Source organism: Mustelus asterias, chromosome 11, assembly GCF_964213995.1.
Source record: "Mustelus asterias chromosome 11, sMusAst1.hap1.1, whole genome shotgun sequence".
NCBI lineage: Eukaryota > Metazoa > Chordata > Chondrichthyes > Carcharhiniformes > Triakidae > Mustelus > Mustelus asterias.
In genome coordinates, this window is record NC_135811.1 from 40,929,278 (window position 1) to 42,082,710 (window position 1,153,433).

The following is a 1,153,433-nucleotide window of genomic DNA, read 5'->3' on the forward strand; positions in this document are numbered from 1 at the left end:
GGGTCATTTTAAAATGAATTTTAATCATTTGTTGTGTTCTAATCTATTCTGTTGCTTTTAAGAGGATGGGGATGTTCCCAAGAGGATTTTACAGTTACAGAAATGATTTTGTTTTGATTTGATTTATTGTCACATGTATTGGTATACAGTGAAAAGTATCATTTCTTGCACGCTATACAGACAAAGCATACCATTCATGGCGAAGGAAAAGGTGCAGAATGTCGTGTTACAGTCATAGCTAGAGTTAAGATCTGATTTTGGCTTTGATTTGTCCTTTTTTGCCAGAGAATTGTCCGACAGCAGCACTGGGGCAATGGTAAATGAATTTGCCTGTGCCTCACAGCGCCACGGACCCGGGTTCGATTCCCGGCCAGGGTCACTGTCTGTGCGGAGTCTGCACGTTCTCCCCGTGTCTGCGTGGGTTTCCTCTGGGTGCTCTGATTTCCTTGCACAGTCCAAAAGATGCGCTGGTTAGGTGCATTGGCCATGTTAAATTCTCTCTCAGTGTACCCCAAACAGGTGCCGAGTGTGGCGACTGGTGGATTTTCACAGTGACTTCATTGCAGTGTTAATGTAAGCCTACTTGTGACTAATAACTAAACTAACTAAATGAAGTGAGCAGAATGAGTTGGTGGCACCGCAGCTAACCATGACGAGTGACATTATGATGGAGCCACGAGAGGACGCTGTCTGGTGCTTCCGCAAGACATGGTTTGTATCGCCTTATTAGTCATCTTGCTCATTAGGCCACTGTGGGGCGTTTGGTGCTGGGAGCTTTAAAGACTTCAAATGGTGTACCTTCAGGAAGCCGTCTACGTGTAGTGTTCAGTCGGTGCAATCTCAGGTATTATTTATTGCTTTTTTTTGCGGGGTGGCGGTTCTTTATTTTTAAAAGCTTTCAGATGCGTTCTAAGATGTCGCTGCAAAGTAAAACCTCATTTAATCTCCTCTTCCTGATCTGTTGAAGGTGCATAGCTCTCGGTTTCAGAATGACCAGTTTAAACTTTCTGGTTAATTGGCTTGTGTTCCTCGTAGGCCAACAGTGTGGATTTATTTATCTATTGTTCTAAAACCAGGGTTGCGAAGTAATTTGAGCCTGAACCTTGCAGGACGAGATGTATGTTTTAGCACTATAGTTTCTTACTGCATATTTTTTTTAAAAGATGGCATGGCTACTTTAAGATGTTGGCAGTTAACTGCATGGCTGTTTAACCCTGCTTGGCTGTATTCGATAGGCCTGTGGCCAATGCAAGAGGCTACATTTTATTCTGACGCCTGGAGATACCTTTCAATTTTTGTTGAGGATCTCGGAATACTAATTGGTTATAATCCATAATTGAAAGCTACCTACATAAATAGTCCAACGCCAGCAGCTGTTCAGAAGTGCAATATGTATGATTTCCATCATGCAAAGAATGAACACAGCTGAATCCTAATTAAGTCTCTCCAATTTCCCCTGAACAATTCTGCTTGGGATGAGGATGATATTTTAATTGTGTGAACTGCAATGAGAGCCTGTGGAAGTGGATCAGATGTGTTTTTGGAGAGGGAGGAATAGAAGATTTTTAAAAATATATTGTATTCTATGAAGTGATGGTGTTGTAATATTGCAAACATTTGTTTTGTATATTGCAGTGGTTTTATTCGAGGTGCTGTTGTAATCTTACAAACAGTCGTTTTTAATATTGCAAATGGTTGATTTATATAAAGTAGTGTTGTAATGTGTTCATTTTGCAGACGGGAGTTGTAATATTGCAAACAGTAGTTTTATATGAAGTGATGGGTGTAATATTGTAAACAGTAGTTTTATATCAAGGGATGATGTTTATTTTGCAGAAAGGAGTTCTTGTAATATTGCAAACAGTTTTGTATGAAGGGATGGTGTTGTAATGTGTGTTGTTTGTTTTGCAGACAGGAGCTGTACTCCAGCACTGGGACTCCCAGCCTCTGCTGCTACTGCCGCCGCCGCGAGCTCCGGGGATGGGATGGGGCGCATGCGCCTGCCGCTCCGCTCCGGGCCCTGTGACTGAGCGCCCGGCCTTTTGATTGACAGGTGAAGGGCGAGGCGCGGGCACGGGGTGGTGGGGGGAGGGGGCAGCGCTCGCTCCCGCCCGCCCGCCCGCAGCGTCTCCCCCTCCCCCACCCACCCGGCGTTAACCACCACCCCCCCGCCACCGCCAGCCAACATGGCGGCGCTGAGCCCGGAGCCCGCAGCCGCAGCGGGGAGACTCCGGGCGGGCGCCCAGCTCTCGGTCACGGTGGAACACGTCGTCAGCGGCACCCTGGTGGTGTCCACCAACTTCGGAGGGAGCAGCTTCACCGGCGTCCTGATAGACATGGCCAAGAAGTAAGTCCTCTTTTCCCCCCTCAACACCCTGAGCTGGGAGTCACCCACATTATAGACTGTGAGCACCAGGCCTTCAGCATGGGGGTGGCTGGGTGGACAATTGGCCTCAGATCAAACACGCTCTCACTTTTGACCATCCTTTTCAGATAAGGTGGGGAAAATAATTTACGACAAGGTGCAACTATTTTATGATGCCCAGTACCACTGTTCCCATGTAACCATTGGCACTCTTGTTATTTGAATCCTGAGTGTCATCCAGACCAGAATAATTTTAAAGAATTGTTAGCCTCCATAGTTTACTTAATATTCAGATGCAATTTCTTCAAAACACTCCATATAACCATTATATTATTGACACTTGTCATTGCAATCCTGGATTTTGAGAGTATCGCCCAGACCAGAATAATTTAGCACAATTGTTGCCCTATACAGTTTGATAATCAAATGCAAGTTCTTCAACATAACACCTTTCAAAACACTCCATACAATCATTGTTATTGGAACCCTAAATTTTGTCATCCAGATCAGAATAATTTTAAAGAATTGCTATCCTATACAGTTTAATAATCAAATGCAATTTCTTAAACATAACACCTTTTCAAGGAGTGAATGGATATTGCACAGTAAACAATTACTGTATATTTACCTATTGACACTTATCTTAAGCTTACAGCTGCCATATTTTTAAACAAATGGTTAAGTTCAGGTTACAGTAATTGAAGAATTCACTACCACTTACAGTATGTAGATCCCCCATCTTTCTTTTAATAAAGAGCAGGATAAAAATCAATATGTAATTGGTCTATCTTCTGGTTACCTTGTGAACTTGAGATTCAAATGTCATTGTGTTATAATTCCGGTCTGAAACTCCAAACAGCTTTCTGAATCCCACCTGGAGCACAAGTTTTGCATCTTGAATTTGGCTAGGATAACCATGATATGTTTCATTTAAGGTGTGACTTAAATGACTCAGCTTTTATCAAACAAGGTTCATTTAAGAATACAATTAATATGTATAGAAAAAAATTAGCAATAACTTTTACCAATTACAATCAATCGTGATGTAGTATAACCCTTAATAAATATTCCAATCAAACAAAACTTCCCATAGACAAAAAACACTTTCCACCCGTTTAACACAGCAAGGACTAATGATCATGTGATTCTGGAACTGACTCCTTTGGTTGGAGAATTGAAACCGACTTCTCAGCCTTGTAACTTCTAGCAACCCTCTGGATATACCCAGAACGAATTGCAGTCAGAACAGCTTCCCAGAACACCAGGAAGATTCTCTGGTCAAGCCACCAACAGCAGATTTTCGACTACAGGAAGTCAACAAGTCTTCCTTTCAGTGAACCAGCAGAATTTCCAAAACCCGAGAGAGAGAGACACTTCTTTTCAGCTTGATGTCCCTTCTAAGTTAAAACTGCTGCCAGCCAAACAGAAAATGAAACCTTAAATTCACCAGGAAGGAAAAAAGCCTGTCCAAAACACATGACCTTCCTCCTAACAATGCAGGGTCATAAAAGATCCCAGAGTAAAAATAAACCAACCCCATTCAAGTAGCAATAAAAGGACTTCTACAGGCAAAGCTGAAAGCTGCAGAGAACATGATTTAAAGAAAAATCTCTTGAAGGTACACTAATGTCACAATTGTCTTTCACATATATTGCCCTAACCTAAAATGCAGTGAAATCACATGATGCAAAATCTTCATTTAACTGGCATAAACATGAGGTGTTTTATCTGACTGAATGTTATACATTCATACTTGTTCAAGGATAGCTAGGCATGATGCTCACAATATGTCCTGTTGCTCCTTCATTGTGGTAATGAGAGAATTCTGGCTATGTTTTTATAGCCTGTGCATTATTTTAAATGTTGCAAAAGAGTAAGTAAATATATTGGCTCAAACTGGAAGAAAGCCTTAGATAATAGTGGAGCTCCACCTGTAGTTGAGAAATTGAACGTGAAAAAAAATCTGCAGATTTCCTTTTTATCTCAACTTCCCTGTAAAGTACAAATGGTTCTCCACTTTTTCTTGATTCCGCTCAAATTGTACTTGAAGGATACTCTTGGTATTGGATATGTCCTTGCCCTACCATTTTTGGCTCTTTTGAAGGATGGGAGGACAAGAATTACCTTTTTGTATTCGGCTTCACAGCATTGGAAATGGTTATATTGTGTTGGGTCTCTATTTACCCTTCCACAGCCTCCCTCTTTAGAACACGAAAAATCTGCAATAAAATCAAGCCTAAAATGTTCATTACTGTGGAGCAGCTGCAGTGCAGTTGCAATCCTTTTTCCCTGGTGAGTCTACTCTATTGAAATAAAATGCATACCCTAGGTTCAATCTTAATTTTACAGGGCCAACATCGACTAGGGCGGGAAGTAAGGAAACAAACAGTAAAGCATCAAAACAAAGAGCTTTCCACTCTTGATTGTTATTGGCGGATCCAGTGGTGATAGTTATTCTGGCTGTAATACTGCCAACCTCCAAGATTCGCTTGTGGAATGGTCACTTGGATGGGTCTTGGAATGGCCACTTGGATGGGTTATGAAATGTCCCATCTATGTATTTTTCTTGACCTCTTTTCCCCCTACCCCTCCCCTGCCATTGATTTTGGTATAGGGTGGAGGAAGCTGGCTGTACTACTTTTGTAAGATGTTCTCAAATTTGAGTTGTTGGCTGGGTGATTGGAGTTTCTCAAGTTCCCTTTTTTTCAGATTGGTAATTTAACCGTTACTTAAAATCCAGCCCCCTGCCCCCAACATCATTTCTCAATTTATCATTACAGGCTTATTGCAGTTGCAAACCTGGACTTGATTACTCTTGTGTAGTCATCATTTACACCACTTAATATAAAAATAAATTGGAGCTGTTGGGTATGTAAACCAGTAAACTGTCATGGATATGCTGTAGTTAATCCTTTGAATTGCTGCCTGAAATATCACCCCAATAAAATATTGTGAACTTGGTCTAATTTCTTCTATTCTACTTAGTCTATTTTTTCTTATTCTAACAGGATTATTTGCAGATGTCATGTGTTTAAATCTGCATCCTCCCTAATATTTGCAGGAAATAGAATATTGTGGAGAAGTTTTTTTAAAAACCAGTAGGTTCTGCTTTGGTTTTTAAACTTATTTTTTTCTCTACCTGCCCTTGGAATAGATTGGCCATGCTTATTTTAATCATGTGATTACGTAGTTGTATACGTGCCATTTTATCATTGGATTCAAATTTCTGCAGCTTCCATTCCAGACTCTGCCTTTCATTTGACTCCGCAAATATTAGAATCTTTAATCCAGTGAATCTAGACAATAGGATAATATAAATATGACTGAGCTGTCTTCAGTGACATAATCTGCTACGTAACTAAATTTTCATTATTTGAGTTATACAATTTTAAAACCTTAAGCCTTACAATTGGATTTGTCAAGTGCAGGTATTAAAAATGAGAATTTTCATGCAGGATTAATAAATGCAATACATAAGTTGTATGAATTATGTTCCAAGTCAGGGTGGCTATTCATTTTTTTTGTTGTTTCTTGAATACTTGTATTTGCCAGGTCTGGTTTGTATGGTTTTCTCCCAAACCAATTTGCCAAGCAAGACGAGTTTCCTGCAGAGTCATGCACCGGTGAAGTCCTCGATGGTAAAGAACAGACAGTCTGTCAAACTGAGTCACAGCCCTGCAACGTGCAATTTTCCAAGATAACAGGCAGAGAACCAGCTTCACCTCTTCAGCCATTAACAGAAACTGTGCCTTGCCTTGCACCTTATTGTGAAGGTGTGCCTCTCCCACAACCATTAGTATTGAGACAGACTTACAATCAATGGGTGCCCCAGCCGCCACTTCGGACAATCAAACGTACAAAAAGGCGTCTGTCAAGGAATCGTGATCCTGGTAAACTTATTATGAGCACCATTAGATTGCGGCCGAGACAGGTACTTTGTGAAAAGTGCAAAAACACACTAAATCGGGAGGAAGATGATGATGATAAAGATAAACTCAACGGTAAGAATGAGAAAAAGACTAGCATGGAGGAAAACGAAAAGAGGAAATCTGAGGTTATGTGCTGTGAAAATAGGAAAATAAAAAAGGAAAAGAAGGATGATAAATTTTCTGGTGAGCTGGTGCATCGAAGCCCAGTGATAAAAATATCATATAGCACTCCTCAAGGTAAGGGAAAGGTTGTAAAAATCCCCTCTCGGGTACATGGTTCGATTGAGCCTTTTTGTCCAAAACGGTTATTGCAAAATGGAAGTGTGGACGAGGACAAGAACACAAATTGTGAGGAAATGGAAGTTCTTCCAGAAAAGTCATTCTCTGGTCCACCTGGAACCATTCCAAAGCTAAAACTGACTAGACCTTTGCATTCCAATGCAGACATCCCACCTCCTAGAATTCGATTAAAACCTCATCGGCTCAGTAATGGGGACAGTGTTGCAATTTATAAAGCTGAGCTTGTAGATAATGTAAATAGTGATGTGCAGCCTGCAAGGAGATCAGATAACGGTACAATTCATTCTGAAGAATCTACAGGAAAAAGTTCAGTAGAGACATCAGGGAGTTCTGGAGAGGAGGACCAATGGCGGTACAAAAGGAGTCGTCGAAGCAAGGATCAAAATGATCTGACTGTGTATTTAAGTTATAGGAAAAAAAGAGCAGATTCGTCAAGTTTATCAGTTTGTAGTAACGATAGTCTAGATGAATCAAAGTCTTCTAGTTCAGAGATGACTTCGCCAGAAGTAATTGATTTTGCACCTGGGGATGATGCATCTGTGTCATCATCTTCCAAAGAAGAAAAGACAGTGCCTCCTTTAACTGTGAGACTTCATACCAAAACTGTAATGAAATGTGTAACAGCTGAAGGCAGGACTATATCTGTCGGAGATATAGTTTGGGGGAAAATACATGGCTTCCCCTGGTGGCCTGCACGCGTTCTCAGCATTAGTATTAACAAGAAGGAAAATGGGGCTCCACAGTGGCAAGAAGCCAGAGTGTGTTGGTTTGGATCACCTACAACATCGCTGCTTTCTGTATCAAAAATCTCCCCTTTTTTGGAGTATTTTAAGTTGAGGTTTAACAAAAAGAAAAAAGGGGTATACCGCAGGGCGATAACTGAAGCTGCCAAGGCAGTTGATCACCTGACACCTGAAATTCGATCTCTTCTGTCACAATATGAAACTTAACTGAGTCACCACAACAAGTAAGTGACAAACTTTTTTTAAAATTTTGTTCACCCTTAAAATGTTTAAAGCAATTTTTCATGTCGGGCAAGGCTATTGCTTCCAATATTGCTCTCTGTGCAGCTATAGAATCCAGTCAACCAAGTCTGCAGATCCAATATTATTGCAATGCATGTTTCTAGCTAAGAACATGTCTTAAAACACACCAAAATATAGGTAAGGAGTCTTTAGTCCAATAGTCGTTGCCACACCGTCATGCCTCATGACTATATCATGATTGGATATCACCTACACCCAAACTGCTGGGGCAACGAAACAATGTTTAAAACCCATTATTGATTAGGAGGTGAGGGGAGATCTCAGAACCAGACCAGCAGGTAATTGGCCATGCTTTTTGTTTTGCCATTTTTTATAAAATGTGATTTCTACCCTTGCTGGGAAATGGTGCAGGTTTCTGAAGATATGCAGAGAATCATCACTTTAATAGGTCTACAATCAATACAGGGTTTGGGATTTTTGGTGGGCAGATTAGGGACAAAAGATCAAACATCTAACCTGGCCCTCAATTTTGAGCAACTTCTACAGATGACCCCTCATCTTCCTAAATCAATTTTTTTTAAAAGGCAGTCTAGTCCTTCAGCTATTTCAGGTACTGTACTTCCTATCAATTCTATATATCTGTCAAGCAAATAGACATAACATTTTAAGCCTTTCGTGTGAATAAGGTTATTTTAAGCAAAGAATCATTCTTGGAGGTTTTCTTGGCATTTCCAAAACCTCTGTAATTCATCAAATGAGTCCAAAACTGAATATGGTATTCTAAATAAATGTAGTTTTTTAAAATATTTGAATAGGTCTGTTGATACAACCTAACTGTTTTGCCTAAAGCTCCATGGCATTAATTATGACTTTTTTTGTTATAAACTATAACGCCAAGACCAAGTGTATAACACTGCACTTGATATCTCGGTAAAATACAATTTACTCCAGTTTGGCCCATTCACCCAGTAAATCTTTGCTGCAACAATTTATCTTTGGGAGAGTTAACCTCCACTCTCCCAACACCTATGTAAATTTTGTTATCTGCCATGATCCTGCTAAGCTGCGCTTGGCAGCACAGTCACTTGGAAGGTAACACATGTGCTTTGTCCATTTTAAGTACAGCACAGCTGTGTGGATGGAAACGAAAAAAATTCAAGGAAACATTTATCTTTTGCCAAATTGTGGACCATTTCATGACTAGGTATCTTATGAAGATGAGGCCCTTTTTTAAAAAAGCACTATCATTGATCCCTGTAAGGACACCACATCACTGGGGTCCTGGGTAGTTCCATAGCCATTAATAACTTCCTGCTTATGTGAATTCAACCAATTCTTAATCCATTATACTTCATTAAAGGATTTCTAATGTTTCTGCATCCACCTGTTGAGTAACTTTTTAAAAAGTAACGACTATTATGATACTGCCCTTTTTTTCAGTAGCTGAGTGCATCTGGCTCCTTCATCATCTGATGAAAGGAATCACAAGCTGCTCTCTCAATTATCGATCATGTTACCTATAATAAGCATTCAACTGATGAGCCTGTGGTTCCCTGAATCTGACTTGTTACCCTTCTTTGAAAACTTGATCGTTCTTCCTCTCCAAGGTACCGATCCCAGAATCCAGTAGCCTGTTAAAAGTTGTGTGCAAGGAACTTTCGTAGCAACATGTCCCATTTCTTTCATCACATTCAGAGCTATTGGTCCAGATAATAACTAATTTGCTTAAATTCCCTGTGTTTAAAATTTATCAATTTAGTATTTGCAATTTTCTTGCCTTGCAACCCACAGCTGGTCACTGAGCAATACTCACTGTAGTAAGGATTGATGCGAAGTAATTTAAACAATATTGAATTGGATTTAAGATGTGGCAATCTGTTTTGAGGTGTATTTTAAATGGTCTTGCTGATGGCTTTTTAATCTGATTGTTTTTCTCATTCCTACCACAATTTCTTTTCTATCTTCGCCTCATTTTAGCTGCTCTCTTTCCTAATTGCATATGATATTCGACTATTCTCTTGTGGATTTCACTCCCCTTAATTTGCTAAAGTGTTTCCTTGCACTTGTCTAGTTAGCCTTTTTGGTTTGTTTAGTCTCGTCTCGTGCTTTTTACCCCCCAAAAAACCTTGGGGCGTGGAAAGTGACACTTTGCTTTCATGATGTTTTTGTTACATAAAGAATTACATTCCAGGCTAATGGTCTAAACTTAATCAGCTTTCTCAAATTTTCAACCAGTTTTATAAAATTGACCCTCGAATACTTTTCACTGTATCCCAATACATGTGACAATAAATTAAATATTATCTTATAAAATTGACCCTCACACATTATCTTGTATATTTGATGCTGACAGCTTGCAATTTCTTCTACAGAACCACATCCCCTTGGCTAATGCACATTACACTGCCCAATTTGGCCTTCAGTTTTGAATATAAATGTGATCCCAACACCAACTTGAGGAAGATATATATGGTGGCTCGGGCAGGGAATTATCTTTCTTTGTGCAGAATTGGAGGCCAAAAATGGATTTGAATTTTTTTCCCTATCTTTATAGGGCGGCAACTGTTGGCATACTTACTTACAGCTTGTATGAAGCTGACTTGTGACAAGGATTTAGTCACGCTTGTTTTCCATACAGTCTATATGAATTTAAACTCTGGTGTGGGTTTTTTTTCTGAATAGTTTGCATAATTCCAGTACCAAATGCATTCATGCATTGAAGATGGTTTCACTTCAGACTTTTCTGCAAGTTGCTAAGTAATCTAATATCCAACATGTTGCTTCGCATGAGTAGTACCCTGAATGGAAAAACTTGTATTTTTTGGTATAACTTTTGAAAATAATTGAATGCAGTTCTACAGATTTTTGTACTGCAATTAAAAATTCTCTGTTACATTTCTAAGCTTTATTAATTTGAAATGGGTAAAGTTTTTGTCTGATCTTTTCTCCAAGCAGTAAAAAGTTTGTAATTCGTTTTGAGCAAGTGATAGGGGGGGGGTGGGGTGTATGTGTGTGTGTCATTGACAACACCTCAGGCTACATCTTTTTGTTTAATTTAAAAGCAGAATAATTCATTTGCTGGAACTCTGAAATTTTAAAAATGCTGGATATACTAAGGGCAGCATCTGTGGAGAGGGGAAACACTATTGCTGGAATCCTACCGCCCTGCCTGCCACAGGAATCGGAGTGGGCGAGGGGCAGACAATGGCAAGGTCCATTGACCTCTGGCAGGATTTTCTGGTCGTGGGTCGAGTGAGGCTGGAAAATCCCACCTTGTATATAGATGCTGTGTGACCTGAGTGTTTCCAGCATTTTCTGTTATTTCTAATTTCCATCAGCTGTATTTTGCTTTTCATAGAATCCCCACAGTGCAGCAAAAGGCCATTAGGCCCATCGAGCCTGCACCGATGACAATCCCACCCTGGCCCTATCCCCATAACCCCATGCATTTACCCCACTAATCCTCCTGACACTAAGGGGTAATTTAACATGGCCAATCAACCTAACCTGCGCATCTTGGGACTATGGGAGGGAACCAGAGCACCTGGAAGAAACCCATGCAGACATTGGGAGAATGTGCAAACCCCCACACAGTGACCTGAGGCTGGAATTGATCCTGGGTCCCTGGTGCTGTAAGGGAGCAGTGCAAACTACTGTGCCGTCCAATCGAATAGATTACCACTCCCTTTGGCTTGCACCATGAAATTTTATTGTCATTTAATCTCTCCTGCTCTCCACCCTACCACAGACTCTTCCTGTTTGTCTTTTCCCTCACTTAACCTATTTTTCTAACTTTTCCCATTTCTGATCTGAAATGTAGTTGATTACTGTTTCTCTCTCCACACATACTGCTTGACCTGCTGAGTATTTCCAGCTTTTAAAAATTTTTTCCAGCATCTGCAGTCTTTAATGGTTGAACAGTTAATACTGTGAAAGCTGGAAATCTGAAATACAATCAGAAAATGCTGGAAAGACATTTCAGGTGGAAGACCTGACCTGCTGAGTAGTTCAAAGTTTTTTTTCTTTTTTGCTTTCATAGTTACTTTTATGGACTTGAATTCAATGAATTTGATTTTCTGACTAAATAGTTTATATACAATGTAGTCTATATTTGTGCTTTGTAGTCACATTGCGCTGGTCAATTCCATGTTTTGTGAAGGATGCAACCTTAAGAATAGCTTTTAAAATGCCATGTCTATATTTAGAGTAATCTCTCTCTAAATAGATTTTGATTATGCTGCGTGGAACTTGTCTGTTCAGTGCCTTGATGTCAAATGCAAGATACTTTTGTCATTCAAGATAATTCACCTTTATGATTTAATGCATTCCAACTTTCTCATCATTCATATTAACCTTATACTATTCACTGGGCTTAAAATAATTTGTTCAGTGACGAATGGCAGTGATTATGATAAGGACACTGCCCTGCATTGTTATAACAAGGCTACTGGGAGAGAGACTGAGGTTTTGAATTGATTTGGCAAATGGCTGATGCTGGCTGCATGGCAGCTTCCTGTGCTGTAAACTTGTTTAATAATGTTTGTTAAGCCCATGCATGAGAATTTTAAAATTAATTGATACCCCCTATTCTTAACCCCTGTAAATGATGAATATACTTCTGTCTGGAGGCATTATACAAGAATATCGCATCTTCATTATCTTTGCAACATTGTAGTCTTGATGGTTAGTTGACACACAAGGTAGCTTACCAGGTGTAAAATTGCTAATCAGCTTTGCCTTGAATGTGACTTTGTCAACAACTTATTAGGATCTCTTTCTACATCCTGTTTACCTGGCAGTGGGTGAATGCTGTAGAGCTTTATTGTTGATCTGAGCAGATGTATGTTACTGCAGCTTATCTCCATATCTTTAACTTTGTTTGTGGCCTGTTGTGTTTGGTAGGGGAGGTGTGCAACAATGGGCCTAGGAAATGGAGGTGTAGAATGTGCAAGAGGCAAGGATAAATGGGTGATGTTTAGATTGAACAGGGTTAGAAATGGTGTACTTAGGACCTGGTGCTGGGATCCATTTTTCTTTAGAATTCAGTAGATCATTTGGATTCATGTGAAAGTGATGTCTTGAAATTTGACACCCAGTTTGGAAGATTTGAAGGGCAAAGACCAGTTAATTAGGCAGAGAAGTAAAAATGTGATTTAATGTCTGGAGGTGTGTAATAGATAATTCCCTGAAAGTAAGTTCAGATTGATTTTTATTAATAGTGTAAAAATAAAGCAGAAATGTATGCAAAATCTCAGTTCAAGTACTGTGCAGTTTTACCATGACTGCCTTAGAAACTAGATGGCATAGATTTACCATGGTGGAAAATTGTAATCATGGGAAGACACTTTTGATGCTTAGATTTCCACTTGGACACAGGAGGAGGTTTAGCACTACTGCCTCACAGCGAAAGGGATCCGAGTTCAATTCTGGCTTCAGGTCACTGTCTGTGTGGAGTTTGCACATTCTCCCAGTGTCTGTGTGGGTTTGTTCCAGTTTCCTCCCACACTCCGAAGATGTGCAGGCTAGGTTGATTGGCCATGCTAAATTTACTCTTTAGCGCCAGAGGGATTAGCAGGGTAAATGCGTGGTGTTACGGGAACAGGGCTTGTGGTCGGTGCAGATTCGATGGGCCGAATGGCCGCCTCCTGCACTGTAGGGATTCTATTATTCTATGATAAAACTGCAGGGCTTTTATGGAACCGTAACGGAGCGATCGTCCATTTCAGAATAAGAGATTGTTACAGCATGAAATGACGGAGGTAGAGCTGGTTTCGAAGCAAAATTTAGACGAAGATACAAGGCTACTGGGAGAGGGCAAGACAGTGAGGTTAAGTTTGAATCGATTTGGCAAATAGCTGATGCTGGCTGCATGGCAGCTTCCTTCTGCACTATGTTCCATGTCTTAATGCAGGCTGAGCTGCACCTTACATGCAGCTTCCAAAAGTTCTTAAGATTTCTGGAGAATCTTGGAATGTGATAAATTTCTGGTGTAGTTCGTGGGTTTTTGATTCTACATAACTTTGTCTCCAATGTGATATCAAAATCGCATCAAGGAGCCCTAGCGACACTGGAATCAATGGGAATCGGGAAATCTCTTTGGTTGGAGTCATACCTAGCACAAAGGAAGATGGTTGTTGGAGATCAGTCATTAGTTGGAACACATCACTGAAGGAGTTCCTCAGGTTAGTGTTCTAAACCCATTCATCTTCAGCTGCTTCATCAATGACCTACCTACCTTCCATCATAAGGTCAGGAGTGGGGATGTGGAATCATCAGTGAATAATGTTCACCATTTGCAACTCTGCCAATACTGAAGCAATACTGAAGCAATCCATGTTCAAATGCAACAATGACAATATCCCAGGCTTAGACTGACAAGTGGCAAGTATCATTTGTCAAAACAAGTGCCCGGCATCGCCCCTTGCCATTCAATAGCATTACCAGCACTAAACCCCTATATCAACATCCTGGGGGGGGTTACCATTGACCAGAAACTGAACTGGACTAGCCATATAGATATTGTGACTACAAAAGTAGTGCAGAGGCTAGGAATCCTTTGGTGAACAACTTGCTTTCCAAATCTCCAAAGCCCTGTCCACCATCTACAAGACACAAGTCAGGAATGTGATGGAATACCCTCCACTTGCCTGGATGAATGCAATTCCAACAACATTCGAAGCTCAACATCATCCAGGGTGAAGCTGCCCACTTGATTGGCATCCCTTCCTCAAACATCCACTCCCTCCACCATTGACGCACAGTAGTGTATACCGTCTGCAAGATGCACTGCAGGAAGTCACCAAGGCTCCTGGACACATTCCAAACCCACAAACATCAAGAAGGACAAGAGCAGCTGATACATGAACACCAGCACTTGGAATTTCCCCTGCAAGCCACACTCTATCCTGATTTGCAAATATAAAGAAGACACCACCTTTTGAGGGCAATTAGTGATGGGAAAAATATGCTGGCCTGGCCAGTGAAACCCACATCCCATGACTGAATAAAAACTATATAAAATGAGTTGTCTGAAATATGTGGTTCATTGGTGATGCCTTGACAGCAATTGAGGATCTGAAGTGGCAGGACAGCATAATAGCTCTGGCATATACTTGACTCCTGCATTGTGTGGAATGGTACATGACCGCTATCATTTTGGGTGCGCAAGATTGGGTTTGATACAATACTCAAAGAAAAATGTTGGTCTGTCTTGTAATGACCACCATCTGTCTGTGCATTTACTCATTTTTGAGGTTAGCTATTGTCACTTTTTCCTATGCGACATATGGTCTTGGAAAGTGGGATGTGCAGTATTAGCCTGAATGGACCAAATATTTGTATGACGTTTTTTTGTTAAAATCGCCAAGTTCCCATTCCTGATTTCTTTAAGTTGAACCCTGTAGACATCATACACAGTTCAATATTGCCACTGCTAGCTGCCAAAGTTTGCAAACAGTGGCTGGGTAAGGTGCCAGAGGTCACTGACACCCTGGAACTATACTTGAGGTAAGAGAGATTCCAAAACACCATCTTATTTGCTTGCTACAGTTTAATTAGTATAATTACTGGCCTCGACATGTCTGTGAAATTGCACTGTTACAATTTTGGATTTTGGCACTATCTATCCTATTTTGGTTCACAAAGTATTGAAAGTGGGTTTGTTCGCACCTGTGGAGAGCGTCAAGTCAGAAAGTTAATGTTTCAGGTCTGTGACCTTTCATCACTCTTGTGATGAAAAGCTCACTGACCTGAAACTCCTTTGACAGCTGCTAGATCTGCTGAGTGTTTCCAGCATTTTCTTTTTGTTTTTATTCCCGATTTCCAGCATTATTTTACTTTCCAGCTGTGAAAGCACCTTGCATTTCATGGCCACCTAATATCTTGTTAGTTGATGGGAATCTTTTGCGAATGTTTTTTATTAGGTAATGGGAAGCCAGCATTTATTGGCCTTGAGAATGTGTTGATGATCAACTTGAACTGCTGCAGCCCATGTGGCATAGGTACACCCAGTAAGAGTTTTAACAACACCAGGTTAAAGGACACCAGGTTAAAGGACAACAGGTTTATTTGGTACAAATGCCTTTAGCTTTCGGAGCGCTGCTCCTTCGTCAGATGGAGCGGATATCTGCTCTCAAACAGGGCATGCAGAGACACAAAATCAAGTTACAGAATACTGATTAGAATGCGAATCTCTACAACCAACCAGGTCTTAAAGATACAGACAATGTGAGTGGAGGGAGCATTAAGCACAGTTTAAAGAGATGTGTATTGTCTCCAGACAGGACAGCCAGTGAGATTCTGCAAGTCAAGGAGGCAAGCTGTGGGGGTTACTGATAGTGTGACATAAATCCAAGATCCCGGTTTAGGCTGTCCTCGTGTGCGGGACATCCTTTCCTGCAGGAAAGGATGTCCCGAGGCATGGTACATTGGGGAAACCATGCAGACGCGATGACAACGGATGAATGAACACCGCTTGACAATCACCAGGCAAGACTGTTCTCTTCCTGGTGGGGGAGCACTTCAGTGGTCATGGGCATTCAGCCTCTGATCTTCGGGTAAGCGTTCTCCCAAGGCGGCCTTCATGACACACGACAGCACAGTCGCTGAGCAGAAACTGATAGCCAAGTTCCGCACACATGAGGACGGCCTAAACCGGGATCTTGGGTTCATGTCACACTATCAGTAACCCCCACAACTTGCCTCCTGGACTTGCAGAATCTCACTGGCTGTCCTGTCTGGAGACAACACGCATTTCTTTAACCTGTGCCTAATGCTCCCTCCACTCACATTGTCTGTATCTTTAAGATTTGATTAGCTGTAAAGATTCGCATTCTAATCAGTATTCTGTAAATTGATTTTGTGTCTCTGTATGCCCTGTTTGAGAGCAGATATCCACTCCATCTGACGAAGGAGCAGCGCTCCGAAAGCTAATGGCATTTGCTACCAAATAAACCTGTTAGACTTTAACCTGGTGTTGTTAAAACTCTTGCTGTGTTTACCCCAGTCCAACGCCGGCATCTAAGCAGCATAGGTACACCTGCAGTGCCTTTTTTTTTTTTGTTGCCACGATTTGATACAGTTGTGTGCCTTGTGCCCTTTCAGAGGACAGTTAAGAATCAACCACATTGCTGTGGATCTACATGTGATCCACAGCAAAGTAAGGATGATAGATTTTCTTCCCTAAAAGACATTGGTAAGCGAGCTGGGTTTTTATATTGTGGTGCCATTTGTCTGCTTTTCTTTCATTAACAGACGACTGCGTAAGAAATAGGAGTTGGAATAGATAAGTCCTTTAACCCTTCAGACTTGCGATGCCATTAAGTAAGATTCTGGTTGATCTAACTTAACCATACACCTTGGGTTTTTGGAAACAAAGTGAATCTTTGGCCCTTCAAAACTGCTACATCATTGAGTAAGCTTCTGGCTGATCTAACAACTTGACCTTTTCTGTGCTTGCACCATACACCTTGGATTTTTGGAAACAAAGCGAATATCAACCTCTTGTCTTGCATATGCTAAAAGGCAGAGCATCCATAGCTCCTTAAAGTAGACAATTCCAAAGATTAACAACCCTTTTGAGGTGGAAGAATTTCTCATTATTCCTTATTGTGACATTTGTGACCATGTATTCTAGATTCCCAACCGGGGAAGTGTTTTCTGATCATCTACTCTCTCAAGCCCTTTAAGAACTATGTTTTAATTTGATCACTTATCTATCTTCAATATTGGCTTACTTTCCTCAATTTCTCCTTAGGACAGTATCCACATGCCAGTAACCAGTCCAATCAAATTTTGGGGCTGAGGATAAGGCTCTGAAGTTGTATTAACTGTTCATTTGTGTTTAATGAATTGTTAGTAAACCTATTCCGGTTTCTAAATAAGTATGAGGTGAATGCCACTTGCTGCTCATTCATGTTGGCTACAGGAGGGGCAGGACTGGCAGCTCAATGTTCCAGGGTTCCAATGTTTCAGGCGGGATAGAGGCAGAGGGATAAAAGATGGGGGGGTGGCATTGTTGGTCAGGGAAAATGTTACAGCGATATTCGGGCAGGATAGATTAGGGAGCTTGTCTACAGAAGCCATATGGGTGGAGCTGAGAAACAGGAAAGGTATGACCACATTAATGGGGTTGTATTATAGATCACCCAATAGTCAGCGAGAATTGGAGGAGCAAATCAGCGGAGAGATAGCTGACAACTGCAAGAAACACAAAGTTGTGATGATAGGGGATTTTAATTTTCCACATATAGATTGGGACTCGCGTACTGTTAAAGGTTTAGATGGGGTAGAGTTTGTAAAATGTGTTCAGGAGAATTTTCTACATCAGTATATAGAGGTGCCAACTAGAGAGGATGCGATATTGGATCTCCTATTGGGAAATGAGTTCGGGCAGGTGATGGATGCGAGTGTGAGGGAACACTTTGGATCCAGTGATCATAATGCCATTAGTTTCAACCTGATCGTGGATAAGGATAGATCTGGTCCTCGGGTTGAAGTTGTGAACTGGAAAAAGGCCAAATTTGATGAAATGAGAAGGGATCTGGGAAGTGTGGATTGGCACAGGCTGTTCTCTGGTAAGGATGTAAATGGAAAGTGGGAGGCCTTCAAAGGAGAAATTTTGAGAGTGCAGAGTTTGTATGTTCCTGTCAGGATTAAAGGCAAAGTAAATAAGAATAAGGAACCTTGGTTCTCGAGGGAGATTGTAACACTGATTAAGAGGAAGAGAGAGTTGTATGAAATGAACAGGCAGCAAGGGACAGATCAGATGCTCGAGGAGTATAAAAAGTGCAAGAAGCTACTCAAGAGAGAAATCAGGAGGGCTAAAAGAAGACATGAGGTTGCTTTGGCAGACAGAGTGAAGGAAAATCCAAAGAGCTTCTATAGGTATGTTGGGAGCAAAAGGATAGTGAGGGATAAAATTGGTCCTCTTGAAGACCAGAGTGGTAGACTGTGTATGGAACCAAAAGAGATGGGGGAGATACTAAATGGTTTTTTTTTTTTGCATCTGTATTTACTGAGGAAACAGGCATGGAGTCTACGGAAACAGGGCAAACAGGTAGGGAGGTCATGGAACCTTTACAGATTAAAGGGGAGGAGGCTGTCTTGAGGCAAATCAGAGTGGATAAATCCCCAGGACCGGACAGGGTATTCCCACGGACCTTGAAGGAAGCTAGTGTTGAACTTGCAGGGGCCCTGGCAGACATATTTAAAATGTCAGTATTCACTGGGGAGGTGCCGGATGATTGGAGGGTGGCTCATGTTGTTCCGTTGTTTAAAAAAGGTTCCAAAAGAAATCCGGGAAATTATAGGCCAGTAAGTTTGACGTTGGTGGTGGGCAAGTTATTGGAAGGTGTGATAAGGGATAGGATCTACAAATATTTGGATAGACAGGGACTTATTAGCGAGAGTCAACATGGCTTTGTGCGTGGTAGGTCATGTTTGACCAATCTATTAGAGTTTTTCGAGGAGGTTACCAGGAAAGTGGATGAAGGGAAGGCGGTGGATGTTGTCTACCTGGATTTCAGCAAGGCCTTTGACAAGGTCCCTCATGGGAGGTTAGTTAGGAAGGTTCAGTCGCTGGGTATACATGGGGAGGTAGTAAATTGGATTAGACACTGGCTCAATGGAAGAAGCCAGAGAGTGGTTGTGGAGGATTGCTTCTCTGAGTGGAGGCCTGTGACTAATGGTGTGCCGCAGGGATCGGTGTTGGGTCCATTGTTGTTTGTCATCTACATCAATGATCTGGATGATATGTGGTAAATTGGATCAGCAAATTTGCTGATGATACAAAGATTGGAGGTGTAGCGGACAGTGAGGAAGGTTTCCAAAGCTTGCAGAGGGATTTGGACCAACTAGAAAAATGGGCTGAAAAATGGCAAATGGAATTTAACGCAGACAAGTGAGATATTGCACTTTGGAAGGACAAACCAAAGTAGAACGTACAGGGTAAATGGTAAGACTCTGAAGAGTGCAGTTGAACCGAGGGATCTGGGAATACAGGTACAGAATTCCCTAAAAGTGACGTCACAGGTGGATAGGGTCGTAAAGAGTGCCTTTGGTACATTGGCCTTTATAAATCGGAGTATCGAGTATAAAAGTTGGAGTGTTATGGTAAGGTTATATAAGGCATTGGTGAGGCCAAAGTTGGAGTATTGTGTACAGTTTTGGTCACCTAGTTACAGGAAGGATGTAAATAAGGTTGAAAGAGTGCAGAGAAGGTTCACAAGGATGTTGCCGGGACTTGAAGATGAGTTACAGAGAGATTGAATAGGTTGGGACTTTATTCCCTGAAGCGTAGAAGAATGAGGGGAGATTTGATAGAGGTGTATAAGATTATGATGGGCATAGAGTGAATGCAAGCAGGCTTTTTCCACTGAGGCGAGGGGAGAAAAAAACCAGAGGGCATGGGCTAAGGGTGAAAGGAGAAAAGTTTAAAGGGTATATAAGGGGGGGGGCTTCTTCAGGCAGAGAGTGGTGGGAGTGTGGAATGAGCTGCCGGATAAACTGGTAAATGCGGGGTCACTTAACATTTAAGAAAAACTTGGATGGGTTCATGGATGAGAGGGGTGTGGAGGGATATGGTCCAAGTGCAGGTCAGTGGAACTAGGCAAAAAATGGTTCGGCACAGACAAGAAGGGCCAAAAGGCCAGTTTCTGAGCTGTAATTTTCTATGGTTCTATGTTGAACTGAATAAGTTCAACTGTTTGCAGAAATCAGGAAATTGCTCTAATAGTGCCTTGCTCTTTCTTCCAAGTGTTGCCCAACTGCAATACATCTCATCAGACTCATTGTTCAATAGCATGAGGTTCTTGCTTCAAACATGGGAGCTAAATTTATCTGGCAAAGTTCTGGTTTGTCCATTCTAGAGTAAGAACCCATTAATGGCGCAAGTCTTAATTGCTACCAAACAACTCTGGCACTGAAAACTGACTACTTTTACAAGTCTAATTCCTCCTTTTCTTGTCTCTCTCGTTTTGATGAAAACCATTTTGGTCCTGCATTGAGGCAGATACTTCATTTGAGGTTTTCAAACATGGGAGTTGCAGGAAAGACAAGCAGATTTTAGGAGTAGTCATGTCTGTTAGGGATGAGATCTGAAACCCCAACATTTTTATGAAGTTAGAGCAGACCCCACCTGTTTGTTATTTTGGCATTAAGGTGTTTCACTCCAGGTGTGATTCTCTTGACACTCTAAGCTGTTATCAAAACAAACTTTATTTAACAGTACAGTTTAACTATAACAAATTAGTTTAACATTTACCAATTGAACAATATTTAAGCATGACAAGATGCTTAACTGCTAAACTATTCCTATGAGTTCCAATTCAAGCAATAGTCCTCTCAGACTTAAAAACCCCTCCAAAATCAGTTAGCAAACCCAAGGCTTGCATTTTTGTGCTTATCAGTCCTAGAGCCTTTTGAACACTCCTGGAGAGAGACATCTGTCTTCTGACAGCCTCAAACAGCAGTCTCCAGAGAGAGAAATACATCTCTTCTTTCAGGACCAGGCAGAAAACTGATTATTTTAAAACAGAAGGGAAACTCTCTGTTTGCTACAAGCTTAGCTCCTCCCATTAGCACACAACTCTGTCTCTTGTCAATCTTAATCAAAACCCTACTGTTTCAAAGCAATCTCACATGCATTAATTCTCTTTAGTCAAAGACCATTAGCTAAAATCAGTAATTATCCTGCATTCTCAACATTTGAACTGCCTGTTGCCCTGACAAATTGTCACTGTGTAAAAACAGAGCTGAATTTTAAACATATCCCTTGAGAAAAACATGAGAAAAATACATGTCTTAAAGGCATAGTATCATCACATGTCAAGGAAGTTGGAGCGACAAAGACCGAGAGCTCAAGGTTTTCTTTTGGAGGGTCAATGACAGCAGATGGAAGGGGAGCAGTAGGTTCCCGAAGTGACCATGCAATATAGGAGCAGAATTAGGCCATTTGGCCCATCAAGCCTGCTTCCCCCATTCAATCATGACTAATTTTCTCAACCCCATTCTCTCACCTTTTCCCCATAATCTTTGATCCTCTTGCCAATCAAGAATCTATCTATCTGTCTTGAATATACTCAATGACCTGGCCTCCGCAGCTTTCTGTGGCAATGATTCACCACCCTCTGGCTGAAGAAATTCCTCTTCATCTCGGTTCTGAAGGGTTGTACCTTTATTCTGCTCTCATCCTAGTCTCACCTACTAATGAAAACATCTTTCCCACTCCACTCCTTCGAGGTCTTTCAGAATTCTACAAGTTTCAATGAGATCCACCCTCATCCTTATAAAGTCCATCAGGTACAAACCCAGTGTCCTCAAACGCTCCTCGTACATCAAGCTCTTTATTCCTAGGATCATTCTCGTGAACTTCTTCTGGACCCTCTCCAGGGCCAGAACATCCATCCTTGGATATGGGGCTCAAAATTGCTCACAATACTCCAAATGTGGTGTGACCAGAGCCCCATAAAGCCTCCATAGTACATCCCAGCTTTTGTATGCTCATCCCCTCAAGAGAAAGGACCATTAACAATATCAAGTTGGCTGGTAGCACGATCAAGGTGGTGGGTCTCAAAGAACTAAAACTAATGAACTGAGAGCAGACAAGTACCTTGGGATCTGATCTTGGGATCTTAAAGAAGTGGTTGCAGTGATAATGGATGTATTTGTTGTAATGTTCCAAAGTTCTGCAGGTTCAGGAGAGGACCCAGCAGATTAGAAAACTGCAAATGTAACGCTTCTATTCAAGAAAAGAGCGAGACAAAAAGCAGGAAACTCGAGACCACTTAGCCTAACATCTGTCATTGGGAGCAGGCTGGGATCCAAGGAAGTAATAGTAGGCTATTTAGAAAATCATAATATGTTGTAACTTCCAGTCCGAATGGCAATACCAGTTGTCCAGGAATTGTTTTGAGCGGACTTGAGCAATTCACAACCAGTTTAGAACTGTACATTGAGGCTGGAAATGTGAAATATAGTGTTTGGACAAGTGAAACAATTACTGCTTTATAATACTTTTTTATGCTTCAAGTAAATATTTAGTGTTTTCTGGTTCACATACTTATGGGGTTAAGCATTCTGATGACATTCTATAATCTGGAAATGACTTTATCTCGGACATTACAGATTGTACCTTATCAGGCAAAGACAACATGTTTTATGAAAGGGAAATCTCGTTTGACAAATTTATTGGAGTTCTTTGAGGATGTAACCAGCATGACCACTACCATCTACAAGAGCAGCAGATACCTGGGAACACCACTACCTGGAGATTCCCCTCAAAGTCACTCACCATCCTGACTTGTAAATATATCACCCTTCCTTCACTGCTGGGTTAAAATTCTGGAACTCCCCGTCTAACAGCATTGTGGGTGTTCTTGCATCTCGGGGACTGCAGAAGTTCACCACCACCTTCTTGAAGGTGATTAGAGATGGGCAATAAATGCAGGTTTAGTCAGCGATGCCCATGTCTTTTCAATTAACTTTTTAATAAAGCAGGGTGGATAAAGGGGAACCAGTAGATGTAGTTGTTTGAATTTCTGAAATGTTAACACAAGGTCACGACACAAGATAATACCTCATAGTTTTAGGGGTTGATTCGTTAGTATTGATTAGTGGATTGACTCACCACTCAGAAACAGTCAGGATAAATCCATAGAATCACTACAATGCAGAAGTGGCCATTCGATCCATTGACTCTGCACTGACTCTCTGAAAATGCATCCTACCCAGACCCTCCCCTGCACATGTACTGTGCTAATCCAACTTACCTACCTATCTTTGGATTGAAGGAAGAAACTAGAGCACCTGGAGGAAACCCACACAGACACGGGAAGAACGTACAAACTCTACACACATGCCCGAGGCCAGAATTGAATCTGGCACTGAGGCAGCAATGCTAGCCACTGTGGTGTCTAAATGGATCAATTTTCAGGTTGGCAAACTGTAACCAGTGGGATGGCGCAGGAACATTTGTTGGGACTGCAACTATTTACGATCCATATTAATGTCTTGGATGAAGGGGATATTGTAGCTAAAGTTGCTGACAATATGAAGATGGGTAGAAAATGTTTTGAGGGCAGAGTCTGCAAAAAGGTATAGGATAAGTAAGTGGGCAAAAAGCTGGCAGATGGAGTATAATGCGGAGAAATGTGACTGTCCACTTTGGCAGTGATAGTGTAATTGATATAACTTTAAAAATATATTTAAGGGGAATGTTTATGTCTGGAAGGAAAGCAGCTCAAATTTTGGGAGAGCAGGATAATTACTCTTTTCAGCCTTGCAACAGCGAATGGATGTTAGTTTACTTCAGTTCCCCTGGCATTTCTGATTGTGATTGACAGGGTCATGTGGTGATATAGTTTGTGCAGCCCTCTGTCTTTTGCAGAGAGAAAAAAGCTTTTGCAGAAGCAGAGTTGCAGTTGTGTTTCGAAGGATTTTGCATGCTTCTGGAACACACTCGCACAAAGCTCCAAGACTGTTAACAAATGTTAAAGCAAAAATGCCTTGGTTTACTATCTTTATTTGAAAGTGGGTTTGATCAGTGTATGAATGTGGCTTATTTGGAACTGGAACAGTACTCTAGAGAACAGTAGAGCCTTGGTTGTCTTTTTCAATAGTGAGCATTTGGTTCTCATGCCTACTTGCACTTGATGGTGATGAGTTTTGAACTGCTGCAGTCCACATGGTGAAGTTTCACCCACAGTTCTGTTAGGAAGAGTGTTCTAGGATTTTGACCCAACGAATAAAGAAATTACAAGATAGTTGGAAGTCTGGGTGAGTGACCACCAAGTGTGACAGTTGAGTAGATGCCACAAACTATTTGATCTGATGGGGAAATCCAGAAAAAAATGCATGTCCACAAAAGGCTATTTGAGATAACGGTATTGAGTGATGCAAGGAATTTTGGTAAAAGGAATTGAAGTCCAGATTAGTTATGATCTAATTGACTTGAGTCGCTTACCAAAGTGCTGGAGAATTTCCACTAGCAGTTCTCTACAGGATATTCAAAGTCAAGTGGGAAGACCAGTGAACAAACTCCAGCATCCTTACCAAAATCAATTCCTCCAGCATTGCAACCGTAATAATGTAAAATCAGCCTTGATGGACTGGATGTTGCATCCATGTGACAAATAATCGGCTTCTGAAATGGCTTGAGGATGGCACCTGGTCTCAGAACGGAGAAAAAGTTTTAAGGATACTCTGAAGTGGGAGGAACTTGCCACAAACCATACTGTATGACCGTCTTTAATCCACAAACCGCAACATAGTTGGAAACTGACCACAACCGAAAAGTGATGTAAGCAAAGGGGAGAAATGATGGAAAGGAGAACCCCTGCCTCTTTTTCTTCACAGTAAGAAGTCTCACAACACCAGGTTAAAGTCCAACAGGTTTATTTGGTAGCAAATACTATAAGCTTTCGGAGCGCTGCTCCTTCGTCAGATGGAGTGGAAATGTGCTCTCAAACAGTGCACAGACACAAATCAAGTTACAGAATACTAATTAGAATGCGAATCCCTACAACCAGCCAGGTCTTAAAGGTACAGACAATGTGGGTGGAGGGAGCATTCAACACAGGTTAAAGAGATGTGTATTGTCTCCAGACAGAACAGCTAGTGAGACTCTGCAAGTCCAGGGGGCAAGCTGTGGGGGTTACTGATAATGTGACATAAATCCAACATCCCGGTTTAGGCTGTCCTCATGTGTGCGGAACTTGGCTATCAGTTTCTGCTCAGCGACTCTGCGCTGTCGTATGTCGTGAAGGCCGCCTTGGAGAACGCTTACCTGAAGATCCAAGGCTGAATGCCCGTGACTGCTGAAGTGCTCTCCCACAGGAAAAGAACAGTCTTGCCTGGTGATTGTCGAGCGGTGTTCATTCATCCGTTGTCGTAGCGTCTGCATGGTTTCCCCAATGTACCATGCCTCGGGAGATCCTTTCCTGCATCCTTTTTCTTCAGGCAAGCTCTTGCACCATGCTACCCAATGACCTGTGGCTCCAGCATTAACCTGTTGAGTCACCCGAGGAGATAAATCTTGAAGCCTGGCAGGCGTCACCCTCGTCTTGAGGGACTGATAGTCATCTAATTGAATGGTTAAACATAGAGGTGTTAAATGGCCTACTCTTATTACCAGCTTCCAGTGTTCCTATTAATGTCTTTTTAATATGAAAATATGTCTTGTAGTAAAATAATGCTGCTGCTTTCAGAGGTGAGCTTTTGGCTAAGGTATTAAGTTGCCCCCATCTTCCTGTTTGGATGGAACTAACTGTTCAGTGGAATAGGGAGTCTCCCTGATCAACTTTTCTTTCTTCATCCAAAAATTTTAAGTGGCAGTTAATTTTATTTGATTGTCGCATCATGCTGAATGCAAAATTGGCTTCCACATTTGCCTGCAAGTAATTACGGTTGCATGATTAATCGGTTGCGACACAATTTAGGATGTCCTGAAGATTTAGTAATGGCTTTAGCTAACATCCTGGATAAATGCTTAAAAATTCACTGACCGAGTTGCGTTGATATCTTGCCTTGCCTATGTTGAATTAGCCCAGTTAAATGTGATATTTGTGGAATATGATAGTAATGGTAGACAATCCTGTTTTCCCTTTGGAGCAGCTGTACATGGCAGTGGCTTCTCAATTATTCTTGGTGAACGGACCAAAAATCAAACTGATCAGAAGAGTCTGCAGCCAATAAAAATAGAGCTGATGTGAGAACTGATGGAGAATCACATGATCTGTCCACTAAGTAGATTTTAAATTTCTGTATCTGGTTTTGACTCGAAAGGAATTTTAAATGTGTACCTTTTTAGTCCTGGACATGTAGTTAAGCATACAAGTACTTGTTGGAGGGAGGTAACTTTGGTTTTATACAATGATTGATTCAATAAATGCTACTATATAAATATCAGTTGGTGAACATAAGAACTCGAAGCAAAAGTAGGCAATTCAGCCCTCGAATCTGCTTCGCCGTGCAATACGATCATTGCTGAGCTCATCTCCACCTCAACTCCACTTTCCTGCCCATTCTCCATAACCCTTTGACCCATTGCTAATTAAAAATCTGTCAGTAATGTTCCAGCATACATTGCACTCTGGGGCCGTGAATTCCAGATTCATGACCCTTATGAGAGAAGTAGTTTCTCCTCCTCCTCCTCTGTTGAAATCTGCTACCCTTTATCCTAAAACTGATTTTTGCTCTCGATTGCCTCAAGAGGAAGCATCCACTTTTATACCTCAATTAGATCTCCCCTCATTCTTAACTTTAGAGTGTAGACCTACACTGCTCAATTTCTCTATCAGACAAACCCCCTCATCTCTGGAATCAATCTAGTGAACTTCCTCTAAACTGTCTCTAATGCTAGTACACCCTTCCTCAAATAAGGGGATCAAAACTGTACACATTACTTCAGATACAGTCTCACCAATGCCTTGCGCTCTTCCTTTAGCTACGAATGCCAAAATTACATTTGCTTTCCTTCTCTCCATTTGCTGTATCTGCATACCAGTTTTCTATGATTCATTCACAAGGACACTCCGAACCCTCTGCACCAAAGCACCTGAAGTCTCTCTCCATTTAGATAATTGCCTTTCCATTTTTCTGACAAATGGATGACCTCACACTTGTCCACATAAACACTAACTGCCACATTTTGGCCCTCTCACCTAACCTAACTATATCCATTTATAAATTTTCTATTTTCTCATAGCAACTTACGATCCCACCTATTTTGGTGACATCTGCAAATTCGATTACAGTACCTTCTATCCCTGTATCCAAGTCATTGATATAGATTATAAGTAGTTGGAACCCGAGGACCGAATCCTGTGGCACCCCACTAATTGCATCTTGCCAACCAGAAAAGGTCCCATTTATTCCAACTCTCTGCCTTCTGTCAGTTAGTAAGAAGTCTCAACACCGGGTTAAAGTCCAACAGGTTTATTTGGTAGCAAATACCATAAGCTTTCGGAGCGTTGCTCCTTCGTCAGATGGAGTGGAAATGTGCTCTCAAACAGTGCACAGAATCACAGAAATCAAGTTACAGAATACTAATTAGAATGCGAATCCCTAAAGCCAGCCAGGTCTTAAAGGTACAGACAATGTGGGTGGAGGGAGCATTAAACACAGGTTAAAGAGATGTGTATTGTCTCCAGACAGAGCAGCTAGTGAGATTCTGCAAGTCCAGGGGGCAAGCTGTGGGGGTTACTGATAATGTGACATAAATCCAACATCCCGGTTTAGGCCGTCCTCATGTGTGCGGAACTTGGCTATCAGTTTCTGCTCAGCGACTCTGCACTGTCGTGTGTCGTGAAGGTTGCCTTGGAGAACTGGTGTTGTGAGACTTCTTACTGTGTTCACCCCAGTCCAACGCCGGCATCTCCACATTCTGTCAGTTAACCAGTCTTCTAACCAAGCCAATAAATTACCCCTAACCCCTTGTGTATTGTGTAAGGTCCTCCCTTTCTATTACCTCTGCATTACCTGCTATTATTGGGATGATACAAGTGTGTCTGCCACCGTGAAAACTTGAGACCAAATATTGATTTAGCATCTCTGCCTTTTGTGTTCCCCACTATTAACTCCTCGGTCTCGGCCTCCGAGACCAACATGCACTTTGCTTTCAACCGCTCTTGGTGTGAAATTTAAACTAACATTTGCTATTGCTGACAACCTGTTGCTGCATTGAACTTGAATGTTGATTTGAACTTTGATCTAGACTTGTCACTATTCACAGGAACTGTTACTTCATTCCACTTAATTGTTTAACTCCCCTTTCTGTCATTGCATTTACTTGGATACTCCCTTTAGATAAGAGAAATATCCAAGCATATGGGATGAGACCTGTCACAGGCACTGGTGTGAATCATGTTTCTAAATGGGCACAATAAAGTACTATATAATTTAAACATGACTTCACCTGACCTGTGCTTTTACTGTTCATGTATCTTTTTACTTTGATACTTGCTGTTGGATGTATTGAGATAATTTGAAGGCTTGGAGCAGAGTATCTTTATTTGTGAGCATTTTAGCATTTGTGACAGCAAATTTAAAAGTAATGATGGTTGATTAATGTAAAGCTTAAGGTTTTAAAAGCCCAAAGATTCTAGGGGCAAGTGAAATCTCAGAAATAATCAGTAGCAGGATGGAGAACCAGAGGATGGAATCTAGATTCATCAGTGAGATGTGAAACACAATGTTAAACATTGTTGACAGCGATTGAGAGTCTGTAGCCATTGTAGGTAGATCATTTGAAATGATTGTATGGTCATCTGACTCCAGGTGTTTAAACAATAAATACAGGACCTTTTTAATCTCGGCTAGACTGGCTTCTCTTGCTCATTTTAGACAAATAAATACATCTCTAAGGTGGAGTTTAATGAAGTGTTACATTACAGTGGAAATGTGATGTATCAATGATCAGATTTTTTTTTAAATTACACGTTCACTGGGTTGTTCACGAGACTTGGAAAATAATTTTCTATTGAAATGCTTTTGAAGTGCTACTCGTCTCTATTGCAGACTTAAGTGCCTAATTGGCATTTCAAAAAAAGTATTGAACATTAAATTAATTTTTGAGGAATAGTAAATATTTTTGAGGTTTGACGCTGACTAGTTTTTTTAAACTTGGTGTAATTAGGACTAAAAAATACTGTCTCCTTCAAAATTCAAGCTGCTCTTTTAAATGATTCCTTGGTAAAAGCCATTTTGCAGTCAATGTTCTCCAGATGTGCTCAAAGCTCTTTATATAGTTGACCACAACTGACAATGCAGCAAACTGCTTCATAGGCGGTATCAAAAATGGAGAACTATGCTGCAGGAGACATATGTGTAGATCAGCAGCTTAGTGAATTTTAAAGAATATCTTGAGTGGAGAAATAACGTGATTTGAAAAGGAAATCGGTGTGAGCTGAAGGCACGCACAACCACCAATGGTAGGGTAATGAGAAGGGATTGCACAAAAGGTCAATCTCAACCAGTCTTTCTGTGGTGGAGGAGTTGTGGGCTTGAAGAGAGGGGAAGTGGTTTAAATTCCAGTGTAGGTTGGCAAGAATAGAGGAATGGGACATGATGTGAGATAGAGTATGAACCGTTTTAGATGAGTTGAAGTGTGAAGGGTGGGAGGCAACCCAAGAGAACATTAGAATAGTAATCTCTTTTTTAGGGGTAGACATGGGTGATGAGAGTTAGAAGTAGAGGCTCTCTCTAGGATAAGGGTTTGGGGTTATGTTCAGCATGTGCTGGAATAGAGTTGTCTGATTCGGCCCAAGACAGGCTTGGAGAGGCATGGAATTGAAATGCAGTGATAGCTTCAGTCTTCCCAATGGAGGGAAATGCAGCCCATCATGACTTGAAATCAAACTTTTAGTCTGACAACAGAGGATGTGGTGGAGAAATTAGTGACTAGATTAAACCACTCATCTGAATCTTTACCATTATTCAGTTGGATCATGATTGATCAATACCTTGGCTCCTGCTATCAACTTGATTCAAATTCTTAATATCCTTGCCTAGCCAATCTATCACTTCAATCTCTGCGTCTAGGTCAAAGCTATTAATAGCTGTTAATTTTAAGGGACAATACCTGGATCAAGAGCTTTTTGAAAAACAATGATTTAATACATCAATTTCCTCACTGTTCCAGTGCAATGGAAGCCATTGGGAATTGACCTAGAAATTTGTTGATCATAACTCTCTCTCCTTTGCACTAGCATTGGGGAGAGATAGGATCAGCCAAGCTAGGAAAGTGTTTATAGAATCATAGGAACCCTGCAGTGCAGAAAGAGGCCATTTGGCCCATCGAGTCTGCACCGACCACAATCCCACCCAGGCCCTACCCCCATATCCCTACATATTTACCCGCTAACCCCTCTAACCTACCTAGGACTCTAAGGGGCAATTTTTTTAGCATGGCCAGTCAACCTAACCCGCACACCTTTGGACGGAAACCGGAGCACCCGGAGAAAACCCACGCAGACACGAGGAGAATGTGCAAACTCCACACAGACAGTGACCCAAGCCGGGAATCGAACCCAGGTCCCTGGAGCTGTGAAGCAGCAGTGCTAACCACTGTGCTACCGTGTCGCCCACTGGAGTAAGGGCAACAATGATGCTATTAGGCCGGAAATTAGAGGCATAAATTGGAAGGAGGTTTTCTCAGGGAAATGTACGGAAGAAATGTGGCAAATGTTCGAGGAAAATTTGTCTGGAGCTCTGCATGGCAATGTTCCGGTGCGACAGGGTAGTTATGGTAGGTTACAGGAACTGTGGTGCACGAAAGCTGTAACGGATTTAGTCAGGAAGAAAAGAAAAGCCTACAAAAGGTTCAGGGAGCTAGGTAATGTTAGAAATCTAGAAGAGTATACGACTAGTAGGAAGGAACTTAAGAGGGAAATTAGAAGAGCCAGGAGGGGACATGAGAAGGCCTTGGCAGACAGGATAAAGGAAAACCCCAAGGCATTCTACAAGTATGTGAAGAGCAAGAGGATAAGATGTGAAGGAGTAGGACCTATCAAATGTGACGGTGGGAAAGTCTGTATTGAACCGGTTGAAATAGCAGAGGTACTCAATGAATACATTGCTTCAGTATTCACAGTGGAAAAGGATCTTGGTCGTTGCAGTGCAGACTTGAAGTGGACTGAGAAGATTGAGCATGTGGGCATTAGGAAAGAGGATGTGTTGGAGCTGTTGAAAAGCATCAAGTTAGATAAATCGCCAGGACCAGATGGGATGTACCCCAGATTACTATGGGAGGCGAGGGAAGAGATTGCTGATCCTCTGGCGATGATCTTTGCATCGTCAATGGAGACTGGAGAGGTTCCGGAGGATTGGAGGATGGTGGGTGTGATTCCGTTATTCAAGAAAGGGAGAAGAGAGCCCAGGAAATTATAGACCGGTGAGTCTAACCTCAGTGGTAGGTAAGTTGGTGGAGAAGATCCTGAGAGGCAGAATTTATGAACATTTGGAAAGGAATACTATGATCACAAGTAGCCAGCACAGCTTTGTCCGAGGCAGATCATGCCTTACGAGTCTGAGTTTTTTGAAGATGTGACTAGACACCTAGACGGGGGAAGAGCGGTAGATGTGGTTTATATGGATTTCAGTAAGGCGTTTAATAAGGTGCCCTATGCCAGGCTTATGGAGAAAGTGAAGGGGCATGGGATACAAGGGGACATTGCTTTGTGGATTCAGAACTGGCTTGCCCACGGAAGGCAAAGAGTGGTTGTAGATGGGTCTTTTTCAGAGTGGAGGTCGGTCACCAGTGGGGTGCCCCAGGGATCTGTTCTGGGACCCTTGCTCTTTGTGATTTTGTTTATAAATGACCTGGATGAGGAAGTGGAAGGATGGGTTGGCAAGTTTGCTGATGACACAAAGGTTGGAGGTGTTGTGGATAGTGTAGAGGGATGTCAGCAGTTGCAATGAGACATAGATAAGATGCAAGACTGGGCGGAGAAGTGGCAGATGGACTTCAACCCAGATAAGTGTGTGGTGGTTCATTTTGGCTGGTCGAATAGGATGGAAGAATATATTAAGGGTAAGACGCTTGGCAGTGTGGAAGAACAGAGGGGTCTTGGGGTCCGGGTTCATAGGATGCTCAAAGCGGCAACGCAGGTAGAGGCTGTGGTTAAGAAGGCGTATGGAATACTAGCCTTCATCAATAGAGGAATTGAGTTTAGAAATCGGGAGATAATGCTGCAGCTGTATAGGACCCTGGTCAGACCCCACCTGGAGTACTGTACCCAGTTCTGGTCGCCTCATTACAGAAAGGATGTGGAAGTCATAGAATGGATGCAGAGGAGATTTACGAGGATGTTGCTGGGATTAACTGGTATGCCTTATGAGGATAGGTTGAGAGAGCGAGGTCTATTCTCCTTGGAGAGGTGAAGGATGAGAGATGACTTGATAGAGGTGTATAAGATGTTGAGAGGTATTGATAGAGTGGATTCTCAGAGGCTTTTACCCAGGGCTGAAATGGTTGTCAGGAGAGGCCACAGGTTTAGGGTGCTGGGGAGTAGGTATAGAGGAGATGTTAGGGGTAAGTTTTTCACGGTGGGTGCGTGGAATCGGCGGCTGGTAGTGGTGGTGGAAGCAGATTCGATTGAGTCTTTTAAAAGACTTTTGGATAGGTTCATGGAGGTTAGTAAGATAGAGGGTTATAGATGAGCCTAGAAGGTAAGGAAATTGTTCGGCACAACTTGTGGGTCGAAGGGCCTGTTTGAGCTGTAGCTGTTCTATGTTCTAAAACCATGATCAGCTTCCCCTTGTCCTCACCTTTCCACCCATCAATTTCTGTATTAAAAGGATGTCCTCTGCCACTTCTGCATGATGCTGCTACTGCCAAACAGGTCTTCCTTGCCCCTCCTCCGTCAACATTCCAAAGGGGCCATTCTCTGCAACATCCTGGTCTGCTCCACTATCACCCCAACATCTCGTCCCTTTCCCACAGCAACTTCCCATGCAGTCACAGGAGGAGTTAACACCTGTCCCATTATCACCTCCCTCCTTGCTGTCCAAGGCCCCAAACACTCCTCCTTCCTGGTGAAGCAGCAATTTATTTGTACTACTTCAATTTAGTCTACTGTTTGTGACCTGACCTTCTCCCTTTTGAACCTAGGGAATCTATATCTGATTATGGTCACCATTCTCTCATTGATCGCTCACAGCTTCTTCTCTTGGTTCAAGAGCACATTATTCCAGAAAACTCTCAACAGTGTTTGCATAGTGCCTTTCACAAAACATCACATGAACCAAATTTGACACTCGGGTAGCTGAGATATTGGAGCAGATGAACAAAAGCTTTGTGCAAGAAGTAGATTTTAAGAACCGTAATAACAAGATAGAGGGGTTGGGGGAAAGAATTCCAGAGTCTAGGATCTTGGTAACTGAAGGCAGGATGCTCAAGAAGTCAGAATTGAAGGAGCATTAATATCATGGGAGTGTTAAGTGGTTAGAGGAAACTGGAGGTAGTGAGGAGCAAGATTGTGGAAGGATTAGGAAAACAAAGATGCGAAACTAGGAGTCAATGTCGGTCAGCAAGTATAGGGGTGATGGATATACATGGTTGGTGCAAGTTGTGTGTCCAGCAAAGTTTTTTTTAATGATGGGTAGAACATGCCAGGAATATGTTGGACTAGTCAGGTTTAGTGATAATACCTGGATGTGAGTTTCAGCTGCAGATAAGCCAAGATGGAGGTGGATATGGGCTGCTTCTGGTGCTGGTGTTAGAAAATTTGCTATTTTTCACGTCTGTAGTAGGTGTTTAGCAATGTGAAAATTAAGTTTCCCATTATATAAAATGTTTTCTTTGCAACTGGCCCCTCTGATCTCCATGTTTACATATTCCACGGCACACTAACTGCTATCTGGAGGTCTATAAGTAACTCCAAAATCTTGTATCCTATTTTCCTTTCTGTACCTGCTCATCCTTACTGAGAGTCCCTCTTTCTAATGCTTTTATGGTGACATTTGGAAGAGGTGCAAACATACTGGCAATTTCCATGTTCTTTCCAAAGACTATTTAACCGGGAATATTAAGTCCAGCCCTGTTTGTAGCTCTCGCCCAGCTCTTTCTAAGCTCATTTTGAACTTTTTTAATTTGCTGGTTTTATGCTACACCTATCAATGCCAAGAACATGGAATTTGGCAACAGACCATCTCCTGATTTTGTGCCAAGATGTTGTTTTCATCATCTATTCTAACATTACTTTCCTTGTTTGGTTTATCTCTTCTGTTGGACTTTGCAGTATTTTGTATTGTTTTTGACACCATTTGACGTGGACTTCGCTTTGATTCCTTTTTCAAAGAACTCTCTTGGTTGATTTATTTTTATTTCTGTCTAAACTGCCCCCATTTCACCCAAGTTGAGCTGTGCATGCATCTGAAAGCTCACCCCTTGTCTATGGATAATGTCACTATAGGTGAACATGACTAGGAAGAGGGAGTGGAGGAAAGATCCTTGCGAGTGAAGGGTGGGGTGGTAAGTAACAATGGAGGTGGAAAAAACTTAATGCAAATGCTTACGTGGAACCAAGAAAGTAACTCCCTAAAACAGGACACAAGTCATAGAATCATAGAAACCCTACAGTGCAGAAAGAGGCCATCTGGCCCATCGAGTCTGCACCGACCACAATCCCACCCAGGCCCTACCCCCCATATCCCTACACATTTACCCGCTAATCCCTCTAACCCACGCATCTCGGGACACTAAGGGGCAATTTAGCATGGCCAATCAACCTAACCTGCACATCTTTGGACTGTGGGAGGAAACCCACGCAGACACGAGGAGAATGTGCAAACTCCACACACACAGTGACCCAAGCTGGGAATCGAACCCAGGTCCCTGGAGCTGTGAAGCAGCAGTGCTAACCACTGTGCTACCGTGCCGCCCCCAAAAAATAATAATCCCTGATCGGGATTCGAACCCGGGCCGTGGCGGTGAGAGTGCCGAATCCTAACCACTAGACCACCAGTCAAGGATAGATAACGCTCTGTTCTATTCAGCAGTCCCTCAGAGTTGAGGGTGACTTGCTTCCACACTAAAAATGAGTTCTCGGGTGCCTGAGGATTCCAATGCATGACCTAGTTTTTCAGAGGTGGGGCAGCAGGTGGGTGAGTAGATTACCACACATTCCTTTCGCCGTTGATGCTTGGCATCAATGAAACTCTTGTGTTCAACTCCTCCCCAGATGCTTTACATCCACTTTGGGTTGCCTTTGGCCAGGGATTCCCAGGTGTCGGTGGGGATTTGCACTTTCTCAAAGAGGCTTTGAGGGTATCCTTGAAACATTTCCTCTGCCCTCCTGGGGCTTGCTTTCTCTGTGGAAGAGGAGAAAGTTTGGTCCCAAACCAGTGTCCTCTGTTTGAACAGAGGGAAATATGATAGGATGAGGGATGAATTGGCTAAGGTAGACTGGGAGAGCAGGCTGGCAGGTAGGATAGCTGAGGAAGTGGAGGATTTTTAAGGAGATCCTTTTCAGTTCTCAGCAAAAATATATTCCAGCAAAGAACAAGGATTGTAAGAAAAGGGAGAACCAGCCGTGGATAACGAAGGAAATAAAGGAGAGTATTAAAATAAAAACAGCTGCGTACAGAGTGGCCAAAAATAGTGGAGAAACAAGTGATTGGGAAAAATTTAAGAAACAACAAAGAGACTAAGAAAGCGATAAAGAAAGGAAGGATAGACTATGAAGCTAGGCTAGCAATTAATATAAAAAATGATAGTAAAAGTTTTTATAAATATATAAAAAGGAATAGAGTGGCTAGAGTGAATGTTGGACCCTTGGACGAGAGGGGGGAGTTCATAGTGGGAAATGAGGATATGGCTGAGTCTTTAAATAAGTTTTTTGTGTCGGTCTTCACGGTGGAGGACACAAATAGTTTGCCAAATATTAACGATAGAGGGTTGGCAGCAGGAGAAATACTTAATACAATTAATGTTACCAGAGAGGCAGTGCTGGGTAGACTAATGGGACTGAAGGTGGACAAGTCCCCGGGTCCGGATGGAATGCATCCCAGGGTATTGAAAGAAATGTCAGAGGTAATAGTGGATGCGTTAGTGATTATTTATCAAAACTCGTTGCATTCTGGGATAGTGCCGGTTGATTGGAAAACGGCTAATGTTACGCCGCTGTTTAAAAAAGGAAGGAGACAAAAGGCGGGTAACTATAGGCCGGTCAGCTTAACGTCTGTAGTAGGGAAAATGCTGGAATCCATTATTAAAGAGGAGATAGCAGGGCATCTGGATAGAAATGGTTCGATCAATCAGACGCAGCATGGATTCATGAGGGGAAAGTCGTGCTTGACGAACATGTTGGATTTTTATGAAGATGTGACTAGGGCGGTTGATGGAGGAGAACCGGTGGATGTGGTGTTTTTGGATTTCCAAAAGGCGTTTGATAAGGTGCCCCATAATAGGCTGCTGAAGAAGATTAGGGCACACGGAGTTGGGGGTAGTGTGTTAAAGTGGATTGGGGACTGGCTATCCGACAGGAAGCAAAGAGTCGGAATAAATGGGTGTTTTTCCGGTTGGAGGAAGGTAACTAGTGGCGTGCCGCAGGGATCGGTACTCGGGCCGCAACTATTTACCATTTATATAGATGATCTGGAGGAGGGGACGGAGTGTAGGGTAACGAAGTTTGCAGACGACACAAAGATAAGTGGAAAAGTGAATCGTGTGGAGGACGGAGAAGATCTGCAGAGAGATTTGGACAGGCTGAGTGAGTGGGCGAGGATATGGCAAATGGAGTATAACGTTGAGAAATGCGAGGTTATACACTTTTTGGAGGAAATAATAACAAATGGGATTACTATCTCAATGGAAACAAATTAAAACATGCTACCGTGCAAAGGGACCTGGGGGTCCTTGTGCATGAGACGCAAAAGCCCAGTCTGCAGGTACAACAGGTGATCAAGAAGGCAAATGGGATGTTGGCCTATATCGCGAGGGGGATAGAATATAAAAGCAGGGATGTCTTGATGCACCTGTACAGGGCATTGGTGAGGCCGCAGCTGGAATACTGTGTGCAGTATTGGTCCCCTTATATGAGGAAGGATATATTGGCATTGGAGGGAGTGCAGAGAAGGTTCACCAGGTTGATACCGGAGATGAGGGGTTTGGATTATGAGGAGAGGCTGAGGAGATTGGGTTTGTACTCGTTGGAGTTTAGAAGGATGAGGGGGGATCTTATGGAGACTTATAAGATAATGCGGGGGCTGGATAGGGTGGAGGCGGAGAGATTCTTTCCACTTAGTAAGGAAGTTAAAACTAGAGGACACAGCCTCAAAATAAAGGGGGGTCGGTTTAAGACAGAGTTGAGGAGGAACTTCTTCTCCCAGAGGGTGGTGAATCTCTGGAATTCTCTGCCCACTGAGGTGGTGGAGGCTACCTCGCTGAATATGTTTAAAGCGCGGATGGATGGATTCCTGATCGGTAAGGGAATTAAGGGTTATGGGGATCAGGCGGGTAAGTGGTACTGATCCACGTCAGATCAGCCATGATCTTATTGAATGGCGGGGCAGGCTCGAGGGGCTAGATGGCCTACTCCTGCTCCCATTTCTTATGTTATGTAAGTAGAGTGCTTTTATCTGGAGGTTCGTGCCAGGCATGTGGTCTAATCGAGTATAGTCAGCGCTTCAATGTGGGGGATCTGGGCCTGAGTGAGAACACTAGCATTGGTGCGTCTGTCCTGCCAACAGATTTGCAGGATCTTGTGCTGGCGGTATTTCTGCAGTGTTTTGTGGTCCCTGCTGTACATGGTCCACGTCTCAACCATATAGAAGGGTGGGAATCAATACTTTTCTGAAGACCATGAGCTTATGTCAAGTCTTGAGGTCCTGGACTTCAAGCACTCATTTCCTCAGGCAACATAAGGCTGTTCTGAACCTCATCCTCTATGTCTGCCTTTTTTAAAAGTAGGCACCCAAGGTATGGAAAGTGATGTTATCCATGGTCTCGTCGTGGATTCTGATAACTAGGGGGCAGTGCTTTGTGGCAGGTCTAAGTTGTTAGGGAACCTTTGTCTTATGGATATTTAGTGTAAGGCCCATGCTCTCGTATGCCTCGGTGAAGATATTATGATGCCTTGAAGCTTGGCCTCCAAGTGTGTACAGATGCAAGGGTTGTCTGCATACTGTACTTCAATTACAAGAGGAAGGGACGCATTTGGATCTTCCCTGTAGGCAGCAGAGGTTGAACAGATTCCCATTTGTTCTGTAGTTTGGCTCTCTCCAACAGAGAGCTTACGGAGGGTGAGATGGAGCACTGCAGCAAGGAAGACCGCGAAGAGCATCAGTGCCACAGCCTTGTTTGACCCCAGTCCAAACATGAATTGGATCTGTTGATCAGGATCATGGCTTGTATGTCATGCCTGTTGTTAATTGTATGTTTCAGAGCTGTGGGGCAAATGAAACCTGATTGTGTGCAGAGATTCAAACATGAAGGTCTGGATTTGAGGGGAGACATGTTTTAAGTACTCAGAGGAAGAAGCAATTTCCAAGGAGACAGAGGGGTCAGTTGAGAATGAGTTTGTTTGATTAATATGATAGGTGTTATGAAAGAAAAGAGGCAGTATACAAGGATCACGATATTCAGCTAGCAAGAGGGCAGTTGAATGCTACTCCGTTCTCTGAGACTGATTGGAGGAAGAGGCAAGTGAGTCTTTCGGCCAAGACCAGGGCCTGAAGAGAAAGGAGGAGGTAGAGTTGGGGAATTGGGATTCATGGTTATAAAAGGGTGAAGTCTTGGGAAGGGTTTAGTTTGGGAAAACAGCTGAAGTAGGGTCTCAGCTGAGGATGTGTTTTGAGAAGATGGTTGGCAAAGTGGAGGAATGAAGCATATGATTAATTTCCAGGATGCTCCTGGATTAGTGTGGAGTTTTGGCAGAGGTGAGTGACTTCTATGACACTTGGAGATTCAGCTAGACCTAGTGACTGAGGATAAACCAGGTGTTGGATATCCTCAGTCTGTGGAGGACCATCCCATGATATTGACCAGCATATGTAGTTGAAGGCATCAAAGGGGAATAAATATATCAGATTGGACATGAAGGGGTGATGCGGCAGAAGGAAATAAATTGAGGGCCGAAGGCCACGTTTACATAAATATGTAGAATGGAACTTTGGCCTGAGCAAAGATGATCTGACCAGAATATAATTCTTGTAATCATAAGCAATTTGTGTCCCCAAACTCTACTTCCTGTTGTTGGGAATTTTTAACAATGCTTTTGTATCAATGGTTTATCTTTGGAAATTCCCATGCACTGTTTCTGTAAACCGTTGCTCATTTTTGAGGAGTTTTTCCAACAATTCCATTACAGACTTTCTGACTTCATCTTGCTAGTTCTTAAGTAGATTTGGGCCTGTGTTTTGTACTTCATCATTGGCAAATCCCATGGTCACATTTTCTGCAACTTTCTTCTGATTTTGGATTTGGGACTCCCAAAAAAGCTCAAAGGTCATTGCAGAGTCTGCACATTCTCCCCATGTCTGCGCGGGGTTCCTCCCGGGTGCTCTGGTTTCCTCCCACACTCGAGACGTGCTGGTTAGGTGCATTGGCCGTGCTAAATTCTTCTTCGGTGTACCTGAACAGGCAACTAGAGAATTTTCATAGTAACTTCATTGCAATGTTAATGTAGCCTACTTATGACACTAATAAATAAACTTCAAACAGGGAGATAGAGAAAATGTTACTGATAACCAGTAATTTGTTTTGCACAATTCCCAGGAGCAACTAAAAAAAATTGTAGAAAATTTGATTTTTAACTGGCATCTTTTAAACTGGGTTCAATTAACAAACATTCCTAATGATTGCTTTTAAGGCAGCATGTGGGACAGGAAAGAGTTGATAAAATGGGGAATATTACCGTTGTCGATACTTCATGATGCCAAATGGACTACTGAGAGGTGGAACTGATGAAGGATGATTTCAATCTCTCTTTTCGACCCACCCACCCATACTTGGAATAAAATCTTAAGGATTCAGAAGCATCAAGTGGAAGGCCAAATTGCTAACCACCTTTCTGCACTCCCAGATCTTGAAGATTCGCTTGGTGTTGTTAGACCCAAGATTAATCAATGGGCAGCCAGTGATTAGGGTAAAACTAGTCAGAATAATATTTGTTTTGACATGCTGTGATCAATACCACAGGAAGTGAATCATTTTATTTTTAAATGCAAATCTGTAATCGCGGGGAGTGGTATTTTGTGGGTGTATTGACTCCTGATATCTTTAAGTGTCCCAAGTTTAAAAAATATAATTACATGGATAAAATAAATCTGGAACTGTGTGTGTGTAACTTTCAAGACTGAGCTTAGCCTTGGGGGATTTCACAGTAAATTCACTGCAGTGTTAATGTAAGCCTTACTTGTGACTAATAAATGAACTTTAACTTTGAGTAAGCCTTGATCCAGGCCTGGACAAAATCCAGAGGTGAAAAGTGATTTGTCTTTAACATCAAGGTAGCATTTAACTGAGTGTGACATCAAGCAGCCCTCGAAGAATTGGAGTCAATGGGAATAGGGGGGGAGGGGGGGGGGGAAACTCTCCATTGGGTTGGAGTCGTACTTAACATGGAAGAAGTATGGAGACCAGTCATCTCAGCCCCAGGTCATTGCTGCAGGACTTCCACTTTGTAGCCTCAGTCCAGCCATCATCGGCTGTTTCACCAATGCCTTTCCCTGTATCGTAAAGTCTAGGGGATGCTCACTGATTGCATTTTGATGTTTTTGTTTATTTAATAAGCAAAAATTTCCCATACTCCCTTTCCAGATTGAAAATTTTAACCGCTTGGCACAACTTACTGGGAATGAGCCTCGCATCTGCAAAGACGTCGGCATTCTTTGGTTTTCTTCTGTTAGTGTTTGTTTCTTTCCTCAATACCACAGTGAAATAAATGAATGCTGAGAAATTTGTCAGGGTACTGACTTCCAAAGGTCCACCTGCACAAGTAGAATACACAGATTAATTCTGCGGCATCAAGATGACCAGATGAATTAAGTTACATTTAATGACACAACTACTTGATTAACTCTGTCCATGTTATTTTTCAAAATAACTGACGCACATCATTTCTTGGAAATTACAGTGATTAAACTGATGTGGAAAATAAATGACACAGTGGATTGCAAAATTAGTAGTTATTGCCAAATGGTTTGAATCGAGTATGAGGCAGGACTGTTTTCACCTAGACTTGAAATGAAAATGCCCATTTTAAAAAAAATAAAACCCCTGCTCAACAGGATTCTTAATCCCTATAGGTATAATCCCATGACTTGTCCTCCAGCAATGTTAAATCAGCTGGAGTTCTTTACTTCCTGGCTAATCAGAATCTTCAAACCTTTTCTTGTTAAAAAGCCTCCTTTCTGCTGGCAGTGGACCCAGCTAATATAACTGCTGCAACTCCATCAATCACAGGAGCTCGCTCTCGCTGCTCTTCCAATCATAGATTCTGTCTCTGGAGGAACAGCAAGTGTGGGGTCGAGGGATCCTGTGATTGGAGAATCTAAAGTAATGAGCATGGGAGAACCGGTATCTGTGATTTGGAAAACAGTTTGGGGGTGCCTTTTCTCTCATTGTTTGCCTCTGATTGATTTGTTTTGGGGGCTTGGAGCAAAATCACCTGCCACCCTTGTGTGTTGCAATGACTATCCCCAACAAGAAATCTAATCATCTTTCCTTGATAATCAGTAGCATTATCATTGCTGAATTCCCCATCAGCATCCTAGGGTGTTCCATTGTCCAGAAGCTTAACTGGCCCAGCCAGTGCAGCTGCAACAACACTCAAAACTTGCAGTTCACTAAATTGGCATTCCACCCCACTAAAAATTTCCCATCCTACTTGGGTGCTCAATGGCAGCAGTGTGTACCATTTGCAAAATACATTGCAGCAATTCGACAAGCCTCCTTTTGAGAGCACCTTCCAAACCCATGGTCTCTACAACCTAGAAGGACAAGGGCAGCTGGAGCATGGAAACACAATCACCTATAAATTTCCCCTCCAAGCCGCGCATCATCCTGACTTGGAATTATATTGCAGTCAAAAACCTTGAACTCTCTCCAGCATCATTGTGTATACTGTCACCTGATGGACTGCATCATTATTTCACTACCACAGAATGTAGTTGAGGCCAAAACGTTGTCTGATTTCAAGAAGAAATAAGATATAGCTCTTGGGGCGAAAGGGATCAAAGGATATGGGGAGGAAGGGGGATCAGGATGTTGAATTCGATGATCAGCCATGATCAAAATGAATGTCAGAGCAGGCTCGAATGGCCTCCTATTGCTTCTAGTTTCTATGCATCAGTTTAGGGAGGCAATTCACTGACACTGCTTAAAGAACAACTGGGAATAGGTCCTAAATGCTGGCATTCCCATGAAAATCCCATTTAAAATTAAGGATTCTGCTGCTTATAGGCTGTCCCAATTAGTTGTTAATTGCATAAAGTCTTGGCAGCATGCTGAAAAATGTAGCTTAATCATATTAGTCCAAATTTTGCAGCTGTAATAAAGTTTGATGCCCAACATTACTTGACTGATGGCATCCACACGTGCAGGGTAAAAAGTAGAAATCCAGAAGCTGCTATTAGTGATTCCCTGTTCCTTCCCAGGGTGTGCTATTGAAACATCAGAAATGGCAATCTTTAGAATGAAAAACCAGAAAGATATGCATTTATGTAGAACTTTTCATGGCCACTGGATGATTCAAAGCACAGTACAGCCGATAGATAAAGTATTACTATAGTGTCGGAATCTGGTCAGCTGATTAATGATGCAGAGCTGCACCAGCAGCGTGGGTTAAATTCCTGTAACTGCTGAGGTTATTCGTGATTCTCAACCATGTCCCTTGCCTGAGATGATGTGATCCTCAGGTTAAATCACCATCAGCCACAGCCTATCATCATCTTGGACTATGGTGACTTTATCTTGCAGTGTAATCACCATCATAATGTCAGAAACAATAATTGAGCTTCCTTGTACTATGACTCTTAAGATTTCCCCCTATGTTCTGCATTGTAAGATGAGGTGTAATGAGATTTCTGTAACTACAGCTGAACATTCAGAAAATCTAGTTGTGTGAAATGCCAAATGTTTCATTTGTTTCTATATTTAATATTTCAGCTTCTACCTTAATTGAATGCCTATGCCCTGATCTTTATTTTGCTCTCTTGTTAAGATTTACAGAAAAAAGTGGAGGGCAGTTTAATTTCTTAGTTTGCTGTCCAAGAATACTTTGGTGCAATTGGGTGCTAATGGCTTGCCTGATGATATCACTGTTAATGGATACCTGGGGACCCCCTAGATTTGGCAGCAGGTTCAAATTAACATTGGGAAAGATGAAATCCATGCCATGGATATCACTAGATATTTGTGGGCACCTTCTCTTTGCCGTCAGCGGTGAGCACCATTGCTTCACTGTTGTTTACAAAATCCAGGCCATTATGTTGATCAATCACTTGAAGTTTTGATGTTGATCAGCAGTGCTTGTCTACTGCTACAACAAACAGCTGTACTAAACAGCAAAATTTGAGTCCATGAAAATGGGTTGGAACAAGCGAACGTCTCATTCAAAAATCTGAGGATAGAGTTTCCACTCATTTACCCTGGTATTATTGGTGCAATCCGAACTGAATTGACTGCAAAAGCTAGAAAAATTGTAGAATTTCAAATGCTCAAAAGAACATTTGTGATCTTTAAACTGGTTCAAGATTCAGTTCACCAAACCCCATTTGCACTGATTCAGGATAATCAGTTACACTAATTTTCTTGGTACACAAGGCATAGAATCTACAGTGAAGAGGGAGACCATTTGGCCCATCAAGCCTGCACCGACAACAATCCCACCCAGGTCCTGCCCTATCCCCGTAACCCCACGTATTTACTAGCAACATTATGATCGGCTTGGATACACTGGGGGTCTGTTCTCTGCAAACCAGGAATAGGTTCAAGCTTTTTGTGCTTTTTTTATTAAAAAAATACACAGGCACATTTTAACTTTCTTGGTCTACTTCAATCATTTTAATTGCGTTACTCAGGTTGAAGCATTTGCAACTGCTTTCAGCCAGAAGTGTTGAGTGAATGATCCATCTTGGCCTTTGAGTCCTGAAAATATAGCAGCATTTTCGGGCTGAATGCAAGAATGCCAAATTTCAAACACTAACTATTTATGCTACAGGAGAAAAGAATATTGACTTGTTGGCAAGTTAACTTTGGCCAAGGTGTTGCCACTGAGAAAGCGATGGGGAACTACAGATTCCCAAGCTCCTGTGTATTTAAAAGAATAAAGGTGGGGGGGGGACTTGAACTTATTCCTTGTTTGCAGAGAGCAGATCTGCAGAGAGCAGATCCCCAGTGTATCTGAGCCGATCGTAATGTTCCTAGTTATGTGCAGCAGTGAATAAAGCTGTGGTGCTGAGTTTTGAATTGTTTTGTTAAAAATGTTTTACGTAACATTTAATTACCTATTTACATAATATAATGTTCAATTCTGGTCGCCACACCACCAGAAGGATGTGGAGGCTTTGGAGAGGGTACAGAAAAGACTTACCAGGATGTTGCCTGGTATGGAGGGCATTAGCTATGAGGAAAAGTTGGAGAAACTTGGTTTGTTCTCACTGGAACAACGGAGGTTGAGGGGAGACCTGATAGAAGTCTACAAGATTGAGGGGCATAGACAGAGTGGATAGTCAGAAGCTTTTTCCCAGGGTGGAAGAGTCAATTACTAAATTTAAGGTGCGAGGGGCACGGTTTAAAGGAGATGTACGAGGCAAGTGTTTTTACACAGACAGTGGTAGGTGCCTGGAACTCGCTGCCGGGGGAGGTGGTGGAAGCAGATAGTAACTTTTAAGGGGTGTCTGGACAAATACATGAATAGGATGGGAATAGAGGGATATGGTCCCCGGAAGGGTCGCGGTTTTAGTTCAGTCGGGCAGCATGGTCGGTGCAGGCTTGGAGGGTCGAAGGACCAGTTCCTGTGCTGTAATTTTCTTTGTTCTAGAACTTAAAAGGGAGCTGCATGTTCCAGTCGAATTTTTTTCCTTTTTGCTCACTTAAACTTGTGTGTAGGAACGTACAACATCAGGTGAGAATTTTGGATCAATGGTGAATAACCTATTTACATTGCTGGTTTGTCACTTTTTTGCAATGTTAACACACCCACCTGGATTTTGTTCAGTGATGAAGCAAGATTGCTACCCACAAAAATCTATCAATTTCTGGCATCGTTTTCCCCTTTCCTGATGGTTTAAATTTGGTCCACATCAAGGTGATATCTTGGTGTGCATGTGCAACAGCAATGGCAAAGGTATTTTTCAGTTCGCAAAAGAAATGACGAGATAGAAACTAAAATAAAACAACTTTCTGAAAATTGTTTTAATAATATTCACTCAGATGATGTGAATCTCTATGGATCGGGTTAAGAAACACCAAGGGGGAAAAACCATTCGTAAGGGTAGGATACAAACCACCAAACTGTAGTGGTAATGTTGAGAATAGCATTAGATAGGAAATTAGAGATGCATGTGATAAAGGAACATCTGTGATTTATGAGTGTCTTTAATCTGCATGTAAATTGGGTGAGTCAAATTATTCACAGTACAATAGAGGAGAAATTTCTGGAGTGTAGACGGATGGGTTTTCTGGACCAATACATTGAGGAATGGAACAGGCCATCTTGTACTGGTTATTGTGTTATAGGGGGTTAGTTGGCAATCTATTTGCGAGAACTATGCCAGAGATTAGTAATTTTGTGGATAGCTTTGACAAAGGGTCATCTGGACTCGCAACGTTAGCTCTTTTCTCTCCTTTTATAGATGCTGCCAGACAGACCTGCTGAGATTTTCCAGCATTTTCTCTTTTGGTTTCAGATTCCAGCATCCACAGTAATTTGCTTTTATTAGTTGAGAGAACTCTTGGGGATGCATGACCATAATATGATAGAATTATTTATCAAGGTGGATTGTTAAGTGGTTGATTCTGAGACCAGGGTCCCGAATGTCAATAACAGTAATTATGATGCTGAGTCATGAGTTGCCTATTCAGAACTGGGAAACATTACTGAAAGGAAGGATGTTGGACAAGGACAATGTCAAGCATTTAAGAAATGAATGGATGAACTCCAGAAATGTTGTTCCTATTTGGCGTAAGAATGGTAAGGGAACTGTGGCCAAAGCATGGCGTTAGATTCAAAGAAGAAGCATACAAATTGGCAAGAAAAAGCAATAGACTTGAGGATGGGGAGCAGTTTAAAATTCAGCAAAGGTGGACCAAGGGATTGATTTAGAAGGGGAAATAGAGCATGGAAGTAAGCTAGCGGGCAACATAACTGACTGTAAAAGTTTCTATAGGTATATAAAGAGAAAAAACTAATGTAGGCCTCTAACAGTCAGAAATAGGGAAATTCATAACTGGGAACAGAGAAATGGCTGAGGAACTAAATTTGCACTTTATTCATGTCTTTCAATGTACTGGAAGTTCTGAGAAACAAGAGTTTTTTAGTGAGGAGTTGAAGGAAATCCGTATTAGTAGAGAAATGGTTTTGGGGAAATTAGTGGGGTTGAAGGTGAATAAATCTCCAGGGCATGATCACCTTCATCCCAGGATACTTAAGGAAGTGGCCCAAGAAATAGCAGATCCATTGGTGGCCATTTTTCAAAATTCTTTGGACTCTAGAATGGTTCCTACCAATTGGAGAGCAGCTAATATAAGCCTGCCATTCGAAAAGGGAGGTAGAGAGAAAACTGGGAACTATATACCAGTGAGCCTAACATTGGTAGTGGGGAAGTTGCTGGAGCCCACTATCAAAGATTTCGTAGCACAGCATTTGGGAAGCAGTGTTGTAATCAGACAAAAGGGAAATCGTGCTTGACAAATCTATTGGGATTCGTTGAGGGTATAACTAGTAGATTTCACCAGGGAGAACCAGTGGATGTGGTTTAGACTTTCAGAAGGCTTTTGACAAGGTCTCACAGAGCAGATTACTATGTAAAGTTGAAGCGCGTGGGATTGTGGCTAGTGTCTTGAGATGGATAGAAAGCTGGTCAGTAGACAGGAAGCAAAGGGTTGGAATAAATGGGTCTTTTTCTGATTTGGCAGGCAGTGACTAATGGGGTACCACAAGGATCTGGCTAGGATTTCAACTGTTCACATTATGTATTATCTCCACATTTGCAGATAATACAAAGTTGGGTGAGCTGTGAGGAGGATGCAAAGATGTTTCAGTGCGATTTGGACAGGCTGAGTGAGTGGGCATATGCATGATAGATACAGTATAATGTGGCTAAATGAGTTTTTCCACTTCGGTAGCAAAAATGGGCATTATTTGAATGAGTTAAATTGAGAGAAGTGGATACTTGGTGTCCTCGTGCAACAGCCACTGAAAGTAAGTGAGCAGGTAGAATAGGCAGTAAAAAAATCACATGCTATTTTGGCCTTCATAGCGAGAGGATTTGAGTATAGGAATCGAGATGTTTTACTGCAACTGTATAGGGTGTTGGTGAGGCCACCCCTGGAGTATTGTGTGCAGTTTTGGTGTCCTTATCTGAGGAACAATGCTTTTACAATAGAGGGAGTGCAGTGAAGGCATACCAGGCTGATTCATGGGATGGCAGAACTGTTGTATGAGGAGAGACCAAGTCGGTTAGGATTATATTCACTGGAATTTAGAAGAGTGAGCGGGGATCCAGAAACTTAAAATTCTAACAGGATCGGGTAGATTCAGAATGTTCCCGATGGTGGGGTGTCCAGAATTAGGAGGTCATAGTTTGAGAATAAAGGGTAAACCTTTTAGGACTGAGATGAGGAGAAATTTCTCCATCCAGTGTATGGTGAATTTGTGGAGTTCACTGCCACAAAAAGTAGTTGAGGCCAAACCGTTGTCTGATTTCAAGACTGAATTAGATATAGCTCTTGGGGCTAAAGGGATATGGGTGGGAAGTTGGGGTCAGGATATTGAATTTGATCAGCCATGATCAAGATGAATGGCAGATCAGGCTCAAAGGGCCGAATGATCTTTTCTCTGCTTCTATTTTCAATGTACTTTTTTAACATTATGGAGATATTTGACATTGCAGAATTAAAGTGAGCTTTTCGGGGCAAATGAGAGTATGTGGCAAATTGAGGTTAGTACAATCCAGTTATTCCTCATCAAAATGTGGTTTTTTAAAAAAGATTTTTACAGCAAGACTAACAACTTTGTAAGTGGAAATTCTCAACACTTTTTTTTATGATTGGAGGATGGAGGCCCTCAACAACTGGAGAAACTTTGAATCACCGACAGCAATTTCTGCATTTGTGTTATTCTCCACATGTCGATTCCAGTAACTAAAACAGCTGTCTGTTTTAGTGGTGTGATGATGGTGAACAATGACAGTTTTGCTGTCATGGCCATCTCAAAATCTGAGCCATCTAGCCTGTTTGGAAGCTATTATTCCAGTAATGGCTTTATTCCAACTGCCTTTTCCTCCTTTGAAACCTACAGGGGAGGTGATGGCCTAGTGTATTGAAGCTAGACTATTAATCCAGAAACTCGGCTAAACTCTGGGGGCCCAGGTTCAAATCCCACTATGGCAGATGGTAGAATTTGAATTCAATTAAAGATGAATAAAGATATCTGGAATTAAGAATCTACTGATGACCACAAAACCATTGGTGATTGTCAGGAAAAACCCATCTGGTTCATTAATGCCCTTTAGGGAACGAAATCTGTCGTCCTTACTTGGTCTGGCCCACAAGTGATTCCAGAGCCACAGCAATGTGGTTGACTCTCAACTGCCCTCCAAGAGCAACTAGGGTTGGGCAATAAATGCCGGCCAGCCAGCGACACCCATGTCCCACGAATGGATAAAAAGAATGATGTTGCAAAGGTTAAAAAGAGACATTTGAAGGAAACATATATTTGTAAGTTTAGGATTTTCTATATTTGGATACATTTGTTTGCCTAATACTGCCAAACTTTTGAGATTTGCTACCATAACTATAATTAGATATCCTTAACATTTACCACAATGTGTCGATTATATTTGGAAATATGCTGTTTACTTAGAATTCATGTTTTAAGAAACTTTTTTAATGATCCCGGTTAAGTAGCAAAAATGTTACTTTTATGAAACCATCACAAAGTATGGAGTGATGCGTAGCTTGGAGAAACAGTCTCTTGAACAAGTAGTACTTATTGTTGACAAAAAACCCAGTTTTGATCTTTTGCCTTCAGAGTGGTGACCAGCTGCATTGCTAGCATTCGTGGATATTTTGATTTGATTTATTGTCACGTGTTAGCATACAGTGAAAAGTATTGTTTCTTGCGTGCTATACAGACAAAGCAGACTCTTCATAGAGAAGGAAAGGAGAGCGTGCAGAATGTAGTGTTACAGTCGTAGCTAGGATGTAGAGAAAGATCAACTTAATGCAAGGTAGGTCCATTCAAAAGTCTGATGGCAGCAGGGAACAAGCTGTTCTTGAGTCGGTTGGTACGTAACCTCAGACTTTTGTATCTTTTTCCTGATGGAAGAAGGTGGAAGAGAGAATGTCCGAGGTGCGTGGGGTCCTTAATTATGCTGGCTGCTTTGCCGAGGCAGCAGGAAGTGTAGACAGTCAATGGATGGATTGGGCTACATTCATGACCTTTTGTAGTATTTTGTATTTCATTATACAGGGATTATTTGTTAGCTCACGGGTTAGTTTTATGTCGTCTTGTATTTATGCGTCAGTGAACAAAGTTGAGGTGTTTCGATGGGCACTTAGAAGGCAGTAACCAAATTAAGATTAATTGACTAAGGAACTGGGTGGAACTTCACTGCACTAGATTCGAGGTTGAATTAGCTTCTGCTGATGTTCTTTCCATTTACTTTTATGCAACAAGCTCTTAAGATCTTAAATATACAACCTGAATGGATGAATTTCAAAAGAGAATTCGATTAAATAATTGAGGGGAGAAATGGCAGGGCTAAGTGGGATTAATTGGATTTTCTTTTCCAGGAGGAGGTTCACCTGCCTAGACTCTAATTCTTGATCATCCTCTCTGCTGTAAGATTCTAGGGTTTTGCTTACCAATGACAATCTGACCATCAGTTGCCTTGTGCTTGTCTACTTCGTCCACTACAACATCAGTTTTTTAGAGTATCTTCAGACCCACATTTTTTTACGTTTGGTGAAAGGATTCCGGAGTTGATTATCAGCCTGTTAAACTACGTTATGGACATAACTTCCGTGGCCAACAGGTCCTGGTATTGAACTTGCACCTGGAGCTTTTGGTCCAGCGGTAGGGATGCTACCATTGCGTCTCAAGGCCTCCTACAGCATCAGGAGTGGTGAACACTGAACCCATATTTGTGCTGAAGTTATCAAGTGCTAGTTGACTTCGTGTTTTTATATGATGTTTCCTGCCCTCACCAAAAAGTTATGATTTTGGTCGATTTGTGCATGCTTTGTGTTTCTGCTTATTTCTGATAATTTGGCAAGATTTGAAAGCTTGTTATCCTGTGGAGCCTGTCCTCCACCTGCCATTATCTGCTAGATTTCAAACTGGAACTGTAATGTAATATTGGTTTCTTTGCTCTATTGCAGTTTTAGGTCTTGACAGAAGTCTCCTCTCCATCTGTTTGACTGCTTTCTGTGGAGACTGTTTAATGCTGCATCATGCTATTTAATGGACTCTGTTGCTGTCTGCTTGCATCTTGTGACTCCTGACTCAAATCTGGACCATTTGCCCACCAGTGCATTACCAACATTCATGACTGTACCAGATTGGACTAACTCGACAAGCACCTGCTGTTTCTTGCAACAGTGCACTCTTCTGTATTGGTCCATATGAATTTAGCCTTCAACTTCCCTGATCACTTTTCTTTTACTGTTCAGTCCCTGTGTTTTTCTTTCCCTGCCTCTTATTTTGCTGGTCACTAGCAACACTTGAAACTATTGTGCAGAATCAAATTACGATTGATACATGCTCCATTCTTTTTCTGCTATTTTGATTCCACTGGAGAGCCTGTACCAGTGGCCCTCTGCACTCCACACCACCTCGCCCAATGGATATCCGCACTGTTTCCCAAATAGATGCTCAAACCAGAATTTTGATTCATGGATGTCAACTGACTGCATTGAGAGTTGGTGAGTGAATGCGTTTTAAGTTTCAAAGAATGAGAGGGGATCGCTACAAAATATTTACAGGGATAGATGCAGGTAATATGTTTACTCAGGTATGAGAGTCTAGAACCAGAGAGCACCATTTCAAAATGAGGGAGAAGCGGCTTGGGACCGAGCTGAGGAAAAGTTCCTTTACTCGAGGTTTGTGAATCTTTGGAATTCTCTATCCCTGAGAGCTGTGACATCTCAATACTCGATGACACAAAGGGATCTGAGGATAGTGTGGTTAAAAGGCATTGAAGTGGATGATCAGCTGTGATCGTATTGAATGGTGGAGCTGGCTTTATGGGCTGAATAGCCTACTCCTGTTCCTATGACGTCACCCCTTCAGTCTCTTCAGCTGTTTATCTATCTTGCTTTCTCTTCCACTTTTTTGGCTTCCCAACCTCTGCTAACGTGCTAGCTGACATTGTGGTTTTCCCTTTTCTATCGGTGGCCCTTTAAAACCCAAAATCATTTGCTGCTCCTCATGCCCTCTTGGCCAACCTCCCTCATAATCTTGAACTTTACCTGTAGCCTTACTAGCCTGAAGTACAGGGGAGATGTATACAATGTACTCATTGACCTCCGTGGCTCTTGGTCCAGCAATACCTCAGTTAATTTTAAATCCCCATCCTTGTTTTCAACCCCTCCATTGCTTTGCTTCCCTCCCTCCCCATCTCTAACCTTCTCCTCCACTTTTACAACTTTTAATATTTTAATTGATCGACCACTGGCCTTTAGCTGCTTGGGCCTATAACAAACCTCCTCCCCAACCCTCTGCCCCTCAACTTGTCTCCTCATTTTATGACATTCCTTATGACCTAATTATTTGATTTGACTTTTTGGTCACCTGTCCTAATATGTGTAGTTAATGCTCCTTATGAAACATTGCTCACTGCACTAATGGATGTCTGTAATGTTCTTTGCTAACACATCCTTTGTTGTTCAACTTTTGGCTATCCTTGTTCCACTCATGACTGTCTGTGCCAAAGGACCTCAAGCCTTGGGTTTTCTCTATAGCTCAAGTCCTGCATCGATCCAATCTTGGATCTTCCTCTGCCACTTCTTCCACCTCAGCATGATGCCATCACCAAACAATGTCCCTCCTTTCCAGCTGACATTCCTTCCACCTAACTCCCCACAGCACCTTCCCATGCAATCTCAAATGGTGTCTTTTCTCCTCACTATCCAAGACCCCAAACTCCTTGTATCAGGAAATAGAGGTAGTTTTAAATAATTTATATTTGTAGTTGTGGGTCTTGGAATTTATAAGTTTGAGTAAGTTTAATTTTGTGTTTGAAATGACTTCGGTTTGGTTTAGATGCATGCATGGTAATGAGTGAGGGTTTATAACGTGAAGGGGAAAATTAAGTTGTTGTTTACCAACCAGGGGTCACCCTAGGACAGAAAGATCCTGTGAGTTAGTTGTAAGCTAAATCCAAGAAAACCTGGACAGGACCAGAGCTGCAGAAAGCAGATATCGTAAAAGAGCAAAAAGTCCAAAAACTTGAAGAGTGGGGACAAAAAGAGTGTCTCAGACAATTAAAGAAACAACAATTTTAAAAGGGTCCTGTGCGGGAGAATTAAAATAAGAATCGGTGAAAGTGCCCTGAGTTAGAGACAACTGCAAGAACCAGATTTAAAGTCTGCAAAGCGAGAAGCCAGACATCCAAGGTAAATCAAGTTTGGTGACATCCAATACAGCCTGTGAAGCAGTAGTGTTCTGTTGGCATGGCCAGGTACCTGCGAGATTGTGTAGAACCTAGAATGCACATGGTAATCCAAGACAGGAATACCAAAAGGAGTGATTGAAATCCTGGAAGTGGATCCTTGATGAAGGCATCCAAGAGAGAGTTTGTTTGGGAGAAGATTCAAAGGAGTGTATTTTTTTTTTAGAGTGAAGTTTGGAAGCACTCGTATGGAAGTCAAGAGTTCCAGTGAGACCAGTTGGCTTACAGTGTGACGAGCATGGAGGGGAATTTGATGAGAAATCCGGAGGGTGGCATCTGTTACTTAGTTTCAGAATGTGGTGTGGCTAACCACAGTTGGCCTACTGGTTTACATGGGCTATGTACTTAGAACATTAGAGTAAAATATATAATTTGTAACTTGTGTTATCCATATACATCTGTAAAGATATAGGTGGGGTGAAGGAGTAGTGTGTTTTAGTTGATCCTGTTTAATGTTTTATTCTTTTAAAAAGTAAATCAACAGTCCTGTGACTCGATTCATGCAAATCCACTTTTTTCTCCACGAAAGAAAATAAAAGTTAAGATCTATCGAGCCAGGATTCCATTCTGAGACCTGACTGCCTCATGTGGGATTGTGAAGCTTGCTTTCTCGCTCCTATTTCTTTCCTCAGCCTGCTGCTGTGTTCCAGTGAAGCTCGAGGAACAGCATCTCATCCTCGGCTTAGGCAGTTTACAGCTTTCTGGACTCCACGTTGTGTTTAACAGTTTCAGACCATGAACTCTTTCTATTTTGGTTTGTACTTTTTTTTGTCATGTGCTGGTTTGAATCTTTTTCACCATTTTAGCTTTTGTACAAAGCTGTGCATTATTCTAGCATTCACACATTTTTCTTTACAATCAATATCACTCCCTTTGCCTTTTGTTCCATTACAGTTTTATCATTCAATCTCTCCTGCCCTCCAACCCTCTCTCCTATCTCAGGCTTTCTCTTTTGTCCTTCCTTCCCCATTTTCAACAGCATAAAACCCATCAGGTTCTCCCCTCAAGAAGTTGTATTCTTCTCAAAACATTAACTCTTTCACTCCACTGATGCTGAAACCTGCTGAGTATTCCTGCACTTTATTCCACATTATAAACAAGGTTCTTGTGCATCTTGTACATGGGATAATGCTTTTGTAAGGGTTGAAAATATTTTGCAATATAATGTATTTGACCTTGTATGTTTTTAAAATGGTGCCCTTGACCTGTTAAAACAGTTGTTGACTAAAACGTTGCTATAGTTGGTAAGTAATTTTCATTCTTCAGCAGCCTGCAGATAAATCTATTCCAGACTTCCCCATCATTTTAGTTACTGAAGTTTTAATGATCTTTGGATTTCCAGATATTGATTTGTATTAAAACTTTGCACTGCCAAGCAAGGAAATGGATAGGTAGCTGTCACTAAGATTTCTCTTAGCTGGTACATTTACCCTACTGCAACTTCCCAGGCGAAGAAACTTGTCAATGCATAAGAATTTGTGTGGAGAGATCACCTGACATTACCACAGAGTTCCGTTAGATCTAAATACTGAACACTGGCTACAATATTGAGATATGCTGATTAACCTCCATGTTGATTTTTAAATAGCATTCATTTTTAATATTAGATTTTAATTTTTAAGTTAAAATTACTGCATACTTTGTGTATATAAGCTCACTTTTTATTGAAAGCTCCTATATTTCATTTAACTCCTGACTGTTTACAGAGGGCTATAAGTAAATTATTCATTCAACGGTGATTCAGACAGGCACTTACTGTCTAGCCAGGTTGAATGGTTTGGTTTCCAAAGGGATTTATGTGCATAGTTGCCATAGAAAATTAATGTGGTTAAACTGAAGTATTTTGCTTCACTGAAGATGTCTCAGTCACAGTACAATTTTGCACGTATACTTTCCTTGAAACCACAATTAATTGCATTGTGAATATTTACTAATGAGAGAGTTGCTTTTACAAATGTGAATGAATACAGAAGGGTCTATTTAAAATTGTTGATAAATGCTTTGAATTTAGAAGCATATACAAGGGTAATTTCTGAATAGGTCTGTAATGACAGACTACACCAGTGTTTTGGGCAGTGCTTTATACAGCAACTGTATAACTACTTTAGGTTTGAATTGAATATCTAATTTGATATTTTTTCAGTCATTAAGCACTATGGTGAAGGAAGTGATCTATAACTAACCTCAAGACTGTTTTGCTTTACGAACGTCCCCTTCTTGGCCTCTTGTTCTTTTTACTTACTATATTGAACCATATATGTTGCAAATTGATCTAGTTGTCTGAAAATCTGTTTGTTTGTTCTGCACTCTGACACCTATCTGCAAACCTCACTCGCTATATTAAAAAAAAAGCTAGAATGAATCCTTGGTACCCCGCTTAGTGCCTCCCATGCCTTTTGGAGTCCCAATTTGTGACACCCTGTTTCCAACATATGTTTCATTCTTATTTACCTACTTATTTGTCCACATTTTAAAAAAAATCCTACCTTTCTTGCTAAGTCTATTGTTTCTTTAATTGTCTTATTAGACATTTCAAATCCTCAGCAATTTCTCTCCCTCTTACCTACTAAACTTGCACTCATAAGAAGTGGGACTTCACATAAGTGGAAATTGTCAGAAGCAGGCATTTGAACAGTTTCCTATGAGATGTTAGCCCCGAAGCACTATTTAGATGGATGTTTGGATCCATGGCACTTTTTAAAGAGGTGCGGTTCTTGGGTCCAGGCCAATTGTTTTTCTCTTCCCAAAACAGCACTGAAGCACTTTAAAGACTGAACAAGATCAACAATGGTACATATTTACTGAAATTTAGCTAACACAGATGTTACATAAAGCATTGTATTGCCAACAGGCCCTGCATATCACTCAAAAACCCTAGTAATTTGTCGTCTTTTTCATCAATTTTCTTAGCCCATAGAAATGTTGGGAGTAGTTTTGAGCTAATTTTCTTTATCAGCAAATTCATTGCATTCCACTATTATAAATTCCATAGTGTTTTTTTAAAACTTGTAATTTTAAAAAAATGAAGTTTGTAAGAGCTGTACAGATTTGTACAGCAACTTTATATCCCAAAAGGTTTTGCTTATGATGGATACAAAAACATTTGCTGTGTGCACCTGCATGATATGATTAGCTTTCTTTAATGTCAGTATTCAGTAGCTAAAATGTGTTTCTCTGCAGGTACTTGTTATTGCAACCTTTAATCAACCTATGATATAGTAATTTTCCTTTCTTCTTTTCTGATAGCTGAAGATCAGGGGAAAGATGAATGGATATCCTTCCTGTGTTTTAACTGGCTCTGAGCTTCAACCAATGCTCCATTTTAGATGGCTATTGGATCCTGGTGAATTCTGCCAAGTTATCTTGAAGGACTGAGCTTGAGCTGTGACAAGCAAGCAAAAGGACCGAGCAGAAGGAAGTTTGACTTTATTTTTGGGCTATTAATGGCTGTGATGTAGCCCATATTCTTGGGTGGACAATGACTAGTATAATTTGGAATGTACTCCTATTTAAGTCACTGTTTTCATTGTCTGAGACTTATCTCAATTGAATAAAATTACTGCAAAAAAAAATTCCAGGGTGAATAATGGATAAAGACTAGAGCCTTTTTTATTTTGATTCAAATGATTTTTTTTAAATGATCTAGCGCAGTAGTTTTAAATACAGTGAGTATAAAATGTCTTTAAATACTGCATATGCCCATTTATCTCCATGATTGCAAGGCGCATTGGGTGTTTGTATGCAGCAACTTCATTGGCATTTAGCAGCATATCGTTATCAAAGATGCAAGGCTTGCAAAATGCTAATGTTACCTCTTCTCCAGTAGCACTCACTGGACATGTACCCAATGCACAAGTAATGTCGAAATAATGCATTTAGATCATTCATGGTATTTTTTTAAAATCATGAAATTATAACACAAATTTAGAGGGATAAAGTTAGACCCAAGTTGCTCGGAGGAGCCCGCATTAAGCAACATTGAATGTTGGCTCCTTCATTTGCCATAAACCAATACCATGGATGGCATTAACCTTTATCTTTTAATTGCGTCACCTTTCAGTGTAGCAACTAAAGTTAATGTTGGTCATGGCTTGCTTTTAAGGTGTATTGTGCACAATGATGAAGTAACTGAGCAAACCATGATATTAAGTTCAGGTGTACTATTAACAGCACTGGACACTGCGTAACCAGACCATGTTGGAGGATGGAAGTGAAGGTTAGGCTACTGTAAATCAGTAGAGCTGCTCTATTATTATTTTCACTCCTAGTACTAATACGTGCATGAAGTTTACCAAAAACTGAAGTGCTTCCATAGAAATAAACCAAAATTATTTAATGAAGAGGAAAGTGTACTTTAAAGAAAATCAGACCCTATAAAGATTGTTTGCAGAATGATATCTGACTTGTTGAAAGGGTTAACAGCTCTGTGGAGTGCATTGATTTTGTCTTTTGAATGTTGAGTGTCTCGAGTATGTGTTATAAGTCTTGTACAGTGAAGTTCACTATGATTGAACCCGAGTCCTTTTAAAGAAGCAGCGAATCATCCCATTTTATTTGAAAAAGCAAGACAGCTGCAGGTGCACTGGTGTGTCTTTTACTCTGTTTAATGGTTATGAGCTACTCTTTAGAACACTTTCACAATATGTCAGTTGGTAAATGCACCTCTGCAAGATTGTGTCATACACAAGGCACAATATTCTGTCCAGCTTTTGGGCAGGGGTAGTGTTTGGAACTATGCAGTTGGCAGCTAAAGTGAGGAGTAGTGAAAATTTGATTCTGCTGATAAATGCTTGTATGCAGACATCAAACGAGGACCGAATTGGGCTCAGCTGAGCTGCTGTCTTCAGATGAATAACACAAGTAGAGAAGGCAGCTTGAGGTTCTGGAAGCTGCTGGTCCCTGGTGGAATTGCATCAAATCGTGAGTTGGGTGCCATCAAAAGGGATGGGGAGAATCTGAGAAATGGGATGAAAAAATGTTTAGAAGCAGGTTTTTAACATGGCGGGCAGATCATATATGTGGAGCTAGTGGATCAGCAGCCATTTTCTGCTGGAGCTGAGCATCATATTACTGCATGAAGGGACATTCTAGACAAAATGTCCGCCCACCTGGAGGCTTCCTTTATTCATTATATCATTTAGAAAACGTGAACAGCTGACTCTCTAACTGGATTAATGGGATAATTCAATTGTTTTGTCATTCTCTGTTCATGTGCATCTAGGAGACCAGAGACTCTTGTCTGAAAGATGCTTCCAGCATTTCCCCGAGTATGCCACCTGTTTTTGTTGCAAAATAAGTATGCAAGGAACCCTAAATGATCAGATGTATTCAAACTTGCTGATCTTCAATGTACATTACTTGTACAGTTTGTCAATCTTTCCTGCAAAAATGTTTTTCTTTTTGCCTTTTCATCTTGATTATTTGCTGTACCTTCTGAGAAGGAATGTCAAAGATCTCTTATTGTAGTATGAAGTGCAAGAGAAAGTGACCGACTTGTGTCTCCCCTATTTATACCATCTGCATGTTCATACATACAAAAAAAAATCAATTTTTATTGTGCAACTTGATTTTAGCAGCAAAAACAGGGCTGTCGCTACCTTGAGTGGATAACTCTTCAGATCTCCTTTGTACTAGTAATGCAGCCAAGGGAGCTTTTTTGAAAAAAACATTAAAGCCTGCATGTACAATAGCTTTCAACCGTCAATTTACCCAATTGTTTACATACATGATACAGATGATCGGTGCCTTCCTACTTTATACAGGGACAATTTCAGCCACTGACTGCTACCAATTATATGTTTTTGTTTTCAGTGCTGTGGAGACAAGAGACTGGACTCCTATGTGCATCTGTGAAGCCATAAGACCCCTTTATGTTGTAAACAGCAAATGATAGATTTGTAGCACCAATCTGCTGTCACTTGGTTAATTTCATTTTCTTATGTAAAAGGGTAGAACATTTGTAAGGGAAATTGAATCCTTGAGGTAAAGCTCTGTCTTGCTTATTGACTTTTATTTACTTACAGTGGAGTTCTTCATTGTGTATTAAAATATACTGTGACACCAAGATGGTCAAAGGCTAGTGCAGAACTCTATTGTTTTTTTTTCTATGTGGCTCTCAATGGTTGTAGACAAAATCTCAACTCCTCCTCTTGAATAGCATGAGCAAACCAACTGGATTTAGGTAAGGTGCAGATATAAAAGACTCCCTGGAATCATTAACTAGCTGTGGCATGTTCAGGGACAGCATAGAACCTCAACTTCAATGACCCTGCACTGAAAATGTCAACCTAAATTGGATTTGATTTCCTGGGTTGTAAACTGCAGTGAATGGTGATAGTTTATATACTGTACAGGAAATTTTATCTTAAGTGATTGTATCAGTTAATTTTAAAATGTGCTCTGCTGTACTTGTAAATGCTAGTGAATTGTATTCGGTCTTTGTATGACTTGCTTTACAACAGATTGACAGTATGTATTTACTAGTGCACTTCCACTGTACAAACTGCTGATATATTGGGAGTAGCAACAAGGTTTAAAAAAAGCTAATCAGCAATAAAGTCTATTGAAACGCTTTGCATTCCATTCTTTTTTTAGGATGCTGATATTGCATCAGTTATTAAAACCACAGAAGTATTTTTGAAACATCGTTATGTATAAGATCTTTGCATCTTCTACCATTTTAGTGCTTTAATTGGGAGACGAGAAAAGGAAACCAGAAAATAACTAACAAAATATCTCATTTGAGATTTGTCAGTACAATGTTGCACATTGAATTGAATAGTTAAGCAATGTCCTGCTTGGTCATAGTTTTTCCAACTCTGCTATGCTTGCTTCAAGAATTTTGGGCAGTAGGAAAAAAATAATTTTGGTATACAAGCTTTTTTGTTAAATGCTTAAGGAGCATAGACGAGAAAGACCTTAAACTAGAAAGAGTGCAGAAAAGATTTACTAGGATGCTACCAGGACTTGATGGTTTGAGTTATAAGGAGAGGCTGGATAGACTGACTTTTTTCTCTGGAGCGTAGAGGGGTGATCTTATAAAGGTCTATAAAATAATGAGGGGTATAGACCAGCTAGATAATCAATATCTTTTCCCAAAGGTAGGGAAGTCTAAAACTAAAGGGCATAGGTTTAAGGTGAGAGGAGAGAGATGCAAAAGGGTCCAGAGGGGCAATTTTTTTCAGTGCTGAGTATCTGGAGCAAGCTGCCAAAGATGATCGCGGCGTTTAGACAGTTACAAGGGTAAGAGGGATATGGGCCAAATGCGGGCAATTGGGACTAGCTTCGGGGTTTTAAAAAAGGTGGTATGGACAAGTTGGGCCGACGGGCCTGTTTCTATGCTGTAAACCTCTGATTCTGACTCTGAGCTATGGTTTCATGGTGCTCCCCTCATTTTTCTTAAAAAGATCTGTTTATTATGTCCATTTTTAAATGAAAATGTTCCCTTTTGGGCACTTGTCCCAGAACTGATTTTCAAGTGTTCTAATAGCTTAAGTCAGCGGTTCCCAAACTTTTTTCACTGGGCCGCACTTTCGGAATAAAAATTTGCTCGCGCCACTCCAAATTTTTTATTGATAAGAAATACATTCAAAACAACCCCTAGCAGTGCTTGATTCATAACATAGAACACAGCTACTTTATAATATGATCATGGGATATCCAGAAAGTATAAAACAATGCTTGTTTAAACCATGTTTAAATGTTTCTTTGATTGTCCTTGAATCTTCCCGCCACACTTGCCATCCTCTCTCGCCGCACCAGTGTGGCGCGCCGCACCCTTTGGGAACCACTGGTTTAAGTAGTAGGTGTACTTTAAATGCAACAAGGAAGCCGGAAGCCTATTTTAGAAATTACCTTTGATCAACAAGATAGCTTTTTTTCATTATGGGTGGGGTGGGGGGAAGGAATTCTTTTTGAAAAATTTTGCTTTTATTGGAAGTACTGCTGCTAACTAAATAAAATGAACAAAAAGGATATTGACAAAATTTGCCCTTTTTAACTGTTGGGATAAAGATTTGGGTGGAAATAAAATGCAGGTACATCTTTTGGCTGTTTGCCCATTTTGTAGTTTCTGTTTTGAAAGTGGTTATGGTCAGTAATGGATGCATGTCAGTAAATAAACTGCTATACATCTTTAAGTACCCAGAGTAATTGTTTGTTAAGATTTCAGGTGTTTGCATCAAAAACATTTCACAAATTTTGGTGACCGTTATCAACATCTCAAACTACAGAAACAAGTGCTGGGTTCCAGTATTTTGCATACAATGTCAATGGATATAAATGTATTTGTTGTTACTGATGTCAGGAGATGAAAATGCAATTAATAACCCACAGAGAAAAAATTATTTCATGAGTTCTTCATTGAGTGGTACAAAAATATGTAGTGGGACAGGTAGTATTGAGGAAGCAGGAACGCGGCAGAAGGACTTGGACAGGCTAGGAGAGTGGGCAAAGTGGCAGATGGAATACAATATGGAAAAGTGTGGTCATGCACTTTGGAAGGAGGAATGGAGGCATAGACTATTTTCTAAATGGGGAAATGCTTAGGAAATCAGAAACACAAAGGGACTTGAGAGTCCTTGTTCAAGATTAGAACCATAGAAAATTACAGCTCAGAAACAGGCCTTTTGGCCCCCCTTGTCTGTGCCGAACCATTTTTTGCCTAGTCCCACTGACCTGCACTTGGACCATATCCCTCCACACCCCTCTCATCCATGAACCCGTCCAAGTTTTTCTTTAAATGCATTTACCACTTTATCCGGCAGCTCATTCCACACTCCCACCACTCTCTGTGTGAAGAAGCCCTCCCCCCCTAATATTCCCTTTAAACTTTTCTCCTTTCACCCTTAACCCATGCCCTCTGGTTTTTTTCTCCCCTAGCCTGATTGTTAACCTGATAACGTTAACAAGCAGATTCAGTCAGCAGTTAGGAAGGCAAATGCAATGTTAGCGTTCATGTAGAGAGGGCTAGAATACAAGAGCAGAGATGTACTTAGACTGTATAAGGTTCTGCTCAGACCCCATTTGGAGTATTGTGAGCAGTTTTGGGCCCTATATCTACTGGCCTTGGAGAGGGTCCAGAGGAGGTTCACAAGAATGATCCCTGGAATGAAGAGCTTGTCGTATGAGGAATGGTTGAGGACTCTGAGTCTGTACTCGTTGGAATTTAGAAGGCTGAGGGGGGATCTTATTGAAACTTACAGTATACTGCGAGGCCTGGATAGAGTGGACGTGGAGGGGATGTTTCCACTAATAGGAAAAACTAGAACCAGAGGGCACAACCTCAGACTAAAGAGACAATCCTTTAAAACAGAGATGAGGAGGAATTTCTTCAGCCAGAGAGTGGTGAATCTGTTGAACTGTTTGATGCAGAAGACTGTGGAGGCCAGGTCATTGAGTGTCTAAGATAGAGATAGATAGGTTCTTGGTTAATAAGGGGATCAGGGGTTATGGGGGAAAGGCAGGAGAATGGGGATGAGAAAAATATCAGCCATAATTGAATGGCAGAGCAGACTCGATGGGCCGAGTGGCCTAATTCTGCTCTTGTCTTATGGTTATTCACTTTATTAAAGCACCTAACATATAACTAAAACCTCTCCTATTAGAAACAGTTATATAATATCAAAACAGAAAACTATGGATGCTAGAAATATGCAATACAAAATAGTGATCTGCAGCATCTGTGGAGAGAAACTGAGTTAAATGTTGCAGGCCAGTGACATTTCATCAACTTAGTTTCCATTGATGCTGATTGATCAGTATTTTATTTACCATCAATGTTACTGTGTCTCAGATGAGATCAGGTTATGGGACTGATATTGTCCACCTAAAAAATAATCTGTTGCAACTGATTTGGTTTGGTTCTAATTAAATCTAGTCATCTTGTTTTTATTTTCTGGATCGGAAATCAGTGATGTATCAGTATTTAACAGGATGAAACTGTGTAGTACATTTTTTTGAAGTCTTAGCGGAATAGATAATTTGCACATTGCTTCATGTTTGAAATCATCAAATTATGCAAATATTTTTTACTTGAAAGGGTAACAAATATTCTGTGACCTTCAATATAAATCTTAAGCAATGTTGATTTATTGAGATAAAAACAAAATGCCGGAAAAACTTAGCTGGCCTAACAGCATCTGTGGAGAAACAGTCTCTGATTTCATTCTCTCTGAAGAGTCCTACAGGAACATTAACTCTATCGACTCTTGTTTCTCTCTCCACAGAGCCTGCCAGACCTGCTGAATTTCTTAGAAATTTGTTTTTATTTCAGTTTTCCAGCAGTATTTTACTTTTATTTTAATAGTTTTTTTTTTAACCTAGCAAAATGACCTTGCCTAATTAAAATCTTTTAAGTCAGAATATTAATCTCAGAGATAGCAAATCATGGTTCAAAACCAAAGGATTGAATGCTTGGCAGTGGGTTAAAGACTTAGTGTTTTGGCAAGCAAACATGCATTGTTAGCAATCCAACCCCATACTACTTTGGTCTAAATTCCAGAAATAGTTCATCTCCCAAAGCAGGCCAAAGGTGTTTATCTGGTCGAGAACACAGATGTGCATTGAAACAAGAGACCAACACGAAGCGCATGATTACGCAAGTGTAACTCCTTAAAGCAATCACTTGTCGAGAAAAAGATTAGAAAGTTCAGCCTTGTATATCACAAAATTCCACATCAATTATGCAGAGTATGCATGAGATGGCCGAGAGTAGATGCTAACTGGCTATAAGAAAATCGCAAGCTCAGTTGAACTTATTAACTTCATGTACTTACACAATGGGCTATTATCAGAAATAATAGGGAATTGGCTGAAGATTTTATTTCATATTAACTAATTCTTGGAATGTGACTGCCATAGGTGAGGTTCCCATGTATTACCCAACCCTAAAGTTAAAGTTTATTAGTCACAAAGAAGGCTTGCGTTAACACTGCAATGAATTTACGTGAAATTTCCCTACTTGCTACACTCCGGCGCCCGTTTGGGTCAATGCACACCTTTCAGACTGTGGGAGGAAACCGGAGCACCCAAAGGAAACCCACGCAGACACAGGAGAATGTGCAAACCACACAGACACTAACCTAAGCTGGGAATCCAACCCAGGTCCCTGGGGCTGTGAGGCAGCAGTGCGAGACATTGAGCCACTGTGCTGCCCTAGTTGCAGTTGAGAAGAAAGTGGGTATGATCTGCAATGGCAACTGGTCCAGCAAGTTTTTCAACCCTGTACTGTTTTTAACCTTTTGCAAAATATGCCACCCATAGATCATATCTACAGTAGCAAGGTGACCTCATTTAAAATGTTACATATATAGATTCAGGTGATTGTACCAATAATGAAAGGCTCATCCACTTTTTGGTAAAACAAGCTAAGGAATAACTTGAGAACAGTCCCTTTAAGGGGAGGAACTCCTCCGCCCCTGAAACAAAACTTAAAGGAAGCTTAAAACATTAAACCAAAATGTAATGTTATGGTTCAGGTCAGAAACTCGAGAGTTTTATGGAACCCACCTGAGTCATAAGTTTTGCATCTTGAATTTTGCTCGGATAAGCATGATGGGCTTCAAATAATCCACTGGAGAGCTTTTATCAAAGAAAATTTGAGAATCGAGTCAACATATACATATACAACATGTATAGTAAGAAAATTAGCAAGAACTTTTATCAATTATAAACAAAATAACCACTAGAATGTATAACCCTTAAAGATACCTGCTGTGTTCCACTCGAACCAAAACCCTTGCCATAGACAAAGCCCTTTAAACAGGTTCAATACAACAAAGTCTACTGCTCGCGTGATACTGGAAATTGAGTCCTTTGGTTGAAGTCTGCAGTTCTCTGGATTCGCTCTGAACAGTTTGAAATCAAGACAGCTTCCCAAAACACCAGAGAGACTCTGGTCCAACCCCCAACAACAGCAGATTTTCACCCTTCAGGAACACAAGGGGGGGGAATTTTACCATTTTGAGCCTAAGTGCCGAATCTGGGTGTCAAATAGATCCGTGCCTGGAATCCTCTTTCCAGCGCGCCCATACACGTTTTGCCAGCCACAGACATCTCTCCCACTCTCTTGCCCCTGCAGGGAAGAGTAATCTGTGGCTGGTAGTGTACCAGTGATGGTGTATCCCTTTACACTGTGGAATCGGCCACTGTGGAGTCGGTCGGTTCTGCTTCATCTTCTTAGCGAGGAATCGCATCATCATGAAGGTTTCGTGGGATGGCATAGCCGCACGTCCACTCTGGCAGGAGAGATCGGCCGCAGACTGGCAGCCGACCCCCCCCACCCCACCAGAGGATGAGACGTCACACCCCCTCCCCCCCCCCCCCCCCCCCAGGAGTGAGACGTCACACCCCCTCCCCTCCCCCCCCCCCCCCCCCAGGAGTGAGACGTCACACCCCCTCCCCTCCCCCCCCCCCCCCAGGAGTGAGACGTCACACCCCCTCCCCTCCCACCACCCTCCCCAGGGGATGAGACATCACACCCCCTCCCCGACATCACACCCCCTCCCCCCCAGGGGATGAGACGTCACACCCCCTCTCCTCCTCCCGCCCCGACCAGTGGATGACCTGGGTCAGAGAGCCGTTGCAGTCTCTGACCGCACTCTTCGGAGGCTGCAGCGGCGACTTCAGACTTTTATGTTGCAGGTCGGTGACAGCGCAGACGCGGATCGGGCCAGAAGACGGTAAAGTGGGATTTGGCGGTAGAGTTGGGCGCGCGGTTCATTAAGTCGATTTAAATGCATGCAAATGCATTTAAATCGTCGGGCCGGACCCACGCCCAAATTGGGTGTCGGTAAAGGCGCGATCTGCTCGGATTCAGGTGCAGATTGCGTTAAAGGCCCGACGCCCAACTTTACTGCAATTTTGCGCCCATTTTTGGTAAAATCAGACCCATGGTCTTGTTTTGAGCTAACCAACAGAATTTTCAAAACAACAGGGAGAAAGGGAAAACACTTTTTCAGTTTGCTGTCCCTTCTAAAACTAAAACTCAAACCTGCTGCTCCAAACTGAAAATAAAAAAGAACTGACCAAAAACACATGATTGTCCTCCTAACAATGCAGGATCGCAAAGATTATCCCAGAGTAAATGCAAACAACCCCATTTAAGACACTTGAGGAACAATAAAAGAATATTTCCAGTCAAGCCGGCAACAATGACATCTCTGAATCTGAGAGCTATGGAACCACTGAAGCTGTGAAAGCTTCTGAAATCATGTCTTTTTATTAAAAAAACTTAAAGGCACACTAACATCACTGTAATTAAAGGGTCGATGGTACACCCCAATCCTTGCAGCACCCAACAAGCACAAAAGGCTTCAATGGTGCCTGGAGACACCACATGCTCCCTCTCCAGGGACCCTCAGCCACAAATATAGCCACGGTAGACAGGCAGAAATCAAGTTGGACAACCCCCTCGGTCGCCTGCTGCCTGGACTTTTTGATAGCAGGTTTGAAAGACCCATCAGGGGTATTCAATTTCTGTCCAAATCCAGTAAATGTAAACAGTTAGAAAATTGACTGCAGAACGTAATACTGACTCAAACTCTGTTCTGAGATAGTTGAGAAAGGTCACTATGTGCTTGGGTGAGGAGGATCTGCTTCAATAACTCCAACCACAAACATAACATATAGGTTCCAATCTGCAGTGAGACCTTAACCACCATTCTTGCCTTGATTTGTCAGTATATTCCAGCTGTAGTAATGTGGCATGCTGGAACATTGCAGTACAACACTGTTGGGTTTGTATGCGAGCACATATCAGAAGACTTGTAACTAGTGTGAAATTTGCCTTTTATTAGCTTGTTAGAGCAGGAATACATTGTCATAGAAACCCTACAGTGCAGAAGGAGGCTATTTGGCCCATCAAGGCTACATTGACAACAATCCCACCTAGGCCCTATCCCCACAGCCCCACACATATACCGGAGCACCCAGAGGGAACCCACGCAGTCACGGGGAAACAGTGATCCAAGCCGGCCCCCACCATGCTGCCTTAGTGGGGGCAGAACTGTGGCAGCATTCTGTATTGTTCATCTTGTGATAGAACTGGTTGCCTCTCAGTTAACAAAAAAATCTTCGTAGCAGTATGAAAATAAATCACACTAGTGATGCATCTGAACATGTGTACTGCGTTCTCCTTGGGGGAGGGGTAGTGGATGTAAATATACGATCATCACATACTTACATAAATGGTGAGAATCATGCACTGGCAAGTACAATAGGATGATTCATAGTTTCTCATGATGCATGTCAATGATTGGATTCATTGATTTATATTGATGCAGAGTTCTGTTTAACTGAGTGGTATGTTCCTTCTGCTGCCGAATTTGGCCTCTTTGAATCCAGAACAGGGGTGCCTAATAAAATTGGAGCTAGGCAATTTGGGAGTGAATTTAGCACTTCTGTCCAAAAACATAACGAAGATATGGAATTCTTTCATCTCATAAAGCTGTGGATACTGTGACGGTTAAAATTCTTGATCTTGTTGGTAAGGGTAGGCAGGGCTATAGAGTAAAGGCGGAGAAATAGATTTTATCTAAAGATCAGTCATTAGCCAACTCATAGTACAGGCTGGAGGCACTGAATAACCGACTCCTGTTCCTTAGACTCCATCAGAATTTATATGCTTTATGGCTTGACTTTGTTAATCTTGTTGGCTCTTGTCACAGCTTAGCTCCATGCAGCTTTCCGAGAATGTTGAACGAACTACTACCAGACCCTTTTAAGCGGGAGTCAACTGTAAAAGAAAAGACCATAAAAACAATTCCTCAGCTGCTTCAAGGATCATATTTGGGTATGCTGCCAACACTTACTGAAATACAGATGAATAATAAGACATGTGGTCCGGGTAACATTACTGCAATGATCTATAAAACTGGCCACGAGCTCTTGCTTAAACTCTCAGAACCTTTTACAGAAATCGAAGAAGAAGAGGTACTCTCTCCAATTTCCACAATGCTATCATTGTCTCTCTTTTCAAGATGGGTGATAAATCAATTTGTGGGAACTATTCAGGTATATCCCTTCTGACTATCATGGAAAAGGTTCTCAGACTAATCATCCTAAACTGGCACCTACCCATTAGCAAAACCATACTTCAAGATCCAGTGTGATTTCTCCAATAAAGGGGAACCATCTTTGGCAGTACCTCGGTGTCGAGGGTGACTCACTTCCACTCCGGGGAGATGGGTTCTGCGGTGGCTGAATAGTCCAATCCTGGAGCCGCAGACTCTGCCACAGATTCGGTGGGTGGTGTTTGATGAGGTGGGTGGATGGGAAGCTCTGGATTCTGCGCTCTCTTTCCGCTCTTTCCGCTTAGCCACTGCGCATTCCAGGCGGTGACGCTCAAGGTGATTGACACTTCTGCAGAGTTTCTTCCCCAGTTTGTGTGTTCTAAGGCAGACGATTCCCACGTGTGGGTGGGGATGTTGAATTTATTTATGGAGGCTTTCAAAGTGTCCTTGTAGTGTTTCCTCTGCCCTCCCAGTGATCACTTTCCATTGCAGAGCTCAGAATAGAGCACTTGTTTCAGGAGTCTTGTGTCGGACAGGCGGACAATGTGACAGGCCCATCGCAGCTGGTTGAGTGTGACCAGTGCCTCAGTAATGGGGATACTGATCTAGGAGAGGATGCTCACATTGGCACACCTATCCTGCCAGTGGATTTACAGGATTTTGCGGAGGCAACATTAGTGATATCTCTCCAGGGATTTGAAGTGTCTGCTATACATTGTGTATACAAGAGGGCGGGGACCACAGCTGCTCTGTAGACCATGAGCTTGATGCTGGATTTAAGGTCTTGGTCTTCAAACACTCTGTTCCTCAGGCATCCAAAGACTGCACTGATGCATTGAAGTCAATGTTGGATTTCATTGTCAATGTCTGCTAGTTCCAAGAGGAGGCTCCTGAGGTATGTGGCGGCAATGTGGCATAGTGGCGAGCGCTGCCGCTTCAAAGTGCCAGGGACCTGGGTTCAAATCTGTCCTCAGGTGATTGTCTGCGTGGGTTTCCTCCAGGTGCTCCGGTTTCCTCCCACAGTTCATAGATGTGTGGGCTGGTTGATTGGCTGTGGTAAAATTGCCCCTTAGTGTCAGGGGGATTGGCGGAGTAAATATGTGCGGTTACAGGGATAAGTTCATAAGATATAGGAGCAGAATTAGGCCATTCGGCCCATTATGTCCGCTCTGCCATTCGATCATGGCTGATATACTCCACATCCCCATTTTCCTGCTTTCTCCTCATAACCCTTCAACCCATTACCAATTAAAAATCTGTCGAACTCCTTAACTTTATTCACTGTCCCAGCATCCACCGGACTTTGGGGCAGCGAATTCTACAGATAAGGATAGGGTCTGGGTAGGATTGTTGTCAGTGCAGTCTCGATGGGCTGAATGGCCTCCTTCTGCATTGTAGGGATTCTATGATATGGGGAATGATCCACGTTTTCCAGGGGCTCACCGTGGATCTTGATGGTCAAGAGGTAGTTTTGTGTGGCAGAATCAGGCTGGTCGCAAACCTTTGTTTTCCAGGTCTTTAGTCTGAGGCTCATTCTCATATGCCTCGGTGGAATGCATCAATGATGCTTTGTAGCTCGGCCTCTGAGTGTGTGCACACACAGGCGGCGACTGCGTACTGCAGCTCAATGACAGAAGTTGGGGTGGTCTTTGTTCTGGCCTGGAGGCTCTGGAAGTTGAACAGTTTCCCAATTGTCCAGTAGGTTAGCTCCACTCCAGCTGGGAGATTCAAGGTGATGGGGTGGAGTATTGCTGTGAGGAAGATGCAGAAGAGCATTGGTGCAATGATGCAGCCCTGTCTGACCCCAGGTTGCACATGTATCAGATCTATGGTGGTTCTGTTTCTTGCATGTGGAGCAGACAGTGAATGAGGACAAATTCCTACAGGCAGCCGCATTTGAGGAGGATGTTCCACAATTCCTCACAGTTGACAGAGTCAACGGTCTTTGTGAGATCGAAGAAGTCCATGTAGAGGTTGATGCTGCTCGGTGCGCTTTTCCTGGATTTGTTATGTGCTGAAGATGATGTCCATTGCGCCTGTTGATGGGCGGAAGCAGCAATGAGACTCAGGGAGGAGCTCTTCAGCCACTGGGAGGAGGCGATTGAGGAGGATTCGCATGATGACTGAGGGAAATCACTTTCTCATTTCCACAGTCAGACCTGTCTCTTTTCTTGAAGATGATCACTATTAAGATCGTTCTGAACCACCCTGCCTGCCTATCAGTGAAAGAATACTTCAAGACCCAATGTGATTTCTGCCATCCAGATATGATCTGTGTCATGCAGCAAATCTAAGAACAGTATCTGAAATGCATGACATGGTATTTATTGATCTGTCAACGGTTTTTGACTTCATCAACTACAAAACCCTTCTTCAAGTGAAATATTGCTTCACCTGAAAGGAGTGTTGGGGCTCTTGGACAGTGAGGAGGGAGGAGGAGGTAATGGTGTTGCACCTTCTGCAATTGCATGGGAAGGTGCCATGGGACTGAAGGTTTTGGGCATAGGAGGAGTGGACCAGATGTCAGGGAGCAAGTGCTCCCTGCGACATGCTGACCGGGAGTGAGGGGAGGAGATGTGCTTAGTGATGGCAGCATAGAGTTGCCAGAAGATGATCCTTTTGAATGCGGAGGCTGGTGGGGTGAAAAGTGAGGACAAGAGGCATCTTTATTTAATGATCTTAATCATATGTCCTTTAAAAGTCTTGCTATTTCCTAATTGTTTATAGCTTTTCTCAGTTTTGTATAATTAAATGCCTGAACAACATAAAATAAGGTTGTGGCTTCCAAAATGGGTGGCACAGTGGTTAGCATTGCTGCTTCACAGCACCAGGGACCCAGGTTCGATTCCAGGCCTCGGGTCACTGTCTGTGCAGAGTCTGCACATTCTCCCTGTGTCTGTGTGGGTTTCCTCTGGGTACTCTGGTTTCCTCCCACATTCCGAAAGACGTACTGGTTAGGTGCATTGGCAATGTTAAATTCTCCCTTGAAGTACCGAAACCAGAGTGAGGCAACTAGGTGATTTTCACAGTAACTTCATTGCAGCATTAATGTAAGCCTACTTGTGACACTAATAAATAAACTTAAACAAAGCCGTATAATGCAGGCTTGCCCAAGACTTTCCAGTGGGGCCACCATAAAATTCCGACCAAAGTTAAAGCTTCAGATCGATGTTCTTTCATCAAAATTGGGAAATGTAGAAATGTAACATGTTTTAGACAAGATGAAAGGCAGGGAAGGGAAAGAATGAAAGAGGAGTCTGTGATAGAGTGGAAGGCAGGAGAGATAAAATGCAAGAATGTAGGTGATTTTACCTCATGCTTAAGTTTGGACATGGATTGACGCAATCTCACACTAAATCCACAACCTTTATTGGGATTTTTAAGCAAGGCAGTTTAAAATTAAATCATGCAGTTTACCTTGGGTGATCACTGAAGGTTAACTTGATATAACAATGGGTTGCATAGGAGTGAGCTTTGACCAAGATTTCCTACTTGGTTCAGTGGGACGTTTCCTGTTTATGCATGTCTTTTGCCTTCTTCCTTCGAATTGTGAACGAGTTTATGCACAATCCTTTTCTGGATGTGGATTGATTAGTTGGCTGCACATTTGGGTGTTGGCTGTTTTGTGTATTCCCAAATTGTAATTCTTCGCCATATAAGGAATTCTATCTGCCCTGCTGTGATTACCTGTCTGATTTCAGCCAGCAATTAACAATTCTATTCAATTCAAATTGTTCTATTCAGCTCAGCAGTGTCACTGTATTAACAAGTATCAATGTAATTGGCAAGTGTCACAGCCATCCAGTTTTCACATAACAAACATTCCTCTGAACTCAGTCAGTCTGTTAACCTATTCCTTACAAAAGCAAGGCAAAAGTCGCTTATTAGCGGACAAATAAAGAAATAAAAGATAGCTCTAGAAGAGTTGGAAATGTGATTAACAGCATTGTTACCAGTAGCTGCCTTCTGAAAAAATGGGAGCAGAAGTTACAATCTGAAACTGTTGAACTCAGTGTTGAGTCGAGGGGGTTGTGAAGCGCTTTATTTCACTCCTCACAGACGTTGCTTGATCCGCTAAGTATTTGCAGCATTTTCTCAGTCTTTTCTCATACTTGCTTTGCCACTTTTATTCCCTTTTTAAAAAATCTCTTCTGTATCTTCCGCATTCAGCTGGATTCTCTACAGTGTTATTCATGTCACATCTGGTTCCTGATCGTCCTGTCTTGATAAACCTTCTTTGTGCATTTGGCCCTTCACTGGAGTCCCACCCCACCCCCCAACACCCCTGCACCCCCCCCCCCCCCGCACTCTCTATTTTCCTTTTTACCTATCTATGAGAAATGCTGTGAAAAATGTTGGATCACTGTCTGTGTGGAGTCTGCCTGTCCTCCCCGTGTCTGGTGCGTTTCCTCCGGGTGCACTGGTTTCCTCCCACAGTCCAAAGATGTGAGGGTTAGGTGGATTGGCCATGCTAAATTGCCCTTTAGTGTCAGGGGGACTAGCTAGGATAAATTCATGGGGTTATGGGGATAGGGCCTGGGTGGGATTGTGGTCGGTGCAGACTCAATGGGCCGAATGGCCTCCTTCTGCACTGTAGGGATCCTATGATTCTACGAAAATGAAAGTTGTCTATCCGTTAATTTTAATAAGTCGCTAATCAATTAATCTGCGGCAACTTCAGAGGGCTGGCTAGTTTGTTTCCAACCCGATAAATGTTCTGATTATTAACCAACTGAAGCTTTGAGAAAAAAATCCTTGACAAATGGTTCTGTAAATCAGGAAATTAAAGTAAAATACTGTGGACGCTGGAAATCTGAAATAAAGACGGAAAATTCTGAAAAGACCAGGCCGCTCTGGCAGCATGAAGAGAGAAACAGAGTTATAGCTGCAATTTCCCCCAAAAATTACTAAGAGTCAGAACGGTGAGAAAACCAGAGCGATCTGCGCTGGTTTGTTTGGCACAGACCAGACTTCAATTGTCCCATGCTTAGTCATTTTTGGGAGCAGTTCTGGGAGGGGTGGGGTGTGGGGCCCTCCCAGATTTATTTAGATTTCCAAAAGGCCTTTGACAAGGTGCCTCATAGGAGACTGTTAAATAAGTTAAGAGCCCATAGTGTTAAGAGTAAGATCCTGGCATGGATAGAGGATTGGCTGACTGGCAGAAGGCAGAGAGTGGGGATAAAGGGGCCTTTCTCAGGATTGCAGCCAGTGACTAGTGGTGTGCCTCAGGGGTCACTGCTGGGGTCAAGGGGTCAACTTTTCACAATATACATCAACGATTTGGAAGAAGGAACTGAAGGCGCTGTTGCTAAGTTTGCAGATGATACAAAGATATGTAGAGGAACAAGTAGTATTGAGGAAGCAGGGGGCAGCAGAAGGTTAGGAGAGTGGGCAAAGAAGTGGCAGATAGAATACAATGTGGAAAAGTGTGAGGTTATGCACTTTGGAAGGAGGAATGGAGGCATAGACTATTTTCTAAATGGGGAAATGCGTAGGGAACCAGAAATATAAAGGGTCTTGGGAGTCCTTGTTCAAGATTCTGTTAAGGTTAACGTGCAGGTTCAGTCGGCAGTTAGGGAGGCAAATGCAATGTTAGCATTTATATTGAGAGAGCTAGAATACAAGACCAGGGATGTACTTCTGAGGCTGTATAAGGCTCTGGTCAGACCCCATTTGGAGTATTGTGAGCAGTTTTGGGCCTCATATCTATGTAGTGGTTCACAAGAATGATCCCTGGAATGAAGAGCTTGTCGTATGAGGAACGGGTGAAAACTCTGGGTCTGTACTCGTTGGAGTTTAGAAGGATGAGGGGGGATCTTATTGAAACTTGCAGGATAATGCGAGGCCTGGATAGAGTGGATGTGGAGAGGATGTTTCCACTAGTAGGAAAAATTAGAACCAGAGGGCACAACCTCAGGCTAAAGGGACGATCCTTTAAAACAGAGATGAGGAGGAATTTCTTCAGCCAGAGAGTGATGAATCTGAAACCCTTTGCCGCAGAAGGCTGTGGAGACCAGGTAATTGAGTGTCTTTAAAACAGAGATAGATAGGTTCTTGGTTAATAAGGGGATCAGGGGTTATGGGGAATGGGCAGGAGAATGGGAATGAGAAAAATATCAGCCGTAAGTGAATGGCGGAGCTGATTCGGTGGGCTGAGTGGGCTAATTCTTCTGTGTCTTATGGTCTTGTGGGGCCTAAACATACAGGTGCGCCTGGCTGCAAAGCGATCTGGTGCCATTTTGGGAGGGTGACCTGTAGAAACAATTGCAAACCATTTGGCGCCATGCGAGGAACTGGTTCTTAGGCCCGCATGCTAATTTCTGGGATCGGCACAATCTGCACCTGGCGTGGCGAGGCCGGAAATCACCCTCAACGTTTCAAGTCTGAGCTGAAGAGGAGTAGAAATATGATGGATTATATTGTTGGCAAGGCGGGGTGGGAAGGTCAGGGATAGGTGGGAGCTCAGGAGAAAGTGACAGAGAGTCCATGGACACAAGAAGGGAGTGTTAATGGTAATGTTAAAGACAAAATAAGTTGCTACAATTGGCTTCATAGTAAGGCAACAGAATCCTGTAAAGCAGGATTTGTGGTACAGAAGAGTTAACCATTTTCAAACATGGAATCTTCCTTAAAAGCTGCATTGTTGATTTCTTTTTCTGACCAAAATGTGTTGCAATAGTGCTAGTATTTAAAGACGCAATGTTAAATCAGTGAATTGTACTCTTGGTAAGGCTGTGCTGTTTGCTTTGAGAAGCTGTGCTTAATAGACAAGGACTGAATGAATGAACATATGACTGATTTTTCTCCTTCTTTCAGGCTTTCATTATACTGCAAAGGGACTTCATGATCTGTTGTCCTGCACTGAGCAATTGTAGTTTTAAAATTATTTTCCACTCGTTGTTTTTCTTTCTTGTATTTCCTCATCCAGGGGTGTTCTTACCTTTGACTGTACAGAGGTAAGATGTGAGTAATGAAGATGACCTGGGCTATTAGGAATTTAAAATAAGGAATTTCAAAGTAGGAATTTAAATATCTCCCACTTTTCATGCCTTTTAGCTTTGACAAAGGGTCATCTGGACTTGAAACATCAGCTCTTTTCTCTCCTTACAGATGCTGCCAGACCTGCTGAGATTTTCCAGCATTTTCTCTTTTGGTATTAAGAATTTAAGGTTGGACTTGGAAGGAAGCGTAAGAGAGCTGGGGTTGTGTTTTTTTGGAGAAGAGGAGACGCCATGGTAAAAATTTTAAGACTATCACCTGAGAGGAATCGAGGCAGGTATATTAATATGATTGGTTCAAGTAACAGAATAATGAAGGGAAGATTTACAGAATCTTTTCAGTCGAAGTTTAATGTGGAGTCGTTACCAGGGAAGACTGCAATGGGGCAACGAGACAATTTTCTGGAAAGCAAAGGAACAGAAGGATTGATAATGAAGCAAATAGATTGGTTGAATATTTTTAAAAAGAGACAAGTTAGTTGGATCAATAAGCCTTTCATGCCTATGGTCCTTTGAGGACTATGACTAATTATTCACTTTCCCTCAGGAACGCAAAATTCTCTGATAAGCAGCATCCTCCTCGCTCTTCATGCCACTCTTAGAATCACAGAATCATACAGGGCAGAAAATGCCCTTCGGCCCATCAAGTCAGCACTGACTTGTGTGAAACACCTGACCTCCCACCTAATCCCATTTACCAGCACTTGGCCCATAGCCTTGGATGTTATGATGTGCCAAGTGCTCATCCAGGTAGCTGTTAAAGGTTCTGAGGCAACTCACCTCTAGTGCATTCCACCGTCATCACCTTCTGGGTAAAAAAGGTTTTCCTCACATCTCCCCCATACCTCCGCCTTGAACTTGTGTCCACTCTTGATCTGGCTATAGTTAGGTGCTCCCTAATTTCATTGGCTTAGGGTTCAGATCATTCCTTTGCCTGACAATAGAGAATTGTTCAGGCCCCAGTTAGGTACTAAAATGGCACTGTAATGCAAGCATATTTTAACAACTTTCCTTCGCTAACTTCTTTCACATCAAGTTATTTGACATAACTGTGCCTTCGCTGGTAGCAGTGAAGATTGTTTGTTTTGGTCTCAGGGGGCAGGATTGCCAATGAGAGCCCTTGTCCTTCCAATAGTATTGACCTGTCTTTCCCAATCAGTGAGTGGGTCACTATATAAAGAGAGAGCAGAGAACAAGAAAAATGTGACAAGTGGGTCTCCAAGAACTCTTTAGTTTTTCTTTAGTTCCATCTGGATGCTGTACATGTGGGCCCAGATTTTGCAGTTATAATTATGGCAAAAAAATGTCAACATTTGCTGTGATTATTGCTTTAAAATTGACAGCGGTTTCTGGCATCAGCACACATTCAGTTAAATGCAAACATCGAGCATTTTTTATTCATTCAAGGGATGTAGGTGTTACTGGCTAGGCCAGCATTTACTGCCCATCCATAATTGCCCTTGAGAGGGGGGTAATGAGCTGGCCTGTTGACCTGCTGCAGGGAAGGAGTTCTAGGATTTTGACCGAGCGAAGGAACACTGACATATTTCCAAGTCAGGCTGGTGAGTGGCCTGCAGGGGAGCTTCCAAGTGGGATGTTCCCATGTGTCTGCTGACCTTGTCCTTCTAGATGGAGCGGCTGTGGATTTCAAAGGTTAAGTTCCTGCAGTGCATTTGCCCCTGGGGTCCGTGCTGTTTTCAACTCCTTCCATGGCCTCACCCGTGCCTATCTGTGTAATCTTCACCAACCCACCAAGACCTCTGCACTGCTCTAATTCTGGCCATTTGAGCACCCCTGGTTTTAATTGCTCCATCATTTGCGATATTGTGTTTTGCTACCAGGGTCTCTGTTCTGGAACTCCCTTCCCAAATGTCTCTCCATCCCCCTTTCCTCTTCTAAGATGCTCCCTAAAATCTACCTATTTGACCAAGCTTTTGGTCATCTGTTTCAGTATCTCTGTACATTGAATGGTGCATGTTGGTTATAACATTCCTGTGCAGTTCCTTGGGATATTTTATTATCTTAATGGTGCTATTTAAATACACGTCTTGTTATTTTTGAGATTTCTTGCTACTCCACAAGGTGTAGTGATGAGGTCCCCACTGGCAGAAATCTTCAGGAACCTCTTGAATTGACACAAATATCCATTTTTTAAACTCTAAACTCACGGTAAAAAAAACCCCAAAAATAATAATAGATGAATGAGGTGTAATTGGGGCTTTAATAGTGCACTGAATCATCATTACTGCTGAACTGTCTCTCAGTCCCCAATTGGCTACGTTTATATTTGCTGCATGCCAATTTTATTTTCCTCTTGCTCTTTCCGTCTCTACCATTTCAATCCAAAGATGTGCAAGTTACGTGGATTGGCTATGGCTAATATCCCCTTATTGTCCCAAGATATGTAGGTTAAGGGGATTAGTGGGGTAAATACGTGAGGTTATGGGGATAGGGCCTGGGTAAGATGCTCTGTTGGAGAGTCGGTGCAGATTCGATGGGCTGAATGGTGGCCTCCTGTGCTGTAGGAATTGTATTATTCTCTCTCTTTCTTCCCTCTCTCCCTCCCCCTCTCTCTCCCCTTGCATTAAAAAATAGTTTTATTTTTGTACATTATCTTTTATCTGCATATGCCCATGAGAAATGGGTAGAAAGAAAATTAAATCGAGTATTTATTATTCATTTTGTTCTTCAGGCAATGTTAACTGTTTTGGAAACAAATAGAAGAATCATTACACAGTCTTTCTGGGTGACAGCCAGGAGTACTGGGTGCCATTTTGGCTTAACACTGCTTCTGTGACCTGGTTCCCAGAGAATTGAAGTTTCAATGTCACAGCAGTGCCAAGTTACTTGCAAAATTAAGTGTACTAATGGAGCACAATGGCTCCTGATTTGTTAGCTCTGGAGCAGCTTGAGACATCCTGGAGACATTAAATTTGAGACAACATATAAATTAATGTTCTTTTTTTACTTAAAAAGTGACATAAGGTTTTGGATTGGGATAGGTGAATAATCAAGTACTGACTGTATTTGGAGGTCATTGTTTTTGCATGGTATGCGTATCTTGAAAAGCCTGATTCTGAATTACGGAGATCAGGCTTCAGATTGCATTAGTCCAAGTTCGAGTGACATTTAGAATGATGCATTATGCCATTTCCATGTTGGACTGGGAAGGGAATAAAGGTGTGGAGTGCTGTTGAAAGCAAACTGACTCATTTAATTTCCAAGTTTTGGATAAAAAAGGTTCCAATGCCAAACTAAAAGCAGAACACACGTTTTTTAAATGTATAACAAAATGGTGCAGCAAACTCCATGATTTGTGCCCTAACTCCTGTCTGGTAAAGAGGAGAATGGATCAGTTATTGGCCTTTGCATCAAAATAGGGAGACTTCTCAATTATATTCTCCTATGATTTTAGATAGAATTTGCATTTTCACTGCCTCAGGCCCTCCCAAATGACTTTACTGGCAATAAAGATTGGATAAATGTGATGTAAAAATTGGTTTCAGGCAGCAATTTGCCTGAGCACAACTCAGTAGTAACAATACTGGATCTACGAACCTCATTTTTTTCACTGGCTATGAGGTTTCAAAAATGGTATCCATGGCGCGCATGCAAACTTTCAACAAGAAATGCACTTGCTCTGATATTGGTAAAGGTGTTGGTGCAAATAACATTGACCATTACAATGCAGAACAAGGAGTTTGTGATATCAATCAACAAGCAATGCTAAATTGATACCAATACTACTATTACCCTCTCTTGAGCTCCTATGACATAAAGCAGCATTAAGGATCTCACACCAGCTCTATTTAAAGGGATCAACTACTTAATATGAGTTGCTGGTAGATTTCTCTTGGCTGTTGCAGCAATTTTGAGTTTTGGGTGTTATTATAATTAGTTAAAATGTCAGTCATCTACAAGGATTGGTGCGGAAGGTGTTCAAATAATATTTGAACTGGCTTAAAGGTTTGGGCGCAGACCAGTTGCTCCCAGACACGAGTAGACATGTAGACATTTGTCTGGGCATTGCAAATGACTGGGAGAATGAACAGAGGTCACGGAGAGCGCAAAAAGTTGCTATAAGTGGGAGGTGGAGGGGCCGAAGGGCTGTCAGCAGAAGGCCATATCTACAGACAGTACTGAGGTACCTTGCACCTGACATTTAGCACTGACCAATGCTCGAAATGTCAGCATTTGACTCAGGAGTTTGTCACCAAAACTTGTCACCTGCTGAAGTCACAACTCCAGCCTCAGAGCTTGTTAAAAATGTACTGCCAATGCGCTTGCTAAGGTAACAATGGCTTTGAAATTCTGTGTGTCTGGTTCCTTCCAAACTGCTGCTACAGATATAAACAGCAGCTCTCCGCTTGCAGTGCTGTGCTGCAGAAGGAAGGTCGCTGGCATTCTAAATTAAAAGAGAGGCAACTTCATTACATTTCCTCATGTCAGAGAAGCAGGCAGATTGCAGGTTACCATCCCACACTCCTTATCAGCGTTTTGTTACTGACCATCACAGCATTTACTTATCCACAATGCAAAAATAAAATAAATAGTGTTTCTTCATCAGAATTGTCTTTTTGGTACCATTTTGGTCTTCCCCATGGTGCAGGGTACCATTGAGTACCAATGGACACCCATTGCTTTGTATGTGTCTCATGCCAATTCTGTGTTGTCATGTATCTGAACCAAAAGAAACTCCACTCTGCAAGTCAAACATGTGAATACTCAATATCATGGGAGGCGATGGCCTAGTGGTATTATTGCTAGATTATCAATCCAGAAACCCAGCTAATGTTCTTGGGGCCTGGGTTTGAATCCTGCCTTGGCAGATGGTGGAATTTGAATTCAATTTTTAAAAATCTGGAATTAAGAATCTACTGATGACCATGAAACCACTGTCAATTGTCGGAAAAACCCATCTGGTTCACTAATGTCTTTTTGGGAAGGAAATCTGCCGTCCTTACCTGGTCTGGCCTACATGTGACTCCAGAGCCACAGCAATGTGGTTGACTCTCAACTGTCCTCCAAGGGCAACTAGGGATGGGCAATAAATGCTGGCCAACCAGCAATGCCCATGTCCCACGAATGAATAAAAACAATCATGGCAGCAGTCACAATGCATTCATTCTGTGGCAGTTCTTTTAGTTGGCTGTATTACAGACACCACGGCAAAACAAAGACTGGCAACATGGCTCAGGATTCCAGTCTGCAACACATATACATCCACACAAGAAATCTACAATCAAAGTACACTGCCAAAGGGCATCTGATAGAACAGACAATGGATCTGCTGAAGAAACTATTCTGCTGCCTGGGCCTCTCTGCAGGAACCCTAAGCTCGGTGAATTTCAAGATTTATGGAGGTATGCTGCAAGACTACCATGGTGCCATCATCTATTAGGCAAGAAGCTGAGGAGCAGGAGCGTGAAGAAGAGAAGAATTGGGGGAAGCTGAAGAGAAAGGAAGGCTGCAACATCTACAGCCTCTTTCAGCCCAAACTGTACATGAAGAACTGATTCAGTACGAGTAACACCAACCTCAATTCCCCACTCGCCAACACTCCCACACTGCCTACCGTCCTTCTGTTATTGACCATCACAGTGTTTACTTGTCCACAGTGCAAAAATAAAAGAAATAGTATTTCCTTAATTGTCTTCTTGCTCTGTCATCACTGTCTGGTCAGGTTGCAGTGTTTGGGTATTTGAGCTGGAAAAGGCTTTTTAAGTTTATTTATTAGTGTCACAAGTAGGCTTACATTAACACTGCAATGAAGTTACTGTGAAAATCCCCTAGTCACAACACTCCTGCGCCTCGTCGGGTACACTGAGGGAGAATTAGCATGGCCAATGCACCAATGGAGTGGCACGGTGGCACAGTGTTTAGCATTGCTGCCTCACAGTGCCAGAGACCTGGGTTCGATTCCCGGCTTGGATTACTGTCTGTTGCACGTTCTCCCCGTGTCTGCGTGGGTTTCCTCCGGGTGCTCCCGTTTCCTCCCATAGTCCAAAGATGTGCAGGTTAAGTTGATTGGCCATGCTAAATTCACCCTAGTGCTGGGGGGATTAGCAGGATAAATATGAAAGGTTGCAGTAATAGGGCCTGGGTGCAGACCCGATGGGCCGAATGGCCTCCTTCTGCATTGTAGGGATTCTGTGATTCTATGAACCAGCACGTCTTTCGAACTGTGGGAAGAAACCGGAGCACCTGGAGGAAACCCACGCGACACGGGGAGAACGTGCAAACTCTGCACAGACAGTGACCCAAGGCTGGAATTGAAGCTGGGTCCCTGACGCTGTGAGGCAGCAGGGCTCACCACTGTGCCAGCGTAAGTTAGAGTAGGCTTACGATGAGGAGAGTGGAGAAAGTAAGAGGTGCAGGCTTACATCTTAAGTTGTAAATCAGGAGAGATTGAGGGATGAAGGAACATATGATGAGGATATCATCGTCTTTAATGGCTTCAGTCCTGCCACTGACCATCAACTGTCCATAATAGCGAGCATTTTCTGCTCGTTGGAACATGCAGATATAGATTTCCTCCCAATTCCTGCTGCTTCTCATGAAGAGAGCAAAGTGTGTCAGTAAGCAATGTGCAACCTGCTTGGGTGCTGTGGCTGTCATTGGTTGAATAGCTGCCTGTATGTGCAAGCTGTGAGATGTGGATTTAAAGCTTGTAATCCTGCAGTGTGTGAGAATGCAGAGGAGCTTCTGAATGCCAACATTAACACTTGATTGGTAGATGATGCAGTGTCTGAGACCAGTGCTGCAGCTGGTGGGATATGACATTTGACTATGTATTCAACTGACTTTGACCAGTCCTTGCGTTATTCTTCTGGCATTGCCCTGTTCACTAACCCTTCCCAATACCTTCATAGCAAGTGAATGAAGGACTTCCTGTCCTCCAGAGGACACACAACATTTCTGCTCTCTTCTATCTCTTCCAATAAAATCTTCAGTGCAGTAATCAAATACCTGCCTGTCTGATTTTATTCATGGTCGCTCATTGTTGCTTTTTGCATAGCACAATTTGTGAGCATCCATTCCAGCTACAGTGGCTTTCCCCTTTAGGGTGTGCAAGCCAACTTTAAATAACACTGGGCATTTACTGTATTGAACCCCCTGCTGATGCAGGGTGGGGACCACTGACTTGCACACAGTGATCATTATATTGAGCAGGCAACATCACATTGGCATGCTGGCTTCCTTTTATTGAATACGCATGGTTTTAGCATGCATCACAACCCTGTGTCCATATTTTTAGGAGCTAACAAATTTAACCCCCAGTAACTCTGTGGTGAGATGACCACTTGAAGAAACTGTATGGATAAGATCATGAAATTGGAAGATTTCTGTTGTGAATAGGTTTATTTTATTTGTTTAACAGCTTGTTCAGAAACTGAATCAAAGTTCCTTTGATGTCTACGACTGTCTAAGTCAAGCAGGCCAACAGACTAATGGTTGAACTCTCAAACTTTGACTGAAACATTGAAGAGAAATACCTTAAGGAAAGCAATAATTTTCTGAGCACACTTTTTCTCACAAGGTGTGAGCGGTGTTGTGTTCATTGGTTGTCTGTGGACTTCAAAGGCAAGGCTGCAACTTTAAAGGTCTCCTGCAGCGTAGAAATGCATCTCTGATTACTATTATTTGGTTCTGTCTCAGGTCTAGAGACCTAATGAAAGATTTCACCCAAGACTGCCTTGAATGAAATCCGGTGAAGAAATGTGCAGGATGAATTTGGAATGACTGTATGACATATTTGCCTTTTCACCTTCTGTTAAATTAATTTAAAGGTTATTAAATTTAAAATGAAATGTGAGCATGTGAGGCTGTTTGCTTCAGTGAATGCTGGCGGAGTTTCCTTTTTCATTCTACCAGTATTTTACTACTTACTGAGGTCAGGATGGTAAGGGGAGTTGGGATTCCCCCATAATTAAGATACGGGAATTGAAATAACTGGATTACAATAGAAAAGACCCAAAATTAACATTCCTCGAAATAATTGCACGTTGTAAGCAAATTATTCATTCTCAGGTTACAAGCTGCATGGATAATTAATGGCAGGGTAAAGCTATTTAACAGGATAATCCTTTGTGTGTGTACCAGATGGGATATATGTGTACACTGATCTGCTGACTAAAGTATATTTTTATGGATGTGTTATGGAAGATTATTTATTCTGTCTATTCAGGGACATCGGTTATAATATTGTTCTTGTATTTTGAACACTTTTGCGGCAGTGTTGGCAGCTGGTTTGCAACACTTTTCCTCGGTCGTTCTTTATGCTTTCGGTTATCAGCAGTGCTCATAGAATCATAGAATCCTTACAGTGCAGAAGGAGGCCATTTGGCCCATCGAGTCTGCACCAACAACATCCCCCACAGGCCTTATCCCCGTAAACCCACATATTCCCTGCTAATCCCGCTGACAGTAAGAGGTAATTTAGCATGGCCAATCAACCTAACCTGCACAGTTTTAGACTGTGGGAGAAAACTGGAGCACCCGGATGAAATCCACACAAACATGGAGAGAATGTCCAAACTCTACACAGACAGTCAGCTGAAGCCAGAATTGAACCCAGGCCCCTGATGCTGTGAGGCAGCTGTGCTAACCACTGTACCACCGTGCTGCACTACCGAAAGTCACAGTCATTGCTGGCTAACATTGAGGGTTCATTTCTACCAACCAATAGCTCAGGAAGATTGGTCCCTTTGAGTTGAAGCTTACAGTGCTATATGCTTTGGAAAACTTTCCATTGTTGAGGAAGGTGTTTGATTGGGCAGGACTCCTTCTTGTAACACAAGAGTTAGAGAAGGGTTAAATGCGAAGGATTTTTTTTAGGGAGCAAACTGCTAATGGAAAGCATTCAAGGATGGCAGCTTAGAAAGGTGTTAAAGAGTGGAGGAGGAAATGAGGAGGAGGTTGACAGAGCGCAGGGTTTGCATGAAAATGTTCAACTGGACACATGAAAAGACCATGAATTGATTTGAAGACAAGGATAATCCTGATCAATTCATTGCAACATAGGGTAGCTAATGAAGTTCAGTAAATGTGGAGTTGATGGGAGTGTGGAACTTTGTGCTGATTAACACAAAAGAACCTGGCAATTGGAGGCAAGTGTTGGAGATGTTGAATTTCAAAGCAATAATGTTATGGATTAGATAGGGTTTTGACAGCAATGGAGCAGAGGAAAAGAATAGGGGTGATTCAGAGGTAAAAAATTGGATATGGGGACGGAAAATAAATGTGTCGTTCGATAATATGACAAAACTCCATAAACATCGAAAAGAAAATGTTAATGTGGTCGTTCTTATGAAGTATACACTTGTTCTGGCCCAGACATTCTAATTTTAGCCAGCTAATGATGCAGGATAAACTTAGCAACCACTCTTTTAAGCTAAGTGCCCTTCCCCCGACCCAGTGACTTTGTGAGACTTATAATGGGGGCCTTCAGCACTAATATGTATGTATACGTATCTTTATATAGAAAATACGGTGACACAGTAGTTAACACTGCTGCCTCACAGCACCAGGAAACCAGGTTCAATTGCGGCCTTGGGTGTCTGTCTGTGTGGAGTTTGTATGTTCTCCCTGTGTCCGCATGGGTTTCCTCCGGGTGCTCTGGTTTCCTCCCACCGTCCAAAGATGTGCAGGTTAGGTGGATTGGCAGTGCTAAACTGCCCCTTAGCTTCCTGAGATGTGTGGGTTAGGGGGATTAGTGGGGTAAATACATGGGGTTATGGGGACAGGGCCTGAGCTCTGTCGGAGAGTCAGTGCAGACTTGATGGTCCAATGGTCTCCTTCTGCACTGTAGGGATTCTATGATTCTATTCTATGAAAATATAGCTTTAAAGGGGAGTTGTGAAAGGTTTAGAATTTCAATACTTGTTTTTCATTTGACATATATGGATTCTGCCCATCTATATCATAGAATCTCTACAGTACAGAAGGAGGACATTTGGCCCATTGAGTCTGTATCGACCACAATCCTACCCAGGCCCTATTCCCGTAACCATACATATTTATCCTGCTAATCCCCTGACACTAGGGTGAATTTAGCATGGCCAATCAACCTAACCCGCACATCTTTGGACTGTGGGAGGAAACCAGAGCAACTGGAGGAAATCCATGCAGACACAGGGAGAATGTGCAAACTCCACACAGACAAGTGACCCAAGGCCGGAGTCTATAATTATGCTGCGTAAATACTATTGATATGTATCTGAATCAAATATGAAGCAATATTTGGTTAACAGATACGTTGAATTTTTTGTGAAATTTGACTCTGCCTTGCCCGGCTCCCCATAGAGATCATTTGTGTCTGAATGGTGTGAACTGAGTGTGTTACTTCCCTACAGTTCATGGTTTTACCCCAGCGTGGTGTGCCTGGAGATACCCGACTCACTGGATCAATATTTGCAAGTCTGATTTTGCAGCAGAAATTCTGAGCTTTGCATTGGGTGAGTCAGGATCACAGGGTGAGAAATCTAGGCCTAAGTATTTGAACTGTCTTCTTTCATATTCCACTGTCCACCCTCAACAAACTCCCAACATATTTCACCCTCCACCTCCCACAAAAGCTTCCCAAAAGCCCCAGGATGAGGTCATCTGCTTCTTTCTCACAAGCTTGTGTCTTTTTTTCTTGAATGCCTGTTCTTAACTTTACAAAAAAGACCTTACAAATCACCAGGATTTTCCCCAGCTCAATTAATTGATTCTCTTCCTAAAATGTTCAGACCAAGTGACCTGCAAACCACATTGCCTCACTCTAGTAACAAAAACCTTACTTATAGATCCTTCCAGAATCCCAAATACAGCGCTTCCACATCCTTCTTATAGGTCACCTCACTATAAGAAGGATGTGGAAGCGCTGGAAAGAGTGCAGAGGAGATTTACCAGGATGCTGCCTGGTTTGGAGGGTAGGTCTTATGAGGAAAGGTTGAGGGAGCTAGGGCTGTTCTCTCTGGAGCGGAGGGGGCTGAGGGGAGACTTAATAGAGGTTTATAAAATGATGAAGGGGATAGATAGAGTGAACGTTCAAAGACTATTTCCTCGGGTGGATGGAGCTATTACAAGGGGGCATAACTATAGGGTTCGTGGTGGGAGATATAGGAAGGATATCAGAGGTAGGTTCTTTACGCAGAGAGTGGTTGGGGTGTGGAATGGACTGCCTGCAGTGATAGTGGAGTCAGACACTTTAGGAACATTTAGGCGGTTATTGGATAGGCACATGGAGCACACCAGGATGATAGGGAGTGGGATAGCTTGATCTTGGTTTCAGATAAAGCTCGGCACAACATCGTGGGCCGAAGGGCCTGTTCTGTGCTGTACTGTTCTATGTTCTACTCTCATTGCAGCATGGTGGCACAGTGGTTAGCACTGCTGCCTCACAGCACCAGGGACCCATGTTCAATTCCGGCCTTGGGTTATTGTCTGTGTGGAGTCTGCACGTTCTCCCCGTGTCTGCATGGGTTTCCTCCGGGTGCTCCGGTTTCTTCCCACAATTCAAAGATGTGCGAGTTAGCTTGATTGGCCATGCTAAATTAACCGTAGTGTCAGGGGCATTAGCAAGGTAAAATATGAGGGGTTACGGGAATAAGGCCCGGGTGGGATTGTGGTCGGTGAAGATTCGATGGACCAAATGTCCTCCTTCTGCACTGTAGGGATTCTATGTTACCTCAGAGCACCAGGGACTTGGGTTCGATTCCCGGTTTGGATCACCGCCTGTGCGGAGTCTGCACATTTTCCGTGTCTGCGTGGGTTTCCTCCGGGTGCTCCAGTTTCCTCCTACATAAGAACATAAGAAATAGGAGCAGGAGAAGGCCATCGAGCCCCTTGAGCCTGCCCCGCCATTCAATAAGATCATGGCTGATCTGAAGTGGATCAGTTCAAAGATGTGCAGGTTTGGCGGATTGACCATGCTAAGTTGCCCCCTTAGTGTCCAAAGATGCGTAGGTTAGATGGATTAGCCATGGGAAATGTGTGGGATTCCAGGGATAGGATGGGGGGAGTGGGCCTGGGTAAGATGATCTTTTGGAGAGTCAGTGCAGACTCGATGGGCCGAATTACCTCCTTCTGCACTTTGGGGATTCTGTGATAACAGTGGAAGATATCGTGAGAGAACTGTCCATAAATTATTAAATCTTGGGTTCAATACTTACAAGTTGTTTTTCACAAATTATTTCTGATGTGATGATTCTGTCATACCTGGTCGATAGTTCCAGGTGTAACATCTAATTGCTTTAAAACTGCAAAGCTTGTATAAATTGCAAAACCTACCCCCTCAGAGTCCCCAAACTAGGTAGCTATCCACCATCTCGTGGTTTCCTTCCATATCGGCACAGCAGGTTCAGATTTTTTGATCCATCTCAACTTCTGTGAGGCTCATTTTCTTCAGGTAAGTTTAAAAGATATTTAACATTTAGTTATCTCGGTGTTATTTCCTCCTGCTGCCAGATGTGCCTGGTTGACAGCGATTCATTTTTAATGTATTTATCTGCTGGTGCTTCCTCCATCCAAAACCTCTCCATCCTCGTGGACCATCCAAAAACATCTGGAATTAAGATTTTACTGATAACAATGAAACCATTGTCGATTGTCGGAAAAACCCAACTGGTTCACTGATGTCCTTTAGGGAAGGAAATCTGCCTTCCTTTCCCGGTCTGGCCTACATGTGACTCCAGACCAACAGCAATATGGTTGACTCTCAATTGCCCTCTGAAATGGCCCAGCAAGCCAGTTAGTTTCAAGGGCATCTTGGGATGGGCAATAAATGCTGGCCCGCCAATGATACCCATGTCCCATGAATGAATAAAAAATAATCTCAGTTCAGACTTCGGGTGGCACCTTCTCACTTGTCCTCAGGAGTTCCTCGCCCACTATCTGGCCAATCTATGTCACTGGCTACTAACAAACCAATGTTCATCCATATCACTGTGTCCTTCCTTATTTCTAATGCAGTGTGGGTGGAAAGCCTTCTGACTCCGGTTCTCAGTCCTCAGGATAAGCTAGGAAACAGCCCTTGTATTCTATTTATAGCTAAACAAATTGGTAGTTTTCTGAGTTAATGCCCAAGTGTTCTATTGTGTATAAAGTGTGATTCCTTTCCTGAACATGCTATGTAAGTGTGCATTTAACCTGATTATTTGTTATCCTGTACAAGGTGAGAGATGCTATACTGCAACAGGTTAATTTCTCTGCCAGAGATATTAATTTGATACATTTGCTTGGAGCTTAGGAACACTCAAGATTATTCTGTGTGCTAACAGGCCGTAACTTCCGAGGTTCAGGGTCTCATATTTAGGGTATTCTCAAAGATTCCCAGTTACGTTTTGCATGGCAATTGCCTGGGAAGAATCAACTTCCGATGGGCAACTGCCCTGTGCTGGGAACCATCTGAAATTTCAGTTTCAGTCACAAACTTCGGATGGTTCCAACTGTGTTACATCAATAATTAGCTCGAAAAGATTAGAATTAAAATCAATTCTCGCTTCTGGGTAACAATTGCACAGTCCCACACCAATCCCCACCCCCTGCAGGAATCTGCACCCAACGGACTACCCTCACTTCGTGGTTACCTCCCTCCCCCCTTCCTCAATGGGAATACATCCCCTCCCGTCCACCCACTGTGAAACCTCCAAGTGTCCACGCCCCATGATGGGAATCCCATGGGATTCTCCCCACCTCCACGGGACTCCTCAGTGCCAGGCCCAACTCTTACCACACACCACCCTTGCAACCACAAGGCCTGACTGTTGACATTCCCTACCACTCCACCACCATCACTCATCCCGTCTCTCACACCCAAACCCATCCTCCCTACCCCCAGGCCCAATCTGACCTGACATCCACCCCCCCGGAGGCCCGCCACAACTCCCCATCCCCCACATCTCCTCAACCCGACCTGACAATCTCTCCCCCAACTAACAAAGAACAAAGAAAATTACAGCACAGGAACAGGCCCTTTGGCCCTCCAAGCCTGCACCGACCATGCTGCCCGACTTAACTAAAACCCGCTCCCCTTCCAGGGACCATATCCCTCTATTCCCATCCTATTCATGTATTTGTCAAGACCCCCCTTAAAAGTCACTACCGCATCTGCTTCCACTACTTCTCCCAGCAACGAGTTCCAGGCACCCACTGCTCTCTGTGTACAAAATCTGCCTTGTATATCTCCTTTAAACCTTGCCCCTTGCACCTTAAACCTGTGCCCCCTAGTAATTGACTCTTCCACTGTGGGAAAAAGCTTCTGACTATCCACTCTGCCCATGCCTCTCATAATCTTGTAGACTTCTATCAGGTTGCCCCTCAACCTCCGTTATTCCAGTGAGAACAAATCAAGTTTGTCCAACCTCTCCTCATAGCTAATGCCCCCCATACCAGGCAACATCCTGGTAAATCTTTTCTGTACCCTCTCCAAAGCCTCCACATCCTTCTGGTAGTGTGACGACCAGAATTAAACACTATATTCCAAGTGCGGCCTAACTAAGGTTCGATAAAGCTGCAATATGACTTGCCAATTTTTAAACTCAATGCCCCGGCCAATGATGGAAAGCATGCCGTATGCCTTCTTGACTACCTTCTCCACCTGCATTGCCACTTTCAATGACCTGTGTACCTGTACACCCAGATCCCTTTGCCTATCAATACTCTTAAGGGTTCTGCCATTTACTGTATATTTCCTATCTGTATTAGATCTTCCAAAATGCATTACCTCACAGTTGTCCGGATTAAACTCCATCTGCCATCTCTCCCCCCAAGTCTCCAACCGATCTATATCCTGCTGTATCCTCTGATGGCCCTCATCGCTATCCGCAATTCCACCAACCTTTGTGTCGTCCGCAAACTTACTAATCAAACCAGTTACATTTTCCTCCAAATCATTTGTATATATTACAAATAGCAAAGGTCCTAGCACTGATCCCTGAGGAACGCCACTTGTCACAGCCCTCCATTCAGAAATGCACCCTCCACGGCTACCCTCTGTCTTCTTTGACCGAGCCAGTTTTGTATCCACCTTGCCAGCTCACCTCTGATCCCATGCAACTTCACTTTCTGCACCAGTCTGCCACGAGGGACCTTGTCAAAGGCCTTACTGAAGTCCATGTAGACAACATCCACTGCCTTACCCTCAGCAATCATCTTCGTCACTTCCTCGAAAAACTCGATCAAGTTCATGAGACACGAACTCTCCTATCAATCCCACCCACTTGCCTCACCTTCTCCCTGGCTTGTTAAGGATGTTTAAATAAGGCCGAACCTTTAAATTTACTTTGTTTGCAGTAGCTGGTGCTTAAAAAGGGGGGTATAGCTTCATTAACTATGGTTTTACTACACTCAGTGCTAGACCCTAGGGTCGCGCCACACTGCACTGATCCCACCTGGCCTGAGTTGGAAGGTCGTGCAAGATAGGATCACCTGAAATTTGAGGTATGAACTTTCAAGCGAGTGGCAATCTGACTGAATTGCCACTCCATCGGATGTTACGGCCAATATTTGCTGGTTGCTGACATTAACAGAAGGTAGAAATTTTGTTGTGAAAGTGGAACCTCAGGAACCTGAAAACATTGCATACTCCATCGTCCAGCTGGTTACAAGCACACAAGCATAAGGAATAGGAGCAGGAGTAGGCCATTTGACCTCTCAAGCCTGTTCTGCCTCCATTCAATAAGAACATGGCTGATCTGATTGTGGTCTGAACTGCACTTCCCTGCCTGCTTGCTCACCATAACTCTTCACTCCCTTGTAGAGCAAAAATCCATTGGTTCCATTGCTATCTATCTCACCGTAGTCAGATATTCACCTTCAATGGCTTTTTTTCCTGTTCCTGCACCATCACCTTGTGTCTTCCCCTAGTGACCTTGCCTTGGCCTGCTTCTACTTTTCATCTACGTGCTTCCCCTTGGTGACATGTCTCAAAACGCATACCAAGTTGTATTCACCTATCACCCTTGTGTTACTAATCAGCAACCCTCTTGTGATATTTGCTCTTCTTCAATTCTAGGCCAGAATTTTACCATCCCGCCCGCCACGGGAATTGTAGCAGGCGAGGGGCGGACAATGGAAAGGTCAGTTGACCTCAGGCAGGATGTTATGGTTTCGGGATAAGTGAGGCTGTAAAACCCTGCCCCTAGCCTCTGTTGTCCCTGATTTTAATTGATCAACAATTGGAGGATGTGTCTTTCGAGCTGCCTGAACCCTAAGCTTTGGAATTCCCTCCCTAAACCTTTCTGCTCCTCTTTCCTTCTTAAGATGTTCCTAAAATCTGCCTTTTGGTGATTTGATTGAAACCCCCCCTTACATGAGCTCTTATCAAATTTTGTTTGCTTATATTCTTGTGAAGAGCCTTTGGATGTTTTACTACAATGGAGATACTAAATAAATGCATATGATTGATGACATAAACTAAAAACCCTTTCTGTTAATCTTGAATACACCAGCATCTATCATTGTAGTGAATCTCAGTGCCCAGTGAGTGCCCAGCTTCCTTATGTGTAAACTTGAGCCCAGTGAGGATGAGGAATGGGGCGAGGAGCCAAGATTCTATACCGAAGAGCCCGACATTTTAAAATGTTGTTGATCAGTGCTGCTATACCCAAGTTCCAAGTCAGGCAGCTCAGAAATTTGTACGCTGAACACATAGTTCACACTGTTGTTTCTAGATGAACCATTTATGCATCATAAATGTGGTATGTAAAATGCACAGCTGGATATTGAGTTTTTCTGCCAAACATCGGCCTGGTGTCTAATGTACTCGCTGTGGACTTTCTAATGGTTACATGGACTGCAAAAGGCTGCTTCACCCCGGGAGTTCTGGATTGAAGATTAAAAAAATTCCGAGGTGTTGAATGAAGAGGTACATGGAAAGATTGTGCCTCTTCAGTCCAAACACTTGATACATTTTTCATTAGCAGTCAACAACCAAAGCAAGGCATTTACCAATCTCTGAAGGTTTTCAGAAGCCCTCTATTCTCCAGATTCAAATTCTGAAAAATTGCAACTAAGCTTAATATTCTGCAGGTACGGGGGTAATCTGAGTACATTCCAGCCACTATCAAAATGGTCAGCGGTTAACATTTACCCCCACTTAAAGCCATGATTAGTGTGGCTCATACATAACAAGCTAAATGTGTGTGAAAAATACCAGAGGGATAAAACGGAAAATCAGATGGTGACACATCATTATGACTCAGCAGCACTTGTCAGTCATCATCTTGTTTCTCTTCCCCCCCACCCCCACTGAACACAGGGATCTTTGAAACTTCTCACAAAAATATTGCTCTCGCACACAGCTTGAGTTTCCTGGGTGAAGCTGCAGCATCCATATTTGAAAAATATTGTTATAAAACTTTTAATTATATTCTGCAGCCTATTGTTTGACGTGCTGGTCTTGTAATGAAAGTAAGAGAAAGAGCTTGCAGTTTGCACCTTATCTCACTCGCGGCCTCACAAAGCTCTTCACATATAATGAATTATTTCTTTCAATTGATAATATGTAGGTCGATGTTGTCTAACATAGATTGTTGTTGGCTTCCAGCCTGGTCATGGTACACACAGGGTTAATGTTGGGTTGACTTGCAGAAAATGATCTTATCCAACTAATTTTCATGTTTGTGTGCTTTCGACCAATAACGCAACTGGACTATCTACATAAGTGTCATGGCTACTAGAGCAGGTTAAATGCTGGGTATTTTACATCAGTGACTCTCTCAAGCCTCTTCACCTCATACTCTGTGCTTTCCCGGACAAGTGCAGCTGTAACAACACTGCAGATATCCAACTGCATCGGGGTCAGAGCAGTCCACTTAATCACCCACTAGCCCAAGCATCCACCCCTTCCTTTTTTGATTTGATTTGATTTGATTTATTATTGTCACATGTATTAGTATACAGTGAAAAGTATTGTTTCTTGTGCACTATACAGACAAAGCATACCGTTCATAGAGAAGGTAAGGAGAGAGAATGCAGTGTTACAGTCATAGCTAGGGTGTAGAGAAAGATCAACTTAATACGACGTAGGTCCATTCAAAAGGTCCATTCAAAAGGTCCATTCAAAAGGTCCAACTTAATACGACGTAGGTCCATTCAAAGGTCTGATGGCAGCAGAGAAGAAGCTGTTCTTGAGTCGGTTGGTACGTGATCTCAGACTTTTGCATCTTTCTCCCGACAGAAGAAGGTGGAAGAGAGGATGTCCGGGGTGCGTGGGGTCCTTGATTATGCTGGCTGCCTTTCCGAGACAGCGGGAAGTGTGGACAGTGTCAGTGGGTGGGAGGTTGGTTTGCGTGATGGACCAGGCTTCATTCATGACCTTTTGTAGTTCCTTGCGGTCTTGGGCAGAGCAGGAGCCATACCAAGCTGTGATACAACCAGGAAGAATGCTTTCTCTGGTGCATCTGTAGAAGCTGGTGACAGCTGTAGCTGACATGCCAAATTTCCTTCGTTTTCTGAGAAAGGAGAGGCATTGGTGGGCTTTCTTAACTATAGTGCCGGCATGGGGGGACCAGCAGCAGCAGCATACACGACTGCACTGTGTACTATCTCAAGGATGCATTGCAGTAAGTCCGAAACCCCCTGTCACCACCATTTGAAGCACAAGAGCGGCAGGTGCATGGATCACCATCACCTCCAAGGCTTGTATCCAAATTGCCGTTCCTTCATTGTCAAGGCTTGAAACTTCCCATCAGACAGCATTGCCTGAGTACTTCCATCAGACAGACTGCAGCAGATCAAGAAGATTCACTGTCTTCTCAAGGATGCTATAGGTTTTAATGGATTGTTAGCTCTCCTCGTGCCATTATACTCTGAACAGATTTCCTCCCAGTAATCCTGATAGCTTGGATCTGTGCTGCATATCCAAGAGCAGTCACTCTGGGTGCAGCAGGAGATGGGGTGGAAAAGTTCAGGGTGGAAAGCCCATAACAATCGCAGCTCACCCAATGAGGTTTGGCACAGGAGGGGTCAAGAACAGCTTTCTCAATCAGAGCCTAATTGAGGACCATAAGTGACCACTTAGTCCCTCCTGACACTGGTGGAATAGCACAATAAGAAATCTCACAACACCAGGTTAAAGTCCAACAGGTTTATTTGGTAGCACAAGCCACAAGCTTTCGGAGCACTGCCCCTTCATCAGGTGAGTGGGAGTTCTGTTCACAAACAGGGCATATATAGATACAAACTCAATTTACAACATAATGGTTGGAATGCGAGTCTTTACAGGTAATCAAGTCTTAAAGGTACAGACAATGTGAGTGGAGAGAGGGTTAAGCACTGGTTGAAGAGATGTGTATTGTCTCCAGCCAGGACAGTTAGTGAGATTTTGCAAACCCAGGCAATTCGTGGGGGTTACAGATAGTGTGACATGAACGAAAGATCCCGGTTGAGGTCATCCTCATGTGTGCGGAACTTGGCTATCAGTTTTTGCTCATCGATTCTGCGTTGTCGTGTGTTGTGAAGGCTGTCTTGGAGAACGCTTACCCGAAGATCAGAGGCTGAATCCCCCTGACTGATGATGTGTTCCCCAACTGGAAGAGAACACTCCTGCCTGGTGGAATATGCCAGGTGGGTAAACTGCCATGTATCTGTGGTCTCGAAGTGGGTGTGGGGGGTAGTCCTGGCTTCTTGCGAATCCTGTAATGGGAATGGTTTTGATTGAATTTGGTTTGATTTATTATTGTCACGTGTATTCATATACAGTGAAGAGTATTGTTTTTTGCTCACTATATAGACAGAGCATACCGTTCATAGAGAAAGAAACGACAGAGTGCAGAATGTAATGTTACAGTCATAGCTAGGGTGTAGAGAAAGATCAACTTAGTGCAAGGGAGGTCCATTCAAAAGTCTGACAGCAGCAGGGAAGAAGCTGTTCATGAGTTGGTTGGTACCTCAGACTTTTGTATTTTTTTCCCGACGGAAGAAGGTGGAAGAGAGAATGTCCGGGGAGCGTGGGGTCCTTAATTATGCTGGCTGCTTTGCCGAGGCAGCAGGAAGTGTAGACAGAGTCAATGGATGGGAGGCTGGATTGCGTGATGGATTGGGCTACATACACAACCTTTTGTAGTTTCTTGCTGTCTTGGACAGAGCAGGAGCCATACCAAGCTGTGAAACAACCAGAAAGAATGCTTTCTATGGTGCATCTGTAGAAGCTGAAAACTTAAAAGAATGGAAAGGAACCACAGTAAGACAAATCTTCCTCCCTTTACATTTAACCCTCCCACCTCCCCCCAATCCCAGAGGGGCCTGCCTGACTGATCTTGCCCCACGTACCTGGGTTCTGGAACTCCACTGACGATCCTCCTCCTCAGGTCTACTGCAGTACCGGCATTAACCATTGCCTCTGGTGGTGCTGCCAGGAATGGAGAGCTGCCTTTGATGGGCTGGCAGCTCTTGAAGGTGGGGAATTCCTGCTGCAGGATCCAGGAACACCGACACAGCCAGCAGATTGCCTGATTGGGATGTAATCCTGTGAGGGCTCTGCAGAAATGGCGTGGCGAAGTTGCCAGCAGCTCTCCAGCTGTTGCGACCCACTGTTGCGGACATTAAGTTCCATCTGCTGTGTCTTAATCATGTGGGAACAATTGGTGGGAGCAGAATGTCCAGCTGGGAAATGGTTTATTCAGAAGATGTAGTGAATGTCTCCCTTATCCTACTGCAAGATGCAGAAATGTGTGGCTTTAAGTTTATGGTGCTGTGCGTCCATCATTGAACATTCCATTATTCATTTGAATAACTTACACTAACTTTCAGCTTTGAACCAAACATCCTTTGGTGCCAAAATAGAAAAATGGAAGCAAATAGCTTTAAATAGTTGTCGGAGGCAGATAAAAACCAGACAAACACAGCTCTAAATAGTAGCTGCATGACAGATGAAGACAAGAATTTAGACTGAAAGTGCAGTGAGACATGGATTATTATAAATTAAACTGGATATAGGCCCAGCATTCCTTCACTTTTATTAATTAAGTTCAAAACCAAAGTGCAACTTACAACCACTGTGGTTTTTGGACATACCGAAGGGAGACATTAGGACTGATTCCTTTCTGAGGACATCTACAAAAAAATGTTAATATTTTGGGGCTCACTGCCTCTCGAAGTGAAAATATTTCCTCTTGAAAGAGTGCGTTAAGTATTTTAAATAAGGAAATGTAGTCACTTTAGGTGCTTGGGTACAGCTTGATGCGGTCCAGTAACTCTAATCCAAAATGCAAACATCCACTATCATAACAGTCCTTGTGACTGAGCCCAGAGGCAGGTCGGAGATTACATGAATTGAGGGCATCTTGATTTTAATTCTTTCAGATCAAGGATTTTTAAGCAGCTTCGGAAGGGATAAAGGTGAATCACTGACTCGTGGAGCTGTGTCCTGATAAAGGATCCTACACAAACATTAATCTCTTTTATTTAACTTTTTAATGCTGCTGTGCATTTCAGACACTTGAAGCTTAATATTAAAGTTGCTGATGGCAGGTAAATGCACAAAGCATCTATATAACATTTCTATTTAACATGGTTACTGCACTTAAAATAAATGGGTTAATCCCTTCCTTTAAACTAGTTCGAAGAGGTAAGTCTATTGCATGTGTTACACATGCATCTGTTTTTTACTAATAGTAAATTCTGGCCTATATTGCTCTTCTGATTGTCAATTTATTATGCTGGAAATAGAAGAAACACCGTTTTCTGCAATCGTATAAAAATTGTACAAAATATATGGTTTGCACAAACAGAGTCCTGAATTTTGTCCTCTAATATACTTGTCTGACTGTCCCCAGTGTGGGGTTAGCAATTTATTATACTCTTATTGCTTTATAAGGCCTTTAATCACATTTCCCAGGAATATTTACTGCTCTCATAGAAACATCGCCAGCTTTCTCCTCGGGAATAAAGCAATCTCTACCAAGAGTGTTGAAATAAACCTGAGAGGTGCTTTCCAAATTACAGAGCATAACTGGCCTCTGCAACTCTGGCTCCAGGTTGCTCATCTAAGCTTTCTTTGTAAATTAAGTAGATCGCCATTCTAATTCCCTTCTTCCAAAACCTGCAATTCTGCAGAGTGTGGTTGTGGGAATGCTGGAATAAAGCCAACTAATATATTCACATCAGAAACAACCTCCTTATCTCAGGAAAAGGATTCAGCAACTGGTCAGAAAGCAAATAAACTTCTATGTAAGACAATGTGGGGCTTGTTTCAGTATCTTCATTTGAGGAGCATTTGCTTCTTCAGATGCATTTGGCAGCTTAGTCCTATCTCATTTTGGAGACATGCACTAATTGAACACAAGTTAAATCAGAAACCATCAGTTCAGGTGGCACAAAGGGTGGCACAGTTGTTTACACTGCTGCTTCACAGCGCCAGGGGCTCTGGTTCAATCCCGGCTTTGGGTGACTGTCAATGTGGAGTTTGCATATTCTCCATGTGCTTGCGTGGGTTTCCTCCGGGTGCTCCGATTTCCTCTCACAGTCCAAAGATGTGCAGGATAGGGGAATTAGTGGGATAAATGTGTGGGGTTACAGGGATAGGGCAGGGGGGGGTGAGCCTAGTAAGATGCTCTGTTGGAGAGTGGGTGTAGACTTGATGGTCCAAATGGCCTCCTTCTGCACTGCAGAGATTCTATGATTCAACTGAAAAACAAGTTTTTAGTTTTTTTGTGTGAGTAAAAGTGAGAAGAATTAATATCTAATTCATTGTCTCTGAGAGCCCCACTGTCCAATTTGATTAAATTATCTCACAATCTCCACTCTCAGAAAACAAAAACCCTGTTTTTGTAAAGCACTGACAAATTGAGATATGTGCTAAGATGCTGACTTGATGACATTTATTGAAAACATAAATATAATTTCCTCTAATCAAGGCACAGGACATACACTGTTCCCAGCATGTTTGACTTCTGTTTGTGAGGATCAGACAGGGACGAGTTTCAATGGTTCACCTGAACGATGGCACCTCCAACTGTGCAACACTCCCTCAGTGCTGTACTGGAGTTCTGGCTGAAGCCGCTGAAGTAGGGGTTGAACCTACACCCTCTTGACTCAAGGTTGAGAGAGCTACGGCTGAACTATGACTGATACCTGACAGCTTTCAAAACACTGAAAACCTTTCATCAAATACCTAAAGGTAATTTGCTGTTGGCAGCCTCTTGATTTCTAAGTAAGCTAGTTGGGGGATCTTTAGGGCAGGATTTTGAGCCCTCACAGATCTAGGAATGGAGGTGGCAGCCACTAAAGTAGCCCCAATAGTGGGTGTGCTGCTTCCTTGGGTCCATCCCAATTATGGGCCATTTCTGCGGAGGTGATGGGGGCTAGGTGCCTCTTGGTGGTAGGCTGGAGGGGGGCATGCTCCAGGTGTTCTTGAGATCCTCCATGCCTTCCTGTGTGCAGGAACCAGCATAGGCTGCCCTACAGGGGGGCTCCTTCCACCTCCGCCTCCCTCCCCCACCCCACCCAATAACCCTTCATCAACCCCCCTCCCTGCACCCTCCCCGGTATCCACAGTGGAGGCCTAGCTGTAAGATCCATTTTTAAAATGTAAGATTTACTGAAATTGTAGAGAGGATGCTGAAATTTTGAGGTACTCTCCCCCTTACTTCCCCTCTATCACACATTGTTGCTCCTCTCAAGCTGGCTGGCCTGTGATCATAGATCCCTAAAGTGTAGAAGGAGGCCATTCAGCCCATTAAGTCTGCACCGACTCTCTGACAGAGTATCTTACCCAGACCCTCTTCCCCACCCTATCCCTGTAATCCTGAACATTTACCATGGCTAATAAGAACATAAGAAATAGGAGCAGGAGTAGGCCATCTAGCCCCTCGAGCCTGCCCCGCCATTCAATAAGATCATGGCTGATCTGAAGTGGATCAGTTCCACTTACCCGCCTGATCCCTATAACCCCTAATTCCCTTACCGATCAGGAATCCATCTATCCGTGATTTAAACATATTCAACGAGGTAGCCTCCACCACTTCAGTGGGCAGAGAATTCCAGAGATTCATCACCCTCTGAGAGAAGAAGTTTCTCCTCAACTCTGTCCTAAACTGACCCCCCTTCCCTAAAAGACATTAATGAACCAGATGGGTTTTTCCAACAATTGAGAATGGTTTCATGGTCATCATTGGACTTTTAATTACAGATTTTTATTGAATTCAAATTTCACTATCTGCAGCGCAGGATTTGAACCCAGATCCCCAGACATTGCCCTGGGTCACTGGGATAGTAATTCAGTGACAATACCACTACGCCACTTCCTCCCTCGAAAACTGCTAAAACTGAAGAGAAAATATATATTTCCTCTCTCTATCTCTGTTTGTAATGATCTGAAATGATTCATGCTCATGCCTATTGCACTCAGACTAAAGCTTGCTGCTTGCACCTGATCCCTCAATGAAATTCAAACCCCACCAATCCCATCGCAGCCCACAAAAATTCCCAGCCAATTGGAGTCCTTCTTATTTTGGGTTTAAGGTTAGAATTTGATTGGGCAGCAGTGGTCCAGATGTGATGCCAGTGCAGCTTATTCCCCTTCTTGGTGGTTGCTGGTGACGAATTATAGGCCTCATATGTTTAAAATATTGTTTTATTTGAGTTGATTTATTATTGAAACTTGTGGAAACTTGGGAAACAGTGAAAAGTATTTTTTTCTGCGCGCTATACAGACAAAACATACCATTCATAGTATACATGGGGAAAAGGAAAGGAGAGGGTGCAGGATTTGGGGTTGCAGTTAATGATAGGGAGTAGCGAAGGATCTGCTTAATATATGATAGGAACATTCAAAAGTCTGATGGCAGCAGGGAAAAAACTGTCCTTGAGTTGGTTGCTATGTATTTTCAGATATTGTATCTTTTTCCCGACGGAAGAAGGTGAAAGAGAGTATGCCCGGGGTGCATGGGGTCTTGATTATGCTGTTTTACAATCTCCTGGATTACTTTCATTGGCCACTGGAAGATTGGTGCCAATTCTGGTAGACTCCCAGCCATTCCGGGAAGTTTGGCAACTCTATTTAAGAAGAGGAAAGGCAGGGATGGGTGAAGAGGTTTAGGGAGGGAGTTCCAGAGCTTAAGGCCATGTCCCTGCAGGCATAGCATCAACGGTGGAGGGAGATGCCCAAGAGGGTAGAATTAACAAAATGTGGGCATTGCTTGCCCATCCCTAATTGCCCTTGTACTGAACATTTCAGTCAACCACTTTGTTGTAGATCTGGAGTCATATTTTGGCCAGGGTAAGGACAGCATATTTCCTTCTCCAAAGGACATTAGGGAAACAGATGGTCTTTATAATAATCGATGATAGTTTCACAGTCACTATTACTGAGACCAGCTTTATATTCCACCAGCTGCTGTGGTGGGGCTTGAATCCAGATTCCCAGAGCATTAACCTGGGACTCTGGATTACTAATCCAGTGACATTACCACCATGTTAACATTGACCTCTATCAGAAGCTTAGCCGGAAGCCAATGTAGATTTTAGCAAGCGCAGGAGTGATGAGCCAATGAGACCAGTGAGACAGCAGAACTTTGGATGACTTCAGGTTTACTGAGGGCAAAGCGGTTAAGACTAACCAGGAATGGGTTGGGATAGTCAAGTCTGGGGGTAACAAAGGGCTGGATGAGGATTCAGCTCCAGATGAGCTAAGACAGAGGTGAAAACAGGTGATGTTACTGATGTGGAAAATGTGGCCTTCGTGATGGTGCAGATATGTGTTCTGAAGCACATCTCACAGTCAAATATCATGCCCTTAAGTTTCAAACCTGGACATGTTAGAAGCAATGACCTCTCATCAGAATGTCATATGAGGGTTGCAGCAGTTTTCAAAGATCAAAGCGTTCTCCTGGTTTCCTTTAGTTCCTGCACAATGACAACAATCATCTGCTTCTGGCTTGTAAAATTGTGAAGACAATAAAGCTGTTTTTAGTCAGGCCTGGCTTTAGTGGGATGTCAGAGTCATGCCTGGCAGGGGGATGAGAATTGAGTATCTGTGGGAGTGGGGGACATCCCATGGGGTTGGGGAGTTCCTATCAGGCGTTGTAGTCCCTTGGAGATGGGGGTTTGCACCCATGCGGGAATAATTGGAAGGGTGAGAAATAATGCGGTCTCACCTATGACATGGCATTGAGATATAGACCCCATGGACCATGAAATGGCAGGGTCTACATATATGGAAGATATGTAGACCCAATAAACCGCTGGGGGCCAATGACATTTTTAATGGATTTGTACAGTTTTGTCTTAGTAACATTGTTAACCAGTTACTTTTGCCCAAGACATGAGGCTAAAATGGAGACTGTCTGAACATGCCCATGAATTGTGTTTTCTCTCTGCCCAAGCATTGAAGTAAAGCAGGCTTCCCTAAGTGTACATCCCAGGGGCCAGAGCAATTTCTGCACCAGTTCTTGAATAGAAGCTTCCTGCTTTAAGTTGATTTATTAGTGTCAGAAGTCGGCCTACATTAATACTGCAATGTTCACTGTGAAAAGTCCCTAGTCCCCACACTCCAGCACCTGTTTGGGTACACTGAGGAAGAATTTAGCATGGCCAATGCACCTAACCAGCACGTCTTTCAGACTGTGGGAGGAAACCGGAGCACCTGGAGAAAACCCGGGCAGACACGGGGAGAACGTGCAAATTCCACACAGACAGTGACCCAAACCAGGAATTGAACCCGGGTCCCTGGCGCTGTGAGGCAGCAGTGCTAACCACTGTGTCACCGTGCTGTGCTTTGTGCATTGATTGGCTCTCCAAAGCGTGAACATTTCAGGAGTCAAGCAACCTGACCACTATAATTTCATTTTCCTTTCTTGCCGAGTAGTAGCAGGGTGAAGAGGTTTTGATAGTGCTGTCTTTAAAGATTCAATGATGAAAAATGTACACTGACACCTCACTGTATTAAGAGGCTCGTTAATTCAGTTTTCTATATAACTATCTGTATGTAGTGTTATAATAACAGGCGGGAAGGGAGCACAAGTAATTTCTTCCAACATTTATTACCTCCCATTGAGTCATGATGTAAAGTTAATGAAAAATAAACTAATATTAGGAGAACTTTATTAGATTTTACCTTTAAAAATACATTTTAATTTCCACAAGGGTGCTGTTTAAAATTGTAATTTTGACTTTATACGTACACTATCATGACCTAGTTGCTTTTAAATCTATTTTGCAAGCAAATAGATGACATTAAAACATTCTAATGTCTAGGTTGAACACTGTGAGTCTTCCTCCAAAACGTGTCCGGATGCTTTGTGTTTTCTCTTGTGCCTTGTACAAGGTTGAACTTAATGGCCTGAATTTTTAAAGTTTAAAAATTTTTTTAAAGTTTATTTATTATTGTCACGAGTAGGTTTACATTCACAGTGCAATGAAGTTACTGTGAAACTCCCCTAGTTGCCACACTGCGGCGCCTGTTCGGATACACTGAGGGAGAATTTAGCATGGTCAATGAATGCACCTAACCAGCACATCTTTGGATAGTGGGAGGAAACCGGAGCACCCGGAGGAAACCCACGCAGACATGGGGAGAACGTGCGGACTCTGCACAGACAGTGACCCAAGACAGGAATCGAACCCTGGTCCCTGGCGCTTTTCTTTTGCTCTTTTTGCTCTTGTGTGAGGAACACAGAGTTAGGAAAGTCTCTGTTCCGTGAATCCAACTCCTCCAAAATTGCCCTGGAAGTTTGGACTTTGGTTCCGGATGTGCGTGGGGTCTAACATGAGTTGGACCCATCGACCCTGGAAGTAACGTAGAGCTGGAAGTCAGCCCAGTGTACGTTGGGTGACTCAGTCATAACTAAAAAGCAGGTTGTAAGGAGGTCCAGTTGTGAGGCAGGAAGTTGATGGTGTTGCTCCTGTGCCTTAGAGGAGACATCATTGAGCAGTCAGGTGGGTGTAACCTGTATTAGTTGTCCAACTGGTTTCTGACAATGGAACAGGTGGCCCTTTGTGGGTTTTCCACTGGTAAAAATTGTCATTGCTGCTGCCAGTTCGAATTGTATTGGAGTACACTTAAGCATGTAAACACTGCAGAAGGGTTACAAAACACAGACATGGCAGTGGCAGCATCTGGGCACCATTTGCTGCTACTGATATTCTGTATTGATGAAGGTTACTGTTATGCCTTAGAGGATGCCTGGAACATTACAATCTCCTATTCAGACACGGGGAGAACGTGCAAACTCCACACAGACAGTGACCCAAGCCGAGAATCGAACCTGGGTCCCTGGCGCTGTGAGGCAGCAGGGCTAACCACTCTGCCACCGTGCCTCCTCTGGTGCATGTCCCACTGCCTCTACCTCTACCTCTGCACCCCCCCCCCCCCCCCCCCCCAGCTTTATGTTGATCACATTCACTTTCTTCAATGGTTCGAAGGTGCCATCCTCATGTTGGCTCTTCTATGGCACAATGTGGAGTGCTCCCTTCTCTGGCATACTCTCCTTCCTGCCAGCCAGGTGCCTGAGTCACTCATAGCAAAACCTTTTGCCCTTCCAAGGCCTCCAGCCCCACCCACCACCCCCTTGGGTGTCAACCACACACCTGTCATTAATTTTTTTAAAACTTCTTTGGCAATTCTGTTTGAAATCCAAAAGGGTAGCCTACCTCTCAACAGAGCTCCACAAATGTTACACCTTCTCCTGAAAAGTGTAAAGTCAGTAAATTCTAGTTCACACTACTTGCTGATGCAAATCCCATCTGACTGAAAGCAGTTGCAGTTTTGTATGTGCAGCGGCCTTTGTGAACCATGCATGTCCAAAAGCCGACCCGCCCCTATTTTCCTTCCGAACCACTCCCCCAACCAACCTTGGTGAAAATGATAGGTGTCAGGGTTTGTGGCCGGACTTCTGGAACTGGGGCTCCAGCGTCATTTTGGCGAAGCAATCATTTTGAAAATTCAGGCCAATGAATCTGTTCACCCCAAAGTCACGAGCCCGGACATTGTGACACTCTTAAGTAAAAACAAATGGTCTGGAAACTTTAAAAAAATTTTGCTTCATTCTTAAAATTACAAAGCCAATGTTCAGAGTGGACAGGGCAAACCTGAATCTATTCCTTGCTTGCTCCAAATTCACATTGCAATTGAATCCAATTCAGGGTCTGCACTGGAGAGATAAAAAAGGTCCAAGCTGACAAGCTAAGTCATTGTATCCCATCTTGGGCTTGGTCTGACGCTTGATCTCAGCTAAACGTCATTCTGCAGCAGCAGCAGGAGATTTCTGGGGACAGAATGAGCAGGTGGTCATGGATGTACTCTTCACTTCACCATCTTTAAGTTAAGAAAATCAGAGCCTTCATCATGTATACTACAACCTGGGCACAGAGGTTCTGCTTAGCAGAATGTGAAAGGCACAACTAATTGCTTTATAAGCTTGGAAATATTGGTTGCATGTTATCAACAGTTGTGTTTATCCAGGCAGTCTCATTACGTAATCAGATTGGCTCCATTTTACTGCAAACTTGGTGTTAATGAAAAAGATCATTCTGCATAAACATCAACCCTGCAATCTCACTCGGGCATTAACGGATTAGGAGATTTAATGTTCACTATTTTCTGGACATCTGGTGCCTTATTGCTATTTGAGGTTGGCTGTGGTGTTAACTCACTGGATCCACATCATAGTATTTATCAGGAAACTGTACTCCCAGCCTCTGACCTGCGCTGGTGGGTACAGTGTTCAAATGGCTGGCCTGGCTAAATTATTGGTTATTGGTAATTCCCTTCGATGTTGATGGTAGACAATTCATAATCATAGTATCCCCAATCACTTAAATGTTGCCTTGATGTCAAAGGCAACTCACCCCTGGGATTTAGGATTTATCCATGTTTGAAATAAATATTTATTGTCCTAGTTTAAAGTTTATTTATTAGTGTCACAAGTAGGCTTACATTAACACTGTTACTGTGAAAATCCCCGAGTTGCCACACTCCAGCGCTTGTTCAGGTACACTGAGGGAGAATTTAGCATGGCCAATGCCCCTAACCAGCACATCTTTCGGACTGTGGGAGGAAACCGGAGCACCCGGAGGAAACCCACACAGACTCTGCACAGACAGTCACCCAAGCTGGGAATCGAATCCGGGTCCTGTTGTTGTGAGGCTGCAGTGCTAACTGCTGTGCCACCGTGCTGTCCTTTTTGTGAACATGGTGCTGGGCTGCATTCCTGAACCGCTGCAGTCCCTGATATGTAGGTACACCCACAGTGCTGTTAGGGAGGGAATTCCAGGATTTTAACCCAGTGACTGTGAAGGAATGGCGATATATTTCCAAGTCAGGATGGTGAGGGTCTTGGAGGGGAACTTCCAGGTGGTAGTGTTCCCAGGTCTCTGCTGCCCTTGTCCTTCTAGATGGTAGTGGCCATGCGTTTGCAAGGTGCTGTCTAAGGCTCTTTGGTGAGTTCCTGCTGTGCATCTTATAGATGGTACACATGCCTCCCCAACAGGAAATGCACCAGGTGGGCTTTCGTGCTGGTAAATGATGAGCATGGACCTGGTGTGTTGGATGCTGAGGTGTTTCAAGGAGGTAAGTCCAGTGACCATTTGACCTCTGCCACTGCCAGGCTGCAGAGGAAGGGCCCCCCAAGGTTCCATGGGAGTTCGGTGGGCTTGGGCTGGAGGCAAAAGGTTGATCTTGGCACTATCTCCTGTCTCTGTGGCTCTACTGCCCTTCTATCCCTGGCAGACCTGATGATCACCCCTGGCATAGTGATTTCTGGCAACTCACTGCTCAACCCCTTCATTCCTGCCTGTTATCTGTGAGAACTTAAGTGATGTGGAGATGCCGACGTTGGACTGGGGTAAACACAGTAAGAGTTTTCAAGTTTCTACAAAGTTTCTATCAAGTTTCTACAAAGATGCAAGAAAGCAGACTTAACCTGGTGTTGTTAAAACTCTTACAGAACTTAAGTGGCCAGGTCGCTTTAATCTCCATGTCCCTGGCAGGATTTTAAATCATTGCAATGCTCCATTCCGCAGCAGATATTTCTTTTTCTCTCTATCAGATGCTGCAGGTATGAGCAGACCCATGTGAAGTCCTCTGACAGAGAGGAAATATCACTTTCTTTGGGGGGGGGGGGGGCGGTGGGGGGGGGGGGGGGGGGGGCGCGGGGGTGGTGGATTTCCTTCTCCACAACTGTCCACTCAGTCCCAGTCTATTCACACAGTTTTTATTTGAAGTCTCTGAGCCTTCTTAGAACACTAGTTGGCATTGCCAAGGTGTGGGGCCAGAAGGGGGGACTGAGCGTGGGAGTCTGAGGGGGGAGGGGGCTGAGTGTGAGTCTGAGGGGGGAGGGGGCTGAGTGTGAGTCTGAGGGGGGAGGGAGTTGAGTGGGAGTCTGAGGGGGGAGGGAGTCTGAGAGTGAAGGGGCTGTGGGGGCTATGAGGATCTCAGGGGGAGGGGGCTAATTGGGGGTCTGAGGGGGATTGTGGGAATCTGAGTGGGGGCGGGGGGGGGGGTGCGGGTCAGTTTGGGTCACCCTTTTGCCAGCATGGTGTGGGCGGCAGGCTGACCTATTATTTGTGGGTGGGGGAATGGATGCCCCTCTTTGCTGAGGGGTTGGTGTTCCGCTGGTCAGCAGGGGAGGGGGGGGTCACCATTTCAGTCCATGGGGGGAGGGGGACCTGTCTCTGACCTCAGCGTTTGGAGCGCCCTGATCACTGAACAGCCCGGTAGGGCGGCGTGATTTGCGAGATGCATAAATGAGCATTTACCAGGTGGGTGAATCCCAGCTGACAGACACTGCCTGTACCAAAGAGAAACACACTGGTTTTCTCACTGGCGTGGGCACTTAATGCTGATTCAGGGGATTGGGCCCCTTATTTCTAATATTTACCCATACAAATATAAATCCCTTAAAACTACCTTTGGTTTCCCAACACCAAATATCTCTCCATGCTAATGTATAATGCCCAACACTATGAGTTCTTTGCTTGTGTAGTAACTTTTAACGTAGCATCTTATTGAATCTCTTTTGGAAATCCAAATACACGACATATACCAGTTCTGCTTTATCCACCCTGTTGGTTACATCCTCAAAATATGCTGATAAATTGCTCAAACATGATTACCCTTTCATAAAGACTCTGCTGGATAGTATTATGAATTTCTAAATGCTCTGCTACTACCTCCTTCATAACGGATTCTAACATTTTCCCAATGACTGATGTTAGGCTATTTGGCCTGTAGTTTCTTGTTTTTGGTTTCCCTTCCTTAATGAATTGAGGAGTTATATTTGGAGTTTTCCTAATCCATTGGGACCTCTCCAGAATTAAGGGAATTTTGGAAGATTACATTCAATTCACCCACTTTCTCTGCAGCCACTTAGAATAGAATCCCTACAGTGCAGAAAGAAGGCATTCAGCTCCTTGAGCCTGCACCGACAGCATTCTCATAGAGTGGGCAATATTCACTGGTCACATCCATGATGAGCCCGTTGTGAGCGGGAATTTGGTTTTCCAGCCAAAATTCTATTCACTTTAAGCGGCACCAGAAAATCCCAGCCGTGAACAAAGATGGAAGATTTTGGCCAGTCTTTCTTTCTGAGTGGAATACATCTTTGCTGAGAGTTATGAACTATTTCTCTGTTAAGCAGCATCAAGTATTGTGGCTGATTAGCAGTAGAGCCAGCAGTTTATTCTTGGGTTGCGTCAGTGTATTAGAAAACCGTCAGCACCGCAGAGTATTTTGGCCGTGAGCTACTGGATGGGAGTTTCCAGTTTCCAGTGGTGGATATCGTCTCCAAATTTTCCCAACCTAACCATGATTATGTTTGCAGCTGGCAGTTCTGTAAAATCCCACCCACTGTGTGTGACATGGCTAAAAGTTTTTTAAAAAGGCCAGAATCTTACCTCCTTTGATTTGATTTATTATTGTCACATGTATACAGTGAAAAGTATTGTTTCTTGCGTGCAATACAGACAAAGCATATCGTTCATACGGAAGGAAAGGAGAGGGTGCAGAATGTAGTGTTACAGTCATAGCTAGGGTGTAGAGAAAGATCAGCTTGATATGAGGTAGGTCCATTCAAAAGTCTGATGGCAGCAGGGAAGAAGCTGTTCTTGAGTCGGTTGGTACGTGACCTCAGACTTTTATATCTTTTTCCCAAAGGAAGAAGGTGGAAGAGAGAATGTCCGTGGTGTGTGGGGTCCTTGATCATGCTGGCTTTTTTTCCAAGCCAGTGGGAAGTGTAGACAGGGTCAATAGATGGGGAGGCTGGTTTGCGTGATGGACTGGGTTTCGTTCACAACCCTTTGTAGTTTCTTACGGTCTTGGGCAGAGCAGGAGGCATACCAAGCTGTGATGTTACCAGAAAGAATGCTTTCTATGGTGCATCTGTAAAAGTTGGTGAAAGTCGTAGCAGACATGCCAAATTTCCTTGGTCTTCTGAGAAAGTTGGTGGGGTTTCTTAACTATCCGTTCACGCTGGCAGGATTTATCAGTCCTGCTGCAGTGAACAGGGATTTGGCTGGGCGCCAAATTTTCCATCAGCACTGTAGCAGGAGCAGGATGTGAACGGCCGGTAAGATCACGCCCTCAATCTTTAAAGAGTTATAGCAATAAAAAGGCCCTTTGGTGTCTGCAAAAAAATGAACTTCCTTTGTTTTGGAGGACATTAAAATTCAGCTCAGGCTTACAGTTATAGGATAGAGCATTGATTGTTTGAAATAATAGATTGTTCCTTGTGCTGAGTGTATAATTTATTAAAGCTGAAATTCCCAATTCCATTATTGCAAATAGACCATGACCACCTTGAAGAAACATCGGAAACGAGGTGATGTTGGTGCAATGCTATTTGAAACCATTTTATACTGCCTGTAACATAGCATAAATTTAAACTGAACAGACGGTCAAAGGACAGTATCAAGAAAGCTATTGATCTGTGGAGAATTAGTCTAACGGAGATGAGCAGATGCCGATGGCAAGTTCTATTTGCACTTTTACTGAATGAAATGATAGATTCATATGTTCAGGGAGTGCTTGAATATGATAATAACACTCCTTCAAAGTAATGACAATCAAAGGATTGACGCTTTTCACCAGTAACCTTTTAAGAACATTACTTTGAAATCGCTTCATTTTTTCCCATTAGAACAGAATAATCGCGTCTTGAAAGGCATCAGTTATCACTGCAGTAATTTAACTTACAGTATATGCTCTGTATTCATGCTGCTCAGCTAGATAGCAGCTATTATGTCACAAATCTATGAAATCCTCCTTTACTGGCAGAGCCTATGGTAGGTTTTTACAATAAGCAATGTTAGGTATATTTAGTTTTTTTTATTGATCTATTGGTTCGATCTTTGAATCTTATCATTGTGCAGTTTTTATATCTATCTGTAGGTAGATATACTTGTATGTTTGTATATCTATGTGCACATAAGTGTATACAATACCTGCTTGTAAAATTATATGTTCAGGTGTAAGTTTATTTATTAGTGTCACAAGTCAGCTTACATTAACACTGCAGTTAAGTTACTGTGAAAATCCCCTAGTTGCCACACTCCGGTGCCTGTTCAGGTACACGGAGGGAGAATTTAGCATGACCAATGCACCTAACCAGCAGGTCTTTCGGACTGTGGGAGGAAACCGGAGGGAACTCACTCAGACACAGGGAGAACGCGCAGACTTCTCACAGACAGTCACCCAAGCCGGGTATTGAACCCGCGTCCCTGGTGCTGTGAGGCAGCAGTGCTAACCACTCTGCCACTGTGCCACCTATACATTTTGTTTAGAATTCAAATATGATACCACCAAATTATTACAAGAACAAATTGCTGGTCATACTACTGATCACCTACAATATTTGATATAACTTAAAATAGTTCATTTTATTAATGATATTTTACATTTGGATATTTAAAGTGCATGAGATCTGTTGAAGAAAATATGGGTCGTTTTTATTAAACAGTAATGTGTCTTTAAGTGGAGGTTTATTAAACACTAGCTTTGTCCCACCAAGGTTGTAATGGAGTGATTTCTTCCGGTTGATTTTCTTATCCAAAGAAGGAGGAATTTGTTGCTTCCTGGTGTAAAAGAGAGGGAATATGCTTGGAGCTGGATTTTTGATGAGGGGCCAGGAATGGAGGCGGAACATGTTCTGGCCCAATACCTCTCTGTGAATGAGATCAACATACAAACAAGGAGCAGGAGTAGGCCATCCAGCCCCTCGAACCTGCTCTGCCATTTAATAAAATCATGGCTGATGTGATCGTAACTTCAAATCTGCATCCTGCCAGCCCATGAAAACCTATCACCCCCTTGCTTAGGAAGAATCTATCTGCCTCTGCCTTAACAATATTCAAAGACTCTGCTTCCAAAACCTTTTCAGGAAGGCACTAACCTCTAAGAGAAATAATTCACCTCACCTCCATTTTAAATGGACAACCCGTGATTTATAATCAGCGGCTCCTAATTCTCGATTCTCCCACAAGAGGAAACATCCTCTCCACACCCACCTTGTCAAGACCACTCAGGATCTTATATGTTTCAATCAAGTTGCCTCTTACTCTTCTGATTGCCAGTGGAGGAGAAAGGAGAAGAAACAAGATGTTTCTTTCAATACATGGAACATGGAATATAGAACATAGAACAGTACAGCACAGGAACAGGCCTTTTACTCCACGATGTTGTGCTGAACATGATACCAAATTAAACTAATCCCTGCTACTCGCCCTTGGTCTATATCCCTCCATTCCTTGCATATTCATGTGCTTATCTAAAAGCCCCTGAAACGCCCCTATCAATACTCCTTGTCAAACGATGACATTTGTGTTAAACACATCATGCTGTTACAGGCAAAGCATTTTTTGTGTATAAATTACTCTCTGGAAGTATTGGTCATGTATGTTTTGCTTGTGATTATGATAAGAACAAATAAGCAAACTAAGTATTGCTTGCCAGTTTCGTCACAATGTATTCTAGGAAACTATGTACATGTACTATTTTACATTTTATGTATATGTTGTTTTGTTTAAATAGGGAGTGCAGTATAGATTCCTGCTGCCTCTCTGATGCACTCTCTGTTGGGCAGCTGTAAGTAAAGTTGTTCAAAAATGGAAGCTGCAGTTGTGCAACACCTATCTTATTGAAACTTAGAAATCATAGAAACCCTACAGTGCAGAAGGAGACCATTCGGCCCATCGAGTCTGCACCGACCACAATCCCACCCCACATATTTACCCGCTAATCCCTCTAACCTACGCATCCCAGGACTCTAAGGGGCAATTTTTAACCTGGCCAATCAACCTAACCCGCACATCTTTGGACTGTGGGAGGAAACCGGAGCACCCGGAGGAAACCCACGCAGACACGAGAAGAATGTGCAAACTTCACACAGACAGTGACCCGAGCCGGGAATCGCACCCGGGACCCTGGAGCTGTGAAGCAGCAGTGCTAACCACTGTGCTACCGCGCCGCCCTTACAGGATGCTGCGAGGCCTGGATAGAGTGGACGTGGAGAGGATGTTTCCCCTAGGAGGAAAAACTAGAACCAGAGGGCACAACCTCAGGCTAAAGGGTTGATCCTTTAAAACAGAGATGATGAGGAATTTCTTCAGCGAGAGAGTGGTGAATCTGTGGAATTCTTTGCCGCAGAAGGCTGTGGAGGCCAGGTCATTGAGTGTCTTTAAGACTGAGATAGAAAGGTTCTTGATTAGAATCATAGAAAAATCATAGAAACCCTACAGTGCAGAAAGAGGCCATTTGACCCATCGAGTCTGCACCGACCACAATCCCACCCAGGCCCTACCCCCATATCCCTACATATTTACCCGCTAATCCCTCTAACCTACGCATCTCAGGACACTAAGGGGCAATTTTAGCATGGCCAATCAACCTAACCCGCACATCTTTGGACTGTGGGTGGAAACCGGAGCACCCGGATGAAACCCACGAGAAAAATGTGCAAGCTCCACACAGACAGTGACCCAAGCCGGGAATCAAACCCAGGTCCCTGGAGCTGTAAAGCAGCAGTGCTAACCACTAATAAGGGGATCAAGGGTTATGGGGAAAAGGCAGGAGAATGGGGAGGAGAAAAAAATCAGCCATGATTGAATGGCGGAGCAGACTCAATGGACCGAATGGTCTAATTCTGCTCCTATGTCTTATGGTCTTATGGTCGAACACACAACAGTAATGGGTGCTTGGGACCTAGAGTGGGAAAGAAGATTGGCAGCAATGTTTTGATGAGCTGAACTTTACAGAATATGCAGTTTATGAAGAATGGGAGTTCGGCCTGAAGACCATTGAAGACCAGCCAAGTTTGAAGGTGACAGAATATTTTTTTTGGCAGCAGGTTGATTGAGGGAAAGATGGAGAGCAACAATATTGCCACTTCAGTCGCGAGGCACGGCCTTTTAACACCCCAGGCGAGAATTTCTAACAACTACTTAATTTACACCAACTTTGCTGGTGCTTTCAAGAGTTCAAGAAAGAAAACTGAAACAAAAACATACAAGTTGATGCAAAACTAAACTGACTCCTTTTTAATTGACAATACCAAAAATAAGCATCTTTCCCTGCACCAAATTCCATGGGCTGGATGGAAATTCCCAAGATAGTTTTGCAAGAGGCCAGGGAGGGAAAAATCCAACTCCCACTCCCCATCATCAGCTAATAACTCCTGCTGGAAAGACGTGAATGGGGATGATTTTTATATGGTGATCCAGGTCAATTCTAAATGATTGAGAACTGGAGCAAAATGCTGCCTGAATAATGTGGCACTTAATCTTCGACAGGCAGCTTATTATCATAATTACATATAGCTTCAGGCACAGATTTGGATGGGTACTGGGAGACAACTTAATGTTGGAAATGGAGAATTGTGTAGATCAAATTTTAAAGGGATTTGGATGATTAAAGGAAGATGAATAGGGGCAAATGGAAGAATGGGAAGATACAAAAGCAACCCCAACTCTTCTTTCATGTCAACCACTGAATGCAGGCCACACTGTGAATGGAGTTCTTCTGAACGATCATCCGGCCTTATTGCTAGTCAGGCATGCATATGTCTTATTTATGTCGACAGATCAGGTGCCACTGCCTCCGTTGGGAATTGGAGCTTTTACATGCATCAATTGTCTGTCAAAGTGAGACATATGCACCTCTGCCTGCTGATCTGAGTGTAATGCAAACCAGCATGTTGGCACATGATACCTCTGGTACACTCTGACCTCCCTGGTATCCCTACATTGGTGCTTGCTTCTGCAAGCAGCACTGAAATAGATGGGAATTATTTTTGAAAATTGATTGATTGCAGTAATGGTCCTGATTGTGAGGGGCGAGGGGTGCGGCCTAAGCTTTGGAACAATTGCCATAGGAAAGAAAGAAAAACAATGCAGAAAAGACCTTGAAATTATTAATTCACATTGCAATATTAGGGAAGTTAAATGAACACTGAAATAATGTTGTGTCACCATTTTAATAGTCCAACCTTGTGCAGAGTGCAAAATCAGAAGTCTGGGTTAACAGATCTCCCTGGGTGTGTAAGAAGGATAAAACTGATGTGAACATTGAAGAAGGGTAAGGCTAGCTGTGATTCATAGAACCAAAGAATCCCTATAGTGCAGAAGGAGGCCATTCTACCCATCAAGTCCACACCGACTGTCTCAGAGCATCCCACCCAGCCCTATCCCCAAAACCCCATATATTTACCCCACTAATCCTCCTAATTCCATAATGGTTGAATGGTTAGTTGATATTCACTGCGCTCACATACAGGGCTATCTGTCGACCCATTGTGTATGTGAGCATCTTCAAACAGAGTAAACCTGCAGAGAGGGAGGTCTCAAGTGAACAAAATGTGATTATTCCTCGGTCTAAGAAATGTTACAGTTTAGCAGAAGAAGTAAACCTTGTACAGTATTACAAATGTGTTGCTTCCAAAGTCACTGAATTCATGGCACAGGATTTTGTTTCTTTTGACATCTACGAGACAGCATAACTGCAGTTTACAAGAGGGACCAACGTACGGTGTAAAACTAGTTACTGGCAACTGCACTATCTGTGACGCTGCCAGACCATTGTTAAGAATTTCAATGAACCGGAATCACGATACAAACATTAAACCTGGCCTGGATGGAGGGACGCACTGCTCTGACTGCAACATTAAAACTAGTGAAAAGAATTTGGACAACATTTATCCCTTTAAAAATGAGCACAAAACTTCAATACAGAGCGATTGAAAAAATTTAGCCCTGAACTGCTCAGAGAAGCCACTAACATAGCTGGAGGCTGCATTGAAAAATGGATATGTGACATTGCTACATGTTCTATCCTATATATAGCACTGTGCAAAGAATTTATAGTGATGTCTGTAAGACTGTAAAGCATGTTCACTGTATGTATCATTTGTTAGATATCCTGATCACATTTAAATTCCTGCTTTATTAGATTTTCCAGCATGTCGGTAAGTTAATTGCTCAGATATATTAAGAAAAATTTGCCGGTTGACTTTGAGTCATTTTAACAAAGAAATGGCTGAGTGCTTAAACATGTAGCTTCCATGCTCGCAAGATCAATTAAAATCCAACAGCTGCTCACCGTTAACATGTTAAACCACGATAGACAGATGGACAACTATTCCCACTGCTGGAATTAATTATTCCATATTGATTAGCAGTTGTTTGAAGTCTTTTGAAACCTTGCTGTTTGTGTTTCAATAGTGGCTGGGGTTGGTTTGTTCTTTAGTTTCCCTGTGAGTTGCTAATTATGTTTTAGGCACATCTATTACGTGGAAGCAAGTTGGCATTTTCATTTCAAGTCATTCAATATTCCTCCGGGAATGCAAAGTGCGATGTTTTGTGAGATACGCTGAGCATTGTTCGAAGCTTCTGCAGCTCCTTGTCATCTTGGAGCAGCTCATTAAACAGAAGCACATGATGAAACAATGTAATAAATTATTTTTAAACTGATTCGTACCAACCAAGTGGGAACAATAATTGATGCAACCCGTTTTAAAAGTGTTTTGTGTGCCATTGACGTGTTTAATACTTCTGGGGATGTCAAAGCTCTGGTCATTATGCTTAGTGATATGATGAAAACGCAAAGCTATTAACATTGCCCCTCCATACAGTGGCCAGGGAAATGTTCCTCTCCTTAGTGACATATAGCAGTAACTACATCACTAATGCCGCAGAGAGTGACTACTTTCTTTACTAACGTAGAAAACATATTTTCCCTGTCTCTGAAATGATAGAATCATAGAATAAATTCTAGAATCCCTACAGTGCAGCAGGAGGCCATTCGGCCCATTGAGGCTGCACCAACAACAATGTCACCCAGGCTCTATCCCGTAACTCCACATATTTATCCTGCTAATCCTCCCTGACACTCGGGGGGGGGGGGGGGGGGGACTTTTCCTGTCCCGCCCGCTACGGGAATCGTAATGGGCGGGGGTGGGGGGTGACCATGAACAGGTCCGTTGACCTCAGACAGGATTTTCCGGTTTTGGTAGACAGAGGATTTTACTATTAGATGCGTTATTATTTAATGATGACTTTGCAATATCATTGTGCTCTACACAAGCCCTATGCCATCCACAGACACTTACCATGTTTCTGTGAAATGCTTATCCTTTGGTAGCACAAGCCACTAGCTCTCGGAGCGCTGCCCCTTCATCAGGTGAGTGGGATTTCAGTTCACAAACAGGGCATATAAAGACACAAACTCAATTTACAAAATAATGGTTGGAATGCGAGTCTTTACAGGTAATCAAGTCTTGAAGGTACAGACAATGTGAGTCGAGAGAGGGTTAAGCACAGGTTAAAGAGATATGTATTGTCTCCAGCCAGGACAGTTAGTGAGATTTTGCAAACCCAGGCAAGTTGTGAGGGTTACAGATAGTGTGACATGAACCCAAGATCCCGGTTGAGGCCATCCTCATGTGTGCGGAACGTGGCTATCAGTCTCTGCTCAGCGACTCTGCGTTGTCATGTGTCGTGAAGGCCGTCTTGGAGAACGCTTACCCGAAGATCAGAGGCTGAATGTCTGTGACCGCTGAAGTGTTCCCCAACAGGAAGAGAACACTCTTGCCTGGTGATTGTCGAGCGGTGTTCATTCATGCATTGCCATAGCGTCTGCATGGTCTCCCCAATGTACCATGCCTCAGGACATCTTTTCCTGCAGCGTATCAGGTAGACAACATTGGTCGAGTTGCAAGTGGATGTACTGTGTACCTGGTGGATGGTATTCTCATGTGAGATTATGGCATCCGTGTCGATGATCCGACACGTCTTGCAGAGGTTGCTGTGACAGGGTTGTTTGGTGTCGTGGTCACTGTTCTCCTGAAGGCTGGGTAGTTTGCTGCGGACAATGGTCTGTTTGAGGTTGTGCGGTTGTTTGAAGGCAAGAAGTGGGGGTGTGGGGATAGCCTTGGCGAGATGTTCGTCTTCATCGATGACATGTTGAAGTCTCCGGAGAAGATGTCGTAGCTTCTCCGCTCCGGAAGACGAAGGGTACTCTGTCCGTCGTGTCCCGTGTTTGTCTTCTGAGGAGGTTGGTGCGGTTTTTCGCTGTGGCACGTCAGAACTGTCGATCGATGAGTTGAGCACCATATCCTGTTCTTATGAGGGCATCTTTCAGCGTCTGGAGGTGTCTGTTGTGATCCTCCTCCTCTGAGCAGATCCTGTGTATTCGGAGGGCTTGTCCATCTCAATTTACAAAATAATGGTTGGAATGCGAGTCTTTACAGGTAATCAAGTCTTAATGTGAGTGGAGAGAGGGTTAAGCACAGATTAAAGAGATGTATATTGTCTCCAACCAGGACAGTGAGATTTTGCAAGCCCAGGCAAGTCGTGGGGGTTACAGATAGTGTGACATGAACCAAAATCCCGGTTGAGGCCGTCCTCATGTGTTTTGTGAACTGAAATCCCACTCACCTGATGAAAGGGCAGTGCTCCGAAAGCTAGTGGCTTGTGCTACCAAATAAAAATGTTGGACTCTGACCTGGTGTTGTGAGACTTCTTACTGTGTTTACCCCAGTCCAACGCCGGCATCTCCACATCATCTTTGGAGTGGCATGCTTAGATTGCTGAGTTTTGGTGCAGGATTTCAATGTTCCAATTTGACTTTTTATGCTATTTGGAGTTTGTAATTCTTCTCATTCACAATTTTTCCTGTTTATTATATTCGTGCTACAACAGAATTCAGTGGACACTTGGCTATCTTTTAGTATCTCACCTGAGTCACCAATTTTCATTTGCGAATGACAACGGCTTTTTGCATGTGGGAAGCATCCCAGTGAAACTTGACCTAATCCTCATTTAATGTCCATACGCATACAGTGATAATCAGGAGCAGAAATCCTCTTATTTTCCCCAATCCCCTACGTAACTGTAACCCCCTCCCTCACTCTAGCGAACTCAGCAAGGATCAACTCTGAAACCTTCTTTGTTTGTTTGGTTTGGTCTATTAGTAATAATGACCTTGCACACATAGCAGATTTGCCAAATGAATTGTCAAGAGATCTAATTGATAATATTTCTATTTTTAATCACTTCTGTAATTCGGTGCATATTCACGCCCATTAGCTGTGCATCCATGGAGATTGTTTAATAGCACTAACTGGGGCTATTTTGGCCTCAGCACCATTCCCTGTCAAATTAAGTGGAACTAATGATCAGAGTTAGTATTAATACTGTCCCAGCAAGTTCATCCATTATACTTGCAGCAAGGTTTTCTGTTTATGGTGTAAGAAAACCACATATAGAACACCAGAACAGTGGTAGACAGAGGATTCACTACTAGATGCCTTATTATTTAATGATGACTTTCCATATCATACTTTACACAAGCCCAATGCCATCCACAGATATTTACCAGGTTCCTGCGAAATGCTTAAAGCTTGATATATTTAGCAAACAGCCAGTAAACGCAGACAGTTCAGAAAGGAAAATGTTATTTGTACAGTAGGTCTCGAGGCCTCAAGATTTTATAATTGTGGAGATGTGTGTTGAGAAACATTATGAAGAATTCTAGTTAGAGTAAAACTTCAAAAATAACAATCTGCAGAATGCCTTAGTTTTGGTGTGAAGTTAACATTGCATGCCAAAGAAGTTGTACAGAAACTAAAACCTTTAAGTCAAAATAAAGGTTAACCTTGCCCCTTTTAGGGTGAAATAATCAAAGATTTGTCAAGGGAACCTCTTTTTTTACTTATTTCATTTGTACATAGTTTTTAAAATTTTCCTTAAAAAAAACCCACCCCCACTCTCCTTTCTCAATCTGTACTGAAGAAATCAATCTCTTCACTGGGTTAGAGTTCCATGGGTGTGAATGCTGTATGTTAGCATGTCCAAATGGCCATTATTTATGTGTCAAACTATTCCACTGTGCAACCCATCTCAATTGAGCCCAAACCTGTCCTTATCTGACAGTTGTATACACAAGGTTCCAGAAGGTGACGCCATATAGTGACCGGGAACTGGAACTTAGAATCATAGAATCCCTACAGTGCAGAAGAAGGCTATTTGGCCCATTGAGCCTGCACCAACTCTCTGACAGAGTATCTTACCCAGGCCCTGTCCCTGTAACCCCACGTATTTACTCCACTAATCCCCCTAACCTTTTGGGACACTAAGGGGCAATTTAGCATGGTTAATCCACCAAACTTGCACATTTTGGACTGTGGGAGGAAACACACGCAGACACGTGGAGAACGTACAAACTCCACACAGACCATCACTCAAAGTCGGAATCAAACATATGTCCCTGGCAACAGTGCTAACCACAGTGCCACCAGGCCACCCAGTGGGCCCAGTTTCCTCACTCTAATCCAGGACATTGAGGCCACAATTATAGTGCTATAGAACTTCAACTGTGGTCAGTTGACAGTATTGAGTCAGCGATGTATCTTGGATCCTTCCTTGCCTGGATACTGTCACTGAACCATCCATTGAGAGAGAGTAAAGATTTTTCTTGACAGCTGTTGAGTATAACATTACACAAAAAAATTTGGCGTATTATTCTATTTTTAAAGGTTGTTGAGATTATTTGAATTGTGCAAAGAGAGAATGAGAATGAGAGTGTAACTGAGGTCACTCATGATATTATTCATATAACCAAGGTATTGTATTCTGTTTGCATTAAATGTTTCTTGAAAATTTCAAATCTTCATTGACTCTTCATTAACAAAACCATCTGGTGTTGATAGCAGTAAGTCTAAGAAAACAAATAATGTCAGCAAAAAAGTTATTTAGATGCAATATGTTACATGTTCAGGTTCAATTTGCATGCACGTTATTCTACCTGGGTTTAATGTCACTAATTATTCCTCTAGGTAGACCTTGCCATCTCAGGATCCAGAGTCTTTATCTGTCCAAAGGCTAGACAAATCACAAACAGAGACGGCTTGCCAATTTACTGAAAATATTGAAAGCACTGTTTAAAGTTTATTTGTTAGTGTCACATGTAGCCTTACAGTAACACTGTCATGAAGTTACTCTAAAAATCCTATAGTTGCCACACTCCAGCACCTGTTTGAGTACACTGAGGGAGAATTTAGCATAGTCAATGCACCTAACCAGCACATCTTTTGGATTGTGGGAGGAAACTGAAGCACCCAGAGGAAACCCACGCAGATATGGGAAGAACGTGCAGACTCTGCACAGACAGTGACCCAAGCTGTGAATCGAACCTGGGTCGCTGGTGCTGTGAGGCAGCAGTGCTAACCACTGTGCCACCATGCCGCCCCAATACACAATACAATGAAATGCTCCTCACCTTCTGTAGACAGGTTGAATATACACTTCATCTGACTAAAAGCAAAGGCGATAAAGCAACAAATTATCTAACATTGGACAGAATTCAGTGCAAGACATTATAAGCTTTATTATGCTCCGTAATATATCAAAGTAATGGAAATGCTTTCACTTAAGCTAGCTAAGCTAAAAGAAAACAAATGTTCACTTCTTGCGCGTTGAATCTCTGTCTTGCTCCACAGCTGGTTGCAGACTATGGATTGATGAATGAAGCACTTTTAGCCCAATATAGAAACCCCTGACAGCAATGCCCATCAAAATGATTGCAAAGAATGATTGGTCTTGTCCTGTGTCTTCACCCTAGACACAGTTGTCAATCAACAATCAGCATCTTCGGGCTCCAGGGTATCAATCAACTAGGACATTTTAGAAGTGAATGACATAACCCGTTTCACCGAGCTGTGCCAAATGCTTTGAATAACCTGCTAGACAGGCCCCCCCTTTCATGTACAATGGCCACAATCTAGCCCTGCATACCAAGGACCTCCAGACATATGCATGTCTCTGCATTGCTGTTCAGTGAAAATATTTGTCACACAGTAATTCAAATCCCTCTAGCCTGCAGAAGACAACTGGCAATAACCGATCTTAACCTTTTAGGTATTATTTTCGGGATAAAAGCATACTTTGTCAATATCTTGGTGAATTGAATAATGTCATGAATGGGCTAAGTCACGCTCGTTCTCTCTTTGCACAATTCATGGAACAATCTCCAAATATAGAATCATTCTCTAACTTTTTTGTCCAATAACCCTAGCAAATTTGTTCCTTGTACCCGTACCATTAGATTTGATTTGATTTGATTTATTATTGTCACATGTATTAGTATACAGTGAAAAGTATTGTTTCTTGCGCACTATACAGACAAAGTATATCGGTCATAGAGAAGGAAAGGAGAGAGTGCAGAATGTAGTGTTACAGTCAGAGCTAGGGTATAGAGAAAGATCAACTTAATGCGAGGTAGACCCATTCAAAAGTCTGATAGCAAGAGGGAAGAAGCTGTTCTTGAGTCGGTTGGTACGTGACCTCAGACTTTTGTATCTTTCTCCCGACGGAAGAAGGTGGAAGAGAGAATGTCCGGGGTGCGTGGGGGTCCTTAATTATGCTCCAAATCTGTAAGAGATTGGATTAGAGCATTGTTAGAGAGTTTAAAGGAGTTAGAATGAGGTTTTAGAAGGATAGAACGAGAGTAAAAGATAGAATGAGAAGGTTTGCTGGGCACAGCGTGCAAGAAGTCGCCTCGCTCCAGTGCCATGTTGAGAGAAAAAAAACACTGTCCTTTTACACACTCCCTGTCTAAAAATATTATTCAAGTTGCTTCAAGTCTGTAGACTTGTCATTGCTGTGCTTACTAAACATAAACAAAAAAAAGTCCCAGTGGATGATTTATTCATGTTTTGTAATGTCCGGAACATTCCTGGCATCCTCTTAAAGGAATTTAAAAGACCTAACAAGGGGTGATAAGGAGAACCAGCTCAACTAGAAAAAGACCTTGTTGTATGTCATTAATGAGCTCATGCACCATGCAACACTCTGTGGCTGCAGGATCAAATCAACAAGTGAGCCTTTTACTCCATAATATAAAAGCAACATACTGCAAATGCTGGAATCTGAAACAAAAACAGAAAACAGTGGAAAAAACTCAGCAGGTCTCATAGCATCTTTTTTTAAAGTTTATTTGTTAGTGTCACAAGTAGGCTTATATTAACACTGTAATGAAATTACTGTTAAAATCCCCCAGTCGTCACACTCCAGCGCCTGTTCGGGTACACTGAGGGAGAATTTAGCATGGCCAATGCACCTAACCAGCACGTCTTTGGACTGTGGGAGGAAACCAGAGCACCCGGAGGAAACCCACACAGACATAGGGAGAACATGCCGATTCCACACAGGCAGTGACGCAAGCTGGGAATTGAACCTGAGTCCCTGAGCGCTGTGAGGCAGCAGTGCTAACCACTGTGTCACCGTGCCGCCACAGAGAGCATAGGGCTAACGTTTTGAGTGTGGGTGGATGACACTTCATCAGAACTTTGTCAGAGTCTTTTACTCCAAATGGATTCTGAACTTAATGGCCAGGATTTCCTGACTCTGTACTCCCCTCTCCACAATTTTATCGTCCATTTATTTCAACGTGAGGACAAATGTGGATTGAGGTGCACAGAAGTGGAAAATCTCCCCCCATGAGTTTAACAAATGGCAAGATGTCAAAATATGGGCACAGAGTTGGTCATAAATGTTGCTTAACAAAATTGAGGTTCATGGAATTGGAGGGGCAGTGTCAGTGTAGACAAAACATTGGCTTATGGGCAGAAAACAATGAGTTGTGCTAATTGGTTAGTTTTCAGATGTGAGAATGCTCGGCGGTTGTGTTTCTCAAGGGTCAGTGCTAGGTGGGGTTGCCAACTCTGGCTGGACATATTCCGGAAGATGTCAGGGGCAGTGACATCATGGAAAGCTAAGAGAGCGCAATGGAAGAAAAGAAACCAACTTTTCTTAGACACATGACATAGTAGCTAAAATGCCAGGCATAGAGATGGTATGCACAGTAGTTAGCACTGCTGCCTCACAGCACCAGGGGCCTGGCTTCAATTCCTGACTTGGGTCACTGTCTGTGTGGAGTCTGCATGTTCTCCCCATGTCTGTGTGGGTTTCCTCCGGGTGCTCTGGTTCCCTCCCATGGTCCGAAAGAAGTGCTGGTTAGGTGCATTGGCCATGCTAAATTCTCCCTCAGTGTACCTGAACAGGCGCCAGAGTGTGGCGACTAGGGGATTTTCACAGTAACTTCATTGCAGTGTTAATGTATGTTTACTTGTAACTAATAAATAAACTTTAACTTTTAGTGTACTCTGTGTGTGAAGTTTCAGACTCATTGCTGACTGTGTGCAGTTTGTCCACAATTGGACTTGTCTGGAAGTTTGCAAATCAGCACCAGTAGAGAAGGTCATCAACAGCCCCTATTTTTCATGGCATAGGGTGCTCCAGGGACCCAGATGGCTAACCTCAGCTGTTAGTCCCTTGGTTTGCCTTTTCTACTTCATTTTCTGCTCAGTTAAAGCAAACAGACTTTAACAAATGTAGGGCTATATCACTCTCACTCCGGATCACTGGAGACTGGATGTATGGACAGAGATATGCATTGCAACCTTGTGGAAGTCCTGAGGCATTGGACCTCAGTTGGAATCGCCCGGTAAACTTCAACTTCCGAAGAATAATGCCCTTGCTCCCTGGGATCCTCCACAAGTGTCTCCAACTCTGAGTTTGAGTTGGAATATTGGAACAGTTCTGATGTGCTAACCTGGACAGTAACTCAGGAAATGTTAGACAGATTAAAGCATAATCTGACACCTGGACAACTACAGAACTGAATACACCCCTTCAATCACTCACACTGACCCCCGGACTATCCCCTCTGACCCCAAACAACTCCCAGACTAGCCCGGACCCAAACTGACTACCCACCTGATCACCAGACTACCCCCCCCCCCCCACTAACCCCCAAAACCCGACACAATAACCCTCATAGTCACACTACTCCTGACCACTCAAGTACCTTCCCTGACCTCTCTGATTAAACTCTGACCCCGACTACCCTCCAGTCCCAACTCGACTACACCCCAACCCATCTTACCCCACCCAAGGCTATATCCAACCCAACCCAACAATCCCTTCCTGACTACCTAGCCATCCCCTCGACCACCCCCCCCCCCCCCGCCACCCCCTGACAACCTCCCTGACTTGACCTGACGAACCCTTATCAGATTTAATTAAACCCTAACCTGACACGACTACAGCTACTGATCACCCAACTATACCCCCAACTCACCTACCCACCCTACCCACCTCACTCACTCATCAGCCTCACCCACTTACTCATCACACTTGTCTACCCACAACACACTCACCTAGCTACCCACTTACCCACCTGACCACCCTATCCATTCACTAACATTGAAAAAATTACATTTAAACTCACCATACAGCAGCTAGTTGCGTTTAAAAAAAGCCATATTTCGTCTTCTCCCAATGATAAAGTTCCCAATGGAATTCACACTCCACATTTCTGGAAAAGCCAGGCTTGGAAGATCCTGGAAGAATTGTGGATTTGGGAGAAATTTCGAGTGGAGTGGAAACCCAGCCATAGTTGCTGCTCCTTGGAAGATCCAGACCACTATTGCAAAAGCATCTTAAAAGCGTGCACCCTTTCTGTAAGCATTATCTCTCTCCATCCTGACAATTGTTTTTCATTCTCCAGTTTGATGTGCCCTAACAAAATGACTTTACTAGCTTAAACACCCACCCCCTCCACCACAGGCCTGCTGTGACTGCAGTATGTGCTGTTTGTAGCATTTATCACAGAATCCCTACAGTGCAACAGGAGGCCATTCGGCCCATCAAGTCTGCACTGACCACAATCCCACCTAGCCCCTATCCCTGTAACCACATGTATTTACCCTGCTAATCCCCCTGACACTAAGGGGAATTAAGCATGGCCAATCCACCTGAGCCGCACATCTTTGGACTGTGGGAGGAAACCGGAGCATGTGCAAACTCCACACAGACAGTGACCCGAGGCTGGAGTTAAACCCAGGTCCCTGGCGCTGTGAGGCAGCAGTGCTCACCACTGTGCCACCGTGCTGCCGCAACTGCGGCAACCAAACAAGACTTCTTCGATGGCACCTCCCAAATCCATGGCCTCCACCACCTAGAGCAAGAATGACAGGTACGAGCACCAACAACTCCAAGTCACACACTATCCTAACTTAGATATATATCACTGTTCCCTCACTGTCATTGGGTCAAACACCTGGAACTCCCTCTCACACGATTAACAGACCAGTGCTGTTCAACAAGAAGGCTAATCATTACTTTCCCAAGAGCTACCACTGATAGGCGATGCCAGCAATGCCCACATTCCATTTGTAACCGTCCTCAAACCCTCTAAAACATTCTACTAATTAGAGCCAAGTTTCCTTTAATTTCCTTTAATGCCATAAAATGATTGACTTTGATGAATTCCATTTTATCTAATTTTATTTTCAGCAAGGATTAAGATAGAATTGTTTGTGGGTTTAATCTCGGAAAATATGTGGTCATTGCCCTATGTTGCAATGCACTTGCCTTGTCTCTCGAATTTTCTGCAACATTGCCTTGGTAATGCAGTTTTATTTACATGGTTCTCATTCCTGAAGGACGTAAACTAAAATCCCACAGCAGAAATAAAGCAGCCCAGTGATTTTGCAATTACTTTAACCTCATTCTTGAATGTGGAAAACAAGTGCAGAGTCAAGGTTACTGTTTGGCACAGTGCCTCAGGGCCCGATTCTCCCATTGTGACACGCTAAGTTTTTGGCGTGTCGGGTTGGGAGATGCGCGTGTCGACCTGGGCATGGGCACCCTGGAAGTGCCAGCCTGTGCTCCCGGCACTGCCCAAGGGGCAAAGTGCCCATGCCCAAGGGGCACCTTGACACTGCCCACCAGGCGTGGGGCAATGCCAAGAGGGTGGGGCCGGGCTTGGGAATGATCAGTGGGGGTGGGGGTCCCGCTCCCACTCCGCAGACAGGATCAGTCAGGACTGAAGGGAGGCCAATGATCGAGGCAGGCTGGGGATGGTGGGGGGTGGGGGTGGCCTGCCAGGGGATCTGCCTCCTGTTGCGGTGGGGGGGGGGTCTGCCGGAGTGGGGTGGATCGTCACTGCTGGGGGGGGTGGTGCTGGAGATCAAGACACTCCGGGACGGGGATGGTGTCGGGCCTGGCCCGGGAATGGTTGTGGGGGGACTGGAATTGGGCTGTGGGGAGGGCTGGAGGGGCAGCACTGCGGGGGTCCCGGGCTGGCCAGCGATCGAGCTGGCCAGCAAAGTGCAGGCTGACAGTGCGGGGTCACTGCGTATGTGCAGGGTTCCGGAACTGTCAGACTCCAGCATGAATAGGCCCCGCCCCCGAGCGTTTAATGAGATTCACGATTGGGGACCTCTGCACTGCACAGACTGTGGGAGATTCGAGTCTGAACTCCCACTGAAAAAACAATTGTGATCTACACCAGTTTTCCCGCGAATTCAGCACTTAGAATTGTTTTGGGAGAATCGGGCCCTCAGTGTTCCAGCACTCCACACAGCAGCAGGTACAACTTGCCACACGCTGGGTTTCCAATATTGTGGGGCTGTCAAAGGCTGTGGAGAGATTCATGATCCTTAACATTTACTTGTTTGGAGCGAGTGAGATTATGTAATGATGAGTAACTATCTTGGGGAGGTGGTTGGGTTTGAGCAAGAATGGATTACATGTTTTTCAAAAACGGCTTTTCTGTACCGCGGATGAAGGCTACAAAGACATTCCAAAATGTTTTCAGTTCTTAGAAAACTGCTGTATTTTTTTGTCTGATCTGCCCACTATGTAATACCTTGCTATACAGCTAAAATAATGGGAATTCAGAGATTTAAATGCTTTTTCGCATACAATATATAAAATGCACACTTACGGCAGAGATTGGGCTTTGCTGCAACATATATATGAAACAGGTCTCCACAACAGAGATAAAATTACAAACCTAATCACTAGAATGAGGGAAATAATTTATAGTCAAAATGCTTATGAACTACTTAGAATCCCTATAATGCAGAAAGAGGCCATTTGGCCCACTGAGCACAATCCTATCCAGGCCCTATCCTCGTAACCCCACTAATGCCTCGAACCTACACATCCTGGGACACAATGGGGCAAGTTAGCATGGTCAATGCACTTAACCCGCACAGCTTTGGACTGTGGGAGGAAACTGAAGCACCCGGAGGAAACCCACGCAGACACGGAGAGAATGTGCAAACTCTACACCGAAAGTGACCCAAGCCCAGAATTGAACCCAGGTCCCTGGCGCTGTGAGGCAGCAGTGCTTACCACTATACTAGCGTGCCCCCCATGCTTCTGGTATTATTGTTACCTACACGTACTTGTCTGACTAAACAGTTTAAATTGTTAACATTGACAGAGTCACCTAGACATCTGAGTGGAGATGCTGCTCACTTACTGCAACTGGGAAATGATGCGCCTAATCCCCAGGATTGCCTGTCAGTCCAACCCGCTCGATCTTCTGCTGCACAAAGACACTTAGTTATGGTGCTGTCCGTTTTGTGGAGAAAAGATCTGCTTTAAGGATCCAGCTTTAAATTACACCTCCTGTTTACCCGTCAGCAAGTTCACAGCCTCAACCATTAGTGTCTTCAACATTACGTACAATATATGGAGGTGACTGCTTCGTTATGGAAGAAAGAAAATCACTCAATAAACAAGGAGCATGTTAGCCTATGACAATTTTTGTAAGGACTGCCTAATGTTACACTGTGGTCTGAAGATACAATTGGCTGTTTTATAGTCTAGAACTTAGGGCGGCACGGTAGCACAGTGGTTAGCACTGCTGCTTCACAGCTCTAGGGTCCTGGGTTCGATTCCTGGCTTGGGTCACTGTCTGTGTAGAGTTTGCACATTCTCCTCGTGTCTGCGTGGGTTTCCTCTGGGTGCTCCGGTTTCCTCCCACAGTCCAAAGATGTGTGGGTTAGGTTGATTGGCCATGCTAAAAAGATTGCCACTTAGTGTCCTGAAATGTGTGGATTAGTGGGTAAATATGTGGGGTAGGGCCTGGGTGGGATTGTGGTCGGTGCCGACTCGATGGGCCGAATGGCCTCCTTCTGCATTGTAGGATTTCTATGAGAACCAATGTCAACAACTAACATTTGGACATCAATAACTTTTCCCAATGCAAAGGGAACAGAATTACTTTCTTATTTCATTGTTTGAGTGTCAGTGTGCCTTCGGGTCAACATAGTAGCTCTATCAGAGTGAAGCTGCTTTCTCTCTGTCTTTTAACCTGAACAGTAAGAAGTCTCACAACACCAGGTTAAAGTCCAACAGGTTTATTTGATAGCACAAGCCACTAGCTTTTGGAGCGCTGCCCCTTCATCAGATGAGTGGGAGTTCTGTTCACAAGCAGGGCATATAAAGACACAAACTCAATTTACAAAATAATGGTTGGAATGCAAGTCTTTACAGGTAATCAAGGCTTAAAGGTACAGACAATGTGAGTGGAGAGAGGGTTAAGCACAGGTTAAAGAGATGTCTATTGTCTCCAGACAGGACAGTTAGTGAGATTTTGCAAGCCCAGGCAAATTGTGGGGGTTACAGATAGTGTGACATGAACCCAAGATTCCTATTGAGGCTATCCTCATGTGTGCGGAACTTGGCTATCAGTTTCTGCTCAGCGACTCTGCGTTGTCGTGTCATTTTAACCTGAATTCCATACTCCACCAGCGTAAACTCAAAACTCAACTCTCCTTATAGCCCCTCTCACTGAACCTTCTGCATTGGTATCTGATCAGAATATCTGTTGGCCATAATAAAAATAGCAAATGCAGGAAGTACTCAGCAAGTCTGGAAAATCTGTGGACAAGGGTACAGAGACTGTGGAGGTGATTTTGTGCCCGCGAGATTGCGTTTCCTGATTTTCCCCATCCATCACCAGTGACTTAACGAGATTCCCACCTTTTAATACATTTGAATGGACCTACTTTATATTAAGCTGATCTTTCTCTACACCCTAGCTCTGACTGTAACACTATGTTCTGCACCCTCTCCTTTCCTTCTCCCCTATGTACTCTATGAATGGTACGTTTTGTCTGTATAGCGCGCAAGAAATAATACTTTTCACCGTATACCAATACATGTGACAATGATAAAGCAAACCAAATGAATGCGTTAACGTATGTTTAAAGGGCCTCCCCTCCACATGACCCACCCCCCTCACAGGATATTGAAACCTTGCTGACTTAGTGTCAAATTGGCGAGGTTTACAAAAGACTTGCGAAGGCGAGAAAAAGTCGAGGGGATCCCACTGGGGTCACTAGATACGTATAGCTCCCAGTAGGAGAGGGACATGCCCAGGCAGTTCCCTGGCATTGCCCTGGCACAGGTTGGCACTCCCTGTCACTGGTTACTAGTCCCAGGTTGGTGCATGTTGTGCCTGACCTGGGGCAGTGCCATTGTGGGTCCTTTGGGCAGCCCTATGGGAGAGGTTCCCCTTGTGTATGCTAGGGGGGCTGATGCCTGTGAGGGAGAGGCTGACCCCGAGAGTGTGGTTGGGAGTTGGGGGGAGTGGGGTGGGTGGGGGGGAGGCAGAGGAGATTACCTCCAAAACTGTGGTTGTGTGTGGGTGAGGGGGAAGATTGTGTCAGAGACTGCGGGGTGGGGGGTGGGGGGGGGAACCCTGATATTGGTGTTGTGATGGGGTGGGGGGGAGCCCAGATGTTAGCAATTGGAGGTGCAGGAACACCCCCATTGCTTGTGCTGTGGTGGTGGAGTTCCTGATATTGGGGTGTCCTCCATATCGATTGGGGGAGGGGGGGTTGGCTGGGGACGTTCAGTTACTATGCTGATCAGATCACCCTTTGAAGATGGCGCCTTGCCAATTCTATCAGGCCCGGCCCCACCAGGCTGACAGCATAAACCTCACCCACTCATTTTTTTCTCCAGAGTGCCTGAAAATCTGGACTAAAAATCCGGCTGTGTCGCTGGAAAGCTATATGCCGGTTTTCAGTCAGAGACTGACTAAAAAAATCAGGGAAAATTGCGCCCAATATTTCAGGTCAGTGCTTAAGCTGGTAAGCACAGTAAGAAGTCTCACAACACGAGGTTAAAGTCCAACAGGTTTATTTGGTAGCAAATACCATAAGCTTTCGGAGCAATGCTCCTTCGTCAGATGGAGTGGTCTCTGTTCTCAAACAGGGCACAGACACAGAAATCAAATTACAGAATACTGATTAGAATGCAAATCTCTACAGCCAGCCAGGTCTTAAATGTACAGACAATGTGGGTGGAGGGAGCATTCAACACAGGTTAAAGAGATGTGTATTGTCTCCAGACAGTACAGCTTGTGAAATTGTGCAAGTCCAGGAGGCAAGCTGTGGGGGTTACTGATAATGTGACATAAATCCAACATCCCGGTTTAGACCGTCCTCATGTGTGCGGAACTTGGCTATCAGTTTCTGCTCAGTGACTCTGCGCTGTCGTGTGTCGTGAAGGCCGCCTTGGAGAACGCTTACCTGAAGATCCAAGGCTGAATGCCCGTGACTGCTGAAGTGCTCCCCCACAGGAAGAGAACAGTCTTGCCTGGTGATTGTCGAGCGGTGTTCATTCATCCGTTGTCGTAGCGTCTGCATGGTTTCCCCAATGTACCATGCCTTGGGACATCCTTTCTTGCAGCATATCAGGTAGACAACGTTGGCCGAGTTGCAAGAGTAGGTACCGTGTACCTGGTAGATGGTGTTCTCACGTGAGATGATGGCATCCGTGTTGATGATCCGGCACGTCTTGCAGAGGTTGCTGTGGCAGGGTTGTGTGGTGTCGTGGTCACTGTTCTCCTGAAGGCTGGGTAGTTTGCTGCGGACAATGGTCTGTTTGACATTTAAGACCTGGCTGGCTGTAGAGATTTGCATTCTAATCAGTATTCTGTAATTTGATTTCTGTGTCTGTGCCCTGTTTGAGAACAGAGACCACTCCATCTGACGAAGGAGCATTGCTCCGAAAGCTTATGGTATTTGCTACCAAATAAACCTGTTGGACTTTAACCTGGTGTTGTGAGACTTCTTACTGTGCTTACCCCAGTCCAACGCCGGCATCTCCACATCAAGCTGGTAAGGGCAGTAATAGTGCTGTCCCAGCTTGATGGCTAGCTGACCTCTGTTTCAGGTCAACACACCTTCCAAACAGGCATACAGCAGTAAAAAATAAAAAGTTGCACATAAATAAAAAAGCAAAGAGTTCACTGCAGCTCACCATCAAATTCTCAAGGGTAATTAGGGACGGGTAATAACGCTGACCCAGCCAGCGATGCCCACATCCCAAAAATGTATTTTAAAAACCTATGGTTGCCACCCCTTCTGCACCCAAAATCCCTGCTGTCAACCAGACCACCTGACCTCTGACCTTTGACCCTGAAAACTATGAACTTCAGATCACCCTCACTGATCCCACCAAGTAAATCAACTTGATCTCCTGTGAATCCTGAGACCTGAAAAGCAAGATCCTCGATCTTTCATATAACCCTCAAAAACAAGGCTCTCTGACCTTCCCGGTTGTCCAACATCGTAAGAAGTCTAACAACACCAGGTTAAAGTCCAACAGGTTTATTTGGTAGCAAAAGCCACTAGCTTTCGGAACAGGCTGTCCCTTCATTAGGTGGGTGGGAGTTCTGATCACAAACAGGGCACAAAGACACAAACTCAATTTGCATGAATAATGATTGGAATGTGAGTCTTTACAGCTAATCAAGTCTTAAAGGTACAGACAATGTGAGTGGAGGGAGCATTAAGCACAGGTTAGAGAGATGTGTATTGTCTCCAGACAGGACAGCTGGTGAGATTTTGCACATCCAGGCAAGTAACCTCAAACAGGCCATTGTCCGCAGCAAACTACCCAGCCTTCAGGAGAACAGTGACCACAGCACCACACAACCCTGCCACAGCAACCTCTGCAAGACGTGCCAGATCATCGACCCGGGTGCCATCATCTCACGTGAGAACACCATCTACCAGGTACACGGTACATACTCTTGCAACTCGGCCAACGTTGTCTACCTGTTACACTGCAGGAGAGGATGTCCCAAGGCATGGTACATCGGGGAAACCATGCAGACGCTACGACAACGGATGAATGAACACCGCTCGACAATCACCAGGCAAGACTGTTCTCTTCCTGTTGGGGAGCACTTCAGCTGTCATGGGCATTCAGCCTCTGATCTCCGGGTAAGCGTTCTCCAAGGCGGCCTTCACGACACACGACAGCGCAGAGTCACTGAGCAGAGACTGATAGCCAGGTTCCGCACACATGAGGACGGCCTCAACCGGGATATTGGGTTCATGTCACACTATCTGTAACCCCCACAACTTGCCTGGATGTGCAAAATCTCACTAGCTGTCCTGTCTGGAGACAATACACATCTCTTTAACCTGTGCTTAATGCTCCCGCCACTTACATTGTCTGTACCTTTAAGACTTGATTAGCTGTAAAGACTCACATTCCAATCATTATTCATGTAAATTGAGTTTGTGTCTTTGTGCCCTGTTTGTGATCAGAACTCCCACCCACCTGACGAAGGGACGGCCTGTTCCGAAAGCTAGTGGCTTTTGCTACCAAATAAACCTGTTGGACTTTAACCTGGTGTTGTTAGACTTCTTACTGTGTCCAACATCAATGCAGAGGCTCAACAGCCCAAAACTTAACTACATAACTCATGTTGCCTTCCCTTGCCTGAGATTGAATATTTATGACTTCTTGAGCTTCACTATTGGTGCGTACAGCAATAACACTGGGAGGGGTGGAATGCACCAAAACTGGGCATGTCCAAATTTACCTCTATTTCTCATTGTAGAATCATTTCTTTAATCTTTTTCTTAATTTTTATATTAACTGCTTTTTTAAAAGTTTTATTTATTAGTGTCACAAGTAGGCTTACATTAACACTGCAATGAAGTTACTGCGAAAATCCCCTAATTGCCACACTCCGGCACCTGTTCGGGTACACTAAAGGAGAATTTAGTAAGGCCAATGCACCTAACCAGTACGTCTTTCAGACTGTGTGATGGAAACCGAAGCACCCGGAGGAAACCTACACAGACACGGGGAGAATGTGCAGACTCCACACAGGCTGTGACCCAAGCCGGGAATCGAACCCGGGTCCCTGGCGCTGTGAGGCAGCTGTGCCACCGTGCCGCTGTGTCAACCATGTCTAAAGATGGTACCCTCAAATAATGTCAAGCTAATCATTCAGTATTGAGAATGAGTTGGCACGTGAAGTTCATGAGAGGTACTTCAGATGAATCATTTTTATTGAAGTATGGTACTCGACTGTCCATGAATGGGAATTTAACAATCCAGGCCCTTCCAGCTGTCCACAATAACCATCTCCAACTGGCATAAGTTCCCCATTCTCCATCTCCATAATAGCTGGCTGGATAGCTGCTCTCTGGTGTAATACTGAATTACTGACTGGAAGTATCTCGCCCTATCTCAGATGTGGTGGGTTAGCTGATATCAGTGGTACATTTGGTTTGTGGCATGCTTGGACTTTGGAGGAGCAAAATGAAGCAGTGTTTCCAATTCATGCCTGAACTGATCACCGTGCGCGGACATCAGGTAAAGTCATGGGGTCAGGTTTGCCTCCCATTCCATTCCTCTCCTCACACAGCCATCTTAAGCTCACTGAGTAAACATACATTAGGAGACAGAGCACTTTTGTTGACATGCCAGAACTGGAGTGCTGCCTGCATTCATGGGACTGTATCATGGGATGTTTTTGAGGGAAAAATACTGTGAGTCATGAGGTATTTATCTTAATTATAAAAATCCCTGTTATTCCAACCCCCCCCCCCCCAACCCTCCCAACCCTCCACCGACCAAAAAAAAATGTTCGCAAAACAATATTGGAAACTGGAACCCTTTCAGCTTCAAGGAACAATTTTTATTAAGCTGTTATTCTGGCTGCAGCAAAGACAATTTTTTTTGTATTATATTCTTTGTAATTAGTGTTTTTGTTCTTCATTTCTCTTTTGACCTTAGGCTGTTGCGGTGGACGAAATGGTTCTCTAATTTGTTTGAGTGCATTCTTTATGAATGACAATAGTCTGGCGAAATGGCTGGGAAGGGGCAGTCAGCTGACCTCCCAGCTCAGTGCGATACAGTGACCTTTGTTCATTTGAAAAAGAGGCAGGACAGAAAGATCCTCATCGACACCCACACATACGCAAACAGCATCTGCTGTATTTATCTGTTTCTGACCGTATTGCCTCAGAATCATGACTCCAATAATTACTGTGTGCTCAAATCGATTCTGGAATAGAAGTGAGTTAATTCTGGAGATGTTAATATAAGTTCTTTGTACAATCTTCAGCACCTCCCCCTGGAAGACTAATGACATTTGAGGTGATAATGCTCCAAATCATCTCACTTGGGACGGCACGGTGGCCCAGTGGTTAGCACTGCTGCCTTCCTAGCACCAGGGATTCTGATTCGATTCCGGGTTTGGGTTGTTGTCTGTGCGGAGTTTGCACATTCTCCTTGTGTCTCCATGGGTTTCCTCGGGGTGTGCCGGTTTCCTTCCACAGTCCGAAAGACCTGCTGGTTTAGGTGCATTGGCCATGCTAAATTCTCCCTCAGTGTACCTGAACAGGTGCCAGAGTGTGGTGACTAGGGGATTTTCACAGTAACTTAATTGCAGTGTTAATGTAAGCCTACTTGTGACACTAATAAATAAACTTTAAACTGAAAGCATTATCTTTCCAATTGACTTTTGATTAGAAACACCCTCCTGTTTGAATGATACAAATTCTCTATCCTTATGATGGAGATTATTGTTATTGTTTGAGATCTTGAAGAAAGCGATCGACGAATCGTTCCTACCGAGTTAGTGCCAAAACTTTAATTGGGAACCCCATGGAAGTAAGAACAGAAGTTTTCTAACAGGACAGTATTTATCTGAATGTAGCATGACATTGCACCCTCTCATTCTAAGTGTGTTGAAAAGGGTCAGGCGTCAAATAAATTGAAATATGATGGTATTTTGTGGCAAGTAGTGTAGGAAGTCATAAAACCATTGAATGATTGCAGCACAGAAAAAGGTCATTCAGCCTATCATGCTGGTGTTGACTCTCCGTGAGAGAAATGCAGTTAGTCCCACCCCACTACCCTGTAGCCCTGCGTGTTTTTCTCTTCCAATAATTATCTAGCTCCATTTTGAAAGCCACGATTGGCTCTGTTTCCACCACAACCCCAGGCTGTACATTCCAGATCCTAAACTTTAAAAACATTTTAAAAATTCATTTTTGGGACATGGGCGTCGCTGGCTGGCCAGCATTTATTGCCCATTCCTAATTGCCCAAGGGCAGTTGAGAGTCAACCACATTGCTATGGCTCTGGAGTCACATGTAAGAAATATAGAAACATAGAAAACTACAGCACAAAACAGGCCCTTCGGCCCCACAAGTTGTGCCGAACATATCCCTACCTTTTAGGCCTACCTATAACCCTCCATCCTATTAAGTCCCATGTACTCATCCAGGAGTCTCTTAAAAGACCCTATTGAGTTTGCCTCCACCACCACTGACGGCAGCTGATTCCACTCGCCCACCACCCTCTGTGTGAAAAACTTCCCCCTAACATTTCCCCTGTACCTACCCCCAGCACCTTAAACCTGTGTCCTCTCATAGCAGACATTTCCACCCTGGGAAAAAGCCTCTGAGAGTCCACCCGATCTATGCCTCTCAACATCTTATATACCTCTATCAGGTCTCCTCTCATCTGGCCTATAGGCCAGGCCGGGTAAGGACGGCAGTTTTCCTTCCCTAAAGGACAGTTTGATTTGATTTATTATTGTCACATACAGTGAAAAATATTGTTTCTTGCGCGCTCTACAGACAAAGCATCCCATTCATAGAGAAGGAAACAAGAGAGTGCAGAATGTAGTGTTACAGTCATAGCTAGGTTGCAGAGAAAGATCAACTTAATGCAAGGTAGGTCCATTCAAAAGTCTGACAGCAGCAGGGAAGAAGCTGTTCTTGAGTCGGTTGGTACGTGACCTCAGACTTTTGTAGCTTTTTCCTGACGGAAGAAGGTGGAAGAGAGAACGTCCGGGGTGCGTGGGGTCCTTAATTATGCTGGCTGCTTTGCCTTGGCAGCGGGAAGTGTAGACGGAGTCAATGGATGGGAGGCTGGTTTGCGTGATGGATTGGGCTACATTCACGACCTTTTGTAGTTCCTTGTCGTCTTGGGCTGAGCAGGAGCCATACCAACCAAATAGGCTTTTCCAACAATTGACATTGGTTATCATTATATTTTTTATTGAATTCAAATTGCACGATTTGCTATGAGCAGGATTGGAACCCAGGTCCCCAGAACGTTAGTTGAGTTTCTGGATTAATAGTCTAGTGATAATACCACTGGGCCATCGTCTCCCCCTAACTGCTCACTGCATAAAAACATTTTTCCTCCTGTTGCCTTTGGTTCTTTGTCAATCACCTTAATCACTGAAAGAAGAGAGACCGTCCCTGTCATGACTTTGAGCACCTCTGTCAAATATCTCCTCAACCTTCTCTTCTCTAAGTACAGGCCCAGCTTCTCTATTCTAAGCAGGGTATAGTAAAGGTGGATATGTGGTGCAGGCCTTATATTGGGTAAGCAATCAGACTGAAACCTGATATGTCAGGCCTCGGTTTCCTGCTCATGACAGATTCAGTTTGATTAGAGTAATTGGAGGAGCTCTATAGTTAAAACAAGGGGAAGGAAACACTAAAAAAATATTGAATTGGAAAGATATTAGGTAAAGAAAGGAAACTGGAAGAGACCAAGGATTGGTAAAGAAAGGGCAAAGGTAAAATTTAAAGTTTATTTATTAGTGTCACAAGTAGGCTTACATTAACACTGCAATGAAGTTATTGTGAAAATCCCCTAGTTGCCACACTCTGGCATCTGTTCAGGTACACTGAGGGAGAATTTAGCATGGCCAATGCACCTAACCAGCACGTCTTTCAGACTGTGGGAGGAAATCAGAGCATCCGAAGGAAATCCACGCTGATACAGGGAGAACATGCAAACTCCACACAGACAGTGACCCAAGTTGTGAATCGGACCCAGATCCCTGGCCCAGATCCCTGGTGTGCTGTGAGGCAGCTGTGCTAACCATTATGCCACCGTGCGAGAACACAAGACTGGAAAATGCTAGTGTTGTGTACAGATCTCACAGTCTCCTAGTCCATTTGCTTCATATGTTACCCACATCACCACCCCACCCTAGCCAATGTTTCTTTGCTGGAAAAGTATAGGTAAACAGTTTTAAAGGGGGAGCAGGAATAGAGAGACCTGGGTTGTGTAAGAACACATCTATAAAGTTGGCGGAACAAGCTGAGAAATCTGTTTTTAAAAAATTGGATCTTTGGTTTTATAGATAGAAGCCCAGAGTATAAAAGCCAGGAAATTATGCTGAACATTTATAAACAATTTTTTACAACCAAGCTGCAATATTTTGGCCAATTCTGGGCATTACACTTTAGCAAGGAAGACTTCAGAAACAGTGCAGGGAGATTTACTAGTTTGGCACCAGTAGGACTTCAGTTACCCGGCGAGATTAGAGAAGCTGAGGTTCTTCTCCTTTAGGCTGAGGAAGTAAAGGGAAAATTTGGTCGGAGTGTACAAAATGATGAAGGGGTTTGATTGAGCAAATAAGCAGAAACTGTTTCCAATGGCAGGAGGGTTAGTAGCTGGAAGACACAGATTTAAGGTAATTGGCCAGAACTAGAGGCAACATGAAGAAACTTTATCTATATGGTGAGTTGTTGTAATGAGAATGCGCTGCCTGGAAGGGTTAAACTTCTAACAGCCAGATGGTGAAGGAGGAGAATGGAAGTCAATCTTTACTCTCTTTTAAATTTATTCACAAAGTGAAACATTTTGGGCGGGATTTTCTGGCTACGCTCGCCCCAAGACCAGAAAATCCCGCCCGAGGTCAACAGACATTTGCATAGTTCATGTTCCGGCCGCTACGATTCCCATGGCGGGCAGGAGGAGAAAATTCTGCCCTTCAAGTCTACAACTCCTCGACTGACTCACCAGCCCAGTGTCAACAAGTGACCCTTTATGTGTGCTGAAATAATGAATGCCCTCAACGTATTTATCCTCATTTTTTATTTATACAAGTAAAGGGTGGTGGAAGCAGACTCAATAGTAATTTTCAAAAGATAATTAACTAAGTACTATAAGGACAAAATTTTCAGTGTTATGGGGAAAGGGCAGGAGAGTGGATCGAATTGAATTCCTCTTTAAAAGAGTCAGCAGAGCCACAATGAACTGAAAGTCTCCTTCTGTGCTGAATGACAGTAACTTCATTGCAGCATTACTGCAAGATTACTTGTGACTAATAAATAAACTTTAACTTTACGATTCTATGAAATGAAGAACAGGGTTACTTTGATAGCTGCTGCGCTGAACCTATCCCTTCCCCGCCCCTGTCAAGATCAGACTTGTTTTCCTTTGTACAGATGCAGTAGAAAACCTTTAAGCCAGGTAAGGTTTGTTCCAGATTGCAGGACTTCTCTTGATAAAATACCACAAAGAGGAGATCCCTTAGGCTTTAATTAAAGATAAATCCCAGTGAGCAGCAATGCTTGGATAATCCTGCAACCCAGAGGAGTTGCAGAGATTCACAGTTCAAAAAGGTCACCGCCAAATGTATTGTGAAGTCCATTCAGGACATGTAAAAAGAGAGGACGCCGGAAAGACACAGTAGCTCAGTCAGCATCTGTAAAGAGAAAAGACGGATTAGTGTTTTGGGTCAGATCATTGTTTTCCAGTATTTACAGTTTCATTCTCTTTTTTTCCCCTTCTTTTATTCACTCAGGACAATGCTCACTAAGAAAATTGCAGTCAAATCAGCTTGTATGTAGTTGTGCTGCTTTCAGGCCAATCCATCTGAAGCATCATATCTATTTTGAAAAGGAATGCAGCCGTAGCATCTTGCGTGTTGATTTCCTGATCCGATTAATGCTTTCATTTCTTACAGCTCGAGGTTGATGGTTCATGGCACTGGTGAAATGAAGCATGAAGCACAAGTGGGGTTTTATGAAGTAAAAAGAGAACTTGTACCTAATTACTCCACTGTTCTCTATTTTTCACCCATCAATAATTTGCTCAGTCAACCGAGCATTCATTTCCCCATTTCAACACCAGGATTCAACACAAGAACATTAAATGAATACTGATTTCATTGGGCTTTACAAAGTGTTCCTGGTCTTGTTTATCCACTCTGTTCTGGTTAAAACTATGCAAGTTAGATCCACGCCACCTAGCACGGAAGTGGAAATTTTAAAAAAGAGTAAATGCCGTAAATATGCAGTAGGCCTGGCAGCATCTGTGAAGGCAGAAACAAGAGTTAATGGGCAGGATTTTGCAGCCGCTTTACAATGGGAAAATGTCATAAAATCGGGCGTAACGTGGCGAGCGTGTTTGGCACCAGTTTTCGCACCTGTTACAATTTTACGGCACCTGGATTTCCGGCACAGTCGGCCTCTCTCTGGAAATGGGCGAGAGGCTGATTAATTACTTTAAATGTATTCCAATATTCATCCGTTTAGTGAGCTCGGCGCTCAGTCATCCAGGCTCGCTTGCCTTTATGGCCTCGCCAGGAGACGTTCTCTCCAGCGAGGAAAAAACCTGCTCCCCATGAACAAGGAGCAGTCGTGCTGGCCTCACTGGTGGAACTGGAAGCCATTGAGGCTCCCAGGGGAAGCCGAGTGCAAGGTGGGGGTGCCCCTTGGGCAGTGCCACACTGGCAGTGCCACCCTGGTACCTCGGAAATGCCAGCCTGGCTCCTGGGTAATGCCCACCGGGCAGTGACAGGGTGGGGCCAATTTGAGGCAGAGCCTGTGGGGCGGGGGGGGGCAGCGCCAGGGGTGGGGCCAATGGGGGGGGCAGAGCCTGTGGGGGCAGTGCCAGGAAGCAAGGCCAATGGGGGTGGGGCCTGTGGGGGCAGTGCCAGGGGTGGGGCCAATGGGGGTGGAGCCAATGGGGGCGGAGCCAATGGGTGAGGGCTATATCTTGGGCTGTGGGCCCCCGTGATTGCAGGGGGGAGGAGTTGCTTCAGGCTGCCTGCGGTGGCAGGGGCCTGACAGCTCTCTCTTTCCTGTCAGACCCCTGCTACTGCGAATGCGCATGTGCAGCATCACAGGCCTGCACACGCGCACTACCTCCCTCTGCAGGCTTTCCGGAGTGTTAAGCCCCGCCCACAGGCTTCTGCATCGAGCAACAGACTTGTTCAAACTTTTGAGGGAAAATTGCATATGGGGGGGCTGAAAACATGCCCAAAAGACGGATTGAAACTCTCTCAGTTTCAAGTCTGCCCAGTACTTAGAAAAAAAATGATAAAATCGTCCCCTTCAAATAAATCTCGTAAAATTCCACCCAATGTTTTGAGTTGAATACGACTCTTAATCAGAATACTCTTCTTCGACTAGGTGGAATTTTCCCTGCATTTGGCAGAGTGCGATAGAGGGCAGCAAAAGCCTGTCACCAATGGCCGCTTTCTCCACCATATTGTTGGGAACATTGAAAAAAAAAGGTATCGGGCGTGTCCCACGACATCACGCTCTGATTGAACCCACCCAACTGGCGACTTAGTTTTTTAAAGGTCAGGGCGCCATTTTTAAAGGTCACCCCAGTGCACAAAAGTTCATGTGGGAACCCCCTCCCCCCAACCCCCCCCCATGCAGTACTCCCACCTCAGCCCTGCCTGGGCGCTGCCCCTGATACTGCCCAGGCATTTCTCTCTCCCTCCCCCACAGCGATGCACTCATCTGAGCTCCTTTGGGAGGTCTGCATGGCTGGTGCATGTCTTGGGAGACCAGTCATTATTCACGCCGGTTTGCCCTCACACCGACATGGATGGATTTTCCCATGGGTGGGGGAGGGGCGGGGGGGAGGGGGGGGGGGGCGCGGGGAGGGGGGGGGGAGGTGGGGGGCGAAATTCAGGTGTTGAGACCTGATAATGAGATGCAAATATATTAGGATGACATTTCTTATGGTGAACTTGGAGAATCCCATTACGTCATTGGTGGCAGGGACTGAGGAACAAGGACAATCGTGTTCCTGACAATTGCAACTTGTGTTTTACGTTGACATGCAGTTTGATTTGGACATCTCATGAGATTTTTCACCTCCCATTGCTGATCCCACAGGAGCAGAAAATCCCCCTCCCCCCCCCCTCTCCATTAACTCTGTTTCCCTCTCCACAGGTGCTGCCAGACATGTTGAGATTTCCCAGCACTTTCTGTTCTAACTATGAAATTTGGCCGACTGTTTGAGGATCCTCTGAAATAACAAGGTGGTGTATAAGGGACAGTTTGTATTTTCTTAATGTACTTTTAGAGCCAATGAGAAAAAACACGGTCCCCCCAGTGGTTCAAAGAACAAAGAACAGTACAGCACAGAATCAGGCCCTTCAGCCCACCAAGCCTGTGCCGACACAGACGCTTCTCTAATGTAAATTTTCTTGCCTCTACGTGGTCCATATCTCTCTATTCTCTGTGTATTCAGGTATCTATACAGATGCCTCTGAACGTTGTTGTAGAATCTGCTTCCACCACCTCCTCCGGCAGCACGTTCCAGGCATTCACCACTCCTTACTTGCCCCTTACATCTCTTTAAAACTTTCCCCCTCTCACTTTCAACCTATGCCCCTGAATAATTGACCCTTCGACCCTGGAAAAATGACTCTGACTATCCACTCCATCCAAGCTTGTCATAATCCTGTAAGCCTCTATCAGGTCCCTCCCCATCCTCCGATGCTTCAATGAAAACAATCCAAGTTTGTTCAACCTTTCTCAATAGTCCATATCCTCCAAACCAGGCAACATCCTGGTAAATCTCTTCTGCACTTTTTCCAATGAATCAACATCCTTCTGGTAGTGTGGCGACCAGAATTGTACACAATACTACAAATGCGGCCTAACCAAAGTCTTATACAGCTGCAACATGATTTTCTAATTCCTATACTCAACACCCCAACCGATGAAGGCCAGCAAGCCATATGCCTTCTTGACCACCAATATCTGAGCTGCCACCTTCAGGGAACTGTGGATTTGCACACCTAGATCCCTCTGTATGCTAATATTTCTAAGGGCTCTACCATTTACTGTATACTTTCCTTCTGCAGTAGACCTTCCAAATTGCATCACCTCACATTTATCCAAGTTAAATTCCATCTGCCATCTTTCAGCCCAGGTCTCCAGCCGATTTATATCCTGCTGTATCCTCTGACAATCCTCCTCACTATCTGCTACTCCCCCAATTTTTGTATCATCTGCAAATTTACTAATCAGGCTACCTACATTTTCCTCCAAATCATTTATAAATATTACAAACAACAGAGGCCCCAGGACTGATCCCTGTGGAACACCGCTTGTCACAGGCCTCCAGTTAGAAAAGTACCCTTCCATTGCTACTCTCTGCTTTCTATGCCCAAGATGTGGAGATGCCGGCGTTGGACTGGGGTAAACACAGTAAGAAGTTTAACAACACCAGGTTAAAGTCCAACAGGTTTATTTGGTAGCAAAAGCCACACAAGCTTTCGGAGCTGCAAGCCCCTTCTTCAGGTGAGTGGGGATTCTGTTCACAAACAGAGCATATAAAGACACAAACTCAATTTACATGAATAATGGTTGGAATGCGAATACTTACAACTAATCAAGTCTTTAAGAAACAAAACAATGTGAGTGGAGAGAGCATCAAGACAGGCTAAAAAGATGTGTATTGTCTCCAGACAAGACAGCCAGTGAAACTCTGTGGGGGTTACAAATAGTGTGCCATGAACCCAATATCCCGGTTGAGGCCGTCCTCGTGTGTGCGGAACTTGGCTATCAGTTTCTGCTCAGCGACTCTGCGCCGTCGTGTGTCGCGAAGGCCGCCTTGGAGAACGCTTACCCGAATATCAGAGGCCGAATGCCCGTGACCGCTGAAGTGCTCCCCAACAGGAAGAGAACAGTCTTGCCTGAATCCCCACTCACCTGAAGAAGGGGCTTGCAGCTCCGAAAGCTTGTGTGGCTTTTGCTACCAAATAAACCTGTTGGACTTTAACCTGGTGTTGTTAAACTTCTTATTCTATGCCCAAGCCAGTTTGGTATCCATCTTACCAGCTCACCTCGGATCCCATATGACTTCACCTTCTGTATCAGCCTGCCAGGAGGAACCTCATCGAAGGCTTTACTAAAGTCCATGTATACAACATCCACTGCCCTGCCCTTGTTAATTTTTTTTGTCACTTCCTCTAAGAATTCGATCAAGTTTGTGAGACACGACCTCCCCTCACAAAATCATGCTGCCTATTTTCTTCCAGATGTGAGTACATCCTGTCCCTAAGATTCTCCAATAATTTCCCCACCACTAATGTAAGGCTCACAGGCCTGTAAATTCCCGAATTGTCTCATGTGCCCTTCTTAAACAGAGGAATAATGTTAGTTACTCTCCAATCCTCTGGTATCTTGCCCAGGGCTAAAGAGAATACAAAGATTTTGACTAAGGCCTCAGCAATTTCTTCCCTCGCCTCTCTCAGTATTCCGGGATAGACCTTATCTGGCCCTGGGGGCTTGTCCATTTTAATGCTTTTCAAAACCTCCAATACCTCCTCCCTTTTTATCTCAACATGTTCTAGAATGTCAACATCCTCCTTTTTACACTCACCATCCACTACATCCTTCTCCTTTGTGAATACTGATGCAAAGTATTCATCAAGGACCTCACCCACGTCATCTGGCTCCACACACAAATTCCCTCCACTATTCTTGAGTGGACCCACCCTTTCGTCAGTTACCCTCTTCTTCCTAATATATACATTACAAAGCCTTGGGATTCTCCTTAATCCTGCCTGCCAAGAACATTTCATTACCCCTTTTAGCCCTCCTGGGTCCCTGAATGAGCTCTTTCCTGCTATCTTTGTATTCCTCAAGAGCCTTATCCGTTTTTAATTTCCTGAAATCTATGTATGCCTCCTTCTTCTTTTTCACTAAGCTCACAATTTCTCTTGTCATCCACGGTTTCTGAATCTTGCCATCTTTATCCATCCTTTTTATAGGAACATGCTTATCCTGAATTGTTAACAACTGATTTTTAAAGGACTCCCACGTATTGGATGTGAATTTACCCTCAAACAGCCGCCCCCAGTCTACGTTCCCTAGCTCCTGCCTAATACTGTTGTAGTTAGCCTTTCCCCCGTTTAGTACTTTCACTCTGGGACTACTTCTATCCTTTGCTATAAGTATCTTGGAATCCAGCCAATAAATGTACCTCCTGGTGAGATACTCATTCATACAAAACAGGGAAAGTCCAGTGCAGATTCCTATGGGAATATATCTGTAGGAGTATTGAAGTATGGTCTGGGCTGATTCAGCTGGCCTCAGTTTTGGGGTTATGAAGACTACAATTGTCCTTCCTACCCCTGGGCTAAAGAATGGGAAAATCAGCAATGTCCCAGTTCCTGTTTGCTATCTACATGATGCTGGGTGGGAAATGCGCTGATGTTGATAACAGTCAAGAATAGGATTGGATGCTGGTCCGACACTCAGTGACGCCTGATTAATCTGAATGTAAAAAAGTGAGCACTTCAGTAGGGTCCCAGAAAATTGACAGCACTCGCAGAAATAGATCCTCGCACAAGTTGCAATAATCAGGAAAAGGGATTAAGAAACTGGAAGTCTGAGAAAGAAAAGGAATGAGTCAGGCCTGGAAGGATCAAACTAATCTTTGTTTAGTACAGTAATATATTCACCATGTCCCCAAGGCCTATGGGATTAAGAGGTCAGACTTCAATGACACATCCCAAGCTTTGACCTGCCAGTTTGAATGGTTTTCTTCTGCATCGTTTTGCTTAACTTCTGCTTTAATTTGAAATGAAGTCATGGAAACAAATGTTAAAAATCTGGAAACTTCTGGCCTTAGTTCTCAACAAATCAAGCATGGTCACCAATGATAATTAATTCCAATTTTTTAATGGAAAAGGGGTGATTTTTTCCCATGAGCTCTTTGCGTGCCCTCATTGATGACACTCCTTTGATAATTAGGTGGCTTCACTGAAGTGGCGATGACGCAATCGATGTGGTCAACTTCAAATCGTGCTGCTTTCCTGAAAAAGGCGTTGAGTAAGTCTTGTTTCTTTGTTTGGAAACACACAACGCGATGGGGAAACAATGGCATTCAACAATCTAGCACTGGTAGCCGATGGTCAGTGCCATGGAGTCAGAGATGTTATAGTTCAATCCCACTTCACTCACCTTCTAATCTGCACAGTTAAGAACAGAAAATGCCATGGAAAATCTCCTTGCAGGAAAGGGGAAGGTAAATTGATCTGACTCAAGTCCCCATTTAGTGATTGGCCAATGGAGGGGATAAGTGGAGGTATGGGAGCAGGCTGACACCTGTTTTCTTATTCATTTGTGGGACATGGGCGTCGCTGGGCCAGCATTTATTGCCCATCCCTAGTTGGCCTTGGAGGGCAGTTGGGAGTCAACCACATTGCTGTGGCTCTGCAGTCACATGTAGGCCGGACCAGGTAAGGGCGGCGGATTTCCTTCCCTGAAGAACATTAGTGAACCAGATAGGCTTTTCCGAAAATCGGCAATAATTTCATGGCCGTCAGTAGATTCATAATCCCAGATTTGTTTTTAACCTGAATTTAAGTTCCACCATCTGCTGTGGCAGGATTCGAACCTGTTGCCAGAACATTAGCTGAGTTACTTGATTAATAGTCGAGTGATAATACAACTAGGCCATTGCCTTCCCTTGCTACGCAACTTATACAGGCATTTGCCTGGACACAAAAAATAGACCCTTTACTCAGTTTGGAAAGTATTTCCAATAAGCAAAGCATTAGACAACACAATGAAGACAATATGGTTAATCAATGTTCAAAAATGCATCACCATGTTACTATGAACGACGTCATCATTGTGGCAAAAATAAAATACTTGTTCACCCTCTAATAGCTAAAACAATAATGTGTCAAACCCTTTTATGAAGCATGCACCTGATAATAAAGAAACTTCAGAAAAATTACATAATTACAGCCTGTCTGCAATTCCCTACCACCCTGAGGATGGAACCAAACCCTATAAGCATCTCTTTGCTCTGTAGTTATGGCAATGGCATCACAGAGCTGAAGTAATAAGAACTTGTAATCTCCCTGCACAGAAAGCTGTTTGTAAATCTGTATCTATCTGCCCCTTTCTCTTTGCAACCTATTACAAACAAATAGTAAAATAAACATCAATCCGCACTTTTAAGTCTGTCCTAATCATTGTTTTGTTCTTAAATGTCTTTCATTTTTCACTTTAATACCAATTGGCTAACCTAATATGATATTTAGATTAAGTAATTTGATAGTGTTAGTTTTCTGTACTGGGATAAGTCATAGAATCCCTACAGTTCAGAAAGAGGCCATTTGGCCCACCAAGTCTGCACTGATCACAATCCCACCCAGGCCCTATTCGCATAGCCCCACGTATTTACCCTGCTAACCCTTTGAAATGAAGGGGCAATTTAGCATAGCCAGTCAACCTAACTCGCATATCTTTGGAGTGTGGGAGGAAACCAAAGCATCCTGGAGGAAACCCACACAGACAAGGGGAGAACGTGCAAATTCCACACAGACAGTTACCCAAGCCGGAACTCAAACCCGGGTCCCTGGCGCAGTGAGGCAGCAGTGCTAACCACTGTGCCACCGTGCCACTCTTAGTCAAATTATTCTTCACTCATTGGAGAGATTCCAGGCGCGATTCTCCCGGCCCGCTGCACTGCATGAGTAGCACAGCAGGCCAAGAGACATCAGCTTGGATACGGTAGCGGGATTCCCCACCAGCATCAAGCCCGCTTTCCTGCCCTTTGGGCATTCAGTTTATTTTTGACAGAATCGCCTCCTTCCTCTTTCAGTATGTTACTTCAGAAAATAATTTCCTCGTTTCTACCAGATGTTTGAAACATCGGTTCTTCACATCTCCAGAATCATCGCTTCAGTATTATTAATCTGTGCACCTGATCGTTACCAATTCCTGCATGCTGGCCTAGACTAGGTTGTCTAGGTATACCTAATCAATAGCATTTCAGCGTATTTATATCATTAAGACTACAGTACTCTCCTTCCCTTAGAATGCATATTTCATTGCATTATTGCTAACAGCGTGCTGTTGCCTCAATGAGGATATAAAGCTGCCTCTGAAAGCTTTGCACAACAACCAAACTGGTTTCCATGGGTGTCCTGAGAGCCAATAAAACCTCAAGTACCAAGAGAAATGAAGGTAAGGCTGCCAAATTGAGGTGGACATGTTTTCTGGCTGCAAGGATGCCTGCAGCATCACAACGTTTGTATGGATCTTCCCCAGCCATTGGCTCACCAAGTACTTTCAAGAAAATATCCACTTGCTATTGGGATTACATACTGTACCTCAGCATTATCTGCTCAAGGCAGGTGTCAGTTCCCGAGGGACAAATTAATGGATTGTTAGCAAGGAGGTTGATACTTAGGCCTTTACATTATTCACCTAACATTGGGGCAGCTTTTTTACACCAGTTCTATCAATCTATATGTATGATAAAGAAGAAGTGATGAGGTACATACGTAGAAAGGAGGTTATGATGGAGCTGTATAAAACACTCGTTAGGGCACAGCTAGGTACTGTATGCAGTTCTGGTTCCCACACTATAGAAAGGATGTGATTACATTATAAAGGGTGCAGAGGAGATTCACCAGGATGTTGCCTGGGCTGAAGGGTTTCAGCTATGAAGAGAAGCTGGTTGGGCTGGAGTTGTTTCCCTTGAGCAGAGAAGGCTGAGGGGGGACCAGATTGATTTGTACAAAATTATGAGGGACATGGAACAAAGAACAAAGAAAATTACAGGAACAGGCCCTTCGGCCCTCCAAGCCTGCACCGACCATGCTGCCTGACTGAACGAAAACCCCTTCCCCTTCCGGGGACCATATCCTTTTATTCCCATCCTATCCATGTATTTGTACGGATGATCCTAAAAAGTTACTATTGTATCTGCTTCCACTACCTCCCCTGGCAGTGAGTTCCAGGCACCCACCACCCTTTGTGTAAAAAACTTGCCTCGTATATCTCCTTTAAACCTTGCCCCTCGCACCTTAAACTTATGCCCCTTGTAATTGACTCTTCCACCCTGGGAAAAAGCTTCTGACTAAACTCTCTGTCCATGCCCCTCATAATCTCGTAGACTTCTATTAGGTCGCCCCTCAGCTTCCGTCGTTCCAGTGAGAACAAACCAAGTTTTTCCAACCTCTCCTCATAGCTAATGCCCTCCATCGAGGCAACATCCTGGTAAATCTTTTCTGTACCCTTTCCAAAGCCTCCACATCCTTCTGGTAGTGTGGCGATCAGAATTGAACACTTTGGGCCTGATTTTACCATTTTCATTCTAAGTGCTGAATCTGGGCATAATTCAGATCCAACTTAGAAATCTGCATTCAGGCGCCCCCATATGCATTCAGCCTAAAAAAAAAATCGCGGGTCTGAATCGCGCTATGGGCGGGGCTTAACGCGCCCGAAACGATCGGAACTCTGAACTGCGCATGCGCAGTTGGAAAAAAATTTGAAAAAGCGCGTCCGGCAGATCGCTCCCGGCCGCAGAAAACGGAGAAAGCGGCCCAGGAGCAAAAAGCGGGAGCGATGGCCCCCACAGACATCACTGTCCCCCTTCCCCCCCACCGATCACCCGCAGAGTGGCAGCAGACCTCCCTGCCCCCACTCCTCCCCTCCAACCAGAAATCCATCTGCCCCCCCCTTCACTAGTGAGCGATTGGGCCTCCCCCCCCAACCCCCCCACCAGGGATCCATCTTACTCACCTCCTCCTTCCTCCATCCAGACAATGATCAGCCCTCCTCCCCCCCCATCACTAGACAACAATCGGCCTTCTCGGCCCCTCCCACAACCAGACAACGATCGGCCCTCCCCCACCCCCCCCCCCCCCCCCCACAACCATCAGACAATGATCGGCCCACCCCCTCCCCCCCACCACTAGACAATGATCAGCCCACCCCCTCCCCCCCACCACCATCAGACAACGATCGGCCCTCCCCCCTAACACCACCAGGCAATGACCAGCCCTCCCCCCCACCACCAGACAACGATTGGCTCTCCCCCCACCCCCCCACCACCAGACAACAATCTGGCCTCACTCCCCTCCCAGAGGAAACCCATGCAGACATGGGGAGAATGTGCAGACTCCACACAGACAGTGACCCAAACCAGGAATCGAATCCAGGTCCACTGTGCTGCCCAACAATGCCCGCTACCACAAATCACATGACTTTTGGCATTTGGGGTCTGGAAAGTATTAATTCTCCGGTGAATACCTAATTAAATATGGGCATAGGTAAAGATATCTCATAGCCGTGAGAGATAATGTATGTATGGAGGCAGTTTATCCTCCATCACTGTCTTTTTCCTTACTAACAGATATAATTTTCTCAGTTTCCTGTTAAATATTGATTGAACTGGGAGGAACAATTTAACCCCCGGAATGACATTCAAACATCTCATTGTTTAAAGATGGGCCAACACAGAAAGACTATGGAGTTTCCAGACTGTCTGTCTCCATGTGTCATACTGGACAAAAGGAAAGATCAAAACCCAATGGTCAACTTCCCAATGCATCCCCCGTCCAAATTAGACCGAGTAGGCCTCAGAAATGTTAACCTGGCAGTCATGTGATCAAAACCTGGTTAGTGTCCCAGGTTCCAGCAGATCCATCTGAACCATTAGTCATCAGCCAGTCTGAGAACCAGACTCTGAAACTAATTGCAAGTTATCAAGCAGCCAAAATACTTAACCTGTTTCAAAGCTTAGCTGAGAACCAAACTCCTAGATATTTGAATACAAGAAACCTCACAACCTGTTGTGAACCCTTCATTTTACAAGATCCTTACTTCAACTTGAAATCATCGAATACATTCAAGGGATCACAGGCCTGCCTTTTGGGAGAACAGAAATCGTAAATTAAAGGCTGTTAATTTTAAATGGCAATGGTGCACTCTTTCATATCTATTTCCAATCTTTGTGTGTGCGTGTGTGTATGTGTGTGTATGTGTGTGTGCGTGTGTACATGTATGCATGTATATGTGTGAGACCAAATTTTGCATTAATTTGGGGTGAATGTGTGAGAATAAATGCACTTCTTTATGTTTAAACTCAAAATATCTTGCTGCTGTATTATTTAATTGGAATATACGCTCCAAGGGTTAGAAAATTTACATCTGTTTCCATATAGAACAAGCTTATTATAGATAGGAAGAGAGCTGATATATTCTGTCCCTGACACCATTATTCACGCAGTGTCAGATGTATAGGTCCTAGTAAGGTTAGAAATGTATGGAGATAATTTATCCTCCATCACTGTCTTTTTCTTGACTGATGTGGAGATGTCGGCATTGGACTGGGGTAAACACAGTAAGAAGTCTCACAACACCAGGTTAAAGTCTAACAGGTTTATTTGGTAGCAAAAAGCCACTAGCTTTCGGAGTGCTGCCCCTTTGTCAGGTAAGTGGGATTTCTGTTCACAAACAGGGCATATAAAGACACAGCAACTTCTGCAAGACGTGCTGGATCATTGACACGGATGTCATCATCTCACGTGAGAACACCATCCACCAGGTACACGGTACATACTCTTGCAACTCGGCCAATGTTGTCTGCCTGATACGCTGCAGGAAAGGATGTCCCGAGGCATGGTACATTGGGGAGACCATGCAGACGCTGCGACAACGGATGAATGAACACCGCTCGACAATCACCAGGCAAGAGTGTTCTCTTCCTGTTGGGGAACACTTCAGCGGTCACGGGCATTCGGCCTCTGATCTTTGGGTAAGCGTTCTCCAAGGTGGCCTTCACGACGCACAACTGTGCAGAGTCACTGAGCAGAGACTGATAGCCAAGTTCCGCACACATGAGGACGGCCTTCACCGGGATCTTGGGTTCATGTCACGCTATCTGTAATCCCCACGACTTGCCTGGGCTTGCAAAATCTCAGTAACTGTCCTGTCTGGAGACAATACACATCTCTTTAACCTGTGCTTAATGCTCTCTCACATTGTCTGTACCTTTAAGACTTGATTACCTGTAAAGACTCACATTCCAACCATTATTTTGTAAATTGAGTTTGTGTCTTTATGAGCCCTGTTTGTGAACAGAACTCCCACTTACCTGACGAAGGGGCAGCGCTCCGAAAGCTAGTGGCTTTTGCTACCAAATAAACCTGTTGGACTTTAACCTGGTGTTGTGCGACATCATACTGCTTTTCTTTACTAACAGATATAATTTTCTCAGTTTCCTGTTAATTATTGGATGAACTGGGAGGAACATTTTAACCCCCAGAATGGCAGGAGACAGATGGTGGGATTCAATTCTTAATAATCTGAAACTTGATTTCCAACCCATCTCAAACTTCCAGTTTAACTGGAGTGGGCTGGAAGTCAGGCAAGTAACATACTGTCAAGAGGCAGGTTGATAACTTAAATGTGTTAATGAGGCTGAGCGCCTCTGTGTGACAGCTTGCTATCTTGGGTGTTATGCAAGTTAGTGAGCTGTGAAACAGCTAACAGTAATTTGTTTTGTGACAGTAAGGTATCAGGGCAAAGTTAAGTTCTGCTTTTGTGACATAGCATCCTGGGTTTTTGACCATGTGTGTGGATCATCGAGGAGAATTTGATATTTGTTGCAGCCTGTTGATGGCATATAATGGGTGAAACACTCATATATACATAGCAACAGAAGTGCAGCAGGCGTGATCCCTGATTCCCCAGTTCCCTGCCCACAAGCAAGCATTGCGCATTTGCCTTAAGTCGGCAGTTGATGAGGCCAGAGGCCCAAACTCACGTTGACCTTGGAGCTCTTAGTTGATTTTTTAAATTTGGAATTGATTTATTACTGTCACATGTATTAGTATACGGTGAAATGTATTGTTTCTTGTGAGTATACAAAGCATACTGTTTGTAGAGAAGGAAAGGTTGTGTTACAGTCACAGCTACGATGTAGAGAAAGATAATTAGAACATTGTTAGAGAGTTCATAAGAGTTGAGAGTTGAGTTTTAAAGCATAGAAAGAGATTAAAAGATAGAACTAGAGGGTATGCTGGGCACAGCTCTAAAGAAGTCGCCACACTCCAGGGGTTATGTTGCCTGCACTGCATTCAGCCAGCATGGGCCAACAACCATCTGCAGACCAGTTTCAGCCCGTGTGTTCTGCAGTTCTGCCCCTCATTCCATGAAACGCTCTGAAATCAGTGAACAATTAAAAGAAAGGTTTTAATCTAATTTATCGGGCGCCATGGTGGCACAGTGGTTAGCACTGCTGCCTCACAGTGTCAGGGACCCGCGTTCGATTCCCGGCTTGGGTCACTGTCTGTATGGAGTTTGCATGTTCTCCCTGTGTCTGCATAGGTTTCCTCCGGATGCTCCGGTTTCATCCCACAGTCCAAAGATGTCCAGCTTAGGTGGATTGGCCATGCTAAATTGCCTCTTAGTGTCGGGGGACTGGCTAGGGTAAATGCATGGGGTTATGGGGATAGGGCCTGGGTGGGATTGTGGTTGGCGCAGACTCGATGGACCAAATGGCCTCCTTCTGCACTGTGGGATTCTATCTATCTATCTTCTCATATTTGGATGCTGCACAATTTCTAGACTAAATGCCACATCTTGAAACACAATTAATATAATGCCTGTACTGGCAGTGATGATTTAAAATTATGCTCAACCTGCTGTGGAAAGTTCCATTTGGAAAACCGCAAGAGCAAAAAGCTGCTGTGATGTGGATAGTATTCTCTGACATTATGGTATTTAATCTGCAAGGTAACAGGCACAATGTCCTGACTGTACTGACCTTGTAAAATGTTTTTGTATCTGAATGATTTCTGAATCGCTGAAAGATTTTTTTGGAGTGAGCTAAAAGGATTGGAGTCAGCATTAGCAAATCACATTCTTAAGTACCAAACTGCTTACTAAGCTTTGTATGTTTGCATTCTCTTTCCCCTACCTCCATTCCATTTCCTAATATGGACTGGTGGTCAGAGAGACCGTTTATCCCCGATGGAGAACTTGGTTTAACGTGACTCAGACCACTTGAAAGGAATCAAATATTAGTCATCGTTTTTGAAAGGGTCGTTGATAAAAGATCAAAATATTTTCAGAAGTGTTTCTCCACTTTTAATATACCATTTTAATCTATAATTTCATATTATCCAAATCTCTAATCAAACTGATTACTGGTATAATTATATCTGGATGGTGGATGCTTCTACTTGATTTAGAATTTTCCAGGAAAATTCCGTTTTATAAAGCAATCTACAAAGGTTCATCATTATGAAGTGCTTTGAAAGGTTAGTCATAGCACGAATCAATTACGGCCTCCCAGATTGCCTGGATCTTACTGCAGTTCTCCTATTGCCACAACAGGTCCACAGCAGACGCCATCAACCGTGGAACACCTAGATAACAAAGACACCTATGTCAGACTCCTATTTATCGACTAGAAATCATAGAAATCATAGAAACCCTACAGTGCAGAAGGAGGCCTTTCGGCCCATCGAGTCTGCACCGACCACAATCCCACCCAGGCCCTACCCCCACATATTTACCCGCTAATCCCTCTAATCTACACATCCCAGGACTCTAAGGGGCAATTTTTAACCTGGCCAATCAACCTAACCCACACATCTTTGGACTGTGGGAGGAAACCGGAGCACCCGGAGAAAACCCACGCAGACACGAGGAGAATGTGCAAACTCCACACAGACAGTGACCCGAGCCAGGAATCGAACCCAGGACCCTGGAGCTGTGAAGCAGCAGTGCTAACCACTGTGCTACCGTGCCGCCCAGCTCAGCCTTCAACACTATTATTCCCACAAAACTCATCTCCAAACTCCATGGCCTGGGCCTCGGCTCCTTCCTCTGCAACTGGATCCTGAACTTCCTAACCCACAGACCACAATCAGTAAGGATAGGCAATAATACCTCCTCCACAATCATCCTCAATACCGCTGCCCCACAAAGCTGTGTCCTCAGCCCCCTACTATACTCCTTATACACCTATGACTGTTTGGACAAATTCCCCTCCAACTTGATTTTCAAGTTTGCTGATGACATCACCGTTGTGGGTCGGATCTCAAACAGTGATGAGACGGAGTACAGGAAAGAGATAGTGGATCTGGTGAACTAATCTTTCCCTCAATGTCAACAGAATGAAGGAGATAGTCATCGACTTCAAGAAGCGTAGCAGAGGAAATGCCCCTGTCTACATCAATGGGGTCAAAGTAGAAATGGTCGAGAGCTTCACATTTTTAGGTCTCCAGATCACCAACAACCTGTCCTGGTCCCCCCATGCTGACACTATAGTTAAGAAAGCCCACCAACGCCTCTACTTTCTCCGAAGACTAAGGAAATTTGGTATGTCCGCTACGTCTCTCACCAACTTTTACAGATGCACCATTCTTTCTGGATGTATCACAGCTTGGCATGGTTCCTGCTCTGTCCAAGACCACAAGAAACTACAAAGAGTTGTGAACGAAGCTCAGTCCATTGCTCAAACCAGCCTCCAACCCATTGGCACTGTCTACACTTCCTGCTGCCTTGGAAAAGCAGTTAGCATAGTTAAGGATCCCACACACCCTGGCCATACTCTCTTCCACCTTCTTCCGTTGGGAAAAAGATACAAAAGACTAAGATCATATACTGACTGACTCAAGTACAACTTCTTCCCTGCTGCCATCAGAGTTTTGAATGGATCTACCATATATTAAGCTGATCCTTCTCGACACTTTGGCTATGATGTTAACACTATATTCTGACCCTCTACTTTCCTTCTCCCCTATGTACTTTATGAATGGTATGCTTTGTCTGTATAGCACGCAAGAGACAATACTTTTCATTGTATCCCAATACATGTGACAATAATAAATCAAATCAAATTAGCATCAACCTAAGAGACTTTTCCAACATTACTGTTAAACAGCGAGCAGGTAAATTCTTGGAGAATTAGTGGAGTGATATCTGGAATTGAAGCTAATCAGGATAACAGTAAGATAGGATACTGCTCTGCCATTAACAGCGCTTAATAGGGTTTACTCCTGCCAACATGCAAAAGACTTTAGCCAAGATCTCTAAATCAAATCAAAATGACATTTTTTATATAGTGAAGCCATTATTAGTGAGAATTCAAATAGTAATTTCTTTTTATACAAAGAACACTTGAATGTGAAGGACCAGGTACAACAGTCATAAATCCAGAATAAAATCAGTAAAAGATCGGAATACTGAACGGATCTGGAAACATCTGTGGAGGGAGAACAGAATGAACATTAATGGCCTTTCAACAGAACTGGAAACCTTGAAATGCAAAAGTTCTAAAATAAGTAAAGGTAAATTCGCCATAGTCCGAGATGACCATAGGCTGGTGGTGATTTAACCTGAGGATCACCACACCTCAAGTAAGGAGCAAGATAGAGAAGGCAGAACCTTAATAAATAACCTTAGCCAGTACGAGAATTGAGCCCACACTGTTGGTGTCGCTCTGCATCACAAACCAGCCATCAACAAACTGTGCTAAGTGAGTCAGGGAATTGGGGGAGGAGAGGAGGGAACAAAAGAGGATATCTGTGATAAAATGGAGCAGGAAAGATTAAATTAAAGGCAGATGATGCAAAGCAAGAGGGATGGTAATGGGATCAGTAAAGAAACAAAAGGTGCTTGAAGAGGAGGTGTAAATGACCATGACCAACAGCTGCTGTCCATTGTCACCTCTGCTTTTTAAAGTTGTGCATGATGCCTTAACATTTATTTTGTGCGGCTGCTCATTTGAGATATCTTAATGGGGAGGATTTCCGCGTGGCCTCCATGGCAACATCCAGTTTGCTGTGTGGCCACGTACTTGCTCATTTCGAGGGAAAACTGCTGCCATCTCAAAAATGGTGTAGAGATTCAAATCTGAAATTGTTGAAACAGTTTTAAGCCAGAAGGCTGTTTAAGCATCTATTTCTATTTTCTTTTAAGTTTTCTGATGGCATATGGACAACATTGCAAAGGCCAGCATTTAATTCGCCTGGAGAAGGTGGTGTTGCGACACCTTCATGAATTAGTATTATTTGGCAATACGTGTATATGGGTTGCTTCACTATTTGAGGAGTAATGAATGGGAGTATGCAATCTTCAATGAACATCTCCATTTCTGCTCTTATGATGGAGTGAAAGTCATTGATGAAGCAGCTGAAAGTTGTCAGGCGATAGCACACTGCCCTGAAGAACCCTGGGACTGTACATCTGTACAAGACACTGGCAAGGCCACATTTGGAGTACTGCGTACAATTATGGTCACCTTGCTATAGGAAGGATGTTATTAAACTGGAGAGGGTGCAATAAAGATTTACAAGGATGTTACCGGGCCTGGAAGGTTTGAATTATAAGGAGAGAAACCATAGAAACCCTACAGTGCAGAAAGAGGCCATTCGGCCCATCAAGTCTGCACCGACAACAATCCCACCCAGGCCATATCCCCGTATCCCTACATATTTACCTGTTAATCCCTCTAACCCTCATATTTTACCCGCTAATCCCTCTAATCTACGCATCCTGGGACACTAAGGGGCAATTTAGCTTGGCCAATCAACCTAACCTGTACATCTTTGGACTGTGGGAGGAAACCGGAGCACCCGGAGGAAACCCATGCTGGGACTTTTTTCCCTGGAGTGTAGGAGGATGAGGAGTGACCTTATAGAGGTTTATAAAATCATGAGGGGCATAGATAAGGTGAATAGACAAGGTCTTTTCCCCAGGATAGAGGTGTCCAAAACTAGAGGGCATAGGTTTAAGGTGAGAGGGGAAAGATTTAAAAGGGACCTGAGGGACAACTTTTTCACACAGAGGGTGATGTGTATGCAGAATGAGCTGCTAGAGCAGGCGGTAGAGGCGGGTACAATTACAGCATTTAAAACATATGGACATTTAATAGACATTTGGACAAGATCATGGATAGGAGAGGTATAGAGGGATATCGACCAAACACAGGCAAGTGGGACTGGTTCAGTTTAGGAACCTGGTTGGCATGGATGAGTTGGGCCGAAGGGCCTGTTTCCATGCTCTATATCTCTATGACTCTATGACTGAACTATGACTGTAGTTCCTTCACATTCAAGGTGTAAAATAATAATTACTATTTAAATTCTCGCTAATAATGGTTTCAGTGTATAAGATGTGTCATTTTGACCTCCAACAACCACAACCATCTTCCTTTCTGTTCAGTATGACTCCAACTAGTGCAGAGTTTCTCCCTGTTGATCTCCATTGGTATCAGTTTTACTAAAAAATGACTTGCATTTTATTAATTTTATATATTTACAATAGAGCTCCTGAATGCTGTACTATACTCAATCAAACATTGTCATGAGCAGGAACTCTCAACTCATCTCTGGAATTTAGCTCTACTGCCTAAGTTTTGACCAAGGCTTTCTTGAAGTCTGGAGCTGAGTGACCCTGGTAGAACCTGAAGTAATGAGCATTAGTGAGCAAGTTATTGGTGAGTAGCTGCTGCTTGATTTCTCTGTTAATTACACCTCTCATCACTTTGCTGATGATTGAGAGTAGACTGATGGGAAGGTAATTTGTTAGATTGGATTGGTGTTGCTTCTTGTGGGCAGGACATATGGATAATTTTGCACTCTGTTGGGTAGATGCCAATGTTGGGTAGTAACTGTGTTGGAGCAGCTTGGCTAGGGACGCGGTTAGCTCTGGAGCACAAGTCTTCAGCACTGCAACCAAGATGTAGTTAGGGCTCGCAGACTTTGCTGTATCCAGCGCACTTGGTCATTTCTTTATTTTATGGAAGTAAATTTTATTGGCTGAGGTCTGGCATCCGTGATGGTGGGGAACTCAGAAAGAGGCTGAAGTGGACACAACTAGCTGAATATAGCTGAAAACTTTTCAGCCAAGTTTTTTTACACTGACATTCTACCCTCTATCATCATTTGGGCATCACATTGCACAGTTGTTAGCAGCCTCACAGCGCTAGGGACCCAGGTTCAATTCGGGCCTTGGATGACTGTCCATGTGGCGTTTCCACATTCTTCCTTTGTCTGCATGGATTTCCTCCGGGTCCTCTGGTTTCTTCCCACACTCCAAAGATGTGCAGGTTAGATGGATTAGCCATGGTAAATGTGTGGGGTTACAAGGATAGGGTTGGGGAGACGGGCCTGGGTAAAATACTCTGTCAGAGGGTCAGTACAGACTCTAAGGCCAGAATGGCCTCCTTCTGTATTGTAGGGATTGTATGATATATCATTGAGAATATTTTTAGAGGCCCTCCTCTGGATAATCTTTTCATTGACCATCACTATTCACAATTAGATGTCATGGAAAATGTTCGATCTGATCCGTTGGTGGTTATTCTTACTAATACTGTCATGAACAAATGCATCTGTGACTGGTAGATTAGCCAAGGACATGTGGGTTTTTCTCTTTTACTGAGTCGCTCATCATCACCCAATCTGGCAAATATTTCCTTCATAAGCTGACCACCTAGTTCACTAATGGTGCTACCAGCCATTCTTGGTGATAGATATTGAAATCCCCCACCCAGTGCTCCGCTTAATGCTTAGTGGAGGAGTATTATTCATCAGCTGAGGGAGGGCGCTAGGTGGTAATCAGCAAGAGATTTCCTTGCCTGTGCATGACCTGATGCCATGGGTTTTCACGGGGTCTGGAGTCAGTGTTGAGGACTCGAGGGGCCACTCCATTCTGAGTTTATACCACTGTCCCATCACATTTGGTGGGTCTGTCGGTAGGACAGGACTACCCAGGGATGGTGATGGTGGTGCATGTGATATTTCCTGAAGGGTATGATTTTATGAGTGCGAATGCATCAGGCTATATTACTTGACGAGTGTGGGACAGCTCTCCCAATTTGGGAGAGGTCTCCAGACATTTGACGTTTTCCCAGATGTTCTCTGTCCTGCAATGCATATTTTATTTTTATTTCAGGTTGTCAGTCGCTGCCGTAATTTGCTTTTAGTATGTCTTGTGTATTGACCACATTTTGTCCTGAAACCAGCCTGCTGCCCTGCCTCAATATCATAGAATCCTACAGTGCAGAAGGAGGCCACTCAACCCATCGAGTCTGCACCGATCACAATCCCACCGAGGCCCTATCCCCATATCCCCACATATTGACCCTGCTACTCCCTCTAACCTAAGCATCCCAGCACACTAAGGGGCAATTCAGCATGGCCAATGCACCTAACCCGCACATCTTTGTGGGAGGAAACCGGAGCACCCAGAGGAAACCCACGTAGAAACTCCACATAGACAGTAACCCAAGCTGGGAATCGAAGCCAGGTCCCTGGCGCTGTGAGGCAGCAGTGCTAACCATTGTGCCACCGTGCCGCCCCAACCAATCTTGATTTCAATTTTAAACTGTTCTTTTGCATAGGCGGTAAAGCCATTGGTATTCTTTTTTTTACCTATGTAGATCGGAAACTGATGATGTCCTCAGACCTTGACCCTGATTCAACTCTGACTTGTGCTGATGAAGCTGCCACAGCTTTCCGACTGGGGAAACTCAAATGAGAAGGTGAAGAAGCCATTGAAGATACTTTTTCTTTTGACCGTCCTTGGGGCCAGAAGTAGCAGCAGTGGTCCTCTGGGACCCACAAGGAAATTTCAGGCCCTCCATCTCCCCTGCATCACAAGAGCCAGTCCGCTCCTTTCTTGTCCCCCGCAACCCTCATCCTACACAGTCCAGCCACTCCTTTTCAATCACTTGCTGCCCATATTAATAAGAAAGCGGTATCAATTGTCTTAGAACATAAAACATAGAACAGTGCAGCACAGGAACAGGCCCTTTGGCCCATGCTGTTATGCTGAACATGATGCCAAATTGAACTAATCCCTTCTGCCTGCTCTTGGTCCATATCCCTCTATTCCTTGCATATTCATGTGCTTATCTAAAAGCCCCCTAAACACCCTTATCATATCTGCCTGCATCACCATTCCTGGCAGTGCGTTCCACACCTACCACTCTCTGTGTAAAAGGTTTGCCCCTTACGTCTCCTTTCAATTTTTCCCTCTCTCACCTTAAGCGCATGCCCCCTAGTATTAGACACTTCACTCTGGGAAAAAGATTCTGACTGTCAACCCTATCTATGCCTCTCATAATTTTATCGACTTCTATCAGGTCTCCCCTCAGCCTCCACCGCTCCAGAGAAAACAGCCCTAGTATGTCCAGCCTCTCCATATAGCTCTTACCCTCTAATCCAGGCAGCATCCTGGTAAACCTCTTCTCCACCCTCTCCAAAGCCTCCACATTGTTCCTGTAATGTGGCCACCAGAATTGAACACAACACTCTAAGTGCGCCCTAACCACAGTTTTATAAAGCTGCAACGTGACACCCTGACTCTTGTACTCAATGCCCCGGCCAATAAAGGCAAGTATGCCGTACACCTTCTTTACCACCCTATCTACTCACGTGGCCACTTTCAGGGAGCTATGGACTTGAACCTCAAGATCCCTCTGTATATCAATGCTGTTCAAAGAATGGCCTCATTCTAGGAAGGGATCTAGTTGAAAGCTGCAGGTTCCTATTGAAAACCAACTGCCAGCTGGAACATGCCCCACACAGTTGGTCAGGGCAAGTTGACCAACTGAAAGAGTGGAGAACAATTTTTTAGAAGGATTAAAGAATCTTTTGATTTTTAACCCAGCTGACCGGCAACAATAGACGACGCGGAGCTGCTCTGTGATTTATCGACCTGCCAGCAACACATAGTCAGCTGTCCTTTAACACTGAGAACAAATTTAAAACAAATACAATTTTCCTGTTAAAGGTGAAACTTTGCTTTAAAAGAATCATTGTTCCATTTAATCGCCGTATGCTTCCATTGGTGCATGATGCTTTTCAAGGTTTTGTCTCCAGCTCTTCAATTTTCAATGTCATGCTGTGTATGCAGTTTGTTTAAATTGCTGTGTATCAGTCAGTACATTATTGATCTATATGCACTAACAGTAGCTTCAGTGTATTTTGGTGTAACTCAGTCTTTCAGTCTGTTTACCAATGTTATTTAAAGTGCTATGTGTGATGTGCCTATTTTGGCAAGAAGCAGTGCAAATTGGATGTCTAACAGCTTAAAGATCTCCGCTCCTCGTAAACAAACTTCCCAGTATCAGTTTGCTTAAATCTGTACTGACTTCGGATTATTAGCAATACATCTCACTTGATCAGAAGTATATTCATGAATTGTAAAACTGACGTTGATCAAATGGCGGAAACCTGCAACAATCACAGAAGGCTGCGTTTTTTGATGGATTAGACTTGACCTTCATAAACTGGAAGCAGTGTGAGGAATCGCTGTGCAGTGTGCAGTTTGAGGTACAGCATACAAAACATGCAGCTGGGAGAACTGGGGAGAGCACAGAAAGAAATCAGAGCTAGCAAAGGATCAGAGTGGTCCCAGGGCACAGTGGAACCAAGGGGGCTTGTGTCAGCTCACAGAATGTAACTGAGCCAAAAAGAAATGGCACTCACATTAATCTCCTAAAAGCCATCTGAAATTAATCCAAGGAAATTAAAGATGCAATTTTCCCCTGAACAATTTCTTTGGGCACTTATCCAAACAAAAGGGCTCAATTTATCTCAATCAACAATGTGGCCTGAGACAGAAGAGGGTGTGCAAAGGGGTTATTTGTACTTCTTGATAAATTATAGCTTAAGTGAGTATCCGGCAACTTTAATTGATGAAATTATATTTTGTGGTACAGGAAGTTGGCTATATAGTTTAAGAGTATAGGTTACACTGTTGGACTTTCTGATCCTGAGACAACATGTGTTAAATGTAACTACTTTGCATGTTGTCCTAACTGCTTTGAGGAGAACAAAATAGAAGATTAGCTGCAAGAACACATTAAATGCATAGAATCCCTACAGTACAGAAGGAGGCCATTCAGTCCATCGAGCCCATACTGACAACAATCCCACCCAGGCCCTATCCCTGTAAACCCATGTATTACTCTGCTAATCCTGCTGACACTAAGGGGCAATTTAGCATGGCCAATCAACCTAACTCGCACATCTTTGGACTGTGGGAGGAAACCGGAGCACCCGGAGGAAACCCACGCAGACATGGGGAGAACATGCAAACTCCACACAGAATGAATTGAACCCAGGTCTCTGGCGCTGTGAGGCAGCAGTGCTAACCACTGTGCCACCACACTGCGCATTGAAATGGAGATTTGAAAATCCGGGACACATTTCTACATTTCCAATCTATACTGTTAATGTGTAAAACAAAACGGTGACACCAATCAGATAGACACAAAATAAAGAACACTGCTGCATTGATATTGAATTCAGGAGCTGAGCATTTTTGAAAGAAATCAAAGAATTGATGTTGCTCACAGCTTCAATGGTAACTAAACTCAATTTCCACATTATTATTCAGCATTTATCCACCTGGGAGATTATGGACTGTGTCCAAAATATATGTCACCTCATTGAACATGGCCTCTTGTGATTGTAGAGGCCGATTCTGCCGCTGGCACAGATGAATAGCAGTGGTCCAAGGTCAACTCATGTTTCTTCCTCTCTTTTCCACCATTTCTTTGGCCCTCTGCTTTTTCCCATGTCCTTTCTGATGCTTGTCTCCAGGCACTCTGATCAGCAGTGAGGACTTCCCATGCATCTACTCGGATCCCGACCAACTTGGGCACCCATGTACCAAAGACATGGGCAATCTTGGTTTCATGCCAATTGCAAATTAGTCATAAGAGCATATTTTTATGGATGCAGCTATTATCCATTCAGTTCACGTGACCTAGTGAAGGGAACCATCCACTGTTTACTTAAGAGTACGAACATACTGGGGACCCCTGCACACTGGTGTACTTTTACGTTCTGCACTCTATCTTACCAGGAGATGCCTAATACCCACCTGAGGCAGCAGAGGAGGAAATTGTTCACCCACTTTCCTTGGCTTGTATAAGTTGTCCATGCCTCACTGCTGTGTAGGAGGCTGCTGAGAGTACAGGCCTAATACGCATGGAGCTTTGTATTTTTGGTTAGTTTACTGTTAGTCCATATGGGACTTCTTAACTTTGACATGACGGCTACAGCCTTGAAAATCCAGGTGCTGATTTTGGGATCAAGAGGCAGTTGCTAGTAATTGTTGATCCAAAGTACGTGAAGCTGTCAACAGCCTCTAGAGTAAAAGTTGATGGAAGGTGGAGTCTCTACATCCCGGTCCAGAACTTTGCTCTTCTTGATGCTGATTGTCAGTCCAAAACTCCTTGGAGACCCTGGAGAACCGATCGAAAGCTGTTGCAAGTGAACTTCAGTATGGGATACCAGGGTGGCATCGTCAGCAAACAGCAACTCATAAACTAGGATGTTAGTAGGCACTCTGGTCTTGATGTGCAACCTTGCCAAGTTGAACAGCTTGACATCAGCCCTGGCATGCAGGTAAACACTCGCATTTGAGTTGCTGAAAACATTAAATGGCAGCATAGGGAAAAGTATACCAAAGAGGGTGGTGCCAGGAGGCAGCCCTGCTTCATTCATCCTGCCTCTGATCTTAAACCTCTGATGATGCTCCATTATAATTGACAAAACTATGCCCATTCTTGTGGAAAGAAGCAATGATGCTCAGGGTCAGGTGGGCAGCCTGTTTTCCACAGTATTTTAAAGAATCTTTCTCAGCTGACAAGCTTGAAGACCTTGGTGAGGTCACCTGGAGTATTGTGTGCAGTTTTGGTGTCCTTCTCTGAGATAGGATGTCCTTGCTATAGAGGGAGTGCTGCAAAGATTTACCAGGCTGATTCCTGGGATGGCAGGTCTGTCATGTGAGGAGAGACAAAGTCGGTTAGGAAATACATTCACTGGAGCTTAGAAGAGTGAGAGGGGATCTCATAGAAACATAAAATTCTAACAGGGTTAGAGAGGGTAGATTCAGAATGAATGTTCCAGTTGGTGGGGGGAGTCCAGAACTAGGGGTCATAGTTTGAGGATAAGGAATAAACCTTTTAGAACTGAGATGAGGAGAAATTTCTTCACCCAGAGAGTGGTGAATGTGTGGAATTCACTACCACAGAAAGTAGTTGAGGCCAAAACATTGTGTTTTGTTCAAGAAATTAGGTATAGCTCTTGGGGATAAAGGGATCAAGGGATATGGGGGGAATCAGGATATTGATTTTGATGATCAACCGTGATCAAAATGAATGGCGGAGCAGGCTCAATGGACCGAATGGCCTACTCCTGCTTCTATTTTCTATGTTTCCTCAGTGCAGAACAATCTATTTCCTCGTAGTGCACTGTGAAACATTATGTGTGGACAATGTGTATATTTTACGGCACAGCGGGTGTTTAATACTATATAAATGGGAACCATAACTAGCCAAGCATTAGAATACAGATGGTGCCCATATTATTCATATTCAAACCGGGTGGAAGATTGTCATTTGAAAGTTGATTTATTTTTCCATTGTTCCATACTATTGTAAAATGTCATTTAAAAGTGTGAAACACAATTTGTAAATTTGTTTGGATGCCGTACAGTGTTTCTTGCAGAAGTGTTTTTCCAGATTACTGTATCAACATTTTTTCAGTGATCTACATAATTCTGAATCTTAATCTCAACAATTTTGCATGGTTGCAATAATTTGGATTTTGCCTGACTGGCTGGGCTGAATGTTCCTAATGTAAAACAGTCTGATATAAGGTTGAATTCAGCACTTTTCTCACAATAGCTACAATTGATGACTCAGGAGGTGGGATTTTCTGGCCTTGCTCACTCCAAAACTGGAAAATCCCATCCGAGGTCAACGGACCTTTCCAATGGTCCACCCCCTTGCCCACTCCGATTCCCATGGCAGGCGGGATGGTAAAATTCTGGCCAGAGTGTTAATTAACTATTCAATGGGCGAGGGAATCAGTTTATAAAATCTCAAACATTTCAGTTTATTGTGAGTAGAGGATTCTCTGCAGTACCTGAGGGGACCAAGTATCTTCCCATTTCATTCAAACAGTTGGGGGGCTTAGTTAAGGTAGACATTTTAAATCTCCTGTTCACACATCAAAGAGTTGGCATTCTTCCATGATTGCAACTTAGGCTGACAGCTAGGTGGGCCAGAACTCCCAGCTCACAGTTTCACAGTGAGGAAGAGCTGTCTCTCTCTTCTAGACACTGAGGCAATCATTTCAACTCAACAGACATGTTGGGAAACTAATGGGATCAGGTGCCCCCCCCTCAATGACGTGTGATCAAGCAGGCAGAAGCTGACAGCTGAAAATGACTGAGCCACCTAACTCGGAATAACTGTTCTGGGAAATTAAACTATGCTTACAGGGTTGCTAAATGATGTTTTTATTATTTTCTATACTGCGGATCAAAGGGTTGTTCTCTCTATCAAAGCTGTTCTATGGCATGTATAATGATTCAATAGCTGGGCTATGGAACAATTGGGGCCTTCTGTTTTGGATCCACGAGATGTCCAATCATGTATTCAGCTATGCCTGGAAAATGGTGTACTCAAGGTTGCAGAGAACAGATGATCCACCAGTAAATCAGTAAACCAGTAAATCAGTAAGGACATCTAACTCAAATGAATGAAAATGTTGACAATTTTTGAGTTGCATTACTCGACGAGCACAGTAATTTCTATCTAAATGTTTTATGCCAGAACTTAGATAATAAATATCTTGCTTACAACGGGACATTATGTAACCGGCGGTGAGCAACAATTGGTGCTTGGTGAAAATGAGATTCTCTGGTGCCTGAACATCATGGCCGGATTCTCTGGTCCCACAGCAGTGAAACGGAGACTTGGCTGAGCGCCAAATTCTCCATCATCGCTTGCAATGGCAGTGACATATGAATGATCGGAAAATTCCGGCCCTTGCTTTCCTTGTGTTACTTCAACGTATTTAATTTGGCAAACTTAAACCCAGTTTAGTTACTTTTACTGGTGGGTGCCAGGAACGCACTGCCAGAGGAGGTGGTGGAAGCAGGCACATTAGCAACATTTAGGAGGCATCTGGATGAGTACAAGAATAGGGAGGGAATGGAGGAATATGGTCCAACGGGCAGAATTTCTTTTAGTTTAGTTAGGGCAAGATGATCTACAGAGGCTTGGGAGGGCCAAAGGGCCTGTTCCTGTTCTGTACTTTTCTTTGTTCTTTGTACTTTCTTTGCCTCAAGCAGTGGTGTAAACTATTCGGAGTTAAAACGTTTATTTATTAGTCACAAGCAGGCTTATATTAACACTGCAATGAAGTCACTGTGAAAATCCCCTAGTCACCACATTTCAATGCCTGTTCGGGTATAGTGAGGGAGAATTTAACACGGCCAATATACCTAACCAGCATCTATTTTAAACTGTGGAAGGAAACAGGAGCACCCGGAGGAAACCCACGCAGACATGGGGAGAACGTACAGACTCCACACAGACAGGCGGGAATTGAACCCATGTCCCTGGCGCTGTGAAGCAAAAATTCTAACCACTGTGCCACCGTGCTGTGTAACTGATGGCAGTCTTGAGAAGGCTCTATTGGGTGAGGAGGGAATGGAGCATTCTTGTAGTTTCATGACTCTTTTTTTTCAGAGGTCAGTATATTGATCTTTGCCCCCCTTCTCCCTCCCCCTACCCCTCCAGAAGACTCAACTACCTGATGCACAAGTCAGAAGAAGAGGGCAGATGTCACTTTCACTGTGTTGTCCTCAGACTTCATGGGCTTTACTGGGGTTGCAGGTTGATTACGAGCCCAAGTAGGTGCAAGCCCATTGCAGACATGCAACTTGATGGGGACATTTTCCACCACCACTATTTTCTTGCTGGTCTAACTGAAAGGGCGCCTGAAAAAAAATCATGGCCTGAATTTTTCGGATGGTGGAGTTCTCGCCTGTAAATCACCTGGTGCCCTTCAGCTGTTCCTTGCTAAATTGAACACTAACTGGCTGCAGGCAGGACATCTGCTCCTCACTCGGGAAGAAGTCCCACCTTAGTGAGCCGTCGGCCACTCTGCAATGGACAGAAGAAAAAGTGCAGGAGGACACTTGGGCCCCAGGGCATGGAGGGTAAGCAAGGCATGCTGGCCTTGGAGGCAAGACAGGAAGAAAGGAGAGAACATTTTGTGAAATCATTTATACACATTCAAGTTGAATCGTGCAAAGGTGGCAATCGGTGGAGAGGCCATGGGGAGGAGAGGGAGATTTGTATGCCACTGGACCTTAAGAGTGGGGTACACAACTTCAGAAGGGAGCTTCTGATGGAGATGCCCCTCCCCCCCACCTGAAATATAAGTCCATTGATTTTCAGGTTTCCCCCATTCAAGGTCAATCCTCCCAACAGTGTAAAAATTGAGGTTGGATTAGAAAGTGGCCAATTCTTGACCACCTAAGGGCCTCAATTGTGGCAAAGGAAGGCTTCCCATCCAAGGCCTTGCCCATCCAAGTATAAAATCGCTACATGGTTGGGACAGGCGGGAACCTGGAAGGAATACCATCTGAATAATTTCACGCCTCCCCCTCATCTAGTAACCCACCAGTAGGGGAGAATGAGATCCTGACCCAGGTGGTATGGCTAATGTAGTCCCACGGACCAGAGGGTCTAAACGACAAGTCATTGCTTACACTAAACCCAGGTAAATGATGTTAAATCTAATAATGAGCAGGAGTTTTGAAAAGAACACTGACAATGTACATAACTGCAGATCCTTCCAGTAAACCCATTACATTTGCAAAGGTGGTTTGAGCAATTCTAACACAGTGCTGTTGAATCATATAGTCCTGTCAAAGGCAGGAAATGAGTGAATATGGTACTGGCACAGCACAGTCATTCCTGATTTACAGGCTCAGCTTGCAAATAAGGATTTTATGTATCCTGACTTATTGTACAAATAATGACATTTCATGAAAGAAAGCTCCTATTGTAATCTAATTCTGAGGACGTTGCAGTGAAGAACATTCATTTGAACACAAACGTTTCTAAAGAAACCATGTCTATTGAGGCAAACAACCCTATAATTGCCGGGTTGTTATGTCAATGAGGAACACGTGTCAATAACTAGATTAATGTGTTTGCTAGGAGGGAGAGATGCAAAATACCACGCGTAGCTTTGGCTTTGGAATGAAGCTGCGTTGAATTTTATTGAAGCCATGTTGGATTCTCTGGAATTTGTGTTGCATTTCATTTGCGCTGTGGCAGTGTAAATCTGATGTACATCTCAGACAGTTTACAACTGCAGCAGATTTTTTTTTGGAATAGCTACATTGCTTTATGGTCAAAACCACCATGTTGGTTTTGCTTCCATTACTTGCAGTTGCAATTAGCAGTTTATTATAGATATGGCGACTGTAGAATCTGTTTCTATTTCTGTGCCACTTCACATGGAAACTCTGGGTGTTGGTTCCTTTTCTATATGGAAAATGTATGTGGTAAAAATTCTATTAATGTAACGGCAATTTATGTGGGCAGAATGGGGCCTTCATGTTCAGTCAGATATGTGCTTGCACTTACAGTTCCTCATTGAGTAAGTTACTGAGCTAAACCATACCATTGCTAAAAGGCCAAGGAACAGTGTAGTATGCAAGTTAATTTTTAAGTTTAAGTTTTCTTTTTAAGTTTATTTATTAGTGACACGAGTAGACTTATATTAACACTGCAACGAAGTTACTGTGAAAATCCCCGAGTCACCACACTCCGGCGCCTGTTCAGGTACACTGAGGGAGAATTTAGCATGGCCAATCCACCTAACCAACACATCTTTTGGACTGTGGGAGGGAACCGGAGCACCTGAAGGAAACCCACGCAGACATGGGGAAAACCTCGCAGACTCCACAAAAGATAGTGATCCAAGCCAGGAATCGAACCCAGGTCCCTGGCCCTGTGAGGCAGCAATACTAACCACTATACCACAGTGCCACCCATGGTGTAGCACAGAGAGAAGGCATAGTGGTAGCGAACCCTTTCTAAAACAATATTGGTTGAGTTGTGAACTGGCCTTGGAGGCAGGACAGGAAGAAAGGAGAGAACATTTTGTGAAATCATTTATACACATTCAAGTTGAATCGTGCTTGATAGTCAACTCTTGACTAACCCAAAATACCAGTCATTGCACTGTTGTCTAAATGTCACAGATGGGAGGTCCAATCAATTTTGATGATCGAGCCTCATTGAAATGAAATTAGTAAGCTGCCAATGCCAAACAAACACTGGCAGGAAACTCATCAGTTGAGGTGGAATTGGGAAACCCTTCTGCAAAGCTGAGATGGAACACTTTGGGGGAAGATGATGGCAAGATGTGGGGCTGGAGAGGTGCAGACTGACAAGAAGTGACATTACTTAAGTGCTCTACAAAAATAATTTTAAAAATATCTTTGTGATGATTTCAGTCAGGCAGATGAGGTTGGCCTGCTAGAGTATGAACTCCCTGATTGAGTCCTAACAAAAATATATCCTTGATTGAGTCCTAATTGATGGCCCAATCAGGGAGCCTCACGTTCCCTATTTAAAGCAGGTGTGTCGGTCTGTCTGCCTGCTGAAGCAGGGAGCACTCTGTTGTGTAGTGTATCTTGTGAATAAAGGAAATTTTGGTGACGGGACCTTCACCTCCGTGGATTTATTACAACCTTTAATCTTTCTTGTGAGTTCTTCAGTGAGCCCTCGGTGGTGTTGGTGCATTGGAAAAATTCCAGAATATGTTTAATTGAAAAGGACATATATTGTGTTCTTGTTAAAATACGGTGGGATTGTACAGGTGGATTTCTCACATATGGAGCTGGATTTTCACTTTTGTGTTGGGCCATGACTTTGTAATAATACCCATGACCTGACCCTGCACAATATCGATGTGACATGCGTTGCCCAATTTTTGATTGAAAGGACAATTTATGGCAAAAGGGCATGTTTGTCATCCAACCAAAGAAGCTGGCGTTCCAATAGGACATCCCCCAGCACTGAAGCATGCAGGTAAGGAAAGCAAGGGCACCTCAAGATGGAGATGGACACTCAAATACCTTTTTTTAAAAATGGTCACAGTTGCTGGACCCCATTGTGGAAGGTACACTCCTACCTCAGGGAGGCCTGTGCGTGCAGCTGTTGCCAGCTTGGTATGTGTGGTGACTGCAAAGGGCATCAAATTGACCTGGAGGGGTGCTGTCCCCACCCAATCTACTGTTGGGAAACCACCTCCAGGCATTTGCCATGCTCTGGATACCCCAATTGGGGGCCGGTGACAATACCCATAGGCTAACTCTCTGGTCATTCCCAGGAGACAGAAAGATGCCAGGAAAATCTGTGTCTGTTCACCCTAAGTTGGACTTCCAAGATTGAGCTCAAAGGTCCTAATCAACATTACAGACTAAGAGGGCGAATCTCCCATTACGACCCACAAATTTTCTGGTGGGTCTGGTTGGGCAAATCGCATGTTGGCCATTTTGTGGGATTTGTACGTGTGTCGGGAACGCGTGTGCGTCTCCCAGAGCTGGAGGACAGTCACAGTTGGGACCACGCTGGAAACTGATGGAAAGAGAGGGAAGTCATTTAAATCTTTTTAAAATGTATTTTAAATGTAGTTTACATGTGATTATCGGGCCCGGCACGGAACTTGCCTGGCCCAATAGCATCTCCCACCCCGCCAGGAGTACATTCCGGCGGGGTTTAGAATAGCTCCCCATGTTTGGGGAACTAGCGGGAGACCCCCCCAGAGTGAAGGAGGGCAATCGGGGCTCTCCAGGGGGTCGGGCGGCAGGGGGGTGGTGCCCCCTGGGCATGGGCACCCTGGCAGTGCCAGCCTGTACCCCTGGCACTGCCCAAATGACAAGGTACCCATGCCCAGGAGCATCTTGGCACTGCCCAACAGGTATCGGGCAGTGCCAACGGTGTGGGGCGTATTGTGGGCGGGGCCTAGGGGCGATCGCTGGGGGTGGGGGATCCTGCTGCCACTCTGCATGGCGAAAGATCTGGGCTGACTGGAGGCCAGCGATCGGGGTGTGCTGGTGGTGGTCTCCCGGGGCGGATAGCGGGGGGGGGGGGTGGTCTGCCTCCCGGGGAGGGGGATCTGACGTCGAGGGGGTCAGTAGGGGGGTCTGCCGGGGTGAGGGGGGATCACCACTACTGGGGGGCGATGGGCCGACCATCGGGGTGCTCTGGGCCGGGGGGGGGGGGGGGGGGGGGGGGGGTCAGGGCTGGCCCGGGAATTGTTGTGGGGGCCGCGATTGGGCCGAGGGGGTGCTGGAGGTGCCGCACTGCGGGGGTCCTGGGCTGGCCAGCTATCGAGCTGGGGAGACTGACAGATTGGGGCCACTGTGCATGTGCAGAATTCTGGAACTGTCAGGTGCCAGCGCGAATAGGCCCCGCCCCCCCTGGGTTTTTAATGAGATTCACGATTGTGACCTCGGCAGTGCACAGAGTGCGGAGATTCAGGTCTAAAGTTGCACTGGAAAACCAGTCGTCATCTAGACCAGTTTTCCCACCAATTCAGCACTTTTGGGAGAATCACCCCCTCAGTGTTTTGCACCTACTATTAAAGGGATATTACTGTCAGGGTGCATTCATGTAGAATAGAAATTCCTTCTTTTTGATTCAAGTATTCTGGGAAAAGAAAACCTTCCCCCTTTTTTGGAAAGAAGAGATTTGAGGAGATTAGTCTATGAATGCTTGGAACAACCATCCAAAAAACAAAGCAGGAATTCCTACTGAGAAAAGAGCAAGGTCTAATTTGATCACCTTCTACCATCCACATACTCTCATGGTATAACAATAATGCTCAACCAGATGGTCAGTACACAATTTGATTTAAAGTCTGGTGTTTCTGTTTTAAGTTGTAGAGAGCTTATAAATAATGGAATTTCGTGATAAATATTTATGAATATTTATGCTGAACGACGTCAGGGATGTTATAAAAGCAAAATACTTCAGATTGTGGAATCTGAAACAGAAAATGCTGGAAAATCTCAGCAATCTGACAGTACCTGTCGAGAGAGAACAAAGAACAAAGAAAAGTACAGCACATGAGCAGGCCCTTCGGCCCTCCAAGCCTGCACCGATCATGCCTAAACTAAAACTGTAGGCACTTACGGAGACCGAATCCTTTCATTCCCATCCTATTTGTGTATCCGTCTAGTTGTCTCTTAAATGCCGCTATCGTACCTGCTGCCACCACCTCCCCGGGCAGCGCGTTCCAGACATAGAGCCAACATTTCAAGACTTGATGACTCTTTGTCAGAGCTGAAATAAAGGGTCTCAATTGAATAGCTCAATCCAGACTTGAAATGTCAGGCATGTTATTTTGGGAATGACTCCCAGTGTGAGCTGCAAGTGTTTTCCAGGTCAGGTATAGACACTGGTTAAAGTTTACCTTGGCATGTCATAGAGGTCATAGAGGTCATAGGGTCATAGAGGTTTACAGCATGGAAACAGGCCCTTTGGCCCAACTTGTCCATGTCACCCTTTTTTTAAAAAGCCCCTAAACTAATCCCAATTGCCCGCATTTGGCCCATATCTCTCTGTACCCATCGTACCCATGTAACTATCTAAACGCTTTTTAAAAGACAAAATTGTACCCGCCTCTACTACTACCTCTGGCAGCTTGTTCCAGACACTCACCACCCCTTGTGTGAAAAAATTGCCCTTCTGGACATTTTTGTATCTCTCCCCTCTCACCTTAAACCTATGCCCTCTAGTTTTAGACTCCCCTACCTTTAGGAAAAGATATTGACTATCTAGCTGATCTGTGCCCCTCATTATTTTATAGACCTCTATAAGATCACCCCTCAGCCTCCTACGCTCCAGAGAAAAAAGTCTCAGTTTATCCAGCCTGTCCTTATAACTCAATCCATCAAGTCCCGGTAGCATCTTAGTAAATCTTTTCTGCACTCTTTCTAGTTTAATAATATCCTTTCTGTAATAGAGTGACCAGAATTGCACACACTATTCCAAGTGTGGCCTTACCAATGTCTTGTACAACTTCAACAAGACATCCCAACTCCTGTATTCAATGTTATGACCGATGAAACCAAGCATGCCAAATGCCTCCTTCACCACTCTGTCCACCTGTGACTCCACTTTCAAGGAGCTATGAACATGTACCCCTAGATCTCTTTATTCTGTAACTCTCCCCAACGCCCCATCATTAACTGAGTAAGTCCTGCCCTGGTTCAATCTACCAAAATGCATCACTTCACATTTGTCTAAATTAAACTCCATCTGCCATTCGTCAGCCCACTGGCCCAATTGATCAAGATCCCGTTGCCATTGGAGATGACTTTCTTCACTGTCCACTATGCCACCAATCTTAGTGTCATCTGTAAACTTACTAACCATGCCTCCTATATTCTCATCCAAATCATTAATATAAATGACAAATAACAGTGGACCCAGCACTGAGCCCTGAGGCATACTGCTGGTCACAGGCCTCCAGTTTTGTATCCATTTAGATACCTCACCCTGGATCCCGTGAGATTTAACCTTATGCAACAACCTACCATGCGGTACCTTGTCAAAGGCAAGGTGTTTAACTTTATTTATTAGTGTCACAAGTAGGCTTGCAATAACAGTGCAATGGAGTTACTATGAAAATCCCCTAGTCGTCACACTCTGGCACCCGTTCACATACACTGAGGGAGAATTTAGGATGGCCAATACACTTAACCAGCACGTCCTTTTGGACTGTGGGAGGAAACCGGAGCATCTGGAGGAAACCCAGGCAGACACGGGGAGAATGTGAAAACTCCAAACAGACAGTGTCCCAGGGTGGGAATTGAACCCAGGTCCCTGGTGCGGTGAGGAAGCAATGCTAACCACTGTGCCACCGTGCCACCCATTGATGTGATGACATATTTTTAGAGTAAGCTCCAAAAAAAGTCAATTTCCTACACCAGATATTCTGAGTGAATGCGGAGTTACAAGCAGTTTTGTTCTGAGGGCTGACATCTCTACAAGGAACAGAACTGAGACTGGTCGAACTCATCTCCAATAGAACTATCGAGAGATTTTCAGCCTGGCTGGATTCATACCCAGGTTAAAGAAATGAAAGGACAATGCACTAACCCACAGCACCATGATTCTCCTGACAAGAGCAAGATGAATCACGATTGTCTGCACTTGCTTGAGATTTCCAGTAGATTTCAAACCATCTTTCTTGTTAAAATTCCTCCTCTCTGTAACAGATTTCTAATCTGCTGAGTGTGAGGAAATGAATATCGGACTGTTCTGACTGAATGCAAATCTCCTGTGGCTGTCTATGAATCAGGAAAGCAAAAAAAAACCACGCCAGCATGTAATTTAATAAACAGAATTGAGTCAGAGATCAATGTCACTTGCTGGAAGAACATACTGAGATTAAACCTGAACTGAATATGATCTTGTTGTATAAATACAACTCCAAGGCAGCAAATGTAATCAGCTCCAGGTAAAGATATGAGCCTTAAAATTGCTGCTGGTGACATTGGACGATGAATGTTCAATCTGACACTCTTCAAGTTGTTTTCTATCCTGTTCTTTTTAAATCGGTTAATGCCTCCGATGAAACAGTCAGCAACGGAATGTTACATGAATGTGCTATTTTCATTCATTTTTAGAACATGGCTGTCGCTGGCCAGCCAACATTTATTGCCCATCCCCTAGTTACCCGAGGACAGTGGAGAATCAACCAAATTGCTGTGGCTCTGAAGTCACATATAGGCCAGGCCGGGTAAAGACGGCAGATTTCCTTCCCTAAAGGACAGTAGTGAACCTGATAGGTTTTCCCAACAATTGACAATGGTTTCATGGTCATCAGTAAATTCTTAATTCTGCTACTCAGGGCCTGTCACAGGGGCTGAGGCATGTAGAAAAAACCTGCTTGTCCTCATCAATATACCTGTTACAGGAGCATTTGTAGGAGTGACCAGCACACAGTCCTTATGAAGATGAAGTCCCATCTCCACACTGATCCAATTCCCAGGATTTTTTTTCATCAACTGATGATGCTCAAGAGTATCCCAGGCTCACTCTGTTTTCCTGCTTTTCTTATCTATGGAGAGGTCTCTGGTCCTGACAGGACTCTCCCCATAGTGGCATGGTTGGAATAGGTATATCATCCTGTATAGGTTATGGTTGCAAAGTTGGTCCCCACCAGTTGCCATGGTGAGATTTGAACACATGTCCCCAGACCATTTGCCCAGGTCTCTGGGTTACAAGACCAGTGATATGACCATTAAGCCACCATCTCCCCCTTACCTGCAATTAAAATAGAAGCATTGTGTGCATCATCTGTGTTTTATGAAGGAGGTGCTCAGAGAACTTTGCTATCTCTTGCAAAGGGCAGCACGGTGACACAATGGTTAGCACTGCTGCCTCACAGCACCAGGGACTCGAGACCGATTCCTGGCTTGGATCACTGTCTGTGTGGAGTCTGCACGTTCTCCCTGTGTCTGTGTGGGTTTCGTACGGGTGCTCTGGTTTCCTCCCACACTCCAAACATGTGTGGGTTAGGTGGATTGGCCATGCTAAATTGCCCCCCAAGATGGGTAGGTTATGGACACTAGCAGGGTAAATACATAGTGTTACAGGGATAGGGCTTGGATGGGATTGTTGTTGGGGCAGGGTCGATGGGCCGAATGACTTCCTGCACTGTAAGGATTCCATTATTCTATTCTATGCAATTCTGAGTTTCCAAACACTGACAACAAAGACTTGTAACAAACAGTACTTTATTCACTAGCTACTCCATTCTTGTGCTCTGCCCATGCTCATGGGGAGAAGACCCACGACCCCATCATGTCACCCTTTTTGTAGCTGCGTCATCGCGTGACCACACAGTCTACAGGTTGAATGCTTTTAGGTGATGTGCTTGTCATAATTAGATACCTGGCTATGCGTGTCAGCAGTGATAATGCTCAGCGTGTGAGAGTGAAGTCATGAGTCATGTTTGACAGAGAATGTTGATGGACGAGTGAAGGGGATGTGGTGAATTAGGCCATGTGTGAGGCATGTTGTTCAGTTTTAAGGATAAAACATTTGAGGTTGAATTCAATGACCTTGAAGTGATTTGTGAAATCATTAAACTGTTTGAAGCTTCGTTTTCAACAGTTCTGTTCACATTAACCCCTGTGCTTATCCGCTCCCATTTTCTAAGTGCTTCTCTGGAGGGGCTTTTGAGCTCTGTAGATACAGGATATCTCTCCTCTTGTCCAACTCTGACACCAAAACCCTGAGCGCTGCTTCAGAAAATCTGTATCCATTCACTGCCAGCATTCATCAGAAATTGAAGCAGTGAATGGATCCATTCACGTTTCTGCAAAACGTGCTCTCCCTTTTTAGAGTATTTTATTTAGATCGTGTTGTCAAAGAACTAGTTAAATGATCTGTGATGCAAAGGTGAATAAATTGTGATTCACACCAATGAAGCAATTCCAATCTAAGAATTTCCTGATCTCTTAACCCTGGCTCCGTATGCTGGAAATGTTTTGCGGGCGTGCCACTATTTTCTGAGTGCTTGAGGAAGGGCCCACCTGCAAAATGTCTTGTCTGTTCTTTCAACGGGTACTTCCTAACTCACTGAGTGTTTCCAGTGATTTCTGCTTTCATTTCAGATTTCAAATATCTGCAGTATTTTGCTCTCTGGAACAGTGGACATTTTACAATATTCTTATCGCGTGTGCGCTATGTATATATATGTCGCATGTTGAGGTTTTGGATGCGGACTGTTCCTTTAAGAGTATGGGTCAGGTGATCCCGGGCTATTAGCTGCGGCCAGCATGGGGCCCAGTTGGGGCAGTCTTAGACCTGACTGTGAATAAGTGCACACCTTCAATAAACAGCTCCCAGTCTTGAAGTATTCAAGCCTTTTTGCTCCTTAGTCCACAGGGGCATACATATGGGCGGCACGGTGGCACGCGGGCAGCACGGTGGCACAGTGGTTAGCACTGCTGCCTCACAGTGCCAGTGATCTGGGTTCGATTCCTGGCTTGGGTCACTGTCTGTGCGGGGTTTGTACATTCTCCCCATGTCTGTGTGGGTTTCCTGTGGATGCCCCCGTTTCCTCCCACAGTCCAAAGATGTGCGGGTTAGGTGGGTTGGCCACGCTAAATTGCCCCTTAGTGTCAGGGAGACTAGCTAGGGTAAATGCATATGGTTATGGGGATAGATCCTGTGTGGGATTGTGGTCGGTGCAGACTCAATGGGCCGATTGGCCTTCTTCTGCACTGTAGGGATTCTATGATTCTATAATACCGAGGAGTTCCAGTGGTTTTAATTCTGTATTGGTAGGGTTACGGGATTAAAAATACCATCTGCCCACTATTTAGCTTGTGGATCTAGGTTGGCAGCAGACGCTTTTGATTTCTGTCCACCCTTGCTCTTGATACAGAATCTGTAATAGCCTTTCCTCGTTGTTCATCATTGATTTTCGGTCTGTTTGTCAGGAGATTGGAGGCTTTGCAAGAAACAATTTCCTCTGACATTTCTGTGTACCCAGCTGTAGATGTAAAATCAGTAGCTGCAGAGTTGCAACATCGATATCTTGTAAGATGGTCTGATAGATTCCTGAGAGATTGTTACTGATGAGAACAAATTGTACAGCATATGCTGGACTTCCTTCACAGGGAGACAATCTGTTACCTGAGATTTATTTTCACTCTATCTGGTGCACGGTACTGCTCACCTCGATTAAAATGAAAACATTTCTTGCATGTTGATTTGGTTGGTAACCTAACAAACTGACCTAAATTGCAGATCAACCCAACTTGGGTTGGCATGTCAACAACAGCCAGAAAGTTCATTAATAGCTGTTTAAAGAAAAGCTTCTATTTTATACAGAGCATCTTTCACAACCTCAAGGCATCTCATCAAAGGGGGAGGCGATGGTATTATCGCTAGACTATTAATCCAGAAACTCAGCTGATGTTCTGGGATCCCGGGTTCGAATCCTGCCATGGCAGAGGCTGGGATTTGAATTCAATAAAAAATAATCTGGAATTAAGAATCTACTGATGACCATGAAACTATTGTCGATTGTCGGAAAAACCCATCTGGTTCACTAATGTCCTTTAGGGAAGGAAATCTGCCGTCCTTAGCTGGTCTGGCCTCCAGAGCCACAGCAATGTGGTTGACTCTCAATTGCTCTCTGCACAAGGGCAATGAGGGATGGGCTATGAATGCTGGCTAGCCAGCGAACCCCATGTCCCATGAATGAATAAAATATCTGAAAAGCAGAATCGCTGACTGTGCAGCAGTCCCTTAGTACTGCACTGGTTTGTCAGCCTAGATTTAAATGCTGACTGAGTGGCAGTGATATTGAACCAAATATTCACACAAAGTGTTATGTGAATGTGTGAACTTGGCCAACTTGATCAGTTTGGATTCGGGTACCTATCCCACTGTAATGTAAAATAAAGATTATTTATTTGTCACAAGTAGGCTTAACACTGCAATGAAGTTACTGTGAAAATTCCCTAGTTTTCACTCTCCAGCACCTATTCGGGTACACTGAGGGAAAATTTAGCATGGCCAATGCACCTAACCAGCACATTTTTCGGACTGTGGGAGGAAACTGGAGCACCCGGAGGAAACCCACGCAAACATGGGGAGAACGTGCAGACTTTGCACAATGACCCAAACTGGGAATTGGACCCAGATCCCTGGCGCTGTGGGGCAGCAGTGCTAACCACTGTGCCACCATGCCACTCCTTGCACGCTACCAGTTAATGCATTAGCCAGTTTTGTTCTCTGGGTTTCTCTGGTGAGGATTTCGTTTTCTAAATTCTTAGGATTTATTTTTCTAAATTCTTTGATCCCTGCCTGTCTGGATATAGAAAACATATACAATCATCAGCAGTTTGAAGGTGGAATGTGCATGTAGGCCTTATAAAAAATAAATAAGCAATAATTATTTTTAGACCTGTAGTAAATTAACATCTGATCATGGCTGGGGTAGTGCGCAACTGGGTATCTGTCTGATACAAGATGACAGGTGCTGTGCCTGTGTTCAATCCTAGCTGGTTCAAACACAGAGAAGAAATGCACCCTTATTCCTTAGTGGCCTCATGATATCCATGTCTCCAATGTCTGGGTGAGAGCAATCAGAGAAGTACATGGATAAGGCTGGATGGAGTTGCGTCAATAGCAATATTTTTCTGTTGCAAAAGCCAGAAAACAGAAGTCTTGTGCTGGATTATCTGATGATTTGAGACAGCAGAGTCGCTGAGCAGAAACTGATAGCCAAGTTCCGCACACACGAGGATGGCCTAAACCGGGATGTTGGGTTTATGTCACACTATCAGTAACCCCCACAGCTTGCCTGCTGGACTTGCAGAATCTCACTGGCTGTCCTGTCTGGAGACGATACACATCTCTTTAACCTGTGCTTAATGCTCCCTCCACTCACATTGTCTGTATCTTTAAGACCTGGTTGGCTGTAGAGATTTGCATTCTAATCAGTATTCTATAACTTGATTTTGTGTCTCTGTGCACTGTTTGAGAGCAGATTTCCACTCTATCTGACGAAGGAGCAGCGCTCCGAAAGCTAATGGCGTTTGCTACCAAATAAACCTGTTGGACTTTAACCTGGTGTTGTTAGACTCCTTACTGTGTTTATCTGATGTTTGATGCGCTTCTCAAACACGAGGCCAGAAGCTCGGTAAATGAAAGGCTTTTATTTACTGTAATGAAGCAGTCAGTAATTATATACACTATCCCAGACTGAAGGGGTCCCGGCCAGAGCAGGGACTTTTATACCTCTCCCAGGAGGCGGAGCCCGACTGGGATGTACCACAACACTACAGTACAAAGGTGTAACAACCCCACCCTAACCCCAACAGCAACAAGTAGCACAACCCAACAGTAACATATGTACATCCTTGTAGTACTGGCCAAACCCTGGCTCAGTACTATCCAGTGAGAACCAACGATAGTTCACCACAATGTTAACCAGGGCAGTCGCTAGGCATGGCAAATGCCTCAGTATTGGGTGAGAAAAACCATGCAGGCAGGGTTCCCATTCCTGATCATTGCTGGAAAAGTAACTATTTGAGAATGGTTGTGAGGATGGGTCAGGTTACTGTAAATGCCTCTTCAATCTGCTAAAACTCACTGAGAATGGATGACAATCAGCAACTGAAGAACCGCAGCCCAGCACTTACCTTCCGCACAGGCGGGGAGAAAACCATTCGGGCTGCGGGGGGGAGGGGGGGGGGGGGGGGCGGTGGTAACACACTCTTCATTTAACTCCTCATGGCAGATACTGAAAACTAAGTACACATCTGCAGCCGGTAGGGAACCTGATGGAACTTCTCCATATCAAGCGACCAGACCAGAAAAATCACGTGGAGAATTCAAACTCACCAGCATCCATGTGGGTAGATTTCTCGGGATCCCTTGCTAGCAGCACGGACACTGTATAGTTTCATCCATTCAATCAGTGAGAAGGATCAGCCACTATCTGAGGAACTTCACACTTATCTGCAATTAAAAGATCTTTTACTACTTCCCTGTGAATGAACAGACATGTGACAGATTAAAATTAGAAGTGTGAAGTGACTCATTTCGGTTGAAAGAATGAAAGGCAATATAAAAGAAAGGATACAATTCTAAAGAGGACCCCGGGACAGTGGGACCCGAGGGTATTTGTGCAAAACTTGTTGAAGATAGCAAGGCAGGTTCAGAAAGCTTTCATGGGATAGGAGCGTCACTAACCAGGCCCTGCATTTGTTGCCCATCCCTAATCACGCCTGAAAGATGGTAGCGAGCCACCTTCTTCAACCAGTCCATGTGGTCTAGGTACACCCACTGTACTGTCAGGAAGGGAGTTCCAGTATTTCGAGAGAGAAGGGACATTAATCTAGTTCCCAGTAAGGAGATGTGCAGCTTGGAGGGAAACGTGCAGGCTTTTCCGAATGCAGTTGCTGCCCTTATCCTTAGATGCGTAGATTAGAGGGATTAGCGGGTTAAAATATGCAGGGATATGGGGGTAGGGCCTGGGTGGGATTGTGGTCGGTGCAGACTCGATGGGCCGAATGGCCTCTTTCTGTACTGTAGTGTTTCTATGATCTATGATCTTATGGGTTCCCAACCTTTTACATGTCATGGCAAGCTCGACATTATAAAAACAATTTTGAGGCACACCTTTTCTCTGAACTGTCCTCGAACAGAAGAGATTTTGGGGGCGGTTTTCAGTGTTTTCCTGAGCTCACTTCACCTCAGGTCCGCTCCTTGCAGCACATTATCTAATTGGAGGCTGATTCTTTTGGTTCCTGTTTAACACCTCTGTCTTCTTCCCTTACAGCACTACAGGCAGGCAAAGAAAACAGAGGCTAGGTCCAAAAGCTGAGAATAAACAACTATATAGGAGTTACAGCTGTTCCTGTTGCTTGAAAATAACATTGGATGACCAGACTCAAAACGTTGGCTCCATTCTCTCTCCACAAATGCTGTTAGACCTGCTGAGATTTTCCAGCATTTTCTGTTTTTGTTTCAGATTCCAGCATCTGCAGTGTTTAACTTTTATCTTAATATAAGATCTATTCAAATGTCTGATGGCAGCAGGGAAGAAATGGTTCTTGAGTCGGCTGGTACATGTTCTCAGACTTTTGTATCTTTCTCCCGATGGAAGAAGGTGGAAGAGAGTATGTCTGAGGTGTGTGGGTCCTTGATTATGCTGGCTGTTTTTCCGAGGCAGCAGGAAGTGTAGACGGAGACAATGGATGGGAGGCTGGTTTGTGTGATGGACTGGGCTTTGTTCACAACCCTTTGTGGTTTCGTGCAGTCTTGGTCAGAGCAGGAGACATACCAAGCTGTGATACAACCAGAAAGAATGCTTTCTTTGTTTATCTGTAAAAATTGGTGAGAGTCGGAGTGGACATGCCAATTTCCTGACCCTCCTGAGAAAGTAAAGACGTTGCTGGGCTTTCTTAACTATAATATCGGTGTGGAGGGACCAGGGCGGGTTGTTGGTGATCTAGACATTTAGAAACTGGAAGCTCTTGACCATTTCCACTTCAACCCCATTGATATAGACAGGGGCATGTCCTTCATTATGCTTCCTGAAGTTGATGACTATCTCTTTCGTTTTACTGACTTTGAAGGAGAGATTATTGTCATCGCACTATTTCACCAGATTCTCTATCTCTTTCCTGTACTCGGTCTCGTTATTGCTTGACATCTGACCCACTACAGTCATTGCCTATCCTTACCTATTGCGGTCTATGGGTTAGGAAGTTTAGGATCCAGTTGCAGAGGGAGGAGCCGAGCACTAGGCCACAGAGTTTGGAGATGTGTTTTGTCAGAATAATGGTGTTGCAGGCTGAGCTGCAATCATATAGGAGACTGATCTAAGTGTTTTTGTTATTCTGGTGTTCCAGTTGAGTGCAGGGCCAGGGAGATGGCATCTGCTGTGGACCTGTTGCGATGGTAGGCGAACCTTAGTGGATCCAGGCAATCTGGGAGGTTGGAATTGATTTGTGCCATGACTAACCTTTCGAAGTATTTCATAATGATGGATGTTAGAGCCACCGGGCGATAGTCATTAAGGCACGCTGCCTGGCTTTTCTTTGGTACTGGAATGATGGTCGTCTTTTTGCAGCAGGTAGAGACCTCAGATTATTGTAAAGAGAGGTTGAAGATGTCTGCAAATACCCCCACCAGCTGGTCCGCACAGGATCTAAGTGCACGTCTCGGTACTCCATCCAGGCCAATCACTTTCCGTGGGTTGACTTTCGAGCAGGTTGATCTGATGTCTGCGATGGTGACCTCGGATCTGGGTGTGCCCAAGGCTTCCGGTCGCTGACCTCTTGCTCAAAATGGACATCAGGAAGGGGTGCATTGTTGCTGGCGATTCAACATGCCTTCACCTTGTAGCCTGTTACGTCTTGCAGACCTTACCATATTCAATGGGAGACCGTGTGGCTAGTCTGAGGCTCTAGCTTGGGCCGACACTGTCATTTGGCATCTTGGATGGATTTCCGTAGATCATATCTGGATTTCGTTTATAGATCAGGGTCATCTGACTTGAACGCCTCAGAACTGGACTTCAGCAAACAGTGGATATCCCTGTTCATCCATTGTTTCCGGTTGGGAAACACATGGATTTGCTTCTTTGGTGCACAGTCTTCTACACACTTACTAATGAAGTCAGTTACTGTAGTAGCATACTCGTTCAGGATTCTCACTGAGTTCTTAAATATTGACCAGTCCACTGACTCAAATCAATCCGTAGGAGATCATCCAATTCCTCAGACCAACATTGCACAACTTTCTTTATCGGATTCTCCCTCTTCAGTTTTTGCTTGTAAGCCGGGAGCAGGAGCACAGCCTTGTGGTCTGATTTGCTAAAGTGTGGATGGGCGATAGAGCAATCGGCATGTATGATCTTTGAGTAGCAGTGGTTGAGGATGTTTGGGTCTCTGGTGGAACAGGAGGCGCGTTGGTGGTAACTTGGTTGGGCCTTCTTGAGCTTGGCCTGGTTGAAGTCACCGGCCTCGATGAACAAGGCCTCTGGATGTTTTGTCACATAACTGTGAGGGCCCAATAGGAAGCTACAAGGGAATATTGATAACGTGGCAAAATGGAGAACAAAGTGACAAATAGAATTTAATATCATTGAATGGAAGATGGTAAGAATTTTATTTGGAACGTGGAAAGACTGGCTGATGTGGAAGAGCAAAGGGGTTTGGGGTTTCAATTTTACCAGGTATTAAATGCAGCATATCAAATAGATGTAACCATTTAAAAAAAGCTAATGGACTAGTGGGTTACTGCCAAGCTGGATATAATATTAAAGTCCAGATCTGATGGCGTATCAAATTACAATCTACACAAGAGTTTAGTAAAATTGTAAAAATACCACAGCTGAAGCATGTATTCCATTGTGGAATGAGGGCACATGGAGATACAACATTATATAGAATCCTACAATGCAGAAGGAGGCCATTTGGCCCATCAAGTCTGCACTGACCACAATCCCACCCAGGCCCAATCCCCATAACCCCATACATTTGCCCTACCTATCCCCCCTAACACTAAGGCGCAATTTAGCATGGCCAATCCACCTGACCTGCACATCTTTGGATTGTGGGAGGAAACCGGAGCACCCGGAGGAAACCCACGCAGACACGGGAAGAATGTGCAAACTCCACACAGACAGTGACCCAAGCCGGGAATCGAACCCGGGTCCCCGGCCCTGTGAGGCAGCAGTGCTAACCACTGTGCCACTGTGCCGTAAGATATTTACAATAAACACCAAGGAGTAAGATTTGGAGCTGTCGGTCCCTGGATTGGCACCACTAGAGTTAGTGATTGAAGCAGAGGTTGTGTCCACAAAAAAAGAATAAGTTAGGAAGGGGAATAAAAGGGATACAAATCCCTGAGTTTAAGCTCGCTGTTCAAGGCTAAAACGGACAAAACACTGCGGATGCTGGAATCTGAAACAAAAACAGAAAATGCTGGAAAAACTCAGTAGGTCTGACAGCTCTGACGAAGGGTCATCCCAACTTGAATCGTTGGCTCTATTCTCTCTCCACAGATGCTATCAGACCTGCTGAGTTTCTCCAGCATTTTCTGTTTTTGTTGCTGAGAGACCAGTTGGGCTGAATAACTTATTACCACGTCGGTATTTCTGTGCATGTAATTCAATGGAAATCACGAGTGAGCTGATAACGTGATGGTTCAGGCAGCACAGTTGTGGCTAAACTTTGTAAAAGAAAGCCTTGTTAGTCAGTGACTCAGCAGATACACATAATCCACCAGGAAATAACATTCAGTAATCTGTGCATCTGATGCTGACAAGAGCCTTAATCATACGGTGTAGTCAGTCACTCCCAGTGACTCCACTTCCCTTCTCGTGGCACAAGAAGGAGACAGACCATACTGATTACAAACCTTTTGCTGCCTTTCTCACTATGGATGGCACCAGAGGGAACAATGTCTACCTCGGCTGTAAACATTATGACATCCTCCTCTGATTACCATTTTAGATTGGTATAGACACCCAATCATCCAAAGCTGTCAATCCAACAAAACATATCCTGAAGTCTTGCTATCCTTGCTCAATCTCCCGTCATCACATACCTCTGCACACAGCAGAAGAGAATTTGTTAAAAAAAATGTACCAACATCATAGACTTAAAATTAAAAGTACATGTCCAGCCATTGATGTTCTGGTTGCTGAGATCAGATCACAATATTCAATCTCAGTACAATTCTGTGCTTAAATTCAGCCGCAGTCTACTCAGTGTGAGCACCTGTCGAAAATTTCAATTCTGGGAGCTCATTAGAAACAGTCTAAACTTGTCTTTTTAACAATTCAGTTCTAAAGAATCTAAATGACAATTATTGAAGCTATTTTTGACAGCACCAAGTCAGTGATTATGTCACTTAGCCTGAAGATGAAATTATTGGAACAAGAATTCACTGGTACTTTTCCATTAAATCTCTAGCACAGATTTGAGTTTTCTTCACTGTCATGAATCTCTTTTCCATCCACAAGCAAGTTGATTCTTTACAACTGCGCTTGGCAGGAGAAGGAGCTGGGTTTACCTTCCTGATGATCTTTTCTCAACCACAGAGATGTCAGACCCGCAGAATTCCCTGGCAAAAGTCATTCCAGCTAAGACTGGAATAATTCAGGAGCTGACCAACTTCTCCCATGTGAGGTGACCATAATGCACACTGGCTGCAGACAGCGCAGAGTCCAGTTAGAAATTAAATTGTTTAACAGCACAGAATCATGCCACACCAAATGTGCACTGCACACAATATTGCTTGTAGTCATCCAAGGTGACTGCCTGAAATGGTATAATGGTCTCAATTTGTGTTGGCAACATGCCTCATGCTTATTTCAAGCCCCTTTCTGATTTGTATCATGACAGACTACAGTATATTCCATGCATCAGCAATTAGTTTTCTCAGGTGAACGGCAGCCAAAAAAGGAATATGCTAAAAAAAAATTGCTTATCTAAAATTGGAACCAAAAGTTCTCCCTGTGTCTGCGTGGGTTTCCTCCAGGTGCTCCGGTTTCCTCCCACAGTCCAAAGATATGCAGGTAGATTGGCCATGCTAAATTGACCCTTAGTGTCCAAAGGTATATAGGTTAGAAGGATAAGTGGAGTAAATGTTTGAGGTTACCGAGCTAGGGCGTGGGGTGAGCAAGGGTAAGATGCTCTTTTAGCGAGTCAGTACAGACTCTATGGACTGAATGGCCTACATCTGCATTGTAGGGGTTCGATTCTATCCTATTCTATTCTATTCTAAAGATCAGGAGTCCTCTTCCTGGAACTATGTTAAAACTGTGGACTGCTGCCTGCAGGCACCAATTGTCTTCCATCCCTAATCTCTACTCCCTCCTGTACTGACCAATGCTTGTATCTTTGCTGACCAACCTTTGCCTTCTTGTGCTGGTCTTGCAAGAGGACCAGTTTTGCATGATCCTTGTGACATGCCTTTAAGGGATAGCCGCATGACATCACTAAAAGGGAAGTGCATCATGTGGTCCAGTCTTCATTTCACTTTTGCCTTTGGGCAGAGCACACCTGCAAAGCTCTGCTGCTGGTGCCTTCAAGCTTTCTACCTTTGTATAAATGTTTTCTTGTGCCTAGTCTTAATAAATGAACCCACAACATGTTTACCAATCTCTTAGAGTGATTATATCAATATAACGGCACAACAATCCTGTTGCTCATCAATTTTGGTGTGGCCTTTGGAGGTTTGTATTCCTGACTGTGGACAAAGGGTGCAAAATCACCACGTCAACCGCTCCAGCACTGTTGATGTGCCAAGAGAATTTCACCTCCATAATCTATCAGGAAAATGGGATGGTGGTGTGGGGTAGGGGGATGGGACAGGATGGAACAGGGACAACAGTGCTGTTGACATGGATAATTTTAGTGGAAAATTTGTCATGATTGTAATCCCATTTCAAATTTGGGTGAAACTTTTTTTGCTGAAATCATTGGCAGGAAATCTTTATTACCCTCCCCCCCCACCCCCACCCCCCAAATCCCTGAGTGTGAATGTCAACTGAGATTGAAGCAAGAATCCAATATGACTGCCTTTAAATTATCTGAGTTAATTACTTTCAAAATGAATCACAATGACGAAACAATGCCCAGATCTGTTTCAGAATCTTACCTCTAGAAAATTACTTTGTGTTACAGCGTGACTATTATCTGTAAGCAGTTCTTCAGCAAAGTCTCATGATTTTCATGGTTAGAACAAAAAGCTATATTGCTATAATAATTAGAAAGAGGAAAGATCAGCGGGCCCGAGAAGCTTGCTCATTATGAACATTTCCAACCCATCTGCCTGCCTTCGCGCCATTGTAGCCTCAAACCTTTTCCCTTCAGGAATACATGGATTTAACTTATTAGTAATACTATCTCCCGACATTATCTTTCCTGACACCTCATTTATAACATTTGGTTATTCTGTCAATGAAAATCTTCCACCCAACTTTCCTTATTTCTAACAATGTCCTAATTCTTATGCACTGCTGCCTCACAGCGCCAGGGCCCAGGTTCAATTCCTGGCTTGGGTCACTGTCTGTGCGGAGCCTGCACCTTCTCCCCGTGTCTGCGTGGGTTTCCTCCAGGTGCTTCAGTTTCCTCCCACAGTCCGAAAGACGTGCTGGTTAGGTGCATTGGCCATGCAAAATTCTCTCTCCGTGTACCCGAACAGGCGCCGGAGTGTGGCGACTAGGGGATTTTCACAGTAACTTCATTGCAGTGTTAACGTAAGTCTATCTGTGACATTGATTATTTAAACTTAAACTTTAATTTGGATCAGGAATTGGCTGAAGGTGGATGCAGTGAGTACTGATTGGGGATCATTGCCGGGACCCCTAATATTTTCATCCAGATATTAACCTGGATTCAGAAGCAAAATGCAGATCAGTAAAATTTGACCAATGCCAGCCTTGAAATGAGCCAAATATGAGTAGCGTTACAGAAGAATATAAAAGATAAAGTAAAATAATGAAGGTAAATCAGAGCATTATTTAAATTAAAAGCAGCACTGACTGATAGGGCAGCACAGTGGCACGGTGGTTAGCACCGCTGCCTCACAGCACCAGGGACCTGGGTTCAATTCTGGCCTTGGTTAACTGTCTTTGTGGAGCTTGTGTGTTCTGCCTGGGTTTCCTCTGGGTGCTCCGGTTTCCTCCCACAGTCCAAAGATGTGCGGGTTAAGTTGATTGGTCATGCTAAATTGTCCCCTAGTGTCAGGGGGACTAGCTAGGGTAAAAATGTGGGGTTACAGGGATAGGACCTGGGTAGGATTGTGGTCGATGCAGACTTGATGGGCCAAATGGCCTCCTTCTGCACTGTAGGGATGCTATAAGAGAAAGCCTGTATAAACAGGGATAAGACTGGTTCTGGACAGATGTCAGGAAGCATTAACTTTTGACCATTGTCCTATTGTTTTCCATGATAGCTTGCTGTGTGCAAATTGGCGGCTGTATTTCCTACAGTGATCATATTTCAAAACTACTTTGTTTGGCATTAAAATGCTTTGGGGTGTCCTGGAGTTGTAAAAGGGTCAATTGCTATAATAGAAATGTAAGTTCTTTCTTCCTAAAACCATCATCGAAACACCATCAGCCCAAGGACTACAGCAGCTAAAGGAAAGTGTTCTGCCGTCACCTTCTCAGGGCAACTCGAAAAAGGACAAAAAAAATGAAGCTTGTCCTGCAGCACCCACTTCCCCTTAGATAGCAATAATATTGAGAGATTAGGCTGTGAGTCCTACCCTCCTAATCAAATTCTGGATTAAACTGTTATTAATTTAAAATAGCTTCACCTCAATTAACTTTTCACAAAATTCAAAACAGACGCTTGAAACGCATGCCTGTGGTGAGCAGCACAGTGTGGTAGTATACAAGTGCGATCCTCTCACATACCTCCTGTCAGATGCTTCAAGAGCTGCATTGGCACTAGACCAGGAGTTGGCTGTCTGCCCACTTGCTGGGCTGCATAACAGTGCGGACTAGGAAGAAACCTAAACTGTGGGTAGTGGGCATTCGGCAGGAGGGTAAAAATAGTAGGGGCAAAAAAAAAAAAATCCCCTGTAGAGGAAACCCAGCTTTGCAAGAATATAGGACCCCGCCCACCATCTGTATCACATAGAAGCAGTGTTTATAATCCAATTTGTGTGGCTGAATTCAAAGTCCCTGTGTTAAATTCAGGTTTCAGGCACACTATGAATTCCCCATTAAGTAGCACAATTTTGTTTTTAAACAACAACTGTCCATCCACTGCCATGGTCATGGCCTCCTCACTGGGATGCTATTCTATAGACCCAACCTTTTATATGTCTTGGCACACCTCCATATATAAAAAAAATCAAGGTACTCCTCCTAATCTTTCTGTCTTCTTCCCTTATTGGGAGTTTTGTTTTTAACTATGGGGAGGCGATGGCCTAGTGGTATTATCACTAAACTATTAATCCAGAAACTCAGTTAATGGTCTGGGGACCCGGGTTCGAATCCCGCCACGGCAGATGGTGGCATTTGAATTCAATAAAAAATGTCTGGAATTAAGAATCTACTGATGACCATGAATCGATTGTCGGAAAAACCCATCTGGTTCACTAATGTCCTTGAGGGAAGGAAATCTGTCATCCTTACCTGCTCTGGTCTACATGTGACTCCAGATCCACAACACTGTGGTTGACTCTCAACTGCCATCCAAGGGCAACTAGGGATGGGCAACAGATGCTGGTGGCGCCAGTGGCGCCCATGTCCCATGAATGAATAAAATAACCTCTCCCTGTCTTTTCGCCTCTTTTTTTTACCTCTCCCTATCTCTCTCGCTTCTCCCAAGGTTTTTGCGCACTTTTTGAGTTTTTGCCGTTGGCACACGTGCATGGGACCTTTGTCTTCAGCTCCAAGTCCCGCTGGTCATGTGCATGGGCCTGACCAACATAACAAATCTGAACGATGCATGTGTGGCTCTTTCCCATGCTCGGCAGGCCCAAGATTCATTGGGCCTTGGAGATGCTGAGTACAGAGCTGAAGACAAAGGTTAGTTTTAGTTCAATTACATGAATCATAGAGTAGAATAGAATCATAGAATCCCTATAGTGCAGAAGGAGGCTATTTGATTCATTGAGTCTGCACTGACAACAATCCCACCCAGGTCCTATCCTAGTAATCCCACGTACTTACCCTGCTAATTCCCCAACATGAATGGCCAATCCATCTAACTTGCACATCTTTGGATTTTGTATCATTTTGTATTTTTTTTGTGGGACACTTTGGAGGGGTCTTCATGGCACACCAGAGTGCCTTGGCACACTGGTTGGGAACCATTTCTATAGATACAGAGAGGCTAAATTTAACCCCCACTAATAGAAGGTGTGTGAGGTGAAAAACAAGAATTCAAACAAATACTCAAATCTGAACCCTACCTGCCTGGAAGCCACTGATTTCAGATTTTCACCGAGGTGGAATCAGGGACCCCATTCGGATATCCCAGGGGATATGCCACTCAATTAAATATGTTAATGAGGCTGCAGCCTTGGATTTTACTCTCTCAGTGTTCCAGCCTAAATGCCAACTGTTTGGGTTCGCTAAGCCTCAGAATACACGGCAGCTGAAGGGAATCGAGGGCTGCTTGACCGAAGAGTTACATGCCTTTCTACCACTGCTTGCGGGCCAGGAAATGTCGGTGTTCTCCCCGATTCCCCTGAATGAAACTATTAACCTCCACAGTGATTGGAATCCTCAGCCCTGCAGCAATCCGAATTCCTCTCAATAAACTCCTCAATGTCTATGATCACCTCCTTGCAATTAAATGGACACTCGATGATCTTTTCCCATCTTCTCCTCATTGTGCCCACCCCTCAACATCTCCCTACCTCTGCTCTGTTGCCTGACCGTGTCCTAGTGCCAAAGTCCTACCTGTCCAACCAGCTTTGGGAAATAGGTTTCAACAATGGGAACCGGATCCTCCTGTTAAATTTGGCAGAGGTATTGCGAAACCTTTACCACTAATTTTTACTGAAAAGCTTTTCGGCCTGCAATGAAACAATGCTTGTTCAGATTTCCTGTCTGATATAAATATTCTTTGTTGTCGCCAAGTTACCATATGCCCGAACTGAGTCTCAAGCATATAAACAATTTTGTCTCTTTTATTCATTCGTGAGGCACGGGTGTTGTCTCGTGATAATACCATGAGGCCATCACCTCTCCCTGGTTATTATTACACTAATGAAGATTCCAGGTCACCAAGGATGAAGGACAGTGTCAGACATCTGCACATTCAAGCAATGTATGATCGCAAGTGTTGTTTTATATTTTTATTTGCTGAGAAACACCACAAGTCCATCAGGCAACGTAATATCCTAGATGTCCTGCGGGAAAAGATGGTGGATCCTGTTGAATGGTTTCCTGAGAATGTTTCTGAATGTGTTTCTGAATGGAGGGCTGTGACAAGTGGTGTTCCTCAGGGATCAGTGCTGGGACCTTTGCTGTTTGTAATATATATAAATGATTTGGAGGAAAATGTAACTGGTTTGATTAGTAAGTTTGCAGACAACACAAAGGTTGGTGGATTTGCGGATAACGATGAGGACCATCAGAGGATACAGCAGGATATAGATCGTTTGGAGACTTGGGCGGAGAGATGGCAGATGGAGTTTAATCCGGACAAATGTGAGGTAATGCATTTTGGAAGGGCTAATGCAGATAGGAAATATACAGTAAATGGCAGAACCCTTAAGAGTATTGATAGGCAGAGGGATCTGGGTGTACAGGTACACAGTTCACTGAAAGTGGCAACGCAGGTAGAGAAGGTAGTCAAGAAGCATACAGCATGCTTGCCTTCATCGGCTGGGGCATTGAGTTTAAAAATTGGCAAGTCATATTGCAGCTTTATAGAACCTTAGTTGGGCCGCACTTAGAATATAGTGTTCAATTCTGGTCGCCACACTACCAGAAGGATGTGGAGGCTTTGTAGAGAATATAGAAAAGATTTACCAAGATGTTGCCTGGTATGGAGGGCATTAGCTATGAGGAGAGGTTGGAGAAACTTGGTTTGTTCTCACTGGAATGACAGAGATTGAGGGGAGACCTGATAGAAATCTACAAGATTATGAGGGGAATGGACAGAGTGGATAGTCAGAAGCTTTTTCCCAGGGTGGAAGAGTCAATTACTAAGGGGCATACGTTTAAAGTGCGAGGGGCAAGGTTTAAAGGAGATGTACGAGGCAAGTTTGTTACACAAAGGGTGGTGGGTGCCTGGAACCTGCTAAGAAGTCTCACAACACCAGGTTACAGTCCAACAAGTTTATTTGGTAGCAAAATTCACTAGCTTTCGGAGCGCTGCTCCTTCGTCAGGCAAGTGGGAGTTCTGTTCACAAACAGGGCATATAAAGACACAAACTCAATTTACAAAATAATGGTCGGAATGCGAATCAATATAGGTAATCAAGTCTTAAAGGTACAGACAATGTGAGTGGACAGAGGGTTAAACACAGGTTAAAGAGGTGTGTATTGTCTCCAGACAGGACAGTTAGTGAGATTTTGCAAGCCCAGGCAAGTCGTGGGGGTTACAGATAATGTGACATGAACCCAAGAGCCCGGTTGAGGCCGTCCTCATGTGTGCAGAACTTGGCTATCAGTCTCTGCTCAGCAACTCTGCACACTCGACACACGACAACGCAGAGTTGCTGAGCAGAGACTGATAGCCAAGTTCCGCACACATGAGGATGGCCTCAACCGGGATCTTGGGTTCATGTCACATTATCTGTAACCACCTTGACTTGCCTGGGCTTGCAAAATCTCACTAACTGTCTTGGCTGGAGACAATACACACCTCTTTAACCTGTGCTTACCGCTCTCTCCACTCACATTGTCTGTACCTTTAAGACTTGATTACCTGTAAAGATTCACATTCCAACCATTATTTTGTAAATTGAGTTTGTGTCTTTACATGCCCTGTTTGTGAACAGAACTCCCACTTACCTGACGAAGGAGCAGCGCTCCGAAAGCTAGTGAATTTTGCGACCAAATAAACCTGTTGGACTTTAACCTGGTGTTGTGAGACTTCTTACTGTGTTTACCCCAGTCCAACGCCAGCATCTCCACATCATGGAACTTGCTGCCAAGGGAGGCAGTGGAAGCAGATACGATAGTGACTTTTAAGGGGTGTCTGGACAAATACATGAATAGGATGGGAATAGAGGAATATGGTCCCCAGAAGGGTAGGGGACTTTACTTCAGTCGGGCTTGGAGGGCCGAAGGGCCTGTTCCTCTACTGTAATTTTCTTTATTCCCTTTGTTGACTGTCAGAATTAATTGGCAGAATTCCTCATCACCAGAATTTTCAAACAAACACCCAATGGCACAGTTCTATATAAAAGCAAAATACCATGGATGCTGCAATCTGAAACAAAAACAGAAAATGCTGGAAAATCTCAGCAAGTCTGACAGCATCTGTGGAGAGAGAATAGGGCCAACGTTTCGAGTCTGGATGACCCTTCATCAGAGCTGGCATAGCTTGATTGGTGGTGAGAAAGGGCCGTCAGATCCTTCATCAGTGTCTCACCCATCTGCATGTTGCCCTGAAGGTGACTGTGGTGGGGAAGAGTCCATTGTCCACCACTTTGTGAAAGGTGTCTTTGCAAAGAAGGTGTGGAGACAGATGGGATGGTTTTTTGTCAAGGTTTATCCTGAGGAGCTCCATGATGCAGGACTCTGCGCTCTACGGGCTGTTCCCAGGGATACACACCGGCTCAAACATCAGCGGCTGCTGAAGGATCATTAACTCGGTGAAAGATACTCTTTGGTCGGCCCGAAACTTGCTGGGCTTCCAGTTCAAAGAGTTGTCCCCGACGGAGTGTTGCAGACTGGCACATTCCAAAGCCCAGGACGAGGTGCTGAGGGATGCACTAAAGCTTTGGGTAGTGGCCACAGAGGCACAATGGGGAAATGTCACTGTCGAGATCTTTCAGCCATAGTGAACTAAGGGGAGTGCAATTGTACAGAACCCGCTTAGGCTGCATGAATGTATACAGTGAATAATACATGTGTCACAATTGTATTGAAGCAACTTGATCTGTGTCGACAACTTAAATACCACTGCACCATGTGTAATGAGCATTTTGAAATATCTGTAATTTTCCTTTGACTGTATTGAAGCACCTCAGAGTATGACATCATCTATATAGAAAACTTAAATATCATTGCACTTTGTGTGACAGCCATTTTGTAATATTTGTAATGTTGTTTCAGATATTTTATGAATAAAGTCTATTTTTGCAACAAAAAATATACTTGGGATATATTGTACCTGGTTTAAGTATATACCGGTTGAGATCAGTATGGCTCAGCCTCTTAGATAGAAATTTGTGGATTCAAAAGAAGGCCATTTATCAAGGCACAGGGAAATATCCAATTCAAAGAAAAACAGAGAACCATCTCAGTGTCCCAGCCACAAGCTAAAATGTACAAACCACTTACAATGGATTATTATTTCATTTTCTGGAAGGGAGGGTGGGTGATTGTGGTTGTGTCAGAAATTGCAATTGCCTTAACAACACTGACCACATATCAACAAGCAAGGAATTGACTTTGAAGCGTTTTGAGACACCTTGAGGACGTAAGAGGAAGTGCAAAAGCAAAATGCTGCAGCTGCTGGAAATCTGAGATAAAAACAGAAAACGCTGGAAATACTCAGCAGTATCTGTGGAGAGAGAAACAGAGTTAACGGCTGGAATTTAACATAAACCAGCTGGGTTGTGAGAAGAGATGGTGAAGGCCCCCTCACTCCAACCATCACTGGAAATGACACTTCCTTCAGTGTCTTAACCATGTGTCTTAACAACACCAGGTTAAAGTCCAACAGGTTTATTTGGTAGCAAATACCATTAGCTTTCAGAGCGCTGCTCCTTCGTCAGATGGAGTGGAAATCCACTCCATCTGACGAAGATGTCCACTCCATCTGACGAAGGAGCAGCTGCTCCGAAAGCTAATGGTATTTGCGACCAAATAAACCTGTTGGACTTTAACCTGGTGTTGTTAAAACTCTTACTGTGTTCACCCCAGTCCAACGCCGGCATCTCCACATCTTAATCATGTGTCAACAGTCCAATTAGCAGCCGGATGGAGGCATTGCTAAGAAATCAGCATGTGTGGAAGGGAGGGTAATCAGTAGTTGGGTGGACGACCAGGACTGGATAGCTCTGTGCAGGTGTTGTTTGCAGGCGGGTTTACTCTGCTGCGTTACCATAATCGACGTGTGCAAGGAGGATTGTATGAGAGAACACGGCAGCGTCCTGGTATCATGCCCTCATCTGCATTGGTATTTCCACTGTTCAACCTTAGACCACTCCCTTTCCAGCCTTAGACCTATCTTCGGCTGCCAGTCACCACAAGGGCACTCCTCTGGACTCACAACACCTCACCAGGAAGACCGTGAAGCCTGTGGGTTGCATTTGAGGGTATAGCCGGGGTAAGAACCTAGGTGGTTCAGTGGTGACTCTCTGCACACCCCCTCCAGGTTGCCCAAACGGCAAGGTGGGAGGCCCTCTTCCCCACTCACTGATGGATTTCCATCCAACTCCTCCGATTTCTGTGCCTCAGACAGTCACGGCACAGCCAGCAAGGACAACCCAGACCATGAAGAAACCCGATCAACAGCCTGCTACCAGCTGGCAATGAAGGGTAAGCATCACATGGGAGCACTTGTAAGAGATTTAAGGAAGCACTGTAACTGAGTAAGAGTGCATCTGTTCCAGTAACGATGTATTTAATGGCAATATTTGCTTATGACTGTTTTCGTGAAGTGACAGTGGCCATGGCGAGTGGGATCGGTGGGATATGGTGACCCAGGGGTCAGTTGGGGTTGACCATAGCATGTTAATCAGATTGGCCAGTGCAGAAACACCAGGTGCTAATAGGCAGGAGGACCTGAGCTTCAGCAGACATGAGTGGTTGCCCAGCAGCCTGGAATGTAGATCTTCAGTGGACTGGATGGCTGAGGTGGCAAAGTTCAAGAAAATACCTAAGTACAAAAGCTTCCCAAACTTCACTGGCACCCTTGCACCTTGCCATGTTGACACAGGCCAGACAGGAGCTGTGACTCTGCTTTAGCTTCCCTGTCACCCTCCTCACCTGAAGAAGCCTTGCACTCCATCATGTCTTCTCCAGTCAGGGCCTCCACCACCTTAAATGCCAGGTCATGCAGCAGACTACCTCGTTAGGGCATACTGAAGGGAACCACCTGAATCTCATTTTGAGAAGACAGATGGCTTGCTTGATGGTAGATCTGAGGACTCTAACTCAGTCCTAGGATTCCTCCACCAGTCTCATTAGCCATCTCTTCAGTGGGTATCCTGGGTTGGCAAGTTTCAATCTTTTCAGGCACACTGGGTGAGGGGGGTGGGAGTAGGGGGAGCGGGCGCGGGAATGGAAGTGTCATGTCTGATCCCAGGATAATGAGCACACAACTGGATGCATGCCATTTGGACGTTGAAGTAGAGAAACGCTTCCAGTTAATGAAGGCCCCTGGCTGGTCTGTGGGAACCTTGATGCAGTCTACAAAAGCTTGCATTAGCTTGGGGAACCCAGCAGTGGCACTGAGTCCCCTGGCTCTCTCGGCCTGTCTGTCTGCATCGATTCTAAGCTTGATGTACTGGTTGGCCAATCTGAAGTGGGCATCTGTCACTATCTTGATGTAGTAATGCGCCACTGATTGAGAGATGCTGCATACCCTCTAGTGGCACCCTGGAATGAACCTGAGACATAGAAATTCAGGGCAGCTGTGACCTCGAGAACCAACAGCTTTGGGTGCCTATCCACAGAATAGGAGCTTATCAGCTGCCATTACATTGCACTGAGTTCTCATGGCTTCTCAAGACAAATGTAATCATGAGAGAGACTGCCACTATAATACTGGATGTATCTCATCTGCAACATCCTACTGCTTACCCTCATCTTCTTGCAGGTCTCTGTATCTGCTCCACTCTGCAGACTTCCCCAACATGATGCTGCCTGGAAGCTGCCTGCTGTTGTCCATGGCTGCTTGCCCGCTTCTCCCAATATCTCTGGTTCTCCTCCCTCGCATTAGAATTATCAATTCCCTTCCTGCCAGCACGCTAATTGTAGAATGGTGGCACCTTCCAAGTGGGTGCTTAGAAGCCATGTCATCCCAACCCCTTCTTAAAAACCTCTTTGAAGATGGTCCTTCCAGGAGGGCCACTTGTTCTTGTGGGCCCGAATCAGTCAAAGGTGTCTGCCCTTCTCCATGTCTATTCAGTAAAAGAAAAGCCTCAAATACAGTAGCCTGAGTTCCGCAGGCCCCTTCAACTGCCTCCCCATGGCTGCATTTTTAAAGTTGCCCAGTCTCCCACTCGCTTTGTCATCCATTCACATTCCATTAAATGTTGCGGGCCACATACAGGACACATCAATTGCTTTCTGAACAACCTTCATGGGCTGTTAATTGATTTCTGAATGATTAGTGGAGTCCACATTTGACTCACCGCCTGCTGTATGTAAAACAGCGTTCAGGAATCCCTACATCGAGATCTAATGTTATTACATGTTATTTTACAGCCATCCCTCCTGCCCTCCCCTCACACCCCACTACACCACACACACATCCATGTACCACCGCTGAAATTCCAGTAATGTTTCAGATCAATGACCTTTCATCAGAATTAAAAGATGGTTTCAAGAATTAAGAATTAAAACATGAGAACTCAGTGCAATGTAATGGCAGCTGATAAGCTCCTATTCTGTGGATAGGCACCCAAAGCTGTTGGTTCTCGAGGTCACAGCTGCCCTGAATTTCTATGTCTCAGGTTCATTCCAGGGTGCCACTAGAGGGTATGCAGCATCTCTCAATCAGTGGCGCATTACTACATCAAGATAGTGACAGATGCCCACTTCAGATTGGCCAACCAGTACATCAAGCTTAGAATCGATGCAGACAGGCGGCACGGTAGCACAGTGGTTAGCACTGCTGCTTCACAGCTCCAGGGACCTGGGTTCGATTCCCGGCTTGGGTCACTGACTGTGTGGAGTTTGCACATTCTCCTCGTGTCTGCGTGGGTTTCCTCCGGGAGCTCCGGTTTCCTCCCACAATCCAAAGATGTGCGGGTTAGGTTGATTGGCTATGCTAAAATTGCCCCTTAGTGTCCTGGGATGTATAGATTAGAGGGATTAGTGGGTAAAATATATGGGAGTAGGGCCTGGGTGGGATTGTGGTCGGTGCAGACTCGATGGGCCGAATGGCCTCTTTCTGTACTGTAGGGATTCTATGATTTCTATGATGGTTAGAGACACAACAGATTTCAGGCACATATAGAGATAGAGGAATGGGGAAAAGGGGAATAAAGACAAGGGAAGGTGTGTGGTAGATTGGAGGGCAGGAAAGATTAAATGACAATAGGGCTGGTGCCGCATGACAAAAGAAGATGGTACAGGGACAGAGCATGAAACAAAAGGTAGTTCCACAGGGGTTGTAAATGAGAAAAATAGAACCATTACTGTCGTGTTCAATGGTTTAATGGGTCTATGTTTGAATAGGCTAGTCAATTCACTAATCTATGTTAGCTCTCAGATGCTCCACCCAGTTTGAGCAATCAAGTGGGCCGAAAGGCCTCCTACTGCACTGTTGTGATTGTATGATTCAATGGTGTAGTATTATTATGATGTATTAATAGTGTTTCCAGCATTTTCTGTTTTTATATAAATGCAAGTTTTTTGTCTTTTATTAGTGGATGATAGTGATGGCTCAAACTGGGTGGAGCCGTCTGAGAGCTAAAATAAACAGAAGTCAGATCTCTGATGTCTGAGCGCTGGATGTGCCTGGTGACATCTTGTAATTGAAGAGTTTTTTTTACCACTGTAAATAAACCTGCTGTAGATTTAGACCCAGTGTCATCTCTGCATCGCTCCAAGGTTTATAAAATATACAACAAACCGACAAAAGCGGAACACTACCAACAGCTTCTGTTTGAAAATCCTTCCCTCGTCCTTTCACTGCTTCTTGCTTAAAACCTGCTACATTTTTAAAGTTTTGCAAGACCTCTGGCCTAAATGTAAATGCTGTTTCCCTGTCCACATATTCTGCCTGACCTACTATCAACCATAAAATTATATGTGGCGGCATAGTGATTAGCACTGCTGTCTCCCAGCGCCAAAGGCTCAGGTTCGATTCCAGCCTTGGGTGACCGTCCGTGTGTACTTGGCATGTTCTTTCCACTTCTGCGTGGGTTTCCTCCGGGTGCTCCAGTTTCCTCCCACAGTCCAAAGATGTGCAGGTTAGGTGCATTGGCCATACTAAATTGTCTCTTAGTGTCCCAAGGTGTATAGGTTAGGAAAATTAGTGGGGTAAAAATGTGGGATTACGGGGATAGGGTCTGGCTAAGATGCTCAGTGGGAAGAGAGTCGGTGTAGACTCGATGGGCCGAAAGGCCTCCTTCTGCACTGTTGTGATTGTATGATTCAATGATGTAGTATTATTATGATGTATTAATAGTGTTTCCAGCATTTTCTGTTTTTATATAAATGCAAGTTTTTTGTCTTTTATTAGTGGATGATAGCGAGGAAATGAGTATTTACATTGGCTTTGTTGTTTCCTGTTAAGAGAGAAGCATACACAAATATGTATACTGTATGTCCTCAGCTAGATTTGACATTTTAGGACTTTGAAATAGAATCACTAAAATGCCAATGTAGGAAGTGACGAAAAAGAACAGTCGCCACGAAAGAATATTTTGACCAGCCATTTTTTATGCAAAGACAAATGACACGTTAATTTAAAATTCAATTAAATGCATCACAATGGTCATCTGCAACAGGCATCATCAAGGTGAAATTGACACAGGGTTCTCCACATCTTCTCTTCATCTGTACATGAAAGAATTTGTTCCATTATTTACTTCAGTTGTTATCACTTATTGGGGCTGCACGGTGGTACAGTGGTTAGCACTGCCGCCTCACAGTGCTAGGGACCCAGGTTCAATTCTGGCCTCAGGTGACTATCTGTGTGGAGCTTGCACATTTACGTCTCTGTGTGGGTTTTCTCTGGGTGCTCCAGTTTCCTCCCACAGTCCAAAGATGTGCAGGTTAGGTTGAATGGCTTTGCTAAATTGCCCCCTAGTGTTAGGGGGATTAGCAGGGTAAATACGTGGGATTATGGGGATAGGGCCTGGGTGGAATTGTTGTCGGTGCAGGCTCGGTGGGCCAAATGTCTCCTTCTGCACTGTAGGGATTCTATGATTTAATTTTACTCTGTGGGTTTTGGAAGTGAAAAGGCATAAAATGAGGGGCTTTATTTGTTTTCATGGGAAACAACTCATGTTAATTTTGAATTACTTTTAACAGAGCCCTGTCTCAAATCACAACCGAAGCATTATAGGTTTGGGACCTGTGCAAGTTGATTAATTTTATGATCAACTCTTGTGAAGATGAATCAAATCTCTGAGGGCCAGAGACTAGCATAAATGCGACACAGCTCACCGGTTAAGTGTTTGCCTGTTGTATCCTCCAGATTTACATTGACGTCAAACTGAACAAGCCACACTCCGTTCAAATTAGATTTTCCAGCCATCTCATATGTCAGTTGTGCAGCTAATAATAAAATCATTTTCATCATCTGGGCTGTTATTGCTGCATCAACGTTGACATTTTTATGTAGAACTGAATTGAAATGACCGGATCAGCTGTCTGCAGGGCATATTACAGTCATTGTACCAATGAGAAACTGATTGATTGTTTCATTTCCTGCTTATTAAAAGATCCTTCCACTCTCCCAGTTTTCCATGTTATATTCACCCCTCTTTGGGGTGAATATAAACGTGCATATCTAATATAAGAGGGGAGGAGATGGCCTGGTGGTATTACTGCTCGACTATTAACCCAGAAACTCAGTTAACGTTCTGGGGACAAACCAAGAGCAGCAAAGACAGGATTAACTTAACGAATGGAAATCCTTCTGCGACTGTACCATCATTTGAGTAAAGAGGGGACATCTCAAGTTAAAAACTTCACGTAACTTCCTAATCCCTACTCTGACGGGGAACAGGCACAATCTCGACCCAGACCCTGCCATGCTGCCGACAGCAAAACCCTTCCACTGTGTAAGGATTTGACCTCACTGCCTCTTCCAGACAGCCTGGCTAGGATTATGAACTTGTCTGAACTGATAGCTGCCCACAAAGATGATAGGGTTTGGCCTGAATTTTCTACACGACGCAGCAAGGTCAACCACTTACCTGATGAAAAGTGGTCTGATTTGACCAGCTTCCATTCAGAGCCCAAATTTTATACTATTCCCTAACTTCAGGCGGTTGAGAGATTTAGGATTTATCAGGATTTAATTTTTGTTTTTAGTGGAGATAAGATTTGACATTTGTGAAGCTGGAGATCTGATTCCAATCCACACAACCTCCTCTACAATCTTGAAAATGGACAATTCTTCACCCTGAGGTAAAACAAATTCCTACTTACTCTATACATACTTACTGAAGCAGACAGTGGCCCCATTCTCAGAGTCAAGCAACTAGGAAAACACTACTTTTTTAATCATTCCTGGGACCAGGGCATCGCTGGCTGGCCCATCCCTAGTTGCCCTTGAGGAGGTGGTGGTGAGCTGTGTCATTTCATTGTTGAAATTTTAGCGATTGAATGACTTGCTAGGCCATTTTGGAGGGCAGTTTAGAGTCAACCACATTGCTGTGGGTCTGGAGTCATATGTAAGCCAGACCACTAAGGATGGCAGATTTCCTTCCTTATATGACATTAGTGAACCAGATGGGTTTTTCTGACAATTGACAACGGTTTCATGGTCATCAGTAGATTCTTAATTCCAGATTTTTTAATTGAATTCAAATTCCATCATCTGCCGTGGCAGGATTCAAACCCGGGTCCCCAGAACATGAGCTAAATTTCTGGTTCAAGAATCTAGCGATAATACCATTAGACGATCACCCCCTTTCCCATCCCTCTTCTTTAATGTCTGGTTCATCCCCTTATCCCCTCTTCTTCATTGCATTCAATGACGTTTCCTGTTTCGAACCCTGGGTGATAGCAATGATTGGTACAGAGAGGTAGATGAGGTGCTCCAGCCAAGGTCAGTGGAAGCCTTACTAAGCTCTGCCCCTCTGCTGGCACAGGGCAGGTGGGCATCAAGGATGTGCCCCTAACACTGCTTCACCCATCTGTCCCATGCAAATAAAATGTTCTCCCACAGACACTGCAAACTCCAGCAACCATCAGTGTCAGAAGGCACCTGTGGGTACAGCCCAGTGTAACTGTCAAGATTGGAGTTGCAGTTTTGGGGCCTTTATATCAGTATAATCAATCTTTATTTCAGGGCTTTTTAACTTGAGATGTCCCCTCTTCACTCAAATGATGGTACAGTCTCAGAAGGATTTCCATTCTTTAAGTTAATCCTGTCTTTGCTGCTCTTGGTTTGTCCCCAGAACGTTAACTGAGTTTCTGGGTTAATAGTCTAGCAGTAATACCACCAGGCCATTGCCTCCCCACTTATATTAGATATCCACGTTTATTTTAAGTTTATTTTCTTTATTTATTAACACTGCAATGAAGTTACTGTCCTATTCGCCACAGTCGGGCACCTGTTTGGGTCAATGCACCTAACCAGCACATCTTTCAGAATGTGGGAGGAAACCGGAGCACCCGGAGGAAACCCACGCAGACACGGGGAGAACGTGCAAACTCCACATAGACAGTGACCCAAGCCGGGAATTGAACCCGGATCCCTGGCGCTGTGAGGCAGCAGTGCTACCCACTGTGCTACCGTTTACCGCACGAGTTTGGAGTTCTACCTTCTGAATCCTGCTGGAAAAACATGCATTCCAATCACTTGTGGAGTTGGAATCCAGTAACACCGTTAAACTACCCATCTAAAAAAAATCTATCTTTGGTAATGATGTTTCACTCACAGACTATAATCACTCACCTACCGTCTGCTACTCACCATAGCAACAGCAGCTAATAATAAAGAGATACACAACAGTGCTACACATGTGAGGAGAGAGATTGTTCAACCCAGAGCAAAGTGATCAAAGCTGACCAAGTTCAAAGGTTCACGTGTTATCAAAACTTGTTCAATTTGGATCATTTCATACCCTGAATTCTGTCCAATGGATTTCCCAAATATATAAGGTAAAGTAACAATAGGATGCACTCAAGGTTGGAGACTGATGTAAGGAGTCTAATGCAGGTCATAAATTGAGTGAAAAAGCAGGGTTTCCCACTTTATAAATATGCCCAACTGTTTGCTAAGACTAGTGAGCAGAGGGAAATATAACCATAGACGAGCAAATGTAGGGGTTTTGGGGAAAAAAAAATTCAGAGGTAAAATAGAATATATGAAAATAAAGTCATTTTAAACAATACTTTAAGAAATGTGGAATGGTGGCAATATCTTCATGAGGAGGTAAACTTGGCCAAGTAGGTCAAAGGTAACTGAAAGGATAAGGAACATTAGATTAAAAGATTTAATGTGAGGTTGTTTCCAGATGTAAACAAGTTAACACTCCAAAGATGTGCAGGTTAGGTGGACTGGCCATGCTCAATTGCCCCTTAGTGTCAGGAGGATTAGCTGGGCAAATATGTGGGGTTACAGGGTTAGGGCCTGGGTGGGATTGTTGTCGGTGCAGACTTGATGGACCAAATGACCTCTTTCTGCACTGGAGGGATTCTATGACTCTTTGAACAACTTACCCCCATTAGTTGAAGGCCAACTTGTGAATAATAGTCACTTAGATCATAGAATCCCTACAGTGCTGAAGAAGGCCATTCAGCCCATCGAGTCTGCACCGGCCACAATCCCACCCAGGCCCTATCCCCGTAACCCCACATATTTGCCCTTGCTAGTCCCCCTGACACTAAGGGGCAATTTAGCATGAGCAATCCACCTAACCTGCATAACTTTGCACAGTGGGAGGAAACTGGAGCACCTGGAGGAAACCCACGCAGACACGGGGAGAATGTGCAAACTCCACACAAACAGTCATCCGAGGCCAGAATTGAACCTGGGTCCCTGGTGCTGTGAGGCAGCAGTGCTAACCACTGTGCCACCGTGCCGCCCACAGATGGATTACAAACTTGCTGTGAGGCTGCAGCCAGCCTTGGGAAGAGAGAATTTGGTGATAAGATCCAACTGGGAGTCAGAAACAAATCATAAGCGGATAACTGGTGTATTAGTTGGAATAAATTGAATTAGCAATGAGAGAAGAATCCAAGGTTTCTTGTAACTGTGTAGAAAATGCTAAAGGCCATGCAGCTCAGTCTTTTTAAGGGGCGAGTTGGAGATAAATTTAAGGAAATCAGAAATGGGCAAATTTGTCAAATAAATTCTCAGACGGTGACTCTGGAAATACTGTGAAATGGATTAATTGTTTCACGAATCCACAATATTCATTAAGGTTGGTAAAGCATATTGTGAAGCAACTTGAAGAATACAATCTCTACAGGTCAGAATCAGGCACGACGCAGCCTTCGGACCTGAAGAAAATGAAATAGGTGTGGCTCTTTTCAGCTGTTCTATAAATATACAACTCCACCTTCAGAAGGTTGGAGTGCCTTGGAAAGTGTTCAGAGAGAATTAACATGATAAGCACAAAGACTTAGAGCTCTGAGTAATAAAGGGAAACTTACGGAATTGAATTAATTTTTGTTAGAAACAAGAAAGGTCAGCATTCAGGTCTTTAAAACAGAAAATGTAGATTTACATCAGCCATTTAACTTTGAAAATGATTGTTAAACTTGAGCAAGCCTGGAGTTACCGAGCAGATTTTTTTCCTCAGAAAATGCAATGAAACTAATGATCTGTCAACAAGTTCCTTTAAAAGAAATGTTGGATAAATACCTAATTAAGACAGAACTGGAGGGTTGGAAGAATGAACACACATAAATGGAGAGCCAAGTACCCTGTGGCACATGAAGGCTCATTTACTGTTGAGACCTTAGAAACATTTGATATGCAACAAGCAAGAGTGGGAAAGACTGTCTATTATGGTACCAATATCTGTCTATGTGGAGTTTGCTCATTGTCACTGTGTCTGCATGGGTTTCCTCCGGGTGCTCCAGTTTCCTCCCACAGTCCGAAAGACGTGCGGGCTAGGTGCATTGGCCATATTAAATTTTCCCTCAGTGTCAGGGGGACTAGCAGGATAAATATGTGGGGTTACAGGGATAGGGCCTGGGTGGGATTGTTGTCGGTGCAGGCTTGATGGGCCAAATGGCCTCCTTCTGCACTGTAGCGATTCTATCATTCTTTAAATATCTGGGATGGGGGGGGGGGTAATCGTCAGGACAAATCTGAGCTTCAAATTTTTGGGGAGTTTCTCTTGTAGTTATTTACCTCCCAAGGGAGATTAAATAAATGAGCTAGATGATGCTGTGAGGCAAAGTACATGTGGTCTGGAAAAGCAATGAGTTAAATGTTGTTCTATGGCGGTGCATGATGTTAGCTGAGCTCCAACAGCAGATGACAGTTTTGTAAACCCCACGCTTGTGCTTGTTATTCTACATATAATTGTTTAATTGGTGACAGCTCTTGTGAAATCTGGACTCTCTCCAGAATTGGTTTTGCAGTTTATTAGTCAGCCTTGCAACAGCCCCAGCTATCCAAATAATAAAAGTTCAGCTGCCCTTGGAAAGCTAAGTAACAGACTTTCTGGTTAAATGCTTTTGGTGTAAGCTGCCTGAGATGCTGTACTCAATGAGTTGGAACCATTTCTATTGATCTAGATGAGTTGGCTTTAGAAGTCTACATCAGCCCGACTTGGAAACCATTCAACATGATGCAACCTCTTCAAGTTTGCTAAACAGTAATTTCTCATGTGAGCCTTGCAAAGACTTCCATTAGAAACCACTGTGCAGAACTGTTCTGAGATCATATCATTGTTTTCCGCTGCCATTTTTAGAAATGTTATTAAAGGGGTATTGTTTTCGTAGAAAAAAGTACTTGGCCAGCTCCTACGTAGTATGGGAAGGAGAAATGCCAGAAAGGCTCTACATCATTTTCGTGACAATTTGCAAGTCGTGCCACAATGTGTCTTGGCAACTTAAGTCATCAAAGTGCATGTTAGCAAACCAACATAAAAGTTCATACAAGAAATGTAAAAAACAGTGCTGAAATATGGGGGTGCTACGTTGTCAGTGAAGTTGTTCCACAATAGCAGCAGTAAATTGGCACAAAATACAAAAGCGAAATACTGTGGGACGCTGGAAATAATCAGCAAATCTGGCAGCACCTGAAACAGGAACAAGGTTAATGTTTTAGATTTGTGACCTTTTATTAGAACTGATGAAAAATCTTTACATACCTGAAACCTTAGCATGAAATAATTCGATAGGAGAACTGGAGCAAAAAGAGGGAAAGATTACAGTGCTGATGCTGCACTAAATTTGACAGGACCAAAGCAAGTATTGAAAAACCTGATCAATGTGTTGGACATTGCATTTTTTGCAGGATCACTTACCCTCATACTGGTGCACTTTTATTTGCATGAGGTTCCTTGAGTTTAAGAAGCAGCATTGGTACATAGAATCCTCAAAGTGCAGAAGGAGGCCATTCGGTCTATCGAGTCTACACCGACTCTCCAACAGAGCATCTTAGCCAAGTCCTATCTCTGTAACCTCAAGTTTACCCGGCTAATCCCCCTGACCTTAACATCTTAGGCCACTAAGGGACAATTTAGCATGGCCAATTCACCTAACCTGCACATCTTTGGAGTTTGGGAGGAAACCGCAGCACCTGGTGCAAACTCCACACAGATAGTCACCCGTGGCCGGAATCGAACCTGGTTCCCTGGCACTGTGAGGCAACAATGCTAACCACTGTGCCATTGTACCACCTGTGAGTAGTTTATCACCTCCGTGTTGAGATTATTTTACGAATGCTACACTAGCACGACCAGCTTCAGCCTCCATATTCTATGTGAATTAAGTGAGTATCCACCTTCATAAAATGAGAGTGCATGCAGGTGGCTAATCTCCAGATATGTATTCCTGATTGCAAACAGATATTTGACACCTACCCTACTACTCACAAATTTGTATGACGTGTGTTTCACAGGATGGACTACTCTTTCCCAACCAGGATATCTTTCAATGCTATCTTTTAAATATGTTGAAGATTACTCTTGAAATCCTGATTTTTTTCTGGGGGGGGGGCGTGGGATAGGATAACTTCTTCAGCTTTTTTTATAAACAATCTAAAATAATTTTAGTTTGTTTAGGGTTGGATGGGTTAGTTTTGAGTCAGAGTAATTGCAAGAGATTAATCCTAATATGAGATTTAGATCGTTATGATCCAGGAGATCTGACTTGGAGTAGCACAGTGGTCAGCACTGCTGCATCACAGTGCCAGGGACCCGGGTTCGATCCCCAGCTCAGGTCACTGTCTGTGCAGAATCTGCACGTTCACCCATGTCTGTGTGAGTTTCCTCCGGGTGCTCCGGTTTCCTGCCACGGTCCGAAAGATGTGCTGGCTAGGTGCATTGGCCATCCTAAATTCTCTCAGTGTACCTGTGCCTATGGCGACTAGGGGATTTTCACAATAACTTCATTGCAGTGTTAATGCAAGCCTACTTGTGATACTAATAAATACATTTTAAACTGGAATAGGTTCTCACCTGCACACCAAAATTTAATTTCCAATTATCACAATCCTCTGTCACTTGGTTAAGTAACACATATAGCTGTGTTATTTATAACATTTATGACACATAATTACTAAAAGATCTACATATCTAATCTGAATTGAACTGGGCCACTTTAGGGAAATGTTCTTTATATCACCACTGCTTGTAATAAGTGACCACAAATCATTTTGGTCTTGGGTATGACTTATATTTAAATTGCTTCCAGACTATTAATTTCTACAATATAAAACTGTAACTCCAGCTGGGAAGCCAGTTGAAGATACATATTTTATCTTTTAAAGGGTTGCGCATTTTAGAAGTAAAATAACAGGATGGGATAGTTATAGATTCCTATCCTATCTATCCTGGGAATATTCCTTTTAGGATCATTATTAGATTAATCACTGCAAATAAATACTCTGGCTCCCTCCAGGGAGTATAAAGGAAGATGGACTGAATAATTACAATTAATTCAGAGCAGCGGCACTTTTTATGCATTTAGATTGTGTCTCGGTTTATACACTACACTGATAAAATTATGAGGCCGTGCCATGCAATTATGCCTTTTGAGCTTTGCATGTTTGTATGCTGTTTCTCATCAGGGTCACAGGCTCTCATTTGTCAAACCTAGGCAGTTTATACATTTTGCAGACAGCCTTTTGGGGTCAGTGCTGAGAATTTGTGTGCAAGGGAGGAATTCGAGAGCATTTTTGATGTGACGAGCAGCACAGAACAGTCCCAGCATCAGCAATTCGATTAGCTGCAGTGGACCAATTAAATCAATACCGGTGAGGTCCGCCCATCCATTTTATTAACTAAAACCATTATTGACAAGACACCAAAGATGGTGCAGGTTAGCTGGATTAGCCATGCTAAATTGCCCCATAGTGTCCTAAGATCTGTAGGTAAGATGGATTAGCCATGGTAAATGTGTGTGTGGGGTTATGGCGATAGGTCTCTGTTGGAAGGCCAGTGCAGACTCAATGGGCTGAACGGCCTCATTCTGCACTGTCGAAATTCAATGATTATGACACTTCCATTTCAAACTGTGGGTGGGGGATTTTGGACGGGGGATTGGGAAGGAAATAATAAAAGAATAAATAAAATCAAGGACGCTCCTTGGGAGAGAATGTGGATTTAAATCTATCAATGCATGTTGTTGCAAACCTAATTCTTTAGAACGGAATTTAGATGTTGCATCAACCAGGAACTTTGCATTTTTAGATGGTGGCCCAAAATAGTCTGAAAAGTAATGTTCCTCTTTGGGTGGTCTAACTCTAAATGTCATACTTATGCCAGGAGTGTTAAAAACATCACCCAAGGACCTGTTTTAGTTGGATTTATTCTGAGTTTAATACGCTGTCTGGAGTAATAAGAAATAAACTAACAGGTCACGAATTTGGCAGCAGTCTTTAAATCGGCTGCCATCTGCTGGAGTTCTGTATATTGCGCAGTGGAGGCTGTTCAGGCTTTTTAATTGCATTTGAACATATGAGCTAAACAAAATCCGTGCGTGCTCGTTGACACGAGTGAATTCTGTTTGATGGGAGCAATCGTTGATTTGCCCAAAGGGCAGATCCACTAATGCTTTCTCCCATCACAGCCTGCCTCCCTGACCTAGAGGTCAAAGTGCACAGGCAGGCAGTAATCTCAGGCCATTGATTGGTTCTTTACACTGTCAGTTACTTGACTTGTTGAAAGCTGAATTGTTGAGTAAGACACGGCATTGCAGCGAAATAAAGACCTGCTCCGGCTTGCTGTGTATGGTTGACATTTACATTTCTTGGAAAGATCTGTTCTAAATTGGACAGAATTAACGCATTGCTTGCGCAGTGACAATTAATTATAGATTATAAAAGGGGCATCCATATTATACATAAGGGCGGAATTGTCCCAAAAAAATTCTAAGTGTCGAATTCATGTGAAAACTGGAGTAATTCACATTGGTTTTCTGAGTGGGAGTTCAGAGAGGAACCTCCCACACTCTGTGCACTGCAGATGCCACTACGGTGAATATCATTCAATTTCAGGAGTAGGGCCCATCCCCGTGGAGAGGCTGAGAATCAGTGAGCTGAGTGGGACACTGCGCGTGCGCCGATCTGTCATTGCTGGGATTGGTGCATGCACAGTGGCCCCACACTGATGGCCTCCCAATCGCTAGCCAGCTCGACTCTTCACCCCACCATCGTTCGATTGTTGGTTCCCCGACCATTCCCAGGTCCGGCCCCAACCCCCCTCCTCCTGGCCTGCCGCGTTCTCCAGCCCCCGCGACAGTAACCTCCCCCGGCAGTCCCAACCACCCTCCGCATAGTGCCGACCCCCCCCTCAACAAGCTGACTGCCCCTCCCGAAGCTGACCCCATCCCCAAGCCCGCCCTGATCGCTGGCCTTCCTCCTTCCTCCACCGATCATGACTGCAAAGTGGCAGCAGGTCTCCCCATCCCCACCAATCGCCCCACCCCATCAGACTCTTCCCCTATGCCCCATCCCATAGGTCCCATCCCCGTAGGCCCCACTCCCTTGGCACCACCTCATGCCCAATGGGAAATGCCAAGGTGCCCCCTGAGCATTGGCACTTTGCCCCTTGGGCAGTGCCGGGGCCCAGGCTGGCATTGCCAGGGTGCCAATGCCCAGGGGCACCACCATCCTGCCGCTCGACCACGTCAGGGGCCCGGATTGCTCCGCCTTCACTCCAGCGGGGTCGGGCAGCTACCTCCCCGAAAATTGGCAGCTAGTGTAATCCCCGCTGGAGTGAAATACCCCAGTGGGAGGGAGAGATGCTAGTGGGACTGGAGACTTCAGTCCCGGGCCCGCTAATCACTTTCAAATAATATTGAAACAACCATTTAAATGGTCTTTGTGCCTCCCTGCCGACGCTGCTGGGAACAAGCACTGGGAGACGCAAGCAGGATGTGAACGCTCACACAAACCCCGCAAATCGGCCGCCACGGGATTCTCCCGGCCTGCTGCACTATGGGATGCGAGAATCGCGGCCAGGGTCTGTACCGCCACCTAGAGGATTCAGCAATCATTAACCCTATATATTGACAAAATAATATAACAATCATGGAAGGTTATTATGTAGGGCAGCACGGGGGCACAGTCATACACACTGCTACCTTACAGTGCTAGGGACCCGGGTTTGATTCCCGGCTTATGTCACTGTCTGTGTGGAGTTTGCATTTTCTCCCTGTGTCTGTGTGGGTTTCCTCTGGGTGCTCTGGTTTCCTCCCACAGTCCAAAAGACGTGTGGGTTAGGTGTATTAGCCATGCTGAATTCTCCCTCAGTGTACGCAAACAGATGGTGACTTGGGGATTTTCAAAGTAACTTCATTGCAGTGTTAATGTAAGACTACTTGTAACACTAACACTTAAACTTAAACTTAGCATGGACTAATGAAAGACCATGAGGTGGACTGGCTTGGCAATCTCCAAACAGGGTGAAGCTTGTGTCCCGGGTCACCTGGCCCATTCTCTTAAAGGGGCATGCGCCAACATATATAACAAAGGTTAGGAAGAAAGACTCACATTTATATAGTACCTTTCTTGACCACCAGACGTCGCAAAGCACTTTACAGCCAATGAAGTGTTTTTGAAGTGTACTCAATGTTATAAACATGGTAGTCAATTTGTGTGCAGCAAACTCCCACAAACAGTAAGGTGGTAGTGACAAAACAATAGTTTTTTGTGGTATTGATTGAAGGATGACAATTGGCCAGGATACTGGGGATAATTCCCTTACTCTTCTTGAGCTGAGAGAGTAGACGAGGCTTCGGTTTTACCATCTCATCTGAAAGATGGCACTTCTGACTGTGCAGCTTTCTCTCAGTACTGCATTGGAGTGTCAGCCTCCATTTTTATGCTTTAAGTCCGATAGAAGAGGCTTGAAGCTGCACCTGACTCAGATACAAGCATAATGCCAACTGAGCAATGGCTAATGCACAGACTATGCATATCATTGCTGCTATCCTTTGCTATATCTATCTAAATCATTGGGCTGGCATGGTGGCACAGTGGTTAGCACTGCTGCTTCACAGCGCTAGGGGCTTGGGTTTGATTCTAGCTTCGGGTCACTGTCTGTGTGGAGTTTGCACATTCTCCCCATGTCTGCATGGGTTTCCTCCGGCTGCTCTGGTTTCCTTCCACAGTCCAAGGTGTACAGCTTAGGTTGATTGGCAATGTTAAATTGGGGGATTAGCAGGGTAAATATGTGGGGTTATGGGAATAGGGCCTGGGAGGGATTGTTGTCAGTGCAGGCTCGATGGGATGAATGGCCTCCTTATGCACTGGAGGGATTCTATGATTCTATAGAAGTCCTTTTTCCTGGATCTGGCTCAGGTAAATTTTGAAAGTGACGTAATCTTGAGTGAATCAAATGAACATTATAACATTCGTAGTTACTTCAGGCATTCAAAGTAATTAACACTGTTGTGGTGTTAGACACATTGCCAAAGAGTGTTATACAACTCACTATTGTATTTCAAACTCAAGAATATTTTCATTATTCCCTGGGCAAAAAAGCACTGTCAATTTCAGAATACCATAGGGCATCTGGGATACATTTTGTGCTACAATTCAGAATGTCCACTCCATCCATTGACTCCAGCTACACTTCCCACTGCCTCGGAAAAGCAGCCAGCATAAACAAGGACTCCACGCATCCCGAACATACTCTCTTCCACCTTCAAAATACAAGATACAAAAACCTGAGATCACACATCAACCAACTCAAGAACAGCTTCTTCCCTGCTGCCATCAGACTTTTGAATGGACCTACCTCATATTAAGTTGATCTTTCTCTACACTCTAGCTATGACTGTAACACTACATTCCGCACTCTCTCATTTCCTTCTCCCCTATGTATTCTATGAACGGTATGCTTTGTCTGTATAGCATGCAAGAAACAATACTTTTCACTGTATCCCAATACATGTGACAATAATAAATCAAACCAAATCAAACCAGCCTGATAAAGATTGGATTTGCTCCAAATTGGAACACTTGCTAATTACTGCATGTTCACAGAAACAAAAAGTTGTGAGGAAACCAAGTGACAGGAACATTCCAAAACACACGAGAAAATAACAACTGGCAGTGCAGAGATTGACTGAACATCTTTCATTTTGATACTTTCTCTTAACAGCAGGAAACAAAACAATGGCAAGAGATGGTTATCTTGTGCCAAATGGTTTAGTTTAAGTCCAGAAATGCATTACAAATCATAAAAATATAAGACAGCTACTTGGATATCATGTAATAATGATGGTAACCAGTTGTCGGAATGATCAGCACTCACTGTTTGCTTTTCTTCTTAGCTTGGAATTAGCCTCTGACAGAATGGTGGGGAATGGGGTAGCTGCCAAAGGAATTCTGTTTTGCGCCAATCTGTTCCATAGTGGTTTGATTATAGGGTCCTTTACAAGTTTTGGAAGTGGAATATTAACCTGAGATGATCTGCATAACCTTTAGTTGCAATGGTAGAGTCGGACCTGCTCCCGGATCATAGAATGATGCACTACAGAAAGAGGCCTTTCAGCCCATCATGTATGGTTCCTTTTTGAAAGAACCCTCGTTCTTTCATTCTTCAAATGGTACCATTTGGTTTATATACTCATTCTTTCCACCAAAATGTACCGCTTCTCTCTTATGTTTAATTTTCATCAGCCACATCATTTCACCAGTGTGTCTGTATTCATCTGGAGTCTTTTTAGTGTTTTCCATTGACTATTTTTCACTTTTATGTCATTTGCAAATCGTGCAATTATGCTCTGTATAACAAGTTTAGCAATATGTGCCAGAGAAGAGAAGTGGTGCTAACATTGAGCCCAATGGGAATACCTTTGTTTGTTTCCCTCTCCTGTGAAAAACAACAGTTCACCATTACTCTCTGATCCTGTACCTTAGCCAATTTTGTATTCCCATGATCACTGCCTCTTTAATCCCGTGGGTTTAAATCCTGTTAACAAGTCTATTATACGGTGCTTTGTCAAACACCTTTTGAAAGCCCAGATACACAACCTTAAATGCAGCAGATTCATTAACTATCTTCATTTCTTCACCATAGAATTCAACTGAGTTATCAAATACAATTTAGCTTTAACAAATCCATGTTGGCTTTCATTTACTAACCCATATTTTTCCAAGTGCCAGTCAATTTGTCCTGGATTAATGTTTCTAAATGCTTCCCCACCACCGACATCAGGCTAACTGGCCTGTTTCTGTTTTTATGTATCTATGTAATACCCAGACTTGCCCATCTCCACTTGTTTGCTATCATCCAGTCCCTTGGCATCATTCCCATATGTAAGAAAAATTGTGACCAGACGCTCCATAATTTCCGTTCTTAGTTCTCTTAGCAAGCTGTGATGCATCACATCCAGACCATGTAACCTTTCTACTTTGGCAGTGCTCAATCTTTTTTGCTTCCTCTAAGTGCTTTACTACTACCTCCTCCTGATCTCAGCTGCCTCAGAAGGCATAAGCCTTCAACTAATCAACATCAAATAACACAAGCAGTTTCAGTAAGTACAGTACTTTTTAGAAATATATATTTTCGACTTCAGTAGTAGGTTACCATTCTGTGTTTCTCAAAACAGTATCTTATCTACTGTAAATGGTGCAAAGATACAAAGTGTCAAAGCCACCAAATATTCAGCTTGTCAAAGTATTGTGTTGGGAAGCCCATTGTCCTTCCAACTTTGGGGGGGGGGGCCGGGTGGCGGGGGAATGATGGACAGTGAAGTCGATTTTGAAGTGTAAAACTGAGATAAAGGCCCAACTTTCTTTTGGGATGGAGGAAGGAGAACATTGCCACTATTTAGCTTTTTGTAGCAAGTATGCCCAGAACCAAATCTAATTTATTTACCTCTTTGAATTAATAATACTATTTTTCTTGGTCACCAGATTCTGCAGTGAATACCTGACTAAACAGCAGATGTGGGTTTTGTTCTATTGTTGTCCTTTTTCTCAGGTGTTCCTGCAGTAAGCTCAGTGTAACCACGATGAAGAAAACCTTGCTGGCTTACTATTGTGACCTGCTGCTCTTAGTTTGTCAAAGGCAATTCTGATGATTCTTAAACAAACATTGCCATTAGAATGAATTTAACATCTGGAACATTGACTTTAGATGTAATAAACACTCAGGAGTGTTTGCTCCAATACACTAACTCCCATCAGAGACCTGTTAATGTTCAATTAACAAGATGCAATCAGAATGCATATTGTGTAGAGTTCTGCCTGCTTTTATTGAGCAATGTAGATCAGGAATATTTCCTGGTCTTAATTTAGTTCATATTGAGTCTGTTGATCTTAATTAGGTTAACAATGGAGATGCTAAAATTGTTCTAAGCTTTCTAGGCTAGGCTGGGGATAAAGCTCCTGACTGCCATTGTTGGAAGCTGTGTGCTTTATTATGTTTGGCGGTCTGATATTGAAGATTAATTGAAGACTAAAGACTAAAGTAGTAATATATTTGTGGAACAGTTTATTACTTGTCTTTCTAAAGTTCATTTATTGGTGTCACAAGTAGGCTTACATTAACACCGCAATGAAATTACTGTGAAAATCCCCTAGTTGTCACACTCTGGCGCCTGTTCGGGTATACTGAGGGAGAACTTGGCATGGCCAATGCACCTAACCAGCATGTTTTTTGGAGTGTGGGAGGAAACACACGCAGACACGGGGAGAACATGCAGACTCTGCGCAGACAGTTACTCAAGTTGGGAATCGAACCCGGGTTCCTGGCACTGTGAGGCACCCGTGCTAACTGTTGTGCCACTGTGTCGCCCCATCTAGCACAGTTAGCACCAGACTGTCCAGGCAAGCTCCACACAAGGTGGGGCTTGAGTCCCAGGTCACCTGACCCATTCTCTTAAAGGGACATGCCCCAACACACATAACATGCTTCTTTTGAATAAACCAGTGAAACCTCACGGTGAAATTAACAGACTAAGAGTTAACAAATTGGCAAAGTAACTAAGTAACAAATAAGTGTGCGTGTTCCGCAAAGTGTCCATGTGAGCATCAGGATTGAAATTGACCAATGCTTTTTGACTTGGCCAAGTGCTGGCCACATCAGTGTGACCACAGTAAGAAGTTTAACAACACCAGGTTTATTTGGTAGCAAAAGCCACACAAGCTTTCGGAGCTGCAAACCCCTTCTTCAGGTGAGTGGGAATTCTGTTCACAAACAGAGCATATAAAGACACAAACTCAATTTACATGAATAATGGTTGGAATGCGAATACTTACAACTAATCAAGTCTTTAAGAAACAAAACAATGTGAGTGGAGAGAGCATCAAGACAGGCTAAAAAGATGTGTATTGTCTCCAGACAAGACAGCCAGTGAAACTCTGTGGGGGTTACAAATAGTTACTTTAACCTGGTGTTGTTAAACTTCTAACCTTTAACCTGGTGTTGTTAAACTTCTTACTGTGTTTACCCCAGTCCAACGCCGGCATCTCCACATCATGCACATCAGTGTGATACAGGAGGGCAGCTGGTCACTGTGAAACTCAAGCCCATTCCATCAGGGAATACCTGCATCCTATCTGTAGAGAAATGTTCAAATGGGGCTCTACCGGATTTGCTTTAACTGAAGTTATGTCATACAGATATATGGTTTAATGGTATATTTTTGCAAAGCCACAGATCTTCAATGGTACATCAAATTCAAATGGATATACCAAATTAGGACTTTACTGGGAAAATCTTAATGGGATTATTTCAGGTGAATGTTTTGGATTTAGTACTTCACTCCCATCAGTTTTGCAAATGTATTATCAAAGGTCAAAATAATGCCATACTCAGTGTCAATTTATCATCAGTGGTGACACTAGAAGGGCATCAGGGCAAGGTCCAGGTACCCCAGCAGATGGTGAAATTTGAATAAAAATAATAAAAATCTGGACTTAGAAGTCTAATGATGACCATGAAACCATTGTCAATTGTCATTAAAAACCCATCTAGTCTGGCCTACTTCAGCTCCAAAGCACTGAGGTTGATTCTCAAATGGAGAGCAGTTAGAGAAAGGCAATAAATGCTGACCCAGCCAGCAACGCTCACACCCTCTAAAATGAATTATAAAAAAGGTAATACTTAGAATATGTGTGTCTTAGTGAGTCACAGCTTTGAGACCTACAGCTACCATATACTCCAGTTCAGGCTCGTTAATTAGCCGATTTTGGGAATTCAACAAGAAATATGTTTGTTTTAGGGAAAGGAAAGTCTGATATTATGCATTATTTGAATCATGTGATGTTACAACACAATATTTTGTTGCTAAGGTTTCATTAGGTTGAAGCCCCCTCAAAATCACCCTTTTGTTTTAGTTGGGGTGAGGGAAATAGTGAGTCTTTGATTAAGAGAAAACGGACTTATGTTTGTAATATTCAAGTAAGAAGTTAAATTCCCCGCTCTGATTGTTTGCCCGTTCTGTGAGACGGGGCAGGATGTTCTCAGATGCTTTCAATCACATCATTAATCCAGCCAAGCTTCATCTTCTTCTCTCATCTGAGATGCCAATGTGGGAAAACTTATCAACCCTGAATTCTGAGGCCAACTGTTGTGCCCACATTCATAAGTAATGCCTTAGCTGGAATCAGCACTGACTTGTTGTCTCCATGATGTATATGACTTGGTACTGCACTATGACATGTTTAATGCACTGTGAAGTGTTCACTCTCTGCGCAATTAGCTAACTCCAAGAAGATGTAATTAAGTTGGCACTCTTGGGTTGCTGTAGAATGAAGAGTCTAGCTGCTGTATTTAATTGCTCATGCGTATAAATTATCAATGGTTTTATGATACTGATAAATTGCACATCTTCATTATAACAGTGATTTTGTTGCAAACTGGCAAAATTATCAACAAGAAAACCCAAGTATATTTGTAACTTTTGTCACCACTGATAACAATTTTCTGCTCTTTAAGAACTTGTAAAGCTCAGAAATCCACTTAGTAAATTTGGCTTTTTTCCCATGCATTTTCTTCCATTTTATTATTATTTCATGGAAAATTGAGAGATGAAAGTGATTTGACTTGAGTTGATTTGTAATTGTCACATGTATAGTCATAGAAATCATAGAAACCCTACAGTGCAGAAAGAGGCCACCTGGCCCATCGAGTCTGCACCGACCACAATCCCTCCCAGGCCCTACCCCCTTATCCCTACACATTTACCCGCTAATCCCTCTAACCTACGCATTTCAGGACACTAAGGGGCAATTTTAGCATGGCCAATCAACCTAACCCGCACATCTTTAGACTGTGGGAGGAAACTGGAGCACCCAGAGGAAACCCACGCAGACATGAGGAGAATGTGCAAACTCCACACATATATTGGGATACAGTGAAAAGTATTGCTCCTTGCGTGCTGTACAAACAAAACATGCCATTTGTGGAACACACAGAGGAGAAGGAAAGGAGAGGGTGCAGAATATAGTGTCACAGTCATAGCTAGGGGGTACAGAAAGATCAACTTAATATAAGGTAGGTCCATTCAAAAGCCTGATGGCAGCAGGGAAGAAACAGTTCTTGAGTCAGTTGGTACACGTTCTCAGACTTCTGTATTTTTTTCCCGCCGGGAGAAGGCGGACGAAGTATGTGTGGGGCGCATGGGGTCCTTGCTGGCTGCTTTTCCGAGGCAGCGGGAAGTGTAGACGGGGTCAATGGATGGGAGGCAAGTTAGAAGGTTAGGTACAGAAAAGCCGTATCCTCTGGCATGGGGGCCAGAACCCAGCTGGTACAATCCGAAAAATATAGTTGGGCTGTTTCAGAGGGAAATCAAGAAATACTTTCTCGCACAAAAGGGTTGTAGAAATTTAGAGCAGGATTTTACGGCCTCCCTCGGGCGAGACCGGAAATTCCCGCCCAAGGTCAACAGAGATTTCCGTTGTCAGACCCTCATCCGCTCCAATTCCGTGGCGGGCGAAATGGTGGAGTTTCGGCCACAGACTTGAATGGATCTTGGGGCAACAAGAGATTTAGAGACGAGAGAGCAATTGACTTTTTTAGGTGCCAAGAAAATGCAGCTAAGGCAGGTAAAGGGAGTTTAGCCACAATCTAAGAACAGGCTCAAGGGGCTGAATCACCTACTCCTTTCCTATTTAACAAAGTGAAACTCCTCTGTGTGGTATGATGGAGTGCAGCAGATGATTTACAAAACAAACACATTTAACATTGACAGATGTATAATTTAAGTGCATAAGATATGCAGAGTAGCACTTTAAAATGCAATGAAATATAGATGTGGCTTTGAAAATGCTGGAGATTTTACAATCCTTTATAATGACAAAACGGAAAAATTGCAATAGAACTCTGAAGTCTGAGTTTAGTATTTCTATTTGATTGCTGGTATAACAGGGAGGAAGGATGGACTTGAAGGTGTAAATTGCTTACACACCATTTCCCTGGGGGAGGGGGGCTGTGTGAAAAACAGAAGTGCTGAAGTGACAAATATCTCAGGATGTATTGTTACAGTTCTAGATTTCCAGAAAAGAGACCGATAGTGGTGGTTCCATTCCTGCGAACCTTCACACAACAGGACAATCAGTGCAAAAGCTACTTCTTGGAGATGAGGTTGGCCCACCCACTGGATTACGAGTCACCCAAGTTTGCTCATTCACACCTCATTGGATTGAGAGTGCTTTTGGCTGTTTTTCAGAATAGTTGTTTTGTGAGGGGAGCCAGTAAAAGGAAATGGCTGGGCAGTAGAGGTGGGGTAGGAAAGTAGGGAGTACAAAATAAATATAAGCAGAATCACCGAGCAGAAACTGATAGCCAAGTTCCGCACACATGAGGATGGCTTCAACCTGGATCTTGGGTTCATGTCACACTCCATGTAACCCCCACCATTTGGCCTGAGTTTGAAAAATCCTACTAACTATCCTGGCTTGAGACAACCTCTTTAACCTGTGATTATCCCTCTCTCCACTCGCATTGTCTGTACCTGTAAAGACTTTATTACTTGTGAAGATTCGCATTCCAACCATTATCTTGCAATTGTGTCTTTGTCTATATATGCCGTGTTTGTGAACCTACCTCCACTCACCAGATGAAGGAGTAGTGCTCTGGAAACTCGTGATCCCAAATAAACCTGTTGGACTTTAACCTGGTGTTGTGAGACTGTGCCCACCCCAGTCCAATACTGTGCCCACCCCAGTCCAATGCTGGCATCTCCACATCAATAATATAAAGAGCAGGATACTTGTTGCCACTGTTGTTGCTGGTGATTTGCACATGCATGAGTTCTTGTAGTTTACCAGGAATTACGACACAATATAATACTATAACTACCCACTCTTCCAGTGACCTCAAAACTGCCTTGAGTAGAATGATTTTTTTGCATTCCTGGGATCTGGGCATTGCCGGCAAAGTTTTTTTTCTTAAATCTGCTTAATTTGTAAAATTTATAAAAGAACATTACAATGTCATTCAAAGCTGACATTGCAGAAAGTGGTTACCTCTATGTGGCAAGGGGAGAACAATGGGGTGTAGAAGATATGACTTTAAAGTGGAGAGGTAAGGGAATTTATATTCTTATATTCTAAAAGCTGGGTCCACAGGATGGGTAACATCAAAGGGAAAGAATTGTATATCCATAGCACAATAATTGGAGAAATGCCCAAGTCGCAGCAGCTACCATCAAAGTCATGCCCAGCTGCATAAAACAATCCCCTCTGAAAACAAGTTATTGCTAAAAGGGCAGCTGGTTAAAACCCAAAACTCGAACTGAGGAGATTACACCTTTAGTGAAACGGAAGACGGTTCTCTCAAATATGGACAAATAACCCGGATGTGGTAACTATTTGCTAGATTTAGTTCATAAGGTTATATAATGTTGAATGTTGTTTGGGAAAGAGGGCATCTCAGAGTTTAGGTAGCGTAGGTAATTGGGAACAAAGGGGTAACTTCATGTGGTCTGTGTATAGCCATCAGAGTAGATACGTGTACAGTTGTACTGTATTATAGTTCTTCTTGTGTGTTTTTCTTTAAAGTTAGTAAATATTCTTTATTAATTGATCACAAAATGACTTAACTGTTCCTCCCTGGTTTGTATATCTTTTCTCACATTGTACCAAATTGAAAATATACACCACTAAGAATGAGGCTTCCAAGTTACCCTTCTGGGTTTTTAGACACTCTCGCATTTAACATCAGCAGGGTTCTTAACACAATGTTCATTTACAGTTTCCAGACCCTGGGTGTACTTTGGATGAAGGAACTTTCTCCATTGCCCCTTTGTAGTAGCTGCCCCAAGCTTTTGTGCCAGTCTGCAACACACCCATGGAGGGTTCTTCAGACCAAAAGGCATCTTTCACTTGAGTTAATGGCCACAGTTGATGTTTATCTCAGTGCGTCCCTTGGAGCGGCCCATTGAGCAATGGAGCTGCTTGAGTGAACCTTTTTTCCAGTGCTGTTTTTTTCAAAGCCACATTCTAGAAGGAAGTGGACAATGGTCTCTTCCTCACTGCAAGCACCTTGAGAGAAACATGGAGAGGGGGTGAGATGCTGGGTGTGCAGGGAGGATCTGACAGGAAGAGCAATTCTCATCAACAGTCGGGCTATGTCTTGGGTGCTTGTTTGAAATTTCGGGTGATAAGGCAATTCTGTTAAATGACTTTTACAGCCTACACAAGCAATTATGCAACAGGATACACCATCTCCTTTTCATGCAAGGCCTCAAAGACATTGCGTGTGGACCACTGCCAGATGGGCTTGTGGTTAAGCATCTCCATGAGGGACATATGGCATTGCACTGGCCAAGTGAATGGAACGTTCCATGGCAGCATGGCCAGAACCATCCTTCGCAAAACTGAGAACAGGTAGAATGTCATCACTACCTCAGCACTAATGATGTAACGCTTTTCGTAGGCAATTCTAAACTTCAGATGAGAACTATCACTCTCTTGGATCCAGGCTGACAATATGAATTTCATGGGTCATATATATATTCTTGAAACTCCAACACTCTTGTATCTTAAAAGTAAGTGGAGAGTTTAAAACACAACAGTTTACAACCTAACTGTAGTAGCAAGCCCCTTTAAGGATTAAGCATCCAGAGGGTTATGTGACACAATCGCCCAATGGGGTGGGAGCGTGTGAATTTCAGGGCCGAACTATCAGAATTGATCATTGAGCTGTATGGAGAAGATGCCAATTAAAGCATGCTGAATATAGTTTGAGTTGGTTAATAAATAGTTATTGTTGTTAATCTGATGATCGCCAATCATTGTGATTACCTCATTGGTGATGAGTCCACTTGGGTCCAATCTGCAAAAGAGGGAATCAGCAACATTTCTATCTTTGGCAAATTGAGGCCATTTGGTGAAAATTCCAAAGACTGGGTACACTATGTGGAGCGTTAGCAATATTTTTTCCAGAGTAATGGAATAGTGGGACTGCTTGGAGGACCCAGACATATAATTTGATCAGAAGTTTAACATCTCCAGATGCTCCTGATGCCAAAACTTCTGCAGAGCCTCTGGAACTGGTAAAAGGGCATTACCATCCTAAACCCTCAGTAATATTGTAAACGTACAAATTTAACTCAATGGGGAGAGTCCCAGGAGAGACCACTGCAGCCTTTGTAGCAAGGTTAAGACAAATAGTGGAGTACTGTCAGTTTAGTTCAGCATTGATGAACATATAAACAATAAAAAAGGAGTTGGAAGTGGCCCTAACGATAGAGATTGCAGAGGAGGGAGCGCTGGAGCTGCAAAATGTGTAGAACGGTGCGGTCCACCAGGTTTGGCGGGAAGCTGCTCACAGCAGTGATACAAAGAGTGAGGGCACGGTGGCACAGTGGTTAGCACTGCTGCCCCTCACAGCACCAGGGACCAGGGTTCGATTCCCAGCTTGGGTCACTGTCTGTTTTGAGTCTGCACGTTCTCCCCGTGTCTGCGTGGGTTTCCTCCGAGTGCTTCGGTTTCCTCCCACAGTCCAAAGATCTGCTGGTTAGGTGCTTTGGCCATGCTAAATTCTCCCTCAGTATACCCGAACAGACGCCGGAGTGTGGCAACGAGGGGATTTTCACAGTAACTTCATTGCAGCGTTAATGTAAGCCTACTTGTGACACAAATAAATGAACTTTAAAACTTAATCTTCAAGTGAAGAGATTGTTGAAGCTGAGTCAGTCCTAAGCGAAGTGCTGAATCACAGAAGCAGAATGCTTTGCATGCAGGAGAAGTGGGCATGTAAGGCCCAAGTGCAGAAACAAGCAGGGCCTGCCCACTGACAAGCAGGGTAAATATTCCAGCTACAGTACATTAAATGGAGAGTCAGCTAGAAGGTGAACTAAGCATGTTGTCAATGAATAACATAAAGGTAGGCAAGGTAGCCCCAATGACAGTGGTGTTATTGATGAATGGCCGTCCACTAAAGAGAGAGGTGGACAACGAGGGCCTCAGCCCCGGTCATTGGGGAACAAACATACGATAACTCCAAGGAGCAGTTCAACCCCTGAGGTTGAGCCAAGCTAGCCACAAATACTGGTGAAGCTTTTCAAAGCGTAGGACTGACCATGACTCATATAAGCTACAGACAGCAGTCTGATTGTCATTTCGGGCCAAGAACCGAGTTTGATGGGGCGTGACTGGCTCCAAGAGAACAAGTTAAACTGGCTGGAAATGTTTAAAATAAATTAGGTGGTCTGCATGAAGCCCTCAGAAGTATGGGGGAAGATTCATGTCGATTCTGAAGCCACTTCGAGATTTTATAAGGCTAGACCTGTGCCCTACTATTATTTGAAAAGATTGAAACAGAGCTTAAACATTTAGAAAACTTGGGAATCGTTAAGTCCATGCAATTCTCAGTGTGGCAACCCCTATTGTACCAGTGATCAAACAAGACAAGACCATCCATATATATGGAGACTACAAGCTGATGGTAAACCTGGCTACGAAGCTGGATGGGGACTCCATCCCCAAAGTAGAGGATCTGTATGTGAAGTTGGCTGGGTGTCTAACGTATACCAACCTGGACTTATCAACAGTTAGAACTGGACGACACATTGAGAGACTACGTCAGCATCAACACGCACAAGGGGTTACATCAGTGCACATGTCTACAATTTGGGGTCTCATTGGTATGTATCATTATTCAACTTACAATAGAGAGTTTGCTGCAAGATTTACCCAGAGTTGTTGTTTAGCTAGACGTTTTGATGACAGGATCAACTGATGAAGGGCATTTAGCCAATCTGGACCAAATCTTGAAGAGATTGCAAAAGGCAGGCGTACGCCTGAAAAGAGAAAAGTGCACTTTCCAAGCACTTATCTAGATTATAGAACAGATGCACAGGGGTTACATCCAATGGAGGACAAAGTGAGAGCCATTAAGGAAGCATCAGTTCCTAGAAACACCTCAGAACTCAAGCCCTTCTTTGGGTTAGTCAACTACTAAGGGTGGTTCCTCCGAAATCTATCAACATTGCAGGCACCTTTGCATGTTCTATTGAAGAAACGACAGAGGTGATGCTGGAAAACACCATTAAAGGAGGCTTTCAACCAAGTAAAACACGCACTTCCATCATCCTGTCTATTAGTGCATTTTGACTACAGTAAAAAGTTGGTTCTCACTTTGTGAGCTGTGTTATCCTATAGGAAGGATGATGGGTCAGAAAGATTCATTGGATATGTATCAAGAATCCTTTCAGACGTGGAAAAAGTGTATTCTCAAATTGAAAAGGAAGGTCTAGCCATGATTTACACTATTAAAAAAATTATCAATTTGTCTATAGGAGATGTTTCACTGTCATAACCAACCACAAGCCTCTGTTAGGACTTTTTAAGGAGTTCAAAGCAATCTCCCCAGTTGTGTTTGCTAGAATACAACAATGGGCATTGATATTGGCAGCTGATGAATACACTTATGAATACGGCCAAGGGTGCATATAGCCCATGCAGACCCCCTATGTCATCTCCTGTTACCAGAATGCACACCATCTCCTCCAGTACATCAAGAAAATGTTTAAATACACTGCCTGATGCAGCACAAGTGGCACAGGTGTCACACTGTCTCCTTTCGGACCTAAAGCCGTCAGCAGCACACGATGTCCGACAGTTGCTTGAAGCACACTCGCCTGCGGAACTGCCGTGGTCTCCACTCCCTCTTTCTCCTGCCCCCCACCTTGGGATGAATGGCAGCCATGTCCTGCCTCCGGTGGCTGTCTCCCTCTGCTCCTGTGAGTGGTAAGACCTGGGCCTCCTCTGCCCAGAATTCATCCTCCTGCTCCTCCTCCTCCTCCTCCTCAGCTCCAGCAGCAACCAAAAGAACAGCAAGCTCAATGGGTTGCATTGCAAAAGCCATCTCATCAATCTGATGGGGGCGGGGGTGTGGGGGTGGTGGGGGACTTGGTATTTGGGGAAGGGGAGAGACAGATGGAGAGGTTAAGGAACTCTGCTCACCCCCAGCCCAGCAACACACACATCCCATTCCCCCCTACAGTCCCCCAGCAACACAGACCCTCCATTCCCCCCTACAGCCCCCCAGCAACACAGACCCTCCATTCCCCCCTACAGCACCCCAGCAACACAGACCTTCCTTTCCCCTGTCACAGACCCCCAGCAACCCAGACCCCCTGTTCCGCCCTCACAGACCCCCAGCAACACAGAACCCCCTACCCCCCACAAGCCCCCCCAGGAACACAGCCCCCCATTACCCCCCCCCCCCCACAGCACCCCAGCAACACACACTCCCCATACCTCCCCACAGCCCCCTAGCAACATAGACCCCCCATTCCCCCCTCACAGACCCCCAGCAACACACACTCTCCATACCCCCCACAGCCCCTCAGCAACACAGCCCCCTATACCCCCCAGCAACATAATGACCCCATACACCCCCCACAGCCCCTCGGCAACACAGCCCCCCTCCATTCCCCCGCCCATTAACACACACCCAGAACTCATGCATTAGTGGTGGCCACAGGCAGTGCTGCTTGACAAGTTCTGAGGCTGCAGCACAGCCACTTCAGAGAGTTTCCAGCCCATCCCTCACCTGCAACTGTGCTTCCTGCTGCCTGCACTAGGACCCAGAAGCACTCCACACTGAGAGTCCGAGGTTGGACTCTGTGATCAACAACAGCCCCCCCACCCCTCCCACATGCACTCGCAGCACCTCCCCCCCCCCCGATCTGAAACGCAACGTGTCCGCCAGGGACCTACCCCCTCTGAGCAGCACAGAAAGGTTTGAATGGAGAGACTTACCTCCTCACTCACCCTCACTGATCAAGCGCCTGAATCCGACTTTTATAGAGGAGGTGTTTTCCTGACCGATTCAGCTGCAGTGAATGAGGTCGTTAAGGCACGACTGGGAGTGAAGCTCGCTAATGACATTATGATGCATGCAAAAACATTGAAATTGGTGTCTCATGCCCAGTTTTTGTATCGGTAAAATGGGACTGGGCTCAAAAACGGGCGCCATTCCCGCTTTTATAACATTTTCCCGCCAAAAAACGGATGCAACAAGTTCGTAAAATTCCGCCCTCACAGCCTGTACAATGGTAGCACATGGGATGCTGCCATTGACTCTGAGTTTAAACTCCTTCCACCTTCTTCCCTGTAAAAAATATCCCAATATCCTTTTTTAATCTCTAGCAATCAGGCTTGTTGTCAGGCAGACTTCAGAACATGCCACATGACCCTTTCATTTTACCCATACATTAAAAACACAGTCCAATCCCTCTAAATGTAACAATTTTATAAACCTCGGAATTGTAACATTCTGCAATGCTGGGGTTTTCTATCTGTCACTCCCACCGCCCACGGCAACCTCACACAAGAGAAAGCTCCTGATAAGAAGTAGCATTAAATGAGGCCTGACTTGGCATTCTGCCAGTCTCATTGGGCAGATGCCTTGCCAGTGCCCAACTGATGTACGCTGTAATCAAATATCAATATCCCATAAATTCACCTCGAGGCAGAATATTGGAATTCTGGCAGCAATCATTTCTTATTCATCCTAACTTTCCAACCTATGTTTATCTGGTGAATCCATTCTGCATAGTGCCTCAAGTGCTAGATTAACCCCGATGAAAGATGCATTTGGTCAGTTTGAGGGATGAGACGATCTTATTTGCTGTTTTACTTTCCTTTTGCTACAAGCTGCTGAACAAAAACCTAATAACACAACTTTCCTGCTTCGTACTGCAATTGAAAATAATACCAATGTTAAAACAACACTGAGTTGTTGAGTCGGAGAGGCAGTGGCAGAGTGTTATTGTCACTGGACTAGTAATCCAGCAGACCCAGCGTACTACTCTGGAGAATCCCACCACAGCACTTGGTGAAATTTGAATTCAATAAAAATCTGGAATTAAAAGTCTAATAATAAGACATAGGAGCAGAATTAGGCCACTTGGCCCATTGAGTCTGCTCCGCCATTCAATCATGGCTGATTATTTTTCTCATCCCCATTCTCCTGCCTTTTCCTCATAACCCCTGATCCCCTTATTAATCAAGAACATATCTATCTCTGTCTTAAAGACATTCCATGACCTGGCCTCCACAACCTTCGGTGGCAAAGAGTTGCACAGGTTCACCACTCTCTGGCTGAAGAAATTCCTCCTCATCTCTGTTTTAAAGGATTGACCCTTCAGCCTAAGGTTGTGCCCTCTGGTTCTAGTTTTTCCTACTAGTGGAAACATCCTCTCCACGTCCACTCTATTCAGGCCTCGCAGTATCCTGTAAGTTTCAATAAGATCCTCCCTCATCCTTCTAAACTCCAATGAGTACACACCCAGAGTCCTCAATCGTTCCTCATACGGCAAGCTCTTTATTCTGGGGATCATTCTTGTGAACATCCTCTGGTCCCTTTCCAAGGCAAGCTCACCCTTCCTTAGATATGGGGCCCAAAACTGCTCACAATACTTCAAATGGGGTCTGACCAGAGCCTTATACAGCCTCAGAAGTCCATCCCCGCTCTTGCATTCTAGCCCTCTTGACATGAATGCTAACACTGCATTTGCCTTCCTATCTGCTGACTGAACCTGCACGTTAACCTTAAGAGAATCCTGAATAATGCCTCCCAAGTCCCTTTGTGTTTCTGATTTCCTAAGCATTTCCACATTTAGAATGTTAACCATAAAACCACTGGCAATTGTTGTAAAAACCCATCTAGTTCACTAATGTCCTTTAGGGAAGGAAATCGGTCATCCTTACCTAATTTAGCCTACATGTGACTCCAGATCCACAGTAATGTGGTTGACTCTTAAATGCCCTCGGGGGATGGGCAATAAATGCTGGCCCAGCCAGCAATGCCCACATCCCATAAATGAATTTAAAAAAAGAGTAGAAAATCTAGACTGATAAAAGCAAGGTTATAGTCAAAATACTGCATGACACAAGGCACTTTTAAGTTTAATGCCAATCTATTGCGATGACTCATGTGCTTTGGGAAGAACTATTTTTGTTTTATGTGATGCCCCTTTAAGATATGCTTTTCTGAAAAAAGTTTCATTGGTTTCCTGCTTATAGCATCATTAAGTTTCAAGAAATTCCTATGTGATCTGGGATTGTCATGAGCACGAACGGCTGAGAAGCAAAATGTAAATTGAAAGCTAATCGCAATGGGTTGGGTTAGCAGGTTTTTTTGTTTGACAGTTTAGAACAGATGAAAAGATGTGTAAAGATGAAATAAGCAATGTTCTCTCCAAATGAATTTTTTCTGTTTTGCAGCCTTCAGACAGATCTTGAAGCAGGTCTCTGAGAATAGAGCAGAGATTTTATTACAACGTATGTTATACAGTTAGAAAGTGAAAAGCTGAAGACATGAAAAGAAACAGGTTGTGGATTGGACAAAGATCCATTGTTATTGTTTCAGTGTTGCCAGAGGCCACCAGACCATTGGACTTGATCCAAGAAGGAAGTCTCTGAGGCTTCTGTGCCAGAAGGATTGTCATGGCCTGTGAGGGAGGGCCAGCTATGTATCTTGTCAGTGGTGACCATGTCTTGAGACTTTAGAATATGGCTGCTGGTGAATGTGACTCAATGGCCAAAATGATTGGAAGGGGATTAAAAGATCCTACGTCGCAGTGGCCGAGTTAGACAGACTGAGATTCCTTCACTTGCTGGGTCAAAATCCTGGAACTCTCTCTCTAACAGCACTGTGGGTGTACCTACACCGCAGGGACTGCAGCAGTTCAAGAAGGCAGCTCACCACCACCTTCTCAAGGGCAATAAAGGATGGGCAATAAATACTGGCCGAGTCAGTGATGCACACACTCCGTAAATGAATTTTAAGAAACGTGGTGCCACATTTATGTGGTAAGTAATACAGGCGCTTGTAACTATGCAAGGCGCATCTTTGTATTGACTATTTAAAGTTAAATTAACATCGTTATTTTAAATATCCTTCCCGTTAATTTTTGAATTATGTTGATTTTGTTGGTTCGTTATAGTAAAAGATTTAAAAAGTGAAATATTGCCCAATCCTTTTCATCGGTGTAGTGGGGATTGGGGAGGCGATGCCCTAGTGGTATTATTGCTAGATTAGTGATCCAGAAACTCAGCTAATGTTCTGGGGACACAGGTTCAAAACCTGCCATGACAGATGGTGGAATTTGAATTCAATGTTATGAATCCACTGATGACCATGAAACCATTGTCAATTGTCAGAAAAACCCATCTGGTTCACTAATGTCCTTTAGGGAAGAAAATCTGTTGTGCTTACCTGATCTGGCCTAAATGCGATTCCAGCATTTGTGGTTGCCATTGACTCTCAACTTCCCTCGGGCAACGAGGGATGGGTAATAAATGCTGGCCAGCCAGTGACGCCCACATCCCATGAATGAATTAAAAAAAAGATTCCTTTCTTTTTTAGAAAAAGCTATTAATCTGTACGAGAATCGTAATGATGCGTAATTAAAAGTATGGTAAGAGTTTTAACAACACCAGGTTAAAGTCCAACAGGTTTATTTGGTAGCAAATACCATTAGCTTTCGGAGCACTGCTCCTTCGTCAGATGGAGCAGCGCTCCGAAAGCTAGTGGCATTTGCTACCAAATAAACCTGTTGGACTTTAACCTGGTGTTGTTAAAACTCTTACTGTGTTCACCCCAGTCCAACGCCGGCATCTCCACATCATAATTAAAAGTATCACATTGAAGAGTGTCCGTTACGTTTTTGCATGCAAAATATATGTTACACCACATTGGCTCAAATATAAAACCTAAAATGAAGAAAAAGCAGCAACTTATTGTTGAGGACCTCCATGGAAGTTCTCTCCTTGCCCCAATTCTTTGTGAGAAATTTACCACAGGTATTGTATTTTTCAGCATGAACTGTAACATCAAAAATGCACTGTAAGAGTCTTTGTCATATAATAAGCAGATGGAAATTTTACAAGTCACAGAGTTACAAACTGTGAAATAAAATAAATTAATAAAACAAACAAGATTTTAAAGTCTGTTTCTAAAGCAAATTCTGAGTGAAGTGTGTTGCTCAAGACTTTCATATGGTGTTGAAGATATTCTTATATTTACATCTTCAAGGTGTTGAGCAACAAACTGCTGATACAAACCCAGTAGGATTGAATTTTTAAAATTATAATACTGTTAGGACTTAGTTGTCACATCCTTAAGTGCATCCGTTAAAATTGTATTTTATATGTAGCTTAACCACAAAAGCATGATGGATAAATGTTGGTGACATTCCTTACAAATCATGGCATGCTGAGAAGCAATGGAAATGACTAATTCAGATAATGTAAAGGTTCTTTGTTTAAAAGTTGTTAAAACGTGGTAGCCTCAGGCAGGATGTTAGCCTTTGAATCAAGGACGATTATAAACATGTCTAGCCAAATAGCTGTGAAACAGGACAAGCGCATATTAATCTCATTTAGTGGTCATTGTTTTGGAATAACTAGCAAGGAAGCATAAATCTGGAGTCCTCTGAATGACAGTGGTCTAAACTGGGCTGAAGGTACCATCATGAAAAGGCGGTTAATGACTGACTCATTTGCATCTTGGCCAAAAGGCCGAGATGCCGCTTTTAAAAATTGCTTCAAATGAAGCTTAAATGTAACCTAATGACCTCAACCAAGCGCAGCATCCTATCCATACTACACTTGATCTTAGCCAAAAGGCCGAGAAGCAAGTTAATGACTGACTAATCTGGGGGCAGAAACGGGGTTTTGTCTGGTACGGCAGAAAGCCAAGCTGGGAACGGTGAATAAAATAAGGTTTTGTAAGGTACGAAGCACATATCATCATCATCGCCACACTACCAGAAGGACGTGGATGCTTTGGAGAGGGTGCAAAGAAGGTTTACCAGGATGTTGCCTGGTCTGGAGGGTTTTAGGTACAAGGAGAGGTTGGATAAACTTGGATTGTTTTCACTGGAAAGACAGAGGCTGAGGGGAGACCTGATAGAAGTCTACAAAATTAGGAGAGGCATAGATAGGGTGGATAGTCAGAGGCTTTTTTCCCAGGGTGGAAAGGTCAACTACAAGAGGGCTCAGGTTCAAGGTCAGAGGGTGAAAGTTTAGGGGTGATGTGTGGGCAAACTTTTTCACATGGAGGGTGGTGGGTGCCTGGAACTCACTGCCAGTGGAGGTGGTGAAAGCAGGCACATTAGCAATGTTCAAGATGTATCCTGATAGACACATGAACGGGAGATGAACAGAGGGATAGAAACTACGTATTGGCACAGGTTTGTTGGGCTCAAGAGCCTGTTCCTATGTTGTATTGTTCTCTGTTCTTTGTTCTTTATCAAGAAGAGAAGACAGATGATAAACTCCAGTCAAGAGACAAGGCAACCGAAGGTTCAGGGCTGATGCTTCATTGTGAATGCAACTGCTGACCGCTGCCTTTGTTAAACATCCCCATTTTGTCGTTATTGTGGAAAATTTAATAGAGTCTCTGAAAGTTGCGATAACATCCTCGTACCTAGGTGGTTTTGTCGCTGGTTGGAGCTTGAAGTCCCTTTTTAATCTGTTTTCCCAACATAGACTGTAACTTTAATTGACCTCAGTCTTACAATGAAATTGAAGTAAGTGCCAGATCTTATCCCCTCTCTGGTTCAACTTCACACATGATGTGGAGATGCCGGCGTTGGACTGGGGTAAGCACAGTAAGAAGTCTCACAACACTAGGTTAAAGTCCAACAGGTTTATTTGGTAGCAAATACCATTAGCTTTCGGAGAGCTGCTCCTTCGTCAGATGGAGTGGTTATCTGTTCTCAAAATTTCTGTGTTGATTTCTGTGTCTGTTAGCACTGATTTGATTTCTGTGTCTGTTTGCACTGTTTGAGAACAGATAACCACTCCATCTGACGAAGGGGCAGCGCTCCGAAAGCTTATGGTATTTGCTACCAAATAAACCTGTTGGACTTTAACCTGGTGTTGTGAGACTTCTTACTCAACTTCACACAAACAACTGAGAAAAACAATATTTGAAGGAGAGATGAAGGGTCTTCTTCAAAAGTTCCACATTCATTGTGAGGAGTACAGTAAAAATATATAACTATAGGGACAAATATTTACTTGCAGTTTGAGTTATTTTGTGAAGTAGAACGCAATTTTAGAATATTTTTATCTTTTAAGCTTTAATAAGCTTTGACCTTTTAAAATGTTGTGTCATTGATAACTTGCTGCAGTAAGTTGCCACTGTCACAATGAGGCTTCAGGGGTAGAATTGGAGACCATTGGCAATGTTGGAGAGAAAAGGGAGTTTTTAAAAGATCTTGAGGAATAGTCAGTGACTGCAGTCAGAGGGTGCAGGAGGGAGGGTGCTCTTTCAGAGATGGAGTGCCGATAAGAGAGCACTCAAAGATATCCCGAATACAAGAGAGGAAGATATGTCGGTGCGGATAGGGGATCACTCTCAAAGAGCCCTGGGTGTAGGAGAGAGAGAGAGAGGGAGAGAGGGAGGGTGATTGTGGAAAAATGGAGGAAGCCTGAAGAGAACTAAATGCAACTGGGCCGAAAGGCCTAATTCTGCTCCTATCTCTTATGGTCTTATGTTTTTGATTGGTAAGGGAATCAATGGTTTTGGGGAAAGAATCAATGGGGTTGAGAAACATATCAGCCATGATCAAATGGCGGAGCAGATTCAATGGGCCAAATGGCCTAATTCTGCTCCTATCTCTTATGGTCTAACTGGAGAATTCCCCTCCTAAGAGAAGGAGTAAGAGAAGAAAGGGCTTGAGCAGAGAGGAAAACTTAAGAGGAAAGAAAAAAGAGGCTGATTAGCAATGTCAGAATCTGTTTGATGACGATGCCAGCAATGAAGTTAGACTGCCACTTCAATGAACGGTTAAGCACAGAAATGCTGCTTGAAACCTTCTGATACAGAAGGAATTAAATCACTGCTAGTACTAAAGGAGTTAGACTATTGCTTGTATTAAGGCAAAATGTTGCTGAATTATGAACAATGTTGTAAAATGATAGGGCATGTCATATATTTGAATGTACTGTGCCATGCTGAGAGACCAAACTGTTACTCTAATATTCTGTGTGTGAACAACCCACTTTTCAATTTAATGTTTTGAATATCTTCGCTATGTGGTCCTTAAGTGTTAGGTAACAGAGCTATTACTAGTCATAGTGTTCTTGGAGTTTTGTCTCACTGCAGATCAGTAATCTGCTGTGATTATTCTCAATAGTACATGTAACCAGCTTTATTTTTTGGAAATTGTTTGCTATTCTATTCGATGAAACCTGTGCTCCAAATAGTGGTGATGTGGCGATGCCGGCGTTGGACTGGGGTAAACACAGTAAGAAGTTTAACAACACCAGGTTAAAGTCCAACAGCTGTTGGACTTTAACCTGGTGTTGTTAAACTTCTTACTCTCCAAATAGTGGCGCAGTGGTTAGCACCGCTGTCTCACAGCAGCAAGGGCCTGGATTCAAGTCCCAGGTTTGATTCCTGGCTTGGGTCGCTGTCTGTGTGGAGGCTGCATATTCTCCCCGTGTCTGTGAGGGTTTCCTCTAGGTGGTCCTATTTCCTCCCACAGTCCAAAAGACGTGCTGGTTAGGTTTTATTGGCCATGCTAAATTCTCCCTCAGTGTACCCGAATAGGTGCTAGAGTGTGGTGACTCGGGGATTTTCACAGTAATTTCATTGCAGTGTGAATGTAAGCCTACTTGTGACACTAATGAATAAACTTTAGCCAGATTTATTTTCTGTGCAAAAAATAATTTACTGCAGCCTGCCAACAGATATTTCAGAGAAGTACCACTCCTGCGATAGGAAAATTAGCGTAAAATCCCTACAATACAGAAGGAGGCCATTCGGCCCATCGGGTCTGTACCGACCACAATCCCACTCAGGCCCTATTCCCGTAACCCCACACATTTATCCTGCTAATCCCCCTGACACTAGGGTCAATTTAGCATGGCAAACAACCTAACCCGCACATCTTTGGACTTTGGGAGGCAAATGGAGCACCCAGAGGAAACCCACACAGACATTGGGAGAAATGCAAACTCCACACAGAGAGTGAACTGAGGCTGGAATTGAACCTTGGTCCCTGGCGCTGTGAGGCAGCAATGCTAACCACTGTGCCACCATGATTTCTAAGGTGAGTAGCTTGTTTTGAGAATCTACGATGGTAGGTGTTAATATATACGAAAAAATGATAGCCAATTACCTTTAATATATTGTTCATAACATTGATGACTGGCAAAAGAAATAAGGAGTGTTTTCCACAAGTGTTTAAATCAGCCTGAAGCAGTTATACTTAGACATAACTCTTCATTTTACACAATAATTAAGTTCTGCCCATGAGTAAGACATGGATATTCAAACAGCTTATATTGTATTTCTTCCAAATTACTGCCTGTGTTTCTAATGTATCATATTAAGACTTCTGTTGTTTTGGCTCCAGTAGTTGTAGTTACTTGCAATGTGAAGTGTTGGCAGGATCAGACACTGGAAACATGTTAAACTTTTGTTTGATCTGTGTTCAACACTGGAATGACTGTTCAAACAAAACCTCTCCCATTTCGCTGTTGAGACATTATGGTTTGGCTTGCATGTTAATTCAGAGTGTGGCCTGAAGCAGATTTACAAAAACTTAGCGCCATCATGAATATATCTGCATTTAATGACAAGCATACGGTGGGTGAGCAATTATCAGGGTGCATATTTAGGATTGTAGATTCACCTAATTGGCAGAATTTCCCAGTTCCGCCCACCCCAGGACTGGCAATTCACGCCTGAGGTCAACAGGCCTTTGGCTTGTCCGTCAAATTCTCCATCCCATCCACAACAATTCCCACAGCACCGGATTTAGGCCAAGGTTTCTGCATGCTGGGGAGGCTGGACTTCGGGATCTTCTGGAGTTGTGCTGGTGAAGTTTAATGACACCGTGAAGCACAACAATGTCGCCCATGTTAAATTGGACTTCCTCCTTTCCATCCACCCTTGACAATGAATGCTTCTCCTCGGAAACACAGAAAATCCTATATATAAAAATATCAAGGTTCATCTAATACGACTTCTAACACGCTGACAGTCATGTTACACCATGATAAAGTGTTTGATTGTTCATAGCAATCGATCACCATCAACTAGTTGATACTGACTCAGAAAAGGCATAAGGAGAACCTAAGTGGTAGCAAAATTTGGGAATAATGGATGGAATTCTCCAGTCTCGCCTGTGGCAGGACTCATTGCAAGCGAAAATGGAAAATTTAGCATTCCAGCCATACCTCCATTAACTTTCTGCACACGAAAATCCCAAAGCGAATGAAGACGGAAGATTTTGGCCTGTAGTCCAAAAGTCACCTTTTGCTTCCCAAACATATTATGCTTATCACAAGTCATGACCAAAGGAGAGCTGTTACTACCTGAGTCAGGGAATATATTGCTGCTGTGTTGTTGTACTTGAAGGAGAGACAACAGCTAGGTCTTAGTCACTGTGAAGCCTGCAATGCTGCCTTATTTACCATAGTCAGGGCCACACCAGTGGCAGATTTGGAAGATTAATGACCCATAAAAGTTATCAGAGAGAAGAAAGCACTGTGGTAAATATTTGGCACATTACAAGTTGCCATATCTACACAGCATGCAGGGGGAAAAGGTGATGAAAGCCATGCAGGCAAGTTGATTTCTTTAAGCTGTAGTTGGTAATAAAAATTGAAACTGACTAGTCTAGTTTCTTTGCCACGTTGCTTGAGCATCACATGATTTAAAGTTTATTTATTAGTCACAAGCAGGCTTACATTAACACTGCAGTTAACTTACTGTGAAATTCCCCTAGTTGCCACAGTCCAGTGCCTGTTTGGATCAACGCGCCTAACCAGCATGTCTTTCAGAATGTGAGAGGAAACCAGAGCAAACCCACGCAGAACATACAAACTCCACACAGACAGTGACCTAATCCAGGAATCGAACCTGGATCCACTGGTGCTGCGAAGCAGCAGTGCTAACCACTGTGCTACCGTGCCGCTCAATTTTAGTAAGCTGCTTCATGTCAGGATATTTTGTGCCACTTGCAGCATTTTGTACAATAGAATATCTATTGGAATCACAATCTGCAATCTGCTACTACTAATATTAACAGGATAAGGTGAACAATTAAGCAATCTGCTCTGGTTGATCGCTGTGATTATTCATAGTTGCTCAAATAAGAATGGCTTGAAGATGTACACAGAAGATATAAACTCAAACCTGTGACCTCTAATGGCTGGACAAGCGGCATAAGAACACTACCATCTGCAAATTCACCACCAAGCTACACACCATCCTGACTGGGAATTATATTGTCATTCCTTCACTGTTGCTGGGTCAAAACCCAAAACCTCCTTGTGCCAACAGCATGGTGGGTGTGCCTACACCAGATGTACTGCAACAGTTTGAGAAACCATAGAATCCGAACAGTGCAGAAGGAGGCCATTTGGCCCATCGAATTTGGCCCACCGACCACAATCGCACCCAGGCCCGATCCCCATTACCCCAAGCATTTACTCTTGCTCGTCCCCCTGACACAAGGGGCAATTTACCCTAACTAGTCCCCCTGACACTAAGGGGCAATTTGGCACAGCCAATCCACCTAACCCGCACATCTTTGGACTGTGGGAGGAAACCGGAGCACCCAGAGGAAACCCATGCAGACACAGGGGAGAATGTGCAAACTCCACACAGGCAATGACTCAAGCCAGGAATCGAACCCGGGTCCCTGGCGTTGTGAGACAGCAGTGCTAACCATTGTGTCACTGTGCTGCCCCCCAAGGTGGCCCCCATTATGCCCCCCACTGTGCCACCATGACGCCCCCCCCCTGCCACCATACCACTGTGGTGACTCATCACCACCTACATTATGAACAGTATATTTTGACTCTATAGCGCGCAATAAACAACACTTTTCACTGTATCCCAATGCACGTGACAATAATAAATCAAATCAAATGAAAAGTCTCGATGGGGACAATACGTGATTCTTGCTGGGGCGAACCTCGATCAGCGAGGTGTTAAAAGTAAGTGCGCCTGGATGATAGAGTCCGGGACTCATTAATGACATGCTAAGCATGATATTAATATTTAAATCAGCTTTGCACCCTTTCTGGGAAAACATGGCAGGTACGATCGAGGGAGGTGAAAAACCGGGCGCATTTTTTCACCTTCTGCCTGACCCTATCACCTCACCTCGCAGAAGGTCAGGTGGGACGAGGTCATAAGATCGTGCCCTATCTCTATAATTTGTTGAACTTTATACAAACTATGACCAGTGCAGACAAAATGTGACTTTTAAAAACAAATGAACTTGAAATATCCTCAAAAGCTGTTGTATAAATCCAAACTGCTTTCCAGACAATTAAATACTTATTTTGAAGTGTAGACACTGTTGTAATGTAGAGAAACAAGGCAACTAATCTGCACCTTTGACAAAGGGTCATCTGGACTCGAAACGGCAGCTCTTTTCTCTCCTTACAGATGCTTCCAGACCTGCTGAGATTTTCCAGCGTTTTCTCTTTTGGTTTCAGATTCCAGCATCCGCAGTAATTTGCTTTTAACTAATCTGCATATTGCAAGTACCAGCAAGCAGCAGTGTTTATATGATCTGTTCGAATGATATATAGAGAAAAGAAAAGGCTGAGATATTCAGCAGGTCTGGCAGCATCCATAGAGATATAATTCAGGTTAATGATGTTTCCTCCGATCCCGCTAAACCGGCTAAGCATTTATAACATTTTCTGTTTTGTTTTGGAATTCCAGCATCTGCACGACTTTTGCTTCTGTTTTAAGGAAGTCAGTTAAGGGGTGATTGGCCAGGAAACTCGGAGAACATCCCTGCTCTTTTTCAAATGGTGCCACGGGATCTTTTCTGGCCAACCAAGCAGGCACTTTTGATGTCTTATTCGCGGTATAGAGCAAAGCTGCCACCATATTGAGGCAGTGTTAGCTAAAGGATACAAGCATTTTTAAGATGCAACTGTCCAATATAAGAGTTGAACTACAATTATTGAATAATTTGCAACCCAGGAAGAAACAAAAATTCATCCATGTAATTTTATTAATCCAGCTGTCTGCACGGGAGGGCAATTTCCCATTTAATAGAGGAAGGAGTTATTGGGTCATAAAGACACAGGCATACATTCATCCAGAGATTATTACCACCGGTGTGCTGTAAGTTTCAGTATTGAGACTGTGGTGAACCATAGATGGTTACCACTATGGGTACTTGTACATATGTTACTCTTGTTACTGTTGGGGTTAGGGTTTGGGTGTTCCACCTGTTATTATTGTTTATGTGGTACACTCCGTTCGGCTCCGCCTTCCTACAGGGGTATAAAGGTCACTGCTACTTCCTAGCAGTCTTTAGTCTGGATAATATTGTTAAGTAGTGTGCTCCTATTTGTCGTGAATAAAAGCCTTTATTCCCAGGTACGTTCTAGCCTCCCGTGTGAATTAATCGTGCATCAGAGACAAATATCCTTTTTCCTCCCGGATAAGTCTCACAAAGCAGGAATAAAAGTTCAGTTGCTGAGGTGGGTGGAAAGTGGATGGATCACCCAGCAGGGAGCCAGAATTTGGGCTGGGTGTCCTAGCTTTCTGTTTTGTTTTATATTCTGCTCGAGATCCTATCTGTGGGAAGATGGAGACCAGAGGGTGGGAGCTATGTCTTGCGATTTAACTGGGGCAGTACCCAGGCAGTGCAAGGATTCTCGGATACCAGCTCAACTGAGTTCCCTTCAGCTGCTGCATGCCTGCGTGAGATCCACTGTGAGCCCACCAAATGTTCCAAAATGCTTCCTCACAAAGGCAATCTATTCCAGACAGGTATGATCACCTTCAAAAGGCCTTGGTATCCATTTGGAACAAAAAGAAAAATAGGGTCTCTTCTTTCACAGGCAGGATGCAGTTCTAATATTCCACTTGCCTTGTGAGTGGCCCCCATTGCTATGCTATAGCACATGCTGCCTTTGCCAAATATGGAAATGACCCTGTCCTCATAGTGTGGGACGAAAACATGTTTTTAAAATTTCTTTCATGGACCGCAGGCATCACTGGCTAAACTAGAATTTTAATTGCCCATTCCTGATTGCCCTTGAGAAGTTGGTGGTGAGCTGCCTTCTTGAACCGCTGCAGTTAAATGTGTTGCAGGCGCACCCATAGTGCTGTTAGGATTTTGACCCAGCAACAGTGAATAAATAGTGATATACTTCCAAGTCAGCATGGTGAGTGGCTTGGAGGGGAAATTGCAGGTGGTGGCATTCTCATGCATCCGCTACCCTTGTCCTTCTAGAACACGGGTTTGAAAGGTGAGTGGGTGAGTTACTACGGTGTATCTTGTAGATGGTATATGTTGCTGCCACTGTGTATTGATGGTGGAAGTAATGGATTTTTACGTAGAATTTACATAGAATCCCTACAGTGCAGAAAGAGGCCATTCCGCCCATTGAGTCTGCACCGACTCTCTGAGAGTATCTTACCCAGGCCCTCTCCCCCACCCTATCCCTGTATCCCCACACATTCAGCACGGCTAATCCATCTAACCTACACTTATTGGGACACTAAGGGACAACTTAGCATGGCCAAAACTACTGACCTGCACATCTTTGGAGTGTGGGAGGAAACTGGAGCGCCCAGAGGAAACCCATGCAGACACGGGGAAAACGTGCAAATTCCACACAGGCAGTGACCCAAGGCAGGAACGGAACCCAGGTCCCTGCTGCAGTGAGGCAGCAGTGCTAACCACAAGTAGTGAATAGGATGCCAATCAAACGGGATGTTTTGTCCGGGATGGTATTAAGTTTTTTGAATGCTATTGGAGCTGCATTCATCCAGGCAAGTGGAGGGTATTCCATTTCAGTCCTAACTTGCACTTTGTAGATGGTAGATGATGCCCTTGGCTGAGGGTGCATGAGAACTCTCACTCCACCATACTTCTGTCAGTGGAGTGGAGGCTATTACATTTTAGTGCAATTGCTTCTTAACTAACCCCCTTGTAGGAACTGCATTTTCTTTTTACATTAGACGGTATCACTCTCTGAGGCATTCCTGAGTATTAATGCTGCAACCCATAGTGAATAGATCCACAAAAATGTGGGTGTAGTGAACCTGAAAAGAAAGCTCCTCTTATTACACAGAGTGGACAGCTGATTCTCCAGCTTTGCTCCCTTTACAGTCATGTTTTCTGGTTGCAAAGCAGAGACCAGTTTTTTTTAAATTTGATTTATTATTGTCACATGCATTAGTATACAGTGTTTCTTGCATGCTATACAAAGCATACCATACATAGAGAAGGAAAAGAGAGAGGGCAGAATGTAGTGTTACAGTCATAGCTAGGGTGTAGAGAAAGATAAGCTTAGTGCAAGGTAGATCCATTCAAAGGTCTGATGACAGCAGGCAAGAAGCTGCTCTTGAGTCGGTTTATACGTGACCTCAGACTTTTGTATCTTTTTCCTGACGGAAGAAGGTGGAAGAGAGAATGTCCGGGGTGTGTGGGGTCCTTAATTATGCTGGCTGCTTTGCCGAGGCAGCGGGAAGTGTAGAAAGAGTCAATGGATGGGAGGTTGGTTTGCGTGATGGATGGGGCTACATTCACAACCCTTTGTAGTTTCTTGCGATCTTGGACAGAGCATGAGCCACACCAAGCTGTGATATAACCAGAAAGAATGCTTTCTATGGTGCATCTGTAAACGTTGGTGAGAGTCGTAGAGGACATTCAAATTTCCTTTCCAAATTTCAAATTGCCAGTTGTCCTAATGGAAATGCACACCCCGTTGGTAAATAAAAATGAAGGAGAATAGCAAATGGGAAGCCATTCTTCCCAAAGCTGCAAAAAGCCTTGATACTTTGGGCCAAATTCTCCAGCCTTGCCTGCAGCTCAGATTCTCCGGTCCCGCTGCAGTGAACAGAGATTAGGCAGAGAGCCAAATTCTCCATTCTTGCTGGCAGTGGCAGTGGGCATGAACGGCTGGAGAATTCTGACCATTGTCCTTCTGGAGCTTGTGAATACTTTCCAGGAAATTAGACTGGTCTGTTTCCCGATTGACAACAGGATTACTTTTGCAATCTCCATTTAATACTTCATGTTGGATTGCAAATGGATTGATTCAACAGACACATTGATGACAATGTGAAACAAATACAAATATTTTGACTCCAAATATAATTGTCAATCTGCATGCGAGCGCCATGATCAAGTTGTCAAAATTTTGATCTTAATAATAGCGATTTGAAAAATGTAGAGACAACTTCATGTTCATCCCCTTCCTCAACAGCACCCACCATCACCACAAAGGATGGTTTGGCACGAAGTAGGGAAGGCGCAAATAATCCAAGCAGATATCAAGTGAGAAGAAGCATGACTGTGTAGGAAGAGAGGAATATAAATCATTGAAACCATTGCCAGTCCAAACTTCCTTAAAATAAGTCCTGGACCTGGATTTTCGTCTGTGAGTCAAGTGTGCAGAATTGGGAAAATTCCCAACTATATGAAGCTGGCTTTTAAAAATGGCTTCCTGGATATCAATTTTCGCCCAAGGGGACAGACTATATTAGGGGGGGAATTTTCCCATCCTGCTCGCCATGGGAATCTTTGAGGGGGGGGTGTGGGGTGGCGGGGGGGGGGGGGGAGGGGGGGGCGGGGGGGGGGGGGGGCAGTGGGGGAGGCGGGTGGACCATACAAAGTTACGTTGACCTCGGGTGGGATTTTCTGGTTTTAGGGTGAGGGTGACTGGAAAATCCCACCCTCGAAGTCCAGAGGAGGTGACCCCTGAAGTAAACGGGAAGATGCCGGGTGCAGAATGGGCTGGGCAGAAGACCGACACAGTAAGAAGTTTGACAACACCAGGTTAAAGTCCAACAGGTTTATTTGGTAGCAAAAGCCACACAAGCTTTCGAAGCTCTAAGCCCCTTCTTCAGGTGAGTGGGAATTCTGTTCACAAACAGAGTTTATAAAGACACAGACTCAATTTACATGAATAATGGTTGGCATGCGAATACTTACAACTAATCAAGTCTTTAAGAAACAAAACAATGGGAGTGGAGAGAGCATCAAGACAGGCTAAAAAGATGTGTATTGTCTCCAGACAAGACAGCCAGTGAAACTCTGCAGGTCCGACCTCAGAGCTTCAGCACTGTGCTCAAAAATGCGAAAAAAGAGGAAACCATGGAACATCCCTCCAGCCCCAGGCCTCTCAATTCCCTCCCCCATACATTCCCCAAGCCCCATCCATGTCAAACCACGCCTGTACCAGCCCCATAATTCCTCTTGCCCTCCATGCCTCCCCATCCATCACCCCTTTCCCTTTGCCTGTCACCAAACCTTCCATCAGATCTTTCAGCATTTTCTCTACTTCACTCTTTTCTTTCTCTCTCGCTCCAGATCTCCATGCATAATAAGAAAATCAAAATCTCTTTGGTAATCGTGGAATCTAGATACTTACTTCCTTTCATTTTTTGAATGAAGACAGCCTAAGGGCAGCACGGTGGCACAGTGGTTAGCACTGGGTTCAATTCCGGCCTCGGGTGACTGTGTGCGGTTTGCACATTCTCCCCGTATCTGCGTGGGTTTCCTCCGGGTGCTCCAGTTTCCTCCTACACTCCAAAGATGTGTGGGTTAGGTTGATTGGCCATGCTAAATTGACCCTTAGTGTCAGTGGGATTAGGAGGGTAAATACGTGGAGTCACGGGGATAGAGCGTGGGTGGGATTGTTATCGGTGCAGGCTTGATGGGCCAAATGGCCTCCTTCTGCACTGTATGATTCTATGATAAATGTTTATCTGGTCTCCTCTCAGACACTGTTTTCTTCACTTTCTCTTTGTTTTCATCACGCAGTCTATTTATTGTTATGACTGCAGCAGATGCTATTGCTCAGCAAGCCAGATCCCAGAGGGAATCCTCTCTTACTGATCATAAACCAAGAATCCATAGAATCCCTCCAGTGCAGAAGGAGGCCATTTGGCCCATCAAATCTGCAACGACAACAATCCCACCCAGGCCCAATCCCCATAACCCCATTTATTTACCCTCCTAATCCCCCTGACACTAGGGACAATTTAGCATGGCCAATCAACCTAACCCGCACATCTTTGGACTGTGGGAGGAAACCGGAGCACCCAGAGGGAACCCATGCAGACATGGGGAGCACGTGCAAACTCCACACAGTCACCTGAGGTTGGAATTAAACCCGGGTCCCTGGCATTGTGAGGCAGCAGTGCTAACCACTGTGCCACCGTGCTGCCCCTGTTTCTTACATTTTGAAAATGAGGAGGAAGAGTTACTGACCCCAAAAGCATAAAACTCCAGTAATGACTTTAGAATTTTAAAAATTAAAAGATTTATTTTTAAAAATATAAGGACACAAGATTAAAGTTACACAGTTAAAACAGTCTTACAGAATAACACCCAAACCCGCTTGGTCAAAAATACACAAGAAAACTGCTTACTTCACAACAACTCCAGTGATATTAATCTGAGGTGAAGAACTGCTGTCCCTTTCATAAAGATTTACCACAAGGAATTCTCAAACACTTGCACTCAGATGTGGAAATCCAAAAAAGCTTCTGAAACAAGCTGCTTCTGAAAACAAAGGCTTTTCTGAGTTGAAACTGGGTGGCTGCTTCAATTTGAAAACTTTCACCCCCTTCTCCAATACAGAGCCAGGCCGGGATTTTCCAAGCCCCACCGCGTCTAATTTTCCAGGGAGCTGGCTTGCCATTGGCTGCTGGGATGCCATTGGCTGCTGGGATGCTGGTGGGACGTTCCAGTTCTGCCAAAGTCAATGGCCATTCGTGTTGCTTGCCGGCCATTCTGCCAAGCAATCTGTCATAGGCGGTGGGGGGGTGGGGGGCGTGGGGGTGGGGTGGGTGGGGGGGGCATCACCTTCGGCAGGAGAAGAAGATCTCACTAATGGAAAGGGCTGGAAAGTTAACTCAATGGTCCTCAGGACATTTCCCCACACTGCCACCCCAACTCAACTAAATATCTTTCCTTAAATACCTCTTACTTCCATTCATCACAAAATTCCATTGTCCTCAAAACATCTCTTCGAATTCAACTTCTCCAAATATCAGAATCTGTTATGTTTTCCTGTTGCCTTCAATTTCAGATCAATAATACTTACTATACTTTCCTCTGTTCACTTGTGTAAGATGTAGAAGTTCCTTGTCACTTTCCTTTGAAATCCAACAACTGAAAAACCAAGGGCGGAATTCTCCCAAGCCCCCATTGAGGGGTTCAATATCAGGGTGGAGGGTGGGGGGGGGGGGTGGGCAAGAACTTGGCAGGAGGCCCAAAAAATAGTTTATATACTGGCGAGAATTTACAGCGAGGTCTTCCACTGGTGACCGTCATGGCGGATCAAGAAACCTGCTGGAGAGCAGCGTGAAACACATTTATATTCCACTGTTGGGGTGCAGTTGAAGGCCCAGCCACCCATGCGTGATTTGTGGTGCCAGCGGGAAAATATGCCAATGTGAAATACATCTGGAACAATGTGATGTGCAGATGTCTGGACCCACCTGAAAAATACCTGGGGCTGCCTCTGTAGTTAAGGATGGAGGCTGCCAGTAACCCTGGACTCTGGAACACCACAGCAGTGGCAGGGGAGCATCTGCAGGTGGACCGTCTGGATTCTGTGCTATCAAGGAGGTCCACCTTCCAGCCTCAGAACATTCCCTGATGTCCATATTCTGTGCCAGAGGGTCCATCTTCTGGCCTCAGAGTGCTCCCAATGATCCATCTTCATTTTTAAGAGGTTCACCTTCTTTCTTCAATGTGGCACCCATATAAGATGATGGGCTATGTGCCATCAGGCCTACTCCACCATGGAATACAATGCAAAATACCCGGTTGCATAACTAATAAGGTCAGAGCTGGAAGATTTGGCATGTTTTCCCACTGGCCTCTGTAGTAGGAAACACGCTCCACATTTCCATCCCCTGCCTCAGGACTTAGTGCCCAGATGGGAGAATTCTGCCCAAAGTCTCCACTTACCCCATAATGCAAAATTTTAGGTCCAACCTATTTTACTTGCAGATCAAACACACCGTAACACCTCATTACAAATGCATAAATCTAGCACTTTTACTATTTTATCTCTCAGCTCTCACAGACATGCTGGGGGCGATTTTACAATTTTTATTCAATGTACTGGGTGGTCTTGAAACTGGGAGAGTTTCAGATCCGACTTTTAGGCCCGTTTTTAGTACCCCCCCCATACGCACCCTGCCTGCAAAATTTTGAATGCGCCAGATTGGCGCTGCAGGTGCTGCGGGCGGGGCTGAAACCCTGCAGAGGGAGGTAGTGCATATGTGCAGGCCTCTGATGATGCGCATGCGCATTAGCAGTAGCAGGGGTCTGACAGAAAAGAGAGATCTGTCAGGCCCCTGCTACAGCAGGCAGCCTGAAACGCCACCCTCCTGCAATCGCGGGGGCCCATGGCCTGAGATGCAACCCCAGCCGGCCGCCCCCCCCGCCGCCACCCAGACTGATCGCAGACCTTCCCACCGATTGCAGACCTGCCGCCCGACCCCCACCGATCACGACAGAATGGCAGCAGCCCCACTCTCCCACCCTCCCCCCCACGAATCCCTGCAGAGTGGCAGCAAGCCCCTCCCCCCATTAGCCCCTCCCCATTAGCCCCTCTCCCATTACCTCCTCCCCCATGGGCCCCACACCCACTGGCCCTGCCCCAATTGCCCCTCCCCATTAGTCCCGCCCCGGCTCTGTCCAGTTGGCATTGCCCAGGTGCCAGGGTGGCACTGCCAGTCTGGCACTGCCCAAGGGACACCCCCTTTTCCCTCGGCCTCCTTCAGGGCCTCAATGGCCTCTGGTTCCACCGGCGAGGCCAAGTCGACTGCTCTCTGTTCATGAGCATGTCTATTCCTCACCGGCGCGAACCTTTCCCGGAGAGGTTATAAAGGGGGGCCCAGCCCGGATGATGGAGCGCCAGGCTCGGTAAGCAAATGCAAATGCCCATTTTGTTAGATTTAAATATATTAACCTGCCTCTTGCCTATTTGTGGTGAGGGGCTCGTAAAATGGCGCCGGCCGCGAAAACCAGCACCGATCACGCTCAGCACTTTACGGCCCACTTTACCATTACATCGCACCTGAAAATGGGCACAACGCGATGGAAAAACTGCCCCCTACGTCTCTATTAACCTCCCCCAGGTTAATTAATCATGGACACACATACACACCATGCAATCTTAGAAAAGGATTTTGGCAATTATGTTCTATCAGTGTTCACCACAGGATGACTCCAGTGAGATTAGATTATTAAAATATATCAATGCGAAGAAATTGCATGTTGTCATCATTGGTGAAAGTATTGGCTCCTCTCATGTTTTCCTTTCCCAGCAAAGAACATGACTTACCCCAAGGATTCGGAACCTGGATATCAGGGTCAAATGGAGGTCAGAACCGACACAGTCATTCTTTGTCAACGAATGCCTGACCAACTAACAATGGTGTAGGCTCCTAAAGCAGACTGTGCATCCAAGTGTGTGAGAGAGAGAGAGAGATGGAGCCACTCTCTGTACAACTTTTTAAACTTTTAAATTAAAAAGTGGATCAACAGCTTGTTCTGCAGTTGGGAGGTTGCTTCCTGGCCGCTGAGCTGTTTCCTGCTGCCAACCCCCCACCCCCACCACCTACCGACATCCTACCTCTGGGAAAATGGTCTGGGGCAGGAAGGTGGCAACATGCCAGTTAGTGTTGCAAAGTTCCGCACCAGCCTGCTTCTGGGCTCACCCTCACTGGGACATAATAATCCAGCCCAGTATCTCTTACAGCAACTATGACCTGTAATCTGATGTCCTCAGCATCATTCACCAGAATCTCCACATCAATATTATAAATATATTTTTTGTCAGGATATCCAAAGGCTTCCATGTTTGCTCTAACATAAAATTATTGACTACAAACCCAACTACCACACATCATTTGAAGTGTATAAAAGTTAGTCCCTGGATCTACCATTTTCACTGCTGCCTTTATATTTCCATTTATTGTAACAGAGGATTGAAATCAGCTCTGGATTTTTGTTAAATTGCTGTCACCATTTATTAAAGTCAAGTGTTAAAGAGTTCATTCAACACGGCATGGAGGCACAATGGTTAGCACTGCTGCCTCACGGCACCAGGGACCCAGGTTCGATTCCCGATTTGGGTCACTGTCTGTGCAGAGTCTGCTCTGCATTCTCCCCATGTCTGCATGGGTTTCCTCCGGTTTCCTCCCACAGTCTGAAAGACGTGCTGGTGAGGTGCATTGGCCATGCTAAATTCTCCCTCAGTGTACCCGAACGGGCACCAGAGTGTGACGCCTCGGGGATTTTCACAGTAACTTCATTGCAGTGTTAATGTAAACCTATTTGTGACACCAATAACTAAACTAAACAGTCAAAAGTGATAAATAACCATAAATTTGTTTAAGTTGAATTTGCAATGAGTTGCCAAATAATTAAGTCAGACCCATCTGCATTCCATGTCTCACAACCTCACACCCTTGCACAGGAAGGTTTCCAATGGAGAGATCCATATCCCACAATGCAGAGCAGAGTGGACAAGATCCAGCAAAATGGTGAAAGCTTTGCACATATGCTTGGGTGATGCGCGACAATCAAGCACGAGGTACAAGGCTTCAGCGATTGAAGGCTTTTATTGACAAACAATGGAACTATCTAAACACGAGTACACCATTCCAGACTGGAGGGGTCCCGCCTGAGCAGAGGGTCTTATACCTCTCCCAGGAGGCGGGGCCCGACCGGGATGTGCCATAACAGCATCCACCACAGGTATATTAATCCCACAGTGGAAACACCCTAGCCCAACAACAACATTATAACAACCCCACAGTGTCAACACCCTAACCCAACAGCAACATTGGAATAACCCCACAGTGGTAACCAACGATGGTTCACCACATTCACCCCTCCTTTGAAAACAAAGGCCGGCGGGGTGCGAAAACAGATTACATATATACAAAAAAAATCTACAAGTCCAGATGGTCTGGAGGACCGCACTGTCGCTGTGATCTCCTCAACACCGGTTGTGACACCGGAGCAGGTGCTTGCGGTGGCGTTCTCTCCAAAACAGCGTCCGGCTGTCCCCTCGAGGACTCACGGGCCGGTTACCCTGGTGAAGCGGTGGTGCAGGGGATCCCGGTACCTTCTGTGGTGGCGCCGATCTCCAAGTCTCAGGCAAGCTGTACATGGGAGTATAACTGTTATGCACTGGTCCCGGTGCTGACCGCGCCACGTCCGGGGAAGAAATAAGTGATAGGGGATTCGTGACAGGGGGTATGGGAGCGACAGGAGTTGCGATGTCCCCTGCGGGCGCCAGGTCTCGAATCGAGACTGTGTCCTCTCGCCCGTCAGGATATGCCACATAGGCATACTGAGGGTTGGCGTGGAGGAGTTGGACCGGTTCGACCAAGGGGTCGGACTTGCGGGCCCTTACATGTCGCCGCAGAAGGATGGGTCCTGGGTACGTCAACCAGGCTGGTAAAGATATCCCCGAGGACGACTTCCGAGGGAATGAGAACATCCTCTCGTGGGGAGTAGCATTGGTTGCCGTACACAGGAGGGAGCGAATGGAATGAAGCGCATTTGGAAGGACCTCCTGCCAACGGGAGACTGGAAGGCCCCTGGACTTCAGCGCCAATAGGACAGCCTTCCAGACTGTAGAATTCTCTCTCTCCACCTGTCCGTTGCCCCTAGGGTTGTAACTCGTGGTTCTACTAGAGGCAATCCCGTATGAGAGCAGGAATTGCCTCAAGTCGTTACTCATGAACGACGAGCCCCTGTCGCTATGTATGTAGCAGGGGTACCCGAACAGGGTAAAAAGATCACGGAATGCCTTGATCACCATGGCAGTCGACGTGTCCGCACAGGGGACAACAAACGGGAACCGGGAGTATTCATCTATGATATTGAGAAAGTACACATTCCGGTCCGTTGAGGGAAGGGGGCCCTTAAAATCCACACTCAGCCTCTTGAAGGGGCGAGTGGCCTTGACCAATTGTGCCCGGTCAAGTCGGTAAAAGTGCGGTTTGCATTCTGCGCAAATCCGACAGCTTCTCGTTACTGACCTGACATCCTCCACCGAGTAGGGCAGGTTGCGGGCTTTTATGAAGTGGTAGAGCCGAGTGACCCCAGGATGGCACAGGTCATTATGGAGGGCGTTCAAGCGGTCCTCCTGCATGGTAGCGCATGTTCCGCGTGAGAGGGCATCCGAGGGCTCATTGAGTTTCCCTGGACGATACATAATATCGTAATTATAGGTGGAGAGCTCAATTCTCCACCGCAAGATCTTGTCATTCTTGATCTTGCCCCTCTGCGTATTACTGAACATAAACGCCACGGATCGCTGATCCGTGATCAGGGTGAACCGCTTCCCCGCCAGGTAATGGCGCCAGTGTCTGATGGCCTCCACAATAGCCTGGGCCTCCTTCTCCACCGCTGAATGCCGAATTTCGGGACCTTGAAGGGTGCGGGAAAAAAACGCGACGGGCCTGCCTGCCTGGTTTAGTGTGGCGGCCAGGGCGAAATCCGATGCATCACTTTCCACCTGAAAAGGGATGGATTCATCCACCGCGTGCATCGTGGCTTTCGCAATGTCGCTTTTCAAAGCCTTGAAGGCCAATTGGGCCTCCGGCGTGAGTGGGAAAGCCGTGGACTTGATGAGCGGACGGGCTTTGTCCGCGTAGTTGGGGACCCACTGCGCATAATAAGAGAAGAAGCCGAGGCATCTCCTCAGTGCTTTTGCGCTAGCGGGCAAGGGAAGTTCAGTAAGGGGGCGCATACGGTCTGGATCAGGGCCGATGACCCCGTTTTCCACCACGTATCCCAGGATAGCTAACCTGCGCGTACGGAATACACACTTCTCCCTGTTATAGGTCAGATTCAGGCGAGACGCAGTGCGCAAAAAGTTCTGGAGGTTTGTGTCATGGTCCTGCTGGTCATGGCCGCAGATGGTGACATTATCCAGGTACGGGAAGGTAGCCCGCAACCCGTTCTGGTCCACCATTCGGTCCATAGCACGCTGGAAGACCGAGACCCCATTGGTGACACCAAATGGAACCCTAAGAAACTGATACAGACGACCATCCACCTCAAAAGCCGTGTATTGTCGGTCCTCTGGGCGGATGGGGAGTTGGTGGTAGGCGGACTTAAGGTCTATGGTGGAGAACACCCGGTACTGCGCAATCTGATTGACCATATCAGATATGCGCGGGAGAGGATACGCATCCAGCTGCGTATAACGATTAATGGTCTGACTGTAGTCGATGACCATCCGGGGTTTGTTCCCGCTTTTAACCACCACGACCTGTGCTCTCCACGGACTAGCGCTGGGCTGTATGATCCCTTCTTTGAGGAGCCGCTGAACCTCAGATCTGATGAAGATCCGGTCTTCAGCGCTGTAACGCCTACTTTTAGTAGCGATGGGCTTGCAGCCTGGTACCAGATTCTTAAATAAAGAGGGTGTGGTGATCTTTAGTGTGGAAAGATTGCATGCGGGGCGCTTTGGATGATTTGGAGGCTGCGGCTGATTCCCTACTGCCAGCGAAGGGAGTGGCCCACCGTACTGTAGGATCACACTCTTCACGTGGACCATAAAGTTTAGTCCGAGGAGAATTGGCGCGCAAAGATGCGGCAACACAAGGAGCCTGTATCGCTCGTAAATTGTGCCCTGCACCTCCAGAGTTACCACACAACGTCCTTGGATCGGTACAGACCGGGACCGTGATGCCATAGAAATTGTCTGTTTGGCAGGTAGAACCCGGAGTCCACACCTCTTTGCAGTGTCAGGGTGAATAAAACTCTCGGTGCTCCCACTGTCAAACAGACAATACACAGTACGACCATTTACCTTGATGTTCATCATTGAACAGTCAAGCCTGTGATGCTTAGCCTGGTCCAGGGTGATCGACGCCACCGCTGGCCCTTGGACGTCACTGCAGGCAGCCGAGGTTGATGCTGAGGACCCCTGCTGGTCGCTCCTGGTCGTCGTCGACCAAGATGGCCGCCCCCATGAATCGCACGTGGATGAAGGCGCCAAGCGTAGCGACTCCTGGTGGTCATCCTCCTCCTCCGCCAGCCACAATGGCGTCGTCCTGGGTTCGCACGTGGTCGGACCTCGTGGGTACTGCGACGCCGATGGAGATTGTCTCCGTTCTGGAGGGTCACCGGCTGCACTGCCGTTCTTGGGCTTCGATCTGCAGACTTTCGCGTAGTGCCCCTTTTTACCGCACTGACTGCAGATCACCATTTTAGCTGGACACTGTTGCCGTGGATGCTTGGCTCCTCCGCAAAAATAGCACCGCGGGCCGCCTGGGGCTGCCGCCGTCGTCGGGTCAATGTGGGAGCGCGAGCCCGTGGGGCGAGGAGGGATTTGTGCCTGCTCCTGCCACGTTGTCTCCACGTGGTCTTCTGGATACAGAGCCAAGCTTTTCGACGCCGCCTCCAGCATCTCAGCCATCTCCATTGCTTGGGTCAGGTTGAGATTCCCTTTCTCCAACAGCTTGAGCCGGATGTACGAAGACCCTACCCCTGCCACAAACGCATCTCGGGCGAGGTCGTACATGTACTGCTCAGCCGACACAGCTTTGCAGTCGCAGCCCCTGGCAAGCTGCAAGAGCTCATTGGCGTAATCCTCCATGGTTTCGCCCGACTGCCGACGTCGTGTAGCGAGGAGGTAACGAGCGTGGATCTCGTTGGGTCGTCTCGTGTATCGCTTTTTCAAGAGCTCGATGGCCCTCGGGTAAGTGGTGGCCGCACGAATCGCGAGGTAGACCGTGTCGCTTACCCTCGCATGGAGGACCTGGAGTCTGTCGTTGTCCGTAGTAACTGCTGCAGAGGCTGCCAGGTAGTCCTCGAAACACTTCAGCCAGTGGTCGAAGGTGTTAGAGGCGCCGACCGCACGTGGGTCCAGCGTCAGACGCTCTGGTTTCAGCATTTGCTCCATACTCTCTTTACTGTCGAGAGTTTCGTGTTTGTCAATAAAATTGATGCGCGACAATCAAGCACGAGGTACAAGGCTTCAGCGATTGAAGGCTTTTATTGACAAACAATGGAACTATCTAAACACGAGTACACCATTCCAGACTGGAGGGGTCCCGCCTGAGCAGAGGGTCTTATACCTCTCCCAGGAGGCGGGGCCCGACCGGGATGTGCCATAACAGCATCCACCACAGGTATATTAATCCCACAGTGTAAACACCCTAGCCCAACAACAACATTATAACAACCCCACAGTGTCAACACCCTAACCCAACAGCAACATTGGAATAACCCCACAGTGGTAACCAACGATGGTTCACCACATTGGGAACCCACAGAAAGGAGTTTGGCAGAGATGGTAATGCAGCAGTAACATGGTGATAGTTCATCATAGCGAATCATAGAATCCCTACAGTGCAGAAGGAGGCCAATCGCATCTGCACCGACTCTCCGACAGAGCATCGCACCAATGCCCCATCCCCACAACCCCACACATTTACCTCCGCTAATCCCCCGCTAACCTACGCATCTTTGGACACTAAGGGGCAATTTAGCATGGTCAATCTACCTAACATACACATCTTTGGATACTAAGGGGCAATTTAGCATGGTCAATCTACCTAACATACACATCTTTGGACACTAAGGGCGATTTAGCATGGTCAATCTACCTAACATACACATCTTTGGATACTAAGGGGCAATTTAGCATGGCCAATCCACCTAACCTACACATCTTTGGACTGAGGGACAATTTAGCATGGCCAATACAGCTAACCTACACATCTTTGGACACTAAGGGGCAATTTAGCATGGCCAATACAGCTAACCTACACATCTTTGGACACTAAGGGGCAATTTAGCATGGCCAATCCACCTAACATACACATCTTTGGACACTAAGGGGCAATTTAGCATGGCCAATCCACCTAACCTACACATCTTTGGACACTAAGGAACAATTTAGCATGGCCAATCCACCTAAACTACACATCTTTGGACACTAAGGGGCAATTTAGCATGGCCAATCCACCTAACTTACGCATCTTTGGAGTGTGGGAGGAAACCAGAGCATCCAAAGGAAACAAAATGCATACATGGGGAGGAGATGCAAACTCTGCAAATGCAGTCACTCAAGGCCAGGATTGACCGTAGGTCCCTGGTGCTGTGAAGCAGCATTGCTTACCATTGTGCCACCGTGCTGTCCTGATCCGTGATGAAAAGCCACCTGTACTTGTCTTGACCTCACTTTATATTGCTGAGCTCAATTTCTATCCTCAGGATACACGTGACAGAATGCAGGTAGTAATGTTTTATTGTGAGTGAGCAGCAAATGTGTCTTATGCCTTGGGGATATGCAGAGATGACACAGCAGTTTTCACAGGCCGGATTTTCCAGCCAGCGGGATTCTTCAGTCCTGCCCCAAAGTCAGCGGAGATTCGAATGGCTTGCTGCACCCACCGCGGGGTCTGGAGAATCCTGGCCTCGTTCTGAATAGGAGTTTTATTTACGGCGCCTTTGCTACCAGCTTGTTTTTAATTTCAGTTTCTCTCACCACACCTACTGGCTTGACCAACGGCACGAGTGAACAGACACACAATCCAACATCAACCAACTGAATACTGCAGACATTGAATACCAAGCAATTGCTCTTTGCATGCTGTTGCCACCAAAAATGCCCCTGAAACATCCCAAGGAAATTATTTGCCATCTCCAATTTGCCAAGGCCACTTGTTCTATTGCTTTACTTTCACCTCTTGTCGCAGAATCCCCACAGTGCAGAAGGAGGCCATTCAGCCCATCGAGTCTGCACCGACAACAATCCCACCCAGGCCCTATTCCCGTAACCCCACATATTTGCCTTGCTAGTCCCACTGACACTAATGTCAATTTAGCATGGCCAATCAACCTAACCTGCACACCTTTGGACTGTGGGAGGAAACCGGGGCACCCGAAGGAAACCCACACAGACATGAGGAGAATGTGAAAACTCTGCCCAGACAGTGACCCGAGGCCAGAATTGAACCCGGGTCCTTGGCGCTGTGAGGCAGCAGTGCTCACCACTGTGCCAGCAACATTGTCTCTGTCTTTAAAAAAATGTAATTTTTCATACCTTTGTCAATTTATAAGTACAACTTCAAAATCATGTAGTGAAACAGATTGGAGTAATGTGTAATTTTCAGAATATTTTGGTTTTCTGCTTGTCTGCCAGTTTACTCCGGGGCAGTTACGAAGCAGAAATCTTTGATTACTACAATCTGTTTTATGTCATATGATTCTGACCCGGAGACAAAACAAGTCCAATAAAAATCAAATTTCTACATGTTCCTTATCTTGCATTGCATTTGCCTCTGAAGCTTTGGCTTATATGTGAGAGGAAATTGAGATTTATTTTAAATCAAAGAAGCTATTTTTCTCTGTCTCCTGCTTTTGTGATTATCCCACTGGCAATTACGTACACAGACTTAATAATAACATCATGGAATGCAGCTGAGCAGCCAATTGGAAAAAATGCAAGAATAGTATAAAATTACCTGATGTCTTTAAAAGACTAAAAATTATATTCAGTGTGTCAATTTAACTGTGCAATGTGCAAATTAGGGCACTGATGGGAGGCGTAAATTGCAGGAAGTTTATTTTGATGGCAAAAACCCTCCGATTATGGTGGATACTGTGCAAGGGAATGGAAAAATGCCCTCTCTGGGTCAAAAGGTAACTTTCCATTAAACGTCAACATGCTGAGAAAGTGATCACTCGGGGAGTTATTACAATGTCCATTGTGAATTACGACACACTACCTTCCGTGAGGATGGCAGCTGATTACTTAACATTGAGGCATGTGCCAATTATCCCAGAAGGTTGCAGGCGTCATCTATATTTGCCTGCGCACAGAAGCATTGTGAACCCAAACCCGAATTGGCTAATTTTGCTTGAAGCGAAGTACAAAAGAGCAGTGCTAACCATTTCTAAATGATTACAAAAGGCGAGCAAAAGTAGCTGAGAGAACTGTATGCGTGTATGTGTATGCATGTGTGTGCGTGTGTGTGTGTATGCGTGTGTGTGTGTTTGCATGTGTATATTTGTGCGTGTGTGTGTGCATGTGTCTGAGTGTGCATGTGAGTGTGTGTGTGTACGCGCATGTGTGCGTGTGTGTGTTTGAGTGTATGTTTGCATGCATTTCTGTGTGGCGCATGTGTGTGAGAGTGTGCATGTGTATGCGTGTATGTGAATGTATGTGTGAGTGCATGTGTATGTAGAATCATAGAAACCCTACAGTACAGAAAGAGGCCATTCAGCCCATCGAGTCTGCACCGACCACAACCCCACCCAGTTCCTACCCCCACATCCCTACATATTTACCCACTAATCCCTCTAACCTATGCAGCTCAGGACATTAAGGGGCAATTTTAGCATGGCCAATCAACCGAACCCGCACATCTTTGGACTGTGGGAGGGAACCGGAGCACCCGGAGGAAACCCACGCAGACACGAGGAGAATGTGCAAACTCCACACAGACAGTGACTTGAGCCGGGAATCGAACCCAGATCCCTGGAGCTGTGAAGCAGCAGTGCTAACCACTGTGCTACCATGCCACCAGCTGCTACTGTGTTGGGTAGTGCAGCTATCACAGCTGAGAGAATTGCCATTTTTGTATCATTATTATTAGGATTTTGGGAACAGATCAGATAAAATTCACAAGTTTTAACCAAATGTGAGCATTACTGGTTTTTGTTATTTGATGAACGCTGGCCATGAATACCAGTGAAGAACAATGAAACATTCACTGCGATCTCTCCAAAATATGGACAGTGGTTGGACACAAATTCCATGGCAAGTACTACAATGAGTGGTAGAGGTTTCAGTTTGCCAAATTCCTGCAGGGTGTAAGGACCTTGCCTCAACAGGCCCAGATTCACTAATGATGTGCTGTGTGAGTGTGTGTGTATGTATTTGTGTGTGTGTATGTGTGTGTGTGAGTGTGTGTGTGTGTGTGTGTGTGTGAGTGTGTGTGTGAGTGTGTGTGTGTGCATGTATATGTGTGCATGTGTGTGTGTGTCTGTGTCTGTTGTTTCCTCAATCTGATTTCCCATTTTCAATTGGTAAGATTTTGATTATTTGGACCTAAACCTATGGAGATTGTGGTGTAGTGTTGTTATTATTTGCTAAATTACATCTTTGACACGGCTCTAGAGGGTGGCCTTGAGGAGGCAACACCATGCTGGGGAAGCTTATTATTGGTACAGAAAATAACACTTTTTATAAGGATATCAAGGATAAGGAGATCATTGGCTGGCATGCCAGACACGGCCTGGAGGATACTGAAGCTTTTGGACATGAGGTCATTGTGTAATGATATTTGTCCATGTTCATTTTTAGCAATGAAAGTAGTGTTATTACTCCACAAAAATAAGGCGGTACTGTCATTGCAACAACTCACCAAGGTTCCCTAGGTAGCACCTTCCAAACCCACAACCACTACCTTCGAGACGGACAGGGGCAGCAGATACCTGCGAACACCACCACCTGGACTTTCCGCTCAAAACTACTCACCATCCTGATTGAGAAATATATCACTATTCCCTCTGTTGCTGGGTTAAATCCTGGAACTTCCTCCCTAACAGCACTGTGGGTGTACCTACACCACATGGATTGCAGCGGCTCAAGAACGTAGCTCACCACCACCTTCTCCAGGCCAATTAGGGATGGGCAATAAATGGTGGCCTAGCGAGTGAGGCCCACATCCCTTGAATGAAAACAAACAATGCTCAGGTACTTGTATAGCATTAACCGTACTACTTAAAGCAAACTCACTCACTGACTCACTGACTCATTCACTCACTCACTCACTCACTGACTTATACACACACACTCACCGATTCATACACATGGCTGGTAGAGGTTAGTTTCTGATCAATAGTAAGCTACCAGAATGCTAAGAAAGCCACTGATCAGCTCAAGCCCAGCTACCAGGTAAGCAATGTGACAACTCAAATACAGTGGAGGTATAGAACGAGTTGGTGAGGTGGATCTGAGCATCCATGTGGAAATTGATGTTTTGAGATGATATCACCAAGGGGTAGCATATAGATGTGCAATCGGAGATGGCAGGTTTGGATCCCTGGGGGACCCCAGGGGAATTTTGCAATGACTGTCTGGCCATGATAAGATAGATTTGAATGGAGCCAGGCAAATGCAGTTCCACTTGGCTGGAAGATGAAGGAGCAGTATTGGAGGAGGATGGTGGAGCCAACTGTGGCAAGTTGCACACAGGTTGAGAAGGATGTGGAAGATAAATTTGTCGTTACCATTACCTGATAAAGGAGCAGCGCTCCAAAAGCTCGTGATGCCAAATAAACCTGTTGGACTTTAACCTGGTGCTGTGAGACTTCTTACTGTGCCCACCCCAGTCCAACACCGGCATCTCCACATCATGGCTGCCATTATCACAGTCAGATAGTTTGTTATTTGTGGCTTTGATGTGAGCTGTGTCAGTGTTATACAAGATGGAAACCTGATTGAAGGAATTCCAACATAAAGTTCTGGGAAAGGTAGCCATGGATTTTGGTGGCTGGGAGCAGGAGAAACAGCATGTTTGAGGATAAAAGCTAATTACCATGGATGCTGGAATCTGAAACCAAAATAGAAAATGCTGGAAAATTTCAGCAGGTCTGACAGCATCTGTCAGGAGAGAATAAAGCCAATGTTTCAAGACTGGACGACCCCTTTGTCGAAGCACATTGCTTCTTGCCAGATGGTGGTTTATCAGTGCTCTGACGAAGGGTCATCCAGACTCGAAAGGTTAGCTGCATTCTCTCTCCACAGATGCTATCAGACCTGCTGATATGTTTGAGGACTTTAGAGAGGAAGGGGAGGCAGGAGACAGGACACTAGCTTGGAAGCACAGAGGAGTCAAGCATGGTTATTTATGGAGGAACTGGGTGATGAAAGTAGATTTGAAGGGGGGAATACCTGAGACAAGTGAACCATTAACAATATCGGCTAATGTGGTAGCCTGGAAGGGAAGTTGGGTGATTGACAGATTGGTGGAAATAGGGTTGAGGGAGCAGGACATAGTTCTCATGGAAAAGATGAACTCAGAGACAGCACAAGAGGAGATAGAGAAAGGTGAGAATTCAGGGCCAGTAAATGTGGCGCACCTTCATAGAATCATAGAATCCTACAGAGCAGAAGAAGGCCATTCGGCTCATCGAGTCTGCACCGACCACAATCCCATGCATTTAGCCAAGCTAGTCCCCCTGACTCTAAGGGCAATTTAGCACAGCCCACCCACCTAATCCGCACATCTTTATACTGTGGGAGGAAACCAGAGCACTTGGAGGAAACCCACGCAGACATGGGGAGAATGTGTAAACTCCACACAGACAGTGACCCAAGCCGGGAATCGAACCCGGGACCCTAGTGCTGTGAGGCAGCAGTGCTAACCACTGTGCCACCGTGCCGCCTTAGGTGAAGTTTGGCCTGGTGGGCTAGGGGAAGGGAGGAATGTGGTAGAGCCAACTAAATGAATGGTCTCAATATTAGTAAGACGTTTAACAACACCAGGTTAAAGTCCAACAGGTTTATTTGGTAGCAAAAGCCACACAAGCTTTCAGAGCTGCAAGCCCCTTCTTCAGGTGAGTGGGAATTCTGTTCACAAACAGAGCTTATAAAGACAGAGACTCAATTTACATGAATAATGGTTGGAATGCGAATACTTACAACTAATCAAGTCTTTAAGAAACAAAACAATGTGAGTGGAGAGAGCATCAAGACAGGCTAAAAAGATGTGTATTGTCTCCAGACAAGACAGCCAGTGAAACTCTGCAGGTCCACGCAACTGTGGGAGTTACAAATAGTGTGACATGAACCCAATATCCCGGTTGAGGCCGTCCTCGTGTGTGCGGAACTTGGCTATCAGTTTCTGCTCAGCGACTCTGCGCTGTCGTGTGTCGCGAAGGCCGCCTTGGAGAACGCTTACCCGAATATCAGAGGCCGAATGCCCGTGACCGCTGAAGTGCTCCCCAACAGGAAGAGAACAGTCTTGCCTGGTGATTGTCGAGCGGTGTTCATTCATCCGTTGTCGCAGCATCTGCATAGTTTCCCCAATGTACCATGCCTCGGGACATCCTTTCTTGCAGCGTATCAGGTAGACAACGTTGGCCGAATTGCAAGAGTAGGTACCGTGTACCTGGTGGATGGTGTTCTCACGTGAGATGATGGCATCTGTGTCGATGATCCGGCACGTCTTGCAGAGGTTGCTGTGGCAGGGTTGTGTGGTGTCATGGTCACTGTTCTCCTGAAGGCTGGGTAGTTTGCTGCGGACAATGGTCTGTTTGAGGTTGTGCGGTTGTTTGAAGGCAAGAAGTGGGGGTGTGGGGATGGCCTTAGCGAGATGTCGCCAGTCCAACGCCGGCATCTCCACCTCAATATTAGTGACAAATAAACTGAGAGCTCCTCACATGTTAGTGGAGGAGGAGAATGAAGGAGGCAGGGGAGAGGGGTTTCACATGACTATTAGTGATGTATTCAGTAATGATAGACGTGAGCAGTTTTGGCAGAGAAGAGCAGGACCCAATAGTGTTTATATGGTCCTGCCAGATCTGATAGTGAATCATATTATGGCTACTTTAGGAGGGGGTGAGTGACTCCTCCCTTAGTCCGACTCCTGGGTTGGATATAACAATTTTTGATTTTTAAAAAATGCGATATTGCCAACTCAATTTAATGCTTCTTCACAGATAGAGTCACTTTCCATGGTGCCTGGTGGTCACTTTGGTTGAAGCAGTCAACAGCTGTCGCGGCGATGGATGGTTGATTCTCTTTTCGCCTGAAGACAGTGCCTGGTGCTGGGTTGGAATCCTAACATAGAACAGTACAGCACAGAACAGGCCCTTCGGCCCACAATGTTGTGCCGAGCTTTATCTGAAACCAAGATCAAGCTATCCCACTCCCTATCATCCTGGTGTGCTCCATGTGCCTATCCAATAACCGCTTAAATGTTCCTAAAGTGTCTGACTCCACTATCACTGCAGGCAGTCCATTCCACACCCCAACCACTCTCTGCGTAAAGAACCTACCTCTGATATCCTTCCTATATCTCCCACCACGAACCCTATAGTTATGCCCCCTTGTAATAGCTCCATCCACCCGAGGAAATAGTCTTTGAACGTTCACTCTATCTATCCCCTTCATCATTTTATAAAACTCTATTAAGTCTCCCCTCAGCCTCCTCCACTCCAGAGAGAACAGCCCTAACTCCCTCAACCTTTCCTCATAAGACCTACCCTCCAAACCAGGCAGCATCCTGGTAAATCTCCTCTGCACTCTTTCCAGCGCTTCCACATCCTTCTTATAGTGAGGTGACCAGAACTGCACACAATATTCCAAATGTGGTCTCACCAAGGTCCTGTACAGTTGCAGCATAACCCCACGGCTCTTAAACTCCAACCCCCTGTTAATAAAAGCTAACACACTATAGGCCTTCTTCACAGCTCTATCCACTTGAGTGGCAACCGTCAGAGATCTGTGGATATGGACCCCAAGATCTCTCTGTTCCTCCACAGTCTTCAGAACCCTACCTTTGACCCTGTAATCCACATTTAAATTAGTCCTACCAAAATGAATCACCTCACATTTATCAGGGTTAAACTCCATTTGCCATTTTCCAGCCCAGCTTTGCATCCTATCTATGTCTCTTTGCAGCCTACAACAGCCCTCCACCTCATCCACTACTCCACCAATCTTGGTGTCATCAGCAAATTTACTGATCCACCCTTCAGCCCCCTCCTCTAAGTCATTAATAAAAATCACAAAGAGCAGAGGACCAAGCACTGATCCCTGTGGCACTCCGATAGCAACCTGCCTCCAATCCGAAAATTTTCCATCCACCACCACCCTCTGTCTTCGATCAGACAACCAGTTACCTATCCAATCGGCCAACTTTCCCTCTATCCCACACCTCCTCACTTTCATCATAAGCCGACCGTGGGGGACCTTATCAAACGCCTTACTAAAATCCATGTATATGACATCAACTGCTCTACCTTCATCAACACACTTAGTTACCTCCTCCTTTAAATCCTCCTTTAAGAACTCTCAGTTTGCAGCAATGAGATCTTCTGCTGGGTTTTCAAAGCACAAACAGAGCTTACATTTGTACAGAGAGGTTTTGGGTGGGTGGGGAGGAGGGGGGTGGTGATGATGTTGAGGCTGTGGCTGTTGTCCTTCCTGCTCTATGCCAGTCTCTGCATGTTGGTTCAAATCCGGTGTAATTTACACCTGAGATCTAGTTCTCCCAAGTCTGTGTGGGTTTCCTTTGGGTGCTCCGGTTTCCTCCCACAGTCCGAAGATGTGCAGGTTAGGTGGATTGGCCATGATAAATTGTCACTTAAGGCCTGTTTGGTAAAGTTGGGCATGAAGCAAGCAGCACGATCCCGAAATGGATGCGATGGCCATTTAAATGCATTTGCATGCATTTAAATTGACTTAATGGACTGCACACCCAACCTTACCGGCACTTCCCCCTTTACCACCGCGTTCGCCCATCCAGAATCGGCGTGAAACAGACATGCTCCATAAAAGTCCAATTCGAGCGCTCCAGTTAGTGAGGAGGTAAGTGCCGAGCATCCGACGGCTCTCAGCTTGAGATTGGTTGGGAGGGAAGGGGGATCCGCTGCCACTCTACCTGAGATCAGTGATGGGGAAGGGGAGGGTCCACTGCCATTCCACCTGAGATCAGTGATGGGGAAGGGGGGGGGTTCCGCTGCCACTTGCCTGAGATCAGTGATGGAGAAGGGAGGGTCTGCTGCCATTCTGCCTATGATCAGTGAGGGAGAAGGGGGAGGGGCCGTGATCAGTCTGGGTGGCGGGGTGTTGGGGGGATAAGGGGGTCAGTAATGTTGTGGGGGTGGGGCAATGTGTGCGGGGGCCAGGGGGAGGCATTATCCGGCCCGGGAGCGATGTGGCAGGGGAGCAACATTCTATCCATTTTTTTTTCTGCGCATGCGCAGTTGGAGGCGCCGATCGGAGCTGCAGGGTTTCGGGTGTGTTAAGCCCCGCCTACAGGCTTCGGAATCGCTGATATTGTTTCAGGCAGAGTGTGTATGGGGGCGCCGCAGAACGGGTCTAAAAGTTGGATCTGAAACACTCCTAGTTTCAAGTCCGCCCAGCACTTAGAATCAATTTGGTAAAATAGGACCCTTAGTGTCCAAAGATGTGTGGGTTAGGTGGGTTAGCCGTGGTAAATGTGTGAGGTTATGGGGATAGGATGGAGGGGAGGGTCTGGGTGGGATGCTCTTTAGACTTGGTGAGCCAAATGGCCCCTTTCTGCACTGCAGGAATTCTATGATTCTAATATTATTCCACAAGTTTAGCAGCTGCAATCAGTAATGAAATGTTGCGATGTGTCGATCCCTGGAGTGCAGTTCACTTCCAGTAGAAAAGCTAGGTAGTATGTTATTTACTGTCAATGAATTCATTTCTCTACACTGGTGCTTATATGTCCAGCAAATGTGTCGACCTAGTTCCCACTGTAACAGGAATCTAGAACAAGTCATTTATTCACTTTGACTGGCTGATATTTCTTTTGATCCTGTTTATGTGCACTTTTTGTTGCAAAGATTGTAAAGGCTGTCACAAGATTGTGTAAATTCTGCCACTGCTGAGGCCGCCATTTAGATTAACCACAGGGAAAAGCCTTTTACTGCCAAGTGTTGCCGCAGAGCACTGCAGTACCCTCTAGTGGTCTAAGTGAACAACAGTCTTTTTCTTGATCAATGATGAGCAGTGATAATGAGGTTACTGCTGTTTTTGCACATAGATCCTTACAGCACTGATCTAAAATGAATACTCTTGGAGTAATTTAGGCATTGTGCTGTGCAAAGCAGGGAATGGGTGAATCAGTGTTGCTACTGGCTTTTATTTCCATTGTCTTTGTGTGAAGTCAAAGTGACGCAGAATTCATAGAATCATAGAATCCCTACAGTGCAAAAGGAGGCCATTTGGCCCATCAAGCCTGCACTGACAATGATCCCACGCAGGCCCTATCCCTGTAACCCCACATATTTACCCCGCTAATCCCCCTGACACTAATGGACAATTTATCATGGCCAGTCCACCTAACTCGCACATCTTTGGACTTGATTGCTTGAATTGATGGGCGCGAAAAAAATTCTAAGTGCCAAATGAGCGAGAAAATGGGAGAGAATGGTGCTTTTTCTCGGTGAGCCGCAAGTCACAAACTTGCAGCAAAATAGGAGCCCCAATGTGACTCTCGCCAGATTGAGAGGGAGGGGGTGGAGCCTAAGCTCACCGGTGAAGCCAGCTGCAGAGTGTTTGGGGCGCTATTGCGCAGGTGCTCCGATCTCCCAGTGAACTGGGAGACCTCCTGCTACCAGCCCACCCACCTCTCGGACATCGCCCCCTTCTGGACACAAAGCTGATTTCGTCGGCAAAACAGAGTCAGTAAAACTGTGTGAGGTGAGAAAACTGGCGTGAACCTGATTTTCAGCCTTACACACAATCCTACCACTTCACCTCACCAAACAGAAGGCGGGGCGAGGTTGTAAGATCGCACCCAATATTTTTCTGATCTGGCCTCTTGTGCCACTGGCCAGCTTAGAGCTAAGTGGGAACTTATTGCTGTGGTCAGGCTCAGGTAGATTTATTCAGCCTGATGTGAAATATTGGTTTGAAGTTCAGACATTTTTAAGCAATTTAATGGCTTGCGGTTTGTGTAAAAGTTTATTGAGCCAACGAGTTGCCCAGGGGTCACAATAAAATCACAGAGGCGCAGCAGTTCAATATGCCTGCTTATGTTGACAAGCGGAGTGACGCACTGGACAGTGACAGTTCCATACTGTTTCACTCCCCATCATGATCAAAGCAAATGCACATTATTCACACAACATTTCTCCATGATAATCAAAATAATCTAAACTTAAACTAAATCTTGTCAAGATAGGTTTGCAAATTTTCATTGACTAGAGTGGAGGCAAGAGTCCTTGAATAAATCATAGAATCCCTACAGTGCTGAAGAAGCTATCCAGCCCATCAAGTCTGCACTGACTCGCTGACAGAGTATCATCCTCAGGCTATCTTCCCCACCCTATGATTCTATGTTCTGTGATGATCCCTGTAACCCCACACATTTCCCATGGCTAACCCATCTAACCTACACATCTTGGGACACAATGGGGCAAGTTAGCATGGCCAATCCACCTAACCTGCACATCTTTGGACTGTGGGAGGAGACCGAAGCACCCAGAGGAACCCCACGCAGACATGGGGAGAACATGCAAACTCCACACAGACAGTGACCCAAGATCAGAATCAAACCCAGATCCCTGGAGCTGTGAAGGATCATCGACACGGATGCCATCATCTCACGTGAGAACACCATCTACCAGGTACATGGTACCTATTCTTGCAACTCGGCCAACGTTGTCTACCTGATACGCTGCAAGAAAGGATGTCCCGAGGCATGGTACATTGGGGAAACCATGCAGACGCTACGACAACGGATGAATGAACACCGCTCGACAATCACCAGGCAAGACTGTTCTCTTCCTGTGGGGGAGCACTTCAGCAGTCACGGGCATTCAGCCTTGGATCTTCAGGTAAGCGTTCTCCAAGGCGGCCTTCACGACACACGACAGCGCAGAGTCACTGAGCAGAAACTGATAGCCAAGTTCCGCACACATGAGGACGGCCTAAACCGGGATGTTGGATTTATGTCACATTATCAGTAACCCCCACAGCTTGCCTCCTTGGCTTGCAGAATTTCACTGGCTCTTCTGTCTGGAGACAATACACATCTCTTTAACCTGTGTTGAATGCTCCCTCCACCCACATTGTCTGTACATTTAAGACCTGGCTGGCTGTAGAGATTTGCATTCTAATCAGTATTCTGTAATTTGATTTCTGTGTCTGTTTGCACTGTCTGAGAACAGATAACCACTCCATCTGACGAAGGGGCAGCGCTCCAAAAGCTTATGGTATTTGCTACCAAATAAACCTGTTGGACTTTAACCTGGTGTTGTGAGACTTCTTGCTGTGAAGCAGCAGTGCTAACCACTGTGCCACCGTGCATGAATGTTTTGATGTGTGAATGATCACAGTTAAACCCAACAGCTCTCAAGTACTCATCCAATATTCCCGGTATTGTAAAACTATGCACCACTTAATGGTTTAGATCTTTGTTTTATCATTGCCTTTTCTTTCTTATTGAAGTTATGGTTCAGCGTTAGTAAATGATGGCCAGGTTTTACACTCTGGTGGATTGATAGTTTGCCACTTATTGTGAAGAAAGCTGCCCACAAGATTCAATGATGCCGCCCCCCCCCCCCCCCCCCCGCCCCTCTCTCTTTCTCCTTCTCTCTCTCTTATTGGGCTATATCACCTTTTCTGGCATTCATTTTTTTTAGAACAAACTGTAGGCAATCTCCAACTTTCAACAACAGTGATGTCATTGGGCAAACAGAGCAGCCAATCATGTTGAAGAATAACCACAAAGTGCAAACCAGGAAGCAAAGTGCAATGATCACTCTTCATTTCTGAAGATTTTACAGAAAGCATGGAAGCTGAAATGTCATTAACTTTATTGTAAATGTCACTGGAAATTCTAGCTTGAAATGGAGAAACCTGACACTCCACAAGTATAAGGTTAAGTGTTCAGGCTAAGTGAGGTCATTCAACAGTAATTATGACTTATCACGCCATTAAAAACTCAGTTACACCACATGGCGTAACTTTTTCAAAGGTTTTTAACAGCAAGACTGATGGCTTTAAAAATAGAAGTTCACACCACTTCAAGTGATCTCTAAGATATACATCTGTGAGGACTTCAATGCATGCCTTGCAGAGGAGAGAATAACTGACAGAAGCTTCTGGATTCCTGTGTTTAAGTGCACAAGTGTGACTGCCAGAAGTTGCTGTCAGTTTTTGCAGAGTAATGACACACTGTCATAGCAAGCACAAAGCTGGGATAGAACCTTGCTGGTTTTTGACATCCACTATTTCTGTCAGTGAGCCACAGCAGACGCATAATCTGACCTACAAATTGATTGATGTTCCATCTGATTTGACAATCAGCTTCAAACTCAACCTGAGAACAACACCTGAGGCAATGCAACTCACACCCACACCATCAACACTTGCATTGTCATAGCATTCTAATGCAACCCAAGGCACTTTATAAGTGGAAATCGATAGCAAAAAGGGATGAGGGATAAGCAGGGCTGTCTAAAACTAGGTTGAAAAAGATACATTTGTGAGCAGGTTTTTTAAAGTATGAGCTTCGAATGAGGGGGTGGTGGTGCACAAAATGTTGAAAATGAACATTTGGGGCGGCAAGGTAGCACAGTGGTTAGCCCTGCTGCCTCACAGCTCCAGGGACCTGGGTTCGATTCCTGGCTTGGGTCACTGTCTGTGCGGAGTCTGCACGTTCTCCCCGTGTCTGCGTGGGTTTCCTCCAGGTACTCCGGTTTCCTTCCACAGTCCAAAGATGTGTGGGTTAGGTTGATTGGCCATGCTAAATTGCCCCTTAGTGTCCCGGGATGCGTTGGTTAGAGGGATTCACGGGGTAAATATGTGGAGTCACGGGAATAGGGCCTGGGTGGGATTGTTGTCTGTGAAGACACAATGGGCCGAATGGCCTCCTTCTGCATTGTAGAGGTTCTATGAACAAGGTAATGCCATTCATCTACATGAGCCTGCTCCACTATTCAATTACACCATGGCTGATCTGCAACTCAACTGCCTTTAAGTTAATTCTGCAATTACTGATTTTGAAAAGTATAGAAATGATGGAGTATTGCTGCAAAAGCTTTTGGAATCACTCTGAAACTACCTTTCCTTAATTTTTCCCTTACCTTTTCTATTAGCTATGGGAAAGCTTCCAATTGATCATGGTTTCCTCATGCAGCAAGAAATGATTCAAATTATTTAGTTATTAAATGTCAGCTTTGCATTTAGGCCCCTTAAAGCTCTCACACTTATTCTGGGGCTCATTCTATAGGCGATCTCCAGCATCCAACAACAATGATGTCAGCAGGCAGGCTGAGCAGCCAATCACGGTGAAAGTTTATCACCAGGCGCAAACCAGGAAGTAACGTGGAATCTGTTTGTTTCTTTTGGTACTTTATTTCTAATCAAAAAAGCCAATTCAAATTAAGTCCAATCATGGTCCCAGCATGAGGGGCAAACAAGATCCAAGCTGACAGGATGAGGCAATGCACCCCATCCCGGGCTGGATCTAACACTTCAGCTTAGCCAAAAGGCTGAGATGGTTTTGAAAAATTGCATCAGGTGTAGCCTCATTGGCCACCCTAATCCTTTACTCTACCCTAGCTTAGGCAAACCACCATCGCAGGCATCAGTGCACCCCCAGTGCAATGGGCTAGCCTCGTCCCCTGCCTGATCACGGATTCACCCCTGCCAGGTACCTGCTTCTATCTGCTGAAGCGTAGGATCACACCATTTAAAAATAAAAATCGGGTGCAATCCAATCCGATCTTGCATAACCAGCAAATTGCAGTTCGTTCATAGATCTCCCGGTGGGCTCCATGGAGTACCAGCTGCCTTACTGAGCGAGCGGAGGTTTGCCCAATGGGAAGCAGCCAGCAGAGGTTTTTAAACCTTCTGCTCTACCCAGACTGGAGTTGTAGGTCCTGAGGTGAAGACTACCTGACTCGAAGCCGCAGGCACGGCCCTTTCCTTTGGTGCACAATAAAGGGTGTTGGTGACGGGAAACTGGCATTTGGCTGAATTACTACAGATACTATAAACTTTTAAAATTGTACACTATTTCAGAGGTACAATTGTCCAATTGGCAATGGGGTGGCATGGTGGATCAGTGGTTAGCATTGCTGCCTCACAGTGCCAGGGACCCGGGTTTGATTCCTGGCTTGGTTCATTGTCTGTGCGGAGTCTGCACCTTCTCCCCGTGTCTGCGTGGGTTTCCTCCGGGTGCTTCGGTTTCCTCCCACAGTCCGAAAGACGGGCTGGTTATGTGCATTGGCCATGCTAAATTCTCCCTTAGTGTACCCATACAGGTGCCAGAGTGTGGCGACTAGGGGATTTTCACAGTAACTTTATTGTAGTGTTAATGCAAGCTTACTTGTGACTCTAATAAATAAACTTTAAAGGGTCTGAGTGATCACTGATGAGGAACTTGCTGAAGAATTCAAAGCTACCAATGTTATATTTCATCCAGATTCCCGTCTGCTTTTCCATTTGTCATTACTGATCGTGTCTCGCTAAAGATTTAGGCCAACCATTGATTTCTATCAAGCTTCAATAGATCAAGCTGCCCTTAAACAATGGAGAATTTTCTGTGCCTTGGCGCTATTACAGTTGGACAGTGAGCAGGGACTGTGTGTTGGTTGTGGCACACTAAATCTGCTTGAAAGTTGAATAACCTCACTTCTACGTGTATTGCGAACAGTCCAGCAATAAATGACCCGCAAACATTGATCAAGATCAACTTTCTGCATCTCACATCAGTGATCACACTAAGAAAGTAAGAAGTCTCACAACAGCAGGTTAAAGTCCAACAGGTTTATTTGGTAGCACAAGCCACAAGCTTTCAGAGCACTGCCCCTTCATCAGGTAAGTCAGGGGCAGCGCTCCGAAACCTAGTGGCTTGTGCTACCAAATAAACCTGTTGGACTTTAACCTGGTGTTGTGAGACTTCTTACTGTGTTTACCCCAGTCCAATGTCTCCACATCACTCTCAGAAATGTCAGAGGTTCGACACGTCGTTGCTTGGGACGTGTTTTTGAAACTAGCTTTAAAAGTATTTGAAATTTAGTATCCTCTTAATCATCGCAACTGCTCACCACGTTCAACACACATGTGACTGCAGACACCAGCACACACAGCTTTCTGGCAAAGTTGAAAAGAATTGCAATCTGACAACGTTTGTGATGAAAAGGCCAAGGGACTACTGTGTGACACGTTGTGTAATCTGCAACAATGAGGAACAGGGCACCAGATAACATGAGCTCAGCTCATCAATATCATTAGAACTTGCTTTTATTTTTCCTGCGATGTGGTCATCACTGGCAAGCTGAGTATTCATTGTCCGTCCATTATTACCCTTCAGAAGATGGTAGTGAACTGGCTTCTCGAAGCACAAGAATCCGTGTGATGAAGATGCTGTCATGGTTCTGTTAGGCAGGGAGTTCAAGGATTTTGAACCAGTGATGTTGAAGGAGCAATGATATAGTTCAAACTTGGGTGCGTGACTTAGCAATTGGCAAATTCCCATTGACTTTTTTTTATTAATTTGTGGGACATGGGCGTCGCTGGCTGGGCCAGCATTTATTGCCCATCTCTAGTTGCCCTTCGAGGGCAGTTGAGAGTTAACCACATTGCTGTGGTTCTGGAGTCACATGTAGGCCAGACAGGTAAGGATGGCAGATTTCCTTCCCTCAAGGGCATTTAGTGAATCAGATGGGTTTTTCCGACAATTGACAATGGTTTCATGGTCATCAGTAGATCCATGAGGTCCATGGGAATCACTGATTGATCTCCCTGTAGGGCTCAATGAGTCTGAGTTGCCCCGGTAACAGGCAATGGCCTACCCAGCTGGAACTCAATACCTAAGCCTTATATACAACAGGACTGGGAGTGGGCTTGCTGAACTGTAGTCTCAGGCAGAGACTAGTGTGGCAACATGGTATTGACCCTTTTAATCACCTTTTGATTTGATGTTTTAAGTTTAATTTATGCTGTGTTTTTGTTTCAGGCGGTTCCCCTTTAAGGGGCTGCCCTTGCTTTGTCCTTCAATTTAGTTTATTTGATTTGCCATAAAGAATGGCAGCGACTAGTGTGTGTACACCACGATAGTGGTTTTACATTGTATTCTGTAATAAACTATGGCTCTTTCCAGTAGGGCTTCATTACAGCTGCACATTCAAACTTGCTCAAAAAAGGGACGCTGCTTCCTTCAAGATGTATTTGTAGTTTTGAGGTAGAAGAAATCTGAAATGAAAATTCTGGCTTCAAACCAAACACAAGCTGCAAAATTCAGTTCTGTTGTACTGCTGGTACCAGCGCAAAGGAATATCGAAACTGCAGTGTAGCTAACTATCCACTCCATCTGACGAAGGAGCTGTGCTCCGAAAGCTTATGGTATTTGCTACCAAATAAACCTGTTGGACTTTAACCTGGTGTTGTGAGACTTCTTACTGTGTAGCTAACTGTCAGGGCACCGGCACGGTCATTCTGTATGAGTCGGAAACTTGCCATGTCGACATATCTTAAAGGTTTAACTGCTGAAGTTTAATTATTAGTGTCACAAGTAGGCTTACATTAACACTGCAATGAAGTTACGGTGAAAATCCCTGAGTCGCCACACTCCAGCGCCTGTTCGGGTACAGTGAGGGAGAATTTAGCATGGCCAATGCACCTAACTAGCATGTCTTTCAGACGTAGGAAACCAGAGCACCCGGAGGAAACCTACACAGACACGAGGAGAAGGTGCAGACTCCGCACAGATTGTGGGAATCGAACCCTGGTGTCCCTGGCACTGTGAGGCAGCAGTGCTAACCACTGTGCCACCGTCCTGCCCTAGCTATGGCCTGCTGGGAAAGCCAATTGCTGAAGCAAAGCACCAGTAGCTTCAGGGAGAAAGTAATTGCCCTTACAGCACTGCTTGTGGGCCAGGAGGAGCAGGAGTGTGCAGTTCTGGTGTCCTTACCTGAGGAAGGATGTCCTTGCTATAGAGAAAGTACAGCGAAAGTTCATCAAACTGATTCCTGGGATGGCAGGTCTGTCATATGAGGCGAGACTAAATTGGTTAGGATTATATTCACTGAGTTTAGAAGAGTGAGAGGGGATCTCATAGAAACTCCTAAAATTCTAAGAGGGTTAGACAGGGTAGATAGAGAAAGATGGTGGGTGAGTTCAGAACTGGGGGTCATAGCTGAAGATAAGGGATAAACTTTTAGGGCTGAGGTGAGGAGAAATTTCTTCATCCAGTGTATGGTGAATCTGTGGAATTCATGACCCACAGAAAGTAGCTGAGGCCAAAATGTTGAGTGATTTCAAGAAGAAATTAAATATAACTCTTGGGGCCAAAAGGATCAAGGGATGTGGGGAGAAGGCAGGATTTGGGGTATTGAATTTGATGAACGGCCATGATCAAAATGAATGGTGGAGAAGGCGTGAAGGGCTGAATGGCCTATTCCTGATTCCAATGTCTTTTTTATATGAGTGCTATTCCCTCAGGTGCATCACACCTCCCCAACCCCAACAGACTACCACCTTCCCTCAAACTCCACCCCCCCCCCCCCAGCCCCACCTCCTTCCTCCCAGGGTCATGGATCAGCCCAGCTTGGTCCTGCAGCCTGCTCTGGAGTCCTTCTCAACCAACTGGAAGCTAAGACAAGTCAACCTGGCTGATTTCCAAGTGAGAATCTGATCAGGGACAAAAATACAAATTCAAGTTCTACATCTTGTGGGGACACATGGACCTCCAGCTTCCCGTCTGATACTCTGCTTTCCCTCCACCCTCCCATGTCTACATCCTTGTTAGCATCCTGATCTTAGTTTATTTTGCTAACAAAGGAAATGAGAATGGAAGCTTGTGGTAAGGTGTAAATAAAGGATAATTCGCAAAACAATCTTTGTGTGTTAAAAGCTTCAGGGATAATAGCTAATAAAACCACAGAATCTCTACAGTGCAGAAGGAGGCCATTCAGCCCATTCAGTCTGCACCGACCCTCCGAAAAAGCATCTTACCCCGGTTCACCCCCATCCCCATAAGCCTGCATATTCACCATAGCTAATCCACCTAATCTACACACTTTTAAACACTAAGGGGCAATTTTGCATGGTCAATCCACCTAACTTGCACATCTTTGGACTGTGGGAGGAAATCGGAGGACCCGGAGGAAACCCACGCAGAAACGAGAAGAATGTGCAAACTGCACACAGTCACCCAAGGTCAGAATTGAACCGGGTCTCTGTTGCTGCGAGGCAGCAGTGCTAACCACTGTGCCACCATGCCGACCCCATTCAGTCATTATCAATGAATGGCCAATGGAGATTTCACAGCGACTTTGTTCTTCTCTCTTTTAAATATTTTGAAGCGATTGGATTGAATAATTTCATCACACGTTCATTTATTTGGTCTGCAAAAGCTGAAGATTTCACTCCACATAAACTCATGTGGCCAAGAAAAACATTAGTAAACAGTTACAGACACCAAAAGGAAAGGGGCCTTTATCGTCTTATTGTGAATCACAGTGAAATATTATCACCAATCTCTGACTTTCTTCATTGGCTTTAGTCCTTCGGAAAATCTCGGGCCAAACTGTTCTCTTCCCTAAATCTCCAGGGAACTGAGGAATCAGCAGAGCCACTTGAAAACTGGGTCAGTTTTTAGTTTATTGAAACCTATCACTGCACGTATGTGCAATCAAGAGTGGGAACTTCAATCAGCTTCCTTTCCTCCTCCTTTCTTCGGTCACAAAGACCAATTGCTCCTCACTGACATTAACTGGTTGAATAGATCAAACCTGGAACCATACTGTTCATAGACAGAATCCCTACAGTGCAGAAGGAGGCCATTCGGCCCATCAAGTCTGCACCAACCACAATCCCACCCAGGCCCTATTCCTGTAACTCCACACGTTTACCCTGCTAATCCCCTGACCCTTGGGTCAATTTAGCATGGCTAATCAACCTAACCCGCACATCTTTCGGAATGTGGGAGGAAACCGGAGCACCTGGAGGAAACCCACGCAGACACGGGGAGAACGTGCAAACTCCACACAGACAGTGACCCAAGCCGGGAATCGAACCCCGGTCCCTGGCGCTGTGAGGCAGCAGTGCTAACCACTGTGCCACCGTGGCGCCATACTGCAACACTCAGAGCTACAACACACACGCACACACACTAGTTAGCCATTGGGGAGAGGCCTGTTTCTAATATCTCTAATGAACAAAACCTTTCCAAAATATTTTTTTCCCTAGCTCCTGTTTTGACTGCGGCATAAAGTTTTTGATAAGGACATCCTTTCGGCAGATCAGGATGCTGATGCCATTTTGAAATATAGTATAAACCACAGGGAAGATTTTACCTCTGTGTAAAGTTGATGAAAGGAAGCGATCCGGGAAAGCGGGGGGGAATGGAAGCGAGCCACTTTTGATGATTAATTGTTTTGCCTTGGAAGCACTCCAGGTTCCACATTCTAATTTATCCCCGCCCACCTAACCAGTGGATTCTGGCTGACACCATTTCCTGGAATATATTTTGAGTGGCATTATTAAAGCATAGGATGTGCTGATAGACTCATTTTCCTTCAGCTTTTTATCTGACCTTTCTGAATTCCTATTCAGTAAGACATGCATGAACACAAATGCACTTAACATTCTACAACTGAATGATTCCACAGGGTATATATTTTTGGTTGTAGGTCATTAATAATTTGTGTCTGCTGAAAACTGAGATTATAAAAGCTTTAAACCTGAACACATAAGGGCAGCAGGATTGAAAAGCCGCAGATGCTATTGGTGGAATTTTCACATAGAGATTTTAAGAGTATGTCTAGCAATCCTCCGGATCACCCGCTGAAGGCTATGTGTATACCTCACACTCCTTCATTCCCATCCTTGCTTCACTAAGGTTTGGTCTTGGTGAGTTCGCAGTCCCGTTTTCAGTGGCATGGGTAGAATGCACATCACCCTTCAGCAATGAAGATTGCAGATTTGCTGGTGTGAGCCCTCGGAGAGAATGTCACATGTTGACAGATGTTCTAAATTGGGTCGGGTCAGAAGATCAGGATTGTCATTTAACCTGTGAGTCATCATCATCCTATTCAGTCATGGAATAATTCTGAGCAAGTCGTTCTGGGATTAATTCAAAGTGGTCTCTAAATAAAAACAGAAAATGCTGGAAAATCTCAACAGGTCCGACAACATCTGTGGAGAGAGAATAGAGCCAATGTTTTGAATCTGGATAACCCTTTGCCAGAACTGAAGACAAGGAAGTTAGGATGAGATTTATACTGTGAGAGTGTGGGGGGTGGGGGCGGGGGATTCGGGGGGAGGGGGGTGTAATTGACAGGAATGGCATAGACAAAAAGACAAAGGAAATGTAAATGGCGATGATAAAGGCTGGGAATGGTGCTAATAGTGTCCATTAAGAGATCGGAATGTGTAAATGGCAGAAGGTGGAGAAATACTGCTCTTCTCTCCAATTGAAGAAGTGCCAAGTGGTTTCTAGATTGGCTACATTTTGTTCTGCCATTTTATTTTGACAGCAAACTCCAGTAATTTGAAAAGCCGACAAACATAGAAAGTTACAAGGCTTGTGACTGGAATGGATTGATCAGATGTTTTTCCTAATATAGCAGGTATTCATTTCTGTGACTTTGTAATTATGGAAGGGCAGGGTGGACGGGCGGGGGAAGTGTCTAACAGTTCAAGATGGTTTCTATGGTGGTCCAGTAGATTAATAGGCATCCATTTCAAAGTTGATCCTTACTTTAGGTTTTCCAGGAAGTTCTCACTTTGCCGTCTGGCCTGCGGGGGCATTGAATTATTATCCCAGCAGCGTGAAGTGCCTTGCAAGATTTCCATTGTGAGGCAAATGACTCTGGGGAGTAGATTTCAGCTCCTGTGACAGTAGCAAAGCTTTCTTTGTTGACCTTTAATTTGTCAGGCTTCTTCCCTGAGTCAGACTGTTCAAACTCCACCTGACGCATAATCCAGACTGATACTCCAAGGCAGTGCCGAGGGAATGCTGCATTTCCAGGCATTGCAACATTTCAAAAAGGTTTAATTGGCTGTGAAGCGATTTGAACATTTTGAAAGTTTGCTGTTTTTTTGCTCTTTGTTCTTTTCATGTCACAACTTTGAAACAGTGTCCAAAACCTGGGATTAATTTATTTCGCAAAATGCCCTGTCGACATTTTTTTTGTGTAACGTATCAGAAGGCTCATCCCTCTACCGCAGTATCCTCCCCTCAATGTCCCCAGAAAACGGAATCAAATAGGGGAATGTGTTGGAAAAGCTGATTGGCTTGTGCACTCCCTAGCTGATCTAGTGCTCTGTGCACAACTGACTGGCAGGGGGAAATAAACACTGGCAAGAACACCGTAGGCAGAATTCTTCCATCCCACCCACAGTGGGTTTGGTGGTGGGCAGCGGCAGAGTAGATAGCAGCAGCCTTAAAGTCTGAAACCCATCGGCCTAAAATCACGTTACAGTTCTCCCAATGGCAGGTCAGTCTTCCTGCTGGCTGGCGGCGTGAATTCCATTTGCATCTCATGAATGCTCATTAAACAGCTGCCCACTGGCATCCCATCAGACCTTCCATTCTTGCATCACGCCAGTGTGAAATTATGTCAGTCCAAAACCCAATTGACAAAGAATGGCGTGCACAAGGCGGTCTTCAGTTAGCAAGAGATTTAGAGTCAGCGAAACTATCCTTTCTGTTATAACGCTGCACTATTCCTGATGCATTGTTCACCATTCTGGGGCAGACTGGTTCCCACCCTCCATCTCCATGCTGAGCTTGTCTTCATGGACAACACCGTGCTGCTGGACCCGTGGACAAGTGCAGTCATAGAGTCATAGAGTCATGAAGGTTTATAGCATGGAAACAGGTTCTTCAGCCCAGCTTGTCCATGCTGCCCTTTTTAATAAACCCCTAAGCTAGTCCCAATTGCCCGCATTTGGCCTATATCCCTCTATACCCATCTTACCCATGTAACTGTCTAAATGCTTTTTAAAAGACAAAATTGTACCCCCCTCTACTACTACCTCTGGCAGCTTGTTCCAGACACCAGAATTGTTTCCAGTCACCAGTCAGTCAGACCCTGCACTTGGGGCAAGCCAGCGATGCAGGTGAAGCCCATGGCTCTGGCATCCTGGCTCGCCTGGTCCCGGTCAAAGTTGACGTGCAGGTCAGCCTTCGCAAATAGCGCACCTGTCGCCTCCCATAAGCACTGAAATGCGGCAGGCTGGGAGATGACACAAAGATCACTCACGCAGCTCTGGAATAATCACTGGTATAAAAATTCAACGCAACTCTCAGACAGTGCGGTGCCAACTCCTGCATCATCTAGCACAGATGATCCACCTGTCCCTCAGGGCAGACAGAGTCTTTTCCAGCACTGGATCTGACAGTAGACCCACGGCCAGTAGTGTCTTCTCCGAGCCACCTCCATGTTTTGCCTTGCCCCTGGTTGGCCAGTGGGTTCTGCCACCCCCCCCTCTGCGGGATGCTGGTTGACACCATCGTTGTCGTTCCATTGCAATCAATGGCACTGCCAGCTCGACTGGCTCCATTATCCTCCTGCTCCAAAAAACTGAAAGGAGAAATGTAAGTAATAAGGAGTTCTGACAAGGCCCTGACGCATAGCTCTATCAGGATTTGGGACATTCACCCATGCACATTCCCCTATGTGAGCACCTTTCCAATGAGCCTCACTCCCTCCCCTCTCACACAACTTCCAGTTCCTCACATTTGCCTCCCCAACTCTACTGATGTACTTCCACCTTGGTGAACCTCAGCAGCCCATGTGACCCATGTGATATAGGTTCAATGGAAAAAAAGGTTGAATCCATTTGGGTGGAAATTAGAAATAGTAAGGAGAAAAAGTCACTGATAGGCGTAGTCTACAGGCCACCAAATAATAACATCATGGTGGAGTGAGAAATAAACAAAGAAATAACTGATGCATGTAAAACTGGCACAGCAATTATCATGGGGGATTTTAATCTACATGTTGATTGGTCAAACCAGGTCGGTCAAGGCAGCCTTGAGGAGGAGTTCATAGAATGTATCTGCGATAGCTTCCTTGAACTGTATGTCATGGAATCTACAAGGGAGCAAGCTATCCTAGATCTGGTCCTGTGTAATGACAGTAAGAGTTTTAACAACACCAGGTTATGGTCCAACAGGTTTATTTGGTAGCAAATACCATTATTACGGTATTTACTACCAAATAAACCTGTTGGACTTTAACCTGGTGCTGTTAAAACTCTTACTGTGTTTACCCCAGTCCAACGCCGGCATCTCCACATCCTGTGTAATGAGACAGGAATAATTAATAAACTTATAGTTAGGGATCCTCTCAGAAGAAGCGATCAAGGTATGGTTGAATTTAAAATACAGATGGAGCGTGAGAAGGTAAAATCCAATACCAGTGTCTTGTGCTTAAACAAAGGAGACTACAGTGGGAGGAGGGAGGAGTTGGCTAAGTAGACTGGGAATAAAGACTTTATGGTGCGACAATTGAGGAACAGTGAAGGACTTTCAAAGCGATTTTTCACAGTGCTCAGCAAAAGTATATATCAGTGATAAGGAAGGACTGTAGAAAAAGACATAATCAGCTGATATCTAAGGAAATAAAAGAGGGCATCAAATTGAAAGAAAATGCATATGTTAGAGTTCTCTTGAGTAACAGCAATCTAAAGGCAGTCAACTCCTTATACAAACAGCACTGGACACCATGCACCCAATGAAATGTCTTTAATTACTTGTGCACAAGGAGAACTCTCTATGGCCAACACAGGATGGCCGGAGCAGTTCTGAGGTTACAGAGCAACAGCTCAGCAGTTATAGTCAATTACAGCAAATCAGGAAAAAGAGGTTTTTCACACCTTTAATTGACATGCATATTTGCCAATTAAATCCCAACCTTTTGCCCTTTCTCATTCGATAAAAAATTGACTGCTGCTAATCCTTCATTTGCACAGCATATCCTCATATCTTGCCTTTGGTATTTGTTATGGAAAAAATCTGTTCTTGTTCACGCTCTGGTGAAGGCCGAGAAAGGAAAATGTTATGGGGGCCTGTGAAAAAACAGCAGAGATTGACTCCTTTTGAAGGTCAGTAAGCTGATAAACATTTTCCACCACTGTACAGAGAAGACATGAATTTTTAATTTGAACACTTTAACTTCCGCACAATTTAACTTTCAATCTGAACTTTTTAACTTCCACACGTACAAAGTGGCAAAGATTAGTGGGAAACTAGAGGATTGGGAAATCTTTAAAGGTCAACAGAAAGCCACAAAAAAGCTATAAAGAAAAGTAAGATGGATTATGAGAGTAAACTAGCTCAGAATATAAAAACAGACAGCAAAAGTTTCTACAAATATATAAAACAAAAAAAGAGTGGCTAAAGTAAACATTGGTCCTTTGGAGGATGAGAAAGGGAAATAATAACTGGAAATGAGGAAATGGCTGAGGCATTGAACAGGTATTTTGTGTCGGTCTTCACAGTGGAAGATACAAATAACATGCCAAAAATTGATGACAAGAAGGCTATGGCAGATGAAGACCTGGAAACTATCATTATCACGAAAGAGGTAGTGTTGGGCAAGCTAATGGGGCTAAAGGTAGACAAATCTCCTGGTCCTGATGGAATGCATCCCAGGGTACTGAAAGAAATGGTGGGGGAAATAGCAAATACACTGATGGCAATTTACCAAAATTCGCTGGACTCTGGGGTGGTTCTCACAGATTGGAAAACAGCAAATGTGACACCACTGTTTAAAAAAGGAGGTAAACAAAAGGTGGGTAACTGCAGGCCAATTAGCTTAACTTCTGTAGTAGGGAAAATGCTTGAATCTATCATTAAGGATGAAATAGCAAGACATCTGGATATAAATTGTCCCACTGGGAAGACACAGCATGGGTTCATGAAGGACAGGTCATGTTTAACTAATTTGGTGGAATTCTTTGAGAACATTACATGCGCAGTGGACAATGGGGAACCTGTGCATGTGGTGTATCTAGATTTCCAGAAGGCATTTGACAAGGTGCCACACAAAACACTGCTGCATAAGATAAAGGTGCACACTGCTACGGGCAATGTATTAGCATGGATAGAGGATTGGTTAACTAACAGAAAGCAAAGAAAGGGGGTAAATGGGTGTTTTTCTGGTTGTCGATCAGTGACTAGTGGTGTGCCTCAGGGATCAGTGTTGGGACTGCAATTGTTTACGATTTACATAGATGATTTGGAGTTGGGGACCAAGTGTAGTGTGTCAAAATTTACAGATGACACTAAGATAAGTGGCAGAGCAAAGTATGCAGAGGACGCTGAAAGTCTGCAAAGGGATATAGATAGTCTAAGTGAATGGGCGAGGGTCTGGCAGATGGAGTACAATGTTGGTAAATGTGAGGTCTTCCATTTTGGTAGGAATAACAGCAAAATGGACTATGATTTAAATGGTAAATAAACTGCAGCATGCTGCTGTGCAGAGGGACCTGGGTGTCCTTGTGCAAGAATCACAAGGAGTTGGTTTGCAGGTGCAGCAGGTAATTAAGAAGGCAAATGGAATTTTGTCCTTCATTGGTAGAGGGATGGAGTTTAAAAACAGTGAAGTTATGTTGCAGCTGTATAAGGCGCTGGTGAGGCCACACCTGGAGTACTGTGTACAGTTTTGGTCTCCTTACCTGAGAAAGGATATACTGGCACTGGAGGGGGTGCAGAGGAGGTTCACTAGGTTGATTCCGGAGTTGAGAGGGTTGGCTTATGAGGAGAGACTGAGTAGACTGGGGCTATACTCATTGGAATTCAGAAGAATGAGGGGAGATCTTATAGAAACATATAAGATTATGAAGGGAATAGATAAGATAGAAGCAGGGAAGTTGTTTCCACTGGCAGATGAAACTTGAACTAGGGGGCATGGCCTCAAAATAAGGGGAAGCTGATTTAGGACTGAGTTGAGGAGGAACGTCTTCACCCAAAGGGTTGTGAATCTGTGGAATTCCCTGCCCAGTGAAGCAATTGAGGCTACCTCATTGAATGTTTCTAAGGCAAGGATAGATGAATTTTTGAACAGTAAAGGAATTAAGGGTTATGGTGAGTGGGCGGGTAAGTGGAGCTGAATCCACAAAAAGATCAGCCATGATCTTATTGAATGGCGGAGCAGGCTCGAGGGGCCAGATGGCCTACTCCTGCTCCTAGTTCTTATGTTATGTTCTAAATGAGCTTCCCATCTTGAGCAACCAGCCACCCATGATTACATCCCTGATAGCCTGACCTCCATGACCAGTGGCATTGCTCATCCACACAGCTCATGTCCCGAGACTGCACTTTGCACCCAGGCAGGGGGGGTTAATTTGACTGCACTTAACCTCCACCCCCCCCCCCCACCGCCACCACCACCCCGCGCACCCCCCCACCACCCCCCTTCCATGCGAGGGTTCTTGTGGAACTACTCACCACCCCATGTCAGAGTCCCCCTACACTGACCATGCAGCCTGGCTTCTCATAGGTCCCCACCCAGGGACCTCACAGTTGCCCCTTGTGCTGACCCTGTGAATTTTAACACTCCCACCTACTTCCAGCTGCCACTCCAGAAGGGCAATCCTTTCGAGGGCAGATTGCTTAAACCCCCACAAGGGGGATCTGAGAAGAGCTAACAACACCCCAGGTGCCAGACCCTTTGGAGACCTAGAGACCCACAGCAAAGAAGGCCCACTAGGAGTCTGCACGTTCTCCTCGTGTCTGCGTGGGTTTCCTCTGGGTGCTCCAGTTTCCTCCCACAGTCCAAAAGACGTGTGGGTCTCAGCACCTGGTCGGCACACCAGGTGGAAGGGCAAAGCTGATGGGCACTCTGCCCCCTCACCCCCCCCTGTTTTTCTGATGAGTGCTTTGGCATTCTGGTGGAGGCACTAAGAGCTAGGTGGAACATTTTAATGCCACAGGATGGGAAAAAGAGGTCACTCGCAGCTCGCAAAGAAGGCTTGGTCAGAGGTGGCAGCCCAGATCAGCAGGCATGACATGGTGTGCTGCAGCATGCAAGCATACCACCCCCTGTGTCCCCACAACCCTGGCTCCAATAATCACTTAGCTGGTTCCCCCATGTCCTCTCCGGTGACTCCTCTCCATTAGATATCTCAGAGGGTGATGGTAACTTGAACCCTCACCTCTAATATCTCCTTCAGATGTGGGATCTCCAGGTTCTCACTTTTGTACAGCTGTGGTAAATCGCTCCAACATGAGGTCATGCCAGCGCATAATGAATATTCAGAGAGGAGGGGTGGGTGGGGCTCCTCTTGAGCTGGCTTGCAAATGAGATGCTAATATGTTTACATGAGATTCCTGACCTTCCTGACTGGGAACTGTTCTTCAGGGTATCTCTTTCCGTCTCTCTCTCTGCCTCCCCTCCCCATCCCCCCTCCTCCCTCCCCCTCCTGCCTCCCTCCTCCTCCCCCATCCCTTTCTTCCTCTCCACCTTCCCCCTCACCCTCTCCCCTCCCCCTTTCCCCCCCTCCCCCTTCACCCCTATCCAAGCCTATCCAACCGCTCTTCATTACTTAATTGTTCTATCCCAGGCCGTATCCTGGTGAATTTCCTCTGACTTTTCTGCCTTTGGACTGTGTACCTGGAAGACATTGAGGGCCCCAAATCTCTCCAGGACATCTCCCCTTCTTTCCACCTCTTCCAGTAAGTCCCCCAGTGAAGCATCTGGAAACCTCAGAGTCCAATCTCTAACACGTTATGCCATTATTCAGTGTTTGACAGGACAGATCCATTGCCTACATGACTGCCCGACTCCCAGCACCTGCCCCAGCCACAATGACCCCTCTCTTAAAAGCTTCAACTGGGGCTAGCCACTCACAATATTGTATCCCTGCGCAGACATTTAGCCAACCAAAGACGCTGTTAATAGTGTCGTTCCCTTTCTCCAAGTTACTAAGTCAGTATGCAGAGTGGACGGGGCAAATCCCTAATCCACCTCCTTGTTTGCTCCAAAAACCAATTCAGTTCATGGTCCCCAGACAGGGGACATACCAGATCCAAGCTGACAAGAACAGGTATTGCACCTGATCTCACGCTCGATCTGAACCAAAAGGCCAAGTGTAGACACTGAAATCACTGAAATGGGCAAACAGCAGGAAGTTAGTGTGCTGCCTATACTGCAATCAACAGGCACAGGTTAACTCCACATCACAGGGGCTATTGAATTTAACGCTGGCTGATGGTTCACAGAACTAGGTATTTTGAAACTCTTCATCAATAGCTTTGGAGGATTATTGTAGACTGGGTGGTCACGTAGGCGTTGGGATGATATGAGTACAAAAGGGGTCACGTATCAGGAGTGTTGGGCATCTAAGAGCTGCTCAGAATTATTAATAAACATCTATTGTTGTTAGTCCCTGGCCGTCTGTTACTGCAACTCAATCCTTTTACAATAATCATATTACCACCAATGTTCAGATATTATTTTTGTATCTGATTTTGAAGATTTAAAACAGTAAATCTCAAACCTTCCCCGAAACTGCAATATTTCCTGGAAGAACGTGGGAGCAACCTGGAATCAGGCTCTTGAAAGGGGCAGTAGCAGTTTTGAGAAATGTAATTGCGAGCCTGGGAGAAAGGATGTGAGAACAATTCAGACATAGCAACAATCAAACAAAGTCCACACCAGTTGTGATGTGAGCCGAGCTGATTACTTCCCTATCATTGGGGAATGGAGTGGGGGGGGTGGGGGGTGGAATACAGATGGAGATGTACGTTTGCAGAACAGCAACTTTTCACAGGGCTGTATCAATTTTGAAAAGAATAGAACAGCATGAATTCAAATGATTCAAAATCAGTTAAGTTTGGGTGGATTTTCACTCTTGTTAAAGACCACAACTGAATGAAATCGGTTTTAAATGTTTGTTTTAAAATTTGTGTACACAACATAATTGGAGGTATTGGGGCCTTTAATCTCTAGGGCTGCTTGCACAGCCTCGTCCTTCATAGTTACCAGATTTAATGGCCAGCAGTAAACTGCTAGATATTTGAATATTCAGATGGAAGTGTATAATTCCACAGTGCTCCTTGATGCAAAATATTTTTCTAGCACTGTGATGGGAGAAAGCTAACCAGGATTAACATTGCAGCATCAATAAAATCTGGCGTTTGATCTAAGGTCCATGCTGTTATGTGAAAGAACTCGCTGATCCAGTTTTTCTGATTCCCATCAGAAACATTTTGGAATCAGAGGTTGTAGTGACAGCAATGTTGAAACCAAGTGAATGCTGCATTTCTTTTTGGAAAGAAAAATGAATGGCCTTGGATGGTCAGCTTAATATATTGACATAAATACCTCCTCTCTGGGAGACAAAGCTCTATTATTTACTATTTCTGCATGAGTGTGCTAGTTTATCCAGTGCAATTCAGCCAAACCAGCGCAAAAAGAATTTGCAGATGTAAATATGCATCTTGAGTAATGTGTTCTCACAAAACTGGCCAGACCTCCTTCTAGATTAAATTAATCAGCAGACAAGTTTCTTCTGTCATGGGGCGGCATGGTGGCACAGTGGTTAGTGCTGCGTCAGGGACCCGGGTTCGATTCCCAGCTTGGATCATTATCCGTGTGGAATCTGCACATTCTTCTCGTGTCTGCGTGGGTTTCCTCTGGGTGCTCCGGTTTCCTCCCACAGTCCAAAGGGTCTCAGCACCTGGTTGGCACACCAGGTGAAAGGGCAAAGCTGGTGGGCACTCTGCCCCCTCACCCCCCCCTGTTTTTCTGATGAGTGCTTTGGCATTCTGGTGGAATCAGTAAGTGCTAGATGGGACATTTTAATGACACAGGATGGGAAGAAGAGGTCACCCGCAGCTCACAAAGAAGGCTTGGTCAGAGGTGGCAGCCCAGATCAGCAGGCATGACATGGTGTATCGCACATGGGTCCAGTATGGCAAAAGATTTAATGACCTTCTGCACCAAGCAAGGGTGAGTACTGAGCTTGGCATGGTAGTGTGTGGAGGTGTGTTGGCAGGGTACTGTGTGGAGATGTGTTGAAATGGTACTGTGTGGAGATGTGTTGGCATGGTAATGTGTGGAGATGTGTTAGCATGGTAATGTGTGGAGGTGTGTTGAGGGGTGGCTATTCTTCATGGTGCTCAGTGGTGTAAGAGTGTATGTGCCAAGTGGCACTGAAACTTGCACCGGCCAAGGCAGGCGATACAATCATTGAATCCTTACGATGCAGAAGGAGGCCATTCAACCTATCAGGTCTGCACCAACTCTCTGACCAAGCATCTTACTCAGGCCCACATCCCCGCCCTGTCCCTGTAACCCAGCACATTTGCCTTGGCTAATCCACCTAATTTACACATCTTTGGACACTAAGGGGCAATTTAGCATGGCCAACCCACCTAATCCGCACATCTTTGGACTGTGGGAGGAAACTGGAGCACCCGGAGGAAACCCATGCAGGCACAGGGAGAACATGCATATTCCACACAGTCACTCAAGGCTGGAATCGAACCCGGGTCCCAGGCGCTGTGAGTCAACAGTGCAACAATGCCACCCTGTTTGCTCTGAATGCTTTAAGGGTGAGGGTTTGCAACTCTGACGTGCCCTGTAAGCAGGCTCTCAGGAGGGGGGAGGTGGGGGGTGGTGGGGGGGGGGGGGGGGGGCGGTGGTGGAGGTGTGGGTGAGCCAGGCTGGAATGATGTTGCAAAAGGAGGGTGCATAAATGAATTCTCTTCTGGGGAAGAGAAGCCATAACTCTGTTGAGATGGGATGCCCTGAACAAGATGGATGTCCTGGAACTTGAATCCCACTATGGATCTCGGTCCCGCCACCTTGGAGAAGCAGGGGTTTTGATGGAAGGCAAGAGCCCAGTGGGCAGATGTGAGACTCATAGAGAGCAAACAATGTAGGGTTGTTTCTCTTTGCAGCTCCTTGAGGCTCCTGCCAGACTCCTGGCAGCCTTCGGGAGTTGCCTCCATCCTTGTTAAATCCATTGGACCCGGCACCCAACAGGTTCCAGCTCCTGCCCGGAATGCCAGGCAAAACAAAGGAACCATTCCACACAGCGCAAGCGTTAATTGGTGTGATGTCACCCGGGAGCAAATTCCACATCCCGCTGAATGTGTGCACCCAATAGCACGAAATTCAGGTCCATGTTCTATTATAGAAAGCTCAATACAATAACAAACCTGTCAGCGCAAATAGCCCATTCCAGGATTTATATTCCTCACGGATCTCCTCCCACCCTAATTCAGCTAACCCTCTCTGTTTCTCATTACTTTCCCACTTGTATTCATCTACATACCGTGTCGTTACTGTGTAATTTTCACCACAACTGAAAATATGGAATTCTTTTGTGAATAATATTTTAAGTTTAATTTTAGTTTTATTTATTAGTGTTACCAGTAGGCTTACATTAACACGGCACTGAAGTTACGTTGAAAATCCCCTAGTTGCCACACTCCGGAGCCTGTTCTGAGGGAGAATTTAGCATGGCCAATGCACCTAACCAGCACGTCTATCGGACTGTGGGAGGAAACTGGAGCACCCAGAGGAAATCCAGGCAGACAAGGGGAGAATGTGCAGACTCCACGCAGATAGTGACCCAGGCAGGGAATCGAACCCAGGTCACTGGTGCTGTGTGGCAGCAGTGCTAACCACTGTGCCACCCTATGGGACCCTATCCAATCTCAGACTTCTCCACCTAGCTATGTTGTGTTTTTCTGAGGTTCAGTTGGTGGCATCTTTACCCCTGGGTCTGAAGATTGGAGGTTCAAGTTTCACTTCAGGACTTGAATGCAAAAACTGAGGCTGACACTCGGTGCAGTGAGGGAGAGTGCAGAGGGAGTGCTGCATTGTCAAAGATACCGTCCTCACGACGAGGCTTCTCAGGTGAAAGTAAAAGATTGAAGAGAAGCGGCGGAGTTATCCTGAGTTTAATTAAAGCAAGATACTGCGATGCTGGAGACCTGAAATGAAAGCAGAAAGCGCTGGAAAAACTCAGCAGGTTTGGCAGCATCTGTGGAGAGAGAAACAAAAGTTAATGTTTCGAGTCAAATATAACTCTTCTTCAGAACTAGTTCCCTAGTTATTCCTAGTGTCCTATCAATATTTATTATTCAACCAACATCACAAAAACAAATGATTTGGTCATTCACTATCACAGTGCTGTTAGTGGGAGTGTTGAGTGTAAATTGACCACCTTGCCTTCTACATTACAACAGTGACTAGACTTCAAAAGTGTATCATTGGCTGAAAGGCACTTTAGGATGTCTTCACACTGTGAAAGGCACTATATAAATGTAAGTCTATTTTATATAAAGCTTTTGGTTGTCAGGAGTCTGTTCCTATTTTTGAGAACTCCATGCACATTCCAACCCTTTCACGTCCTTCCTTTTGCATCTACTGCTAGCTCTCTTGGCATTATCTCTCGTACATAATTTCTAATTCTGATGCTTTCTGTGGTAGCGTGGCCCCTTTAAAGGGGGTGCTTCCTGAGGGCCACGTGGTCGGACTGGACACTATGGAGTGTTGTGTCGGGAAGCTGAGCCAATCGGTGTGCTAGGATGCATACCATGGGTTGGGAAGCATTGGTAGTTGGAGCCAGGAAGGAGTAGTGCACAGTCGTGCAGTTATTCTGTCAGACCATTTTTATTTGTGTTGTTAAGTGTTGCTTTAGCAATAAAGCCTTTTTGTTCTGAGGCCTCGTTGAGTCTCCCTTGAGTTATTGCACTGGCGACGAGAAAAAAAGTTTTCAAGTCCTTGTGGATCACAGTGCACAGCTAGAGGAGGAAGAGAACAGAGCATTGAAGATAAGAAAAAGTAAGGTACAGACACAGGTTAAAATGTCTTTGATCAGGAAATTAGAACATCTTGACCCCGAATCTGGGCAGCATATTGAGAGGCTACATTACTTTTTTGTAGCGAATGAGGTAATAACTCAAGAAAAGCAAAAGCTTACTTTGCTCACAGCTTGTGGCCCACAGACTTACAGCTTAATCAGAGGTTTAACTTCATCTGATGCTCCGGACGCCCAATCTTTTGACCAGATAGCTGAGCTGGTTAAGAACCATTTCAACCCCTGACCCACAATCATTATGTTGAAGTACAAATTTCACTCAGCAGTTCTCAGGCTTCCTGGCCGGATTGAGAGGATTAGCAGAACATTGTGAATTCAGTCCAGCTTCAGGAGAAATGTTGAGGGACTGATTGGCCTGTGGTAGAAGCAGCCTGATTATACAAAAGAAGCTATTGGCAGAGACAAACATTTCTCTAGGAAAAGCAGTGGAGCTGGCCCAGGGCCTGAATGCCCAGAACAGGGTGTGAGCCAATGGCAAGTCATGTCAAATGAAGTCAACCGCTTGTGGCAGGACATGGCTGTTGTGAAGCTCAACCTGAATGTGAAGAATCAAATAAAAGGGGTACAACAGAAGCAGAAGCTTGTTATCGGTGTGGGGGAGAACACTCCTAAGCAACCTGCTGATGTAAAATTTATGCATTTCAGATGCAACCAAAAAGGTCATTTCCAAGCATGGCATAGAGTAAACTGTCTCGACAGAATGTGCAAAAAAGGCTCAGTTAACTCCTGTGTAGAAAGTGGCTAAGGAGCCTGACAAGGGATTCAAATTGTTTACCCTAAACCAGGTCCAATTGAGTATAGGGATGTCCTTGATTGTAAATGCCAGACCTCTGAAAGTGGAAGTCGACACAGGGCTGTCGTTGCAGTCATAAGGGAGAAAACATTTCATTACCTTTACAAAAGCCTCAGACCATTGAGATTAAATGGGTTTGGAGCTATATTGTCTACCTGTACCGGAGAGACACTGCAGACTTTAGGGGCCGCAACAGTCAGAGTGTCCAACAAAGAGCAGACAGCACAGTTACCTGTTTTGGTAATTAAGGGGCACTGGCCTTGTTAAATGGGATGTTTGGCTTAAGCAGATTAAACTAAATTAGTTAGAGATAGTAAATCTGCAAGATGGAAGTTTTCAGGAGCTGTTAGTCCAAAGAGTCCAAGGCCAAAGCAGTCCAAAGATGTGCGGGTTAGGTTGATTGACCATGCTAAAAAAAAATTGCCCTTAGTGTCCTGAGATGCGTAGGTTAGAGGGATTAGTGGGTAAATGTGTAGGGATGTGGGGGTGGGGCCTGGGTAGGATTGTGGTTGGTGCACACTCGATGGGCCGAATGGCCTCTTTCTGTACTGTGGGGTTTCTATGATTCTTTCTATGTTATATAAATATTCTGAGGTCTTCCGAAATGAATAAGGATGTATAAGGGGAGCTAAAGCTAAATATCTTTAAATAACATTTATATATTCACCAAAGTTTTTCAGGTCTTGCCACGTGCCTTATGTGCTTCATCATAAGGTTGAAATCAAAGTCAAGAAACTGGAAGCTTTAAGCATCACAAAGCCTGTTCAATTTTCAGAGTGGGCCACATCCATAACATCTGTCCTAAATCTTTAGCGTGCCTTTAGTGGTAGTTATTGTCGGTGCAAACTCAATGGGCCAAAGGGCCTTTCCTGCGTGTATGACTCTATGACTAAAACCGGATCAAACTGCAAGAATTTATGGAGACGATAAATTGACTCAATTCCTAAAATTGAAGACCTCAATGCCAAACTATCTGGAGGTTTAAAATACACCAAATTAGACCTCAATCACGCTTACCAGCAGTTGGAATTGGATGAAGATTCACAGAAGTTGGTAACCATCAATACTCACAAGAGTTTGTACCAGTATATACTCCCACCTTTCAGACCTGCGCTATTTTCCAACGAACAATGGAAAGTCTTTTACAAGGCATCCCAAATGTAATGGTTTGTCTCGACGATGTCTTAATGACAGGAGCCTCACCTGGAGAACACAGGGGAAACCGGGAGGAAGTTTTGAAGTGATTTAAAGAAGCAGGGGTTAGGCTTAAACAGAAGAAATGTACTTTCCAAGCAGACTAAATTATCTATTTAGATTTTAGGGTAGACATAGAAACATAGAAAAACTACAGCACAAAACAGGCCCTTCAGCCCCACAAGTTGTGCCGAACATATCCCTACCTTTTAGGCCTACTTATAACCCTCCCATGTACTCATCCAGGAGTCTCTTAAAAGACCCTATTGAGTTTGCCTCCACCACCACTGATGGCAGCCAATTCCACTCGCCCACCACCCTCTGTGTGAAAAACTTCCCCCTAACATTTCCCCTGTACCTACCCCCCAGAACCTTAAACCTGTGTCCTCTCGTAGCAGCCATTTCCACCCTGGGAAAAAGCTTCTGAAAGTCCACCCGATCTATGCCTCTTAACATCTTATAAGAACATAAGAACATAAGAAATAGGAGCAGGAGTAGGCCATCTAGCCCCTCGAGCCTGCCCCGCCATTCAATAAGATCATGGCTGATCTGACGTGGATCAGTACCACTTACCCGCCTGATCCCCATAACCCTTAATTCCCTTACCGATCAGGAATCCATCCATCCGCGCTTTAAACATATTCAGCGAGGTAGCCTTCACCACCTCAGTGGGCAGAGAATTCCAGAGATTCACCACCCTCTGGGAGAAGAAGTTCCTCCTCAATTCTGTCCTAAACCGACCCCCCTTTATTTTGAGGCTGTGTCCTCTAGTTTTAACTTCCTTACTAAGTGGAAAGAATCTCTCCGCCTCCACCCTATCCAGCCCCCGCATTATCTTATAAGTCTCCATAAGATCCCCCCTCATCCTTCTAAACTCCAACGAGTACAAACCCAATCTCCTCAGCCTCTCCTCATAATCCAAACCCCTCATCTCCGGTATCAACCTGGTGAACCTTCTCTGCACTCCCTCCAATGCCAATATATCCTTCCTCATATAAGGGGACCAATACTGCACACAGTATTCCAGCTGCGGCCTCACCAATGCCCTGTACAGGTGCATCAAGACATCCCTGCTTTTATATTCTATCCCCCTCGCGATATAGACCAACATCCCATTTGCCTTCTTGATCACCTGTTGTACCTGCAGACTGGGCTTTTGCGTCTCATGCACAAGGACCCCCAGGTCCCTTTGCACGGTAGCATGTTTTAATTTGTTTCCATTGAGATAGTAATCCCATTTGTTATTATTTCCTCCAAAGTGTATAACCTCGCATTTATCAACGTTATACTCCATTTGCCATATCCTCGCCCACTCACTCAGCCTGTCCAAATCTCTCTGCAGATCTTTTCCGTCCTCCACACGATTCACTTTTCCACTTATCTTTGTGTCGTCTGCAAACTTCGTTACCCTACACTCCGTCCCCTCCTCCAGATCATCTATATAAATGGTAAATAGTTGCGGCCCGAGTACCGATCCCTGCGGCACGCCACTAGTTACCTTCCTCCAACCGGAAAAACACCCATTTATTCCGACTCTTTGCTTCCTGTCAGATAGCCAGTCCCCAATCCACTTTAACACACTACCCCCAACTCCGTGTGCCCTAATCTTCTTCAGCAGCCTATTATGGGGCACCTTATCAAACGCCTTTTGGAAATCCAAAAACACCGCATCCACCGGTTCTCCTCCATCAACCGCCCTAGTCACATCTTCATAAAAATCCAACATGTTCGTCAAGCACGACTTTCCCCTCATGAATCCATGCTGCGTCTGATTGATCGAACCATTTCTATCCAGATGCCCTGCTATCTCCTCTTTAATAATGGATTCCAGCATTTTCCCTACTACAGACGTTAAGCTGACCGGCCTATAGTTACCCGCCTTTTGTCTCCTTCCTTTTTTAAACAACGGCGTAACATTAGCCGTTTTCCAATCAACCGGCACTACCCCAGAATGCAACGAGTTTTGATAAATAATCACTAACGCATCCACTATTACCTCTGACATTTCTTTCAATACCCTGGGATGCATTCCATCCGGACCCGGGGACTTGTCCACCTTCAGTCCCATTAGTCTACCCAGCACTGCCTCTCTGGTAACATTAATTGTTTTAAGTATTTCTCCTGCTGCCAACCCTCTATCGTTAATATTTGGCAAACTATTTGTGTCCTCCACCGTGAAGACCGACACAAAAAACTTATTTAAAGACTCAGCCATATCCTAATTTCCCACTATTAACTCCCCCCTCTTGTCCTCCAAGGGTCCAACATTCACTCTAGCCACTCTATTCCTTTTTATATATTTATAAAAACTTTTACTATCATTTTTTATATTAATTGCTAGCCTAACTTCATAGTCTATCCTTCCTTTCTTTATCGCTTTCTTAGTCTCTCTTTGTTGTTTCTTAAATTTTTCCCAATCACTTGTTTCTCCGCTATTTTTGGCCACTCTGTACGCAGCTGTTTTTATTTTAATACTCTCCTTTATTTCCTTCGTTATCCACGGCTGGTTCTCCCTTTACTTACAATCCTTGTTTTTTGCTGGAATATATTTTTGCTGAGAACTGAAAAGGATCTCCTTAAAAATCCTCCACTGTTCCTCAGCTATCTTACCTGCCAGCCTGCTCTCCCAGTCTACCTTAGCCAATTCATCCCTTATCCTATCATATTTCCCTCTGTTCAAACAGAGGACCTCTATTAGGTCTCCTCTTAAGCTACGTCTCTCCAAGGAGAAAAGACCGAGCTCCCTCAGCTCGGGGTTGGAGTTTAAGAGCCGTGGGGTTATGCTGCAACTGTACAGGACCTTGGTGAGACCACATTTGGAATATTGTGTGCAGTTCTGGTCACCTCACTATAAGAAGGATGTGGAAGCGCTGGAAAGAGTGCAGAGGAGATTTACCAGGATGCTGCCTGGTTTGGAGGGGAGGTCTTTTGAGGAAAGGTTGAGGGAGCTAGGGCTGTTCTCTCTGGAGCGGAGGAGGCTGAGGGGAGACTTAATAGAGGTTTATAAAATGATGAAGGGGATAGATAGAGTGAACGTTCAAAGACTATTTCCTCGGGTGGATGGAGCTATTACAAGGGGGCATAACTATAGGGTTCGTGGTGGGAGATATAGGAAGGATATCAGAGGTAGGTTCTTTACGCAGAGAGTGGTTGGGGTGTGGAATGGACTGCCTGCAGTGATAGTGGAGTCAGACACTTTAGGAACATTTAAGCGGTTATTGGATAGGCACATGGAGCACACCAGGATGATAGGGAATGGGATAGCTTGATCTTGGTTTCAGATAAAGCTCGGCACAACATTGTGGGCCGAAGGGCCTGTTCTGTGCTGTACTGTTCTACGTTCTATGTTCTATGTTCTATGTTCTATCTTCATAAGGCATGCCACTCAATCCAGGCAACATCCTTGTAAATCTCCTCTGCACCCTTTCAATCTTTTCCACATCCTTCCTGTAATGAGGCAACCAGAACTGAGCACAGTACTCCAAGTGGGGTTTGACGAGGGTCTTATATAGCTGCATCATTATCCGCGGACTCCTAAACTCAATCCCTCGATTGATAAAGACGCAAAAGTTTTGCACCCTTTGGAAGACAAAGTAAAAGCCATAAAAGAAGTTCCATAGCCAACAAATGTCTCTGAATTAAAGTCATTTCTCTGAATGGTAAACTACCATTGCAAGTTTCTACAAAATGTACCTACCACCTTAACCCCACTCCAGCAATTGTTAAAGAAACATCAACGATGGAAGTGAGTGGGCAGACCAGAAAGAGGCATTCACAAAAATCAAACAGATTCTGCAGTTGTCGGCATTGGTGCATTATTATCCAACCAAGTAGAACTCACGATGTATCACCGTATGGAGTGGGAGCAATTTTGTCGCACAGAATGCCTGATAGAGCAGAAAGGCCAGTTGCCTTTGCTTCACTGGCACTGTCTGAGGCAGAAAATAAATATTCCCAAATTGAAAAGGTAAGCTTGGCGGTCATATATGCAGTTAAGAAGTTTTATCATTACATTTATGGCCAGCATTTTACAATAGTTTTGGACCACAAGTCATCGCTAGGCTCATTCAGAGGAGATAAGCCAGTGCCATCAATATCTTCGGTAAGAGTGCAGAAGTGGGCTCTCTTATTGGCCGTGTACAATTACACTTTTAAGCTTTGTCCAGAAACACAGATATCAAATGCAGATGTGCTCAGCAGGTTGCCCCAACCACAGACGGTGGCAGCAATGCCAGTTCCGCTGCCACTGCATATTATAGAGTCCTTGCTGGTCTCAGCAAAGAACATGAGGATGTGGAGAGTAAGAGACCAGTATTATCAAAGGTAAAAAAGATGGTGATACAAGGGTGGAGATGTAAAATCTGAGTTGTTAAAGCCTACCAGCGAGGGAGGATTGAGATAACTTGTGAAGTCGGGATGTTGTTGTGGGGCGCCAGAATTATAGTCCAGCTCCAAGGAAGATGACTATTGTTGCAAGAACTGCACGACTTATATCAGTTCAAAGCAGAAATCAATAGTCAGAAGCTATGTGTAGTGGTATATAGAGATTGAGAGGATGGTTAGTCAATGCTCCAGTTGTCACGCTCAGCAGGTCTTGCCGCCACCAACTAATCTGCACCCAGGAGACCCTGGGCGACAATGCATTTCGACATAGAATCACACAATCATAGAATCCCTACATTGCAGAAGAGGTCATTCAGTCCATCGAGTCTGCATCAACTTCCTGAAAGAACATTCCAACTAGATCTTCCCCTCCACCGTATCCCCGTAACCCCGCTCATTTACTTTGGACACTAAGGGACAATTTTGCATGGCCAATCCACCTAACCTGCAAATCTTTCGAGTGTGAGAGGAAACTGGAGCACCCAGAAGAAACCCACGCAGACATAGGGAGAACATGCAAACTCCACATAGTCACCCAAGGCTGGAATCAAACCCGGGTGCCTGGTGCTGTGCAGTCTAACCATTGTGCCACTGTGCTGCCTGAGTTGAGACATTCTACAGGAGTTTGGAAGTCAGCAGACTGTCTAAACTTATGACAGGTTGTCATGGGTGTCTCCCCTGATGTATTTTCTATAAATTGTTGTTGGTGTTAATGATTTTTTTTTGTTTTCTCTTTAGGTGTCATGGCCCCTTTAAGGGTGGGGGCGCATTCCCTGAGGGCCATGTGGTGCTAGATGCTATGGAGTGTTGACGCAGGAAGCTGAGCCAGTCGAGCGCAAGAGCATGTATCCTGGGAGAGGAAGGGTCGACAGTTGGAGTCAGGGAGGAGTAGTGTACATAGTTATTCTGTCAGACTCTATTTGTATATATAGTTAATCGTTGCTTTGACAATAAAGCCTTTTTGTCCTGAAGCCTCATCGAGTTGCCCTCGATTCATTACACTTTCTTTGACCATCATAATATTGATGAAGGTAGTACCTTAGCACAAGTATTGAGTCGTTAGTTGTTACTTGTTACAAGAATCAGAGAATCGTAGAATCCCTACAGTGCAAAAGGAGGTCGTTTGGTACACTGAACCTGCACCAACACCAATCCCACCCAGGCCCTATCTTCATAAACCCACGTATTTACCCTGCTAATACCCCTGACACTTAAGGCCAATCCACCTAACCTGCACATTTTTGGAATGTGGGAGGAAACCAGAGCACCCACGCAGACACGGGGAGAACATGCGAACTCGACACAGACATTACCCGAGGCCGGAATTGAACCCAGATCCCTGGCGCTTTGAGGCAGCAGTGTGCCACCGTGCCTGCCAAAGGCGGGAGATGTCCGCTTGACTGCATAACTATTAGTGGTAATCTTCCTCATTGTCCAAAAACAGAAGCAGCAATTTGTACTTGGCTAATATTTTGTATCTGGAATCTTTCTATTGGTTTTCAAGCTCTAAGCTACAATCAATTAACAATCTAATGTTACCAGGCTCAGCATGAACTGTAGTAGCAAGGGTTTGAATTGGAGTGACCCCTAAGTTTGATTTTCATGTATGGATTTGTTCCAAAAATTTGAAATAACATGACCTCGAAATGTCATTGGTGCCAATTGTTGCTGTTGTTTGTTTAAAATTTCTTGATTTTTTAAAAATTAGGTGACAACTTAGTTAAAGTAAACAGAATAGCCCAGTTCAAATAGAAAGAAGAAAGAATTTAATTTGAACATTTGTCTGTCAACATTCCCACAGCATAATTTATCAATCAAATTAGAGAACAGTGTTTGTGATTGCATTAGTCCCAACATAATAAGATAAGGTTTATGAATTTAGCCCTTCAGACATAGAGTTTAGTGTTCCAGGAATTTACAATGAAGATTTGGGCACAAGAGCTCATGAGCCCCCAATGCAATTTTCCACCCTGAATTTAATAATTTGTAAAAACAAAATTAAATTCCACTTTTTGTGTTTGAATTTTCTGTTCAAATCTGTGTCTTTTGCAGACTAAACTTTGAAAATACACCACAGGACTGATTTAACTGTTCCGAATACGCAGCTCGATATTACTTGTACCTGAACACAAATGAGCTGACCTGAGTGGCAAGCTGCCATCATGGTTTTGTGGCAGTTTCGGGCATGCCATTCATATTTGCATGAGTGCCAGGTCTATGGTATCCAACGCCAGTAGGTACTGAGAAGCAAGGGGTGCCAGGGGCATCAGGCAGACGGGCATAGGAATTGCCCTTGCCCCCCATGTGCAGTTTCTCTTCCAGACCCTCTTTCAAATGGACACCAATTGGTTGGAGCACGACACTGCTTGTGTGCAGTCTATCCATTTCCTTAATGCTCACTGCTCGCATTGGGTTAAATTGGGTGCACTGTAAGTTTATAGCCTTTGAGCCTGCTTTCCTGAAGTGTAGGCATCCTGACTTGACTGAGCTTCAGCATGTTGTGTGACTGTTGTCAGATTACCAACATTAATGTAACTAATGAGAATATACTAAATACTCTCTTCCACCTTCTTCTGTCAGGAAAAAGATACAAAAGTCTGAGATCACGTCCCAACCGACTCAAAAACTGCTTCTTCCCTGTTGCCATCAGACTTTTGAATGGACCTACCTCACATTAAGTTGCTCTTTCGCTACACCCTAGCTGTGACTGTAACACTACATTCTGCACTCTCTCCTTTGGGCGGCATGTTAGCACAGTTGTTAGCACTGCTGCTTCACAGCGCCAGGGACCCGGGTTTGATTCCAGGCTTGGGTCACTGTACGCACGTTCTCCCCGTGTCTGCGTGGGTTTCCTCCAGGTGCTCCGGTTTCCTCCCACATTCTGAAAGACTTGCTGGTTAGGTGCATTGACCTGAACAGGTGCTGGACTGTGGCGACTAGGAGAATTTCACAGTAACTTCATTGCAGTGTTAATGTGAGCCATACTTGTGACTAATAAATAAACTTTACTTTACTTTTCCTTCTCTATGTATGGTATGCTTTGTCTGTATAGCGTGCAAAAAACAATACTTTTCACTGTATACTAATACATTTGACAATAATAAATCAAATCAAATCAAATAAACATCGATTTTAGCCAATCTAGAATGCCCCACATAACAGAAACCGCAATGAAGGCTTGAAATGCTAGAACTGTGCACAGCCCTCCAAGTATGACCTAACCAAGGTTCAATACAAGTTTAACATAACTTCTCTGGTTATTCATCCTCGGTAACCAGAACAAATAAAAGGGACATGCTAAATGAGGGAACCTTGCAAATGATTTTTTCAGTTCTCCACTAATTGGAGTTCACACTGAAATATACAGCTGGAATTTTCTCCTGATTGTTGCTCACTGGTTTGAATGCGGTTATCAATCAGGAAGAAGTTAATGTGTACAAACTCATTTTGGCACCTAGTCTCGGCAGCACATGCCCCACATAACAGAAACCGCAATGAAGGCTTGAAATTAGGCTTTGGGCCTGCACTTCAATCACACAGAATAGCATCAACCTAATTGCATAACCATTTTAACATATCCTCAGGTGATGGGTGTTGTGCAATATGCATGTATACAATAAATGACTATTGACACTATTTTATAATGACTACTTGCATTTGCTTTTTTCTTTGTATCTTGGGAGCCTGCAAGCTCACTTTTCATTGTATTTGTATTTGTGCACTATACAAGGATAATAAAGTTGACTTGAATTGAATTGAATTGAATCTAGTCCTTCATGTGTTTTCTAGCCTCTACTTAATTCTATCTATGATCAACTGCTCCTTATGGTAGCAAGTTCCACACTCTAAATACTCTCTATTAGTGAAATCTTATATTTATGACCTCCAGTTCTGATCTCCCCAAAGTTTTTCCGCACTACCCTGACAAATATTTTTATAATCAGGTCATTCCCCCAGTCTTATATTTTGTAGACTATATTGTCTCTGTCCATTTGATCTTTCTTGCTGACGCCTCTGCGGTTTAATTTTTCTCATAATACGGATGCCAGAACTGTGCACAGCCCTCCAAGTATGACCTAACCAAGGTTCAATACAAGTTTAACATAACTTCTCTGCCTTATCTGCCCCATTAGAAATGGATGCCAATCCTTAGTTTACTTTTATACCTTTAATTAATCTGCATTGTTACCCTTAGTGATTTATGTACTTGTAACACCAAATCCTCCACCTCCTTTAGCATCTTATTTTAAGAGGGGTAAGTTTGATGAGCTGTTGACTGCAGCCATTTTGAATGTGGGGCTGCTTGCCTCACTGGTGCAGGCCGTAAAATGAGGCCTAGTGGTGGTGAGGAGGCATCCAATCACCATATTGTGGAGAGTGGGCGGAGTGGGGAGGATTGGGGGAAGCTCTCCCCCTCCTGGCTCTTTAAAGGAACAAGTTTTAACATTTTGACAATTTAAAATAGGGCAGCACGGTAGCACAGTGGTTAGCACTGCTGCTTCACAGCTCCTGGGACCTGGGTTCGATTCCTGGCATGGTCACTGTCTGTGTGGAGTTTGCACATTCTCCTCGTGTCTGTGTGGGTTTCCTCTGGGTGCTCTGGTTTCCTCCCACAGTCCAAAGATGTGCGGGTTAGGTTGATTGGCTATGCTAAAAATTGCCCTTAGTGTCCTGAGATGCGTAGGTTAGAGGGATTAGTGGGTAAATATGTAGGGATATGGGGGTCGGGCCTGGGTGGGTTTGTGGTTGGTGCAGACTTGATGGGCCGAATGGCCTCTTTCTGTACTGTAGGGTTTCTATGTTCTAAAAGGAAACTACCTTTTTTTGCCAGCTGCAGTGGTTGCTGAAGAATCCTTAAGAACCCAGGTCTGCTCATCCCTCAGCATTTACCTCCGAGGGGGCTAAAATAGATATTAGGCCTTTTATTCATTTTAGTGAGAGCCCTTATGCCTGTTTTAATATAGCAGTAACCTGTGAAAAACTGTTCAATCCAACATTGGGCTGCATGTTCCAGCATCCTATGGGTGTGGGAGTTTGGCCCTCGAAATAGCCCATTATTGCCCATTGTTCACCTGTAAATAAGCACAATAAGGTTTTTCTTTTCAATTCTCTATCAGTTTGAACCTCCAATATGATGCATATTCACTGGTTACTTGAAATAAGTTGGTGTTTACCGGAGTATTTTAGTGCCAGTCTAGTTGTTGCCCACTGTCGTGTTTGAACAGCCATTTGGCAAATCCACGCATGGGACTATTTGCAGAGGTTGGCACAGCTTAAAAGAGATGTTACTGATTGGCGTTAATTTACTTCAGAAGTCCTGCCAAGCAAATTTATCAAACAACAAAATGGTCCTTTCAGTTCTGCTTCTTGCTGTAAGTTTATACATGATGGATGTGAGTCTGTGAAATCAATGAGGCGGCAACTCCACTAAAAACCAGTTTTGAGCAGTTACTTTGTGTTCAGTCCACACCTTTCAACTGTAATCAGCTAACTAAAAAAAAATCACAGTCGGTCATTGTTATGTATGCTGGGCGTAGGCCCTTTAAGAGGATAGGTCACGTGACCTGGAGGATGAAGTGACCTGCCCGGGAATTCTTAATTCATTCCTGGGACATGGGCGTCGCTGGCCGGCCAGCATTTATTGCCCACCCCTAGTTGCCCTTGGAGGGCAGTTGAGAGTCAACCACATTGCCATGGCTCTGGAGTCACACGTAGGGCAGACCAGGTAAGGATGGCAGATTTCCTTCCCCAAAGCACATTAGTGAACCAAATGGGTTTTCACAATTGACAGTGGTTTTATGGTCATCAGTAGATTCTTTATTCCAAACTTTTTTCCACCCTCTGCCATGGCAGGATTCAAACCCCAAAACATTAGTTGAGTTTCTGGATTAATAGTCTAGCCATAATACCACTAGGCCATCACTTCTGCTACAGCCACTTGAGGGCTGGAGTGTGAGGAGTACAGTTCTTCAATAAACCCTATTGTTCCTGTGGCTTGTCTTTGGTGTGACTTCTTTGGAGCTACCTCCGTGATAGTCTCTGACTTAGTCATCAGTAGCAAAGGTGTTCCAACTTGTTTCCTGGCTGAGAGCAGGGAGATAATACTGAACATTTCTCATTGAAATCTTGGACAATCTTAGTAGACACAGCAAATAGGAGGTTAGATGCTGTCTTAATTGTGGAATTATTGATTCAGAATCCCAGAATCTGGAGACATGGGAATGCCATTGACCAGTCAACTGATGGAGTATGTTGCTGATTGGTTGACTAGAGAAGAAACAGCTGTAAATTTGAGCCTTGGTCTTGTTTGAATTTTACAAATGAGTTATGGAGGTCAAACTCTGCTCAGTGTCCCTGTCTTCAGCCTCAGAAACATCTGGTGGAATTTTCCTACCTGGGACTAAGTCCTGTAATGGGGGAAGCAATGGTGAGTGTTGCCCGCTACGGAGGCTGGCAGGGAACCACACATCTTCCAGCCGTGATCTAATTATTTATGCACCTGGGGGTTTAGTGCCATATTCCATGGCAGACAGGCCTGATGGCACGTGTCCCATCATCCTATCTGGGTGCCATATTGAAAATGTGCCCAACATCACTGATCCACAATTGAAAAAAGATTTGATTTGATTTATTATTGTCGCATGTATTAACATACAGTGAAAAGTATTGTTCCTTGCGCACTATACAGACAAAGCATACCATCCATAGAGAAGGAAATGAGAGAGTGCAGAATGTAGTATTACAGTCATGACTAGGGTGTAGAGAAAGATCAACTTAATGAAAGGTAGGTCCATTCAAAAGTCTGACGGCAGCAGGGAAGAAGTTGTTCTGGAGTCGGTTGGTACATGACCTCAGACTTTTGTATCTTTTTCCCGATGGGGTCCTTAATTATGCTGGCTGTTTTGTCAAGGTAGCGGGAAGTGTAGACAGTGTCAATGAATGGGAGGTTGGTTTGTGTAATGGATTGGGCTACCTTCATGATCTTTTGTAGTTTCTTGCGGCCTTGGGCAGAGCAGGAGCCATACCAACCTATGATACAACCAGAAAGAATGCTTTCTCTGGTGCATCTGTAAAAGTTGGTGAGAGTCGTAGCTGACATGCAAACTTTCCTTAGTCTTCTAAGAAAGTAAAGCGTTGGTGGGCTTTCTTAACTATAGTGTCGGCATGGGGGGACCAGGACTGATTGTTGGTGATCTGGAGACCTAAAAGCTGAAGCTCTCGACCTTTTCTACTTCGTCCCCATTGGGAAGATGGACCTCTGATAAAAAAGATGGATCTGCAGGAACACTCTGAAACCAGAAGATGGACCTTCTTGATGACAGTGAATCTGGAAGATCCATCTGGATGCTCCCTCCACCCACTGCCGTGGTGTTCCAGGGTCCAGGGTTGTTGACAGCCTCCCTCCTGAAGACAGCCCCAGCTATTGTTCAGGTGAGTCGCAACATCTGCACACAACGCTTTCCGGCATGTTTTCCCACTGGCATTGTGGACAATCAGGCATGGGCCGATAGTCCAGTCAGGCCTTTATCTGCATCCCATCAGTGAGACACAAATCAGTCTCATGCCAGCCTGTGGGCACGCCATGGCGGGCAGCAGCAGAAGATCCCATGAAAAATTCACGCTGGCGTATAATAGAATTTTGGGCACCCGCTGAATTCTCCCAGTCCCGCCCACCATTGAACCTGAGAATTCTGCCCATCGATTGAACTGACAAGCCTGTAGAAACCTCCGTATCCAATCAGGAGTCCAGCTTCACACTTTTCTCCCATTTACATTTGAAGTTTATTTATTAGTGCTGCAAGTAGGCCTACATTAACACTGCAATGAAATCACTGTCAAAATTCACGAGTCGTTGCACTCCGGCGCCTGTTCGGGTACACTGGGAGAGCACTTAGTATGGACAATGCACCTAACCAGCATGTCTTTCGGCCTGTGGAGGAAACTGTAGCACCCGGAGGAAACCCACGTAGATACAGGGAGAACGTGTGGACTACGCACAGACAGTGACCCAAGAATCGAACCTGGGTCCCTGGCGCTGTGAGGCAGCAGTGCTAACCACTGTGCCACTCTGGGTTCACCTGGGTTCTGAAATAAAGAGATCCATTTCCTGTTCCAGACTGTTGTTTCGGTTACCTGGTGATAAACACCCGGGAAAGTTGCAGGAAGCCAATAATCAGTAAGGCAACTGACCCTGTTTATAGACCCCTATCGGCCCAGTAACATTCATCTTTCACAAGTGAATATCAGCCCTATTGCCATAAGCAGTATTCCATTTTAATATTCCTGTTAATAAATGCTGCTAGAATTTGATGTAACAATGCTCTCTAATAGCAGAACTCGGATCTGTATTCTGAGGTATAATTCCATTGATATGCTAGTCATTGAATCTGTACAGTGCAGAAGGAGGCCATTGAGTCTGCACTGACCCTTCAAACGAGCACCTTACCCAGGCCCTATCTGTTCACCATACTCTTTCAAAGAGAACTCTTTCAAAGAGAAAGCTTTCTTGCATTCACTTTTGTGATGGGTAGCATTCAATTAATTTCTTTTAAGACAGGCTTGTCCAACCTTTACATGTGGGGGAGGAAGGGGCACATTTCAAATTTTTTCTTACTCAGGGAGCAGATGATTACGTTTTGGCACAACATTAAAAATGAATTTCAGAAAAAAAAGCTGACGTTTGAAAAGAACTCGCTGAGCGAAAAGAACAACATCAAGCAATAAATTGACAATTTAAAAAAGGGTTATAAATAAAGATGATCATAAAATCCCTACAGTGCAGAAGGAGGCCATTCGGCCCATTGAGTCTGCACCGACCACAATCCCACCCAGGCCCTATTCCCGTAACCCTGCATATTTTACCTTGCTAATCCCCTGACACTAAGGTCAATTTAGCATGGCCACTCAACCCAACCCCCATACCTTTGGACTGTGGGAGGAAACCGGAGCATCTGGAGGAAACCCACGCAATCACGGGAGGAATGTCCAAACTTCAAACAATCATCCAAGGCCGGAATTAAACCCAAGTCCCTGGTGCTGTGAGGCAGCAGTGCTAATCACTGTGCCACCATGCTGCCCTTAAAGGCTTCTCAAATGGGAAGATTTTAAACAGAGTGGAGAAATGCTGGGACATTGGATAGTAGGTTAGAACCTCTGGCACTTACCAGGAATGAAAATTGCAAAATTAAACAGCTCATCCTGTGACTTTCTACTCATTAAAACAAACAGATAGAAAATGCTCCCACGCTCCCCAACACTCTCTCCCGGGGTCCTGGAACTTACCTGGAAAACAGTTCACCCTTTTTTACTGGTTCTATCACAAGCTGGATACTCAGATTCATTTATGGGATGTGTGTATTGCTGGCTAGGCCAGCATTTATTGCCCATCCCTGGTTACCCTTGAGAAGATGGTGGTGAGCTGCCTTCTTGAATCGATGCAGTCCCAGAGGTGTAGGTACACCCACAATGCTGTTAGGGAGGGAGTTCCAGCATTTTGACCCAGTGAAAGTGAAGGAAAGATGATGTATTTCAAAGGCAGGTTGGTGAATGACTTGGAGAACTTCCACGTTGTAGTGTTCCCAGGTATCTGCTACCCTTTTCCTTCTGGATAGCAGTGGTGGTGGTTTTGAAAGTACTATCTAAGATGCCTTAGTGAGTTCCTGCGGTGCATCTTGTAGATGGTACACAATGAATGTTTGTGCAAAGGCTACTGGACAAACAGACTCATCTGCTGATGGACCATTCTGAAGGAGTGCTGCAATGTGTCTCAAAATTCCTGGTGGTATGTTGCATGTTGCACAACGTCACGATGAGAAGGAAAGAACCTTTGCCACCAGCTATCAGACAGGAAGCTGAGGAGCTGAAGTATGAGACCTCCAGGCAGAGGAGGAAGATCGAAGAAGCCCCTTTCGGCCTGGGCTTTCCATGAAGGACTAATCCAAGTGCTATACAGTACCATACAGTAACATACAGTACCATAAAGTAAGATACCAGTAACATCAACCCCACACTCCTTACTTCTCCTCTGTTATCAACCACCGCATGTTCCGTTTGACCATAATGCAAAAATAAAAGTCAAAAATAAACTTCAAGCAAATGAATAACTTAATTCACGACAAGCTGAAAACAGACTAGCCAACCAGTCAGTTAGGGTGGCACGGTGGTTAGCACTGCTTCCTCACAGCACCAAGGACCCAGGTTCAATTCCGGCCTCGGGTCACTGTCTGTATGGAGTTTACACATTCTCCCCATGTCTGCGTGGGTTTCCTCCCACAGTCCAAAGATGTGCAGGTTAAGTTCATTGACCATGCTAAATTGCCTCATAGTATCAGGGGGACTAGCAGGGTAAATACGTGTGGCACCAGGGATAGGATCTGGGTGGAATTGTCATCAGTGCAGGCTTGATGGGTCAAATGGCCTCTTCCTGCACTGTGGGATTCTGTGACAATTCTATGATTCATGAACCAATTGCCTCAATGTCTGTCTTCCATGTGCCAATGCCTATCCTAGTGCTTAGTACCCCAGTGGCTGCAGCACGGCTGTTGGAAAGCTGCTGGCTTTCAGTCGGGTGGACAGTCGACGGCCTTGCAAGATAACTTCAAACAGTTCTGACCCCAGAAGCCCAGGCTGCACCATCTCGGCGGGGGCAGCAGCAGTGTGGCTGGATGACAGGCAACAACAAGGGCACTGGTGGAGGGGCAGTGGTGCCAGGATGGATTCTGTGATCCTGAGAAAGTGCAGCAGCTTCATGCTCCATGGAGCCATTCACAGGAAGGATTCAGCCATCCTGGGAACGTGCTGGACTGCTGTGAACACCCTGCAAACCCCTCTGAACACTGATCTTCACAGTCAGGCAGCAGCAAGCTGAGTTCTCCCTGCAGCACTCCGGTTTCTATAATCTGTTGTTGCTACAATGGAAGCTGAGAAACGTACCAGCAGATGCTGCATGCTGGGTTCCACGAGTGTATGGACGGAGTTGGCCACCTGCTCCATGCTGGAAAGGACAGGCTCCAAGCCCTGTGCAAAGACCTGTGCCAACTTAGTGCTGGATTCTTCCATAATCCTCCACATTGAGCACTGGTTGCCTGGCAGGCTTTTCACTACACCAAGCATTTCACTATATACAGCCAACAGCCTTCTTTGTAACCTGTCTGGTTGCCAGCCTCATCTGTGTCCTCTGCGGCAGAATGTGTGAACCAGCTCACCCTCCAGCAGACTGGCACTTGTGCTATCCTGGCGGCAGCCTACAGTGCGTCTCATCACCTGCTGATCCAACCTCTGGCCAATCCCCTAACACACATTGACCAGATTGCTGTGAGTCTGAAATCAACTGATGGCACTTCCTCAGCATCACTGTCTTCTTGCTGTTCCTCCACTGCTAGTCTGTACCTCTGAATGGAAAGAAGGGACAGGGTAAGCTTGTGGTGGAGAGAGGGACACAGGGTAAGCTTGTGGTGGAGAGAGGGACACAGGGTAAGCTTGTGGTGGAGAGAGGGACACAGGGTAAGCTTGTGGTGGAGAGAGGGACACAGGGTGAGCTTGTGGTGAAGAGGGGGACACAGGGTAAGCTTGTGGTGAAGAATGGGACACAGGGTGAGTGTGTAGTGGAGAGAGGGAGACAGAGTAAGCGTGTGGTGAAGGGTGGGACACAGGATAAGCGTGTGGTGAAGAGAGGGACACAGGGTGAACTTGTGGTGAAGAGAGGGACACAGGGTGAGCTTGTGGTGGGGCAGGTCACCCCGATGCTTGTGGGGTGTCCTCCGTGTCCGTGGGGAGGTGGGGGGAGAGTTTATTTTTTGCACAGATTGGGGCGTCCTTTAAAATCGACACCCTGTCATCTGTGGAGCTAAATCACACTCCGCCCCAGCAGAGTGACACCACGAACCACGCCTCAGATTCTCACAGAGTGTTTTCAGTCTGAAACTGACAAGTTTTGAGATGATTCCACCCTAAGTGTGTGAGGGAGCAGTGGAGCACATGCATGTTAAATGCTGATTGATAGAACTAGCCGGTATGTGAATGATGGGGGTGGTGCATTGAGCAGAGTGTGAGGCTGGTGGGATATTTGGTGGGATTTTGGCGTTTGAAGATTGGTTCACCGCGATGAGGTCAGCAAAATTCTTGTGGCACTACATCTAAATCCTCGGGACTAATCTCTGCAGCTATATGTTCCCATCGCCTTCATAGAATCCCTACAGTGCAGAAGAAGGCCATTCGGCCCACCGAGTCTGTACCGACAACAATCCCACCGAGGCCCTATCCCCACATATTTACCCCGCTAATGCCTCTAACCTATGCACCTTGGGACACTAAGGGGCAATTTAGCATGGCCAATCAACCTAACCCGCACATCTTTGGATTGTGGGAAGAAAGCAGAGCACCCGGAGGGAACCCATGCAGACACAGGGAGAACGTGCAAACTCTACACAGACAGTGATCCAAGCCGGGAATCGAACCCGGGTCCCTGGAGCTGTGAGGCAGCAGTGCTATCCACTGCGCCACCAAGACCTCTGGTGCGGTGTTGGAAAACCCGGATGTCTGTGTGCTGCATGATACAGTCATTGTCAACATTGCTCAATACTTTTTCTGAATGAGCCCAGCACCTCCAGCTGCCACACTGGACCAGACGGGCACTACCAGGAAGCAATGATATCAGACCCCTGCTGATGTGTGCAGTCAATGGACAGCATGATAGTGCTGGCTCCATACAACCTATCATACTGAGCGGTCAGCACAAAGTTGGCATGCTACCTGCATTGCATTGAAGGGTAACTGTCCAGGCTAAATGTGAATTGCTGTCCCTGTGCCCATTTCTGAGGGCTATCCAATTTAGCTCCTTTATGTGTGCATTGAATGTAAAATGTAATCTGCAAAATGTGGCAATCGGACTCTTATAGCTTTGACAAAGGGTCATCTGGACTTGAAACGTCAGCTCTTTTCTCTCCTTACAGATGCTGCCAGACCTGCTGAGATTTTCCAGCATTTTTTTCTTTTGGTTTCCTGTAGCTAAATGCAGTTTAAACAATAACTGAGCTCTACGCTGAAGGCAGGGTATATTATGCAATTGGTTTATGCCATAGATGCTTATCATACACAGATTCCAAATCACAAAATGGGGGATATGGAATTTTTAATATTTATTCATTCATGGGACATGATAGTCGCAGGGTGGCCAGCATTTAATGCACATTCTTAGTTCCCCTTGGAAGGCAGTTGAGAGCCAACTACATTGCTGTGGCTCTGGGGTCCCATGTAGGCCAGACTAGGTAAGGATGGCAGATTTCCTTCCCTAAAGGACATTATGTCATTCGAGGATATGATGGCCCCCATTGCAATGCTGGAAGTACGCAGCATGAAACAGCTGTTTGACAGAAAGAGAGCATCGATGCCCCCCCCCCCCCCCCCACGACCACCACGCCCTACAAATTACAGGGCTGAAGCCAGGTGAACGGACAATGGCTGGGATTTTACTGCCCCACCCACCACGGGAATTGGAGAGGACGAGGAGCAGACAATGGGAAGATCCGTTGACCTTGGGCGGCATTTTACAGTTTTGGGACAAGCGAGGTTGTAAGATCCCGCCCAATTTGTTTTACACTGAATTTGGGGTGGGTTTTACATGAAGCAGAAATATTGCAGGCCTTGGTTCTGCTGGGAGGGTGTTGGTTACAGATTAGTATTTCTTAAAGAAGTCTCTGTCATCCTCTGTTTATTAACCACTTGAACTATTTACACATGTAAAAGGTACAAGTTAGGCGCTGTCTCCATGCTTAGGTCTATACATGCCTCTGCTCAGCACCACACTGACCCTGAGACTTGTTTATGTGCCTTCTTACAGCACCGGGTGGATGGGATTGCACTCAGTCCCACATTAACCCTACATGTACTGGACTCTTTTACTAAGATTCTACCCCAAATTCTTTCCCATCTTTTGGTGATCTGCTTGCATTATTTTTGCCCCCTTTGGGGGGGTCCCGGCATTTTGGCTCCCCTGACTACAAGAGACATCATGAAAGAAGCAGTCCATCAGTGTTAAGACAACTGTGGAAAATACTTGAGTCTTATTTGTTTATGATCTTACCCAAGCAGTTGTTTCATAGTTAACGCCTTGGAATTTGAACCCAGGTGCTGATGCGCGATTAATTCACACGGGAGGCTAGGAAGTACCCGGGAATAAAGGCTTTTATTCACAACAAGAATAGAGCATACTGCTTAACAATACTATCCCAGACTAAGGGCTACTAGGAAGTAGCAGTGATCTTTATACTCCTGTAAGAAGGCGGAGCCAAACGGAGTGTACCACAGAACAATGCTAACAGGTGGAACACCCCAACCCTAACCCCAACAGTAACAAGAGTAACATATGTACAAGTACCCATAGTGGTAACCATCTATGGTTCAGTACCCATAGTGGTAACCATCTATGGTTCACCACAGGTGCATTGCACTACACATATATATATCAACAGTTCAACATTTCACCAGCCTTCCCACAAATATTCTACCTAAGTGGCTGCTTTAGTTTGAAAAGATATCTTGTAGCAATGTTAAAACTGGTTCCTCTGGACCACAGTAGGAGACAATGTAACCTGAGATACTATTGGATAATCTAAGGATATATTTAGAATAGCTGCTTGGTTGCAACATTCCTCCCAGTGGAAGTGAATTACAGCTTTAAAATTATATGAGCTCCTAAATTGGATTAAGAACAATAAAGCTCAGATCTGCGTCAGCTGATGGATTGATTTACTTTACAGCCTTTGTGTGGGATGGCAGGGCCTCCCTTGTTCATGGGTGTATGTTTACCCAGAGAATATAAATGGCATTCTATGAAGTGATCATTGGCAAGCTGCGCTTCCTAATGAAGGTTTTTGGCATTACGGCAAATCTAGAAACAAGCTCTTTCTTTGTGTTTCTGAAGCACTTTAAAAGATGAGTCCTTCCTTGTGTTCTCCACCACCATTCTAAGCAAAGGAAATAGCCACGGATAAATTCTTGGTGATGTTATTGTGCATTGCTATGTTTTTCTTTGAGAGAAGGGAGTTTTGTATACTTGCTGCTCCTTATCTTGAGCTGCATCAGCTTCCTGCCCCTGAATGGCATTGTACTTTACCTGTTGTTCACCCAGTGAATCCTTTGTTTCAATGCTTAACATTTTGATGGGATTTGGTCACAAGACTCAAGGGTTGCTAAATTCAACAGTCCCCAAAATTAGGCGTGGCTAATCTGCCGCAGGCACCATGCCAACGCCAGCTGCTTTCAATGATTGCGACATTCAGCCTGCATTGTCGATTGGCAAAATGCCAACGCAAGTGGCAATATACTGAATGGATTGCACTAGTTAAAGCTAGCCTGCATTGCTTACAGCTAGCCTACCATCCTTAAAGGAGCAATTTCTGCGAGTCCTTTCTAAAATGAATCCAATCTGAGTAACATTGTAGAGTGGTGAAACTTGCAAGAGTCATAGAATCTTGGAATCATAGAATACCTTCAGTGCAGAAGGAGGCCTTTCGACTCATCGACTCTTTGACAGAGCATCCCACACAGACCCTATCCCCATAACCCTCCATATCTACCCCACTAATCCTCCTAACCTATGCATCTTTGGATACCCAGGGGCAATTTAACACAGCCAATCCACGTAGCCTGCACATCTTTGGAGTGTAGGAGGAAACCGGAGTACCCGGAGGAAACGCACGCAGACACGGGGAGAACATGCAAACTTCACACAGTCACCCAAGCCAGGAATTGAACCTGGGTCCCTGGTGCTGTGAGGTAGACACTTTAAACCATGCAGACGCTACAACAATGGATGAATGAACATCGCTTGACAATCACCAGGCAAGACTGTTCTCTTCCTGTGGGGGAGCACTTCAGCGGTCACGGGCATTCAGCCTCTGATCTTTGGGTAAGCGTTCTCCAAGGCGGCCTTCACGACACACGACAGCGCAGAGTCGCTGAGCAGAAACTGATAGCCAAGTTCCGCACACATGAGGACAGCCTAAACCGGGATGTTGGGTTTATGTCACACTATCAGTGACCCCCACAGCTTGCCTGCTGGACTTGCAGAATCTCACTGGCTGTCCTATCTGGAGACAATACACATCTCTTTAACCTGTGCTTAATGCTCCCTCCACTCACATTGTCTGTATCTTTAAGACCTGGTTGGCTGTAGAGATTTGCATTCTAATCAATATTCTGTAACTTGATTTTGTGTCTCTGTGCCCTGTTTGAGAGCAGATTTCCACTCCATCTGACGAAGGAGCAGCGCTCCAAAAGCTAATGGTATTTGCTACCAAATAAACCTGTTGGACTATAACCTGGTGTTGTTAAAACTCTTGCTGTGAGGCAGCAGTGCTAACCACTGTGCCACTGTGCTGCCCACATGGAGAGAGAGAGCAGGTTTCAAAGTTCTTGGACGCTGCGCTGGAGGCCTTGGTGGGGGAAGTGGAAAGGAGAAGAATATGTCTTGTATCTGCAGGGGACCAGGCACACATTAAGAAGCCCATTTGACTTTTCTGTCATGGTTTGATAAAACTGAGTGGCTTGCTTGGCCATTTCAGAGGCAGTTGAGAGTCAACCACATTGCTGGGAATCTGAAGTCGCATGTAGGCCAGACTAGGTAAGGATGGCAGATTTCCTTCCCTGAAGAGCATTGGCAAGCTAGATGAGTTTTCACAACCATCCAACCTGGAAGGAGACTGAAGCATGGTGACCTTCACAATCACTAAGCAGAACCCATCTTAGCCATGTTCTGGGGTTGTGGTTATGGCTAGAGCAGGTGGCAGATTTTGGTGAGGAGGTCCTTACTGAAGCATCATTTACCTCAGTGAGATTCAAGTGGAAGAACTGTTCCCTGAAGATCATAGACAGAATTGGGCAGCACAGTGGCACAGTGGTTAGCATTGCTGCCTCACAGCGCCAGGGACCCAGGTTCGATTCCCGGGCTTGGGTCACTGTCTGTGCAGAGTCTGCACATTCTCCCCGTGTCTGCGTGGGTTTCCTTCGGGTGCTCCGGTTTCCTCCCACAGTCTGAAAGATGTGCAGGTTAGGTGCATTGGCCATGCTAAATTCTCCCTCAATGTACCCAAACAGGTGCCAGAGTGTGGTGACTAGATTTTCACAGTAACTTCATTGCAGTGTTAATGCAAGCCTACTTGTGACTAATAAATAAAGAAAAATCTTGTTCAGGGCCTTCCTCTGAATACTCCTCCCTCTTCCAGCACTCTGTCCTGCTCTGCGCTCACATTCTCTAAGACTTGCTGTGTTCCAAGGAAATTATCTACTAAGGTTTCATGCCTGGAAGCATCTGGTTTGTGCAGAAGTAATTAAGTCATCAAAATCCTCTTTGAACACCTGCTGCTGCGCTTCCTGCAGACTTTGATGACTTGAAACAGCTACAGAGAGCATCAAACACTTGAAGAAATATAGAAATAACTGGAAGGAATCAGCCAGCAAAAGCAAATGACAACACCCATGTCCAGCTGTCTGAGGTTAAGCAAAGGCGTCAGCTGGGACATGAAAGTCCAGAATGGCAGTGCTGACATTAAATCAGCATTGCCTGTTGATAAATCATCTGACCTGCGTACTTCAGGAGGCCATTCATAGAATCCCTACAGTGCAGAAGGGAGCAATTCGGCCCATTGAGTCTGTACCAACTCTCTGACATAACATCTTACCCAAGCCCTATCCCCGTTACCCCATGCATTTATTCCACTAATCCCCCTAACCTACACACCTTTGTACACAAAGGGACAATTCAGCATGGCCGATCCACGCATCTTTGGACTGTGGAAGTAATCCGGAGCACCCGGAGGAAACCCACGCAGACACGGAGAGAATGTGCAAACTCCATACAGGCGGTGGCCCAAGGCTGGAATTGAACTCGGGTCCCTAATGCACATTGCGCACACACTAAAGCTCTCACGCCAGTGTGGCCCGTCCCATAAACGTGTGCGTGCATGCCACAGATGCCAGTTTAGACTCCTACTTGGTTGGATGTATCACCCAACACAACCAAACAAAGGTCACCACCGATCCAAATGTTGCGTCAATGGGGTTTGAGGGTACAGTTTCCATGAAAAGAATGTATGAGTTTGTTCCAGGTGTAGTCGACATGTTGCGAAAGAGGATTAAGGATAAATGTGACCTGAACGCGTATGGAAATTAAACTGTCTGAATGCTCGGGTGCCAAAGCACAACCCGCGGCATGGCAGCACAGTGGTTAGCACTGCTGCTTTACAGCTCCAGGGACCTGGGTTCAATTCCCGGCTTGGGTCACTGTCTGTGTGGAGTTTGCACATTCTCCTCGTGTCTGCGTGGGTTTCCTCCGGGTGCTCCGGTTTCCTCCCACAGTCCAAAGATGTGCGGGTTAGGTTGATTGGCCATTCTAAAATTACCCCTAGTGTCCTGAGATGCGTAGGTTAGAGGGATTAGTGGGTAAATGTGTAGGAATATGGGGGTAGGGCCTGGGTGGGAGTGTGGTCGGTGCAGACTTGATGGGCCGAATGGCCTCTTTCTGTACTGTAGGGTTTCTATGATTTCTATGATTTCATTCATTCTATGAACCCGAGGTTTCTTTCTGAAAACGTAAAATTAAAATTCTTGATGAGACGGGAAAGGCGGTAAATCTTACAAAGAATTTTGAAATGAGGAGAATGGTGAAAGAGATGTTTAGCGTAAGCTCCTGAATCAGATTACAGTGATGTTCGGAGCCTCCAGACTTGAATGGAATTTTAATTCTGGTTTTCCTCCCCATCCTTGTGTTTGTAGTGAGAGATTCAAGTGCGAAACAGTTTATGTTTCTGCTCTGGGCCAGAATCCCAGCTTCTTTGGCGTCTGTGTGTAAATGGGATATTGAGCTACAACCACAGTGTTGTATTGAGAAACTGGACCCTGTTTGCGACGATTTTGTATTTATTTTGTATTGTCCAATTCAGTCTGTTCAGAGACCCTGAGGAAAGTAAACATCTCCTTGAAGTCGCCAGACATAATTTTTCAGCAAGCAACAAATCTTGGCGTCCCAATTGAATGTGGGTCCATTGATGGACAGTTTCACATTGCTGCGGCGAACATTTGAAACCCAATTGCATGGTGCTGTGCAATACCACAACCCATCTACTTCCATTCTTGCTGGGACCTTTGCCAACAGTGGTAGGCACAGCGGTGGGCCGTGCCATTTGATGCTACACATCGAATTGCGGAGTCTGCCAGCATCGACACTGACCTGAATTCTGCCAAGTTTGAGATTGTTGTGTTTATAGCAGCAATTGGAAGCTTTAATTCTTACCACCCGCAATGATTTGATTCTGGTTTGCTATCCAAAACAGGGATCATCTGCTGCCACAAGCATGTTGCTGCCCAAACAATGAAAATCCTCTTGGCCTCAACACTTCATTGAAAACGACACTGGGAATGTGCCTTCTCATTTCTATGATGTACTTAGTTATTTCTTGTGTTTGCGGCTCTCTTTTGTAAAAGCCATGAAATGAATGAGGGAAAAATAATGACTTGGATTATTTAAACAAATGTCAAAATTGTAACCAATCCATTCCAGCCGTTGTTCCCACTGACCACGGTGGTTAGCACTGCTATCTCACAGCGCCAGGGACCTGGATCCAATTCCGGCCTTGGCTGGCTGTCTGTGGGGAGTTTGCACATTCCCCCCATGTCTGCGTGGGTTTCCTTTGGTTGCCCCGGTTTCCTCCCACAATCCAAAGATGTGCGGGTTAGATGGATTGGCCATGCTAAATTGCCCCTTAGTGTCAGGGGATTAGTGGGGTAAATACGTGGGTTAAAGGGGATAGAGCTTCGGTGGGATTGTTGTCCGCAGAGGTAGAGGCTTGATGGACCGACTGGCCTCCTTCTGTACCATAGAGATCCTATGATTCTATGACCAGTGCAGTGGTTGTAGAAATGCAGTACTGTTTTGAACAAACTGACCTTAAGCAGACTCACGAGCCCATTGTGATCAGATTTTTCAGTTAATAATCACATTTCTTAGAATCAAGTGAGTGCACTGGAGAAAAGGTGAGGAAATAAATTGGTATTTATTCCCTCTTGATTGTATGTTTGCAACAATCTGTCCAAGATAGTTTTATTTTACTTCAGAAATTCATGCTTCTTCTTTTTATGTCTTTTAATTGTGGTCGTTATCATCTTGCAATAAAAACAATGGAGAAATTTTATAAAAGCCTTTGTGGATATTTGACCAGTGAGGTGGGGGAGGGAAAGAGGCAGCTCTTGTACATTAGTTTGATTACTGAAATTAGGTTTTTTTAAAAGTCAGTTTGTCCATGTACACCATCAAAAATTTATCTGAACCTGTTATATATTTAAAAGGATTGCAAGTTACTTTTATGAACTGATCACATGATTTGATGGTGATGTCATTTGGGTGTTGCACAGGCTGCTGTTTTATTTTCAGTTTGAACTCTGCACAGACAAAAGCTGCTGGAATAAATCTGTTGTTGTTAGTTAGAATCTACGTGTGCAAACCACAACTTTTCTTTTAATTTAAAACCCACAATCCCTAACATAGGACATTACAGAACCAGACTATTACGAACCATGGTGAACCATTTGCCTGGCATGAGCTTCCAATCCATATCCTCTCCATCTCAAAGGCCACCTTCTTCCACCTCCCGAGTATTATCCATCTCCGCCACTGCCTCAGCTCATATACTATTGTAACCCTCATTCATGTTTTTGCCTCCAGACTGGATTATGCCAACAAGCTAATGGCCAGCCTTCTCCCATTTTATGTCTACCATAAACTTGAGTACATGTAAAACTCTGCTATCAGTATGCTAATCCATAAGGTTAAAATTCATATCCCCAAGCTCAAAACCCTCCCTATCTCTGTAACCGATCCCCAAACTCTACAAATCACAGAATTGTTACTGTGCAGAAGGAGGCCATTTGGCCCATTGTGTCTGCACTGACACTCCAAATAAGCATCATGACTTAGTGCCATTTCCCTGCCTTTTCTCTGGGCCCCTCACATTATTTCTATTCAAGTAATCACCCAATGCTCTGTTGAGTGGCATTTGTGCGGCATGGTGGCACAATGGTTAGCACTGCTGCCTCACAGCTCCAGGGAGCTGGGTTCGATTCCTGGCTTGGATCACTGCCTGTGTGGTGTTTGCACGTTCTCCCCGTGTCTGCATGGGTTTCCTCTGGATGCCCCGGTTTCCTCCCACAATCCAAATATGTACAGGTTAGATGCATTGGCCATGCTAAATTGCCACTTAGTGTCCCAAGATGTGTAGGTTAGAGGGATTAGCGGGGTAAACATGTGGCATTACAGGGATAGGGCAGGTGGGATTGTTGCCGATGGAGACTCCATAGAACCATAGAACCATAGAAAATTACAGCTCAGAAACAGGCCTTTGGCCCTTCTTGTCTGTGCCGAACCATTTTATGCCTAGTCCCACTGACCTGCACTTGGACCATATCCCTCCACACCCCTCTCATCCATGAACCCGTCCAAGTTTTTCTTAAATGTTAAAAGTGACCCCGCATTTATCACTTTATCCGGCAGCTCATTCCACACTCCCACCACTCTCTGCGTGAAGAAGCCCCCCCTAATATTCCCTTTAAGCTTTTCTCCTTTCACCCTTAACCCATGCCCTCTGGTTTTTTTCTCCCCTAACCTCAGCGGAAAAAGCCTGCTTGCATTCATTCTATCTATACCCATCAAAATCTTATACACCTCTATCAAATCTCCCCTCAATCTTCTGCGCTCCAGGGAATAAAGTCCCAACCTATTCAATCTCTCTCTGTAACTCAGCTTCTCAAGTCCCGGCAACATCCTTGTGAACCTTCTCTGCACTCTTTCAATCTTATTTACATCCTTCCTGTAACTAGGTGACCAAAACTGTACACAATACTCCAAATTCGGCCTCACCAATGCCTTATATAACCTTACCATAACACTCCAACTTTTATACTCGATACTCCGATTTATAAAGGCCAATGTACCAAAGGCACTCTTTACGACCCTATCCACCTGTGACGTCACTTTTAGGGAATTCTGTACCTGTATTCCCAGATCCCTCTGTTCAACTGCACTCTTCAGAGTCCTACCATTTACCGAGTATGTTCTTCTTTGGTTTGTCCTTCCAAAGTGCAATATCTCACACTTGTCTGCGTTAAATTCCATTTGCCATTTTTCAGCCCATTTTTCTAGTTGGTCCAAATCCCTCTGCAAGCTTTGAAAACCTTCCTCACTGTCCACTACACCTCCAATCTCTGTATCATCAGCAAATTTGCTGATCCAATTTACCACATTATCATCCAGATCATTGATATAGATGACAAACAACAATGGACCCAACACCGATCCCTGCAGCACACCACTAGTCACAGGCCTCCACTCAGAGAAGCAATCCTCCACAACCACTCTCTGGCTTCTTCCATTGAGCCAGTGTCTTATCCAATTTACTACCTCCCCATGTATACCCAGCGACTGAACCTTCCTAACTAACCTCCCATGAGGGACCTTGTCAAAGGCCTTGCTGAAATCCAGGTAGACAACATCCACCGCCTTCCCTTCATCCACTTTCCTGGTAACCTCTTCGAAAAACTCTAATAGATTGGTCAAACATGACCTACCACGCACAAAGCCATGTTGACTCTTCCTAATAAGTCCCTGTCTATCCAAATATTTGTAGATCCTATGCCTTATCACACCTTCCAATAACTTGCCCACCACTGACGTCAAACTTACTGGCCGATAATTTCCCGGATTTCTTTTGGAACCTTTTTTAAACAACGGAACAACATGAGCCACCCTCCAATCATCCGGCACCTCCCCCGTGAATACTGACATTTTAATTATGTCTGCCAGGGCCCCTGCAAGTTCAACACTAGCTTCCCTCAAGGTCCGTGGGAATACCCTGTCCGGTCCTGGGGATTTATCCACTCTGATTTGCCTCAAGACAGCGAGCACCTCCTCCCCTTTAAGACTCGATGGGCCGAATGGCCTTCTTCCGCACTGTAGGGTTTCTATGATTTCTATGGGTGCTTCAATTAAACCTGCCTCCATCACACTCTCAGACAGTGCATTCCAGACCTGAACCACTCACTGTGTGAAACGCTTTTATCTCACGTCACATTTGCTTCTTTTGCAAATTACCTTAAATCTGTGTGTCTCGTTCTTGATTATGGGGGGGAACAATTTCTCCCTATCTACTCTATCCAGCCCCCTCATGATTTTTAACAGTCCCAACCGTCTCCAATCTATTCTCATAACTGAAGTTTCTCACCCTGGAACCATTCTTTTAAACCTCTTCTACACTCTCACCAATCCGTTCACAGCCTTCCAATAGTGGGGCACACGGAACTCTACACAATATTCCAGCCGATAATGCTTTCTAAAAGCTCAGGCCTCTCGTGTTGACCCCTTCCTTTCCTCCACAATGGGTGGCCTATGTCTTCAACTGCATGAGCTCTAAAGACCAGAATTATCTCCCTCAAGCTTTTTCGCACTGTGACTGTATTTTGAGTCTTCAAAATTGGCACGACATCAGAAACCAACAAAAAATGGCAGGCTATTTACATTCAATATTTAAGTTCTAAAGTTTGCAAATTAAAGATAAATATACATTGAAAATCTGTATTCTTAGACTATTTTGTGAAAATGTTATCTTATAAACAAAAAGAACGAAGAACAAAGAAAATTACAGCACAGGAACAGGCCCTTCGGCCCTCCAAGCCTGCACCGACCATGCTGCCTGACTTAACTCAAACCCCCTACGCTTCCGGAGACCATATCCCTCTATTCCCATCTCATTCATGTACTTGTCAAGATGCCCCTTAAAAGTCACTACTGTATCTGCTTCCACTACCCCACCTGGCAACGAGTTCCAGGCACCTACCACTCTCTGTGTAAAAAATCTGTCTCGTACATCTCTTTTAAAACTTGCCTCTCACACCTTAAACCTATGCCCCCTAGTAATTGACTCTTCCACCCTGGGAAAAAGCTTCTGACTATCCACTCTGTCCATGCCTCTCATAATCTTGTAGACTTCTATCAGGTCTCCCCCTCAACCTCCGTCGCTCCAGTGAGAACAAACCAAGTTTCTCCAACCTCTCCTCGTAGCTAATGCCCTCCATACCAGGCAACATCCTGGTAAATCTTTTCTGTACCCTCTCCAAAGCCTCCACATCCTTTTGGTAGTGTGGCGACCAGAATTGAACACTATATTCCAAGTGCGGCCTCACTAAGGTTCTATAAAGCGTCAACATGACTTGCCAATTTTTAAACTCAATACCCCAGCCAATGAAGGCAAGCATGCCGTATGCCTTCTTGACTACCTTCTCCACCTGTATTGCCACTTTCAGTGACCTGTGTACCTGTACACCCAGATCCCTTTGCCTATCAATACTCTTAAGGGTTCTGCCATTTACTGTATATTTCCTATCTGTATTAGACCTTCCAAAATGCATTACCTCACATTTGTCCAGATTAAACTCCATCTGCCCAAGTCTCCAACTGATCTATATCCTGCTGTATCCTCTAATGGTCCTCATCGCTATCCGCAAATCCACCAACCTTTGTGTCATCCGCAAACTTATTAATCAATCCAGTTAGATTTTCTTCCAAATCATTTATATATATTACAAACAGCAAAGATCCCAGCACTGATCCCTGAGGAACGCCACTTGTCACAGCCCTCCATTCAGAAACGCACCCCTCCATTGCTACCCTCTGTCTTCTTTGACCAAGCCAGTTTTGTATCCACCTTGCCAGCTCACCTCTGATCCCATGCGACTTCATCTTCTGCACCAGTCTGCCATGAGGGACCTTGTCAAAGGCCTTACTGAAGTCCATGTAGACAACATCCACTGCCCTACTCTCATCAATCATCTTCGTCACTTCCTCTTATGTACATATTGGATCTAAATGTTCTGCTTTAGATTAGAGAAGCACCGTGTCAGTGATGGATTCTGGGATTTGCTGCGGGCGGGGGGCGCTTTCCGAGCCCCACTCACCAACCCCAACTCTCCAAATACAGCTTGACCTCTGCTCCCCCATTCTGATCTTCCAATCACGGATCCCATTGATTGGTATGACTCAGTCATGCATAGGTCACCTAAAGGTACTCTCTCTTCCCCATGCAGCAAACCACGGCCAGGAAAAAACAATCGCCATTGGCTGGCATTATTACTAACACACTCCCTCCCTCCCCTATCAGCAAACTTGATCCAGAACAAAAACTCGGGCATGCACATGAGATGGAGCCTCAAAGCTGATCCTGGTGACGACCCCGGTTACAACAGGGATCGTGACCCACAGTTTGGGAAACGCTGCCCTCAAACATTTCACCTTTCCACCTCCATCTCGTCCTTTAAGACTCTCTTTAAACCTTACCCCTTTAACCAAGCTTTTGACCACCATTCCTAACCTCTTCACCTTTTGCTCCTACATTAAATTATGTCATGGTATCTAGGATCTCATAGAATGCGGAGCACTGGCCATTCAGCCCAATACATCCATTCTAGCTTCTGCCAATCCAATTTCGTCTGTCAACATAATCCTTTATTCCCTTCTTAATTTGCTTACCTCACTTTCAGAACCGATGTGGTCTAACCAAAGATTGATTAAAGTTTAGAATAATTTTACTACTTTTCAATTCTGTTCTTCCTAAAAACAAATCCTAGTGCTTGGTTTGTTTTTGTTATGGCCTTATTGATTTGCGTCACAACATTTTAATGATTTGTGTATTTTGTACTCCCACAGTTGTCACTGAATATTATGGTAGCTCTTAAGTAAAAGAGACATCTAGGTCGGAATTTTACCAGCACACCCACCCTGGAATCGGGGTGGGCGAGGCTCGCAGAACGGTATTCCCCGTTGGCCTCGGGCGAGATCTTATGAGCCTCAGGCGGGTGAGGCGGTAAATTTCCGATACTATCGTGAAAAGCACACAATAAATCAATTACTGTGCATGCAGCAAAAGCTGTGTGTTCCAAAATGCAATGAAGTGCATTCTTTGGGTTGATGGGCAAAAGAAATGGATGCATCAACTGAGATTCAGAATGTTGCCCTTGCTCTTATACTGACTTGAAACGTTAGCTCTATTCTCTCTCCATCGTCACTGCCAGACCTGCTGAGTTTTTCCTGCATTGAATCATAGAATCCCCACAGTGCAGAAGGAGGCTATTCGGCCCATCAAGCCTGCACCAACAACAATCCCATCCAGGCCCTATCCCCGTAACCCCACGTATTTACCCTGCTACCTCGGCTAATCGAGGCTGTAATTTACAGCAAAATTCTGCACTCTGCTCAAAAAAATCTTAACTCAGGAGCATCCCCTTATATGCTATTGGAGCATATGCCAGTGTTCACCCTTTTCAATTCCCACAACAATGAACTCAGTGTCAAAAGCAGAAAACTCATCATCCTCTCTTTACATCTGAAGAAGAGTCGGCGAGGGTTCGACGACGGAAATTTCCATTGACCTTGGGTGGGAATTTCCGGTCTCGCCCGAGCAAAGCCGTAAAATCCCACCCATAATCTTTGCAACTCTCATAGCTTCAATGTTTCTCAGCTCTCAAGCCTTAGCTGATGTCATTATGACACTGGCTTGACTGGAGATGTCCTTTCATTGCTGCTTAAATGGGGGTTTGTTTATTTTTACTGGGATGCTATGACTCTACATTGATAGGAGAAAAACTGGTTGGCAGGTCAGGTGATAGGAGTTGTTTTTCATTTTCAGTTTGGAGCTGCAGGTTTGAGTTTTTAGTTTTAGAAGGGACAGCAAGCTAAAATGAAGTCTCTCTCCCTGGTTTTGGAAATTCTGCGGGCTAGCTGAAAGCCTTCCTGGAGTAGAAAATCTGCTCTTCCTGGCTTGACCAGAATCTATCTAGGGTTCTGGGAAGCTGTTCTGATTTCAAACTGTTCTGGGTGTGTCAGGAGAACTGCAGAGTTCAACCAAAGGACTCAATTACAGTATTACATGAGCATTAGTCTTTGCTGTGTTGAATTTGTTTAAAGGGTTTTGCCTGTGGCAAGGGTTTTGTTTGATTGGAACATTTTAGATATATTTGTTAAGGGTTATACATTATAATGGTTGTTTTGCTTCTTGTTTGAAATTGATAAGAGTTCTTGCTAATTTTCTTATTATACATGTTAACTATATTCTTAAATAAATTTTGTTTGATTAATAACTCCCCAGTGGGTCATTTGAATCATACCTGAAGTGAAACATATCGTGCTTATCCTAGCCAAATTCAAGATGCAAAACTTATGAACCAGGCGGGCTCCATAAAAAAACTTTGGAGTTTCTGCCCTGAGCCATAACACTCCACAGATGCTCCCAGACCTGCTGGTTTTTTTCCAGCATTGTCTGTTTCTGTTTCAGATTCCCGCATTCACAATATCATGCTTTTATTTTCTTTTAATGAACTCTGTATAATGTTTAGAGGGTGACTGCTAATTTAGTGTTGGATGATGGTTGGGTCTTTTGCTGTGGCTTCACATCCACCATTTTGGGATTGTAATTCACCATTTTGCGAGAGGCCTGACTGCCCAGAAAGATGACAAGGCCTTTCTACCGTGACTCTGGTGTGGATTTGAACTTGGTGAATAGTCGTTGGAACAGTCCAGTTTGCACAAAAACATCTCCCCTGTGAGACACTTGGGAATGATTTATTTAATGTGAAGGAGCAGATTGAACAATAGGAAAGGCTGCGAGTATAATATCAACAACTTCTTTAAGGCAGCCTCAACTATGGCATAAATCTCAACATTACAATGCCACTCATCGTTGCTATCATGATGACTTCCTGCTTGTGTACTGTTCCTGTAATAGTGTCCTTACATTTGCCTGATTTATAAGCAGAGATGCCATTTTGTTAGTTTTTCTCATGTTCTAACAGTCAGTTTGGATGAATCAGAAGGAAATAATGTGACTGGCAACATCCAGTGAAAACTATATTCTGTAAGGATTTCAGCGAGTATTGAATACAATGATTGGTATAAATATAACCCATCTCAATATATGTCTAGATTTAATGACTGTTATCTCCAATGAGAATGATAATTATCTTCAAACTTGCAGACAATACAAAGTTGGGTGGGAGGGTGAACTGTGAGGAGGATGCAGAGATGCTTCAGTGTGATTTGGACAGGCAGAATGAGTGGGCATATGCATGGCAGATACAGTATAATGTGGATAAATATGAGGTTATCCACTTCAGCAGCTAAAATAGGAAGGCAGATTGTTATTTGAATGTGTGTAAATTGAGAGAGGTGGATACTCAGCGAGACCTTGGTGTCCTTCTACATCAGTCGCTGAAGGTAAGTGCACAGGTACAGCAGGCAGTAAATAAGGCAAATAGTATGTTAGCCTTCATAATGAGAGGATTTGCGTATAGGAATAGGGATGTTTAAAGCCACAGCAAAAAACCCCAACCAGCATCCAACACTAAATTAGCAGTCTCCCTCTAAACATTATACAGAGTTCATTAAAAGAAAATAAAAGCAAGTATTGTGAATGCTGGAATCTGAAACAAAAACAGACAATGTTGGAAAAAAATCAGCAGGTCTGGCAGCATCTGTGCAGTGTTATGGTTCAGGGCAGAAACTCTAAAGTCTTTTTATGGAGCCCGCCTGGATCATAAGTTTTACATCTTGAATTTGATTAGGATAAGCACGATATGTTTCACTTCAGGTATGATTCAAACATCCCTATGCAATTGTATAGGGCATTGGTGAGGCCACCCTTGGAGTATTGTGTGCAGTTTTGGTGTCCTTATCTGAGGAAGGATGTTCTTGCTATCGAGGGAGTACAGCGAAGGTTTACCAGGTTGATTCCTGGGATGGCAGGTCTTTCATATGAGGAGAGATTAACTTGGTTATGATTACATTCACTGGAGTTTAGAATCTAGAGTGAGAGGAGCTCTCATAGAAATGTATAACATTTTAATAGGATTAGGGAGGGTAGATTCAGAAAGAATGTTCCTGATGGTGGGGGAGTCCAGAACTGGGGGTCTTAGTTGGAGGATAAGGGGTAAACCTTTTAGGACTGAGGTGAGGAGAAATTTCTGCACCCAGAGAGTGGTGAATCTGTGGAATTCACTACCACAGAAAGTAGTTGAGACCAAAACATTGTGTGATTTCAAGAAGGAATTAGATATAGTTCTTGGGGCTAAAGGGATCGAGGGATATGGGGGGGAAGGCAGGATCAAGGTATTGAATTTGATGATCAGCCATGATCATAATGAATGGTGGAGCAGGGTTGAAGGGTTGAATGGCCTATTCCTGCTTTTATTTTCTCTGTATGTTTCTGTATATGATGAGGATTGTTGCTGAGCCAGTAACTAAATATTATGGGTAAGGCTCGGGGACAAGTCCACTGATAGCTCAATTTTAAAGTAAAATATATAAAAATATAGGAAAATTAAGTCAACGGCCTAGAATTCTGTCCTTACAGTATCTGTTTACTGGATGCTAATTAGCTTCATAATCCTGAACATGGTGGGCAGGAAGTGTGCACACATTTCCAGTCAGGTAAGTATTGCTTGCCATATTGGATAAGGTAGATGTGTGGTGGCAGAAGCACACCTTTAACAACATTTTAAGTAAAAGAATGATCGATTCAAATTAGGATTCGGTGAGTCTTGCAGGACCACTTCCATTTACAAATGTCCTGGAGCTTCACACAAGATGCTGCACTCATACAGCACAAGGTGGCGCTATCCAGCAGCAAGGCCTCCGTACGTAATTGAATGTGGAGCTGGTTGGTGCAGGAATCCTCGTGAAAAGAATACAAATCATTGTTGGGTCCTTTCTGTCGGCTCTCAACACATGTGATTTCCTCCAGATAACTTCTCCACACTTGGCCACGTTTATTCTTCTTTGTGTTACTATATACATTGTGTGAAGCTGCATCATATTTGAAGGCCTTTTGTACCCTCGTACTTCATTTCTGCTCTTGCAGCAGAATCATAGAAGCCCTACAGTGTAGAAGGAGGTCATTCAGTCCATCTAGTCTGCACCGACTCTCACCCAGGCCCTCCCCTCCATCCTATCCCTATAACCCATGCATTTAGCATGGCCAATCCACCTAACCTGCACATCTTTGGACTGTGGGAGGAAACCGGAGCACTCGGAGGAAACCCATGCAGATACGGGGAGAACGTGCAAACTCAGCACAGACAGGCACCTGAGGCCGGAATTGAACCTGGGTGCCTGGGGCTGTGAGGCAGCAGTGCTAACCATTGTGCCACCGTGCCGCCCCCATCTGGTACACAGCAGTAGGAGGGCAACAAGCGTAGGAGGAGCTGCCCCACAAGACTCATAAGTGATGGAAGATCCCATCATTGACATCAGATGAAGATGTACGGCAGTCAGCATTTTCGATGGCTGGAGGTCCACTGCAGCAGAGTTACTCAGTAGCTTCCTTTCTTTTTTCTACTTCACTTTTTAACTCACACACTGAACACAATACCTTTACATAGAACATAGAACAGGACAGCAGAGTACAGGCCCTTCGGCCCTCGATGTTGTGCCGAACCTTTTCCGAAACCAAGATCAAGCTATCCCACTCCCTATCATTCTAGTGTGCTCCATGTGCCTATCCAATAACCGCTTGAAAGTTCCTAAAGTGTCCGACTCCACTATCACAGCAGGCAGTCCATTCCACAACCCTTGTGTGGCATCGGACTGCCACTAATTTGCCAGCTGCATCCTACACCCTGATCCTTGATCAGAAGACTCAGTCACTATTGCCAGGCAGACAAGGCAGTGAAACTCTCTGGGCAGAATCTTGCGGAGGTGTCGAGGATCTGGGAGATGGCGAGAGACTTGTGTTGCCACCTTTTGGGAAGGACTGCCGTCCCACTTGCCAATCAGGCAGTGGCGAGGCTAGAGGTGGGCCGCAGATATGTAATGCGGGGGGGGGGAGTGTGGGGGATTGTGTAGAGTGGGTGTTGTAGGGAGAGGGGTGCAGGGGGATTGGCAGCAAGGACAGGGTATTGGCTCTCAACACGCTCCCACCTCTCTGATATCTAGTCACTTGATCAGGCCAGTGACTTCGATTAAGGGATGCCCTGCCCCAACCACCCGGAAGTGACAAGTTGGCCGCACAGTTTTAGCTGCCCAGTACACCGCGTAGCGACACACCCATCTTTAATGGTGTCGGAATGAGGCCCTTAAGTCGTTATTTAATGGCCATGTTGGGGCCTCAATAGGCAGTGGAGCAGGAAGGTCATTTATTTGCCAGTTAAGGGCCTTCCTATCCAGGACTTCTGGTGGAGCGGGAAGCTGGCGTGATTCCGATATGCCACCTTTCCACCTATTTCCATGTCCCTCCCACTTCTAAGCTCGCCTCCAGCAAGTGCAACTTATTCCAACCTTGGCAATAGTGCTGGCTCTCTGCTATTTGTCGAACACCAGCTGAGAAATCAGCAGGCTGTGAGAAAATGAGTTAGAGAGGATTGTATTGTGGTTTCGCTAACACAGCCCTGACAAATATTGGCAGAATGCCGATATTATTCTGTAAGGCCAACAGAACTAACACAGAAGCAGAAGGGATTCATGGGAATGAGTGAACAGGAGAAAGTGTAATGGCAAGAATAAGCTAACTATAAGACCATAAAATATAGGAGCAGAATTAGGCCATTTGGTCCATTGAGTCTACTCTGCCATTCAATCATGGCTGATATGATTCTCATCCCCATTCTCTTGCCTTCTCCCCGTAACCCTTGATCCCCTTATTGATCAAAAACCTATCTATCTCTGCCTTAAAGACACTCAATGATCTGGCCTCCACAGCCCTCTGTGGCAATGAGTTCCACCATTTCACCACTCTCTGGCTGAAGAAATTCCTCCTCATCTCAGTCCCTTCACTCTGAGGTTGTGCCCTTGAGTTCTAGTCTCTCCCACTAGTGGAAACATCCTCTCCATGTCCACTCTATCTAGGCCTCTCAGTATTCTCTAAGAAAGGGACAACCGCATGGTTCACTTGACTGGAGAGGGTCAGGGTGCAGAGTTCAAGCAGCTCACAAAGATACTTCCTGTGAATCAACAATTGTCAAACCAAGAGTCTGGAAGTTCCACAACACCTTGTACAGGTGGAGTCCACTACCCACCAATGAGAGACTCTCAAACATGGTAGTAATACTGCTCTTAATTCTGGAGCATTTCACTAATGCGATGGAGCATCCTCTGCAGGGGAGTCTATGACATCTTCAATATTACCCCTTGAGGGCTCCTCATTCTGGAACAATGCAGGCTCTGGTCTCAGCCGTCTCCTCCAATTGACCTTGTTGTCCTGTCCAATGCAGCGGGACTTCACTCAGATCATTGATCCCTTGGGATCTGCTTTCCCAAAAAGGAATCAGTTGGAATGCTGAGTCAGGGCCTGGGAGCTGTTAGGTAATGGGAATGCACATGATTATATTTCTCATGCTGACAGCACTGCTGTATCCCCCGTGGCCCCTGAACCAATGACCATCTCGGTGGTTGTGGGAGGTAAACAAGCAGGATGAAAAATAGTTGACAGGTCTTTCTGTAAGCCAGTAAAATGTTGTTTGAATCTTTGGTGTATTGAAAGGAGGATAACTTGGACCAGAAGTGAAATGTCCGAAAATAAGTCTTTAGTACTGAAGTGTCTCCTCACGAATTACTGCACAGCCAGGCATCAGGGACACAGATCCTTGTTCAGTCTACTCGCTCCACACTCCAAACATTGACTGCCCACTCAGGGCGGATCCCAACGAGCTCAACCAATACCCCAGGTCACATGACCCATTCCCTTAAAGGGGCTATGTCTCAACATGCATAACACTGGGGACCCACTGAACATGGCCCTTGTACCTCAGAGAGAGGTTAGTGTTGCTATTGCTTCCAGCTTCAGGCTGTCTGTCTGAGTGTAACTCCCTGGGATAATGGGTGGAACAGGATGAGAGCTGGTTTAAGCAACGTCAGCCCCGATGCATGTGCTACTCATAGAATCATAGAATTTACAGTGCAGAAGGAGGCCATTTGGCCCATCGAGTCTGCACCGACAACAACCCCACCCAGGCCCTATTGCCTTAACCCTCCTAATTCCCCTGACACACTAAGAGGAATTCAACGTGGCCAATCAACCTAACCCACACATCTTTGGACAAACAAATTAATTCCTGGGTTGGGTCCTAACAGAGGAGTAAAGTTCCTTATTAACACAGTCAAGGGGTCTAACACCCATGAGTGTGGCTGCTGGGGATGCCTGTAAACCGAATCCTTAACCCAATCTGATGCTGCACAGATGTGAGAGATTGGGATATCTAAGTTGGATCACTATGCCCTGTTTTCCACTCCTGTCATGGCTGTTGGTCTTTGACATCTACAATGCTATTCCAAACAACTTCAATACCTTCAGATGCTGCTGACAGTTAGTTGGTTGAAAAAGCAGGGGCAGATATTGGACCTGACCGTTCACATAGGAAAGCATGGGTCATTCAGCTGACTTTCTCTTCAATGAGCTGTTGCTGAATAGTTCTGGTTTGCAGTCAGGAGCCCAGATCTCCATTCTGCTGCTTCTGGCTGTTGATGGAGAAAGTGGTTGTTTGTGTTTGTTCCGATGAACAAAGGCATGGGTTACCAGTTTAAAACCTAGATGAGCCACAGGCTGAATAACGGTATGTGCTGTGACAGCCAGGAAGGAGCCAGAGACAAAGATGTTTTGGAATACAGTGACCTTGATTGTAGCGAGTTAATGCCGTGCCAATGGGGGCAGATAGCTGCAGTTCCTTCTGCAGAATGTGACTTAACGTCGTCACTGTTTCCCTTGAGAACTGAAGCTGCCTTTTGCACTGGACTTCAGAGAGCAACAGCACGTTGTCCCAGGCTAATAAACATGGTAGGGTGCAGGGGGTGGGAGTGGGGGGAGTGGGGTGGGGAGGAGTACCAATTCCACAAACCCACAGAGCCCTTCCTCGCTGTGTTCACTCCAGCTCTGACCAGCAGCTCTTCATCTTCTTCCTCCAGCAGGACCAGCATCATGGAAAATCGACAATATCCGATGCCCCTGTCAAACAATGATGGCTACAAGCACTTACAGATCGTTCACGGTTAAAAGCACACTACTCCGAGAAAAATGTGTCCAAAAGCTTTTCGCGGCTGAGCCCTCAAATCGAGGGGCCCACTTGGCCCATCGAGTCTGATTCGAAGAGCTATCCAGTTCGCCCCACTCCCCTACTGTCATTTCTCTTTCAAAGAATTTACTCTTCCTTTTCGAAGGCTACAACTGAACATGTGTCCCACCCTCCATCAGGCAGCCCACCCAAATCCTCATCGAGGAGATTTGATTTATTGTCACAAGTATTGGGATATAGTGAAAAGTATTGTTTCTTGCGCGCTATACACACAGTACCATTCATAGAGTACATAGGGAAGAAGGAAAAGATAGAATATAATGTTACATTCACAGCTAGGGTGTAGAGAAAGATCAGCTTAATATAAGGTCGGTCCATTCAAAAGTCTGATGGCAGCGGGGAAGAAGCTGTTCTTGAGTCGGTTGGTACGTGACCTCAGACTTTTGTATCTTTTTCCCAACGGAAGAAAGTGGAAGAGAGAATGTCCGGGGTGCATGGGGTTCTTAATTATGCTGGCTGCTTTTTTGAGGCAGCGGGAAGTGTGGGCAGATTCAATGGATTGGAGGCTGGTTTGCGAGATGGACTGGGCTACGTTCGCAATCCTATGTAGCTTTATGTGGCCTGGGACAGAGCAGGAGCCATACTGAGCTGTGATACATCCAGAAAGGATACTTTCTATGCACCAAAAACTATAGTATGAGAATCCACAGAGGTTCCCTCCACATGGGCGGCTGCAGGACCTGTTTCACTGGCCCTGGTTGTCATGTCGGAGCAGGGCAGATTAGGTAGGCTGCAAAGCCAGGAGATGATGTGGGAACAAAATGACTTGAATGAGGCCCTCCCAGCACCAACCCCCTTCTGGGAATGATTTTCCCTGAAAAGTCAGACATGCCTTTTGATGTAAAAGCAACATAAAGTGTTGGTAATTGGGTCTGACGAACAGTCAATCTGTTTCCTGCAAGCTACTTTTTTAATACTGTGAGCAGGACATTATGGAACTGGAATTTGCCCCATTATGTTTGCTGTGTTTAAAGATAGCCACTGCCATTAGGTTAAAAATAAATGGAATGTATATGATAGAAAAATGTTCTATGAGATGTAACCTTTTGGAGCTGAATACAATATTCTCGAAGGCCTGGGAATATTATGCAGGCTGCGGTATACAATATTATACAGCACAGAGAATGACAATAATGGTTACAGTGCAATTCAAAGCTCACAGTTTCGATCGGATGCAGCTGACAATCTGAACACCAGATGGCAGCAGAATGACAGGAAGTTCCCTCGATGTGAACCCAGAGGAATGTCCTCGAAAGCTCAGACTCTGTAAACAGCGAAAAGAGAGGAAAGTGGTCTTCTGTCCATGTACTTAATGTGCCACTGTCTGCACTATATTTGTGTATGGTGCAGCCATCAGTAGTTTATTTATCGCAAATTATTGGAGAGAATTGTAAATAAATAAGGTATATGAGCAGTTTTAGAGTGGCTTTTGTTCAATACTTCCCAAAATGTGGCACGGTGGCACAGTGGGTTAGCATTGCTGTCTCACAGCGCCAGGGATCCGGGTTCAATTCCTGGCTTGGGTCACGGTCTGTGTGGAGTCTGCACATTCTTCTTGTGTCTGCATGGGTTTCCTCCGGGTGCTCCGGTTTCCTCCCACAGTCTGAAAGACGTATTGGTTAGGTGCATTGGCCAGGCTAAATTCTCCCTCAGTGTACCTGAACAGAGTGTGGTGACTAGCGGATTTTCACAGTAACTTCATTGCAATGTTAATGTAAGCCTATCTGTGACTAATAAATAAATTAACTTTTCAGTCAATCAAGCAGAGGGCAGGATTTTTCTCGTGGACCTCAGGACCCTGTCCTTGGGGTGAAATGGGGGTCAGAAGTCTGCACAGTGATTTTTCCCCAAATTGGCCAATTAGTGCAGGTGGCGGACTTGCTGTCCCATCAAGTATTATTTGGCCATTAATTTAAACACCCTCCAAGCATTCCAGTTTAATGAGACAAACAAGAACAGGAGTTGAGGAGGTGACTCTTTAATTCATTCAACAATCTCCATCTTTATTTAACACTTTAGGAACTAACTCAAACTTAAACTGTTGCAACCCTTTAACTCTTTTACTGAACTTTAACTGAACATCAACTTTAACTGCGCATTAACTTTAATTATTTAACTGAAAATAGATTAGGAAAACCACGGCCAAGAAATATTCCCAGTGTAGAATCTATCTTTTTAGTCCTCTCTGAAGACAATTCCTTCAGGGCACGCATCTGCGATGGGGAGTCACTAGAATTATCGCTGGTAAACAAAGGACTGCACATGTCTTTTATCTACAAATTCTTCACCTGCTTCCAGAAGATTCTCTGTCATCCAGCCAATTGTCGAACTTGAAACCAATCACATGGCTTGAACAGCCAATTAAATTACTTGTAAATTATGCTTAGTTGAGATGACATGTCCCTCACATAATGGCAATAAAATTCAATGCCATCCAGACGACTCCAAAGTAAACAACTTCCTATTTCTGGTCAACATAGGAAGCTTCCCAGACCAGAACACTGACTCAGAGTAACTTTACAACCTGAAATCTTTATTAATTATTAGTTAACCAAAATTCCCAGCATGCTTAACTCTCAGCCAGAATAGCCATTTTAAAGCCATTTTATTGCCATTGTTGTTGTTAACTCATTGTTATAGTTGTTCTTTCTCCATCCACACAAGAACAATGAATCGGCCTTTGAAGTTGAAGGGCCAGTAGGAAGCCTTGCAGCGCTGAACGAGTAGCAGGCTGGTTTTTCAGGGAAGTAAGTGAGAGGGCACGACCATTTTGAGGTGCCCTTTGTTCAGCCTATTAAAAAGTGTTAAAAATAGAATCAGCAACCATCGGGGAGGGGGATGCCTCCCTCTCCACACCACCTACCCAGGATCTGCTGCAGGGAGGCCACCTCGAGGCAGCTACACCACTCCCCAACTCCTTTTAGATGCCTCGAGGATAACTGGAAAATTAGTCAGACTCTGACAATCGGCCTTGAACTGGCCTTTAAACATTGGCCCTGCTGCTTGAGGGTGACAACCTTTACACTCCCTATCCAGTCTCTGGAAAGTGGTCTGGGGCCAGGATGAATTGGGGAACTGGCTCGCTTCCATTGGCGCAAAGTCCCACGCCCCCTGCACATACCCCCATCAAAGCCTTAAAACCTCAGTCCATAGTCACTGCTGTTATCTCGGCAAACACAGCAGTCATTAAACGTGTAACCAGATCCCAACGCACCAAACATGATAAACAACCGGGGAGTAAGTTTTGGTTGAGGGATGAATATTTGCCAAGACATGAGAAATCTCTGCTGTTCCTCAACTGATGCAATGAAATATTTTTACTTGGACCTGCAAAAGGGGACAGGACCTGAGACTAACGGCTCACCTACAGATTGCAGTTTGAACACCCCGGCACTCCCTCTGTGCAACAAATGAGGTCATGGCCTAGATCATGTGCTCAAGTTGCGCTACGATTACCAGGAACTCTTGACTAAGGGAAAAGGAGATTGTTTTAGGAATTCTGCCGTGGACGATGGGGGAGGTGCAACAAAGGTGGACAAACTGAGGAAAGGAATGGAGACCTTGAAGCAAGCAAGATGAAATAAGTCAAATTGAGGTATTTGTGTGTGTCAATCAGCTGGTTACTGCATATTACTAACTAGGAGTCGAAGTGGTATCTGACATTGAGGAGCAGAGCTTCAATGGAAGACGTTCCTATATTTCATTTTGGTCAGCTGCTAGAGGTTATTTTTAATGCCTCCAGTAGTTTCAGATATTGGAATTAAAGATGTGAGGCCAGATTCTTTGACCTTGCCTGCAGTCGGGATTCTCTGGTCCCGCTGAAGTGAAAGGAGATTTTGCTGAGTGCCAAATTCCCCTTTTTCGCTGGGAGCAGCGCAGGGCGTGAATGGCCGGAGAATTCTGGCTGTAATTAGACTCGATGTAGAGATGCCGGCGTTGGACTGGGGTGAACACAGTAAGAGTTTTAACAACACCAGGTTAAAGTCCAATAGGTTTATTTGGTAGCAAATACCATTAGCTTTCGGAGCGCTGCTCCTTCGAAGGAGCAGCGCTCCGAAAGCTAATGGTATTTGCTACCAAATAAACCTGTTGGACTTTAACTTGGTGTTGTTAAAATTCTTACTGTAATTAGACTCGACATGGTCCTTGATGCCCAAGTCAGGTCCTCCAGGGTGCTTCTTGGTGCCTTCAAGTGTGTGTTAGGCTTATCCAGTATCCTTTTCAAAGCAGATCTGAATAGTTGTGTTCCCTCCTCAGCAGAAAGACTATCAATCCTGTCAGTGAATGCTTTGACCGCTGGCCGTGAGGCCTTCAGGGATCATTTGGGAATCTCCATGTGTCAGGAGGAAGGGACTGGATCTTATTATTCATTTAACATTTTTTGGTGAAGGAGCAGGTTTTTTGTGTTCCTCAGGATGAGGCCTATTGGTGGTGCGCTTTGGCCCAAGTGTGAATATCGAGCCCTGGCAGGTCACGGAGAGAGTAAGGTCAGATGTAGGATGAAGTGCACAGAAATCCTCCCATCTAATTACCATTGGGGCCACCTCATCCATGTCCTATTTATCTTGGACAGCACTCCCAGAGGCAGCCTCCGGTAAGACTGAATGGGTGATGTAGCATTGCCAAAGGGCTCAACCTCTGAAAATCCTTAAAGGCCTGATGTGAGTCAATCAGGAACCATTTAAAGCAATAACTGGAACTTCCCGGCCGTTCACACTGGCGGGATCTCCCAGTCCCGCCAATGCCGTACCCCTGCTGCCAGTTTCCTGACAGTGAGGGATATATTCAATAGGAAACCCCATTGACACTGGCAGAACCGGAATAATTGCCACTCGCCAATGGTGATCTGCCGCTGCCTCTGCGAAACACCCAGGTGGTGCATGGAAAATCCTGCCCTATATTCCCAAGGGAAGAGATTCCGCTTTGGGCATTATGTAACATTCGACCTACCCCTGTTGCCTTTCTCATGGGCAGAATTTTCCCAAAGTCTGGCAGAATGCCAAGCTCAGGCTGAAAACCAATGTGTATTTCTCCAGATTTTCTGGCACTCAGTGCACAGAGAATCTGGGGACACGGTTTGTGCCCTCACCCTGGTGGAGTCAGGCATGTTAGAGCCTGCAAGGCCGGCTCCACAGAGGCTGGGACGTCATCGTTGAAGGGCACCTCCCAATCTGGGCTAAAAAAAAACTCCTCCTGCACCCCTCCTCCACTCCCTCCCCCATAGAGATGGAGGACCTCTCCACAAGCATCAGAGAATTCCCACCCCCACCTTTTCCCCCATCCCCACTAATCGAGCACTCAGAGCATTCCCCTCACAGGCATCACCCTCCCCACCCCCAGGCATCACCCTCCATCCCCAGGCCTCCCAGGCATCAGCCCTCCCCCTTCACATCAGCCCTCCCCCCGCCCCCAGGCATCACCCTGCCCCATTATACATAAGGGAACCCCCAGTTGGGCTCCCCAGAGGACCCACTCCTGGCAGTGCATTATCCAGGTCAAAAGGTCAGGTGAGAAAGGTATGGCTGCATTTCAGTGTAAGTAAATAGGAGCAAGGTTTCAATCCTACTGTGATTTCCACTCCATAGGAGCTCTGGCCCAATGTGTGTCACCAATTTAATTCACAGTGCTTTAAAATGTCTACCCCATGCTTTACAACTCTATTTTTCAGCAACTTCTACACTTTGTTTATTTTTCTCTGAGTCCACACCCAGGCTCAACTAATCAAACACAATGAGCATCAGTGGTAAACAAACTCACATAATCAAACACAGAACAATTGAACCAGTAAACACATACACCTGCAACCTTGTTGCATATTATTTATTTTGTACTACCAACTTGTAGCGATTTTGAATCGAGAATTTATTCAATACGCTTCTTCAGAATGATTTTTCCTTTAGTTGTAGAAGGGAGCTGCTGCAAATTTCCTCAGAGCGGATCAGTAATAAAATAAATGGCACTGAGGAAATGCAGTGTCGGTAACACTTCAATCACTTCGAAGGAAGGATGTCACTTTCCCTGGTGATAAATGCTCTGTTTTGCAAAGGCTTCTCACTGTCACTGTTTCCCTCCTTTCACACAGATGCAAAAATAAACATTTGTGTACACAAGCTAGATCTGCAAGTGTGTTTGCACTGTTTTATAAAAAGTCTGACTTCTAGAAATGTGAATAACACCACAACAGAGAGAGTGAAAAGCTTTCTTACGTTCTTGAAAGAAAACAAGCGCATACAGTCAGGGAAAGAATTTTTAAAAGCCTTTGACGAAAGCTCCATTGTCCTCAGAATATTAAAATACAAAATCAAGGACAAACTTCGAGGTAAAATCTCATGCCTCTTGGGTAAAACACTAAGAGAGAGAGAGCGAGAGAGAGACAAGAGCTGGACTTTCATGTTGGGCTCAGAAAACGTGGATTGGGCCATTTCCCAAGTTTGCAAAGAACAACCTCTGCTCACACTCGCCATGTTTTCATTTCCTGGTGATATGGGTGGGCAGGGTTTGGGTTTCCCAGGGCCCGAGGCAGCAGTGTCGAAGGCGTGTGGGTGCCAAGGCGGACTGGTTAGAAAGCCCACCTCAGTTCACTGGGGCATTGGTTCCAGTTCTCCAACATATTCTTAGTCCCTAACCCTCACCTTGTCACCTCCCCACCAACCTCCATGCGCCCTCCACGCCCCTCTAACTGCCCATAGCCCCTGAACTGCAGCTAACTATTTCACTCACATCAAGGAGAGAAAATGACGCAAAGTTTCAAAAGCAAAGGGAAAAGCAAATAAGTTTGGAGAGCTAGAAGCCCCTCTGACTATCCAGTGTTTATTCACAAACCATGGCCGGAATTCTCCGGCCTCCCAGCCGCATGTTTCCCGCCGGCGGGAGGTGGCATGTTGTTTCCTAGCGGCGGGATTCTCTGGTCCTGCCATCGTCAATGGGAATTCCCATTGAAATCTCCCCTCGCCGGTGAGAAACCCACAGGCGGAGATGCGCTGCCGGCGAGACCGGAGAATCCCGTCGGCATGAACGGCCGGAGAATTCCAGCCCATATTCTTGTGTGAGCGCAATACATCCCTTTAGGCCTAATTCTATTTTCCCTCATCCTATTTCCTCTTTTTCCAATAAAAAATAAATTTATGTGAGTAAATATGAAGCTGAGTAAAGCAGTGACCCTTTACACTGCAGCTCCAACATACGGTTGCATCATATTTGGCTGCACTTATTAGTGTTTCCCTCCTTCCCCTTGCAATCTCAATGATCCAATCATAGGAGACATTATGGGCAAATCATCAGACCACAGACAGGTTTTAAAAGACGCCAGGTACATCAAATTGCTTTGAACTTTCAGGGCTGTGAAAGGGGCTACAGGGGCCATTGTGTGAACAGTCAGTTCATCTGTTTTTAGTTGAGGGAATAATGTTGGCCGGCAGAACTCCTTGCGGTTCTTCAAATAGTGTCCTGTCTCCTTAGCACCCATTTGAATAATTAGAACTGGCACATGGAGCCACAGGCCCTCATAAGGACAGTCACTCAGCGCTGCTTTCAAGAGTTAGCCTAAATGACAGACTTAAGTCCGGGAGTACGACTTGACCATGCAATACTTAGATTTGGGATATGAAAGCTTCCACCTGAACTGATGCAATCCCTAAGGGAAGGAAGCAAAAATTTGTTAATTGTAATGAGATTTTTAAAAATTCTATCTTCTTATCCCAAAGCTCTTCCTACTGCATACTTGTCCATTTATGTCTCCCCATGGTGAACTCACTGGACTGCAGTAAAGTTTATTAATCACAAGTAGGCTTACATAACACTGCAATGAAGTTACCAGGAATATCCCTGAGTTGCCACATTCCGGCACCTGTTTGGGTACACTGAATGGCCAATTCACCTAACCAGCATGTCTTTCAGACTGCGGGAGGAAACCGGAGCACCCAGAGGAAACCCATGCAGACACGGGGAAAACATGCAGACTCCGCACAGACAGTGACCCAAGCTGGGAATCGAACCCAGATCCCTGGCGCTGTGAGGCAGCAGTGCTAACCACTGTGCTACCGTGCTGCCCACTGTGCTGAATCCATTCATAGTCAACATTATAGTCGGATACTGTAAGGGCAAGAGCAGCAGGTACTTGGGAACATAATTAACCTCAAATCCCACGACAAATCACACACCACCCTGACTAGGAAATATATTGTGGAGTCACAGGTGGACAGAGTGGTGAAGAAGACATTCGGCATGCTTGGTTTCATTGGTCAGAACATTGAATACAGGAGTTGGAATGTCTTGTTGAAGTTGTACAAGACATTGGTTAGGCCACACTTGGAATACTGTGTACAGTTCTGGTCACCCAATTATAGAAAGGATATTATTAAACAGGAAAGAGTGCAGAAAAGATTTACTAGGATGCTACCGGGACTTGATGGTTTGAGTTATAAGGAGAGGCTGGATAGACTGGGACTTTTTTCTCTGGAGCGTCGAAGGCTGAGGGGTGATCTTATAGAGGTCTATAAAATAATGAGGGGAGATCAATATCTTTCCCAAAGATAGGGGAATCTAAAACTAGAGGGCATAGGTTTAAGGTGAGAGGGGAAAGATACAGAAGTGTTGAGAGGGGCAATTTTTTCACACAGAGGGTGGTGAGTGTCTGGAACAAGCTGCCTGAGGTAGTAGTAGAGGCGGGTACAATTTTGTCTTTTAAAAAGCATTTAGGCAGTTACATGGGTAAGATAGATACAGAGGGATATGGGCCAAATGCAGACAATTGGGATTAGGTTAGGGGTTTAAAAAAAAGGGCGGCATGGACAAGTTGGGCCGAAGGGCCTGTTTCCATGCTGTAAACCTCTATGACTCTATAACTAATAACAATGAGCAATATATGTTGGCCTTGCTAATGATGCCTAGGTACCGAGAATGATTTTTAAAAAATGATGGGCACGATTTTCCTCCAAAAATCTAAGTGCCCAACAGGTGGGAAAATGAGAGTCTTTCCCGCCCGCCCATTTGTTTGGGTGAGCTTATTTTAATGAATTTCCAGCACTCTGTGCACTATAGAGGCCTTCAGGTGATTTACACTGGTGGGTGGTGGCAAGGTTTAATCCATCCTGAAAGGCCAGCATCAGACTGCTGAGGGGCCAGTGCGCAAGTGCCGATCTCCCAGTCTACTGGGAGATCGGTTAGTATGCGCTTCAACCCTCTGATTGCTAGCCTCCCAGTTGCTGGCCCCAAAACCACCCCCAATCACCCACCCCTCCCAATCGCCAAGCCTGAACCCCCAAACACCATCCCTGACCCCACCTATTCCTGGCCTACTCCCCTGGATTGCTGGTCCCAACAATGCCCCCCTGATGGCCGGCCTCATCACTAGCCCCATCCCCCATGCAGAGTTCCCTCCATTCCCTCCCCTCCTACCTCCCCCCACTCTCCGTCTGACTCCGCCCCATCTGTTCATTCCTCCTCAGCCCCTCTTGGCACTGCTGGCATTACCAGGGTGCCAGGCTGGCACTGTTCAAGGAGCACACCCACTTTCCCCAATCTCCCGGGGGGGCCTCAATGGCCTCTGGTCCCACCAGCGAGGCCATCATGCCTGGTCCCCGTTGCTGAGGACTACACATGATCCCTGCTGGTGTGGACCTCCACCGACGGGGGCAGAAACTTTAGTGAGCACGGACAATTACATCCGGCTCACTAAATAGATGGAAATCATCTCTGGAATATTGCAATCAGCCTCACGCTATTCTCTGGTACGAGGCTGATTATGCAGAAAAAAATGGCCTTGGAAAATCGCACTGGCCAGACACCAGTCCGGACACCAAAAAATTCCCGTTTTTGGCTACCCGATGACACTTCCTGGAAAATCACGCCCAGATCTCTTCCCATAGTTTAATACTGCGGCTGGAATTCTCCAACCTCGCCTGCAGCTGGGATTCTCCAGTCTGGCTGCAGTGAATGGAGTTTTGACTGAACGCCAAATTCTCTGCTCTCGCTGACAAATGGTGGTGGGATGAACGAGATCTGAGAATCCCGACCAACGTTATGAGAGAATGTCTCCACTGAGCAAGCTGGACAATCCCATTTTGAAACAGAAGGAGCAGAGTCACAACAGTATGCAACACTGCATACAATGAAGAAGTTAAAAAATATAAAACTGACTGGTTCTGAAAGCCATTCTTCAATGTCCACTGATGTTTACACAATCTAATTCCATTCCTAAATGGGCATGTCCAAATGCAGCAAGACCTGGACAATGCCCAGGCTCGGTCTGACAAATGGCAACTGGCATTCGTGTTATGCAAGGGCCAGGCAATAACCACCTCCAACATGAGGGAATCTAACTGTTTACTCTTGATATTCTATGGTATCACCATTGCTGAACACCCCCTCTCCCCCCACCACCGCTATCAACATCCTGGTGATTACCATTGACCAGAAATTGTACTGGACTAGCCATATGAATACTTTGACGACAAGAGCATGTCAGAACTAAGAATCCTGTGGAGAATAATTCACCTCCTGACTGCCTGTCCACCATCTACAAGGCACAAGTCAGGAGTTGATGGAAGACTCGCCACTTGCCTGGGTGAGTGTAACTCCAACAGCATTCAAGAAGCTTTACACCATCCAGGACGGAGCAGCCCGCTTGATTGACCACAAACTTTCACTCCTTCTGCCACCAACATGCAGTGGCAGTTGTGTGTAACATCTACAAGATGCACTGCTGGAACCCACCAAGCCTCCTTCCCAACCCAGGAGCATTACCATCTAGAAGGACAAGGGCAGAAGACATATGGGAACACCAATACCTGGAAGTTCCTCTCCAAACCACTCATCATCCTGACTTGGAAATATCGCTGTTACTTCACTGTCATTCGGTCAAAATCCTGGAACAACTTCCCTAATGGATCTGTACCTACACCATATGGACTGCAGTGGTTCAAGAAGGCAGCTCACCATCATCTTCTCAATTAGAGATGGTCAATAAATGCGACATCCACATCCCATGAGTAATTTTAAAAAAAACTTTTGCACAAGTATTTGAGACCAAGTTTTCTGATGTCCAAAGGAAATGTGATCGATTTTTACGCAGGCAACATTTTCAAGTTGTTGACCTGTATATTTGATTTAGACCCAAAATAGGCAAATGAAAAGGAATAAAGTGAAAATCAACAATGCTAAAGAGTGCATACTTGTTATCCTTCATAATCTGATCACTATAATTATTTGAATAAATAAAATTAAAACTAAAACATAGAAATGTTTTAAACTTTTACTTTGAGTTATTCATTTTCATTAGTATCTGTCCATTTACAATGGAATCAAATCATTAACATCTCCAGGATTGCATGGTTCTGAAATCTTAGGCTTTTTTTCCTGAGAAACAAGGGTTGACTGTGTGAAAAATTGTGGGATTTTAGGCCAAACATTATGGGGTCGACTTTTACGTAAGTATATTTTGTATATTACAAAGAGGTATCTGCAGCTAGATAACCTCATGACTGTGTATGTGCAAACCATAATTCCATTTGGTCTCCGGGGTATTGGCAGGTGAAGAATCATGCAGACAATTGTAAGGAAGCTGCTTTGCTGCCAGGACAGTGATGAGAGGGGGCACTTCAGTTAGTTAACCTACCATAGTAGGGCCATATTTTGTGACCACATTTACCAACCCTCTTCCACTGTAGCATCTTATATTCTAAACTGTGGTTTGCCCCTTTCAGAAGTGGCATAGAAAACCAACATCGCAAAAGGTCCCTACCCATCAGAGGCAAGGGACCCCCTGTATTTCCCACATTTTTGTATCCCATCAATGATGAAAACATAATGGACGAGATCTTCTGGCCCCTGGATTGTTGGAGACCGGACATACGCCTAAGCAGCGCATCCGGACACTGAGGAAGTTCCAATGCATTGACCTATATGGGAATTTCCCAGGTGGTTTGAGCTTCCAATGGGCAATTCCTCTCGTACCGCAGGCCCTCAGTGAAAATGTTCGACTCACAGCTTGAGTCAGAGACTTTAGATGCTTCTTTAGGACTTACAGGGAAAATTAGACAGATAAATCCTCGTCTAAATCTTGGATAACTACAGAGCTGACTCCCTGACTTATTCTGCCCCTATCGGCCCCCTGACTACCCCGATCACCCAACTACCTCCCCAATACCCCCAACTACCCCTGACCCAACTACTCCCCTCTGACTGCCTGACTGCTACTCAACCCAACCTGACTAGCTGCTAACGTGACTACTCTTCTTAACCCAAGTACCTTTCCTACTCGACCCAACTACCACCCAACCCACCTTCCAACTCACCCACCTGCCATCCTTCCCCCACCACCTTCCACCTCACCCACACTACGCACTTATCGCACCCACTGACTCACCCTGCCACTCTACCCATTCACTCATGCACCCATTCACTAATATTCACACCGGACATTTAAACTTATCATGCAGCAGCTCATAATGTCTTCCCCCAACCCCCACCCACCCACCCCTCCCCCTCCAGACCCTACTCTGCTGCAATAGAATGCTCCAAGGGTCATTGCATTCCACATTTCTGGAGAAGCTGGACCTGGAAGTTCTGGCAAGAGATGGGGAGCAACATTGAGGTGTGGAAAAGTTTGACAATCCAATGGTGATGGCTGCTCCACAGAAGACCAGGCACAATATAAATAGGCTGCACAATTGAACCCTGCTGTGTGAAGTGAAAGGTACACTTGTATGGAACTGTTTCTGCCTTAGTTCTGAAACCATGTGCTGAATTTCTGGGCTGCACCGAGGTCAGGAAAAGATCGGCGGACAGGACCCAAAAATAAAGATGCCAGCCAGCATGCCAGTTTCCCTGATGCCATTGCCAGCATCGCTCATTGAGGCGATGTTAGCTTCAGAGTCAGCACACCTACCCATCACTACACGAGACGAGCAACAAAATAAGCTCTTTAAGAGCCTGGTTAAACACAGTTAAAGGAGGCCGACTGTGACTTTCCATTTGGCCCTCAGCAACTGGAGGCAGTGTAACTGCCTGAGACTGGCATCCAGTGGTAGTTCGGGGGTCCACTTCTCAAAGTAGGCCGAGAGGCCCTCATTGCCTGCCTAGTTTGGGGTGCAGCGAAAGGTCACCATGTAGTGGGATTCCCCCAACCCCAACACAAAGTGGTCGTTCATCTATATTTTCCGTTTATATTTAAACATTTTAAAAATTGGTGAGAAGGGCCTCCACCTGGATGCACCTTCTCAGTTACTTACCACCCATTGCAGGCTGCTTCTCCTCTCAAGCTGGAAGGTCCCTGAATGGCCTCCCGGTTTTGAGAGACCACCCGCCACTTTTAATTGGACATGAATTCTTTCTCCATGCCAATTCGGTCAGCGTCTCTGTGAAAATCCCCAGTAAATGGCTGTTCCCCAGGGGGGGGGGAGAGGGGGCAGCTTGGGGACCTGAAAACAATCCTAACTCCTGCTTCCCAGTCCTGACACGGAAATCCAGCCCCATGTGTTGGTTGCCTATTTTATTACGGTCCAAAAATCAGTGTTCATTTGCCCAGCTACCCATATTAAAATGAGAGGGAAACTAGTACTGATAAAGCTAGTTAAATAAGTGATAGCTGGGGCAAGCAATTTGTTATCAGGATTCACTAAGAATGTAACATTTTCATTTCTCTGGGGCTTCTTCTGTAGAACTGCAAAACATGGGCAGCAAATTATGCTTCATGCGGTTAGAGGAGACATTTTCACACAATATCACAGGATGTTGTTCACACCAAGTCAATTATTACCCGAACAATTGCTCAATTCCTGTAGTTTTTAATGGGCAAATTGGAAACACATTACAGAAATCTTGCAGATCTGGCAAGACTCGTTGAACTCTGCAGGCTGGCAGGAGCTGAGTGCGGCTGAGTTGAGTTGTCCTGGTGAATTCCATTTCAGTATTTGCAGCATGACTGTTGATGTTATATCTGTGTGTTTTGTCTCTCATTCTGGCTTTCCCCTTCCTTTTGTCCAAAGATGCGCAGGCTAGGTGGATTGGCCATGCTAAGTTGCCCCTTAGTGTCCCACGATCTGCAGCTTGGGACGATAAGTGTGTGGGGTTACAGGGATAGGGCGGGGGTGAGAGGTGCTAGGTAAGATACTCTGTCAGAGAGTCGGTGTGGACTCGATGGGCTGAATGACCTCTTATGCACGGTAGCCTCCCAACTCTTTGCATAATTAGCAAAAATATTGTCTATTATAATAAGGTAGCACTGACCCAGCAAGGCGTGCGATCTAAGAAGTTAGCAGAATTTTGTCTGCTGAGGCTAGTTAAGACCTATTCTAAAGCTATGTGAGAAGTGAAGTGTATTCTTTTTCTCTTACTGCATGATCTTCACTGTAATTTCCTTACTCGACCCCATCTTGTGTTCAATAAGAAAGTTGTATCTTGTTGGGATTGTGCAATGGATAATCTCCTTGGGTTCAGCCTCTCCCATAAGTGGACATCACATCCCCTTTGGGCAGGTTATTATTTATCAAACTAGACACATGTAGTCAAATCCCAGGATCAAATTAAAACTCTTGAAATTGTATTCTGGTTTACTTGAATATTTCATGTGTTTTGCAAAGATGGAAGAATGTCTACTAAAGTAGACTGTACAGCAGGCTATCATCTAACACTTATTTATTATTGAACAGGTACATGCATTGTATTCCATAGAAACAGTATATTTACAGTAATTATCCTTTACTATACTCCTCAAAATATCTGTTCAACACAGGTGTTACTCCCATGCTAATCATAACATCGATCAAACACTAATGCCACAACTCTGCCTCTCTTTATCCCTGTTCCTCTGCTGGCTTCAGGCTGGCGATTGACTAGGAAGAGATCAGCCTCAGATATCCCATTCAAACTTCTCTGAAGACACTGTGAAGCAAAGGACGTCGAAAACTGAATTCACCCTGGCCACATGAAATGGATAAAAATTCACAGGTAGGCAATTATATAGAATAGAAAAGAAGCATTGACTCATTGATTTGCGTCAATCACTTTGAATGGCCATCTCCAGCTGAGCATGGTGACAGCGATCCAACCTCTGTGACCTTACTGGAATTGTGGAGATTGTGACATATGTTCCAAGCAGTTTACAGAAACAGCTCTCAGTAATTGACTTAAACCTTGTGAGTACTGTGACAAGCAAGGAAAGAATTCAATAAATATTCCATAATAGGCATTTGTTCTATCAGCTGTAGGTTTTGTGGTGCAGAAGTTCTAGGTTCAAGTTCCACTCTGAAACTTGATAGCCAAGGAAGGTGCATAAATAACATGACCATGTGAGTAGATTATCGACCTGTAAATCCTTTTGATTTGATTTGATTTGAATTGATTTTTTATTGTCACATGTATTAGCATACAGTGAAAAGTACTGTTCCTTGAGCACTATACCGACAAAGCATACCATTCACAGAGAAGGAAAGGAGAGAGTGCAGAATGTAGTGTTAGTCCATTGCTAGGGTATAGAGAGAGATCAACTTAATGCGGCGTAGGTCATTCAAAAGTTAGATGGCAACAGGGGAGAAGCTGTTTTTGACTCGGATCTCAGACTTTGGTATCTTTTTTCCCAATGGAAGAAGGTGGAAGAGAATATATCCAGGGTTCATTGGGTCCTTGGTTATGCTGACTGTTTTTCCGAGGCAGCGGGAAGAGTAGACAGTGGAAATGGATGGGAGGCTGGTTTGAGTGATGGACTGGGCTTCATTCATGACCCTTTGTAGTTTCTTGCAACACATCTGATGGCGGGAGGTAACAGCAGGAGAGTTTCCTGGTCATCCCTACTACAGAAGGCAAACCACTGCAGTACTTTGCAAAGTGTAATCATGGACCAATTCAACGGAAGTCCATGTTTGCCAATGCCCACTTAGGGAGTGGTAGCTAAAGAAAGAGGAGATCTAGTTGTAGTAAGAGACAGCTGAAAAGTAACACTGTGGATCCTTACTACATGCAACCATGGGACAAACAAGGGGAACACGTTACAACTCCATTTTTTTCATACATGGCTTATTTTTTGGAGAAAATGCTAGAAACTATCCCATTATGCGGCACGGTAGCACAGTGGTTAGCACTGCTGCTTCACAGCTCCAGGGTCCCGGGTTCGATTCCCGGCTCGGGTCACTGTCTGTGTGGAGTTTGCACATTCTCCTCGTGTCTGCGTGGGTTTCCTCCGGGTGCTCCGGTTTCCTCCCACAGTCCAAAGATGTACGGGTTAGGTTGATTGGCCAGGTTAAAAATTGCCCCTTAGAGTCCTGAGATGTGTAGGTTAGTGGGATTAGCGGGTAAATATGTGGGGGTAGGGCCTGGGTGGGATTGTGGTCGGTGCAGACTCGATGGGCCGAATGGCCTCCTTCTGCACTGTAGGGTTTCTATTCTATGATTCACTCTAGCCCTCACCCTGGAAAATAAACTTCAGCAAATAACTAAATGTATTGTCATGTTACATAAAATGTAGCAGCCCATTTAAGGCAGGTAGAATTTTCTTGGTCATTTGGATCATAAAGTACTCGAGGTCGGCTTTGATGCGTTAGAATGTTGTCCAAATTCATTGCGGGGGTTGCTACTCTGTAATTTACTTATAGATATCTTATGCTATGAAGTGCCTCTGGTAAATACCAAATATAAACCATTTGCAAATGCTGAGTGCATCTTTTCCAATCCTACAAGGCATAATATGTTCTGCTGCATAATTACATATCAAGCAGGAACATGACTCACTGGAAGCAAAACCCAACAAATGTAACTCGCCTTTTAATTAAATTGCATTTGGAAGAGTTTAAGGCTGCATTTAAATAATGGTTTAGCTGGAATTTATAAACCACACTACATCGCTCTTAATGCTTGTGATACTATATGAGCTGACAAAATGTTCTAAAACCTTTCCATTAATACAGCATTTCAATGTGAAAAAGATAGGCGAGTGTGCTTCACAGATTGTCATTTTTGAGCCTTTTGTCCCTCTCCTTTCTTGAATAAGGTGTTACATTTCCAATCTGCTGGGATTCTTACGAGTATTTTGTGTTTCATCTACCAGGACCCAGATCCCTCTGTACCACCAAGTTTTGCAAACTTTCTCCATTTAAATAGTATACTTATTTTCTATTCTTTCTGCCAAAATGGCAATAGTTCACATTTTCCCACATTATACTCCTTCTGCCAAATTTTTCCCATTCACTTTACCGATCCATATCCTTTTGCATACTCCCTTGTGTCCTCTTCATATCTTCATCTCTTACTTCATGTACCTCATGTAACCAGCAAATTTACCTACCATACGTTCAGTTCCTTCATCCAAGTCATTGATGTAGATTGTAAATAGTTGAGGCCTAATCCCTGTGGCACTCCACTAGTTACAACTTGCCAACCTGAAAGTGACCCATTTATTCTTACTCTCTGCTTCCTGTTAACTAACCTTTATCCATGCTACTCCATAAGTTCTTATTTTGTAGTAACTTTTTAATGTTGCACCTTATCAAAAGCCTTTTGGAAATCCAAATATACCACATCTACAGGATCATCTTCATCCACCTTGCTTGTTGCTTCCTATTTAAACATGATTTCTTTTCACAAAACCCCGATGGCTCTGCCTGATTTAATTGTGATTTTCTAAGCTATGACCTCCTTAATAATGGATTCTAGAAATTTTGCTATGACAGAGATTAGGCTAACTTTTCCCAGGATTCTGGTCTTTTATCTCCCTCCTTTCTTGAATAAAGCTACATTTCCAATCTGCTGGACTCTTGCAGAATCTAAGGAATTTTGTTAGATTATAACCAAAGCCTCCATTATCTCTTCAGCCACTTATTTTAAGACCTTCAGATATGAAGCATCAGATCCTGGGGACTTATCAGCCTTTGGGTCCAATAGTTTTCCCAGTGACTTTTCTCTGAAGATGGTGATTGTTTTAAGTTTATCCCTCCCTTTTATTCTTGATTTTCAAATATCTTTGGGAAGTTTTCTAAGTCTCCTACAATGAAGATGGAGACAAAATACCTGTTGAACACCTCTCCCCATTCCTTGATTTCCTTTATTGATTCCGCAGAAGCACTCTCTAGAGCATCAACACTTGCTTAAGTTACTCCTTTCCTTTTTAAATACTTGCACACATGTTCTTACTATCTGGTTTTATATTTCTAATGTGGAGATGCCACATTGGACTGGGGTAAACACAGTAAGAGTTTTAACAACACCAGGTTAAAGTCCAACAAGTTTATTTGGTAGCAAATGGAAAGCTAATGGTATTTGCTACCAAATAAACCTGTTGGATTTTAACCTGGTGTTGTTAAAACTCTTACTGTTTATATTTCTAGCCAGCTTTCTCTCATGCTCTTATTTCTCCCTCTTTATTTTATTTTACTCATTCTTTGCTGGTTCTTATATTCTGTCCAAACATCTATCTACAGTAAAATTTGCAGAATTTTACAGTGTTTCTTTCAATTTGATTCTATCCTTAACTTTCTTATTTAGCCATTATTGATCTATATTTCTCACAGTCTTTCGTTCTCACTGGAGTAACCTTTGCTGAGATTTATGAAATAGCTCCTTGAAAGTCTGCCACTACATCTCTACTAGTTCTCCAATTCACGTTAGCCAACTCTGCCTCATACCCTTATAATTATTTTCATTTAGGTTTAAACCACTAGTCTTGGACCCACACTTCTCATGATTCTGATAACCAATAATGTGGCAGCCAAATTTAATGGCAGACCATAATTTAGCCTAATTTGTTTCCCTTGTAAATGGCCATAGCAATTGAAATTCTTTCATTGGATAGAGAACAAAAACCAAGAGCAGCAAAGGCAGGGTTAACTTAAAAAATGGAAATCTTTCTGAGGCTGTACCATCATTTGAGTAAAGAAGGGACATCTCAAGTTAAAAAGGCCCTGAAAAAAAGACTGATTATATCAATATAAGGGCCTCAAAACCGCAGCTCCAATCTTGGCAGTTACACTGGGCTGTACCCACTGATGGTTGCTGGAGTTTGCAGTTCTGTGGGAGAACATTTTATTTGCATGGATGCACATGTGCCCTGTGCCAGCAGAAGGACAGAGTTTACTCAAGCTTCCACTGACTTTGGCTAGAGCACCTACCTCATTGTACTAACCATTGCTACAACCCAGGGTTTGAAACAGGAAATGCTATTTAGTGCAATGAAAAAGAGGGGATAAGGGGACAAAAGAGATATTAAAGAAGAGAGATGGAAAAGAAGGGGATGGCCTAGTGGTATTATCACTAGACTATTAATCCAGAAACTCAGCTAAAGTTCTGGGGACACGGGTTCGAATTCCATCATGGCAGATGGTGGAAGTTGAATTCATTAAAAAATATCTGGAATTAAGAGTTTACTGATGACCACGAAAACATTGTCGATTGTCAGAAAATCTCATCTGATTCACTATGGTTCTTTAGGGAAGGAAATCTGCCGTCCTTACCTGGTCTTGCCTACATGTGGCTCCAGAGCCACAGCAATGTGGTTGAATCTCAACTGCCCTCTGAATAAGGGCAACTAACAAGCTACCCAGTTCAAGGGCAACTAGGGATGGGCAATAAATGCTTGGCCAGTGACACTCACATCCCACAAATGAATAAGAAAAAAAAGCTTGAGCTCAGTATAGACATTGAAGCTATATGTATTGTTGGTGATATTGAACCACAGCCTGATTCACACACTGCTGGACTTCATCTTCATTTGAAACCATTGGAAAAGACAATGCAAAGCCAAGTTAAAATAAGGAGGAAAATTTCCTGAAAGGATAAGAAGGTTATGGGAAAACAGTAATGAGGGCAGGGACTGCATCTGTAAACAACTAAATGTAGATTGGAAATTCCCAAGTGATTCAGAGTCTATAGTAGTAAAGATTTAAAGTTGGAGGAAGTCAAGTTTAAATCAACATAGAACATAGAAAAGTACAGCACAGTACAGGCCCTTCAGCCCTCGATGTTGTGCTGAGCTTTGTCCGAAACCAAGATCAAGCTATCCCAATCCCTATCATTCTGGTGTGCTCCATGTGCCTATCCAATAACCGCTTGAAAGTTCCTAAAGTGTCCGACTCCACGATCACAGCAGGCAGTCCATTCCACACCCCAACCACTCTCTGAGTAAAAAACCTACCTCGGACATCCCTCCTATATCGCCCACCATGAACCTTATAGTTATGCCCCCTCGTAACAGCTACATCCACCCGAGGAAATAGTCTCTGAACGTCCACTCTATCTATCCCCCTCATCATCTTATAAACCTCTATTAAGTCGCCTCCTCCACTCTAAAGAGAAAAGCCCTAGCTCCCTCAACCTTTCCTCATAAGACCTACCCTCCAAACCAGGCAGCATCCTGGTAAATCTCCTCTGCACTCTCTCCAATGCTTCCACATCCTTTTTATAGTGAGGTGGCCAGAACTGCACACAATATTCCAAATGTGGTCTCACCAAGATCCTGTACAGTTGCAGCATCACCCCACGGCTCTTAAACTCAAAATCCCTGTTAATAAACGCGAACACACTATAGGCCTTCTTCACGGCTCTATCCACTTGAGTGGCAACCTTCAGAGATCTGTGGATATGAACCCCAAGATCTCTCTGTTCCTCCACATTCTTCAGAACCCTGCCGTTGACCCTGTAATCTGCATTCAAATTTATCCTACCAAAATGAATCACCTCGCACTTATCAGGGTTAAACTCCATCTGCCATTTTTCGGCCCAGCTCTGCATCCTATCAATGTCTCTTTGCAGCCTACAACAGCCCTCCACCTCATCCACTACTCCACCAATCTTGGTGTCATCAGCAAATCTACTGACCCACCCTTCAGCTCCCTCCTCCAAGTCATTGATAAAAATCACAAATAGCAGAGGACCCAGCACTGATCCCTGTGGTACACCGCTGGTAACTGGTCTCCAGTCTGAAAATTTTCCATCCACCACCACTCTCTGTCTTCTATGAGATATGATGTGGAGATGCCGGCGTTGGACTGGGGTAAACACAGTAAGAAGTTTAACAACACCAGGTTAAAGCCCAACAGGTTTATTTGGTAGCAAAAGCCACACAAGCTTTCGGAGCTGCAAGCCCCTTCTTCAGGTGAGTGGGAATTCTGTTCACAAACAGAGCATATAAAGGCACAAACTCAATTTACATGAATAATGGTTGGAATGCGAATACTTACAACTAATCAAGTCTTTAAGAAACAAAACAATGTGAGTGGAGAGAGCATCAAGACAGGCTAAAAAGATGTGTATTGACAATACACATCTTTTTAGCCTGTCTTGATGCTCTCTCCACTCACATTGTTTTGTTTCTTAAAGACTTGATTAGTTGTAAGTATTCGCATTCCAACAATTATTCATGTAAATTGAGTTTGTGCCTTTATATGCTCTGTTTGTGAACAGAATTCCCACTCACCTGAAGAAGGGGCTTGCAGCTCCGAAAGCTTGTGTGGCTTTTGCTACCAAATAAACCTGTTGGACTTTAACCTGGTGTTGTTAAACTTCTTTCTATGAGATAGCCAGTTACTTATCCAATTGGCCAAATTTCCCTCTATCCCACACCTCCTTACTTTCTTAATGAGCCAACCATGGGGAACCTTATTAACGCCTTATTAAAATCCATGTATACGACATCAACTGCTCTACCTTCATCTACACACTTAGTTACCTCCTCAAAGAATTCAATCAAATTTGTTAGGCAAGACTTACCCTTCACGAATCTGTGTTGACTATCCTGGATTAAGCTGCATCTTTCCAAATGGTCATAAATCCTATCCCTCAGGACCTTTTCCATTAACTTACTGACCACTGAAGTAAGAATAACCGGCCTATAATTACCAGGGTCATTCCTATTTCCTTTCTTGAACAGAGGAACAACATTCGCCACTCTCCAATCCTCTGGCACTATCCCCATGGACAGTGAGGACCCAAAGATCAAAGCCAAAAGCTCTGCAATTACATCTCTTGCCTCCCAAAGAATCCTAGGAGATATCCCATCTGGCCCAGGGGACTTATCGGCCCTCAGGTTTTTCAAAATTGCTAATACATCTTCCCTCAGAATATCCACCTCCTCCAGCCTATCAGCCTGTATCACACTCTCATCCTCAAAAACATGGCCCCTCTCCTTAGTGAACACTGAAGAAAAGTACTCATTCATCGCCTCTCCTATTTCTTCTGACTCCACGCACAGGGGCATCACAGGGGCACATGAGGAAATAAATTGTATTGAAAAGTTAATTCCAGGACAATGACAATGGAGTTTGCACATTTGCCCTGTGTCTGTGTGTGGTTGCTCCGGCTGCTCCGGTTTCCTCCCATAGTCCAAAGATTCGCCGATTTGGTGGATTGGCCATGCTAAATTGTCCCTTAGTGTTCGGGGGACCAGCAGGGTAAATACATGAGGTTACAGGGATAGGGCCGGGGTGGGATTGTTGTAGGTTCAGGCTCAATGGGCTGAATGGCCTCCTTCTGCACTGTAGGGATTCTATGATTCTATGAAATCATAACAGAAGGGGCGGCATGGTGGCACAGTGGTTAGCACTGCTGCCTCACAGCTCCAGGGACCTGGGTTTGATTCCCAGCTTGGGTCACTGTCTGTGCAGAGTTTACACTTTCTCCCCGTGTCTACATGGGTTTCCTTCGGGTGCTCTGGTTTCCTCCCACCGTTCAAAGATGTGCAGGTCAGGTGGATTGGCTGTGCTAAAATTGCCCCTCAGTGTCCCGGGATGTGTAGGTTAGAGGGATCAGCGGGGTAAATGTGTGGGGTTGTAGGGATAGGACCTGGGGTAGGATTGTGGTCAGCGCAGACTTGATGGGCCGAATGGCCTCCTTCTGCACTGTAGGGCTTCTATGGTTCTATTGGCAAAGGTTTGAACTGTCCAATGCAAGTATGTAGCTGATGTCATGAAGTTCCTATTGATGCCGAGAGTGAAAAATATGTGGAATAGATTTGGATATGGAGCAACAATCCTGGAACTATTGAGGGAACAGTTGGCTGTTGTGATAGGAGGATTGCTGGGCTCTTTTTGTAGATGGATGAGTTTAGACCAAATGACCTTTCTCATCTGTATCTATCTTTGTCACAAAAGAAGATGCAAGCCAATTGAGTTGACTGACCCTTTCTGCTGCAAGCTTGCTGGTTTGCATGAAGTGAAAGTTAAATTTGCGCTGATTTATGTTAGTTGCCTGGGATATGGGGAATTTGAGAAAAACTTTTATTATATTCGATATTTCTTCATAAACCATGCTTTGAAAGTCCCTACCTTTTAGAGAAAAGATGGATAATTGACTTTTCTGCTCCTAATTGTGCAGTAGCTCCTAGGCTGTACAGCAAGTAATGTGACTGTAAAATAATTTGGCTGATGAGCCATTAGATTATCTAACAAAATAACCTCGGCACGTTTGATTTTTTGCCAAAATGATGATCACTGATTCTTCACAAGGTGCCCACTGAGCACTGAGATTTGCTTGCTGTGATAAATGCCTCTTAAGAAACACAAAAATGTCGTTGTCTTGGACACAAAAATAGCAGCTGCTGTTGAAATCAACCTGAAGTGCATCTTCACTCCAGGGGATTGTTTATCCGTGATGGTCATTTAACCTAAGATGGTTTAGGAGAACAACAAGGAGAAATGCATTTCCATGGTAACTGATGTAATGTAACACTGCGGTTAACTTATGCTCTCAAAATGCCAGGTGCCTGGATTTTCCTCCGGTTGTTGAAAGTGTAGTGGAACATGCTTTCCATCCGTCCGTGTAACCTTCTATAATCCCTGTCCAAATTTCCTGGAGTGTAGCTGATCTGTGAGGCAGGGCAGGTTTGGATCAGTATTCCCATTCTTGAGTGGCTCACTGACACTAGGAGGGAGGGAAATCCTTATCAATGAGGCAACCCAGCAAGACAATGGCCAGGATTTTACAGATTTGCCATGGCATGTCTCTCCCTGGTGAATGCAGTGAGCCATTTAAATTGGCAGGACCTTAATATCATACGATACCTTTCTTACCATTGTGCCTTCCCCGGTGCCTGAAATGTAGAACATTCAAGTGACCGGTGATCGTTGCTGACTGTCACCCAAAAACATTCTCATCACAGAATGGGTTGTCGGCACCTGAGTAAATGGAAATAATTTGCCGATCAGATGCTTTTTTGAATTAACCTACTGAAGAAAAAAGGTTGCCCATAATCAACAGTAAAGAACAAAGATGACTCAATGTATGATGCACTTGAATGTAAGATTTGCATCCAGTGATCGCATTGGCAGCACAGTGGCAGAGTAGTTCGCACTGCTGCCTCACAGCACCAGGGACACTGGTTCAATTTGGCCTCGGGTCACTGTCTGTGTGGAGTTTGCACATTCTCCCTTTGTCCGCGGGGGTTTCCTTCGGGTGCTCCGGTTTCCTCCCACAGTCCAAAGATGTGCAGGTTAGGATAATTGGCCATGCTGAGTTGACCCTGGTGTCAGGGGATTAGCAGGGTAAATATGTTGGGTTATGGGAGTAGAGCCTGGGTGGGATTGTGGTCGGTGCAGACTCGATGGGCCAAATGGCCTCCTTCTGCAATGCAGAAATTCTATGATAATCGATGATAAAAAGTGATTGTGAATGGCCTTGGCAACCAAAAAATAATCTTGCCATATCTTGGTCTTCAGTATCGGTCATCTGCCCATTAAAGCTTGACAATTGGATCAGGGAACAGGGAAATATTCAGGCTGGAAACTTACCATCATTCATGCTGGTGGGATTTTCCCATCCTGCCGCAGTATACGGAGATTTTGCAGCAGGAGCATGGTGTGAATGGCAGGTAAGATCACACCCTTAGTCTTTTATACATTGTATTGTGATATGTCAGACCTGTGTCCCATGGTTATCTTTCTGATGGCATCTGCACCATTATACTAATGGTTTTTTGATACTACTTATTTACTAGTGGAGTTCTGAGCACAAGAGGGTAAATTCAAATTACAGTCACCCATCTTGTGCCTGAGAGAATACTTGTGGCAGGTTAACACCATGGCTGGGTGGATTATGGTACCTCCGTTTGCATAAGATGGCCCAATCATCTTCATCAATGATCATCATAAGGCCAGAAGTGGGAATGTTTGTTAATGATTGCACAATGTTCAGCACCTTTTGCAACTCCACAGATACTGGAGTAGTCCATGTCCATATGCAGCAAGACCTGAACAATATCCAGTCTTGGGCTGACGAGTGGCAAGTTCTTGAGCTGCACAACGGGCTGGGAAGCATCAGTGGAGGCCATGCCGATCGCTGCATATCTCCATGGCCCTGATTTCCCGTGTCGTCAAATTCGCGCCAGTGCGGAGCTGATTTAAATATTTAAATTACCATTTTAATATCATTAGCGGGCTCAGGACTAAGGTCTCTGGGTCCGTTAGCCTCTCCGTTGCCACCTGAAGTGGCTCATTCCAGTGGGATTCACAACAGCTCACCACTAATGGGGAACTGGCCCAACCCTGCTGGAGTGAAGCAAGGCCATTGAGTCCCCCCAGGAGGTTGCGGATAAAGGGGGCTGCCTCCTGGCATTGCCAGCCTGACAGTGTCAGCCTGGCCCCCTGGCACAGCCGAAGGGACAAAGTGGCAATGCCCAGTGGGCATCGGGCAGTGCCAAGGGGGTGGGGCCAGTGCCTATTGGAGGGTGGGACCTATGGGGGGAGGAGATCGGCAGGGATGCAGGGGGGTCCTGCTGCCACTCTGTAATCGGGATCACGGGCATAGGAGGGAAGGAGCTGATTGGGGCTGGCGGCGGGGGGCAGGTGGGGGCGTCAGGACTGCCGGGGAGGGGAGGGGTCGGGACTGCTGGAGGAGGGTGGTCAGGACTGCTGGGGGTGTGGGGTCGGGGAGAGTGGGGCTGGCGGGGGTGGGGGGGGGGATCATCAGGAGATGTCCAGGAGGCCAGAAATCGGAGCTGGGGAGGGTCTGTGTGGCAGCGATGGGGGATTGCGGGGCTGGCCAGCGATCAGGAGGCTGGCAGTGCGGGGCTACTGCGTATGTGTCGATCTCCACGCTGACAGATTGACGCATGCACAGTGGCCCACTCAGTGCTGTACTGCTGGCCTCTCCAGTAGGAATAGGTCCAGCTCTATTCCTACTGGAGATAGGAAGTCCACAGAGTGTGGGCGATCCATTTTGAAACTCCTGCTGAAAAAGCCAGCAGAATTTACTCCAGTTTTTATGCGAATCTGGCATTTTGAATTATTTTAGGAGAATCCTGGCCCATATCTTTACAGATTCCAAGGATTTTTAAAAATAAAACAATGAGACGTCCCCTTCCTGTGTTATACAATGTCACACACATTGTTTATAAGTTAGGGCACCCCTGCAATAGAAGACAAAACCAACATTCTTCAACTTAAATGTATTGATTTTACAATATGGTTGAAGGATTCTTTTGCTTTTCTAATTGCTGTTGCATTTTAATTATCAAGATTATTGACATCCTAAACTCTTTAAACATTTCATTCGTAGCAATTTCTTTCACCTTTCGTAGACTACATCCATTAGAAGTTTTTTTATCCTTTGGGTGAATCATAAGAATAAGTTTCCTACATTTTGCCTCCCTCCCTTTTTGAATAAGGGCGTTACATTTGCATTTTTCCAATCCACCAGAACCTTCCCGCATCCAGGACATTTTGGAATATTGTAACCAATGGATCCACTATCTCCAAAGCCCCTTCCTTCAACCCTAGGATGTGGCCCATCAGACTTACATCAGTCATGTAATGATTTACATTTAACCAAAATGAATATGATCTGCCACTGACCAACAATTCATCGACTCTATTACAGCCCTTCTGTAGGTATTTGTGTGCCAGACTTAATTTTTTTAAATAAATGAATTCCTGGGATGCAGGCTTTGCTGCCTAGGCTGGCATTTACTGCCTAATTATCGCCTTGTTGCCCTTGGTGATGACGGGCTGCATTCTTGAATTGCTTCAGACCATGTGGCCAGTTTGTGACTGAATGCATGGCCTCACCTTCACAGTAAGAAGTCTCACAACACCAGGTTAAAGTCCAACAGGTTTATTTGGTACTAACTTTCGCAGTCTCAGGTTCCTTCATCACTTTAATCTGGTGTTGTGAGACTTCTTACTGTGCTTACCCCAGTCCAACGCCGGCATCTCCACATCATGGCTCACCTTCACAGCCCATGAATCATGATGTTGGCCGTTCTAACCGTAGGGATACTCCTATTGATAATTAATCCAGCTGCCATCTGAGTCAGAAGTAGGTAAATAATTAAAATTTCCATCACGGCAATTCATAATTTAATACAATGAAACCGTTGTCAAGAAAGACGCAGTCAGCAGTAAGGCTAGATTGCTGCACAATGCTTCTGAAATATCTGGAACAAGATAAGGCTTGCCTTCCAAGAAGGACAGACTGAGATGTTCCCAAATCATGGTCTACATGTCAGGTTTGATCAATAGATGAATCAGTTCATGGGCCAGAAACCATTTCTAATTATCCATTTAATGAAAGGATAGGAATTTCTTTTCGACTTCCTTCAATAATAAAGTATGTGAAGGAGAAAAAATGTAATTAAAGTTTGAAATGCATTTGATTGAGAATTAAACACAGCCTGCGATGGTAATGGATGAATTTAATGATTTTAGCATTCTCAGCACAGGGGTTTATTTAGAACGTGGGTTGAGTAAATCGATTCTGAAGACTGTATAAGAAAGTTAAAGGAGGGAGTGACGCTGGCTGCAATCTTACCGGCTCACTGCGCCGGTTGATCGGCATGGCAAGCCGGGAAGATTGCGTGAAGGGCCAGAAGTGTAATTTGCGGCGGGCATGAACCACTTTTGTATCTTCCCAGCCCTGTTTTGCCAGTGAGAACGGCTTCACGCCCAAAAAGGGCGCGAAGTCTATTTGCATAGCAATGCCTCAATTTAAATGGCATTAACGCGTTCAACATGGCTACGTCCGACCTCAGGGCTGCTTCCCTCCCTCACCAGCAGGACATCTTTTTTCCTAATAAAGTTTAAAATCTCATGATGACGCCATGATAGCCACATGATAACATATTCTGTCCTGTGGACAGGGCTCCATTCTGGGAATTGGGATGTTGGGGTTAGGGCAGGCACACAATCCATAACATTCTTGGGTGAAAAACACTATGGGACATGATGAACTCCACACCCTAATTTCCAAATGATCTCCTGCTGTGTGGAGCTGCCTGCAGGGAATATTACATTCTGAAATCTGCCATCACTGTTTGGCATTCACATGAGAGGTTTAAAGGATCACCCCACAATTGGGATAAACCTGCATTAAGTATTTTAAATTCTGGCCCATTGTATGAAAGATTGAGGTAACACATGTCACTCATCTCTGCAAAGAGGACAATGATGGTTTAGATCTTCTATTGACTGAGGTACAGTAACATTGTGGTTATATTATTGGAATAATAATCCAGAACAACAGTTCAAATTTTACCATGGGTGATCGAGCATTGGAATTCTGTTTAAAAGAAAATGGAAACAAAAAGCTTAAACCATGTAGGATTCTCTGACTCCTTATTGATAGGGAAACCAGCCCTCCTTACCCATTCCAGCTTATGTGTGACTCCAGTCCCATACTAATGCATTTTTAAAGAAAATGTTCAGAGCATGTGATGCCACCAGCAAGGTCAGCATGTATTGCCCATTTCTAATTGTCCTTGAGAAGTTTAAAGTTTATTTATTAGTGTCACAAGTAGGCTTGCATTAACACTGCAATGAAGTTACTGTGAAAATCCCTGAGTCGCCACACTCCGGCACATTTTTGGGGACACTGAGGGAGAACTTAGCATGACAAATGCACCAAACTAGCACATCTTTCACACGGTGGGAGGAAACCAGAGCACCTGGAGGAAACCCATGCAGACACGGGGAGAAGATGCAGACTCCACGCAGATAGTGACCCAAGCTGAGAATTGAACCTGAGTCCCTGGCGCTGTGAGGCAACAGTGCTAACCATTGTGCCACCGTGTGAGTTGCCTTCTTGCTGTCCATCTAGTATACTGACTAGGCTGTCAGGGAGAAAGTTCCAGGATATTGACCCAGCACCAGTAAAGGAAGGACAATGTTGTTCCAAGTCAGGATGGTATGTGACTTTGATGGGAACTTGACAATAGTATTCCCAAGCGCGTACTTCTCTTGTTCTTCAAGATGGTTGAGGTTGCAGATAAAGAGGTTGCTGTCAAAGGAGCCTTGGTAATTTGTTGTAGTGAATCTTGAATATGGTACACATTGCTGCCACAGATGCTGGAGGGAGTGAATGTTTAAGCTGATGGACAGCACGTTGATAAAGCAGGCTGCATTGTCCTGGGATGGATGTCACAAGTGTCACACTTCTTGGGCAAAATCTTACCAAAAAATGGCAGTGTTGTTGCCAATGAGAAAACCAATGTATTTCTCTCCAGAATAATTGGTCAGTTTTCGCTCCAGACCTAACCACACTCTGCCAAAAAAACCAAGGGAGCGTGTTTCACATCATCAGACAGGGGGGCTGGGTCCTCAATGCGCTGGCAAAACCTTGCTGCTCAGCGATCAGGGCACCATCTTTAAAGGGCGCCCCAATCAGAACCTGCGTAAACCTCCCTCGCAGCCCACCATAGAGGCCTCAAGTGTCCCTCTCCCCACCCCTGATTGGATTCGGCACTACCCCGATCATCGGCCCCTTCCCTACACTGCCCCCCATGATCATTAGCCCCCTCGAACATCGACTCCTTACCATCTTCTCCCCCCCCACCCCTCAGTCTGAGCCAGCACCCACCACTACCCCCCGCGCCCCCTATGGCCATCGCCAGCATCCGCTGCTCCTCTATCTGCTCCTGGCCATCTCCACATCTAAACGTATCCTTCTTCCCCCCCCCCCCCTCCCCCCACCTTCTATCATCCCATGAGGCTCCCAGTGGAGATGGCCCCTTGGTACAGGTTGGCACTGTCAGGTTGGCACTGCCAGATTGGCATGAGTATAATACCAACCTGACAGTGCCAACCTGTGCCAAGGGGCAGTGTCAGTGGGTATTGCCAAGGGGCAGTGCCAGCAGGCATTGCCAGGCCACTGCCTGGCCATGTTCCTCTTCCCCAGGGGGCTATACTTATCTTTATGACCCCGGGGAGACCTCCACGACAGGTCCATGTCTAGATGGACCTGGTATAAATGGCACGCTGGCACCTGCTGAATATCCGGTGAGGGGAAAGTCCCAGAGAGACATGCTAATGTATTAAAATGAGGTTTCTGCCATCCTGCGACATGTTTCGCTCCACTGCATCGACGAGGGGCTGGTCAGATTGGAACTCAGACACTCACTGGCGTGAATTGCGCTCTCCGGATTTTGAGCACGCGCTGCCATTCCCGCAGCCGGAGAATGCAGGCTCAAAATCACCCCCTTTGAGATTGGTTGGAGCTGCACCCGTCCAGTATATCACATCCAGTTTATCAAATCACACTGCTTCCGTGGTTCAGGATGAAGACCACAACTTTCTAAGGATATCTAGGAATAAGTAACAAATGAAAGGTGAAAATACTGGTCAAGCAGCATCTGTGGAGAGAGAAACAGAGATAAAGGGCAGAATTGAATTGTCACAGCACAGGGCCTGTCCATTGCCTGGAGAGCCACGGTCAATCCTGCCAGGCCCCTGAATTGATTTAACCAGTCATGTACTTACCTGGTTAGCATCAGGGGCTTTGCCGTTGCCAAGGGGAATTTCCCACCTCCAAGAACTACTGGCTAATCAGAGGCCATGATGACTCACCTGAAGAAGGAGCGAGACTCCGAAAGCTTGTGCTGCCAAATAAACCTGTTGGACTTTAACATGGTGTAGTGAGACTTCTTACTAATCAGAGGCCAACAGCTCTCCAGTATTTCTGGAGACGTGCAGTTCTCAGATGACTGCAACTGTCTTGAGTGAGAGACCTGAAACAGTCCCCTTCAAAATCATAAAATCATAGAATCCCTACAGTGCAGAAGGAGGCCATTTTGCCCACTGAGTTTGCACCGACTCTGGGAAAAAGCATCCTATGCAGGCGCAATCTCCCCCTCCCCTGCCCTATCCTCGTAATTCCACACATTTACCATGGTTAATCTCTCTAACCTACACGTCTTTGGACATTAAGAGGCAATTTAGCATGGCCAGCCCACCTAACCTGCACATTTCTGGAGGTTGTGATATTCCTCATAATATTTACAATTTACCTGACAGTGGCTATTTGCCTCATCAAAGATCAGCTGCCCTCTGGTGTGAGTATTAAATACTGCCTAGATGGCTCTTTACCCTTAGTCGCCTCTGTGACAAAACTAAACTGATCACCATAGATTTACATGATTTACAGTTTGCGTATGACAGAAGTGTCACCCACTCTGCATTACATTTCCAAGTCATTCTTGATCTCTTCAATTCTGTGTATAGAATGCCCTTGAATGTTTCCAAAACTCATATCAACCCACACTTTGTCAGCCAAATATTGTACCTCCCATATATACTGAAGAAGAAACTTTGGAATATATTGAACACATCCCATACCTTGACAGATAATTCTCTCAAAAGGCTACCATTGATGGGAGGATCCAACGCCAGATCACCTGCACCAGCACTGCCATCTGTAAACTACGATGGTGAGTGTTTGATAACAAAGATCTCCACAAGCCATCAAAGTCCTAATGTATACAGTAGTTGTTGATACCACATTCCTGTACTACAATGAGATTGTGTTAGAGTGTAACCGGTGACAACTTTGTATTGGTTGTAATGTGACCAATGGGAACAAGATGTAAGGGTCAGCTGACCCAGTAAACCATGGAACCAATTACAGAGTGATGTAATAGTCAGCTGACCAACTGATTCACTATAAATAAGAAATTATGTAGAATTGTAGAGAGCTTGGAGTGCCCAGGGCAAGGCCCCAAGTTTGTAGTAATGATGTTTCTTTAATAGACCCTTTGCTTTGATTTATAAGTTGGAATAAGTTTTGTTGTATTTTCATATCTGCATTTTTGAAGAGTTCCTTCTGAGAAAACAACCTGGACTGTTCATTTCAAGAGGACTTGAATACAAAAGCAGGGATGTACTGCTGAGGTTTTATAAGGCTCTGGTCAGACCACATTTGGAATATTGTGGGCAATTTTGTGCCCCATATCTAAGGAAAGATGTGCTAGCCTTGGAGAGATCCAGAGGAGGTTCACGAGAATGATCCCGGGAATGAAAGGCTTGATGTATGAGGTGCATTTGAGGACTCTAGGACTGTACTTGAAGGAGTTTAGAAGGATGAGGGGGGATCTCATTGAAACTTACAGAATACTGAAAGGCCTGGATAGAGCGAAGATGTTTCCATTAGTAGGAAAATCTAGAATCCAAGTGCACAGCTTCAGAATAAAGTGACAACCCTTTAGAACCGAAATGAGGAGGATTTTCTTCAGCCAGAGAATGGTGAATCTATGGAATTATTTGCCACAGAAGACTGTGGAGACCAGGTCATTGAGTGTACTTAAGACAGAGATAGATAGGTTCGAGTGGGGTTTTCATGTGGCGATCAACCAGGCTGGGGGCGATCAGTCAGGAAGCCAATAAAGGGGAGGGGGTGTGGCACGATATCCGGTTGATGCCTGACAGATCTTTCTCTGTTCTGCTCCTCAGAAGAGAGAGATCTGCGCACGCGCAATTGCGCCCTCTTCTGAGAGCAGCCGGCTTTCCAGCGAGTTTGGGCCCTGCCCCCTCCATGTACTCACGTATTGGTGGGAATCAGATTGTGCAAAACTTGATGCACAAAGTGGTGTAAGATTGCATTTTCAAACTCACCCAAAAAAACATCTGAAACTCTCCCATTTTCACATTTGTTCGGCACTTAGAAATTTTTTGTCAAGATTGCACCCTTTGTGTTTTTTTCTCTTCACTTCCAGGGTTGTAAAACCTCATTTAAAATGCATGTTTACAAACAAATCCAGGAAACCTGACCTTTTTGCTAGGAGGTCTCCAGACCTCCTTACAGCGAGCTTACAAAACAAACCAAGTGAAATTGAAACTGTGTTTCCCTTCCTTCACACACAAATATCAATATAAATTAAACTTAAAGTTATACATTGTTCCTAACATGCACAATTTTTCAAGTCAATGACCTTTTGTAAGGAGTGACTTATTACACTGGGTGATATTTGTGGGCTTTGTTAGGGACACCAACATTCGAAGAATGAAGTGTAAGCAGACATAGATAAGTAGATAAATATACACATGCATATATACATGTATATATCCAGAGAAACATACACCTATATGCACACACAAATATGCACACATACATACATACATATACACGCATGCATATTCTCAGAAAGCTGTGCATCCATATAATATACATGCACAGCTTTTCATTACTTATATACAAAAGAAAGCTTCTATTACCAGACACTTAAATGCATGTATATGTGCATCTACTAATTAGGATTGAAGGGAACATTCAACAAACTAATTAAAGCCTGTTTTTAACTGCCTTTTGATAACTTATTTTGGGAATTTATGAGGCACGAAAAACTAGTTCTAAGCAAAACCACCTTGAGTGTTCTTTCATTAAACCAGTTTAGCAAAGGCCGTCACAACACTGCAATTGTATGTTTTAAAAATAGCTCTCTATATTGCGGAACTATAATTGTGTTAATTGCAAAGAACTCTGCCACAGGTTTTAGCTTACTGTTCATGTGCCAACCATAAAAGTTAGCCTGCTCACAAGGTGAAAAGAGCCTTTAGAAGTGGAGTAGACATTGATATTGTTTCATCAATCGATTTTAAGTGAAAGGCTGAAATCAGACACGTAAATTTCTCAATACTAATTAACATTTTCTTCCATTCAGATGACATGTTCTGTTTCTTCCCCAAGTCACCAAGCCCCAGGATTTATTGCACCACTTCCGCTCTCCTGCTTCTTTCTGTTGCCCGCACACTTACAATTAAGAGTTAAAGTGTCGGTGGAATGCACAGGAGACACATGTAATTCTGAGGTGGGTGTGGGGGGTGGGGGGGGGGGGGGGGGGGGGGCGGCGCTAGGGAGGGGTGGTGGTGGGATGCTTTCCAGTGGTCAAACCCGCCATCAACTGACAACATTGCAGCAACACGTGGGCTGTATCTTTGTCACCAACTAGGCTAGACCGCTGCCTAGTGCTCTTTGGCAAGTTGTTTGGAAACACACAAAAGGTGACCCCTTAATGAAACACTGTCCTCTGTCTCCACAGGAAGATTCTTCAGCCTCTGCTGCCATCTCCTGCCTAGGACAGCTCACAACGAATGTCAAATGGAACAGGTGACTGAATTTATTGCCTCCCATTCTCTAGTGATGAGTATTAGTCAGCCAACAGGACAGCTATTGTTGCTGCAGTGTACAAAGCTATCAAATTACACCAATTTGTTTTTAAGTCAACGAGACCCAAATTCTTCCCACATTTTTGTGAATCGAGCCGCTGGGTGGACCAGCTTTTACAGGTTAGGAAAGCTCGTAGACACTCACAATCCTACTCAGTGTCTCTGGAATGAGGCACATTTTGAACATTTCAGAAATTATAGGCGGAATTGTGTCCGTGGCACATTGTTTCTGATGGGAGGAACCAGAAGTGTGCGCTACAGTAAGGAAAATCCACCAACGCCTCTACTTTCTCAGGAGGCTAAGGAAATTCGGCATGTCTGCTACGACTCTCACCAATTTTTATAGAAGTGCCATAGAAGGCATCTTTTCTGAATGTATCACACCTTGATATGGCTCCTGCTCTGACCAAGACCGCAAGAAATTACAAAAAAGTGTGAACGTAGCACAGTCCATCATGCAAACTCCAATCCACTGACTCCGTCTACACTTCCCGCTGCCTCAGAAAAGTAACCAGCATTATCAAGGACCCCACGCACCCCGGACATACCCTCTTCCACCTTCTTCCGTTGGGAAAAAGGTGACAAAAGTCTGAGGTCACGTACCAACCGACTCAAGAACAGCTTCTTCCCTGCTGCCATCAGGCTTTTGAATGGACCTACCTCATATTAAGCTGATCTTTCTCTACACCCTAGCTATGACTGTAACACCATATTCTGCACCCTCTCCTTTCCTTCTCCCCATGTACTCTATGAATGGCATGTTTTGACTGTATAGCACAAGAAATAATACTTTTCACTGTATACCAATACATGTGACAATACTAAATCAAATCAAATCACTGTGTGCACAGGAGACGTGCGATTCTATGGAGGGTGAAGCGTTTCCTTTGCAAAAATGCTGCAGCGATGCAGGGGAGCTATAAAAGAGTGTCCTGTTCAAACTGGGAGGCTGCCTTACAGTCAGAACCTCCTTGCCCAATTAAATTTCCATCAGCATTAACATAACACTTATTGAGAGCACAAAGATAGCACAATGTTTTACAACATCCAATTTCACTCGGAAATGTTTCACATTACCTTCGTTTCACATTATTCATTTGTGCATCATTGTTATTTAAGACCAGCTTAGCCAGAGAACTAATTGTGTTGGCGTGCCTCATTGTTGGCAGGCATCGATGATTAAAGGAGAGTTAAGGACATTCCCTACATTGCGGAAGAAACAATGTTTTGTTTTGTGTTCATTCTATTATTGAATATTCATGTTAGTGTCCAGTGTCGTGCTAGCCACTCTGCGGGGCATGGCTGAACTTGCCTGTTCAGCTGGCTCTCCCTTCCATGCGTTGTAAGAGACACTGTCTGAGACTGGAGATAATTGAAATGCTGTAGGTGAACTCAAAGCCCTGTAAGGACTCTGCCAGCCAACACCCAGAGATGGACACACATTTGCAGAGTACTGACAACAGCCACTCATTTTCTTATATTGTCTACTGTTCCCATCAACCCCCTCTCCTCCCCCATGTCTGAGCGCATGCTCTTCCTACTAAACTCCTTTATGCCCTTGACCCCACCATCTGTCCACCCTCGTATCCCACCTCCACTGCTCCATTCCCCCTAGTGCTCACTCTGCCTCATCACCATCCCCAATACTGAGTTACCCTGCTGCTGCTGGGGCCTCCATGCATGCTGCCATTCTCCTTCTCTCTAGCCTTGCACGCAAAGAGTTAACGAGGAAAACCATTGGCCTTACACAACTGCACAAAGCTGGCTTTAAACAAAATGTGAACCGGGTGCCACCAGACCCTTGTGCCCTGCTGACTTTATCTTTAAGGTAGGGCATAGTTACAATTAACGTTTTGCACTAATGACTCTCCATGGCGTGCAGATCTATTACAAGTATGAAGCTGCCTCAGGCTGGTGTGACGCCCAACGGGCCACAAACAAACCATTGACTTCATCTTTGCATGTCAGCCCACTGACAGGAAATCGAAACTTGGACCAATCTCCACCACATAAAAAATAGTTATCTGATAGGGTATGTGACAAATCACACGTTGCAACTCCTCATCTAAAAATACCCATACTAGTAACCACGGGGGCAATGGTAGGATTAGTGAGTATCAGACATGTCCCTTTCAATCCCAATGATCATAATCTGTGTCACCATTGTTCCTCTCCAAGCTCAGGTGCTAGAAAATAGTGTGACATGTAGTGCTGTGCCTCTGGTTCTCCTGCTTCACCTCACTCATTCTTTGCTTTATTATCTCCATGACTGAAAGTCCAGCTTGTGCCGCTTGCATTAATGGATCAAATTTAATACTTGGAGTCATTACAATTCAACATATTCAATAGGTCAGGTGCTTTGGTCATGCTAAATTCTCCCTCAGTGTACCCGAACAGGTGCCGGAGTGTGGCAACTAGGGGATTTTCACAGTAACTTCATTACAGTGTTAATGTAAGCCTACTTGTGACATGAATAAATGAACTTTAAAACTTAAAAATAAACTTTTAAATAAACTTTAAAATGATTGTAATCAACTAAAAGGGCATTTTGAAAAAGGGAAATTTGAAAAAGTATTGCAAAGAAAGCAATGCGAACTATTATGAGGGTGATTTTGCAATCTCACCGCGCTTGGCACAGATCACTCTAATCCCGGAAAATAGCGTGCAGGTCGATACATCAGTTTCACGCCTGCCGCCAAGTGGTTTGCAATCACCCTGGCCTCTTTCTACTGGCGCAATCCGGATCACAACCAGGAAGGGCACGCGGCCGATTAGCATATTTAAAGTAATATTTAAATATGTTTAGCCAACTTGACGCCAGATTCTCCCAACTCCCAGGACCTTCCGACTTTCGGGCATGGTGCAACACCAGCGGGAATCACTCGTGGTCTCTACCAGTGGAGACCAGGCGCGAGGGCTATACCGGGTGGCTTGGAAGCCATTGAAGTTCCCGGGTGGATGGGGGGCATGGCTGGGCAGTGCCGACCAGCAGTGCTCACTAGACACCCTGGCAGTACCAGTTGGGCATTGCCAGTGTGCCAGGGACAGTGCCAAGAGCGTGGTACCTGAGTGGAGGTGGGGCCTGAGTGGGGGCCATGACAGGGGGGCTATGATGGGAGGCCATAATGCGGGGGGGTTTATGACGGGGCTATGCAGGGCGGTTGTGTAGCGGGCGTGATGCAGGTGGGTCGGGCAGGGGGGATTATGCAAGGGTGGAACACAGAGCGGGGGGGCGGGGTACAGGTTGGGGGTCATGAAGGAGGACCCATTGGGAGGATCCCAATGCCCGGACGCTGGTGACCTGTGTCAGGGAAGGAGTGGGGACACATGCCACTGATGAGGGGCTCCTGCTCTCCGTGGGGGGAGGGAGGGGTCTCTCACTGCACTGAGATCGGGATGCCATTGCAAAGCAGCACCTGAGCGCTTTGCAGCCGGACTCACCGACGTGTTTAATCTCCACCCCCACTCCCAGTACCGGTGTACAACTCACCACTCTCCTGAACAATGACTGAGTGTGGGACGATTGGGACCTGGAGCATGCTGGTATTCTCACTGTTACAACACTTAGGGCCGAATCTATGATCTCACTTGCAGCTTGGATTCTCCCGTTCCGCTGCAGTGAACAGTCACTGGCAGAGGCACAAGGTATGAACATCCAGAGAATTCCACCCTACATTTATATTGTGTCTTTCCCATGCCCCAAAGCATTTTGAATCCAATTAAGTCATTGTAGAGTGTAGTCACTTTTGTGATGAACAGAGACACTGGCCCAGTTTCACACCATCACCGTGCTAAATGGGATAGACTTCAAAAAGATCTAGCAACTTAAGACTGGGCATCCATAAGGCGCTGTGGGCCATTAACAGCAGCTCCATAGTCTGTAACCCAGCACATCTGCCACTCTACCAGTACCACCAAGCCAGGGGATCAACACTGCTTCAATGGAGAGTGCAGGAGGGCATATCAAGAACAACACCAGACAAACCAAAAATGAAGTGTCAACCTGGTGAAGCTACAACACAGGACTACTTGCATGTCAAACAGCGTAAGCAGCGAATAATAGACAGAGCTAAGCGATTTCACAACCAATAGATCAGATCTAAGCTCTGCAATCCTACCATATCCAGGGGTGAACGGTGGTGGACAATTAAACAATTCACTGGATGAGGAGGCTCCATAAATGTCCCCATCCTCAATGATGGAGGAGCCCAGCTCATCAGTGCAAATGATAAGACTGAAGCATTCGTAGCAATCTTCAGCCAGGAGTGCCGAGTGGTTGATCCATCTTGGCCTCCTCTGGAGTTTCCCAGCATCATAGATGCCAGTCTTCAGCCAATTCGATTCATTTCACATGATATCAAGAAACGGCTGAAGGCAGTGGAAACTGTAAAGGCGATGGGCCCTGACAATATTCCAGCAATAGTAGCGAAGACTTCTGCTCCAGAACTTGCTGCGCCCCTAATCAAGCTGTTTCAATATAGCTACAACACTGGCATCTACCTGATAATGGAGAAAATTGTTCAGGCGTGTGCTGTGCACAAAAAGCAGAACAAACCCAACATGGCCAATCACCGCCCCATCAGTCTACTCTCGATGGCTAACAAAATGATGGAAGGCCCAACCACCTTCAGCTGCTTCATCAATGACCTTCCTTTCAACATTAGGTCAGAAGTGGGGATGTTTATTGATGACTGCACAATGTTGAACACCATTCCTTAGAAAATGAAATAGTCCATGTCAAAATGCAGCAAGACCTGGAGAATATCCAGGCTTGGCTTGACAAGTGGCAAGTAACATTTGCACCATGTGAGTTCCAGGCAATGACCATCTCCAACAAGAGAGAATCTAACCATTGCCCCTTGACATTTAATGGTAGTACTATCATTGAATCTCCCACTATCAACATCTTGGGGGGTTATCATTGACCAGAAACTGAACTGGACCAGCCTTATAAATACTGTGGCTACAAGAGCACAGATGTGTGGGTTAGGTGGATTGGCCATGCTAAATTGCCCCTTTGTGTCAGGGGGACTAGCTAGCATAAATGCATGGGGTTTGGAGATAGGGCCGGGTGGGATTGTGGTCAGTGCAGACTTGATGGGCCGAATGGCTTCCTTCTGCATTGTAGGATTCTATGATTCTATAAGAGCAGGTCAAAGGTAGGAATCTTGTGACAAGATTCACTTTCTGTCGCCCCAAAGCCTGCCCACCATCTAAAAGGCATAAGTCAGGAGTGTGATGGAATACCCTCCACTTGCCTGGATGGGTGCAGCTCCAACAACACTCGAAGTTCAACATCATCCAAGACAAAGCAGCCCCGCTTGATTGGCACCCCTCATCCACAAGATGCACTGCAGGAACTCACCAAATTTTCCTCGGCAGTACCTTCCAAACCCACGACTGCTACTAACTAGAAGGACAAGGGCGTCTAGCACATGGGAATTCCACCAGCTGGAAGTCCCCCTCCAAGTCACCAAGGAAATACATCGCCACTCCTTCACTGTCGTTGGGTCAAAATCCTGGATCTCCCTCCCTAACAGTGGATGTACTCAAACAACATGGACTGCAGTGGTTCAAGAAGAGAGCTCACCACCACCTTCTCAAGGGCAATTAGGAATGGGAGATAAACGCCGGCCCAGCCAGTGATGCCCACGCACTGTAAATGAATTTAAAAAACATCAAGATCCCATAAACCATGATATTAGCTGCGAAAGAAATGTTGATTGGGGGCAACAAGAGAGCGGTCCTACTCTTTATCAAACAGTGCAATGGGATCTTTTATGCCCACCTGAGAGGGCAGACTGGTCTTTGGTTTAATGTCTGTTCTAAAAGATGGTGGGTGAGATTCTCTGGCCTCCCAGCCGTGTGTTCCCGCCGGCGGGAGGTGGCGCGTTGTTTGCTAGCGGCGGGATTCCCTGGTCACCCCACGCCGGTGGGAAATCCGTGGGCGGGGGTGCGCTGCCGGAGGGACTGGAGAATTCCACTGGCGTGAATGGCTGGAAAATTCCAGCTGGTGCCTCCAAGAGTGCCAGCACCTCCTCAGCACTGCACCGGAAGACCAGTCTAAATAATGTGCTCAACCCCTCTGGAGTGGAGCTTGATTCCAATGAACCTCTGACTCAGATGTGGGTGTTATGACTGAGCCAAGGCTAACACAGAGGAGGACAAAAGTGGAAGTAGGGAAAGGGCAAGGAAATGAGTTTGAAGTAAACATTTTCCGTGGAAGAGCGAGCCACAAGAATCCTGCTTCTTATTACCGACAACTAAAGCACAGCAAAATTATTGTTTATTATTCAAAGTATTGTTATGATATTATAACATTTTTAGCAAAACTTCTGAAGGTCACATTTTTCAACCTTGGGCTGAGTTTAAAGACAGTTCTCAAAATAGCTCCAAGCTATTTTGTGGATCAAACTATGTTTGCCTTCCAAGAGGACAAAAGACAATTATTAAATTATGGTTAACTGTTGTCTCATTCAGGAGATAAGAAAGTTTTTCGATGCCTCATTGTAAGAACGTAAATTCCTCCTTGGCCAGAGCTATAGCTGAGAACCACTGGTGGGAGAAAAGCTGTTTGAAGTGTCCATGCCTTATTTAGAAGTTGACTTGATATTTTGTCCAGACCATATGATACAGTGGGCCATCTTGGTTCTTTGTTGGAGATGTAGCAGGGAAATTTAACCTGTTTCTAAAATTTAACTTGAACCATCGAGAAACAGTGTCAGTGCAGCAATAAAGAAACTGCAGCAGAGAGAGAAAAGAGAGTCAACCAGAAACAGCCAAGTGGTTTTGCCTTAAAGTAACTCTTCAACTATATGTGCCATGCCTGCAGAACAGAAGTAAGGAGCCTTCTCTCCTCTCTGTAAACCTGATCCTATCTGCAAAGTTCACCTGTGCAAACAGCCTCTGGAAAGTCAACTGTGAAAGCCATCACAGCTGTGGAGACAACTCGATCATTTTAAAACCTTAACTTCAGACAACACAGCATCATGACTTTAAAAACTGCAGGCCTACATCGAAACAAGTGAGACTGAGCTTAATTCCAATTTTTAAGTATAATTTTATCATCATCAGTCTGTGCATGTGTATGTGTGTGTGCGCACGTGTGTGTGTGTCTGTGTGTGTGGATGCACTCGCGCATGTGTGTGTGTGTGTATGTGTCTGTGTGTGTGGATGCACTCATATATGTGTGTGCGTGTGTGTGTGTGTGTGTGTGTGTGTGGATGCATTCATATATGTGTGTGTGTCTGTGTGTGTGTCTGTGTGTGTGTGGATGCACTCGTATGTGTGTGTGTCTGTGTCTGTGTGTGTGTGTGTGTATGCACTCGTATATGTGTGTGTCTGTGTCTGTGTGTGTGGATGCAGTTGTGTGTGTGTGTGTGTGTGTGTGTGCATGTGCATGCGTGTGCATGCTTGTGTGTGTGTGTGAGTGCATGTGTGAGTGCGTCTGTGAGTGCGTGTGTGTGCGCGTCTGTGTGCATGTGTGCGTGCGTGTGTGTGTATGCATGTGTGTGTGTGTGAGTGCGGGTGTGTGCATGTGTGTGAGTGTGTGAGTGTGTGTGTGTGAGTGCGGGGGTGAGTGCGTGTGTGTGTGTGTGTGTGTGTGTGTGTGTGTTATCAATTTCCTTGCGGAACCTCTAGAGCAATAATGCACAAATAAACTTTTTAAGTACAAAAAGCTCGCTCTTTTGTTTTAAATTGAATAACTTGCTCCACGGATAAAAAAATGCAGACACACAAGGCCTGGCCGTGATCGCTGCAAAACCAGAAAATCCCACCCAAAATCAACAGACCTTTGCATGGTCCGACCTCCTGCCCGCTACGATTCACATGGCGGGCGGGACGGAAAAATTACCCCCCTCCCCTACGCACACACACACACACATTTATAAATTCATTGTTCACGGACAACTTTGGGGAAGCGCAATTTAAAATGCTGTCACAGTATATTGGGGGAGAAAAAGATTTACAATATCAACACCAGATGGGCCTGTAGCGAATCAGCAATCATTTTTTACCCCTCCCGATCTTTCCATTGAAGGTCACAGTGGATACTTCAAACTCCTTTTGGAAATTCACTGGTGTTTTTACTTGGATTGATGTTAGACATTTTGACATGAAAAATAAAAATTGGCATGTTGAAAAATCAGGTGCTGATTCGTTTTGTGTTGCTGGCTTTGACCAGTGGCCCTGATCTTGTGGTCAATGATGACATTGCTATTGACCTGACTGAATGCTTTGCTGAGAGATCTGTGTGATAAGAACTTTAACTCTCTCACTGTGCAATTGATTGTCACGCTTTTAATGGGGATTGGCAGCAGCAAGCAGCCAATCACATTGAAGAATTCTCACAGACAGCCAATTGGGATATGAAGATTCCGAAAATCAAATCACTTAAAAACATTTTACAGGGAGTGGAATATAATTGGGACATGCCCTTCTGCGAAGGGTATAAGCTTAAAGATAATGAAACAATTTAAGAGGAAAATTGGAAAAAAAGTTTACAAAAACAAACTTTGGCCAAAATTTTACTGGCAAGCCCGCCCGAGGCTCGTGTGATTGCGCCTGAGGCCAATGGAGAATGCCGTTCTGCGAGGCTCACCCGCCCTAATTTTGGGGTGGGCGTGCCAGTAAAATCAGGGCCTTTATGTCAACGAATAGTTTTTGTATATATTGGCTGGAAAACCCAAATTGAAGCTTTTAAAACAGACTAAAGTGTGACTTGAACTCACAGACAAAGATGGCTGCACAATTTGCATCACTGCATCTTCCACATTCCAACCCATTGTCTGCATCCCATTACAGATCCCATGTTGGCAAAAACCCCATCAAAGGCAATGAGTTCAGTCAGGGGAATATGAGTGAACCATATATACTATCCCCACTAGAAAGGCACTATGATCATCACCCTTGTCCATGCCAGCCCATGACCATCAACTGGGTGGAGATAATTCTGATCACCAGAACAATGGGATCCTGGCTGAGAAGGGAATACAGACATGAACTAATCAAGTTACACAGGAATACACTAACCACAAACATATCTGAGTTACAGTTGGCGAGAGAAGATCATATGACAAGCCCAGCCCTTTTTAATGTTTTAAGCACATGTTTTCTCTGCAGTACAAGAAGATCTGAGTGGGGTCCCTACTTCCTCTCTCTCTCTTTCCTATCCTGTTTATAGATACACAGAGGGACCTAGGTGTGCAAGTCCACAAATCCTTGAAGGTGGCAACACAGGTGGAGAAGGTGGTGAAGAAGGCATATGGTATGCTTGCCTTTATAGGACAGGGTATAGAGTATAAAAGCTGGAGTCTGATGATGCAGCTGTATAGAACGCTGGTTAGGCCACATTTGGAGTACTGCATCCAGTTCTGGTCGCCGCACTCCCAGAAGGACGTGGAGGCGTTAGAGAGAGTGCAGAGAAAGTTTACCAGGATGTTGCCTGGTATGGAGGGTCTTAGCTATGAGGAGAGATTGGGAAAACCGGGGCTGTTCTCCCTGGAAAGACGGAGAATGGGGGAAGATCTAATAGAAGTGTACAAGGTTATGAAGGGGATAGATAGGGTGAACGGTGGGAAGCTTTTTCCCAGATCAGAAGTGACGATCACGCGGGGTCACGAGCTCAAGGTGAGAGGGGCGAAGTATAACTCAGATATTAGAGGGATGTCTTTTACACAGAGGGTGGTGGGGGCCTGGAATGCACTGCCAAGTAGGGTGGTGGAGGCAGACACGCTGACATCGTTTAAGACTTACCTGGATAGTCACATGAGCAGCCTGGGAATGGAGGGATACAAACGATTGGTCTAGTTGGACCAAGGAGCGGCACAGGCTTGGAGGGCCGAAGGGCCTGTTTCCTGTGCTGTACTGTTCTTTGTTCTTTGTTTGCAGGCTTTCAAACCTTGTTACCCTAATTGTAACTACCCAGGGGCTGCAGACAGAGACTTCTTGACAGAACTAAAACCCACACTGCAGCCTCCAGAACAGCAGATGAATTGTCCACCTACATTGTTAAATTCCCTTGACAATAGAAACCAGCTGGTCCACCAGCTCAGCTTGAAACCAGCCAAATCACCAAGCTCCACGAATTTAACAACCCTTTAATTTTTACTGGACTCTAACTTGCTTAATCTATCCTTCCCCACTCTGTAATCTATTTAAACATGTGAAATTTGAGTATATGTGTATGTATGTCTGTGCTCGTGTGTGTGCATGCACGCATCTGTGTGTATGTATGTGCGTGTGTGTGTATGTATGTGTGTGCATGCATGTATGTGTGTGTACATGTGTGCGCATATGTGCGCATGCGTTACATGTGTGTGCACATGTGTGTGTGGACGTCTGAGTATATTTTGTTATTTTACTTAAACCAGGTTATAGAGAGGGTGATGGGTGCCTGGAATTCACTGCCTGAGTTGGTGATGGAAGCAGAGACTTTAAACTCTTTTTTAAAAAAGTACCTGGATCCGCACCTTAAGTGCTGTAAGCTACAGGGCTATGGGCTGGTTGGAGGAAAGTAGGATCAGAAAAGGCACCTGTGTGTCCGCGAGCTGGCATGGACAAGATGGGCTGAATGGCCGCCTTCTGTGCTGTAACTTTTCTATGCTCCTATGGGTTAAGCACAATAAAAGCAATCCTCTTTGTGTTGTTGAAACTCAAGATTGTGTCTGATTATGTCACAGTGCATATGTCACTCACTGAATTGACAATTACTTTAATAAAAACCTATAGCGGTCAAATGAGGAGTAGAAAAAGCGGAGAATCACTCAATCCCTCCTCAGCTGATCTTAACACATAGTTTAAAAAATACAATCATTAATCAGAATGGGCTTCAATAACATTACTATTTTTCAGGGCCAGATTGGTTAATTAACAGGAGATCACTGTTAAAAATCCAGTTATAACTTTGAACAAAGCTTAAGAAAAGTACAATGAGAGTACAAAAGGGGAAGTTCTTGCCAGATTTTGCTGATTTCTGGTTTTGGGGAGCAATAGCCTGCAATGTGAGGTAATCGAGAGAATGTTTCAACACTAAATATTTACAAATTTAAATACAAAATTGAAAAAGCAACAAGGCCACCATGGTGCGTGTGAGGTGGGGGGAATGCACCCCAGCATCAGGTAGGCAGGAAAGGCCCATAGGCTGGCCAGGAGAACTGGGCGCCATGCTTGTCACTGGATGGTTACCTCCTGGCAGTTAAACTGTCCCCCTGTCACGCCAGGTAACTGGGAACTGGCTGGAAAATCCCTGTCAAACTCCTTTAACAACGCAGTTAGCGAAACTAATTGTCTGCCCACCTTGTCAGGCCCTGAACCCATCTTTCGTAGAATGATCGTTGCCCGGAATAGGATCAGGAAGCCAGTACGCCGATGCTAATTAACGACAGTATTGTCAGGCTTTGTCTGTCTCTACTCCTCTATTCCTGACCTTGGAGGGGTTTGGGCGAGGGCGAGGGGTGGGCGGGGGGTTGAGGGGTGGGACGACGCTGTTTGACCTGAAAATCCTGTCCCTTGTGACGAATCATATTTCTGTATTGCAGGCTATGATTGAAAACTAAATCAATTAAACTGATGGCCATGAAGACTTGAGATAAACTGCCCCCAAACGTAAGGCAAAGTGGTAGGCAACTAGCATTCTTACTGAAAAGTTTCAAAAGTGTGGGAAAAAGAATAGTTTGAGTGGTGAAAATGCAAAGAATATTGCCTCAGATATCTTTTTGCAGTGCAGCTGTTGACCAGATGCAAAGTGCATTTAAAAATTAACAACTGCTATCTGTCAATTTGAGTTTATAAATGTTGTGATAAGATTGCTAATATTATGAAAGGTCTGGCGAGCTTACTGAACCTAAGCATTTTACAAGAAGTCATCCATGGTCTTAAGAGTTGGTTGTTAAACATTTCCAGGATAGGCTGTGATCCTGCAGAAATTTATGTCCAACTCAATTTTAATTTCATGGGGGCATTTTAGGGGGTTTTGCAACGCTAGGGCTGGATTTTCACCACGAAGATGGGAAACAGGGGTCATGTCCGATTTCGGGTCAGAAATTCTCCCCCAGAAGAAAGCTGACTGAAGTTCAGTTTCCCTATCTGCTTAGAAGCAGTGAGGGGAATGGAGTTGGGTCAGATAAAGCGTGGGACTCATTTAGACTCCACACAGCACCATCACTGAGGCGAGTGATTGCCCTGAAAGGGTGATCTACAATTTATGTCAAAGTCTTCTCACTGCCCCAGAGGGAAGTCAGACGTTACAGGAAGACTGGAGGCCTGGTACCCGGGGCAAGGCAAAGCCTTCCTTCACTGATGCTGACGTAGACCTAATGCTGGAGATTGTGAGGGAGAGGAGAGAGGTTCTCTTCCCAGAGGGTGGCAGACGGAGGCCATGCGGCACCTTTCTGTTCAGTGTGATCTCATTCTGTCTCCAATTCAACCTCCTCTGTCCTCTCCTGCTCATCCCTGATGAGCTATCTCCTTCCAGGACCTCGCTATTCTCAAGATCCACATTTCTCTGGAGAGCCATATTATAGAGAGCTGAGGAGATAACCACAATAACTCAGACCCTTGCTGAAGTATACTGGAGAGCACCAATTGACTGATCTAGGGACTGGAGTTGCACCTTGTGCTGTAACCATTCTATGATTCTGAGCTTCCTGACAATTGATGTCAGGCTAACTGGCCTATAGTTCCCTGTTTACTCTCTTCTTTCTTAAATTGAGGTGTTGCACCAGCTAACTTTAAACTTGCTAGGGCTGTTCTATAATCTAGGGAAATCTGAAAAACATAACCCATGCAACCAATATCTCTGCAGCTATCTTTTATAACCTAGTATGTAGGCCATCAGGTCCTAGGGAATTTGCCAACTTTTAATCTCTTAAATTTCTCTAACACTTTCTCTTTGCTGATATTAAATACCTTAATGTTTTAGTCTCTGATTATAGAACATAGAACATTACAGCGCAGTACAGGCCCTTCGGCCCTCGATGTTGCGCCGACTTGTGAAACCAATCTAAAGCCCATCTAACCTACACTATTCCAATATCATCCATATGTTTATCCAATGACCATTTAAATGCCCTTAATGTTGGCGAGTCCACTACTGTTGCAGGCAGGACATTCCACACCCTTACTACTCTCTGAGTAAAGAACCTACCTCTAACATCTGTCCTATACCTATCACCCCTCAATTGAAAGCTATGTCCCCTCGTGCTAACCATCACCATCCAAGGCAAAAGGCTCTCACTGTCCACCCTATCTAATCCTCTGATCACCTTGTATGCCTCTATTAAGTCACCTCTTAACCTTCTTCTCTCTAACGAAAACATCCTCAAGTCCCTCACCCTTTCCCCATAAGACCTTCCCACCATACCAGGCAACATCCTGGTAAATCTCCTCTGCACCCTTTCCAATGCTTCCACATCCTTCCTAGAATGCGGCGACCAGAACTGTACGCAATACTCCAAGTGCGGCCGCACCAGAGTTTTGTACAGCTGCAACATGACCTCATGGCTCTGAAACTCAATCCCTCTATCAATAAAAGCTAACACAACGTACGCCTTCTTAACAACCCTATCAACTTGGGTGCCAACTTTCAGGGATCTATGCACATGGACACCGAGATCTCTCTGCTCATCCACACTACCAAGTATCTTACCATTAGCCCAGTACTCTGTAATCCTGTTACTCCTTCCAAAGTGAATCACCTCACATTTTTCTGCATTAAACTCCATTTGCCACCTCTCAGCCCAGCTCTGCAACTTATCTATGTCCCTTTGTAACCTGCAACATCCTTCCGCACTGTCCCCAACTCCACCAACTTTAGTGTCATCCGCAAATTTACCAACCCATCCTTCTACGCCCTCATCCAGGTCATTTATAAAAATGACAAACAGCACTGGCCCCAAAACAGATCCTTGCGGTACACCACTAGTAACTGAACTCCAGGATGAACATTTCCCTTCAACCACCACCCTCTGTCTTCTTAGCTAGCCAATTCCTGATCCAAACCGCTAAATCACCCTCAATCCCATGCGTCCGTATTTTCTGCAATAGCTTACCGTGGGGAACCTTATCAAACGCTTTACTGAAATCCATATACACCACATCAACTGCTTTACCCTCATCCACCTCTTTGGTCACCTTCTCAAAGAACTCAATAAGGTTTGTGAGGCACGGCCTACCCTTCACAAAACCGTGTTGACTATCCCTAATCAAATTATTCCATTCTAGATTATTATAAATCCTATCTCTTATAATCCTTTCCAAAACTTTGCCCATAGCAGAAGTAAGGCTCACTGGTCTATAATTACCAGGGTTGTCTCTACTCCCCTTCTTGAACAAGGGGACAACATTTGCTATCCTCCAGTCTTCTGGCATTATTCCTGTAAGAAGTCTCACAACACCAGGTTAAAGTCCAACAGGTTTATTTGGTAGCAAATACCATAAGCTTACCATAAGCAGCGCTCCGAAAGCTTATGGTATTTGCTACCAAATAAACCTGTTGGACTTTAACCTGGTGTTGTGAGACTTCTTACTGTGTTCACCCCAGTCCAACGCCGGCATCTCCACATCATTATTCCTGTAGACAATGACAACATAAAGATCAGAGCCAAAGGCTCTGCAATCTCCTCCCTAGCCTCCCAGAGAATCCTAGGATAAATCCCATCCGGCCCAGGGGACTTATCTATTTTCACACTTTCCAGAATTGCTAACACCTCCTCCTTATGAACCTCAATCCCGTTGAATCCAATAGCCTGTATCTCAGTATTCTCCTCGACAACATTATCTTTTTCCTGTGTGAATACTGACAAAAAATATTCATTTAGCGCCTCTCCTATCTCTTCGGACTCCACACACAACTTCCCACTACTGTCCTTGACTGGCCCTAATCTTACCCGAGTCATTCTTTTATTCCTAACATACTTACAGAAAGCTTTAGGGTTTTCCTTGATCCTACCTGCCAAAGACTTCTCATGTCCCCTCCTGGCTCTTCTTAGCTCTCTCTTTAGATCCTTCCTGGCTAACTTGTAATTCTCAAGCGCCCTAACTGAGCCTTCTTCCTCTTCACAAGAGATTCAACTTCTTTAGTAAACCACGGTTCCCTTACTCGACCACTTCCTCCCTGCCTGACAGGTACATACTTATCAAGGACACGCAGTAGCTGCTCCTTGAACAAGTTCCACATTTCAATTGTGCCCATCCCCTGCAGATTCCTTCCCCATCCTATGCATCCTAAATCTCGCCTAACTGCATCATAATTTCCTTTCCCCCAGCTGTAACTCTTGCCCTGGGATATATACCTATCCTTTTCCATCGCTAAAGTAGGTTTCGGTTAGTCACTATTTTTGGTATGTAATTTTTATCTTCTACTCTGAAGGCAGGCACAAAATATCTGTTCAATGCCCCTACTTTCGCCTCATTCCCTTTGATAATTTCTCCTATCTCTGTATCTAAGGGGCCAATGTTTAGATGAACCGCCCTCCTTTTTATATACACGCGAAAACTCTTATAACCAGTTATTATTCCTGAAGACAAAATACTGTGAATGCTGGAAACTGAAACAAAAACAGAAAATGCTGGAAAATCTCAGCAGGTCTGACAGCATCTGTGGAGAGAGAGTAGCGCCAACATTATGAGTCAGGATCCTGATTCAAAACATTGGCTCTATTCTCTCTCCACAGATGCTGTCGGACCTGCTGAGATTTTCCAGCATTTTCTCTTTTTGTGCTGTTAATATTCCTGGTTAGTTTACTCCCATGTTCTTTGTTTTCCCCCTTTTCATCAACTTTTTGCTGATCCATTTTGATGGTTTTTAAAACATCTCTCAACCCTGACTACTATTCTTTGCAACATTATAAGCCTCTCTTTTAATCCAATATTGTCCTTAACTTCCATTGTAAGCCACGAATATATCTTTCTTGCTGTCCTTCTTATTCTTGGGATTTGTTCTTGAACTTTTCTTTCCCCTTTAAACCTTCCTCTTTAAAGTACCCCACCGTTGTCTACTGCTCCCTGTACAATAGGACAGCTAGATAACATATCACATGAATATGGCTTGCTGCTTTGTAGTTTGGGTTTTAGAAGATGTATGAGATTGTTCTGAACTGATCTCCCCATCAAATTTCCCTCTTACTCCGTGAGTATTTCCTCACCTCCAGAGGTACTTAAACACTTTGCAGTAAATTCAACCACTGGGACAAATTTAGTAAATGCTTTATACATTCTTTTTTACTTTATTTCCCTGCAGGCACTGCTTGCCACCAAACACCTTCCCAATGAGAGAACTGAATTGGTCAGATAGGGATGGGGGCTTTACAAGTCCCCACAACAATAGATTTACATTGTTTGAACCATTGTCAGTTATTCTAATGCCAATCATAAAAAGCACAAATTAAAGATACAATTACGTTTTGAACAGAAAAAAACCTCCTGCTAAGATGGAAGTATTTATTTCCAGATATGGTTTGACTGAGATTTATTAAAACTTACCCAGCCAAGGTGGATTTTTTTCTAATAAAGGCAGATGCCACCGGTATTGATAATTGGGATTGCCTTTAATATTTAGCAGCAAATTTCCATCATATCCCCTACCTCTCAACACCGCCCACCAATTATTTTTCCCTGTTACACATTATTTTGCTGGACGGTACTAAGATAGAGGTGGGGGCTGTATCTTTTCATAAGCAATGAGAGGATGAAGGATTAGAAGTGTAAGGATTTGGACAACATTTTGGAGTTATTATGCAGATGTTTGGGTAAAATAAGATCATTTGCCCCAGACTGCAATTGCAAAAGGAAAAACAGGTCAGGGCTTTCCAGACCCACCTACACCAGGAATCATTGCGAGCAGGACAGAAATTTGACAGACCAGTTAAAGGTCCGCAGACTTTGGGCAGGATATCTCTGATTGGTTATTTGCAAAATGAAATTCCGTGGCTGGAATTCTCTGGCCGTTCATGCCGGCGGGATTCTCCGGTCCCACCGGCAGTGTATCCCTGCCCGCGGGTTTCCTGCCGGCATGGGGTGACATCAATGGGAATTCCTATTGACAGCAGCGGGACCAGAGACCACTAGCAAACAATGAGCCACCCCCTACCAGTGGGAAACACGTGACTGGGAAGCCAGAGAATCTCGCTCCAGATTTTATTTCTACAAAGCCTGTGCTGATGATTATTGCAGTAAGAAGTTTAACAACACCAGGTTAAAGTCCAACAGGTTTATTTGGTAGCAAAAGCCACACACTTGTGTGGCTTTTGCTACCAAATAAACCTGTTGGACTTTAACCTGGTGTTGTTAAACTTCTTACTGTGTTTACCCCAGTCCAACGCCGGCATCTCCACACCACCTGATGATTATTCGACAAGGGTGTTTCATATTTCAATCTACTGGGCTCCTCCATTATAGGATTATATACCAGTGATTTTCTAATTAGTAGCTATGTTGTCCTCCAATATCAAAACCATGAATTTAGGTTGCTGACTATTTACATAGCAGTGTTGCAAGATTGTGGAGTTAGGACTAGCTATGATGATTTATTTGAAGAATATTAATAAATTGTAATTGGCTTCATTTCCCGATTCTGTTCAACGAATACCATGACAAAAGCACAGTAGATATAAGGAAACGGCTGTTGAAATGCTTTACTATCAGGTTTGACCAAGTCCTGATTAGCTGTCATTCTTTTTGGCTAACTGTTAGACTATTAGCTTAAAGTTAAAGTTTATTTATTAGTCACAAGTAAGGCTTACATTAACACTGCATTGAAGTTACTGCGAAATTCCCCTAGTTGCCACACGCCGGCGCCTGTTCGGGTCAATGCATCTAACCAGCACATCTTTCAGACTGTGGGAGGAAACTGGAGCACCCAGAGGAAACACACGCAGACACGGGGAGAATGCATAAACTCCACACAAACAGTAACCCAAGCCGGGAATCGAACCCGGGTCCCTGGCACTGTGAGGCAACAGTGCTAACCACTGTACCACCATGCCACCAGCTGCTACTGTGTTGGGTAGTGCAACTATCACAGCTGAGAGAATTGCCATTTTTGTATCATTATTATTAGGATTTTGGGAACAGATCAGATAAAATTCACAAGTTTTAACCAACTGTGAGCATTACTGGTTTTTGTTATTTGATGGACGCTGGCCATGAATACCAGTGAAGAACAATGAAACATTCACTGCGATCTCTCCAAAATGTGGACAGTGGTTGGACACAAATTCCATGGCAAGTACTACAATGAGTGGTAGAGGTTTCAGTTTGCCAAATTCCTGCAGGGTGTAAGGACCTTACCTCAACAGGCCCAGATTCACTAATGATGTGCTGGAGGTCATGCTGGACAAAGTGAAGTCGGGCATGACCTGAAAGGAAGCCTTCACAGAAAAATCAGTGCAACAGGCTTGGTAGGGGCTAGCAGGCAGTGTACGGCCAAATAAATCCCACAGGACTTGGTTCCAAATGTGTGAGAAGCAGGGAGACCTGAGGAAAGCTGCAACGGAAGACTACGCAATATTTTGTTATATGAGATGGTTGCTCCAAGGACGCAGGCCACCAAGCTTTTCTTCAGAACCCGGTTATCAATTTAGTACTGCCCAATTCACAGGACTCAGACACTGTGCAGACTGGTGAATGCTGCAAGAAGCCAGAAATACATGCTGCGAATAACAACTGAAACTGATCTCAATTCCCCCTAACATTCAGCTCTGGATAATCACGCAGACTGCAGTCTGGGAGATGGAGTGGTGATACTGCATTGTCAGGAGCAGCGTCCTTCTCGGAATATAGGAACATGTGATGTGGAGATGCCAGTGTTGGACTGGGGTGGGCACAGTAAGAAGTCTGACAACACCAGGTTAAAGTCCAACGGGTTTATTTGGAATCATGAGCTTTCGGAGCGCTGCTCCTTTATCAGGTGACTCACAGTTCGGGAAGATGGTTTAATGGTTGGATGTAACAGATAACTGATCTTTCCGCGAATTATGGTTTAAACCGGCCAAAGTGGCCCAATCATCTGAGGCACATAGCTGGTTTAAGGCTGGATCACACACAAATATTTTGCATTAGATTGAATTGTGCAAATGCAACCTTAGATAGGGATCCTTGTCATGAATGTAATTAGGAACAGGTGGAAGGGAAGTGTGTGGATGAATTTGTGGTGATTCTGGTTTCTGTATGAGCTATTCTATTTAATCAAAGCACATTCAGCCACAGGGATACCCAGAGTATAATCTCAATAATGCGGAGTATACATTAATCTGACTTCAGTGACATTGGTTTAGATGTACTTGGACTTTGCTCTTCTCCTGCCATACAACCAGCAGTACAATAAATTGGAGGTGGTTCAGACAAGGTTTACCAGATTGATACCTGGAATGAGCAGGTTGTCTTATCAGGAAAGGTTGGAAAGATTGGACTTCTTTCCACTAGCGTTTAGAAGAGTGAGGGGTGACTTGACCTAAGTATAGAACATCCTGAACAATCTTGACAATATAGATGCAGAAAGAATGTTTCCTCTTGTAGGTGAGTCCGGAACTAGGGAGCACTGTTTTAAAATTAGGGGTCACCCTTTTAGGACAGAAATGAGCAGAATTTCTTTCTCTCAGAGGGTTGTGTAACTTTGGAACTCTGCCTCAGAAGGCGGTGGAAGTGGGGTCACTGAATACTTTTAAGGTGGAGGTAGATGGATTCTTGTTGGGCAAGGGAATCAAAGGTTATCAGGGTAGATGGGAATGTAGAGCTCGAAACATAAGCAGCTCAGCCATGATCTTATCAAATGGCAGAACAGGCTGGAGGGGCCAAATGGCCTACTCCTGCTCCTATTTTGTATGTTTGTTGGCTCTATTACTTAGATAATTCAGAAATGCAGATGACATTGTTCTCAAACTTAAAACAGATGTAACTCTTCTGAAAAAGCTTTTGTTTTTCGTATGATTATAGCTGTCTTAAAAGAATATCAAAATTTCAGCTAGTGACCTGCTCATGCATCAAACTGTTTGGTTTCTTCAACTTTGAGTTCAAATCAAAATGAACTTAAAATCAAAGAACAGAAATGATATGGAAGCCTGGCTTTGTTTTTAATCAATTAACCCGAAAAGGGAACAATCATCATTTCTATCAGAGGACTATTATTTTGATTGTACAATACATGATAACACATATAAAGCAGGGGAGGTGACGGCCTGGTGCTTTTATCGCTAATTAATCCAGAACCTCATCTAATGTTCTGGGGACCTGGGTTCGAATCCCACCACGGCAGATAGTGGGATTTAAATTCAATAAAAAATATCTGGAATTAAGGACCTACTGATAACCATGAAACCATTGTTGATTGTCAGAAAAACCCATCTGGTTCACTAATGTCCTTTAGGGAAGGAAATCTGCCATCCTTACCTGGTCTGGCCTACATGTGACTCCAGAACCACAGCAATATGGTTGACTCTCAACTGCCCTCGGGCAACTAGGGATGAGTGATAAATGCTGGCCAACCAGCGACGCCCATGTCCCTTGAATGGATAAAAAAAAAGCAACTTAAATTGAAGTAATACTCATGCACTTACAGGGCTCCCCAGCATTTATATCAGATTTGTTGGATTTATGGGCAGCATGGTGGCACAGTGGTTAGCACTGCTGCCTCACAGCACCAGGCACGCGGGTTCAATCCCAGCCTTGGGTGGCTGGCTATGCGGAGTTTGCACATTCTCCTCGTGTCTGCGTGGATTTCCTCCAGGTGCTCCGGTTTCCTCTCATAGCCCAAAGGTGTGCAGGTCAGGTGCATTGGCCATGCTAAATTGTACCTTAGTGTCAAGGGGACTAGCAAGGTAAATATGTGGGGTTACGGGGATAGTGACTGGGTGGGATTGTTGCCGGTGCAGGGTGGGTCAAATGGCCTCCTTCTGCACTGCAGGGATTCTATGATTCTATGAAGCACACATATCAATTGTCAAGGAGTTCATGCTGACAGTCAATGTTTCACAAACTGTGTCTGCACGTCAGCATTTGCCACCGCAAATTAACACTGGATTTTCAATCCCCACATTGCCACACCGCTGCCCTGCGACTGCCACAGAACGCTGCAGGGCAAAATACCTTCCATATGTGCTTAGAAGACAGGCACATGTGTGACTGTGTGATTAAGTGCCTTGCATTGACCCGTGATGAAATGGCACTTGGCAGTGCCTTTTTCAAAGACATTCTGCAGAGATTAATATATAACTTGTATTAGAGACACCAGGCAACCTAAACAACACTTGGAGGAGTTGCATAGAAACTGGTGTAAAATATCTGTAAAAAGCGACATCATCGGGGAGGTGATATTTATGTTCCAGCTGTCAGCATCTGCGGCTCTGGGTAAAGGTTTGGAGAACAGAAGCAAGTGCTATTGATTCATCCTGGAGTTAAGGTTGCTGAATAACCTTTTGTCCGAGTTAGTGTACTCATCATGCTCCAGAATGCAATAGTGCTTTCCAACTTACTGGACGATGCACCAAAAAGCCTGCACCCCTCCGATCTCCTGAGGGAGCATATTTATACACTCACAAAACAAATCACACATGTCTTTAGTGCCATCCCTCTGAAAGAATGCTTCAGGAAACAAGTTTGTTGCATACTTCAGTGCTTTTCTGGAAGCTGAATTACAAATTGTAAATTATTAGGGGTAACAAGCATGAGCCATCTCATCCGCTGGGAGTGCATATTGAAAATGTGGCGATGTGGTGTATAATTTTCAAATTAATGATTGGAAAGTTTCATTCGATTCCAGATCCATGAAGGCAGGATGGTGCCACAGGATTGTTCCAATGCAGTCAAGGGCCATTCGGCCCATCATATCTCCACCGGCACTCCATATGAGCAATTCACTTCGTGCCATTTTCCTGCCTTCTCCCCAAAACCCTGCACAATCTACCTTTTCAAGTAACAGTCTTATTCCCTTTCGGCTGGATAGAAGGAGATGCTTTACTTAAACCAGCACTCCAAGGATTGTGGGGTTGATGCAGGGGCAGTAAAGGTAGGAAAGGGATTGCTACAGAGGTAACTAGTTTTCTTGGTGTGTTTGCTGTTGGTGAAGACATCAGGAAGGCATGCATCCCATCTGGGAACACAGTGGGAAAGGAACACAGAGATGGTGAGTCAGCCAAACAAATCTGGGAAGGCAACCTGGTTTATCAAGGAAAACCTTGCTCTTTTCAAGTTCAAAGATATTTAGGGTCAGAAGGCTGGCAGGAAGAGTTAAGCGAGCCTGTTAATGAAAAGAAGATGGCATACGTTTATTTTGTTGTTTTGATTACTAAAATAAAAACAAAACACTGCAGATGTTGGAGTCTGAAACAAGAATGGAAAATGCTGGAAAAACTCAGCAGGTCTGGTAGCATCTGTGAGGAAGTGAAACAGAGTTAATATTTCAAGACCATATGACTCCTCAGAACTAAAAAGGAGGGAGATATGTGTTGGATTATATACCCCCGAGGGGGTTTAAGTTTATTTATTATTGTCACAAGTAGGTTTACATTAACAATGCAATGAAGTTACCGTGAAAATTCCCTAGTCGCCACACTCTGGCGCCTGTTTGGGTACACTGAGGGAGAGTTTAGCACGGCCAATGCACCTAACCAGCACGTCTTTCAGAGGAAACCGGAGCACCCAGAGGAAACCCACACAGACACGGGAGAACGTGCAGACTCCACACAGACAGTGACTCAAGTCAGGAATTGACCTGAGTTCCTGGCACTGTGAGGCAGCAGTGCTAACTACTGTGTCACCATGGAAGAGCTGGAACGGAGTAAATGGTTAGTGATTCCAGCAGTTAGAAGAGATTGCAACAAAGATGTAGCAAAATTTAAGAACAAGTGACAGATCGCCCAGTGAGGCAGGGGGACAGTGACAAAAATGTATGGGGTATATTTTTTAAAATTGATGATGTCTGTTACTCTATGTTTGTGGTAACATAAAGACACCAACTTCCGCGCAGCCTACATGCCACTTCTGAATGCAGTTAATGGAGGTGAATATCAGACACAGGATAGAACATGAGCTGGCCCATCATCACCCATATCATCCAAGACAAATTTCTGTTTCCTGGTCTTGTCTCATTAGAGACAATCAGGCTGCCTTTGAAAGGATTGGACAAATGCATGTAAGAAAGACACAAGGGCAGTTTCCTGGCACCGTGCGTTCATGCGCAAATTGTTTTTTGATTTGATTTGTTTTCCTGTCACATGTATTAACATAGTGAAAAGTATTGTTTCTTGCATGCTATACAGACAAAACATACCGTACATAGAGAAGGAAAGGAGAGAGTGCAGAATGTAGTGTTACAGTCATAGCTAGGGTGTAGAGAAAGATCAACTTAATGCGAGGTAGGTCCATTCAAAAGTCTGACAGCAGCAGGGAAGAAACTGTTCTTGAGTCAGTTGGTACATGACCTCAGACTTTTGTATCTTTTTCCCGATGGAAGAAGGTGGAAGAGAGAATGTCTGGGGCGCGTGGGGTCCTTAATTATGCTGGCTGCTTTGCCGAGGCAGCAGGAAGTGTAGACAGAGTCAATGGATGGGAGGCTGGTTTGCATGTTGGATTGGGCTACATTCATGACCTTTTGTAGTTCCTTGCAGTCTTGGACAGAGCAGGAGCCAGAAAGAATGTTTTCTATGGTGCATCTATAAAAGTTGGTGAGAGTCGTAGCTGAAATGCCAAATTTCCTTAGTCTACTGAGAAAGTAGAGGCGTTAGTGGGCTTTCTTAACTATAATATTTGTTGTAATGTGCTGGGGCCATATGGGGTCAGAGAATTGCAGGGAGGGGCCTAGCACATTTAGCGTTGGCAAGAGCCCCCTTTGGGATTTTCCCAGCCTCTGCGCCCAGACATAATCTGGTTCAATCTAAGTTGGGGAGGAGGGGGGAAACATGCCTTCAATGGGCGGGGGGTGGGTGGAGGCAGTTCCAATGTCTGTAGGGGGTCTGCAAGTTCACTTTGTAACGAGGAAACTATTTAATCATTTTACGAAGCCAACAGAGTTTGGACAAAGCTCCAAGGCAATGGGTGAAAAGTTGGAAGAATTTACGCCAAACACTAAAATTCATTTCGTGTGCATAAATCAGAACACTGAGAAACTCGTCAATTTGAAAACAATCTACTGACACAATTGAAGCAAACCCCAACCTTTTTCTCAGATAAAGGCAAAATACTGCGGATGCTGGAATCTGAAACAAAAGCAGAAATGCTGGAAAATCTCAGCAGGTCTGACAGCATCTGTGGAGAGAAAATAGAGCCAACGTTTCAAATCAGGATGATTCTTCCTCAGAGCCTTACTTGCTTCTGCCTTGTTACTCTCATAGGGGTCTTCCAACTCATGCTTCTCTTTCGCCCCCAACTTACAGGACTGAAATGACGTGAAATCTTTATTATCCTATAAGCATTTGGGTGTTCATATTTTAAAATCCAGGTTGTATTATTTTTCCATTTGCATTGCCATTTTAATCTAATAAACTCCATGGTCAAAATCTTACGGGATCTTCACACCGGCAGGATTGTCCAGGCCTCCCTCACCCCGCCCCCGATGGCACGCCCCCGCCTTGGGTTTCCTAGCGGCATAAGAACATAAGAACTAGGAGCAGGAGTAGGCCATCTGGCCCCTTGAGCCTGCCCTGCCATTCAATAAGATCATGGCTGATCTTTTCGTGGACTCAGCTCCACTTACCCGCACGCTCACCATAACCCTTAATTCCTTTACTGTTCAAAGATTTACCTATCCTTGCCTTAAAAACATTCAATGAGGTCGCCTTAACTGCTTCACTGGGCAGGGAATTCCACAGATTCACAACCCTTTGTGTGAAGAAGTTCTTCCTCAACCCAGTCCTAAATCTGCTTCCCCTTATTTTGAGGCCTTGCCCTCGAGTTCTAGTTTCACCTGCCAGTGGAAACAACTTCCCTGCTTCTATCTTATCTATTCACTTCATAATCCTATATGTTTATATAAGATCTCCCCTCTTTCTTCTGAATTCCAATGAGTATAGCCCCAGTCTCCTCATAAGCCAACCCTCTCAACTCCAGAACCAATCTAGTGAATCTCCTCTGCAACCCCTCCAGTGCCAGTATATCCTTTCTCAAGTAAGGAGACCAAAACTGTACACAGTACTCCAGGTGTGGCCTCACCAGCATCTTATACTGCTGCAACATAATCTCGCTGTTTTTAAACTCCATCCCTCTAGCAATGAAGGACAAAATTCCATTTGCCTTCTTGATTACCTGCTGCATCTGCAAACTAACTCCTTGTGATTCTTGCACAAAGACACCCAGGTCCCTCTGCACAGCAGCATGCTGCAATTTTTACCATTTAAATAATAGTTTATGTGGATTCAGTGGGAAATCCCATCGACAGCGGTGGGGCCAGAAGATTCACCTGCCGTGCCACCCCCTCCCCCTGCCATTAAGAAACACACTGCAGGGAGGACAGAAAACCTCGTCCCACATTTCTTCAAATGATGTATAAACAATGCATAACTCCAGTTGCTTTGAAAATCAGGGCTGCACTCTGCAAATAATGTGTGGGAAAAGACATTTCTGCATTTTGAAAGCTGCAAGGGACATTTCCACGGTTATTTTAGTGAATAATTTTACTATTCTATGATGGAAAACATTAGCTCAGTGGCCAACAGCCAAACTCTGGTATCCTTATAAACTCTTGACATTTTAAGAGAAAGCAAAATTGTGCTGGCCTTTCCAGATAAGAACTTCATTTAAAAAAAAAGTTATCTGGTCATGTATTCGCTATGGTTATGGTTTGACAAAGCCCAGCACAGAACGATCCAACAACATGCGGTCAAAATATTATTTACCTTTTCAATTATCAAAAGTAGTCCAATTTGAGCACAAAATCATTTCAATTTGCATTAATTAGCTGGAACTTATTAAAGGAGGGTTCCCATGTCATTTATTTTTGTCAATTCCTCCAGGGACTGTTCCGTGGATCTTAGCTGGATCAGGAGGATCCAGGATTAGATTTTGTGGGTCAGCAATTTCCACAGGAGAGAAGTGGCCTAATTGTTAAAAATAAATAAATCAGGAACATCTTGTGGCTCCACATTAGCTGAATGATTCAAGTCTAATCTGGCGGACATTTGCTGAACTGCGTAGCTTGTACACACAGCTCCTCTAAAGTCTGGCCTGACTTTATCCAGTGATGTAAATCTGGCTGCGTACTATAATTAGGACAACTGTGAGAAAATCTAAAACATATGTGGTTAATGGAAGGACTCTTTCCATCATTCTTCTCGGAAATGTTCCACAGAATGTAACAGCGATCAGTTTATAGCTCAGTTTACTTTTGATAACAGAAGTATAGTGCGTAAAGCAAAGCACATAACTTCTAGGCCCTAACATTTGAGTGGATTTGGAAACAAAAGAACCGAGGTCACATAGTGCATATTTGCTCACATACTGAAATTCCTACATCACTTTTTCCATTACCCACTGTGGAGGGAGGGACCTCCAGCAGTTACTACTTTTATCAACCAATACAAAGTTCCTCCCTCAGCCCTGGCAAATAAGTTTCCCAGTGTGATTTTCTGCAGGAAAGAGGAATCCAGATACTACTGCTATTGAAGAGTCACGGACAGCTTGTTCATCTGTAATGTAGAGCTGAGGGAAATGACTTTTCAGTGCAAATTCCCATTTTCACATGAAGTGACTTTTATTTTATCATTTTGAATGCTGTAATGAGTGGGTGTTGCTGTTCAGAGTATTTATATATTATATATTCAAGATATTCATATACTATATATTCAGAACATTTCCAAATGTTAGGCAAGTCTTTTTTATTAGTGTACATTTTTTAACAAAACATAAATGACCATCAAAAAGATTCTTAGCTATTGCAATGTTTTATCTTTTCCAATCTAATTAGATTTCAGAATAACAGCAATTGCTATGGTTTCTTAGGGATAGAATAGAATAGAATAGAATAGAATTGCTGTGTCACGGGATGATTGGGAGATAGCTCGTAAAATGTAATCACCCTGCACCTGCATTGGTTAAAATGCATTCTTGCTTCCGAGTCAGAGGGTTGTTGGTTTAAGCCCAACCCCATTGACCTGAGCACAAAACCGCGGCCCTGCCAAAGCCTATGGCATTTTGTATTCTTGTCCACCCCGCCACTGGAGAATTCACCGCAAGATCTGGCCGGCGGAAAGGGTTAGAAAAACCCACCCTGAGCAGAGAACTGAGAGAATGCTGCACTCTCAGAGGCGCCATCTTTTGGATGAGAGATTAAAATGAGGCCCTGCTGGCCTTGCAGCTAGACTTAAAAGATTCCATTCAACTATTCAGAGTGCAGCATGGGAGTTCTCCTGATGGCATGGCCAACTTTTTATCGTTCAACTAATATAATTGAAAAAAAAAACAGTTTATGTGATCATTAATATGATTGTTAGTTCTGGGATTTTACTATGCAGAAAATTGGTTGCTGTGTTTGCCCATGTAAATATACTTTAAAAGTATTCAGTTGTCTATGAAAGGCTGTATGTAAATAGATGTCATTTCTTTTTACGACCTGTTCTTTGCATAGGAAAAATAAACATTTTAGTAATCGCCAGTCTGTTGAGTGCTGTGGAGAAGCTTTAACAACTTCAGGCCAATGTCGCTAATGTTATGGTCTAAACATATTCCAGTCAGTAAACACAGAAGCAAAATACTGTAAACCTGAAATAAAGAGAGGGAACGCTGCAAGTACTCAGTAGGTGAGGCAGCACGCGTAAAAGGGGAAACAGAGTTAACATTTCAGATCAGTGGTCTTTCATCAGAGCTGGTCTAACAAACAAATTCATTGGCCGGAATTTTCTGGCCATTCACGCCAGCGGGAATCTCTGGTCCCGCCACAGTGAACGGTGATTTGGCTGAGTGCCAAACTCTCCATCCTCGCTTGTAGCGGCAGAGCACGAACAGCGGGAAAATTACGGCCATTATTTATTTAACCTCGGCGGAGTTTGAATAGTCACGACTACAAAGCCCACGTAATGTTGCTCTTTATTATAACAAGACTTTAAAATGTATTTTTTCGCCTTTTCCCTGTGGGACTGAGATCCTCCTCCGTATTGCTCCCAGTAAGTGACAGGACACATAATCATGTCACACACAAAGGTATCTCTCTATCAGGAACGCAGAATTGCACACTTTAACACCTCAGTGTTGAATTGCTGTAAAGATGTACATTCTGAACTTAACTGATGAACAATTCCCTTTAGGGAAATCCGACGATCTATTCAAAGATAATTGTTTCTCTCTCAAAGCCCTGGCTCCTCCTGAAGTCAGAAATAGCAACGTGAAATGGCTGGCTTTTCAGCTCCCTTTTAAAAGAGTATTTTGCAGGCCCAACAATGCGTGTCATTTGACATGTGATGGACTCAAAACTTCTATATATGTACATGGAGAAGGAGCTGGCCATTGCTTGGCACCTTAACATGCTCGGAAGCAAATGATATGAACTGAAGGCACTTTATGGCATAATGCATTGGAGCGCCAAGGCAGCGAAGAACAACCTTGTATTTAAAAACTATTTTGAACAAACTTTCAATGGTACAAGTGGCACATTTTTTCTGTGTTATTTGGAGAGTTGTGCCTGTTGATTTTTTTTGTGTGCCCTGTCATGTTTTGTAAACCTGCCAGGTAAAATAAAAATGGATATGACCTGAAAATGGGTGTGGGGATCGCTTTGTGCAATTAACCCATGTTTGTTCAGTGTGATTCAGGCCGCACGCAAACTTCATGCTACCTGCTGCTTGCAGTGATAGTGGGATTTTACTATGCATAAAATTGTGATAGCAGTGATAGCAGCCCAGGGCTAAGCACACCATTGAGTGAATCAGCAGGAAGCCTTGGCTTGTGCGAGACTAGCACTACTTAAAAGCCTTGCCTGCACTACTTAAAGGCAGTCTGCACTTCTCAAAGTGAGGAGCATTCAGTCTGGGATTGGTCACAGAGGAGATTTTGAGCAAAGAGTTAAGTGGATGAAGGGACCATCTGTATTATAGCCAAATTTTCCGACGATAGAAAGTTCGGTAGGAAAGGGAGCTGTGAGGAGGATACAAAGTGTGTGCAAGGTGATATAGATAGGTTAAGTGAATGGGCAAAAGTTTTGCAGATGGTGTATAAAGTGAGAAAATGTGAACTTGTCTACTTTGTCAGGAAGAATAGAAAAGCCAATTATTTAAATGTGGCGTGACTATAGAATGCTGTGGCACAGAGACCTGCGTGATCCTGTACATGAATCACAAAATGTCAATAGTCATTAAGAGTGCAAACAGATGTTGGCCTTTATTGCAAGGGGGGAGTTTAAAAATAGCCTTGCAACAACTGTACAGGGCATTCGTGAGATTGCACTTAGAGTACTGTGTGCAATTTTGGTCACCTTACTTAAGAAGTGATTTACTTGCATTGGAGGCAGTTCAGAGAAGATTCACTTGGTTGGCTCCTGGGATGAAGGATTTGTCTTATGAGGAAAGGTTGAGCAGGTTGGACCGATACCCACTGGAGTTTGGAAGAATGGGATGTTATCTTCCTGACTGTAGCATAATGCTGAATTTTTAAAACATACGCCTTTCTCCATTCAGATACCTAAGGTTAAGCACTTGTGAGAGAGTGTGACTGCAAGAGGAGCAAGACACTGATGATGAAGAGAATCATTTGATCTCACACTCACACACCAGCACAGATACTGGCACTCTATGAACTTTATAGAGGGTTGAATAGAGGCAGGATTTGCACGGGTCACCAGAAATGAGCGATCTGCACCCAGACAGGGGAAGGATAGTGCAGGTGCCTGCTCCACAGAGTGTGAGATCACACATTGGGTAGAATTCTTCCATCCTGCCCGCGACAGGTTTAGCGGTGGGTGGGAGCGGAGAATCTAGCGGGAACCGAAAGGTTGGAAATCACCAGTGTAAAATCACGTTGCAATTCTCCCAATAGTCGGTCGTCCCTCTGGCTGATGGTGTGAATTCTATTTGCATTCATTTGCATCTCATGAACACTCATTTAAACAGCTGCCTGCTGGCATCCCATTAGGCCTTTCAATCTTGTATCACAGCAACGGGAAATTGTGTCGGTCTGAATCCTGAGATTTTGACTGCCCTCAGTTTGCCAGAGACTTCAAAGTAAGTGCAACAAAGGCTACCTGCCATGGTGCGGTGCTGGTCCTGATGTGCTGGGCACCACTCTGCCAGGACAGACTGGTTCTTGCCCTCCATCTCCATACTGAGCTTGTCTTCATGGACAGCACCGCGCTGCTGGAAGCATGGACCCTCCTGTATCACTGATTCCACAAATAAGAGCCTCAAGGGCCTTCTTCATGCCTTCTTCATGTGGCTGCTATCCTTCCCCCTCTGGGTTGTTGACCTCCTGCACAGTCTAGTAAAGCCAGGTGGGCTGGCGAGAGTGAGATGAGCGTGCTGGACTGGTGTTTAAATATAGTGTCGGGACATTTGAACCTGCCAATTGACAGCAGGTGGTTGAATCAATTGCCGGCCCTCTGGGAGATTCAGAGAGGAACTCGCCTGCGCATAATTTCTGAGGTTCCAGGCACAGAATCTGGTGCAGGATCCCGTCATTCTGGCCAATGGGAAAAGTGCTACCCAACACCACACACAGAGAATTCTGCCAATTATTTCTGCTGCAGCAGCCTCGGATGAGGCCTTCGATGGAAAAAATGTCCAGCTAAAGGCTGAGGGGTATGGATATTGAAATGCTTGACCTGCCAGACAGCTTGTTGTTACTGTTAAGGAGCTTGGAGGGGTACAGCTCCAACTTGGCACCTTTGCACAGAGCTCGGAGTGCATTCTTTTCACTGCGGGAATGGTGACGAGCTTGAAGAGGACACTTGGTGCTCCAACCAAGATGCAGCGTGTGATGATCGATGTCTCAACTCCTGTTGCAGCTCCCTATGTCTGAGTGCAGCAGTGCCAGCTCAGACTGAAGTCATGGAATCTCAGCTCAATGTGACGTCAGCCCAGTCTGGTGCAATGCAGGCTTAAACTGCTACCACCAGTGCTACGGGTACCATCACTCAGCAGCCTTTCATCAGTCATGGGGGTAGCATTGCATAGCAATATAGGACAGGCATAATGGCACCTGCATGACAGACACTAACAAATTCACAAAGGTAATTTAAATTTTGAATGGAATATCAGATTGCTTGCTGGAGAAAGTTGGTTTAGGCTGTTTTATGGTGGTGTTTAATTCAGCATATTGGCCAAGAAGGCACTGTGATAGCCAGAATGAGGTACTTGTGGTGAATCATCGTTGGTTCCCACTGGATAGTACTGAGCCAGGGTCTGGCCAGTACTACAAGGATGTACATATGTTACTGTTGGGTTGTGCTATTGTTGCTGTTGGGGTTAGGGTGGGGTTGTTACACCTTTGTACTGTAGTGTTGTGGCACATCCCAGTCGGGCTCCGCCTCCTGGGAGAGGTAGAAGAGTCCCTGTTCTGGCCGGGACCCCTTCAGTCTGGGATAGTGTATATAATTACTGGCTGCTTCATTACAGTAAATAAAAGCCTTTCATTTACCGAGCTTCAGGCCTCGTGTTTGAGTAGCGCATCAGTACTATAGAGTCTGTCACTGCTGGATGGGCCTTTGGGCTTGTTTTCAGTGGAATCAAAGGTGGTAATGGACAACATGGCTGGAAAGGAATGTTCTCATTGCCGACTCCTCACCTTCATTCTCCACCTTTCCCTCCATCTCCACTTTCCGTTCATAAACTGCTCCCTGGTAATAAGGGCTGTGCCCTTATGATGGCCAAGCTGAGGAGCATTTGATCCATGCATAGTGGGGTCAAGTGGACACCCACTCTGATGAGTGCAGGAAGGCTTCTCCACAGCAAATAAGGCACCAGAACATTTATTCCAATGATCCGCTCGGTGATATTTCATTTGCCAGCATGGTATACATGCTGGCCTTGACTGGTTGGGTTGCAGAATGGCGTATTGAACCAGGTGTTTGGAGGATGGTCTCAGTCTCCCAACAGGGTACCTGTTGCTACGATATCAGATGCGATGGTCTGGGCACACTCACACATCAACTTCACATTCAGGGAGTGGAACCTTTCGCAGTACAACTCTGCATTTAGATGCAGTGTCCGCAATGCCACATGTGTGTAGCCCAGGGCACACTACACCCCGGGGAAACCCACAATCCTGGCAATGCCATATGCATGTTCTGCCTAGTTCTCTCTGATCAGAGGAAACATAATGAACCCTCCTCTCCTGACTTAAAGGATATCCGTCACCCACCTGATGCAACAGTGGACAGGGAATTGGGAGATGTTACAAGTGTCGCCCGTGATAGCCTGATTGGATCCCATTGCAGAGAAATTCAGGGCCCTAGTCACCTTCACAGTCACCGACAGGACTGTCCTTGCCCTCCTCTGAAGTTGCAGGTCTGATTGCAAGAAGTGGCACATTTTTTCACCAACTCCTTTGTCTAACACTGACTACACACGTACACTATTCCTGGTTTTAGTTGAGGCAAGAGGAGTGATCCGGGAAGACTCCTACCGAACGTCTTTCTCCTCCTCCTCCATCTGTGAGCTGCTTGTCTTCTGTGCTGCCTCTGCTCAATGTCCCTGTCATGCCACAGGCCTAGGGGGATGATAACTACAGCGTCCATGCCTGGGAGAAAGTGGGCTGATCAGAACCCTTATGGTTAAAAACAAGGTATTTTCCAGATACAACTTCACCCCCTGTCGACTTCACCAAGATTAACAGATCCTGCAAACCTCCAAGTCTTCTACAAACTCTAACAGCCAGTGAATATTAATCAACAAATAACCTGAATTTGCCTTATGATACCTTTAAATAGTGCTGATGGGAGGTCCTTGCTGCTGCTGATCACATGTTCTGGAGTCACAGTCTGACCAGACCAGGTAAGGATGGCATATTTCCTTCCTTAAAGGGCATTAGTGAACAAGATCGGGTTTTTACGACAATTAATGTTAGTTTAGTGAGACTAGCTTTCTCTTCCAGATTTATTAATTGAATTCAAATTCCACCAGCTGCCATGTTGGGATTTGAACTCAAGTTCTCAGGGTATTAGTAGGATTACTTGTCATTACTCCACCATCTCCCTGGTGTCTTTATGAGAGGGTGTTACCTGGAGCAGCAAAGTCAAAAATGAGTGTTGGCTTCAAATCAGAGTTATACGATGACTAATGTCATGATTTGCTGACTCCGCGTGCTTCCTGTGCGTGCTCCTAATGTCCACGTGAACACCCCCACCACAATGATATCCGCTGCGGGCTGTGCCAGAGGTGTATATCGTGGCATGGGCACCATTCTGGCACCAATGACTGGATGCAGCACAGTTTTATACCACCCTCCTGTCACCTCACAGCACCAGGGACCTGGGTTTGATTGCCAACTTGGGTCACTGTCTGCTCTCCTCGTGTCTGCATGGGTTTCCTCCGGGTGCACCGGTTTCCCCCCACAGTCCAAAGGACGTGCTGGTTAGGTGCATCGGCTGTGCTAAATTCTCCCTCAGTGTACCCGACCAGGCGCCGGAGCGTGGCGACTCGGTGATTTTCACAGTTGGGGGGGTTGGGAGGGGGCAAGAAGGAGAACTGGAAAGGAGAGTGGGAAAATGGAGGTGGGAAAGAACAATGGTGAAATGGATGAATAGGATGAAACAAAATGAAATAAAATCAATGGAAATGGGGTTGGGCTGAATTAGCAGCTTCCAATGCGGTCTACTCTACATCGGGGAGACCAAACGTAGAACAGGGTGCCCACTTTGCTGAACACCTTCGGTCAGCCCGCAAGCAGGATCTGTCGCTTGCCGCTTCTATACACCATCCTGCTCTCGTGTCCACATGTACGTCCTTGGCCTTTTGGAATGTTATAGCGAACTCCACGCAAACTGGAGAAACAGCACCTCATCTTCCGATTGGGCACTTTCCAGCCTTCCGGACATGAACCCTGCCCCCAGCTTCACCCCATTTCCATTCATTTTGTTTCATCCTATTCATCCATTTTATCATCTTTCTTTTTCACCTCCATTTTTCCACTTTACATTCCAGCTCTCCTTCTTGCTACCTCTGCCCTGCCCCCCCCCCCCCCCCCCCCCACCTCCCACACCACTCAGGACAACTGCCATATTCCTCAGGCAGTCCTTTAACAATCTGTACCTCTGTTCTGCCATTCACACACTTAATGGACACTTTTAGCACCTTCTCAGCCTTCTGAATCCTCATTTGCATTCCCTTTGTCCCATTCCACCTCCCCTCCCCCCCCCCCACCCCCACAGTATAAATCCCTGTTGATTTTCTTTGCTCTTAGCTCTGACGAAGGGTCATCCAGACTCAAAACGTTGGCTCTATTCTCTCCCCACAGATGCTGTCAGACCTGCTGAGATTTTCCAGCATTTTCTGTTTTTGTTTCCAATTCCAGCATCCGCAGTATTTTGCTTTCATCTTATGACCATTTGAAGAGTGTTTTAAGGCTGGAGATTCGGACTCCACTGGTCTTGCATCTGCCTTTGTAAACTCTTTTTCAAAATATTGTTAATTAATTCAGCCCAAACTAATTGAATATTTATTAATGTTAAAATGTTCTGACTGAACGTCACCATACAGGAATGGTGCATTGTTCAAGTTTCATTGTAGTGTTGCAGCTCACAATAAACTCCTAAATCTATGTAATTTTGAATTTCCTTATCAAATGTTCCCATGAAGCTTGATAGAAATTCGACATTAGAAACTGTGATAATAGATTTCCAGACTACTTAATCAATGGAATTTCTACGCTGCTGCTATTTTTGTGTTCGTTGGAAGCCAGTGGCTGAAAGATATGAAAATGTAAGATAAGATAATATGTTAGAATAAAAATACAGTTACAATACAATCAGCAGTTACGTAGGATTTCCCACATTGTATACAGAGTGTATTTTGCAAACATTCTGGCAGGAGCTCTTGTGACATTTTGACCTACCTCTGCATGACTCCTGCTAAACTAACTCTCAGTACAATGGCTTATCAGACAATCAGATCCTAATTTCTCCCCATCAAGATGTTCACCACAACACAAAGTGATGATTTACATGACGGCTGGAACATTACGCCATCAGTCAGGATCTCCCAGTTTTTTTAATCTGAGGCAGCTGAGTTGGTGGGTCAGATATTTTGCTGCACTTTAATCAGGTTTGGGCCACTGGGCTTTAAGTGGCTATGATGTGGAGATGCCGGCGTTGGACTGGGGTAAACACGGTAAGAAGTTTAACAACACCAGGTTAAAGTCCAACAGGTTTATTTGGTAGCAAAAGCCACACAAGCTTTCGGAGCTCCAAGCCCCTTCTTCAGGTGAGTGGGAATTCTGTTCACAAACAGAGCATATAAAGACACAAGCTCAATTTACATGAATAATGGTTGGAATGCGAATACTTACAACTAATCAAGTCTTTAAGAAACAAAACAACGTGAGTGGAGAGAGCATCAAGACAGGCTAAAAAGATGTGTATTGTCTCCAGACAAGACAGCCAGTGAAACTCTGTGGGGTTACAAATAGTGTGACATGAACCCAATATCCCGGTTGAGGCCGTCCTCGTGTGTGCGGAACTTGGCTATCAGTTTCTGCTCAGCGACTCTGCGCCGTCGTGTGTTGCGAAGGCTGCCTTGGCTGGTTGACTGATGGGTAGCTGCAGGGGCACTGACAGAGGTTTCTGGTGGTGAGAGGAATGGTCCAGATGACAATAGGCACATACCACAGTCACTCCCTCAGGATATCACCTGAGCAATTTTCATCATCTGCTGGACAGCCGGTGTGATTTCCTGCAAGCCTCTTTGAAGACTAATAATTGCGGCCATGATGACACAAGCTTTAGCCTACAATGCAGTTGTCTGAGCTCCCACTACAGCACCCAGACATTGAGTACCTTCTGTTCATGCTGCAATGGAAGCTGAGATATTGGCTATCAGAAGCTGCAGAATGGTTTGGTCCACCAATACGCTTATGGACTTGGCCACTACTTCCAAGCCAGAAATGATGGGATCCAAACTTCGCAAAGCCCTCTACAGATTTGGTTCTAGACTCCTCCATGTTGCCTGTATCTGGCAGAATTGCCAATGCATCAAGTGTTCCATTGTGCATATTTGTCAGCTTTCCTTTGTCACCTATCCCATCAATATCTTTATTTCCCTGCAGCAGAACTCTTGTACAACATTGCCCTCTGGGAGGCTGGTGCTACCCCTGCCCTCTGCCCTAGCTGCAAGCCATTTGTGCCTCAGGACTCACCACATCCTGCTGGTCACGTCCCGAAACTATGCTCTAAATGGCACATAGTGTCAGTAACTGAGCTGGTGGCTGCAAGTGTGAGAGCACATGATGGTGTTTCTTCCTCATCATTGGCTTCTTCCTTTTCCACCATCATCTGGCCTAGTTATACTTCTGAAGAGAAGGAAAGACACGGGGTAAGGTTGTAGTGAGAGGATGGGAGGAAAGCAAGATTTGCCTATTTCCTGCATTTCAACTTGTAAATTAGAAGCGAATATTGGGTGACGTGCAAGTGGGATGTGATAAAGTTTTAAACTTTATTTATTAGTGCCACAAGTAGACTTACATTAACACTGCAATGAAGTTACTGTGAAAATCCCCTAGTTGCCACACTCTGGCGCTGTTCGGGTACACTGAGGGAGAATTTAGCATGGCCAATGCACCTAACCAGCACGTCTTTCGGACTGTGGGAGGAAACTGGAGCACCCAGAGGAAACCCACGCAGCTCAGTTACTGACACTGTGCGCCATTAGGGATTCTATGATTCTAGGATTGATTATACTGCTTACAAACTGCAGGTGGCACATCTCTGTGATGCTGGTTCTGGGAGGCTGGAACTCAACCAGTGCCCACATTAAGGCAATTGGTTGGTCAGGCTTGTTGTTCAGGTGAAGAATGGGATGCCAGGCTAGTCACAGAAAAGCAGCACATCGCAATCTGTGCAATTCGTGCCACAAAATTGGAATCATGACTTGCAGTGATCCCTGTCATTATCTGGATAACTGGTGTATGTTACACCGTGATACACAGCAAGAGTATTGGATGAGAATTGCTGCTTACTGCGCTCTGGTGCTGTTATGAAATTCCCCTCTCTGTGATTTTAACTGAAGTGCAACTGACTCAAAATAAATGGGTTATCAAAGCAACTAAAATAGTCAAGAACTGATCTTTGTTCACATGCTATCACCGACAGTAATTTCTACTTTCCTGTTCCAAAAAGAAGTAGAAAGAATTGGTTTAGTGTCGAGATTTCGTGTCCTCTAGATCTCTTTGATCTTACCCTAATTATATTTTATAAATAAGTTTTCTGGTTAAGTAATAAGTCAAGTTCACACTAATGAATATGCAGAATTCCCTCATGGCTTGTACATCCCTTTCTTTCAGCTTTCAACTGTAAAGGAAGACCTGGGTAAAGCAAAAGAAAAAGATTTAGAAGATAGATCTCTGAATTAAGCTGTGATGCTGCAAATAAAGGATTATTATAATCTCTGTAGGTTTTGCATAAAGTTTATGTGTAAAGTTTTTTCTCTTGCATTAACTCAAATCACAACTAAAAGAATGTCATACATAATTCTATCGAATGACGCTGCCAGATACTTTGACTTAAAGTTTATTTATTAGAGCCACAAGTAGGCTTACATTAACACTACAATGAAGTTACTGTGAAAATCCCCTATTTGCCACACTCTGGCACCTGTTTGGGTCCACTGAGGGAGAATTTAGCACGGCCAATGCACCCAACCGGCATGCTGTTTGGACTGTGGGAGGAAACCGGAGCACCCAAAGGAAACCCACGCAGAAATGGGGAGAACGTGCAGACTCAACACAGAAAGTGACCAAACCAGGAATCAAACCCGGGTCCCTGGCGCCGTGAGGCAGCAGTGCTAACCCCACAGTGCCACTGTGCCGCCCTTAACTTGGCTCTTATTTCTATAGACGCTGGTGTGTTTTTCTGCTGTGTGTTTTTTAATCAGCATTTTCTCTTAAAAATTACAAATTGCTTGTACGACCCCATTCGAAAGAATTTACCGGAGCTTATTTGTTAAATATTGTGAAGGAAAAGCCTATTTAAATGCATGAAGAGTAAAGGAACAAAAACTGACATTTTATATTGTGCTGGTGATGCATTCTGGAGCAGGCACGATGTGTGATATGAGTCCCATTAGTCTGCACAGCAAGTAATCATCTCAGGTACATGGAGAACCAGGTTGTATTGTAGGTGGTATCAAGAGGAAGAGGGCCAAACTATGGCTCGCACTGAATCAGAACAAAAAAATTTCTTCTTAACAAGATAAGATAAACATAACGACATCTGAGAAAAATCTTGAGATGGATATCAATTTAAAAGGACGTGCTGTGCATTTAACTCTTAAAATTCTTAAATAATCATATGATAGGAGAGAATAGGATAGACGAGTCCATTTCTGATTAATTCAGCATTCAACATGATTATTAATCCATTTCAGCCTCATCTTTCTGATGTACGCTGGACATTCTCTCTTCCACCTTCTTCCATCAGGAAAAGAATACAAAAGTCTGAGGTCACGCACCAACCGACTCAAGAACAGCTTCTTCCCTGCTGCCATCAGACTTTTGAATGGCCTTCCCTTGCATTAAGTTGATATTTCTCTACACCCTAGCTATGACTGTAACACTACATTCTGCACTCTCTCCTTTCCTCCTCTATGTACAGTATGCTTTGTCTGTTTACTGTGCAAGAAACAATACTTTTCACTGTATACTAATACATGTGACAACAAATCAAATCAAATCGAAATATAATTATGTTATTTGATTACTAATGTTTCAACTGTGAACCATTTTGTCCTGCATGAGACAGAAAATTGTCAGTGAATGTGCTGTAATGCAGTTGGGTAATGTGCCTGTCATGATTGAATAGGTGACAATGTGTGCAAACTGAGTAGGTGTGAGGCTTAGGCTAATTGTGTGTGAGTGAGGTGAATCTGTGAATATGAGGTATGAATCACAGTTGATGAAGTTTGTTGGTTGGCGAGAGATGAGGCTGTGGTGAATTGAGAAGTGTTTGAGGCTGGTGCCACAGTTGGTAGAGTGTGGTTTTTGAAGATGAATTCACTAAATTGACCATTCCTTCAAAATCATTGAACTTTTCTCAACTCTGCATCCAGGCCCTTGGGCTACATTCGCAGGTTGGCTACAATGGCTATCTGTTCCCACTGTTTTCTCTGAAATTGCATGGAGGGTGTCCTGCCCCCTCTGGATAGAGGACATCTCTCCTCCTATCCACCTCCTAGAACAAGGCCTCCAGTGCTATGACAGGGAATCTTGGAGACCACACCAAGCCATATTATACTATCTCTGTGCCTTCTGCATTTCCAACTGTCCTCTAGAGTAGGGGATTAACAGGAGGTGTGAAAGGCAAATTGATGACCTAATCAAAGACTTGGTTCAAGCATGGACAAAGAGCAGAATTCCAGAGGTGAGTTGAGAGTGACTGCCCTTGACATGTAGGCAGCATTTGACTGAGTGTGGCATCAAAGAGCCCTAGCAAAACTTGAGTCAATGGGAATCAGAGGGAAGACTCGCTACTGGTTGGTGTCAAACCTGCACAAAGGAAGATGGATGTTGTTGCTGCAGATCAATCATCTCAGCTCCTGGATTTCATTGCAGGACTTCCCTAGTGTCCTCAGCCCAAATATTGCCAGCTGCTCCAGCAATGACCTTCCCTCCGTCATAAGGTCAGATGTGGGGATGTTTGCTGATGATTGCACAATGCTCAGAACTATTCGCGACTCCTCAGATACTGAAGCAGTCCATGTTCAAATGCAGCAAGACCTGAACAATATCCAGGCTTGGGCTGACAAGTGGCAAGAAACATTTGTACCACACAAGTGCCAGGCAATAACAATCTCCAGCAGGAGAGGATCTAACCATCGCCCCTTGACATTCAATGGCATTATCATCTCTGAATTCCCCCACTATTAACATCCTGGTGGATACCATCGACCAGAAACTGAACTGGATGAACAATATAAATACTGTGGCTTCAAGAGCAGGTCAGAAGCTAAGTATCCTATGGTGAACAATTCACCTCCTAACTCCCCAATGCCTGTCCACCATCTGTAAGGCACAAGTCAGGAGTGTGATGGAAAACTCTCCATTTGCCTGAATGAATACAGCTCCAACAACACTCAGGAAGTTTGACACTATCCAGTAGAAAGCAACTTGCTTGATTGGCACCCCATCCACAAACATTCACTCCCTCCAACACCAATGCACAGTGACAGATTTGTGTGCCATCTATAAGATGCACAGCCCAAAACTCATCAAGATTCCTCAGACAGGACCTTCCAAACACATGACTACTACCATTTAGAAGGGCAAGAGCAGCAGATATATTGGAACGCCACTGCATGGAAGTTGTCCTCCAAGCCACTCACCATCCTGACTTGGAAATATATCACCCACCGTTGCTTCACCGCCGCTGGGTCAAAATGCCGGAACTCCCTCCATTACAGCACTGTGGATGTACCTACAGCACATGGACTGCAGCAGTTCAAGAAGGCAGCTAATCATCACCTTCTCAAGGGCAATTATGGATGGGTAATATATGCGACAACCAATCATCCATGTCTGAATAAAAAAAAATACAATAATTAGACGGTGACCCATATAAGATGCCCTTTCTCACTCTGGACTCTCTTTTTCTCCTATTATTGGTTTATAGGGGGAAATTTTCCAACCACACACTACCACAAGGAACCTATCTGCTGGATGTAGTATCAAAAATGAGGATTGAAGTGAGTATGGTCTTCCAATCATTTAATGCAACCAATGCCTTTTTCTAATATGCACTGCAGGTGAGGCAAGCTCAGCAGCAGAGAGTTGGAAAATGACCACAAATCTTTGAAATGTTTTTCAAATAAAGGAAATGTTTGGATGAGACTGGGTTAACTGAAACCATTTATACAAAATAATTTCTTGTTAAGTTTGAATTTATGTCCATCAACAATGCTGCCTCAAACTTTACTTTTTGTGTGTTTGAACAAGTTCTTCTCAATTATGAATGGCAACTTATTTTTAGGTCGAAACCCCAGCTTGTAAGCACCTTTCCAAAAACACATTATTTTCGAATCTTATCCAGTATTGTTAACATAGACACATGCAGAGAAAACTGCAAACCCACCTGGTTACACTGTCATTAGTTTTTCAGTACGGAACTGGCACCTTTTTAGTTGTGTTTTGTTTTAGTCCCACACAGTTTAACCATCTGTCTGGTTTTGATATCCCTGTAACAACTCATCGACTCTAATCAGGATAATTACATGCATTTCACTTGAATTCTCAATGATTGTGACAAAAAAAATGCACATTGTCGTTAGTTTCAGAAAGGAAAAGAGATCGATTTAAGCAAATAAAACCTTACATTCGATCATAGAATGTAATCATAGAAACCCTACAGTGCAGAAGGAGGCCATTCGGCCCATCGAGTCTGCACCGACCACAATCCCACCCAGGCCCTACCCCACATATTTACCCGCTAATCCCTCTAACCTACGCATCTCAGGACTCTAAGGGGCAATTTTTTTAACCTGGCCAATCAACCTAACCCGCACATCTTTGGACTGTGGGAGGAAACTGGAGCACCCGGAGGAAACCCACGCAGACACGAGGAGAATGTGTAAACTCCACACAGACAGTGACCCGAGCCGGGAATCGAACCCGGGACCCTGGAGCTGTGAAGCAGCAGTGCTAACCACTGTGCTACTGTGCCGCCCATTCATAATGGCACATCCTTCAGAAAGGTGGCAAAGTACAACTACTTTGAAATGCAGTCATAGTTTATTGGCCTGAGGAAGAATGGACCTTATTATATACCTGCACATCAGACCAAGTCATATATTAGAATCATAGGATCCCTTACAGTGCAGAAGGAGGCTATTCAGCCCATCAAGCCTACACCGACAACAATCCTACCCAGGCCCCATCACCGTAACCTTAGGTATTTACTCTGCTAATCCCCCTGACACTACGGGTCAATTTAGCATGGCCAATCAACCTAACCTGCACACCTTTGGACTGTGGGAGGTTTTAATAACCAGATCGGTAAGAGAAGAATAGAATTAACAACACTGAAAATGTCAAATTCATAACAAGGTAGAATGATGAAAGCTGCTTAACACAATTGAGGCACACTTTAAAATATGAACAATTAACAGATCTAAAATGGTTAGATTCCCACTGGGCTTCCCCTTTTCTTTTCTCTTCCAACAGTGCAAACTATTGCAGTTTCTAGGTCAGTCACTCTCCTGGGTCTTGAATGTGAGACACCCTGAGTTAATGTTGATATGTTTATAACTGCAGGGGCATTACAGCTGAGAATAATCCTAACTTTACGCAATGTTCACATTTTTACTTCTCAGCTGGGCACGGCAAACCGAGGCGATTCTGACAAACTTAGTAGAATGGATTGTTTAAGTTTATTTATTAGTGCCACAAGTAGGCTTACATTAATGCTGCAATTAAGCTACTGTGAAAATCCCCCAGTTGCCACACTCCGGCACCTGTTCAGGTACACCGAGGGAGAATTCAGCATGGCCAATGCACCTAACTAGCACGTCTTTCAGACTGTGGGAGGAAACCGGAGGACCCGGAGGAAACCCACACAGACACAGGGAGAATGTGCAAACTCCGCACAGACAGTGATCCAAGTTGGGAATCGAACCCGGGTCCCTGGCGCTGTGGGGTGACAGGAGGGTGGTGCAAAACTGAGTGCTAAGCACTGTGCCATCGCATCGGATTGCTGACTGGCTTCGAGGCAGAAGGTAAAGAGTGGGAGGAAATGATGGTTCTTCAGAATGGCAAAAGGCAGGAAGTGGTGTTCCATGAGGACCAATGATAAGACCATGGCTATCTCACAAGTTACATTACCAATTTAGACTTTGGGGTCAAAAACACAATTTCTAAATTTACAGATGACACGAACTTGGAGGAGGTGGATAAACAATACTGAGTAGGAATTAAACAAATTGCAAGAGGACATTAATAAACTTACAGAATGGGCAAATAATTGGCGAATGATGTTCAACACATATAAATGTGAGCTAGTGGCTGGAATTCTCCGACCCTGCCTGCAGCTAGGATTCTCCAGTTCTGCTGCAGTGAATGAAGATTTGGCTCAGCACAATTCTCCCTTCTCTCTGGCAACAGTAGCGGGGCGTGCAAGACCAGAGAATTCCGGCTGGTGTGTTTTGCTGGGAAGAATAAGGAAGTCATATTACTTGGAAGGTGCAAGGTTAGGTGGGGTAGAGTAACAAAATATACCACTGAAAGTTATGCCACAGATTAGTAAAACCATTCTAAAAGCAAACCAAACATGAGGTTCTATTTCTTGGGGGGATAGAATTGAAAAGTAGGGGAGGTTCCTCCCGGTGCTCCGGTTTCCTCATACAGTCCAAAGATGTACACGTTGGTGGATTGGCCATGCTAAATTGCCCCTTGGTTGGGTTGGGTGGTTTGGCCAAGTTGGATGCGTGGGGTTGGGGTTGAAATGGTGGGGGGAGGGAAGGTCTTGGGTGTGAAGCTCTTTTTGAGAGTCAGTGTGGACTCGATGGGCCAGATGGCCTCTTTCTGTGTCACAGGGATTCTATAAAAAGCTCTGCTAAATCTGTATTGATTATAGGTTAGACCACACAGAGTATTGTGTGCAGTTCTGGTTGTCTTATAATTAAAAGGGTATCGAGGCACTGTAGAGGATACACTGAAGATTTGGGAGGATGATATCAGAAGAGCATGGGTTTGCATATCAGAAAAATTGACAGTTTGGGTCTCTTCTCTCGTGAGAAAAAAAGGCTCAGGGGTTCACTATATTGAGGCAATTTCAAGTTACGGAAAATGTTGGGGGCTAGAGCAGTGTGGCGGGCTGGGAGACTCAAGCGGAGGCTGTGGAGCAGGTTCCCCGTTGGGCGCCATGGCTTCCCCACGTCTCCAGCCGCTGGATTTCCGGCACTGTCAGTGCCACGCCAGAAATTGGCGCGGAGCTGAATAAATTATGTTAATAGGGATTAGCATTCCATTCACGGGCCCAGAACTGAAGTCTCTGGGCCAGCTAGCCTCTTTCTAGGAGTGTTTCTCAGGGAGTGTCCAGGGGAGCTGGCGGCCCAACCCCGCTGAAGTGAAGGGGAGCCCTAGAGGCCCCCCAGGAGGTCAGGGTTAAGGGGTGTGCCCCCTGGGCATTGTCAGCTTTGCAGTGCCAGCCTGGCCCCCTGGTTCTGTCCAGGGGCAAAGTGGCAATGACCAGGGGGCACTTTGGCACTGCCCACTGGGCATTGGCAGTGTCAAGGGGGCAGAGACAGAGGGGGTGGGTCTTAAAGGGGTAGGGCCTCTGCGGGGGGTGGGGAGGAGATCGGTGGAGGTGGGGAGGTCCTGCCACCACTCTGCATTCGGCAGTGACGGGGGGTGGGGGGTGGGGGAGGCCAGCGATTAGGGCTATCCATCGGAGATCGAGGTGGGCTGGGGGAGGGGTGGTCGGTGCTTGCCCTGACGTGTCCGGGGAGCCGGCGATTGGGAAGGTCAGGGGATCGGAGGGGCAGTGATGGGGGTTTGCTGTGCTGACCAGCGATCGATGGAAATGCCTTTGAAAGTCAACACATCCTATGTAAATCCTATGTAAACTGTAACATTCTGCAGAGATCAACTAATCTAGCACAGATTAAAGTTTGAACCCAGGGCCTTCCCAATCAATGCACATTAGCTATTCCCTGAATAAATTCATTCTCTTGCGCCACTGAGGAATCCATGCCTTCATTTTCAGATTGCAGATTCTCTTGTCCCACTATTAATAACCTCCTGGGTTAACACATGGCTACACTCTTCCTGTTACGTCTTCACCCCCTCACACAGCCAGTGTTATTTTTATGAGAACATGAATTTCAATGAAGTTAGCAGACTTTGTTTGCTGAAATGAAAAGAAAATCACTAATTACATTTTCAAATGATTATTTTCAGACACAATTGCTGAAAATAATCTTTTTTGTACTTAGTGCAGAAAAAAATAAAATTACAGTCCAAAGTGATAAAGGTGAGACAATTTAAGAGTGATACTTAATTCACAGGAAGATAGAAATATTCATTTCATTTCACGTCTGTCATAAGTTCACAAGATATAGGAGCAGAATTAGGCCTTTCGGCCCATCGAGTCCATTCCACCATTCGATCATGGCTGATATGCTCCTCATCCCCATTTTCCTGCCTTCTCCCCATAACCCTTCAACCCGTTCCCAATTAAAAATCTGTCTAACTCCTCCTTAAATTTACTCACTGTCCCAGTATCCACCGCATTTTGGGGTAGCGAATTCCACAGACTCATAACCCTTTGGGAGAAGTAGTTTCTCCTCAACTCTGTTTTAAATTTGCTACCCCTTATCCTAAGATTATGACCTCTCATCCTAGAATGCCCCACCAACAGAAGCATCCACTCCACGTCTACTTTATCCATACCTTTTATTATCTTGAATACCTCAATTTGATCTCCCCTCATTCTTCTAAATTCCAGAGAGTATAGGCCTAAACTGTTCAATCTCTCTTCATACGACAAACCCCTCATCTCTGGAATCAATCTAGTGAATCTCCTCTGAACTGCCTCCAATGCCACTACATCTTTCATCAAATAACGGGACCAAAACTGTGCACAATACCCCAAATCTCACCAATGCCTTGTATAGTTGCAACAATATTTCCTTACCTTTATATTCTATTCCTTTAGCTATAAATGCAAACATTCCATTTGCTTTCTTTATTATCTGCTGTACATCAGAAAATCTCATAATCGAAAAGCCGGTAATATATTTGGCAGGGCTTTTAGACCTGATAGGACAGGTACTTAAGTAGTGGGCACCCAAATAATTGCACCACCCCTAGCAGGCCTATTTCCTGGATCCCTGCTGCCTGGTGCCATTTTATTTTCCTAGGGGTGGGATGGGGGCTGTAGACAGTAAAGCCACATGCTCACAAGTGGTAGGTAACCAACTGAGATGCTTAAGGATCTATTAAGACCAGCTGTCAGAGGCTGACTGGGATTTTCCAGTCAATCTCTAGGGGCTGAATTTTAAAAGGGAATCAAGACCCTGACATTGGGGTAAAGGGTGGGTCATAAGCCTGCATTTACTGGCAGTGGGACCCGCTCAGTAATTTTACCGCAGGTAATTGGGCACCTGTGGGGGCATTGTACAACTAGGAATAGCATGGGTGACTCCTGATGCTGCTGACCCAACCACAGAGCAGATAGCACCAAAGACCCACCAGGATAGGTGCTCAGAGTCAAAGTATATAGGAAACCCAAGATCTCGACCAGATTAGTGAAAAGATTGGGCGGGATTTTATGGCCTCGTTCGGGTGAGACCCGAAATTCCTGCCTATGGACAATGAAGATTTCCATTGTCGGACCCTCACCCGCTCCGATTCCGTGGCAGGCAGGGTGGTAGAGTTCTGGCCATTATGTTTAAAAATGACCTGTGCCAAGTGTCAGAGGGTAATCCCAATGGGGTGGTTTTTGGGGTCACAGGTGCTGCCTTCCCTTCTGGCAGCCCATTATTTGTTCCATTATATCATCTCCCCTGCACTGTCGCTGGCAGGCCGCCTCCATCCCGAGGTGCTGGTGGGGTTGCACATTAACATTTCCTATCAAGACTGCGACGACCCATTGCTTTTAAGGAAAAGGCTCTGTTTAATGTTGGGGTGATGGCTGCTTTCAGGACTAGGTTTCCCTGGGAGATCATTTCTGACAAAACCCCTTGTTTCCAGTAAATGAGCATATAACAAAGCTATCTGGGTGATAAACAATGGGAAAACAATGGTCATCCAGAAGTTAATTGTCGAGGTAAGTGGGTCCCTGACTGTGGTTCTGCGTTCAAACAGTTTTGATTTTCTATTAGAACATCCCAGCTGGAGATAAGTAACATTTCTTTCCAGTAGATTTCAGTTGAAATTCTATGTGCTGGCTAAAAGAGCTTAAAACATTTGTTAATTGAATGTCTCCTAAAGGCGAGTTGAACTAGTAAAAATAACCAAGCTGTGAAGAGAGAGAGAGAGTGTTTTAGATGCAAAATGTCAGAGTTAAAGAATACTAAAACCAGGCGAGTTCTGACCCAAGGTAGCGACACGTGTTGAATGGGGAATATATAATTATTGTTGTTGGTTGGAGGAGATTGAAGGGATAGCCTTGCCAAAAGTGAGCAGAGGGCATAAGAAATTGCAGGCCCAATACAAATTTTTGAAACAGTATCCAGATGGTTAATCTGCCAATTTCAGATGAGTATCTGATGAATGATGTAATAGTAGGTCACGTACCTGTCCTATTTGCCGCATTATGCGCATGAAATGGGAATATCATTAGATGGATTTAAATTACATTTATTTGTAATTACACAATCTTTTAGACTTAAATGGAAATCCTACCTGTTTGAAACAGAATTTTGCAAGAGTGGATATGACTTTATAACCTTGCACTATTCGTACTTGCTGTCTTTGGGTCCACTGCTTACCTGTCTCGTGGCTTCATAGAAACAACAACAATTTGTGTTTATATAACATTTTTAATCTAATGTTCCGAGATGTTTAACAGAATATTAGTTGCTGTTTAGTCCAGGTGACAGGAGTCTTGTCCACCAGGAAGAGAGTTGGTGAGAGCCCCACGTGGCCTTCTCATGGGAAGGCCCAGCATGTTAATGCCAATCAGGCATTTAAGTGGGCAGCAGCAAGACTTCCCTCAGGTCAAAAACCCTGGGGGTGGAGGTCCCACGCCCCAAGAGTTGCCAGCCAATCAGTGGCCTTCAGCTGTCTGTTTCAGGCCACGCCATTGGGACCAAGGCTTCCACTAGTAATGTACCTTCCAAAGACCCAGGATGTGTGAGGGCAGGATGGGTGTCACAGGATGGGTGTCACGGGGGGTGGGGGGTGGGGGGGAGGTGGTAGCAAAGCAGGAGGTTTTGGCACTCAGCGGGTCCTCCCTTGCCAATGCCAAGCCTCTCAATCAGGCACTCAGTGCCTATGAACGAGGGATTTTTAGGCTCCCCCCATCGAGACTCCCTGCCCACTGTTGGTTAAATACCAGTGGCAACGAATGGGACCTTTAAGTGGGAACAAACTGCCCATTTAAGGGCCTCAATTAGCAGTGGGGCAAGAAGGTCACCCACAAGCCTTCCTGCCCCCAACTTAATCAGGGTGGAGCTGACAGGATCCCCACGTCTGGCCGATTAAGGTTGGAATGTTACAGCTGTTCACGCCGGAGGGATTTTCCCATCCTGCCACAGTGAACGAAGATTTGGCTGCGCACCAAATTCTCCGACCTCGCTGCAGCAGGAGCATGGCGTGAAAGGCCGGTAAAATCACACCCTGAGTGTCCCCTCTACCTCCAATCTCACCACAGGGGAGGCATTAAATTCCACCCATCGTCAGACAAAATTTGACACTGAGTTACAAAAGATGATATTCGGATAGGTGACCAAAAGCTTGATTAAAATGGTAGGTTCTTAAGCAATGTCTTAGAAGAGGAGAGTGAAATAGTGAGGTAAAGAGGTGTAGGGAGGGAATTAGGTCTTGCCGTTGGACCTGGCTTTTGACAGTAGCAATGGAAGTGAGATTCGATCTAGTGATATTCTAGAGGCCAGAATTAGAGGAGTGTAGGTATCTCGGAGGATTGCAGGGCTGGAGGAGATTACAGAGACAGAGAAAGGTGAGACTATGGAAGGATTTGAAGTGAATTTTAAAATCGAGGCATTGAAGATTAACTTAATTTTTAATGCATCTATATAAATCAACTAAAACATATCCCATTTGTATTATCTGCATGGCATGGCCAGAATTGAATTATTGAACATTATTCCATGAACGAAATAAATAACCTATTACTTTTACATGAATGTGTGTGCGACACTGAAGTAGAGAAAAAAAATCCATTTTAATTTAGGCTATTGAAACTATTGCTCAAAAACGTAGCTTTGGCCACTGAGAGCTTTGAAATATCAATATTGGATTGGAGTAATGAATTGAAATATACAGGACCTTTCTGCTCTTGTCCTATGTTGAATGCTTTTGCTGTTTTGCAGTGTGCCGCAGACATCCGTAGAGAAAAAGAGATGTTTCAACACTCATACATCACACCGACACGTCAAACAAGTTTTATAACAGTGAGTCACCGGCGGCAAAAATATCCCAACTCTCTGCTACCCATCTGTTGTCTTATTTATGGCATGAAATCAGCCTAATTGTCTTATCAATTTAAATGAACTAACGTTATCACTTCAATGGAGGCAAAATGGTACCTGACGTGATGAGTCATATGTGTGTTGCTTCCCATCTGCCATTCATTGGACTAAGATTGTTCACCCAAGAGAATAATTACTGAACGGTCCGTATTATTCATATCTTACTGTTAGAGTTATAAAGTCATAGAGGTTTACAGCATGGAAACAGGCCCTTCGGCCCAACTTGTCCATGCCGTCCTTTTTTTTTTAAATCACTAAGCTAGTCCCAATTGCCGGCCTTTGGCCCATATCCCAATATACCCATTTTACCCATTTTTAAAAGACAGATTTGTGCCCGCCTCTACTGCTACCTCTGACAGCTTGTTCCATTGTTCATTTCCTATACTTCCTTTTAATCGCTCCTTCAGATTATGTCCCTCTGGTTTAATCATTTTAATTATAACCTTCACCAAAGAGAATATTTTAACTTAGAATATGTATTTGGAATATACATAACTCCCTGTCAGCTTTTCTGATGCTTAGGGGAAGGTGTGTGAAATCATATCGTGTAATGCCTAAAATTTAAAGTTTAGTGTCACAAGTCTGCTTACCTTATCACTGCAATGAAGTTACTGTGAAAAATCCCCAAGTCGCCACACTCCGATTCTTATTCGGAATTTAGCATGGCCAATCCAAAAGATCGTGAATGTAGCTCAATCCAGCACGCAAACTAGCCTCCCATCCATTGACTCTGTCTACACTTCCTGCTGCCTCGGCAAAGCAGCCAGCATAATTAAGGACCTGGACATTCTCTCTTCCCCCTTCTTCCTTCAGGAAAAAGATACAAAAGTCTGAGGTCACGTCCCAACCGACTCAAGAACAGTCTCTTCCCTGCTGCTGTCAGACTTTTGAATGGACTTACCTTGTATTAAGTTGATCTTTCTCTACACCTTGGCTATGACTGTAACACTACATTCTGCACTCTCTCATTTCCTTCTCTATGAATGGTATGTTTTGTCTGGCAAGAAACAATACTTTTCACTGTATATTAATACGTGACACTAATAAATCAAATCAAAATCAAATCAAAATCCACCTAACCAGCACATCTTTCAGACTGTGTGAAGAAACCCACACAGACACGGGGAGAATGCGCAGACTCCGCACAGACAATGACCTAAGCTGGGAATCAAACTTGGTGCTGTGAGGCAGCAGTGCTAACCACTGTGCCTCTGTGCAGCCATAGGGAGGGTTTCCTCCAAAGTAAAACCAATCTTTATCCAGGACTTCGAACAGGTGTTCATTCACAACAGCTGGAATTGGTTGACTGATTAACTCCAGGCATGTCCTAGAAATTGTCCCGAGTGTGGCCATTTATTAGGCTTTATTTGGACTACTAATGTCCCAGTATGGCAGGCAGGAAGCAACTGCGCATTTTTGGCAGGAAGTGCACTACCAACTTAAAAATGTTTTTTAAAATTTAAGCAATGTGGGTTTAAAAACAATTAGGACCTCACCTCTCTGGGCTGCTGGCATCTCGGGGACTAAAAGCCACTCATTTGTGCAGAGCGGTAATTCGAATCTCTTAACTCAGTATTCAGCAGTATCATTTCCTATATTGGATAAGGACAAACAAGAGGTGTTAACCCCCATGCTTGAAATAAGCATTAGGTTCTTTCTCCATTGAAGTAGGCAGAAAAGAAATTCAGGTGGAGAGTATTGCAGGCTCTCAATTCACTCAATGTGTGCTAACATCTTCCCCCTCCTTACCTCTTATGGATTGTTTCAATTTTTGTAGTGGTATGCACTTGTCCAACTTATTTCTTGTTATATTCTTTCAGTTTAATCCAAATAAAATGTCTGAGCAGATGTGCATATCTCTTAGAATGAATAGGAGATCATGGTGGGCAACCTTTGCAATCTCCGACAGGACATATCACAGCAAAAGGGTAGTTGTTGATCATGTAACTCACACCACAGATAAAGGTGTAGGTTTCAGGTAAAAATGGGAGCTCTTTATGGAAACAGTCATGCTGTAAATGTCCAGCTAGTTTCACTAACTAATACTGCTGTCTATGTTCCTTCCTTCCACTCATAGCAATTAAAAATAAATATCAAGTACAGAAAGGATAAAAGGCAATAATTCCTCACTTCCACTGTGTGGTTTGAACCTTGTGTCCAGCCTAAGATTATAACTAATGTCAGTTGTGGCAGAGATGCTCTTGATAACCAACCAGAAAGCCATGAATTAGAGTCTCTGGAACCCACGCCCTCCCCCCCCGCCCTCCCCCACCACCCCACCCCCTCGTCTACTCAAATGTGCTTGTTTCGACGGAAAGTTTAGTTCTGTTATTAGTCACTTTTCTCTGAAATAGTGCCATATGGGAGTGACACAAGCCACAAGGGAACAGAAACTTTCATTATCTGACCTCCCAAACTTTAATCATTTCAATTTCAAGAGTGGCATTGGCAGCGTTCATGGACTCAGACTGTCTCCCTCATTCGTCCTGGCAGGTCTGCAAAGGAAGAAAATTGGCAGAATCTCATAGTTGGACACAGAAATATAAAAGTCGTTTTGTTAACTCGCCATTATATACTGTCCAAAGGACAGGCTAAACTTGCACTCGCAAAGTGAAGGATAAAGAACTGAATTCTAAATTAATTTGGATTACCATTTTATTCCTGAATTGTTCACTAAGATTATGTAGAGAAAAGTTTACAAACATGGAAGATGGGTGACTGATCAATTAAAATGTGATCATCTTAGTTCTGGAATCCACTTATGATTCTAAGGGGACAAAAAAAAATATCAGCTTTCTCTGGTATTTTCAGTAAAATTAGGTTGGACAGTTTTGATCTCTCCACAATTCAGTACTAACTAGTTTATGTAACGCTAACCCCCATAGAGTTGCTCAAATAATCAGAGGACACTTCCCCAGAAAAGTGGAACGAAAGTCAATAGTTGATTATCACTGGTTGCTGTCAAGTACGGACCAGTGACCAACACAAGTTGAATTGTTTTTTCTTTGCTCAGCCAAGATTCAAAGAAACTTAGAAGGGTGCTTCAGAATCTTGAGAAATCCGCAGGTAGAATTTCTGTCTGTTCAATATAGAGAAAATACTCCTGCCAGAATGTTGCTACTGTTCACACCATAAGTAGTCTCTCAACACCAGGTTAAAGTCCAACAGTTTATTTGGTAGCACAAGCTTTCAGAGCGCTGCTCCTTCACCAGGCACCTGATGAAAGAGAAGCGCTCTGAAAGCTCGTGCTACCTGATAAACCTGTTGGACTTTAACCTGGTGTTGTGAGACTACTTACTGTGCCCACCACAGTCCAATGCCAGCAACTCCACATCACTGTTCACATTGGCGGGATTTTCCCATCCCACTGCAATGAATGGAGATTTGGCTGGTGCCAAATTCTCTGACTTTGCAGCAGCGGGATCGGGCGTGAGTGGCCGGTAAGATCGCCCCCTCTCTCTCCCATTAGGGATGCCTTGGCCGGAACTCTGCAGCCATTCATGCATTGCTGCCGCTGCCAGCGAGAGTGGAGAATTTGCAGCTCAGCTGAATCTCCATTCACAGCAGCAGGACCGGAAGATTCCAGCTGCGGGCGAGGTTGTAGAATTTCGCTCCATTTATCCAAAGGAAGCGGCAGAGTTTGCAGGAGCCCAGGTTTGGGTTTGAAGGAGTGCTCACTGGTACCATTAGAATCTAATCAATAGAGGCAGAGACCTGGAAACTGGTCACCAGTCTGTTCTCTTTGCTGATATTTGGTCCACGATAACTAGGTGTTTTAGGAGAAAACAAACTTGAAATGGACAGGAAAAATAAAGCAGCAACAGGTAAATAATCACTTTACAAGAGTGAATTTTATGTTTTTTTTACTTTTTAAATATTCAAGAGTCAATATTGTGCAACATTGTCGCATAGTTATATTTGTTAAAGAATCTGAATGAAACAGTGATACCATGGCATTTTCTTCTTTAAAAACAATTTCTAACATCATTAAAACACAGCAAATGTTCCTGGGGGCTTAATCTAGGGACTGATGTGCTAGATTTAGAGTCATGGTCATTAAGTGATTAATGCATTCGGTCCATTCGGAACAGTAGTTTTTGGAAGAAACTATTCAGGGATATTTACCTGCCTAAAAGTGTCACAGTTTTCACAACAGTATCATAGAATCATTGAAACCCTACAGTGCAGAAGGAGGCCATTCAGCCCATCAAGACTGCACTGACAACAATCTCACCCAGGCCCTATCCCCGTAACTCCATGTATTTTCCCTGTTAGTCCCCTTGACACTAAAAGTCAATTGACAATGACGAATTAACCTAACTTGCACATCTTCAGAGTGTGGGAGGAAACCAGAGCACCCAGAGGAAACCCATGCAGACTTGGGGAGAATGTGCAAACTCCATACAGTCACCCTAGGCTGGAATTGAACCTGGGTCCTTGGCACCGTGAGGCAGCAGTTCTAACCACTGTGCCACCGTGCCACCCTAAACACAAGCCTGAACACAATCACCATTCCACTTTGTGGTATTTCCCTTTTTTAGTTAATTTCCTTTCCTCGTGGACACTGGTTCAGCCTCACCACAGACAAGAATCTGACTTGGTTTCTCCTGCAATCATACCCACACAAAAACCATAGCATGTTAACAATGCTGTTACTTTATCGATTTCAGACAAAATGCTGATAATGGATTGGGTCTAGCTGGGAAGGTCAGCCTTGCTAAAGATACATTGGAAATGAACATTAGTGGATTAATGAACAAGTAACAACATCTGATAACATATTTTGGGGCATATTTAACGTCTTGATGTCAAAGTTACTTTGCACTTGGCAAAATCACACATAACTGACCTCACATTATTTCTCGATAGTTTAATTACAAATTTATACGAACTCCCCATTTAGACTGCAGGTCCACTGATGGGGAGGTCACTCCAGGATGGAAAATTACTGCGACCACAGCTCTTGCAGGAAAGCAGTTTTCATTGAAAGCGTTGTTGGCCAATGAAGAAATTAATTTTCAGAAAATCTGGCTGCTCAAGAGAAGCTGCTCAAACAGGTGAAGTTCTGAAGCTATGGAATGGAAAGCTTAGCCTTTTCTGAAGGATTGCTCTGTGCAGATTGTGGCAGGTCTTGAAAGCCAAAGAACTCTGCTCACAATTAAAAGTGTTATTTAATGCTTCTTTGTCGTGTCACCATTAGCGACTATCAATATTCTAGTTTGGTCATTTTGCTGAATTTTTTACCACAGTTGGTTTTCATTTGATTACAATTCCTGTCGTAAGATCACAGAAAGCTTTTATGACATGTATAAAGCAATGCATTTTAACTGCCTGACATCATCTTGACAAGGCCAATAATTCTATATAATGTTTCTTCTAATATCAACAAATGTAAGATTTCAGTTGACAGTGAAATAAACAGAAGTTCTCACCAACTTGCCAACACATTGCTTGGTTTGCAAATCAAAGATGTTAACACTTACAGCTATTGGGCGCTTGTTGGCTCTTCAGATTTTTAATCTTGTATCCACCCTTGTATTTGTAGCCAATTGTTTTTTGAAAATGTACTTCCCCAGCTCTTCCGTTTTGCTGGGTTTTCCTCAAGTTTTTGATCTTTTCAATACATCAACTCCAGCCAAGTGGGATAGTCGTTGGTATTATGCAAACTTGAATTTTTGAAACCAGACACAAGGAGATTATGCTGCCCCGAACCAGAATGAACGGTCCACAGATTGTTGTGTTATCATAGAAACATACAAACATAGAAATTAGAAGCAGGAATAGGCCATTCAGCCCTTTGGGCCTGCTCCGCCATTCATTACGATCATGGCTGATCATCCAACTCAATATCCTGATCCCCCCTTCCCCCCATATCTTTTGATCCCTTTAGCCCCAAGAGCTATGTCCAATTTCTTCTTGAAATCAAACAATGTTTTGGCCTCAACTATTTTCTCTGGTAGTGAATTCCACACATTCACCACCCTCTGGGTGAAGATATTTCTCCTCACCTCAGCTCTAAAAGGTTTACCCCTTATCCTCAAACTATCAGCCAGTGGGAATCCATTCCGAGCTCAGCTGTACAACGCTGGGTGGGGCAGGTGAGGTTTAGAGCGCACAATGTACGTTTTGTTTTCACCCATTACTCCCAAGGCAACAGATGCTGGAGCCACCATGTTGCTACTTTCAAAAAATATGTAGCTCAAGCATACTCAACATTCTCCATGAGGGTCAGATGTAATGGTAAGAGAGAAATGTATTATTGAGAATATAGGGTTTCCATTCAAAGTCAGCAATGAATCTTTCATCTCCTATCAGCAAGTTCATCAGAATCACAAGTCAACTGTCAATGTAAAGCCTTGTTGATTTTTTAATGCACTGCCCTACACAGAACGGAGTGCTGAGTAATTGGATTTATTCCATAGCTGAATATGCCTGTGTGTTGTGTACATTTGAACTAGAATGATTGGGAACTCATCATTATTCCGTTATCCCACACTCTCTTCTGATTACAGGTGATGTAAGCACTCACCTTTGACCTGACCTATTCCCCTCCCCACAGCCTTATCCTTCTGCCCTTTAAGGTCTCCAAGAAGTGCAACCTGGCCAGGCAGTGGAGGAACAACAAGAAGCCTGATTTCACATTCACAGACACCAGCTCAGATATGACTCTGTGCACCATTTAGAGAATAGCAGAGATGTGGGATCTCATGGTGAGACTTAAGACAGGGCAAGGATAGTACAGGTGAGAGCTTGCCAGAAGATAGGATATCCAACAGAAGAACACTGATGGGTAAGCCCAATAAAATACTTGATATAATGGCAGCCCTGACACAAAGCCGACTGTCATTGTCAAGGAACATGGAGGATTCTGGCACCAAATTGGTACAGGGGTTTATACAGATGTTGGAATCCATCTTTTTCAACACGGGAGTGGTGGCCAGCTCTGTTCACACACTTTTAAACCCAAATCATGACACAGCATTTGACAGCCAATGTCAGAGATCCCATTGCAACACAGGCAGGAGACACCTATTGGCTGAGTGTCACAGCGCAAACTCAGATCACTGAAAGCATGGCTGTGGAATGCAGTGTGCAAAGGGGCTTGCTGGCTCACACAGCATCCCAGGAACCTTCCCCCCAACAAATTACTAGACCAGCTGAGGCACCATCCCGGAAGAGAGGCAATGGTTCCATTGTACCTGCTGTCCTCCAGCAGGATTACAGCATTCATCTCACACACCACCCCCCACCCCCACCCCCCATCCCCGCACTGCCACTTCCTGTTGCCAGTTATGCAGCCAGCCCAGACTGCTGCCACCTCGGCCAAAATGCAGTCCGTAGCCAGACCTTCTAGGCTCAGAGCTGCTCAAGGCCACCTGTCAAGATCATCTGCAGTCTACCCTACTGAAAGTCAGCAGCCTTTCTCCAGCCATGCTGTCGTCACTCAGACAGAACTGCATAGAAACACCAGGACAGAACAAGTACGAAGGGAATGCACAAAGCTGACAGTTGTGTTTTTTATGCAATATGACACCTATAAATTTCGTTCGAAATGTTTCTTTTGTGGTGACTTTTATTTTTACAGTGCAGCCAAATAGACACCAAATAAGTCAGTAACTCAAGGAAGGGAAGGTGTGCATTTGCTGTTGAATATAGTATTGGATTTGTGCCTGCTGAGATTGAATTGGATGATTCCTTCAGGCACAGCCTATCTAGAAAGGGTTGTGTTCATTACCTCCTTCCTTCTTCCTCCTCCTCCTGCTCAGGTTGCTGCTCCACAGGCTCCTGCTCAAGGTCCTTCTCCTCATGATCCTGTTCCTCAGTCAGTCACAATATAGCCAGTGGCAAAGGCTATGCCCTCATAATGGCAAGGTTGGCCAGAGTGCAACGGACCATGATGAATCTTGGTATCCACTCTGTTGAGTATGCAGAACTTTTCTGTTGCGGTCCACATAATGGAAATATTGTTTCATTCAAATTTTGTGTGGCGGTATGTTTTTTTTAACCATATGCCTGATGGAAAGGTATGTGGGGTTGTACACTGGACTCAAAACTAGGTCATCTAGCTCTTGTCATCTGATAGTCATTGTTTTCTTTTTTTTGCCAGGGCTGATCAAACGCAGATTGCCACAAAATGAAAGCATCATGACTGCTGCTAGGATACTGGGTGTGGACCTATATGATTCACAGCATATGGTCACGCACCAGTTAGATGTTGAGGGAGCAAAGTTCCTGTCAGTTGTGTAATATGGAAAAGTTGACATGTTTGTGGTCAATGGCATCCTGCAGTATGAGGAAGCCTGTACCCCCAATGAACCTGTGTGCTTGCTCTACCTGCTGAGCTCTGGCAAGAGAGACTGAAATGCAGTTATGCCTTGTGGAATACTGAGCCTCCCTATACCACCTGGTTGCAGGTGGCCTCTTGCTCAGAGTCTTTCTCCCTCCTCCTCTTCCAGCCTTATCCTGCTTTGCAACCATCTACTCATCTTCCAAGTCACACCGTAAAGATGGTTTGGTTGAACTGCAGGCTCGATTCTCTGAGTCCCTCTGGTCTGTCATCACGAAGGTGAGTCTCGATGGCAGCTTCTTCCTTCCTTCTTTCTTTGGTCAGTCTTCCGAACGGGCAAGGCCCCCTCCTTCGTCGAGTCTTTGCTCCTGTGTGTCCCAAAGTGTGTCCCTTTATCCCCCAGCCTGCTTGCCTTTCCAGAAACTTCTCTGGCTTCCAGCCAATGAGGTTCCAGGAGGGGTCCCAATACCCAGTGGGTTTCTTGATGTCTGCCTGACAGGACACCAGGGTCTGCCCCCAGGTGTCCCATCTCCATGCTGTTGTTCACGTATAACTTGTTATCAGATAAGGTATCTACAGGAACTCTTGGTGACAGAAAGTCTGGCCCGATCTGGGCTTCTAACAATAGGCCGGTGCATTTCAATGAGGTGCAATGATCTCCTGCTAAGTCTCGATAGAATGTAACGACCTTTGATGGGTGGTTGATGGGTCAGGCGCAGACACGTTTGTGTATTTGTACAATTGGCCTGCCTGAGGTTTGACTGTGTTTGATTTTAATATGCCCAATTCTTTAATTTAGGATATCCAATTTTATCAGCCTTAAAACTAGGCCCTGTTTATAGCACAGTATAACAATAGATTCTTCATCCCACAGCCAAACTGTGGTGTGTCGGAAAATTATGACGCAGTATAACGTGGGCAGATAAAAAACCTTTTCAATTGGGTGATGTGTGGAGTGGACGGATAAAGCTATTTATAATTTGGCCTGTGATGTCCTGATTCTTTCTTAGTGGAGGGAAGCTATGTGGGCGGGCTTTGGCTGCCAGGTACCCATTGCATTACCACCTCTGGTAGTGAGCGCCGGGTCAAACGGTTCTGGGAGTCCCGGTACCAGGGGCGCCACAGGGGGTAAGGTTTGCGGGTTCCCCATCCTTTCCGCCAGGGTCCCCTGGGCCGGGGTTTTATTCCTGAAGCCCTGTAAATTGGGGCGGGGACCAAGGTTGCGTGTGCTGTTCCTGGGGATACTGGGTGGGGGTTGATAACCTGGGGTACAGATTGTGGACCGTGGTTTAGGTCCGGTGCTGTGGGGTGAGGGTTGGGGCTTCCTTGTGACTCAAAGACTCCTTCCAGGGTGACATGGTATTGGTGAAAATTTTGCTGGGAGCAGAATGCCTTCATTTGGTTCACATGATACCACCCGGCTTTCTTGTGGTCTACCATGACCTTGTATACCGAGGGGCTGGCCTTATCTACCACTGGATAGGGTCTGGCATATTTGGGGGACAAGAACGTTCCTGGCTGGAAGACTCTGAGCATTATCTGTTGCCCAACCTCATATTCGATGGGTTTTACCTTACCATCAAAATAGGCCTTACTTTGCTGCTTCCGTTTGCCTATCTTAACTGCTGCAGCCTGTTGTGCGGCCTGTATGTTTTCTAGGATGGCTCTCACGGCATTTTCGTGGGTGAGGGCCGTGACTTCAGGCCCGGACAGATCCAGCCCGAGTAAAGTTTCAATTCCTCGCATAGGTCGCCCAGTCATGAGGACATGGGGAGTGAATCCGGTGGAACTAGATACGGAATTGCGCACTATCATTAATATGAAGGGAAGGACTTTGTTCCAGGAGTGATTGTTCTGCTGAACGGTCTTACGGATCATATCTTTGAGGGTACGGTTCATCCTCTCTACTACACCGCTAGATTGGGGGTGGTAAGCAACGTGGAATTGTTGCTTTATCCCGAACAATTCCATTACGCGTTGCATTACCTGGGCAGTGAAGTGAGTGCCCTGGTCTGAGTCGATGCTGCGGGGAAGGCCCCACCTAGTGAATATCTGCTGCACTAGGATGTCGGCCGTGACCTTGGCGGTGTTAGTGCGGGTTGGAAAAGCTTCCACCCATTTACTAAAAGTGTCTACAATGACCAGGATGTATTTGTAACCTCCCATTCCGGGCGGTAGGGGACCAATATAGTCAATCTGGAGATTTGTCCAGGAACCTTCCACAGGGCGAGTATGCCTCAGTTCCCCTTTGTGGGCATATTTATCAGGATTGTTCTGTGCGCAGATGATACAATTATCGACGTAATGCCGCACATCCTGTTCTAGGTTTGGCCACCAACACAATCCTTTGATTCGCTCACTTGTGGTTCCTGCCCCTTGATGGCCCTGGACATCGTGGGTTGGAAAATGATTTGGTTACGGTCCCTGGTTGGGACCACATGGAGGCCGTCCTTAAGGACAAGCCCATCCTGTACCAATATTGCGTCTCGCCATTTTTCAAAGGAGGCGGGGTTTGCCCCTTCCTGAATTTGTTTCAGGTCCTGGTCACTGCTCTGGGCTTGTTTTAGGTCTTCAACCTTGGTCTGGCAACAGTCACAGCTTCAATTCACTCTGTAACTATTGGTTGCCAAAATTTCCCCTCTCTAGCACCCTGTTTGGCTAATTCATCCGCCCTTATATTCCCAAGTGGTGAGGTGCGACCTTTACTTTAATTATGCCATACTCCCGGTCTTGGGCAGTCTGGAAAATAAATCTTAACAGTGGGGCTGATGGTAGAGGTTTCCCATCTGCAGATATGAATCCCCTTGCTTCCCATAGGGGCATGAAGTCTGTTAAACTGTTGCAGACATACATACTATCGGAGTGTATGTCCGCGGGTGTGGGGAACAGGTCAGGATGGCTGACTACGTATGCTATCGCTGCCAGTTCTGCAGCCTGTACACTCATGTGTGCTGGAAGTTTTAAGGCTATCTCCCTCAGGGGCTTGCCTTCTTGGTCTTCCACGTATATCTCACATCCTGTCCTCCTGTTTCCCTCTTCCACCATGGATGACCCATCTACAAAAATGTTTAAACTGTCCTGAGCCTGGGCTTGGCTGATTCCCCTGGCGATTCCCCTGGCTCCTCCGCCCCTTTTGTTTTGGCAAAAATGGCCCCTTGGGGTCATTTATTGCCGGAACCTGGCAATAAAGGTCCCGGCAATAAAACTCCCCGCTCCCCGCCGTAGGTTAGGTTGTCTGCCAGGAATGTGGGGACCCGGGTGTGTTTGACCGCAATGTCTCGACCCTGTAACATGAGTGTCCACCGTGCAATACGGTTTTGACTAACCATCCCATCTTTAATTCGGCCGTTCAGCAGTAGTTGTATGGGGATGTGTTCTGTAAGTATAGTGAGAGGGTTCAAGCCGACTATGTAGTTAAAGTGGTGCACTGCCCAGAAAACTGATAATAAGTGGGTTTCGCACACCGAAAAACTTCGTTCAACTGGAGTTAGTATGCAGGAAGTGTAAGCAATTGTGCCGAGTCGTCCGTGCCGTTCTTGGAGGAGCACGGCAGCTAGTGTGCTGTCAGTGGCCGCTACTTCAAGGGCAAAGGGGAGTTCAGGGTTGGGTACCTGTAGGGCAGGGGCTTGTGCAAGGGATTGTTTGAGGTCTGAGATGATTGGCAGGGGTATATGTGGGATGCCAGAATGTGCGAGAGGTGCACTGGGAAAGTAAAGTCTCGAGGTAGAATCATAGAATCATGGAATCCTACTGTGCAGAAAGAGGCCATTTGGCCCATCGAGCCTGCACCAACAACAATTCCACCCAGGCCCTATCCCTGCAACTACATGTATTTACCCTGCTAATCCCTTTAACTTAACCCGCACATCTTTGGACTGTGTGAGGAAACCGGAGCACTCGGAGGAAACCCACGCAGACATGGGGAGAATGTGCAAACTCCACACACCAGTCACCCAGGTTGGAATTGAACCTGGGTCCCTGGTGCTGTGAGGCAGCAGTGCCAACCACTGTGCCACCGTGCTGTAAAGGCATTTATGAGGTTTCAGCAGCAGATGATCTGCGAAGTCGATGGATGTTACAGGTGTAGAAATGGGCATTGTTAATGATGGTATGAATATAAATTGGGTAGTAATTCTCAGGGTCGAATGTGACACTAAATTTGCAGACGACTGGTTTAATCTCTTAATCTTAATCTCCCTGTTATCAGGGAGAGGGATGAAGTTGGTAGCTAGCAAACAGAATATGGAGCGGGGACTGAAAACCATAACTTCGGTCTTCACAATATTTAATGAAAGGAAATTTCTGGTTATCCATGACTGAATGTTGGATAATAAGCCCGATAATTTAGTAACAGCGGAGAAAGTTGATCATGAGGGTAGAACTGGGTGCCACCAGTGTATATGCGAAAGTTGTTACTGTGGGCGAAATTTTCCAGCAGTGGGGCAGACGAACCTTGCAAAATGCCATAGACTTTGGCAGGACTGGAAGATCCTGCCAACAGCTAATATCAAGCCACCTCCACCGTGGAAATACAGCCATGGGGGGTTGGGGAGGGTTGCTGGAAAATTCCAGCCTGTGCCTTTGGGTGATGTTGCCAAGGGGCAACATGTAGATTGGAAATAGGAGGGGTCAAGGGGTCACCAGAAATAATGGTCTGGGTGATGAAGAGAAGCCATTGCAAGTGATTCTTTGATTAGATAAGAGTAGTGAGAGTGTCCCACTTGGCTGGAGAAGCGTCAATTGGAGGAGTATGGTACAAATAACTGTACCAAAGGTTGCAGACAGGTTGAGGAAGGAAAGTTAACCTATGTCATAATCACATAGGATGTTATTTGTGACTTCTTAAACAGCTGTTTCAATACTATGGCAGAAGCATAAACCAAATGGGGGTGCAGAGGGAGGTTTCAAACATGGAGTTGCAGGAAAGATGGGAACAGATTTGGGGAGGCCACAACTCATTCATGGACATTAGTGGGGAAAAGGAAGTTGGAGGTGGGGCAGTATCTTGCAAGGACAATGGGATTAAGGTTGGTTTCGTGAGGAGAGGACAGAGAGAGGGACAACACCTGAAGAGGTTGAAACGTTTACAATATTAGCTAATGTAGGGGGCAGGAGGGGAAGTTGAGTAACCAGCAATTTAATGGGAACAGGACCAATTTGATTAAGAGACGCTTACGGGAATGGGGTGATGGAGACTGAAGCTGAAGATCCAGTCGGAGCAGTGGCCAGTCACAGCCTCAGCAGGAGACTGAAGTCTCTCAATCAGAGCTCTGGTGGGGAAAGGCAGTAAACTGATCAAAAATACTTCATTGCAAAAGGGCAACAAATTGGAGACAGAAGTTGTGCCTAATGGCATAACCAGTATCATCCAGAGTAGAAATGTCTTCCTGATGTGGAGTAGAGTCCAGAAATTTAAAGCCAAGTTTGAAAGAAGGGAGGTCTTTTTCCACTACTCACAGATCAAAAAATAGCAGCAGATAATAATAGACAAAAGCAGACAAACTTAAAAACATTCCCCTTCAGGATCCCAGCATCAAACACTCTTGAGTCAGTTTACAGCACAAGGTTAAATGCAATTACCTCAGAGACTATCCCTACTGTATCAGTGCAAAGATTTCCATTTTTCAGACTGGACTACTTTATGACAGTGGAATGAAGAACATCAGATCAGTCCAATGTTGTGCTGTTCCTGTTCGGAATTGCTGTTTCTACCCAAACTCTATTCTCATTAAAGCTCCAGAGCTTGGTTAGATCAGGTTCACACTTAATGGTTGACTATCTTATTGCACCATCCTGGTCTCCTTTAAGGTCAGCAATGCGACACCATGGATATCAGAGAAGAAAACGGCTAATTGATGAATCATAAGGTCCTATATGAGTCACAGCTGGGCAAGTGGAAATATTAATTATGTTGTACCAATGGTAAGGATGTGCTCTCCTTAACAGAATATTGGTCAGTGCCCTAAGACAGCAATTCTTTGAAAGCCTCTTTGCAATGAAATAACATTGCAAGCCACACACTATTTTTTGAGGACTACATGAATTCCAATTTACCAGATGTGTAGAGAGAACCAAAAGGAATAATTTCCCAGGATGAAAGCACGGAGGGGATGCTGAAAGCCAGTGTCAACAGCCTGAAATCTAAGCTTATTGTATGGAAAATATCAAAGGATCTATGTGGAACCTTACAATCATAGAATCTCTACAGTGCAGAAGGAGGCCATTCAGCCCATCGAGTCTACGCCGACCACAATTCCCCCCCCCATGCCTTATTCCCATAACCCCTCATATTTACCCTGCTAATCCTCCTGACACTAGGGTTAATTTAGCATGGCCAATCAACCTAACCTGCGCATCTTTGGACTGTGGGAGGAAACCAGAGTACCCGGAGGAAACCTACGCAGACACAGGAAGAACATGCAAACTCCACACAGATAGCGACCTAAGGCCGGAATTGAACCCGGGAGCCTGGCGCTGTGGAGCAGCAGTGCTAATCACTGTGCTACCATGCCGCCCGCTATTACTTACAATTGGAGTAATCTATATTCAACTCACTACACTTCAACATTTCACACAAGTCCAAATGTCTTCATGTCTTTTGGTAAAATAATTTATTCCCGCACTCATTTCTCACGGGGACTTAATGCTAGTGCTTTAATTCCTTTGAATGACTGCAATACTTTGTCACATTTGCTTCACACCTGAGAATTTATCTGGTATGCAAGTACAGCAAATGATTAGGAAGGCAAATGGATATTTGTGTTTATTGCAAGGGAGTTTTAGGAGGGAAGGTTGGACAGATTGGGCTTATATCTCTGATATGTTTCAATAAGATTACCTCTCATTCTTATAAACTCCAAGATTCTGAGGAGGTTTGTCAGGTTGGATACTGGGAGGAGGTTCCCCTTGTGGGCAGTATGGAACTGGGGCGCAGAGTTTAAAAAATTAGGAATCTCCCACGAGATCAGGGGAATTACTTTTCTTTCAGAGGGTTGGTTATCTGTGGAATTATTTTCCCCATAAGGCAGAGGAGGTTGGGTTATTTAATATATTCAAGGCAGAATTAGACAGATTTTTGATCAACCAGGGAGCCAAGGGTTACGGAGAGTAAACAGGAAATGGAGTTGAGGCCACAATCAGATCTGCCATGATCTTAAAGAATGACGGAGCAGGTTCAAGGGGCCGAATGGTCCACTCTTTCTCCTAATTCTTGTGCTTTTTTGTTCTCACAAACACTGATGCTCTTCAGAAAGTGGCTGTGATTTAACTGCCACAGAAAGTACTATAATTCCCTGGAAGAGAGTGGCTGCCAACTCATTTGTTGGACACACGTGAATGGGATCAATTTAGTGGATTAAAATATTCACAAAGTCATCAAAGAAGTAATTATCCTGTCATTGACAAAATGAAATAACTGTGATGGCTTCTAAGAAATTATTATGATCCCATTACTCGGCTCTTGCTCGGATATTCACAAGATGATCCATTACTGGGAAGAAATGGTAGTGATCTATTCACTGGAGGAAGTGGGTATGATCTGGTACTGAGGAGAAGGGATTGATCTAATACTGGAGGAAGTGAGTGTAATCGGGTGCTGAAGGAAATGGTTGTGATCTGTTACTGAGAGTCAGTGGCTGGGATCTGTTACTGAGATCCAGTGACTGTGATCTGTTACTGAGGGGCAGTGACTGTGATCTGTTACTGAGAGGCAGGGACTGTGATCTGTTACTGAAAGTCAGTGGCTGGGATCTGTTACTGAGAGGCAGTGACTGTGATCTGTTACTGAGATCCAGTGACTGTGATCTGTTACTGAGAGGCAGGGACTGTGATCTGTTACTGAGAGGCAGGGACTGTGATCTGTTACTGAGAAGCAGTGGTTGTGATCTGTTACTGAGAGGCAGTGACTGTGATCTGTTACTGAGAGGCAGGGACTGTGATCTGTTACTGAGAGGCAGGGACTGTGATCTGTTACTGAGAGGCAGTGGCTGTGATCTGTTACTGAGAGGCAGTGGCTGGGACCAGTTACTGAGAGGCAGTGGCTGTGATCTGTTATCAGTAGGAAGTGGCTGTGATCTGTTACCAGTAGGAAGTGGCTGTGATCTGATACTGGCTGGGAATATTGCCATGCCCCTGCCCTTTATGGAATGAAACTGTGTTTGACAGCTTTTACTTAAAGGTGTTTCAATTGGATGGAGCAGAAAGACACACTCAGTGCCTGCCATTCATAGAAACATAGAAACATAGAAAAAACAGGCCCTTCGGCCCCACAAGTTGTGCCGAACATATCCCTACCTTTTAGGCCTACCTATAACCCTCCATCCTATTAAGTCCCATGTACTCATCCAGGAGTCTCTTAAAAGACCCTATTGAGTTTGCCTCCACCACCACTGAAGGCAGCCGATTTCACTTGCCCACCACCCTCTGTGTGAAAAATTTCCCCCTAACATTTCCCCTGTACCTATCCCCCAGCACCTTAAACCTGTGTCCTCTCGTAGCAGCCATTTCCACCCTGGGAAAAAGCCTCTGAGAGTCCACCCGATCTATGCCTCGCAACATCTTATATACCTCTATTAGGTCTCCTCTCATCCTACGTATCTCCAAGGAGAAAAGATCGAGCTCCCTCAGCCTATCCTCCCTAAATGATAATCTCCGGATCTCAGCTGCATCATTTGAGACATCCCACATTGAGAGAAAATATCAGACAGAATACCCTGCCCTGCTGTCATGTATCTAATGATGCTGTTTTACAGAAATAACGTGAGTGGTCTGTGGAGAGATAGCCCATCAATTGTCTGAGAAAGGTATGAAGAGAGAAGAGATTATTGGCAGTGTGGGACAGAGATATTTTCAAGGCTGGCCACCCTTTCTTCCCTAAAATATGGTGACTGACATTTCCAAATAGAGGTTGCTACCTTTACTCTACCAATTTGTAACAGCAGTAGATGATCTAATCAGTCATCCTTAAAGGGACTGTTGGAGCGTGTTCAAAAAATGACCAGTGTAATGTAGACTTTTCATTTTTCTGGGGTTAGAAGGGCTCTGGCCTGAACCCAGAATAAAACATTCCAACCTGCCATTCTGTGCAAAGACCTCCCCCCACCTCCCCCGCCCCAACTTCACACCCTCAAATTATAATCAGGGCCCAGGCTCGGCCTATCAACTGGCTTAGCATGTAAAACTGGCTGCTTTGCTACTCTCCCTTAATCAGTAAGCTGCTGTACGCTTCGCTTGTCAGCAGCATTCAAACTTTGCCCAAATCGGAAGACGATTGGTCCCTCTTACCTTGAGTTACATTTGGACTTTGCCAACTTGTCTGTTGTGAGTGGAAAATGGAGATTATACTCATGACCCCTTCAAAGTAAAATCCGGAGTGGGAAATATTGCAGATTCAAGAGTAATTTTAGGAAGGGAATTTGTTAAAATACTTAAAGGTGAAAAGAATTGCAGGATTCTGGGGAAAAGGAGTGGATTGAATATGATAACTTTTTGAAAGAACATAGAAACATAGAAAATAGATGCAGGAGTAGGCCATTCAGCCTTATGAGTCTGCACAGCCATTCAATATGATCATGGCTGATCATGCACTTTCAGTATCCCACTCCCACTGTCTCTCCATACCCCTTGATCCCTTTAGCTGCAAGCAAGTCCAGCTCCCTCTTGAACATATCTAACGAACTGGCCCCAACAGCTTTCTGTGATAGAAAATTCCACAGGTTCACAACTCTCTGAGTGAAAAAGTTCTTCCTCATCTCAGTCCTGAATGGCTTACCCCTTATTCTTAGACTGTGACCCCCTGGTTCTGGGCTTCCCCAACATTGGGAACATTCTTCCTGCATCTAGCCTGTCCAGTCCCATCAGGATTTTATATGTTTCTATGAGATCCCCTCTCATTCTTCTAAATTCCAGGGAGAACAAGCCCAGTCCATCCAGTTTTTCTTCATATGTCAGTCCTGCCATTCCAGGAATCAGTCTGGTGAACCTTCACTACACACATGTTGAGACCAAAAGAACTGCTTTCATATTGCATCGTTCTATATAACACACACACTAATACTATTGCCATCTCTCAACTTCCACAATCGCATCCCTCCTCTCTGCACAAGCCATTTCTAACTCTCTGCTTTCTTTCACACAACCTCAGGGAGAGGCAGAGACCTAGAGGTGGGGGTGGTAGTGGTGGGAATGCTCCTCCAATGACAGGCATATTGATGGAAACTGGTAATGTGTAGCCACTGGGAAGGACATTTGTTCCTGGAGGCTGCAGATGTCAGTGATAAGCTGCGACAGGATGACACAGCGGCACAGTGGTTAGCACTGCTGCCTCATAGCACCAAGGACCCGGGTTCAATTCTGGCCTTGGGTGACTGTCTGTGTGGAGTTTGCACGTTCACCCCATGTCTGTGTGGGTTTCTCCGGGTGCTCCAGTTTCCTCCCACAATCCAAAGATGTGCAAGTTAGGTGGATTGGCCATGGGAAGTGCGTGGGTTTTGGGGATAGGATGGGGGAGAGGGCCTGGGTAAGATGCTCTGTCAGAGAGTCGGTGCAGACCTGATGGGCCAAATGGCCTCTTCTGCGCTGTGGGGACTTTATGGATTCTATGGATGACAGCCAGAGTCTCCTGAGGCACTGGTGCTTAGACATACAGAAGAAAGCTGATCCTCTGCTCGTAGACCCTGCATTGAGAGGCTCGCTTCCTTGGAGTTAGATCGCTGTGTCCTTCTGTATCTGCCCTATGGTGTTGCATACTGCTGAGGTGAAGGCAATTACTGCTGGTGGTATTACTCCTGGTGTTGCTGCTCCACTTGTGCCTCATCAGAGGTACAAACTAAAGCTGCATAAGCTGCTCCCAGGCCCTGGTGAAAGCTGACAGCAGGAGGAGCAGCTGAAGATGAATAAAGCGCAAGACAGCTGAAGTGACTTTCAAGAAGTTGTCAATCACCTGTTGAGCAGTGGAAGCACACTCTGAGAGGTAATGCTGAGAGTCTCACACCTGACCATGGCTGGAGCTCTTCAGGGTCACTGATCAGAACCTTCCCAGTCTGTCACTGAAGAGGCTCTTCCACTGTGTGCTCACCTGGTTGAGCCTTGTGAGTTGCTGATAGCTTTGGGATAGATGTCCCTGCTTTTAAAGCTGGAATCATTAGTTAAATTAATACTTCATTATCTATTAGGATAGTTGAATGCCTTACCGATAGCAGAATGGGTTTTCTTGCTTATCTTTGAACATGCCCAGGTAAAACCCAGGATGATTTTGACATGTCAACCTGATGCCACTTTTAGGGGATTTAATTCCCCACCCCAACCAAACCCTCCTCCCTTTGTCTGCAAAAATGCCCCGAAGTTTTCAGTTGATAGCCTTCCATCAGAACCTTGAGCAGAGAAGTTAAAGTTGGTCCAGTTACTGAGCTGTTTTAATATTACTCTTACATAATGCTTCACCATTTTTTTATTCATTCCTGGGACATGGGCATCGCTGGCTAGCCAGCATTTATTGCCCATCCCTAGTTGCCTGAGGACAGTTGAGAGTCAATCAGATTGTTGTAGCTCTGGAGTCTCATGTAGGCCAGACCAGGTAAGGACGGCAGATTTCCTTCCCTAAAGCACATTAGTGAACCAGATGGGTTTTTCCGACAATTGACAATGGTTTTATGGTCATCAGTAGATTCTTAATTCCAAATATATTTTATTGAATTCAAATCCCACCATCTGCATGGTGGGATTTGAACTCGGGTCCCCAGAACAGTAGCTGAGTTTCTGGATTAATAGTCCAGTGATAATACCACTAGGCCATCGCCTCCCCTATAATAGGTGTTGTGTAGCCCAAGAAAAGATGGCTTGAATCTGAAAGAAAGTATATTTATATAGTGCCATTCACAGCCTCAGAGCACTCCAAAGCATTTGACGGCCAGTGAGGTGCATTGTGAATGAAGTGCACTGACTGTTGCAATGCAGGGAAATGCTACTTTGACAGCCTGACTCTATGTCAATTGTGTGGACGAAGGACGAAGGAGCAGCTGACGAAGGAGCAGCTAGTGGCGTTTGCTACCAAATAGACCTGTTGGACTTTAATCTGGTGTTGTTAGACTCCTTACTATGTCAATTGGACAGTGATTTAATTCCACTTCCCAGAAGTTTGCAACGTCTTTCTCATTCTGTGAACAGTAAGAAGTCTCACAACACCAGGTTAAAGTCCAACAGGTTTATTCAGAATCACGAGCTTTCGGAGCGCTGCTTCTTCCTCAGGCGAGCCTCAACTGACGAAGGAGCAGCGCTCCGAAATCATTTATTCAGATAAGCACTAAATCGCATCTGGGACAGTTTTCACCTGCTGTGCAATACTTAAATGTTTATTACAATGATTTTACATCAAGCTATGATCAGTTACAGAATGCCAAGCTGCCTAGTTGATTCCAAATAAAGATGTTGGACTTTAACCTGGTGTTGTGAGACTTATTACTGTGCCCACCCCAGTCTAACGCTGGCATGTCCGCATCATTCTGTGAAGCAACAGCTTTTTATATATTTTTTATTTTCACAACAGCACACAGTAATATTTGTCAGTATTAAACAGAATTTGTTGCACCTCCCAGTGTTAAATAAATGACGCTTTTGAAGGTGAGCTGAAAAATGAACTGATTGACAGGTTTTTTTTGCTGTCAGACTTAAGAATTTAGACAACTGGGGAATCTTCAGCACCCTGAAGATATAGAGGGCTGATAATGTGTGCGGTCAAAAACTCGTTCAACCACAAATAAAGCGTTTAGATTTCCCGCTTCGCTGCATTGTGGCAAGAAGTGTTTCCTTGTCGGGAAGGGAACTCCTTTATTTGATACAACAGAGAAACTTGAAATGGAAACATTTTGAAACATTGAGTAACACAATTGCCCAGTGACACCAGGCACGAATTTGTCACTGCGACGCTTTCATTCCCCCCCCCCTCCCTCCCCGCTTCTGTGTGGATTTCCAATCCCTCCCCACTCAGCTCACTGGAGGCGGGCCCCACTCCCAATGGGGGTATTGCCCTTTTAATAAAAAAAAGAGGCAGCTCTCTTTCTCATCTGGTAGCTGACGTCAGGACAGTTTTGTAGACAGGAAAAAAAATTCATGCCTTACCAAGTCAATTTCACGCAATGTTTCCTGGGCGACAGATCGCCCGAGAGAGAGAGCGGAAAAAAGCCCAGGAAAAGCTTGCAAAGGGAGAGTGAAATGTTTAGGGACAGACTGATCGCCTTGTGTTAGGTAGAGGAGAGAGAGAGCGAGAGAGGGGGGGCCCTGCTGGAAGGGGAAGGGAGAAAGTTTTCTTGTTGTTGGTGAGGTTGTGGAAAGGGGGAGAAGGAGAAGCAGCAGCTGATAATGAAGCGAGTCCAGTGGCAGAGGCAGCCTGAGGAGTGAATACTCACACACACACACAGAGAGGGGAGCTGTGAATGAATGAAGGCGAGATCGCAGTGTGTAGAGCCACGGGATAGAGAGAGCAGCAGCAGTAGCAGCAGTTTGTGAGTCTCTCCCTCTCTCTCTCTGACAGACTGAGCTCCTTCTTCATTGCTCAGAAACAAAAGGTGTACTCACACATCTGCAGATGATGGCGGTGAAGGCGCCTGCCCAGGGCACCGGAGTCTTACTGACAACAGCCAATGTCGGATCCCTCTTTGAAGATGTAAGTCTGCTTGTTTGCTTTTTTTTGGATGATTTCTCCCTCCCCCCCACCCCCTCTCCAGTTTAGCTCGGGGCTTGTTGTATGGGTTTTTCTCTCTCGCCTGTCTGTTTCTCACTCACAGGCTGCATTCACTGCTTGTGTGTTCACTACAAACTAAACAGGCCTGTATCGTTTCTGTTTTGGTTTTGTTTGGGGATCGCAAGCTGCCTTGTCTTGTGTCCCGGAATCAGTAGCTGGAGGTCGGTCACCTTTACGTCCCCCTCTGCCCTCTCTCTGTCTCTGTGTCCCCTCTGTCTCTGTGCCCTCTGTCCTTCTTGCTGTGTGCCCCCTCTGTCCCTCTCTCTGTCTCTGTGTCCCCTCCTGCCCCTCTCTCTGTCTCTGTGCCCTCTGTCCTTCTTGCTGTGTGCCCCCTCTGTCCCTCTCTCTGTCTCTGTGTCCCCTCCTGTCCCTCTGTCGCTGTGTTCCCCCTCTGTCCCTCTCTCTGTGTTCCCTTCTGTTCCTCTCTATTCCTCCCTCTGTCCCTCTCTCTATGTCCCCCTCTGTCCCTGTGCCCCTCCTCTGTCCCTCTCTCTTTCCTTGTGTCCCCTCTGTCACTGTGTCCCCCTCTGTCACTCTGTCCCCCTCTGTCCCTGTGCCCCTCCTCTGTCCCTCTCTCTATGTCCCCCTCTGTCCCTGTGCCCCTCCTCTGTCCCTCTCTCTTTGTGTCCCCTCTGTCACTGTGTCCCCCTCTGTCACTGTGTGTCACCCTCTGTTCCTCTCTAATCCTCTCTCTATCCCTCTCTCTATGTCCCCCTCTGTCCTTCTCTATCTCTGTGCCCCTCCTCTGTCCCTCTCTCTGTCCTTGTGTCCTCTCTGTCTCTGTGTCCCCCTCTGTCACCGTGTCCCCCTCTGTCACTGTGTTCCCCTCTGTTCTTCTCTAATCTTCTCTCTGTTCCTCTCTCTCTCTCTGTCACTCCCCATCCGGAGGTTTGCAGTAACATAGGCAGTGAACTCACTGGCCGTCTTTTTCCCAGCCCGGCCTGACTGTGAAGTCCAAGGGCTGCCAGTGACACACGCAGACTTTGGTTTGAAGCTGCACTTACACTGAACGCAAAGAAATGCATCGTTTTCACCGTGCCGCAGCTTTAGACTTTCTAACCCTTTAGCTCTTGGTCAATGATCTGGTCAAGTTAGGACTGGGAGGGGGGAGACAAGCTCCCCTATCTCCCCCCCCCCCCCCCACCTCCTCCTGATGGGTATAACATGAGTTGAATTAGCTGACTGCCTCAACCTCCTCACTGAGTCTCTCTCCTGGGTACTCACCCCTGCAGTGCCCAGAGACCCCAATCCACCCACTCAGTTGAAGAGAAAATTGTGGAGAGCCAGGGGAAAGAGTGGGGAAATGGGAGTAATTGAACTCTGCTTTCTCAGTATCAGTACAGAGAACAGCAGTCAGTTTGAGAGTGTGTGCTCCAGTTGATTTTGGTGTTTAAAGCACTATGGATGTATGAACATTGGACGGAGAGTAAACCCAGTCAACAAAACCTCCTTGAAACCCTATAACAATTACTCCAAAACTTGAAATGTTCGGGGAAATACCCAAACTAGATTATGTCTATATCATTCTGGAGTTGTGAGTTCTGCCTTGTATTGGTAACATGCACAATATGTGATCTGTATCTTGTGTGAGACAAAAGTGTATTTTGAGAAATTCCCAGCGCTTGGTGGAATTTGTCCAAAGTCAAAATATCAGATTCTGGAAATCTAAAATTAAAAGAGTTAAAATACTGGAAACACTCAGCAACGTAGGTAACATCTGTGGAGAGTGGAATGTGGGCAGCACGGTAGCACAGTGGTTAGCACTGCTGCCTCACAGCGCCAGGGACCTGGGTTCGATTCCCGGCTTGGGTCACTGTCTGTGCAGAGTCTGCATGTTCTCCCCGTGTCTGGGTGGGTTTCCTCCCCTGGTCCGAAAGATGTGCTGGTTAGGTGCATTGGCCATGCTAAATTCACCTTCAGCGTACCTCAAACAGGTGCTGGGGTGTGGCAACTGGGAGATTTTCACAGTAACTTCATTGCAGTGTTAATGTAAGCTTACTTGTGACACTAATAAATATGAGGTTAGGCTGGTCGGCTCAATGAACTTTGGGGCTCCGAGAAAATGTCTCGACAGAAGTTAAGTCGGGCAGCATGGTCGGTGCAGGCTTGAAGGGCCTTTTCCTGTGCTGTAATTATCATTGTTCTTTAGGAGATGTACGAGAAGCTGCCTGACTTTCTGACAATGTATAGCAATTCCTTTTGATTTCAAAAATTCTAACTCCTATTTATCCAGAGTTAGAACACTGGTAGAAAAAGTGGCTGCTAATTGGGCCTGGACTATGTGTGTTTTTAGAGTAAGGATGATGCTGACCCTCTGAAGGAGGCTCTTGTTTCACTTTGTTCTGATAATCTGACATTCAGAGCCCAGAAATAGTAATTAATTAATTGATTAGTGTCACAAGTAGGCTTACGTTAACACTGCAATGAAGTTACTGTGAAAATCCCTGAGTCTCCACACTCTGGCACCTGTTCGGGTACACTGAGGGAGGATTTAGCATGGCCAATGCACCTAACCAGCATGTCTTTCCCACTGTGGGAGGAAACCGGAGCATCCGGGGGAAACTCACGCAGACACGGGGAGAATGTGCATACTCCACACAGACAGTAACCCAAGCTAGGAATTGAACCCTGGTCTCTGGCGCTGTGAGGCAGCAGTGCCGACCACTGTGCCACTGTGCTGCCCTATGGGACCAAATCAATTATATCATTATCTAAGGATCTACTGGACTGACTTTGGGTTTGTTGTGTCTACTTCTGTGCTCTTCCTCTGAGCTGGCAGATGGCTTGTTTGAAATCCTTACAATATCAGGGCTGCCATTCCCCTGCAGCAGGGAGAGAGAGGGAGAGAAAGAGAGTTTACTGTTGATACTACACTGAGGCCCCATCAGTCTGTTCAGGTGAAGGTTGAAGTCCTTGGTGAAGAACAAGTAGTTCTGGTGGGCAAAATTCTTGCCTTAACCAACAGAACTGAACATAGGTTAATTGCTGTCAATGTGAAATCCTGATGCGTGCGAGAATGACTGCTTGCTAATGCTTCCAAAAGTAATTAATTGTGTGTGAGGCATTTTGACATGTTTCAGAGGTGTGATAAGATGCTATAAAACTTTCTGGTGGAACGATCCAGGATTCAATATCCTTTTAAAAGCAAGATTACCGAGAGAGGAAGCAATTAATCAATATTCAATCTTACCACTGGCAGTGTACTGTTGACTGTTTACCAATTATGTGTCATATTAATTGGGAACGATAAACTTTTTCGGGGTTGATATAGCCCTGAAAAAGAAAGGGACAGATTTTTGTACATTCTTATTAAAATTGATCATGTTAAAAGAAAACTTCAGGAAATGTTCGAAGGTACTGAAACAGATTCTAATACTGAGGAGTTAGATCATCGGGCCCTTACTAAATTCAATAGTGGAAGAAAGGTCTCCAGAACAATTTATTGCTCTTCAAGCTCATCCCTTCGTATCATCTCTTGGTTCTCTCTGTTATACTTTCTGTTGATGGCAACAACTCTTTCCACTTCTGGTGCTATGTACATATTCCTGTGAAAACATCACACTATTTTATAATGTCGAAACTTGGAGAATGTTAGGAATTAACGCACGCTAGTCGTGGAATAGTTCTAGGGGATTTTCACAGTAACTTCATTGCAGTGTCAATGTAAGTCTACTTGTGACACTGATAAATAAACTTTAAACTTTACATGAAAATGTATTAAAATACTACCCTCAGTAATATCTGAAGTGATCCCACAGGTTGGAAAGTTAATCTGCAGAATATTTCCTTCATGTGAAAGTAACCTGGATATAATCACTGAATGTTTGAATATCAAGATTTCAAAATAAAGAATGAGTATTCTGAAGTTTTCCTCTACGAAACTGTTACAGTTCTGCATGAGACTGATTTCCGAACAATAATTTTGCATTAGATTCTCCATGGCATTTGTGACAAATGGCACATGATTTAGTGTCCTTATCCAACTGCAAGGTTGTCACTGGTGCTATCTGAATATAAATGCCAGTCAGATGAAGTAACTCTGCCAAGTTGCAGATACCCAAAATGCATATAGATGTTTTGCCTTCTCCCCAAAAATATAGACAGCAGTCATAAAACATTTGGTTAAATAAACCGATTACCTAAAGCAGAATATAAGAGCTAATGTTTGAAAGAGAGAATGTTTTCTGCATTAAATTTGATGAATTGAACCATGCAAATTCATTTCACAGATTTTATAAAAATAAACTTTGAAACAATCCGTGGAAAAGTTTGAGCAATAATTCTTACAAAATTTTTGGTGTGAACCGAGTATGCTTGAGATGACTGATCCATTTTGGTCTTTAATTGTGTTGTGGGGGAGAGCTCTTTGGTACACTGTAATAAGAAAGCATCATTATGCTCCATTCTAATCAAATTGTGGTATATCAGCGAACTACATTTCATTGTCGTTTATTTCAAGACTTGTTTGAAGTTTTTGTTATGATCCAGTCATATGAGTTAGTGACATAGTGTGCTTGATACAAATACCCTGTAGTATAATTGGGATTAACTATGTCATCAATATGATTCATATGGTGCGGCACGGCGGCACAGTGGTTAGCACTGCTGCTTCACAGCGCCAATTGGGTTCAATTCCCGGCTTGGATCACTGTCTGTTTGGAGTTTGCACATTCTCCCCATGTCTGCATGGGTCTCCTCCGGGGGCTCCGGTTTCCTCTCCTAGTCGAAAGACGTGCTGGTTAGGTGCATTGGCCATGCCAAATTCTCCCTCAGTGTATCCGAACAGGCGCCGGAGTGTGGAAACTGGGGGATTTTCACAGTGACTTCTTTGCAGTGTTAATGTAAGCCTACCTATTACAGGTTCTAAACAAGGGAAATGAATAAAAAAAGCTTATGTGATTTTGTTTTGGTTGGTCAAAAGGCTTGTTTGACCATGACATAGCAGGAAACCAATATCATAACTCAATTCTGTTAGAAAACTCATTTTCGTACCAGAGTCTTCTTGGGAGAAGCCACATTCATTAACCTGGGTTCAAGGGTAGCACTCTGTGTCAGGAGCTTTGAGGTTGAAGTCCTACTCCAGATACCTGAACACATATTCTAACCCGTCATTTCAGTGTAGCACCATTGGAGGTGTTGTTCTTTGGGTATGATGTGAAACTGAGGCCTCTCTCTACCTTCACTGGTGGAAATAAAAATTCCCAAGCTCGATATTCAAGAAATGACAGAGGAGTTCTCCCCAGTGTTCTGGCCAAACATTTAACCCTCAACCGCCCTCACCAAAACTGATAATCTGATCATTCTCTCATTGTTGTCTGCAGAATCTTGCTGTGTGCAAATTTGATGTCATGTTTTTGCTGTTACAACCGTGAGTGTGTTTCATAAGATATTGAATTGGGTGCAAAACTCTTTGGAATGCCCTGGAATACCACTTGCTGCTCTATTGCACCAATTCATTTCCAAAGCACAGATCCTTGCTACTGCAAAATTTTGTGATGTGCGATAATCTGTTGTGTAGAACATGAGGCTTATTCCTTCTTTAAAAAAACCTCCAGAAAAACCATATAAACTTCCTTTCAATAATGTGCTCCATTCCGTAGAAACTGCTGCTGAAGAGCACCTAACATAACATGACAGAGATCCTGATGTATTTGAAATGGCTCTTATAGTGGTGATGGCATAGTGGTATTGTTGCTGGACTGGTTATCCAGAGACCCGGGGTAATTCTCTGGGGACCCAGGTTCAAATCTCACCATGGCAGAATGGTGAAATTTGAATTCAATATAAATTTGGAATTAAAAGACTAATGATGACCATGTTGGAAAAAGCCATCTGGTTCACTAGTGCCCTTTAGGGAAGGAAATCTGCTGTCCTTAGCTGGTCTGTCCTACATGTGACTCCAGAGCCACAGCAATGTGGTTGACTCTCAAATGCTCTCAGGGCAATAAATGCTGTCCCAGTCAGTGACACCCACATCCCATCAACGATATATTAAAAAAATTCCAAATGTTCAGTACTTTAAAGATATTTGATCAATTGGGTATAATAATTAAAGTTTATTTATTAGTCACAAGTAGGCTTGCATTAACACTGCAATGAAGTTACTGTGAAAATCCCTTGGTCGCCGCACTCCAGCACCTATTTGGGTACACTGAGGGAGAATTTAGCATGGCCAACGCACCTAACCAGCACTTCTTTCGGATTGTGGGGGGAAACCGGAGCATCCGGAGGAAACGCACGCAGACACGGGGAGAACGTGCAAACTCCACACAGACAGTGACTCAAGCTAGGAATTGAACCCGGATCCCTAACTCTGCTGCTACTTGTGTGTACTCAGCGTTAGGTTCAATGCAGTAGTTTAAATATGCCATTTTAAAATGGTAATTGCAGTGGCTCAGTGTAACCCAGGTTGTGATGATGTATTTAGCCTTGGCTCCATGATAACAATGATGCACCTAAGTTGAGGCTTTAAGCCTCACTCCAGGCACTTGTGAACACTAAATCAGAAACAGGCCTGGCAGTATCTATGGAGAGAAAAAAAGAGTTAATGTTTCAGGTCAATGACCTTTCATCATGGCTGGGGAAAGTTAGAGTTGTTACAGGTTCTAAACAAGAGAAAGGAGGCAGCAAAGAACAAGGAAAGGAATACAAGGAAATGTCTCTGATTGGACGGGAGGCAGGAAAGATTAAATAACAAAAGGGTCGATGGTACAAGGCCAAAGGGAGTGGCAAAGAGACATGTAAAGAAACAGATGTGTCGAAAGATGTGAATGGGAGAATTGTGAACAGCTGCCACACAAAAGTGGAAAAGAAAAAGAGCCAAAAAGAGAGAAAAAAAACAAAAGAAAAGGAAATAAAATCTTTCACTTGCTTAAATCTGACATCTGTAACTTTCTCCAGTTCTGATGAAATGCCAGCAGCCTGAAACGTTGTTTCTCTCCCCACAGGTGCTGTCAGACCTGCTGACTATTTCCAGCATTATCTGTTTTTATTTGAGATTTCCAGTATCCGCTAAGATCTTAATCTTGGTCTATTCTTTGATGCAGTAATGAGGGAGTGCTGCAGTGTCAACGGTGTTGTATTTTGGTCGAGATTAAAGGGCAGATGTGGGTGTCACATCAACCAGCATATTATGCAAGGAGAAAAGATAGGGCAGAAATCCTTCATCAGAACTCTCCAAAAAATGAACTGTATTTCAACTATATGTTATATTCAGAGATATATCATTGTTAAAACATTAAACTGAGTTGTTTGTAACAGATTGAAATGTAAAATCCCCGAAAGAATGCACTGATTGTTGTACCATATGCTGCTAAATGAGTTTGCTCTGACTCTATGGAAGCACTTTGAAGAAGTGCAGTGCTGCTGTGGATACATTTTAACTCACACATCTTCCTGCATTGATAATTGTATGCAGTGATCCTCAGAGGCCTATTCAAATCTCTCTCTGTCTACCTAGCAGAAGTGACAATAAGTGCCAAGTGACAACAGTGAAGTCTCACTTTTGATCTGCTAATAGTTCATTGGAGACTTGCTCTATATGAAACTTCTCGCATCAAATGCATTAATAAAGGATGTCACTTTCTACGTACTTATTACAAACACAGTTTGTGTTAACTGTGGCTTAGTTGGTAGCAGCCTCGCCTCTGTGTCAGAAGTTTGAGGGGTTCAGGCATTTGAGCTTGAAATTCAGACTGACGTTCCAGTACAGTATCAAGGGCGTGCTGTGTTGCTGGAGGTACCGTCTTTCAGATAAGACATTAAACCGGGTCCCATCTGTCATCGCGGGTGGACATAAAAGATCCTGAAGCACTACTTTGAAGAATATAGGGAATATTTTCTTGTATCCTGACCAACATTTAATCTATCAGCCATCACCCAAAAACAGATAATCTGGCCACTTATTGCATTTGCATTTGCAGTATATTGCTGTGCTCTGATTGAGTCCATGTTTTCTACATTATAATGGGGCCTCCACTTTAAAATCACTTAATTGGCTATGACGTGCTTTGGGATGTCATAAAATGCCCAATCTACATATAAATCAATCTCCCGATACCCTAATGCCATGGGACAATTTAGAATCCACATGAGAGTAGATGGGACCTCAGTTTAACAGCTTATCCGAAAAAGGGCACACCTCTGACAGTGTAGCATTTGTTCAGTACCACACGGGTGGGACCAATATCTTCAGGAGCAGGGTCTGGGCGCAAGGACAGTGACGATAGCAGGAGGGGACTAAAAAAAGAGAACACAAAGAATTGGCGCATGATAAGGGGGGGTAATGTATAACGCTGCTGATGTGGGTCACAACAACTTGCACCGATATCATGCCTTTAACTTTGAACAATGTCCCAAGACTTTTCATGGGGACAAAATGAGGAAAACAAAGTACATTGCGCTGAAGAAGGAAATAATGGGAGAGCAATCGAAAGCTGAGGCAAAGAGGCGATTTGAAGGAGTATCTTGGAGAAAAGTGAGCTGGAGAGACAAAGGGCTTTATGGAAGAAATTTCCAAACATTTGGCTTAGTTATTAAAGTCATGGCTGCCTGTGGTGGGAGGAAAGGAGGGGGTACACACATGAGAAAGGAATCAGAAGAATTAAAGAGTTTGGATGGGTGGGGACTGTGGTGCTGGAGAAGGTTTCAGACATAGGGAAGGAAGAGGCAACGTGTTGGTTGAATCACAAGGATAAGAATGTTAAGGTTACGTTGTTGGCAGACCTGGTGATGATATTGGTCAACAAAGATAAGGGTGATAGAATCATACAGCGCAGAAGAGGCCCTTCGGCCCATCAAGTTCGCACTGACACATGAGAAACACCTGAACTTCCACCTAATCCATCTGCCAACACTTGGCCCATAGCCCTGCTCCTGAAGGTATTGATGAGTGAATTAAACTTGTTATAGGACATAGCATACAGTCAGCAGAGCTTCTGAAGGTTGGAGGATTGGTGATCATGCTGGAGAATTGGAATAATTGAATCCCAGATGATTATAGGTTTGGACAATTTCCATGATACATAACCTCAGGTATGTGTGGAGAGGGTGATGTTAAGGAGGTAAATGTGATTTAAAGGCAATATCTGAGATGACACAAATAGAAATATTCTGCAAAGACTTTGAGAAAGATAAATGACGGTAACAAAGCACAGAGCAGAAACTTTTTCCAATAAATTGTACTCTTCATCTGCAGTCAGTGGAAATAAATAATGTTCCTTCATTACAATATTGTATATGTAACAAATTAACCTTGGTTGGAGTTCTATTATGGTCAAGGCAGGAAATAAAACCTCGGTGAGGTGAAGCCCTGGTGAGAACCACATTACTGCTCCACCTCTAATACTGAAGTTGAGTTGTGTGTGAAATCCGATACACAGATTTCACGAGGGGGTAACACAGAACAGTAAATCTCAGCAGGTGCTTTGAGGGATTTGGATGCTGTGTGCTCATGTGGTGCGCCTTTAGTTGAAGATGTGGAATGTGTGACTCTGTTAAATAATAACATTTGGCTGGATGAAACCAATTTTTGCTCATGTGTTGGTTAAATCTGACAACCTAATGTGAGGGTGAGAGAGAGCAGAGCCACATGTACTATAGAAGGGTTGTTAACATCGAAGAACATCAGAGATTGTGTCACTGATTTTGGGAATGTATGAAATGACATTAAGTGAAAGTGCCTTGTATATGCACAGAGCACGGCAGTGACAACTGGTGGAGCAATTCCCTATACAAAAATAAACCAAGGAGATTGAAATGAAAATTGGGTTTGTCTGAATTGAGTTTAACATAACCACAGAAAATGACCTTCCTAACCTAGCAGCTGTATTGTTTAAACGAAATAGTGAAGTTAGCGAATTGAGTAGCCTGGTGGATGGATGCATAAGTCAATATTCACACTTGTCCTGCGTGTTTACAATTTGTGGGCTTAGAGCTTTGACAAAGTCCTGTTGCTTCGGCCTCTTTTTAGGGTGAACTTAAATGGTACTCGCTGTTATTTATGCATAAATTGGGCAGTGGATGTACACATGCAGTTAAATGCGAAAACCCAAAGGATGCACAGTTCCTCCTTGAACTGAACGAAAATGGCACCTCCTCATCTGGTTCCTATCAAGATGCATTGAATAGCGTGACATTTCAGCACTGAGGTCCTAAATACGAACTAAAAATGCTCGGGCTTGCCTATTCCAGTCAAATCAATTCCAGCGTATTAATTGTGCAATAAACCTTAATTACTGCACAATAATCTCTCTGGCACTGAAAATTAACGTACAATTGTGGGGTGTCATTGTTTCAACTTTCAGTTGTTGCTGGAGATTTGCAAAATTAAATACACCTTTTCTTTCTGTCTTTTTTATCTTCAGTCTCTCTTAATCCAATCTTTCTTTCTCTTTCATTGGTTTTCTGTACCTGTTTGACATTGGAGTCACTTTTCTGACTGACACATTCTGATTCAGTTTCTATGCTGCTCACAAACCATTTTTCAATCTGATTTGTTAAGGAGGTGCAAAGTTACTTGCCCTGTTCACACCAGCCTTGGAAGCTGTGCAGCTGTTTAGCTGTGCTGCTGACAGCAATGTGCCTTGCAAAGTAACATCCACTACGTTGATTCAAATGAGCTATCAGCTTGTTTTTTTCAGACACATTCAAGATACTCAATTTGTTCATGATTTGTTCGACACAATTGCCCAGAATTTACCGTTGTCAAAATTAATGGATGGACAAAGAATACAGCACGGGAACAGGCCCGTTGGCCCACCAAGTCTGTGCCGATTCCTAATCCTTATTTAGACCCACCACTTATTGCCCATATGTGGTTTCTATCCCTTTGTTCACCTCCTGTCCGCGTGTCTATCAAGATTCACCTTGAATGTTGCTCACGTGCCTGCTTCCACCACCTCCATTGCTGTTACGTTCCAGACAACCACTGTCCTCTGTGGGAAAAACTTTTCCTGCACGTCTCCCCTAAATTTTCTCCCTCTCACCTTGAACATATGCTTTCTTGTAGCTGACCTTTCCACCCTGGGAAAAAGCCTCTGACCATCCATCCTGTCTATGCCTCTCATAATTTTGTAGACTTCTATCAGGTCGCCCCTCAGTCTTTCCAGTGAAAATAATCCGGAGTTTATCCAACTTCTCCTCATATCTATAAGCTTCCAGACCAGGCAACATCCTGGTAAACATTCTTCGCACTATCTCCAAAGCATCCACGTCTTTCTGGTTGTGTGGCAACCAGAACTGCACGCAATATTCCAAATATGGCCTAACTAAAGTTTTATACAGCTGTAACATAACTTGTCAACTTTTATACTTGATGCCCCAGCTGATAAAGGCAAGCAATGCATGCATGCCTTCTTGGCCACCTTATCCACCTGTCTTGCTGCTTGCTACAGTTAGCATATTCCAATAAGATACCCTTGCTTGCTTGCAGGCATGAACTTGTTTATTTGAAGTGGGTTAAAGCCTCTGTGAAAGTAATAGACAAAGGGATGATCAGCCACGGCTATCACTAACAGTCATTCCGAGGCATCTGGATCATTTCCAAATGTTGTCCGTGGAGTAAAAATAGATACATTTCAAGTTCAGCGTAATTGCAACTTACTAGCAATTTCTTGGCATGACAAGGCATTTCCTCTCAACAGAAATGACATCCTTGTGTGAAAAAACGTAATAACGATCTTTCATTGCAACTGCAAATTCCCTTGCCCCTATGCCCTGCCTTCTTCTAATAAAGTAAGTTGGGATCAATTCATGAGTATTTAAGCATGTTTGCTATAGTTAATACTTTTCTATTATTATTGAACAGCGACTTTTGTTTGTGTACACTGTCCATGTCAGAAAGCATCTGGGACACAGAGTCAGGGACCAAGTCATAGTAATCAGGCAGCAAAAGAGTGGCTTCAACCTGTGAAACATGGCTGCTTATGTTGTGCTAATCCATAAAGCTGGTGTGGTATTGAAAAGGCGCACCACTGTTGCAATCTCTCATAGATTTCCTTCCTTATTTAATTTTAAGCGGAATTGGCACACTGGTGAGCACTGCTGCCACACAGTGCCAGGGACCCGGGTTCAATTCCAGCCTTGAGTGACTGTATGGAGTTTGTACATTCTCTCCGTGTCTGCGTGGGTTTCCTTCGATTTCCTCCCACAGTCAAAAGATGTGCAGGTTAGGTGGATTAGCCATGCTAAATTGCCCCTTAGTGTCCCAAGATGTGTAAATTAGGTGGATTAGCCATGGTAAACATGCGGGGGATAGGGTGGGGGCTGGGCCTGGATGGAGTGTCAGTGCAGACTCGATGGGCCATATGGCCTCCTTCTGCACTTTAAGGGTTCTATTCTGTGGTTAATCTCACACTCTGACCGCCGGGAGACTGTGATAAATGTTGATGACCAAAACAGCCTAAAGCTGTACATTTGTTGTTCACCTGAAGTTTGGTTTCCTTACAACCAGTTGTACAGCAGTGACAGGCTTGGCCCTCATAATGTTGTGTGCACATAGTGCTTGTGTAAATCATATGAAGCTTTTTACTGCTGATCTCAGTTTTGAATTTCACGTGGAGATGCTGGCATTGGACTGGGGTGGGCACAGTAAGAAGTCTCACAACACCACAACTTGGCTATCAGTTTCTGCTCGGTGATTCTGCATTGTCATGTGTCTTGAAGGCCGCCTTGGAGAACGCTTACTCGAAGATCGGAGGCTGAATGCCCTTGACTGCTGGAGTGTTCCCCGACAGGAAGGGAACACTGCCTGATGATTGTCGCGCGGTGTCCGTTCATCCGTTGTCCTAGCATCTGCACGGGCTTGCCGATGTACCACACCTCAGGACATCCTTTCCTGCAGTGTATGAGGTAGATAACTTGGCCGAGTCGCATGAGTACTGTGTACCTGGTGGATGGTGTTCCCATGTGTGATGGTGGTATCTGTGTCGATGATCTGATACGTCTTGCAGAACCAAATTCCGCATGCATGAGGATGGCCTCAACCGGGATCTTGGGTTCATGTCACACTGCATGTAACCCCCACCATTTTGCCTGGGCTTGCAAAATCTTACTAATTGTCCTGGCTTGAGACAATTCACACCTCTTTAACCTGTGATTATCCCTCTCGCATTGTCTGTAACTGTAAGGACTTGATTATCTGTAAAGACTCTCATTCCAACCATTATCTTGTAATTGCGTCTGTCTACATATGACGTGTTTGTGAACCCAACTCTCCACTCACCTGATGAAGGAGCAGCGCTCCGAAAGCTCATGATTCCAAATAAACCAGTTGGACTTTAACCTGGTGTTGTGAGACAGTTTTGAGTTTGTAACACTTGCATAAAAATAAAATTCCATCAGCAATGCATCAACCAGCCTCCCTTTGTAACAAACTGAAAAGAACGACCAATTAAGTTTAAAAAAAACAGCAAATGCATTATTATTTCTCCTGTATGAGTGATGAAAAGAATGGGAAGGGAGGAAAGATGCATCTAATTCGACAAAAGAGCTGATTGCACTGTCAAGGTGCCAGGGTTTAATAAAATGTTATCTCTGTTGATTAGGATAATTGCGCCCCAACAGTTCCCACTGAGTCACTCTGGATCAATGAAGGGAAACGTTCTGGACATCTTCCTACTAGAAACTCCAGTGTGTAACATTGTATAGTGACAGGAAATAGATGCTGCCCCTTCTCCAGACCTCGCCAATGTGTGTCTGAATGTTATTGAACAATGCTGCTTAAGCTGGGATCTCAGATCCCTGGCACTTCCCCTGCGGTTCTGTGAAATAAGGTAGCGGTGCTCAGTTAGCAGGGCTGGAAGATGTGGGCTGGCCTTCACGGCACCACGGTCTGCGCTTGGATCTCATTTTCCAACAGGTTGTCACTCACAGTCATTTGCTGGTGCTGCTGCGATACAGAGCATGTTGGTTCAAAAACTCTGGATGCTCTCTTATATCCTACCCCATGGCAAATTTGGTGGCAGGAGGGGATCCTATCACCTTCTTGCCTCCAGTCTGATTAAGTCCGTGGAGGGAAGGCCCAAGGATGACCTTCCCATTCCACTGCCTGTTGAGGTCCTTGAGTGGGTGATTCATACCCACTTAAGGGCCTCATCACAATGCCATTGGTATTAATCCAGCAGTGGGCAAAGGGCCTGGGCCATGGCACGCAAACCTTGCCATGTTTCTTTGCAGGCGGAGTTGTGGAGAGTTCTTAGGGGAGTTGTGGGGGCTGGGTCTCTTGCTCAAAGAACTCAGTGCCTGATCAAGAGACTTGGCAGCAGGAAGATGGGGTGGGGGTGGGGGTGGGGTTGCTGAAAACCACCCCCTACCATTCCAACCCCCTAGAACTAACAGGCCCCTTCCTGCCATCAAATCATCACTCACCTGTGCCTGGGTACCTGAAGCCTCAGTTGGGTGTAGGTGTAATACTGGTTGTAGCCACTGCCTCCTTGGTGGCACTGCTGAGTAAAGAAGAGCTGCCAGTCTCTGATTGGCAGACAGATCTCAGCAGGTGGGCCATCCCTGGGGTCCTTGACCCTGAGGGAGGAAGGCCCACCACTGACCTGTCAAATGCCTGCGTATCACAAACTGTTGTGGCTTTCCAGAAAAGAGATGTGACCCTCTAGCTTGCTGAGACCCCTGTCACTTCCAGCAGAATTTGCCCCTCTGTGTGGAGCAAGAGATGAATATTAACAAAGTCTACAGCCTCTTTGCCTTGGTGCACTGTCTCTCAAGGAGATGTACAAAGCTGTCAAACTAATTGCAGCCCATCCTTCAGCCTGTATGCCAATGCTCTGCAGGGCCACTGCTTTGGGAGACTGAGTAAATTAAATTCTATTTTTAAATACAAGGGATTTTTATGGGTGTTTTATGGACCACATTCTACAATTCCATCCACTTTTCCAGAAATGTTGATTTTTATATAGAATGATTTATGAGTATCATTGTCAAATATCACATCAAGTATAGACTGACTCTCGAGTGAGAAGCAGGAACATCCATCTCACTGATCCCTGTAAGTAAATATGGTTTTTTTTAAAGCACTCTTTACATGCAGCACTTGCATATTATGAGTGTTATATAATATTATCATTTGGGTTGGGGTTCATGATTGCTAATCCATTTGAAAAGATATTCTTCAACCAAAGAGTTTGACAATCACCATTAGAGAAGATGCTCTGTTTTAGAAAAAGTGGATATTCAATGGTGGCACCGTGGTTAGCACTGCTGCCTCACAGCGCCAGGCATCCAGGTTCAATTCTGGCCTTGGGTGACAGTGTGGAGTTTGCACATTCTCCCCGTGTCTGCATGGGTTTCCTCCGGGTGCTCCGGTTTCCTCCCGCTCTCCAAAGATGTGCGGGTTAGGTGGATTGGCCATGCTAAATTGCTGGGCCTGGGTGGAATTGTTGTCAATGCAGACTCGATGGGCCGAATGGCCTCCTGCTGCACTGTAGGGAGCCTGCGATTCTTGGTTAAGAGTAAAGCAGCAGAAATTCCTTACAGTCACTGCTCCCTTCGGATGGTGTTTGTTAATGACAGGCGTGTAGTTCTTCTGCTATTAACAGCACAATCTGATATACAGGAAGCAGCCTGGAGGCTTCCCACATTATTAATCTCAAAAGTTTTTTCCCGGATGTTGCTATTGGATGAAGCACTTTCAATTTTTGCAGAACTTGTTCTGTGCATCAATGTCCTTGTGCAGAACGAAACAACACAGTAACACAGAACTACCTCCTCGTTCACTCCCAGGCCCCACAGCAAGGCTCAAGATCCTCATGTATCATTTTGAAAACATGTCGCATTTCCTAGTCTCCGAGAAGATTAAATGCAGATTAGGTGACTGCCTTGCTAAACATCTTGGTAGGAATTTCCAAACCTTGTCAAGGTCAGAAATGGAGGCAAACGGGCCTTGAGGAATCTGACACCGGATGGCATGCCAGTTTCTTGACACCATTCCTGTGGATCCGAGGGTCAGAAAGGCTGTCCATGATTAACTAATTAGACTCATTAGAGCCGTGTTAAGGGCACTGGTGTAAAGCTGAAAGGGATTTTCTAGATGACCTCCAGTTTCCCGAGCGAGGTAGCAGTTCAGTGGTTAGGAATTAGTACTGGGTGCCAGCATTCCAGTAAGAAGTTTAACAACACCAGGTTAAAGTCCAACAGGTTTATTTGGTAGCAAAAGCCACACAAGCTTTCGGAGCTCCAAGCCCCTTCTTCAGGTGTAACTTTTTCCTCACCTGAAGAAGGGGCTTGGAGCTCCGAAAGCTTGTGTGGCTTTTGCTACCAAATAAACCTGTTGGACTTTAACCTGGTGTTGTTAAATTTCTTACTGTGTTTACCCCAGTCCAACGCCGGCATCTCCACATCATGCCAGCATTCCAGGCAGGCTGATAAGCCCTTCCCCCGCCCGCCTGGTGTGGGTGCAGCCAAAAAAAACCTTCTGAAGGACTCCCCCATCCTCCTCACATGGCTAGCGTGGGTTCTCTGGATTTAGTTAAATTTTTAAAGAAGCTGCTGGGAGGTTACTGTCATGTCGAAGTGCCCCCTTACCTTTCCCTGCCGCCTGCTGATCCTCTCAAACTGGAAGGCCTCTGACTGGCTCTCCAGCTTTGAGTGCTGCCTATCATTCTTCATTGAACAGGGAATCTGTCTCCTTGCCAGTTAAGGGAGCAAGGTAGCAGGACCTCCAGACATGTCCCAGGTCCAGGTGACTGTTTCCTGCTCTCCCCTTCCCCCCCACACTTGACGAGAAACAGTCCCAACTCCCGTTTCTGATCCCAAATGAAATTTCACTCCCTAAGCCAGTGGTTCCCAAAGGGTGCGGCGCGCCACACTGGTGCGGCGAGAGAGGATGGCAAGTGTGGCGGGAAGATTCAAGGACAATCAAAGAAACATTTAAACATGGTTTAAACACGCATTGTTTTATACTTTCTGGATGTCCCATGATCATATTATAAAGTAGTTGTGTTCTATGTTATGAATCAAGCACTGCTAGGAGTTGTTTTTTTTTGTTTTTGAATGTATTTCTTATCAATAAAGAATTCGGTGTGGCGCGAGCAAATTTTTATTCTGAAAGTGCGGCCCAGTGAAAAAAGTTTGGGAACCACTGCTCTAAGCCCTGTCCACAGATACAACCCAAATCTTCATCTGCCCTCCGTGTCATTGGCCTTATGCACTGTCAGCTACCAGGCCTCATGAATAACACCGCATCTGTAACTTTTTACAGGAGTATTTAATTCAGTTACCTCAGTATTTTTGCTCACACACCTCCAGACCTTCTGGCGTTCTAATTTTTCATCTGATTTTCCAGGCTTTTCAAAGGCCTCAAACTTGACTTTTTTCACATCCCATTGTCTCTTTAATGCCTTAATATTTCTGAACTGACAGATCAGTTCTTCGATCTGTCATATACTTTCATCTGTGATTTCTCTCTGAGTTTGTCTGTTTGTTTTTATTGGTGTAATATAAATGCTTTCACCTTTTCTCGATTCTTTTAACATGCTTTCCCATTACTCATTTCTCAGCTGAAATGTTAACTTGTATTTTCTGTATTTTGAATGCTAGTTTGAGCAACAAGTTTTTGACAGCTTTGCTTGAATAAGATTTTTTTCATTTGATTTATTATTATCACATGTATTGCCATACAGTGAAAAGTATTGTTTCTTGAGTGCTATCCAGATAAAACATACCATTCATAGAGTACATAGGGGAGAAGGAAAGAAAAGGGTGCAGAATGTAGTGTTACAGTCATAGTCAGGGTGTAGGGAAAGATCAGCTTAATATCTGGTAGGTCCATTCAAAAGCCTGGTGGCAGCAGGGAAGAAGATGTTATTGAGTCGGTAGGTACGTAATCTCAGACTTTTATATCGTTTTCCCGATGGAAGAAGGTGGAAGAGAGGATATCCGGGGTGCGTGGGGTCTGTGATTATGCTGGCTGCTTTGCCGAGATAATGGCAAGTGTAGACAGAGTCAATGGATGGATTTGCCCCTCCTGGGTACGTGTAAAGTGTATAAAGGTGAGGGAAGGGGGATCTTGTTGTCCATGGCTTTCTCCCATTGAGCTGTGGCAACATCAGCAGCAGAACAATGAAAACTCCCTGACAAACAGTGAGTGGTGCTTAGGGGCTTGCTTCAGGATTCCTGAGACTTTTTCACTGAAATTATGGGGACAAGCGGGGGAATTCCTACTCCCCCTCTCCCCGCACAATGGTTCCTAAATTACTTCAACCAATTGGCAGATGAAGTCAAGAATTGTGGAAATTCCTGGCACAGAAGGAGATCCTTTGGCCCGCTGTGTGTACCAGCCAAAGAAGAACGATCCAGCTGAATGCCACTTTCCAGTACTTGGTCCAAATTCCTGTAGTTTACAGCACCTCAGATGCATATCCAAGCATTGTTTAAATGTAATGAGGGTTTCTGCCTCTTCTAGTCTCTCAGCGAGCAAGTTCTAGACTCTCGTCCCTTTGTGGGTGAAAAGAAATTCTGCTCCGCTTCCTGGTAATCCTTTTACTGATTAAGGGAGTGTTTAAGTTTGAAATTTCAAGCATAGCAGCATGGTGGTACAATGGAGCTTAAACATACTGTAGAATGGTGCAGATTAATGTCTGTGACCTCCATAAATTCAACTTTTGATTGGAGCAGGATCATCAACTATTTACTGAACAGGCAGGGTGGGGAAGAGAAAATGGAGGGTAGAATCAATTGTACTTGCCATGTGCATCTGAAGGTATTTTTACAATGCAGTACAAGATTTGGAAAGGTCGTGCTTTATCGGACTCCCAATATTATTGCCTGTTGCATTTCCATCTGGAGACATTCCAGGAGAGGAGCTGGAAAGGATACTTTTCAAAATGTCAGTCAATCCAGTGTTAGTTTGTAAATTGCCAATGGACCTGGCGATAGTTTGTAAATTGTAGTGAATTTGGCGGGTAGCGTGTAAATCCAAGTGAATTTCCACTGCGCCAGAACAAATCATAGATTTTAATTTATTGCAGCTTTCAGTGAGAGAATTGTACATTTGCTGTGAAACTTAGAATTGAATTTTAAGGAGATCCTTTAAGCAGCTTGTGTAGCCGCCTGGTGTACATTCTCTGTAGTGATGAAATCCACAGGGGGAAGAAAATATAAAAGGATCCAAAAACAATTAATTTATAACAGTGTACTGGGAGCAAAATATGGCCCTGCATTTTCTGGTTGAAAGCAGGGCTAATATCTGGAAGCACTTTATTTGTGGTTTGCAGCAATATTCATAACCTTTGAAAAATCCGTTTAGTTTTCATGAAGGAAGAGGAAAGGGAATCTACTTGTACTATTTGTTTAATTGACCCGTATATGTTTTATGTCCCGCATATTCTTTGAAAAGTCACATTTTATTCTCCCCGAACCATGCTCCAAATTTCCTATTTTCCAAACACTAGTCAGAGAACAGCAAGGTGAGGATTCCAAGTCACTAGTTCTCCACCTTCCAGGGGCTTCCCCGAGTGCGTGCTTGCACTGTAGCATAGGCATGGGCATTAAAATAGTAACGCAAATAAAATTGTAGGCACGTCACTGTGTCTCCTGGTTTCATTTTCCTGTGTGTCTCTCTTGGACAAGGTCCAAATAGAGTGGTGTCAACTGTCAGGGTGACTTATTGCTTGTGTGCACATTACTCAGAGTGGGGGATCTGAGAGGGCCAGGCAAGAAAATAAATGCAAGGTGGTACTTGAAAAATTCGTACCTTTTTGCTGGATCTACAGGATGACCTTGGGCCTGAAAGCCCATAAGCTGCTGCTCTTTGCCCCTGGGCGGCACGGTGGCACAGTGGTTAGCACGACTGCCTCACAGCGCCAAGGACTTGGGTTCGATTCTGGCCTCGGGCCACTGTCTGTGTAGAGTTTGCACATTCTCTCAGTGTCTGTGTGTGTTTCCTCCAGGTGCTCCAGTTTCTTCCCACACTCTAAAGATGTGTGGGCTAAGTTGATTGACCATGTTAATTTGCCCCTGAGTGTCAGGGGGATTAGCAGGGTAAATATGTGGAGATAGATGGGATTGCGGTCAGTGCAGACTTGGTGGGCCGAATGGCCTCCTTTGGCACTGTGAGGATCGTCAATCACTCACTTTAGCTTTATTCACCTTCGGAGCACAAATCCTGCCAATGCCTCGATCCAGGAGTCGAGATGGGCTCACGTTAAATGGGCTGCACATCGGGTGTGATCCATTTGACTTTTGTTCAGACTCGAGAGGGGGGAGTGGGGGAAGACAATTGGCCCAAAATCTTGGTCACTTTCTTTTCTCTCGTGACCTGCAAGCTAAGAGTCAGGCTGCCGCACTTTAAGTGTGAAAACAACCAGTGACGGATGAGAAATATGCACAGTGCTGCTTTACTGAGCCCAGCAGTAAAGCAAACCCCATGTTGTCAAAGTGAAATTGAAAGTAACTGCAAGCAACCATGTAAACTCTTAAGCGTGAGGAACAGTGGCAATTCTTTGGCTTGTTCAGCACTGCCAGCTTCAGAGCACCGCATGTGTGTTTAATCTTCTACAGATCCCAACTCTTGCCCATTCATAATTTTTAAAACAATGTCAGATCAACCCAAGCTGTTGTAAATGTTTTTCTTTTTAGTAATACTGTTCTACAAAATTTGTGGCAAAGATTCCAGCAGCTTTGTGACTCTGTGTTACATCATAAGTTCAAAGAACAATAGAGCCCAGGAACAGGCCCTTCGGCCCACCAAACCTGCCCCAATACGTGGATTCTATCCTTCTATTCACCTCCCATTCATGTGTCTATCAAGATACACCTTGAAAGTTACTAACGTGCCTGTTTCCACCATCTCCACTGGCAGTGCGTTCCAGACTCCCACCATCCACTTTGTGAAAAACTTTCCCCACATGTCACCCCTAAACTTACACCCTCTCACCTCTTGTAGTTGACCTTTCCACCCTGGGAACAAACCTCCACCCTATCTATGCCTCTCATAATTTTGTAGACTTCTATCAGGTCGCCCCTCAACCTCTGTCTCTGCAGTGATAACAGTCTGAGTTTATCCAACTTCTCCTCTTAGCTAAACCCTCCAGACCAGGCAACATCCTGGTAAAGCAGTATTTGAAAGACAGTGATAGTCAGACACATCCCCAATCATATTCTAAAATTGTGAAATGTCCCTGTGTGCATTTCCTTGTCCCAATTTTCTTTTTGTCTTTCCCTGTCATTTTTATTCTCATGGGCTTTGTCAATCTTCCACTGTCTTGCTCAATGATCATCCTTTGAGAAGTCAGTAGATACCAGAGCATATATAGCAATGGATTTGCTTCCCACCCCTTCATTGTTACTCCAGAGATCTCCAAGGATCTATGTTGGCTTTTTTTTCATCCTTATCTGCACACTGCCTCTTGATCACGCCATCCTCAGACATAGAACCATCGAATCCCTACAGTGCAGAAAGAGACCATTCGGTCTATCGAGTCTGCACCGACCCTCCGAAAGAGCATCCCACCCGGGCCCTCCCCTCTGCCCTCGCCTCATAACCCTGCGCATTTACCACGGCTAATCCACCTAATCTACGCAACTTAGGATACTAACTAAAGGGCAGTTTACCATGGCCAATCCACCTCACCTTTGCTCTGCGGAAGGAAACCAGAGCACCTGGAGGAAACCCGCCCAGATACAAGGAGAACGTGCAAAATTGCACACACACTGTCACCCAAGGCCGGAATTGAACCCGGGTTCCTGGCACTGTAAGGCAGCAGTGCTAACCACCGTGCCACCGTACCACTCTGTAAATGAGGCCTGAGCCTCAAGTCAGCATAAATGGGTATATAGAGTGCTATTCCACTGGCTTTGTGCTCAGTCAGTGTGACCCACTGTGCCACTGTACTGCTGATGTGGAGATGCCGGCGTTGGACTGGGGTAAACACAGTAAGAAGTTTAACAACCCAGGTTAAAGTCCAACAGGTTTATTTGGTAGAGTTGTGCTTGTGTGGCTTTTGCTACCAAATAAACCTGTTGGACTTTAACCTGGTGTTGTTAAACTTCTTACTGTGTCCACTGTACTGCCCCAGATCACCTTCGAATTGCATGCTTGTGTCACCCTCTATATCTCTCCTGCATCTCTGTTGTCCGCTCCACTGCCTCTGCATTGTCCAGCATTCAGTCTTGAATTAGCTGCCGTTTCCTCCGGTTAAATATTCAGAAGACTGAACACATTGGCTTTAGCCTCTGTCACAATCTCTGTATCTTGTCATTGATTCCATTTTGCCCCAGTTGACCTTTCAAGTGGAACCAGATATTTTGAAATCTCAAAATCCTAGTTAAGCCCTGTCAACGGCTCCCCAAACTTTCCTGCCCCATCCGTGACGATGTCCGCTGGTGCCAGGTCAGGAAATTACTGCCCAGAGACTTGGATAAATGGGTCATCTCTCAGAGGGTCATTAATCTTTGGAATCCTCTACCCTGGAGAGCAGTGGAGGCTGGGACATTGAAGACTGGGTTAGATTTTTGATTAACAAGGGAGTCAGGGGTGACAGGGGCTGGGTGGGGGTGAGGGCTGCAGGTGGGAAAATGGAATTAAAGCCACAATCAGGTCAGCCACAATCTTATGATAGAGCAAACTTGAGGAGCTACTCCTGCTCCTCTTTCTTATGCTCTAATGAAGAAACTTAAGGGGCGGGATTTTATAGTCTGGCTTGTCCCGAAACTGTAAAATCCCACCCAACGTCAATGGACCTTCCCATTGTCCGCCCCTCGCCCTCTCTGATTCCCATGGCGGGCGGGATGGTAAAATTCCAGCCAGGATGTTTTGCCACATCAAAGGGCTAAGCGCAAATAGTTGTTGATAATGGGAAGTCAAGGGATGATCAGATATTGATAAGAATTGAAGCAACTGGATAAGTTTATTCTCCATTACTTTTTTTCTATCGGATTCAGTTATAGTACTTCGTTCATTCGCATGCAGACTAGTTACAGAGTATTTCTGTGTCATTCCATTCTCCCTCATCTGTGCCATTTTACTTAAGGCCTCGTAAGTCCATGTTTTTTAACATACCAGAAATTAAAACGAAAACTGTGAAATATTTATGTTCGTCAATTGATCCACATGGAAGATATTCAACTTATGCAATGGGAACTGAATTTACAATTTACAGTTATTTCACTTGAATCACTGACCTCAATTATTCATCCTAATACTTGGCAAAGTGATAAGCTAGAATCATGGTTAGAGAGGCAAGGTTGCCGTGACAAGTCCATAAACTATAGGTTACTAACATCAAATCGTCTCCAAAAATAGCTTCAATTCATAAGAGATTGGAATACAGAAGCAATACTTCCCTGGTTAATTCTTGCTTCTGTGCTTTTAATAAGAGCAAAGGTTTCTTTGAAACAGTAAGCAACATTTCCTCTAAGGTGTGTGGCTATGCGAAACAGAGTTCAGCAACCTTGTAGATCTGAAGAGCCTTTTAACAAAAGAATGCTTAAAATTAAACCTATTAAGAACTTCAAAATGAAAATTCAGCATTTCTAAATCAAATGCATAGCAAATTGCCCCATGCCTCTAGCAGAATGCATAATCACTGTCTGTGCTGAGTCTGCACATTCTCCCCGTATCTGCGTGGGTTTCCTCCGGGTGTTCCGGTTCCCTCCCACAGTCTGAAAGATGTGCTGGTTAGATGCATTGGCCATGCTAAATTCTCCCTCAGTGTACCCGAACAGGCGCTAGAATGTGGTGACTAGAGGATTTTCACAGTAATTTTATTGCAGTGTTAATGTAAGTCTATTTGTGACAATAACAAATAAACTTAAACTCAAACCCCCTCGGGGTATATAATCCAACACATTTCTCCCTCTTTTTATAGTTCTGAAGAAGACTCATATGGTCTCGAAACATTAACTCTGTTTCCTCTCCTTCCAGATGCTGCCAGACCTGCTGAGTTTTTCCAGCATTTCCATTCTTGTTTCAGACTCCAACATCTGCAGTATTTTGTTTTTATTTTAGTACTCAAAACAACAAAATAACTAATAAGCGTATACCATCTTCCTGAGTTCGATTCCTGGCTTGGGTCACTGTCTGTGTGGAGTCTGCACATTCTCCCCTAAACTGCGTGGGTTTCCTCCGGGTGCTCCAGTTTCCTCCCACAGTCTGAAAGACATGCTGGTTAGGTGCATTGGCCATGCTAAATTCTCCCTCAGTGTATCTGAACAGACGCCAGAGTGTGGCGACTAAGGGATTTTCAAAGTGAGTTCATTGCAGTGTTAATGTAAGCCTACTTGTGACACTGATAAATAAACTTTAATAAACTTTAAAAAGCAGCTCACCACCACCATCTCGAGGGCAATTACAGATGGGGAACAAATAATTTTCCTTGCCAGCAATGCCTACATCCCGTGAATGAATAAAAAAAATAAAATTTGTTCCTCAAAGCAAAGGCATTATCTGTAATCCAATGTGTAACGATACTACTCAGAAAGGTTTATCTCGAGCACAAAGATGATTTTTGTTAAAAATGATTGAAACCACAAAGAGCAGCATAACCATTAGACTTTTATCCCACATATGGGGAAAATGGGTCTTATTGGACTTCATTTTTTTAAAGACATTTTTCACGTTCATGAACTCCAACTGAAAAGGGTTTGAAGATACAAATCAGATGTTTAGGGGCTCCACGCAGTTCTGGAATTGTAGGCCCCTTATTACGAGGGTCTCCTGCATTTTATTAATGGGAGAGGTGCTGAGCTTTGAAACCCAATTGCAAAAGTGCAAGTGGCTGGAGGGAGCGCGGGAGAAACTGAAGCTGTGATTGGAAGAGCTTCCAGCACGCAAGAGAGGGAATCTGTGATTGGAGGGGAAGCAAGAGTGCAAAAAGGTGCAGCTTTGATTGGTGGATCAGTGAGTATGAGCGGGCGTGAGGGAGGGGGGAGGTGCACCCTGGAGTGTGCAGCATGCAGGGAGAAGAGCGGGAGGGACTCGATTTTATTTATTATTGTCACATGTATTAGTTTGTAGTGAAAATTATTGTTTCTTGCATGCTACACAGACAAAGCATACCGTTCATAGAGAAGGAAAGGAGAGAGTGCAGAATGTAGTGTTAAAGTCATAGCTAGGGTGCAGAGAAAGATCAACTTAATGTGAGGTAGATCCATTCAAATGTCTAATGGCTGTAGGGAAGAAGCTGTTCTTGAGTTTGTTGGTACGTGACCTCAGACTTTTGTATCTTTTTCCTGTGAAGGTGGAAAAGAGAATGTCCAGGGTGCGTGAGGTCCTTAATTATGCTGGCTGCTTTTCTGAGGCAGCAGGAAGTGTAGACAATGTCAGTGGGTGGGAGGCTGGTTTGTGTGATGGACTGGGCTTCATTCATGACCCTTAGTAGTTTCTTGCGGTCTTGGGCAGAACAAGAGCCATACCAAGCTGTGATACAACTAGAAAGATGCTTTCTATGGTGCACCTGTAAAGGTTGGTGAGGGTCATAGCTGACATGCCAAATCTCCTTAGTCTCTTGAGAAAGTAGAGGCACAACACCTCACGGTCTCGGGAGGGACTGAGGTTCAGAAAGTGAAAGCACTCCAGCTTCGTTGTCCAGAATTTTGGAGGGAAGGAGATTTGGAAAAATTCCCATCATGACCAGTCAGCCTATGAGGGGGAGTGGAGGATTTGAGCCAAGTGAAAGTGATGGAGCCTGTGGAGGGTCTGGCTGCCAGCCCTGAATTAGAGCCAGATTCATGAGAGGCCCTCATTCAGAAGCTGTTAGTAGTCCAGGATTGAAACTGGAGCCAACTGGCACCAAAAAGGCTCACAGCAACTAAAAGAAACAAACATTGTGGAAACGCCCCATCATTACCAGATTAGCACACGGAGGCTGGGATAAATGTGATCAATTGATTTAGTCTCAGTGAGTAGCTCATGCTTTTTGCAGGGCAGCTACATGTTGCGGGAATGTGGCCAATTGGCTGAGCCACATACGCACCAGCTTGGAAGCCACAGGTTAATTGAAGTTGCCTAGGTTAATGGGTAATTGATGAGATAACAGATTATGAGTGTTAGTTCACTTCTGGCGTAACAAATTGATTCTTGTTGGTTCCTTTGGCTCTTTATGATCTAAGCCCAAACTTCAGGTGTACCCTTCCTACTCCTTTTGCACTCCAACCGCTCTTGGAAGAGTGTAGACTCTTGTATCGCATTAGATGTGTGATGTGCAAGGGCAGGTATGGATAGGGCGAAGGGCAAAATGGGATGTGTGAGGAGGGAGAGAATGCAACCATTGAGAGTGGGAGATGTTGGAATTGAGATGGGATGCATGGCGCATGGATCAGCCATGAGCCTATGGAATGGTGGCGCAGGCTCAAGGGGCTGAAAGTCCTACTCCTGGTCCTATTTTTTATCATCTTAGGAGAGGGAAAATAGAGCACATGAGGGGAAAGTGGGAGAATAGGATGTGTGAGGGGGAGAGACAGAATAAGAATGCATGGGAATGGGGCAGGATCAGACAAATGATTGTTGAGGCAGCACAGGACATGTAAGGAGGGATTGGAATTGAACATGTGATGACAGAGATGCCCACGTGTGTAGCTGTGCAGCAACCTAGAATGTAACTTGCAGCGAAATGAACAGGCTGCTCACAACTTGGTGAACATTCAGTGACTTTTCACCACCCCAGACAGTATAGTCATGCTCATGGCAGTTTGTAGCTTGCCTGGTACAAAGTACAATTGGAGGGAACCTCAGGTGAAATTTTCTGGCCCTTTTGGCTAGTGGGACCTTCCAGTCCCACCAAAGTGAATGGACTTTTGAATGGCTTGGTCATTTTCTGGGCTCCGTTCCCTGGCACGCCATGACTGGAAAATTCTGTACATTGTGGTAGGCGATAATATTTTAACGCACTTTCACCAGCGTTGCCAGCAATGAACCATCACTGTGCAGTGTACAGCGACACTGAAATGACACATGCAACCATACGCTGGAATATAAAATGTTGTTTTTGCATTTGAAGAAGAACATGATTAGGTCACTGATGGCTAACATTCAGGGGCAGCAAACTATTAGGAAGGCTAATGGCATGTTGACCTTTATCGCAAAAGAGTTTTATAATTAAGGAATCATAGAAACCCTACAGTGCAGAAAGAGGCCCCTCGGCCCATTGAGTCTGCACCGACCACAATCCCACCCAGGCCCCACCCCCACATCCCTACACATTTTACCCGCTAATCCTCTAACCTACGCATCTCAGGACACTAAGGGGCAATTTTAGCATGGCCATAGTTTGAGTTCAGGAGCAGTGAATTCTTGTTTCAATTGTATAGAAGCTTGGTTAGACCGCACCTGGGGTAGAATTTTAAGGATGACAAGCAATCGGTGCTCACCATCCCGTGAGTCGGTGCCCAATGCGTGGCCGGCGACCCTCTAAGTACCAATGCCATTCAGTTGCTCGAGTGTTGATAGGCAGTGGGCGGGACTTCCAACCATCTTTATATGGAAGTACTGCCCATGAGAGCTGTCGACATATCAGATTACCTGGAGCTTCAGTGCCCTGGTGAGGGAGGACACTCCAACTCTGAGGAGGCGTTTAGTGTGAGGCACCCTACCTCAACAACCCGTACTCTCCCCCCCTTCCCCATTTCTCATCCAAGATCAGGAAAAGTGCATATGTCACCCAGCAGCCTAAAAATTGAGACTGGGCGGGATAAGGCCATTAAGTAGCCAGTTAACTGCCTTAATAGGTGAGAGGGTGGGTTTCTTACCCAAGGCCCTGCCCACCCAAGCATGAAATCATATCTGGGTCTTGGTGGGTGGGTTCCTGGGAGGGATTTCCCGTCCATTCAATTTTATGCTTACCCCCCCATTCTCAGAACACGCCTGGAGGGGAGTTTAAATTCTGCCCCTGGAGTACTGTGTGCAGCTTTGGTCCCCTTACCTTAGGAAGGATGTTATTGCCATAGAGGGGGTTCAGCGAAGGTTCACCAGACTTCTTCCTGGAATGGCGGGACTGTCTTATGAAGAGAGACTGGGGAAACCGGGCCTGTATTCTCTCGAATTTTGAAAAATGAGAGGTGATCTCACTGAAACACTTCCATGTTTAAAGGAGAGATTGACAGATTTCTGAATACTAGCGATGTAAAGGGATATGGGGATAGTGTTAGAGAAAAACGGCATCAAAGCCATGATTGTATTGATTGGCAGATCGGTCTTGACGGGCTGAATGGTCTATTCCTGTTGCTATGTTCCTAACACCAGTGCTTTAACTAATATCAACAAAAAACAGTTATCTAACTGCTTCTTGTGGGGCCTTACTTTATGCAGATCGATTGGCTACAAAACTCAAAACTGTGACTATGCTGCAGAATTAGTTCATTTAACTGCAAAGTACTTTGGGCTGTTCTGAGACAGTGAAAGGGGCTATAATAGGTAACAGTTTAATTTCCTCTGGTCCAGTTTCCTAAGACCAGCACTGTGTAAATTTTTTCCTTAAAACCAATGGCAATTTAGCAATAAAGTTAGCAAGCTTGAAAGTTTGGGGCCATAATAATTCAGCTTTGCTCTGATAGACACTTCAGGCAGTGGCTTTTCCAATTAGTTGATTCAGACAAGTGTTCATTGCATGGGTTATCACCTATACTGCCTGGGGAAACTTGAAGTTACAACCGTTGGGGTTGGACACCTTGCACTGTGTCCTGATGATTGGCTGCCAATTATATTGGGCGAAACTTTGTGGCCTTGCGTGACCCAAGACTGTAAAATCCTGCGCAAGGTCAATGGACCTTCCCATTGTCTGCCCCTCGTCCGCTCCGATTCCCATGGCGGGTGGGGCGATAGAATCCCAGCGATTGTGTTTGCAACAAGCTCTCATTGATATCCTTTGAAATAGGGATTTTGTTTGACACATGTTAGGGAAGAGATACCTTGGAGTGCGTCAGTAATCACAAAGCTCTCTGAATGCATGTCTGTATTTGTAAGGAATGTAGTAAGAGTTTTAACAACACCAGGTTAAAGTCCAACAGGTTTATTTCGTAGCAAATACCATTAGCTTTTGGAGCGCTGCTCCTTCGTCAGATGGAGTGGAAATCTGCTCACAAATAAGTAAGGAATTCCATGGAGTGGGCCAGTATTTGCAGGGAGTCCCTGGGAATATATGAAGGCTGGCAAAGGGTTCTTGGGAATGCGCCAATATTTGTAGGCGATACTTAGAAATGTGCCATCATTTCACTGGCGTTCCCCTTAAGTGTGGTACATGGAAATGTGTCAATATTTGCGAGGAACCCTTGGGCATGTATCAGTATTTGCAGAAGGTTTTCCACACCAAAAAAATTTAAGATCACTGATTTCTTAGAAGGTATGCATGTTACAATGAGTTGGAATTTCCCTTGATCCAACTTGTACTGAAATCATGTTTATATTGCTCAGGGCAACTAACAATGATATTTCCTGACAATCTCATTGACATATGCTGGGATATAAAGACCAATGAAAAAGAGATAATTAGTATTGATGATCCAGGCCAAGGCAGTTGTGGAACATCTTAATTTTAAAAAGTGTTGAATGATAGGGCGGCATGGTGTCAGAGTGGTTAGCACTTCTGCCTCACAGTGCCAGGGAACCGGGTTCAATTCCGGTCTCAGGTTAGTGTCTGTGTGGAGTTTGCACATTCTCCCCATGTCTGTGTGGGTTTCCTCCGGGTGCTGCGGTTTCCTTCCACACTCCAAAGATGTGCAGGTTAGGTTGATTGGCCATACTAAATTGCTCCTTAGTGTCAGGGGAACTAGCAGGGAAAATAGATGGGGTTAAGGGGATAGAATCTGGGTGGGATTGTGCAGACTTGATGGGCCAAATGGCCTCCTTCAGCACTGTATGATTCTATGAGAAAGTACGCTGCAGGTCTCAGTGAGGAGAATTTTTTTTAAAAATGGGCCTTTAGGATGGGTGGCTCGGTAATGGTGCAAATGACTGAGGAAATTTGTGTGTAGTTTGGTTCTGGTGCAATGGTTCTCAAACTGTAGCTTGCAAGGAACCTCTAGATGCTCCATGGACCAAAGTGTAAGTCACTGACGCGCAACGTTGAGGACATCTGAAGGGAACAGGCCCGAACCCTCATCGCCAACATTCGCATAACGTCACAGTCCGACTGCCACTTGCACAGCCTGGGTTGTCATAAGCACGAGCGACAACAATGTATTTTTATCTGCAAGATTGGGTGGTATAGTGGCACAGTGGTTAGCACTGCTGCCTCACAGTGCCAGGGACTCGGGTCACAGTCCGGGTGGAGTTCATACATTCTCCCTGTGTCTGTGTGGGTTTCCTCTGCGTGCTCTGGTTTCCTTCCACAGCTCAAAGATGTGTTGGTTAGGTTGACTGGCCATGCAAAATTAGTGTCAGTGTAAATAGATTAGCAGGGTAAATACGTGGGGTTACGACGTTAGGGCGTGGGTGAGATTGTTGTCGGTGCAGGCTCGATGGGCCGACTAACCTCCTTCTACACTGTAGAGATTCTATGATTATCGTGAATGTCACAAATTACAAAATTTTCAGCAGCTGTTGGGTTGGAAATGGGGAAGAGGAGCCCCCTGGACGTGAAGTCTGAAGTTGTCCAACTGGGGACCAGACAGCACCTCAATGGCGCCTCATCAAAAGCAACATCATTCTTCCCATTAACACTGATGAGTTTTTTCACAGTGGGTAGCAAAAGCGGGTGGGGTGGGAGCAGTAAGTGGTCTGTAAGGCTTTTGTCCTCCCTAACAAGGACAAAAAAGTTTGCAAATCACTGCTCCCATGTATAGCCAGCGTAAGTCACCCTACCTGCTAATTCCCTCAGAAAAAATACAGTGCACCACAACGCTTACATCGCTATTGCGCTGAAAATGACAAGAACATTGTGGAGCAATATCATTCACTCTGCCATTTTAATTTTAAATATTAGGATCAGGGGTGGGCCATTCAGTCTCTTGAGCCTGTTAGACCATTCAGTTAGCTCATCGTTAATCTACATCCCTTCTCCTTTGATTCATATCTTTTGACACTTATTAAATAAAAATCTGTACATCCAAGTCTCGGAAATAACCTTTTGCTACCGCAAATAACTGTGTCTAATTTTGTCGTAATTAATTAGCGGAGTCAAGGAGGTTAAATGAATTCTTAGTGAACACTAATTTTTTGAGCTGATGTGTTAGCACCGTTACAGACAGACAGACATCGGATCTCATTTTCCTCAAGTTAAATGGGCTTATCCCAATCTGAGCTTTTGTGTCCAAGCATGATAAGCTCAGATATATTGGTTAAACTGCACGTGCAGTTCTTCCATTTCAAAGACTACAGGGCACTCTTTACCCAAAGCCTTCAGACCATGAGCTACCATGAGAAGGTCAGGGGTTGAATCATTCATAGAATCATAGAATCCCGACAGTGCAGAAAGAAGCCATTTGGCCCATCGAGTCTGCACTGACCACAATCCCACCCAGGTCCTACCCTCTTAGCCCTACATATTTACCCGCTAATCCCTCTAACCTACGCATCTCAGGACACTAAGGGGCAATTTTAGCATGGCCAATCAACCTAACCCGCACATCTTTGGACTGTGGGAGGAAACCGGAGCACCCGGAGGAAACCCACGCAGACATGAGGAGAATGTGCAAGCTCCACACAGACAGTGACCCAAGCCGGGAATCGAACCCAGGTCCCTGGAGCTGTGAAGCAGCAGTGCTAACCACTGTGCTACCGTGCCGCCCCACGCTGCGTTTTCTTTGGCTGTTCGAACAGCTGAAGTACCATCTTTCCCCAATAATTCCAGATTGTATCTCACAGAACTTACTGAAATTTAATAGAAAAATCTCCCAATATCTCGCGGTCACCATTGCGGCACGTGTGTAGACATCTATCCACCAATCCATATACCTTCATGTGGGGTGTGACAGGTGCATTGTGTAAGTATCATGCTTAGACACAAAGGCCAGAATTTTATTCGCCCGCCGCGGGAATTGGAGCGGGTGACGGGCAGACCATGGAAAGGTCCGTTGACCTTGGGAGGGATTTTATGGTCTCGTTCGTCCCAAAACCGGAAAATCCCACCCAAAAGCTCAGAGTTGGGACAAACCCACTTAACTCAAGGAAAATGAGATCCAATGTGTCCGTCCATAGTGGTGCTAACTCATCAGCTCAAAAGATTAGTATTCCATAAGAATTCATGATAGGGGAAACGATGGCCTAATGGTATTATTAATCCAGAAACTCAGCTAATGTTCTGGGGACCCGGGTTTGAATCCCGCCACGGCAGATGGTGGAATTTGAATTCAATAAAAAATCTCTGGAATTAAGAATCTAATGATGACCATGAAACCATTGTCGAATGTCAGGAAAACCCATCTGGTTCACTAATGTCCTTTAGGGAAGGAAATCTGCCGTCCCTACCTGATCTGGCCTCGTGACTCCAGAACCACAACAACGTGGTTGACTCTTAACAAGGGCACTAGGGATGGGCAATAAATGCTGGCCAGCCAGTGATGCCCATGTCCCATGCATGAATAAAACAGAAGTTGTCAACCATATCATTGACATCCCTTTGCCAGCCAAATGGAGTGACTGTGCCAAGGTTGTTCAACTTTGATTGATTTAATCAGTATTATAGTGCATGAAACATCAAAATGTAAACTCAATTTCCTCAGGAAGAGAAATAAAAGAACACCCTGGGTACAATTCAGTTAAATTAAGTGGCAGGGAACATTTAATTCGATGTGTTCAATGAAGAGGAACCTATTAAAACAGGAAAAAGCTTTCACTGCTAACATTGTACAGAGTCTCTTTATCCTAAGTAACCTTTGGATTGAATCTAGTTGTACTCTCCTCCCACTTGTGGTAAATCTAGCCACATGTGTACTATCACTGATGCAAGCATTGAAACGGACATGAAAATCTCCCTCTTCTTCTATCTGCCCTGTGCCTGGCACTGATTGCAATTATCCTTTCGGTACTGACCCACTGGCAATCGTGTTCTCTCGCCCCTTACTGTCCAATCAGTTTATTTGTCTGTTAAAGTAGCAAAGCAGAAACAGAAGAATGTTTTCCTTTTAGCATGAGCCTGGAGTGGTACAGTGGTTAGCACTGCTGCCTCACAGCGCCAGGGACCCCCGGGTTCAAATCTCTGTCTGTGCGGAGTCTGCACGTTCTCCCCATGTCTGTGTGGGTTTCCTCCGGGTGTTCCAATTTCCTCCCACAGTCCGAAAGACGTGCTGGTTAGGTGCATTGGCCATGCTAAATTCTCCCTCGGTGTACCTAATACTTTCTGTTACATCTACATTGCAAAGCAACGTCTACAGGCAGCTAAACTGCTCCACGCCACTTGCACAAACGTGGAGGCGGACAATTTGTTAAATTGGCCATGTACTGCTTGCAGGTGGGTAGCTCTGCGGGTGTCCCCCGCCCCCCCCTCCCCCTCCCCCTCCATCACAATCCCACCTCTGGGACAATGTGGATCTGAGACAGGATGAGTAAGGGAAGCAGCATGCCAATGAATTCCTTCCCACCTTCATGCCTCATCCACTGCGTGGCCAAAGGAATCCTGCCCGCAGTTATAGTTCCTACACAAATAGAGATATAATTATAGGACTGTTTCAGAGTTTTCAGAGTGGGCAAGTGGGTACTTAATGAAGGTGATGGGGTTTCGTCCACTGGCTGAAGAACCTTTGAGAGCACTATGCCTCTTTTTGAGAAGGCTTGCTGAATAAAGTGCCAATCAGACACTTTCCCGGACTCAAGGACTGTGGCACAGAAGTCCCTTCTGCCGAGAGCTACCAACCAATCAGAGGCTGGCAGCTCTTATTGTTCTGCAGCACCGCCAGGGGGTAATGTCTGCTTCTGGGACTACACCTCACTTGAAGTCTAGGATTGCTGATGGACCCACGCACAGGTGAGTTAAGGTGGGAAGGGGTTCATGTGTTGCGGTCACGGGGGGGTAGGGGTTCATGTATTGGAGTCGTGGGGGGGAGGAGTTGGAGGATAGATGGATATTTGCAGCAAGGTAGGGGGTGGCTCTGGGCAGGTCTCTTCCTTCCTGATGCTGAGGCCCTCAATCAGGCACTGAATGCCTTTGAATGAGGGACAGACTGACTCCTGCTTCTGGGAGCAACCCTGACAGGTTTTGCTTTTCGGAGTTCCCACATAGCTAGTTGTCTTCCTATCATCGGAGGGATGAGGCCCTTAAGTGGGTATAAAATGGCAGCAGGTTGGGAAGGTTGTCCATGGTCTTAATTTTGGCAGTGACTGTAAGGCAGCGGGGGCCCCAACTGCTACCTTCACACCTGATTAAATGCCCCCCATGATGAAAGTTACCATGGGAGAGGACATTTAATGCGAGCCATTAAGTGTAATGTTGTAGATATGAACGTTTGAGACTCAGTGGTTCGTTCATTGATCTTGCTGTGGAACTTGGATGCTATTTCCTCTTCATATTGAATGCATTACTCTTATCCAACTGGTCATACTGTTCGTTTGGCGAAAATGCACGAATTTCAGCTACATGTAACCATAACTATGAACATCACTTATAATCGCTGGCTGGGACTCTCAAGTGTCCTTGGATGGCATGGTTTCATCTCGTGGATTTTATCATCAGCCCTTGGTGGTAAATGCCGTTGTCTGGGCAAGATAATCCTGGAATAACACATGCAAAATTTGTGCCATCATAGTGTCTTTTTTTAATAAAATGTGAAGTCACCTGTGAATCCAGTGTGTGGGTCTCCAGTGCGGGCAGGTGTTATACAGCAACCAGCTGGGTTGTTAAATTATAGGCAGTTAAATTACCCATTGGCAAACCCTTAGCTGTGCGCAAAGAGAACCTGCTCACATTGTGACGTGCAAAGCTGGTGACACAACATACAATCTTACGCATTTTTCCAGTGTGGAAACTTTATACCCCACCTACTTGGCAGCAGTTAGTATGCATAGTTGTTCAAACAAAGCCCAACAGCCTGGAAAGCATGCACAATCTTGTGCATGGACCGTCGCTACATAATTCTTATTCTGGATAAGGGCCAATGTAAGGAGTGGACGTGCGCAGAGCAGTGACAGGATAGTTACTGCAGTGAGTGACACCGGCCGCAGGGAAATGTAGCAAACTTCTGATGTGGGGGTTCTGCCTCTGGTGAATGTTTGCTGTCTTGTGCCCATCATCCACCTCTAGGCTAGAATGGGGTACAGCACCGAATCACCCAATGTAAAAACAAGATACAACCTTAAAGCACAGAGGAAAGCCACTTGGCTCATCATGGCCGTGTTGACTCTTTGAAAGAGCCAACTGGTGACTAGAACTCTCCTGCTCTATCTCCACTGCCCTGCAAATGCTTCCCTTTGCAAATATTGACCCAACTCTCTGTAGAAATGAGCTGTTCAATCTCTCAGGCAGCATTTTGAAGCTTATAACTGTCAGTAATTTATTAAAGAATATACCACCCTGTTAGGATTTGAATTCAGATCACAAAATAATGTTTATTTATTAGTCACAAGTAGGCTTATGTTCAGACTGCAATGAAATGACTGTGAAAATCCCCTAGTCGCTACACTCTGGTACACTGAGGGAGAATTTCACCATGGCCAATCTACCTGGCTAGCACATTTTTCGGATTGCGGGAGGAAATTTGAGCACCCAGAGGAAACCCACACAGACACAGGCAGAACGTGCAGACTCCACACGGACAAGTGACCCAAGCTGGGAATCGAACCTGTGTCCCTGGTGCTGTGAGGCAGCAGTGCTAATCACTGTGCCACATGTGCTATTACAATGAAGACTGAAATAGTCTTTTATAATATCTACTGATGCACATTCTCCCCGTGTCTGCGTGGATTTCCTCCGGGTGCTCTGGTTTCCTCCCACAGTCCAAAGATAGAGTCATAGAGGTTTACAGCATGGAAACAGGCCCTTCGGCCCAACTTGTCCATGCCGCCCTTTTGTTTAAAAACCCCTATGCTAGTCCTAATTGCCCGCATTTGGCCCATATCTCTCTATACCCATCTTACTCATGTAACTCTAAACGCTTTTTAAAAGACAAAATTATAGAGGTGTGCGGGTTAGGTTGATTGGCCATGCTAAATTGACATTACTGTCAGGGGGATGAGCGGGGTAAATATCTGAGGTTACGGGGATAGGGCCTGGGTGGGATTGTGGTCGATGCAGACTCGATGGGCTGAATGGCCTCCTTCTGCACTGTAGGGATTCTATTCTATTCATGTTTTGATATAACATTGTATAGTGCTGCACACAATAATCTCCCAAACTCATTGATTTATTTTGTTCACTGTGCACTGTTTGCTGGGATAGTTTATAGTATTTCATGAGATATTTTTCAGCCACGGCAGTCCTGTGCCCAAGAAAATTTAAGTTGAATTGCTTTTGCAACACGTCAATAATGCAGCTTCTCATGGCTGGAGTTCTTCACCACCTTCCCTTCAACTCCTTTTATACGTTCACTTCTTGATGTCAAGCGGGAGATAAAACATTGGTGGGAGAAGGTGGGATATTTGTGAGCTCAGAATAGCAGCAACAAAAGTTTGTGTCGTGTTTCCCACATTTGGCGAATTCATTAAAATTATATGCAAACAGATGAAGCCGCGACTCTGGGTACTTGGAGCGTTGCCAAAGCATGTAGAGCTCTTCAACATCGCCATATTTGTACATTTTAATTTAAGTGGGGCATTGCAGCCTCACTAGCTCTGAAGCATTTTTAACTTTGGAAGTATTTGGGGAATCACCAGGTTAAATAAGCCTTCTTGACAAGGACCTTTGATGCATCCTATTAGAAAACTAATTGGCATTTAACATTTTGAAATAAATGGGGAGACGCTTGCAAAGTTGGATTCTGAATGTGAGGCCGTTTTTGGATTTCGCAGCTTGTAATCTCCAGCCTACTGTTTTGCATTGCATTCGGCTGAATCAACCCTTTTATCTTCACTTTCAGAATGAAATGTTTAAATAAATTAGTCCTTGGGATATAGGCATTGCAGGGCAGGTCAATGTTTATTGCTCCCACTTGGGTGTCCTGGAAAAGTGGCGGTGGGCCTTTTTCTTGAACTGTTGCAATCACTGTGGTGATGGAAGTTTGATGATGTTGATTAGGACGGAATTTCGAGGATTTTAATACCAAGGAAGGATCATAGAATCCCTACAATGCAGAAGGAGGCCATTTGGCCCATTGAATCTGCACCGATAACAATCCCACCCAGGCCCTATCCTTGTAACCTCACGTATTTACCCTGCCAATCCCCCTGACACTAAGAGGCAATTTAACATGGCCAATCAACCTAACCCGCACATCTTTGGAGTGTGGGAGGAAACCGGAGCACCTGGAGGAAACCCATGTCAGAACAGGGAGAATGTGCAAACTCCACACGGACAGTGACCCAAGCTGGGAATCGAACTTAGGTCCCTGGCACTGTTAGGCAGAAGTGCTAACCACTGTGCCACCGTGCCACTCAATAATGGTGAAGTAACAGTGTTATATGTCCAAATCAGGATGATGTGTGACTAAGGACATTTTGGTCTGATGGTGTTTCTATGTAGCTGCTATCCTTGTCCTTTTAGGAGGTAGAGATCACTGGGATGGGAAGTGCTGTTGATGAAGATTCAACATGTTGCTGACATGTCTTCTTCAGATGGTACAAACTGTAGCCATTGTGTGCCAGTGGTGGAGGGAGTGAACCTTTAGGTTTGGGGATGGAGTGCTGATCAAACAGACTGCTGTGCTTTCACCAAAGTTTGGTCAGAACACATACCCCACCTACTAGTACGGAAATGATGCAGATCCCATACCACAATCTCATGATTTTAGAACTTGCAATGGATTCTTCCAACATCTTCCAACAATATTCTCTGGATTATCTGTCAGCTACGACTCTCACCAACTTATACAGATGCCCCATAGAAAGCATTCTTTCTGGTTGTATCACAGTTTGGTATGGCTCCTGCTCTGCCCAAGACCGCAAGCCCAGTCCATCATGCAAACCAGCCTCCATTGACTCTGTCTACACTTCCAGCTGCCTCGGAAAAGCAGCCAGCATAATTAAGGACCCCACGCACCCCGGACATACTCTCTTCCACCTTCTTCCGTTGGGAAAAAGATACAAAAGTCTGAGGCCATGTACCAACCGACTCAAGAACAGCTTCTTCCTTGCTGCCATCAGACTTTTGAATGGACCTACCTCGCATTAAGGTTGATCTTTCTCTGTACCCCAGCTATGACTGTAACACTACATTCTGCACTTTCTCCTTTCCTTCTCTATGAACAGTATGCTCTGTCTGTATAGCGTGCAAGAAACAATACCTTTCACTGTATGCTAATACACGTGAGTGACAATAAATCAAATCGAATCAAAGCAAAATCTATGAGTGTTAGTGAGTTGCTAGATTGTAATGTATCAATGAATTATAAGCCACCGATCACAGAAATGATGATTGAGTGGCTTTAGGGTTATCAGGCTTACAAGATTGTGATAAATTGTTTGGATCTAATCGCTTTTTACAGAGACATGATTAGAAAATGACCAAGGTTGAGAAATAAACATTCCAGGATACCAAACTTTTTAAAAGGCAAGCAGAATGGAAAAGGAGGTGGGGGGGGGAGCCGTGATAATCAAGGATGACACAAGGATGTTATCGGGAATGGATCTTGGCTTAGAAGAATGGGAATTAGAATCCACATGGGTGGAGATTAGGAAGAGCAAGGGGCAGAAAATGCTGGTGGGAATAGTTTCCCTCTCCCCCAGCTGTAGTTGTACAATTGGATAGAGCGTTGATTGGCTATGGTTTTCCAAAACTCCATGGATTCTAGAACATTACAAGTAAATTGGAAATGAGCAAATGTAACACGAGTATTCAGAGAAGGATGGAGAGAGGAAACTGTTACAATGTAACCAATGGCAACATGCTGAGATGGTCAGCTGACCTGGTAGGCAATGTAACCAATGGTCAGCTGATCCAGTAGAAATAGGAGGCAGATGGGGATTTGGGAGCTTTTGTGGCCCTAGTGGTTGTGTAATGAAGGATCTTTATGATAATCTTTACTTTGAATTTACTTTGAGAGTATTTTTTTTATTATTGCTTGGAGGATTCTTAATGCCGGGAACTGCAGGTCAGTTAGCCAGATATCGGTTATTGGGTAAGTGCTGGAAGCTATTATTAAGGAAGTCTTAGCAATGTACCTAAAAAAGCATTGTATGATTATAGCAAGTAAACATGATTTATGAAGTAGAAATTCTGTTTGACAAATTTATCAGAGATTTTTGAGGATATAATTAGTAAGGTAGATTAAGGGGAACTAATAGATGTGACTACTTGGATTTGCAAAAGGTATTCACTAAGGAAATATACAAAATGTTAATACGTGGCAGCGGGATCCTCTGGTTTTCCCATTGAAGCCAGCTCATGCTGTTGGGGAAACCCATGACAGGGGCTGCGCCACCAGTGGGTAGGTCGGAGAATTCTGGCCTACACTTGGAATATTGTGTATAGTTTTTCTCTCCGTATTAAAGGAAGAATGTACTTGCATTGAAGGCAGTACAATGAATGTTCACTAGATTGGTTCCAGGGATGAGATGGTTGCCCTTTGTTACGAGGCTGAGTAAATCAGGTCCATATTTCTTGGTGTTTAGAATCTTATGAAGGGGTGTAACAGGGTAGAGTTTGAGTGATTGTTAACCTTGACGGGGCAATGAGAAAGGGGGCACCATTTCAAAATAAGGGGCTGATTATTGGACTGAGATGAGAAATCTTTCGAATTCTTTACCCTGAGCGTTGTGGATGTGCCATCATCGAATGTATTTAAATTTGAGATCGACAGATTTTTGAGTCTCAGGGAATCAATGGTATGGGGAGTGGCAGGAATCTGGAGTTAAAGCCCATTATCATTTTGAATGGCAGAGCAGGCTCGATGGGCGATGATTTTCTCCTGCTCCTGTTTATGTTCAGATGTAACATTCCTATATTTTGATCTACTTGATTGGATCTTGCAGCTAAAGACATTCATTGAGAGGCTAGCCGAGAGGCATGTGGGGCTGAGCAGCATACTGATTGAATCATCTGTCTGTTTTCCCCATGTGTTCAGCCTTGTAGAGAGCTGGAGATCTGAGCTTGCACTTTACTGCACTGTCACCCAGCAATGCCTCCTGCTATGCCAAAAATCCTTGTATGGGACAGGGGCAGCAGGTGCATGACCTGCACGTTCCCTCCAAGCCACACACCATCCTGACTTGGAACCATATCAGCGTTTCTTCACCATCAATGGATATAAATCCGGGAACTCCCTCCTTATCAGCACTGTGGGTGTACCTACACCACTAGATCTGCAGCAGTTCAAGAAGTAGGATCACAGCCACCTTCTCAAGAGCAATTAGCAACAAGCAATAAAAGCTGTCCTAGCCAGCGACGGCCGTATCACATGAATGAATAAAATAAATGTGGGGCAGTTTACTGGTTAAGTATATACTGCTTTTTACAGGAAAATATCATGTGGACATGTATTTATATTTGAATGGTAACGTTATAAAATAGTAGTTTACTTGACTGCTCCTGTGTAGTTGAGTGTGATGTTGGATTGGTCAATATTTGCTTTGAGCACACAATATCACAAAGGTTGTCCTAAAACGATTACAGAAATATCCATAATCATTGTGGGATCAGCTGAAAAGGTGTGCTGCCACATATTGACATAAATCACTCAATAATCAAACCTTGGTATCATTATGGGGCAATCTATCTGAGAAAGACCCAAATGCTCTGAAATTCCCTGATCTACTCATTTTTGGTTCACAAGTGACATTTTGCATTGTGTAGGGGCTATGAGATGGATGATGAAGTGCCTTGTACCATTGTGGATTGTACCATTTTAAATTCAAACACTTCTATCTATCAATCAAAAGGATTTGTATTTGACATCACTTTGGTCATGTGTTCAAAATGAATGGTATTTTTAAAAGCTGCCCATTATTTAGACCTAGTATTTTATGGCTTTGCTTTTGGCTTATTATTCAGGACTGTGTCTTCCAAAATAATATTATCAACTTTAAGAACTGTTGATGTTTACATCTGGATTCTGGAGAGAAATTCAGACAGGAAGACACTGCATTGCTTTGGTATCTGGTTTCAAAGTCACGATAACATAAGAGGTGAAGGTAGGGACTCAACAAATGGAGGTTGAGTTGCCTACAGGTGGTCCATGGTACAAGGAGGCAATTGGGAGAAACATTGGGACACACATGCGAGGACAGTGTTGCACTAGAGAGTGTGGAAGAAGGTAGTGTGGTCAAAGCTGCTGAAGGCTGCAGAGAGGTATTTCTTCTTACCCTCATTGTGACTGTGCATAACCCAAACAGTAATGAATCCAGCATTTTCAGTCCTGCAGCTTCATTAGAACGGTCCAGTGAAGCTTGGGAAAATTGCCATGTTGGTTAAGGTTAAAGGAATCTAAAAATGTAGTAATGGAAATGAGATTGAAAGAAATCAAATGTGGCCTGGATCAAATTTATTAACATGATTTCAAGCTGATTTTGTATCTCTGAGGCCAAGTGTAATGAGTGACAGGAACATGCCATTATTGGTTGTATCTGAAGAGAAAAGAGAAAGAAATTGTGCCACAACCACTTGCTTCATTGTGATCAGTGCTTTGTTTTCATTTTGACGATTTGCTCAAGTGTAACATAGGCCGTTATAGCTTGGCTCAATCTGTCATCTTCAATCCATTATCAAGTGACTGTGACCACAATACATTATCCATCTTTGGCCTCGTGACCTCTCTGCAGCCTTCGGCAGCTTTGAATACACTACCTGCTTCTACATTCTCTAGCGTAACACTGTCCTCGCATGCATCTGTCCCTGTGTGTCCCAATGCAGCTAGTGCATCTTTCTGCAATGGCGTCACTTCCCATAAATTCCCATTCACCTCTGGTCCTATTTTAGGCTATTCTCCTATTCCTGAGTACGGTACTACTGGGACATGTCATTTTCAGCTGAGGTTCCTGCCTTCTCAGGTTAATATAAAAGACCTCATGGCACTATAAAGAACAGAGGATTTCTGGCTAATATTTATCCCTCAATTAATGCCATTAAATCAAATGAGGATTTAAATTCAACTTTGCTCTGCCCATGTTATGGATGTTAGAATGAGCAAAAGAATGATAAATTTAGCAGAAGCTGGACCAGCACCTGATTTGCATTTGTACTTAGACCACTGCTAAATTCGTCAACCTTTTCTGGTGGCTGCCTAAAACAAGCTCAGATCTAATCTTTCAATTAAGTTTCTGTGCTCATATCTAGATTCTTTGAAGAAATTAGTTGACACTTGGACATGTTTCGCATTCTACAACCCTTGAGGAAGCCTGTTATTGGCTGGTTTTTTTTCTCCACCTAAATGTCAAGCTAGAAGTAACAGGAGTTCTGCCTGTATTCGACACTAGCCAATCAATTCCCGCTCCCCTATATATTCCGGCCTACCTTTCCACACTGATCACCAGTGAACGAATGGCCATTTATTCCACTGTCATTTGCCTGAATGAGAAAACTGACTTATAGGGGAGGCTGAATGGCCTGTTCCTATATTCCTATGTATTGTGTATCATGAGACTGACGTCTGTTCAGATCTGTTTGGTCAGCATAGCAAATGATACTGGAGCTCCACAAATTTAACTTAAATGGCTTGAAAGAAGCCAGAGAAAATGTGTCTTGGTGCAAAATGTTAGGTACTGCAGAGCAGCAGCTGTAAAAGTACAGTTGCAATCTGATTTGATAACTATCAAAAAACACTGAAGAAGCTACCAGTGGAATGAGTGGAAATGGCACTAAAGAGTGAGAAGAAAATATTGAAGCACTTGCAAAATTTCAGACATTTTGAACAGCTTGCTTTGTCTTAACTCCATTTGCGTATCTAGAATCTCTGCAGTGCAGAAGAGGCCATTCAACCCATCGAGTCTGCACCAACTCCCTGACACAGTATCTTACCCTGGACCGTTCCCCTGCCCTATCCCTGTAACCCCACATGTTTAGCATGGCCAATGCACCTAACCAGCACGTCTTTCGGTCTGTGGAAGGAATCCTGAGCACCTGGAGGAAACCCACGCAGACACGGGGAGAACGTGCAGACTCCGCACAGACAGTGACCCAAGCCGGGAATCGAACCCAGGTCCCTGGCACTGTGAGGCTGCAGCGCTAACCACTGTGCCATCGTGCTGCCCCAGAAAATCTATAAAGATGACCTTTATAATGGGGCTGCAATTTTCTGATTGTTCCCGCCAGCTGGATTTTCCCATCCCACTGCAGTGAACGGAGATTTGGCTTGCCGGCATATTCTCCGACTTCACTGCAGCGGGAGCGTGGCGTGAGTGGGTGGTAAAGTCGAGACCTGGGACTTTTATCAGCCTGAAGAATGAATTGCAGTGTGACTTGCATTGGAAAAATTAATATTTTGACTAAGCAATCAAATTAAAGACATGCAAACAAGTAACAATATTAACAAAAAATGTGCAAACAAATTCAGCAGATAACAGTAAAGTGGTGGATAGGATAATGAAAGGAGGATGTTGGATTAAAATTAAATGAAAATTACAAACCAATCCTTCTGATGTTACATGCAATGAAGTACGTAAACATTTCAGCATTTAAGTGGAATTATGGGAACAGTTAGATTAGAGGATCAAAGTCATGGTTAAAGAGAAAGGGTGGCACAGTGGTTAGCACTGCTGCCTCACAGCGCCAGGGACCCGGGTTCAATTCCCGGCTTAGGTTTCTGTTTGTGTGGCGTTTGCTCATTCTCTCTGTGTCTGCGTGGGTTTCCCCCGGGTGCTTCAGTTTCCTTGCACAGTCTAAAGACGTGCAGGTTGGGTTGATTGGCCATGATAAAAATTGCCCTTAGTGTCAGGGGTATTAGGAGGGTAAATATGTGGAGTTATGGGGACAGGACCTGGGTGGGGTTGTTGTCGGTGCTGGCTCGATGGGCCAAATGGCCTCCTCCTGCGCAGTAGACTCTATGATTCATTGGGGATTCAAACTACATAAGGAATCTGCATTCTTTTTTTGTTCACATTGAAAGTCAACTTCTTTGTTCTATTTCATCCATTGCTTTAGCCAGAGAGTGTAAGAGCTTTCTTTTCGAAAGAAACCATCTTAGTTCTTCCACAGGGGTACAGATTATTAGCTTTATCAGTGCTGCAGAGTCTTTGTTCTAATGCAGATGCATGTGTCTCTTCCCTTGACTTTACATATTGGCCTGACCATAAATTGATACCTATATCTGTATTGTATGATGCCGCAGGACTGGTCAGTGTACCAGATATTTTTCTCAGTTATAGGTTACCTACTGTGTTTGCAGAGCTCTCAATATCAGGGGAGTTGGTTAGCTCAGTTGGCTGGATGCCTGGTTTGTGGTGGAGAGTGATGCCAACAGCATGGGTTCAATTCCCATACCAGTTGATGAAGTTATTCATGAAGGCACGGCCTTCTCAAAGTTGCTCCTTGCCTAAGGTGTGGTGATCCTCAGGTTAAATCACCACCAGTCAGCTCTCCCTCTCAGAGGAAAGAACAGCCTATGGTCATCTGGGACTATGGCGACTTTCCCTTTTACCTTTAATATCAGACGTTCAAGCAAAAATCTCCATCTTCTCACAAGAAGAGGTTAGAATAGACAAACATTAGAATGGTTAACATTTTATTCTGTTAACTAATCATTCGGTGTGCTTTTTTCCTCTGTGTTTTTCATTCCTGTATGGACACACTCACTTCCACCTTCCTTCGGGAAAAAGGTACAAAACTCTGAGGTCACGTACCAACTGACTCAAGAACAGCTTCTTCCCTGCTGCCGTCAGATTTTTGAATGGACCTGCCTTGCATTAAGCTGATCTTTCTCTACACCCTAGCTATGACTGTAACACTGCATTCTGCACTCTCTCCTTTCCTTCTCTATGAACGGTATGCTTTCTGTATACTGTGCAAGAAACAATACTATTCACTGTATACTAATTCATGTGACAATAATAAATCAAATCAAAAGCCCAAGATGTTCCCGCTAATTAACATCACAGAACAACTATTATCTCTATACTCTTCCCCATGTCAGGAAGGCACCTCAGAACAGTTTGCAGTTAGGGCCACGAGTAGACACACCTTAGGAAAGTGGAATAATGGGAAGAGTCATGGTTAAAGAGAAACTTTTGAGGAAGGTTTCTGAAAATGAAGAGAAATGCTAAGATGGAAGGAATGTTAAGAGCAAGCCACAGAGAACAGGAAATGAGGAGGTGGGAAAGAAGGGAAGGTCTGCTGCTGCTAGAAGGGTAGACGGGTCATTGAGCTAGGAGGGTTGGATGGGAAGAAGGGAGCTGGCTGGTTGGGTGGGGATGGGAAGTGATAAATCTTTAAGGGGATAGGCTGAGGGTAATCAGGACTCTGCAAGTGATGGCATCAGGGGATGAAATTGGTCAATGCCAGTAGTGCATAACATCAGTAGCCTGTTGTCTACAGTACTCGATTCTCTAACCCACTGTCTAATTCACAGCCAGACCGTTGAGTGCTGTTAACATGAATCAATTACACCTCCAGGACATGGCACTTTGGATGAGTTGGAGCTTGTAGAGGTCAGTTAGAAGAGAACTGGAGAAGCTGAACCTTTGAGGTGATGAAGGCAGGGACTAGGATCTTTGGATGACAAATCTCCGGAAAGTATTATATCAGGTGGTCCTTCTCAGGACAAGAATATAGAACAAAAGAAAATCGACGCAACCTCTGTGGTAACAGCAGCAACCAATCCCATGCACTCCTGCTTGGCTATACAGAGAACAAATAAAGCAGGCAAAACTAAACAAGCAAGAATGACAGAATCCAAGAGGCTAGGGTACAAATTGGAATTTTACAGTTAGCATAGAGAATATGCTTGAGCTGAGTTGTGATTGTACAGTACAGCCTTTGGCATTAACCCATCAAATGCATTGCTTGCACTAAAACAAACAGAGGTTAGTTTGCATGAACTTGTATTTTAAAACTGCAAGTATTGTCTTTCCAATAGTAACCCGAGAAAATGTTTTGAAACGAGCTGGATTTTATACTCCTGGCCTGCACTATCCCTGTCCAACAGATCCCTCCCTGCATAGGAGGATTTCAGGGAATGAAGAATCCTGTGTTATTCCCCAGCAATATGTGTGAAACTGGAGATGACGTTGTGAGGCAGAATATCAACAACTGGATGGATTCATAGAATCCCTACAGTGCGGAAGGAAGCCATTTTGGCCCATTGAGTCTGCACCGACTCTCACCTTACTCAAGACTTCTCCCCTACCCTATCTCCCTTGCCCCACACATTTGCCATGACTAATCCATCTAACCTACACATTTTGGGACACTAATGGGCAATTTAGCCTGGCCAATCCATCTAACCTGCACATCTTTGGACTGTGGGAGGAAACCGGAGCACTTGGAGGAAACCCACACAGACACGGTGAGAACGTGCAAACTCCACACAGTCACCCAAGGCTGGAATTGAATGTGGGTTCCTGGCGCTGTGAAGCAGCAGTGCTACCATTGTATTGCTCATGACTCAACTGTAGTGGAACAGATCATGATCTCACAACTAGAGGAATCCCAAGGGCACTTGGGGTTAAAGGAAGTTAATGACAGAGCCTCTGACACACTAATCATATGGGATAACTTTAGGCATAGCTAGCAGTGGAACATTTCCAGATCTTGATATGGGGCAGATTGTTATGTGTAAGGTTGGACAACACTTGAAATTGACTCAATTTTTGTTACCTTTGCTTGGTTGTAATTCTACAAATGCATCAATATCTGTTTCTCAAGCTTTCTCTCTTGGCCTGGCATAATGTATGTGCAGATTGTACCATGAGTGGAAAGCGCAGGTTGTTCAGGGAGTACTTGGAAGATTGATATGTATTCACTGGAGACAGAGGGCATGCTGCACAGGAGGTTGGAACCTTGCTTTTTCCTGGATTATGAGTAAGCCTTATGTCTTTAGGAATTGGACATCAAGAACAGAAAGGTAGCTGGCATGGCACATGTGATCCTGTTTTGGTGCTTTCCCCGCAGAGAAAGTAAATGTGTATTCTTTTGTTACGATCCCAGTTGATGTTATAACTGAACAGAACCCTGTGGGTTTCCTCCGGGTGCTCTGGTTTCCTCCCTGAAAGACATGCAGGTTAAGTGCACTGGCCATGCTAAATTCTCCCTCAGTGTACCCGAACAGGCACCAGAGTGTGGCGACTAGGAGATTTTCACCGTAACTTCATTGCAATGTTATTGTAAGCCTACTTGTGACACTTTAAAACTTTAAACTTTAAGAATTACACACAGATTTTAAGATTAACATGGATTACTAAACATATCTTAAACTACAATGGTCTCAATAACACAACGACCCTTTAAACACACAAGATGGCTATGGTCAAATACACTCTTCACTCTGAACCTCGGGTGAATGCCTGTGGATTTCTCCTCGGAATCCCCCCAGATGATTATCTCATGAGAGTTTCCAACTCCTCTCCCCAAAAAAACATGCTTTAAAATCTTCCTTCATCATAATGCTTACCATTCGCAGTTTGCATTCTAAAATCCAGTCCAGGTTTTCCAAATGACTATTTTAAACAAAGCTTCCACTCCACTTTTAATAATGACTCCAAATCCTGATTCTTGTTGCTTTCCCCTTCAGGATTTCTTTGTCTGTTGATTATTGTACAAACTGTTCAGAATTGTTTTAACCAACGATTTCCAGATTCTATTAAGATAGCATCAAACTTTTAATTTACCTCTGAAGTCTGCTTTCCTACGTTAAATCTAGTTACTGCAACTATCTCTTTAACTCAGATCACTTTGTTTACTCTTCCTTGAATTCTTCTGAACAATACCTTTATCTCTGTTCTCTTTACTTCAGTCTCTTAAGACATTCTTTCTGTCCCAGTTCCCTGGTTATCTGAACATTAACTGGTTCTTTGGGAAGCCTGCATCTTTACAGCTCCTATCCTGTCCAATCTTTTTACTGGCAGAGTTGAGAGATGTTCACTTTCTTCATAAGCTATTTTCCCTTAAAACAGCCTCCAGTTGCTAAGTAACATCCACATACTTCTGCTGCCTTATTTACTCATCACACCATCGTCCTCTCTAATCACAGCAGAAACACAGTTGGAACTTAACCAACCCCCACACATACAAACACCTTTTTCCAACATAAATCTACCTGCAGCTTTTACCCTTCCACAGAAACATTAAATCAAACCACTTAAAATATGCCTTCTTTCTAATGTTTGCCAATACTCAATAGAACTTTGAAAGATTGATGGAATGGCATAACATCAATTAAGAATTTTTTTTCAGGTCAGCTCCAAACATGGTTGTATTGCATCGCTGCCAGTTAGTCACCATTCGTAAACTCAGTTCAATTGATTCCCACTGCACTGGATATGGGTTGGGATGTTTAACAGACTTCTGATGACTGACTGCTTGCTTATGCTACCACCTACGGTGAATTTCTACCCCAGTATAATGGCAGCTTACACCATTTCTTCAGGACTTCTGCGGATATGATCAGGGACTTCTGCAAAAATTCATTCAATAAAGGAGCTTACATTATAAGATAGAGCAGCGCTGTTCTGTTACATTTGTCATCCTGCCTCATGGTTCACAAATGCTCTGGAGCTCAGTGTTAGTTTAAAAATCTATTTGGGTTTGTGGTGTGAATATTTTAGCCTTTCATGATCCATTTGTTTTGATTTGTGAGGTAATCTGCTCCATTCATGCTCTTTGGAAATAAAGTTTAAAGTTTATTTCTTGGTGTTACAAGTAGGCTTACATTAACACTGCAATGGGATTACTGTGAAAATCCCCTAGTCACCACACTCCAGTGCCTGTTTGGGTACACTGAGGGAGAATTTAGCATGGCCAATGCACCTAACCAGCACAACCTTTGGACTGTGGGAGGAAATCAGAGCACCCAAAGGAAACCTACGCAGATGTGGGGAGAACTTGTAGACTCCGCACAGACAGCCACCCAAGCTGGGAATTGAACCCGGGTCCCTGGTGCTATGAGGCAGCAGTGTTTACCACTGCGCTACCGTGCCGCCCAAATTGTTGTTCCATTAGTCTTTCGTGTGTCAGCTAAAATTTGTTATTAAGTTAATCTGGCCACCAATCTGACATCTTTGTGTGAGTTTAAGTTTGCGCACCATTATTAACTTAAGTTTGGCTGGCAAAGACAAATCAAACTGGAAGCCCCTTCTTTATTTTCAGCATTCTGACAGGATGAACCTCAGGATTCACCTGCAGCGTTATTCAAGATTTCTTCCCAGATTTATCTGGATCAAGAAATCGTTGTTTTACAATTTTAATTGCCCAGGGAAGCCAGAACTAGAACATCCCTTTAATGCTGTAGACCCTCGCAAAGCTCTAATTTATTATGGTGCTCACACAGCAATTTAGGAAGTCTCGGCAGTTATTCATTTCCTGTGATGTGAGAATCCAAGGCAACCCAGTAATTGAACAGCAGACAGCAGAGCGGATAGTTGAGATTCCCTTCCAAGCTGTCATCCTGCTGGGAAAAAGGCTAGCTTTCTAGGTGTCTCTCAATCAGATGAAGCCATCTTCACACATTCACAAAACATTACTGTCGATGTTTTACTGCTGTCAGCAGGTTGGTGCTGACAAGCATTGCTATAGTTTCCACTCAGGGTTCCACCCTGCTTATGTTTCTACTCGTTTGCCAGCTGCATGTAATGACACCATTATTCCCAGACGGAATAGAGGTGATGGGGTAATTTTCCCCGTCAGTCACCCGAATTAATTGGGATTAATTTTATATTCCTAATTTGTATTATGCAACTATTGTCCATTCACTGCATTTTTCTGGAGAAAGATCTGTGCTTTTATCAGTTGAATTTACTGCAGTTCAGTCATGGGTTCTGCAGTTATAGAATTATAGAATCTTTACAGTGCAGAAGGAGGCCATTCAGCCCATTAAGTATGCACTGACTCTTCCGACAGAGCATCTTACGCCGGCCCACCCCTGCCCTATCTCTGTAATCTCTCATATTTACCCCACTAATCTCCCTAACCTACACGTCTTTGGACACAAAGGGGCAATTTAGCATGGCCAATCCACCTAACTTGCACATCTTTGTACTGTGGGAGGAAACCCAGAACGGGGAGAACATGCATACTCCACACGAACACCTAAGGCTGGAGTCGAACCTCGGTCCCTGGCGCTATGTGGCCTTAAGATAAAATTGGTCGAAATAAAATTGTGCAGTTGCACAAACCACAAAACTTAATGTGACTGGAGTGAGAGACTCTAGGCAGGTTCTGTTTGGTGGTGGCCAGTCAGCAGCCCACCTTCAATAGAAATTAAGATGGGAAGAGACATAAAGTGGATTACTGACCCGTTAACATTTATTTTACATTATTGCACAAAGCCAAGATCTATCCCCATGTATGCCACTGTGTATCTGCATTGCTACAATGACATTTTAATGTTAAGTGTCACGAGTACATGTACACTGCAATGAAGTTACTGTGAAAATCCCCTAGTCACCACACTCTGGTGCCTATTTGGATACACTGAGGGAGAACTTAGCATGGCCAGTGCACCTAACCACATCTTTTGGACGTGCATGCTCGGTATGTAGATATTTTAGGTTCATACTCAATATATAGATCCTCTTCCCACTCTATCCATCCCCCCCCTATCCACAACCTATCAAACTAAGCTGTATTCCTATGGTGTATGAGGATACACACACACTTGAAAATCCTGCCCGGTAGGAATCGATCTTTGTTCAAGTTGCTAATAGAGCCTCACAGTTTATGATTTATTTGATGCTAATTGAAGTTAAACAAAGCCTTGGCAAAGAACAATGCTGTCTTGCCCTTTGACTTGCTGTTTTCCGTGGCACAGAGTCCAGATCCAGATTAGTGTAAGAACCTATGTTTACATGAGATTTTCTACTGCAGGATGTAGAAGGGAACTACAAATATTTTTCACTGACAAAACTGACTTCAGATGGGGTCCTTGCAACTCAGATCCAACAAAGAAGAAAATCTTGGAAGCCAAAAAGCACGTTAAAATTTTTTCAGTCCCTCAGCACAGACAACTTTTAAAATAGATGTTTTCTCTTCCACAAACAATAGTACTAACTTTCTGGATCCTGTGCTTTGTTGATCACCTAATCAGACTATTAAGGAAGTTGAATTATCGCATTATTAAGAAGGAAAAGTGGCACTGGAGAAAATCTTTCATTTTTGTTTGCGTACAAGACGAAAATAGACACACGTGCATGATTTATTCATCAAACTGTAGTGGTGACCAAAAACGTTCATATGCAGAAATTGTTGCAAAAAAACGGTTAATCCAAAGTTCATGTTGGGAACCCAAATGTATGATCAAATAGGGAACAAAGGTGATGAATAAAATGCATGCTAAACTCTGATTATTAAATATGCTCTTTTCCCTATTTTTGTTTCTTGCATCACAATAACTTGATTATTGTTTTTAAAATACATTAACGCAGATTTTGTGGTGGCAATGGCAATGCTGTCAGCACTAACCATCATTGAAACTGACAGCAACATCTGGAATACGGAAACCCAGAAGTTGCTCTGTGATTTTATACTTCCCATGGGATACGCCCAACCATCAACTTCCCCACCTCACCCCATACCCTTGCTTTGCCCACTGGCTGGAAAATCCAGAATGGTCCATGTGTGGGTGTGTACATATATATGTGCACTTGTACACATAGTGGTGTGAGTGAAGTTTATATATCCAAATCATTAGGTAAACACTTGGCTTTGCTGCTTCATGTCTTTTCTTTGTGGCTGTAGTTTGAAATTTTGACTCGGGTCCCAGAACGTAAGTAACTTTATAAGGTAATGGATAAGATCCAGCGCCTCTGTGACTGTCTCAAGATTGCAACTGACATCCACCATTGCAAGCAGATGCTGTGCATCAAATTATCTAGTTGTGGATCTGAAAGCCTAATGCATCAAATATTACAGAAACAGATTGTAGGCAGCCACGGGGCCAGGTGAGTGCTGAGGTGGCAGGTTAGAAGGCTCCTCTTGGTTCTCCAGGATTTTGTCCTAGTTATATTAAAAGACATTAGACCCTCCGGGCCTCGTCCCTCACACACACACTCACCAACTGCCATCTGCTCCCCCCAACCCCCACAAACTCCCTATGCCCCCTCCATGCTCCTTTCATGGCCCCATGCTATCTCCGTGTCCATTCCATGCACTCATTGCCCTCTCCAAGTCCCCATGCCACCTCCATTCCTATTCAACCAGTGTGCAGAACCAGTAAGCTATGTAATATCAGTGGAAAGTACTGAAATGTTGAGGGGAAAAATACTTGCTCAGAAATCTCTTTTTTTTAAAAAAAACTGCTGTTCCTACAATGCCATAAAGGTTTCAAACAGACAAAGCTATTATAATATTATTAACAAACTCTTGACCCATTTCACACCCCTTATTCTTGTCCAAGTAAATATAGAGGCATTGACTAAATAGATCACGGAAAGAATAACTTATTATAACCTCATATGGATGCCAATCATGAAAAGTAAACACAACATCAACTGAGCTAATACATTTGAGTGTTCAAGCACAGCCAATAAACCCAGCTGGAGAACCAGATACTTGACCATCTGCCTCTGCTGATACAATTTCCAGATGGGCTCATTATGAATACATAGCTGAGCTCCAAGGCATTCTTGCCTTACACCAATAAACAATCTTCAAAAGTACTTCATTAGCATCAAGGCACTTTGAGATATCCTGAGAAAGGCACCACATAAATGCAACTTTTTCTTTTCTCAGTTGTGCCATGACAGCAGAGGGGTTTCAGATTTTACTAGCAGTTCAGAGGCCATTCTAGCAATTATAAGCTGCAGCGTATAATAGACGTCTCTGCAACTATTCACCATACATATTAATCATTTAGATGAGGGAACTAAATGCAATTTCTCCAAATTTACTAATGGCACAAAGCTGGGTATGAGGGTGAGCTGTGAGGAGGATGCAGAGATGCTTCAGCGTGATTTGGATAAGTTGAGAGAGTGGGCCAATGCATGGCAGATGCAGTATAATGTGGGTAAGTGTGAGGTTATCCAGTTTGGTAGCAAAAAACAGCAAGACAGATTCTTATCTGAGTGGCTATAGACTGAGAAAGAGGAATATGCAATGAGATCTGGGTATCCTTGTATGCCAGCCACTGAAGATAAGCATGCAAATGCAGAAGGCAGTAAAGAAGGCAAATGGTATGTTGGCCTTCATAGCGAGATGATTCAAGTACAGGAGCAGGGATGTCTTGCTACAGTTTTACAGGGCCTTGGTGAGGCCACACCTGGAATATTGTGTGTAATTTTAGTCTCCTTATCTGAGGAAGGGTGTGCTTGCTGTAGAGGGAGTGCAGAGAAGGTTTACCAGACTGATTCCTGGGATGGAAGACTGACATATGAGGAGAGATTGAGTTGGTTAAGAGTTCAGAAGAATTGGAGGGCATCTCATAGAAACCTATAAAATTCTAACAGGGCTCGACAGGGTAGATGCAGGAAGGATGTTCCCAATGGTGACAGTGTCCAGAACCAGAGGTCACAATCTGAGGATGCAGGGTAAACATTTTTAGGACTGAGTGGTCAGCCTGTGGAATCTTCTACCACAGAAAGCAGTTGAAGCCAAAACATTGTGGACACAATTTTACCAGAAAGATTCCAGGTGCTGCAAAAGTCTGAATACCAGAGTAGATCACTTTGGTTTTTTTCAGCGAGTTTGGTACTTCAATCTTCCCACACTCTGTCAATCTTCTTGGCACAATAAGAAGTCTCCCAATACCAGGTTAAAGTCCAACAGGTTTATTTGGTAGCACAAGCCATAAGCTTTCGGAGCGCTGCTCCTTCATCAGGTGAGTGGGAGTTCTGTTCACAAATTCACAATTTTCTTGGCAGCAGGGAGATTCATGCCAGTAAGGGTGGGGTGGGGTGGGGTGGGGGGGGCGGGTGGAGGGGGTGGGGGAGGGGGTGGTGGGGGGGTGGGGGGTGGAGGGAGTGGGGGGGGGGAGGGGGTGGGGGGGGAGGGGGTGGGGGGGGGATGATTTAAGCATCAGAGTGCTCGGGCGCATTGCGCATGGCACCCTGATTTCTCAGTGCACTGCTGGTGGGGGACCAGCTGTGATTTTTGTCGGTGTGACTGCCCAAAAATAGCCACGCAAGACGCGCTAATGTCATGGAAAACATGACTTGAATATTCTGGGCACGAAGCTGATGGGACTGGCAAAACAGGGCCGGGAACATCGTATGAGGCATAAACTCAGCGCAAAGTGGATTTTTGGGTGTTTCCCGGATTTGCCACGTTGATCGACCGGTGCAGTGGGCCAGTAAGTTCACACTCAGTATATTTTCAGGAAGGAGTTAGATATAACACTTGGGGCTAAAGGGACCTAGTGATATTATTGCGAGACTATTAATCCAGAAACTCAGCTAATGTCCCGGGTTAGAATCCTGCCATGGCCGATGGTGGAACTTGAATTCAATAAAAATATCTGGAGTTAAGAATCTACGGATGGCTTTGAAACCATTGTTGATTGTCAGAAAAACCCATCTGGTTCACTAATGCCCTTTTCAGGAAGGAAATCTGCCATCCTTACCCGGTCTGGCCTTGGCGTAATGTGACTCCAGAGCCACAGCAATGTGGTTGGCTCTCAACTGCCCTCTGGAATGGCTGAGCAAGCCACTGAGTTCAAGGGCAACTAGGGATGGGCAATAGATGCTGGCCAGCCAGCGACGTCCATGTCCTCGAATGAATGAATGCTCATTCCTAAAAGCTTTCAGTGGGTGTGGGAGGAAGCAGTTGTGCTAACAGGAGGCTTTTTGTTATTGTCAGGTTTGGACTTTGCCACAGCTTATAGCGAGTGACAAGTGAGGTTGAAGCTATATCAGATGGCACTATATTCTCAAGTCCACTGAAAGGAAGGTTCACTTTCGTTGTCTATTTTTGCTTTACAATTGCCAGCTTTATATTGGAGAATGAGAATGAAATCCTGTTTGCTGCAAAAACCGGCTTCCAGGGAGTTAAATTTAGTCAGGCATTAAATACGTTTTCCTTCCTGCCCCTGCTAAAAATATACAGAAAATAAATAAATACAGTGTGAGACGTTCCTCACTTATCAGACTCTGCAAATGGCCTTGAATGGGGAGCTACATTTCTTGAAAGTTAAACGGTAACTAGCATACAATGACAGGATGTGCTCATGACAGATCCTGCTGTTGACAATTTAATGAAAAGGTCACCGGGCTACATGTTAACTTGTAGGTGTGGAGAGAGTGGGAGGATTTGGGGTGTGGTACAGGAACCTGGAAGAATGGACTTTCCACAGGTCCTGTCATGTTTAATCGGGCAAGGCACCATTTCGTTTCTACTCTTCCTGACTGCACACAGCCAGATTAAGAGTTTGGGGTGAGGGGGAAGAGTCTGGAGCGGTGGAAATCAAGAATACAGGTAGCACAATGGTTAGCACTGCTGCCTCACAGCACCAGGGACTTGGGTTCAATTCCAGCCTGCGGGTGACTGTCCGTGTGCAGATTGCACATTCTTCCTGTGTCTGCGTGGGTTTCCTCCGAGTGCTCCGGTTTCCTCCCACAGTCCAAAGATGTGCGAGTTAGGTGGATTGGCCACTCTAAATTGCTCCTTAGTGTCAAGGGGACTAGTAGGGTAAATAAATGGTGTTACGGGGATACGGCTTGGGTGGGATTGTTGTCAGTGCAGACTTGAGGGTTGAATGGCCTCCTTCTGCACTGGAGGGATTCTATGACATTGAGGGCAGGGATGTGGGGAGAAAGATTGTTATCTGTGTCCAAGGAGGCCCAGGGCAGGGAGACAGAGATGAAGATGAGATTACGGGGACTGTGGAAAATTGGAGGAAGCCGGGATGAGGATACAATATCCAGCAGATCAATGGAAAAACCAAGAGACCGTGCCTTGCTTCAGTCACTGGGATTCCTGAGGCCTGGAAAACTCACTCAGCCAGAGATAAATTTAAAATGTTGTTTGAGTATGAGGCACGCAAACGCATCATAGTATTTAAGTTGCTATTCCCACCTCTTGTGAGTTGGTTGCTCGCCGTCCACCCATCCTGCTTCCATTCAAACTGGAAGTGGGTGAGTTGAAGGCGCGTTGGAGCCACAATTCCCATTTCACCTTTCACTTGAACCATAGAAATTGTACATCAGAGGATGAATTAACTAATCTATAGAAGCGCAATATCTTTATCTGTATCCAGTCTTTGTCTGTGTGAAGGTGTGAGTGAGTGTGTGCTTGAGGCTGAAGGGACGATTGTGAACCCGCATTACCCGTCATGAGAATGGCAATACAGGCGGAAAGTATGGCGATAATTGAAAAACGCGATTCTCTCCAGCCTGATCGCAATTTCCAGTTTTCCAGGCCCTTTGCCAGCAACGTGATGAGAAATCCACTGCGGAATGCCACAAACCTCATTTTAGTACATTTAACTAGCCTCTGCCCACCCCTCACTGAATATTCATATTGATGAGGTTTACAACAGGCTCTGCAAGGGTGGTGGGCGAGTGGAATCGGCTGCCGTCAGGGGTGGTGGAGGCGAACTCAATAGGGTCTTTTAAGAGACTCCTGGATGAGTACATGGAGCTTAATAGGATGGAGGGTTATAGGTAGGTCTAGAAGGTAGGGATGTGTTCGGCACAACTTGTGGGCCGAAGGGCCTGTTTGTGCTGTAGTTTTTCTATGTTCTATGTTCTAAAACATGAATCAGGGGAGGGGGACATGCCTGGGCAGTGCCAACCTGCAGGGGAGTCCCATTGGACCTGAGAGTTCTCTTTCTATGCCGATCTCTGGAGCCGGCCTTGCCAGCTCTATCAGGCCCCGCCTCACCAGACTGACAGCGTAAACCACATCCACTGAAATTCGTTTTTCAGAGGGGCTCAAAATCTGGACTAAAAACTCGGCTGTGCAGTTGGAGAGCTCCGTGCCGGGTTTCAGTCAGAGACTGACACTCTGGGAAGAAATGTGAGAAAATGCCCCCCTGAGTTAGTTAATTTGTGGTCAGTGTTTGAGAATGAACAAACTTTAAAAAATTTTAAACACACAACAACTTGCTGCTGAATTATTGAATTGGAATTCACACTGCAAGGGTAAGAAAAAACCCAGTGCCTACCACGCAAAACATACTGATAATGGACAGTAAGAGCATGTGCATTCAGCCGTAACAACAGGAAGAAGTTAATCTTCTCGATTGCCAATTCCACCACAAGAAGCAGAATATTTCAGCAATCGTGTCACGCCACTAATTTCTACGGCGGCTCTCCCAATTAATGCTGTAACTTCACCGGTAATTCTACAGGGATCCTGGAGAAATGCTGTAAATGCCGTATAGCCCATTATTCTGGGGTTTGTGTAGATGGGTGATTGGGAGAACCGTTTTGGAAATTGTTAGGTTGATTCAGTTCTGGCACACTCTCCTCTAGCTGAGAATGTCATGGATTCACGTATCCCGGGTTCGTGAGAAAGTGCTACAATGTTGGAGCTGCTGTCAGTTGGATGGGACATTTCTGTTGGGTGGGACATTTAAACTAAGACTCCTTCTACACGTTCAGTTGGGTGTAAACGATCCCGTGACATTATTCAAAGAAGAGGAGAAGCGTAAAAGCAAATTGCTGCAGATGCTGGAATCTGAAACCAAAAGAGAAAATGCTGGAAAATCTCAGCAGGTCTGGCAGCATCTGTAAGGGGAGAAAAGAGCCGATGTTTCAAGTCCAGATGACCCTTTGCCAAAGCTAAAAGGCATAGAAAGTGGGAGCTATTTATACTGTAGGGTGAGGGAATGAAAGATGAGTCATAGCCACAAAAACAAGGGGAAAGTCTAAGAGGTGCTAATGGCAGTTCATAGAAAGAATAGAAGGTGTGAATGGCCAAAGGCAGAGAAGCTGATATCGGAGGGTAAATTGTGACTGATGATGATTGTGGGGGGAGATGGGTGGGAGAGAGGTACAATTCTCAATTTTCAATCTCTCACCCTACAGTATAAATATCTCCCACTTTCTATGCCTTTTAGCTTTGACAAAGGGTCGCCTGGACTCGAAATGTCGGCTCTTTTCTCTCCTTACAGATGCTGCCAGACCTGCTGAGATTTTCCAGCATTTTCTCTTTTGGCTTAAGAGGAGAAGTGTTCTTCTTTCTTGGCTGATATTTATCTCGTAATCAACTACACCAAAACAGGTTAGCTGGCTGTTTATCTCCATTTGTATTTGTTGGAATCTTGCTATGCATACATTGGATGCTGCAGTTGTCTTAATTAAAGTAACAAATTTAAATAGCAGCTGATGGGTTGTGAATATCTTTCGGATATCTGGAGGATGTGAAGGCTCAAGACAAATGAGCTTTGAGGGTTTTTTATTGTTTCAGTTGATTGGGTAAATGGGTTGTGGACCAGTGGCATTACGAATTTGCCAATTTGATTAGTAATTATGATTCTCAGAGTGCAGGACTTACTTGATTAGTTTTGCGGTTAACAGAACTGAACTCTTAATATAACTTGACAAACTGCGGCATGAGCCAGTGAAAGGGAAATGCTGCTAAGTTATTCCTTCACACAAACCAATCTGTGAAATTACATTCTTAGTTTGGCAAGAAATCCTGCTACAAGGTATGTGACACTGTCGGGGTTTAATGAGTAGTTCAGCAGATTTGGTACAGAAATTAGGGGCTTTAATTAGCTTAAGGCCATAAATCATGGCACCTCCAGGAACATTTTAAAATAATCATTAATACATGACTTCACGTATGAATCATTTCAGTTCTGTTTTTTTTACTATTGTCCATTTAATGATTTTTTACAGTGCTAGCTTTTCTCTTGTGACTGAGGAATAATTGTGCTCCACCTGCATTTTTTGCTTTCATTTGATTTTTATTTCATACGCAGTTTAAAAAAACCTCTTTATTGTTCAGAGGTCATGTTTTCACTGGACATGGACCCCTCTCGTGTTTCTTCCTGCCCTTTCCACACTATTTGTATAGTCTTTTCTCCTTTCATCATAGAAATCATAGAAACCCTACAGTACAGAAAGAGGCCATTCGGCCCATCGAGTCTGCACCGACCACAATCCAACCCAGACCCTACCCCCATATCCCTACATATTTTACCCACTAATCCCTCTAATCTATTCATCCCAGGACACTAAGGGGCAATTTTAGCATGGCCAATCAACCTAACCTGCACATCTTTGGGCTGTGGGAGGAAACCGGAGGAAACCCACGCAGACACGAGGAGAATGTGCAAACTCCACTCAGACAGTGACCCAAGCCGGGAATCGAACCCAGGTCCCTGGAGCTGTGAAGCAGCAGTGCTAACCACTGTGCTACTGTGCCGCCCGAGTTATCTTTACGATGACCTTGTCTATTTTATTTTTCTATTGAGGAGTTGCAGTCAGTCTCAAGCTGTGGTTGGTGTGTTTTTCTCCACCTCTTCTTTCCCACTCGGTATCTCTAGTTTGTTATCTTTACTAAAATGCCTCTTTATCTCAGCCTTTAGCCCAATGATGAATACACATCGAGTGTGGTAGTCTGTCTTCTCTTTTTGCTGACACCACGACTGCAGAGGTGGCATTCCATACGCACTTGCAGCGTTGGTGTCTTTGACATCACTGGCATGGCATTCCAGGTAGCTGCCTACATTAAAGATGGCATGGATCATGTTAAGACGTAAAAGTACGTCCATGGTTCTGGCTCCCTCCCATTCCACCCACTCTCTTTGCCACTCCCTCTCGCCCTGGCAAGAGGATAGTGGGCACACAACAGTGACGTAAGGGGCTGGAGAAACTGTGCATGTTTCAAGTTTATTTATTGGTGTCACAAGTAGGCTTACATCAGCACTGCAATGAGGTTACTGTGAAAATCCCCTAGTCGCCACACTCCGGCGCCTGTTCGTATACACTGAGGGAGAATTTAGCATGGCCAATCACTGCACCTAACCAGCACGTCTTTCGGAGGAAATCATGCCTGCAGCTGAAAGGGGCACTGATTTTCTTTTCCTGTTCAGCAGTGCCAGGAGTTACAAATGTTTCTATTGTTAGTTCAGATTTGTAGCTTTAGCACTTTTTAAATATTTTACCTTTTGTTTCAATGCAATTGACTATCAAGGATGAGGATTACAAGGCTACGAAGACTACAGGATGATTGTTTAAAATGTTCATAAACTGCAAGTTAGCATGAAGACTCCTGGTTTATGCTGAATATGAGATCAAGGATCAGGTGTCCCATGTTGTAGCAAGAGCCTGTTTTGACCAATGGACTGATGTTGATCAACTATGTTGGTTAACCTTGATCTGTGAATGAGGGCACTTATTGCTCATTCATTCCTAAATTACCCTGTTGTTGAATCCTACCTGATATATTTTGAATCATGTACTTTAATAATGCAACATTGGGCACCTGTATGTCCAGTTATACCTTCATTGAGTGATGCGCTTCTCAAACACGAGGCCAGGAGCTCGGTAAATGAAAGGCTTTTATTTACTGTAATGAAGCAGCCAGTAATTATATACACTATCCCAGACTGAAGGGGTCCCGGCCCGAGCAGGGACTTTTATACCTCTCCCAGGAGGCGGAGCCCGACTGGGATGTACCACAACACTACAGTACAAAGGTGTAACAACCCCACCCTAACCCCAACAGCAACAAGTAGCACAACCCAACAGTAACATATGTACATCCTTGTAGTACTGGCCAGACCCTGGCTCAGTACTATCCAGTGAGAACCAACGATGGTTCACCACATTGAGTTACTTGTTGCTCACGTTATGCATGGATAGATATAACAGTATTAATTAGGCTATTCTAAACACAACCGCAAATCACCCTTATGGAGATTGTAACAGCAAGAGTTATTAATGACCAACCGCACAATAGCACCAACAAGCAGATCCCACTTGATTACTTGACTGCTTTGCAGTGTAGAAAATAACTAGGGGGACAATGTTTGGAAACTGTGTCATATGATTTACTTAGTCAAATTTAACACCATTCCTTTCTGTTCATGACACCAAAGAGCTGAGCAATTGCTCTCAACTGAAGCAAGGTAAATTCGATTTGAAGAGATTATCTGTGGAAAAAGAATCTAATCCCAGTGAATTAGCTCACGGAAAGGATGGTTAAAGATTTCTAATGGGCAGGAACCAATTAAAGAGTAAGGATGCCATTTATCGGCTTGAGTTTGTGCATGCAAAAGAATTCCTTCCAATATTGCCATGGTGACCTAGATTTCCACTTTACTGTTGCTGATTTATTTTTAAAATGTGTTTGCCCATTTGATGTTTTATTTGATAAGAGTGTTTCATGTGGATTATTTAATTTGTGCAGGGAGAGGAATTGGGAGAGCCTTGCATTATTTTGGAGCGGGAATTTCCAAACCCCCACCCACCCCCTGCGGCATATTTTCCAGCAGCAGAAGTGGCTTGTTATTGGCCGGTGGTGAGATCTTCCAGTCCCGCCAGTGCCTATGGGGATATGCATGCCCCACACCTCTGTTGCCAGGGAACATGCCGCGGTAGGGGTTGGGGCGGGGGTGGGGGTGGGTGGTGTTAACCATCGGCGGGACTGGATGATCCCGCCAGCGGGAACAGCTGGAAAACTTTAGCTTCTTCTTGATTATGCCACATGCAATGCTGCATTTCAAAATTACATCACTATTATGCATTTGAAACCTAAAACACTTTCACAGAGATAACATCGTTTTAAACAATTGATTTATGATATAATTTGCATAGTGGTTTTTGCACTTATTTCTGAATTTTACGCATGCTTCTCTTCAGGGAAAGCGCCAATAATGCTGTTCTTATGGGGGAAAGATGGTGGTGGTAATGTCACTGGCTAGTAATCCAGAGGCCCAGGCTGTGATCTGGGGACACGGGTTCAAATCCCAGCACAGCAGCTGGTGGAATTTAAATTCGGTTAGCTTAAAGGTGTGGAATTGAAAGCTAGTCTCAGTAATGGTGGCCATGAAATTTTTAAACTATGATCTTGAAGTCTTTGTAGCCTGTTGTCCTCAATCCTTTATAGTCATCTGAGTTGAAAAACATACTTAAAATATCTTCTGAGTTTGAGGATCAAAAATCTGAACTGAAACCAGAAACATTGTAATTCCTGCAGCACCCAACAGGAAAAGGAAATTGATTTAAGAACCCATCTGATTCACTAGTGTCCTTTTTGAGGAAGAAAATCTGCCGTCTTTACCCAATCTGGCCTACATGTGACCCCAGAGGCACAGCGATGTGGTTGATTCTTAACCACCCGTTGAAAAGGCCTAGAAAGCTACTCTGTTCAAGGGCACTTAAGGATGGGCAACAAATGCTGACCTTGCATCCCATGAAAGAGTAAAGAAAAGAAGTCACTTTCAAACGATTTGATTTATTATTGTCATGTATATTAGTATACAGTGAAAAATATTGTTCCTTGCGTGCTATACAGACAAAGCATGCCGTTCATAGAGAAGGAAACGAGAGGGTGCAGAATGTAGTGTTACAGTCATAACTAGGGTGTAGAGAAAGATCACAATGCGAGGTAGGTCCATTCAAAAGTCTGATGGCAGGAGAAGAGGAAGGAGTATTTAAAGGGAAAGGAGTATTGTAACATGTGGTGCCTCCTGTAAAAATGCCAGCTATCAATCCCATAATAAATATTACAAGTATGTTGAGTGAAACCTCGTGCTACCTGTACGGTAGTTAGAAATAATGTGAGGTATGTATTCTGAGTGGCGGCCGACTCTGACGTTGATCCTCCCGCCTGCCTACCTGAGGCTAAAATCGGGGGAGTATTATTTGGGTGCACACCAGTCTTCCAGTTGCATCTGTGACATTTGGAAAAAAAAAATCCCCTTCTGCCAGTCCCAAGAAATTGGCACTTTTTCTTTCAATAGCATTGGAGCCAATGTCTGTTTACTTGAGGAAATATTAATATTTGCTTTGATTGGCACAACTCTGATTTGGAGTAACAGGCAGCCTTTTCCATCAATCTTTTTTTTTCCATTTGAAGTTCACAAAACATTTATGTCAAATACTGACATGATTATTTTGGAAATCAGCCTGACTAGTTTCGGGGCCATTTCCACTGCCTTTAATGGAAATTGCTGAAATTAATAGGAATTAAAAGAGCTGTGTTTATTTTCCCAGCCAGCTTGCAAATGGTCAGTAATATATTTGACGCCCCTCTGTGATTGCTGCTTAAACCACATTGTCACATCGTATAGTAACACACAGTTCAAAGAATCAGCCTACTCTAATGTTAAACAAATCAAAGAGAAACAATTGATTAAATAGCATAAATAAATGCTTATAATTCTTAAAATGGATTGTGACTCATTGCACATAAAATAATTTCATGGCCTTCTATTATCATTACCCTAAGTGTTTCAGTCCCTTACAGTGTAATCTTTATTCAAGAGTCCCGACACATTACCACATTTGACGTTCCACTCCTCTGTTTGCTCATTTCCTCTGAGCTGATGCTATTTTTGTCCTTCAGTTCTTTGGCGGCGTGGCTTGCTCCATGTAAATACATCAGACTGACCTAGTCCAACCAGTTCTGTGCTTAACCACCTCCCCCGAGGACTGCAACTTGTGGAACATTTCCAGCAAATGTTTCAGTCTCTCCAGAGAGCACTGTCTTTAGTAGTTTCAGTATCACTGGAATGAGAAACACAATGAAGGGGATTGAACAATGGATGGAGGAGACAATCCTTTTAAAATTTGTCTTCAGGACACATGGCGTGAGAAAGTGCAGAGAAGGTAGTCATTCTGGAAAGTGGATTAACATATTGCCGAGACGTTCTGCCTTGCGGCTTTCGTTTTGTTGCCATGAGACGACCTCCTCAACCTCAAATATGATGGACAGGAAGGGCAGGCCCATTCGGAGCCATCCGCCATGTTGGTAAAGGCCATAGAATTCAATGTGCAGTGCCCATGCATAAAATAGATATTGTTATATAATATAGAATCATAGAATCCCTACAGTGCAGCCCATCGAGCCTGCACTGACAACAATCCCACCCAGGCCCTATCCCCGTAACCCCACATATTTACTCTGCGAATTCCCCTGAAACTAGAGTCAATTTAGCATGGCCAGTCAACCTAACCCGCACATCTTTGGACTGTGGGAGGAAACTGGAGAACCCGGAGGAAACCCACGCAGAAAGTGGGAGAACTTGCAAACTCCACACAGACAGTGACCCAAGCTGGGAATCGAACCGGGGTTCCTGGAGCTGTGAGGCCACCGTGCCGCCCATTAACCCTTTTATGTACACAAATACAGGGCTTAATGCCTATTTGAGGTCCCCAGTGCAAGACTGACTAGTTTACCTTGAGGCAGCCCATACCAGTTAGCCTATCGCTTACCCCAAGAAAAACTTCCATTCAATTTTTCCCCAAACCTAACCCTAAAGAAAAACCAGTGAATGAATTTGTGGAATTTGAATGATGCTAGTTACTCAACATGAAAATATTTACTCAGATTTTCCGTTCCAATTGCACTGGCTTCCTTTGGGATTTCTGGGATTTCCTGCAGGCTGTGACAAAGAGCATACAACACAATCTACCTGTATATGAGATGGAACAATATGCAAATCCATTGTGCAAATATTTCGCATTTTTGTAGTATAGCAGTTCTGCATGTGAGTGATGCTTGTTCTTCCCTGGAGTTCAGTGTTGTTATGGATGGTATTCCAATCCCTATAGGTGCCGATAGCTTGTAAAGAGATTTGAATTTCCCAGGGATCGACTCGTAGGATCGCCCAACAGGATTTTGCATTTTAAGACTTACTGTAACAAATAAACTAAAATCAACATTACTTAGTAAGCAACTAATACACTAAACAACAGAACAAATATTGCCAGGTAACTTTTAACACAACTGAAAAACCCCAATGCATTTACACATTGCACCCCACTTGCCGCAGAATTATAGTCTTGTGATTAAAGTTCAAAGCTCCCCCTAGCTCTAATAGTACCTCCTTTCCTTGCCTCACCAGGGTGAATCATTTGGTTTCCTTTTAAATTAAGCCCCCTTCGCTTAACCCTTTGAGTATAATTGCCCATTGCAATGTACCCTCTGGTGATTCTATGATATTGCACTCTTTACTCTTATTTTCTCGAATGTGTATTCCATTCCTCACCTGCACGTTACTTGATGATTGGTGCACAAAAAAATCATTTTCTTCTTGGCAGAACAGCACGTGCTGTGGATCATTTCCCCCAAACTGTTCCTGTCTGACTGCCTCAGTGTCCGAACGTCTTCAAGTAGCAAGAGGATGTGCCTTCTCTTTTGTGTTTGGGTGTTAAAAGATTCACTTTGCTTTCAATAGTTTTCGACCTGAGCCCCTGACCCCATGGCAACTGGGTCACATGGGCTTGTCTCCAGGCAGACTTTGTATGAGGTTATATGTCCCTCTCCACGGCTTCATTTTACTTTGAATTAAAAGAGGCAGTTTAAAACATAACCATCTTGTAACAGACTATTGATCCCAACATTTATATAAAGCATAGTTGTCCTCATTTATTCTATCAGCATCGAGGAGCTTCCATCAGTTCTTTATAGCTGCAACATGTCGTAGTTTATTAGTCTTTTTGCCGATCCTTTATGTATTCACAACATTCAGGGACTTCTGTAATTACTTTTGGTGAGACAACATGAATGACAATGTTCATACCAATTTGTTTGTTAAATGTGTTCCAGAAATCAAGGCTCTACCATGAATTTGCATATGAAGCTTATCCGTGCAATTGATTGTTGAATGATTGTTTGCATAGGCTTGGCATTGAATTTTAAAACAAATATTGTGACTGATGATACACTTTGGAGACCAAGCCATTCTCCAGTCCATTGCCAGTGGAGATCTGGGGGCTGACACCTCCAAGTTCCTGAGGCTGGAAAATCATTTGGGGCCATGGCATACCCTTGTATATTGTATTATATATCCTTGTGCAAAGTCGGAAACAAGGAAACCTATCATATTAAAGTTGCACTTCCAGTAGTACAGTAAATCTTGATTACATTCCTGTCTGTCAAGACCTATCAATGCTCACAGCCTTAAATTCCCCAATACTGATGCTTTTTTTCCTTTCCGGATACATGGACATTAGTATGTGTTGTCTGCCACAATGGCATCTAATGTGCATTCCGTGAGATACAATGTGGTTTGGCATAGGTTGTTTCTATTGTTACAAGACTGTTTAGGATTAAGCAAGTTCTTTAGTATGCAAGTAGAAGCTTTTTTCCATAATCTCAAGATATGTCTTCAACTGACACAAAGCCTTGAGGGTTGGGAGCATTGGTCTTGCCTTAGTTTAGTAACTTGATTCTACATGGAAAATGACTATGTTGTCACCTTCAAGTCAAACCTAGTCCTGTTCCAAGATACGTTACAGCAATGGTTCCCATGCATTTTTCACTGGGCCGCACATTCTGAATAAAATTTTGCTCACACCTCACCCAATTTTTTATTGATAAGAAATACATTCAAAAACAAAAAAAAACAACTCCTAGCAGTGCTTGATTCATAACATAGAACACAACTACTTTATAATATGATCATGGGACATCCAGAAAGTATAAAACAATGCTTGTTTAAACAATGTTTAAATGTTTCTTTGATTGTCCTTGAATCTTCCCGCCACACTTGCCATCCTCTCTCGCCGCACCAGTGTGGCGCGCCGCACCCTTTGGGAACCACTGCGTTACAGCATTCAGTCAACAAGTCTGGCCTTGTTTGGGTCAAAAGCAGCAGGATTTGGCGGAAGATCCAAAAATTGGTTTTACGTTGGCATCATTTTCCAGCAGGATTGTCTGGTGCCCGCCATTGCAGTTCCAGAAACCCACAGGAAGTCAGTCTGGAACTGATTTTGTCTTGCACTAATGGGATGTAAATTAAGGCCCGGTCACCCACACCCGATTCCCTGCTGTGCCAGTGAGAAAACACGTTTGGGCCAACGTGGCATACAGCTGTCAGGACTCACCTGAACAATACATGGGGCTGCCTCCAGAGTTCAGGATGGAGGCCGCCTGCAACACTGAACCCTGGGATGCTACAGCAGTGTTTGGGTGGTGGGGGTCTGCGTTGTGTGTACGGTTGGACCTTCCAGATTCAGTGTCCTGGAGAATATCCATTTTCCAGTTTGAGAATGTTCCTGGAGATCCACCCTCTTTCTCAGGAAGTCCATCTCCCAGCCTCAGAGTGCTCCTGGAGTTGCATCTTTATTTTCAAGAGGTCCATCATCTTTCTTTTGATTTGATTTATTATTGTCACATGTATTGGGATACAGTGAAAAGTATTGTTTCTTGCGCTTTATATAGACAACGCATACTGTTCATAGGGAAGAGAGAGTGCAGAATGTGGTGTTACAGTCATAGCTAGGGTGCAGAGAAAGATCAACTTAATGCGACATGGGTCCATTCAAAAGTCTGAGGCAGCAGGGAAGAAGCTGTTCTTGAGTCGGTTGATACGTGTCCTCAGACTTTTTTGTATCTTTTTCCCAACGAAAGAAGTTGGAGAGAATGTTCGGGGTGTCCTTAATTATGCTGGCTGCTTTTCTTAGGCAGCAGGAAGTGTAAATCGTGTCAATGGATGGGAGGCTGGTTTGAGTAATGGACTGGGTTTTGTTCACGACCTTCTATATTGAGTCTGTGATGTTGGGCATCTTTTCAACAAGGCGCCGGGATAGGACAGCTTACTGCACACCATCAGGACTGCCCTGTCATGGAATACAGTGCAAAACACCCAGTTACATAATTAATGAGGTCAGGGCCTACAGATTTAGCGTGCATTCCCACCAGCCTCCACAGCGGGAAACACTCCACATTCCCACCTCCACCATGGAGCTTAGTCGCCAGGTAGGAGAATGATCTTTAATATGATCTTCAACACAGAACCACAGCCAATCATTCAACATTCTGTACCGTAAGAACAATGGAATTAAAAATACCACCGTCAATCAGGACATAGCAAATCAGGTAGTATTATTGACCAATATTTATACAACTTTCTTCAGACAGTCACTCAGTCAAATACGTTCAATCCCTATTGACGTTTTAATCTTCTGTATTTTGATTTACATCACAAAGCAGAATTATTTTGGCCCTTGTGTGATGTTCAGTGGAACTTGCTTTACTAATAGATCCGCATTTGATTTTTCTTTTCCCCACATTTTTGGACCTTCCCTGCCTCACTCTGCTCCTCCAATTCAGTCCACTAGGACTCACCCCAGTGTCTCGCACATTCTCTATTAATCCAAAATCTGTCTTCTGGGCTTTTTCTGCTAAATCCCTCTGATTTTCTCCTTTTTTCCCCCCCCGACCTTTAAAAAGCATCCTTAATGCCTACATCTTTGACCACACGTTGCATTATCATATCAAGGGTGGCACGGTAGCACAGTGGTTAGCACTGTTGCCTCACAGCGCCAGGCACTCGGGTTCAATTCCGGTCTCGGGGTGACTATCTGTGTGGAGTCTGCACGTTCTGCCCGTTTCTGCGTGGGTTTCCTCCAGGTGCTCCAGTTACCTCCTACATTCCAAAGATGTGCGGGTTAGGTTGATTGGCCATGGTAAATTGTTGCTTAGTGTCAGGGAGATTAGCAGGGTAAATAGGTGGGATTATGGGGTTAGGGCCTGGGTGGGATTGTTGTCGGTGCAGGGCTCGATGGGCCGAATGGCCTCCTTCTGCACTGTAGGGATTGTATGATTCTATAATATCTAATTTCCAAGCTATTCCTCCTGGAATTTGTTCAATGATTGTCAAGTACCTTGTTTTTTTTTATTACATTAAATGTAAACTGTGATGTGGTTCTGTTAAAGGGAACTTGATGGATTGAGTTATAAGGAGAGGCTGAATAGACTGGGACATTTTTTTTCTGGAGCGTAGGAGGCTGAGGGGTGACCTTATAGAGGTCTATAAAATAATGAGGGGCATAGACAAAATAGATAGTCAATATCTTTTCCCAAAGGTAGGGGAGTCTAAATCTAGAGGGCATAGGTTTAAGGTGAGAAGGGAGAGATACAACAGTGTTCCAGAGGGGCAATTTATTCACACAGAGGGTGGTGAGTGTCTGGAACAAGCTGCCAGAGGTAGTAGTAGAGGCGGGTACAATTTTATCTTTTAAAAAGCATTTAGATAGTTACGTGGGTACGATGGGTATAGAGGGGTATGGGCCAAATGCGGGCAATTGGGATTAGCTTAGGGGTTTTAAAAAAAAAAATAAGGGCGGCAAGGACAAGTTGGGCCGAAGGGCCTGTTTCCATGCTGTAAACCTCTATGACTCTATAACTACATCTAGGCTAGGATTTTCACTTGAGTCGGACTGACTCAGAAGCTCCTTAAAAAATGGTGGGTGGGTTACAGTTCTGGGAATTCCCACTCCACTTCCCCCACACACAATTCCTGTTTTTTTGCCAGAGCTGAATAAGATTGTGGGTCGATATCCCCCACACTGCGCTTCTGCCCTTGCCTACTCTATTGCAGCAGTGGGCCATCCATCTCCCTCCCATCTTGCATTTTTCATTGATGTGGTCACTGATGCTTCAGAGTATGAAGGGAGAGAAGGACCACCAAGCAGTCAAGAAGAAAGGGGCAAGTAATGTAGGAGTCACTGAGTGCATCTCGCTCCATACACAACATTCAGTTCTGAGTAATGATTAAAATGGCTGTTCTTCTGGTGAGTACAGCTACGGCACCATATGGGCAAGTGGGGAGGGGGTGATACCAGGGGCAGAATTTTCCCATCCCGCCCGCCGGACCATACAAAGGTCCGTTGACCTTGGGCGGGATTTTCCAGTCTTGGGGTGAGCGAGGCCAGAAATTCCCGCCCTAGGTGAATTGCTCCCCCAGAGGGCTAGCAAAGACATGAAGGGCTGAATGGCCCGTTTCTGTGCTGTAACCACTCTTTATCTGCATTTTTTGTCACTAGCACTGCCAGCATTTGTTACCAGTCCTTAGTTATCCTTGAGAAGGTGGGGATGTACTAGCACAGCCAGTAAGGAGGTAATAATGAATAGAGTTGCATTTCTATACTTAACACCTCTCAAATCCATTACCATGGTTCCATGTTTGCTATCAGCACCTTGGCTCCTTTTAGTCATTTCTAATTTGTACGGAGAAGGTTCCCCATAGTATTGCTTCAGAATTCTGTTGTATGACATGTGCCGGATAATTCAATTACATACTCTTTTGTTCTGTTCCATTTTATTTCTGTTTTTATACCCATGGGGTCACGGAATTAATTGACATTTTAAGCTGGCCTATTTTTGTTTTCAAACGTATTAGCAGCTGGTCCCCGAGTGGTTTTTTTTTTCTTCTTCTTCTGACCTATACCAGATGCAGTGCAATAAATGAAATGGAATTGTTCTGTCGAAAAAGGAACATATCTGTTAAAATAACAACAATTCCATGACCCTTTCCAAATTAAAATTCATTAGACCCAGGAATTTTCACAGCAATTGTGTCAAACGGTTGAACCCTTGCAATATTGTGATTAGGTCACGCGCGGGGGGCGGCGGGAGGGGGAAGAGACTAAAAAGCTTCCTTGGAGGTAAGCCAAGTCATTTGAAATTAAATTATCAATGGAGAACACAAAAAAACAAGGGCAAGCCTCTTACCAGACTTTCAGAAGCTGTGATAGATTAGTGCTTTCTGGCATTTGGGTGCAAAAGCTATTTAAGCTCGCAGACTCCTTGTGTTAACAGATCTTGGAGGATCTGTGGAATGTGTAAGCCCTGAGTTCTAAGGAAACGGAGCAGGTTTGATTGATCTTTAAATAAAAATGTTTTCTCACAAAACCTGCTCCCTTTTTTAAAGAGTAAAGTTCTTTATCTCCGCTGACTTGTGTGTTCATGTTTAATGACTCGGATTAATTTGATTTATTATTGTCACATGTATTGGGATACAGTGAAAAGTATTGTTTCTTGCACGCTATACAGACAAAACATACCCGTATATAGAGTACATAGGGGAGAAGGAAAGGAGAGGGTGCAGAATATGGTGTTACAGTCGTTGCTATGGTGTAGAGAAAGATCAACTTAATATAAGGGTAGGTACATTCAAAAGTCTGATGGCAGCAGGGAAGAAGCTGTTCTTGAGTCGGTTGCTGCTGGAATAATTTATTGAAATGCACCATCTCTGTGAAAAATCTCGTTGCATTGAGAATGCTCAGCCCTTCCCAATTCTTTCCCAACTAAAAGAAGGACCTTTTGCTACTGATTGGCTTTCACCAAAGCAATGCCCCTTTAAATCCGTTTTCGGGTTGGGGTGGTAAGAAAAGAGAATGTACCTTTTGAACGGAGTTTACTCTGTCCCATGCAGTTTTCTAGTCTGATCTCTTACTGATTTAAAGGTGTGCTAATATAAGGCTTGGACATTGATTAAAATTGGGGGCTCCATATTAAAGAGCATGTGTATTTGCTTGGGTTCCTCGGTGAAATATTGGGGAAGTAGCTGATCGAAAAACAAGTCACAAATCTGGTTGTGGTTCTTGTTGCAGCTTGCGATGTGTTTGCTCATTAATCTTAACTATTTGCAGGTATTTCATTTGCTTTCTTTGAAAGACTGGTTTAAAAATTGCTGGATAGAACATAGAACAGTACAGCACAGGACCAGGCCCTTCAGCCCACCATGTTGTGCCGAACATGATACCAAATTAAACTAAACCTTTCTGCCTGCCCTTGGTCCATATCCCTCTTTCTTGCACATTCATGTGCTTATCTAAAAGCCCCTTAAATGTGCCTATCGTATCAGCCTGCACCACCACCACCCCTGGCAGCACATTCCAGACACCTACTATTCTGTGTAAAAAAAAAACTTGCCCCTCACATCTTTGCATTTTCCCCCTGTCACCTTAACTAGTATTAAACATTACAACTCTGGGAAAAACGATTCTGACTGTCAACTCATTTTATAGACTTCTATCGGGTCTCTCCTCAGCCTTCACTGTTCCAGAGAAAACAGCCCTAGTTTGTCCAGCCTCTCCTTATAGCTCATACCCTCTAATCCAGGCAGCATCGTGGTAAATCTCTTCTGCAACCTCGCCAAAGCCTCCACATCCTTCCTGTAATGTGGCAACCAGAATTGAATGCAATACTCTTAAGTGTGGCCTAACCAAAGTTTTATAAAGCTGCAACATGACATCTTGACTCTTGTGCTCAATGCCCCTACCAATAAAGGCAAGCATGCTCGGCATTCTATTCTATTCTATTCATTCTAATTCTTGTACATCTGGAGGAAGAGTTTCCAGAAGTATGCCAGCAGACAATAAGCTGAGGACTTGCCTTCAGAAGGCAGAACGTACATGACATTAGTGACCGCCAGAAAGATTTAGATGAAAGGGTAGGTTTGACTGAGTCTACATTCTGACAATGACCTGTTCAGTATGAATTCATACTACCTTCGCATTGCTGCTATTTCATACCCTTTGTTATATTTTTAACTTATAATGAAGTTGCCCTTTTTATATAAAAGGTTTCAGCTAATGGGATTTGGGAATAAAAAGAGATGTAATTTTTTTTTGGAAATGGAAGGCTTTTTGAATTTATATAGTTTGAACTTATCCTCTGGTGTACGGGCAAGGATTTCTTTAATGGAAAGCTGGGAGTAAAATGCTGAAGAGTTAGCTTGTAACCTTCACCGATTGATATTTTCTGTCCTTGTTGAAACACTACTTTGTATTTTGTTTACTGTTGGCGGTTCAGGGGTGACATCTTTGCCAGAGACTTCAAGGTCCTGCTTTGACATGACACATGGGATAAATGATCAAGTTAGTTGAAAATGTATCACAGTCTGAACTGTTCCATGTATTGTCTGCAGTCCTGTCTGATATACCTTTTTGTAAAAAAAGCATCTAAGGCTTGTCTGCTTTGTCACACCTGCTCATGGCGCTGCACCAGAACTGTTTTTTAAAAAAAAGTATCATAGTTCAAAAATTGCACGTTGCTATACTAAAAGGTCTGTGTTTCACACAGGCAGTTAGTTAACAAAAATCAGCACTAATCTCTTGATCATAAAATCCTACAGTGCAGGAGGAGGGCATTTGGCCCACTGGGTTTGCACCGACTCTCCGAAAGAGCATCTTACCCAGGCCCCCCACCTCCACCCTATCCCCGTAACCCTACACATTTCCCCATGACTAATCTACCTAACCTGCACATCTTTGGACTGTGGGAGGTAACCGGAGCACCGGAGTAAACCCATGCAGGAACGGGGGGGAACGTGCAAACTCCACACAGTTACCCAAGGCCGAAATCAAACCCGGGTCCCTGGTGCTGTGAGGCAGCAATGCTAACCACTGTGCCACCCTTGTTCCGCATCACCCCTGTCTGGTGCAGGAGGGCAGGTGGGTGGCAATTCCTGATCTTGAAATTGACTGCAGCCGAGTTTGAATCCCCAGAATGACTCCTGGTAGGAGTGACGGGGGAATGAACAAAGAACAGTGGCCGTGTCTGTTGGTGGAGAGAGAAATCGGGGAAGTGTGCCAACTTAAACTGGTGTGGGAGGTGAAGAGTGGCCCTGACTTGAATGAATGGGTAAGGAAGTGGAAAACTCCCATGTCACTGTGACAATCTTAAAAATAATTTCAAACAAATCAAACAGATTTAACAAGAGTAAGCACATTTTCACAGTTGAGCACAGTTTCTCTGCAGGAAATGAGGAAATATTCTCAAGCCATTCACTACAATTTTCCACTACACAAACCAGTTTTGTTTATAACATTCCACCACTTAAGTCTGTGTCTGACGTCACTTTCAATGGAACTATATTCCGAACTGCTATTGGGCTATCGGCTTTCCCCAACTCGTGAGCATCTTGAGGCCTGTGCCAATCTTTAAGTTGGTTAATTTTTACTTGTTTTCCAAGTGACAGCCCACACTTTTATTGTAAAACATTAATAAATCAAACAAAAAGAAATGTCTCTTAGAATTGGCTGCAGCAGTGTTTTAATCCCCAGAATGACACCTTCTGGTAGGGGTGATGGGGGATTGAAATGGTGCGGTATGGTAGCACAGTGGTTAGCACTGCTGCCTCACAGCACCAGGGACCCGGATACGATTCCCAGCTTGGGTCACTGTCTGTGTGGTGTTTGCACATTCTCCCCGTGTCTGTGTGGGTTTCCTTCGAGTGTTCTGGTTTCCTCCCACAGTCCCAAGATGCACGGGTTAGGTGAATTGGCCATGCTAAATTGTCCCTTAGTGTCAGGGGGACTAGCTAGGGTAAATGCATGGAGTTATGAGGATAGGGCCTGGGTGGGATTGTGGTCAGTGTAGACTTGTTGGGCTGAATGGCCTCCTTCTGCACTGTATAATTCTATGAATTGTTTTAACAAGGTGTTTTAACAATTAAATAGTTTGAAATGCTGGACTTTGTGTGCAAATTTGTCAGGCTGTGCAAGTCAAGGGCTCAGTGAATAATCAGTTAATCTCTTTTTGATAACTGAGTGAGAAATATTAGCCAGGGCACCAAGATAATGCTTTGCTCTCCTTAAATTGTATTACGGCATCCTTAACGTCGGTTTTGGAAAGCAGAGTGAGCATGAGATCTCAAAGTCTGAGCTGAAGGGTGATGCCTATGACATGAAGCTTCCTCACTACTGTACTGGAGTGTCAAACTGCATTATGTGCTGACTAAGACTTTGACCTTATGATGCAAGGATCCGTGGAATTAGAATACCCATTTGGCACCATGACAACCTGCAGCACATGGTAACCAGATTGCAAGGTACACCAAAATATATAAGCCGCTCACTCTATCCAGAGAGAGTGAGGCATCAAAGGATTTCTTTTCACCATGTTCCCATCGCGTTTCAATACCCTGAATGTACTTTGACAACTAAGCAAAGTGTACTGCCACTGGAAGAAACCATAAGCAACATTTCATCTTACACATCAGTTTAAACCATGAACTACAAGTCTGTTGTTTAGGGTGAGGTGTTTTTTTTTGTGCAGCTGAGGAGAAGTTAAGTTTGTGCTGGCGTCAGAGAGGGTGAATTTATTAGGCACTCTGATGCAGACTTTAGATATTGCAGGAAGGGTTGGTCAGACCAAGGCCGTACTGTTTCATCATATCTTTAGATAGTTTCCCATTGAGACTCAACAGAATGAAGAACTTCCCAAGGTAATGCAGTATTTCAGTGATGGATAAACTGTGGTCACATATAGTCAGACCGCAGGAAACATCAGAAAACATACTCCCAACTAATCTATAAACAACACCAATCTGCTCTTCAAAACTACTTGAAAGGATGGTTTCTTCAGGCTGACAATCCATGCATTTTCAATTCAATTGGCATACGTTTCTGCTAAGCACATTGAAGTCCCAAACAGTTCGGTATCTCTGGCAATCATTTACCTAATTTCCTTATCTGGTCAGTTTTTTTTTTATATTTCCAAATTGTACACTTTATGACATTCACAAGTTATGTGATTCATCTGCTGTGCAAACTGCACATTTTTGGGTACCTGAAGCTGTGCAGGTTAGGTGGATTGGCCATGCTAAATTGTCCCCTAGTGTCCAAAGATGTGCAGATTAGATGGATTGGCCACAGTGAATGTGCGGTAATATGGAGATGTGGGCAGGGCGTGGGCCTGTATAGATTCTCTTTTGGAGAGCCATTGCAGACTCAATGGGCTGAATGGCCTCTTTCGGCACTGTAGGGATCCTATGGTTAAAGCTGAATTTTCTTCCACCATCCTGCCTGAAATTAGGCAGGATAGCAGTGAGCAATGAAGCAAAATGAGGTGATGAGTCCTGCAGTCATATTCACAATCCCATCCTTACCCCCAGGACTATCCTGCACAGTGATATAAATCGTGGCAGGGAGGAAGAGTGACAAGTCATCACTTTTCCCTGTCCTTTCCTGCTGATTCTGTCTGGAGAGGGCTGATGCTAATCTGTGGCACAGAGGTGGAAGATTCCCGATTCTCTTTTCAAGGGAGTGGACCCACTATTGTGCCTCCATTTATCAGACCTTGCTTTACAGACCGATACATACTTAGGGCTTTGGCTTAAAAAAACTGCAAGCTGCTCCTTGATCTTATTCCCCACTTGGTTTGAGGTGAGGCATTGAATTGCCATCGTAGCAGTGCCAAAATTTCTCTGGGGTCCATCCTGATGGAAGGCATTTTGTCGGACACACACTTTCCAGAGCTACTGACTCCTGCCCTAGGAAAGCAGGATCACAATGACAGTGAATGGGAGTCCGGCCCTGATCTCCATGGTGCGCCAAGGAAAATCCAGCCTGCTCATGTTCAGCAGATCAGCAGCATGAAGTTTGCAAATTTTACGAAATATCCGATTACAATTATGCGCGCACAAATGTCTAATATTTACTCTGGATTTTTGGTCAGAAAGTAAAACACTAGGGACAAGTTGAAGAGTCCATGACTATCAGTAAATCCCTGACACCATTCTTAATGTGTGCATTTAGATACCATTCCGATCTCTCTCTCATCAGACAATGGAGGATTCATGTTGAGACTTGAGGTTGAATCTTAACTCCCAAAAACAGACTGGTTAGGGACATGTCAGAGCTTAAAACGTAAAATAAACATGAAATAGCGACCAGTCCACTTCTGGTTTTAACATAGGGTGGATGAGGGATGTGGAACAAAGCTGCCTGCAGTAAGTGGATTGTCATTTAAATATTATAATGAGGCTGCCAGTCTTCATTTTAATCATTTTTTTTCATGGTATGTGGCCAGACCACCAGGCAGCTAAAAGAAGGCAAGTTAAATCCATAAGATAAATGCCTTTACAGCACTGCTTGTGGGCCAGGAGTAACATCTGTTCTCCTGTGCCATCTGTCTATCCCCTTCCTCACTATCATCAGAGCTAACCACCGTCAGACCCTCCCAGCCACCCTCTGCTTCCACCCCTCCTGATAACCATCTGCTCCTCCCCATCCCTCCAACCATCATCTGCTCTCCATTTCTCTGGCCCCCAGTTGCTTCCACCGGACCCCTCCCTCTATTCTGAATTCCACCTCCAACAGATCCTCTCTGGAATCGGGACTGTAAGGTTTACCATCGGATCACTCCTTTCCTTTAGTCAAGTCTCCCCTCCCCATAATTAGGACTCATTCCACCATGATTCGGCCCCCATCCAGCACTATCAGGTACATGCCACTGCCAGGCCCTGTGATCTGTACACCAGTCTCAATCTCTCTCACTTCTCCAATAGAAAATAGGTGCAGGAGTAGGCCATTTGGCCCTTTGAGCCTGCACTACCATTCAATATCATGGCTGATCATGAACTTTCGGTATCCCACTCCCGCTTTCTCTCCATGCCCCTTGATCCCTTTAACCACAAGGGCCACGTCCAACTCCCTCTTAAAACTTATCGAACGAACTGGCCCCAACAGCTTTCTGTGATAGAGAATTCCACAGGTTCACAACTGTGAGTGAAGAGATTCTTCCTCATCTCAGTCCTGAATGGCTTACCCCATATTCTTCGTAGATTGTGACCCCTAGTTCTGGACTTCCCCACCATCAGGAACATTCTTCCCGCATCTAGCTATTTGCCCTCGTAAGGCTTGGCCTCGTGAAATAGGCTTCTTGCCCAAAAGACCTTCAGGCTGTCTGTGGGTGGGAGCCCCACAGGATAGATACCTAAAGGATTCCTGCATCTCACAACAGCTCCCTCTCCACCCAAACCAACACTGACCACGCAGAACTCACCATGCTCTGAACCAGGCCTTTGGTAGTAACATTTAAAAATAGTGAAAGCAGGCAAGCAACCCACCATCCCAAAGATGTGACTCACTGCTAGTTCATTCTCCAGTGAACACCACACCTTTGGCCGTAGTGAGGGTTCGTTTGTGAAGCTGAAGGTGAGATTGTTTTCTTTACGTGGCAGTATCTTGCGGATGTACATGTTAGAGGCTATGAAAATATACAACTGCTTGAAGCAGTGTTCGCAGAACAACCACGGAATGTGCTGGTGCAATCGGCAGGGAATGAGTGTCTGTGGGTGAGCTGGGGGAAAGGGACTATGTGGCTAAATTCCAGGATGTGGAGATGTCGGCGTTGAACTGGGGTAAACACAGTAAGAAGTTTAACAACACCAGGTTAAAGTCCAACAGGTTTATTTGGTAGCTACCAAATAAACCTGTTGGACTTTAACCTGGTGTTGTTAAACTTCTTACTGTAAAATCCAGGAAGCAGAGGTGTAGGAAGAATAAGGCAGGATAAAGAGGGATGACAAATGTAGAGGAGGAAGAGTATTACCAACTGAACAAGATGGTTAAAAAGGAGAGGAGCTTACATAAAATCCATCTCTCGGAAGTATTTTTAATGGGGTGGATATTAATACTCTTTTACTGATCGGGGTAATTATAGGGATTGTCACTTGTTCTCTGGTAACTGCTTCACACTGATTGATTCGATCACTCACTGGGTATCTTTAATCCCGGCACTAAAAGCAGCTGCTTCAGGGCTGACTTTGGCTGCAACCTTCTCACCCTGGCAGCTCTACTGAAACGAAGATTCCCTGACTACGTGGCACTGCTAGTCTGCATGTTTCTACTGGTCCAATTGTGCCCATGCCTGACCCAATTAAACTTCACTAACTCCATGCCAACCCGCATTCCCTCACCTGCCCAGCATAACAGCTTCTTCATTAACTCCCAAAATCCCGTATCCTCAGGGTAACAAATTCAGAATGAACCTCTGCCATCCCATATCCCCACACTCTTCAGAGCCACAACTTATTCACGATATCAGCAACTGGTATTTCAAACTGGATTCATTCAGTTTCTCCTGTGTGAGAAATGATTCAACATTGCACAGAAAAGTAGAGTTGTGTGGAACAGCTGTATGACCACTTGTGTCTCGCCTTCCCCCCTCCCCCCGTTCCTCTCTCTCTCTCTCTCCTCCCCTCCTCTCTCTCTCTCTCTCCTCCCCTCCTCTCTCTCTCTCTCTCTCTCCTCCCCTCCTCTCTCTCTCTCCTCCCCTCCTCTCTCTCTCTCCTCCCTCTCAGGGAGATACTTATGGTCTCTCCTGGACTATGGTTACCTTGCTCCAAACAAAATCTCTCAACAGTTTTATTCAGCTCAAATCTCCTAAAGCTTTAGGGCAGCTGTTTTATTTGTGCAGCTGGTCACTTAATCCCCATGCTTTCTCTAAAAAAATATTTGAAAAGGAATCAATGCTTTTATCAGCATGATGAGCTTTTGAGTGTGAAGAACAAGGATTATACTTTTACCAGGAAGTTACACTATTCTTGGCTGGGACTTCATTGTGTGATGTTTCTATTCACTTGCCAGTCATCATGATTCATGTCTGTACCATAAATATTTGAAACTCGGGTGTAAAATTACACACAAAAATGCTCCAGTCATTTTTTTTCCCCGGGTGTTGTTCTTCCCTTATTGACATTTGAAGGAATACTCCACATCGCTGTGTTAATTTGCTTTATTAATGTCACATATATATACATTGAAAAGCATTGTTTCTTGCTTGCTATACAGACAAAGCATGCCGTTCATAGAGAAGGAAACGAGAGGGTGCAGAATGTAGTGTTACAGTCATAGCTGGGGTGCAGAGAAAGATCAACTTAATGCAAGGGAGGTCCATTCAAAAGCCTGATGACAGCAGGGAAGAAGCTGTTCTTGAGTCGGTTGGTATGTGATGTCAGACTTTTGTATCCTGACGGAAGAAGGTGGAAGAGAGAATGTCCGGGGTGCGTGGGGTCCTTGATTATGCTGGCTGCCTTTCCGAGGCAGCGGGAAATGTAGACAGTGTCAATGGATGGGAGGCTGGTTTGCATGTTGGACTGGGCTTCATTCACGACCTTTTCTTGTGGTCTGGGACAGAGCAGGAGCCATACCAAGTTGCGATACAACCAGAAAGAATGCTTTCCATGGTGCATCTGTAGAAGTTGGTGAGAGTTGTAGTGGACATGCCAAATTTCCTTAGTCTCCTGAGAAAGTAGAGGCATTGGTGGGCTTTCTTAACTATAGTGTCCACATTGAGGGACTAGGGACAGGTTGTTGGTGATCTGGACACCTAAAAATTTGAAGCTCTTGAACAAAGAACAAAGAACAATACAGCGCAGGAAACAGGCCCTTTGGCCCTCCAAGCCCGCGCCGCTCCCTGGTCCAAACTAGACCATTCTTTTGTATCCCTCCATTCTCACTCCGTTCATGTGGCTATCGAGATAAGTCTTAAACGTTCCCAGTGTGTCCGCCTCCACCACCTTGCCCGGCAGCACATTCCAGGCCCCCACTACCCTCTGTGTAAAATACGTCCTTCTGATATCCGTGTTAAATCTCCCCCCCGCCCCTCACCTTGAACCTATGACCCCTCGTGAACGTCACCACCGACCTGGGAAAAAGCTTCCCACCATTCACCCTATCTATGCCTTTCATAATTTTATACACCTCTATTAGGTCACCCCTCATCCTCCGTCTTTCCAGTGAGAACAACCCCAGTTTACCCAATCTCTCCTCATAACTAAGCCCCTCCATACCAGGCAACATCCTGGTAAACCTCCTCTGCACTCTCTCTAAAGCCTCCATGTCCTTCTGGTAGTGTGGCGACCAGAACTGGGCGCAGTATTCCAAATGCGGCCGAACCAACGTTCTATACAACTGCAACATCAGACCCCAACTTTTATACTCTATGCCCCGTCCTATAAAGGCAAGCATGCCATATGCCTTATTCACTACCTTCTCCACCTGTGACGTCACCTTCAAGGATCTGTGGACTTGCACACCCAAGTCCCTCTGCGTATCTACGATTTCTATTTTGTCCCCATTGATGTAGACAGGGGCATGTCCCTCACTACGTTTGGGTTAGAGAGAGGATTAATCCTCCACAAAGTTGAAGATGTCCCCCCCCCCCGCCCCTCCAAGACTGTCAGTCAGCAATGTAGAGAGAAATGTATTTCAGCAAAGGGCCTATCTGCACTGTATAAAAATAAATACTCTTCACTTTATCCCACGCATGCCTTCACTGTGTCTTTGCCTGTGAAGCCTGTTAATGGAATAAGGCAGAAATCCATTTCATTATCATATTACTGGCTCGCCTCCATAAAGTTTTTTTTTAAACAGTGGTAGCTCTGTGGAAGCTGCAATTTGTGCAACTTAAATTTGTCACTAAATAGGAATCTTCATCGAAATGCCATGATATAGCACGTTTGGAGCAAAAATAGAGGTTTTAATTGTTTCTTGATACTCAATTAATTATGTATCACAGTTGAGGTATCACTAAAGCACGGTAGCACAGTGGTTAGCACTGCTGCTTCACAGCTCCAGGAACCTGGGTTCGATTCCCGGCTTGGGTCGCTGTCTGTGTGGAGTTTGCACATTCTCCCAGTGTCTGCGTGGGTTTCCTCCGGGTGCTCCGGTTTCCTCCCACAGTCCAAAGATGTGCGGGTTAGGTTGATTGGCCGTGCTAAAATTGCCCCTTAGTGTCTTGAGATGGGTAGGTTAGAGGGATTAGCGGGTAAATATGTAGGGATATGGGGTTAGGGCCTGGGTGGGATTGTGGTCGGTGTAGACTCGATGGGCCGAATGGCCTCTTTCTACACTCTAGGGTTTCTATGATTCTTTCTAAAGCACAATCTCCAATGTGGCATTCCAACACTTTGAGTTGTCTTGGAGTCTCTGGTAATGAAAGGACACTGTTTCAATCAACTCTAGAGCCAAGTCATAGGAGTATTGAAAAGCAACAGTTTTTCACAAAACGTCCGTTAAACACTTCCGTACATTAGTTATAAAGTATTGAAGATAGGGGAAATGGGTTGTTTTGGGTGAGAATTGGCCTGTAAAGATGAGGATGAACGGTTTTGGATGGCCAATGGCACAAGTGTGGAGGTGAGGCAGTTGAAGGCATGAGGTCCTGGACAAAACCTCCAGGAAAACATACAACTGAAGTTGGCAACCCACTGCCGGCAATGACAGCAGCCGTGATTCTGGTGACAGAGCAGTCAAACAAATAAGGCACTGTTTTTAAAAGGGTCAAGGCCCTCTTGGCCCTCTTTCAGCAATATTTGTCACCAGCACCTCGGGGAGACGAAGCTGTTACCCGCCCCCGCCCCGCCCCCTGCCTGTTGGTGACCCGAGCGCTCAGGCAGCTCAGTGCTGCTCTCTGTGGACCATCTCTCCCAAAACCCCCTGCTGTGCAGGATGGGAGGATGCTCCTTCTGTACATTTGATATTGAGAAATGGGCGTCAGTTATTGTAGCGTAACAGCTATGGTTTAATTGTGATGCTTGCACACTTTTATCATGGAGCCAACACAAAAGCAATTGAATGCAGCTGAACCCGACTTGCCTGCTGGCGCTCAAACACCTCCCTTAAAATATCTCATATCGTCACTTGGGTGGCATTGAGGTGTGTGTGGGGGAGGGGGGTGGGGGGCGTCTCACGTTGCGGTCAGTCTTCTCACTATAGTACAGAGGCTAGGGCATTATTAAGCGTCGTGAGTGAGCCTTGAATTCCAATCTAGGAGTTGACGTAGTTTCAGAGTCCAGCATCCGCAGTATGTTGCTTTTCTATAGTAGATGGAGTGCTGGGCAAGATTCCCACTCCCTCCTGCCATCCACCTTAAAGGAAACATGCAACCCTGAGTCTCTTCTGGCCTCAGGTTTTTTGCTGCTGTGCCACACTAATTTAGTTAGAAGTGGGGTGGAAGGCCCGTTTATAACGGGGTAATCATCACACTTGCGACATAATGCTGTCGCAACAACACAGAGTCCCCAAGGAAACAGGAGGCCCATTTAAAAATAAAACACAAGACTTATGATTGTCAGTGTGATAAAACTCCAACAGATGCACACATTCTTCTTTTTGTGATAAGAAACAGTTCTATTTTTGTAGTGTTGTTTTTTTTTACCAGATGCTCATGTTCAATATCCAGCACTCCTGTCGAAGTAGGTGATGTAGTCACTGCCCTGTGAGATCCGAGCTGCACTGACATAGTAAATTGGTCCAATTATTATGTAGCTCCAGCCTCAGCAAACAGATTAATAACACGTTGGCATATTGTGGAGGAGGCCTGCAAACTGTACATGCTTATTACAGCCGTCTCTCCCTGGGAATATGTGCAAGCTTCATTCTTACAGTCTGGCTTTCAGGTTCAGATATTCCTGGCAGCTCAGTCGGAATTAAAAATAGTGACACTTGTTCAATCCCCGATTACCGTGGTTTATTTCCAATCCGTCCTGCCAGTTTGAAGACATAAATGTGCTCTCTGCAGATATTTCCCTCTCCAGGCCACAGAAGGCAAACGGAAGTTGTGAGGGAGCAGTATTTCGGTATGTTTGTAAATGGGACCAGTGTGGGAAATGGTGGGACAGGAAGCAAGCAGCGATTCTGGACAGCTCGATTACAGGGGGAATGTCATTCTGTCAGTGTGGTGCTCGGGCAGTGTAATGATGGTAATGGCGTACTGATGTTACCGTGGTGATGGGGTTGGCTGCACATTATCCAAAATGGTCGCAGATTCTACTCCAATCTTTTGATTTGATTTATTATCACATGTATTAGCATACAGTGAAAAGTATTTTTTCCTGCACGCTGTACAAACAAAACATACCATACATAGAGGAGAAGGAAAGGAGAGGTTGCAGAATGTAATATTACAGCCATAGCTGGGTGTAGAAAAAGATCAACTTAATATATGGTAGGTCCATTCAAAAGTCTGATGGCAGTAGGGAAGGAGCTGTTCTTGAGTCAATTGGTATATGATCTCAGACTTTGGTATCTTTTTCCTGATGGAAGAAGGTGGAAGTGAGTATGTCCAGGGTGCACGGGGTCCTTAATTATGCTGGCTGCTTTTCCGAGGCAGCAGGAAGTATAAACGGAGTCAATGGATGGAAGGCTGGTTTGAGTGATGGACTGGGCTATGTTCACAACCCTTTGTCGTTTCTTGCGGTCTTGGTCAGAGCAGGAGCCGTACCAAGCTGTGATACATTCGGGAAGGACGCTTTCTATGGTGCATCTGTAAAAATTGGTGAGAGTCATAATGGACATGCCAAATGTCCTTAGCCTCCTGAGAAAGTAGATGCGTTGGTGGGTTTTCTTAACTATGGTGTCAGCATGGGGGGACCAGGACAGGTTGTTGGTGATCTGGACACCTAGAAACCTGAAGCTCTCGACCATTTTCACTTCATCAACATTGATGTAGACAGGGGCATGGCCTCCACTACACTTCCTGAAGTCGAAGACTATCTCTTTCGTTTTATTGACATTGAGGGAGAGATTATTATTGTTGCACCAGTTCACCAGATTCTCTATTTCTTTCCTCCTTACAATAGTTGGCATTTTTGAAGTGTTTCGGGCATGGCGTGATCTTCCCAGTTTATACAGTCCCCAGCTTGGGATCTCTTCCAAAATGAACCTCTTTCTAAGACCATAGATGTGTAATCTGCTGCTTCCTTAGAATTAGCAGTGGGCAACTTTGGAAAGATGCAGGAATTTCTGACTTGCAGGGCAGACATTTGGGATTAATTCATAGAATCCCTACAGTGCAGAAGGAGGCCATTCAGCTCATCAAGTCTGCACTGACAACAATCCTACCCAGGTCCTATCCCCTTAATCTCGCTAATTTCCCTGACTCTCGGGGGCAATTTAACATGGCCGATCTGCCTATCTTTGGACTTTGGGAGGGAGCCAGAGCACCTGGAGAAAACCCACACAGACATGGGGAGAATGTGCAAACTCCACATAGACAGTGACCCGAGGCTGGAATTGAACCTGGGTTCCTGGCACTGTGAGGCAGCAGTGCTAACCACTGTGCCAACGTATGAGATGCACCCGGATATGTGCAGAGAAATAAAACTATTTTTCCCCTCTGATCATGTTCCCACTTGTCCTTTTGTGGTTTTCTTTTCTCAATTTAAATCCAAGGAGCATTTGTATTCCCGCAGGGTAAGTCTGGTTTCGCCAGCCTATCGAAAGCTGCTGCTCTCTCAGCTTTTCCATTGCTTACTTTCTCCCCACGGAACTTTGCAGAGATGCACGAAAGAAATTAATCTTGTAACTTTAAAGTCATTCCTGTGGTCTTGCAGATAGTGTAGACAAGATTGTGCCAAACATCACAGTGGTGTGAACTACTGTGTGACTTGGAACACAAACTCTTGAAACGTGGAGCGGCTGAAGTCATATTCATGTCGATATTTGTAGATTACATTCCAGTGGTTTTAATGTCCATCAGCACATGGATAAGCACCACTGTAATAGGACACTGACTTGTATTATGGGAGAATAAAGGAGTTTTAGTGCTTATCCTGGCAGATGGACATGGTGGAAAGCAATGTCTGGGCCTTAAATGTTCAATCTTTTCCACAAATACTCTGATTTAGAGGATTTTAAAAAACTGATTCCCAGGCTATTTAAGTCCCTTTTAATATTATTTGGAATAATCTGCAGGAAAATTTTGGATGCTGTACATCAATGGTTTAGACAATGATCCGAGGGTGAATTGTGTAGTTTGTACTGTTTTGCTCAGGGTGGCACAGTGGTTAGCACTGCTGCCTCACAGTCCCGGGACCCAGGTTCAGTTCCCGGCTTGGGTCACTGTCTGTGCGGAATCTGCACATCCTCCCCCGTATCTGTGTTGGGTTTCCTCCAGTCGCTCTGGTTTCCTCCCACAGTCCGAAAGATGTGCTGGTTAGGTGCATTGGCCATGCTAAATTCTCCCTCAGTGTACCCGAAGTGTGGTGTCTGGGGAATTTTCACAGTGATTTCATTGCAGTGTTAATGTGAGCCTATTTGTGACTAATAAATAAAAATAAACTTAGTTTTGTGTGTCATACAACTTCGCATTGACCCAGCCTCCTATGTGATGGAAAGATACAATACAAAGCGACCTCATTATTTAGATAGACATTGTTAAAATTTGGGTTTTTGGGATCTGTGATTCCCAGAATGACGTGTCTTTTTCTTTTAATTATTTATGTAGATTATGTGCTTTTTAATGTGGTACTTTTGGTTTACTGAAGTCATACAGGAGCTCAGTGTAAGACCCCACAGGGAGAAATTTGTTTGTGTGAACGGCCTTACTGCGGCTTACTTTGATTCCCAGGGACAGGCAGTGCTGCTGGCTGCTAACTTCACGGACTACACACCGTTCTTTAATAATACAGACTTGGGAGGAAGGTAAATTCCACCTTCCTGATTTCAGGGATGTGACGGTTGTAACCTGTGGGAGATAACTCATGCTGTAGAAGCTATTGAGATACTTCCTCCTTGTCCACAGCAGAGAAAATCCTGACACACATTCTCCTGAAGAGCCTACTTCCTGTGGCTGAGGAAATGCTCCCAGAGATGGCACAGTGGTTAGCACTGCTGCCTCACAGCATCAGGGTCTCGGGTTCAATTCCGGCCTCAGGTCACTGTTTGTGTGGAGTTTGCACTTTTTCTCCCCGTGTCTGCGTGGGTTTCCTCCGGGTGCTCCGGTTTCCTCCCACAGTCCAAAAATGAGCAGATTAGGTTGACTGGCTAAATTGACCCGAGTGTCAGGGGGATTAGCAGGGTAAATGTGTGGGATCATGGGAATAGGGCCTGGGTGGGATTGTGGTCGGTACAAATTCAATGGGCAGAATGGCCTCCTTTTGTACAGTAGGGATTCTATGATTCTATTCCCTAAGACACAGGGCCGCATGCTCCTGCTGTTCACGCCCCGCCACAGCTGCCAACAAGAACGGAGAATTTGCCACTCAGCCAAATCTCCATCCCCTGCAGCAGGGCTGGATAATCTCAGCTGCAGGTGAGGTCAAAGTTTCTGGCCTACAGTGTGGCTTTAGACCTTCCAGGGGAACTCCAACATAGTCTTTGTTGCCAGACAAATCCAAGGAAAATGTCGAGAACAACATCAAGAACTCTGGCTATAGCATTTGAGTCAGTAAATTCCCGGGGCTTGTGGATTGTATTCCAAAGATTTGGATACAGCAAGAAGTCTCACAACACCAGGTTAAAGTCCAACAGGCCCCACTCACCTGATGAAGGAACAGCGCTCCGAAAGCTCATGATGCCAAATAAACCTGTTAGACTTTAACCTGGTGTTGTGAGACTTCTTGCTGTGCCCACCCCAGTTCAACACTGGCATCTCCACAACAAAGATTTGGATGTACAAAAAACTTCTTCACAATCCTGCAATTGCTTCATGATGCTACGTCTGCAATTCTCTTGACTGGGAGATCTGAAACAGATGCCTTCAAAATCTAGACTGGATCATGCAAGACTGTTTACCCGTACGATTTACAATCTACCTGACCATGGCTATTCGTCTCCTCAAAGATCAACTGTCCTCTGATGTTGGTACTATATACTGCTTAGATAAAAATCTCTTTAACCTCAGTCAATTCCATGCCAAAGCTCTACTGAGAATCAGAGACATAAACAGTCTGCAGTTTGCGGATGACTGCAGTGTCATTGCCCAATCTGCACTGGGTTTTCAAGCCACTCTCGATCTCTTCAATTCTACATACCAGAAACTCAGCCTGTCCTTGAACAAAATTCAGATACCAACCCACACCTGGTCAGGCAAATATTCTACCTTCCATATATGTTGAAGGAGAGACTCTGGAAGACTGAACATTTCCCATACCTTGGCCGAATTGCTCAAAAGGCCACCATTGATGAGGAGATCCAACACCGCATCAGCTGCTCCAACTCAGCCTCCTACAAACTATGGCAGTGAGAGTTTGACAACAAAGGCTTCCACAAGTCAACTGAAGCCCTAATGTACATAGCAGTTGTCATCACCAGACTGCGGTACTGCAGTGAGATCTGGACTGTATATCAGTGACACTTGAGTGCTAGAGAAATTCCATCAGCAATTCTCCCTCCTCATCGTCTGGACTCAATGGGAGAACTGTTGAATACACGTTAGTGTTCTTCTTGAAGCTTACTCAACAAACACTGGGGCAAATCTCCTGAAAAATCAACTTCAATGGACTGGTCTGTATTCAGATGGCTGAAAAGCATTTGTAGGTCCTGTTTTGTCAAATCTCAAATGGCCAATGTACCAGGGTAGGACAAAGAACTCACTGAAGCACTTCTTTAAACTCACAGCATTGACTTTAGTGACTGGGAGGAGCTTGCGACAATCATTTAAAATGGCGACAACTTGTCCATCAAGCTCCATCATGCTTTGTGTCGCAATGTCTTAATGATGAGGCAGAAGCTGAGGCAGTGAAGGAAAGGAAGGGAAGCAATTCCTGCACTCTGGATTCCACTAACATGTGGGACACCTTGCCCCACAGACCTGTGTGGCACAAATCTGCCTGTTCAGTATATTCAGACCCAAAGCAAAAACTTGCGACCCTAAGTAGACTTCATCCTTGAATCGAGTGATAGACAATGATGGCGATAGCTTGGCCAAATTGATTCTAGTTCCTGAAGGCAAGTTGGAACAAGCAAGATTTAAATTGGTTCAAGTAATGCAAGTGTTAAAAAAAATACTTCCACAGGGCTACATATGGAAAAATTAGATTGAGATATTAATCAGCCAGTACTAGTGCTGTTTCCCTGTCTTTGTGCCAGTGTGTCATACTTGTTATAGTACCATGTAGTCTAGACAACAGGAAGGCCAGAAATCAAGCTGCTGGTGGAGAGAAATTGAAGACTTGTACCGTTCTAACCACAGTGCCCCCCCCGCCCCCCCAATGGAAATGTCAGGGGTTGGATAAGTTGAGGTAAGTGGATGCAAAGCTTGATGATGCATTTGGAAGTTTTCCAAAAGTAGAATGAAAGAAACCAACTGGAAATGTATTGGAATAGTTGAATCCACCAAGTAACAAAGGCCAAAATGAGGGTTTCAGAGGCAGATGAGCAGAGACCGGGGTAAAGTTGGGAAACAACCTGTACATCGAGAATGCAAGATAAATCAATTGAAAGTTGAGCTTCAGTCCCCGGAATGAGACCAGGGCCTCATAAAGATTGGAAGAATTTGTTTGTAAAGATGTACCACCTATCTTGAAATATTGAGAAATGCTGGTTAGTTTATTGCAGGCTCTCTGGGAGCTAATACTCCCAAATGTCCACTGATTGTTTCCAAATAGCTAATAAAAATAATTCTGTTGGTCACCTAGTTATTTATCTGTAGTCTCTTTGTATTCTTTGTGTCACTGTCGCACCTCAAATTCTTTTAATGATCTAGACAGTGATGACTTTGGTCCTTATTTGCGTGATTGTGAGAATATTGCAAAGGATAAAGGGCAATTTGCAAAAGGATTAAAGAATGCGCAGTTGAATGAAAAGATTTTGTAGATTACTGCTGTGAAGCTTCGGATGTGCAGCATGTAATGACAAGCAAAATGGGTCTGTCTCCTTTAATGAATAGTATGTGTCATGTTGTGGTTTCTGAAAGGAGTAATGAAAATGGCAAATGAGGCAGTACCAAAATGGGTCTTGGCTTCTAAACCAGACTTACCGTTGATGCCAGTTAAAGAGGAAATAGCATCTATTCAGTTTGTAAAATCAAAAATGTTATAACAGGAGACACCTTCGTTACCATATTATATTGTAAAGTGTAGGGCAACCTACAAGCAGACCAAGGCAAAAATACTGCGGATTCTGGAATCTGATATAAAAACAGAAAATGCTGGAAAATCTCAGCAGGTCTGACAGCATCTGTGGAGAGAGAATAGAGCCAAAGTTCTGAGTCTGGATGATCCTTTATTTTGACCCTGGATGACCTGGGTACAATTCCCGTCTTGGGTCACTGTGTGTGGAGTTTGCATGTTCTCCCTGTGTCTGTGTGGGTTTCCTCCGAGTGCTCCTGTTTTCTCTCGCTGTCCAAAAATGTGCAGGTTAGGTGCATTGGCCATGCCAAATTGCCCCTTAGTGTCCCAGGACGCGTAGGTTAGAGGGATTAGTGGGGTAAGTATGTAGGGTTACGGGGATAGGGCCTAGGTGGGATTGTTGTTGGTGCAGACTTGATGGGCCAAATGGCCTCCTCCTTCTGCACTGTAGGGTTTCTAGATCTTACATTATTCTAAAGGTTAAAACCTTATCTCATTTTTGGTCTACATTGCTTCAATGAAAATTATCCAATTAGAGCGTCATCAATTATTCATCTTAGCTCTGATGAAGGGTCATCCAGACTCGAAACGTTGGCTCTATTCTCTCTCCACAGATGCTGTCAGATCTGCTGAGTTTCTCCAGCATTTTCTGTTTTTGTTTCAGATTCCAGTATCTGCATATTTTGCCTTCATCTTAGTGTTTAACTCACTGCCACTTCTCTTCCAGGAATACCTGCCCTGAAGAAGTACTGCTCTTCTCTCCAGCAGAATTTATAAATTTCCTCTGATTTTCTTTGCTCTTCACTTTGACAAAGGGTCATCCTGACTCAAAACGTTGGCTGTACTCTCTCGCCACAGCTTTTGTCACACCTGCTGTGATTTTCCAGCATTTTCTGTTTTTGTTGTCTACAAGCAACAACTTGGGTGCAGCTCACTGATTTCCTGTTCGGGGGGAAATGACCCACCACTGAGGTCACTAGTCAGAAGCTTAAGGCTTGTGTGCTATTGTACAGTCTGTGCCTCATTTAGAGGCAGTGCATTGTGACAAATGCTCTCTCTTCCTATCGTCATTTGGGGGGAACTTCTTATCAGAGGATGGAGAGTTAGCTAATTCTACCCAGCAGTTATGAGGCATAAAATACTGCAACAAAGATTGACAAGGAAACATTGGCAGGTGCTCGGGTACTTCCTAATAGCATTTTACAATCGAAGACAGTTCATTGGCGTACACTTCCCTTTTTTGTGGGATGTGTTACCAAGACCATTCCTCTATAAGGGGAAAAGTTCTTGTGTGCCAGATGAATATTGATGTTTTAAAATATCCCCTTTCATTTCATAGGTTACTTTTCTCCTCTTTTTTTGTAGCACTATGATTTTGCACCAGTGCATAACTGAGATGGGCAATAAGTTGCCTTCCAGTGCACTTCACTTTGTAGCTAACTGCTCAGAGGCGCATGAGACCATATTGATTCACACATTCACCCTCTTCCCTACATGAAGGGCAGTTGGACTCAGATCCTCCACTTCCCTGCTGAATTCTAGAAATGAAGAAGGTTGTGGGTTTAAGTCCCATTCCAGGAACTTGAGTAGAAATCTAGGCTGACGCTGCAGTGTCGTGCTGAGGGACTACTGCACTCTGGAGGTGCCGTCTCTCAGACGAAATGTTAAAGTGAAGCCTTGTCTTTCCTAAAAGATCCGATGGCACTCCTGTATTTAGAAGAGCAGGAGAATTCTCCCAAGTGTCCTGCCTCATATTTACCCCTCAATCAACACCGGTAAACAGATGGTCTGGTCATTATCTCATTGGTGTTTGTGGAAGCTGCAAGTTATAACTTTTTTTTCTACATTACCACAGTGACTACACTTCAAAAGTACTTCACTGTCTGTAACGCGAATGTATTAAGCTCATGGAGGGCACTTTATAAATGCAAGTCTTTCTATATACACTTTCTCCTCCACAATTAGAATGCCGACTTGTCCGTTGAGAATATGTTCGTGGAAGGTGAGACAGGGCAGTTATAAAAGCTGATTCCCAAATTGCATGTTTCTGACATGGAGCAATTATAGTGATCACAGACCATGGTCTTTTGACTAGCATTCCCTGTAAGAATCACTTCTTAGTGCTCAATTTATTGCAAGGCTTAACCCCACCAGCTGGTCTAATGCTAACTCGGTCTAATTTGAATATCCAAGGTGTCACCAGCACCTCTGATTGAGAGCTGCTGCAGGATTGCTAATGTCTGCAGCAGTTTTAAGGGTAAAGAATTATTAATGAACGTGTTCTTTGAAATCTTTTTTGAGCATGTAGTTTTTTTACTTGAGAAATGTGTTCTAAACTGAAAAGTCTGCCACAAATCAGAGGCTCCAAGTTTTCAGAGTCTACAGGAGTAGTGGTGCTAGCCCAAGTATGACAGACTGGAGGCACGCCACCTGGGCGGGAGATTGTGATGGACTGGGGCTTGTGTCGGAGTCTTGCTGCCCACTTTCCTGCATGGGACTGGAGGAGCTAAGCCTCTAAGTTGAAGTAAGTCTTGAGGGAGTGCAGCACTCTTGGAGGTTGGTCTTTCAGATGCAACATGAAATTGAGGTCCTGTCTGATCTCTCAGCTGCTTTGTAAAAGATCCCATGGTACTTTTTGAAGAAAGGTTCAGTATTTTCCCCAAACCGACATTTATCCCTCAACCAATATGAAAAGAACAGTGGAATGCCAGTAATATTCTTGGAGATTGCTAGGCCTTGACTCTTGACAGCGCACATTGGTTTTTGGGCTTGGGACTTAGATGTGCCCACAATGGGAGATAACTTGCAATCCTTAGCAGCAAACAAATTTCATTTATGGAACAGGAGAAGGCCATTTAGCCCTTCAAGCCTTTTCTGCCTTTCAATTTGATCACTGCTGAGCTGTGAGCCACATCCCTTTATCTACTTTAGCCTCATATTCCTTAATATCTTCTGTTAACAGATAGCTATCAATCTCTGATATAAAATTAACAATTGACCAAGCATCAACTGCTGTTTGCTGAAGGGAGTTCCAAACTTCTACCACCCTTTGTATGTCGAAGGAGCTCCCAATTTCACTCTGAAAAGCCTAGTTCTGATTTTTAAGGCTGTGTCCCTGATCCTAGATTCCCCAACCAGTGGAAATCATTTCCTTCTGTCTACCCTATCTGTTCCCCTTAACATCTTGAAAACCTTGATCAAATCAGTGATTAACTGTTTAAATTCCATGAATGAAACTGCGGTTGTAAAATCTCTCATTGTGATTTAACCCTTGAACCCGGATTTCCAGGGTCTTCCTGCGGCAGGTTTTCCAGTGTTGGAGGCGGCTCACCACTGGCCGCAAACGGGATGTTCCAGTCCCGCCAAAGCCAATGGCCATTTGCGTTGCTCGCCACCGGGGAATATGCCGCGGGGCATTGCCTTTGCTGGGACTGGAAGGTGCCGCCAGCAGGAAGGGCTGGAAAATCCTGGGCTTGGAGACCAGATATCATTCTGGTAATTCCCTCCACGGCCAGGATATCCTTCCCAAAGTGTAGTGCCTTGAACAGAACATGTTCTCTCGGTGTGATCTTAGCAGGGCTTTATACTAGAACTCATTATACTATGTTCTTATGATTTCTAATCCCTTGTAGTCCTAATCCTCTGGATATAAACATCCTCACTCCATCACCTATTTGTTTATTTTTTTTGTGGTTGTATGTGACATTTTACTGAACTGAAATGCATTTACGATGCACCAAAGGTACTAGAAATCTGAAATTAAAGCAGAAAGTTCTGGAAGCATTCAACAGGTCAGGCAGCAATTTGGGAGAGTGCAACAGTTTCAAATCAAGAACCTTTTGTCAAAACGTTCTCATTCATCTGAAATATTCACTATCTGGGCAGAATGTAATGCCCGCCAGTGAGGTGGGTTTGAAGGCAAGAGGGTGGAGACGGGGACCCCAGCACCTTCCTACCCCCACCTCATGAGGTCCATTTCGGAAAGGATTGTGCACGGCCTTCCCACCTGGACTCCAATTAAGGCCCTTAAATGGGAATTAATGCCCAATTAGGACCTCATCCCACCTCTGCTGGAATTAATCAGGAGGCTTGCCCTGTGGGATGCTTGTGTGGCTCCTGGGGTGAGATCCCTCATTCAAAGGCACTCAATGTCTGATCGAAGGTCCAGCATCAAAAAAAGGTAGATGGGGTGGGGACGTGAGGGTTTCTTTTGCGACCCCATCCCTTTGACCCCTGTGCCCCCCCTCCATTCTGTCCTCACTAACCTTTGACCTTGGGTCTCTTGTTGATCCAGAGATCTGAGTATTGCATTGCCGGCAGCTGCCACCATTTTTAGTGGCGCTGATGGCACTAAGGAGTTACAAGCTTCTGCTGGGTCGACAGCTCTCGTGGTGGAGAGCTTTCTGCCTCAGGGGTCCTTAATCCCAGGGAATGCCCGCAATGAAGTGCCTATTGTGGGTTCTGTAGCCAGCAGACGAGACCCCTGTCACAAACATTAAGTTCTTCCCTGTGCTTGTATTTAATCATAGAATCATAGAATCCTACAGTGCAGAAGGAGACCATTCGGTCAAGTCTGCACCGACCCACCCAGCCCCTATCCCCATAGCCCATGCGTTTACTCTAGCTAGTCCCCCTGATACTAAGGGGCAAATTAGCATGGCCAATTTACCTAACCTGTACATCTTTGGACTGTGGGAGGAAACTGGAGCACCTGAAAGAAACACACACACACATGGGGAGAATGTGCAAACTCCACACAGACAGTCACCCAAGCCGGTAATCGAACCCGGGTCCCAGGTGCTGTGAGGCAGCAGTGCTAGCCGCCGCGCCGCCCCCGATACTTTTTATTATTCATCTGTGGGTCATGGGCATTGCTGGTTGGCCAGCATTTATTGCCCATCCCTAGTTGCCCTTGGAAAGGTGGTGGTTAGCTGTCTTCTTGAAACGCTGCAGCCCACGTGCTGTGGGTTGACCCACAACATTAGGGAGGGAATTCCAGGATTTTGACCCAGTGACTGCGAAGGAACAGTAAGGTTTTTCCAAGTCAGGGTGGTGAGTGGCTTGGAGGGGAACTTGCAGGTGGTGGTGTTCCCATGTATCTGCAGCCCTTGTCCTTCCAGATGGAAGTGGTCATGGGTTTAGAAGGTGCTGACTAAGGATCTTTGGTGAATTGCTGCAGTGCATCCTGTAGATAGTATACACCGCTGCTACTGATCTACTTATTGGGGTACATAAGTAGTTTCATTTAGATACTAAGTTTCCATGCTTGTTGGTCTCTGAGCTGACTAAAGACAAAATAAGTTTGGAGCATAACAAATATCACATGTTTCAGCTGGGTGTGTGATAGTTGTCCTCAAGATGCCAATTGACTCACCTTGCTCGGCTTACTTACATGATGTGTTGGTGAACCACATGTAGCATTTTATTGTCTCATCAAGATTACCTGATCTTCAATAATGAGATTGTAGCCAATCAGACTGATAACAGTGGAGTCCTTTATTACAAGTTTGAACTATTGAGTTTTACTTATCACAACTCTGTATCATGTCAGCAGAAATCCTATTAACTCCTTTCCTGCAACAAAATAACCTTCCACATGTATAAAATGTGACCATGTTTGCAACTTATTTCTCAACAGTGATGAGAGATATCTTTTGGGTATCAAGTCAAGTCTCTAATTTACATTCTAGATTCAGCAGGCGTTGTTTAATATGATTACCGATTCAAGTACCATGTTGAGAAACCTAGGAAAAATATCACAGCGGCATTGTACGTGTGCATCTGTTTTTTTTGCATTTTCTTTGAATACTTTTGTTCATTGGATCTAAAATTATTGGTGATGAGGAAAAGGCTGTTTGAAAAAAGGTGGTTGGGCGTGAGAAGTCAAGTGATGAAACCAGGAATGTGTCCAGTCAGAGTTGCTAACCCAATGTGACCCACTGGCAGCAGCTGGTTATTTCTGTTTTCTGAGCAGATGAGTGCTTTGGTTTGATTTATCACTGGGTTAAATTGGCAGGTGTGACAACATTAATAATATCTACGCTGCGCTCTAGAACAACCATTTAAACATTCATTGTGTTCTGTGTCAATTTAATTTGGTTGGCATGTTTCCATTGCGTTGACTTCTAGCCAGTTGAGGTTTCTCTTACTCTCTTACTGAGTGACTTGGACATAGTTTTAAGAAAACCTAATGCACACTATTTAATTATAACCTTCTATATCCAAGGCTGCAAAGTACGTTCTTCTCAGGACACAGGGCATGCTATGTTTTGCTCCCTTGGTGTTTCTTGGTTATCTAACCCTGATGTTATGTTGACATTATTTTTATCGTCTAATAACATTAATGCTTCATTCTACATAATGTGCATGCAGGCTCTCAAGTTGCTTAGTTGCATGACATTTCCTAATATGCAGAGCAAATGTTTTTGCTTACTAGGTGGTTTACCATTTGAAGCATATTGATTCTGCTTTTCCCTGTGTTGCAACCAAAAGTCTCCTTGGTGGTGCTGTTGACTACAGAAGAGCTGCTGACTTCTGATTGACTGGCAGCTCTCAGGCGGTGAGCTTTCCATCCTAAGGTCCTTGATCCCGAGGAAAGACCTGCCACTGGCATGTTAAGTGCCTAACTGCCACAAGATGTGGCAAGCCTCCCTGAAGAGGAGAAATGTGGGGCTCCCTGCTCTTCAGCCAATGGCTGAGGCCCCCATTGCCTCCACAAGATACTGGCCTCAATTTCCAACACTTCCCCCGCCCTCCCCTCCCCGACTGAAACAACTAAACCTCAACCAGATCTGACAACCCCCCCCCAGCATCTGGCTACCTCTCTGACCCAAACTGACAGGCCCCTGACCGGGCTACCATTTGTGTTCTGACCTGACTACCCCTGACCTGACTACCCTTGACCTGCCTGCCCAGTCACTCACCTACACACCTCATACACCTAGTGTCCTATCCATTTACTCACTTACCTCATCCAACATAGCACCATTCACCCCCTCACCCATTCACCTTAAATGTCCAGTTGTGAACCTAATGGTAGCTAATGCCGTAAAAAGGGGCTGTGTAAAGAAAGAGGGAAACTGGACAAAGAGCAAAAGGGAAGGTCAATGATCGAGTGGAAGAAAGGGGAGTTTAAATCACGAAAGAGTTAGTGGTACTGGCCTCTAAGTTCTGAAGAAGTGTAATATTGGACTCTGTTAACTCTGTTTCTTTCTCCATAAATGATGCCAGACATGATGGGTGGGACTTTACGGCCTCGCTCACCCTGAAACCATAGAATTCTGCCCAAGGTCGATGGACCTTCCCATTGTCCCCCCCTCGGCCGCTCCAATTCCTGTGGTGGGCGGGGCAGTAGAATTCCGCTGGATGTGTATTTCCAGCACTTTGTGTTTTTATTTCAGATTTCCAGCATCTGCTTTTGTATTTTACTCTTACCAAATCGTAACCAGTTCTGCAGGTTTAACAAGAAACCCAGCAACTCCAACAAGGTGAGGGCAGCTTTTGGGGGGAAAGGAAGTTTCTTAACCAGCTCTCCTTTCAGCCAGCAAGAGCTCTTCCTCCTGAACCTGCTACGTTTCTACACCATCAGGAACCTTTCCCCACCCACCTACCCAGGGCTTCAGATCAGAGAGGGTTGAGGATCTGTTCACCAACCGAGGTCAGGGATTAGATCCATTTTGCGATTGAGCCTTTGACCCCCCCTCCCCGTTCCGTAGTGTCCTCCACCCAACTTGGTGCCAAGCCTGTTAGTCAGATTGACACCTTGGCAGAGAATATGTCAATCTCAGAATTCTTGAGGAAACACAAGCTTCCAAGTTTCCCCGCTCACTTCCAGACTTCCCTACTCCCAGTGTGTCAGTATGTTACTATTCCCTCCTTTAAGTCCAGTTAGCAGTTGAAAAGTTTCCCCACAGCTCAGGCACACAGCACAGACTTTGTGGTTTAAAGATGGACAATTGACGATTCTGAAGCAAACAATGCAGCAGAACTTATTTTTCAGGATGAATCCTATTTTTAAAAAAAAAACAAGTCAAGGAAGATAAATCCCATTTGCCCCTTATTCACCTGAATTAGCAGGAATTACATATGGCTCGTGTGACCACGAGCACATTAAGGGTTAGTTGGCAGAACAAACAGCGTAACTGTTTCCACTTATGGGGGAAGGTCAAGACGAGTCATAAATATAAATAGTCAGTAAGAAATTCAGGATTTTTTCCCCCCAGGGAGTGGTTAGAATATGGAGCTTGTTACCATAAAGAGTTGTTGAAGTGAACAGCGTGGATTCATTAAGGGAAGCATAGGTAGGTGAGGGAGAGAGGGACTGAATGGGGTTTTGGGGATGGGGCCTGGGTGGAATTGTTGTTGGTGTAGGCTCAATGGGTCAAATGGGCCTCCTTCTGCACTGTCGGGATTCTACGATATACTGATAGGGTTTGATGAAGTAGGGTGTGAGGAGGCTTGCATGGAGTATGAACACTGGGCCAAATGGCCTATTTCTTTACTGTTATTTCTCTGTTGTATTCTTGCCATTGTGATTGATGTGACAAAATTCTCATCCCTCAAACAGTTTAAAGTACTTAGTAGATAATCCTGGAGCATTTCTATGGAAGTTCTCCCTGTTCACTGTAACTGGTGGATTGTTAGGGAATGGCCTGGACACACTGTGTGTAAATGAGGCTCTCTCTGATCCCCCATTAATACGAGATGATCAAGGAAAGTTTCACAGCAAATGAAGTCTACTGATTGTTGTTGGATTTTATACTAGAAATTTTCAGGGACTTATGGCACCCACCCATGCCTGTGCAAGCATCAACAAAATAGACAGGAATTAGGTAGAAAGACGTTGTCAGTCCAAATTCTCACCAATGAGGACGTAGTGCACACTGCTAATTTACTGGGACCTAACTGTGGCCAAAGTGGGCCTCACAACAGTTTTAAAAGGCTGTTTTAAAAAAAAATGTTTTTTTTATGGAGACACTCCAATTTGTTCAATTTTTATGGAGTCGTTAACACTCTGACAGAACTTTGTAGCCCGCCAACCCCCCCACCCGCCCCCCCCGCCAACCAACCAACATAACAAACTCCTCAGCTGCAAAGTAAAGCAGTGTCTGCCCAATTCCTGCAAATGTGTCTAACCCTGGACAATATCAAGGGTACAATCTGCCAGCTACCAGAATTCATGCTCTGCCATCATTGGGATAGTAGATCGAGATATGTGACTGCATCTGCAGGCAGCACTTGTAATTATGCAACCTTCTTCCAATGGTGCAGTATCAGGTTCAGCCAGATAATGTACTTGAGTTCTTAAGCGAGTATTTGAAGTCTCATAACTTTCTGATGCAGAGGCAAGAGCTGTATGAAGTGAGTCAAACTGACTTAGTGCCAATTGTCAATCACTGAAAGGATAATTGGTCTTAACATTTCTATTCTTGCACTTTGTGCTAAGCACTGATTGCCAGTCGGGAAAGAAAATAAGCAATTATAAACCAGAAGTACTTCATGATATGTCGACTACCACTCCTAGTACTTACAAACCACATTGTTTATATTATGGGACAGTATGTTTAGCTGCCTTTAACTTTCAACAGTTGTTTGTGACGGTCAATGGTAGAACTTTATCAGTGGCTGTGGAATGTCCATATGGGCTTTCTCTTTGGCATTGCATCATTGACAATGATTCATATCTACTGAGCATCTGCTGTGAGTCTCCAAGTGGGAGGGGAGAACAGCCCTATTCAAGCAAAGCATTGCTGGTTGCAGTGGGGCTATCACATGTTATCATTCGCTGATGCAGGGGCTATTGCGGCTGCCTGCAATGGTGATTTTCTGTGGCGATCTGAAGATGTGGTTTTTCAGTGCTCCATTGTGGAGACTTTGGCAGCAAGTGGTTTGATCATGTGCCAACTGTTCCTGGTTAGTGAAGTCAATCTGATGTGAAATTATAACTCGCATGAATCCTTTTGTCTTAGTTTTGGCCACCCGGCAGATCTGTTGGCACCATCAAGTTCTCCACTCAGTGCATCTTTTGGTAGATGGCCATCATTCATTCTAACAACATGGCCTCGCCCTCATAAAGCAGAGAGTTGGGATGAATGGGTGCTTTTCTGGTTGGCAATATGTAACTAGTTGGGTGTCACAGGGTTCAGTCTTCCAACTATTTACAATCTATATTAATGACTCGGATATAGGGATAGAAGATACTATAGCCAAATTTGCAGTTGACACTAAAATAGGTGGACTAGTATGTTGCGATAAAGAAACATGCAATTTATTAACGGATATGCATGGGTTAGGTGAGTGGGCTAAAATTTGGCAGGAGTTTAACGTGAATAAGTTTAAGGTCATGCATTTTGATCAGAAAACTATGCAGTTTATTATCTAAATGGAGAGAAACATCAGAGTGCTTCGGTGCAGACAGATCTGGGTGTCCTCATGCATGAATCGCAGCAAACTAGTATGCAGCTAATAAGGATACAAATGGAATTTTGTCATTTACTGCAAAAGCAATAGAGTATAAAAGTTGGGAAATGTGGCTGCAACTGTACAAGGCATTGGTGAGACCATACCTGGAGTGTTGTGCACAGTTTTGGTCCCATTGAGGAGGAATTTAGTTGCTTGGAGGTGATTCAGAGGAGGTTCACTGGATTAATTCCAGAGATGAGGAGTTTTGTCTTATGAAAAGAGGTTGAGCAGTTTAAGCCTATACTCCCTGGAGTTTAGAAGAATGAGGGGAGATCTAATTGAGGTATATAAGATACTAAAGACAATTGCCAGGGTAGAGGTCGGGTGGATGTTTCCTCTTGTTGGGCAATCTAGAATGAGAAGTTTTAGGATAAGGGAATACTATATTCCAAACAGATGGAGAAATTACTTCTCTCAAAGGCTGTGAGTCTGTGGAGTTCACTACCTCATTGTGCGGTGGATGCCGGGACATTGAGTAAATTTGAGGAGGAACTAGATAGATTTTTAATTAGTAATGGGTTGAAGTGTTAAGGAGAATGGGCAGGAAAGTGGAGTTGAGGCTGAGATGAAATCAGCCATGATTGTATTGAATGGTGGAGCAGGCTTGAGGGGCTGAATTGCCGACTCTTGTTCCTAGCTCTTGTGTTCTAATTGGTGTTTCTTGAGCATTGCCAGAATACTTTCTTCATTAGAAAGCTGCAACACTGCTGTAATAAAAACAGAAAATGCTGGAAAAACAGCAGGCCTGACGGCGACTGTGGACAGAGGAACGGAATTGACGCTTTGAGTCCGCATAAGGCAGACCTCCCCTTTCAACAGCATAAACCTATCACATTTCTACTTCTCTTCAGCTCTGCAGATGCTGAGTTTTTCCAGCATTTTTTATTTCAGATTTCCAGCCTATATAATATTTTGCTTTTATTTTAGTGTGGCACTACTTTTGGGCACTCTATGACAGCAATGGATCCCATGGATCTATCTTCAGCTGTACATGCAAAATGAATTCAATTTTCATTCCTCCAAGTTTCAGCACCATACAGTAGTCTACATAATACACAGAAGTTATAGATTCTTAGTCCATATGGAGGGGCTGGTTAGCTGAGATGGCTGAGGTAGACTTGGAACCTACATCCTTTACCTGCCTTGAGAGTGAAAGCCAAAACACTCTGACAAAAAGTGCCAAGGGAAAAGTTCAAGATGAAGCATCAACAGACAATGAGCCAAGGACCTGCCTTCGGGCAGAACATATCTGAAGTGGAATGCAGTCCATTTGGGTCAATAATTCTATAACTGTAATACTGACCTGCACAATCAGACACTGTGTTGTTCAGAAGCCAAGAGACACAATCTCTGTTAATGTTACTTTGCGTGGGTGAGCCTTCTGTCCCGGCTCTGTGAGCTATGAATTTGGGAGGTATTTTTTCCCACAAACATATCTGATGAATAACGCTCAGTACAGACAGTTCTGTTTAAACTTGGGTTTCTGTGAAGTTCCTCTCTGGCTGTTCAGCTGAACAGAGAACTTGTGATCATCATCACTGTCCCTCTAGTTTTAAAGTGGCTTTATTAAATGTTTCCGTTCTACTTTGCAGCTCTCCAGCCAACAAAGCTGCTGAGATTTGCTCCTTTTTAAATGTTTACATTTCTTTCATTGCTGACGGAGCAAACCTAGGAGGAACGTTCTGACCAACTCGGGGACAGGCAATGTATTTGGTGTTGATCAGTCGAAATGTGGCATTCTCCAGCGGGGAGGAATCCCATCTCTCTGCATTATTCAATGCTTTCTTTTCATTCCTTGAGCCAGTTCGGAATGATGTTAGTTCCACTTTGTAATCTCCACAGCCAACAATCACGGTGCCTGTTTTTGTAGGCTTTCTGAGATAAAGACCCTTCATGCCTTGACGCAGCCTGCAAAGGAAATTTGTAGTTCCCCTCTTCAGCTGGGCGCACACTTCAGAACATATTTTAATTGCTCTTTTAAAGTCCAAAACGGGTGCTAATCGCAAAAAGTTGAATTGAAGTAGCTATTGTTCTGAGCAAAGAAATGTTGCTCCGGCTGTGGACTTGTGTTAATGGAAAAGGCGGTAGTGAAAAGCAGGATTTCCTGTGGTTGCAGCTTTGATAGGATGCCAAGCAGTGGGTTCAGCAGAGGCCTGACCAGCGCAGACAAGTTCTGAAGGGGCCTACTGTGAAGCTTGAAATATTTCATTGGTCCTCGAGAGAAATTGCAACAACATTCTGCTGGCTGTTGTGGGATTTGTGCTGGGTTTTTTTTTCTCTTTCATGTTAGGCATTTTAACATTGCTCATGTCTTATCGTTTTTTTAAATGTCCAGTTCATTTTCTCTCCAGTTATTTTCTCCATTAAACCTGGGTTCCCCTGAGTCCTGGAAGGTTGAGGGGATCGATAGCCTATTCCCTGGCTAGTACTGATATTGTAAGAAGTCTCACAACACCAGGTTAAAGTCCAACAGGTTTATTTGGGAGCACAAGCCACTAGCTTTCGGAGCGCTGCTCCTTCATCAGGTAAGCAGCGCTCCGAAAGCTAGTGGCTTGTGCTACCAAATAAACCTGTTGGACTTTAAGCTGGTGTTGTGAGACTTCTTACTGTGTTTACCCCAGTCCAACGCCGGCATCTCCACATCATAGTACTGATATTTCCAGAGTTGATGGCAAGGAGATCCATGAGAATTGAGCTGAAGAAAGTTATCCTGAATAATTCCTACTGTGACTTGGCATTCATTTATTGTTTTCCTAAGTGTCCTGGGATATTTTTCCATGTTAAATACATGATGTAAATTAAGGATGTTTTTGCTATCACATCCCTTATTACAGGCTTTAAGCTCACATCTTTTTGTTCCTGGCTCTAGGTGATCCCTAAAGACAAGCAGGCAGTGATGTTATTTCTGTATTTATGTCAAATCCTTGATCAGCCTAGCTTTTATGATTAGCCTTTCCGTGGGCAAATGTTTGGAACATGGATCTCCAAGGGAAAAATAGAGATGTACTAAGGAAAGAAGGAGTTGCATCATTGGAACGGCCTTCACCAGAACTGCACTGGACCAGTGTCCTGGTGAATCATATAATTTGTTGTAGAGAGAGCTTTAAACTTTGCAGGTTCAGCATGAGGCAGGATAGATCATTTGGTGGGGAGGGGGTGTGTGGTGTTCACATGAGGGTAGATTTGGAAAGTTAAAGAGAAAAGACAAGGCAGTAGTGCGGGGTAGTGATGGAGTTAACAGAGTGTGATGGGAAAGGACAAAGTGCACAAACATAGTGCACCAGTAAGTAAGGTCAGAGTAGGGAAAAATTGTAAAAAGATAGATATAAAGCTTATTTCTCTGAATGCACGCAGCAATCACAGCAAAATGGATGGATTGAGAGCACAAATAAAAATGAATGGATGTGATATGAAAGCCATTGCAAACACATGGTTGCAAAGGGGCCTTAATTGGTTTTGAATGATCAAGTGTATTTGACATTTCAGAAGGACAGGCAGAAAAGAAAAGGAGGTGGGGTAGCTCTATTCATTAAGGATGAGATCAATACAGTAGTGAGAAATAGTCTTGGTTCGGAGCATCAAAATATAGAATCGGTTTAGTTGGTGATAAGAAATAGCAAAGGGAATAAGTAACTGGTGGGAGTGGTTTATAGGTCCCTGACTGTAGGACAGAGTATAAATGAAGAAATCATGGGGGCATATATGAGAGCTACAGCAATAATTTTGGGAGACATGGACAAATCAAAATTGTCAAAGGTAGCCTGAAGGATAAGTTCTTAGAGTGTATGTGTATTCGGGACAGTTTCTTAGAAGAGTATTTTCTTGAACTAACCAGGGAACAAGCTGTTAGACTTGGTAATGTGTAATAATACAGAATTAATTAATGATCTCATGGTGAATTATGCTGTAGGTAGGAGTGATCATAACATGATTAATTTTCACATTCAGTTTGAGGATGAGAAATCTGGGTCAGAAATTAATGTCTTAAACTTAACAAGTGTATGAAGACAGAGTTGGATAAAGTGGAATAGCTTAAAAAGGAAGGCAGTAGAGAAGCAGTAGCAAACAATTAAAGAAATAGTTCATAACTCTCAAAAAGGATATATTCCGTTGAGAAAGAAAGCCCCCTCTTGCCCAGTGGGGTATTGCTGACCCATTTGAAGTAAGTGGCCATTTAAATAGCCCGCCACATATGTCGAGGGTGAAACACGCCATGGTGGGACTGTAAAATCCTGGCCAACGAGAAGGATGCCCCATCATCCATGGCTAATTAAGGAGCTTGAAGATGGTATCAAATTAAAAGAAAATATGGGGTGGAATTTTTTGTCTCGCCCACTGCGGGAAGCATAGCGGGCAGGATAGAAAATTTGGTAGACCATTTAAAGGTCCATTGACCTTGGGCTGGAATTTCCGGTCTTGGAACACAGGTGACCGGAAAATCCCACCCATGTTAAATGCTGCAATGACTAGTGGTAGACCAGAAGATTGGGCAAATTTTAGAAACCAGCAAAGGATGACTTTAAAAAATGAGGGAGAAATTAGAGAGAGAGAGAGAAAACTAGTAAGAAACTTTAGAACATACAGTAAAAGCTTCTACAAGTACATAAAAAAGAAAAGCATAGCAAAAGCGAGTACTGATCCATTAAAGGGTGAGACTAGGGAATTAATAATGGAAAGCAAAGAAGTGGTGGAGGTTTTGAACAAGTATTTTGTATTTGTCTTCGAAGTAGAAGACAAAAAACGTTCCAAGAGTAATAAAAAATCAAAAGGCAAAAGAGAAGGAAGAATTTAATCACTAGAGAAGCAGTATTAGGGCAACTAATGGAACTAGAGGTTGACAGGTCCCTTGAACCTGATGGCCTACATCCTGGAGTCATCAAGGATGTGGTTGTAGGATACAGTGTAATCTTTTGGAGAGTTTCCCACAGATTGGAAAACTCCAAATGTGACGCCACTATTTAAGAAAGAAGGGAGACAGAAAGCAGGAAATATCAGTTAGTCTAAGATCCGTCATTGGGAAAATGCTAAATCTCAATATTAAGGAGATAGGAGCAGGATGTTCAGAGAATCGTAATACTATCAGTCAGAGTCATGGTTTTGTGAAAGGGAAATGGTGTTTGTCAAATTTATTAGCGTTCTTTGAGGATGTAACAAATAGGGTGGATAAAGAGCAACAAGATTTCCCAAAGACATTCAAGTACGTGCCACCTAAGATGTCACTGCACACTGTGCACATGATGCGAGTTCCTGTTGAAGTGTGGGGATGCGGGGGTGGGGGCGTGGGCATGATATTAGCATGGATAGAGGATTGGCTAATAAGCAGGAAATGGTTGTTGGGGGAGGGGGGCGGTGGATTTCTTTACTATCTGGAATTTCTGATATTTCCTGAATATGAATAATCATTTCACAACCAGATTATGAAGTTAACCAGAACCTATACCTCTATATTGTATAATTTTGAACTTTGAATTGTCAACAGTACATAAAAACAAAGTAAAATGGATACTGTTCTTTACTTCCTGAGTACTTGTAAATTAATTCACGCTACAAGTATGATGCTGTGTTCCAATGGTAAATGGAACACTGTTAACCAGCATTTTTGATTAACCCATTTCCTTATGCTGGTTAAGAGATTTTAATGTAACACAAAGGCAGTTGGAATGTTGGCCTTTATTGCAAAGTGGAAGGAGTATAAAAGTAGGAAGTTTTGCTGCAACTATAGAGTATTGGTGAGACTGCACCCAAGAATTGGGTACAGTCCTGATCTCATTACTTAACAAGGGATATATGTGCATTGGAACCAGTTCATAGAAAGTTCACTAGGCTGATTCCTGGAATGAAGGTGTTGTCTTGTGTGGAGAGGCTGGGCCTGTACTGCTTGGAATTAGGAAGAATGAAAAGTGATCTTATTAAAACATATACAATTCTGAGGAAGCTTGACATGGTGACGGGGGAATCTAGAACTAGGAGGCACAGTTTAAATGTAAGGGGTCGCTCATTTAAGACTGAGATGAGCCCAAGGATGTGCCGGTTAGGTTGATTGGCCAAACTATATTGCCCCTTAGTATCGGGGGACCAGCTAGAGTAAATGCACGGGGTTATGGGGATGGGGCCTGGATGACGTTGTGGTTGGTTCAGTCTCAAACGGCCCTCTTCTGCACTGTAGGATTCTATGAGTAGGAAATTCTTTTGAGTTGCTAGTCTTTGGAGTTCTCTTCTTGCAGTGGGTGCTAGGATATTAAATATATTCAAGGCCGAGCTGGATTTTTATCAACAAGAGATAAGAGGGTAATGGGGGCTGGCTGCAAAGTGGTGGTAAGGCCACAATCAGATCATTAATTTATTGAATGGTGGAGCCCACTCAATGGGCCACATGGCTTACTCCTGCTCCTATTTTAAACCAGCTGTGTTCTAGATGCAAGTTTTGATAAGAGGGCTAACATAATTGCATGCTATTATCGTTCTGAGCAGCTTAGTGTGTGATTTCATTGTCATTTATCTCTGCCCCTGTGAGAGAATGGCTGTATTTTCCTTTCCTAATGAGCTCCTTGACAAATGCTTATGGCAGTTTGACAATGTAGCTAGTGCCCTCTAGAAAGAACTGCTGAGCAAGGGAACATCATCTGTCACCAACTTCATCAGTGCTCGGGGTTGGTGCTTTTTGTGCTTTTGGCAAGGAACATGAAGCTAAGGCTTGGCCGCTCTCTGACCACTAAATGGTTGAAGTTTCAGACATTGTAGCTGCTAAGCTCAGCCCTGGGTGGTGACCTCTCTTTCTCTACCTCCCCCCCCCCCCCTCCCCCTTTTCCCCACCCCCTCTCTCCATCTATCACAGGTCTCTATCCCAGGAATTACAAGGGGGCATAGGTTCAAGGTGAGAGGGGGACAGTTTAAGGGAGATGTGTGGGGGAAGGTTTTCACGCAGAGTGTTGCGTGCCTGCAACGTGTTGCCGAGGGCATTAGCAACATTTAAGAGACATTTGGATGGGTACATGAATAGGGAGCGAATAGAGGGATCTGGATTGAGTAAGGGCAGAAGATTTTTTTTTAGTTTAGTTAGGGCATCACGATTGGCATGGGCTTGGGCTGGAGGGCCTGTTCCTGTGCTGTGCTTTTCTTTGTTCTCTTTATTCTTTGAATGGCAACCTCTCTCTCTATCTCAGAAATGGTGAACCAGTTTGAGAGCTACTGTCATTACCGTGGCTGAAATAAACTTGCTCTTTAGGTTTTTGATATAAGAATTGTGGGGAGTTAAAGGTATTAACTGCACTCAAGCAAGAATGAGTTGGGTTTGGGTGGGGGGAAGGGGAGGTGCGGTGAGGGGATGCAGTGGTGGGAGGGGGGAGCACGGGGTGGTGAGAATTTAGTAATAATGCTACCATCGCAAATGTACTGTGCGCTGTTAATGCAAGATGTGGTGTGATCTTGACCTGAGACTTAGCCGTTGTTTTAGGGGGAAAAAAGCGCCATGTGACTGATCACTCTGTATTTGTTGTACCCTTGTGCTCGGGAGTCCTCCATCTTTTAAATTCTTCATTTTATATTGGTAACTAATCTGTTTATGTTATCAGAGAATTGGACTGCAGTTTTATCTACTTGTTTATCAGACCAAATTGACCCTGCTAATGGAAGCTGCAAGATGCTGCAAAGTGTAATGTCTACTTCAGATGGGCCGTCTGTTGGGTTTGAGGGCATGTGCTGGGCTAATTGATAACTTAACAGAAAATAAACTGACAAGACCCCAGCCTGAGGTCTGCAGAGCCACCAGATCGATTGGATGTGGCAGCTTAAGCGGCCACTTATAATTTCCAGACCTTTTAAAAAAAGAATAGAGACCACAATATGGTGAAGGAGATTTCTTGTGTCAGCAGTTTGTAGCCTTGTGTGTGACACAATGTGCCTGTAGCACAAAGGATGGGGTGCTCCAAATTCAGTCACACAAGCCCTGGCTCAATTTCCAATGAGCTATAGTAAAAGCCAACCTTGGGAGATTGATCACAAAATCCAGTTTGCAATATGTCAGAGAACAAGGGAGAGAGCAGGGCCTCTTTAAGGATCAACAAGGTCATCTATGTGCAGATCCACAAGAGATGGGGTGAGATCCTAAATGAATATTTCTCATCAGTATTTACTGTTGAGAAAAGCATGGATGTTAGGGAACTTGGGGAAATAAATAGTGATGTCTTGAGGAGTGTACATATTACAGAGAAAGAGGTGCTGGAAGTCTTAAAGCGCATCAAGATAGATAAATCCCTGGGACCTGATGAAGTGTATCCCAAGACATTATGGGAGGCTAGGAAGGAAATTGAATCATCGATAGTCACGGGTGAGGTGCCTGAAGATTGGAGGGTGGCAAATGTTGTGCCTTTGTTTAAAAAGGGCTGCAGGGAAAAACCTGGGAACTACAGGCTAATGAGCCTCACATCTGTGGTGGGTAAGTTGTTGGAAGATATTTTGAGAGACAGGCATTTAGAGATGCAAGGACTGATTAGGGACAGTCAGCATGGCCTTGTGAGTGGAAAATCATGTCTCATAAATTTAATTGAGTTTTTTGAAGGGGTAACCAAGAAGGTAGATGAAGGCAGTGCAGTTGACGTTGTCTACATGGACTTTAGCAAGACCTTTGACAAGGTACCGCATGGTAGGTTGTTGCATAAGTTACATCTCATGGGATCCAAGGTGAGGTATTTAAATGGATACAAAATTGGCTTCTTGACAGAAACCAGAGGGTGGTTGTAGAGGATTGTTTTTCAAACTGGAGGCCTGTGCCTCAGGGATCAGTGCTGGGTCCACTGTTATTTGTCATTTATATTAATGATTTGGATGAGAATATAGGAGGCATGGTTAGTTTGCAGATGACACCAAGATTGGTGGCGTAGTGGATAGTGAAGAAAGTTATCTCCGATTGCAATGGGATCTTGATCAATTGGGCCAGTGGGCTGACGAATGGCAGATGGAGTTTAATTTAGACAAATGCGAGGTGATGCATTTTGGTAGATTGAACCAGGGCAGGACTTACTCAGTTACTGGTAGGGCGTTGGGGAGAGTTACAGAACAAAGAGATCTGGGGGTACATGTTCATAGCTCCTTGAAAGTGGAGTCACAGGTGGACAGAGTGGTGAAGAAGGCATTCAACATGCTTGCTTTCATTGGTCAGAACATTGAATACAGGAGCTGGGAGGTCTTGTTGAAGTTGTACAAGACATTGGTAAGGCCACACTTGGAATACTGTGTACAGTTCTGGTCACCCTATTATAGAAAGGATATTATTAAACTAGAAAGAGTGCAAAAAATATTTACTAGGATGCTACCGGGACTGATGGTTTGAGTTATAAGGAGAAGCAGGATAGACTGGGACTTTTTTCTCTGGAGCGTAGGAGGCTGAGGGGTGATCTTATAGAGGTCTATAAAATAATGAGGGGCATATATGAGCTAGATAGTCAATATCTTTTTGCAAAGGTAGGGGAATCTAAAACTAGAGGGCATAGGTTTAAGGTGAGAGGGGAGAGATACAAAAGTGTCCAGAGGGGCAATTTTTTCACAGAGGGTGGTGAGTGGCTGGAACAAGCTGCCAGAGGTAGTAGTAGAGGCAGATACAATTTTGTCTTTTAAAATGCATTTAGACAGTTACATGGGTAAGACTGGTTTAGAGGGATATGGGCCAAATGCGGACAATTGGGACTAGCTTAGGGGTTTAAAATACAAGATGGCATAAACAAAGTTGGGCCGAAGGGCCTGTTTCCATGCCGTAAGCCTCTATGACTCTAAAAGGGAAACAATGGTGTTGACAAAAGGTTGTCTGTTAATTACAAATGCTTAGCAGGTACATGTGGACTGTTCTCTTTCCTTTTGACGTTGAAGGTTTAATAGCCCTGCCACATGAAATGCAACACTGAAGGGCAGCCCAAAATGCACCTTCAAACATTCCCTCCAATAAAAAGCACCAATCACAACTGTATGGAGGGAGATTATCAACTGAATTAATCCATTCACCGTGCCTTCAAATAAATAATTTCTGGCAGTGTCCAACTTCCAACCTCAGTATTCCTGGAGTTCCAGCTTCTTTTTCAAGAGGTCCATCTTCCTTCTTCAATGGTGGGTTAGTGATGTCAGGCGGCTTTTCAATATGGCACCCAGATTAGATGGTGGAATTGTGCCATCATGCCCTCTCCACCATGATATATGGTGCTAAATTACTGGGTGCGTAATTAATGAGGTCGGGGCCGGAGATTTGGTGTGTTTTCACGCCAGCCTCTGCAGCGGGAAACACTCCCTATTCCCGGCCCCCGCCACAGGGCTTAGATGGGAGAATTCTATCCATTATTCCTAAACCATTGTCCCTAATGTACATGGCATTCTTTTCTTGAGCCTTGTGGCTCCAGATTTGGGCATGCGCTGTCTGCAGGCTATAACCCACCTCTGTCCTATCAACTCGGGCAAAATTAGAGATTGCATGCTGGGAATTCCTGAAAACTGCACATGCTCAAAATGCACTGATTGCAAGTTTGGAAATTCTACAAACTTGCTGTACATCTCAAACACTTGAATTGTTGAAAACACTAACAGATGTTTTTGACAAAATTATTCAACCAAAGCCTACGTTTTTGATGTGATTTATTATTGTCACATGTATTAGCACACAGTGAAAAGTATTGTTTCTTGCGCGCTATACAAAGCATACTGTTCATAGAGAAGAAAACAAGAGAGTGCTGAATGTAGTGCTACAGTCATAGCTCGGGTGTAGAGAAAGATCAACTTAATGCAAGGTAAGTCCATTCAGAAGTCCGATGGCAGCAGGGAAGAAGCTGTTCTTGAGTCGGTTGGTACGTGATCTCATATATTTTTGAGACGGGCTGAGGCCTTGAAGTAAAAGTTTTAAGAAAGACATTAAAAGACAACCAATGGGTAAATTTAATCATGCAATTGCAAAAGAAAAATCTTCTTTGTTACTAACAGAAACTTTTTGAGTAGTTCGACTGATTAATCCACAAAACATGATTGGATTAAATGGGGTACCTCTGTGATATACGTACGCTCATTACAAATGTCTAGATGTAGAGTTTTTGCTGTTAAATGGTGACACAAAATGTAACCTAAACTATGAGACAGCAAATAATGTTAATGAGCAGGTGTGCCGATCTGACAAGTTTGAGAAGAATAAATACATACCTTCCTGGTAGTACAGAACCTGATTATCACTGAAATGAGGCGTGTTGTCAAAGCTTTTTGTCTTGCAGTCACCAGGACAAAACTAAGAATGCCAAATTTCAAATGACCATGATGATTTATACTGCAGGAGAAAAGGACCATGTGCCCATTGGTTGGCAAGTTGACTCTGATTGACTGAGGCTTTGCCATGGAGAAAACAATGGGAAACTATAGGTTCCTCATCCTTCCAGGTAATTAAATAAAAAGGCACAAGCCTTGAACAGAGCAAAGCCTTGGCCAATCAGAATCAACTTGCCAACCAATCAGCACCCTTTTCTCCTGTGATGCAAATTGTTATGGCCATTTAAAATTTGACATTCTTGCATTTGTCCTGATGAGGCAAGACGGAAAGCTTCAGCAACACATCTCCTATTTCGGGAAAATGCAAATTGATGTCCTTAAACCGTATTATTTAAAAATTAATTTTAAACTAAATTGAATTATTGATCATTGCAGCTTTGTAATTCTATTCAATCTGAGGCCCCTTTTAATTTATTTTTCATGTAATTTTGTTACTGAATTGTATGAGAGTTTACAGTTTTTTAAAGAATGTGATAGAATACGGAATACATGCCGCAGCTCTTGTAACTTTGAATATATTGAGAGTACCTTATATCCATACAATTCTTCACGTTTATGACTTAATGGTTAGCAAGGTAAGAGCCTTCAGGTCACGTAGATTAGAATACCAATGAGTGATCTTATCAGGTGCTGGTGTTTTTCTGTGGCCACAATACTAGGTCAGAGACTGGGGATCCTGCAGTGAGTAACTCATCTTCTGACTCCCTAAAACCTGTCCACGATCTACAAGGCACAAGTCAGGAGTGTGATGGAATACTCTTCACTTGCCTGGATGAGTGCAGCTCCAATAACACTTAAGAAGCCTGACACCATGCTGGACAAAGCAGCCCACTTGATTGGCACCCCATCCACAAACATTCAATCACTCCACCACGGCTGCAAAGTGGCAGCATTGTGCACATTCTACAAGATGCTCTGCAAGAACTCACCAAGGGTCCTGAGGCAGCATCTTCCAAATCCATAACCACTACCATCTCGAAGGAAAAGGGCAGCAGAGACATGGGAGCACCACCACCTGGAAGTTCTCCTCCAAGCCACTCACCATCATAACTTGAAAATATATCACGTTCCTTCACCGTCACTGCGTCAACATCTTGGAACTCGCCAACAGCATTGTGGGTGTACCTACACCACGTGGACTGCAACACTTTAAGAAAGCAACTCACCACCACCTTGACAAGGGCAAATAGGGATGGGCAATAAATGTTGGCCTAGCCAGTGAGGCCCACATCCCATGAATGAATGCAAAAAAAGTTAACCAGAAACTAATCCGAGTTCCTATTTTCAAAAAGATCAGAATTTTCTGATATTTACTCTGATGTGCTAGCTCTGGTGAGAAAGCTGGCACACGGCTTCCTGTCTGCACAGTCAGCCTTTCTTGTCAGATAATGCAACACTTCAGAGTAAAAAAATACTGCAGACTCGCTGATGCTGTAGCACTGGGGCAACAAGGTCTGAACGGGCAACATCAGCTCTACAGAGATAAGGGTGCAATAAAAACATTCCTACCTCACCCTCCCAACCAAGCACTGGGGTAACCCCCGCCAACACAAGGGGTTTTAAATTTTAAAATGCCTATTGTAAACCTCACCGACCTGCAATTATAATGTGGGGATAACATATGGCGGGGAAATCGCAAATGATATTAAAATTTATTAATGTATCGCGGTGACGTTCTCACCCATTACAATCACCGGTGAGGGACGAAGCAAATCAGAAAATGCAATGTTGGTGGCGAGAATCTCATTTTCCAATTCTCATGAGATTTTGTACCTGTCGTTGTTGGTGCTCGTGGCGAACACAGGCACAAAATCACCCCGAAGGAAACTACCTTTCATTGCACACCATGACACTATATCCTTTCATAAAAATTTCAATTTCCTGACTGTTATTAAATTTTTTTCTCTCAATCCAGCTGCAACCTACCTCAGTCGATACTATAAGCTGGGCATTCACTCTATACAAAATCAGAATTTGAAACTAAACAGCTTTGAGAAATGGGTTGATCTGATTCCCTCTTCCTCTTCCAGCCAGAATTCTAACTTGCCACAATTCGGACCACGCCAGCTGGTGTCTGCCCATGGCTGGAAAATAACTAATGCAATCAGCCACGTGACTGCATCATTCAATGAGTTTAAATCACTGTTTATACTGTTAAAAGGCAATAATGAGTAATAAAAATTAAAAATAGAACTTGTATCTTTGAGCATGCTCTGTTGCCCATTATGACAAGGGGACACAGGATCTGTTTTTGTATCTCTGTTATTGACTTAATGGTGATATGTAACATATTTAAATGCAAGAAATACAATTATGATAGATTGAAACTTTCCAATTTACCCAAAGCAAAATTTAATTTCCATTATGTTCGCAAGTTAAGAATAATTATAGCGAACCATACAAGTGAAAAGAGACTTTTTTTCTCTCTCTGAAAGTGGATGCATTTTTAAAAATTCATTAATGGAATGTGGTCAGCATTTATTGGTCATCCTGAATTGACAATGGACTGAGTGGTTTGCTTGGCCATTTCAGAGGGCACTTGAGAGTCAACCACATTGCTGTGGATCTGGAATCACATGTAGGCCAGATCAAGTAAGCATGGATTTTTATGACATTGGTTTGACAGTCATCATTGGATCTTTAATTCCAGATTTTTAAAACATTGAAACTTCACCTTTGGGTGAATGCATGTCCCCCAGAGCATTACACTGGGTCCCTGGAGTACGAGCCCATTGACAATACCATTATGCCATTGCCTCCCCATAAAGAATTCATCAACCAATAGTTAAAACATGCATTTCCTTTGGTAAGGCACTTCAGTTTTCCCCTGAGAAATTAGGAGTGAGAGCTGCTTTCCACCCAACCCTGGTCTTCAAATGCAATTCATCAGAGATCCCTTCATTGAAAACGTAGGAAACACAGGAAAATGTAGAAGCAAAATACTGTGGGTGCCGGAAACCTGAAATAAAAACAGGAAAATGCTGGAAGTATCACAAGATCTGGCAGCATCTGTGGAGAGAGTTAATGTTTCATGTCAGATGTATAACAGGAGAGAAAGAGGCTGAGGTGAGGTAGGGTAGAATTGCAGAAGGTTCGTGTGCTAACACTGGTGCAGACTGGTTGGACTGACCGGCTTGTTTTGTGCTATGTATTCCCTGTAACTCCTCTGTCCTAATGTCACCCCTTTGGTTCAGTTTTGTTGGATGATGCTCCTGTGAAGCACTTTGGGAGCTTCTAGTTTGTTAAAGGCCCTATTTAACTGCAAGATGGTGGTGTTGATTCTGATAATAGCTACAACTTGTACTCTGGTTTGATTTTGCCCTTATGTGAACAAAAGCTCCAGAAATTTAGGAGCTTTGTGCCACTCGCTCTTGTATTTTAAATTGTGCAGATGTAATTTTGGAAGATTAATTACGGGAGCAGCCAAATTGTGTGAGGCATCAACATTTGGGCATTAAACTCGTGTTGAATGGTTTCTCACCTAACTTGAGGCCGGGGGGCGGGGGGGGTGGGGGGAGAGAAGTCCTCCATTTTGATCACAGAAGCACCAAACAGAACACACATTTTTGGAAACAGTATTGGGCAATCATATTGCAGTTAAAAACTATTTTGAAGGAATGTATTTATTTTGCTCCTTGCATTATCATTTTGTATTTGCCGCTACTTGAAAAATTGGGAGGCTTCTGCTTTGTGCAAACTGCCTCAGGAACACACACGCCAAGTGCCTGCTCCCATCTTGGACTTCTTCCTGGAGATGTGCTACCAAAACCAATTGTAGCACCATTCGAAACTTCATTTGTGAATATAAGGCATAGGCAACACAGTGGTTAGCACTGCTGCCTCACAGCTCCAGGGAGCTGGGTTCAATTCCCGGCTTGGGTCACTGTCTGTGTGGAGTTTGCACATTCTTCCCCCCTGTCTGCGTGGTTTTCCTCCTACAGTCCAAAGATGTACGGGTTAGGTGCATTGGCCATGTTAAATTGCCCCTTAGTGTCCCTGGATACCTAGGTTTGAGGGAGTAGCAGGGTAAATATGTGGATTTATGGGGATAAGGCCGAGGTGGTATTGTTGTCAGTGCAAACTCGATGGGCTGAATAGCCTCCTTCTACACCGTACGGTTTCTATGATTTCTATGAATGCATGACCTCATGGGCTATTGTTCTGAAATCCATATATTTTCTGATGTATTGCCAAATGTAGATATTTTGGGGAATTCTCCTCTTGTGGTGAATTTCTATTTGGGTGGGTATTCTGTCTACTATTTTGGACAAATATAAATAATCTATTCTCACAGGACTAGGTTTGTTAAGGATGCACTGGAAGCCTTCCAATGGGATTCTTGCCATCAAGTACATAGACAATAGTGCTCCAGCACCAAAAGATCTGGAAAAGGAGCATTAAAGGACAGATCGGACTGGAATGGAGATCCCCTGAAGGCCTTGGCAGAAAACAGTGGGAAGGAGAGGCGACCGCTGCAAGGCCCTCTTCCTCCACTGAGGAAACGTAATGAGCTAAAGATGATTCTTCTACCCAGTTGGCTCCTTTAAAGGTGGGAGGCTTAGTGATTTATGGACCCGTCTCACTACCATGATTGTAGGAAGGAGGTTTCTCGCTGCTGGCTTTCTCTATGAACTGTTGGCTGCTGCTGCACTCACCAGGGAGGTAATTAACTCAATGCTATCAGCATGTGATGCAGTCTGTCTGCTCTGCTCTTTTTCAAAGCAGTCTGTTCCTGTTAAAGGGAGGCTGAACTGAATAATGCTGCTGCAATTTTGGACTTGGTAAATGGTACATAAGGGCAGAGAGAGGATTCCAAGTTGAAGGATGCAATGTCAGGGGAATTCAGGGAGGAGAGAGGTCATGATTCCACTTGGGGCCAGGGGTTCCTCATGGACCATCCTCGGAAGAAAGTGGGAACAGGGGATCCAGGAAATCAACTCCTGGAATCTGGACATGACAACGAGGCAGCAGTGCCAAAATGTCTAATGATCTCATGTGGGTGGTCACACTCAGTGAGTGCTGTTGCACCATTTCAATAAAACTGATCCAATGTAGAGCGAAGAACTGAAAAATATTTTTCCAAGACATTGAGAAACATTTTTTGAGGGCTTCAAACTGTACTATAAGTCTGCCAAGAACATTATCACACAATTTGTGGTAATCTGACAAAATATGGAGTTGTGGTTTTGCTAAATGAACAGCAACCGGACAACTTGATGAACATTCATGTGGTTCATCTGCAGCACTGATATCAAACAGAAAATTGTTCTGCCTAACCTGAGAAGTCATTGTCTTGAGTGGGGCGCTTTACCGGTTTGTAGCATATTGGGTGGGATTTTTCTCCCTCTCCGTGGCATGTTTTGGAGCAGTGGGAGACGGCAGGCTGCTCGTTGGTGGAGGGATCTTATGGTCCCGCCATTGTCAAGTGGGCTTCCTGATGAACACCCCTTGTTGCCGGGAAACCCGTGACAGGGGTGCACTGTCGGCAGGACCGTACAGTCCCGACGGCGTGAACAGTAGCAAGATTTTGGCGATTCGATAGCCTGGATTTTTCAATCCTTACTGTCCCTTCAACTAGCATAAGTCAAATGGTCTGGAAGAAGGAAGGTTGAATTTGTATCAAGTTAGTCTCTAGAATCTGGGGTCCAGGGGTAGTGCATGACCCATTTAAATTGCCCACCTCAAATAAGTAGACATTTTTGCCAAAAATCTCTGTCTTCGTTCGCGGCTGGGATTCTCTGGTGCCGCTGAAAGTGAATGGAGTTTTGGCTGGAACGTGACCACGGACAAGATTGGGAATCTGCTCTTTAGTTGAATATTAGACTGAAGGCTGAGAAGTGCTGCATGCCATTTCTTGCCATTCTGTGGTGCAGGACATGGGAAAGCTGTGGTGAGTGCATGGAAGGTCCTGGAAAGGACAGAGTAATGTTAAAGCAAGTGCACATTGGTAATTTCTTAAGAGTATTTCTTTATTTCTTTCCCAGTTTGCACAGAACCCCTCTGTCAGTTGTTGTAAATTAATTTTTTTCTCCTGGCACTAATGTCTCCCTCAATGGGAGTCTACCTGGCTGAGGTGTACGAATAAAGAAGAAATGCAAAGAAATATTGGGCACCTAAAACATGCTCTCACTTGCAGACAGAAATGAGACGGATGTTACCAAAATCTCCAACATGCAATTTTGTATAATTCCTATATTCTATACTCGGCACTGTCTAGGAGAAAACACAAATCACTTGAAAAATGCAGTTACTACACAGCAGATTTTGGTATTTGCTTTCTTTTGTACCTAGTTCGCCTGGCTAAGGTTAAGCCAGTTTGCGCTGGCTCTTTAAATCACCCAAGACATGGGTTATTGGCCAGCATTTCACTTGCCATGTACCCATAATGCTGATGGACTCGTAATCCTTTTCATCTTGTTCAGCTAAAAGTGTGGCTCTTCATATTAGCTCTTCAGTCATTGGCTGACTGTAGCTGAACAGTAGTCATAGGTTGTGCCCTGACACTGGCTTTTTTTAAATGGATGTGGGCATCACTGGCATGGTCAACAAGTCTCCAAGATTGAGAAGATAGAAGCTTTTTCCCAGGGTGGAAGAGTCAATTACTAGGGGGCATAGATTTAAGGTGCGACGGGCAAGGTTTAAAGGAGATGTACGAGGCAAGTGTTTTTTACCAGAGGGTGGTGGGTGCCTGGAGCGCGCTACCGGGGAAGGTAGTGGAAGCAGATATGATGGGACTTTTAAGGGGCGTCTGGACAAATACATGAATTGGATGGGAATAGAGGGACATGGTCCCTGGAAGGGTTGGGGGTTTTAATTCAGACGGGCTGCATGGTTGGTGCAGGCTGGGAGGGCTGTTTCTGTGCTGTAATTTTCTTTGTTCTTTGTTGCCCGTCCCTAATTGCACTTGAACTGAGTGGCTTCCTCGGCCATTTCAGGCAGCAGTTGAGAGTCAACCACATTGCTGTGGGTCTGGAGTCACATGTCAGCCAGTCCAGGATTTCCTTCCCTAAAGGACATTGGTGAACCGGATGAATTTTTACAACAATCGACAATTGTTTCATGATCACCATTGGACTTTTAATTCCAGATTTTTTGTGAATTCAAATTTCAACATCTGCCATGTTGAGATTTGAACCCAGGTCCCCAGAGCAGTACCCTAGGTTTCTGGATTATTAGTCCAGTAACAATACCACACCATTACTTCCCCAGTCTAAAGTTGGAAATATGGGGTGGGATTCTCTGGCCGTTCACGCCAGCGGGATTCTCCAGTCCCGCTGCATTGAACGGAGATTTGTCTGAACGTCAAATTCTCCGTCCTCTCTGGCAGCGGTGGCCGGAGAATTCCAGCCATAGAGAAAGGAATAGTAATCAAACCAATGAGTCCAACGTAATTGAAGTTTAGGTTTAAGTTTAGTCGGGTGACATTTCCCAATGACCAGTTCAGTTACTGTCACGTGTTATTCTTTTGGCCATACTCTGTTTCAGTAAAAGTGTTCTTATTTTGGACGAGTGGACATGTTTGTAATTGCTCTGATTTAACTTATTCAATTGGAACAAGAATGAATATTGTGAGTAATACCTTCATATATCACTGGAATGTTTCATGTCTTGCCAACTCAGACTCTTGGGCTTGGCGATTAGATCTCACAGACTGTTGGTATTTGCTACCAATGCGAGAATAATTTTGTTCCTGAACTTCCTGCAATGCAAGTGATTTTCACACTCTTATTCCTCTCAAGTGTTCATTGATTTCCTCACCCAGCCTCTAGGTTATAAAACTTTGGTCTCTCACTCTGATTAATCCCATCACTGTCACGTGATCAAACACCACATGATCCAACTTCCAGAGCTAGGCCCAACCGAAGTTGGCAATCCGAGTGTGAGGGTAGAGTTTCCTCTTTTACTGCGCTCAGGAAATTCGCATTCATCAGGTGCAGTGAAATGTGGCCGGGATTCATTTTATCAGGGCTCTGTCTTTGATTTCCTGGGGATTTTCCTCATGACTCAAGTGGTCATGGGCTAAGAGCAGTGTGGGCCCAGTACTCTGAATAAATTAATGGGTATTTCCATGGCGCACTTCAGCACCAAAAGGAGCCACAGCTGGAGGCTTCAATATCAGGTGTACCCAAACAATTTAAACAGACCAGGACAGGAAAACACCAAACTCCTCTGTGATAACAGATATCCAGTGGATACCCATCTTCTATAGAGTAAAATCACCCTGTGGCCTTCCAGTTAGGATGAACTTAGCCTTGTTTTCCCATTCAGGTGGATATAAACTGCATCTCCTGCAGATTAGTAGGAAGGTATTTGTTAAGTGCATATTACAACTGCGACATGGTGGCACAGTGGTAACACTGCTGCCTCACAGCGCCAGGAACCCGGGTTCAATTCCAGTCTTGGGTGACTGTCTGTGTGGAGTTTGAACGTTCTCCCTCTGCCTGCGCGGGTTTCCTCCGGGTGCTTCGGTTTCCTCCCACAGTCCAAAGATGTGCAGCTTAGATTGATTGGTCATGATAAATTGCCCTTTAGTGTCAAGGGGACTAACGGGGTAAATAGGCAGGGTTACGGGGGGTAGAGTCAGGGTGGGATTGTTGTAGGTGCAGGCTCGATGGGCTGAATGGTCTCCTTCTGCACTTTAGGGATTCTATGAACTGCAGTTTATTTCCACCCCGCTCCTCCTGCTGACTTCCGCTTCCCTCCTTATCTGTTGTTTTGTGAAAGGAATAATTTATGATGGGATGTTGGTGTTTCCAGATATCTCATATCCAGTGATTGGGAATATATAAGTTGATGAACCATGGGTGTTTGCAGTTGTGTCTTATCCCGCTTCCTTCTGGCTTTATACATACATTAAACAAAAGGGATAAAGATTCAGACTCATTGAAATTTGTTTTCCCCTCTTCAGCCTATACATGCTGAGGCTAACAGTTGCTTTCTCAACCAGGATTGCTGAGTTGAACAGTGTCCATTAAAGGAACCTTGATCTTCATGAACAGTTAGGCTTAGTCCCTCATCAGATAGTCCATTTGTTCACTGAGACACTGTTCAGTGAGGTTTGAGAAGATAGATTCTTGCAGATTGTAGTTAGATGTTCATAAATATTTTTACTTTTGATATTCATTGCATCATATCTGTCACAAAGTATATGACATATTCCATACTTTGAAATGTCTCTTCACAACTCAACTCCATTAGTTCAAGGATGTCTGGAACAGTTTGGCCTTCAGGGTCCAGAGTTTTAGTTTCTACTCTAGATCCTTGGTTGACTTCTCCTTTAGTTGATTGGCTATGTTAAAATGAGTTTTGAATGTTCCTCTTTTAGCCTCTCAGTCATTGTAAGTGAGTTCCTGGCAGTCTGTGTGATGACGGTCAGAGACCAATATAGAGGGAAGGATGCGATTAACGAGTTCATTCTTAAAGATTGGTAGTGGATTCTAAAGAATTGTTGTAGTCTCTGAGTACTGGTGTTTCTGAATCTTTGGAGCCTGCGGAATTCTAGTCTTGACACTATTCTGTGTAGAAGTGGGAGCTGTAACCTTCTAATATTCAGACAGCCTGACCTTCAGGAGCCACAGCCCAAAATGCAAAGTAATCTGGATTCTTAAAATTTAAATAGGCGTTTTGAAATGTTAAACCAGTTATTTGGCCTGCGGTTTGCTGAATGATTTCAAATGCATGATGAAATATGCAAATAATTTGGTGGCTGTTGAAAGAATTTAATCAGAAGTGACTGTAGCAACTTGCAGGAAGAATGTCCCCATGTCCCCTCCCCCGCCCATCAGCGGGATCACTGGCGGGGAGGGGGGGGGGGCTGGGGGCTGGGGGCGGGGTGGGGGTAGATTTCGGTGGAAAACCCAAAAATTGCTCTCATGTAGCTTGAAATTACAGCAGTATCTTCCAATGCCACTGGCCATGGCAGGTCAGGAATCCCGTTGGAGGCCTGCTAATGGGATTCTGATGAAGGCCCGAATGGAATCTGCTCCACTCGCCCAATTGGTGGAGGGTTTCGCACTCCTGGCTGACCAAAATCTCATCTCAGAATGCTCCTTAAACTGCACATGTGCGACATCCGGCCCCACTCCATTCCTGCCCCTGCAAAGATGGGAATTCCTGCGTTCCGGGGTGGGATTTCCACTTTTCAGGCTCATCTTCCAGTTTCACCATGATGGAAAGGCTCTCTGTCTGGTGGAACTCCAGGCCTGGCAGTTTTCCCCCTGTCTTTGGCTTCTCCAGACAATGACGTGGCAATTTAAGGGAGTTGGGGGAGGGATGGTGGGTTGGAAGCGTCTTGTCACAGTTCACAAGGCACGATGAGTGGCTTCGTGAACCAGCTGGTCTTATGCCGCCTACCATTTCTGTCACATTGATGCATTGTAACATATTGCAACTAAAAGGGTAAGAACTTAACAATGGGCAAACCGTGAGTATCAATGAAAACTACCAACCAAAGCTAGAAATCAGAAATGGGCAAGTCATTAATAGCTGCCATTGAGAAAAGAGGCGAACCATCAAATTGCTCAAAAATGTTTTGACAAACTTTCCAGCCTCCCTTGGACTGCTTTGAGAAGGAGAAGTTACTACTGGAAAAAAAGTCTGTGACATAATAAAAGCAGATGAAATTACAATATTTCTGGCATGAATCTTGCACTCTCAATGTGACACTTAATTGCGGAAACAAAGGGAGCTAGTCATTTGCTGGTTTAATGACGAATCCTTTTGTTAAGCCAGAAATTTATCAGCATTTATAATTGCCCCATGATTTATCCTCGGTGTTTACCAGCATTTATAATTGCGCTATGATATTACCAGCAGCTATAATCGCTTGGATTTGCCTATTTAAACCAGTTTCCCACAGGAGGTGTCTGTGTGGCGTCCTTAGGGGGACAAATGAGCAATTAAAATTTGCAACTGTGTGCCAGACCTGTGACTACCCAGCAACACTTGAGATCCAGTAGCTTTCAAAGTGCAGAGTATAAACTGTAAATGAATGTCAATGTTCACCACTAGCATAAAAATCCACTAGATAACATACAAATCCCTATATATGAATACATTTTGATATGATCTACGTCATTTGAACTAAAGTTCATATAATTGTTAATGGCTTTCAATCATTGAAGAGGAATGTTTTAGAATCCCTGCAGTGCAGAAGGTGAACACAGTAAGAGTTTTAACAACACCAGGTTAAAGTCCAACAGGTTTATTTGGTAGCAAATACCATAAGCTTTCGGAGCGCTGCTTCTTCGTCAGATGGAGTGGAAATGTGCTCTCAAACAGTGCACAGAGACACAAAATCAAGTTACAGAATACTGATTAGAATGCGAATCCCTACAGCCAGCCAGATCTTAAAGATACAGACAATGTGGGTGGAGGGAGCATTAAGCACAGGTTAAAGAGATGTGTATTGTCTCCAGACAGGACAGCCTGCAAGTCCAGGAGGCAAGCTGTGGGGGTTACTGATAGTGTGACATAAATCCAACATCCCTGCAGAAGGTGGGCATTCGGCCCATCGAGTCTGCACCGACCACAATCCCACCCAAGCCCTATTCCCGTAACCCCATATATTTACCGTGTTAATCCCCCTGACACTAGGTTCAATTTAGCATGGCCAATCAACCTAAAACCACACATCTTTGGATTGTAGGTGGAAACTGGAGCACCCGGAGGAAATCCATGTAGACTTGGGGAGAATGTGCAGACTCCACACAGACAGTGACCCAAGGCTGGAATTGAACCCGAGTCCCTGGCGCTGTGAGGCAGCAGTGCTAACCACTGTGCCACCCATATTATTATCAGTATTCATTTGTAATTGAAAAAAGTTAGTGTTTTCAGTTTCAGCATGTATTTAGTTCAGCCTTCCTGTGTATTTTTTACTGTGACTATTTCTGTTTGAATTGTAAACACTGATGTACCCACAACATAAGTGATTTGGAAAAATTACCAAGCCTATTAGGAGACCGTATCAACAATCTATTAAAACTGGAAGATCCTGGTTTTAAGATATCCCAACCAGGTTTCTGTATGTGCCTCGAAGCCTTGGCGTCGTACTCTCTTTTGCCACTAATCAGTTTGTCTGCCCGATGTCACAGTTGTATTCAGCTTATCACGTATACATTCCTCCCAACTCAGCTTTGACCTTCCACACAATGTTCCCATTGCTGGGATCTATTCTCAGAATGTTGGCCATCTGCATTTCTAACTGATCTGCAGCAGTAGCGTTGAGAAGTATTCAGCTTTTGCTTCTGTGCTTCCATTAGGATTAGCATCCGCATCTTTAATGATTTTACGTCAGCTTCATGGTTCGATAACTGCTCCCACCTTTCCCGGTGATCTCACGCAAGTAGTTATCGTGCAAAGAAGAAATGTTTCTACACAAGTAAAAGGCAAATCCTGGTTGCTTATGATCCTCACTCTTTCAGAACAAGTTGTACTTTACGATTGCTTTTGACATGATTTCCCATTTGTTTAAGTTGCGTTTGCTCCAAAGTTCAGAATGGTAAATTCCCAGCCATGTGGATCAAAGACAATTCTAAACATGGAATCTTGATGACAAGGGAAGTATTCTTGGAGAAAGAGAGTGAGAAAGATAGTCCTTTACCCTATCAGTATTGTCTAATATTTTACTGACAGTTGGCATTGCTTAGGAGTATTTAGAGTGTGGCTCTAGATTCGTCCTTTTTACAGTTCTGGGATCTGATTGCTCCCTGCCCCATATGTGAGGAATAATCCTATGTGCTGACGAAGGACCAATCTGAAATCTCAGCAGCAATTCATTCATGAAGTCACATGGTGGCACAGTGGTTAGCACTGCTGCCTCACAGCGCCAGGGACCTGGGTTCGATTCCCAGCTTGGGTCACTGTCTGGCTGTACATTCTCCCTGTATCTGCCTGGGTTTCCTCCGGGTGCTCCAGTTTCCTCCAACAGTCCGAAAGACATGCTGGTTAGGTGCATTGGCCATGCTAAATTCTCCCTCTACCTAAACAGGCGCCGGAGTGTGGCGACGAGGGGACTTTCACAGTAACTTTGTTGCAGTGTTAATGTAAGCCTACTAATATACTTTAAAAAAACATTTTTTTTGAATGACATTGATCTCTTGTAGTTGATTGAACAAATGACAGCAACTGTCTCTCTAAATGTCCCAAAATCTTTCACTTCTTTTCTGTCTCGTGTTGTGTTTGCTTCCCACTCTCCTGACTCCCCATGTTTGTGTCAGTTTTTAACTTTTTTCTTATTGTCTGTCACGTCTCCTCTTTATGCACTGAGAGTTCTCTGAGCTCCCCAAACTGCTCGCAGGAACTTGCCTCCAGCATTGTGATTTGTGTGTCGGAGTTGGGCAGGGATGGCTCACACCAGGTTCTATCTGTGAACAGGACTTGATCAGAAATGCATTTTTTAAAAAAAGTACCTGCAGCCACAAGCTTCCAGCCTACTTTCAGTTTCTGTTTCTCTCCAACCACGTCCTCCAGTTGACCAACAGCACATACAGCAATCCACAGACACCAAACAATTGAACGCAACATCCAGAATTGGAAACTGAGGCCTCCAAAGCCTGAGATGATCTAAGCACGATTTCATGAGTGACTTTTTAGATCTAATTTGATTTGAATTAGGTTATTACACTCACAGGATGAGGAACTTAATGTTGACTAAGGGGATCTGAACATAGCGTGTGCCATGCCCAGAAAGTGGGCTTTTGGAGATGATTAACTTCAGTTGGCCTCTCAGAGATGGAACAACTGAGGCCGCAACTGGAGTACTGTGTGCAATTTTGGTCCCCTTATTTGCGGAAGGATGTATTGACCTTGGAGGGAGTACAGAGAAGGTTCACCAGGTTGATACCGGAGATGAGGGGGTTAGCTTATGAGGAGAGATTGAGTAGATTGGGCCTGTACTCGTTGGAGTTTAGAAGGCTGAGGGGAGATCTTATAGAGACATATAAGATAATGAAGGGGCTTGACAAGGTAGAGGCAGAGAGATTCTTTCCACTTAGAAAGGAAACAAGAACTAGAGGACACAGCCTCAAAATACGGGGGAGTCAGTTTCGGACAGAGTTGAGGAGGAACTTCTTCTCTCAGAGGGTAGTGAATCTCTGGAATTCTCTGCCCATTGAAGCAGTGGAGGCTACCTCGTTAAATATGTTTAAGTCACAGGTAGATAGATTTCTGATCAATAAGGGAATTAAGGGTTATGGGGAGCGGGCGGATAAGTGGAACTAAACCACTATCAGATCAGCCATGATCTTATTGAATGGGGGGCAGGCTCGAGGGGCTAGATGGCCTACTCCTGTTCCTATTTCTTATGTTCTTATGTTTAACTTTTTGATTTTTTTTACATTTTAAAATTCCTTTTATCCAGGTTTTACTTTGCGCTTTTGGATTTGGTTTTCTTCCCAATCCAGTGCTCTTTATTTTTGGATCCTATCTGTGTTGATGTAAAGAAAGAGAATGGGTGTAGCTTTTGGGGGTTCAGGAATGTGCTATAGAATTCTAAGGAGTTATTGAGGAGTCGAACAATTCAAGGATAATGATATCTGAGGAATTCCAAGAATACTCATCATTGTTCTGCTCCTGGGAATGTCAGTGGAGTCCTGTTTTTCTCCCCGCTGCCACTTCATAACGAAGAACAACACAGTTATTATGCCACATGCTGCTCAAATGATCTGCATAAAGCTTTTTGGATTAGGCATGATCCATTCTGGTAAAGTGAACCTTTCTACGACCTGAAATTTCCATGCCACTACATCCTTCCAAGCCAGTCCAAGATTCAGATAGTGCACAAGTATCCGGGAAGTGAAAGCTGCTGTTTTGGCAAGTTATTCTTTCTCGGGATATGGGCTTTGCTGGCTGGGCCATTACTAACTGCCCTTGAATGAAGTAGCTCTCTGGGTCTTTGCAGATGGCATTTGTTTTTAAGAGTCAACCACATTGCTGTGGGTCTGGAGTCACATGTAGGCCAGACCAGCTCAGGATGTGGCAGATTTCCTTCCCTAAAGGGCATTAGTTTGTTTCGACAATCAACAGTGATTTCATGGTCATTATTAGACTTTTAATTCCAGGTTTTTATTGAATTCAAATTTTGCCATCTGCCATGGTGGGATTTGAACCCAGATGCCCAGAGCTTTACCCTGGGTCTCTGGATTACAAGCCCCGTGACAATACCACCCCTCCTCCCCACCTCCATTTTCCAGTAGTAAGAGGTATCAGCCTCACACAGAACCCATGCTGGACACTTCATGAGAGAAATGGTTTCTTTTCCAATAAAGTTCAGCTGGGAATAGACCACAGAACATTACTGTGTGCGCCAATGGCCATTAGCCAGGAAATGGCAACCCCGACACCCCACAGTTTTTAAGTTGGAGAAACACTGGGTGGGTAAAACTAGTCTCTGTATCCGTGGCGGCTCACACCACTGGAACAGAGGCTGCACATACGGATTAGGTGGGATAGGACTGGTTGGACAGCTGGCTGCTGCTTTGTGTTAAATAGGCAAAATGTGTCTTTTTTTCATACAAGCTTGATTCCTACAGGGAAGTGGCTGCATTTAATGTCAATCGAGACAGTCAGATACTTAAGGGCTGTCTGGACCAATACATGAATAGCATGGGAATAGACGGATATGGTCCCCAGAAAGGTTTTAGTTCAGTTGGCCAGCATGGTTGGTGTAGGCTTGGAGGGCTGAAGGGCCTGTTCCTGTGCTGTAATTTTCTTTGTCCGTTGTTCCCTATAACTGTACTTATGATTGGGCTGAGCTTGAAGCTGGCTACAGCTGTCAGCCGGGATCATAGTGTGGCTGCTATACGCTGAATTGGATCAGGGAGCAAACCGGCCACTGTATTCAGGTCAGATGAGGCAGGAAGCTAGTTTATCGCTGGACTGGCTGCTGAATTCTGGAAGCAAGTCTTTGGCTTAGATTTGGAGGAAATCTGACAAAAGCATGTGGGATAAGGCTGGGATGGAGTAAGCCAAGTGGGAGGGAGGGTGTGCATACTTTTGGAGTACTTGGTTAGAATTGTTCTTCTAATTATCCCAGTCATCTATTGGCATCAGGGGAGGCAATGGCCGAGTGGTATTGTTGCTAGACTGTTAATCCAGAAACTCATCCAGTGTTCTGGGGACCCGGGTCCGAATCCCACCATGGCAGATGGTGGAATTGGAATTCAATAAAATAAAAATATTTGGAATCAAGAATCTGCTGATGTTAAAACCATTGTCGAATGTTGGAAAACCCCATCTGGTTCACTAATGTCCTTTAGAGAAGGAAATCTGCCATCCTTACCTGGTCTGGCCTACATGTGACTCCAGAGCCACAGCGATGTCGTTGACTCTCAACTGCCCTCTGACATGGCCTAGCAAGCCACTCAATTTCGAGGGCGACTAGGGATGGGCAATAAAGTCTGGCCAGCCAGCGACACACATGTCCCATGAAATAATTTTAAAAATGTGGTTGGAATGGACTGATCAGCAACTTTAAGAAATAAGGGTCTAGAATTCTTGCTGGCCTTTCTCCGGCTGTCTGGTGAAAGAATGGTGGACAAATGGCCAAACTATGAAAGTTATTAATGAAGGTGTTCAATAAAGTAGATAAATAGAAGCACACGGCGATCAGACCTTGATGAGCCACTTGCATTCATTATCAGTGTATTTGGTGTTTGTGAGACTTGAACAACAGTAAAAGTCTACAGTAGGACAATGGCATCAAAAAATTAGGAGGAGCACTGAAACGAGAAGGCTTTGCACTTGAAGGATTACGGTGGAGAATGTCGGGTTCCTTTTGTTCTGTGGTTGGCCTCGTGCTCGAAAATAATCTACCTTGGGCAAGTTGAGAATGAAGTTTTTGGTTTTGGTACAACAGCAGCTTGCATTTCGATAGGTCCAGATTGTGTGGTATGAAGAACAGTGAGGCTATGGTTAATGGTTAAATTGGACAATGACCTCTGGCATCTACACGTGCTTAGTTAATTACAGAAAGCAGGAATTTGCTGTCCTAGTTGCCCTGCTACTCCACATGCTCTGCTTTACAGGTCGAGTATCCTTTAACCTCTGGGGCTAATTGTGTTTCAGTAATCTGATGTTGTTTGGTTTTCAGATGTGATGCAGCTGCCATATATACAGTAGGCCTCGGCCTATTTGTATTACAATAACCTCAGCTTAGGCTAGCTATAGTCTACAAATACTGAGGTTGTTTCTCCATTTGCTGTCTCTCTTCTCACCTGTTGACACTCAATACACCTGTAATATAATATTACATTGCTGCATTAACATACAAAAGTCATTTGGTTTTTGGATGCACCGATAAAGGATATTTGATTGTCCCAGCATCGCTCTGTTCAAACACTTGTGTCAGTGTGAAGTTGTGGTATTTACCAAATAGGCTAAACACATGAGAAAAAGTTCATGTTTGTCCACTTAAAAAAAAGCATTCCTATATTTGTAAGTGAATTTTTAATGGCATGGTAAGTTTTAATTACTCTCGAGCCACCAATTTTGGTATGAAAATTTATTTTTTAAAGTGTGGTGTCTCATTCCTTCAGGTTTTAATTATGAATCACACAGGTGCCAAATATCCTACAGAGGCCAACCTTCTGATTCCTGCACACTGCAGTGCGAAAGCCCAGAAAAAAAATCTGTGGGCAAATGTAGTTTAGTGAGTGATGCTGTGCCAAGGAAAGGAACATTTCAATAGGTGACCAAAAGCTTGATCAAGAAAGGGTAAGTGTTTAGGAGTGTGTTAAGGGAGAGGTGGAGCAGCAGAGAAGTTTAGGGAAGCAATTCCAAAGTTTATCGCCCATATGGCCAATTGTAAGGAAAGGTACGGGAGGTGCACAGAAGACTGGAATTGGTGGAACACCTATGCCTCAGAGAGTTGTAAGGCTGGAGGAGGCTACAGTGATGGGGAGGGGTGAGAGAGACACTCAATGACCTGGCCTCCACAGCCTTCTGTGGCAAATTAAGACCATATGACATAGGAGCAGAATTAGGCCACTCGGCCCATCGAGTCTGCTCCGCCATTCAATCATGGCTGATATTTTTCTCATCCCCATTCTCCTGCCAGAGAGAGGTCTGAGAGAGATTTAACAGGCGGTTGAGAATTTTTAAATCAAGGCATTGCTGAACCAGGAGCTACTTCAGGTCAATGTGAGCAGGGGCGGTGCATGACCTTTGCGGCAATAATTTTTGTAAATGAGTGCCGGAATGTCCTGGTTCCACCCACGGAGAATTTGGCGAGGCAGTCCAAAAGTCCTTGGCTTCTGGCAGGATCAGAAAATCTCCGCCAGTGTGTACATTTAGGATATGGAAGAAGTGATAATTCCCATTCCCACATCATATCCATCTAGTTGTTTTGGTGTTCTTGACCCATGTTTCACTGCTACAGAAAGAACCAATTTTTAAAAAAAAATGTGATGTTGTGGGAACCAGGAAAAATTATGAGGGTTTAGCAACGTTTTTTTTTTAAAGTCAGAAGAATTGCTTGAGAAAATATTGACCTTTTCTCTTTGGGAGTGTATTTGCCTTTTGACTTGGTTCATCTGCCACTGGATAATCAAAACTCTCTGTAGCATTTTATCTTTAACCTTTGAAATTCAGATTTTATTTTTCTTAATTTAGTAAATGGGACTCTTTCGGAAATATGACAGTTGCTTATGTTGACTTGTGTGATGGACCCCAAATGGATGGTTCCTGACCTACACTAAACATAGCGTTGTGCTAAGCATATATCCTTAATAAGGACTGAAAGGATATTCCAGTGTGCCAGTCAAATGATAAGATGAGATAAATATTTGATGTTTGTTTTTTTTTGTTGTACCAAAGCCTATTTGTCTGCACTATAAAGAATCATGGGTTTTAAATTGTAATATTCAGGGGAAGAAAATGATCAATGGCAAGTGACATCATGTTTTTATTTGGCACAAAAGCAAAAATATTTTCAGCACAGCTGTCATATCTGTAAATCTCTGTATTCATAAGACCCAAAAGATATAGGAGCAGAATTAGGCCATTTGGCCCATCAAATCTGCTCTGCCATTCAATCATGGCTGATAAGTTTCTCAACCCCATTCTCCCACCTTTTCCCGGTAACCTTTGATCCCCTTACCAGTCAAGAACTTGTCTATCTCTGTCTTAAATACACTCAATGACCTGGCCTCCACAGCCTTCTGTGGCAATGAATTCAATAGATTCACCACCCCCTGGCTGAAGAAATTCCTCATGATCTTGATTACTCTGAGGCTATGTCCTCGGATCCTAGTCTCTCCCACTAATGGAAACGTCTTCCCCACGTCCACTCTATCCAGGCCTTTCGGTATTCTGTAGGTTTCAATGAGATCCCCCCTCATCCTTCTAAACTCCATCGAGCACAGTCCTCAAATGCTCCTCATACGTCAAGCTTTTAATTCCTGGGATCATTCCTGAACCTCCTCTGAACCCTCTCCAAGGGCAACACATCCTTCCTTAGATACGGGGGCCCAAAATTGCTCACAATACTCCAAATGTGATCTGACCAGAACCTCTTAAAAGTATTCTTTTTCCTGAAAACCTTTTTATAAGCACAGGTGTCTAGGAGGAGAGGGCAGCGCGGGGCTGGAAGAGGGAGTGGGTGGGGGGGGCGGGGGGGCGCAGGAGGGAGGGGTCGGCACGGGGCCACAGGAGGGAGGGGGTAACGCATTTACAAGTGAGCCAAATCTTTTGGAAGTAATTTTTTAAAAGGAGGAAGCAGTGTGCCCAGTACTTCTGATGGCAACAGCACCACAACAGTCAAGCAGAATAACATCTATTTCTACACTGGGGACTGGAGTCGGCCATTGAACTCCTTAATCCAGTTCTGCCATTCAAATAACTCATGACTGATCTGTACCTGAATGCCATCCACTTACCAGGTTCCATACCCTTTGCTACCCTGGCCTAACAAAAATCTCATCTCAGTTTTGAGATTGTCGATTAGCTTCAGCAGAGTTTTGGGGGAGACAGTTGCATCATCTTTTTGCTGAATAAGTGTTTTCCTGACTTAACCCCGATTGACCTAACCCTAATTTTAAGGCATGACCCCTTGTTCTAAACTTCCTCACTATGATGTTCATGATGACCCCACCCCACCGATAGATGCCTTCCCGATCTGAAACCCAAAGGACAGTTTGATTTCTATTTTCTTTGTGATGTTCCTCCATATTAGTGGTTAAATGAGCTGCTGTTGCATTTAGCATTGTAGTTATATTATGACCCATCGGGCCCCTGTGTGGTATGGCGCAGTGAGCCAGGATTGACTGCTCGGTTTTTTCTGTGTCACCTTTATCTGTATTCATTCACCAGCCTCCCTTGACTGAACTCACTATTCCTGGTCTGTCCATCTCCTTCACCTAGATATCATTTTTTTTTGTCAGATTCTCACCCTGACTCTCACTTTGACGCACTGAAGGTTATAGAATATTGTTTGTGACTTCAGTACCTGTCACTCTGATGGCTCTGATCTCTCCATACAGGTTTAAATGTCAGGGTTCACCATCCCTATCACCTCCTGTTCAAATTGACAGGTTGGAAGTCTCTTCTCTTTCACTGACACTTTCCCCAGCTTTCTGTTTACCATTACAGTACCTAAGCTAACAACATTGGTCCAATTCTAGGTCTGAGATTATCAATCATGAGCTGTATTCCTGAGGCATCGATTCAGAACAAAAATGTAACCAAAATTAAATGCGTCAAGCTGTATCAATCAGAGAATGAAAATGGTAAAGTGAAATCAGTCGATAATTCTGTCCTGTTTTATCTTCTTTCTCCTTTTGCTTTCTTCTTTCACTCATTCACTCACCTTTCCTCTGTTTCTCTTTCTATATTTCATAGCAGTAATGGAAGCCCTTTATTAACCTTGCAGGCTCCATGGTTTTCTAATAGGGCTCTTGGCAATCATAGAATCACGAGAGTGCAGAAGGAGGCCATTTGGCCCATCGAGCCTGCACCGACAACAATCTCACCCAGGCCCTATCCCTGTATTGATTCTGAACCACGGGACAATCCAGCATGGCAAATCAGCCTAATCCCTACATCTTGGGATTGTGGGAGGAAACCGGAGCACCCGAAGGAAACCCACGCAGACACGGAGAGGATGTGCAAACTCCACACAGACCGTGACCCAAGCCAGGAATCGAACCTGGGTCGCTGGCGCTGTGAGGCAGCAGTGCTAACCACTGTTCTACCGTGCCACCCAACAGCCGCAAGGGCTGCTGAAATAGTAAATGCATTGGTTTTAACGTTCCAAAATTCCCTAGGTTCTGGTAAGATCACAACACATTGAAAAATAGCAAGTGTAACTACTCTATTCAAGAAAGGAGGGATACAGAAAACAGGAAACTACAGGTCAGTTTGATTTAAGATCTGTCTGAGGGAAGGGAAGATGCTTGAATCTATTATTAAGGAAGTTACATTACAGCACGGCACTTAGAAAATCTCAGTGTAATCAGGAAGAGACAACATGGTGTTATGAAAAATAAATTGTGCTTACCTAGTTTATAAAGGGTTCTTTGAGGAAGTAACAACTACCATCAATAAAGGGGAATCTGTAGATGTGATAAACTTGAATTTCCAGAAGGCGCCACATCAAAATAAGAGCTTATAATGTAGTGGGTTTCATATTATCGTGAATAAAGGATTAGTTTGCCAACAGGAAGTAGTGTATGGGTAAATAGGTCATTTGTAGGTTGGAAGATGTAACAAGTGCTACCGGGATTAGTGCTGAAGCCTCAACTATTTACAATCTATATTGATGACTTGGATAAAGGGACCAAATGTATGGTTGCCAAATTTGCTGATGGTGCAAAGCTAGGTAGGACAGTAAGTTGTGAAGATGATATGAGGGGTGGAGTTTTCCAGCTGTTCACGCCGGTGGGATTTTCCAGTCCAGCTGCAGCGAACGGAGGTTTGGCTGGGCTCACTGGCAGTGGCAGAGGGGCACGAATGGCTGGAAAATTCTGGCTGTGGATTCTGCAAAAGGATATAGACAAGTGAGTAGGCAAAAATTTGGCAGATGGAATATAATATGGGAAAATGTGAACTTGCCCTCTTTGGCAGGAAGAATAGAAAAGTAGAATATAATTTAAATGAAGAGAGACTGTAGAACTCTATATGTTACAGAGGGATCTGGGTGCCCTGGTACATGAATCACAGAAAGTTAGTATGCATGTACAGCGAGTGATTGGGAAGGGAAATGGGAAAGTTGTCGTTTATTGCAAGTGGAAATATAAAAGGAATGCAGTTTTGCTACAACAAAAACAGAGAATCCTGTAAAATCTCAGCAAGTCTGACAACATCTGTGGTGAAAGAATAGAGCTAATGTTTCGAGTCTGGATGACACTTCACCAGAGCTCTGCCAACTCTTATGCAGCACTGCTCAATGGGTGGGATTCAGATCGGCTGGCAGTGGACTGCTCATCCTGCTCTTACAAAAATAAAAGTTAATGATTGCTGATGGCATTTGCTGAGCACCGTCCAGCAGTCCTTTTCAAAAGCATTGGTTAAGCTGCCCACTGCCTGATAAAAATGGGCAGAACATGCTCTTTGTATCTGACAGATACAATCCCATGACCAGATTTGCTTTTCAGCAGTCATACCTTTTACAGGTGGATGAGCTGCTTGTTCAAGTACAACTCTAGCTGAAAATTGTCAGCTAAGTCTTGGGCATCAGTAGGGTGGGATCGATGCCCCTTCATTTAGGGAAGGCAATGGCCTTGTGGTATTATCCTTGGACTATTAACTCAGAAACTCAGCTAATGATCTGGGGCTTGGGTTTGGATCCCGCCACGGCAGATGGTGGAATTTGAATTCAATAAAAAATATCTGGAATTAAGAATCTACTGATGACCATGAAACCATTGTCGATTGTCGGAAAAACCCATCTGGTTCACTAATGCCCTTTAGGGAAGGAAATCTGCCAACCGTACCTGGTCTGGCCTACATGTGACTCGAGAGCCATAACAATGCGGTTGACTCTCAATTGCCCTCCAATGGCAACTAGGAATGGGCAATAAATGCTGGCTAATCAGCAATGCCCATGTCCCATTAATGAATTTTTAAAAAATCTGATCTTTAATTTGACAGTTGCCTATTTTTTAAGTGATGTAATGACTTCAACTAGGCCCATGAGTTTGTCCACTAGGAGTATGAGAGCATCTGTCTAAGTGGCGTTCAGCTGTTAACCAAATGGTTCATGGTTCAACAAAAGAAATCCCTGATTTAGATAACGATTGCCTTCCCAATCAGGGAATCTCACCACCTCACCCATAATATATATAAAATATATATAATAATATATGTTTTATTTATATATATTTATATATATAATATTTTTAATATATGTTATATATAGTCAGATCTACTGACACTTCTGATTCTGACTTTGTACCTGAAGCACTCTTAGGAGTGGAATTGAGTTTGTAAATAAAGGGAATCTGGTGACGAGACACCGGCCTCTGACGAGTTATTTCAGGTGAGAAATAGATGGTCATTGAAACCACCCCCAGTAGAACTACAGTGGAAAATAATCTGAGAAACACATTAATGAGGCCAATTAACATAAAGAAAATGATACACAAAGTCTTTATGCATTTGGAAACCACACAGACCACTTCCCTAATAAATGAATATATAAGTAAATAACAATCCACATTCAATCTCAAGGCAGAATAAATGGAAAGATTTTATAATATCACTGAAAAAAAAATCAGTCCTCAAGTTAATGATATCATTGATATGGAGCTTTTCTGTGATTTCATTAGTGGGTTTTCAATCTCATCCAAGACAATCTTCAGAAAACTCGGAGGTCTTGTGTCGCAAGTAGTTCCACACACCAATCTGTTCCAATCCTGCTGGTTCCTTGTGCTCCACTTGATCATTGTCCAGACCCCATCCTTATTTTTGAATCCCTCAACACTTGAGTCCAGTGAATGGAGTCCAATCATTTACTCATTACTCAAAGACCAGGAAGAGAAAACAGAACATAATGCTCGAAATTACTGGAAAACACGTCCCTCTGGGAGACCATGATCATGAAACAAGGGGGCTGAGGATTGTGATCCTGTTGAATGTGGGAGAAGTAGGATACCCTCAGTGATCCCTTTATTGATGGACTTCTTCACATCATGTTGATGAAGCGATGAGTAGATCATTGCCACCAAAATTTGGGTGAAAGGTCAGATTACCAAACTGTTCCAATGACCATTATTGTCACCTTGTTCATGGTATTTATTTGAAGTCATCTGTTTGGTATTGATATTTGTCAATGTGTGTGTAATTTATTAATTGTTGGCATATATTAATTACACTGCAGATATCAGCGTTCATGTTCATCAAAAGTACTTAAAAGCTAAAGGCAGTAATTTCAGATGATTTTTTCTGACTTGGAGTCTGGAATTTTCAATCTGCAAACGTCATTCACCAATAACAATGCAGCCCAAATAGGCCTCAGGCTGTGCTTTTTTAACAGAAATTAGACTTTGTGATCTTAAAAGGACTTGGGGCAATGCCTCTGTCATGATAAAACTGTATATCATCTGACTCAGTAAGAACAATTCCATGGAACATTAGTTAGAGTGCTGAATGAAGGTTTGTTTCAGAGTAGTTGGGATGTTGTTCTCAATTCCTCCGGCAATAGTTCCTCCAGCAAAAAGGCACACAGGACACTTGCCTTTATCAATCGAGGCATAGATTACAAAAGCAGGGAAGTCATGCTGGAGTTGTGTAGAACTTTGGTGAGGCCACAGCTACGGAACTGTGTGCAGTTCTAGCCGCCACGTTATCGGAAGGATGTGATTGTACTGGAGGGGGTGCAGAGGAGATTCACCAGGATGCTGCACTTTATGAAGAGAGGTCGGGTAGGCTTGGGTTGCTTTCATTGGAGCAGAGAAGACTGAGGGATGACCTGATCGAGGTGCACAAGATTATGGATCAGGTGCAGCTGTTTCACTTGGTTGAAGTGTCAGTCACGAGGGGATACAAGTTCAAGGTAAGGGGCAGGCGGTTTAGTGGGGGAGGATATGAGGAAAAACCTTTTTACCCAGAGGGTGGTGACAGTTTGCAATGTGCTGCCTGGGAGGGTGATAGAAGCAAATTGTCTTGCAGCCTTTAAAAAATACCTGGATCAGTTTGGCATGTCATAACATTCAAGCTATGGGCCAAGTGCAGGTAAATGAGATTAGGTGGGAGGTCAGGTGTTTCACAAGTGTCAGTATAAAGCCAGTGGGCCGAAGGGCCTCTTCTGTGCTGTATGACCCTGTGATTAGTTTCTTGAAATTCTGGCAGATTGTATTACTTTAGTTTCCACAGGCTGAAGAAGATAAATGACCCACATAGTTATTACTGACAAACAGTTCTTCTCCCATAAATGGAGCTTTTCAACTGGCCGTTAAGAATCTGTTCTTTCTTTGACAGTTACGTCAGGTTTTTTTTCCATTTCATGTTGCGAAACGTAGCTGAATTCATTCAGTGAGGTTGGCACAGTTGATCCCAGCGCTGCCACTGCAGATAAAAAGAATCTGCTTTCACTGTTCAGGTAACTTTGCTGTCTAAAATTTCTAACCATGTCACTTTTCAGTGTGCCTGAACTGAGGGGTGTTATTTTAGGAGTTGAATATACAGTGGCTGATCCATTTCCTGTACTTCTCATTTTCGAGTTATTATCGGAGTGAAACATTGTGGTTGACTGTGAAGCGTGTGACATTTTATATAAAAGTGTGGTTAGAGTGGTTTGCTGAACATGTCAGATGCATGGATAGCCTCACTTTAATCTCTTTCACATATGCAGACACACGCAGCGTTGGAACTTGCCAGGCCACAAAGGGCAATAATACTCGCGGTTTAATGGGAGTTTGTGGGGATGCTTTGTTGTTGTTGCTATTTTGGGAAAGTGGAAATGTCTGGGTGTGTATGAAGGTAGGAGGGGATGACGTTTAATTTATTGTATAATGTTCTAGGGAGAAGTGTGGGGAGAAGAGATGGTGGACAGTCATTCTGCAGTGACAGGAACTCAGCACTTTAGAAACTTTACCACGAGTTGACAGATCCAGACTGTAGTCTATAAGAGGGGAGGTAGGAAGCTTGTGTGTTTTCAGCCAACATACTGTGATGGGAAAGTGGGACGTTAATGACAACATTTGAGTCCTGGACATCCTAATGTGTTTTTGAAATAAGAGTGACTTTCACTGGTGCCCTTCTACACATTTTCTGCTGATTATAATTAGGTTTTAATGGCAATTTTAGAAAATAATTTGGCACCACTTACACACTTGCGCATGCTTACACACTTGCGCACGCTTACACACTTGTGCACGCTTTCCTGATTTTAAGAGGGAATTCCTGACCGTTTTCTGCAGACATTAGACAGCACCCACCCTCTGACACCTGATCTTAACTGGCCATTGGCAGGTGAGCCTCAAAATTTGAGTGTCAGTTGGTTACGGCCTATTTCCATCCAAGCTTAGTTCCGGAAAGGATTGCTGTGAGGTTTCAAGAACAGGAATCTCGCCTTATTTTCCTTTCTACAATCTCGAGACTCTAAAGTCAAATACAGCATCTTTACCATTATAACCATCCCCACAAGTGTAACCTGATCCTGCACAAATTAGTGATCAAACAGGAGCCATCTTTCTTTTTATTTGGGATGGAGGAGATACTTGCAAAATATCTAAAATTACCCATTCCTAGTTGCCCTCTGTAGTATCTCTCACTTCATTCCTGTTTCAAGTGTGACCCTCCCAATGTAAGCTTTATGTCCAAAACTCAGCCGACAGTTTCCTATTCACAAGCCTTGCTTGATTGTCACATTCTAACTGTTGACCTCCATTGGCTTCCATTCCCCCAATGGCTCAAATTCAAAATTCTCATCCTTGTGGTTAATTACTTTCAGGGTCAATGAAGAACAAATTGGATGTCATGTAAAGTATGCTGTTGATTTTATTATCACTCATTTTCCACTGCTTTTGAAGGCCTCACTCACTATTGTGTTTTATGCCTTGGAGCCACGCAGAGATGACACTCTGTGTGAACAGGAGTCTTTGACAAATGTTTTTAAAACGTCTGTATCTCCAAGGTTACTGATTGTTTCAGTTTCTTTGTAACCACATCCACTGGCTTGACTCACAGCACATAAAACATTCATGAGAAACACAATCAAACATTGAACACTTTTTTAATTCTTTCATGGGATTTGGGCATCGCTGACTAGGCCAGCTTTCATTGGCCATTCTTGCGAGGGTGGTGGTGAGCCACCACCTTCAACCACTGTCGTCCTGTTGTGTAGATACACCCACAGCATTGATGGGGGAAAAAGTTTCAGAATTCTGATCCAGCGACAGTAAAGGAATGGCGATACATTTCCAAGTCAGGATGGTGTGTGGTTTGGAGGGAATCTTGCAGGTGGTGGTGTCCACACATGTCTGCTGTTCTTGTCCTTCTAGATGGTAGAAGTGGCAGGTTTGGAATTGAATACAACACTCGCTCTCGCTATGGTCAAATGCAGTTCTAGCACTGATGGAAATACGTAACGGTGATAAAAATATATTTAGCATACGCATTGAAAACTATTCCAGGTTTAGATTATTGATCAACAAAGAGAAGAAAAGGAATCTGAATCAAATATTATCAGAAAAAAGATTAAGGATAATGGCTGAAACTTCAAAAACAATGAAGGAAATGCCAAAGGCACAAAAACAGAACAAAAGAACTTCACTGTAAAGTTAAATTCAACAAAATAAATAACTTTGTGCATGGCTAATGATTTATGGGATGGACTGGGCACAGAAAGCAGCACACAAACTAGACTTAGATCGCAGCACAATTCTGCAATCAATGGGGCAAAAAGGACTTTGGGGAAGGAATTATTTTCAAAGAACATTTGTCAGGCTATAAAACTGAATGATGGAGTGAGCTGGTTCAGTTGGATATTCTTCAGTTTGATATTGTAATTTTTTAGTTTTTGGATACGGACGCCATGAGTTTGAGTTGGAGATTCTCCAGGTTGAGCAGTGTAACTTTGATGGAAGAACTGTGGCAACGGTAGAGAAATTGCTCATGCCATTCCTCCCGGCTTGATAGGAAGGACGTGATTGCACTTGGAGGGGTTGCAGAGGAGATTCACCAGGATGTTGCCTGGGATGGAACATTAAGTTCCATGAAGAGAGGTTGGATAGGTTTGGGTTGTTTTTGTTGGAGCAGAAAAGACTGAGGGGGCGACCTGATCGAGGTGTACATGATTATGAGGGGCATAGGCAGAGTGGATGAGGAGCAGCTGTTCCCCTTGGTTGAAGGGTCAGTCACAAGGGGACACAAATTCAAGGTAAGGGGCAGGAGATTTAGGGGAGATGTGAGGAAAACCTTTTTTACCCAGAGGGAATCTTGCAGGTGATGGTCTGGAATGCGCTGCCTGGGAGGGTGGTACAGGCAAGTTACCGCACAACCTTTTTAAAAGTACCTGGATGAGCACTTGGCACGACATAACATTCAGGGCTCTGGGCCAAATGCTGATAAATGGGATTAGGTGGGAAGTCAGGTGCTTCTCACATGTCAGCGCAGACTCGATGGGCCGAAGGGCCTCTTCTACACTGTATGCTTCCTTCCGCGGATTTTCCACTGAATTTGTGGCAGACACAAGGGAAGACCCCTGTGGACAATCAACTCCTGGGTCGATCAATAGGTTTTACAACATTAAAACTGTAAGTTAAGAACCCTCAAAAGCCACAACACAGAATAACAGTCCCAAACACTTAGATAAAAAACATGAATTAATCAGAACAGTCAGAATGGATTTCTAAGAGGTTGGAGCAACTTTATTGCATTCTTTCAAGAGATAAGTGGATGTAAAAAGGAAATGAAATGGTTGTGATTCATAGAGATTTTCAAAAAGTCATTTGATAAGGTGTCACATGAGAGACCTACGTGACAGATAATGGGGCATGGAATTGGGGGAAAATATGGTTAAATGGATAAGAGCTGGTTGGAGAGTAGTCAGAGTCATAGAGGTTTACAGCATGGAAACAGGCCCTTCGGCCCAACTTGTCCATGCCGCCCCTTTGTTTTTAACTACTAAGTTAGTCTCAATTGCCCACGTTTGGCCCATATCGCTCAATACCCATCTTACCTATGTAACTGTCTAAATGCTTTTTAAAAGACAAAATTGTACCCGCCTCTACTACTACCTCTGGCAGCTTGTTCCAGACACTCATCACCCTCTGTGTGAAAAAATTGCCCCTCTGGACCCTTTTGTATCTCTCCCCTCTCACCTTAAACCTATGCCCTCTAGTTTTAGATTCCCCTATCTTTGGGAAAAGATATTGACTATCTAGCTGATCTGTGCCCCTCATTTTATAGACCTCTATAAGATCACCCCTCGGTCTTCTACGCTCCAGAGAAAAAAGTCCCAGTCTATCCAGCCTCTCCTTGTAACTCAAACCATCAAGTCTCGGTAGCATCCGAGTAAATTTTTTTCTGCACTGTTTCTAGGTTAATAATATCCTTTCTATGATAGAGTGACCAGAACTGTACGCAGTATTCCAAGTGTGGCCTTACCAATGTCTTGTACAACTTCGACGAGATGTCCCAACTCCTGTATTCAATGTTCTAACCGATGAAACCAAGCATGCCGAATGCCTTCTTCACCACTCTGTCCACCTGTGACTCCACTTTCAAGGAGCTATGACCTGCACCCCAAGATCTGTTTGTTCTATAACTCTCCCCAACGCCCTACCATTAACTGAGTAAGTCCTGCCTTGGTTCGATCTACCAAAATGCATCACCTCACGTTTATCTAAATTAAACTCCATCTGCCATTCATCAGCCCACTGGCCCAATTGATCAAGATCCTACTGCAATCCTCGATAGCCTTCTTCACTATCCACTATGCCACCAATCTTGGTGTCATCTGTAAACTTACTAACCATGCCTCCTAAATTCTCATCCAAATCATTAATGTAAATGACAAATAACAGTGGACCCAGCATCGACCCCTGAGGCACACCACTGGTCACAGGCCTCCAGTTTGAAAAACAACCCTCTACAACAACCCTCTGTCTTCAGTCATCCAGCCAATTTTGTATCCATTTGGCTACCTCACCCTGCATCCCGTGAGATTTACCTTTTGCAACAACCTACCATGCGGTATCTTGTCAAACGCCTTGCTAAAGTCCATGTAGACAACATCAGCAGAAAGAAAAGGGTTGGGGTTGAAAGAAAGTAAGTGACTGGCGATGTTAGACAGGGATCTGTATTGGAGCTGCACTGAAATACTATATACAGAAATGATCTGCACTTCGGAATTGAGAGAACCATGGTTGAAATTTGTTGATGATGCCAGATTTGGGGGACATGGCTAATTTTGAAAAATTTAAGACTACAGAACAAGATAGATGGAGGCAGATGGAGTTTCCGATAGGAAAATGTTAAGTGGTGCACCATTAAATGAATTTCACCTGAAATAGTAAGATTGTAAGTGAAATAAGAGAGTTGAGGGACCTTGATTATCAGATGGCAGGCTAATAAAAGATACGGGCATTAAATGGATAAGGTCATTAAAAAATAAAATTGAGTTCTTGGACCTTTATCTCAAGGCATTGAATACAAAAGCAGGGAGATAGTGTAGAGCTTGTATAGGACTTAAATTAGTCTTGAAATGTGATGTGCAGCTTTGTGTACCTCCAATATAACAGTAAAGTCATTGCATTGTTGGCCTAGGATGTTAACAAGAATGAAAAATAAATTATAAAGTTCAGGCTTTTTGCGTTAAAGTTGAGATGGTCCAGATGAGATCCGATTAAATATCTTAAGGATTATTAAAGGTTATGAAAAATGACCAGTTGTTTACATTGATTGCTGAGATGCTAGGTAGGACACAAGGACAGAATTTTCAGATTGCCAAAATAATTCAAAGATAGTTTAAAATAACTTAGGGTGGCATGGTTGCACAGTGTTTAGCACTGCTGCCTCACAGCTCCAGGGACCCTAGTTGGAATCCGGCGTGGGTGACTGTGTTGAGTTTGTACTTCTCCCTGTGTCTGTGTGGATTTCCTCCGGGTCCCACAGTCCAAAGATGTGCAGGTTAGGTGGATTGATCATGTAAAATTATTAATCAGGAAATGTAAACATACCTATAGGCCTTAGGGCTGTGTGCGGAGGCTTTAGAATTAGATCAGCACCTCCAGGCTTCCAGTGGAGAGCTACAGCATCATATTTCACTGGTTGCGCTGGAATACCCTGAGCGTGTAGGAAAATGCTCTATCATCAGCATCGCTATGGTAGGCCTGTGCTTGCTTCTTGCTTGGAGAAGTCCCAGAAATCTTTGAACAATATAAAAGGGGCAAAGACTTGAGAGAAACTGTGGCTTATTTTGTTGACCCTGCGTTAAGGGAATAGGCAGTCTCTATGATTGGCCCTTTGGCCCAACTTGTCCATGCCCTCCAGTTTTTACCACTAAGCTAGTCCCAAATGCCCACGTTTGGCCCATATTCCTCTCTACTAATTTTACCCATGTAATTGTCTAAATGCTGTTTAAGAGACAAAATTGTACCCACCTCTATAACTGCCTCTGGCAGCTTGTTCCAGACACTCACTACCCTCTGAGTGAAAAAATTGACCTTTTAGTATCTCTCAGCTTAAACCTATGCCTTGTAGTTTTACACTCCCCTACCTTTGGGAAAAGATGGTGGCTATCTACCTTATCTATGTCCCTCATTATTTTTTAGACCTCTATAAGATCACCCCTAAGCCTCCTTTGCTCTGGGGAAAAATGTCCCAGTCTGTCCAGCCTCTCCTTATAACTCAGATCATCAAGTCCCATTAGTATCCTAGTAAAATTTTTCTGCACTGTTTCTAGTTTAATAATATCCTTTCTATAATAGGGTGACCAGAACTGTACACAGTATTCCAAGTGTAGCCTTACCAATGTCTTGTACAACTTCAACAAGACGTCCCAACTCCTGTATTCAATGTTCTGACCAATGAAATCAAGCATGCTGAATGCCTTCTTCATCATTCTGCCCATCTGTGACTCCACTTTCAAGGAGCTATGAACCTGTACTCCTAGATCTCTTTGTTCTATAACTCTCCCTAACGCCCTACCATTAATTGAGTAGGTCCTGCCCCAATTCGATCGATCAAAATGCAGCATCTCACATTTATCTAAATTAAACTCCATCTGCTATTCATCAGCCCACTGGCCCAATTGAAGATCCATTGCAATCCTAGATAACTTTCTTCACTGTCCGCTACGCCACCAATCTTGGTGTCATCTGCAAACTTACTAAACGTGCCTCCTAAATTCTCATCCAAATCATTAATATAAATGACAAATAACAGTGGACCCAGCATCGATCCCTGAGGCACACCACTGATCACAGGCCTCCTGTTTCAAAAACAACCCTCGACAACCACTCTCTGTCTTCTGTTGTCAAGTCAATTTTGTGTCCAATTGGCTACACCACCCGTGAGATTTAAACTTTTGCAACAACCTACCATGCGGTATCTTGTCAAAGGCCTGGCCTTTGGCTAAGGATCAGAACAATTGACCCTCATAAATTATTTTAACTGTGAAATTTGTTGCTTGGGAAAGATAAATATTACAGAGTATGGGCAGTGAGCAGGAGAACAGGATTAGACTGGACGCCCCTGCAGGGAAAACCATGGCACGGTCTTAGTTTCTCCCTGTGTTGTTACATTCTGTGGACTTGATAATGTCCCTTAATTTGTCAACTTGTTGAATTCAGTTGACTGAATATTGATATCTGTTTGCACGTCGATAATGTTTTGTTAAGATTTGACAAATAGGGCGTAGTCTGGAATATTCCAACAGCTGGCATGTATATGAAAAGAGGAAATGCTAATGACCGTGGAGTTCCACAGAATAAATAGATTACTTTAAAACTACTTTTGTTGATTTTCTGATACCATGTAAAACACAAACAGGTACCTTCACTCAACCAATGCAAATACTGTAGTGTATGGATTCATTTTCAGAACTGATTGACAGATATCGATCGGGAGTAAGCGGTGAATAAGTTACCTATTTCTATGATCTAATAGCCACTAACACACCAAACCAATTTTTCTAATGGCCAACGCTAATCCAACAGCACATTTGTCGCTAGATAAGGGCTTCCTAGTAATTAGGGCAGATTTTTGCAACATAATTGTACATGTCTCTATTTAAGAGTGCGATTCAGGAAGTAAACAGCAATGAATCAGAGTTTGGTGTTGTGGACCAGAGAGCTCTTGTCACCAGAGAGAATAAGTCCACAGCAATAATAATCCCCATCTTGTGGCTCTCGAGCCTGTTCCATGGAGTATATATGTGCATTTGAATGTTTCCAGGGCCCTGGAGATGTAGTCCCCAGCCTCCCCTTGCTCCCGAGCTAGGTTCTCTGGAAATAAAAGGCTCTGTTCAGATTTGTAATTCACGACCTATTAGTATGTATGACAACTATGCCACTTGCTAGGATAATAGTGTCATCTCTCGCCCTGTTACTTGTACCAGTAACAGCTCAGCAGGTGCCTTGGTTGCATGTTCACGCGTCAGAGCTCGGAATTACACTTATCCCAGCAAGAAGCACAATTTAAATGCGGATAAATTGGTAACAGAGGATGCAAATAATTTAGTTGTTTGCTTTGTGTATCAGCAAACCGTGCAGTGCAAATATACAAGAGGGTGGGAGAAGTACTCTATAATTAACGTGAAGTTTAAACTTCCATGTGTAACTTTCAAATAATTTATTTTTCCCATTTTGTTTCTCATGTTTCTGTGGCTGAGTCCATTGACATATTCACACTGAGTCGTGAATGAGGGCAATTGAGCCTTGCTAACATCATAATCTAATTCTCCAATCAGTCTGTTTGTATTTTTTGAACTATGCCTGCGCAGGTATCAGGAAATGTTATTTGTTTCCCTTTTGCACACATTTAAACTGTGTATACTGTATCCATCCAACAATGCACATGTCAGTAAATGACTAATTTTGGGAGGGGGGGGGGATTATCAAAAGCAATCGAATTGCCGGGCGATTAAAATGGGATGTGTACGATAGGCAGTGGATGTTAGATGCATCAGCACGAATGAAGCAGCACATCTTGCGCGGGCATTGGACTAGTTAGTCTCTAGTTAGATCCTGACTGGTTCTCTTGTTTGATTCGTGCTGGTTAGGTCATTGGCCATGCTAAATTCTCCCTCCAGTAAAGTTTATTTATTTATTAGTCACAAGTAAGGCTTACATTAACACTGCAATGAAGTTACTGTGAAACGTGTTAATGTATGCCTACTTGTGACACTAATAAACTTTACCCACTGGGTAAAATAGAGTAGGGATAGGCTTTGGTAAAGATAGATATTGAGCAAAGAATTGACAGTGGTTGTTTGAGTTGAGATTTTAGCTGTTTGATTCTAAAACAACCGTCAAATGTGAATGGATGTTGCTCCAGTCTCGTGCGTGGTTTGAATATTTGTGTTTTAGCGAAGAAGCAAGAATACTTTTAGATTTTAAAAATATACCAAAATCACAAATTTAAGAGATTGCCAGCCCTATATATGGTTTAAATCAGTGGTTCCCAAACTTTTTTCACAGGGCCGCACTTTTGGAATAAAAATTTGCTCGCGCCGGACCAAATTTTTTATTGATAAGAAATACATTCAAAAACAAAAAAAAAACTCCTAGCAGTGCTTGATTCATAACATAGAACACAACTACTTTATAATATGATCATGGGACATCCAGAAAGTATAAAACAATGCTTGTTTAAACCATGTTTAAATGTTTCTTTGATTGTCCTCGAATCTTCCCGCCACACTTGCCATCCTCTCTCGCTGCACCAGTGTGGCGCGCCGCACCCTTTCAGATAAATCACTGGTTTAAATGATTCTATTTCACTAACAGTATCAAGCTTCAGTTGGCTTTTAAATACAGCACAATTGGAGTGAAGGTCTATGGTCATCTGCCTAGTGCTGGAGACCATCTGTGGTACAATAAGGAGGCCGCTTGAAGCTAATGATCTTATTCCTGAAGGTGAGGCTGCTTGGGGTTCAATGAACATCACAAATCTCAATGTTTTACTCACCGTTTCTCAGTCCGTCTGAACTCTTGCTGGGGGTACTGACGTTGTAAGTATTTTAACTTGACTACAATGCTTTGCAGAATGGCAACACTTCAAAGACGACCGGCAATATTATCCTGGCTGTCAAGTGTTGGAGTGAGATTTATATGATCAAAGAGACTGGATTCTGATGACAAAACCTACTTAAACATGGACCCATTCTCATTTTGGAGAGTAGGGTGCAGGAAAATCAGTCACATTTTCAAATAAAACCAGCGAGTCTTGTGCTACATGAGTAAAAGTGCAAAGGATATGCATTACTTACTGATACTTGATAGGAGTCGGGTCTTTTGAAATTTCGCTTTCCCTTGTTCCCGGGACCTGACCTGAAGTACAAATAGCAGAGTTTACTACCAGGTTAACTGCGAGAATGGTGCTACATTCTTTGCCCCATCAGTGATTGTTGTGGCACAGATTTCCTGGATAGAGTTGTTCTATTCTAGGAAAAATTATCACCATTAAAACCTGGAAAACCTCCAATTGTTTGAAAAGTCTAGCTGTGAAGCACACTGTGCTGAAGATGAATATGTTTGAGCTCAGCAAAGAATAATCAATGAAACACAATCTGTGTCACTGGGAGATTATTGGACGACAAATGCACAATGGAATTATGAGTTACTCTGTTTTAACAAATCATCTATTTATATTTAACATGCTTTTCTCCTTAGTGTTTTGATCCAAGAGATAAAATTCTGCCTGAATGGATGATGAGAAGGTTGACTGATGAGGAGAGACTGGCATCCAATGCTATACTCATTGGAATTCAGAAGAATCAGGGCAGATCTTATAGAAACATATGAAATTATGAAGGGAATAGATAAGATAGAAGCAGGGAAGTTGTTTCCACTGGTGGGTAAAACTAGAACGAGGGGGCAGGGCCTCAAAATAAGGGGGAGCAGATTTAGGACTGAGCTGGGAAAGAACTTCTTCACACAAAGGGTTGTGAATCTGTGGAATTCCCTGCCCAGTGAAGCAGCTGAGGCTACCTCTTTGAATGTTTTAAAGGCAAAGATAGATAGATTTTTTGAAAAGTAAAGGAATTTAGTGTTATGTGAGCCGGCGGATAAGTGGAGCTGAGTCCACGAAAAGATCAGCCATGATCTTATTGAATGGCAGAGCAGGCCCGAGGGGCCAGATGGCCTACTCCTGCTCCTAGTTCTTATGCTCTTATGTCTGTTTTGTATAATCTGAATTGAGAAGGATGGATTGGAATAACTGCTGTATGCTGTAGGTGATTTTGTATGTCATAGAATCCCAACAGTGCAGAAGGAGGCCATTCGGTCCATTGAATCTGCACCGACCACAGTCCCACCCAGGCCCTATTCCTGTAACCCCCCCCATATTTACCCTTCTCATCCCCCTGACACTAGGGTCAATTTAGCATGGTCAATCAACTAACCCACACATCTTTGGGCTGGTGGGAGGAAACCGGAGCACCTGGAGGAAACCCATGCAGACACGGTGAGAATGTACAAACTCAACACAGACAGTGATCCAAGGCTGGAATTGAACCCGGCTCCCTGGTGCTGTGAGGCAGCAGTGCTGGCCACTGTGCCTCCCCTTTTATTCATATAATGGTGATTTTTACTGGTTTATGCTGAAATACGAGCAGTTTGATTCTAGTCACTGCCCAGATGGTGTTGACATTGTGCAAAAGTCACGCCTGTAGTTGCATTGAACGTGAACAGGTCCATAAAGACTAACGGATTCTTTTGGCCCAAATACTGGTTCAGTGATGGGAATGAACATGGTCGTTATCCTATTTCTTCTTTTTCTATTTCCAAGCCCACTATCTTTATTTCTAAGTAGCAGCACAACAAATAATGGAACCTGAGGAGGTGATGCCTTGGTGGTATTATCGCCAGACTATTAAACCAGAAACCCACCAATTGTACTGCGGACCTGAGTTCAAATTTTACTGGCATTGTTTATGCGTTACGTGAGCTTGGGATTTTATGAGTTTGTTTATCAGGCAGCTGCATGGAGACATCATGGATTCACGCAGCAATTAAGCACATGAACCTTTCTGCTCAGTGCAATATGCAGAAGTAAGCCTACAGATCATGATTAAAGAATAATCTTTAACCCGGCAGCATAGTGGTTAGCACTGCTGCCTCACAGCGCTAGAGACCCGGATTCAATTCTGGCCTCTGGTCACTGTCCGTGTGGAGTTTGCACATTCTCCCCGTGTCTGGATGGATTTCCTCTGAGTGCTCCGGTTTCCTCCCACAGTCAAAAGATGTGCAGGTTAAGTTGATTGGCCATGATATATTGTCCCTTAGTGTCAGGGGGATTAACAGGGTAAATATGTGGGGTTACGGGGAAAGGGCCTGGGTGGGATTGTTGTCGATGCAGGCTCGATGGGCCGAATGGCCTCCTTCTGCACTGTAATGATTCTAATTCTAATAAATCCCACCACAGTGGATGGTGGAATTTGAATTCAATAAAATTTATCTGGAATTAAGAATCTACAGATGAAAGCATCATCGATTGTTGGAAAAACCCATCTGGTTCACTAATGTCCTTCAGGGAAGGAAATCTGCCGTCCTTACCTGGTCTGGCCTACAAGCGACTTTAGACCCACGGCAATGGGGTTGACTTTCAATTGCCCTCTGAAATGGCCCAGCAAGCCGCTTAGTTGTACCAAGAAGGCAGCTCACCACCACCTTCTCAAGGGCAACTAGAGATGGGCAATAAATGCTGTGGGGGGTGGGGGGAAGAGAAGAAACATTGAATTCATTTTTGGGTTACTATAGAGAGAACGGGATTGCGGAGAAAGCGCGCCAGTTTATTGGCCCAGATTTTGCCACCAGCAACAAAGAAATGACATCAGCCAGATCATTACATTTAAACTTTCCCGGAGATATTCTGTGGGCTTTTGCACTGGCATCCAATGCTATTCGAAAGTAATCCCCTCTGGAGGAGATCTGTGACTTTGGGCAAGCAGTCAGATTGAAGTATCATTATTGAGATAGTTTCTGGTTTAGACAACATCAGTTAGAATAGTTAATTGAATGCCAATTAATGTTCAGAAAGTGAAATGAGAGGGAAAGTAAAATAGGGATGTAAGAAAAATAAAACAAATGGGGGAAAAAAAAGCTAAAGAATTGAAAGAAAATCTCCAACAATAATTAAAATCTGAAAGAATGAGAGCCGCACTTATTAAAAGATTTCTCAGTGCCAGAGAAGTGACAGCCTCTAACTTGTTCTGCTATATTTAGAGGTTATCTATCACATAATACCCCAAATTCACACCATTTGTTTGATTGGTCAGTCACTGAGTGGGATATCCTTACTTGTGGAGGAATAGGGCAACTCAGACAGCAACTTGCTGATTTCCACATTTATCTGCGAATGTGCAGATAGCGGATGTTACCGTCCAATTTACTCTTTGGTAGTGGTGAACGTTGATATCTTCATCATTATTTCCACCTCAGAATCAGGGCTATTCTACTGAGTAGAAGCAGTTAAGCAGATCATGATCTGGCCTCCACACATGCACCCCCCCCACCCCCACCCCCACCCCCCCCGCACTCCCCCCACTCCTCCTCCAGAGCCTATCACCGGAGAACCTGCTCATCCCTCTCATTAACCTCACCCCTCCCTGCCGTGGGACCTGTGCCACTTACCTCTCCTCCAGTTGCCAGGCAGCTCACTGCAGTGCCTCTTCTGGCCACTGCAGTGCTGTGCCTGGAGGGACTGGAGAGTTGCTGACCAAATGATTGGTCAGGGAGAGTGGTGGACATGCTGCCAATCAACCTCATTGGAACGTAATATGACATTGGGGCTGCTGGAGTCAGCAGCGATGTGTTCTGGCTGAGCCTCCGCCAACCTAAAAAAAATCAGGTCCATGTTTGTAAAGTGGATTTGTTTGAACACAGAAAAATCTGGCAAATGTTTGGAATTCTTAATCCCAATACAAGAAAGTGCTTACATCAAGTGGAGCAAAATAGTCACTGTAGCTGGTCACTTGATACATAAGGGAGCTAAACTAGCTGAATCAGGCCAAAGACGAGCTAGGTAATTCTGGGTATTCACACCACTGCCCTGATTTAATTATGCCAGAAGATGAAATGGATTGTTTGGCCAGTTAGATAGGATGATGGATGCCACTCCACTGTGCCTCTGGACTGCCTCTGCGAGAAACTACAAAAGGTCGTGAATGTAGCCCAATCCATCACGCAAACCAGCCTCCCATCCATTGACTCTGTCTACACTTCCTGCTGCCTCGGCAAAGTAGTCAGCATAATTAAGGACCTCACGCACCCTGAACATTCTCCCTTCCACCTTCTTCCATCAGGAAGAAGATACAAATGTCTGAGGTCACGTACCAGCCGACTCAAGAACAGCTTCTTCCCTGCTGCCATCAGACTTTTGAATGGACCTACCTTGCATTAAGCTGATCTTTCTCTACACCCTGGCTATGACTGTAACATTACATTCTGCACCTTCTCTTTTCCTTCCCGATGTATGGTATGCTTTGTCTGTATATAGCGCAAGAAACAATACATGCTAATACATGTGACAATAAATCAAATCAAAGCCCGGGTGTTTGAGAAGAAATCATAGAAATCCTACAGTGCAGAAAGAGGCCATTTGGCCCATCGAGTCTGCACCGACCACAATCCCACCCAAGCCGTACCCCCATATCCCAACATATTTACCCGCTAATCCCTCTAACCTACGCATCTCAGGACTCTTAAGGGGCAATTTAGCATGGCCAATCAACCAAACCCGCACATCTTTGGACTGTGGAAGGAAACCAGAGCACCCGGAGGAAACCCACGCAGACACGAGGAGAATGTGCAAACTCCACACAGACAGTGACCCAAGCCGGGAATCGAACCCAGGTCCCTGGAGCTGTGAAGCCGGGGGAGCTGTGAAGCAGCAGTGCTAACCACTGTGCTACTGTGCCGCCCAGAAATGCTTGTTAATATTTCTGTGGCTATGCGTTAAGGTCAGCCATGCCCCAAATATATTTGAAAGTGGGAGCTCTCTGTGGAAGACGAGCATATTTAAAAATAGCACAACCCAAGTTGGAGTCTTTAATTTGCTGTCTTTTCTCAGCTGAATTTGTAACCCAGATCTGCGATTGAGAAGGAGCTTGAAACAGCACCAGACGCTGAGCGCTCAAATGCAGTCTGTGCAGTGGATCTGTTCGCTCACTGCAGCAGTTATTAGTGACCCAGAGCACAGCATAGCTTGGCAGATGTTTCATCTGCACTAGCAAATTAAAATAACAAGCAATTGATGCAATACTTGAGCCGGCAGGGAATAGCCTTTCCTTTTCCTTTTAAAAAAAATAATTGTTATAATAGAGAGGCACTGTAATAAGGTCTACCTGGAATGTAGAAAGTCTCTGTGGTTACTGAAATCCTTTAACAGTGGAGCAGATCATTGAATAGAGCTGAAATTAAGTGAGTATTTATAGAATGAATGGTGCTTAGATGGTTCTATTAATTGCAGTTTGAGTAGTAGTGCAGCACTTGACAAGTAGGGTATAGAGGATGAAAGGTGAGATGGTTGGCCTTGGAGATTCCGTTCTATTTATGCTGTTATCCTCCAGCTATATTTGTTTCAATCAATATACAGGCCATGCTTTGATCTACCGTGAACCACGAGAGAGAATTATTCTCAGCACCGGAATCATCTCCAGCTATAAGCAGCTCGCAGCTTCCTTCTTTCACCATCTGTGTACTAACTGTGTTGTGATCCACTTTTGGCAGCCTTCAGGAAAGATTATTTCAAGAGGGTGTCTGTGGAATAACTCTAGCACCTTTAAATGATCAGCTCTTGCATGATGTTCAAGTACGGGGGGGAACTTGCCCATCTCAGAGTTTTCTCCCTCTTAGGCAAGGCAAATGGCAGAGAAAATGATTGGAGGGTTTCTGCACCCATCTTCCTCCACTCCCCCTCATCCCTGTCACAGCTTCCTGTCCAGTTAGACAATTAAATTGGCCTTCCAAAAGATCCCAGATCCTGGCCAGCCTCAGTTTTCACTTGGGCTTCGGGATGGGCAGCTAGATTGTCTGGTCATACTTTAAATGCAGTAAGAAGTCACACACCAGGTTAAAGTCCAACAGGTTTATTTGGTAGCAAAATCCACTCACTTTCGGAGTGCTGCTCCTTCGTCAGGCAAGTGGGAGTTCTGTTCACAAACAGAGCATATAAAGACACAAACTCAACTTACAAAATAATGGTTGGAATGCGAATCTTTACAGGTAATCAAGTCTTAAAGGTACAGACAATGTGAGTGGAGAGAGCGTTAAGCACAGGTTAAAGAGATGTTTATTGTCTCCCGACAGGATAGTTAGTGAGATTTTGCAAGCCCAGGCAAGTCGTGGGGGTTACAGATAGTGTGACATGAACCCAAGATCCCGGTTGAGGCCGTCCTCATGTGTGCGGACTTTAACCTGGTGTTGTGAGACTTCTTACTGTGTTTACCCCAATCCAACGCCAGCATCTCCACATCATACTTTAAATGCACAGCGATATAAATGTATCAAGAGGCCTCCACTGTAGCTTTGGATTTTCTATCTGGTGAGGGTCAGTCAGTACCTGCTAGGGAGAAGACCCACTGAAGGTAAGCTTGATGTTTTCCTTCGTGGAACCAGTAGGAGCAGGGATGTTCAATATTACAACAGTGGTTGCTGATAGAATTTTTGGGCCCCCTCCCTCAGAGCTGACTGGCACACGGACAGTCGAGTAGTAAAATCAGGTGCCATGGTAGCGGTGCTGTGCCCATCACCTGCCCACCTCAGCTGATATATTACCCACCCTCCGTTGGATAATTGAGGCCTTGCTGCTTACGGGCCTCCTCCCAGCCCTACTGGCATTTTACCAGCATTGGGAGGTGTCCACCTGGCTGCCTTTTAGTGAGCTGAGGGGGCAGGTGAGATCCTTCCTAAAGGGCTACCCAGTGCCCAATGATATTCCCCTCGCCACTGTGTGTTTTCCCCTCCTGCACAGGGTCCCACAATCCCTTGCCAAGCATTCTGGACTAGCACAGGCAGAAAACCTCAAGTTACCTTTTAATCCAGCTCCATTAACAATTATTGTTGGGGACTGCCTGCCTGATGTTGTCCTGTGCCAATTAATGGCCTGACAGACATTAATTCATTGTGGGGTGACCTGGCTGAGTGAGGTGGGCTTGCTTCCCCCGCCACCCCTCACCTCCACACCCTTTTCAACGAGACAATGCGGCCACCCCCTTTGCACAAAATTCCAGCCCACATTTCTACTATTTTTCATTGATTGCGAAATGTCTTGAGATCATGAAATGAAAGGGGTGGCACAGTGGTGAGCACTGCTGCCTCACAGCACCAGGGATCTGGGTTCAATTCCGGCCTCGGGTGACTGTCTGTATGGAGTTTGCACATTCTCCCCCGTGTCTGTGTGGGTTTCCTCCAGGTTCTCCGGTTTCCTCCTACACTCCAAAGAAGTGTGGGTTAGGTTGATTGGCCATGCTAAATTGCCCCTTAGTGTCAGGAGAGCTGGCAGGGTAAATACTCGGGGTTATGGGGATAGGGCCTAGGTGGGATTGTTGTCGTCGCAGGCTGGATGGGCTAAATGGCCTCTTTCTGCACTGTAAGGATTCTATGAAAGTCTTTACTTTTCGTTTATGTTTTGTTCTGAGCTTCACAAAGAATGTTTATGCTTCCCCTGCCCACAGATTCTCCTGCTTTCTTCCCACGAGAATCCTCCCCTCACTTCACCTCAGAGCCAGCAGGTAACCTGGCCTGCCGAATTTAATAAAGACCAGCAGATGCTTCCAAAGAATGGGAGGGGAAAGGAGCCCAAGAATGCAGGACCATGGAGAAACTATCTAATACATGAAGCAAAATGCATTGAATGTTGCATGACTCATGGTGGCACAGTGGTTAGCACTGCTGCCTCACAGCGCCAGAGACCCAGTTTCGATTCCCGGCTTGGGTCACTGTCTGTGTGGAGTGTGCACGTTCTCCCTGTGTCTGCTTGCGTTTCCTCCTACAGTCCAAAGATGTGCAGCTTAGGTGAACTGGCCGTGCTAAATTGCCCCTCAGTGGCCCAAGGTCTGTAGGCTAGATGGATTAGCCATGGCGAATGTGTGGGGTTAGTTAGGGTTGGGGAAAGGGCCTGGATAAGATACTGTGTAGGAGAGAATTGGTGCAACCTCGATGGGCTGATTGGTCTCCTTCTGCACTGTAGGGAATTTATAGGCTGTACTTTGGGCTGGAAATGTTCTTGAGGGCCCTTCTCAGTCACATTTTTAAGTATTAAGATGAGGCTGCATGTGCTTGTGATACAATTTCATTATTTGCCCTCGGGCTCCTTATTGAGAAATCTAAGTAATCACAAGCATTAGTCGTCATGCTCTGCTGTCTGTACATTCTCACACTATCAGGGTGATCTCTTATACATGTCAGAGAAGGTGCAGTTCAATCCTCTGAGATATTTTCTTTTGTCCATTTTCGTACGTTATGTTATCCTCACACAGTTTGCCTCACTTTGCTGGCAACATATTTTATATTGGAAGCAAAGCCTCTGCCAAGGCTGTCACTCAGTCACCTCACAACAATACCTTGCTGTTCGTTTGCAATTATAACTGATTATAACTTGACAGGTGACCGGAAAGTGCATTTCTGTGTCACAGGAAAATGGAAATACTGCATTTAATTGCAGTTTTTATTCTCTGAAAAACCACCAGAAAATTACAGTGGAAATGCAACTGACCTTGCTCAGCTCATTAACCATTAGTGAACAAATTCCTCCATCATTTGTTTTTAATTACATCCATCACGAACAGGCACTTGAAACTTTAGCTATGATTGTTGACACAAACTGACTGACTAGTTTAATACTACAAATATGCTGTTCAGTAGATTCCCAATTTTACAGACTTTGAGGAGTACTAAAAGTTTTAAAATTATTAACACTGCAATGAAGTTATTGTGAAAATCCCCTAATCACCACACTCTGGCACTGAGGGAGAATTTAGCATGGCCAATGCACCTAACCAACATGTCTTTTGGACTGTGGGAGGAAACCGGAGCACCCGGAGGAATCCCAAGCAGACACGAGGAGAATGTGCAGACTCTGCACAGTCACCCAAGCTGGGAATTGAACCCGGGGTCCTGGCATTGTGAGGTAGCAGTGCTAATTACCATGTTGCCCATGGTTAATGCCAACTCTCATTCGTTTCACTGTGTTTTGTGGTTATATCCTGTGAAGGCTGTAAACCACTGAGTTTTATGTTGATGAAAGGCAGGCTCGTGATTCTCCTGACATCAATGTCATTTGACAACATAAAGGAATAGGTAAGAAAACTCAACAGTCCTGGGGGTCTCCAAAGACGTGATCATCTTGTCTCTAAGATCTGTCATTGGAAGCAAAGCAAGTCCAGGCCTCTGTCCTTTTACCTCTAGTGAAAGTTTAATAAAGACCAGTGATGTACGGCCGAAGAGAAATGAATGGAGGCGAGTTTCAGTCTAGCAAATCTCTTCCAATGTCAGTCTGAAGCAGAGGCATTGTTTGTAATGTCTGTTGTTGTGATTAAACTTTGATAAGAGTAATAATTGCACCAAGACTCTGTACTCCCCAGTGCTGGGGTCGAAGGAGTATTTCATGAGATGCTGGAAAAACTAATTTTAGTTGCATTACTGTTGGTATTTTCATTATTAAGCTGCGTTTTATATCACTATGTTGAATGGAGAGCTCTATACGTCATTTCAATAATATTGGTGTAGAATGTGGAGCAACAAAAGTCAGGAAAGCATTTGGATTTTATATGGCGTCTTTCAAGATTTCAGATGTCCAAATGTACTTTTGAGCCAATGATGTACTTTTGAAGTTGTAATATGTAGGGACCTATAGCAGAAAACGTGCACACAGCAAGGCTGCACAAAAAGCAATGAAATCATTGACCAGGTAATCTGCTTTAGCGTTGTTAGTTGAGGGATCTGTGGTGGCAGGAGGCCAGTGTGAACTCTCTTGCCCTGCTTCAGTCAGTGACGTGGAATCTGTCACATCGACTTGTGAGAACAGGCAGGATCTTGGTTTTAATAGAAGTGTCAAGCTTGTTTATGTACTCGAGTCTCTATCCTTAAATCCGCAACCTTCGACACTGAGGCAAGAGAGTTACCATTGAGCCACGTTTCTCACCTAATGATTGAATAGTTCATTACCGTGGAAAGCTTTGTGAAAACCAATAAAACATAATGTAAGGACTGGCATTGTATTCAAGAGCTAAACTTTCGCCAGGTACATGAATATGTTGCTGATTTATGCATGAGATTTTGTGACCCTGTGCAAACTTTCTCAGAGAGGGAAGTTTGTAACGTATGAAGTGTTGTTCCTGGAGCTCAGTAACTGCCGCTGTTACATAATTGTGAATGTGCCTGGCATGTTCCGTGATAAAACCGTTTTCAAAGATGATCTGTCACCCAATCATCCTTTCATCTGTGCTCTTTTGCCACTAGATGGAGCTTCTCAAACTCTGGGAGCTGCAGATCCTCAAACCTATGCCTACATTATGTCGACTCTTTTGACCAGAACAACACCTTCAGCAATAACATTTCCTCTGTCCCCTGTCACGTTGCTCTTTTCCAAGGCACCATTCTCTAACCTGTCCTCTTCCTTATCACAGTAAGAAGTTTAACAACACCAGGTTAAAGTCCAACAGGTTTATTTGGTAGCAAAAGCCACACAAGCTTTCGGAGCTCTAAGCCCCTTCTTCAGGTGAGTGGGAATTCTGTTCACAAACAGAGCTTATAAAGACACAGACTCAATTTACATGAATAATGGTTGGAATGCGAATACTTACAACTAATCAAGTCTTTAAGAAACAAAACAATGTGAGTGGAGAGAGCATCAAGACAGGCTAAAAAGATGTGTATTGTCTCCAGACAAGACAGCCAGTGAAACTCTGTGGGGGTTACAGATAGTGTGACATGAACCCAATATCCCGGTTGAGGCCGTCCTCGTGTGTGCGGAACTTGGCTATCAGTTTCTGCTCAGCGACTCTGCGCTGTCGTGTGTCGCGAAGGCCGCCTTGAAGAACGCCTACCCGAATATCATTCGGAGCAGAAACTGATAGCCAAGTTCCGCACACACGAGGACGGCCTCAACCGGGATATTGGGTTCATGTCACACTATCTGTAACCCCCACAGAGTTTCACTGGCTGTCTTGTCTGGAGACAATACACATCTTTTTAGCCTGTCTTGATGCTCTCTCCACTCACATTGTTTTGTTTCTTAAAGACTTGATTAGTTGTAAGTATTTGCATTCCAACCATTATTCATGTAAATTGAGTCTGTGTCTTTATATGCCCTGTTTGTGAACAGAATTCCCACTCACCTGAAGAAGGGGCTTGCAGCTCCGAAAGCTTGTGTGGCTTTTGCTACCAAATAAACCTGTTGGACTTTAACCTGGTGTTGTTAAACTTCTTACTGTGTTTACCCCAGTCCAACGCCGGCATCTCCACATCGGATTCTATGAAAACAGCCATCTCACTCTGAACGCAGGGTGATTGTGTAAAGCACTACGAGATGTCACAATGTGATAAGGGATGATATATAAGTGTGAAGGTTGTTATTCTTTATGTTTAAAATTCAATGGTCTTTGGAGCTGACGATTCATAATTTCTGTTTTCTTAAGCAAAGCGTGCGTAAAACTGTTTTGGATATAAACAAACATGCACATTTTACATCTTGGAATTGACAGAAAACATTCAATTAAGACTTCGGTCCTAGATAAGTTACGACGGGAGAGAAACGTGTAAGAGAGATTGCTGGGGTAACAAGGTGCAGGGGAAGCAAGTTTGTTGTGATGGGATAGAAAATGATGCTTGAAAAGCTAATGAGCTGTGAATCATGTGCCTTACACAGCCAGCTGTTTCCATGGTTCTGGAAGCAGCTACTAAACCACATAGATTGCAGCATGTGCATAAGACTATGTGTCAAAGTGTTAGTATTTTCCATTAGTGAGTACCATACTCTGGTTAAAGACTGAACATGTCTCTATGCTGTTAAATGTAGAAAGTAATTTTGTCCCTCAATGCTTACTGTTCGGAGAACGCAAATAGAAACTGTGTTTAATGTGCTAATAGAAGGAACATGCTCCAGCATAAGTGCTTTCATGTGAGCTTGTCTTTGTATACCGTGCTTCTGATGAACCATCATTATTGGACCATCTGGAGTTCTCAAACCTTGAGCACATTTTGCCAGGCAACCCTCTAGTTTTCAACATGACATGAGTGAAAGATTTATTTGCAAACGTATTTTAAATATAAATTAGTTAAATGAAGTAATCTTTTGTGATGGACAAAGTCTGCCGAAACTAAACAGAAGCTTTCACTTAGCAAGTAATATTTTTTGTCTAATAGCTGGAAGCATTTGTCCTGATAGTTTCAGTCAGTTCATTATTTTTCTTTCTTCTGTTTTTTGTAGGTTTTTTTTTCCACAACAGCTTTTCCCTGCCCACCTCCAAAATGTTTGGTTCCCAGATGCCACGTGCCTTTTCCAGCTGAGACTTTAAGCTGGCAACCTCTTCCTTGGCCTCAGAGTAGGCCTCCCTCTGGAGTTGTCCTCTCGATTTATACCGTCCTCCAGATGTCCTGCTGCAATCAGCCAGGCTGTGCAGTGTATCACTGACATGCAACTGCACCTTGCAACTCCATGAGATGCTTCTTTGAGCTCCAACATTATCATTCCTATCATTAATCTCTGTTAAAACTCTTCCCACAGTCGCCGAACTCAGATGTCAAACAGTCAGTGGTACCCCACAGAGTGCCATCTTAGTTGGGGTGGTGGATAATCAATGGGAGGACGGGGTAGTCGGTGGAGGCGGGATAGTTGGGAGGATGTGGGTAGTCAGGGGTGGGCCGGGGAGGCGCATTCGGGTGAGGTCAGGATGGGAGATGGATCGGGTGTGTGGTTGTATGTGGGTTGGGGGATGGTGTGGGGTGAGCTGCTCTGTTAATCACTGACTGACCTACACCAGAAATTAACAGAGAGGTGGGCGGCATGGTGGCATAGTGGTTCGCATTGCTGCCTCATGGTGCCAAGGACCTGCGTTGAATTACCGGCTTGGGTCACTGTCTGTGTGAAGTTTGCACTTTCTCCCTGTCTCTGCGTGGGTTTCCTCCGGGTGCTCCAGTTTCCTCCCACAGTCCGGAAGATGTGCTGGCTAGGTGCATTGGCCATGCTAAATTCTCCCTCAGTGTAGCCGAATAGGTGCCGGAGTGTGGGGATTTTCACAGTAACATCATTGTAGTGTTAATGTAAGCCAACTTGTGACACTAATAAATAAATTTAAGAATTTAAATTTGACGTGTATCAAGCCCAGTGTTGGGGCCATTTTCAGGGGGTAAAGGCAGCGCAAACATTCCCAATAGAAGTTTAAACTTCCTGTACAGTTACCACAAATTTCCTATTGAGAGTTCATTAAGGTTTATTTACTTCCCTGTGGGTTAGGGTTTCCAAAAAATCCCAATTGGAACAGCATCAAAACATTTCCATGTTTGCCCAGTATTTCAGTATAATTTTTTTCTCTCTTTTCTTAGTTGCCTCGGAAGTAAATAAACCTTAATGAACTCTCAATAGGAAATTTGTTCCCAGTATCCACAGATTGGTGGTTTGATGAGATTTCTGAATATCTGTTGTTACAACGGACGACTATCTTTATGCTTCAGGCAGTCATATTCCACTTCTGTTTGTCAGTAATTTGTTTTATTATCATCTCTCACTATAGCTTTCTCCTGTGTGCTCTAGTTACGTCTCCCTTGCTATTAGTCGCTGCATCACTCAGAGTGGTTTGAACACAGCTGACATTAACCCTGCCTTGTGATATAAGATATCCTTTACAATGGAGGAGTCTGATGTGTAGAATGTCCGACGTTGAGAGTAAGTGTGCTTATTTGAGAGGTTGAACATTATCTTTAGAAGCTGAGAAAGGTATAAACTACGTATGTTGGGGAGAGGTGGGTGAACATGTAAAATATGTTGGTCTGCTAATCCACAGGCCTTCGCACACAACCCCAATCCAGTCCCCATAGTACGCAGGAGGTGGGTAAGGTACCCTTAGCCTGCCAGCCCTCTATGGAGCCAATAGTTGCCCACTGAAGGCCACCAATCTGCCTTGGCTGCCATATGCTGACTGATAGGAGATGGACAAGAGTGGGTAGGCTGTTTTATTTTTCATCGGCTTTGATGAAAAGATGAGAAGAAAGATGTTGGGTTAACTCCTTTTGGGCGGGGTGGGCGGGCTGCCCTGTTCACATCTGGGGGCAGCCCTCATGCAATCTTACTCCGTCTTTGTACCTTCCCACCTGGTCTTCAAACCCACCCAACCTATCCCCCATGCACTCTCCCCAGGCTCCCTGAGCCTTTCCCATCCTAAAGCTGTACTTACCTGAGTCTGTGATCATGTCCTTCTCTTCCCTGGGCCTCTTTGCAGTCCCAGGAGAGCCCACCAATGAGTTCTGGCACTACTGATACACAACCCCCCTCGCCCCTCCCATAAATTTCAGCCCCGTGTAGTTTTGTATCCTAGTTGCAACCTTCTATTTGAAATTACCCTCCAATTTTTAATACCATGACAAGGTTCAAGTGGACTCAGATCAGCAGTCTTTATTTCAAGCATGTTCATACTCCAAAATTAAAACCTCTAGCTGCTGGTGTCATAGTGTCATAACATAAAGTAAAATCTTTCTCACCATGTTCTGCAGCTTTTTCTTTCTAGTTTGGCATTACCTTACTGGAGTAAAGCTTCCCTGTCTATATGGAAAGGGTGGTATGCAGAGTGAAAATAAATCAATCTGCCTGTGTCCTTTTCCTATGCGGATCTTTTGCATTTGATTTTCTAACTGTCTAGGCTGAGACTGGGAGAGGGCGGGAGTAGTTAACTGAGTTGATGAGATGGGTAGGCTGCAAGTCAACAGCATGGGAGTTCACGGATGGCATGGTTGCACAGTGGTTAGCATTGCTGCCTCACAGTGCCAGGGACATGGGTTCGATTCCTGGTTTGGGTCAATGTCTGTGTGGAGTTTGCTTGTGCTCCCCATGTCTGTGTGGGTTTCCTCCCACATTCTGAAAGATGTGCTGGTTAGGTGCATTGACCCGAACAGGCACCGGACTGTGGTGACTAGGGAAACTTCACAGTAAGTTCATTGCAGTGTTAATGTAAACCTTACTTGTGACTAATAAATAAACTTTTTAAAAAACTTTTTTCTGCCTGAGGCAGATCTGGGGCCTGCCTCTGTTTGCCACCCACAGGAAAGAAAATCTTGGCCTTTGGCCATCATTAAACAAAGGACCTGTCTTCAGGCAAAGAACTCGGGAAGACTGAGATATCACGTACCTTGTAGACTTAAAAAGTTGAGCTTTAATATGCTTTTAATACTCTCCTGATGCCCTTTGAGTGGACGTAGACAACACAGGCTGTGCTGGGGGTGTTGGCTGTCATAGCGGATATTGGAAAGGTGCTTGGAAAGGGGTACTGGAGATGTGAAAATTCTGACGATGCTGGTGGGACTCTCACTACTGAGCTTTCAGATTGTAAAATTAGAAAAAACTTTGAAAGACATTTGAGTAGAATCCAGAGAGCATGAAGTTGGGTTACATGCCTCCAAATTATGTACCTTTAACATGTCTCACTGCAGAATCACTGGAAATTCTCCATCCTAGAATAGTTTGTGTTTTCCTATTGATTCTTTTACAGTTTACTGGAGCAGATCTTTGAAACAATATTGTTTTCTTTGCATCGGCCTCATTGTTTGCTTAGGAGGGTGATGGTCAATGAAAACCTTTTAAAGTTTGCTGAAATATTTGCTTTCAACATAAAATGATAACTTGACTCAACACGGGAGAGTGCCTCACTGAATACATTCTGATTTCTTTACAATGCCAATTCATCTGTTTTCAAAATGTGACTTTCTTCAATGCATGAATGAAACACGGTGGCTTTTCCGAAGAACTCCGGCTATAATAATAGTTGACGTCAAAGCTTCAGGGTTTTTATGCTGGAAAAACTAATTGCAAAAAGCAGGCTTGTTATGACAGCAGTAATTCAGCACAAGGCTTGGCTTGTTATTAATGTCAGGCCAAGTGGTTGTACAGATGAGTAAATGATTGAAGATGGAAAGTGTAATGAAGGATATCCGTTCATGCAAGACAAAACATATTTTGTTGTGGCTGAAACTTATTAACATTAAAATTGTGATATGAAAACAACACAATGATTGGTAGTACAGAAAATTATACCTGTTAGTGTGTGAGAGATCATAAACCCCCTTACTTAGGGCCTAGTTCACAATAGTCATAGAATCATACAGTGCACAAAGGGGCCGTTCGGTACGTCAAGTCTGCACCAACCACAATCCCACCCAGGCCCTATCCCCATAATCCCACACATTTACCCTAGCTAGTCCCCCTGACACTAAGGGGCAATTTAGCAAGACGATTGCATCTAATGAGCACGCCTTTTGGACTGTGGGAGGAAACTGGAGCACCTGGAGGAAACCCACGCAGACACTGGGAGAATGTGCAAACCATGACCCAAGCTGGGAATTGAACCCGGGTCCCTGGTGCTATGAGGCAGCAGTGCTAACCGCTGTGCCACCGTGCCGATCTAGTGTTCCAGATCTCTTGTCAGAAGTAGTTTAAAGATAGCGCATGATGTCAATCTGGGATACATGCATGGCATGGCCATGCTGGCTGACCTGCAACCTTCTGATACACCTAGGTTAGGTGGTAAGAGTGAGAGAAGGTTCACTAGGCTGATTCCTGGGATGAAGGGGTTGTCTTATGAGCAGAGGTTGAGCAGGTTGTGCCTACACTTATTGAAATTGAAAGGTGATCTTCATAGAATCTCTGCAGGATAGAGGGAGGCCATTTGGCCCATTGAGTCTACACCGACTCTCTTAACCAGGCCCTATCCCTGTAACCCTGCATGTTTACCCCGCTAATCCTCCTACACACTTTGGCTAAACCAAATTATCCCGTAGTGTCCCAATCAACCTAACCTGCACATCTTTGGATGTGGGAGGAAATCTGAACACCCAGAGGAAACCAACGCAGACACGGGGAGAATGTGCAAACTCCACACAGACAATTACCTGAGAACCAGTGGACGTGATTTATTTAGATTTTGAAAAGGCCTTTGACAAGGTGCCGCATAAGAGACTGTTAAATAAGTTAAGAGCCCATGGTGTTAAGGGTAAGATGCTGGCATGGACAGAGGATTGGCTGACTGGCAGAAGGCAGAGAGTGGGGATAAAGGGGTCTTTTTCAGGATGGCAGCCGGTGATTAGTGGTGTGCCTCAGGGTTCGGTGCTGGGACCGCAACTTTTCGCATATACATTAACGATTTGGAAGAAGGAACTGAAGGTACTGTGGCTAAGTTTGCGATGATACAAAGATGTGTAGAGGGACAGGTAGTATTGAGGAAGTAGGGGGGCTGCAGAAGGACTTGGACAGGTTAGGAGAGTGGGCAAAGAAGTGGCAGATGGAATACAATGTGGAAATGTGTGAGGTTATGCACTTTGGAAGGAGGAATGGAGGCATAGACTATTTTCTAAATGGGAAAATGCTTAGGAAAGCAGAAACACAAAGGGACTTGGGAGTCCTTGTTCAAGATTCTCTTAAGGTTAATGTGTAGACTCAGTCAGCAGTTAGGAAGGCAAATGCAATGTTAGCATTCATGTCGAGAGGGCTAGAGTACAAGAGTAGGGATGTACTTCTGAGGCTGTATAAGGCTCTGGTCAGACCCCATTTGGAGTATTGTGAGCAGTTTTGGGCCCCATATCTAAGGAAGGATGTGCTGGCCTTGGAAAGGGTCCAGAGGAGGTTCACAAAAATGATCCCTGGAATGAAGAGCTTGTCGTATGAGGAAAGGTTGAGGACTCTGGGTCTGTACTCGTTGGAGTTTAGAAGGATGATGGGGGATCTTATTGAAACTTACAGGAAACTGCGAGGCCTGGATAGAGTGGACGTGGAGAGGATGTTTCCACCATTAGGAAAAACTAGAACCAGAGGGCACAACCTCAGGCTAAAGAGACGATCCTTTAAAACAGAGCTGAGGAGAAATTTTTTCAGCCAGAGATTGGTGAATCTGTGGAACTCTTTGCTGCAGAAGGCTGTGGAGGCCAGGTCATTGAGTGTCTTTAAGACAGAGATAGATAGGTTCTTGATTAATAAGGGAATCATGGGTTATGGGGGAAAGGCAGGAGAATGAGGATGAGAAAAATATCAGCCATGATTGAATGGCGGAGCAGACTCGATGGGCTGAGTGGCCTCATTCTGCTCCTGTCTTATGGTCTTATAAGGATGGAATCGAGCCCGGGTCCCTGGCACAGTGAGGCAGCAGTGCTAACCACCATGCCACCAATTCTTAATGAAACATGTATGATTCTGAGCGGCCTGACAGTGCAGGTGCTGAATGAATATTTCCGCTCATGGGGGAATCTGGAATTAGGAAGAATAGTTTAAATATTAGGGGTCTCCCATTTAAGACCGAGACAAATAAAAAATTCTTCTCCGTTGTTAGTCTTTGGAATTCTCTTCCACAGAGAGCAATGAGATATTAAAGTATTCAAGGCAGAGTTGGATTTTTATTGACAAGGGAGTTGAGGGTTGTGGGCTGCAGTGGTGGTAAGGCCACAATCTGATTAGCCATGGTATTATTGAATGGTGGTCACCAGGTTCCGTCGCAAGCATCCTCTGCACCTCGAGGGACTGCTATATGGAGAGAATCCAGGATATAACAATAACATTTTACAGCAAAATACATTTGCAGACTTCCATTGATAATTCCTCTAGTGCTTGGCTGAGAAAAGGCTAAGCAAACACAAGGTATTCTGTTTAATTCACATTCCAGGATCATTTATTAAGATGACAATCATACGGCTTTGAGCCTATTTTCTTTTGTTGGACTGTTATATTTCATGTACCTTTTTTAAAAATTCATTCATGGGATGCTTGGCCAGCATTTATTGTCCATCCCTAATTCCTTTTTGAGAAGGTGGTGGTGAGGTGCCTTCTTGAACTGCTCCATTACATATGGCATAGGTACACCCATAGTGCTGTTAGGGAAGGTGTTTCAGGATTTTGAACCCAGCAACAGTGAAGGAACAGCAATATATTTCCAAGTCAGGATGGTCTGTGGCATGGAGGGGAACTTCTTGATGGTGGTGTTCCCCTGCATCTGCTGCCCTTGTCCTTCTAGATGGTGGCAATTGTGGGTATGGAAGGTGCTATCTATGAAGCCATGGTGAGTTGTTGCAATGCACTTGTAGATGGTAAACACTGCTGCCACTATGCCTCAGTGGTGGAGGAATGAATGTTTGTGGCTGGGGTGCCAATCATGCAGGCTTTGTCCTGGATGGTGTCAAGCTTCGAGTGTTGTTGGGGATGCACAAATACAAGCAAGTGGAGAGTATCCCATTATACTCCTGACCTGTGCCTTGTGGACAAGATTTGGGGAGTCAGGAGGTGAGTTACTCGCCACAGGATTCCTATGCTGAAAACTTCCAACCTTGTCCATGGCTGGGATTTGCTGGTGCAACTGCAGTGAATGGAGTTTTGACTGAGCACCAAGTTCTTCATTCCCACTGGCAGTGGGCAGGGTATGGACAGGCTTGGAGAATCTCCCACTCGCCTCTAACTTTTAGCCACAGTATTTATATGTCCAGTACAATTTACAGTCAATGGCAATCCCCAGATGTTGATAGTGGGGGCGTCTAGAGGAGATGGTTAGATTCTCTCTTGTTGGAGATTGTCATTGCCTGGCACCTGTTTAGCATGAATGTTACTTGTCACTTGCCAGCCCAGGCCTGGATATTGTCCAGGTCTTGCTGCATTTGGACATGCTTTAGTATCTGAGGAGTTGCAAATGGTGCTGAACATTGTGCAATCATCAGCGAACATCCCCACTTCTGACATTTTGATGGAGGGATGAGGGTGAAGATGGTTGGGCCTAGAACATTACCCTTAGGAGCTCCTGCAGTGGTGTCCTGGAACTGAGATGACTGACCTCCAACAACCACAATCAATTGAAACTGAGAAATATGGGTCACCTTCTTGCAGTCCAATAGCAATGCTGCTGTGAGCTGGTCGGTTTCTTGCTGAGGCCTAGAATTTTGCCAATCCGTAATGAGCAAGTGGCTGCATGTTTCCCTAGTCTATCAATCTGAAACTGGGAAGTTGGAAGCATGAGGGATTTGAGGCTTGAGTATCATCTGTTTTGCAGTTCAATAATCTGTCCATCCTTTTTAAAATAAGAACGCTACTGGACCTGAACCCAACAGAAGTCACTTGCACATTTACAGAAATCATTGATACATGTTTCTGTTTGCTCTCCATGAACTTATCCGTTGAAGTCAACCAAGCTAATAAATCATTTCACCTTTCATGGAGAGATCTTAACAGTGTAGATTTTATTCATATAAAAAAACTCCTGCAATGATACCAATAAACTGAAGTATGCTTATAGTTTAGCTGAAAAATCCCCTCTGCTATATACACTACCGCTTAACAAAATGTAGAGGAATATTGGGGCTAGTTCATATCCTCTCTGTACAAGAAGTTGTTTGGACAGTGTTTGACAAGAACCCAGCTCACACCTTTTAAAGGCTCTCCCAAAAATTGGACAGCCCACAACTGGGGTCAGGAATTCCGGCATTGGAATCCACCCGCTGTTTCTAAAGGGCTCCCAAGTTCAATCTGATTCTGTGAAAATCCAGACCCAAGTCTCTGGAGTGGGAATTGAACCCACAACCTTTCTGACTCTGGTGCTAATGCAACCAACCGAGGCACATTGAGCATATTCTACAACAGCATGCCTTTAGAGAGCACCTTTAACAGAGCGAAACATTCCAAGAACATTACCAGATAAGATACTGGCACTGAGCCACAGAGGGAGAGATAATACAAGTGACCAAAAGCATGGTCAAATAAGTGAGTTTTCAAGAGCATCTTAGAGGAGCGTAGAGGGAGAGAGGTGGAGAGGTTCAGGGAGGAGGATAGAGGAGGAGTGAGGTTGATGGTAGCAATTACAGAGCTTTTGGGTTTAGGCAGCTGCAGGCATGCCAAAGTGGAACAATGTAAACTGGGCATGTATGAGCAGCCGGTATTGGAGGGATGCATGTGGGTGTAATTGAGTGTAACTGAATTAATGTTTTTTTTGAACATTGCAAGCCAAAGACTTGCTGTCCATTCTATCTGATCTGAACATTATACTTGATGTTGCTGTTGTTTGTTGTTGTTGTTTGCACAAGGCAGAATCGTCTGTTCCCACGATGAGGATTTTCCTGGAACAGGTTGCTAGACTTGTAGCTTGAGGGGGGACCATTACGCATCAAGCACGGCTTACCAGGAGACTTTCCTGCTCTTATCGTCTTCCATTGGTGTGCGTTTGAAGATACTCAAACCTGTTGGCTATGTTATAAACGCACCTTCCTTGGCCATCACGTCCCAGGTTGTGTCTTGAACCCGGAGCTTCTAGCTCAGAGGCAGGGACACCATCCACTGCGTCACAAGACCTCCTGATATTTGATGCTGTTAGTGGATTAAATAAGCGGGAAATGTTCTTTCTCATAGTCTCCATCTCTGCGCAGTAGTGGTCTGTCTAAGGACAGGCCTCTGCTAATTTCTCCATGCCTTGTAGTCTGAAGACTTCCTCCTCAGTTGCTTGTAAAAATCTCCCATTTTCAATTGTAATGAGCTATGAGTAATATGACTAGGGAAAAGAGTACAAGAGATGATTGCCCATTGCCTTCCTCATGTATACTTACGTGGATCCTGTCTGTAAGCAGTCATTCTTTCTCAAGGTTTTAGCTGGTCCCCATCATCAACGAAGGTTCACTAGTCTGTCGTTGGCCATGGCTGGGCATGGGATCCTTACCTTGGCCTGCAGCAACAATGGCAGGGATGATCACTCCCGCAAGTCTCAAATGACCCTGCAGTGGTACAATAATTCACCTAAAATATTCAAACAGAAAACTGAAAAAGAATTGTGCTGCCATTCAAAAACCTTGATGTGGAGATGCCAGTGTTGGACTGGGGTGGGCACAGTAAGAAGTCTCACAACACCAGGTTAAAGTCCAACAGGTTTATTTGGTAGCACGAGCTTTCAGAGCGTTGCCCCTTCATCACCTGTTGGACTTTAACCTGGTGTTGTGAGACTACTTACTTTTCAGAAACCTTGGCCGATCTTTTGTTGTACTCCCAATTTTATCCAATAAAGGAAGGTTTATGGGGCAGTGGGTAGTGTCCTTGACTCTGAGCCTAAAACTCTGAGTTCAAGTCCCACCCCAGGACTTGATGACCAAGGAAGGTGAGTTCGGTAATGTGGCTAAACAGGTTGAGCATCAACTTGGAAAAACTTTTGACATATGGCAGAGGCAGGAGAAAAGAATGGGAGAGATCCCTGATCAGCCATGTGAGGGAAATAAATTGGAGCCTCCACCATTACTAACCATAGCTCCAGGCTACAACATCTTAAAGTGTATGTTGCCATAGCAACTCTGATTGCTTTTGGGCTTGGCGGAGGGGTGCGGGTGGTGGTGGTCTGGTTGGCTCAGTTGAAGAAGAATTTTATCCAGTCATAAGATAGAACACAATGGCAGACAGTGGGTGTTCCCATTCATTTATAGACCCAATTGTAAGTAACAATGGTGAGAGATGAGCTGGTCATTTTTATTTATGATTCGGAATTTTGCAATTCAACCTGAGTAATCAGAAAACCAGTTGGAAATAGCAGTGGTCTAAAGCCTCACCATTTCTTTTTGTCTGATTCTATGAAGTCTACACGCAGTTCTCTGACTCCTGCAGGGAGAAAGTTATTTCACAATCTCCGAAGGATCATTTGATTAATGTTCAAATTGCTTTAGAGCCTGAAACAAGTCCACGTATCTTTTCTATAGAGGAATGGTTGCTAAAGGCTCTTGTGAGCTCCATTACCAGTATCCCTCCAAGATAAACAAGATCCTTACGATTACTGATGAAGATTCAGTTGCATTATAGTTGAAAGCATTGATTAATGAGCCATATATAGTGTTCTAGGACTTGGTGCATCCATAAGAATAATAGCCGTTGTTCTAAGCCCAGTATCTGTAAACCCATGTTCAATATATTTGAATTCACATGAAGTTATTAGTCCAGTGTTGTCCATATGTAAACCACTAGCTACTCATTGATAATTGTAAATCCAAAAGGAGCTAATTGCATTTTGATCAATGAATAAAGCACAGGTAATGATACCGTTGTTCGGCATTTGATCTCCATTCTCATTCACCTGAAAAAGAGAATGTAGAGTTGATGTATTTATTTAATTGTTTTATGTGCTTTGCTTCCTTTGTTACTGCCTCTTGGTTATCTACAAAAGGGGGGGAACACGAGTGAAAACATTAGACTTTAAACCATGGAACCATGAGCAACACTGCTTGGAGAGGAGAGCTTTTATTGTGATCAACTTGACCAATGACCATTCCAGACCATTTGAGGATATCAAATCCAGCTTGTAATCATAGAAATCATAGAAACCCTACAGTGCAGAAGGAGGCCATTCGGCCCATCGAGTCTGCACCGACCACAATCCCACCCAGGTCCTACCCCCACATATTTTACCCGCTAATCCCTCTAACCTACGCATCTCAGGACTCTAAGGGGCAATTTTTAACCTGGCCAATCAACCTAACCTGCACATCTTTGGACTGTGGGAGGAAACCGGAGCACCCGGAGGAAACCCACGCAGACACGAGGAGAATGTGCAAACTCCACACAGACAGTGACCCGAGCCGGGAATCGAACCCGGGACCCTGGAGCTGTGAAGCAGCAGTGCTAACCACTGTGCTACCGTGAGAAGCTCCATCAGGGTAGAGCCTATCAAAGGGTAAGCAACATCTAACTGCATTGTGGGGCATATCTGGCACATCTCATTGTGCAAGTCAACATTCTCAGCAAGCACTTTGATGAGAATATGCAAAGTAGGAGCAGGAATAGACTGACAGCTTCATGAAACTGTTCTGCCATTCCTTAAGATCATGGGTGAACTTGTACATCAAGTCCACTTTCTTGTCATGTTCAATGTTCCTTAACTCATTCGGTGCCCAAGAATCTATCAATCTTTGTCTCATCAACTGTGAGCATCCACAGTCCTCTGGGGTAGAGTATTCCAAAGTTTCACAATCTTCTGATTGAAGAACTTTTTTTTCTTCTCAGTCCTAAATGGCAAACTCCTTCTCCCAAGACTATGATACCTAGCTCTAAACTCCCCACCGAAGGGGACCAACTCCTGTTGAATCTAATTAGAATGATATATGTTTCAATGAGATCAACTCTCATTCTTCTAAACTCTAGAGGCAATATATACTGCTCAATCTCTCATCATCGGACAACACTATCATCCCAGGAATCCATCCAGAGAGCTTTCATTGCAGCCCTTCTGTTATGATGGTCACGGGGTATGGACAATAGATCTCCCCATGGGCCTCGTAGAATTCAAGTTCCCCTATTAGGCAACTGGAGACTCGCTCAATCGGAAAAGAGCTGGTTTAAAACCAGCAGGCTCCACTCAGGGCAGCAGGCAAAAAGACTTTGGGGTTGACCTGTACACTTTAGCTGCCGAGCAGCACTTTGAGCACGTTGTAAATAAAGGGTGATGGTGACAGAAGATTGGCCTCAGTACGATTGTTACCCCTTTCATGACAGCTAACTTCTTCTATAGGTAAGGAGACCAAAACTATGCATAGCTCACAGGTGTGGCCTCACCAAAGGCTTATACAGTTGCAGCAAGAATTCCGTATTCTTGAACTCTGTCCACCTTGTGATGAAGTTCAATACTCCAGTTTCCTTCATAATCATTCGCTGTACATTTTTTTTATTCATTCAAGGGATGTGGGCTTCATTGGCTAGGCCAGCTTTTATTCCCATTTCTAATTCTGAGAGTTGTGTACATGGAGCCCCAAATCTCTCTGAACACCAACATTTAATTATTTCACACTATTTACATAATTTCTGCTTTTCCATTCTTCCTTTCAAAATTGATAAATCCACATTCCCCTACTCCCATTACACTACATTGTTGAACTATCTATATCCCACTGCAATCTCTTTACACCCTCCCCGTAACTTAGCCACCTAACTTTGTATCATTAACAAACTTGGATAAATTACAGTTAATCGCCTCATTGAAGTCACTGATCTAGATTGTAAATAGCTGAGACACAAGTACAGATCCTTGGACGCTCTACTAATTGCAGCCTCCCATCCCAAAAATGACCATCTATTCCTAATCTCTCCTTTCTGTTTGTTAACTAATCCTAATATACTTACAATACCATAAGGCCAAATCTTGTGTAACAACCTCTTATGTAGCACCTTAACAGATGGTCTTCTGAATATTTAAATATACCACATCCACTGGTTCCCCTCCTCATCTGTCCTGCTAGTTACACCCACAAAAAACTCTAATACATTTGTTAAACATGATTTTCCTTTTATAAAACTGTGTTGACTCTACCTAATCATATTGTGAGTTTTCAAGTTCTTTACAATTAGAATCTACCATGTTCTTTACCACTGATGTCAGGCTAAATGGCCTGTTTCTTTCCTCCTCTCCTCCTGCCCTCTTCAACAGCAGAATTACATTTGGTGTCTTCCAATCTTTAGGGAGCACTATAGGTTCCAGGGAATTCTGGAAGATCCAAACAAATACATTTACTATCTCTGTAGCCAACTCTTAACTTAAGTTCCCTTAATCCACTCACTACTCATATCTCCATAAACTGGCTTTGTTTAAATTTGCCCCTTAGTTTCATACTTAATCACATCATTCTCAAACTTAATATGAAATTCAGCATAATATGATCAATCTTCCCCAGAGGACCCTTTACCATAAAATTATTTATTACCCGTATCTATGACACAATATTAGATCTAATATAGCCTGTTTCCTCATTGGTGCATCTAGAATATTATTCTCCAAGTTTCTCCTGCCAATATAATAAAATCAAAGTATCACTCACTACTGCTAAATCTAAACAACTGGACCTAGAGACTGCATAAAGGTGTGATGTGTCCATTAAAGGCTTATCAGGATTTTAACCGCCAAAGTTTTGCACTAAAAGATGGTATTTGTTAAGTAAGTGACCATAAGAGGTGCATTTCTTGTGGTATACGTGCGGTGCTTCCCATTAAAATTAGTATCGACGTAGCCAGTGACTTCAATTGGATGACAGCCTATTGGAATGATAACGCGTGTAGTCAACACCATAATAATAGTGGGTCTGTGCTGTCTTTATTTGGAAAGTAGTTATGCAGCTTAATTTCAAGAGTATTATAACCAAGTAATTATATGTGTTTGAATAGGTATTGTCATAACTTGCCTGCCTCTTGAAGGAAATTAGCCTAAGGGTGACAGCCTGCTTAGCACCTTCCTTCAGCTGAATGCTAAGCTGCATTCTACTATACCTATTGCGGAAATCTCTTTCAGAAATATGAAGCTTGCATTTTGTTTCAGACTTCAGTAACTTTTAGCCATTTTTACACCTCAGGATAATAGTGTTATCCTGATCATTTGTATGTGTGCCGGTATAGTTTCACAGAAGGACATCCGTTTTGCTACTTGTTTTAATTGAACAATTATGACAATTTGTTATTGTAGCACATCATCAAAATGAACTTAACAAATGCCAGCTCCAAACAGATGTCGCAATTAAGGGGTGGTATCCCGAGATTTCCAAAGTTTAAAGGTTGTAGGTGGAGGGAAAGATTGGGAGAGGTCAAGCTGGCCACATTTTGAGGTCCTGGTAAAATGAATTTGTGCCATAAGGGTTGGCTGTAGCTCAGTTGGTAGCAATCTCTGCTCTAATCACAAGTTTCTGGATTAAGACTCACTCCAGGACCTGAACACACTAATCAACCCGAGTGTTAGTACCAAGGAAGTGCATGATCGGAGGTGTTGTCTTTCAAATGAGACCTTAAGCTGCAGCCCCATCTGCTCTCAGGCAAGTGTAAAAGATTCAAATGCTATTCCTTCAACTGAAGAGCATTATGCCCAGTGTCTGGGCCAATATTGATCCCTCAACTGACATCACAAAAATAGATTATTTGTCATTATTACATTGTTGCTCATGGGAACATGCTGTGTTTCTGGAATTACAACTGTGACTACGCTTCAAAAATATTTCATTCATTATAAAGTGCCTTGGGATGTTTAGTAGTCATCAACTGACTCTAGGGAATTGGTTAGCTCAGTTGGCTGGATGGCTGGTTTGTGATGCAGAGCATCGATTCAATTCCTGTACCAGCTGAGGTTATTCATGAAGGCCCTGCCTTCTCAACCTTGCCCCTCGCCTGAGGTGTGGTGATCCTCAGGTTAAATCACCACCTGTCACCTCTCCCCCTCAAAGGGAAGAGCAGCCTATGGCCATCTGGGACTATAGTGATTTGACTTACTTTACTTTAGTTGTGAAAAGAACTATATACATGCACGTATTTTTTGAAATAGATCATGCGGTGATCTGAAAAGAATGGAGAATTAGGGAGGAGCAAAAGGATGTAGGAGACCGAAATTGGAATTCACAACAGAGGGATTGTATTTCTGTGATACCTTTAATATAAAAAAAATCCAAATTACTGTATTTCATAGAATTTGGGGAAAAGAAATCCCAAATTAGAGATGGAGAAATTAAAGGAATGTTGAAATGTTTGCTTGAGCAAGTGTCAAATTGAAAAACATTTGCTCTTTGTACGTGGTGACCAGTACAATGTGGCAGCATTAATAAAATAAACATTCAATTGTTAATTTAAAAAACTCCTGTCCAGTATATTTCCTTTTTGAATTAATAGGACTCTGATATTGTGTTGTATTGCATTTCTTAATATCAATTCTTAACCTGCCTTGTATCTGCCGATGGCCACAAGGCTTCAGCACTGAGGTTTCCATAGAAGGTGCTTAAACTTCATTTCATTCAAACTGTATTGTATCTTTCCTTAAATACATTTAAAGAAAGAAAGACACCTCTTTGCATTTATACAGCGCCTTGTCACATTATCGGAATGCTTCAAAGTGCTTCACACATTGCAAATTGCTGAAGTATGGGCTTATACCTGGGCTATTTCAGAAGAAATAGAAGTGAAGTCAGCCTCGATGACTCCTCTTACATTCTGTGCACCTCAATGCAGTGCGAACCAGTGAATAAACACAGCAACTACTACCAGAAATGCCATAATTGACAGCTTTAAAGTTGTTGGACTGGAAATTGATCATTGTTTGTGTTCTTTGGCTGATATAAGCAACCTCCCATTTTAAACGTGGACAGATAAAGAGGTGGGGGCTGTAGTGTCAGTACATATGTAAAGAGTGGATACACTTTGAGAGGTAGAGGTGCAAGGTGTGAGATTGGTTTCCACCAGCAGACAAGAGCTTTTTCTGTGCATTCCCTGTTCAGAAAAGGGAGAGCGAAAGGTGCCGGGACAATCCTACTAACAGTCTCTGGCGCTTTTTCTGTGCACTTTGACAATTGTGTAGATCTACCCTTTTCTACCACATATTTTACCGCCCTGCAGAGTGGAGCATCTACTCTAGCCTGGCATTTAAATATGAAGCTATTTAATATTTTGTCAGAGGGCTCAGCACGTTTCAAATCCAGCTTTAAGCTAGTTTAATGTTAAAATGCAGCCACTTTGGGCTCTGACTGTGGTAAGGTGCCACCATTACCCGCCCCTTGAGGCCGCCTCACATTGTTCAACCTTAGTTTGTTTGAGCAACAGGCATCAACTTACAGTCATTACTTTGGTATAAATTTCACGGCTGGAACTGCTTTGTACTTATGTGAAAATGACAATATAAATGCTTTCACAGCATACTGTAGAGATTAACCTGGAACTGAGGGTTGCCTTGGGGTTGCCAGCTGGAATTAAATGTATTCCTGGACGTTTCACCACATGAATTGTCCCATGCGCGAGCCGTGAGTTGACCAACACATCTGTCCTTGTGCTGCGCTGCCTTCCTACCCCAACTGGAAAGCCAAACGACTCATTAGCCAATTGGGTGAAGTTTGACTGTCACCCAAACAGCCTTTTTCCGCCATTTTCAATACTTTTATATCTGGTAAAAGAGGAATGTTCCAAGAAAAAGCCAAAAAAGGACAGTTTTTTTTGGAATGTCCTGATGATTTTTCTCCAGGGTTGCGCACAGCAGTGTCCTGGGGATTAATCTTCGATTCCTGCGAACCCCAGGCCAATCCTGGAGGGTTGCATGTATGAACACACAAACATTCAAATGAGGAGCAGGAAGAGACCACCTCGAGCCTGCAGATCCTCCCACAAAAGGAAACATCGGCTGATGTTCTCCTGTCACGCCCACCGCGGGAATCATAACGGGCGAGACAGAAAATTTGTCCGTTGAGCTTCAGCAGAAATTTCTGCTCTTGGGGCATGCTAGGCCGGAGGATCCCATCCACCCTCTCCACATCCACCCTGTCTAGTCCCCTCAGGATCTTATCTGTTTCAATCAAGTCACCTCTTACTCTTCTCAAGTCCAGCAGATACAAGCCCAGTCTTTCCTCATAAGGCAACCCACCCATTCCAGCGATTAACATTGTAAACCTTGTCTGAACGGCATCCAACACATTGACATCTTTCCTTAAATTGGGAAACCTAAGCTCCTTTGTTCTCTTCCATCTAAATAAATTTGGGTATTCTGCTATTTTTAGACAAAGAGGAAAAGATACTTCACATGTCAGTCTCCACCTTTTTACCGTACTGCCTAATGAAACCATGTGGCTTTGTCACTATAGCAGTAACTGAAACACGATCTTTTATGTAAGTACATTTGGTCACAATGGTTGCCCAGCTTAACATGATTGGGTTACTATTGACAACACAAACAGAATGTACAGGTGGCAAATTTCATAAAAAGGAAAATGCCACTGCTCATTGTGCTTTTTTAAAATCTAAAATAAACTACAATATTATTTAGATTATCTACAAATTATAAATGAAATAATCTTGTGTGTTTCACACAGTTGCAACGACCCAATTGACAGGTAAAATATGCTCTAAATCAGTTTTTCCATGTACACAAGGATTAATGTAGACATTCAGTGAACCCGCTAGGTGAGGACTGAGTATGATTGACGAGAAAATTGTCACATCTCATTGTACAGTTGGCATTGGTTTTAATGTGCTTCCTGCGAGCCAGAATTGAATCCTTCTGCTAACTGCATGAAGCTGGAAACTGCAAGGTGGAGGCATTGAAAAAAATGGAGACAGGAGCTTTACTATTTTTATAGAATAATGATCCGTCCAATAGTTGTATATTTACTGTGGCTGTCTGTCACTGCCCTGCATTTGTTCCCTCTCCCTTGGTGTAGCAATGAGTGGCAAGACAGGCAGTCAAACAGCAAGATCCTCTCCCAAGCCAACATGTCCAATGTAGAGACACTAATCACTCAAGACCAGCTTTGCTGGCTGGGCATGTGGTCCCTATGTATGACACCAGGCTCCTGGGCCAACTGCTCATGGCAGGAGATGCCCAGGAGAACAATGGAAATGCTTTAGGAATGGCCTCAAAATACTCCCAAGAAGGTCAAACAAATCCACTGTCTCATGGGAGACCCTGGCATGTGATCAATGAGCATGAAGAAGGCCTCTTCAGGAATTCACCAAGCACATTGCGAGACCTTATCAGGGAACATGCATATGTGAAGTCGAGGCGCCGGAAAGAGCGCAGCGACTCATTTACCCGACTGTTCAAACACCAGCTATCCTGCAAGTGACAAAGTCTGCAGATCATGCATGGATTTATCAGCCATCTCAGAACCCATTGTACTAAAGTGGAAGCAACTTATCCTCGATCCCAAGACATTGCCTGAGAGAGAGAGAGCGAGAAGATAAGAGAGAGGAATGGGAGGCTACTGTTGATTTTACTATCCCTGGGACAGATTTGGTTTCCTCCCCCGAACCTAGTGGAGGAGTGTACATATGAGAACATCTCCTAAAGGCAGCACTGGGCTGTACCTTCTCCCCCTCTCCTCCGTGGAGTGGCTTTGTGTACCATTACTCCCAGATTTGATTTATATTTGAAAGGTTTCTTGATGACTATTTTGGTGGTTTAGTGATGTTCCATTTGCCAGAAATTCATGAAATTGAAAGGAATAATCTGACCCCCCTCCAACATTTACCCCAAGGTCTCTATTTTTAGAGGATTAAGAATGGCTCAGAAAATGATTTTTCCATTTTAAATGCAGCATTTCAAATGTAATGCATTAAAAGGTTATTTTCACTGGGGAACCAGATTCTGGAATGGTTTGTCAGGGAAAAGAGGGTGAGTGCAGAGATGAACAATTCATCACTCTCAGTATAGAAAAGAAAACCTGTCTCACGAGATTGCATCAAACATATGCTGTTGTGGGCAAATTAAAAGATTTCCACTGAAAATCATTGAAGATTTTGGAACTTTGGGGCTTTTTGATATTTTGTTTTTTTTAGGCTCATTTAAGTGCTGGATGTTTGTGTTAGGGAATATCTGTTCATATTTCTCTGGGTCATACTTACACTAATATTAAAACCAATATTTCTTCAAAGTTATAGTCTTATCTGAGACATTTGGTGCCATGATGTGTGTCCATGACACTGAATCATGTCGCCTGTTTATTTCTCTTGTTGTAAATGCATCAGATTCTTGAGGTGTGTTTCTGTGGAGGTGGACGTGTCGAGACCTTGTTAATGTGGTGGCAGACGTGTTGTCAGTTCTATTTTATCCTCCGAATTCGCGCTAGACTTGACTGATGCTGCTACACGCACACAGACTCACATACCTGCCCATAAATGTTCTGATGTGCCAGGCTATTGTCTTCCCCCTTCTCCCCACACTGAGACATGTCTGCCAAAATAGCACAAAAACATGCCAAAAATGTAGAAATCTATGTTTATGCCAAATAAAATGTTTGTGTTGTTCTTGTCATTCATAATTTGCCTTCACGTTAACAGCAGACTGATTGCTACAAGGGAAATTTAAACATAAGTGAATTTTTGTCATGCTGCTTTTTATTGCCCTCATCGTACCAATGCAGCTTTTAAAAATTTCATTCGTGGGACATGGGCATCGCTGGCTGGGCACATTGCCCATCCCTAGTTGCCCAAGGGCAGTTGAGACTCAACCACATTGCTGTGGGCTCTGGAGTCACATAGGCCAGACTGGGTAAGGACAACAGATTTCCTTCCCGAAAGGACATTAGTGAACGAGATGGGTTTTTCTGACAATCACTAATGGTTTCATAGTCTTTAGTAGATTCTTAATTCCAGATATTTTTATTGAATTCAAATTCCACCATCTGCCGTGTGGGATTAGAACCCGGATGGATCCCTTAATGATAATAAGTGTCAATGGATGACTACCTGATATCTGAGTAAGTAGAGATGATTTTAAACTAAATAGAGGGATGGTTCTAGAGATGGGCACAGTAAGAAGTCTCACAACATCAGGTTTATTTGGTAGCAAAAGCCACTAGCTTTCGGAGCGCTGCTCCTTCGTCAGATAAATGAGAGTTCTGTTCACAAACAGGGCATATAAAGACACAAACTCAATTTACAAAATAATGGTTGGAATGCGAATCTTTACAGGTACTCAAGTCTTAAAGGTACGGACAATGCTGAGTGGAGAGAGGGTTAAGTACAGGATAAAGAGATGTGTATTGCCTCCAGCTGGGACAGTTAGTGAGATTTTGCAAGCCCAAGCAAGTCATGGGGGTTACAGATAGTGTGACATGAACCCAAGATCCCGGTTGAGGCCGTCATCTCCAATGCCGGCATCTCCACATCTAGAGATGGGGTACATAGGCTTACAAAGCAAAAGGATATTGCAGCATTGCAAGGCAATGATACCTTGAACATGACAGGAAGGGAGAGTGTACAAACATTTTTTTAAAAAGCAGAAAATAGGGTCAAAAGGTGGAAAATGGTTAAAAAAGCAAAATAAATGGCTCTCTACATAAATGCTTGTGTATTTGGCACAAAATAAATGAGTTAAAGGTGCAAATTGAGGTTGATAGGTATGATCTTATAACCATTGCAGAGACATGGTTGCATGGGAATTAAATATTTTGGGGTATGTGACTTTTCATAAAGACAGACAGGAAGGAAAGGGTGGTGGGTAGCTTTGTTAGTATAAGACGGAATAAGCACAATAGCAAAAACTTATTTTGGATCCGAAGGTGTGGAATCCATATGGTGGAGGTAAGAAATAGCATGGGGAAGAAGACACTGGTGGGAGCAGTCTATAGTTCCCCTAAACAATACCTATACTGCAGCATGGTGAATAAATCAGGAGATAATGAGAGTATGTAAAAAAAAAGGCCGTATTTAATCATGAGTAACTTTAATCTTCATTTGGATTGGGAAAATCAAATTGGCAGAGGTAGCCATGAGGAAGAATTCATAGAGCGTATTCAGGACAATTTCCTGGAACAATATGTTGTGGATCCAACTGGCAAAAGATGACCAAAAACATCATAAGAAGAAAATAAACTATGATGGTAAACTAGCAAGTAATATATAAACTCCTTTAATTACATGAAAAGGAAGGGAGAGGCCCTTTAGAGAATTAGACTGTGGAAGTAATAGCGGGGAACCAGGAAATGGCAGAGGAGTTAAATAAATATTTTGCGTCAGTCTTCAAAGTAGCAGACGCTAATAGCATTCCAAATATACTAAATAATCAAGGGGCCAGAGTGGGGGAGGGAATAAATACAATTACTGACACTGGAGAAAAAGTACTCGGGAAACTAATGGGGCTTAAGGCCGATAAGTCCCTTGGACCTGATGTGTTGCATCGTAGGATATTAAAGGAAGTAGTTACAGGGATAGTGGATACACTGGTAGTAATCTTCCAAGGACCTTAAATTCTGGAAAAGTCCCAGAGGATTGGCAGTTTCCCAATGTAATCCCCTTTTTCAAAAGGTTAGAGAGAGAATAAACAGGTAATGATAGGCCAGTTAGCTTAACGTCTTTCGTTGGGAAAATGTTAGAGTCTATTCTAAAGGATGTAACAGCGGAACATTTAGAAATGCATAATATAAGCAAGCAAGTGAGCAGATAAAGGGGAACCAGTAGATATAATATACTTGGATTTCCAAAAAGCATTCAATAAGGTTCTACACAAAAGGCTACGTAATAAAATAAAGATCCATGGTTGTTAAGGGTAGAATATTAGCATCGATAGAGGATTGGCTAACTAATAGAAGACAGGGAGTTAAGATAAGAGGGGCATTTTTAGGATGGCAATCTGTAACTAGTGGAGTGCCATAGGGATCAGTGCTGGGGCCACAATTTTTTACGATATGTATTAATGACTTGGACGAGGGAAATGAATGTGCTCTTACCAAGTTTGCGGATTACACAAATAGATGGGAAGGCAAGTGGTGAGGATGACACAAAGAATCAACAGAGTTAAAAGCAAATTACTGCAAATGCTGGAATCCGAAATCAAAAGAGAAAATGCTGGAAAATCTCAGCAGGTCTGGGAGGAGAGAAAAGAGCTAACATTTCGAGTCCAGATGACCCTTTGTCAAAGCTGCAAATCAACAGAGGGATATTGACAGGTTAAGTGAGTGGGTGAAAGCTTGGCAGGTGGAATATAATGTAGGAAAATGTAAAGTTGTGCACTTTGGTAGGAAGAATAAAGGAACTGAATATTATTTAAGTGGAGGAAGACTGCGTAAAGCTGCAGGGGTTTGGGGGTCCTCATGCATAAATAACAAAAAGCTAGCATGCACGTTCAGCAGGTAATTGGGAAGGCAAGTGGAATGTTGGTCTTTATTTCATAGGGAAGTCTTGTTGAAACTATATAAGGCACTAGTTTGACCACATCTGCAATTCTGTGAACAGTTTTGGATCCCCTTATCTAAGGAAAGCTATCTGGGCATTGGAGGCAGTTGAGAGAAGGTTCACTAGGTTGATCCCAGGTATGGGCAGATTTTGTTATGGGGAGAGGTTGAGTACAGTTGGGACTGGTAAGAAGAATGAGAGCTGACGTTGAGTCATATAGGATTCTCGGGGGCTTAACAGGATAGATGCTGAGAGCCTAATTCCCCCTGGAACCATAGAACCCATACAGTGCAGAAAGAGGCCATCCGCCCCTTTGAGTCTGCACTGATTCTCTGAAAGAGCATCTTACCCAGGCCCATACGCATACTCTGTGTGGGGATTAGGAAGATGCAAGTATTTCCAAAATTTACTATTACTGCATGTTTTGGCTGGTCTATTGATGATACACAGGGCAAGTTCATACTCTATTGAATATTTGGGTTGACAACAGACAGTGATGGGAGTTGAACTGAGAACAAGAGAACTCCCATGTCACATTACTCATCTGTTTCCTGGCAATCATTATTTAGGATGACCTAATTAAATCTGTCATGGTGTTGTTGTGGATTAACTGTACGTTCTCAATCACTCCAGTGCTGTTCTTTCCGGCTTGCATGACTACCTCTTAAAACTAAAATATAAAGTGACATTGATGTAACTTCCATGTTCTGTACACTATTCTACTCTGCAGAATATGGATTGATAACATTTAATATGATATATATGCTAAAAGTGATGATAAGCACGATGAGTTAATGACAGTTACTAAGATGTCTGCCAAAGACTGATTATGCTGGAATCCAACAGCACATCAATCAGCAGATCATGACATTTTGAGTGGGTGTCTTCAGACCTCATAACCCGACTCTTTTGAATCTCGATTCTGCGTATTTCCAACATTTCCTGTTTCCCTTTTGAATTTCCAGTACTTTGAGGATTCCCTGCTATCTTCCTGACTCCACAGACAATGTTGCAGTCTTTTAGCTAATGCTATTACGCAGCTAATCCAGTCCCACTTCTGCAGCACATATAACATTTTGAAGATGCAAATTTTACATTTCTTTAGTATCCAGAAAATTAGTTAAGGCATTAATTCAGAAAAGATTTTCTAAAGTAACTTCCCATGCGTATGTTTTATTTTCGTGAAATGCATATTGTGTGAAGTTTGCATGTTCTCCCTCTGTCTGCATGGGTTTCCTTCATGTGCTCCGGTTTCCTCCCACACTCCAAAGATGTGCAGGTCAAGTTGATTGGCCATGCAAGATTGCCCCTTAGTGTCAGGGGGACTAGCAGGGTAAAAATGTGGGGTTATGGGGATAGGGCCTGGGTGGGAATGTTGTCGGTGCAGGCTTGATGGGCTGAATGGCCTCCTTCTGCATTGTATGGATTTTATGATTCTATATAATACAGCTCTATCTTCCCTCTGCCACCCCCAATTCTTCTGCATGGAATAACACTGAGCTGTACAGGTGACACCCAGAATCCATGTGAAAAGTGGATTCAATCTCTAATGTCTGTGGATCTTGGCATGAACCACTTCAGCAGAATAGAAATGTAATAGAAAGTTTCTGTATTATGCAACAAGTCCGTAGCATCTGAAGAGAAAGGAAACAGGTTAGGTTTCAGACAAATAAATATCTTCTGACAAAATATCGAACACTGAAATGTTATCCCGCCTGTAATGACTTTTACAAGGCCCTCAATGTGGGCCTCTTAACATATCAGCTCCCTGATTGAGACAGTAATGGATTGCCCAATCAGGGAGTCCTGCAGGTGTGTATAATGTGTATAACAGGATCACTGGCACTCTGGGTTGATGCTCTGTATGAGGAAATACCTATCTGAGTGTAGCTGATTTGTAAATAAATCTAAACTTGGTGAAGGGACACCGGGCTTCGAAGAGCTATTTCGTTGCCTTTTCCGCTTTTCAGATATTGGTGGGTTTGCTGCCTATTTCTGGTAGTTTCTGTTTTTATTTCAGATTTCCGATACTTGGAAACATGGGGATTGCTAGACAGGAAAAAACCCAAGCTCCATCTAGTTCACCATTTACCATTTAGGTAGCCACGTGATACAATCATAATGGAGTTGCTAACTAATTGGGCTGGTCGATCTTTATCGATTCGTCTTCAATACACCTGTTTTTGTTTTATTTTTAATCCCCAAAGAAAAATCAGAGGTCAGAGGAATTATCTCAATAGTGCACTCTTGCCCCCGACCTAGCTTCAGCTTCTTGCATACTGACTCCAGAATGGATACTGTCCTGGATAAAGTAAAAGACTGTATTACAAATGTCACCATAATTAATATGTGCTCGCCAGCACACTTGATAGAGGGCAATGATTTCAATGCAGACGTGACTGCCTGGCCTGGCTAACTGAAACAGGTTTTTTATTTAAAAAAGAGAGGCAGTAGAAATTTTGAAGAAATGATGGTTTAGATCGTTTAACTGTCTGTTGGTATAATCACTATAATAAGTCGAGTAATTTTACCATCAATATACACTACTAAGGCTAACAACCATATGATTATGATAAATCATATTTTATTCAGCACTATATTTGTGTTCAGAATAAGAGTGTTTTTTATACACTCTGCACTGTATAATAATACTGCCCTGATCAACATTTCAAGTTGAGGCACAGGGTGGCACTGTGGTGAGCACTACTGTCTCACAGCGCCAGGGAGCCGGGTTCGATTCCCGGCTTGGATCACTGTCTGTGCGGAGTTTACACGTTCTCCCCGTATCTGCATGGGTTTCCTCTGGGTGCTCTGGTTTCCTCCCACAGTCCGAAAGACGTTCTGGTTAGGTGCACTGACCCTCCTCAGTTCTCTCTGTGTACCCTAACAGAGTGTGGCGACTTGGGGATTTTCACAGAAACTTCATTGTTAATGTAAGCCTGCTTGTGACACTAATAAATAAACTTTTAAACTTGGCTGAACCATATCCTGGACGTACCGAACCTTCGTTTGAAGCAATGCTGCATTACCCAATCATTCTCCCTTAATATTCTCCCTTAAGATTGAGGAACTGAACATTCTCAGGGAAATTGGAAAGGAGACACTTTCTGGTTTTAAGTTGAAGCATGTTGGTTTTTAGTACAGGGCCTAATGATGTACTTGTTCCATTTGGGTTAAATAATCATAATTTTCATTTTAGCTCTTGTGCTCAAAAATTAAATAGAAGGTCTCATTGTAAGAGGACAAGTTATGACAGCGTTGTGCTGCAGGTGAATCTTCTGAACAGTGTATTTACTGATTTTTATCTTGTGTTTTGCAGCCTGAAAGTCTCCAAAAGAACTGGCTTCGAGAGTTTTATCAGGTAGGAATGTTTACAAAGGATATTGAAGTGTTCTCTTCCTGTACAGTGTTTCAGCATTCACTGAAAGCACGAAGGATGAAATTAGAATTCACGGCTGAAAGATGTTCTATACGTTATTAGTTTGAAGAAGGAAAATCATTGTCTTGTTGCCTTTGGCAGCATATTTGAAAGTGATACTTTTTCAGTGGAGGACGGTCAAGTTTAGCTTAATTGGTAACATAACGTTTTATTCTGTAACCTGCTAATATTTTCTTTTGACTTATCCTGAAAGTACTGGAGCCCAAGATTAGAACTGATCAATGGTTTGTCCTAGCGGAGCGGGCTCCTAAGGAGGAGTGTTATTACTCACATTGGAGATTTTGCTCTGAAGGTGACCCCTTCCTAATTAGACTTTTTTCCATTCTTTCTGTAAAAAGGCACTGACTCAGTTAAGCTTACTCAGTGTTGGAACCACTATTCCCGTGCTTATGAAATTTTACTGGTGAGGACTGACTGTGTTTAAAAAGATCTCCCCCTGTTACCGAGGCCTATATAAGGTTGGATTTTAAAAGACTTGCTTCACCGTGTATTAACCAGCATCAGGTTTTGTCCTCTAGTCATCTGTCGCAGATGCTAAATGTCTCATTTCTGCTTGGACCACTCAGACATCGCTTCTGTATCTCTTCGAGATCGACTGTTTTCATTTGATTCTACTTGCTCTCCCATTTAGTGCCAGGAGTGGTGTGGAGCTCAAGAGACAGTTCTCTCCCGCTTCTACCTCTGACAGTGCTGCACTTAGCTGTAATGGCCTCACTTTCAATGGAAAACTGAATGTAATTTGGATTAACATTTTATTGTTAGAGTTTGACAACTTGAAGCATTAGAGGGAGCGTATGGTTGTAAGCTGCAGATTATGTAAATAGCTGAGGCACATTAAACAACTGCAGGTTACATGACGTGTAGCGTGGGCAAAGCTGACATGTTGCATTCCCATTATGGGTAGACAGAAAAAGATTTCATTTACCTCTCAAAAGGTAGAATATAATGAATATGACAAACTTACCAATGAACTGAAATAATGCAGTATGTAGTGGCAACTTGGAGGACAGGATGCTATGGGCGGTGGCACAGTGGTTAGCACTGTTGCCTCACAGTGCCCAGGGATGTGGGTTCGATTCCCGGCTTGGGCCACTGTGTGGGGTTTGCACATTCTCCCAGTCTATGTGTGGGTTTCCTCCGGGTGTTCCGGTTTTCTCCCACAGCCTGAAAGACGTGCTGGTTAGGTGCATTAGCCATGCTAAATTCTCCCTCCGTGTACCCGAACAGGCGCCGGAATGTGGCGACTAGGGGATTTTCTCAGTAACTTCTTTGCGGTGTTAATGTAAGCCTACTTTTAAATAAACTTTAAAAACTTTAAACATTCGATTAAACCAAGAAAATCCGTGCTGTGGGACTGTCCAGGCTTTCTTTTCTCAAATTGTGCTTTGTTTTTCTGCCGCTCTTAGCAGCAGTATCAATATCAGTTGGAGTTCAAATCACGAGCACGATCTATCATGTTCCATTCCCAGTTTTAATATTATTGCCTGCGTGTAATTCTGTGTGATGAATGTTATCCCCTGGACTGGTTAATGCATCCAGCAATCTACACAAGCCTCTGATGCCATACAGCTGATGTACTAGTGGATTTCTTCGGCCCGAGACGGGTTTAATGATGAATGGATTGTCCTGCATATTTTAAGCCTTTAAGAGGGCATTGTGCAAAAATGGATTGAAATATGTTTTTAAAGATGCAGACAGATTCATACATCTTTTTCAGTTACTCTTAGCACTATCTGCAGCCTATATCCCCCAGCAAAGCCCACAATGCCAGGCTTTATGCTGGTATTTCAAAAGTTAACTGTGGTTGAAATAATTCATGTTACTGACTGGAGAGGCGTCTGCAGGCTTAGACATGTTGTGAAACTTATGAAGTGTGATAGGCTGAGCTAGAACCTCAAGGTACTGAAAGGTGCATTGCGACTGGTCACTGATTCTGGTCAGATGCTCAGAGACACTGGGAGGTGGTCACTGAAAGGGGCAAGATCAGGAATTTGCAGGTTCAGTATGTTTTGCCTCAACAAAGTAAACTTGCAGACAGGCCTGATATACTGGAATAGATACTGGATAGATAGATAAAGACAGCAGAGTTATATCTTCATATTGCCACCTCACAAGATCAGATTACACAATATGACAGATCCCACAGTTTTAGCTGTGGTTGGAGGAATGAATAGCAGGTGTTCTGCACTATTACCTATTAAAATATATTCAAATGCTTCATCTAGATAATACAGAGAACTCAGATTTATCCAGAGGCTTTAATATATTAAAATATCCCAAGTTGTTCCACAGGAACAGCATCAAGTAAGATTTAGCATCAAGGATTTCATGGTCTCCCCACGACTACCAGCGAGAACAGGGAATTTGGCGCTCGGCCAAATAGCCATTCACCGGAACGGGACCGGAGAATCCCAGCCGCGGGCGAGGCCAGAGAATTCCGACCCAAAGACTGATGACCAAATGCTTGTTCAGAAAGATAGGTTTGAAAGGGTGTCCTGAAGGAAGAAAGAGGTTTAGTTCCAGAGCACAGGGCCCATACAACAGAGGGTTGCCAATGATGGAGTGATTAAAATTGGGAATTCTTAAGAGGTGAGAGTTGGAACAGTGCAGGTTTCTCTGAGGGTTTTATTACAGTGCTAGAGAGGGGAAAAGCCATGGAGAGATTTGAAAATAAAGCTGTGCATTTGAAAATCGAAACTTTGCAGGGAACCAGTAAGGGCCAGCAGGCACAGTGGGTGTGATTGATGAATGGAACTTGGTGCAAGTCAGTACACAGGCAGCAATTTTGGATGAGTTTATATTCATAGAGGGAAGAACGTGGGGCCTGGCCAGGAGTAAATTTGAACATTCAAGCCGAGAAGCTACAATGACATGGGTGAGGGTTTCAGCAGCAAATACATCCCATTGGGGAGGAGTTGGGTGGCGTTTGCAGAGGTGGATACATGTGTTTTGGGAATGGCGCAGAAGTGTGGTTGGAGCTAATTTCGTTCAGCTTCATACTTAATCAGGATCTTACAAAATGTTACAAAGGGATGAACAAGAAATAAATGTGACAAGCGGAAACCCCAAGAATTTGGATATATTTGCTGGAAACCTCCAAGCTCCTGTGTGGCTGGGATTCTCCGGTGCAGCTCCAGTGAATGGAGTCTTGGCTGAGCACCAAATTCTCCATTCTCGCTGACAGCAGGGCGGGAACGAACAAGACCAGAAAATCCCGCCCATTGCATATTTTAATATACATATTTAATATATGGTTGCTCGTGTGGCAATTGCATGATTTTCGAAGTAGGAGGACCATCACAGTACAACCTTTTGCAGTGACAAATGGGTTTAAATAAATAATAACGTTGTGACTTGTGGTAGCTTTGTTTGATTGGCAGTTCTCTTATCTCTGTAGAAAAGGTTATGGTTTTATTGAACACCCCTTCGTGACTTGAGTATGTAACGTAGAGTGAAACTTTAGCGCAGTGCAGCGGGAAGTGAGCTGGCTGTGCTTTCCTGCAGATAAGATATGAAATGGAGGCCTGTCTCAGAGTTTTGGTGGATACATGTTAAGCCTTATGGCACTGTATAAAAGAAAGCGTACATTTCTTCCAGTGTGCGGCCCAACATTTCTCTCTTCAAGCACCAACAGCAAGCAGGATAGATGAGTTGATCATTCTTTTTGTTGCTGTTTGTGGGATGAGCTGTATGGAAACTGGCTGTTGCTTTGCCTGCTTGTAACTAGTCACTGTACACTGCAAAATCAGCATATTCAAGATGAAGCAGTTTGTGACATTTTGTGAGAACAATCAATATTGTGGGTTCATGATTTGCAGTCAAAATAACTTTGAGACTAATAGGTGTTTTTTTTAATGCATAAACATTCATGCCAAATTCAGCAAAGGGTGGCTGTGTAATTAAGTGGGAAAATCCAACAAACGCAGTTTCAAAGTTACATTTGCAAAGGTTATCTCTGTTTGGTACACTATAGAACTGTATGTTGAATGGTGTGAAGTTGCTGTACTAGCATGATGGGTATGAGCCAATTTTGTACTTGCGTGATATACATGAACCAACTTTGCCACAGAAAATTAGAGTTGGTCTGAAATGACACAAGGAGCTTGTTTAAAGTCATATAAAGCCTGTGCACCTCACCTACCCTGGATGAGCTGCCAGAGATTCTTTTGACATCTTGCTAATTGTTGTTCAATTATTCATTCAATTGTTCTGACACGGAAAATTAGCCATTACAAATGAGGAGTCTCATTCCTTCAATTCCTTTACTTGTGGCTGGACAATTAAATGTTTTTTCTGCCTCTAATTTACACTTCCTGCTCAGTCCTTACGCTGTGAATTCCACCGACCTTCAGTCTGATTGGTTAAGGAAATACGCTGCTGGCCCTGTTCATTCAAATGCTAGACATCCTGTTCCCCTCACTGTGATCCATTCGCACTCTTGGCAATGGTGACCAGCCGGCAGGATCATCCGGTCTACACCGACAGTGAGTCCCTGTGTAAACAATGGGAAACTCTGCTGACAGTGGCAGGACTGGAAGATTCTACTGCTGGCCATTGGCGGGCCACCTCCGCCAACGCGCAATATCATCAGGATTACAATGGGCATGCATGTTGCCCTGCTACTGCAAATTATGGTCATGTCTCTTTCTTTGACATGCAAGCAAGAACTTGTGTAACATTAAAATAATTTTAAAGTGGAATACTAGCTAGTGTACAAATCAAGCCAGAGGCTGTAAAATGATGTTGATGAACAGACAAGGTATTCATGGCAGATCTGCATTGTCACAATGGCTCCCTGGCTTGCTGGCTTTTCATTGCCTGTGGCTTTGGTTTTCCCTTCTCCATTCCGTGTTAAGGTTACCAGTTCTGGTTGGACCAATCCCTGGAAATTTAATCACATGAGCTTCCAAATGAACTGCCCCAACCAGCCACTTAGGTATATATTCCCCACCCCATCAACACATCTTTGCATTTCTCAAAATGACAGGTTTGTGGTGAATCAGGACATGTACATACTGTGAAGTGAGCTACCCTTTCCTCATACTATTGAGAAAACAATCTATATTCAATTAGTCGCTGTGGTGGCACCATGGAAACTTGTGATCAGTTAGAGAAGTAACTTGTCGGTGTTCAATGTAGCTGCAAAGCTTACATATTGATTTTGTGGTCATTTCTGTATTTGGTGGTTTTGACATTTTACTAACCTTGATTCACAGTTTGTCATTTTGAGAAATGCAAAGATGTGTTGATGCCCAGGCCACACACCGAGACAAATTCCTGTCCTTGAGAACTTCCTGCGCTTCTTCTCAATGCTCATCAATTTGAGTTGAGTCTACTTTTACAAGAATTAACAGGATGCCATTGAAGGAAAAGTCTCGTCTCATGCCCACTTTGTGGGTGGGTTCAGTAGAGTCGGACCAAACTATGAAGAGGGTCATACAAAAGGAGATGTTAATAAAATGGGAGCAAGGTACATAGTATAGCTTTAGCACTGCCAGTAGAAATAGCTTATGGAATTGGCTTTTGGGTGGCACAGTGGTTAGCACTGCTGCCTCACAGCGCCAGGGTCATGAGTTCAATTCTGGCATGGGTGACTGTGTGGAGTTTGCACATTCTCCCTGTGTCTGCGTGGGTTTCCTCCAGGTGATCTGGTTTGCTCCCACACTCCAAAAATGTGTGGGTTAGTTTGATTGGCCATGCTAAATTGCCCCTTAGTGTCAGGGAGACTAGGTAGGGTAAATACGTGGGGTTATGATGATAGGGCCTGGGTAGGATTGTTGTCAGTGCAGGCTTGATGAACCGAATGGCCTATGTCTGCACTGTAGGGATTCTATAAATCGAAAACATTACAAACTGTTAACCTGTAAGGCACAATCATCAGCCAGATCGAATCCAGGATACTTCATCAACTCGAGGAAAGTGCTGAGAGAGAATCTAGTTTGACAATTGCCACCACCCCTCGTCTGCTCTTCCAACTCCATTTCCAAAGCCAGGTAGTTCATATGTATATTATCATTGTAGTCAGGGGAACACTCAGCCAATTGTTGTCAATTTAATTTATATAGAAACAAAATTGGACATTTAATATCAATTTGCAAGAAGAGAACCTGAGAATGAGTGTCGATCAGAAAATTGCCTTGGGTCAATGATCCTGATGAAAGACAAGCTTATGTAAACACTTTACCCTTGTTTATGCAGTGTTGACATTGGCCAAATTCAAAGTGAGAGATGTTCAGGTCTGAGCTGTGTGCCCAAGGCATTGACTAATGGCAAAAACAAACATGCTTAAAGCTCTAAGCTGGTTCTGTCACACAGGCGACAGGAAGCAGCTAAATTGGATCAACGTTTTCTCTCTCGGTTTATCACTTTTGCAGCCATTTTTCTTCTTTTTGGATCATAGCACACCTCTACAGGTGTTGTTGGCTTTCTCTACTTGGAATATGAGATGGTGAAAGAGAAAGCTACAGAGGTGGAGTTATAGGGAGAAGTCTTAATCGAAATGGTATCATGAGTATCCCTGTAGCTATGGGCTGGATTTTTCCGGCCATTCATGCCGGCGGGATCTTCCGGTCACCAACGGCACACCCTCTGATTTATCCATCGACAACGGCGGGAGCAGAAAATCCCACCACTGGCCAATGGCGGGCTGCTTCCGCCACTGCAAAATATGTGGCAGGTTGCGTGGAAAATCCGACCCACGGATCCTGAGGTGACAACATGTTCTTGCTTTCACCCATTCCATAAAAATAAAAAAGAGGCAGAATCTGACACAATGATTCCAATTGTGAGATTGTGACTTGGGAGGGAGGGCTTGAATGATAAGATTGTGATCTGTTGTTGGGTTTGAAGCAGAAGTGGAACAATTGGAAGACATGGAACACGATTCATCAGGCATTAGTAAGTGGAAGTAGCTAATATTGCAGTTCAGTCTCTTACAATGGAAGTAGATAAAAGTGACTCATTGCTGAGTATGTGCACTCGGAGATACAGGCCAGAACTTTATGCTCCTCCACGGTGGGCTCTGAGGTGGGGAGTGGGGGGAGAGGGAGCTAAAATAACATTGAAGGGATTCCTTCTGGGATCCCTTCCACCCCAATCCAGTCATGATTTTATGCTGGAGCTTGCAGTGCCTTGGATGGGAAGCCTACCCATGCCTCCAAAAAGGGCCCAAGGAGCCATTTGAGGGCCCTCCCAGCCCCAATTTGTAGGCTGGCAGTTGCCCAATGATTGAGGGTGGGAAAATGAATGTTTCTCCTCCCCGGGACCCTTGTTACTTACCTGAAGTGCAGACCCAGGGACGGTGCTGCAGTACCTCTTCCGGCCACTGCCGTGCTGTGCTTGGAGGGGTTGGACAGCAGTCAGCCAATCAGGTTGACCAAGGCAGGAGTTCCATCCAAATATGGATGGAGGTACCCCCTGCTGCTAATCAATGCTGAATTGGGTGTTAAAGAGCAGTGGACCTGTCAGTGGCGGTGGGGATGCAATACCTGCTGGCTCTCAGGATGACGGGAGCCGAGCATTCGCCATCTGAAATTCAGACCACAGTCACGTCACAATCAACAGCAATAGAATTCAATCATTCCTTTTCTACACAACAGCACGAGATTTTCCTTTCTTGGCTAGGCCATGCTAGGAGATAACTATAGGACATGTGTAAAAACGCTGGTGATTCATATAGATGCTGGGTGAGGTTTGATCTTTGATGAATAATTAAATTGGGAGTAAACTTTCTGAGTTGAAAACTAGGCAAATGCCAGCCACATTTCTGGAAAGACTTAGCGCAGGTGTTGCAAGTCCAAGACTAAATTAATGCCAAAAACTCAAACCCAGTTCTTGCCAACAATTTTATTTACTTATTCGTGTCACAAGTTGGCTTACATTAACACTGCAATGAAGTTACTGTGAAAATCCCCTAGTTGCCACACTCCGGTGCCTGTTCGGGTACACGGAGGGAAAATTTAGCATGGCCAATGCACCTAACCAACACATCATCGGACTACAGTTTGTGATTATAACACACGCGCACACACAGACAGACAGGCACACAGACAGACACACAGACAGACAGCCACCACACACAGACAGACAGACAGACACACAGACACCAATGATAATATTTCAGTCAATTTAGTCACATTAAACAGCTGATCTATGAGGTGTTTCACTGAGTAAAGAGCTTGGGTAGTATTCGAAGTATGAGAAGCAGCAAGTACTTAAATTAGCTCAGTGTTCCAACATAAAACATGTTCGTTAGAGTCATGAACAAAGTAGGTTTAGCACATGTCCACTGGGAACATTTGCTGTTTCAATAATTACCGTGAAGGAATTTAAAGCAATAGTAACTGATGTAAATGTGACAAAGTGTTGATACTAATCTACTTGCAGAGATCTCTGAGGAGAAAATACTGATTAGGCATGATAGATGACCTGGTTGCACCCCCGCACTTAGCTCCCCACAGGCCAGTAGAACCAGAGGTCCTAATTCTGATTGCTGATGACCGGTTGTAAGTGTCCATGCGAATGTCACAAGAGGAGAAGGTTGGGCTAGCCTGTGATGCCTTCCAACACCTACCAACACTGCATGTCCTTGCCACATAGATCGCGTGCAGAAGACCACCAATATTTGTGAAATTGTACTGACAATATCTTTAAGAAAAAAATGGGAGAATGATTTTTTTTAGAAGTAGCCATTGTTTGCTGAGTCGATAGGTCAAAGTTTATCAGTGGTTTCAAAGAGATGAACTGACAATTTTGAAATTTTTGGCAATTACTAATAGAAATAGTAGAGTGGTATACTGTTGCACAAAAAAAAAGATACTCTATGAGACTGTGTAGATACATCATGTACTTCTAGGATAAAGCAAACAGGATGAAGCATGAGTCAAAAAGCAATTAATAAAATGAAGTATAAGAATGAAGTTAACTACAACATTGGCGTCAGGTTGGGCTAGCCTGTGATGCGGCACAGTGGTTAGCACTGCAGCCTCACCGTGCCAGGGACCTGGATCTGATTCCCATCTTGGGTCACTGTCTATGCGGAGCCATACACGTTCTCCCCATGTCTGCATGGGTTTTCTCCGGGTGCTCTGGTTTCCTCCCACAGTCCAAAAGACGAGCTGGTTAGGTGTATTGGCCATGCTAAATTCTCCCTCGGTGTACCTGAACAGGTGCCGGAGTGTGGCGAATAGGGGATTTTCACAGTAACTTCACTGCAGTGTTAATGTAAGCCTACTTGTGACATTACTAAATAAACATGAACTTATATTATCTATGCAGAATAAATGATTTAGCAGGAATTGCACAGCCACTTGCTTTTGATAAAAGGTTTCCTCAGCAATCTGTATGTTCAAATGATCTTCCATCTGATACTTCTCCCGTTCTACGTTCTCCCCAAACCAGCAGCAGGAAGCTAGCTTTCTGAGTGCATCTGAACGATCCAAAGCCACGGAACCCTTGATCAAGCACTCCATTTATCTTTCACCATCTGCATGATAGATTTTTGAAAACTTTTGAAGGTACAAATGTACCCACTTCTGATGTTTCTGTTTCACTTTCCACTGAAGGAAATGCCTGGAGACATTCAAATAATTGTGGGGAACGCATGCTTGTACAGAATGAGAGAAAACTCGGAGCCTGGGAGGAATCTGATTCATGCAAATTTTATTTTTTGTCTTTAAGCTTTTAGCCTTTGACTGTCAATGACTGTACGTTGTTCTTCAAATGCAAGTGGAGCAGCAAGCAGACTTTGCTGAAAGGGCTTGTACTGTAGCCCAACGACATGGAAACAGCTGAATTATATCAAACGGGCAGGCAGCCAAATCTATGGCTTTTCTTGTGACGTAATGGAAAGTTGTGGCGTTCTGTTTGTTTTATTATGTGTTCTGACAGATTCTCTTGCCCACAAATATGGGAAAGGCTTCTAAAATGTACAGCCACAGAGACAACAGCAGTGGGTGAAGATCCAGGTGCTATAAGCAAAGAAAAGCTGGGAGAACATGTACTTGATCTTATAACTGCTTGTTAGCACAGCGATCAACATTTGATTTTTTAAAAAATAACTTTATTTAAAGTAATATAGCCTACTGTGGACTTGCTCTTCCTTCATCCACTTTTGCAAACTAATGCTCACCACTGATCTGTTAAACAATGTTTTGAGACAAAGTAAATCTTAAGTTCTATTTCTTAAAATCCAATATACTGATCTTGTCATTAGGTGCTTTGTCTTTTAAAAGTCACTGTCTAGATAATTCCTCAAGATTCTGTGCTCATCCTGCTAAGTGGGCAAAGGTGTAATATATTGTGAAATAGATTTAAAATAAAGGGACAGCCCTTTAGAATCAAGATCAGGAGGAATTTCTTCAGCCAGAGGGTGGTGAATCTATGAAATTCATTGCCATAGAAGGCTGTGGAGGCCAGGTCATTGAGTGTATTTAAGACAGAGATAGATAGACTCCTGATTGGAAGGGGATCAAAGGGTATGGGGACACGGTGGTAGAATGGGGTTGAGAAACTTGTCAGCCTTGATCGAATGGCGGAACAGACCCGATGGGCCGAATGGTTTATTTCTGCTCCTATATCTTACGGTCTTATAGACCAGACCAGGTAAGGACGATAGATTTCCTTCCCTAAAGGACATTAGTATGACTCGCAATGGTGACTGATTTTAACGTTGATGCAACAGTATCCTTGGAATCACCGTCAGAGCCACAATCTGCTTTCAAGGGGCTGTGCGTTACCCTTCACATTATTTTCCTACTTCCTCAGGCTTAGTTTTCAGCATTGCTCAGCAGTCAAGCAATCCACTAGAAATGGCACAAAGTCATCCTGCATTAGTTCAGTTTCATTTCATTTTCCTTCATTCCTTGTGGGTCACTTTTCCTAAAGTGCTGGAAGGTTTTAGCTTGTCTTTCATTCTTGCATTAGTTTTTCATCAGTTGTACAATATGAAGTAACGTGTTTGTTTAGACTGTCATTTACGGTGATATTCTTTCACCTACTAACAACAACTGATATTTGGGTGGGATTATCTGGTCCTGCTGATGGCAACCTCGCGCCCCCCCACCCCCTGGAAAATCCACTTCCGCCGCCACAAAACGTGCCACGGGAAGAGGAAAGTCCCGCCAATTATCTATGTATGACCTTTAATAGAACATGTCCCAAGGCACTTCACAGGGGCATTATAAAACAAAAATAGCACTGAGCTAGATATGGAGATATTAGGTGGGATTTTCCAGTCCCAACCACTCCTGGAATCGTTCGGTCCTGTCAAAGGTCTTTTGTCTGGGCCTTCCAAATTCCCCGTGACAGGTTCCACCATTACAGGGCTGGAAAATCCCAGCCTTTGGTCAGATGACCAAAAGCTTGGTCAAAGAGGGAGGTAAAAAGAGGAAAGCGAGGTGGAGAGGCTGAGTTTCATTGCATGGGAATAGTCAAGTGTTGATTGAAATTGTAAATCATTCCCAGTGGCTAGGTAATTACTGTGCTATTAGTGTCAACATGGCTCAGTGCTGGCACTTTGGTTGAGTTAGGGATTGTGAGTTCAAACACTTGAACACATAGGACAAAATCGTGCCAAAAAATGGCAAAGTGTCACGGCTTGACTGAAAATTGGACAGGCCAGTTTTCTCGGCAGATCTTTTGACACTTTGTCAAAAAAAGGGAGCTCTGTGTCATGTAGTCATGTTGAGCGGCGAGGCTGAAACACACTGGTAAAGCTATACTGAGATCAGAGCAAAACCATCCTCCCACCCCTCTTGCAACCGCACCATTGATTGTGGGGGCGGGCCCCTCTCGCCCCCATGATTATTGCCAGCATCACTTCTATGGTGCCAACCTGGCAATGCTAACCCAGGGGTTATACTCACCTTTATGCCCCCAAGAGGGATCCTCATGACAGATTCCCATCTGGGTGAACCTGTTGTAAAGTCACTTCAGCGAGGTTTGAACATATCGTGAGGGGTCAACGTATGCTGAAGGAGGGGTATTTAATATTTAAACCTATTAAAATGTATTAAAATCAGTTCATAACCGTTGTGGGCATGAACCCGCCAGCAAGGCGGGCAAAAAAAAAAACATCAGATTCGCCACTTCCGGTTTTAGCCAGAACTTGAGACCCAGTCACCATTCCCGCAGTTGGAGAACATGGGCTCAAGATCCTTGGGCAACAGCACCATTGAGGTGACCTGGTCACCTATCTCCTTTCTGTTGCTATATTCTAATTGATTGCCATCTTTTCCTATAGAACAGCGGTGACTAAACTTCAAAGCTTTGGAAGAAGAGTCAGATTGGACTCAAAACGTTAACTCTTTCCACGGGTACTTCCAGACCCGCTGAGTTTTTCCAGCACTTTGTGTTTTTATTTCAAAAGTACTTCCCTGGCTGTGTAGCGCTATGGGATGGGAAAGTTTTTATAAAAATGCAAGTTTTTTTTCCCTTTCCTTGGTTCTATTACAGTGCATCATCCACGTTAATTTTGATCCCAAAAAGTAAACGAGTTGGGCCATTTAATTAGCTTCAGGGTAAATTATTTGTCCGTTGGACACAGAAACCTTAACGTTGTCTGTTTCACCCTTACTGCATGTTGAGTTAGATGGGGCTGCAGGATACTATAAAAGACTTCAAATTGCCATGAGAGGTATCATGATATGAATGATCATTTCTCTGATGCCATGGAATGTTGGTCAACTAATTCACTTTCTAAACAAATGCAATACTATAATGCGGTCTTCAGCCAACTGAAGTCAGAATCCTACGTGAAAGAATTCCTCACTGGACTCTGAGGCTGAAATCTGGAAGTCACGTGAACCAATATTCATTTCTGTGGTTCTTGTACTCATACTATCTATAGTTGTAAAACTCCTTTTTCTATCCCCTCCCCAGGTGTGTGTGTGTGCACACGCATGTGTGCGCTTGTGCATGTGTGTCGTGGAGAGGGAATTTGCAACCACTCCTCCCAGGTTTTGTATGCGCAATAAATTAACCCTCTGAGTTAATCATCATGCAAGTTTGCTGCAAGGTATTAGTAAAATGGATCGCACAAACCAAAGGTTTGTGAAATCATGCCACTATTTACTTTAAAAATAATTCAAAACACCTCCTGCTTACAGACTGGTGGTGAGGGGCAATAGGTGCAAGTTGCCTGTCTCTCTCCCATCTGTAACGGTTGGGAAAATTTTTGTCTTTGCAATAATTCGGCGAACTGTATAAAAATAATCCTTGTACGCACTTGGAAAAAATCTAGGGCTGATCTTGATGTTTTATTCTGTCTGAACCATGATCTCCAAATTAAAACTTTTCAATGTTTTCAGATGATTTGGAATGTTCTCATCTTAAAAAATCCCTTGTTTTGACTTCATCGTTAATAGCTCAGATCAGAATGACATTTATGCACAAGCTATGTTAACCTCCCGCACTAGTTGTAGTACTGGTTATATGTTCTTGCATTGAACTGTTGGGTGAGTTTTCCGTGCCATAGTCAATTAGTTATTCTGTTTGTTTTTCTTTGTCTTTGAGATAAAAATGTAAACTTTCTGAATAGTTCAATAAAATCCTTTTTGTGCCTGAGAAAAAACAGCATCAAAGCTTGAGACGTCACAGAATTTTGAAGCATGAAGATCGGAATGAGTGATTCTTACAGCATAAAAATATTGTGCAAAAAAAATCAAATTTGAGACTAAAAGTTGGCAAAATAGAAATGACCAGTTTAAGTTACAGGGGAGAGCTGCAAATCATCTCCTTACAAAAAGAACAATAACCAAATAAAATTGGCATAAAACGAAACAGCTAAAGACAATTCTATTCAGTGTATTTTCAATGTGTTTTTATGATACTGCACACGAAGGATCATTCAGCCAAAACACAAACACTTCAATTAAACTGAAGTGTTGTAAAACAATTAACAGACATACTGCTTGCTATTGGATCTGAAGTGTTTTCTGTACACTTGTACAGTCCAGAGTCTAGCAAAATATAGTGAGCAGCACATGAAGTGACAAGTTACTTATTGACAATATTGATGAACCCAGTGCATATCCTCAATGTTCAGTTGCAATAAACCCTCCAGACAGTACTTACTACACACAGCACAAGATTTTGCAACCTGTTAAGCCATGCTCTGATAATTCTTTCACTCCCTCCTTCCATACTGATATTGATTTTCACTCATTGTTCTTCAGAAGGTAGCCATTTTAGTTCAAAAGTGCACAGTGATTGTCTGCACATCTTTTTACAATCATAGAATCTCTACAGTGCAGAAGGAGGCAATTTGGCCCTTCGAGCCTGCACCAACAACTATCCCACCTTGGCCCAATTCCCGCACCCCGCCGCCCCCCCCCCTCCCCCTTCAGACCCACGCATTTACCCTGCTAATCCCCCTGATGCTAAGGGGCAATTTAGCATGGTCAATCAACTTGACCTGCACATCTTTGGAGTGTGGGAGGAAACCAGAACACCCGGAGAAAACCCATGCAGGCATGGGGAGAATGTACAAACTCCACACAGACCGTGACCTAAGGCTGGAATTGAACCCAAGCCCCTTGGCGCTCTGAGACAGCAGTGCTAACCACTAAGCCAGCAAAATGAATACTCTGGTAGTTGGGGCAGATTGAAAACTATCGCAAGAAGAGCGAGATCAAATTTCTTCACAATCAAAGTCACTCTGGTTCAATATTTAGCAGAGAATGAGTTAAATCACCAATGTTTTGCTTATGTTATTGGACAGCTACATGTTGGTAAGTATGTTGCAATGCCTTGCTCGTGGCACTGTGGAAATCACTTTCCTCCCTTTATATTGTAAAGTAGATTATCGGTGACAAGTAACCGTGAAAGCATTGAAATCATTTTCTAAATGTCAGAACTTTGATTTTCTGGCTATCAGGCCTTTCCTCAGTGGCTGGCGCAGCCAGCCTGTGTGAGTTAGCAATTGAGAGAACTCTTTTCTGACTTGTATGGACTGGCTCAGTGCCAGTAACATAGAAACTAAGAGCAGGAGTAGGCCAGTCAGCCCTTCGAATCGAGACACTCTGCTTTCCACTGCTGGTTCCCATTTGAATTTTTTCTCTATTGCTGCTGCCTCAAGATCAGCCAAAGGGAAACGTTTACGTTACATTTATTTCACCAGTGTTGGAGCTGCAAGCAGCAATGATACAATGAGGTAAATGTGGCACTCGCTGAAAAGAATGGACAGAATTTTCCAGCTGATTGGGATCTCAACATGATTCTGTTCTCTTCCGGCTTTCTCCAGGGTAGCGTTGAAGACGAGAGGAAAACCCCCTTGGATCTGTCAGGTAACAGTTAATAGACTGTTTGAAGTTGTTTTATGGTCTGCTATGGCCTTGCGTACTGGATTACCCAGCCGTGGAACCTGTTTCTCATCTGTCAGCAACTTGTCAGGGTCGCTGAGGCGAGTGCAGAGTGGGAAGAGCTTTTACAATGACACTGACAGGCTGGGGAAACTTTGATCAGTTACGCTGAAGAGTCCCAGCCTTGGCCATTGAGACCCTGATGGTCAAAACGCTTCTTCTCTCGCAGTGTGCTTGACAGGTGATTGCCAACTTCTTGGGAAGGCCCTTCAGTTAGCTCACCTTCATCTGCACTTTCCTGCTGTCAGCCATCATTGCAGCATGGGAACAGCTTACATAGCTTCCCCTTCCATCTCTGCTGAGGGTCAAGAGCAGAGGCCACATCATCGTCAACTGCTCCAGCAGCAGGGGCAACAGCAGCAGTCGCTATCTTCTCCTTTAATGGGATGGACACCAAGACCCAGCTGGAAAGAAACACAGCCCCCCACCACAGAGACCAGAGGTTAAGGATCAGCCCCTTGACATGTCTGCGCACCAGTGCCTCAGGAGGCTCAGGTTGTCATTGCAGCTCAATGCTGAAATCAACAGCAGCCTGGAACAAGATCTCCCACCAAATGGAGCCTTCGAGCAAGAATTGTTTGTCAATGAAGGGCCATAATTCAGCCCTCAACACACCCTAGGTCTCTGCCTCTTGCCAGGTAGTGTGCAAGAAAAGAAAGTGAAGAAGTGGTGATGATGGCCTCGTGGTATTATCGCTAGAAAAACTCAGCTAATGCTCTGGGGAGCTGGGTCTGAATCCCGCCACCGCAGATGGTGGAATTTGAATTCAATAAAACGTATCTGGAATTAAGAATCTACCGATGACCATGAAACCATTGTCGATTGTCGGAAAAACCCATCTGGTTCACTAGTGTCCTTAAGGGAAGGAAATCTGCCCTCCTTACCTGGTCTGGCCTACAAGTGATTCCAGAGCCACAGCAATGTGGTTGACACTGAACTGACCTCCAAGGGCAACTAAAGATGGGCAATAAATGATGGCCAGCCAGCGACACCCATGTCCCATAAATGATTAACAAAAAGTGAGTGGTTGCAATGGCTTATTTGCAAAGGAGGGGCGGCACGGTAGCACAATGGTTAGCACTGCTGCTTCACAGCTCCAGGGACCTGGGTTCGATTCCCGGCTTGGGTCACTGTCTGTGTGGAGTTTGCACATTCTCCTCGTGTCTGCGTGGGTTTCCTCCCACAGTCCAAAGATGTGCGGGTTAGGTTGATTGGCCATGCTAAAATTGCCCCTTAGTGTCTTGAGATGGGTAGGTTAGAGGGATTAACGGGTAAGTATGTAGGGATATGGGGGTAGGGCCTGGGTGGGATTGTGGTCGGTGCAGACTCGATGAGCCGAATGGCCTCTTTCTACACTGTAGGGTTCCTATGATTTCCTATGAACAGCATTTGTGGAGGTTGCCTGTACGGAATGGTTGTGAAAGGGCAATAAGCTGAGGGTGTGTGCATGTGAGATGTCAGGAGATTGAGGACTGACTGGAGTTGCAAGGTGTGCTGTTGCAGATGAAAGTCAGAGTGTTGGGACTGGCACCTGTAAGTTAAGCCATGCCTTGGCAGTCCCTCAGATTCCGCAAAAGAGTGGAGGAAAGATCCTTTCTTCTTTTTACATGATTTGACATTGAATTCATTCACTCGAATTTACAGGTCCTTCTTAGTCCTTGCCCTGTTAATTTCTCAATCCTGATCAGTTAAGGATATATGCAGTTACATATTTAATATCAGCCCACTGACTCCCACAACTCTCTTGATTATACTTCCTCACTATGGGCGGCATGGTGGCACAGTGGTTAGCACTACTGCCTCACAGCATCAGGAATCCGGATTCGGTTCCAGCCTTCGGTCACTGTCTGTGCGGAGTCTGCACGTTCTCCCCGCGTCTCCCTGGGTTTCGGTTTCCTCTGGGTCCTCCAGTTTCCTCCCACAGTCCTGAGCATAGTGCTAAATTGCGCCTTAGTGTTCCAAGAGATGTAGGTTAGTGGGATTAGCAGGGTAAATATGTGGAGTTGCGGAGACAGGGCCTGGGTAAGATGCTCTGTCAGAGAGTTGGTGCTGACTGGATAGTCCAAATGGCCTCCGTCTGCACTATAGGAGACACTGCGAGGACTCAATTTCATTCTCCTAATTGCTCCATCACATCTGTTTTAATGATGCAGCCTTCCATCTAGCACATTCAAGATGTCTTTCCATTTTCCAATTAAGGATGTTGGGTGGTCTCTCAAAGCTTGATTCCAGCCTCCTGCTCCTTTAAAGCTGATTGGTCCCAAGGGTAAGTAAAAGGGGCACGGATGCTTCAAAATGGAGGCCCCCCTTCTCTCCATAAAAGTTCAATGAAATAATGGTTCTTGCAGTAGGCCACCACGATGGGGGAGACATCATGGCTGCTCCTACATCCAGGCAGGCAATGAGGGAGGCTGCCTCCTGGCAAGAACATACATACATAAATGCAAGCATACAAATTCGGAGCAGGAGTAGGCTACTCAGCCCTTCGAGGCTGCTCCACCATTCATTGAGATCATGGCTGCTGTGATTGTATTTCTGCCTATCTCTGATAACCTTTCACCCCCTTGTTTATCAAGAATCTATCTACATGGCCTTAAAATATTCAAAGACTCTGCTTCCACTGCCTTTTGAGGAAGAGATTCCAAAGACTCACAACCCTCCGAGAAAAAAATTGCTCCTCATCTCTGTTTTAAATGAACTATCCATTATTTTTAAGCTGTGACCCCTAATTTTATATTCTTCCATGAGAGGGAACATCCTCTCTACATCGACTCTAAGTTCCTTGGATAGTGTCCTCGACCCAACCATTTTCAACTGCTCCATCAATGACCTTTCTTCAATCATAAGATTAGAAGTGAGAATGCTTGCACAATGATCAGTATCATTTATGACTCCTCAGATACTGAAGCGGCCCATGTCCCAGTACAGCTAGATCTGGACAATATCCAGGCCTGGACTGACAAGTGGCAAGTAATATTCATGACAGACAAGTGCCAGGCAATGACCATCTCCAACAAGAGAGGATCCAACCATTGCCCCTTGATATCCAATGGCTTTACCATCGCTGAATCTCCCACTATCAACATTCGAGGGTTACCATTGACCAGAAACTGAACTGGACTAGCCATATAAATACTGTGGCTACCAGAGCAGGTCAGAGGCTAGGAACCCTGCAGTGAGTAACTCACCTCCTTACACCCCAAAGCCTATCCAACATCTACAAGGCGCAAGTCAGAAGCATAATGGAATACACTTCTGACTTCATCCACTTGCCTGGATGAGTGCAGCTCCAACAACACTTAAGAAGCTTGACACCATCCTGGACAAAGCAGCCTGCTTGATTGCTATCCCTTCCACAAACATTCAATCTCTCCAGCACCGACTAACAGTGGTAGCAGTATGTACCATCTATAAGATGTACTGCAGGAACGCACCAAGATTCCTGAAGCATCACCTTTCAAACCCACTATCATCTAGAAGGGCAAGAGCAGCATATCCAGGAACACGACCCCCAAGCTTCCCTCCAAGTCATTCGCCATCCTGACTTGGAAATATATCGTTATTCCTTCACTGCCACTGGATCAAAATCCTGGAATTTCCTTCCTAACAGCCCTGCAGCAGTTCATGAAGGCAGCTCACCACCATATCAAGGGCAACTAGAGATGGGCAATAAATGCTGGTCTAGCCAGCATCACCCACATCCCATAAATGAATTAAATAAACCCCTGTCAAGTCCCCTCAGGATCTTAAAGGTTTCAATTAAGTCACCTTTTATTCTTCTAAACACCAGTGGAAAGAAGCCTAACCTGCCCAACCTTTTCTCATAAGACAACCCACCCATTCCAGATGTTAGTCTAATAAACCTTTTCTGTACTGCATCTAACTCTTTCATAGCTTTCCTTAAGTAAGTAGACTAATATTGTACACAATACTCCAGATATGGTCTCACCAATGCCCTGTACAACTGAAACATAACCTCCCTACTTTGTAATTAATTCCCCTCACAATAAATGATAACATTTTATTAGCTTTCCTAATTACTTGTTGTACCTGCATTCCTTTTGAGATTCATGCACTAGGACATCCAGATCCCTCTGAATCTTGGAGCCCTGCAATCTCTCACCATTTAGATAATATGTTTCTTTTTTATTCCTGCCAAAATGGAGAATTTAACATTTCGTCCACATTATACTCCATCTGCCGCATCTTTGTTGACTCACTTAATCTATCAATGTCCCTTTGTAGTCTCCTTACGTCCACTTCACAACCTACTTTCCTACCTATCTCTATATTGTCAACAAATTTCATCCCTTCCTATCCATCCCTTCATCCAAGTCATTTATGTAAATTGTAAAAAGCTGAGGACCCAGCACTGATTGATCCCTGTGGCACATGACATGTCACATCCTACCAATGAGAAAAAGACCCATTTATGCCAACTCTATTTCCTGTTAGCTAGCCAGTCTTCAATCCATGCCAATATGTTACGCCATAACCATTGATTTGGCGCCTTATCAAATGCCTTTTGGAAATCTATGTATTGGACAGCCACTGGTGCCCCTTTATCCAGAGCACATGCTCTGAAGAGCTCCAATAAATTGATTAAAAGTGATTTTCCTTTCACAAAACCATGTTAGTGCTGCCTGACAGCCTTGACTTTTCCAAATACCTTGCAACAACTACTTTAATAATGGCTTCTAACATTTTCCATATGCCAGATCTTAGGCTGACTAGCATCTAGTTTCCTGCTTTCTGTCTCCCTCCCTTTTTGAATAAAGGAGTGTTACATTTTCTATTTTCTAATCTAATGGAAACTTCAACCTGGAAGCCTACAGGAAAAAGCCCAGTCTAAATTTGACAATTTATGGGTGGCACAGTGGTGAGCACTGCTGCCTCACAGCACCAGGATCCCAGGTTCAATTCCAGCCTCGCGTCACTGTCTCTGTAGAGTGTGTCTATGTCTATGTGTCTGCGTGGGTTTCCTCTGAGTGCTCTGGTTTCCTCCCACAGGCCAAAGATTTATTTATTTAGTCACAAGTAGGCTTACATTACATTGCAATGAAGTTACTGTGAAAATCCCCAAGTCGCCACACTCCGGCACCTGTTCGGGTACACTGAGGGAGAATTTGACATGGCCAATGCCATTCCAGCGTGTCTTTTGGACTGTGGGAGGAAACTGGGGCACCCGGAGGAAACCCATGCAGACACGGGAAGAACATGCAGACTCTGCACAGACAGTGACCCAAGCCGGGAATCGAACCCAGGTTCCTGGCGCTTTGAGGCAGCAGCGCTAACCACTGTGCCACCGTGCCGCCCCATGTGCGGGTTAGGTTGATTGGCCATGCTAAATTAACCCTAGTGTTAGGGGGTTAGCAGGTAAATAGGATGGGTTACGGGTATAGGGCCTGGGTGGGATTGCGGTCAGTGCAGACTCGATGGACTGAATGGCTTCCTTCTGCATGGTAGAGATTCTATGATAAAGGAGGCTGTTAATGAGCCAAGTACAACCACTCTACCCCTCACCTCACCCTGTTCCTGGAAAAATGGCTGAGGTGGGTTGCAGCCAGATAACTGGCACATTGGTTGGCAGGGCTACCCGAACAGGAGCTGAAAATCCTGTCCTTGGCGACTAACAGATATCATGCCCAAGATTTTTAGTCTTGGTTTAACACTTTAAAACATGAACTGGGGTTGTTTTTTACTGTGGTTAATTATAATTCTGTGAATTATAAAGCTGACAGAAAACAACATTTTTCTGAATAACAGTGGCTCGGTTTAGACAGAAAGAAAACAGATGCGGAGGAGGTTTGTCAGTAGTGACCGAAATTCTTCGTTGGTGGGTGTTGTAGATGTATGGATTATCGGTTTTAGAAATTCTGCAAACAGTTCTTATCAGCGTGTATTTACCTCACCAACTTTGACTGCAGCTTTGGCAATCTCCGTTTTCTAGCATGAGTGCAACAAAAATAATTTGCAAAAGCTTTTGTTGAACTTGACTTGTCTTATGTCTGCTTTCTCTACGCGCAGCCTGACAGATGTGACAGTTTAATTACATGTGAAAGAAAGGTATCAGTGCAGGTCCCTGGCGGAGAGTTTCCCCATCCTCAAAGTGTTTTGTTCCAAGCTGTTTTCCACTTAACAAATTACTGCAATTTTCTATTTCATTTTATTCTGCGACTGAGTTCCTTCTTCCTCGTTTGTTTTTCCTATTATAATTTTATTCCATCACAATCTCCCTTCCTCCTATTTGCCCAAGCTTACAAACAGATTTATTACTAGTGCCTAATTTAGTTCTGGTACGTAATTGTGAGATAGTTGGTTAATTTTGTGCATTGGGGCACGGTGGCACTGTGGTTAGCACTGCTGCCTCGCAGTTCCAGGGACCTGGGTTCAATTCCGGCCTTGGGTCACTGTCTGTGTGGAGTTTGCATATTCTCCCCGTGCCTGTGTGGGTTTCCTCCGGGTGCTCCAGTTTCCTCCCACAGCCCAAAGATGTACAGGTTAGGTGGATTGGCCATGCTAAATTGACCCTTAGTGTCACAAGATGTGTAGGTTAGGGAGATTAGCCATGGTAAATGTGTGGAGTTATGGGATAGGGCCTGGATAAGATACTCTGTCAGAGAGTTGGTGCAGACTCGATGGGCTGAATGGCCTCTTTTGCACTGTAGGGATTTTATGATTCTATGGTCTGTTAAAAATCTGCACCATTTTAGCTTTGTGAGAAGACCTGGCAATGTAATGGTTCAGATATTGGTGCAGATGGAGCTACCCTGTATGATGAGGAAAATCCAGAGCAATGAGTAGGGGACGGCAGATAGGAAGGTGTTTATGTAGTGAGCAAGCTGAATGACACTGAAAACAAAATAATGCGGTTGCTGGAAATCTGAAAATAAACAAAAAGCGCTGGAAATACTCAATGATTCAGTGGATCACGCAGTATTTGTGGAGAGAGCAATAGTGAGGACAGATCCTACATCTACTGAAGTGCATCTTGTAAGTATGAGTTGTTGTGAGGGACCTGGATTAGGTGTTTTGGGCAAGGGGTTGGATTGATGAGGAGGTGAAGAAGTAGATAACCTAGGGAGGTCTGGGTGAAGCACCCTTGCACCCACAAGCAATGCTTTAAAGCCAGTTACTGTCCTGTTCCATTCAACAGTACTTGCCTCCCTTTATGGGCGGCATGGTGGCACAGTGGTTGACACTGCTGCCTCACAGCTCTAGGGACCCGGGTTCAATTGGGTCACTGTCTGTGTGGAGTTTGCACGTTCTTCCTGTGTCTGCGTGGGTTTCCTCTGGATGCCCCGGCTTCCTCCCACAGTCTGAAAGACGTGCTAGTTAGGTGCATTGACTCGAACAGGGGCCGGAGTGTGGAGACTAGGGGAATTTCACAGTAGCCTCTTTGCAGCGTTAATGTAAGCCTCACTTGTGACAAATAAATAAACTTTAAGCTGTGTCTTTTCCTTCAACACAGGAAGCCAGGCCAAGCAGGACTAAATCTGGGGCACATTTCTTTATTATAATATCTAAATAGACAACCCACCTCCTGGGCTGGCTATCTGCCTCCTGTCACTCGTCTGTTTAAATTGGAAGTGGGTGGGTTGAAGTGGAATGAGATTGCTTTTGAGAATTAGAACATTTCAAGAACTCCCCCAGCTCCACCTGTTTCTTTTGACGTTAAAATGACCCCCCCCCCCCGCCCCTATATAAGTTCAGTCTATAAGTTCAATAATACCTTGTTCATACAGAGAATTAAGTATATAACACAATGTGAGAAGAAATTGCTGTTATTTGTATCTATCCTTTCCCATGAAGTGTGCTATTATATTGCAATGTTTGTGGATTTGGTGTGGGTATAAGTAATGAGTAGACAGAAACCCAGCCTTGGTTGGAAGAAGCTCTTGGTTTTGTAACTCAGACAAGTGCTGCCATTGGATTTGATGCGTCAGTGTTCCCCAAATGTGAGATCAATTGAAACTCTGCCAACAATGGAGCTTCCAGAATTATCTGGCTATCATTATAAACCAGACCTATATTAGCTTTGGCAATGTGAAGGTCAGTCTAATAGACTGACACTATGGCGCCTAGAATTCAGTTTTTGTGTATTTATTACAGATGCCACACATTAGCTGCAGCTGTGTGAATGAGATATTGCTGGAACCTGACAGACCAGAAGAGTGCCATCTTGGTTCTATTGTAGTTCTCTCACCTTGTAGGCTCAAGCCATACTCCATTGAGTGCAGTATATAACTTCAGTCATTTCCCCTCAGTGCAGTGCTGAAGGAGTGCTGCAATGTTGGAGTTGGCCTCTTCGGAATCAGTATTAAATTGAAGTCCGCCCTGCCTGTTCAGGTGGATGTAAGATATCCCATTATACTATTGATGAAGATCAAAAGAGTTTTTCCAGTCACCTCACTAACAACAACATTAAATTTATCTTGTCGGTCGTCTATTGCTGTTTGAGTGATGCTGTTGCACACCAGTCGACTGTAGCATTTCCTTACAAAGCAACAATGACAACACTTACTATAGAACCCCTACAGTGTAGGAAGAGGCCAGTCAGCCCATCTCCAAAAGAGCAGCTTACCCAGGCCCACCCCATTGCCATATCCCCGTAACCCCGCGCATTTACCATGACTAATCCACCTGATCTGCACATCTTGTGACCCTAAGGGGCAATTTAGCATGGGAATCCACGTCACCTGCACGTCTTTGGATTTCCAGAGTTATTCATGGATGGTGGAGGCACTTTGGAACATGCTGAGGATATGAAAGGCATGCTGTAGATGTATGTTCCTCCCGATCTAATTTAATGTGATGTTAGGGCCTCTGGGTCTTTCCAGCTGCCGGGTCTAATGATTCTGGCCACTTTACACTTTGCTCCCGGTGATTGGTTGAGAAACGTGCACGAGGAGCTGGTGACCACTTCAAAGAATGTAAAACAAAAGCAATGGGTGTGTCTTACCTATTGGTTGTCTGTTCAAAATCAGTCTGTAAAGAAATGACTCAGATCAGGCCTGAAGCTCCAAATGTGCACACTGTTTAGATATTCTTTCACTAGAATCCATATGGAACGTCTGTTACGTGGTAATATGGTGAAGGCTTCCAAATTTAAATAACAAGATTAGTTACAACTCGTTTGTAAAAATACAGCCCCTTAAAAGTGGAGCTACTTGCCTTGAAATTACTTTATGCAATTTCAGTAGCAAAGTTCTACCATATTCATATAAACTTCCTCTCTGTCATTTCAACAGACTCATTTAAACCAAAATAAATGAGTTGATGGGTCCTTGTTAAAATAACAAAATGGGATTTCAGATGCAAACATGACCATGTTCATTGCCCATATTGTGTAGCACAGTTTAAACCTAACTATTTTATTTGCTGAATATCCTTAACGTTTATTTATTATTCGTGTCACAAGTAGGCTTACATTAACACTGCAATTAAGTTGTTATGAAAATCCCCTAACTGCCACATTCCGGCACCTGTTTGGGTACAGAGGGAGAATTTAGCATAGCCAATGCACCTAATGCAGATCTAAAGCACATCTTTCGGACTGGGAGAAAACTGGAGCACCCGGAGGAAACCCGTGCAGACATAGGGAGAACATGCAGACTCTGCAAAAGCTCTGCCACTTTAGCATATGAACTTTGCTTTCAGTGAGTTTCCTAGCGAACTGTGTTCAATGACCTGACCTGAAAAGCTGATTGTTCTTCTGATTTTTGTTGTGTGTGTTAGTATTGAATGTAGAACAATTCACAATCTCCATCCGGTATTTATTTTGCACCAGAACACATTGTAACCCACAGCAGGACCATCGGTATCAGTGCACAAATAAAGCATGAGGCTTCACACCACTATAAGACACTACATCTCATGAGATCAAGCACAGGAACCCCAGAGAGAAACCATCAAGTGTAAAGTTCATAATAAACTTGCATGGAATGAGGATCTGTGGCCATGTGGTTAACTGATGGGTGTCATTAGCCACCACATTGTGGTGGTTAGTTTTATTTGAATCTGGGCTTCACTTAATGCGGACTACAAATATAGCAGGAAATGAACAATTTGTGTTGGGACTGTAGGAGCAGATTTTGCTTATTGTTTCAGTTGAGCCAACAATTCATGCATTTTTGCAAGTACCTGATTGTGTTTGAACCATTTTAAGCATCGTGAGTGACAATCACATTTTAATTCATAATTAAAATGGAAAATGCTGGAAACATTTTTTTTATTCATTTAAGGGATGTGGGCCTTGCCGGTTCGGCCAACATTTATTCCCCATCCCGAATTGCTCTTGAGAAGGTGTTGGTGAGCTGCCTTCTTGAATCACTGTGGCCCATGTGCTGTAGGTACATCCACTGTGCTGTTAGGGAGGGAGTTCCAGGATTTTGACCCAGCACCAGTGAAAGAACTGTAATATAGTCCCAAGTCAGGAGGGTGAGTGGCATGGAGGAGAACTTCCAGGCGGCGTTTCCATGTGTTGAGATGGTAATAGTCCGGAATAGGGCTTCTGTGACCTGCCTGATATTGTGATGAGCTGCTGACTGTGAGATGTCATCCAGGTGTGTGGCGGATCCTTGGAACAAACTGAAAGCATAAAAATTCAGTACCACAGTGACCGTGACAGCTGCAGGTAGGGGATCTGCCATAAGAGGCAGAACTCCCTCCATAAGAGCACGGTGGGTGTGCCTGCAACACATGGACTGCAGCGGGTTCAAGAGGGCAGCTCACCATCACCTCAAAGGCAATTAGGGATCGGCAATAAATGTCCATATCCCATGAATGAATAAAAAAAAGTTTGGAGATCTTGGGACACTGTCTGCTCAGATTGGCTTCGGGTTGCAGCATAGTGAGTTGGAGACCTGTTACCTGGGTGTCTGTGCCACTCATCATTCCAGACTCCATCAGGTCATTGAATCTTTTATGATACTGGACCTACATCCTTCTGGTCATCCCTTGGCGACTGAACTCATTACCATCTCCACCTGGGACCTCTTTGTGTCTCTGGATGTAAAATACACCTCCTTTGGTTAAAGCCTTGAGAGGCATTGGAAAATCTGGTGCCTATCCATAAACACTCGGCTGCTCCATCTCCTCAACGAGCGACAAGCCCAGTCAAAGCTGTTCACCCATTCAAAGCTGGGCCCTCAGTTACTGGCTGCTGCCTCCAGGCCACTCCTGGATTTGCTAATTGGGTGAATTTGGTCTTTGATATATGAAGATTGCATTGCTTTGCTGATGTGGCGCCAAGTCAGAACCTGGAAATGACCTTGAGGTCGGATTCCTGACTCCGGAGTGAAATTCCAGTCTATGGTGTCATTCCTCATGCTTCTTTTGAGCTTCACTTGGACAGCGTAAGTGACCAAGGACAGAGAGGTCATTGCATGGGAGTGGGACGGAGCATTAAGGGAGCACAGGGTCACACTTGTAGATAGAATGCAAGTGCTGGAAAAAGCAATTGCCCAATTAGTGTTTGGTTTTGCCAATATTGAGCAGATGGTATTGTGAGCAGACAATACAGTGTATTGACTTAGACTTAGTTCCTTCGGTCCCACGGAGGACAATGGGCAGCAGGATTCTGCAGGTGTTGTCCTGCTCTTCAAGGTCCTCCTTAAATATAATTCACCAGGTCTTTATCCAATCCCATTGCCTCCTTCCATCTGGTAGTGTCCATTCTATCACCAGTCTGGCAGGATGTACATCTGGAAGGCATAATACTGTGCAGCATTACAGTAAATTGGAAGAAATATAAATTTTGATCAGCTTTCTCCCAGTTCACGTCATTCCATCAAAGGTCTGCTGAAGATGTTTCATTTGTTTTGAAACAGGCTGGGTTTTAGGGGATGTCTTGATTTGTTAAGGGCCTTTGCAGATTAGCAACTTGTCTTGGCCCAGTCGATTCCTCACCTCTTATTCAAGATGTTGAGAACGGCGGCTTGGTGGTTCATATCCTGTCAACCGAACAACAACAACCTGGGGAAACACACAGCACAGAAAAAAACCCTGTGGGCAGTGATGGAAAATCTGACTGCGTTACCGAGTCGAACAATTGCACCATTTGCCTTTAACAAGTCCACGTTGGCTATCCTTGGTTCATCGTTACATTTTTAAATTTACTGTTACCAATTGACACTCTTCTCCTACAGTATACATTGTTGTTTTTCCCTTATATCAATATTCTTGTGAAGTGTCCTGCTGAGTATAAGATGAAAAACTTGAATGTGTCTTTTTTTTTCAGCGATACTCTGTCCTCCCTAACAACTGTCACTTTTATCTTGAATTCTGCCTTACCGGTCAATAATTACATGGTTTACCCTTCTCTCTCTTCATGGGGAGAAGACAGGAAAATGGGGATGAGGAGCATATCAGCCATGATCGAACGGTGGAGCAGGCTTGATGCGCCGAATGGCCTAATTCTGCTCCTATATCTTATGAACTTATGAACTTGAACAGCCTGAACGATTATTTACAAACTCTCCTTCCCCCTCACATCTTAAAGATGACGTGCTTTGTTCTATGCTTGAGCGGGCAGCTATTTTTAATATTTGTTTAACAAAAGCATTTCACTTGTCAAATATGTAAGCGAATTCAACTCTAACCTAAACAAGACAAGCCTGAAGAAAGATTAAGCTGATGGCTGTATTTGTGGAATAGAGAGACTCTTGTGGCACTTAAATTTTCGATGATGCAGCTATTATCTTCAATGATAATTAATTCAAAACCAAATTGTGTGGATCCAACAATATTTCTCACTACTGCTCTGAGGTGTGTGTTGTAGGTTGTTCAAGTCCGCGAAGCGCAGAGTGTGGTGATACATACAAAAGAGCATATGAATTAGGAACAGGAGTAGCCCATTTGGCCCTTCAAGCCTGTTCCACCATTCAGTAAGATCATGACTGACCTGATAATGGCCTGAACTGCACACATTCTGCCTACTCCTGCCATCCTCTGACTCCCTTTGTTCGTCAAGAATCTATCTACCTCTGCCATAAAACTATGAATTAGCTCTGCCTCCATTGCTGCTGACCTTCATCTCGAATTTGAGATCCTGTTTCTCAAATATTCTTTTCCTCAGATGGTCAAAGGTTCAGCTGGCACATTTAAGGCGATGATGAATTTTGTTGTCTCTGCCTTCTTCAAGAGGATACGGAAAACACTCCACATTATCCAGGATCTTGTCATTCATCTTAATTTATGGGAAGGTGGGTGCACTGTGGGATATGATTTGTAAGAGGACCATAGTTTTCCAGATGTTCAGTGAACAGCCTTGGTGAAAGTTCACCAGAGAAGTGCCACTGGTGATGCCTTTGCAAGATTCCCCAAATCTGGTGGCAAGAATGGCACTCCAACAGCAGCACCCTCTCCCAATCACTCAACAACCACTCTGCTGAGCAGGACACGTCGTTTGTACGCATGTCACCAGCTTCCTGGACCAACTGTTCTGCTCTGATTCCAGTCATGGCGGGAGACTCCCAGGAGCACAGCGGAAAAAAAATTTTAGGGAAGTCCTCAAAGAATCTCTGAAGTGATCAAGTATTTCCCCGCTGACACATGATCCTGCCTTGTGACCAATCAAATATGGGGGAAGGTTCATTTGAGTAGGCACCAAACACATTCATTGGGAATGTGCAGAGGCAAAATGGAGGGGTCAGAGGGAGCACACAAACCTCCAAACAACCCATCTACTGGCATGGCATGGTGGCACAATGGTTAGCACTGCTGCCTCCCAGCACCGGGACCCGGATTCGATTCCCGGCTTGAGTCACTGTCTGTGCGGAGTCTGCATGTTCTCCCCGTGTCTGCATGGGTTTCCTCCTGCAGTCCAAAAGACCTGCTGGTTAGGTGCATTGGCCATGCTAAATTCTCCCTCAATATACATGAAGAGGAGCTGGAGTGTGGCGGCTAGGGGATTTTCACAGTAACTTCATAGCATTGTTAATGTAAGCCCACTTGTGACTAATAAATAAAACTTTAACTACCTGATCCTTTAAGCACCGTCTTTACCACGTGGCAGAATCTGCAGATTGCACATCGGACCCATCTCAGAATGCACCAAACCGGAGTGGAGGCAAGTCATTCTCGATCGCGAGGGAATGCCTTGCCTAAGAGCAAGAAAAACATTTCTCTCTGTAATGCTCAGGGCACCTTTATAACAGGAGACTCATAACACAGTGAAAAGGCTGCACATTTGCTGAACTTCAAGGCCAGCCTACTGTAAAGAGAGAGCTTGAAATTCCTGTTATTTACAAGGTTAAATAGTTCCAAACATTCTGTCAGGAACTTAAAAGATGTAAGATGTTACAAAATGAGGATCATACGCAGCACAAAATTCTGTCAGTTTTTATGGTGGCTGACAATGTTATGATTGCCTTGGTGCAAAGGTTGCATTGCCAAAATTACCGGTAATAAACCCTGCCTGGTGGTGTGACATGTACAATGAATCTGCACTTTGAAACAAGGCTGTAATTGAGGGTGGGCAAACGCATTGAAAATAACATTGATATTTTTTGGAAATTATATGTGGAATGCCTAATTAAGTTTTGTTTACAATGACCCATAGGCTCGAGGGAAAATAAATCATTTCAAAATGTATTGTCGACTCGCTTGTCTGTGATTTAGTTGCAAGGAGGTTAAGGTCAAAGCAAATGAAACAAACTTTCGTAAGGATGGACGGAATTAAAATTGGCCCTCATACATCTGAGGTTCCGGAGTGTTTGTGCAACGCGAGCTGCGCTTTGAAGCCCTTTAATAATTCTCCACGACTTTTCAAATAGTCTTCGCCAGGAATTTTAGTCTGGATCACGAGTGAAAATAATCTTTCAAACGCTGATCACCGAGAAAGCTCTGGTGCTAGGTTTGGTGCATGATAAAGGCACTAATTGAAAATTAAAACAGCACAGGCACCCCATTATTTGAATTCTTCTGCACTGAAATTTAAATGAAACAAAGGGATGAGTTTATTCATGACAATTGGTGGATGTGCTCGATGTGAAGTTTCTGAATTGTAATGTATTGTTGTGTGAGCTGAGGTATCTTTATTTTGAAGATGTGCTAACAGATGTTCCAAACTTTTGGGACAATTGTAAGAACTTTGGGAAAATGACAATGCATTACCAAAGTGAGATTTTGCCCCGAATTTACCGTAAATTGTGATGTGCAAGACCTCCCTTTTTTTTGGTCAGCATTGTTAACCACAGTGGCACAGTGGTTAGCACTGCTGCCTCACAGCGCCAGGAACCCAGGTTCAATTCCAGCCTCGAGTGACAGTCTGTGCGGAGCCTGCATGTTCTCCCCAGGTTTGTGTGGGTTCCCTCCTGGTGCTCCGGTTTCCTACCACAGTCCAAAGATGTGTGGATTAGGTTGATAGGCCGTGATAAATTGATTGTAGTGTCAGGGGATTAGCAGGGTAAATGTGTGGAGTTACGGGAATAGGGCCTGGGTGGGATTGTGGTCGGTGCAGACTCAATGGGCCAAATGGCCTCCTTCTGCATGTAGGATTCTATGAAAATCATATTTTTGCGTATATGTCAACTCCCCGCCCAACCCTTTCCCAGCATGCTGCACTTGCATTAGTAGTCTGCTTTAAATTTTCACTTCACAAATGGATGTTTTACTTACCGGTATCACATACCTGGACGCAAGGGACTAAGCAGGCAAAAGGGCTGTGTTCAGACACAGCCCTTTTACGGGCGGCATGGTAGCACAATGGTTAGCACTGCTGCTTCACAGCTCCAGGGACCTGGGTTCGATTCCCGGCTTGGGTCACTGTCTGTGTGGAGTTTGCACGTTCTCCTCGTGTCTGCGTGGGTTTCCTCCGGGTGCTCCGGTTTCCTCCCACAGTCCAAAGATGTGCGGGTTAGGTTGATTGGCCGTGCTAAAATTGCCCCTTAGTGTCCTGAGATGCGTAGGTCAGAGGGATTAGTGGGTAAAATATATAGGGATATGGGGGTGGGGCCTGGGTGGGATTGTGGTCAGTGCAGACTCGATGGGCCAAATGGCCTCTTTCTGTACTGTAGGGTTTCTATGATTTCAGACGATACACAGAAGTTTAAGACTCGCCTATTCTTTGCATCGGACGCTGATGATGTGTCGACCACCCGCACTGGTGATTTACTTTTCTACTCAGAGGATATGTTGACCCTATTTTAGGGGGAATTTTTCAAGTCTTCTCGAGTCGATTTATGCACTGACACACACACATGGTTAAAATCAATGGATGCAATAAGAACAGGAAAGGTTGGAAATTCTCAGCAAGGCGGGCAACATCTGTGAAGAAAGGAAGATAGGGATAACTGTGTAGGTCAATGTACATCCGAGGCTTCCTCTCCCACTGATGGCGTTAAAGCTGCTGAGCCTTTCCAGCATTTTCTGTTTTCTTTTGAAAAATAATGGCCAGCGCTTTCCGGCTGTTCACGCCGGCAGGATCCTGCGGTCTGGCTGACGGCGCGCTCCGGTTTCCCGGCGGCGAAGGGCACATTCAATGGAAAACCCCATTGACAATAGTGGGACAGAAGATCCCGCCATCAGCCAGTGGCAGGCCACCTCCGCCAACACGAAACACACAGACTGTGCAGAAAATAGCAGCCCAATGCTGTCATTGCTTCTGGTGGCGTAAGAGATGATCATTCTGAATTAAAATGGAACCTCTTGGGAATTCTTGCATCATGAACTGATTCGACTAAAACTCTTAATGGACCCAGAAGACTCTCAAGATCAGATTGCATTTTACTTTGACCATGGTGCAACTGGTGGACTATAGTCCATCCTTTGAGCCAAAATTGAATTAAGTAAGAGGACTGATACTGGTCCAGACGAGATTAAACCAGTACCAGTCGTTACCAAGTTTTAGTTTTTTTCCTCTCTGTCCTGCAGTTTAAGGTTGTACACAAACTCCGAAAAGAACTTAATTTTTAAGCCTTCCAGCACCACTGAGCAAGGGTGACCCTGGGCCTGTCACTATGAATCCATAATCCTAATGTGAAAAACTTTGTATCCAAGAATGATCTTCACTGTATTTATCTACAAGTGTTGCGAAATATGTGCTTTTGTGTGAAAATAGGTTCTATGAATGTGTATCAAGCTAACATTAAATATTAAAAAAATTATTTATAATTTAAGTTATGAAAAAAGGTAAAATATATAAAGGCAAGATACTTCAGCTGCTGGAATCTGAAACAAAAACAGAAAATGTTGGAAAATCTCAGTAGGTCTGACAGCATCTGTGGGGAGAGAATAGAGCCAACGTTTTGAATCTAGATGACTCTTAGAAGGGCCATCCAGACTCGAAATGTTAGCTCTATTCTCTCCCCACAGATGCTGTCAGACCTGCTGAGATTTTCCAGCATTTTCTGTTTTTGTTGGGTAAAGTATATCGCAGTATCAACATATGCATTAGGCTCAATCTAGTTTCAGCCACTAGGATTCCTGGAAATTAAATCAAATACCTTCCCTGCCTCCTTGGCCCAATCGCATAGGAGTGTTACTTGTTAATTGGTATTGTGTACTTGAAGAGTAGTTCCTTAAATCTGTCCAGAATATGCCAGATCTTTCTCTTGTTTTTCTGGAAAAGCCTTAAGATTCAAAATAAAAGCAGAAATTGCTGGATAAACTCAGCAGGTCTGGCAGCATCTATGGAAAGAGACAGACCTGAGTTTATCTGGAACTTTCTGCTTTTATTTCTGATTTCCGACATCTGCAGTATTTTGCTTTTACTAGAATTAAAAAATATGGGTTGGTATCATGCGCATTGGTGTGATGCTATAACGGTGGGATGCCCTAATGGTAAGATGTTGCACTGGTGCAACCTTATTCTAAAAGCTATTCCAGATATTGAGTTTAATTTTTAATGTGTAGCTTTCAGTCTTACAGAGGACACCAGAATGGAATGTGCCCAAAAACCAGTGTTGAACTCTGATGTTAGGCTCCATTGGCAGTTGTGCTTGACTCTCCAACTCTCTGGCCTGAATTTTACGGTCTCATCCTGGCAGGATTTTAGGCAGTGGGAGGATGGAGCGCATGAAACTGCAGGGACTATTCATGACTTAGATGTCTGGGTGCCTTTTGAAGATGGTGACTGGATATGGTGGCAGGATACGTCCCACCGTGCAAATCATAGAACATAGAACATAGAACAGTACAGCACAGAACAGGCCCTTCGACCCACGATGTCGTGCCGAGCTTTATCTGAAACCAAGATCAAGCTATCCCACTCCCTATCATCCTGGTGTGCTCCATGTGCCTATCCAATAACCGCTTAAATGTTCCTAAAGTGTCTGACTCCACTATCACTGCAGGCAGTCCATTCCACACCCCAACCACTCTCTGCGTAAAGAACCTACTTCTGATATCCTTCCTGTATCTCCCACCACAAACCCTATAGTTATGCCCCCTTGTAATAGCTCCATCCACCCGAGGAAATCATTAGGAAACACCTGGCTGCATGATTAATGAAGCCAATATCACTCGGTTCGGCGGGTTTCTCTGTTAGTCTCTGTGGCGGGAGTCCCTCAGAATTAGGCACAGGACTTGGACTCGGAGTGGAAAATCCCAGCCTGTGTGTCTAAATCCACCTATCTATGTCTGTGTCTATCCACCACAGTTCAGGAATCATGCTTCCAAGTTTCAAGCGTATCAAAACAAGGTCATTGACCTGAACCGTTAGTTCTGTTTCTCTCTCCACGGATGCTGCCTGACCTGTTGAGTATTTCCAGCATTTTGTTTTAATTCAGATCTCCAGCTTCTGCGGTATTTTGCTTTCATATCAAAAACAAGGGGTGGGATTTACTGACTGGAAGGGTTAATAATCACACAAGTTTAAAAATCACACAAGTTACTATGAAAAACAAAGGTCGTCTTATAAGAACCTTCACAGCCCAACACCAAGGCCATTAGTCTGGGCAAAAGCTCATTAAATCAGACATCTGTAACTCGGAGTAAGGGAGTGATCCACAGAACTATAATAATTTGTAGCCATGATGTGTATTAGGTTTTAACGCTGATTGGATATTATAATGAAGCAAGCGTCAAGTGATTATGATTGGTTTGTGCTAATTACTTGTAATTGATTTTGCAAACCATAATTGCCTATGTATCTTTGAATACGCCACTCTGGCTAGCTACAGAGATGTGAACTGTAGCTTTCCAGCGTCCTTACTATAGCTTGCATTAAAACAGCTGTTTAAGAGAACTCTGTGACTTGTCTGGTTACTCGAAGGGTGAAGTTGTGATCAATTAAAAGGCTGACATCAAAGCCCGCAACACTGAACCCCTGCCCTGTAGCGTATTTTGCAGAGGCAGCTTGCCATTGGCTGGCGGTGGGATCTTCTGGTCCTGTTAATGTCAACGGTGTTTCGTGTCATTCACTGCCAGCGCTGTCACAGAGGCTCGCCATCATTGGGACCAGAACATCCTGCCGGCCGGAAGAACTGGAAAATTCAGTCAAAGGTTTTTCTATCTATCTCCGTCTAGGAGTCAGGGTTTAAAAATAAACCGCCTGTTGTCAGAATCACCCTTCAACAATTACCTCCTCATTTATTTATTGGAAGTAGCTGAAGAGTGTGCTTGAAAAAGGATGGGCCAGGTTAAACACTGCTCCATTTTAACAGCTCAACATCAGGGCAGTGTTCCAGGCTGAAGACTACCCAGGAGAGATCAATCCTCGGTTCTATTTTTGATGGATCAGGCTACTTTGCTTCGACAGTAAAGATAGTGGCTGCTGATGTGGCACTGTTCCTCAGACATCGCTCACCTTCCCCCTCATGGCCTTAATGTGTGAATCTTCATTGTAATTCTTGACTGATTAATTTCAGGATATCCTAGCAAAACCCTTTTCCACCATCACCAATACATTCACATCTGCACTGTCAACCTCAGCAGAAATAAGCCATGGGATAGTTATCAGTAACCTAGGTCGACCCACTCAGCACCAATTAGAATGGAAAAGGCTCCTTTTCACAAAGCTTACTGTTAAAAGAACATTAATTCTCGTGCATCCTCAACGACTATTGAATACCAACCCTGGAAAGAGGACAATTGATTTTGGGTGGAAGTTGCCTTATTAAGTAAGGACTTTGGTTTCAAACAGTGTGAGTTTAGGAGTCTGGTGCATGGTACATTCTCTGGTGGCTTGATATTAGTAAGAAGTTTAACAACACCAGGTTAAAGTCCAACAGGTTTATTTGGTAGCAAAAGCCACACAAGCTTTCGAGGCTCTGAGCCCCTTCTTCAGGTGAGTGGGAATTCTGTTCACAAACAGAACTTATAAGACACAGACTCAATTTACATGAATAATGGTTGGAATGCGAATACTTACAACTAATCCAGTCTTTAAGAAACAAAACAATGGGAGTGGAGAGAGCATCAAGACAGGCTAAAAAGATGTGTATTGTCTCCAGACAAGACAGCCAGTGAAACTCTGCAGGTCCACGCAACTGTGGGAGTTACAAATAGTGTGACATAAATTCTGATTCTAGGATCGCATGATAAAGACTCAGGAGGAAAAAAGCAGAAATATTTATGTGAAATAGTGTGACATAAACCCAATATCCCGGTTGAGGCCGTCCTTGTGTGTGCGGAACCTGGCTATCAGTTTCTGCTCCGCGACTCTGCGCTGTCGTGTGTCGCGAAGGCCGCCTTGGAGAACGCTTACCCGAATATCAGAGGCCGAATGCCCGTGACCGCTGAAGTGCTCCCCAACAGGAAGAGAACAGTCTTGCCTGGTGATTGTCGAGCGCTCGACAATCACCAGGCAAGACTGTTCTCTTCCTGTTGGGGAGCACTTCAGCGGTCACGGGCATTCGGCCTCTGATATTCGGGTAAGCGTTCTCCAAGGCGGCCTTCGCGACACACGACAGCGCAGAGTCGCGGAGCAGAAACTGATAGCCAGGTTCCGCACACACAAGGACGGCCTCAACCGGGATATTGGGTTTATGTCACACTATTTCACATAAATATTTCTGCTTTTTTCCTCCTGAGTCTTTATCATGCGATCCTAGAATCAGAATTTATGTCACACTATTTGTAACTCCCACAGTTGCGTGGACCTGCAGAGTTTCACTGGCTGTCTTGTCTGGAGACAATACACATCTTTTTAGCCTGTCTTGATGCTCTCTCCACTCCCATTGTTTTGTTTCTTAAAGACTGGATTAGTTGTAAGTATTCGCATTCCAACCATTATTCATGTAAATTGAGTCTGTGTCTTATAAGTTCTGTTTGTGAACAGAATTCCCACTCACCTGAAGAAGGGGCTCAGAGCCTCGAAAGCTTGTGTGGCTTTTGCTACCAAATAAACCTGTTGGACTTTAACCTGGTGTTGTTAAACTTCTTACTGTGTTTACCCCAGTCCAACGCCGGCATCTCCACATCATGGCTTGATATTAAACAAGCGCCAGAGGAAGAGTTTCTTTACATAAAGCAGACTCGATTAACAGTGGCATGTGGCATGTTTAGGTACTGGGAAAATGGAGTCCCATTATAATGGAACACCTTGCGTCTCTCTGGAGAGTGCAATTAAACACAGCAGTTTCACTACTTGCTTGTATTAAAGAGAACGGTTGTAAGCCTGGAAGAAAATTTGAATTGGAGGAACATGAGGCGGCACAATGGTTAGCACTGCTGTCTCACAGCGCCAGGGACCGTGGTTCAATTCCAGCCTTGGCTAACTGCCTATGTGGAGTTTGCACATACTCCCCATGTCTGCGTGGGTTTCCTCCAGGTGCTGCAGTTTTCTCCCACAGTCCAAAGATGTGCAGGTTAGGTTGATTGGCCATGCCAAATTGCCCCTTAGTGTCATGGACTAGCAGGGTAAATTTGTGGGTTTACGGGGATAGGGCCTGGTTGGGATTGTTGTTGGCGCAGGCTCGATGGGTCGAATGGCCTCCTTCTGCACTGTAGAGATTCTGAACAGACAGGACTATTGCAGATTCAACAACCCGAATTTTGATAGCTCCTTTTAAGGTGATAAAGTGCCCAAGTTTGTCTTATCACAGCAGTATTATCAGAGCCCTTCAAGAAATTCATGTATCGCCATAAATATTACAGGCCAGTCCTTCATGTCTGCCATGGCATTAAAGTGCAGTGTTGTTAGTCTGAAGTGTTTATCCATATCATCCCCCGTCACTTCCCGATGATGGAACATCTGTTCAGCAAAACTGATGACTGCCTTCTAAAAACAAGCAACAGCTGGTCATTTGAGATGGAAATATTTTAGAGCTTAATAAATGATCCAGATAATTGATGTTTACCAATTGAAGATACTGAACAGTGCGTTTTACGTGTCCGATATTTTATAAATGGTTCTATAAATTCAGATTTTGTTTCCACTGGTAAAACGGCGGTTTGATTTGTTATTCTAACGCACAGCGTAGCGATTTTTGCAACAACATGCGAGCGGAGGATTATTCTGAGATGCTTTGTGCTATTTGGAAATACAATCGGTGGTGTAACATAGTTGATAGCAATAAACAGATGTTGCTATACCATGTTACCAGAGGTCGCTGGCCTAATTTGTAGGAAATGACCTTGTCCCTTTCCAACTCTCTCCGTTCCGAAGAGATGAAAGGGTTCAGCTGAAGCAAGCCACTTCTATCTATTTCAATCTACATCTAGTTGACCTGCGCTATTACATGGTTCGCTGAAGCCAGCTGTTTTGCTGTGCGGTGTGCAAGCTGTGGATAGAGTGCAAATTAGAGAGGGAGTTTAGATAATGAGAGCTGGTGGTTAGGAACCAAAGAGGCAGGAGAGTTGAAACTAATAGTGGGGGCGATGGTGCTTCAAGAAGTTGACTGACATGGGAAGAAAAAAATCAGCAGGTGAGTCTATTTGAACAGGGGCAAGTAGAACAGGGTGCGGCAGGGCTGAATAGGGTTTAACTGGCAGTGCAGTGCGATGGCACAGTGGTTAGCACTAGTGCCTCACAGCGCCAGGGATCCGGATTCATCTGGGCCTTGGGTGACTGTGTGTGGAGTTTGCACATTTTCCCCGTGTCTGTGTGGGTTTCCTCCGGGTGCTCCAGTTTTCTCCCACAGTCCAAAGATGTGCTGGTTAGGTTGATTGGCCATGCTAAATTGCCCCTTAATGTCAGGGGGACTAATGGGGTAAATACATGGGGTTACGGAGATAAGGCCTCGGTGGGATTGTGGTCGGTGCAAGCTCGATGGGCCGAACGGCCTCCTTCTGCACTGCAGGCATTCTATGAAATCTTTAGGGCTGAGCCAAAGTCTAAGGCGTTCTATAGGTATGTCAAGAACAGAAGGTTGGTTAGGGCAAGTTTAGGGCCAGTTATAGATGGCAGAGGGAAGTTATGTGTGGAACCGGAGGAGATTGGTGAAGCATTGAACCAATATTTCTCTTCGGTGTTCACGCAAGGGGACATGAATATAGCTGAGGAGGACACTGGGTTGCAGGGGAGTAGAATAGACAGTATTACAGTTGATAAGGAGGATGTGCAGGATATTCTGGAGGGTCTGAAAATAGATAAATCCCCTGGTCCGGATGGGATTTATCCAAGGATTCTCTGGGAGGCAAGAGAAATGATTGCAGAGCCTCTGGCTCTGATCTTCAGGTCGTCGTTGGCCTCTGGTATAGTACCAGAAGATTGGAGGTTAGCGAATGTTGTCCCATTGTTTAAGAAGGGGAACAGAGACTTCCCCGGGAATTATAGACCGGTGAGTCTCACTTCTGTTGTCGGCAAGATGTTGGAAAAAATTATAAGGGATAGGATTTATAGTTATTTGGAGAGTAATGAATTGATAGGTGATAGTCAGCATGGTTTTGTGGCAGGTAGGTCGTGCCTTACTAACCTTATTGAGTTTTTTGAGAAAGTGACCAAGGAGGTGGATGGGGGCAAGGCAGTGGACGTGGTATATATGGATTTTAGTAAGGCGTTTGATAAGGTTCACCATGGTAGGCTTCTGCAGAAAATGCAGATGTATGGGATTGGGGGTGATCTAGGAAATTGGATCAGGAATTGGCTAGCGGATAGGAAACAGAGGGTGGTGGTTGATAGTAAATATTCATCATGGAGTGCGGTTACAAGTGGTGTACCTCAGGGATCTGTTTTGGGGCCACTGCTGTTTGTAATATTTATTAATGATCTGGATGAGGGTATAGTTGGGTGGATTAGCAAATTTGCTGATGACACCAAAGTCGGTGGTGTGGTAGACAGTGAGGAAGGGTGTCGTAGTTTGCAGGAAGACTTAGACAGGTTGCAAAGTTGGGCCGAGAGGTGGCGGATGGAGTTTAATGCGGAGAAGTGTGAGGTAATTCACTTTGGTAGGAATAACAGATGTGTTGAGTATAGGGCTAACGGGAGGACTTTGAATAGTGTGGAGGAGCAGAGGGATCTAGGTGTATGTGTGCATAGATCCCTGAAAGTTGGGAATCAAGTAGATAAGGTTGTTAAGAAGGCATATGGTGTCTTGGCGTTTATTGGTAGGGGGATTGAATTTAGGAGTCGTAGCGTTATGTTGCAACTGTACACAACTCTGGTGCGGCCGCACTTGGAGTACTGTGTGCAGTTCTGGTCCCCACATTACAGGAAGGATGTGGAGGCTTTGGAGAGGGTGCAGAGGAGGTTTACCAGGATGTTGCCTGGTATGGAGGGGAGATCCTATGAGGAGAGGCTGAGGGATTTGGGATTGTTTTCGCTGGAAAGGCGGCGGCTAAGAGGGGATCTTATTGAAACATATAAGATGATTAGAGGTTTAGATAGGGTGGATAGTGATAGCCTTTTTCCTCTGATGGAGAAATCCAGCACGAGGGGGCATGGCTTTAAATTGAGGGGGGGTAGTTATAGAACCGATGTCAGGGGTAGGTTCTTTACCCAGAGGGTGGTGAGGGATTGGAATGCCCTGCCAGCATCAGTAGTAAATGCGCCTAGTTTGGGGGCGTTTAAGAGATCCGTAGATAGGTTCATGGACGAAAAGAAATTGGTTTAGGTTGGAGGGTCACAGTTTTTTTTTAACTGGTCGGTGCAACATCGTGGGCCGAAGGGCCTGTTCTGCGCTGTAATGTTCTATGTTCTATGTTCTATGTTCTATGAGGTCAGATAGCGAGGGTGTCCGAGGTGCAGCGAGGAGACTGAACAGCCAAGAGTGGCGGCTGCTTTCCTGTTGGCGAGCAGAATGTTGGCTCGCTGCAGCGGCTATGCCTGTGACACTGAAAATCAAGCTGAGGTACGGTTCCATGTTTGTAAAAGAGAAAGCAGAGGCTGTAGAGAAAGGGGCACAGCCAGAAAATTGGATTGGACATGAGGTGGCAGCGTCTCCAGAAGAGAGAGGTCAGACACCAAGGGAGATATGGCTGATACATGGTGGGGAGAAAACTTACCAAATGTACAGTGAATATGGCCTTTAATACTTTGTTACTGGTATTGGTGCTATTTGTTCACAGAATCAGAGAGAGGCGGTAATGTCATTGGTCTAGGAATCCAGTGGCCCAGACAAGTCTCTGGGGATATGATTCAAATTGCAATATGGGACAGAATTTGATGTTTTCTGCCTCCCTCTCCCCCTGCCCAGCAGGTTCTGAGGTGGAGGCAGAGGGTGGGAGGGGAGGGGGTGGGTGTGGGGATGTCAAATTGCATAGACAGGATTCCCTCCAGGATCCAGTTGGCCCCAACCTGGTTGCAATTTTACACCTTGGAAGGGAAGCCCATTCTTGCCCCAATAAAGGCCCTTGATTGGCCAGCAGCTCTCCAAGGCCGGACGTCTGCACTGTGACGGGCCAAAGTCCGACCTTTTGCTAACCAACGGTGGTTAGAGTGTGAAACAGCATTGGGAGCTCCCCGCTGACTCATAGGATGGCATGCGCTATCCTGAAAATTTAGGCCATGAATTTTAAATTCACTTATTGAATCTACAATTAAAAACTAGTCTCAGTAATGATGACCATGAGATCATTGTCGATTGGCATAAAAATATTTTGGTTCAGAATACTCTCTGGGGAAGTAAATCTGCTGTCTTTACCTGAGCTGGACTACATTTGACTCCAGATACACAACAATCTGTTCACCTCTTCAATGGGCCAGCAAGCCAGTCAGTGGTATTAAAATGGTATGGAAACGGACAGACCAGAAAATACAATGGCACATCGAGCTCTGTCCTGTGAAGTTCTCCTTTATTAGCTAAAATGGATGACCTTCCTTGACCTCCTCTTGAGGTTCCCAGCATCACCGATGCCAGTCTTCAGCCAATTTGATTTAATCCACCATGGAGGTCAATCAGCTTAGTCCCTCCCAGGACATCACTGCAGGGGTTCCTCAGGATAGTGTCCAAGGCCTAACCATCTTCAGCTGCTTCATTAATGACCTCCCTTCCATCATAAGATCAGGAGTGGGATGTTCACTGATGGTTGCAGGCTGTTTAACAGCATTTTTGACTTCTCAGATCCTGAAGCAATCTGTGTCCACATGCAGCAAGACTGGGTTCAGGTTTGGCCAATAAGTATCAATTAACATTCGTGCCACACAAGTGCCAGGCAATAACCATCTGCAACAAGAGAAATCTAACCATATCTCCTTAGAATTCAATGGCATTGCCATGCTAAGTTCCCCACTGTCAACATCCTGGGGGTTACCATTGACTAGAAACTGAACTGGAGTTGCCACATAAATTCAAGAGCAGATCAGGGGCTGGGAATTTGGTGAAGGGTAACTCACCTCCCGGTTCCCCAAAGCCTGTCCACAATCTACAAGGCACCAGTCAAGGGTGTGTTGGAGTACTCTCCGCTTGCCTGGATGAGTGCGTTCCAACAACACTCAAGAAGCCCAACACCATCCACTCCGTAGCAACCCAACTGGTTGGCGACCCATCCGCCACAATAATATTCACACCCACAGCCACTGAAGCACAGTGGCAGCAGTGTATTCCATCTCAAGACGCACTGTAGCAACTCTCTAAAGTTCATTTGACACCACCTTCCAGACCCACAACCTCTACGCCTACAAGGAAGAGGGCAGAAGATGCATGGCAACAGCACCAGCTTCAAGTTCCCCTCCAAGCCACACACTGTCCTCACTTGGACCTGTATCTTCACTGCTGCTGGTTCAAATCCTGGAAATCTCTTCCTAACAGCACTGTGGATGTACCTGCACTACACGTACTGCAAAGGTTCAAGAAGGCAGCTCACCACCACCTTCTCAAAGGCACCTAGGGATGGGCAATAAATGCTGACTTAGCCAGCAATGTCCATATCTCGTGAAAGAATGAAATAATAATAAATACAATCGTTCACCTTAATTTACCTTAAATTCTCTATTGCTTCTTAAGTTTCTGCTGCATGACCCTTGATTGAGGTTTGCTTCCAGACCTTTGCTTTATAATCCACCAGATTGTGGCACAAAATGGGCCACCACAAACCAGTACCAATCAGGTTTCAGACCCTGCCAATGGCAGCAATAGAGGATGATTTGTGCACCAGCTCAATAGAGAGCGGGGTGCTGCTGAGTTCTGCTGCAGGGGATTCACATGAAGACTGTGATGGGGCAGCATTCAGAAGAAGAATGATGAGGCTGCATTGACTGTCCTGCTAAACAGCCTCTTGTCAAGGAACATGGAGGAGCCTGGCTCCAACTTGGCAGAGGGCATCACACAAAACCTGTCCACTCCTCATTCTCTACGTATTGCCCAGTCGTGCTGCAGACCTTGAGGTTCTATCACTACAGTTCCCAACGCTGTTGAAACCCTTGTGTGCTGAGGCCACCAAATCCTCTACCTTCCCTGTCCGGATGCATCAATACTCTCTGGCAAATCCATCAGCTCACTGCAATGCCTGTAAGAACATTCTATAGTGCTTCCAGAGCCTTTGGGTCACTGACAAATTTGTTGGTCCAAGCTAAGGACCCAGGCTTCTGATATTAATGGCTGCCACTAAGTTGATCTAGTTTCGGCATTTTTCACTCTCCAGTCTCTGGGTGTCAGAAGGTTGAATGTAACATTGCCCAAGGATTGATAGGCTCAGTAGGGCCCGACAGCGATGCGATGTCCAGGTCCTAGACTGTAACCCCCAAACTGCCAGCTGATTGGTTAGCACATGTACAGACAAGTTGTGATCAATATGTTTTAATATTTTTGGGCGGCACGGTGGCACAGTGGTTAGCACTGCTGCCTCACAGCGCCAGGGACTCAGGTTCGATTCCCGGCTTGGGTCACTGTCTGTGCGGAATCTGCACGTTCTCCCCATGTCTGCGTGGTTTTCCTCCGGGTGCTCCGGTTTTCTCCCACAGTCCGAAAGACGTGCTGGTGAGGTACATTGACCTTGCTAAAATTCTCATTCAGTGTACCCAAACAGGTGCCGGAGTGTGGCGACTAGGGATTTTCACAGTAACTTTATTGCAGCATTAATATAAGCCTACTGGTGACTAATAAACTTTTTTTCTGACCCTCAGAGTGATTGTCCCAATTTAAATAAATCCAGCAGCAAGCTTTTTTGAGTTTAAAAATTAAGAAGGTTATTTATTATCGCATGTTTGTCCCAAAGGTTTGAAACATGACATCTCACTCACTCGCCTCACACAAAAATTAGACACTGATGTATTAAAGAACATATGACTATGAAGTAGAATTATCTAAGTCTCTCTTTCATGGCAGACCTGTAGTTTCTTGGATAATTTGATGTTTTTAGTTGAGAAGTGAAGGTCTTGTAAGCAGAGGGATTCTCAGTAAGCTGCAAGATTTCATGTAGTTTAATTTCCAGGAGGTTGGATCTTGGTTGAACTTAAATTTGGAACAGATTGGGGAGAGTCCTTCTCCCACTTTCAAGGTACTGCTGTTTATTACCTTGGCTGCTTAGTTGACTTTCAGTTGGTTCAATGGCTTCTCAGATGGATGGAATTCTGTCTCTGCAAGCAGCTTTTGCTTTTTTAAAAGCAGGCAAAAATATATGCCTGCGCTGAGGAAAGGTGATGTGTTAATCCCAGATCCTGTGTTGTCATTTGATGCTTTGAAATTCATCCTGTCTAGTTTGGATCAGAAACCATCATAATGTAATGGAGAGTCAATGGGACCCCTTGCACATTCACCTAACATGTACTGAGTTTCGCTGTTCCTTTTGTCCATGAGGAAACAGGAAGATGAGTTGGCTGGAGTGCTACAGTTCCGTTGTTAATGGTTCGCCCTTAAACAAAAAAATCTGTAAATTTCCCAGCTAGCTGTGAATGGCAACATGCAATTAGGTATTTGCTTGAAACCCGGGACTGTCTGGCGCCTTAAATGCCAAGGGTGACATGATTTTTAGTTTCCATTTTAATAAACTGTGTCCAAGGTTTTAAAGTATCGTCTCAGAGTTCACAATATACTGGAGCATGACATTTGCAATTGCAGAAGTTAGTTTAAATCAGTTTACTGGTAGATTGGTGCCCAGCTCTTCAAAGTGTGAGCCTCTCTTGCAGCTGTACAGGTGTTGTTTGGTGTGTAGGTAAATGCGTTGAGTGAACTATGTGGTCCAAGTTTCTGAATCATGCATCACATCAGCCAGAACAGCTGCTTGACATCATGATCTGGTCAGGTAGAAAGCTCCTGGTGCACAAGTACAGCATGTTCACATGAGCACCACATCCCTGCTTGTGGTGCTACACAGATCCCACTGAGTGTCTCAACCAGACACTGCGGGACCAAACGTCTTGGCCTCTGTATTTCACTTTTAACTCGTATTAATTACATTTCTGAATTTCTTACACTGCAGCTTAATTGCAGCACAAGCAATTAAGTACCAGTGTTGGAATTTGAAATTCCATCAACAAATTCAACAACTGCTCTTGTGAATTCTGTAGAACTAGATTGAATTTTATGGACCGTTCGATTTAACTGGTCACTGCCAGTGTTTATGTTCCACACATGCCTCCTCCAAATTTACAATATCAGAAACTATCAGCATATCCTTCAAATGCTTCTCTGCTAATTGCTTCAAATACTTCACGTGGTCACGTGCTGTGTATTCGGCTACTGGGGTGTATCCCAGGAACTGACTCCACAGACAGCTCCAGACACCCAGGGTCACATGGTCCATTCCCTTAAATGGGGCAACACCCCTGACATACATACCAATGTGCTCCACATTGCTACCATTCTTTGAGTAAAGAAGTTGGATTATGTACTACTCCGTGTGCAGGTCCCTCGTAAATTCTTGTGTAATGATTGTTGTTCATGCTTTGTTAGTTTTATGGGTTTTGGTATTGTTCTACCTTTTATAACAGGGCCTGTTAATGGAGTTGATGGAAATATTCAACATAACGATGAGTTGAATACTATAAAGCATTGACAAATGATCCAGTGGAAGCATTGCCTATTTTGTGGTCCAAGTTTAACAGTACAAATGAGTGTCTGAAATGATGTGTCAGTGGCAGTTTTTTATTTGCAGTGAAACACAGCGGTTCTGTATATTACATGTAAACAGGACATTTATCTGACAGCATTCACTACAGAAGAAGCTGGGATTGCTTTCTGCAATTCCATTCTGTGCTGAAAGGTTTATTTGTGCACAAATCTGTTCAATAAACTCAGCAAAAATACCTGTGTTTTCAAACATTAATCTGTTTTAAATCTGTGGAACTTCCTCAAAATTGTTATGTTTTAGAAGGCCAGTTGTTGAATGATGGAACTGGAGCCAATATTTACACACTTATGCAAGTGTTTATTTACAGAAATTTACATTACAAGCATGCACCTCCTAACTTAACCACCGCAGTTTTAGTCTATTCCTATTAGGGGGCACAGCGAATCCCCACTTAATGCCCAGTAACTGTATACAGTGAAAAACAATTAATATACAATTAGCAGCAATGTGAAACGTATAATACAAACTATTTAACTTGTCTTGGTTGGGGTTCATTTTTTTCATGGTTCAAGCTGCAGATGTGTCGTCTTCCTTCTGGAGGATTGTGATGTAAACTGGCGACATTTTGCGACCTGTGTGAAGTGATTGATTGGGCAGGTGTCCAAAGACCACAAGGATTGGGTGACACTAAGTCCAAAGTTAGCAATGTTTTGATGGTGTGCAGGGCAGCTATTGAATGCAATGCCAATACTTGGAGCAGGAAATTGCGCAGTTTACACAGAAGGAAAGAGGAGGCTTAATAGGGCATCAGAGTTGGACAGTTTTTGAACCAACTGTTTACATTTCCAACACGTCTAGAGATTTAAAACAAAAGGACCATTGCGTTTAATACGGAGAGTGTGGCATGTAAAATTGGAAATACAGTTGTGATTTTGCACGCATGTTCACCGTGAGCTCAAATGGCAACTTGGGCGCGAAATCTTACGAGACACAAAAACTAGAATCTCACCGGTGAGATCTCGTTTTCTGATTACCCCCCACACTTCCCCTGCCAGTGACGTAATGCGATTCCCACCCAAGAAGGTCAGGAACCTCATTTCAATAGATTTTTATATAATTAGCGGGCTTCCCCACTGTATCGTTCCCCCCACATTTGAAATTTTTCCCCTTGCCGACATGGCATCATATAGGTGAAGTTTACAACTGCTTTTCAAAAATGGAAACCAGGTGTGAAGGGATCCCTGTCGAGGGAAGAAGGTCATGTCCAGGCAGGATCCTGGCACTGCCCCAAGGGGCAGGAGTTCCTCTTACCGGTTGTGGACTTCCCTATTTCCATGGGGGGGGGGGGGTGGTTGTCTCTGTGTATGGGGGAGGGAGGGAGTTCCTGTGTTTTATATTGGAGATTGGGGCCCCTGTAAAAAGGGCGCCACAATCTTTGGATTCCCGGCTGACAATTTTTTCCGGCCCCGCCCTGCCGGCGTGAGCCATGCCTCTAGATTTCTTCCTGCACAAAGTGCTGGATTATCTAGAGAGAAAAGCCAGCTGGGCAGCCTGAGAGCTGCACGGCCAGTTCCTCACCTCAGCCAGCACTCTGTGCAGAGAATGGAAAAATCCGCCCGGCATCTCCGTGGGTGCTGACAAACACATTAAACTCCAAAAATTAATTGACACTTTAACATAAGCAGCTGTGCACCAGCAAATTCAGAGCAAAGCAGTTCTCTGACCAGAGTTAAAGATTTTGGCTTGGTACCTGTCCCACAGTGTTATCTCCTATCTATTTCTCTCTGGAGCGGAGGAGGCTGAGGGGAGACTTAATAGAGGTTTATAAAATGATGAAGGGGATAGATAGAGTGAACGTTCAAAGACTATTTCCTCGGGTGGATGGAGCCATTACAAGGGGGCATAACTATAGGGTTCATGGTGGGAGATATAGGAAGGATATCAGAGGTAGGTTCTTTACGCAGAGAGTGGTTGGGGTGTGGAATGGACTGCCTGCAGTGATAGTGGAGTCAGACACTTTAGGAACATTTAAGCGGTTATTGGATAGGCACATGGAGCACACCAGGATGATAGGGAGTGGGATAGCTTGATCTTGGTTTCAGATAAAGCTCGGCACAACATCGTGGGTCGAAGGGCCTGTTCTGTGCTGTACTGTTCTATGTTCTATGTTCTATTTTTCCTGAGTTGGCAACTCCTGAATTGGATTTCTGTAGCTTGTACTGATCAGCGTAAGGCAGCAATACAGGACAGTACAACCAATGAATAATGCGTTGGCTTATTTTGAATAGCAGTAACATTGCATTTGGAATGCATGTTACGGTGTGTGAGATATTGGTTTGGTGACAATCGCACTGAGCTGTAATGGCACCAGGAAGCAAACATACTGGAACTCCTCAGCAATAAATCAGTGTAAATGAGCTCAGTACTTTTGTATTTCAAAGGAAAGCCAATGTCTCATAGACCATTTAAATATCTCTGGCAAGGCCTAATTGATCACATTTTGCTTTCTACTCCAATTTTCCTCCTTGCTCTCACACGGCACTATCTCATGTTGATGTGTGATTGCACAGTTACTTGCCAGGCCCCCCCACTGACCATCTGCTGTTCTAGATATTCTGGGGAGATATTTAAAAGATTGGGATGACTGCGAATGTGCCGATTGGACTGGTTACTTCTCATTTAACTATTCTTATGCTCAGTAAATTTGTCTGGTGGCTGTCCAGCCTGAGCCGCAGTCGTGAGAGAATGTATTTTGCAGCCTTTCAAGGTCAAGGACAAAATGGGGTCGTACGTGATTTATTCCAGTGAACCAAAATGCACTGACAAGTGTTCTCTGTTCTATCACAGGATCCCAAAGCACTTAGCTTAATGTTGTATAGGAAAACACTCTCTAGTTCATAGGTGATTGCGGATTCCGCTTATGGGAATGACACCAAATGGAAGGAGAATATCTAGCAGAGTCTCCGCTGGGCAGGAAATGTCATCACAGAATTGTTACGGTGCAGAATAAGGCCATTTGGCCCATTGTGTCTGCACAGGCTCTCGAAACAAGCATCCGCTTAACACCAGACTCCCAAAGCAAATGCTTCACACACAACTCCGTTTTGGCCGGTGACTCCGAGGAGGAAAATGGAAATGCCAAGCACCGTCCTCAGAGTGTTCCCTGAAGAGACCTGACGTCCCACCAACTCATGGGAGACCCTGGCCTGTGACCATACAAAATGGAGAACTTTCACTCAGAAAGGCACCAAACACATCCAGAGACTTCGTCGGGGCACTTAGAGTTGGAGGGCACGCACGGACCTCCCAACAAGCATTTACCCTATTGACCCTCCTTTGCATGTGGAAAGTCTGTAGATCTCGCATTGGGTCACCAGCCAGCTCAGAATCCATCGAACTGGAGTGGAAGCAAGTCACCTTTGCTCACGAGGGACTATCTAGGAAGAAGCTTACGGGAATGGCACAAAATACAAGGGAAATATCGAGCATAAGAACCCAAAATCATAACAAACAGTTAACATTCAACTGGGGTCATCGAGCAATCTTGTTGAAAGCAGCCAGCAGACATGTCAGTATTGCCTAATTTAAAAAAAAATGTTTGTATGACTTCTGTTTAATATTCAATATAAAATATTACATTTAGTTTAGACAAAAAGTTATTTAGAGCCTTCCTTTTTGTCATGATGGATAACGTTAGAACATATACAGATGTAGTTCGCCACAGATGGAATGTAACACTTAGATTTGTATTTCACAGTTGCCTTCATTTGGTCTGAGAAGCCACTGATTATTCTATGGACTCTGACCTGAGGGAAATGCTCTGAAAGGTGATATTGAGCTACCACAGGACATCCTTGATAGCTTTCTTTTCCACATGCAGTTCATTGCTCGTAAGATTCAGAGGCTGTGGAAGTTGCAGTTGTTGAGAGATGTAAATGGAGATGCCTGAGTTTTGTCAAGCCGTTATCCAAATCTAATGTTTATTAATTTTCATGGAATTTCTACAGTGCAGATGGAGGCTATTCGGCCCATTGCGTCCGCACCCCCGACCACAATCCTACACAGGCCCTATCCCCATAACCCTGCTTATTTACTCTACTAATCCCCTGACACTAGGGGACAATTTAGCATGGCCAATCCACCTATTCTGCACATCATTGGACTATGGGAGGAAACCGGAGCACCCGGTGGAAACCCACGCAGGAGAATGTGCAAACTGCACACACAGTGACCCAAGCTGGGAATCGATCCCGGGTCCCTGGCCGTGAGGCAGCAGTGCTAACCACTGTGCCATCGTAGAGGGGATTTACGCACAGAGATGTCCTGTGATGTGTAAAATAATCTTTTTAATGTTGTCACCAATGTAAAGAATTTACTACTGACAATCACTTTAGAATAGTAATTTCTGTAGCATGTTTTGACAAGCATAGGTGGTGTACACAAGCGGTATTTCCTGTCTATCACAGGTCCGATCTAAGTAAGTCGCAATTTCCCAGAATTGCACATCAGTGTACACCTCTCTCATTGTGAGTTAGGCTGTGGCAAGAGGACTGCCAGTGTCTGGTTTTGTCCCATTGGTCAATGTTACTGTGCAATTCAATCCTTATATGGTGAAGTTTCGTGTGCCTTTACAAAATGTCGCCCTCACAAGAGATGTACTTTCTCAGCAATTTGCTGTTTGAGCAGTCAGTTCGCTGAAGACTGAAGCAAGCTATCATTCAATTACTGAAATAATGTGAATTTGCTGAATCCTTGGTCTTGGGTTTAAATGGTAACCAGCACATTCTGTTCCATGCTCATCAAGAACAAAGAACAAAGAACAGTACAGCACAGGAAACAGGCCCTTCGGCCCTCCAAGCCTGTGCCGCTCCTTGGTCCAACTAGACCAATCGTTTGTATCCCTCCATTCCCAGGCTGCTCATGTGACTATCCAGGTAAGTCTTAAACGATGTCAGCGTGCCTGCCTCCACCACCCTACTTGGCAGCGCATTCCAGGCCCCCACCACCCTCTGTGTAAAAAACGTCCCTCTGATGTCTGAGTTATACTTCGCCCCTCTCAGCTTGAGCTCGTGATCGTCACCTCCGACCTGGGAAAAAGCTTCCCACTGTTCACCCTATCTATACCCTTCATAATCTTGTATACCTCTATTAGATCTCCCCTCATTCTCCGTCTTTCCAAGGAGAACAACCCCAGTCTACCCAATCTCTCCTCATAGCTAAGACCCTCCATACCAGGCAACATCCTGGTAAACCTTCTCTGCACTCTCTCCAATGCCTCCACGTCCTTCTGGTAGTGCGGCGACCAGAACTGGACGCAGTACTCCAAATGCGGCCTAACCAGCGTTCTATACAGCTGCATCATCAGACTCCAGCTTTTATACTCTATACCCCGTCCTATAAAGGCAAGCATACCATATGCCTTCTTCACCACCTTCTCCACCTGTGTTGCCACCTTCAAGGATTTGTGGACTTGCACACCTAGGTCCCTCTGTGTTTCTATACTCCTGATGACTCTGCCATTTATTGCATAACTCCTCCCTACATTATTTCTTCCAAAATGCATCACTTCGCATTTATCCGGATTAAATTCCATCTGCCACCTCTCCGCCCAATTTTCCAGCCTATCTATATCCTGCTGTATTGCCCGACAATGCTCTTCGCTATCCGCAATTCCAGCCATCTTTGTGTCATCCGCAAACTTGCTGATTACACCAGTTACACCTTCTTCCAAATCATTTATATATATCACAAATAGCAGAGGTCCCAGTACAGAGCCCTGCGGAACACCACTGGTCACAGACCTCCAGCCGGAAAAAGACCCTTCGACCACTACCCTCTGTCTCCTATGGCCAAGCCAGTTCTCCACCCATCGAGCCACTTCTCCTTGTATCCCATGAGCCTTAACCTTCTTAACCAACCTGCCATGTGGGACTTTGTCAAATGCCTTACTGAAATCCATATAGACGACATCCACGGCCCTTCCTTCATCAACCGTTTTTGTCACTTCCTCAAAAAACTCCACCAAATTTGTAAAGCACGACCTCCCTCTTACAAAACCATGCTGTCTGTCACTAATGAGATTGTTCCGTTCTAAATGCACATACATCCTGTCTCTAAGAATCCTCTCCAACAACTTCCCTACCACGGACGTCAAGCTCACCGACCTATAATTTCCTGGGTTATCCCTGCTACCCTTCTTAAACAACGGGACCACATTCGCTATCCTCCAATCCTCAGGGACCTCACCCGTGTCCAAAGAAGCGACAAAGATTTCCGTCAGAGGCCCAGCAATTTCCTCTCTCGTCTCCCTGAGCAGTCGAGGATAGATGCCATCAGGCCCTGGGGCTTTGTCAGTTTTAATGTTCCCTAAAAAACCTAACACTTCCTCTCTCGTAATGGAGATTTTCTCTAACGGGTCAACACCTCCCTCCGAGACACTCCCGGTTAACACGCCCCTCTCCTTCGTGAATACCGATGCAAAGTATTCATTTAGGATCTCCCCTATTCCCTTGGGTTCTAAGCATAATTCCCCTCCTTTGTCCCTGAGAGGTCCGATTTTCTCCCTGACAACTCTTTTGTTCCTAACGTATGAATAGAATGCCTTAGGATTCTCCTTAATCCTGCCTGCCAAGAACATCTCGTGCCCTCTTTTTGCCCTTCTAACTCCCCGTTTGAGATCTTTCCTACTCTCTCTGTATTCCTCCAGAGCTCCATCTGTTTTCAGTTGCCTGGACTTAACGTACGCCTCCCTTTTCATTTTAATCAGATCCTCAATTTCCCTGGTTATCCACGGCTCTCGAATCCTACCTTTCCTATCTTTCCTTTTTACAGGCACATGCCTATCCTGCAGCCTTATCAATAGTTCCTTAAAAGACTCCCACATGCCAGACGCGGACTTACCCTCGAACATCCTCTCCCAATCAACATCCACCAATTCCTGCCTAATCCGGCTATAGTCAGCCTTCCCCCAATTTAGCACCCTGCCCGTAGGACAGCACTCATCCTTGTCCATTACTATCCTAAAGTTAACAGAGTTGTGGTCACTATTTGCCACATGTTCCCCTCCCGAAACTTTGACGACCTGACCGGGCTCATTTCCCAGAACTAGGTCCAGTATAGCCCCCTCTCTAGTCGGGCTATCTACATACTGTTCCAAAGAACCTTCCAGTACGCATTTTACAAATTCCTCCCCGTCCGGTCCCCCAGCTCTAAGCACTTTCCAGTCTGTGCCAGGGAAATTAAAGTCCCCCACTACAACAACCCTATTTTTTCTGCACCTATCCAGAATCTCCTGACATATCCTTTCCTCCACTTCCCGTGGGCTGTTGGGTGGTCTGTAGTACACCCCCAGCATAGTGACTGCACCCTTCCTGTTTCTGAGTTCCACCCACAGCGACTCAGTACATGACCCCTCTAGGTTGTCTACCCTCTGCACCACGGTAATATGCTCCTTAACTAATATTGCTACTCCCCCACCTTTTTTAGCCCCTCCTCTGTCTCGCCTAAAACACTGATACCCCGGAATATTCAGCTGCCAGTCCTGTCCTTCTTTTAACCAAGTTTCCGTCACCGCAACCACATCCAAATTCTGCACAAGCATTAAGGCCCTAAGTTCGTCTGTTTTACCCGTTACACTCCTCGCATTGAAGCAGATGCACTCCAGACCTCCAGGCCCAGTCAGGTCCTCCTCCTCCAGAGTGCTCCTCTTCTTAGCTAGCCTTGCCCTGGCCCCCAGCTCGACCCCAGCCTCAGTATTTACTGACCTCCTGTTTTGTTCCCCACCCCCCTGCCACACTAGTTTAAATCCTGCCGAAACACTCGAGCAAAACTCCCAGCCAGGATATTTGCTCCCTTCCAGTTAAGGTGTAACCCATCCTTTCTGTACAGTTGCCATCCTGACTTGAAGATTTCCCAGTTATCTATGAATTTAAAACCCTCCCTCTTGCACCAGTCCTTTAGCCACGCGTTCAACTGTATTCACTGACTCTTCAGATGTAAGCATGGACAATATACAAAGGGAGGGCAATGGTTAAAGTTAAAGTTTATTTATTAGTGACAAGTAAAGCTTACATTAACACTGGAATGAAGTTACTGTGAAATTCCCCTAGTCGCTACACTCCGGCGCTTGTTCGGGTCAATGCGCCTAACCAGCCTGTCTTTCAGACTGTGGGAGGAAACCGGAGCACCCGGAGAAAACCCACGCAGACACAGGAAGAACATGCAGACTCCACACAGACAGTGACCCAAGCCGGGAATTGAATCCGGACCCCTGGCAGGTCCCTTGCAGCAGTGCCACAATGGTGTGGTGGTATTGTCACTGAACTAGTAATCCAAAGACTCAAGGACCAGAGTTCGAATCCCACCATAGCAGATGATGCAATTTGAATTCCATAAAGATGTGGAATTAAAAGTCTAATGATGACCATGAAACTGTTGTCAATTGTCATTAAAACCCATTTGGTTCACTAATGTCCTTTTAGAGAAGGAAATCTGTCATCTTGCTCTGGCCAACAAATGATCCCAGACCCACAGCAATGTCAAGTGTCCTCTGAAACTCAGTTCAAGGGCAATTAGGGATTGACAACAAATGCTGGCCCAGCCAGCAAAGCCACATCCCATGAACGAATAAAAAAAAATGATAGTGAAATTGTTGACAAATCATAGCATTAAACCTCAATTCATCAACCTACAAAAGATGAGGTAACAAAATATCTGGTGGTGGGAAACTTTTAGAACCTTCTCGAGCGGTAAATTAAATTTGTAAGACCTCGCCCTTATCAATCCACATTGACTATATTTTATGATTTTATTTCTATTTAGCTGTTCCATGATCTTTAAGAAAGGTAACTGTACCCACGATGGACATCAAACTCACTGGCCTGTAGTTTCCTGGATAATTTTTACTACCTTTTAAAAATAGTGAGAACATTTACCTGTCTCTCATCCTGGTTTTTCTAGCAGATTTGTGTCAGAGTTCATAGAATCCCTACAGTGCAGAAGGAGGCCATTCAGCCCATCGAATCTGTACCGACCACAATCCCACTCAGGCCCCATCCCCGTGACCCCACACATTTACCCTGCTAATCCCCCTGACACTATGATCAATTTAGCATGGCCAAGCAACCTAACTTGCACATCTTTGGACTTCCTGCATGTCCATCCTTAAGGATTCATGAAAGCATCTTATCTGGCCAGTGAGATTTAGCTACCTTACGTTCCCTCAGTATTTGGCAGTTGTGATGGCAGTAATGTGAATAATGTCACTACTTCGTTCTGCAATGTCCCTGGTTCCTTTACCAGATCAAATAAGCTACATTCTGGGTAAAAACGGAGGCAAAAAAACTTTTGCAGCCAGCGTTCTGTTTCCATGTAACATCAATTGACATGCCTTTACCTGACCCCATTTCAATGGTCCCTCTGCAACCCTCAATTTCCTTTATCTTTGAAAACACTTCATCTTTTTCAGTCTTTTATCATATTCAGTTTGATATTTTCTTTTGTCATTCTGAATTTTTAATTACACCTCTCAAATCAGATCAAATCGGCCACATTTATTAGCATCTCATATACCGTCGTGTTGCAGAAAGATTCAATGTCACGGAGTGTCCGTCTGTCCTCTTCAATGATTAGGTTTATGGCAGATCTTTTGGTATAAACTTTGTTAATTCTCTAATCTTCTTTAAAGTTTAAGTTTGAAGTTTATTTATTTGTGTCACAAGTAGGCTTACGTTAACACTGCAATGAAGTTACTGTGAAAACTCCCCAGTCGCCACACTCTGGCGCCTGTTTAGGTACACTGAGGGAGAATTCAGCATGGCCAATGCACCTAACCAGCACGTCTTTCAGACAGTGGGAGGAAACCGGAGCACCCGGAGGAAACCCACACAGACACGGGGAGAGCGTGCAGACTCCGCACAGACGGTGACCCAAGCTGGGAATTAAACCCGGCTCTCTTGCGCCGTGAGGCAGCAGTGCTAGCCACTGTGCCACCACGCTGTCCACTTTAGTCCTGTTCCAGGTTAGAGTGTGCTTAAGGTTGGTATCTTCAATATATATTGATCCTTTATATTCAGAATTGCCCCTGTGTCAGCCATGGCTCAATTGGTAGCACTCTTGCTTCTAAGTCAGAGGTTTGTTCATGTCCTTCTCCAGAGACTTGAGCACCAAATGCAACATGCCACTTCAATGCAAGAAGTGCCACACTGTGACTCTTGTCTTTAGTGGATGTGAAAAAGCCAATGGCACTGATTTCAAGAACGGCAGAAGAGTTCTCCCCGCGTCCTGCCAACATTTATCCCTCAGCCAACATAACTTAAAGCAGATTATATGGTAGTTGCATCGCTGTTTGTGGCATCTTCCTGTGCAGAAATTGACTGCCATGCTTCCTAAAGAACAGCAGCGAAGCGACTGCACTTCTAAAATACTTTATGACCTGTAAAGCTATGGGATGTTCTCAGTCTGCGAAAGGGGCTAAATAAATGGAAGCCTGTCTTTCTTTCTTTGGAGGGAAGCTGCAGTTGCTCCACTTCCCGAGCTATGTTTAAACTTGTCAGGCCCACTCTACCAAGACTTCTCAAGCACATAGGTTGATCCTCTTAAAACTTGACATTTTTTTATTTGAGTTTTTATTTTGAGTTGTTTCCAATCCTTGAAATATTTATTGTGATGATCCTATGAATACATATTTAGGGTGGCACGGTGGCATAGTGGTTAGCTGCCTCACAGCACCAGGGACCCAGGTTCAATTCTGGCCTCGGGTCACTATCTGTGTGAAATTTGTATGTTCCCCCGTGTCTGCGTGGGTTTCCTCCATCTGCTCCAGTTTCCTTCCACAGTCCAAACATGTGCAGGTTAGGTTGATTGGCCATGCTAAATTGACCATAGTGTCAGGAGGAGTAGCAGAGTAAATGTGTGGGGTTAAGGAAATAAGACCTGGATAGGATTGTGGTCGGTGCAGACTCGATGGGCCAAATGGCCTCCTTCTGCACTCTAGGATTCTATGATTCTAAAGCCTCACCCACCTTTCTATTGGCGGTTTGATTGCTCCTATAGCTCATAATCAAATCTAGGGTGTTTTGATCTTTGATGTCATTTTTGACAAGTGGAGTCACAGAGCAGCATTTCAATAACTCCAGAAATTCCTTCCCTACCCTAGAGTTCCAGTCAGTATTAAATAGAATTACATAGAACATACGCACAGGATAGATGTGGACCATTTGGCCTAACCAAGCCCATGCCAATGTTTATGCTGCACCCAAACCTCATTTCTTTCCTTGTGCAACTCTCTCAGCATAATCCTCCATTCCTATCTCTGTTGTTCAGCCTCCCTTAAATGTACCCACGCCATTAGCTTCAACTACTCCCTGTGGTAGCGAGTTCCATATTCTCACCACTTCCATCTTCTTCCTTCGGGAAAAAGATACAAAAGTCTGAGGTCATGTATCAACTGACTCAAGAACAGCTTCTCCCCTGCTGCCATCAGACTTTTGAATGGACCTACCATATTTTAAGTTTCTCTACACCCTAGCTGTGACTGTAACACTACATTCTGTACTCTCTCATTTCCCCCTCAATGCATGGTATGCTTTGTCTATATAGCGCGCAAGAAACAATACTTTTCACTGTATACTAACACATGTGACAGTAATAAATCAAATCAAACCTTCTGCCCAAATGCATTTTGAATCTGCTTTCTATTAGGTAATAATTTGCCTTTCCATTTTTTCTGCCAAAATGGACAACCTCATACTTATCCACGTTAAACTCCATCTGCCAAATTTTGGCTCATTCCCCTATCCTATATCCATATGTAAAATCTTTATATCCTCTTTACTGCCTGCTTTCCCACCTATTTTAGTATCATCTGCCAATTTTGCTATGTTACACTCTGCCCCTGCTTGCAGATTATTTACATAGATTGTAAACAGTTGTGACCTGAGGACTGACCCCTGCGGCACCCCGCTCATTACATTTCGCCAGCTAGAAAAGGACCCATTTGTCCTGACCCTCTGCTTTCTGTCAGTCAGTCAACCCTCGATCCAATCCAGTACTTTACCCCCAGTCCCCTGCAATCTCGCCTTCTGGATCAGTCTTTTATGTGGCACCTTGCCAAACACCTTCTGGAAGTCCAGATGTACCACATCTGCAGGTTCCCTACTATCCACCTTCCTGGTTATGTCCTGAAAGAACTCAAGCAAGTTTGTCAAGAATGACGTACCCTTCACAAAACCATGCTGACAATGGTGGATTGAGCTTTGCCTTTCCAAATGCTCATTCATCTCCTCCTTAATGATTGATTCCAGCAACTTCCCCACCACAGAGGTCAAGCTAACTGGCCTATAGTTTCCTACTTTTTGCCTCTTTCCCCCCTTTTTTGAATAAGGATGTCACATTAGTGTCTTTCTAATTCACCGGGACCTCACCAGAATCCAAGGAATTTTGAAATGTCACAACCAATGCATCCATTATCTCTGCTGCCACCTCCTTTAATACCCTAGGATGCAGGCCATCAGGTCCTGGAGACTTATCTTCCTTCAGTCCCATTAGTTTATTCAATACCTTCTCCCTAGTGATGGTTATTGCACCTAGTTCTTCTGTATTGACGACAGTTTTTGGAAAATCTTCATTATTCTCTACTGTGAACACTTGTTGAGTGCACAGAAGTAACACAACAATTTGCATTTGTATTGTACCTTGAAGCTAGAAAAACATCTCTGACAATTTTATAGCTGTGGATCAGTTCAAAACGGACACTGAGGTAGAAAGGAATAGATGTTGACCGGACAGATGGGTTTTTAAAGTAGATCATAAAGGAGGGAGGGAAGTGAAGAGATGGATTGATTTAGAAATTTCCAGAGAATGGCACTTAGATGGCTGAAGGCTTGGTTATCAATGATGACAGGGATAGACAGATGCACAAAAGCCCAGAGTTGGAAGAATGCAGAGTTTGCAGGGGCGAGAACGCAGAAAGCAATTTAAAAGCAAAATGTGAATTTTCAATTGGAAGCGTTTGGAGGTGTGCAGGAAGCAAGGAAGAGGGGGGGTTGGGGGATAGGATTCTGGGAGCCAACGTTTGCATTAACCGTAGTTTATGAAGGACAGACTAGCAGAGCCACATTATTTTTATGAAGGTATGATTACATTACGAGCACATGGTCACTGATTGACATCATAAATTGCTTATACCTCAAGTACAATTTAACAAGTTCCATTTCATTCCCTCCCACACAGCGCTGTGGAAAATGAGCATTGATAAAGTTAGATGTAATTTCTGATTTTGTTCTTATCACCTTCCCCCACCTTGATATAATCAGATGTTTACACGACAAGGATACTCACCAAATTTCTCACTGCCGCTAGCCAATTTGTTATTTTTCTCGAGGGCACAACCTTTCCATGCAGTCGAACTCAAAGTTACTTTTACGAAAACAAAATATTGCAGGTACGCTGGAAATATGAAATAAATAAAACAGAAACTGCTGGAAATACACAGCAGATCAGGCAGCAGCTCTGGAGAGAGAAACAGAGTCAACAGTCGGTATCTTTCATGCAGTGGTGGGAGTGGAAGTGATTACCGGTGGACTGGGGGGAGAAGACGGCTGACCACGTGTGATTTTGTGGTGTTTAGCTTATGAAGTATGCATCCATAAGACATAAGAGTAGAATTAGGTCACGAGGAGCCCGCCAATTCTCATGGCAGGAGCAGGCAGGAGGTCACCGTCCCCATTGATATTTCATTGAGTCAAAGGTCCAGGCACCATAATTAAAGGACATCCTATACTCACCCTTCCCCAGCAACTGCTCCACGCTTCCCTGCAAACCTTTACTCCCTTCCGCGGTCATCCTCCATGCAACCTGCACTGTCATCACCTGGTTTCAGGCATAGGCTTGCATTTACAGATGCTCCCCCAAGGAAGGCAAGGATGACTCATGTTAATCGTGGGAGAAGTCTTCCCCTCCAAGTGCTCGCTGCTTATGTGCCGTCATAAAAGTGAGGATTCTAATTTCTCACAGGTGGGGAACTAAATTTGGAGACTGAGCGTAATTCCTGCGAGGTGGTCTCTCAATTAACATGCTTGACTTGCCCTGCAAAAAAGGCTACCTTTGTGTCCCAAGATGTGTAGTTTAGGTGGAGTCAGTAACATAGAAAAGGTGGGTCAATGCGCCCTCGATGGGCAAAATGGCTTCCTTCTGTACTGTAGGGATTCTACAATTGTTCATTAGGAAGCTCGATAAACCTTCAACCTGCCTTTAAAGGCCAGAGAATTTAATTCTGAAAATTCATCCCGCCATCGGGAAATGGATTTTTGGCCTCCCGCCAAGCTGCCCACTGCTGGTGGGAGCAGAAGATTCCACCCAACATTCCAGGCCGATGACCTTTCATCAGAAGTGGGAGAAATTAGAAATGTCATAGGCTTTAAGCAAGTGAAAGAGGGGAGGGATGGAAAGAGGGCAAAAAGCAAGGTTGGTGACAGGGTGGAAGATGGGGAGACATGAAATATTGAAACAGTTAATGGTGCAAGGTCAAAAAAGTTAATTTATTAGTCACAAGTAGGCTTACATTAACACTGCAATGAAATTACTGTGAAAATCCCCTAGTTGCCACACTCCAGCGCCTGTTCGGGTCAATGCATCTAACCTGCACGTCTTTCAAACTGTGGGAGGAAACCGGAGCACCCGGAGGAAACCCACGCAGGCAAGGAGAGAACGTGCAAACTCCACACCGACAGTGACCCAAGCCGGGAATCAAACCCGGGTCCCTGGCACTGTGAGGCAGCAGTGCTAACCACTGTGCCACCGTGCAGGGTGTTGCAATGGAACAAGTAAAAAAAAAACAAACAGTGTGCCTGGAAGAGGTGTGCAAAGCAGGAGGATTCATGACTGCCTCCAGAAAGCAAAGAATAAAATCAAAACCAAGAAAATAAAATGGTGGCAGAGGTTAGGGTCTGAAATGGTCAAACTCGATGTTGAGTTTGGAAGATTGTAATGTGCCTAATCAGTAGGTGAAGTTCTGTTTGTCTGACTTGCATTGAGCATCACTGAAACACTGCAGTAGGGCTGAGGACAGAATGGTTGATGTGGCAGTAAGGTGAAGGATTACAATAATGGGTAACTGGAAGCTCAGGGTCGCGCTTGGAGACTGAACAGCAATGTTCTGCAAAGCTGTTGTCCATTCTGCGTTTGGTCGCCCCCTTTTACAGTCGGCCATGTTAAGAGCAATGAAGACCAAATTGAAAGAAGTACCCACAAATCACTGTTTCAACTGGCAGGAATATTAGGGGTATTGAATGGTGAGGAGTGGAGGTGGTAAAAGGGCAGGTGTCACATTTCCTGCTCTTGCGTGGGAAGCTGGTGTTGGGGGGGGGTGAAGAAAGGGGGTTGGTTCTGGAGGTGATTGAGGAGTGGGAAAGTGTGTTCTGGAAGGAATGGTTCCTTCAGAATGCTAAAAGGGAAGGAGAGGGAAAGAAATGTGTTTGGTGACGGCATGAGGCTGGAGATGATAGAAATGTCAGAGGTTGATCTGTTCAATATGAAGGCAAGGGGTGAGAGTAAAAGTGCAGAAAAATGGGACAGACATGGTCAAGGGTTCTGTCATTCACACCTCTCTCCTCTCACTTACACCTATGATCCTTCTGCTGCCCTCTGACACTTTAACAGTTTCCAGTTTCTTTCCCTAACCATCTCCTCTTCACCATGGACATCCAATTCCTCAACATCCACATCCCACACCAGGATGGTCTGTGACTTCTCCACTGCTTTCCAGGGTGAAGACCCAGTCAGTCTCCATTTGCCACCACCTCCCTTTGCCCAGCTGAACTTGTTTTCACATTGAAGAACTCCTTCAACACAACTCACTTCCTCCAACTAAAGGTTGTTGCTGTGAGTCCCTCCATAGCAATGGCTGCCATTTGCAGGTTAGAACACAGGACAGTACAGCACAGGAACAGGCTCTTCAGCCCACAATGTTGTGCCAAACATGACGCCAAATTAAACTAATACCTTCTGTCTGCCTTTGGTCCATATCCCTCTATACCTTGTATATTCATGTGCTTATCTAAAAGCCCCTTAAATGCCCCTATCGTATCTGCTTACACCACCACCCCTGACAATGCGGTCCAGACACCTACCACTCTCTGTGTAAACAAAAAACTTGACCCTCACATCTCCTTTGAACTTCCCCCTCTCACCTTAAGTGCATGCCCCCTGGTATTAGACATTTCAACTCTGGGAAAAAGATTCTGTCAACCCTATCTATGCCTCTCGTAATTTTACAGACTTATGTCTGTAAAGCCTCTGCTGCTCTAGAGAAAACAACCCTAGTTTGTCCAGCTTCTCCTTATAGCTCATGCTCTCTAATACAGGCAGCATCCTGGTAAACCTGTTCTGCACATTCTCTAAAGCTTCCACATCCTTCCTGTAATGTGACGACCAGAATTGAACACAATACTCTAAGTGAGGCCTAACCAAAGTTTTATAAAGCTGCAACATGACATCCTGGCTAGAACTCTACCACCTCACCCGCCATGGAATCAGAGCGGAACGGAAATCTCTGTTGGCCTCGGGCGGGATTTTGTGATCTCGCCCGAACGAGGTCGTGAAATCCCGCCCAATGACTCTTGTACTCAGTATTCCGACCAATAAAGGCAAGCATGCCATATGCCGCCTTTACCACCCTATCTACTTCTGTGGCCACTTTCAGGGAGCTATGGACTTGAACCCCAAGATCCCTCTGTACATCAATGCTGTTCAGGGTGCTGCCATTAACTGTATACTTAGCCCTTAACATATGGGTATGTGGAATATTCCATGTTCCAGTCCTACACAGGCCCCTTCCCTCACTTTTTTTCCCATTACGCTAATGACTAAATTGGTACAAATAATTGCTCTTGCCCTGAACAGAAAAAAATTATCAGTTTTGCTTCCAATTTTCACACTTCTCTCTTCTTCACAAAGTCCAAGTCAGATTCTTCTTTATCCTTCCCGACTTCTCTCTCACAATCTCTGGGCATAGGCTATCAACCAATATTCATAATGCGGGTTAGGTGGATTGGGGCAGCACGGTGGCACAGCGGTGAGCACTGCTGCCTCACAGCTCCAGGGACCTGGGTTTGATTCCCGGCTTGGGTCACTGTCTAGTGTGGAGTTTGCACATTCTCCCCGTGTCTACGTGGTTTTCCTCCACTTTCCTCCCACACTCCAAAGATGTGCGGGTGAGGTGGATTGGCCATGCTAAATTGCCCCTTAGTGTCCCGGGATGTGTAGGTTAGAGGAATTAACCGGGTAAATGTGTGGGGTGTGGGGATAGGGCCTGGGGTGGGATTATTGTCGGTGCAGACTCGATGGGCCGAATGGCCTCCTTCTGCATTGCAGGGATTCTCTGCTCTAAAAGCCAAACAAAAGCAAAATAACATGGATGCTGTAAATCTGAAATAAAAACGGAAAATGGTTTGGCAGCATCTGTGGAGAAAGAAACAAGATTTCTGTGTCCATATGACTCTTCTTTAGCTCTGTTTTTTAGCAGGACCTGTTGGCTTGTACATAAATCGGAGAAAGTTAACATGCAGGTACAGCATAACGTCAGGAAAGCAAATGGTACCTTAGCCTTTATTGAAAATGGCTTGGAGTATAAAAGTAAATACGTCTTACTGCAACTGGACAAGGCCATGATGAGATCAACTTGGAGTATTATGTGTCGATCTGTTTTTATCTAAACAACGACATACTAGCCTCAGAGAGAGTGCAGCAGAGATTCACTCGACTGATATCTGGAATGAGGGGACTGACCTATGGACAGAAATTGGGTGGACTAAGCATAAATTCCCTAGAGTTTTGAAAAATGAGGGGTGATCCCATTGAACCATGTTCAATTATTGTGGGACTTGACAGGGTCAATGTTCGGAGGGTATTTTCCTTGGCCACAGAGTGTAGAGCTGTGGGGGGGTGGGATGGGCTTGGGGGCAGGTAAAGTTTCAAAGTAAGAGATCAGCTATGTAGGACTTGAGATGAGGAAAAATTATTTGACTCAAATGTCTGTGATTCTTTGGTACGGTCTGCTGCTACATCTGCTCTCTCCTCCTTGTTAATAAAATATTTTTTGGTGCTCATCTCCCAATCATATTTCTACTTTCCACATGGTGTTTTCTCAGAATTTTCTAGGTGGTAATTTTATTCTGAGAGTTGATGCATTGGAGGATGGAATGAAGGAAAATGGCCAAACTCATTTTGCTTTAAACAAGGGCGAAGTCCCATCAGCTTGTATTTGAAGTTGATGTCGATACAAAAAAAGCACTGGCCGATGTTATGATACAGTAAGAAGTTTAACAACACCAGGTTAAAGTCCAACAGGTTTATTTGGTAGCAAAAGCCACACAAGCTTTCGGAGCTCCAAGCCCCTTCTTCAGGTGAGTGGGAATTCTGTTCACAAACAGGGCATATAAAGACACAGACTTAATTTACATGAATAATGGTTGGAATGCGAATACTTACAGCTAATCAAGTCTTTAAGAAACAAAACAATGTGAGTGGAGAGAGCATCAAGACAGGCTAAAAAGATGTGTATTGTCTCCAGACAAGACAGCCAGTGAAACTCTGCAGGTCTAGGCAACTGTGGGGGTTACAAATAATGTGACATGAACCCAATATCCCGGTTGAGGCCGTCCTCGTGTGTGCGGAACTTGGCTATCAGTTTCTGCTCAGCGACTCTGCGCCGTCGTATGTCGCGAAGGCCGCGATGTTATGATGCCAGCTAAGCCTTAGGCTTTATTAGGATCTTAAAATCCCATTTTTGTTTTCTATAATTGTGATTATAGCTCAGAAAAATCTAACAGAATTGATTAAACGTTTTATATATTATATGCTTGGTCCACTTAGACTCCTGGTATAGTCCTACCGTAGAAACTAAAGACTTCCGAACTACTTGTTAAAGTCGCTTTATCATTACACTTAACCATAACTCGATTCAAATTTTATTCGGGCTCAGTTTTAACTCTGCATAGACTGCAATCTTGGAACTTTCCTGATTATAGGAACATTTCACTATTTGGTGTTTTTGCTAATCCCAGAAATCAAACCAAATATTATTGTGCAGATGCTTACTGCAGAGTTTAGCGACCAATGTGATTTTTAACCAACTCAATCTTATTCTGCCCCTTGACATTAGAAATTCTCATGTTGGATTTTAGCTTAAATGTTTTTACTCTTTTGCTCCTAGATTTTATGTTACAGTTAATCATAGAGGTGGCATTTGAACCCAACTATACCTTAAGTACTTTAAAATTGTACAGCTTGGAAATCCCTGATGCACAGTATGCAATGCACTCAGTGGTACGTTACTGAGCCATACAGAACAGATGCATCCCACGTTTGATTTTAGCCAGTATTTTATCTGTGTCAGTGTAGTTCATGTCTCAGACTTGTATTAAGAGGGTGTTATTGGCTAAATCCATCACAGATGAAGGAGCTTGGGTTCTTCTCTTGACTGCTGACCAGTGATTTTGACTGTGTGCGCGTGCGTGCACGCGCTTGGGTGGATTATAAGGACTAGGCTTGTCTGCGATGTCTCTATAGACGATCAGCTGGTTGACATGCTTGCCAGGCTCCTGGGTGAGATAGCCAGCAATGCCAAAGCATCATCTCAATTCCCTGAGTAAAGGAGAGGTAGGCGGCAAAATATTAAAGGAAAAACAGAACAAGAAAGCCCATGCATCACATAACTCAACATTCTGCCAATAATTCAGATGGTAAATGGATGACGTAGGCCAGGATTGATTTTAATCTGTGCTGAGATATCTGATCTCAGCTGCAGGATGATAACACTGGCTTTTGTGTTCCTGAGCTAGAGAGGAGTGAACTTTGCCAAGATTCCTGCTCCGGATTATCATCCACTGATTTACTGGAAAGTATATGTGCACTGACGTTAGAAATGTGTTTTACTGAAGTGTTCTCCCCTTTTGATTTGTCTGCTGAAACCAATGACGCATGGTTTGGGGAGTACCATCCTTCCTCTTATTTCTCATTTATGAGCTGCCTGTCAGCAACATTATTTAGAAGTATGGGGTTATAGAATCACAGCATGGAAACAGGCCCTTCGGCCCAACTTGTCCATGCCAACCGGGTTTGCTAAACTGAACTAGTCCCATTTGCTTGCGTTTGGCCCATATCCCTCTACACCTTTCCTATCCAATGTACTTGTCCAAATGTCTTTTAAATGTTGTAATTGCACCCGCCTCTACCGCCTTCTCTGGCCGCTCATTCCATATTAGCACCACCCTCTGTGTGGAAAAGTGTTAGTTTCCATATGTATCAAATAACACCCGGTTAATCTTTGTATCATCACCCTCTTTGTATCACCACCTTCATGTTGTACCATTGCCCCTCCAGCATTATCATAGAATCATAGAATCTCTACAGTGCAGAAAGGGGCCATTCGGCCCATCAAGTCTGCATCCACTCTCTGATCGACCTTTCCACCCAAGCCCATTCCACATATTTACTCCATTAATCTCCCTAACCTACACAACTCTGGACACTTAACGAGGAATTTAGCATGGCCAGTCCACCAAATCTGCACATCTTTGGACAGTAGGGGGAAACCAGAGCACTCAGAGGAAACCCACGCAGACACGGAGAGAATGGGCAAATTCCACACAGTCACCCAAGGCTGGAATCGAACCCGGGTTCCTGGCACTGTGAGGCAGCAGTGTTAACCACTGTGCAAGTTGAAGCAATCCTTGCCGTTCCAGCAGAAATGTTGCATCCAGATCCAATTTCCTCCTGTGTATTTGTTCACTCGTGCTAAAATTCATTCAGTATCGCGGGTTGGCCCTGAGCTGAATCTTGCTCCCAGTCTTTTACCAAGATCACCTACCATCATACACTTCCTCGCCTCTACTGACAAAACCCCCTCCACACCTTTATCTCCCCCTGCCTTCTTCTTTCCTAACAGCTCTCCAGAACTCCACCCACTACAAACTCATATGGGATGGCACGGCGGCACAGTGGTTAGCACTGCTGCCTTACAGCGCCAGGGACCCATGTTCGATTCCTGGCTTGGGTCACTGTCTGTGTGGAGTTTGCACGTTCTCCCCAAGTCTGCGAGGGTTTTCTCCAGGTGCTCCGATTTCCTTCCACAGTCCAAAGATGTGCAGGTTAGATAGATTGGCCATGCTAAATTCCGCTTACTGTCAGGGGGACTAGCTAGGGTAAATGCATGGGGTTATGGGATAAGGCCTGGGTAGGATTGTGGTCAGTGCAGACCCGATGGGCCGAATGGCCTCGTTCTGCACTGTATGATACGTTATCCAGACCCCTGCATCCTGAATTCAGTGCTCCACCAAGTTGCATTCACTAATTGCTCCCATATTTGCCAGCCTTCAGTTTGCACACCTTCACTGCATCAGTAATAATGTTCCAATTTAATTCCAAAAAGGTATTCAGAGTTAATTTATCCCAACAACAGTTCCCCATCTCACCTTAAAGAGCAGAAGTACAAAATAACCTGTTCTTATTTGTAGTTCCAAACATAGCGAAATGTCTCAAGAGTTTTACAAAGAGGAAATGGCCGTTGAATAGGAGTTTGAGTGGGGGACAGGGGAAAATAATCCTCAGTAAGAGAAATAAAAACACTGTACCATTCTGCCACCTTAAAATGCTAACTGAAAATGAGACATTCTGTTTCATCTTAAATTAAAAGAGACTGTTTAAAATATAACCATCTTATAAAATCTCACACCCGTAATGTCGGATGGCACAGTGGTTAGCACTGCTGCCTCACAATGCCAGGGACCCGGGTTCAATTCCGTCGTTTGGTAACTGTCTGTGTGGAGTTTACACATTCTCCCCATCTCTGCATGGGTTTCCTCCGGGTACTTCAGTTTCCTCCCATACTCCAAAGATGTCCAGGTTAGGTTGATTGGTCATGCTAAATTGCTCCTTAGTGTCAGGACGATTAGTAGTGTAAATATGTGGGGTTACAGAGATAGAGCCTGGGTGGAATTGTTGTCGGTACAGGCTCGATGGGCCAAATGGTCTCTTTCTGCACTGTAGGGATTCTATGGGATTCTGACATCAGCTATCAAGACATGTCATTCAGAGTTGTTTTGAATGAGATTGGATTCAGAGAGCTGCTACCTCCACTCCATTGAAAGAAGGCGAAAGCAGTCTCTTCTTGAAACCAAAACAAACTTTGCGACATATTGATTCCCAGCAATACTCAGTGGAAGAATATAATTGTGATGTAAACAAAATTCTCATTAAGGAGCTGTGCGGTTCCAGTTTATTGTACTCCAGAGGTACTCTTCAGAACTCATCATCACGATTTAAGCGATTAGTAATAATAATAAAAATATCCGTTGCTTGTCCTTTTAGGAATAACGGAAGCCTAGGAATTATTTTGGCAATATTAGACGAATGGATAGTGTATTTGTGTGGCATTCCCCAGCATGCTGGAATTGGTAACATATTTAAAATAAACGGTTATACCTGTGCACTTAGCATCACCAATGGTAATTAGTACGCTGTGGTAAAGAAGAATGACTTTCATTTGGAATAATGTGTTTTCCTAAATCTCTTTACCTCTCTTTCACACTTTTCTTCTTTAAGACATTCCTTAGAACTAATCTCTTTGACCAAGCCTATGGTCACTTGACCTATCATCCTCTTGTGTGGCTCAATGTTATGTTTTATTTTGCTCCTGTGAAGCACTTTGGGACATTTTATGAAAGAAGCTATAAAAATCTAAGTTGTTGTTTGTTGTTGATCACCTCAGGAACTCCCAAAGTGCTTTGCAGCCAAATAAATACATTTCTAGTGAAGTCACTTCTGTCATGTGAGAAATAGAGTAATCAAAGGGAGGGTGATGGCCTAGTGGTATTATTGCGAGACTGATAATCCAGAAACTCAGCTAAAACTCTGTTTGAATCCTGCCAAGCCAGATAGTGGAATTTGAATTCAATTTTTAAAAAAAATCTGGAATTAAGAGTCGACTGATGACCATGAAACAATTGTCGATTGTCATAAAAACCCATCTGGTTCACTAATGTCCTTTCGGGAAGGAAATCTGCCATCCTTACCTGCTCTGGCCTACATGTGACTCCAGAGCCACAACAATGTGGTTGACTCTCAACTGTCCTCTGAACGAGGGCAACTAGGGATGGGCAATAAATACTGACCAGCCAGCGACGCCATGTCCCACAAATGAATAAAAGAAAGAACACAGCAAGATCCCACAAGCAGTAACATGAAAATGGCCAGATAATCTGTTTTAGTGATGTTGGTTGAGGGATAAATACTGGCCAGGAGACATAGAATCATAGAATCCCTACACTGCAGAAGGAGGCCATTCAACCCAACGAGCTTGCACTAACAACAATCCCACGTACTTACCTTGCTAATTCCTCTGACACTAATGGACAATTTAGCATAGCCAATCAACCTAACTCCCATCTTTGGATTAACTCCCACATCTTTGGACTGTGGGAAGAAACTGGAGCACCCCGAGGAAACCCACGCAGACACAGGGAGAACGTGCAAACTGCACACAGACAGTCACCCGAGGCTGGAATTGAATCCAGGTCCCTGATGCAGTGAGGCAGCAGTGCTAACCACTGTGCGACTGTGCCACCCTTACAGATGAAACAAAATACAGAAACCACAAAAAAATAGCAAAATGATGTAATCAACGCAGTATTTAACCAAGATAGAAATAGAATCATAAGTCATAGAGGTTTACAGCATGGAAACAGGCCCTTTGGCCCAACTTGTCCATGTCGCCTTTTTTTTTAAACCCCTAAGCTAATCCCAATTGCCTGCATTTGGCCCATATCCCTCTATACCCATCGTACCCATGTAACTATCTAAATGCTTTTTAAAAGACAAAATTGTACCTGCCTCTACTACTACCTCTGGCAGCTTGTTCCAGACACTCTCTACCCTCTGTGTGAAAAAATTGCTCCTCTGGACCCTTTTGTATCTCTCCCCTCTCACCTTAAACCTGTGCCCTCTAGTTTTAGATTCTCCACCTTTGGGAAAAGATATTGACTATCTAGCTGATCTGTGCCCCTTATTATTTTATAGACCTCTATAAGATCACCCCTCAGCCTTCTACGCTCCAGAGAAAAAAGTCCCAATCTATTCAGCCTCTCCTTATAATGCAAACCATCAAGTCCCAGTAGCATTGTAGTAAATCTTTATAGTTTAATAATGTCCTTTCTATAATAGGGTGACCAGAACTGTACACGGTATAATAGGGTGACCAGAACTGTACACAGTATTGGAACTGCACACCCTATTGGAATCAGCACTCAAAAGATTAATATACCTTTCTCAGTTGTTCTTGGCCTCCAACTATTAAATTAACTTAATTAGGTTCTCAATGTTGACATTTGTCTCTTTTCTACAGACTGTGTTCCTCCCTTTAATAAGGGGAGGAAAGCTGTCACTTAAACTGCAATTACTTAAAAAAAATGAATGAAATAAGGATAGGAGTTTCCCCATTTGTTCCAGCATATACTGCAGTACATAATTTAAGGCGTTGGCCTTCAACTTGTGTGGTGATTAATCCCATTCCTGATGGTGCTGGAGAATGGGGAAAGGAAATCGTAGAATCCCTACAGAGCAGAAGGGGGCCATTCGGCCCATCGAGCCTGCACCAACAACAATCCCACCCAGGCCCTATCCCCGTAGCCCCATGTATTTACCCTACTACTCCCCCTGATACCCCATGTATTTATCCTGCTACTCCCCCTGACACTAGCAGTCAATTTAATATGGCCAATCATCCTAACCCGCACATCTTTGGAGTGTGGGAGGAAACCGGAGCACCCGGAGAAAACCCACACAGACACGGGAAGAACGTGCAAACTCTGCACAGTCACCCAATTCCAGAGTTGAACCCGGTGCAGTGAGGCAGGAGCACTAACCATTGTGCCATTGTGCTGCAATCCTAGCTCCAACCGCCTCCCTCAGCCAACTGGCTCAGAAGGCTGGAAACATGTGGGACAGAAAGTCTGCTAAGTGCCTGGTGCATGGCCCAACCAGTCATTTCCAACCTAGCTGACACCCTGAAGCTGAACTTGCAGTTTAAGGAGTTCTGCTGAGAGAGAAGCTATAACTCACAACTCTGTTTGAATAAACTTCAACACCTAAAAGGGGAAAACTGAGCCCTCCATCAGTCACAGGGGTTGATCATCATATATGGTCTTCACTCTGCTTTCCACAACTTGCTCTGGTCAATTTTATGTCTATAAATGCTCAAAGGAATTTTTCTTCGAAGCACAGCGAGAAATTTTACACTTGTTTGTATCTTGCATGAGACCACACAGGCCTGTATCTAAAGTATTTTTGTCAGCTAGTGACTGTTCTACTTCATGTCAATTGTACAGCTTGTTCTGTTGTGACACTGAAGATGTTTTCTTCTTCCTTGCAGACTGTGCACACACACAAGCCTCATTTTATTGCATTGCATTGCCAAGAAGTTGGCGGGAAGAACTATGAAGCCTCAATGTCTCATGTTGACAAGTTTGTGAAGTAAGTACAAAGTGTGGTTGACGAACTGAAATGGAAGCTTCTAGTTGTTCTCTTGGGTTACTGTTATTATGAGCTTGAAATCTAAAGGGATCTGAAACTCGCATTAGATTATTGAGGTGTTTCGTCAAGCCATATTGCTTGGAGCCATTTGGCAATCAGCCGGCAGAGGTTAATGTCATTCATTTTCCCAGACTGCATAACACAAAGTGAAAATTAACAGCAAAAAAAAAATCCATTACCCAACTTTAACAGACTTTTATTGTCATCATCGCAGCCTACTTTAGGCACCCTGGTTTAGGCACCCTGGTTTAGGCACCCTGGTTTAGGCACCCTGGTTAAGGCACCCTGGTTAAGGCACCCTGGTTAAGGCACCTGGTTAAGGCACCCTGGTTTAGGCACCCTGGTTTAGGCACCCTGGTTTAGGCACCCTGGTTTAGGCACCCTGGTTTAGGCACCCCGGTTTAGGCACACTGGGGTGGCACCCTGGTTAGCACTACTGCCTCATGACGCCAGGGACCCAGGTTTGATCCCTGGCTTGGGTCACTGTGTGGAGTCTGCACGCCCTCTTGCGTGGGTTTCCTCTGGGTGCTCCAGTTTCCTCCCACAGTCCAAAAGACGTGCAGGTGAGGTGCATTGGCCATGCTAAATTCTCCCTCAGTGTACCTGAACAGGCACTGGAGTGTGGCAACTCGGGGATTTTCACAGTAACTTCATTGCAATGTTAATGTAAGTTAATGTGACACTAATCAATAAACTTTAAAACTGTGCTGTAACATGTGGGTTCATTTTCGGATCAATATGAATAAGGGCTGTGTTAATGATCTCTTTAGTAAGGATTTGCACAACTAAGTGCAACATTAAACCTTTGAACTTCCCCTGGCTACTGATCGACAGTGTAAACTTAAATCTTATTTTGGAGGGGGTTTGATTTAATTTTTAAAATCTAATAATGTCAGGTGTCACTGAGATGCATGTCATCGCAATACATTAGTTAAAATACATTCATATTGTTGTCTTTTAATAAATAGAGGTAACACGGCTGTTGATTTCTAACAACAATTTCCCTAATCCAAATAAAAATATTAATGATTGGAGTTTGCTAACTAAATAAAATAGTTAATATCTAACTGCTTCTCAATTATAGACTTTTAAAAACATCTGGCAAGTATTATTATGCCAAGCCCATTGCGTACAATCAATATTTAAAAGAACAGATTACATTGCGGACAAGAGTAGGTTTCCCTCTGCTGGTACAGAAGGTGTGTATTTGCAAAGTTTGTCAATGTAACTCAATCTTTCCTGGAATGTGTCTCCCCCTGTTGGCACACATCAAGACATGCATGCATTAACCACATTCATTTAAACCTTTACGGGAAACCACTCAAGTCCCTTGAGAAATGGAGGTTCTTATTTCATCCCTCTCTACCCCCACGTTTATTTCTTGGAATTCAAGAAATGCAAAGCCAGAACAGAGTATCTTCAAAAGCCACATTTGCTTCTAACCTGTAGGAAATGACCTGATGAGTTGGAAAGAACTAAAAGATTGTAAATCTTACTCTCGAGTTTCTGACAGTTTTCTCCTTTCCTCAAATTCCACCTTACCTCCTCTGTCAAAAATATTGCTTGTTTGTGGTTAGTATTGCAAGGGCCGTAGATGTGTTCTGAGCATTGGAACGGTGGCAGAGTGGTTAGCACTGCTGCCTCACAGCGCCAAGGACGTGGGTTCAATTTCGGCCTTGGGTGACTGTCTGTGTGGTATTTGCACATTCTCCCACGTGGGTTTCCTGTGGGTGTTCCAGTTTCCTTGCACAATCCATAGATGTACAGGTTAGGTGGGTTGACCATGGTAAGAAAAAATTGCCCCTTGGTGTGTCCCAAGGCTATTCAGCTATGGAAAGCTTAACCCTGATGGGGCTAAGATCCATTTGAGAAAATCAGCTTCGTGCCTCAAGTGACAGCAGTGACAACCCCCACCCCCTCAACCTCCAGCCGCCTATGCATTGTTGCTCCAAGACATTGGTACCAGTGAGTGCAGCCCACACTTGCAAGTCAGTGAGTGAAGGAAACTCAATTTGGTCCTCAGCAGGTCTCTTGCTCCAGCCCCCTTGAAAATGGCAGGACAGCCTTAATCAAGAGTTAAAAACAACGCTGCATGCGCAATCTTATATGGCCTTGTTTATATTAATTGTGGTATTAATGGAACTATCCCTCCATATAAAATGGGAGAATTTCTGCTGCATTGTGACTATCAAACTATGTCAAGTAACCTTGACCAGGCTTGTACGACATAGAAGCTACATCATACCAGCTGAGGTTAACATACTGCTTCTCCACCTAGATTATCAAACAGTTCAGGTTTCAAACTCTTTGTCCTTTATTATAAAATAATCCACATGTAAGATCATTCAAATTATGAAGGTATTCAGTTTAAACACTTTTCAGATCATTTGATCCACTTCATTGCTGTATCCACCTAGCGTAATGGCCAGTTAAAGTGATCAGACCTTTTCCTGTTGTTCCTTGTTTTCCTTAGAAACAGTGAAATTCTAAAGATGCTATTATTGAAGCTTGTAAGATTATGGAGTTAATAAAATTTTCTGTTCACAAACAAATTTCACACCAAGGCTCAAATAGCTAGAAACACAAACAAAAATAATAAAGTTAGGAAAAAAGATGGTGTTAGAATGTAAGCAGCGATAACATTGGATCGGTTGTAATGACCAATGGTAACATGCTGTAAGGGTCAGCTGACCCAGTAAACAATGTAACCAATTACAAAATGATGTGGTAGTCAGCTGACTCAGTATAAATAGGAAGCTGCTGGGGTTTGTGGGAGCTTGGAATGACCCAGGAAGAGGCCTCAAGTGTTGGAGTAATGATGTTTCTTTATTAAACCTTTTTTCTTTGATTTACAAGTTGGATTAAGTTTTGTTTCATTTTATTGCCGATAACTGAAGAGTGCCTTCTGCTGGATCAACAAAAGGGACTCGCACTAAATGTTTCACCCAAAAGTCTGGATGACAGAGATTTGGGGGATTAGTGGGGAAGGTCACTGGGCTGACTGGGTCCCTCCAGACAATTAGATGTGTTTCTGCAGAGATAGAGATCGAGGAGTATGACAATAAAGGAGTTAGCTGGGGTTGATTTCTGGAAGAAGAATGTGCTTGTTGGACTGATTGGGCTTTTCCCGTTTGAAAGATGCCTATGTGCTTAGCTAATTTGGAGTTACATAGAACATAGAACAGTACAGCACAGAACAGGCCCTTCGGCCCACGAGCTTTATCTGAAACCAAGATCAAGCTATCCCACTCCCTATCATCCTGGTGTGCTCCATGTGCCTATCCAATAACCGCTTAAATGTTCCTAAAGTGTCTGACTCCACAATCACTGCAGGCAGTCCATTCCACACCCCAACCACTCTCTGAGTAAAGAACCTACCTCGGACATCCTTCCTATATCTCCCACCATGAACCCTATAGTTATGCCCCCTTGTAATAGCTCCATCCACCCGAGGAAATAGTCTTTGAACGTTCACTCTATCTATTGTTGAATGAGGGAAAGCAATGAGATGATGCCATTTGTGGACAGTCTCAATCCTGTGGTAATCCTGTGTTGCTGATACTTAAGTTCAGCAGAAGTCCCATTGTCGAGATGCATTTGTAAAGATGCGCCCAGAGGAAACCCACATGGACACGGGGAGAACGTGCAAACTCCACATAGACAGTCACCCAGGCTGGAATTGAACCCGGGTTCCTGATATTGTGAGGCAGCAGTGCCAAACCATTTCTTCCACAATTAATGTGCCTTCTCTTCAAGCTCAGGACAGTCCCCAGTGCACCATTGTAACTTTGCTGTATTTTCCATATCAACTATCTAAGTGAGACCTTCAGTTTGTGCAAAAGTTTGGGAAGGTTTGAACTTAAATTATTGCCTGCAAGCTACCTTCCAGCAATAAGGGAATAAAATCTATTCCATTAGATGAGGTTGCATTTGATCCTGAGGATCAGGAGTTGAACATTTTAAACCATTGCATCACTTAACAGTTCAAAGATTTGAAAGTCAGGCTTAAAAACTATTGCCTACGTAAGAAATCAGCTGAGAAATATTTGACTTTTCCTTCCTTTATTACAGAGAATTGCTATCGAGTGATGAAATGAAAGAATATAACCGAGCACGAGTATACTTGGATGAAAATTACAAATCACAAGAACATTTTACGGTAAGAAGGAGCTTGCTTAAGTCAATGTAATACACGAGGCCAAAGATCATGCTCTCATTGTGATTCAAGGATGCTAAACTTTACAAAAAGTTCAGATGTCCGTACGTACAGCAAGACAACTAAAACCTTTGTTTAAGAAGGGTAGCAAGAATAATCCAGGTAATTACAGACCGGTGAACCTTACATCAGTGGTAGGGAAATTATTGGAGAGGATTCTTCAAGACAGGATTTATTCCCACTTGGAAATAAGTGGACTTATTAGTGAGAGGCAATATGGTTTTGTGAAGGGGAGGTCGTGTCTCACGAACTTGATCAAGTTTTTCGAGGAAGTGACGAAGATGATTGATGAGCGTAGGGGGCAGTGGATGTTGTTTACATGGACTTTAGTAAGGCCTTTGACAAGGTCCCTCATGGCAGACTGGTGCAGAAGGTGATGTCACATGGGATCAGAGGTGAGCTGGCAAGGTGGATACAAAACTGGCTCGGTCAAAGAAGACAGAGGGTAGCAGTGGAAGGATGCGTTTCTGAATGGAGGGCTGTGACAAGTGGCGTTCCTCAGGGATCAGTGCTGGAACCTTTGCTGTTTGTAATATATATTAATAATTTGGAGGAAAATGTAACTGGTTTGATTAGTAAGTTTGCAGACGACACAAAGGTTGGTGGATTTGCAGATAGCGATGAGGACCATCAGAGGATACAGCAGGATATAGATCAGTTGGAGACTTGGGTGGAGAGATGGCAGATGGAGTTTAATCTGGACAAATGTGAGGTAATGCATTTTGGAAGGTCTAATACAGATAGGAAATATACAGTAAATGGCAGAACCCTTAAGAGTATTGATAGGCAAAGGGATCTGGGTGTACAGGTACACCGGTCATTGAAAATGGCAATGCAGGTGGAGAAGGTAGTCAAGAAGGCATACGGCATGCTTGCCTTCATTGGCCGGGGCATTGAGTTTAAAAATTGGCAAGTCATGTTGCAGCTTTATCGAACCTTAGTTAGGTCGCACTTGGAATATAGTGTTTAATTCTGGTCGTCACACTACCAGAAGGATGTGGAGGCTTTGGAGAGGGTACAGAAAAGATTTACCAAGATGTTTCCTGGTATGGGGGGCATTAGCTATGAGGAGAGGTTGGAGAAACTTGATTTGTTCTCACTGGAACGATGGAGGTTGAGGGACGACCTGATAGAAGTCGACAAGATTATGAGAGGCATGGACAGAGTGGATAGTCAGAAGTTTTTTCCTCGGGTGGAAGAGTCAATTACTAGGAGGCACAGGTTTAAGGTGCGAGGGGCAAGATTTAAAGGAGATGTACGAGGCAGATTTTTTACAGAGAGTAGTGGGTGCCTGGAACTCATTGCCGTGTAGTAGTAGAAGTGGATACGGTACTGACTTTTAAGAGATGTTTTGACAAATACATGAATAGGATGAAAATAGAGGGATATGGTTCCCGGGAGGGTAGGGGGCTTTAGTTCAGCCGGGCAGCATGGTCGGTGCAGGCTTGGAGGGCCAAAGGGCCTGTTCCTGTGCTGTAATTTTCTTTGTTCTTTGTTCTAAAACATGAAGCTTTTCCTTATTTTAATTTAACTACTAAAAGGATGTACTGCTGAGTTTTTATGAAGCTCTGGTCAAACCACATTTGGAATATTGTGAGCAAATTTGGATCTTGTATCCAAGGAAGGATGTGCTGGCCTTGGAGAGGGTCCAGAGGAGGTTCACTAGAATGACCCGGGAATGAAAGGCTTGACGTATGAGGAGCGTTTGAGGACTATGGGTCTGTACTCGATGGAGTTTAGAAGGATGAGGGGGGAATCTCATTGAAACCTGCAGAATACTGAAAGGCCTGGACAGAGTGGACGTGGAGAAGATGTTTCCATTAGTAGGAGAGACTAGGATCTGAAGGCACAGCCTCAGAGTGAAGGGACGTCCCTTTAGAACCGAGATGAGGAGGAATTCCTTCAGCCAGAGGGTGATTAATCTGTGAAATTTATTGCCATAGAAGGCTGTGGAGATCAGGTCATTGAGTATATTTAAGACAGAGAAAGATAGGTTCTTGATTGGTAAAGGGATCAAAGGTTACTGGGAAAAAGCAGGAGAATCGGGTTGAAAAATTTATCAGCTATGAGCGAATGGTGGAGCAGACTCAATGGGCCAAATGGCCTAATTCTGCTCCAATATCTTAAGGTCTTGTGGAAAACCAATGGTCTTGGGGGCAGGGTTAAGGATTATTCTATCCCTGCTCCAGCAAGATCAGGATAAATTTGAACTTCCAACTCCAATTACGGAGGGGTCTGATAAACAGCTTGAAGTTTCACTGATATTCGAGGTTCACAGAAGCGCAGTCATCTTTTCTCAGTTACTAAACTTGTTGGGATACTGAGTGTTTTGTTGAAAATTGTTTTGCGCTTGCTAAAAATAGATTTACAAAGAATGTCTCTCTAAAATCCAGCACAGCTGCTGAGTTAAATGCTTTCTGCCCGAAGATCCACACACAAATAGAAAACCAATCTGAACAATAAGACTGTCTGTCTGCAATGACCATTGAATCACGGTTAAAATAATACAATAACAATTCAGGCACATTGAGACATCACCCATCAGTAGAGTGACTTCTATATGACACTTTGCTGCAGATGCTGAGACAGATGTGTAAACTTGGAGTCCTGCAGAAGCCAGTGTGGAACTGCTCCCAGTGTGCGTGATAACTTTTGGGAGGCCGTGACCATATCCCTTGTTCATTTTATTCCTGGCTGTAACTTATTACAAAACCCACAGCATCAGTCGCTGTTCAGGTGAGGAAGCAATTCTGAAATAAACAAACGTGGCTATAAAAATGTTCAGGAACGTAGGCTTCGAAATTCAATGACTCTTTACAGGTAAACTTGGGCTCCAAAGCGCTCCGTATGGTGGGTGATGTGCAGGCATGTTTTGAACAAGAGGGGCCCTGTCAACCATATTGGTGTAGGCATCAACGTGGGTACAGGCCAAAGCATCCTTTACAAACAGCAGGCCTTCTGTATGTATGGATCATGGGCCTAATGAGTCTGTTAGTGCCACTGTTACGAAATCGGTTTGGCCTGAAAGTATCCGGCAAAAATCTGTATACAGTGTTCCCCTCCCAATTGCTACCTGGACATTGTGATTGATGTATTGGCATTTGTCGGATTGAATGTTCATAAAAATGCAGAAAATTAAGTAACTCGGTGAATAATTGAGCAAATAATCTCGGGCAATAAATGCTCGCACTAATTCTTCAGACACACACCCCTGCCCCCACCGAGACTTTCCGGGATTTCCCGTGGCAGATGTGCCGATCCATTTAAATCCTCATTGACCTCAGCAGGACTGGAAGATCCCGCCAGCGGGTGGAGCTGGAAAATTTCCCCCCTCCCCACCCCCTTGTCTGTGCTAATTTTCGAGGAATGACATTTACTTTACAAACCGAACTGCATAATATTACCAGACTCTTACACTAGGTGGCATCCAACGGCAGCAATCTCTTTGGAGCAGCAATATGTCAGCTGCAATTCAGGCCGTGAATGAAGCAGGAAGTTCATTCAGATGGATTAGGAAATGAGACAGTTAATCGCAGCAGACATCAAAATGCGCCATTTCTTGCATTCAGTCAGGATGTATGTATACAAATCATCGCACAGTTTAGGAAAAATCCACTGTACCACATGGAGTTTGTCGATAGTTAGGCTTGCTGTCCAGTAACTTGAACAAGTTACATTCCATTTTTATTACATGAGACTGTTTATATCACCAAAATATTTAATTGTCAATTTTTTATAGTGGCATGGCTGGTCTGAGGGCTGAACCTCAACTCAGTAACGTGTTTGTTAGAGGGTGTGGGAGCTGGGTCACTCAGTGGGTCGATCTTTGGGCCTTCAGCTTCAGGCCCAAGTTTGAATCCAGCCCAAACTACTGTTGTCTGATGACACATGAAATGAGTTTATGCCAGGTCCTAGTGAACATATGTGAAAATAATCCACGTTCATGGCCAAATTGGCAGTGTTACTCAGGGATGTGGGACACCCACTGGAGACTGTAACTGCAGTGCTCCATCAGACCTGTCGAGGCAGCAGAAACGCATCTTTGATGCAGCACTCAATCACACTCCGGGTGGCACTGTGAGCTCGTTGTAACGGGACTCTGCTCCAGTCTCAGGACTCTGCCCTGGCGTCAACAGCCAAGATGCCAGCAGGTATCCCTTGTCCCCAGTGAGCCACTCCTGCAGCCTGGGGTGACCCCCGAATATAACAGGGATTTGAGACTGCCCAAGGATGGAGGTATCACGCATGCTTCCTGGAAAGCATGCGCACATATGCGTGATCTTCACCTGGTGGTCACGCACCAGCTGCACATAAAGGGAGTGGAACCCCTTCCTGTTAATATGCAAGACTCCCTGATGCCATGGGGCATGAATAGCCACAGTGTTGTAGATGGCCTCTGCACCTGTGCCAGATCAGCAATGGAAACAATCCTGCAGCCCTCTCATCCTGATGGGCCTGGTCCAGGTCGAAGTTGATGTAGTCTGTGGACCTGGCATAGAGTGCGTACATAATGTCATGGATTCATTTGTGTGCAGATGACTGTGAGATTCCACAAAGGTCACCTGCTGAGCCCTGAAACAATCCCGTGCTATAGGAATTAAGGGCTGCCATTATCAAAATGACCACAGGGAGTCGGTGCCCTCCTCCTCGAGGTGGCACACTGCCTCCCTTGTGAGGCAGAGTCTGCAGCAGCACATGTTGTCTGACAGCTCCATGAAGGACATCCGGGTCCCGTACACCACGTCTTCGCCTTCAAGCCACCAGTTTGGCCTGAACTGTAGCTGATCCATGAGCCTGACTTGCGGTCTCTTGGCACTGGGTTCTCCCTCGGTGCAGCCTCCCATAGCTGCTGGAGTCGGTGCTCCTTCAGCGCAGTTATTAGTAGAATCGCCAGCAGCTCTGTCTCTATCCCAAGATCTCTTGGAACTCTGCGAGGGATGAGAGACAGAGAGAGACAGCCAGGTTGGTGTTCCAGCCCGTCACCTTCAGACCCTCACAACACCTCTTGTCCTCCTGGTCCTGGAAGCTGCCATTCCAACACCTTGTCCAATGGCCAGTGCACTCACTCGCATGTCTGTTGCTCTTCCAACTTGACCAAATGACTGACCCCGGTCACTGCCCTCACCCCTTCAGAGTCACCTGTTCCCTCCCTTAATATCTGCATCTCAGGGAGTTCTTACGGGCTATTTCAATTGTCACCCATTTTTCATGTGCAGGGCCAACTGGACACCTATGTAAACATTGAGGACAGTAAGAAGTTTAACAACACCAGGTTAAAGTCCAACAGGTTTATTTGGTAGCAAAAGCCACACAAGCTTTCGGAGCTGCAAGCCCCTTCTTCAGGTGAGTGCCTGAAGTGCCTTTTGTAGTTCCACTCACCTGAAGAAGGGGCTTGCAGCTCCGAAAGCTTGTGTGGCTTTTGCTACCAAATAAACCTGTTGGACTTTAACCTGGTGTTGTTAAACTTCTTACTGTGTTTACCCCAGTCCAACGCCGGCATCTCCACATCATAACATTGAGGACGTCAGATAAATTGGATCCTCTTTGGCAGGCGCTGGGCTCCAGCTATTATGCTTACACATTTCCTTTCGATCCCCTGCACCCACTCTTTAATCCTTGAAATATGAGTTTTCACCCCTCTCCTTGATTTTGACAATGCGGCCACTGACATTGTTGAGGTTTAACTTACAATGGTGAATTAGTTTGATGAGCATACTCTCAGGAATGTTAGAGGGCACTGTTACTTGGCCTTGTGACATCACGCTGGTGGGTGAGAAGATTCAATGAGATCTGAAAATTTCATTTTGACCTCATTAATGATTTTGATTTGATTTGATTTATTGTCACATGTATTAACATACAGTGAAAAGTATTGTTTCTTGCACACTATACAGACAAAACATACCGGTCATAGAGAAGGAAACAAGAGAGCGCAGAATGTAGTGTTAGTCATAACTAGGGTGAAGAGAAAGATCAACTTAATGCGAGGTAAGTCCATTCAAAATTCTGACAGCAGCAGGGAAGAAGCTGTTCTTGAGTCAGTTGGTACGTGACCTCAGACTTTTGTATCTTTTTCCCGTCGGAAGAAGGTGGAAGAGAGAATGTCCAGGGTGCATGGGGTCCTTAATTATGCTGGCTGCTTTGCCAAGGCAGCGTGAAGTGTAGACAGAGTCAATGGATGGGAGGCTGGTTTGCGAGATGGACTGGGCTACAGTCGCGACCTTTTGTAGTTCTTTGCGGTCTTGGGCAGAGCAGGAGCCAGACCAAGCTGTGATACAACCAGAAAGAATGCTTTCTATGGTGCATCTGTAAAAGTTGGTGAGAGTCGTAGCTGACATGCCAAATTTCCTTAGTCTTCTGAGAAAGTAGAGATGTTGGTTGTCTTAACTATAGTGTCGTTATGAGGGGGGGAGGGGGGGGGGTGGGGGAGGAGAGACCATGATATTGAAATGCATTCAGATTCATTCAAATTGGGCTATGGCCCTTCCTAGGCATTAACCTGATCATGTCATCGGGGAGGGCCTGGGAAGTTCACATTCCAAATTGTGGCTATGCGCCTGCGGCTAAGCAACCTGTAAAAGCGCGCCCATGTTGTTGCGGAGTCAGCTTGTTGGAGCAATGCTGTGCTTTTATTAATCTGCATGTGCTTGATGCAAAGACTGGGCCCTCTAGCCCTAACACCTCTCATCTTGATGAGCACACACGTTAATATAACTCTATGGATGGCATTCTTACTGTAATACAATAATAACATGGCTTTCTGACTGTAATACAATAACATAGCTTTCTTACTGTAATACAACAATAACATGCTTTTACAGCACCTTTAATGTAATGTAACGTCCCAAAGAGCATTAGCAAACAAATTTGTAACTGAACCACATAAGGCAATATTGGAACAGATGACCAAAAATTTGTTCAAAGATAAAGATTTTAATACCCTGTGTTCAAAACTGGGAAGCAAGATTGGGAGTAGTTTTCATCCTTCCTTATGTTACATTTATTTGGTCTTCCTCCGTTTATTTAATGTTATCTGCTCTAAACCTCAACTCTTTACTCTGAATTGTCCTGGGATCTTTGATTGGTAGGTCCTGTAATATACTTCATCTGCTGTCACTTTAAGTGGGATCTTCATGTTAATTTGTAGCTTGTGTTTCCGTGAACAATACCTCCTCCCTCAGTAATTTATAGGTTTCTTTAGATTTTACTTCATTTCAAAATCTTGTAGTTGGAAAATGAAGGTTGCAACAACTGTCCATTTGCACTCCGATTATCTCTCCAATTCCCACCTCATTTTCCCCCAGTCCCCCCGCCTTACGACCTCCCACCAGCAACAACCCCCCGAATTTCCTAATCCCGGCTAAATGTCCACATCCCAAAATAAACTCTAATGCACCGTCATCTCATTAAAATAAAAGAAATGTAAAAGAGCAGCGTGTTTCGAAAGGATTGTGGAGCAAATTACGAATTAACTGCAGGAAGCTGTTAGATTGAGCTGTTAAAAGATCGTTTGTTAAACATGATCTGTTATAAAAATAACTGCAAATTGTTTGCTGATAGTAACTAATGAATTTATTAGTATTTGCTAGTTGTGTCATCATGCGGTATTGATTAGACTATCGTGCTCAGCCTGTGGAGTTTTACACAAACCTCTTATTTATCTGACATTTCAATAAGGGTCAACAACAAATAGCGGCAATAAAAATATCTGAACTGCCCGTGGGTGAGGAGTGATGATTGGAAAGATCTCAATAATCTCAAATGCACTCCTTGTTGAAGTTAGTCAGAACATAATTGTTGTTGTCTGGAAACTGTCGAAAATCCACTGGCGTTTTGAGTTGAAGGGGCAGTCCAGCTTATTTCAAATCAGTAAATGTACACCCTAAACCCGTGTATTGTGGAATCAAGCCAATCAACCACTAGGAGGAATACACCACTGACAAAAAAGCAAAGGGTTATGTTCAAACTAATCCCTCTCCTTCTCACCCCCCCCCCCCCGCAACCCCCTCACCCGCCATTAATCGATACCAAGTAATTTGAAGACAGTCATCAAATTGAATCAGTAAGGCAAGCAATCCCGTGACGCGCTTACTCCCAAAAGGCATCTAGTGAACCATGGAACTGGTAAACGTAACAATCTCCCGATGTCTTTTATTTGAATGAAGCTTTCGTTTGGTGAAATTCAGCATGTAACACTGAAAGCAGGAACGAGGGGCTATTTTTTTCCCTTTACCTGTAGCTCAGTATTGGCTGGGTCACCCTTTTCAGAAAGACCCTGGACAGGATATGTTACCATGAATGCCACGAGGAAAGTGTAGCCTTGGGTAATCGATCACCAGACAATATTCCTCTAGCAGAATTTGAATACTTTGAGGCATTTGGGTTTTATAGCAGGAAGAAAGGATATGAATCATTGTAAATTGCTCCAGATGGTTGTGAAACAAATGCTGGTTGATATTAATGCCCCACACCTGAAATACATTTGAGCAAAATATTTCTCTGCCATCCGGAATTTTTGATATTAATAGAAATAGTCTCATGTTGTTGAGTAAAAATAGAGAGTGATTCTACCCAAAGTATGTGTATAGGTGTGAAACAGGCACTAAGAAATTATATTGCACCAGCTGGTGTTTCAAGTCTCTAAATGTCTTTGGGTTATCAATATCTTAACAAATTACCACATTCAAAAATATGATTGTAGGAGAAAAGTATGGATCAAAAAGCCACCTTTAAATAGACCAAACAATCCAAAGGATATCAAAATACACTAGCCCCAAAATCCATGGTAGTGAGGGGTCAGGATTATAATGGCAGCTCAACAAATGGATCAGGACTTCATTTAGAATGCCACATTCCCCAGCAGAAAATTACCAGGGGATTTTCAGTAATTTCATTGTAGTGTTGATGTAAGCCTACTTGTGACACTAATAAATAAACTAAACTAAAACTACTACACTGAGGTGTCCTTGCCTCGACAGAGCAGGAGGTCCTCTGCTTTCTGCTGTCAAGAAAATGATGTGCACCGCACTTCCAGCATGACCCACACTGCGCCCATGCTGCAAAAAGCACTTGTGCAGGCAGCTGTGTATGTCCTGCAACCTTCAGAGAGGTCAAATAGTGGCATCAGTCAATTATTTGACCAATCAGGTTCAGTGCATGCCTCTGCTAATCACTCGCAGTCAAATATGTGTTGTTACATGAGTTGCACTACTGCTATTTAAAGGATCAACCATCCAGGTACAGTGAGGTGCTTTTGACTGAACCATTGCCAAGTTTGTGGAAGTCCTGTGGTGAAATTTTGGGAGTCCGTTGGTGAACTGGTGCATTCATTCAGGGAAGACAGAGGATTGGGTCCCCTGTACATACCAAATCAGCAATGGGTGTTGGAATTGTGGTTGCAATGCTTCTGGGTCTGCAACGCGACAGAGAAATGGAGCAAGGCCTCATGGAGGGAATGCCTTAACAGTAGCCACACTGTATGGCAACATGTACAGGAATAAATAAAGGGGGCTTGTGAAAAAGGTACAGCGATAATCATGGGTGATTTTAATCTGCCATGTAGATTGGCCAAATCAGATTGGCAAAGGAAGCCTGGTTAATGAGTTCATCGTACTTCTGGTATCATTTCTTAGAACAGCACATTCTCGAGCTAATCCAAGGACAGGCCGTACTAGATCTGGTAATATGCAGTAAGACAGTGTTAATAGTACATTCATTATATTGTGAAGATACACCGGTGAGAGCATTGTTTAATTAAGTACTTTGATCATATGTAAATAAGGGACACCTGAGACCCTGGAGAGAGGGAAGGGGTAGCACAGTGGTTAGTGCTGCGGCCTCACAGTGCCAGGGACCCGGGTTCCACTTCGGCCTGGTCTGTGTGGAGTTTGCAAGTTCTCCCCATTTCTGCCTGGGTTTCCTCCAGGTGCTCCAGTTTCCTCCCACAGTCCAAAGATGTGCAGGTTAGGTGAGTTGGCGATAAAAAAATGCCCCTTAGTGTTGGGGGATTAGTAGGGTAAATACGTGGTGTTACGGGGACAGAGCATGGGTAGAATTGTGGTTGGTGCAGGCTTGATGGGCCGAATGGCTGGCTTCTGCACTGTAGGGATTCTATGATATGAGACTTTACAAAGTCAATACACTCTCTGAGTAAAGAATAGCCTCTGTTTCTTGGTTTTGATTTCGCCAACTGGCTTGGATTCTGTTGACAGACAGGATTAATCAATGATCTTGTGGTGATGGAGTCCCGAGGCAGCAGTGATCATTATATGATTGAATTTCACATTCAGCTTGAGGGAGCGAAGAGTGGATCTAAGACTGGTGTTTTAAACCTAAATAGGGGCAATTATGAGGGCATGAAGACAGAGCTAGCTAAAGTGAACTGGGAAATAGGTTAAGGGTTGATTAAGTAGAGATGTAGGCTAGAATTTTCCATCTGTTCACTTTGGCGGGGTTCTCTGGTCCCGCTACAGTGAATGGAGATTTGGCCGAACACCAAATTCTCCATCCTCGCTTGTGGCACGGTGTGAACAGCCGGAAAATTCCAGCCGCAGTGGCAGACATTTGAGGAGCTATTTTGGAATTATCAGCACAGATACATTCCAGTGAGAAAGGAAGACTTTATGGGAAGGATGCATCATTCATGGCTAACTAAGGAAGTTAAAGATAGTATCAAATTGAAAGAAAAGCACAATTACTTAAAGACAAGGTGCATGTTATGAGACAGAATATGAAAAAAGAAACAAATAACTAAAAGATACTAAAAATAGAAGAATTAGGATACAAGAGAAAGCAAGCTGGAAATATAAAAACAGTTGGTAAGAATTTCTACAGAAATTTGAAAAGGAAAAGAGTAGGCAAAGTGAGTATTGGGGCATTAAGAATGGAAAACAAGGAAAATAGCAAATGAATTGAATAGATATTTTGTCTTTCTTCCTTGTAGAAATAATTGTGAATCCCAGAAATAATTGCAAATCAGGAGGTGAAAGGGAGGGAGAAACTAAAAGCAATTACAAACACCTGGAAAAGGGTACTGAAAAAATATTTGAACTAATGGCTAAGATAGCTGCATGTCCTTATGAATTCCATCCAAGGGCCTGAAAGGAAGCAACTGCTGGGATAGTAGACAGCATTGGTTTTAACTTTCCAAAAGCCCCTCGAGTCTGGAAAGGTCCCACTGAATTGGAAAATAGCAAATGTGACTCCTCTATTCAAGCATGGAAGGAGCCAGAAAGCAGGAAACTACTGCCAGTTAGCTTAAACATCTGTCATAGGGAAAATAATTGGCCAAGCTTCATTATGTATTCTTGGTTGAGAGCTCTGAGTGTTATTGGAATACTAGAACAGCTGCTCCCCAAAGAAAATATTGTCTCATTGACATCCCATGTTCTCCTCTATCAGTGGTCCTTTTCACAATGTTTGTTTACACAAATTAAGTGGTTTCAGTAGTTTATTGTTTGTAGTTTTGAGACTTCATAGGGTCTGGTTGATACTTTTATTAGCTTATCCTTCAAACTTTTTTCAATGAATGATTTTTCTCAAGCCACCCATGTGTTTTTCTTGCACATTCTACTTAACACTGTAGGGTTCATTGGCTTTTGAACCGTACAGATGGCCACTGGGGATAAAAGTGCCATAGCTTAGCATAGGAGTCATGATGAGCCGTGGGGGTGGGTAGATTGGGAGGGGGGGGGGGGGCAGGCATAGCTGGGCGGAATGGAAGAGCTTGGCATAGAGGCATAAGGGAACATAGGGTGGGGAGAGGGGCAGAAGGGAATGGAACGTAGGGATGAGTAGAGGAGCATGGGGTTGTAGGGGATGGGTGAAGTGCAGAATCTGGTATAGGTGGTAAGAGGGAACATAGGAGTGGGTAGAGGGGCATGGGGGTCATGAAGGGTTGTAGGAGATGGGTGTGAAGGCAGAACTTGGCATAGGAGGTTGAGAGTGAACATTTGAACTGAACTTTTGAAAGGTTCCTTTGTGTAGAGTAGGGTTTACAACGTCTCTACAGGGCTGTGTACCACGGTTCTTTAAAACCCTGGCTTGACTCCATGAGAATTGCAGTGGGCGTTAGGAAATGCCTATGTGCACAATGGAGCTAGCAGATTGAGCTTTTGGTAGGAACCATGTTGCCTCCTTTAAAAACACTCCAAAAATTGCAGTCTGGGAGAGGGGTCAGGAATCCCAGAATCGGGACCTGCCAGTCATTTTTAAAGGGCTCCTGAGTCAACCCGATTCGGTGAAAATCCAGGCCATAGACTCTGCGGCTCGTATCAATTGTTGCTTATCAAGCCAACATCCAATCATCCACAAATGCTCCGCCCTAACCTAGACACATAGGCAACCAACAATGACATGCTCAGACACACAAGGGGGGCCATAGGAATAAAATACATGCACATGCAGAAACAGTACAATGTAATAGAATGGATTTATTGTTCATACGTTTTGTAGTCTTTCATTTTCTCAGTGTGTGGAGAAGAAATGGTCATTATCTGACAGAGAACAAGAAAGTGGCTGATTCTTGCCACTAGGGTAGATTCTCAACTTACCAACCATGGCTTTGGTGGAATGAAAATTGGGTGGTTTCTGTAACAGGAGACCATTTTGTATTGACTATATTTTGCACAGGTGGCAAGTTGAAAAGCTGCCTTATTGTGTGTGGGTAATGGAGATCATTGTGGTATATTGGTTGGTTGACTGTCTACCTTCAGGACACTGTCAAATGTGCGCTATGCTTAGTTACAAAACATCCATGGTGAAGCCAAGCCTCCTCCTCAGTGCCCCGATAGCTAACTTTACTGAAGTATACAGCAAGGTAGTATCTACTATAACTCTTGACCATCTATGTCCTCTGCATTCCTGTGTTGCCCTCTCTTCTGCTTTGGCAAGAATATTCCAGCTAATAGCCACTGTCCTCTTGTTCTCCAGTGGTAAACCCTCACTTACTTCTTTCACTGCCGTGGTGACACTTAGAAATTTTCTCAAATTTCTGTGGACCAAACAGGCAAATATCCCTGCTTTCAGGGGATTTGGGTGTTTGGAGGGCAATGAAGAGTAGAAGAAATGGAACTTCAAAGCTGTTTTATAATTAATATAATCTTTCCTGTGCCCCAAGTATACCTGAATTGCATTAATCCACTTTTCATTTTAGATTTTAGCCATATAACTAATGCCTAACACCTATTTCAACAACCCCCTGCCGTGTAAAAGAGGCCTGCAATTGGAAGAATAGCATTGGGCCTGCCTCGATTAGGACCCTTGGGTGTGGCCACTGAGACTTAAGCAGTGGCCTCTGACGAAAGCTAAGACTAGGATTTTACAGCCCGCCTGTGTGTCTACACATCTTCCCTTCTCCCTCTCTAGGCGGGTGTGGTGGGCCATTTAAATTGCCATTTATTTCGGTAGGACCGTAATATGCCACCAGACGGGAAGGGTTGTAAGATCCTAGCCCAAGTTTTATTTTAACTGATTTTAAAATACATTTCAGGAGTGCCCCTCCTGACACCACAGCTCACCTACTGTCCGCCTGCATAAGATTCCCCTCCCGTTCATCCCGCAGCACTTCCAACACCATGAGTTACCTGGAGGTCAACTGGCAGTCTGCAGTTTATTGCTCCAGTCGGTGGGAGAGATGAAAGTCTAGTTCACATTACATCCTCACTTATTGCATCCTTACAATAAAACAGCTGGCCTTACCTGGCCACCACCTTTCCTTGCGTGCAGTTGATTTAGACTCGGGCAAGCTACCCGATTTGGAACTGCATTTGAAATCGTTCTTTTAATATGGCTAATTTTTAATTTTTTTTTAAAAATGGAAGACTTGCGTCGGATTGAATGCGTCTAGAATTGCTTTGGAAGAGATACAGATGGTGCTGAAGGAAGTAATTTGGGGAAGTTAGCTGATCTGCACTCAAACTCACCAGGGAGCCACATGGTGCTGAAGTGTCTCCAGATGAATTGCAGCCATGTTTAATTTATATTTATTTTAGACTGCGAACTTCCTGTACCTTTGGATCATTTAATATTCACATTGGCCACCATACCTATAACACATTTAACCTTTGATGCATCACTTTGCTAAATATCTTTCCATTGACTTTACTGCTTTCACTGCCTCTGGACCTCAGGACAATCAACACAATATTAATCTTCACCAAAAAGGTACATGTGGCCTGTAAGTGTATCACTGGTGAAACCGGCTGCGGCAATTATCAAGGATAATTAACTTCTCTTTAATAAGCTGCAAAGGACTTGACTGTAAGCATGGTTTCCCCATCAACCTTTGACTTATTAAAGCAAATCATTTGATGCAAACTCTTTAACAGACAAACCACCATAAAAGCAGCCAGTTGCTTGGAACTAAGAAGCATGATCCTGTGAACGGGGAATAAATTTTTGATTGAGAATTGTGTCTTGAATTTATGTCAAACATAAACTTGTGAGTACATTTCCAGCTTCGACAAAATGCGACTGGGATGGAATAAGCCATCCAGCCACCTTTCACTTTGACTAAGGAAAGGCAGACCAGTCCCAAATCATTTAAATGAAGTAGATGTCACTGAAGTAATACGCTGTGGCTGTAATTCTTCTTCCTGTATGCCTAGACATACTGAATGACGATCAATGAATCCACCATAGTAAATGAATTATAACTGTGTATTTCAGGGCATGGTTTCAGGTTTGAATAATTTTGTTTGGAAATTTATGGAAAATTAATTATAGTTTACAGATGTTCCTTGGCTCAGCAAAAATTGGATGCATTTATGATGAGGGACGTAATCTGCTTTATGAAACTGTCCGTCCTTTGCTCAATAAAAGACAGGTCTGATAAACTGTATGAGCTGAGATTGGTTTACTAAGGGCATCAGGCGCTTCATGATGGGCTAAATCATTCCTGTCTGGCTCCATGTCTGGATAATGATGTGATTCCAGCGCGGCTGCACCTACATCACCTACTGTACATTATGATGTGCTGCAGTCAACTGGCAGGGTCTGTAGTGAAGGTGAAACTGTCATATCGATCTTTTTAGCGCTAAAATATGAGCCACTTTACTTTGCTCCTGAAGCTGTGATGTGAAAAATAATAACTTGAACCCAAATTAAAAATATTGATCATTTGATGTGTTGAGAGTAAATAAACACCTACAGAAGTTTCAGGTCATTGCAGCAATGTTGTTTCGCAATAAATAAAGAAGCATGTCAGGATTTGGGGGAGGGAGGTGCATCTGTTCTTTTCCTTTGCAAATTGATTTCTCATCATTTACATCCCATAATGTTGCAGACAACATTTTTAGTCCTTAATTGCACAATCTTCTTGATATTTCGGCAAATCATCTCTCCCCGAGTCGATGAGTTGTTGTTAATCCACTTGTGCATTGATTGATTGATTCTGTGCTCAATAAACTTGCATTACTTCACTTTATTTAGAGCTTCCGTCATAATTTTTTGTACATTTAAGCTTGACTTTTTTATTTCCCGTGTAACAGATGAGATGACATTACTCCATTAAATGTAAGACAAACAATTGCCACACAAATTGCGTTACTTTTGATTTCGTGCATTTTAAATGGGTTAAGGCGTGTTCCAGACCCGGTTGATAAGATGCTTCAACTCCTGGTTGAATAGGCAACAGTGGTTAAACAGGAAACCAAACAGGAATATTGGGAGGGTCGCTAAAGATTAGCTCTTTGGCACAATGCATTGGCATATTTGGCATCTTGTGGTTTTTTTCCAATTTTGCTGGGCTGAATTTCTAATTTGTTCTTTGTTTGCAGAGTGGGGTAGAAGGTGGAAAAAATGCGGAGGAAGTCACTGGTCCCAAGACAGCTTCCTCTGCTGTATTTTTAGGCACTCAGCCAAACAAAAGAGTTAAGGTGTGGGTGCCATTGCCAGGCAGTGCCCAGGAAGTGCCAGGGGGCAGTGCCAGGGTACTGGCTGGGCATGACCATCTCCCCTGTACTCACCTGTGTGTCTCTGGCAGGGTTCTGCTTTCCAGGTGCACGTTATGGGGGACCTGGCATGATTCATGGAACACCAACATGAATAGACAATCCAACGGTGGGGTAAGGTGGGGGAAAATATCATATTTAAATCCATGCAAATTGGGGTCCCAGTCGGGGAAATCTCACTCACGTAAAGCCGTTTTGGGACTGCCATGGGATTTTCTGCCTCCCGTCGCCATTTCTGCACCCCCCCCCCCCCCAAAAAAGATTCCACCGCTGTGTTTTGTTTAATGTGTTATGTACACTATTTAATGTGACTGTTTGTGATGTGACATTCAGTTACTAAAGATTTGTGCGTGAGGAGGTGACTGAGGGTAATATATACCTTACTTCTTTCACCTATGACATCTCAGTTGGATTGTAAGAATGTAGTTAAAGGCTGATACTGGAGCTCTGCTATTTCCAGACTTAGTAATAGATTCAATTGCTTCATTGCTATGTTTGGACTAAAAGCGGTAGTTATAGATCTTTTGGGTCACAAATATTCTTGGATATTGCCATTTATTTGTGAATTGTCAGTTAGGAAAAATAACACCAAATAAATTGGGAACTGGTGTCCTGGTCCCAGGGTATCTTTAAAGTGTCCTATGGGAGCACTCAACCTCTTGCCCAAAAGGAAACCCAACAACTAACTCCCTGTAGAATGAAAATAAAAAATCTACTCTTATGCCTCCAGTGATCATAGATCTGGAAGCCAAGTAAGGGAAGGACCCATTTTGTGTTTGAAACCTTTTGTTATTTCTCCTCTGCTTGTTGGCACCCAATCGTTATACACCGCCAGAGTAAATTTAAAAACTCTGCCTTGTTGATGGATTTGAATTTCCATTCTCTTGACACAAAGCCCAACTAAACTGTACATCAATCTTCCCCTGTGCATTACAGTACTTTAAGCTACAATGCTCTGACTTTGCAAACTGCCTAAAAATAAACTGAACCCTTTAAAATTAAATGCTTTTGTTCAGTGAACAATGAATAAGAAAACTGAGGAATGATGAAAAGCCAATTAATTTAATTTGTTTTCTTTAGATATCAGCTACAGTGTCTCATGTCTGATACCTAACTTGAAAAAGACCCATGTTATACAGAAACCCATATCATAGAATCCCTACAGAGCAAAAGGAGGCCATTCGGCCCATCCAGTCTGCACTGACCACAGTCCCACCCTGGCCCCAACCCCACAACCAGCATTTACCATAGCTAATGCCCCTGACATTAAGGGGCAATTTAACATGGCCAATCCACCTAACTCGCACATCTTTGGACTGTGGGAGGAAACCAGAGCACCCGGACGAAACCCACTTAGATACGAGGAGAATGTGCAAACTCCACACAGACAGTGACCCAAGCCGAGAATCGACCCAGGGTCCCTGGCGCTGTGAGTCAACAGGGCTAACCACTGTGCCATCGTGTCGCCTATGATTTCAGATATTACAACATCCACTTTGAAAATCCTCTGGATGCTCCGGTTTCCTCCCACAGTCCGAAAGACATGCCGGTTTGGTGCTAAATTCTCCCTCAGTGTATCTGAACAGGCGCCGGAGTGTGGCAACTAGGGGATTTTCGCAGTAACTTCATTGCAGTGTTAATATAAGCCTACTTGTGACACAAATAAATGAACTTTAACTTTAAACTTTAACAATTAGCTTTGTAACTGTACTGGTGACTGTTCTAAATGTCAACCGTTGTGTGTGTGAATTTGCTCCTCAATTTTATAGGTTTTTATTAGTTAACTGATCTAAAACACTGGTATCTGATCACTCTGAACTTGGGCAGCTTCAGTTCATAGGAACATTGCACAGTGCGATGGAAAGTTTATTTTTCAAGATCCCACTTTTATTCTTCTGTGTTGCCTTTGGGTTTCAGGGCTGGAATTGTCCGGCCATTCACGCCGGCGGGACTTTCTGGTCCCGTTGCAGTGAATGGAGCACCAAATTCTCCGTTCTTGCTTGCAGTGGCAGCGGGACGTGAACAGCTGGAAAACTCCAGCCCAGTTGAAGGACAAACAATTGGTAAAATTTTGTTCAGCTTCAACTGGGCGTTTTGTTTTCTTCAAGTAGTCCAAAGGATCAATGATGGGGAAGGTGGCACGTGAGCGAGTTCATTGGAGAAATATTTCAAGGGACATACAAAAGAGTTGGGACTGAATGAAACCGAGGATGACAAATTAATCAGGGGGCAGCCAGCCCAGGGATGCTGGACTAAATGACTTCCTTCTGTGCTATAATGTTCCATGTGGCGATATTTGAGACTGAATATCAAAACAATTAACCTTTTTGAAGGAATTAGTGAAAGAAAAACAGAGTGTGCAGAGTACTAGGGCCTACATATTTGTTATGACAGAAAGAGGCCTTCCATCATGGTGAAAATTCCAGAACTGGCTAAAAATTCTAAGCCCTTCCCCCAAATGCAGTTTGTTCCATTGATCGCAATGGGCGGGAGTGAAGTTGGGCCAGGGTTCGTGCGTGCGCAGTTTACAGAGGCAGCTGGCCACTTAAGTCACCTGTTGCCTCCACTAATTTTGGTAGGCCAGGAGTATGAAGGCCAAAGTGTGCAGGTCAGACCAGGGAATTCTCCCGTCTCTGCACACCGAGAGCCACAATCAGGGCTTATCACTTCATAACCATTGCGATAATTGGGCAGTTCAATCTAACTGAATTTATTTGATGATATCTGATCAATGAACACGATGTGGAAGACACAGTTTGTTTTAACTTAATTATCTTATTGTGGGAAAGGCAGACAGGAAGAGAAAATTAAGGGGAAAATTGAGGAAGAGAGAAATGTCATTTTAGTTTCTGGGAAAGTCCGAACTTTCACTGAGGTGAGTGAGGAAACCCAGATAGTATACAAATGAGACGTAAGCTTATGATTGAATCTACTCTTATTCTGATTATAAACTGTCACCACTCATTCTCTCGGATCTGATAATGGTTTGCAACAGTGAAATATCTGAGATTGATTTTGGTATTAGCCACGTAACTCAGCAATTTATTCTACTATCCCAAATTGTGTGACTGGAACATTCAAATTTAGTTATATATTTGTATGATACTTTATCATAAGTGTGTAAATTATCATATGAACTGAGTTTAGTAATTGTATTATAGATCTCCGCCAAAGATGTGAAGGTTAGGCGGCAGATTGACTATGCTAAGTTGTTCCTTAGTGTCCCAAGATGTGGGGCACAAGATGTGTAGTTAGATGGATTAGCCATGGTAAATGTGTGGGTTTACAGGGATAGGGCAGGGCAAAGGGCTTGGGTAAGATACTCTGCCAGAGAGTCGGTGCAGTCTCGATGGGCCAAACGGCCTCTTCTGCTCTATAGGGATTCTATGATTAACGTGTGAGATTTTATATCACACAGTTATTGGCATTTTTTTAAGATGGTCTATTTAAGCATGCTTACCACTGGCTTCCGCACAATATGATTTCATATATCTTTCCCACTTACAGATAGTGAAACAAAACAATCTCTTCCCTCTGAGGTGAATCTTGGATTTCAAAGTTTAGTCCTGTCTTCCTAAAGCCTATAAACGTGTGGCGCTGCCTGTCCTGCTTTTCTGCCCTCTTGTCTTCCACCTCCTCTCCTCTCCTTTCTCTCTCGGATCTGTCATTCATGCTGGGATACCGCGCTTTCAGTCAGACCACCAGTTTCTCTCCCAGTTGGCCACTGCTTGTGGCTGAGCTTTTGTGGTAAGTACGAGCAGCTAGTTTAACTGGGCATCGCTGCTGAAGCTGATTTTGCCCTCAACCAATGTGCGACCACAGGAGGTACTGGATCGTGATGAGAGCGAGAATCTTGGCTAATATTTCTCTTCCAGGGTGCCGGGGTACTGTGCTTGTTAAGCTCCACCAACACCCAAGAACCACGGGGTGCTGACATTGTGCAGTCTGTGAATTAAATCTAGGAATGCTGTTGGTCTTATTACTATATTGCTACATTTATCCATATGGCATCTTGTGGCAAATCTGGTTAAATCCTAATGAATTTAAAAGATTTTTTTACAGCTAAATCAATTTATTCTGTCTGGAACAGTGTATGCTGTTACACTCGGGGACGTACAGATCCCATTTTGAGAAACTACAGCACAGACAGAATCTGAAATTCCAAGCAGTCTGAAGTGGACTGTAATAAGTCTGCAGAGGCAGAAGTCCCTTCACCAAAATCCTTTTATTTACAGTTCCAACAGCGGTACACAGAGTGCTATCAGTCAGCAGTCTACCTTTGGGAGTGCCAGAGGAATTGACACGCCCAGTTAAGTACAAGGAAAAGACTCCCTGCTTGGCCCATCAATTGACTTCTTAATCAGAGAGTTCATATTTCAATAGACCAACCTCAATGGCCTGATTGAAGTCATTACAAGCTAGTTATTTTTCTCTTCAATTTAATGGTACTTTTTATAGTCTGGAAATTTGAAAAAAACTCACTGGCGACACTGTGGGAATTTTAAAATGTGTCACACCCAAAAGCAGACATTTCCCAAAGTTTGTTTTTCCCCAGTTTAAAGTGGCGTGTATGGCTAAATCAAAGTTTTTGAGATGCATTTTTTTCTGCAATTTATTTTTCCATGACCATGCAGCAGAAACTGTAGGCAGAATCTAATGTTGGTGACTGCACGGGGTCATGCCTATCAGCTGGAGTACTGGCCGGAGACTTGTGGTATCTCCTCCTTTGCAGAAGTCCCATCAGTATTCAGCGCCAGGCCGGCAATTCAGGATCCCACCGAGAGCTGCCGGCCAGTCAAAGGCCAGCAGTTCCCTGTTGCCCACCAGCACCACTGGGAGTAGTGCCCATTGCTGGTAATGCACCCACCACAGGCCTCAGATTGATAAGGGACCCAGGCCACATGTGGGTGAGGGTGGCATGGGGTTATGGGGAGAGGATCTCTGGCTTGGAAGGAGGAAGGGTTCAAAAGAAAGGAGTGTTTTAATGCCCACACACGCGCATGCATACCTTCCTCGTGCTGGGTCCCTCAATTAGGCATTGAGTGCCTCTGACTAAGGCAGTATGAATAATGGGCAGGATTTTCCCACAAGCTGTGGAACCCTTGACAACATGACCAAATGAAGGTCCTTATCCTGCACATGGCAGGCGGGGAGAGGGAGTTATTTTCCCAGTGGGGCCCTCAAATTGAATAAATAAATATGAGATCTCGCAGTTAGGTCCCTCGGAATAGAGTGGCGGGGGCAGCAGTAATGGCGGCAGGGAGGTGGTGGACCACTTCAGCTGTAGCTTATGACCTATTAGGTTCTTAAAATATCATGAAGACCATGAGATCCAAAATCTTCAGACAGTACGTTGGTTAAGTCACTACTTAGTGATTCGTAGAATAAAAGAGTTTTATTTATGTCCCATTGTTTATCCCTTTTTAAAAAGATTTCCGGCAATAACAAAAAACTTTGGTGTTCATGTCTGATCTCATGTCTCTGAGGCTGCTAAGTATACATTGATCATATAATTTTGTGCATTTAAAACAATGCATGGAGGATGCACGTCAGGAAGACCCAACATAACAGAGCATTGAAGGAACGAGCAACCTTCAGTTTTCAGCATCAGTTAGTCATCGATTTTTGATATGGAGTGGCCAACGATAGAAATAAGTCCCCTAAACCTAAACTCAAAAAGACTAACGCTAAACAGAATCAAAAAAATTGCTCTGAAGCATTTTGAATGGAACCGAGCTATTTATGAAATTGAATAACCTAACGATTCAAGTCTAATGTATGTTGCCAAATGCAAGTAAGACTGAACATTTGGACTGTGAACAGCACCTTTTTTTTATTAACAACTGTATTAAATTGAGAGCACTGTCCATAAATGAATGTTCGCTATTCTTCTTGGTATTACAATTATTTAAAGGTTTTTAGAAAGGTTTGGGGAAATTAAATAATACAATTACTTCTGGATTTTGTTCTGCAGTTAAGTGCATTTTCATTGTGTCATTTTTGGAGTCGGCCCAGTTTTCTTTTAATATTAAAAATAATTGAGTTTGCTCCATAAATTAAATTTATCAAATTGCGTTATTCCCTTTGAAATTGGCTAGGTATCCTGGCAGCCTGAGCAAGAAGTTAATCTGCTTTCCTTAAGCCTTCAGTGTCTACAACTGCAACAGGATTGCAATGATAGAACATCTGCCTGTCACCCTAGACACTGTGTAATTTTTCCCATATCCCTTTTACAAATAATGATATTTGGATCGAGCATTAACAGGCTTAATTACTTTAAAATTGTCATTTTAATTTACACTGATATAGTATTGATCATACAAGCAGAGATTAAACTGTTCACTGAAGCAGATGATGGGGAATTAAACATTAAAGGGTCCTCATGGGGCTGAGAGGGTAGTCCAGAATGTGCCATGAGAGGAATGATATTTCTCCGTAATGAACTGACAGGATGCAGGGACATGAATCTTTGGCCTGAAAAAAAAAGGAAATAATGGGGTTTGGGAACCATTTGCAGGTTATTCATTCACTGCCATGCACCAATTCTCTTGTGATTCATCTACTTTACTTGCATTTATTTATCCAGTGAATTCAGGTTACTGTATATGACCTTTTAACTGAACAGATTTTATATGAGGGTTCAGGGTGGATTTGCAGGTGAAAAAAAATCTGCTGTCGACAACAGTCTTCGAGTACCAATAAGCAACATCATTAGTTTCAAAAAAATCCCTCAAGTTTACTTTCGGTTTTTGTGCATTGCGCTGCAGTCCTTATGCTTTTGTGTGTAGCCAATAAGTTGTTTTACACACGCAAATAAAGCACGCAGCAGTTACCGAGGATGCCAGTTATAGAAACATTAATTGAAAAGCAGCATTTCAATCCATTCTGATTTGATTAGAATAATCAGACAAAGTTCATGTTTTCCTGAACATCTCGCTCCTGTTAAAAGTTTTCTATTCCATTATCTCCTCGCAGGGCACTGTATTTACTAAGCTTCTTACTGGGTGGTATCTGCATGAAAAATGGCAGAACTGCAGCCACAAATTGACCACACATCCTGAAATCTGACAAGCAGATTCAGCAACTGATGATATCCAGTGGCAACATGGCTCCACAGACATCAAATTAGTTAAGATAAGCCTTATCCACTCCTGAAAGTTGAGAACTCTCGTTGCCATAATGCTAGCTGAACATAGAGAATAAAGTTGTTGCTTGGGCTATCAAGAACAGCTTTCTAGTACTCTGGCTTCGAAAAAATTGGGTTCCGTTCGACTGCACTATGACCTGTTTCAAACTCGGCCTACTCAATGCTATCAGTGGGTGGAAAGAGAGTGCAGAATTCTGCTGTGAAGAGCACCGGACGCCATATTAGTGAAGGTGTGGCGAGCCGGCAATTAACGTCTGCTGCAAGTATGTGGAGCAGGCAGAATTTCAATCAGCATGCAACACTGAATTGATGCCAATTCTGCCATTTTGGAGTTTGACACTCCAGCCAGAAGCGAGACCAGGATGAGGGGGGGAAATAGGATGTGAGGAGGTAGATTAGGTATGAGGATACTATCACCTTCAATGGTTTCAGTCCAACTGCAGCCCGTGGCTTCAGCATTGGTCATTCCAAGAATTTCGAGCATTGTCTCCTCTGGGACATACAGACAAACCTGTCCCCCTTATGTTAGTTCCTGCTGCCTCTGGTTGAATGCCACCTTGTTCTGTGATAGAGAGGAAAGTGAACATTATGCAATCTGTTTGGGTGATGTGGCTGTTATAGTTGAACAGCTGGTAGTATGTACAAGCTGTAAGAAGTGATGGGAGGGAGGTGTGCCGCAATGATAAGTATCTGTGGGTTTGACAGGACATATGAATATATTATCTGAATACGAGTCCTGATTGCTGGGCTTTGATGGGATCTGGTGAATTGAGAAGTGGTGGAGGCTAGTGCTGCGGTTGGTAGGAAATTATATTTTAAGATGAATTCACAGATCTTGTTTGCTCGTGTGAAATCATTGAACTTGTTGCATCAGGTCCTCCTGGCATTGACACTTATCACAGCTATCTGCTTCCACTGCCTTCTGAACATGTGGCTGGATGGCCTCCGGTGCTACTGCCAATATAGGACATCAGTTTTCCTTGTTACCTTCTCCATCAAGCCCTCTCGTGCAATGTCTGAAAATTTTGGAGCCTGCACTCTCCCATGTTGTGTTTCCCAAGTTAGATTCACTTCCTGTTCCTGCTCTGGCCACAGTACACCTCTTTTAAGAGGTGCAGGCTAGTTTTCAACTTTAAAAAATGAACTCTAAGAAATGCGATGAAGTTTTAAATTTGGAGGCATGTAGCCAATGAATAGCATAGTGAGCACTGTTTTTAAAAATGTTTTGAAAATTCTTTCACAGGATGTGGGCATCGTTGCTGGGCTAGCATTTATTGCCCATTCCTAATCGCCCTTCAGTGGTTTGCTAGGTTGGCAAAGCAGGATTGCAAATGAATATTTTATCAATTCATTCCCCTATTAAAGACACCGTAATTAATCATGAACTGTCGTTAAAAAAATCTATATTCTTTAAGAATTATTTTGTGATATGATGGGTTGCTGTTCTGTTGTTTTCCATGAGGTAAATGATAAAATATGATACCAAGGTGCTGGCCTACCAGCAATGCTTAAAACAATTATTAATCCAAACAATGAAATATTTTTTTATAAGGTAACCTACATTTTTTAAATTATGGAAGTGCTTGAAGATATGGCCACAGTAAGACCTAATCTTGCAATATTCCTATCAAAATAATAAAAAAAAACAGAATGAATATGAATCAACTACATAGGTATTTCTTTATGCGGATTGCATTCTGTCACTACTTGTTTAGATGGCTAAGGCCCATGCATGGCTTTTCAAGTCACTATGGTCTGCCTCTTTTACACCCCTGATCTCCTCTCACTCAAGGAGCTCGGTTCTGGAGAAGGATTTTCTAGCCGTTTCAGGACCATGGAGAGCTTGCTGAAAGCTTAGCTTCAGAAAAGCCATGTTGGCTGGCTGCTGCTGCAAAAGATTTTCTTTTTACCACCTCCTATTCATCTGAGCAACTAATTAGTAATGGTTTACATTATCATAGTTGCGCAGTTGTAATTGTACCATTGAGGCCTCCTCTGTGTATAACCACTGTAAAATTTATTTGAAGCCTATTTACCCTTCTATCTAATTCTGTGTCAGCCATTTTATAGTCACTTCTTGAGACATTTATTGATAGTCAATAGACAATGAGGTGTACTGACCTTTTTTAATGTCTTGGAAGACTGACAACACACAGGTTCTGATCCCCTATGAGGAAAACCATCAAGAGATCAATGAGTTATGCTATAAACCCGTTCAGCATCACAACACTGTGTCTGAAGTACTCCTTTTGCAACTTTGGCTTCTATAATGCCGTTCTGTAACAAAACATCATGAGACATGGTTTAATCTTGGCATCAGAACCAGGCAGGAGTTAAAAGAAGGAGAAATAAAATGTGCATTCTTCGTACCTTAATGCCGCCTGGGTGGGATTAAGGTACGAAGTGGTTAGCAGGGTAAATGTGTGGGTTATGGGAATAGGGCCTGGGTGGGATTGTGGTCGGTACAGACTCGATGGGCCGAATGGCCGCCTCCTGCACTGTAAAAATTCTATGACCCAGTGCTCTTCACTGTCGAATCAGATTCTTTTCAGCTGTCCACTCATCTTCAAAGGGTTATGTAGGATCACTTGCACAGACTCCATTAACAACATAGCACTTCTTCAGTATTTAGGTGGCAGCTTACTTTACATGCTCGTAATAATGCTGGAGTGAACTCATAACCTTATTGACTTGGAGCCAAACTGGCCCCTGCTTATTAGGGAAGGTGGCTAAAGATGTGATTGCGGTTGTAGATTTTAAGAATGTTTGGGAAGGTAGAGAGACGTTGCATGGAGGAAAGAGATCCAAGGTACGGGGGCAGATGCTTGAGGGCATATCATTCACACACTAATGTAAAGGTAACATTTTGCATTTTTATCTTGCGGCTCTGTCCAGCATTGCTGTGCATCAGTCTGTGTCTCATTCCTTGGCTGTTTCTGCAGCATTTGCCTTCATCCTCTGACTACTCAGTTGAAAAAGAATTGAGTGCCTGTTTCTAATACTAGCATTCGGGAGGGGGCACCGAGCACTTTGAGAGACTGGCAGGAACACATGAAGACCAAGAACAGGCAGTGGAACGAGTGCACAGCCCCCCATTTACTCAATTCATAAATGTCATCTGGCTCACGTGTGGTAGAGCCTGTGGGCTGTGCAATGGACTCATTAGTAATTTGAGAATGTACTGAACCAGAATGGAAGTAAATCTTTTCTAATCCCGAGGGACTATCTAAGGAGGAGAAACAACTAAGATGCCCACCTTGATAGTCATCGATCCCAAGGTGTTACATTCCTGATTCACACAGGTTCCGTGGTTTCAATAGTTGGGCCTACGTGCTTTGAAATTCTATAGTGTTTTTCTCTAGTTCTCTTCCCTGCTTTGAAGACACTGACTCATGCTGGGGTATGGTTCTATGAGTGCTGTAAACCCCTGGTACTTCACTCAAATGGTCATTCCTTATGTTTGGGTCCAGACAGTAAGTGTTGGCACCATTGTTAATATGTGGTGGAGTGGGGTGGGGGAGGGTAATCTCCAGAGTCAAACATATTCCTGTTCTCTTAACACCCAGACTTGCTGGATAGTGCTTGGAAGTCCCAGGTGTTTCTTTGTCCCCTCTTTTTGCTCATGGCTACGTGGTTAAATAACCTTAAGTCTGACCCCCATCCAACTCTACATAGAAGAGTTATCAAACCTGGCATTTCTGATCTGCCTAATTTGGTATTTTTCTTTATGGTGCATATTATTGGGGGCTTAGAATTCTGTATTGTTTAATAAGCATGAGAAATCTTCACTGGACTAATTAGTATTGGTGATATTATTACTCAACAAGACTTTTACCAAGAAATCATCACAGATACTTTTGCTGTCCAAAGGATATATTTAATTAGCACCATCAAAAGCAAAGTGAGAAAATGTAAGATCTCCAATTGATTGTTTCAGTGAATTACACCAGTTATCTCTGACCAACCTCTTCAGTCCGTAAGATATTGGTCCAGCAGTCACAGATGATCCAAAAAGGGAGTGAAAATCATAGTTATTTTAAATCATCTTATTCCAAAAGAGCAGGTTAAATATGAATACAAGAGCTAAATGGGCAGAAAATACATATGACCCGAGACAAGTGAATCGTTCCTGGTCCAGAATCGAATGGACGGGGAAAACAGGAGTTATCGATACATCGCCAGGGCACACAGGGGTAGCAGGTGTACAAGAGATGATGCAAAATGGTTGTTATTGAGGCACAGTGTCCTCAGAACAGCTCGATGGTCCCAGATTGGCAAACAAAAAGCTGATTTCCATAGCTGGCAGTGGCAGTTTCTTCTGCTGTCGGTCTTATTGAGCGCACTCAGTCGTTAGGCCAGAGTCAGCATAGATCAGCCTTGAGGACTCTTTCCTGTCCAACACGGTTTTTCCTCCTTGTGAGCCTGTTGGCCCATCTTATATCTGGGGTCTCCTATCAATCAACTTTTCAATTGTCCATTGGACAGAGGTTCAAGGCAATTCCTCCCATTTCCTTCAGAAGTCCAAAAAAACCATCTCATGGCCTTGAATTCATGTGGCATTCTGGTTTATCAGTGGCAGGGACATTTTGTTTGACAGTTATTCATACATTTGGGTGATGAGATCTTCAGCTTAGCAAGTTTAGGGCAGTTTTGTTTCAGCACCTTTCCTAGAGACAAGTCCTTGGAAGAGATAGCAGCCTACGTTGTCCTTTATTTATCAACCCAAGAGGCTTTGAAGAGAGCAATTTAATACATTTCTTAGGATTTTATAAAGTAATTACGCAGTGATTTGTCACATGTCTTCAACAGCTCCTAACATAAGGCACTAAATATGAAATGCTATTGCGGCTTAAATAATCCAAACACAATGCCGAAGTAATGCATTTATCATGAATAAGATTAATTAACCATTGAAACCAATGGTTATCTGTAAGGTTAATTTTAATTTGTTTTATGAATGGCTGTAAGATATTGAATGACCAATTACAGTAGGGTGTTTTGCAGCCTTTTGCGTTCAAAGATATAATTTCTGTGCACATGAGCAAGCCTCCCATGGTTTTGTTCATAGTCAGTTGGAAGATATTGCAACAATAGGATGGTTATGTACAAAGAGAGATGGGAATGTGTCACAGGAAATAAGTATGACATCCAAAAGAAAGTTCATGCTTCAATGTCTGGCAACACCAGTTTGTAACTTGCGAAGAGATGTCAGCAACCATGAGATTTGGTGTTTTGTAATTGATATCTGAAAGTGTACCCCTCAATCTCTCTCTCTCTCCTTGCTGTGTTTTACTGGCGTGAGTATTTAAAATGTTTACATTTTCTAACTATCAAGATCAAGTGATCAAGATTTTCCATTTGCTTTAAAAATTCAACTCATTTGCTTTATGAAAATGGGTTCAAATTAGTTTGCAGAAGGACATTGGCTTGAAACTCAGTGGCACCTCTGCCCATGAAGACAGGTGTCAAAATGACCCAAAATGGCTGACAGTGCTCGTACACTTATTTCACACTCGAAGATGCCACTAACCAGATTGATAAAGGTCCCTGGATAGTACTCGAGGCCCCCACCTGAAGATCCTTTAGATATTAAAATGCAGAGCCTTTGAGAATTTTCTAGAAACTGAATATGGGTTGGATTGTGTCTGCTGCAGTCAGTATTTTAGGTGTTTGGTTGCTGACCACCAAAGGTTGTCACTGGAAAGGTGTCTTTTATAAAAGTTTTCCTTATTGTGGAGCTGGGAAGAGGTGTGGTGCATCTCCTAACTCCACATTAAATTCAGGGACTCCGGGCCACCATCGATGGCCACCTCTTCCCCGGACTCTACTTACCCTCACCCTTGCCAGCCGACCTTGATGCTTTGCAGGACTGGCAAGCTGCCTCTGGAGCGTGACCAGAGCCTGCAGTTTGATGGTGATAATTGAGGTCGATGATTTCCCATACTCCTGCCACCATCTTCACGATGCACATTCAGCATGCGTGGCATTGAGATAGGGCACTATCTAATTTCTGATCATTCTCCCTGTCGTTAATGTTATCTCTCGACTATGTGAGCGAACGCACGCAGCTTTTCTGTTTGTAAAAAAAAAAATTCAACATAAGCTTTACCTGACTAAAACTTTTGAAAATTCCTTTCTAGCTTTTCTGCAAATAATTTTGAAAAATAGCCAAATAGATTTTCTTAGTGGCTGAGGGAGAAGCACTCTATCATTTGTCTAGCTTAAATGCGATGGATGAATCCTGGGAAATGGCACGTGCTTTGACTGTAGGATCTTCCTTCAGTTAACAGCCTCATTGATCTGTGCAAAAATATCCAGCCTGAACCGAGGTTGTTGAAAGGCCTTCATTGAAGTTTTATTTGAAAGACACAGACATCAAGGTAGCAGACAAGTTTGAATATATTATTGTGAAATATAAAATTTACTGTTTGTTTCTTTTGTTGAGTGCCCTTATTTGGCAAATTGTTTGGGGGAAAAGATAATAAGTTGAACTACAAAAGCAAACCAAGTTTCATTGCAACACGAGCTTTGTATCCAAAACTATAAATCATTCTAATTATTGATTCCTGTTACTATTTAAGAATTGTTAGAGAAATTTATTTTCAGGAAGCATTTTGAGTAATCTGAAATCATCTTCAACAGACTATGATGCTGAAATGTCTCTATCGGAATTTTTCTTTGTAAATGTTTGCTGTTGGTTGTGGTACCAGAAGTGTGACTCAAAATCACCATTAGAAAGTAAGGTTCGTGAACAAGAATTGCGCACGACAAGCTTTTTATACTCTTAATGAGACTTTTTTAAAAAGAAAGCATTGTGGCTGTTAATCACAGAAAATTATAATTTTGCAAAATCACAATGTATAATTCTGCATGGATGCAGCAAACTACTTTTTAATTGTAATCTACTCTTGCCATTATTTTTCTTGTTTTCTCCCCCATTGTCGTTCCCATAGACATGCGGCAGTGGTTTCCAATTTTTTGCCAGTATATTCGATTGGAAGGTCGGGGCTCCTAGTAAAAACCGCAGCTGTACAATGGGCCAAAAAGAAATGGTTCGGGTGTTGTCAAGGTGTGTTCCCTCAAAATGGAAAGATAGGGCAAACACTTCCAGAGCTCCCTGCATAACAAAATGAGATAGAAATTAAGATAAAGAAGAAAAAGTGTATTTATGCCAGGTGTAAGTAAGAAATGCAATTGAGAACCAAGCTGAGTACAGAAAGTTCAGAGGGGAGGTGAAAAAGCACATCAGTGAAGCAAAGAGGGATTACGAGAAAAGACTGGCAGTCAACATAAAGGGGAATCCCAAGTCTTCTATTGGCATGTAAATCAAAAAAATGGGCAGCACTGTAGCACAGTGGTTAGCACTGCTGCTTTACAGGGGCGGCACGGTAGCACAGTGGTTAGCACTGCTGCTTCACAGCTCCAGGGTCCCGGGTTCGATTCCCGGCTCGGGTCACTGTCTGTGTGGAGTTTGCACATTCTCCTCGTGCCTGCGTGGGTTTCCTCCGGGTGCTCCGGTTTCCTCCCACAGTCCAAAGATGTGCGGGTTAGGTTGATTGGCCAGGTTAAAAAAAAAAATTGCCCCTTAGAGTCCTGGGATGTGTAGGTTAGAGGGATTAACGGGTAAAATATGTGGGGGTAGGGCCTGGGTGGGATTGTGGTTGGTGCAGACTCGATGGGCCGAATGGCCTCCTTCTGCACTGTAGGGTTTCTATGATTTCTATGAATAGTAAAGGGGTAGTAAAAGGGAATTTACACATGGAGGCAGGGTGCATGACTGAGGTAAATGAATACTTTGCACTGGTCATGGAGGCCATGTTGACAAAGGAGAAACTCTATCGCTAGAAGATTTCAAAATTGAGAAGGAGGAAGTATTAGATAAACTGTCGATACTTAAAAGTTGACAAGACATTGGCACCTGATGAGATGCAGCCAAGGGTATTGAAGGAAGTGAGAACGGGAATTGCAGGGGCCCTGGTCATTATCTTCTAGTCTTTTCTAGACTCTAGGGGGGGACAGAGCCAGAGGACAGGAGAATTGCAAACATAATTCTCTTGTTCAAAAAAGATTGCGAAAATAGCCCCAGCAATTCCAGACCAGTCAGTTTAACTTTGGTTGTGGGGAAGATTCCAGAAACAGTTATTTGGGATAGAATTAGTCGTCACATGAAAAAAATATGGATTGATAGGAAGAGCCATCATGGATTTCCAAAGGGAAAATTGTGTTTAATTAGCTTTCCGGAGTTTTTTGAAGCGGTAACAGAGAGGGCTGAGAGGGTAATGCATTTGATGTGATGTACATGGACTTTCAGAAGGCAATCAATACAGTAGCATGCAACAAATTTGTGATAAAAGTAATAACACATGGAGTAAAAGGGACAGTAGCAATGTGGATACAAAATTGGCTGAGTAAAAAGAAACAGAGTGTAATGGTTAATGGATATTTTTCAGGCTGGAGGAAGGCTTGTAGTGGAGTTCCCAGGAGTTGGTTTTGCTCTTCCTGATATATATTAATGACTTGATGTCTGTGTCGATATAGAAATCATAGAAATCATAGAAACCCCACAGTGTAGAAGGAGGCCATTCGGCCCATCGAGTCTGCACCGACCACAATCCCACCCAGGCCCTACCCCCACATATTTACCCGCTAATCCACACATCCCAGGACTCTAAGGGGCAATTTTTAACCTGGCCAATCAACCTAACCCGCACATCTTTGGACTGCGCGATCTTCTTGGAGATCCTCTCCACTTGGAGCCGGCAGTTTGCGGTGTCGATGGTAGTCATGATGTGGAGATGCCGGTGTTGGACTGGGGTAAACACAGTAAGATGATATGCGCGATCTTCTTGGAGATCCTCTCCACTGTGTTTACCCCAGTCCAACGCCGGCATCTCCACATCATATATTAATGATCCAGATCTTGGATGTGCAGGGGACAATTACAAAGTTTGTGAATGATAAACTGTGGGGAGGACAGTGTAGAACTTCAAAAGGGCACAGACAATTTAGTGGAGTAGGAAATAGATGGCAGTTGGAGTTCAATGTGGAAAAATGTGAGATGATGCATTTTGATAGGAGAAACATGGAGAGACAATATAAAATAAAGGATAAAATTCTGAAGGGCGTGCAAAAGCCAAGGGACTTGGGTGTATATGTGCATGGATCATTGAAGGTTGCAGGACAGGCAGTTAATAAAGCAAACAGTACCCTGGGCTTTATTAATAGGGCCATCGAGTACAAGAGCAAAGTGGTTATGCTGAACTTAGAATTTTTGTTTTCTTTTTTTTATGCGATGTGGGTATTGCTGGCTGGGCCAACATTTATTGCCCATTCCTGAGGGCATTTAAGAGTCAACCACATTGCTGTGGCTCTGGAGTCATATGTTGGCAGACCAGGTAAGGACAGCAGATTTCCTTCCCTGAAGGACATTAGTGAACCAAATGGATATTTATGATAATCACCAATGGTTTCATGGGCATCATTAGACTTTTAATTCCAGATTTTTATTGAATTCAAGTTTCACCATCTACCAGGGTGGGATTTGACCTCGGGTCCCCAGGGCATTACCCTGGGTCTCTGGATTACTAGTCCAGCAACAGTACCAATATGCCTCTGCCTCCCTCACAGATCTCAACTGGAATATTATGTCCAGTTCTGGATGCAACACTTTAGCAAGGATGTGAACACATTGGAGGGAGTGTAGAAGAGGTTGACAAGAATGTTTTCAGTTATGAAGTTCTCCACATTATTGGTTATGATGTCTGCTCCATATAATGGTCTGTAGAGTGCCTGCTACTATATCTAGCATCGTGGGAATAGAAGCTTGCACAATATGTGCCACTCTCGCCAACTAATTTTGATTGTGGGTGACAGTCTTGGTTCTCTCTAACTATTAAAAACATTAAAAAGGTTTTATGAAATAAGTTGCCCATGTGTTCCAACAGATGCTGAAACTGTGTCTTCTGACCTGCCATACTGACACTACAGCTTAAAATCACTACAGTGCTGAAGGAAGCCATTTGGCTCATTAAACCTGCATCGACAACAATCCCATCCAGGCCCTATGCCTGTAACCCCACATATTTACCCTGCCAATCTCCCTGGCACTAAGGGGCAATTTAGCATGGCCAATTAACCTAACCTGCATATTTTTGTGAAAGGAAAGAGGAGCATCTGGAGGAAACCCACACAGACATGGGACGAATGTGCAAACTCCACACAGACAGTCACCCCAAGGCTGGAATTGAACCAAGGTCTCCAGTGCTATGAGGCAGCAGTGCTAACCACTGTGCCACCATGCCTTGTTCGGTGTACTACTCAGTGGTCGCACTCACTGCTGAGTCAGAAGCTTACTTAGTGACTTGAGCACACCCTACTGCAATTCTGAGGAAGTGCTACATTGCCAGTGGTGCTAAATTTTGGATGCGATATTAAACTGAGGTTCTGATTATCCTTTCAGGTGGATGTAAAAGATCATAGGGCACTATTATAAGAAGAACAAAGAAATTCTCTCAATGTCCTGGTCAAATATTTATCCCTGAACCAAAATGATCAAAAACAGATTATCTTATTATTTATCCCATTATTGCTTGTGAGGCCTTACAGTGAATACTGCTGTGTTTCCCCACATTATAAAAGTGACTACAATTCAAAAGTACTTCAGCACAAGAAGCCAAACACTGCAGATGTTGTAAATCAGAAATAAAAACAGAAAACGCTAAAAACACTCAGCATGTCAGGCAGCATCTTTGGAGAGAAAAACAAGAGTTAGAATTTCAGGTTGATGATCCTTCAGAGTAACTGGAAACACCAATTCGCTCCACAACTGTTGCCTGACCTGCTGAATATTTCCAGCATTTTCTCATTTTATTGAAAAGTGCTTTATTGGTTGTGCACTGCATTTGGACACCCTGAGGTCAAGAAAGGCACAATGTAAATACAAGTTCCTGTATTTTTTGAGATTTCTTGAGATTAGCTACCAAAAGTGGTCTGACATCTTTTGGAAAACAGGTGGAAAGTGCCACAAACAACGCTAAAAATAATAGTCCAGTTATATTGTTAACAGCGAAACCTGAGTTGACACCAGTTAGCAATGACATTTCCACCTGTTACACCTGTTACGCAAAACATCTTGGAGTACTTAGAAAAGCAAGGGTTGGAGAGGAAAATAAAAGAGGAGTGGACCAAGTTAAACAGATACGTTTTAAAGTGGCTTTTAAAAGTGGCTGAACTAGCAAGGCACAGTCAATTTGGGAAAGTTTTGAACAGGAGGGCATAGAAAGAGCTGTGTCTGATGGTAGTGTGGGCAATAATAATTCGATATGAAGAATGGGAGCGAGAATTTAAGGTTGGAAAAGATTGCTGAGTCAAAATGGGAAGATTTTGACAATGAAGAAGAAGATGTACCAGAATGCCAGAGACTCATTGAGGCTTGATGGGCACAGGACTTGAGTGAGTTTGTAAGAGGAGTTAGGGTTGCAAAGTTCGGGACTCAGTAGAATTTGTGAAGGATGGAAAGGAGGAGAAAAGCACTTGAGAAGTCAACCCTGAAGGTAATGAAAGCATTGATTCGGTGGTGGGTGGTGAGGTTAGTGGTGGGTGGTGAGTGACAATGAGAGGAGTAAAAACATTTATGAAATGCAAACATGAAACTGATTAACAGACATTTAACTACAATCTCCTGACAAAACATCAGGAAAAGAATGGCAGAACCCTTGGACAAATAATGTTAATGTTGGAAATCACTTAAGCCATTTCCCTCGGGTTTTGGAGAACCTCCTGTCGAATTGCATCAGGAGATTATACTAGTGGAATTGATATGGATTGGGTTTAAGGATGCAGCCACCAATTTGAAGTTTCTACTGATAGCAGTTAATCTGTTCACTTTCCCTGATTGAACCCTTACCACATTGAGCTCAGGTGGTTTGTAATTATAGATATTGCTCAAAGACTAACTAGTGATCATGAATAAGCAAGTGAATAATACATGAAGGATTACATCTTTCCATTGCAAAATGCAGCCCTGTTTGGTACCCTGAGTATACTAAAATGATCTGTTATCTGGGGTTAGTGTGGGGAATCTAAATGGGGAAGGAGACGAATGGTGATGTTGTTTGAGCACTATGCGGAATTCTTGTGTAAGTCCACTGCTCATGATAGGCCACCATTTGAGGCAGTGATACTGGGTCTTGGTAAACAAAGCCCGTAAAATTCTGGCTATTTGGAGATGTGTTCACTAGTCCCTGCTATATTGATGACTTAGATGAAGAGACAGAGAATTTGCTGATGATACAAAGCTAATTGGAAAGATAAGCTGTGGGGAGGATAGAGACAGGCTGTAAAGAGATGTAGACAGGTTAAGTGAGTGGGCAACAAGTTGCACGTGGGGTATAATGTAGGAAAGTGTTAAGTTATCCACTTGGTTCATAAGAATAGAAAAGCAGAATATTTATTGAAGTTATGAAACTTGTAAATGTTGATGTTCAAAGAGACTTGGGATGTGCTTGTGCAAGGAACCCAGAAACTTTGCAGGCAGGTACAGTGAGAAATTAGGAAGATAATTGGCATGTTAGCCTTTATTACAACGGGATTGGAGAAAGAATAAGGAAGACTTGCTACAATAGTAGATGCGAGACCACAATGTTTCCAGATTGGCCTCCATATTTAAGGAAGGATGTACTTGCATTGGTGTCAGTACAGTGAAGGTTCACTAAATTGGTCCCTCAGATTAAAGAGTTGTCCTATGATGTGAAGCTGAGTAAATTGAGCTTATATTCTCTGAAGAAGGAGAGGTGAACTCATTGAAGCATCCAAGATTCTGAAGGGGATTGTTTCCACTGGTCAGTGAATCTAAAACATGGGTACTTCATTCAAAGGGTTGTGAGTCTTGCGAATTGTTTTACCCCAGAGGGCTGATGATGCTCCATTGTTGAATACATTTAAAAGTGCAATCGACAGATTTTTTGCTCTCAGGAAATCGAGGGATAATGGGAGCAGGCTGAGAAGTAGAGTTGAAACTTCAGATCAGCCATGACCATGTCGAATGGTGGAGCAGACTCCATGAGCTAGACGGTCTACTCCTGCTCCCTTTCCTTGTGTTCTCGTACTCTTGCACTTGGTTCCCATCTAACAGAAATCCGTCCTTTTGTAAACATACTAACCCAGCCCTATTCCAAAGTTGCATTGGCTCAGGTAGGTAGATAACCTGGGCAATTTCGTGGAACTGGGTAATTTTATCCTTATTGAGAAACACTTATCAAATCTTCCAAAAATGTTACTTTATTAGACATAATTCGTGTTCCAACAACGGCAAAAGAAATCAATTAAAATGCTAATAAAATATGAGCTTACAGAATGTAATTGATTTGCATTTAAGGAATGATCACTTTGCAAACTGATTTGTATTCATAGATTACATGTCAGGATTGAAAAGTTGCAGTTTACACTGCAGGAGCACTGGAGACAGATGACATTTAGAACATCTCTGTCAGCTTGAAGTTGTACATGTCTTCACCATCACTGTTCAAAGTTTCAATTTGCCACCAGAGAATAATGCTTGCAGCTTAATCAACTTGAATTTATGTTTGCAAAACCAAAATACTGGGGATGCTAGAAATCTGAAATAGGAACCAAAATTGCTGGAAATATTCTTGCGTGTATTTATGTATATTCTGATTTTGACATCTTGGGTTCAGTATTAAGCACTAACGAATGAGACAGGCCAAATGTACAAGCCAAAATTTGATATTGCTTTGATTCTAACTGGTTGAGTTTAAACATTGCTTGTGACTGAATTCCATAGCTTAACTGTGAAGTTAGAAGCGCTTAGCATGATGAAAACAATACATTATCTGGAAATGAAATTAATGTACTCAGAATTAGGTTTTGCAGTTGGAAACTGGACAACCCTACAACTGCAATGCTGTACAGGCAAAGTACCTCAAATCCGGCAGCCTGAAAACTAGCAGTGCCCAAACTCCAGACATGTTTTCCTGCACTCCAGCCAATCTTGACCCCACACAATCCTGTGCAGATGTGGCAGAGATGATTGAATTCACCCAGGAAGAATAGAACACTTGCAGAATCCGCTGAGTTAGAATATTTAGCTAAGTATTGTGCTTGAGACAAGTGAAAATGCCTATTCTTGCGACAGCGCAGGGTACCTGGATTGTATTTTGATGCCATTAAATCCACCCAAAAAAAAGCCACAGGCTTAAATTCAAACAGTGCACTTGGTTCCCAAAAGCCTTTAAGTTTCATGGACACTGGTTGTCTTGTTGTAGCTGGTCCAGGTCAGTTCAAAAAGAGTTATTAAAGAATACTATACAGTCGTGCAAAGACAACTACAGGATATTTTAACATTATTTCAGTTTGATTGATCTTTTCTCATTTTAAACAGGTTTTGCGCTGAGCGACAAACCCATTGCGATGCTCCTGGCCCCGCCCACTGGCCTCAGCATTTGAATACATGTTCAAATGCACTATATTAAATATAATTAGCAGGCTTAAAACCCAATTCAAATAGCTTCTGCTATTCACCTGCCTCCCATCAGGCAGGCTTTTGTACAGGTACTCACAAGCATGTGGTTATCCAACCTGACTGCCCACACAGGCCCCCCTGCCCCCCTCAGACTCCCCCACCCAGTCTCTCTTCAGGCCACACGCTTTGGCAGTGCTAACAGTGCATTGCCCCTTGGTGCCCTGGTTGTCCACTATGCATAAATCAGCACCCAACAGGTGGGAGAATCCCACTGGCATGGGCATTTAGTTCCATTTGGGAGAATCGCGGCCATTAAGTGGAAAATAGCTGTGTGAAAGTCGGATAGAAATGTAGTCAAAAATGGTGGTTAGTGAACACTGATAAGTGAAATCTCGTAACCCCCTTTGCCAATATGGATAAAAAACATTTTTTGCTTTGACCAAGACTGTCACACTATCTTATAAGTCAGAAAACCTGAGAACTTTTTATGCTGAATTTCCTCAGTTGAGCTGAAATTGAGGAAGCCATTCTGCCCAAACAGCAAATCGGACGCTGGCATGGCCAGATTTAACTCTTTTGTACTTTGTTTGAATGTTTACATGTTTGAAGCTGTGCCTAATACTGACATAATTGAGAATGTATAATGGAGAACAACTGCTGGGGGGATTATGGAATAGAAAGTGGATAACAGCAGTTGGAAAAATAAAGAAAGGAAACTTTTAATTAAGTGACAGCAGAAAAAAATAATTGTCATCCTGAGATAACATTGTAAAAAAAGAAATGCAGTAGAGAAATGAAAGTTGAAAGAAGGGCAATACTTCCAGCTATTGCAAGAGTGTTTTCTACAGAACAAAGTTAAAGAATTATGATTAATCCTACGAAATGCAAGTTTCTTGAAATTCAGCTCTGTAACACCTAGATTTTCAGCACTGAGTGTTTTGGCTCCAAAATGGTGTCTGGACTGCATGTGCATGCATCTGGAGGTATCACTGCCAGACATCAGGTTAGCAAGGGCATTAGATGTGCTTGGAGAAGCCACTGGAAGCATGCAGAGTAAGTAGATTGTGACATTAGTAAGCGTATCGTGCTGATTTGACACCAATGCTACCAATTTGGAGTTCAATCTTCCAACCGATACTGCAGTTTAAACATGGATATTCATTCAGCAGCAGGATAAATCCCGGCTTGCACTATTTCAAACGATCATCATCTAACGTTGCTGGCTGATGGATTTGTACTGGCTGTTGCTGAGTTAATCAATGTATTTGGTGGTATCCAGTATTGCTTAAGAGTTACTGAAGTCCACAAGAAGTGGTGTGGCACAAGCTATAAACTTTTGTGCTCTCATTAGAAATTCTGACTTGTTCTCAAACATGTTTTTCTTAATCATTCATGGCATGTGGGTGTCGCTGGCTGGACAGCATTTATTGCCCATCTCTAGTTGCCCTTGGAGGGCAGTTGAGTGTCAACCACATGGCTGTGGCTCTGGAATCACATGTAGGCCAAACCAGATAAGGACGGCAGATTCTCTTCCATAAAGGACATTAGTGCACCAGATGGGTTTTTCCGACAATCGGCAACGGTTTCATGGTCATCAGTAGACTCTTAACACCAGATTTTTTTTTTTATTGAATTCAAATTTCACCATCTGCCGTGGCAGGATTGGAACCTGGGTCCCAGAACATTAGCTGAGTTTCTGGATTCAGAGTTTGTCAATAACATCACTAGGCCATCGCCTCCACATAAAGGGTGCACAACTTTGTATTTTCCTTGACATACAGCATGAAGGGAGAATGAACACAGGTGATGCAGAATAAGACAAGCTGCTGGAAGAGCAGGGAGGGGGAGAAGAACTCTAAGCAGGAGGCCATAGCTACGCAGCATGGTGAGAATTCAATTCCCCTGCCTCAACCTCAGCGAAGAATATTTCAGATATCCCTGCTTTATTAAGGCGTTCTTCCCTGAAATCAGTTACTTGCTGCAGACCTCCGAGTTGGGTAAGGATTGCTTTGCCAGTGACTGTGCAGGTGACCAGGACTGTAAATTTTTATGTATTTGGCTCCTACCAAGGTGTAGTCGGCAATATTTGCAACACCTCCAGGTTTCTGTCCGCTGTTGCACAAGGAAGGTGACTGGGACCCTGTAAGGTAAAACCACATCTGGAGTATTGTGTACAGCTTCGGCCTCCTTATCTAAAACAAAATATACTTGCCACAGAGGGAGTGCAGTGAAGGTTCACCAGATTGATTCCTGGGATGGCAGAGTTGTCGTATGAGGAGAGTTTGGGTTGACCAAGCCTGTATTCACTGGAATTTAGAAGAATGAGAGAAGATCTAATTGAAACATTAAATGCCCATGCCCAATTCTGCTTGTCAGACTGGATGCAGGGGTGTTGTTTCCTCTGGCTGGGGGGTCCAGAACAAGGGGTCACAGTCTCAAGATATGGGGTAGGCCAGTTTGGACTGAGATGAGGGGAAACATCTTCACTCAGAGGGTGGGGAACCTGTGGAATTCTCTATCACATTAAGCTGCAGAGACCAAGTCACTGAATATATTTAAGAAGGAAAAAAATAGATTTCTAGACTCTGAAGGGTGTCAAGGGTATGGGGGGAGACTGGGAGTATGGTATTCAGATGGAGCATCAGCAAAGATCATATTGAATGGTTGGGATAGGCTTGAAGGGCCAACTCCTCCTCCTATTTTCTCTGTTTCTATGTATTTCAAAAGGACTGAAAACAATTCATTCTTTCTTGCCACGCCAAATCACCCTTGTTTTGTTGTTTGCTCCATTGTAGTGCTTATCTGATTCCTCTGCAGCCGAAGCTGTGTATGAGCTTGCCCTCCGGTGAATGGCAGCTGACCGATCTGCAAATCTTTCATTGTGTCACCGTGTAAAGATCCCAATTCCAAGCTCTCCTCTAAATTAGGCTCAGTATCACTATCTGTGCTGAGGGCCGAGAGTGTGTGATTGAATAGCACACTTTTTCTTCATCATTACAGTCTTCCTGCATTTCCACCGCTTTGCTTGGCCAGGTTGTAGTTCTTGGATATCTGAAAGCAGAAAGGCACCATTGGTTGCGGTAAACGAGAGGTGCATGCAGCTTGTAAACCAGGAGAGACCATGGCATGAGGGGGGGTGTGGGATATGAGGATTAGGTACGAGAATAACATCATCTTCCGTGCTTTCAGCCTAATGATGGAGAGTACCGTCTCCTCTGTTTCCTACTTGTTAGATAGACACTGCTGCCAATGGTTACGTGCCAACTTGCCAGGAGATTGTGGTGCAATGTGTATGGGTGATATGGGTGTCATAGTTGAACAGCTGACAGTGTGTGCAGTGAGAGCCTGGAGCATTGCGAGGCTGAGGTGAAGTCGGGTGTGATTGCAAGAGATTGTTGGTCAGTGAATCATTGGGATGTAGTTCATTGAGCAGCGTGTGAGGTTAGTGGTGCAGTTGGTAAGATATGCATTTGAAGATGGGTTAACTGACCATGGCCACCAGTGTGAAGTCATTGATCTGACTGCGGCATTGCATCCAGGTCCTCAAGACTTGGCTCTTGGCATTCTCTGCCATGCATGTTTGGTTCCTCTGCTTTCCAGCATTTACTTGTTGTTTAGAACCAGCAAGAGCCCTGCATCACCTCTTTTGGGGAAGGCTGCATCATGTGCCAATTAGGAACTCAATGGGCTTGTGGCGAGCTTTCCCCCAGGATCAAAGACCACATGGTCACAGTCACACCCACCGAGCGCTGTCAGCCAACCATAGGCCAGCAGTGATGGGATGGGGGGGTGGTCACTGCGAGGCTGGTGGGGAGGGGGGATCAGTATTAAAGGCAAAAGGCCTGCTCTCAGTGGGCCACCCCCTTCCCAATGCCAGACCCTTCGATCAGCTCCTGAGTGCCTTTGAATCAGGGATCATCCCTGGAAACCCACAAGCATACTTACCAGTTTGCTTGCTGTGCGTGGTAAGCCACCCGCCCACTGTTGGTTAACACCATCTTCAGTGGGATGAGACCCTTAAGTGGACATTAATAGGCCACTGAAAGGCCTCAATTAGCGGTGGGGTAGGAAGACCACCATGAGGCTTCCCACCATGTATGTAATTGGGGTGGAAGGTGGTGGAATTTCCAGCTGCCAGCTTCCTGCTTGATTAAATATCCCCTCACCGCCAACCTCACCAAAGGGGCAGGGCACAAGAGTCCATCCTTGATGTCCACTCTCTGCCATATTGTGCCATTCTTGTGTCTTTTCTAGATGAAACCATCTTACAATCACTTCCTGCACCCGCTGCATCTGCACCTCCCATTTAAGAGATGTATGCTGTCTTTAAGCAGTGCTGGTTAACTTGACCTCCATCACAACATTGTGCACCCTGCTCAGGTACACACCACTCAACAACATGGCATCATTTAAACGAGCAGTCTGCATGAAGTTTGCACTGGAAGTAAGGGGCACAAGTTAATCACAGATCAATCGTTTTCAGGGGATATCCAACTTGACAGCTAAGATATTTTAAATGTGATAGTTTAGAAGTACTATTCAATGAAAGAAATGCATTGGAATATTCTGATATTTGAGCCTTCTTTTGAAAATTGGGATACCCTTTCTACTGGACGAAAATCCATCCATGCATCCCGAAGGTATTTAATTTTTGGTTGTCCTCTTGCGACTTTGGTTTCAACCATGCTTTTGCACTTTGTAAATCAAGTCCTCTTTCATGGTAGACTTGCATGTCTATCTCTTTGTTTTGACAATATCCCACAGTGATAATGAATGGAGTATAAATATCCACTGCTTGTAGTTTAACTTAAAAATCTCCAAATCTGTGGCCACAGCAAACCTGTGCATTCAACTTCCTTATTCTTAGCAAGTGATGAGCTTTTATGCCGCCTTTCACAGCTATGATAAACCAGTTATTGCAAGCGTTCCAACCCAGGGAAAAGGACAACTTCAGAATCCAAAAGATCAGAGGGCAGACTTTAAGCTTATGACTGCATGTCAACATTTCATGTGCAGGTTGCAGGATTATTGTTGCACATCTGCAATAAATATTAAGCTCTCAATAGGAATTAAAAAGCAGGAGAATAATGCTCATGTACGTTGCGGTATGTTAGGACATTTATCACCCAGGAGATTGAAGGTCATCCTTACTGGAGTGACATCATTTAAAGCAGTTTCTCATAAGCTAAATAATTTTTCAGTTGTGCCAATGTGATGATTGGTATATTCCTTGCTGCTAAATTGTCAAAGAAATGTATATGATATTTATTTTACAGTTTATTGAATCACAGAATGATTAATAAAATACCACAGAGCACAAATAGTGAACATAATTGCAAGGGACAATGTGTGTTTGATAAAATCTGTTGTTGGCAAATTCTGCTTCTATTTGCCATCCGACCCCTTTTCAGTGTCCGTGTCAATTGGAACTGAGTTGTGATATCTGCAGCGCCTGCCTAACATGACATAATCTGCTAGCTGACTGACTGGCCGATTGAAATCAGGAACAACCTTACAGGAATATAGGAATATGCTAGCAGATCTGTGGACATTTAGGGTCAGAATCTTGGCAAAGCTATGTTTCATCCAGAAGATAAACATAATGTCATTGATTTTATCTGTGGATGCTTGACGGAAAATGTCTGATGGTGGATCATTTACCCATTATATACCCTACCTGATTGCAATCAATGGAAATAAAAATTAAGCGGTTTCTATATAAGAGGCAGTCAGTCCACAATGCCACTTCCATGCCCAGTTTGCAAGAGAAATTCTATCCTAATGTGTTGTTGTGCTTTCCAGTTGATGACACTTTGCTTTTCCTCTTCAGATGTTTGTTTATGAGGCTCATTTTTACAGAAAATTTGAGCTGTTCATATTTTTGCCACTTTATTTTGATACATATACAGTTACTTATGAAAGCATGAACTACGCTGAATTCAACAGGTCAAAAAAATGCACCCTTCTTACTTGATTAGTGCTGGGAATATGGAAAATATATGAGACCAAAATTTGTGGTCTCAGTGAAGAGTAAGCAATGAAGAACTACTATAATGGTGATTAACCTTTTAATGTACCCAATGTGGTGAACCATAGATGGTCAGCACTATGGGTACTTGTACATATGTTACTGTTGTCACTGTTGGGGTTAGGGTTGGGGTGTTCTACCTGTTGGTATTGTTCTGTGGTACACTCCGGTTGGCTCCGCCTACCTGTAGGAGTATAAAGGTCACTGCACTGCCTGGTGACCCTTTAGTCTGGGATTGTATTGTTATGCAGTATGCTCCATTCTTGTTACTAATAAAAGCCTTTATTTCCCGGGTACGATCCAGCCTCCCGAGTGATTTAATCGCGCATCACCCAACATCCTAGTTGGAGTGAAATTGTGTATTGATCCTCACCATAGGCTTGGTGATATAAAAACAGAAGCCCTGTTTTGGGGAGACCACTGAATAGCAGATGGTGAGAAGGCACTTGTGATCATTTATGGTGTGTAGGATGTGTTCTAGTAGTCCTGGCCAGATCAATGGGTTGTAGTCATTCAAGAGCATTGTTCCTTCTGCAAGTTGACAGAAAAGCCACTCTCGAGAGTTTGTTCATGAAGTATATTTCTCACATTGTGCTTTCATTCAGCTATGTCTTCAGTTTCTTGAACTGTCATCTGACAACATTTTTCCGATAATCTGCTTTTCATTGCATTTCCAGCTAATGGGTGTAATCAAACGCCTTGTATTTTTCATTAAAAGCTTTTTTTTAATGTCTGAATGTAGGGTATAAAAAGCCTATTCTAAAATCTGGGCAATCACATGCTGGAAACATCAGTCATATGTCTAATGCTAAACTGGACTTATTCACATTCTGAATGCAGCAAGTGTCAAACACATCAATACTACTCTTTATAAACAAATGAATAAGCCTCATATGGCCTAACCTTGTGCTTCCTGAACAAAGTAAAAGTATATTGGCACCCTTGTTTTCTCTCGTAATACTTCATTGATTTTCACAGATTTAAATCAAGCTTAAAACATTTATCTATTCTATATGACAAAGTTCTTTAATGAAGTTATAAATGAGTTTGGCATATAGTTGACACACACAATGATGGACTGTTTTATCCTGAATGAGATTCTCAGGAACCATTTTTAGAATGTTCCCCTACTAATAAATCTTTATACAAAGCAGAAAATAAGCTATAAATTGAATTAGAGATAAGGGTTTCTAATGTAAATTAAGTTCAAACAAATGATCCACTAAGGAAGAATCTAATGACAATAAAAATGAAGTGAAATGATAATGATATTATTTGAAATTCTACATTAAATTACGTGATTAATTTTATGAATTGAGCTATTCATTTGCACTTCAGTTCAGAATGATGGTAGCATTACACAAGAACTGTTGTAGTAGTTAGTTTCTTGTCCTCTCATCCCACACATAAGTTGTCCTACCTCACTTTGACTTGGACAGAACATCTCCTGCTGCTTTCTTTGTCAATTTTCTACTGTTATGAAAACAAAGTTGGTTTTAAGGGATACATATGTGCATTGCTAAACAATAGAAATAAGGTATAGTTTTAAGTGGGTTTAACTTAATGTTTCTTTGAAAGGAAGGGTAAAGTGTAGATTCATGCTAGACAAAGGCGTTTGTATGTATGGGGGCAGGTTAAGTTCCACCTGTGTTTCTATTGTGCTCAGAGAGGGCTACAGTATGAAGAATAAATAAACTAGCAGTGTTAACGACAGGAGCCACCTTCCAGAGGAAAGGGATTCCTTTGCTCTTCATTTTAGCTAAACTTGTTGGCAATTAGAGACAAGGTCCTGGGGAGTGAGCATCTCTCAACTCTGCCAAGAGAAGCTAGACTGGACAAGGGAGCTGCAGAGAGGTAGACTTCTAAGGAACCAGTTACAGTCCAGATAACTAGGGAATTGGGACAGAATGAATGTCTTAAGGTGACTGAAGTTAAAAGAAAAATTCAAAGAAGAATAAACAAAGTGCTCTGAGTTGAAAAAGTGAATTGCAGTAACCAGATTTTTAAGTGGGAGAGCAGATTTCAAAGGTAAATCAAAAGTTTCATGTCATCTTAATAGAGTCTAAGAATTTGTAATTAAAACAATTGTGATCAGTTTGTACAACAGTCAAGACAAAGAAGTCCTAAAGGGAAGTGGTAAAACCTAGGTGCTGGATTCATGGTTAAAAGTGGAGCGGAGGCTTGGTGGAGATGTGGGTTTTCTGGCTTCCCCGTGGCATGTTTCTTGTAGCAGGATGCAGCGCGCCACTTGCTGGTGGCTGGATCTTTTGGTCCCACTCCCAATGGATTGTCCATTGACTTCACTCAACGCCGCCAGGAAGCACATGTCAGGGGCATGTCATAGGAAAACAAAAGATCCTGCCAGTGTGAGCAGCTGGAAAATTCCGGCCTTTATTTAAACGAGTCATTTGGAAAACCTGGACTAGATTTTGGAATGCAAACCCTTAATGGAAACATGATAGTGCAAGAAGATTTTAAAGCATTTTTTTCGGGAGTGGAGTTTGGAAACTCAGTCATCTGGCGCGGGGGGGGGGGGGGGGGGGGGCGGCAGGGGGGGCGGCAGGGGGGCTTGGGGGGGGGGGGTTTCTGAGGGGAAATCCTCAGACACTAATGTGGCTTTAGAGTGGGGTGTGATTTGGGCCACATCAATCTGTGTGCTTAAAGGGACTTTGTGTTGATGATACCTTTGTAGCTAAAGATGTACATTGTAATCCACACTGATCTTAATATCTGTGTGTAATTGTTGAGCTAAGGGGCGATTAAAGGAGTATTATATATATTAATCCAATTTTTTAGTGTTTAATGTTTTTCCATTGTTAAACTAATCTATGGGCCTGTGATTCTGTTCCTCCACATTTTATTAAAAAAAGGTAAAAATGATCATCTTTTAAGCCAGGGTTCCATTCTAGGATCTTCCCATCCAGTTATAACATCAACCGGATCGTAACACCACTCATTCACAAATTTTTACTTACTCTGCACAGAACCATATCAAATGTTTTGTTTGAAAGTGAGATGCAACACATTATAATTAGTAAGAATCTATCGCGTGATTGATCACATGGAATTTATGATTGACTAATCAAAAATTAACCATTTATAATTATTACAAATAAGGTTTGGATCTTCCATTTCCTGGAGGGTCACACCCCAGAGGTACCTCGGAAGATGGGCTAAGGGACCACTCGGAAGTCCCCAGACAAGGACTGAATGGGAATTGCTGGGGAGGTTTCAACTGCCCTGAATCTGGAACTCTCCAAAACTCTGTTTCAAAGTTGGAGACTTGGGAAAACTCCAATACTCTGAGTAGAATACTTACTAAGGAAGAGTTAGAAGGATTAAAACCTATTCTAATTCCTGGATAACTATATTGCAGGCCCCCTGACTCAACCCTTGCCTCTGCCCCCCACATTGACTGCTCCACCGCCCCTAATTCGCCCCCTCCAGCTATCTACCCACCCCCTGACAATGCCCCCCCCCCATCAAACCTCCTGATTACCCCCACCATTCCACTACTCCCTGACCACTTAATCCCCTCACCCACCTTTCTCCCACCCCTAACCCATTCAGTCCACTTACTTTACACACTTATCTGCTCTCTAACCTGTCAAAGTGAGTGGGACATTTAAACCTATCGGCAGCTAGTGCCATAAAAAGGGAAGATGGTTTCACTCCAGCCGCCCCCCCCTGAAGGCCACCAGCAGCATTAATACTGCACTATTCTCAGCAGGTCCGGAGCAAAAAGAACATAAGAACATAAGAAATAGGAGCAGGAGTAGGCCATCTAGCTCCTCGAGCCTGCCCCGCCATTCAATAAGATCATGGCTGATCTGAAGTGGATCAGTTCCACTTACCCGCCTGATCCCTATAATCCCTAATTCCCTTACCGATCAGGAATCCATCTATCCGTGATTTAAACATATTCAACGAGGTAGCCTCCACCACTTCAGTGGGCAGAGAATTCCAGAGATTCACCACCCTCTGAGAGAAGAAGTTCCTCCTCAACTCTGTCCTAAACTGACCCCCCTTTATTTTGAGGCTGTGCCCTCTAGTTCTAGCTTCCTTTCTAAGTGGAAAGAATCTCTCCACCTCTACCCTATCCAGCCTTTTCATTATCTTATAGGTCTCTATAAGATCTCCCCTCAGCCTTCTAAATTCCAACGAGTACAAACCCAATCTGCTCAGTCTCTCCTCATAATCAACACCCCTCATCTCTGGTATCAACCTGGTGAACCTTCTCTGCACTCCCTCCAAGGCCAATATGTCCTTCTGCAAATAAGGGGACCAATACTGCACACAGTATTCTAGCTGCGGCCTCACCAATGCCCTGTACAGATGCAGCAAGACATCTCTGCTTTTATATAATACTGCACTATTCTCGGCAGGTCCGGAGCAGTGACACTGCACTATTCTCGGCAGGTCCGGAACAGTGACACTGCACTATTCTCAGCAGGTCCGGAGCAGTGACACTGCACTATTCTCGGCAGGTCTGGAGCAGTGACACTGCACTATTCTCGGCAGGTCCGAAGCAGTGACACTGCACTATTCTCGGCAGGTCTGGAGCAGTGACACTGCACTATTCTCAGCAGGCCCGGGTGAGAAATGTGTAGCTGCAGACTGAACTAAGTAAAAAGAGCAGATTGGCAACCTGACGGTGACTGCTATTCCATGGAAAATCCGGCCCACAATATGTTTTGAAAACTTCTCTATGAATACGTGATACAGAAGCACTTTACTTTCTTCTTTACCTGAGCAGAAAAAAAAACATAAGCAGCAAAATTATTTCCTTTAAAAGTCACCATTGATTTTACCATTGATATTTAACATATAACTGGTTCCTGGTATAATGGAAAATTGGATAAGTTGCTTTTTTCAAAAGCATATCCACGTGGGTGAGGACATTATGATGCAGATTTACCAGGTTGCTTCTGAAGATTCCTGTACTCAGGGCAGAAGAAAGTGCAACAAGGAATATCTGTAACAGGTGAGATTAGACAAGCAGTTCCAGGCCAACCTGCCGCAAAGGCCTTTTGCATTTCTCATTCAAATCGAAACAGCAGCTGGAGAAAGAGTAGTTGCCAGCAAAGAGCATGCCAAAAGATAAAGGAAAGCCAAAGACCTCACCTGCACTGATGCCACAACACCTGGAGATAGATGCAAGACTATTGTGGGAGTCTCAGCAAGGACAATGACAGCCACTAGGGTGCACTCCATTGAGTAACGCAGAAGGAAGTCAAACATGGGTAGGTGGAGGCGGAGAGAGACCTTTTGGCTATTGCTTACATGCCTGAAAATTCAAGATGATCTTATTAGCAACTCATTCTGTTTGGATACTAGCTATAATTCTCTATCATTGAAATTATCATTAAATTAAATAATATAATGGCTTTGCCCATTTCTTGTGTTCTTGTTAGCAATCTATTATTTACCACGGAAGACCTGATGTAAATGGATACTTTGCCACAAACTCTAGTGGCAGAGCAAAACTTCCAAGTGGAGACAAGTTAAATCTGTTAATGTGATTTTTGCACACCATCCAGCTCAGTTGATGAGGAACACATTTCCAGGATGTGATATCGGTAAGGGTGTGTAACAACACATACAAAGGTTGCTCCAAACTAGATGGGAAAATGTACTAGGACATAGCAGGAAAACTAAGCGTTAAAAATCCAATGGAATTAAGGGCAGAATGAATTCTTAAATGCCAGACAGAGAATGCACAGCTATCAAAAGATCCAAAATCCATGAGAATAAGCTAAGTAAAGCATGCGGTCGTCTAGCCTGAGTAAACAGCTTGCTCAAATCATGAGAAGCTATCCGAAGTGTGCAGAAGGGAAAGCAAAATGGCCGAATGATAATTCCTCCTGCATCATGACCTTGGCTATAGGTCAAAACTGTCCTATCCTAAATTGAAAAGAGGTTAGTGTATTTATCCTGGCTGAAAGAATAGAAGTATATTAAATTCAAGGGAAATGTGCGTGGTTAGATGAGGGAAGGGGGAAAGATGTTAACAATAAAAGTAGAAATTAGACTTTAAATTTAATTCTCTTAAGGTATCATGGTGTGCCACTGGCAAATGGCTAATACCCAACAGGATTTGTTCATGGCAAATAACTGGTAACTACTTTCACAATATTGCCACCAATTCTCTCTCTGGTAAGCAAGCAAGGAAGAGGAGGAGAGATACAAATTCCACCAAGTGAAAGTGATTAATTGTACCTCCTACAGGATGTTTAAGAATATGACTCAATTTTGATAGCAGGCAAAAACACCAGAAGAGTCAAATAACAAAGCCTCAGCATCTGAACCATATGTTATCCGAATACCTGTTGAAACTGCCATTACCTTTTCTGTATCACCATGGCAATGGGAAAAGAGAGACCCACAAGTATAGGTGGGGCTGGATGGAGGGATGATCCTAAAGCCAGCGCAAAGAGAATTAAAGCTCTGGAGTTGGTTCAACAGCTATGTTGGCTGAGGTACATGGTAGCAGAGGTCTTGCGAAAGGGTGTAATATGTATACCTCCAAAAGTACACAGTCTCAGAAGAGGGAGCATTCATCAAACAATTCTTAGGGCAAGGGATATCTTGTTTTGACATAAGATTTTTTGTTAAGTATTGTACATGTAGTAAGTAAAGACCAGAAGGGGGAGTGATGAGTAAGTGCACATAGAGGAAGTGCCAGAGCAGAGCAACGGGGGACTGGTTACAAGAAGAATACAACTGTGGGGACAGGTAGAATTTGTAAGATAAGACATAAAATGCTGCTATTGGTGTTTTGTGTCTGAGTCAATTATAATAGGATCTTATCGCAACAAAACATTGATTCTGCACTTCATTCCAGTCACCAATTACTTTGAGAATTTCCCTTAAGCACTGGAAAGTGAACCCCCTGCCCTTCATGTGCAAGATTAGCTTGCTATACTGTAAATATCTCAACTTTAAAAAATCTTACAAAACACTTGACAAGAAATGATTGCCGTTCAAGTGAAGATGTGAGAACAGCAAGGTGGATTTAACCCCTATACACTTTGACACTTGCAGCACTTTGGTTAGGCTAGAGCTGCATATGCATACATTGGCATATTTTAGCCAAACTTACTTTTGCTGTTATCTTTTTCTTTAGTTTGCTGTGAAATTTGAGAGTGGCAATAATTCTGGTTTGTTTGCAGAGTGGATTTTACAAGGTCATTAAGTTGATAAAAGTAATGAAATGTTTGAATTTATATTTTTATGATTAGAAATAAAGTAATTGGGATTATGCATTGGAGCAATGTAAATATGGTTGTAAAATTCATTACAGTAACCAATTTGCGGCAGGATAATTATTTTTCCTTCGTACATGTATCAATATTCTATAACCAGTCAGTGTAGAATAGATGCAAATATTTTCAACTGGGCTTGCAGACAAAACTGTGGCTTAAAATAATTGTTTTTCTATTTATTAACTATAAACCTTCTAATGTATCTCAAGATAATGAGATGATGGTATTGGTTACTGAATAATTCCAGAGAATAGAATGAATAACAAAAATATAAGCTTAATTGCTATGAGAAATCCCTGTGGACTCCAATTTGTATATTTGGCCTTTGCATTATGGTAAGTGGTGAACTTTAATGCAATTAGTGATGAAGATAATAGATTTAATATAAAAGCTTTATGATCCATTTAAAGGTTGAAGTAATTTACTGCAACTGATTTCAATGCAGCAATGTTTTCCCGATTTGATTCTCTTTTCCTTTGGATATATTTCTACCTTTTTTATGAAGGCGTTGATTAGCCAAAGTGTAAGCCAGCATTATTATTCATGACTAAGAGTACACCCTTAACTTTGGGGCTATTAGTAGACCAAAAGTATTCACGTAAAAGACAGGCACATCAACATTAAAAGCGAAGGTGTGCCCCCATCAAATGTTTGTTTAGAAGTTTCAATAAAGAAAAACTGGATTGCCTCCGAACTGAAAGAATGCTTGGGTACAGTGTAGCAGCCGACCCGTGATGCAATATTACACAGAAACAAATATATTTTGGCCTTTAGTTTATTAGCTGAAATGAGAGCAAATTATTTTCGCTATTGGTGATTCACTAATTGTTTTAAAATGTCTTCGAAGCTTGTGTGAAACATTGCCAGCTCCTCGCACGTTGTGCAATAAACTGAGTTCATTCTTATCTAGGACATTGTGCTATTTGTGTAAGGCTTTGATTAAATGTCTTAGTGATGATTAGGCTATTTGATTGCTAAAATAATTGGTTGGCACAGTTCTAGTTAGACTCAATAATGTATAATTATTTGACCAAGATGAGTAACTTAAAAGTACTTTATCATCAAATAGATTCAAGTGAATTATGACAAAAACTTTTGTGTTTGTAGAGGGGCAATGTTGCACAGATTATATGGGTGCAGTATTATACAATTCATAGGGACACACTACTTAATACTATTAAATTCCCGTTGATGTACATAGTGCGCAAATACTAAGCCAAATACATTAAACATCATAAATGAAAATAGTCCTGAATAAGCATGAGTGCTGAAAACAATGTGCCACATTGATTCACATTAGTATGGTGTCTGTTCTATTTCTTTGAGTGCTAACTCCTCTTTGATGGGAATCAGTTTAACTTAGTTTAACCAAATATGTACCTTTCAATAAATATATCTGATAAAAATTTGGTCTGACTTTGAAGGTTTTCAATGGTCAGACCATGATCTAAACACTCCCCAGTATGTATGCAATGTTTGTTTAAGGGCGGCACAGTGGTTAGCACTGCTGCTTCACAGCGCCAGGGACCTGGGTTCAATTCCAATCTTGGGTGACAGTGTGGAGTTTGCACATTCTCCCTGTGCCTGCGTGGGTTTCCTCCGCGTGGCTCTGGTTTTCTCCCACAGTGCAGAGATGTATAGGTTACGTTGATTGGCCACGCTAAATTGTCTGTTAGTGTCAGGGGCATTAGCAGGGTAAATACCTACTGTTAGGAGATGGGGCTTGGGTGAGTTTGTTGTCAGTGCAGGCTTAATGGGCTGAATGACCTCCTTCTGCACAGTAGGGATTCCATGATTCTATGAAACCATAGCCTTTGTCTCCTTACTGCATGTGAGTTGGTCCTGCACAGTTTTCAATCATTCCAGAAATGACCTATGCTTCTGTGGGGAAGGGTGAGCAAGGAGCTCCCATGTACAATGGATGGGAGTCTTACAACTACATTTAATTTGGGGGTTGTGCTATGCTATGTTTGTTGGTCCCACCAACAAACCAGGCATGAGGAAAGATGTCGGGAAACAATTTCAAAAACAATTTAAAAGGATGCTCGCTCTCTGTTAAATCTATATGGAGCTTTCAGATTCCTTTTCCTGCAGAAAAATTTAGATGTATTTTGTCACACCAGTTTACGATTATCATCAATGTCATATGCAAAAACCCCACAAAAGTGGATGCTTTCGAATATTTTTGATTGTCCCTACTCATTTTCTCTTGGTCACATAAATTACTACTTCACAGGAACCTTGTATTTTTAATTCTGAACCACCAGAGATGAATTGTTAATCAGGGGTCAGGAACCAGACAGAGGGACTAGTTTCAGATCCCGACACACACAGCAGAATTTTCAATGCGTCAACCAATTAAAGGCCAGCGAGCAGGTAAGAATCCATAGAATCATATAATCCATACAGTGCAGAAAGAGGCCATCCGACCCATCGAGCCTGCACTGACAACAATCCCACCCAGGCCCTGTCTCCGTAACCCAACTATTTACGCTGCTAGTCTCCCTGACACTAAGGGTAATTTAGCATGGCCAATTAACCTGACCTGCACACGTTTAGAGTGCTTGCCATCCAATCAGTGACAATGGTGGACTTGCTGCTTTGGAGGGCATTGGACGTCCATGGGAGGCCATCCAGCACTCAGAGATCGGCAACCCCACAGGCTGAGGTGGCAACTAATTACTTGAACATGGAGACAACAATAGACGTGAAGGTGGGCTGCTCGACCATAATACTGGAGAGGTGACATGCCTAGGGAATGGCCATCAACCACAGCTTTGGCCCTGTGGCCATTAAGGGTCTAGGTGGTGGACCCTTGTGCGATCCATCATGCCCACTGCTGCCCTGAGCCCACCATATCCAATTAGGGCTGCCTGTGTTGCAAACTAGAAATTCCAATTGAGGCAGGAATTAAAGTCAATTGGCTTCAAATGCTGGCAGCAGCCAATCCATCACAAGCCACTTTCTCTTTCAAAATGGCTCCTGGTTATTGGAGTTAGTGGCGTCAAATTGCACAACTGTCATCCTCCAATCCGGGTGGCACAGTGGTTAACACTGCTGCCTCAGAGCACCAGGGTTCGATTCCCGGCTTGTGTCACTGTCAGTGTGGAGTCTGCACGCTCTCCCCGTGTCTGCATGGGTTTCCTCTGGGTGCTCTGGTTTCCTCCCACAGTCCAAGAGACGTGCTGGTTAGGTGCATTGGCCATGTTAAATTCTCCCTCAGAGTACCCGAACAGGTGCCGGAGTGTGGCGACTAGAGGATTTTCACAGTAACTTCATTGCAGTGTTAATGTAAGCCTACTTGTGACACTAATAAATAAGCAAAACTATCCCTTTCAAAAATCCAGTCTCTATAGTCTGCAATTCACTTTGTTCAGCAGAGCTAGTTTGCAATCTTATTATTCCCTGAGCTTTTCCTTTGATCTCTTCCTTGCCACTTTCACCTGTTCCTACTGACGTGTTGGGCCTGATTTTACCATTTTCATTCTAAGTGCTGAATCTGGAAGCAATTCAGATCCGACTTGGAAATCTGCTCTCGGGCGCCCCCATACGCACTCAGCCTGAAAAAAAAAATCGCACGTCCCATTCGCGCTTTGGGCGGGACATAGCGAACCTGAAATGATTGGAGCCCTGAACTGCACATGTGCAGTTAGAAACAAATTTGAAAAAGCGCGCCCATGTCAGATCGCTCCCGGGCCGCAGAAAGTGGAGAAAGCGGCCCGGGAGCAAAAAGCGGGAGCGATTACCCCCACAGACATCACTGTCCCCCTTATCCACCCACCCCCCCCCACTACCCAGACCAATCGTGACCCCCTGCTCCCTTCCCCCCCACCGATCACCCGCAGAGTGGCAGCGGACCCCCCTCACCAAAAATTTAAAGGTAAAGACAAAGTCCACAAACGCAACCATGAGACCATGCTAACAACTGCTTTTGCAACCCTCCAGCCATGCAAAGTGAAGAACCTTAAACTAGTTCACAGTAGATACATACAATACCCTGACATCTCTTCCACCTCTCTCAAACTTGGGCGGCACGGTAGCACAGTGGTTAGCACTGCTGCTTCACAGCTCCAGGGACCTGGGTTCGATTCCCGGCTTGGGTCACTGTCTGTGTGGAGTTTGCACATTCTTCCTGTGTCTGCGTGGGTTTCCTCCAGGTGCTCTGGTTTCCTCCCACAGTCCAAAGATGTGCGGGTTAGGTTAATTGGCCATGCTAAATTGTCCCTTAGTGTCCCGGGATGCGTAGGTGAGAGGGATTAGCGGGTAAATATGTAGGGATATGGGGATAGGGCCTGGGTGGGATTGTGGTCAGTGCAGACTCGATGGGCCAAATGGCCTCTTTCTGCACTGTAGGGTTTCTATGATTTCTATGATTGTTGTACCATCATATGCACAACTAAATCAAAATATCTTATGGCCCTACTGACTCATTCTTACTCCTCGACGCTGTCCCACAACTCAATAATGTTTACTGTCCATTTGACCAGAATGGATGAACCTCCATTTTAAAGTACTGTTTTTAAGAACCTAATTTGCTTCTTGTTAATTTGCAAACAGCTTTTGGTAAAAACATTTTTCACAGGTCGCCGTTCTAACATGTGCTAATGAGGGGTGACCCCGAATTTTGGCCCTCCCCTGCTCAACTCCAGTGATTGGCATTAATTTTGCCCACTCACCACCAAGTCTAAATGGCCTCACGAAGTAAATAGAAGTTGTTTCTCTTGTTGAGTTTGCTGCACTGTAATGGATCGTGGGTTTCAAATGATCCCATGTGTTGCAATTTGGATACTTGCATATTTATGACTCCTGGACTGACTGTCCTGCCTGTTGGAATTAGATTAACAATTTAGGGATAGTTTGTCATGGGCAGCTTTGTGCCATGGTCTTGTATCTAATGTGAACTAGTTTGAGGCTATCTAATCTCAATTTACATTCGATCCAATGAGTCTGCTGGGCGATTATCTCCTGCGTTTGAAGCAGATGCATGGCCTATGTGTCCATTCACCGTATCCGTCAATCCCCTGGCATAATAAATGTGACCTGATAACAGTGCAGCAAGGAAAATAGACCCTCTGGGGCAACCAACAGTGTATCTGATTAAGCAGTGAGATTTAAGGGTTGCGAGATATGCAAGACTGAGAAGGGGGGTAAGTTAGAATGGGTGACTGCAATGTCAAATCGGGTGCAGAAAAAACATCAAGAAAAAATGATTACGATGGAGGGAAAAACAAGTGGCAGAGAGAAAATAAATGTTAGAACTTAAAATTTGACCTATTTGAAATTACCTTGAGAAGTTCCAGACCTGAGAGAATGAGATGCCAAACGTAATTAACTTTTCTGTACCAGAGAGATTGATTGCCATTAATTAAGAATTATCACGTTATTAAATGGGTACTGGCACTACTAATTACCAGATCTAAATATTTGCAACAGGTTTACCCTCTATCTATCACGTAAACACAGCAACCTCTCAACATTCAGTGGTGAAGCTGATAGTGAGATGTTGTTTTGGGAGCAGCCCAATGCGGGATTTGATTTTAACTGAATATCTGCCCCTGACATGATGTTATTGAATAACATTTTGGCGGAGCTTTGTGCAGATTTTGGAAATGTCACCGCAGTTAGTTGTAATGTGTCTGCTGCTAGAATGCTTTAATAGACCGTGGAAGCTTCATGGATTTGAACCGAAGCTATGGGTTTGTACTGAAGCTATGTATTTGCACTGAGGCTATACTGTCCTAGTTCACTGTAGTGTATTGAAGGGGGTGGCCCACAGGTTTTGTTCTGAAGAGCACCCTGGCGAGAAAGAAATTAATTGTTGAAATGTTTTTTATTTAATTTTGCTGTGGAAAAATAATTGATATAGTGCAGTACTTAACCCTTTTAACCTTAAGGTAATGTGATATAGTGCATTAGTATGTATTCTAAATGATAAATTCAAGTATTTTCCAAACTATGCTTCTAAATTAAAGCAATTATTTCATTGACTCTATGGAGTTAATGATGTTACGTGCTGTCACAGAATCATTATGACACACCAGTGAAGATTTGATGGGTCAGATGGCTTTTTGGGTGCTGCAGCCCTCTGTTACAATATTATTAGGACAGTTAACAGTTAAGACCGAGACAAGAATCTAATTTAAATTCTCTTTCAAGAGGTAGCAATATGTAATTTTGCTGCTTTTTCCTTTGGTCTAATTTATAGGTTAGATAATATTTCTGAAATTAACAACACATGTTTCAAAATTAGACCAAGTAAGCACAACGGGAGCAAAGTTTACCAGGGGAGAAAAAATAAACTGGGTCAACCATAAGGATAGGAATTAAGTCTTACCCAGTCCGATCAGCAATAACCTGTATTTTCCAGCTTTCCCAACCTCTTGAAGGGAGCACTATAAGGAAATGTTTCTAATGATATCAGACATAAATCATCAGCAAATCAGGAATTCATAGATACCAACTGGGTGCAATATTGTTTGATTTGTTTCATATGGCGTTCCCCAATGTTAGTGTGTGCCCTCCCTTTCATGCTGAAGAACCATTGACGTTTTATAGTTGTGGAAGAGAGTTTAGATAATTCACTAATTCACCAAAACATCAATGTACTGCAGCATGCTGTGGAAGTACTTTAATGTAAATGGTCGAAGGATGTTGTCTGGGTTTAAATAATGTTGATGCCTGTCGAGCAATATCAAAGACGATGTTAGATCAATGTCAGCAGCAAGTTATTCAAATCTCTGACAGAGTTTGGAAGCTGCACACTGACAATTTTATCTTTTATAAATCATTTCTGTTGTGATCTATATGGCTGAAAAAGCAATAGTAATCAAACACAGGGAACAATTCATTCTCCTCGAATAACAAACAGTGACATACATAGCAGCACCTGTTGGCTATACAGAATTCAATTAGTTGAGTATGTGTACAGCAATCCAAATAGTCAATGAAGCCACAGGTAACATCCTTGCAACATATGTCGATAAATAAATTTTATTCATCATGTTTCTCCTGTATTCATGGTGAACCCATACAAAACTATGCTATTTTCAGTGATGTTGTTCACATAGGATAGAATTTAATGCCTTCCAAACTTCTCCTACCCCCTTTTGCTCTACTAAGTGGCAGAGGAAGCAGCTTCAGAGGTAGTTCCACCAAGAGGCTGACAGGGGTTGGTCATTTCAAGCAGGTGATGGAGTTCAGGCGGTGGGATCATGGTCACATAGGTGCTTCACTCTTGGACTAATCAGATGTACATTAGTTTGTCTTCCATGATGCCTTCCCTGGCTGGCTGCCAGCTAGCCAGCCTCCCCCTTTGGTACTGCCTGCTGCAGGCATTGTGACCTCAGTTGTTAACAGCTGGAGCCTCTCCACTGTCGCAACCTTTCCTCCTCCTCCCGAGGTTGTTGGGATATCGGATGTATGTGGCCCATAGCTATTCCAGCAATTGAACTGTGTGAAGAAGGCAGACAGTGAGATGAGAAGATGTGTGTCCATGAATTTCACCCATAGAACCGATGAGCAGTGAGATTTTCAACACCTTCCATTGTTCTCAATGAAAACCCCATGCACTTGCACACTCGCACCGCACTTGCAGACATGTGCACATGCATGCACACGAACCACTCACACCATGCACATGCATGGACACGCGCATACGCACGCACGCACACATCTCCCACTTTCAGTCTCCAATCTTGGCACTACATGTGCTGTTGGGGACATTTTGACAAAATGTTGTGCCATATTAATGCTATAACCCAGTACCCTTCTCCCTGGATGGCATGGAGGTTAGCACTGCTGCCCCACAGCGCCAGGGACCCGGTTCAGTTCTGGCCTTGGGTGACTGTCTGTCTGTGTGGTGTTTGCACGTTCTCCCCGTATCTGTGTGGGTTTCCTCCGGGTGCTCCAGTTTCCTCCTACACTCCAAAGATGTGCGGGTTAGGTTGATTGACCATGCTAAATTGCCCCTTCGTAACAGGGGGACTAGCAGGGTAAGTTCATAAGGTCACAGTGGGATTATTATCGGTGGCTCGATGGGCCGAATGACCTCCTTCTGCACTGTAGGGATTCTGTGCTGTCACCTTCATGATTGTTCCCATCACCCTTGACCCTCCCAACATCACTTTGTGCCTTTCTTCTATAACCCTTCAGCCCCTGCCGGTTACCCTGAACTCTGTTCGCCTCCATTTGGAAATTCCATCTCTTCCCACTGAGCCTTCACTCCTCCCCCTCAACATTCCCCCTCTGGTCCTATACCCACATTGCATCATCCTTAGAATTTCCATAAGAACCCAGGACGGACCTTTGATAATCACCAACCTCAAACTGGACCTGCCATCAAATCAAAATCTATCAGAAAAGCTCATCAGCACTTGCATCTGCAGCAAATGGAGAGAACATCTGGGAAGGCTGCTCCCAGGTTTCTCACTCTGACCTGGATGCCCTGCCTGAGGATATAAGGGACTGCAGTGAAGTGAGCTCTCGCCAGAATTACAGCACAAACTCTCCAGTTGAGCACATGTGGATGGAAGAGATTGAGGAAGTCTAGTAGTGTGGCCCCTCAAACCTGAAGACGATATACCGAGAGGACCCAGAGCCCCAAGGGGGCATGAATTGCAGAACACTTTCAGGCCCCACACTCAGACTTCCCCAGCATTTGGTTGCACAACTTGCCTCCGGATAACACGCCTTGCAGCTCCACTCATTTCTCTGACTGCTGGCATCTTTAACACTCACACCCTCACCCTATTTCCCCCTCGTACCTATGCTTCATAGTAAACCTCCACAAAAGGTGCTCTTCCCTTCTCTGCGCACAGGTCATTGAGCTAAGTTTTCACAGCTCTCTGATTTCTGTCCTTGCTGGAGAAGAGTGCATATGACTCGGAGAGAGGTAGAGACCTGGAGATGTGTGGTGCGTGTGCAGGATGGTCCTCCCGTGACAGGCACTTAATGTTTCTTTTTTAAAGTTTATTTATTAGTGTCACAAGTAGGCTTACATTAACACTGCAATGAAGTTAGTGTGAAAAATCCCCTCGTCGCCACACTCCGGCGCCTGTTCCGGTACACTGAGAGGGAATTTAGCATGTCCAATGCGCCTAGCCAGCACGTCTTTCGGACTGTGGGAGGAAACCGGAGCACCCAGAGGAAACCCACGCAGACACAGGAGAACGCGCAGACTCTGCACAGACAGTGACCCAAGCCGGGAATCGAACTCGGGTTCCTGTCACTGTGAGGCAGCAGTGCTAACCAGTGTGCCACCGTGCCGCCTGGTCGGCTTTTGGTAATGTATTCATCTGGCTCACTGGGAAAGAAGTCCTGTTCTAGGAGGCACTGATATCAGCAACGAGCTGCCATCTGAGCCTGAGCCCCCTGAAGCTCTGCTGGCCAGACTTCAAGAGAGCTGATTGTCTGCATGGAGGGGAAGTGTTGGAGGGGCTCTCTCCTCCTTCCAGATGGATATCAGTTTTCAGTCCCACCTTCCTTCATTCTGGATGGGCAGCTGTTTGAGTGTGTGTTGCTGCTGGCATTGCCCATTCTGCTGCAGGAGCACTGGTCATGGGCGTGGCCTCTGCTCCTGCCCCTCAGCAGAGGTGGAAGGTGCTCCCATGCCACGTTGAAGCTGGCAGCAGAGAAATGCAGCCAAAGGTGAGTGAAGTGCTCGACAGATGAAGGCCAGATTTCTCCCATCCCGCCCGCCACCGAAATTGTAGCGGACGGGTTGCGGACAATGTGAAGGCCCATTAACAATTGAGTAGGAATTTCCGGCTATTAGACCAGTACAGCTGAAGAATTCCGCTGAAAGTGTCTTCCAAGAAGTTGGCCATCACCTGTCAAGCAGTGAAAGCATCGTCTGAGGGAAGGAGTGCTTTGAAACAACAGGCTCTCAATGGCCAAGGCTGGAACTTTCCAGTGCAATTGACGAATGATTTCGCAGCTTGTCAATTTCCCTGAAGGAACTCTTCCTTCTCCACACTCATCTCAATGATCTCAGTGAGTTGCTGACAGCTCAGGAAAAGTGTTCCATGGCCAAGAAATCCAGGATTCAAGGCTACACTAGCTCATAATTGAGTTCTTAATGGAACAGGCTCCTAATCACTTACCCAATAGATCTAAGGGGGTTTCCCCACTCACCTTCAAAGCCCACACGGAGGTTGGGGGGGGGGAGCAAGAAGAAGATGGGATTCATGTCAGTATCATGGCTCAAACATCACTCCCCAGGACTTTCCCACCCCAAGCTTGCCCTAAGCCCACCTCCAACAGCCTGGGACAGTTCAGTCCTCTGAGCTGAACTCCTCACACGTAGATCTGTATACTAGGCTCAACATGAGGAACTGTAACCTAAAATTGAGGCAGGTATCTGGCTGACACAGGCCTTTGCTATACAAAGTTTGACTTGCGCTGGTGCATTTGTGCATTCCCATAAAGCATGGATGCAAAAAAATCCTTCATTATAAGCAAAAAATGTCTTCTTACTCAACTACTGTTGAACCACACCTGAAGTCACCATATCATCATCAGCAGCTAAAAACATAAATTTTGTTAATCAAATCTTATTGCTGGCATGGTAAATGAATGATCGATTCTAATTTCTATTGTTGCATTAGACTGTAAGAGAATAGAATGGTGGGGGAAAACGTGCCAGTCATGGTGCACTCTGTGGGATATTTAATACCCAACATACAATATCCTACATTCATCAGGGAGTGGTTAAACAACACATCTAACAATTCTAAGGGCTGTAGAAAAGGATGATTCAAAATTTACAAAGCGTGCAATAAATCAGTGTCCCCAAGGACAGATGAAACAATTGAGATAAGCAACATTTGTAAAAATGACTTTACCTCAATGATGTATTCATCTTAATGATGCTCCCTTTGCTAATCCAAGAGGCAGATAATGTGTTCCACTAGACCAGGCCTGGTTTAATCTGCTTGATAAATACACCAAACAATTTTCAGTGACACATTTGCCTGCTCTACATCAGGCACTTTGAGGAAAAAACTCAAAATGCCGTCATCTATTGACTTATTTGTGATCTTAAAGCTTTGATGCATGTAAGCCATAAGAATAATCGTGCTGACTGATCAGTATTAACACTGACGTCCACCAAAGCCTTGCAAATAGCTGGTCGCCTGGGCTGGAGTTTGTCTCTGGAGGTTAATTCTTTATTGTAGTCTTATTCATAATCAGAATTAACACGCATCTCACAATTGAAATCACTGTATGCATTGTGATATGGTTTGCCTCAGTAAATTGGCAAAAATGCTTATTTAATCTAGGACGCTGTTGGAGTTTACTATTATCTGTCACAGGCTGTTGATGCAGTATGTCATGTAGCAATGGCATTGACTTCATAAAAATTCTCAGCTGCAAATTCTTATGAATCAAGTGTTTGTGACCAGTTTTTGATCAGGTTATTTCTTGTTAAACTCCATTAGAGAAACCGTTCGGAGGCAAAATAAAAATATCCATGACTTATTCTGAATTAAGGGTTAACGGGCAACGGACAAAAAAACCTTTTATTTGCCTTTGGTAATAAAACTTTTCCAGACATGATCATAAATTTACATACTGCTGCCAGCTAGAAGCTTGGACATAACTCATTTCGGAACCACAAAAGAAAGAAAACATCCAAATAAAAACTGCAATCAGTTTTGAGTGGGGTGATTGTAAATGAGACTTAAAGACTTTCAATGTATGATATAGATCTTGAACGCATTTTTTAATCCAATGAGTAAATTCTCAATTATGTTGCTCATCACATTTTATCCTCGTATTCCTCTTAATCAACTTTCCTTCCCTTTTGGTAGGTTTTCACACCTACTGGGTTCCAAAAAGGTCGAGGACTGTAGAGTCCTCCACTGCTTCTTAATCAATAGGAAGTGTTTGTCTCCACATAGGCAGACTGAGCTGTTGCTGTCTCCTGTCATTTTCAGTCAGGCTGGGAACATTTGGTATCCAATTCAAAACTCATGCGCCGCATGCACTGAGGCGTAAAATGGGTGGCTATAATAAGTGAAACGTCTTGAAAGAAGTGGAATTCTCTCAAATGTACTGCAGCAAATCCTGTTCATTCTGGTGGGCTCTGATTTGTGCTGAGGTTGCAGCCCGCTGATTACTGTAGAATCTTACAGCACCAAAGAGACTATTCGGCCCATTGCTCAACATGTTTTGTGATAAAGCTATCTAATTAACCCCATTGACCCCCAGTCTTTCCCTACACCCATGCAAACATTTCCTTTTCAAGTATTACATTTCCTATGTTAGAAACATAGAATCCCTACAGTGCAGAAGGAGGCCATTCGGTGCATCGAGCCTGCACCAACAGCAATCCTACCCAGGCCCTATCCCTGTAATGCCACATATTTACCCTGCTAATCCCCCTGACACTAAAGGTCAATCAACCTAACCCGCACATCTTTGGACTGTCCGAGGAAATCGGAGCACCCGGAGGAAACCCACGCAGACACGGGGAGAACGTACAAACTCCACACAGTGGCCCGAAGCTGGAATTGAACCCGGGTCCCTGGAGCTGTGAGGCAGCAGTGCTTGCCACGGTGCCACCCTCAAAACTGCTTCAATAGCTGTAAAGCTCTTTGGGATGCGAAAGGTACTGTATGAAGGCAGGTCTTTCTCCAGATATCCATTAACAACATGGTGTGAAGTCGACCCACTACCCAGCCTTGATTGCTGCAGTGATTTCACATGGCCTTTTTCCCCCCAAGTTTCCTATTCAATGCCGAAACTTCAGCCTCTACTTGGATCTAGGGTTTGAATCTGTGACTATACGCAGGATCAGCAGCCAATCCGCAATCTTTCAAAATACGGAATAAGTTTGTTCCTCACTGTTTAAAAAGTTAATCCTTTCTCCTTATTTTTTGTTGTTGCAAAAATCAATGCAGTTCTCTGTATAAAAAATATGGCCGTCAGCATTGCAAGTGCAGCATATTAAAATAAGCTTAGCACATGCCCCTGTGTCTCAGAGCAACTTGTTACGTTCTGAATTGTCAAACAAAAAACCATTCATTTCTGCCCTAATTAGGAGGTCTGTAATTGGAGAATATGACAGAGTTCAACTGCGCTATGTACTGTCTGCCAGGTCCCATAGTGTATGCTTTATAAAATGCTCTTCAATTCAGGAGCAGAATATCATTAACTTTGTAAGTGGATGAACACAATGGACATGCAATTTAATTAACTTCTAACATTGTATGTTGGACGGTAGACAAAATGAAATTATGCACATATTTCTCAATAATGTAGGCAACCTTGAAAGGGCTTTATTGTGGCAGGTCAGACTGGGGGTTCTACTTTGTCCAATTATTTCATATTTACTTGAACTCTAATTTTTTTTTAACTTCTGTAGTTTATAAATCAATCATGTTTAAGTGTATGACATTGACAAAAATTCTCTGAAACTCAGAGCAGTTTAATATGAGCTTTGATATGCCCACTGTATCCTGTTACTAACTAATACCCTTTTGTCTGAGAATGACCCCAGTAATATGAAATGAGACGGGCAATAAAATTAACTTTATACTTGATGTCTGCAATATTTTAAAAGCTACTTTCCAAATATTTTATATACCTTGATAGCATTCGTTTTCCTTTAGAAAATAGCGGCATACACTAAACCTTGTGCAGTGCAGTACAATAGTACTTTAATGGCATGCACTTCACCTAATAAGTTCAATGCAACAAATGACAAATATCTATCTATCATTTTCCAAATAAAAAATGATGGATTTGCAGAAATATGGGCAGCATCTGTTGCTAGTTGCAGCTTTTGTTGTTAATATGTAATAAATGACACAGTTCAACATTTAGTCCACAATTATGGAAACAGTTTCTCACAGGAACTACTCACACTATTGAAAAAACAGCTATCAATAATCTGTTACTAATATTGGAAGTTTTTCTGTGGGTTTTTGCAGACTTTTGAACAAAGTATTCTATGGTAGCTGAAAATTATCTTAGCTGTCTAGTAATGCAATTCTGAAATATTATGCTTAATTTCAGAGCAACTTGAATATAATCTTTGCTATTGGTGTCCCAGTTTTGTCCTGTAATTTCCTTGCCCTCTTATAATTGTTCCCCTCAGTTGGGTAGACAGAAAAAAGTCCTGCTGCCGAAGCTGGAACCAATGGCTGTCAGGTCCATGAGTTCAGTTCATAAGCTCAGTCCCTCTTCAAGGGGGAATCACTTCACCTGTCTCTCAATTTCCCTTGGATAGTGCAGCCAAGATCAGGAAGGGAGCAAAAACAGAAAATGTTGGAAAGTTTCGGCAGGCTGACAGCATCTGTGGAGAGAAAATAGACCCAACGTTTCAAACCAACGTGGAGAGAATTGAGCCAATGTTTCTGGATGACCCTTTGTCAGACATCCAGACTCAAAACGTTGGCTCTATTCCTTCTCCACAAATGCTGTCAGACCTGCTGGGATTTTCCAGCATTTTCTGTTTTCGTTTCAGATTCCAGCATCTGCAGCATTTTGCCTTTATCAGAAAGGGAGCATCTGGATAACTGCAAATTCCACATCCTGTCATTGGCTGTTTTACTCTTTGTGAGCTGAAGAGAGATTTCTACTGAAAATGGGAATGCCACATAGATGCAACAGTTTGGACTGTTTAATTGATGAACATTTTGATCAGTTTGCATTGTTACTCTTTAAACCTTTTAAAAGAAAAACATACAGGTGGTATTTAGAGAAGCAAGTGTTTTGAATTCTGAATGACTTGAGTTGCTGGATCAAACAGGAGAGCAATGAAGTTCTAACCAAAATTCTGCCCATGCGACAGTTTTACCAGTATTCATACTGACTAATGGAGTGTTCAGCAGCAATGAAGCACTCACTCCTGTTTGGATGATAGGATTAAACCCCCTTACCGTACAACTTCCTCCAAATGAGTGACACATATATATTTTTGATATCTGCTAATTACCCAAGTTGCTCCCATATCCTGACCAAGATAACATAAGGGAGCCAAATAAAACAAGGGCTGGCATTCAGGAAAGGCTCACTGAATAATCAAGTGAGTTCACTAACCTAATAGCGAGAGGTTTCTCGCCTTCCGGTGGGCGTGATTGCTTAGCATCAAGACTGAGTGAATGAATGAATTCCAGATAAGATATACTTTTCCATAATGCCTCAGAAAACATCACTTTTATGATATGATTATTGTGTTTATTTCTGTCTGCAGTTAATGCAATTACTCATTTGCTCCTTTGGGTCCCACTCAGAAGTTAATAGATGCATTTTACTAATGGAAAATTAAGTAGAGCTACTGACAGTGAGGTTTATAAATATGTAAAATATAGTTTTAATTAAAATGGCAGGAAATCAATAAAATGAAACGTGACAAACATACAGTTGACGTATGCTATTGTTAAGAGATCAAGACTTTCTGTCAACAGAGTATTTTCCAATTAATATTCTTTGATTGTGATTACTAACCCATTCGTCATTAGTAATGACACACACAGTATAAAAAAAATTCATTGCTCAATTTTGTTCTGAACTCTGACTTTTAAATATTTATACAGCTACATGCACATTTGGCGCTTACCTATTGATAGTTATATGGTTATTTATAGACTATAGTGAGTTCTAAACTTTAATAATGCACAACTTTATTCATCAATTTGCCTCTTATATAATGTCTCCATTATGACAGTAAATTCTGTGCTCTCTTTAATTCTTTCATATGAGAAATGGAAAGAAGTCGAGGTATAAATATTAGTTTGGCTCAATGAGTAGCGCTGTCAACTCTGAGTTAGAAGGTTGTGGGTTCTTCACTGTATACTTGAGCGATTCCATGTGGTACAGAGCAGGGGCTGCCTTGTTGGAAATTCCTTCTTTGTGGACATGACAGCTTTGTGGCTATTAGCACAGGTCAGGAAATCAAATTGAACCATAAAATCTGTGGCCAAAAAACCTAACTGGGTCACTTATGTCCTTCAGGGAAGAAAGCCTGGCCTGCTCTACATGTGACTTGTATTTAGAAATCATAGAAACCCTACAGTGCAGAAGGAGGCCATTCAGCCCATCGAGTCTGCACCGACCACAATCTCACCCAGGCCCTACCCCCACATATTTACCCGCTAATCCCTCTAACCTACGCATCTCAGGGGCAATTTTAACCTGGCCAATCAACCTAACCCGCACATCTTTGGACTGCGGGAGGAAACCGGAGCACCCGGAGGAAACCCACGCAAACACGAGGAGAATGTGCAAACTCCACACAGACAGTGACCCGAGCCGGGAATCGAACCCGGGACCCTGGAGCTGTGAAGCAGCAGTGCTAACCACTGTGCTACCGTGCCACCCATTATTTATAATAATGCTTTTCATAACTCAAACTGTTTTACAATCCATGAATCACTTTTGAAGTGTTGCATTGTGATAACTAATTTGTGCACAACAAACTCCCACAAATAGCAATGTGATGACCACATAATCTGTTTCTGTGTTAAATATTGACTAGGACATTGGCATAACTCTCCTGATCTACAAAATAGCGTTGCACTAGCAAATAAGAGGCTCTGTCATATCTCTTCTGATAAACAGCACTACTGTGCCACATTCGCTCAGTCCTATAGGGGAGCGTTAATCTTGACTGTTCTGCTCAAGACCTGGAGTGGGGCTTGAACCCAGAACCATGCGCCTTAGGAGTGACAGTGCAACCAGCTGGGTCACGGCTGAAACCACGTGGCGGATTCTTAATAGCCTCAGTATATCTATAACCTGGACAATAAATGCTGCCTAATCAATACTGGCCGCATCCACAAACAGTTAAATCATTTTGTCAGTGCAATTTTCAGTTATATTGGAATTATTCAGTGGAACTTTTGGCCTTTACCTTTTCGATTAAAGGGATCAAAATATTAATAAGAGTGAAGAAAGCTATATAAAACACAGAAGAAACGTAAATGGCATGTCAAATAGAACTTTACCTTTATTTGTTCACATTGGTGTGTAGATGGGGCTTGAGATAAGACGGGAATGAAGAAAATGCCAGGGTTGTAAGTTGGGGATGAGAGCAGGATGCATGTGTAAGTCCCATGTATCGAGGCAAAATATTGTCAAGAAACAAAGACACTCATGTGCAATATACAATGAGCTCTATGGAATGGGAAACACCCAGGCACAATCTCTATCTGCTCATGGTTGATCTTCCCACAAACAAAGGCAGGATTCTATCTCTCGCCCAAATAGCAATTAACCTTTCAATGAACTCACCTTGTGTTTTCTTAAAATGAATTCAAAAGTTTGTTCCAAAAAGGATGGACACTTGCACCTTTAACAGCAAACTTATGCATTAATTATGATGTTCCTGATTGTCATGGAGATAGGTGTATGCACTCGACTTTCTGCTGATCCTCCATCAAAGTGATGGTGTCTGGTCAAGGGAACCTTGGAAGAAATTCTCCTCATTGTGTTTCCCAGAGCATGATGGTCCAATCTTAGAATCCTTAGAATCATACAATACAGAAGGAGGCCATTCGGCCCATCGAGTCTGTACCGACCAGAATCCCACCCAGGCCCTACTCCCATAACCCCATGCATTTATCCTGCTAATCCCCCTGACACTAGGGTCAATTTAGCATGGCCAATCAACCTAACCTGCACGTATTTGGACTGTGGGAGGAAACCGGAGCACCCAGAGGAAAGCTATGCAGACACGGACAAAGTGCAAACTCCATACAGACAGCGACCCGAGGCCGGAATTGAACCTATGATCCTGGCGCTGTGAGGCAGCAGTGCTAACCACTGTGCCACCCGTCTTAAAAACAGTACTTCCACTGACTTGCTGAAAGTGGGACCACAGGAGACTTATTGTTAGTGGAATAATTATTGTACTTGGACTTGCAGGTGGGTACCACTCAACTTTACTTTAGTAGCAAGAGTATTGCACATTGCAGAGTATAACGCTTAATGAAAGTCCGAAGATGTGCAGGTTAGGTGGATTGGCTATGCTAAATCGCCCATTAGTGTCCTAAGAAGTGTAGATAAGGTGGGTTAGCCATGGGAAATTTGCGGGGTTACAGGGGTAGAGCAGGAGAGAGGACCTGGGTCAGATACTCTGTCAGAGAGTCGGTGCAGACTCAATGGGCTGAATGGCCTCTTCCGCACTGTAGGTTATCGATGATTCTATGAATGGTAAAGTTGACAATGAGTGCATCTTTTCTGTTCCATGCCTGACCACTTTTGCATTGCTGCAGTAATGCTAGATCTCTAAATAAATACCTGGTTCCAACCAAAATGCCTGTGTACCTAGAATAACTTAGCTTGTGGTGGTTGTGATTTTTATTATAGGTGGCACTGTTGTGTACCTCTTGGTCTCTCAGCTGCCCAAGGATCTGAAGGTGGCCCAACCTGACTTGTATTTTTCATCGTATTCCTGCAACTCCGTCTCCAGCCTGCAGCCAGCTCCAATTTGCCAATCTGGTTCTTTGCACCTTTTTTGCTCTTGGGGGCCAGCTTCTTCTTGCTCCGTGGCCTAAGTCCAATTTGACTCTGGTTTCGAATTCTCCCAGTGCTGCTTGCCTTTGTCTCAAACTACCTCTGGGACATCAACTACCCTTCTGCAGTCGGAAAGGCAAATCTCACTCACTGACTCATTCTAGCTCCTCCACCCAAAAACGAATGGTATCCAGACTCTAACACTGGCCTGGATACAATCAGCTGGCCTTGCCCCTCTGCTCCTAACCCTGGCATTTGGTACCAACCTGACATGAATGTTTCTTTGTGGCATTGCTTTTTGAGCTCTACAGACACTATGGTGAAGAGAGGGCAATCAGTGTAGCAGAGGGACAGAGACTGAGTGATAAAGACATGGGAACCTGACAGGATAGAAAAATGAAGGCTGAGAAAGAAAGAGATCAAGTCAGAAAGAAAGAGAGACCTGTGATAAACTGAGCAAAAATCAATATTAGGACAGAACTCTCAAAGTCAGTAAAAAATTAATGGATTGTAATATCATACCAATAAATTTGGGCAGCAAATTTTTAATGAGAGCAGGGATCCTGTTCAAAGCTGCAGAGAGAGAAGGATTGCAGGGTGATATATACATCATAGAAGAGGGTAAAAGAACAGGATAGATGGGGAAGATGGACAAAGAGGCAGACTAATCATGGCAACTTTGTCAAAGTCACGATAAACCCAGGCAAAGTGGCCAGGGAGATCATATCTTCCTCTTTTGGGATGACAGTGAGGAATTCATTAATGTCAGAGCAGAACTTTCCTGTAACATCTTCATCAGAGAAAAGGGTCAGCACACAGGGGCTGATGACACTCAGTGAAGGAAGATCTGGCCCAGTGGGGTGGAAACTCGGAACCTTGGATGAACTATTTGCGGTACCGGAAGGCGTAACCCTGAAGGCGAAAGTCCTGGAAGATGAAGCCTCCGCAATGTTGCAAGATAACTTAAAATTGATCCTATTGCTATTTATAATGGACTCTATTGTTGTAAAGGAATTGTTTGTTATTGTATTATTAGTTCTTGGTATTGTATTAGCTTGTTGATTTATTACTTAAGGGCGCACTTGGCGAAATGTGCGCTTGGTGAAGGGTGCACTCAGTGAAGGGTGCCCCTAATTTGGAATTAAATTATGATGTCCCATTCATTTTTTTAAAAATTAATCTAAATCAATCTGATATTAAGCATGGTCTCTTTGTAAACTATTTTAGAAAAGCAATGTTGGATCCTTCACCCTGAATTTTTATCTGGTAACATTTCCTTCGCACTTGATTTTTAAGTGTTGCCTTTCAAGTTGTATTTTGAAGGTAGGGGTATGCTGTTGAATATGATCATTAACATGAGATGCAAGGCTTTAGGGAATATTTTCCAAGAAACAAAAACCTAACGTGGCCTTATTTCCATTTATTTTATTCAACTGACTGTGGTGTCATCTCCAGTCTTTATTGTCCGTGAGAACTCACTAGTGAATGGAAGTGCATGTAAGAGAGACCGAGCTTCACGCAGCTAAAGGAGAAGGTCGTAAATGTTGTGGTCGCTGTCACCTTTCGGTAAAATCATTTTCATTCTAAACTTGAAACAATGATAACAGTTAATCAGATGGAATTGCTATAAGAAACTGCTTTCACAATATTGAGAAAGGAACACTCTCTCCAATTGGACAGTTGATGCCTATAAATTCTGTTCTGCTGAGTGGACAATTCAGCTTTAAATAAACAGTTGTACAAGACAAGAAACATAATCATATGGTTGTACAGCCAGATATAAAGGGGCATCTTCATTACCTGACAAATTATGACAAGGTGTAATAATAATACTTCATACTGAAAATGCAAGGCCTATGCCTTGCAGTGAATTAAGAGACTTAAGTCCTAAGAAATAAGGCTCACAGCAATGGTTTAAATTAGCATCACATGTATACAGCAGTGGCCTCTAGTGACATTGCCTAAACCACCAATGAATTAAGCCAACTGGTGAAACATATATATTTTCTGTTCCATGTCAGGTTGCCTTTTGTTTTGGATGTTTATAAAATAAATTTGAGCAGTTAATATAAGTGTTCAGTGATTAGAACAATGTAGTAGTTGTGACTAATGTATATGTACCAACCAAAATTAGCAAATCCAATCAATGGCTTCAATAAGTAGCTTCCTCAAGAATGGATCTACTTATGAACTGTATGTGAAAACAAGTAGTCAGATGGAAGTTGTGACTTAAGGTGTAGTTTGACCATTTTTAAAATCAGCTTGAGTTATGCACCAAATCTTGAGTCCAGTTAGTGTGAGACAGATCGCCCTGAGGTTGTCCCAAAATGCTGAATTCTGCAAGCCACTCAGGACTGACTTCAGGGGCATACCTTCAATTATTTTTGTCCATGAGAAATAATCATCCTGTTGTGATAGCACCCCGGCCTCAAAACAGTAACTTGCTATCAGTGAGGGGTGAGAATGGATCAGAATTTCCAGAGGCTGATTTGCCAAGCATAACGCACTTTGTCGGACCTCCTCTCTCTGTCACCATTGGTGAAAGGGTCTGAAAGCTGTTCACTTTACATTTGATGCCTCACAGCTCATTTCATACAACTATTCTTGTTATGCCTATCAAGCGATACCACATCTATTCTATTAATACTTATGATCCTAAAATTACTTCCTATCAGCATCGAAGCAGTGTTTTCCCATTCTTGGGACCGTCCTTGCCTCCAACGCAGTTCACCTTGAGTTATCTGACAGGCCATCTCTTGCTGGCTTTCCTCATTTGCCACCTTCAGAAAGCCTGGTGCAGTGTGTTTGGGTCACCAGAAGGTGTACTCATCAATTAAATGTATGACGGTATTTTGCGTTGGATGAACTAATATGTCAAGGAGATGGGCAGGACCTCATGTTTGGGCTTTTGACAAATCAGCAAATGTTTAATCTCAAGATGTGCAGGTTCTCATAAATAATGCAGTGATTACTGAGACAGAACTCTGTGTGAATGTTTTCCCAGTGTGTACGGTCAGAAAAAAATAGCTAAATCACTTCCTTTTCAGTTGCTTCCTTGAGAGACCAATTTTCCATCATATAGTTTTATATTCTCAGATAAACTAACAAAGGACCCCTTGATGTGACCATTCTTTGGAAATCATATTTTGGCCTTTTGTGGTTTTTAATAATTTGTCGCAGTTGCCATTTTACTCAACATTCCCAGTTCGTTTTTTTTCACACATTATTCCTCAGTTGCTCCATGCAACAATTCATTGTTCGTGAAGATACATCAGCGAAGTTTGCTTTTGTAAAATCAATTGTATTTTCTGAATCCAAGCCAATGCATGAGAAAATAGTGGAAAACCCTTGGGATCTATGAGACTACTTCATAGAATCCTTTGCTGCAATCATCCCTTCAGTCCAGACTCAGTGAGAACAGGTCTTATATATTACATGGAATTTGTGGACGTGGGAATGGTGAAGATATTGCAGTCATATGTGCAAGTAATATGTAAATGTGTCTGTTACCAAGGTGCAGGCTCTCTCTCTCTCTCTCCCCATCACTCAAATGGTGAGTGCAAGATCTGAAGGCTGGAGCAGAACAGTTGTTTTTAGGCAGTCGACCGTATCGCAATCATGAGAGGAAGTGTCAACAAGGTCAATGGAATGTCCTAGTGAAATAGTGAAATGGCACCTCGGTTAACATTACATAAATGAAAGTCCGTTTGACCCCTGATTCTAAAATAAAGGGTCACTCAAAAGATGACGAGGGTGGGTGCAGGACTTGGATTTCCATTCTATGCTGCCTTACACTGTCCCATTGTACAGTATCCAAAAATTATGTAATGCACTATGTTCGCAATGATATGCCTAAAATTAGCTTACCGGATGAAGCATAGCAAACAAGTAACTAATATCTTCATCATCACCATGCAAACTGGAGGCTTGGGTTCAATACCAAAGAAACTGATTTCCAGTCTTTTGAACAATGCCTATCTGTTCAATCCCAAGACCTTTGGGGATTTAAGAAATACATAGTTGTAAGTTTAACAAAGAACAAAGAACAGTACAGCACAGGAAACAGGCCCTTTGGCCCTCCAAGCCTGTGCCGCTCCTTGGTCCAACTAGACCAATCGTTTGTATCCCTCCATTCCCAGGCTGCTCATGTGACTATCCAGGTAAGTCTTAAACGATGTCAGCGTGCCTGCCTCCACCACCCTACTTGGCAGCGCATTCCAGGCCCCCACCACCCTCTGTGTAAAAAACGTCCCTCTGATATCTGAGTTATACTTCGCCCCTCTCACCTTGAGCCCGTGACCCCTTGTGATCGTCACCTCCGACCTGGGAAAAAGCTTCCCACTGTTCACCCTATCTATACCCTTCATAATCTTGTACACCTCTATTAGATCTCCCCTCATTCTCCGTCTTTCCAGGGAGAACAACCCCAGTTTACCCAATCTCTCCTCATAGCTAAGACCCTCCATACCAGGCAACATCCTGGTAAACCTTCTCTGCACTCTCTCTAACGCCTCCACGTCCTTCTGGTAGTGCAGCGACCAGAACTGGACGCAGTACTCCAAATGTGGCCTAACCAGCGTTCTATACAGCTGCATCATCAGACTCCAGCTTTTATACTCTTAAGGTATAATATGGTAAAGGGAAGGCTCTAAAAGTTTTATTCTGCAGTTTAAATTCTCAAAACTGGAACTGATGTTCTGATACTATGATATACTTTGTCTCCATTTTCTGCTATTTCACAAAACACCCAACTTGATTTTGAGCCCTTGATAGAGTTGGCATCAGAGGAGAATGGACGCTAAATTTGGTGGCGTGTGCCAGTTCCCTGGCTCCATCCCACCTCCCAAGTTATTTTCCCAGACCCACATGGCATACAGCTGGTTAAAGTAGTTAAGGGTCTATCTAGGCTGATGAACAATGGCTGACTGAGATTTTCCAGTTGGCCTCCAGGTTCCTGCAGGCAGTAAGGGCCAGTTGAATTGCCTGGAGTGGCCTCCCAGAAGCAGACCAGGTTCCAGTGCTCCTGGCGGGCCCTGGATAGTGGTAGTCTGGCTTTAAGGCCTTTTTCATTACAAGTTGCAGAGAGGGCAATCTGCTCCATTTTTGAAGCACAATCGCTCTCACTTCCCTGCCATTACTGCCTGCAGCTCCGTCCAAGATGGAAGGCCTCTGATTGTCTCTCAAGCATCGAGAGCCCATGTTCCAGATCCACAGTTCAGCCTGAACACAGAGTTCAGAAGTCCACAGGGAAAATCCTGTCCTTGCTCTTGGCTTCTTGTGTGTCACAAAAAATCAACAGGTGAACAGTCAACAAACCTTCCTGTCCAGAAGCCATAGAGCTGATTTTAACAGTGGTTGAGAGCAGATTGCCTGTTATACACTCTGCCTGACATAAACAGAATGTGCCTAATGGGTGGATAGTCTGCTGCTACTTACTTTCCCCCAATGCTGATCAGCTCTCTTATTCTTCTTGTTAATATTTAAATGTTTTAAGAGTCTATTTATTAGTATCACAGTAGACTTACATTAACCACCGCAATGAAGTTACTGTGAAAATCCCCTTGTTGCCACACTCCGGTGCTGTTCAGGTACACTGAGGGAGAATTTAGCATGGCCAATGCACCTAACCAGCACATCTTTCGGACTGTGGGAGGAAACCGGAGCACCCGGAGGAAACCCACGCAGACATGGGGAGAACGTGCAGACTCCGCACAGACAGTGACCCAAGGCTGGGAATCGAACCTGGGTCCCTGGTGCTGTGAGACAGCACTGCTAACCACTGTGCCACCCCAATAAAATTATACTGATGATTTCCCATGTAAGCAGTTACCTGTCATGGTTTTTGTTGATGAACCAGTCAAATAAAAAGAAAACCTTTTCAAAAGCATTTTCACGTCATTTTCCTCTGTAGTTTTTAATGCCCACAATCAGATTGCAATCAAAATCGTAAAAACATTGTAAATGTTCATTAAACACAATTGTATTCAGCCATTAAAATAAATGTCGTTTGTGCCTTTTAATGTATCCATGAAAGATTTTACTTTAAGGCCTTAGGCTATCTCAAAAGCTTGGACTTCTAATAGAGATTTGTGCTTTAGAGAGTTTCCAGTCATATCGGTGCATTCTAAGCATATGCACTCTGTACAATTTCCCAGCATCCAATCTACACACTCTGAGTAAATGTCACCTATAAAATTATAAAGTTTCCGATTTGAAGCAGAAAGTTCTGTCCTCATCCAGTGAGAACTTGCTTCTTCCAAAAGACTTTCAAAAAATATTGGAGATTGAATGCTTAAACATTTATTTCAGGCAATTGTCACTTAAAATATTTAACTTTTCTATTATGATGTACTTGGTCAGGCGAGATGTGAGATTACATAGAATCTTAGAATCCCTACAGTACAGAAGGAGACTATTTGGCCCATCAAGTCTGTACCGACCACATTCCCACCCAGGCCCTATTCCCGTAACCCTCATTTACCCTGCTAATCCCCCTGACACTACGATCAATTTAGCCTGGCCAATCAACCTAACCCGCACATCTTTGGACAACATGACTGCAGTTTTCCCTTCTAACCATCAAAAATGATCATTTTTTGTTAACAGGTGTTTTTTCCACACTTTTTGAAATGTTGGAAATTCGATTAAATAATCTTTCTCTTCTGCACTATTTTAGGAATTAAGTGATTTTTAAAAAAATAATTAAGTATTGGGCCATTACATAAAGCATCACATTTTGAGCACTTCAATCACACTGCAATGAAGTTAGTGTGAAAATCCCCAAGTCGCCACGCTCCGGCACCTGTTCGGGTACGCTGATTTTTGATTTGTTTCAGGAGACCAGCCTGTTCCAACCAACTCAATAGGACCAGAACTAGGAGACCCCCTCAAACCAATGCAGTACACCACATATGTATTTAATTGTTGCGTAGCCTTTTCTTTTATTCCTCACCTTGGCCCTGGGTGCCTGAAGACAAAGTCTCAAAGAAAAATTAAATCTGTAATCGTGTTAATAATATAATCATAATCTATCCGCACCACATTCATATCCCATATTTATTTAAATAGAGATTTCTGAGGCACAGGTTGCTAAATTAAGAAAGAGGGTCCAGAATTTCTTAATATTGTGCCAGGGATTAATTAGGTGCCGTATTTTAAAACTACGTCAGGTGTAAAGTAAATCAAAGCGGAGTAAATTCCCACATATGTTGGGTTTATTTCTTAGAGAGTGGTTAGTGTTTGGAATTCTACACCCCAGTGAGATAAGGAGTAAGAGGGGAGAGATACAAAAGCGTCCAGAGGGGCAATTTGTTCACACAGAGGGTGGTGAGTGTCTGGAACAAGCTGCCAGAGGTAGTAGTAGAGACGGGTACAATTTTATCTTTTAAAAAGCATTTAGATAGTTACATGGGTAGGATGGGTATAGAGGGATATGAGCCACATGCAGGCAATTGGGATTAGCTTAGGGGTTTTTTAAAAAAAGGGCAGCATGGACAAGTTGGGCCAAAGGGCCTGGTTCCAGGCTGCAAACCTCTATGGCCAATGCACCTAACCAGCACATCTTTCAGACTCAAATGCTCTGGGTCATGGGTTCAAGACACTTGAACACAGAATCTAGTATGACATTTCAATTAAGTACTGAGGGAATGCTTCACTCTCAGAGGTGGCATCTTTCTGATGAGCCACAGAACAAAAGATCTCAGTACTAACTATGTGACCCAACATTACTGCCTCCCAGACCCTGAGACACCATTCGAAGTGTTCATTTGAACCCAACGGTTATCCAATTACTGCCAAAAACTGTTTAAAACAATGCTAATGAATTAGTCTCTGGTAATAGTATTTAACAAATAAACCCTTTCTTATAGAACTTCCAACTGGTTGTGGATAGCATCATGGGAAATTTTCTGATCCACAGCAGGCCTTGCAGTAAGTTCAAGGTCACAGTCTTGCAAATGGCAAGGGTTCCGGATTGGAGGAAGGATTTAGGAGGAAGCTTCTGAGAGATCAGATTTATTTTTGATTTCCTTTATCACTGCAGGAAAATTAATAAATCATTACCATAGTAAATCTGTTTCTCTATAATCATTATTTAAAAGTTTGTGGTATAAACAAAAAGCAACTGCAGTAACCACTTACAAATATATTATAGATATACAATAACAGTAACCATTTATATAAATATACAACTAGTGTAACCATGTACAAATATATTATAAATATACATTAGAAATGTACAAAGGCAATAATTAACAAATATATTATAAATATACAACTACAGTAACCATTTATATAAATGTACAACTGCAGTAACCACTTACAAATATATTATAAATATACATTATAAATGTACAAAGACAGGAACTACTTACAAATACAAATATATTACAAACCATAAAGTTTCCACTTTAAAATTTGTTATTTGCCTAAGATGCTGCAAACAGTTCTCGGCTAATGTAACTGAATTACTCTTTCCAGGAAAATTACCTCAGAAAAAGTTGATCAGTTTGAGCTTTGCTCTGATTGAAATGACCAAGGGTGAAATTAATTAGTATTTTTGGAATATGCTTTGCCAGTTGGGAATAGGAATTGGAGAATTGGGACCATTGTGTTTCTCGCTTTGTCCCCAATCTGGGCTTCCATCTCGCAAAGCATCACTCTGAGATTGCAGCTTTGCAGAATCTGCCATACCACATCATAGTTTACCTCACAGATCTCTGGGCTTCTCCCCCCACACTGCGAGGAGACATGGTTGATGGTAGCCGGTTCTGGCAAGCTAACTGCTTTCTGGAGCCAAGGTGAAAAGAGGAGGAACTCAACATGTTTGACAAGGCCAGTAGCCAACCAGGAAACACCAAGGGATTTGCACAAAAAAATTAGCAAAGCCCAGTCAAATATTGTAAGGTCCAATCAAGGATTCCAGATTGAACGTTTGACAACATCTGGAATTGGTTTAATTGCTTCAAATTCTTCTATTCGTAAATCTTGCTGCTGGCAAATTTGTAGCTTCTTGAAATTATTGCTGAATAGTTTTCACTTGCTGCCTGCTGATTGCTACCTTGCTTAGCTGTTCAGGTGTGATTTGGTGCTGCCTTAGGAATATGGAATCTGAGCTGATCAGGTGCAAGTGTGACAGAAACACTCATATTTGGTGCAAGGCATGACGCTTGGGGTATGCTGGAAACAGGCGTGCACCGAAGGAAGAATTAGGTTAAATGTTTCTATAGGTGCAGCTTGCTTTTGGTTGTGAGAAAGCACCATATATCATGTTATTTTCCAAATACATTGCATAAACCAGTGTTGAATAAAACTTTTGTGTTTCTTTTGCAGGCATTAGGAAATCTTTACTTTCTTCACGAGTCTTTGAAAAATACCTATCAGTTTGATTTTAAAGGTAACCTTTATGTAACTATTTATTAAAAGATTACAAATAGTGGACTCAATTCTATATTCATCATTTAAAGTTAATGCAGCTGTTGATTGTTGTGTTGTATTTGCGCATCAAATTAAGTGCATTAGTGCCTTTAAGCTTATATTTACTTCCGATACATTTGCCCCATTGTGGAACAGCATGAAACAATAGCTGTTTAAAGCACAAATACATTGCATTGCTCACAGATAGTCATGAACATTTAAGGCTGTGGGCATCACTGGCAAGGCCAGCATTTATTGCCCTTCCCTAATTGCCCTTGAAAGGTGGTGGTGAGCCACCTACTTGAATACAACTGCATGCTTTGCGAGGCCATTTTAAGAGGGCAGTAAACTTCGACCACATTGCTATGGGGCTGGAGTCAAATGTAGGCCGGACAGGGTGAGGCAGCAAATTTTCTTCCCAAGGGACATTAATGAACCCGGTGTGTTTTTATAACAGACTCTGGCTTCATAGTGATCACTACCGATGCTGGATCTTTAATCCAGATTTAATTAATTAATTGAATCCAAATTCTCAGCTATCCTGGTGGGCTTTAAATTAGTGTCTCTAGATCATTAATCCATCACCATAACCATTATGCCACCCGCCCCCCACCCCCTAAACATACTTGTATTTTATGAAACAAAATTATGTGCATGGAGAATTATTTTATAAAATGAGTAAGCAGAATTCCTGAGCTTGTTGTCCAGCAGGGATTACGAATCCTCAAATATCTCAAAAAATGTTTTATTAAAAAAAAGTCTATGCTTATAGTGTACGGGAAGTGCCTTAAGCTCCAAAGCAGCAGTGGTGATGAATACTTCTGACAATACGGCCTCGATTCCCCCAAACTGGGACTGAGTGCATGCGCCAGTGGGAAAACAGGAGAGTTTCTTTTGCTGGAGTCGACAGCGTCTTTCAGGTGGGATTCACCCAACTAAAAGATGTTAATGAGTTAGTTTGGAGCAACTCACTCGCCAGACCCGCTGTTCAGTAACTGGGCCGTCTTTCTTAAAGGGCGCCCTGATCTCCGCGTTCAGAGACAGGATCCCCTCCCGCCAAAAAATGAAATGACGCCCCCCCGCCCCGTGTCCCACCACTGACCAGGAGAACACCATCACACCCTCTGCCCCCAACCCACAAATAACAGGTAAAACCCCCTGACACTATGCAGGTGACCCAACCCTCCCCTCTCAGCTCCACTCCCTCCTCAGACACCCTACTCAGGCCCCCTCCCCCACACCCACTACTCAGGCCCCCAACCCCTCAGAACCCCCACGCAGGCCCCATTCATCCTCACATACTCACTCAGGCACCCGATCCCCTCAGAACCCCCACTCAGCCCTCCCGCCTTTTGATCTGTAACAAATTCAACATGCAGTGCCTTGAAAAAGATTCCATTGACAGCTCAGTGGATTTCTGCTCCAGCCACCTGTGTTTATTTTTATTTCCCTTCACACTTGAATGGATTTCAAGCACTCCATTGATCATGACCACAATGTTGACAGCCCGGCAGCAGCAGAGAGGGGTAAATAGAACATAGAACATAGAACAGTACAGCACAGAACAGGCCCTTCGGCCCACGATGTTGTGCCGAGCTTTATCTGAAAAAAAGATCAAGCTATCCCACTCCCTATCATCCTGGTGTGCTCCATGTGCCTATCCAATAACCACTTAAATGTTCCTAAAGTGTCTAACTCCACTATCACTGCAGGCAGTCCATTCCACACCCCAACCACTCTCTGCGTAAAGAACCTACCTCTGATATCCTTCCTATATCTCCCACCACGAACCCTATAGTTATGCCCCCTTGTAATAGCTCCATCCACCCGAGGAAATAGTCTTTGAACATTCATTCTATCTATCCCCTTCATCATTTTATAAATCTCTATTAAGTCTCCCCTCAGCCTCCTCCGCTCCAGAGAGAACAGCCCGAGCTCCCTCAACCTTTCCTCATAAGACCTACCCTCCAAACCAGGCAGCATCCTGGTAAATCTCCTCTGCACTCTTTCCAGTGCTTCCACATCCTTCTTATAGTGAGGTGACCAGAACTGCACACAATATTCCAAATGTGGTCTCACCAAGGTCCTGTACAGTTGCAGCATAACCCCACGGCTCTTAAACTCCAACCCCCTGTTAATAAAAGCTAACACACTATAGGCCTTCTTCACAGCTCTATCCACTTGAGTGGCAACCTTCAGAGATCTGTGGATATGGACCCCAAGATCTCTCTGTTCCTCCACAGTCTTCAGAACCCTACCTTTGACCCTGTAATCCACATTTAAATTAGTCCTACCAAAATGAATCACCTCACATTTATCAGGGTTAAACTCCATTTGCCATTTTTCAGTCCAGCTTTGCATCCTATCTATGTCTCTTTGCAGCCTACAACAGCCCTCCACCTCATCCACTACTCCACCAATCTTGGTGTCATCAGCAAATTTACTGATCCACCCTTCAGCCCCCTCCTCTAAGTCATTAATAAAAATCACAAAGAGCAGAGGACCAAGCACTGATCCCTGTGGCACTCCGCTAGCAACCTGCCTCCAATCCAAAAATTTTCCATCCACCACCTCCCTCTGTCTTCGATCAGACAGCCAGTTACCTATCCAATCAGCCAACTTTCCCTCTATCCCACACCTCCTCACTTTCATCATAAGCCGACCATGGGGGACCTTATCAAACGCGAATGGCCACTGAATCTACCTCTGAGCCCCCTAGGGGCCCAAGGCACTAGGCCAGCATGTCAGTGCCGGGGTGTCAGGGGACAGTGTACCATTGGCACTGCCAAGGCACGTAGGGAATGGAAGCTGAGTGCGGGGGTTTGAGGGTTTTAAGTAGGGTGTCGGGTCAGAAAAACCTTATGCTACAAGGTGTGTGGGAAGGTGCCTCCCATTGCTGAGGGTTTGGTGTTGCTTCCTGGACCCTCGGAGTCCAGCACACCATGTCCTGGTTTGTGAGAACCTACACCAAAGCCTACCCAGTGCAGACACCGCTGGCGAGGCGAGTGAATAACAGGAGGGTTTTGAATCAGGCTTCATGCCTGCTAATTATATATAATCTGGCCAATTAGAATATTTATTGCAGGCGGGAACCCAATCGGGGTCAGTGGGGTGGGCCAGGTGCACCACTATGGATTTGGCAACAGGCACCAAACCCATTTTTTTCTCCAGTGCCCAATTCTTTTGGCCATCGTGATTGTCACTGGGAGCTAGCGGGCCTGGAGAATTCCCCCACTACACAAAAGCATTAGGTTGCACAGTTACACCGGGGACCTGCATCTCATTTTAAAGTGTTACATGCTCTGCCGTTATTCCATTGCGCAGTGTTTTTATGACTATAAAATTAAGTTATAAAGTATTAGCTTCATTTCTTTGTCAGTGACATGTATTTCTGCTTCTGAACACAGTGCACATTCAAGCTTATTGTATTGCCACTTCTATATTAAATTACCATATTTAGGCAAATAGGGATATTTACTTTTATTGCTCTATTGATTTAGGAATAATCTACTAACAGATTATTGATATAGACAGAATTGACTTCTCATCCACTCCCAGCAGATAACACCGCAGATCAGGACCCAATATTTGACTGTATAGTTGTGTTGCAAAACGAACAAATTTTCCAGTTCATTGTTGGGTGTATAGAATGAAATCAATACTGAATGCTTGATACCTCCCATTCACTACTGTCTCTCACATAACATCACATTTTGTGTGATCAAGTATTTACCCGACTGTAACCCTTCACATTCTTCAAGGTCTGAATTTTTCCAGGGAAGTTGAAGCCCCACCACTGGGTACGGCAGTGGGAACTGGCCCTGCCCCAGCAGGCAGCAGTACCCTGGGGCGACAGCCGATTAATCAGAGGGCCAGCAGCCAGAAGCCATGCCACCATGAGTGGTGATGCCTTGGGTACAAGGATGATGATTGCTGGCGAGAGTCTCTCCATGACCCATAGAACACCCATTGTGGAGCCACCGCTGCCTTCTGAGAGATCACCAGGGATTTACCTGCTGATCCCCCCCCACATGATGGCAGACACTCCTGATGGGGGAAAACATGCCTGTGGGGGCAGGAAAGGACCCTTAATTGGCTCACTGCATGGCTCAATTGATTGCCCAATGGGTGGCTGCACCGCCAAGGTTCTCACTGCTCACAATATGCCATGGTGGCAGGAAAATGTTGGACTCCTCTTCTGATGTTTTCCCTGTCATATTGCCATCCCTCATATCTCCCAACCTATTGCCATTGGGCTGGGGAAACTCAACCTGAAGACCTGTACCAGAGTGCAACTTAGCCTTTTCAACCTTTTAGAAAAAGATTCTAATTTCTCAAGTCCCTTCTAATCACAGTGGTTTTCAATCCATGGTAACATCCTAGTGAATCTGGAATCAAAACCAAGTATTGTTTGTCTTTTTGATTGGCATATCTACTATGGCTGGTAACTAATAACCTGTCCATTTGCAGTCCAACTCCCCTAAAAGGTTCTTTAGCACCATAGGCAATTTGCAGAATCAGTGATAAATGTTGTGATGAGAACAATCAGTCATACTGTTCTTTAAAATAATAGCTTTTTATTGGATGTAATTTAATTTATTTGGTTTTTTTCCCTTCAAGCTAAAAAGTACAAAAAAGTAACAGGTAAAGAAATCTACTCAGAAACGTTAGAAAGCACACCTATGCTGGAAAAGGAGAAATTTCCACAAGATTACTTCCCTGAGGTAAGCTGTAGAGTCTTTTGCAACACAAAGTCGAGTTGTACATTTTTAAAGGTTTATCATTGTTCCTGTACCAATACGAAATCATGTAATTCAACAGCCTGTCAGATAGGACAGCTGCAATGGGATGCATGAAAATGATTTGCTCAACAAGTTGGAGTTTGGGATGGATCACTGATGCTCTTCTTGCCTTTGTTCAGCGAATTATTTTCATTCTTACAATTGGGATGTTTAGTTTTAAATTTAGGGTCAACAAAGAGGGTCAAATGACCTGTTTAACCTCTACCTGACCTTAAACATTGGGTGATTTGATTATTAGAGATCAAAGAAAAGCTTAGGTTTCTTTGCTGAGAGGAAGGTGCAAGGTATTTGTGTTTGGAAACAATGGCAACATTCTCTGGTTTTGCAATAAGTAGACTCTGAGTCTGCCAAAGTTCCAGAAAGGCGTTGACGGTATCGGGGCTGTAGACTGTCCATTTACTTTTAAGATGGAAAGGAGTTGGGATCAAAGAACAATATATAGCATTTCTACATGAATGTAAGCGGGGGCGGGGAGGGTTATATTTTTCAAGTTGCCTTGCGGACAAAGGCAGAAGAAGCTACTTTAGAGATCAGGTTACAGGCTTCCCTACAAACTAATGAATATCATCAAACAGGCAACATAGTTTAGCAGAGAGGAAAGGCTATTTAATTTTTTGAGCTCCTACAGCCAGATGTGAGAGGGAGAGGGTTTCTAGTCAAAGAAATACATCCTGCAGTCTTCTCTGGATTGTGGGAGATATAGTTGAGGGAGGGTGGGTGGTGGGGTGGTGGTGAGGAGCTTTACTGGACAAGCTTTACTGCTGGTAAAGGATCCAGGAAACTCTCCAAAACTGAGTAAAGCACTAGGAGGTGGTCTCTTGAAGATGCTACTCAGAGAAAGGCAGATGCAGGAACTCATTGGAAGCAAGAACAACTGTTTGCTAAAATGACTGTAATTCTTTGGAGAGTGTGATGCTAAGTATAAATATTACAAGGGGAATGTTCCTTTTCTGCAGATTAAAGAATAAGTTATCTACAAAAGGAAAATAATAGTGAGCCAAAAATATTTTCATTTGCATATAGTGAATGTTTTAAAGTGGGAAATCTTGCCGTGTCATTCTTTCAGCTGGTAACTACAAGTCTGAATCATTTTTTAAAAGTTATCGGTCTCCAAGGAGACCGGAGCATAATTGATCTCTCGGCTCCTAATTCCGTTGTGTTCGTTTGGACAACGAAGCCGAGTAACAATAAAAATGTTTTTAAAAAATTGATGACACTCGAGCCCACAGTGAACTGAGGTCATGTGACATAATTAACATTACTTCTGGGTCATGAAATAACTCACAGCAGCATAGCTGGAGAGACCACATGTGTGATGGCATGTGTATATAGTGAATGCAGAGACAGTATTTGTTTCTTTGCTTATATCTTTGCTCTGGCTAATTGAAACCTGGAGTGGATATGCTTCAATAACTTAGGCTCACTATCCTTTCTTTGCCAATTAAGTTTGTTACAAAGCTTTCCCCATTATGCTTTTGAAAATTGTCCCAAAATCTCTTGCATCATCTTAAAGTACGATATAAATCAAAGCCTGTCTTATTATGTTTGATAATTTAATATTGCTTTCAATGATGTAAATAAGACAGAATAATTGTAACTGGTAAATATATCAGACAGAGAACACCACTCTCCATCTTCGTAATAACCAGTTCCATTCTGCAACTGACATATATGCAAACGATCCTCTCAATTGGTTTAAGACTGATTTCTTTCTCTTTATTACTGCCGCTTAAAGATGATCTAAAAGTAATTACATTGATTGAGGTATAATGCAATCCAAAATAATTACAATTCACTGCATATAAAACTAACAAAACTTTTCATGGTGATTTATTGTACCTCTTGGCTGTATATGAATCTCAAATGATGCCTTTGGGACCAGCACTTGAGATAATGTTAGGCTATTTAAAAAGAACAGATTTGTGTAGTCTATCAGACCTGAATAATTTTTGCCAGTAGTGAGAAATTGGTTGTTATCATACATCATAGATACTGCTCAAAGCTCTTATGAAAGATGAATTAATTTCACTAATGCTTTAATGTGAACCTTTCATGAACAAAGCTGCACGGAGATAACCTTGTAGGGGTCTTGAGTTTCTCAATAGTGATTTATGTCATCTTTTAATAAAGGAAACAGCTTGTATATAATCCATCTGCTGTGCAAAGAAGGAATACTGACTTGCAGTACATAGGATTTTCACTTCCATTTTTATTTAACATGGCAGACTGATGAAAGGCTTCAAGGAAGACTAATACAAGCCCAGTTTACACTCAGCGTTGCTAAATTGATTGGTAATTCCAGCTTTAAATTATACCGAGCCCCTTCCCCAACACCCCCCTCAGCAATTGCCATCAGAAAGATGGATTATATGAGGAGAGCTACTGAACAAACATTTGCGGGGCCATTTCTCTGCATCAACTTTGAATGTTTTACAAAATTGAGGAAGAAGTGAAAAGACTAATTTAGATCTCTGATTTGTCAGTTCAGTTGTAATTCTATAACAGGCCAGCACGAGGTTCAGATCCAGAAGGATTCCTTTTCTGTCATTTCTTTCTTGGTTATCACACAGTGCATTGTTTCATGGTTCGAACAGCCAAAAAGCTTTGATTTAAGGTTTCTTAACTATCTAACTAACCACTAAGAGGCACATGAGTAAAGCTATGACTGTCTTGCCTTTCAGTTTTCTTTTTATTACTATTCTGTTGATACACGGGAACATTTACACATTGCTCAATATGATTGCCTGGTCAAAAGTAGCTGGTGTGAAAACTGCTGCTGGGAACATTGTCCTGTCATTCTTTGCATAGTGCAATATTGCAACTTCTGTTTTAATGGTTGGATAGTCAGCACCACTGGAGAAAAGGGCAGCCAGGAGATACTAGGTTGCTTATATATGTATCCGTATATGTATGCATGTGTGCATGTATGTATGGGTTTGGACAGAATGGGTATGGGCAGCACTTTGGTTAGCACTGCTGCCTCACAGCGCCAGGGACCTGGGTTCGATTCCCGGCTTGGGTCACTGTCTGTGTGTAGTTTGCACATTCTCCCCGTGTCTGCGTGAGTTTCCTCCGGGTGCTCCGGTTTCCTCCCACAGTCCAAAGATGCATGGGTTAGGTGCATTGGCCATGCTAAATTACCCTTTAGTGTCCTGGGATGTGTAGGTTAGGGGGATTAGTGGGGTAACTGTGTGGAGTTGTAGGGATTGGGCCTGGGGTGGGATTGTTGTCAATGCAGACTCGATAGGCCAAATGACCTCTTTCAGCACTCTGAGGTTTCTATGATCTAAGTAGATAGTGTCGTACTGACTCCAGACCACCTGTTTGCCTGCTTGAGTTTCTATCCTTAATCTTGGTTGATGATATTTATGGATAATCACATGTGAATGAGGAAGTAGTTACATGGTGATGCCAACCATCCCATTTTGCATTATTTCCACTATACTTATGCTGAGCCTTAATTTATCAAATACAACTGCTCACCAGGGTGGCGAAGGGCTACCTTGAAATTGGTAGTATTTTAAAAGGATATTCTTGTTGAAATTTTATTGCACAGTATTTTTTCCCCTGCTATTGCCATGTACTTTGTCATCTGTCTTTCTATTATTTGGTGGGGAGTTGCCATTTATTTCACACCCCCACCCCACCCCAGCCCACCTCTCCATCCCACCACAGAGCATGTTGAACTCCGTATTGGGGATTTCAATATTTCCTTGTTTCTTTGGTAAAGAGGAGGTGAGAGAATGTACACCTGCCAGTACTTTCCAAGCTGGATATATAACTGTATTTAACACAACAGCAATATTTCTCAAAGCATCATTTTATGGAGGAGTAGTGCAATATGCTGCAAGATGATCTGATATCCTCCTCCAACATATATATGCTCTGCAGGTGGCTTTTGGATCACTACTACCCAAAACTTGGACAACGACTGGGGTCATCTATAACATGAACCAAGCAAGCTATGGCTGGAGCTAACAATTTCATCAACTTCCCAAAGGAAGACCATTGGTGATGCTATAGAGTACTGTACCTATTGAAATACCATGCTAGAAGAATGTCACCCATGAGGCTGTACACACTCCTTTATCACTGTCCCAGTGTATGCCTTTAGCAAAGGGCACCAACTGTTTGCAACTAGTAGGACATTGTCCTACAAGTGCATGCTCACTTCCCTGGGAGCTGGTATACTGCCTTTCTGATCAGAATGGACCATGCCAGTGTGTGGTGGCCAGGTCATGACCATCTCCAAAAAGGGAGAGTCCGACCATCACCTCTGCACATTCAATACCATTGCTGAATCTGCCACCATCAACATCCAGAGGGTTACTGTTGACCAGAAATTTAACTGGACTAATCATGGAAATACTGTGGCTACAAGAGCTGGGTTGAAGCTGGTAATTCTGCTGCAACTCTCTCCCTCTCGACTCCTCATCTATAAGGCACATGTCAAGAGTGTAATGGAATATTGTCCACTTACCTGAATGAGTGTAACTCCAACAATACTCAAGAAACTCAACGCCATCCAAAATAGAGCAACCTACTTGATTGACACTACATTAAACGTCACTCCTTCCAATGGCAGCACACAGCAGCAGCAATGTACACTGATGCAGCAAGATACATTGCAACAATTGATAAAGACTCCTTTGATAACCATTCCAAACCTGTAATGTCTAGGGCAGCAGAAACATTAGAGAACACCACCACCTGCAAGCTCACTGAAAGCCACTCACCATCCTGGTTGGGAACTAGATTGCCATTCTTTCACTGTCGATGGGTCAAAATCTTGGAACTTCCTCCCTAACAGCATTGTTAGAGTACCTACATCAGATGGACTGCAGCAGTTCAAGAAGGCAGCTCACCACCACCATCTCGAGGGCAATTGGGCAATGAATACTGGTTTACTGGTGAGGACAGGATGGACTGAATGGCCTCTGCCTGCACTGTAACAATTCTGAGATTCTGTGAAACATATTGAATGTGAATTGCGCTAGCAGTGCCACATGTTGAGGGGGCCTGCTTGTTTTCCCTGCAGTGACAAGTTCAGAGGAGGAACAGATGAATAGTGGAATTGTTTCCCAAGGAGGAAAGCTCACAACATATCTGAGTTGGAAGTGTGACATGAGAACTTTTTGATATGGTTCACCGACAGTTTGTAAATCATAGAATCCCTACAGTGCAGAAGGAGGCCATTCGGTCTATCAGTCCTGCATCGCCAACAATCTCACCAGGCCCTGCAACGTATTTACCCTACTCGTCCCCCTGACAATATCGGGCAATTTAGCATGGCCAATGCACCTAACCCATGCATCTTTGGAGTGTGGGAGGAAACCAGAGCACCCGAAGGAAACCCACACAGACACGGACATGGAGGGAACGTGCAAACACCCGCAGATAGTCACCAGAGGCCGGATTTGAACCCGAGTCCCTGGCACTGAGGCAGCAGTGCTAACCACTGTGCCACCGTGCCAGCCCCCCTCTGGGTACAATTGCAGGAGAGGCAGAATGTCTTGGTGAAATGCAGCTAGTACATGCTCTCTCACTTTTAAAAGCAACCACAAACTAAGTTTAGACAGTATCGTTAATAAAAAAAACCCAAGGGCAGCACGGTAGCACAGTGGTTAGCACTGCTGCTTCACAGCTCCAGGGTCCTGGGTTCGATTCCCGGCTTGGGTCACTGTCTGTGTGGAGTTTGCACATTCTCCTCGTGTCTGCGTGGGTTTCCTCCGGGTGCTCCGGTTTCCTCCCACAGTCCAAAGATGTGCGGGTTAGGTTGATTGGCCATGCTAAAATTGCCCCTTAGTGTCCTGGGATGCGTAGGTTAGAGGGATTAGCGGGTAAATATGTCGGGATATGGGGTAGGGCCTGGGTGGGATTGTGGTCGGTGCAGACACGATGGGCCGAATGGCCTCTTTCTGTACTGTAGGGTTTCTATGTTTCTATGTGCTTCACAAGCATTTTAGAACAAAATATGACATTGAGCCATAAGATAGGTGACCAAAATCCTGGTCAAAATTGCAGGTTTTAAGGAATACCCAAAAGGAAAGGATGGTACGGACGTGGAGAGGTATAGGGGCAGGTATTCCAGAACTTAGGCATAGGCAACTGAAGGCACAGCCACCATCGGTGAAATATTATCACCTTCATCTCATTCTCACCTTCCTCATCCCAACATCTTCAATAATCTTGCTCCCAGATTGCGCAGGGCTTTCTCCGCGTAAGGGGTTTGTGCTCCGAGCTTAGCGCAGCTGCCACCAGTACATTATCCCTCTCTCCTTTTATGCTGCCTGATCTTAAAGAAAGAAATTTAAAAAATATTAAACTAATATGATAGGCAATGCCAAGAGCTCAGAATGAGTATGAGAACAAAGATTGAGGTTCTGATTGAGGGTTAGTGCTCAGTGAAATCGTGATGGGTCAGTCTCAGGTGAGGCAAAATTCCAGTTATGTCGAGGTCGTCATCTGTTTCCACCAGCAGAATAGCAAGAAATTGTCTAAGTTTGTCATATTGTAAATGTGGGATGGGTGTGTGTGTGTCTAATTTAATTAAACTGAAGGCCGTTAGTAATACTATAAGATTCAAATCATCGAGGTGTAAAAGTAAGTGTTTGAAATGGAGATGCGCCATGATGAGGGATAATGATGAGGGAACTACATGAATAAAAATTTGCACAAGGAGATGAGGGGATAAGTTGAAGTTTAGCTGTTGTATTTCAAAAGTAAAATTTACAATTGGCCATATCACAAATGAATAAAGCAAAATGTTAAGTTTATTTTTACCCAGAAGTAATAGCAACCAAAAAAATTCAAAGACTTCTATAGTCTGTGAAAAGGAACTTTTGCAAAAAACGTCAGAAACAATAAAGTTTAAAGATGAAAGAGAACAAACCTAACTAAGGAAAGAATGAAAGCTGTGTGAGTGGAGAGTGGCCATGTGATATCCTGAAGAATCTGCTGTGTTTAGAGAGAGCTGTGAAAAACAAAGTAAGTTCCAGCCAGCCTCAGAAAAGTGGTTGGCTGTTCCAGAAAGCAAACTTTTATTCCAAGTCTTGGAATTCCTTTATCAGGTGAGAGAGGGGGAAACCTTGAGAACTATAGCAACAGTGGATGTCTTGTGATAATACTGGAATTTCTACAGATTAGGGTGGCACAGTACTTAGCACTGCTGTGTCACAGCACCAGGGACACGGGTTCGATTCCTGACTTGGGTCATTGTCTGTGCGGAGTTTGCACGTTCTCCCCGTGTCTGCGTGGGTTTCCTCCGGATGCCCTTGTTTCCTCCCACAGCCCGAAAGATGTGTTGGTTAGGTGCATTGGCTGTGCTAAATTCTCCCTCAGTGTACCCGAACAAGCGCCGGAGTGTGGCGACTAGGGGATTTTCACAGTAACTTCATTGCAGCATTAATGTAAGCCTACTTGTGACATTAATCAATAAACTTTAAAAAGATTAAGAATCTATCCGGGACTGTTGCCTGAAAATGGTGTTTGGTTGTAAGTTTAACTAAGCAGAAATCTTTTGGGAAATGTTTGTCGGACTACTTTTAACTGTGTAAATATAATCTTGTGTGTTTAAGTTTTCTTTTCTTTATAATAGTAAATGTTTTAATTTAATAGTTGCAATCTCCAAGAGTGGTATTGGAATTCTTACCCCTGACTTGAGTGTACATCCTTCCTCGCAATAAAATACAAATTGCAAATCATTGTGATAGCTTGTCCAAGTTTCCACCTGCCGTATTGTAATAATATGACTGCGCCAACCGATCAGAATGGATTTAGATCACATAATAGTGTGGAATCATAGAGCACTGGGCATGTCATTATTTGACATTGAGATCTTCCCGTGAAAGGACTTGCAAAGCCTGTGAGTATGGCAGCACCACACATTGAGAACAGGGAGGAGCAGGTTAAGGCTTATCAACCCGATGACAAAGCACTGTTCACTCATGTGGGAGACTGGCATGGAGACAACTGGGGGAAATGTATACAGAGATGAACGATGCCATACATTGCATGATAGAATTGGCCAATGATTGAAATTATAGATGCAATGCCTTCTTCAACTGAGGAGCCCAAGGAGACCGATGACCCTGAAGAATCTGATGAATGCCTGTCCACTTGCAGAGCAGAAGAAGATAAGTGTTTTTCCAGATCTAACTCCTGACAATTTTCAGTGCAAAGCGCTGGTGTTTTACTGCGTCAGGCCATTGTAAGGTGCGAACAAATTAAATAGTCTTTTTCACGCATTTGCTGCTTTACTGTGCCTTCATTTGGCATTTTGAATCTGTTATTTTTGACATAGGCCGCATTTGTAGGCACATCGGGTTACAAAGAGATGCATTCATGTGGGACAGGGGCCTCCTAGGCTATCATGAAGCTCCATTTAACATGTATTTGTGGGCAGATCCCCTGGGATTTTACTGCATGTGCTCCAGCACTGCATCCCCAAGGAAGAGGTCAGTTTTTACAGTGACATTCTGTACAGGGCATTTTGTGGGATGAATGCATGGAAATATGTGAGTAAACTATTGAAGTCGAAGGGAGGTGTGTGCGGGAAATATTTCATGCAGAGAGTGGTAGGTGCCTGGAACGCACTGCCAGACGATGTGGTGGAAGCAGACACATTAGCAACATTTATGAGGCATCTGGATTGGTATGTGAATAGGGAGGGAATAGAGGGATACGGACCAAGTAAGGGCAGAAGCTTTTTTTTATAGTTATGGCATCATGATCGGCACAGGCTTGGAGGGCCAAAGGGCCATTTTCTTGTGCTGTACTTTTCTTTGTTCTTTGTACTTTTAGCAAGTAAAGGCAGATAAGCGTGAGTTTGGAGTGTATTCTTAGATGGTATAGCTGACTCCTTTCGCCTTTCCAGCCCTGGTAAAATGATGAAACGTTGTGTGAATAGGATCTTGGAGTCAATACTGATTGTCCTGTCTACCTTTCTCCACTGGCCCAAGCTGCCCTCATTGATCTTATGTTTCTCCCTTCCCAAAAGCACATTTTTCCCACAGGAGAACGTCCACATATGTGTCAGCAGATGCTTTAGACATTGGATTTTAACTAACTCATCTACTGGTTGGAAGAATAATTATTGAACCCTTTTATGTTTGGTCATTTCAAGGCGGCTCCTCCCACTTCTGTCTCCATACCTGGCAACACATGTACTGTTGGAGACATTTTGACAAAGTGGTACATGCCCTGTTCGTGCTAAAACTCATTGCCCTCCTTCCTGGATGGCACAGTGGTTAGCACTGCTGCCTCACAGTGCCAGGGACCTGGGTTCAATTCCAGCCTTCGCTGACAGTCTGGAGTTTATACGTTCTCCCCATGTCTGCTTGGGTTTCCTCCGGGTGCTCTAGTTTCCTCCCACACTCCTAAGATGTGGAGGTTAGTGGATTGGTCATGCTAAATTGCCCCTTAGTGTTCCAAGATGTGTAGGTTAGGGGGATTAGCGCAGTAAATGCGTGGGGTTACGGGGCTAGAGCAGGGATTGGGCCTGAGTAAGATGCTGTGTCAGAGAGTCAGTGCAGACTCAATGGGCCGAATGGCGGCCTCCTGCACTGTGGGAATTCTGTATTCTATTCTATTCTATTACAATGTGTGTTATTGGGTCCTCAGATTCAACTCGCAACGAGTAGCTTCTTGGGAGCCAAGATAATCACAAAATCATAATCACAATTTATTTAGTGCCGTTTCCGACCTCAGGTCATTCCTTACAACCAAGTGTAGAAGGACAAGCCAATGGAATTGGATAACAGAGCAGTGTCGATGGAAAAGTGATCATTCATGTCAAATTTCTGCACCAAGAACAGTAAAAGATTGCATGTCATGGACACAGTTGCAGAGGCTGTAATTTGCAGTTTTCAGCACAGCCTGTGTGTGTGGCAAATGTCAGGCCAGAGGGATTTGAACAGGAACCCTTGGTTGGATGACCATAGAGCTAGGAAGCAATAGCACACTGGAGCACACTAGAAAGAAAAGGGAGCCTGAAACTCGGATATTAGCTGGAAAGAACAGATTAACTTTGGATCAAGTTCTTTATAGAGGAATGGTAACATCGGTTTTGAAAGGGACAGTGCTCGAGGACAGAGAGGACCATTAACACTCTGAACAAGCACAGAGGTTAGCTGATTGGCCTAGAGCCGATTGGTCTAGAGCTGATTGGGAAGAGAATGAAAGAAGTGAGAGCAAGGTCTGGTGGAAGAAGTAAGCTTGGCTATTGGGAGAATTGCAAATGAACGGAGAGTGGGTCGCTTCAGGAACAGGGCAAAATAAAGAAAAGTTGCTAGAAAGACATGTGTTTGGACGAATTAGATCTTGAAGAGATAAAAATCCATGAGATTTCACGATCAGTGTTGAAGGAGAGGATGGAAGGGTGAGGGGAGAAGGGAGCACTGTATACAAATCCACTAATACCCAGACTTTCATTTCAATTGAAAGTAGTTTGTAAAGTAGAGCAAACAAAGGACTCGTTTAACTTTGTCAAAATCATTTTTATTCTACAGCAATGATACCCTTCCCAATGGAACTGGTAAAAGGGAAGGACTAGGGGATTTACACAGTAACTTCATTGCAGTGTTAATGTAAGTCTACTTGTGACACTAATAAATAACCTTTAATTGTTAAATAACTGGAACTGGTAATAGGGAAGGACTAATCGTTAAATAATGCAATCTGTCACCCATTCTTCGTGCATAACAGTTATATGTCTGAAAAGACTAATACAACTCAATTTAGAAATTTGTGCTTGATGCTGTATGACATGACAAATATGAGAAAGATTAAAAGGAACTCTGTTCATAAATAATCCAATTTGTGCACATAACAATTTGTCTACTATTTTAAAAATACCATTTGTTACTGGTTTATTTTAAAATCTTGAACATTCATAAAATGAGATTTATCATTCCTGCTATAATGTAATAGCAATAATGAGCTTGGATGAGTTCATTGTTGGTAAATAACCCAGTTTGACATTAGTTTAGGCAGCTGGTTTTGGCTCGTGCTCTCACCAATCTGATGTGAATCATTGTTCATTAATGCTCACAGATTGCCCTGGTATTTTTAGCATAAAAATGGGTCACCACTAACTGCATTCAGTATTATTGTATCTGCATTAAGCTGCAAGACGTAGGAAGCAACAGAAAGATGTGAAGCTAATTACAGCCAGAAATTGTACTATTTATAATTTGTGCGAGTATTTTGCTCTTTATATGGTATTTAGTTACAGATTAGGCAACAGAACTGTAACACAATGTTCACAAGTTTGAACCTTGAACTTTGCCTGGGCGGGAAGCATGATTTCATTTGGCGTGACATTCTCCGTTTTTGGACTATATCTAATCAACAATTTATGTGTCTGCATTGAATCTGTTGCTATTACTGATGTAATTCTATTGCTATTCACTGATGTAAGCAGCATCACCTGATGTATTCCACGTTATTAATTTAATGCATAATCAGATTGAGCAATTAAAGATAATTGATTAATACCGCTTGGTAATGTTTACTCATCTTGTTCAGTTTTCTTCTCATAATTCTCATTTGGCCTGGCGGTTGTTTCCTTTGAGAATGATGCAGGTAGCATTTTCCACCCACCCCTCACACCTCTGCCGCATGTTTTGCGATGCTGGAGGCAGCCCGCCATTGACTGACGGTGGGATCTTGACTGATGTCTACAGGATTTTGTGTGCCTTGCAGCCACCCATTGCCTGGGGGAATGCAACTCAGGGGGTTGCCATTGGCAAGACCCGAAGATTCAACTGGCAGAAATGGCCAGAAAATCTCAGCCTACATGTTTACTGTTCTTACTCTCAACAGTGATTTTAAAAAACTCGAAGTTAAATTCTACTTTACTTGGAATTACTTCCTTATTATCATAAAATGGTTACAGCATAGAAAGAGACCATTTGGCTGAATCTACTTGCGCCAGAATCAACCATCAATGATCCTTGAATTGAAAAGATATTTGGATACCGCAAAATAACATTACTGTCCTTCATAGTTACCTGTATATATCCTCTCAATGATTGAATCAAATTTTTACTTTGCTATGAGCTTCCTGCCTGATATTGGTCTGACTTATTTTGTGACATAGGTCCCAAATGAGTCAATAAATATTTCATAGGCCTTGCCACAACTGGTGCAGAAATGATAAAATGGGATACAAATCTATATCACAAATATGGTCAGGTGAGAGGTCAGAAAACAAGGTTGAACATGGATCCACCATTCACACAATATTGGCTATTTGTAATGTGACTTGGTGTTGGTGGGTTGGGTTTTGTGGTGGGCCCTCTATCTGTTGATGAGAATCTGCCTGATCATGTTTCCAAGCACAGACAGGAATTTTGACTTGCATATCCCTGGCAAGTATTATGTGACCAGGTTCTGCTTTAGGCCTATTGGAAGCTCTGCTACCAAAGGAAGTGGGCAGCTGCTGATTGCAAGGCTTCTTGATAAAAACAAAGGAATCCAGATCTTGCTACTTGGCTTCATTTAGGCTCCTGGCTCCCTCTTTTGGAATAGCAGAGTGCGACACTTGGGTTCCGAAGAGCACTCCTAGCTACAGGCATAGGTTTTGTAATGATGGCCAGGAAAGTCATTGGGATCATCGATAGATCTCCCTTTGGGCTTCGTGGAGTGCGAGTTCCCTTCATTGATCAAGCAAAGGCTTGTCTAATAGGAAGCGCTCAACAGGGACTTTTAAACCTGTTACTTTCTCCAGACCGTTGTTGCAGTCCCTGAGGTGTTGAACTACCTAACTGTGAGCCGTGGGAGCAGTCTCTTTCATGGTACACAATAAAGAGTGCTTGGTGATGGAAACAGGCATTTGGCTGAATTATTACAGGTTCCTTCACCTATAATTTAAACGACCCATCTACGGGACTTGGAATGGAGTCACAGCCAAGTGAAGGTATTTTTTTCTCAGTCCATTAAATGTATTCAACTGTTAGTATCTGAAAGAGCTGAGTGTTATTTAGTGAACTGTGGATCAACAGTGCTCTTTTCAAGCACATAGAAACCGTCCAAGAATTTACAAATATTCTTTCTCGCCGCTCTGGCCTACTGAATGAAAACAACCTTCATTCATTATGTCGATGCCCTGTTCTCATTAACTGCAATCTTCCCAGAGACATAAACACTGTCCTAGACATTTCGCATATCATTGCGGTTGCCTGATGGTCATGATGTGGCGATGCCGGCGTTGGACTGGGGTAAACACAGTAAGAGTTTTATCCACTCCATCTGATGAAGGAGCAGTGCTCTGAAAGCTAATGGCATTTGCTACCAAATAAACCTGTTGGACTTTAACCTGGTGTTGTTAAAACTCTTACTGTGGTTGCCTGATGGATCAGGGCAGCAGAGTGAGACACCAGTTCAATGTAATTTCCCTCAAGGACAGCTCGTCTTACTGGGCCTGGGAAGCTATCCATGAAATGTACGGCTTCATACAGCCTCTAAGAATCTGCTTTTCTCCCAAGAAGTTGCCAGAGATCCAGCTTCCTGAACAAACCATATTCATGGGGAAATGAGCATGTGTTGATCTCCATCCTGTAACAGAAACCTACGGTGATGCCCTTGCTCCTGTTCTGTATGTGACTGCAGATGGTCCACACTGTGGCCACCTCTTTACTGTTTGTATGCAACCATTTGTCAACTCAGGGTGGAATTCTCCCAATGCTGGTCTGGTGGCGGGCGGGAACTGAGAATCTAGCAGGAACCAAAAAGTCGGAAATCCTCCAGTGTAAAAACAGCTGTAATTCTCCCAATGATGGGTTGGTCTTCCCACTGTTTCCATTTCTTTACATCTCATGAATGCTCAATAAAACAGCTGCCCATTCCCATCCCATCACGTCTTTCAATCTTGTGTCATGCCAGCATGAAATTACATCTGTTTAAAACCTGGTTGATAAAGATTGGCATGCACAAGGTGGTCCTCCATTCACAAGAGACTATCAGGTCAGTGCAACAGCCTCTTTGCCATAGTGCTGTGTTGCTCCTGATGCACTATTCACCACTCTGCCAGGGCAGACTGGTTGCTGTTCTCCATCTCCGTGTTGCTGGAGCCATGGATCATCTTGGATCAGTACTGAGGTTGGGGAGTGCAGGGGTCTCCTTCTCGCTGGTGCCACACACCAGTGTCTGCCTGGACACACTGTGTTGCGGGTCTCATGTAGCCACCGCAACTAATATCTGAGGTTCGACCAGGGTGGAGCGTGAATGAAGGAGGGCGGGGGGGGGGGGGGGGGGGGGGATGTTGCATGGTGGCCTGATGAAGACAATGGGTGCAATCATAGAATCATAGAATCCTACAGTGCAGAAAGAGGCCATTCGGCCCATCAAGTCTGCTCCGACCACAATCCCACCCAGGCCCTATCCACATATCCCTACATATTTACCCACTAACCCCTCTAACCTATGCATCCCGGGACACTAAGGGGCAATTTAAAATGGCCAATCAACCTAGCCCGCACATCTTTGGACTGTGGGAGGAAACTGGAGCACCCGGAGAAAACCCACGCAGACACGAGGAAATTGTGCAAACTCCACACAGACAGCGACCCGAGCCGGGATTCGAACCCAGGTCCCTGGAGCTATGAAGCAGCAGTGCTAACCACTGTGTTACCGTGCCGCCCCTATGTTGAAGCAGGGCTGTGCAAGGAGTCACAGGAAGGGTGAGGGCTCATGATGACAGGTAGAGGGGCAAGGAAGTGGATGAAGAAGACAAACAATGGAAGGCAGTGGGAAGCTGGACCCAAACAAAGCTGCAAGAAAAGCTCGCAAACAAGGGGGTCACAAGGATACTATGTCAGTTACTGGAAGGGGATGGATGAAGACACCCGAGGCGGTGGGTAAAGATCCAAGTGGGACATGGACGCCTTCCAGACAATTGGCTCGTGGGAAAAGTGATTGAATTGAGGAACAGACTTCTCCTTGAGGCTGTTATCCTTTTCCCTCTGGATTGCTGACATCCTGCACGACCTGATGAAGACAGGTGGGCTGGAGTCAATGATATGAGTGTGCTGGACTGGTGTTTAAAAATGACGCCGGGATCTTTGAACATGCCAGCTGATGGTAGGTGGACAAATCAACCACCAGCCCGTCAGGTGACTCGGAGTGGAACTCACCTGTGCATAATTAATGAAGTTCCAAGCACAGAATCTGGTGTGGGATCCCACCATTCGGGCCAGCGGGAAAGATGCCACCGGAGCTACCCACCACTGCACTTAGTCTTAACATCGGAGAATTCCACCCTAAGTTTTATTTCTTAGTGCCAGAAAGGCTGAGCTCCAGGTTGATGTGAATACATTTCCTTTGCAATGTTCCTGCAGCCCCACTTACAATGATTGAAGGGGGCCTTTCAAAGGCACAACAGTGTTAGGGATGTCAATAAGCTGGTTGCTCTGACAATTAAGATATTGGGTGGAAAGTTCGACCTTGCTACATCAATGGTTGTGCCAAAGCATTCTGGAATTTTTTAAAAGCATGATGTTTCTTCAATATGGTAGAATTGTGGGAAAATGAGCCGCCTTTCCTCTTTCTTTCCTGGATGCATTATTCCTGGTAGCTCAGCTTGACAAAGAGTTGTTTCATTTGGGACTAGATCACTAGGACTTAGTGCCAACAACTGACATCGCTATCACAATGTTCCTCCTTGCTTCTGTGGAGTGGGTGTTTTTCTTTTAAAAGGTGTGATGCAAAGTATACTCACAGCTCATTAAGCCTTGTCCTTTTATTATGCATTTAAATCATTCTATCCTCTTGCAGTGCCTCCCCAATCTCCCTCACATTCATGCTGGTTCTTAATAATGAGTATGAACTCTTGACAGAGCCACTGACGCTTTCTCCAACGTCTCTTCCCCTGCTTGCTTTGTTCAGTCGAATCAATCCTGCTGTGTTGCTGTTTAATTTGATATGGTTTCCCTCAGCAAAATGATGGAAAAGATGAATTGAGACATTGCGTGGGACATTATCAATCAAAGTTGTGAGCATTAGTTATTACTCACAGTGCATTCTGACATTAGCCCTCTGTAACCTTTGTCTCCTTGTTGATGTTCCATAGAGATCTTACCCCATGTAGCTGATGTATTTATGTAGCTGATGTTTATGGAGGTTCTTCAAAAGGTCAGTAAGAGCTTTTTTTTAGCCTGAGGCCTACTTTAACATGACATTGCACGTGATGTGTCTAAAACCACTGTATCATCGCGTGCTTACCAAAAGATTAATGAGACACTAATTAAACAATCTTTACATTTACATATATTATTTACTTGGGTCCTGCTCGACATGTAATAATATTGTTTTTAGAAACTCTTAAGATATGACTTGACAAGAGGCAATTAAACACATCCCAATGATATGTAATCCACAATTTAACACGTACTCATTTCCAATGCAAGATTAATTTATGGTGAGGTGGCTAAGAGCATGACAGCACTCAAAGATTATTCATTAGTGCAGTCCAGTGATGGAATTCCTGGAAATGCAATGGCCATCAACATTTGGCTCAAAAGATATACCCAAACTGCTTTTGAAGTTTTCAATAAAATAGAAAATATATTTAGGGCAGCCTCAAAATGGGCATTTTTGCAATATTTGTACAGATGTATTAGGGTGCATAGTATGTACATAGAGTATTTTATTGCTTTTCTTAGTTGATGAGAAATGCATAAGTGATGGACCTATTATATAAATCTGGTCACCTGATATTTAATTCCATGCAGTTACTTTGAAAAAGCAGGAATGTGTCCTGTTGTGGTCATCATTCTGCTAGTGCTAACCGCTGTGCTTTGGTAGAATGTGAAGACCTGAAGGTGATGCACACCATTAGTCAGTCACATCTCTGATATCCTCAAACATTGATGAAGATGCCTGGGTGCACCAATTGGAGTGATACAGTAGAGTCTGCAGTATTCCCCACAACTTGGCCAGCCTGCAGAGCAAGAAGATGAGCATGAAATAGAAGACCTACCAGAGCAAAAAAAACCAGTTCAAAGGATAATGGAAATCTTAAACTCAATGCTCTGAAAAGCTGTTATGGCAATACCAATTAAACATTTGAAGACTGAGTGGTGGATTTTGGTTAGACAGGGATATTAATGGATGTGGAACTGAGACAGGTAGATGGAGTTAAGATACAGATAACCATGATTTAATTGAATGGTGAGATAGACTCAGAGGGGAAAAGTGTATCACATTTGCCAAATACAAACTTGCTACTCTAGAGGTCAGCCATGTTTCAGTGCCACGTCGCTTGTCCCCTCCAACTACCTTGACCTGTCTCACACAAACAGGACTGCCAGACACACTCCCAAGGTCAGGGGATAAAGGGCAAATGCAATCAGTGTGTTTTGCATCATTGATGTGCATTGGCATTCTTCCATCTGTGAGAAATGATGGACCCAAAGGAAACAATCCATTTTGGCGGGCTGTCTTCACTTGGTGCACCTTTGCTGATGACTTGAAGGCCAATTCTTGAGTGAATGGTTCTACCACAAGTTTTGCACATGAAGCTGCAAAGTGATGCTGTGAATTGTTGTTTTTGGAGTAATGCTTGTTGCCAAGCTGCAATAGCCACTGGTCGTCATGGTAGCACATACCAACCTAGAGAAAAATTGCTCCTTCCCTCTTTCGCCAGCTCGTGACTCCCTGGTGTGATAGCTGATGTTTAGGGCCATCATGTCACACTTGTAAGCGTTCTTGAAGTGGGGACTTAGGCGCCCAACTGGCCATCTGACTCCAGCTACGTCACAAAAACTCTTGGGTATACGACCAACTTCCATCCTTGTCCAATCCACCAAAGCTCCTTCACCAAGCCAGCATACATAGCTCTGCCTTTAAGAATTTTGCCGTACTCCTGATTTAGTCCTACTGGGATATACCATAATCTGTGGCAACTCTGGGGATATATTTTTAATGTGAAGATGCCGGCGTTGGACTGGGGTGAACACAGTAAGAAGTCTCACAACACCAGGTTAAAGTCCAACAGGTTTATTTGGTAGCATTATTATTTGGAGTAATGCTTGTTGCCAAGCTGCAATAGCCACTGGTCGTCATGGTAGCACATATTGGATTGGTATTGGATTTGGTATTGCATTTGGTATTGGATATATTTTTAGGCAGGTGCACTGGGGCTCAAATCTGTGGACTCAGCAGCTGATGAAGGTCTGGAACATAGGTACAGGATTAGGCCATTCAACCTCTCGAGTCTGGTCCACGACATTCAGTAAGATGTGGCTGATCTGTGGTCTAACTCCATATACCTGTCCTAGGCCCATATTCCTTGATACCCCTGCTCAATAAAAATGTGTCCATTTCAGACTTAAATGGAGGTGGATGCTGGTTCAATTATTAGGTTTGAGGAAGAGAGTTCCAAACCTCCACCACTCTGCGTGGAGAAGTATTCTCTCCTGAATGGCTTGATCCGAATTTTTAGATTATGGCCCCTGGTTCCAGAGCCTTCAACTAATGGAAACAGTTTATCCTTATCCTCCCTGTCTTTCCCTGTAAATATTCTGAAGACTCCTATCAGATCACCCCTCAACCTTCTGAATTTGAGAGAATCAAGGCCTAATTTGTCTAATCTCTTCTCATAGCTTAACCCCCTCAAGTCCCGGTATCGTTCTTGCAATCCTGCATTGAACTCCCTCCAGGGCCAAAATATCCTCTGCCACAGCTTGGCCCATTCACCCAATCTATCAATATCCTTTTGTAGTTTTATGTGGTCCTTAACACTATCTACAATGCTGCCCAATTTTGTGTCGTCCACAAATTTGGATACTTGACTTTTTATGCCATTGTCTAAGTCATTAATGAATATTGTAAATAATTGAGGCCCCAAAACAGGCTCCTGTGGGTCCCCACTAGTCGCATCCTTCCAATTGAGTATGTACCCATTTCTACAACTCTGTTTCCTAATGCTCAACCAATTTCCTATCCATGTTAGCAATCTACGTTCAAATCCATGGGCTTCCATCTTGGCTAACAATCTCTTGTGCGGGACTTTATCAAAAACCTTCTGGAAGTCTATATGAACGACATCCATCAACTTGCCTCTGTCCATTGTCTTTGTCACCTCTTCAAAGAAGAGGTCTCAAGAGTGACCGATTGTGATAACACTTAGTAAGAGTCTTTGACATGTTTCTTCAACTTGCTAACGTTCTCGGTGTGTATTTATTGGCTCTTTGTTCCCAGTGGGAGGAGGCAGTAAAATGAATGGATGACTCCTAGTGTTAACGTCAATCCAAGAGAGATTACCCCCTTACTGTTCTCCTCCTGCTACTGAGTAATTTCTCAGTATGGCTACGGATTTGTGTGTGGATGGATTACTGTTCAGCAGTGAGGGTTTTGAATTGTGCATTGTGGCTGTCTCAGTCTATCCCGAAATATGGCGCACCCAGGAAATAAAGACAGCCCTAGATTGGTTCTGCTCGACAGAGCCTCAGTCCTGGTTGTAGCTATGTGTGAACTTTGGTCTTCACTACAGATGGCCATGGAGCTGCCACATTCTCCATGGTGGTCTATAAGGACTACTCCAACAATGGTCCCAAACTGCACAAGCTGCATCATGCTCTCAAACGCCACCATGAAGTGCTGCTGTTGAACTCTATAAATGCGGGCATTTGGGATTAGCTTCGGGGTTTAAAAAAAGAACGGCATGGACATGTTGGGCCGAAGGGCCTATTTCCATGCTGTAAACCTCTATGACTCTTACTGCCCGTATGTATTTGTAGGCAGGTCTTCTTGAGGTCCAAATCCATGGATTCACCAACTGAAAAAGGTCGGAAGAGTGACCGATTGAGAATGTCCATTGTGTTCTGTTAGTTTTTCGTCTTGAGCGCCTAAGGAGACAAAGCACAAAGTTTTACAATTCATGCAGTTCGGCTTTGAAACCTTGGCCAAAAATATCCATCCTCGTTCGGGGCTGGGATTCTCTGGTGCCACTGAAGGTGAATGGAGTTTTGGCTGGAATGCCAAATTCTCTGCTCTCACTTGCAGCAGGGCTGCCACACACGAGATTGGAGAATCCTGCCCGTTGCTTCATGTGTCAAGGCAGATCGGAGTGAAGTGCTGCTATATCTATGTGTGGGGGAGTAGGGGAATGATCCAATTAGGATAGAGGAATTGAAGAGCAAAGAAATGAGTACCAGTCTTAAATTTGGTTATCACTGTTGTCTTCAGTGTTTCCATGGTTGCCTCTTCATTTCGAGTAAAAGGTCCCCTTGGATATGCCCCTACTATTAGAAATGTAACTAATTAGCTCTCCTGATATGGGCATTGAGCCAGCACAATGGAGGAATGGAAATATATTTCCAAGTTGGGTGTGGTGTTTTCTTTTATTCATTCCTGGGACATGGGCGTCGCTGGCTGGCCAGCATTTATTGCCCATTCCTAGTTGCCCGAGGGCAGTTGAGAGTCAACCACATTGCTATGGCTCTGGACTCAGCAGGGTAATGATGGCAGATTTCCTTCCCTAAAGGACACTAATGAACCAGATGGATTTTCCCGACAATCGACAAAAGTTTCATGGTCATCAGTGGATTCTTAATACCATGATGTGGAGATGCCGGCATTGGCCTCAGGTGGGCACAGTAAGAAGTCTCACAACACCAGGTTAAAGTCCAACAGGTTTATTTGGAATCACGAGCTTTCAGAACGCTGCTTCTTCATCAGGTGAATGGCTCACCTTCCACTCACCTGAGGAAGGAGCAGCGCTCCGAAAGCTTGTGATTCCAAATAAACGTGTTGAACTTTAACCTGGTATTGTGAGACTTCTTGCTGCTCTTAATACCAGTTATTTTTTATTGCATTCAAATTTCGCCATCTGCCCTGGTGGGATTCGAACTCGAGTCTCCAGGACATTAGCTGAATTTCTGGATTAATAGTCTCGTGATGATGCCACTTGGCCATCCCCTCCCCATGGTGTGACTTGGAGGTGCTGCTATTCCCCATGAACTTGCTACCCTTGCCTTGGTTGAGATTGCAGGTTCGGGAGGTGTTTTTGGTGAATCTTGGTGAGTTGCTGCAGGGCTTCTTGTGGACAGTACGCATTGCAACCATGTGACGCTCTAATATTTAGAGATGCGCAGGAGATTACAGAAACTGGGGAGGTGAAAACTGACTGGGGAGGGATTTGAAAGCAATTTTAAAATCAGGAGCCATTGTAGGTAAGAGAGCACAGGGGATGATGAGCGAACGAGACTTGATACAACGCTGCCATCCAGTCACCTCACTTTAAACAGCTGAACAGCACTCCGTTCTATATTATCAGTTTTGAGTTGGAGGGAGAACTAAAGTACAAATATTAACCCCCTTCAAACTGCACTAACATTCCCGCTGGCATATCAGTGTGGGAGGCTCAGCAGCTATTGAATCAATTGTTAAAAGTGTCAATGATTGCCAAGCGCCACTGCTCAGCAGTACAGATCATGCTGTGGATCATTGGATGACTAGTCCACATCATGGATTGCTATCTTCTGATATACTGCTCACTCAGTTATACTGATACATTGGGGCTGCTGGCTAGTTGATCTTTTTCAACAGGATTCCACTATATCCTAACTATAGCCATATATGCGCCTGAGTCACTTAAGTACAGAATTAATGTCTAAACCTAGTCCACTTGTGAAATCAATTGCTGACAAGCTGGTGAACCGAAAAGCAGCTCGTGCAAAGAGCTTGGCTTTAGGTAAGGAAAAGGGCTTGCACCACCCACCTAAATGGAACTAAATGACTGTCATTGTACAGATTTGCTCTTCATCCCCTTAGCTGCTGGTTAAAAATCATCTCAAACTCCTCATCTTCAATTTGTGTTCCTCTCAAATGAAACGATGGTGCTTGTAAATAGTTTGAATGTTGACCTTTAACAGCTACAAGCTGTGCGGCAGGTGCCAAGTGGCCTGTGAATGTCACGGTTATGCTAAACTTCGATCCTGCAGAGTTCTGAAGTAATGCACAATATTCTGACAGCGCAAAATGAGTCGCCCATTCCCCTTGTCAGTTTTGTGCGAACGTTTGTATTGAGGTATGTTGCAGTTGCATCTTCTCTTAAGTGTGGCGAGCGTGGGGGTGATTAATTTCCATGCCGAGCTGTTACTTTCCTTCCATCTAGTGGAATGAACTGAGCATGATTACAGTGATTTATAACCAAAGATAAATTATTGCCAAACAAATAAATCAAATGCCTTTTCTTTTCTGGTTCAGTAATTTTCCGCTGCATTTTGATAATCTTCCACTGTGCTGGTGTTATAAATGACGTGTACAATATCTCTGATAGCTTCGGGTTTGTTTGGGAAGACAAACCAGCTTGTGTCTAATGCTCAGTCTCCATTGCCAAACTGTGAAGATTGTACAATTGTTCCTCTTTACAATGTAAAATTGACATCTTCCCTTTTTTCTTTTAATAGTGTAAGTGGTCCAGAAAAGGCTTCATTAGAACACGATGGAGTGTCACTGATTGGTACGTTCTTGTCCTTTTATTTTTGACTTTTGAACTAATTTACAATGTATTTAATGCCAATAGAAGTACAGATTGGGTAGAGCCATGATTTGACATCCAAGCCTTTGTCAGTCATTCCACTGTCATTTGCCACACTATACGTCCTTGAAACTGCATTTATGATTGAAAGGGTTAATCCATCAGCTTGGCAATACTTTACATAATGCTACTGCACTTTCACCCGCCCACTCTCCGTACTTGGATTTACCTGAAGTCAGTGACACAAAGTAGGTATGGAATTATCAGGTAAGGACTCTTTCCATAACTCCTTTTCTAAATTTACCAATGCAAATCCCTTCCACTGACGGCCAGAGAACTGATCTACAGCGAAACTTCGCTGTATTAACAATATTGCAGCGCCAAAGAATCTTACAGCCATTTTTCACCTGCAATATTCTTCCTTCAGATAGGAGATATTCTGATATTGACTGCTCTTTAAAAAGGAGATACTTAGTTGAAAAGCAAAGATATTAAGGGATAAAAAAAATAAGGCGGAGAATTTGGATTGAAAAGATAGAGTTGTCATGACCAACAAAAATAGTGAGGCTAAGCAGTGTCGGTAGCCTTGATGACCAGATTAGCTGACAACAAATGGATTGCCTCATGATTTCACACCGTTTCCCCCACTTGGCCAAAATTTAGGGTACATTGCTGTTATGATATGCTTTTTCTCTTCTAATATAAACACACACACACCCTGAGAGTGGCAGCACATTTCCAAAAGTCATCTGTGACTGACTATTTAAGCCCCTGATAGTCCAGTGCACAGGACTGACAACTCCTTGTGGCTAATAAGATAACAACACCGACAAAGGAAAACACATGCTGAACTATTCACGGACCACCTTCCATTCCTGAACAAAGAGTTCTGAAGGCTATGGGGAAATCAGCCATCTCATTTGTTCCAAAATCATGCGATTTTGTACATTTCTTCCTGATCCTTTTTGATCCTGGGGTTAAAAAGAAAAACGATTGGAAAATCATGCAGCAGAGCCAAGATGGCAATTTGTGCTTCTGATGATGAGTCACTCTGGTTTGATTTTCAGGCCTATCTGTGGCATTGGAGTTCACTGAAATCAATGGAGATTCAGTTCTAGGTTGTAGGCGCCCCTTTCCAATTGATGAGGTTACTCATTTGGGTGTGGGTGTGGGTGTGGGTGTGGTGGGGGGGGGGGGGGGGAGGAGTAGACCATTCAGCCCTCTAAACGTAGAAAACTGACAACATGTTACAACTCAGGTACATCGTTAGGGAGAGCTTTAGTGATAACTTCGAATTGAAAGTACTCACTTGACTTTCATTCCTTTCTTAACAGTAACTTGTCTATAATTTTTGGCTCACCTATTATATATCTTTTTTTTTTGATTGTGTCACCAAGATTAGAAATTCCAAAATTGTCAAAGTTTGCCAAAATTACTTGCAGTCAGGTAATAAACAATGAATGGAATGGATATGAAAGGTGCTTAAACGTACGTGGGGTTATTCTTGGTTCGAGGTTAGGGGATTTTCACAGTAACTTCATTGCAGTGTTAATGTAAGCCTACTTGTGACACTAATAAATAAACTTTAAAACTTTAGAGCATTTGTACCTTTGTTGCCCCAGTTTTTCTCATGTACTCCCAACAAACACTGGGGGCTAAATGGGATAGCTTCCCAAAAGCTGCATGGGAATAACAGTGCATCATTAACTCATGCCAGTTGATTGCAGTGCTCATTTGAATGATTTTTGCCTCCAGTCAGCACTATCCATTGCTGGAATTGACATGGCTAGCACCCTGTAAAGCTAGCCAGTGCCTCTAAAATTGGATGTGCATTGTGGCTGGAACAAGCGTTAGCAGACATGGTTGAGGAGAATCTGATCTGGGATGAGGAAAGTGCAACATGGGAGAGAGAAAGTTCAAAGTTGTTTTAATGTTGCACCCAAAGCCTTGATGGAAAAGGGAGACAGGAGGAGAGATGTCCTGCATCTGCAGGGAGGAAGCAGACCCTGAAGACATACAGTCAAAAGATAGTGTGACAGATATCTGTGGAGGATTCTGTGGCGGCACGGTAGCACAGTGGTTAGCACTGCTGCTTCACAGCTCCAGGGTCCTGGGTTCGATTCCCGGCTCGGGTCACTGTCTGTGTGGAGTTTGCACATTCTCCTCGTGTCTGTGTGGGTTTCCTCCGGGTGCTCCGGTTTCCTCCCACAGTCCAAAGATGTGCGGGTTAGGTTGATTGGCCAGGTTAAAAAAAAAAATTGCCCCTTAGAGTCCTGGGATGCGTAGGTTAGAGGGATTAGCGGGTAAAATATGTGGGAGTAGGGCCTGGGTGTGATTGTGGTCGGTGCAGACTCGATGGGCCGAATGGCCTCCTTCTGCACTGTAGGGTTTCTATGATTTCTATGAGGTCAATGCCAGCAGTCAATCCACGAGGATCTGGATGTAATGGTGCAGACAGTCAATGCCTCGCACCAGCTTAGATCCTGACACTGTCCAACTCTTTAAAGGATAGATTAGAGGAGAGATCTGCATGTGGTGAGACACAATGCATGAGTGAATGGCAGCCAAGGCAGGGGGAAGGATAGTATGGATGTGAGCTCACAAGAGGGTGAGGTTACATACAGGTTCCATTGCAGAGAATTCCAATGAAGTAACCTAGTCTGATGGGTATTTACAGCAAAATGTTTGGAGCTAAGCAGCCCCTGGGATAACGCCAGTGGATCCATGGACTGTGAACCTGTTGCCTTCTTGCAGGGGGGAGACAACAGTTGTCCTCCAGTTCCCTTGCTGCTGCCTGTCAGCCAGGCAGTCACCCAGATTGCTGCCACCCCAACCGAGATGATGAAGTCCACACGCAACTGGGCCTTCGAGACCAAGAGGTGCTCAAGGGTCATCACCTCAGACCACCTCAACTGAAAGTCAGGAGTCTTCCACTGGTTGTGCTGCAAACACTGGGATAGTACCGCTGTAGAGAAGAACAGGGCTAAGGAAAGGCACATGGAAGGCAAATACAAGGGAGATAGTTGACTTTTGTACGTGATATGGCATGAGTTAATGTAGAAATTTGGCTTGGAATGTTTACTTTGTGGTAGCTTTTATTATACATTGCAGCAAAACAGCGACAGGCAGTGGTAGTGTGAAGTTAAGATGCAGAAATGGTGGTGAATGGGGAACTGGTATTGCAGTTGTTGATATTCCATTCAACTTCGTTCTTTCCTGACAACCTAAGCAGAAAAGAGCTGTCTAACTCGCCTCCTTTGTTCCTCCTCCTCGGCACGGTAGCACAATGGTTAGCACTGCTGCCTCACAGCGCCAGGGACCCAGGTTCGATTCCTGGCTTGGGTCACTGTCTGTGTGGAGTTTGCACGTTCTCCCCGTGTCTGCATGGGTTTTCTCCAGGTGCTCCGGTTTCCTCCCACATTCTGAAAGACTGGTTAGGTACATTGACCCGAAAAAGCGCCAGACTGTGGCGACTAGTGGAATTTCACAGTGGTTCCATTGCAGTGTTAATGTAAGCCTTGCTTGCGACAATTAAATAAACTTAAAACTTCTCCTCTTTCTCCTACTTTTCGTGTTCATTCTCATGCCCCTACTCTTCAGCTGCTCACCATTCAGCTATTAGCAAAGGCTGTCCGCTCCTGATGCATAGCATGCAGCCAGACCACCACAGGATATGACACGTGCTCTGCCAGCTGCTGCAGAGCTCCTCTAGAATGAGCCAGGCAGCAGAATCATTATTCCAGCACGTTGGTGGTCTTCTCTATTGGATTTTGTGTCACAGCGTGGCTTTCATTGTCTGCTGCACAGATATGCATGGGTTGCGCACTGGGTGGGGAGTCATCAGCCATGTGGTCAGTGGGTGTGACCCTTGTTGCTCAATCGCCAACCTTTGGTTTGATTTGGTGTCTCAGATGCAGATAGCACATTGAGCTGCCACAGAATGAAGGCATGCTGACTGCTGCCAGGATACCCGACAGTGAGGGAGCAGAATCACTTTTGGTTCTGATTTCGGGCATATTTGGCATGTGGCACCCACAAAGTGTTATGCATGCAGCCAATGGCATCCTGCACCAATGGAAGTTAATATCCTTGCAAAGTTGCATTTTCCCTCTGCTTGCTTCTCTTTGGCAAAAGAGGATGACAATAGAGAGTCTTAGTGACTTCCCTTGCACAACAGTGGATAGCAAACTGCGAGATATTGCACATTTCGCCAGCTCCTGGCTGGAAGGAGCCAGACGTGTGAGCGTTCATCTCCATGCTCACATTCACAACCACTGGCAATTGTTATAATTCAGGTCACAAACTCGAAAGTGTTTTATGAAGCCTGCCTGGATCCTAAGTTTTGCACTTTGAATTTGGCTAGGGTAAGCATGATATGTTTCACTTCAGGTATGATTCAAATAACTGACCAGGGAGCTTTTATCAAACAAAGTTTATTTAAGAATATAGTTAACATGTATCGTAAGAGAATTAGCAATAACTTTTATCAACTACAGAAAAAAAACCAACCACAATAATGTACAATCCTTAACAAATGTATCTAAGATGTTCCAATCAAACAAAAAAATCACATGGAGAAAAAACCCTTTCCACAGGTTTAACACCATAAAGACTAATACCCACGTGATATTGGAACAGAGGGCTTTGGTTGGAGAATTGAAAATCCTGACTTCTCAGCCTTGTAACTTCTAGCAGCCCTCTGGACACACTCAGAACAGTTTGAAGTCAGGACAGCCTCCCAGAACACCAGGGAGAGACTCTGGTCAAGTCACCAACAGCAGATGTTCTACTCCAGGAAGGCAAGAAGCCTTGCTTTCAGCGAACCAGCAGAATTTCCAAAACCAGGGAGGGAGAGTAACATTTATTTTCAGCTAAAACTGTGCAGCCAGCCAAAACAGAAAATGAAACCATAAATTCACTAGGGAGAAAAAACTGTCCAAAACACATGACCTTCCTCCTAATAATGGGTCATAAAAAGATCCCAGAGTAAAAATAAACAACGCCATTTAAGCCACTGAAGGAGCAATAAAAAGACTTCTAGCAGACGGCCCGGCAGCAATGAAACCAAAATAGCTTATAGCTGCAGAGAACATGATTTTAAAAAAACATTTTTCTTAAAGGTATACTAATATCACACCTCCCCCCACAATGGAAAAATGAACCATCAACATTCAAAGATGGTTTCATTTTTCAAACCCTTGCAGTTTCACGCTACTAGTATTCTACAATAAATGTACATACATTTTACAAAATCAAAATATGCAAACAGAACAGTAATCTGGTCCATTTCAGTCCTTGCCTTTCACCATTGAACACTCCTTCTTTTATCACATTCATGACAAAGTATTGGCAATCACATTCTTCCTGCCACATGTATAATTTTTAACTTAAGTGGCTGCAATAATAGACTCCATCAAAACAGTCTGGCATTTTTAGTCTTAAATTTCTACAAAAATGTCAACAGATGATGATCAGTATTCACAATTGTCTCGGACAAATGCTAAAATGTTGCAACGCCAGCACCAAACTCAAGGTCTCTTTTTCAATCGTTGAATATTTCTTCTGGTGATCATCCAATTTTTCAGAAGAATATCCAATAGGCCGCTCTATTCCTTTGTTGCCTTTGTGTAAGAGCACAGCACCTATGCCCACATCACTCGCATCGATGGCCTCCTTCTGCACTGTAGGGGTTCTCTGATAATGTGCTGCTCATTCAATGAGCAAAGGAGGAATCTAGAACTAGTCTTTCGTTGTTCTCATAACCTAAATAACACAGGCACAGACTCTCCCTCACAGGTGGAAACCAAATTGTGTTTATAGTTAAGAATAATGCTTTACCTTTCCCCAATTGGTGACAACAGCTGTCACATATAACTAAAGCATGCATTTCGTTGTGACAGGATTGCAATACATGAACAAGGAGTAAACCATTCAGCCCATCGAGCCTGTTCTGCTATTCAATTAGATCATGGCTGATCTGTGACCTAACTCCTTATACCTGTCTTTGGCCCATATCCCTTAATACCTTTGTTTAACAAAAAATGATCTATCTTAGATTTAAAATTAGCAACTGATCTGGCATCAAGTGCCATTTGATGAGAATTCCAAACCTCTACCACCCTTTGTGTGTAGAAGTGCTTCCCAACATCTTTACTGAATGATCTGGCCCTAATTTTTAGACTATGCCCCCTAGTTCTAGAAACTCCAACCAATGGAAATAGTTAATGTTTATCTTGAAGATTTCCATCAGGTCACTCCTTAATCATCTAAATTCCATAGAAAACAGGTTTAATTTGTTTAGCCACTCTTCATAACTTAACCCCTGAAGTCCCAGTGTCATTTTTGTAAGCTTGCATTGTACTCTCTCCAAGGCCAATATGTCTTTCCTAAGGTGTGGTGCCCAGAAAGGACACTTGTGCAGTCCAAATATCAGGTGCTAATGAGCCCAATTTCTCACTCATTGATAACTTGTTGACTACAATACCACATCCAAATCATCATTATTTACTTTGGCAGAAATTTTCCAGCCGTTCCCGCCGGTAGGATCCTCTGGTGCCAACGATGGTGACCCTTCACCATGGGTTCCCCGGTGGCAGAGGGTGGGAACTATGGGAATACCTGTCGACAGCGGCGGGAGTAGAAGATCCAACCAGCCAGCCAATGACGGCCCATCTCCACTACAATAAAACACACCGGGGGGAGGGGGGGGAAGGGGGGGGGGGGGTAGGTGGAAAATACCATCCTGTGTTCCTGTACCAAGCTTATCAACCACAGGGTGCATCACCAACAAGTCCAATGCTGTCCTCACTTATTGGTAACACATTATTGGATCTTTGTCCTATTTGCTCCTTTCTGGGCTCTGAGACACTGAGGCTAATTATAGTTAAAAATAGCCAACCTGACACAGACTAATGATCAAACCTCGAAGCTCCCTAACTTGTATGGTCCTGCTACTCAAGAGGGTTATCACTGTGGACCACTTTAATTATATAATAATAAATAAAATATGAGGGGGTTTATTTCTAATCATTACATTTTTGGTCGACCATTTTCTGATCAGACCTACAGAATTAAGGTCAACTATTTGAGGTTGGTCAAAATTAGTTTTTTTTTAAATACAGCATACGAACATATTAGGTTAGGTTGATTGGCCATACTAAAATTGCCCCTTAGTGTCTTTAGATGCGTAGGTTAGAGGGATTAGTGGGTAAATATGTAGGGATATGGGGGTAGGGCCTGGGTGGGATTGTGGTCGGTGCAGGCTCGATGGGCCACATGGCCTCTTTCTGCACTGTAGGGTTTCTATGATATGAATTAGTAGCAGGAGTAGGCCACTCAGCCCCTCAAACATTCTCCACCATTCAATTAGATCACGGCTGATCTGACTGTAACCTCAACTCCACTTTCCCATCTACCCTCCCACCCCCGGATAACGTTTCACTTCCTTGCTAATCAAGAAATTGCCTTGAAAATATTCAAAGACTCTGCTTCCACTGCCTTCTGCGGTAGAGTTCCAAAGACTTATCATCCTCTGAGATAAAAAAAATTCTCCTCACCTCCATCTCAAATGGCAACCCCTTATTTTTCAACAGAGACCCTTTGTTCTCGAACCTCTCACAGGAGGAAACATCCTTTCCACATCCAGCCTGTCAGGACCCCTCAGGATTTTGAGTATTTCAATCAAGGTGGCACGGTGGCACAGAGCCAGGGACCTGGGTTCAATTCTGGCCTCGGGTCACTATGTGTAGAGTTTGCACATCCTCCCTGTCTCTGCGTGGCTTTCCTTTGGGTACTCCAGTTTCCTCCCACACTCCAAAGATGTGCAGATTAGGTTGATTGGCCATGCTAAATTGTCCCTTAGTGTGTCAGGGGTGCTAGGACGGTAAATACGTTGGGTTACGGGGATAGGGTCGGGGTGGGATTGTTGTCAGTGCAGGCTCGATGGGCCAAATGGCCTCCTTCTGCACTGTAGGGATTCTATGGATTTGAAGTCACCTTTTGCTCTTCTAAGCACTAGCAGATACAAGCTTCGCCTGTCCAACCTTTCCTCATAAAATAACCCCGACCCATTCCAGGCATTAGTCTGGTAAACCATTTCACCTTGTTGTGACAACATGTCGGTTCACTTTAAGTCTTTCCGGCAAGTGATCTTACCACTTTGGCAAGTCTGGTCTTCATGTAACTTCTGACCCAAGTTATCTGGCTGACTCGTGGTGCTCTCTGAAATGGCCTTGCGAGCAACCCAGTTTCCAAATGGATGGGCAATAATTTACGATCTTGATGATGAACTTGATCTGCTACAGGTACGTTTTAATTTTAATAAAACATGGGGAGCATCACCCAGATTCCTAAAAGGGCAATTTCATAATGTTAAGTGACTACTACGTGTATAATAGTGCAGCAATCAAGTAGCTTGCTATGTGATAGTTCCTCATATGTAAGGCAATAATAAATAAAACTTTAAAACTTAAACTTCAAAAACTTTCCAGAAAAATGATTAAATAGCTACCAGTTTTTTTTTTAGTTTTTATTTATTAGTGTCACAAGTAGGCTTACATTAACACTGCAATGAAGTCACTGTGAAAATCGCCTAGTTGCCACACTCTGGCACCTGTTCGGGTACACTGAGGGAGAATTTATCATGGCTAATGCAGCTAACCAGCACGTTTTTCAGACTGTGGGAGGAAACCGGAGGAAACCCACACAGACATGGGGAGATGTGCAGGTTCCACACAGACAGTGACCCAAGCCGGGAATCGAATCTGGGTCCCTGGCACTGTGAGGCAGCAGCGCTAACCATTGTGCCACCGTGCTGCCTATGGCCCTAGAATTGGATTTATTTTCTTCCTTTTGCAGTGCCAATGTCAGTGACATCAAGGCTGATTTGAATTCCCTGCACTTTTACCTCAGTTGGGTTGGATTAATTCCAAACAAGGCAAGAACTTTGTATCTTGTCTAAGTGGCTGGGCAGCACATAATTACATGCATGCACCCAGTGAGCCTTCATCTACCTGAGTTCAGTTTGTTGAAAAATGTGTTGCTGGTTGCAGTTATAGAACATTTACCACATAGAGAAGCCCACCAGGTAGTCATATTGACTTTGATCACTCTGTAGTCCCTGATTCCAAATTACAATTCAGTAATCAGCTCAGAATGGATGAAGTGGTCATCATTTCTGTGTTGCTTTGTATGTGCCCTCGAAATATCAGAGTTCATTATTGATCACAACACTCAGTAGATCTGCCTGTGGCAAAAGTGTGATCTGACTTGGTTTTATTCTTGGCGAGAATCTTCACCGATAAGAGGGGGGGAAACACCTGCGCTCCCGACCATGTATCTTTGATGTCCAGTCAATATTTTTCTGATCCGGAGCTCCTGTTAATCATTTGCCTTCTTCATCATCATTAAAGAGTTGAATTAAAGGAATTCTGTCAAGCCAGGGGACCATTTCATAATGAATGACATTTTCTGTAAAAAGCGAAAATTGTTTTTTTTTTCCTATTTCATTTTACTTTTTGTATAAAAATTCTGTCTCGGGTCCCCTCATAAATCCTTTGTCTGAGAGTGCCTCTGAATGTTGGCTGTGGAACACTTAAAATAATGAAGCTCGGTTTTACAGATTTTTAATAACACTTAATAAATTAATGTATGAAATGGCACATTTTTATGATTGTGTCATTCTTATTGTGAAGCTACTCTCCAAAGTATGTATATGGGGGCGCATTATTTACTTTTCATGGATTAGATGACAGTAACATTCAATATATAAGGTGTGAGCTGACAGGTATAATGAGGTTCCATCTGTGTGGTGATAGATATCAGAGTTTACTTACAATGTATTGTTTAAAAGCAATTCTCCATTAAAACGACAGTGGCAGCATGCTTCGTAGGCAAATATGAATATTGTCAAGGAAATTGGGCAAGCATAATTTTTCTAAAGAATCTTATTATTTTTATTAACTGGGATAGTTGATCCCAAGAATGTGCAAAGGGCATGTACCAAAATACAAATGTCTTTGTAAGGCTTATATTATGGCAGTTTGATATGCAACACGACCATTTTCTAAATTCTGTCATGATCGTAAGAGCGCTTGCATGATGATTCACTTGTGTGATGGTTATTTTCTTGACAGTGCCTTTGACTTGGTGAACATTCATCTTTTCCATGATGCTTCCAATTTAATTGCTTGGGAAACAAGCCCATCTGTCTACTCAGGAACCCGACAGAAAGCTCTCACATATGTGCTAGATAGGTAAGCAGGATATCTACTTTATATTTTATACACTGAAACCAAGAAAATTGTTTGGTTGGATTTGATGGCCAGCTCTTGAAAGTCTTTATTCGGTGTGGTTTGCACTGCTGTCTGGATCAAGTCCAGTGCTGGGAGTCAGTATAAAAAAAAAGCCATCTCCCCATTCAGCTTTTGGCATGTCTTTCTTCATTTGACTGCAGGCACATAGCGTAATGATGTAAATTGCATTGAAATTCATCATTTCCCTACTCGTATGTGATGTCCTGAATTGAAAATAATGTATGCCCCTTTCCTCTTCCAAAAATAAAAGCAAAGTTGGCCAACAATTTTTTTTTCATGTAGACAGTGTCCTATTTGATTTTTAACATGCAACAAAAATATAATTCACAAATTACTGTTGAAAGACTACAATGGGCAGATGGTTCAACTTTTGTAAGTATCAGACTGCCTGCCTGTCATACACCCATCCCATTGAGTGGATGGATAAATCAGACATGGTGTATAAAGGACTGACCTGCTACCACCGCTTAACGCCCCCACTGTAATTGCAAGTTCACCTAAAATCTTAAAGCTTTGTTGGCAAATTTTGTCCTAAACACCGTGTGGTATTTTCACTGAGTCCAATCTAAGTATTGTTTCAAGGAGCAATAAGTGCAGGTTCCCCTTTTAATCTGCGATTTGTGTCTGGCGAACAATTATGCTGAATCATTTCTTAATCTGGAAGTGAGTCAGTGAAGAGCTTTTGGGGGATATTCAATTTTAACAGAGCAAGAATGATTACAAATAATAATGGGGATTCTCTGACCTTCCCGCAGTGTGTTTCTTGTAGCGGGAGGCGGTACGCCATGTGTTGGTGGCAGGATCTTCAGGTCCCACTGATGGCGCACCCCTGCTGTGGGTTTCCCGGCGGTATGGGATGCAGTCAATGGGAGATCCCCTTGTCAGCGGCGGGACTGGAAGATCCCGCCGCCAGCGAGCAGCATGCTGCCTCTCACCGCGAGAAAGGTCAGAGAATCTTGTCCAAAGTAAATGTGAGCAATGGACTGCATTACAATAAATAACATCAGATACATTAAAACCTGCATGTTTGACCAGAGCTGCTACTTGCCAAGAATAGCTTTAAAAAATCTCAGCTATTAAAAGGAACAAACTTATATCCATCAGGCGGTAATCTACCAAAGGTTTTTTTTGCAGAGCTTTCGATGATCTAAGTCCAATAAAGGCTTGTTCAGGTCAACTTTCTTTGTGCAATGTGTTAATATTTTCTAAATTATCTCTCCTTTTCCTTCCATATCCATCCTATCCATTTTGCTGTGGAGATTATCGGATGCCTCTGGTGATTTTATTGTACAGCCATTTCATGCACCTGTACTACATTTTTCTTTCTGCTATTTTAATTGAGGCATTTTCTCTACTTAATGCACTTTACAGCCAATGAAGTAAAATTCTCGTCAGTTTTGTTATGTACGCCAGCTAATTAGCACTCAGCAAACTCCCACAAACAGAAATGTGATGATGACTAGATAATCTATTTACAGTGATTTTATTTGAGAGAATAAATATTGTCCAGGACATGGGATCTTTTACATCTACCCAGGCAATTGACAGGGCCTTTATTTAAAATCTGAAGGACAGTGCACTGTTCTCTCTGTACTGCACTGGAGTGTCAGCCTTGAGCTCAATCTTGGGGTGAGACTTAAACCTGGAACTTTGTGATTCAGAGGCGAGTATTCTTGCAACCGAGCCATGGCTGACAAGCAAGACAAACAAAATCAAGAAATAAATGAATAATTAGAAATGTGAAAGAAAAGAAGTAAAAGCAGCAAGAGATGCCAGTGCAACCCTTGTCGGGGGAGTGATGCTACCCCTGTCTGAAATCTTAGTGTCAAACCGGATGAAATGCCGAAGTGATCCGATACTAGTTTGAGGACTGGATTATGTTTTCACAGTATTTGTCTGTTGGTGAAACTTGGGGACTAAGATTGGTTCGTTAGAGAACAATTGGCCTGTTTGGAATTAAGTGCTGCAGATTAATCACGGGAGGGCAGTAATCAGCAAATAATCAATGCTGTTCAATGTGGAAATAAGATGGAGGAAGGTAATCCCTCTTAATACTGCATAAAAGAGAAATAAGTGAGATACGCAAGATGAGCAAACTACATTGGACACACATGAATCCTATAAGTACTTGCATGGCATTAGCGCATCAAGGACTGAGTCCATGGTGTTTATGAGGAAAAATGGGAAAACATGAAGGAGGCTAAAAGTAGTCAAGGAATGCAGCAAGGCCAGGAAAGCCAAATTTAGTGGCAGGGCCTCATCATCATGTTATTTTATACCAATTCCCAAACAACAAGTCGCTCAGTCGATAGACTCACCAACTCCCAGGGGGAGAAGGTAACAGGATGGGGCGCTGGCTGACCATGGCAGGGGTAAGAGATATGTGGCTACAATCAGCAGAAGGGAGACTGCAGGTTTCCATGAGAGCAAACGTGCTCCTGGAGCCGGCAGCTTTCATCTCAACTTTGCTGCTGAAATTTGGAAAACCTGGCCAGGAACAGTTCGATTTAAAGTAGGCTCCCGATTGCTTGGTGGGAGACAGATTTGATTATGTTAACGGTACTGTCTCTCATACAATTCACGACCTTTCTCCACAAAAACAGTGGGAGGTTCATAGCGTGGCTCCCGCTATCTCCTGCAAAAGACACAATTTCATGCTCATACCAGTTGAGAGTCCCCAAACAATGAAACAAGAATGAAACTGTTTTACTTTCATTGTTGCTGTGCAATATGGGTAAGCTTTAACTCCATTTGTGTGAAACAGCCTCTCAACTTCTAGCAGTGATTGCACCACAGTTGGAGTATAACCAGTCATGTACAGCTCTGACGAAGGGTCATCCTGACTCGAAACGTTGGCTCTATTCTCTCTCTGCAGATGTTGTCAGACCTGCTGAGATTCTCCGGCATTTTCTGTTTTTGTTGTGTAAGTCGTGCAATGTTGGGCCTGATTCCTGACCTCGTGACAACTATACTTTTTTTTCAGCTAAAAATCTTCACTGGGCAGATCGTAAATTATCATTTAGATCCACTCCGAACCAGTTTTCTTTTGTCTTATTGGTTTGTTTTTTAAGTAAAATGTCAGATGCTTGGACAACAAATCATGCTACTTATAATAACGTGAATTTTAACCACCAAAAACAGGTGTGTTGGGATTGGTTGAGTTGCCAAAATCTTTAAAATCTCAACCCCCACTCTAATTCGCCCCAACCTGCCCACTCTTGGTTTAACGGGATCAGGGTGGGGATTGGTGATTTAAACATTTTATGAAACTGGCAGTCTTAGACTTAACCAGTTTGATGGGTTTAACCCAGGCTGGCTGTGTCTCTAACTCCAGAGAAACAAGGACAGCTTTGGTGAGATTTTAAGTGGCTTTACAGCACTGCTTGTGGGCCAGGAGGTCTTCTACTTCCCCTGGGCCACTTCCAGTTTACTTTCCCTTAAATCAAACATTCCCAGGTTCAGAGTTCAGAACCACACCACATCCCCCACCCGCCCATCCCACGCACCTAGTAACGGTTGCATGCTCTCTCTCTTCCCTACTTCATGTTGTGACTATTCCGGAGTACAGCTTATTTCAGTGGAAGCCAAGCCTGTCAATCAGGCCACCTTCTGAGTGCAGAGCCTACTGTAAATAAAATGTATTCTGTATTGATGATATATTTTCTAGCCGAGTTAGAGAGAGAGACAACGCAAGAACTAGGAGCAGGAGTAGGCCACCTGGCCTCCTGAGCCTGCTCCGCCATTCAATAAGATCATGGCTGATCTTTTCATGGACTCAGCTCCACTCACTCGCCCGCTCACCATAACCCTTAATTCCTTTACTATTCAAAAATGTATCTATCCTTAAATAAAAACATTCAATGAGGTAGCCTCAACTGTTTCACTGGGCAGGGAATTCCACAGATTCACAACCCTTTGGGTGAAGAATTTCTTCCTCAACTGAGTCCTAAAGCTGCTTCCCCTTATTTTGAGGCTATACCCCCTAGTTCAAGTTTCACCTGCCAGTGGAAACAACCACCCTGATACTATCTTATCTATTCCCTTCATAATCTTATATGTTTCTATTAGATCTCCCCTCATTCTTCTGAATTGCAAGAGAGAGAGAGAATCTGGAATCAGGTGTATCATCTTAAAATTGGAGCCAGACTATGCAGGGTGAAGTCAGAAGGCACTTCTTCACAGAAAGGGTTGTAGAAATCTGGAACTCTCCCCTGTTGAGCCCATTGAGTGGGAGATCAATACTTTGCAACTTGATGAATAGCTGAGTATATGACTTGTCATATTTCAGAATTCTTGATTATTTTTCGGTTCACCAGAAGAATTTCATGATTGAGCTATGTTAAAGGGTTGGGTTTTAAAATGAAGCGACCTTACACAGTTTGGAAAGCTGCAGGGCTTGAAGAAGTGCATTCAAGCTAAATGGACCAGTTTCTTGATTGGTACTGCTGATGTAATTGTGGCCCATCTCGTAGCTTTGAAAGGCCTCCCTTCATTTCAAGGGCAACAGGACACATTCCCTTTTACACCCACGCTCCAAACTGGGGTTGAGGGTGGGTGGGGAGAGGCAAAATGCAGGTTTTATCAACAGGCCTGGGGACAATTCATTACTAAGGAAGAACATTTCACCCAGAGAGTTGGTTGGAAAGTGGAACTCGCCATCATGAGGAGCAGCTGAGGCAACTTGCTTAGGTCCATTTAAGGGAAGGCTATGTAAACACATGAGGGTGATGGGGTTAGATGGAAATGCTCAGGAAGAGGCTCGTGTGAAGCATAAACACTGGTTTCTGTGCTGTAAGTTCTGTATAAATATGAAGTTAGCATCACCCACCATTGATTGGAAAAGAAATCAACCCTGAACCGTCCGTTATAAACAATACTCTGCAAGGTGTACATTTCCATTTCAGATTTAGAAGATAAAAAAGCCAGAGGTCAGGTCTTTTGCAATTAGAAGTTATCTAGAAAGAGAAGCAATAAGTAAAATGCGTAACTCGACCCGCAAAAAGGACAGGCTTCATGGTTTATTAATTTTTCTTATTTTTCTAGCAGAGAAGTGAGACAGAGTGAAGTAAATTGGAATTTATGTTGGCTGCCTCTCTCCACATTCAGGCTGTCTGTGAAATAAATGATTTCATCTCACTAAGTGTTTCCCAGGCCACCTTTGGAAAGGTTGGAGAAACGTGTTTGAGGACATGTGCAAAAGACATGATCTCCAGCTCGATTCATGAGCAAGTCTGATTGTTACACCCAGGGTTATGCTATCAGATAACCAGACTGGACCACATAGGCACATACCTGAAGATATGATGCATGAATCGCTTATAGGAGTGGATAGCACTGCGGTACATGTCAGACTAGCTAAGCAAGACCTAAAACTTGGAATAATGATGAAAGGACTGAATAATTTGTCAGTATAATTTTTTGCACTGATTATCAAGTTGGAAACTTGGTTTTTTTTCAACATTTTCATAGAAAAAGCCACTTACTTGATTTGATATAATTGTCTAAAACATAATGAATGGCCTACTTATGAATGAAAATTGAAATAAGATCAGGTTTAAGTTTATCAAGTGATTTCCGGGTCCATTCTTAGCACTGATGTTTCCATCTTCTAACTCATATTTACAACAACAATGACCATCACTGCCAAGAAAATAACATAGGGGAACATCTATATTTATGATGGCCTCATTGGATAGGAGTTTATGACCATCAGCCCTCTTTTGATCACTGTCTGTGTGGAGTTTGCACTTTCTCCCCGTGTCTGCGTGGGTTTCCTCCAGGTGCTCTGGTTTCCTCTTCCAGTCCAAAAGACGTGCTGGTTAGGTGCATTGGCCATACTAAATTCTCCCTCAGTGTACCCGAACAGATCCCAGAGTGTGGTGACTAAGGGATTTTGACAGTAACTTCATTGCCGTGTTAATGTAAGCCTATTTGTGACTAATAAATAAACTTTAACTTTTTTAGTGGTGGTTCCAAAAGAGTTTCTTAGCATCAGAAATATTTTAATACTTTTTGTCCTTATTGAGAACGTTGCTGCTACATTATCCACTTTATTAATAGACACATCAGTGTGACACTTGTTACCCAGTTTCATTTAACCATAAGAGAAATGTTTCTCTTCTCTGATGGACAACGTTGTCATAATTTCCAGCTATTTATATTCTGGAGAGAGCTGATGTGGTTGAGGGGAAGTCACAGTCACCCATTTACGAGCGGTGGGCAGTCTAAAAGGCCAATTAAATAGCGGGAGGTGGTGGTGTAGTAGTACTCTCACTGGATTAGCAATCCAGAGGCCCAGGGTAATGCTCTGGGGCCCCGGGTTCGAATCCCACCATGGCAGATGGTGAAATCTGAATTCAATAAAAACCTGGAGTTAAAAGTCTGATGATGACCACTCACCTGAAGAAGGGGCTTAAGGCTCTGAAAGCTTGTGGCTTTTGCTACCAAATAAACCTGTTGAACTTTAACCTGGTGTTGTCAAACTTCTTACTGTGATGACCATGAAACCATTGCCGATTGTCATAAAAACTCATCTGGTTCACTAACATCCTTTAGGGAAGGAAATCTACCATCTTTGCCTGGTCTAACCTCCATTCAACTCCAGACCCACAGCAATGAGGTTGACTCTTAAATGCCCTCTGAAATGGCATGGCAAGCAACCCAGTTCAAGGGTAATTAGGGAAAGACAATAAATGCTGGTCCAACCCACATCCCATGAATGAATTTTAAAAATTAAATGGCATGCTAAGGCCATTCAGCAGATACTGGCTGGAATTTCCCCTCCACTGAGACTGAAATGTGGCGGGGGATGGAGGTAGCCTCCCAGTGGCAGACCAGGATATGGGGGGGGGGGGGGGGGGGGGGGGAGGGAGGAGGGAGATGGGGAGGGAGGGTGGGGTGGGGAGGGTGCAGTGGGTCGCAGCTGCAGCCTCTGGTGGTCCATTGGAGGAATTGTCCCTTTACAATGATGATCATTTCAATGATCCAGAACCCCCTCTCTCTCTCGAACCAGCATCGGCAGACTCTATCTCAGGTGCCCACTGGCACCTGAGATGCTAAGTGTGCACCCTCGCCACTAGTCAAAGATCAGCTCAGACATCAGGCACCAATGTGATCCTAGTCAGGACAAAGAAATTCACCTGATGTTGGTGGCCCAACCCCAGAATAGAAATTCCAGCCCAATAGTAGGCTATGCACCAAGTGCTGGTAAATAGGACTAGTATAGATTGGTGTTGGATGGTCAGCATGACTCAATGGCTCTAATGTTTCAGAGGGCCTAACCGATTCCCTCCTCTCAGTAATATTTAATCTGCTGATTTCTGGTGATCAACATTCAAAGATAATAGAATCTATAATCCAGAAGCTGGCCATTTGGCCAATGCTATCCCTTCAGCCAATGTAAGCTCATATGTATTTTTAGCATATCCTTTAATAGTCTTCCTTTTTCAATTACTTTGCAATTTATCCTATTCAATTTAAATTGCCCTTTTTTCCCTAACTCAGTGCATTCTTGTGGTGAAACATTCCACAGTCTAATAGCTCTCTTTGCAATAACATTTCTGATCATTTCCCCTTTATTCTTAAGAAGGTTAAGTGGTTAAGAAGGCGTATGGTGTGCTGGCCTTTATCAATCGAGGGATTGAGTTTAGGAGTCCGGGGATAATGATGCAGCTATATAAGACCCTCGTACTGTGCTCAGTTCTGGTCGCCTCATTGCAGGAAGGATGTGGAAAAGATTGAAAGGGTGCAGAGGAGATTTGCAAGGATGTTGCCTGGATTGAGTGGCATGCCTTATGAGGATAGGCTGAGGGAACTCGGTCTTTTCTCCTTGGAGAGACGTAGGATGAGAGGAGACCTAATAGAGGTATATAAGATGTTGAGAGGCATAGATTGGGTGGACTCTCAGAGGCTTTTTCCCAGGGTGGAAATGGCTGCTATGAGAGGACACAGGTTTAAGGTGCTGGAGGGTAGGTACAGGGGAAATGTTAGGGGGAAGTTTTTCATACAGAGGATGGTGGGCGAGTGGAATCGGCTGCCGTCAGTGGTGGTGGAGGCAAACTCAATAGGGTCTTTTAAGAGACTCCTGGATGAGTACAAGGGATTTAATAGGATGGAGGGTTATAGGTAGGCCTAGAAGGTAGGGATATGTTCGGCACAACTTGTGGGGCCGAAGGGCCTGTTTTGTGCTGTAGTTTTTCTATGTTCTATGTTCTTCACCCGATAATCCTCAGCCTATGTACCGCCACCATGAAAAAGCATTATTCATTATTTACCTTCTCGGAATATTTGAATGCCTCTTTCACCTTCCCTATTCCAATGGCAGCACACACGTTTTCTAACTTTTTCTAATGACTGCAATTTTCTATTTTTATATCATTCTATTGAACCTTCACTTTTCCATTCCTTCAGAGGGTCGTTTCTGCATTCTCTTAATTCTAATGGGCAGGGGACATGTATGGCAGCTAATTGCTAAGCAGAGATGTGTGTCCTGTCAACACTGTCCCCGACTAGAGATGTTGGAGTGAGCAATCTGCCCTCCATACCTTTTCCAATAGGGAATTACCAGATCTCCTGGCAATGTTCTAGTTCTGACAGAAATATATGGAAAAATTCAAGCTTACTTTTTTGTTCATGTATTTAATACTCCTTGAAAAAACGCAGCATCCTATTTGCCGGCTTGTGTTCATTTCTATGGGCTCCTCTTTAGTTTAGTTTATTCATTAGTATCACAAGTAGGCTTGCATTAACACTGCAAAACACTATGAAAATCCCCCAGTCGCCACACTCTGGCACTTGTTCGGGCAGACTGGGGGAGAATTTAGCATTGTCAATGCACCTAACTGGCATGCCTTTTGGACTGTGGGAGGAAACTGGAGCACCCAAAGGAAACCCACGCAGACACAAGGAGAGTGTGCAGATTCCGCACAGACAGTGACTCAAGCCGGGAAACAAACCCAGGTCCCCGGCGCTGTGAGGCAGCACTGCTAACCACTATGCCACTATGTTGTCCCACGGGCACGGTGAGGCACAGTGGGCAGCGTCCTTACCCTGAGCCAGAAGCTCCGGGTTCAAGTTCCGCTCCAAGACTCGATAGCCGAGCAGGGTGAGTTCATAACGCAGCCAAACAGGTTGAATACAAAACTGTAAATATTTCCAACATTCTAATAGGAGGTGGTAAGAACTGGAGAGACTCCTGATCAAACATGTGATGGAAAGAAATTGGAGCCTTTAACATCACTATCCTTAGCTCTAGGCTACAGCATTCATATGAAAGTATATGTCGCTAGAGCAGCTCAGACTTGTTGGAGCTTAGTTGGCTGACCAACTACTGTGCACCATGCCAACACAGAATGGAAGGGAACAGTCACATTAAAGAATGATAATTATACAAATAACATCAAAATGATTTATCAAATGTAATTTCTGTCAGTTCAATCCAGCTTTGGTTCAGAGTTAGGTGTTGGATTATCAGGATTGTTAACCCATTGAACACAAGTACAGGATGTCGTTCAGTCAATAGGGCACTAATTAGTATATCATTTGCGTCTTGTTATTGGTAGTTGCATTTATCCTGAATTTGAGTCACATTAAATCTGATATACCAGTTGGCTGAAATACTGCAGGCTACCTCTGACACAGTGATTCTTTAGCAGCACACTGTAAAAGTGCGGACAACCAGGACTCGATGCATAGAACTGTTGCAGGCAGAAAATCCACAATGCAAACACAGATCAAGTGAAGTGATGTGTAAATGCTAGCAATCTCAATGGACTTAGGAATTGAAGTTGATTGTCACACCATTCCTATTAATAACATGCACACTGAATCTGTCTACCTTTTTATTGTTTCTGGGTTTTGCCTTTATTTTTGATGTTGATAAATTATGTTTGATTCACATAGTGCAAACAAAGAATGACTTGCATTTATATTGCGCATTTTGCAACCACTGAATATCTCAAAGTTCCAAAGAAGTCCAGTGCATTCACCGTCGTAATGTAGAAAATGCAGCAGTTAATTTGAGCACAGCAGGGTCTCAAACACTGCAGTGTAATAACAACCAAATAATATGTTCTACAAATAAATGTTGGCCGGAACACCAGAGATAACTGCCCTGCCCTTCTCCAAAATAGTGGCCTGTAATATTTTACAACCCCCTGGGAGTGCAGGCAAGGACTCTGCTTGAAGATCTCATCTTGAAAGGCAGCACCTCTGACACTGCAGCAGTCCTTCAGACATTCACTGGAGTGTCAGCCTTGATTTTTGTCCTCTTTGTCCTGGACTGTGATTTGAACGTCAGAACCTTTATGACTCAGATGCAAAAGTACAGCCAAGTGAGCCAAGGCTGATCCTTCAAAAAGGTAAAGAGACAGGTTTTCATTGGGCAGAGGCTTTGGCCGGGTGGAGGAGGGAGGGAGTTGGGAGAGACACGACTCAAGTGAGAAACAACCTGCTGCCATGGATTTCAGGCCAGAGTATTTAACTCCAGTGTCTTTTATCCCTGTGGCTACGTCTGGGTTTTAATAGAGACACTCAAAATCGTGACAGGTCTGGAGAGAGTAGATTGGGAAAAACTGTTCCCACTGGTGGAACAATTGAGAGTGCAAGAGCACAAGTTTAGGGTTATTGGCAAAAAAAGCAATGGAGACAAGATGAAGAGCTATTCACACAAGTGAGTGATTTAGAACTGGAGCAGCTGCCTCACAATGTGGGGGAGACTGATTCAATGGAGGCATTGGAAAAACTTGGATTGTTACCAGGAAAGGAAGAAAATGCAGCATTACAAGGAGAAGGCAGGGGAATGGCATTAAATGGGTAGTTCATTTGGAGAGGTGGCACTGATGTGATAGGCAGAATGGCCGCCTCCTGTGCTGTAACAAATCTGTGATTTATCTACATACCCTGTAGAGGGATCCGCTAATCTTTGAGACAAAGAGGAACCAGAGACCATCCGCTGACACTACAGAGAAAAATACAGTTAGGTCACCGAGGTGGATTGTCTCCTGAGTATGGCAGAAGCCTGGGGTAGCGGAGGACTATACTTTCCTTGTACAGCCTGCAAGAACGATTATGTAGCAATCCTCCATTACCATCAGACATGATGTTACTGCCTTTGGGGTCCTACTGGTGATATAGGACTTTAATTGGCATTTACACATAGAATCTTGGAATCATAGAACCCCTACAGTGCAGAAGGAGGCCATTCAGCTCATAGTGTCTGCACCGACACTTCGACAGAGCATCTGACCCAGGTCCTGTCCCTATAACCCCACGTATCTACCCACTAATTCCCTGATCTACACACATTGAGACACTAAGGGGCAATTTAGCATCTAACCACCTAAATCCACCTAACCTGCACATCAGTGGGAAGAAACAGAGCACCTGGAAGAAACTCACACAAACATCACTCAGGCAGTCACCCAAGGCTGGAATTGAACTGGGTCCATGGCGCTGTAAGGCAGCAGTGCTAACCATTGTGCCACCGTGCTGCCCTCAGTCTGGGCATATCCTCCACCACCCAAAATGGCAATGATAAGATCAGGGATTTAGCAAGAACAGAAATGGATCCACTCCATCTTAATTGCTTCCATACTCTGTTCATGTCAAATCAGGAAAATGTAAACTTTTTCAATGAAAAATGAATGGTAATAGTTGTGCCGCAACAGTTATGTGGTTCATATTTAGTGATATTATTTGTTCATTAAATAAGAAATAGCCAACTTTTAACCAGATTCTGCTGTAAACACACTGTTGCAATCACTGGAGTAGATCTGAACTTGTACCGTAGGCCTTAGAATGTTGCACATATGGGAGAAGCAGAGATCCGTGCAAATCCAAGCGAAGGAATATTCACCAAAGAGAAGGACTTGGTGGATGATGAGTCTGAGAAAGGGTGTGTGGATAGTTTGAGTCATGTTGAAATCAAAAAGGAGGTATTGGGGTTCTTGAGAAACATTAAGGGAGACAAGTCCCCAGGGCCTGATGGGATATACCCAGAATACTGAAAGAAACAAGGGAGGAAATTGCTGGGGCTTTGAGAGAAATCTTTGCCACAAGGGAGGTCCCAGAGGATTGGAGAATAGCCAATTTTGTTCCTTTGTTTAGGAAGGGTAGCAAGAATAATCCAGGTAATTACAGGCTGGTGAGCCTTACGTCAGTGGTAGGGAAATTATTAGAGAGGATTCTTCAAGACAGGATTTACTCCCACTTGGCAACAAGTGGACGTATTAGCGTATTTGTGAAGGGGAGGTCGTGTCTCACTAACTTGATCAAGTTTTTCGAGGAATTGACAAAGATGATTGTTGAGGGTAGGGCAGTGGATGTTGTCGACATGGACTTCAGTAAGGCCTTTGACAAGGTCCCTCATGGCAGACTGGTGCAGAAGGAGACGTTGCATGGGATCAGAGGTGAGCTGGCAAGTTGGATACAGAACTGGCTTGGTCATAGAAGACAGAGGGTAGCAGTGGAAGGGTGTGTTTCTGAATGGAGGGCTGTGACAAGTGGTGTTCCTCAGGGATCAGTGCTGGAACCTTTGCTGTTTGTAATATATATAAATGATTTGGAGGAAAATGTAACTGGTTTGATTAGTAAGTTTGCGGACGACACAAAGGTTGGTGGATTTGCGGATAGCAATGAGGACCATCATAGGATACAGCAGGATATAGATTGGTTGGAGACTTGGGCAGAGAGATGGCAGATGGAGTTTAATCCAGGCAAATGTGAGGTAATGCATTTTGGAAGGTCTAATACAGGTAGGAAATATACAGTAAATGGCAGAACCCTTAAGATTATTGATACAGGGATCTGGGTGTACAGGTACACAGGTCAGTGAAAGTGGTAACACATGTGGCAAAGGTAGTCAAGAAGGCATACAGCATGCTTGCCTTCATCGGCCAGGGCATTGAGTTTAAAAATTAGCAAATCATATTGCAGCTTTATAGAACCTTATTTAGGCCGCACTCGGAATATAATGTTCAATTCTGGTCACCACATTACCAGAAGGATATGGAGGCTTTGGAGAGGGTATAGAAAAGATTTACCAGGATGTTGCCTGGTATGAAGGGCATTAGCTATGAGGAGAGGTTGGAGAAACTTAGTTTGTTCTCACTGGAACAACGGAGGTTGAGGGGCGACCTGATAGAAGTCTACAAGATTATGAGAGTCATGGACAGAGTGGATAATCAGAAGCTTTTTCCCAGGATGGAGAAGTCAATTACTAGGGGGCATAGGCTTAAGATGTGAGAGGCAATGTTTAAAGGAGATGAACGAGGCAAGACTTTTACATAGAGGGTGGTGGATGCCTGGAACTTGCTGCCGAGGGAGGTAGTGGAAGCAGATACAATAGTGACTTTTAAGGGGCGTCTTGACAAATACATGAATAGGATGGAATGGAAGGATATGGTCCCATGAAGGATAGGGGGTTTTAGTTCAGTTGGGCAGCAAGGTCAGTGCAGGCTTGGAGGGCCAAAGGGCCTGTTCCTGTGCTGTAATTTTCTTTGTTTTTTGTTCTTTGAATTGAATTTGCATCCCTGCTATCTTGTTTCTGAATCCAAAACTTTCTCTGAAAAGAATGAATTCAGATCATAGAAATCATAGAATCATACAGTGCAGAAACAGGCCATTCAGCCCATCAAGTCTGTAATGTAACAACCCCACTCAGGCCCTATCACCGTAACCTCGTGTATTTATCCTTCTAATCCCTCTGACACTGAGGGGCAGTTTAGCATGGCCAATTAACCGCATATCTTTGGAGTGTGGGAGAAACCAGGAGTACCCAGAGGAAACTCGCACAGGGAGAATATGCAAACTCCATACAGACAGTGACCCGAGGCCGGACTTGAATCCAGGTCCCTGGTGCTATGAGGCATCAGTGCCAACCACTGTACTGACCAAATAGCCATCTTTTATCCATGAATGGGAATATAAAGCCAGTTTTTAAAAACCCTATGTTCTTTTTTTTAAAATTATTTTCCCCCAGTTAAAAGTCTCCTGTACACTATCGACTGTCGATGTACAGAGTGCAGGATCATCGCTTCAAGGTGCTCTGATGCTAAATTCTGAAATTTGTAACATTTGTTTGCATCTTGTGCTGCGCAGAACTGCATCACATTAATGTCAAATTTACAGCGTAAAACTGTGGTATCAGCCACCCAGAAATCTCCATTAATCAGGTAATAACTGAGACTGAGGGATCATCCCCTCAAGCTCCTCGTGTGTAAAAAGTAGCAATGCCAGAACTATGCTTGCAAGTATTTCTGAGTGCCTCCCCAGAATTGTTAAAGAATTGTTAAAAGTTTAATGGACAGACTAAAGAACTGTTGGCGTTTTAGATGACGGCGTTGTCTCCTTTTAACAAACGGGCTCCCCCATTTAGGACCTCCCACAATGTACTCGGCGGGGTCGGGGGGGGGGGGGGGGGTGGGGTGGGGTGGTGGTGGGGAGGTGGGTTTGTGGTATTTTTCACTTTTGGGTCAGAAGTTTTATAATGTGTATCATTAGAATGTGACAGCTCCAGATCTGGCAAAATCATTTGTCTTTGAGGAGAGTAGATTTTTATGTTGCACGACTATTGTAGGCTTCATTTGCACAAATCAATTATTCTGACTGATCATCCAGCCGCGGATCCGGACCTCCATCATGAACGGTGGCAGGGAGGCATAATAGGAAAGCTCTGTAGAGCAGTGAATAATGGGAAACTCCTTTCATCAGTGCAGCTAACCTTTTGGCAGCCACCAGCAAACTCTATTCTGATCCACTGATAGAGGGGACAATACACTGGGCTCAGTTTGAATGAATGCTGCCACCAACAGTGTAGCCATTCAGAAGGTTTTGGGAACCATCTTTGGCCATTGTCTATTATTACTCCTGCCGACAGTAGGAAAGAGAAAGTGAGAGCATCTATGGTGTAAACCTCTTTTTCAGCTTTAATCTCTCTTAAAAGCTGTGTAGATCTAGATTTCCAGCCGAGCTACAGTAGCTATGTGATGTCAGATAATCACACAAGAGAAGTTTCATGCTGGGCTTTTGAATTGCTTATCTGCATGAACTATGGCAGCTTTAACCCCCATTCAGAAAGAGACGATTGTCTTTTCTCAAGCCTTTCAACTTACGTAAAACAGTGTTTTAGCACCAAAGTGCTTCTCGCTACGAGTGTATACATAAACAGTTTAAGAGGAGGCGATTTAAGCAGATCTCTATCCTTTGGGGTCTGGTATAACAGTTTAGTGCCAAGACAACACAGGAACCTAAAATATTCTATTTCTGGCTGTCGAGTTCCTGCGCACTGGCCTTTCTAACGTTTTAAAACCATTGAAAATGCGTGCCTATTGGTACCACTGAAGCAACAGATTATGAACTTGAGATTTCGGAATCACCTGTATATTTGCTCTGCACTTGTTTCATTTTGCATCATAATTCTAGTAGCAGGGTGACCCAGGATACTCGCTTGCTGCGATGTGCCAACCATTGAAACTTCCTGAAATTGTCCCGTGCATTCAGGTCTGTGTAGCTAGATTTCTATAAAGTGACAATACTCTTCTGTTTGCCTTTTGAATGTTCTCTGGCCTAGTTCAACTGCAACATTTTTACATTACAACTGTGAAATCTTGGCATAAAGCAGCTCTTTGTTCCTGCCATTATTGTCTCACAAATATAGTCCATTGTCACATAGCTGAAGTTAATTTGATCAACATTGGGACATTTAACTTTTATGTCTGGTCAAAAGAGCTGTTTCATGCTCATTTTGCGTATTCTAAAGAAATGATTGCCAGAAAAATAATGTTACCATTAACAATTCAAAGCAATTAGTTTCCCAGGGAGAGGCTATGTGATGCACAGGCCGCACACAACAATTCTTTGTCATTTTATAGATGCTCATCAGTCACCTGTCACCACATTTCAAAGAGCTTCCAATCTAAATGTTTCCCTTTTGGCTTTTCCCAGAACTGGTAGCTGAATACAGGAAGAAAAGCTAGTCAGTTTCCAGGCAAAGACACAGGCAGCCTTAAAGATCGAGCTTTCCACTGGCGTTTTTTTGGGCTGACCATCTAGCCTTGCCACATTCTTTTGCCGCCACCCCCCCCCTCCACCCACCCCACTGCCCCTGCCTCCACCACCCAGTAGCTTCAGCCATTTAGAATAATCTGAACCCCCCCCACCCTGCTCCCCCCCCTTTCCTTTGCCACAATTACAAGATTTAATTCAATAATCAGTAGATATAGAATGGAGAAGATTCTGAAAACCCAGATGAATTTGCAGAGGCTGCGCCGCCTTAATTGCCAACAGAAAAACTTCTTTATTTAACGAATTGAGTCCACCAAAGGATGCGATGGGATATGGAAGCTATCACGCTGAGTAAGAATAGCTAAGAAAACGACAGGCCTAACTGAATGATAAAGATTTTGCAACCTATGCTTCCAGACACCAGTACTGCCATTTCACTTGTACTGTTTACCCTTTTAATTGCGACTTGGGTTTCGGGGACATGTTCTGAGACTCATCTTACAAGATGCTTGTTTCAGATTCACCATTTTGTGGTTGATTGTCTGTCCCTGTTGGGCACTTTATTTGGTGAGGAAAAATAATTTGAAATGTCAGGATGAAATATAACCAATTTGCTTAAAATGCTGTGACGTTACTGGTGGTGGCTTTGGATGAAACAGGATTTGAAATTCTGGCTTGGTCAAGCATGGCGCAATCCCAATGGGAGGGAATTGATCTGGTCAGAACCTGATTCACAGGGTTTTCGCTCCTCAGAATAAATTGCAGCATGTAGGATATCATAGAATCCCAACCGTGCTGAAGGAGGCCATTCGGCCCATCGAGTCTGCCCCTCTCTCTCTCACTCTGACAGAGTATCTTACCCAGGCCCATCATCCTCCCTATTCCCCTCACCTCACAATAAACCATGGTTAATCAATCTAACCTACATATCTTGGGATACTAGTGGACAATTAAGCATGGCCAATCCACCTAACCTGCACATCTTTGGTGATGGACGTTTTTAGGCCCACCTCTATCGTATTGCTGATCGACTTTGGGGGCATGTCAGGGGCGGGGTGGGGGGGGGGGGCGGGGGGAGTTCCCAGGCTATCCCAGGAGTTCTACCCATTCTGACCATTTTAGGCACAGCAGGCATAGGTTCAATTTAGGGCCCCACACAGCTTGAAGTAAGCTCCAGTCAGGCAATTACTTCTCTGTGTAAAATTCCTCGGATGGGATTCCCACTGGGTTCCCGCCTTCCCCAAGCTCGCTGCAATTTTATGTTGTAGCAGGTGAGGCCTTGGCCAGCCAGCCTGCCCTTGCCCAGTTGAGGCCCTTAAATGACCTCGGGGGGGAGCTCCAAATTAAACTGGGTTCAGGCCTCAGATGGGCAGGTGGTGGATCGCCTTGGGAATAATTCGCTAATGGATGTCCAACCATGATTTCTGTTATCTGCCATCTGTTATCAGTCACATAAAGGCTAGACTGCTTCAGAGTTCTCAGCATTCATAAGCTGCTAGCCCTTAACTAGTAATATAGTCAGTAATGTGCTTGAGTTTTTAAAGGGATGGTCCTTTACATGATTGCATCCATATGTTACATAAAACAGTTGGTCTATTGTGAAAAATGTTCTAGTTTAACAACAACATGGATGCTACAGTTGACTTCAGTCCCCTTCAGTTAAGGAGGGGATGAGTGAGAGTTTCCACAATGATGACAAATAATCTCTACTAAGAAGTGCGTGAAAGAGAAATTGGACTGGATAGCGCCAGTTTGGATGTTGCAGGTGCTGCTCAGGTATCGATCTGTATAGTGGGTGACGAGGACTGACTACTGAACATGTGGCTGTTGATTGTGGTGGCTTTTATTTTTGTGGTGGCTTTTATTTTTGCATTGTGGTCAAGCAGACACTATGGACAGAAATTTTCCAGCCTTTCCAGCTCGGCGGATCTTCCGGTCTGCCAAAGTTGACTTCCGGCGGTGGGTTCCTGTAATAATTCTGGGTCACCGGTCAGGTAATAGCAACTGCGATGTTTACTTACAAATAACTATAACACGGAGGCTTACAACCTTATGGCTGCCAGTCAGTTCCCGAGAAGGTTGTGGAACAGAAACCCGAGCTCACCAGGGTCTTTCCACATCCCCACCGCTCCCCAATTGGCTCATTCATATGTGGCAGCATGCATGCAGTGAACGCCATGCTGCTACTCGAAATGTGACAACACTGCCTGACCTCAGCCTTTGGCAGAACAGGTGTCAAGATGTGTGGTTGTCCTCTGCATTTTGCTCAATCTCACTGTCGCGAGAGGGGCAGTCTTTGCCACTGGCTATATGGTGAGCAGCTGAGGAGCAAGAGAAGAGTTGTCAACCTGAGCAGCCCCTTTCTTCCTGGGAACCTTTGAACAACTAACTTGAGCATAATGCCAGTAACTGTAATCTCAACTTCCATTCATTAACAGTCTCAAAGATTACCTTCCATCAGAGTCATTGACAACATAGGCTGGAGTTTTCTAGCCACCGCTCTCTTCTCTCCACCCCCCAGACCGCCCCCGCCTCCCCCCCCAGGCTTTCCCACAGTGGAGATGGCGAGCTATTGGCCACTGGTGAGATCTTCCTGTCTTGCCAGTGTCAACGGAAATTTGCATGGCTCGCTGGCCCTCCCACTGGGAAATTGTGGTAATTATCCCTTTAAGGATTCATCTGCAGAGTAAGGGTCACATGACTCACAGAGCCAATTGGGGAGCGGTGGGGATGTGGAAAGACCCTGGTGAGCACGGGTTTCTGTTCCCCAACCTTCTCGGGAACTGACTGGCAGCCATAAGGTTGTAAGCCTCAGTGTTATAGTTATTTGTAAGTAAACATCGCAGTTGCTATTACCTGACCGGTGACCCAGAATTATTACAGGAACCCACCGCCAGAAGTCAACTTTGGCAGACCGGAAGATCCGCCGAGCTGGAAAGGCTGGAAAATTTCTGTCCATAGTGTCTGCTTGACCACAATGCAAAAATAAAAGCCACCACAAAACAGATGGCCTTGAAAGATGCAGCCAAGCAGTGCTAGGCCCAGACGCCCTGGCTGCATACTGCAACATCTCGGCAAGGGATATGAGAATCTGAGCTGGCTGGATGATAGGTGACAGCAAGGGCACTAAGACTGGCAGTGATGGGTGGCACGATGGCACAGGGGTTAGCATTGGTTCCTCACAGCGCCAAGTACCCAGGTTTGAATCCAGCCTCGGGTGACTGTGTGGAGTTTGCAAATTCTCCCCTGTGTCTATGTGGGTTTCCTCCGGGTGCTCTGGTTTCTTCCCACAAGTTAAAAGATGTGCAGGCTGGGTGGATTGGCCATGCTAAATTTTTCCTTAGTGTCCCAAGATGTGTAGGTTAGGGGGAGAGGGAGAAATATGTGTGGTTATGGGATATAGGACTTGGGTAAGTTAAGCTATTGGAGAGTCAGTGCAGACTCGAAGGGCCGAATGGCCTCCTTCTGCACTGTAGGGATTCTGTGCTGAAGGCTGTCATCCTGAGCAAGGACTGCAGGTTTCAGCTCCGTGGAGTCACAGCCACTTCCTCGGGCAGTACCTCAGCGACCCTAATGATCTGTTGAAGGACGCATCACCCCACAATCCCCTATGCACATTGCTATGAAGACAGCAGTCTGAACTTGTACTGACCTTGTTGAAGAACTGTCTGAGCCTTCACTGCAGCACTCGGACATTGGGTGGCTGCTGCTTGTATTGAAGATGTGGAGATGCCGGCGTTGGACTGGGGTAAACACAGTAAGAAGTTTAACAACACCAGGTTAAAGTCCAACAGGTTTATTTGGTAGCAAAAGCCACACAAGCTTTCGGAGCTCCAAGCCCCTTCTTCACTCACCTGAAGAAGGGGCTTGGAGCTCCGAAAGCTTGTGTGGCTTTTGCTACCAAATAAACCTGTTGGACTTTAACCTGGTGTTGTTAAGCTTCTTGCTTGTATTGAAATCAGGGTTGCCAACCCTCCAGGATTGGCCTGGAATCTCCAAGAATTGAAGATCAATTTCTTGGATACAGCTGTGCGCAACCCTGGAGAAAAATTATCGGGGCATTTTAAAAAGATTATATTTTTGTGTCATTTTCTTTGAACAGTTTGCTTTACCAGATAATGAAGTGTTGAAGATGAGAAATAAAGGCTATTTAGCTGACAGTCAAGGATAATGAGTCTTTTTGCTTTCCAGTTGGCCCAGAGGCAATACATCACAAGGGTGGCTATAGCATGGGCTCATGTGATGAAACCTGCAGGAATAGATTTAATCACAGTTGACAACCCTAGCTGCAATCGAAGTTGTAAATATCAGTCATCAAATGCTGCATCATGGTTGGGGGCCACAGGTGTGCGGATGGGGTTGGCCACCATTTTTGTGCTAGGAAGAGTGGGCTCCAAGCTCTGAGAAAAGCCCTGTGTCAGGTTGGTGCCAGATCCACAGTGCTCCCCAACATTGGCTGCAGACTTCCTAATACAGCAAGCATTTTGTTGTACGTTCCCATTATCGTTCTTCTGTAGGCTTCTCCATTTAAGTCCCCCACCTTGAGTGCTCTGTGTCAGAACCGACTTAACCCTCTGGTGAGCTGGCACCTTTTTTTTTATTCATTCATGGGACATGGGCATCGCTAGTTGGCCAGCATTTATTGCCCATCCCTAGTTGCCCTTGAGAAGGTGGTGGTGAGCTGCCTTCTTGAATCGCTGCAGTCTATGTGCTGTGGGTTGACCCACAATGCCGCTAGGGAGGGAATTCCAGGATTTTGACCCAGCAACTGCAAAGGAACGGTGATATAGTTCCAAGTCAGGATGGTGAGTGGGTTGGAGGGGAGCTTGCAGGATTTAAAGTGTACTCATTCCAATCAGAGCCTCGAAAGAGTCCTGTATTGTTATTTTTGTCACTACCTCCCGACTCAGGGAGGGGTAATTTGCGTGCCTGCAAGTTCCCATGTATCTATGCCCTTGTCCTTCTAGATGGAAGTGGTCGTGGGTACCTGTATTTCCTTTAGCCCTGTTCTGGCTACAATGCATTCTAACCTCTATGATATATGCAGTATCAGTATCTGAGCTGATAGCTGAGAGTATGAAACCAGGTGATAGTGCGTGTGTTCATCATCACCCTCTTCTTGGTGTTCCTCTGCTATCAGACCAGGTTGCACCTGAAAGGAGAAAGGGACATGAGTAAGGTTGGAGTGCAGGAGAGAGTGGAGGTGGGGAGAGGTGGAATTCAGACGTGCATGCTTATACTATCTACAGCCGGTAAATCAAAAGACAATTTGGAATAGGCAGAAAGTGGGACGTGAGATGGAGGATTGAGAATGTCATTAGCTATGATCGTTGCAGTAATGGTCAGTGCCATCTATTCGATGAGCGTCAAGATATGAAGATGTTCCTGTCCCCTCCTGGCTCAAACCTGAGATCACTAGTTGTGTACCACATTGTCCTGCAAAGGAGAGGGAAGGAAGTGTGTCGGTATGTGCGCTTTGGGTGATTTGTCTGCCATGGTTGAACAAGTTGTGAGATGTGGATGTGTGTCTTATGGTATTGTGAAGATTGAGAGAGTTGTGGAAGCATTGGAATGGTAGATGTGAATCCTGATTGATGCAGATTGTTGGGAGGTGAGTGACAAGAAAGTGAGGATTTAGGCAATGAGGCCTGGGGATTAAAATGGCCTGGGGGGGAAGGAAAGGTGTGGCATTGATGGGGCAGGGTTTGATGCTCCCCACTGATCCACCATTGGGAGCCAGTAATGTAGGCAAAGTTTGAAATTGAAGACACTTGCTCATTGAATAAAGCCACAAGATTCCACAATAAACTTTACTGGCCAAAGTCAGAAATATCAAACAATTTACAATATCTATTGTAGATTCTAACATTCAGGGTTAATTTAAGGTATAACTGAATTAACAGGCAGACTGGTCAAATACAATATATGGCGCATTCTAACCAAGACAGATAGCATTGATTTCTCAACAACCTCACGTCAATAAACACTGTGAGTCAATCAGTGTCATTGGAAATGTTTCTCTCATGAGGGATTCCAGTCTTCACCCTTGAAAATCACACCTTGGAATTCCCTCCAGTTCGTATAGCCTCAGCAACTGCCCACCTACTAGGGATTCAATCCTGTCTCCCAAAACTCCGTTCACCTGGATTCCAGAATCCACATTCCAGCATTAACTCAGAAACAAAACTTCAGCTCTTTGGTCACATAGAGCAGATCATGACTGCTCCAAAGGATTACCTTCACCCCCATGGCCCACAGTGAGGAACCACTAACCTTCTGCTATCTCTTAGATCTTCAGGGCTTCTCCCAACGCCCCATTACTTAAAATCTACCAACTGCAACCATTTTTATGCTTGGAGCCTCTCTCTCTGCTCCTGTCTCTGAACTGGGATCTCGTCCTGTCCCCTCTCCCTGACCCTGTCTGCAGCTCTTCTCCAATAATGGTGTCCCTCATCTCAGTCACATGATTGGGGCTTTTGTGACATTTTCTTTTCACACAGGCCCACTAGGCCCTTCCTCAGCCAGAAGAACGACAAAACGTCCGAATACCCTTGAGCTGCTCATTCTTAAGATACAGATAATTTAATTTTGGAAGGTCATCCACACAATTTTCTTTGATAATTTTTTGTGCTTATCAGGGTGAGATGGGTTAACCTCATGAAATGAAGCATTTCTCTAATTCAGGTGATAGACGTGAGGATCAGGCCCTCCAGGTCAGATAAAGCTCAGCCAGCTGAAAATTCAACTTCTCTCTGTCCTGCTGCAACATGTAATTCAAGTCCATTGGAATTGCCGCCTTGTTTTTTTTTATTCGTTCGTGGGAAATGGGTGTCGCTGGCTAGCCAGCATTTATTACCTATCCCCAGTTGCCTGAGGGGAGTTGAGAGTCAACCACATTGCTGTGACTCTGGAGTCACATGTAGGCCAGACCAGGTAAGGACGGCAGATTTCCTTCCCTAAAGGACATTAGTGAACCAGATGGGTTTTTCCGGCAATCGACAATATTTTCATCGTCGTCATTAGATTCTTAATTCTAGATGTTTTTTATTGAATTCAAATTCCAGCATCTGCCGTGGCGGGATTCGAACCCAGGTCCCCAGAACATGAACTGAGTTTCTGAATTAATAGTCTTGCGACAATACCACTAAGCCATCACCTCCTCCGTGTGTGCAATATGAATTGGGTTGTGACTGCCCAAATCTATCTCCTATAGGACCTTTCCACCCATGAGCATATCTTCCTCCCTTCATTCCATGGGCAGATTGGGAATGTTTGGGAAATCTCTGATACGTTTTGTTAGTTGTCCTCCTCCTCCATCTCCCCTCCCCTCCCCCCACCCCATGACTACACCCCCCCATTAGTTAGCCTTCCTAAGTTTAAGATTTTTATTGTCCATTTACCTCTGCAAACTCTGTGCTCGCCACTGGCATTGCAGCCGTCAAGTTTTTCCATTACCCTTTGCAACCTGTGACAGGAAAGGATGTGTTTCTAAAAAATGAGATTGACACTAGACCAGCTGTGAAAGTGCTTTCTTTCACTGGAAAATAAAATCTCATCGTTTTATGTGACCCAAAGGAAGTGATTTACGGACAAAATAATTTTCCCTTTTACAGCTATAATACTTCTATGTATGATTAGAAAGTTTTTACAAGCCATTAATTCACTCAGTGGGAGGAGGAAATCTCTCAGGAGCCAACAGGTTAAACTTTAATGTGTAAACTTGTAACCGTCAGATCCTGAGAAGGTCCCCCTTTGCCAAGTGGATTGCTCCGGTTGACGGTTGCTGTTGGATTATGCAGGCCACAGCTGCTTGATGGTCCGATCAACTGGCAGCTATCAACAATTAAATATTGTCCTTCTGTGCAAGTAAACATCACACTTGATTGGCCAGGAGTGACGTGATGTTATTTGGTTTTATTTATTTGAAAACCTCTTAAAACAAGCTTGGCCCTATTTAGTCTAAATGGCCAATTTACAAAGGTCCCTGGCAGCAGCACAAATGACACTGAGAACGCCACAGTAAATGCATTCTTTGTGAGTGCATTTTTAGTTATTTAAAAGATAGCGGCGAACAGCTCTATTAAAAGACAGAACTGAAGGCAAGAGATTTTACCTCAAAGGGGACAAGAATCGCAAAGCTGAGAATCTCAAAAGAGAGATTCAGCATTTACCAGAAATTGTTGCAGGGATTGTATTCAGTGACCTCATTCATTACCGTTTACCACAGAAGTTTAATTTCCTTGTTCTGGCACATATCCATTGAAGTTTAAATTCACTCCGTTAATGTCCATTTGTTGCTGTTCTTTAAGATGTTAGAAATTGTTCAAGTCGTCTTGGGTTACCTTCTGTCATAAGAATAAACAGCAATCGAGCATTTTGATTTTCAGAATTATCTGGTGAAGTGATGAGTTATTTTTTGTTTCATATCGGATCATGGCCTCTGTTGCTTGATGTGCCATTATATAATGCATGGCTGAAGTCCTGAGATGTTACACACCATGCGGTGTGAAAAATTATAAATATGTTGGAAAGCAAGAGATAAAACATACACATTATCTTACTAATGATTAAATAATTGTTGCAATTCATCACACGAGTCAGCAAACATTATACCCTTACTGCATTTACAACTAGAATCACCTACTTGGGAAGTCGGGGGGGGTGTGGGGGGGTGAAATCACATGTATAGATGATAAATTTACTCCCATTCTGGGTGAGATGTGTAAAATGTTTGAATATGAGTTTCAACGTTCCCCAGATCATCTTCTCCAGTCAGCTTTTAAATTATCTTCCCATTTTCCTTCACAATCTAGCAAAATCTGAAGAGATATCCATCTCGCTCCCTCTCCCCGTCCCGTTTTCTGAGCTCTCATGCTGTTTTCTGTATATTGTGCGCACACTTGCCAATTGGAAATGTATGTGTGTGAATGCCTGGCTTCCATGGTTTTGCCGGGGGGAGGGTTGGAGGGGATGGGATTTCACCAAATTGTGATGCTTGGGAGGGGTGGGGGGGAGAGGGAGGGCAAGAGAGGCAGAGAAAGAGATGTCGGTTTGTGCATAAAGGATCATTTCAAGCACAGCTTTAGTGTTTTCGTTGTTGCACATTGATTTTCATATTGAGAAGAAGAAGAAAAAAGGTTTTACCCTTTTTGAGTAGCCACAAAAGTTTTTTTTCAAGTAACATTTCTCAGGCTATACAACCTGGGCAAAGTGATTGAAAAACACAATCTGAACAACACATTTCCAGTCTATATCACACGTGAAATTAAGCGTATTAATCTTATCACGGAAGTGTGGCGAAAGCTGCCTTACTCCTTCACCTGAGTTTTGTAATGGTCGTATTGACTGGGAATAAATGCATGCATATGTCTTAAAGTAGCACTTGGTGAGTACTCACACAAAATTATACCCTTTCTGGGTTAAAAGATTTCCGGCAGAATTTTAACGTGTGATACGTATGTTTGACTAGATCAGAAACGGCAGGACACAAAATTGATGTATTTCAAATATTTAAACAGATGGGAACCCAGAGGACAAAATTTAATTTAGTTCAACCGTAGGGCGGGGAATGGGGTCCTGGTTGTTTGTTGAGATTTGTCCCCCTAATCACTTCACTTCAATAGAATATCTCAATATTAATTATCTGAATTTTCACAGACATCATAGAGTTTATCACGCGATTTATAAATCTGCACAGTGTTAAACACGAATACTTTGGTCTGAATTTGATGCACTACAAAAAAATGACAAACTGATTCTAATGAATATATTTTATTTCCACCTATGTTTAGATGAACCCTGTGATTTATGGCATGAAAGCACAGTAAAACTGTACTGGCCTCGGTGCATGGTGGATTTATATCCGAACTAATAATTGAAGTCATGGCTTGTTAATATAGTGGCACAAAACCACTGGCATCAAACACTGTTTTAGTCTAATTTCATATGGCAAATACGAGCAGAAGTCTAGGGTTAATAGTTTCATGTTCAATCATAGCTTGTAAGATTCAAGGTGAAAAGTTGAGAATGTGGCAGTGAATCTGGGCTTTGCTTCAGCATCTTTGCACAGTTATGTAGCAACAGCTGAGCTGTTCATAAGACTGTAATCCAAATACCGCATAATAAGCAGACAATTGGTTGGAAGCACAAAGGATGCACTACACCAGATAATGCATGCCCCTGAATTTAATCGTTCTTGTAAAATAAAGGAGGAAGTTGTGTTGTGGGTTGTGAGATGAGTGTAAAATTCAATGACTGTGTTATCAATTAAAGCCGGACAGGCCCAAACAATTAATTTTTGTGCTAATCGTATTTGCCAAACTGGTGCTGGGATTGGGGGGGGTGGTGGTGGGGGGGGGAAGAGATTGATGATTAGCTGTGTGCTAGTACACTGCTGCCTGCCAATCACGATTTAACTTGTACAGCATGTGGGAGCCTGAAGCCAAGCAGTCATTATACAACCAAGATTTCTTTTGTATTTTGTGCTGGCAGGAAATGGTACTGAAGAAACCTTCGTTTTTAATGCGAAGCTAAAGTGCAACTTGCAATGCCGTTTGAAAGCCTTCAAGGAATATTTAAGGGATTTTCATTTAGTGGTTGCTCATTTTAAGATCGTGATCTCAATGTTTAAAACGATTGTAACGGAAGCCATGTCACATCTATGTTATAATTTCACCACATCGATGTGGGCAAGTCAGTAAGGCATTGTAGTTCCGATTATGTGATTGCAGCTTAATTTACCATGCATTCTAGATTAAGTGAAAGCCTTAGTTATATACCAGTAAAACAACAATTCTTTAAGATTTGAACGCAGCGATATTTTAAAGCTCCCCTCGCGCTCCCTATGGTTTTGTAGAATGTCCTGTTTGATGTGGAGCTGAATAACTGGAAGTGATTACAAAGCAATAGGTATAATCAAGGGATTAACATGATGTTGTAAATTGCAAAAGTGGTTTTATAATCACCTTCTAAATCCTGTGCTTTAGCTTACAGCCTTGGAATTCAACTCAGGAATTACTTAGTGTTTATAATGTAGGTGTACAGTTTCCATTTCCAATTAATGCTTTATTGAGTTTTGTGTCTGTTTTAAATAGGAAATGAATTAGCTCTTGGTGCTGATAGCAAGTCAATGTACTCTGTGTTGTAGGAGCCCAATTATGTTAATACAAAGAAATGAATAATTGTTCAATCATTACTGCAAGTTCTCTAATCTACAGAGGTAGCTGTGGCTCGGTAAGTAGCACTTTTGTTTCTTGAGTCAAGTACCATTCCAGAGTAGAGGTGCCAACCTGGCCTTAATCAACATCACTAAAAGAGATCATCTGTTCATTGTCACATTGCTGTTAGTGGGAGCTTGCTGCGCACAAATTGGCTGCCAAACACTCTTTCTACATTACAACAGCGACTACATTTCAAAAGTAGTTCCCTGTTTCAGCACATTGGGACATTCTGAAGCCGCAGGAGGTGTTATATAAATGAAAATGCCTGTTTACAATAGACTGCTGGTAAACTGTATGCCTGATGTAATTGATCAAAGTTTATACAATTGAAAGCTTTGTAAATGTCAAGCACGTCCATGGAAAACTGTTCATGGAAAGCTAATTGAATCCAAGAAAAGCACGAAAAACAAAATGCTTGAATTTCACTATCTGCAACAGAACAAAATTCTCATTCAGTAAAATACAACGGAAAGATATTTTGTTTGGGAGATGTTGGGCTGGACTTTCATACAGTCAGGGAAACTCCACAGATCTTTAAAAATGGTTGATGGGAACTGATTCCCACCCTCATTCCCACACTCCCAGTTTTCACCAGCATGGAGAAGGGTGCAGGAGTAGGCATTTCCCAACCCCCCCTGCAATTTTCATGGGGTTGGGTGAGCTTCTCAAGGACTCATGGTGTATGTCCCCTCAGGGTGTCATGAACTATAGTCTGGATAAGGAAAACCTTTAGAAAGATAACTTCAAATGCTCTTGCTCTTACCCACCATCATTGTGCGTGTTTGCTGAGAGCCCAGACTTCAGTTAGATAGTTGGAAAAGCTGCACAAAAGCAAAAACATTGCTTGATTGACAGCTTTTTCCCCCTATATCTCTCTTGTCAATGGCTCAATGCTTATCTACACAAGATAAAGAGGTGTCAAGTGTTTATGATTTCTGCTATTGATAGTTTAAAGGTTTGGTTGACTGACACTTTTATAGAATATAGTAAGTTTTTTTATGAAAGTTATAAATTGATTTTTTGAAAACCTTTTTCATACATGCCATTGTTATAATAGAATTCACTAGCTGTGTACAGAGTATGTACTAGGTGAATGGGCATGGAAGTGTCATGAGTTGGCATGGAATGTATGAGGGACCATTGGAAGTGGGTGGGGGCTTGGGTTAGCATGAGTTGGCATGGACAGCATATTGGGAGTATGTGGAGGTTGAGATGATGAGGAGTGAGGCGAGAGAGACGAGTATTGAATGAAACAACTGGGCGAATTCCCAGTGAACCAAGGGGAGCCTGTTAAGCAGGCCATCTTGGCATTGGCAACCCCTATGGTTGCCTCCAGTCTCGTCTGGGGGCAGCGGACCCAAATCCAGCACACGACCACCCTCGACACCCCGTGAACAATGATTGCGCTTTTCAATGTACGTTTTCATGAGGCGGGTGCCCTGAGCCAGAAAATTGAAAGCTCCCACTTCACACCTCAAACACTCAAACCCCGCCATTTGCTTCCCCACTCCTGATCCTTTCATTTGAGATTTCTATGAGCCTCATCATCTTAAATTTGACTTCAGCCCATCCTTTCTCCCACCCTATCAAGTTTAGTTGCTATTTGTCACTTTGAGTAGCTGCAAATTAGACCCTGCTTCATTAACAGGCTTGGATATTTTGGGTGAGGTTCTCCGGCCTCCCAGCCGCCTGTTTCCTGCCGGCGGGAGGTGGCACATTGTTTGCTAGCGGCGAGATTCTCTGGTCCCACCGCTGCCAATGGGAGTTCCCATTGATGTCACCCCATGCTGGTGGGAAACCTGTGTGTGGGGGGAGGAGGGGGGGGGCGCTGCCGACATAAACAGCCGGAGAATTCTGGCCTTTATCTCAGGTTTCCTTCACTGAGCTTTTGGGACTTTGGGTCCTCTGTCATGATCTCCATGTGCCTGTGCTGGATTTTTCAGCACCTGTGCACTTCCAATTGTCTGCCCCCTCCGTAATAGTTTTATAGCAAAGGCATCGTACCCAAGCACAATATTAATCATTTGTCTCCTCGTAGCTAGTCTCACCACTATCACTAAATGGCCATGCTTACACTTACCCATGGAATACAATTCGGGGCTTGATGGTACCTCACAGTTATATTGCACCAGAGAAACCTACAATTGCAGTGACCACAGAAAGAACAGATTTTACCCAAGGTCTGAGCTTTGATAGCACATTGCAACAACAGTCCAGCTAAGATCTTATTCAGTAAGGCACTCTCAGATGATAGTCAAAGGAAATAAAAATCGGCAGTCATGTATAAAAGACAGCTCATCTGATATCATCCGTTTTACAATTCCATCCAAAATAAAAATTAGCTCCCCTCAATTTACAGTTAATAAATCTAAAATCACAAGCTGGGACTTCTTTGAGTAAACTATTGGCATACACGGAGAAGTGAGACATTTTCCTCTATAGGGTTTGTATCAGTCTAACGTTATCTCTTGGGTATGGGATAATGTTTAAGCCGTAATATTTAAGATATGTGAAGCGACTCAAGCTTTCTACTTATTGAAAACTTACTAACCAAACAATGCAAACACAATCAATCAAACATTGAAAAAACAAAAAGATCACATTCTTAAACTTGCTGTAACTGTCTTAATCATTCTGCATTCAGCCAACAATATATATTTCTAAAAATAAAGTTGCAGGAAGAAAGATTCTTTTGTTTGTGGGAAACACCATGAGAGTCAGCTGCTTGATAATATTGCGTTCATGTTTTTCCAAATTCATTTGGCTTTATAATTTAAAGGAAAGAAGCTTTCCTGCTTTTTTTTTTAATATGGGTATATGCCTCGATTGTTCTCAAATAGGGGAATTAACCTACGGATATGAGATCATGTTTATATAATTCATGTATTGCTTAAAAAAAAGAGACACGTCAAAGTTTTTCATCTTGCACTCATCAGGGCGTTTTGCAAGAATACCGATATCAGGGGAAAACAACAATTTATACTGTCTGAGGGTGAAAGTGCTGATTGCTTGGCAAGTATTGGTATTCTTGTCAAGTGTCCTGATGAGTATAAGATGAAAAGCTTTGACGTGTCTCTTTGTTCAGTAATGCTCGAGTTCTACGCTACCAACTATAATTCATGTATATGGAAATAATCCTACATTGTTCTTGAAAATGGGAATACGCCTGTATGGTTCTATAAGATGATAAATATTAGATATAAGACGCTGTTGCATGAAATTATTATTGTGACATCAATTGTGTTGACAGTATTTTGATTAATTTCACCTTCAGATTCTCAGAATCAACACAATCAATTGTTTTTAGTGCTTCGGGAATTGTGCCAGTTTCTTCAAAAACTTTGATACGTTTTAACTGCTCCAAGTGGGACCTTGGACCTGGCTTAATAATTTAATGGTTTGGGTGCCCCTACACTGAAAAAGTGATGCAGTTCAGCCCCTTTTAGGCTGCCAAATTAATAATTGAATGCCCCAGACTTCCTCATGCTCTCCAAATTTGGCTCTGATGATGTTTTGTAATGAGCATTAAACAAGTATGGAAATATTAACAATTGTGTTTACTTGCATTGATCATGCATTATGTTATATAAGGTTGGCTGGTAATCTCCTATTGGAAAGAAATATCAGAAGCAAAATGCTGTACATCATTAGTTAATCCAGCACACTCATCTCTGTTAACCTTTCACCTGCAACGAATTGGCTCCACAACACATTGGGTGGGATTTTCCAGGCCTTCCCACTGGCAGGACTGGAAGATCCCACCGGCAGCCAGTGGGTGCTCCACCCCCACCACCAGGAACTCCCCGCCCCGGTGGTGCTGGAACAACCTGGCCACTATCGCCCAGTTAGAAACGATTAAAGCAAGACTATAAATGGTAAGCAATTGTCTGGAAGTAATATTGATAGGGTGTACTGTATATAGAGGCATCAGAAAAAGGTCCAAAAATATTTACTGGGATGATACCAGAAAAGGGAACAGTCAAGAAAGACTAAACAGGTTGGGGCTCTTTTCTCTAGAAAAGAGAAGACTAAGGCGTGACCTATTAGAAGACTTTTCACACACAGGGTGGTGAGTGTCTGGAACAAGTTGCCAGAAGTAGCAGTAAAGGCAGGTACAATTTTGTCTTTTAAAAAGCGTTTTTAGACAGTTACATGAGTAAGATGGCTATCGAGGGATATGGGCCAAAAGCGGGCAATTGGGATTAGCTTAGTCATTTTTTAAAAAAGGGCGGCATGGACAAGTTGGGCCGAAGGGCCTATTTCCATGCTGTAAACCTCTATGACTCTAAGACTATTGAAGTGTTTGATTGGCAGATGTATAGAAGATGTTTGCACTTGCAGGGGAGAACAGAACTAAATATAAGATAAATATAAGATAGTCGCTTGTAAATCCAATGGGAGAATTCAGGAGAAAGCTCTTTAGCATAGAGTGGTTAGAATGTGGAATTTCCTATCACAATTGATGCGACCAGCGTAGGTACATTTAAAGGGAGGTGAGGTAAATATATGAGGGTGAAAGGATTACATTGATGGGATGAAGAAGGGTGGGAGGAGCCCCATTTGTTGAACATGAACATTGGCACAGGCTTGCTGGCTGGACTGAACAGTTTCTGTGCTGTAAATACAATATAATATTATGTAGGGTGAGATAATGTATATTGGAAAGAGTCTCTTATGGTGCATAAACACCGACAGAGGCTTGTTGGACTGAATGGTATGTTTCTGTGCTGCAACGTTCTATGTAGTTCCATGAAATAAACTTTATCATCTATCAGGTAATCAAACAAATGACAATCACTGTTTTGTTCAAATAAATTAAACATAAAAGGTTAGCAACTACCATTGACAATAATAATAGACTAAGGCTTAATACATTTATCTGACTTTTCTTTGTTTGGTACTTCCATGGATGTGTTAACCTTTGACATAGTAAACAGAAGCTTCAAATAAATGCTGTTTTCACTAATAGTATTTTTTTCATCCTGGGATCTGAGTGTCAGTATTGAGGCCAACATTTATTGTCCAACCCTAATTGCCCTCAAGAAGGTGGTCTTGAGCTGCCTTCTTGAACCCGCTTCAGTCCCTGAGGTGTAGGTACACCCATTGCACTGTTAGAGTGAGGAGTTCCAGGATTTTAACCCAACGATATTGCAGGAACAGTGATATATTTCCATTCAGGATGGCGTGTGGCTTGGAGGGGAACTTGGCAGGTGGCTATGTTCCCATGTGTCTGCTGCCCTTGTCCTTCAAGGTGATAGGTCAAAGGTTTGGATGTTGCTGTCAAAGAAGGCTTGGCAAATTGCTACGTGCATTTTGCAGCTGGTACATACTGCTGCCACTGTGCATCATTGGTGGAGGGAGTAAATATGCGAATGTGGTGTTAATCAAGTGGGCTTTTTCTTGGAAGGTGTCGAGTTTTTGAGTGATGTTGGAGCTCCACTCATCCAAGCAAGTAGAGAATATTCCATCACACTCGTGACTTGTGCCTTGTAGATGGTGGACAGACTTTGGGGAGTCAGGAGTTGAATTACTCACCACTGGATTCCCAACCTCTGACCTGCTCTTGTCACTGCAGTATTTAAATGGCTGGTCCAGTTCAGTTTCTAGTCAATGGTAACTCCCAGGATATTGATGTTTGATGTTGATTGTTACATCAAAACACTTGAGCACCAAACATCCACGATCCTTCTCTGCCACTGATATAACAAGGTTTCCTCAGCGTTTGACATCAATACATCTAAATCCATCCACGTTTGACGGGATGGTTACTTAACCAAGTGAGCACCCACTGGAGAAAAGTGCAGGCTCATTTGGCCTACAGGATGTAACAAATGACCACTTTTGCAGTAATGTTTGATTTTCTCATAGCAATTTTCCATTTCCCTCGAGGCACCATCATTATTATTGTAGCACGCACTCATTTGTTCTTCCCCAAGGATTAGTAATATCCCCAGTGAAAGTAAATCTACTGTTTTTGACTGGATACCTGTCGCTCTCCCAGAAGCCTGGCATGGCACAACTGTTGTCCGGTATCAATCCCAGCAGGGGAAAGGGAACCTGCACCCCCACACAAATTACTCTGGGATCAAAAATACAACTGAGGTTATGGGGGAGTACCTCTGAGAGGTTGAAGTCCTACTCCACTGGTGCATGGCCTTAGGGGAGGCGATGGCCTAGTGGTATTATCGCTAGACTATCAATCCAGAAACCCAGCTAATGTTTGGGGACCTGGGTTCGAATTTGAATTTGGTGGAATTTGAATTCAATAAAAAAATACCTGGAATTAAGAATCTACTGATGACCGTGAAACCATTGTCGATTGTCAGAAAAACCCATCTGGTTCACTAGTACGCTTTAGGGAAGGGAATCTGCCATCCTTACGTGGTCTGGCCTACATGTGATTCCAGAGCCACAGCAATGTGGTTGACTTTCAACTGCCCTCTGAAATGGCCAACAAGCCGCTCAGTTCAAGGGCAACTAGGAGTGGGCAATAAATGCTGACCAGCCAGCAACGCCCATGTCCCACGAATGAATAAAATAAAAGTCATTAAATTGGTGATCATGGGAAATATTGATCAGGTAAAGCAGTAGCTCATCTTATTCAAACATCCCGGGACTGGAAATCTCCCACTTAAAAATAACAGGAACTTAGCTTGTCTTAGCTTAGATTACAGCCCTCGCGTATAGTGTGAATTATAATAAAGAACATGCTAACTGGTTTGAATGTGACCACTTCAATGCCAGGGGCCTTCGGACATTGAGCTTGATTGTCATAAAAACTCACCACTCGGGATAATTGACAGTGTAGCAGCTACTTGTGTGACTGTATCTGTCATTCTCTGCTGTGTTCAGTAACCTTTCTGTGACCTTTATTGCTAGTTTGCATTGCTCCTGGTGACTCCTATTCTGGATTCTGTGCTCTGGGAGGTCACAAAAGACTTTTATTTCATATGGAAAGTATGTAAATGTCCCTTTTGTTGAAACATTCTATGATACAAGTGCTTTATAAAAATTAGTGACAGTCCTGACAAAAACCTCCCCTTTTAACAGCTTCATATTGCATTTGAAAAATCTGTGATGGCAAGTACCAGTTTGCCTATAATATCACTGCAGAGTGAGAATAGCTGGAAGAATAAACTCTTCTCATCAAGTGATAAATTATGTGCTGACCCTCAGAACATCTCTTCTCGGGAAGCTTGAGGAATCGTCACCTCATTCAGTCTGCTTGACGGAGCTTATTTTTAAAATCTTTTCACTGATGTCAGCCGGGGATGAATTGGCCAGGAGAAGCATGTTTATAGACTGTGTGAAGAACTTTGTCTTTGTGTGGGAATGTTGGTGACACTGTTATGGTTTGCTTGAATGAACTGTGATGACGCAGCTAATAAGGCATCCTGCTGGGTGTCATGGCAGGCAGTTTTCAGACCTCCCACCTAAACTCATTCAACTCCAGCCACTGTGGATAATTTTCTATTCCCAATTCTTCCTCCACAAAAAGCAAAGTCAACTTTCACAGGGAATGTGAGATAAGTACTTTAGGAAATAATCTTGTAAACAAAATGTTACCTTCTGACCTGCAGCTGATACCTTGACTTAGAACAATCGAATGATACAGGCTATCGTATTAGGCATGGCAATTAACTGAAAAGGGAACTGATCCTCCTCATAGAATGGGTACGAAATGTTATAGCAAATCGGGGCACTGCTGGCCTCTTTGTCGACTTTGCCACCGCAATGTCTGACATGGCTATTTTTGTGCTTTGTGTCCTGTTTTTTGACTTCTCAAAAGCTTATGGTATATGGGAGTATTGAATTAGAAGAAAAACATAAGGCTCTAAGCTCTCCCATTATCCTCGCAGCATTGCCTGACCTTTCAAAGACCACTCTGGAAGAATTATTTCAAAATGATGTGGAGGTTTTTTTTTAGGAAGGCCAGGTCTGAACATCAAACTAGTTTCTCTGTTGAACCAGAAAAGGTCCTCTTAAAGTTCTCTTTTTGTGACTTTTTATTTGAAGTTTAGGACTCAAGTAACCATCGCTTTTTTTAACTTATAGGTAAAAATTTGTGTTAAGGAGAGGGTTATATCAGTAATATGGACTTTTTCAGTCAATGTACTAAGAACAGTTTTTCCAATTGTGTTTGATGTAGATGCCTAGTAAAAACACATTGAAGACAAGTCCTTGTTTTATGCACATTTTTTTATTTGTGCAGTTACATTTTAATTAATACAATATGTGAAAGATAAAACTGGCAAGATACCAAAAGGTCACCTCAGATTATATATAGAGGACCAGCAATAGTGTAACAATAATGAGCTTAATAAGCTTGCAACAGTCAAACATCCCAAGCAGATCCAAGGCAGTGGACAATAACGTCAAACTATCATATAAACGAAGAACAAGAGGTATTATAGTGAGAATTGGTGACTAAAATCATGCCAAGGATGGTGCTTTTACACTGGCACATGTTTAATCTGGATCCCAGGAGGTTCCTGTCAGTGTGCCAGGTTCCAATACTTACAATACAAAATCTAACATCAGCAAGGTGGCAGGATGGATCATGGACCCAGTTTCCTGTGAGTCTAATGGTTTGCCCGTGGTAAAGAAACTCGACTGAGCACTTTGAGGGTTTGGCAGCAAACATTGTCTCTCAAATCCAACAGTGGTGTGAAAGTCATTATTACTGGGACCATTCCAACAAACCTTGAACTTTACAATAGAAAAAAGGCTCTGTCATGGCTTTCAGGGTAACAGAAGAAATGAGCATTTGGGGCAGTCAAGTGAAGACCATCCCTTTTCGAAATGAAAAATTAGCATGAAATGGGCAAACAATAACATAGCGAGGGGATGGTAATATTTAGAAAACCTGTAAGTATCATACATGTATGTTAAAGTCTTTGTAGCAACTGTTTGGGTTGGAAAAAGCATGGCTGCAAATGGCTGCATGGGGTGGCACAGTGGTTAGCACTGCTGTCTCAGCACCAGCGACCCGGGTTCAATTCCGGCCTCAGGTGACTGTCTGTGTGGAGTTTGCACATTCTCCTCATGTCTGCATGGGTTTCCTCCGGGTGCTCTGGTTTCCCCTCACAGTCCAAAGATGTGCAGGTTAAGTTGATTGGCCATGGTAAATTGCCCATTGTGTCAGGGGGAATAGCAGAGTAAAATGCATGGGGTTACGGGGATAGGGCCTGGGTGAGTGGTCGATGCAGACTTGATGGGCAAAATGGCCTCCTTCTGCACTGTAGGGATTCCATGATTCTACAAAATACTCTGTGGGCCATATTTTCCGGTCCCACTGCAGGATTGGATATTCCTGCCGAAGCCCATGGATCTTTTGCTGGTCCATCAAAATTTTTCCTCCCTCCCATGATTATTCCCCTGGCAGAACCCACCCCATGACTAACAATTAATATGAAGGCAGTCTATCAACTGAATTTTCACCCCTGGGTGTCATGAACGCAGAGTCAGGATATTTCCCACCTCCGCAAAGCTAATCCAGAACTTCGATTTTCCATTCTCTGGAGTGAGGGGCCATGGCAAGGTGTGTGGAGTTTCTGGAAATTGTGACAGGTGACCCCAGAAACAGTGTGGAGGCTGCCTGGTGTGGATATGGGTTGGGGAGAAGGCCTGTCTCAGTGCTCAGGCACTTAATGCAAGATTGTTTAAAAAATCAAACGTAAAAGAGCCCTCCAACCCTCAACACCCACGCACTCCCTATGCCCCATCCATGCCAACCTATGCTCCACCCACCTTCACAGGACCTTCATTCGCCCCATGCAACCTCATTCCCCTCTACCCAACACCCATGGCCTTTTATAGCCCCATGCCAACTTAGTCAACCCATGTTCCCCCACCCACCATCCTTTGACCTTTAAAACCCACCCTACCAACTCATTCAGTATCCACAATTGGCAAACCTCAGGATCCATGCTGAGATGAAATAAATAAAATTCTAAGGCTCTCATTTTGATCCTTGAGGGTAGGTAGTGGGAGTTGGGAAAATTCATGGTTTCACAGGACCGCTCATTAAAAAGTGAGGTCTGACCTTCATTGCCAGGATGCAGGCTGTAGTCAGGCCAGTGAACCAGGAAAGAGTGTAGTGACAGCACTTACTGAGTACCAAGGCAGGATGTTTAAAAAGTCCACCTCGGTACTAAGGGACTTTATTTCAGTTATAATGAAAAATGTAAGGTGCTCTTATCCTCATTCCTCACGCACCCTGACCAACCCCCAACATATTCGCCATGCTCCATCCATGCCATCTCATGCCTCTCCACCGAACCCCATGGCATCTCGTGCCCCCCATGTCAAGATCTGGAAACTTCACCTACCAAGTCTCATTATGCATTCTTGTCTGAGAGCCCAGAAATCTGCTTGATTGTTGAAACAACTGAGCCCTATGGAAAACATTGCTTAATTGATAGTTATGGCACTCTGATCTCTTCTGCCAGTGTTTATTTACAGTAGATGAATCGATCTCAAATGCTTGCAGTTTCTACTATAGATACTTTAAAGGCCTGAATGATTGACACTTTTATCAGGCTGCGATAAAGGAGTTTTATTTGAAGCAAGTGGAAAGTAACAAATGAATAATATTTTAAACATTTTTTACTATTCTACTGTCACAATTCTATTGTTATATAGCGTATAGTGAGTGAATAGACATGGAAGAAGGGGGCATGAGGAGCCATGGGGGTGCATAGAGGGACATAACTTGTATGGGTGGCGAGTGAAGTACCATGGCTTGGCATAACGAGCAACTCCAAAGTCATCTGAACCCATTGAAAATCCAGGCCTAAGTATCTATTGCAGACTTTGTTATAAAGAAATATTCACTCATTTTTAAAAAACCCATTCGCTACATTTACTTTCCTTTCACTGCAGAATTTCTCAAAACATTTTATTCAAGTGCTTTATTCCAATGAAAGCAAAAATTTGATTCAAGCACTTAATCCTTTATTAAAAAAATAAACGTTTCAGTCAAATGCTTATTTCTTTATTAGAACAATCTTTAGAATTCATAGTTCCACTTTAAAGAGCCCATAACTACTTGAGGCTGTGAATCAAACTGTGAAATGCAGACACTCCACTGTGATAATGGAAAGTTGTGAAATCAGCCATGTAGCATTGATCCTGCAATGGAAACTTCCTGGCTTATGTCAATAACAGAATGAAATAGCAAGCAATGATTTTTTTTAACACTCCATACAGCTTTTCTCCCAAATATTTAAAGGGCCAGAGTTTTAAGCGCCTCGCTATCCAGGTGGTTGCTTTTGACGGCTCCCTGGATAGTTCCAATGAGTTTGTGCACTTCATATGCACATTCACATCTACTTTAACAATCCCTTTGGGAGAGACAGCCAGCTTGTCTCTCTCAAAGAGCATCTTACTTCTCCCAAAATGCACTTGACCTTCCCCAATGGTATGGTGGGATAATACTGAAATGGATCTTGCCTCTTCAAAAGAGTACACCACCTCTCCAGAGGGCTCTACAATGTTTAGACCTGTGCCTACTGGGTCTAATCTGCTCGTATCATGTATTTCCCACTCCTGGCTAATGAAAACCAGACACCGTGAACCATGGGTGTGCAAATTGGCATTGCCCCCATTCCCGTCACCCCTTCACAAAAATGGCGGGAGTCGTATTTGGGGAGAGGACTTTCAGATTTCAGCCTCTGCTGCAGGAGCTGAATGAGAGGAGAGGCATTCTGGGATTCCCTTGCCAAAGGATAAGAATATCAAATGCCCACAGGGTGCTGCTGAGGAGGATCAGAACTTGGAATTAGAGATTTAGTGCTGAAGCAACAAAACATTGCCTTGTGAAATGTGTTCCTAAACTCCAAAATCATCCACCAAATGCTACCAGAGCTACAAAACCGCATCCGATCAGATTTGCTGAGCTCACCACCTCTTTCCAGTGCTGCTAAGTATGAAAGACTTACCACCAAGTAACACAGCTCTTTTATTCATTTATGGAATGTGGGTGATGCTGGCAATATCAGTATATATTGCCTATCCTTGATTACTCTTGAGAAGGTGATGGTAAACTTCCACCTTGATCTGCTGCAGACCATGTGGTATAGAAACTCCTTACAGTGCTGTTAGGTAGAGGATTCCAGGATTTCGACCCTGTGGATGACTGAAGGAATGACAATGTATTTCCAAGTCAGGATGTTGTGTGACTTGAAAGGGAATTTGCAGATGATCGTGCTCCCATCCACCTTCTGCCCTTGTCCTGCTAGGCAGATGAGGTAATGGGGTTTGGGAGGTGCTGTTGAAGAAGCCTTAGCAAGTTGCTGCAGTGCATCTTGTAAGTGGTAAACACTGACGTCAGGGTGTGCTGGTGGTGGAAGCAGTAAATGTTTAAGGTAGTGGAGAAGGTGCCTTTCAGGCAGATTGCTTTGGAATTGGGGTTCTTGAACGAGACTCATTCAGACAAATGAAGACTACTCCTGGCCTGTACCTCCTATCTTGTACATTATTTTTGTGCATATTCTCTCATCTTTGAACATGGTAAAGGGAAGGATGAATACAATAGGAGATCCAAAATAAAGGGCACTCATAGAATGATAAAGTTCCAGCATTCAATCACCCAAACACTTGGGGAAAACTGCAAAATGTCATGTAAAAAATGTATTTTGAGTTGAGTTATTAGCTCACTGTAAATCAATGGTTCTGATACATTTGTGTTACCTGTCAAGACATCCTCTTATAGAAAATATTATACCACCCAAATCCCCAAGCAATGTCATGAGGATCTGTTACTTTACAATGTAACTTTTGATATTTGGTATAATTTCATCCAAAGTGGTTGAATTTCTAAGGGTAAATTCAATGCTCCCATGTTTCTGGCAGGGAGTTGCTCAAGAATTGTTTTTGTTCCCTTGGCTTGGCACTGTTCTGTTATTTAGAATGAATAAACCTTGAGCTGAAAGTGTATAGAAAATGTGAATAAACTTCTCATCCCTCACTCTAGGATTATGGACCAACGATATGAGAAGGTGCCACACTTCCTGTTTGGTGACTTCAACTTCAGGTTGGATTCTAAAGGTGTGATAGAGGTAGGTGTTGTCAGGCAAAAGTCCAAGCAGCCTCCAGTTCTGTCACCATTCAAGTTTTTCACTTTCTAGTTTCACAGCATGGCCAGGAATTGGGTTGAGTTTCAAAAAGGGAACAATTCTTGTGAAAGTTTAAGTCAAGAGTCTCAGAACCCAAAAGCATCATATAAAAATTCTTGAGTTTAAAGTTTATTTATTAGTGTCACAAGTAGGCTTACATTAACACTGCAATGAAATTACTGTGAAAAATCTCTAGTCGCCACACTCCGGCACCTGTTTGGGGTACACTGAGGGATAACTTAACATGGCCAATGTACCCTAACCAGCACGTCTTTCAGACTGTGGGAGGAAACAGGGGCACCCGTAGGAAGCCCACGTAGATACGGGGAGAACGTGCAGACTCCACACAGACACACTGACCCAAGTCGGGAATCGAACCCGGGTCCCTGGCACTGTGAGGCAGCAGTGCTAACCACTGTAAGTAGAACACCTCACCAGCATATTTAGAGTCTAATTAGTCACAACATGTGAAAATCGTAGAGATAAACTGTGTATCCACATGGCTATCACCCATTTACACTATATTAAATATATTATAAGTATATTACAAGTAGAATGACCACTAGCACTGACACTATTAACTCTTTTGTTGTTTTAAAAGAGAAACTGTTTTTAATCACAACAAATGGGAATCAGCAGGTTCTCCAATTCATGACCCATTTTGTTCTGGTTTGTAGACTCTGGAATAATGTTACCAGTTGAGCTCTATCACTGGTGTGGGCACTGCACCCAGTGATATGTTGACAGTGGATTTGATCATTTACAAGTAATTTGGATGAAAAGAAAGATAAACCAAATAAGAATAATTAAGGTTAAATGAAAGAAAATTTAAGGACAAAATGACTATCAGAAAACTAAAACATCATACATATTGGCAAATGTTGTAGAAGACAGAAATTCATGGAAGTATTTATGTACAGTTAAGTAACTGATAGCTTGGTAGAATGAACATTTCTAACTTGCATATGAAATTTATCAAATTGTTTCATTAGCTTTGTTTCCAAATATTCCACTCCCACTAATATCTTTTTTTGGCATGTTTAAATTCAAATTCAAAGTAAATTGATGTTTTGTAATTCACTCATGGGGTGTAGATGTTGCAGGCTAGGCTAGCATTCATTGCCTATCCCTAATTGTCTTCTAAAGGGTGGTAGTGAGCTGCTGCCTTGAACCGCTGCAGTCCCTCAGGTGTAGACACATCCACAGTGCTGTTAGAGAGGGAGTTCTAGAGTTTTCCTTGACTAATGGAATATTTGCACTGCAGGTTTTGTATCGGTGCAAAGCTGTTTCAATTTTGCACCAACTTTATGCAAAGTATAATTTGGTGTTCAAGCCTCTGACTCAACAACAGCAAAGAGCTATATGGTGTTGTTAACATAATAAAAGTCCCACGTCACTTCACAGAAGCATTGTGAAACGAAGTATGATACCAAGCAACATAAAGAGCTATTAGGGTTAGGTGATGAAAAGCTTGGTTAAAAGTTATGTTTAAGGAGTGTCTTAAACAAGCAAAGTGAGGTAGAGAGATGAAGGCGAGGGAGCTTGGGGCCCGGCAACTGAAGGCACGGCCACCAATGTGAGTGCGCAGAGGCCTGTAACAGAGGTGTGTAGATATTGTGGCGGGTTAGGGGTCGGGGGCTGTGTGTGCGGGGGGTGGGTGGGGAATTGGCTGGAGGAGATTACACAGTTATGCAGGGGCAAGACCATGGAGGGATTTGAAAACAAGGGGTGGAATTTTCCAGCTCTGCCCGCCAGCAGGATCTTGTGGTTCCACCAAAGACAAAACCTCCCTATGGCAGGTTCCCCAGCAGCTGGATGGGCGAATCACACAAAATGCCAGAGACATTGGCAGGACCAAAAGATTCTGCCGGCTCCCACCCAAGGATGAAAATTTTAAAGTCAAGGCATTGCTTGGCTGGGAGCCAATGTCGGTCAGTGAGCAGAGGGGGGCAGGGGGGGGGGGGGGGTGGAGTTTTGCATTACCTCAAGTTTAGAGAGGGTAGAATGTGGGAGACCAGCCATGCGTTTGTTGAAACAGAATCTGGAGGTAATAAAGACATGAATAATGGTTTCAGCAGCATGTGAGCTAAGCATGTATCTGTTGGTGAGACCTCACTTGGAGTATTGTGTGCAGTTTTGGTCTCCTTATCTAAGAAAGGATATACTTGCCATAGAGGGAGTGCCACAAATGTTCACGTCCGGGATGGTAGGATTGCCATATGAGGAGAGATTGGGTAGACCAGGCGTGTATTCACTCCAATTTCGAAGAATGAGGGAATCTGATTGCAAGGCATAAAATTCTGACAGGGCTGAACAGATTGGTTGTAGGGATGTTGTTTTCTCTGGCTGGGGGTTTTATTAACAAGAGATCAGTCTCGGGATATGGAATAAGCCATTTAGGACTGAGATAAGGAGAAACTTCTTCAGTTAGAGGATAGTGAGCCTCTCGAATTCTCTAGTTTAGTTTAAAGTTTATTTATTAGTGCCACAAGTAGGCTTATATTAACACTGCAATGAAGTTATGGTGAAAATCCCAAAATCGGCACAGAAGGCTGTGGAGGTCAAGTTACTGAATATATTTAAGAAGGAAAGTTAGATTTCTAGATTCTAAAGGTGTCAAGGGGTATGGGGAGAGAGTGAGAATATGGTGTTGAGGGTCAACCCTGATCATATTGAAGGGCCAAATGGTCTCCGCCCCCTATTTTTGTGTTTTTGAGACAGGGCCAGATTCAGATAATGTTACGGGGGTGGAAATTGGCAGTGTTAGTGATGGTGTGAATATGAGGTTGGAACATCAGCTTGGGATCAGATGTGATACCAAACTTGCAAATAGACTGCCTTAATCTCTTCAAAGTGAATTGGGGTGAGAATACCTTCTCCAGGCCATCTCAATCTGCTTTAATGCCAGGACAAGCTTTGATACCAGCTGCAAGCTGTGCTTACACCTTAAATGCAGTGAAACTGCTTCACACACACACACTACAGTCGTCATGTGAATGTACCCTACCTGTAAACAGAGACCTGGGCAATATAATGCTCAGAAGTATGTTAGTTCAGATAAATGCATATTCTAGAAGGATGAACCCAATGCTAGCCTTTATCTTATTCAGCTTTATTTTTAAACCTACTGTGCAATGGGACAAACTCTCCCGGCCCATTCCCCTCCAACATACCAGGCAGCCAGTGCTGGGTTACCCTTTCTATATATTGTGTATAATTAACAAGTCAACATCCAGTACCTGGTCACCTTGTTACCTCCAAGTTCTGGCTGTTTAACATTCATTAAATAGAATCTAATACGTTCGACTGTCTGAAAATGCTAATGCGGATTATAAAGTTGTCAAACTGCCTGCTTGTGCTTTACGTCTGAATGGCGCCAATTCTGTGATTGATTGACTGAAATGAACCAATGCAAGATGAAGATGTGTGGATAAATGTTCATGGACATGGTAAACGGTACTTGACGTAAGAATCAGAGTAAATGCCTTTGAAAGTTTGAAGAGACCCTTTGGATTGGAGAGCTGATATCTCCCATTGTCCTTTTTTTGTGCAAGAATTCTGCAGTTGGGGAGCTCTCCCCTTTTTGGTGGAGATTATTCAGGTAAAACTGTTTTAAGGATAATAACTCCACCATAGAGGTGGACAGAGTTAATGTTTTTGCCCCAGTTTGTTAACCTGCTTGTCTAATATCTCAAAAGCTAATGGATAGATTACAATGAAACCTGGTGCATAGATAGGGTCTGGCACGAAGAAGAATTGGTTGGGTTTTTTGGCAAAGATTTGGATCCAGATCCTGGAATTTTTTTTAAGGGTCCATTAACATTGGGACCAAGGGCAGATTGATTTTCTTTAAAAGAATGTTGTGCGTTTTATGTAGACTGCTCTTAGTTGTTTTAGAATGTGGTGGATTGTGTCAACTGATTTGTCACAGCTATCAAAATGTGAGCAGGGTTTTTAGAGCAGGTTGTTGGATGTGGACTGGCTTAAAGACTCGGTGCAATGAAAACTCTTCATGAAAGGATTTTTTTTCAGCTTTGGAGCAACAGAACATCAACCAGAGAGGGAAAGAGCTCAAGGAAGAAGTGCGTAATTGGAATGATGTTGAGTTAACATAAGCACACGGAGTTATGCACTCTGCTGAGCGTCCTCTTGTTTGATTTTGATTTGTAGCACCAATCACAGTCAGTTGGGGATCACATCGATCCCAGTTGTCTTTTTACACGGTCCTTTCTTTATGCCCATTAAATGATCATACAGGCGACAATACGACACTCCAAGAGAGTTTGTTGTTTCTGCTCAGATTAAACATTTGTTTCAGCTCCTTTGGACAGCAGTGCACAAGCCTCTACTTAAATCAGGAAATTTGAATAATCAGGAATCAGGAAAACTCAAAAGTAAGAAAAAGCCATTTTGTTTATCAAAGCTCATGCAAAACTGAATAAAACAACCCAGCTCCTGACAGGAGCTGGAACTCTAGAAAACTGCTCGGACTGTGAGCAATGTTTGTCAGTCTTCAAGATGCATTGTGATTTCAGTTGGTCTTCCAATATCAGCCTGGTTCAGATTCAATCATAAAAGAACTAGTTTTATCTGCTCTTGACATTTAATTGCAACAAATGGATGGTGAGCTCATTATTCAAAATAACTATTTATTCAGAATAGATTGATTGGTTTTCTGTTGTGAGTGTGGCTCTAGTCTGCGTTTCTCATTTAAGGACTGATTTTGGAGCTCAGATTGTGATGATCTGAATGCGTATTTTACAGATACTTTTTAATAATATTTTTGTCCCCAGCTACATGTGGCCCCTTTCTGAGGAGATGCTTCCATACTGGCCAAGACTTGGAAAGACAATTCTCCCATTAATTACTACTTCAGGCTGCTTAATCAGTTGTCAATGATGCTATCATATGCAGTCCTTTACTGTAATTTTAAAACATCTCTACAGAATGCATTGCTATGACTGATGTTAAAGCACCTTTGGCATGTTATAATTAATGTACTTTTAAGCCATTGTTATGGTTTTTAGACCTTTACCGCAGCCATGTAATATTGTCTGTCAATATCCAGATGTTTTCAGTTTTATTCCTTTTGATAAATATTGTACTGCTTTCTCATCCAGGTTTTCCACTTGGAGCTAAGGAAAAATGTCCTTGTGCTCCTTCTAGAGTCATATAGTCATAGAGATTTACAGCATGGAAACAGGCCCTTCAGCCCAACTTGTCCATGCCACCCTTTTTTTTTAAAACCCCGAAGCTAATCCCAATTGCTCGCATTTGGCCCATATCCCTCTATACCCATCGTACCCATGTAACTATCTAAATGCATTTTAAAAGACAAAATTGTACCCGCCTCTACTATTACCTCTGGCAGCTTGTTCCAGACACTCGGCACCCTCTGTGAAAAAATTGCCCCTCTGGACACTTTTGTATCTCTCCCCTCTCACCTTAAACCTATGCCCTCTAGTTTTAGACTCCCCTACCATTGGGAAAAGATATTGACTATCTAGCTGATCTGTGCCCCTCATTATTTTATAGACCTCTATAAGATCACCCCTCAGCCTCCTACGCTCCAGAGAAAAAAGTCCCAGTCTATCCAGCCTCTTCTTATAACTCAATCCATCAAGTCCCGGTAGCATCCTAGTAAATCTTTTCTGCACTCTTTCTAGTTTAATAATATTCTTTCTATAATAGGGTGACCAGAATTGCACACAGTATTCCAAGTGTTGCTTTACCAATGTCTTGTACAATTTCAACAAGACATTCCGACTCCTGTATTCAATGTTCTGACCGATGAAACCAAGCATGCCGAATGCCTTCTTCACCACTCTGTCCACCTTGACTCCACTTTCAAGGAGCTACGAACATGTACCCTTAGATCTCTTTGTTCTGTAACTCTCCCCAATGCCCTACCATTAACTGAGTAAGTCCTGCCTTGGTTCAATCTACCAAAATGCATCACCTCGCATTTGTCTAAATTAAACTCCATCTGCTATTCGTTAGTCCACTGGCCCAGTTGATCAAAATCCCGTTGCAATTGGAGATAACTTCCTTCACTGTCCACTATGCCACCAATTTTAGTGTCATCTGCAAACTTACTAACCATGCCTCCTATATTCTCATCCAAATCATTAATATAAATGACAAATAACAGCGGACCCAGCACTGATCCCTGAGGCACACCACTGGTCACAGGCCTCCAGTTTGAAAAACAACTCTCTACAACCCACCCTCTGGCTTCTGTCAAGAAGCCAATTATGTATCCATTTAGATACCTCACCCTGGATCCCATGAGATTTAACCTTATGCAACCAATCTATCATGCGGTACCTTGTCAAAGGCCTTGCTAAAGTCCATGTAGACAACATCAACTGCATTGCCCTCATCTACCTTCTTGGTTACCCCTTCAAAAAACTCAATCAAATTTGTGAGACATGATTTTCCACTCACAAAGCCATGCTGACAGTTCCTAATCGGTCCTTGTGTCTCTAAATGCCCGTAGATCCTGTCTCTCAAAATTCTAATTGGAAGAATATTTCAGAGACAGAAAATATAGATAGGATGCCTGTGCATTGTGGCAGTGAGCAGAGATATAGAGCAGTACATGTGTATGGAACATCTTTTAAAAGAGGCCACGGAAGCACGGTGGTTAGCACTGCTGCCTCACAGCGCAAGGGACCCGGGTTCAGTTCCAGCCTTGGGTGACTGTCTGTGTGGAGTTTGCACATTCTCCCCGTGTTTGCGTGGGTTTCTTCTGGATGCTCTGGTTTCCTCCCACACTCCAAAGATTTACAGGTTAGGTGGATTGGGTGTGCTAAATTCTCCCTTGGTGTCCCAAGATGTGCAGGTTAGGTGGATTAGCTATGCTAAATGCTCCTTTATTGTCTCAAAAATGTGCAGGTTAGGTTGATTGGCCATGGTAAATTCTCCCTTAGTGTCCCAAGGTGTTAGATGGATCAACCAAGGGAAATGTGTGGGGTTACGGGGATAGGGCAGGGAAGAGGATCTGGGTAAAATGCTCTGTTGGAGAGTTGGTGTGGGTGCGATGGGCTGAATGGCCTCTTCTGCACTTTCGGGATACAATGACAACAAATGAAAGAATTCAGAGAAAATGAAAAAAAAAACATGTATTGGAATGCTCCATTATTTTCTCTCTGTCTGGATTACTTTAATTCTCGGAGACTGCAGGATTCTCCTGGTGGGTTGGTAACCCTTCTTAGGGCAGGTGGGGGTCAGTAACTGCATGGATGTCTGGGGCCAGGATATACAAATGGCTCTTTGTGGAGTACTCAAACTGATTTTATTACTTATTATTTATTACTTCTGAACAAATCTGTTCAAGCTTTTAAAGGGCCAAGCTTGGCCTCCTTTGTCTCGTGGCTACTTTAAAGAACTGAAGAACAAACATCATTTCAATGCCTTGTTGCCCTGAACACCTAATCAGCATCAATTGCTGGAGCCACTGTACTACTTGTAATTGGTGCTTCTTTGTCACTACTGAGATAATGCAGATTTCCAGCTCATTATTCATGTAATCACAGTCATCACAGCTGTGTTTATTCTGAAAGTGCATTGTTACCACTGCTGTTTATGCCCATTATAGTGAAGGCTAGAATGGGGATACAATTCATTTAAAAAGTCAGAAGGAGCAAATGCTGTCCTGAAAGAAGCCTCATCTTGCGCTGGGAACAAAAGGGAAATGCAGGACAATCCAGTCATAAAAAAGAGGAAATTTTCTAATGAGCGTGGGAGGGTGTGCACGTCAGCTGGCGAGAAGAATTTGAGAAGTTCTTCAGCATCTTGAAGGTGAAGGGCTGTGAAAGGCTGCTTATGATTTGGGACCTATGCTTTGGGAATGTTTAAACCTCATAACACTGGAACCCGCATCATTTGGATTGTGTACCAGGAAACTGTGGCTCAGATGATGCACAATGCTAATTACTGGCTTGTGTGCAAGCAGGTGGGGGGGGGTGGTAAATGTTTAAAATCTGATGAACAGTTACCGAGACATAATAAGTATTCAAACGCTGCACATTTTGAGCCCTGCTAGTTCCCAAACAGACCATTAGATGGAGCTCTCACGGTGACGGAGCACATTACTTTGGGAAGGAGGAGCCGAAGAAAGGAAATCGTGAACAATCCTTTTCCACGAAGCAACCTTGCAGATGGTTGGTGAAGTTTGGCTTCATGGTGGGCAGGGAGAGCTGGGTTTCCTGGATCATTCCACTTCTCAAAATCAGGACAATCTAAAGAAAGATGCATTTGTATAGCACCTTCCACCGCCTCTGGATTTCCAAAAATGCTTTGCAGTGAAGAACTTTTGAAATGCAGTCACTGTCGTAATGCACTAAACCTGGCAGCCATTTTGCACACAGCAAGCTCCCAGCAACAGCGTTGTGCTAATGATCAAATCATCTGTTTTTCCTGTTGTTGACTGAGAGGTGACTATTTGCCAGGATACCAGGGATAACTTTCCTGCTCTTCTTTGAGAGTGTCAGCCGAAATTTTTGTGCACAAGATGCTGTAGTGGGTCTTAAACCCATTCCCTCTGACTCAAAGATGACAGTGTCACCAGCTGAACTATAGCGGGAGGGAAAAAACAACAGAAGCTCAATTCTTGTAAAGTATTCATAACGCAGGGCACAGTAGGCTAGCTGTTCGGTCCTGAACCAGTAGCCCAGAAGTCAAATGTTCAAATCTTACCATGTCAAGTTGTGAAATTAAATTTAATGAAGCTGGTAAACTGTAGGCTGGCACCAGATAATGACTATGAAAACTGCTCGATTGTCATAACTAGTGTCTTTCAGGGAACTTCCCACTCCTAACTGGTCTGGCCTATATACGACTCCTGTCCCACAACATATGGTTGACTTTTAACTGTCCACAGGGCTAAACAATGATACTTACAGAAAAAGTGGGCAGAATTTAACATGGATGACAAGGATTCCAACCTCCAAAGCTGGTGGCACCCTTGCTGATCCAATCCCTGCAAGCCCCAACAAGCAGAAGCCCTGACACTAGGGCTCCCGTCTCCACTGCACCCATTAAATTGCCATACCACCTAATGTGGAGCAAATACTCCATTCCCAAGAGGATGCATATCAATCAAAGGTCCTCAGTTCTCCCATATCGGCACTGAGAGTGGTAGCCATTTCCAGCACCACACAGTCCAGGGAGAGGATCAACAATCATTCCCCAGAAGTAAGGTATTCTCCCATAAGTAGCCTATGATGGATATCTTCTGGCAGGCTTTCCATATGGCATTACCCCCATAATAGTGGCGGCAGGATGAGGCTTTTCTTAACTGACCTCTTAAGGATCTCCATTGGCTTCCAGACAGGAAGGCCAACCTCAAGCCTTCCCACCACAGGCCTAATTGGGGAAAATCGGGAAAGCAACTGATTTCCACCTTCTCACTTGATGGGCAGCCCACTGCAACCCAGCCCACCTCTGGGGGTAGGTGAAGGAAAATAAAATTCCACCAGGTGACTCCACAGGAGGTTATAGTTAACCAGGAAATTAGAAGTTTCTATATCATCAGGTGAAACAGAGGCAATTGAATAAATACAGTGCCTCAGAAATAATACTGTGACAGGTATTGACTAACGAGGTGTCTGAAGCAGCCAGTAGTTCCTGCTTGTCAGGGGAAACAGGGCTGCTCCTTCAAGCCTACAGGAAAACCTTCTGTGACATATTTAAATTTCCTGAGCCTCTTATGAATCTCCTTGCAGATCCCGGCAGGTTTGCTCTGAAGGGGAAGTTGCCATTGCTCTCTCTCTCTGCTCAGCCTTGGATTAGTATTTGTTGTCAGGCTCCAGTGATGTGATCAGATTCCAATCTCTATCTTCAAAGGATGGCAGCACTGGATCCAGGCAGACATGTACTCTACAAAGCTCAACCAGATCGGGTTTGGGAGCCAGTGATTAACTCTCCCTCTATTTTGACTGTTCTTACAATCCGAGGGGTGGTCAGGGGGGGGGGGGTGTAAGCCAAGGGTGGGTTCTTCCTGCCCCGCCCCACTGCTGGGGATCATCCGATCCCATCAAAAGTCAGTGGAAATTTAGCTGAGACTCCACATCCCACCGTGGCGGGTCCCACCCCAGCAGAGGCAGAAAATCCCAGCCCAAAATAACCAGATTTATTTAATGATCCCCAAATGCAGAGCTTTATCACTTTTTGTAACTATTACTTCAAAATGAAGCAGAGCCAATGCAAATTAAACATGAATTAACAGGCCTTTAGTAAGAGGCAGTTACACTTTAAATCATCAATACACCAAAGCTATATCTTACACATTCACAAGCACCCTCGTGACTCCCTGAAGACATATGGCCCAATGTAGCGACACAGCTCCACAATATGCTGTTCTTTATTCATGATGTGGAGATGCCGGCGTTGGACTGGGGTAAACACAGTAAGAGTTTTAACAACACCAGGTTAAAGTCCAACAGGTTTATGTGGTAGCAAATGGCATTTGCTACCAAATAAACCTGTTGGACTTTAACCTGGTGTTGTTAAAACTCTTACTGTGTTCTTTATTCACGCAGGATAGGTCACGAGCCCTATCTGACAACAGCTTTCATCTTCGAGTTTCACAAATACAATTATCATTAGCAAGACACATTTTCTCCCTACAGTCCTGGTGGTGTAGCTTTCTGGCATTCCTAATCAATCGACCAGACAACACCGGATTTCACGGTTTGGCCACTTCTGGGAAAACACTCAGTTCTTTAATGACATCAAGCTATTCGCACCACTTTTCAGGTTTTAGACTTTTTCAGCCAGCTCGCACATTGCCTGCAAGAGCTTCTCTTTCCCTTTCTGCCAAACAGAAAAACTGAATTCTTCCTGAGAATGATTTGCTTCTTCTCCTCACAAAGATTACCTGTTCCTCTTTCTGTCTTCATCTGCTTTCTTTTTGTGTCTGCATCTGTACCTTCGCCCTCCACATCCACTGCTTATAGCTCTCCTTTGTGTCTGGTCACATGACTTCTAGCTTGTTAACTTCCTTCCTCTTGGTCCTGCTCAGGTCAAGGGTCACCAGATCACATGGCTCGGTATTTCTTATTATCCAAGGAAACTACCATTAACCCTTTACAATTGTTGCAAACTCTGTAAAGTCCTTTCGAAACATTCTTTAAAAAATTACAGATTCCACAGACCTTTTAAACAATTTACACACTTTCCTTCCTGCATTGCCTCTCGGTCAAATGTCGTCACACCAGTATTAGAAAAGAATCAAATCCAACAAGATTTGGACAGGACAATTTCCCTCATTGAGTGCAAGATTCGGCTCTGTTACGATAGACCAGTTCAATCATTTCTCATAAAAGTCTCACTATATGGACAGCTGAAGGGACACTTCATTTTAATGCTTGATATTTCAGCAATTGCACTCAATGTGAATGGCTTGCCAATAGCTCAATAACAAAGCAAGAACAGGACAGGAACAGGCCCTTCAGCCCTCCAAGCCTGCACCGATCACATTTGCCTATCTAAACCAACCGCTTATATCCCTCTATTCCCCATTTGTGCATATGCCTATCAAAATAAGTCTGAAATGTGGCTAATGTAACTGCCTCAACCACCTCACTTGGCAGTGCATTCCAGGCCCCCACCACCCTCTGTGTAAAAAACCTTCCCCCGCACATCTCCACACATGCACACACCCCCCCCCCCGCCCACTATCTTGAACTTGTGCCCCCATGTAATTGTAATTTCTGCCCTGGGAAAAAGCTTCCAACTGCTCACCCTATCCATACCTCTCATAATTTTATAAACTTCTATCAGGTCACCCTTCAGCTTCTGTCTTTCCAGGGAGAACAATCCCAGTTTATTCAACCTCTCCCCATAGCTAATACCCTCCATACCAGGCAACATCCTTTTCTGCACTCTCTCCAAAGCCTCCACGTACTTCTGGTAGTGTGGTGACCAGAGTTGGACACAGTATTCCAAACAGTGTAAGATATGGTGAAATGACCATGATAGCATTCACAATCAGATTTCAGCTATGTATTGCGCTTGGGGAGATTATTCCTATCCTCACTTGTGATAAATTATCTTGACCCCAGCTGATCAGGCAGGGGACGAGGCTAGCCCATCACACTTGGAGTGTGCTGATACCTGTGATCATGGTTTGCCTAAGCCAGGGTAGAATAAAGGATCAAGGAATGGTAGTTTGAGGAGGTAACTAAGTGTGTTGATGAAGGTAGGGCAGTTGATGTCATATACATGGATTTTAGTAAGGCGTTTGATAAGGTCCCCCATGGTCAGCTTATGATGAAAGTGAGGAGGTGTGGGATAGAGGGAAAGTTGGCCGATTGGATAGGTAACTGGCTGTCTGATCGAAGACAGAGGGTGGTGGTGGATGGAAAATTTTCGGATTGGAGGCAGGTTGCTAGTGGAGTGCCGCAGGGATCGGTGCTTGGTCCTCTGCTCTTTGTGATTTTTATTAATGACTTAGAGGAGGGGGCTGAAGGGTGGATCAGTAAATTTGCTGATGACACCAAGATTGGTGGAGTAGTGGATGAGGTGGAGGGCTGTTGTAGGCTGCAAAGAGACATAGATAGGATGCAAAGCTGGGCTGAAAAATGGCAAATGGAGTTTAACCCTGATAAATGTGAGGTGATTCATTTTGGTAGGACAAATTTAAATGTGGATTACAGGGTCAAAGGTAGGGTTCTGAAGACTGTGGAGGAACAGAGAGATCTTGGGGTCCATATCCACAGATCTCTAAAGGTTGCCACTCAAGTGGATAGAGCTGTGAAGAAGGCATATAGTGTGTTAGCTTTTATTAACAGGGGGTTGGAGTTTAAGAGCCGTGGGGTTATGCTGCAACTGTACAGGACCTTGGTGAGACCACATTTGGAATATTGTGTGAAGTTCTGGTCACCTTACTATAAGAAGGATGTGGATGCGCTGGAAAGAGTGCAGAGGAGATTTACCAGGATGCTGCCTGGTTTGGAGGGTAGGTTTATGAGGAAAGGTTGAGGGAGCTAGGGCTGTTCTCTCTGGAGCGGAGGAGGCTGAGGGGAGACTTGATAGAGGTTTATAAAATGATGAAGGGGATAGATAGAGTGAACGTTCAAAGACTATTTCCTCGGGTGGATGGAGCTATTACAAGGGGGCATAACTATAGGGTTCGTGGTGGGAGATACAGGAAGGATATCAGAGGTAGGTTCTTTATACAGAGAGTGGTTGGGGTGTGGAATGGACTGCCTGCAGTGATAGTGGAGTCAGACACTTTAGGAACATTTAAGCGGTTATTGGATAGGCACATGGAGCACATCAGGATGATAGGGAGTGGGATAGCTTGATCTTGGTTTCAGATAAAGCTCAGCACAACATCGTGGGCCGAATGGCCTGTTCTGTTCTTGCCTGTTCTATGTTCTATGGCCAATGAAGTTAAACCAAGGCTTTACCAGATGCAGTTTTTTTAAGCCATCTCAGCCTTTTGGCTAAGATGAACATTAGATCCAGCTCAGGAGGGGGTGCAATACCTCATCCTGTCAACTTGGATCTTGTCTGATCGAGCCCAAGATGGGGTGCAATGCCTCATCCTGTCAGCTTGGATCTAGTTTGTCGTTCATGTGAGGGTCATGATTGGACTTAATATAAATTGGCCTTTTTGATTAAAATTAAAGTACTGGAAGGTTAAACATAAACAAGCACAGCTCACAGTGTTATTCTACTTCATGCTTTCAACGTGCAAGGTATCTTCAGTGGGTGAGGGTCCATTGGTCCCACTCTGCCAATGCAGTGTTACTCAATTGCGCCCAAAGTGAAAGGATTTGAGCAGGTTCACTTTGGATAAAACAGGAAGTGGGCTAGTGAGACCTACCACAACCTTATTGTCCAAACTTTAGTTTCAGTTATAGCCCCAACTGTCAGGACCAGAGTTGTTCATTTATTCCCTCTCCATTGCATATAAATGCTGCTGGGTAGAGGGAGCTTGGCCTCCCATTCAATTTCTCTCCCTTTAGCGCAGTAACCAACATTCCCCTGGGGCTGCCTAATGGAACATAGTTTCAGGTCCAAAATAGCAGTAGGGAAGTTCCACATTTCTGTGAAGTGGAAGAACAGACCGAGAAGAGGCCACCTCTATCTTGATTTCAGCTTCAAAATTGCACCCGATTATCTCTCAGTCTGAAGGATTTTTCCAAACATCTCTATGCCCTTCGGCTCCCTTGTGACATATTATGGTGACACAGAAACATTTCTTCTGCACCACTATGGGGATTTTTAAATCGATTTTCACTGATTTGCTCGATCATGTGTTTCAAATGTCCCTTGACCATGGGCCGTGGTTGGGGTGAATTCAGTGCGGAGGGCTGAAGTCCCATCCTGCCAGAATTCAGCACTGAAGAGGACAACCTAGCCCTTCATGTTTCTGTCATGTGATCCATGATAAAGCTTTCTCACTTGTTACATATGATGTGGCAATATTGGAAATCCTGATAATTTGTGTCTCTCATCCACCAGTAGCCTCTGACTACTTTCTATTAACAGCTATTTGTAATCTTCACTGTGACAATCTCCCAGTGGAAGTCTACCACCATCAGTGCAGAGTATAACTCTGTACAATTAAACCACTCAATACTGATGCACCACGCTCAGGAACGTACTCTGCCATGCAATTCATTTTGGCGAGTAGTACTCTCGCCTGTGAATTAGAAGTTTGGTTCATGTTCCACTGCAGGACTTTGAACGTGTAATCTAGGCTGACACTACCAAGGGGTGTTGTGTTGTCAAGAAGGATCATCCTTTGAATGAAGTATTAGACCAAGTCCCCCTCTGCCCATTCAGATGGATGTAAAAGATCCCATCCCGTCATTCAGAGAAGAGCAGGAAGGTGATCTTGTATCTTGGTTCAACACTCAAAACCTCAGCCAACACTACTGAAACAACTTCACTTCATAGAATCATAGAACCCTACAGTGCAGAAGGAGGTCATTCGGCCCATCAAGTCTGCACCGACCACAATCCCACCCAGGCCCTATCCCCATAACCCTATACATTTACCCTAACTAGTCCCCCTGACACTAGGGAGCAATTTAGCATGGCCAATCCACCTAACCTGCACATCTTTGTAGCGTTTGTGCAACCTTGCTGTGCACAGATGAATATTTTATCCACGAAGCAGCAGTAACCACTCCCAAGCAAGTTCTTGGCTCTGGCTTTGTTTTGGAACGTCCCGCGGATGTATAAATAAAAGTCTTAATTTTATTCCCTTCGATCTGTCCTGCATTGTGTTTTCCTTGCCCAGTCTCAAAAAAGGTTATTTATTCCTCACTTTTAAAGGCTCCTGTGTCCTTACACCAATTTCCATGGCTGGGGGCTGGGGACAGCACGTTATCCATGACGATAATGCAGCTCATGGGCCAGTTACCAGGAGGCCGATGAGTATGAGCCAGGATAATGTGGCCTTTGATTACTCCTGTTTCCTAGTGGAGGAGTACCCAGCCTTGCACTGTCACCTTCTTGCTGATGGTACAGCTGAGATCAGGGTCTGGCTGGGAGTTGATGAACTGCTGTTCCCTTTGTCCTGTTGAAAGTGTGGCCGCTCTACTCCATATTCCAGCGTGATGAACAGTTATTATTATCCTCTCTTATTTAAGCAAAAAAAATCATTTCTGTGTCGCAGTACATGAAAATGCATTTAATGGAGTGTTGCAATTTTTTTTGGCGGTTTTATTCTATTGTCTTTATGCATCTGTGGATGTGTTACAGCTGAGGCCAGGTCGTGACCTTTTTTCATAAATTTGAAAGCAGCCCGCAGATCACTGTTTGCTTCTTGCTGTCATTTTGTCCTTTGAGCATGTCGCGGTGCCCTTTCCCCTGTGCTGTCTAGGCAGATGTTGTTACTTGTTGATTGATTTATTTGGCATAAAAGGGAGGAGTCTCCCCTGGGGGTGGGGGGAGGGGCAGGGGGGGTGTCTATCCGACAGTTTCTGTGAATTTGAGGTGGGAAGAATAAAGTGTTCTTCACAAATCCCAGCGAATCGGAGGTAAGTAATAATAGCTCGAGGACTGCAGGCCAAACTCACTCCACAACCCAAAGTCTCCCAAAGAGTTTGCAACCTCTTTAATAGCACAGCTCTTAGTGGTCTCACTGTTTCCCTCCAAACGGGAGTCAAACATGGAGTGCATAAATAATGAAAAGCTGACTAAAGTGGACCGTTTTCTCGATGCTAGTGTGACTGTCTGTTTCTTCTCCCAAAGGAGAAAGAATTGAAAGCTACGGAGAGAGGACAGGAGAAAGGGAGGAATAGGAGAGCTCTTTCATACAACTGACCCATTTCACACTCCTTACCTCCCCTCTAATCCTGATCATTATATCTTTCTCTTGGCTGCAATGCAGAAATAAAAACCAACACATATTGCAAACCTAATTTTAAATTAAATCATGCTGTATGTATCCCAAAGCAGCCTCACGTGCTCCACGCCCGTTGCCAGAGGTGATTACACTTATCAATGCTCCTAACCAACTCAAACGCAATGACTACCACAGAGCACAAGCTCAGAGTGAAAAAGCTCTCTCTGCAGCAACATCACTCCACACACCACCGCACTAACAGCCACCAAGTCTTGGATCACTGACATTTACTGATTCTTCATCAAGAAACAGGGTCCAAATGGAAGCATGTGACTTGACAAACTCACCCCCACTCACCCTTGAGAGTGGGATAATCCCTGGGGTCTGGTGTCATTCCTAAACTGTTGCCACCCCTAAAAGCAGGAAAACCCAACCAATGATCCCAAAAGTTACTGTTCCTTTGTCCCTCTATCTACAGTCGAAAGTGGTCAAACAGCCCATCCTGTATTCATCCCAAATTAACAGGCAGGAGAAGGAAGAAGTTACTCTAATCTGGTCCTTGCACCAGCATTGAGGAAAAGGTCTAGAATTAGCTGAAGACTGGAGCTGCCTTCGTAGACTTCTCATTGACAGAGAATGCCGACTGGTGTGAAGATAGTAGCTTTCAACAATCAATCAATGCTTATCAATGGACTTATCAACACCTTAATGAGCGAACACAAGTTCCTCATTTGAGCACAAGACCAGTTGAACATGGACACTCAGCAGTGGTCTGCTACAAGGGTGGGTGCCTTTTCCAGCACCTAGACCACTGCCCTGCTCTACACCAGATCCCAAAAGGTTGCCCATACCAATGACACAATGACATAGCCCTGTTGACGCAGACGTCAGTGCTAGAGGATGCAGGTAGGATGCTGACTAACAACATGGAACTGCTAAAATGCTGTTTCCAGGACTGACGCTTCCACCGTAATCCAGAGAATGCAGCTGTGTCAGCACACAACGAAGAATGAGTGATAAGAGCTCAATGTTTTCTTCTCTGGAAGGCATCTTGACCATTTCCCTTACCCAGAATATCCAGGCGGCACCCTGAACAGGACTCTCACCTTCCAGCCTCATCTTGCCGATTCTTGCCAAAGTGTAAAAACCAGAGTGAAATTGTTCTGGAGACTCACTGAAACGCAATCAGTACTGCGACAGTTAACCTAAATTCCTCTGCTATGTCTCGTGGTCCCGCAGCTTTCACACAAAGATCACAATATGCAGCTAAATTCTGCAATACAGACGGTGTCAGGGATGCTCAAGTCCTGACTCTGTGACTCCCGGTGCTATTTACCCTCCTCAACTTGATGAACTGACCCCTTCTCCAGCTTGAGTATTTTTTTATATTAGATTACTTTGTGTCCTTATCTAATTTTAAATACTTTCAGTTATTAGTTATAAAAAGTATTGGGAATGAGGGACAAAGGCTGCTTAACAATCAAGAATCATCCAATCAACCCAACTGAATAGCTTCCACATTACTTTGTCTTTGATTCGCTGTATTTTTATTGTACTCAGTGACTTAGGCGGAGGGTGTCACGGGCAACATCTACTTTATCACTCCCAAAGATTTGAAAAACCTATCAATGAAGCCGCACAGAATTGTGCCTGCCATTCCTAATATCCATGCAGCTGATATCAACCCGCTGTCCAGGTGGACAGAATCGTCAGATACATGCAGTGTTAAAAACCAACAGCTCATCACTGACTCCTGGAAGACAGTGGGCACCACACAACCGAATCTACGTAGGGAAGGGCATTGCAATCACTTGCTCCATAAGTGGCACCCAGTGAGGGATTGTGGTCTTACACATCATGTCAGCCTGCTCATTGAGATCTGTTGCAAGCGACACCTAGTTTTTCCTACTTGCCACCTGCAGCAGAGACCATTGAATAGATAGCCAGGTTAGGCATCACGTTATAAACTTTTCTTGTCATTTAAAATTAGCTGTCGTCTTGCGCAGTTCATTCCCTTATTTTTCAGCTTTTATTTCCTTTCCTCAATGGCAGGTGGGAGATGCTTTTCTGTTGAGTATCACTGTTGAGTTTACATTGAGTATAATGAGGTGGCCCTGAAACCAATTCTACCTTCTCATTAAGCTTCTGGAGATGTTGATATGCCACTGCCCTGAGGGGCAACAGCCTCACCCATAATCTCTCCAACTTCTGCACTTCTCCAGCCTGTGCACTATATCCATGAGGAATAGACCTCTGGGGATTTGATTTGATTTATTATTGTCACGTGTATTGGAATATAGTGAAAATTATTGTTTCTTGCATGCTATATAGACAAGACATACCATTCATAGAGTACATAATCTTTCCCTCAATGCCAATAAAAGAAAGGAGATAGTCATCGACTTCAGGAAGTGCAGTGGAGGACATGCCCCTGGCTACATCAGTGGTGATGAAGTAGAAAGGGTCGAGAGCTTCAGGTTTCTAGATGTCCCGCTGAGCAATAGCCTGACTTGGTCCCTCCATGCCGACTATGGTTAAGAAAGCCCACCAATGCCTCTAGTTTCTCAGGAGGCTAAGGAAATTTCCTGAGGGAAAGATTATAGTCATCGCACCATTTCACCAGATTCTCTATCTCTTTCCTGTACTCTGTCTCATCATTGTTTGAGATCTGACCCACTACGGTGGTATCATCAGCAAACTTGAAATTGGATTTGGAGGGGAGTAACAAAGACAGAGAAACTCTGTAGAATTGTTTCCTCCACCTGATTCCTTAGAATGTTGAAACTGGGCAATGCAGTCCGTTGTAATTTGGAAGCTAAGAGTTGTAACCTGGGCAGTCACAGGGATGCTTCTGCAACAGGAGCTTAACTGCAGATGGCCCTGGAGGTGGAAGATGATCTGTGACTGATCACAGTGCAGCAATGTATTTGTGCATAGTTGCACTAATGCAACTAGTAGAATCCTCCACACTTACTATGAGATCAGGGCGGCATGGTGGCACAGTGGTTAGCACTGCTGCCTCACAGCACCAGGGACCTGGGTTCAATTCCAGCCTCGAATCACTGTCTGTGTGGAGTTTGCATGTTCTCCCTGTGTCTGCGTGGGTTTCCACCAGGTGCTCCGGATTCCTTCCACAGCCCAAAGATGTGCAGATTAGTTTGATTGGTCATGCTAACTTGACCCTTAGGGGATTAGCAGGGTAAATACGTGGGGTTATGGGGATAAGGGCCTGGGTGTGATTGTTGTTGGTGCAGGCTTGATGGGCCAAATGGCCTCCTTTGGCACTATAGCGATTCTATGATTCTATCTTGCAGCATATTTAACATTAACCTCTTGTAAATGCTCCCTCAAGTGTCAGTCCGGAAAGATTTACTTCAGGAAGATGAAGTCAGGGGAGTCAGCAGGGATCAGTGAGTACCAGTGAAATGGAGAAAATACAGTTGTTAGCAGGTGAGCAGGAAAAGGAGGATGAAGCGTTGGGGTCAAATGGGTAGCTACCATCATTTCCAGGTATTTGTAACCAACACGAGTTACAGATCATTAATCAGTAGGATTGTCAGAAAAACCTATCTCTAATACCTTTTGGGGAAGGAAATCTGCCATCGTTACGTGGTCTGGCTTACATGTGACTCCAGATCCACAGCAATATGGTTGACTCTCGACTGCCCTCTGGCAACTAGGGATGGGCAATAAATGCTGGCCAGCCAGCGATGCACATATCCCATGAATGAATACAAAAAATGAATTGAAAAAAAACAGTGATTTGCAGGTTTGGTGGGATGGAACTGTTTCCTGCTTCACTGCGGCACCATCTTTCTCATCTCGTAAACTCCAACACCAAAAAAAAGGGGTATGTATGGTAGCATGCAGTGTGACTGTGCAAAAAGTAGCAGGGTCAACGTGGAAACCACAGCAGAAGGGTAGACTTGGCTGCCTGATGGCCATAAATTCAGTGTTGGCTATTAGTGAGGGTCAAAGTGAGCCTTTATTCTGTTGAAAGCCACCAATCTCTTCCTTACCTGCTCCATCAATAACCCTGTCAAATATTTGGAGGGCTTTTCTCCTTCTAACGGCTAAGGTGTTACAGGTTGAGTGGATCACATCAGTGTGGGTTCTCTGCTGATGGTCATGTGCCACTTTTTCCCTTACAGAAAATGAAGGTGAACCCTCAAGCTGTAGCAGATGACATGAGGGGTACTTCTTAAATGTGTAGTATCAAGAGGATGGATCATTTATATTAACCACCATTATTTATTGACTTTGTTACACCTCTGCTGAACAAAATTCAAATCGATTAGTTGACACTGGATTGCAATGATAATTTGAATGTTCAGAGTCTTTCTATAAGACCTGAGTTTGTATCTTTATGGAAGCTACGAGAAATATCATAAGGAAGGACACCAGAGTGAAAAATATTTGAGTTGTCAGGGTGACTGGATAAAGACGAATCGATCTCAGCACATGCTGTGAATTGAGCAGCCTCCAACACTGGCAGCTCTGATCATCCAATATAGGTGTATCATTTACTTTGTTTAAATGATTCCTGTGTCACTTATGATCCAAGGGAGCAAATTTTGTATTTCTAATATTTCATCGTGATAGAAGGGAGATAATGAGTAAAGTAATAAACCGTCTGACTCTAACAAAATTAGGAAAATTACACATGGGACTGGTAGTCTTGCCAGAGTTAAGAAAATCTATATGAAGATTATAAAAGTCATGCATCTGGCATATCTGTCACATCCCAAAGTGCCACACAGGTACATGATTGACTCAAGTATCATATGCGTAAAATAACTATTTTTCTGCTCTTTCCCTCACATGTGATATGCTCTCTTTTGGATAACAGATTGAAACTGTGAGATGCATTTATGCCTCTTCCTTAGATTAGGATGATTTCCATTTGCTATCCTTACTGGGAGATGAATACTGTTGCTTTTAAGGAGCCCCCAAAGGTGCATAATTGCTCATGACTTTCCTTCAAATGTTTTCTTATAAAACCTTGAAAAAATTTAGCCGTCTGTTTCCTAATATCCATTAATCCCTTTTGGAAGGGTAGGAATTGACATGGATGAAAGTCCCATTAGTGTTCGCTGCGGCACGATGGAACAGTGGTTAGGACTGCTGCCTCACAGCGCCAGGGACCCAGGTTCAATTGGGTGGCTCTCTGTTCTCCCCGTGTCTGCGTGGGTTTCCTCTGGGTGCTCCGGTTTCCTCCCACAGTCCAAAGATGTGCAGGTTAGGCAGTGCTAAATTGCCCCTTAGTGCCCAAAAATGTCTAGGTTAGATGGTTTCGCCACGGTAAATGTGTAGGCTTCCAGGGATAGGGAAGGGGCATGGATAAGATGCCCTTTTAGAGAGTTGGGGCAGACCCATTGGGCCTAATGGCCTCTTTTGCACTATAGGGATTCTATAATTATGCCACTCTTACAGAAATTTAGCCCCGCTAATAACACAGATAGATTAGAAAACTTTTATTCAAAATCATGTCACATGAAATTGATTATGTATTAATTTACATGACAATTTTAAATATTTCTCCTTCTCTAACGCTTACAATAATAGTATTCAGATACTTTGGAAAAATTGAATGAGCAAAAAGAGACAATTTTTCTGTAGAATAACCAATAGTGACTTTGACAGGAAATTCAGATTTGCTATCAAATTCAGATTACTATGGATATTTGAAAACAAAGACCATGACAGCAGGGGAAAACTGCATTGACCATGCTGCCAGTCTGAACTAAAACCCCTTACCCTTCTGGGGACCATGTCCCTCTATTCCCATCCTATTCATGTATTTGAAAGAACAAAGAACTAACATCTTGACCTCAGGGTCAATTTAGTGTGGTCAATCTACCTAATCTGCACATCTTTGGAATGTGGGAGGAAACCAGGGCACCCGAAGGAAATCCATGCAGACATGGAGAGAACATGTAAACTCCAGAGAGGTGGTGACCCAAGGCCAGAATTGAACCGGGTCATTGGTGCTGTGAGGCAGTAGTGCTAACCACTGATCCAATAATAACTCTCAGTATGTCATAGGAAATATAAAATTTGGCCTTTGTATGACTTCATGAATTTTAAGCTTAATCCAAAATAGTAATTCAAGATGGCAGACAGCCAGGTTCAGAGGGCACCCTCATGTCATGATAGCACGTATGGAAAGGTTATCTGCACTTATATTAAGCTTCCTTAAAATGTTACACAAAATAAATAAAACTTCTTTTCTAGCAATTTTTAATACTCACTTATCCTGTAAATAGCAAATCTTTCTTCAGAGCAAATAGGTCTTCCCAAAATAATATGTGCTTCTGACATCACCATTAACATGCTGTTACCCTTCTTAAATTTATAACCCCTGATCCGAAGAAAGCAGGAAAGTAAACAAAATATATTGAAGCAAACTTTGTAGAACAGCCAAGTTACATAGGGATAAGAAAAACCCGTAAGAATGTCTGAGGCCCTATTGCAATACTGTATAACTTTCTCCAAATGGGATTTGAGTGCCATGTAAACAAACTGGAGGGAAGCCAGAGTTGGAACGAAGTCAGTTCCAGGGCCCCTTGATTCTTATCAAACTGCATGAAGTGATCCCGTATGCACAGTGGCGCATGATTAGCACTGCTGGCTCACACTGCCAGGGACCTGGGTTCGATACCCAGCTTGGGTCACTGTCTGTGCGGGGTCTATACGTTCTCCACGTGTCTTCGTGGGTTTCCTCCGAGTGTTCCGGTTCCTCTCTCAGTCCAAAAGATGTGCTGGTTGGGTGCATTGGCCATGCTAAATTCTCCCTCAGTATGCCTGAACAGGCGCCGGAGTGTGGCGACTAGGGGATTTTCACAGTAACTTCATTGCAGTGTTAATGTAAGCCTACTTGTGACAATAATAAATGAACTTAAAAAAAAACCTTTAATGTATGGCAAGTGATCACTGTGTAATAGTAGACATCTCTTTGATTTGAATGGATGGAGTGATGGCAACAGATTGGTGTTGCCCACCTGGTACCGAAAGGAGTTTCTTGGCTTGTTTAGGTGAAGATCGAATGGAAGACATCAAATTACCCGATATTAGAATTAATTCACAGAATCATACAGTGCAGAAGGAGACCAGACGGCCATCGAGCCCGCACCAACCACAACCCCACCCAGGCCCTATCCCCATAACCTCATGCATTTACCCCAGCTAGTTCCCCTGACACTAAGCGGCAATTTGGCATAACCAGTCCACCTAACCCGCACATCTTTGGACTGAGAGGGGAAAACGGAACACCCGGAAGAAACTCACGCCAACACTGGAAGAAGGTACAGACTCCACACAGACAGTGACCCAAGCCGGAATCGAACCCAAGTCCCTGGCACTGTGAGGCAGCAGTGCTAACCACTGTGCCACCATGCTGCCCTCGCTATCAATTCATATCAGGAAGTAACAACCGTAACCCAGAATTCCTACTGTTTGGCCGCCAGTCTCTGTTTATATAACCTAATCTACTGACATATCCGCATTGTATGGTGATTATTTTATGATCACTAATCATAACGTAACTTGTAAATTTTTCCTTTCCTATAACTGAACATGTGCTGTATTTATAACTGTTGAATTTTAAAGGGAAGTTTTGTTTGGGGAGGGTGTAGTTACAGTATAAGATGCCCACATCCTTGATGCTGCTTGGGTTTTACACACCATCCACTTCTCTAATAAATTTGGAAGGTGCCTATCTGGAAAAGTACAGACATGAGATTGAAAGTGAAAAACAACATCTGGTGCGAGGGGAAAGAGACATTGATGTTAAGGTTGTCTGTCAGGTATCCTTGCATTGTATAAGTTCCATGTCAATTGGGAGTTTCATATCACATTGTCGGGCAATAACAGCTCTGGGGTATCCCGTCAGTAAGGAACATGAAATCCACTCTCTCCATCACTGCCACCAAGCATTTGAATGAAAAAAAAGTAAAAAGAGGAAACAGTGATGTTAGAGTGCAAGTGAATTGTTATTTTGACAATTAGAATCATAGAATCCCCACAGTGCAGAAGGAGACCATTTGGCCTATTGAGCCAGCACCGACAACAATTCCACCCAGGCCCTCTCCCTGTAGCCCCGTATATTTTACCCTATCTAGTCCCCCTGACACTAATGGTCAATTTAGCATGGCCAGTCAACCTGACCTGCACATCTTTGGACTGTAGGAGAAAACTGGAATACCTGGGGGAAACCCACACAGTCACAGGGAGAACTGCAAACTCCACACAGTCACCTGAAGCCAGAATCGAATCCGGGTCCCTGGTGCTGTGAGGCAGTAGTGCTAACCACCATGCCATTGTGCCTATGAACATGACCAATAATCTATTAACATTTTTCTTTCAACTGATATTATTTAATGATATCCTCCCTAAATAGGAACCTGTGAATTAAATTGGAACTTGAGCAAGTCTGCATTGCACTGCACAGCCTGTTACAGTTTCAAATATTAGGTAGCTCCAGTCACCAGGAATATAATTTTCCAGCTAACATTCTGATTTTCTTTGAGTTGTACCAAAAACTAGTTTACAGGTGCAGGTCTACTCTATGGAGATCAGTAACTGAACACTGCGGCCACCTTCACATTAGCAGAATAATTAATTGGATCAGACATAAAGAATTGACTTCAATTGACCTTTATTCACTGTTCTCCTTTGAAAGTGTACAAAAGACACAGCCACGTGGATACTAATGATGTCACTATGCTCCCCCGAGGTGGTCTGCATTCCCGCCGAAACAGCAAACTAATAAAGGCTTGACTAGACCTCGTGATTGACCAAGCCAATCACAGTCATATTGTGCTGTCAGGATGTAGAAAACATCTTTTCAGGAACATTTTTTTTAAGGAAAAAAGTGCTGTTTCCCAATGTGCAATCTTTCTAGTTTTTTTTAAATGGCAATGCAACATGAGACAAAAACATTTCACACAACCCTCAGCTTAACACACAATGTGCAATGACTTAATTTCTGCACTTAGTGCTCCCTCTTGGCTGGTTTGAGAATGGTGAGTGTATTTTATGTATTCCTTTTAGTTAAAGAATTAAAGTTTTATGTACATCAGCCTTGCCCAAGGCAGGAAAAGTTAACAGTTGAATTTCAGATTCTTTTGGAAAAGATGTCCATTTTTCAGACTGTGTCCGCCCTCCTAGTTGCATGTAAAAGATTCAGTGGCACACTTGCAGGAAGAGGAGACAATGCCCCCCCCCCCTCCCCCCCGCACCGTGTCTTGTCCTAACCAATATAATTAAAACTGCTTAATTGGTTATTTGTCCTCTTGCTGTTTGTGAGGCCTTGCTATGCACAAATTGATTGCTGTATTTCCTACATTGCAACAGTGAGTGTGCTGCAAAACTACTTTAATGGTCTTGCAGCATTTGGGACCTCCTAACACTGGGGAGGTGAGATGTAAATGCCAGTTCTTTCTTTAAGCTAAATACAACCATATTGAGAGATCAGAAAGGGAATTTCCACAGTCCTTGATATTTTCTGCCTTCAAAAAGTTAAATATATTACCTGTGATACCAAGCCTCATTTATTGGATTGTGCATTGAGGTTGCAGTAAATATATCTTCAATCATTTTATTTGCTCGTTATCTTTATTTTACTTTGTTCAAACTTTTTTTTATCATTAATGGCGCGCTGAAGAGGAAATCTTAGCTGGAAGCTAAAATTAGCACATTTTTAAGCAAAGCAAACAAAGTTTGGACTGAGTTCAAGTTGTATCAGAATGTTAAATAGGTTGTTGCCTTTTGGATGCGATGATTAATACATGATTAGTTCAGGAGACAAAATCCAACAGCTTTTCCAACAGCATATCACTTCTTTTCATTCATTTCGCTGGAATTTTTTGACACTTGCAATTCCTTCCTGCCACTAACCTTGCTACTGGAAAGATTCATTGGAGGTTAATTAAATCCATCGTCAAAACAACGAGAAGCCAATGAGGCATATAATCACTGAAATAGTAAATTAAATGATGCAATTGTTTTCCCTTCCATCATTCAACGGGAGGGCAGGAGCTGTGTTATCAATGCAGCTGACTGTATTCTTTCACAACTGGCGATAGGAGCTCCCAGCCCCCAGAGAATCTGGATGCATGTGGTCATAAACCAGATTTTAATTTGCACAAACAGAGGGGATTAAACTGTATCAGCTCCGGGGTCCTACAAAGCTTCATTATCTGGGAAGATGACACTGTTAAAGAATAAAAGAGAGGTTATTCCCAGCTGGAATTAACAGCACCACCTATTTGAGATGTAAATTAATACAAACAGGGTAACTGAGTGGAACAGAAAAGCCAGGACTTTGATCTAATTTGCCAAAGCACTGAGCATAATTAAAACATACGCAGACTGAATGCAGTTATCTTGCATTTTTAATAGGCCGTAGCATCATTAATGTAATTAATAATAACATGTTTAAAAGTAGCTGCTGCTGTCAGTGCGAGCATGTGTCTGGATCGCAGCAACTGGCAGCTGTGGGTTTCAGCTGGCATGGTTTGACATAGAGAGACGTTGGTACCAGTAGCGCTCGTCACTGATCGGGGAGCCTGGCGCTGGATGCTGCCACACCTGCCATTCATCACACAGTCGACACTGATGATGATTGATGGGGGTCTGGAAGCTCGGAGCTTTTCTTGCCAGGGACTGGCTGCGACTCTTACGGAGTCACCAGCTGTGCCTTGTTGCCAAGCTTTTTGGAGATGAGACTCATTTCTCTCGAGCTTTATCTTAATCAGGCTGTCATATTCTCAAAATTAATTAAGACTTTGTAAAAGGAGTTAGTGAGCCAGCTCTATTTTGAATGTTCATCATGATTTTTTTTAGAAAGGGCAGGAAAGGCAATTTAAGTATAAGACGTGGTATTGTAGATGACCATGCTGGTTTGGATAGCACACAGCAAAGATCACTTATCTTTCTGATGAGTCACAAGTACCAATTATGAAGAGTCATTTTATATATATGTGTGTGTGTGACCACACGGCCTGGCACTTTAGCACCGTATTACCAACTCAATGTGTTCCTGTTATCATGAGTAGATCATGTAATGAAATCCTTCAGAAATCGCAAGAGACAAGTGTTGCAGATATGTTATGCAGTGCAGTGAGAGTACATTGACAGCCTGTTATCTTCCTGCTGCTGACTTACCGGCCACTTGTTTGATAATTTAGAATTCCCCTTTTCCTCTTCTTTCAGACCAAAGCAAATATCTTCACCCCCCCCCCCCCCCCCCCCCACTCCTCCCCCCCAAAAAAATAACTTAAAGCAGCGAAATAAATATTGGGCCACATATTCCCAAAGTTTATCCAGGCAATGTATTTTTAGCCAAAGGCGGAAGAGGTAAAATTTATCAAGACCTCAAACAGTTCAATCTTTGTGCAGTGAGCAGGTATTAATTATGGTATGGTGTCAATCTTTAACTGGTCAAGTGCAGCTTATTGCTGTGCTAATTGATCCTTTTTAAAGAATAATGGTTACTCAAAAGTCCTGTGTTGTGCTAATTGATTCTTCTGACAATAACTGCAGTTCTGTGGAAATACATGACCTCCAGTTCAGTTTCCTTATCCTTCCTCAGATTTATCTCTGACAAGATTTTTTATTTTGTTTGTTTTCTTTTTCCGCTGGAATCCCGAATCTCAAAAGCGCGCTGCTTTCTGCTTGTCCCGTCCGTTGGTTTAACTAACATCTGTTTCCAGATGAAATCGGGTGGGCTTCTGGCTGTATCCATCCTCGGAGCCCTCTTCTTATCCCGCACCATTGTTCCCAATTTCATGCTATCAGAGAGACCGCATGTTTTCCTCAGCCAAGTTGTCAGAGGCATAAAAGCCGAGGAACAGGGTCACAGTTAGAGGGGTGGGCATGAAAAATTGGTAAAATGTATCAGAAGCCCACCCACCGGATGGTTGCTTAGAGCAGCTCGGATTTAGATTGAACAATCCCAGTTTTTAAAATTCATTTTCTAGGTACATGCCGCAAATTTAAACTGTCAGCCTACTGGCTTAAGAATAACAGCTGACAGAACAGTCTTTCCTTTCGAAATGTTTGATCGAAATGTTGTAAGAAAATAAGAGCCCCGGTGCTTGAATGAATTTGTGTTCAGTGCACACCCTTTTCTTTTCCAATCTCAATATTTCCTGCAGTTATGACCCAAATTCAATTGGTTTCAAGTAAATTAGTGATGTGATCATTTTGAATGGGTTGAATTGAGCTTATGTTATTGACCCTTTCAGCTAAATTTTTAAAAGAAACACTTTTGGAGGTCTTTATTTCACTTCCCAATGTCCGACACTGGCGCATTTTTTAAAAATTCTGAATTATCCGACAATGGCACATTTCTAAAAACGATTCTGAATGATTGGAAGCAATGTCACCTCCAAAACGAAGTGCGCCAGTTTGACACACATTCTCGCGCATTGCCAAATATACCTCGCTCATGAACATCCGAATTCATGCATTGCTGAAAACTTTTTTTAAAAAGTGTTCTTGGCATCATTAGAATTTCTTTTTTGAGGCAAAATTGGGAGAGCCGCTCTGCTGAAGAAATGGAGAGCTTTATCCTTCACTTCATAGACGTGTCATGCATTTTGTATGTTAAACAGTCTCATGGACATCTGTCATGATTGGTTTTAATCTGCTAGCTAAAAGTCTGGATTTAATCTTGCATTACACCTCTTTGTACTGCAGTCAGTAAGTGACAGTACTGCCATGAAACAATGACTGTACTCATTCCATCCAATATGCCATGTGGTAAACCCTTTTTCTGGACCAGTTCTTTAGAAAAGAATACAAGACAATGAAGCATCTGGTGGGCTTTTCCTGTTTCTAAGTTTTTTTGTTCGTAATTCTACTCAGCCAGGCCGCACATTTCTCCCTTGATGCTGCTCACCGAGACAGGGTGTGTCAACCGAGTGGTGAAAGGTCAACAGGCCAAAGTGATGAATTTTTATGCTGCTGTTTCTTGTGTTTCTGCTCAGTCACAATTTTCTGCTTGCTGTGCTCACGCTGAAAGGAATCACAGTGAGCAATTTGTCCTTCTGAGCGGGGAATTGGACGGCAGATGAGTTAAAAAGTGGAAATCACATTGAGCAGAAGAATACACAAATGTCTTCCTGTGGAGAAATAGAATGCTGCTGTCAGAGCTTAACACAAGAAGTACATTGGAGATTTGTGGTCTTCAGTCATACAGGATTGACAAATGAATTTATTGGCACTTTTTAAATATTGAAAAGGAATAGACGTTAGAGTGGTTTTGGAAATGCATTCCAGATGTTCGGCTGAAGGAAAGCATCACAGTATTAATGTCTTAACTACAGAACATTGCTCATTCATTCAAATCATTGTGCCTTCCTAATGTGGACTAGTAGAAATCTAATAGTTAGCATCTTATTTAAGATTTTCTTTGCTGCAGCAATCCTTTAAAAACATTGGGGCTGGCTTGTAGTGAATTTGCAGAGAGGAGCGGCAGTCTATGGTCTATCTTTCTGTGCAACCAGCCATTTGCCCTTGATCTCATATGGGTTTTTAAGTTTTCAAGTGGTCATTCTTCAACCTCTCTGCATTTCAATGCCTCCTTGAATGTTCTTGATTCCGTGATTAAACATATTATTCTAGAAATAAATTAAGTCCCTGGTATGGCTCCATGCACTGTTCATTTTTTCTGGTTAATCTGGAGCCCTCATTGATCTCCTAAAGGTTGGAGGTTTATTATGCACTTTAATGATGGTTAAAATATATTTTCGCTGGAGCAATTCTGCCTTCACCTACTCCGTAACAAATTTAAACCCAAAGTGCAAGTTATTTTAAAATCACTTTTGTATACAGAAACATTGCTTACACAACAAATTCTGAGACTCTCTTTCTCAGAGTATTAATACACTTTACATTTCAAAACTAAATTAGGCAGCTTTTAAAAGATTTAAATTGACCTGCGTAAATATGTTCCTTAGAATTTGAAATACATTAACAATAAGCCAACATAATTTTTAAATATAGGGAAAAACGCAAGCTGACATCTTATGCATTGCTGTTGTACATTTTCCAAGATGTCCCTGTTTATACCAGCACATTTGGGACGCACTTGTTTTATTAGCCCCTTTAGAAAATCACTCCTAAATGAAATGAGTATATAAACATCCTGTGTAATTACCAGCCACAATCTCTTTTAGTACGGATACCATAAAACACTTGATAAAACCAGTGCTGCAGAGAGGTACGCTAGTTGTGATTAAGCCAGCGGCTAACACTAAAATCTTTTGTAGGTCTGATCTCTGCTTAATAATCCAGTATTAGAAAGGCAGCTAATGTAGATTTGGAGAGGGGAAACCGGCTGTAAATGGAAATGAAGCCAACTGAGATGGTTTTTGAATTTAGTTCGCTTCGAAGGCATGAGAGGAATGGATTATTTATTTTGATCAGCAGTGCAGCAGATTTTTGTGAATCGGAGAAGCGTTAAATCAGTTTGATAGCGTGGCACTCCAGCTTCTCAGAAGATGCTTTAAAATCATGACTTTGTTGAATTGTGCCCGCGTGGAGGTTGGTACAATGACTTTTGACAGTGACAGTAACTCTGCCTTGTCCTTTGCAATCCGTTTTACCCATTCACTTAGGAAAGCAGCTTAAGCGCACTTAAGTGCATTAGCATTTGGATGCTTGGACCATATTGACCCTTGATTGGAAAGTTTAAATGACTGAAAGATGGACCGATTTGTTAGGGCTTTAGAAAGCTAGAGGTTTCTGCTTTGGTTTGTTCTGGTACTTGTTCTGATGTGGTGCAGCATTTAAAGGCGACCAGGCTGATTTGTGACATACGAGTCTAAAGGGCTCTTTGGCTTGATGTGATTAACTAATCTGTGCTTTGAATTTAAAACTCTGAGCCAGTTGTGTTCAGTATGGGAACCAGCTCTTCTGTGGATTATGTCATTCAAACACAGATGGTACACTGTTCCCTGACCAAAAGGGGAGAAAAAAGGGCAGAGAGGAATGATTTGGTCTGAGTATTCGGTGGTGTGTGGCCGGATGATTTTTGCATACTAAGATTTTAAAAAACATTGTGCAGCCCATTGATTAGATATTGATGTATTTTAATGGCTTCAGCACACACTGGCGGTATTTGATTTTTGTTCATATTTTAGTGGTTTATCAACTTGACAGTGCAATGAACAAGTTGTCTAGCAGCAGTTTAGGTGACAGGAAATTGTTCATTATTCATCCTGTTGCCTGGCCATAATTGAGCCAGTAGGTAGCCATTAGTATTTACTGTACTCAATTATTACCACGTTCTGTCCCTCACCAGAGCCTTTGGTATAAATTCCTATAGCTTCATCATGAATGAAGCTTCCTCATTAAACCACCCCGTATGTACCCATCAATTACGTATTTTCAGATCTATATAGAGGAACCTAATGTTTTATTGTATGACATGACACTTATTTGCACCTGAGCTGTTGTTCTGAAAAGGTGGAGAAAGATCACAGACTCATTTCTCTGTGAATTCACTACATCCCAGCCTGGATATCATTTAAAAAAAATAGCTTTAGCAAATAAATTCTTATTGAAGATATTAATTGTTAGATTTGTACTGGTTCACATATGAAGGCACAATGATTTGAATGAATTAACTATGTTCTAGATTCTAACTATCTGAACATTATTTATAAAAAAGACATTAAGAATGAACAGAAATTATTAGGGATGTATGACCATTGCCATTATTTATAGAAATTTATCATTTATAATTGATTATTCATACGGTTCAAGTCTTCTCACATTATTGTGAGAAACTAAATAATTCCATTCACCCATTTGACACAGACTGGCAAAGCTCAATGGTAGCCATGGAGGAGAGTTCAGTCTTCCCATAACAAGAGGAGACTGTAAATCCTCTGGGACTGTCAGAGTCTTTGAAATTCCACCTAAGTAAGATAAAGGCAAAAATACAGCGGATGCTGGAATCTGAAACAAAAACAGAAAATGCTGGAAAATCTCAGCAAGTATGACAGCATCCGTGGGGAGAGAATAGTGCCAACGTTTTGAGTCAGGATGACCCTTTGTCAGAGCTGAAAGTTTGTCATTTACACATGTGTAAGGTACCTGTGGAGGGAGTACAGTTTAGCCGTTGCTGAGATAATAGTTGCATATTATTGAGTCTCATTTGGGGCATGTGCTAATTGTGTAGCACTGATTTCTGCAACAGAAATGGGACTTGATGAACTTCTTTCCCATTGTGTACAATGAGAGTGACTTGTTCCCTTGCACAAAGCAGAGGAAGTCCCAAAGTATTGTTATAACCTCGGTAGAGACCGGTAACGTGTCTATGTTTTTAATAGAATCTGAAGACCTAGCTATTTGCTAAAAGAATGAAACCACATGGTTCATGGTTTAAATCACAAGAATTTTGCAAAACGTTGAAGAACATGAATATTCATAATGATACTATCTTAAATAGTTGGTTGTATTAAAGAAAGTACAGTAAATGGTGGGGGGGGGGGGGGAATTCTCCAGCCCTGTCAGTCAGGAATCCCAATGCCCCGTCGAATGGGGTGCTGGCAAGAAATCAGGATTCCTGCCAGGCGTGAAGGCAATTGGGATTCACCTGACCCACCTCGCCAGCCCCCAATTGGGTTCCCACCCATATCTCTGGGTATCTCACTCACTTTCCCTTTGTCTTCCCAACTTGGCTATTGGTTATCCCAGACGTCTAACTCACTGTTAGGTATCCTTCACTCAATAATAAGAGATTTAAAATATTGTAGCCAGAACATGGAATTTCAAATGCACTCTGCTGGAAGGAGATGCAGCCAGATTATTCCAGAACTAAAAACCTTACCGGAGCCGCACCCACGATCTACTCACCCTTATAATTAACTTCATGTTGACCTTTTTCCATTCTGTCATTTATCTTCCATGGAACCTGGTCACACGATCATTTATGGGAAGACAGATGCTTTACCGGAAATAAAATCTAAATAAAAGCAAAATACTATGGATGGTGGAAATCTGAAATAAAAACAGAAACCAACAAAGACCATCATCAACGTATAATATAGGACACAATGCTCCCAAAAAATATCTAAATCTGGTCTCTGGAGGGAAAAGTGGTATGATTCCCGTCGGACAGCTTGGCGCAATTCAAATCACGGCGGCATAATTCAGATCAAGGCGGCACAGTGGTTAGCCCTGGGCCCCACAGCACCAGGGACCTGGGTTCAATTTCGGGGCTTGGATCACTGTCTGTGCAGAGTCTGCCCGTTTTCTCCATGTTTGGGTGGGTTTCCTCTGGGTGCTCGAGTTTCCTCCCACAGTCTGAAAGACGTGCTGGTTAGGTGCATTGGCCATGCTAAATTCTCCCTCAGTGTGCCCGAACAGGCGCCAGAGTGTGGCGACTGGGGGATTTTCACAGTAACTTCATTGCCATGTCAATGTAAGCCTACTTGTGACACTAATAAATAAACTTTAAACTATCTACACTTAGACAATGTTTTGAAAGTTGTGGTGTTTTGCGTCATGAAAGGGATTTGCGGGAAATACGCTGGTAAGACCAGCTCCAAGAAGGTCAGGGAGGATAGCCTGCATAACTTTTTTTCCCCAAAAGAGCATGGACCATTACAGCATATTAAATAATTTATATTCTGGTTCAGCAAACTGAAATAAAAATGTTCTTAAACCTTTGTGAGATGATTTGAACTGGAATGTTTGCAGCTGAATCAACAAACGTATTTTTGCCACTGAATTTAAACTTGAGAACTCCAAGCGGAACTATTGCTTCTCTAATTTACTTTTGACAGAGATCATTTGTCAGTATAGTAAAATTAAAAGCCTGTGTGGTCAATGCTTAATTAATGTTTTATTGCATTAGTTTTGGTCACTCTTATGACAAATTTTGGAAATGTAGCAGGAAGCCCAAGCATGCTTAATATTTATTTGTTGCACTTTCTTTACCAACTCTTTGTTTTACTGTTTGTAGTCACTCTGTGCATCCGCAACAATGCAGACTATCCGAGCAGCAGACACCAATCAAATTAACAAGTTAATTTTCCGTGAATCAAAGAATGATCGAAAGGTAAGTCTTAACGTGCAGTGGAAATTACTCATTGTGTGCCCTCTTCTGTGTGATGTGGAAACTGAATTTCCGTGTTTTTCGTACAAAAGGTGGTCCTTCAACTAGAAAAGAAGCTTTTCGATTACTTTAACCAAGATGTATTTCGGCAAAACAATGGAGTTGAGGTAGGTATTCCCTCTTCCAATGTGTATTACAGCATTGTGAGTTCTACAGGTCTCCAAAAAAAACAGTAAAATTTAAAGTTTATTTGTTTGTGGCACAACTAGGCTTACATTAACACGCCGATGAAGTTACTGTGAAAATCCCCTAGTTGCCACACTCCGGTGTCTGTCCGGGTACACTGAGGGAGAATTTAACATAGCCAATGCACCTAACCAGCACGTCTTTCTGACTGTGGGAGGAAACCGAAGCACCTGGAAGAAACCCACACAGACATGGGGAGAACGTGCAAACTCCACACAGCTAGTGACCCAAGCAGGGAATCGAACCCAGGCCCCTGGCGCTGTGAGACAGCAGTGCGAACCACTATGCCACTGTACCACCCAGTACTGCCATGCCACAGTAAACCAAAGCTTGTGTTAGTTTTCTGAAATTTGATTGGCTCGATGTTGTTCTTCCTGACTATATCTGTCTGATGTGGAGATGCCGGCGTTGGACTGGGGTGAACACGGTAAGAAGTCTCACAACACCAGGTTAAAGTCCAACAGGTTTATTTGGTAGCAAATACCATAAGCTTTCGGAGCACTGCTCCTTCGTCAGATGGAGTGGAAATTTCCACTCCATCTGACGAAGGAGCAGTGCTCCGAAAGCTTATGGTATTTGCTACCAAATAAACCTGTTGGACTTTAACCTGGTGTTGTGAGACTTCTTACTATATCTGTCTGACCATCCAAACTATCGATACCAGGCAGATTTATTGGTATATTTGTTGTTACAGAACTTTAGATAACCCAGCACAATACTACACAATGAAATTACTTATTGCAGCTTGTTTATTGAGTACATTTCTTTATCACGCTGACTTCAAATGGAAACAAAAGTCAAGAAAGATGTCTTATGGATGGCTAAATCAATATTCTCTATTTAACACTTCACCCAAACTCACGGTTGGCTCAATGTATTTGATCAGGATCTTTGGTCTAGTCTCCCATATCTAGTAGCGGCACAACTGAGACATCAGGCACCCTAAGGAGTGCTCTGACATTCTGAGAGAGGATAAGCAATGTTGAAACAGAAAATTGTGCCTTTTCTTTTTAATCCCCTCAGTGAGCAGAGGGCCAAGTTTATTGAGATATTCAATTCCTCGGATCATTTATCGTTGTGCCGTTTAGATGCGTGTGTTCTTTGGTTTTTCACTGTTCTCCATTTCTTTGGAGTCTTTTAGACTCAGTGCCTGGCTATGAGATACATTCTGTTGGATATGTGGCCTCGTGTTCTTCTCGAGAAAAAAAAATCACTCTCCTCCCGCACCCACCAGCTCCCCAACCCCTCCCCACCTAACCCTCTTCACTTCTTTGCCATCAATTCTCCTTCCCCCTACTCCATCCCTCCCTCAGTCGTGGTTCTACCTGAGACCTGTCACCAATGGACCCCTGTGCCCACAGAGCAGTTTCTACAATTAATGGAAGTGGTCAGGTCGCTTTTGGTGGGAATTCCCATTCTCACAAAAATTCCCAGTTACAGTATGAAGTGGAAGAAATCGTTTCCACTCACATCAGGAAAAAAAGTGTTTGAGGAGTGAAGGACAAATGTAAAATTCAGACAGTTGGTTTCTATGCTTGGTTGTGGTACTGGAGGGTACCAACACCTCACCACAAAAATACATTCAGGAAGATAGAAATGGCAGAAGATGGTTTTATTTATAACACTGAATTCTGTGTGTTACTTCACCGCATGTTAATTATTGATATATAGTGGGCCCCACATTACCGCTTGATTAGCTTTCTAGTCTCCCTCATTTCTAAAATCTAAAGGAAGCTGCAGGCATTCATTCTTCTTTTTCTTCATCTTCAATGTTAGCATTCATTTCGAGAGGGCTAGAATGCAAAAGCAGGGATGTACTGCTGAGTATATTTAACATTTAGAATATTGCGAGCAATATTGGGCTCCGTATTTAAGGAACGACGTGCTGGCCTTGGAAGGAGTCCTGAGGAAGTTCATGAGAATGATCCCAGGAATGAAAGGCTTGACGTATGAGGAACGACTGAGGACTCTGGGTCTTGTCTTGATGGAGTTTAGAAGGATGAAGGGGGATCTCATTGAAACTTACAGAATAATGAAAGGCCTGGATAGAGTGGACGTGGGGTAGATGTTTCCATTAGTGGGAGAGACTAGGATTTGAGGGCACAGCCTCAGAGTAAAGGGAAGACCCTTTCGAACTGAGATGAGGAGGAATTTCTTCAGCCAGAGGATGGTGAACCTAAGGAATTCATTGCCACAGAAGACTGTGGAGGCCAGGTCATTGAGTATATTTACTATAGAGATAGACAGGTTCTTGATTGGTAAAGGGATCAAAGATTACAGGGAAAAAGCGAGAGAATGGGTTTGTGAGCGGAAGGCGATAGCCTAATGGTATTATTGCTACAGTATTAATCCAGAAACTCACCTAAAGTTCTGGGGACCTGGGTTCGAATCCCACCACAGCAGATGGTTGAATTTGAATTCAATAAAAAAAAATCTGGAATTAAGAAACTACTGATGACCATGAAAAACCCATCTGGTTCACCAATGTCCGTGAGGGACGGAAATCTGCCGTCCTTACCTGGTCTGGCCTGCATGTGACTCTAGAGCCACAGCAATGTGGTTGACTCTCAACTGCCCCCAAGGGCAACAAGGGATGGGCAATAAATGCTGGCCAACCAATGGCACCCATGTCCCACGAATTAATTTAAAAAAAGCAACTTATCAGCCATGATTGAATGGCAGAGCAGACTCGATGAACTGAATGGCCTAATTCTGTTCCTATATCTTATGGTCTTATCTTATTGGGCCAAATGAAGAAATAACTCTCTGTATTTTAAAGTTTCTTGAGTTAAAAAGAGAATGATTGGGCTCAGAGTTCTTCCCCTTGTTTCTTCTCCTTGTATCCTGGATTGTTTGTTGTTATGAGATTTTCCAAAGTTACAAAAAAGCAAAATTATTCCCATTGCCTTTGGAAGCCATAAAGAGTATGTTTGTGCTTCACTTAAAACCAAAAAGGATGTGTATTATATAAGTGCGGAGTGAGTCCACCAAAACAATACCTGTGGGACATGAAGCACTACTTTATTCTGAATGTTTCTGTGGCGGGGAGAATGGTTAAGTGGCCCTAAAGGCTGTTTTACGCTGGGCAGTGACATTCCTAGCGAATCAGAGTTGATCCAAACTGAATGTGATAGTGCAGCATTTACGCTCACCTCTGCCCTGAAGCAATTCACATGCCAGATGACATCAAACATCAGCCCCTAACTCGCACGCTGAGGGTTTCCTCAGGGGCAGCAGGTAGCAGGGATTTGAAGGTGATTGTTTGCATCAGTCTGAATCTAATCAAAGTCAATCCCGACCGGCTTTAACCCAGCATCAGGAGGTGGGAGTTTTTATCTGAACAAAGATCTGAGTAAATAAGCCTGCACCATTTTCCTAGGAGGTTAGAATGTGAAACATTTCCAAATTGAGAACAAATACAAATTGCACCGTTGTATAAATGGGGTTAAAGTGCATGAGTGTCTGCTCTTTCAATCAGTAGAAATTTCCCTGCAGTGATTAAATCACAAATACATTAGGGGGAACCACAAAATGCTCAATGTATTCCATGAATGGGAAAGATTTGGCCGAGATATTGTTTACTTGTGGAATAAATTGAGTTTAAAGCACTCTGTTGTTTCAATGCTGGGTAATCTTTTTATTTGTTTTTTAGGATTGGTTTTCTGAAATAAAGCAATTTAAACTATGTGAAGTATTCCCTTCATTTTAGGTTTTTGGAGGGTGTTTCTTATTTCCCCAGAATTTCATATACCCCGTTTCAAAATTCCTCAAAGGGTCTCCTTGGCTAGTCCAGTGGTTTAAACCCTGAGGTACATTGAATCATAATTACCTGGATGATTTCCATTTAATCCCTAATCTCTGCTGAGCATCTCAGTCTCTCTGGAGCAGGCAAGCAAACATTTGGCCAGGGTTCTAGATCGTGACTCTTGCTGGGACATCTATCTATAAATAAGTAATACTTGCAGCATTTTCTGTCTCTATTTTAGATTTCTAGCATCTGCAGTATTTTGCTTTTATAGAATCCCTGCAGTGCAGAAAGAGGCTATTTGGCCCATTGAGCCTGAACCGACAGCAATCCCACCCAGGCCCCATCCCCGTAACCCCATGTATTTACCCTGCTAATCTTCCTGACGCAAAGGGACAATTGAGCATGGCCGGTCAACCTAACCCACACATCTATGGACGGTTGAAGGAAAACGGAGCACCCAGGGGAAAACAGAGCACCTGGAGGAAACCCATGCAGACACAGGGAGAAGTGGAACTGATCCACTTCAGATCAGCCATGGTCTTATTGAATGGCGGGGCAGGCTCGAGGGGCTAGATGGCCTACTCCTGCTCCTATTTCTTATGTTCTTATGAGAACATGCAAACTTTACACAGTTACCCAAGGCCAGAATTGAATCCTGGTCCCTGGCACTGTGAGACAGCAGTGCTAACCACTGTGCCACAGTGTTGCCCTCTGTGCCAGCATGTTTTTATGAATATAGATATTGGACATGAACAGAGATTAGGTTCAGCAGTGATGACCCCATGACTCATAACAAGTCTTGTAGTCATTTTCTACCTAAAGCATGGGAGATTGGGTGGGAGACTAAAGGGCTGCAGTGGTTCCCACCCTGGAATGTGACTTCAGGAGAAGAAGAATAACCCTGATGTAGGGAAAATGGGGGGTAGTGATTCCTTAGGGGATGGTTAAGTACTTCTTTAATTCATCTTGAGATGTCGTTAGTGAATTGCAAAGTTTGTATGTCAATATTGCTCATGGCTTGAGGCAGCTGTTAGAAAGGGAGTGTTTCTGCACATTTGCTCTTGAATAATGACAAATGAAGAAGTATGTTAATGCACTTTAAACCAGAAAGAATAAAATAAATGAAGAGCAGTGATGGGAGAAGAGGGAACTTATAATTATGATGTTATTAAACACTTGTGTGTGATGTTTTTCACAACACAAGTGTGACCATGTGAGCTTAATTACATCCACAATAACAAAACCTTTGTTACTTGTGAAGAATGGCAACCAGTCTACTGCTCAAATATTGTCACATTGATATACCATGTGACCACTAAATAACTTTATTGTTCAGTTTCATTACTATGAATAAAGCTTGGGATTCTAATAACTGAAGCTAACCATTACAGTCCTTACATGTGATAACGTTTTGGTGTTTGGCTCTCGATTTCCAGTTACATACTGGGTCAGTTTTTGAGGCACTTAGTCACAAAGTGACTGCATCATGGTGGTTAGACAAACCCAGAATTAGGGCAGTTCGTCCTGCATCCATTTTCTTCTGGAATGCAATTCTGCAGTTAGAACCATAGAATCCCTACTGTGCTGAAAGAGGCCATTCAACCCATCGAGTTTGCATCGACTCTGCGAAAGAGCATCCTACCCAGGCCCTCCGTGCCTCCCATTCTCGTAACCCTCCACGCATTTACCTATGGCTAATCCACCTAACCTATACATGCTTGGACACTAAGGGGCAATTTAGCATGACCAATCCACCTAATCTACACATCTTTGGACTGAGGGAGGAAATCAGAGCACCCGGAGGAAACCCACATAGACATGGCGAGAATGTGCAAACTCCAGACAGTCACCCAAGGCCAGGATCGAATCCGGGTCTCTGGCCCTGTAAGGCAGCAGTGCTAACCACTATGCCACATTTTATTAACAGTGCATGACACATTTGGTTGTAAAACTATTTAAATAACCACCTAGTGCAGTTCTGAGAGATTTGCCTCGGGCTTGCTCATTGTACTTCAGTGTCCACTTGGAATGGGAGCAGCATTGGTTACCCAGTTTTAAAGGAGACCAGGTTTTGTTCAGTTTTTTTCATTGTTGCAATGTTTGTTTTGTAATTTTAGTGCTGTGTTTATTTTTTCTTAAATAACTTTTTTTTGGAGAATTTTTAATGTATTTTTAAAAGTTTTTGAGGTAAATTTGTGGTTGAGATACCTTTTCACAATATTCTTGGTTGAGGTGATACAAGGTAACAAAGAAGGCTTGAGCACCAGACCATATTGGTAAACCTGAGCGTCCTTGATGGCTAGAATGGAAGATAATTCCCTTATAATTTGTTAGGGGTTATCAGCAAGCCAGATTTTGGCATCATAAAAGCAGAAAATGCTGGAAATACTCATTGGATCAGGCAGCATCTGTGGAGAGACAAAAAGTTAACATTTCAGGCCGATAGTGCTTCATCAGATTTTTGTCATACATCTGTTGGCATGAAAAGTATTTTAATTTCCTTTCCTATTGAATAGCTTGAAACCACTACCAAACACAACTACAATGGTACATTTCCAAAGTCATGATGTGGAGATGCCGGCGTTGGACTGGGGTAAACACAGTAAGAAGAATTCCCACTCACCTGAAGAAGGGGCTTAGAGCTCCGAAAGCTTGTGTGGCTTTTGCTACCAAATAAACCTGTTGGACTTTAACCTGGTGTTGTTCAACTTCTTACGACATTTCCAAAGTACAGGGTTCACTGATGCTTACCATGTGATTGACCCGAAGCCTATCTTGGGTGTCAGTAAGTAACTATATCATGTCACACTTGCTTAACATGTCAACCTATTGGAAATCTTAAGAGTGGACAAGTTTTCAAAGTTTCAGATGGGATATTCTCTCTGAAGCATGGGCCTGTGTGAGATATGTTGAAAAAGCTGCCGGGTGGAGAGTGTGACAAAGCAAAGTGGTACATGGGAAATAGTTTGACGTGAAACACCTTGCAGAGTTTATCTTGGGTAGTCCGTCCGTTAGCAGGCTGCAGCTGGGCACTTGTGCTAGCATCACCGCATCATGGCCATCCATAGAAAGGCCACCAGAACTGGAACAGAAGAATTGACTAAGTTTGAAATTGGTCTCCTTCAGGAATGCTGAAAGTCATCTTGAAAAATTCCTGGGAAAGTGTTTCATGATGTTAAAGGTACTATGTCAGTAGAAGTTGTTGTTGCTTTTGACCGTTCCCACACAGCTCCATGAGTCTCATGGTTTTTTGTGGCTTCCATGCAATCCAGGGAACAGTAGACATGACACTTGCAGCACGCCAATTTCAAGAAAAGTTCCGCAAATCGATTGTTTGTAATTGGTGCTTGTTGACCTGACCAAGGCTTTTGACACAATAAACTGCGAAGCCTGTGGAAGGTTCTGTACCAATATGACTGGCCTTAAAAGATGATTAGTGTCATTTGCTCATTTAACACCAGTGTGATGCAAAGTGGTGCATCATTAAATGCCATTCCTGTTACCAACGACAATGTGTATTGGCTGCAGCTCGGTTTTCCATATACTTCTCGGCCATGCTCCAGTCCACAAACACAGGAGTATGTGTTCAATTCAGGATTCAGGACAGATGGCAACCTCTTCAATTTGCAAAGGCTCAAGGCTTGTACCTGGATCATTGAACTGTTTCTGAATGAACTCTTGTTCGTGGATAATTTAACTCTCATAGCACACAAGTATTCAGCTGCTTGTTGGTCACTTTCCCCTAACCCTTTGACCTGACATGGCCTCCCCTTTGGTGGTTAGATGCTGCTGCTTGTGCATTTTCTTCATCATCTTCTGCGCGAGAGAGAAGCATGCAGTGAGTAATGTGCTCATCATGGTTGAATATCTGATAATGTATGCAAAGCATGATTTAGGATTGCAGCAGTGCTAAGTGCGTAAGGCTGAGGTGAAGCTATGATTGTGAAGTATGAGTCATGGTTGATAGAGGTTGTTGCTAGGTGAGTGTAGGTGGGTGGTGTATTGGGCTGTGTGTGAGGTTAGTGGTGCAGCTGGTGGGATATAAGATTTGAAAATTTATTCTGGCCTTGGCCACACATGTGAGGCCATTAAACTTCTTACAGCACTGCATCCAGTTCCTCTCCCACAGTCTGCACCAGCTCTCACTCCCACCACCCTCCACTCCCCGCCCCCCCTTTCCCCAACGGTCATCGCTGGTATCCCCAGCTCTCCGTTCACTCTGAGCCACCACCACAGTGCCAACCTGTGCCAACGGGCAATGCCGAGAGGTATTGCCAGGCCAATGCCTGGCCATGTCCCTCATCCCCGGGGGCTATATTTACTATTAAGACCCTGGGGAGACCCCTGCAGCAGGTTCCTGCCTAGGCGAACCTGTTGTAAATGGCGCCAGGGTGACAGCACGCTGGCGACTGCTGAATACCCGGTGAGTGGGGGGTGGGGGGCATCCCGGAGAGAGTGCTCACTAATGAAATGCAATTGTAGTAAAATGAGCTTTCTGCAGTCCCATAGCGTTTCGCACCACTCCACTGGCAAGCGGCCAATAAGATTGGAACTTGGAAACTCGCTGGCATGCATCATGCTCTCCGGGTTTTGATCGCATGCCGCCATTCCCACAGACGGATAGTTGGGCTCAAATCCTCCCCTGTTAACTCTGTTCCTCTCAGATGCTGTCTTACTGGCTGAGTATTTCTAGCATTTTCTGTTTTATTTCAGATTTCCAGTGACCACAGTGTTCTGCTTCAGTCATGTGAAATCCTGTTAACCTTTCACAATTCTAGGCCCATTCCTCGGATAAGAAGGTACAAACACTGCAGGCAGCAATCATGTAATTGAACAAACGATACCAAGTTTACATGCTGTCCGCATTGGAAAGAACTGACACAGATTGCAATCCTGTGCCCATTTTCAGGGGTTATTGAATTTTGCCCCCAATATCAAAAATGGCAATTCATGTTATTATGGATGGGTTTCAAAGACATATCTGAAATGTAACATGACAAACTACTGTATAAAACATAACGTTATATCCATGGTAAAGATTGCTGATGGGAATCTTTTTTGGGCAAAGCGATCCAAGGGATCTCCACCTTCATCAGAAAAACAGCAGCAAGTGGAATGGGACTCGGGCTCGATTCCCGGCTTGGGTCACTGTCTGTGCAGAATTTGCACGTTCTTTCTGTGTCTGCGTGGGTTTCCTCCAAGTGCTCTGGTTTCCTCCCACAGTTTGAAAGATGTGCTGGTTAGGTGTATTGGCCATGCTAAATTCTCCCTCAGTGTACCCAAACAGGTGCTGGAGTATGGCGACTAGGGGATTTTCACAGTAACTTCATTGCAATGTTAACTTAAGTCTACTTATGACACTAATAAATAAAACTTAATCTTTTAGAAGAGCAGCCATAGCCCAGGAATTGCAATAGGAGAGAGTACTTTGGGATTTGGATTGTGAAGGGCAGGGTAGTAGAGACCAACATAGCCCATGCTGAATAATTCTTACCTTCCCACCCCCTGCCCTGCCGTTATTTCCAGCAGTGACAACGGAAGAATATTTCCGTTGATCTCTGTCCGCTGACGAGTGTATAATGATAGGAAATGGTTAAGCACCTTTGGTTGGGTGAGATCGGACCTCAGTTTTTCAGATGCTCCTTCTCCCCTCGAGATGAAGGTTTTCGGAAGGCTGATGATGAAGCAGCACATCCCACTTGCTGCTGCTTCTCCGACTGTGAACGCACCACTTCATTTCTTTCACGTTCACTGTGTTGCAGTGGAATTCATTACGTTTGATTTCATTGCGATGCAAGAAGGTGAGCAGCTTCTCTGGATCAACTTCATGGGAAAGATAAATGATTTAATGAGCCATTTGAGATAATCTAATCTTCATGGTCTGGTTATACACAGAGTGGTGTGATCACTAAAAACAAACTGCCCTTCTTCAGGATGAATGTTCCTATACCAAATTCCCCCCAAAAAATCTATTGCATCCTTCATCAACCACTAGTCTTGTACCAGGTTGACAGAAATTTAATTCAAGTCAGCTCTTGAAAATAATTATTGTATTTTGAGAGCAGTAATCATTGGTTTGGACATGATTGAATGTGTCCATGCCTATTGACTTTTTCTATGATTTATAGGTTTGTTTAGTCGATATTCCCATCTAAATTGTATAATTAATTATAAGTGTAGCTGTCAGGTCAGAGGATGGAATGCACTGATGAGTATTTGGGAAGATTAAATTTTCCTTTGCCATACAGATGTAGAATTGGGAATTTCACGGTCCGGCTGTGGATAGAGTTGTTCTTGGTGCCTGCTTATTTAGTCTCTGACTCGCTGCATGCTGAAGTGTCATTGATTTTTGGGCTTTATCTGTGTGCTGTCTCTCCAGTAACACTGGAATCTATTTAAATTGAACAATCACTGACAAACTTTCTTGTCAGTTAACTGCTTTGTCACTGTCCCCTTAGTCTCTCCCACACACAGTCCACTAAAGCACAATCTTATCCTTGCAATACTTTTTGATATGTTCCTTTTCTTAAGTGCACAACGAAAAAAAACCCTCTCGCAAATGTTTTGCTGTTGGAGAAGTGCTTTGAAATGAATTGAATTTGATATTGCCTTTTAATCATTTGGTTCTGACATCATCATGCTTTTGTCACTAAGACCTGAGAATGGCACTCCAGGACGCTGTGTTCTAACATGGATTAACCCTTAAAGGGCCACATATTACATTTGCTCGGCCACCTTTCTCTAAGGTGCTCTTTATTGGGTGTTTAAAAAGGTGAAAAATAAGTTGTCGAAAGTCTACCTTTAATTTTTGTTATATTCCGGCAGCATTATAAATAAAGCTTTACAACTCAAACTTATTCTTCCAGGTTTTATGATGTTACAACAAAATGTTATATAATAGTAAAGTATTGACATGATGGAGGATAAAGACTATTGAACTAAAGTTGGATGTCTTTAATGTTGATCATAAAATTCTGGCTGCAGGAACTCTGACACTGAACTATCTCCGAGCATGTTATTAAATCCATGTTTAGTGCTGTTAAAAACTAGGGTTTTTCAAACTTTCCTCATGTTCCTAAAGAGCTGATTCATCTTTGATACATCTTAGATAACCACAATCAGTGGAAGAATTGCTATTATTCTTCAAGAACCAGATAGCCTTGAAGCCCAAGTTGAATTGGGCCTGCTGAAGAACTGTTGTGTTACCACACGATCCACTCTAGTGTGGACGGGTTCCCGAAGTGTGGGTTTTGTACAGTCATAAACCAAATGTGAAACTGCTGGGACTTGCTAAGATTAGGTAACTAGAAAGATCTGCGGACAAAGTTGATAGCATAGTGGCCTTGGAGATCCAGAATGGTGTCTATGGGCCCATCCATACACTAGTGAGGGTGTTAGTGAGTGCTACTGGAAACATGACGAGTGGCCAAATAATACCCGTCAATATCTAATGCTGACCTGACAATAGCAATGCCATTTTGGAGCTTCTTAATCATGTATGTGTGAACACACATACAGCAGCAGGAAAAACCTCCGAGCCAACCCTAAATGCACTGGAACATTATTTCAAAGGATCATCAGCTACTTAGTGGTTAGTTGCTAATTGATTTTAAGTTACTAAAGTCTACAGGGAGTGGTGTGGCTGCCGTTGTGGTCCTGATTTCAAGTTTTCTGTATAAAGCAGCTTCACCCAGACGCAAGTGCAGTAGTAGGGGTTCACAGTGAAATACAGTATGACTGAGAGAATTAACGGAGACCATGCAACATAGGAAAATCAGAGAAATGAGAAGGAGGAAAGTACTCTCGGCGAAAAGTGATGTCTGCCAGGTATGTTCAAGGAGGAATCGTCCAACCTGAACCTCAGTGAGGAACAATGTGCAATTAGGAGTTCATGACTGAAATTTGCCTTCCTGCTGCAGCCACAATGACAACCTCGGATCTGGGTTAGGACAGCATTGCGAGTGGCTGTCCACTGTTGTCTAAGGCAATCTCTCTAGTCAAAGAGAGCTAACCACATTTCATTCTCTCTTGCCAGAGAGGGCAAACGGGCAGATTTGCTCGGGTTACAGGCTTCTCTGAGATGCAGGGTGCCACTGACTGCACACATATTGCTTTGCCAGCACCACCTGCCAACTATTAGATGGATTCTATTCCCTCAGTGTCTAGCTGGTGTGTGACTATACATGGCACATGGTGGCACAGTGGCTAGCACTGTTGCCTCACAGTGTCAAGGAGCTGAGTTTGATTTCCAGCTTAGGTCACTGTCTATGCGGAGTCTGCATGTTCTCCCCAAGTCTGTGTGGGGTTCCTCCAGGTGCTCCGGTTTGCTCCCACAGTCCAAAAGACGTGCTGGTTAGGTGCATTGGCCATGCTAAATTCTTCCTCAGTGAACCCGAACAGGCACCGGAGTGTGGCAACTAGGGGATTTTCACAGTAACTTCATTGCAGTGTTAATGCAAGCCTACTTGTGACTAATAAATAATAAATAACTATACACACAAGAATCATGCAGGTCAATGCCTGCTATCCTGGCAATAATCCTGATGCCTTAATTCTGTGATAGGCCTCTACCAGCTGCATTCGAACTACCCCTGCGCAGTATCAGAAAACCTTTGAACCCGCTCTTTCCAATGTTTTCCTATGGTTACATCCTTTTCCACATCGGAACGGGTTCCACAATGATGCACAGAGCCTGCTCCAGCCAGAATGCACCTTCCCGAGATGCAGTCCGGGGCTTTAAGTAGCGCAGGCTAACTTTAACTGGTGCCATCCTCTCTTGATGTTGGGCCCCCTGATGAGGGCATGCGGCCACACTCGACACCTTGGGTAACATTGACTGTACGGTGCAATCATGCTCTTTCACAGGCAGCGTAAGTTTGGCGTGCAGCCGACATTACACGCAATGGAGGTGGCTTTATCCCACATTGTGATCCCCACACCAGTTTATAGGTACTATTGAATTTAGGCTGCCTGGTCTTAATGATTTCTGGCAGATTGTATTAGCTTTGCAGCCAACTGCATCTGGGGAATGCAGTGGCTGTAATGTGATGTAAAATCACCTCAGATCTTTTGCCAGCTTACAGACACGGGTATTAACAGCACAAACGTCGAGATCTACCTCCTAGAATTTGAATCAAAGGTGAATGTTTAGTGGCTGAGATAAGCTGTATTTAATCACAGGAACCAAACTATATTATTATCAGCAAAGGTTTAAAGGGGCACATGGATTCTTCACAATCTGCATCTTATTCGTACAGATATAATTAGCGCTTAGATTTAAAGCAGACACAACAGAGAAGTTGAGATGTTTTCAACTGATAAACTTTTATTGTCAGATGGTTCCTTCGAACCATTTCCAAAATGCTGGTCACATTTTCCCCTTCTTCCAAACATCATTTAATGTTTGCATCTGCAGAGCCTCTAGTGAACGCCGCTGATGAGTTTGACAAATGTAAGTAGCATCACCTCTTGATCTGACTCGCAGCAGGTTTGGGCTTTGGGTCCTGAAGAGTAATAGCTGCTGTTCCGCTGACTGTGCTTATCCAGAGTGTGGCAATGTGGAATTAGCAATTCAAGAAGAGTGGGAAAGTTTGCAAAATCCTGTCTGCCAACCACAATGAACATTTCTACACAGGATTAACCGTGTGACTCTCTGCTAAACCTTGCTTCACCGTTCTTCAAACTTCGAGTTAAAACATTTGCCTTGCTTTTAAACCTACTCATTGGATGGATACTGATGTTTAAAATGTTCCTAATGGCAAGCCTGTGATAGTCTTTGCTCCATTCTCCAGAATCTCCCTGATTTTAGTGTCTCGCTTATAGTTCTTTATAAATAAAAGGTTTGATGAATGAGGGACCATAAGACATAGGAGCAGAATTAGGCCACTCGGCCCATCGAGTCTGCTCTGCCATTCAATCATGGCTGATATATTTCTCATCCCCATTCTCCTGCCTTTTCCCCATAACCCCTGACCCCCCCATATTAATCAAGAACCTATCTATCTCTGTCTTAAAGACACTCAATGACCTGGCTTCCACAGCCTTGGCTGTGGCTAGATCTGAAAGGTACTCTAATGTTGCCTTCAGTAATTTCAACAAAACACAATGGCAAAAGTATTTTTGGGCTTATGTGTGTAAAATGAATAAATCATTATCATTATCATTATTTACTTTGGTTGCTATCATAGATTAAATGAGGTTTAAAGTCAGTGACTGATGATTCAGCAAAACAGCAACAATTTGCATTGTTGCAACCCTTTAATGTCATAAAATATCCTAAGCTGCTTCAAGGATGTTACCAACCAAATTTTGGTACTGGGTCATGCAAGGTATTAAAATAGATGACACAAACTGGGTTAGGTGTAATGAGGGGAACGAGACAGCAAGGCTAAGGGAGCGAATTCCAGTGCTTGGAACTTAGAAAGCGGAAGCCATCGTTGTGGGATGGAATTTGAGGATGTGATAGAGGTTATAAAGAAGGAACCCGGAGACCTCAAAGGATTGTAGGGCTTGGCTAACTTGTCGGGGTAGGAATGTGGACAGCACGGTGGCACAGTAGTTAACACTGCTGCCTCTCAGCTCCAGGGACCTGCATTCGATTCCTGGCTTAGGTCACTGTCCGTGTGGGGTTTGCACGTTCTCCCTGTGTTTGCATGGGTTTCCTCCAGGTGCTTTGGTTTCTTCCCACGGTGCAAAGATGTGCAGGTTAGGTGCATTGGCCATGCTAAATTGCCCCTTGGTGTCCTGGGATATGTAGGCTCGAGGGATTAGTGGGGTAAATATGAGGGATTGCGGGGATGGGGCCTGGGTGGGATTGTTGTCGGTGCAGACTTGATGGGCCGAATGGCCTCTCCTTCTGCCCTGTAGGGTTCTATGATTCTATGAATGGATGAGGCCATGGAGGGATTTGAACACGAGGGTGAGAATTTTAAATTTGACGCTGAAACAATGTAGGAGACGTGGGAAGAACGAGTCTTGATACATGTTGGGATATGGGTAGCAGAGTTTTGGATTGAGCTCAAGTTTAAGGAGGGTGGAAAATAGGAGGCAAGCCAAGAGGCCAGGCATTAATTGAATCTGGAGGCAACAAAGACACGAGGATTTCAGCAGCAGATAGGCTGGGAAGTGAATGAAGATGATCATTATTACAATATATAAGCAGGTAGTCTTGTTGGGGAAGAGAATGTGGGGTCAAAAACTCATATCAAGGTCAGGTAGGATGCCTTGTTTACAAAGAGTCTGGTTTGAGCTCAGAGAGTGGAAGGGAATGGAATCAGGAGAGAGGGATTGTAAGTTTGATGTGAGCACTGAAGAAAATGGCTTTGATCTTACCAATACTTTGAGAAAATTTCTGCTCATCCCGTATTGAAGAGCAGACAACATTCCAACCTGACCACACACCACTTTTCTAATGGGGTCCACAAGAATATCACGCGGCACAGTGGTTAGCACTGCTGCCTCACAGCGCCAGGGATCCAGATTCAATTCCGACCTCGGGCCACTGTCTGTGCGGAGTCTGCACATTCTCCCCACATCTGCGTGGGATTCCTCCGGGTGCTCCAGTTTCCTCCCGCAGTCCAAAGATATGTGGGGTTAGGTTGATTGACCGTGCTAAATTGACCTTAGTGTCAAGGGGATTAGCAGGATAAACAAATGGGGTTACAGGAATAGGGCCTGGGTGGGATTGTGGTTGGTGCAGACTCGAGGGGCTGAATGGCCTCCTTCTGCTCTGTAGAGATTCTAGGATCAGTGTAATTTGATTCATTTTCTTTGGTAAATTATGCGTATAGGCTTTGATTTAAACTGTCGTTGCCTTCAGCACAGGCAGAGTGTGGGCAGGACAGAAACTACCATAGAAATCTGAACTTGAGAATGGAACGCGTTAAGTCCTAAGCTCCCTTGAAATAATGTCACATTGTCTACCTCCTGAAACTGACAGGATCAGTGGGTGCGAGTGGACAATTGGGTCAGAGCTGCAAGGTATAAAACAGTGCCCAAGGCACATGTGAATATAGTTGGCGCTGGGTAAGGGACTTGGCAGCCAAGGTCAGTGTCACTAATCCCCCTAACCTACACATCCTAAGGGAGAATTTAGCATGGCCAATCCATCTAATCCGCACATCTTTGGACTGTGGGTGGAAACTGGCGCACCCGGTGGAAACCCACGCTGACATGGGGAGAACTTGCAAACTCCACACAGACAGTGACCCAAGGTCGGAATTGAACCCGAGTCCCTGGCGTTGTGAGGCAGCAGTGCTAACCACCGTACCACCATGCTATCCTGGTATGACGTTGCCTCATGCAGGGTATGGCTTCAGGTCAGTAAGCGTACCAGGGCTGAGGTTAACTCTTTCCGAGCATCAGTCTCACTGGGGTTAAAATCGGGGCCGTAGACCATCTGAATTTAAATATGTCCGCGAGGAGAGAATGCACTTGGCCCATATTTACACCCAGAGTCATAAATTTGAAAAAAACAGCTGATCAGTGAAGTGCCTTGAGTGAAGTGCATGGGTCCACATTTGATAAAGCAGTGAAAATGTTTGAACAATATGGTCATGCTACAAAATAGAGAGACCTTTGGTTTCTGCCTCAGAATGGGAAGGTTGGAGAACTGGTCATCCTTGCAGGTGGTTCAAGTGACTGCGTTCGTACAGATAATTAATGTGTACAAGTAGCTGCTAATTTTGCATTTCAGGAATGATTTATGAGGTGGCATGGGATAGAGGGACATAATCTAATTTAGATCAGAACCTCTGCCACCCATACAATGGTATCAGCACAGCTGTGAGATGAGAGATGATTAATGGGCAGTAGCGTAAACACACTGTAGTCATAAAAGGTGTTATTTTGATGACATACTTGTCAGAATAGGAAATGGCACTTACAAAGAATGATGGTCAGTAGCATAACAGATTATTATGAGCATTCAGTCACTTACTCACTCACAATCCAGGTTAAGAACAAATATTGATGGAAAGATAATGCTGTTTGTAACAATTTGAATGGCTGTTTGTTTAAAACCGGCTAATAGCTCTGTGATCTAACCTTGGGTTTCAGTAAAAGTTAAGGAGATACATTTCTCCCTCTTTAAATGGGAGAATGATGCACAAGAGCCCTATTATGTACATAAAATGAATGTCATTACCCCTATTTATAGTTTCAGACCTGAGATTATATTCAGTTCAGGTCATCACAAACCAAACCGAATGTTACCCTGCAACTCCCCCAAGGTTTATAATGAGAAGCACCCCTCCCCCAGACACTTTGTGCTCTACGAGGTCTTAAATTGAATTAAAGCCTGATGCAGGTGCGGATTAATTTACAACTTAAAGCTGCAGGAGATTTTGCCCGTCCCTGTACACTGACTGCGAGCAAGAACCGTTTGTACTTTGGGAAGTTCGGGGATAATATTGCTCAGTCGCCTGATTTAATTTTTGTTGTATCCATTTTGAATCAGTGCTTATAATGGCATTAGTACTGATGAAAAACTGACAAGCGGGAAAAGGGTCGACCCCTGTGAGTGTACAACTTCCAAGGCAAGATCACAAAAGAAAGTGGGAAAATAGTCCCCTTACCTCAGGATATTATAGCCACAGAGGGAGTGCAACAAAGGTCCACCAGACTTGTACTAGAGATGGTGGGACTGTCTTATGTAGAGAGATTGGGCAAACTGGGCCTGTATTCTCTAGAGTTGCGAAGAATGCGAGGTGATCGGATTGAAATCTTCAAAATACTTGAAGAAATAGACAGAGTAGATGCTGTTAAGATGTTTCCCTTGGTTGGGGAGTCGAGAACCATGGGGCACAATTTCAAAATAAGGGGGATGCCATGAGATGAGAAATTTCTTTACACAGAGGACTGTGAATCTTTGGAATTCTCTACCCAGAGAGCTGTGAAAGCTCAGTTGTTGTGTTTGTTTGTGGTAGAGATTGATAGATTTCTGATCAACAATAATGCAAAGGTTTATGGGGATAGTGGGTAAAAGGCATTTAAGAGTCCAATCGGCCATGATTGCGTTGAATGGCAGGGCATGCTTGATGGGCTGAATGGCCTACTCTTGTTCCTATGTAAATAAAAATTTGGAAAGAAAAGGTAATTTTTTTTTCAATTATAATGAGGTGAAGTGTGTTAAATTGCCAGTAAAATATTGGCGAATAAATTCCTCTACTGTCTCAGCAGTTTGCTCAGTGAATTGAGAAATCCGAGACATCAGGAGGTCTCAGCTTTGATCCTTGTCTGAACTGTTAGCTGGTTTCAGCCAACAATATCATGGGATCACTACAGCGCAGAATGAGGTTATTCGGCCCATTGAGTCTGCACTGACCCTCCAACAGAGTATCCTACCCAGACCCTTTCCCCATAACCCCACACATTTATCCCACTAATCCCTCTAATTTACACATCCTGGGACACTATGGGAGAATTTAGCATGGCCAATCCACCTGACCTGCACTTCTTTGGACTGTGAGAGGAAACCGGAGCACCCAGAGGAAACCCACACAGACATGGGGGGAATGTGCAAACTCCGCACAGACTGTCAGCCGAGGCTGGAATCGAACCCGGGTCCCTGGCACTGTGAGGTAGCAGTGCTAACCAGTGTATGCCACCGTGCCACCCTATATAGCAGACACACTACAGTTGCTCTCTCTATTTGTCGGTTGCCAAAGAGAAATTAGACAGGGTCCTTCCTGATTGCTCTCCCCTTTACAAAAATATTAGAATGAGACAGGATTGGACTTTGCTGTGATGTCCTTAATATTCCAAAAGCCTGGTGACACTTACTGGGTAATCCATGTTGCTGGAACCAATTAAAAGCCAAGATAACATGGCATGGGAGATATCCGGTCAGAACAGAAAGTGCTTAAACAAGGCTGGTCAGTAGACCAGTGAAATGCCATAGTTTATAATGTTAAAATAACCTTTTTGTTCATCGATTTCTTTTCAGCTTTTAGAATTTGACAGGGAGCTGTCCGGATTTAAAGACAAGCTGAGTGAACAAGAGATATCTTTTCCACCAAGGTACAAAATTTATATTTCACTGTTTTACTGCAAACATTTCACCGAAAGCAAAGCCAAACATTGTATCTCGGAACTATACTTATTGGGGGGGGAAAAAAACTCTTTAACATTTTAAAGTGTTTAGTTTTCTTTTCACATATTCCAACGTGATGGTGTGAAAGGTGAGACTGTGCTTATCAGCATCCTTTGCAAATGATTTGTTGGATCAGTGATGATTAACAGGGCCACTGCCTCTTTTAGAAAATGGGGAAAAAAGGGCTTTAGTTTTCATTCAGGTTATGACTTGACCTTTGACTGCGCATGCCATTTAAAGCCCTGTGCATTATTGAAACTCGGTGTTTACCTTCTCCTCGTGTCGTGGGATCTCACAAATATTTCCTTGACTGTATTTCAGTAGCTATTACTTTTACTTTTAGGATTAGCGATACTTTGGGATAAGTTTCCTCCCATCCCAAGTTGAAAATATCCCAGTGATGATTCAGGTTCTGCCTTGTGATCCAATATTTCCAGGTTTGATTGTATATTGTCCGTAAAGTAACTGATTTTCTTTGTCCGTCTACTATCTTGACATACCTCTGAAGAACTTGCGCATCAGGCGACCAGATCATTGAACTTAACCAATAAAACAAATTTGAAATGCAAAGCCACCTTTAAAATGCAAAATCACCATTTCGAATATGTTAGGAATTTCCATGAGTCTCAATTGCCCATCCAACTCATGTAGAATTTTATAAACCAGTTAGACTTTGCTTTTGCACTTTGCTATTATTCCAAACCAGTCGATTCCTTTGTAAGACCACTTCTTAGGCAAGCAATGGGATTGCTGGCATGACTCTTTGATTGCCTCACCAAGTTACATTGTCACCAATTCTTTAAGGATACAGCTTTAGCAACAAAACTAAATTAAAAATTGAAAACTGCATTAAAAAGAAGAGAATATAAGAACGGCCATTCAGCCCATCAAGTCCAATCTTTTGTGTCCATGCTTGATTTTGTGCAACAGTCAAACACCAGCCCTTGATTCCCTACATCAAGAGAACTGATTTCTTTCCTGAGCTTCCTCTGAAAATATATCAATAGGTATTAGATATCCGTATAACCCCCAATTCTCCTTCTGAATAGATAGCTATTCCAAATCTTTTAACAGCACCATTGGCCCCAAATCAATGGCCTGCAGCTCATTTCACATTTGTGGGGAAGAGGTTTCTCTAATCGCTAACCTTCTGAATTTTGCATATGTTTTCTCTAATCCCATACTGCCGTCCAGGCTTGAATAGCTGACTTACTTTTAACTCGGGTATGTGAGCCTTCCTCACAAGTCTGGCTTGAAGGAATATGAGAGACAGTCAGTATTTTCTTTTAAAATTTGCTCTCTGTTTTGTGATCAGGAAGGCAAAAGATTGGGTTCTAAAATGGCTGATTGTTTTGGGCATATTTGTAAGGGGTAATCTTGCTCACATCTTAGTGACTGTCAGCAACATGCAGAACAGATAGATCATGGCTTCAATTTGTGTAGTAAGAAGCCTCACAACACCAGGTTAAAGTCCAACAGGTTTATTTGGTAGCAAATACCATAAGCTTTCAGAGCGCTGCTCCTTCGTCAGATGGAGTGGTCTCTGTGACCACAATAGGGTTCAATAGGGTTCAAACAACGGAAGTTGAGCATCTCTTCATACTTAGTCCACCTTCTCACTTCCTATTGTGGTAGATTTCTTCCAACTAACCACAGGAGACTCAGGCACAGGTTACAATAGTTTATTTCCAATAGAAGCATGGAGGGAACTACCCCAGAGAAACCTTTGAAGCAGCACTCTCCTCTAATACAGCTATCATCTCTAAAACAGCTCTCACAGGGACAGCACCCTAATACAGATCTCTTCACCAAGTCACAGATACAGATTGCTTATACAGTTAGTAAGTACACAGAACATTGTTTAATTGCAATCTTGTATTAATAAATATTTCACCCAAAAACTTGGCTGTTATCTTCTCGCTAGAGACTGTCTGTTCTTCTAACAAGTGAACAACTTTACAGGTGAATTCTACTGATCTTGGGTCCTTGAGATGGAACATTTGACTAGCATGTGCTCTTTACTCTAATGCAGCAGTCTTCGATCTATCCCCCTTTTACTAAATCGTTCCATTCACCCTTATACTTCCCCTTCATCTCTCAATCTCTTCTGACATCAAGCTGTCGATGGCGTAAGCATGCAAGCCTTTTTTCATTTCAGACTAAATCAAGAACTAGAATCTGTCTGTGCAGTGGAGGAAGAGGAAAGGAAAATAAAGATGAAGGGGCACTATTACGCCCATTTCACTGTTACTAGTTCAGGTACTGACGCACTGTAATTTAGAGGACAGGATAGGTGTGGGATCTGCATTTGTTGAAACACTAGGGGTACAAGTACGCTGAGGGCAGGGCTGGAGGAAAGGATTACCACATGTGCCAGCTTGTCCGAGGACGAGATGACACACTCATTCCTCTGTTGAGGACTCGATGGGCTAGGCTACAGAAGAAGGTTGATGGGGTGACCACACCCAGATGCTTGGTGCACTGGAAACCACGGAGATGTGGCTTCCACCTCCAGCGGGAGCCAGCAAGGAATCAAATGCATAAAAGTTCAGAGTCAATTTGGCCAGAATTCTCCGGCCTTTCATGCCCCGCCGCCGCTGCCAGAGAGGACGGAGAATTTGGTGCTCAGCCAAATCTCCATTCACTGCAGCAGGACAAAAAAATCCTGCTGGCATGAAAGGCTGGCAAATCCTGCCCAAAGTCACCTTGGCAGCAATGATTGACAGTACTGTCTTAACCCTGCTCTGAGGTTGGAGTTGTGGCTATATCAATTGAAGGATTTTTTCATTGAAGCACCGTTATCTAAAGCATTGGTCACCACTGTACAAGAATAGGTACAAGAATAGCTCCCGAAAGGTCCTCTGTGTATACGGCCTTCTGCTGAGAATACTTCTTGCCTTTCTCTACTCATTCTCCTGGTCATACTTAACGTCAAGAGAAGCCCTGCTCGGCCATCCAAGTTTGGAAGCAACTCGTTTGTGCACCAGCATTTAAGTTAGCAAAAAACACTTCAGCAACCAAGATATGTGCAATTGCAGAAATAACCCAAAGTAGTAATCTTATAACTAACCTGTAAATACTTCATGAATTGCTTAAATAATACTGGTGGAGGGTCAGTCAAGACGTTTGATGATGTGGGAGATTATGAGAGAGCATAAGCTCTGCCACACTAATTGAATGATGTGGAGATGCCGGCGTTGGACTGGGGTAAGCACAGTAAGAAGTCTCACAACACCAGGTTAAAGTCCAACAGGTTTATTTGGTAGCAAATACCATAAGCTTTCGGAGCACAGCTCCTTCGTCAGATGGAGACCTTATGGAGATGGAGACCAGATGGGGTGGTCACCCCATCAACCTTCTTCTGTAGCCTAGCCCATCGAGTCCTCAACAGAGGAATGAGTGTGTCATCTCGTCCTCGGACAAGCTGGCACATGTGGTAATCCTTTCCTCCAGCCCTGCCCCCAGCGTACTTGTACCCCTAGTGTTTCAACAAATGCAGATCCCACGCCTATCCTGTCCTCTAAATTACAGTGCGTCAGTACCTGAACTAGTAACAGTGAAATGGGCGTAATAGTGCCCCTTCATCTTTATTTTCCTTTCCTCTTCCTCCACTGCACAGACAGATTCTAGTTCTTGATTTAGTCTGAAATGAAAAAAGGCTTGCATGCTTACGCCATCGACAGCTTGATGTCAGAAGAGATTGAGAGATGAAGGGGAAGTATAAGGGTGAATGGAACGATTTAGTAAAAGGGGGATAGATCTAAGACTGCTGCATTAGAGTAAAGAGCACATGCTAGTCAAATGTTCCATCTCAAGGACCCAAGATCAGTAGAATTCACCTGTAAAGTTGTTCACTTGTTAGAAGAACAGACAGTCTCTAGCGAGAAGATAACAGCCAAGTTTTTGGGTGAAATATTTATTAATACAAGATTGCAATTAAACAATGTTCTGTGTACTTACTAACTGTATAAGCAATCTGTATCTGTGACTTGGTGAAGAGATCTGTATTAGAATGCTGTCCCTGTGAGAGCTGTTTTAGAGATGATAGCTGTATTAGAGGAGAGTGCTGCTTCAGAGGTTTCTCTGGGGTAGTTCCCTCCATGCTTCTATTGGAAATAAACTATTGTAACCTGTGCCTGAGTCTCCTGTGGTTAGTTGGAAGAAATCTACCACAATAGGAAGTGAGAAGGTGGACTAAGTATGAAGAGATGCTCAACTTCCGTTGTTTGAACCCTATTGATGACCCTGGCTTCAGCAATGTCTTTTCCCATAATGGACAAACATGCAGGGGAATCTCACCTATTCCCATTAAATTCCCACTGCCTCTGGTCATGCACCACCTTCTCTAGTACCATCGAGTGTCATGCATTCTATTTGAGTGATGAAATTGTCCAGGCTTGGGGAAAAGATTAGAACAGGTACAAACTTCGAGAAGAGAGATGAGGCTTGCCACAGTGCTGAATATGTGAGGATGAAGTGAAGCATGTGAATGCTCAGTATCAATTCTGATTGCGAGATTGTGGTAGGTGATTGGTTAGGTGCAATGAATTGAGCCGTGGTTAAGACTCACGGTGCAGTTCATAGTATACAGCATTCACTGACCTTGACAACTTGGGTGAGATGATCAAACTTCTTCCTGCACTAAATCTAGGTCCTGGGGGCTAAGCTCCTTGCATTAACCTCTTCTGTTATCATTATCACTGCTTTGTGAGCATGAATCTGGAGGGCCACTGCTCCTTCCTAAGAGTGCAAGATGTTTTTCTTTCTTTCCACTTTTCTCACCAACATCTGCAGTGCAGCACCTGAAAGCAGTGTCCGCGCTCACGCCTGGTCAGTCACTCTTGCTTCTTCCACAATACAATATTCAAAGTGATCTGAGCACCACCAGCAGTCAGGAAACCGCTCCTTAAAAAGATGCAGTCTAGCTTTAAATAGTGACATTTTGTCTCCCACTGACGTATGCAGCTTGTGAAATCAGTGGGAAGAGTTGGCTGCACACAAAATTCATGGCAATGTGCATATGAACTTGAGATCCTGTCCACATTACAATCAAGGATGCAGGTTAATTGTGCTTTGCAGACATTGCACCCTCGGACCCCCTCAGCATTTTTGTTGGGGTTTAAACTAAATTCATTTGCATGGCTGTTATTCAGTAACTTCTATCTGACCTGATTAAATAAACTTAACTAACTAGTTGTGTTTCAGGAAGCATGACATGCTCATATGCTGTTTCCTATTAAGTTTGTTTGTTGGTAAACAACATGTGACCATGTTGTTTACTGTGCATATGAAATGTGTAAGATGAAAATGTCATTTTGTTACATCGCCATCAAGTTTTTTAATTATTATGAGGATGTAAAATTAATCTCTTTTCCTAACAATTTTAGCATCCTTATTCTGCACAGGAAGGGGAGAACTTCCATTTATATAGTGCCTTTCACATCTACAGGGCATCCTAGGGTGTTCTGCTATCAATAAATTACTTTTAATACTGTCACTATGTAAGCAAATACAGGAACCAGGGTAAAGTTCTAATGAGAGAAATGGCATTCACTTTATATTTGGTGGTATTAACTGAGGTACAGAAGGTTAGAACTCCACTGCACCTCTTCAAATAATGCTGTGGACTTTGCATCAACCTGAGCGTGCAGATTGGGCCACAGTTTAACATCTCATCAGGAGATAGTTTTGCCAGGCTATTCAGTGCAGTTCTACCTTTATGCTGCACTGAATGGCCTGGCAGAATTATATATGTTCAAGTCCCTGGGGTGGGAAATTGAACACACTGGCCAAGAAATGGGCCGATGCTGTATCTACTTAAGGCATAAATTGGATCTCATTGTGTGCAATATGGTGGACACTCTGTGTGCACATTGCATGCTAGGTGTACCCTGCCCACCAAAGGTGTAAAAATAGGTTGCGAAGTACTTAACTGGGAGATGCACATCTGCTCATCCTTGTTCCACTAAAATGCCAGAGACTATTACCAACTCCCTTTGGATTGCTTCCTATTCTTCCTGATTGATCCAACCTCCCTCCCACAACTTCTCCACCCAGATTAACACACACAGCTTTACAAGTGCCTTCTTCCCTCCTGATTGCCTGACCCCGATTCCCAATCCCACCTCTCTCTCCCTTCCAATTGCCCCTCCCACCAGTTCAGTTCACCCTTTCTCCGGCCCCCTTCCCTATCACTCACATCACATTAACCCCCACCCCAACCCCCTTTGGCTCACTGTCCATGATACAAAGACTTAAATATCCAATGCTGAATTGTCGTCAGATTACCTGATGATGTTCATTTTAATGGAGACCCAGGGTCCGTCACCAGGTTTACCTCAGGCCTACACACTGCAGCCCAGGGGCCCATAACCAGACCAGCTTCTGACTGAGCTAGGAGCACTACCAATAGACCAAACTGTCACCTCAGCAGTCAATACGGCAAACAAGGGACCAGCTCCCTTCAAATTGATGATCCTTTTTGCAGGTTCTTTCCAAATCTGTGAGAGTGGTTCTTTTTTCAGTTCCATCCCTCCACCCAACCCCTTCTGTCTTTGAACAACTTCCCCAAAACCGGGCGCTCATCAAACCACAAGAACTGAACCTGCCTCCCAATCATGTGTGATCTGATATACTGATTCACCATGACCTCCTTTCTCTGACCCAGAAGGTTATGGGCTCAGGCCCCAGTCCAGGATCTGAGCATCTCATCCTGAATGACAGTTCAGAGCAATGTCAAAGGTGTGGTTAGATGAAAGGTTAGGCTCTATCTACTTATTCAAACGAATGTTCAAGATCTTGTAACACTTCCTGAAGAAGAGCAAAGAGCTTGCTTGGCGTCTTTCTCCACGTTCTTCTTTCAACCAACACAAGAATGTAGTCCCACCACAGCCAGGTAGCCAATGATCAATCTACAGCAACTACTGCAGACTCCAAAAAATACTCCCTTCAAATCCAGATCTCAGAAGTGGAAGCACTGTTTGAGCCCAGTCTCGTTCTAAATAGGGATGAGAAACAAATTGAATGTACTTGAAGAACTGCAGCAGTTGAATGGTTAAGTATATGTCTACCAGGGTTTAAGCATTTTTCTGTCAAGGTTGCTGTCAAAGAAAATACAAAATATTGACTGTCATGTGATGTGTGGCTTCAAATTAATTCATATCTATTAATTAATTAGCCAATTGAATTATGGGCATAATGGATAAACCAATGTATCCAATTATATTTTCATGACCATTTTACACAGCAGGCCATGAATTTGATTTCAATATCTGTCCTGGGTTTATGTGTGCTGTAAGTTAAACTGCTGTGCTCTGTTCTGTTGTATTCTGGAGTAAAACACTGCTCAGATTGGAGGGCACAGTGGTTAGCACTGCTGCTTCACAGCGCCAGGGACCCGGTTTGATTCCAGCCTTGTTCACTGTCTGTGTGGTGTTTGCATGTTCTCCTCATGTCTGCGTGAGTTTCCTCCGGGTGCTCTGGTTTCCTCCCACAGTCGAAAGACCTACAAATTAGGTGGATTGGCCATGCTAAATATGTGGGGTTACAGGTATAGGGCAGGTGAGAAAGCCTGAGTAAGATACTCTGTCAGAGACTTGATGCAGACTCAATGGGCCGAGTGGCCTCCATCTGCACTGTAGGGATTCTATGAATTCTATCTATGTATAGATGCACATGCGAAAATTTCTTTGGGACATTAACTAAATTTGAAAGCTATTGAACAGCTAATTATTCTTAAATAGAAGCAAAATTTGCTGGAAAAAATAAGCAGGTCATGCATTATCTTTGGAGCGAGAAACAGTGTTAACGTTTCAGGTTGATGGGAAAAGTTTGAGATGCAAGAGGTTTTGAGCAAGGGATGGGTGAGACAAGGACCTGTGATAGGCTGAAAGACAGAATAGAGGAATGACAGAAGTGTTAGTCTACCAGGGCCAAAGGGAATGATGATGGGGCTCTGCTTTTGCATCTCCGGCAGCTGAGGGATGAACGTGTCCAGAGGCAGGGCACCTGGCTGGGCACAGCTGAGCTATGTTCTCCGGCAGAACTCCAACTGTCTGATTCCTGGGACATTCCTGTCTCCATCTGATGTGCATCAGAAGCTCGGTGGTGCTCAGCAGATAGCGACCCAGAAGGCAGATGGTGCGGGTGAGAGCTGTTGCATTTTTTTGGTGTCCCTCTCCAGCCCCCCCCTCCAAGGTGGTGTCGAGGATGGGCAGTGGGACACTGGTGGTGGATGTGCCAAGCTGTTTGGGTGATGTTCCTGCAAGGTAAGGAAGATGGTATTAGTACATGTCCTGCCCAATGGCCTGGTTAGACCCCACTTAGAGTACTGCGCGCAGTTCTGGTCACCTCATTACAGGAAAGATGTTGAAGCCATTGAAAGGGTGCAGAGGAGATTTACAAGGATGTTGCCTGGATTGGGGGGCATGCCTTATGAGGATAGGTTGAGGGAGCTTGGTCTCTTCTCCCTGGAGAGACGAAGGATGAGAGGTGACCTGATAGAGGTTTACAAGATGTTGAGAGGTCTGGATAGGGTAGACTCTCAGAGGCTATTTCCAAGGGCTGAAATGGTTGCTACGAGAGGACACAGGTTTAAGGTGCTGGGGGGTAGGTACAGAGGAGATGTCAGGGGTAAGTTTTTCACTCAGAGGGTGGTGGGTGAGTGGAATCGGCTGACGTCGGTGGTGGTGGAGGCAAACTTGTTGGGGTCTTTTAAGAGACTTCTGGATGAGTACATGGGATTTAATGGGATTGAGGGCTATAGATAGGCCTAGAGGTGGGGATGTGATCGGCGCAACTTGTGGGCCGAAGGGCCTGTTTGTGCTGTGGCTTTCTATGTTCTATGTTCTATATGCAGGACTCACTTGAGTTTGGTCATCTGGATGAAGGTGCATTGGTTCCTCACTTTTCTCTCGCAGGCACACCTTTGGGTGGCAGAGTGGTTAGCACTGCTGCCTCACAACACCAGGGACCTGGGTTCAATTCCGGCCTCGGGTGTCTGTCTGTGTGGAGTTTGCACATTCTCCCCATGTCTGCGAGGGTTTCCTCCAGGTGCTCAGGTTTCCTCCCACAGTCCAAAGATGTGTGGGTTAGGCTGATTGGACATGCTAAATTGACCCTTTGTGTCAGGGGACTAGCTGGGCAAATACATGGGCTTATAGGGATAGCGCCAGGGTGGGATTGTTGCTGGTGCAGGATCAATGGGCCAAATGGCCTCCTTCTGAACTGTAGGGATTCTATGATTCACTCTCAGCACAAGCCCGCTCCTGCTGCTCCCCTGTGAGCTCCAGGACTCGCTCCTCAAAAGAATCCTCAGCTCTGGCATCCCACTGCTCGTCTTCTCTGTGGGCAGATTTCTCCTGCAGGAATACAAATGGGGATGATGTGAGCTGGCCACCTGGCGAGTCTGATGTCGATGATACCTGGCATGTGTGGGCACTGCTCGTAAGCAGGGAGGGGTTCTGAAGAGGAGTGCTAAGGGTGGGAGGAAGCTTGTGGGAGGTGGAGAGCTAGAGCCTTGCTGGGTAGCAGCATGTGGGATTGAGGGGACATTCCGATGGGTGATAGCAAGGTTGAGTGCTGAGAGGTGACGGGGAACACTAACACTGGCAGAATGGAGTATGTCATTCAGCTTGCGACACTGCAACGCTGTGCTCTTCTGCAGGCTGCTGGCACTAACCAGTGTGGGACCATCTCCCAGGCAGATCCGTCACCTCGCTGGAGGGTCTCCTGCCAGCCCAAGGGTATATTGCTGCCTGCCTCTCCACCACAGCATCCAGCATATGGGTGAGGGGACCCCTCTGTGAATTGAGGAGCGGGTTTCCTCATCGCCATCCTCCTTGCTGGAATGAGAGCAAGTGCTGTGAAGCTGTTTAAATGCAACACCCTCCCCCATTTTATTTCCTCTGACGAAGGGTGAACCAGACTCGAGACATTGGCTCTATTCTCTCTCCACAGCTGCTGTCAGACCTGCTGAGATTTTCCAGCATTTTCTGTTTTTGCCCCCGTTATTAAAGTGCTCAGATGACCCCCGGGTCGGGTATTCAAACACTTTGCACCTCAGGGGTGGCATTTTTCCCATGGGAGAAAATTGTTTTTTCCCTAAGTGCCTAAAAACTGTGGTCTAGATCCTGCCACCGGGGCTAATGGGATCACATCAGTTTTCACGCTGAAATTGATACTTTGGATGGAATTTGCAAAGTGACAGTCCGCAGGAGGTTTGGGGTCTTGGTTGGGAACTGAATGGGAAGCGCTCCACAAAATGGTCACCCAATTTGTGTTTGACCCCCTCTATGTCAGGGAAACCACACTGTGAGCAACAAATACAGATTAGATTGCAAGAAGCACATGTAAATTCTGGAAGGAGTGCTTGGGGCATTGAACAGTGAGGAGGGAAAAGGGCAGCTGTTAATTCATAGAATAGAATAGAATTCATAGAATCCCTACAGTACAGAAAGAGGCCATTCGGCCCATCGAGTCTGCACCGACCACTATCCCACCCAGGCCCTACCTCCATATCCCTACATATTTTACCCACTAATCCCTCTAACCTACGCATCTCAGGACACTAAGGGGCAATTCAGCATGGCCAATCAACCTAATCTCCTGCATTTGCATGGGAATGTGCCCTGAGAAGGGAACTGGGTCTTTGGGGATGATTGAGGAATGGACCAAGGTATCATGGAGGAAACAGTCCAGTCGGAATGTTGAAAGGGTTGGGGAGGAGATGGGAAGATGGATTTGGTGGTGGTTGCACATTGGAGGTGGTTTCAGTGATGGAAAATGATGCCTTGGATATAGAGGCCAGTGGAATGGAAGGTGAGGACAGGGGAAATCCCATTGTGCTTCTGGGAGAGAGGAGAAGGGGTGAGAGCAGGTGAGGGAAATGTGGCGGACATTGTCGAGAGCATCAGTCATGGTAGGGGAGAATCCTTGGTTGAGGAAAAAGGAAGGCATCTCCAAGACGCTGGTGTGAAGGTTGCATCATTGGAGCAGCAGCAGTGGAGATGGAAGAACTGGGAGAATGGAATGGAGTCCTTATCGAGTGTGAGGTGTGAAGAAGTGTAGTTGCACTCGCTGTGAGAGTCTGAGGACTTATAATGAACATTAGCTCATCGCCAATTATTCTTGGGTCTTTCGCAGTTTTAGGGTGTAAAAGGGCAATTACCCAAACCACCTTTAATCTTAAAGTTTATGAAGGTGGCTTCACCAGTTGTAGCTTTCTATGAGCTCAGTTTGTATCACTTGTAGAGTAATGCACCTTTAGAAATGCCGCTTTATTCTCCAGCTCGAAAGCAGTTTTGGAATTGATGCAAGACAAAAACAAACTTAAGCAAACATTTTCAATAGCTGGAATTTGCATTTGTTTGAGCATTTATTCATATTTGAAGTACCTTGTTTTTGGAGTTTAAGAGGTGTGTAGGATTGATTTGTGTAGGTCAACTCTATCCTGTTGACCCTGAGCTGAACTTCGAACACCAGTTTCATCAGGTGGACCATTTATCTACCTCTGAACCATCAACTACCTATATCCTTACCTCACCTCTTCTGTGACTAAAACCCGCTTCAGTGTTATACAAACACCAATTCCACTTACAACCATTTGGCCCATGTCTTGGATAAAGCAGAACTCCATTCAACAGATGCCCCTGTCTTTACCAACCTCTACCACTTCCCTCTCCCCTGCTGAATTGCCTTTGTAATCCTCCTTGTTTTCAAACACTTCCGTGGTCTTGCAATCTTCCTCAGCCCAAGTATGCACTCATTGCTTTCATGACCCTGTCTATTGTGCAGATTGCCACCTTTCCACTCCCCCATTGGTGGCACAGTCTTTAACCCTGCCCTCTGAAATCCCTTTGCTACCTTTCATTTCACATTGAGAAACCTCAAATGATACCACTAGAGCCATTTTGTTCAGTGAGAGCAAATGCCAGTTACTGTGTGATCTAACCAGAATTAGTTCATGGTTGTCGCAATGTGAATGAGTGTAGCTTAAAGATTTGCTGCAAGATTCAAAGGCAATCCATCTCACAGCACAGGAGTGTTGACTTGCTGTCCAAAGTAGACTGAGACTTGTAGAACTGCAAGATGTTATACACAAGAAGATCAAGGTTCGCTATCTTTGATTACCGTAATTTTCCCCCAAATATAATTAGCGGACCCTTGCACATTAGAGAAGTCTAGTTGAACCAGTAAACATTCTGTCCTCGTGCCTTGTGTTTAGATTTAAAGAATGGGATACAACGTGTAAATTCATATTGCTTAGGCTCAAGAAGTCATCCATCAGGTCAGCCCGTGACAAGTCTGAACACTGCACATATTTGTGCTGAATTTGGCTTTCCCATGTTAGTGGGTGTTCTGGAGCCAGGAAGGCGTGACATGGAAATGATGGAGTGCTATGTTCTGACTGACCACTTCAAACCTCTTATCATGGTAAACCTGTATTCAGAAAGAACATGTATGAACTCCCTTGTGCATACTTAACCTGGCCCAAGAGCCTTTAGTTGTTTAAAGGAGTTTTCGTGATGTAATACAATTGTGTGACACACTTTATTGCCGAGTTATTGTTAAGTATCTAGTCTATTTGTATCATAAAGTAAAGTTGAACAAAATATTGAACCTGAGGAAGAATTGTAAAAATAGCTTTCAAGAACCGAGGATACTGGAAACACTCAGCAGGCCCGGCAGTATCTGTAAGGAGAGAAAGCAGAGTTAACATTTTGAGTTCTTTTTGGTTCTGCGTCAGAACTATAAAATAGTTTGCTGTGTGTTATAATCATATGGATAAATAGTAAGAATCTGTAAAATGATCTACAAGTTCATCTTTCCATAATAAATGTCTACCAGGATATCTGACAACATTAAGATTCCAGTTTAACTATTTTGATTTTAGCAAGAACATTTTAGAATGGCTTTCCTTATCTTAATTCCAAGCCATTATTCAATAAAGCTTGTCCAATTTGTATGATGGTTGTGTGTAATCTTTGTTGAGGAGAAGGAGCCAGGGTTGGCATTAAACATTGGTTAATGAAGAATTAGTCTTGTACAGTTCATAAAATTAAATGATAATTTGTTAAGAGTCTCGGTTGTAATATTTATGAAGCCATTAGGCATTGATTATGTTTGAAACTGCTAACATGCACAGCGGGGAATACATTGTCATTGCAGCCAAAATGATTAAATGAATGGCTCCTTTCCTGCAGCAGGGTGTTTGCCAAGTCTAGACTGCAGCAAAGGGAGCAAGGAATGATATACAGTTGTCTCTTCACCGTTTGCTGTTTAATAGTAAACTGAAACTCGTTGAAGCCGGGCTTGGCAAGTTAGCAGACATCCTACAAACTCGGCAGGTCTATGAGGATGGGTCAAAACAGCAACTTGGGTTGAAACTTTTGAATGAGAGAACGGTAATGTTTGTGTTCTGTGATAGATGAGAACTAACTGAATCAAAGGGAAACTGACTATACATGTGAATCTTGTAATAATAAAGGAGCAAAGCTTGTAGCATTTTTTTTCCTCCTTCAGAAGTGTGCATTTAAATAATTAACTCACAAGAATTAGCTTAAAATGTTCTTAAAGTTGTAAAGTGGACAAAGAAATTAAATAGAATTTTGTTCAGGAGAATTGGGCACAATAAATCAATTGGATTGATTGTGCCTGTCCTAATCCAGGCCTGATTCTGCTCAATAACCGCACGATTGTTACAATCTCTCGTGACTGATAAGAAATGACTTGAACTTGGAGAGACTAATTGTATTTAAGTCGTCCTGACAAAAATGAAGTGGCGTTTTTTTTAAATCTTCAAAGGGTCAATGTGTTAATGTTAAAAAAATGCAAATTGTGAAAGAATTCACAGTGAAATATTTGGAATCTGTTACATCTCTATTTGAATCAGTTTGTATGAATGTGCGGTCTATAAATCCTAGACTACTTGTAATGTGTTGTTTTCATTTATATACGTCAATGTGAAAATTGTTTTACATTGGGATGGTTTCCTCTTATGTTAGCCAGACTTGGAGTAATCAGATTCTTTTTCTGATATTTTCTGATATTAAGAATTATTTAACAACTTCAAATTTCTTAAAAATAAAGTCCAATAAACTGGATGTTACAAGTGCAGAATAGATATTACCAGTTAGCTCAGTGGATGTTCCGTATCAGCAAGACTGTTAAATGAGTAGTTCAAATTTGCTAAGATTCCAACACATTGGAAGATACATTTCAGCAATTTAGAAGTGTCACAGATATAATAATACGTTGTGTCTGGAATCTTATCATTGTGTACAACTGCAGTGAACGGAGATTTGGCTGGCCGCCAGATTCTCCGACCTCGCTGCAGTAGGAGCGTGTGGTGAACAGCAGGTAAACTCGCACCCTGTGAAGATTATAGGGGTGATACTCTCACCTCACTGCGCATGGCGGAGATCTTGTCAATCCTGGAGAGTAGCGTGTGGGCCTAAAAATAGGTTTCGTGCCCAGCGCCAAACAGTTTGCAATTCTCCCGGCCTCTTTCTAATGGCGCAAACCGGATCTGGGTGCAAGGCTAATGCGTTTAAATATGCATAGCCCACTCGAATCACAGCACACCGGATTCTCCACCTTTCAGGCGAGACACGAGAACAGCGTGTACTGGTCTCCAATAGCAGAGACCTCGTGCGATGGCAACATCGGGGTGGCCTCAGAGACCATTGAAGCCCCTGGGTGGTCGGGGGCTCAACGAGTTTAGGCTTTCCCGCCTCTCCCTCCCAGTATTGGCGCAAACTCCCAACTCTACAATGAGTGCGGGAGGATTGCGCTGCGGAGCGCGTCTGAGACACTGGCGCGGATCACTCCATTGTTCTCACCGTGATGACACTTACCTGCCTTATGTCAAGATGTTTTTCAAGTTATTGAAGTAACCCAGTAATGTACCTTGATTTAGTCATTATAACATATGCTTTGGAATGGGACCATTAGCACAATGAATCACTGTACCTAATTATTGATTTTATATACTGTATGGACTAGATTTTCCCAATAATGAATTTGCAGATAGGTTTTCAGTCATCCTCTACGTGTTAGTCTTAACTCATCAGTAGTATTAACACTTCTGAGTTGATAGAATAGGTTCAAGCCAGACTCTAGGACCACTACTACATCAGTGCAGTATTGAAGGCATGTGGCATTGTCACAGATACAGTCTTTCAGATCAGACATTAAAGCAAGGTCCCATGTTTCCTGTCCAGTGGATGAAATAGATTTCATGGCTTTAGGCAAAGAGATTGGTGGAGTCCTGTCATTTCGTGGCCAACATTGATCCCTCAACCAGCAACACCAAAACCAAGTTACTTGGTCACATACATCATTGCACAGGTCCACAGCAATGTGGCTGACTCTTAACTACCCTCTGAAATGGCCGAGCAAGCCACTCAGTTGTACCAAGCCTCTGCAGAAAGGTCAACCCAGATTGACTGCGGCTATTCAAGAAGATAGCTTGCCACCTTTACAAGAACAATTAGCGATGGGCAACAAATGCTAGCCTTACCTGCGATTCCCACACCCATAGAACCATAGAATCCTACAGCGCAGAAGGAGGCCATTTGGCCCAATGACTCTGCATTGACCCCTTGAAAGAATCTTTAAGTAAGAAACTTGTGGATTTGTATACACAACTCTTTGCAGGTGGTTGGATGAGTTATGAAGGCTATTAAAAAGACATACAGAATCCTTGATTTGTAAACAGAGGCAGAGAGTACAAAAAAAGATTGTTTATATCGTGCAGGTTAGGCCCTAATTTGAGATTTGAGGCCATTTCTGGAGATCACACTTTTTAGGAAGGATGCCAAGGCCGTTGAGATGGTGCACAGAACATTTGCTGGAGTAGTACCGGGGATGAAATGCTTCAATTACATGAAGCGACTGGAGAAACTTCATCTTTCCTCCTCAGATCAGGGACGGTGATGGGGAGATTTCATAGAGGCATTCAAAATCTTGAAGAATTTTGATGGAGGAACAAATTTTCCAAGTCATAAAAGCTCTGGTGGAGCCCTGCAGTACTCACTGGAACATGTGTGATAATTCATTATGGTCTGTTGTATTCTGCATAATCTGACCATCAGGAGGGCTTAGCTCTTGCCAACTCGGACACAGTGAGCAGCCGAGGGTAAGAAGGAGGAGCAGGAAGAACAGAGGAGGCAGCTAACCATCCCATCCCTTCCAGTCCCTAATCATCCCATCAGACTATGGTACTGGTTGACACAATGACAAAATCGCATTCTCATCAGTTGCACACTGTGCCCTCATTCTGTTGCAGACTATCAAGCAGTCCTCTTGGTTGGCAATGCTGAAATATGAGCCAACGAAAAAATAACCGTTCCAAAGCAATTTTGTCACATAAACCATTTAATTTTCCAAACCGCTGTTCACATCCTTAGTCATTTTTTTGAGTGCCTTTGCCTATCCTAAAGCTCCTATACAGTGCTACCATAGCGTCTGCAACGTGGCTGGTGGAAGGCTGCTGATTTTGAGTGAGAGAGACTGCAGATGGTCTTGTAGGACACCTTCCAGCAGCTCTGGGCCTACACGGCTTTAGACTGCACTACCTCAGCTTGGACAGGAGCAGTCAATGGTGGCTGCCTGATAGGCAGCAGAAAAGGAGCTGGCAAAGTGGGCTAGGGTGTGGGAGGACAAGTGTAATCGTCCTGAGAGGACTGTGGGTTGCTACTCCATGGAACCACTGCCACTCCCTCAGGGTGGAATCTCAGCAATCCAGAAATCTGTTGGAGGAATGTTTGTTCCACTACCGTGAGATGCTGAAGTCCCCTTTTGAGCGCTGATATTGCAACCATGATGGCAGCAGTCTGAGCCTGCATGGCGACAAGCTGTGCTTGTGTCATGATCTGTGCTTCCAGCGCAGCACCCAGACATTGTATGGCTCTCACTTGTGCTGCAATGGGAGCTAAGACGTCAGCTATCAGACACTGCATCATGGTCACGTAAATCTGTGTTCTCATTGAGTTGGCGCCCAGCTTTATGCTGCAAAATGCTGGGTTCAAAGCTGTATGCGAAGCCGTGTGCCAAGTTATTCGTGGACTCTTCCATGCTCCTTTAGTGTGATAACAGACTTTCTGGCAGGTCTCCCATTGAGCAAGCATTTAATCCTTGCCCATCAGCCCTTTTCTGTACACCACTCTGTCAAAATTCATGCCTCAGTCCTCTGCAGCAGAACTCCTGTACAACCTTGCCCTTTAGCAGGCTGGGATCTGCACAACTGTGTCCACTGCTCTGCAGGCCTCTCGTGTCTGGACAGGCTGCAGTTCTTGGGTATCTGAAAGGAGAAAAACACAAGGGTAGTGTTGCAATGAGGGAAGGAGAAGGAAAGAGCTGCATGCTTCGACCATCTGCAGCTTGTAAATCAGAAAAGGTTGTGGGATGAATTGGAGGTAGGTTGTGAGAAAGTGGATTAAGCCAGAACATGCCCTGACCGTCAATGATCTTGGCCCTGCTGCCAGCCACAGACTCAGTTATGATCGCTCCAAGGATTGCCAGTGCTGTCTCCACCAGGGGAGTGAGGGCACATAGTCACGCCTGTCCTCCACCCACTGGTGCAGTTATGCATCACTTTGTCCTGCGAGAGAGAGGGAAGTGTGCCGCTGTGTGAGGTGTGATATGGTTGAATAGCTGACAGAGTGTGTAAGATGAGAGATGTGGGTGTCAGATTGGCAGCAGTGTTAAGTGTGTGAGGGTGAAGTGAGATTATGAATGTTAGGTATGAGGTGTGGTTAGTAAAGAACATTGTTAGTCAAGTGAAGTGAGGATGGTGAATGGATCAGTTTGTGAGGCGAGTGATTCATTTGTAAGGATGTGACGCTTGATGATGCATTCATTACAATTGTTCAGCCTCCTGCACTGCATCCAGGTTCTTGGAGCTCAACATCTTACAATGTCAGCGGTAGCTATCTGCACCCACTGCCTTGTGTGTGTGCGTGTGCATGCGTGTGTGTGTGTGTGTGTGTGTGTGTGTGTGTGTGCATGTGTGGATGGATCCCTGGCTCCCTGTGGGTAGAGAACCTCTATTATCCTGTTCGCTTCCTGCATCAAGAACTTCATTGTTGCATCAGAGCCAACTCTCTCCCTGTTGTAACATTTTTACTCTTTGGCTGCTCAGATGGCCTGTCCAATTGCTTCCAGAACCTGTCGCAGCACAATACCTCTGAGTTGCAAGCAGGCTGTAAGTAGTGCAGTCTAGCTTTAAGTGGTGCTAGCCTCGCAAGAACTTGGGCTCCCTGCTGAAGCAAACAGACACATAACAGTGTGTTTAGCACTCGGGCTGCATTCTGCTGTAACTTATTTAAGCAGTGTTATGATCCTTGACCAGACCCCCAGTTTGTTGGTGAGATCTGCTTAAGAACCAATAACTTTTTGTTTAAAGTTGGCCAGGTTTGAGAATCAAGGCACTTGCTCAGCGAATGAAGCAACAGGATTCCATAGGTTTTGAATAAACAAAAGTAAACTTTGCCATACCAAATCAGACAGATAAAATAATTTACCATATCTTTGTTATAGTCTAACATTCGAGGTAAATATGAGCTACATGTGAATTAACAAGTAAACTGAGGTTGAGCACACCACGCTGCACAATAAATACCAAATGCAACCTAAACAGATTCCACAGATTTCTCAACCCATGTAGACGTCAGTAACACTGAGTAAACCAATCTCACTGAAACTCCGTCTCTCTCACAAGGGATTCTAAACTTCGCATTCGAAGATCTTGCCTCAGAATTCTCTCCAAAGGTCACTCCAAGTCAGACGGCTTCAACAGCGGCCCACCTCACAGGCAAAGCTTCAGATTTTTGGCCATGAGAAGCTGAACTATCAGAGATGTGCTTGGGTCTTGTTGTAACTTCTTACTATATTGATGGCATTATACGTTCGGTAGAAATGAATGTAGGTTTTTTTTAAAAGATCAGCTTAATTTGCATTTTATTTCCACCGTACTACATGGCATTTCCAACACAGTTTTCAGAATACCTTGCTTAAATGTGACACCTTGGCCACTTTTGATGTAACCCATAATGCAATTTTCACTGCTCATCAGTCAAACCTTAGGCTTCATCAGGATGGATCACATCTGTAATTCATGCCAAAAGGGTGCAGAAGAGCACACCTACTTGCTGCCAGCCTTGCTTACTTTCAGATTTCACTCTCCCACCTGATTGCTTCAACCTGAAAGTAAGAGTTAGTCACATTAAATACAGCCCCTTGTCAGTCGCAATGATTAGCAATAAAACAGGGCCCCAGCTTTTAATCCAGGGCTATCGGTGAATAACCAATCAATGAGCAGGAAACGGTTGTGAATGAAGACTCCTTGAGGAAGGCCAAACATGTAAGTAATTGTTACATTATCAAGCAATTCATTAATTACAGTATTGACTCTCGAAGGTTGTAAAGTGACATTGTTTAAAAGTGTTTTTTTCCATTGTACACACCCTTTGGTGAAGTTTACCTTCTGATAAGCGTGCAGGAATACTAATCTGGAGAAATTAATCAGCAGTGACTGGCTGGTGTTTGGCATTGTATTAGGTTGCCATGTAATCTGCTGGGACATGCAAGATGTTCACATATAGCAGGACATCGTAGAGTAGTTTACATTGTGGTCAATCAAGTCTTGTTTGGGGATTCTCATTTGTAACCTGGCCTTTATTCTGTTGTCGCCTTAACAAATTTGTGGAGGTGGAGTTACTGGCCAAGGAGGATCATTGAAAGTTGTCAATCAGAAATTAGTATTTATTTTGCGTCTCTTTTCACAAATAGATATTTGCGGCATGGTGTCAGCCTTTAAGCATTAAGTTTAGCTTTTTCGGGTGTTTTGATTGTGATTTTTCAAAGAAAGAGGCATGTTTTCAGTTAACGTCAAGAGAAGGGTCTGAGATTGCCACTGCCTTGTAGAAAAACCTTCCATGTGATTTTGATCTGATATGCAGTGCTATGACTCAAGTAATATTTGCACTTCTTGTCCTTTGCTACCGCAGCCCATGGATTGCCTGATTGACCCCATTTTCCTCTGAAACCTTTGACCCCATTGTTAGCTTGGTCACCATGGTGTTATTGTAACATTTGCAAGTAGCAGCTGTTTAACACATTGTATTTTAACTGCAATGTTTGCCGTTCGGTGTTTACCATACTGATTTTTTTTCCCCCCAAATGAGCTACGCAACATCTCCTCGTTTATTCAGCAAAGGAGGCTGGCAGGCCTAAAAGCTTAGATATGTTTGTATCCAAGAAAAAAAAATCAGTAATTTCTAAGGCAGAATTATCAAGATGTCACACTCAAAGAAAATCAGTTTTATCAACACCAGAAAAAATGATTTGACATTTTAAATAAATAATATTCAAAGAATCTTTTTCCCTGCCTCTGAGTATTATTTATTTAGGTGCAGTATTTAGTTTGAAATGAGCTTTATCTATTTTTGTGTTCTCACAACCAAGTTAGGAGAGTGGCTATTTGTTTCAAATAATCTTTCACATTTTTACACTGACTTCATGAATCTTTTCACAGTGGTTAACACTGCTACCTCACAGCACCAGGGACCCGGATTCGATTCCCGGCTTGGGTCGCTGTCTGTGCAAAGTTTGCACGTTCTCCCTGTGTCTGCGTGGGTTTCCTCCAAGTGCTCCGGTTTCCTCCCACAGTCCAAAAGACGTGCAGGCTAGGTGCATTGGCCATGTTAAATTCTCCCTCAGTGTACCCGAATAGGTGCCGGAGTGTGACAACTAAGGAGATTTGCACAGTAACTTCATTGCAGTGTTAATGTAAGCCTACTTGTAACACTAATAAATAAACTTCAACTTCTACCTGCAATCAGTTAGAGCTTAAAGTTATGGTTCAGTTCACACGGAGATGTCCTCTAGAGCACATTCACGCACAAACTTTTAACATTGGAGCTAAGCAGTTTCTGATTCACTGCAACCCGGATACTGGTGAGAGGGTTTCTCGCTAATTATTTAACTTAAAATCCCATTAGATGATTTGAAACAAATCTTCCAGGAACTGGATTTTCGCACTCAAATTGCAGATCCAAAACTTTAATACCGGCATGATCTTCCGCAGTTTAGAAAGGAAAAACCATGTATTGTGTCTTTTAATTCCTCTAAGTTAATCTATACTTTCGACTCAAAATGCTGGGTCTTCCATCAGCTCTCCATGGGGCTGGTGGACTGATAGACTGAAGTATGGTTGCTTGGCACATGACTCCAGTGGGACAATTAATGTGGCACCCATTGATGTATATTCACAGAACATCTATTCCCTGGCGGCACATTGGCACAGTGGTTAGCACTGCTGCCTCACAGAACCAGGGACCTGACTTCGATTCCCGGCTTGGGTCACTGTCACGTTCCCCCTGTATCTGCGTGGATTTCCTCTGGGTGCTCCGATTTCCTCCCACAGTCCAAAGATGTGCGGGTTAGCATGGCCAATCCACCTAAATTGTCCCTTAGTGTCAGGGGGACTAGCTAGGGTAAATGCATGGGGTTATGGGAAAAGGACCTGGGTGGGATTGTGATCGGTGCAGACTCGATGGACCGAATGGCCTCCTTCCGCACTGTAGGATTCTATTATTCTATAATTAGTTATTAGTTCTTTATGACTAATATAACAATAGACTTTCATTTATATTGCATCTTTGACAGCTTGACAATGTCACAAAGTGCATTACAGCCAATGATATGCAGTGTGTTGGCACTATTTTAATGTTGGAAGCACAGCATTAACTTGCTGGCAATTAGGTTCCGCAAACAACAATGCGATAAAGCATGCTTATCAGAACGCAACTATCTTTGCAAAGAGCTCTGACGAAGGGTCATCCAGACTTGAAACTTTAGCTCTATTCTCTCTCCACGGATGCTGCCAGATCTGCTGAGGTTTTCCAGCATTTTCTGTTTCTGTACCTTTTTTAGTGATGTTGATTGAAAGATAAATATTGTCGAGGGCACTGGGACAAAATCCCCTGTTTTTCTTCAAGATGTAGCATTGAATCCTGCCTGTCTTCAGAGGGGTAGACAGGGCCTCCACTGAACATCTCAGCTGAAAGACAGTACCTCCCGCAATGCAGCAGGCTTTCAGTACTGCATTGGAGTGTCAGCCTAGATTTTGTGCTCAAGTAATCTTGAACCAATTCTGATCAAGGGTGAGAGAGCTACCCTTGAGAACTTAGTTTCAAATGTTAACCTTCATGAACTGCTATAATTGCAAAACATCAACAAAACTAGAATTACTGTTGAGTTGGGAGAGCTGTATTGTACATCAAACATCCAATCCTGCAATAGAATTTGAGAGCAATTCACTCTCAGTTCACGTAAGGAAGTTTAAGTGCTCTGTTTGTGACTAATGAACTGCATTATTGATTAGTTTTAGTACTTCACATTTAAATGCTCAAACTTTGATTGTAAAAACTGTTCTACTTGAAACAAGTCCCTTGAATCATAACTATTCACACGGGTTAATGTGCACAGCCAGATAACAGACCTAGACTGTATAAATAAGTACATACAATAAACATGGATCATCTCAATTTGCACGTTACTTATATTTATGAGCAGCGTACCAGATGAAATGCGGGAATTTAAAAATTGATAACATTGCATTGACCTGTTTCCCAAGCTACTCCTTCCCCTGAACTTCACATGTATCCCTGAAGTCGCAGCAGTTTCTGAATGACCTACTAATACAGGATTAGTTGATAATCATCCTCTCAAATCTTCACTCACAACTGGTATGGAAAGACTTGTATTTTTATAGTGCCTTTCACAACCTTCCCAAGTGCTTACTTTTGAAATGCAGTCAGTCCTGTAATGTAGGAAACAGCAGTGACTATATTTCAAAAGCATCAAACAGGTTGTGAAGCGCTTTGGAATGTTCTGAGGTTGTGAAAGGTGCTATATGCACCTTCTGTCCTTCCTCCATCTGTCTCCCTTTCCTTTCCTCCCCTCCTTTCGGTTTCTAGCTTTTTCTCGGCTTTTGACTGAGAATTTAGATGTGTGTAAACAGGCTGTTAAAGTGTAAATTCCACCCCTGTTGTCCAAGCCACACCAGCTGACGCCTTGCTGGTCAGTTAGGGCAGTGCTTTACATTTGATCAAAGCAGCCTTGGACCTGCATTGAAGCGAAGCATAATGTAGGAGTCAGAATAGCTGACATTGTGTGTGGAAGGCAAGTTTAAGAGATTGCCAAAAGAAGTCCAACAAACTTGATAAATGTAACTTTGAATCATTTTCGTTTTCGAGGGGAGGTCCTACACTCGTCAACTTATTTTTTGGGTAACACAAAAGTTTTAAGTAGCATCTGGAAACCAGTGGGTGGAGCTCTTGAACATACAAACACATATGTATAGAACTCCATTGTCACTGAACAGAGAGCAACAAAGGAGCTGGAGTAACACAACTCTGCTGGTCCAGAAGCCATTATCTGTGGCTCAGCTGGCTCCATGTTATGAGAAGTCATGCTTGTTTGTTCTTTATTCTATTTTTTTATGCAAGGTGGAATATAAAGACCACTGTTTTGCCTTTAAGAAAATGAGCGTGTGGTTTGGTGTGCCTCGGTATTTGTAATGCGCTTAACAATAGTTCCATTATCACCGCCACAATGTCAGTAGCACAGGCACACGTTTCCACCTGTGCCATGTCCTCTTGAGTAGATCAGGGAGGTAGTGGTTGGAATTGTCTTTAAACTTTGCACCCAAGGCCCGCCCAATGCAATGTTTGAGCTGGCACCAACTTACTCAGTCCTACCAAGAAACAAGCAGAGGCTGAATAAATACAAGAGTCCTATTCTGATTCTGGAATCCTGCAAAGAATTCTCCTGCTTCAGAACTATCAATGGCACAAGTGCGGAGGTTGCCATTTTTAGCAATATTTAACAGGGTTCTCTTTTGTTCTCAGTGCAACACGCTGCAAAAGCTTTGGAGAGACATTTTGCTCCCATCAGATACTGGTTTTTGATTACTTAGACCATATCAGTGTGTTTGTTCCACCCTTACGGCATTACCAACTTGTAATGGACTTCAAGCGACATTTTTTTTAAATTATCACAGGGGATCCCTACAATTCCACTCTAGCTAGAAGAAGAGGAGGTGACTCGGGAGAATGGAGAGTACAGAGCTGCAAGTGTAGGGAGAGCAAAGAGAAGGAGGGGCTCATCAGAAGCCTTACCTGCCTCGCTCCAAACAGAGTGTAAAGGCCCAGTGGAACGGCAGTACCTATGGCAGCTGCACCACTGCAAGAAAGAAGCTGTCACAGAATTGTGCCACTTCTAGCAACAAAGTCTGCAAGTAGCATTGCCTGCTGCAGTCAGGATCATTGTGTTCTCATTATTCAAACATCAGCTTCTTCGCTGACCCCCCCCCCCCCCCAAGCTTTTTCCAAACTACCACAGGGGTTGTCAGCAACATTAGTCAGTACGCAGTTCATGCATGAAACAGGTAATTGATACCATGTTTGGCAGAGCAAACTTCTTCACCTCTTGAGCAACCAAAATCAGCAAGGCAAAGCTCTGGGGTTTACTCAGATTGAAGGATTATCCCACGTCTTGGGCATCATTGGCTATGCCTGTGTCGTCCTGTGAGCCCAGTGCCTGGCTGAGCCTTGTGCCTGGGTGAGCCTATAGTAAGGTGGTGCAGGCCATTGCAGAGATATGACGAGGAGCCTTACCCAACAGCTCTGGTGAGGCCATTATATTTTTTTCTGGGAGTAACACTTGTGTCCTTAACATGTTCAAACATCTCTGCTGAGTCATTTTTGCCTCGTCTTCCACTGGTGAAGAGTGAGATAACTCCCATGAGGCCGGTGTCCTTTCAGCAAATCCAAATTTATTTACAATAGTTAGTAATACTCAGGCAGGTACTTCCCAGTACAGCGTATACACCCAGAATGCCAGTGACCCGGACACGCCACATTATATACCTCTGCAGGGCCTCCAGATTGGACAGCATTAACTGCCTCAATCAGGGAGCTCATATTATAACAGGCCCACCTCGTGAATCTCATTAATGTCATTACAAAGCAGACTTCCTTCCTGCTGCTGTCACATCTCCACGACGCACAAACCTGAAGGCCCAGGCAGTAATCCTGCTTATCAATGAAAACCACACCTCCCCATTAAAAGTTGAATGCTGCCTTTAAATCCTGGTAAATGAGCATGGTTTTATGATCTCCTAGTGGGTGAGCTTCCTATAGAGAGCACAGTTAGTGCTGGCAGCCTGGCCTAAATATTACAATGAGGTCTAACCTCATTGGGCCGGGTGTCGAGCTGACATTGCCAGGCAAGTTGCCCAGCCAATTTCTAAGATGATCTAAATTCATCCCCATAATGTCAGTTGTGGTTGGTTTTAAAATTTGACGTGACAGGTATATTCCCATGAGTTGATTGTGCCTTTAAATTAAAATGACCCTTAAAAATAGCCATTTGGAACATTGGCTCAAATTTTGTCAGTTTAGGGCAATTCTCTAAGTATGTTAGTTAGAGTTGTTCGTTCACATTTAAGTTTTCAAATCTACAATTTGTGCAACAGTAGAAACTATATACATTGTCTGATACATTTCTGTGCATTCCCAATACTGATCACAGAGGTAGATGTTAACAGTTAATTATGATGTGGACCAAGTGACGAAGGGGCAGCGCTTCGAAAGCTAATGGTTTGCTACCAAATAAACCTGTTGGACTTTAACCTGGTGTTGTTAAAACTCGAACAATTAATTAGCCAGGAAATTATGCAAATGTCCTTTCCCCTTTACTGGTCAACTCTTGATGTGACCTCTCGGGCTGGAAGCGGAGGCCAGCCCGGCTGAGGTGAGCGCTGGGACCTGAGGCTACATCTTTTTGGCAGGAGTCAGTAAAGTGGCTGCCGCTGGGTCTGCTGTCCCTATTAAGGCCTGCTTCCAAGTGGTTATCACTGCTGCCTCACAGCACCAGGAGCCGGGATTCAATTCCAGCCTCAGGTCACTGTCTGTTTGGAGTTTGCACATTCTCCCCTTGTCTGTGGGTTTCCTCCGGGTGCTCCAGTTTCCTCCCACAGTCCAAAGGTGTGCGAGTTAAATTGATCCTAGTGTCAGTGGGATTAGCAGGTAAATGCTTGGGGTTATGGGAATATGATCTGGGTGGGGTCGTTGTCGGTACAGAATCGATGGGCTGAATGGCCTCCTTCTGTACTGTAAGGATTCTTAAAAAAACGTGCTGCCACCCAATCACTGCTAGTGGCCAATGCTGAAACTGCACCTGAAGCATTGATGGCCGTGTACCCTCAGAGTCAGATAAGTTGTGTCTGCGAGTTCCAGGGCCAGTGAGGCGGGTCCCAGTGGGGGCGTTGGGAGGGGGAGGAGTGGGATGGGGGGTGGTCATGGGTTGGCTGATGGCAGGTGGCACTGTTGCTGTAGGTCGGCCTTTGCCATTGGTGTCCAAAGAATGCAGCAGCAGGCTCCCCAGCCATTGGTAGAAGCCAGCAGAGGTAGGAAGAGGCCCTTTTAATTGGGCATTTAAATGGCTCAATTGGCTCTGAGCAGATGGGCCGTATTCCCTTTATCCTACACTGGACAAATGACATGACAACAGGAAGACATTGGGCATTCCATCCATCCAGCATCTTCCAATACTATTTTCCCGACCTGCTGCCTAAGAGCTAATAAAATTCAGCCCATTGTGTAACCTGTGGAAGATTTGTGGCATTGTTATTGAGAAGTTACAACAGCAACAATATTTATTCATGAAGTGCCTTCAGTGTTGTAAAATACACCAAGGTGTTTCACAAGAATGTTATCAAATGAAATAACCAGCTATTGGGGCCAGTTGCAAAGAGATAAGTTTTAAGGAGCATCTGAGAGGAGGAAAGGAAAGGAGAGAGGCTCAGAGGTTGAGGAAGGGAATTCCAGAGCTTAGGGCTTTGGCAGCTGAAGGCACGGCTGCCAATAGTGGAGTTACAATCAGGGATGCTCAAGAGGGCAGGATTAAAGAGGTGCAGATTTCTGGGGGGGTTGAGGGGCTGGAATAGGGTTACAGAGATGGGGAGTGTTGAGAACATAGAGAGATTTGAAAACGGGGATGGGCATTTTAAAATTGACGTTAAAAACAGAAAATGCTGGATAAACTCAGTAGGTCTGGCTGCATCTGTAGAGAGAGGAATACAGTTAACATTTCGAGTCCATTGACCCTTGAGGTGATCCTCAATTGGAAGCCTATGTAAGTCAGCGAGCACAGGGGTGATGAGTGAATGGGACTCAGTGCAAGTTAGGACAAGGACAGCAGAGTTCAGGATAACCTCAAGTTTACAAAGCGGCTGGCCAGGAGTGTGTTAGGATAGTGAAGTCTGGAGGTAACAACGCCATGTATGAGGTTCTATGATTTACTCTCCCCAGTTAAAGAAAGAGTCACTAACTCTGATATTTGTTTCCTAGTTATCCATACAGTGAGGACTCAAATCAGGGAAAGCAGTACATGAACACAAGGTGTCCCTCATGGTGTGATCGTATCCTTTTGTCTCATTCAGCACGGGATCTTATTCATAAGGTAAGTAGTCAACCCACAGTTTTGTTCCTCTAATCTTGAAGAAATGTAAGATTGAATGTAGTTGGAAACAGTTGCAAATGTTGTGTGCCATACTGCCCTACACGTATGGCTTACAGGTTAAATTTGAATATCTACGTAGGCCTTTATCCTGCTTTAGTGCGGCACACCTAGTAGGGTCTCTGGAGAATTGATATGGTAATTGTTTTAAACTTTAACTTTGAGGATTAAACAATGTATAACTCAGTCTGCTACATTGTCTGGAGGTGAAAAATCCACAGTGCAACGTTCATCAGGTATCGACTACCCTTACAACCTTGTAAATTCAGGAGAATTTTTTTTTAATTTAATCAGGGGATGTGGGCATTGCAGGCTGGGCCAGCATTTATTGCCCTTCCCTAATTGCCTTGAACTGAATGGTTTGCTCGGCCATTTAATAGTCAGCCACATTGCTGTGGATCTGGAGTCAGATGTAGGCCAGAAGTATGAGTGACAGATTTCCTTCCCTAAAGGGCATGAGTGAACTGGATGGATTTTTATGACTATCGGAAATGTCATTATGAAGCTTTTAATTCCAGTTTTTTAAAATTGAATTCAAATTTCACCATCTGTCCTGGTGGGATTCAAATCCAGGTCTCCAGAAAATTACGCTGGGTCTCTAGATTACTACTCTAGCGACAATACCACTTCCCCTAACTGGCTGTGTATTGTTGAAGCAGGAAACCAGATGACTTTACTGACTAAATGTACAGTGAATATTAAAGTATTATTTTTTTCTGTTGATAATGTGCTACCTGGATAATGAATTGTGAGGAACGTGGGAACATAGAAATTAGGAGAGGGAGTAGGCAATTCAGCCCTTCGAACCCACTCTGCCATTTAACGTGATCATGGCTGATCTTATCCTGGTCTCAACTTCACTTCCCTGCCTGCTCCCCATAGCCCTCTATGCTGCTTTTCATCAGAAACATATCTATTTCTGTCTTAAATCTGTTGATTAATTCTGCTATTCTTATTCAGCTTTTGTTTTTTTTTCATTGTCCTAGAACCTATTGCTATCTTTGTTGAGTTCTGCCCACTGCACCGCGCTTTTTTTGAATTAAGTTATGATGTTTGGCCATCCCTCTAGTGCCATTGTACCCCTCGTGACAAACAAATCCTCTAAGGCTGATTGAAAGGTGCACTCAATGCCAAACCAAGTACAAGATGGCTGTGGAGACTAACTTGTTTATTAGTATTTGTTTAAAAAAATATATATTGCAATTTATGTTGCCTATCCCATTCACAAGACATCACCATGGTTTGGAGCACGAAGGCTTTATTACATTCCATCACCAAATGGTCAGGAGGTGCGTGATTTGGCATCAAATGGCATCCATAATGGCTTGGTCCTCTGCTCTTTGTGATTTTTATTAATGACTTAGAGGAGGGGGCTGAAGGGTGGATCAGTAAATTTGCTGATGACACCAAGATTGGTGGAGTAGTGGATGAGGTGAAGGGCTGTTGTAGGCTGCAAAGAGACATAGATAGGATGCAAAGCTGGGCTGGAAAATGGCAAATGGAGTTTAACCCTGATAAATGTGAGGTGATTCATTTTGGTAGCACTAATTTAAATGTGGATTACAGGGTCAAAGGTAGGGTTCTGAAGACTGTGGAGGAACAGAGAGATCTTGGGGTTCATATCCACAGATCTCTAAAGGTTGCCACTCAAGTGGATAGAGCTGTGAAGAAGGCCTATAGTGTGTTAGCTTTTATTAACAGGGGGTTGGAGTTTAAGAGCCGTGCGTTTATGCTGCAACTGTACAGGACCTTGGTGAGACCACATTTGGAATATTGTGTACAGTTCTGGTCACCTCACTATAAGAAGGATGTGGAAGCGCTGGAAAGAGTGCAGAGGAGATTTACCAGGATGCTGCCTGGTTTGGAGGGTAGGTCTTATGAGGAAAGGTTGAGGGAGCTAGGGCTGTTCTCTCTGGAGCGGAGGAGGCTGAGGGGAGACTTAACAGAGGTTTATAAAATGATGAAGGGGATAGATAGAGTGAACGTTCAAAGACTATTTCCTCGGGTGGATGGAGCTATTACAAGGGGGCATAACTATAGGGTTCGTGGTGGGAGATACAGGAAGGATATCAGAGGTAGGTTCTTTACGCAGAGAGTGGTTGGGGTGTGGAATGGATTGCCTGCAGTGATAGTGGAGTCAGACACTTTAGGAACATTTAAGCGGTTATTGGATAGGCACATGGAGCACACCAGGATGATAGGGAGTGGGATAGCTTGATCTTGGTTTTAGATAAAGCTCGGCACAACATCGTGGGCCGAAGGGCCTGTTCTGTGCTGTACTGTTCTATGTTCTATAACAAACTCGGTGAAGTTCCGCACAGTACAAGCAGCCTGACTTACTGCTGAGTGCTGTCATTTTGCATAAAAGTACCTGATTGAAGCTGCATTGTTTTAAAAAAAAATTATCTTTGCAACATTGCCATGTGAGAGAGCATGCGTTCGCCACACAGCTAGTTCAAAATCCCAGCGTGCTACTCCGGGGGAGGAAGAGTAAATGAATGAGCTGCTGATCATTGTGTACCATTGTTTAACGCAAACATAACCGTAAGCAGCAAATGATATTCATCATATCATTCAACATCTAAAGAGCAAACGTCTCTTTGACTGTATTAAAACAAAAGTCAGATATTTCATTCCAAAACTATTTAATTATCTTCACATATTTATTATAGGCAGTAAAGAGAACTGTGGTTTGAATTTCTAAGCCTGGCTGAAACAGAGGCTATCAAATAAAATGATCTCGACATTGAAATTTTCCCTAGATCCATTTCTCTGTCATTTTCAGTATGTCTCCCTGTCTGTCTGCTTCTGTCTCTGTCTCTGTTTTCTTCACGTCTCTCTTGCCTTGGCTGTCGTACTGTGTTCTTGCTTCCTGGACTAGGCAACTTCAGTCAAAATCCTTTACCGCTGCCCTGCTCTACAGCAAAAATAAACCATCCACCTTATGCAAAGGCACATGTGCATTAACTGTATTAATATCTATACTGTCAAGCAACATTAACGCTGTCTTTACCAAAATCACGACTATATTACATAGCATGAAAGCTTTACTCATCTCCATGCATCTAACCAAGAACCAAATATTTATTTGATTTTACCCGCGCAAGGGGGAATTTTCATGGCTATTTCATATTGCCCCACCTAAGGTACCAGCAGCTTAGTTCTCGATCTTTTCAGTCCTCATTAAAATTGTTAATGTTGCTTTTCTCTCCTTTCTGTCTTGTAAGGGCTTTCACCACTCCTGACAGAGTCAGAAGTCCAAGGACCTTCAACACTCTTCCTCAGTGTGTGTTGGGAGCATTAAATGGACACATATTTAGTACCTAACAGATTCTCAAATAACTCATTGAATGTTGATTTTTTTCCCTTTGAAGTTTGTTAGCTGCAGATGGCATTGTGTCAATTTTAAATGTTGGATATTACAAATGTGAGGCAAATGCTGAATTATTTGGTCCATTTTATTGTCTGACGTTGTTGTTTTGGCAAAGTGCGAGTGTAGCCTTTCGGATTGATGGAAGTTTGCCTTCTAAACTCTATTAGTACTTGAAACGTTGGATTATCTAATTAGCACCTTACTCAGTTGCAAACAAGAGCACAGTTTATGTAGACATCTGGCTGATAATTGAATTGATAAAAGATTAACAATTTTGAGTTTGTTGTTTATATTTTTTTGTAGTTCAGCGAATATCAGTTTTAGTTTGTGTAGGTTTTAGCCAATTGAGCCTTTTGACTGGTTTGTGCTGTTCATTGTCATCAGTTTGATATTGCTCCTGTAGCAATCTGTCCCTCTCTTCATTGATCTTCCTTGATTCAGAGTAAAAAGTGAAGCATCTGATCCGTAAAATGCTGTTTGCATTATAATTAGATTGCATCTCTCTCCACATTTATTTCATTGCCTCCCGTGATTGCCCAGGTACATAATAGCACAGATAGAGAGCTCACTTTAGGATCCTGCAGACAGAGGCCCAGCTAATGTGTGAATCGTCTCATATTAGCGCTCGGCACGTTGAGCACAATGCACTAGGCGTTACAGATTGTACAGACATGGAGCTGTAAACAGCCACTGTGCAACATCATCTATCATGCCACGGTCCGTTAACTCACCATCATGTTATTTTATGCTTTCTGAGCCCTAACACACCAAAGGTTGGCCACTGCTTCGGAGCTGCGTAACTGCTTGATAGCATGTGATAATGAATGCTCAGTGAAGTGTAGTTTTGTTTCTGCTTGTATGCTGCTGTAATTTGTTTATCCTGTCTTAAGATTATGCAGCCGAAAATCTACAATTTTAAGCTGCTTTTGAAAATTATCATCTTGAATTTGATGAATGCACTTGAACTTCCTGCTATGACTACATGATGATTCCAGCATATTGAAAGTATCCATGCATATATATATAAAAGGTTAGGTTTTGATTGTAGGCAACAGTGCTTTATAATAATGTGTCTGACCTTAAAGCAGCTCATTGCATTCAAAGCTAATTAGAAGATTGTTGATTTCTTGTGCTTTTATGTTGTGGCTTTATTTAATTTTCTGTGGTGTCCATTTGACTGTACATCACAAGCATGAAGTAACACAGTCACAAGAACCTTCTTAATAAATCCTTTCAGAAATGAGATTTTATTCAAACCCAGTTTTCCTATTTGAATCCATTGCTTCCATGTTGCCACACATTCTCTGTTGGACTAAATGGATTGCAGGCTGCCCTACTAATGCTCTATGCACAGCCTAGCTCGCGGTAGAGGCAAAAAATGGGTGAGGTGCCAGTTGTATTTTATAAGGTACATTACACAAATAAAATTTGATCCTGAGAGTTTTACACAAATTGAATTGATGTTAAGATGGTCCTCTACATCCGACTTAATTTACAATCGAAGGAGGACAGGCACTATAATGAGAGCAGGTGGCTGAATCGAAGTTGGGAGCTGTGGACTTGTAGGGCATGAGTGAACATTAAAGCTGGCTGCACCGACTGTGAACTTGGATGAGGTTTAATTGAAGTGTGATGCACAAAGCTTATACTTGCTATTTACTGTCATATTCTATTTACACAGCCTCAAGTGTCACAAAATATCATGGGTGACTCCTGTGTTTCTATTACTGAACAGGATATTGATTTGTCTAACGTGTTTATACGTGAAAGGACAGTCTCAGTTTGATCGTGACCTTTCTGCAGTCGTGTGGACCTAACCAAAATATATTTGTGCCTCTCTACAGTAAAGTGAGAGGATGAGCCATTGGCATAAATGCTGAATGGCAATAAATTGATGCTTTAATCCCAACAATATTTGCAGCACCCGTTTACATTCAATGAATACTTAATTGACAAAAGACTCTTTTCCTCTTAAATGCTATGATGCTAATTTCACCATGGAGTATTTGTTAAGGTCCAGACCAGAAACTCCAAGGCATATTATGGAGTTAACCTAAACCTCAACTTTTACATTTGATTTTGGTATTGGTGAACATACTCCAGTTATGATACAAGTAATCCACTGGGAAGCGTTTATCAAAACAAACTTTATTTAAAACCACAGTTAGAATATAAGCAAAAATATATTAGCATAACTTCTACCAATTAAAATACTTAGACATAGCAAGGAACAATCTTTAACAGCTAGCTATCTCTGTTGTTCTAATTTAAAGCAATATCCCATAGACATGCACTGTTCTTCAGAATTAGTTGGCACAAAAACAAGTATGCTCACGTGATGCTGGATTTTCAGCTTTTTAACAGTTCTGGACAGAGATCCAGACAGTAATTTTCAGAGAAAGATCCACTCTCATACAGCAGAATCTCCAAAAAAGAGATTTATCTCCTGGGAGATTCCAGTCTCCAATTTCAGAGAGGAGAAAAGAGAGATACTGCTCTCGTTCAACTCAAAAGCAGCCTCTAAGCTTGAATATTCTGTGTAAACCCTGCTTCCCCATCACATGTCCATACCTGCCAATCATCTCAATCAAACGCCATTCTGCAAAATCCCAAGGAGAAATAGGAGGGCAGCATTAGATCAGATTAAAACCAACATTCTAGCCATTAGAAACAATTATGCTGTTGCAGCAACAACACAGGATGCCAGTAGACAGATTGGCTCCAGGTGCATAAAACTGCTACAACAGACCCTGCACAAGAACACGGCTCAAATACATTTCTTAAAGGCACAGTATCATCACATTACAGTTCAAACAGATTTATACTCCAAGATGTGACAGTACAATAGTAATTTGTGAAAGTGTGAAATGTTTGGAGGCGAAACATTACTATTTGCTATGCTTGCTTGAGCACTAGGTGGAGGTTAGTGTGATATATAAATGAACTCCTTCCCCATCAGATGATTGCCAAAATAGATAAAAGGCAGAAAACTGTATGTCATCCCCTCCGAGAAATCGGCAGCATTGAGAAGGGGTCAGAATCTTTACCTCTCAACTTTTAAAGTTTGTTGCATAGTAGTAACCAGTTTACTTATTTTTAAAAATCATCTTGATGTGAGGCGATTAGGAGCAGGAGTGCTCCCCCCAGCTCCACAGCTCTCCAGGGTGTCACTGCCTGCCCATACTAACTGCCTCCTTTTGTATAGGAGCTCAGTGTCCACACAGTGACCGACCCGTGAGCCAAAACCACAAGGTAGCCAAAGGAAGTTGGAAACCTTTGATCCAGTGAGTGCCTCTGGCAGTTTGACAGGTGCAGGCAGCTCACCAGAGGTATTGAAATGAAACCAAGAACCAACAGTGCACATTGAAGTTGTAGCTCCTGATTTGCACACGTTGTCACATATTTAAAATTTCTCATTCATACTGTTGGTGCAGAGGCACAACAACTGGAAGTTTCAGGACATTGGTTATTCAACACTTCACTCCCCCGTGTCACTCCCCTCCCCCATGTCACTCCCCTCCCCGTGCCGTGGCCCTCCCCCCGTGCACCTCCCCCCGCGCACGCCCTCCCGTGCCCGTCCCCCCACGCCCATACCCCCCGCGCCCGCCCCCCGCGCCCGTCCCCCGTGCCCGTCCCCCCGTGCCCGACCCCCCGTGCCTGTCGCCCCTGCCCGTCCCCCCCATGCCCGTCCCCCCGCACCCCTCCCCCGCACCCCTCCCCCGCGCCCCACCCCCCGCGCCCCTCCCCCCTGCGCCCCTCCCCCGTGCCCCTCCCCCGTGCCCCTCCCCCGTGCCCCTTCCCCCACGCCCCTCCCCCCGTGCCCCTCCCCCCCGCGCCCCTACCCCACGCGCCCCTCCCCCCGCGCCCCTCCCCCTGCGCCCCTCCCCCTGCGCCCCTCCCCCTGCGCCCCTCCCCCCGCGCCCCTCCCCCTGCGCCCCTCCCCACGCGCCCCTCCCCCCGCGCCCCTCCCCCCGCGCCCCTCCCCCCCGCGCCCCTCCCCCCCGCGCCCCTCCCCCTCGCGCCCCTCCCCCCGCGCCCCTCCCCCCGCGCCCCTCCCCCCCGCACCCCTCCCCCGCGCCCCTCCCCCGCGCCCCTCCCCCCGTGCCCCTCCCCCGTGCCCCTCCCCCGTGCCCCTCCCCCGTGCCCCTCCCCCCGCGCCCCTCCCCCCACGCCCCTCCCCCCGCGCCCCTCCCCCCGCGCCCCTCCCCCCGCGCCCCTCCCCCCGCGCCCCTCCCCCCGCGCCCCTCCCCCCGCGCCCCACGCCCCTCCCCCCACGCCCCTCCCCCCCGCACCCCTAGAGTGGCTAAAGTAAGTGTTGGTCTCTTAGAAGATGAGAAGGGGGAGTTAATAATAGGAAACGATGAAATGGCCGAGGCCTTCAACAAGTTTTTTGTGTCGGTCTTCACAGTGGAGGACACAAATAGCATATCGATAATTGACGGTCATGGGACTGTAGTGGGTGAGGACCTTAAAACAATCGCTATTACTAAAGAGGTAGTGCTGGGTAGACTAAGGGGACTAAAGGTAGACAAGTCCCCTGGTCCGGATGGAATGCATCCCAGGGTACTAAAAGAAACGGCAGAAGTAATAGCAAATGCATTCGTTGTAATTTATCAAAATTCACTGGACTCTGTGGAGGTTCCAGCTGATTGGAAAACAGCTAATGTAATGCCACTGTTTAAAAAAGGAGGTAGACAAAAGGCAGGTAACTACAGGCTGGTTAGGTTGACATCCGTAGTTTGGAAAATGCTGGAATCTATCATTAAGGAAGAAATAGCAGGAAACCTGGAAAAGAATGGTTCAATCAAGCAGACGCAGCATGGATTTATGAAGGGAAAGTCATGTTTGACTAATTTACTGGAATTCTTTGAGGATATAATGAGTGCGGTTGACAGAGGGGAACCGGTGGATGTGGTGTATTTCAATTTCCAGAAGGCATTCGATAAAGTGCCTCACAAAAGGTTGCTGCTTAAGATAAAGATACACGGAGTTGTGGGTAAAGTGTTAGCATGGATTGAGGATTGGCTATCTAACAGAAAGCAGAGAGTCAGAATAAATGGGTGCTTTTCCGGTTGGCAATCGGTGACTAGTGGCGTGCCGCAGGGATCGGTGCTGGGGCCTCAACTATTTACCATATACATAGACGATCTGGAGGAGGGGACTGAGTGTATGGTAACAAAGTTTGCGGATGACACAAAGATGAGTGGGAAAGCAAATTGCGTGGAGGACACAGAGAGTCTGCAGAGAGATTTGGATAGGCTAAGTGAGTGGGCAAGGATCTGGCAGATGGAGCATAACGTTGGTAAGTGTGAGGTTATCCACTTTGGAAGGAATAATAGTAAAATGGACTATTATTTAAACGGTGAAAAATTACAACATGCTACTGTGCAGAGGGACCTGGGGGTCCTTGTACATGAATCACAAAAACTCAGTTTGCAGGTGCAGCAGGTAATCAAGAAGGCAAATGGAATGTTTGCCTTTATCGCGAGAGGGATGGAGTATAAAAGCAGGGAGGTCATGCTGCAACTGTACAGGGTACTGGTGAGGTACTGTGTACAATTTTGGTCCCCTTACTTAAGAAAGGATATATTAGCTTTGGAGGGGGTACAGAGAAGGTTCACCAAGTTGATTCCGGAGATGAGGGGGTTAGCTTATGAGGAGAGATTGAGTAGACTGGGCCTGTACTCATTGGAGTTTAGAAGGTTGAGGGGAGATCTTACAGAGACATATAAGATAATGAAGGGGCTAGACAGGGTAGAAGTAGCGAGGTTATTTCCACTTACAATGGAAACAAGAGCTAGGGGGCATAGCCTCAAAATATGGGGGAGTCAATTTAGAACAGAGTTGAGAAGGAACTTCTTCTCCCAGAGGGTAGTGAATCTTTGGAATTCTCTGCCCAATGAAGCAGTAGAGGCTACCTCGTTAAATGTGTTTAAGTCACAGATAGATAGATTTTTAACCATTAAGGGAATTAAGGGTTATGGGGAGCGGGCGGATAAGTGGAACTGAACCCACTATCAGATCAGCCATGATCTTATTGAATGGCGGAGCAGGCTTGAGGGGCTAGATGGCCTACTCCTGCTCCTATTTCTTATGTTTTTATGTTCCGCCGCGCCCCTACCCCGCACCCCTACCCCGCGCCCCTACCCCACACCCCTCCCCATCCCCCTCGACGCTACTCTCCCCCTCCCCCTCGATGCTCGCCTCCCCGACCCCTGTAAAATTCAATCTGTGGTCTGCGATATAAATCTCCGTAACTTTCCTCTGTTTCTGGGAGGAGCTGTTTCTCCATTCCATAGAGTTACAGAGTCTCTGAAGCAGGCTTTATGTCCTCACTTGCCTCACATTTATGAAAGTTTTTGTGCACTCCATTGTTGCTTTCATGAACGTTTAATCACTTTTGTCTTTAGCTGCTTGAGAAGTTTTCAAGAATCATTCTGGCAGATTGATCACAATTAGCTCTTCCCATAATTGAAATTGTTTTGCGTGTACGTGGCCTTACAAAGCAGTCAATTTTACATCAGATTATAAACATTTCAGAGGTTTATTAACATTTCTGGACAAAGGAGTGAAATGTACACTGCAGAGAAAAGCTGTTACAGTCTCAGTAAAGAAGGCTGGTAATTTTATTGGAACAAGTACTGACCTTAATAGGAATGTGGTCTGTCTTTTTCTATAGCTATTCAGTTTACCACCACGCTACAGTATTATAGAGCAACAGATGAACTCCTATTCAAATATCCTTCCAGAAATGTACCGTGACTCTCCCCATTCTGGAGCAATGAAAATTATTTACATGTCATCAAATCGAAAACTGACTTTTCCAGTCTCATTAATATTTGTTCAAAATTGTAAATGATGTCTTCCTCTGAAAAGTAAACTCTATTCCTAATATTAAGATACATTTGCAATTGGTCTCATTTACTTTCTTTTGTCTGGTCATAACTTTCCCCAGACATTCATAGGTCTGTTAAGAGACCGGTCCATCCAATCTCCAAACACTCTTCCTCACAAAACAATTCTTTAAACGCCACTCAGAACTTGGCCTTGTCAGAATTACACAGTAAAACTTTTCTTCTTCAACTTATTTTTTTTTAAAAAATGACGGTGAAGATCCTCCACTGGGCCCTATTCAGGGTTGCCATAGTAACTCCATCAGGTCGCAGCTCATGCAGCAGCGAGGATGATGCCGAGTGCTGATGGCAGTCCCGGAGACACCACATAAATGTGTATTTAACCCTGACCCAGTCTTCTGCCCTTTCACACGGCACAGCACAAAACAGAAATCCTGTTCTGCTACTAATGGGACAAAATGGAATTAAGGGAATTAGGCTATCAAATAATTGTGATGCAAAGTTGCAAACGGCCAAGAATGGAAACTTTAAAGTGCACCCATTAATAAGACATTGCAGAACGAAGAACAGAAAAATCATTGACCTCAAAAATAGGATTGATACCATCAGATATTAGTGTGATCCACACCTCGAAATGGAGGCTCTGTACATGACATGAAAAAGTTCATTACAAACAGGATTTGTTCTTAGCTGATCAGATCTTTTGAAATGCTCAAATGGTTATTAACTACAATAAAGATTGGCCCTGCAGTACAAAACTGGCGCCTCAGCAACTCTTGTTGCTAAACTACTTGAAGACGTAAATGGTCTTAAAAACCAATATTTATTATTCAGAATAAGCAATCATCTGCCTATTCTCTGCGACTTCATGTACCGATTAATACAAAGCCTTTAATGATTATGTGTTAATGGCCTCTCACACAGTCCTTCAACAAGTGCGCACAAACTACCCTTAGTACTTGAGTCCAATGCATAATAATCACGTTGTTGCAGAGAAGGTGCAATTTGCCATGAATGAAAGTGTCAGTAATAACAAAATCATCAATACTAGAAACTGCCACGTGGTAATAGCACAAACGCTATTAGTGAAACAGCTTGCGGATATAATTGTTGCTCATCAAGTTATTCACCCGCTTCCAGAGATGGTTTTCGCCTCCACTCCCACTGCGTTCCCCAAACCCCCCACACAGTGCATTGCTTCCAATTTGTAAGTGCTGGAGCAAATGGTTTTCTGACGTTCAGTGAGGTTTTTTTTTTTAAAATCCATGCAGGGGTGGCCTTCCAACTCTGCTTGTTTGTTAAAACTCTTGTAGATTGCTTTCTCACTCCCTCTAAATATTTGCCTTTACTGCTGAGCAATTGTGGAAAGACCTTTGCTGTGAATGGCCACTCTGTCTCTAAAGAAAGTGATCTCTGTTTTACAGGCAGAAAACGATGAGAAGTCAGTTATCTATGACCACATTGGACCAAATGTTTGCATGGGGGACCACAAGGTAAAGAGTACTTTGTTGCTAAATTCAACAGTTTTGTTGAATGCAATGAATGCTATTGTCTCCTTTGTTGGTAACATTACAGTATGGCATGTAGCACGCTAATTATTTTTATTTCCCTTTCACTCATGGTTTATTCCCCAAAAGGTAAATACCCATTGACGTTCAAGTTGTAATGAGTAACTATTGAATTATAATTTAGTTGGAAGAACTACTTGGCTTCTGTGATCAGAGATTGCAACTCTGAGAGAAGCTCGTGATCTGAACAGCACATATGCCAATCCCTTGGTAGTCTGCTTTGGGCGTATTTAGAACTTTAATGGTGTAATGATCTGTTTCCTCAGTGTCCTTTCATAATCTATGAGTTGATCATCCCAAGAAGAATGAGCAATGGTTTGATCCTTTTTTCTGTAAACCCAGTTCCTCCTCTCCTTCTACCCTTTGCGAATCCTTGGGTGTCAATTCGAAAAATGGCTACTTCAGTAATTCAGTCAACCATGTCCATAAACTGGTACATTGAATATATATAATGCCACTATGCTGATACAAGACATAGAACTTTCAAACAAAGTTTCTTATTTTTCTTGAACTCATTCCCAAATAAATAGGTCAGATATTGAAAGTGTCAAAGGCTGTTGGAAATCATTGTGGTTTTCTGTTTTTCCATCAAAGTAGTACCATCAGACCTTTCATTTCCTTGTTGTTTTCTCCAGGTTAATGCAGATTTAATGGGTGGATGGTGATTTTCTTTACAGGTCAGGCAAACATACACATGCCTAACTTCTGTGTACATACAAGCTAGCACTGTCTGTATTGTCCAACATTTCAAGTTATGATTAGCATGCCCCTGTTCCCTTTAGGTACATCAACCTTCCACAAGAGATTAGCTGGCGAATTGAACTAGATGGCCACTGTACTTGAACTGTTGGCAAGTGTAGAGATCATGCTGGAGCTTTTAATGAAATGTGTTGGATGTATAAATAAAGATGTGATGAAGTCTGAGACCAATGCTGTGTTTATGTTCCAGAACATGATGTGGAGATGCTGGCGTTGGACTGGGGTGGACACAGTAAGAAGTCTCACAACACCAGGTTAATAAAGTCCAACAGGTTTATTTGGAATCACGAGCTTTCAGAGCGCTGCTCCTTCATCAGGTGACTTACCTGACGAAGGAGCAGCACTCCGAAAACTCGTGATTCCAAATAAACGTGTTGAACTTTACTAACCTGGTGTTATGGGACTTCTTACTAAGTTCCAGACAACTTCCTTATTTAGTTCCCCAGTGTCCATTCCAATGTCGATTCCTAATTTTACATAGTCACAGTTTTTCATTTTACCCTTTACAAGGTTTACCAGAGTATAAAGTCAGGAAAACTTCATAGGGGGTAAAATTAGAAATTGTGACTATGTGAAATTGTGAATCCTAATCTGGATGTACACATCTAAAAAGCTTAATACTTCAAGCATGGCCATTCATTCAACCTGACCTCCATTCTGCAAATGGCCCCATTGAACATTTTCTTGTCATTGTTAATTTTTTTGATGCCACCAGATTGCAATTGGCTTTTGCATTTCTCTGTGCCTATCGGGCTCTGCCTGACCCCCAACTCCACTCAGTTCCCACATTTCTTGGCTCCCTTACTCACCATTGTCTCTCTGACACCCAGCACTCTTAACTCCATCCTGACCTTGCCCCCGCACCCCCCGCCCCCCTCTCCACCCTTTCACTGACACCCAGCATTCTAGCTCAACCCCTGAGCTTGACCCTCACTGACTCCACCCCCTGACTCACCAGCAGTCTGATTCCTCCCTTGTCTTCATTCTTAGCTGAGAACCCATCACTGCCACCCCTCCCTCCCACCCCCGGCCCTCGCTCTTCACTGATTCTGCCCCTGACTCCAACCTCCCTTGACACATCAGCACTCTGTCTGCTTGCCTGACTCTGCTACTGTATGTCCCTGACTCCACCTCCTAATTGCATTCTCTCACCCAGCATGCTGACTTTCTGCCTCCTCTGTTATTCCCCACCCCCACTCTGACTATCTGTACCATCCAGTCATACACCGCTCCCTCTTTAGCTTATCATCTCACATCTGGAACCCACTCCCTTCTCTGACACACCTGCCAACACCCCACCCACTGTCACAGCACCCCCTCCTCTTGACACCCCACCCCTCTCTGAATCCCCTCCCTGACACCCCACCCCATCTAGCACCTCGCCCCTTCTCTGACAATCCGCCCACTCCCTCAGACCCAGCCTGCAAGGAGAAAGTGGATTCCTGTGGACGCTGAGATCAGACTTTGAATGGCTATCGATTAGAAGTTGAGTTAAAGCACTAACGTTTTAAAATTAACTATAATGCCTGGTAATCTGATGATACTGGGGGAAAACATTTTAATAAAGAATAAACAAATAGTGCTTGAACTCTTGCATTTCCTATATTAAGGGATTTATTTTCAATCCTATATAAAGTCTCTTTTTAAAACTTCATTCTCTGGTATTAACAGTTAATCATTGAGAAAGTATGGGTGGAATTCTCCAAAGACCCTGCCAACGGGTTCAATTGTGGGGGTGGGGGCACTGCCTCACAGTGCCAGGGCCTCAAGTTCGATTGTGGCTTTGGGTGACTATGTGAAGTCTGCACATTCTCCAGTGTATGCGTGGGTTTCCTCCGGGTGCTCCGGTTTCCTCCGACAGTCCCAAGGTGTGTACGTTAGGGGGATTGGCCAGGGTAAATAACCATTGGGTAAGGAGGAATTCATTTTTACACCGGCGTGAATTTACAGCGGGATCTTTCTTTGCTGCCCGCCATGGCCGATCGGGAAACCCCCTGGAGGTTGGCGTGAAACTCATCTGCATCCCTAATATGAAGGCCTGACCACCCACACCCGATTCTGCACACCACCAGGGGGAAATACACTGGTGCGAAACGCGTCTGGAACATTGTGGCGGGCAGACATCGAGACTCACCTGAATGATGCCTGAGGTGATCTCTGGAGTTCAGGATGGAGGCTGCCAGCAACCTTGGGACCTGGAGCACCACAGCAGTGGCTTGGGAACCGGTAGCCCTTCCACATTTGGTGTCCTGGAGAGGGTGGACCTTCCAGCCTCAGAGTGTTACCGGAGCTGTACCTTCATTTTCAGCTGGCCCACCTTCTTTCTTCAATAGTGGAGTGGGCCAGCAATGTTGGATGCCTTTTCAAAATGGCGCCTGGAAAAGGACTATGGACTATGCGCCATCAGGCCTGCCCTGCCACGATAGACAGCACAAAACACCTGGTTGAAAAACTAATGAGGTCGGGGTTGGAAGATTTGACATGCTTTCCCATCAGCCTCCACAGTTGGAAATACCCCACATTCCCCACCCCACCACAGGACCTCGTCCCAAAATGGAGAATTCCACCTTCTATTTCAAGACTAATCTGTTGATTTATTATTCATAACTTCTTAATGGCACATCAGAGACTTATAATGTCAGCAGTAAATATCCACAAGGCTGGACACTGCTCTCTGTGACTCCCATCAGGAGGGATATGAGAGACTAAATGACAGGATATCAGTCATTCTGTCCTTTGCCAGCCTCAGTTCTCTGTCTTGCTGAGCAAATTTTGGTGTCAAAATGATGAGGCAAATGGCATTCGCCATTATTTCTGCATAAATGCTATGGTAACTTCAGCTGAGTGGCAGGCGCGTGGTTATATACCAATATTCCAAAGTGACTGACCAGGTTTTGCCACTGTGCTGTTGGCTTTACAAGAAAGGACTTTTGCTCACCATTGAAATGCATTGAATTTGTAAAGTTATTGATTTTGCACATGGGATGTACGTCTTACCACTATTTATTGTCCAACCCTTCAATATGATGAGTGAAGGAGATACCTGTCGTGTGCTTTCCTTGCTTAGGTCCCAGACACTGTGGTTCCCCTCATATTTTTAGCAACTTAATGGGCAAATATCTGTTGAGCTGAAGGATACATCTAACAGTGTTACATGCCCTATTGCAACAGTCGAAAGAAGAAAACCAGAGTCACTTTTTAGAACTTTGTGATGTCTCAATATGCTTCACAGCAAATTAATCATCTTTGGAGTAGAGTTACTGTTATAATATGACCAAACATGACAGCTAATTTGTTCACAGCAAGTTCCTAACAACAGCAATGACATAATGACCAATTCATTTGCTTTAGCAATGTTGGCTGAGGTGTGAGTGCTGCTCTTCTTCATATTGTGCTGTTGGATCCTTTATGTCCAAAGGAAAGCACAGATGAGCCCTTGGTTTGATCTCATCTAAACGATGGGCGGCATGGTGGCACAGTGGTTAGCACTGCTGCCTCACAGAGCCAGGGGCCCGGGTTCAATTCTGGCTTTGGGTGACTGTCTGTGTGAAGTCTGCATGTTCTCCCATGTCCCTGTGGGTTTCCTCCAGGTGCTCCAGTTTCCTCCCACAGTCCCAAGATGTGTACAATAAGGGGATTAGCCAGGGTTATGGAGATAGGACCTGGATAAGATGCTCTGTCCGAGAGTCCGTGCAGACTTGATGGACCAAATGGCTTCCTTCTGCACTGTAGGGATTCTATGGTAGGGTAGCTATTCACTTGGGACAGCGGCACTAAATGAGTGGATCCACAACGCCTGATATTTCAATCCATTAACTACAATATAACTATCAGGTGTTGCATGTAACAACTGGCTGATCCAATATCTGGCAGGGAGGGGACAATCATCAGGAAGGTTGGGATCAAGCCCGAGGTCAGGTGTAATGCCTGCTCTTGTCAGCTTGGATCTAGTATATCTCTCTTCTGGGGACCATGAATTGGATTCAACTTGAATTTGAATTGGTTTTTGGAGCAAGCAAGGTGATGGATTAAGAGCTTGTCCTGTCCACTCTGTGCATTGGCTTTGTGACTCTGAAAAAGGAATATCTGCTGTTTCTATGGCACTGCTCAAGACAAACCCTGCTAGCACTAACAGGGTAGCACTCCTTCAGTAGTACATTGAAGTTCTATCTGTCACTCTCTTTCACCCTTTACATTGTATGCAGTCTCTGGATTTGTCTTTTACTCTCTCCACTATGTCGTTCTGACCAACAGATCAGCAGCTCATTGCAGCCAATCACAAACAAAATTTGTTGAAGATGTGAAAAAAAACAATGCTTCAAGATATTTGGTTGTGAACCAAAAGCAGTATTAGTGAAAAACTCGCCGGCCGTACTGGATGAGTTCTATTGACATGGGGATATAAAAATATATTTTTAAGCTCTAAAGGAGCATTTTCCACAAACTGTGTTGGAATAGAGAACGCATGGGAACATTTTTCAAATTCCTATTTTTGCAGTAGTAACAGTTATTACCCCAGGATGATCAGAATAACTCTATCCCTGTCAACAGTCTGCTTCTTTGAAATTTATATGTAGTTTAGATGACAGTTATAACTTGCAGTTATGCAGGGTTTTTTATGAACAATAGGATTCTGTCCCATTTACTTGAACAGAATCTATTCTGAATCCAGTTTTAGGTCCAATATATGAGTTTCCATTTAATTAACGTCCCTTTTCATCAAAGTGATTTGCTCCACTCTAAGGTTGTGTCTCTGCATTGTTCATCTGGCTGCAGTGAGTTGTTTAGTCCAGTAATAGTGTCTATGATGTGGAGATGCCGGCATTGGACTGGGGTGGGCACAGTAATATGTCTCACAGCACCAGGTTAAAGTCCAACAAGTTTATTTGCAATCACGAGCTTTCGGAGTGCTGCTCCTTCATCCTTCATTCCGAAAACTCGTGATTCCAAATCAACCTGTTGGACTTTAACCTGGTGTTGTGAGACTTCTTACAATAATAGTGTGACCATGGTTCACAACTTTTTCCTATGAACCCAGATAACATTCTTTCCAGCACCTTCTAATGATTCCAAACAGACAAAACACAGGTCAGGATTATCTATTCTGGGCATAAGCCCCATGGCGGTGTGGGAACTCGGATTGTTTGGGGAGGACAATGTCCTCTACAAGTGCACCAGTAGATGCATCACAACAGTCACCCGCACCTTCCTTCAGTGCAGAGGCACACACCTCACGGGGTACTACTAGATCTAATTCAGGCAGGGTCTCACATTCTGGTGGTCACCACATGGACACAGGTCTGCAGCAGGAGAAGGCAGGGTCAGCCAAGTGCACTGGAGGACTGCTGGGGAAGAGATAGCTGCAACATCCAGATCAGATGCTGTGCTTCTGAGATCAGCCTGCCTGAGATACTGGGCCTGCTGCGAGACGTGGGGTGAACATCAGGCAGAGATGTCCGAGGCCCTCAACAGAGTGGCACGTGAGGCGGAGGAGTCTGTCCGCCGGCTGGCTGATGAAGTGGTGCCAAATGTGTGCACATCATGCTCTCAATAGGGAGGTTGGCAGATGTCATGGAGATCCTGGTCCAGAAGAATGCCTAGTTTCTGCCTGAGATGTGCGCAGGCCTGTATTCCATCGCTGTGGTCATTGATGAGCTTTTGCAGTGGCTACGCAAAAGATATTCCTTGCAGGTGCCCCTTCCCCTCAAAGAGTCAGGCAGGGGCTTCAGGCACCCAAAGGGAGGAAGAAAGGCTGTTTCACAGCCCTGAGACCACCACCCAGCACTACCTGAAAGTGTCCGGCCCTTTGGAATCTCCCTTGCCCCTGACCCCTTCAGCTTCATCCTCTGTGACCACAGAGGCGGTGGCTGCCCCACAGTAGGACAGTCACAGGAAGCCGGGGCCCTCCAGGCCTCGGGTCTCCAGAGGACGGCTGCCAACATCATCCAAGACAACAGGGCAAACCAGTCAGCAGATTGCACCCACCCTTGCTGTGGATGATGGGGGAGCACCGAGAAGTGGTAGGGAACGCGAGATTAAGACGTTTTGATTTCATAATGGTTGCATGGGTGCACTATGATTGTTAATGTTATGACATCTCTGTAAATAGACAACACTTGCACTTTAATGAGGTTTGATATAATTTATGTCTGATTTGTACTCATTAAACCTGGGGCATCCCAGGGTGAGTCTATGTGCCCTGGACTCATGCATGTGCAGGGAGGCAAAGGTATTTATTAGGGTCCTTGTGAGCTTTGTGCAAGAAGCCTCCCAAGCATGCTAAGTTTTTGCCTTCTCTCTGATCTGTCCCAATGTCCTAACATTGTAACTAGTACATTCTGGGATTCCCCGTCAGTTGTTCAGTTGAGATGAGGTGCTGCTTCGTTCACCTCCGCTGACCAAATTCCCATCCAGCATTTTGAGATCTCTATCATGAGGTTCTACATGGTTGTGAGCGGTCATGGTTTGTGGAATATTCAATATCCAGTCAAATACCTTTACCCCTCCCCCCATGACCATTGACCACCCCCCAGGTTTAACATATGACCTTCCCATAGTTACCTTTCAACCCGCCCCATCAGCCTCCATCCTGTGCAAGTGAATGTCCACATCCCCTACTTTTCCAATGAGCCCACCACAATGGATGTTACCCATCATTCTGCCAATGGCAGAACCTGCTTGTCCTTCTGTATCCCCTCCAACAACCTTCAGCTCCCCTTCACCTATCATCACTGTATCCATACCTCCCCATCCTACTGACTCCCACTCCCCTATTAACCCTCACCATCCCTCCTTATCACCAATTCCTTGAGTATACTCCCCAGGACTGATCAATTGACACCACAGGCTGAATTTGGTGCTGTAAGTTGCTCCAAGGCTAATATTGTGCCACCATTGTGGGAATCCCTATTCATTGAACTTATGAACTCGCCGACTTGCGCAGTTGAGTTCTGCTTTAATGACACCATGTATGACTAAATAGATGGTGTTGCCATGGGATCCCCTCTAGGGCCAGCTCTTGCAAACATTTTTGATGGGTTCCATAAGAAATGTGTCTTTGATGGAGTGACAACCAACCTCCTAACCCTTGCATATTTCCAATATGTGGATAATACCTTTGCTATAGTTAAATCCATAGCTGCGTGTAATCATTTCCTTACCATGTTTTAATGGACTCCATCCAGTACTTAAATTCACCATTAATATAGAGCCATCAAATGAACTCACTTTCTTTGATGGTTAGGGAAAGAGAGGGATGCTGCAGGGTTGTGGAATGGGTGAGGTGGTATGGTGCAGGAGGGTGGGCAGGGCTGTGGTGAAGTGTGGCGTTGGATGCAGGTGTGAACAGTTGATGCACCACTCGTCAATATACTAGTTCCATGCAAGAATTCCATTAGATTGGTCTTATCAACAACCTTGTCAATAGGGCCCAAGCCATTTGCTCATCATGCAAGCTTGATGCTGAAATAGGACACATTAAAGACATCATGTGGGATAATGGTGACCCTGATCAGGTCATTTCATGCTGGATATCATACACATTCTCACACTTTGCTTCTGAAAAGTGCCCAGCCTACCTCAGATGACCTTGGAAGGGCAAGATATCTCAAAACTTTGAGAAACAGATGAAGCTAGCTGTTTCATTCTGCTACCATGCAGTAATATGAGTGATATTCACCACTAATAGGATGCTGCCATCAAGCCAAAATGATGTGCTGCTATCGTACAAATGAGTAATGCAGTATGCAAATTTTGGTGCCAGTGTGATGCTAGGCACATTGGCTGTACATCCTGAAGATTGGCGGATCTTTTCAAACAACATGTCCCAGCTGCTTTTCACAAAGGGCAAGGTATAGATTACACCCAACCAGCTCATGTGTGCAAAATGCAAAACACAGTGTCCAACATTAAATCTGATTCTGCAATTGCTAAATAATCCTCAGTGTATTAAGAGTTGCGCCGAGAACCAATTTAAGATTGTCATTCGGGCTGGCAGTGTGGTGCTTTGTGTGTATTGGAAGCTACATATATTCACACACATGGCCCTGTTCTTTGCAGACAGAAAGAACATTTACACATATTGCAACTAATTCAGCTAAAGAAAATAAGTGATAGTATTCGTCGACTCATTCCTCAAGGCAATGCCTTGATCAATCAGGGTCAAACTGTCTGGTTTAAATTTCAAATGCTTGGCAGTTAATTGTCAGTCACTTGGCGCATTCTCCATGGCAACCAATCAGAGTTCACTTGTCAACCAATCAGCACATTTTTCTCATATAGTACGAATACATTTTTCCCCTTATAGTGGTATTTACACAGTAACTTCATTGTAGTGTTAATATAAGCCTACTTGTGATAATAAATAAACTTAAACTTATTCTTGCGATGTCTCCGGATGAGTGCAAGACGAGAAGATTTGACATATCTTTTTCTTTTCAGCAATACTCAAGTTCTATACTACTAAACGACTATATAATATCTATCCTCTGATGAAGTGCCCAAAATTGAACACTATTTCTGACCGTAAAACTGAAACAGTTCCTCACTTGAGTATTCCCGTTCCCTTGAGAGAGAGACCAACATCCCAATAGGCTATCTGGTCACTTTTTGTACCTCTGACCACTTTTTGTGAATCCCTTTGGTCCTCAACAGCTCTGACATCTAACCATTAAGAAAATATTCTTATTTTCTTTTTCAGATCCAGAGTGGATAACCTCACACTTCCCTGCATTGAGTTTCATCTTTCATAGCCCACTAACTAATTCTGCTTTTTACTTTGTAACTTCCCGTTCCCATGTGCACAACACATTGTGCCTTCTAATAGTATCATCTCCAACCTTGGATATACAACTCTCTATTCCCTCATTCAGCTCATTAATATATATGGTGAAAAATTAATGCCCCAGCACAGATCTTTTTTTATGGAAGACCAATTGTTACATTCTTTTAATCAGAATTTGGTCTCTTTATTTCTGTTCTCTGTCTCTAGTCTCCAACCAATTAAAGACAGATGTCACTAAGGTTACCTCCAATTCCTTATTCTTTCATTTTTGCAGCTAATTATGTGAGATCTTGTCAGATGTATTCTAAAAGTCCAAATAGATAACATGCATAGAGTGTCCCCTTTACCATGGCCATCAACTCCTCCGAAAATTCAACAATAGTAATTGTACATTACCTAATCTTCTTAAATCCACACTGACTTTCTCTGATCAGCTTATAAATTCCAAGTGCCTGGTTATGTGTCTCTGATGGTAAATTTCAGTAAGCTCCCCACAACTGATATTAAATTGATGGGTCTGTAATTAGTTAATTACATCCTCCTTCAACAATAGAATGACATTTACAATTTTCCAATGCGCAATATAGTTTTTGTTTGCAAAATATGGTTACTGCACCTGCAATTTCTTTACCTTTTTCTGTTAGTATTCTGGGATAGAAATGATCAGGTCCTGGATCTTTGTCCACCATGTCCCATTATGTCTCTCGTACAATGGGTAACACGTTTTACATATTAAACCCACTGACTTTCTCCATTTAACTTAGATGCCCTGACACTTCTGGTATTGTGTCTTTTTTCTCCACTGTGAAAATTGATAAAATGTACTCTGCTAATAAGTTTGATATTTCTTTCTTGTCCATTACAGTTTTGCTTGCATTAAACTTTAATTGGCCTCATTGCCCTTTACCACATTCATTAATTAAATGTATTTTTAAATATTTTGCTATTAGATTCGATGTCCCTTGAATTTTCTTTTTCATATTTTCTTTCTGCACCTCATATTACTTCATTTTTTTTGTCTTTTCCAGCTCTCCCAGTCCATTGGATTTCCACATTTCTTTGCGTTTGGTGTGACATTGTATCATACCTCATTTGCCGATCATGGTTGCAGAACTGTACAAATGACACTTATTCTTTTAGGACAACATACTTGTTCTGTGTCCTATTAAACACTTGCTTGAGCACTTCCCACTGTTTATAGGTTTACCCTTTAACAGTTCAGCCCAGTTTGGTGTGGTAAATTCATTTCTCAAATGGTTGTTGGACGTTCCGGGGTATAGATGTTTCAGTAAGTGTAGGGAAGCTGGTAAAAGAGGTGGAGGAGTAGCATTGTTAATCAAGGATAGTTTAACGGCTGCGGAAAAGCACTTTGAGGGGGATATGCACACTGAGGTAATATGGGCTGCAGTTAGAAACAGGAAAGGAGCGGTCACGTTGCTAGGAGTTTACTATAGGCCCCCAAATAGTAATAGAGATGTGGAGGAAGAAATTGCAAAGCAGATTATGGATACGTGTGGGGGTCACAGGGTAGTTGTCATGGGGGACTTTAACTTTCCAAATATTGATTGGAACCTTTGTAGGTCAAATAGTTTGGATGGGGCACTTTTTGTGCAGTGTGTGCAGGAGGGTTTCCTGACACAATATGTGGATAGGCCGACAAGGGGTGAGGCCACATTGGATTTGGTACTGGGAAATGAACCGGGCCAAGTGTTAGATTTGGTTGTGGGAGAGCACTTTGGAGATAGTGACCACAATTCGGTGTCTTTTGTTATTGCAATGGAGAGGGATAGGGCCGTACGGCAGGGCAAGGTTTACAATTGGGGGAGAGGTAATTATGATGCGATTAGGCAAGAATTAGGGGGCATAAGATGGGAACAGAAACTGTCAGGGAAAGGCACTGATGAAAAGTGGAACTTTTTCAAGGAACAAATACTAGGTGTCCTTGATAGGTATGTCCCTGTCAGGCAGGGAGGAAATGGCCGAGTGAGGGAACCGTGGTTCACAAAAGAGGTGGAATGTCTTGTGAAAAGGAAGAGGGAAGCTTATGTAGGGATGAGGAAACAAGGTTCAGATGGCTCGATTGAGGGTTACAAGTTAGCAAGGAATGAGCTGAAAAAGGGGCTGAGGAGAGCTAGGAGGGGACATGAGAAGTCCTTGGCGGGTCGGATCAAGGAAAACCCCAAGGCTTTTTACTCTTATGTGAGGAATAAAAGAATGACCAGGGTGAGGTTAGGGCCGGTCAAGGACAGTGGTGGGAACTTGTGTATGGAATCAGTAGAGATAGGTGAGGTGATGAATGAATACTTTTCTTCAGTGTTCACCAAGGAGAGGGGCCATGTTTTTCAGGAAGAGAAGGTGTTACAGGCTAATAGGCTGGAGGAAATAGATGTTCGGAGGGAGGATGTACTGGCAGTTTTGAATAAACTGAAGGTCGATAAGTCCCCTGGGCCTGATGAAATGTATCCTAGGATTCTTTGGGAGGCGAGGGATGAGATTGCAGAGCCTTTGGCTTTGATCTTTGGGTCCTCGCTGTCCACGGGGATGGTGCCAGAGGACTGGAGAGTGGCAAATGTTGTTCCTCTGTTTAAGAAAAGGAATAGAAATGACCCTGGTAATTATAGACCGGTTAGTCTTACTTCGGTGGTTGGTAAATTGATGGAAAAGGTCCTTAGGGATGGGATTTACGACCATTTAGAAAGATGCGGATTAATCCGGGATAGTCAGCACGGATTTGTGAAGGGCAAATCGTGCCTCACAAATTTGATAGAATTTTTTGAGGAGGTAACTAGGTGTGTTGATGAAGGTAGGGCGGTTGATGTCATATACATGGATTTTAGTAAGGCGTTTGATAAGGTCCCCCATGGTCGGCTTATGATGAAAGTAAGGAGGTGTGGGATAGAGGGAAAGTTGGCCGATTGGATAGGTAACTGGCTATCTGATCGAAGACAGAGGGTGGTGGTGGATGGAAAATTTTCGGACTGGAGGCAGGTTGCTAGCGGAGTGCCGCAGGGATCGGTGCTTGGTCCTCTGCTCTTTGTGATTTTTATTAATGACTTAGAGGAGGGGGCTGAAGGGTGGATCAGTAAATTTGCTGATGACACCAAGATTGGTGGAGTAGTGGATGAGGTGGAGGGCTGTTGTAGGCTGCAAAGAGACATAGATAGGATGCAAAGCTGGGCTGAAAAATGGCAAATGGAGTTTAACCCTGATAAATGTGAGGTGATTCATTTTGGTAGGACTAATTTAAATGTGGATTACAGGGTCAAAGGTAGGGTTCTGAAGACTGTGGAGGAACAGAGAGATCTTGGGGTCCATATCCACAGATCTCTAAAGGTTGCCACTCAAGTGGATAGAGCTGTGAAGAAGGCATATAGTGTGTTAGCTTTTATTAACAGGGGGTTGGAGTTTAAGAGCCGTGCGTTTATGCTGCAACTGTACAGGACCTTGGTGAGACCGCATTTGGAATATTGCGTGCAGTTCTGGTCACCTCACTATAAGAAGGATGTGGAAGCGCTGGAAAGAGTGCAGAGGAGATTTACCAGGATGCTGCCTGGTTTGGAGTGTCGGTCTTATGAGGAAAGGTTGAGGGAGCTGGGGCTGTTCTCTCTGGAGCGGAGAAGATTGAGGGGAGACTTAATAGAGGTTTATAAAATGATGAAGGGGATAGATCGAGTGAACGTTCAAAGACTATTTCCTCGGGTGGATGGAGCTATTACAAGGGGGCATAACTATAGGGTTCATGGTGGGAGATATAGGAAGGATATCAGAGGTAGGTTCTTCACGCAGAGAGTGGTTGGGGTGTGGAATGGACTGCCTGCAGTGATAGTGGAGTCAGACACTTTAGGAACATTTAAGCGGTTATTGGGTAGGCACATGGAGCACACCAGGATGGTAGGGAGTGGGATAGCTTGATCTTGGTTTCAGATGAAGGTCGGCACAACATCGTGGGCCGAAGGGCCTGTTCTGTGCTGTAATGTTCTATGTTCTATGTTCTATTCCTTTATTTAAATGTAAAACCTTGTTTTTTGCCTTTCCATTCTTCCTGTTGATCCTAATATCGAATTCAGTCATATTATGATTCCTATTTTCAAGGTGTCTCCATACCATCAGGATTGTTAAGTAATTCTGGTTTGTAACTCATGGCTAAATGCAGTAAGGCCTGGTCCCTTCGCTGTTCCAAAATGTTTTGTTCTCGAAAACTTGTCCTGAGTATATTCTTATACCACTTTCACTGCTCTGCTTTTTCCTACACTCTGGCAGGCTTATCATGGTAGGTGGCTGCATCTGGACTCTACAGAATGCTGCTGAAGTAGAATTGTTTACTGACCTTTAATAATCTGTTTTCCTATTTTATGAAGGTATGGCACCACCTTCTCACATACACATGTTCAGAGGGAGAACTCAAATTCACCTTATTATCTGTGGCCAGTTAAATGACTGTAAGTTAAGCAGACAGCCTTCAGAATATTCTTGAACCACCCAGTATAAATGGCACTTAACTGCAAAGATGGCTCCACATCCTCATGTTACTGGTGTGCATCTCAATCAACATTGATAACTAGGTTACAAGTCTAGCGACATGTTCACTCATTTCAATGTAATTGGATTATTTTAGTGGTATCTCTTTCATCTAGTTTAAGTAACAATTAAAGTAGCATTTAGTTAAATGCACTGCATTTTATTTTACACAATGCAATCATCAACTTTTTTGAAACACATTGCAATATGTCTCACAAGACTTTAATATATAGAATATTGTTTGACTCGACTCTCTTAGAACTGGAAGGGACTTTAAAGCTTTAAAGGGACTTTATTGAACAAGCTAGGGCTACAAAAGTTGAAAACACCTGTTTTACAAGGTCTACACCCCTACTAGTAAATTTGTCTTCAAATCTGTATCTAGACCTGCAATGCTCCACAGCTACCAAATGAGTAAGCTCCTCCCAAGTATAGGGACAAAATAAAAGTTTCTGCTTCAGGCAAGATTATGGGCCACGTGTTATCTGTTATAATATTATGCATTTAAAGTACGTCATTGCAGGCTTATTTACACCGGTGACCTCTTCTTTTTGTCCTTGGGTGGCTAGAAAGAGCCTGGAAATCAAAAATGAAAATCAACAACATGATTTCACAAATACACGTATGTGAGAAAAAGATGTTTATTTTCTGCCTCAGTGTGAGAAAAGTTTGATTATAGGATAGTTGGAGGGACTGCTTCCTGAAAAATTAAGTCACTTGACACAAGGTCCTTAAGTCCTCATAGCATGATCATTTAAGTAAAGGAATTATACCATGTATGTTAATAAGTGTGAACTTAAATTATGCTAAGCCATAATTAGAACCAATGTGTTTGCTTAGTTGTAGGCTGTTATTGATACAAGGAGCAGGGTGGCTCCACGGTCAATTGTTAAGAACAAACCCAGGTTCCAAAATAAAATTGTGCTCTGGTTTCCTGGGGTCAGAGCAGACCTTCTGCCCTCTCCATGAATGTGCCCTTCACCCAATTCAAAACCTAAGCTTTAGGCAGTTGTGAATTGCATTTGTGGCACAACTACAGTGCCCACTTCAGCTGGGATGACTGGGCGGCTGCATCTTACCCGAGTATAAAAGGACCTGTGGTGTCCAACAGAAATATTTCCAAATTATTGCAAAAGCTAACATTTCAAATTTTCCAGGCGACAGTGATAGAACTGTCAGCATTCGCCATAAGTTTAAGTTTATTTATTAATGTCACAAGTAGACTTACATTAACACTGCAATGAAGTTACTGTGAAAATCCCCTAGTTGCCACATTCGGGTGCCGTTCAGGTACACTGAGGGAGAATTTAGCGCGGCCAATGCACCTAACCAGCACGTCTTTCGGACTGTGGGAGGAAACCAGAGCACACGGAGGAAACCCACGCAGACACGGGGAGAACGTGCAAATGCCACACAGACAGTGACCCAAGCGATTATTACTCTGATGAAACTGACAGCAACTTGTGGCATCTATTTATGTGCAGATCAACATGGAAATTCAAAAGTTGCTGTCAGTGCTTCTACCATTCTTCACTTGATCCACTGTTGGAAGTATTTGCAGGCAGCCAAGCAATTGAAAATCACTGAACTTGCAATAATATTACTTATTAAAAAATAACAAAAAGTTACACTTTTTTAATGAAGGGTGACTGGGTTTCAAGTAAATTCTCAGCTCCAAGTTAAGTTTGAACTAAGTTCATAATTATTTCTGAGTAACCACATTTACCTTGATAAACTATCTGTACATCTACAAAATGTCAAATTTCTCTATTATGATAAAATTCCACATTTTGTTTTTAAGATTGTTTCAGTTTGTACTTTAATCCTTTGTTCATGACTCCCTGTAAAATAATTAAGACATGAAGGATAATCAACACAGTTTACTTCCTGGTTTGCTGTCTGTGAGAATACTTCAATGTGATTGACTGCTTACTTTGCATGATGATATATCCCTGTTCTGGATTCCTGCAGATCCCCTTAAATTGGCACCAGATTGAAACCAACATTGGGAAAAGGGAAACCCAGGCCATAGAAATTGTTAGAGTTCTCTGGGCAGCATTCCTTGGGGTCAGCATCTTGACTTCACCACTGACTGGAAAACCCAGCTCCAAAGGACAAATTGAGACACAATCCTTGTGTTGCACTGCTACTTTGGCTCTATAACCGCAGACGACTGTCAAAGATTTGACTTTACTTCCCAGAAATTCTTCCCTTCCCATCGAGTTTGCATACCTGTCCTTGAGGAAATAAATTTCCAGAGTTTAGAATTAAGCACTCTTATTTAAGGTTAACAATACTCCAACTCAACTAATAAGTATGAATAAGGTACTTCTGCAACAGATGATCTGAAATGGAGAAATCCAACCAGAACAAAGTAGCTGATTGGGAAGCACAACATCTTAGACAGTTATCAATTAAACTGCAGTTCTACTGCCAAAGGCACGCTAACACAAGAGTCAGGTCCCAGTCTGTCCATTGACAATGTTAGTCTATTACAAGTGCAGAATGCTCTCTAGCTCAAAGGGCTAACGTTGCCAATTCCAAGTTAATTCTGTAGCTGTTTATTTTTGAGACTTATATGAGAATTACCTTTAGCCTTGTCATCAATTTACTGCTACTAATAAATTCAAAGAATCCACTCTGTGGAAGGTGTTTTGACTGCCTTAGTGTGATCCACGAAGTAAGGATCACATTAAAATATGCAACTGATGTATGGAGAGGATCATGTTCACAGTAGATCTTCTGTAATGAAAATTGCATGTGCTTCCAAGTACACTTGCTCTGCAAGTAGATGGAATGTTTCAATTATGACCCTAGCAGAGGCCTTCCCCATGACGCTAAGGAATGAGGTGCCCTTGTCTTTGTTACCCTCTCCTCTGCCACCTTAGTTTTTGTAAAGTGTAATGATTTTTGCATCACATATCAGTGGTGGACTGAAGACTACCTTCTAGCAGAGAAGGAGAAGATCATGAAGGGGTAGTAATAGATAGGATTTTCTGGGCTTGAGCAGTCAGTTTGGCTGGGATTCCAACTTTGCCGGGTACCTTTCTATTTCCTCAGCGGCCTATGGCACTTCTCAAGGTGGAGCAATGAGGGTTCTTCATCCAACTCGTCCATGACAGGAAGCAACAGGAGAACATTGAGAACAGATTGGGAGATGTACAGCTCACAAGAGTACAGCTCGCAATTGCGTTCAGCATAATGGGACATGTGTTTCCCTCTGTTGGTGGATACTTCACCATCTGCTGACCTCAGGGGGCAAGTTTGGTGACACTAGGACCAAGTGCTCTCTTTACCCTTTCATACATAGCTCTTAGATTTCCATTGTCATGGGCAATTTCGATTTCTTGCCGTAAGTTGTGCAATATCTCCCAATCTTTTACACTGATGTCTTGGCTAAATTTCAGATCATGCAGTATTTTAGCTGTTGTGTTTCTGTAGGTTTTTTTTTCATCAATACAAGATATCATCTCAGCTGAGTAGGTCTCAAACCATTTTTTTTTGTGGGTTCTGCCTTTACCAGATGATGCTTCTGCTGCTTCATAGCTGACTGACTTCCACATTTCATCGATACTAGCATTGCTGCTTTCAGGTAAACTTTGGTGGATATCAATCAATCCAGTGACAGTGTGATTTCAAGATCTCAGAGAAAATTGGCTGTCTACGAAAAGTCCTCAGACTCAACTGTCCCTTCCATGACCTTACTGTACAATTTGATGGCTCCACTTCTGACAGTGCATTATCAGAGAGAAAAATGATGCTGCTCCAGTCACCTACACACAAACTCAACTACAAAGGGTTCCTTACCCATGCCTGTAACTTGTTCTCCCTGGCTATAGGCATGAAAAAAAACAGGGTCATAGGACAAGGTGTTGCATCTCCGCCGCTATTTACACTGAAAACCACCCCACTGGAAGTGGTTAGAAAATTCTACCACCTTGGGTCCACAGTGGCAAGCAATCTGCCCATTGATCTAGAACTTCCTATATGCATAGGGAAAGCAGCCACCGATTTTGACCAACTTATGCATGGAATAGCATTGAGCTTACACTTGGGACCAAGCAGATGGTTTCCAAGGCCTGCTTTCTCAGTTCCTTCTTTTATAGCTGTGAAATGTGTTAGGGTGACCTATCAGAAACCCCAAGGTCTGTTATGAAGCCAAACTAGACCCTACCAATTTTTCTATTTTGGCATAAATGTGAGGAAAGGATGCTTTACTCCAGGATTATTTCCACTGACAAATTGGGGATCTTTTTAACAAAGCAAGCTTTATTCATAACACGGTTAAAGTATAACTCCAACAAAATGAAGTAGTTTAACTCCTAACCATTGAACAATCCCTAAACATGAAAAGAAATAACCCTTAACTTCTAGCTTATTACTATTCAGTTCCAATTAAGTAATATTTATCTTATAGACTTAAACCCCACTTTAAAAATAGTTAGCAAATCCAGGCATATTTGCTTTAACCTTTGTTAGCGGTCTTGGAGCTTTCAGAGAGAAGGAATGAGTTTTAGTAGCTTGCAAAAAACTTCTGACTTGAAGCCATTCCCAGCCAGAACTCAACTCCAAAACTGAATCCTTGCTACAAACCTAGCTCCTCCCATATCACATGACTCTGCCAACCCAGTCTGAAATCCCAGGAGAACTTGAGTAAATAAACACCAGCCCATTAATTCTACAAAGTAACACATTGCTAGTTAAATTGAGTTATTATCCTGCTTTCTCAGCATCTGAGCTACATGTTTTGTCAGGGATAAAAAGGCTGCTGGTAACAAAGCACTGCATGTCAAAGCAGTCTATAGAAACATAAAATATATTAATAGCACAGTATCATCACACATGGAGAACTCTCAGCTATCAAGAAAAAAAAGTTTGACAATTTCCATCTTTGCTGCCTGAGGTGCATTATGGTGTGGTATACCCTGGCAGGAAAAAAATACAAAAATGGCAGCCCTCTCAAAGGCAGTGCCAATGTTTGTTGGCAATAATCAAACAGAGGCAACTTTGATAGATCTGGCACATCTATGGATGGAGCATGGTGCATTCCCATGGACTTTCTGGATGGTGAGGTAGCCAGAGTCAGGTGACCAGAAGGATACTCAAAGATTCGCTTCGAGGAAGCGTGCAAGTGAATCCTGAAGAACCTGAACATTGATTAACGCACCTAGAACTCACTAGCTGACAGGAGAAGAAAATGGCAATGCCTCCTATGGGCTAGCATGCACCACCATAATAACCAGCTGGCAACAGATGCCAATGCCAAACACAACAACCCACAATGACATCTGGTAGCTTCATGTGTGGCACTTCTGGCAAAACCTGGCTCTCAAGTATTGGCCTCTTCAGCCCTGAGCAAAGACAACCCATCTGAAATGGATTGTTTGCCACGTGTCCATCATCTGTTTTAAATGGAAATATGCCAACCATGAATAAATTAGAAAATATGGAACTAAGCTGCTCCAAAATGAAGTTAATTTGCATCATGATTAGTGGAGCAACTTTCTGATGTCATCCGAAAAGCATTATTTTTCTACATTAATTAAAATACAATTGAATATTATATGTAGCAATTGAATAATAATTTGCAATCATATCTATAATTTATACTGAGACAAATTCTTTATTTACATTATTCATTCAGTGAATCGTGCTGTTGTCAGTGGTCTGCTCTTTGAGATCTTTATAATAAATCAATGGCCAAAATTCTCAGGCCGTTCACACCAGTGGGATTCTCCGGTCCCACCGGCGGTGCATCTCCGCCAGTGGGTTTCCCGTCAGCATGGGGTGACATCAATGGAAATTCCCATCGGAAGTGGCTGGGTCAGAGAATCCTGTCGCTAGCAAATAATGTTTCACATCCCGCCGGCAGGAAACACGCGGCTGGGAGGCTGGAGAATCTTGCCCATTATATTTAAACCACATTTGATAATGTTGTCAAAAGAGTCATTGTCAGCTATTATCTGGATATGTGCTTTGTTTGAATTTTAAGTTCTTTAAATGTTCAAAGATGTTTTGACCTGAGCCATGTTGCTGGGTACATAGTATATGAAAGTTAACCTTTCTGGATGGCAAGAGAAAATATTGTCAGTTGATTAAGGTGCTGGTCATGGAAAAATCTGCAGTACCAAGGGGAGAAATTGGCATACAATTATTTAAGAGATGTGCTCTTTGAGTTGGAATCATTTTTCAATTAATGGTGCAGCAGCGGTGCGGTTATGTTACCAGCGTAATAATGCAAAGGCCTGGACCAGTGATCTGGAAACACGAGTTCAAATTCCATTGGAGCAGATGAGGAGTTTAAATGTAATTAAATTAAATAAATTGTTAATAAAATTTTACGGGGTTGTCATAAAAACCAATCAGGTTCATGGTGGTCCTTCAGGGAAGGAAATCAGCTGTCCTTACCTCGTCTGACTTAAAGGTGAATCACCAGTGTGGTTGACTCTCAGCAGCGTTCTAAAATGACTTTCAGTTGTGTTCTAGAAAGTTGTGCACCAGCTTGTTGACTACAATTATGGATGGGCAATAAATGCTGGTCTTGCCAGTGGTGCCAGCATCCTGAAAATGAATAAAACAAAACACAATAAAATATACAAAGGTCATTTGAAATCAACCCAGCTGATGGAAAACTGAGACTGTTATAATGCAAAGTACTTTATAACTGAAATATTCATTGCAAGAGTAGTTTGTGTTATTTGTCAGGTGATATGAAGGGGGATGCGGCAGTTATAACTCCATCAGTAACCTTGAAACCAGAAACCAAGAATAGGTCCAAACTCCAACAAAGTCTAGCTCGGGATGTCTGAAAGCTGCCCACAGCCACATGCCTTTGAGGGAGGCTCAGTCAAACCAATTGCCATTCTTCACAAATAGATTCCAGAACTTTCTGAGCCTGTTCTTTTTCAAACTTCTCTCAGGTTAGGCCCCAATAAAAACCTCTAAATCTCTCATCCTCCTCTGGGGAAGGATGCTGGTAATGATAAACCTTAAAAAAAAAAACCTTGCTCGTACCATCATTTCCTTTCCTGTTCAGCTCCCATTCTGAATTCGCACTTAGTATTGTTCATTCTCTCAGATCTTTCTCTATCCCTGTATCTCTTCCTCTTCACCCAGTTCTTCCTCACCTTCATTTCTGTATTTCTCACTCTCCCCTTTTATGTTTTTCTCTCTTCATGCTTTGCTTTTATTTTTGTGTTCTCTCATTTTTATGTTTGTTTTATTCCTCTATCCTCTCTTGCACTCAGCCCTCTCTTTCCAACTAACCCTTTCTCCTCTTTTCACCACACTCTCTGTCTTAGCCCTTACCCCTTTCTCTTTTTGTCTCTGTAGAGCAGTTTGTTCTGCTGTTGAGTTCCTACAGCAGTGTAGGTGCTCTATCAGAGGCACATGAGAGACAAGAGGAGGGAGCCAGATGGATCTGTCAGGCTGCAAAGAAGCAGGACTTTATAAAGAGCAAGGGAGGAGGGCGTGCTTTGAATAGTTTTGTGCAGTTGCTACAATGTTAATGTATTTTAATTGGGTGCTGTTTGTAATAAATGCCAGGATAAGGCAAGCCTGCAAGAAATTACACATTTCATGTAATCAAAGCAGTGCCTCCTATAGCTTGACTTGGTTGAAACATTTTGACTATTTGATAATATGGTTCCAAGGTCAGTGAAGGGAACCTTTCAACATCAGTGCATCCTCTCACAACTCCTGCTGATGGATACCTGAGGGGTCTCTGCAAAATCAAGCATCGAGATGCACTCCTGTCTATGTTGGCCCAAGCCAGTATTTGACCCCTGCCTGCTCCTCAGGCCCTAACAACCAGCTGATAACCATTCACTCACTGCACCCACTGAATTCAACTGAGCAACTCTATCCAGATGCGTGTCAATACTTGGACAGGGAGGGTAAGTAGGGCAAAAGCCAGCGAGTGTGTAAGTGCAGATCTCAACCAACTTAGCAGCTCAAATCATTGAATTGTTGGTGTTAACTGTGATGACCAACCAGCCAAGATTTTTTATAAATGAGAATGGGCATTAAGGTTACTCGGAAATTAAGAAGCTGAACCCTGCTAAACGTTGGCCAGCACTGACGGGGACAATAGTTTTGTTAGTGAATGGCACCTTCACATCATCTAGTTAGACTTCAAGTAACAGTAAGGTCCACTGGGCCACGGGAGAGATTTGCTACATTCAGTTTCCAGCCTGTTTATTAGCCTCCAACCTACAATAAATCTAACTTAGTCATTATAGTACATACCTGTGCGGGGGACGGGGGGCGGGAGGAGAGAGATTCCCCTTCTGTTTGTTAATGACATTGAGTGCCCCAGAGCGGTGCAATCCTCTGGGTAACACTCTGATCCGATTTACTGAGAATCGTATTCGGCTGACATCGGCCTGAATTTCCGGCAGTGGGGTTGGAGGGCTAACTTGGCGAAGACATTATTGGTCGATGGGAGGGGGGGTGGTGGGTGGGATATCAGCGGGTAACGACCTGAAAGCCCCATTTCTCCCTCAGTATGACAACACCATCCATACCTTGCAACCTTCGAAAGGAAAGTATTGGATTTCTCCCCAAGGTCGGTGTGAGCTAAGGAAGGGCGAGTGGACACAGTACTTAAAGAAAAAACACAAAAGTGATACCGACCATTTAACCAAAAGGAAACCTCACTTTGACCCAACTCGCAGTCCAAAATGACCTATTTAACACATCGGGATGAAAAAAAACCCCAATCTGAATAGTTACTAATCTAGGCTCTCAAAGTCCTTCATGATACAAGCATTGTATTTGGAAATGTCACACTGATCCAATTATGTGTGTGTGTGTGTTTTTTTACAGCCTGTCTTCCTGTTCTTTCGAATAGCTGCTGGGGCAGGTAAAGCTAATAGAAATATGCGCAACTGTTGTGTGGTGCAGTGATGTGGTGGTAAATATTAATGTTTTATTTTATTATTTTTTTATTATTCATCCATTTTACCTCTTGGGTACTAAACTGACATGCTGGCACTTTTAATTACTTTTGTTCATTCTGTGTTGCCTGGTGTGACAGCGATGTTGTTTGTTGCCCCCCCCCCCCCCCCTCCATCCTCACCCTACCCTGTCCTGACTGCTACAGCTAAAAGGTATCAGCGGAATGAGAAAATCTTTCGAGAAACTGCCCTCTAATCTGTTTGCCCAAACCGGCAAATACGAAGTGGAGGAACATGAACATCAGAACATTTCGCCAACATCTTTTGTCATTCAACTCGTGTTGAGACTGTATTTTATTCTCCGGGCCACCACCTCCCCCCTCCCCCTCAGACTGCTCATCATCCATTTTGCTTCGACGTCTTGGAAGTCTGCACAAGAAGGCCACACATACCTCGCCATTTCATATATTCCTGTGACACTTGAATTAAATGTGGGACAGTTCCGAAACGTGTCACAGATTCGTTGCCAAACACTAACAGTAGAATTGACTACATATTTTAAAAAAAATCTCACATTTCTAATGTTTAGCTGAAAACATTTGTCTTTTAAAAAAAAGGAGAAGCTGTATCCTTCTGTAAAGTTTTATGAAGTGCAATGCGAAAAATTGTATATCTATTCTGTACTAGAGGATTTTTTTGTACATTGGATTGTATAGATAGTGGAATTTCTTTTAGTGATGGCTTTATTGATATCCCCTTCACCTTTTTATGTCTGTGGTAGATTAGTTAGGTATTTTTCATTTTGGTGATTCCTTATATTAGATACTACATTTTACATATCTGGTTTTGAATCACAGTGTAGTCCCTCTTCATTTTTATATCCACTTTTAAAAGAAAACTAATTTATAATATAACCTCTCCAGCAATTCTAGGTGAACATCTTTTCATAAAGATTGGCTGCTCGTGGTCTGACATAGCTACTATTAGTTAGTGCGGATAGCAGATTGAATCCACACAAGTACAAATTCTCGACCAAACTATACTTTAGATAGCTTATACCGTGCCATTGGTGATGAAATAACCTAATTTACTATAAGCACCACACCTAATAACAGTCTGTGTCAAGTACTTCTATAGTAACTTATTCCTAAATAATGCCAAGTTTTCAGAATGTGAAATTTGATAGGATGGGTATCATAAGATTTTTTGTAAACTATTTCTGTCTATTTTTGTTACTGCATATGGTGCCAAGTATCTATGGACAGAGTTTAACGGGAATCTCTCTCTTTCTCTTCTGATATTAGCTTTTGCTAGATGTGCTTCAATGGACTTGTATATAAAGCCCTGGAACCTAAAGTTGCAAATTTCGTATTGTACCGCCTATATTTAATCTCCAGCGCTAATGTTGCAAATTTTACACGCTGCTTTCTTTACAGCATTAAAAGATGATTAGGTCGGAAAATGGGAAACACAGCCAATGCCGATACGTTTCCGCTATCGATTTAATTTACTACACTACAAAGTTCACTAGCTACTTGATAGCGGTGGATTGATGCGTGTTCTCGTATAAATCACTACGATTGGAAATGATTTTGTGTCTGCCGCCAGAATTTATGTGGCCGTGACCGTGAGATCATTCTCGTTTGTAGACCAAATGTAAAAAAAAACAGTGTGCAGACAAACTGTACCAATGTGCCCATGTATCAATAGCCACACACACTGTAAACTATTTTATTAAATCAAGGATTCAAGTTAAGTGACGTTTATGGGCTATAAAAATAAAATTCTTTGTTTCTCAAACAATTCAAGTGTCACGATTCGTCTTTTGCGTTACCGACCGGTCTTTCTGCTAACTGGGAGCAAGGAATTCGATTTGTGAAACTACCGTTTCCAGAACTGGCTTCTCACTCTTAACTTTTTCCAGGGCTGTGCGCGATACAGCCATTTAGCTCCCAAAGTGTGGGCTTCGATGGCAAGGAGGGGGTCGTTAGAAAGTAGGAGGTACTTGAAAGGTCTTATTAGTCTTGGGGCAAAGAACCGCACCACTCGGGTCACACATGACACCCAGTAGATTGGAGAACCGGTGGCATTTCCAAGGTGATTAAAGGCAACTCCTAAGTGTCACGTAAAGAGCTGCAACGAAACGAGCACTGGGGGGGTGCGGGGGGAGAGACTTTGTCCGAAGCTACGATTAAATTGATTCCCAATCCCCCCCGATTATCAGACGGGCGAGTGTCTTGTTCTCCAGTGACCGGTTAAGGTCCCTTGCAAGTGCTTGAGTAAACGGCGCGAACAGCAACCGCAGCAACCCACGGGCCTTGCTGGAAAAACAGTCCACAGATTAAATAGCATCCTTGCGGGGAAAGGTGGCGGGGGGTGGGGGCGGTGGGTAGTGAGAAATCAGCGTACCCCTCATCAGAGGATCATCATCACAAATAGATTGAAGGGATGACAGATCTGTTTGACAGTCAGTGAGAACCCCGCTGCTCAGCGCGACCGACGAGTGATCTCTCCACAGTCTGAGTGTGCAGATCTGTGTGGGATTCCCGATATAGTCTATCCAGTGAAACTTTTTTAAAAAGCCGAACCATTAAAACTTGATATCGCCAGCACAATCAAGGACCCCACCGCACCCCGGACATGCGTCCCCGTCGGGAAAAAGATACAAAAGTCTGAGGCCACGTACCAACCTACTCAAAAACAGTTTCTTCCCTGCTGCCATCAGACTTTTGAATGGGCCTACATCGCATGAAGTTGATCTTTCTCTACACCCTAGCTATGACTGTGACACTACATTCTGCATTCTCTCCTTTCCTTCCCTATGAACGGTATGATTTGTCTGTATAGCACGCAAGAAAAATACTTTTCACTGTATACTGATACATGTGACAATAATAAATCAAATCAAAATCAAATCAAAAAATTAAGTAGGATAGATTCTGTTACATGCCATCCAATTCAGCTTTGCAAATATAAAATTTGCCATCACCATATTTATATTGTAACATCTCAAAATGTGTTTGGAAAATTGATATAAAGTGACTCTAATTCATACGAACGGTCATTTCAATGGGCCAAAACTCCACAAAATCTGGGACCAAGTAATGCGTATTTTAAAATGTTATTTGTGGCTAAAAAGATTTAAACAGAAAATGTGAAATATTTTTCATTAAGCACCGTGTTACTTTGTTCTATACTGGGTATAACTGAATTCATGTGGACACGGCAGAAAGGCAAAAGATCACAAGTAGCATCGAACCTCTTCACACATTTTCCTCTGAAATATAAAGCCCGTTTTAAAAGTTTTCTTCAATCTCTGGAATTCTCGCCAGATTCAGACGCTTGGCGGGCTGTCTCGTTTCTGTCCTCGCCTGACATTACCAACTGTGCCGAGTGGAAAAAAATGGTCTGGTGTTTCTGTCCAGAAATTAAAACATCTTTAAAGTTTGGACAAGTGGAGAACTGGATACTCTCTGGGTTCCCAGCTTATAGAGCCTCGCTTCCTTTCCCGGGTTGTGTAATGACTCGCTCCCGTCTTAGTGACTGTCCTGTTGTAGAATATACCGTCACAACGTGACAAATCCCACCCGACCCCAACCTCGAATATTCCGCTCTTCACTGAGAATCTGCCCTCTATTTTTCAGAACAGATTTCACCATCCCAACCGCCACCGCCCCCCCCCCTCCCCACACACCCCCACCAAACAGCGCCCAAAGTATTCAAGACACCTCTGTGCGAGCTTTCAAAGTTTGCAAGGCCGAGCCGTTATTCGGTTGAAATGTGCACGCAATAAGATTTAATACTTCGATGTTTCACTTTATATCGGCCAGAACCAGATGGAGAAGAATGAAGATTTTATCTCTTCATCATTAGGTACTTTCAGATGAGATATCTGATCTCCATTCACAAGACTCAGTGGCCAGCAGACTTTCCCCAACACCCATTGAAAATTCACAAGTAGTTAAAAAGGATTGTGGCAGTTGTATCAAACGGCGGGAATATTTGGATAAATATTTGAAAAGTTCATTTTAGTTGTTCCGACCCATTTGATAATGTCGATGCGATTTTTAAAAACGATAATAATTTATTAAAACAACAAGCACTGGCTAGAGCCTGTTTCAATTTTCGTTCGCTATTCGTTGCAAGTTGTCTGGATTTTCGGAGCTTCCGTCAAACTGCGAGCCAGTCTCGGAATTAAGCCGGATTCCACCATTCCGTATGTACTTGTGAGGTGGACTGGAGCGGACTTTGAGCATCGGGGGTGCTGGCCAGGCTCTGACCCCCTAACATCGGATATCTCCCTTTCCATTCTTCCCAAAAAATCGAAGGAAAAGGAAACGGATACCCTCTCATTTAATACAATTCGATCAATTGGATTTCTGGAATAATAACCGAGGGTTATCCAATGCAAAATGAGCTACAGAACCCATATAAACATTAGGTAACGTTGACATAAGAGTAAGATATATCATTTCAATTTCAATGTAAAGTATTCGCAAACAGTCAAAATCGCACTGACAGGCAAAAGTTGTTGAAGTGTCTGCTCACCATAACCATGAGTTTTGTTTTAATTAAGCTGCAATCGAGAACTTTGGTTAGTTTAGGATTCACAAGGGCTTTATTTTTAAGATTAGAGGTGTTTTAACTGGGGACAGTATCGAGCCATTGTGGATGGTTAATTGTCACAGGGATCCTGTACTAGACCTTTTCAAAACACAGACAGACCTGTTGACTGCCCCCCACCCCCGCCACCTCCCCCGGTTTAAAACAAAGTATTCGCCAAAAAGAAAACATAAATTTTACAAAGTAAGTTTGAGAGTTCTCACTGATCACTTGCTCAAATGGTATCGGTGAGCGAGTGCCACATGCCTTTTACAGGATGTGCTTAAAATAATTCTGGATATATTCCTATCAGTCCAACGGCGTGTGTAAGAGGCCTGGCTGGAACAACCATCGATTGGCAAGTTACAGGTAGCCCGTTAACAAGTGCCTCCCTTGCAAATCTCCCCAGTAATAATACCGCTCACTCCCGCTCACAAAAGCAGCCGGATTCCGACCACTGGGTTTCATATAATTAAATAATTTATTGATAATACAAAGTTCCCCCCTCCCCCTCCAACTATTGCGGACGCAATAATAGTTCCTTCAAACCATCTCCAACAGAGTGTGCAGAAGTTTCTTCGGATTTCATGGAGCAAAAACTCCGCGCAAAAATAAAACAAACCGAAAACCTCTTGGAACGGAAAATTCACCCTCACTTGCGAAGACAAAATATTAGCCTTTTGAATGTAAATAACACAAAAAGAACTTTACATTTAATGTTTTTTTTACAACACAAACGTGCATCTTCATATGTACAGCTACAGTTTTAATCTGTGTTTTATACAAAAAAAAGATGACCTTTCTGATTGTTAATCCTCAACACGGGGGCAATGCTAAGAAAGTCTGGTTCTATGGACACTTGAGGAAATCGCACTTCGCCTTTCAGACCCGCCTCAGCTCCAGTCCAAGTTATTTATATAATCCAGCTGCAAGATAATTCCATAACTTATTCTGTAAAAAATATATACATCTCACATACATTAGGCTGTACAACACACATCACTTAAATCTGTGGAACACGGGATTTATTTTAAACGTTTTTTTTTAATACCCTGGTTAATTCAGCCGCTCGAGCTGCTCAGATAATCATTTCTTTTGTTGTTTGTTGTTGCTGTTGCTGTTTTGAAAGTTTGTCACGAAATCTCTGGGCTGTTGTTGTGTGGGTCCAGGATGGTGAGGGAGCTGGCGCCTTTGTGCTTTTTCAGTAGCCGTGTGATCTTCTCGTCGTCCGAGTTGGGATCCAGGGGTCGATTATACTCGTCCTCGTCCTCCTCGTTCTCCGAGGTTTCTTTAAGTTTCTCCGTCTCTGAATCGTGCTTTTTCTTGGCGGTGGCCATTTCGGCCGCATGTTTCTTCCTCCACTTGGTCCGCCTGTTCTGGAACCACACCTGTTGCCAAGAGAAAATGAAATCTGTAAACCCCTGTGTTTTTGACAACAACAAAAAAACATCGCCACCCAAACCAGCTGCCAACCTGGTTATCTTCAACTCTCCTGTTTTGTTTTAAACAACAGAGTATGAAACTGCAGACACAACAATTAACACACGTTCTTAAATAGTACGGGTGGAGAAGGAATGTTTAGAATTTCCCTCCCCCTCAAGTAGTTTCGCAGGGGTTTTAACTTAAATACAGCAACTGCGTGCAAAGGGGAATGGTGAATCAAGTTTTGCCTCAATCTACGGGTCTACAAGACCGTGGCCTGCATTGTTGTTTACTGTTACTTCTGGGGAACATTGCATCAGATTTCAATGTAGTGTTTCTGACACAATGGAACATAACTGGATTGAACCAGGGGCCTCGAGAGTGGACAATCCAGTGACAGGTTCACCTCCAATTGTCGTTTAATGTCTAACACGGTGCACGTATTTCCACAATACAATTATTTAAAAAAAACATTTTAGTGGTAATCGGTTTGGCAGCACTTCCCAGTGAGTTACTTGAGTATCAAAGTCAGCCCCCGTTTATAGCCCGGCCTGGTAAAAGTACTTAGATCGTGTTTGGTGAACTCTGAATAAATACATCTACAACCCTTAGCAACAACATTTGAATGTCCAGCGTTAAACAAGGCCGCTGGGTGATAGGAAATACGATGCAGAACATCAGCCCGCTTGTTTCCTGCCTGTAAAAAGCCACGATCAGTAAAATGTTTTTGGATGAATTGAGTGCGATGAAGATGCAAAATGTTTTACCTTTACTTGACTCTCTGTCATTCCCAGAGAATAGGCTAACCGGGCCCTTTCCGGTCCGGCTAAATATTTGGTCTGTTCAAATGTTTTTTCCAGAGCAAAGATCTGTTGACCTGAAAATGTTGGCCTGGAATGTTTCTTCTTCCCGTCCTTGTCAAGGACTAAGCTACCTTGCGCTGCGGGGGGAGGGTGGGGGGAAACGGGAAAAAAAAACTTAAAACAGCGAAATATTGTCGGTATCATATGTAGACAGTGGCATAGAAAGCACGGGAGGTCATTTAACCTAGCTTACCGCATCTTTTGAGAGTGCAAAGTATACAACTGAGCAAAAGGAATTGGATGCAGTTAGTTACCCCTGCTGTCTTTTCGGGGGAAGAGGGTCTCACAGAATTTAATTTTAAAAAGCGAGTGAATTATTTTATGGGCATTATTCCCCCCACAAGAAAGAAGCAACACATTGTCGTTTTGATGAGTCGGTTAAATAGTTGAATCAATAGTTGTTACACATCTAATGTTAAACGGCATGGCAACTCGATAATTCAGGAAAAGTTTTTATAGGTTTGGAGTGAAAGCATTGATACAAAACCCACTACAAAACATAAAAGTTTTCAAAAGAAAATCGGCCCAGTAATGTCAAACGACGGATTCGAAAGTATGTTGTACAGATATGAAAACATAGCAATGTGCTCGGACAGTACGTACTTGGACAGACTACCCTGGGATCTCTCCACGGGGATCCCTGCATCATTCCCGGCCAGAAGATGGGGGGTCGCCCCGGCAATTCTGCAAGGGGCTTGGGGTACCTGGAAACGGCGGCCGCTGTCGGGTTAAAATACATCCCGGCCGTGGTGGCAAGTCCGTTGAGCCGAGGGAGTCCAGAGAGCAGATTGTTGGCCGTGGTGACGGGCCGGCCCAAGATGTCGCTAATTCCGTGCGGCGTGCCCAGCGGGATCTGCGCGTTCAAACTGGCCAGAGTCGGGGCTTTAAAGCTGGAGGGATTCTGCAGGGAGTACGGGAATATCGAAGCCTTCATCTCAGTCATGTTGTGCAACGCGGCCAGCGGCGTGCTGCTCAGGACGAATGCACTCTGGCGGTTATCCATCTGCCCGACGGCTAACATTGGATCAGATCATAGATTTGTCAGGACCCACTAGTAAACGCTGCGAGATCTCGGATCGTGTTTTCTCTCCTGTTTTGTTTTTAAAATCTTGAAGAGGAGGCCAATATGCCCCCCCACTAGTGACAAGTGTTAATAGTTATGATCATCCAGATGAACGTATCCAGTCCGGGAGGGGGGTAAGGGGGGGGTGGGGGGTGTCCAAAGAAGTCTAGCAGAGGAGGGAGGGAGGGTAAGGGGGGGAGGGAAGAGATGCCTGCTCCTTCCTTTGCTGCCTTGTCTTCCTGGCCGCTTTGCCGGGGATTTCAGGTGAAATTGACTGGAGCCGGTGTCCAGGACGCGGAAGATGCGCTGATAAACCACCCCGGCACCTGCCAAACTCCCTTCCCCATTGGCCAAGGGCGCCCAGGCTCGCTCTCTGATTGGCCAAGGAGCTTGCGGATTCCTGCTTCCTTCTTTGGCTGCCTTGAGGTGCGTCAGGAAACTCCCAGCGAAGCGGCCTTGGCTCAGAGCCCCCCACCCTCCACAACACACCCACTCCAATCTGAGGCCAGATTGCTCTCAAGCCCCAGCTTGGTGGCATCCTCATGTCACATCAGTTGTGAACCGAGATGTGGAGGCATTTTTTCAGCCAGAGATTGTTGAATCTGTGGAATTCATTGCCACAAGAAAGCTGTGGAGGCCAAGTCACTGAGTGCATTTAAGACATAGGCCAGAATTTTACCGGCCCGCCCACCACAGGAATCAAAGCCAGCGAGGGGCAGCCCATGGAAAGGTCCATTGACCTCGGGCGGGATTTTATGGTTTCGGGACGAGTGAGGCCATAAAATCCCACCCATAAAATCCCTACAGTGCAGAAGGAGGCCATTCAGCCCATCAAGTCTGCACCGACTCACTGACCGACTATCCCACCCAGGCCGTATCTACGTAACCCCACGTATTTACCCTGCTAGTCAATGTAAACATGGCAAATCAACCTAATAGCACATCTTTGGACTGTGGGAGGAAACCAGAGCACCCGGAGGAAACCCATGTAGACACGGGAGAACGTGCAAACTCCACACAGACAGTCATCCAAGGCCAGAATCAAACCCCGGTCCCTGATGCTATGAAGCAGCAGTGCTAACCATTGTGTCACCAAGCTGCCCCAGACAGAGATAGAAAGGTTCTTGATTGGTAAAGGGGTCAAGTGAGAGAATGGAGTCGAGAAACTTATCAGCCATGATTGAATGGTGGAGCGGACTTGATGGGCCGAATAGCCTAATTCTGCTCACATATCTTATGGTCTTACAAAAGCCAAATCACTTTCTCAGCAACCCCACCCCTCCCCTCCCCTCCCCTCCCCCCCCCCCTTCTCCCCACCACACACTATTATTATCATTATGTGCCCATGTGAGTAATGGCAGCATTTAACGTTTTAGAACATAGGCACTTAGGAGTTTGGAGCAGAGGTAGGTAAATTCAACCCTTCGTGCCTGCTCCACCATTCAACCAGATCATGGCTGATCTCTCCCTGGTCTCAAATTCACCTCCCTACCTGTTCTCCGCATCTCTTTAACCCGTTTTTTGAATATTAAAAATATATCTAACAAAGAATAGTACAGCACAGGAACAGGCCCTTCGGCCCACATGTTATGCCGAACATGACGCCAAATTAAACTAATCCTTTCTGCCTGCCCTTGGTCCATATCCCTCTATTCCTTGCGTATTTATGTTCTCATCTAAAAGCTCCTTAAACACCCCTATCGTATCTGCCTCCACCACCACCTTTGGCAGCGCGTTCCAGAACTTACCACTCTTTTTTTAAAAAGAACTTGCTCCTCACATCTCCTTTGAATTCGCCACCCCCCCCCCCCCCAACTTTTCTTGCAAGAATTGGGGGTTGGTGCTCAGAACATTTTTCATTTTTAAGTAATAACTAATTAGAGCCAGAAATGAGCAGTTATCCCGAAGTAAAAATGCCCTGCAGAATGACACAATTTCAACGAACTGGTGGAGTGTGTGTGTGAACTGATCAGCAATATACAGAAACAAGAAACATGAAAGCAGTAATCAATGTCCTGGACTGTATGATATATATGGCTATGGGACTCCCCTCCCCCCACCCCGAACCACAACGAAATGGTCCTCTTTAATTAGAATCCCGAGTTTTTAAAAAAAGCAAGTGAAGGGTCATCAATGATGCAAAACCTCTTTGATCCAGGCCGTTCCCATAATGTTCGTGAACGATAAATTAATGGTTACAGTTAATGTCCGATAAAGGCGTGCTGTCTCTTCATAAAAAGACGTGAACAACTCAATTACATAACACCTGGGCTGTTGATTTGAAGCCGTTCCAATATGTATCATTTAAGTGACTTTGACACACGAATACTGCTACAATATTGCTTGTCACTGCCAATTAGCTGCCTGCACACGCCGGGGCCAGCGTCTACTTTATCAACTTTTTCCGCTGCAACTGAGGACGTTAAAACTCGCTTTATTTCGGTCGGTCTGGAATCAAACGAACCGATTTACAATGGCTGTTGGGGGAGACTGGTTTTACAATGACAAGCTCCACAGGCGAGTGAATCCTCAATGCCCTCTCCCAATGTATCTTCCAATTTCTCTGCTGCTCAGTCCAAGTGTCTATAATCAGCTGTTTTACCCTTTCAGAACCTACATTCACGCTATTTATTTGTTTTTAAAAAAATACACAGTGTATGGAATGATGCAAATAACTCAACACCTTTCAACACGATTCCATTTTCTGCTTGCAGAGAGAATTGTTTAAAATAAATATGGCTCTTGTAAACGAGTTCAGAACATAATCATTAAAAAAATGACCATCTCGACAAGGGGGGGGGGGGGGGGGAGGGCAAATAACGTACAAACGGCCTTCAAAACGTGAAATGATTTTTGAAAATGTGTACAATGCTTGTTGTATATAAATATGGAATTTCAAGACATAGGCTTGAGTAAAATCGGTATTTGCCGAAACCGAATTATTTGCATTGAAATTAAATGCAAGCAGCTGATGGTATTTAACACCGCCCGTTTTGTCTGTATATGTTACACGGAAAAAAATGTCTTAATACGGCAGCTTTCTCTATCCTTTAAGGCTGGAGACATCACTCAAACTTCATAGTAATCGTAAAGCAGATTCCAACCATTTTGGAGTTATATTAACTGCTCATATAAAATATTAACTATTCCGATCGCGTAAAATAATTACACACTCTATGTGCCTTTCAAATTTCTATTGATGTACAATATATATAATAACTTTTGAAGAGCCAACCACTTCCAAACATCCCTCCTACTCAACTCGCAAATTCCAGCACAGAACTGGCCTAAGGGGGACGCAATTCTTTACGAAGATTCAAACAGTGCAAGTCGGTGTTAATAAGCTCAAAGTAGTTTATCTCCAGTGAGTGAAAAGTTTTCGGTGCCGATGAAGAGTTTATAAGAATAACCTAGGGGATGTCTTGAGAACGCAGCGTGAGACCTCTAGTGAGCGCACCGGGTTACAGCAGGGGAGCCCAGACTCCAGATTCACTGTCAAAATACAATTTCACTGGAAATTTCAAATAGCCCACAGCAGTTTTTTTTTACCTAGTTAAAAACCGACTCGCGAAGATTGACAACGAGGTATTTGTCTGTAATGGACACGGGGGAAAAGGTGATAGGATTTACAGCGATTTAATTGGAACAAGATGGACCATTTAGTTCAAGAGCAATATTGGCAAATGAAATCAAATCGGGCAGGACTTTTTGATGCGCCCAACATAAAGTACTGAACAAAGTAACTTCATGTGAAATCGAAATAAAGGCACAGATTAATGTTGGATAACAGGAGGGTGATTAACGGGGACATGCACTACTATCGATTCCCACTGAACAGGGTATTAAAATGCAGACTTAATGAATTGTTCTTAATGAGGACAATCTGAGAGATTAGCATACTACAGGATCCTATTTAAAAAATAATATTCAAGGACATCTTTGGCTAGGTCAGTATTTATTGCCCATCTCTAATTGCCCTTGAGAAGATGGTGTGTTGAGACACCCTCTTAAACCACATCAGTCTCTGTGGTGTAGGTACACCCACAGTGCTGGGGGCTTATTTCCTTCTTCGTCCAGGTTGGAACTGGCGTTCGTCACTTCAATATTTTCTTGAAGCTTTTCACTCCATATTTGTTTTTTGTTTGGAGCAAGTATATGGATTTGGGTCTGCCGGCTCCACTTTGCTCATTGGCTTTCCAACTTTAAGAATGGAGTAAAACATATATATATTAAAAAATGTCTTTGACTCCATATTGGCGTATGCCCTATTTTGTTCCAGTAGTGATTTCATTTTTGCCATTAAACCCGAACACATTCAGAGGGTCATTATATCGCGGACTGTGCAATGTTTTGCAACAGGCGTTCGCCATCCGTCACTTTCAGGCTGAACTGAAGTTCTTATTAACTGACCTTTAGAGTTGGGAATTAGCAGATACTTTTGATCGGTACAGCCTGTAATATTGACAAATCTCACCCTCGCTGACCGGTTACGTATCCTGACATTCGCTGCGACCAACCCAATATCTTTGGCCAGAGCCGCGAATGGGTAATATTCCCCACTTCTAATGCAAAATTGTTTTGTCTAAATTAACTGCAACCTCCACTGTGACAAGAACTCCTCTCAGATATATAAATATAAACAAATAATACATTGTTTTAGCTTTGATGTTGCTGAATAGTTGATGCCATTATGGTACATTATTTGGGGTATCGAATGTCATGAACTGGATAAGTAACTTCTCACCCTTAATAAGTTTAAGGGAAAAGAGTTGGACGCTGAGTTAGACACTGCACATTGTATCTGTGACATTCTGGTGTAGCTGAAACGAAACACGAGTGAATAATGGTTGACTTTTAATGGAAACAGATTTATTCATTGTTTCGCATTCTATTATGGTCAAGAGGAAGCTAAGGACCACTTCTGGAGTTTTCCATGAAGAGCAGTTAGCTGTTGTTTATATGTTCCCCTCCCCACAAAACTCCCACAGCAGGATTCGAAGCAGTGTGATCTTAGTATGACTCTTATTGACTCGTGAGGGAGTGAAACAGACTTCGTTTTAATGGTTTCGACACGGAGGTAAATGGTTGCTGTCTCTTTAAAAGCAAGTTACATAAATTACAGAGCAGGCAACGCACCATAGGTCCGCGAATCGATTCGATTCTCATAGGTAAAAGCAAGCAATCTGATCCTCCAAATGGATTGAGATTTACTTGGTAGCTGTAAAGTTTCCACGAATTACTCGGGCTGCGGATTATTTCAGGGGAAATCAGCCATCACTCCACTTCCAGACTAAATATTTTGAGAAAATATATATTTTACACACCGAAATAAATTAACAGAACGCCGCTCATATAAACACGCTGGCGATGACCGACAGTTAAGTTTGAGGCACCTCAAAAAGACATTCCGAGGGATCAAATTGCTCAAAATATTTATATCTGATGAGACAATGTCATTTCACACCAGAAGTTTGAGAGATTGATCGAGATGGGTTTCTATATAATTGAAATAAAAACAGAAAAATGCTGAGTAAACTCAGCAGGTCTGGCAGCATCTGTGGAGAGAGAAACAAGAGTTCAGGCTTCAAGTCCGATATGACTTCTTCAGAACGATATAATTGAAATAAGATTAATTGTGATCACTTAGTTATTCAATCAAGCTAATGAAGCGACACTTCTTAAAATGGGTATAGATTTCTGGATTGTTTAACGCTGGAAGCTGAGCAGAGCAAAAGAAAATATAAACAAGCCGCCTTTTTATTGCTCAAGTGTTTCAGTGCCCTTGGTATGATAAATATTAATACTGGTTTGGTGGCAAAGTGCTAAGTTACAGCCCGGGAATTTACAGAAGACGCGCGCAACAAACCTTGATGTTCCCAATATATTTTAATCTCATTTGCCTCGATTTCTCTGGGGGAGTGGGTGGGTAATATATTGAATTACACTAATGACAGCTCACTCAAAGATGTGAAGCTTCGGGAGTCCTTCGATCCGAGTCAACTTTAATCTTCAGCTCAAAAACTGAGCATCCCACACCACCACATGAAAACCTGGAATATTACAGCCGAATCAGTCTATCATATCTCAGCAAAAAAAAATCACATATTTGTCTGCTTGTGGTTGTTTCATGAGGCCCGCGCGTCTTGGGATATAGATGGTTGTTGGGGGCGTACAAGGTTCCCCCTCCCATCAAAGAACAAAGTGATATTCCTTTTTTTAAGCGTCTGACTCGGATTAAATATATTTCATTATGACTTAAACTGACACTTTATAACTAAATTTCATTTAATCTTTTAAATGTCTTCAATGCAACCCCAAACCTAAGTATCCACTTTCCGCAAAAGCATCTTAACCAGATAATACATTCTTGGCCAAGCTTAGTGTTTTTTTTCTGTCTGACTCAAATTCTTGTCAGGATTTTATTTTTAATTTTACCCGATTCTTAAGCAAATGCACAGAGTAGACCGGGCAAGCCCCAATCCATTTCCTTGCCTGCGGCAAAAAAATAAATTCAAATTGAATCCAATTCATGACCCCCACAAGAGAAACACACAAGATTCAGGCTGACAAGAAAAGGCATTGCATCCCATCTTGGGCTTGAGCTGACGCTTGGTCTTAGCCAGAGCCCCGGGTTTTCCAGACAGTTTGAACCGAGCCGCTGTACCCTGCCTTCATCACACTTACTACATTACAGTGGATCGGAAAAATACATTAATTCCAATTACTGAGGCGCTTCCCTCAGATCTGAAGGGGAAGCGGGGGGGGGGGGCTCCGATGAAAAAGACCCGTGGCCAAATATTTCATGTTGATTTAAATGCTACACAAGTAGTCTAGTATCGTTTTAAAAAAATAACTTGAATTATTTGATCTTAAAAGATCCTTGTTCTGTTGCTCACTTATTTTATAATTCGAATGGTTAAGTTGTAATTTCTTATTTCCACTATGTTTAAAACACGAATTAATATTGTCATTTAGTTCTGTGAAGGTGGTTTATCGGCGGACGAGCAGAAATCCGTGAAAAATGAAAGATTGAATCTATTTGGAATTGAGCTTGTAATCCTTTTAAGCACCATATTAATTAGTTACAGAGTAAACCGATCTTTAGTTATAATCAGGAACTAAAAGGCGAGCCCATTAAAAAAAAATTAGAACAACTAGGTAGACATTCTGCAAAGGAACAGAAAACTAGGCAGTAATGTTCGAAATTGTACAGGTCTGCTATCTTGCTGCCAGTTATAGAATTAGACATTGGGCTACTGGAGAACCACAGGTGGTATTTTGTATTTTAAAATGTCCGAAATTTATATTAACTATCGCTAGTCATTGAGCCGATTGTGTATTAATTTAGGTTTTAATGAAAAAAAATTCTTAAAGATTTCAAGTGTGGGATATGAAATGAATTTATCGAGTTTGCTTTTTATTACATCTTCCAATCAAACAAAACTATAAAGATTTGCCAAATATCCTTCGACCTTGGAAAACTTAGGACATACAAAATATGCTCATTACAATACACAATAAATATGTTATTTCAATGTTTAGGGCCTCCACAATTGTCAACATTTCACAGGAATTAAAATAAAGGGAAATATTTAAGTCGGCCTCGATAAAAATATTGTATCCAGTGTTTGCTAAACATCAGTGTGCCACAAGTATATGAAGAAACGGACATTTTTAATGCTGTTTTCAGACTTGGGACGAGAAATTTACAAGCAACGCCTATTTGTATTCATGAAAAGCCGCTAACCTTGAATTGAACTCGGGGTTTGCAACAATTAGACTTTGTTGCCTTATATGGGCAAGCTAACGAGAACTGCTTAACTTCAGCAAATGGACTGGAGTTTTAATCATAGGTAGAGGGGGAACAGGGGCTGGAGTTGGTGTCGGGTGGCAGGCTGGGTTGAGGTCGGGGAACTTGGAGGAACAGATTTGCCCCTCGTCCTTGCCTCATTTATGGCAGGACCAGATTATTTTCCCTTTTTTTAGTTTTCCCGGCCACAGTCAGACAAACTGTGAGACTGACTGGCTGTCGGCCAGGTAGCTATTGGGACTAATCTGTAAACTGGGAACCGGAGAGGTTGGAGGGATCGGACGCCGTTTAGGAAGGAGATATTCAGAATTGGGGCAATAAACCTTTGGCTAAAATCAGGCGTTAGATCAAGTACAAGGTGGGGTGCATTGACTTTTCTTGTCTAATCTTTCAAGTTTAATTTATTAGTGTCACAAGTAGGCTTACATTAAGACTGCAATGAAGTTACTGTGAAAATTTCCTAGTTGCCACACTCCAGTGCCTGTTCGGCTACACTGAGGGAGAATTTAGCATAGCCAATGCACCTAACCAGCACGTCTTTTGGACTGTGGGAGGAAACTGGAGCACCCAGAGGAAACCCACGCCAACACAGGGAGAATGTGCAGACTCCACGCAAACTGTTACCCAAGCCGGGATTCAAACCCGGGTCCCTGGTGCTGTGAGGCAGCAGTGCTCACCACTATGCCAATGTGCCACCCATTAGCTTGGATCTTGTATGTCTTTTGTGGGGACCATGAAGTTATTTGTCTTTTTTTTGGCGTAAGTAGATAGATTTGGGCTTGCCTGGTCCACTCTGCACATTAGCTTTGTAATTTAAGAATGGATTATATATAGATATTTTAAATCAGTATTGGGGCAATACTGTGGTTGTTGCCTGGGAGCTGGGTAGGATGGACAGAGGAGGCAGATTGTGGGGCAAGGTGGATGGGGATCAGAGGGTGGCAAGGGTTTGAGATCCAGGTGGGAGATCAGGAGGTTGGGGTGATGGTGGGAGGGGGTTAGCAGAGCCCTCAGGCATAAGGTCTTATGGGAGAAGTGGGGCAGCTTCTCTAATCACAGGGGTGGGTGTAACCCTTTCAAGGAAACCCAAGTGGCCAGTGTTCACTTTGGAAATTGGAATATGAGGCTGATTGGCTCAGTATAATATTTCAATTGCCAACATGCCTCCAGGGAGGTAAAACCTGAAGTAGACATGTTGGAAGTGAGATTCAGATGCTTAAGACATTAATGTCCTACCCAACATCATGGGTTCAATTCCTGTCCTGGCTCGGGTGGATTCAGGATCTGCCTTCCTGCCCTACTCTTGGCGGAGGTCGCGGTGTTGTGAGTTGGGCCTGCCTCAGGGCAGAGAACTGAAGAAGATTAATAGGTTTTGTACATTGAAAATGCCCATTACAATATTTTCTGCTGGATACCTGGACTGACGTGAGAATCTGAAATTCAGGATTTGAAACTCAGCCCTGACAATAGCATGGAGTCAAAGTATTAGGTTACAAATCTTAACATTTCCTAGAAAACACAGCAAAGTAGAATTCATGCTAACTTGGTGGCCTTGATGGTGAAATGTCCATTAGATGGCACAGTAGCCTTATCATTTTAAAATAGCATATCCTCCAAATCATCAGAAGCTATGCAACTAGAGATCTGCTAGTGTACTTTATTAAGGCATGCTTTCACCATCCTAACATACCTCCTGTGCCATACTTCAGGCGTCACCCAACTGAATATTGCAATATCACATTTTAAACATCAAACTTTATATACAGATTTGTTGCAGCTGATTGGCTTTAAGTTTGTAAAACAGCAACAAATCTGAGGAGGGAGGTAAAATGCAACTTGAAGGATGGAAAGTGGATAAGAACTCTGAACTGAAAAGCAACAACCTGAGAATGGACAGAAGAGAAATGTAATCACAAGGGAAAGGGAAAAGTGGACAAGTAAATCAGCCAAATTCTTTTCTGAAGTTGTGAGCTGCCATTTTCTTTTGTAAATGTAACAATTAATGTCACTGCAATGAGGTTACTGTGAAAATCCCCTAGTCACCACACTCCGGCACCTGTTCGGGTACACTGAGGGAGAATTTAGCATAGCCAATGCACCTAACCAGCGCGTCTTTCGGACTGTGGGAAGAAACCAGAGCGCCCGGAGGAAACCCACGTAAACACGGGGAAAACATGCAAACTTCACACCGACAGTGTCCCAAACCAAGTATCGAACCCAGGTCTCTGGTGCTGTGAGGCAGCAGTGCTAACCACTGTGCCACTGTGCTACCGTCAGATTCCTGTGATTTTACCAGTAAAAGTAACATTTACAACACATGAATCTATAAAAAAATCTGAGCAAAATATATATTAATACTCTTAAGGTGACTACATTACATTGTCAATACTTGCAAAATACTTCCTCAGAAAGGCTTTAATTTGGGTCATAGGTGTAAATTTCCACTCTTAGAAGCAGTCCTCGCACTTGCTCCCAGTCTGTGTACTTAGCACCACTTACTTTCTGATTTACGACAGACCATCCCTTCATGTATTTCCTAATTCAGGTGTCTAACTCCAACTTGCCTAACATCTTTCCTTTTAGCCTGGGGTTTACAGAAGGTTAAAATATAAATATAATAAATATTAAATTTAATGAATAGGTTGCAACATTCCATTTCAAAATGTGTTGAAAAATACAATGTCATTCTATCTCAAAGGGAAAGTCCATTATAAAAAAGTGTACCTGAAGCTCCTGTTCCTTGCAAGGGGCACTGTAATAATAGAAATCACGTAATGTTAGCTGCTAAAACGCAACCATCACCTTGCGTGTTAACATATGCGGTTACAGTTTCCTGCCACTGAGTGTCACCATAGATTAGCATGGACTTTTAAGCCTCTGATGCTGAGTTGAATTCATATAGCGCCTTTCATGAGTTCAGGACATTCTGAAGTGCTATACAGCCAATGAAGTACTTTTGCAGTGTGGTTACCGCTGTAATGTAGAAAGCACAGCAGCCTATTTGTGCAGAGCAAGCTCCCACAATGCGAAAATAACCAACAGTAATTTAGGATTAAAATGGCAAGATAACCAACAGTAATTTAGGACCAAGATAAAAGCAAAATACTGCAGATGCTGGAATCTGAAACAGGAACACTGGAAAAACTTAGCATCTGTCGGGAGAGAAAATAGAGTTAACGTTTCAAGGCTGTATGACTCTTCTTCAGAGCTGAAGAGAGGGAGACATGTTGGATTATATACTGTATATGAGGAGGTGGAACAGCTTTTCACTTTTTCATTTATGGGACATGGGCATCACTGGCTGGGCCAGCATTTATTGCCCATCCCTAGTTGCCCTTGGAGGGCTGTTGAGAGTCAACCACATTGCTGTAACTTTGGAGCCACATGTAGACCAGATCAGGTAAGGACAGCAGATTTCCTTCTCTAAAGGACATTAGTGAACCAGATGGGTTTTTCCGACAATCTACAATTGACATGGTCACCAGTAGATTCTTAATTCCCGATATTTTTTATTGAATTCAAATTCCACCATCTGCCGTGGTGGGATTCGAAACCGGGTCCCTAGAACATTAGCTGAGCTTCTGGTTTAATAGTCTAGCGATAATACCACTAAGCCATCACCTCCCCTAGCTGGAACAGAGTAGAAGTTCAGTGATTAGTAGGAACTAGGATAGATTGCAACAAAGATGTAACAACTTAAGAACCAGTGACAGATGGCCCGGTGGGGGAGCAGGAGGGAGGATTTTTGCATTTGGACAAAAACATGTTTGGGGTATATAGAAAAGTTAGGATGGAGGAGAAAAGTCCCAGTCTAAATTTGTTAAACTTAATATTGAGTGCTGAGGCTGTAATGTGACAGTAATTTAGGTGTTGATTGAGCAATGAATGTGAGTCAAGGAGAATTCGCTTTCTCTTCTGTTAGGAAGTATATTAGGTAAGCATCAAATTTTATGTGTAGTTTTAAATTTTTTTGTCTCCTTATATATTTCCTGCACTGTCTCTCATCCAACCACAATATGTGATGTGCCTGTGCTTAAAGACGTCTGACTTGCAGCTCCTCCAGTTGCTCATAGTTCTTCATTGCCCCATTCATTCCCAACCCATTACCTCCTATAGAACCATAGAATCCCTACAGTGCAGAAGAAGGCTATTCAGCCCATCAAAACTGCACCAAATCTCTGACAGAGCATCTTACCTTGTTCCCCCACCCCCTCTCCCCTGCACTATCCCTGTAACCCCGCATATTTACCAAGGCAATCCCCTAAACTACATGTCTTGGGACATTGAGGGGCAATTTAGCATGGCCAAAGCGCCTAACCTCTTGTACTTCTCCCAGGACAAAGTGCATGCCAATTCCCACCTGCTCCCAGCTTTTATTTAGAACCTGCAGGAACTCACCAGGTGCAACCACCAGCCTTGGTAACTGTGGCTCCACCAGGTGATCTTGGTGCCACTCTCAGTGCCCCTCTCCATAGCCTCTCCTCCCATGGATGACAGCCAGCCTGTTCTGTACTACACAGGTGGTGACCACACTCTGCTCCCACTTGCCACAAAACCCAACCCTGGGCTACTGTTCCTACACTTATTGATCTGATTCATATTTCCATCGAGAACTGACTGTGCCATCCATGATTGTCAATCAAACAAACTGGCAGCTCACAACAGGAACTACCTGTTGAACCCTAAGATAAAAGCAAAATACCGCAGATGCTGGAATCTGAAACAAAAACAGAAAATGCTGGAAAATCTTAGCAGATCTGACAGCATCTGTAGGGAGAGAATAGAGCCAACGTTTTGAGTCTAGATGACCCTTTGTCAGAGCAAAGAGCAAAGAGCAAATAGAATCAGCAGAGATTTATACTATTGGGATGTGGAATGGGACAAAGGGAATGTAAATGAGGATACAAAAGGCTGAGAAGGTGCTAAGAGAGTCCATTAAGTGATCAGAATGTGAGAATGGCAGAACAGAGGTACAGATTGTTAAAGGACTGCCCGAGGAATGTGGCAGTTGCCCTGAAAGGGGGGGGGGGGGGGGGGGGGGAAGAAGGAGATCTGGAATGGAGAAGTGGATAAATAGAAGTGAAAAAGAAGGATGATAAAATGGAGTAATGAGATGAAATGGAATAAAATGAATGGGAATGGGGTGAAGGTGGAGGAGAGAGTTCATGCTCTGAAGTTGTTGAACTCAACGTCCAGTTTCAGAAGGCTGTAAAGTGCCCTATCGGAAGATGAGGTGCTCATCCTCCAGTTTCCGTTGGAGTTCGCTAGAACATTGCAAAAGGCCAAGAACGGGCATGTGGACAGGAGAGCAGGGTGGTGTGTTGAAGTGGCAAGCGACAGGAAGATTTGGTCTGTCCAAAGGCAAATGGGCAGATCTCCAATTCTGCCGTGATTATGGGGATGACTAAGAGTTCATGGGCTGTGAACCCTTGTTTCTAAGTGAAGGCTCATCAACCTGGAGTATCAGATCTACTTTTCTTCGCAGATGCTGCTGAGTATTTGCAATATTTTCCGTTTGACTTCTGTTTCTGAAATTATTTTGTGGGATTATTTCCCACTCAGTAAGGGAGCCACGGTCAATAGATCTGAATCTAAAACCCAAGCCCAAGGAAGTGGAGCCATTTTTCCAACGCCACAGGGTTTTTGAGTTGGAAGAGTTGTGTTTTGTCCCTGGATCTGCTAGCTGTATCTTTATTAATATACTGGCCAGATATTTGTCTTGTTTCAATGTTGATTTTGCTAATGTTGTTCACCATCCTCAGAGAAATAGGACATAAGTCAGGGAGCAAAACAGGCAGAATTGCATTTGCCACCCATTGTACAATATGTCTCATATTCAGTTTGATTGAAGTCTGTGGAACTGACTCTGTATAACAGGCAGCAAGCCCATTATCATCTGTTTTGTGTCAAATTTCATTCCTTTTAGCTTTTCACGAAAGTGAGACAATTTAGTTTAATCTATTTCAAACTCATACTGCTACAAAACTTTTACATGATGCTATGCATTTCTGCATCAGAGTTTTGCATTATGTTCATCTGTTGAAAATGTTGTACATAAAACTTGTACATCAGGAAACTGTCGCTGTGAGCAAACAGTTGTGTGGGAGGAAATGTGAAACTTTGAGCTGAATATTAGCACCCTCTCCTGGAAAGTTGTTGTAAGAACCATGGTTATTCTTGCTGAGTTGAATGTGTTTTATTTTTGGTACCAACCACGGCCCAGGATAGGAATAGTAGAGAAACTATCAGCACTCATCTATTATGGAATAAATTAAACAGCAACTTGCAGCACCTACACATATGCAGTTTAACTTGGAAATCTGCAAGTTGCTGCCCTTGTTTCTCTGATTCTTCAGAACCTTCTCCACACCACTATCTCTCTGGGAGACTTGGCTTTGAGGATCACACAGTTTCCCACTAAAGCAAGTTGGAAAAAGTTAGGGCTGGTGCTTTCAATTATGTGAGCAGTCTTAATTGCTGCCAAACAACCTCTTTGGCATTCAGTTAACTACTACAAGTATGAAATATCATGCTGTCAGAATTCAAATATTGGGGATTTTAAAAAAGATTACACTTTTTAAAAAAACTTTGGTTTTATCTTTCTCTTTGTCTTCTTAAAATCTTTTTCTTCTCTTACTTTGCTTTTTATACATGACTTGGTCTTGAATTGAATGCTCCTCATTCCGTGTGTCTCAGGAACAATTCTTCAATCTATTTGATTAAGGAGATAAAATGGCAAGCATTTGTGTCTTTAGAGGTCTAAAGTGGCATCTCAGGTGTGTGTGCACACCTCTGGTGTGGGCCATTCAGAATACGATGTAGTTGAGGATGTGAGTGTCTGTGCAGTGAGTACCTGGATGTCAATCAGTCAGGGATGCTAATTCAACACCAACAATTCCATGTTGGAGCCCAACATTCTCACTACACTGATTTTAATCACACGCAACTGACCATATGTTCAGCAGCAGGAAGGACACCCCACCAGTACAATTTAAAGTGATCATTAACTATTTTCACATTAGTCGCTAACACATTTTGACTGGCTGTTGCTACAAATGTGCATTTGTTTGGTGGTCTCTGGAGTTTCCTGAAATTGGTAAAATCTACAGGGACTGGTCAAGCATGTGCTGAAGGACCTGGCCATGATTCTGAGACTTCTGCAGGGGCCAGTTGCCCTCAGACATGGGTGAACTAGTATGTATTCCCCATGGAAGACAGTGTGGGGGGTTGGTTAGATCAGTTGACGAGATGGCTAGGCAATAGTGCAGAAAGATACCAATAGCAGCTGTGGCAATTCATGGAGGCCTACCTCCTTGTCTTGCCCCACACTTGATGTGGAGAAGTTCTCCTCAAAGCAAACAACCACTTATCTCTCTATAGTGGAGAGAGATGGATCTTTGTGGACTACAGCGAATTGATCTACCTTGCCTTGAATACAGCACGAGAGGGAGGATGAGCAGATTGCATGCAGAGGAGAACAAGCTTCTGGAAGAGGGAGGAGGAATGGGGGAGGACATGTTATCTCTGCAGGATACCAAAACTGTCAGGGTAGTCAGGATGTAATTCTCCTACTTGAACCTCAACGAGGAACAGTGCATGAGATATCTGTACTTAACTAAGGACATCCTCTCTTGCTGAAGCCACAACTACAAGCTCAGAGCATCACCTTTTCTGTAAGGGAACTCACTGTGACTCTCTATTCAATAAGAGCTAACAACGTTGCCTTGAAAGTGATGCTGCCACATGAAATGTGATGCCCCCGCAGACTGAAACAATGCTTACACTGCCTGGATCACACTGGCAGAGTCCTGTTGTGCTCAACAAACTGTCAAGATTCGTCATGGTCTATTGCATGCTGTATAACCTCATCTTCATGAATGCATAGTGCTTGCCACCAGCAATATAGCAAATAACAGGAGCAGGAGGAAGAGAAAGAGGAAAAGGAAGGGGTATGGAAGAGGCATCATAGACAACCTTGACTGGGCTGAATTGTCCATGAACAATCCTTCTGACTGCGATACTAGTAAACACAATAGCGATTCCCATTCACAAGCTGTCAGTCCACACAGTACCTTCCCTCTGTTGATGACCATTAAAGCATCCAGTTGGTCACAACACAAAGAAACAGGCATAAACATTCCAAACCAATTTTATAAATCAAACAAGTATCTACGGATTACCTTAGTGCATTTCCTTAGTGTCTGTTTTCTGTGTGCCTTTACCTGGCCCAGTATTGTACACAGTGCTGCCCCTTGACTGCAGTATGGCTGATGGATGGCTGCTAACTTTCAGTGGAAGAGATTGTAGATGGCCTTGCATGTTGACCTTGAACATTTCTGGGCTTAGAAGGCTCTTGGGACCTGACTCCTGATTTTGATTGCCACTGATATCTGGGTCCAACTGCCTTCGGAAAATTCATCTGGTAGCCTGCTGGCTCCCCGGTGGGCACCAAACATTCCTCCTCCTCTGCACCTCCTTGAGCAAGACCACCAGTGCAGCATTGTGCAGCTTGCGGCCTGTTCTCTACCATTTTGTACCATTCTTTCCCAGGTCAGAATCTGTTCTGGAATGACTTGCAGCACCAGCTCCAGCCACAACACACTTGTCCTTTAAGAGGTTTAGTGGGAATACCTTCTCATGATTTTGGCCGCCTCTCTAAGATGTGCAGCCTCTGAACAGCACGGTTAGCATTGGCGGCACACTGCAATCATGTTAAAAAGCAGGCAGCACTAAGTTTACATGTTGCCTGTTTTGGAAGCAACAGGTACAGGCCAACTCGCATTGCAACCCCTGCACCTGTTTTTGGGACTATGGAATTTAACCTTCACAGTTGATGGCCAGTTCAGACAATTCCTAGATCCCCTCTAGAGGGCGCCATATTGAAAAGGATCCCGAGTAACTGCAACACTGCAGTTGCTGGAAACCTGAAAAAAAACAGAAAACACTTGAAATACTCAGCAGGTAAGGCAGCTTCTGGAAGGAGAAATAGAGTTAACGGCCACGATTCTCCAATCCTACACGTTCACCTCCCACTAACATCTCCCAGCATCAGATTTCCAGCAGTGTCTGCTCTGCACCAGAAATCGGTGGGGAGGCGCAAAGACCATTTAAATGGTAATTTTAATATAATTTAAATGTGATTAGCAGGCCCAGGACTGAATTCTCTGGGCCCGCTAGCATCCTCCTCCCCGCCCCCCCCACTGAGTTCACTCCAGCAGGGTTTAGAGTAGCTCCCCACTAGTGGCCTGGCCCCGCTGGAGTGAAGGGGGGCAATTGGGGCCCCCAAAAGAGTAGGGTGGTGGTGGGTTCCCTCTGGGCATTGGTACCCTGGCAGTGCCAGCCTGTGTCCCCTGGCACTGCCCAAGGGGGGAAGTGTCAATGCCCAGGAGACACCTTGTATCCCCTGGCACTGCCCAAGGGGGGAAGTGCCAATGCCCAGGAGGCACCTTGGCACTGCCCATCAGGCATGGGGCAGTGCCAGGGGGATGGGGCCTGAAAGGATGGGGCCTGATGGGGCAGAGCCTAGGATGGGGGGGGTCCCGTTCCCACTCTGGATAGGGATCGGTGGGTGAAGGAGGAAGGCTAACGATCGGGGCGAGTTTGGGGAGGGGGAGGGGAGTAAACCAGTTGTGGGGGTGGGGTGCAGTTGGTCAGCCTGCTGGGGGGTTGGCACTGGCTAGCAACCGGAAGTCATTAATGCGGAACCATTGCGCATGCGCCGATCTCGGCACTGACAGATTGGTGCATTCCCAGTGGCCCATTCAGCACGCTGATTTCAGCGTGTCCAGCGGGGATAGACCCCGACCCCTCGTTTTTAATGATATTCACACTGGTGGCCTCTGCAGTGCACAGAGTGTGGGAGATTCCTCTCTGAACTCCCACTGAGAAAAACAACGTGAATTACCCCAGTTTGCACATGAATTCGACACTTAGAATTTTTGGGGGAGAATTCTGGCCAACATTTCAGGTCGATGAACTTTCATTGCAACCCTTGTTTCAATAACCGGACGAGATTAATAGCCTGCCCCCTGCCAGCTGCTAAGTGAGTTCCTTCTGATCTGAGTTATTAAAGAATTTTATTTATAACAGTTTAATTTTATGAATCTTATACAGTAAGAATTTCAGTCCAATTGACAAGGCCCAATATAAACCTGACAAGGACTGGGTGGATTTGGGTCAGATGCCCATTTTACGCCTGACTGAAATCAGATCAATTTAAAACGAGATGGGGTATAAACTTTAACCTAATCCCACTTCATTGTCATCAGACAAGCCAGGGTAAAGTTCAGGCTTTGCAGTGTTAGGATTGGGTCATTGGTATTTGAGGAAAGAACTCTTTGCCCTTTATTTTATTGTTGGATTAAGTTGTTGAGTATCTGACTTAAAACAGCTGAATAGAGAATTTATTTATCATTCAAATGCACCTCAGAAATGTGAGAATTGAATTTCAGGATCACTGAAATGTAAGCAGTGTAAGAGGATTTTTAAAGGGCGGCGATAATTTTAATATTATCATGGATACAGTTTGTGCTACAGGTCTTGTGGTAGGCGAAGCATTCCTGCAGTAATATCTATTGAGGACAATTTGGAATGTGTGGCGATGTTCACTGGTGTGTGTGTGCATGTGCGTGTTTATAACTAGCATTACACATAATGGGCTGAGGAAATTACCTTCTCCGACACCTCGCCACCAGCCCACCGAGCAGTAATAAAGTTTGATGTGTGACAACATGATATGATAGAATTATCTTCTGTTTCATGGAAGGTTAGTTGCTACCACTCATGCATAAAGATAATTATTACTGCATTTGAAAGGTTTTTTTTTCATCCATTCTCTGGCTGTGACAGCATTTATTGCCCGTCCCCACTTGCCCTTGTAGTGAGTGGCTTGCTGGGCCAATTCAAAGGACATTTAAGAGTCAACATTGCTGTGGATCTGGGGTCACATGTAGGCCAGGCCAGGTAAGGATGGCAGATTTCCTTCCCTAAGCGACCCAGATGGGTTTTTAAGAAAAGTGTTTTATGGTCACCCTTTAATTCCTGATTTTTATTGAATTCAAGTTTCATCATCTGCCATGGTGGAATTTGAATGTGGGTCCCCAGAGCATTACCCTGGAACTTCTAGTCCAGTGACAGTATCACTACGCCACTGCCTCTCCCAAGATGCATAGAATATAACGAGAGCTGCAAACAAAATGTGAACAGAAACTTGTAAGAGGTATCAAAAGTGATAGTTTAAGAAATATATTAAGTGGAAGGGAGTGATAAGGGTGAATAAGGGCCCAATACATACAGAAGCAGGTGGCATTATAATCATCTCTCTTAGGTAGTTCCTCAGGATCAAGGATGACTTTCTTCCACTTTGGTTCTGTAGATTTTAATACGGTCACTGAACCGGATGCACTGATCTGCAGATTCTACCAGCAGGAAAGCACAGGTAAATAGGTTCCTTCTGCTGCTGGGATCTGGTCTCCACATGCTCCAGTTGCAGTCTCTCAAGGTGGTCAGTGCCTTCCTGAATACTTGCACAGTGGCACAGTGGTTAGCACTGCTGCCTCATAGCGTCAGGGACCCGGGTTCGATTCTGGCCTCGGGTCACTGTCTGTGTGGGGTTTGCACGTTCTGCCTGTGTCTGTGTGGGTTTCCTCCAGATGCTCCGGTTTCCTTCCACAGTCCAAAGATGTGCGGGTTAGGTTGATTGGTTTGCGAAATTGCCCCTTAGTGTCAGGGGGATTAGCAGGGTAAATACGTGGGGTACAGGAATAGGGCCTTGGTGGGATTGTTGTCAGTGCAGACTTGATGGTCCGAATGGCCTCCTTCTGCACTGTAGGGATTCTATGATTTTCATGGTCATGGACCAGAGATTCCCATGAATCAATAGGGATATCGGATCTCTTCAGGGGTTCTTTGAGAACATCCACAAAACATCTCTTTTGTTCTCCTGGGAGTCTCCTGTCACAATGAAATTTAAAGTCGAGCAGTTATTTCAGAAACCTGGTGTCAAGCATGTGAGAAATGTAGCCTGTCGAGCGAAACTGGTTTCAGTTTAGTTTCTTTTCATAATTAATTCAAGGGATGTGGTCGTCACTGGCTAGGCATCCATTGCCCATCCCTAAATTGTGCTTCAGAAGGTAGTGGTTAACTGCCTTCTTGAACTGCTGTAGTCCATGTGCTGTCGGTACATTCACAGTGCTGCAAGGGAGGGAATTCCAGGATTTTGACACTGCGACAGTGAAGGAACAGCAATATATTTCCAAGTCAGGATGGTGCGTGGCTTGGAGGGGACCCCATGTATCTGCTGCCCTTGTCCTTGATTGTAGTGGTTGTAGGTTTGGAAGGTGCTGTCTAAGGAGCCTTGGTAAGTTCCTGTAGTACACCTTGTAAGATGGTACACGTTGCTGTCACTGTGCACCGGTGGCGAAGGGACTGAATGTTTGTGGAAAGAATGCCTTTATGCTGGAATCATAGGCTTTTGAGACATTAGACTAATAAATCTGGCTAACACATTTGAAGGATATTGCACAGACACTATTTTTCCAATGCTTTGAAATGTCTGTTGTACATTGTCCCTGAAGTGGGCGGCACTGTGGCATGCAGGCACAGGGAGAATGTGCAGAGTCTGCACAAACAGTGACCTGAGCTGGGAATCAAACCCAGGTCCCTGGAGCTGTGAGGCAGCAGTGCTAACCACTGTGCCACCGAGCCACCCCCATGCCTCAGGAAAGTCTCAGGAAGACAGTTGAGTCAAAGGAGCAAAGAATAGGAAGGTAAACGAGGCCTTGGTCAGGAGAGTTCAAGTAAAAAGCAAAAGAAGTGCTCTGAATTGAAGAGACAGCTGCAGGAAATCATAGAAATCATAGAAACCCTACAGTACAGAAAGAGGCCATTCGGCCCATCGAGTCTGCACCGACCACAATCCCACCCAGGCCCTACCCCCATATCCCTACATATTTTACCCGCTAATCCCTCTAATCTACACATCCCAGGACACTAAGGGGCAATTTTAGCATGGCCAATCAACCTAACCCGCACATCTTTGGACTGTGGGAGGAAACCGGAGCACCCGGAGGAAACCCACGCAGACACGAGGAGAATGTGCAAACTCCACACAGACAGTGACCCAAGCCGGAGCTTGAAGCAGCAGTGCTAACCACTGTGCCACCGTGCCACCCAATTTACACCTGACGTAATTTTAAAAAACGGCACCTAATTAATCCCTGGCACAATATTAAGAAATTCTAGACCCTCTTTCTTAATTTAGCAACCTGTGCCTCAGAAATCTCTATTTAAATAAATATGGGATATGAACGTGGTGTGGATAGATTAATGATTATATTATTAATACGATTAGAGATTTAATTTTTCTGTTAGACTTCGTCTGAAGGCATCCAGGGCCAAGGTGAAGAATAAAAGAAAAGTCAACGCAACAATTAAATACATATGTGATGTACTGCATTGGTTTGAGGGGGTCTCCTAGTTCAAGTCCTATCGAGTTGGTTGGAACACGCTGGTCTCCTGAAACAAATCAAAAAGATGTGCTTTACTAACCGTACAATTAATTACACTCAATCGGATCCGGAATTACTAATGCAAGATGCCTTACAGCAATCAATCAATTTAACTTGGATGTAAACCTATCCCGATCTGCGCCTGCACTCGCCGGCAGCAGATTATCGAGTGACGCACGTGTTGCTGACGCCTGACGGCAGCCACATTCTTCCCTCACCGTGCTGAGATGGACAGTGGGGGTGGGCCTCCCTCTGAGGGCAGCCCGGTCCATGTAGTCACGTAGAGACTCCCCCTGCGCTGCCACCGTGCCTGCCACCCGCTCGGAGCCAGTGCAGCTGTTGGCTGCTGGCAGACGCAATGCCACCAAGGCCAATCCCAGGCACAGCGAGCAACCACCCTAAGGTGCCCCACGGACCAAGCCCACGCCAGGATCCCACCCGTGGGCACGGAGCCAGCAGGGCTCGGGCACTCCCGGCCAGGGAGCGGCGACCAAGCGATCGGAAAAGGTCCCCATTAAAAGGAGCCAGTTTTAAAGCCAGCTAGGTGAGAAGCTAGACATCTGAGTTAATCTGAAGGTTGGTGACACATTAACACAGCCTGTGAAGCAGTGGTGTTCTGTTGACATGGCTGGGTATCTGAGAGATTGTGTGAACGCTTGAATGCACTAGCAATCCAGGGCAGAGGAATACCAGAAGGAGAGGCTGAAATCCTGGAGATGGATTCTTGTTGAAGACGTTGAGAAGAAGCATTGTGTGGGAGACGATTCCAAGGTGTACTTCAAGAGTGGAGTTTAGAAACACGTGTGAAAGTCAGAGTTCCAGTGAGACCAGTTCGCTCACAGTGTGACAAAGGGGGATTGGATGAGAAAGCCACAGAAGTTATATTGGATGGCATCTGTCACTTGGTTTCAGAGTGTGGTGTGTCTGACCAAATTTCATCTCTTGGTTTACATGGACTGTGTACTTACTGAGAACATTAGAGAATAAGAATAAAACAGTTAATTTGACTTCCCTGATCATTTCCTTTGACTCCGACGTAGCTTTGTTTTCTGGAGCCTCCACAACAGTTCCTGTTTAGTTAGCAGAGAGACCTGGTAGTAATAGATTGTTTTCCTTCCCTCTCATTTTGTAACTTGTGCTATCCATACTAATCTGTATATATCTGTAAAGGTACAGCTGGGGTGAAGGAATTTCTTGTTCAATAAATGCTTTATCCTTTTGTTAAAAGTTCACCGGCAGTCCTGTGACTCTGTTCCACCATGTCTCTAAACAAAAAAGTTTGTTTTGAAAAAGTTAGGATCTATCATGTCAGGTTCCACTCAGGGATTGTCTGGTAGAAAATCAGCTGGGTTCATAACACTGGTAAGCCCAATCTTAGTCTGTGGTTTGAGGTCTCAGTCATCATTCGATGCTGAGAAATAATTTTTTTGCTGAGCTTTGGAATATTTTGTCAGCACAGGCAATGAGTGTGACTTCATTTAACTATTTAAAAAGGAGCTAGTTCCTGAGCTTGATGAACATGGCTGGTGTTGTGTATAGAAAGTAAAGAGTTAAGATATTGGCCAGTCAACTCCGTCATATTCATGCTCTGAGATCCTAAAAAGATGCAGCTGTACTACAATAACAAGTCAACCTTCCAGTGCTATCTTTGTATATTTATTTCCAAGCCCATGTTTATATCAAGTCTCGCATAAGGTTGTTTTGCCACACTGTAAAAGGGGGGCTTTGACCTTGGTACATTGGACTTCACTTCAGATCAAGATCATGAACAGTGCCAGGACCTCTCGAGCTCCAGACCAGCCATCGTTATCAGGGTCCCGGATGGGCAGAAGGCAGTGAGGCATGTTGTTTTCATTTCTCTTGCATTATTTACTCTTTTGTAATAAACCATTGTAATAGTTGAGTGTTTATGGGTGGGATCCTCCAGCCATGCTCACCCCAAAACCGGAGAAACCCGCCTGAGGTGAATGGATCTTTGCGTGTTCTGCCCCCCGCCTGCTACGATTTCCATGGCGGGTGGGGTGGGAGAATTCCTCCCTATACTTTTAGTTTGTCTTTTATTTAATATCCTCCCAGATCATTAAAATAACAAAACAGAACATGTTGCCAATCAGCGTGATCTCATGGAGCTCATTCCGTCTCACCTTTGTGGGCCAGAATGCAAGTCCCAGTGTAAGTGTAACTAAAGTGTTTATCAGCTCATGCAACATTTTGGGGGGTTTTTTGCGCCATTGTCCCACAGGATAGATGATGGAATGAATTATAAATGTTGTCTTTAGTGAAACGCAACAAAGTAATGTTGATATGCTGAGAATGTACGCTCGGGATAGTTGGTGTGCTTACCTAGTGAAAAGGTGTGGGGCAGATGTCAGAATCATTGAACCTCTACTTCCTATGAGCAGAATTAACAAAAGGGAGTTGTCAGTTTTTTTTCAGCAAAAGGCCAGAGGGGCAGTTCCTGAGCTGGAGCCAGAAGCTAAAGTACAGAAGTTGAGCATTTGTATTTAGAGACTGTTTACAAAGAAGGAGAATGCCAAAATAAAAGTAAATAAGTCCACAAAAGGGACTAAGAATGGGATTTATTTGACTACCCTATTCTTCAAGATGAGATATGAGATTAAGTGAAATATATGGAATTTCCCCTGACTGTTATCCTGCACATTCAGTTGCTACAAAATAATTTAAAGATTTGTATCATGTCCTGTTATACCAAGAGCTTCAGAAACCTTGACCGAGGCCGGTGAACTACCATGTATCAACCTTGAATATCCTTTATGTGTCTAAACAATTCTCAGTGGAGATTGGATCAGAAAACAACATCAGCATAAAGTAACATATATAACTGGCTTCCATCAGAGCAGTTGTAGCTTCTAACAAGATGTATACATGTTTCATTTTTTCTGCTAATTTAAACTTCACCAGTGCAGATGTATTCCCCTCCGCCACCCCCCGCCTGTGACAAATGGAGTTCATCGGATTCTGGGCAAGATCTTTTTAGAATTTAGGAAGGTTCATCCCACAATAGTATTCGTGTTCTTGTGTCTATTTTCATTTGGAGGTGGGGGTAGGAAGGTGGGGAACAACAAAAAGAACCTGTTACCAATATGGGGTAATTGCAAAATGATGCAAAGGTTGCAGGAAAAGATAGATTTTATGGCCCTGCTCGCCACGGAATCAGAGCGGGCAAGGGGCAGACAATGGGAATGTCCGTTGACCTCAAGTAGGATTTTCCGCTCTCAGGTCGAGCAAGGCCATAAAATCCGAACATAGTGCCATAAATAACTGTGTTAGTCACTTGCTTCATAATTTCTTCTTTTCCAACCTTCAAGGTCCCAATTATATAGCAGAGCCGTTATAAGGCCGCAAATTTCCTGGAAAACTTCTCTTATTGAGTTTGAGTACGTCACTGTACTGTAAACAAGTAACATTAATGGGCATGGCAGCATGGTTACGGTGTTTCTGGACTAGTGTTACAAAAATATGAATTTGATTCTCACCATGGGGAATTTTAGTTCGTTAATTAAATGAATCTGGAACAAAAAAAAACTAGTGTCTGTAACCATACAAGTACTGACTTGCTGTAAAAACCCGACAGGCTCCCTAATATCTTTTAGGAAAGGAAATCTGCTGTTCTTATCTGGTCTGGCCTGTATGTGACTCCAGACCTATAGCAATGTGGGTGATTCGTAACTGCCCTATGAAATGGTCTAGCAGGTCACTGAATTGTACCAAAAAAGCTACTACAAAAATCATTATAGCTCACCTGGACTGCTATGGTTCAAGAAGGCGTGATGTCACAAACTTCCAAAAGTGATGCTCATTACAAGGGATCTGTACTGTGGCTTCCACATCCCACGGATCAGTAATACAATAATGGATATGCCGGCCTATAACATTCAGCCTCACAGCGCCAGGGACCCGGGTTCAATTCCCGGCTTGGATCACTGTCTGTGCAGAGTTTGCATGTTCTCCCCGTGTCTACGTAGGTTTCCTTCGGGTGCTCCAGTTTCCTCCCACAGTCTGAAAGACGTGCTAGTTAGATGCATTGGCTATGCTAAATTCTCCCTCAGTGTACCTGAACAGGCGCCAGAGTGTGGTAACTGGGGTATTTTCACAGTAACTTACATTGCAGTGTTAATGTAAGCCTACTTGTGACACAAATATAAAAAATAAGCAACACATTTTAAAAGCTTATACTTGTTAAAGTTCAGTACAAACTGGAATGTTTAAGTTCTTAAAGTTAAGTTGTGTTTATATTTAAAGGTATTCAACTTCCATTATGTTCCATCAGCATGAATTGTGTCATAGTCCATGGACATAGGCACTAAATTATCTTGGCAGTCACATTGCTATTGTGTATTTATATTACATCAGTAATAATGGAGCTTAGCAGATGAATAAATGTCTGTTGATTATTTCCACATTAAGTGTAGTCACTCTTATAATTTCTCCTCAGATATTTGTCTGTGGTAAAAAGGAACAAAGCCATAGCCTTGACTAATGTCAGTTTTAAAGAGGTTTTCCTGTACTTCAGAAAATGTTGGATTATTCATGATAGATTTGCCAATGAATGCAGGATTTTGGCACCATGGCTGAAGTGATAATGTTGTACAGAATAATACATGTGCGCTGGTTTGTTTTTGTGTGACTACACTGTTCCCCAACCAGCAACAAGTTATTGAATGGCTCCGTAATATAAATTATCCTGTTACAACAGTGGAATTACTTTAGGTTAATTACATTTTGTAGCTACTGAATTTCATAATAGCTATTATATTTATGAGTATTTATTTCGCTTTGAATGTTAAATGGCTGCAAACAGCACTTACTCAGCAATAGCCTGAGTTAGAGACGATACGATAGTGACTTTTAAGGGGCGTCTGGACAAATACATGAATAGGATTGGAATAGAGGGGTATGGTCCCCGGAAGGGTCGGGGGTTTTAGTTCAGTCGGGTAGCATGGTTGGTGCAGGCTTGGAGGGCCAAAGGACCTGTTCTTGTGCTGTGATTTTCTTTGTTCTTTGTTTAACATGCTCATTGATGCTGAGTTTGGGTTCTGTTAGGGTGACCCAGCTCCTGACCCCATTACAACCATGATCCAAACATGGATAAACAGGCTGAATTACAGAGGTGAGGTGAGAATGACCGCCCTTGGCATCAAGGCAGCATTTGACATGTGGCATCAAGGGGCCCCAGCAAAACTGAAGTCACTGGGGAATCGGGGGAAAACTCTCCACTGGTTGGAGTCATACCCAGCTCAAAGGAAGATGGTTATGATTCATAGAATCCCTACAGTGCGGAAGGAGGCCATTCAGCCCATCAAGCCTGCACCAACTCACATCTAGGTTTATCCTGTACCCCCCATATTTACCCTGCTAACTCCCCTAACCTGTATATCTTTGGACACAAAGGGGAAGTTTAGCATGGCCAATCAACCTAATCTAATCTACACATCTTTGGACTGTGGGAGGAAACCGGAACACCCGGAGGAAACCCACACAGATATGCGGAGAATGTGGAAATTCCACCCAATTGAATTGAATCTGGGTCTCTGGTGTTTTGAGGCAGCAGTGCTAACCATTATGCCATCATTTTAGAGGTCAATCGTTTTAGTCCCTGGACACCCCTGCAATAGTTCAAGAAGACCGCCATTCCACCACTTTCTCAAGGTCAATTAGGGATGGGCAATAAATGCTGGCCTAGTGAGCAATGTTCCCATCCCATGAACAAACAAATAAAGAACATCACAGAATCACTGCCAATACCATTGGAAATCATTGGCAGCATTTACTTACAGCTATATTTTGTTTGCGTTTTAAAACCAACTCATTCTTCACTTTCAAAATAAATGTCTCCTCTTTCACAAAAATGCAGGGCAGCTATTGAAATGAAGAAGGCTCCTTTATTATGAAATCTAAATGAAAACAACATCATATATTTTCAAAGTAAGTAATGGTGAAGAAGACTAATCAATTCACCTTAGACCATTAACTAAAAGAACCTACAGTCTTTCATCATGGAATTGAATAGTCAATTTTTACCTCCAGTACCCTAACCTATGGACATATTGATCACTCATTGCAGTGAAGCACTTCACGGCATCAGCCAATGTTTGTCTTTTACCAGTTTGAACTCATCCACGCTGTGATTGCTACCTTTATTAAGGCCCAGGCAAGAAACTCCAAGTGTTTTGTGAAGTTAGCCTAGATCCTATGTTTTACATTTGATTTGGCATTGGTAAACATAAAGTATATCCAGGTATGATTCATGTGACTCAATGATTCAAATGATTCAAGCTTTTATCAAACAAAGTTTATTTAAGAACACAGTTAAAATATAACAAACAGAATTTGCATACCTTTTACCAATCACAAGACATAAACATGACAGTATAATTCTTGACAGCTAGCTATCTCTGTTGTTCCAATTTTATAGCAATACCCCATAGACATACACGTTTCTTCAGAATTAGTTAGCACTAAAACAAGTTGGTTCATGTGATACTAGATTTCCAGCTTTTAACACCAATGGACAAAAATCCAAACAGCAGTTTTCAAGGAAGGATGTATCCTCAAGACAGCCAAACAGAGAAGTACACCTATTCTCTAGCAGCTTTCAGTCTTCAGAGACAGAAAAGGGTATCTCTCTCTCTGCAACTTCCAAGACTCAGACAGCAGTATCTCCAACTCCAGAGAGGGGAAAAAAAAGAGACACTGCTCTCTCTCAACTCTAAACAGCAACTAAGCTGGAATTCTCTGTGAAAGCCTAGCTGTTTCCAGTCATATGAATTGACCTGCCAATCATCCCAATCAAGCTCTACTCTACAATCCCAGGGGAATGCTAAAAGAACAGAACTCTGTATTAGTTCAGATTAAAACAAACATGGTGTCAATTATACTGCTTCAGTAACAATAGAGGATACTGGTTGTAGACAAAATGGCTCTGATAAAATACCAGGGACTGCAAGAAACATCCTATAGAGAAACATAATTAAAATACTTATTAAATTAAATTAAATTTCTTAAATGCACACTATCATCACACCATGAAGTCATTCTCTAGTTTATTTTTTCTGTACTGTTTACTATCTTGTATAGGAATTCAATTCTCAGTTGCTTCTTTTCAAGATAGAACAGGCCAAGTTTCTTCATTTTATATTTCTTTGGTCTGTCTTGTATCTGATATGCCCTGATATCCATGCCCAAACTCCTCCAAACTATGTTTTGCAGTGTTTCGGTTTGTCCAATGACGTTGAGACACATGTTACTTTGCTCAATTCAGACAGTTTAGCCAAATATTAACGGGCACCAACTAGGAAAAGAAGAACTGGAGTTATAAACCAACAAAAAGCGCTGATAAGCTGCTTGTTTTTTTTTGTCTAATTGGGGTTCCACTGCTTGTCAGGGGAATTGACAAGATTAGTTGCAGCAGAGTAGGAAGAATCTCACTGCCACTTGACAAATCTATCCTTCGACATCCCATTAATTATCCAGCAAAGTGGAAAATTGCTTAGGTATGTCCTGTCCATAAAAAAACAGGACAAATCCAATCCAGCCAATTACCACCCGACCAGTCTATTCTCAATTATTCGAAAAGTGATGGAAGGTGTTGTTGACAGTGCAATCAAACGGCACTTATTCACTAATAACCTGCTCACTAGATGTTCAGTTTAGACCACTTAGGGGCAGTCAGCTCCAGATCACAATGCAGACTAAGCTTGCTTGGTCCTAACATGGACTAAAGAGCTGAGTTCCAAAAATAAGGTAAGAGAGACTGCCCTTGACATCAAGACAGCATTTAAGAATGGCATCGAGAAGCCCTGGTAAAGTTTAGGTCAATGGAAATCGGCAGCAACCTCTCCACAGGTTGGAGTCATGCCAAACACAAAGGACATGGTTAAGCTTCTTAATCCTGGGACATCGCTGCAGAAGTTCTTCTGTCCTACCATTTCCAGTTGCTTCATCAATCATAAGGTTAGAAGTGGGAGTGTTCATTGGTGATTACACATTGTTCTTTTCCATTCACAACTTTGCAGAAAATGAAGTCCACATGATGAATCATGCCTGCACGCAGCCAAACCTGGACATTATTCAGGTTTGGGCTCTTAAGTGGCAAGTAACATTTGTAACACACAAGGATTAATGATCATCCCCAATAGAGAACCTAACCATCTCTCATTGACATTGCCATCGCTGAATTCATCATCATCCTGGGGTTATCAATAACTAGAACATAACTGCACCAGCCATTTAAATACTGTGGGGCTATAAGAACTGGTCAAAGGCTGGACATGTTGCAGTGAGTAATGCACCAAGGCGCTAGTCAGAAGTATTTTGAAATACTCTCCATTTTCCTGGATCTGTGTAGCTACACCATTTAAAAAGCTCAATACCATGCAGCTCGGCTGAGTGGTAACACATTCCTTAAACATAAACAACCTCCACCAGTACTTCCGTGTGGCCACAGTGTGTACCACTGGCTCAGACTTCTTCACAAGCAGATCATATCCTCGACCATTTCCTGAGCAGGAGATGGCTCAGGAAGGCAGCTCACCAATACCTTGTCAAGGGAAATCCTGGATGGGTACTGGCCTTAATAGCAATGCCTACATCCCACAAATAAATAAAAGAAAACATAGCTTCGTTACCCTCGTAAATGTGAATGTCACATTTTGCATGATTCAGATATTGGATTATACATTCGACGGCAAATGGCTGACTCAGACCCAAGTTTTCAACACCCGTCACATCATCTTGGAGCCAATTCAATTTCAAAGATTATCCTTAACATCTCTTCTAAAGTGAACCATTACTTTTCCATTAGAAAACTAATAAGTGATTGTATGTTTGAGCCCTCAAAAGATAGAAACCAAGAATCCATCACAATGTGGCATTGTACAAAGCACAATTCAGAATATGAATCATTGCCATCATTTTCTTGACTAAACAAGGATACGCATGATACTTACATCAATTAGAGACAGAAAGTTACTTCTGTAACTGTGCATCTGCTTTATGTTCTAATCACACTGAACCCTGAATTTATGAATAAGTGTCCTAATACTTTCACAATAAGGCCGAGGAAGGTGACCATAAGACATAGGAGCAGAAGTAGGCCATTCAGCCCACTGAGTCTGCTCTGCCATTCAATGAGATGTCCACTATGATCTTCTCATTGAATGAATTGATAATCCTCAACTCCACTTTCCTGCCTTATCCCATAACCCTTGATTCTCTCACTGATTATAAGGTCGCCATTCTGGCAGGTGAGGAGTTGACGGATTCTGAGGTTTCTATCCTATTTGTCCAATCAGTGAATTTAGGTTGAATTCCAAAGGCTTGCAATGTATCTGGCATATAGGTTAAGGTAAGTTAGCAGAGAACCAGCCATCAGAGAATTGTATTTCAGACATACCAGACTGGTGATCATCCAGCACTTGGAGATATTCATAACTGTAATGTTAGAATGGTGTTTGGCTTGGTGAAGCTGACAAGGTAGTTAGCTCCTATGTCATGGAAGAAGTGTTTTCCTACATGAGCTGCTGGCTCATGAGATTGGCAACTCACTGAGCCAGTTCATGACTGAGGGACAGAGAGAAGTTAAACCTTTAGCCTCCCCTGTCTGTGGAAAAAATCCAGTCTGCAGGAGGAATTGGATCTGGAAGTGAAAGGCAGAAAGCTCTCAATTGCTTAGTCATATCATAAGAAAGACCCATATTAAAGATATTTGCTGAATTCTTTTTTGCTCTTATAAAGTCCATAGAAATGAACATAGAATCATAGAATCCCTACAGTGCAGAAGGAGGCCATTTGGCCCATCGAGTCTGCACTGACAACAATGTCACCCCAGGCCCTATCCCCACAACCCCACACATTTACCCCACTAATCCCTCTAACCCACACATCCCAGGATACTAAGGGACAATTTAGCATGGCCAATCCATCTAACCCACACATCTTTGGACTGTGGAGGAAATTGGAGCACCCGCAGGAAACCCACGCAGACACAGGGAGAATGTGCAAACTCCACACAGAAGTGACCCAAGCAGGGAATCGAACCCAGGTCCCTGTGAGGCAGCAGCTAACCACTGTGCTCCCGTGCCCCCGCCCCCCACCCCGTGTCTCATTTTAAAATGGTATTCTGTTCATTTCAAGTTTTTCACAGAAAATAAATCAGTTTGTTAGTTTGCAGTTTGAATTATAAGGAGAGGCTGGATGGGCTGGGACTTATTTCCTTGGAGTGCAGGAGGATGAGGGGGTGACCTTATAGAGGTTTATAAAATCATGAGGGGCATAGATAAGGTGAATAGACAAGGTCTTTTCCCCATGGTAGAGGTGTTCAAAAGTAGAGGGCAAAGGTTTAAATTGAGAAGGGAAAGATTTAAAAGGGACCTGAGGGGTAACGTTTTCACATAGAGGGTGGTGCGTATTTGGACTAAGCTCCCAGAGGGGCTGGTAGAGGCAGGTACAATTACAACATTTAAAAGATATTTGGACAGGTACATGGATAGGAAAGGTTTGGAGGATCTGGGGCAAATGCAGGCAAATGGGACGAGTTCAGTTTAAGAAACCTAGTCAGCATGGAAGAGTAAGGCCTGTTTCCATGCTGTATATCTCTATGACTCTAGTTGCTCTTGTCTCATTTGCGTGCTATCAATCTGCATTCTGAAAGATGACGAAAGGTGACAATTTTGCAGCAGGACACTCTTTGTACCATCAGTGGAATGAAACAAACTTTGCACGAGGCCTCTGAGGCTCATTCTATGCATCTTTGCAATTCACGAAGACAACATGAAGACCCTATCATAAACCCCCAGAAAACCAATGTTAGCTGATGTCCCAGCACTGATCCTCGGCTGTTCAATGTTTCCCTTCCCTAACTCCTATATCACTGTTCAAGCAGCAGCTGTGACTTTTTCTTACCAATATAAAGTTTTCCTTTTATCTCCTAACAGTTTAATCCATAGAATCCCTACAGTGCGGAAGGAGGCTATTCAGCCCATCGAGTCTGCACTGACTCTCTGGCAGAGCATCATACTCAGCCCCCCTCATCCCTGTAACCCTGTGCATTTAGCATGGCCAATCCACCAATCCAATCCACCCAATGCACATCTTTAGAGTGTGGGAGGAAATTGAAGCACCCGGAGGAAACCCACGCAGACACGGGGAGAACATGCAGACTCCGCACGGACAGTGACCCAAGCCGGAATCGAACCCCAGTCCCTGGTGCTGTGAGGCAGCAGTGCTAACCACTGTGCCAATGTGCCGCCCATAATCTTGTGCAACAATCTTTCATGCAAAAATTTGTCGACAGTTTTGTGATGTCTACATCTAGCACATAATGAATCTTTCCGCAGTTCAATCTAGGATGTCCCTTCGATAAACCAGTGAAACTAATCAGGGATTATTTTCACTTTCTGATGTTGCACTGGCTGCCGTTTGTTAAAATACTCAGTTTGCTAACCTGTTGGTGTTGAGCTGATGTATATTCCAGCTGAACATTGGGAAGTCCCACGTTTTCAAAGATTATCTAATTGATGTGTTGGTAAAGTATACTCTCTGAGTTGGGAGACTGCAGTAAAGAGTTTAAGTTTTAAGTTTAAGTTTATTTATTAGTGTCATAAGTAGGCTTACGTTAACACTGTAATGAAGTTACTGTGAAAATCCCCTAGTCGCCACAGTCCGACGCCTGTTCGAGTATACTAAGGGAAAATGTAGCGTGGCCAATGCACCTAATCAGCACGCCATTGGACTATGGGAGGAACACAGTAAGAAGTTTAACAACACCAGGTTAAAGTCCAACAGGTTTATTTGGTAGCAAAAGCCACACAAGCTTTCGGAGCTGCAAGCCCCTTCTTCAGGTGAGTGGGAATTCTGTTCACAAACGGAGCATATAAAGACACAAACTCAATTTACATGAATAATGGTTGGAATGTGAATACTTACAACTAATCAAGTCTTTAAGAAACAAAACAGCATGAGCGGAGGAAACCAGAGAACCGGGAGGAGACCCACGCAGACACGGAGAGAATGTGCAGACTTCGCACAGACAGTGACCCAAGCCGGTATTTGAACCCCGGGTGCCTAGCGCTGTGAGGCAGCAGTGCTACCCACTGTGCCACCACGAAAGAGCAGCATAATTTTAAAATTAGTCCTGGGCTGTCCAGAGCTAAAGGTCAGATAACAATGGAAATCTTTCAAACTCAGACCTCCAAAATACTGAGTAGGTCAGCTCAGCTGAAAATTTCAGAACTGAGATTGATAGATTATTGTTAGGCAAGGGAATTCATGAATATTTAACGATGGTGGGCAAATGGGAGATAATGGAAAAGAGGAGCCATGTCTATAATTGAATAGATGAATAGGCTTGAGGTAATGACTAGCCTGCTCCTGTTCCTATCTTCTCTGTATAGGACCAATACCTTTTTCGTCAGCTTATGAAATAATTCTGCATCTTGCCATTAGGTTCATCCTTTTAGGCTAAACTACACACACATTCATAATGTTCACTTCAATGCACAGCTGGGCTTCAAGCCCAGTATCCTAACAATACAAATGCTGCTACTTTTTACCACTGCAGCTGGTCTGCATCCTGAACGCAAGTTGAGAATATGGATTCTATCTTGGTTTCCAGGTTGCCAACACTGCCAATCCTCCATATTACTTTAATCTTGCTGACTTCCCAGCCTTAACTCACCATAATGTTCATATCATTGAAAACACTGCCACCTGTATCCCATCCTGTACTAATCCCCATCCCGTCTGCTGGATGGCCTTACTTTCTCCTGAAACCAATGTGTCTGTCCGTTTCAGAACTCAATTTTTCATCTAAGCTTTTGGAAATTTCTCCTAAACCTCCTGCAAAAGCTTGGCATCGATTCCGTTCTTTCTTTTGAGAAGTGCAAACTGTCATTTCTATTATCAAACCATTTAATCCAAAGAAAAATCCAGTTGATAATTAATAAAATTGGCCCAAATATTGATTTAGCTGGCTAATTGAATGTTAATTAGCCTCGTCCTTGCATTTCTTATTTTAAATAGTCATTCGGTCATACAGAACTTGAGTATTGCTGAAAAAGGAGACATGCTGTCAAAGCTTCCCATCTTGCACTCATTGGGACAACTGCACAAGATAAACCAACAGTAATGGAAACAACAATTGATACTGAATGAGAAAATTGGGCTGATTAGTTGAGTCACTCACCTGAAGAAGGGGCAGTGCTCTGAAAGCTCGTGCTACCAAATAAATCTGTTGGACTTTAACCTGGTGTTGTGAGACTACTTACTGTGCCTACCCCAGTCCAACGCCAGCAACTCCACATCATGGCTACCACTGACACTGCAAACTGCCAGCTCAAAGTGGAGAGGATCTCCAAGCGGATCGCGCATATCGACACAGACATCAAGTTTCTACAAAGATGCAAGAAAGCAAACAAGGTACCGAAAGGACTACAGATCACAAACCCACTCAGGTTAACCTATAACACAGACTACGCTGAGAGACTTTGCCGTCGCACCTCTCTCACACTCCTCAACTACCTCATACACCAACTCTACAGCAGACGCCGCAACCTGGAAACCAAGATAGAATCCATATTCTCAACTTGCGTTCAGGATGCAGACCAGCTGCGAAACACTGCCAGTCAATTGAGGATGGCAACCCATCGGCCAGAGCTCCTGGGCTGGCAACCCAGCACCCTCAGGGCATTTCTATGACCGGTGGCCAATGCTGAGGTTGCAACATGAGGGAATAGGCACTTCCATGGCGAGGTGTTCTTAAAGAGAAAGTTGGGGCAGCCCTTCCCACTGGTTGGGTCTTCCAGTCCCTCTGAAGTCAACCACCCCAAAAAAAATGATGGCGCAGGAGCGTGGCAACTTCTTGCAAGCTGTGCCAAGAATACCCTCTAATTCTATCTTTTACTCTCGTTCTGTGCTTTTCCTTCTCTACACCCTTTCTCTGCACTCTAGCTATGACTGTAATGTTACATTCTGCACTCTCTCCTTTTCTTCTCTATGAACAGTATGCGTTGACTGTATAGCACGCAAGAGACAATACTTTTCACTGTATACCAATACATGTGACAATAATAAATGAAATCAAATCACTGTGGGTTTCCTGATGGCGGCACAGGTGAGGAATGTCAATCCCCATCGACTTCACGGTACCACAAGATCATGCCAGCAACCAATGGTGAGCTGCCTCCGCCAAGGGGAAAAGCCACTGCGGGGGAAAGGGAGGTGGCTGTAGAATTCTTGCCTTGGTGTTTTTGAGAGAGCCAGGCCCCAGCGAATAGGAGAGTGCCTTGCTGTTCTGGTGTGCTGTTGTCATGATGGAATTTACTCTTACTTGGACTCAATTGGCCACCAATGGGCAGTCGTGCTGTTAAATTCCCACTGCTTGCAGAATACGATGACCCCCTCCTGATCCCTTCCCAGCCTATATTTCCAGTCCTTCTGCCTCGCAGACTGAATTCAATGGGCCCAGAATGATTCAGCTGAGAAAATAAAAGTAAAACAAAAATTTAAAGCAACTCTCCAACAATAATTATAACCTACAAGTTTGGGACTCTGTGTCGGCAGTCGTTAATGTTCATTGGCAGTAAGTAATAATTAGCATATTGCGAATGAAATCTGTGATAGCTAATCCAGGCTGAATTAAATATTCAAGAACTTTAAATGGCACCAGTACAGGCTCCTCGTGTCACTTCAGAGGAGTTCTTACTTTGTGTGACAAGTTTAATTTTTATTGACCACGTCATCAACAGTAACGTCATGACATTCAATACATTTCATTGGTGGGTCAGGCAGTGAGATGGTGTTTTTGTAAAATGATTGGTCTGGTGGTGCATCTTTTCAATTTCTGCCTTTATTCACAAATCTGCCTTCATCTGAAGCTGCTGTGACATTTGCACATGAATAACAGTGAATGCTATTAGCCTCGCAGTTCGTCTGACAGCTGTTTATGAGTCACTATTTTACCATTGATTGATAATTATACTTTCTTTATACGTTTCAACCTGAAGTCACAAGCAGTGAGGGCGCATAAGCAGAATTTTATCTGACAAATATGAAACATACGCACTGATATTAGTTTTTTTTACTGTAAATGAAAGAAATCAATTTCAGAAAATATTGATTTGTATTATGTGCACTAAATGTAGCGATTTGAAGTTTTGCTATAAACCGTGTTTTGAAAAACATTTATGCAGAAAAATCAATTTTAATGCTTTTTGGCGTGTCTTCAAAGATTCATATTCTTCTGTAAGTATTGGATTGAATAGATACTGTGTGCAGTTGCAATGTGCTCAGATCTTCCTGACATTCAATTGGAATAAATAGAACAAGTTGCATCAAAACAGGACTGTTTGATTTAATGGGCATTGAAGCATAATTGCACACACACAGGCAATGTACTGTCCTGGGAACTGAACTCTTAGGCATGGCCTGGGAGAAAACAACCGTGAGCCTGGTTACTTTGGGTTTGATTTAAGTCCTGATCAATTTGCAGTAAACATCATTGACTGAAGGACAATTTCTTGCCAATGTTGTTTGATTTACTTCACAGTTGCTGGCATTATATTTTTCGTAACTCATTTTCTTGTTAATTGTTAGCTTCAGCACATTAACTCATGTGCCGCTGAATTTAACTTCTTCAGAAAGCTTCAATCGGTGTAATATCTCGACTGCACCTCCTTACTCACTGCTTCTTGGAAGGACTTCATTCCATTCTCCCAGTTGCTCCCTCCATGGCACCGTGCTCCTCTCCTCTACAATACTCTTGCAATGCAATCACAGGAGGTGTAATACCTACCCTTTTACCACCTCCCACCTCACTGTCCAAGGCCCCAAAGCCTTCTTCCAGGTGAAGCAGTGATTTACTTGTATTTGGTTTAATTTGGTCTACTCTATTCACTGGTCACAATGCAGTCTCCTCTACACTGGGAGACCAAACACAGACTGGGTGACTGCTGTGCGGAACATCACCATTCAGTCTGCAACCATGACCCTGACCTTCCAGTCACTTGCCCTTTCAATTCACCACCTTGCTTTCATGCTCACAATTCTGTCCTTGGCTTGCTGCAATGTTCCAATGAAGCCCAACGTAAACTTGAGGAACAACAATTCATCTTCCAATGAGGCATTTTACAGCCTTCTACCTTGTATGCAGCAACTTCAGCTCATATCTGTCCTCCTTTTTCTCCCAAGTGCCAGTTTGTAGCTTATTCTCATGTTTTGCTTTCAGGCAGTGCTGACCTTTATTCTGCTATTAACGCATTCTCTGGACCACTGCTTTGTTCCTTTACTACTACCGCCACCATGCTCTTTACCTTTTATTCCATGGCACTTTTGTCATTTAATCTCCCCCCCCATCCTCTGACCTGTCGCTGACCTTCCCTTTTGCTCTGCCCTTTTTCAACAGCATAAAATCGATCACATTTCTACCTCTTTTTGGTTCTGAAGAAGAGTCATATTGGATTCGAAACATTAGCTTTGTTTTGCCCTCCACAGATGCTGCCAGAACCTTTTTGTTTTTATCACAACTCTAAGTTTTGTTGCATAAAGTAACGAATAATTTACCATTCCACAGGAAGGCATTGGAGGCATTTTTCAGCCTGCATTCACCGTCACAGAGAACAGCAACGCGGACCGAAAATCTGGAGAGATTATGTTCCGCGAGTTTCCTCGCCTTTCACTGGTGACGTTGTGTGGTTCACGCCCACTGTTGAAGGGAATGAACGAACTGAGTCTTTCAAGACTGTATAAAACTTCAACAAAAGTGGCTTTATTCAACATGCATGAGGGAGAGCAGTACTCAGAGCTGTAATTCCAGCTTGTTCCCAAGCTACTCTATGCATCATAGGTGCTTACACATTCTTATACATTTTTGGATTACAAAGTGTTACATTTCGATTAGGTCATCATATTGTTACTTTAAATTTGTTCTGTTTTGATCATGTTATGCTGATCCATTGTCTTGTGTGTTTTATCTTTAATCTTTTTCTGAACATATCCTGTCTACCCACTTGCAATATCAAAGCACTGTAATTATCAAGCCTATTTCAATGGTGTTAATTGTCCCCATTTCCCTGATACTTGATTAGTTTTCCAGAGGCACAGTGGCTCCTCTAGACATTGTGAAGTCTCGATGGGTGGGAACTTATGGAAGGATGTTATGATTTCACCCGAGGCCAAGGGAGATTTCCGTTCTGCGAGTCGGGGTGGGGGAGGTGGTAAACCTTTGGCCAATAAGTCTATCGATTCTCCTATTGTTGCTGTAACCTTGGAAAGATCTCACCTGGGGTGTGACTGTTTAGTGCCATCTGGGATGTAGTTAATTGTAATTTGTCGTGTGTCTGTCTGCTGTGAGTGTGAATCCTACAGTCAGGCTGTCTGTCTAATCCTTTCCATTCTTTCCTCTCCTGCTGCAGCTCACACTCCCTGGGTTGCCTTACGATACCTCCATAGATTTGAATAAATTTCAGTCGAACTAACAGGTCTCTGCACCATATTTCCCCCCCTCACCATATTTTCAAACCTGTTTGCGACAGGTTTACCCAAATGTAAGCCTGGTGAGAAGATCCCCCGTGGGCGCAAAGGTGGGTGTATCCCCTGGGAAATGTCCGGGCAGTGCCCCGGCAAAGCCCCTGGCTCTGCCTATCTGACATTGCCCCCTGGCACAGCTTGGCAGAGTGCCAACTTGGCAGTGCCAATCTGTACCGGGCCAGTGCCAGAGGCGAACCACATGACATCACCAGTGAGGGACGGGGAAAATCAAAAAACGCAATCTCTCTGGATTATTGGCCCTCATGGTGAGTGTGGGGGGGGGGGGGGTGCATATATGTGGAGTTGGGGGGTGGGGGGAGAGCGTTCAATGAAGGAGGGGAGGAAATGCCAGCAATGACTGTTGGGGGAAAGGTGAGAGATTCTGACATTGATTGGGGGTGGGGAGGAGAGAAGCTGGCAGTGACTGTTTAGGGGGCTGCGGTGGGGGACACCCCCCCGAGACAGTCATAGTGGGGTGGAGGGGGAGTTATTTCTTGGTCCGATAAGGGCGGCCTTTAAAAATGGCACCTTGACCTCAGTGAAGCCGGCTTTATCGATGTGTTTAGACCCTGCTCCTCAAAATGGCGGCGTGAAACACACTCCCCTGGTTTTGTCTGACAAAGTGTCATAAGATCCGCAGAGAAAACCTGCCTGTTTCTCTGTAGAGAAACACGCCCATTTTCAGTCAGATCCTGATACTTTGCGATTTTTTGGTACGATTCGGCCCATTGTCTGTTATTGAATTTGTACTTCATGTACCTGTACATTGAATGAGCTATTGATAGTTTATATTAAAGTCTATTTGCAGTAATGGTGCTTATTTACAATTTGAGGATATTTTATTTCTTTGGCACTAACTTTTCAATACAAAACCTCACCAATTTTAAAAAATGAAATATGGGCATCCCTGACAAGGCCAATATTTGTTACTTACTCTAATTACTGTAGAGAAGGTGCTCATGAGCTGTGTTGGATGCACCTTCTTACCTTATTCACTAGAGATGGCTGCTTTGGGAGATGTTGTTCGAGAGGTCTTGGTGAGTTGTTGCAATGCAGCTTGTAGATGATGCACAATGGTGCCAAGGTGTGCTAGTGATGGAGGCAGTGAATTTTCATTAAAGATGCTGAAGGGGGGCGCAGTTAAAGCTGGCTGCCTTGATCTGAATGGTGCTGAGCTTCTTGAATGTTTCTGCTGCTGCATTCATCCGGGGAAGTGAAGCCTATTCTGTCGCACCCCTGACGCGCTTTGTAAATAATGGAGAGGCTTTGGGGAATGAAGAGGTGAGTTAATCACTGCTTCACCTGCTGTTGGAACCATATTATTGATTGGACTGGTCCAGTTGAATTTCTGGTTAACGGTAACCCTAAAGATGTTGAGGGTGTGGTTTTGCGATGGTAATGTCAGTGAAAGTCAAGCACAGATGGTTAGACTATTGTTGGAGATGGTCATTGTCTGGCATTGCGTGGTATGCATCTTATTTGTCACTTATGAATCATAACAATGTCAGAAATATGGGCAGGTGTAGATCATACAGCACCTTAAACCTATTCCACTATTCAATATGGTCATTCCTGATCTATTGTCTCAACTCCATTTTTCCACCCACCACCTTAATTCCCTGAGAGATCAAAAATCTGTCTAAACCAGCCTAAATCTGCTCCGCCAATGTGAATGGAGATTTCAATGGCTTACCAGCTCCGCAATAGGGAAACTCACTGTGTATCTGGGAGGGTGTGGTGGGGGGGGGGGGGGGGGGGCGGTGGGCACTAGACACAGCCTGCCAATTTGTCCAAGCCTAAATGTTTTCCATATCTTGCTGCATTTGGGCACAGACTTAGTAATTATCTGAAGACTTGTCAATGCTGCTGAACATTGTGCAATCGTTAATGAACATCCCCACTTCAGACCTTATCATAAAATCCCTACAGTGCAGAAGGAGGCTATTCGGCCCATCGAGCCTGCACTGACAACAATCCCACCCAGGCCCTATCCATGTAACCCTTCTAGTCTCCCTGACACTTAGGGGCAATTTAGCATGGCCCATCCAGCTATCCCACACGTCTTTGGACTTACTGTGGGCGGAAACCGAAGCACCCGAAAGAAATTCACACAGATGCAGGGAGAACATGCAAACTCCAAACAGACAGTGACACTAGGCCAGAATTGAAGCCAGGTCCCTGATGCTGTGAGGCAGCAGTGCTAACCGCTGTGCCATTGTGCCACAGGAAGGTCATTGAAGAAGCAACTGAAATGGTTGGGCCTTGGATACCTGAGGAATGTCTGCAGGCTATGATTAGCTTCCAATAGCCACAGTCATCTTCCAATGTGCTAACTGGCTTCAGCCAGTGGAGAGCTTTCTCTCGATACCCACTGATTGCAGTTTTATTTGGGCTCCTGTTACCCGACTGGGTTAAATTCTGTACTGATGTATAAGACAGCCACTCTCACCTCAGCTCCTTGTCCATGTTTGGACCAAGGCTGTAAGGCGGTCTGGAATGGAGTGATCCTGGTGAAACCAAATCGAGTGTTGCTGAGCAGATTATTGCTCAGTAAGTATCTCTTGATAGCACTGTCGATGACACCAATCTCATTTTGCTGATGATCAAGGGTAGAATGATGTGGCAGTAATTGGTCGGACTGGATTTGTCCTGGTTTTTGTGGACAGGACATTCTTGGGCAATTTTTGGGTAGATGCCAGTGTTGTAACTGTACTGGGCCAGCCTGGCTAGGGACGCAGCAGGTCCTGGCACACAAGTCTTCAGTACTCTGTTCTGTCAAGATGTTGTGAGGGTATATAGTCTTTGCTGTATCTAATGTATTCTGATGTTTCTTGAAATCATGTAGAGTAATTGAATTGGTTGGTGACTGACATTGGAGACTTCAGGAGGAGACTAAGATGTATCACTGAGTTGTTATTTTCCAATTGCCTCAATTTTTCTCTTTGGATTTCTAAATCTCCCTTCACCTGAACCTTTCTCCCCCACTCTGTTAGTTTAAAGTCATCTTTCCTACTTTGGGGCGGTACGGTGGCACAGTGGTTAGTACTGCTGCCTCACTGTGCCAGGAACCCGGGTTCGATACCTGGCTTGGTCACTGTCTGTGTGGTGTTTGCACGTTCTCGCTGTGTCTGCGTGGGTTTCCTCCAGGTGCTCCGGTTTCCTCCCACAGTCTGAAAGATGTGCTGGTTAGATGCATTGACCCGAACAGGCGCTAGGGGAATTTCACAGTAACTTTATTGCAGTGTTAATGTAAGCCTTACTTGTGACTAATAAATAAACATTACTTTACTTTGACCATGTTTTCTGGTGCACTCTTATGTTTGTACATTCTGTCCCTTCCTGTCACATTATCCATATTGCAATCCTGCACAATTGCTTTGTGCAGGATCGCAATATCTTTAACTTTCCAAATCTCCCCTCACATGAGCCATGTCCTCCACCACCTCCCCCCACCCCCCCACCCACCACCGCCCACCCTCCTGCTCCTAACTATTTAGTTTAAAGCCCTCTCTGCAGCCAATGGGGTGAGGGGTGGAGGTGGCAAGGATCTTAATTTCACTCAGCAGTTGCTCGCTGGTGCCAGCAACATTCCACTCAAAGCTGGGTTGAGCAGGGTGGCAGGTAGCCAATTGAGATAATTAAGTGTCCTATTAAGGCACTTCTCATGTTAACTGGAATTTTTCATTGGCAGGAGGGCCCTGCACAGTGGATGAAGTGTAGCAGTTGGAGGAAGCTGTACATTGGGGGTGCTTCATCCTGCAAGGGTGTGCTTTCCCCCACTCCCCAAACTACTGCCCCACCGCACCCGCCATTGCCATTAGGCCATAGGTGCAGCAGTTGGCTAACCAGTGAGAAGGGTTTCTCTTTTAAAGTCACGGCCAGTTAGTTGAGGCTATTTGGTAATTTCTTTATCCTGAAATTTTACCACCTCTCCCGCCAGGTGAGATTTTCCAGTCCCATTGTGTCACATGACTTTTGAACAGCTCACCGCATTTTACAGTCCACCACCCCCTCTCCCCCCCCCTCCGTTCAACACAATGATGGGTCTGTAAAATCCTCTCCATTTTTTTCAGTCACTCTCGTTCTGTGTATACCAACAGCTCCCTTTTCAGATGGTGAGGCTGCCAACGTGTCATGCTGGAGGGCCTCCTATTGGCCATTCAGCCCCAGGATTCCACAACTGCTATCCCAAATTGGATGTTGACCATGCCCTCTGCCTATTAATTGGGCCGAATCACCAGACGTCGTCCAATTGTCTTTAGCTCTGATGAAAGGTCATCAGCCTTGGAGAAATACCACCAGCGATGCCTCCACAAGATCCTGCAAATCTATTGACAGGATTGGCACTCCAAAGTCAATGTTTTCACTCAGGCTAACGTCCCCAGCATTGAAGCATTGATGGCAAGTACAAGACTGCCAAACTGGCATTTGGAAGGGCTTGCCCCTTGGGGCAAGTGAGATGTCTCAAGTTTCCTTTCTTTGCCCCACTGAGAGCTGTCTTGTTGATCAAACACAGATTTCTCCCAAAAAGAGAGTGTCTTTCAGGATTGGGGAGCAATAGAGGAAAACCCAATGAGAAGCCTCCATTACCACTGATGTGAAAGGGTGAATGGATGGTATGCAATTAGTGTGAGGAACCATACAGTGGTTTGGTCACAAAACATGGTAGAATGAAAGTGTTGTTTTTGGCAGAGTTGTGGCTGCAGTTCCAGGCAGTCAACAGGTTGAAGAGAGGTAGAACCTGTAACTTCCAGGCTGAATTCTAAATGTGACTCACTAGTGTGGACTAAGCAGTAAATGCATACACAGTCCAGCCAGTGCTTGCTTGGAATGTGCACCCATTAATCTTCCCTACCTTGGCCCTCTTCCTTAGCCTGGAGAATACTTTTCTTATATTCACCCATGAGTAATGCGCCAAGGAGACAGCAATCACATAGCAGGCTACCTCCTCCCGTATTTCTTGTATTTAGACAAAAGGCCCGATTTTACCAAAGCTTCGCGCCTGTTTTTGGGCGCGAAATCACAGTAAAGTTGGGCGTTGGGCCTTTAACGCGGTGCGCACCCGATTTTCTAGTAGGGCGCGGCTTTACCAACACCCGATTCGGGAGCGGGATTGGGCGGCCCGCTGATTTAAATGCATTTGCATGCATTTAAATTGACAATGAAGCGCGCGCCCAACTCTACCACTAAATCCCACTTTACCACCGTGCGGCCCAATCCGCGTCCGCGTTTTTAACGACCTGGTAAATAAAAGTCGGAAGCCGGCGCTTCCTCAGTGAGGGTTGGCGAGGAGGTAGGCGCGTTGCGTTCGGAGGCTCCCTGGTACTTACGTGTGTCTTGAGTCACGGCCATTCCGCTGTCCCGGGTCCGTGGCGTCTCTGCGAGCGTGTGGGGGGGAGGGGAGGCTGTTGCTGTGCACGAACTCTGATGTCCGTGTGGCAGCACGGACCTCGGGTCCTGCAGTGCAGCTGCATCCTAGCACTGCAGCTCACTTCAGGCTGAAGGCTGAAGATGTGCACACAGTGCAGATAGCACTGCTGCAGCCTTCCAATGTTACCAGGGGCTGTGACTGTGTGCTGCATGTGGCTGGGGGGACTGGGGGGCATGGGGGGGATGTGACTGTGTGCAGTATGTGGCTGGCGGGGCTGGGGGGTATGGGGGTTGTGACTGTGTGCTGCATGTGGCTGGGGGGACTGGGGGCCATGGGGGGTCTGTAACTGGATTGTTGATGCTCAAATGTTCAGAGTCCTGTGGTGAACTTGGAAGAATTGTCCCCGTGGTGGAACTTGGTTGGAAATAAGATTCAAGGAGATTACTACATCTGGAAAACCAACCATAGTGAAAAGAATCTTGAATTGGCAACCCTTCTCTCACATGCCATGGCAGATGTGCCCCTACTTATGAATGTGACTTGCATGGGCAACTCTGCCTCTGGAGCAGCCTTGGATCGTTTGTCATCTTGTTTTCATCTAAATATTGCACAGAATTAGAGGAATCCCCTTTGGAAGATAATGTCAAAGTTATAATCACTGGAACTAAAAACCTGACAGTCAGAAATCTGGGATAATATTTCAAAATGTATATCCCCCCATCCATGTTCTGGAATATTATCCCAGATTTTTGAGTGCAGCATTGAAAACTTGAGCAATCTCTTGCTGAAGTTCTTAGATAATTGCATGTACTCGTGGGGAGGGGAGTTTGAGCAGCGCAGATCAGACATTTCATGGGCTGCTTCTAATAAAAAGAGGGGGAAAAAAGAAGGCACTGGATTTAATGGAGTGGGTAAGAATGGAACAGTTGCAAACCTTGCCCTCCTCTGAGTGCCACAAGACTTGAAGAGCTAATTTATCGCTTCATAACATTGCCTATCATTGGTAATGCTCAGTTGCTCAAAAACACAACTCCTTTTAAACAGCTTGACAGCACTCTGCACACAGTGGCAATTTTGGGTTGACAGCTAAAAGAAAGGGGACTGTGTGGCTGGCAGCTTCAAACTTATCTGTTTGGGGGACCTGTCCGATTTGATGAGCAAAACTGATATGATAGTTAACGGGGTTTTGAAATATCGAATACGGATAGTTCAATATGAAAAGACAAACAACAACACATGCAAGCCTATCTTAAAATGTCAGTGAAATCAAAAATTTACATTGGACCACAATTAATAAACCTCCCATTGCATTAGTGAGTTTTTAAAAGTTGATTTATTAGTGTCACAAGCAGACATACATTAACACTTTAATGAAGTTACTGTGAAAATCCCCTAGTCGCCACACTCCGGTGCCTGTTCGGGTTACACTGAGGGAGAATTTAGCATGGCTAATGCACCTAACCAGCAGGTCTTTCGGACTGTGGGAGGAAACCAGAGCACCCGGAGGAAACCCACGCAGACATGAGGAGAATGTGCAGACTCCGCACAGAAAATGACCCAAACCGGGAATCGAGCCCAGGTCCCTGGCGCTGTGAAGGAGACAAGACAAGTGCAGCACTTGGGCAATATTTTTTGGTGATTCAACCCCGGCCCATATTGCCCTTTTGGTGAACTCTCAGTTTTGAAGTTTACCGCTAGTCCCTTGTTAAATCGAAAAGGTCTGAAAGCAAGAAACGCATCCTTTCCTTTTAGCCTTTGTTCTATACTGTGCTTTCATTGTAAGTTAACTTGAGCTAATGGCCAGCATCTGCTTCTAGGTGCAACATGCAAGTTGTGTGACAATTGTGGAGCACAATCTAACGAGCAGCAATTAGAATTTAGTTTTAATAAAAGAATACTTTGAGTATACTTAGAGTATCACTAGAGTGTACACTCAAGAAAATCGTTATTGCACAAAACTGACAAGTATGGAGTTCAGCCCATTTTGAGTTATTTGGGGTGGAGTAATATTTATTTAATCATAGAAATCATAGAAATCATAGAAACCCTACAGTGCAGAAGAAGGCCATTCGGCTCATCGAGTCTGCACCGACCACATAGTAAAAGCGAGAACAAAAAAACAATAATAATTATTTTCAAATAATCAGTAATGGCCTATTTCTTTGTCTGAGGGAACTGCTTTACTTTTTTGTTGCGAGTTGATGCATTACCATCACGACACAAATAGGATATTGATTTTAGTTTTATCACAACACCAACAGGCCAATTTAAAGCATTGTGAAGTTAATTATTTTTAAGTAATGGAAAATGTGCATTTGTCAATATGTTTGATCTTTTAGGAGTGTTCTAAACATTACAAAAGCAGCTTACAATGTTTTGTATTTTCTTAATTGAAGAATCTGGAAAACTTTTAAAACACTGTCCATATTTTTACTGTGTCTGCGTGCATTTCCATTGGTGACAACAAGTTCATGTATTCTTGTGCAAACGTTTCCCATTATGTACTTGAGCCCAGATTTTTAATGGAGATTGTTGCAAACGGGTAAGTGCAACATCTGGCCAGCAGGTGGCACTTCCCCACAAGTAGCAACTGAAAAAAGAGAGGCTTTAAACAACATAAAATTAAACGGATGCATTGTTTACAATGACATGATCACGTTTTATTTTGAATTGGCTCGTGCGTCTTTTAATGACCTCTTTTTGTGATGGTCTCAGTTGGTCCAGAAACGCAGGTTTGGACTTGATCATTTTGTCCAGAACGGTGACTCTTGTCATAAGCCTAGAAATGGGACCAAATGATGCTCAATTTTCAGATGATTGACAGGGACAGGGGGCTCCAATATAGAAAGTAACATCTGCAAACTTATGCCAAGGAGAGTTTCACTTACTAGCTTAGTTACGGCATCCCCTAAGACATCATGTGAGGCTGCCTGAAATTAGTTTTAGACCTATTTCCCATGAAAGATCAAGTTTATTTAGTAGTGTCACAAGTAGGTTTACATTAACGCGGCAACGAAATTACTGTGAAAATTCCCTAGTTGCCATGGCGCCTGCTCAGGTACACCGAGGGAGAACTTATTTTATGGCCAATGCACCCAACCAGCACGTCTTTCGGATTGTAGGAGGAAACCGGAGCACCCGGAGGAAACCCACACAGACACGGGGAGAATGTGCAAACTCCACACGGGCAGTGACCCAAGCCAGAAATCGAACCCGGGTCCCTGGCGCTGTGAGGCAGCATTGCTAACCACTGTGCCACCGTGCTGCCCCAAACAAAAGTCAGAAAATAAACTCTGCTTTCTCTCCGACCTGTTGAGACTTTCCAGCATTTCCTGTTTTTTACTTCAGATTTCCAGCATCCACAGTATTTTGCTTATATTTTAGAATTTGGAGTTAAGCCCAGTTCTTGCACTGACTTGCTTCAAACCCGCTTGATTTTTGCTGCAGCACAGTTTATGGCAAAATATTTATCACCATTTTTAAATCATTCAGCCAGAAAATGAAAAAGTTAAGAGACAAATGCAAACGGTGAAGCCTGTGTGCATAAATATCGTAAAACAAAATGCAATTTATCTTACGATGATGACAAGACTCCTTTAAATTTCAGATATCGTTCCAATGTGAACATGGCCTAATATGCTGGGCATCTCATCCATTTGATAGATGCTCCTGATGATTGGTTTACGATTCACTTGTAAGGTGTTTTGAGACACACATGATACTTTTTCCATTGTTTTGGGATGATGTTAGGCTGGATAGAAGATTTGATGTTTTGCACATCTGTATTTATAACTGGACATTACATTAGAAGCACAGTAAATTCCAAAAGCCGCTTTCTGCCCCAATATGGCCAATGCAGAAGGTTTTGGCACACCTGACTATTGGAGTTGGAGACGGACAGGTCTCATGGTGGCACAATAGTTAGCACTGCTGCCTCACAGCGCCAGGGACTTGGGTTCGATTCCGGCCTCGGGTCATTATCTGTGTGGAGTTTACACGTTCTCCTTGTGTCTGCGTGGGTGAATAGGCCATGTTAAATTGCCCCATTTGTGTCCAAAGATGTGTAGGTTAGGAGATTAATGGGGCAAATGCATGGAATTACGCAGATAGGGTGGAGTCTGGGCCTGAGAAAGATGCTCTGCCAGCGGATTGGTGCAGACTCAATGGCCTGAATGGCCTCCTTCTGCACTGCAGTGATTCTATGGTTCTAATATTAAATACTGCACAGTCACGTGGTGTACAACATTCATTCATTGTGATGTTGTCAACAAACAATAACAAAAACAGTCATTTGCACAACGATAACAGGGCCATCTCACCTGGGCAGTTCAAATTCATGTCTTCAATTTCCCACAGGTCCATCAAGCAGCCCTCAGGAGTTGGTGGGATTTCTCCCTCAGTTTCAGGATGCACCACCACAGGAATGAATACCCCATCCCCCAGCTCATTTATGCACTTGGTGGGCATCGCCAAGGTGGGTAGTTGGATCATCACACATGGCATGTGAGGGGGAGCTGGTCTTGGAGATAGCTAGAGCAGTTGAGGATTCCTGTCAGAGGGTGCAGGATCCTCCCAGCTTTGCTCAGCCGGACACAGCCATTGATGAAGAGGACTTTTCTGGAATGATGGCAGAAAACGTGTGAGGATTTGTCGAGCATTCCGATCGAATGATGTATGGTTGGATAGAGATTGGAAGAGTCCATCACTAGCAGGAATACTATGATGCATCAAGACTTCACTTTGATGTATGTCCGTGCAAAGAGGTGTCATTGGCATGGAGCATCAGACCAGCAGGTGAGAGCATGCTGGCTCTCTCCAATGACCTGCAGCATCAAACAGTCACCTTAAGCAGAATTGAGGAAAGCCTTGACTCCGTGAAGTACAGTAAAGTGCTCTCCAACTCTTGGTTGGCATGGAAGTGCAGGTGGGTCATGAAAGGACAGATGCAAAAAGAGGACATGGAAACGGATACTCTGCGCAATGTCCTTCCACTTATAATCCCTTGCCTCAATCAGCACCCCACATGCTATCTCTTGTCGTGATGATTGAGTCTGTCCCTGCCCAAGTACAGATTTTCTTTTTATTCATTCATGGGACATGGGCATTGCTGGCTGGCCGCATTTATTGACAATTCCTAGTTGCCCTTGAGAAGATGGTGGAGAGCTGCAGTCCATGTTCTGTGGATTGACCCACAATGCCGTTAGGGAGGGAATTCCAGAATTTTGACCAGCGGCTGTGAAAGAGCGGCGATACATTTCCAAGTCAGGATGGTGAGTGGCTTGGAGGGGAACTTGCAGGTGGTGGTGTTCCCATTTATCTGCTGCCCTTGTCCTTCTAGATGAAAGTGGTCGTGGGTTTGGAAGGTGCTGTCTAAGCATCTTTGAATTGCTGCAGTGCATCTTGTAGAAAGTACACACTGCTGTTACTGAGCATTGGTGGTGAATGGAATGGATATCTGTGGGTGAGGTGCAATCAAGTGAGCTGCTTTGTCCTGGATGGTGTCAAGTTTCTTGAGTGTTGTTGGAGCTGCACTCATCCAGGAAAGTGGGGAGTATTCCATCACACTCCTGAGTTGTGCCTTGTAGATGGTGGATAGACTCTGCGGAGTCAGGAGGTGAGTTACTCATCGCAGTATTCCTAGCCTCTGACCTGCTCTTATAGCCACTGTGGTTAGTCCAGTTGAGTTTCTGGTCAATGGTAACCCCAAGGATGTTAACAGTGGGGGATTCAGTGATGGTTACACCATTGAATGTCAAGGGGTAGTTATTAGAGTGCCTCTTATTGGTGATGGTCATTGCCTGGCATTTGTGTGGCGCGAATGTTACTTGCCACTTGTCAGCCCAAGCCTGGATATTGTCCAGATCTTGTTGCATTTGAACATGGACTGCTTCAGTATCTGAGGAGTCCTGAATGGTGCTGAACATTGTGTAATCATCGGTGAACATCTCCACTTCTGACCTTATGACAGAGGGAAGGTCATTGATGAAGCAGCTGAAGATGGTTGGGTCTCGGACACTACCCTGAGGGACTCCTGCAGAGATGTCATGGAGCTGAGATGACTGACTCTCCACAACCACAACCATCTTCCTATGTACCAGGTATGACTCCAACCAGCGGAGAGTTTGCCCCCTGATACCCATTGATTACAGTTTTGCTAGGGCTCCTTGATGTCACACTTGGTTGAATGCAACCTTGATGTTAAGGGCTGTCACTCTCGCCTCACTTCTGGAATTCAGCTCTTTTGTCCATATTTGAACCAAGGCTGTAATGAGGTCAGGAGCTGATTGACCCTGACCTCATTACAGTGAAACCCAAGCTGGGCGTCACTGATCAGGTTATTGCTGAGCAAGTGCTGCTTGATAGCACTGTTGATGACCCCTTCCATCAGATCTATCGATGAGGGCATCAAACTTCGATGCTCATGACACTGCGATTGGTACTATAGATGGATCTGCAATATATTGCAGTCCCTGTTCATGCCAGGCGCTGTAAAATTCATAGCGGAGAATACTAAATATTGTTATGGCTCAGGTCAGAAACTCCAAAGTGTTTTATGGAGCCCACCTGGATCATAAGTTTTGTATCTTGAATTTGGTTAGGCTAAGCACGATAGGCTTCACTTCAGGTATGATTCAAATGACCCACTAGGGAGATTTTATCAAACAATGTTTATTTAAGAATATAGTTAACATGTATCGTAAGAAAATTAGCAAGAACTTTTATCAATTACAAACAAGAACAAAAGAACCACAATAATGTATAACTCTTAATGAATATATATAACCTGTCTCAATCAAAACCAATCTCCATAAACAACCCTTTAAATAGGTTCAACATGGCATTCAACATGGCATAGTCTAAGGCTCACGTGATACTGGGATTGAGGCCGTTAGTTAAATTCTGCAGTCAAATGCTCTTAAGACTCAGAACAGTTGGAAGACAAGACAGCTTCCCAAAACACCAGAGGCTCTGGTCCAGCCCCAAACAACAGCAGATTTTTACAAGATCTTGCTTTCAGCTAACCAACAGAATTTCCAAAGAAAAAGAAACAGGAAGAGAGAGAGAGAGAGACTTCTCTATCAGCTTGATGCTGCTAACACTACAACTCCCAAAACTGAAACTGAAAATGAACTCCTGTCACCTGACCTGCCCGCAGTTTTCACTCCTCTCAACAATGACATCACCTAAGGTTGTGACCATGAATTAAAAAAAACACTCTTAAAGGTACACTAACATTACAATATTCAGTTAGCGAGGTCTGTATTTACATATTCCTAGATAATTCACAGTGTGAGCTGAATTATAAAACTGAATCCTTTATTTTCCATTTGGAAACTGAAATGTTTATTCTGAGAGTCTTTTTGGAGTGCAGTTAAAATAAGTTAAATGTTATGGGCAATGTGGTGCTGCATATTGTCAACAACCAATGGCACAATTTGTCAAAATGTCTTTAGCCAAAAAGTAAACAGACCAGTCTGGGTTACCTCGACGCTCCCTACAACAAAGCAGCTTTGAGGTTCTTTGACACGCACTGGGCCAGCCAAAACATGTCTTGTCACTAAATTTGGGGAGCAGATGAAACAAATCCAAATTGTTTCTCACTCACATCGAACTGAATTCCAACTGATTCCAAACCGGATTAAAACAAGTGGCATTCCAGCCTGACTGCTGGCAAGATTTGCCAATAACTCCCACCCAAATTAATCCAAAGGAGGGCAGAGTTCTCCCCAAAAGAATTCTAAGTGTCGAATTTGTGTGAAAACTGGAGTAATTCACGCTGGTTTTTTCAGTGGGAGTTCAGAAGAAGAATCTCCCACACTCTGTGCACTGCAGAGGCCACCAGTGTGAATATCATTAAATTTCAGGGACGGGGCCTATTCCCGCTGGAGATGCAGAAATCAGCGTGCTGAATGGGACACTGCGCGTGCACCGATCTGTCAGTGCCGAGGTTGGAGTCTGCGCAGTGGCCCCGCACTGGCAGCCTCACCAAGTGCTGACCAGCTCAATCACTGGCCAGCCCCGCAACCCCCAGCAACGCCGGCTCTCTGCCCTCCCACGGCCCGAATGCTGGCCCCCAAACCATTCCTGGGCCCAGCTCCAACCCCCCTCCTCGTGGCCTGCCACGATACCCAGCCACCCCCCACTGATTTAATATCCCCCTGACAGTAACACCCTCCCCGAAGTCCCGACCCCCTCCTCCCCCGCAGTGCTGAACTCCCCCAGCAGGTTGATCAACCCCTCGGCTGACCTGCTCCCCCCAAGGTGCCCCCTGGGCATTGGCACATTGCCACGTGGGCAGTGCAAGGGTGTCCATGCCCGGGGGGCACCGTCCCTCTGTTGCCCGACTCTCTAGGGGCCCCGATTGACCTCCCTTCACTCTGGTGGGATCGGGCCGTGAGTTGCCTGAAAGTGGGAAGCTGGTATAATCCCCGATGCAGTGAAAAACTCTGGTGGGGTGGGAGTGGCTAGCCGGCCCAGAGACTTCAGTCCCAGGCCTGCTAATCTCATTTAAATTACATGTAAATGACCATTCAAATTGTCTCTGTGTCTCCCCGCCGATTTCCAGGGCATTATTGTTTGCATGTGATGTGGAAATGAAGGATCAATTTTCTAAGTAATGCTATTTGTTATCTAACTTTTAGATCATGCACCGGTGGCAGCTATATTTTAAGTTTGAACTTCTACACTTATGCACAGGGCTTATTTTCCAAATATGTGTTTCTGAGAAAATATTGCAAGATTGCAACATGCCTGCAACTTTCAGTGTGCAACAGTTTCAGGGACCACTATAATCATGAGGCAGTTCACTTATTGCACCACCTAACTGTTTCCCTCTGTGTTAATAGTTGCAGCAAGCAACCTATCTACCTGAAAAGCTGCCCAAAACATATCAGCTTGCAATTAGTTCTAGTTGCCTGTGATATGTTGCAAAAAGAAAAACCTACAGACGTGAATCCTACTCCCATGCTAACAAAATATGTTCACATTCCCCTATTTCCCCCATGAGGTGGAGATGCCAGTGTTGGACTGGGGTGGGCACAGTAAGAAGTCTCACAACATCAGGCGAAAGTCCAACAGGTTTATTTGGAATCATGAGTTTTCGGAGTGCTGACCTGCGGAAGTAGCAGTGCTCCAAAAGCTCATGATTCCAAATAAACCTGTTGGACTTTAACAAGGTGTGAGACTTCTTACTATTTCCTCCATGTAATTGAATTCACAAAGTATTCTCTCATGGACAAAGCTTTATCAATTTAAATAACTCAATCAAATCTTCCTGAAGTCTACCCTTTTCCAGAGTTAAAATAGCCCATCTCTCTGAGCCGATCGTGGTAATTGATGTTCCCAATAATCCTGCACAGGCCATGCACAACTCACGCTGATCCTTTTAAATTCCACTTGTGCATGACTGCATGAAAAAATAAGGGGCAAAATTTCCCTCCCCACCCCCCCACCTCCCTGAGCTGTCTTCAGTGTGCACCTTTCCCCTGCCACACCCCCCCACCCCAGAATTTGTACCCTCTAAATCTCACCCAAAGAGTCTGTATATTTGAATAAATCACCCATGTACTGCTAAAAATAACAGCAGAATTTCCAAATTAGGTATTAATTAGTAAACCTCTGAGCCTTTTTGAGCATCTCTATATCTGCAATCATGTGAAAAGGACCAAAACATTACACCAGTGAAATCTATGCTGGTTTTTGTAGTGTAAGTTTCTGCACATATAAGATACGTAAGATATAAGATTAGGATTAATAAGATTTATATGGGTATCAGTACTGCCCAAACAGTGATGGAAGAGATCACATGAGCCGCACCTCGGATCAGTCCAGCGATGGATAGAGCTGCCTGTACAAACAGGCATGGAGACAGATCCTATCTTGAACATTTTACTGTATAAATATGCATCACTCTAGTAGTTAATAAATACATACAGTTTAGTCTATAAAGCCTTCATTAAGACCGACCAGATGGTATTGCACACCCTACCACAGTTTTCATGCTGAGTTTGTAGATGGCAACTTAAACCATATTTCCTGAGAATCTCATTGGTATATGTTCAAATGTACAAACTGGCTTACAGCAAGCCACAATCAGCATAAGCAATCAAGACCAAGGTAGTGTGTGGAACTTAGGCCACTTTCCTCTTCACCTTGTTGGAAATTGAAACCGTCCAACCATTATTTTGTTCATACAGCATGGTAAAGAAAACGCTATTGTGGAATCTTTTCTCTTTAAAATTTAACATGCTGCAATGTCATACAAAGGGTGTAAGAATGCAGCGTAGGTCACAGTGAGGAAAAATAAAAACAAACGGTGTGATCTTACTTGCCGCTCACGCCACGCTCTTGCTGCAGCGAGGTCGGAAAATTTGGCGGGAAAATCCCGCCGGTGTGAACGGTGATAAGATTCCAGCCAAAATCATTGGCTGTGAAAAAAGCAAACAGCGAACAAGGGTTAACAATAGTTCCCCAGACTGGCAAAAGGTGGGACATGGTGTCCTCAAAGATCAGTGCTGGGATCACATGGTGTTACCATTTACATAAATGATTTGAATTCAGAAATTGGAGGTAGAAGTTTAAAATCTACAGATGTCCCCAAAGTGGGAGACGCAGAGAAGACTTGACAAGATGTATAAAGACATTAATAAGTTAGCAGAATGGGCATGTCATTGAACTTGAATATAATTAATTGTGAGGTAGCACTTTAATAGGAAGAAAAAGGAGGACACTTGATCCTTGGAAAATAAGTATCTAAATGGGATAGAGGGGATGATGGATCCAGGATTACTTGTTGGCTTTTAGAGTATTTATATTTAACCTCTGCAGAACAGTGCTTAAACCACACATGCAGGGACCAGGACAGGTTGTTGGTGATCTGGACACCTAGAAACTTAAAGCTCTCATCCATTTCCCCTTCATCACCGTTGATGCAGACAGGGCTACATCCTCCACTACATTTCCTGAAGTCGATGACGATCTCTTTCGTTTCACTGACATCGAGGGAGAGATTCTTGTCATTGCACCATTTCACCAGATTCTCTACCCCTTTCCTGTACTCCGTCTCACCATAGTTTGAGATCTGTCCCACTACGGTGGTGTCATCAGTAAACTTGAGAGTGGAATTGGAGTAGAATTTGGCCACACGGTCAGAGGTGTATAAAGAGTATAGTAAGGGGCTGAGGACACAGCCTTGTGGGGCATCGGTGTTGAGGATGATCGTGGAGGAGGTGTTGTTGCCTATCCTTACTGATTGCGGTCTGCAGGTTAGGAAATTTACGATCCAGTAACAGAGGGAGGAGCTGATGCACATATAACAGAAAAAATTACATGAATATATGCAATTTGGATCATACAGAATTGTTATGGTGCAGAGAAGGCCATTTGGTGCATCTTGTCTGCACCAGCTCTCCAAATGAGCATCATGACTTAGTGTCATTCTGCTGCCTTTTCCTTGTACCACTGCACATCTCTTCTATTCAAGCAATCATGTGATGCTCTTTTAAATGCCTCGATTGAACCTACCTCCACCACACTTCCAGGAAGCCCATTCCAGACACAAACCACTTGCTGTTTGAAAAGTTTTTTCTCACATCGCATTTGCTTCTTTTGCAAATCACTTTAAATCTTTGCCATCTCGTTATTGGCCCTTTTATAAGGAGGAACAGTTTCTCTCTCTCTACTCTGTCCAGCCCCCTCATGATTTTGAACAGCACAATCTTAGCCTTCTTCTCTCCAAGGAGGATAGTCCCAAGCTCTCCAATCTATCTTGGTAACTTAAGATTTTCATCCCTGGAACCACTCCTCTAAGCCTCTTCTACACTCGCTCCAATGTGTTCACATCCATCCAATAGTGTGGCACCCTGAACTGCACACAATATTGCAGCTGAGGTCTAACTAGTGTCTTGTATAAGTTTGGATTCATATTACCGCATTCCTTTCCACTGATACAAGAAATGTGTAGATAAATGTAATTTTTATAAGGTCATCCATTTCAACTGCGAAATTCTCGGACAATGCCATTAAAATAAGGATGAAGTACTACTCAAGTCTGCCCATACATCCTTCTGCACAACAGGAATTTGGTGCCTCAAATCTGTGATTTTTCATTTGAATGTGAAATGGGCACCAGATTAATTTTAGACCTACACTCTTTTAATGAGCCATTCTAGAATTTCTTAAATTGCTGTTTCTTAAATGAGTCAGAAGCTTGCAAAATAGATGAGACATGACTCAAATGAACTTTCCAAAGGTTGGCAAATGCAAATTAAATGAGCGCCATTTATATTTGCCACCTCGCATGGACATAAAGCTTGTGTCAAATAAATGCCAGCACCTTGGCCTGGAAGCACTTTATCCAGTAAGCTTTATTTCTGCCTCTCTTACTTCAGGAAGGACTCATGACTTTAGCGGACTGAGATGAAAACTTCCTGCATCTCCGGTTTAAATCAACAGTCACCCGGTGAGTATTACATTTTTAATCATTAAATAGTAATAGTATTGAGTCAAACTGTGTGTGTTAAAAGGTTGGAGGAGAGAGTGCACCAAAATGATGCTTCTGATGGTTTAATAATTTACAAAACACCATTTAGTTACCTTACATTATGTAAGTTGTTCACTCTGATAGTTCAGTACTTATTTATGTATTAGTGTGAAGTGAGTTTTGAGGACATTTGGTTTGATTTGATTTATTATTGTCACATGTATTGAGATACAGTGAAAAGTATTGTTTCTTGCGAGCTATACAGACAAAGCATACTGGGCAGGGAGGGGAGGAGAAGGGGGGTGGTGATGGGAAGGGTTGGGATGAGGTCAGGGCAGTAGTCAGGGGGTTGTGGCTAGTTCCATTGGGTCTAAGGTTCAGTGAGGTAGCCGCAGGGGCTGGGCGGGGGGAGTGGTTGTGTATGGTCAGTGCTGTAGACAGGGGTTTGGGCTGATGAGGTATCAGCAATGGAGTCTCCCAGGTATTAAACAAGGTTTTAATCTTAGAGTACATAAGGGAGAACTTATGAGGCGGCACAGTGGCACAGTGGTTAGCACTGCTGCCTCACAGCGCCAGGGACCCAGGTTTGATTCCCGGCTTGGGTCACTGTCTGTGTGGAGTTTGCACATTCTCCCCGCGTCTGCGTGGGTTTCCTCCGAGTGCTCCGGTTTCCTCCCACAGTCTGAAAGCTGTGCTGGTTAGGGTGCATTGACCCCAACAGATGCCAGATTGTGGCGATTAGGGGAATTTCACAGTAACTTCATTGCAGTGTTAGTGTAAATCTTACTTGTGACTAATAAATAAACTTTATTTTAGAAGGAAAGCGGAGGAGGCAGAGTGTAATGTTACAGTCATAGCTAGGGCATAGAGAAAGATCAGCTTAATATATAGTAGGTCCATTCAAATGTCTGATGGCAGCAGGGAAGAAGCTGCTCTTGAGTCGGTTGGTACATGATCTCTTCTTTCCCGACGGAAGAAGGTAGAAGAGAATATGTCTGGGTGCGTGGAGTCTTTGATTATGCTGGCTGCTTTTCTGAGGCAGCAGGAAGTGTAGACGGAGTCAGTGGATGGGAGACAGCTCTTGACACTAGAATTTAATTGTTAGCTTCTAAGACAATTCTGACCAGAGTGACTTTCCGAGTGAGTTAATGACTTACTGGCTCAGTTATTCTGATGTGGAGATGCCGGCGTTGGACTGGGGTAAACACAGTAAGAAGTTTAACAAAACCAGGTTAAAGTTTAACCTGGTGTTGTTAAACTTCTTACTCAGTTATTCTGAGCAGCAATGACAAGCGGATTGCCATTGCACTTGGAAGTTCCCCAAACTAGACACTGCTATGCATTTCTTCCGGGCTCTTCTGACCCCAGATTTTCCAGAAATGGGCAGTGCAGTCCTGGAACTCTGTCAGAGCTGAGTAGAGTTGGGGAACATGATGTGGAGCTGCCGGTGTTGGATGCCGGAGTTGGGGAAGACAGGGCATGCCAGTTTCTACAGTGCGAGCTGGCATTTGGCAAGTTTAACTGTTTGAGTGGATGAGTGAATGTGCAAGTGGATGAATGGGTGAGTGAGTGAATGGATAGGAGGGCAGGGCAAGTAGATAGGTTAGTGGGTGAGGTGATAAGCGTAGGTAGGCATTTGAGTGGGTGGTCAGGAGGATAGTCGGGTGTTAAGTCAGGCAGTCAGGTCAGTGCGGTAAGAGGTCTGGTCAAGAATTGGATTCTGGTCGTCTTGAAGGTAATTGAATGGTTGGACGATAGCCTGGTCTGGTTGGAGGGTAATCGCCGGATGGTCAGGTGGGGGGGGGGGAGGAGTTGGGTTGGGTCGGGTGGCATTCGGGTCAGGAGGGAGTTATTGGGTCAGGGGCTAGTCCAGTCAACGGGAAGGTTGGCTGGGGTCATGGGGTTGTCAGGGGCTAGTCTGGGAGTTGGGATATGGGGGCTGGGTGTAATCAGGTCAGTTAGATAGTTGTGGGGTAGCCGGGCAGTTGAGGAAGTAGTTGGGTGGGTGGGATGAGTAGTCAGGTTGGACAGGTAGTTTGATTGGTTCGAGGGGTAGTCAGGTGGTTGGGAGTGGTGGGATGGACAGAGGTAGTCAGGTGGTTGGGGTGGTCAGGTGTTTTGGGGGGGTAATCTGATTGAGTAAAGAGGAGCAAGTCAGGTTGGGTGAGTGGTTGGGTTGGAGGGTAGTCAGGTGGTCGTGGCTAGTCCCATTGGCTCTGGGGTTCAGTGAGGTAGTTCGGGCAGAGAGGGACAGGGGTTGGTGGGAGGGGTTGAGGTGAGGTCAGGGCGGTAGTCAGGGGGTCGTGGCTAGTGCCATTGGGTCTGAGGTTCAGTGAGATAGTCGCAGGGGCTGGGAGTGGTAGGGGCTGGGGGTATGGTCAGGGCTGTAGTCAGAGGTTTGGGATGATGAGGTATCAGCAATGGAGTCTGCCAGGTGTTGGACAAGGTTTCAACCTGTCTAACATCCTGGGGAATTATCCAGGTCAATAAGTTGGACTCCAGCTCAGAGGATTCCAGGGAGTGTGGGTTGTGTTGGAGTGGAATTTATCCATCGAAAGTTTAAATTTCCCATGCAGTCCTCACATGGGTCCGCATGTCCAGACTGCCACAGAGTCCTGACCCTACCCTGTGATGATATTAAGCTGATCTTTCTCTATGCCCTAGCTATGACTGTAACACTACATTCTGTACCCTCTGCTTTCCTTCACCCCTATGTACTCTATGAATGGCATGTTTTATCTGTATAGCGTGCAAGAAACAATACTTTTCACTGTATACCAATGCATGTGATTTAGCTTTGTATTTATGTAGTAATTATCTGGTGGCATAGCTAATGCATGGACCAGTGTACTGGAGGATGAGTAATGTAGTCAGGTGAGGAAAGCAATATATAGAGTGGGGCAAACAAGATAAATAGGGAGAGAGAACCTGAAGAATGCCTAGTTCAATGCTGGTTATTTTCGCAGCAGAAACTATATGTTTACTGGGTTTGCATTCTAGAGGAAGAGTCAGAACAAAATGGTGTGAAAGAAATGAAGACGTAGGCAGTAGCAACACAGAAGAAGCTGACTACTGGAGCTGTTGACATTTAGGATCTGTAAAACGCTGTGCTATGTGGGGTAGGAAAGGTTGAGGTTGAAGCTGAATTGGGTAGAAATATTCCATTTGGGTAGAAAAAGTCTATTTCTACCTACTTTAGATGCAAGTCATCTCTTCTGTTCCTCAGAATGCAAGGTGGTGTATATGTGGAATGGAGTTGATGGAAAGCAGCCTATACAAAATGAAATCCAATGTTCCCCCCCTACCATAGCAACTTCTTAAAACTGCTAAATAAGTAAGAACTGCAAGTGTTTTCTAAATAAACTCTTTGTGAGGAACTCAAGCTACATATTCCATTAGCTATGGCCTCTTCCAAAGCTTTCTGAAGGCTACCAAGATCTTTTAAATAGCTAAAGTTGACCTATAACAATTAATAAAATCATGGAGATGTATTGTACAGAAAGATGGTCTTAATTTCATAAACACTGCTGTCAGTGTTGAGGTGATTGCGGTCGCTGCTGTTCTCAAAGAAAATTGGCTTCTAAACTTGGGCAATCTGTCTGGTGAAAACCTTGTGAAAAGGCCCAGAAATGTTTGCACGGCATCGACCCCCAAGGATTTGAACAGTGTTTGTTATCGTGTGCAGGGGATTTTCACAGTAACCTGATAGAAGTTCATAAAATTATAGGTATATAATATAGGGTATAGATAGGGTGAGCAGTTGGAAGTTTTCTCCCAGGGCAGAAATGACAATTACAAGGGGGCACAAGTTCAAGGTAAGGGGGGAAAAGATTCAGTGGAGATGTGCAGAGGAAGTTTTTTACACAGAGGGTGGTGGAGGTCTGGAATGCACTGCCAAGTGAGGTGGTTGAGGCAGACACATTAGCAACATTTAAGACTTATCTGGATAGACACATGAACAGACGGGGAATAGAGGGACAGAGGCGGTTGGTCTAGACAGGGCAATGTGATCCGTGCAGGCTTGGAGGGCCTGTGCTGTACTGTTCTTTGTTCTTTGTTGTTCTTTGTTCATTGCAGTGTTAATGTAAGCCTACTTGTGACACAAATAAATAAACTTTAAACTTTAAAACAAAGACGTCCGAACATATGAGATAGTCACTTCCCCAAATTATGATAAAACTGACAAAGGATAAAGTGCACCCACAATTTCAGCTTGGGCCTTAAAGGGAAGTCCGTAGTGTTTAAATGATCTTTTCAACTTTTAAAAGCTTATCTAAGCCTGAACAGTAATTCACTTATAGAAAAAGCAGCAGTGCAAAAAATAGATGAGACAAATAGTTTAGTTTTAATGATGAAGATCTCAATGTACTCCTGAGTGAAGTGGAGTCGAGCCATAGGTGACTTCTCGGGAATGGGAAGTGCAATGCGCCATGTAAAGTCAGCATTTTGGCATGGAAGGAGGTGGCACAGGTTCTGAATGCCTACAGCACCATGCCACAGAATGTGGAGCAATCTCAGCAGTAACTGGATTATTTGGCAAAACCTGCTAGGATATGTATTGTGAATGGAAATGTAAAAATCTAAGATTTCTTAAAATGTTACTGCTGCCATGAATAACGAAGACCCTGTTTATGGGTAGGGCGATCAGGGTTCAATCTGAAGTCAGTTGGTCATAGAATTTTGTTATCATTGGAGACAGGCCTCACTAAGAGCTTGCTTTGCACTCCATAGGTGTGAGGTGTGCAATTGCAACTAATTAATTATATCCTCCCCCCCAGAGCATGGAAGTAGTCTCTTTTTCTTATCGACAATGAAGCACAAACTAATAATTTATTTTCCATGTCTTTGTAATGGCTCATACTGCCCGTAAGCATTCAATGAATGCTGGTGGCATGGAGATTGCCAAGCTTGAAGAAAGGTCCAGGCACCTGTTGTGTATCAGTATGTTGTTCAGTATTTGGCGCCCAATCCATGCAGAGGAAGGGGATGGCGTTTCCAAGGTGGAAGGACAGGTGAAGTGCTGTCATCACTCTGTCCTCATATTGCACTTTCAGATGTTAATGTGGACGCGGCAAACCTCAGATCAGCACTTTTCCATCTCCTGAGCCCTCTAGCTCTGTGCAAGACACACATGACTTCCCTCTCACAGACATCCATAAAGTTGTTGGCGTGCAGCCAATTTGGGAAATACAACAATTAAGCCTGACCTGTTAGGGGCTGAGGCCTTCCAATAGTTGTGGCAGATATTCCCCATTCAGTCAACTGTAAGACGGGGAGGACATCTGTCTCATGTCAACACCTCATTATTGGAGGAATGAGGCAAATACCGATAGATCAACAAGGCTCTCTTGCCTTGATGAGACATGGGATAAAGGAGTTTGGCATTAATCTTTCTAATCTGTTATCCCTTATTAATCAGCCCATTTGTACTCTGTTTGCTCTTTTATAAACATCATTAGTACGTAGAAACATTTAAACACTTGTGATAAGGTAGCCCAGGCTAATCAAACCATTTTGGATACTTTTGGTTCATATTGAGGATGATTTAAGTCACCTTCTCCAGGAACTATATAAGTATCAAAGTTGTATTAATTTGACATGGATCAAAAACAAATGATACCCTCAGTCTCCTCCTCGTCCGCTCTTAATGCCGTCACATTTATGAGCCAGCAGTTGTGACTCTAACAGACGCAGATTCTAATGATGTCCTTAAGCAGCAGCATTGCCAGCTCTTAGTTAACCGGTTGTGGGACAATCGATTACACGCAAAGGTCATGCCCTTGGCACAAGAGGAGTCAGCTCACAGAGAGGGACACAGTGCAGAGGTGCCACCTTTTGCAGAGTTCGCCTCCTTTAATGCACATCTTTTATTACAGAAACTCTCTGGCACAGATGTGAAGGAGTATGGTGTATGTTAATGAATATTTGCCACTCTGGAAACATTGGCATGTTATTTATTGAGATCCATATCATGATTGACTTGCTGCTGCACTGTGAACTCAGTCTGGAGTCATTTTAAACTATTTAAATTTTTAAAAATATCATTAACCATTTTAACATAGCTATATATATTTGCTACTTTGTAAATGGTTGTAAACTCAATTTGTATTTAAAGTCTTGCACTGAGCACTTCCATGTTTGGGTAAGGATTGTCAATATTGTAATGAGTATTTGCTGCTACAAAACACCTGTTTTTTTTTGTGTTTTCTGGGTGCATTTGGAGGGGAGGAGGCACTTGCATGACTGTCCAAATGCATGAGCCACCATCTTCTCTCTAACTGCCCTGCCCGCTACAGCCGCAACTTCCTCAGCTGGTTCATGTCTCCAGTTGCATCTAGGTTGGGATCCTCCAATGGAATCTTGTCCACTGAATCAAATGTCAGGTCTTTCTGCAGGCAAGCTTGTGCAATGACCGATAGACCACCACAATCCGCATCACTTTGAAAAATGAGTACTGCCAATAACCCCCATACCCAGCCAGACAGGGAAATCAGTGTTCTTTTCTTTATATAGAACCCCTACAATGCAGAAGGAGGCCATTCGGCCCATCAAGCCTGCACCGATAACAACCCACCCAGGCTTCATCCCCGTAACGTCTGATATTTACGCTGCTGGTCTCCTGACACTAAGGGGCAATTTAGCGTGGCCAATCAACTGAACCCACACACTTCTTTGGGCTGTGGGAGGAAACCGGAGCACCTGGAGGAAACCCACACAGACATGGGGAGAATGTGCAAACTCCACGCAGACAGTCACCCAAGGCCGGAATTGAATCTGGGTCTCTGGTGCTGTGAGACAGCAGTGCTAACCACTGTGCCACCGTGCCGCCCATAATCATTATCCTCTTTATTACTTAATGGATGCAAAATATTTTCTGTGCTTCATTATTGATTGTCATGTTGAGTGTCACCAGCAGTGGTTTCATTGTGTAACTCCTGTTGCCCCATATCCACCCAGCTCCTTGCACGTTCTACTTGCGATGTCATTTAAGTCTGAGTGCCAGAGGACGAAAACATCATGAGCACTTTCCTGGTGATCTGCTTTGACATTCAGGATCTGCAGTTAAGCAGCGCAGAGACTGATCACTTTTAATAAATGAAATCTCTTCCACTTAATGTATGCCGTCAATGCACCATTTATGTCTTCAATGCAATTTGGGTTCCATCCTGAGCCCTAAGCACTTTGACGAAATCAATGATCCTTTGGAATGCCATTAGCCTCACCTTTACCTACCTTGTCAAAGTCGGTGAAGTCAGTTTTCTTTAGCCTGGTGTTGTGAGACTTCTTACTGTGCCTACAAAGAGATGCAATGGTCACTGTCGCAAAAATCCTTAAAGCATTCCATTTACAGCTAGTGTCTGTGGGGGAAAAAGAAACATTTTTGTGACCTGGCTCTTTATTTTTCTAGGGGGCAGCACGGAGGCAGAGTGGTTAGCACAGCTGCCTCACTGTGGTGAACCATCGTTGGTTCCCACTAGATAGTACTGAGCCGGGGTCTGGCCAGTACTACAAGTATGTATATATGTTGCTGTTGGGGTTAGGGATGGGTTGTTCTACTTGTTGCTGTTGGGGTTAGGGTGGGGTTGTTACACCTTTGTATTGTAGTATTGTGGTACATCCCAGTCGTGCTCCGCCTCCTGGGAAAGGTATAAAGGTCTCTGCTCTGTCTGGGACCCCTCAGTCTGGGATCGTGTATATAATTAGTAGCTGCCTTGTTACAGCAAATAAAAGCCTTTATTTCCTGAGCATCAAGCCTCGTGTGTGATAACGCGCATCAATTTTATTTGCTGTAAATAAACTCTCGTCGAAGAAGAAAAAAAAAAGAGAGTATGGAGCAGATACTGAAGCCTGAACGCCTTACACTAGATCCACGTGCGGTGGGCGCCTCTAACACCTTCGACCACTGGTTGAAGTGTTTTGAAGATTACCTGGCAGCCTCCGCAGCGGTCACCACAGATGATGACAGACTCCGGGTCCTCCATGCGAGGGTAAGCGACACCGTCTACCTCGCGATCCATGCGGCCACCGATTACACAAAGGCCCTCGAGCTTCTGAAGAAGCGTTATATTAAACCGCCCAACGAAATACACGCTCGTTACCTCTTAGCCACTCGACGACGGCAGTCCGGCAAAATGATGGAGGAATACGCGAACGAGCTCCTACAGCTAGCCAGGGGCTGTAACTGCAAAGCTGTGTCGGCCGAGCAGAATATGAACGACCTCGCTCGAGATGCGTTTGTGGCGGGAGTCGGATCGTCGTACATTCGACTCAAACTACTGGAGAAAGGTAACCTTGACCGTACACAGGCAATAGAACTAGCGGAGATGCTGGAGACGGCCTCCAAAAGCCTAGTATTGTATCCTGAAGACCACGTGGAGACAACATGGCAGGAGCAGTCGCCAATCCCTCCTCGTCCCTCGGGTTCGAAATGCTGCGTGATGGCGTGCTCACACTCGGGCTAGACGACGGCAGCAGCTCCGGGCGGCCCGCGGTGTTACTTCTGTGGGGGAGCGAAGCATACTCGGCAACGGTAGCACAGCGGTTAGCACTGCTGCTTCACAGCTCCAGGGTCCCGGGTTCGATTCCCGGCTCGGGTCACTGTCTGTGTGGAGTTTGCACATTCTCCTCGTGTCTGCGTGGGTTTCCTCCGGGTGCTCCGGTTTCCTCCCACAGTCCAAAGATGTGTGGGTTAGGTTGATTGGCCATGTTAAATTGCCCCTTAGTGTCCTGGGATGCGTAGGTTAGAGGGATTAGCAGGTAAAATATGTAGGGGTAGGGCCTGGGTGGGATTGTGGTCGGTGCAGACTCGATGGGCCGAATGGCCTCCTTCTGCACTGTAGGGTTTCTATGATTCTATGATTCTAACGGTGTCCCGCTAAAGCTGTGTTGTGCTCCGCCTGCGGTAAGAAGGGGCACTATTCGAAAGTGTGCCGATCTAAATCTAGGAACAGCAGTGCGGCCTGCGATTCCTCAGAGCCCGGTTCTTCGTCGTCGAAATCGTCGAGGGTTTCGTCCACGTGTGAGGCCAGGACGACGCCATTACGGTCGACGGAGTCGGAGATGTGTGACCACCAGGGGTCGCTGAGTTTGGCGCCATCACCCACGTGCGACCTATGGGAGCGGCCATGTCGGTCGGCACTGGCCGCAAACGACCAGCAGGGGTCATCCTCGTCAATTTCAGCTGCTTGCAGTGGCGCTCATGAACCAACGGTGGCGTCGATCATCCTGGACCAGGCCAAGCCTCATAGACTTGACAAGTCTATGATGGACATTCAGGTAAACGACCACTTGATATATTGTCTGTCTGACAGCGGGAGCACTGAGAGCTTTATCCACCCAGACGCTGTGAAGCAGTGTGGACTCCGGATTCAACCTGTCAAACAGACAATTTCTATGGCATCAAGGTCCCAGTCTGTCACCGTGCTAGGGAGTTGCGTGGTAACTTTAACGGTGCAAGGCACAGTTTACGAGCGTTTCAAGCTCCTAGTGTTGCCGCACCTTTGCGCGCCAATACTTCTCGGACCAAACTTCATGGTCCACTTGAGGAGTGTAACCCTACAGTACGGTGGGCCACTCCCTTCGCTTTCAGTGGGAGAACAGCAGCATCCAAATTGCCCAACGCGCCCCGCCTGTAGCCTCTCGACGCTGAAGATCACCACACCCTCCCTGTTCCAGAATCTTGTGCCAGGCTGCAAGCCCATTGCGACTAAGAGTAGGCGTTACAGCGCTGAGGATTGGATCTTCATTCGATCTGAAGTTCAGCAGCTCCTCAAGGAAAGGATCATACAACCCAGCGCTAGTCCGTGGAGAGCGCAGGTCGTGGTGGTCAAGAGTGGGAGCCAGGGTCTGGCCAGTACTACAAGTATGTATATATGTTGCTGTTGGGGTTAGGGATGGGTTGTTCTACTTGTTGCTGTTGGGGTTAGGGTGGGGTTGTTACACCTTTGTATTATAGTTATTGTGGTACATCCCAGTCGGGCTCCGCCTCCTGGGAGAGGTATAAAGGTCTCTGCTCTGTCTGGGACCCCTCAGTCTGGGATCGTGTATATAATTAGTAGCTGCCTTGTTACAGCAAATAAAAGCCTTTATTTCCTGAGCATCAAGCCTCGTGTGTGATAACGCGCATCACTCACAGCTCCAGGGGCTGGGTTCGATTACCGGCTTGGGTCACTGTCTGTGCGGAATTTGCACGTTCCCCCCGTGTCTGCGTGGATTTTCTCCGGCTGCTCCGGTTTCCTCCCACACTCCAAAGGTGTGCGGTTAGGTGCATTGGCCATGCTAAAAATTACCCCTTAGTGTCCCCTTAGCGTAGGTAAGAGGGATTAATAAATATATGGGGTGACAGGGATAGGACCTGGGTGGGATTGTCGTCCGCGCAGACCCGACGGGCCAAATGACCTCCTTATGCATTGTAGGGTCTCTATGATTCGGACAAGAGTTATTGTTGTATACGTTCCAGCAGGGGTGACTTTATAGGCATTGAGGATCAAGGCCAGAAACCAGGGTCAAAATTCTCCTGTCTCGCCCGTTGCAGGAATCGGAGCGAGCGAGACAGAAAATGCGGCTGACCATTTAAAGGTCTGTTGAGCTCGGGTGTAAATTTCCAGTCCTGGGGCGCGCTTGGCAGGAGAATCATGCTCCTGAGCACTGAACGCAGCTATAACTCTTCAGCCCTGTTGCCCTGGCTGGTATCAGCTAACTTGGCACAGACTGTGAAGCAAACTGCAAGTATTTTAAAAAATAATTATTAATCATTATTAAAGGATGATATATTATTTCATCTCCAGGAATGCTAGCTTCACAAATACTTTTTTTGTCCTTAATAGGGCCGGCTGGGCTAGATAACCTGCTGGAAGCTGTAGGTGTTGTAGAGGAGATAAAGATAAAGGCATCCAGCTTAAATTGATAAATTATACTGACTCAGACGAACAAATTCCTACATATCAAAATGACCTGTAATTAATTACATGTCATAAAAGAGATTTAAAACCGCATGAGGACTTTGAAGTTAAAAGATTACCGGAAATAGTGTCCACCAGGCATTTTGGGAGCAATGATCCAATGACTAATAAAAATCATTTTTGCACATGAGCACAACATTTTCAAAATTGGCAACTGAAACGGCAAAGTAATAGTAAAAGAAAACAGACACAACTTTGTAATGGCTAATTGTATGCTCATTCATAATGAAAAATAGGTGGCACGGTGGCACAGTGGTTAGCACTGCTGCCTCACAGATGTGCGGGTTAGGTGGATTGGCCACGCTAAATTGACCCTAGTGTCAGGGGGATTAGCAGGGTAAATATGAAGGGTTAGGGGAATAGGGACTGGGTGGGATTGTGATCGGTACAGACTCGATGGGCCAAATGGCCTCTTTTGCACTGTAGGGATTCTATGATTTTAGCCACTGTCTGGTTTAAATTACTTTCCTTGTTTAAAGTGTTACATTTGGCCTCAAGACAATTTCTGGCTCCAGAAATACATTGAAACTGACATGTTATTTAAGAAATTAAAATCCCTTTCATCAGTCCGATCTGTCTCTTATTAAAAGTTTGGAGTGTGGCAAGTGTGCTGGTGTGACATGGGGAAACAGAAAGCTCAGCATTCATAGTATAAATTTTTCTCTTCATAGATTCACAGAATAGAAACACAGAAACTAGAAGCAGGAGTCGGCCATTCGGCCCTTCGAGCCTGTTCCACCATTCATTATGATCATGGCAGATCATCGAATTCATTATCCTGATTCTCCCTTCCCCCTCACATCCCATGATCCCTTTATCCCCAAGAGCTATATCTAACTTCTTCTTGAAATCAGACAATGTTTTGGCCTCAACTACTTTCTGTGGTAGTGAATTCCACACATTCAAAACCCTCTGGGTGAAGAAATTTCTCCTCATCTCAGTTCTAAAAGGTTTAAACCTTCAAACTATGACTCCTAGTTCTGATCTGCCCCACCATGGGGAGCACTCTTTCTGAATCTACCCTGTTAGAATTTTATAAGTTTCTATGAGATCCCCTCTCACCCTTCTAAACTCCAGTAAATATAATCCTAACCAATTTAGTCTTTCCTCAAATGGCAGACTTGTCGTCCCAGGAATCAGCCTGGGATAATATAACACCAAAGGAGGCAATTAGCCCCATCGAGACTCTGATGGCTTTGGGACAAGGGCTACCTAGTTAGTCCCATTTCCAACCCTTTTTCCTAGGTTTTCCACCTTCAAGTATCTATCCAATTCCCTTAGCAATGCTATGATTAAATCTGCTTCCACAGCCCTTTTAGGAAGTTTATTCCAGATCCTGATTCGCTGTTGAAAACAATTCTCCTCATCTCACTTCTGATTCTTTGCCAATCACCAAAACACATCTCTTATTTGGTTGGCACAGTGGCACAGTGGTTGGCACTGCTGCCTCACAGCGCCAGGGACCCGGGTTCAATTCCGGCATCGGGTGACTGTGTGGAGTTTGCACGTTCTCCCCGTGCCTGCGTGAGTTTCCTCTGGGTGCTCGAGTTTCCTCCCACGCTCCAAAGATGTGTGGGTTAGGTTGATTGCCCATGATAAATTGCGCCTTAGTGTCAGGCGGACTAGCAAGGTAAATGTGTGGGGTTACGGAGATAGGACTCCAGCTTCTGTAGTCTCCCCATATAAGTCCTCCTCCTTAGGATGCCCTGTCCTAAGAGAATGTTGGCGACCATGACTTTCAGTGGATTGGTCCATGATAATGCTTGGCAAAGTACAGCAGGCTGCTGCCTTCTGCAGTGTGGCGGACCAAGAAACTCTCCCACTCTTACCGCCTGCCAGCAGGCATATTGGAAGGATTTACAGGCTGATAATCAACCCTGTTTGGCCGCGTCGTGAATGCGCTCACCACATAACTGAAGTTCCATATTCCTGGAACCATTCCAACAATCTGCTCTGCACCCTCTCTAAGCCCCCGATATTCTTCTGAAAGTATAGCGCCAGGATGGAGCACAGTTCCCCAGCTGAAACCTGGCCAGTGATTTACAAAAATTCAGAATCATTTCGCTGTCTCTGCTTTCAATATCAAGCATCCCATTTGCTTTTTTAATTGGCTTCTCAATTGCCACTTTCAAAAATCTGTGTACATGGTTCCCTGGTTTCTCTGTTCCTTTACTTCCTTTAAAATTGCCTCTCGTCATTCTTCCCACCAAAATGCTTTACCTCACATATCTCTGCATTACATTGCATCTGCCTCCTGTCTGCCCATTTTAGGACCTGTTTATGTGCTCCAGAAGTCTGTTTACCTTATTGATTCTTACGTTTCTGACTTCTGTGTCCACTTTTATTCTGACAACATTGACAGAATGCCCTCTACACTCATGCCCTGATCTTGAAGATATATCAAAAGGAGCAGGGGTCCTAATATTAATCTTGGGGGAAACAATTGTTCACTCCCCCCAGTTAAAAAAGGACAACTGTCCACCACTACTTTTTCCTCTCTGCCTATTAACTAGTTTTGTATCTAGGGTTCCACTGCTCTTTCGAATCCGTCAAATTCACTTTTGTTAACAAGTCTATTATGTGGTATTTCACCAAACAGCTTTAGAAAGTTATGTGTTTGATGTGTATATGGACTTTCTAAAGTTCTTTGACTCTTGGGCTCACTTTTATGTTAGCCACTCTCATTACAATCCATTACAGCCCCAATTTACATATAGACAATTTTTAAATAAGACTTAATATTTTCTTAAAAAAAGGACATACAAGCAAAATCTTGCCGACACTGCAAAATAACAACCAGCTGGAACTCCTATGTGGATTATGCTTTTTTCCGAGAGAGACAATTAGATGGCATATCCCTTCTCAGTGGAAAAGTTGCAATGCAAACTTAACTGTAATTTCCTGTGGAGATAATGGAAGCTGAATACCTTCGCAGCAGGAACCATTTCCCGTGAGTTATATCCTAGACTTGTTTGTTATTCCCCCTTTCAGGGATACATAAGAAAAGGGGTTAAAAAGCTACTGCAACTCTGGTCTCTGTGTCTAGTCTGGTGTTCTAGTTCCACTGTGCTGTGAGAGTCACAACTGAAGAACATTTAGACATCCCTGACCTTGCAGGTATGAAATTTCTCTCTCCCTCTCTCTCTGATTGCTGGAAGCAAGTCAAATCAGCAAAGCTACAGTCAGAAAGCAAACGACAAATCTCTTTCAGCTGCAGAACCTGCAGAACAAAGAATCTCCAAACCACGAGCTCAACTGTCAAATTTAGTGCTAATGGAATCACCCAACTTGACGGCCGCAACATTTCATCATTTGACCCCATATGAGACAAGCCAAAATACTGATTCATGTATCTTCTATTAAGCTTCTACTTTTGGACTTAATTCTTATTTCTAGATTCACTTCTCATTTCTAATCTGTGCATGTATGTTGCATTTTATTTGTTTTTTCTCATGTTTTAGTAACTAATAAACTCATTATTTCTTTAACTTAAGAAAGTCTGGTTAAATTGACTCTTTTTAAAACATTAATACATTTGGACTGGAAAAAGTTATGCAGAAAGTGATGAATCCTTATTAAATTAACCTTGTTGTGATCACCAAAGGGGTTGAATAAAGAAGGGGAGCCAGTTCAACTCTCCTTGTCCAGGAGTACAACAATTTGGGGGAATCCATCCAGTATCATAGCAAATTGAGGGGCCTCTATTCATCACAGCACTAATGTACTTTTATACATTTTTCCTCTTTCATCTCCTTTCTCAGGTCTCCTCTACTTAGTTTGATTCTCTACTGTATTATAACCATTGCTCATTTACTGTTTTTCTTGACAATCTTTGATTTCTATTTAGATGGGCAAGTTCCCCTTTCAACTCACTTAATTTAACCAGCCTCCAAATGAGTATATTCACCTTTGATCGCCCCTTGACCTTTTCCATGTCTCCTCAAAACCTAATGTTATTGGATTGCATTTTTGCAGAATTGGGCCTTTAACAATGGCGGTTGAATCCTCATTCCTAGTTCCCAAGTTCGATTCCCAGTTCCCTCAATTTTAGTAAGGATTAAGGGTACTTGTGGTGAGCCCGCATCCTGCATGCCCAACCTGGCAGCCTCCATTGTAGGGATAGGCATCTCCGAGAACATTGAAATTTCATGCAGTCAGGCCGGCTTTTCAAGAGTCATGGTTCACAGCCCCTGAGAGGTGTCGTGAACCACAGTCTGGATGAGATAATCTTTTGAAAGGTAAGTTCAAATGCTCTTACCTGTGCCCACTTGCCAACCTATGCCCCACCACCCACCCACCCATGTTCATTCATAACCTCTATGCCAACCTATGGCCCTTCACCCATCCCTGTGATTTTCTGTCAATTGTACATTTATCATTTATACATGATAAAGAGGCGTCAAGTGTTTGCAAATTCTGTTACCGATACTTCAAAGGTCTGTGTGATTGACACATTTATAGGGCTGTAGTAAAAGCACACTTTTAAGACAGTAGGAAGTTATGGATGAATGGCATTGTTAAAGCTTTTCCACACATGCTGGGTGAATGGACATTGAAATGTTGTAGGTTGGCATGAAGGATATGAGGGGAGGGTTGGTAGAAGGGCATATATTGGTACAGTGCCTGAGGGATCATGGGGAGTGTATGGGGGCATTCAGAGTTTGTGAACGGTGGGGGTTAGAGGACTGTTTATTTTTGTTTTATTATTCTTATTACAATTGGGACAATGTACTTTAGCACTGAGGAGGGACATTATAAACATTGTACCTCAGAATCCAGCTGCTTCCAAACACCTGGGGTGACAGGCCAAATTCCAGTTATCACCACCGTCCCAACACTCAGACCGAAAATCCCACCTTTTGCAAGCACTTTCTCCCGAGGCAGGCGTGCTGAGCTGGGAAATATCCTGACTCCTGCTACCCTTCTGTAGCATGTAAATTCAGGCCATTTTGATTACAGCTTCTTAAATGCTCCCCCCCCCCCCCCCCCCCACCCCCACCCCCACGAAACATGTTCCAATTCTTCCAGTCCATTTTCCTCAGCACTGTTAGGTAGTGATTTTGACCCAATGGCAGTGAAGAAATATATTGTCAGGTCAGGATGGAGTGTGACCTGGAAGGTGTCTTGAAGGTGCTGATGATCCCTTGTACCTGCTGCCCTTGTTCCTCCAGGTCAGGGGGCCTGCAAATTTATTTACTCAAAGAGATTTATTTTAAAAAGTTGGCGAAAATCGAAAACTATTCGGAGCAGCAATCCCTTCAGTGGATTACTTTCACTACTGCTGTCCTTGAAGAAAATAACACTGCAGTGCAGAAGGAGGCCATTTGGCCCGTTGGGCCTGCACCGACAATAATCCCACCCTATCCCTGTAACCCCACATTTTTATCCTGCTGGTCCCCCTGACACTAAGGGGCAATTTAGCATGGCCAATCAACCTAACCCGCACATCTTTGGAGTGTGGGAGGAAACTGGAGCACACAGAGGAAACCCACGCAGGCACGGAGAGAACATGCAAACTCCACACTTGTACTTTTTGTACAAGAAATATAATTTTGAATTTGTCTGGTTGTTTGTTTAGTTCATGAGGTCTCTCAAGGCGAATGAGGATCAGAAGGAAAGATGTTCATGCACGGAATGGATCAACCAGAAATGTTGGCGAGACAATGGAATGTTGAGAGTGTCACCTCAATCTAGAGAGAATTTTGCATTAATAACCTCTCAATATGCCAGCCAAAATTGTACAGCTTACCAGATTCTGAGCCTTCCAACTCTCAGCTCCAGGTTCCTTACCCTACATGTTCCTGGCTGAAGTTGCCTGCTTTGAATTTCCCACTCCCCCACTCTGCCTCAACCAGCCAGGTGGCCAATCTGGTCAGATGTCAGGTGGACTCTCTCGAGATTTATTCAGTTGAGTTCTTTCCATTATGTCCCTGATCTTGGGTGGCACAGTGGCACAATGGTTAGCACTGCTGCCTCACAGTGCCAGGGACCTGGCTTCGATTCTGACCTTGGGTGACTGTGTGGAGTTTGCACATCCTCCCATGTCTGCGTGGGTATCCTCCGGTTGCTTTGGTTTCCTCCCACAGTCCCAAGATGTACAGGTTAGGTGGATTGGCCATGTTAAATTGCCCCTTAGTGTCCCAAGATATGTAGGTTAGGGGGATTACCGGGATAAATAATGTAGGGTGATGGGGTGAAGCTTGGGTAAGAGTCGGTGCCAAATGATGGGCCAAATCATCTCCTTCTGCGCTGTAGGGATTCTATAATCTTGCTGGATTTGGTGTTCACTAGTAAACTCCCTTGCACTTTACCTGTTGCCACCCAAATCTGTCTCTGTCTAAATTTATTTACCAAATCTGACAGCGACCATTAACTAGGATGTTTCCAGTTTTCCCTCACTGGCAAAGGGAGGGATCGAAACTCTTCTGTTTACCTGATTCATTTCCAAATTTAAATTAATTTTCAATTTTGTTTTAATAAATAAAATCTAAGACAAGGCTAAGGAAGGATGTTGCTGTTCACCAGGAATTTCCTCATGGATTCTCCTGAATGACTGCAAAAAGTTTGGGAAAAGATTGCCAAAAATCCTGGAAAAACTTCAATGGACAATCTAAGAAAAAATGAAAAGGTGTAAATAGAAGAAGGAAAAACTGGGAAAGGCAGTGTGTGCACGGAAAAAGGCATCAGACAAGTACAGAATATTTAGTTGAACATGCTTGGTTCACTGTAGCAATAGCAGGTTAAAGAAAAGGATTCTTAGCATTATTGCTGTTATAGGCAGTGGGGCCTTGCCTTGAGAGACTTAATATCCTGGTTAGAGTCTATGGTGGACTGGATTGTACATTGTACATTCCTATATATTCCATCATTTTGAAATATGATTGTAGATGGCCAATATTTTCCAGTAACTTCAGTAATATTACTGGGTAATCTTTCCTTAACCGTTGATATCTTGGGAGTCAGTGGAGAACTTAACGAGCCCACTATCTTGCACTCAACTGAAGGTTGATTGGCAGCAAGTAAAACTTCCATCTGTCCTTGGATGGCTGATTGGCCATCAGCTCTCCAGCCCATCCAGGCACAGCGCTTCAGTGGTCAAAAGAGGTACTTCAGTGCCATGCCTGAGCCTGTCATTGGACTGCGCTTCAGGTAGGTCCAGGGGGCGGGAGGGTAGGGGATGTCCTGTGGATTGAGAGGGATGGGGGGGGAATCTCGGTGTTGGGGGGTAGGCTGGGTTGGAGGGAGGGGCAGAGCTCCCAAGCCCCAGAGGGGAGGGTGTTCCAAATCTGAAGGGGCCATCAGATTGAGGCCCCTTCCTATGTTTCTATTAAAGGGATCAAGGGATATGGGGGGAAGGCGGGATCAGGATATTGAATTTGATGATGAGCCATGGTCAAAATGAATGGCGGAGAAGGCTTGAAGGGCCGAATGGCCTACTTCTGCTTCCATTTTCTGGGTTTTTCTATGTTTTCCACCCAAGATGGCGATTTTTAACTTTTTCAGTTTCCCAGCCTGCTTTGACTGACACCAGCCAGCCAGCCTAAAAATTGAGGCTGGGTGTGAAGAAGCCCATAAGCCACCAATAAGTGGAGCACCCCTCCCCCATTTCCACTCTGCCACCTCAGAATCTGCTTTCTTGCATCTTTGTAGAAACTTGATGTCTGTGTTGATATGCGCGATCTTCTTGGAGATCCTCTCCACTTGGAGCCGACAGTTTGCGGTGTCGATGGCAGCCATGATGTGGAGATGCCAGCATTGGACTGGGGTAAACACAGTATTACACTGTGTTTACCCCAGTCCAACGCTGGCATCTCCACATCACCCCAGAATCTGCCAGGGGGTAAGGGGATAAAAATCTGGCCATAATGAGATTGCCCTTTGCTCACCCACAACACCAAGCGTTAGACTGTTTCCACATTAATCCATTTGAATCTGTGTTAGATTTTCAATGATGTTGAAACCTTGGCATTAAAAGCTTCAAAGTAAAGCTTCTTTGCCTTGTGCTGGCAATGAATCCGCCTCAAATATTTGTTGCCACTGTTACAAAAATCAGAACTGCAAATTACAAAGTGGAAATAAATGGCTCTTTCTGTAACTCATCACTTGTTCTTTTCACCGCTAACTTCCCTGGGGTGTTCCCTTTCATTTAATTACAACATGAGTGGAATCTGAGGAACTGTTAAAATTGCTGCTGTAGAGATACATTTTGGCTGTGTCTGTTAAATATGTATTGATTTGTGATGTTTCCACGAAGTTGATTGAATAACTGGCTTGTAGAAAACTATTACTGTGTCGCATTAAAGATATCAGCCTGAATTTTGCAGCGATAATGACCGTGAAACTGTCAGCATTTGTCATCATTATTCCATCAAGCTGCAATCAATGGAATTGACAAACTTTTCCACTCTTACACAGTTAGTCTCACTTTAAAACCCTGTAAAAATACACTTTGCAAATGTTCACTGCACAGTAACTTCTGAATTGCTGCTAAATACCCGACAGGTACTAAAAAGCTAATTTTATATTTGGGAAATGTTAAATGTTTGCTTTTAATTTTGACACAGGACAGATACAGTGGGTGGAATTTTCCCGCCCTGCCTGCCATGGGAATTGTAGCGGGTGGGACACAGATGATGCAAAGGTCCGTTGACCTCGGGTGGGATTTTCCAGCATCAGGATGTGTGCGGCTGGAAACTCCCACCCTGTGAATATATTACCAATATTACCCTATTACCAATTTACACTAATGGCACAGTGGGGATATGCTGCGGTCCATCTTGTGTCTTAAGCTTGGTGTGATATGCAGACAGTGTAGAATTTTTAGTTGAGTCTCCTTCGTTCTATTATAGACGAAAATTTTATTTGCATTCTCCCAGATAACGCTCCAGATCGCTTCATTAATATTCACTGTGAGGTCCTTTCCCAAACCCACAGAATATCTTGCCTATTCGTATTTGATCTAGAACATAACATGCCATAAAACTTACTAATTAATCGCTTTGGTTCTGCGGACAGTACGATTTTTACACTGGGGAAGCACTGACATGAAGATGCAGGGATGTTTTATTAAGAATGAATTCTCTAAGTTGTAAATATCTTTAAAAAGGAATATCTTGAGATATCACGTTGTTGACACAGTTGCTCAAAAGATAACAAGAAGGCCTCTCTAGACAGTTTTGTGGGTCCTCTATCCCTCCAATGTGAAAATAAGAACATAATATAAGAAATAGGAGCAGGAGTAGGCCATCTAGCCCCTCAAGCCTGCTCCGCCATTCAATAAGATCATGGCTGATCTGATAGTGGGTTCAGTTCCACTTACCCGCCCACTCCCCATAACCCTTAATTCCCTTAATGGTTAAAAATCTATCTATCTGTGACTTAAACACATTTAACGAGGTAGCCTCTACTGTTTCATTGGGCAGAGAATTCCAAAGATTCACTACCCTCTGGGAGAAGAAGTTCCTCCTCAACTCTGTTCTAAATTGACTCCCCCGTATGTTGAGTCTATGCCCCCTAGTTCTTGTTTCCATTGTAAGTGGAAATAACCTCGCTGCTTCTACCCTGTCTAGCCCTTTCATTATCTTATATGTCTCTATAAGATCTCCCCTCAACCTTATAAACTCCAATGAGTACAGGCCCAGTCTACTCAATCTCTCCTCATAAGCTAACCCCCTCATCTCCGGAATCAACCTGGTGAACCTTCTCTGTACCCCCTCCAAAGCTAATATCTCCTTTCTTAAATAAGGGGACAAAAACTGTACACAGTACTCTAGGTGCGGCCTCACCAGTACCCTGTACAGTTGCAGCATGACCTCCCTGCTTTTATACTCCATCCCTCTCGCGATAAAGGCCAACATTCCATTTGCCTTCTTGATTACCTGCTGCACCTGCAAACGGAGTTTTTGTGATTCATGCACAAGGACCCCCAGGTCCCTCTGCACAGTAGCATGTTGTAATTTTTCACCGTTTAAATAATAGTCCATTTTACTATTATTCCTTCCAAAGTGGATAACCTCACACTTACCAATGTTATACTCCATCTACCAGATCCTTGCCCACTCACTTAGCCTATCCAAATCTCTCTGCAGACTCTCTGTGTCCTCCACGCAATTTGCTTTCCCACTCATCTTTGTGTCATCCGCAAACTTTGTTACCCTACACTCGATCCCCTCCTCCAGATCGTCTATGTAACCATGGAGGAAAATCTGGGTAACCCTGTATGAGAGAGAGAGCAGAAGTCAACATAGATCTTCCCTCCTAATCACCAACTATCTTTCCTGCTCTCAGAGTTATTATTGAATTTTCACATTTGCCTAGCACCATCTTAAAATCTCTGAGAAACAGCAGAGTTGTAAAGGAGTATTCAGACTGACCAGCTTCATACTGGGCCAAATGGATGTGGGGTCCCCTCTTATCCATTCTTGTATAATCTTAGATGAGAGGCCAGCTCATGCAATTTAATATTTAACACACCTTTTGAACTTGGAAATTATAATTTAGCCAATTTTAAGCAAGGTCTTTTTTTGTTCCACATGAAGGAGCTAACCTCCCCCCCCCCCCATTAATTTCCATCAGGAGCTTAGCAGGAAGCAAAGTTGGTAACATCTGCAGAGTGTACAACAACCAAGGTAATGCATTCATCTTAATCAGCGCTAACCTACTCAACCATGATATAGGCAGAGAGGACCAGTGATGAAGGCCCCACTTTATAGATTGAGTAAGGGGGTAAAGTTTGCATTATATAACTGGTGGAATGAGGGGGTTAATAGAAATAACTAAATAGGTAAACCCTGAAGGGGACCATCTGAAGGGGAGGGGAACAAGAGGAAGAGGTCTTCCCATAAAGTCTCCCCAGTGGAATGGCCTCAGACTTTGCAAAATTTATTTTATAACCCGAGAAGCAGGATGTCAATAAAGTAGGAACAGAGATTCCTGGCTTGGACAGAAATAGTAACACACCATCAACATATAACATAATCGTATGCTGCTTTCTGACACTAGCCAAGCCAAATACTGAGGGGTTATGCCTAATTGCTTCGGCGAAGGACTCGGTAGCTATTGCAGACAACAGAAGGAAGAGTGGAAGTCCCTGGCTGGACTCCCACTGAAAACTAAGCTATTAGATATATGATTGTTAGTGAGAACTGATGCAAGTGGGTTTTTATAAAGCACTTATATCCAATTAACAAACTCTCCCCCACCCCAGCTCACATTTCTGCAGCGTATCGAATAAATAGCTCCATAAATAGCTCCATAGGTGGCATGGTGGCACAATGGTTAGCACTGCTACCTCACAGCGTCAGGGACCCGGGTTCCATTCCTGGCTTGGGTCCCTGTCTGTGTGGAGTCTTCACGTTCTCCCTGTATCTACGTGGGTTCCTCTGGGTGCTCCGGTTTCCTCCCATAGTCCGAAAGATGTGCTGGTTGGGTGCTTTGGCCATGCTAAATTCTTCGTCGTTGTACCCCAACAGGCGCTGAGTGTGGCGGCTAGAGGATTTTCACAGTAACTTCATTGCAGTGTTAATTTAATGTAAGCCTACTTATGACGCTAATAAATAAACTTTAAAACATTCCATCCCCTCAAATGCTTTCTTTGCATCGAATGAAAGCACCAAGCTATTTAAAGCTTGTTTTTGAGAAACCTGAATAATATGTATTCATCACCTGATATTGTTACAAGAATTTTGGCCTCTTATAAAACCAGTTTGATCACTCTGGATAATCAAGGGAAGAATTTTTTCCAGACACAATGCCAGTATTTTGGATAATAATTTCAAATCTCCATTTAAGAGTGAGACTGGTTTATAAGACGCGCACTCCTCTAGACTTTTGTCAGTCTTCAAAATAGAGAGATATGTACTTCTCTTAGCAACAGAGGCAACTGGATTACTTTTTAGGAATAGGTATGCAAACTAATCAGAGGTTCTATCAACACGCCTTTGAATTCCTTCTAAAATTCATTTCCAAAACCATCAGGTCCCAAAGCTTTGGCAGGCTGAAGATCCCTCAATGCCAGCGACATATTATATAGCCGTTTTCTAGTAAATTATACTTGTCTGTACCCTTACAGAAACAACAGTTACCAACTAACGATTCTTTAAATCCAAAATAAAATGAACACACAAGAACTATTCCCACCAGCAAAGCAAACCACCCTAAACCATTAACTCTCAGGGGGTTTTCCTCGCCAAATTTGAGGCCGAATTGGACCAGGCCAACATACCTTCCATGACTACACCAAGGAGCCTTTCTCTTCAAAAAAGAAAGAACAAGCTTCAATATAAGAATAAAGAGAATGAGTCATCCTCTTTGCAATCTAACCTGGCCTATTGAGACTGAGGTCACGCGTCCACCACCCAGGAGTGGCAGCACTCATATTTATCAAGATAAGAACAAAGGAGACCATAAGATGACACAGCTATTACATGTGGAATTCATTACCACAGGAAGTAGTTCATGCTAAAACCTTGAATTTATTCAAGAGGCGGCTGGATATAGCACCTGAGACCAATGGGATCAAAGGTTATGGGGAAAAAGCAGAATTAGGCTATTGAGTTGGACAATCAGCCATGATCGTAATGAATGGCGGAGCAGACTCGAAGAGCCAAATGGCCTCTTCCTGCTCCTGTCTTCTATGTTTCTATGTAATGTATATATATAAAAAGAAGGATATTTCTCATACAGCTCCAGTGTCATACAACCTGCAATGCGTATTCCTTAACTCGAAAGAACACTCTGAGGAATATTATTCATTAAAGGCATGTGCAAGTACAAGTCCCTGCTATTCTTAAATTCAATACTCGCTGTAGTGCTCAGTTACTAGGCCATCCCCATCAGAGTGAAAATTATCATACCAGAATAAAATAAAATTATAATGAAAAGGGACAAAGTCCAGACTTTATAGTCAATTGCAATCTGTTACTAATGACATTGGATCTGAATTGTTGCCTTCCACGGAGTTCACAAAAGCCATGGCTATCGTTGGGGTATCAAATGTTTTTATAGAGTTGTTGAATGTCACACTCAGTATCGCAGGATACAGCAGGGCACACTGTGCTCCAACAGCCTTCAGTCATCTTCTAACTTCATCAAAACACTTGCGCTTTTCACGACTGAAAAATCTTGGCAGACTTTCGCTCCTTCATAGCGTAAGGCCCCAGTATGTCTAGTTGCCTCCATCACTTTTTGGTGATCTTTCATGTTATGAGAAAGGATAATTATGGGCCAGGGTTGTTGGTTGTCTCTAGGACTCAAAGCAAAGTTACTAATTTAACGTGCCCGGCTTTTGTTCCTATGTTGGTAGCCAGTTCTCAAAAAAATTAAGTGGGAGCTAACTCTCCGTCCCTTCAGGCAAACCAATAATCCAAACATTTTTCCTCCTGCCTGGGTACTTTAGATAGTCTAGATGCTCCGACATATTGAGCAGTTGTTTTCCCATGGATTGTAAGCGGGCCTTTGCCGAGGAAGTCTAGTTTTCCACATAAAAATTCTCTCCTCAACTTCATCAACCTTTTACCACTATTCTACAGTTATATAGCACGAGCACTGACATTTTGTGCTCATAGATTGCATTTCTCATCAATGCCCTTGATAATATGATTAGAACTGCTGCCTCCCAGCACCAGGGACCTGAGTTCAATCCTGGCCTCGTGTGACTGTCTGTGTGGAGTCTGCATATTCTCCCTGTGTCTGCGTGGGTTTCCCCCAAGTACTCCAGTTTCCTCCCACAGTCCAAAGATGTGTGGGTGAGGTTGATTTGCCTTGCTATATTGCCCCTTAGTGTCAGGGGGACTAGCAGGGTAAATACATGGGGTTAGAGGGATAGGGCCTGGGTAAGATTGGTGTCAGTGCTCGCTTGATACACCGAATGACCTCTTTCTGCACTGTCGGAATTCTATGGTTCTTTGAAGATTAGCAGTCATCAGTTGTAACACCTTTGAAAGTTCTGGGTTGAGGGTTGGTTCATTTACCCAGTCGCCATCTCAAGGAGCTGATTCCACCCCATCCATGTTGCCTCCAGCTGCTCCCTCTTGTCATTGGTTTTCTTAATATTTCTTAGCATGTTGTCAGCAAAATTTGACCGAAGATCTTCCAAGGCATAATATGGAGTTTTCATTCCCGAATTAGCTGAGGACGAGCTGTGTGAGCACAATAAATAAAAGGATTTCTAGCTAAGTAGTGCCAGAGTTCAGGGGGTACACTGCTATTCCCATGCCAGCATCACATAACACCTGTGTGTATACATAAATGTAAATGGATGCTCACCTCCTTGCTGCTGCATGCCCAGACTTAGTGCCATAGTTAAACTGCCATCACAAAAGGGGCAATACATGCCACAGAGATTGCTTGATCTATGTTGACAGTTAGCATTCAGGTCAATGGGGAGTGCCCTTGCTTTGATCGAGACTGTAAAATCGAGTCCATCCATTGTTTGGTGAAAGTAACTCATTTTATTATTTTAGATAGACCAAGATAGTTGAAAAGGAGGGTGAAAGAAGCTAAGCAAAGTATGCTGTTCTGCTCTTTAATTCCTTAAACTTTGAAGCCAAATGGATCAACTTCCATAAAATTTCTACTGGAAGATTGTAGATCGCAGTACCCTAGGAGATCATAGAAATCATAGAAACCCCACAGTGCAGAAGGAGGCCATTTTGGCCCATCGAGTCTGCACCGACCACAATCCCACCCAGGCCCTACCCCCACATATTTACCCGCTAATCCCTCTAACTACGCATCTCAGGGACAATTTTTAACCTGGCCAATCAACCTAACCTGCACATCTTTGGACTGTGGGAGGAAACCAGAGCACCCGGAGGAAACCCACACAGACACGAGGAGAATGTGCAAACTCCACACAGACAGTGACCCGGGCCAGGAATCGAACCAGGGACCCTGGAGCTGTGAAGCAGCAGTGCTAACCACTGTGCTACCGTGCCGCCCTGGATAAAGACTCTGTAGAAATTATCTGGGAAGCTTAAGCTCTTGATGGGCAATTCGTCTGCTCCCTAGGACACTTCAAAAAAGTTTAAGTTTATTTATTATTGTCACACGTAGGCTTACATTAACACTGCAATGAAGTTACTGTGAAAATCCCCTAGTTGCCATACTTCGGCGCCTATTTGGGTACACTGAGGGAGAATTTAGCATGGCCAATGCACCTAACCAGCATGTCCTTTGGACCGTGGGAGGAAACCAGAGCACCCGAAGGAAACCCACGCAGACACGGGGAGAACATGCGGAGTCCGCACAGGCAGTGACCCAAGCCGGGAATCAAACCCGGTTCCCTGTGAGGCAGCAGTGTCAACCACTGTACTGTCCAGCCGCACAACTCTGAGTTCCTCAGACAGATCCTGGCTCACTATCCAGGTAATTAACTATCTGGTAGAAACCCAATGAATGGAAGTGCAAATGGCAAGTAGTTTTGTGGAAAGGAATATACAGGTGCTGCAATTTCCCATCCCCCCCACCCCCCACCCCCCTCCGCCCCGCGGCGCACCCCCACCCCCACCCCCCCCCCCCCCCCCACCCCACCCCGCCACCCCCCACCCCATCGTGGCTTTTCCTACAGTGGAGGCAGCTGGTGGGATCTTCCAGCCGGCCCACCTACTAGGAAACCCACCATGGGGGTGGCGGGCGATAGGGGGGGGGTTGCCCTTGGGGACCAAAAGATCCCACCAGCAGAAAGGGATGGTGTACGGTTTAAAAATGATTTTGCTGCCAAATGCAAGCTGAAAACAAAGGAAATATAACAACTGCACTTTCACAGTGAATAAATGAATAAGACTTGTGCACACATTAATTGCAATAGTGGGAGACATTAGCAAACTTCAAAGAAATTTTGATTTCTACTTTCTTGGAAAGATACTTTCTTTTTGATGGGGAAGTTAGGAAATGTAAATAATTGGAATCTGAACACATGACCAGTCAGAGCTGAGTCTAAGGCCTGACGTGTCCAGTAAAATGAAATGGTAAGAGGAGATATTTATTACAGTAAAACTGAAGCAATTGAAAATGATTTTCCATTTTAAAAACAGATTCTAAAATTGATGGCACTGCAGCAAATGGACAGCCTGATTCTCGACAAGGAGAGGTGGCGGAAAGTCAGTTTGGGGTTAAATCTTGTCACCCGATCATTGTGCTCCATGTTCTCTGGCCTTTTAAATTACATTAGGGTGCTTTGAGTAGATCTTTGAGCTACCCTCTCTATGTTAGAGAAGCAAATACTGAGAAAACTAATGGGACTCAAAGCAGACAAGTCTCCGAGACCTGGTGGCTTGCTTCCTAGGGTTTTCCAGAATGAATTGGCCATAAAACCATTATTGATTGTTGGAAAAGCCCATCTGGTTCACTAATGTCCTTTAGGGGAGGAAATCTGCTGTTTTTACCTGGTCTGGCCTACATGTGACTCCAGAGCCACACAAATGTGGTTAATTCTCAACTGCCCTGGGGCAAGTCGGGATGGGCAATGAATGCTGACCAGCCAGTGACGCCCATGTCCCCGGAATGAATTTTTTAAAATGGACCAGGATTCTCCCCAATTCACCGGAGTAAATCCCGTTGATTTTTTTAGCGGGATTTTCAGAGTGAATCTCCGAGTGCCCCAGTGAGATTCCCTCTGAAAATCTGGGGGTGGAGCCTATTCCTGCTTGAGAGGCCGGCAGTATAGCGCTGAGTGGGCCACTGTGCATGCGCTGATCTGTCAACGCCGAGATTGGCGCATGCGCAGTGGCCCTGCACTGCCAGCCTCCTCATCGCTAGCCAGCCCTATTGCTGACCAGCCCCGCGACTCCCCATTGCTTCTTCTCTGACCTCACCCCCCCCACCCCCCGATCGCTGATCTCTCGGACCCTCCAATCCTTATGTCCCCAATCCCAGCCCCGATCTTTCAATCCATCCCCCTGGCAGTCCCGACCACACTCCCCCCACACCGGTAGCCCAACCCTCCAGCAGCCCTTCCCCACCCCCACCCAGATGGGCAGTCTCGATCGCCATCCTTGCTCCCGCTGCCTCTCCCTCTGCCCCCACAGATCGATCCCCAAATAGGCCCCACTCCCCCCTCTGGCCCCCATAATTGCCCCCACATTCATTATAATGATTGTGGCTATAATGCTGATGAACAGTTAGATTGTTGTGTTCCCCAATCTTCCAGCAGAGAATCCATGCTGCAAATGGAAAGAAAAGTAATTAGAATATGTCTCAGTGAGCACCCTGATAGATCAGGAGTGGTGAGACCAATGACTGATACATATCCAAGATACTGGGACTCAACACAGACCAGAGCATCAGATTATTTAACACATCTTGTGTGGCGGCACAGTGGCACAGTGATTAGCACTGCTGCCTTACAGCGCCAGGGACCCGGGTTCAATTCTGGCCTTTCGTGACTGTCGATGTTTGCACATTCTCCCCGTGTCTGGGTGGGTTCGTTCCGGGTGCTCCAGTTTCCTCCCACAGCCCAAAGATGTGCAGGTTAGGGGGATTTGCGGGGTAAATATGTGGAGTTAAGGGGTTTAGGTCTGGGTAAGGTAAAAAGGTGGATTGGTGCAGGCTCATTGGGCCAAATGGCTTCCTTCTGCACTGTAGGGACTCTGTGAATCTCCAGCACTCTGTATCGCGGAGTGCCCTCGGGTGATTCACTCTGGAAATCTGGGGCTGGGGTCTATTCCCACCTGAGTGCTGGCAACAAAGCACTGAGTGGGCCACTGTGCATGCACCGATCTGTCAGCACGGAAATCAGCACATGCTCAGTGGCCCCTCATTGCCTGCTTCCAGACCACTAGCCAGCCTGATCACTGGCCAGCCCCGCAACCACCCCCCCACCCCCATCACTGACCTTCCCGCCCTTCCCCACCCCCTGATCGCTGGTCTTCCGGTCTTCCCCAAGCCAGCTCATAGGTTTCCCCCGGCCAACCCCAATCGCCGCGACCCGCCCATCCCACTTGACAGTCCTGACCCCCACCCCTCCCCACCCCGATCCTTATGACCAGTCCCGATCTCCCTCCCAACAGCCCTGAGCCCCTCCCGCCACCCCGATGACCAACCCTGATGGCCCTCACTCTCTCCCTCCCCCACCGATCTGTTTGCAAAGTGGCAGCTCCGCGACTCCCCATTGCTTCTCCTCTGACCTCACCACTCCCACCCCCCGCGATCACAGACTTCTCAGACCCTCCCGGGCCAATCATTATGTCCCCACTCCCTGGCCAGGCCCAATCTTCCAAACCATCCCACTGGCAGTCCTGACTACACACCAGCAGCCCCCCCCCCCCCCCCCCGCCACAACGGCAGCCCAACCCCCCCCCCCCATGATCGCCCCTAAATGATCACGCCCCCAATAGCCCCCCACCCCTCTGGCCCCACCCCCTTGGCTCTGCAGTGCCTGGTGGGCAGTGCCAAGGTGCTCCTTGGGCAGTCCGAGTTTGTCCCTTGTGTAGTACCCAGGTGCCAGGCTGGCACTGCCAGTCTTGCACTAGCCAACGGGCACCCCCTTTACCCCCCCTTCCTGTGGGGGCCTCAATGGCCTCTCTTTGGCCTCTCTTCCCTCCAGCGGGGTTGGGCCAACTGTTTCTCATTAGTGGGACAAAACTACTCCCGGTAGGGTGGGGGGGGGAGGGCGGGGGCAGGGGGGAGGAAAGATGCCAACAGGCCCAAAGAATTCAGTCCTGGGCTTGCTAATCATATGGAAATGGAAATTTCCATGTGGTAATCAGCTCTGTGCCGATCTCTGAAAACTGAGACCCAGAGAATCACGGAGAACGTGATGTCCAATGGAATCCGGCAAAGTGGCCGCAGCTGATGTCTCCTGGCCCACTGTGCTACTCAAGGCACCTCCCCCCCCCCCCCCCCCCCCCCCCCCCGATCCTGATGACCAGCCCCGATCTCCACCCTGGCAGAGATAGAGGGTGCATTGTTTGTATTCTTCTCAAATTTTCTAGAATCCGGAAAGTTCTGAGCAGATTGTAACACCTCTAAACAAGAAAAAAGGGAGGCAGAAAGCAGGAAAGTTTGGACAGTTTAACCTAGTATTTTGAAAAATGCTGGAATCCATTAATGAGTCAGTAACAGCCGGACATTTAACAAAGCATGGAATCAAGGAGTCAAGATGCTTTTATGAAAGGAAAATTATGTTTGACAAATTTATTAGATGTAACAGGCAGGCTTGATAAAGGAGTACCAGTCTAATTGGATTTCCAAAAGGGATTCAAGAAGGTGCCAAATAAAAGGTTATCCCAAAAGATTAGAACTCATCGGGGGGACTTTTACCATTCAGACTCTAAGGGCCGGATCCGGGCGCAGTACAGATCCGAGCCCGGAATCCTCTTTCCAGCGCGCCCATACGCTTTTTGCTGGCTCAAGTCCGATCCGCGCAGTGGGCGGGGCTTAGCACCGCTGGACCGATCGGAGCTCTGAACTGTGCATGCGCAGTTTGAAAAAAAATCTGAAGCAGCGCGCCCGTACGCGAAAGATAAAACAGCAGAGAGAGCAGAGAGGATGGACTTGGGAGAATCTTGCAAACAGTCAAAAATTTGGGAAAATATTTCAAAATATATATCCCCCCCATCCATATTTTGAAATATTTTCTCAAATTTTTGAATGTCAGGTTTTTAGTTCCTGCGATGATAATTTTGACATTATCTTCCAAAGGGAATTCCTCTAATTCTGTGCAATGTTCAGATGAAAACAAGATGTAGTAATCTCCTTGAATCTTATTTCCAACCAAGTTCCACCACGGGGACAATTCTTCCAAGTTCACCACAGGACTCTGAACATTTGAGCATCAACAATCCAGTTACAGATCACAAATGTATTATACAGGTCACTAATTGCTCACTAGGACACTGTAGTTTAATTATCTTTCCCATAGATAATTAGGCAGCACAAAGAAGATGCTACATTATTTTCAGTTTGCAAGATTCTTCCACGTCCATCCTACCAGCCAACCAGAGATCCATCTGAACCCGCCGTCCCCTCCTGCGGACGCCAGCGGAAGGCCAGGAATGTGCTGCAGGCTCTTGAAGGGCTGCAGGTTGGAAGGATGGTGGAGGAAGACCAGCGATTGAGGTAGGTTGGGGGTGTGCTCTGCCGAGAGGGGCCTGCCTCCCAGGGGGTCCGATCCCGGGAGGCGGGGGGGGGGGTCTGCCGAGGGGGGGCCTGCCCACCAGGGGGGGTCTGATCCGGGGGGGCGGATAGGTCTGCCAGGGTGGTTAGCGGAGGGGTCTGCGAAGGATGGTCGAGGAGGATGGTGACTTCACAAGGGCAGTCAGAGGTTCAGAGGCTTCAGAGGTTCCCCTGCAGAATAGAAATCCACTTCGGACTTTTATTCTGCAGGTCGCCAGAAGCGCGGATGCGGAACGGGCCAGAAGACGGTAAAGTGGGATTTGGCGGTCGAGTTGGGCACGCGGTTCATTAAGTCGATTTAAATGCATGCTAATGCATTTAAATCGTCGGGCCGCCCGATCCGGGCGCGGACCGGACCCGCGCCCGAATCGGGTGTCGGTAAAGCCGCGATCTGCTCGGATTCGGGTGCAGATCGCGGTATAGGCCCGATGCCCAACTTTACCGCGATTCCACGCCCGAAAACGGGCGCGAATGTTTGGTAAAATCGGGCCCATCACGTTGGAGGTTATGTATTAGCATTGATAGAGCATTGACCAACAGGCAACAGAGAGTCAGGATAAGTGGGTCATTTTCAGTTTAGCAAACTGCAACTAATAGGGTGCCATAGGGTCAGTGCTGGGGTCTCAACTATTTATAATCTATATTAAAGACTTGGATAAAGGGATAAAGGGTTGCTGGACTTGAGGATGATACAAAGGCCAATTTCCTGAAGGGACTGACGGCGAGTCCACCGTTCCCACTTTTATGCAGCTCCCCTTTGTCTACAGGGCACAGCTGTGACCACTTTGGGTGAGTCACACGCCTGGAGGTCCATAATGGCATAATTTGCATTCTTTCATTGCACTACGTATTGGAAGATTGCGTCGTGGGGCGCCAAGGAAAGACCGGTGCGGAGGATTCTGGTTTCCTCACTGAATTTTTATACCTATTGAATTAATTAATATGCTTTAATAGCATCATTATTTTGGTGAAGGAACGTTACTTGAGTTTTTAATGCTTAACAAATACTTTGACCTTTCGAATCTCCACAGGATTTCAATGATTTCTTTTTTGGAAAGCGGCACAAAAAGTCAACAGGAAAGGCAGTGCAAATCACTTGCATGGTTAAAGACATTAAAGAACAAAGAACAATACAGCACAGGAACAGGCCCTTCGGCCCTCCAAGCCCGCGCCGCTCCCCAGTCCAGGATTGAATCCTGAATCCAGGATCCCCACCCAATTTTCCAGCCTATCTACATACCAATATCCTATCCACCGAGCTGTCCCTCACAGCTACGATGCTTTGTTCATTACAACCTATTAACTTACCCCCACCCCCCCATTCCAGACCATGTGATCTCCAGGGAGAGGCGAAAACCCAGAGTGAAAAACCCCAGGGCCAATATGGGGAAAAAAAAATCTGGGAAATTCCTCTCCGACCCCCTGAGGCGATCGAAACGAGTCCAGGAGATCACAATGGCCCCGATCGGAAAATGCTTCCCAACCCTAGTCATTTCCACTTCCACGAACACCATATGAATCCCCTGCCCCCGAGACAGGTTCCCAACTATCCGCAGTATCACTCTGTACTGGCACCAGCAAGATGATCGTAGAATGAAGCCTTGAAACGAGAAACCAGGAACAATTAGCCCGCGCCGCTCCCTGGTCCAAACTAGATCACTCTTTTGTATCCCTCCATTCCCACTCCGTTCATATAGCTGTCTAGATAAGTCTTAAACGTTCCCAGTGTGTCCGCCTCCACCACCTTGCCCGGCAACACATTCCAGGCCCCCACGACCCTCTGTGTGAAATATGTCCTTCTGATATCTGTGTTAAACCTCCCCCCCTTCACCTTGAACCTATGACCCCTCGTGAACGTCACCACCGACCCGGGGAAAAGCTTCCCACCGTTCACCCTATCTATGCCTTTCATAATTTTATACACCTCTATTAAGTCTCCCCTCATCCTCCGTCTTTCCAAGGAGAACAACCCCAGTTTCCCCAATCTCTCCTCATAACCAAGCCCCTCCATACCAGGCAACATCCTGGTAAACCTCCTCTGTACTCTCTCCAAAGCCTCCACGTCCTTCTGGTAGTGTGGCGACCAGAACTGGACGCAGTATTCCAAATGCGGCCGAACCAACGTTCTATACATCTGCAACATCAGACCCCAACTTTTATACTCTATGCCCCGTCCTATAAAGGCAAGCATGCCATATGCCTTCTTCACCACCTTCTCCACCTGTGACGTCACCTTCAAAGATCTGTGGACTTGCACACCCAGGTCCCTCTGCATCTCTACACCCTTTATGGTTCTTCCATTTATCGTGTAGCTCCTCCCTACATTATTCCCACCAAAATGCATCACTTCGCATTTATCAGGATTGAACTCCATCTGCCATTTCCTTGCCCAAATTTCCAGCCTATCTATATCCTTCTGTAGCCTCTGACAATGTTCCTCACTATCTGCAAGTCCTGCCAGTTTTGTGTCGTCCGCAAACTTACTGATCACCCCAGTTACTCCTTCTTCCAGATCATTTATATAAATCACAAACAGCAGAGGTCCCAATACAGAGCCCTGCGGTACACCACTAGTCACAGGCCTCCAGCCGGAAAAAGACCCTTCCACTACCACCCTCTGTCTTCTATGACCAAGCCAATTCTCCACCCATCTAGCCACCTCCCCCTTTATCCCATGGGATCCAACCTTTTTCACTAGCCTACCATGAGGGACTTTGTCAAACGCTTTACTAAAGTCCATATAGACAACATCCACGGCCCTTCCTTCGTCAACCATTTTGGTCACTTCTTCAAAAAACACCACCAGGTTCGTGAGGCATGACCTCCCTCTCACAAAACCATGTTGACTATCGTTAATGAGTTTATTCCTTTCTAAATGCGCATACATCCTATCTTTAAGAATCTTCTCCAACAACTTCCCCACCACGGACGTCAAGCTCACCGGCCTATAATTACCCGGGTTATCCTTCCTACCCTTCTTAAATAACGGGACCACATTGGCTATCCTCCAATCCTCTGGGACCTCACCTGTGTCCAGTGACGAGACAAATATTTGCGTCAGAGGCCCAACTATTTCACCTCTCGTCTCCCTGAGCAGCCTTGGATAGATTCCATCAGGCCCTGGGGATTTGTCAGTCTTTATATTCTCTAACAAACCTAACACTTCCTCCTTTGTAATGGAGATTTTCTCCAACGGTTCAACACTCCCCTCCGAGACACTCCCAGTCAACACATCCCTCTCCTTAGTGAATACCGACGCAAAGTATTCATTTAGGATCTCCCCTACCTCTTTGGGCTCCAAGCATAAGTCCCCACTTTTGTCCCTGAGAGGTCCGATTTTTTCCCTTACAACCCTTTTGTTCCTAACGTATGAATAAAATGCCTTGGGATTCTCCTTAATCCTGTCTGCCAAGAACATTTCGTGACCCCTTTTTGCTCTTCTAATTCCCCGTTTGAGTATTTTCCTACTTTCATTATACTCTTCCAGAGCTCCCTCCGTTTTTAGTTGCTTGGACCTAACATACGCCTCTCTTTTCCTTTTGACCAGTCCCTCAATTTCCCTGGTTATCCACGGTTCTCTAATCCTACCCTTCCTATCCTTCTTTTTTACAGGCACATGCTTGTCCTGTAGCCCTAACAACCATTCCTTAAAAGACTGCCACATACCAGATGTGGATTTACCCTCAAACAGCCTCTCCCAATCAAGAGCTGCCAATTTCTGCCTGATCCCAATAAAGTTAGCCTTCCCCCAATCCAACACCTTACCCTTGGGACACCATTCATCCTTTTCCATCACTATCCTAAAGCTAACAGAATTGTGGTCACTATTTGCCACATGTTCCCCGACCAAAACTTTGAAGACCTGACCGGGTTCATTCCCCAGCACCAGGTCCAGTATAGCCCCCTCTCTAGTTGGGCTGTCCACATATTGTTCCAACGAACCCTCCTGTACCCATTTTACAAATGCCTCACCATCCAGAGTCCCTGCCCTCAGCGATTTCCAGTCTATACCAGGGAAATTGAAGTCTCCCACTACAACAACCCTATATTTCCTGCACCTATCCAGTATCTCCTGACATATCCATTCTTCCACTTCCCTTGGGCTGTTGGGGGGCCTGTAGTACACCCCCAACATAGTGACTGCGCCTTTCCTGTTTCTAAGCTCCACCCAGAGTGACTCGCTACACGACTCCTCCGAATTGTCCTCCCTCTGCACCGCTGTAATATGCTCTCCAACCAATACCGCTACTCCCCCACCTCTTTTGGCCCCTCCTCTGTCTCGCCTAAAACACTTGTACCCTGGAATATTCAGCTGCCAGTCCTGTCCCTCTTTCAACCAAGTCTCCGTCACCGCAACCACATCCAAATTCCTCGTGCGCATTAAGGCCCCAAGTTCGTCTGTTTTACCTGCTACGCTCCTTGCATTGAAGTATAAGCACTCCAGACCCCCAGGCTCAGTGAGGTCGTCCTCCCCCAGAGTGCTCTTCTGCACATTAGGTGAGGCTGCTGACAAATGTCACAACAGTATTTAAGACTCTCCCTAAACTCTCATTAAAATTTTAATCTACTGGCACTGAAACAGGGTGAACACATTTTTTCTGGGTAATCACATGGAAATGTTTGCACCTTAACCCTGATAGTAAACATGTAAAGAAGAGAGAATGAAGCTGTATCAGTTATTTTCAGGCTCACTCCTACTTGCCACTCTCTCAGAAGTCCTTGAATGACATGAATGCAAAGTAAGCTTAAAAACAGCAAATATGTTGGTGTGTCAGCACCGATAACGTAAGATTATGAGCATTAGTTCTCTTTCTCCATTAGAGAGAGAGAGAATTGGTTGTATATACATAAGTTTAAGTTTATTTATTGGTGTCACAAGTAGGCTTACATTAACACTGCAATGAAGTTACTGTGAAAATCCCCCAGTCGCCACACTCCAGCGCCTGTTTGGGTACACTGAGGGAGAATTTAGCATGGCTAATGCTCTTAACCAGCACGTCTTTTGGATTGTGGGAGAAAACCGGAGCACCCGGAAGAAACCCACGCAGGCACAGGGAGAACGTGCAGACTCCGCACATACAGTGACCCAAGCTGGGAATTGAACCTGGGTCTCTGGTACTGTGGGGCAGCAGTGCTAGCCACTGTGCCACCATGCTGCCACATGGAGGTCACCACTCCGCAAGCATGGGGCAAGTCAATGAGGCAGGGCTCCATCATGTACCACAGCTAGTATGGGGATTCAGCCCAACTGTTGGCATCATTCTGCATCAGGCCCCAGCCATCTAACAAATTACACAAAAACAAAATACAGTGCAAATTACAGATGCTGGAAATCTGAAATTAATAAACATGAAATTGCTGGATACATTCAACAGTCCAACGCCGGCATCTCCACATCATGTATTCAACAGGTCAGGCAGCACCTGTAGAAAGAGAGGTAAAAGCAGGGTTCATGCTTCAGGCCAATGATCATGTATTACAGTACCGTGATCATCATCTCTGCCCCAAGCTGCCCATCCTATTTAGTCGCAATTCATCCCAAGTGATTTGTTTCAGCAGGCAGCTCCAGCCCGCTTTCCCTTGTCGAATAGGCTGAGCTACATGGGGATGCTTGTTTGATGCTGCCTCTTGCCTTTTGAATGCAAATTAGGCTGGAGCCTGAACTTCACTGGGGTCTCTTTATCGCTAGAATTGTTGGTGCCAATGCTCGCCGCTGGTAGGCTGACCAAGTCAAAATGGACCCGTGTGGTTTTGTGCCATTGAATCGCTCAGCAAATTAGCATTTTGGAACAATTTAAAATAAGACTGATCTTAATTTTGATTTTTGGGATCATTTCCTGCCTTTCCACTCTCAGCGAGGAGCCGCGCAACTAAAGCTAAAGTTTGGGTAATCATAAACAGCATGTGCCACATTCCCTGGAGGAACTGTCAACGCATCCAATTCCCCATTGGAAAAGTAAAATTGGAAAAGTATTTAGATATGTGTTCGTGGATTCACAGCAGACTAATTTTAATTATTATTCTGCTATTGCTAATTGGCATGCAAACCCCTACTCAATAATAAACCTAAACTGCCATCTGCTCCCCATGCCCTCAGAAGCTGAGATGCAGTATAATGTGGAGAGAGCGTCAGCAAAACAGAAGGCCAATCATGGATAGATGGGACAATTGGAAAATTGGAAAGGATCAGGAAAGGATTGGAAAATCCAAATGAAAGTACTGATGGCTGGGGCATAAATATACAATTGTACCAATCAGACAGTCAACGATTACTGAGAATATTCCAATTTATTTAAATTTTACTGCACACTCAGTTTTAATATCAGAGAACAGCAACGTGCTTCTTGTTTCATCCTACTCATAATCTCGGTCAATATATCATTAAAGGAACTAATGCTAAATGACCGCTGATCCCTCGACAGTCAGTCAGCATGATGAGCTACTCAGCAGGAAGGTATTGAGCGACAGTTTGAATTCAGTGCCCTCTGCACTGAGTTGGTGTTGTTTGTGAAAAGAAAAAAGCTGCAGGGAAGCTAATCAGACTGAAGCATCCTCACAGATGGCAAAGCGGGAAGTTCAAAGCAGGAAGCTCAAAGCAGGAAGTTCAAATTACATTAAATCATTGTGTAGAAAGCACAATAAAGATTAGAAGATACACATGGGATTCAGAAAAACTAACTGGAAAAACCAAAATAAAAATTACATTAAAAACAACTGGTATGTTACTTTTCTTTGAAGGGAACAAATCTCCGCACTTCTATAAATAATTTTCAGGTCCAGGGAGGAAATTCAATAGTAATTGTGGCTTAATACAGCATTAAATACTCAATTCCCCAGATTAAACAAGGTTTAAGCTTTTCATTGGTCTTTACAATGATCATAGTGGGTAATAAGACTAGGTTCACACCATGACAATGATTTCTGAACTGGGTCTATTGGTGCAAACTGTAACAACGCGCCCTGTTGAGGAGTAATCTATCCCTTACTGCAATTTCCAGATCTCTTTGTTTAGCTGCGCTTGTGCAGATGCCAGAAGTTGCTGTCGCTTTTAATAATTGCAAAATATGTTACTTGGACAGCAAAATCTGGGCCACTGTATTGACTACAGTCTTGTAAATAGACAGGACAATTTATTTTCTCTGCAGGACATAAGAAAAGTTCTCAATTATTGTGCACTTTGCAAGAAAAATAGTGACAAGTTTGTGCCTCCTGACCGAAAATATTAAGTGAAATGGAGCAATATTACTTCCAAGAACCAAAGGTTGGCTCCTGAATCTATTACAACCAAACGCTAATTGACTTGTAGCCCACTTTCACAAAGCAGGCCACTTGCATCAAATTAACAGCTAAAAACCTTCATGAATATGCTATTAATATCCAGAAGATGCTCCATTCTAAGGTTGTAATGGGGTAAAGTGAATGAGATTGTTTACATAGAAACATCGTAGAAGCTATACAATGCAGAAGGAGATCATTCAGCCCATCGAGTCTGCACCAACAACAATCCCACCCAGGCCCTATCCCCCTAACCCCACATGTTTACCTTGCAAATCCCCCTGACACTAAAGGTCAATTTAGCATGGCCAATCAACCTAACCCGCACATCTTTGTAATGCGGGAAGATACTGGGTTACCCGGAGGAAACCCACGCAGGCACAGGGAGAACGTGCAAATTTCACACAGACAGTGACCCAAGGCTGGAATTGAACCCGGGTCCCTGGTGCTGTGAGGCAGGCCACCGTGCACGGGCTGGAATTTTCCCAAAACAAAATGTTGGGCGGAATACTCCCAAAAATTTTTTAAGTGTCATCATATTAGTGAGAATAACAGAGTGATCCACGTTGGTCTCTCGGGCACGCTCCGCATCACCATCCGCCCACACCCAGTCACTGTTTGGAGAGTTGGTACTGAGGGGAGGAGCGGGGGCGGGGGGGCGCAGTCTAGAAACATCAGAGAGTCCAGCTGCAGAGCACTTGGGCACTGTTTCACAAGGATACCCCAATCTCACAGTGCACTGGGAGACCCTCTCTCCCCACAGACATCGATACCCCCCCAGCATGTTCACCCTCCCCAATATGAGTTGCCCTTTTCAGGACCCCCGACATGACCACAGACATGTCCCCCCATCATGACCTCCTTAATGATGCACCCCTGCGTGATCCGTCCCGCACAACCCTCCTCTGCATAACCAGCCCCTTCATAGTCCCCCCGTCATTGCGCTCACTCAGGCCCCACTGCCACTTAGGCCCCAGCCCACTCGAGCCGCACCATTTTGACACTGCCCCTGGCACACTGGGCACTGCCCACTCGTGGAGACCAGTAGTGATTTTTGTCAGCCTGACCTTCCGCCAGAGAGGTGAGAACATTCCGCAAAGGTGGGTGATCGTGTGCCGAACTTGCGAATGAGATTGATATCCAGTGAATCCCATGCTAATCAGCCTTGTGCCCTTTCTGCAATCCGCTTTTTGCCAGTTGAAAGGGGTGATGCCGGACGCGGAACCAATTTTTAGGCCTGCACGCTATTTATCGGGGATTGGCACAATCTGCGCCAGGCACGGTGAGGTTGGAAAATCACCCTTATGGTATCACTAAAATCCCTTTAAACCCATGGATGCGAGTTATTTTGTGCTTTTCAGAATAGAAGCACTCAAATTGGCGTCATTGGAAAAATATAGTAGGAGGTGTTTAAAAAACCATAATGAAGCATGAAGCATAATTTCTCAGTTTACCTAATCTAATGCCAGCTCGTTAATTAATATGGAGAATTGTTTTAGGTTCTGTTCATCAGGTGGCCAATTATAATACAGATATTTAGATTTAAACAATCTTCTAAGTACAGAACCAATTAATCATGTTTTTATTTTGATTTGAAATTATATTTTACATGCATATTTTTGTATCCTACAGGTAACTTTCTAGCTGTAAAGCTACTCCTAACATTTGATGGCTTTTGATTTGTGTGTACGTGTACTGCAATAGTTCAAAGCTTACCCATAACCTTGGCTTTAAAGAGATTCTTTTGACACAATGAAATAATCCTGACATTTGAGTCCCTTTGTTACTGCAATGGCAATTGGTTCAGCATCAAAAGTGCCTCAGGAGGAAACCTCAGATCTGGTTAACTGAAGGAGATTGCTGGCACATGAGGCGTAAAATATTGATTCAATATTTGCATGTGTTAAATGTTAGATGTTCCCTGGCTTGTCAACTGACCTTTCTTATAGGTAAGGTTGTTTTATATAATGCATACCTGTCCTGCTCACTACAGCAAGTGTCTCAATGCATGCTGGTCTGCTGTATCCTCCATAACTTGACCATCATGACACCACAGCCCCAGGGATATGGCAAATACTTGAGAAGGAATTTTGATTTATTATTGTCACATGTATTGGTCTACAATGAAAAGTCTTGTTTCTTGCGCGCGATACAGACAAAGCATACCATTCATAGAGAACATAGAACATTACAGCGCAGTACAGGCCCTTCGGCCCTCGATGTTGCGCCGACCAGTGAAATCAATCTAAAGCCCAGCTAACCTACACTATTACAATATCATCCATATGTTTATCCAATGACCATTTAAATACCCTTAATGTTGGCGAGTCCACTACTGCTGCAGGCAGGGCATTCCACGCCCTTACTACTCTCTGAGTGAAGAACCTACCTCTGACATCTGTCCTATATCTATCACCCCTCAATTTAAAGCTATGTCCCCTCGTGCTAGCTATCACCATCCGAGGAAAAAGGCTCTCGCTATCCACCCTGTCTAATCCTCTGATCATCTTGTATGCCTCTATTAAGTCACCACTTAACCTTCTTCTCTCTAACGAAAACAACCTCAAGTCCCTCAGCCTTTCCTCATAAGACCTTCCCACCATACCAGGCAACATCTTAGTAAATTTCCACTGTACCCTTTCCAATGCTTCCACATCCTTCCTATAATGCGGTGACCAGAACTGTACACAATACTCCAAGTGCGGCCGCACCAGAGTTTTGTACAGCTGCAACATGACCTCCTGGCTCCGAAATTCAATCCCTCTACCAATAAAAGCTAACACTCCGTACGCCTTCTTATCAACCCTATCAACCTGGGTGCCAACTTTCAGGGATCTATGCACATGCACACCGAGATCTCTCTGTTCATCCACACTACCAAGTATCTTACCATTAGCCCAGTACTCTGTAATCCTGTTACTCCTTCCAAAGTGAATCACCTCACACTTTTCCGCATTGAACTCCATTTGTCACCTCTCAGCCCAGCACTGCAGCTTATCTATGTCCCTCTGTAACCTGCAACAACCTTCCGCACTGTCCACGACTCCACCGACTTTAGTGTCATCCGCAAATTTACTAACCCATCCTTCTATGCCCTCATCCAGGTCATTTATAAAAATGACAAACAGCAGTGGCCCCAAAATAGATCCTTGCGGTATACCACTAGTAACTGAACACCAAGATGAACATTTTCCATCAACCACCACCCTCTGTCTTCTTACAGCTAGCCAACTTCTGATCTAAACCGCTAAATCACCCTCAATCCCATGCCTCCGTATTTTCTGCAATAGCTTACCGTGGAGAACCTTATCAAACGCTTTACTGAAATCCATATACACCACATCAACTGCTTTACCCTCATCCACCTCTTTGGTCACCTTCTCAAAGAACTCAATAAGGTTTGTGAGGCACGACCTACCCTTCACAAAACCGTGTTGACTATCCCTAATCAAATTATTCCTTTCTAGACGCTTATAAATCCTAACTCTTATAATCCTTTCCAAAACTTTGCCCACACCAGAAGTAAGGCTCACTGGTCTATAATTACCAGGGTTGTCTCTACTCCCCTTCTTGAACAAGGGGACAACATTTGCTATCCTCCAGTCTTCTGGCACTATTCCTGTAGACAATGACGACATAAAGATCAAAGCCAAAGGCTCTGCAATCTCCTCCTTAGCCTCCCAGAGAATCCTGGGATAAATCCCATCCGGCCCAGGGGACTTATCTATTTTCACACTTTCCAGAATTGCTAACACCTCCTCCTTATTAACCTCAATCCCGTCTAGTCCAATAGCTTGTATCTCAGTATTCTCCTTGACAACATTGTCTTTTTCCTGCGTGAATACTGACGAAAAATATTCATTTAGCGCCTCACCTATCTCTTTGGACTCCACACACAACGTCCCACTACTGTCCTTGACTGGCCCTAATCTAACCCTAATCATTCTTTTATTCCTGACATACCTATAGAAGTATTTAGGGTTTTCCTTGATCCTACCTGCCAAAGACTTCTCATGTCCCCTCCTGGCTCTTCTTAACTCTCTCTTTAGGTCCTTCCTAGCTAACTTGTAACTCTCAAGTGCCCTAACTGAAGCTTCATGTCTCATCTTTACAGAAGTCTTCTGCCTTTTCATAAGAGATTCAACTTCTTTCGTAAACCACGGTTCCCTCACTCGACCACTTCCTCCCTGCCTGACAGGTACATACTTATCAAGGACACCCAGTAGCTGTTCCTTGAACAAGCTCCACATTTCAATTGTGCCCATCCCCTGCAGTTTCCTTCCCCAACCTATGCATCCTAAATCTCGCCTAATCGCATCATAATTTCCTTTCCCCCAGCTATAACTTTTGCCCTTCAGTATATACCTATTCCTTTCCATCGCTAAAGTAAATGTAACTGAATTGTGGTCACTATCACCAAAGTGCTCCCCGACCTCCAAATCTAACACCTGGTCTGGTTCATTACCCAGTACCAAATCCAATGTGGCCTCGCCTCTTGTTGGCCTACCTACATACTGTGTCAGGAACCCCTCCTGACACAAGAAGGAAAGGAGTGGGTGCCGAATGTATTCATAGAAACCCTACAGTGCAGAAAGAGGCCATTTGGCCCATCAAGTCTGCACCGACCACAATCCCACCCAGGCCCTACCCCCATATCCCTACATATTTACCCGCTAATCCCTCTAACTACGCACCTCAGGATTCTAAAGGACAATTTTTAGCATGGCCAATCAACCTAACCCGCACATCTTTGGACTCTGTAACATCTGTATTGTTACAGTCACAGCTTGGGTGTAGAGAAAGATCAACTTAATGTAAAGTAGGTCCATTCAAAAGTCTGATGGCAGCAGGGAAGAAGCTGTTCTTGAGTTGGTTGGTACGTGATCTCAGACGTTTGTATATTTTTCCTGATGGAAGAAGTTGGAAGAGAGTATGTCTGGGGTCGTGGGGTCCTTGATTATGCTGGCTGCTTTTCTAAGGCAGCGGTAAGTGTAGACAGAGTCAATGGTTTGTGTGATGGACTGGGCTACGTTCACAAAGCTTTTGTAGTTTCTTGTGGTCTTGGTCAGAGCAGGAGTCATACCAAACTGTGATATATCCAGAAAGGATGCTTTACTCAGTCTGTATCCCTCTATTCCCTTCCTATTCATGTACCCATTCAGATGCCACTTAAGAGGCATCTGGATGGGTACATGAATAGGGAAGGAATAGAGGGATATGGACCGAGTAAGGGCAGAAGGGATTTTTTTTTAGTTTAGTTAGGGCATTAAGATTGGCACAGGCATGGAGGGCTGATGGGCCTGTTCCTGTCCTGTACTTTTCTTTGTTCTTGTTCTTTGTTTCTATAGGGCATCTGTAAAAGTTGGAGAGAGTTGTGGCAAACATGCTGAACTTCTTTGGCCTCCTGAGAAAGTAGAGACATTGGTGGGCTTCCTTAACTTTGGCATCGATGAGGAGGAAGGGAGGAGGCAGCCAGTGTACCCTCATTCTGGCCATGTTGTTTGTGACCTCCTCAGCTGATGACATGTTTCTACATACGCAAACACAAATCCTATTGTTAGAACAGTTCCACACCTTAACCCATCTGTCATGGATCATTGTACTGTCCTTTTAGCTACAATGCTGAAATAAAAACCACCACTAAACAACCATTCCACGCTAACGTGTCCAACAATGCATCCAATATTTCAAACAAATTCAACTACGTGCATTCCTCTCATGCCTTTGCCCTGCAGTTCTATCCCAGAGGCTGCAGCATGGTTGGTGGAAGGCTGCTGATGGGCAGTGAGGGAGACAGCAATTAGAAATAGAAGATGCACTTGAAAAGGTCTGAGCAGAGAAGGCCTGGACCTTCTTGGCATGGGCGGTAGCCACCTTGGCTGGTAACAAAGGCACTGACAAAGTGGCAGTGGTAGAAGGATCAAACTTAATATCCTGAACAGGGACAGCAGACTTATGCTCCATGGAACACTGCCGCTCTCCTGGGATTATGCTTCAGCAACCCTTGTGATTCTAAACAGATTGCTAGACTGCAGTGTGACTCTGCAAGTGTCTTTGAGTACTAGTATCCACGGCCGTGATGACAGAAAGCTGAGCTTGCAGGGCCACAAGCTGAGATTTCATGATATCAGTCTGAGCCTCCACTGCAGTACCTCGGCTAGTTTCTGTCTGTGCTGCAGTGGAAAGTTAAGACATTGGCCATTAGACACAGCCATCACGGCTGAGACTGTAATTGTTTTCTTGGAGTCCGTCACTCTTTCCATTCTGGAAAGGATGGGCCCTGAGCTCTGCATGAAGTCCTGTGCCAAGTTGGAGCCAGACTTCTCCATGCTCATTGACAGAGACAGTGGGATTACTAGGAGGCATGCCAATGCACCAACCCTTTCTCTGTCCACTCCCATCAGTCTTTTTCTGTATGTCGCCTCATTGAAGTCCTCATCCGAGCAGAATTCATCAGCAACCTCATCATCTTGGGAGCTGGCGCACAAACACTGTCCATTCCCCCTGCCCTGGTTGCAGCCCGTAAATGCCCAATGCCATGTGTAAATCCTCTCTCTATTCTATCCTCTGATGTTCTTGCAGTTCCAGTATCTGAGCTAGTGGTTGCAGGGGTGCAATCTAATTATGGTGTTTCTGCCTCATCATCAGTCTTCTTTCTTTTGGACTACAAGCTGCTGCAACAATTGTTGACCGGGTGGCAACTCTTGGGTTTTTATAAATCGTCTTGCACCCAGTTCTGAGAGGGGCAAGGCCTAAACACACCAGCAAGCCCAGCTTCAGGGAGATGGGGCACCATTTTTGCATGACCCCATTCAAACACCCCACCTTAATGACCCCCCCATAGGTCACAAACCCCTCAGGCCTCATCTTCTTTTGGCCCAACCCCCCCCCCCCCAGGTTCCACCCCCTTGGCACTTACCCCAGCACCCTGACAGTGTCCATCTGGCAGTGCCAACCTGGCAGTGCCCATGTGCCAATAAGGACCTGGTACTGCCAGAGTGCCAGTTGGTATTGCCAGGTTGGCACTGCCAGCTGGGCATTTCATAGCCATGTCCCCAACCACCTGGGGGCTTCAATGGCCTCTGAGTACCCCGGTATGGCCATCACTCCTGGTCTCCATTTGTGGAGAGCAGTAGTGACTCTTGTCGGGTTCCCGCTGTGCCCGAGTGTCAAAGAATCCCAGGAGTAGTGAGAATTGGTCTTGAAATTGACTAAGTGTAGAATTTTATGAAAAAAATTACAAGTGCAGAACGAGTGCGGAAATGGGAGAGAAGTACTCTCATTTTTGGGTAAGCTCTTAGTAATAATTGTACGGCACTTTGTTAAAGAAAGGAGTGAAATCTTGCTGGTGAAGCCGGCTGCTGAGGTCTTAGGGCACCATTGCGCAGATGCCCTGATCTCCCAGAATACTGGGGGATCTTCTGCTGGCCCTCCTCACCCTCTCCACCGATATCGGGATTTGCCGCTAATCATTCCTTGTGCCAGTGCCCCCCCCCCGCCCCCCGCCCGATCTGATCACTGCCCTCCCCTCCCCATTGCTCACTTCCTCAGCAGAGTTACCCCCACCCTCTGATCGCTACTGCTGCAGATTTCACCCCCCCCCCCCCGATTAGCACCTCCACTGATCACCTCCCCGTTTGCTGCCCTTACCGATCAACTCCACCACTCCCCCGTTCGCTGTCCCCACCGATCAACACCCCCTGTAAAGTTACCCCCTTCCCTACCCCTGCAGAGCTCCCGCCCATCTCCCCATCATGACTCCACCCCATCAGACCCCACCCCCTCAGGCCACACCTCATGAGGCCCTGCCTTCTTGGCATTTCCAGGATTTCCACTGGGCAGTGCCAGGGTGCCAAGTGGGCACTGCCTGGATCTGCCCACGACCATATGGGAGCTACAATGGCTTCTGTTCCCACCATTGGTGGGGACTATGTGGTTCTCACCAGTGAGGATCTCGACCAGTGAAGCAGTAACTATCTGGGACTCACTAATGACATGTAAAGCATGCCATAAATATTTAATTCGGCCTCTAGCCCTTTTTGAGCGCAAAGTTAATTTCACCGGCAAATCAGTGCCGGTAAGATCTCGAGAGGTGAAAACCTGGGCGTGATCCTGATTTCTTTGCATCTCACCCTGTCTTACCTGCTCACCTTGCCGATCACCCGACAGGACCAGCTGGTAAGATCGTGGTCCAAGTGTATTTAAATGCTGAGTTAAATATGCTAACCTGGTTCCTGCCCTCAGTGGGTAGGAACCAGGTTACATCCAGGCGCGGTGGCTGGGAGAATCCCAACGGGGGTTTGTGCTGGCGCTAAAAGTGCTTGGTCTCTCACCCGCGATTCTCCGATCCTCCGGCCAGGTGTGACGTGGCTGGAAAATTGCAGCCATGTTTCTGTTCGAGATGGATAAAATAGAATTCTGATCTGCAAATTATTTAGGGACTCAAGAATATTGAGGCAATATAAACGGTCTGAAACAAAATAATAGGTATATCATTAAATAATCTTCATTTGGTAAAAAGGATTGAGATGTCCTCATTGAACAAATGATGAAGGCATCCTTAAATTACGCTGCAGCAAATACCAAGTCAATCATAGGTGTACAATGATTTTTTATACTTTAAAGCCAATATTGGTTCACGTGAATTTATTGAAATGTGTTTGACTTAAGTGAAGAGGAATTGTAAAGTGTTCACGGCACCAGAACTTAGAAACGTAAGAAAAGTTTCTGAGGGAAGAAAATGTTTCTTGACTGAAAATAAATGACTTAATGGGAAAACGATTCAAATTTTAAATTCATTAATGCAATTGTGAGTAGCTGAATCTGATGAAGCTTTTGTTATCCAGTGTGAAGAGGAACATTATGGGACATGATAGCACATTCTGTTCCTCAGACAATCTCAAAGTGCCCTGCAGTCGATCTATCCTTGTGTCACATTGGGGATCTTAAAGCTGATGAATATCTATTAGTCATTCACCAATCATTGCTTATCAACAGGACACATACAAACTGCAGGTGACTCTCTAAAAAAACATGAGAGAATATGATATTCTGGTTATTATCTAACTAATTATATTCTTAATTAAATTAATTACCCCACTGTTTCTATTTCATCATTTATTAGTACCTTTCTCCTTCGTTTTATTTATCAATTTCTTCAGTTGTGTTATTTGTTTGGTATGATCATTGTGCAAGTTTCCTTGTGCGTTTAATCTCTGCTCCTGTGGCTACTCAATACCTTTTATTTCCTTCCCTCCATCTGCCCCTTCTCCATTGTGTAAACGTGCACATTACGTGACCTGACACCATTTGTAGCCACATTTGTAGTCACCATTTGTAGCCACCATTTGTAATCCAAAGATGTGCGGGTTAGGTTGATTGGCTATACTAAAAATTGCCCCTTAGTGTCCTGAGATGCGTAGGTTAGAGGGATTAGCGGGTAAAATATGTGGGGGTAGGGCCTGGGTGGGATTGTGGTCGGTGCAGACTTGATGGGCCAAATGGCCTTTTTCTGCACTGTAGGGATTCTAGGATGATTCTATGATTTTACAGCGTCCATTACATAGGGGGGAGTTTTACAGCCCCTTCGCAATGGAACAGGGTCATAAAATGCAGCAAGCTGTTCAAAACTCATTGACTTGGGCAGGAATGGAGGAGGATCCTGCCAGCAGAAAGGGCCATAAAATTCTGCCTCTAGTCTTTTTGGTACTGTTACCAAACATTAATGTGGACCGGAGTTTTCTGGCCATTCACGCTGGTGGGATTCTGTGGTTCTGCTGCAGTGAATGGAGATTTGGCTGAGCACCAAATTCTCCATCCTCACTGGCAGTGGCGGTGGGGCATGAAGGGACAGTAAATTCTGGCCATCATATCTAGTATAATTGGTTTCATTTCCCATTGCACTCTGGAATACCCCAACTGATATGTTGGCTGGGCAACTAAGCCCTTTGTTGCAGCCATTGTTAGCTTGGGACATGCGTCATTCTTACATCTAGTGCTCTTTTCTGAGTCTAATGTTCATGGTAGTGCGATTCAGATCCTGTCACTGGCATCATCATTTTTGGGCTTGGTCTATCTGGGGGAAACCATCATTCCCAGTTGGGGCTCACAGAGTCTGGTAGTTCAGTTATATTTATGTATGATGCTCTGACAGGCCATGTCCTTTGATTGATGTCCCTCAGTTTGTCTCAATTATTGTCAACGTATTCTCTCTTTCCATCTTTCCCTGTTGTGATCCAAGCTTCTTTCTGCTTATCTCGACTTCCCAGATGCAGTCATTGTCAATGTTACTTCCTTTAGCTTGTGTATCAATGAGTCAGGGGAATATCAATTTCTAATTATAATAACTCTGCTTCCTATTTGGCAAATGGAATGTTGGCTTTTATTGCAAGGGGATGGAATATAAAGCCAGGGACTGAAAGGGCTGAATATGTACCCTTGCTCTTAAGTCCTATCTACCTATTTCTCTCCTTCAGCTTCCATTGTCCTCCTTGCTCTCAGTATCTATCCATTCGATGGGCTGGGTTGTGCAAATAACATCATTATTATAGCCATTGCTGTGACATCTACCATCTCCATGCCCTTCCCTTTTCTATGGTGCTTTTCCCTGAAATCAAGAGAGCACTTTTACCTATCAGTTACATTTCTGGTACGATGTACAATCTGATGCCATATTGGTGCCACCTGGTAACCTTTCTAGGTACCAGATTGTAAACTCCTCAAACTATTTGGCTGAAAACAAATACTACCCACTTGAATGAACAGGCAAGGCTTGCTCTACAGTATGAATCTTCTTCGTGGTTCTTTGTTCTTCCTGGGTGATTATATAATACAGAATGATGTTGCAGGAAGAGAGGATTCAAATCCTACCATGGTTTCTGATAGAATTTTAAAATCAATTAATTAATCTGGAATTGAAAGCTAGTCTTAGTAATGGTGACCATGAAACTATCAACAGGAACCCACCTGGTTCACTGATGTTAAGACCCAGGCCACAAACCCCAAAGTGTTTTGTGAAGTTAGCCTAGATCATAAGATTTACATTTGATTTTGGCACGGGTGAGCATAAGGTGTTTCACTCCAGGTATGATTCAAGTGACCCACTAGGAAGCTTTTATCAAGCAAAATTTATTTAATAACAAAATTAAATATAATGAAAAAAATTAGCATAACATTTACCCATTACAAGACTTAAACATGACACAATATAATCCTTAACAACTAGTTATCTATGTTGTTCCAAGTTAAACACTATCCCACAGACATATACCCTTCTTCAGACAAAGCACAAAAAGCAAGTAAGCTCATGTGATGCTGGATCTTCAGCTATGTAACACCGATAGACAGAAATCCAGGCCAGCTGTTTGCAGAAGCATATCCTCAAAACAGCCAAATTTCAGAGAGGTAAACTTAATCTTGGGCAGTTTCCAAAAAGAGCCACAAAGAGAACAGAAACTTTAACTCTCCAGAGAAAGGGAAAACATTGATGTGTTTCTCAGCTTCAAGCAGCTTCTGAAAAGTGAAACTAAGAACTGGTCTTTTCTGTGAAGTATAGCTGTCACTCGCCACATGACCTGCCCTGTGAATCACCCCAGCCAAACTCCACTCTGCAATCCGAAGGGACATCTTTCAGCGCCCAACCAAATAAACACAATCAAATTAACTTTGGGACAACTCAAAAGGGGTCCGCCTAAAAGGAGGGAACCGCCATAATCCTAAGAGATCATCAAAACCACAGAACACTGCATTAGTCCAGATTAAAATCAATGTATCAATTATACTGCCTCAGCAACAATAAAGGACACTGGCTACTGACAACACTGTGCCGACAAATTGCTAAGGACAATGGAAATGTCCTGCAGAGAAACATGATTAAAATACATATCTTAAAGGCACAGTATTGCCACATTAATGTCCTTTTGGGGAAGGAAATTCTTATGTTCTTATGTTACAAGAGTTACTTGTAACTCCAGGCTGACTGCAATATGATTGACTCTTAACTACCCTCCTTAATTGTTCAGCAAGCAACTCATATGTACCATTTTTTGTCAGAATATTTCAGAAGCTTTTTTAAAAAATGGCTTGATTCTTTTACCACAAATTAATTTATGCTTTATTCATTTCCAACTGTGTTTTTTGTCAACCACCTTGCTGTTCCCTGCATTTTAGGAGTTATAAATGTTTATGGCACTAACAAGTATCTTGGCGTCCTCATCAATCATTTTGTCATTTCTTAATAGGTGCTGTGGGGTGATGCACTAATTGCCATTAAGCACGTAGGTGACAATTAATTCAGTTGGGTTTCCTGAGCAAACAGTTTTAGTATTCTTTTCAAAGTCTGATTCTCCCTCTCCACTAATGCTAAAGATTGTGAATGATGGACTATGTGTAATTTTTTAGTTATGTCATGAATGTTTGCACATTTTTATACAAGTGCCCAGTAATATTGGCCTTGTGATAGTGATCAATCTGTACCGGCATTTCACACTTTGGGTGGGATTTTCCAGCTGCGCTTTCCCCAAAACTGGAAATTCCCACCCGAGGTCAACAGACCTTTGCATGGTCTGCACCCCTCCCCCCTCCCCCACGTCTGCTACGATTCTTTAGCAGGCAGGATGGGAAAATTCCCCACATGACTTTGCCTCCTATGGTGGAATACATACTGTAGTGACGGCGGTATTACTTTAACACAAGCAAACCTTCATAAGTATTGTAAAATTATCGATGTTGTCTAAACAACACTGATACCCTGACCCAGATTTAGGAAGGGGGCCAATAAAGTTAACCTGGACCCGAACTCAGGGACGGTGGCAGCGCAGATCTCAGAAAAGCTGCTTATTAATGTTATTTTGAGAAGAGTTATTTTGCAAGCATGCCTGGAAAGATGAACAATATCCATGTCAGGCTATCAAGTACACAGGCAATCTTATCAATGGTAGCAGAGACAGAGTAATGGCCCCCCACACAATGCGAGCGAAAGAGATGGAAAAAAATTCACTCATCCATTCTGGTGTAATAGAGACCGGAAGGAGATTTTCCTTATCGTTAAACCTCAAAACCGGTGGGATTGTTTAGGTTGTCGACTTGATTGGGGATGGAAGGTGGCAACATTGTTTATGTCATGCCATGTCCATTTCATAGGATTCCCATTGCAGTAGATCATTTAGGATTAATTGGTTGGCAGTGGTGGTCACAATATTCATTGTTGTGTTGGTGGGCATCTCCCAAAGGATCCCATCCTGTGCAGCAAACTTTGCTTGTCTTATGACTGAGTGAGTTTGCCTGGGATTAGTCAATGCTATTTGAGTGTGCAGTATGGGATAATGCTATGACCAAGAGCCAAGAACACACAGGCTGGTAAGTCTGGCCTTCTCTAATGCTTTACCACATGGAGAACAGAACTAGTATAAAAAGTATAAAGGCAGCATTATTACCGTGCTGACAGTATACACACTGTCCGACCAGACATTCCAAGTGTTCATATTTATTTCTGCTTTCTTGACATAGTGGCCATGGCTGGGATTCCCTGTTTCAGCTGCAGTGAATGGAGTTTTAGCTGAGCACCAAATTCTCCACTCTCACTGGCAGTGGTGGCGGGTGCGGGGGGAGGGGGGGGGTTGGAAACAAGATCGGAGAATCCGAGCCATAGTGTTGCTGATTCTGCATCTTTAGCTGCATGAGGCATTAACCGAAAGGAAACAATCCTGTGCAGAATTAAACCAGAAACTCTGCGTGAGATTGGCTGTTAACATGTGAGAAGCTGTCAATTTAAATATTCATAGCCCTGCGTATTTCTTTAAATCAAGCTATGAATGGGATGTGAAATTGAGGTATGACTGTGGATGTGTGTGTTGCTTCCCTCAATACAGTTGCAAGGCTGGCAACAAGGTTGTCCTTTTTTTGAGTAATGTCAAAATGTCAACCTTGCAATGACGAAGTCCAGTGGTGGAGTTTTGCTGCCAAGACCCAGAACCCCTCCCCATAACCCCATCTTAAAGGGGTAAGTGGAAGACTGTCTCCTGAAGCCTAGTGATAAATCTGAAATGCTTTATTGCCTAGAATGTGGCCACACAATTGTAGAATATATAGAATTCGTACAGTGCAGAAGGAGGACATTCGGTCCTCTGAGTCTGCACTGACTCTCTGAAACAGCATTCCATCCAGGCCCGACACCTCCAACCACCCCCAACCCTGCAATCCCACACGTCCATACTCACATGCATTGTCCATTTTCTCTGTGAGGATATGTGAAGAAAAAGCAATTGGTCAGTGCAGAATGAGGCCATTTTGGCCCATCGAGCCTGCACCGACCATAATCCCATCCAGGCCCTATCCCCGTAATCCCACTTATTTACCTCACTACTCCCCCTGACACTATGAGGCAATTTAGCATGGCCAATCAACCTAACCCACACATATTTTTGGAGTGCGGGAGGAAACCGGAGCACCCGGAGGAAACCCATGTAGACACGGGGAGAATGTGCAAAGTCTACACAGTGACCCAAGCCCGGAATTGAACACGGGTCCCTGGTGCTGTTAGGCAGCAGTGCTAACCACTGTGCCACCATTCCACCCTTTCCTCTGTGAAGATTCAGAGGAAATGAAGCAGCTAACTTGTACAAACCACACTTGAGGTTTTGCACAGCCTTGGTTTGTTTTCCATCTATTTTTTTCTTGATCCAATCATTGGAGACCTGTGCCTTCATGTGAATATATGGTGCTTTTGCAACTTTCACAAACTGTGGCTTATTGAATATTTGATAGCCCACCACCCTCAGAGATGTCTCAAAGCAGTTTGTGATGTTGGCCAAGAAAGTTTCTGGATGATGTCCTCTTTATACTGATCAATGATCCACCTCTCTGGTTTCAGAGTTAAATTAAAAATTGTAACGTTGGCTGTAGGAGCTGTGTCTCTTCTGGATTAATTTCTATGTCCTGCTTGACACAGCAGCTGCAGTATTTCCAGCAACAGTTCCTCATGTTCCTTGGCTATTTCTGTGGCTACAGATTAATCATCCACATAGTGCAGGAAGCTATACATCTTCACCAGCTCAGTAAGAAGTCTCAATACTAGGTTAAAGTCCAACAGGTTTATGTGATACCACAAGCTTTCGGAGCGCTGCTCCTTCTGAAGAACGTCTTACTGTGCCCACCCCAGTCCAATGCATCTCCACATCTTCACCAGCTGAGTCAGGGAATATGGTGCTGGAGTTGCGGAATGCTTAGGCTCAGCACATGCTGGTTCTTCTAGGCCACTGGGATACTCCAATACCCATTTGACATGCTCAGGGTGCATTGTGCAGTGAGATTTGTGGCAAAGGAAATTTGGCATGTCTGCTACAACTCTCACCAACTTCTACAGGTACACCACAGAAAGCATTCTTTCTGGGTGTATCACAGCTTGGTATGGCTCCTGCCCTGCCCAAGACCACAAGAAACTACAAAGGGTCGTGAACAAAGCTCAGTCCATCACTCAAACCAACCTCCCATTCATTGACACTGTCGACACTTCCTACTGCCTCAGAAAAGCAGCCAGCATAATCAAGGATCCCACGCACCCCGGACATTCTCTCTTCCACCTTCTTCCGTCGGAAAAAAGATACAAAAGTCTGAAATCACATACCAACTGACTCAAGAACAGCTTCTTCCCTGCTGCTGTCAGACTTTTGAATGGACCTACTTCGCATTAAGTTGATCTTTCTCTACACCCTAGCTATGACAGTAACACTACATTCTGCACTCTCTTCTTTCCTTCTCTATGTACGGTATGTTTTGGCTGTATAGCATGCAAGAAACAATACTTTTCACTGTACGTTAATACATGTGACAATAATAAATCAAATCAAACAGACTCAAAGAAGCTCTATCATAAAATAATAAAACAAGTTTGTTTCTTCACAACAACTGCTCTTCAGTTCCCCAACTACCTTGACTGCTAATTGTCCAACAAAAAGCTAAAATTGAAGCACTTAATTTTAAACTGTGGTTACAGAATTAAATCCATAGATATTACAGATTCTGAAAATTAGTAGAATTATCAATATTTTACATGGTGCTGCCTGGAGATGGCCTTGTGACAACCTCGTTGGTGCTGGGTCACATCCCTCCTATTGCAAATTATCTCCTTCTCCATCTGATTTTGGAAACAAACTGTATGGGAACCATCACAAATACACAAAATGAAGCTTGTGAAGGAGGCAGGCAATAGTATGGGTGTTTCTGTGTTTATGGCTTTCATCCCCAGAGGAGCTGCCACTGACCAATGCGTATGCCTATTGGCCACATTCAGGACATCTCCAACCAACAGTGGATTCCCCTCACTTGAATTTGATCTCCTGTCAGCTAAACCTGATGATAGGGCCCTGTGGAAACCCTCTACCCTCCCCCCACCCCCCCGACCCCCCATTCCCCAGTGTGACCCAGGAGCTGCCAGCTATCCATCTCTACCCTCCTTCTCTCACCATTGAGTCCATCACCCATGACCTGACCCCTATTAAGCTTGAACTCTCCCATGTGAATGTGGACCTTCCCTGTGTGGTACAGCTGCATCTTTTAGATGCACAGTGCTCTAGCTCAGACAGAACTGACCCCACATTGTAGTCTAGAGCATTGCTCTGTCGACCAGCTCTCCTCTGCTCAACTCCCCAAAATGCCAGAGCCTCACCTGCACCAGATGCCCTCAATCGCACCACTGCATCCCCCCCATCATTATGCCTGATTGATGCGCTGTAATGGCCCCAGCCAACTGCACTCCCCTCCTTCCCTCTTTGTGTATTTGAACTGTCCAGCTAATCAAGACTTTTCCTGCTCCCCTCTCCTGTTCTGCTGAGTTAATCACAGGCACTGCTGACAGCTCACCTCAAATCTAAAGAACGGACATCCTCGCCTGGCGTTCGTCAGTTAAAGCAAGCATGAAACAAGAGGCACAAGTTTCCCAGGTGCTGTTTTCTTAATCTTGAAGGTAGGACTTAATTTCAAAAAGTTTGACCTTAATCCGTACACATGGAATGTAAACATATGGAAGAGTGTTATTAGTCACTGTGAGAGGTCTAATCCATTGCTGAAATGCTGCTGACGTAATTCCAAATATTCAACCTGCCGTCAGTGAAAATACATCTTGGTTTCACCCTGGGTGGCACAGTGGTTAGCACTGAAGCCTTACAGACCCAGGGACCCGGATTCGATTCCCAGCTTGGGTCACTGTCTGTGCGGAGTCTGCACGTTCTCCCCGTGTCCACGTGGGTTTCCTCTGGATGCTCCGGTTTCCTCCCACAGTCTGAAAGACGTGCTGGTTAGGTGCATTGGCCATGCTAAATTCTCCCTCAGTGTACCCAAACAGGTGCCGGAGCGTACCGACCAGGGGATTTTCACAGTAACTCTTGTGACACTAATTGATAAAATATAAAAATAAAATAAAGCTGATTGTGTCCCATTCCCAGCAGCCCCATTAAATTCCACTCACTGTTCATCCTCACTTTGATATTCTGTATTTGAGGGTAGTTTCTGTCAAGCATCTCTCAATGTGGCCTGCCAGTCTTTCAAACGGTACTGTTCACTGGCTAGTTCTACTTCTATATCATTATTTCTTGTACGCTAGCTGATCCAATGAACTAACTGGCTGTCATTTCTAGCTGGCACCATCTGTCCATTAACTTAGCTTGAAAAATATCATATCTGATTGCTCAATCTTTGCCCTGACACAACTGTTCATCCTTTGTCCTTTTTGTTTCTCTAATCTATTCTGATTCTTCTGCACAATGATATGCAGCATGCATTAACCAGTCACATTTTAGTTCCCATATGTAACTTCTTTATCTATTTTTTTCTGTCCTATCTGCTACTCTCCATCTCCCAACACAGGGACTAGATCCTCTTTCCCTGATAAGCATTTTCTCAAAGGCTTTAGTAACCTTGATGACCATTTAACTCTACTGAGGAGTTTATGCCCACTCCCCTGCATTTCTTTAATAGAGTTCTCCAGATAGTCAAATGCATTGATTGGACTCAGTTGAGTTGAGACTGCACTGCAAAAGCAAGAGCGAGACACAATACCTATCTAAAGAGAGTTGGAGTGAATAAATTAAGAATACTTTACTTTTCCAGCATCCTGCAGCTTTAAAATAAAATGGTTGGTCTGGAAGTGTGAGCTCAATGATGAGGAGAGGGCAACAGGGCCTTAGTGGCACCTTAGTGAGCAATAACATATCTCCATTACCAATGAGGCTTATTGACTGAGAAATTGACTGAGGAAGAGCCAAGGTTGAATTTAAGTAGGTGAATTCAATATCAAATCAGGCATAGAAAAGGAATAGAGAGAATCAAAGATTGGTGATCTTCCTGCCCCACTATGCTGGTCGAGTAGTATAGCGGGGCCGGAAATTTGAGCGGGAGGCTACAAATGCGTATCGCACTTGATGTCGGGTGGTTTGCGATTCTCCTAGGCCATTTTTGCTACAGTAATCAGCCTCGCACCCCCCCCCACTGGCGTGAAATTCCCGACTGCCAAAAAAATTGACAGTGTGGGAAAATTGTGTAGTGTAGCTCACTGAAAAAACAGAGTGAAACACTCTGGTTTTCAGACTTGTGTCACTTGGAGTGGAATTTTCCTGTCCTGCCCACCATGGGAATTGTAGTGGGCGGGACAAGGACCACGCAAAGGTCCATTGACCTTGGGTGGTATTTTCTGGTCTTGGGGGAAGTACAGCCAGAAAATCCCACCCGTAGAATTTTTTAATAGAAAGATTGCCTCCCTGGACTGAGAGAGGAAAAAAGGGACAATTTTATTTTGAAATGTAGCATTTTAAAAATCTCCAACAGTTCACTATCTGAATGAATAACACTCCATAATCTTAACCGGTCACTTTCTGGGTCAGTTCATTGGCATTTAACAACAATTATAATGAGGGTAAAACTGTACTTGTGTTATTAATTATATAACTCTCCGAATGGAGTTTATTAGGCAATTAATATGCAAATACAGCAACTTCATGAAACTCATGGGGAGGAGGAGGGTGAGATGTTTTTGCAAAGTTAATAGAGCAATAGCACAAATCAGCCAACAACCATTCACAATATATCTCTTCCTTAGCACAACTTTTCTTTGCAAAGATTAGGTAAATATTATTCTTCATTAAGTATTCCCCACACTTCAGAAGTGCAGCCTAGGTTCTAGGGAAAAAACCTTGCTGAATGTGCATGTGCAAGTGAAATTGTGTAGACTTTTTGGATGGTCTACTTCAGGTAATATCTTATTTCCTCTTTGTGCCAGTTTTAGTTTTACACTGCATCTGTTGTCGCATTTATTTTCCTTTGTCCCTAAAAATTTCAAAGACCGTTCACTCGATACTGAAGAGCATTCTCTTTAAGCGACATGACAATAGCCATCGGCCAACCCCATACACTCTAGGCAGTTATTTCAAACAGAACCAAGAATCCAGCAAACTAGAGAAACAAGCAGCCAAGTTATAAAGCTGGAACTCAACTCTACAGAGAATGGTCTGGACCACTGTCTTCTTTGATTTGATTTATTGTCACATGTATTAGTACAGTGAAAAGTATTGTTTCTTGCGCACTGTACAGACAAAGCATACCATATATAAGGGAAAGGAGGGAGTGGAGAATGTAGAGTTATTATTATAGCTAGGGTGTAGAGAAAGATCAACTTAATGCGAGGTAGGTCCATTCAAAAGTCTGACAGCAGCAGGGAAGAAGCTGTTTTTGAGTTGGTTGGTACGTGATCTCAGACTTTTGTACCTTTTTCCCGAAGGAAGAAGGTGGAAGAGAGTATGTCCGGGATGCGTGGTGTCCTTGATTATGCTGGCTGCTTTTCCGAGGCAGCAGGAAGTGTAGACACTGTCAATGGATAATTTGAGTGATGGACTGAGCTTCATACACGATCCTTTGTAATTTCTTGTGGTTTTGGACTGAGCAAGAGCCATACCAAGAAAGAATGTAGAATTTTGCCCTCTGGGGATAGTGTGCAGTGCATGTCCACACTTCCAGAAGGTGATTTTTTAAAAAAACATTCATTCGTGGGATATGGGCATTGCTGGCTGGCCAGCATTTATTGCTGATCCCTCGTTGCCCTTGAGAAGTTGGTGGTGAGCTGCCTTCTTGAAACGCTGCAGTCCAGCTGCTGAGCTGCCTTCTTGAAACGCTGCAGTCCAGCTGCTGTGGGTAGACCCACAATGCCGCTAGGGAGGGAATTCCAGGATTTTGAACCAGTAACTGTGAAGGAATGGCGATGTATTTCCAAGTCAGGATGGCCAGTGGCTTGGAGGGGAACTTCCAGGTGGTGGTGTATCTGTTGCTCTTGTCCTTTTAGATGGAAGTTGTCATGAGTTTGGAAGGTGCTGTCTAAGGATCTTTGCCACAGTGCATCTTGTAGATAGTACACAATGCTGCTATTGAGCGTCGGTGGGTTCTTGTTTACCTCAGCCAGTAGCTGGCACTAGTAGAGGTGACTGAAATCATGTTCCTCACGGAGGCAAAGTCCTATCTTTGTGTTGTGTGATGTTGCTGGGATATCATGGATGCTCAGAATAAATCAGCAGCTCAAAATCAGCCGTTAACAATGGATCATCATGATTGTATTCCTTTATAATCTACAACCTCAGGGCTTGACATATCCCTCACTGTAACACTACCATTAATGTGGAGATGTAACACTACCATTAACCCAGGTTTAGTGAGGACAGTAGAAGAGCATGCCAGGATGTCACATCCAATGATGGTTGGCAATTCAACTTCTAAGAGGAGGAGACTCCATGAGTATCCCCAACCTCAATGATGGAGGACATCGATGCAAAAGATAAGGTTGATGTAGTTGCAGCCATCTGCAGCTAGCAGCACCATGTAGGCGATCCATCTCAGCCTCGTCCTTAAGTTCCCAACATCACATTCAGCCAATTTGATTCTCTCTATGTGATATCAAGAAAGGCTGAAGGTATTGGATACAGGAAAGGCTGTGGACCCCACAACATTCCAATTGTTAGGCTGAAGACAAAGTACAAATTTGCCCAGATATGTCCTGTCCACAAAAATTAGGACAAATTCTGTCTGGCCAATTACCACCCCCAGCCTACTCTCAATCATCAGAGGAATAACGAAAGGCATTATTGGCAGTACTCTCTCGCAGCACTTTCTCACCAATGTTCATTTTGGATTCTCCATGACCATTCAATTCTAGACTAAAATAAAAGCAAAATACGGCAGATGCTGGAAATCTGAAATAAAAACAGAAAATGCTGGAAAGACTCAGCAGGTCTGGCAGCATCTGTGGAGAGGGGAACAGAATTAATGTTTCAAGTCCATAAGACTCTTCTTCAGAGCTCTGGGAAGAGTCGTACGGACTTGAAACATTAACTCCATCTGCACAGATGCTGCCAGACCTGCTGAGTCTTTCCAGCATCTTCTGTTTGTATTTCACTCAATTCTAGACCTTATTATAACCTTGAAAAGAGTTAAGTTTCAAAACTGAGGTGAGAATGACTACCATTAACATCAAGGCAATAGTTAACCAAATCTGGTGCTACGGATCTGAATAAAATACTGGAATCAGGAAGGAAAACTCTCCACCGGCTGGCGTCATACCTAGCAGAAAGGAAGATGGCCATGGTTGTAGGAAGTCAATCACCTCAGCCTCAGGACATTGGTACTGGAGTTGCTCCAGGCAGTTTCCTGGTCTCAATCATCTTCAGTTGCTTCATCAATGAATGCTTCTCCAACATAGACTAAGAAATGGGAATGTTCATTTGTGATTACACAAAGTGCAATTTTATCTTCAACTTATCTGATAATTAAGCTATCTGTACTCACATAGAACATAGAACATAGAACAGTACAGCACAGAACAGGCCCTTCGGCCCACGATGTTGTGCCGACCTTCATCTGAAACCAAGATCAAGCTATCCCACTCCCTACCATCCTGGTGTGCTCCATGTGCCTATCCAATAACCGCTTAAATGTTCCTAAAGTGTCTGACTCCACTATCACTGCAGGCAGTCCATTCCACACCCCAACCACTCTCTGCGTGAAGAACCTACCTCTGATATCCTTCCTATATCTCCCACCATGAACCCTATAGTTATGCCCCCTTGTAATAGCTCCATCCACCCGAGGAAATAGTCTTTGAACGTTCACTCGATCTATCCCCTTCATCATTTTATAAACCTCTATTAAGTCTCCCCTCAATCTCCTCCGCTCCAGAGAGAACAGCCCCAGCTCCTTCAACCTTTCCTCATAAGACCGACACTCCAAACCAGGCAGCATCCTGGTAAATCTCCTCTGCACTCTCTCCAGCGCTTCCACATCCTTCTTATAGTGAGGTGACCAGAACTGCACGCAATATTCCAAATGCGGTCTCACCAAGGTCCTGTACAGTTGCAGCATAACCCCACGGCTCTTAAACTCCAACCCCCTGTTAATAAAAGCTAACACACTATATGCCTTCTTCACAGCTCTATCCACTTGAGTGGCAACCTTTAGAGATCTGTGGATATGGACCCCAAGATCTCTCTGTTCCTCCACAGTCTTCAGAACCCTACCTTTGACCCTGTAATCCACATTTAAATTAGTCCGACCAAAATGAATCACCTCACATTTATCAGGGTTAAACTCCATTTGCCATTTTTCAGCCCAGCTTTGCATCCTATCTATGTCTCTTTGCAGCCTACAACACCCCTCCACCTCATCCACTACTCCACCAATCTTGGTGTCATCAGCAAATTTACTGATCCACCCTTCAGCCGCCTCCTCTAAGTCATTAATAAAAATCACAAAGAGCAGAGGACCAAGCACCGATCCCTGCGGCACTCTGCTAGCAACCTGCCTCCAGTCTGAAAATTTTCCATCCACCACCACCCTCTGTCTTCGATCAGATAGCCAGTTACCTATCCAATCGGCCAACTTTCCCTCTATCCCACACCTCCTTACTTTCATCATAAGCCGACCATGGGGGACCTTATCAAACGCCTTACTAAAATCCATGTATATGACATCAACCGCCCTACCTTCATCAACACACCTAGTTACCTCCTCAAAAAATTCTATCAAATTTGTGAGGCACGATTTGCCCTTCACAAATCCGTGCTGACTATCCCGGATTAATCCGCATCTTTCTAAATGGTCGTAAATCCCATCCCTAAGGACCTTTTCCATCAATTTACCAACCACCGAAGTCAGACTAACCGGTCTATAATTACCAGGGTCATTTCTATTCCCTTTCTTAAACAGAGGAACAACATTTGCCACTCTCCAGTCCTCTGGCACCATCCCCGTGGACAGCGAGGACCCAAAGATCAAAGCCAAAGGCTCTGCAATCTCATCCCTCGCCTCCCAAAGAATCCTAGGATACATTTCATCAGGCCCAGGGGACTTATCGACCTTCAGTTTATTCAAAACTGCCAATACATCCTCCCTCCGAACATCTATTTCCTCCAGCCTATTAGCCTGTAACACCTTCTCTTCCTGAAAAACATGGCCCCTCTCCTTGGTGAACACTGAAGAAAAGTATTCATTCATCACCTTGCCTATCTCTACTGATTCCATACACAAGTTCCCACTACTGTCCTTGACCGGCCCTAACCTCACCCTGGTCATTCTTTTATTCCTCACATAAGAGTAAAAAGCCTTGGGGTTTTCCTTGATCCGACCCGCCAAGGACTTCTCATGTCCCCTCCTAGCTCTCCTCAGCCCCTTTTTCAGCTCATTCCTTGCTAACTTGTAACCCTCAATCGAGCCATCTGAACCTTGTTTCCTCATCCCTACATAAGCTTCCCTCTTCCTTTTCACAAGACATTCCACCTCTTTTGTGAACCACGGTTCCCTCACTCGGCCATTTCCTCCCTGCCTGACAGGGACATACCTATCAAGGACACCCAGTAGTAAGATACCCATGTAGTAAGATATTGATAACATCAATACTTGGGACTGCTAAGTAGCAAGTAATAATTGTGTCGTATAAGTACCAGGCAATTGTCACTTCCAACAATAGAGTCTAACCAAATCCCCTTCATATTAAATGACACTACAATTGTTGAATCCTCCATCGCCAACATACTTGGGTTTACCATTGGGCAGAAATTTAATCGAAACAGCAACATAAATGTCATGACTACAAAACCATGCCAGTGGTTGGGTATTTTGCAGCAAGTGACTCACCTCTGACTCCCGAAATCCTTTTCACCATCGACAAGGCACAAGTTTGGGGTGTAATATATTGTTCCTCATTTGACTGGGTAAGTGCAACTCCAACAACACTTAAGAAGCTCAAGACCATGCAGGACAAAGCAGCCAGGACAATTCATCTTAACCATTCACTGCCTCTACCAACCGCACAAATTGGCAATATATATCAAAGCTTCTTCATCCCTCCTACTCCAACACATAGTAGGGCAAAAGCAGCAGGTGCTTGGAACCCTGCCACCCACAAGTTCTCTATTCCAACTTGGAAATACATCACCAGGCAAAAATCCTGGCACTGCCTCCCTGACAGTACGATGGGTGTATCTTTGCATACAGAGGTTTAAGATGATGTTCATCACCACCATCTCAAAGACAATTCGGGATGGACAATAAAGGTTGGCCTTGCCATTGGTGCCCACATTTCGCAAATGAATAAATAAAATAAACTATATGGTAGCACAATGGTAAGCGCTGCTGTCTCATAGCTCCAGGTATTCGGGTTCGATTCCAGCCTTGGGTGATTGTCTATGTGGAGTTTGCACGTTATCCTTGTGTCTGTGTGAGTTTTTTCCACATGCACTAGTTTCCTCTCAGTCCAAAGACATGCTGGCCGGGTGAACAGGCCACAGTGACTTGCCCCTCAGTTTGCCTGTGTGAGTGCGTGCCCTGTGATGGACTGGCATCATGTCCTGGGTAGCGCCGTTTCTGTTGGGATAGGCTCCGACTCCCCACAACGCTGAATTGGAATAAGCTGTAAAGTGAACAATCTATCTTATAATGATTCAGTGAACTAGTTTTCTAGGATATAGACTACTGACAGTTTCACAATAGCTATGTTTTACTGTACGTGTTAATCATACCTTTTACCAGAAGCTATCAAACTATCATTTTTTCATTCAATGTGGAGAAGATACAGACCATTTCAAGAATGTAAAAAACCCTGCAAGATAGGTCATCTATCTTATACCAATACTTCCTGACTATCCTGTTCAATGTTCTTCTAGTTTATTCAGAAGAAAAAGTTCCATTTATGCTAAATGACAGCGCACAATGAAATAAATCCTGGAAATACACTACTTAACTGTAGTCTGAAGAGACAGCCGTTGAATTCTGTGTTTTGTCCTTAATAATGCAGAGTTAGATCTTAGATTATGCAGTGGGTAGAAGCTAAATAATTGCTCAGAGTCTTCGTCTTCAACCTCAAAGCATCTCGAAATACAATTTATTGCCACTGAGTAGGGAAAACATTGAGATCCAGCAATCGTAACTTCCTTCAATTAAAATGTTTCAATCAAGTAATTAGTCTGTAACTTCTAAATGATGAGTGGTACCACAATGATTTGTTGACATCCAGCATTTTTTAGGCAATTATGTTCAAAGCGAGAATGATAATGTGCTCACTCTGTGATCCCAATCAGCTTTGTCACCTCCGACAGCTAGCATAATTGCTTGACCAGTGTCACAATTAATCCGCTTTATTTTGCTGAAGTTTTACAGACACCAGAACTGAGCTTTGCAAAGTTTTTCATGACACCAATAAACACTTTAATGAGAAGAAATTAGGAGCAAATTAGACAATAAGCACCAGTAAAAAAAAAATAACCAGGGAACAATATTTAATGCAACACAATTTAAAGCAAATATTTGAGCAGAATGTTTTCCCAAAATCCTTTCCTCTTTAATGAATATCCAAAAACTACACAAGAATCATAAGAATTGGAGCAGGAGTAGTGGCCCCTCCAGCCTGCTCCACCATTTAATATGATCATGGCTGATCTCATCCCAGCCTCAACTTCACTTTCTTGCCCGTTCACTATAGCCCTTCAAACTCTTACTAATTAAAAATCTGTCCATCTCTTCCTTAAATTTACTCAATGCCCCGGCATCCACCACACTCTGGGGTAGTTCACTCCACAGACTCACAACCCTTTGAGGGAAGGGGGGCAGAATTTTCACATCCCGCCCACCACAGGAATTGTAGCGGGTGGGACACAATCCATGCAAACGTCCATTGACCTCAGGATTTTCTAGCCTTGGGGCAAAAACGGCCAGAAAATCCTGCCCTCAATTTCTCCTCATCTGTTTTAAATCTGTCATCCCTTATCCTAAAACTATCACCTCTTGTTCTAGATGGCCCTACAAGAGGAAAGATCCTCACCACATCTACTTTCTCAATGGCCCTTTACATCTTGTATCAATTAGATCTCTCCTCATTCTTTTAAACTCCAGGGAGTATTGGCCTAAACTGTCCAATCTCTCTTCATAACACAAACTCCTCTTCTCTGGAATCAATCTAGTGATCCTCCTTTGAACTGTCTCCAATGCAACTACATCCCTCCTCAAGTAAGGGGACCAAAACTGTGCACAGTATTTTAAGTGCGGTCTCACTAATTCTTTGTACAGTAGCAGCAACACTTCACTATTATATTCTATTCCTTTAGCAATAAATGCCAAGATTCCATTTGGTTTCCTTATTACCTGCTGTACCTGCATACTAGTTTTCTGTGATTCATGTAGGAGGACACCCAGATCTCTCTGCCCAGAACACCCCAAAGTTTTCTCCTTTTAGCTAATAATTTGCCTTTGCATTTTTCCTACCAAAATGGATAACCTCACATTTATCCATGTTTAATCTGCCTAATTTTGCCCCATTCACTTAACCTATCCATATCCATTTGTAAATTTCCTATTTCATTATCGCAATTTACTATTGTTGGGGGTGACGGAGTAAAAATGACAAAGGTTGAGGTTTTAATATGATTGTGTCATGAGGTTTAAGAATCAATAATTAAGAGAATAATAGAGAAATGGTTACAGATTTGTTTGTTGCAGGAAACCAATGGATGGCACGGTGGCACAGTTAGCCCTGCTGTCTCCCAATGCCAGGGATCCAGGTTCAATTCCAGCCTCGGGTCACTGTCTGTGTGGGGTTTGCCCATTCTCCTAGCATCTGCGTGGGATTCCTCCGGGTGCTCTGATTTCTTCCCTCACTCCAAAGATGCGCGGGTTATGTTGACTGGCCATACTAAATTGCCCCTTTGTGTCAGGGGAACTCGCAGGATATAATATGTGGGGTTACGGGGATAGGGCTTGGGTGGGCTTATAGTTAGTGCAGGCTCTATGGGCCAAATGACCTCCTTCTGCACTGTAGGGATTCTATGATTCTCTCTGTTCCAAAGGTTAGCACCTTAAAGTCAGCAGAATTTTGAACTGCAAGAACTGTACATGCTGACTTTTGTTTTAGTGATAATGAAGTTTTGGAGTCAGACAGCAAAAGATAGTAAGGGTAAGCATACCAAGGTAAGTTAGATGTCTCTGCATTATAGACAAGGTTAAATGTGATGAATATGTGCCTGTTTTGGTAAAATCTATATGTATTGTTAAATCAAAAATTTAAACAATAACTGTATGCATGTGAATACATGCAGCCTTCGTGAAAGCATCAGAATCTGCTTCAGAATTCTCTGAATTAGCGCTCTCTGTCCATCTGCATGGATAAAGGTGATCCGAACCTATTCTGAGTCTCCTCTCATTTGCTCGTAAGAAGTCAGTGATAACAATCTGACGTAGTTGGCAGGATACTGGCATCGGACCCTTGGGATGGCTCTGCAAAGGGTGAGTATATTTATCTACCACCCATGGTTAATGCAGTAGGTCCATCCAGAAACAGTCCGGTTGAGTATAAAAAGTACCAAATTAAGCAAATATATGAAAGAAGAATAATTTAAGAGGAAAAAAAGGGGTTAATATCGGAGAGCTCAGACCAGATTGGGATTAATAGGTGGCATCATGAGAGGAGGCAGAGCTGTGATGGTGGGCTATTGAGTCATAGAGTTATAAAGTCATAGAGGTTTACAGCATGGAAACAGGCCCTTCAGCCCAACTTGTCCATACCGCCCTTTCTTTTTTAAAACCCCTAAGCTAGTCCCAATTGCCCGCATTTGGCCCATATCCCTCTATACCCATCTTACCCATGTAACTATCTAAATGCTTTTTAAAAGACAAAATTGTACCCACCTCTACTACTACCTCTGGCAGCTTATTCCAGATAATCACCACCCTCTGTGTGAAAAAATTGCCCCTCTGGACACTTTTGTATCTCTCCCCTCTCACCTTAAACCTATGTCCTCTAGTTTTAGACTCCCCTACCTTTGGTCCATCACAGTAACACTGACAGTGACAACTGCACTATCCTCGTGGAGATGGGGGTCCTATATTCACATTAAGGGTACCCGCCATCATGTTAGCACTATCACCGTACTAAATGAGATAGATTTCAAACAGATCTAGCAACTTAAGACAGGGCATCCACGAGACACTGTGGCCATCAGTAGCAGTGGAATTGTACTCAACCACAATCTGTAACCTCATGGCCCGGCATATCCCCCCACTCCACCATTACCACCAAGCCAGGGGATCAACTCTGGCTCAATGAAGAGTGCAGGAGGGCATGCAAGGAGCAACACTAGGCATACCTAAAAATGAGGTGGCAACCTGGTGAAGGTACAACATAGGACTACTTGAGTGCCAAACAGCATAAGCAGCAAGTGATAGAGAGAACTAAGCAATTCCACAGTCAATGGACCAGATCCAAGTTCTGTAGTCATGCCGCATCCAGTGTGAATGGTGGTGGACAATAAAAGCTGCGCAGATCAGGCGAGACCCCTCGTTGCCAGAAAGGCAGAAATAAGTTTGCAAACAATGAGTTCTGAAGTAGGTTCGCAGAGAATGGTGGAGAATGATAAGTGAGCGTAGAGAATGGCCATGCGGAAGACAAGCAAAGGAAACTAATTGATAAAATTTTAAAAATTAGGTTGGCCAAACTATAAATGAAACACAGATTTGTGTCAAAAAATTCTCTTTCTGTTGCAAACCTCAATTGAAGGTCATTCAGAGAAAGATAAGGAAAGCCACAACTCTTTGGGTGATTATGAGGGGAGACGGTGTCTGTGGACTAAGATTATTTATTTATTATTAGTGTCACAAGTAAGCTTACTTAACACTGCAATGAAATTCCTGTGAAAATCCCCGAGTCACCACACTCCAGTGTCTGTTCAGGTACACTGAGGGAGAATTTAGCATGGCCAATGCACCTAACCAGCACGCCTTTCGGACTGTGGGAGGAAACCTGAGCACCAGGAGGAAACCCTCACAGACATGGGGTAAACATGTAGGCTGCGCACAGACTGTGACCCAAGCCAGGAATTGAACCTGGGTCCCTGGCGGAGACAGCAATGCTAACCACTGTGCCACCGTGTTGCCCTAGAAATAGAGTCTAGCTTTGAGTCAACTTGTGAAGTCTCTCTGGATCTCATAAACATTCAGTCACGTATTCCCCCTTCCCTTGTACCAGTCATTTAACAACAGTTAAAGTTAAACATAGCAAATTAGTTTACTGTTTCGTTTTGAGATAGGCTAATAAGAGTTTTATTTATTGTTCTATTCAGTATTGATGGGGAAAATTTGTAGAATTAGTTTGGATAGGAAACTAAACTTCATTTAATTTAAAACTGCTGTGAATTTCTGTTCAGAAGAAACTCAAACTGTGTTTGTTCCCAAAATACAAGATAATGCCTGAGTTTGGCAGCAGTCCAATTTGAACTTGTCGAAGTATCTGAGTTAATAAAATAGCTGAGATTAACACATTTCACCAAGTATTTCTTTTAAATTTGGTTAAGTAGCGAATATCAACAATTGAAAATTGGTTTGAAGAAGAATGGGATAGACAAAAGAGATTCAATCTGAGCAAAACTGAAGAAAATAGAACAAGAGAATTTTTTAAAAATTGTGTAAAATGATACAATTGCATACTGAGTTTTCTCCGCCTATTCCCCATCCCTTTAGGTTCTGTAGAAAAGTTAACCACTTCAGTAGATAGTTCATTTGTTGTTAAATCACTGGAAACTTACACGTCTATGGTAACGTATGTGTCTAAGTTACGTGATATAAGATATAATTATGGATTTGTGGGAACTCAATAATGCCAGTTAAATGTGGAAATTTTAAGCATAGTCTCGAGGAATCTGCAATAAGTGTGAGAATTTTACTGTGTTGTCACATCACCCCCAGATAAAGAATAAACATTGTGCAGATGGTTATGTGTATGGGTGAGAATCAAGATTTTAAATCAGCAAAGAATAGGTGATGTCTATAAAATCAGGCATTGGAACAAGTTAAATTATAATGAAGGAGAATGGAAGATCTTGTTTATTTTAATTTTAATCAAGGGATTGTGAATTTGTAATGCTCTATCTCTTTAAGAAGATAGAGCAGAGAGAGAATGCTGAGAATGAACTGTTTGAAATTTATGGGCTGTGAGAACCTGTGGCTGGAACATTACGGCTATTCACGCCAGCAGGATTTTCCCAACCCTCCTCAGTGAACGCAGATTTGGCTGGGCGGCAAATTCTCCGACTGCAGTGGGAGCAAGGCATGAACGACCAGTAGGATCGCGCCCTCAGTGTTTTATTTTTGTGGATGTTAACAGATTTGTGTTATTGTTGTTTTGGGCTTATCTTTCTGGAGAATCAACCTTACCTTGAGTTTTAATTACAGGATAATCGAAAGTTTAAAAACAGAACAATAAGAAGCACTGACATTCATTTTGGTTATCAGTTCAAAGAGTTATTCCTGACACAATTGGCACAATGAAGAAGGAAAATTTTGACGTTGGATACAGAGGAATAAGTTCAGAAGGAGAGATTGTTAAATAAAAATGAGTCCCGGACTGTGTTCTTGTTTGATTAAACCAAAAGATGGGCGGCAACAAAGTGATATCCCCCCTTTGCAAGATAGGAGAGAATTAACTCTTGTCTGTTAACATCTGAAGATGTATTTATATTTTTGCAGGATTGGGAATTAAATTTCTGAATTGTCAGATATGTTCGGATAAACTAATCCATTTTGCTCCATTCTGGGATGTTAATCCCAGAAACAACTACTTGCTGTGGGAAACCTGATGGGAACACATTGACCAATGAGCATCCATCTTTTAAAACCCCATCAAGCCTGGGTACAAGAAATTGGAATTGATGAATTGATTTTAATTCATACGAGTTGGTATTCTAAAAAACAAATTGGAGAAAATAATTTTAAGAAAACAAAAACATTATGCACAGTTTATGTACCTTCTAAGAACAAAGAAATAAAGGGTGTTTGATTTCTGTTTTAAAGAAATTATAAGAATACTTTACTGGACTGTTCAGACACAGTAAGAAGTCTCACAACACCAGGTTAAAGTCCAACAGGTTTATTTGGTAGCAAAAGCCACTAGGTTTCGGAGAGCTGCTCCTTCGTCAGGCAAGTGGCAGTTCAGTTCACAAACAGGGCACATAAGTCTCCAGACAAACAGAAGATAAGGCAGTAACCAACCCTCTTAAAAGGTGTACTGCTACCAAAGCAAAACTTTGAATGAAAACTGATCAAATTTAAATTAACAGAACATTTTGGAGGGAGATAACGCACTCCTGTACCAGCAGCATCCATTGATTGTGTAACGGGCCTGAGGATATGTGTACAAATTGTTGAAGGTCCCAGGGCAGGTTAAAAACGTAATTCAAAAGGCACGCAGGGTGGTGGCTTTATAAATAGTGGCATGGAGTACAGGAGTAAGGAAGTTCTCAAGAACTTTTATAATCCACTGGTTTGGCCTCAACTGGAATATTGCATGTAATTCTGGGCACCGGATTGAGGTTGGTTGTGAAGGCTTTAGAGAGGATGCAGAAAGAAAATGAGAATGGCGCTAGGGATGAGAGACTTCATTGTTCCCCTTCAATAAGAGAATATTGAGTGGGCATTTGTTAGCGTGTTCAAAACCAGGGGTCTTGACAGACTGTATGTAGAAAATATTCCCACTGGAGAGAGTGAAGAACCATAGGACACTAATTTAAGTTGATTTGTAAAATAATCTGGCAAAATAACTTACTGCAATAAAAGGAAAAACATTTTTATGCAGCAAGTTGTTAGGATCTGTAAATGGGAATATGGAGGAAGATACAATTGGAGCTTTGAAAAGAGAATTGGACAACTATCAGATGAGAAATAAATTACAGGGCTGTGGCGAAAGGCAGTAGGGTGGGATTAGTTGAGTTGCTGTTCTCGAGAGCTGGCACAGACAATGGCCAACTGGCTTCCTTCCGTGCTGTAACCAATTTGTGATTCTAATGCCAATGTAAAATGATATGACAAAATAGGAAATAAAGTTAGGGAAAAGGGATACAATTTATAAATCTTTAAGAGAATGGAGCTTGATGATCTGGTCATGACCTGACACATTGAAACTGTACAGGAGGAGATAAGCTAAGATCTAGAAACAAGAACATCTCTTTTAGAAAAATCAAGATAATAGAGAAACTAATCTTAAGAGAATCTTACGATCATGAGAGAGAGAATTAGAAAAGGGCATTTTTGGTTGAAACAATTTAAAGGTCAAGAAGAACAAAACTGCTGAATAAGAATTGATCACAAAATGGATTCAAGTAAAGAAAGAATGAAAAAAAAATGGGTAGAAGCCTTTCCCACATGAGACTGTTCAGCCAACACTGACTCAAATAATATTCCCCAGTAAGGCATGCCCTTGCAGATAGATTCAGATCAGGGCATATATTTCACTGGGCAAGTTCTCAAGGATGTTTGTAAATGGTTAGGGATGAAACAAAATTCCACATTCCCTACTGTGATATATATATATGCGTGTTGGGATTTTGGGATGCGTACTGCCCCTTTAAGCATGTGAGTCAGGTGAACCCTGGGGGATTAGCTCCTCTCAATGTGGAACTCGGTTAAGCAATCTAGGATTTGACTGTGGACAGTGCACTCCTGTAATAAAGAGTTCCCAGTATTTAAGTTACGAGGCCTACTTTGTGATTCTTCTTGCACAACCCTTTGTTAAAAGCATTCATAACACCTACCATTCACAAAGTTCATGTGTTGTCGAAAGAATGAATCAAACGTTAAAGAAATCACTAGCTAAGGTCATTCAGGATACATGGCAACATTAGGCAGATTTATTAAATATCTTGATGAGACTTAGAGCAACATCTAGCAGCATGATGGGACGAACTCTATGAGCTATGAGATGGAGCTATGAGACTGCCGGGGGATGTCTCACTAGGTGCAGAAGAAACAAGACTGATGAAAGGGAGAGAATGAGATAGTTTGCAAGGGAACTGCATAAATAGCTGCATAGATTAAGACAGAGGTTAGAGATCAGCAGATTACATGCGACATAGTGGGGAATGCCATGATGAACAAGCTATGGTACCCGGAATTGGGGAAAAAGTAATGGCTAAAGTCGTGTCTGACAAACCAAGATTCGGACCCACATGGGTGGGACAGTATGAAGTGATTATGACCAGTGATACATGCTCTTCAATGGACATCAAAGGGAGAGGACTGGAAACACTGGTCGCAACTAAAGTACTTTACTAATTGACCTTGTTTTACAGAACTAACATTGACCGACTGGTGATGACTGGGATGGTTATTTGCTTAATTGACAGAATGTCAATTGCCATATTAACCCTTGAGGGACTGATGAGCCTGGCCATGGGACCGGTGAGCGGCAAAACAACATTAGGCCCACCGAAACAGCTCTGATACACTTCCACCAACGCAGAATGCAACACATCACAAGGAACGCTAAATGTGACAGGAGGGGAGCAAGCGACTTTAAACTGCAGTCCAGGTCTGCTACTGCTGGGACACGGAAATATCAGAGATCTGACAGACTCAGCTGAGTGATGGGGGCTGTATGGGACATCTGGCTCAGTTATTTCTGGACTTACACACCCTTTGTTTCTGATACATAGGTCTTTTCAGCATCTAAAGATAAGATCATGGCCTCAACTCCACTACTTTGAGCATGTGTCATAATATTAAGGAGCCTGTAATGAGATTGTCTCCAGAGTAACTCCCCGTTATAAATCCAGTTTGGTCTGGGTGTATAATCTCAATTATTATCCTATTGACTCCACGGGCCAGTATTGAGGATCTCTACCCTCCTTATGAATGATTGTTATGACTGCATCTCTCCACGAAGGAGCCAATGATCCACTTTCTACTGAGCAATGATAGGCTGTTGAAGTAAAGGTGTAAGGATGTATTTAAAGGTCTTATAAAATTCACTGATGAAGCCACTGGGGCACAGGCTTTTATTATTTTTAAGTGCGTCAATTTCTTCATCAATTTCCAAATCGGTGATGGGTTTCTCCAATTCCTTTGAGCTATTTTCTGACAGGTGGGGGGGCGGGCGGGTGGGGGGGCGGGCGGGCGGGGGGGGGCGGGTGGGTGGGGGGTTGGGTGGGGGGGGGTGGGTGGGGGGGGTGGGTGGGGTGGGCAGGTGGGGGGGGCGGGTGGGTGGGGGGGGTGGGTGGGTGGGGGGTGTGGGTGGGGGGGGGTGGGGGGGGTGGGTGGGTGGGGGGGGTGGGGGTGTGGGTGGGTGGGGGGGGTGGGTGGGTGGGGGGTGTGGGTGGGGGTGGGTGGGGGGGGTGGGTGGGGGCGGGGGGGTGGGTGGGGGCGGGTGGGTGGGGGGGTGGGGGGGGTGGTGGAGGGGAGGTGGGGGGGGTGGGGGGGTGGGGGGGAGGTGGGGGGGGTGAGAGGGTAGGTGTCAGGGGGTGGGGGGAGGTGTGGGGGAAGGAGACAAGGCCGACAGGCATAATTGTTTAAACCAACAAAAGCGAGGATTAGTGTCTCACTATCCAACTCGTTAAATATGTAATTGTATATAATAACAAGGAATCTCCATTACGGCACTCCTGCTTTCAGATGCATTGGTGATAGGGCAGCTGAGGAAATTCTCCCATTTAAACAAGCATAGCCATCCGTGCCTGATTACAGTCAGCTAAGACTGCTCAACACCCCCCAGTCCAACTGCTCCGCTCCCCCCACTCGTTATAAGAACTGACTAAAAACCTTCCAGACATTTCTGAATAAACAAACCAAAGTGTATACAAAAGAGAAATAATTTCTTAGTCATTTGCAAAACAATAACCCCAAAGAACATCACATCAGCTGGCTAACATTACACCAGATTACCTGAGCCACATTACCTCAGCTATCACTTGGCCACAGTTGAATTTTACCCAGTCTATGGGTAACGTACAAGTTAAAGAGTCTGCAAGTTAAACAGATTCATTTAGTTCCCACTGATTCTAGACACATCTCAACACTGTGTTAACACCGTCCTCACTCATCGCGTCTCTGAAGCAGATCCATGGCACCAGTTGCATTCAGATTTTGCTGGTCTATTTGAGGGATACCTGCTCTTAATCATAATTGATGCACACTCAAAGTGGCCAGAAATTGTTATCATGAGATCTGCTACAACTGAACAACCAATTAAAATACTTGACAAAATCTTTGCAAGATTTGGTAAACCAGAACAGATTGTTAGCAATAATAGTTCACAGGTTACTTCACAAGTGAGGGTTATCTCAAAGTAAATGTTATTCAGCATATAAAATCTGCACTTTCATTTGTGGGACATGGGCATCGCTAGTTGGCCAGTATTTATTGCCCATCCCTAGTTGCCCTTGAGAAGGTGCTGGTGAGCCGCCTTCTTGAATCACTGCAGTCCATGTGCTGTCGGTTGACCCACAATGCCATTAGGGAGGGAATTCTAGGATTTTGACCCAGTGACTGCGAAGGAACGTTGATATATTTCCAACTCAGGATGGTGAGTGGCTTGGAGGGGAACTTATCATCTATCAATCAATGGATTAGTTGAAAGATTCATAGAATCCTTTAAACATTCTTTAAAAGCTTCAAAACAGCAAGATTCATTTTTGCATCATGTGAATCGCTTTTTGGTATCTTATGAAAATATTACTCAATTGACAACCTAAAGTTCACCTACGTTACTACTCAGGTATACTTTGAAATGCTTCTCCCATGTTACTCATGAACTGAGCAGAACTGTCCTAGAAGCTAACATCTTCTGTTTGTGTGGAGTTTGCACACTCTCCCCATGTCTGTGAGTTTCCTTCGGGTGCTCTGTTTTCCTCTCGTAGTACAAAGATGTGCAGGGTAGGTGGATTGGCCACGCTAAATTGTCCTTTAGTATCCAAAGATGTGTAGGTTAGATGGATTAGCCATGGTAAAATGCATGGGATTATGGAGATAGGATGGGGTAATGGGCCTGGATAAAATACTCTGTCAGAGAGTCGGTGCAGACTCGATGGGCCAAATGGCCTCCTTCTGCACTGCAGGGATTCTATGATTCTATAATCTTCAAGGAGCAAGTAAGGACAAGCCCTGTAACAGAATTAAGATATGGGTAGCTAGTAGTAAATTGGTTGGGTGGCAGCTTACATTTGAGACAGCTTGGTGGTGATGAAGCCATAAAAACAGTTGCCAACGAAGAAAGGATTTGTCTGTGGAATTAAACTAATCATTTCTATAGTGATTTTGCTATATTTGCCATGCACTGGGGAAGCCGGTGACGGGAATCATATTTCTGAACAATGAAAGCACTTTCTAAATCTCCTGAAATTTCTTAGTTTCTCTCCACCTTCAGAAACCTTGTTTAAAAATACCTCTTCAGCCCTTTCTCTATCTCTATCCAAAACCTGCTCCCAACTGCGGCATGTATCTGATTCTTCTCCTCTGGAAAGACAATGGGCGAGACAGATTTCCCAGTAGTGGGGGATGGTTTCAATGGGAAATCCCATTGAAAGCGATGAGACCAGAAGATCACGACGCCGGCAGATGACAGGCTACCTCCCGCCGCCAAGAACCCACCACAGGGAGACCAGGAAACTCATGCAACAGGTTTTCTCCTTTTACAGGTGTTTCCACAATTGGGTTCTTATTGAAATATCAGGTAAAACACGCAAAAAATTCTCCCCCAAAAATTTTAAGTCCCGAATTCACGTGAAAACTGAAGTAAATCAAGTTGTTTTTTCAACGGGATTTTCAAAATGAATCTCCCATACTCCGAACTATAGAGGTCACCAGTATGAATCAGTCCAGAAATCTGGGGATGGGGCCTATTTGCACTGAAAAGGCTGAACTCAGTGCGCTGAATGGGCCACCATGCATGCACACATCTCTGGGAGATTGCTAAACAAGTCCTCCCAGCATGAAAAGCACTGGCCTCAACCCCCCACAGACAGGGGCGGCACGGTAGCACAGTGGTTAGCACTGCTGCTTCACAGCTCCAGGGTCCCGGGTTCGATTCCCGGCTCGGGTCACTGTCTGTGTGGAGTTTGCACATTCTCCTCGTGTCTGCGTGGGTTTCCTCCGGGTGCTCCGGTTTCCTCCCACAGTCCAAAGATGTGTGGGTTAGGTTGATTGGCCAGGTTAAAAATTGTCCCTTAGAGTCCTGGGATGCGTAGGTTAGAGGGATTAGTGGGTAAATATGTGGGGGTTGGGCCTGGGTGGGATTGTGGTCGGTGCAGACTCGATGGGCCGAATGGCCTCCTTCTGCACTATAGGGTTTCTATGATTTCTTCTTCTATGATGATTGCTGGCCTCATTGCTGGTGCCTCCCCATCCCCCAGTGACCTGGACGGACATCGTTGGCCTCCCCAACCCCGCTGACCTGGACATCGTTGGCCTCCCTCCCCCACCGATTCCCAACTGCAGAGTGGCAGCGGAACCCCCCCACCCCCACTGATCCCCCCCCCCCATCAGGATCCATCCCCATTAGGCTGCACCCCCTTGGCACTGCCAGCTGCCTGATGGGCAGTGCCAAGGTGCCCCCTGGGCATTGGCACTTTGTCCAAGGGACAAAGTGCCAATGGGGTCGGGCTGCCAGCTTCCTGCATGTGTGGAGCGATAGTAATCCCCGCTGGAGTGAAATACGCCTGGCGGGGTGGGGAAGGGAGGTGGGTAGAGGCTAGCAGGCCAGGAGTGTGTGGCTTTTGCTACCAAATAAACCTGTTGGACTTTAACCTGGTGTTGTTAAACTTCTTACTGTGTTTACCCCAGTCCAACGCCGGCATCTCCACACTAAAACATCAGCGCAGTGGGATGGGAGAATCGCCTCTTTTAAGTTTGTATGTGATTGTTCACAGTAGGAATCCTGAACAAAGGGGGGAACAAAGAGGTTTGTGGAGAAGCAGAATGACCAGATACAAGTCCACAATTATTCGTGAGAACCAACACAAATGACTAATATTTATTGTATTGGTGGTGGTATGTGGATATGGAAACCTGACTAGGCCGGAAATGCAGAGGGCCTACCTTTTACTTTATTTTCTTCCTTTACCCACCTGTCAGCTGGTTAAGTTGACAGGTTAGCAAGCTGTTAACCTGGAAAACCCAGCAGAGGGAGGGTGCTGCCAGGGACCCTTGGGAATAGTGCCCAGTAATTGGTGATCACAGTCTGCAGATTAGCGTCTGGGAGGAGCCAGAGATCGCAGGAAGACTGCAGATAGGGAGGCCGGTTACAAGAGAGAAGCCACAATAAGCAGTAAGGAGGCCAAAGACTTCCGTTAAAGGCAGGGGCTGCATTACTGATCCTCTAACACACAAGCAGTGCTGTCAAATGCACTGCTGGAGCATTTGCTGCCAGATTTCCAAAGTCCAGAGAAATCCAGCCGGCAGCAGTTGAATTTAATTCAGTTTCTCAGACTGTGTCCAAGAAATTCCAATACCTACATGTTTACTGGTATTGTCATGATTTGGAAAGTCTAACGCTAATGGGAAAGATAAATGATAAAAGATAGCGAGGTAGACGAAGACACAAACTGGATGAACAATCCAAGCATCCAACCATCAACAAAGATGATTCATGCATCCAGAACCAGATTAACATGAAGATCCAGTTGGCAATGCCTCTTTATGGCATGGTACCTGAAGACAGAGGGCCATACGCCTCAAATTCACAATACTGTTAATTATTACACCCAAATCCTCAAAGATTGTAAAATTGTTAAGCTCAAATTGGGATGACTCACCAGTGCTGTGATAGGATGGTTGCCTTTATAGAGCTGAATTGGTTTCATTGTCAGTGAGTGCCATCTGAAAACCTCTATAATTTATCACTATTGTGGAGTGTCGGTAAAATTCTCACTTTCCGCTATGAATTACTTGGTCAACAAGAATAAAAATCTTGTGCAATAGTTAACACAAAACAATATCAATACTGTCACCATTATCATCGTAATGATAAATTCCCCCCTGTCTTAGAAATTGGAAGCAGTTAAGATGTTCCACGTAATTAATTTCACTTGGACTTAAAATTTTGTACCTTAGCTCCTTGATCGATGACTTTGTCTCTCTTTAGTTAAACATAATTTGTGGATGGATTACGCATTTCATATGTTCTGATTGACTGACCATTAAGTAATCATTTATGTTGCAGCCTTCTATTCCAGAACCATTATTTGAATTTGACGCATTATGGGAAATCCATTGACTGACAAGTCATGTCCAACTTGTAACCAACTGTGGGACAGGCCTTTGACTCAACTTTCAAACAACTTTGTTTCCTGTGTCAGTACAGCACTTACTGAAGCCTGCATCATATCCATAGTAATGGGACAGTCTCTGCAGCTGGATCTCTGGGAGATAGTGGCCAGGATTCTCCCAAAGAAATTCTAAGTTCCCAATGTGCAGGAAAATGGGAATAAATCCTTGTTAGCACAGCAGCCTGGGAGTTTTAGGCAACTAATCCATGGGATTCGCACTGGACATCCAGCCCTGAGCGTGTCTCCCAGCGCCGGATTTCCAGCACCATCAGCTCCACGTTGGAAATTGATGCAGAGCTGCATTATACATGCCAGGGGCAATTTGAATGTAATTTAAATGGCATAAACAGCTAGTGTCTCCACCACCAACTCCACCCCCCCCCCCAACCACCACCCCCCCCCCCCCCCCCCCCCCGCCCACCCTGCCAGGAGTATTTCTCTCCAGCAGAGTTTACAGTAGCTCCCCACTTTCGGGGAGCTGGCAGCCCAACACCGCTGGAGTGAAGGGAAGGCAATCGAGACCCCCCCCCCCCCACCCCCCCAGAGGTTCGGACACTGGGGGACTTCAGTTGCCCTCAGTGGGTGCAGAACTTGCTCTGTCAGCCTCTGGGGGAGTCTGCATGTCCACTGGTGTAGGGAGTCCATGTTGTGGGCTGGATTGCTGGACATTGGCACCTTGGCAGTGCCAGCCTGGGCCCTCTGGCATTGCCCAAAGGGCAAAGTACCAATGCCCAGGGGCACCTTGGCACTCCCCATCCGGCAGTGCCAGGGGTGGGGCCTAATAGGGCAGATGGTCCCACTGCCACTCTGCAGTCGGGATTGGTAGGGGAGGGAGGTTAGCGATGTCCGGGTCACTGGAGGATGGAGATGGGGCAGTGAGAGACCAGCAATGTCTGTGGGTGTTAGGGGTGAGGCGTCAGCAATCAGGCCACTAATGTCCATGAGGGTGGAGTGAGAGGCCAGCAATGTCCATAAGGGGTTGAGGCCAGTGATTTCAATGCCAGGAGGACTTGTTTAGTGATCTCCCAGAGATGTACGTATGCGCGGTGGCCTACTCAGCACGCTGAACTCAGCCTCTTCAGCAGGAATGGGCCCCATCCGTGGACTTCTGGACTGATTCACACTGGTGACCTCTACAGTGCAGTGTGGAAGATTCATTTTGAAAACCTGCTGTAAAAACCAATGCGATTTCGACACTTAGAATTTTTTGGGGAGAATCCCAGCTCAAACGTCTATAATATCATAACCTTCCATTCCAATTAATCAGCCCTTGATTTCATTTCTTAATCATTGCAGATTCACACTACATTTCTATTGCCCAGTATTCTTTTTTCTTATTTTTGTCCTCTTTCTTTTTAATGTCACCTATTTTTGTCCTGAGTTACACCTCTCCCTTACTTGCCCAGCCATATTAATTTAAAAAGCTTTGCTTTTTCTTAGCTCCTTCATTATTAACCAAGATTTCTTCCTCCCTTTACCTGTGTTGGTTTTAAATCTTCCCTGACTCTGAAATGAACTTGATGCTGATTTCCACTTAGGTGTAGCCCATCCTGTTTGTCAAACATTTGTGTGAAAGTGCAGGGTTCCTAAACACTGACAACAAGGACTTGTAACACACAATACTTTAGTCACTAGCTGAGCAGCTACTCCATGTTTGTTCTCCAGGGAGAACTCCTACACTTCTGGCACGTGACCCTTTCAGTAGCACACCATCACATGACCACTCAGTCTACATCTTTCCTGTTTAAGTTGGGACAGTTGGTGCTCGACATGTAACAGTGTGCGCAAACAGGAGCTGTGTACGAAACCTTATGTAACATATAGATCGAGCAGGCTAACAGTACATAATTGATTGTGCTGGTGCATAGCTTATCACATTTACTCACCCGCCTTTGTGTAAAGGTGGGATTTGAAGGCCAGTTGTAGACTAGTTAGTCATGTAATCATGGGACCCTGAGTTTGGTTTGATCACACACTCTGTGCATGTGATTTTACCAATTTGTTATGCTGTAGTTTATCCTCAGGTTGGCATCCCCAGTGTGAGCAACCTAGGATGCTCTGTCAGTGTACTCAGTGGGTGCAGGGCTTGCTGTGCCAACCTCTGGGGGAGTCTGCATGTCCACTGGTGCAGGGGGCCTATGTTGTGGGCTGGATGGCTGGAGTACTGTGGCATCTGTTAGTGCTGGCTGTGATAGCCATAGGCGTTGACAGTGGTTGTGTACATTGTGGACACCATCTGAGCCTACCACATAACTGTTTGTTTGCGGGGCATGGGTGCACCACAGTCAAGCTGTCATAGCAGCGCGTGTTCTGGATGCTGACTGTTCCACCAGGTATTAGAGAGCTGAGACTGTGGGCATTTTAATCGTAGTGCACTTGGCTTCTCAGTCGGAGTTCCATGAGGCTATTATTCACATTGGTTTCAAATTTGGGCTGCAGCCTTAGTTTTGGGAGGGGAAACATTCACTTGTTGCAGTCCCATAGACAGACTCTCAATAGCTATCATCTCCAGATTGTTCCCTGAGCAATGAGCTGATTGGCAAAAGGTAAGCACATAAGAAAGTTAAAAACATGGCTGAAGGAATGGTGGGGGCCGGGGGGGGGGGGGGGGGGGTGCGGTGGGTGGGGGGGGGGGGCAGCCAGGAGTTTCACTTCATGGACTTTGGCAGCTGACAATTGACCGAGGAAAGAGGAAGATGTATCTTTGGGATGAGCTCTGGGCCCAGGCTCGTGTCTTCAGCACTAGGACAGTAGACAGAGCTTTAAACAAACAGAAGGTGGAGTTGGTGGGGGCGAGGAATCAGGAAAGGGAAACAAGGAAAATGTCAAGCCTCTAGAGCAGAGTGGGATTTCAGTACAAATGATGGTGGTTCAGGAAAAAAGCTAGAGCAAAGATAATGGATTTACAGTTCTCTAGATTACAGTTCCCAAGGATTGGAAAGTAGCAAATATAACCCTGCTATTTAAGAAAGGAGAAACCAAAAAAAAAGAAAATATAGACCAATTAGTCTAATATCAAAGATGTGGAGTTGCCAGTGTTGGACTGGGGTGGGCACAGTAAGTAGTCTTACAACACCAGATTAAAGTCCAACAGGTTTATTTGGTAGCACGAGCTTTCGGAGCGCTGTTCCTTCATCAGGTGAGTGAAGAGTTCGGTTCACAAACAGGGCATATATAGACACAAACTCAATTACAAGATAATGATTGGAATGTCTTTACATGTAATCAAGTCTTTACAGGTGCAGACAATGTGAGTAGAGAGAGGGCTAAGCACAGGTTAAAGAGGTGTGAATTGTCTCCAGCCAGCACAGTTAGTGAGATTTTGCAAGCCTAGGCAAGTCGTGGAGGTTACAGATAGTGTGACATGAACCCAAGATCCCGGTTGAAGCCATCCTCATCTGCGGAACTTGGCTATCAATTTCTGCTCAGCGATTCTGCGTTGTCGTGTGTTGTGAAGGCTGCCTTGGAGAACGCTTACCCAAAGATCAGAGGCTGAATGCCCTTGACTGCTGAAGTGTTCCCCAACAGGAAGAGAACACTCCTGTCTGGTGATTGTTGAACGGTGTCCATTCATCTGTTGTCGTAGCGTCTGCATGGTCTCGCCAATGTACCATGCCTCGGGACATCCTTTCCTGCAGCATATCAGGTAGACAACGTTGGCCGAGTCACAAGAGTATGTACCCTGTACCTGGTGGATGGTGTTCTCACATGTTACGGAACAGGATACTCATCGATTGATAGTTCCGACATGCCACAGTGAAAAACCGCACAGACCTCCTCAGAAGACAAACACGGGACACGGCGGACAGAGTACCATTTGTCGTCCAGTACTTCCCTGGAGCAGAGAAGCTACGACATCTTCTCCGGAGCCTTCAACATGTCATCGATGAAGACGAACATCTCGCCAAGGCCATCCCCACGCCTCGACTACTTGCCTTCAAACATCCGTGCAAGCTTAAACAGACCATTGTCCGCAGCAAACTACCCAGCCTTCAGGAAAACAGTGACCACTACACAACACAAACTTGCCACAGCAACCTCTGCAAGACGTGTTGGATCATCGACTTGGATGCCATCATCTCACGTGAGAACACCATCCTCCAGGTACACGGTACATACTCTTGCAACTCGGCCAACATTGTCTACCTCATACGCTGCAGGAAAGGATGTCCCGAGGCTTGGCACATTGGCGAGACCATGCAGACGCTATGACAATGGATGAACGGACACCGTTCGACAATCACCAGGCAGGAGTGTTCTCTTCCTGTCGGGAACACTTCAGCAGTCACGGGCATTCAGCCTCTGATCTTCGGGTAAGCGTTCTCCAAGGCGGCCTTCACGAAACATGACAACAGAGAATCGCTGAGCAGAAACTGATAGCCAAGTTCCGCCCACATGAGGACGGCCTCAACCGGGATCTTGTCACACTATCTGTAACCCCCATGACTTGCCTGGGCTTGCAAAATCTCACTAACTGTCCTGTCTGGAGACAATTCACACCTCTTTAACCTGTGCTTAACCCTCTCTCCACTCACATTGTCTGCACCTGTAAAGACTTAATAACCTGTAAAGACATTCCAACCATTATCTTGTAATTGAGTTTGTGTCTATATAATGCCCTGTTTGTGAACCAAACTCTTCACTCACCTGACGAAGGGACAGCGCTCCGAAAACTTGTGCTACCAAATAAACATGTTGGACTTTAACTTGGTATCTAATATCAGTAGAAGGCAAAATATTAGAATTCACTATTAGTGTTTTGGTTATAATGAATATAGAAAATCACAACATCATTAAGAAGCGTCAACATAACTTAAGAAGAAATCATGTTTTGACAAATCTGGTAGAGTTCTGACAATGTAACAAACAGGATGGATAAAATTAAAAGGCAGAATACATTTGAATAGTACAAGGCTGGGAACTGTTTCCATTCAGAGAAAGATGGGTGGCTGTGCTTGAATCATAGAGCTAACATCCAGGTGCAACAAATAATTAAGGGCATGTTAACTTCATTCACAGAGGACTCGGAATACAAAGAGGAAAAAAGTCTTACTGCAATTACACAGGCATTGGCGAGTCCATCAACTTAATTGGACCAATGATATAATTACTGCGGCCACCAGAGCAGGTCAGAGGCTGGGAAGTTTGGACCGGGTGGGCACAGTAAGAAGTCTCACAACACCAGGTTAAAGTCCAACAGGTTTATTTGGAATCACAAGCTTTCGGAGCGCTGCTCCTTCATCAGGTGAGTGGAGAGGTAGCTTTCACAAACGCGGCATATATATAGACAAAGACACAATTGCAAGACAATGATTGGAATTCGAGTCTTTTCAGGTAATCAAGTCTTTACAGGTACAGTGCGAGTGGAGAGAGGGATAATCACAGGTTAAAGAGGTGTGAATTGCCTCAAGCCAGGACAGTTAGTAGGATTTTGCAAGCCCAGGCCAAATGGTAGGGGTTACATGTCGTGTGACATGAACCCCAAGATCCCGGTTGAGTCTGTCCTCATGCATGTGGAACTTGGTTATCAGTTTTTGTTCGGCGATTCTGCATTGTCGTGTTTCTTGAAGGCCGTCTTGGAGAACGCTTACTCGAAGATCGGAGGCTGAATGCCCTTGACTGCTGAAGTGTTCCTGACAGGAAGGGAACACTCCTGCCTGGTGTCCGTTCATCTCGCTGGTGTACAATGCCTTGGGACATCCTTTCCCGCAGCATATGAGGTGGACATCGTCGGCAGAGTCGCATGAGTATGTATTGTGTACCTGGTAGGTGGTGTTCTCAGGTGTGATAGTGGTATCCATGACGATGATCTGGGATGTCTTGTTGAGGTTGCCATGGCAGGATTGTGTGGTGTCGTGGCCACTGTTCCCCTGAAGGCTGGATAGTTTGCTGCGAACAATGGTCTGTTTGAGGTTGTGCGGTTGTTCGAATGCAAGTAGTGTGGGTGTGGGGATGGCCTTGGCGAGATGTTCGTCTTCATCGATCACATGTTGAAGGCTCTGAAGAAGAGGTTGTAATTTCTCTGCTCTGGGGAAGTACTGGACAACAAAGAGTACTGTCGGCCATGTCCCGTGTTTGTCTTCTGAGGAGTTCAGTGCGGTTTTTCGCTGTGGCATGTTGGAACTTGTGGCTCCAAATAAACCTGTTGGACTTTAACCTGGTGTTGTGAGACTTCTTATTGTACCAAATCCTATCCACCATCTACAAGGCACAAGTCAGAAGTATGATGGAATTCTCTGCTCTTGTCTGGATGAGTGCAACTTCAACACTCATGAAACTTGACACCATCCAAGACAAAGCAGCCCACTTGATCAGCATCCTGTCTACCACCTTAAACATTCACTCCCAAACTGTGAACAGCAGTTTGTACCATTTACAAGATGCCTGTAGCAACACACCAAGCCTCCTTCAATAGCACCTTCCAGATGTGTGAGTTATACCATCGAGAAAGACATGGGCAGCTGATTCATGGGAATACCACCACTTACAATTTCCCTTCCCAAGTCACACACTATCCTAACTTGGAAATAAAGTACCAGTCCCTTCATTGCCACAAGGTCACATCAGCACTTTGGGCATACCTACATCACATGGACTGCAATAGCTCAAGGTCATCATTACCTCCACAAGGGCAATTCTTGAACAAATTATTTTTAATAAAATGGTACACAGTTTTTGTCTCCCTACATGAGGAAGGAAATAGCTGCCCAAGAGGAAGGGCAACAAAACATTCACTAGATTGGTTCCTGGAATGACGTGATTGCCCGATAAGAGATTGAGCAGACTAGCTGTATATTCCTTGGTTTAGCAGAATGAGTGCTGAGCTACTTGAGGGATTTGTCAGGGTAGATGCTGAGATAGTATTCCCCCTTGCTGGGAAATCTAGAACACGGCATCAAAGCCTCAGAATAGATGGCTGACCATTTAACATTAATCTGAGGAGGAATTTCTTTATTCAAAGTGATGTTCTCTATACTTGTGTGAACAAGAAAGATTTTAAATATGAAAAATAAATTAAATTGATCATCTTTTAATTTAATCAATTCAAGAAATGTCAAAAAATCTGTGATAATGTGCTATAACTTAAAGTTATAGCATATTCCTTAATAATGCAGAAGAGGCCATTCAGCCCATCGGGTCTGCACTGACTCTGACAGAGTATTTTACCTAGTCCCTCTTCCCCACCCTATCCCCACAACCCCTCATTTCCCATGGCTAATCCACCTAACCTACACATTTTGGGACACTAAGCGACAATTTAACACGGCCAATCCACCTAACCTGCACATCTTTGGAGTGTGGGAGGAAACCCACACAGACATGGGGAGAACATGCAAACTCTGCACAGGTAGTTACCCAAAGCTGGAACTGAACCCAGATCCTTGGTTTTGTGAGGCAGCAGTGCTAACCACTGTGCCACTCCTATGGAGTAGAATGCTGAAATTATCATTGTTTAGTTGTGATTTCTGAAGTTCAGATTTTACCAGCTATTTTGTGGTACCATTTTACTTTGCTTTGCTTGTCATCTCAGCATAATTGGATCTTTTGTAATTTCAGAACTGCGAGCAGTTTTGTTCAAGGTGAAGTTACTTTATAGTCATTTAGTCTTATCATCCTTCTCTAGGTTGGTAAGGTAATCTCTGGGAAACTGGCAAAGTAGATATATAACTCAGGTCAGGTTTGACGGTATCAATGATGTGAGGAAGTTATTTAGCCTGGAGACTTGCCCCAGCAAGTGAGTGACTAATGTAAGGATGTCAAGTTGCTGGCACATTTTACTCAGTTGCTACAAGTGGGGAACTGTCTCAGGACTTACTCAGTTAATGGTAGGGCATTGGGGAGAGTTACAGAACAAAGCGATCTAGGGGTACATGTTCATAGCTCCTTGAAAGTGGAGTCACAGGTGGACAGAGTGGTGAAGAAGGCATTCGGCATGCTTGGTTTCATCAGTCAGAACATTGAATACAGGAGTTGGGACGTCTTGTTGAAGTTGTACAAGACATTGGTAAGGCCACACTTGGAATACTGTGTACAGTTCTAGTCACCCTATTATAGAAAGGATATTATTAAACTAGAAAGAGTGCAGAAAAGATTTACTAGGATGCTACCCGGACTTGATGGATTGAGTTATATGGAGAGGCTGGATAGACTGGGACTTTTTTCTTTGGAGCGTAGAAGACTGAGGGGTGATCTTATAGAGGTCTTTAAAAAATGAGGGGCACAGATCAGCTAGATAGTCAATATCTTTTCCCAAAGGTCGGGAAGTCTAAAACTAGAGGGCATAGGTTTAAGGTGAGAGGGGAGAGATACGAAAGTGTCCAGAGGGGCAATTTTTTCACACAGAGGGTGGTGAATGTCTGGGACAAGCTGCCAGAGGTAGTAGTAGAGGCGGGTACAATTTTGTTATTTAAAAAGCATTTAGACAGTTACATGGGTAAGATGGGTATAGAGGGACATGGGCCAAATGCGGGCAATTGGGATTAGCTTAGTGGTTTAAAAAAAGGGTGACATGGACAAGTTGGGCCGAAGGGCCTGTTCCCATGCTGTAAAACTCTATGACTCTATCTCACATCGTTGAATAACCTGTTGTATTTGTGATGAAAAAGTTTCAATCATAAAAACCGATGGGGCTTAATATTCATGTAGTTTCCAGAACTGGGGGAGTGAAGTTCTTGTATTCTATGTTGAGTCTAAATTAGTGCACTCTACTAGCACAAGTGATGAAAACAAGTTGTTTCAGATTAAAGTAGTTTAAGATTGAAATTTGGTGTAGATTTAGTGATGAATTAATAACTTTGCTAATAAGATAAACGTGGTTCATTAGATTTATATCATTCTCTGTATCACACATTTTCTGAAGTATTTTGAAAACTAAATGTTGTTTGGATGTGAAATTGAGTAAAGAACACTTAACAGCTCATGATCATTTCTGCTATTAGAGGCTTAAAGGAGCACAACATAGGATTCATTATCAGTTTGCAGCAATTTTAGAAAAAAATCTATACCCTTCACAGAAACAAGAATGAACATTGTTTCCACCTGTATTTCCAAGATTTGCCAGTAGAATTCTTGACCACCAAATTATTTTCCCTCACACCATTGTCTTCAGCACAATGGAAGCTGAACAAGCTGTAAACAGTCCTGGGCTGTTTCCGGTCAATTGTGGCAGACCATTCTTGAAGTTATTAATGTGGGAAGGCCACGTGTGTGTCAGAAACACGTAGAGTGGACTGGTTGCATATCACTCAACATCAATGATGCACCATCAATCGAGCAAAGACTAGTTTGTATGCAAGAACAAATAGGCTTTTATTAACAAAAGACTTGGAGCACACCCATGCTGATGAACTGGTCCAGACTGAGGCAGGGGGAGTGGGGAGCAGTCGCCTTTATACCTGGACCGGGGGGGGGGGGGGGGGGGGGGGGAGTCTCGGGTAGGGCCGGCAGGATGTGTCCAGGCCTGTCACACATACAGGTAATAAGCTAACAGTGGTTTACCACAATCAAATACTAACTTAGCATCTGATCTGCCATTTTGGATCCCACAGGTCTGGCTCTTACCCTCTCAAACACTCTTGGCTGAAAAAGCCACTGGTTGCACAAGTGACCCCCCCCCCCCCCTCTACTATTTAAAAGGATCAGTGAGATGCTTTTGCCTTTCTTTCACAACTGCAGTGTGTGTGAACGTACTGAGTGTTGGATGAGTTCTGAAAAAAAGTTAAGAATCAGATGAGAGTGTTGTTGCACCTTTCCCAGATGTTCAGAGGACTGCAAAGGTCCATCAGCAAAAAAACCTCCAATGTATAATGGGGCTGTAGCTTATAGACCCTCCAGGCTGTAGCATGACGGGGACATAAAACAGAATGGGAAAGCGTTGTGCAGAGGGAGGTGGAGAAGGAAGGCTTTCAAGAGAAGGTCATTCTTGTCAGAGAGCTCTTCTCCTACCTCCACCTCAGGAGCAGTGTCTTAGATGGCCGCACTTCACTCAGGTGATGGTTACTAAATTGTGTCAATTCCTCTCCTTAGACCTGCAGTAGCAAAGCAGGGCGAGGATGGCTATGCTGCAGCCTGATTCACGGCCCCTTTTAGAGGGACAGGCTGTCCTTAAGGAGGTGAGTGGTAAGTCTGGCTATCCAGACACACATCTGGGACCCCTGCTGTGAGTGCAATCAGTCAGCAGCACACTTCATGCAGTGTTCTGCGATTGGGTCCTGCTGTCTTGGACTCTAGGTGTGGTACTTAGTTCTTAGACTGCAGACACACTGATATTTGCTTAACGCTTGTTTATTAGAACTGCATTTAAACATGTTACAGAGTAGGCACATTGCTCCTTGGTATGATTCCCACCTATCTCAATAAAGAGAAAGCCTAACAGATAAATTACTAGTTATCATTTATATCATTAGCATATCCCACCTGTTACCTCTTTATATTACACCGCCCCCACAGTATACGATTCAGACACAAAATCACAATTCAAATCCAATGTGTGATATCTATAGGGGAGGTGGTGGTGTAGTGGTATTGTCACTGGACTAGTAATCCAGCGACCCAGTGTAATTCTCTGGGGACCAGGGTTTGAATCTCACCATCGTAGATGGTGAAACTTGAACTTAACAAATATCTGGAATTAGAAGTCTCATGATGGTGAAACCATTGCCAATTGTCATAAAAACCCATCTGGTTCACTAATAAAGAACAAAGAAATGTATAGCACAGGAATAGGCCCTTTGGCTCTCTTGCCGATCATGATGTCCTAAACTAAAAAATCCTGCTGCCCTTACTCAGTCTGTATCCGTCTATTCCCTCCCTATTCATGAACCCATCCAGATACCTCATAAATGTTGCTAATGTGCCTGCTTCCACCACCTCCTCTGGCAGCACGTTCCAGGCACCCACCACTGTGGAAAACTTCCCCCTCACCTTTAACCTGTGCGCCCTTGTAATTGACACTTCCACCCTGGGGGAAAAAAAACCTCTGACTGTCCACCCTGTCTATGCTTCAATTTTGTAGCCCTCTATCAGGTCTCCCCTCAGCCTCTGTCTTTCCACTAATGTCATCCTTACTTGGTCTGAGCTTCATGTGACTCCAGACCCACAATGCCTCGGAGATGAGCAATTGGAGATGACCAGTGATGCCCACACATCCCCTGAATAAAGGGTGGATTTTATATTTGCTATAAGCAAACACCACAAAATTGATGGCTTACTGCCTTCTGATTATGTGGACATTTTCCAGTGTGCACACTTTCCTTTGAGGTATCTTGACATTTGTGAGGACTTAAAAAGTCTGCCCTCAGTTGCTTTTCTACACTGCTGGCAGGGTAGATTCAGATTAACAATCTTCCAAGGATTTTTGACATTGCCTTCAAACAGCTAGAATTCAGGTTCACAAACTTTCCAGGGGCTAAAAACCTTTTGAGTCACAACTCCTAAAAGACTTGAGCTTTGGATCCTTAATGAGGAGGCTGTTTGGTTTGTGATTATTTTCACTACTGACATAATTAAATAATGAGAAAATTAAAGAAAACTCCTGTGGTAGGGAAAATTAACAAGTATTAAAGGTCATGAAGATGATTTCATTAAGATATTGATTAGCATGAAGTGAAATGGCAATTCTTCACTGATACATTAGAAAGCCATGGCAGACACACACATGTATATACATACATTGCAGACAAGTATGCACATCTATATTTACACACAGGCTGGATTTGGTGACCTATATCTTTATACGAGAAACAGCTTTTAACGTCTTTGAATTTTTGTGTGTCTGCCTTCTATGGAAAAGCATTACCTTCTTTAAGAGTCCCAAATCCTGATGAAGAAATACTCTGAAGCAGTGTCTCTTTCTGCCTAATTTGGGAGTAATTACAGCATGTGTTGACAAAGGCATAGTCATAGAGGTCACAGGCATGATTTTTGTTTTCCTTCTGCCTTGTTTTGCAACAAATGGAGGATGTAAATCCAAAAAATAATAAAGTTATGAGTTACCATTGGAGGTCCATCTACTATTTATGGACAGGTTTAAGTAGTGACTGTTCAGTTGAATCCCGGTGAGCGCTTCATTCCCTAAATCAGGTGGTGACCTGGAACCCAGTTTGCTTGGGTTTTTAGTCTCATCAACAGCCACAGGTGGGGTGCCTGAAGATTTGAGGGTGGCAAATGTTGTGCCTAAGTTTAAGAAGGGCTGCATGGAAAAGCCTGGGAATTACAGGCTGGTGAGTCTAACATCTATATTGGGTAGGTTGTTAGAAGGTATTCTGAGAAACAGGATTGACAGGCATTTAGAGGGGCAAAGACTGTTTTTTGATTTGATGTGATTTATTATTGTCACATGTATTAGTATACAGTGAAAAGTATTCTTTCTTGCACACTATACAGACAAAGCATACCGTTCATAGATAAGGAAAGGAGAGAGTGCAGAATGTGTTAGTCATAGCTAGGGCATAGAGCAAGATCAACTTAATGCGAGGTAGGTCCATTCAAAAGTCTGATGGCAGCAGGGAAGAAACTGTTCTTCAGTCGGTTGGTACGTGTCCTCAGACTTTTGTATCTTTTTCCCAACGGAAGGTGGAAGAGAGAATGTCCAGGGTGCGTGGGGTCCTTGATTATGCTGGCTGCTTTTCTGAGGCGGCGGGAAGTGTAGACAGTGTCAATGGGTGAGAGGCTGGTTTGAGTGATGGACTGAGCTTGGGTCACGACACTTTGTAGTTTCTTGCGATCTTGGACAGAGCAGGAGCCATACCAACCAGAAAGAATGCTTTCTATGGGGCATCTGTAAAAGTTGATGAGTCATAGTGAACGTACCAAATTTCCTTAACTGATTAGGGACAGTCAGCGTGGCTTGTAAGCGGAAGATCAGGTCTCACAAATTTGATTGAGTTTTTTGAAGGGGTAACCAGGAAGGTAGACAAGGGTAGTGCAGTCGATGTTGCCTGCATGGACTTTAGCAAGGCCTTTGACAAGTATGGTAGGTTGTTTCACAAGGTTAATTTTCACAGGACCCAGGATGAGGTAGTCAATTGGATACAAAATTGGCTTGATGACAGATAACAGAATGGTTGTAGGCGGTTGTTTTTCGAACTGGAGGCCTGCGACCAGCAGTGTGCCTCAGGGATTGGTGCTGGGTCCACTGTTATTTATCATTTATATTAATGATTTGGATGGGAATTTAGGAGGCATGGTTAGTAAGTTTGCAGATGACACCAAGATTGGTGGCATAGTGGATAGTGAAGAAGGTTATCTAGGATTGCGACTGGATCTTGATCAATTGGGCTGGTGGGCTGATGAATGGCAGATGGAGTTTAATTTAGATAAATGCGAGGTGATGCATTTTGGTAGATCAAATTGGGGGCAGGACCTACTCAGCTAATGGTAGGGCGTTAGGGAGAGTTATAGAACAAAGAGATCTAGGGGTACAGGTTCAAGGGTACAGACTCCTTGAAGGTGAAGTCACAGGTAGACACGGTGGTGAAGGAGGCATTCAGCATGCTTGGTTTCACTGGTCAGAACATTGAATACAGGAGTTGGGATGTCTTGAAGTTGTACAAGACATTGGTAAGGCCACACTTGGAATCCTGTGTACAGTTCTGGTCACCCTGTTATAAAAGGATATTATTAAACTAGAAAGAGTGCAGAATAGATTTACTAGGATGCTACTGGGACTGAGGTTTGAGTTACAAGGAGAGGCAGGATAGACTGGGACTTTTTCCCCTGGAGTGTAGGAGACTTGAGGGTGATCTTGGAGGTCCATAAAATAATGAGGGGCACAGATAAGGTAGTCAACATCTTTTCCCAACAGTAGGGGGAGTCTAAAACTAGAGGGCATAGGTTTTAGGTGAGAAGGGAGATATACAAAAGGGTCCAGATGGCCAATCTCTTCAGAGGGTTCAGAGTGTAGTAGCAGAGGCGGATACAATTCTGCCTTTTAAAAAGCATTTAGACAGTTACATGGGTATAGAGGTATATGGGCCAAATGTAGGCAATTGGGACGAGCATAATGGCAAAACCTGGACGGCATGGACAAGTTGGGCCGAAGGACCTGTTTCCATGCTGTCAACCTCTGACTCGATACTCCACTTGCTAGATTTGTCCACTCATTTAATCTATCTATATATTTTTGTAGCCTCTTTATGTCTTCTTCACAACTTACATGCCTGGCTATCATCACACCATCAGCAAATTTTGCAACTATCCCTTCATCCAAGTCATTTATGTAAATTGTAAACAGTTAAGGTCCCAGCACTGATCCCTGTGGGACATCACTCGTTACATCTTGCCAATCTGAAAAAGACCCATTTATGCCTATTCTCTGCTTCCTGTTAGCCAGGCAAACATGATACCCCTATAGCATGAGCTTTAATTTTCCCCAATAGCCTTTGATGCAGCAATTTATCAAATGCCTTCTGGAAATCTAAGTACTGAACATCCCCTTTATCTACAGCACATGTTACTTCTGCAAAGAATCCCAATAAACCGGTTAAACATGATTGCCCTATCAGAAAACCATGGTGTATCTGCCTTGTTACCAAAAGCTTATCCAAGTGTCATGCTATAACTTATAACTTATCACATTATAGTCACTCCAACTAGGGCACTCTCATCTTGTTACACAATGTCGGGCCTAGAATAACATGCTTTTTTGTTGGCTCCAGAACATGCTCCAAGTAACTATCCCAAAAAATTTTCAATCATCTCCTCATCGAGGCTACCTTTGTCCATCTGACTTTTTTAGTCCATATAAATTAAAATCTTCCATGATTATCGATGTGTCTTTGACAAGTTCCAATTATTTCTTCCTGTATGCTTTACTCCTCCATGCGGTTCCTGTACACAACTCCCATAAGTGACTTCTGGCCTTTACCATTTCTCATCTCCACCCAACTTGTTTCCACATCTTGGTTTCTTCAACTTAGGTCATCTGTCTCTACTATCATGAACAAACAGAGCCACCCCTCCACGTTTTCGTCATTTCCTGTCCCCTTCAATATTAAAGGTCCCAATCTATGTCCTCCTGCAGCCTTGTCTTGTGTGAAACAAAGAATAATACAGCACAGGAACAGGCCCTTCAGCCCTCCAAGCCTGGACCGATCATGTGTTCCTAACTTGACCATCCGTTTGTATCCCCCTATTCCAGGTCTGTTCATGTGGCTATCTAGATAAGTCTTAAATGATCTTAGCGTGTCTGCCTCAACCACCGTGCTTGGTAGTGCATTCCAGGCCCCCACCACCCTCTGTGTAAAATACATCCCCCGCATATCTGTATTGAACCTTGCTCCCCTTACCTTGAACTTGCGACCCCTTGTGTTTGTCATTTCTGACCTGGGAAAAAGCTTCCAACTGTTCACCCTATCTATGCCCTTCATAATTTTATAAACTTCTATTAGGTCACCCCTCAACTTCCGTCTTTCCAGGGAGAACAACCCTAGTTTACTCAATCTCACCTCATAGCTAATACCCTCCATACCAGGCAACATCATAGAACATAGAACATAGAACATAGAACAGTACAGCACAGAACAGGCCCTTTGGCCCACGATGTTGTGCCGAGCTTTATCTGAAACCAAGATCAAGCTATCCCACTCCCTATCATCCTGGTGTGCTCCATGTGCCTATCCAATAAACACTTAAATGTTCCTAAAGTGTCTGACTCCACTATCACTGCAGGCAGTCCATTCCACACCCCAACCACTCTCTGCATAAAGAACCTACCTCTGATATCCTTCCTATATCTCCCACCATGAACCCTATAGTTATGCCCCCTTGTAATAGCTCCATCCACCCGAGGAAATAGTCTTTGACCGTTCACTCTATCTATCCCCTTCATCATTTTATAAACCTCTATTAAGTCTCCCCTCAGCCTCCTCCGCTCCAGAGAGAACAGCCCTAGCTCCCTCAACCTTTCCTCATAAGACCTACCCTCCAAATCAGGTAGCATCCTGGTAAATCTCCTCTGCACTCTTTCCAGCGCTTCCACATCCTTCTTATAGTGAGGTGACCAGAACTGCACACAATATTCCAAATGTGGTCTCACCAAGGTCCTGTAGAGTTGCAGCATAACCCCACGGCTCTTAAACTCCAACCCTCTGTTAATAAAAGCTAACACACTATAGGCCTTCTTCACAGCTCTATCCACTTGAGTGGCAACCTTTAGAGATCTGTGGATATGGACCCCAAGATCTCTCTGTTCCTCCACAGTCTTCAGAACCCTACCTTTGACCCTGTAATCCACATTTAAATTAGTCCTACCAAAATGAATCACCTCACATTTATCAGGGTTAAACTCCATTTGCCATTTTTCAGCCCAGCTTTGCATCCTATCTATGTCTCTTTGCAGCCTACAACAGCCCTCCACCTCATCCACTACTCCACCAATCTTGGTGTCATCAGCAAATTTACTGATCCACCCTTCAGCCCCCTCCTCTAAGTCATTAATAAAAATCACAAAGAGCAGAGGACCAAGCACTGATCCCTGCGGCACTCCGCTAGCAACCTGCCTCCAATCCGAAAATTTTCCATCCACCACCACCCTCTGCCTTCGATCAGATAGCCAGTTACCTATCCAATCTGCCAACTTTCCCTCTATCCCACACCTCCTCACTTTCATCATAAGCCGACCATGGGGGACCTTATCAAACGCCTTACTAAAATCCATGTATATGACATCAACTGCCCTACCTTCATCAACACACTTAGTTACCTCCTCAAAAAATTCAATCAAATTTGTGAGGCACGACTTGCCCTTCACGGATCCGTGCTGACTATCCCGGGTTAATCCGCATCTTTCTAAATGGTCGTAAATCCCATCCCTAAGGACCTTTTCCATCAATTTACCAACCACCGAAGTAAGACTAACCGGTCTATAATTACCAGGGTCATTTCTATTCCCTTTCTTAAACAGAGGAACAACATTCGCCATTCTCCAGTCCTCTAGCACCATCCCTGTGGACAGTGAGGACCCAAAGATCAAAGCCAAAGGCTCTGCAATCTCATCCCTTGCCTCCCAAAGAATCCTAGGATATATTTCATCAGGCCCAGGGGACTTATCGACCTTCAGTTTATTCAAAACTGCCAGGGCATCCTCCCTCCGAACATCTATTTCCTCCCGCCTATTAGCCTGTAACACCTTCTCTTCCTCAAAAACATGGCCCCTCTCCTTGGTGAACACTGAAGAAAAGTATTCATTCATCACCTCGCCTATCTCTACTGACTCCATAAACAAGTTCCCACTACTGTTCTTGACCGGCCCTAACCTCACCCTGGTCATTCTTTTATTCCTCACATAAGAGTAAAATGCCTTGGGGTTTTCCTTGATCCGACCCGCCAAGGACTTCTCATGTCCCCTCCTAGCTCTCATAAGCCCCTTTTTCAGCTCATTCCTTGCTAACTTGTAACCCTCAATCGAGCCATCTGAACCTTGTTTCCTCATCCCTACATAAGCTTCCCTCTTCCTTTTCACAAGACATTCCACCTCTTTCGTGAACCATGGTTCCCTCACTCGACCATTTCCTCCCTGCCTGACAGGGACATACCTATCAAGGACACCCAGTATTTGTTCCTTGAAAAAGTTCCACTTTTCATTAGTGCCTTTCCCTGACAGTTTCTGTTCCCAACTTATGCCCCCTAATTCTTGCCTAATCGCATCATAATTACCTCTCCCCCAATTGTAAACCTTGCCCTGCCGTACGGCCCTATCCCTCTCCATTGCAATAACAAAAGACACCGAATTGTGGTCACTATCTCCAAAGTGCTCTCCCACAACCAAATCGAACACTTGGCCCGGTTCATTTCCCAGTACCAAATCCAATGTGGCCTCACCTCTTGTCGGCCTATCCACATATTGTGTCAGGAAACCCTCCTGCACACACTGCACAAAAACTGCCCCATCCGAACTATTTGGCCTACAAAGGTTCCAATCGATATTTGGAAAGTTAAAGTCCCCCATGACTACCCTGTGACCCCCACACATATCCATAATCTGCTTAGCAATTTCTTCCTCCACACCTCTATTACTATTTGGGGGCCTATAGTAAACTCCTAACAACGTGACCGCTCCTTTCCTATTTCTAACCTCAGCCCATATTACCTCAGTGTGCAGATCCCCCTCGAAGTGCCTTTCCGCAGCCGTTAAACTATCCTTGATTAACAATGCTACTCCTCCACCTCTTTTACCAGCTTCCCTACACTTACTGAAACATCTATACCCCGGAACGTCCAACAACCATTCCTGTCCTGGTAAACCTTTTCTGCATTCTCTCCAAAGCCTCCAAATCCTTCTGGTAGTGTGGCGACCAGAACTGGACGCAGTATTCCAAATGTGGCCTAACCAATGTTCTATATAACTGCAACATCATATGCCAACTTTTATACTCTATGCCCCGTCCAATAAAGGCAAGCATGCCATATGTCTTCTTCACCACCTTTGGTATGGTTATCAAATAGTACAAATATCTCATTTTATCTTGTTTTGTTTCAAAAGCCAAGTGCATTCAGATACAAAGCATTTGGTTTTGGCATTTTATTCTTTTTATAACCTCTAGTCTCACTTGATTTACGTATATATAGCATATATATGCGCATGGATATATATTAAACAAATTATATACATTAATATCCAGCCTTTGATGTTCAAAGAAAGCTGCAAATTAATCCTTGGTCTATTTTTTAGAGGAAGAATGGAAATTACAGAGTTATATTTTATATTAGTTATTTATATTCATTTTTCCTTGACATTTAAGAATGTTATTTTGTAGATTAATTTCAAATATTAAGTAACACAAAATCATTAAATGAAAACATTTTAAATGGAATATATTAAATGGTGTTCTGTGTTTGCTTCAGATTTAATCTGTTTATTGTCATTGTTAACTGAATCAATCGAAGCAGCAAATATGCAGTAGCAGGACATCACCATGTGCTTATCTCAGATGTGTTTATTTTTAACAATTTTTTAAAATGTCAGTGTGACTCTTGATCACTGTTTGCTTGCTGTATTTATCTGTGATCATATTAATGTAAATCACCATCACAATGCTTGTACGAGTTGTGTGCTTAGATTAAATTTTTTTTGCACAATGGCACAGTGGTTCGCGCTGCTGCCTCAGTGCCAGGGACCCAGGTTCGATTCCCGGCTTGGGTCACTGCCTGTGCGGAGTCTGCACGTTCTTCCAGTGTCTGCGTGGGTTTCCTCCGGGTGCTCCGGTTTCCTTCCACAATCTGAAAGACATGCTGGTTAGAGGCATTGGCCATGCTAAATTCTCCCCCAGTGTACCCGAACAGGCGCCGGAGTGAGGTGACTAGTGGATTTTCATTGTAACTTCATTGCAATGTTAATGTAAGTCTACTTGTGACACTAATAAATACATTTTAAAACCAATTTAAATTTACCAATTCAACTTAGAACATAGAACATAGAACATTACAGCGCAGTACAGGCCCTTCGGCCCTCGATGTTGCGCCGACCAGTGGTACCAATCTAAAGCCCCTCTAATCTACACTATTCCAATATCATCCATATGTTTATCCAATAACCACTTGAACGCTCTCAACGTTGACGAGTCCACCACTGCTGCTGGCAGGGCATTCCACGCCCTTACTACTCTCTGAGTAAAGAACCTGCCTCTAACATCTGTCCTATATCTCTCACCCCTCAATTTAAAGCTATGTCCCCTCGTGCTAGCCAACACCATCCGAGGAAAAAGGCTCTCACTATCCACCCTCTCTAATCCTCTGATCATCTTGTATGCCTCGATTAAGTCACCTCTTTACCTTCTTCTCTCTAACGAAAACAACCTCAAGCCCCTCAGCCTTTCCTCATACGATTTTCCCACCATACCAGGCAACATCCTGGTAAATCTCCTCTGCACCCTTTCCAACACTTCCACATCTTTCCTATAATACGGCGACCAGAACTGTACGCAATACTCCAAGTGCGGCCACACCAGAGTTTTGTACAGTTGCAGCATGACCTCCTGGCTCCGAAACTCAATCCCTCTACCAATAAAAGCTAACATACCGTACGCCTTCTTAACAACCCTATCAACCTGGGTGCCAACTTTCAGGGATCTATGCACATGGACACCCAGATCCCTCTGTTCATCCACACTACCAAGTATCTTACCATTAGCCCAGTACTCTGTAATCCTGTTACTCCTTCCAAAGTGAATCACCTCACACTTTTCCGCATTGAACTCCATTTGTCACCTCTCAGCCCAGCACTGCAGCTTATCTATGTCCCTCTGTAACCTGCAACAACCTTCCGCACTGTCCACAACTCCATCGACTTTAGTGTCATCCGCAAATTTAGTAATCCATCCTTCCACGCCCTCATCCAAGTCATTAATAAAAATGACAAACAGCGGTGGCCCCAAAACAGATCCTTGCGGTACACTACTAGTAACTGAACTCCAGGATGAATATTTCCCATCAACCACCACCCTTTGTTTTCTTACAGCTAGCCAATTCCTGATCCAAACCACTAAATCACCCTCAATCCCATGTGTCCGTATTTTCTGCAAAAGCTTAGCATGGGGAACCTTATCAAACGCTTTGCTGAAATCCATATACACCACATCAACCGCTTTACTCTCATCCACCTCTTTGGTCACCTTCTCAAAGAACTCAATAAGGTTTGTGAGGCACGACCTACCCTTCACAAAACCATGCTGACAATCCCTAATCAAATTATTCCTTTCTAGGTGATTATAAATCCTATCTCTTATAATCCTTTCCAATAATTTGCCCACAACAGAAGTAAGGCTCACCGGTCTATAATTACCAGGGTTGTCCCTACTCCCCTTCTTGAACAAGGGGACAACATTTGCTATCCTCCAGTCTTCTGGCACTGTTCCTGTCGACAGTGACGGCACAAAGATCAAAGCCAAAGGCTCTGCAATCTCCTCTCTAGCCTCCCAGAGAATCCTAGGATAAATCCCATCCGGCCCAAGGGACTTATCTATTTTTACCCTTTCCAGAATGGCTAACACCTCCTCCTTATGAACATCAATCCCATCCAGTCCAACAGCCTGCATCTCAGTACTCCCCTCGACAACACTGTCCCTCTCCAGTGTGAATACCGTCGAAAAATATTCATTTAGTGCCTCTCCTATCTCTTCAGACTCCACGCACAACTTCCCACTCCTGTCCTTGACTGGCCCTAAACTTACCCTCGTCATTCTTTTACTCCTGACATACCTATAGAAAGCTTTAGGGTTTTCCTTGATCCTACCCGCCAAAGACTTCTCATGTCCCCTCCTGGCTCTTCTTAACTCTTTCTTTAGGTCCTTCCTGGCTAACTTGTAACTCTCAAGCGCCCAACTGAGCTTTCACGTCTCATCTTAACATAAGTCTCCTTCTTCCGCTTCACAAGAGATTCAACCTCCTTAGTAAACCACGGTTCCCTCACACGTCTGCTTCCTCCCTGCCTGACAGGTACATATTTATCAAGGACGCGTAGTAGCTGTTCCTTGAACAAGTTCCACATTACAATTGTGCCCATCCCCTGCAGTTTCCTTCCCCAACCTATGCCAGCTAAATCTCGCCTAATCGCATCATAATTTCCTTTCCCCCAGCTATAACTCTTGCCCTTTGGTAATTACCTATCCTTTTCCATCGCTAAAGTAAACGTAATCGAATTGTGGTCACTGTCACCAAAGTGCTCACCTACCTCCAAATCTAACACCTGGCCTGGTTCATTACCCAGTACCAAATCCAATGTGGCCTCGCCTCTTGTTGGTCTATCTACATACTGCGTCAGGAAGCCTTCCTGCACACACTGGACAAAAACCGACCCCTCTAAAGTACTCGAACTATAGCTTTTCCAGTCAATATTTGTAAAGTTAAAGTCCCCCAGTACAACTACCCTGTTACTTTCGCTCCTATCCCGAATCATCTTTGCAATCTTTTCCTCTACATCTCTGGAACTTTTCGGAGTTCTATAAAAGACTCCCAACAGGGTGACCTCTCCTTTCCTGTTTCTAACCTCAGCCCAAACTACCTCAGTGGACGAGTCCTCATCAAATGTCCTTTCTGCCACGTTAATACTGTCCTTGACTAACAATGCCACACCTCCCCCTCTTTTACCACCTTCCCTGCACTTACTGAAACATCTAAACCCCGGAACCTGCAACAACCATTCCTGTCCCTGCTCTATCCATGTCTCCGAGATGGCCACAACATCGAAATCCCAGGTACCAACCCATGCTGCAAGCTCACCCACCTTATTCCGGATGCTCCTGGCGTTGAAGTATACACACTTCAAACCGCCTTCCTGCCTGCCAGTACACTCCTGTGACTCTGAAACCTCATCCATGACCTCACTACTCTCAACCTCCTGTACACCGGAGCTACAATTCAGGTACCCACCCCCTGCTGAATTAGTTTAAACCCTCCCGAAGAGCATTAGCAAATTTCCCCCCCAAGATATTGGTACCCCTCTGGTTCAAGTGCAGACCATCCTGTTTGTAGAGGTCCCACCTACCCCAGAAAGAGCCCCAATTGTCCAGGTATCTGAATCCCTCCCTCCTGCACCATCCCTGTAACCACGTGTTCAACTGCTCTCTCTCCCTATTCCTCTCCTCATTATCACATGACACAGGTAACAAACTTGTGCTTTGGATACACAGATTTTGTACATGATTGGAAAATTCACAACAAATGTTTTTGTTAGTTTTGGTTTGAATACATCGGAAGACTAAGTGATCTGGTTAGTGACTTAGCAGTTGGTGGTGAGTTATCAACTTGAGTAATCATGCAGTATATTTATTCCCAACTGTGTCTAGATTTAAGATTTTCTGCAATCATTATATAGAGAGGTTGAATCTCTGTTGGGGATCTGCTGCACTGCCACTCTGACTTGAGTCAGAGCTACATTGTTTTAAAAAAAAATTTCCCACAGCTCTTCCTCAAATGTACAGAAGAGAAATAGGAGGACACTATAGAAATCTGCCCATACGTGTGGTGCCATTGCTGAACCTAGTTGCATTGGTCAGTTTATCAAAATGTTCGTTTTGCAGTTAAACTATCTACACTGGTACAGAAAGAAAGAAAGAGTGAAAGGCCAAGGAATAAAGTGACAAATAGATATGAACTGTGGTGGGAAAATATATAATAGGAAGTTTGGTCTTTGCTGTTCCTTTCAACCTCTGACTTTATTTTGATGTTTGAGGAGATGGTTGATTTGCCTTTTAACTCCATTTACCCAGCTTAGGATCTGTATCCCATAGCAATGCTCACTAGCAGGGGTTTATCAATCTCAAACTTTAAAATGCCTAGAGTCAATGGCATTTTGTAGGAGAGAATCCTAAACTTGGACACTTTGGCCAGAATTTTACCAGCACGCCTGCCGCGATTCCAGGGATGGGTGAGGCTCTGAGGACGGCGCTCTCCGTTGGCCTTGGGTGGGATTTTCTGGCTTTGGGGTGAGTGTGGCTGGAAAATCCCACCCAGAATGTTTATAAATTTCAGTTAGGAACAAAGGCAGCACTTGACATCGATAGGAATGTTGATGGAGAATCAGAAATAAATACTATCTGACTTTGATTTGCTATTTGATCACTTATTCTTCAATAAGTGCAATTGAGACAACTCTAATAGCCATCTGTTGTTGGTCAGTTGCGACTTTACAATACTAGTGGCTAGTTTACTAAAATATTGCATAGTTTGGGCGCCGGTGTTCAAATTACAAAATGACTCTTTTTACACAAGAACAAAATGGCAGTTGATATTGTTAACTTTTTTGCAGAATACATTTGTTGTAAAAGCCTCCAAAAATGGACAAGTTAGGCAGGAAACCCAAATCCTACTAAAATAAAATCTAAAGTCCATTGCCCAGCTTACAGCTCTCTGTCCAGTTGAAATTTCTCCATGTGCTTGGTCACTTTGTCCTGAATTATAGATTCCTATAACTTCTTGACAATAGATGTTCGACTAATGGGTCTACAATTTTTTGTCGTCTCACCTTTTGTATAATAGAGTTAATTGGCACCTTAAATCACGGCTCACAGTTATTCCTTTTCCTGATATGAATCCCTCAATTTTCTGCCTTGTGTGCCTAAATCTTGCTGGTGTTTACACCAGCGGGATCTTAGTCCTGCTGACAGTACACCACACGGCAAGGGGTGTGTTGAATGGAAAACCCCATTGACAATGGTGAGGACTTAAATGTGGCAAGCCACCTCCTGCAGCCACAAAACACTGTAAAGGGGAAAAAAATCCCACCCATGAATAATGCACCTCCTGCAGCTAAGTTAAGCAAATGGCAGTACACAATATACAAGCTATGAATAGGTGTAGAAATGATTTAGTGTTCATATTTCCAAATTTATTTAGTCAATTTTAATCAAAGTTGTTTAAAATATTAATCTTAAGTGGTTAGATTTCCTGCATTGAATTCTTAACAGCTAATTTTAAAAATTAGCTTTTGCTGGCTACCCTTATTTAACATTCAGTGACAGGACTTGCTGCTAACTAATCCATATCTGTAATACAATGCAATCAGGACTCCTTTCATGAGAATCAGTCCTAATAAACTTTGCTTTTTGGGCTGTTTCACATCAAGGCTTTTTTTAAAAAAAGTACTAATTACAAACTTGAATTTCTCATTTAAAATTCTTTAAGAAAAAGGCCAAAACTCACATGCCTGAGGTAACTGCCTTTCATCTATCTTGCAGTCCTCTTTCTACTATTTCAGCAGTGCAGTTGCATATTTAAATCTCCAACAGAGAATGATTTACTGATCGGATGTTCTCATCACCCATTTTGATTACTGCCCAATTTATTCATTTAAATACATTGACATCGATTCAGGGAGGTGGACCAAAATGATCACACTGAGATAAGATATGAGATATACTAATTGCTGTGACATTAGGACGGGATGCATTAATTTCTTCAATAATATTCCTAATGGCCCTTCTTCAGGCATAATGAGCTGGATTTATATCTTCGAGGCGGACCCTCGGAATTGAGAAATTTCCCAGCTTGGCATGTAACCACCCCTTCCCCCCTACCCCTCCCCCCAAGGCCTCAGAGGAAAGTGCCCACAAAGTTGGGATTTTGAGGCAGGGCGGGGTACATGCTGGAATCCGATCCATCGCCCCCGGAAAGAGCTCAGAGGCAGTCACAGGGGCCACTGGGTGTGGAAGCAGGCTGTTTATCAGGCGTGCTGCGGTGCTTTGGGTCCCCATTCCAATTATAATTGAGGGAAATGGACAGAGATGATAAGGAGCTGCTGTTCCCCTTAGTTGAAGGGTCAGTCATGAGGGGACATAGATTCAGGGGGATTGGGAGGACAAACTTTACCCAGAGGATGATGAGGGTCTGGAATGTGCTGCCTGGGAGGGTGGTAAAGAACTAAGAACAATACAGCACAGGAACAGGCCCTACGGCCCTCCAAGCCCGTGCCGCTCCCTGGTCCAAACTAGACCATTCTTTTGTATCCCTCCATTCCCACTCCGTTCATGTGGCTATCTAGATAAGTCTTAAACATTCCCAGTGTGTCCGCCTTCACCACCTTGCCTGGCAGCGCATTCCAGGCCCCCACCACCCTCTGTGTAAAATATGTCCTTCTGATATCTGTGTTAAACCTCCCCCCCTTCACCTTGAACCTATGACCCCTCGTGAACGTCACCACCGACCTGGGGAAAAGCTTCCCACCGTTCACCCTATCTATGCCTTTCATAATTTTATACACCTCTATTAAGTCTCCCCTCATCCTCCGTCTTTCCAGGGAGAACAACCCCAGTTTACCCAATCTCTCCTCATAACTAAGCCCCTCCATACCAGGCAACATCCTGGTAAACCTCCTCTGTACTCTCTCCAAAGCCTCCATGTCCTTCTGGTAGTGTGGCGACCAGAACTGGACGCAGTATTCCAAATGCGGCCGAACCAATGTTCTATACATCTGCAACATCAGACCCCAACTTTTATACTCTATGCCCCGTCCTATAAAGGCAAGCATGCCGTATGCCTTCCTCACCACCTTCTCCATCTGTGACGTCACCTTCAAGGATCTGTGGACTTGCACACCCAGGTCCCTCTGCGTATCTACACCCTTTATGGTTCTGCCGTTTATCGTATAGCTCCTCCCTACATTATTTCTACCAAAATGCATCACTTCGCATTTATCAGGATTGAACTCCATTTCTTTGCCCAAATTTCCAGCCTATCCTTCTGTAGCTTCTGACAATGCTCCTCACTATCTGCAAGTCCTGCCAATTTTGTGTCGTCCGCAAACTTACTGATCACCCCAGTTACACCTTCTTCCAGATCGTTTATATAAATCACAAACAGCAGAGGTCCCAATGCAGAGCCCTACGGAACACCACTAGTCACAGGCCTCCAGCCGGAAAAAGACCCTTCCACTACCACCCTCTGTCTTCTGTGACCAAGTCCCACAACACCAGGTTAAAGTCCAACAGGTTTATTTGGTAGCAAATACCATAAGCTTTCGGAGCACAGCTCCTTCGTCAGATGGAGTGAGATATCCACTCCATCTGACGAAGGAGCTGTGCTCCGAAAGCTTATGGTATTTGCTACCAAATAAACCTGTTGGACTTTAACCTGGTGTTGTGAGACTTCTTACTGTGCTTACCCCAGTCCAACGCCGGCAACTCCACTTCTGTGACCAAGCTAGTTCTCCACCCATCTAGCCACCTCCCGCTTTATCCCATGAGATCCAACCTTTTTCACCAGCCTACCATGAGGGACTTTGTCAAACGCTTTACTAAAGTCTATATAGACGACATCCACGGCCCTTCCCTCGTCAACCATTCTGGTCACTTCTTCAAAAAACTCCACCAGGTTAGTGAGGCATGACCTCCCTCTCACAAAACCATGCTGACTATCGTTAATGAGTTTATTCCTTTCTAAATGCGCATACATCCTGTCTCTAAGAATCTTCTCCAACAACTTCCCCACCACGGACGTCAAGCTCACCAGCCTATAATTACCTGGGTTATCCTTCCTACCCTTCTTAAATAACGGGACCACATTAGCTCTCCTCCAATCCTCTGGGACTTCACCTGTGTCCAGTGATGAGACAAAGATTTGCGTCAGAGGCCCAGCAATTTCATCTCTCGTCTCCCTGAGCAGCTTTGGATAGATTCCATCAGGCCCTGGGGATTTGTCAGTCTTTATATTCTCTGACAAACCGAACACTTCCTCCCTTGTAATGGAGATTTTCTCCAACGGTTCAACACTCCCCTCCGAGACACTCCCAGTCAACACATCCCTCTCCTTTGTGAATACCGATGCAAAGTATTCATTTAGGATCTCCCCTACTTCTTTGGGCTCCAAGCATAATTCCCCACTTTTGTCCCTGAGAGGTCCGATTTTTATCCCTGACAACCCTTTTGTTCCTAACGTATGAGTAAAATGCCTTGGGATTCTCCTTAATCCTGTCTGCCAAGGACATTTCGTGACCACTTTTTGCCCTTCTAATTCCCCGTTTGAGTTATTTCCTACTTTCTTTGTACTCCTCCAGAGCTCCCTCCGTTTTTAGCTGCCTGGACCTAACACACGCCTCTCTTTTCTTTTTGACCAGTCCCTCAATTTCCCTGTTTATCCACGATTCTCGAATCCTACCCTTCCTATCCTTCTTTTTTACAGGCACATGCCTGTCCTGTAGCCCTAACAACTGTTCCTTAAAAGACTCCCACATGTCAGATGTGGATTTACCCTCAAACAGCCTCTCCCAATCAAGAGCTGCCAATTTCTGCCTAATCCCAATAAAGTTAGCCTTCCCCCAATCCAACTCCTTACCCTTGGGACACCACTCATCCTTTTCCATCACTATCCTAAAGCTAACAGAATTGTGGTCACTATTTGCCACATGTTCCCCTACCGAAACTTTGAAGACCTGACCGGGCTCATTCCCCAGTACTAGGTCCAGTATAGCCCCCTCTCTGGTCGGGCTATCTACATATTGTTCCAAAGAACCCTCCTGTACGCATTTTACAAATTCCTCCCCATTCAGAGTCCCAGCTCTCAGCGATTTCCAGTCTATACCAGGGAAATTGAAGTCTCCCACTACAACAACCCTATTTTTCCTGCACCTATCCAGTATCTCCTGACATATCCGTTCTTCCACTTCCCTTGGGCTGTTGGGGGGCCTGTAGTATACCCCCAAGATAGTGACTGCGCCCTTCCTGTTTCTAAGCTCCACCCAGAGTGACTCGTTACACGACCCCTCTGAATTGTCCTCCCTCTGCACCGCTGTAATATGCTCTCCAACTAATACTGCTACTCCCCCACCTCTTTTGGCCCCTCCTCTGTCTCGCCTAAAACACTTGTACCCCGGAATATTCAGCTGCCAGTTCTGTCCCTCTTTCAACCAAGTCTCTGTCACCGCAACCACATCCAAATTCCTCGTGAGCATTAAGGCCCTAAGTTCGTCTGTCTTACCTGCTACGCTCCTTGCATTGAAGTATAAACACTCCAGACCTCCAGGCCCAGTGAGGTCATCCTCCCCCAGAGTGCTCTTCTTCTTTGCCAGCCTTGTCCCAGCCCCAAGCTCGTCCCCAGCCTCTACACTTGTAGACCTAATATTTTGATCCCCACCCCCCTGCCATACTAGTTTAAACCCCCCCCGAACTGCACTGGCAAAACTCCCAGCCAGGATATTCGTGCCCTTCCAACTTAGTTGTGACCCGTCCTTCTTATATAGGTGCCATCCTCTCCTGAAAACTTCCCATTGATCTAGGAAAATGAAGCCCTCCCTCCTGGACCAGTCCTTTAGCCAAGCATTCAATTGTACTAACTCCCTATTCTTAGCCTCACTGGCACGAGGCATTGGGAGCAGCCCAGAGATGGCCACCCTGGAGGCCCTACTTTTTAGTCTATTTCCCAACTCCCTGAATTGCTCTCGTAGGATCCCCCTGCTCTTCCTATCTACGTCATTTGCACCAATGTGTACAATGACATCCGTTTCTTTATCTTCCCCTTTTAAGATGCCTCCTATCCGCTTGGAGACATCCATTACCCCAGCACCAGGTAGGCAGACTACCATCCTGGAGTCCCGTTCGCACCCACAGAATCGCCTGTTTGTGAGGCGGGTTGCCTCACATCCTTTAAAAAGCATCTAGATGAGCACTTGGCCCATAGCCTTGAATGTTATGATGTGCCAAGTGCTGGTAGGTGGGAGCTCAGGCATTTCTCACCTGTTGGTGCAGATTTGATTGTCTGAAGAGCCTCTTCTTCACTGTATGATTCTATAATAGAAATAGTAAGGCCCTCTACAGCGCTCATTCCTTGTCCCTCCACACACTCCCCATGGCCCAACTGAATCAATTGGCATCAAGGGGGGAGGGCAGGTAGCAGCCAACCAGCATATCAGAGGAAAATAACAAACTGGATAGCCTAGTTCACAGGTTTGAGAAATGCCAGTTGATCCTCGTGGGTTCAGAGCATTGCAATTGTTCCCATCAAAAAGATTTTGGGAGATATGAAAGGTAATGATAAATTATTAAATGTTTAAGAGTTGAAGCAAACATAAGCAACACGCTCACTTGCCCAAGTGTTCTGACAAGCACCATAACTAATGGAGTAGCTGAGTTCTCTGCTAGCTTTATCGGATGGCTGAAGCGCACACCAAGGGGAGAATCTGGACTTGGCTCTATCATTGGATCTTTTATTCAGATGCATTTTAATGAATATTGTGAGTATCGACCACTTAAGATTGCTTTATTGCCATTGGCTTATTAAATATTCTAAATCTGATTTCTTACTTTTCATCTGAAATTCAGTCCTTCTTCCTATTGCTGGTGCTTTGATCTTTTATCTCCAATCTGCACAACTGTTAAGCAAAAAGAAATGCTGTTGTTGTGCAAGGTTTAGGACTGTACGATTACTTGGGAGACAATCTTCAGTAATTGGAAGAAATGAATTATATCTGAATTTGCAAAATAAATGTGTTGGTTTACCACCCATGGCTTTTTGCAAGGTAGAAATTCATCTGAATAAATGGAGATGTTAATATACTTTTGATATGATACTCTTCCATGCATTAAAATAAATCTGACTGATTTTATCTATATCTGTTAATTAAAAATACTCCACTGTGTGTTTTTATAGAGTTAGCAGTCTGAAATATGAATGCATTTTGACTTTTGAATCATTTGCAAATGTGTAAAGTATCAATCAGCTCGCACTTACATTGTAAATGATTTAGTTATTAGGTGAAAATTGCACCTAGACAATTATAGTTACACTATGTACCAGCAGGTTCACCAATGCTTAGCTTTGGTCAAGTATAAAGGTATACTAAAAAGTGTCTTTTGGTGCACTTCAATGGTGGCACAGATTACCTTCAACTCGATAGAAATACCTTCTAATGTAATGGTTTTTATTTTGATTTAAGGAAGTAACAATAATCTTTCTGACCTTACCCATCTAATGGCAAATTGATGTAATCAAAAACCTTAAATACTTATGATTACTACAAGACTGATTCTCTTATACCATCACAAGAAACGGCTTCTATTCCCCAATAAATCTACTATAACAAGTTTACAAGCAAAGTTTCAACTACTAATACTTATCTAATGGACCTGTAGGGGCATCAGAACTCATTCACGTTGGTCAGGTATGGAGAAGGGTCAAACTTCAAGTTTAGATCTTGAGGTTTCCTCTTCTTGCTTCTGTCATTCTTCTTCCAATTCTTCCATATTTATCCTCTGCACCACGATAAAAACATGCATTTCCACAGATATGTTTCAAATTAGTTTATTGCAGGCTGCCTGGCCTTAGAGTCAGTTGTCCTCAGTCCTTCTGACTCTTTCATATCTGCCTCCTGTTCATTATATCAAGTAGAATGAGTTTATTATCAGGGATATGTGTTGTTTTCCATCCTGGTCAGCCTCTCCCTTGAATATGCCTATTGCCCAAAGTCAAAGACATTTGTTACACGTAACCATCGATCACTTCTTGTTGCAGGTCACATTCTCACAGCCTGAAGTTAAAACCTTAGTTCTGAAGTTAGCCATATAGTAGCATCCTTTCTTTGTTTGGCCATTTTGTATTAGGCTATAGTTGGTCAGCCAAACCACAGACCCAGCCTCTGACCTGCTGTTGTTGACTTAAACATTCATGCTGGTCCAGTTAAATTTCTGATCAATGGAGACACCAAAGATGTTGATATTAATGCCATTGAATATCAAGGGAAGGTGGTTATGTTCTTGTTTGAAATGGTTATTTCTCAGCAGAGTCAAAGGGCTGGGTTTTGTCAAAACCAACCAGGTCCTAACATTGGCTGACAAAAGCAGCTCATGTAGTTAGTCTTCCTATGATGACAAAGCAAAGGTCTTTCTGTAGACCCTCAAGGGCAATGCAAGCAAGCGATACATGTGAGGGAGGCTTCTTGCACATAGCTCTAACCCTTGACAAAGTGTGGGCATGAATGTATGGGAAGAATGCCCATTCTTGGTCCTCCAGGATGTCCTGCCCCTGGAAGGGATGGGTGTGTGTGATCATTAAAGAAAGTAACAGCATGAATGAAGCCAGGAGACTTCCAAACAGTGCAAGTGAACATATTTACAAACCAGAAATGTGTACAATGATTGTGCTCCCATGCCACCAGTGTGCACATTCTTTAATTTTCCTTAATGTACAACTATGCCTGCGTGAAGTCTTGACTTCCACAGCAGAGGCAATGCTCTGTCATCGGAGATAACTTTGGCATGCATTCTGAATGCGCAAGGCCTGGAGGACCCAGCCTACTGAGTCTCCTGCTGTAGGGCAGGTACACTCCTCGGCTTGACCAGTTGGAGTTGATGGGGGGGGGTGACAGGAAGAGGGGAGTTGGGATTGGCAAGATAACCTTGGGAGTGTCCTGGGTGGATGGCCCCAGGGTGTCCAGCTGCCACTCCTCCTCCTTTGGGTGCCCAAGGTTGAGTGCTTGGCAATACATTTCACTTTGTTCAGCCACAGAGCCTCCACCCTGCCTGTTCATGCCACCAAGCTTGGGGGAACCATTGCACTTACCTGGTGCCTCATCCCTGTAGAGTGACAGAACGGCAATGCTATGTTCCACCCACCCTCTTGCCAGCCCCCAATAAGGAAGGGCACTCCCTCAGCTGTGATATGGACAGGAACCCAGGAAGGAGGACATGGGAAGTGCTGCCTGCATCCCAACCTTCACAACCGCTTTAAAGTAAGGGGTTCCCTGGTAAAGGAGAAGGCAAGTGATCCCTCTCCCCAAAATTGCGATTCTGGAAACTTACTGGCATGAACTGTGCTTTCGATTTTGAGCACATGCCACCATTCCCTTGGATGGATTCAAAATCACCCCCTTCATCTTTCCCGGGTTGGCTTAAATCTGAAACAAAGTAAAGGAGATCTCCAGAGGTTGGATTGTGCTATTCTATTTCACACTGGGTCAGGGGCTGGAAGACAATATACATGGTCGCTATGCAGGCTGGTGAGGAACAGAGAAAGTCATGGAGACAATAAATGTTTAAAAAGTTGAGTGCTCCTGCTTTACATTGTTTAAAAGGCTTACCAGTTTTAAGCTGAATTTCCAGCAACTTACAAACTTGGGGAAGAGCCAGCATTACAAATATTGTCCTGTCAGGAGGTTGTCACCCTCCTGGCGTTGTGAGGGCAGAGCAGTGGGCAAGGTTCCATCTGAGCACCAGGAAGGCTGCAGCCCCCTCAGAAATTGAGGTAATTGAAGAAGAAGAGCATCAGCCTGCATTGGAAGGTCAGAGCCTCAGGCATCAGGGGCCAGAGGAGAGGGTTGAGCCAAATTCAGGTGCCAGAGCTGAGATGTGTTGACACATCATTTTTAAATTCATCATATTGCTTTCCTACATGTTAAGAGTTCCCAAAGATCAGTCAAACTATGCTTCAAGTGAAAAATGTGAACGTCAGTAGCCATTTGATATCAAACCATATGGTATTTTGAAATTAGTCTTTCGCACTGCTAGAATTTCTTCATGCATTATTTAATTCAACCACATTAAATTCACTTACTCCTGACTGGAGGATGATAGCCAGAGGGAACTTTTCTTGATGTATATTTATAACCTAGACCTAGGTGTAAGTCTCATCAGCCTGGATCTTGTAGGTCTCCCTGTGGGGGTCCATGAACTGGATTACATTGGATTTTGAATTTGGTTTTTGGGGCAAGCAAGGAGGTCCACCCTGTGCACTGTATATATAGACTTTGTAACTTCAAGAATAGGAGTAAAACAACGTAAAAATGCAATCAATATTGCTGCAAAATAGAGCCAAAGATCAAGGGCACACTTGTTCTGATGGGGATTGAACGAGACAATTAATTGTTGACTAGTTATTTCTGCATATAAAACACAACATTCTTTAAGCTGGAAGAGAGCAATCTTTTAATTTTTATGTTACTGAAATTTAGTGATTCAATATCCAAATGTCATTTCAAATAAAGTGAGAAAGTTTGGGTTTTGTAATTCGATGGTTTGGAAAAACATAGCTGCTTATTGTAAAATATTCCCCCATGCATCATTTAATAAAAGGCAGAACTAGGATGCATTCACCCTGTTGCTAATGCAATTTAATTTGGTTCATATTTCCTTCATTTCAAGTCAATGTTGACAAATAAACATGAACGCGAACTCTGCAACACTTATTCCAATAGAATGCAAACTTCCTCCTTGCTACAGATTATAAATCATCACCACCAAGGGAATGTTTGCAGGGTTCAATCTTTTATCAGCAAGGTATTCACAACAAAAGACTGCAGACACAGACAGACCAACTTTTGGTTTGCTGCTGTTTATTGCTACTCTGGGAAACATTAGAAAATTAAGATCTATTAAATTTGAAAACTTTAATTTCAGACACAAATTAGGTTTCTGAAATAATGTTAATGAGATCATAGAACCATAGAACATTACAGCACAGAAACAGGCCTTTTGGCCCTTCTTGGCTGTGCCGAACCATTTTTCTGCCTCGTCCCACTGACTTGCACCTGGACCATATCCCTCCACACCCCTCTCATCCATGTACCTGTCCAAGTTTTTCTTAAATGTTAAAAGTGAGCCCGCATTCACCACTTCATCTGGCAGCTCATTCCACACTCCCACCACTCTGTGTGAAGAAGCCCCCCAATATTCCCTTTAAACTTTTCCCCCTTTACCCTTAACCCATGTCCTCTAGTTTTTTTCTCCCCTAGCCTCAGTGGGAAAAGCCTGCTTGCATTCACTCTATCTATGCCCATCATAATTTTATACACCTCTATCAAGTCTCCCCTCATTCTTCTACGCTCCAGGGAATAAAGTCCTAACCTAGTCAACCTTTCTCTGTAACTCCGTTTCTCAAGTCCCGGCAACATCCTTGTAAACCTTCTCTGCACTCTTTCAACCTTATTAATATCCTTCTTGTAATTAGGTGACCAAAACTGCACAAAATACTCTAAATTCGGCCTCACCAATGTCTTATACAACCTCACCATAACATTCCAACTCTTATACTCAATACTTTGATTTATAAAGGCCAATGTACCAAAAACACTCTTTACGACCCTATCTACCTGTGACGCCACTTTTAGGGAATCATGTATCTGTATTCCCAGATCCCTCTGTTCTACTGCACTCTTCAGTGTCCTACCATTTACCTTGTATGTTCTACCTTGGTTTGTCCTTCCAAAGTGCAATACCTCACACTTGTCTGCATTAAACTCCATCTGCCATTTTTCAGCCCATTTTTCTCGCTGGTCCAAATCCCTCTGCAAGCTTTGAAAACCTTCCTCACTGTCCACTACACCTCCAATCTTTGTATCATCAGCAAATTTGCTGATCCAATTTACCACATTATCATCCAGATCATTGATATAGATGACAAACAACAATGGACCCAGCACTGATCCCTGTGGCACACCTCTAGTCACAGGCCTCCACTCAGAGAAGCAATCCCCCACTACCACTCTCTGGTTCTTCTATTGAGCCAATGTCTAATCCAATTTACTACCTCTCCATGTATACCTAGCGACTGAACCTTCCTAACTAACCTCCCATGCGGAACCTTGTCAAAGGTCTTACTGAAGTCCATGTAGACAACATCCACTGCCTTCCCTTCATCCACTTTCCTGGTAACCTCCTCGAAAAACTCTAATAGACTGGTTAAGCATGACCTACCACACACAAAGCCATGTTGACTCTCCCTAATAAGTCCCTGTCTATCCAAATATTTGTAGATCCTATCTCTTAGTACTCCTTCCAATAATTTACCTACTAGACGTCAAACTTACCGGCCTATAATTTCCCGCATTACTTTTTGAGCCTTTTTTAAACAACGGAACAACATGAGCTATCCTCCAATCATCCGGCACCTCACCCGTGGATACCGACATTTTAAATATATCTGCCAGGGCCCCTGCAATTTCAACACTAGTCTCCTTCAAGGTCCAAGGGAATACCCTGTCCGGCCCTGGGGATTATCTACTCTGATTTGCCTCAAGACAGCAAGCACCTCCTCCCCTTTAATCTGTATAGGTTCCATGACCTCCCTACTTGTTTGCCTTATTTCCATAGACTCCATGCCAGTTTCTTTAGTAAATACGGATGCAAAAAACCCATTTGATATCTCCCCCATTTTTTTTGGTTCCATACATAGCCGACCACTCTGATCTTCAAGAGGACCAATTTTATCCCTTACTATCCTTTTGCTCTTAATATACCTGTAGAAGCTCTTAGGATTATCCTTCACCTTGTCTGCCAAAGCAACCTCATATCTTCTTTTAGCCCTCCTGATTTCTTTCTTATGTAGTTTCTTGCACTTTTTATACTCCTCAAGCATCTTATTTGCTCCCTGTTGCCTATACATGACATACATCTCTCTCTTCTTCTTTATCAGAGTTCCAATATCCCTCGAGAACCAAGGTTCCTTATTCTTATTCACTTTGCCTTTAAGCCTGACAGGAACATACAAACTCTGCACTCTCAAAATTTCTCCTTTGAAGGCTTCCCACTTACCAATCACATCCTTGCCAGAGAACAGCCTGTCCCAATCCACACTTTTTAGATCCTTTCTCATTTCTTCAAATTTGGCCTTTTTCCAGCTTAGAACCTCAACCTGAGGACCAGATCTATTTTTATCCATGATCAAGTTGAAACTAATGGCGTTATGATCACTGGAACCAAAGTGTTCCCCTACACACACTTCCGTCACTTGCCCTAACTCATTTCCTAATAGGAGATCTAATATTGCATCTTCTCTCATTGGCACCTCTATATATTGATTTAGAAAATTTTCCTGAATACATTTTACAAACTCTAACCCGTCTAGACCTTTAACAGTATGGGAGTCCCAATCTATATGTGGAAAATTAAAATCCCCTACTCTCACAACTTTATGTTTCCTGCAGTTGTCTGCTATCTCTCTGCAGATTTGCTCCTCCAATTCTCGCTGACTATTGGGTGGTCTATAATACAACCCCATTAATATGGTCATACCGTCCCTGTTTCTCAGCTCCACCCATATGGCCTCAGTAGACAAGCCCTCTAATCTGTCCTGCCTGAGCACTGCTGTAGCATTTTCCCTGACCACCCCCCCACCCTTCACCTCTCTGCCTCTATCACATCTGAAACATCGGAACCCTGGAACATTGAGCTGCCAGTCCTGCCCCTCCTGTAGCCAAGTTTCACTCATGGCTATAATGCCATAATTCCATGTGTCAATCCACGCCCTCAGCTCATCTGCCTTCCCCACAATACTCCTGGCATTTAAATAGATAAACCTCAGAAGATTATTACCACTGCACACAACCCTTCTAAATGTGATTTTGCATGAACTAATAACATCAAGTCAGTGGAAAGGAAAACCAAATGGCCAAAAAGAGAGTTTATCATCCAACAGTGAATCTTAAATTGGAAGTGCCAGAGCACCATATTAGTATACTCTATCAGCACTAAATCCCTCCTCAACGGCACAAGGCAGCACTAAGATTGGTGGCATAGTGGACAGTGAAGAAAGTTATCTCCAATTGCAACGGGATCTTGATCAATTGGGCCACTGGGCTAATGAATGGCAGATGGAATTTAATTTAGACAAATGGGAGGTGATGCATTTTGATAGATTGAACCAGGGCAGGACTTACTCAGTTAATGGTAGGCGTTGGGGAGAGTTACAGAACAAAGAGATCGAGGGGTACATGTCCATAGCTCTTTGAAAGTGGAGTCACAGGTGGACAGAGTGGTGAAGACGGCATTTGGCATTCGTGGTTTCATCGGTCAGAACATTGAATACAGGAGTTGGAATGTCTTGTTGAAGACATTGGTAAGGCCACGCTTGGAATACTGTGTGTAATTCTGGTCACCCTATTATAGAAAGGATATTATTAAACTAGAAAGAGTGCAGAAAAGATTTACTAGGATGCTATCGGGACTTGATGGATTGAGTTATAAGGAGAGGCTGGATAGACTGGGACTTTTTTCTCTGGAGCGTAGGGGGCTGAGGGGTGATCTTATAGAGGTCTATAAAATAATGAGGGGCACAGATCAGCTGGATAGTCAATATCTTTTCCCAAAGGTAGGGGAGTCTAAAACTAGAGGGCATAGGTTTAAGGTGAGAGGGGAGAGATACAAAAGTGTCCAGAGGGGCATTTTTTTCACACAGAGGGTGGTGAGTGTCTGGAACAAGCTGTCAGAGGTAGTAGTAGAGGCGGGTACAATTTTGTCTTTTAAAAAGCATTTAGATAGTTACATGGGTACGACGAGTATAGAGGGATATGGGCCAAATGCGGGCAATTGACATTAGCTTAGGGGTTTTAAAAAAGAAAGGGTGGCATGGACAAGTTGGGCCGAAGGGCCTGTTTCCATGCTGTAAACCTCTATGACTGGTACTTCAGGCAGAGGCAAAGAGATCTGGACATGGCTGAGAACCAATGTTGAAGGAGACTGCAAGTCTCTAGGCAAATTGTCACAGACGTCTGTCCCCTCATCAGTCATAGAATCCCTACAGTGCAGAAGGAGGCCATTCAGCCCATCAAGCCCACACCAGCAACAATCCCACCAAGGTTCTATCCCCACATATTTACCCACTAGGCCCCTTGACACTAAGGGGCAAGTTACCATGGCCAATCGACCTACCCCACACATCTTTGGAGTATGGGAGGAAACCAGAGAACTAGGAGGAAACCCACACTGATACAGGGAGAACAAGCAAACTCCACACAGACAGTGACCCAAGACCAGAATTGAACTCAGGCCCCTGGCACTGTGAGGCAGCAGTGCTAACCACTGTGCCATCCCATTCATTAGTGTTGGATGACACTCACAATAAGTGACCGTGGTGGAAGAATCACTTCAGATTGGTCTTTACATTTAAGCTGGCTTCATGTAAGAAACTTCCTCAATACTACTAACCAAGAAAAAGTTCTGACCCCAAAGTGTTCCTGTCGTCTCTATTTATAATACAATCATTGTCACATGTTTAACTAGCAATTCACTTAACGAGGTAATTGCCACACACTGTGATCAGTCGTATATTGTCAGATCCCCCTCTTTTCTTCTTAAATTAAACCTTGAAGGAAAAAATAAAGTACATTCTTTTGAATCCAAACAGAAATAAAAGATCTCACATTTCACAGCTATGAATCCTGTAACTCAGATATACATAAACCATTATAAAACAGAGATTAGTTTTTCATTTTATCACTGTAACATAAGACACTTTTTTTCTAATACATTTCCCAATTTCTTAGAGCAGACTCTTCTTTGGTAAAACAGTCTGACAGCTGGCAACTTGTGTCAATTCATTGTATTTTGGAGAATTTCTGTCTTTAACATTTATCTTATGCTGGCGAGGTTTAATCTTAGCCTTTTTAAAATTACATTCCTTGTTGAATGAATATTGTCCCAAAGAGACCGGTTGTCGACATAATATTCTATGGGTAAATGTTTCTCACATTGTCCCTTATATAAAGTTTCTACCAATGCCAGTGTTTCAGCAGCTAATGTGCTTTTTATGACTTTATATTTTCTTTTGGCCTCTCAAGCCAATACACAAGGCTTCCCGTTTTTACCCCCCAACAAGAATATGATAAATATAAAAGTAAAAAACTGTGGATGCTGGAATCTGAAAAAAAACAGAAAATGCTGGAAAATCTCAGCAGGTTTGACACTGTGAACAGAGAAAGAATGGCTACAACAATAATTTAACAACAATAATGGCAATAGTGGCTTTAAAATGGCTATTCTGGCTGAGAGCGAAGCATGCTGGGAATTTTGGTGAACTTATAGATTAAAACCAGATGCAGGTCATAAAGATGCTTCTGTCTGGGAGCTGTGATCTGAAGCTTCTTGTGTTGGGCCAGATAAGGGAAGTTGTTTGCATTAACCGAAACAGCGTGGCTTCGATTTATATGGCTGCTATGTATGGGACATATCAAATGAACTAAGTGTAATGGTGTCATTCAAAAGTAATTTCACTGGATGTTCGAGCCATGCGATCAGTTTCTGGTTTCATAGTTGGCTAGAAGACAGAGAATCTTCCAGGGAGTGGAGAATTATGGATATAAAGACAGAGAGTCCTTTGTTTGGCAGCGATAACTCGAAGAGACTAACCATCGCAACAAGACTTGTACCCTGAAGGATGCTTCTGAGAATAAGAAGATAGTCTACATGGAGGATATTTCTTGGCCAAGGTTTTTCTAAACTTGGTAGTATCTATTTTCAGTTAAATTGTTAAAGTTGATGTTCAGTTAAAGTTGAAGTGCAGTTTGAGTTAAAGTTCAGTTGAAAGTTGATGTTCAGTTAAAGTTCAGTAAAGAGTTAATGAGTTGCAACTATTTATGTTTGAGTTGGTACCAGAAGTGTTAAATAAAAAATAATTGAATTACTGTCCTTGTTTGTCTCATTAAACTGGAATGTTTGGGAAATCTTTAAATTAAAGCTATATAACACCATCTGTGGAGAGAGAATAGAGCCAATGTTTTGAGTTTGGATGACCCTTCATCAGAGCTGATTTTTTTTAATTAGAAAGAATGCAGCAAATGTTTGGAAGGAAAAGCATTCTTTCTTCCGGTGTTTGGTTTCGTTCAGCTGAATGAAATGTAACTGTATGAAACGATCGCATTAGATCTCGAACCTGGAATCTTCTGATAACCTGAAGATCCCAGCTCTGACAAATGATTATCCAGACTCGAAATGTTAGCTCTATTCTCTCTCCACAGATACTGTCAAACCTGCGAAGAATATGATAAAACCCTGCAGTGCTGGAGTACCCATCTGGGAGGTTGGCATGTGCAGCATCACCAAAATGCCCAACCTCACACTCTCTGGCTCACCCAAAGTTGGGAACATGAGCACAAGTCTGTCCAGATGTAACTTGTTTAGTGTTTCATTTACTGCCAAGATTTCCGCATCTGAGGCATGCTTCATCGTGGTACTTAGCTCTAACACATCATAGCTAGTGTCAGGTCTAGTTTGAGGGCCTAGGCAACTCAATTGCCCAATCAAACCTCTCAGTTGCTCTGTTTCCTCCTTGGTAGTTGGATCCGCTTTTTCTGAGCAGTTATGGGGTCATCGAGCAGAACTTCGTTCGCAAGCTTGTAATTTTTTTCTCGGGTCACAGCCACTTTCTGGTTCCGTGTCAGAACTGATACGACACTTTTTGGGTTTCCAAATCTTTACTTTGTTTTTCCAATGCATGGCTCTGGGGCGGGATTCTCCCATTTTCAGGCTAAGTGCCGGCAGGAAAACAAGAGAGTTTCGTGCCGGCGCTGGGAGCAGTCTGTCAGGTGGGATTTACCCACCTGAAAGATGCTAATGAGGTCATTTTGTGAGATCCACCAGCCAGCCCCGCTGTTCAGAGATGTGGGCACTTGGAAACAAGCCCCATTCCCCACAAAAAATGAAATGGTTCCCCCCTGCCCACAGACCAGGGGAGTACAACCAACCTCTCACCACACAGGGGTATCCTCCCCCCCACCCACAAATAATGGGCAACTCCCCCTCCCCTACACACCACACCATGCAGGCATCTCCACAGATGTTGTCAAACCTGTTGAGATTTTCCCTCGTGGTGCTTCCTGCGTGCGGTTCAGGACCTGTGAATGTGTATCAGTACCAATCAACCATGAAAAATGGACCCGAACAATTTAATTGCCCATGTTGTACCGTTACTACTTTCCCATTACTCCCTATTACCTTGCCAGATTCCACTCTTTTCGACCTTCCCTTACATAATGTACCATGGCCCGTAACTTCCGTCCTGAATGCCGACTTGATTGTGGGTCGCACATGTGCGTCGAGCCAATACGGACGTTCTGATGCACGGACATGCACGCTGGAAGCGTGCCAGGTTGAACCCTCTGATTCGGGTTTGTATTGAAGCGCTGCTCTGCAATCTCTCCATAACTTCCATCACTGGCACTGATGATAGGTGAGTATTTGCATTACTTGTTTGCACACTTTCTTCTAGGTCTAACTGCAGTGAGTAGAAGCAGCAGACATTCTTTGGGTGGATTAATTTTTTAGTAAATGTTTTTTAAAAAAGATGTTTAACATATATGTAATGCACAGAAATTGAAAGAAAGATTTAGGTAAAAATTTTACAACTTTGGCATGACATACCAACTCCAGTAAAAAGTATAACAAGGTGGATGTCAGTGTCTGGGATAGGTTTCAGCGAAAATCCATTTGTTTATCCCAATTTTAAGAGTCTCCCTGAAGCAATGTTGATCCTTAGAAGCCTCTTGGTGAAATTAGTTCCACGTTTACAGTGGGAAGTATGCAACTTGGCTAGTTCAAATGATTTAGGAAAGTATTCCTTAATATGCAATCTCCTGTCAACTGATGTGAACTCTGTCTGACAGGTATAGCAGAATCCAGGGCCGATTGAAAATCTGGAGTCATATTCCACCACGGCTGGCACATCACACGTTTAGCTTGCCTTCTTAACTGAAGTTCTTTTCGAGGATTCGACATAGGCACAGAAGGGCAGCGTGGTGGCACAGTGGTTAGCGCTGCTGCCTCACAGCGTCAAGGACCAGGGGTTCGATTCCCAGCTTGGGTCACTGTCTGTGTGGAGTCTGCACATTCTTCTTGTGTCTGCGTGGGTTTCCCACGGGTGCTCTGGTTTCCTCCCACAGTCCAAAAAACATGCTGGTTAGGTGCATTGGCCATGCTAAATTCTCCCTCAGTGTACCCGAACAGGCTCTATAGTATGGCAACTCAGGGATTTTCACAATAACTTCATTGCTGTGTTAATGTCAGGCTACTTGTGACACTAATAAGTAAACTTAAGAGTCAGACGACATGTAAAATGAACAATTTTTATGCCCAAACCCCCCCCTTTCCCCTCCCTTCCCTCCTCCCCCCCTCCCCACAGTCCCTCCTCCCCCTCCTCACACTCCCTCCTCCCCACACTCCCTCCCCACACTCCTTCCTACCCCCCCCCCACAATCCCTCCTCCCCCTCCCTCCCAGACACTCCTCATAATTGTTTAATGTATAAAAAACGATATTTTTGTAAGAAATTTGAAAAGATGAGGCAATTAAACAAAATGTCATAGTGCAGCTGCAAAAGTAAAATATTTTATGTCAACATGGTGTCAAACCTTTGTAATTATTACATGATTTTTGTTTATAAATGTTTTCCATTAAACTTTACGAAATTCTACTGATGCTTTATTGAAACATTAAAACAAAACATTTAAATATGAAATCATACAAGTACTTTATTGAAATACCAAGACAGAACAGTTAATTATGAGAATTCTAAATGAAGTAAACATGGCAGAAGAATACTAATGATAAACACATTTAGATTTTCCACAGTCCAAAATGTGAACTCTCCCTTGCTCAACCTCATACAATCAGGTATCCAAATCAGTGTCCGAGAAGCTGTCACCTCTCATCTTCCCAATTAAATTTTCAGTTTTTATAATCTAAATCAAAACATACAAACACTTATAAGCAAGCCACACTTAAAGTTACATGGTAATAATGCAGATTTAAATGGTAGTTTCACAGATTTAAAACAAATAACAAAACGTATGTTCATTTATACATATTAAGTAAAGCTCATCTTCAATCATAAGTATTATGATAACTACTGGATTAGCTACTTAAAATAAATAACAAAGATTTGAAAAATGCTTCAACGTATCATAACAGCAGGGAAATCCTTTCAATGCAAAACTGCTATTTCCAAGCTGGACATCACTGGGAGTGTTCCCAGTCTGGCCACATCACAAGGGGATGTGGTTAGGTTCCTCCTGTGTTGCACTGGGGCCAGAGATGGTTCCGCTGATGGTTGATGCTCCCATCAGGAGTTCAGGCACAATTTTTCAACTCAGGTAAGTGCGCAAAAAATTATTTTACCTTTGGCAGCCCATGGTTTTCCGCTGCTGATCAGAAGTTATGGGCCACGGCATATCTCCTTGCCGTAACTTTATCCAAAATGGCTTTTTGTGGTGCCATAGCGTTCACTGAATTCTCTCTGAAACCTCAGTTTTAATGAGCATCTGATAGCATGGAGGACAACATTGGATTTCTTTTGTACACCAAATGGTATGAACTGCACTCCCCCCAAACATTTTCAAAGAGTTCTTTGTGTGCACTGCCCAAACGAACATGATTTGCAATTTACAATTTGGTTTACCAGCCAATATTTGATGTCACATATCTTAGAATCATAGAATACGTAAAGTACAGAAGGAGGCGATTTGGCCCATCGAGTCTACACCTACTACCAAAAGAGCATCTTACGACCCACCCTAAGACCCAAGGCCAGAATCAAATCCAGGTCCCTGGGGATGGCACGATGGCACAGAGGTTAGCACTGCTGCCTCACAGCGCCAGGTTCAATTCCCGGCTTAGGTCACTGTCTGTGTGGAGTTTGCACGTCCTCCCTGTGTCTGCATGGGTTTCCTCCAGGTGCTCTAGTTTCCTCCCACAGTCCAAAGATGTGCTGGTTAGGTGAATTGGCCATGTTAAATTCTCCCTCAGTGTACACGAACAGGCAGCGGAGTGTGGCGACTAGGGGATTTTCATAGTAACTTCATTACAGTGTTAATGTAAGCCTACTTATGACTAATAAATAAACTTTGCACTTTGGTGCTGTGAGGCAGCAGTGCTAACCACTGTGTCACCATGCCGCCCTTATTGTCTATTTCTGCTTGGTTTCTTTCACATAGACCATTGCTAAAAGGACTCTTGGCTGCACTGTGCACAACTACAATGTTTAGATTTGCTCTGACCAAGGGTCACCCAGAAACGTTGGCTCGATTCTCTCCCCACAGATACTGTCAGGCCTGCTGAGTTTCTCCAGCATTTTCTGTTTTTGTTTGAGATTCCAGCATCCACAGTATTTTGCCTTTATGACAGAGCTGGGCGTGGTGGTGGGGTGCTGAGGCGGGGGTGTAAGCAGCGCGCTTTCCGGTGTCTTCCTGCCAAAATTGTTTCCTTCTTCTTCCCTCACAAGAAATGTGAGATGTAGTATTTCTGACCCTCATTGGGGTCCCTTTAATTATAGAACCTTCCATTGTCAAGTGCAGATTGCCTTAACCCTGCTGCACTTTGTGATTTGTTGGTAAACTTGGAAGTGCAATGCTAATGTCACGATTGTGTTAATCAGCTGTGGCAAAGCTCTGTTGCTGTCAACCAACACTGCTGTGGGCCGTTCTGTTGCTATAAAATTTTGTTTGTTAACCTGATTGATACTTGGAAAGGTTTAAAGATGCAACACACCTGTGAATAACTTATTGCGCGATGAATAAAGCAACCTTATTATTATGCTTATTAGAGTGTTTTGTCATTATCTTGCAGGAGACTATTCTGCATCAGATTATCATTAGCCAAGAGGGCCAAAGAAACCATATGCTTGTTAACCTGATTACTAGAAAAGAAATGAATCAAGTGCCATTTTATAAAACATTTCATGACTTATATGTGAGCTTGTTAAAGTCAAATGGTCAATTGCAGAGCGCTTGATTTATTATTTTGACTTTTTTACAAGATAGAATCTACATTGTTGGAATAACTACACCAATCTCGAGCCTTGAATTAAGTTTCCAAACACATTCTCAATTCACAGCCAACAAAAGTTAATTTATCACTATGTGGACAATCTTGAGCACCCAACAATTTTGAATTACATTTTTTATGTTCATAAATTGGGAGCATGACTGGATTTCGTGCAAGCGTTAAGATATCAGGGCAGCAAGTATAACCTCATTTTCAGAGTGCAGTTTGTGAAGAGATGTGAATGGTCAAATAATTCCCAATGCAGATTTACTTTTCTGGTTTTTTTAAGTAACTGTTTTAAAATAACTGCAATTCATTTAATTGTTCCTTTGAAAATTCTGGGAATTGTTATGTGCTACTTCAAGATCCAGGACAAAGCAGAGATAAAGTAAAAGTAAAGTTTATTCATTAGTCACAAGTAGGCTTACATTCACACAATAACAAAGTTACTGTGAAAATCCCCTAGCTGCCACACTCCGGCACCTGTTCGGATACACTGAGGGAGAATTTAACATGGCCAATTCACCTAACCAGCACATCTTTGGACTGTGGGAGGAAACTAGAGCACCCGGAGGAAACCCATGCAGACACAGGGCGGATGTGCAAACTCCTCACAGACAGTGACCCAAACCAGGATCGAACCCTGGTCCCTGGTGCTGTGAGGCAGCAGTGCTAACCATTGTGTCACCGTGCCGCCCCTGGAGATGGAGATGGAGAGAAGCTGATAAAGTTCCGGGGCTCATAACTTTCATGAGAATATTAGGAGCAGCTACCTGTCCCTTGAGCCCACTGTTTCAAAGCAAATCAAATTTACACCATTGTCATTTCACACTAACACTTTTCATTGCCGAAAAGGGAATGCCTAGTATGTGTAGGAACCTATAACCATGCTTATTAGTCTTATAACCAAGTACATTCATATCCACATGAATGGAACTTTCAGCTTGTATTTTCTCCTGGCCCTTCCCCACTCCCCACTTCTCTTCTCCCCCCAACCTATCCTCCCCTACTGCCCCGACTCCCTCTTCTTTTGCATCTTAGCCAAAAGGCCGAGATGCCACTTTAAAAAATTGCTTCAAATGAAGCCTCAGTGCAACCTCATGACTTCAACTAAGTGCAGAATACCAATACCACACTTGATCTTAGCCAAAAGGCTGAGAAGCCAATCTTCCTCCAGAAATTCCCACTGTTAGCTGACTGTGCCCAGAGCAATTGGGGCTTGGTGCAGCGTGGGCTTTATTTGTAGCTTCTCACACGGGAAAGAGCCATGGGAAACTGACAGGAGGAGAGATAGGCCAATCGGAATCAGGGTTATCCACCAGCATCTACCAATCAAATGCCATGCTGGGCGTGAGGCGACCTCAGTCAGAAGTGTAGCAGCCAATAAAAAGACATATCTCAGGAACTAACCAAGGAGTTTA

General features: G+C 43.9%; 3 protein-coding genes and 2 pseudogenes across 7 annotated transcripts; 2 read left to right on the forward strand and 3 right to left on the reverse strand.

Annotated features, from left to right (window-relative positions):
• The first annotated feature begins 754 nt into the window (after positions 1-754).
• pwwp2b (PWWP domain containing 2B) lies at positions 755-59,487 on the forward strand. 2 transcript variants are annotated; one of them, XM_078223470.1, is made up of 4 exons: positions 755-844; positions 1,912-2,347; positions 5,918-7,561; positions 56,163-59,487. In XM_078223470.1, exons 2-3 carry the CDS (start codon positions 2,187-2,189, stop codon positions 7,542-7,544), a joined length of 1,788 nt encoding a protein of 595 aa, XP_078079596.1. In that variant the 5' UTR covers positions 755-844; positions 1,912-2,186; the 3' UTR covers positions 7,545-7,561; positions 56,163-59,487. The 2 variants fall into 2 exon arrangements, with proteins under 2 accessions (XP_078079596.1, XP_078079597.1); XM_078223471.1 differs by lacking the exon at positions 56,163-59,487 and adding an exon at positions 53,549-53,670.
• A 170,292-nt stretch (positions 59,488-229,779) lies between these two features.
• Positions 229,780-229,940, reverse strand: LOC144501012 (U2 spliceosomal RNA; annotated as a pseudogene).
• A 201,356-nt stretch (positions 229,941-431,296) lies between these two features.
• On the forward strand, positions 431,297-966,257 carry inpp5a (inositol polyphosphate-5-phosphatase A). Of its 4 annotated transcripts, none has more exons than XM_078223475.1 (16): positions 431,297-431,889; positions 616,418-616,459; positions 687,593-687,693; positions 691,825-691,912; positions 770,631-770,694; positions 775,335-775,438; positions 797,929-797,981; positions 808,133-808,252; positions 848,510-848,594; positions 882,944-883,039; positions 883,129-883,203; positions 901,975-902,048; positions 929,541-929,652; positions 941,361-941,429; positions 964,390-964,477; positions 964,601-966,257. In XM_078223475.1, exons 1-15 carry the CDS (start codon positions 431,812-431,814, stop codon positions 964,468-964,470), a joined length of 1,242 nt encoding a protein of 413 aa, XP_078079601.1. In that variant the 5' UTR covers positions 431,297-431,811; the 3' UTR covers positions 964,471-964,477; positions 964,601-966,257. The 4 variants fall into 4 exon arrangements, with proteins under 4 accessions (XP_078079601.1, XP_078079600.1, XP_078079599.1 ...); XM_078223474.1 differs by having other exon boundaries at positions 964,667-966,257; XM_078223473.1 differs by having other exon boundaries at positions 964,390-964,426; positions 964,667-966,257.
• LOC144500830 (large ribosomal subunit protein uL6-like) lies at positions 788,495-793,305 on the reverse strand (annotated as a pseudogene).
• A 3,938-nt stretch (positions 966,258-970,195) lies between the features above and the next one.
• nkx6.2 (NK6 homeobox 2) lies at positions 970,196-972,368 on the reverse strand. The gene is made up of 3 exons (XM_078222909.1): positions 971,951-972,368; positions 971,252-971,424; positions 970,196-970,450 (listed from the first exon to the last, which is right to left on the reverse strand). The coding sequence occupies exons 1-3, from the start codon at positions 972,366-972,368 to the stop codon at positions 970,196-970,198; spliced, it is 846 nt and encodes a 281-aa protein (XP_078079035.1).
• Positions 972,369-1,153,433: the final 181,065 nt, after the last annotated feature.

Bases quoted from the DNA above. Each gene is read 5' to 3' on its own strand.
- nkx6.2 (XM_078222909.1), bottom strand. From the start codon at position 972,368: ATGTTAGCCGTCGGGCAGATGGATAACCGCCAGAGTGCATTCGTCCTG. The intron at 971,425-971,950 runs GTACGTACTGTC...CTCCCCCCGCAG, and splicing joins TCCCAGGGTAGTCTGTCCAA to CGCAAGGTAGCTTAGTCCTT. The intron at 970,451-971,251 runs GTAAAACATTTT...TCTTGGCAACAG, and splicing joins TGACAGAGAGTCAAGTAAAG to GTGTGGTTCCAGAACAGGCG.
- inpp5a (XM_078223472.1), top strand. From the start codon at position 431,812: ATGATGGCGGTGAAGGCGCCTGCCCAGGGCACCGGAGTCTTACTGACA. The intron at 883,040-883,128 runs GTAAGTCTTAAC...TTCGTACAAAAG, and splicing joins AATCAAAGAATGATCGAAAG to GTGGTCCTTCAACTAGAAAA. The intron at 929,653-941,360 runs GTAAGTAGTCAA...TCTGTTTTACAG, and splicing joins CACGGGATCTTATTCATAAG to GCAGAAAACGATGAGAAGTC.
- pwwp2b (XM_078223470.1), top strand. From the start codon at position 2,187: ATGGCGGCGCTGAGCCCGGAGCCCGCAGCCGCAGCGGGGAGACTCCGG. The intron at 2,348-5,917 runs GTAAGTCCTCTT...TGTATTTGCCAG, and splicing joins CTGATAGACATGGCCAAGAA to GTCTGGTTTGTATGGTTTTC.